The sequence below is a fragment of the Letharia lupina genome, assembly GCF_014066315.1.
Source record: "Letharia lupina isolate WasteWater1 chromosome Unknown contig_4, whole genome shotgun sequence".
Classification (NCBI taxonomy): domain Eukaryota; kingdom Fungi; phylum Ascomycota; class Lecanoromycetes; order Lecanorales; family Parmeliaceae; genus Letharia; species Letharia lupina.
Window position 1 is genome coordinate 534,381 of NW_023502973.1, and position 1,109,324 is coordinate 1,643,704.

Sequence of the window (1,109,324 nt, forward strand, 5' to 3'; positions counted from 1 at the left end):
GAAATGCCTCTTAATCGACGTAGTTAGAGGTTCCCCTCTTTACTATCGATAATATAAATATATAAATAATTAAATATCTAAAAGTAATAAAGAACTCTATATTTACTATATATCGTATTACTATATAATTAGAGGTTTCTAATACTTTAATTAGAGGCTTTAAGATAGACTTAAAGATATTTAAGTCTTAATAGCGATAGGCGAAGGTCTTAATAACTCTAAGGTAATAGCAGCAGTAGTAAAATCTCTCTAAATATCGCACTTATTAAGAGCCCTATTTAACTCTCTTATATTTATCTTAAAGATATAGCCTTTTATAGCACTATACTTAATCGTTATAAAAAGTATTTCGAAATAATAGAAATTGGCTAAGCGAGATATATAAAAGCTTTAAATATAATAAGGAAGATAATAGAATGCGATATGAGAGAAGATTCATCTATTCAGTACTACTTTTGGTGGTGTGTGTGATAATCTCAGTGCCAAGTATTCCAACGTTTTCTGCACACGCTAATAGTAGCCGATCGACACGATGATGATGATACCTACTGGCTTCGTACTGGTGTATCGCTATGGGAAACGCCTTCTGAAAATCCATCTACTGGGGAATACCCGAATTGGCATCGGGTTCAATGCTTTTTAGGGTAGTGCATTTTTTGAACTGACACATTTCTATAAAAAAAAGTCACTCCAACAGAGTTGCCACAAATTTTATCCGCATCGAGCTCCTGATAGGAGAATTTGACATCACAGTCATCTTTCGGTAGCCAGCAAAAGTATTTCAAATAACAATGATGTTTAGACACTCCAATGCGATCCTCTCGTGCCCATGAGGGCGTTATAGGGCACTACATAGTTTGAGACATCGTTCGTGCTGCGCCATAAGAGGGTTGTGTTAGGGACTCAATGGTATGTGTGATAACTCTGTATTGTAGTATAAAGAGAATACTATCTATATAAAATTATTATAAGTATAAGCTTTATAGTAAGATAGAAAGATTAAAAGATCTTAATACGCTAAGTTTAATTAGATTATAATATAAGTAAATAAAATCGTAAGGTTATTAAAATCGTAATATTATTTTCTTCTTTAATTTAAAGTTTCGATAATAACTACTATATAGTAGATATTAATTTTATAAAAAATATATTTAAATATATATAAAGTAATATTCTTAAATATATTAACTTAATATTTTATTATAATATTAAGATTTTTTTATAAATTAATATAGCTATTATAGATTAATAGCGCTAATAAAAAAGATTATTTTAAAGGTTTTTTAAATAATAAATAAGAATTAATGATCTCGAGATAATAATAATAAAAGTCTATTATTAGATTTAAATATTCTACTATATTTATAAATAATTATTAGAATAAATTTTTTTTAATTTTAGAGTTTTTATATCTAATTTTATATATTAAATATCTTCTCTTACTAATTAAGAAATTATTCTTTTATTTATCTAATTTAAATTAAACTATTTTTTTAATATTATAGATTTCGCTTTCTTTATTAATATTAATAAATAGCGATAAAAACTCGATTTATTTTAATAGTAGATTATTATTATCGAGATATAATAGTTATAAATAGAAGATAGAATAAATATTTTTTATAAAAATTAAAAGTTTTAACTCATAAATAAAATTATTTAAAGCTTTAATAATTTTAAATAATTTAAAATTTTTATAATTTATTAATTTATTAATTTATTAAGGCGTATAATTTTAATATTTCTTCTATTAAATATAATTATATTTTTAATTTTAAATTTTAATATCGAGAGTTAATAATAATTAGCTTATTTTTTCTATAAAACTTATAATTATTTAAATTAACTTTTTAGATAATTTTTTATAATATTTATCTTTTTAATAAATCTATTAATTAATTTAATATCTCTCTTTACTCTTTAATTAGTAAATTAATCTTAAAAAATAAAGAATTTTATTTTTAAATAAGAAATATATTCTTTAATAAGAAGAAATAATAATATATTTAATAAGATATTCTTATTAAAGTTAATTTCGAATTTTACTATTAATAATAGATCTATCTAATTATCTTAATTATAATTAATATAAATTTTAAAATATTACTTTAAAATAGCGTTAGTATTCTTTATTTATTTATTAATTTTAAGATAAAATATAGTAAAAAATTTAAATTTAATTTTAATTCTTTTATATAATCTTTTTTAGAAATATATTATAAATTAAATATCTCGATTTAAGATAATAATAAATAGATATTTTTTCTCTTATTATATAAATTCGATAAAGACTTAAATTATTATCTTTACTTCTAGAGAGTTTAAAAAAATAAATTTCTTCTTTTTACTAAGTCTATTTATAATTATTATAATATATTAATAAAAATATTTATATCTAAGATAAATAGATAATAATATAATAAAGTTAATAGAAATATCTTATTAATATTATTTAAAAATAGAAAAAAGTTTAAGTAAATCTTATTTATTCTCTTTATAAGTCTTAAATCTTTTATAAATATAATAGCTCTTAATATAGTAAATAACGAAATTCGTTATTTTTAATTAATAATAAAATTTACTTATTTTATTATAAATTAATAATTTATTAATATAATCTTTAAATAAAAAGTTATAAATATCTCTAATAATTTTAATTTATAATTCGAGAATATCTAATATATATAATTTATTATTAATATATAATAATTTATTATAAAGATAATAATTATTTAATTTTAATTTAAAATTATTTTTAATTATTTTAAGTAATAGCTTTCTCTATCTAAATATTTTTAATTAAATAATTTTTTAAGTAATATTATTATAATTATAAATATCTTTTATTTAATATAATAATCTAAAAGTATTAGTAGTAGAGATTTTTCTCGATTCTTCTAACTCCTCTTAAGAAATCTCTATTAAGACCCTTAATAATAATTCTTTATTAGACTTCTTACTATTAATATTATTTTATTCGCTAAATTTATTATAATTAGAGAGATAATATTTTCTCTTATATTATTTAGAAGTATAATAGTAAGATATATAATATTCTTAATATCTTTATTAAGATTATTATTTTTAAGAATTATATAATATTAATAATAAGTATAATCGTTATTTTTATTTTTAAATAAATCTCTTACTTATCGAATAAGGCTATTAAATTTAGTACTTTATTTTTCTAAGCGATAAATAATACGAAAGTTAAATTCGAAAAAAAACTTCGCTTATCTTATTTAATAAGAATTAAATTATTTAAAAAATATAAAATATTATAAATTTTTATAATCTAAAATAACTTTAATAAGATTCTCGATAAAGATATTAGCTAGCTTAGAATATTATTTCTTAAAAGCTTATATTATAATTATAAGTTTCTTATTATAAATATCGTAATTATACTCTATAAAAGATATCTTCTTAAAGAGAAATATTATAGATCTAAATATTTTATCTTTATCTTTTTATAATAGAATAATAATAATTATAAAATTAGATATATTCGTTTCTAGCTAAGTCTTTTTATTTAAATTAAAATAAATAAATATAGAGATAATAGTAAAAGCTTTTTTAAATATTTTAAAAATAAATTATTTAAAATATTCTTAAATTTATAAATAGATAAAGTCTTTCTTCTATTAAATATAAGTAAAATTTATTAAAAATATAATAATTTTAAAGTATCTTATAATAAACTTCTAATAGAAATTAGCGAATTTTAGAAATATTTATATATCTTTAATATATCTAAATTTTTTTTATTAAGTAATAATCTTAATTTTCTTTATATTTATTTTTACTTCTTTTATTATAATAATTAATTCTAAATATTTAATTCTAATAATATAAAAATTATATTTATTAATATTAAAATAAAGATTAACTTATTAAAGTTTCTTTAATATCTTTTCTATATATTAAATATACTTATTTTTAATATTATTATAAATAAAAATATTATTTAGATAAATAATATAGAATATATTTAAATATTTATATAAGATATTATTAATAAATATTTAAAAAGTAATAGAGATATTATATAATTCGAAAGATATTACTATATATTTAAATAAACTATATTAAATAAAAAATATAATTTTTTTTTTATAATCTTTTTTTACTTTAGTTTTATTAAAAGTAATTATAATATTAAATTTATTATATATTCTTATCGCGTATAATTTAATAAAGATCTTTTTAATTAATAAAGAAGTATTTTAATTAAAAATAATAAGTATATTAAGAGCTCTATAATTTATATATAATTTAAATCTTTTATTAAATTTCTTTATAATTAGAATAAATATTATATAAAAAGAAATATTTAATTTAATATAGTCTTTCTTTAATATCTTATTAATATATTTCTTTATAATTAATATCTAATCTTTAAAAAGTTTATAAACTCTTTTTAATAATAAAATAACTTTTTTTTTAAAAAATTTATTTTATAGTTAATAAAGCGTTAAAAAAAAAGTTTATTAATTTTAATAAGATTTTAAATATCTAATTATTCGTAATATACTATAAAAATTTATTTTTATAGCTATTTTATAATTAATAATTTCTTTCTTAATTTATAAAAGAATTTTTTATAATTTTTTATTATAATAGCGATAACGTTAATAATAAACTTTACTTTTTTATTAATAAAATTAAAAAATTATTTAAAATTTTAAAACTATATAATAATAATTTAATTTTCTAATTTTTTAATTATCTTAAAAAAAATATAAATAAAAGTCTCTATTATATTCTTTTTTTTAAATATAATTTTTACTATATAATTTAAATTCTTTTTTAAAAACTTATTATTACTTTAAATAATAATAAGTTTATTATATAATAAATAATTAAATATATAATAATCTAAATTAAATATAATAATTTTAAATTTAAAAAATATATAAAGATTATATTATTCTAATTATAATATATTTAAAATAATATTAAATCGTTTTAATAAGATAATTAAGTATTAAAGTTCTTTTATATAATCTTTTAAAATAAGTTTTATTAAGACTATATATATAATATTAGAAATAAAAATAAATTTATTATTAATTAATTATAATTTATAAAATTATATTAATATTACTTTAAATAGCTTATTTATTTTAATAAAAAATATATCTATAAAGCTTAATATTAAAGCTTTAATATTTAAAAGATAATTAATTTTAATCTATTTTATTAATATAATAATTTTTCTATAAAAATCTAATTAATATTTATTTTATAAAGAGATTTTAATAATAATAATATACGCGAATAGAGAGATAAAACTAAATATTTTTTCTATTTCTAACTTTTTAATTTTTATATATAAAACCTTTAAATTTTTAATAATAACTTAATTAGAGATATTTAATTTTTTAATTCTTATAATAATTCGATAAGAATATTTTTCTTAATATCGACGGCTTTTAAAATTATATTAATTTATTCTTTTATTAATAGATCTATATTTTTATATAAAGTATTATTATTACTAAAATAATATTTAATCTTTAAATATTTAAAATATCTATCTTCTTTTTAAATTCTATTTATTAATAATTTAAAATATTTATATTTTTATATATAGAAATTTTTAATAGTAATATTATTATTTCTTTTAATAAAAAAAGTATTACGCTAATTATTTAAGAAAATAAAATTCTTATTAATTTTATTAGTTTTTTTCTTACTCTTTAAACTTAATATATTATTAATAATTTAAAAATTTATATTTAATACTTATAGAAAAATAATTAATTCTTAAAAAGTATTAAAAGATTATTTTAAAATTCGATATTTTAAATATATAAAGATTAATTATTTTAAATTAAATATTTTATAAATTTTAATAAATTTTAAGAGAGTAATAGTTATAGAGAATTATATATAGAAATTCTTAAACGATTTCTTTTTATTTATTACTCTTATATTAAATTTAAAATTAAATATCTTAATATTTAATTTAATAATTTTATTATATATTTTAAATATATTATCTAATTTATTAATTATTTTTTAAATAATTTAATATAAATTTAAAATATTTTTATTTATTTTTATTTTAATAACGTTATATATAGTAAACTTATAATAATTTTATATATAATTAAATAATTTTTAAATTTAATAAAAAAGATTATAGCGCTTTATTTAAACTTCGCTTTAAGATATTAATATTAACTATTCTACTTATTTTAATTATTAATATTATAAAAATTCGAGATATCGAGATATTATTTATTTAATTCTATATCCTCTACGCGATTTATAATAAAAATATAATATAAATTTTAATAAATATTATTAATAAAAATATTTAATTAATAAGATATAGATATAATCTCTATATCTTTTTTATCGAAGTTTTTTAAATTAATTAATATATAAAATTATTACTTTTTTACTTATTTCTCTTTATACTTTAAATTTTATTTAAATTTCTTATTTTCTTTAATAAATTTTGTAATATTAATATAATATCTATTATATAAACCTTAAAATCTATTATTAATTTCTCGTTTATAAAATAATTAGTTATTATTATTATTTAGTTAAATAGTAATTATTAATATCTTTATTTTAATATAAGCGATATTCTAATTAAATTCTTTATTTTATTATTAAAATATCTTAATATTATAATTAGTAGTTTAAAAGCTCTCTATTAGAATTTTTAATTTATTATATTAAGTATTAAAAGTATTAATAATACTTTTTATAAAATTTTATAAATTAGTAATAAATATAAAAATTATAATTAACTCTTTTTCGATAATATTTATAAGTTATACTTTAATATAATCTAAATTAAATTTAATAGTATATCTTTTAGAGATAAAATACTTTTTTTTATATTAGTATATATAATAGAATAAGATAAAGCTAAATTAGAAAATCTTAAATTTATATATATAATTAATTATAAATTTAAAGTTACTACGCTCTTTAATTAGATTAATTAAATTAGCTTACTAGCCCTTCTAAGCTTTCTTATTAAAAATTTATATATAAAAGTTTTATACTCTAAAATAATTAGCTTTCTATAAATATTATTACTTTATAATTTTATAAATTATAAACCTTGGTTTATACTTTCTAATAATATAAAAATTTTAAAATTTAATCTACTATTAATAGATTAAATAAATATTTAAATATAATAATTATATTAAACGCGTTTAGAATTAAATAATAATTCTTTTATCTATTTATTTATATAATTATATAATTATTATTCTTTTATTACTCTATTAATTCTATTAATTTTATTAATATAAATATAATTATTTTTAATACCCCTCGCGAAAATATTATTAAACGCTTTAAGTATATATACTTCTTTTATCTATCTTTTAGAGCTCTTATTAACGCGAATTTATTATTATTAATAATCGAGGCTATAAGTAAGCTTAATAGCTATTTATTACTACTTATAAACGCGTTAAAAAACTCTTAAAAAGAGCTTAAATGAATTTATAGTTATCGTATTTCTCTATATACTTTTTTTAAATTAGCGATATTCGATTAGTTATTTAATTAATATTATTTACTTTATTAGCTTAATAATTTACTTAATTAAATCGTTAATTAATTATTTAATTATTTATTTAATTAGCTATTTAACTAATTACTTAATTTAATATTCTCTTTATAAAAGAAGAAGTAAAAGAAGAAACTATAATAAATAAATATAAAGAATATTATAAAGAAATTAAGCGGTAATAAGATTATTATTATTAAAAATATAGCTTAATTTTTTTATTATTTATTTATTTATTTTATTAGATATTTAATAAGATTTTAAAAGTAAGAGAAGAAATTATAATAGATAAATATAGAGAATATTACGAAGAATATTATAAAGAATATTACGAAGAAATTAAGCGATAATAAAATTATTATCATTAAGAATATAACTTAACTCTTTAAGATTCTATATTAAATTATTATTTAATAAGCGAAGAATATTACTATAACTTAGTCTATTATCTCTATTATAATTTAATCTATTATTTCTACTATAATTTAATCTATTATCTCTACTATATTAATATAATATATTATTATAATAACGTTATAAAAGAAAGATTTACTATAATAATTATAATTAATTAAATCTCTATAAAAGAAATATCGAATAATATATATTTAAATAAATTAAAATTATTCGATATTTATAGTTATTTTATTATTCGAAAAATTTTATTATAATAAAAGATATTATAAAATTTATATTACTAATTAATATATTATCTTTATTTCTTTTTAATATTTTAATACTTCTTATTATAAAAATATAATCTTTCTCTATTTTTTATAGATAATTATTATAAATTAATTTTTTATACTTAATATATCTTTCTAATTAGATCTTAACGCGCCTCTCTTTATATATATATATCTATATTATATAAATTAAATTAATTTTATAATAATAAAAATAGATTAAAAACGTATAGTAAGCGATTAAAGTTTAATTTAACTTAGAGCTAGAGCTAAAATTCGATTTAACTTAAAAAAATTCAACTCTATAAATTTAATTTATAGATCTTTACTTATTATATAAATAATATAATAATATTTAAAATCTTTTTATTAAAGTTTTTAAGTTTTTCTAGATAATAATATATTTATAATTTATCTATAATAATTTAATTTTAAATATTATTTAGATTTAAGATTAATAGATTTATAGCTAAATTTATAACTAATATTAAATTAATAAGAGTATAAAGAAGATTTAATCTAAAATCTTTTTTTTTTAATATATTAAAAAAAAAAAAATTTAATATATTAAATTTTTTTTTTTTTTTAAATTTTTTTTTAATTTAATTAGATATTAGAGACTTAATAATATATATAATAACTCTATATTATAGTATAAAGAGAATATTATCTATATAGAATTATTATAAATATAGACTTTATAGTAAGATAGAAAAGTCGAAAGATCTTAATACGCTAAGCTTGATTAGATTATAATATAAATAAATAAGATTATAAGATTATTAAAATCGTAATATTATCTTCTTCTTTAATTTTAAAGCTTTAATAACGATTACTATATAATAAATATCGATCTTATAAAAAGTATATCTAGATATATATAAAGTAATATTCTTAAATATATTAACTCAATATTTTATTATAATATCGAGATCTTTTTATAAATTAATATAATTATTATAAATTAATAATACTAATAAAGAAGATTATTCTAAAGATCTTTTAAATAATAAATAAAGATTAACGATCTCGAGATAATAATAGTAAAAGTTTATTATTAGATTTAAATATTTTACTATATCTATAAATAGTTATTAAAATAAATTTTCCTCTATTTTAAGATCTTTATATCTAATTTTATATATTAGATATTCTCTCTTACTAATTAAAAAATTATTTTTTTATTTATCTAATTTAGATTAGACTATTTCTTTAATATTATAAATTTTATCTTCTTTATTAATATTAATAAAAGATAATAAAAACTTAATCTATTTTAATAGTAAATCGCTATTATTAAGATATAATAATTATAAATAAAAGATAAAGTAAATATTATTTATAAAAATTAAGAGTTTTAACTTATAAGCGAAGTTATTTAAAGCTTTAATAATTTTAAATAATTCGAAATTCTTATAATCTAATAATTTATTAAGATATATAATTTTAATATTTTTTTTATTAAGTATAATTATATCTTTAACTTTAAATTTTAATATTAAAAGTTAATAATAATTAATTTACTTCTTCTATAAAGCTTATAATTATTTAAATTAACTTCTTAAATAATTTTTTATAATATTTATCTTTTTAATAAATTTATTAACTAATTTAATATCTCTCTTCGCTTTTTAATTAATAAATTAATCTTAAAAGATTAAAAATTCTATTTTTAAGCGAGAAATATATTTTTTAATAAGAAGAAATAATAATATATTTAATAAGGCGTTTTTATTGAAGTTAATTTTAAACTCTATTATTAATAATAGATTTATCTAATTATCTTAATTATAATTAATATAAATTCTAAAATATTACTTTAAAATAGCGTTAGTATTCTTTATTTATTTATTAATTTTAAAATAGAATATAGTAAAGAGTTTAAATTTAATTTTAATTCTCTTATATAGTCTTTTTTAGAAATATATTATAAATTAAATACTTTAATCGAAGATAATAATAAATAAATATTCTTTCTCTCGCTATATAAATTCGATAAAGATTTAAACTACTATCTTTACTTTTAGAGAATTTAAAAAAATAAAAAAAATTTCTTATTAAGTTTATTTATAATTATTATAATATATTAATAAAAGTAATTATATCTAAGATAAATAGATAATAATATAATAAAGTTAATAGAAATATCTTATTAATATTATTCGAGAATAGAAAGAGATTTAAGTAAACCTTATTTACTTTTTCTATAAGTCTTAAATCTTTTATAAATATAATAACTCTTAATATAGTAGATAATAGAATTTATTATTTTTAATTAATAGTAAAGTTTACTTACTTTATTATAGATTAACAATCTATTAATATAATCTTTAGATAGAGAGTTATAAACGCTTTTAATAATTTTAATTTATAATTTAAGAATATTTGATATATATAGTCTATTATTAATATATAATAACTTATTATAAAAATAATAATTACTTAATTTTAATTTAAGATTATTCTTAATTATTTTAAATAATAGCTTTCTCTATTTAAATATCTTTAATTAAATAATTTTTTAAATAATATTATTATAATTATAAATATCTTTTATCTAATATAATAATTTAGAAGTATTAATAATAGAGACTTCTTTTAATTCTTCTAAAAACTTCTCTTAAAAAGTCTCTATTAAAACTCTTAATAATAATTCTTTATTAAACTTCTTATTATTAATATTATTCTATTTATTAAATTTATATAATATTATAATTAGAGAGATAATATTTTCTTTTATATTATCTAAAAGTATAATAATAAAATATATAATATTCTTAATATCTTCGTTAAGATTATTATCTTTAAAAATTATATAATATTAATAATAGATATAATTATTATTCTTATTTTTAAATAAATCTTTTATTTATTAAATAAGACTATTAAATTTAATACTTTATTTTTTAAATTAATAAATAATATAAAAGTTAAATTTAAAGAGAAATTTCGCTTATCTTATTTATCGAAAATTAAGTTATTTAAAAAATATAAAGTATTATAAATTCTTATAATCTAAAATAATTTTAATAAGATTCTCGATAAGAATTTTAGTTAATTTAGAATATTATTTTTTAAAGATCTATATTATAGCTATAAGTTTCTTATTATAGATATTATAATTATACTCTATAAAGAATATCTTTTTAAAGAGAAATATTATAGATCTAAATACTCTATCTTTATCTTCTTATAATAAGATAATAATAACTATAAAATTAGATACGTTCGTTTCTAATTAAATCTTTTTATTTAAATTAAAATAAGTAAATATAGAGATAGTAGTAAAAGCTTTCTTAAGTATTTTAAAAGCGAGTTATTTAGAATATTCTTAGATTTATAAATAGATAAAGTCTTTCTTCTATTAAATACGAGTAAAATTTATTAGAGATATAATAATTTTAAAATATCTTATAATAAACTTTCGATAGAAATTAGCGAATTTTAGAAATATTTATATATCTTTAATATATCTAAATTTCTTTTATTAAGTAATAATCTTAATTTTCTTTATATTTATTTCTACTTCTTTTATAATAATAATTAATTTTAAATATTTAATTCTAATAATATAAAAGTTATATTTATTAATATTAAGATAGAGATTAACTTATTAAAATTTCTTTAATATCTTTTCTATATACTAAATATACTTATTTTTAATATTATTATAAATAAGAATATTATCTAAATAAATAATATAGAATATATCTAGATATTCGCGTAAGATATTATTAATAAATATTTGAAAAGTAATAGAGATATTATATAACTCGAAAGATATTATTATATATTCGAATAAACTATATCGAGTAAAAAATATAGTTTTTTTTATATAACTCTTTTTTACTTTAATTTCGTTAAAAGCGATTATAATATTAAATTTATTATATATTTTTATTATATATAATTTAGCGAGGATCTCTTTAATTAATAAAAAAGTATTTTAATTAGAAATAATAAATATATTTAAAGTTCTATAATCTATATATAATTTAAATCTTCTATTAAATTTTTTTATAATTAAAATAAATATTATATAAAGAGAAGTACTTAATCTAATATAATCTTTTTCTAATATTTTATTAATATATTTCTTTATAACTAATATCTAGTCTCTAAAGAGCCTATAAATTCTTTTTAATAATAAAATAACTTTTTTTTTAAGATTTATTTTATAATTAATAGAGCGATAAGAGAGAAGTTTATTAATTTTAATAGAATTTTAAATATCTAATTATTTATAATATACTATAAAAACTTATTTTTATAACTATTTTATAATTAATAATTTCTTTTTTAATTTATAAAAGAATTTTTTATAATCTTCTATTATAATAGCGACGACGTTAATAATAAACTTTACTTTCTTATTAATAAAATTAGAAAATTATTTAAAATCTTAGAGTTATATAGTAATAATTTAATTCTCTAATTTTTTAGCTATCTTAATAAAGATATAGATAAAAATCTCTATTATATTTTTTTTTTTAAATATAATCTTTATTATATAATTTAAATTCTTTTTTAAAAATTTATTATTATTTTAAATAATAATAAATTTACTATATAATAAATAGTTAAATATATAATAATCTAAATTAAATATAATAATTCTAGATCTAAAAAATATATAAGAGTTATACTATTCTAGTTATAGTATTTTTAAAATAATATTAAATTATTTTAATAAGATAATTAAGTATTAAAGTTCTTCTATATAATCTCTTAAGGCGAGTTTTATTAAGACTATATATATAATATTAAATATAAAAATAAATTTATTATCGATTAATTATAATCTATAGAATTATATTAATATTACTTTAAATAACTTATTTACTTTAATAAAAGATATATTTATAAAATTTAATATTAAGACTTTAATATTTAAAAAATAATTAATCTTAATCTATTTTATTAATATAATAATTTTTTTATAAAAATCTAATTAATATTTATTTTATAAAGAGGTTTTAATAGCGATAATATACGTGAATAGAGAGATAAAAGCGAGTATTCTTTTTATTTCTAACTCTTTAATCTTTATATATAAAATTTTTAGATCTCTAGCGATAATTTAATTAGAGATATTTAATTTTTTAATTTTTATAATAATTCGATAAGAATATTCTTTTTAATATTAACGACTTTTAGAATTATATTAACTTATTCTTTTATTAATAGATCTATATTTTTATATAAAATATTATTATTACTAGAATAATATTTAATCTTTAAATACTTAAAATATCTATCTTCTTTTTAAATTCTATTTATTAATAATTTAAAATATTTATATTTTTATATATAGGAATTTTTAATAATAATATTATTATTTCTTTTAATAAAGAAAGTATTATATTAATTATTCGAGAGAATAAAATTCTTATTAATTTTATTAATCTCTTTCTTACTTTTTAAATTTAATATATTATTAATAACCCGAAAATCTATATTTAATACTTATAGAAAAATAATTAATTCTTAAAAAGTATTAAAAGGCTATTTTAAAATTTAATATTTTAGATATATAAAGATTAGTCGTTTTAGATTAAATATCTTATAAATATTAATAAATCTTAAGAAAGTAATAGCTATAGAGAATCGTATATAGAAGTTCTTAAACGATTTCTTCTTATCTATTACTCTTATATTAAATTTAAAATTAAATATCTTAATATTTAATTTAATAATTTTATTATATATTTTAAATATATTATCTAATTTATTAATTATTTTTTAAATAATTTAATATAAATTTAAGATATCTTTATCTATTTTTATTTTAATAATATTATATATAATAAACTTATAATAGTCTTATATATAATTAATTTTTTTAAATTTAATAAGAAAGATTATAGCGCTTTATTTAAATTTCGCTTTAAGATATTAATATTAGCTATTCTACTTATTTCGATTATTAATATTATAAAAATCTAGAATATCGAGATATCGTTTATTTAATTCTATACTCTTTACGCGATTTATAATAGAAGTATAATATAAATTTCGATAGATATTATTAATAAGAATACTCGATTAATAAGATATAGATATAATCTTTATATCTTCTTTATCGAAGTTTTTTAAATTAGTTAATATATAAGATTATTACTTCTTTAGCTATTATTTTTTATACTTTAAATCTTATTTAAGTTTTTTATTTTTTTTAATAAATTTTATAATATTAATATAATATCTATTACGTAAACTTTAAAGTCTATTATTAATTTCTCGCTTATAGAATAATTAATTATTACTATTATTTAGCTAAGTAATAATTACTAATACTTCTATCTTAGTATAAGTAATATTCTAATTAAGTTATTTATTTTATTATTAAAATATTTTAATATTATAACTAATAGTTTAAAAGCTCTCTATTAGAGTTTTTAATTTATTATATTAAATATGTCATGAGATGCCTCAGGGACACTCATAGGGCCACTAGCGTAGGCTTGGCACCGCACATATCTGCCCTGCAGGCACATAGAATACTCAACAATCTTTACAACCACACACATATATGAGTCAAACCATAATGATTCCTTAACAATTGGTAGCAACACCTTAAGATCTAATTCCACTTGATCCTACGATGTAGTAGACGCCTCTTTACGAGCCACGTCTACACCACACGTTTACGCAAAGCCCACATCAACACCTAATAGTGTGACGCTCCAAGCCGGACCTCCAATACACTCGTTGGTCATCGAGTACCATTTGACCAAAACCCACGCCCACATCGATCCTTTTGATAGGCCTATCGATATCAGAATACCACAATGCAAGCATTCCTACAGACCCTACAAGCATACGACAACGGTATCCTAAGAGAATACTACCCATGGGAGTATGACGCAGAAGCCCAACAATGCTTAGAGAGAGGCAATAAACCGTCCTATTTCGTCACCGAAGAAGACTGCAAGTTCTTTCAACAACAGGCCAAAATCCTTCAAGACCGAGCGGCCTACATACGTCAAGAATGGGCTAGACAAGAGGCAGCCTTACAAGCCATTCAGCCAGTTACTCAGCCAGTCACTCAGCCAGTCACTCATCCAGTCACTCAGGTAGCCACTCAGCTAGCCACTCAGTCTGATACTCTACAAGAGGAGGAACTACAACAGGCGAATGCGGAGAACACTGCGGAGAACACTGCGGAGAAAGCAAGCGACAACAAGGCCACCACCATCAAGAACACGGCTCAGCTCTCCAAGATCCCACGCACAGGCCTACGCTCCACGATCCCACGTCAGATCGCCACTCAGCAAGCGGAGAACGACACTGCAATTTGGCCTCTCATCTCCGCTACACTATTGTGGCACACAATCACTGAGTTGAGCATACAAGAGAAGGATCTACTACGACGGTCACAGCCAAATCACTATGGCTATGGCAATTGGACCTCTGCAGGCAAGGGTCACATCGGACGATACATATTTGGACGAATTGAAACCGTCTGATGTCTTGCTTCAACATCCATTTCTTATTCAAAAGCTTTCACTGCGGCAGGAGAACTCGTGGGATACACACCACTAATTAGCCTGGTGTCTCCACTCCTTTCCGGTTTTTCGAAAAGCACACATGCATGCATGCTTTTTGCCATGAGGACATGGCATTTCTCTGTTTTTTGTGGGCAATTGTCATGAGATGCCTCAGGGACACTCATAGGGCCACTAGCGTAGGCTTGGCACCGCACATATCTGCCCTGCAGGCACATAGAATACTCAACAATCTTTACAACCACACACATATATGAGTCAAACCATAATGATTCCTTAACAAAATATTAGAAATATTAATAGCGCTTTCTATAAAATTTTATAAATTAATAATAAATATAAAGATTATAATAAACTCTTTTTCGATAATATCTATAAATTATACTTCGATATAATCTAAATTAAATTTAATAATATATCTTCTAAAGATAAAATGCTTTTTTTTATATTATACGAATAATATAGTAATATTTAAAATCTTTTTATTAAAATTCTCGAGTTTTTCTAGACGATAACGTATTTATAATTTATATATAATAATTTAACTTTATATATTATCTAAATTTAAGATTAATAAGTTTATTAATATTAAGCTAATAAGAGTATAAAGAAGATTTAATCTAAAGTCTATTTTTTTTAATATATTAAAATCTTTTTTTTTTTTAAATTCTTATTTAATCTAGTTAGATTAGCCTTTATATAAATAAAAGATTTTCTTTTAAATAATTTTTTAAGTAATAAGCTTCTTTAGCTATAACTACTAACTTTTTAATAATATACTTTCTTCTTAATTATATATTTAATATAATTAATAAATAAATCGCTATCGCTTTAGAAGAAAGATAGATAATATTATATTAAGAATTTAATAATATATATAATAACTCTATATTATAGTATAAAGAGAATATTATTTATATAGAATTATTATAAATATAAGCTTTATAGTAAGATAGAAAGATTAAAAGACCTTAATACGCTAAGCTTAATTAGATTATAATATAAGTAAATAAAATTATAAGATTATTAAAACCATGATATTAGATTAGCCTTTATATAAGTAAAAGATTTTTTTTTAAATAATCTTTTAAGTAATAAGCTTTTTTAGTTATAATTACTAACTTTTTAATAATATATTCTCTTTTTAATTATATATTTAATATAATTAATAAATAAATTACTATCGCTTTAAAAGAAAGATAAATAATATTATATTAAAAATTTAATAATATATATAATAACTCTATATTATAGTATAAAGAGAATATTAGTATATATAATAGAATAAGATAGAGCTAAATTAGAAAATCTTAAATTTATATATATAGCTAATTATAAATTTAAGATTATTATACTCTTTAATTAGACTAGCTAAATTAACTCGCTAATTTTTCTAAACTCTCTTATTAAAAATTTATATATAAAAATTTTATACTCTAAAATAATTAGCTCTCTACGAATATTATTATTTTATAATTTTATAAATTATAAAACTTAATTTACGCTTTCTAATAATATAAAAATTTTAAAGTTTAGCTTACTATTAATAGATTAAATAGATATTTAAATATAATAGTTATATTAAACGCGTCTAGAATTAAATAATAATTCTTTTATCTATTTATTTATATAATTATTATTCTTTTATTACTTTATTAATTCTATTAATTTTATTAATATAAATATAATTATTCTTAATACCCCTCGCGAAAACGTTATTAAACGCTTTAAATATATATATTTCTTTTACTCGCCTCTTAAAGCCTCTATTAACGCGAATTTATTATTACTAGTAATTAAGATCGTAAGCGAGCTTAATAGTTATTTACTATTACTTATAAACGCGTTAAAAAGTCTTTAAAAAGAGTTTAAACGAATTTATAGCTATTATTCTCTTTTATATACTTTTTTTAAATTAGCGATATTTAATTAATCGCTTAATTAATACTATTTACTCTATTAACTTAATAATCTACTTAGTTAAATCGTTAATTAATTATTTAATTATCTATTTAATTAATTACTTAATTAATTACTTAATTAATCACTTAATTTAATACTCTTCTTATAAAAGAAGAAGTAAGAAAAGAAATTATAATAAATAAATACGAAGAATACTATAAAGAAATTAAGCGATAATAAAATTATTATTATTAAAAATACGACTTAGCTCTTTAAGATCTTATATTATATTAATTATTTATTTAATTAATTACTTAGCTAGTTACTTAATCTAATACTCTATAAGAGAAAAAGTAAAAAAAGAAATTATAATAGATAAATATAAAGAATATTATAAAGAATATTATAAAGAATATTACGAAGAAATTAAGCGATAATAAAATTATTATTATTAAGAATACGACTTAGCTCTCTAAGATCTTATATTAAATTATTATTTAGTAAGCGAAGAATATTATTATAATTTAGTCTATTATTTCTATTATAATTTAATCTATTATCTTTACTATAATTTAATTTATTATCTCTACTATATTAATATAATATATTATTATAATAATATTATAAGAGAAGAATCTATTATAATAATTATAGTTAATTAAATCTCTATAAAAGAAATATCGAATAATATATATTTAAATAAATTAAAATTATTCGATATCTATAGCTATTTTATTATTTAAAAGATTTTACTATAATAAAAGATATTATAAAATTTATATTACTAATTAATATATTATCTCTATTTCTTTTTAATATTTTAATACTTCTTATTATAAGAATATAGTCTTTCTCTATTTTTTATAGATAATTATTATAAATTAATTCTTTATACTCGATATATCTTTCTAATTAAATCTTAACGCGCCTTAATTCGTATATATATATTTATATTATATAGATTAAATTAATTTTATAATAATAAAAGTAGATTAAAAATGTATAGTAAGTAATTAAAATTCGATTTAACTTAGGGCTAAGGCTAAAATTCGATTTAATTTAAAAAAATCCAACTCTATAAATTTAATTCATAGGTCTTTACTTATTATTTATATAAGATTATTATAAATATAAGCTTTATAGTAAAGTAGAAAGATTGAAAGGCCTTAATACGCTAAGTCTAATTAGACTATAATATAAGTAAGTAAGATTGTAAGATTATTGGAACCGTGACAGGTTGCTAGTATCCAGGTCTAAAGCTCAACTCAGGTTCGCTGAGGCTTAGACATGTCAGCGGACCTCGGTAAGGCCGAAATCGTGGTTCCATAAACAGCTGATATTTTTGACGGGGTTCGACATACCTTCTGACCTAAACCGGGCGCATGAGTTGATCCTCGTGCCGTGACTATACAACGGTGAACCAACCGTCTCCGTGGGAGGAAACTCTATCCTTTCGCTATTATCCAAAGTATCAACACTGCGCAACACCATCTCGTTGGAATGAGGTTCATGCGCACCCTGGAGAATCACGCAGCTATGGACGTAAGCGATCTTGCAGAGTGATACTGCGACGCGAACTTCCCCCTCAGGCACGAGCATGAGCCAGGTTTGGAGCTCTTCTGGGAAAGCTGCTGCACCACCATCTTCAGGCGCGATATCCATCACCGCCTTGATTGGAAGGCTACATGCTCTCTCGCTTGATCGCAAGATTCCAGTCTCGGATATCTTGACACTGGCATTAGGCCTAAACTCCCACTGCAACAAAGATGGGTGGTCGACCATATCTTGATACCAACCTTCGACCAAGCCCGAGCCTTGTGCAGTATCAACAGAGAAGTCTCCTGGGGACCCAAACGGTAACATTGAGCCTGAGACTTCGTCCAAAGGCACGGTCAAAACGAATGGTTTGAATGACATGTAGAACAATGACTCCATCTTTTCTGCAGCTTCGCGGACAAATTCCAGAGGATAAGCTCCAAGCACAATGTACGTGTCTGGCCCAACCCAAGAACGACAACGCGCGTAGCCCTGTTTCCCAGGCCGAATACTAATCGTTGCATACTGAAAAATCGTCCGGCACCCTGTGGCCAATCGGTGAAATGAATGCGCTCCCTGAAAAACGCCTCCCTGTTAACCCCAAAACAGCGATAAAGATTGACCGAGTGTAGTGACAGGATTGGGTACTATGGAGGACGCCTGCCAATGTTTGTCACAAAATATGACATCAGGGCATAGGCAAGCTTCTTAACACGTCCATAACGAGGACAACCAAGGGGCCAAATCCTGAGAGTCGACAATCAGGTCGATAGTGGCCTCAGCCTCGTCGCTAGCTTGCTGCAAAAGCTCTTCTGTTTCGTAGTAGTCTTTCTGATGACAACGGTGTAAATAGTTCACACAGAGCCAGCGAGCTGCGACCTGAGTATTTGGCCAGTAATGGATTGTCCTCATCCAAGCTATGCATGCGTAGGCGTTAGTACTGCGGGGTGACTATAGCAGAAGGTCGTACTGTAGTCTTGATTACCGAAGATTGGTAATCTCCTCTGCTAACGTACTAATCAAAGGTGACCAGGTGGTCCAATGGCACTAAAATTTGAACTCCTGCAAAGGCCATTTCTTTTTTTGGACCACCTGCCCCTAGCGTGGCTAATACATATATAATTAGGGGCTTCCTTAAGCTCTTCGACAATCACCGTTCATTCATTGCTCACCACCCACAAGAAATAAGGCCTCCCCCTTTCATCATCCCCTATCTCCAGCCAAGGACAGGCTTCAACGCAAGCTGGAATACTTGTATCAAGTGACTGAGCTAGAAATATTGAAGCTTGTGGCTGCTTGTGGTCTGAGGGTCCCGAAGATAAGATATGCATCTATTTTGTATGTGACAAGCATGCGCTACCCGCTGTAATGCGGCATACTGAGTACAACGTTCGCGTTGAGCCTGCGCCAGTCCGAGGAAGGTGTGAGAATTGGGCTGGAGAGTCCGCGACTCGTGTACGAACTTGAATTGGAACAGCAGAGACATGTGTGTGTGATATGTAGAAAATCCTTGAGCCCTGCAACTCACGCTCCACATTCATGTACCGATTAGCAGCTTCCGTGGCCTCTGCGGCTTTAGCCATCGACTTTCGAGCCGGGCTTCAACAAGAATCCAGCTTGCGCACTCCAATTCCACCATTCGAGGAGAATTCGAAGTGAGTTGATTTGAGAGACTGAAAGGTTTTAATCTGAACTGCTTCGGACCAAAATCTTGCGCGAGGAGATCTTTTATGCGAGACCAATTAGCCAATGCCCTGCGGTGTCCTTCTCCTGTGCCTGGATGACCCTCAAATTGCTGCACCTCGTCCCCAAGTGGCTCTCGCCTCCAAGCATACTCAATCCTTAAAGAAAAACAAGGGAGAGCCCTTCACAGTAGTGTCATTGAGTGGAAAGCGGATCGCTAGCAAAACATAAGACCACTAAACACCGATGGAAGGTGGGCTGATATCTGACTGCTCATTTCAGGGATCTCCCAAAACTCCAGTCATGCATTGATGGCTAGACTATGTGCAGCTCTGATCAGCTATAATCGCGACGTCTCTGTGGAAGCGCTGTCCGGAAGTGCTCGTCTTGAGCGAATACTACGAACATATTGAGTTGTCTTGGTCCGGGCATCCAGGCAGCAGCATGCCAAGACCAGCTTACTAAGCAAAGATCGACAACTTGATTGGTCGTTGATGCCCACGCTCGGATCCTGCTTCTCGTTTCCTCCTGTTTCTCTCATTGACCACGTCAGACCAGAATTCTCCTGCAGACTATGACTCGTCCGAAACATGCAGCCAGGGATGTTTGAAAACTCGTGCCCTTGGCCACGACGGTTGCTGCATATCCAGACCCTAACATCCTACGAATGGCGACCGGGGAACATCTATGGTGGATACCAAAATCCAAGATACAATGCTCTATCATATACATGGGGTAGATGGCAGCTTGTCGAAGACGAAATGCCAGAAGTTGACGCGATCCGAGTGAAGGGGACATCTTGGAGCATTCCCCGAATCGATCCTGTTCATTTCACTGCTGAGAGATTTGCAGCAGTAATTGCAGACACTGCCGGACCTCATCCTTCCGAAGCCGGTGTGCCTCGAGTTGACTTTCTTTGGCTGGATGTCGCCTGTATCGACCAAACCCCCAGATCCCGCGAGAAAGCTCAGGAAATCGGTCGCCAGGCCAAGATATTCCGGGGCGCTACTCAAGTCTTCGTGTGGTTGACTACTCATGACATATCCTGGTATACCACCTGGGCATCCGAAATGGAGCCTCAGTTTGAGCTTATGTGCGGCCCCAAATTTCATACTGAGGTCGACGTTCGTGATTGGGCAATGGAAGTAACAATGATTGTTGCCGACTTGCTAGCTGACCCTTGGTTCTCCTCGCTTTGGACTCTTCAAGAGACGTTCCTGTCTCCAGCAGCCGTGATAATCCCGGGCGACGCAATGAAGAGCAGTATTGACCTCTGTCGTCTCAGTTTTATCAGTGAGACCCTGCAATCAATCAAGGATGCTTTGGGCTATGATGACGAGATACGGGAAGCCGATGAAGAGTGTGGCTTAGGTGCTATGATTGACCTGACTGGGCTTCTTGTGTGCCTCGATCAGCATTCTATGGGCTTGTTGACGGCTGCAGGACATCGAACCACTCGCCACGAGGAAGACCGTGTGTACGGAATTATGCAAGTTTTTGAACTCCAACTTGGTAATTCGGCCCCTGGTATCGATGAAAATCGTGCTTTCAGCTTGGAAGAGCTTAACGATCAGTTGGGCGCAGCATTATTGGTAAAAGACCCTATATTGAGCCAGATGTATATCTATCAGGGTAAAATTGAGCCAAGAAAGGGCTGGCGATTAGCCAGATGTTCGATCGTTCCCTCTGAGTCAAAGGTTTTCTATCATCGCAAGCGGGCTCAACCCACAGTCGAGAATCGTGCAACGCTATCTTGTCAACGGTTAGAGGCTTCCCTCTGGGGCAAATTCTCAGGACCGATGGTATCATTTCGAGTTTTCGCACAGCGTCTTTTGCACGATTGGCCGAACGCATGGTCTTATGGGGGCGCGACCATATTGCTTGACAAGGAAATTCTCGACGAATGCCCTGAAGAATACCGTGCGACCAATCTCTCCCGGGCTGCATTTTTGGCGCCTTATACACCAGAGGTGACAATTTTGCTTTTGGGATTACAAAGTGAACTCAAGAGCGAAGGCGAAAAGGGTCGTAGATCAGCGGTTGGATTGCTCCTACACCGGTTTTCGGATCTGGCATTAAAGACTGCGACGGAACCCGAAATTTGGAAGCGTGTTGGTCTCTTTATATGGAGTGTCGACTCGGAACGGCTAGAAGAGGAAGCAATGCGCAGCAACGAACCTTTCAAACTACTCGCGAAATCTATTGAGAACTCTAAGACTATAACCAAATACCTTCCTTATCTGAAGGGCGAAGGCCCTGAGTGGAAGGATGCGTCAGGGTTGTATGGGTAGCTCCAGGTCATGTCACACGATGAGTTCTAGGTTACAAAAGTGCCACTCATCAAGCCCTAGACTCCTCTCGTGGCGTTCATCTGCATTCCTATTACCAGAACTTATATATTACTTTGATCACATCGTTTACCCATTGGATGCGGGTACAGCTTATGACAGCCTCGGCGAGCGCCCTCGTTGTTCGATGTGGAAATAAACAGCTCGTTCTGTGGTTCGCCCGGGGGCGCTGGTTTTGTGGAGAAGTTGAGTACCACGAGGATGCCTTTATTCCTGAATGTCTTATTCAATACATTGATCTTCGGGACTGATAGCAATCTTGCTTCTTCGCTAGTTACTCATACTTCATCCTTGAGTCTTTGGGATTTGAAAGTTGGAGGTTGACACTATAAGACGAATTTAGGAGACCACACTTCCATCACGATGGTCGACAATCCTAGTCCCCATGATATTCGCGCGCAGCAATTGCTCGTTCAGGTCCAAAAAAGCATCCCCTAGCGCGCTGCGCATGCTGCATTACCAACCGTATCCCAAGCAGTGCGAACAAACGTAGTCGAACACAGCGCTACGGAGTCCACATTCCCGTTCAACCCCCCAATGACGGCCATCAAATCTCCAACTCGTCCCATCGGCATGAGGGACCGTCCGCGACCTGATCGGCTCCAGAAGAGTGCAATACTAGTCACATTGGCAGTCCCGGCCATGTGTGGGTATCAAGGTGTGACGGTCCCTCTAGCGAGTGGACCGACCTGGCGGAAGTTGATCGCGCACTGTAGTCGCAGAGGCAATGGTCGCCGCATCGAAGATGTATGCCTACATCTCTAACGGTCGAGGCGATGCCACTAGATTTTCAACGTGGGAACCGACTTCTCATGGGTTGCAGTAGACCTGGACATTCGCCTTGCAGGTGTAGATACCGTTTTGGAGAGCGGTGTACCCGTAATGACATTCTGAGCAGTCGATGAAAGAGATACCGCTCTGGCTTGCGAGTGGGCCCCTGGCGACGGGGACTACGGCCGGCATTGGAGCAGCGAGAGCAGTTGGAAGAAGAGGGAGGAGACAGAGGGAGATAGAGGCCTTCATGGTGATGATGGGGATGTTGCGAAGGATTGAGGGTCGGGTGATGGAAGACTGCTGATCCAAGGAGATGACTTTCTAATCAGGAGTCTGGAACTGTAATAACGACTTCAAAGTTTTTGTATTTGTACTAGTACAGGCACTGAGACTGACACTGTATGATAGATTTTATGAGAATTGAGGCACCATATAATTTTCATAGAGGATGAGTTTCGGGTATTTTTGCATCAAAAGTGAGGCTGGGAGGCTTTGACCGAGGCTTGAGAGCCAGAAATACACCACACGAATACAAGTAGATTACGCGAACACGGTAATCTTTTGTAAGCAGCACAGCCCCCCAACCTCCTCGTAATGTACTTTAGATCCGTAAGGATATACCAAAATAGGTAGGAACCAAACTATTACAGTAAAGTAGGGTTACGGCTCGCTACAATGCCCTGGACAGAGCGAAGGCAATTCTGCTGGGGTGTTTACGGTAAGGCAAAACGATACCACATTGAAGAAGGGAAAGCAAATATCTCGATGAATTTTACCCAACGAGACTTTATATTGAATTGCTTTCTGAGAGAAAGAATGACAACATGAGTGGTCCATAACGACATATACTGAGTAAATACTATCGAAAGCAACAAACATTCGCCATCTCGAAAGGCCGATTGGATACTACCACTTCTTGTCAGAAATATCCCAGCTCGCCACCGGCCTGAATGCCAACGCTACCATGGAATTGTGACAGCACCGTGACGACTGCTCGATGATCAAAAGTTAGGCTTCTCGTAGCGATGCTGGTCTTTGCCCTTGCGTTGGCATCTCCATCGGCTGCCCGCCCTCGTGCTCTTCCACTAAGTCGACCATCTATTTCCTGGCATTCAGTGCCTGAAAACGTAAGCGATGCGACACACAAGAGAGTCTCCCACGTACTGCTGCGAGTAGACTATACCGTTGCCACAATATGAGAGCCGTATTCAGAGTTTGATGAGCCTCAATTTTCGCACTCCAGTGGCTGTAGCTATTTATAGAACAAGGCTGAGGCCAAAAACGGCCCATACCAGTTCGGTACTAGAGGCCGATTTACGCTCGTAGAGCAATTCTCAGCAATGAGATTTTGATCTCCATCATTGTCCATCACCACAGCGGTTTGGCCATGACGATATCAACTCATCGAAGATTCGAACGGAGTTCTTCTGATTTTTATCGAAACTGTCAACTCGCTGTCGTGTGTCGCTGTGAAGCCTCCACCATGAGAGCTTTCTCTTACATGGGTACGATACAATAAGCCCAAAGACCAGAAAAACAGAGAGTAAGCTGTTGCCTTCTGAGAATATCGAGACTCAATAGGACCATTCCCAGGCCTGTGATTCATGTCTCATCCAGCTCAGGCCCAATATAGGAAGCCTGACGAGGCTCTGGCTTGTGCGAAGGATGACACCGTCGCTGTCGGATCCTGCAGGATTCTAGAGCTGCGTGGCGTGTGGCGCGCGTGGACAAAAACCGCTTCGAGATCTTGGAATAACTTTCAACGAGCTTGTGCCACTATCTTATGCAGGGCAAAGCCGTCCATGCAGGTACAATCATAGCTAATCTGTCACGGATCCTTCCGATATCTAGATCAATATTAAGAACGTCCACACAAGGCCTCACACCTTGGGGCCTACATCTAGTTAGACAACACAGCCTCCAATGATCTCTGATCAAGTGACTCTCTCGTTTTCGAGCTGTGAATACCTTCAAACACAGCGGATGGATCTCCTTTCGCCTTCTCTGTGCGCAGTACTAGGTAGGTGACCACTCCCTAAAAATGGAACATCGAACTTAAGTGTAGGCCTATGGCTTGAGTATGTTCGACCCAACGGGAAAGAGCGTGACTGGCGCATACATCATTTGGCACTGGAAGAAGCTCGTTCAGCGCCGTCGTATCGTTACTGATCATGGATAACACAGGAATTCAGCGAAGCGTTCTACCTCTTTTCAGATTTCACACTTGACGCCGAAGAGAAAGTTGCTGTCAGTTGAGGCTCTTCGGGTAACGGATCCTTGGGGATTTGTTTCATTTCACCGGATCATCTTACTGTCCGGGCTACGCCCGAGGAGTCATAATCCAATAGGACTACACCAGCAAACTTCAGTATGGTAATTCCTAAACCACTGCTTCCTGCTTACCTCAACACAACTTGTGAAACACAATCCACAACAGCTAAGATCGAGAAGCCTCATGGCCACCTTGAAGCATCCAGCCCCTCATACTATTACCGTCAGCGCAAGGAAGACTCAGGAGCACGCGACCATCTTGCGCTACTTTCGCCTCTGAAGCCTAACAAAGATGAAACGCATCCACGATGGCTAAGGTCAGTAAGCCACAAGACTCAGTCAAGGCGTCCACCACTTGATACCACTGTAATGGCAGTCAGGAAGCTTCAGGAACATAGGGTCCTGTTGCACTGCTTCTCACCTATGGTGCCTAAGAATGTTGAAACGCATCTACGCTGCCTGTAGGAATCAGGTAGCATAACACCCTTTGAACCATCGAAGTAAGGTCGGTCCGTGTATATATACCCCGTCGCAATCCACTGTCACAGCTTATCCCAAACAGCATCTTCTTCACCTTCCAGCATCATTCTCTTTGTCTTCTCTCGTATATACTGCTAAATTTCCGACACTGGTTGTCTCGTTCACGCATTTTACTCTCATTTAACAGTCTACAATCACCACCACCAACACACCTTCTCACATTCCCTATCTTTCACTTTACACCAACTCCACCATTACCACCAACACGATGCAGGTCCATCAGCTCGTGGCACTATTGCCCCTCCTTGCAGCTCCCCTCAGCGTCCTCGCCATCCCCAACGGAGCATGCGACGGGAAAGCCGACGGCCTATCCATCACATGGTCCGGCAACGCCGAGGGCGCCTACTTCACCTTCAACAACGGCGCCAGCACCGGCCCCGCAACCGGCTGCACAGACCTCGGCTCTGGCTTCGCCGGCCAAGTCGGCGTATCCTACATGGGCGCCAACGGCCACCCCCACGCCGACGGCACGATTCTCGAAACCAACCCGTCCGGCTACTTCGACATCAGCTACATCCTCGGCTACACCCTCCCCGTCGTCTGTTCCGCCAACGGCGCCTCCACCGGCTGCGCCATCGACCTTTTCGGCACCGGCACCCCGTGCCCCAGCGCCGTGCAGGACGGCGTCTGCATAAACCCCACCGGCCCCGGCGGATCCAGAGACCCAGGCAGCTACCCAAACTCCGCGACCGCTTATCCGTGGTGCAACGCGTGTTCACCACCGGACCCATTCTTCGCACCCTGCTCGGGCTCCGCCTACACCTACCCTTACGATGACGGTGCGACGGTGGGACCGGCTACGGGCTCTATCCAGTGCTGTGTTGGCACCGCGTGCGGCTCTACGGGCAGGGAGGGTAGTGGGAAGGGGGGCAGCCACGAGCTGAACCGAGCCCAACCTTGCGCTCCTTGCGCTTCGGGCAGCAAGCGGAGCCTTCTCGGGCGGAGGTGGAGCAAGGAAGAGTAAGCTGGTTCTTACTCGGTGAGCGTCTATTCGATGGGGACTGGGTGTGCTATTTTCTCCATGGGTTCTGCCGCATAGCGCTGGAGTATGGGTCTTTTTGGATTCGCGATCTCTTTCTCCTTTTCGAGCATAGCGTCGGCGCACGTTGTCTTGGGTTTGCGATTCACTGTCTCTGTCTTTGAAGCATAGCGTTGGAGTCTATTGATCTTGCATTGCACATTCGGCGCTCTTCGCACGGTCTTGTTTGATATTTGCTGGACATATGGGACATGCTGGACATAAGGGGCGCTTCTTGTGCAGGATACCCATCAGCGCTTTGGGCATTGGTTGTTTCTTGTTTTTACTGTCTTTGTGTACATATCGTGCTCCTCAGAGTTTCACACTCTTGACTCACAGTCCTTACCCTTGAACAGAACGCATTTTCGATGTCATTCATTCATACTCTCCTCGCGTCTTTTGAGCAAAGTCGCTTCGGAAACTTCTTGACCCAAGGCCGCTTAGCGCGAAAGTACGGCACCATTTGCGACTTCCCCTCGATCGGCAAAGAGAACCTTATCGTCAACACTACTGTGGGGAACAGTGATTGGCCATCGATGGATCATGACCCGGAGATCCATCCGCGGACACTGCCCCCCACAATGCGGCTACTGCATAGCGTCCGATAAGCATCTGATCAACAGTGATAAGGAATTCCATACATCACTTTACATTCACCATTTATCTAACTCTCCCCATCCTCTCCAATCCCACCGTCCCCCACATCCACAACCGTAACCCCCCACTCCTCTTCACGCCAACGCAAAGTAAAAACGCTAACCCTCATCTCCGCCCCCCCCTCCCCCTACGCGCGCAAGAACCGCATCGCCCCGCTCGAGAAAAGCCATCCCTTCCGCCCTCCGCGCCGAGATCCCCCGGGCGAACGGCACCGAGACCCCCGCGGCCCAACCCGCTGGAGAAGCTTGCCGATCCTGCTCTTCGACGCACGTCCGGCCGCCGATCTACGAGTCGTGGTACATCCAGGAGCACATTGTGCGGAAGTGGGCGGGGACGGGGCCGCGGTTGATGCCGGAGGGGGTGGAGGGGGCGGGTGCAGGTGGTGGCGGATGGGGGGTGTGGTGCGCTGGTGTGTAGGGGGGGTTTGTTTATTCGTTTATTTGAAAAACTTTCTTCGTTCCCGATTATTTGTTTGTTAGATTTTTTGTTAGTTCAACTATCCGTTTGCATTGCTCAACGTACCTATACGCGCTCGACTGACGAACAAGCTACACCAAAAAAACAGGGGCCTCGCCTTCTTCGAACCCTCCCGCGGCGACCCGCCGAACCCCCGAATGGCTCGCCCGGCAGCTGCGCAAAGCCCACGGCGCCATCAAAGCCACCGACGCCTTCGTGAGAGCGGGCGACGGCGACTTCATCATCGGCGACGGGTTGACCGTCGCCGACATCGCGGCCGGGTGCGTGATGGACATGGGGGAGACGCGGTTCGGACTCATCAGGTGGAAGGAGGAGTACGCGGAGCTGGGCAAGTGGTGGGAGAGGCTGGAGGAGCGGGAGAGTTTCCGGCAGACGAGGCCGGTGAGGTTTGATTTGCGGGAGAAGGTCGCGTGATGGAGTTTTCGGGACCCGGTGGTTGGGTTGGCGCTGGCTTGCTGGCGGAAGGAGCGATGGAGATGTTTGAGGCGGGGTCGGGGAGTTGTGGGGGAGTTTGACCTGGTCACGGGATGAAGCTGAGTGTTTTGTTGCATAGACGCGTATCTGTTTCCTGGAGGGTTGCCTAAAAATCAATCCGATACGCGCAACTCGTGCAAACACCACCCGCTGCCTTTGGCCTGCTGTTAGCACTCTGACCGCCAGACCTTAGGACGGAAAGCTCGCCGACTAACGTTGAACAAGACCTGCTCTGTTACCTCTCACCACTTTCAAAAGAGCGCCCGAAACCGCTGCAAGACCGGATCCCTAGTTCCGACCCCTGACGCAAAAATAGTCTTTTCGACTCTCGCGGGCCGCTGGCCCCTCGTGTCCTCTTTTCAAGCATGTATGGCACCAAATAACAACATCTATAAAACAGGCCCCTTCATAACGGTGGATCTGTTCTTCCCAAGGCAACGCAGATTTTTCGTACAGTGAGCGGGCGAGTAAACGCTGCGGTATCTGCAACGCCTTCTCTTTCGATAGCCAGTCTGCGGTACCCGGCCTTGAGCGGATATTGAGTTACGGTAGCCAGCAACCACTGGTGTAGCGATCCCAAGAATTAGTCCTGCCATGTATGAGCAACAGTGATAGTCAAAGTCAGGGATTCAAAATAACACACCCAGTGATGATAGGACGTATACAGATTCATCCGGGTATCTTTCACGAAAGCTGCTAAAGATGTTGACGACGAAAGAGACGAATGGATAGGCAACAGCGACTGAAACTTGCCAGCGAAAAAATCCTGACCAACAACTCATAGCAAGCTTCACCTTGCCGAACGATCCAACGGGGAATCACTAAAGGTCCACCGCAGGCCGAGGAAGATACGATCTCCCGAGGTTGTCTCTGCCGGTATCTTACACAGCAGGCACCTGGCTGGCTATCATCATCAACGATTACTCTGTACCGCCTGATAAATGTCTTACGCCGTGCGTGGAGAAACGGGAATTTACGTATAAGGGAAGATATCAGAGGAGAGAGTCGGTCAAAAGGCGATACATACTTCCTCGGGTCGCCTCGACTGTGGGCAGATACAAAGGACCAGATGACTCTTGGGTGGCAATGTCATCACATGTCGTAGAGGATGTTGAAAAGTGGACCCGGCGCAGTGCCAGACCCCTTCAGCTCAGGCGTGCGTGCAACTTGTCATTTGGCGTCGTGATGGCCTGAGGCTTACTGTGGCATGACAATCATACGTTGTGCCGGATGACGGACCCAGCTGCAGGCTTGACGAGCGTGATCTGTTAGGGGGGCGAGGACATTTAAATCCGTCGAAGTTTTCGAAGTCTGCACGCAAAAGGGGGGTAAGGTCGGTGGCTGCTCTGGATTGTGTGAGTCTTAGAGATTAAGATTATCGCTAAAGGAAATGGATGGTTTAGTTCTTATCCACATTAAGGCACGTAATTACCACCTAGGCCTGAGCGCAGTAAAATGTTAGAGTGCTACCAGCGGAGTGGATAGCCTGCTTGACGGATTTGTTACAATCAGCGCCTTCCATGGATTTGACCTACATCCCATTCTCCACTCAGAACATGAATATCTTTCTTTCTTTTTTGATTGGCAGTGACTCGCTAGAAACCCGCGAGCTGGCGCAAAACGCCGACATTCTGTTTTCTGTGGAGACGCAGTTCACCAACTTCACTGTTCCGGTCTCCATTACACCCAAGGGTCATAAGCACATCGATTGAATACATTCGACGCTCACATCCACTCCCTATGGTACATACTTGGTCAACTCCAAACAATCTCTCTGTTCCGCATTCTCAATCTTATTCCACCAATGCTCCGTAGACTTGCCACCCCGTATCTTCCCCCTCGCCTGTTTCTCCAGAAACTCCTCTCTAGACTTCGTCCCATAGTGATGTAAGCCCCATCTGTCCCTTGTGATTGGCTTCCGATCGCAAGACTTGTCAATCACGTCTCCATGCTCTCCGACTTGGATAGCTCCATTCTTCAATACGGCGACGCAGTGGCAGTTCCACATGGTGTCAAACAGAGCTGTACGTACAAAAGTCTTGACCTTGAGGTTGTCGTTGTTGGGATCATCCACGATGCAGCGGTTGAAGGCTTTGCGAGGCCCTTCTGCAGGACGGGTGAGTAAGCCGGCGGAGCTGTGGACAAGCCAGTTGACGCCCACAGCACCAACGGTATTATTGCGTGCCCACTCGTGTAGGAATCCCGAAAGTGTTTCGCCGCCGGTCATTTCTAAGAATTCATCCGCATCAAGGAACCCCATCCACGTGTGCCTGTCGCCAAACATAGTTACGCATCCGCTGTAGTATTGTTCTTGAATCCCTTTTCGGTCGTCTAGCTGATCTGAGTGGAGATGAGGTTGAAAGTAGACCCAGGTGATAGCGGAGGAGGGAATGGGATAGGTTACGCTAGAGAGTGGGGGTTCGGTGCCATCGTCAAAAATATAGAAGCGGCGAATGCCATGGTGGAAATAGTAGTGGGTGAAGAATTCGGGGAGATCTCTGGATTGGTTCTTCACTGCGACATGGTTTAGTACTCTGCTGGACTGGATTGACGTATGCAATAGAACTATAGGCACTGACCTGCCATACAGATTGCCATGTACTCTTCATTATCCGGGGGTGAAAGCGTAGGGAATGGCGCTGGTAAGGAAACGTTCGTTGAAGGACTTGTGACATTGTGTAGTTGGGCATCAACAGTTTGCTGCTCGCTGCCGGCCGAGGCTGTTGTAGAAAATGAAGCAGATTTCTCTGCTTCGTTAGACAGAGAACTATAAGTCTTGCGCAACTGCCCTTCGCTGCCAGCGTTGAACCATATTAAAGACAAGAGAGCGCAGACAATGACGAAGCCTACGAGACCTTTTGACAGATGAGACCTCGCTGGCCTATCCGAGTGACCATTTCTGTGGGCCATGATCAGTAGAATGATGATGAATTGTAGGACGAACAGATTGTAAAACCAGAAATTGAGAAGAACATTCTGCGACTGCATGTATGTACAGGAGATGTTAAAAATCGGGGACGGGGCCTTGTCCTGGGCGAGCAATACCTCATGCCGAAGTGATCAAACATGTTGGGTAGGAATGCTCTCAAATATGCTCTAAGGCTTGACAAACTTTCATCCCACACAAGCTTCCGCGTCACTTGCTTGGCTGAACCAAGGGTTGAGCTGGGAAAGAGTTGGTGCGCCAAGACCACGGATGATTGTTGCCGTTGGTCGCATGTTTGCAGATAGCCGATCGCCTCATCGATCAGGAAGCTCAAGGGACCTTTCTCGGAATTGTGTCAAGTGACTAGAACTAGTAACGCTTCTGAGATAGATGACGCGGCATGTCATTTGTGCAACGTGTGAGTATCCTGTTGTAACCTGAGAGACAGAGGTCTTCGCATGAATGCACAAGTCATGTCAAAATGGCAACGAATCTGAAAAACCTTTCATGCTCCAGAGTCTGAAGTTCAAGATGTAATGAACCAGGGAGCGCACGCCTAGAAAAGGCTAAAAGCGCACTTGAACCCAGACTTGAACTCCACACCCCCGTTTGTCTCATGCAGTACCTATTTCAAAAGAGCAAAAGGACTGTCAGCCAGTGCGGAGGGTAGGAAAAGAGACCTGTTAGGAGCAGTTTATCGCCATTCTTCGCTATTCGTTATACGCAATCATAGCATAAGCCTGTGTCACAAAGATTGGGGGGGGGGACGAAGGTCAGACGGACACTCTCCGGTCGCCGGAAAGATTCATGGTCACTCCTTCACCACTGCGCTGTTAGTAATGTAACGCACAAAAGCAAGACCCTTACTCTGTGAAAACATTGTGGGGCATTTCAAGGAGAGCCAAGGATCGAGGGCGGGACAGTGAATACATTTGAGGCCAAAACCAGAAATACATGCTTAAATCAGTAAGGATCGAAACATCAAACACGACGCAAGTTACATAGTAAAATGACGGAATCTGAGAACTGGATATTCTGGGCATCGGCAGAATATAGGACAGATACAAGGCGAAGACTGGAGGATTGCTAGCAAACACTGGATCCACGGCCAACGTTTAGACTGTGGCAAAGGTCACTTAGACACTCGAGGTCATATTGATCCACAAGGTGGCGTAGGTGGATTCGTGCACCTTGCTCTCCTTGAAGCGAGTTGTGGAAGCAATTTGAAGGGATCTTCTCTGTCGCTGTCGCCCGAGACGGTCGATGCTACAAGTAGCGTCGGTAGCTTTGTAGAAGACGGAAGGCTCATTAACTAAAGTATTATACCACTTCTAGGCTGTTGAAGCGCGTTTAATGCTAACAGCTCGGATAGTGGAAGCTGGCGTAACGGCGTGAGAGCGGTCTAAAGTAGAACATATCATTGGTGTGCTGTCGCTTGATTGAATTTGTGTATAGAGTAGTGTAAAGTATGCTATGCGGCTAATTTAGCGTCAATAGTGACGTATGGGAAGGAGCATCTTAACTTCCTATCAAATGAATCTTACGCCCTCCTCTGTCAGTAATCTCGGCCAAAAGAAAATTCATTGAGAATTTCATTCGCTGCCAGCCTCGTGACGGAGACAGCTCAGCAATTCCCCCCCACTTCCACGCCCAATCATAACCCCACCATTCGCCCAACCCGCAGCCTTGCAGGAGGCTTGTCCGAACTTCTCAGCGGAGACCCACCACTCCCCTACAACATAAATCTCACCCTGGCAGCCATGATCTCTTCAACCTCCAAAGCATTCTTGTCCATCATGGCGCGCCCCTGCCGCCTACGAGCTCCTTCGCACATGCGAATTTCTACCATAAAGCAGCAAGTGCGTTCTCCAGAGCCACTACTCAGAGTTCCAATCCACCGCCAATTCTCTCAAACGCTCTCCTTCGCTTTGCCCAGGAAGGACTCTCAGGATAAGGACAGCATCAACACGGAGGCGACGGAGTACAGTAAGAGCGCAACGGACGATGAGGGGGCTAGGCAGGAGGATGCAGCTTTCGATCCCGATATCACAGACCCTCAGGAACAGAAGGACAAAGCTGGGGAGGGCACAGGAAAGGGCACGGTGAGCATATCTAGTCCACATATGCGGGGTGGTCGTCTTTAGGCTCTTCGACAGCTTTGGAATACTCTGCACACACTACAATTCTCCGAGTTCGAGTGCTAACGCATCATCCCCGCAGGATACGAACAATCCTCTTGATGTCAGTCCCGCGAACCCAGAAGTCAGCAAGCAACGAGGAGAAACAGAGGGTGGAGCAGAGAACTCGAGCAGCAGCTCTGATACCAAGAGCGATAGGAAGAGGTCAAGTGGAGGCTCTAGTCCGAGCAAGGGGAGCAAGGTCGCTTGAAAAGTGAAGCAAGACAAACACCTAATTCTAAGCATGGGCGATGTTGTCATGTTGGTAACGAGTCTCCTGTTCGATTCGGCCTCTCAGGATACGACTCTGTTTGCATGCCCAATCTCAACACTATACTCCTGCCATGACCGTGATACGGAATACGACAGTACCCTGGCCTCTCATTTTCGGCAATAATCTGCACGTGGATACAGTCGGACATTGTCGGCAAGATGCATGATGGAGAGGCGATGGCTTAAATGAAATTGCACGCTTGGGCTTTGGCTTGGGCTTGGGCTTGGGCTATGCACTGAACGGCTAGGGGCCCTCGGGCATAAGGATGCATAAGCGTTTCACATACTTGCGGGGAACAGATTCATAGTAGCGGTGTGAGAACGTCAAACGCTTCATTGACTGGACGAGGCTGCAAGGTTTCAGAAGCTCAGACGATAAAAATAGATGCTTCTGCATTCGCGATTTCACACAGCCCACCTCCTCCCAATCTTAGCAATACAATCAAACAATTCTACCTTACACATATTTGTAGCCAAGTCCACTTTTCTCTTTCGAAAATGAATTCATCAGGACTTAGTTCAGTCCTCCGACATTCAGGACGTGAGAGGTGGATGTCATCAAGATGCCCGGCGTCCGTAAGCAGAGCACCCATGCCGCCAACACCCCGGCCAACAACCCAGCCAATAATCCCAGCATCCATTCTACAAATCACATGCTAAGCATTACTCCTCACTCACAGCACTAGATGCCTTAGCCCAAGTCAAACGAGGCCTCCGCAGCCTCTTCGGCCGCCGCAAAAAGAAGAAGCAGCCGACGCAGCCGGAGCCTCCACCTAGCTCCAATGCCCATATCCAGACCGCAACAGCGGTCGCCGCTTCGCCCGTAGAAGCTCCAGCGACGAGCAACAGGAGCGTCACGGAAGCCGAGGATGCTCTCGAAAACGGTACGACTTGAGTCCAAAGGGCCCCGTTGGCAGACAGACAGCCGCAGCTGACCTTATCCTATCCAGAAGAGCGCCTCCATCCACCACCGCATCCCGCAGCAGAACTTACACCCGCAACAGCGGTCTCCTTGATGCCTGATCCTCCACCCGCAACAACTACCGCCCCTCTGTCTTCCGGCCTCCCGGCTTCCCAGCATCACATCGCCGCACCCTCTCAGATCGAAGAAGCGAAAGAGATCGATCTGAACCCAGCCCGCGATATCAAGACCGGAGAAGGTGGTGGTGGTGGTGATATCACGACTGAATCACACGAAGGCAAGAATGACTCCAGCGATGCCAGGCCCAAGCTCAAGCCCGACAACGAGACAGGCATGAGCGCTACAAGTGGGCCGATGGGGGACCACATGGCGGAAGTGTGGAGGGATAGCGACGTAGGTTTGAAAGAGGGGAGGCCTGAAGGTCTAGAAGGCGAAGCAGGGGGGTTGGCAGAAGGGGCCGAAAGGGAAGCGGGGGGTGGGAAATTCTGACGGTGGGAAGGGGGTGAGCTGGCTTGATATCCGGCTGCTAAGGGTTGGTCGGGTGATGAAGAAATTGAAACGCCGTACGAAGTGCCCGGAGCCCCGTGTTCTTTCTTTCGCTGCATTGGTCTGATACCCCCGTCGTTGGACAACAAGAGGAGCTTTCGCAGGAGATAAAATTGGTCAATCAGACTGGTAGGCATCCAGTCAGGTCCGTCGATGGAGTTTGGTAGAAGGGTTTCGTATCTATCATCATCGCTGTGGGCTAGCCCCCTGTGATCTGTTCCGCATTCACAATCTCATCTCTTCCAAAGGAAGATTCAAACGCCAGTCCTATCACACATTGTTCTGTACTTCATGACGGGTCGTTTTAACAATCCTCCGCTGGCATCACCGGCCTTCTTCCCTTCCTCTATTCCCGGCTCATCTCCTTCCCATTACCCTTCATGTCCGCCTCCGCTCGCAACATCTCCAATATTCCAACTTGCTGCCCCAGCACCGCTCTTCCCGAAGCTTCATTCGCTCCTGCCCGGACTACCGCCTTACCCCTCCCTGGACCTGTGCCCTTGGAGGATGTCTCTCTAGTGTTAGACGACGTGGCGACGCCTTGGTGCGCAGTTGGAATCGCAACCGGAATCGGAGCTGGAGCTGGAACTCAAAGACGTCTGATGCCCGCGACTTGGTAACCTTCCTATGGGGGGTTACAGGCAGGGCGGCCACTGAGTTACAGGCGGAATCAAAGCATGCTTCGTAGAAGGTGTCGGAGGTGTCAGCAACGCGGGTGTGATGGACGCTGGTATCTTGGCTGGCTACGTGTGATTTGACGCCTGTGCATGAGCAGGTTGAGGGCTGGAGGGTTGGTAGGTCCAGAGTGGTCCTTGATTTTCGTAAGGAAATTGTCGTTGTTTCGGCAGAAGTTGACATAGTAGACCAGGAAAGGTCTATCTTCGTCGGTAAAGTGAATATGGATGAGCATCTTGTTGTGATGCATGGGATGAGAGGATAGGCGCGCCGAGAGAGGTTCTGTGGTTTCACGTTGGTGTAAAAAAGTACTGACCATAGAGCAGAGTCTGGAAGAGACAAACCAAGCAGAAGCAGAAAGGACACGAAATGCTCATCCCGGGACCCCTTTCTGTGACCACGATATTAATGCTCAGCGAGTCTTGGTCTCCCTTGCCGCTGGAACCGAAAAGACGCTTCTCCATGATTGGAGCGCGGTGTTTCTGCGTTAATTCAATCAGTTCTTTCCTACAAACGAAAGAAACAGCTGCTGCTTAAAGTCAGTTCTGAGTTTTTGATTGGTCTGTGCCGTCTTGATGAACAATCTACAGACGAGCAATCTCGCACCTAGCTGTGCGAGATTGCTTACCTTGTCACCTTTTCGCTTCAAGCAGTCATTCCTCAGCAGTGCTAACAATTTTCGGTCTTCATTATTATTATTCCTTCTTTCTACATTCCTATGAACTTGCTTCGCACGATCCGCTCGATTTAAAAAGTCCCATGTACTCAAAATGGAAGTGCTAACGACAACATGACAAGATGGGCGCATATCTGAAGATGAATCCTAGTTCGTGATGCTTGAGGACTCACCTCTACCATCCTAGGATCCCAGAAGTTGGCCGAATCTTCAACGCTCCTCCCGGGGGATTAGCAGTGTTAACGATGAGACACCGGCCTTCCCCACTGGTCTCTTCTCTCATCGACGTTTGAGTACCTATATTTCGGTCAGTTTCCACAGGTCAGAGTTTGGGGGGGGGCTCGAAACTTACGATCGATACCTCTCATGATGCGTTTGCTGGTCCCTAGCATACTCGTACTCGCCATAAGCATTCTGTGCATAGTCGTGATGGTCTTGTTGTTCCCGCACGCTATGGTAGCCGTGAGGATGCGCTCGCTGAAAGTTTTCTCGGCCCGTTGCATTGCTGTGTCTAGGTCAGTACTTCTTCAAGATTAACATAGTAGCGGCTTACTTGTAGCTTTTGTCCCTATATTCCTGCGCCCTAGGATCTAATCGTTCATGCTGATGCGGAGGCAAACCACCCGTATGCTGGTCGTAGTAGTTTCGCTGTTCTTCGTCCATGTTTTTGTACTCCCGTTTAGCGGTAGCAAGGTCTTTCTGGTATGCGCCGCGTGCAACGTCTCTTCCCTTTGTGCTGGCACTGTATTGGCTATGCAGTTTCTGTCTGTCGCTACCGCGAGGGAATTGATATGATCCATGGTTGTGCTGACCGTCGGGTCCCAATCCCTCCTCTCGGCCGTAGCGTTGAGCATGAGCTCTGTCGAAGTTCTCAGATGTACCTGCATACTTTGGAACCTCTCTGAGGAAAGATTCTTGGTCTCGATCGCGCGCCGGTTCTCGGTTTGTACGTCCTCGCCTACGGCCTTGTACTGAGTAGCCATCAGCGTCCATCTTGAGGGCAAGAAAAAGGAAGAGTCAATAGGTTCTGACTGTGCCTGCGTTCTGGAAAGTTGAGTATACTGAAATCGTAGTGCCAGGGATCGAAGAAGACGTTATATAGGGGAAAGAGACTCGCGAAAAGACAAAGGGTTTTCTTAGGAAGTCAAGTCACGATGAAATGCGAGTGTTGTTGCTCACCAACACTATCTGCGCAATGGATTGGATTTGGTCACAATGAAACACGAGTGTTGTTGTTCACTGGCACTATGTGCACAATGGAGTGTACTCTTTCAATGCTGAACAATGCTGAGCAATGATGTCTCTGGTCCAAGCCTGCTGTTGTACCATCTCCCCACCGTGCCCCCAAACAAAGACAATCCCACTATCCGCAGTCGCCGTTTGTACGAATGTGCGCTTCTACTGACCAGTAACCCGTACTGTATGGCTATCAACATTCTTGAAAAATGGTACACCTTAAAGGCCATTATTTCAATATCACCCCGCGGTATTCCGAGGCACTTTTCTACAGAAGCATCATTGGTTGTATGCTGAGGACGACGAACCGTAGGATGAAACTCCACTGTTTAGCAGCCGCTTAACAACTGCTGCGTGGCTAGCTCTGTCGACACTCTCTATTTTTTTCCGGTCTAGATCAGGGGTCACGTGAGGTGCCTTAGCGTGCCAGATCATATAGTCGCTCTTTCCTCTGTAGCTCCTACTTCGCGTTTTGACACTCCTCATCGTTTGTCTTTGTATGTCTTGGAGGCAAATAGGACTAGCTGCGGAAAAGTGGTGTTATGCACAAAGTGGAAGACACAAAGAGATCTGGAGTGCCCCAGCTCTGATCGTTCAGCGGTCTTTGTTCTTAAAGCCTCTTGCGACTCGTCACTGCCAGGATTTCTTGCTCTCTGATTTAACAATACCTCAATACCTCGTCCTGGGGCCCAAACCTCTTACTCTTACCCCAGCGCAGACTTGTAATCTCTCCATCTTAATCGGGAGACCTGGTTACAACATCCTCGACAACAACGGCTATATTCTCGTTCCCCCATCACGCGCTTGACACCTATACTTGAAAGGATCAGTCTCCTGCCATGGCGAAAAATTGTGCGCTAGAATGGCTCGCGCCAGAACTTCAACTACAAATCTTGTTCAACGCCGGTACTCCTGACGATCTTCACGCTCTCATTCAAGCATCACCTCGTCTTTACCAAGTCTATCTACACAACAAGGACACGGTTCTATCATCTGTGGCACTTCGACAGTTTCATCCGGCCGTGGCCTCAGACGCCTTATTCTTCGCGAAGATATCGCAGCTCGAGCAGCCTTTATCAAGAGACAAGGTCATTGAATTGTGCAAAACCTATCCAAATGAGCTGCCAGAAGCAACGTCCATTCCCATATCTATTTCAGTGGCACTGTGCAAGCTTGCTAGCAATGTCAGGTTCTTCATTGAGGACTATGCCCGAAACACTCTGCCCATAATGGAGGGGCTGGGTCGATCTCTAGACCTCGAAGTCTTGCCGGAATACTGGCCAGAAAACCCTGTCTCATACTCCCAACTTTCAAGCTCCGAGACTGGGAGGCTTCAGAGAGCGTTTTGTCGCTTCGAAACTTATAGATACCTTTTCGCACGGTGTTCCTCAGAACTTGACCATGATCTTCGAGAATGTCCTTCCCGTCCTTCTCTGACTCCAGCAGAGCAGGCGAGCCTGTTTCTTCAGAGGTTCCCAGACTTTCAGGTTACTGAGATCAACTGCATTCGAGACTATCTGTATCGTCGACTGCGAGGTATTTGCAGTCGACTTGAGGACATAGCGGTTGATACTCTTCCACCTGAGACTTTCCACTTTGGCCAAGATGGTGATGTCGAGGCCGCTGAGTGGGCATCCGGAGTGTACCTTTACACTAATAACGGGAAAGCTTACCAGAATGATCACCTGGAACATCTGATGTCACTCGGACTAGCTTACATCCGCCGAATCTTTGAATCGACTGGTAAGGAGCAGAACGATTTGTTTCTTCGCGATATTCATCGCGATGTCATCCGACACTTGGAAACACAGTTTATCACGAGGGCTCTCGAATTTCTAGGGCCTAATCCTGCCCGGGGAGATATACCTTTGTTGGCGAAGACAGATCCACCTTTCGTGTACGAAATCAACCCGGATGTGGAGCTGGATACTCCTGACGCTTGGCAATGGGCTCATCCTCGTGCGCCACCGTTCAAGCTCCAAGAGAGCACTCTGAAGGGTCTAGGAGATTGGGGCTATGTTTTCTGGGATTATGATAGACTTCATGTGTCTGGTATCCTCACGAGAAGGTAAAGTATTTTTCTATACTGCTGGTTGAATCAAACTGCTAACTTCCATCTAGTCGAGATGATGTCCGGAAGATTGAATTCGACGAGTTCCAAGCGGCAGACGGCCCGAGTGTCCAGCAGCGCTTACTTGGAGCACCTGATCCTTATTCTTCTGCTGAAGAGGACAGCGAATTCTTGTAAAGGAGCTTAGACGTTAGGCATGTTGGTGAAGAAGTTCAGACCAGCGAGATGTGAGATGTTAGGAAATGAGTATGCGAACTTTCCAGCATAGTTCATTGCGCAATAGGTGAACAATAGTACGATATTACATAGTGGCATTGCGAAATACAAGCGTTCGTCCGCACTTAGGCCATTCTACAGCCGTTTAAGGAGATGAAAGCGTGGCGGCGTCGCAGCGGTAGTTCCCAAAAGTCCCGGCGTAGCAGTATCTCTACTAGAGACATTTAACAACTTATTTTTCATGAACTACATCGCGAACGATCCATCAATAGAAGGTTTCATCTACCTGCCGTTCAAGAACCGATGCAATATCTTCCGAGACCACATAGAAAAATCTCCCATCCAATCGCACCGGTGCCATCTGAAAAGTCTGATCTGAAAGCCCCTTCCCCATGAATGTCGAGCTGATGAGCAGTGATGATTGGTGGCCGTTATAGGTATGGAGTGTCGCGAGTGCAAGTAATTGTCTCTCGAGAGGTGGCACGGTAGAGATTCTCGGCTCGCATATGATCGCATTGCGAAGCAGCAGTACCTTGATTGTATCAGGGGGAAAGGCAAGAGCGGGCATGCAATTGGTGTAGTTGCCTGGCTGATCATGGCTGATGTAAGGGTAGATAGTAGGACACTTTGGGTGAAATGAAGTGAATTGAAGCGGCAAATGTCAATATGTTACGAGGGTATATATGCTTCTCAGGAACCTCAAGTGGCTCAAGCAGCACCCGCATAAAGTCTACCCGAGATCAACTTCCCCGAATCAAACGTCTCGGCACTTCCCAAGGCGATATGACCCACTCCACCTTCCGCGGAAACATCCTGCACCTTGACTTCCACATCCTTCAGGAGCCTCGCCCTCTCCAAGCCGTCCAAAGTACAGCCTCCGGGCGGGAGGTCAATGTACGGATTGTCTCTCGTCATCGTGCTCACATACCCTAGGATTTTAGGACCACGGGCCATGTGTTTGGCAACTGCACCGCCTATCCCGCATAGCAGGAGTACAGTCGAAGCGATGAGCAAGATGGCCGCCCATATCTTGTTGCAAACATATATGTCTGTAAAGGTCGTCACCGTAGTCGTAGTTGTGTTGAAGATTCCCATATAATTGATGTCAAAGGAATCATGATTGAGAGCAGAAGCGTTGCTCGGGAAATTTCCTGTCTGATACCATGGTACAAGGCTACATTGCCAATAAGTATTGAAGACGAGGGAAAACCGTTCGCTGAACAGGTCGGCAGACAATCCTTTGAGACTAACGCCGCCGCTTGCTATCGACGTGGACAGCGAATTCATTGTGGGGTCCGAGATGAAATATTCTGTAGGTGTTGAACTACCAGGGTGCTCACCACTGCCGCCCGACATGGGCCAGTATGTCTCCAAACCAGCAGCCCCAATTCCGTAAACCAGCGGCGTGTAGCCGGGCGGACGCTGATCAAATATTGATCGGCGAATCTGTGTGACGCTGCAAGAGCCATCATCGCATGTTATGTTTGATTCAACGCTCGAACGCGTCAAAGTGCAATTGGTGATGAATGAGTCATCAGACTCAATGTTAGAAACAGCGCTGAAATTCACACCCCATGGTTTGACCGAGGGATAAGATGTCTGATTGGGGTAGAGCAGCAGGTTTCCCGGATCATCAGTGACAAAATTGAGAGAGAAGCCTCCACGTGATGTCCCATTTACTAGCGTGGAGTCTGAAACGGTTGGGCAATCCAACGCCATGTAGAGACACTCCACATAGAAATGGTACGATCCGCTCTTCCTGATGCCGTCGATAGGCAGACCAACCAACGAGGAATATGATGCGTTCTCGGGGAAGACGCGATACCACCCGTCGGCGTCGCTCTTACTTGTGGATTCCAGTTTCTCGATTGTTGGGATTTTCACGTTCGACCAGGTATCCACAGCCGAAGCTTGGGTAGCTGGTGGGGTGAAAAGAGCTGATAAGTAGAGAGCATTGGTGGAAAAACCGAGTGACGAGATGACATCCGCGCCTTGAGCGAGGATAGACACCGATTCGGGGCTGAGATATGAAACATTTTGAGTGGACGAGGTTGGCTGTTTCCCCAGTCCAAGTAGTCGGAGGGAAGCCTGGCCTCCCAGCGGTGATAAGGCCCACAGCGCGATGAGACCGATTCCAAGTAAATCGAAGGTGCGAAGCAAGAATTGCAATTCAGTACCAAAGATAGTCAGACTACCCATCAACTGCTCCAGTGTCTGGGGCGGCGGCATATTAGCGAAGGATGTACGTTGAAAACTCATTGAAGTAACTTACACCCAACTTTGCTCCTCGCTCAGCTTGAAACAATGCGAGCGACCTCAACGATCTTCCAACAATGGCAGCGAAGAGAATTGGAAATAACGTAGGGCCCTATTAGAGGTCAGGCCAAGATATATGTTGTTGACAGGCTCCAACACACTAAAGTTGTAGCAGCCTTGACTCTGTCTCCATCAGTTGATATCGGCGAGCCCGACATGTGTATCGCCACTAGGCTCACGGCTGTTTTTGTAAGTCAGCGAAGACGGCTATTGTTGGACTCATGGTACGAGTGCTGTGCGCTGTTTGAGACTTGCCTATAAACAAAAGCGGGATCAGGGCAATGAGTGTATCAATTGCCAGCGATCCTACTTTTTTCCAGCCCGTCTTCCTCAGGGCCTTGGAGGTTTGAGGCCAGCCTTTGACCACTAGCGTCCTGTTTTGCGATTGCCCTTCAGCACTGTCTAGGCCATTCTTGACTGAAGATGATTTGAATGAGCCGACTTCTGACTCGATTGGCAGCAATTCAAGGCGAGAGGCATCATCTTTCAATGGGATGAAATGGGTATGACTTCGAAAACGCTCCATATCCGGCACGTTATAAAAGGGCTATGCGGTATGGTCGACGCTAAGAAGTTATACAGCTGACATCCGGCTTGGGCAGGGGACGTGAGAAGAACGAAGAATAAGAAGACCCATGTTTGGGACGCAAGGCAAAGAATTGATAAAAGCGATGATGGTGGACATCAATGCCGATTGCACTAATCAGCGATGCATGCCACTTGGAGCTTACTCAGAGTGGGTGTGGGTGTCTCACGCAGAGGGGGGGGGACCCTCTAATCTTTTAAGCTAGAGTGGGACAGTCCCTTTCGGCCATGTCCGGTTGAGAACAGTGGTAATCTAGAGTCTGACTCAAAGAGCGCTGCAGATTTGTTTCAAGATAGCGCGATCTCAGCTTGCGGATGCGACGAGCTGTTGAGTTCCCTTAAGCGCGCATCGGGTCCTATCCCCATGGATGGTGCGGTGTGGTGTACCCCTGGTGGTGTCTGAGCTGAACTTCGGGATTTGGGACGTTGCAGGGGAAAGGTACACTATTGCAAATGGCAAGATAATCCAAATCTCAAATCACACACCCGAAATAGCGTCAACATCATGACACTAAGATCAGCCCGTGGGTATGTAGGTCGTCCTAACGCCGTCTGCCCGAGGTTCCGTGTTTCCTGAATCAGACTCTAGCTGTGTGGTTTGTGGCGATATGCTGTGTGCTTCACCCGCTCATTGGTGTGAAGACTGTGACTTGCCCAGAGTAGATAAGCTGTATGCACCTCGCCGTCGGAACACGGCAAATCAGCCTGTAAAGAGACGCCAATCTCGCCAATCGGCCATACTTCTGCATCTACTTTGGTCTGGCTCATGTTGTCTCGTAGACTCGTGCGTCCCAATTCTTCAGGAGCGATTGATGGTGTAATGAACGCACGAAGCACAGGGAACTCGATGATAACAATAGCACAGAATGCTTCCGTCATCGGTCGGGTTGTGTCATCGATCGGGTTTATTGACTATCAGGGCAAACGGAAGATGCCAACCATTTGATTGCAGCGACCTGTCGTACTTGCCTGGACTGTCAATGTCCTCTCCCTATCGTGCTCCCGGCTATGGGGTCGGGCCGCACATCAGAGCATCCAAGGTGGGTGGAGTACATTTCATTATGGTTGGGCAATTCATGGCGAGTTGACTTATCGATAATATACAGACTGATAACCTGAATCAATATCATAGCCTATCGAGTTGGGTAAAGTTTTCATGTAAATGGTCTGGACCCGTCTAATTTAGTGTGCAATATCTTGTAGGGCTGACGAAGAACAAACTTCTGGTTCTATGGACCACCAGTCCGCACACCCATTGCCTATGCAACAACTACATTACAATGGAACCAAGCGACAACGATATCGAGCTGTCAGAGGTCTCTAATACCTTTGCGACTCCATTCAGCGTCGTCGCAAGGTCCGCAAAGCACACACGAAATGCAGCAACTCGAAGGCCAGCGGTCCCACCAAAACCCTCTCAGAACCGACCTGCTCCCCAGGTCCAAACCATAACAACTTCAGACATTCATTCGTCGCTCGTTACAATACCTACCAGTGTTACAAAGAGATCTGTTAGCGCTGGTGTGATGGATGAAGAGAGAAAATCGTCAGAAGACTCCTCTTCGGGTGTCTCCTTGCTGCAAACACCGAATGCGGGGATCGGCTTCTCCCAAACGTCAGGAAAATCCCTAAAGAGACCAAGGGCTAAGACCTCTCATATCCATGAGTACATTACCACACGAGAAGGCAACTTCGTTTGTAATCGTTGCTCAAGGGTCTACAAATCCACTGGCGGCACAGGGGCTATCGCCCGGCATTTGAAGAAAGCACACTCCATTGATCCTACGGCTAGCGCGTTAGCTGAAAAGAGAAAACGAGAGGGAACAGCGATAGATGCAGCTATAATTCGTGGAGCAGAATTCAATACCAGGGCCGAAGAAAGAAGAAAAGAGGAACCGAAGGAAATGAGGGAGCTGAGAGAAGAAAGAGAGGAACAGACGGGCACTACTCTCAATAAAACTACCCTGGAATATCTATATCTTCAATGGATCATGAGCCAGGGTATTTCTTTCAAGCAAGTCAGGAACAAGGCATTTCGGACCTTCTTGGAATACGTCAATCCAATTGCCAATCGAATGCTTCCGGACTCCGAGTCCACCTTGAAAATACCTACAGATGGTCTTCTCGCCGAGGAAATTAGTGGAAGCTGAAAAGGCTGCTGGCTGGCTGAAGCTCGAAGCCGAAGCAGACACGATTTGAACAACGTTGGGCACCAGAAGGGCCGCGTGCTTGGCGCCGGAACCAGCTGCTGCTGATCTACAAGGATTGAGATTCGAAGCAGTCATTGGCTCTCCAGATTGTCGTTTGTCATGGCTGGCAGCTTGGTAATGGTGTTGGTAACAGCATTGTTGTCTCTGTTATTGCTGTTAGTAGGCTGTGCCAAGACAACAAACGAGGTGCTGAGGATGAAATCTATCAATTGGTCATCAGCTCATCCTCTCAGCATGGCAGCAATGATAATCTGAGTGTTTCTTAGACATCAAGATACACTCCGTTCTTTCCAGTGTTGTTGCGCTTGATCTCCGCTTTCTCCGTTATATACCCGACATGCCCGGAATCCGGCTTTGCCACTCTGGAGTCGACTGCGCTTCTTTTGCCGTCCCGCTTTGGCGGACCTTCCCACCAGATTGATGGCATAGCCCGACAATCCAGCTTCTCTTGCAAAGCGGGGTGGGCGTTTCGGATACGGGTTACTCGGTTCTTGACGTCGTTGTCTTCCCGACGGGAAAGGTGCTTGTTGAAGCCTTTAATCCGCTCATCGTCCTTAGCCATGCGCAGGCAATAGGCCGCTAGCCACCCACGCGCCTCATCAGGCCTTTTTGGGTTACTGAGGACAGGTACTGAAGACTTGTGTGGGTGGAAGTTCGTTTGACTCGAGAGCTTGATACCAGCTGTAGCCATGACCGGCGCCGCTACGCTGATTAGTGGTGATAAGAAGTTGTTCGATTCTCTACGAACGAAACTGCCGGCGCCTACAACGGCGAGGGGGGGGGGGGCACCAGGGGGAAAATTCTCACAAGCGAAATGCTCACTGAGTCTTTTCAACAAGTCGTGGTGATCGCGACAGAAGCTGACATGGTAGATCAGGACGGACTTTTCTTCATCATTGAAAAGAACACGTATGTTTCCTGATTTGGTCTACAATTCCGTGCGCTTCGTGGAGATAAGAAGAATACTACAGCCCTACCGAAGCATATACAACATGAGCAACAAAGGATCGGCTAGCTACAACAGCAAAAATGGCTGCCCAGGGGTTCAAACCTTTGGATGTATTAGCACTTGTTATCACCTTGACTGAAAACGACGAGACAGGGAATAGGAATGATACACAATACAAATGTTCTTTGCGGTCGTGATTCAATCGATAGACAACTTCGCCAGCCCTCTGTCCAAACGCAGACAGTCGCTTCGGTGAATCAACTCCCATGACTTTGCTCCGCCTCATCCTTATTACCGTCGCTCGTTCGGCCATCTCCCTGGGCCTCTACCCTTTGAACTCTTAGCTCGCTTCGCTTGGTTTAAGAGTTGCTGAAGGGCTCTACTTTCCCCGGTTGCTGTTGCTCTCGTTCCCGCCGCTTCTGCTTCTGCTCCTTCCTGTCTCTTGCCTCCTGCTCCTTCTCCAAATTCTTCATGAGCGCATAGCCCGGTTCTCCCTCCTCTGGCGGCTTTTCATACCATGGGAACTGTTCCGCTAGATCCTGCAGCTGCGCCTGAACGTCGCCTTTAGCATCACGTACGCGGCTTGCGTGAATGAAGATGTTTTTGTGCTCGCGTTCTGGGAACTGTCTGTTGAAAGCTTTCGCGAGAGGGGTTCCCCAACCTAGGCGTTTCTGATAGATGAGGAGCCAGGCGTGTTGTTCTGCGGGGCACTGGGGAGTGCTGAGATCTTGTGGTGAAGCCATTGGTGAGGGAGGGCTTGGCAATTGGCAAGCGCATGGTGGAAGCGGGCTTGATATGTCAGGTTGGGGGTAGATGTTAGAACCAGCTGGAACATTGGAGAGGTAGGCATGAAAGTTGAGGTTGAAGCGGCACAGAATCAAGTCTCTTACATTCCATCGGCATCTTCTCGGTTCTTGAATCGATGTCATGTTCTTGTTACTCCCCTAGATGATGAAGGAACGCGGCATTTTGATGTTCTTGAACCTATAGCATCATTTTTATCCACTCGTCCGTGGTTGATCTCCTGAGCGTACGACTTTGAACATTGGTCGTCGGGTGTTGCAGCAGTGGGTATGTTTGAAGATGGATAGCACGTATGAATCGATACTTTTAGCCTTCATCGAGGCGGAAGCAGTAAGACTCTTGGATACAATCAAGCAGATGTGTGCGTCTGTAGCCATGAACATGATTTTGCGGCTGGTCCCACCAATATCCTCTTGACTTCCTCTATCTTGAAGCCAGAGGGCAACACAAGTCCATGTTGTGAGGTGAAAGAAGTATGATCACTGCAGGGTACCAAACCAGGAGGTTTTGAAATCTCGTAAGCTTGAACATTCCCGACGCACACTCACAAACATAGACAGACAAAGACGCCGCTCACACTTCTTCTCCACCAGCCCTCACTAGCGGCCCGCTAACCTTTAGCGTCCGCAAGAATCTTTCTACATATGAGCAAGGTACCTCACTTTCTTTTGACATCCCTCATTGCCTCCAGCTTGAACTACTACAATTACCTATGGCAACCGACGGTGCAACTATGACCTTCTTCGCATTCCCTCGCGAGATACGGGATCTCATCTACACATTCCTCACCCCAAAAGACAAGACCTACACCATCACCTCCGCAAACACCGTCGCACTTGCAAAAGCCTTTTCCACTCTCGCGCCCGACCTCGGCATCATCAACACCTCCAAGACCGTGCAATACGAGATGCTAGAGACTCTCTGCCCCAACAACACGTTCAGATTCTCGTTTCCGGGTTCGGACACTAAAACCCAATCTATGGACCTTGAGCTAGCAGAGCTCATGACACATATCGAAATCTATATCGACCTTGAACACTTCCACTGGGAAAGATTCCGAGTAGGACGGCACGATCACGAGATCCACGGCATTAGCGGACAGGTCTGCGAAGTTCTCCGCGTTTGGAACGGTCTTTCCGTTAGACGTGAAACCTGCAGAATCACCATCAAAGACGGCATTTCATTCATCTCTCCGCTCCTTCGACTGCCGTTTTTGGACGCGGTCAAAACTCTGGTCGGACTTGATACTCTACTGATCATAGTGCTGAAATTCAAATGGGATCTGAGGAAGCTGGGGGCTGTCTTGGGGCCAAGTCTTGGACCTAGCACTGTCCACTATAGGTGGCCTTTACTCGAATATGTCGACAGGGATTACGGTTGCATCAAATTTCACCCGAGAAGGTCCCTGGCTGAACGGCTTGAACAGGCTGCCGGTGAAAATATGGCGCACTGATCAGCGATGGTGGCTAGCAATTGCGGGGCCGCTCAACTGGCAGTTCTAGAGAAGGCAGACTTACGTTACAAGACTGGGTATTGGTAAAAGAATAGTTGTCCCATTCATGCCAAACACGCATCACATGGACAAACAGAGCACACATAAGCTGTAAATCCAGTGGTTAGGCCGTCTTACGCTGGGAATAGCAAGTCTGGATAGTCTAAAATAGAGGGCTGAATAGGCATATTCTTGAACCTCAGTGTAAGAAAATTCCCATGCTTATGGTATAGATCTGAAGTGAAATGACTGTGTGAGTGGGGGTGAGTGGGATAAGGAGTATGTAATGGCTCTGAAGGAGATTGAATCGAATGAAAAGCCACTTGCAGATACAGAATAGGTATCTACATAGCTGGTAGTAGACATATGTCTCCTACTCATTGACAGGGGTACTGACAAGGGCATGGAATAGGGGCATAACATGCGACCCACTAATGCCCAGTTACACTGTGGCCGATGGCTACAATCATGTGCGCACCGGCCAAACCCCCATACGCGCCACTAATACTGAAGAAAGCCCCCATCCAACCCCAATCAAAATTACACTTGTCTGGTTCCGTTCCATAACCGAACTCAATAGGGCGCGGCTTCCAGCGTCTGGAGACACCCAGGTAAACCTTGTCATCAACGGGGCAGTCGTAGACCAAGAATTGTACCACGGCCATCATGTCTTCGAGCTGAGTCACCTCCATCGAACCCAATCGGGCCCTCATGGCTTCTCCTAAGTATAAAGTTGCGAACATCCAGACGCGATAGAAAGCGGAGATGAACTCCTCGCGTGGCGGCATCCGAGCATCATCGGGCGACACGATGCGGTTTGAAGATGCGCCCCGCGTGGACAATGTGCCGGCATGGTCGGCTTTCTTCGCGTTGGAGATGAGCGCCTTGTTCCGGACCAGGATCGCACGGTAATCGCCGTTGCTGTAGGCGGCACCTCGATAGCCTCTCTTTTGGTCTCTCAAGACCGCGTCTCGGGCCTCTTGTTGGATTTCCAGAACGCGACCGGTGGCTGGACTTCTTATGCTAAGGTCGACGCCGCGGATCCTGTCTTGGATATCTAGCAGCTCCATGGCGGTGGAGATACCGGAGATTCTGTCATAGATGACTGCGCTGGAAATGGAGGCTGCGTTGAGTTGCCAGATCAGGTAGTGTTTGCGGCAGGTGCTGTTGAGTGCGGTGATCGAGGAGGGTTTGTCGAGGTGCTTGTAGATCGACGTGATGAGCTCGGGAGGCAGGTCTGCGATTGTTGTTGGATTCCTGGGCAGGGGAACCGCAGTCTGTGGGCTGGACATTGCGGCTCACTTTTGCGATTGAACTCTTGGTGGTGTGTATGAGATGTGTAGAGCTGTCTGGCAGTGCCTTTTGTGGGTGAATGGAAAATAACTGGGTCTCTTTGTAACTATTTGTGATTGAGGGAAGGAGATGACTTGTGCGGTTTGGAAGCATCGACAATATATACGTACTCTGGGGTTAACAAAGGTCTGCAAAGCAATGCCTTAGTTGAAGGGACAAGCAACTCTCATGCTTTGAAATGGTTCAATGGAAAGTGGCCGTATTGAGCAGTCCTTTGTTTCGAGATGGGCGAACTCTAGGGACTGTTGCCATGCGGGCTAGCTCCTTTCAGCAAAACAAAGATCTTGAAAGAAGGAACAGAATTCATGCTGAGGGTACGAGGAATAATTCCGGAAAACAATGCAGCAACCTCACTCTTGGCAACAGGGCTAGTAGCACTCATACCATCCTTCATGCTCGACGATGAGAAGCCTTCGCATAAGTGCGAGCAGGTGCGAAGATAGCGGTAACAGAGACACTGCCTCCAACCACCCCTCAGTACACGAACGATCGACAATCCCTTCGCATACTTCAGCGGTTCAAGCATGTGCAAAGACCAGCAAGCCCAGCTATGTGTAACAGACAACAGACTAGACCGACAAGTCCGACCAAGATTTCTAGCTTTACTCGAAGTCCAAGTTACAGTGGAACAAGGCTGGAATGAGAATTGCCACAAATAAGGGAGAGCTTCGCATAGCTACCTCCGCACGCCGACTCATCCTTGGAGGATCATTTCACAAGGCTGTAAGGCTACCAACGTTTGTTAAACAAAACAGTAAGCTTGCGCCCGATACCTGCATTGCATATGTTTTCTGGTGCGTCTCAGGGAATCTCGTTTTCCGTCGGTGAGCTAATTGACGATACGCTTTCGTGCGTTTCAGGATTCGAGCAGCTCTAGAGTATGGGATCAGCGCCAAGTCTTTTCATCCGTCTTACTGCATCTCGCCTGATTATACCCTACCCCTTACCGTATCGGATTTGGGCACGTCATTGTGCGCATTTTACCCCCAGTGTTGGCGTCTGGCATACCGTTGGGGCCTGAGGGGCATTGAATCACTCAAAACACCAGGTCACGGCCCGGGCTGCCTCTCTTTTAGTGCTCGCAAACAGTGAGGCCATACACAAAACAACGCATGCACAAGTAGATATATAGATAGATGATTGGGCATATCCAACACTGGGGCAGCTAAGACCTTTTTGGATATGCAAATAATCCAAAAAAGGCCCCCCAGCGCTAGAAAACTCTTATGTCTAAGCGATATACCCTGGAGTGAAATAAGGCTATATACAGGTATAGGTGGGTGAGAGAAAAATGATATAGCTCTAAAAGAGACGAAATCGAATAAAGAGCCGTTAATAGATATAAAATAGGTGGCTATATAGCTCGTACTAAATATCTATCCTTAACCTCTTATCGAGGTATTAATAGAGGTACTAATAAGGATATTAATAGAATAACTAATTAAATAGCTATTAACGCTATAGTCTTATAATAAACTTACTAATTTATAGTTTTACTATTATAATTAGTGCTTATAAATAGTAAGACTATATATAAAATAATATATATATAAATAGATATATAGATAGATAATTAGATATATTTAATATTGGGGTAGCTAAGACTTTTTTAAATATATAAATAGTTTAAAAAAAACTTTTTAGCGCTAAAAAAACTCTTAAATAATTTAAGACGTTATTTAAAAAGAGTAAAGATCTCGAGAAGAATTTTTAATAATATTTATTATAATAAGTAATAGAGATTAATAGTACTAGCGCGAATAAGCTAAAAGATATTAATATTATAGTAATACTCTAAGTATATAAGCTAGATAAGTAATTATATATAAATAATAGAAATCTAACTTTTAACGATCTAGTAATTAGATCTTATTATTACTAAGACCGACGTTATATACTAATATTATAGCCTCTCTACAAAAAAAATAATCTAAATAATAACTCTTAATATTAAGTAATATTAATATCTCGCGAAGATTATTAATAATAATCTCTCTAGTAAAAAAAAAGTTCTTTAATTAAAATAGCGATATATTAAATAAAGTCTTCTATTTAAAAAGATAATATAAGACTTTAACTACGTATATATTATTATTTAATATAATTATTATAAGTATAATTTTATAATAAAATAGGTTTATTTTAAACGCTAAAAGTATAAGTTTTAGATAATTATTAAATAATCTTATCGAGTGATATATAAGAAACTATTCGCCGAAGTCCTTCTATTAAAGATCTCGCTTATTATAAATAAATTTACTTACGCGTAGAAATATCGCGAAGATAAGATAAAAGAAGATATATAGCGTTATCTTAATATAGATTAATTTATCGAAATAAAAAAGAATTTAAAATAATAGATTCTTAATAATTAAACGTCTTTCTTTTATATTAGTTTCGTTATAAAAATATTAATTATCTATAATAATACGTTATAATTAAAAATAATAAAATACTAAGAGATTATTAAACTCTATATTTATATAAGCTAATCTAAAATCGATAAGATATATCTTTATAAACTTCGACTTAATGCGATAAGTATTTAAATTAATAATTTAATTTATAAAAGTATTTATAATTATTAAAAAGAGAGATTAAATCTCTATAAGTGCGTAATAGATTATATAAAATCTTATTAAAATTATATATATCTTTCTAATTTTAATAATAAGTTCTTATTAGAGAAGTTATATAATCTCTCGAGATAGTATAATCTAATTATATTAATATTCTAATAGATCTTATCTTATTTTAGCGAAGATATAAGACCTCTTAACTATAAATATATATTAGCAATTTTTCGATATTAAAAATATAATAGATTATCGACTAGCTAATTAGCCTTTATAGATATCTAAATAAATATTATTATAATATTATAAGTAGTTATTAATATAGCTATATCGCGTAATAAAACTATAGCTAATTTATATATAGAGAATTTATATAATTTATTAATATATATATTATTATCGTAGTAGAGAATTAAGTAAGATTCTCGTAATTAATATAATTATAGCTTTATCGCGTAATAAATAATCTTTATTTCTTTAAATTATATATCTTTAAAATAATAATATATAATTATTTTAATATTAAAAATATCTTTAAATTAAATTAATTAAATATAATTAAAATAATTAAGAATATAGTCTCTTATATCGAATTTTCTAGATATATTAATTTATATATATTATATAACTCGACTATCGACGTAACGTATTAAGACGACGCTATTTTAATACTTTAAAAAGATATCTTATTATAATAAATCTACTCTTATATTATCTATAATTTATATAATTATTATAAATCTTTAAAGAATATTAAAAAGTCGTCTTAAGAATACTCTTTCTAGAATTATAACTTTAATAGCGAAAGAGAGAAAGCTAACCGCTAACTCGAGCTTCTAATATAAAATAGTTATTTTTTTTAAAAGATTTTTAATTATAATTCTCGCTTTAACTAGCTTATTTAAAGAAAATCTCATCTATATATAAATACTATCGAATTTAATTTCTAGAAACTTAATTATAAAATCTATAATATTCTTTATATAATTAATTTAAAAATTTAATTCGCTATATAGCTAGTCGAATTATTAAATATATATAATTATATTATTATCTAATAAAAGAATTATAAAGAAATTATCTAAATAATAAAGTATTATTTTTTATAGAAGAATCGCGATTAAGATCTAAATAAAGGCCTTTATAAAGAGATTAAATAGAAATAATAATATATATAATCTAAATAATAGATATTATTCTTTTTAATAGCGTTTATTATAATTAAAACTAAGTAGTTATTAATTCGATATAGCAATAAGTATATATCTAAAGACGTCTTTAAGATCTCTTTTAACGAATTAGGCTCTTAAGTCTTTCTATAGTAATACTATTACTATATTATTATATATAATATATTTTAATATATTCTACTTCGCCTAGATATTATTATTAACTAAGTAATTATATAAAAATAAGAGGTTATAAATTTATCTTTAATCTTTATTATATTTTAATATTAAATCGAGTAGCGAATAGATATAGTGGGGCTTATTCTAAGAGTTAACCTCAATTAGGCGATACTATTAAAGCTATTTTTAAAGATTTATCGATAATATTTAAAGTGCTTAACGTATTAATAGATAATTTTAGCTATAATAAACTAAGATAGAGCCTCGAAAATCTATCTTAGCGCCTTTCCGAAAAATAGTCAAAATAATTTTAATAAATATTAGATTCGAGTAATCGTTTAATTATTTAAATTAATTATTAACTATTAACGATTTTTAATAGAATAAATTCGGGTCTAATAGGTTATATAGCGCGTATAAAAATCTTTTAGATATATATTATAGCGATTAAAATATTTATAAATACTCTAAAAGTTATTTTATTTTAGTAATATAATTATCTAATAATAAATAATTAAAATTACTTATAGTTAAATTTAGACTTTAAAATATTTATCTATTAAATAATTTTATTAATAGATTATATAGATATATAAATAGATATAACGCTCGCGAAAATAGCTATCTCTATTAAAATTCTTATAAATTCTAGTTTTTTTGATAATAATCTTACTAAGATTAGGCGTATCGAGATTTAGCTTATTATTATCTATATAAAATTTTTTAAATATAAAAAAATCTTTATAGCTCTAATTATTCGCTTTCTAGATCTTAAAATTATTTTAATTATTTTAAATATATATAATAATAAAGACGAGGTAATAAGTGAGGATAAAGTTAAATCTATAGATAATAAGTAGCTATAGTAGATAAATAGCATACGTATATAGAGTCTTATTTAAGTCTTTCTTTATACTAATATATATAAAGCGATTAGCGACTATCGAGTATATATAAAAGTAATATATTATATAATTATAGCTATTAATATTCTTATTCTTTTTAATTAAGATAGTATATATATAGACTAATTTAACGAAATTTTTAATCTTAAAAATCTTAAAGAAGATTTATTTAAAGTACTTAATATTTATACTTTAAAATCTTTTAGCAATATTAAGAAAGGGCTTTTTATCTTTTATATAACGAAAGAAGACCTCTCTTCTTTTCTCTTAATTCGATTTAGAGTTAAATAAATTTAAATTTAATATATTTAAATAACGATAATAATAATTACGGCTATAGCGATAATAGTAATAATATAATTTATAAACTCTACTCTTATAAGAATAGCGATTATTTCGCTTCTCTTAAATCTTAGATAGTTAGATTATTAATTCTTAAAGATCTACTTTAATAATAAATAAGAGTATTTTATTTATCTAATTCGAGCTTATAATACTCAATAATATATTATATATAAGAATATTCTCGCGAGGGGAAGATATTTTGGCCTTAATAACCTTAGAAGCCTTTTTAGTCTTAAGAATCTTATTAATCTTATTAACTACGTTAAAGATCTTTTTAATAATCTTAAAGACGGAGGTAATATATTTAACTGCTTTTTTAAATCTAATAGCAGCGGCGAAGGCTATTACGAAATATATAAGAGTATAAAATATATTTATAATAGTTAAATAGTACTTATAATAGTTAAAGATTAATTTATATAAATTTAACTATAAAAAGAAGAAGAAAAATAATATAGCTCTAAAAGAGATGAAATTAAATAAAGAGCCGTTGATAGATACAAAACAGGTGGCTATATAGCTCGTACTAGACACCTATCCCTAACCCCTTGCCGGGGTACTAATAGGGGTATTAATAAGGGCACCAACAGAACGGCTAATCAAACAGCCACCAACGCTATGGCCTCATAATGGACCCACTAACCCACAGTCCCACTGTTGCGAGTGGATTGGTACCCTATTGGATGAAGTCCATGCAAAGACCTTTTGCTATAGTCTCTTTCTTTCTGTCTGGTTCACTGGAGAGCATTCCGTCGTGCCCGAGCGGATCACTTTACCGTGTTGGATTTGACTCCTGGTAGTACTGGAACATACAATAGTGATTGGCTTCTGTCTCTTTCCGAGAGATGCGTTTCATCTAGGCTTCTGCGAAATGGGAAATACCTTCTTTACGACACTGACTCGCCGATAATCCGAAGCCGAGTTGCTCCGTACCCTGAGCCAACGCCTGTTACACACCACGAGATTTCCATAAATTTCATTCGGTCCGCTTCCAACTCACATACCAGACCTCCACAAACACTGAACCAGTGACAATAGACCTCGACTACGCACCATGTACTTCCCTACCATCATCACCACCGCCCTCTTGGGCGCTTCTATCACCGTTGCGGTCCCCGCCTCCACAAGCGAAACCAAGCGAGCAACACTCTGTTCCGGCCTCGAGAGCGAGCCTCAATGCTGCGCCCTCGATGTGCTCGGTATTGCTGATCTACAGTGCGACGCCCGTACGTTGCCCCTGTCTTTCTCCAGCTCTATACCTTTTCCCAAAAGGAGGTAGCTGATTGATTTGTAATTATAGCTCCCATGAACACTACTAGTGTCGCGGATTTTGTAAGCCTCTGCGCCTCTCTGGGACTCGAGGCTCAGTGCTGTGATATCGATGCCGTGAGTCATGTCTGTTGGAGCAAGCATGGTGTAACGTGGTGTGTACTGACTGCTTTCACAGCTCGGCGAGGCGTTGCTTTGCGCGTCACCTTGAAACTTAGCCATATAGAGTTGGGGTTCATAGAAAAATTCCACCTGTCTCCTCGTCTCATGAATACCCACTCATCATCATGTCCTGCATCCACCATCTGTCCAGAACACTTTCTCTAAAGCATAAACCCTAGCGAATCCGACGAGACTTTTACAGCCCCTTCAATATGAACCTTGACTGCACCATCTTCTTACCTGAAGCCATTGTACCAATCCTCAGCCACTTTTAAGCCGACTGCGATTGCGCAGCGTTTCATACGTGGATTTTAGATTATCCGCTAGATTGCGATCCCATTGATGTGGATGGCGAATATGCTCTAGCATTCGTAGGTAAGTATCCCTCGGTGGCCTCTTTCTCTGTGAGAGTGCTGTAGGAGCTACGGTAGGCGACACATTCATCGCCGCTGGCGCCGTGATCTCGCACAACGAAAACGTGTATCACAGCGATAAATCTGTGCTTCCCAAGGCGGGGGCGTTCATTCCTGAACGATAGCTTGGCGAAAGTGTTAGGGAGGTGGAGAAGGCTGGGTTGGTCATGTCGCGTATGCAGAGAAGCTTCATATCTTCCCACTGCGTAGAGAGTATGAAATCCTACAACGATACCTGACACTAGACTCTACAGCCTTTGATCCCACAGCCGATAAGGCAATTTAGTAACCCTTAAAGTCCCAGGGCAAGTTTTCCCTCCAGACCAGTAACATTAAGTCGAAGATTTTCGCACAGACCGTGGTGATGAAGCCTTCTCTGCACAGGGTACTGTCTATCCCAATAGCGACTCGGGAAAACCAGCCAGCGTGAGCTGCTTGAGACTGATCTGCAGTCCCTGTGCCGAGGACATCAGAAAGAGAGTCTTCTCCAATACATGTAGCGTGAATAGTAGGACACCCATCATTCGGGAACCAAAATCAGCAGCTAGCTCGTCACAATCAATCATTCGGTCGCTTAATATCGCTTGTACTACTAGTGAGACCTTAAATAGAAGGCTACGTCGCGGCCGCTTACGCGCGCTTATCCACGGCGACGTCGTCGCGCGCTCACGAACTTATCTTGTGCAGCCTTGTTCTGCCAAGTTGAGCTCATATGAGCAATCAATCAAGCATTCCCTCAATCAATACTGTGGGGAGAAGTTGCTGTGTCTAAGTATCCTCTCTGTCGTCGCCTTTCCTCGGATGAGCGAAGAACATGCAACTATGGTGCCGGTTCCATTTGAACAAAGGCACGAGCTCTTTTCTACCACAGCGACCTCATCGGCTACCACATCGTCACCCTCTGGATCCGGCCAGCTAGGCAGCGGTAGTCTTGGGAGATTGGTCCTGCCTGCGGTTCATCAAGGTCGGGATCACATGCTAAGTCTAATCAACCCTATGAAGGAAGAGGATCTGCGGAGATATCTGAGAGGCGATCTGGATGTCGACGGTCTGAACAAGGTCCACAAGCATCTCTGGTTTGCTGGGCTCCCTCAATGCGCACGACCACTGCACCATCAGCTTATGATCGATCGGAAGATAATCATCACGGAACGAGCAGACCTGCACTTGCTATGGCAAGATGAGCGTCTCTACCTCAAACCCTTGCCAGACTATCTGCTGAGCTACGATATTTGGGAAGGGACCCTACTGAAAGATTGGTGTCTCTCCGAAAATGCCAAAGGCTTTCTGTTGTCCTACCTCTGGCTGATTCGCCAAAAGAGTGATTTGGTGATTGCCCAACGCAACAACCTAGTCAGCAACGATCTTACCTGGGAGCATTGGATCTCTTTCAGCACGGCTGTCTTTCCAAACATCGTATCTGATACGTTCCAGGGTATTAGTCCTCGATATCTATACGGCGAACTTCGTCTCGGACGAGTCAACCTGATCTACCGTCTTTGCCGTAATACCAGAAACTTTGAGACGTTCGTTAGGGGTCACTTCTATGGCTATCATACCTATTCAAGCTTTATAGAACAAAATTTTGCTTGGGTCCTGACAGTTATCGTCTACATCACAATTGTTCTGACAGCCATGCAAGTCGGTCTCAGCACGACCGAGCTACAAACCAGTACCTTGTTCAATCGAGCATCTTATGGCTTCACGGTCTTCTCTATAATGGCGCCGTTGGGAATTCTGTTTGGTGTACTTGCTGTGCTTCTGATGCTCATCATCTTCAACCTCAACTATGCGGTCGAGAAACGGTATGCCACGCGACAAGGCTTTCCGACCGTTTTCAATAATGTGACACTTCGACCTTACAATCACTAGGTATCCTGCTACAGTTACGGGAGAATAGCGCATTGGATAGGGTGAGAAAACTCATTGCTGTGCCACAGCGAAGGAAAGGAAAAGGGGTCACGGCGTAGCTCTGGGATATATAGGATAATGCCCGTGGGAAGTGGCAAAGCACTAGGTGTAGGTGGCCAACTCATCAGAGTCTGCGCCTCTGCCCGGAATGATGCCCATTTTTCGTCGCTCGGCTAGACATGTCCGAGTCCGAGTCCAACCCTGAGCTGTCAATATGCTGACGAGGCTGGCATCCCACAATTTCGACCTAGTCCCAGAGTAGTTAGCATTACGCAGAGCTGGCTCAGCTGGAAAGCGGGGTAGATGACAGCTCATTGATGCAGTAATACATCCTCCATGTTGTCTCGCAAATCGATGGAGGGAGTTCACGCTTTCTAAAGGCTTCTTAAGGCTTGATCTATCGTAGATCCCAGTAAGTATGTCATAATGAGTAAGTGATCAGGTAAGCGAAGTTGACAAGGCTGGCTGAGCAGATCGCAATGGCGGACTCGCAATCGACTTCCCACGATAAGCCTATTGTCCAAATGGTGAGTGCAGTAGATGAGCGACATGGCACAGCAACAGTATACTGACTCTGCTTGCAGCCATGGGGCTTGCACCTTCTTAGTGATCACACTAGCGAAGCTAGACAGGGGGGAGTTGTTGTGGAGTTGGTGCCTCTTCACGTTAGGCGGTAGCGCTTGTCTTGCTGATGCGTGTAATCCAGCATTATCGCCGTTCATGGTCTTGGCGCGAATCCTGACCACGCTTGGGTGCGGCATAAAAATACGACTGCGGGACCCGATAAAGATGTGCGATGGCTCACGGATCTGCTACCGCAGACATTCCGTGATTTTGAACCCAGTATCAGTGCTCGCATCTTCTGTTTCAACTATCAGTCTGCGTGGCTTGGACCGCAGCTGAGCAGGAACCGACTGGAAGGTCTCGCAGGGAGGTTGCTGGATGATGTCCACAATGGCAGAGGCAAGGTAAGTCATATCCATGAAGGACTCTTCTATGCGATACTTACTAATCGTGACTGCAGAGTGGCACTGTGTCAGATCGACCACTCATCTTTATTGGCCATTCCTTCGGTGGACTGGTGATCGAGCAAGCGGTAGTCCAAGCAAACTCTGCGGGGGGTAGGTATGAGTATCTCATTAAGCTTATTGGCGGCGTCGTCCTTCTTGGAACCCCTCACCAGGGATCAAAGTCTCAAAAGTGGGGCTCGATCCTGGCAAATCTGGCCCGTTTAATCGACTATGGTGAGACCGGACTGATGGAAGAGGTGGATGAGAAGTCGATGAAAATATTCGACCTAATCTCTGAATTCAAGAAAATCATGATCAGCATTGACCTGGCGAAGACAGCTGTCATATGCTTCTACGAGAATCATCCGACGAACTATTTGTCGCGGGTGATCAAGACCGGACCGTGGCTTCAGAGACAAACGTCATCCGTGGTGAGAATAATAGATTGGCTTTCTAGGCATCAGAACAATCACTAACGACAGCAAGGTTGTTGAAGAGACGTCGGCGGTGTTGTCCGGATTCTATTCCATCGTCTTGGATTCGGACCATTTGAAGTTGAACAAGTTCGCAAGTCCACAGGACGGGAACTACATGTCTGTGTCCTCGAACCTGTGCAGAATAGCGGCAGCAGCGCCCGAAATCTTTCGAAGCCATCGAAAAGGTCAGTGGAAATAAAGCGAGTTGTCTGATTGCTTTTGGCTGACTGCAAATCTGCAAAAAGGGACGGCGTCTAATCAGGACAAGTACTTTTTAGTATCTCGAGAACGAGTCAAGGATTTTATTGGCCGTGATAGTCTGCTTGACCAAATTTGGTCGCATTTCTCCCGCGACCAAACAGGACCACCGCCATGTTTGATCCTCCACGCCCTTGGAGGGCAGGGTAAAAGCCAGATTGCGTTGGAGTACTGTCGAAGGTGGCGAGAAACGTACCGTGGTGTCTTCTGGATCAACGCCAATTCTGAGATGACGGTCACGCAATCATACGCTACGATTGCGGCCGAACTGCCGGGAGGATCATTACACGGGACAGATGATAGCGCCGCTTTGATCAAGGTGGTCAGAGAACGTCTAGAACAGTGGAGTGAAGCGTGGTTATTGGTGTTTGATAACTACGATGAGCCTGAGCGACTCCCTGCAATCAGGCAATTCATTCCAACCAGTAGGCGGTTTTCCGTTGTTGATGGTCGAGGCGTTGCTGACCTCAAGGCTAGAGGGGCACGGTCATGTCCTTTTTACCAGCCGTAATCGAGATCTCAGTCGACTCGGCACGCTTCTTGAAATCCCACCGATGGCGGCGGACGAGGGCGTAAGGCTTTTACTGCGTGGGTACGACGTTAATGACATACAACAAGCACACCACGACGCGGCGTTGAGAATCGTCAACCGCCTGGGTCAACTCGCTCTTGCTATCGATCAGGCAGCCGCGTACATCAAGTACAAAAGGATGCCGCTAGATCGATTAGGAGATTTCCTGACCACGTACGAGGCCGAGCGACGTCGAATTCTCTCCTATACCCCGAAAATTCTTTGGGAGTATCGGAAGATGCAGAGTCAAGGACAAACGGAACCTATCAGCGCCTTCACTACATGGGAAATGTCCTTTCAGCAACTAGGGTCAGGAGACGAGCCGTGGAAGAAAGTTGAGGCACATTTCCTGACATTGTCTGCTTTTTTCGCTCCTACTTCAATCACTGAGTCTCTTTTCCGCTACTATCACGAAAGATATGGCGGTAAAGTAGAATGGATACAGAAATTCAGCCTGGCCGATGGGGACGAGGGGGACGAGGAGGACGAGAAGTCGGGCATGCTGTCTTCCGGCGGTGGAACTCATGGTACGTGGGATTCTGATCGATACTGGGACATTGTCGACAAGTCGGCCGAACTGTCTCTGCTGCAAAGCGTCTCCCCAGGAACAGGCCAGCAGGGAGCAAGTTTTTCCTTGCATCCGCTTATCCGAGACTGGTTGCAGCTCCGATTGAAAGGAAAGGAGCGCCAAAAGTATACGCAGGAAGCGATCGAGGTCTTAGCATGCTGTGCGAAGGCATACGGGATTCGCTCGACTAGTTTGGAGGAAAGGACAGCGCTGATAACGCACATGGATGTGTCCTTGTCAAACGATGAAGAAATCTTGGAGCCGCAAGACAGACTTGGTTGTAATGTTGCAAATCGCAAAGCGGCAAGCTGGTTTGCAAGTTTCTATGCGCATCAAGGGCGATATCGTACAACTGAATCCCTATTTCGCCGTTTGGTAGAGACTCTTAAGAGTAAAGTAAGCGAAGAGCATCCTTTGACGCTAGTGCGCATGAGCAATCTAGCGATGACCTTGAAAATTAATGGCAAGTACGAAGAGGCTGACTCAATACACCGACAAACCTTGAGGCTGAGGAAGAAGGTACTGGGGGAGAATCATGTTGATACCTTGATAAGTATGCACGACCTGGCATCGTTATTGAGTGAACGGCGCAAACTTGAAGAAGCAGAATCACTATGTCGACAAACAATAAAGTTACGAGAAACGGAGTTGGGAAGTCAGCATCCTGATACCTTGTCAAGCATAAGCATGTTGGCCGACATACTGGGCAATCGAAAGAAATATGAGGAGGCCGAAGAACTTTTCCGCTCGACATTGCTGACGCAAGGAACGGTATTGGGCAAAGAACATCCTCTTACATTACGAACTATGACCAACCTTGCGGTTGTATTGCGGAACCAAGAGAAGTACGATGAAGCCGAACAAATTGATCGATCGGTATTGATGACGAGGGAAATCGTACTCGGCAAAGAACATCCTAATACATTGACTACTATGAGTAACCTAGTGAGATTATTGATTCTCCAAGAAAGTTACGACGAGGCCGAGCGGGTGGGTCGACAGACATTGATGATGCAAAACATTGTATTGGGTAATGAACATCCTGAAACATTGGAGAGCATGAACAATTTGGCCGTGCTTTTAATGTACCAAAACAAATACGAAGAGGCCGAGCGGATGGGCCGACAGGCATTGATGATGGGAGACACGGTAAACGGCAAAGAGCATCCTGACACGTTGTTGAGTATGGAGAATGTGGCATGCTCGTTGATGGGGCAACGCAAATACGACGAGGCCGAGCGGTTATATCGACAGGTATTGATGCTGAGAGAAAAGGTATCAGGCAAAGAGCATCCTGATGCGTTGTTGGGTATGAAGAATCTGGTGTACCTGTTGATGAGGCGAGGTAAATACGACGAGGCCGAGCGGATGGGCCGACAGGCATTGATGCTGAGAGAAAAGGTATCCGGCAAAGAGCATCCTGATACGTTGTTGAGTATGGTGAATCTGGCGAACACATTGAGGAGGCAAGGCAAATACAAAGAAGCCGAGCGAACATTTGAGTGGGGAGACGAAGGAGAGGGGAGCGGCGGTGGGGAGCGACGCGACGAGGGAGATGGGAACGAACGGTTGCGGCCAAGGATAACAGGAGTAATGGCGAGGAAGCTGCCATTATCTAGCAAATTGTCTCCTCACTATAAAGGCAGACGGAGAAATACGATGTAATGGGCACCCTCAGATGGTTGGCCCGTAGATCAATGTGGACCGCATCATACTACAAAGGCTTGTCTAACAGGATCTATACTATTTCTTGTTTCACAAAGCAGCATCTGAGGCAGTTCCGGTCGCGAGCCCAGTAGTCATCTATCCATAGTACCACGATTCGAAACGCAGATCTGGACTTCTAAGAAAAGTAGACCGATTCTAATCCTCCAATTTTGGGAAGGAGTAAGCGGCCACATTCTCCTCAATCGGGCATGCGGGGCAAGCTTCTGGGAAATTGCCGCAACCGCAGAATGCTTTCATCATACCCTTTTGCACGAGTGGAATGTCAACCTTGCCCCTACCGATGAGACCCTCATTTAGGGTACGCATATTGAAGTTCTGTGAAATCCCATTCATCTCCCTCCTCCAGACGTTCGTAGGTTAGTAAGTCTGTTCGTACAGCGGCCTGAAGGGATGCGAGAACTTTGTTCCCGCCAAAAAATTTCTCGTGGTCAGGACTGTCAGGACAGTAGGGCAGGTGGGGTTCACGACTTGCTTCTTCACCTGCGCTCATCTAGTCTTCGCCGTACTCAATGAAGGTACTGAACTCATGCTCATCCTCCCTTTCGTTTGAGTTGGACCGTCGCCTAGAAGGTCTGGCTTTCCATTCTGCTTGTGAGTGCCTGAGAACAATAGTGAGGACCTGCCAACCTGTACTCAGCTCCCTAGACCACATCGAACTCGAGCTAGCCGGCACCTTCATCGCGAGCTCAACAGGGTCCATTTCCTCGTGGCTGCATTCGTCAACATCTTCATTGCCCAGAAGAGCCTGCACAGAGACATTTGCCTTTAGCAGGGGATTTGCTCCATAACTCAAGAGGCAGAGCAGACAGGCGAGGATGCCAAAACGAATTTCGTTTTTGCAACCAGAGCGAGAAAGATGAAGTCCAACCAAAATCAAGGTATGTAGGGGTAAAAGCTGCAGCTTAAGTCCACAATGCGAGCAACGTCTCAGTAACAGCACACTTGGTACGTTGATGTCTGGCCTCCAGCGAGGCCCGTGCCCGAAGACGGTTCCTAAGCAATGACAACTGGTCTGAACCGAGGTGTGACAGACCATGTACTTCCATTGAAATGGTATGCCCGAAGGACCGTTTGCTAAAAGCGTGCGAACGCAGTCAGAGTCAGCGTTCCATCGACCGCAGATATCCACGTCTTCTCCCTCAAAACGTTTGTCTTTCTTGAAAATGACGTCAACTACACTGGGCAAGCAAGACGTGTGAGCTTTGAGTATGGTAATCATGAGTTGATCTAGAACTGGATGGCCCAGGTCATTGACATAGATTTTGCGGAGAGAGCGCGGATGATCGAGAGCGTCGAGAACATTGCAGCATGTCTTTGACCCGTCTAGGTATCTGCCGGCGAGGTGAAGCGGGTAGAGCCCGGTGATGTCAACGTTCTCCCCAATTTCTTCAAGGAGGTCAATTACTAAGTTCACATTTCGACTCATGATGCTGAAGCCAAGAGCCTCTTTGAGAAGCTCTTTAGGTGAGTCTCGTGGCGCTCTGGCCATAAGATCCACTGCTATCGGCGAACCATCGAGGCTGAGGTTGCTAAAATCGTTGCTTTCGATGTTATCACTGAGCTTATCAGTGAACTGTTTGGACTCACAAGAGCCAGGCCACGTTGGCCAACTTTTCTCGTCGTTGAGGTTGAGATTCTCTGTTGGGAAACGTGGTGGGGAACGTGGTGGGGAAGAGATTGGCAAGCCGTAGTAATCGTAGTGAATGCTCCACCGACAAAGAGACGACAGCATCCTTACGGAGCTTACCAGGGTGGCATCAATGGTCTCGTCCTCTCTCGGAGCCGGCTGGGATGCTGTAGTACCCATACTCACTCCCGGTGTGTCCGGCGAAGAAATTAAGATAGATTCTCGTTGACGGTAGTCATTGAAGCCAGGAATATCAGCAGTCCAATCTTGAGGACCCCGGGGCCAGTGCTTTGCTGTTTTAAAGGCGAAGAGCCAATACTAATACATCCAAGTCGACATGGTGCTATACATGCGGTCAGGAGCGCCGGCACCAGTACTGGATAGATTACTCACACCCTCTATAGTTCTTCCATTGATCTAAGCAGCTCCATGTGTCTTCCTTGTACGAAGAGCCGCGCTGTACCAATAGCAGTCATTTCTGTGACAGCCACAGCCATGGGAGACGGCGCTCCATGCGGGAACTGTGGAGCAGTGACTACAACGTCACTGAGTGATAAGACGTGATCCGCAGCTCTGGCTGCTGAAGATCTCATAGTACCGTAAGACATATTCCAATTCATAAAGCTGGCCAACAATGAGTGGGTCAGAAGCTGCTGCTGGGCTCAAGAGCCTTTACATATTATTACCACTCTGAGTGATATGTCCAGAGAAGGAGCTAACATCTCCGACCGCTCCGCCTGCGTCTGGTTGTAGTATGATCGCCCTTCTTCTCTCAGTCCTGACATATCTCCGGAGGTTCTTGGTGTCAAATTTTTGCCCTCCGCGTGTGATAGCGGACGATGCGCCCAGCTATACCCTTGTTTAGATGACATGAAACAACGCGGCCTTCTCCGAAATCGAGTCATTCTTCTTCAACTTCCACTTCTTGGTTACCTAATATTTATACTGGGACTCACTAGATACAGAAGAGAGGAATCAAACATTCGGCTCTAAAGGCGCGATCAGCAAAGGGTGTATGCAGGTGAGACTCACGCTGCGTCGAATGCGTACTGACCTTTGATAGCTTTGATGACGTCGGATAGGCTCCAGTTTTCATGAATGTACAGACGCTCGATGGTAGGTTTGAGAAGCTCCCATTTCCGATCGAATGGGACACCAAGAAGCGAAAGGGGAAGACATTGTGGATCCACCAGATCCATAGTGAACAACGACTAGGTCGAGGTTGATATGATTGAGCTCGTGAAATATAAGGCGAAGGCTGTTGAGTATGAGAAAGAAAATAGGAATATCCGCATATTTGCATATGGCCCTGAGGCTGGGAGAGCAGGGTCCTCGGACACGTGTCCATTGATCTGGCCACATTGAACAAGCCATGGTAAAAGGGGATGGAGGTGCAATATTGAAAGGGTAGGTAGAGTGATACGTATGAAGCGGTGGGTGAGACGCCAAGGCGAGCAAAAGAAGACTGACCATAGAGAGACGAGAGAGGATACTTTAGACTTCCGAGTCCAAGGCGAAAGCGCGGGAAGCGGCTTTAGCAGCAGTGGCGTCTGAAGCCTCGGAAGCTAAGGCTTAGTCGTTGATCATCCAACATCACATCCCGCGTCTTATATGGCTCCTAGTCTCATTCTACGCGCTGAACAGAAGTGTACTGTCCAATCGAGTGAAAGAACAGGGTAAGTATTGAACGCACCTCTACAGCAAGGGCCAATAGATGGGAAGTGGCGGCACACACCGTAACCGACCGGCTTACCCACAACCATGGACGCTGATGCAAACAAAAGTAGACTGGCCAACCATCGGACTTTAGCGTGTCGCAAAGAAACCCTGTCATCGATGCTCCTTCGAGGATCGGAGCGCAGGCCGATAGACAGGAGCTCTTCTTGGAAGGCGGGTTTGAAACGTGACCCAAGCCGAGGCAGCGTCACGCAGGAACACGGACGATATTTCGGTTGGAGCCTCTGCATGCATGATAGGATAGAAAGAAGGACCAGGCAGGCTGCATACATACATACATACACACAGTCTTCTAGACTTCAGTCCGGACGGGACACTGCACGATTGCCGCAGTGTCCGATGAGATAGATGATCGAGTCCCAACCGAAAAATCCCCCACCGGCCCGAAAGACTCAATGCTTGTTTCGTTCCTCCCGTACTGCTGTTCATGCCTATAATGGCAAGGCAAGTGCCATTGCAGGGTCAAGTGCTGCACCAGGTTCTCGTGCGTTAACAGATTGGGCGAGCGCCGCCCTCTTTTCGTGCGTCTGAGGCTAGGCCTCCTGAGTTGCAAATTGTTTACATTCTCAATGTGAACTCATTCAATTTCCTACATTTCTTCACGTTACTTCTCGGTCTTCGCCTATTGCGGCACCCGGGGCGCGACCTCTCTCCAAAACTGACATCGTGAACCTCTACCGCCCTCCCAGGTGTCAGCGTTGACCAGTCGAAAGTCGTTGCTAACGCCCGGGTCCAAACGAAGGTCATACGAATAGCTAGGCGTCACCAAGACGCTCTGCACCATCCCGCCCGTCGTGTTGAGGTTCATCTGGATATTCGACGTGTTCGAGTACGTTGGCCAGTGCAAGTCACTGCCATGGCCTCGAGGCACTGTTGCGTTTGTAGCGTTCCCGCTGGCTTCGATGATCGGAATCACCGGACTGTTGTTCATAATGAAATTGCCCCATAATTTCTGGAACGCATAAATAAAATCTAGGGTTGGTGTCGTTGCGTTAACTGAAAAATATGCGGTCAGGTCAGCGCCATGGTACGCTGGAGTGACGGAATACTGGTATTTCCAGCTCTCTCTTCCGGCACCTGAGAACGCTTCTGCGAACCAGTAACCAGGACAGGTAAATGTGACCTCGCTGTTGAGATTGAATGCGCGTTGTTTTTGACCTGTGGCGAACTCGGATTGGTTCAGAGCCGTAGGTCCGCTGTTGCCAAGGGTATCGAACAGTGGTGCTGAAAGGTCAGTGTTGGCACTGTCAAATTGATAAATCTGCAGAAGGCGTGATTTATCGGCTGCGGTAAGGGAGGGCAATGTGGTATTGACATAATTTAGGAAGTCGTCCGCGGTAAGAATTGTTGAAGGGGTCAGCGGAGCACCTTCATTCGCATTATTCTAAGAATCTTGTCAGAAGGTAGGTCGGCTGAGAATCTGGCAATTATAGCACACACCCCAATAAGGAGACGTTTTCCGCTCACTGCTTTCTCAAGTAACTGCTGTGATGGCGCCGCTTGGACGAAGTTACCGTCCGTGACGGGTAAGAAAGCGAAAGTCCCAAACTCTCCAGACTGCGACACAGTAGCACTAGCGTTTTGTAGCACGGCCGTGTTCGCGCTCACTAAACAGTTGAAGACAGAGGACTCGGTGGTATTTGAGCCAGCAGTGCAACCGGCAGCTTTGGCAAACGCCTCGTAATACTGGGTTGGAACCTGATCATTGTAGTGATACTGCTTTGCCAAATACACACTTGCGGCTATAAGCTTTGGAACGAGTTAACCGAGTACTGCTTATTGAGCAGATGCAATCTTACGTTGTCAAAAAGCGTAACATTCTGCTTGCCCCCGTACGCCATTGCTTGTAGCATGACAGAACCAGCACCAGCAGACTCACCAGCAAGAGTAACCTTCCTGGGATCTCCGCCGAACTTTTTAATATGATTTTGGACCCATCGAAGAGCAAAGTGTTGATCCAAAAGACCAGCATTGACTTGGCCATTTTGTTTGACATCTTCGGACGATAGGAAACCAAATGCGCCAAGCCTATATTGGATGATGACTGAAATGAAACCATTGTCGTTTGTGTTAATCAGCTGGCTAGGATCGTACACTGCCCCAAAGAGACCGTAACCGCCTCCATCTAAAGGAACATTAGCTTTTGGCTAGAGCTTGGGACGAGGATCGGGCGAGTCAGCATACGGATCCAAAAGATGACTGGCAGGTTCTTCGCATGCGGGGGTGCATAAACATTGAGGAACAAGCAGTCTTCATCACCTGGTCCCGAATTGAAGCCATATATTGCAGGGGTTTGCGCGGCGCCGGATTGTGGACAAAGTGGCGGTTGGACTACGGCTTGGGTGATGGTGTTATTCTCTGACGGAGCTGGGGTCTGAGGTGCCTGCCATCGTAGCTTGCCAATCGGAGGAGCAGCGTATCGGATGCTGCGAAACTTGCGTCAATTGACTTTCTCACATTGTCGAAGGCAAACTCTTAGCAGTCGCAGCGCACCCTTTGAATACATTGAGCCCAAATTCGGAGTCGTAGTATCCTTGGTAACGATCATAGCCAAGGTCGACAATTGGAGCAGCAACAGAAGCAGACCGCCTATCACTATTGTAAAGGGGCAGGATATACCGCGTGGCAGGCGTGGTAGGTGTGTTAGGCGTGGCAGATGTGGCGACGATGCTAGTAAGCAGCACGCAAACTCTGCACCAAAGGCGAGTAAGTTCCATGGTCAGATGCAGGTCAGCAATCGTGATTTGATGGGGTAGAATGGTGAGTAATGTAGGACTGCAGGACTGCAGGACTGCAGGGGAGACGGGAGGGAGAGGGGGACAAGGACTCTAATCTATGTTATCACGAGGTTACATGGGAAGGTTGTAGTATCGGTCAATTCGATGCGACCAAAAGCCACTCACATATCTGAGCAATAAGGTACCTGATTACTCTACTATGACTGGTGGCTACTTTTGCGGCTGTTGCGATGGCACTTGTGACGTCATAACCGATCTGCTGATCAATTCAACTCATGCAGTTCACTTCTCCATCCAGCTTCTGAAACATCAAAGAGCACATATAATCAGGACTCGGATGGTATTCTTGATGACAGCGCGAATAGCGTGAGTCAATTTACCTTTTCCACGGCCCCAAACTTCGACTCATTGACCAATTACCGTAATTAACAACGTCCTTTACTTTATTAGTGTACAACATATTATCCGCCCGAATCCAAACCCACTCCCACCCACCAGACCCACCCCACTCTCTTCAACCGTTCTTCCGCCATCCCGTCCCACGTCAAAGTCGCGACTGCGTAATTGGATAATGACTCTAGAAGGATGCCGATTACATATTACTGACAGTCCTATTGCCTGCACCTCTCCGACTAACCGTAACCCTTTTCGTCCTGGCATTGACTGAGATGATGTGATCGAAGCTATCCTCGTCATGCTTGTTTCCAGCTGGAAATCCCTGCGGGGTTCTGCGGTTCATAATAATAATTATCTGGATGTGCCTCGCAGGCTGCAGATAACTCAATTGCATTCTCATCCTGACAACCGAATTACAGCATTTCTGTGCTCTTGAGCCTCCTCACTATGACTTCTGATCAAACGGGCTCACGGGTTGCCGCCGTAATCGCTTGCTACATTGTTCCCATACCGCTGGAAATCATTGCTACCAGCTTGCGCATCTACGCGAAGCAGCGCCAGGCCCAGGGCGGGCTCGACAGATTTACAATAGACGACTTTTTTATTGTCTTTGCTACGGTTGGTGGCCGCCCGATGTTAGATGTCTTCTCGCCGACCTTGTGAATTTTGAATATCGAAGCCTGACCTCGCTCTTTAGATCTGCGCAGTAAGCGAATGTTGCGTGGGCCTGGCTTACGGTTGGATGATTTTCACAATTCACCCTATATTTCATGTCTAATCTTGCTGCGGCAGGACCTCCTCATGGCTTTGGAAAACATATTGATCAGGTTTCCGCGCACGATTTTGAAACCTTTGAAGTGGTACCAAGAAACAACCACGGCAGTCGAGCAATCTTGCTGTAGAAAGCTGACCGATATCGATACATTTCCAGGGCAACTACATATTCAGCCACTTCTACAACGTAACTCTAGGAATGATCAAACTTTCAATCCTGACTTTCTACTACCGCGTGTTTGTGACGCCCGTCTTCCGAAAAATCGTCCTAGCGACCATAACCTTCATCGCATTATGGGTTCTGACCATCACCATTGTTTTGGCTCTTGAATGCCGGCCCATCGCTAAATTCTGGAATCCTACTATACCCGGCAAATGCTTCAATTTGGTTGCTTTTAGCTACTTTACCAACATTTCGAACCTGGTTACCGATCTTTGGATCTTCTTGCTTCCGATTCCGGTCATCTGGCGTCTGCATATTACCAATCATCAAAGGCTTGGTCTCTGCGGCGTCTTCCTGATCGGTCTAGGGTGAGCTTCACCTCGTCTTTCCCTGTACCCCTGGCAATATCCTCTCGGTCCCCTACAGTTGTCCCACCTTTTTTCCCCACAAGTCTACCACACTGACATCATCAATACAGGACCTGCATCATCAGCTCCGTCCGAATTTCAGTGGTAGTAGCGCAAGGCTCCACCGACTTCACTTGTAAGCCTATCCCAACTCACCCCACACTCATCAGCCCAAAATGTTAACCGCACATTAGGGGTCGGCGTCCCCCTAGGAATCATGTCCGTGTTCGAACCACTAGGCGGTATACTAAGCGCCAACCTGCCAATCACCTACGTCCTGTTCGCCAACTCCTTCCGCAAGGTGAGAAACACGGTTTCCGGCACCCTCTCTGGCCATCTTAAACCTCGAGGACTGCTGTCGCAAAGCTCGAACAATAGATTTGGGAGAGGGCAGGATGTGGAGGATCGGTGGATTCAGCTTGATCCGCAGACGGACTGGTCTACCGAGAGCAAGCCACTAGCTTGTGCTACACGGGAAACGGAGGGTAGATGAAGGGCTATGTGAATGTCATGATCAATTATGAAGTCGATATTGCGAGGATACAACTATGTTGTAGTAATAGTATACTTGAGGTGTATGACATATAGTAAAGCCTTGCCAGAGACACTTGTATCAATTGTGACGCTGACCAGAGAAAAGAAAGGGCAAGACCGCAGAGAGAACCCGTAAAGCAATCTTCTCGGATCCCAAGCTCCGTACATGTGTCGGCGAACGTCACAGTTCCATCCCATATGATGCGATGGACGCAGGCTGACGGACTTTACATTCGCTCTCGTAATCCACATGCCAGCGCTGCCGATTTCGGAAACCCATTCCCCGTTATCCCGCCGCGACAGCAGCCGTCGAGAGGAACAAACAGGGAGTGACTGTGTTTGCGAGTAGCCATCAGAGCCTGCCACTCGTATCACAAAACTTTCTACTTGCCTGGGCGTAGAGTAGCTTCCACACGAAACGAATTGGTAGAGCTTTCCGCTTTGTGGCAGGATATGGAGATTGCATAGCTGCTAATCCCATTCGAGGTTTTGGGCACGCCGTAACCGTTGAATTACTCAAAACTTTAGAAAAGCTACTAAGCCACTTTGAGGTTTTGGGCACACCGTAACCGTTGAATTACTCAAAACTTTAGAAAAGCCACTAAGCCACTTTGAGGTTTTGGGCACACCGTAACCGTTGAATTACTCAAAACTTTAGAAAAGCCACTAAGCCACTTTGAGGTTTTAGGCACACCGCAACCGTTGAATTACTCAAAACTTTAGGAAATCCACTAGTCCCATTCGAGGTTTTGGGCACACCGCAACCGTTGAATTACTCAAAACTTTAGAAAAGCCACTAAGCCACTTTGAGGTTTTGGGCACACCGCAACCGTTGAATTACTCAAAACTTTAGAAAAGCCACTAAGCCACTTTGAGGTTTTGGGCACACCGTAACCGTTGAATTACTCAAAACTTTAGAAAAGCCACTAAGCCACTTTGAGGTTTTGGGCACACCGCAACCGTTGAATTACTCAAAACTTTAGGAAATCCACTAGTCGGGAGGTTTAGCAGTTTTTTTAGGCTGCTACTACGCGTACTAGTACAGCCCCTGTCTACTAGGCGTACAGCCCCTACCCAATAGGCGTACAGCCCCTATCTACTAGACGTATAGTCCCCCTAATCGGGTTAGCGGCCGCGCGGAAGTTAACGGACACTAACCGAAAACGGTAAAGAACCCGCATCTAGTCTCTTCGAGCCGAATGCCTTCACAGTAGGATATGGTAGTAGAACCAACACCCACCCTACTGAAGGCCATCATAGGCAAGGATCAGAGCGCATACCTACACCTACCTCTACACCTACGTCTACACTGCAAGCGTCACAGCGGGGGGGTTGCGACCGCTGCAGCAGCCACCCCGACGACTAGGCATTACACGAGGAGGGCGGCGTGGTGGGCAGGCTGGACAGGCTACAAGAGGAGGACAGCGAGGTGGTGCTACACGAGGACAGCGAGGTGGCGCTGCACGAGGACAGCGAGGTGGTGCTACACGAGGACAGCGAGGTGGTACTACACAGGCCTACATGCAGGGTAACGAGGCTATGTTCAATACGTTTCAGATGTAGGAAGATCAGCTGGCCGATAGATAGTGGACATTTGAGTATGATGGGCGTATTTTTAGTAGCAAGCAGAGAGGGTAGCCAGCCAATCAGCTATCGCCATAGAGGAATTATTCAAAGACCTCACTAATCGACGAATTGAAACCGTCCGATGTTATAAATCTACAGGGAGAGATATAGGGAGGCTTGCCCTGCTACCACCAAGCATCTCCGCAAGGATCTCGAAGAGACTAGATGCGGATTCTTTACCATTTACAATTAGTGTTCGTTAGTTTCCGCGCGGCCGCTAACCCGATTAAAGGGGCTGTACGCCTAGTAGATAGGGGCTGTACGTCTACTGAGTAGGGGCTGTACGCGTAGTAGCAGCCTTTTTTTAAAAGAAATGATTTAAAACGGGAACAGCCTTACCCTTCTACCGCTAACCCGATTAGGTAATATCACGGACTTCGGCGAAACCTTTACCGAAGAGTCATAAATCTCTTTGAATTTCACTTATTCTTCTTCTTTCACCACATATATACATTATAAACTCCTTCAATAATGAGGCCCTCGTTATAACGACCTTTATAGTTATATTGCTAGGCTATTAGGCTGTGATCGCTACTATACTACGTTATAGATATGTTCCCTTAGTGGAGTACGAGCAGATCGAGTTTGATTAGCTGGATATGACTGTGGTATTTCGAATAACTGGAATAATTAAGATATCCCTATAGCTGCGGTAGCTCAAATAGCTGAAGTAACTGAGATATCTTTATGACTGCGGTAGCCTCGATAGCTAGAGTAACCGAGATGTTCCTAGGGCTGCGATAGCCTAAATGGCTGGAATAGCTAAGACACTTTATGGCTGCGGTAGTCTAAATAGCTGGGATAGCTGAAATATCCCCATGGCTGCGGTAGCCTAAACAGCTGAAATACCTGAGACATCTCCATGGCTGCGGTAGCCTAAATAGCTGGAATAGCGTCTCCATGGCTGCGGTAGCCCGATTAGCTGAAGTAACTGAGACATCTCCATGGCTGCGGTAGCCCAAATAGCTGGGATAGCTGAGACTTCTCCATGGCTGCGATAGCTGAGATATCCTTGTGGCTGCGATAGCTCCAATAGCTGAAATCACTGAGATATCTCTATGGCTGCGATAGCCCAAATAGCTGGAGTAACTAAGACATCTCCATAGCTGCGGTAGCCCAAATAGCTAGGATAGCTGAGACTTCTCCATAGCTGCGATAGCTGAGATATCCTTGTGGCTGCGATAGCTCCAATAGCTGAAATCACTGAGACATCTCCATGGCTGCGATAGCCCAAATAGCTGGGATAGCTGAAATATTCCCACGGCTGCGGTAGCCCAAGTAGCTGAAATAACTGGGACATCCCTATGTCTGCGATAGTCCAAATAGCTGAAATGGTTATCGAGACAAGATATCGGACGGTTTTAATTCGTTCAAATATGCATCGTTCGATAGGTAACCCTTACCTGCAGAGGTCTAATTGGCTATGATCGACGTAGTAGATCCTTCTCTTATATGCTTATTGCAGTGATGTACCATAATGCGATATTGCCTAGGCACACGGAGATAGCAAGCTAAATTGTGATATCGTTCTCCGCCTGCTGAGTGGTAATTTAATATAAGATTGTGGAGAGCATATAACGTGGGATCTTGAAGAGCTGAGCCGTGTTCTTGATAATAATAGCCTTGTTGTCGCTTGGTTTCTCCGCAGTGTTCTCCGCATGTGCCTGCTGCAGTGGTTCCTTCGTAATGTTCTCCGCAGTGTTCTCCGTATGTGCCTGCTGTAGTGGTTCCTTCGCAATGTTCTCCGCAGTGTATTGTTCCTCCTCTTACTTAACTGAGTGCTCTGGCTAAGTAAATAACTAAGTGAATTAATAAGCTGGCTAAGTAACTTATAAGGCCTCCGAGAGGTATATATAATGACATCTAGATAGGTGGATAGATTATTTCTTTATTTTTGCTATGTTTAAATAAGTAGTTACACTAAGACCTAATCAGGTAATCGAGCTTTTAAATCAGTGATTTAAATTAGGCAGCTACTACGCGTACAGCCTCTATCTACTAGGCGTACAGCCCTTACTTAGTAAGCGTATAGCCCCTATCTACTAGGCGTATAGCCCTCCTAATCGAGTTAGCGGCCGCGCGGAAGCTAATAAATACTAATCTAAAATCGTAAAGAATTCGTATAAGTTAACGGATACTAACTAAAAATAATAAAGAACTCGTATCTAATCTCTTCGAGATTCTTATAAAGATACTTAATAGTAATAGAGTAAGCCTCTTTATCTCTCTCTATAGATTTATAATATCGAATAATTCTAATTTATTAATTAGTAAAGTCTTTATAATAGCTAATTAGCTAGCTACTCTCTCTACTTACTATTAAAAATATATCTATTATATTTAAATATTTACTATCTATTAGCTAGCTAATCTTTCTATATTTAAAATATATTAAATATAATCTTATTACTTTATATATAGATCTATATAATATTATCTCGCTATTCTTATATAATATTATCTTACTATCCTCCTCTTATAACCTATTTAATTTATTTATCTTATCGTCTTTCTTATATAATATCTAATTATCGAGATAATTACTATAGCGATTATAAACTTCTTCGCTATAATATTTATAGTATAGAGATAAATATAGAGATAGATATAGATATACGCTTTAATTCTTATTTATTAAATAAGAGATATAGATAGACGATAGAATAAAAGTTAATTTTCCTATTATATTCTATTATAAAGATATTAGATATAAGTTCTTTATTATTTTTAATTAGTATTTATTAGCTTATATAAATTCTTTATAATTTTTAATTAATATCTATTAGCTTCCGCGCGATCGCTAATTTAATTAAAGAAGCTATATATCTAGTAGATAGAGATTATATACTTATTAAATAGAGACTATACGCGTAATAATTATTTTAAATTATAAATTATTAATTTAAAAGCTTAGTTAAATTTTAGATTAAGTATTATTCTATATAATTAATTAATAGCATTATTATTCTTTTTAATTTTAAATTAGTCTTTTAAATTAGTTACTAAATCTTTCTAATTTTATTCGAATAAGCGTATAGCGCTACAGCAAGTATGCCTTTTTATAACTCTACTCTCAACTTCAATATTTGATGATAGACTACTGAAAATTCATAATGAATATATACAAATCTATGATAGTATGGCCGAGTGCACTATAAATAGAATTGCGTAATTTAATACTCGCGAGAGTCTAAAATCCTGAATGAAATTAATGGCTCGGCCTTAGATTAGAAACCCTTATATAAGATCGATATACGGCTTTTTATTTGTTCTCTTAGATCTATAAGATTTCGAGATACCTAGAGTCTTAGATGAAACTAGTAGCTTTTCTAAAGTTTTACGTAATTCGATAATTATAATATATCTAAAAGCTGGAATAAAACTAGAAAGATTTAATAACTAATTTAAAAGATTAATTTAAAATTAAAAAGAATAATAATATTACTAATTAACTATATAGAGTAATATTTAATCTAAAACTTAATCGAGCTTTTAAATTAATAATTTATAATTTAAGATAGCTACTACGCGTATAGCCTCTATTTAATAAACGTATAGTCTCTATCTACTAGATATATAATCTCTTTAATTAAATTAATAATTACGCGGAAGCTAATAAATACTAATCGAAAATCGTAAAAAACTTATATAAGTTAATAAATACTAATCGAAAATAGTAAAGAATCTATATCTAGTCTCTTCGAGATTCTTATAAAGATACTTAATAATAGTAGAATAAGCCTTTTTATCTCTTTCTATAGATTTATAATATCGAATAATTTTAATTTATTAATTAGTAAGATCTTTACGATAGCTAATTAACTAATTACTCTCTTTACTTACTATTAAAAATATATCTATTATATTTAAATATTTACTATCTATTAGCTAGCTAATCTTTCTATATTTAAAATATATTAAATATAATCTTATTACTCTATATATAGATCTATATAATATTATCTCGCTATTCTTATATAATAATTTTTTATTATTCTTCTCTTATAGTCTATCTAGTTTATTTATCTTATCGCTCTTCTTATATAATATCTAATTATAAAGATAATTACTATAGTAATTGTAAATCTTTTCGCTATAACGTTTATAGTATAAAGATAGATATAGAGGTAAATATAGATATACGCTCTAATTCTTATTTATTAAGCGAGAAATATAGGTGAGCGATAAGATAAAAATTAATTCTACTATTATATTCTACTATAAAGATATTCGATAGAGACTAGATATAAATTCTTTATTATTTTCAATTAATATTTATTAACTTATATAAGTTCTTTATAATTTTTAATTAATATTTATTAATTTCCGCGCGATCGCTAATTTAATTAGAAAGACTATATATCTAGTAAATAGAGATTATATATTTATTAAATAGAGGCTATACGCGTAATAGCTATTTTAAATTATAAATTACTAATTTAAAAGCTCGATTAAGTTTTAGATTAAGTATTATCTTATATAATTAATTAGTAATATTATTATTCTTTTTAATTTTAAATTAATCTTTTAAATTAGTTATTAAATCTTTCTAATTTTATTCGAGCTTTTAGATATATTATAATTATCGAATTATATAAAACTTTAGAAAAATTATTAGTTTTATCTAAAACTCTAGATATCTCGAAATCTTATAGATTTAAGAGAATAAATAAAAAGCCGTATATCGATCTTTGTTAGGGAATAAATCGTATATCGAATAATGATATTAATAGTGTTATATGAATAGAATATTAACTATAAAGGTTGCTAAGTAACATGTGTGCCGAAGTTATTAGAGTATCAAGCCGTCAAGGAGCTAGCCTGAATAGAGCCTAGCGTAAGTCTGGAGAAGGAATGCCGGTTGAAACCATGACATTACCCCCCCTCAAATGGCCATGTCCCTATGGTTTAAATTATGGCGACGGCGAGGTGGCAATAGCGAGACGATCGTTATAATTTATAGTGCACTGGCCTTTATAGTCTAAAGCATATTTGCTACCCCCTGAAACAACAACTTTAAACTTTTTCTCGCAAACACTCTTAGTATCCGACCGTGGCATTAAGCCAAATCTCATATAGCAGGCCTGCGGACGCAGGTAACAGGGGTATCAATGTGGGGCAATAGCCCGGGAAGGTGCTTAAAGTAATGGTGTGGGGTGCTGAGAGGTGATATAATAAAAAAATCGAAATCGAATGAGGCCAATTCGTTCAAAAACGCAAAGTCCGATGATTTGCCGAATCGAAACTAATTTGAATACGCTAGCCGCATGTGGCTAGGCGGAACGGTTATTGCTAGTCAGAGGAAGGAGAAGAAATTCATTGCTGCTACTATAGGCAAGGCCTATGCCGTCATTGCTTCTCCATAGCCTTCTCTACAGCCTTTTCCTTGGCTATAATAGCCTTTACCTCTTCAAACGACAATGCCTTTAAGGCCATGCATACCTTAGTCTAATTAGGCCGATGGCTATAGCTAAGGCATTTGAAATATCGATCTTCTTTCTTTAGCTGATTCTTTAGCTATTTCGAATAAAGTAATCGCTATAAGCCTAATTTGAACTCCTATTCATTAATCTCTTTTATATCCATATGCATAGCCTTCAATTGACGGAGGTCTTGGTTAGTCTTCCGCAAATGCTTAACAACTGAGCGGAAGGAAGACGATGAGATATCGGCGATTCGTGATCGGAGCTTGAGAGTAATGAGTCTTCGTAGTATAGCGATCTTATAACTTTCGCTATAGCCCAATGGCGTAATAGTAGCTGAAAATCGAGCATAGAACTCGTCAAATGCCTCCTTCTTTTTTATAGCAAACGCCGGGTTATAAAGTAAGGCGTTATTCTTTATCAGCTTATCGTAATCACTAAACATGCTATGAAGCTCTAAAATCATCTCTTTCGTGGTGTTGTAGGGATCCTCGCTCAGTAAATCTACTCGTGCCTTAAGCACGTCGAATACAATTAACTTGCAGTGATCCCGAATGTAGTCCATTTTATCTTTTTTACTAGAAAATAATACGATACTTTGCCGAAACTTGGAGTCCAGGTAAAATCGCCACTCGTCTTACTTCTCTTTTTCACTATAGAAGTAGGGCACATTAGGGTATTTCTTATTGTTCCCGATAACAAGGATAGTAGGGACAGGTGTTCCAGTCTTGGTAACTTTCAATTTGATTGGTTGTTCATCCACATCGGAATCCAGAGGCTCTGCTGGAGTGACCGTTTCTTCTTTGATAGTCAAGGCCTGAATTTTGGCCTACAATTCCGTGTTTGTAGCAGTGAGAGTCTTTGCATTAAAACGATGAAGGTCCCGTGACTCTCGAAGTCGTGTTACGGTTGTGTTGAGATTCTGAATAGTAGTGTTGAGGCCATGAATCTGGGCCTGGTAATGCTGAATCGTTAATGACGATTCAGGACGGGTTTCTTCTTGATCCGAGTCCATAACGGATTAGGTGGAGATCTCTCCACTGATGCAGGCAGGTAACAGGTAAGGCAAGCGAGAGATAGTCGAAATATCTCCCCGCAGAGGTAGGGTAGGCAGGCAGGCAGGGAATCGTCCGAATATCTCCTCTATAATAAGGCGATTGAGTAGTCGATATTCGAGAGATCCCCGCAGAGGCAGGGTAGGTAGGCAGGCAGGCAGGTAGGCAGGCAGGGAATCGTCCGGATATCTCCTCCACAACAAGGCGATTGAGTAGTCGATATTCGAGAGATCTCCGCAGGGCAGGGCAGGTAGGCAGGCAGGAGCAGGCAGGCAACAATAGCTTAGCTCACGGCTATGTTGGATAGTTAATATTATGTCAGGGAATGAACCGTGTATCGAATAATGATATTAGTGGTGTTATATGAATGGAATATTAACTATGAAGGTTGCTAAGTAACATGTGTGCCGAAGTTATTAGAGTGCCAAGCCGCCAAGGAGCTAGCCCGAATAGAGCCTAGCGCAAGTCTGGAGAAGGAATGCCGGTTGAAACCATGACAATCTTATATAAGGGTTTCTAATCTAAGGCCGAGCCATTAATTTCATTTAGAATTTTAGACTCTCGCGAGTATTAAATTACGCAATTCTATTTATAGTACACTCGGCTATACTATTATAGATTTATATATATTTATTATAAATTTTCAGTAGTCTATCATCAAATATTGAAGTTGAGAGTAGAGTCATAAAAAGGCATACTTGCTGTAGCGCTATACGCTTATTGACCGGAGCAAGATGTCGTTGGGAATGCCTCATCAAGCCTAGCAAAGCATTAGTGTTTCCTTCCTCCGACCTTCCCCACTGGCTCTAGCCAAGAGATCCGCACGTGCACGTGGGGTGGTTATCCTCACAACATTGGCCTACAGAGAATGAATGAGCCAGGTTTTATTTGCGTTGGAGCTCAGCAAGAGTGTCACCTTCGACCATATAACACGTGCCATCTGCCCATCTTAAATTGCGCTTGAGCATCCACAGCCAGAAAACATTGATACTACGACTTGTCAGAAGAAAGACATCTACCACCATACCTTGCGGAGAAGTCCAGTGCTGCCATAATGTCAAAAGTTGACCTGTACAGCGAATTGGGTGTAGATGGTGATTCCGAGACTCCAGGTGCTCCTGGAGCTGTGGTCGTGGCAAAAGACCCGGCCGCACCTTCGAAAGACGTTTCTTCGAAGCGGCAATCAGCATCTGACCTGTTCACCATTGTGAGTGCATTGCACTGGTAAAGCGAGAGCAGAGCTCGCTGCCTGATATCAGGGCATTTAGAACGCTGACTCAATGGGCTGTATAGTTTTGCTCCGGTTTCGCTCTCATCAGCGATGGATACCAGAATAACCTCATGTAGGAAAACCGCAAAAAAAGGGTACCATGACCACATTGCTAATCTCTATCAGGACCATGACAAATGTCGTGTTGAAAGCGGAGTACAAGAAGCAATATACCTCTGCTGTCAGCACCCGTGTATCCAATGCTCTGCTGGTAGGGGAGATTATAGGCCAACTCGTCATTGGCCTGACATGCGACTATCTAGGCCGCAAAGTCGCAATCGTAACGACGACTGCCATGATCGTCATTGGCGGAATATTAGCCACCGCTTCCCACGGCATCACTATCAATGGCATGTTTTGGATGATGACGGTATCTCGGGGAATTGTTGGATTTGGTACTGGAGGAGAGTATCCTGCTTCAAGCACCTCGGCCTCCGAGGCTGCGAATGAGTTCACGCCGAAGAAACGAGGGCCAATCTTCATCCTGGTGACGAATCTTCCGCTCTCCTTCGGTGGGCCCTTGGCCGTCAGTGTCTTCCTGATCGTTTTTTCGGCGTCAACATCCAGGCACCTTTCGACGATATGGCGAGTATGCTTCGGTATCGGCTGTCTCTTGCCCTTGACGGTATTTTACTTTAGAATCAAAATGCTGAACTCTAAGCTCTACCGCAGAGGTGCCATTAAGAGAAAGGTCCCATATCTCTTAGTATCGAGGTACTACTGGAAGTCTTTGATTGGGACGTGTGGAGCATGGTTTTTGTACGACTTTGTATGATCATCTCAGGGATAGCCTGCCGAGCAGTCACGTTGACTTGTTGCAGGTGACCTTTCCAAACGGAGTATTCTCTGGTACCATCATTTCAAGTGTGGTGAAGAATGGGAGCATTCTGAAGACAGCCGAATGGCAGCTTCTCCTTGGGAGCATAGCCTTACCCGGTGTTCTCGTGGGGGCATGGTTGTGTGACAGATTGGGCCGGAAGAACACTATGATGCTAGGCTTTAGCGGCTATCGTACGTATCTGTCAGAATCTCAGGCTTTTGCTGATGACTTGCAGTGGTCTTTGGACTGATAATCGGGTGCGCCTATGATCGAATCACCAAGATCGTACCCCTTTTCGTGATCTTTTATGGTCTCATGCTGTCTTCTGGAAACTTAGGACCTGGTGATATGTTAGGTTTGATGTCTTCCGAGAGCTATGCCACAGCAGTTCGTGGTACGTGCTATGGCATTTCAGCTGCGTTGGGAAAGACTGGCGCCGCTGTTGGCACGGAGGTTTTCACGCCCATCCAAACGAATCTTGGGAAGAAATGGACATTCATAATCGCGGCCATCTGTGGTGTTGTCGGTGTCTTAGTAACGTTCTTCTTCATCCCAAACCTCACTGGTGACGATCTTGCGGTTGAAGACGAGAAATTTAGGGCGTATCTGGTGGCTCATGGATGGGACGGTGAGATGGGCGAAGAAGACTTGAAGGCTCTGGCGGATAAGGGAATTCCACCGAGTATAATCGAAGAAGTCAAGTGAGACGTGGTCTCTGATTTCCGAGCTAGATTCCTGAGCCCAGCGCGCGGAGTGAAAGAAATTTTCATGACGTACCCCGCTTTGGCTGTGTTGATGTTTTGGCTCGCGGCCGCAACAAGTGAAGTCTACGCAACATGCCATCCTTACTTCCTACCACTCATCACCCTCGTCCTCACCAAGGTGTTTCAAGCACGTTAGATTTATTCCCGTCATCTCTGACCCTACCGTCTACAAACAATACGTACCGTCACACAATCATGGACTTCAAGACCTCGTCCACAGTGCCAGATGGAAAGAAAAGGTCCACAAGCGCAGAGGATAGCTCCAAGCTTGACCCTCTTCAACAAAGCCTACATAGAAAGCGTTTCTCTCCGGAAGAAAAGTGTTACTTGGCTCATCATGTGAACCAATGCCACGACCATCAAGACCTCCGCCAAATGTTCAACCAGCACTTTGGCACGGATCGGACCCTCGAATCCATCGAATTGTTCATTTTCAAGTGCGATGACCGTCAATTCTTCGACCTTACCGAGCAGGCGCAGGACTACAAGAGGTGGTGCACACCTCACCCGATGTCGCCTATCGTCCCTCCCTCTATGGTGCTTGGCACAGCAGAGTGGCGTACCGAATTACGTGCCTTCTTGGTCTTTCAGGCCAGCAACAATGTGACACTCACAGATTTGAAGGAAAGCTTCAGCGCCACCTTCCCCGAAGAGTCGCGAACCTCCGGGCAAATCAGTATCCAGCTAGCCCATATCAACCAGCAACAAAGGCTCGTCCGCCAGCTCGAATGGTTTGCCGCAACCTACCGCTGGCACCCCTCCTACGTGGCACCTGCTAGCGCCACCGCAGCGTTTGAGGCTGACGCCAAAGCTGCTGCTAGAGCAAGGCTCGGTCAGGACAAACAACAGGCTAAAGACTACGTTGACAATGAGGCAGCGTTGACTGCTCAGCTAGAGTCCTTGAAGTAAGTTCCCCACTTCTAAATCCCCTCTGTGTGTCATTGATCACTGCTCATTGTCCTATAGCCAGCATTCCCATTCATTGGCCATGAGCAACACGGGCAATGCCTCAGCATCTGAGGAACTTGCCATCGCTGAGTAAGTTATCACCCGTCCAACCCGGCTCGAGGATGTTTATCCATGCTCACCTTCTCAAAGTCAAAGCACCAATCAGTTCGGCGAGTCCGTCTCGGGCTTTGACTCTCCTTCGGCTACCATTATTGCAGACTTTGTCGAACCCTTTGCTGCCAATTTTTCAGGTTCAGCAATCTCAAAGATATTGCGCCAAGCGTTCACAGAGCCTGCACCAGGTCTCACATACGACGAGGCCTTGGCCATTCAGACTGGCCTTTTTGCGTAAGTCTTCCGCCTTGCTGGCTATTTCTTGCGGTTGAGAACCCCACTGACCTCACTACAGAGAGAGCGCTCGCGCAACTTCTACCGCCGCCCCAGGGTCTGGTGCCCCTGCCCAACTGCCATCAAGGAGCTCACATGCCCTCGAAATAGACCCGGGCACGCTGCAGGGCGTGCTAGGAGCTCAAGCGCGGGAAGATATGATACACGGGCAGAGGGAGGAGTGAAGAAAAAGCGGGGAAGAAACCTATGATGGGGGATGCTTCCCGGGGCTATGACAATGTTGTGGCATTGTTGAAAGGATGATGGTTCAATTGGATACACAACAGTGTATCAAGGGCTTTCACATTCACGGTTTTAGCGTCAATATCGAAGCTGCATGGTCAGCGCTTTGTTCACGATGAAGGGTATAGCACCGAATCAATGATCAGTTGCCGTGTCGCAAATTCAGCAGGCTTTCACGCTTTGAAGGGTAAAGCTTCAGTCTGATTCAACTCCTGTACTTCTTGTCCGACAGTTCATGCATTACCACGATGTCATGGACTGAGGTATAGTAGATAAAGCCTTGAAACACTAATCAGACTCGAAGTTCAGAACCCATGGTGGCTCTATACTAGAGCAATACACTATCGCGAGTCTGTACCTCAAAAGATGAAGTATTCCATGACTACAGAATCCACAGACTGACCAAGATGCCACTCACAAAGCATTTTACTTCATCAGAAAATTGGGACATCATGTCTTAGCAGGATTAGCTAAGGAATCTAGACCACTTCGAGCCTAGTCTATCCTTTAGTACCGTGATCTGTGAACAACACTCCGAGCTCAAGCTCTCGCATCATACAAATGTTCTGGGAGACCTCACTCTTTTTCTCCATGCTATGAATCTTTGCAGGCATTCAAAAACTCGTTCCGTTACCTCCTTCTGCTTCCTCACCCAGTCAACATGCCTGATCCATTCAGCACTCTTCCATCACCATTGCCTCTCATAATCCTCGAGTCGATTGAGGACCTTTCTACACTCCATCATCTACTACGAGCCTCGCCTCTCGCGAACGTCTTCTTCAGAGAATACTACTGTATGATCACCGAGACCATACTATGCAACTTTGTACCCAAATGACAAGAGCTGCTCCGTACCATAGTGGCCATTCGGTCTGGCGTGGGCACAAGAGAGATGTGTGACTCTCCTGAGGCGCTTCGCAGCTTCTTAGATTCTCGCGTATTGAATTCAAGCTCCGATTTCAAGCCATACTTCAGCGCAAGCGCCGAGCCACTTTGCAAGGCATCGCATCCTTGTCCGCAGTCCGAAGCCTTGCTAAGTCTGCCAACCATGTGCACAATCTGTCCAGATCCTTCTTTGAGGTGCATCTGGATAGGACAAACAAGTTTTATGCCATCTTACCTTCTTGATCAAGATTACTACCACGGTCGAAAGTCCAAACTTCACCCTCCCGAAGGTCGTCGTTATAAGCCGAGAAAATGTGGGGATCCGTCCTGGATCGAAGAGCAGCGGGATCATCGAGCCTTGTGGCGTCTGTTACTGTACTTCGATCTTGTATGGATCTCCAAGCCAAGCCATGGAGATGCCAACAAAGTGTGGAAACTACTCACGAGCGAAGGACCACATGGTGCCTGGTTTCGACTACCAAAATGGGAACTCGACGAGATGGACTGTGTTTATGAGTTTCTCCCCGAATCCTCGGGTGTGAAGATTCCATCATCAGGCCAATCGTCGCATCAGTCACAACTTCCTGCGACTGAACCCGATTCTATTACTGTGCCCCAACCCATTCCCATATATAATGATACTCTCCACAAGTGGCAACAAGATACACTAATTCTGAACCAAATGAATGCCGTCGCCAACTATTTTGAAATCCTTCAGATAATCTGGCACTCGCCCCTCTACCGTTCCAGCATCAAGCCGTTTCAGCATTTAAGGTTCGTTATCTGGGACTTTGAGAAGATGGTTAGACTTGGATTGGCTAATCTGTCACCCGTCCATCAGCCGCCTTGGAAGTCAGTGATATACTGGGTAAGGCCCTTCAAGCGAAAAACGTGTGGATATGACATGTGGTTCAGGTGGAGAAGTCTCGTAAGCGAAGATTTCAATGGTCATGACGCCCAGTAAGGGGTTCCAGTAATCAAGACATTCCTTGATGTTCTATAAATCTCACTTAGGAATGGCAAAGTAGCAATATGGCTAATGCTTTGGGTGTAAAGGATTTTGGATATCCAAGCTCGTGGTACATCAAGCGAATTGGCTTTGGCAGTAAGGGAACAGCATGCACAGTATCTCATCTATCATACATTTGCAGCAACGCAAGCTTCTCATTTTCAGGAAGCGCCGGAGTCCCGGTATTACCAACAGAACCCGGGGAGCAGTGCCAGCCATCGAGTAGTCAACCAGTCAGCTTGCAGTCGGAGTATTTCCGTCTCCTGTCAGAGTCCACAGCATGTGGTAGTTGTCACCTTCATCTGTAGTGAAGATATTGACGGCCTCGATCGACTTGGTACCCAACTCATTAGGATGTGAGACCAGGAGATCCACGATAGAAACTCCGTGGATAGTACCTAAGAGTGCCTGGAATTGTGTGTCGGTCGTGACGAATTTGAGTCCGGGCCAATTCTCGTTGAACTCGTCCTCTCCTTTGGCCGCTGCTTGATCGATAATGGATCTAGTATTCTCCATGATGATCTCATGCCGGAAGATGTATTTCAACTCGCTGACTGCCAACGGTGTTGCCTCCGCCTTTGCTACAGTCGCCCATTGTATCCAAACTACGTCAGACATCCGCGACACCTTCGGAAGCCTCTGTTTCCAGTCTGCTGGAACACTTTCTTGTTCGTTGATCATGGCGGCGGGACTGTGACTGACATTTGCAACAATCGTCTTGCCCTTGACGTTGACGTGAACACTGAACCTGGCACTAGTTGGGGGCTACTCCGTCGACGAGTCAGCTATTGTAAAAAAATCTTGAGAAACTAGAGCTAGGCCAGATCTTCGAATCCGGGGTCACAAAAAAGCAAAAGAAACTTACTAGACCAGTATGCCAGCAGTTTTTGAATTTCTGGTTTTGCAGAGATACTCTGTAGTGGTTCGCGCTACCTTGAGGAATATCCAGCTCATCGAATGCATCAACGAAGTCAGGTGGCGCTTGTCCGTTTGGCTCTTCATTGACACTCCAGCCATTGCCAGTACCCTCAGGGATGTCTGTGGGACTCTAGAAGATGTCAAAGTCAGCGTGTATTCTTCTAACACAGTTCTTGCGCTGTGACATCAAGAGAGAGAGAGGAAGAACAACCCATTGGAGCTGAGTGTTCCCAAGACTCAAGTTGCAAATCTAGATGACTAGAGAGCATCTCTGTGGAAGCATTTGAAAGAATGCACGTACCTCCAGATCACTCAACAATAGGTATTGAGATTCCGTTCGGGTTCCGCCGAGCCTGCCAAGCTGAATTCCGCCATTAGCTACGGCTTCGTCCCTAATGTGGAATATAGATCAGCTGCTCTGTCCCTTGCCAAAACGGATTTGAGGTCAGAAAGATAGATATGTGTAATGGAAAGACCAGAAAATTATGAAGAGCATGTAAAATTGGAAGGATGTTACCAGGTAAGAGTCACGTCTCTTTTGACACGATGAGGAGGAGGGAACATGATGCTAAGGCAACGAAGATTGAGAGTCTTAGGGGCAGCATCTTAGTTTGGACGATGTCTGCGGAGTGGAGAATCAGTGCAGCTCAGAGGATGTATATTTATATTAGTCGACGGGAAAGAAGCCAAGTACTAAAGGTGAAGAGTGGGTGGGCTTTCCCAGTCACTCCTTCAATTTCCCGCCGTAAGTTGTCAACACCTGCGGGGTAGTCGACTTTCAGATCACGCTCCACCCACAGACCATGCCCGAGGCTTCACTTTCTGAATCTTCAAATTGTTTGAGCTTGATCCGAGCACATCGCCCGTCATTGCCAGGGGCACGATGGGGGCAAGACTCGGTTGGTTGTGCCACTCAACGCCAATCAGAATCATCGAAGGACTCTCGTGATCATCAAGGCCCATCGAAGCCAGGTATCCTCAAGAAGCTCCACGAGAAGCTAATGCAGACTCCCGTTGAAGTGAAAACGGAGCCTCCAGGACCGTGGCAGCTTCATTCCCGCAACCTCATTTCTACCAAGTGTCAGATTCCGAGCGCATCCCTGGTTTTAAGGTCGTCAGGGGAGGGTCGGGTGGAAGTCTCATCTTTCCGTTGGACAACAGCAGTAAGACTCATCGGAGCTTTCTTGTCTACCCGGAACGTGACCAATCCAGTAGTCCCCAAATGGCGCCATGAGGAGCTAATGCAGGGTCCCGTGGAGAGTGAGATTGAAACACTCTGGAACTCGGAACTCTCAGCCCTCCTCCACGGACGGCTGCATCCACAACCCCACATCTTCTGGGTATCCTGCACACCACCGTCTACCGCTTCTGAGCGCTGTGTCTAGGAGATGTAATTTTTTGGCGCTGCTGCGCCACCTTCACGCCTATCAACATTCTCCGTGCCGTATCTGCCTTGTCCGGTGATACTTTCTTCTCCAACATCCATAGAGTCCACCACCTCTTCAAAAGCCCTCAAATCCCCTTCAAATTAGCTTCGGCTCTCTCCCCACTACTCCCAACTCTTTCAAAAAAGAATATGCGGTTGCCGCTGAAAGATCAGCACTATCTTCATGCTTTTGCCATCGCCTTACTTTTGCCGAGAATCAGTGTCTGAATATCGGCCTCCTCTGCAGTAGCGCGTTTGTGCTCCAAAAGGCTGATTCGGCTGTTGACGACCGCATTCACATTCAACCTCTGCACACCCCCCTTCACCTTTGCGGCACTTTGGGGGCTGTGTGATGAATGATGCCCGAATATGTAAAGATAAGCGCAACAAGAGGCATTTTCCTTGATTCAGGCATGCCTCAATTTCAACAGTGAAAGGCTGGACCTAGACGTACACCCCTTTCTGCAACATGTACGCAAGGGCGTAGATGTAGCAAAAAGGGATGCGCGTCTAGCTCTTACCCTATAGATATCGCGAGATACGCAATTTCTTGCAATTCATGATTTAGTACGCGCAGAATGATACATGCCGCTTCACGCTCGTCGAGATGAGAGTGATGAAAAGTGAGCTCGCTTCTTTTTTTTGGGATGAACTTGCTTGAATGTGAATGAGTTGAAGTGAAACGGCCTTTTCGTCCACAGACCTGGAGATTGAAGTTTTCTGCATTCGTTCTCCAAATCTCACCCAGCTGACACTTTACATCTACTTCATACACACACCTTACAGTGACATATAAGGTCCTTCACTTGGCCACTACTATCCTCGCCACAGTGATGCTCAGCGAATTCAGTTGATTCACAACATTGGCCTGCAGGTGAGACAAGTGTCACTACTCGACTGAGAATCTGCCTTGAACACAGACTCATGGTGTCACTTGTTGCAGCCTTCCTACAACACCAGCGATCCAATCGGGTCTAGCGTGGCTTGACGGTACCTATATAAACGGTCTTAACTGTTATTATTCTGTTCTGTAACATCAGCTATGAGCACCTACTCAGTGCATAACGTACCGTTCTTACCACGTATGTGTTTCACTGCTCAGAGATGTTTATCTCACCGTCTGTCGCACTAGGGTCTTGATGAGTATACTTCCAAAACCGATCTCGCTGACATAAACCACAATATCGGAAAAAAGCTCATTTAGTCTACATCTGTTTTACTACATGTGTTGAAACCGCAATATCAACACTCTTTGCACATAATAACTTTCTCAGAAGTCATGTTACACATACACATATACACTCGAACGAGCAAACCTTTCAATGCACTCAGCTGATACTCCTCCGTGACCCTGATATGAACGATGCTTGTCGGTTCAAAGAGTTTCGCAATGACGCACATGAGTGTGATTGGGCCACAATTCGCCATGCGTCACGATTTCACCTTACTTGCAGACTTAGAGTAGCCAAGGCATGTCGGCCTTCTACCCTACTGTGAAAACCTATACTTACAATTGTTCTTTATGTACAGTATTCTCTTTATACTACCAATAAAGAGTTATTACACACATCATTGAGTCCCTAACACATTGTCTGGGGAACGGAACTACACCAAGAGCACGAGCAGCGCCTAAGTGGCCCGCCAAACACCGTGCCTACCTAGTCGGGCCCACACATTCCAGTCATGCGGAAAGCGTCTTCATGACCCATTACATCAACTTCACGAGCACCGCCCGACCAAGACACAAGCTGCTGAGTATTACCGCACGTATGCCACGCTCGATTTGAGAAAACCACTTCGTGTACGCACTGGAAATGGTTCCTGGCAGCCTCTTTCACCACACGTGGGCTAATCTGCTGCGAATTAGAGTTCTCGCAACTACCCAATGGTCCGACCAAAAGCGTGAATATCTGGCAGTTGGCGATGCCAAGAAGCCCAGCAAAGCTCAGACGGCGAGTCCAGCAGCCGAGATCGACAAGCAATTAGAAGTCGACTATAGCGCAGGCAAGATCGAGAAGGTTTGCCAAGATATCAATGAGGATCCGGAACTGCGATCCCCGCTCCAACGACTTGCACTTGTCTTTGCCTCTTGGTACACCGATAATCTGGAGCTAGCGTATAAGCAAGAGGCGGAAGAAGCCAAGGACGCAAAAACTAAAATGGCTAAGGCCAGGAAGAAGGTGGACGCGACAAAGAAAGAGGTGATAGCTTGTGAAGTGATTCGTTGGTCGAGTCTGTTGTCATTCAGGAGAACCAGTCAGCGATGAGTTTGTAACGAGAGCTCAATGACTCGGACATTGGGATGGGATGGGATGAGATTATGCAGATAGAAACTGAATCACTTGGTACATAGCAACAAAGAAAGGGTCAACAAGCAATCCATATCTTACTCCAGACTTATAAGCTCCACTACATCCTCTAAATTTCACCTTCAGTATTCCAGCTGCTTCTAGCTTTTCCATGGTAGTGCTAGCAAGCCGGGGATCAAGACATGATAGAACAATGAAGAGCCGTGAACGACTGAGAAAGCGATGATTAGATTTTTTGACGTACAGGCATCAAGCCCTTTGAGACTAGGTACACTTCGCTGACCAACACTTCGCTAACCATCACTCTACCAATAAAACAGCTAACATCAATCCAAAGCAAGAGTACTCTCTACGCCCGCTTCTTCACCACAAATGGCAATTAGATTGTCAGCTAAACCTCACGTGTAGAAGCGTGCGTTTGACACTTGTTTTTGCCCTCAAGAAACTAGGCAGATGGGTGTTTCTGCAGTGTCTACGATCGTGACTCCAGTTTCCAAACAGGAAACCACGCGAGCAGGACGGAAAAACAAAGAAGCTCGAACCAATGCGAGCCTAATGATCGCTCGGTCTTTTGGAAGACGTTTGAATTTTTGATATCATCCAAAACCCCCACTCAACTTCAATTTCCAAGGGAGCACCACTACAACATCAGCACGTGCAACAAAGCAAAACGGCACCGCATAGAACAGTGCGAAGACACCGAAGAGCTCGAACTCGGGCGGCCAAACCCTCTGCATCGGACACACACCCGAGTCGCACCGATAGAATCAGGTGGCGAAAACGTGCAAAACCCCACGCGAAACAAAGTTCCACCACGTCATCAAAGGCGTCGACTCGACCCGAGACTGTTGCGGACCTGCAGACGGATACACACCGAGACGGCACTGCTGCCGTACCGGCTCAACGGGTTTGCTTTTCAGGACGATTCGGTGCGGAGGCCCATTCGAGAAGGGTGCGAGGGCGGGGAAGGAGCGGGCGGTGGGGGAGTGTGGGATTTCGGACCGGGGGGAGGGGGTTTGAAGCTGGGGAGCGGCGGAGGGTGAGGGGTTGAGTGGGGTCGAGTTTGTAAAGCATGCAGCTTGTGGGGGGGGAGAGGTATGTTTGTCAAGATTTTCGAGTGCAAGTTTCCACCTGGATATGAGACGGTATGAGTGTGTTCAAAGGTAGGAGAAGTCGTTAATGTAATTGAGTCGAACATGGCAGAGATACCAGCAACGTGAGCAGAGATGCATGTATCTGCTCTGCCGTCATGGAATGCGGTAGTTTGGAAATCGTCCCCGTAAGAGGCATCTGCGCTTCCCCTCTCTACCCATGCGTTTGACACGGTGAGCTCAAAGTCAAGGCGGTGTTCTCTGAAATGCACAACTTGAAGGGACGACATGATAGTTCCAGCTGAGGCGTTGTGTAGTTCGAACGTTCATACGTGCTGGTGGGTGCGATTCCGGTGAACGTAATAATCCGGTGCTTCAAGCCCGACTCTTCATCTGCTCTGGAGGGCGGATCTTTGGAAGAGAAGTCGATTCCCAATGCTCCGGGTACAGCAAGTCATGTACAATTCTCAACATGAATGTCTGGAATACACATTCGAATCGACCCTATTGTAAGGGTAGTAAAACGCTACAAAGCTGTGTTGAGCTCGGTATGGGCACCCAGGTATATAGCCCAAAGACATTCTGGTATGGTAAGATGCCATTCATATGACGCCTCGCAATGCCACCAACCTTCTCTCAATAATTCTCACTCAATCCCTGCCCCGCAAAATCCGGCACCGCACTCGTACAATTGAAATTTCTGTTCCACGTCTTAGATGGCAGAATGCCATTCGCCATGCCCGCCTTCCAATCCCACTGCGTTGCTGATTCTGTCGTCCACGTCCAATAAAACCACCCCCAGGCACTTTCAAAACTTGACATCTGCGCCTCCGCGTTCATCATGAGCCAGGATTTGTAAGTGTTGGAGTAGGAAGATGGGTTAGCGTTGGCGGAGGAGCAGGAGCAGGAGGAGGATTTGGAGGGGCAGTCGGGCGAGAGGACGGCGACGGTGCGGTCGGTAGATTGCAGGGTTCCTTCCCAGCGAGTGCCGGCGTTGACGTCATTAAGATAGGTGGTGCAGTCGGTGTCGGCTTGGGACCATTCGCCGCAAAGGGTGGGTCCGTAGCTGTAAGGACAATGAGCAAACACCTTTCGTATCCTGTGTGCCAAATGTACTATGGAGAACTTACCCAGTAGTGGTATCCTCGCTCAATTTCATCTGGCCCGTCCACCCAGTACAAGCATACTGCACCTTCGCCGTATGATTCAAAGCGATCAGACCAGCGTCAAAGATTGTGTACTCATGTGCGTCCAGAACCAATCCGCTGATCCCCTGCAGCTGTCCTTGCCATTTCTCGATTCCTAGAAACCCGTCGCCAAAAGCAACTGTCTGGTTCATGCCACTCTTGCGGACGATCTGCGCAGCGCTCGCTGTCCAGTCGACCACTGCCGACTGAGAGAGGGCAGTCATCTTCGGCTCATTGACGAGGCCATAGATAGTAATGACGTTCTGGTACCGCGGCTGGGCGAAGAAAGTCGATAGCTGCGTATGAAGATCAAGCGAGCGTTGCGCATTCAGCGCACCATCGGTGCCGTTCAACCATCCAATTGGACCCTGACGGCCGCTGTGATTCCAACCGTTCTGACTGCCCGGAAGAGCGTGCAAGTCCAGATTGACTCTCAACCCGTACTGCCTCGCGTACTCGATGCCTCTGAGTAGATACCGCCAGCTTATCTTGGGAACATATGGATCCCCTGGATATGTCGTGACTGCCCAGTAAGAGTATGGAATCCTCACATGATCGAACCCTGCCGCCTGGATGCTCGCGAAATCATCCTCAGTGATGAACTGCGAGTAATGCTTCTCAATCACCTGCGCGGCTTTGGTCGGTCCAAGTATGTTCGACAAAGTATACTCGTCAACGATATTCTGATTCGACTGGTACGTATTGAACAGACTTGGAGTGATAAATGGCTCAATAGATAGCCAGCCTCCAAGATTCACACCTCGAATGGGCATTGTTCCATAGGCCCACACTTGGTTCAGCGCTGGCACGAACTGATTGGCTTGCGTCGTATCATTCCACGTCGAGTTGAGCCCCATGATTGACAAGCCTCCAACCGTGTCATTCGTATATGTGACATTGAAGTTCGTCGTATCATACCACGTAAATGGGTCCAGAATTGTGTTCTTTGCCGCTGTTGGTATATCGTTCTCACTGACTCCATTCAAGTTGCTGTTGCTGGGATCACTCCCACTGGTCGAAGAACCACTCCCACCACTTGGTGCAGACTTCTTCTTGCTCACCACAATGGCGACGGGTATCAAAATGATAAGCAAAAGGACTACGACTCCAAAAGCAATCCAGCATCTCTTTCCAAATCTTCTTTTCCCTTTCCTCTCATCTGCGCTCACAAACCCTCCTCTTGCCCGCTTAGATCTTCCCTCTTCAAGCAGCGGTCCACTGACCACCCGTCTCCGTTCCACCTTCCCATATGTGCCATCAGATCTCCGCCTGTGCTTAACTTTCTCTTTGGCAACTCGTCCTGTTACTACCTTCTCTTTGACCGTCTTCTTCTCGCTCCATACTCTGTCTCTCTTTTCTCTTTCCTTGACCTGACCTCCAGTCTTCTCGTTAAGGGCATCCAACTTCGCAAGTGAATCAATCGAAAGAGGATTGGAGCTCCGTGCTGTGGTGTCAGATTCGTAACTCTTATGCTTCTCCTCCACCACAAACTTCTTGGACTTTCGCTCAGGACTTCTCCTCCTAGTCTGCGCGGTCCGTGCTGGGCTTTTCTCCCTCCTCTTCTGCGGCGTTCTAGGTTCCAGCTCGCTCTCGCTCTCCGACTCGTTTTCTTCTTCTACAACAATCCTCCTACTTCTACGGTCTGGGCTCCTCGTCCGTTTCTGTGGGGTGCGCTCTCGCCTTGGAGAGCGCTCCGGGCTCTGTGTTCTTCGCTTTGGCGTTCGCGAATTCTCAGGCGTTCCATGTTCTTTTCTTTCTTCTCTTTCAGCAGCGTGCCGTGTGCGACCATTAGAAGGCCTAGTGGGGCGGGTTTGGACGTTGCGGTGGGAGGGAGAGGGCATTTCGAGGTGTCACAATACGTAGATTAGTGGAAGTTGAGAAGATAATGAAAGATGAAGATCAGCACGAGCTTTACGCGACCCTTACTTAGGTTTCAATGGCATTGTCTCCATTGTGCGGTAAGAAAGGATCACGTTGCCAAGAATTTGACGTCGACGCTGCAGTACCGAGGTCTACAAATAGAGACTAATGGTCGCTCGGGTAACGGTATTCAGCCCTACAAAAAGCCAGGAAAAGGGGTGTCAAACCGATGAGATTAGCCTCTTGGAGAAACGTTTCCAACAAAGTAGGACATGGACGCGATAAATAGCCTCGTGTTATCCAGCCTCAACAGTGTTCTATCAATGCGATTGTCGGATATCATAGCAAAGCCTGAAACATCCTAGTATTGATTAAGAATCGCAGAAGACATTACATGTGCCATATCCATCGCAAGGCGCTCTATGTCGTGACTTTCGTATTTAAAGAAACCAGCATATCATTTACCATCTCCTTCCGAAGACAGAGTCCTCCTTCCGGCCGTTCCCTCTATGCTCCATGACTGGCGGTGTGACTCTCGTACCCTGTCCCCCTTTCTCATTGACTGGGCCAGAGCCACTACCTCCCGCGGCTGCAAGGATTCTCGTCTTCGCTCCCAAGCTCGCATCCACTTCGTGCCTTCCATCATGCTCCGCATCTCTCCTGAATAGATTTAAGATGTCCTTCATGCTTAGCTTGCCGACCGCTTTCCCGTCGCCTCCGATTGCTGCATTGGCTAGAACCCGCTTTTTCTCCTGCAATTCAAGGATACGCGCTTCGACTGTGTTGGCAATCGTGAGCTTATAGACCGTAACATCTAGTGTCTGATTGAGGCGATGAACCCGATCGATAGCTTGCTCTTCCACTGCGCCGGTTTCAACATTAGCGACACTGGTTCGAGAATCCTACTCATAAAACAAGTCTGGTGTATGGGTTCGAGGGAGGAGTGGGGGATGGAAGGGCGTTCGCTCTCAAAGATGCCTTCTAGCTCAAAAGCTGCTCCAAAAGTCGGGCAATGACCCTGAGATGTACGTACCAAATGGGTTCCAAAATGGTTCTAAGATGACAACTCTCGAGGCGGCAGTGAGATTCAAGCCCAGTGATCCGCACTTAAGACTACAAAGTAGAACACGGCACTTGCTATTGTTCCGCAGCCGCTCAAGGCTCGCTTCACGGTGATCATTACGCATGCTGCCATCGTAGCGGGTGAAGACCAGATTGTCTCGCTGAAGGAAGGGCTCAATGAGGTCGAGCATGGAGGTGAATTGGGAGAAAACAATAAATTTATGGGTGGCGGATTCGCGGTGGAGGATTTTGAGAAGGTGCTGGATTTTCGCGGATGTTGTAATGGAGGCAAGCGAGGGTTCGGATACTGAGGAGAGCTCCTCTTCGGAATCTTGTCCCTCGTTTGACGAATCCTCCGAAGAATCGTCGTCATCTTCGTCTGTAGTATCAAGGCTGATTACTTTGGGTTGCTTGGACCTCGACACTTTGACCTGAGAATCGTCTTCTGTTTCCGTGTCATATGAAGCCAACGATTCGCCGCCGCCTTCCGCATTTTCATCGTCACTACCACCAGCTTTGCCGAGACTTACCGCGAGGCGTTGGCCTTCAGGCACAAGCCAGTCGGCGTTTTCATCCTCATCAGAGTCGTCGAGTATAACATTCCGCTTCCTGGGGAGTCTGGGCTTTGGTTCCTCTGATTTGACCTTGGCCTTTGAACGGTGTTTCTTGTGTTTTGTGTTTTTGCGTTGACCTTGTTGCGCAGTCAGATCTTCCTCGCACTCGGCACATCGTATGGAGCCCGCAGATACTTCATCCTTGCTAAGTTCGATCTGACAGACATCGCACTGCTTTGTCTTCACGCTTAAGCCACCAAGAAGGTCCGCCATTTCATCGACGTCGTCTTCTGCTACCTTTGATTTCCGAGGCGTCTGGCTGCCTAAGCCCTGACCCGTAGTCAGAGCATCTTTATCCTTAGCCATACTGCCTCCTACAAGCTGAGGATGGTTGCAGGCCTGACGAAGTCGCAATAGAAGAACCAACGCGCTAGCGTAATTAATTTTTTCACCGCCCATCATTTGCTCCAAGCTCTTATCGGTGCGTTGCTCGAGGCGATCATAGAATCTCCGTTCTTCGGGGCTGAAGTCCGCAAGCACGCTCTCGACTCTTCGTGCTGTGATCTTAAAACCGTTGCTGGTGCCATCTTTGCTTGGCTTGCCACCAGGGTTTAGTGCGCCTTCCTGCTTCAGGACATCTTTCGTACGTCGTTTCATGAAAGCTTTGAGGTAGAACTGCAGTCGCTTCATAGCGACTCCGCCACGCCCTTGGCTCATTGGCCGGGTAATTTGGTCTTTCCATATCGAAAGGTCATTGTAGGGCTTGATCCTCAAGAACCTGATCAAACTTTGCAACTCATCAAGATTGTTCTGCATGGGCGTGCCGGTCAAACACCACCTGTATTCGGCTCTGAGAGCGTAACATGCCTGGGTTGCTTTAGCATTTCGGTTTTTGATGGTGTGTGCCTCGTCGAGTATGACACGGTACCAATGGATTCCAAAACAACCAGCCTGGGGTCCATCCTCGCGCTCTGAAGAGCTGCCATGTTCTGATACTAGAACCTGATAGGTCGTGATGACGACATCGTATTTCTTGAGGTCTTCGAATCGCTTAGTGCGCTGTGGGCCGTGATGAACGCACACACGCAGCTTGTGACTGTCCAGTACACGATTCTTGATCTCGGCTTCCCACTGCTTGATGAGTGCAAGAGGCGCCACTACAAGGGTGCTTTTCCCGACATTCACGGCTAGCGCTTTTTTGTCGGTCACAGAGGTGGTAGATGAATGAGATGGTCGAGGGTTGGTGAGTAGCAACGCGATAGACTGGATGGTCTTTCCAAGCCCCATGTCATCGGCGAGGATCCCGCCTTTGGGCAAGACGCCGTTCTTCTTCTTGATTCCTGTCTCCTTGTCCCTCATCCAAGCAACACCGTCTACCTGATGAGGCAAGAGCTTCACTTTTAGGCCATCCACAGTACCATCGTCTTCTTCCTCTTCCTCATCCTCATCTTCCTCGTGGTTCTCTTTGTCTTCCTCGGCTTTCACATCCAGTCCTTGCAGCTTGTCTGTCAATCCTGCCATTGCAGCATCAACCTTTTTCTTCCGGCCGCGCGTCCGTGGTTTGTCATCTTCATCCTCAAAAGCGCCTTCAAGAAGCGCTTTAATATTCTCCGTAGCCTTTCCGGCGTCAACGTACAAGAAGGGGTCTGCTGCGCCGAAACGATCGTTGAGAAGTGCAGGATCAGAGTGAGATGGTATTTGGGATTTTGTGAGGTCAACTATCGGCCGTTGGTAGCTGTTGACTGATGAGAACCCGCTTGTAGGAGGATTGTAAGATGAGTAGGTAGGTGCGGGCCGAGTGTAGTTGTTCCACGCTGGAGGAGCTGCCGGCCGTGGAATCTCCACAACGCCTGGACTCGACTGGATGAGTATTGGATGCGATACCTGTCCAGAGTGGAATGGATCCACAACCTTGCGCGCAATATTCTTCACTTGCTGCAGATGTGACGCATCAGCTGAAGGCGCGGGCCGATGATGTTCTGGTCGCGGTTGGTGAGGTTGCGGCATGTTGAAAACATTGGGGGCCTGCGCTCGGTTTCCAAGAGGGCTCGGCTTACCAAATTCGGGCTGGTTGATGGCTGGGAAGGCTGGCTGTGGAAACTTTTGAGGAGTCGCCTTGGGTGGTTCTCGTTCCACCACCATGTTGGAAGGAGGAGGTGAATCGAAGATGAATGGTTGTTGGTTTGAAGGTCCAAGTCCACCAAATCGGAGGTCGTGGTGCTCTTTCTTCACCTGGGTTGCTAGGGAAGCTGGACTGTTGTCGGAGAAGAGCGAGCTAGAATCTCCGAGGGCCGACAAGCAATCCCGGCCGCATCCAACGAAGTTAAAGTCTAGTGAATGTCGCGCCTTCTCAGCACTCAAGTGCGTAGGCAGACAAGGGCTCAAACGACCTCCCTCGTGGCGCAGTAGCTCTTCTTCCTCACTGTCTGTTGGACTTGGTACCCGGAATGTTCGACCAGTATTCTTTTGCGGCAGCACTTGAGGCTCGAAGGTAAAGTCTGGAATCTGTGTCGAGACCAATGTGTTTCTTCCTCGTAGTCCCACCTGCCCAGGCAGACGCCCTGCGTGTAACTGCCGCTTGCTGGAGCCCATAGTCAGTAAATGAGTGATATGAGGAGAATTCAGGGATTGTTACCGGGAAGCTATATTCAAAGACCGCTTCTGTGCGTATTTTAGCGACCGTTAGTTAATAAAGCGGTTCAACATTTGACACGAGGTCGAGATCCAAGGATCGGGTAAACATCGGCAACTACCAGGAGCAACGAAAGCCGGGTCGCATCAGTGAAACGAACTTGAGAATGGTTGTCAATGTGGAATGAACCTAGTTGTTATTACTCTAGTAGTCGTGTAGAGTGGATACAGGCTGCCATCCGAGTACCAGATAGCTTCACACAAGGAGAGAAGACTCATTTGCCTGTATGAAGAGTACGTAGTCCAGGATTCTATGCTGTCCTCGCATCAGTATCCAAATCACAACGGCAACCGCCGTCTTCATCGATCCCAACTGTATTTCCGCTTGCTAAATACATTCAACATCTGCGATAGCGCTTTTCCAACAGGCTCGTGTCGAACGCTTCAATTTCCATGCCCATTAGTCCATTTCAACCAGGTAGCTTTTCCTCCGTTAGATGCCAGACACTGAAAATCTATATCATTATTCTGTTCTCAGAGGAGCAGAAATCTCGAACTCACATTCTTGGAGCCTCCCGTGTCCTTGATTGATGAGCCTCTGGCAGTATGTGCCTGGACAAATCGACCGTTGGGCTGCTGTGTCTTGTCAGTCGAAAATCATTTGACAACGCGATCGCACCCAGCGCTTACCATTGGCTTCGAATCCGTGCACGCAATCAGCTGGCCAAGCTTCAATTCCCGAAGCCTATGCATGCGCGTCGACCTCACCTTCATCTGCACCTCCGCAAGTTGCTCCACCGCCACAAAGAGCTCTAGTTCGTCTTTTGTAGAGACAAGGCTTTCGAGATATCACATCATCATCGAGCGATATTTCCTCGTCTTTGATAGCAGTGGGCGAGCTAATGTACATCTCCGCTTACTCTGGAACCTTCTCTTTCACTTCTGCAAGACGCTCGAGATCTTCGATTGACCTAGTTCCAAAGACCTTCACGTTAGATTTGGCGAGAAGATCGAGCGTTTTGACGATGGCGGGCCCGATACTTGGAGTGACATGACCGGTCTGGAATAACATGCCTCGTGGCTCGACTAGAAGGCTCACTTCAATCAGAGTCCGTGCCGAAGACGGCATTCTGGTCTGCGTGGACGGGGGTCATGTTCACAGCTGATCCAGAGCCGCAGGGCCAGCATCATGTCTCTTAAGCAGAGGTAGCGTTTTGCCGACGATAGTGCCCATGTGCAGGGAGCTCACCGCATCAGAGTGTGGTTTGGAGTACCATGCTCAGTAGGTGCAAGAACGTCACCGTATCAAAATGGAGTCTCAGAAACCAGATTGCGTGCGTCCACGTAGTTACCGTGATTGGGCTGGTACACTTGAGAGTTTGTGGCGAGATGGTGGGATGTGCAAATGTCCCGCTCGTGGTCATCCGGCGATTTTGGCCACTCCTTTGCCACATCAGGAGGCGGCATTCTTCATACTGAGAGGTCTTGGTTAAAGATTATTGGCACAGTGGATTGGTAACCTGTCACTTTTTCCGTTACTAGGTTACTCTATGCTAGATATCCACTCCACGGCTCCTCTTTCCTCCAGCAATGTTGGTTTGAAATACAACGCTCGCTCTCTTATGTGCTGTGGAAGCTTATTCTGTAGAAGAGGCGCATTCAATATGTTCAAATAACGCTCCTCGGCTGCGAGAGTGATCAGTCAACAGCAATGACACAACAGGTGAATGCTGATGAACGTACTTGTTAACTTTCCCGAATATCCCTTCTCTAGCTGGAAGTACAGCTCTAGATCCTCCGCGTTGGACCAGAGTGCGCTCGACTCAACATGACCATTGACTTGCCGGGCCCTCCTTTTGGCATGTACCTCGTCCTCTCTGATTTGCTTGAGGGTTCGTTTCTCATTTCGACGTCTCTCATCCTCTTGTTCTCTGGATTCCCTGATCCTTCTGTGTAAAATCTCGTTCCTTCTCGCAGCTTCCTGCTTAACTTGCTGGGCTAGCTGGACGAGCTCATTTTGTTTCTTCCTAGAGTCTACGTCATTTTGCTTCAATTTTCTTTTCCTCTCCTGTTCAGATAGCTTTTGGGCGAAAGCTTCCCGTATGACCCTGAGGTATGGGTAAATCTTCTGAGTAATGGGCTTTATGATTGGTCGGCTGGTCGGTACGGGCTTACTCTTCCAACGTTTAGCCCTCTCACAGAGAAGAACTGTCATGTACTGTAGGCGAACGATCTCTTTAAGGCCTCTGACGTTGCCATTGAGGGTTTCGAGATCGCAAGGCTCATCCGAGTGGTATATTCGGGATGTCAGAGCCGACTGCAGGAGAAAGACCATGGCTGGGATAGCGCGAGCATATATGTCCCTGATCATCTCCGGGCCTTTGGTAGCAGCGTTCTTTTCTGACAGACTCCTGATGCGATTTTCGATGGCATCCAGACGCTCTCGCAACTGGAGATGTATACCATCCAGTGGACCATGATCAATTTCTCTGAAGGGCAGCAGTTGTTCGTATAAGCCTCTCGCTTCTCTCACGTCATTGACCAAGGCTTTGACAGTATCGGTTAGGAGTTTCGGCATACGATTGAGTAACAGCTTCGCTCCGCATACCGAGCCTGCGCCTTCAAGAACTGTCTTCCATGCGCGCTCCTGACCGAAGAGTTCATAATGATCTTCATCCGCTTGATCCGCTTCCTCGTTTTCCTGGACCTCGGAAGGATCCTCTGAATCGGAGTCAACTTCATCGGAGTCAACTTCATCGGAGTCATCTTCATCGGAGTCATCTTCATCGGAGTCATCTTCATCGGAGTCATCTTCATCGGGTTTCTCTTGTTCTCCACCCGTTTGACTGGACATTTGATCATTGCTTGCTACGGCGTCTTCAAGTTCTTTGCCTTCATCTTCTTCGGCTCCCGTTCCCTCCCCATCCTCTCCACCTGAGAATTCAGAGTCACTGACGAGGTCTTCCTGACCCCCATCGCTGGCTTTCTGTGCTTCGGCCCGAGCAGTTTTTCCCCCATGTCGCGCGCTTCGGGCGATCTCCCTTGTTTCCGCTCCGTCTAGTGAGTCGACCCTCGTCCTAGATAGAGTAGATACAGAGGCCTGCTCAAGGCTTCTTCGCTGTTTCGCAGCTCTTCGAGCATCACGCTCAGGCTTCTTTGTCAGGTCAATATTTGCATTCAGGATGGCATCCTTGTGACCGTTGGCTGCTGCAGTAGAGCGTGTAGATTTGAAAGTCGGTGCTCGATTCGTATGCTTGTCGCTTGGTTTACTCCTGGAAGCTTTCGAGCCTGCTTTGGGTCCTGCTTTCCGCCGCAAACTCTCGATTGGGATCTTGTGAACTCCCGGAGTTTCGACTTCGGGACTCACGTATCCTTCTGGTCGTCCTTTGCGCCAAAGCTTTACCTTTATACCCTGCGTTGGTCTATGATGACTCTTTTTCGTCGTTTTCGGCTCTTTTATCGAAGACAGTCGCGCCCCAGGAGGCCGTCCCCGGGGGCGCGGAGTCGCCTCTGGACTCTGGGGGTTTCTTGTTGTTGTGGTAAGAGGTTGGGTTGACTTCTCGACTTGCTTCTTAGGACTAGGTGCAGGGTCCCACATATCACCACTCTTCTGCACCGCCGGATAGATTTGTACCATGTGCCGTTTCCTCTGCTCCTTCTTGGGTCTGGGCAACTTCCCAGGAGCCACCTGCTCGACTTCCGAAGATGCACGGTTGGATCTGCCTCCATGCCCAGTAATTTCATTGGTAGATGCTGTAGGAGGCTCGTCTCTAGTCCTATTGGATCCATTCCCCCTCGCAACTCGCTTCTTTGGAGATCCGTCCACCACATCTGCCTCCTGGCGCTTCCTCTTGCCTGGTACCGCAGGTTTTGGAGACGATTTCGAGACGTCGTTGAGGGCGAGATCATTAACGATGCTGACAGCATCCTCCGCAGATTGATCTGGCAGGTCGAGCATGATTTCCTTTGCAGTGGTCGGCGACACAATGAAGGGTTCGAGAATGGTCGGTTCATCCATGGGCGGCTCTACATCGTCTACCTCTTCTTGAACCTGGGGAACATCATTGCTAGCAAATTGCTTCGACCGGCCGAACAATCTTCCAAGTATACTCTTCTGGAATTCCATCAGCTGCGGCACTGAACGCGATCTGATTACGTTCAGGGGCTTACTGTTGACAAGTTTGGCAGGCCATTGCGTCACACGGTCGACAGCGCTTCGCGGAGGATCTTGGTGCTCGGACTCTCGTTTTAGCGTGTGCATAACCCTTTTCCATTACTTTGCGCACCCTTCGATCCAGAATGTTGAACTTCACAACTATGAGTCAAATGATATTCAGTCCTACGATTCAAGAATCGCAAGGACATCTAGTAAAAATCCTACGTACAAAATTCCTCATTCCGAGTTACTATTACAGTATAATTCAAGAGTTAAGAAAGAAGAAAAGTTGCCCACGAGCGACATGGTCCGCCACGCCCAAAATCCCAATGCATCCGTAATTCTTCAAGGTATTCCCTTATAGATTTTCTATATCTGAGAAGCGTTGAAATCGCAGCGACAAGGAGTTCAATTCAGATACAGAATCTCTATTATCCGTCTTATAATTATGAAGTCAGTATTTGGATCGAGGGGTGCACAGAGAATATTACTGGCAAGCATGAAAATAATTATGAATACGCTAATTTAGAGTTGCCATGTCTGCGGCCTCCCCTTCCTCCACACTAAACACTTGATCAACACTCAAGTATCTGCTGCAATTTGCATGTTTCTTGGTGTGTGAAGAGTGACAAAAAGTGAATACACTACCCCTGACATGGAAGAATCTGCCGCCAGAGTGTCGGACACCGACAGTGCCTCAAATGTACCTTCTCTATCACTCTTGAGCAAGACTCAACCACAGACTTTCATAGCACCTCTCAAGAAAATCAATGAAGGCCATGACGTTTCTGCATTTCTTGTATCAAAAGCCTATGGCGATATCATGACATTCCTACTCGAGCTCAATCGGGCAATGTTTCCCTCACACATTAAGGATGGTTCTACATCAGGTCAAAAACGAGTCCAAACATGGGACCTGGGTTGCCAAGCCGTAGAATTCTCAGAGACCGTGCAAAAGCTCAGACGCCTGCTTGAAGCTCTCGATCGTATCATAGATGAGGTACCGCCAGACCCTGGTCCACGTCGATTTGGCAATGCAAGTTTCAAGAAATGGTATCAGACCGTCGAGGAGCAAACCTCAGATCTTTTGAAATCCCATCTACCCGAGTCCACTCTGCAGCATCCACATGAGTCAGAAGTCAAAGCTGAAGCGGAGCTCTCGTCCTATTTTCTAGGCAGCTTTGGCTCATCGCAGCGCCTCGACTATGGTTCCGGCCACGAGCTCTCCTTTCTCGCATTCTTAGGCTGTATATGGAAACTCGGTGGCTTCAGCTCCCCCAATGAACATTCTACCTCGGGCAACGAAGAAAGGGCCATAGTCCTCGGCCTCATTGTCCCTTACCTCTCATTAATACGTCGCCTCATCCTAACCTACACCCTGGAACCCGCCGGCTCCCACGGTGTATGGGGCCTGGACGACCACTCCTTTATCCCCTACATCTTCGGCAGCGCCCAATACGGCCCCGCCATCTCCCCCAGCGACCAAACACCCATCGAAGGATCCCGCCCCGACGCCCCAGATCCCGCAGACGTAGCCAAAACCGCCGCCGTCAAGAGGCAAAGGCACCAGAACATGTACTTCGACGCCATCGGCTTCATCCACGATGTCAAAAAGGGACCGTTCTGGGAGCATTCCCCAATGCTCTACGACATCTCCGGCATCCGCACGGGCTGGGGCAAAATCAACAAAGGCATGATCAAAATGTACAATGCAGAAGTCCTGTCAAAGTTCCCCGTCGTGCAGCATTTCCCCTTCGGCTCCCTCTTCAGCTTCGACCAAGACCCGGACGCCGCGCCTCCGCCCCCTTCTGTCCACGCGGCCAATCAGCCCGTACGAGACGGATTCGGCTCATCAGCAGCCGACAAAGTGGCCGCCCCTCGCGCACCACCTCAACCAGGCACGCAGGCGCCAGCGGCAAGCCAAGCAACGAGCGTGCCGGGAACAGCAGCGCCGCAGACGAGCAAAGGCCCCTCCAAGCCTAGCCCCGCCGTCGGCACCGCAGCGCCGTGGGCGAGGGGCCCTACGGCAATGATCGATCCGGCAGAGGGCGCGGCGACTCGACCGGCACCCAGAGGAACGCCCCCGTCCGGTGCCGAGTCGGGGACGGTGGCGCCGTGGGCCAGTAGGCAACCAGCAGCCACCGGTGCAGCTTCACCGCCGACGAGGTTCCCTCAGCCGGGCCCCAGACCGACGCCTGCAGATGGAGGGATACCTCCAGCGGCCGATTCCGCCGCGGCGCAGTCGATGCCTCCGCCAACGAGAGCACCGTGGGCGAAGCCGCCGTGAGCGCGGGCGCCGTGGTCAAAGCAGCACGAGAGTACCGGGAAGGGGAATTTGGGAAAGGAGCGGCATCCTTGCCATTCTTGTCGAAGTAGAATTGACCGGCTGGTCACGATGATACGACGATGGCATGATTGAGACGTGTGGGCGAGCCTACAACTAGTATAACTTACTCTTCAGTGACGGACTCCTAGATGATCACCTTTTGGTCTACTTTAGTCATAACGATTAGCAAAACCCGTCCCTTTTCTGATCGTAGATAGGTACCCCAAAGCAACATGGTGCATATAAGTACCACAACACGCATCCTCTTCTCCTTCTTCTTCTTCTTCTTCTCCTTCATTTTTTTCACAATATATGTATTCCCATAACTGTCTGTTCCTAGAGACGAGCACCATAAAGATACGCGCATATACATGCTCTCAATGGTATTTAGTCGCGCCACGCAAGCAAGTAACCAAGCAAGCAAGCAAGCGAAACACCATCGTGACAAACCAGACAACTCCGAATCGAAACGCCGTATCGCTTGCCAGGTTTATTGCATACTCAATACCAAAGACAGAGACGGACCCTTGTGGACACCACATAGTTGAGATTTCTGTCAGCATACACCCCCGGCTCCCGTCCGAGCCCTCAGTTCCAATGCCCATCTCCTCAGGTTTCCGTGGGCCCCATTGTGCCTACTCTCACATATGCAAGTGTCTTATCGTCCACCGACAACAACCCTCGCCCCTTCCTTCCCCAATACCCCTGCCTCCATCGGTTTCGGACTCCTCTCCCTGCCCTTCTTCCTTGACAGGAAACCCAACATCCCATTCGGTTTCCCCTTCGTACTCCTCCCTCCTTCCCTGACGTCGGTACTCCCATTACTAGTCCTCGTTTCTTTCTTACTCGACCCCTCCCACGCAGTTCCATTGTCATTAGTGACAACCTGTAGTCCACCACCCCGCGGCGCACCGGCACTCCTTGGCGGTTGCCTCCCTTGAGCTGGTGGAGTAGGATGGGAAGTCGGCCCCAGGACGCCCTGGCCTGCGGGGATTTCGTTTGAAAGATAGTATTCTGAGTGATTCGAAAGTACGGCCTGGCCATGCGTGGTCATAGGTGGGGAGCCGTTCGCAGAGCCGCTGAGGTGGGATTTTGTGGCCACGTGGTTGAGATCTGGGTCGTCGGTACTGTGTTTGGAGGATGTCGTGGTGGTGTTGGCGTGATCGAGCATGTCGAGGGAGGATTCCACGCCAGAAGGGGAGTCCACGAAGCCTTTATAGTCACTAGATAGGATTCAATGGAGATCAGAAAGGGTGATGGGGGACGAAAAGAGAATGGAGTGAAGTACGTTACGGTGGTATAATCGAAAGGCTCGAACAGCGTTTCTATCATTCGGTGCAGCTCGTCCGTCCGTATCTCCTTGTCTGTTGCGTCCTCTTTCAGTTTTACCCTTGGCTTTTGGCGCCTTGCTCTTGCTTCCAGGGGTGCCTCCTCCAGCAGTAGCTCTTCCAGATCGTATGTCGCGTCAAAGTTGGTCTTTTCGCTAGACGGTACAAAGACTGGCCGGATCTGCTTCTTCTCGAGAGCTTCAAAGTCGATTGGTCGGAAGAAGGGATGATCTGTGTAGGTGTCGAAGCCGGTTGCCCCTATTCTTTTCTGTGTGTCCTTCTCTAATAGTGATTGCATGGCGTGTGTACAGTGTATTGAGACTGGCGGCTGTGTGACAGGATAATTGGGCGAGGCTTTCAGGATTTCCTTTTCCAGCTTTTCGTGACCGTGCGAAGAAAAAGGTCGCTACGATCCGTCAGACATTGCATGTTGCCTGTCAGAGGTAGACTGACCTTGTTGTAAATGCATTCATAAAACGTGACTCCCAACGACCACCAATCTACCTCGGTCAGATACCCTGTACCAGCGTAGACCTCCGGCGCAAGGTATGCGAGTGTCCCAGATTTGCTGTGTAATTGCTTGTCCGGTTTGTATTCAGATGCAACATTCTGCTTTCTGTCAGCACCGTTTTAAGGCCAGCTTCAGAGCATCGTGCCAACGTACAAAATCAGCCAGGTGCACATGGCCGTCAGAGTCAAGTAAGACATTATCTGGTTTGAGATCCCTATGCACAATGCCCTGCCCATGGCAGTATCGTAACGCGCAGCCGAGCTCTGCCATCCAGAACCGTACCGCGTCTTCGGTAAAGGTCTTTCGTGAGATATGAAATCGTAAGTCGCCGCCATTCATTAGATCTACAACAAGGTATCTGCGACTATGTCAGACCATGCATAGCAGCAACCGCGGGATAGGGGGATGTAGGCCCACAAATATTCAATATCCTGAAAACTGTATCGCAAGTTGCAAAGGAAGGCGTGATTGAGGTGTTCCAGCATCCTTCGCTCTCTGATGATGTTCCGTACGCTCTCCGATCGTACCACTGTATCTCATGTCAGCTTAGACCGGGGGTCGCTGATTGGTCCCACGTGACATATGCTGACCTTCATCTTTGCGAATATATTTCAAGGCGAAGGTCAAGCCGGTGTCCTTTCGCTCGACGATACGAACTTTTCCGAATGCACCTTTCCCCACCACTCGCAGGAGTCGGAAATGGTTGAGGTTGACTGTTGAGAGAGGTGGTGTCAGCATACACGCAACGGTGGGGGGCTCGAGCGTCCGCCGGGGTGGGGAGATCAGGCTTGGTCCTGTGCAATGACGATAGAATCAGAGATTGGGGAAGGTTGGGAAGCTGACCTTCGTCGGTGAAGACGACGGGCTTGCCATTGGAGTTGCCCATTGAAGCTGTTCAAAGGGTTGGAAGGAGATGCGTAAGATGCATTGATTCCATTTAAGCTGTCGTAGCTAGTAGGGGGGGGATGGAGGGTTGCGGTTGGGCGTAGCGTAAGGCGGCATTCACAGGAAGTCAATCAAGCTTCTTAGGAGCAGACTATCTCAATGCTCTGCTCTATTCTCATCTTTGAATTATCATCTTAGAAGTGAGAAGAGTATGTCGTCTGGCCTTGCGATAGTATTCTATTCGAGGCCAGCTTTGGTTGGGGGGAAGCAGCTTGAGGAAAAGGCACCAATGAGATGTAACCTCAGAAAGGGCGGTACGGCTCATGGGTCATGGTGGATTTTTGATTTTTTTTCGAAGCCAGTCTCCCTGGAGGCTGGCTCGGAGTCAGAAGCAGGGATCAGCGTCTCGGCTCACGCGGTTGAAACAGGGAGACGGATGGGTAAAGGAAAAGCGTCAAAGTACCTAAGGACAAGGTCTCTAAGGTACCTCTAGGCTACAGGCTACAGGCTACGGGCTACAGGCTACAGGCTACAGGCTAAGGGTACTTTGTCTTTAGGGTACCTTAACCCTTGCAAGCCTCTTAACGCTCCCCTCTCAAGCCGTAGAATTAAGGTAGGTGGTCTGCAATCAACTGTTACCTATCAGGCTATTTAAGGCTATCATACCCAGCCCCGTGTCGAAGATCTTTCCCTAATCTTCCATGCGATTATCTATTATCTACCACGTGGTTTCTCCTGCTGGCAATCTAAAAGTATGCGGCATGCATACAAGCGCAATATCTACCTTAGTTTCAAGGGGCCCATCAGCTTGTTTCATGTCACTCTCATGCAGCTAGAAGACTGATTTCCCCCCTCTCGGCCTTTCTGATTGGTTTCCTTTCAACAACAGCAACAGCACTGCTTCAGTGCAAGTCTCACCGTCGCTGGATCAAGTATGTACAAACGAATCTTAAATATAGCAACGGAAAGATGCGCACACTCGGACACCCAGGACCCACTAGTGACATATTCGGCATAAGTACGCCCTGGGACTGGAAGCCTTGCATCAACGCCTCGCTATGACGAAGCCTCCAAAGTCGGCAAAAAAGATATAATTGAGAGGGGACAGGCAAGTGATGCGTAAGCGTATCCAAAATTGACAGCGCTGTGTTACGCTGGTGGAAGTGGGGGTCGATTTGTTTCTGCATAGGTCATGCCTAAGCTCAAGAAATGTGAATCGGGAGGATGAAGTATGTAAGACACCATGTGCGAAATCTGCTCTCAGGGTTGGCTTGTGCTACTAGACGCCACGGCATACTCGATATTACCGGAGCGGCCAGGATGCTGGGGTGCAGAGTCGGCGTGAACAGCATCATTGTCAAGCTGGTTGAGCCGATCTCGCTCTTTGTCACTTGAGTCTTCTTTCGACTGCGCAGGATAAGATTCGAGCGTTTTCGAGGAAAAGACAGATGCCTTGGACGAAGGTTTCGTAGATGAAGTAAAAACATCAGGTTGTCGTTTCGCAAACCACCCACCTCGCTCCCACTCGCCAGGCGCGTACAAGCAGCTCTCCCGCGTTTTATCTTCCACAATTCCCGACATTAGTACTGTTAGTCTTTTGAAGTCAATAGGCTTAAGGATCCAGCCGTCGAAGCCTGCATTCATGTAGACCTGACGATTCTTTTCAATCAATGAGGCTGATACGGCAAATATAGGTACCCTGCCGTTCAAAGCTGCACGTTTTGACAGAAACTCATCAGGGAATGATTTTTCAAATGATCGAATCATTTTGGTCGAGGTCAGACCGTCCACAATAGGCATCTGTAATCCAATGTTAGCATCGTAGAAGTACTAGTGAAATGTGGGCGCCAACAAACCTGCATGTCCATCAAGACAACATCAAAGAAAGCGGGCCTTTCTCCATATGTGCTGGAGCATTCTTCGCCATTGATGGTCAGGTAGACTTCATGCCCGACCTTCTCCAACCTTTTCTTGATGATCTTGCTGTTGATGGGGTCATCTTCCGCGACCAGTACCTGAAGCCTCTCTGCATTTGGCGGCTCCACTTTCGCATTTTTGTCGGGAACATCAAACAAGACTCGCGACGGTGTTCGTGCCGATAAGTCTGATTCTCGAGGTGGGTACTCCGGTTCTGGGGAGCCTGTGCTAGTTTCGCCTGGCAACCGAATGGGTCTAATGGGGGTTTTCGAATCCGTCACATTTGCTAGTCCAGGAACTTCCCGTTGTTGAAGCACTTGGTCTGACGACGTGGGGAGAGTCAGGCTCGTAGAGTGGGCCTGCGTGGTTCCGCTCACCGGTCGTCGTAAAGACGATGATGGACCTTCCTGTCGACCGCTACCACGACTTCCTGAACGTCCTTCGTACTCGCCGTCGCCTGAGGACCCTGTTGCTACCATAGTCGGCTCTTGAATCGCTTCAATCATTCTGTCAACGTCACTCCTTGCACTTTCCCCACTCTTAAAGCTCTTCATACTGCCTATGCTCCGTAAATTCTCGGCACTTCTCCGGTGCACTATGTCCTTCAGGGTCTCTGGAAGTGGCTTTTGTGCACTTTTGTTGACGAGCATGACCTCACCAGTCTCAATGGGCGGCGTTGAAGGCTGATTCAGAGGTGGCCCCACGCCCGCTTCGTTGATGTCATCAAGGAAAGCGGTTTTCTTATCCTCCTTCGGTAGTTCAAAATTTAATTGTATCACGAAACGTGATCCTTTGCCTTCTTCAGATTTAAGTCTTAGCTGGCCGTTCATATTTCGTACTATACGAGCGACAAGTGCGAGACCGAGACCGAGAGTTTTCTTGGAGTCTCCTTTGCCCTCTATGGCTTTAGTGTTCCCGGCTAGCTTTTCTTGTAGTCCTTCATCGCTTTCCGTTTGTATCTGCTCGAGGTCATTGAACAATGCATCGAGCTTCTCGGCGCTCATCCCTGCTCCAGTATCTTGTACGACGATATCAATGTCTACGCGGTGTTCGTGGCTGTTCGCCAACCACAACTCTACCTTGACAGCACCGTTCGATGTGTGTTGAATGGCATTGGCTGTGACATTAGTGATTGCTTGTCTCACGCGCCGTTGATCGCCCACGACGAATTGAGGGACTCCTGGATGTTCCACAACCGCATACTCGATTTGCTTGCGCTTGGCATCGCCCGTGAACGAATCCGTCGCTTCTTTGACGGTAGCAGGCAGATCGAAGACCTCATTTTTGATCAAGTTGTGGCCTTCCTCTGTCTTCGTCAAATCAAGGAGATCATTGATAACATAGATGAGTGATTTGGATGCGGAATGTGATCTGGTTAGATTGTCCCGAGTTTCTTGGTCAATGGCGCCTTCTAGCGCAATCTCAAGATAATTTATAATGGCGTTCAACGGCGTTCTCACTTCGTGCGCTGAGTTTGCAAGTAGGAGTTTTGTCAATTCGCTGTTCTGTAATGCAGCTTCCTTTTGCCTCCAAACTTCAATGAACTTCCCATACACTAAACATAGCACAGCGGCTGTCTCAATCTGCTCTTCGGTCCACTCGCGGCATTTGCCAACAACAGTCTCGGTCCAGGTTCTAAAACTCTTCCTGGGTTCGAGGTACCCTTCTGTCCCCTCCCTGACGAATTTTTCGTAAGGGTTGCCCGCCCACTTAACTTCTCGGGTTCGACTTCTCCTGAAAAACACGATAAAGTCACTGCCAGAAATTGATAGTGGGACGAGAAGTAGTCCAGCAATGACAGAGATTCCCGGTGAATAACGCAGATCCGGAAAATCTATGCTTATATCCGTCGAATTGATTACTGAAGTGATCTTCCTGAGCCTTAGATATTCGAGCATAGCAAGAGCTTCTTGTGTCTGTTCGAGCCTTCCCAGAATCTTGGTCTCATCCCGAATCGAGAGAAGGCCATTGTCCGCATCGAACAGTTTTAGAAGGTCATCCGAGGACGCAATGATGTATCCAGAAGGGTTGCGCTCTGTAGGTACGGTGTTGATGAGCTTGCGCGCTTGCAGTCGCGAGGCGTACGATAATCGTTCGATGTTCCTTGATGCCGAGTCTCCCACAAGCCTGCACATTTTACGGATGGGGAAGGACACGCGCATCCCCTTTGAACCATAGGAGTGACAAGCGATGAGACCCCACAGCTCGTCAAAGGCGTTGATCGATATGGACATTGAAGCACGAACAGCCATGTTCGCGAGATACTTGATGTGGATTGGCGACATCGCACGAAGGTAGGCAAAAGTGAGATCCAGCGGGGTCTCGAGGTCCTCAATCGTTCGACATACCAAACGGGCGGTCTCCTGATCACGATCATACAATAGTCTCACTTTGTTGACTTTGTAGAGATCTCGAGCCTGCTTGGGTATGTCAGACGCTGGAAAATTCAGACCTTTATATAGGTCTTTGGTCGCTCTTGGATCCACAAGCTCGGTCACCACTCTTCCGTTCCACGCTTGATCGAATTGATATACCATAACCCGGTGAAACCCGGTCAATTCTTTGACAACGCCAACCAGAGTCTTGAGGAAGGCGTCGAGAGTCGTAGCGCTGGCTAGCTGTTCCTGCACTTGTGACATAATATTGAAGACCTCCATCGCTGCGGCTTCGCCTTTGCGCTTCCTTGCGCTTCGTAGGACTCGAAATGGTTTACTTGCGTTGACAGTACTCTCCGCAAACTCTTCAGGGGTTGGTTCGCCATGTAACGTATCTTCCGGAGGCTCTGGAGTGCCTTCGCCCGGTGGTACCAAGGGATTGATGGGATCATCTTCCAGTTCAAATTCGCAAATGATCAGATCGCGGTTGATCTCGTTGGAATGCATAGCGCACCACATCTTGTGCATTTTTCTCGCAGGCGAACGAATTGCCAAAGTGAAGACTTCGGGTCCGTTCGTAGCTGGATCAGCGTCCTCGTCTCTGATGAAGTCAACGTGGTCCAAAAGATTGTCGGTCTGCTCATCGGAAAGTATGTCGGTAAAGCTCTCAAGAGCAAATAGTTGTTTGGGAGTATAGCCGATTATCCTTTTGGAATTTTCGCTGACAATTCGGACTTGAAATTTGCCCTCCTCGATTTCCTGGAGAGCAATGAGTAAGCCAAAACCTTGCACAGCACCCGGTATATGTATAGGCTCATCTTCGCAACGCTGAAGTGTGTCACCGTCCCGACCAATGATGACCGCGTGGCCTTCCTCGGTAACAACATGCTTAAATCGAGCCGTGAAGAGACCTCCAGCATCGTCACCCTGGCTTCTGACGGACTCCGCAATGCTTTGAGTATCGCCTGCAGTCTGGGATCTGACAGAATCGGAATCGCCAAATGTCTGCATCTGTCTTGCTCCTCCCATGCGCTCACCGGGTGAGTGATCGCCAGGATCTTGTACGGATGCTGATTTGGCTCCTGATTCCCGTCGGCGTCTGGAAGGGGAGTCCGTAGCTGGCGTCTCTGATTCCGACTCGAGTCCTGATGCACTGCCCGTAGAGAAGTGGCGAGATTCACGCTTGCGTTCACTAGTAGTACTGCTTGGCAAAGACATGCCTGGAAACCCGTCTCCACCAGTCGTATCTATCCTGGGCTTGGATGTAGGTGTCGGGTGGACAGATACCACAGATCTTATAGGGAAGACGCGGTCCGTAGCTGCCGGGCTCATAGCCCCGAAGGGGAACTCTGAGGAGGGTGATGCGATTGGCGAGCTCATGCTATGTATATCAGTACCTTGCAGGCTGGGCCTCCACGGCACGCCTTGTGTTTCTGAACCCCACAAATTTGGGTCTTGGGAGCGTGAGTCGGAGACGGAGCGTTGATGCGGAGACGATGGTGGAGGTTTGCCCGTCGGAGGCGACTTGGGTGCCTTTGGGGAGGACCCTGACTTGCCTGGCCACATCTTGCTTGTTGACAGACATATGATTGGCCCATTGACTCTTTCTCTGCAGTATTTCCGCCGCGCTCAATGGACGGTATTTGATTTTGGCAATGGCAGACGGTCAAGTAGATAGGGAAGGTGCGAGGATGATGGATTGAATCGGCATGCTAGGGTGATTAGGGAAGGAAGGAGAATGGCAGCAATGGAAATCTTGCGGAGAATATAAATCGCCTGATGAGAATGTTGTGTAGTTTACACGTTACAGATTGTATCAGGTCATGATTGCGCAAATGTTTTGATAACCAGGGTGTGGCGGCATTATTTGCATGAGGCGGCTATGTACATGGATTTGCATTAAATTTAAGGTACTTAGCTTCCTTCTGGTGCCTCTTAGGGCAGACCGGTAATGCTACTTTATCTGCCCTCAAGCCACAGCCTGGCCAATGGGTCATTATTTCCACCCTACCTAGTCTCCAAAGGGGTCATGATACCCATGATGAAAAATCCGCCTTTTGATGCCAAATGCCATCCATACCCTTTAACCCTTTCTTCAATTCTTTTACCCTCATACACTCTAAAAAATATACTCGGAGAACACGCGCATGCAGAGTGACTCAAGCCGTGGAAAGCATCAAGCCAACAAGAAGCTGGCCAGATCCCTGCCTCCCAAGATCAAGCTGTAGAACATAGCACGCAGGTCTACATCTAGAGGCAGGCATTCAGCTGGAATGTAATTGGTGGATTGTTTAGCCGAGGAGTTGAAGGGTGATCGACGACCAAAGTTCGAACATTTCCACCAGTGCCACCATTTCCCATTTCGCCAATTACCTACTGACCAAGGCGAGCCTACTGTTACTGTACGAGTAGGGAGCACTCTACACATCCAAATGCGTTGTGCTGCTGTATAACTCAAAGGCCCCATTTCTTCAGATGTCTTTCCGCCTTGAATCCCCTTCTAATACTTCTCCCTTCTTTTCGTGTCAAGTACATACATTTCCCGGTTCGTTGACAGTTTGGAATGCTGAGATCTACCGAAGTCCAGACAACACAAGCCGAAGAACGCAACATGAGAGTGAATATTCTGGTTGCGCAGGACAAAGATTTCATACACGATCCTGGCGTTGCCGTGAGTGTTGTCGAGCATTTGCACAATCGACACAACATCAGAACAAGGTACTATCATGGCCCAGGTGGAGGGCTGTACAACTGTCGTACGGACGAGAAGAACCTTATGCCATCTGATGAGTTGGTGGAATGGACTGATCTACTGGTCATAGCATGCTTGAGCGCCGGTTCATTAAGCAGAATGCTGCAGGGAGGTACAGACCATTTCCTGCTCGAGGTGCTCAGATCCTGGGATGTCTCCAAAAAGATTCTAATGATCCCGGGGATGACATTTGCCATGTGGGAAAACCCAATGACCAGAAAGCAGATAAACAAAATAAGAAGAAAATGGAATTGGATTCGTGTTCTCGAGCCTGTCTTATGGCATGGCATGGATGACCCACTGAGTGCGGGTCAGAAATGGGCAGGTATGGACGACCTTATCCAAGAGGTTCAAAATCAGGCGGATCTCATTTCAATCGGCCACGACTTGGAGCCCGTTTCTGGAAGCAGTCAGCATTCGCCCATTCATGCTCATCCGAATCAAGCACAATTGCCTTCCGAAATTTGGTCGTTGATCATGGATCACGTAGGCGATTGGGAAGTCGCAAAATCTCTAGGGATCTATACCAATCTACCCATGCCAACAGAATGGAGGGTGCATGTCCCCAAAGTGCTTGGCACTTCTGTGGATGCGCAGCAATTCGGCGACCTTGAATGGACTATGCTGGTCGGCAACTATGACCAGGTGCTCTCGTGGTTCAGGCTTTATCCAACACCTAAATGGCTCTCCCGGCTCTGTGTGAAGCTCATCATCAAGTTCTCGCGTACCAACCTTCTTTCCTTCCTCGAGTCGAAACATAAAGATCTGTTCTGGTCTACGTTCGGACAAACTTTGCTTCCAACAAAGGCATCTGCAGTCTTTGGCCAGGTCGCGATCCTGGACTGGTGGCACACCTCACCGTCTTTTCTGACCAAGGAATACAACGCCGAAGCTCTCGACTCTGCCTCTAAAGCTGGCTTTATCCACGTTCTCGACTGGTGGCGCAAATCACGTCTCCCACTCCGCTACACAGAGGCAGCGCTAGAGCAAGCGTCCTCGCGCGGCAATCTCGAAGTGCTCGAATGGTGGCACAAGGCTTCGTCGCCTCAAGCCAGCGAAGCCCGCACCGACTATAACGAAGCTAGCACCGACAACGCTCAGGGTGAAGATTCTGCGCGCAAAGCCAGCAACGTGCCATCGGATACCAGCCAAACGCCGCCTCTTCCCCTCTTGGTCGGCAAATCCATCATCTACGCGGCCCAAAATGGCCAAGCCGCCACACTCCAGTGGTGGGTCAACTCCGGCATCCCCTTCGGTTACGAAGCATCCGTCGCGCGCATCGCGTCCGCGAACGGCCACATTGACGTCCTGCAGCTCTGGAAGGAATGCAAGGGCGCGAAGATGCAATACGACAACCAAGTCTTGGTCGGCCCGACCAAGAACGGGCATGTGGATGTGCTGGAATGGTGGAAACAGAGCAAGTACACTGTGGAGTACAAGACTTGCGATATCGAGGAGGCGTTGGAGGACAGCCTTGGGGGTTCGGGTGAGGATAGCATTCGGGCTTGGTGGGCGAGAAATGGGTTGAATCTCGGAGTGGGGACGAGTGAGTGGATGAAGGTCAAGGTCCTATAGAAAGCAGCTACAGTCTGAGTAGTGTTCTACGCCTAGGGGCGTCTGCAACAAGGCAAAGGGTTTGGAAGCAGGGTGCGGTCTGAAGTCAAAGGAGAAGATCTCCAGGAAGAGTCTGAAAAGTCTGAAATTGGAGGGATGTCAGTTTGAGAAGAACATATCAGACCTTGAGAATTTTCAAAAGTCCAAAAGCATATACACGTCAACCTCCGTGTAACAGTACGCTACAAACAAAGGAAATCTGTCACAAGAGGCTATTGTCTCAGTCCAAACTGATAACATATCTCTTCTTACCATCCGCATACCCTTCAATGGCCTCCTGCAAGCTGATAAAAATCATCGCACTTTCCTTCATCGACACCAATGCTCCAGACCCAAAACCCTCACACATACTCTTCAGCTCCTGCGCCAATTCTTCTTGTGAATGTTCCACTGAATTATTTCCGACAAGAGTCACTTCTTGCCGATAGACACTTAGGAAGTCCACAGGCACCTTCGAGTTCCCGCCCCCGGGTGCCGGAATGAACGAGTACCGCCCACGGAAACCGAGCACCTCGATCGCTGCCTGTGCGAGTTCGGCATCTCCGACCGCATCAACAGCTACATCGGGACCTTTATCATTAGTCAACGCCTTGGCCTTGCTCAGCGTTGGATCTCCAGCTGAGTCTATCTCGGCAGCATTCCCTCTCGCAACACCGAGGACTTTGCATCCCCACAAGTTGGCCAGATGCACAACAGCCGAGCCAACCTGCCCCGTCGCCCCTAGCACCAGAACAGTCTCTCCTGCCTTCACTCCCGCGCGTCTCAACGCGATTGCTGCAGTTGTGAATGGAGTGGTTGCTGACGCTGCTTGCGCGAATGACAGTTTCTTTGGTTGTTCAACGACCGCTTTCTCGGAGATGAGACAGTACTCAGCGTGACAGCCATCTTCTGTGAAGCTGAAGTCGTGTCCGCTGGTGCCGCAGACTTCTTTGCCAATATCTCGCGATGAACTATCGACGACTACGCCGGCGAAGTCGCGGCCAGGAGTGCGGGGAAAGCTTGTATGAGGGAAGAGACCCTTGCTGTTTAGGATGTCGCTGGGTTGGATGGGAGAGGCTTTGATCTGAACGAGAACTTGGCCTGGGCCTGGGATTGGTTTTGGAGTGGTGATCAATTAAAGGGATGGGACGGAAGCGCCTTCTCTGATCATGAACAAGGCCTGCATTATGTAGTGATGATTTGGTGACTTGGTATCTTGAAGAGCAGGGTATGTCTGGTTTTTAGTGTCGGTGAAGGTAGGTGTAGAAGCGAAGAAGCCTCTGATTTGAGACACTTCGAACTTACTCAAGGAGCTAGACAATAACAATTTCTCGAAGGAAGAAAGACGAGTGTCTTATTTTATGTTTTTCGTCGACCTTGGAGCAACGGTTTGAGTGGGCAAAGTATCCTTTAGGTGGGGCTGTTTCCACGGGGTCTACATGCTGCGGTCCTGGCAGCCGGCTTGCTTACCTTGAGCTTACCAATGCAGGTACAATACCTAGAGGTCCACAATATTGCCAATGGTTTTGAAAATTGGATTACCTGTGGAATGGGTGGATGAAAATGGAGGCACCAGAGGGAAGGTACAGAAACGAGCCAGTCAGCTAGCCTTCGACCTACACCATGTTGCTTCCAACCAGCAGATCCAAGCATGCTTGAAATCAACGCACATGGAAGGTCAGTAATTGATAATCATGCTGGACCAGTATGAAATGTGAAGTTGTCTTATTGTTGGAGACGGACGCCAAGCCGCTAGGCTAGTACGGCAACCCATACTGACAGAGGGGTTAACCCCTCAATTTCGAATTTTTGAAAACCGCAAAATCGCAAAACCATTTTTTATAGCCACCGCTTAAATAATATATTAATTTATTAAAATATATGCGATAACTCTATAACGCTTATATATAATTAATTAAATAATATTCTATTATCGAAAGAAGCCTTAGAATTATTATACCCGCCTTTATTAATCTAGATTCTCTTAGATATAAGATTATATAGATGTAGAATATAAGACTCTCTAAATTTTAAATACTTATTTAAATTAACGAGTAAGACGATTTATATATTATCTACTTTATTTTTATTTTTAAATATAATTTTATAAAATAGAATATAAAGTAAAAGAGATCTAAGTTCTATAATAATATACTTAAAGCGGTTAATAGCGAGTTTTTTATAGCTCTCTTCTATAAAGAAATAATATTAGATATATAAATTCTACGTAATCTATATAAGAGAGAGTTTATTATTATAAAATGATAATTAAGAAGCTTTTAAATTATTTATAATATAAAATATAGATGTAAACTAAGTAATTTAGTAATTTAGAATTAAAAGCTATAAGAGAAGCTTAGAGCTATTATAAGAAACTCGATAGCTATAAACTTCGATATTAAATTAATATATATATATATATATTAGAATCGAAAAGATCTTATTAATAGAAATTATATCGCGATAGCTCTAAAGAAAATAAACTTTAAGAGAATTACTCGATAAGATAAGTAGGCGAATTATTATTAAAGAAAATAGAGGCTATTAAGATTTAATTTCGTCTAATTTATTAATAGCTATTTAAAGCTTAATAATTATAATATTTAGATTTACGCCTATATTAATATCTACTTATACTTTATTATTTAAATCTATATTAAGATCTTAGCTTATATCGCTATTAGTATTATTATATAATATCTTTATACTATTAATATCGCTAAAATAATATTAAAGTTTATATATTTAGATTAAGAAATCGAGATTATAATTATAATTAATATATATTAATATCTATATATAATATTAAATTTAAAAAACGAAACGTCTTTATTTTAAGATTATTAAATATATAGTAAGAGTATTATTAATTAACAAATTAAGTTATAATAGATATAGCTCTACGATAGAGTAGTTAATCGCTAAATTAAATTCTTTAATAAAATAAGTATTAATAACTCTTTTAATAAATATAATAAGACTTCTAAAATTACGCTATTAGTTATTTATATATCTATTATTTATAAAGAGATATTTAAATAATAAGATATTTAAAATAGTTATAAGATTTATAAATAGAAAGATAATTATATCGTAGTTAATTAGTTATAAAATCTATATACTAATTTAAAAGAGTTTAAGATTAAAGAGAAAGATAAATAATCTAATTAATATATATATATATATATATTAAAGTAACTACTCTATAATCTCGATAAATATTTAATATTAATTATAATAAAGTTTTATAATTAGAAGATTATTAATATAAATTATAATTTATATACTCTAAACGCGTTAAATATTAATAAGAATAAAAGTCTTTAATATAATACGATCTATAATACTCTACGCGAGTAGATTTATTAGTATATACTTATAATCGAAAACTTTAATTCTACTTTTACTATTTTATTAAAATCTCAAGATATTTATTATTAGACTATATATTAGAATATAATAAATATTTAAATATAAGAGATTATAAAGTAGAAAGAGAAGAAGATAGCTAAATTGATAAGATATTTTAATATTAAACTCTTATCTTATAATATCGATATAATAAATAATAATATATCTAACGATAAGTTCGAAGGTTATTAATTATTATATTTATCTTCTTATATTAATAGCGAAGATATAATAAAGAAATAAGATCGATAAGTATATATATTACTTAATATGAGTATTTACTAAATTATATATATTTAGCTAGAATAGTTAGATTAGTATATAATACGATAAACCTTAAACTTTATATTTTTAAATAAATTAAATTTATCTAAAGTCTTCTAGATATATAATAAAGTCTTATTTTTCTATATTTATAACTTAATTATTTAGCGATTTAATACTTAATAATAACGTCTTATAGAGTCTATCGAATATATAGCCCTTACTTATATACTCGATAACTACTTTCGAAACTATATTATATTATCTTAAGCCTCGCTATTATTATTTAAGATCTCGATATAATTTTATAAATTTAATATTCTATTAAGAAAGTTATTTAATATTAATTTAAGTCTTAGCGTATATAATTTAAGAGTAATTTAATAATATCTAATTAATTAAAAGCCTTTATTTTAACTTATCTTCTCTATCTAAAAATATAATATTTAATAATTATTTTATAGTAAAATACTTATTTAATTATTATTTAATTACTTCTTTATATATTTTCTTTAAAATTAAAGTCTTAAATACTATTATAATATACTATTAATAAGATATCTATTAAATATACTAGAAAGCGTATAATTATCGCTATTATCGCTAAAGATAAGACGCTTTTAAAACTATTAAAAGCCTTAAGATTTTATTAAATTTTCTATAGATATATATTTATAGCGATCTTAATATTATTAATAAGAAGAAAAACTTATATCGATTTATATTATTAAGAAAATTAATATTTTAGAGAGAGAAGTAGTATTACGAGCGTAGTCTTAATATATTAATATTAAATTTTTTAATAGCGAAAGCACTCGCTATTAGCTCATAGATTATTATTATTAATTATATTATCTTTATATTAGTTAAATATTATATTAAAGTAATTTAATTAATCTTTAGAGTACGTTTTAAATTATTTATAGATCTTTTTTTAATATAATATAATAAAGAGATTTAAGAGTTATAATAATCTTAATATTAAGATATTAAGTAATATTAATCTATAATTCTAATCTTAATTCTAGATATTAAATACTACGTATTATTCTAGATATTATATTTTTTAATAAGTAATTCTTAAAACTATATAAATTTATAGATAATATCTAATAATTCTATTTTAGAAAAAAAAATAAAGGGATTTAAGTAAGTATAGCTCTTATAATAATTATTTCTAATTTATATATTTATTTTATAGTCTTTCGAGATCGAGATATTATTAATTTCTTTTTATATTTATAATATTCTATTATAATAATAAAATATTTAGATATAAAGCGTATATATAATAGAATATATTCTAAAATCTAGTTATAAGTCTTCTTTTATAGAAAAAGAGTAATAATTAAATATAAATATCGAATTTTAATTAATCGTTAATATATTTAGATATTATTACTTCGAAGCTTAGATAATACTTAATATCTCTAAAGATACTTATTTAATTATAACTTCTTTTTATTATAATTAATTCTTATAATTTAAATAGCGTTAGAATTATTTTAAAGAGCTTTATTATAATATAAGAAAGATTATTATTAAAAAGATAGATTAAGATTTTAAATATATTTAGTTTTTATAAAGGCGAAAGCTAGTTCTTAGCAATCGATCTATTTCTTTAATAATTAAAATAAGTCTATAGTAATATATAATAAATATATTATAATTATAAAAGAAAGAATAGCTATAAGTAATTATCTAGTATTTAGAAGCTTAAAACTATAATAGCGATATTTATTATAAACTAAATAGTAAGAATAAATATCTTATATCTTTCGAAAATTCGATAGAACCTTTAGATATAAAATTATAAAAAAAAATTAGATATTAAATATAGCGCTCTATAATCGCATCGAACGACTAAACTATATTAGAAATATATTATTATATATCTTACTAATAGATCTTAACGCGTAAGACTTATTTATAAGAGTATAATATAATAATAAGATAAAGGGTAGTGTAAAGATGTAATATAGCTCTATATCTTATTAGCTTATACTATCTATAGCGAATTCTATTAAAATTAAAAAGAAAGAGAAGAAAGTCGATAATTAATTAAAAGAAGATATAATAAAAGAAAGATAATTTAATAAAATATAAATAGATAAATAATAAAAGAATAATCTCGATAATAGCTATATTCGAATATTAGTTAAATTATATTTTATAATAAATATTTAAGTATAGTAAGCGTATTTTTAATAGTAATAGAGCTAATAGAGAAAAGATTTTTTATTAATAATTACTATATTAATAGCTATATTAATTTAATAATTATATTATTAAGGCGTCTAGCGAGAATAAATCCGAGCTATTTAAAGCCTTTATTATTCTTTTAAATTTATTTAATATCGCTATAAGGCTTATAATCTTCTCTAAGATTACTTAACGTTTATAAAATAAATTAAAAATTATTCTATTCTTAAATAAGATCTAGCTTCGCTTATTTTTGCTAGCTTTATTATATTTATATTAATCTTTATATTAATTAGTGTATTAGCTTTTAAATATATCTTTTAAACTTTAATTTTATTATTAAATTCGTCTATTAAGAAGATATAGACTTTTTATTATAATATTAAATCTTATATTTATAAAAGTAAATTTATTATTTAAGACGAATTTATTTAGAAAGCTCTTAAAGACTTAAAGCTCTTTCTATAACTTCGAGATCTTTTTTTTTATTTATCTATTATTAGATATTTTATATAACTAATATAGATTATATAGATAAAGCGCCTTAATAATAATATAAGATTTCTAATATTAATTATAATTATTTATTTTTAAATATTATTTATAGTAAATATAATTATCTATTAAAATAAGTAGATAAATTCTCAAGTAGCTTAATATCTATTATTTATACTCTCTCTTAATTAATTATTAATATATTTTAAACTTTAAATACTTAATTTACTTTATGAGAAAGAGTTCTATTAACTTAGTTTAATATTAACTTAATAAATAAATCTTATACTTCGTAATTTTAGAGAATTATATCTATAATAATTATTTAAAGAATTACTTTTATTAGATATAAGCTAAATCTATATAATAAAAGTAAAACCAAAATCTTTATTAATAAATACTTTCGCTAGCGATCTATTCTTAAGACTTAAAAAATAGATAAATCTCTTTCTTATATTAGCGCTAGTATCTTCGCTATACGCCTTTATTTTCTAATAATAATAGCGCTATCTCGATTTAATATTAGATTTTATCTTATTAATTTAAAGTCTTAATAATATATATAAACTTATATATTATTTTACGATAGATATATATATATATTAATACGACGAATAAGCTTCTTCTATATTTAATATAAAAGAGTATTTAAAAGCGAGGTTCTTTTAGATCGATAAGTTAATTACCCCCTTTAATTAATATATATTAATATCTATAATAGAGGTAATTAATATCGCAGTAAAATAACGAGTATTTTAAAAGAATTATAAGCTATAAGACTTTATCGACGAACTTCTTATAAATAAAAAGAGGTAGTTAGATCTTATTAATAGAATTTAATATATCGATAAATAAATTATCTAGAGTTTAATAATTCTTTTTATAAATAAATCTAGAGTTAAAAAAATTCTATATTTACTCTTATATCTAGCGATATAGTTAATATCTAAAATAATCTAATTATTAAAAATTTCGAAAGAAATAACGTAGTGTAGGCTTTCTTAATTCTAAATGTTATTTATATACTATTATTCGAGAAAGAATTAGAAGATAATATAAAATCTAGAGAGTTAAAGCTTATATCTTTTTATAAAAGCTAATTAAAAATTAAGAAAGAGAGAAGATTTATTAGAATTAAGATAAAATCTAAGTAGAAAGAATAGAAGACTAAAGAAGAAAATAAGATTAATTCTAACTCTAAAATAAAGTCTCGATATTAATTATTTTATATATCGTTAAATCTATAATTTAAGTTAGATAAACTTAATAAATATAAAATTATTATAATCTTAAATAATAATAAGAATAACTTTAAGTATATCTTAAAGAAGATCTCTTATAGCGATAGCTTTATTAAAAAAGAAGAAGACTTTATTAAATAAGAAGAAGAAGAAGAAGAATAAGTAAGATTAAAAGATATTTTTAATAAGAGTATAGATAAGAGTAAGAATAAGGGTGTATAGAATATACTATAAGGCGATAATTTCGATTTTATAAGTAACTTATTCTATTTCTTAAGAATTCTTATATTAAATTTAATAAATTTAAAGTCTTACTATAAACGATAATCTTTTTTCTATTAAGATTATTATTATTTAAATTAATTAATAAGAAGTATATAAGAAAGAAGAGAGTATTTTAAAAGAGTAGAGAAATAAATAATAGAAGATTAGTATAAAGAATAGTCGTAAATGAATAACCTCTATTATTTATAAATAGTTATCTAAAAAGTAGACTAAGCTATTATCTAGAAAGACTTATAAATATAACTCTATACTATCGATTTAGCTCTAGATTAATCTATTAATATAAATTAACTATATAATCGATATATCGATATATAAAGACGATATTATAGTTTTTAAAGTATATATATATAGCCCTTAATAGTCTAATCTTCTATCTCGCTTAATTCTCTTTTAAAAAGATCTTCTACTTCTCTTTTATTTATAATTAAAAGCTTTATAATAAATTAGTAATTTCGATATTACTAATATATTATTAGATATATATTAAAAGAGATTTATTAAAGTATAAGTATAGGAGTATATTAAAAGAGACTTATTAAAGTATATTACTCTTATAGTAAGTAAGGCCTCTATTTCCTTAGTAAATTAATAGACGACTCTAAAAAACCTCGAATAACGTATTTTTAAACGAATTAAATTTATTCGAAGTTTAGAAATTACGTCTATATCTTACTTTTTAATATTTAAAAATTAATTACTTAGACTCTTATTATTTAATAATTACTTTATATAAGACTTATCGAGTACGCTTTTCTTATAATTTTATTTATAAAAATCTTTCGAGATAATATCGCGTTATCTATCGATCTCGCTATCGTCTATTAATAGTCTTAATCGATATTAACTATTTAATATTCTATAAAGAAAATTATTAATAACTATTTATTATTAATTTAAAGTTTAGTAATTACGATTTAGAAGCGATTTAAAAGATCTTAATTAATTAAATTAAATTATTTTAATACTTTCTATCTTATAGAAATTATAAAATATTAAAATTAGAATAATTATTTCTATTATTTTAGAGTAAAATATCTCTTTAGCCACCACTTTTTTATTTAATAATAATTCTTTTTTAAATGAAAGTCTCTTAACGCTTCGATAATATACTTAAAAGAAGAATTATAATAAATCTAGAAAGTATAATATTATTATTACCGCCGTCGATATAAGAACTTCTTCTTCTCTATATAATAAAAATATATATTATTAAATTACTCTATAATTATATAATTAATCTTATAACGAACTTTAAGACACTCGAAAGAGTAATATTTAAAGTATCTATTATCTTTATAATATTTTAAATAATTAAGAGATAAATATACTAGATAATTATAAAGAAATTATATTATTTATATATTTAGTTATTTATAGTACTTGCTTACTTATAGTACTTACTTACTTATAGTACTTATTTACTTATAATACTTACTTACTTATAATACTTACTTACTTATAATACTTATAGTACTTATTTATACTTACTTATAATACTTACTTATTTATACTTACTTACTTATAGTACTTATTTACTTATAATACTTATTTACTTATAATACTTACTTACTTATAATACTTACTTACTTATAATACTTACTTACTTATAATACTTTTCTTCTTATAATACTTACTTATATTATTTTTATACTTATATTATTATAGCGATACTTTAATATCTATAGCTCGATATTAAGTTATTACTCTTAGAGGCCTATAGTTTAAATCTAGCTATAATTAAAAAACCTCTATAAAAAAAAATATATAAACTCTATTCTAAAGGACTATATTAATTATATAATATATTCTAGATTATAAAATTATTTTTCTACGACTATTCTAATATATATATATTATAAAATATAAATATATATACGATTTAATAGCCGGGTTTTTTATAAATAATATTTTTAATTATTAGACTATATAGGCTAATTATTATTTCGAAGACTACTTTATTATATAAATTATAAATAGAAATTTAGCCTCTTAATATATCTATCTATATCGATATATACTCTATAGTCTATATATATATATAGCTTTATCTATAAGTTATATTTATTATAATAAGTAGGTTTAGCTATTATAAAGTGAATATAAGTATTAAATAAGATATTTATATATTAATAACTAAGTAAGCTTCTTTATTTCTAACTAATTTAATATCTCTAATTTAAGATCACTTAATTTTAAACTTAAGTAATAGATAGTAATATATATTAATATTAAAGTCTATAAGTATAAAGCTTCTATAATTATTATAGAGTTATTATTATTAGTTAAGAAGTAAATTGTAATTAAGATAGATAACTCTAAAAATTTTAATTAAATATTACTTCGCTAATATTAAGTTAATTTATATAATTTCGAATTCTAAACTATATTATAAAATACGCGTTATAATTTATACTCTTTAGAATCTAAATTAATTATCTTGATATATAGTAATAGTTTGGGATAAGCGAATATTGGAAAATCGAAAATCGAAAAATCGAAAAACGATTTTCGAGGGTTGACCCCCCTTAATTAGGGGGTGCCGGAGGGGGGGGGGGGGCCGGGGGGGGAAAAAAAAAAAAAAAAAAGGGGGGGGGGGGCCGCGAAAAAAATCCCCCCCAAAAAAAAAAAACCCCCCCCCCAAAAAAAAAAAAAAAAAAAAAAACCCCCTTTTTTTTGTGAAAAAAAAAAAAAAAATTTTGGGAAAAAAAAAAAAAAAAAAAAAAAAATTTTTTTATCACCCCCCCCCCCCCCCCGGGGGGGGGAAAGGAGGGGGGGGGGGGAAAAAAAAAAAAAAAACCCCCCCCCCCCCCCCACCGGAGAACAAAAAAAAAAAAAAAAAAAAAAAAAAAAAAAAAAAACAACCAACAAAAAAAAAAACCCCCCAACAAAAAAAAAAAAAAAAAACACAAAAAAAAAAAAAAAAAAAACCCCCCCCCCCCCCCCCCCCCCCCCCAAAAAAAAAAAAAAAAAAAAAAAAAAAAAAGTTGAAGCCCAAGAAGACCTTCCCTGCGACTTGCAACCGCGAGCAAAGAGACAAGCTTTAGAAGATGGACGGACAAATCTACGGACCTCTCCTAGAAAGCAGACATTACAGTCCGCAGAAGGTCGAATCTTTAACAGGCGGCCACTCAATGCTCAGCCAACACCATTCGAGAGAAAGCTTCTGGCCTCGGCAAAAGAGAACAAAGTCACACAAAGGGTAGAACAGAAGATCGAACAGAGGGTACAGCAAAAGGTGGAAAGACAAGGGAAGGCGTCACATGAAGCGTTGGAGGACATACGACAATGGCAAAGGCATTACAAGAGGTCCTTTCCGACCTTCGTGTTCTACTTCGAGAGCCTGCCTGAAGAAGTTCGAATGAAATGCTCAAAATGGATTCGGTCACTTGGAGCAGTACGTTTCACGCTCAACGCATAGAACTGTGCTGCTTGCTAACTATTCGTTCATTTAGAGAGAGGAGAAGTTTTTCTCAAAGGAGGTGACCCATATTGTTACTACACGACCCATCCCCAGCGATCACGATCTCAAGGATGGAACCGACCTCACTACCCTATCATCTACGTCTACAAGTTCACAGACCACAACTCAGCCACGCACGATAAACCCATCTTTGTTGGACCGTCAAAACGAGTTTCGAGGACAGCCGTTGCAACGAAACAAGTTCACGTTTGAAGCGGCTACAAGCAAGAAGACAAGCTTCAATGGCATCAACGATGCGGTCGAGCCACGAAAGGCCAACTCCAGTAACACGGATGTATTGCTAAAAGCAAAAGAGATGGGAATAAAGCTATGGCAGTTGGAGAAGTTGTCCCGAGTGGTCAACTCGATGTTCGATGTCCCCAATGAGACCCAGGTCCAAATTGGCAACGCGGTGCGCTCGAAAGGAGTCAACGCTGCAGCCAGAGGCGAAAGGGAACCTGATTTGTCTCGTATGCTCCGAAACGAGCGGCTCAATGGCCCATCGGATCGCGACCCCACTGTTGCGTTGAGCGAGGTCATACCATTTAAAGGCCCTTTCATCTACATTCGAGACATCGATGAGAGAACAAAGCCAATTATGGTAAGAGATTACCCCAGGCCGACAACCCAGGAAGAAGGAGAATGGCCTCAATTCCGATCGGCGCGTCATGGAAGATGCCCCTTTATCGAAGACCAAAATCGACAGGAATTGGAGGTCGAAAACAGGGCGAGAGCTGGAGAGCAGGCACTTGCGAGAGCGGAGACTCGGACGGCTCCGCGCACTCGTGCTGCAACCATTCGAGAGGACGCTGATGCCGATGCGGCAATGGCTGCTTCCCTAAAGCGACCTCTTGAAGAAAAAAGGAAGATACCAAACACTTTCATTCCGCCGCCAGCAAGAATGCCAAAAATGCCGACTCACGACTTTTGCCCACCTCCCATAGAGACCCGGAGCCCCACTAAGGCAGCAAGGGATACGATCTCCAATGCTGGCCCCAGACTCTTCGGGGGCGAGCCGGCAGCTTCAGGTTTACAGCAATCAAACATCACTTCTGCAATCCGTTCTCAAATGATCTCCTCCACTGCAGCTGCCCCCGGCGCGAAGGCTGGCACAAGCAAGGAGGTCCATGGGCTGAAAAGAAAGGTCTTAGAAAAGAACACTAGACCGCCTCTTAATAGTATTCAGACACGGCAAAGAAACATCGACCCGGCAGGTACAGCGCGAGCCGAGAAGAACATTCCCATGGCTAGACAGAATCGGAGACAGGTCCCAGAAACTCTAATACACATCGACGAAGAATCTACGCAATCAGAAGAGGACGAGGATGTTTGGTTGGCTGAGGATCAACGGAGGAAAGAAAAGCAAATGGGGAAGGCGATGAAGGAGAAGGAGCTGAAAGGGAAGGACTTGAAAGAGGGATATTGTGAGAATTGCCGCAAGAAGTATGATCACTTTGATGATGTGAGTTCCCCAGATACTCCACTCACAGACAATGCTAATGATACCACACAGCACATTATGTCAAATCAGCACCGGAAATTCGCTCTCACAGACGCCAATTGGACAGATCTCGACAAGCTTCTCGCCCAGTTGGGCCGACGTCTCAAGGAGCCAAATTCCGACGGCTTTTGAATCTTGCGCTGTATATCAGCTCACACCTACGACTAGTGCCACGCCATTGTAACATATCCAACGCCAGCGTGCATACCCAGTTCGTGGAATTGCTTGTTCCGGTCATTCCTTCTACCGTGGCTCGGCGTTACAAAAGGGTTGCTTTGCCTACTTACTATACCATTCTGCATTGCGGTGACCCTTGCATCTGCATCATGGCGAGCGTGCCTGTATATAGTTGACATGCATCTACAAGGAGCTTTCTTTTGATAATGTACTGCAACGGAGGACGACAGGACGGGAGTAAGTAGAAGCGCTTGCCTAATCAAAGTTTTGTAACTCAGCGTCCTATACTACTACTAGAGACGGCTCCATCACCCTAGATATTCTACTCATTTCTCAGGGCCTACTCACTTTGCAGGGACTGTGAGGGTCTCACAAACCTTGGCTTGCTGCTCAGGACGTTCCAGAGATGGCGCATTCGACATACACCACAGGTTTATGCCGTCTATCAACGCAACAAGCCCCTCAAGGAATGCGACCGTTGCCATAACGGTACCGCTCCCCAGCATGCCAAAAAGTCGATTGGCATTCCGACAAGCCTAATTGCAAAAGCCAGAGCCCATGTGAGGATCATTGATGGACGACCTTTGAAGGCTCTCCGATACCTCGATTCATACCCCGGACTATCAGCCAATGCACTAGTCTGGCACCGGCACATCAAATGATGGGACAATGAAGGTACGGACAAGAGCCATCAGACTGCCGCCGACGAGAATGATTTTGAAAATGTGGCTTCTTCAACGGGAAGAAGGCTGCGAGGCTTAGAGATTGGGATCCGCGGCTCAGCTTCACGGGTGAGGATCCAGACCCGTAGACGCTGCGAGATGGTGCGACGAGGGTATTGGAGAGTGGGTTTGCGAGTACGATTGTGTATGGTGGGAAAGGGATTGAGAAGGAGGGTGGGGAGAGAAAGTCGTGTTATGGGGCAGGTTTCTTAATGTTTGAAAAGACTCATGCTATGCGGGGAGAGAGCTATGAGGACCACAGCACATTCTCAATTATAGACAGTCTGCTTGGCCTATTTTGGTGACAAGAGATGAAAACGAAATCAAGCCATAGGAGGGGAGATAGTCAGACAATAGCGATTGTGTCGTAGAGTCCATCCCATCAAACGTGCTCTCGCATAAACACTCCGCTTTCTCCGACCATATATTTCCACCCTCCACAACTTATCTCCGAACCAACCCACCCGCACTCATCATGCCCTCCTCACCCATCCCACCCCAATCCCCACCCATCCCCGACGAAGACCCCGACGCCGCCGCCACCCTCCCCCTCCCCCTCTCCGCCTCCCTGATCCTCACCTCCCTCCCCCAAGACGCCACCGCCGCCCTCGCCAAAGCCAGCGACGACGTCGACGGCGTCCCCTCCAAAGGTCAGTCGTCCCACCCTCCCATAAGCGTCCTCGAACTCCTTTACGCTTTCCGAAGAGAGAGAGAGAGAGAGAGAGAGAGAGAGAGATAGGCACCTGGCTGATGCGAGCGCGTGTGCCCCGTTCATCCACAGTGACGATCCGCTTCCAGCCCGTGGGCTCCGCGCCGCACCTGCGGCAGAAGATTTTCAAAGTCAGCGCTGCGAACCGGTTCGAGACGGTGGTGAGCTTTTTGGGGAAGAAGTTGAAGGGTATGGAGGGGGTGGATGGCGGGGGCGGGGGGGTGTTTTGCTATGTGAACAGTGTGTTTGCGCCGGGGCTGGATGAGGGGGTGGGGGGGTTGTGGAGGGTGAGTCGCTGGTGTTTTTTGGAGTTGTGGAGGGAGGATGGTGGGAGGGGGAGGGAGTGGAGGATGGGGTATGAAGTTTTGGAATCTGGGCTGATACGATGGTTCGCAGTGCTTCAAGACGGATGATCAGCTCATCGTGGCGTATTCCATGACGCCCGCTTTTGGATGAGGTCGGCAACGGGCGTGATGGTATCTGATCCTTTGCGGAAGGCATTGCATGGACGCAGGAAGCAAAAGGGTGAGTTGGTTATTTGACTTGTTCACATGGATTCATGCTCATCTATCTAGGTGCAACACTGTCTATTTCCCACAAACGCCGCAGGCATTCTACCATGCACGCAGATATGGTCATTGGACCGTGTAGGGAGATACCAGAAACTTGCCGAAACGCTGTGAGGTAAGCAAACGACCGACATGGGGTATATGGTACTATGAAATCAGACGGGGGCATCAGATAATTCTGGATTTAACAAGGTTCTCAAATTCCGCGAACTCTTTTGCCGGCATGGGATAGGTGTGCTCCGGAGCAGGGTATGCCCGACTCTTCACGTCGGTCTTGTAGGCTTGGATAGCTTTCATGCTCTCGCCCCAGACATCGCCGTACTGCTTGACGAACTTGGGGAGAAAGCGGCCTGGTGGGAAGTTGCCAGACATATCGACTTGGACGAGTACCTGTCCGGAGCACCCATTGCCAGCACCAATGCCGATAGTAGGGATCTTCAGCTTCTTCGTGACCAGACTCGCTACCTCAGCGGGTACAGCCTCCAGGACAACGGCGAAGCATCCAGCTGCTTGTACAGCTTCGGCATCTTCCAGAACTTTGAGGGCGCCGAGAGTTGTCTTCCCTTGGACTCGGAAGCCTCCGAGAGCGTTTTGACGCTGAGGTGTAAGACCGATGTGGCCTAGGACTGGGATGCCAGCTCGCGTGATCCGTTCTATCGTAGGGGCCATCTCTAGGCCACCTTCGAGCTTGATGCCCTGAACTCGACCTTCTTTCACGACTCTGATTGCGGATTCGAGAGCTTGCTCGGGGGCTATTTCGTAGGAGCCCATGGGGAGGTCACCGATCTATGGAGAAGTGTGAGCACATGTGTGGAAGTCGAGGATATTCCAAGGCGACCTTACAGTGAAAGCAGCCTTGGTAGCACGTGCAACGCTCCGGCAGTGAAGTATCATCTCTTCAAGCACCACCTCGCTTGTATCCTCCATGCCCAATGCAACCATTGCTAGGCTGTCTCCCACTAGTATTATATCCATCCCAGCATGGTCGGCGACATGAGCACTCGGAAAATCATGGGCGGTCATCATGGTAATAGGTTCATCCTTCTTGTAGAGGGCTTGTAGTGTATTGATTGTAACCTTCTTCCTTGGTGCCGCTGGAGGAGCACCCAACGGCGAGTGTGAGCTGCGTCGAGTCTGACAGAGTGAGATTGCGCCCGGACGAGTGGGAGCGACCGTTACAGGCAAGAATGTGGATTTCAATGTCTTCTGAAGTGTGTGTGGACGCATGATACGCTGAGCCATTGCTTCAACCTGGTTCTTTCGCAGAAATTTTGTATGGTATGGATAGATGAGCTCGACGAGTCGCTCGTGATGAAGATGACAGATCCATTGTTGCGGTGTTGGGCGAGCGGTTTAATAATGCTCAGGCCATGATGGTGAGTGCGTCGAAGTTTTGATACCTGTCGGTGGAATTCCTTTCATGACCCTCGGTCCTCCGGCAGAGTTTGAATTAGGCTTAGTGCTGAATGATCAGGAACCGATGGCCGCTGCTGAGCATTGAACGTAACAATTGCGCGACTTGATACTGTTAGATACGATTCGACTTTGATTGTAGACAATTGTAGAAGTAAAGGCGTGTTTCGCGCCTGGATGGCAATTTGAACCTGCAAGCCGTCGGCGCATCTTCGGGCTTGGCATTAGCACTCCATGTGTTGGTGCCGTGAATGACCGCCTCTTGCGGGGAGCTGCTGCGTGACCGCCCATCTAACGTCCTTTGTGTTTCGTACTTCAACCCTCCCTCCTCTTCCAACTGGCCAATACAACATGATCTCTGAAGCTGCTACGTACTACTGTCACGCTAAAGCAAATTGAAGAAGCTACCAGAACACCAAACATACAAGAAGGATATATTCAACGCTTTGCGGACCGCTCCAAGGCGTCTGCTCTAAGATACTCTGCTCTCCTGAAATACATCACACGTCATACAAAGAAGCTGCGTTCTCTTTGGTTAAAAAATAAAGAGACTGCCTGGTGGAGAACCTACACAGGACCGTCGGCTGCCCACAAACTTTGGAAAAACAGGCGGCAGGATGAGCAGTCCAAAGAGAAGGATCGAGACGGATGTAAGTGGGATAATAAGAGGCGGTGTTCGATGAAGAAGACACGGGTGTGCTGATGGTGCTTTTTCTGGTGCATAGGTCATGAAGTAACCACGCTCCTCCCTTAGAAAGTGTAGCTTTGTACTGACACTCGTCTCAGGATGTATGCAACCCTCTCCACTGCCGGCGCTGCTCCCCTCTAGTCGGCTAGATCAATAGCACAACTACTTTTTACCTGAGGCTCATCCGGTATTGCAGGTTGATGAGTGACTACGAAGTGACTTTGGTCAACGATAACAGTGAGTGACTTGCAGTATGGTGGCGGGAGCACGAACACTAACATGAAGACAGTGTATGTCTACTACCTTTGATAGCGGGCACGGAAATCTCTGGTGACGATCGAATGCTTATGACAATATCTACCGCAGGCAAGAGTTCTACGTCCGGTTCAAGGGGCCGGAAGAAAGTATGTCGGACACATGAGGCATTGGTTGCCTCTGGCTTATAATGTATAGCACCGTTCAAAGGCGGCCTATGGAAGGTCCACGTAGAACTTCCAGACCAGTACCCATACAAAAGTCCAAGCATCGGCTTTGTCAACCGCATATTCCACCCAAACATTGACGAGATGTAAGACTAATCTTCCGTCTGGAAATGAATGTATTTCTGATATGATTAGTTCTGGGTCTGTATGTCTCGATGTCATCAACCAGACCTGGTCTCCAATGTTTGACATGATCAACATTTTCGAAGTTTTCCTACCGCAGCTCCTACGATACCCAAATCCTACAGATCCTTTGAACGGAGAAGCGGCCGCGCTTCTGATGCGAGATCCAAAGACATACGATATCAAAGTCAAAGGTAACTTGGCCCTGTTTGGGGCTGACTGCAGACGATGGAAGAATCCTAGCTAACATGTTGGTTCAGAGTATGTCTCAAAATATGCCACCAAGGATGCCGCGGACGAAGCTGGGGAGGATGAGGATTCCGAAAGCGAGATGAGCTCGGTAGGTGAATTCGACTCTGGTGATGAAGAACCGGCGGGGCAGATGGAGGTTTGAGCTCCCTCATGCACTATAAGTAAATGATTTATATTGTAAATGCCTTGGATTAGCATTGAATATTGAGAAGGGGTTATCTTCATGGCGAAACCTGGAGTTATGATTCCCTTGCTGAGGTTGAACACGGCATTAGCATTGGTGGAAGCATCTCAGTTCACATTACACACAAGATCTGTTCTCTCGCGGACTTGCGCCAACTTATGCCCTACGATCCGTTCCGGACATAAGCCACCTCTCCACTTTCGTCTTCGTCCTTATCTTCATCAGGTATGAAGTCCTCACTGCCAATCGTCTCACTTTGTGCACCGCCATTGGTCATGGCATTTCCCAATGGCAAGCTAGAAGGTCCATCCACAATCTCTTCGTCGCTGCTGTCTACTAGTATAGTGATCTTATGTTGTATGGAATGTCAGTAGCAGATCACGGTCAATGATATGTACTCAGGCTTACCGTGGTGGTTGTCTGAAGATTTAGCGTTCTCTTCATGTGATGGAGTGGGTGCCGCGTGCCGGCCCAATGTTCTCGGCTGCACTTACCGGCCTAGAGGCTCGGGGAAAGGTTCCGTTCCCTTACTTTAGACCAAGCTTATCGACGTTATCGATGGCCGCCTAGCTAAAAGTGTTGGTAAGCGCGAACCAATGAGCTTTTAGAACAGAAGATTAACATCACTGGCGTCGTGGCGCCGTCACCACCGGACTCAACCTACCTTAGATATCTTTCGGTCGCGTTGTTAGTGGAAACACTGAGATGAGATGGCATCTTTAGTTACAATTACCCCTCCTGTGCTCCTATTCGAGGACAGGAATTTGGTTCTGAGATACCATAGAGGTACAGTAGGTGGCAATTGGAACTATTCTAATAGGCTACTTTTTCAATGTGAATCTCCTAATCACCAACCTCTACTTGTACTTCCAGCACCTGACTTTCTCTTCGCCGCTTTTCCAACGGCCACTGACAGTGTTGTAACATGGGGAGCATAGCCGATAACCTGGGCTTAGGAGAGCCCAGAGTCTCTGCTCTTGAGCAGTCATGTCCGCCATATTGGAATCGCAGCCTCTACTGCTTTAAGCTCCCATCTGATTACAAGAAAGAGGAGATTACAGGCATTCTCCGTGAAGGTCTCAAAGCGACCTTTTCGGATTTGCCTGTCTTGACAGGGCAACTGGTACCGGTCGATGATGAGAAGCAGCCAGGGAAGAAAGATGTCGTTCCAGGAGGCAATGAGGAGCTCTTCGTCAAGGATCTTACATCATCGTCCTTGGACTACGACAATCTCAAAGCTAATCGGTTTCCACTCTCAACATTTGACGATGAAACTTTCTGGGCGACTCCTTGTATGCCAGCTCTGGGAGAGAAGTGCCCAGTCTTTGCGGCACAAGCCAACTTCATTAAAGGGGGCTGGCTGCTCGGGATATCCTTTTGGCATTTGATCATGGATGGTACTGCACTGGCGACAGCTCTACGAGTACTAGCGCAGAATTGCCTGCTCGTCCAGAATCCTAGTAGTCAGAGTCAAGCCGGTTCTAAGCTTTCTGGCGACATCTACAACAAATTGAGGCTGCACAAGAGCGGTCCAGAGTACAGAGGCCTACTCTCAGACCATCCCGAATATGTTTTCCTCCCCGAGCTACCAACGGGCCCACCGCCATTTGCGACAATTCCTCTCAAGGTGGAAGTCTTTCACATCTCTCCTGCTTCTCTTAAAGCTCTAAAAGCGGCCGCCACACCGGTCGTTGAGACGGAGACTCATGCAAAGGAGCCCATGTGGGTGTCCACCAACGACGCTGTAAGCGCTCTCATCTGGCGATCGCTCATGGTAGTCACCTACGAAGGGACTGAATACAAAGACGAACCATTGTCCTGCTGCCAAGTCGCTGTGAACGGCCGCCCGAAGATGGAGCCCCCTCTGCCTCCCGATTACTTCGGTTGTGCTTTGAGCTTTGCCACGAACTACCTCCCAATCAGCAGTATCTTAGTTCCTGGTAGCCTTTCAACAATGGCACTTATGATCCGCCAATCAATCATGAAAGTCACAGCACCCTACATTGACTCCGTCATAGCAACGATACATAATGTCCCCGATTATCGGCGATTTATTCCTCGTAGTTTTGTGGATCTACTGGGCCGTGATACTGTCCAGACCTCTTGGTCTGCGTTTCCGCTCTATGCTTGTGACTGGGGACAAGCACTGGGAGGGAAGTGCGAGAGAGTCAGGGCGCCAAAGCTGGGTATGTTCAATGGGCTGCAGACTATCCTACCCGCACTGCCTGAGAGTCAGGGAGGTGGCTTTGAAGTCATGATTGGGTTAGAGCCCCACGTGATGGAGAAGTTGAAGACGGATCCAGTCTGGAGCGAATATTGCAAGCCCATCGAAAATTGAGAAATGGCAGCCATCCGTTTGGATGCTCGGGTGGGTCTAGATCTGATCATTTTGAGGTTTGTGTATATGCTGTTTTTGATGGACATAAAAGACGCAAATATAGTAGAAGATGTCACGCACATTGTGAATAAAGCTCTCTGCTTCTGATCTTTGCCCTCCGACATTCTGCGCGGCGCCAACCACATCTCATAAACACTTTTTGGCTAACAACAATGTCAACATTTTTAAAGAGCTCGACCCTTCCCTCTCCTTCCATCGGCTTCAATACCCCAGATCAAACAAAAACAACTTCTTTACCCACACCATGGGTTACCACGTTGAATTCTGACAAGGTGAGCTTCTTCAATCTAGATTGGTCCCTTATTGGACCCTGTTGGAGACCTACTACAAGTTTTCGCGAAACTGAGCTGTTTCCCGACGTTACAAGGGACCTTGTCAAGCTAATTGGGTGTCTCTGAATCAGCAGCAAGCATGCCCACCACACAATTTAAGGTGGACTTCCTAAACTTCCGCGACACCCTGACCGAGTTGGAACGTTTGGTAGATGTTTAGGGTAACTTGTTCAACATGGGTAAAAGCATGACAATTATCGAAGAGGGTATCGTCTATGGGGTGAAACGCCTCATTGAATATGACGTGAATATCTCCGAATTGAGCTCGAGCGTCTCGTAATAATAGAATCAAAGACCGTATTCAAGAGTCAAACACAACGTCATACTAGACTCGTCCGCGGACGAATATTTGACGAGATGATCCACTCGAAGACAGATTTTGTCAAGAAGGATCCTTTCCGTCGATTCAGTAGCAGAGACGGCGTCGAACCAATGGCAGCCTTGGAGCATCTCGCATAGGTACAAAAGAAGTTTCTTTCAGGCGGCATGGACGATATTCTGGTCTGCAAGATGAAGGAGGTTGTGTAGAACCCTAATCCAAAGGCATGTCCTAGAAACTATTCTGTCATACGGTGACGATTTTACGAATACATTGCAGCCTTTTGCCGAATCCACCATGGTCTCTTCAACCAACGTCGTGGCAGCACCCGTCTACGTAAGTCCAAATTTTTCACGCTTTGCAGGAATCCTTGTTGACAGAGTACCTTATGCTTCTCCAAATCGAGAGAGCTCCAAACACGACCTACCTAAGGAGTGCGAAGCGTCAAAGACGACAGCAAAATTCGTGTCAAGCCCGTCGTCGTGGCTTCAGGACCAGGACCAGGACAAGGTCCACGCGGAAGATGACGATGGCTCTACTACTGTCCGGAAAGAGCTCACTCCAACTTCAACCATCATGTCTGAACACCCAGACTCCACGGATGGATGAGTGCTACAGAGGAGAGCTCGCTCCAACTTCCAGAGGATACAATTAAGGAAAGAAATGCTGATATCGAAGAGACTCGTTGAAGTCCATCTTTGCAGGACGGGTCTATTGAAATGGCGCTTGGACCGAGATCGAATGTACCTAGCATAGGAAGAAAAAGTTTTCTCGGCTAGATTCACCGTTTTTTTTTGGTGGTCAAACGGATGCAATTGTGACCGAATGTTGTAGTCAATAGTTGGCATTCAGTACGCCGGATTTAGCATCAGTTCCATCTTATGTCCGTGTAGTCAATAAAAACAATGATTCTTCGAGCTTCACTTTCGGCTTCCATGAGCGCACATCCAACCACGCGGTCGCTTTCTCTTGAGCCCACAGTTTGTTCTGCATGGATCACAGAATGACTCCGCAAAATCACTCAATACTGTCAGAGATCTTTTAAACCATGTGGTCGCATACCATCAAATCATCGGCCCCGAACTCTACAAAACCTGCCACCGAAAGACCTGCGAGGACAGGCATCAATCTTAAGAAGGAAGACGACACCGTAACAGCGTCAGAAGAAAGTATGACACAGGGATTCGATGCCGATGGGTTCAGTAAAACGTCCAAGGTCCATGCCTCCAAGAAGCCGTTGACCGTGGCTAAAGCCCCGTCGTTTGGCAGGACAACATCAAGAGCAGGGCAGACAGCGACAGGCGGAACGGATACTCCTCGTAAGGATAGTCCAAACAAGAGTACTCAACCGGTCAAGCCGACGCAGAGTGCGAAGGCTAGTACTCCAGCGCGTGTTCCACGGACTGCAACACCTACACAATCATCTTCGAGGGCATCGAAGGCGGGAACCACATTACAAATTAAACTGCCGGTTATAAATCATAAGAATACCCCCTCTGGCAGACGTCTTACCAGTACCAGTACGCAAAATGAGGTACCGTCCCCCAGCTCGGAGAGCGTTGCGCCAGGATTGGACACGCATAAGCCTGATGGGCTTGGAGAACCCCAAGCCAATGATGAGCTCAGTAAGGATGAGAATGGCGCCGATGATGTCTTAAGGGCAATAGATGTGCAGGATCATCAAAGAAGTGAGGGATTGAAGCACACGATAGCTGTCAAAGATGGAGAGATCCGGGACCTTCATGCCGAAATGCAGCAACTACATGCCCAGATCAGGGATATCCAGACCACCAATGAACGCAAAAACGAAGAGACGAAAGCTGCGTTTCTGGCGCAGATCGTGCCTCTCGAATCAGAAGTTGACGATAGTCGCAAAAAGATTTCTGATCTTGAAGCCACTCATCGCAAGACGCAAGAGAAACACAACAAAGTTCTCAGTTGGAAGGACGAGGAGATCCAAAGATTGTCGGAAGCTGCCCATGGTCAACGCGGAGAGCAGGAAGGGAAAGAATCGGTGTTGAGTCTCAAAGGCGAATTTCAGGGGCTACATACCAGGCGCAAGCGTGAATTGGATGAAGCAGCAGCGGTAGTGTTAGCAACGATTGAGTCAATTCAAGCGGAACGTGATGAATTGGTACAATCCAGGGATCAGGAGATTAAGGAAATGGGCGATCTATCCAGTCTAGTCCAGGAACTTCAAGAAAACGTTGAGAAAGCCCGCCAAGCTGACAAAGACGAACTCAAGGAAGCGAAGAAAAGGAACGAACAAGAATTAGTGGGCAAGGTCGAACAACATGAGCAAGAACTTCGGGATGCTACCACGGGATACGAAGAATTGCAGGAAAAGGTTCACCACCTTGAGCAAGAGCTTCGGAACGCAGCCGCGAAACACGTGCAGGAAATTGATGCTGTAAAAGAGGAGCGTCAAACAGTACTTCGCGATGCAAACCAGAAACATGAGCAGGAATTTAGAGACACGGCTTCGAAACATCAGCAAAAGATCAAGGCTCTCATAGCCAAAAACGAAGAAGAGCTCGAGACGGCCGCTACGAGACAGGAGCAAGCGTTTGGGGACGCAGCCGCAAAATACCAGCGAGAGTCCCAATTCTTAGAAGCAAAGCATCTGGAAGAACTCAGGACTGCCACCACGAGAGACGAACAAGCGTCAGGAACTTTCGCCACAAAACATCAACACGAAATCCAGGCTATGACAGCAAAACATCAAGAGGAGCTCGGGGAGATCGTCACAACAAATGAACAAGCATTAGGTAACGCAGCTATGAGAAGTCAGCAAGCAATTGAGGCTATCATAGCGAAGCACACAGAGGAACTCGCGAGTGCAACCTCTCAAATTGAAGAGCTCAGCGCTGTAATCAAAAGACATCAGCAAGAGCTTGGGGACGTAGCCACAGGTCATAAACAAAAACTAGAGCGTGTAGACCACGAATACCAGCAGGAGCTCCGCGGGGTGATCGCCAAATATGACCAGGAGCTTGAGGAAGCAGAGGCCAAATACAAGGCGCTTGAGGATGGATCGCTCAAAAAGGAAGGAGACTTACGAGAAGCAGCCCAGAAACATGAGGAGGAAACAGCGCGACTACACAATGAATTGGAGACTGCCGCTGGTAATGTGGCTTCACTGGGAATGACATTGAGAGATCTCAATCTTCAAAAAGAGGACTCTAGTAGGGAAGCCGCCTTGAAATACGAGCAAGAACTCCAGACTGCAACCATCGAATACGAAGAAGAGCTCCAAAGCCTAAGAGCAATCTACGCTACTGCAGTCGAAGAAATTGCCGCTCTTGAACGGGCACTCCAGGACGAAGAGCAGAAGCAGAGTGAAGCATTGGAGGAGGAGACCCAAAGTCTACGCATCATTTACGCGACTGCTTCAGAAGAGTTTAACGCTCTCAGACGAACTCTAGAGGACGTGGACCAGGAGCGGAGTGAAGCAGTTGATGAAGCAACCTCTTTAAAAGCCTCTTTGATTGATCTAAACCTCAAGCGGAGCGAAGCAGTTGGTCAGCTTACCTCTCTACAGGGTTTTATGAGAGACCAGGAACTTGAGCGAAGTGAAGCAGCAGTGGAAATCGCTTTGTTGAGAGACAAGTTGGAGCTCGCCGACAGACGTTTTGAGCAGGATCAACAAGCAGTCTCTGACCTCCAAAGACAAATACGGGATCTGCAGGCCCAAATTGACGAACTTTCAACGGATACTAATTTTGACCAAAGTGAAGCCGCTGTGGATGCTGCTCTTCTTAAAGACAAACTCGAGCTTGCAGACTTGGAAATTCATTTACATAAAGGGACAATTAGCGCTTTGCAGAATGAAATCGAGCGGCTAAACAACCAGCTTGTCGAATATTCAGCGGACACGAACCTTGACCGAAATGAGGCCGTGGTGGATGTTGCATTGCTTAAGGACAAGCTTGAGCTTGCTGATATCCAAATTCGACAAGCCAAGGGGACAGTCAGCAATCTACGAGAGGAGATCGAGGGGCTGAAAGCGCAAATCACTGACTCAGTCGGTATAGACCTTGATCAAAACGAAGCAGCTGTCGACATTGCCTCATTAAAGCATACACTCCAGCTCGCCAATTTGGAAAGCCATCAAGATAAGGCGACAATCACCACTTTGCAAAAGCAAATCGAGGGCCTACAAGCCCAGCTCGCTGTCACTCCGAAGACAGGATCGTACCCTCGTCACCAGCTCCGAGAGGAGCTGTCCATGCTGGGAAGGCATCAGGCCGCTCAGATGACTGACCTTGAATCTCTCAAAGCAGATATGGCTGCGGAAAGCAAATCGCGTGAGCAGGAATTAAATAAAGGAGCCAATTTTTTGGATCGATTTGCGGAAGAGCTGCAGGGAATTAATACGCAGCTTGTGGGTACTGTGGATGGGGTTTCCAGTGTAGGTTCAATTGACTAGGATTGTCATCATCCACAACAAATATTCTTTCAGCGTTCCGCGGATACCCAATTACTGTTTCGGCTTAGTACCTCTACATTTACAATGATACATGATACTCAAGCGTTAGTGGTTGCAGATTTCTAGCTGTTACTTATCGTGGTGTTGTTGATAGGGCGTGTCGTACTCCTCATGGGCCAGTCCTATATATATAACGGTGTGTTGTTTGCCACAGGCAAGCTGCACTAACGTACTGATAGCCGTGTCGCATTTAAAGGAATCGCTTCCAACGATATCTAGACCATATTCCCACATATCCATGATGAGGGTCTTCTTTGTGTAATGTTCGGCAGAGTGCGACGTGCAGCAAGCAAGTCGCAACTTTTTTCTCTTCAGTTCATCAACAACGCAGAGTGGAACAGGGTTTCAGCTTTGATTTGGCTATACATCTTTTCCACTGGAGCATGAAGAATATTTGAATAGATAGGTCATCTCCGTCATTCAAGATGAGCATTTATAATCCGATAACGTCTGAGAGGGAATTCCATCCTATATTTCCATCCGTTCAACTTCTTCCCCATATAACTTGACGAACCCCTATCCCCTACTCTCCTAGTAAAACACCAGTACAGCCTCAGATGTCCAATGTGTGCAGTCTACATGACAACACAGCAGTCCGGAATGCAGCAGACGCAGCAGTCAAACCCTCCACAATCACAATCGAGGCATTTGGTCTTGCCTGGTGCCGTCCCTCCAGGCTTGATGATCGAGCTCGTAGCTGAGCCGGGAAGGACGAAGTTGACAGGACTGGAGGTGGGTTCGGTACACATGGCGTTCGAGGGAAATGAGGGTCGTCAAGGGGGTCGGCAATGGGCCTTCCGAGGGACGGTCAGAGACGCTCAGACCCTCCTCAACAACTGCTCGAGACACGTACCTTTGTTCTTATATATATATACGGAAAGATGTGGTCCGCAGAGATTAAGCAGCTGCTCAACGGGCTTTGGGAATTGGGCAAAGCGACAAGGAACAACATGCGATGCCCCTCATCTTATGTACCTACTCGTACGCGGCTGCCGGTCCCAACTCCCCTAAAGAAACCGGTTTGAAGAAGACAGGGATGCCATGGCTGTGGCTGTGTATTCATCACGGGAAGCCGGAAGCGATGGAAAGCTTGTCGTGAGGAAGAGCGGCTCGAGTCCTCTAGTCTTCGACGACAACGACCCGCGTTGATGGCACTGTTAGCACATAATCCGGATGCCAACATTGGGACGAAAACAGCTCTCGGTGAGGGAACGTTGTGGGAGGAATCAATTGCTTAGCCGCGTGTCATGCACGCATCTGCAGGAGCGCCTGTGTGGCGCAGCAGCGCAAAGCAGGAGGAGAAGGAGGCTCCCGCTGCCTGTGTGACCGGTTGTGTAACCTGGGCAGATCAGGCAACTGTCAAAAGGAATCTCGTCCCACTGATGACGTCCGTCTCCTGAGCAGCTTGTCCGGTGATTCGACATCTTTTCAGCTCATTATTCTGAAACAGATGTCGGCGGCTACCTTGGACATCCCACCCACATATCTTTTAATAGACTCTACAATGATTTTTCAGTTTTCCGTTACTGTGCTTTCAGTCCTGCCTTGATGAATAGATAGCATCTATAATCCATGGTTTGTGGAGCACCGACGATGGATACAAGTCCTCTATGTTTTTTCCGGTCTCCTTTCGCCTAGACTCACGATTGTGCTTCTCGTCAACGAGGAGCGTGCTCATGGCCTGTGGATTCGCAGGCAATTCCGATATCTTCGGCATAGGCATTCGCATCGGCTACTACACGCAAGTCCTCGCAGTCTGGTTCTCGAATTATTTCTACTTCCAGGAAGCGAAGGTGCTACGCGCCGTCAACAATCTGTTCTTGCTCGCCTTGATCATCGTTGGCTTCGTCTACTTCGTCAACGCTCAAAGTACCTACGTTGTCCATGCTTTCTTGTTGCTACAGATTGGTATCGTGATTGGACTGGTCGGTATTACCGAGACGGCGCGATACGCTACGAAATACAGAGAGACCTCTCGGGAACGGCTGCTCCTGAGGATGACGATTATGATATTTGGAGCATCGTTCAATGTATTCTTTTGGTGGAAGGGGTTGGACGTCATGCTTCCTACACCATGTGGCACATATGCATTCTATTTCTGGAGAGTTGGATTTTATGGATGGTTGAGGACTGCGATGAAAGTCCAATCACTCTTCGCTGCGACCTGGACGGCTCCGAGCTACGCTTCGCGGGATGCTGCGACCCTCGTGCATGACTTTCGCATGAGATCTACTCGAGCTTCGTTCATCGAGGCTGTTACTGCGGTCAAGAACGTATCGGAGCCCCGCGGTGTCCCCGACGGAGAGCCCTACAGAGAACGGCACAGTGGTACCTCAGAGCTGCAGCTTTCTGCCTCGAGACAGTCCCAGAGCGCAGAGCTCACGACTGTGGCAAAAGCTTCTGACGTTGCCCAAAGCAGTACCAGTTGTCACTCAACATTCCTAGAGAACAAACGCGAAGACACTGTTGCATTGAAAAACGCTTCTGACAAGGACCGCTCTATTTTGGAAGGAGTGGACAAAGCACAGAAGTACCTCGATCTGCTCATGTCAATCTACCCAGAAAACACCGCCTTACCGGACCACAGGCGAATCACCCACCGTGCTTGCCTCCGATTCAATATTGGCCATCCAAAACCCCAATGTTCAGACCCAACCCCCTATCCGCAGTGCGCCTCCGGCGCTCTCCGATCCCTCTGGACCAACAAGCCACCGAGCAGCCTCCGGCAAGGAGTGAGCCTGCACCTGATGGCCTTGGGAGCCATCGCGCCGTGGAAATGGCCGCGCGTCCTGAACCGCATGTACGAGCTCGACCGGGACGCCGAGACGCCCGACTGGCGCCACGTGACCGTCGCTTCCGACCTGCATCTGTCGCGGATCCTCGTGCCCAACTCGACGGCCAAGTGGGCGTTCGCGGCCGCTCAGCAGTTCGTGTTCGTTGCTCTCTTGATCGCGCAGATAGAGTTGACGCTTGTGTGGAATAGCGTTGGTGGGTTGCAGTCGTTGTCGAGTTTGGGGCAGCTGATTCCTTTTATACTGGGGGTTGGGGGCTTGATCAAGGTGCTTTGGGGGAAAGCGTGTTTGGTGTGGAGGGAGAGCGTTGGGATTGCTGAGGGAAGAGAGGGCCGGGTGGGAGAGTATGAGATGGCGATGGCGAGGTATTTCGAGCTTAAGAGTGAGAGGCTGGATGGGGCTTTTCTTCGAGCTGCGACTGCTTGACCCATGTGCGAAAATGAAAAGGATTCTGGGCTGTGTGGATGTCGCCATGCATATAAAATTTTGGGACATTCTGAGGACGTTCAGATGTCATGAAAATTGGGAGACTTTTGGGCTTCAATGAATCACGGAAATCGTAGAATAATCAGAAGTCATTCTTCTTGTTCATTCATGACCAGTCATATCAAGCCGTCAAGCCACCACAATCCTATGACGTCCTTCTCCAGTACCTTTTACAAGCTTTTACTATCCCGTTCGCAGCCCCAGCACCTCTAAATCTCATCTCCGTTGCGGAAAGATAGTCCCTCGGATAGCGAAGTCATGCTGAGCGCTCTCCAAATCATCTCGTTTTGTAGCGTTGCCCTTGCCCATCTTTGGGTCCGATTCACTCGCCGTACCCATTCTCGGTAGCACAGCGTCGTACTCGTCCAGCGTGACATACTCGCCCTTGACCTCGACGGTCGACGGGTGATAAGCTTGGTTCCATATCTGTGAGACGTCCCTTTCTCCTCCATTGCCTTTTGCGAAGAGTCTCTTGGATGATTCCGCCGAGTTTCGAGGTGTTTCCACCACGACGGAAGATCGGGATTTGGGTGGAGGATTACTACTGCTGCTGCCACGCTTGGATTTGGAAGCGAACGTCGCGTAAAGTTTCGGACTGAAGTGTCGGAAGAATTTGGGGAGTACGGGCATGCAGCTGACTATGGTACCAATGGCAATCTCGGCGTAAGTCCAGAGACCCATCTTGACCACATTATAGCTGATGTCGCGCGACTGGAAAATCTGCCAAGCGTAGTATGTGCGCCAGACGGATGTCACACAAGCCCTAATGTTCCGAAGAGATCAGTAAGTCTTTTTCCAAGTAAGGGGTAAAGGGAGGGAAAGTTTCTCTCGGATGATGACACGGCGTCGATGATGGATACTTACAGGAAGCCCGTTGCAAATACTGCTGTCGTCAGGATCTTCTTCTTCCGGGGCATCTGTAGTTTCCAAAGAATTGGCATCGGTAGGATCAAGATTGCGAAGTCGGTGATGACGTTGAATATTGCAGTAGACAAGTATGCAGCGCTTGTGTCGATGCAGTGGCCCGTGTTCATCAATGGGTTCCAGATCTTCTTGCGCGGAGTACATTGCGCAATGGCGAAGATGGTAGCGACCAGGTACATTATGAAGCAACCCCAAATACAGATCTGTATCGCAACAAAAATGGACATGTTGCCCTTTCTGTTGGGCACGAAGATTCTCAGGTACTGGAGGAGAATAGATAACTTGACAAAGAACACAATGGGGCAATATAGTACTGAAGAGAGGTTAGTCCACTAGAATTATGGTAAGTCTCCTCCTATATGTAATGGATACTCGGAGGCAATTCATACGTAGAGCATATTGAAGAAAGTTTTGAGCTGTATGTTCCACATATGGCATCCAGCACCATGTTTAGTGGTAATTGCAGATGGAACCGTCTCCGCAATTTGGATTAACTTGGTGATGTTAGTAAGGTTCGAAAACTTCCCCCTACCTCAGGCCTTACCCATCCTAGCATGACAGCATCTAAGAAGTATCAGTATTGTGAGCGGAACAAGCTGTGGGACCGTACAATCTTCATACGCAACGGATCGAATTATGAACAACTTTGTATACATGCGCATAAGAACAGCTAAACTCCCGAAAGTCAAGACCAACGTCAGTGTCAAAATGAGGAAAGCATTGAGATTCGGTGGATTCTGGAAGTTCGGCACTACTCCAGCAGGAGGTGTCCCGGCTGGTCCACTCAACAGTGCTTGAAGCTGCTCTGGAGTCGGAGCTGTGATTGGGGTTGCCATGATTTCTTTTGCTTAATGTCAAGGTGACGAGAGGTGTCGGATTTGATTACACAAGGACGACGACGAGGACTAGAAGTGTGAAGAAATCAAGACGCCACCAGTATCGCCTTTGAAAGATCTGGCTTCACGGCGACAATGCCACACATATGTCACAAGTTGATTGGAGACAAGCTGCTACAACGCAGCAATTGGTGTCGATCGTATTGGGCGTCATGTAGGTGAAAGCAGCCAATATGGCAAAGCAGCGTAACTTGCATGAAGGAAGGATTCAAAATCTTGGCTTACCGCCGAAAGGGAAATAGCGCAATGCATTGCTGGAAACAGACAGAGGCGCAGGCAGCGGATAGGGTGATGGAGATGCAGGACGAAAGGGGGATCTGATCGACGTGGGACGGGATGAAACATTGAACAAGGCCACGAGGCTATTTTCTTATAAACCAAGGAACCAAGGGCAATTGGCTGCTGCAAGCTCAAGAAGACAACCCTCATGCAGGTATGTGTTGAGGCGTAGACTTAAGCTGGTAATGATCTGGTCTTTTCGTGATTGATGACTCGACTGATTGGCCGAGAAAGGCAGTATCCACCCCAACCTCATCACACACCCATGGAATCAAGTGCGAAATCTCGGTGACCTGCATGGTGACGATGCGTAAGGTAGTATCCAATTTTACGGTTCGTGAAACAGAGAGTTTATGTGCGCGAGCTCCTAAGTAAATAACGATTGCAGATACAATGAAATATTCTGCCACAGAATGTAGAGCTGATAGCTTGTAACAAAAACAATTGGGTAAGGGAAGAGAAGAAAAATAGGCTAAGGGAAGCGTGTGATGGATAGCGGAAGGAACAAGTATCTTCAAAAGGGTGTGCACCTGTGAGACTAAAATGGAAGGAGTGGGGATGCACATATGCCATCGACTGCCTAAGGTAGGTACGCCTTGTTTCGCTAGCCGTTCGTCCCGACCACCATGGTCTGGAAACCAGAAAGGCTGAAGCACCGTCTGAACTTGGATGTAATCAGATGCAGGAACCTGCATGCCCATGACGGCGTACCAAATCTGCATCGTTGATGCTCCAAATGAGGACTGCCATCGCTTTCGAGAAAATGCCAGGGTTCAAATCCATTGTCTACTCTAGTTCTGCAGTTTCCTTCATACATATGAATAGAGTGGGAGGACTGATAAAAGTGTTTTGGGGGAAATGGTGGATATTCAATCAAGGTCTAAACGAGGAACGAGAGCCTGAGGAGGAAAGTGATTATGGGTACAGCGTAGTACTTGCTGTAAATGGCTCGGAGCCCCATCGCTCGTGGCTGCAGCTGGGTACTGATAATCTTTTGCTAATCGTAAAATCGTAAAATCGTAAAAGGGCACCTCCCAACATGGCCCCTAACATCTCCCAACCTCCCTCTCCAACACTGTCCAAATCCGCTTTTCCACGTCTTCCTCCTCCCTATTTCCCTGGCTCACAGGTTCTCGAAGCTGGTCCGTTTCCACACCATGGCCCACACCTCCCCCTCGGTCTTCCCTCCCCAGCATTTCGACAACCTCCTTCGCCCTCCCCACAGTCTCTCCCAACCCCTTCGTCTCACCCCTCACCCTCTCCAGCTGCTCTTCCAGCATCAGAATCAGCGTTTCCCTCGCCTGATGCGGTCGATACCCATTAATGACCTTGTGGACCTCCTGGAACAATTCGTGCAGCTCGTCCCATATGGGGCCGTAACCGGCAGGGTTGGTCGCCAGGGCGTTGGTGAGGGAGAGAAAGGTCAATAGGATTTTATGCGTGAGGGAGAGAAGGCGGGTGGGGGTCGGTGTTTGCTGGTCTTCGGAGGCCGGTGTCGGAGAGACTTCGTGAAGGGTGCCGAAAGAGCGGTATTTGCCCTCTGCTGGTGGAGGAGGAGGTATGAGGTTGCGTAGTTCGGGTGGTAGAGAGAGGACGTCTGGAATAGGCGCTGTGGTTGGTTGTGTAGCTGGCGAGGTAGGTTGGCCTGAGGATTCGAGATGCTCTTGTAAGCGCTCGAGGTTCTGCGGCGTGAAAGACTTGTAGAAGGGCGGTGGAGCTGGGAAGGCGGCGCTGATTGTACCCGGCTGAGTTTGGTCTGCCATCATTGTCGAGAACTGTCAGTGGTCTTGGGGGGGTAATATTGCTATCGAATGGAAAAGACTTTTGAGTTGCAGCGTTGAAATGCAGGGATGCGGTTGGAATCCGGGGTAAACACGCTAGCGGTCAGCTTGCATAAATGCGAAATTCACTTAACAATTAGGCTGCAAGCTTCAGCTTCGTTGCCACCCCCTTGACGCCTATGGAAATACATATTCCTAGATGAGGGTCCAATGCGGCAGATATCATTGACGGCCATGCCCCGCGCCGCTGGGAAGAAGACAGCTGGCAAAGACGAAAACTTCATGTCTTCCGTCTCCAGATTTTGGAACGGTTCCTACGCTGCAGACTACGCTGGCTTCGCCCTGCTGCTGCTGGCATATAGCTTGGTGGGTCACCAATGGCTCGAATCAGGATCGAGAGACTGACTCGTGCCCAGATCCAAGTACTCGTCGAGCCTTTCCATCGCATGTTCTCCCTCGACAACATCTCTATACAGTACCCTCACGCCGCGGTCGAGCGTGTACCAGTCAGTATGCAGCCTTCGAGTCCTCTTCTGCCTACGTGGCCGCTGAATAGGCAACGCAGTATGGAACGTCGCCTACTCTGTCTTTCTGCCACTGTGCATATTCTTCCTGTGGGCAATTATACTTAGGCCTGGTCTACACAAGACCAATGTCACAATACTGGGTCTTGCTATCAGCATCATGCTGACTACGTTCCTTACGGACGTGGTTAAAAATTCGGTGGGACGACCAAGGCCGGACCTGATCGCTCGCTGCAAGCCTAGAAAGGGTACCCCTGAGCATACTCTGATCACCATTGGCTCTTGTACCGAGACAGATCACCACGTTTTACATGACGGATGGAGAAGCTTTCCTAGCGGTCACAGCAGCCTTGCTTTTAGTGGACTGGGGTATCTGGCGTTGTAAGAGCCTCATAAACGTTGTTCTACGGGTAGTTGGCTGACCGATCAGGTTCTTCGCTGGGCAAATGCACGTTTTCCGACCCCGAACTGATCTAGCCAGAGTCCTGCTTGCCCTAGCACCGCTGGTCGCTGCTGCGCTGATATCAATATCGCGCTTGGAAGACTACAGGCATGATGTCTACGATGTCACTACGGGATCGATTCTGGGCATGCTCGTCGCTTATTTCTCGTACAGAAGGTACTACCCAATGCTGACTTCACCTCGTTGCGATACACCATTCCCAAGCCGAGCAGAGTGGGCTTCGAGAAATGGATTCGGGAAGCTGAAGGATGAGGAGGCAAGGACTGGAAGCGCTGAAAGCTTCGACGTAGACGACATGGAGGATGACGCGGAGCATGTGCCTTTGCGAGACGCGAGTAGAGAGCGTGGCAGGTTTGTTGGTAGTAGAAGCGAGCCATAGCATTCGAGCATGGTACCCTGCTCGAAAAAGGCAATACTCCGAGATACGTAGGTTGGCATCCGTCAACCTTTCAGCGCGTACTTGGCTACCGTGAACGCTATTGCACAGCATCTCTCAAAAATACGTCCGGTTATGATGTACATGGATCCTGCAACTCGGACTGTCAATAGAAGTGGATGTACATGCATCAAATCGGGCTGTACATAAAACAGCTCCCGATCATATTCGGTCGATGAACAAAGCAGGAGGACGCCATTCCATGCAGGAGTGAAATCGATTGCCGCACTTTTCAGCCCAGAATCTGGCGTCATTCGCTGGCACTTCAGCGCTTCGTCGTGAAGCGACGAGGCCGACATCGTGGGGAAAACCCAAGTAAATGTGATAGGTGATATCGTTATTGAAGGTCGCAGGAAGCGGAAACACCCGGATTGCAATCGCTGGCGAGTGCCTCCATTGAACATGACAGAGGCAATTTGGGAACGCGAGCTGGTTCTGCCTTATGTGGTGAGAAAGTTTTTTTTTTCTCGAGAGAGGTATCGCTTGTTAGCCAGCGAAGCAAGCGATTTGGCGTTAATCGTCCGCCTTAAATCGTGTTACACATCTGGTAGCCCTCTTGAACACCGTCATCATCTTCGATTATTTTCTCTCTAGATTCCTATGCAAGACATGCTCCCTCATAGCCAGACTCACCAGCCCACCTACAATACCTATGCCTAATGTCGTAAGAAAGACGCCTCTCAGCGCCTCCATGTACACCTCTCTCACCTCACCCCTCCATTCTACCGGTAATGTCTTGATCTCATCGAGACTATCCCTCAACCTCCCAATAACATCAGCCGCGCCCTCACGGTCGCCCAATACCGCCCACAACCTAATCTTCAAGATGTTCTGGAATACAGCGGATGCAATTGTAATACCAATGGCGCTGCCGGTACTTCGGAATGCATAAGAAGCCGACGTGATGACGGCCTGATCTTTATGATCCACAGCGCTGATGAGCGCGAGGAGTGTGGTAGTAAGCATACCGCTGTACCCTATCCCGGACATCAACATGGCAAGCACAGGCTCCCATGCTGGCGTCATCAAAGTGAACGATGATAGCAAAGCGTAAGCCGCGGTGAACACAATCTGGATACAGATGTTAAGTATGTAGTACTTTCCCGTCCAGCGCATGATGAGTCCAGTAGATACACTACCTATTGCCGTGCCGATGGACTGTGGTATCAGTCGTACACCAGCTTGGGTAGGGGATAGGCCTTTAACTTGAAAGTATATGGGTCCGTAGAAAAGGAGCGAGAAAACGCACATGGTCAGGAACCAGTTTGTCAAGCAGGCGGCGAGCACGGTCCGGTTGAGGAGAAGCTTGACTGGTATGACAGGCTCAGACGCGAGCTTGCTCTCGATGTAGATGAAGAGAAGGAGGAAGATGAAAGATAAGGAAAGAGTCGTGTAGATTAGAGGGTGGTTCCAGGGAACGACATTGCCGCCCGAGTTCAGACCGACAAGAAGGAGAACCAAGGTCGTGATGAGCGCTGCGGCGCCGAGGAAGTCGATACGCTTGAGAGCTGATTTGGAGGAGTATTTGACCGGGATATTGACGGTGAAGGATACCATGATGCCGGAGATGACAATGAATGGCACTCTGTAAGGAATTTTGGAGTCAGCCTGTCTCCCTCGATATAGAGATTGGAGAATAGAAACAGGGTTAGGGATTGAAACAACAAATACGCTTCCAAAGCATTTATTGTGGTTCAAGCTCGGCAAAAAGGAAAGCCTCGTCTCCACGGCCACCTACTGGATCAGAAACGCTTTCCGCCATCCCCAAGTATCATTGATCCAACCGCCGAAGACACCACCAAGACCAGCGCCGACACCAAAGCAGATGTTCCCGAAACCTTGCCATACCCCCCGTCGGCGCAGAGGAACAAGATCAGACCCTACGAAGGTGGAGATAGCTGTCAGACCACCACCGCCCATACCAGCAACAATCCTGCCAAAGATCATAACCCATTCGCTCGTGGCGAGACCGCAGATGAGGTTGCCAGCGGCGAAGAAGATATTCGAAAATATCAGACCCGTCCGTCGAGACAGTATGTCCGTTAGTCGACCGCTAAGCGGCTGGAGAGCTGCATTGGCTATGAAATAGGCCGAAGCAAGCCAGGAGAGCAGGGACAATGAATTGAAGGAGGCGGATATCGGGGCTGACAATGTGGCTATGATTGTCGCATCTAACGCAGCCAAGAATGTGCCGAACCAGATACTGCTCATGACGATGAGCAGCTTGCCTGTGCTAGGTTCTTCCGCGAGTGGAGCATCGTTCTCGCCCCGGCTGTCACCAGTGTTATCGGTATCTCCTCCTTGGCCTGATTCACCATCAGGGGTGACTTTGCCATCGCCGTTGCCGAGTAACGGACTCGTTTCAGAGGCATGTTCTTCCACGTTATCATGCTCTGTCAATGCCATGGTCTAGAGAATAGACTGCAGATGAAAATTGCAGGGAAATCTTTCCAAAAGAAAGTAACACCTTAAACAGAGGGGACGCAGTCGGCAGAACTATCTAAGCTCGGGGATGATAGGAGTGTTGACGGATGAAAACACTGATTTCGTAACATGGTTAGAATATGGGAGAAATTGGATGACCGTTTATCGGACGCTAAATGGCAGGAGACGAGCGGGAGATCGACACGCCACACCCGTCTCCACATGCACTTTCCTATCGAAATCAAAATAGGCATGGGGGTAGCATTAGATGTACACCCACTTTCGATATCCTATATGTACAACCCCCAAGTCGATACGAGTCTACTGACACGGTGGGTGCGAAGGCGCAACCATGAAAGTTTTTCTGCAAACTGCACGTAGAATGCCTCGCACCATCCTGATCGATGTTTGGATTGAAAACACAGAAGCACTAGCTGCTGTATGAGAGATGAGACATGTATTTATCAAAACGTCTACTGCATTAAATTACATTACTTTAACAGATATCAAATTCAACAATGCAGATGCATTGAGTATTTGATTGCTTACTTTCTATCTGAACAATCTCGATAATAATATGCGAACTTTGGTCTGCAGACTGATATTGGATGCGGGATCGTAAGGGGGAATTCGTCGGTTTCTTCTTACATCGCGCCCGAGATCTATCACCCAGCAAGATGGTCAAATTCGAGCGTTGCAGTGTGAGATTAATCTAACTTCCAGTCGTTGTTCTGTGTGCTCGAAGAATAATCTCGAGTTTTGCATTCCACACAAAGAGAAAGCACTTGCAGAAGCCTCAGCTCCAAGAGTGAAAACCGGTTCCTGGCGTTGCAACGGTTACCGAGCCTTGAACTTGCCGTCATGTTCCAATCGTCTTCCGTTCCATTCCATGGCTCCAAGTCTTTGAGACCAACAATAGTTAGAACCTGAGACTGAAACACAAAAGATGATCGAAGCACGTCGAGTCTGAACCTCATGTCACTGATGACAGACCTTGAGGATTCGAAATGTCCGGCTATTCCACCCTCTCTCCGCCGTTCAAAGCTCCGCCCTCCTTCATCAACCTCACCCTGTCTCCGTCTCCAATCAATTCCTGCCCCATCATCTCCTTCTCTGCTCCGCCAATCTCGACCCCAGCACATTTCGACACAAATTCACAAAGCCTTGTTTCCGCCTCTCTTGCATTCCTCGTCAACGCATGATCGTCTCCATCAAAAAGCTTCAGCTCCCTCTCCCCCTTCGTTCCATACTCATCATACAAGCGTTGACTACGAGAGTATCTCAGTGTCCTATCACCAGTGCCATGCATCAACAGAACAGGCTTCGGAGCCAATCTCCCAATCCCTTCCGTCTCAGCTGTCTGGCTGGCCACCGTGGCACAGCCAATGACCCTCTCTTCGCTACCACCAAGTGTATATACCGGTGCGCCGCCGAACGACCAACCTACGAGCACGAATTTTGAAAGCCCATAGCCAGTCTCCAGATACTTCATAGCTGCCTGCACATCCGCTACGCAGTATTTGTTTCTTGCCGGATAACGGTAGTCTAGTCGCATGACCGGTATGCCCTTGTTCAGACTAGCCAACTTGTCCGCCATCGAAAGATATATTGAGGATGGACCCACCACACCTCCGCCTGCACCGGATAACAGTATAGCGGCCGTCTTCTCGCGTCCCTCGGTTTGTTCGCGGCGGTAATTTTGTGGAATGTGTAAGAAAGCAGGGACCGCGCCATAGAGATCGTCATTGACTTTAATGGTGACAGGCTTCACCCTGCATGTTTGTTTCTGCGCATTGGTAAGAGGATCAAGGTTTGGTGGGTGGGAGAGGCCTTTGTTCTCATAAGCGGAAAGGCTGGCGGGAGGGGTGGAGGGAGGTCGGCTGGTTGAGAGCGAGGTCTTTGGGGTGGCCATGGCTGAGGACTGTAGGCGTGAGATGTCTGCTGAGACGTTGGAGATGAAGCTGCTTAGTAGAAGACGAAATGGACGCATGAGATGGTAAAGATGGGGCAAACACTTTGCCATGATATAGGCAACAAGAGAAAGCGGAAACCAATGAGATTTTATGTCAGCATGATGTAATGGACGGAAGGGACATTGGAACGCTCTGGCTGCCAAAATTCGATAGCCAAATACTGAAAAAGGATCCCTCGGTGAGGCTAATTCAACCTCTTGACCATACACGATAGTGGTTCAAGGTTAAGTGATTAGCTGACAGAGGGCCGCACGCTTCTTTATTATGGTCAATGAAGCCATTATCAGATCCACACAAGGCATATCTTATGTCTCTAGGAAAGTCAGAGCTAGGGATGTAGATTTGTCATATGACACGTGACGTCAGGTCAGACCTTCTCAATCCTTTGACAGTTATATGTATTCAAATGACCGCACTGCAAAGAGCTTATAGTAAGGTGAAGCGTGGGATTCGAAGCGGTATGATAGAATTCAGAGATATTTAGGGCTGAAACTGAGTATTACTAGTGGTATCTTAATAAGCTAAGAATAGATAACGCCAAGCTTCTATCTACTACGCCTATCTTTGGTTAGCCTTATTATCTTTACGGTTAGACACCTACGGTATACGGTTAGCGCTGTCATCTGTCAGGTCAGACGGCCTGTCACCGTATGACCGTCACATGACTGTCATAGGGGTCAAATTAGTCTCAGCTTGACCCCACCGGCCTTGAGGTGGGTCTGAGTAGAAAACCCTGCTAAGACTTAATTTTTTGATATATCGCTCGATATATAATATTCACACCCTACGTATATATAATTCTTAACAAAAATGCTTATCTACGTAATACGACCTTTTTTGGAATTCTTGAAAAAAGTCGAATAAATAGTCAAATAGGCCTTCGTTAAATTAGAAGCTATAGTACAGTAATTAAAAAGTAGACTTTTAATTTCATTTCACTAAAAAACTTAGCTAACTTAGCTATAGTAGCGATATTAATATTTAAAAATACTATATATCTTAATAGACGCGTAGATATTATATAGAAATTCTCTTAAATATTCTCGAAATAATCGCTATAATACTCGCCGAATCGACGATATAGCGTATTAGAGAAAATATCGTAGCCTCGCTAGTTAGTTTATTACTTTAATTAAATATCGTAATCTCCTCTTATTTTTTAGATAATTAGACTTATAAGAGTCGTCGCGGCGATATATATAAATAAGTAAGTAAGTATATATATATATAAGTAATTATATAGCTATCGAACTTGCGAAGAGTAGAGCGAAGAGCGAAGCGGAGATAATTTATTCTTTTAATATAAAGTTAGATATTAATGGCGGTAATATCGATAAATGAGAATATCTCGTATAACGTTAGAGTCTCTTATGGATATATAGAACGTAGAAAAAGACGTCTTTAAATATAGAAAGATATTACGATTTCAACGATCTTACGATCTTACTTATATTATAGTCTAATTAGACTTAGCGTATTAAGATCTTTTAATCTTTCTATCTTACTATAAAGTCTATATTTATAATAATTCTATATAAATAGTATTCTCTTTATACTATAATATAAAGTTATTATATATACTATTAAATTCTTAATATAATATTATTTATCTTTCTTCTAAAGCGATAGTAATTTATTTATTAATTATATTAAATATATAATTAAGAAGAAAGTATACTATTAAGAAGTTAATAATTATAATTAAAGAAGCTTACTATTTAAAAGATTATTTAAAAAAAAATCTTTTATTTATATAAAGATTAATCTAATTAAATTAAATAAAAATCTAAAGAAAATAAATATCTTTAATATATTAAAAGAAATAGATCTTAGATTAAATCTTCTTTATACTCTTACTAATTTAATATTAATTATAAATTTATTAATTCTAAATTTAAATAATATATAAAGTTAAATTATTATAGATAAATTATAAATATATTATTATTTAAAAAAACTTAAGAACTTTAATAAAAAGATTTTAAATATTATTATATTATTCGTATAATATAAAAAAAAATATTCTATTTTTAAAAGATATATTATTAAATTTAATTTAGATTATATCGAAATATAATTTATAAATATTATCGAAAAAGAGTTAATTATAATTTTTATATTTATTATTAATTTATAGAATTTTATAAAAAGCGCTATTAATATTTTTAATATTTAATATAATAAATTAAAGATTTTAATAGAGAGCTTTTAAATTATTAGTTATAATATTAAAATACTTTAATAATAAAATAAAGAATTTAATTAGAATATTATTTATATTAAGATAAAAATATTAATAATTATTATTTAGCTAAATAATAATTATTAAAATAAAAATATTAATAATTATTATTTAGCTAACTAATAATAATAGCTAATTATTTTATAAGCGAGAAATTAATAATAGATTTTAAAATTTATATAATAAATATTATATTAATATTATAAAACTTATTAAAAAAAATAAGAAATTTAAATAAAATTTAAAGTATAAAGAGTAATAGTTAAAGAAGTAATAATTTTATATATTAGCTAATTTAAAAAACTTTAATAAAAAAAATATAAAGATTATATTTTATTAGTCGAGTATTTTTATTAATAATATCTATTAAAATTTATATTATATTTCTATTATAAATCGCGTAGAGAGTATAAAATTAAATAAATAATATTTTAATATCTTAAATTTTTATAATATTAATAATCGAAATAAGTAAGATAATTAGTATTAATATTTTAAAGCGAAATTTAAATAAAGCGCTATAATTTTCTTTATTAAATTTAAAAAAATTAATTATATATAAAATTATTATAAGTTTATTATATATAATATTATTAAAATAAAAATAGATAAAAATATTTTAGATCTATATTAAATTATCTAAAAAATAATTAATAAATTAAATAATATATTTAAAATATATAATAAGATTATTAAATTAAATATTAAGATATTTAATTTTAAATTTAATATAAAAGTAATAGATAAAAAAAAATCGTTTAAGAATTTTTATATATAATTCTTTATAGCTATTACTCTTTTAAGATTTATTAATATCTATAAAATATTTAATTTAAAATAATTAATCTTTATATATTTAAAATATCAAATTTTAAAATAATCTTTTAATATTTTTTAAGAATTAATTATTTTTTTATAAATATTAGATATAAATCTTTAAGCTATTAATAATATATTAAATTTAAAAAGTAAGAAAGAAATTAATAAAATTAATAAAAACTTTATTCTTTTAAATAATTAGCGTAATATTTTCTTTACTAAAAGAAATAATAATATTATTATTAAAAATTTCTATATATAAGAATATAAATATTCTAAATTATTAATAAATAGAATTTAAAAAGAAGATAGATATTTTAAATATTTAAAGATTAAATATTATTTTAATAATAATAATACTTTATATAAGAATATAGATTTATTAATAAAAGAATAAATTAATATAATTCTAAAAGTTATCGATATTAAGAAGAATATTCTTATCGAATTATTATAAAAATTAGAAAATTAAATATTTTTAGTTAAGTTATCGCTAAAGATTTAAAAATCTTATATATAAAGATTAAAGAGTTAGAAATAGAAAGAATACTCGCTTTCATCTCTCTATTTATATATATTATTATTATTAAAATCTCTTTATAAAATAAACGCTAATTAGACTTTTATAAAAAAATTATTATATTAATAAAATAAATTAAGATTAATTATCTCTCGAATATTAAAGCTTTAATATTAAATTTTATAAATATATCTTTTATTAAAATAAATAAGCTATTTAAAATAATATTAATATAATTCTATAAATTATAATTAATTAATAATAAATTTATTTTTATTTTTAATATTATATATATAATCTTAATAAAACTTATTTTAAAAGATTATATAAAAAAACTTTAATACTTAATTATCTTATTAAGATAATTTAATATTATTTTAAAAATATTATAATTAGAATAATATAACTCTTATATATTCTTTAAATTTAGAATTATTATATTTAATTTAAATTACTATATATTTAACTATTTATTATATAATAAATTTATTACTATTTAAAATAATAATAAATTTTTAAAAAAGAATTTAAATTATATAATAAAGATTATATTTAAAAAAAAGAATATAATAATTTTTTTTATTTATATCTTTATTAAGATAATTAAAAAATTAAAAAATTAAATTATTATTATATAGTCTAAAGATTTTAAATAACTTTTTAACTCTATTAATAAAAAAGTAAAATTTATTATTAATAATATTATTATTATAATAAAAGATTATAAAAAAAGATTTATAAATTAAAAAAGAAATCTCTAATTATAAAATAGTTATAAGAATAAATTTTTATAATATATTATAAATAATTAAATATTTAAAACTTAATTAAAACTAATAAATTTCTCTTTTATTACTTTATTAATTATAAAATATATTTTAAAAAAAAAAGCTATTCTACTATCGAAAAGAGTTTATAAACTCTCTAGAGATTAAATATTAATTATAAAAAAATATATTAATAAGATATTAGAGAAAGACTATATTAGACTAAATACTTCTTTTTATATAATATCTATTTTAATTATAAAGAAACTTAATAAAGAATTTAAGTTATATATAAATTATAAAGCCCTTAACGCACTTATTATTTTTAATTAAAATACTCTTTTATTAATTAAAAAGACTTTTATTAAATTATATACGATAAAAATATATAATAAATTCGATATTATAATCGCTTTTAATAAAATTAGAATAAAAAAGAATTATAAGAAAAAAATTATATTTCTTACTCGATATAGTTTATTTAAATATATAATAATATCTTTTAAATTATATAATATCTTTATTACTTTTTAAATATTTATTAATAATATTTTATATAAATATTTAAATATATTCTATATTATTTATTTAGATAATATTCTTATTTATAATAATATTAAAAATAAGTATATTTAATATATAGAAAAGATATTAAAAAAACTTTAATAAGTTAATCTCTATTTTAATATTAATAAATATAACTTCTATATTATTAGAGTTAAATATTTAAAATTAATTATTATAATAAAAGAAGTAAAAATAAATATAAAGAAAATTAAGATTATTACTTAATAAAAGAAATTTAGATATATTAAAGATATATAGATATTTTTAGAATTCGCTAATTTCTATTAAAAGTTTATTATAAAATACTCTAAAATCGTTATATTTCTAATAAATTTTATTTATACTTAATAGAAGAAAGACTTTATCTATTTATAGATTTAAAAATACTCTAAATAACTTACTTTTAAAATACTTAAAAAAGCTTTTATTATTATCTCTATATTTATTTATTTTAATCTAAATAAAAAGATTTAATTAGAAATAAATATATTTAATTTTATAATTATTATTATTCTATTATAAGAAGATAAAGATAAAATATTTAGATTTATAATATTTCTCTTTAAAAAGATATCTTCTATAAAGTATAATTATAATATTTATAATAAGAAACTTATAGCTATAATATAGATTTTTAAAAAATAATATTCTAAATTAGCTAATATCTCTATCGAGAATTTTATTAAAGTTATTTTAAATTATAAAAATTTATAATATTTTATATTTTTTAAATAATTTAATTCTCGCTAAGTAAGATAAATAAAATTTCTTTTTAAATTTAACTTTTATATTATTTATTATTTAAAAAAATAAAATATTAAATCTAATAGTCTTACTCGATAAATAAAAGATTTATTTAAAAATAAAAATAATAATTATATCTATTATTAATATCGTATAATTTTTAAAAATAATAATTTTAATAAAGATATTAAGAATATTATATATTTTATTATTATACTTTTAAATAATATAAGAGAAAATATTATATAAATTTAATAAATAAGATAATATTAATAATAAGAAGTTTAATAAAGAATTATTATTAAAGATCTTAATAAAGACTTCTTAAGAGAAGTCTATAGAAGAATTAAAAGAAGTCTCTATTACTAATACTTCTAAGTTATTATATTAAATAAAAAATATTTATAATTATAATAATATTAATTAAAAAATTATTTAATTAAAAATATCTAAATAGAGAAAGTTATTATTTAAAATAATTAAAAATAATCTTAAATTAAAATTAGATAATTATTATCTTTATAATAAGTTATTATATATTAATAATAGATTATATATATTAGATATTCTCGAATTACGAATTAAGATTATTAGAGATATTTATAACTTTTTACTCGAAGACTATACTAATAGATTATTAATCTATAATAAATTAAATAAGTACTATTATTAATTAAGAATAATAAATTTTATTATTTATTATATTAAGAGCTATTATATCTATAAAAGATCTAAAACTTATAAAAAGAATAAATAAGATCTTCTCAAACTCCTTCCTATTTTCGAATAATATTAATAAAATATTTTTATTAACTTTATTATATTATTATCTATCTATCTTAAATATAAATACTTTTATTAATATATTATAATAGTTATAAATAAACTTAATAAGAAAAAGAAATTTATTTTTTTAAACTTCTATTAGAGTTACTATATAAGAAGCATATATATACTTCTAGAAAGAAGTTTCACGAAGAAGCGAAAGATATTTCTTAATTCTAATTATAAATAATTAATTAATTAAGCTAAAGCTATAAACGAAATCGAAGAAAAAAAGCGATATATTAAGTTACGCTAGTAAGATTTCTTACGCTATATTAAAAATATAATAGTTATCCTCTCTTATAAAAAGCTATATTATTTTTAAGCTTTTTCTTATCTTATAAAGATGTAAGATAGAAAAGAAGGTATTTCTTTTAAGACGGAACTAAGATATCTTATAAAGGTTTAGACGTAAAGATATAGAAAAGAAGATATACGGGTTTTACTTCTTATAAAAATAGATATATTAAACCTAAGATAGATACTAAAAAGTAATAAAAGAGAAAGCGTAAAAGTATTTAATATAAAGATATCTTAATAAGATTCGCGTTTTTTATTTTATAAAGATTTAGATATAAAGATATATAATCTAAGCTAGACTGTTATATTTTCGATATAGCGTAAGAAATCTTACTAGCGTAACTTCTTACTAGCGTAACTTGGCATATCGCTTCTTTTTCTTTCTTCGAGAACGTTCATAGCTAAAACTTAATCAATCTTTCAATCACAATCAGAACTAAGAAACACCTTTCGCTTCTTCGTAAAACTCCTTTCCAGGAGTACATGCATACTTCTTACACAGTATCCCTAATACTAGATTGAGAAGATATAAAGCGTTTTCTTTAATTAAGCGCTTTTTTTAATTATAGAATTAAAAATAAAAAATTCTTTTTTTTATTCTTTAAACTCTATAAAAAACTTTTTATTATTATTATAAATAAATATTAAAATCGCTAGATCTAGATATTTCTTAGCGAAGATTTCTTATACTTTATTTAAGATATCGAGAATTCTATTTAGTAATAGCTTATTAATACTCTAATATTTTTTAATACTCTTAATATTAATCTTTCTATTTTTAATTTATTTATAATCTTAATTTAGAAAAGATAAAAGTTTTATAACGCTTTTAATAAGTTTTATTATATTTTTATATTAAGCTAAAAGTAAAGTAATTATCTTATAAATTCTCTTTATTATCGTTAATAGTATTATTAGCTTTTCTTATATTTTTAAAAGAGTATTCTTTAATAAGTTAATCTTCTTCTTTATATATATATAATTATTATAAATATCTACTTTCTTAACTTTTAACTTTAAATTTAAATTCTTAAAGACGAATAATTAATAAATTAATTTCTTCTTAATTATTATCTTATTATTTAAATTTTTAAATTTCGACTTATTAGAGTTTAACTTTTTAATAATCTTTTTTAAGAATTTAGCTTTAATTGTAGTATTCTTTATTCTAAATCTTATCTTATAAATTAAAACTTTATTCTTTTTAAATTATTTTATATTAATATTAGACGACGATATTATTTATTTCTTAATCTCTAATAAAGTATTTTTAATCTTTTTTAAAAGATCTATCTTCTTTATAGCGACTTTCTTTATCTTTTTAAAATTATATTTAAAATTCTAAATAAAGTAGAGATACTTTTAATAAAGATTATAATTATTATACTTTATAGCGTTAATATAAATATTAATATCTTAAGAATAATCGCGTTTTTTCTTTATCTTTATATAATTATTAAATCTCGAATATAATTTTATAATATTACTTAGTTTTATTATTATCTTTTATATTTATCTTTATTAATTAATCTTTTATAATATAATTCTAATATAAATATTTACTCGCGAAGATCTAAGATTAATATTAATATTATTAGAATTTAATAAAGCTTTATATTTTTACTATCTTAATAATTTAAATATTTAAAAGATTTATATAATAGAGAGAAGTATTAATATCTTTAGTTATTTTCTTAATAAAAATAATCTTATTTTAATAATAGTCTTTATTCTTAAATAGATCTTTTATTTAATATAAGATTAATTTAAATCTCGAGATAGAAGATATTCTTAAATAACGAGTTATAGAATTAAGAAAGTTATTTAAATTTTTATAATAAAGATTCGATAGATATATAAAAAAATCTCGCTATAAATAGAGATAATAAGAATTCTAATTATAAAGCGTATTTATTTAAGAATTCTTAAGTTTATAAAGTAATTTAGATAAATTTAAAAAGAATAATTAAGAATATATTATAATAGACTTTCGTAATTCTATTATTTTAAAAATAAATCTTCTTTTACTTTAAATTAAATATAATTAATTATTTTATCGAGATCTATAAAACTTAATTAAAAGAATTTAAATTATTTAAAAACGTATTTAATTTAATTTTAGAGAATTAATTTTAAATAGTTAAAATTCGCTATTTCTATTATTTTAAATCTTAAATAAAATTATTAATATTTTACTTTCTTAGCGATAATATCTAAATTATTAAAATTATAGAGTATCTTTTTTTAAAAAGTAAAATTATATTTAATTATAAAGTATTAGAAGAAAATATAATAAGATAAAAAAAAAAAATAAGAGACTAATTAAGTTACTTTACTTCGCGATTATAAATTATAAAGTTTTTCGAAATTTCTAAGATTTTCGAAACTTTTAATATTTTCGAAATTTTTAAACTTAAGCTTTTATATAATAATATATTAAAAAATATAATTTAATAAAGTAAATTATATCTATAATCTAATAGCTTTATAAGTTTAAAAATTATACTTTATTTAATATTTAGCTTAATAATATATTAATAGCGTAAGAAATTATTTTTACGCTACAAACTTATAAAGATATTCTAAGTTTTCCTCTTTCGATACTCTCTTTATAAATATTTTCTATACTTTAAATTATAATTATAAATTAAATCTTTTATATTCTCTAAATCTTTTATTTTATATTATATATTATAAATCTTTCTCTAATCTTTTTATTTTATTAAATACTTTATAATATTTTTTTTATCTTTACTTTCTTAATCTAAAGATTAATTTATATATTAATTTATTAATCTTTAAATCTTATAGCGATTCTTAATTACTAGCTTCTTCTAATTAAATATAAAAATTTATTTTTTCTTATAAAATTAATAATAAGGATCTTCTTTTTTAAATATAGATTTAAGTATTATAATTAAAATAATAGAGTAAATCTTTTAAATAATTAAGAGATTAAATTTATAAATTAAATTTTTAATTTATTTAAGAATAATAAAAGATCTAATTCTCTAATTCGAAAGTTTTATATTTTTAAATTTAAAAAGATAATATTCTTTATAAAGCTTAATAAAAGCTTTATCTTCTTTCTTTATAATTAAAGCTTTATACTTTAAATTATATTTAAATTTTATATTAATTATCGCGAAAGTTAAGATATTTAAAGCTTTCTATTAATATTAAATATAATTATTTATAATATTTATCTAATTTTTTACTAAAATATTTATTATATTAGATTTATCGTTAAATTTTATATTATAAATAATCTTATTAAGAGCTTTTTCTATTAATATATTTATAAAATTATTAAAATTATTAAAATTATCTCTTAAATATATAAAGAATTTATTTTAAGAATTATTAAAAATATAAAAAATATAAAATTTTAAAGTAATCTCTATTATCTAATTAGTTTATTTAAATTAATTATTAATTTATAAATAATAAGTAATAAAGATAAAAAATTCTATTTCTAAGATTCTAAAGATAGCTTTTTAGAGATTTAAAAGAAATTTTAAATCTCTATTTAAAATAATAGCTTTAGAAATTCTCTAATTAATAAAAATAAGAAATAAGATTTCTATTTATTTAATAGTATTTTATATATCTTTTCTCGATATAGATATATTTCTTTTAAAAAACTTATTAATAATAATTATTATTATATTAAATTTATTTTTTAAAAATAATAATATTAGAATAAAATTAATAGTAATTATATAAAAAATTAAAGAAGAAGTTATAATAGATTTAAGACTCTTATATAAGATATATCTTATAATTTAATTTAATTAATATTTCGAGTAATAAATAATATAACGCTTTAAATATTAAGTTAAATATCTTATATAATAAATCTCTATAATTCTTTTATATAATCTATAAAAATTAATATAATTATAATTATTATAAGTAAGCTCGAAAATCTTCTACTTTATCTTCTTTAAAATATAAAATTATTTTTATTTATTAAACTTATTTTAATAATAGATAATTTTATCTTAAAGTAGAAATTATATATTCGAGAGTTTAATATATTTTATAAATTCTTATTTTTTAAGAAGTTATATCTTTCGAGTAATAAGAGTATTAAGAATCTTTAATTATTTTTTATTCTCTTAATAAGTAAATATAAGTTTAATATAAAATTTCTTAGATATTTTTATAAATATTAAGTTATATATAAGAATCTCGTTAAAAATTCTTAAATCTTAAATATTAAATTTCTCTTTTTATTTATAAAGTAATTTAAATAAAATATTAAAAATTATATTTTACTTACTAAGTCTTTATCGAATATTTAGATTAAATTAAGAGATATATTATAAAATATATATAAGTCGTAAATTTATTTAATTAAAAAATAAAAAATAAAGTATAATTTAATAAGTAATATCGATAATAATAAAGTAGTTAATAAAAATAATAATCTTCTTTTCTATTCTTTAATTAAGTATATAAAAAATCTTTTTTAAAATTTAAATTAAGATAATTACTTTTAATTTTATTAACTAATAATATAATTCTATAATATTTAAAAGCTTAAATAAAAATATAATAAATTAAATATTTATTTTAAAAAAAGAACTTTCTTAAGAATTATCTATTATATAATATACTATAACTTTAAAATTATACTTTTTAAATTTATTAAAATTAATATAAAGTTAATAACTAGCGTTATAATAATATAAATAAATTTTTATAATTAATACTTATTATAAAATATAAAAAATCTCTACTTCTTTTTTAATAGAGATAATCTTTATAATTTTTAAGAAATTTTTATAAAGATAATTATCTAAGATTAGAGATCGCTTTAAAAGTTTTATCTTTAAGCGTTATAGTAATTTAGAAATCTAAATAAAGTATCTAACATTTCTTTATAATTAATTCGCTATTTCTATATAGATTTCAAATATCTTTAAAATAGCGAGAAATTATATTTTTTTAATCGCTATAACTCTTTTTTTAATAATAATAAAATTAAATCTATTTATCTTCTATTCTAAAAGCGTAATTAATAAATATTTAAAATAGAATTTTTTAGATTTAAAAATAATTTTAAATTTTATAAAGAGATAAAAAATTATTTTTAAGTATTTAAAATAATTTTCTATATTTTAAAAAAAGATAATAATATTATTTATATAATATCTAATAAAATAATAATATAGATAAAAAAAGTTATTTATTTTTCTTTAAATATAAAATATTAAGTTTTTAAAATCTATTATTATTATATTAAAATATTCTAATTCTTAATAAAATATTATAATAAATCGTTATTAATAATCTTTTTTTATTAAAAAAAGATAAAATTATTTATTATAATTAATTATATTAATAAAAATATATTTTTAAATTATTATTTTTTTTTTAATTATAATCTTATTAAGATCTCTAATATTAATAACAACTCTTCTCTTTTATTTAGATATTTTCTTAAACTTAATATAAACTATCTTATAAATTATAAAAATAAAAAAAATAAAAGAAATTAGTTTCTTAGATTAGCTTATTTTATCTTATATATATATTTTATTAAACTTTTAATTAATAAGCTTATAATCTTCTAAAGTTAGAGAATAAATTTTATTCTCTAATTTTATTAAGAAAGATTATTAATTTATAATAATTAATATCTATAATTACTCTATTTTAAAAAGATTAATAATATTATTAAAGTCTTTCTAGATATAGAGATTTTCTTCTAAGATATTTTATATTATATTAATATATTTCTATTTTTTATAAATAATAATTTTATTAAGTAATTATATTTTTAAAGTAGAATTTATAATTATTTTCTCGATAGCTAATTTTAATATAATAAGATTAATAAATTTTTTAAATATAAATCTCTTATTTTCGAATATCTTAGCTATTAAAAAATAATTCTCTATTTAAATTAAATAATCTTTTTTAGCTTTATACTTAATTACGAAGTTAATTCTATAATAATAAGATATTATAAATAAAGTAATACTATTATTTTAAATAGAAATAAAATTAAAATTTACGTCTATAAAATATATATAAATTTTATTTATTTTTAATTTAAAAAGAAAGTCTTAATTAGAAAGTAAATTCTTATCTTATAAAGATATAATAATAAATTTAATAGATTTTAAAGAAATAACTTAATATTATTTTAATTTTATAATTTATTAAATTTTTATATTATTTCTAGTAGTAGCTTATATTAATATAATAATATTTCTATATTTAATAAGAATTACTTTCTTCTATAGAAGATTAATTATTACTTCTTCTAAATTAAATATATTTATTTTTATTAGAAGATTTACTTTAAGATTATCTATAATATATATATCTTAAATAAACTTAATTATAATAGACTTTTTTTTTAAAATTTTATCTTTTATAAAAAAAGAAAGAATAATTTATTTATTAATAAAATATTAATTTAAGCTAATCTTATATAAGATAATTAAAGTTATATATTTCTTAATAGAGAAAGAAAATATTAATCTTTTTAAAAAAACTCGATTTTCTATATTTATTAGATATTTAATATTTAAATATTTTAATTTCGATAAAGCTTTTAAAGAAAGATTAAATAGTTTAATAAAATAATATTATAATTAAAAGATTATTTTATTATTTAAATTCGCGAGTATTACGAATTTAATTAACTCGAGTTTTTTAGAAATAAATATCTTTTCTAATAATATTTTTTTAAAAATCTATATTAACTTTTTTAGTAATAAATTAAATATAGAATTCTTCTCTCTAAAAATCTTTCTAATATTTTTTAAAGAAACTATTTAATAATAAGATTTCTTTTTAAAATAAGTATATAACTAATTATTAGATAAAAACTTTTTTTAATATTTTTAATAAACTAGCGACTCTCTTATTTTACTTATAATAATATAATAAATAATTAAGATAAATTTAATATTAATTTTCTCGTTTTTATAATCGAATTTCTTATCTTTTAAAGTCTTATTCTTATATATATTATAAAAATAATTATTATTACTTATATAATATATCGAAGAATTTTATAAATATATGAGATTATAGTCTCTATAATAGCCCTTAGAAATAAAGCTCTCGTTTTTAAGATTATAAAAATATATCTTCTATAAAGATTAAGATATAGATATTTCTATAAATTCTTAATTATTATATTTTTAATTATCGCTATATTATCTAATTAAATAAAATAAATATCTATTATAATTCTAATAATTTATTTAATTTAAATATTATAATTAATTTAATTAAGCGTTTTTAATTATAATTATAAATAATTACTTAGAAGTTAATAAAATATTTTTTAAAGTTTAATTTCTCGAAATTATAATTAAAGTCTAAGTCTAAATTTAAGTCTAAAATAAAGTCTATAAAAATTACTATTTAAGTAATTATATATAAAAAAATATTTAATTATCTTAATTTTATTAATAAGATATATAAGCTTAAAAAGTATAAGAGAAATTTAATTATTATTAATATTTATAATCTAAGTATAATAATCTTAACTAATAAAAATAAGTATTATATACTTATAAATTTATTATAAAAGAGCGAGAAGAAAGAAATAATCGCTTTTAAGCTTTTTAAAATTTATCTTATTATTCTCTAAATAAAGATCGATCTTTATTAAATCGTTATTTACGATTTTAATCTTAATCTCTCTCTTAATCTTAATCTTAAACTTTCTTTTATATATTTTTATATTATAATTTCTTTTATTAATTAAAATAATATTATAACTTCTTTTTATTATTAAACTTTTTTATAAATTTATAAAGCGTAATTTAAAAAATTAAAAAAGATATAATAATTTATAATTTAATTTTTAAATAATTTTATATCTAAATAGCTTAAGCGTATTTTTTAAAGATTTCTATTTATATAATATATTTAAAGACGCTTTATATATAGCTTATAAGATTATATCTACTATTAATATTATTAAAAATATAAATTTATCTTATAAATTAATTTAAGACTAAAAATATAGATATTTTAAAACGATCTTATAGTCGAATAAGTATTCTTTTTAATTTTATTTAAAATTATATTATTATATTTTTTTTATTTTAAAATAAAGTATTTAATTATTAAAATAAGATAGCTTCTTAAAAATAAGTTAAAAGATTTATATATATAATATTCTCTTTTTTAATTATAGTATAGTTTTCTATACGCTAATAAAAAGAATATACTTTTTAATATATAATTTCTTTATTATTAAAAATAATATTATTAATATTATATAATTCTTTAAGATTTAAATAAAAGAATCTTAGATTAAAGATATAAAAATTATTATTAGATTCTCTCGAAGTAGCTTATCTAAAAGATTCTAAAAGATTTTATAAATTTATTAAATCTATAATATTAGATATAGATTATAAATTTTTTATAATTATTTATATAGTTTATAATATAATTTATTATATTATTAAATTTATTTTTATAGATAAAGATAATATTTATTAAGAGCTTTCTTAATTTTATAAAAGCTAGTTTTTATTAAAATTAAATTTTAAAGTAATATTTTCTGAGTTAAAAGCTTTTAGTTAATTAAAAATCGATTTATTAAATTTATTATTAGAAAATCCTATACTTATAAAGTTTTAATATTCTTTATTATTATTTTTTAATATCTTATTAAATATAGTTTAATCTAATAAAAAGAGAATTCTATTTATTAAATTCGTAGCTATATAGAAATTCTAGAGATTTAATATATTTAATTTTCTTAGAGTCGAGTTTATTTTTAATATAAGATTTAAAAGTAATAAAAAGAAAGATAAAGATTAAGATTAATAAAGAGATCGAGTTTTTTATATAAATATTATAAGTAATAATAAGAAAAGACTAGTAAATCTTCTTTTTTTATCTTTATCGAGTTTAAAAAAAAATTCTATTATTAAGATAAGAAGATTAAGTTATTTTAAGAAAAGAAGAAGATAATAATTTTAAAAAGATATTTATATAATCTCTTAAATTAAGATTTAAATTTTCGAGAATAAAGATATTCTTAAGCTTAAGATAAGTTATTTTAGCTTATTAGATAAAAAAGTAATTATTATTTATATAGTAATAAACTTCTTATATAAAAATAATGATTGCTTCTATTAAAGTACTTATAAATCTAAAATTATAATTCTAGAAAAGAGAATAAATAAGAGGTTTCTTCGATCGAGTAATCTTCGAAGAAGAGATCGAGTTAATACTCTAAGATCGATCTTATTAAATATATAGATTTTAATTATATAGAACGTCGATAGATAAATTATAAATCTATATAATCGATTTAATAATCTAATAATAATTTTTATTAAGAATTTATTTATAAAGTTTAGGATTTTTTATTAAGAAAGCTTAAAATTAAAAGATAAGTAAAATCGTTAAGTCTAATAGAATAGATTTTCTAACTTTATTAATTATAAATAGTTATACTCTATTATAAAAAGATATAAAGAGAAAATAAAAAGAAAGATTTATCGAGAAGAAAGAAAAGTATTAAAGATAAGAAATAAGTTTTCTTTAAGAAAAGAAAAGTTATTTAAAAAGATAAGAGAAATTAAATAGCTTTTATAGCGGTTCTTTCTTTTAGAAAAAAATCCTTTCTTTAAAAAAGTAATAGAAGAAAAACTTCTTAATATAAGAATAGTGTCTTTAATATAAAAATAATAAAAATAATATTTAAAGAATATAGAAAAGCTAGTATTGCTATTAATTGTTAGGAATACTATATAAAAAGTATATATATATTTCTAAAAAGAAGTTTTATAAAGAAGCGAAAGATATTTCTTAGTTTTGATTATAATTAATTAATTAATTAAGTTAAAGCTATAAACGAAATTAAAGAAAGAAAGCGATATACTAAGTTACGCTAGTTAGATTTCTCACGCTATACTAGAAACGTAATAACTTCTTAGAAGTAAAGATAGTAGTTTAAATTTTTATCGAATTTATATAGCGAGAGAAAGAATATCTATTTATTATTATCTCGAATTAAGATATTTAATTTATAATATATTTCTAAAGAAGACTATATAAAAGAATTAAGATTAAATTTAAACTTTTTATTATATTTTATCTCGAAATTAATAAATAAATAGAGAACGCTAACGCTACTTTAAAGTAATATTTTAGAATTTATATTAATTATAATTAAAATAATTAGATAGATTTATTATTAATAATAAAGTTCGAAACTAATTTCTATAAGAATATCTTATTAAGTATATTATTATTTCTTCTTATTAAAGAATATATTCTCTATTTAAAAATAGAATTCTTTATTTTTTAAAATTAATTTACTAATTAAAGAGTAAAGAGAGATATTAAATTAGCTAATAGATTTATTAAGAAAATAAATATTATAAGAAATTATTTAAAAAGTTAGTTTAAATAATTATAAGCTTTATAGAAAAAATAAATTAATTATTATTAACTTTCGATATTAGAATTTAGAGTTAGAGATATAATTATATTTAATAAAAGAAATATTAAAATTATATATTTTAATAAATTATTAAATTATAAGAATTTTAAATTATTTAAAATTATTAAAATTTTAAATAATTTCGCTTATAAGTTAGAACTTTCTACTTTTATAAATAATATCTACTTTATCTTTTATTTATAGCTATTATATCTTAATAATAGCGATCTACTATTAGAATAGATTAAATCTTTATTACTTTCTATTAATATTAATAAAGAAAATAAAATTTACGATATTAAAGAAATAATTTAATTTAAATTAAATAAATAAAAAAATAATCTCTTAATTAATAAGAGAGAATATTTAATATATAAAATTAGATATAAAGACTTTAAGATCGAGAAAAATTTATTCTAATAATTATTTATAAATATAGTAGAATATTCGAATCTAATAATAGACTTTTATTATTATTATCTCGAGGTCGTTAATTCTTATTTATTATTTAAAAGATCTTTAAAATAATCTTCTCTATTAGCGCTACTAATTTATAATAATTATATTAATTTATAAAAAGATCTTAAACTCGTTATAAAATATTAAGTTAATATATTTAAGAATATTACTTTATATATATTTAGATATACTTTTTATAAAATTAATATCTACTATATAATAGTTATCGCTAAAGCTTTAAATTAAAGAGAGAGAATAATATTACGATTTTAATAATCTTATAATCTTATTTATATTATAGTCTAATTAGACTTAGCGTATTAAGATCTTTTAATCTTTCTATTTTACTATAAAGCTTATACTTATAATAATTCTATATAGATAGTATTCTCTTTATACTATAATATAGAGTTATTATATATATTATTAAGTTTCTAATAGAAGATTTACGTCGTCGTTATAAACGAGCTAATTAAATATCGCTTAGTATTCTCCTCTCTACTATCCGAGAATTAAATATATAACTTTTTTTCTTTACTTTAAAACTAATCCGCTAAATATCTTAAAACTTTATATTCGTTAGAAGAAAGAATATTTTTATAAATTATAAAGAGGTTAGTATATATAGTTTAAAAATATCTCGCTATCGTCGTTAAAGAGAAAATCGCGTATCTAAGCGCCTCTTATAGTCTTTTTATTCGCTTTAATTCGTTTTAAATACGTTAAGCATATTAAAATTATTTAAGATATATATTTTATACTCTCTTTAACTTCTAAGTAATATATTTTTAAGTTAATAAATCTATATATAGAAGTAATAGCTTTAATACTCGATTTTCATTAGATATAAATATAATTAAACTATTAGAGACTTAATAATATATGTAATAACTCTATATTATAGTATAAAGAGAATACTATCTATATAGAATTATTATAAATATAAGTTTCATAGTAAGATAGAAAGGCCGAAAGGCCTTAATACGCTAAGCCTAATTAGGTTATAATATAAATAAGATTATTAGAATTATAATATTATCTTCTTCTTTAATTTAAAGCTTTAGCGACGACTATTATATAGTAGATATCGATCTTATAAAAAGTATATCTAGATATATATAAAGTAATATTCTTAAATATATTAACTTAGTATTTTATAATAAGTTTAAGATCTTCTTATAAGTTAATATAGTTATTATAGATTAATAGCGCTAATAGAGAAAATTATTTCGAAGATCTTTTAAATAATAAATAAGAGTTAATAACCTCGAGGTAATAATAATAAAAGTCTACTATTAGATTTAAATATTTTATTATATTTATAAATAATTATTAAAATAGATTTTTCTTAATCTTAAGATCTCTATATCTAATTTTATATATTAGATATCTTCTCTTACTAGTTAATTTTTTTTTTTATTTATTTAATTTAGATTAAACTATTTCTTTAATATTATAAATTTTATCTTTTTTATTAATATTAATAAAAAATAATAAAAGCTTAATCTATTCTAATAATAAGTTATTATTATTAAGATATAATAGTTATAAATAAAAGATAGAGTAAATATTATTTATAAAAGTAGAGAGTTTTAATTTATAAGCGAAATTATTTAAAGCTTTAATAATTTTAAATAATTTAAAATTTTTATAATCTAATAATTTATTAAAACGTATAATTTTAATATTTCTTTTATTAAATATAATTATATTTTAAATTTTAAATTTTAATATTAAAAGCTAATAATAATTAGTTTACTTCTTCTATAAAGCTTATAATTATTTAAATTAACTTTTTAAATAATTTTTTATAATATTTATCTTTTTAATAAATTTATTAATTAATTTAATATCTTATTTTATCTTTTAATTAGCGAATTAATTTTAAAAAATAAAAAGTTCTATTTTTAAGTAAGAAATATATTCTTTAATAAGAAGAAATAATAATACGTCTAATAAGGCGTTCTTATCGAAATTAATTTCGAACTTTATTATTAATAATAAATTTATCTAATTATCTTAATTATAATTAATATATTTTTTAAAATATTACTTTAAAATAGCGTTAATATTCTCTATCTATTTATTAATTTTAAAATAAAATATAATAAAAAGTTTAGATTTAATCTTAATTCTTTTATATAATTTTTTTTAAAAATATATTATAAATTAAATATCTTAATTCGAGATAATAATAAATAGATATCTTTTTTTTCGCTATATAAATTTAATAAAGATCTAAACTACTATCTTTACTTTTAAGAAATTTAAAAAAATAAATTTCTTTTTCTTATTAAGTCTATTTATAATTATTATAATATATTAATAAAAGTATTTATATCTAAAATAGATAGATAATAATATAATAAAATTAATAAAAATATCTTATTAGTATTATTTAGAAATAAGAAGAGATTTAAAAAGATCTTATTTACTCTTTTTATAAGTTTTAAATCTCTTAGAAAATATAATAGCTCTTAATATAATAGATAATAAAATTCGTTATTCTTAGTTAATAGTAGTATCTATTTAATTTATTATAAATTAATAATCTATTAATATAGTCTTTAAATAGAGAATTTTATAAATATCTCTAATAATCTTAATTTATAATTTAGAAATATCTAATATATATAATCTATTATTAATATATAATAATCTATTATAAAAATAATAATTACTTAATTTTAATTTAAAATTATTTTTAATTATTTTAAGTAATAGCTTTCTCTATTTAGATATCTTTAATTAAATAATTTTTTAAATAATATTATTATAATTATAAATATTTTTTATTTAATATAATAATTTAAAAATATTAATAATAAAGATTTCTCTTAATTCTTCTATAGACTTCTCTTAAAAAGTCTCTATTAAGATTCTTAATAATAATTCTTTATTAGACTTCTTATTATTAATATTATCTTATTTACTAAATTTATATAATATTATAATTAAAGAGATAATACTTTTTTTTATATTATTTAAAAGTATAATAATAAAATATATAATATTCTTAATATCTTTATTAAGATTATTATTTTTAAAAATTATATAATATTAATAACGAGTATAATTATTATTTTTATTTTTAAATAAATCTCTTATTTATTAAATAAGATTATTAGATTTAATATTTTATTTTTTTAAATAATAGATAATATAAAAGTTAAATTCGAAAAGAAACTTTATTTATTTTACTTAATAGAAGTTAAATTATTTAAAAAATAAAAAATATTATAAATTCTTATAATTTAAAATAATTTTAATAGAATTCTCGATAAAAATACTAGCTAGCTTAGAATATTATTTTTTAAAAATCTATATTATAATTATAAATTTCTTATTATAAATATTATAATTATATTTTATAAAAAATATCTTTTTAAAAAGAAATATTATAAATCTAAATACTTTATCTTTATCTTCTTATAATAAAATAATAATAATTATAAAATTAAACGTATTTATTTCTAATTATATCTTTTTATTTAAATTAAAATAAATAAATATAAAGATAATAATAAAAGCTTTCTTAAATATTTTAAAAGCGAGTTATTTAAAATATTTTTAGATTTATAAATAAATAAAGTCTTTCTTCTATTAAGTATAAATAAAATTTATTAAAAATATAATAATTTTAAAGTATCTTATAATAAACTTTTAATAGAAATTAGTAAATCTTAGAAATATTTATATATCTTTAATATATCTAAATTTCTTTTATTAAGTAATAATCTATTAGAAACTTAATAATATATATAATAACTCTATATTATAGTATAAAGAGAATACTATCTATATAGAATTATTATAAATATATAAACTTTATAATAAGATAGAAAGACTAAAAGGCCTTAGTACGCTAAGTCTAATTAGGCTATAATATAAATAAGATTATAAGATTATTAAAATCGTAATATTACCTTCTTCTTTAATTCGAAATTTCGGCGATAACTACTATATAGTAGATATCGATCTTATAAAAAGTATACTTAAGCGTATACGAAGTAATATTCTTAAATATATTAATTTAATATTTCGTTATAAGATTAAGATCTTTTTATAAATTAATATTATTACTATAAATTAATAGCGCTAATAAAGAAGATTATTCTAAAGATCTTTTAAATAATAAATAAAAGTTAACTACCTCGAGGTGATAATAGTAAAAGTCTACTATTAGATTTAGATATTCTACTATATTTATAAATAATTATTAAGATAGATTTTTCTTAATCTTAGAGTCTTTATATCTAATTTTATATATTAGATATTTTCTCTTACTAATTAAGAAATTATTCTTTTATTTATCTAATTTAGATTAAACTATTTCTTTAATATTATAAATTTTATCTTTTTTGTTAATATCGATAGATAATAGCGAAGACTTAATCTATTCTAATAATAAATTATTATTATTAAGATATAATAGCTATAAATAAAAAATAAAATAAATATTATTTATAAAAATCGAGAGTTCTAATTTATAAGCGAAATTATTTAAAACTTTAATAATTTTAAATAATTCGAAATTCTTATAATTTAGTAATTTATTAAGATATATAATTTTAATATTTCTTTTATTAAATATAATTATATCTTTAACTCTAAATTTTAATATTAAGAGCTAATAATAATTAGCTTACTTTTTCTATAAAGCTTATAATTATTTAAACTAACTTTTTAAATAATTTTTTATAATATTTATTTTTTTAATAAATCTATTAGTTAATTTAATATCTCTCTTCGCTCTTTAATTAGCGAATTAATTTTAAAAGAAAAAAGATTCTATTTTTAAATAAAGAATATATTCTTTAATAAGAAGAAATAGTAATATACTCGATAAGGCGTTTTTATCGAAATTAGTTTTAAACTCTACTATTAATAATAAATTTATTTAATTATCTTAATTATAATTAATATAAACTTTAAGATATTACTTTAGAATAGCGTTAGTATTCTTTATTTATTTATTAATTTTAAAATAAAACGTAGTAAAGAGTTTAAATTTAATCTTAATTCTTTTATATAGTCTTTTTTAGAAATATATTATAAATTAAATATTTTAATCGAAGATAATAATAAATAGATATTCTTTTTTTTATTATATAAATTCGATAAAGATATAAATTACTATCTTTACTTCTAGAGAGTCTAAAAGAATAAATTTCTTCTTCTTATTAAGTCTATTTATAATTATTATAATATATTAATAAAAATATCTATATTTAAGATAAATAGATAATAATATAATAAAGTTAATAAAAATATCTTATTAATATTATTTAAGAATAAAAAGAGATTTAAGTAAATCTTACTTATTCTCTTTATAAATTTTAAATCTTTTATAAATATAATAGCTTTTAATATAATAAATAATAAAATTTATTATTTTTAATTAGTAATAAAGTCTATTTACTTTATTATAAATTAATAATTTATTAGCGTAACCTTCGAATAAAGAATTATAAATATCTCTAATAATTTTAATTTATAATTCGAGAACGTTTAATATATATAATCTATTATTAATATATAATAATTTATTATAAAGATAATAATCACCTAGTTTTAGCTTAAGATTATTTTTAATTATTTTAAATAGTAACTTTTTCTATCTAGATATCTTTAATTAAATAATTTTTTAAATAATATTATTATAATTATAAATATCTTTTATCTAATATAATAACTTAGAAATATTAATAATAAAGACTTCTCTTAATTCTTCTAAGAACTTCTCTTAAGAAGTCTCTATCGAGATTTTTAATAATAATTCTTTATTAAACTTTTTATTATTAATATTATTTTATTTACTAAATTTATATAATATTATAATTAAAGAGATAATTTTTTTTTTATATCGTTTAAAAGTATAATAGTAAGATATATAATATTCTTAATATCTTCGTTAAGATTATTATCTTTAAGAATTATATAATATTAATAATAAGTATAATTATTATTCTTATTTTTAAATAAATCTCTTACTTATTAAATAATATTTTATTTCTCTAAATAATAAATAATATAAAAGTTAAATTTAGAGAGAAATTTCGCTTATTTTATTTAATAAGAACTAAGTTATTTAAAGAATATAAAATATTATAAATTTTTATAATCTAAAATAACTTTAATAAGATTTTTAATAGAGATATTAGCTAGCTTAGAATATTATTTCTTAAAAACTTATATTATAATTATAAGTTTCTTATTATAAATATTATAATTATACTCTATAGAAGATATCTTCTTAAAGAGAAATATTATAAATCTAAATACTTTATCTTTATCTTTCTATAATAGAATAATTATAATTATAAAATTAGATATATTTATTTCTAATTAAGTCTTTTTATTTAAATTAAAATAAATAAGTATAAAGATAGTAATAAAAGCTTTCTTAAGTATTTTAAAAATAAATTATTTAGAGTATTCTTAAGTCTATAAATAAATAAAGTCTTTCTTTTATTAAATATAAATAAAATTTATTAGAAATATAACGATTTTAGAGTATTTCGTAATAAACTTTTAATAGAAATTAGCGAATTTTAGAAATACTTATATATTTTTAATATATTTAGATTTCTTTTATTAAGTAATAGCTTTAATTTTTTTTATATTTATTTTCACTTCTTTTATAATAATAATTAATTCTAGATATTTAACTTTAATAATATAAAAGTTATATTTATTAATATTAAAATAAAGATTAGCTTATCGAAGTTTCTTTAATATCTTTTCTATATATTAAATATATTTATTTTTAATATTATTATAAATAAGAATATTATCTAAATAAATAGTATAAAATATATTTAAATATTTATATAAAATATTATTAATAAATATTTAAAAAGTAATAGAGATATTATATAATCTAAAAGATATTATTATATATTCAAATAGATTATATCGAATAAAAAATACGATTTTTTTCTTATAATTCTTTTTTACTTTAGTTTTATTAAAAATAATTATAATATTAAATTTATTATATATTCTTACTATATATAATTTAATAAGAATCTCTTTAATTAATAAAAAAGTATTTTAATTAAAAATAATAAATATATTAAGAGCTTTATAGTTTATATATAATCTAAATTTTTTATCGAGTTTCTTTATAATTAGAATAAATATTATATAAAAAAAAGTATTTAATCTAATATAATCTTTCTCTAATATCTTATTAATATATTTCTTTATAACTAATATTTAATCTCTAAAAAGTTTATAAATCTTTTTTAATAGTAAAATAACTTTTTTTTAAAAATATATTTTATAATTAATAAAGCGATAAGAGAGAAGTTTATTAGTTTTAATAAGATTTTAAATATTTAATTATTTATAATATATTATAAAAATTTATTTCTATAATTATTCTATAATTAAAGATTTCTTTTTTAATTTATAAAAGAACTTCTTATAATCTTCTATTATAATAGCGATAATATTAATAATAAACTTCGCTTTCTTATCGATAGAGTTAGAAAATTATTCGAAATCTTAAAATTATATAATAATAATTTAATTCTCTAATTTCTTAATTATCTTAATAAAAATATAAATAAAAATCTTTATTATATTTTTTTTTTAAATATAATCTTTATTATATAATTTAAATTCTTTTTTAAAAATTTATTATTACTTTAAATAATAATAAGTTTATTATATAATAAATAATTAAATATATAATAATCTAAATTAAGTATAATAATTCTAAATCTAAAAAATATATAAAAGTTATATTATTCTAATTATAATATTTTTAAAATAATATTAAATTATTTTAATAAGATAATTAAATATTAAAGTTTTTCTATATAATTTTTTAAAATAAGTTTTATTAAAGTTATATATATAATATTAAATATAAAAATAAATTTATTATTAATTAATTATAATCTATAAAATTATATTAATATTATTTTAAATAATTTATTTATTTTAATAAAAAATATATTTATAAAGCTTAATACTAAAGCTTTAATATTTAAAAGATAATTAATCTTAATCTATTTTATTAATATAATAATTTTTCTATAAAAATCTAATTAATATTTATTTTATAAAGAGGCTTTAATAATAATAATATACGCGAATAGAGAGATAAAAGCGAGTATTCTTTCTATTTCTAACTCTTTAATTTTTATATATAAGATTTTTAAATCTTTAATAACGACTTAATTAAAGATATTTAATTTTTTAATTTTTATAATAATTTAATAAAAACGTTTTTTTTTAATATTAATAGCTTTTAAAATTATATTAATTTATTCTTTTATTAATAAATCTATATTCTTATATAAGATATTATTATTATTAAAATAATATTTAATCTTTAAATATTTAAAATATCTATTTTCTTTTTAAATTCTATTTATTAATAATTTAAAATATTTATATTTTTATATATAGAAATTTTTAATAATAATATTATTATTTCTTTTAATAGAGAAAGTATTATATTAATTATTTAAAAAAATAAAGTTTTTATTAATTTTATTAATTTCTTTCTTACTCTTTAAATCTAATATATTATTAATAATCTAAAGATTTATATTTAATATTTATAAAAAAAAATTAATTCTTAAAAAGTATTAAAAGATTATTTTAAAATTTAATATTTTAAATATATAAAGATTAATTATTTTAGATTAAATATCTTATAAATATTAGTAAATCTTAAGAGAGTAATAGCTATAGAGAATTATATATAGAAATTCTTAAACGATTTCTTCTTATCTATTACTTTTATATTAAATTTAAAATTAAATATCTTAATATTTAATTTAATAATTTTATTATATATTTCGAATATATTATTTAATTTATTAATTATTTTTTAAATAATTTAATATAGATTTAAGATATTTTTATTTATTCTTATTTTAATAATATTATATATAATAAACTTATAATAATTTTATATATAATTAATTTTTTTAAATTTAATAGAGAAGATTATAGCGCTTTATTTAAATTTCGCTTTAAGATATTAATATTAGCTATTTTACTTATTTTAATTATTAATATTATAAAAATTTAGAATATTAAAATATTATTTATTTAATTCTATATTATTTATATAATTTATAATAAAAATATAATATAAATTTTAATAAATATTATTAATAAGAATATTTAACTAATAAAATATAATCTTTATATATTTTTTATTAAAGTTTTTTAAATTAATTAATATATAAAATTATTACTTTTTTAATTATTACTCTTTACACTTTAAGTCTTATTTAAATTTCTTATTTTCTTTAATAAATTTTATAATATTAATATAATATCTATTATATAAACCTCGAAGTCTATTATTAATTTCTCGCTTATAAAATAATTAATTATTATTATTATTTAGCTAAATAATAATTATTAATATCTTTATTTTAATATAAATAATATTCTAATTAAATTCTTTATTTTATTATTAAAATATCTTAATATTATAATTAATAGTTTAAAAGCTCTTTATTAAAGTCTTTAAATTATTATATTAAATATTAAAAGTATTAATAGCGCTTTTTATAAAATTCTATAAATTAATAATAAATATAAAGATTATAATTAACTCTTCTTCGATAATATCTATAAATTATACTTTAATATAATCTAAATTAAATTTAATAATATATCTTCTAAAGATAGAACGCTTTTTTTTATATCGTATACGAATAATATAGTAATATTTAAGATCTTTTTATTAAAGTTTTTAAGTTCTTCTAGACGATAATATATTTATAATTTACTTATAATAATTTAACTTTATATATTATCTAGATTTAGAGTTAAGAAGTTTATAATTAATATTAAATTAATAAAAATATAAAGAAGATTTAATCTAAGATCTATTTCTTTTAATATATTAAAGATTTTTTTTTTTTAAATTCTTATTTAATCTAATTAAATTAATCTTTATATAAATAAAAGATTTTTTTTTAAATAATCTTTCGAATAGTAAGCTCCTTTAACTATAGTTACTAACTTTTTAATAATATATTTCTCTTTTAATTATATATTTAATATAACTAGTAAATAAATCGCTATCGCTCTAAAAGAAAGATAGATAGTATTATATTAAGAATTTAATAGTATATATAATAACTCTATATTATAGTATAAAGAGAATATTATCTATATAGAATTATTATAAATATATAAGCTTTATAATAAGATAGAAAGATCGAAAGATCTTAATACGTTAAGTTTAATTAAGTTATAATATAAGTAAGATTATAAAGTTATTAAAATTATAATATAATCTTAATTTTCTTTATATCTATTTCTACTTCTTTTATTATAATAATTAATTCTAAATATTTAACTCTAATAATATAAAAATTATATTTATTAATATTAAAATAAAGATTAGCTTATTAAAATTTCTTTAATATCTTTTTTATATATTAAATATATTTATTTTTAATATTATTATAAATAAGAATATTATCTAAATAAATAATATAGAATATATTTAGATATTTATATAAAATATTATTAATAAATATTTAAAAAGTAATAAAGATATTATATAATTTAAAAGATATTATTATATATTTAAATAAACTATATTAAATAAGAAATATAATTTTTTTTATAACTCTTTTTTACTCTAATTTTATTAAAAGTAATTATAATATTAAATTTATTATATATTCTTATTATATATAATTTAGCGAAAATCTTTTTAATTAATAAAAAAGTATTTTAATTAGAGATAATAAGTATATTAAAAATTCTATAGTTTATATATAGTCTAAATTCTCTATTAAGTTTCTTTATAATTAAAATAAATACTATATAAAAAAAAAATTTAATCTAATATAATTTTTTCTTTAATATTTTATTAATATATTTCTTTATAATTAATATCTAATCTTTAAAAAGCTTATAAATTCTTTTTAATAATAAATTTTTTTTTTTTTAAAATATATTTTATAATTAATAAAGCGATAAAAGAGAAATTTATTAATTTTAATAAGATTTTAAATATCTAACTATTTATAATATATTATAAAAATTTATTTCTATAACTATTTTATAATTAAAGATTTTTTTTTTAATTTATAAAAGAATTTTTTATAATTTTCTATTATAATAATAATAATATTAATAATAAACTTTACTTTCTTATTAATAAAGTTAAAAAATTATTTAAAATCTTAAAGCTATATAATAATAATTTAATTCTCTAATTTTTTAATTATTTTAATAAAAATATAAATAAAAATTTTTATTATATTTTTTTTTTTAAATATAATCTTTATTATATAATTTAAATTTTTTTTTAAAAATTTATTATTACTTTAAATAGTAATAAGTTTATTATATAATAAATAGTTAGATATATAATAATCTAAATTAAATATAATAATTTTAAATTTAAAAAATATATAAGAATTATACTATTTTAGCTATAGTATTTTTAAAATAATATTAAATTATTTTAATAAAATAATTAAATATTAAAATTCTTCTATATAATCTTTTAAAATAAATTTTATTAAGATTATATATATAATATTAAAAATAAATATAGATTTATTATTAATTAGTTATAATCTATAAAGTTATATTAATATTATTTTAAATAACTTATTTATTTTAATAAATAATATATTTATAAAGCTTAATATTAAAGCTTTAATATTTAAAAAATAATTAATCTTAATCTATTTTATTAATATAATAATTTTTCTATAAAAGTTTAATTAATATTTATTTTATAAAGAAATTTTAATAATAATAATATATATAAATAAAGAGATAGAAGCGAGTATTCTTTTTATTTCTAACTCTTTAATTTTTATATATAAAACTTCTAAATCTCTAATAATAACTTAATTAAAAATATTTAATTTTTTAATTTTTATAATAATTTAATAAGAATATTCTTTTTAATATTAATAACTTTTAAAATTATATTAACTTATTCTTTTATTAATAGATTTATATTTTTATATAAAATATTATTATTATTAAAATAATATCTAATCTTTAAATACTTAAAATATCTATTTTCTTTTTAAATTCTATTTACTAATAATTTAAAATACTTATATTTTTATATATAGAAATTTTTAATAATAATATTATTATTTCTTTTAATAAAGAAAGAATTACGCTAATTATTCGAGAAAATAAAATTCTTATTAATTTTATTAATTTCTTTTTTACTTTTTAAATTTAATTAGTATATATAAAAGAATAAGATAGAGCTAAACTAGAAAACCTTGAATTTGTATATGCAGCCAATTATAAATTCGAGGTTATTACGCCTTTTGACTAGACCGGCTAAGTCACCGCGGGTAAATAAATTAGCGTCCGTAATTATCAAAATCTCTAGCCCTCCCGGGCTCCCTTATCAAAAAAATAGGTGTACATTATTAACACATAGAATAACTTTTTTATTTTCTATTAAAACTTTAAGATTTTTTCTTTAAATTATAGAACGAAATGTGGGCTTTCAGAAAAAAAAAGAATTTCTAAATTTAGTCTTATAATTATTAAAGCGCAAGGAATTCAAATATCGCTCACCAAAGTTCGCTCGACAGCCGGACAGCCCTGATTAAAAAATAATAGATATACGTTATTGACACATAGAATAACTTTTTTGTTTTCTATTAAATCTTTAAGATTTTTTTTTAAATTGTAGAACGAGATATGGGCTTTCAGATAAAAAAAGAATTTCTAAATTTAGTCTTATAATTATTAAAGCGCAAGGAATTCAAATATCGCTTATCAAAGATCGCTCACCAAATTTACTCGACAGCCCTGATTAAAAAAAATGATTATGAATTTAATTCATAGGCCTTTACTCGTATATTATTAATAACTTAAAGATTTATATCTAATATTTATAGAAAAATAATTAATTCTTAAAAAGTATTAAAAGATTATTTTAAAATCTAATATTTTAAATATATAAAGATTAATTATTTTAGATTAAATATTTTATAAATATTAATAAATTCTAAGAAAGTAATAGTTATAGAGAATTATATATAAAAATTCTTAAATAATTTCTTCTTATTTATTACTCTTATATTAAATTTAAAATTAAATATCTTAATATTTAATTTAATAATTTTATTATATATTTTAAATATATTATTTAATTTATTAATTATTTTTTAGATAATTTAATATAAATTTAAGATATCTTTATTTACTTTTATTTTAATAATATTATATATAATAATTTTATAATAATTTTATATATAATAGATTTATAATAATTTTATATATAATTAATTTTTTTAAATTTAATAAAAAAGATTATAATACTTTATCTAAACTTCGCTTTAAAATATTAATATTAATTATTTTATTTATCTTAATTATTAATATTATAAAAATTTAAGATATTAAGATATTATTTATTTAATTCTATATTTTTTATATAATTTATAATAAAGATATAGCGTAAATTTTAATAAAGGCTATTAATAAGAATACTCGACTAATAAAATATAATCTCTATATCTTTTTTATTAAAGTTTTTTAAATTAATTAATATAAGAGATTATTACTTCTTTAGCTATTATTTTTTATATCTTAAATCTTACTTAAATTTCTTTTTTTTTAATAAGTTCTATAATATTAATACGATATCTATTATATAAATCTCGAAGTCTATTATTAATTTCTCGCTTATAAGATAATTAGTTATTATTATTATTTAGCTAAATAATAATTATTAATATCTTTATCTTAGTTTAAATAATATTATAATTAAATTCTTTATTTTATTATTAAAGTATTTTAATATTATAATTAGTAATTCGAAAGCTTTCTATTAATATCTTTAATCTATTATATTAAATATTAGAAATTTCGATAGCGCTTTTTATAAAATCTTATAAGTTAATAATAAAAATAAAGATTATAATTAACTCTTTTTTAATAATATTTATAAATTATACTTCGATATAATTTAAATTAAATTTAATAATATATCTTTTAATAATAAAACGCTTTCTCTTATATCGTGCGAACGATCTAGCTTTATTAATATTTAAGATCTTCTTATCGAAGTTCTTAAGTTCTTTTAAATAATAACGTATTTATAACTTACTTATAATAATTTAATTTTAAATATTATCTAAATTTGAGATTAAGAAATTTATAATTAATATTAAATTAATAAGAGTATAAAAAAGATTTAATCTAAAGTCTATTTCTTTTAATATATTAAAGATATCTATTTTTTTTAAATTCTTATTTAATCTAATTAAATTAGTCTTTATATAAATAAAAGATTTTCTTTTAAATAATTTTTTAAATAATAAGCTTCTTTAATTATAACTACTAACTTCTTAATAATATACTTTTATTATTATTATATATTTAATATAATTAATAAATAAATCGCTATTACTTTAGAAGAAAGATAGATAATATTATATTAGAGATTTAATAGTATATATAATAACTCTATATTATAGTATAAAGAGAATACTATCTATATAGAATTATTATAAATATAAGTTTTATAATAAGATAGAAAGATCGAAAGGCCTTAATACGCTAAGCTTAATTAGGCTATAATATAAATTTATAATTTAATTATTATATTCGACTCGTTATATAATCTTTTAATAATATTAAATATAATACGCTATCATCTAAAATTTAATTATTAAAGAGTAATTAGCTAAAGATAGATACTATAATCGTTAATAAAGAACGCGTATTTAAATAAGCTTATACGATAATAACGAGCTATTCAATTATAATAAAAAGTTTATATACTTATTTAGCGACCTCGAAAGATTTATTAGCTTCTTAATTAATATTAAAAGACTATATAGTAATAATTAGAAAAATAAAGAAAGTCGCGATTTTTCGATAATGGGGTGATTATTGCGGTGGGTCTATACAAATTAACGATTTATATAGCGATTCGGGGGTTTCCTACTTAGACTCTAAGAAAGGGGTATACCGTAATGAGCCTGCGATATGATTGGCCCCCGAAGCGAGGCACGAGTGTAGGGCTGGCCATAGGTACCCCGGCTAGCCGTGAGTCTGAATTACTGAGACTAGAGGTCAAATATCAGTCATTACGCATCCCTACTTGGCTCCCACAAAAAGCCGCTAGTAAGGTGACATGTGATACTATATTAGACCCAGTCGGTCACAATTTCATGACATCATACTGTAGGTCCCTATATACGACGCTGGAGACGCTAACCTGCACTAGATCAGCATAATAACCCATCTTGTCAGACAGCGTTGCAATTGTCTACCTACTGGTATGGACGCATCTTAAGATATTCTCCAAAAATTTTGCTGTTCTTGTTGCGACCTTCTTCCACGGCTTACGGCTTACAATGTCTTCGACCCCAAGGACATCTTACGACGTCGATGGATACTGTCTTGGACGGAGCTTTTCATCGTCTTCAAGGTACAGTGGGATGTTCTCGAATGTGGCCTTCGGGACTAACATCAATCGAGATTAAACCTCCAACACTATCTTTGGAAAGACGCCGTGGGATACAACATCCATCCAGATATACCGGTCCAAGATAGCAAAGACTTTAAAATAGCTGATGTTGGCACGGGCACAGGGTATGCACGCTTCACCCGTTCATGATATATTTCTGACCTGACCACGCTAGAATCTGGCTTATAGATCTCAACCGCCAGTTGCCCTTATCCTGCCTTGATGGTTTCGACGTCTCTTCCGACCAGTACCCCCCCAAAGAATGGCTACCAGCGAATATATCGCTCAAGACTCTGGATATACACAAGCCAATTCCTGAAGAGCTTAAAGGCAAATACGATGTCGTCCATGTTCGCTTGTTCATCACTGTCGTGAAAAGCGACGATCCGTTGCCTATCTTGAAAAATCTCATGGACATGTTGAGTTGGTAGCCTTTGAATTTTGCACGTAGACTCTCTCGCACCTGATAAAGCTGACTTCTTCAATTTTTCTCACGTATAGAACCGGGTGGCTACCTCCAATGGTCTGAACATAGTCTTGCAACTATAACGGTAGAGTCCATCAAGCCAGGCATGAAGACAGGAGAGATACAGTTTTTGGTCGAACACGCCAGGAACGCCGTGCCATACGGGTAAGGCCGGCCAGGATAGTTGATGCAGTGTATTTCATGAATCTCCAGTCGCTGATGCCCATTCTACAGTTGGCCTCCCAGGCTTCCAGACAGTTTCGCGAAGCAAGGGTTCCAAGATGTTTCCTACAGTCGCTACCCGATAAGTCCCGAAGTTCGAGTGTTCTTCACTCAGATGCAATTCATGATTGGGGAGGAATACAGCATTGTCGCAATGGATAATAGCGATCCTCAAAAGGGTGGGCCAGCCCATCGAAGACGGATCCAGGAGGCGGCCAAGGAAGCGAAGGAAGGCGCAGCCATGCATTTCATCCCCGAGGTCACCATAGGAAAGAAGCCAACATAGCTCAAAAGAGCATTATTGGCTTGAAAGTCCTATCGGTCGCGCACACTCACCTGACGCGGCTGGATGACTCGTACGGTGGGAGGCTTTTCGAATTCAGGACTTCGGGCGTTGATCACCTTCATAAGCGTAAGAGCTCGTCGAATGTATCAATGACCGGGCAAATTACCGAATCATACCCCTACACCAAATTTCACTCAAATATGAGGTATGATTCGATAATTTACCATTGCTTGGGGTATAATCTAATAAGTTACTATAAAGGCTTACTTAAGTAGCCTATTTATAGATATAGCTAGATATCTATATCTATATAGATCATTAAAGATATTATTAAAAGTATACGTGAGAGATATAGGGCTGAAAATCAGTAGGCTACGAATTAGTCTACTATACGTCTCTAACATTCGACTCTCTCTAGATTTATATTTTTCTTAAAATTTAATAAGTAAGTAAGTAAGTAAGTAGATAAGTAAGTAGGGTATCGATAACGATAGTCTGATGGGCTATAGTAGTGGTCGGGTTTGACCCTCGCGGAGTCGAAATTGCACCCACTTAGCTTTCGTCTGATGTTTTTAGACTGATAGAATTCTTATCAAACGCGATCGGAGAAACTCCCTTGCTTCTATGATTAGATAGGCCAGATCGCGGATTGTCTCCTTCGTAGTTTGAATCATTTTGACAACTTACTAAATCATACCCCAAGCAATAGTAAATTACCGAACCATACCCCATATCTGGGTCTGGGTGAAATTTGGTGTAGGGGTATGATTCGGTAATTAGGGGTATGATTCAGTAAGGATCCATACTTTCGGGGTATGAATTAGTAATTCGCCCATGGCATCTTTCCAGGGTATTTCCTGCTGTCTGGTCTCCTGCTCGATCCCCAGCATGAAGAGCTGCTTGGGGCTCGTAAGGGCAGGAGCCGCAGAAGCCTGCGGGCAGAGGAGGAGGCAAGGCTCGGACGGAACATTGGGAATTCCAAACGTGTTCGTATGAGGGATCAGCACACCTACTGCCCGCACGAGGGCCATCACTTACGCGTCCTTCTCCGCGAGATACCCTTTCGTGTACTGGAACGTGATCTCCATGAGCACTCGAGGCTGCTCCCCGCCTGTTGGACCGGGGAGCAGGAAGAGTTTGACGTATCTGGACCTCAGAGCTAACAGGGCACCGGGCCTGTTTCCGGTATTGCCCGCGAGCTGCAGGATGAGGCCAAGAGCGATGCGGTGTCGTTCGTGATCGAATGCGATCCCATAGGAGAGCCACGGCGTCTTGAGCAATTCCAACTCGTCCTCAGCCCGCATTATAGGTTTCTGCTTTTTCTCCTGCCTCAGTTCGAACTCGATGCCCAGTCGCTGTCTGACGTATGCAGAAGTAAGCCAGGATGAATGTTGATTCCGTATGAACACCAGCCCCGTTTCCTTTTTTTTGATGAGGCCAAAGACGTTCCAGTACGTCTGCAGGCTAGACGCTTCACGGATTGACTTACGTCGAGCCGTAAGGAGCCAATGGAAGAAGTTGTGCAGGCTTCTGAGAGGTATCTCCCTGAGGAACTGGAGGCGGTCTTTGCCTACGAAGTCGCAGTAGCCGTCCACTGCATTCAGCATGGCTGCAAAGTTAATAGGGACTCGTTTCCTCACTGTTCCCTCATTTCATTTATCCCCCTGTGCACGCTCTCGTTCTTGTATGTTTTCTGCGTGAGCGCTATTTCATCGAAGCCAGCCTCCATCCTTCTGTACTTTTCTGCCGAGCATTCGTGTCCTTGTAAGCGACTCGTGGATTCAAGGAGCATCTCGTCAAGATCATATCAACAACCGTGCAGCAAGAGTGTTCATGTCCAACTGGCAGCGCCGGCTCTGGACTCTTCAAGAGTCGATATTCGCGAAAAGTCGGGATTGCCAATTGCGCGATGGGCCGCAGCATCGTGATGATCTGCTAGTGGACGTGAAGATCGACGTCCATTTCAATGGCAGGTTCTATCACAGAATCGCATTGATGGGACTCGTCGGTGCGATTTCTCTGCCGGAGTTATGTTTTCGGGTGCCGCCAGCTTCCAGATTCGATATGGCTGCAATCAATCTGAGTCAGCGAACTTCCAACCGGCTCTCAATTGAAACCGTCTGTTTCGCCGCGATTCTAGCCTTAGATACTGTTCCATTACAAGTCATTTCTTCTGAGACTGTGGGTGGGCACAAGCGTCCTACCTGAATCGGAAAAACACCGCGATGGCAGACTATGGGAACGATGCAGTCCCCTATGCAGGCTTGAATCCGACCGGGTGCTTGGTCGTCTCTTATCCTGAAATCTGGCTTGGGACTGTGGGTCGTTCTTTGAATCTTCAATGTGCTGTGTTCTTCCCCATCATCACACGAACGGACTTATCATTAGTAGGTTCCGAGAGTCTGAAACTGGAAAGGGGGTCGCTGCGTGGGATCGATCTAAAGAGTTCGCACTCATTTCGTACACTCCAGTCAAGAAGCTTCTACATACACCAGGCAGTCAATCAATCGCGATTATTGGAACGCGTGAGGATCATGCAGAACTTGATAGCTTGCAGATCAAGTATATTTGCCGGGTGACGTTGATACCGACCGATGAAGAGACTATGAACGCCTATGAGCACAGCAGAGGCGAAGAGGTATCCGCTGTGGAAGCCAAAGACGGTCTGATGACCGAGGAACGGCTGCTCGACGAAGAACACCAGTGGTGCGTGCTCTGAAAGGGTATGTGTAAGAATCAGAATCTTGCCAGGGACTCGTCGTACACAGTGTTTACACCAGAGGATCCTAGGATGCAGGTCACGAGGGTGAAGCATGGCCACATTTATCTTTGGCGTCCAGATCGGCCTGGCACGTTGTAATCCTTCGTTTGAGAATCCATACTCGATTCGACTACCATTGTTCCGGGCATCTTAGCCTTCGAAACGTCCGTTCACTTTCACGCAAGGTATCCGCAACGAAACGTTGGACGTGTCTACTGCTTTCCATTCATCCTTCTATTCACACAACCGTCCTGTAGCCAGGTACCTCGTTTACCAGGGGCTCTTATAGCTCACGAACTCCTCCATAGCTTATTATGATCTCTAAGGCTCGCCGTTGCACTGTCAATAGCAACGCGCTAGAAGGTAGCATGGACTCTTACAGTTGTATGAATGATAATATGGCGTGGAGAAGATTTGTGCTGGATGCCTCGGACTCACCGAGTGGTCTCGACATGCCTTGCGTACACACCTGCTCCAAATTTCTGCATCCTCCTCCAATACGGCCTCGTCGCTACGGATCAGGAGAGCGTCCGACTAGCTTGACGAAGACTTCCGGCTTATCTTCCAGCCGAGACTGCTTCACGCAGAAGCTCGTTTGCTCACGGCGCTCCCACGGCTGTTACACTACGAGCGCAGAAGGCAGTCTGAACAATACATGCAATGGACAGGCTTGTAATTGAGGGTTTCTATTGATGTTTTATGATCTAATCGTAAAAGGCATGCATCTCTAGAGAAGACAAAACATAAGCTATGCTGATTAACTTTCCTCCCATTTTCCAACCGTGACCGAGAAACTTGCCGCTTTCCTATAACGCCACTCATTCGGTCGCGGAGATCGCGAGACGATATGCCAGCTACGCCACCGGCGCTCACTTCTGCAAATGCGGGGCACTTGTTGCCGGTGATCTTGTTACTATACCTTCGAAAAGGTGAGTAACTACAGTTTCAGACGTAGAAGTTTCTACGATGGTGGTTGTCCAGATGGACGTATAAATAGAAGTGACAATTGCCTAAGGAAGTAAGTCAATCAGCAGAGACCTCAAGCTCGTGGAGTGGCAGTTTCCACTTACGGTATCGCAGCCAGTACAATTCTGGGGGGCAGGTATGAAGCTAGCGTTCCGGCCGAGCGAGTTGGTGGGCTGACTGAATAGTGGTGTAGTGGCGTTCGAAGAAATCGTCGGGAAACCCGATGGGGTGGAAGAACTAAGCTTGGTCGAAGTAGGCAAACCGGTGGTCTTATTGTCTGACGCAATGGGTATGGATAATGAGTGAGACGAAGAGATATTGATAGATATAGACGGAAATCCCGATGGTATATGGAGTGCAGATGTGACGTTGGCACTGATGGTGGGGAATCCAGATGGGCTTGATGTGATATTTGCACTGGCGCTCGAGATCCCAGATGGGGTGGAACCTTGGAACCCGGATCGATCCGAAACGCTGGGGAGAGGGAAGGAGGGGACGGTAGGTGTGGAACTGTTAGATGAGATTGTAGGTAGCCCCGAGGGAATAGATGCGGCTAATCCGGAAGATGTACCCATAGCTGTGCTGTTCGAAGAAATCTTAGGGAGTCCAGACGAGGGTGATCCGCTAGACGAGGTACTGTTGGACGAGATTGTGCGCAGTCCAGATGAAGCCGAGATGGTGGGGACTCCCGTCAACGAACTGTTAGAAGACATCGTGGGCAATCCGGAAGCTGCAGTGGTAGATACAGCGGGTATTACAGATGGGGCTGAACTGCTGGCAAGTCCGGTCGACGAAATGTTCAAAGAGAGGGTATGGGACCCGGAGGGGGCAATAGAACTCTGGAGTCCAGATCGATTCGCACTCGGCTGGGTGAAAGGAGGCACCGTAGGAGAAGAGCTATTGACAGAAGTCGTAGGGATTCCAGACGGAGCGGAAGAGGCACCACTATGACTATAGTCAGCACAGACACGTATAATGGAGCAGCACTGACTCACATTACCGACGAACTAAAGGAGGGAAGCGAAGTGACGTTGACGCTCGGGAGTAGAGTATGGGTAACAGAGCTGTTTATGGAGGCCAAAATGCTCCCAGAAGGGCTGACAGTAGGACTAACGCTTGTTGTGGCATTTGTCGTTACATTTGGTAATCCGCTGATCAGGACGGCACTTATAGTATAGTAGTCAGTATAAGGATGTTGGCTATTTTGCTTGTTTTTGAAGTAGCAATTCTGGTCGTTCAGGGTATTTGGGAAGTAAGATGCGGCGAAGCAATTGTTTTCGGAGAAGCCGAGATTGACTTGGGCGCATTCGTTGATACAAGCGTACAAGTCAGGTTCGTCTAGACCTTCATTGGACGGGCCGGGGAAGTCGATGTAGCAAGTAATCAGGAATGTCTGGCCATGGGTAGTGTAGTCTGTACCGTTCTCGACAGGACATACACCTCCAAGAGGAGGTAGCGTGGTAGGGCTTGAGCCTGATGAGGTCGAAGTAGGTGTGGTGATGTTCGAAGATCCAGTGGCAATGCCCGATGAAAAGACTGAGAACCCTGTAGAAGCACCCGAAGAAACTCCAGGCGTAGGCACAGTGGAGTTGGCAGGTCCGATAGGAATCACTGATGGGGAGCCAAAAACGATTGGTGCCGATCTTGGAGGTCCACTCATAGGAATGACTGGGGGAGCGGTAGCGGTGAATGATGTCAAGCTTGTTGATCCACCAGGAGCATTTGAAGCAGAGCTTGAAACGACTGCTGTAGCACTTGAAGGAGAAGAAATACCAGGGGAAACGCTAGAGGCAGGAGCTGTGGAGTTGATCGAAACCACAGGAGCACCCGAGGAACCGACAGTTCCCGAGGTGGTAGCAGAACCGGGGGACGCACTAGAGATTGGGAGGGGCGACCTAAGGATCGCGCTGATTGAAGGGAAGGGAATTGTGGCCGTGTTGCTAGGGGACAATGGAACCACCGTGCTTGACGGGGCGATGCCACTTGAGGCTGGCACAGTAGTGGCATTTACTGGCGAAGGGAGCATAATTAATGTCGTCGTAAGGATATCGAAAGCTGTGCCAGAAATGGTGCCTTCTAAATAGTCGATCGCGGTTATTGTCCTAATCTTATGTACGAGTATCAGTGTATGACAGGCAGAAAACACTCAATGGGTCTCATACAGATGTCACAGTGGCCGTTTGGTCGAAAACACTTGGGGTGATCGTAAGGCATGAGCAAGCATCAGAGAGGGTTGAGAGTAGTGACTGTTGTTGTGGGCTTAGTGTACACGCTGCGATGAATACGGAGGCGGGAGTAACGAATTGTCGCTTGTCCACTGCGCCAGCTGTGGTTGTGACTGTCGCTGTCGGAACTGTTATAGCGTCGACGTCTATCCCAGTGGTAACGGTCGTAGTCGTTGTTACTGTGCTGCGTTTCTAGTCAACACTTTGGCACAGAGATCAGGTAGGGGCATGCAAACGTTCTGCCAGTTGTTGTTGCCGTACTAGTCGAGATCCCAATGCTTAGGTAAGTACTACAAAAGGGGACAGAGTCCTCAGTATACTGCTGAAACGAGAGTAGAGCATCACCTTCCTCACAGACAAGTCTCTTTCGGAGCTCATTCCTAAAGACCTCGTCCACAGGAAGTCGATAACTCAGGGCCGCGCCGCAAAGGAAATACACCAAAAGGACAATAAAGCCCAAAGACGAAGGCGAACGCATCTTTTGAAGCTTCGTACCGCTATGCTTAAAGAATGAATAGCAGGCAAAGGGAGCCAAAAGCGAGTGAGGTGAGTAGAAAAGACGGTGCAGTACAGAGCAGAAGTCATACTTTATAGGAAAAAAAGGAGAAGGCAGGGAGAATAGCCTCGATTCCTTACAGGATAAGACGAGAAAGAAATTTCGTCATCAGGTAGTGGGTCACCAAGCGAGTGGAATGGTACATGCTTAAGGGGCTTTGCCCGAAGAATGTACATGTATGGTAAAGCCACATAAGAGTAAGGGCATCGAACTGTGCCACAAGTGTATCGAGGACTTTTCCCAAGACAGGTCTTGCTCTTCTAATTGGTTACAAGAGGGACGGAACTCGAAAGCATCAGAAATTTGCAGGGACAACGCATTAATTATCTCCATTTTGAGTCCACGGTAGCGCTTCCTTTGATCATTGGAGATGGCATACTATGCCCTGATGTGGCTGTTAACAAGAGGAGCGAAGAAAGTTGTACGTAGCATCTGACAGATGACGCTAGTGGTTTTCAGCCCTACCGTCCAACCTCCTTCAACTTGACCTTTGAAACCTCCTGGCTACGACATCACTACATTCCATCATTCCATGGGAGCTTGTTCCTCTTGTCTTGGCTTCGGCCGGCGGGATCGAGGAGTCGAGGTACCTCTTTCTACTCCTTGATACCACTAGTACTGACTCGTCTCCCTTGCGCGCTTAGAATCCCGAAACATCACGTCTACTGTACGACGATCCTTACCGCTCACAATACGGAGCAACTGGCCAGAGCCAGCATCGAGTGCACTATCACCAACCAGATCCAGAATCACTTCGACGAGAGACGGAAGCGCTGGAAGGGATCTGTCATGATATGTCTGAGTAAGCTATGCTCCATCAGATTCCCCTTCCTCCCGGTCAACGATAGCTGATGTCCAATGTAGTGACGTGGTAGATGTTTTCACGCTCACGCCCCAGTCAGGCCAACCCAACAGCAACCTTAACTCCCAACCAACTACATCCACTGACGAGGGTACGCCAACCGCCAAAATGCACGAGGAGCATACTAGAGAGAAGCATGAGCCAGCACCCCAAAGGATGATGTACAGGAGTGTGCGGGCTGCTCCATCAGCAGGCCACATCTGGAGGGATTTGAACGAAGACCCTAAAAGTTGGGAAGTGGCCAAGGCAGTCATGGAGGGCTCGGGAGAAAGAGGATGAAATCAGTGGCTGAATGCATCAACACTTGACTGCTTGTTACCTCTGTCTCTCGAACCCAAGGCGCAGGAATGCCATTACAATCTGCAGCTGAACGTACTATCCATCTCAGCTTTCGATCGTTGCAACCGGGCGATCATACCTCTCAGTCAAAACCTCAAGCTCTACATCACCAACATGGGTATGCTGTCCACAGCGTTCCGGGCAGCGGGAGTTCAACTGGTTGGCCAAGTCCTCCACCATAGCCACAAAATATTCTGGACCCAACACGTACCGATCCGTCCGACGATCTACAAACCCTCTGCTCTCAAACGCGGATAAACCCATGCAGAAAGTCATAGACCCCTGCCTCGGAAAACGCGAGAAGATGGTCTACACTCGCCGGCAGTTTCCACGGACGCAGAGTTGCGCACTCAGCTAGCAACCACGAGATACTCGCCGAGTGAATCAAGTTGTCGAGCACGCATTTAATTGTCTGGGTGTGCTGCATCTTTTTGCCGTCATTGGCCTGCAGCCATGCGAATGCAGTTTCCGGCTTCTTGAAGCGGAAGCTGTTTAATGAGTAATAGACCTGGACTGCTCCTCGACACACCAATTGGCAGAAACTCAGGAGCCCTTCCTTCAGTCTTGGACGCTGGTCGATGCAGAGATGTTCATCTTTCTCGTGAAGGGCGTGCTTCCAGGCCATCATACGCACCTTGGGGGGCAGATGCAAAAAGCCTTTGCTTGGCTGCGCCGTCATTCTAGTTTTCTTGCTTAAAGCTTTTTTCTAGAGACCAAAGAATGAGACAAGAGACGTCATGACATCTTCTGAATCATTAATACTGAATTGACTACCACAACCTGGCTTGTTCATGCACAGACACATGTGCCAGGATTATGCATAATTCTAGAAACCCGTAACAAGAATCTGGTTTGCTCAAAGAGTGACTAGATGGGGAAATGATATTCGATCATTTAGTACTGAAGCTCTTCAGCACTCGTACTTCTGGATTGAGAAACTTGCTACTGTAGTGACTGTATTGTATCCCATCTTTAACTTCTGCCGATAACAAATCTCATGCACAGCATCTAGGGAAATTCTCTTCTGAATTGGCCCACTATGCCAGAGACACCCCGACAAAAAGCCGTGATCTCAATCTCCCATGACAATTTTCTCCAATTCTCCAGATGCAACAGCAACAGCAATCCTCTAACTCCTCCAGCCTTCCACATCCCCGCATCCCCAACGTCGTCTCCCCCATCGCCCAGTCAAGCCTCATCCTCCCCTCCAAGCGCCCCCAACTCAACCTCACCACAACCGTAATTTTCGTCCTCTTTCATTCCGGATGACCCCGCCGGACAAAGCGTCCTCAATTGCGCCAGCATTGGCTTCACCGCAGGCATAACCTCACCTTCGTTCCATCTTTCAAAGTCATTAGCAAGGCCGTCAAGCCACGACCAGTCGGTACAATATTTTCTTGCTTTTGCCGTCTCAAAGCCATGTAGAGTTCCAAGAGAACCGTGTCTCATCAGATACACTGTATGAGCGCTCATGCCCCACTCCAGTATCTCCAGATCCGCACATGCAGCAAGTGCGCCGAGGGCACGACTCGAAGACCTGTCGGTCAGAAGCTAGCAACCGATACGGCGAAGTTGACGTCGACAATCTACACCTGTGTGGACGAGCCATACTGAACAGGATTTGGCGTAGGGGAAGCGAAGATTACTCCGTCTGCAACAGATGAGATCTGCTTCTTTGTTGACTAGGCGGCGGACTTTGAGAAGTCCTGTGTTTTGTTCTGAGTTGAATTTTGTTCACCGCCGATGACAACTTGCTCACCTTCGCTAAAAGCTTATTCGTAGATACTCACACGATCTCCGCTGGCAGCTGTAGAAAGAGTTCGAAGAGGCTTAGCTCGCTAGGCTTGGCTGTCACTTTCTTTCCCATTCTCGCCATTTGTTGAAATCAGAAACTCGAGATCAGAGACCAACAGATGGTTAACATACGTGCTAAGTGACGGTGATGTTGTTCTTTTTATCATGCTTCTATCCAGTGTTTGCTCTAAGGTCAAATGTTGCGCAACAGTAGAGTACTGACTCCGATCTGTGACGGTGTGGGAGCCTTGATAGATGTATGGATATTATATGGAGGATTGATGAGATGTGTCAATCTATCGAAAGCCTGTATCAACCTATTCCATCTCAACTTAATGAGAACCGGTGCCAAGACCACTTATGCCACTGTTATTTTCTTCCATCAAATTCTGCCCATCAAGTCTCCGGCACTGCAAGAGCTGTCTTGAACAATCAGCACAGTATAGTGCATGCTTGTTGTCAGCGTGACGTGAGACTTTTCGGACCTTCCTTTCTAGGCCCTTTAAAGTCTAGCTTCGCCAGCCCAATTCTCACAGGTGCTGACCACCATCTCTTGCAAAATGCGCTACCAGCAATCTTGGCAGGATCGTCCTCGGGGCAGGATACCGTCAGGCGATAACAGCATGTTGAACATCGGTAGAGTCGGTTTTGACCGCTGGCGCTTAGTGTGCAATAAATCCTGTGGGAGGCGGCGATTTCCCGTGCTACCAGCAAGGACACTGGTTCAGTTGAAACTTTTTCATGCACCTGTATGCGGGAAATATCACACCCATGCAGGTTGCTTCCAACGGAGAGAATTTTGACCGGCTTGTCGAATGATTGATGTGCAGCTAATGCAAGGCGAGAAATCCTGCGTCATCATTGGTCCCACCTTCCCGAAGGTTGCATCCATCGCAATGACCTATCAGCTGGCTGAAGCTAGCAAGTACATCGTAAAGCTTGCATGCTCTAAATCCTGAGACCCCAATGCCGGCCTGTCATTTGCTGTACTTCGCGCAGCCATTGTCACTCACATGAGGTGGGAGAGCCCAGCAATTAGGTACGAACTCGTAGTGGGGCGGACCGTTAATGTAGTAAATTTCGACGTCGTGCGATTGCTGTAAATGTTTCAATATCCCAAAAGGTCGACTGTCATTGATCTCCGAGTCCTCACAAGCAACGCAAGACGTGTGAACATCTTCTTGAATCTTGCAGTGTCATTGGCTAGGCTTTTCGCTGTTCCAGATGGGCAGAAGCGCGAATGTTCGTGGTTGACATGGGTACGACGAGAATCCTAAATGCTTCCTGGAGCTGCCCTCAAGCTCGCCAAAGCACACCTGGAGAGGCCACACCACTTCTCTCGGCAATTGGCGTTGGTGCATAATGCGAACTTCACGTCCTCATTACTGATCGACACTCAGGCAAACGGAGCCTTCGGGATGCCTCGAAGCCTCGATCCTGGAGGGCTTCGGAGCGCCCAGAACAATTGGCTGGCATCAGAGCATTGAGCCGTGTTACTGCTTTTTCTCCGCGCGTTGTTGATAGTTGCTCCCTTTGCCGAAGGTTTGCGTTTGGAAATGGCTGGCCATCTCGAATCTGACTGGATAAGCAGGTCCGCGAACACATGAGTGATATCGGAGTGGCGTGGTGAAGCCGATCAAGATCAACAAGCTATGGGTGGACTGGTCATTAGCTCACCCAATGCACTGCCTTCTGTCCAATCGATTCTTAGTGCAGGACCACCGGAAGAGAAAGGATTGATGTAATGTCTGCACAAAGAAGACAAGATCAACATAATGAGTGGGGTTTCCCAAATGCAAAAGCCTCTAAAGATATGCTTCGACGAGTCAGATGCAAGGCCGGACACACGATCAATTTTCTATGCGAAAGATCTCGGAGAAAGCCACCTGGGCTGTGCAAAACCGAAAGGCTGACAGGGAACGGAATGATTAGCCTGGAGACAATACTAAACACCGAAGCATGCAACCCAAAAACCTCGTCGTTGATTGGCAGAAAAAGCCTCAAAGGTTGGATATCGGACAAAGGTGATCCTTCTGAAAGTGGAGACTCGGGTGAAAGCGTTCCCGGCAATTCAGAAGAGTAGTAGACTCGGTCACTTGATCATCTCCAAACCGTAGACACGGCTGATCATGCACAAGGCACGTATAGGGTCCTCCAGTGAGAGCACAGGGGCACGAAAACTCCACACAGGCCCCACACTTACTGGCAGCCATTTCACCTCATGTGACGCATTAGCAACAAGGAGCGTGCATGCAGCACAGTAATGTGACGACAGAGTGATGAAGTTGCATCTCCAACGTGCCGGGTGAGCGGCAAGAGGCCAAAGAGCTGATAAGTTTACGCCATCTCAGTGGACCTGGAGATGCATTCTGGAGTCTTGCCCCGCTTAAAGCTCGAAGAGCACGTTTCCTTTACCAAGCGGTTGGCTGTGAATGGCCGGTATCATTCTCCATGAGCTGAGCAACGAGCCTCAGAAAGCCCCTCAGCACGCGTGTAAACAACGTGCATGGACGTGAGATTGTTGATCGGCAAACTCCGACCGTAACGGGCCAGAAGTGGCCAGAACGACTGGTACATGACTCATACGAGTGGTTGGGGTTGAACTGTGGTGACGCGCTGATCCATCCGTGTTGTTTTCGTCTTCGAGGAGAATCCTGAACGTCCAGCCAGATCACTTGTAGTATTCCTGAAACATAAATACCGCGAGAATCTCCTCAGACGTCCTTTTCTGTAGCTACCGCTCAGCTTCCAAATTCTTCAGCTATTTACCACCATCCCATCCATCTACCCCTTCCAAACGTCAAACTTCACACGTCTCATGAGCTTGACATCTATTCTTGGTCAGCTAGCAACTTCGAATTGAAGCCAACGATCCGTCTGACAATATCTTGGGTAGCACCTCGAAACAGAAAACCTTCGACGCCGCGCAACATCAGCCACTCAGAAGCTTAGATTCAGGAAGACAATAAAACAGGTGAATTCAAAGCTCCGTCTCCTCTTTTGGCAGCAGTTCTAACATAGGAAAAGAAGCGCCAGGATGTGCTTTTACGACCAGCATCGATTCGCCTGCGGCGATTACAAATGGGGCCATTTCAGGCAACACTGCAACCGAGAATACCGCACAGGTGAAACATGCGGCTCCAAGCTTGTCATGACCACTTCGCAGCTCCAACAGAAGTGTAGGATCTGCGACAAGCTCGAAACAAAAGAACGGCGCCGCAAGCAGGAGATTGAACGCATTAACCGCTGGAAGAAGGAGGGGCGCAGGTTTTCGGCATCCATTGAGAGGTCTGAGGGGATAGTCGAGCAGCTAGAATGCGAATTGAGGAGCTTGTTGAGCGAGAGAGCAATGAGACAAAGGACCACTCGCTGATAGTCCCCATGAAGGGGCTCTTCTGATACCAGCTTGAGACGCCAATGGTCGAGCAATCGCTAAGATGTATTCGTGCTTTTGGTAAAAGAGACGCAACAAACAAACACATACATAGTCTTGAATGAAACGGATACTATTTCTGGAGATCTTGGAGCCTCTCTATTTGTCGGAATTGTTGATCTCACCATGGCTGAGACGGGGTGTAGCCGCCCGAGTTTGCCTTTCCCGTTGCCTTTCCCGTTGCCTCTTGTTGGATGCTCGACTGAGGCGTACCCTTGCCTAATCTTTCGACCTTGTAAGGCTTCTTTTTAGTAGTCTGCAAGATGCGAACGATGAACAGAGCTTTAGCAAGCTATATGCTAATGCAACAGATGGAAGCAATGTGTTGGCATTGATGAGTTGTTGTAGAGAAAGAGGGGAAAGCGCGCGGAGGTCCATCAGCCCTATCAAGACTAGCGTTCATTTTGCAACTAGCCCCTTTTCCTAGACGCTCTCTCGTGTTCCTACCCATATTCACACAGCTTGCATCGCAGGACAATTTGAAGGTCCTGTTTAGTATTGAGATCGGAAACCTCAAAGGCATGGAATTCTAATGCTGATAGTCGTTCCAGAGTGTACTGAATGGCCCTTTTCCCTCTCGCCTTCTACGTCTCAGCGGCAACAATCACTTATGTCCAGCATACTACCCAGTGTCTTCTTCTTCCGCCTTTGCCAGACCATGCTCTTGCAATAGCGTCGTTATCTCATCTGCACCCCAGAGATGGTGGTACACCTTCCCATCCTTCGTCTTCCCAACAGTTGCAAATTCAACTGGCAGTGACGTTAGCCCACGCCTATGGCTTGTAACAGCGGTCCTGACTACTCACTCTTCTCACTAGTCAACTTGGTCGAGTCCATCGTCTTGCTCAGAACCTTGACAGCCAAACCGCACGCCTCCTTCAGATCACACTCCTCCTTGTAGTCCTGCTTCAACAAACTCTGGGCACTGGCATTGTTTGCTCCAACACTTGTTGCTTTCCATCCTCCGTAGTTACCGCTAGGATTACTTTGGTACAGCTGGAATTGACGTTGAGGGTCGTAGCCAGCATAGATGAATGAAACACCGAAGGGCCGAAGACCACCATGTTGCGTATATCCTTGCTTGAGATCGCATAGACGCCGTACCAGCTGTTCACAGGGTATGTCTTCGTTGTAGGTGAGGAGATATCTCTGGGCGGCTTGGCGGGCGTAGTTGATGAGAATGTTGGCGTCGGCGGTCATGCCTGCTACAGCACATATCATGTTGCTGCAACACGGCTTTTAGTCTTTGTACCTGTTCAGCCGCAGATATTATGATTCTGTACTCATTTAAGATATAGAGCTTCTCTGCGGAAGTATCTTGCTCCAGCAGCTTGCTTGTAACTTTCCTTTCTGCAGCCAGTACGATTCCATCTGTCGACAGTATACCAATAGCTGTACCAGCATGCGAGATAGCTTCAAGTGCGTATTCGACCTGATATAATCGTCCCTCGGGCGAGAAGATGGTCGTCTAGAAGCTTGAAGATTAGCTTTGAATCTTGCACCACGGCGCGACGTGAACGTACCCTTGAATCGTATCTTCTTGACATCTTGACAGCTTAGCGAAAGATTACTGAAGTTCTACTGCAAACGCTGATGCAAGTCTAGGTTGTATCGTTGTTGCTCGACTGTTTCTAAAAGTACATTATAACTACCAGGCTCTCAAGCTTCACGCGTTACGCCAAGACCCAGCTTCTAGCGGTACTCGGGTATTTTAGTATGCCAACAGTGAAATATTGATATGTGCACTCAAATTCTGGAGCAACCTACAATTCTACAAAAAGGCCTATATCTGCTTTACGATGGACGAATTTGCCCAGACCCGTGGAGCAGATGATCTTTTTGATGATGACTTCACACCAGTTGACGCACCAATCTCTCAGACCGTTGGATTCGCTCCTCCACAGCGACACCCACAGCCTCAACGCGGCGGCCGCAATGAACGAGCAATTCGTGGATATGAGAATCAAGTCCCACGTCAACCACGTCAGCCACGTGCACAACCGCAATCCTCACCTTCAGAACTAGTGGCTTTGGAGCCTTCCAATGACAACATAGAAGCCTCTTCAACCAACCAAAATACTCCTCCCCAAAATGAGACAGACCCTGATTCCACCCCACAACCACAGCAGCCGAGACCCCCCAGCGCCGTCCGCGGCGACCGCACTCTCACCGGTGGTACGCTTAAGCCTAAGCTCACCGAAGATGAACTCTCAGCCCGTATGGCCGCCGCCAAACTCAACAACGCCAAGCGTGCAGAAGCACATCGCCTAGCCGAAGCCGACGAAGCGAACTTCCAGCAACGAGAGGCACAAGCATCTCAGAAACGGAAGGAGGAAGGGGTTGCACGCCGGGTGATGAACCAGGAGAGAGAAAAGAACAGGATGAGGAAGCTAGGAGCTCAGGGAGGGAGGGAATGGGATGAAGGGAAGGCCGAGCAGGAGCCGGAGAGGGGGAGTCAGTATCGGAGGGGTGCTCATGGTGGCGTCGCGTACGACACCACGTCTCCGAAAGGTGGACATCAGGACCGGAAATCTGGCGAGTTCCACGAGAGAAGAGAAGGGTTCGTGCCAAGGGGAGGAGGCAGAGGACGAGGAGATCGAGGGCGAGGTGGTAGGGGACGTGGGGGCTTTGCTCTCAACAGAGTTGCTCAGCAGGCAGCGCCAGACCCTGTGAATGATTTTCCAGCTCTACCCACAGCATCCAAAACCCAAGAACCCACTCGGGAACTGCCGCCAGCTCGACCGGCAGCACGTAAAAACGAAAAACCCATTCAGCAGCTGTCTTCGGGCAAGGTCACACAGAATTTGCAGCCCGCAGCTGGAGGCGAGAGCTGGGCAGATCAGGTCGATCTGGTCCAGGACGCGAAGGCACCGGAAGGAGAATGGTAATGCAGCAGTTTGCATTGAATCAAATTCATGGTCAATAGACCTGGCATTTGCATTAGTGAGCGGGCCGTCTCAAGATTCTTGGTGTCTGGGCGTTATGGGTTGCTTGGTGGACAGCTTGGTGCAACTAATAGATACCCAAAGCACCCATTGAGAAGGGGCTAAGCTGATTGCACACATACGTGCACTTCTTGTGATGCTTCAAATGCTCTCCTATTCGAGACTGCGAGATCCACATGCAAGAGGGTATCCTCCCTCCGAACGCCTCGCTCAAGAGATAAGCAAGATACAAAAGTGCTTTACACCAACGCTTTCCTTCACCAGCGGCCTCTCCCTCTAAACCCTCCCCCCCTGAAGCCCCCACCGCCTCTGAACCCTCCTCGGCCACCACCAAAGCCACCCCTATCACCACCCCACCCCTCGTCCCTGGGTGGTCCCCTATCCGCCTCCTCCCTCTGCGGCGGCGCCCTCCCCTTCAATTCTTTCTGCAGCCCCTCCCATGTCTTCCTCATCTGCGCATAGCCTAAATGCATCTTCCCATAGAAATGATCCGCCAATCTCCTATCATTATCTAGTCGACTCAGATACGCGCCACACACATCACAGACCTGCAGTTTCTGGTGACCTGAAGGCCCGGAGGTGTCGGAGAGCGATTTCAGTTCTCGTTCTTTTTCTTCTTTGGCGGCTTTGGCGGTGCGGATTTTATGGTGTTCGAGAACGGCGAGAGCGATGGAGGAGGATTCGCCAAGGATTGCGATTTCGAGAAGGCCAGTGTTGATGGAGTGAGTTAGGTCGGATATTTGTTTAAGCTGGGAGGAAGTATCAGCATCAAACCTTAGCAAATGTCACCTTGGGGAGGACATACGAGATCGTTGGTCTGCCTAATCTCATCCGGCGTCTTCTCCAACCGCCTTTGCGCGGCATCGATCCTTCTATTGCACTCATCGATGTACTTCTGCATATCTCGCATATAGTCGTACTCGAAGCCGTACTTGCTCTTGTCGGGCGAGGTTTCATATTCGGACTTGAGAGGTTCACTATGGACCTTGGGGCAGGGACCGAGATCTTGCTTTGTGTTCGTGAAGAGGTCATGCGGACATGTGCCAACGATATAAGAACGGCAGACCTTTGGATCGGTGATAGAGAGCTGTGCGTGTCGTGAGGAGGCGCCGGCGCCCATGAGCTGCTCTGTGAAGTAATGGATCAGTAGATGTTGCAGAGAGCGGTCTTTGAAGTGCGTTTCTGGGTGAAGAGTGCCCATGCAACTTACCAAGCAGCTTCCGCTGTTCTGCGGCCATAATTGAATGTGTCAAATTTCAATCTGATGTTCAATCTTTTTTTAGTAGAGATGAGACTGGTTGAAATGAGGCAAAGAAACCTTGTAAACGTCAGCCCTATCAAAGTGCTAGCTCTGCTACGCGGAGGTAGCTTTCCTCTTCTCCCTTACCACGACAATGCAGCAATTGAGATGACGGCATGAAACGCTTCTCTTGTATCCTACTGTCTCTACTGCTTGGCCTGCTTGTTTCCGCTGATCCAGACTACAAGGAATTGCTTAATCTCCAGCCGCTAAATCCAGCATCACTGCTTGCTTCGTTCAACTTCTGGAGCAACGCTTCTTTGCAGTCGTACGAGCAGCAGCATTTCAAGTACATACCTCGATCGCTTGGGCAAATACTACAGCATGCAAAGACGAGAGAGCTTCATTTGAGATTCACCACTGGGAGATGGGACGATGAGAGTTGGGGCGCAAGGCCATGGGGAGGAACGAAAGAGGGAGGGACAGGGGTAGAGCTCTGGGCTTGGGTAGAAGCAGACTCGGATGCTGGGTACGGAGAACAAGTTGAGGTAGATGAAAATTAACTGACTCAGAGGCAGTTCATTTGCTAGATGGGTCACCCTCAATAACGCTCTTTCGGGCCTGTTCTGCGCTTCGCTCAATTTCATCGATTCCACGCGGACTACAAGACCTCGCATGACATTCGATCCGGCCAGCAGTGTTACTGATGCTTCATCGGAAAGCCTCTTTCTTTTGCATGGCACTTTGCCTAGAGAAGTCGTCTGTACAGAGAACTTGACCCCTTTCCTGAAGCTGCTCCCATGCAAGGGCAAAGCTGGGATAGCAAGCCTACTGGATGGGCACAAGCTCTTTGACGCTTCATGGCAGAGTATGGCTATCGATGTACGCTTGGTATGTCCAGAGGACCGATCTGAATGCAGCATTGAAATGGAGCAGACCGTGGACATGGTGCTGGACGTTGACCGGTCAAAGCGGCCTCGAGGTATGATGGGTAGTTTCATCTTACGACTAATTCACTGTTGACGGTCGAAGATAATCCAATCCCACGTCCAATACCTAGCGAGAACCTTCAATGCGACCAGTCCAAGCCATACGCTGGCAACGAAGCTTGCTACCCTTCAGATGCCAACCTCGGGCAGTCGTGGACTGTAGCCGAGATATTCGGCCGCCCAATTCAAGGCTCCTGTCTCGCCGGAGACCCTCATAGCCAGCTTCGCGACTCAGTCTGCATCAACATACCGCACGAGCGTGAAGTCAATGCTTACGGAGACGTGGTTGAAACCAAAAACGCAGCAGGAACAAGCAGATGCTTCGCCATACCGGCATCCAAACCATTCGAAATTGTGCTCTCACACATAGGGCCGCAAACCTTCAACGATGTCTCCCAACCATCTCTTCACGCCTCGCGGTCCTTCACAGGCCACGGCCAAGAGCGCGGCGGTGTCCAGACTCTTCTCACCAACCCTTCCACAACCTCATCCATCGAATTCGTCTACTTCGAAACCCTCCCTTGGTTCATGAAACCCTACCTCCATACGCTTAGCGCCCGCCTCGCCACCTCCTCAACCACAAGCCCGGACATAATACAAGAGACGTTCTACCGCCCAGCCCTGGACCGCCGGCGCGGCACCCAGCTCGAACTTCTTGTCTCTGTCCCTGCGGATTCAACCGTCATCCTCACCTATGACTTTGACAAAGCCATTCTTCGCTATACCGAGTACCCTCCTGACGCCAATCGTGGGTTCGATGTCGCGCCTGCTGTCATTCGACTGTTGCCACCCTTCGGAAACGAGTCGTCGAACTCTCAAGCACCCGTGTATATCCGAACAAGCAGTCTCCTTCTTCCGCTACCGACCCCGGATTTCAGTATGCCTTATAACGTAATCATCTTGACAAGTACGGTAATGGCTCTGGCATTTGGCATGATCTTCAACCTGCTGGTGAGAAGGTTCGTGGGGGCTGACGAAGTCGAGGGTTGGAATCTGGCAGCATTGAAGGCGAAAGCTAGGGGAAGGGTGACGGTCTTGCTGGACAAATTACTAGGGAAGGGGAAGGAGAAGAAGATACAATAGTGAGTAGCTAGGACATACAAATCGCGGTCGTTCAAAAACTATTTGGTACGACTCCAGATGGTGATCTCCTTATAAAAGTGAGCACTTGTCTCTGAAGCAATTATTGAAAAGAAAATCCGTTTTGAATCTCAACTAAGTGCCGAACGAAGAACCGCAGTTTATGGAACTATTTACATTGAGAGCAGCTACTCCCTTCGCACTGTAGAGTACCGAAACAGCCTCGATCTCGACTTCTGCTAGACTGAATCCATTTTTTCATACCGCGCGAGATGAACCTCAATGCCGAAATTGCTCGGTCTATGCAATTTTCCCTTCCTTCGCACCGTACGGAAGGAGTTTGCATGAATAAGTCTACGCAATGACCATCCACGCTAGCCTGTGGAGTACTCTGTCCAACATCATCCCCTATACTCATCACCGACGATAATAAGCTTCAAACACCAGTGGACTCCGTAGCACCGGAAGCCAGTCCAGCGAGCTCGACCTCATATCCCAAACGGATGATTTGCGTCCCGAAACGTAGAAAGTCCTCGCGCTTTTCCGCACACGCCTTCGACGTCGACGTCGTAACATGCGTACAAATCCAGCTCGAAACACGCACCATATACCTCGATCCATAGTGTCTCGCATTTATAATGTCTCGCGAATGTTCTACTGCGTACCACTCTCACCCTTCTGCAAACGCTTCACAGTCAGCAAGCCCTTCAACATAGTTAAATCTTCCCTCGCAGCCGGTACATTCTGCAACAGTTCCCTGATAACAAGGAACTCCGGCACACCCATCGCGACACCCGAGCTTGGGGCTTCCTTCAGGAGCTCACTCACCACGGGTGCACTTGCCAACTCGCCGAGCGCCTGGCGCGCGGCATCGATACCTGTTACCCCTACGCCTCCGTACTGTTGTTGCTGTGGTGGGTAGGGTGATGGATGGTGGGGCGGCATGTAGGCGTGTTGAGCTTGAGTTGGACTGCTCGCATATGGGGGGAGGTGTTGGGGAGCAGCGAAGGCGGTGGGAGAATGTTGGAAGCTTGGGTGTTGGCCCATGTTGGAGGCTTGAGCGCCGCTGCCACCGATGGGGCTGGCAATGGAAGCGGCGTCGGTGGGGCGAGGCGTCTGTTGAGCGGAGGGTGAGTTATTGAGCTTGACTGCGAAGGTGAGGAGGAGTGTGCGTTCAGGCCTGGGGTCTTCGATGATGCAATATTCAAGCATTTCGACAAAATCTGGCTTTTTTCCTGCGCCAGCATCGAGTGTGACGACATATGTATCCTTGACAGAAGAGACCGGACTTTTACCGATAACGCCATAGCGTTTGCGCTCAGTGAAGTAGGTGAAGAGCTTATCGAACTGGACTTGGGACTCAGCGTCTGAGTTCGGAGTCACAGCTATGACAATAACGTCTGTTGTCGTACTCCATTTGAGACTGCAGAGGTATTCTTCAGCGCGATCGGTAGAGATTCGGCCTTCGATGGTCAAGGAGCTTGGTATCAATGTATGCCAAGGCAGGGTAGCGCTGAGATCAGCCCCTGCAACGTGTCTTCCAGTGCCATGAAAGCTCGCAATGCCGGCCATAGCCAGCTTTCCATGCCAGATAGTAGAACCTGGTTCCGCGGTGTAGTCAATTGGCGAATATGGTTCTTCGTCTTCAGGCTCTTCATCCTTGAGAAGCTGGTCGATCTCCGGATCAGCTTTCACTCCCGATCCTTGCGGTTGCTGGATTATTGACTCTGAAGGTCTCGAGGCCTGGCGCGTACGCTGAGTCTCAGGATCCGGGCCTTTAACGCCTTGCCACACTTCCTGGATGTTGAAGTTGTTGGCTGATTTCCGCTCTGGAGCAGCAGACGCCCGTGGTTCGGCGCTTGTATCGACCACTAACGGCTGAGCGGTGGTGGCGGACCCAGCACCAAAGTTCTCTGGAAGCTCAACGGCAGCAGGACTTTGCGGGTTTTCGATCTCTGGACTCGCCTGCTTGGCGATGCTGGAGTCGATCTCCGAAGGCCTCTTCCTCAATGGCGCTACGAAGGCCGAGTCCATGCTGTCAGCAATATGAGATTCATCTTCAATAAGCTCCTCTCCTTTGTGAGTTCTCCTCATCCTTGGCCCCTCCTCTTGGATGAGCACATGTTGCTTCTCTGCCTCTTTCAACATTTCCTCCTTCATTTCTTGTAGCTCCTCGCTTGCCATGTCTTTTGGTTCCATTCTGGAGAAGTCGCTGGGTGAGAGTGATCCACTGAGCACACGATCTCTAAGGGAGGGGTTTTTTTTGGCGTTATGTGAGATCGTGCGGAATTTGTTGGCATATGCCTCAGGGGCTTTCCCAGTGCCAGACCAAAAATTCATAAAGATCGCTTGCTCTACTAGTAGTCCTAATTTATTACCAAACTCATCGACCTTCTGGCCCTTAGGCAAACTGAAAGCGCCTTGTTTCTCAGCTTGCTTAGTTAGATCCTTGAAGAGTTTGACCAAAGCCGTTGCAACCCTTTGCCGCTCATCACTTTGTAAATCAGAGGGCTGCTCAACAAGCTCCAGCTGTGGCTGGCCAGCTGTAGAATCTCTTTTTTTAGATGCCGGGGCACCAGATTTGCGCCGAGACGGGGGAGGCAACGATGGCGTTTCGGTAATCGGACTAGTGATCTTGCGCGTTTTGCTCGGAGGTTCCTATGAACATATTAGTATGAAAAAAAAGGAACATATGCGTTTCGAACTCACTGCTTGACTGGGGCTTTGTGCTTCGGGAATGGGCTCTTCGGGCAGCTTTCTCTTGGTGCTTTCTTTTTTCTCTTCAGCCTTCTTCTCTTCAGGCTTCTTCTCTTCAGTCTTCTTCTCTTCAGTCTTCTTCTCTTCAGCCTTCTTCTCTTCAGTCTTCTTCTCTTCAGGCTTCTTCTCTTCAGCCTTCTCCTCGTCAACCTTCTCCTCTTGGGGCGGCTGTTCGACTTCGGCAGGCTGCTCGACCTGGGCTGGAGTGGGGTCGATGTCCATAGCATCATCGTGTATAGCACCATTCTCTTGTGTAATCTCCTTCTGGACTGCGCTCGGTCTGCCCGGCTTGCGTCCTTTCTTGCCCTTGCCCTTCCGTCCCTTCTTATTTTGCTCCTCGAGTTCACGCTGCCTCTGCCGCTCCTCCCATGGCTTCTCACCGCGCGCTATTTGTGCCAGAAGTTCCTTGTGGTCTTTTGGGCGGCATTGCTCACAGTAATACTTTTCCGGCAGCTCATCATCATCATCTGACATTCCCATACACTCATTGTGCTGCCAGGCGTCGCAATTTTCGCAACATATCATCTTTCGTTCATCATCCTCGTCTTCCACCACGTAGCCGCAAATGCAGCGAATGATGGCCTGTTCTTCTTCTTCCTCGGGTGGCGGTGTTGGCTCGTTCTTTTTGGACTTGTTGCCTTTTCCACCCCGTTTTGGAGGCGTTGGGACATCTTCAGGCTCGAGAGCTCTGCTATGCTGGCCTTTCGTAGCTCTTCCTGATCGTCGCGTGCTATCTGTAGGACGCGAGTATTAGCCAAGACTTTGTTTTGGGAATGGGTGGGTCGTAAATATCATCAATAATTCAGAATTATGCTTACCTGCCATCTTGCTAACACACTAGACAATCTACTGCAGCTTTGAGGGCGAAATGGCTTATGTGGTCCACACGTGGGTGTGGATCTCACAGCTAATTCTAGGTGATTGAGGAATCGCAATACACAAATGTGACAGAACACGAATTGCGCCCCACAGCCGGATCAAATCACTTCAACCCAAATCTGCGGACGTCCTTCCTACCAGCACCTGCGAAAGAAGCTCACTTCAAGCGACTCCAACCTCAGAAGCTGGCACCGAAATTTCTGGAATCAAGATTTCAGAAGTGACCGTGCGCCGTGTCTTTGTAGCCCTCGCACTTTGTCGTATGATTAGTGCTCTATCAGAATAGGATAGCAATGTCTTGTATGATAAGATAGCGACGTGATCGAGGGGCGGTATTTGCGAATGAGCAGAACGGTGGATGGTGGAGTTGAGCTTGTTTGTATGGGACTGGTGCCGGGACTTCAATTTACCCGGCAAAAAGGTCACATGATCAGCCCTGCCATGTGCCTCCGGACCAATCAAAATAGACCTCGGCTTCCGCAGGATTTATCAATATCCGCTGGACGGAGCACAGGTCATCACAGCCAGATATGCTCTTTAGCTGACCGCTACTTGCGTAGCAAGCTTCTAGCTTCTTCGCCATGGCAGACGTCCGCTCCCTCCTCCGCAATGAACGCGCTCAACGCCGAATAAAACACCCCCAAGCCTCATACTCAGCTACAGGTACCTTAGAATGCGCCGTTTGCCATATACCACTAAAATCAGACGTCGAAGTATGGGACAAACACCTCAAATCTACGCAGCATGCGATGCGGCAAGAACGACTACGATTGAGCACATCCCAACGCCCAAACAGCTCCAATCGACCAGAAAGAGCTGGAGAAGCAAGCAGTCGAGAAGTTAGTGCAGGAAGCAAGAAGCGGAAAGCAGACGATGGGGACGATGACTCGCGGAAGCGGACGAGGCCTGTCGTAGACGTACCTGGAGGCTTCTTTGACGAAGCCATCGAGGCCAATAACGCGAATACCAAGCCTGTTATTGAAGAAACGAACCTGCCATTGGAACGAGACGCAGTCACGAAACCACTTCAAGGCTTTGTCCGTGCGAACGGTGCTCCTCCAAACCTGGCCCTCATAAATCCTCTCACCAACCCCACAACCCAGCCGTCAGCAGCCCCCATTGACGAGGACGAATGGGCCGCCTTCGAACGCGACGTCGCTACTCCACCTCCAGATCCCTCTGCTCCCACTGCTCTCACAGCTGCTGCAACCATCACTGCTGCGCCTATGACCGCAGCCGAACTAGCAGCACAGTCCCGCGAGCAAGCCAGTTTGCAAGGCAGGGAAAGAAGAGAAGCGGAAGTGGAAGGGGAGAAAGAAGATGCCGCTAGGGCGCTGGAGGACGAGTTTGATGAGATGGAGGGGCTTGAGGAAAGGGTCAGACGGTTGAGGGAGAAGAGGGAGGAGTTGAGATTACGGAGGGCCAAGGAAGCTAATGAAAGGCTCGAAGACGGAGCGAAGGACGAAGAGGGCAAGCGTGCTGGCGAGGTGGAAGAGGATGAAGAAAGTGAAGATGAAGAGGACGATGACGGATGGGGTGCTTGGGGGAGGTGACACGTAACGTTGAGGATCTGATGTTCAATATGATAGTGTTTTAGCGGGTCTTTGACCACACGTCACAGTGACGATCTTATGGAATGGTATAATTTACAGCTGTATCAACTGAGGTTTTGCTCATGAGCGGAAAGGAACATCGGATCTGATCTCTCATCTGGAGTCACTGCCGCGGCTCATGGCTTTGCTGGGACAGATAATCACTCCTCTTCCGCCATGTGTCCCAGTAGCCCTTCTTTTCCAACTCTCATAGCTCTCTGAACTTCCTCTTCGCCCTCGCGTAGCATACCCTTGCTGTATCTCAAAGCGCCGTTCTGCCTTCTCTTTTCTCCTTGTACCTGTCTTTGGCGCTCCGCCAGCGCCTCTTGCCTTCGCTGACGCTCCTGCCTCTCTTTGGCCTGAGCTTCTTGCTCTTCGAGTGAGACCTCAAGTTTGGTCGGAGCGGGTGGCAAGGTAGATATATGTGCTTCTATCAATGGGTCTCGGATGGCTGGTCGTAGTGAGATGTAGCGGAGATCTGTCAGAAGGGTCGCTGGCAGCGCGTGGATCGTGATAGATTCGTTGAGTGCGTAGAGTGGAGTCGACTTCAGTAGCTTAATTAGATCGGATTTCAGAGTGACTTCTGGAAGTTTGAGACGGCTGATATAATCGCGATACCATTTCTCCCGATCCTTGTCAGAAAGCTTGTTGTTGTGCATCTCAGGCTCTTTTTTGTACTTCCTCCGAAATTCAGGCCAGTAGAGCTTAGGCGTAGCATTCTTCTGCAAGAAGGCAAAGTATGGTATCTTCGGGTCCTTCTTCTCTTCTTTCTCTCGCTGTTCCTTCAAGCGTTGAATAGTATCCCGAGTCCATTCACCCCACACCTCCTTCCTCGATCGCATGTTTGGCAGTACTGTATAACGCTCTTCCTCCACGATATAGCCGGCCTCGATGACCTTCTCCCAAGTCGTATATGGACTGATCCCCTGGTCACTCAACATATCCTTGAACAACGCTTTTGCATCTTCTTCAGTCAGAGCCAAGCCTTCGGCGCCTTCTATCAACTCCTCGCCACCGCCGTCACCATACTCGCCCGGATCCAACCCGTAGTCTTGGCCCATGGCAGCAAGTTGAAATGCTATGTCGTCTTCATTAAATTCAACCGCTTGCTCAATGTTCTCGTCTTCTGTCTTTTGACGCTTGGATGGATTTTTAACGTCCTCGTCATCCGTGACTTCGACCTCCTCGTACTCTTCGTCGTCGCTATCTAATGCCTGTCGGTCCGTCTGTTGATTGGTAGCAAGGCTGGTTCCCGGCGCTGGAGCCGCCGTTGGAGCTCCATTTGCAGCTGTTGCTAGCACGGTCTCTGCTTCAGCTTGCTCTTCATCTTCCATGTCGCCGCTCTCGCCGCATTCTTGTCTGGTCCTCTTTTCCCGTTCCTGCCTGTCAAATTCGGTCAGGCTTGGCAACACATCCGAAGGAATCCTCCAAAAGCTCTCATTCTTCTCAGGATTGTACACAAAACGTCTTCCAAGCTTCGTCTTCACCAATACCCATGGTTTGCATCCAGGAATATCGTATTTCAACTTGGATCTGTCTTTCGGTTGAAGCTTCTGTTGGTTGGCGTGTCCTCCTCTGCTACCCCCGCTCCCGCGATAATCGATTCTATTGCCATGTGGATGATTGCCAATGCCTTCAAACGTGGGAAGACCTCCGCTGATGCCAAATGAATTGTTTAAACGGTGTCCGTTAAATGAAAGCCCTGTGATACCGTTCGGAGCTTGTTGCGAATACCGCACAGCGGGCTGCTGAGCCTGCGAAGGACGTACATATGTAGATTGTTTGGTCGAGTCATGGTGATAGTAAGCCTGGCCTAGGTCCGGCGGTAAGTTTTAGCAAATTGCTACACTTCATATTTGGGGGAGCAAGTTCAAAAAGCAGCTCTTGGATGTGACTTACCCGTAGGAGCTTTGTGTTCCGTCCACCCTTCCGGGAGGGGCGAAGATTCCAGCCTAGCGGCGGGCTTGTGGGTTGACTTGAGCATGTGCGCTGCGGGCTAGTAGTTTGAATTGAGCCTGAATGTGACGAATCTCTTCTAATTGTGCGTAAAAGGGCTCCACTGAAGGGTGGTCCGGTTGTAGCAAGTACTGTTCTGAGCTGGTGAGAGCTGCCCACGGATTCGCGGCAACAGTGGTCAGGATATCGTCAGTAGGGGTAAGCTTTGGGTGCTTTGCCCTTTCTCGAGCAGTCAACCGCGGAGGTTTTGTTGCAGAGGGATCTACTACTGCTGTGGTAGCCTCGGCGTGTTCAAGCTTGAGTTTTGCTCGAGCTTCGCCAAGCGATTTCTGAGCAGCGAGTTGTGAAGATGTTTTGCTGAGAGGTTGTTGCTGTGACGAAGCAACTGCAAGCCTGGGAACTCCTGTGCTGTTCATCTTTAGCCGAGCAAGGAAGGATCAAGCGAATACGCGCGGTGGTGGCGGTGCACAAGTGTGAGGAAAGATGGGGCCAAATAAGCTTGGCAGTTCTCAGCCCTATGTGTAAAGCTTCACCAGCAAGCATAGAAAATCACATAAGTTCACATTAGATCACATCAATTCTCGGTTTCACAGAGTCTATTGTCACTCAGTTTGGGCTCTCTATTTGTCTCTGTAGACGGGCTCTATGCAGCGGAGCTATCAAGCATTTGGGGTCTAGCAAAGCCCAGTACATTACAAGAACACCCAAACCTTGTTCTTGCCTGATACTTAGGCACTCATGACAGTACTTGAGCCAAACTCCAAGCAGACTCTGTGCTGGATTTGTTTTTTTTTCTAGGGCCGCGGACCAGGATCACGTTTCCCAGTCTCCCATTTGATGCACACATCAAAGCCAGCGAGCGGGTGACATTCGCAGCTCTCTCGGTCTAGCGCCTCATGATTTGGAGGTTTCAGAGGAGGCATTGCCTTTAGCGTCGCTTTGGCTCTGGTGGCTATCATCTTCAAACAGATGATGTTCGTTGATGTAATCAATGACCTGTTCTTGCTTTCAGTATCAACCCTACTAGGCAGAGGATTTCCGCACTTCAGCCGGGATTAGATATCTTATGGACATGTTCCTTCTTTTGAAAAGCCGCACCTATTACGGAAGTCAGCAACCCTACTTGCTTATATGATGTGAATGTCTCGCTTACCTTTGTACTGGATACATCGTTGGTGACTAATTGATTGACGACCCAGATGTTCTCTCGCCATTGCTTTTTTCTAGTCAATGATCATGCTAGGATGTGGCTCAACAGATATAGCCATGCTTACTGAAAGAGTCGCCAAGGAGTCTTCGATATCTGTCCCTGCCCTTTCGACTACTAGAGCACCGTACCGTGTCAAGATGTGATCCAAGTCTTGGTGTGACCACACTCCTGGCGTGGACTTGAAACATTGTTAGTACCATCCAAGAAATAATTGAAGATGCTTGCCATGGTCTGAATGAGATCTGGAGCAATGGTCAGCAATAGTCGATAGCTTCTTTGGGGAAGAACGCTCACCCGCGCCCGCCAAAAGAATTATGCGTGCATGCTTTTTTTCACCATCCACAGTTGTGACCCCTCCTCTTAGGACATTGATCTCATTTTCGGCATGGTCCAGTACTATAGGTATTTGAGCTAGACCCAGCCGAAGTAATCATGGAAGTCTTACCATTGGCTGTAGGCTGATACCTAATGCAAGTGTCAGCGTGGCAGACTTTCATTGACCATCGAATGTTACTCTTTCTGCATGACTTCCCAAGGGTCCACCATGACAAACCCCGAATTCTGCGACCATTAAGCTGATGGCATGAGAAGTAGATCAAACATTGTCGTGACGCACCTGACATGCTATCTCACACATGTTCAGTCGATGCTCTGCGCTTGCAAGTCCGGCCTGAACCCATGGATTAGTAATGCCGCTTCAACCCTTATCCGGAAGGGACCTTCTCTTAGAAGAGACCTACCTTTTTGTACGCATCGCTCACTGGTGAAAGATAGCCTGCATAAAATCCATTAACCCATTCGGGGTCGAATATTGCATATTGAACTTACCTCCTACGACTTCAAATTCCGTCCGGCTAAACTTAATGTAGTCGTTGGCCATTTCGAATAGACCTACATGAACTCTGAGTCAGCTTATCTTCTCTAGATGTCCTATCACTCGATGGTCCACTTACGAAGATGGAGAAAAGTGACCGGAGAGCTGTAAAGACGTCAATGAAATAGATCATGGCGGTTTGAGTAGTGCTCCTAGACTGACAAGGAGCCGCATGCCATCAACACAACGGGTGTCTTGGCGGAATCACTCAATGTCTTGAGTCGGCCCTCAGGGAACGAGTAATTTGCGAGACTGGTGGTTGTCGCGGCAACGGCATGGCCATTGGGGTAGGCCACTCCATCCGTCTTCGGGGAGTCGCCCATACTTTGTATCTCAGAGCGGAAGCCCGGACTAGACTGGACTTGGGCGAATCGCGGAACCCTGTGTTACCGGTCAGGTTTTGCAGTGACTTCGAGCACAACGTTTTCCGCCAAAAGTTCCGGAAGTTGTCGTTGGGGGAGTTATCTGCAGGAAAGTAGGATGTTCCAAGAGATATCATAGGCCGTGTATGAGTATGTAGGAGTTTATGCCAATTTCGAGAACGGACTGAGAGACCCGAGTCATATGTTCGGCTTTGATAGGCAGAAATTGAGATTTTTCGATATTGGGCCAAATGATTTTGCGAATTCTATCCAAACCATGCGATTCTTTTCGCTGCCTGCGTATGATTGATTTGAGCAATGATTGCGAAGGTGATGGAAAAAGAAAACTTGAAGAATACTCTACGTACTTGTAGTAATAGTAAGGCATCTTGTTGCATATCAATTCCGTGCAGGGTTCAAAGACTAGCGTTTTTCAGTTTTAGCCGAGGCTATCCAGGCGTACTTCATCCTTGTCTGCGAGCTGCGAGTTTTGCTGTCACTCTCACAGCATATTGGGCATTGACCATACCATACAACATACCATACCTTAGCATCTACTTCACATTATCACTTATTGGATCTACATTCAACACACAAGTACCGCCACTCGCTAATGGCCCGCTAGAGCCGGACATGTATTTAAGGCTTGTGTAAAAGTCCTTGCAAGATTCATCTCTCCGCTTATGGAGGGTTGAACCGCAAATGGTGCCAGCTCCTTCCTCCAAGTTCGAAGCCTCTTTCGACAACACCCCATCACATACTTCTTCCATATCTAGGTAGCTACACCTTCTTACCACTTTGATCATCCTTCCTTCACCGTCATTTCAAACCTCTACGAGTAGCAGCAACCGTCCCCTCTCCCCGCACTATCAGACCTCCACATCATACATAGTTTCCGTCCTCTTGCAAGGGCTGCTTCAGCCGTCCACTGTACGCTCAAATTCTCATGTCTTCCAGGGTGACTCGCTCTGCAACGAAGCTTGCTGCAGAGTCCTCGCCGGCAGCAGCCACCCCCACGAACACCTCGGCCGCTGCTGAACCACGGCCTAAGTCCCGCAAACGCAAGGCTCTCCCAGATCGCGACTCTAGTCCTGATAAAGCAGCTGATACCAACAATCCTACACCTCCTAGACGAGCAAAGAAGCAAAAGCTAGTGGCCGAGACGTTGTCAACGCCAACGCTTCCAAGGTCTCGTCGACGAGGCACTCAGCAGCCGATCACCATGGCAAAACCAGGGTACGTTAGCCCTTAGTATTCGTTGAGAACATTCTGCTTATTTCAAGCAGTCCCTCATCAGGTAATACCGGTGAAAAGGAGAAATCTCCACCCACAATACCCGATACGTCTAGGCGAAAATCGAGTCGAAGCAAGAAGTCTACTCAAGGTCTGCCCCACCAGTCTTCTGCTTGACCAAGAGCTAACCTTTAAAACATCTAGATCCAGAATCATCGTCATTACCTACTGCTTCCACGAAACGCTCAAAGAAGGCAACCACGAAGAAAACAGAGGACGTCGTGGCGAAGGGCCCAGACGAGACTGCAAATAATGACCCCAAACCTATCGTGGAACCTCCGAGGAACGAAGACTCCAGTGATGATGATGATGTTGACGGGGAAGCAACGGCCCGGAGAAGATTTGATGAGGAAGATGATGACGAGGGCGATCCGTTCCGGGGAGGCTACCTTGGTGGTAACGTACCACACGCCAGCATGTCGAGCACTTTACGTGCCTTGAGCGGCTACGTTTCTGGTGTGTCACAGCGGCTACGAGACATCCTGAATAATCTGAGGCAGAAGGATGACCCTTCCGTGCAACTTATTGCACTGCAAGAGCTCTCGGAAATCCTCCTTGTCTCGAACGAGGACAACCTATCAGGCCACTTCTCTCCCGACCAATTCATTAAGGAGCTGGTGACCTTGATGCGGCCAAGCGAATATGGAGAAGAAAACCCTGAGATGATGCTGCTGGCCTGCCGCTGCATAGCAAATCTAATGGAAGCTTTGCCTCCTTCGACAGCTAATGTCGTCTATGGTGGTGCTGTACCTATACTTTGTGAGAAGCTCTTGGAGATTCATTTCATAGATCTCGCTGAGCAAGCCCTGAGTACGCTGGAGAAGATCTCTGTGGAATTCCCGTCAGCCATTGTCCGTGAAGGAGGTCTTACTGCGTGTTTGGCTTATCTCGATTTCTTCGCCACGAGCACCCAGAGAACCGCTGTGACGACAGCTGCAAATTGCTGCAAAAACATTCCGCAAGACTCCTTCCCCGTGATTAAAGAGGTCATGCCCGTATTGCTGAACGTTTTGTCAAGCAGTGATCAGAAGGTGGTAGAACAAGGATCCATATGTGTCTCGAGGGTTGTTGAGAGCTTCAAGTATCAGCAAGATAAGCTGGAGGAGCTTGTGAGCATTGATCTACTTAAAGCTATCCGTCGACTCCTGCAGCCTGGAACCACCAACTTGATCGGGCCCAACATACACACTCAGTTCTTGCGGGTACTCTCCATCAGCGCCCGCGCTAGTCCTCGCTTGTCTGCAGAACTTCTTAAGATGGGTATTGTCGATACTCTGTACCAGATACTGACTGGGATATCACCACCTAGTGGTCTCAAGGATGTGGCCTCCCAAATCGACAGTGTTTTCATCATGCAAGCTTTGATCCATCGTCCACGAGAACAAATCTCTGAGACCCTCAATGTCATCTGTGAACTACTACCTGAAGTTCAGACCGAGAGGCTGTCTTTCCAAGAGGTTTCACATGACGCAGGTTTAATAGCTGACGGAACAATGTCGCACGTCGACCGCGCCTCTAGGAGCTCTCACAACTCCAAGCGAGTCGAACTGCTCAAAGGCTGCAAGGAAGAATTGAAGCGTTTCGCGATTGTTCTATTCCCTACACTCACTGATGCCTACTCAAGCACTGTCAACCTTGTTGTCCGTCAGAAGGTGCTATTGGCTCAGCTTAAAATGGTCTCAAATCTAGACGCCTCCATATTGGAAGACGCTCTTCGCACCGTACCTTACGCTTCTTATCTTGCATCGATACTTTCACAAGAAGATCACCCCTCGTTGGTGACGTCGGCCTTGAAAGCCTCGGATCTCCTTCTCAATCGGTTGTCCTCAATTTATGGCTACCAGTTCTATCGTGAGGGTGTTATGGCTGAAGTCTCCAAGCTCGCCAGCAAAACTATGACGACGATCGAGCATAAGCCCAAAGTTATCAGAGCAGATCCAAACACAGAGCCTACAGGTCTACAGCCTCCTGCTTCCAAAGCTCCCGCGGAGCAACCCAACGACAAAGCTGCAGTTGATGCGCCCTCTGAAGATGATAGTGACCATGGTGAAGATGACGAGGACGACGATGGTAACGATGATGACGATGATGAGGAACCCCGTGATATCCGTGAAGACATCTCACCCTCCCCGTCTGACTCTTCTTCGTCGAGCCAGAGCTACCCAATGCACGCTGTTGCCAGTGATCACGATCTCAACGTTCTTCGAGCCAAGAAGTTTCTAGAGGTTCACGAGACCGCAGAGGGCAAGACCATGCGTGACAGAGCATCCACGATTTTGGGGGAGCTTACGAATCTTGCTGCCGATATCGAGAATTGCTATTCGGTTGACGAGACATGTGACGGAGCAGAACTCTTCACGAAGCTATCCAAACACTTCCAGGGAGACGCGTTGGAGACAATCACGAGCTCCGAGTTGCTACATTCGGAGATTGTTCATGTTCTTTTGGATGTTTTCAGCAGCTCTGCAGATAATATAAGCGCGAAAGCGAGAACAACATTCCTAGAAGTTTTCATGACCGCACCGACTCAGACCTCAACAGTTCAGAGCGTTCCACCAACGCCGTTCAGCGTCCTCGTCCACAAGCTTCAAGATCTACTCAGCCGTGCGGAACACTTTGAAGTAGTAACAGTGCACCACAACGCACTTGACAATAACCGTAGCAGTCCAGCTGCGATGCTATCAAAGCAGCTGCGCTTGAAGCTCATGGCTGCTGACGACGATGCCGAGATGCCTAGGCCATACAAGAACCTCATGATCTCCATACACGCTATTGCTACTTTCAAGGCCCTAGATGATTATTTACGGCCGCGAATCAGTCTCTCGGATCGACCGAGGAGCGCTAGACATCGTGAAGGAGTTTCAAATGCTTTGGCCGCTTTCGCTGCTGCTGCTGGAATTCCTAATCCTCATCATAGGCTGGCAGAGCGGGGTGGCACAGCCACTGGGGATTCACCAGCTCATCCGACACCGTCTGATCCTGCTACACCAGCTCGAGCAACACGTAAAGGACCCAAATCCAAGAACGCACCGGCGGCTTCTGACTCAACTCCGGCGAAAGACAAACCGACATCTGCACGTCGGTCAAGCCGAAAGCATCAACCTGCGGATCATAGTCCGCCAGACGCGCCTGCTCCAGCTCCTGAACGAATTCAGAGCCCTTTGGAATGCGCAGACGAGAGACAGATCTCTGATGAAGATGATGTCGACGACAGCAGCGCCTTAGATGCTATCGTTGACGATTTGGAAGATGGTATAGAAGGCGAACAGGCACCGGAACCTACTGCAGTCAATATGGAAATAGCTTCAACAGGGAAGGTTACCGCTCGAAAAGAAGATGGGACACGGGTCGCAACTCCATCCCAAGGTTCTGTAGCATCGCTGCACGGTCCTCCCTCCGCCCGTAGTCGAGAGTTGCTAGCTGCCGGCATCAATTCTTCTTCGTCAGGTCGTGCCATGTCCTACGCAGCAGCAATTCAAGCAGTGCCACAGGATTGGCATATTGAATTCAGCATCAACGGCCAACCGCTATCCAACGAAACGACTATCTATGGAGCGGTCCTCAACGATAAGTCAGAGCCCGCAGATCCTGCTCCGCGCAACATCTGGTCTGCCATTCACACCGTGAATTTCAAGCGAGTACCAGGGCCTCCACCAGCCGAGTCAACCTCCCTGAAATCGGTCACTGGGGCAAGTGCTACGGCGGATTCCAGAATGCCCCCGTCTCTACATGAGCATCCAGCTACATCGACAATCCTCCGACTACTCAACATTCTCCACGAGATGAACGCTAATTTAGACGATGTCTTAGATGATAGCAAAGCATGTGTAGATGTTAAAGCGGAACCAGTCGCTCAATTTGTCAACACTAAGTTGACAGCGAAGCTCAATCGTCAGCTTGAAGAGCCCTTGATCGTTGCAAGCAATTGTCTGCCTAGCTGGAGTGAGGACCTTGCACGTCTTTATCCATTCCTCTTCCCGTTCGAGACGCGGCACTTGTTCCTACAATCGACGTCTTTTGGTTATGCACGCTCGATGACTAGATGGCAAAATCAGTCAGCAGAAGAGAATCGACGAGAGCGACATCGTGATGATCGTCCATTCATGGGACGTCTGCAGCGACAGAAAGTCCGCATATCCAGAAGCAGAATGCTCGACTCGGCAATGAAAGTCATGGAGCTCTACGGTGGATCATCCAGTGTGCTCGAGGTAGAGTACTTTGAAGAGGTCGGGACTGGTCTTGGTCCTACGCTCGAGTTCTACTCCACAGTATCGAAGGAATTCTCAAAAAAGAGTACTAAACTTTGGAGAGAGAACGACGCGAACGAGAACGACGAATATGCGTTTGGAAAGCTAGGCATGTTCCCCGCTCCTATGAATGCCGAGAAAGCAGATAGCGAAGCTGGCAAGAAGATCCTCAACGTGTTTAAGATGCTTGGCAAATTCATTGCAAGATCCATGCTCGACTCTAGGATCATTGATGTCTCCCTTAATCCCACCTTCTTCCGCACTGGTGATCAGCCTAGCACTGTTCCTTTGTCATTGGGAGCTGTAAAGACCGTGGACAGCCATCTTGCGAGGAGCTTGAAGCTTCTAAAGCAATACGCTATTGCTAAGAAAGAAATTGATGGAACATCTTACAAATCGGCGTCCCAGAAGGCCCAGGCCGAACGCAAGGTCGTCATCAATGGAGCTCACATCGAAGACCTCAGCTTGGATTTTACTCTCCCTGGGTATCCAGCTATTGAGTTGCTACCAGACGGTGCTAATAGGCCCGTGACTCTTGAAAATGTTGCGTCTTACGTGGAGAAGGTCATTGATATGACTCTCGGCAGCGGCGTGCAACGACAGGTGGATCATTTTCGACTGGGATTCTCGGAGGTATTCCCCTACACAGCTTTGAAGGCATTCACGCCGAGTGAACTGGTCATGCTGTTTGGCCGAGTTGAAGAAGATTGGAGTATCGAAACACTGCTTGATTCGATCAAGGCAGATCACGGCTTCAACATGGATAGCAAGAGCGTCCGCAACTTACTACAGACCATGAGTGAGCTCTCAATGCCCCAACGACGGGACTTTCTCCAGTTCGTCACTGGCAGTCCCAAACTACCTATAGGTGGTTAGTACACCCTCTTATCTGGCTGTGCGAGTTCTTCTGACTTTGATGCATAGGTTTCAAGAGCCTTAACCCCATGTTTACTGTGGTTTGCAAACCGAGCGAACCTCCATACACGTCTGACGATTTCTTAATCTCGGTGATGACTTGTGCGAACTACGTTAAGCTTCCGGACTACACGAACATCGATGTTTTGAGGAAGCGACTTCTGACTGCTATACAAGAAGGGCAAGGGGCGTTCCATCTTTCGTGATACCTGGCTGAAACCCTGAGCGTCTTTTACCTGGGATTGCAATTTGTTTCGGTCGCATGCATTTGAGGAGTGAAGAGACTGGGAAGAAAGCAATGGGTGCCGTATACCTCAACCACATCTTCTACCACTACATGGTGTCAAGATTGTCAGGCATGTTGCATGGGGTCCATAGACGATATGGGACTACCCATGTTAACTGATGCAAGCGAAAAGGACCCGACTATGTTGACTAATGCATGCACAAAAGACCCGACTGGGGTGCTGGAAACAATTTAAATTTCAAGGACCTTGTTAGCTTAAGTAGGTAGATAGCTTACTACGCGACTCATGAAAGCTTCCTGCATCTTGTTCTTGTAAAACTTGCGATGAATACTTACCCTCTTGACGACAAGGAAGAATTGAGTGCAGCGTAGGAAATCTGTAAAGTCGAGTATTGATAGAGATTGACACAAATTGCCTAGCTCGCGGGTAGCCAAGAAACCGGATTGGCACTCGTACCAAGATATCTCCTTTGTGCAAGACTGCTTTAAAGAAGTCGCTATATGAGAAAGACTCTCTTGCTTATTCTCTATAATCTTGAAAACAAAGTCTTGTCACGATAGTTAACCACAGGGCAAGTGAAGTGGATTCAAAAGTGCGACTCGGGTTTTGTCACGTTTAGATTTGAGGGCTACGAGTACCTGAAGGCTCGCTAAATTTGCAGGCCAGAGGGTCGGTGACAAAAGTCTCTGCCGACTTTCTCCCGCAGCCCCCACTAAAAGTCGGCAGAGACTTTTGTCACCGACCCTCGGCCAATCCGGGGGTTTTTTGCTACCCGCGAGCCTACTTAGTTAGGCACACCGATGCCAAGCCTTGATGACTCCGCGACATCCAGTATCCTTCCCTCGTTCCACCGAAATCTACCGGAATCCGAGAAATCTCACCGACTCCTTTCTGGCCTGTACCCTTGCTACTCCAAGCCCGCCTCGTTCATTGAGCCCTCCCCTTCTGCCAACCGCAGGCGCCCACCATGTCAGATGCCAAAGAGCTCACGTACGCGGACGTACAGTCTCACAGCGGGAAGAAGGTTCGTGGCCCACCCTTACTGAGATCAAGGATCGGGGTTGATGGGATCTGATCGGTGGATAGGATCTCTACGTTGTCGTGCACGATAAAGTCTACGATGCCACGAAATTCGTGGATGAGCACCCGTACGTGTTACTCCTCTCATTCACCGCGATATGGCTCCCTCTCCTCCCTATCAGCGGCCCTTGAAGCCATGACCCCACTACGCCGCTACTTTGTCCAACTGAGGATGAAGGGGGCCTCGGGCCTGCAACTCCTTTTGCTGTGTTTGTTGATGAGGAGGTTGGCTGACAGACTGTGACAGCGGAGGAGAGGAAGTGCTGCTTGACGTGGGTGGCCAGGACGCAACGGAAGCCTTTGAGGATGTGGGACACAGTGATGAGGCGAGGGAGATATTGGATGGGCTGCTTGTGGGAGATTTGAAGAGAATGGTACGTTACTCCCAAGCTCAGGGGTCGGACTCCCGCGCTGTCCTTGGGCTCTCCACTTTCAACACCCTTTCAGGGTTTGGCCCGGCCATTGCTTCATCAACCTACCATGTTCAACAATGCATTCGCTGATGCAGTTCGCTTTTGCAGCCGGGCGACCCAGCCCCCTCCGGCGCTGCTGCCCCAGCAGCATCAACAACCACAGCAAGCAAGTCAGAAAGTGCAGGCATGGGCGTCGGTCTCTACGCGCTTGTGCTGGTGGGAGGTATCGCTGCATTTGGAGCATACAAGTACCTTCAGATGAACTCGGAATCGAGTAAGTAATTCAGGCTGGGGATTGCTTTGAAGGAAAGGAACCGTGTCTATAGATTCTCTTGAGAAGGGAAGGCGCAGAGCGAGGAGGGAGAAGGTTAGACAGATGTTCATTCTATTTTGTAACGATGCTGCTATGGTTAGAAGCATTGGTGGAGCCTTTCAACAAAAGACTTCTGCGGAGTGTTATATAGTTCCATTCTTCATGCACCATTGAATGCCATTTTACATTGTGGTGCTCCTTAATCAGCCACCGCTGCCTCGTTATCGCAGGCTGAACCAGCAGAGAAGTGCGCTTGGGATCCCCCGTCGAGGCCGCGTCCCAAGTTCGAGATGATCTTTGCGAGACGCCTAGCTTAGGTTGTTCAGGATGTCTCTTCGCAACCTTTACATACTTGTTTGGGGTACTGCAAATGGAATGTGAGAGAATGTTTTCGCAATACCAGGGCAACGGCCGGCACTGAGCTGTGGCATGTGAGGAAAGGTGATCAGATGAAGCGGTGCAAGTCTCTTCTCTGGTGAATAAAGTACCTTACCTTACCGGGAACTCTAGCGCCATCCAAGTCCCGGATCCCGGAAGATCGCCCGAGAGTGTGGGGTTCATTTTCCCCGCAAATACAGTAGAGATGGCATTCTGACTTCATGCTGTTTTCCTCGTACATTTGTTATGGTTGGAATCATTCTGGGATACATGAGAAGATCCTGAGAGGAGTCAATCTAGTGTTTTTTCTGCTCTGTCCTTAGTTTTATTTGCGCAATGGGTCTAAACATACGCCAGGCGCCCACTGCCGCTAACCGCGCTCTCAATCTCCTTCGAACAGTTCAATATACCCATCCTCCCAACTGTCCGTGTCATGCAAGCCCAGGCCATTATCAACCTACACCTTCAATACTCAACCATGCAAAGCGATCTCTTGCTACACCTGTCGACGCGTCAAGAAAGAGAGAATATGCATTCGAAATGGCAGCCTCGAGCATCCGGTTTGGACCCGGATGCACGAAGGAAGTGGGCATGGACTTCAAGAATATGGGGTCTAAGAGAGTATGCGTGGTGACAGACAAGACCGTTGGGAAGCTGGATGCTATGCGTCAGGTTGTGGAGGGGTTGACAAGGGAGGGGGTGGAGTTCACAATATATGATGGAACGAGGGTAGAGCCCAAAGACAGCTCGTGAGTGGGGATTCATTGATCACTTCGATTGAATTCCTGTTGCTCAGTGGAACACAGTATCAAGGATGCGATCAACTTCTCCAAGAACTATGGGCCGGACGCTTTCCTCGCAGTCGGAGGAGGCAGTGTCATAGATACAGCGAAACTCATGAATCTTTATACGAACTTCCCCAATGCTGATTTTCTCGACTTCGTCAATGCTCCGCTGGGTAAGGGTCTGCCAATCACAAAGGCGCTTTACCCACTGATTGCTGTTCCCACCACCGCCGGCACTGGATCAGAGACTACAGGGACGGCCATATTCGACCTTGTCGCCAAGAAAGCAAAAACAGGAATCGCGCACCGCGCTCTAAAGCCCACATTGGGCATATGTGATCCCCTAAACACACGTACCATGCCCTCTGCAGTCCATGCATCAACAGGCCTCGACGTGCTTTGCCACAGCCTCGAGTCATGGACCGCCATCCCATATCAAACTCGAACGCCGCGGCCAGAGAATCCAATAAACCGGCCTGCATACCAAGGGGCCAACCCCATCTCTGACATATTCTCCCTTCAAGCTCTCAGAGCAACCGTCAAGTATCTTCCTCGCGCGGCCAAAGACCCTGAAGATCATGAAGCCCAATCAGAGATGCTTCTCGCCGCTACCTTGGCCGGCGTAGGTTTCGGGAATGCAGGTGTTCATCTGTGCCATGGCATGAGCTATCCTATCAGCGGGCAGAATCCGGGTTACAAGCATGCGGGCTACGTGACCGATAAGCCCATCATTCCCCATGGCGTCAGCGTGGCCGTTACAGCACCTGCAGTCTTCAAATTCACAGCCGCCTCAAATCCGGAAAGGCATCTTGCAGCTGCCGAAATCTTTGGAGTGGACACTAGTTCCGTGAAGAGGGAAAGCGCGGGAGAAGTACTTGCGGAGGCGCTATCGAATTTTCTGGTGGAGTTGGGTGATCAGCCCAGAGGGTTGAAGGCATTGGGGTTTGGAGGTGGTGATATAGATGGATTGGTTGAAGGAACGCTACCGCAGAAGAGGGTGCTGATGTTGGCACCGGGCTTGAGTGAAGAGGTGAATGAAGAGAAAGAGCAGTTGAGAGGTCTTTTCGAGGATGCTTTAACATATTAAGATGGATTGAGGGGATCCTTGTACAAACGATGCTGTATATATGTTCTGAAATCTATAACCATGATTGCACGAAATTTAAAACACTCACCACGCCGTTTTACCACAAATAGATTTGTAATGATGTTGACCATTGAACTGCAACCTCCCAAACCTGTCTCGCTTGACAAATGCTAGCAGAGATCCGCCTCGTTTGGCCGCCATTCGACATCCTTACTTTACCTCAACGCGGTGGTCTCAAAGACTCAACACTAACACCCTCATTGGATCCGATACCACCGTATCAAAGACGGAGACGTCGAGGTGGGGAACTTGCAGAGAATGTAGTATAAAGTAGGCTTTAAAGGCGCGGTGCCAGAAAGAGGTGACCAAAAAGTTTCGAACTTTTCTCATCTGACCTGCAAGGCAAAGATACTGTTGTAGTAGAAGGCTACAGTTGGGACGCGGTGCCAGAGAAGAACAATAAATTTTATCGTTTTTTTTTTGGAAAATTCTCTAGTTTTGTCTACGGCACACAAGCCTTGAGGTTGGTAAACGTTTGTTTCAGCATTTGTCTCAACGGTCTTCCTTTCCGTAACCTTTACAGCGTGGTCCAGCATTTGTCTCAACGGTCTTCCTTTCCATAACCTCTACAACATGGTCCAGCATTTGTCTCAACGGTCTTCCTTTCCATAACCTCTACAACATGGTCCAGCATTCATTTCAAGACTACGTCGCCTTCATTCGCCGTTGCCAAGCCTCGAAATGACCCATGATTTCCAATGAGCTGGCTCATGCGAGGAGAGCAGTAGCTAGGAAATGGCTCAATTAATCATAAGTCTATTAACCAAGCCACGTTGTTGATGTTAAGCTATTCGTGAAAGGTATGAGCAGCAACGCCGCGACATTTTTTCGGATTAGAACCCTGAACACTTCTCCAAGATTCCAAGTAATTCCTTCTTCCTCCCCACAAAGGGTGAATGCCCTCCACCTATCTTCTCGACCTTCCAACCTTGCCTCTTCACCTTTGCCACCATTCCCTCTAGCATAACGAGCATAGGGTCGTCGGTGCAAAGCAGATACGTAATAGGTACATCAAGATCATAACACACGTCAGCCACATCAACAGACGTCTTGCTGGCTGACTTTGGGACCAGCAGAGAATTCCAGTGCTCCGCTTCCATGGGAGGAAGATCGTTGTAGAAGACGGACAACGTGTTGACAGGGTAAAGAAGACCATCCTGTTCGAAATGTTATGTTACAACCCGTCGTAGACACGAAGAATGTTGGATTGGATTGAACCAGTATGGAATTCCTCACCTTGAAAACGGCCCAGGATGGTGCCTTGCCACCCTCCAGAGCAGCTGCCATTCCATGGCCCTGTTCGACCAGTAGAGCAGCGATGAACAATACGTGAACTATACCGCCAGGTTTCCCTTCCAATTTGCGCTTGCTTCTCTCTAGTCCGCTGACAGTCTGGCATCCTGGCACTCCGCCGTATGAATGGAGCGCCAACGTTACCTCTTTGCCATCTCCTTCGACTAGTTTCTCAAGCACGGATCGAATTGCATACACATCATCCCGATATGAAGCTGTTCTTGCTCGAGCAGTCGTAGGAAGTTCGACTGTTGTGGTAGGGAAAGACTCTTGATTTAGAAGGGTGCTGATTGGTTCGAAATGGGCTGAGGTATGGAAGGCGCCGGGGACGAAGACGATCGTTGGTCTGGGATGGGATGCTTTCGATGCGTCCATTGTATCAGCTTACAAGTAGACTGTCAAGCTGAAGTCAAGCAGTTCGTCCCGCCCCCTACTCTTAGATCTCATTGACATATTTTCGAATCCTGCTGCGCTTTGTCTCATTTTCAGGGTTGACTAAGGTTTGCATAGATGTACAATGATGATGTTAGACCTCTGTCAGCTCGGGGAATGGCCGAAGGATCTCCGATTCTAGAATCGTCGCCCCAAGTGAGCGATGCTATTGCTCTAATCGTCAAGCTAGGGAAACTACCGATGATCATCAATCACTCACCGTCTGCTTGGGCAGGACTGGCGAGCTGACGTGCCCACTAGCGTGGCGAGCCCTTGTATGGTTGGATCGAAAACTCCCGTGTTCACCTTCCTGAATGCGTGTGAAGGTACCCTCCGCGGGAAAGGAAACAATTCTCCGAACATGCGGAGGCGGTGCCTCATGTTCTGCCACTGACATTATGCTTGCAATCACATCGGACTCCTACATCTCGCGGATGGCAACTTGGTTGTGCATATTCTCAGGCCTCGTTCCGGAGGAAGTTTGACAATCTTTCTCATGACATACATCAGTTGCTTGCTCTCCGGATATTGGCCTCCTATTCCCGAGCCACGGTTTAGAGTAGTAGTAGTAGTAGTAGTAGTAGTAGTAGTAGTAGTAGTAGTAGTTATTCATGGATGAGGCCCGAAGGTAGGGATGCGAATTAGTCTCAGTATTCAGACTCGCATTAGTGGGGTATCCTATGGCCAGCCCTACACTTCCACTTTATTGATTTCGAAGTAATCGTTTACGGCGACGACGTAATGCTTGAGGTTCGTTATAAATAACTCAGAGGTAGTATAATAATAGTAGACGAAGGGCCTATATCGCAAATATTCATTGCTAAGCCTATCGAAATGTGACTAGAAATGTGATTTTATATATAAGGCTATGTGTCTTATAGTAATTATAGTAATATAAGATAAAAACTATATAATAGCGTATAAATTATATAAAATACTTAGTAATCTTTATATAAGCCTTCTAATTAATTAAATTCATAATCTTAATAATTCTCTACGAAGAAATTTTACCTTCTCTATTTAAATCTAATTTTTTTATAATTATTTTATTATTATTAAGTCTTCTATTAAGTATATTTTATTATAAACTAAATAATATAAAAGATTAGACGATTTAAAATATCTTTATTAAATCTTATCTTTCTTTAAAAACTTCGATTATACTTACTAGCTATAAATTTTATATTAAATATTTAAATTTTATATTATATTATTCGAAAATAATATCTCTTAATAGAAGGCTTTTAAATTAAATATTAAATATTTACTAGCGTCTTACTAGCGTAATTATTAGACTTATATATCTTATAGTAATTATATATATAATTACTATAAAGTATAATTACTATAAAGTTAAAATTATATTACTAAATATAATCTCTATATATTTCAGTTATTATATTTTTAACCTCCGCGTATCTCAGCTATTATATTTTTTAGTCATCTAATTTTATACTATATTTAAAACCTAACCCCGAAGAGGTTTTAGAGAATTAATTCGTTCGTTCTATATAATATATATTATTATATATCTAAAATTCTAATAAAGTCGTATTATTAGCTATATATATTAAAACTCGCTAATATATATAAGAGTGTTTCACTTACTTACCTCCTTCCTAGAATATCGTCATAAGTAGACCGCCGGGCTCGACGAGAAGATCGATATCGGATGGCCTTATAGATAGCTGAACATGAGGGTTTTCGTGGATTTAAACTCACAGCCTTCCTGGAATTATGATAAAAGTTATCGCTAAAGACCTATACCATGAGGCCTCCCTTACTCGTTATAACGTTTTATTTAGATATTTATATCGTGAAATAAAAGAAATATCGATAATATATCTATTAGTTAGATTATTAAATCTAATACTATTATAGACCTTGACGCTACTTACGCTAAGGCGCTAATATCGTATATATTACGTTAGAGTTTCTTTTAGAGTTTAATTTTAATAATATATCTTATATATTTAGAGACTTAGCGAATATAGATCTATTTTATATATCTCGAAGTTTTAATATTCTTTAGAGATTAGTTCTATTATTAAATATATTATTAAATCTTATAACGACTCTATATTTTTTATAGTTTATATTCACTAGCTAATTATCAATAAACTACGTCTTTATAATTCTAATCTCTTTATCTTTTAAAAAAAAAAGCCTATTATTATTATAATATTAGATTTATCTCTAAATTATATAGTAAATAATAAAAATAATATCGATAGTCGCTATAGCGCCGATGATTAATTCGAAAGTTTCTTATTAATAAAAAATCTTATTATAAAATAACGTCTTGCGATTATTAAGGTCGAAAACTATTATTTAAAATAAGAATAAGAGTTAATTATATTAGAGGCCTATAATCGCGAGCTTTATAACGCTAGCTTATTATTTATAATTAATAAGAGTTTATTTATACTAATTACTATCGCGTCTTTAATAAATATATTAATTAAAATAAAAATACTTCGCTTTAAAAAAATATATTTTTATAAGAGTATTAATAAGAAAGAGTATTTACGCTAATTTCGCGAAGTCGAAATTAAGTTTCTTATAAGTTCTAAATATTTTACTATCGATTAAATTAGAATTATTTATTATATATAATTTTTAGAAGATAATTTTAATATTTAATAATATAGATATTATTAAATCTATAATCTAAGAAATATAACCTTTAAATTCTTTAAGTAGTTTCTACTTAATTTAATTACGAATTTAATAAACCGCTATCTTCTTATTTATAAAAAATAAAAGAAGATTAAATATCGCTTTAATTAGAAGATATCTATTTTTAAAACTTATCTAAAAAAGCTAGAGGTCTATTTACTTCTATTTTCTAAAAAGTATTAAATTGATTTTTTCTTAGCTAAGCTTAAATTAAAGTTTAAAAATAAGATTCTATATATTAATAATATATAAAAATAATAAAAATAAATTCTTATTTAAATTATTATATAAAAAAAGATTTTAAAACGCGTACGCTTTAATAACGATTTTTATTTAAAATTTTTAAAAGAGTTTATTAAGAATAAGCTTTTAAAGAAGTAAATTTCGAAGTCTAAATTAACTTTAAATAATAACGCTAAAATAGCGTATATTTAAGAGAATAATATAAAATATAAAGTCGAATTCTTTAACTCTAATTATAAAAAGAATAATTATTTTTATTATAATAAATAAGATTATTAGATATCTAAATATTTAGATTTTAATAAATTATCTATTATTAATATTAATATTATATTAATAAAAAAAGATTAGATTTTATAATCGCTTTAAAAGTGAGATAAGAATAACGATTAATAGAGATAATTTCTTCTATTCTTATAAAGGAATAAATAAAGCTTTAAAATAAATAGAGGTAATTTATTACTCTACTTAATATTAGAGTATATATTAATTTAATTTTATAAAAATTTATAGTTTAATAAGACTTAAAATCTTATAACGTTATTTTATTATAATTAAAAGCGCTAAGTAGTTAAAGTATATATTACTATAGCGCGTATTAGTTAAATTATTAATTAATAAATAGCTAGAGTTAAAGTAGAGAATATAATATACTCTTCTATATTATTAATTAAAAAGATTTTAATATTATATTAAATATATATAAATTAAATTAATTATAAGTATTATTAAATTTAATAATAAAGTAATAATAATTTAAAATTAACGCTAATAAATTATAAGTTAAAGAATTAATTAAATTTACTTAAATTATTAAATAGAAATTAAATATATTCGCGATTATATATATTATAATAGCGTAAAGCGAATCGAAAAATAAATATAATTTAAAGCTTTTTTAGAAGTTATTAGAGTTTAATAATATTTTTTTTAATAAAAAAGTAAAAATCTTATTTATATTTAAATAGAGAAATTATATTATTAAGATTAAAAGCGATAAGAAGTTACTATATAGTCTCTTATATAATCTATCTTAAACGGAGTTAATAAAGCTATAACGTTATCTAGAGAATTTTCTTTAGAAAAATTAAATTTATTATTTAACTTTCTTAATTAAAGTATTAATTCTTTTTATTCTTAAAAAGAATAAAAGACTTTATTTTTATATTAATTATCGAGATCTAAATATAATAATTATTAAAAATTAATACTCGCTACTCTTAATTATTAAGATTTTAAATTACTTATATAAATTTAAAATCTTTATAAAATTAGATCTTAAAGATATTTATTATTAAATTTAGATTAAAGAAGATAATAAGTAAAAAATAGCGTTTCGTAATTACTATAATTACTTTAAATATTTAATTATATTTTTTAAGCTTATTAATATATTAATAACTTTTTAAATATATATTAATAGAGTTTTTATAGATTTAATAGATATAATATATATAATATATTTAGATAATATTCTAATTTATAGTATTAATTTAATAAAGTATTAGCGATATATTAAGTAAATATTTAAGTATTTATATTAGTTTTAACTATATATTAATTTTAAAAAATATTAATTTTATATTAAATAAGTTAAATTTCTAAAGTTTATTATATTTATCGAAAATATCGTAATAAATTAAAAATATATCGCTATTATTAAAAAGTAATTAAAATTAAAAAGTTATTAGAATATATAAGTCTTTTTAGACTTTATTAATTTCTATTAATAATTTATCTATAATTATTTTAATATAATAATATTATTTATTAATTTATTTAAAGAAAGTAAGAATAGTAAAAAATCTAGATTATTAGAGTAAATAGATAGCGCTAAGTAGGCGTTTTAATAGCTTTAAAATACTTTTATAATTACGCTATTTCTATATTTTTATAATCTAAATTTAAAATTATATTTTAAAATTAACGCTTTTAATTTTAATATAAAAATTATATTTTTATAATTAAATAAAAATAATTATTAATAATTAGTAATATTTTAATTTAGAAAAATAATTTCTATAAAATAAAATTATAAGATTTATAATTAAGAGTTACTTATTATTATAATATCTATAAAATAATAGCGTTATTATTTAAAAAATAATATATTAAGATTCTAACGAATTATAATAATTTTAAAAGCTTTATAAAATAAAAGAAATTAAACTTTAGATTAAAGTTAAAAATTATTATTTAGAATAAAAATAAGAGTTAATTATATTAGAGGCCTATAATCGCGAGCTTTATAATACTAACTTACTATCTATAACTAGCGAAAATCTACTTATATTAATTACTATTATATCTTTAATAAATATATTAATTAAAATAAAAATATTTCGCTTTAAAAAAATATATTTTTATAAAAGTATTAATAAAAAAAAAATTTATATTAATTTCGCGAAGTCGAAATTAAGTTTCTTATAAATTCTAAATATTTTATTATTAATTAAATTAGAATTATTTATTATATATAATTCTTAAAAGATAATTTTAATATTTAATAATATAGATATTATTAAATTTATAGTCTAAAAAATATAATCTTTAAATTCTTTAAGTAGTTTCTATTTAATTTAATTATAAATTTAATAAATCGCTATCTTCTTATTTATAAAAAATAAAAGAAGATTAAATATCGCTTTAATTAGAAGATATCTATTTTTAAAACTTATCTAAAAAAGCTAAAAATTTATTTACTTTTATTTTCTAAGAAATATTAAATTAATTTCTTCTTAGCTAAATTTAGATTAAAGCTTAAAAATAAGATTTTAAATATTAATAATATATTAAGATAATGAGAAGAAATTTTTATTTAGACTATTATATAAAAAAAGATTTTAAAACGCGTACGCTTTAATAACGATTTTTATTTAAAATTTTTTAAAAGAGTTTATTAAGAATAAGCTCTTAAAGAAGTAAATTTTAAAATTTAAATTAACTTTAAATAATAACGTTAAAATAGTATATATTTAAGAGAATAGCGTAAAATATAAAATCGAATTCTTTAATTTTAATTATAAAAAGAATAATTATTTTTATTATAATAAATAAGGTTATTAAATATCTAAATATTTAGATCTTAATAAATTATCTATTATTAATATTAATACTATATTAATAAAAAAAGATTAAATCTTATAATCGTCTTAAAAGCGAGATAAGAATAATAATTAATAAAAATAATCTCTTTTATTTTTATAAAGAAATAAATAAAGCTTTAAAACGAATAGAGATAACTTATTACTCTACTTAATATTAAAATATATATTAATTTAATTTTATAAAAATTCGTAATTTAATAAGATTTAAAATCTTATAATATTATTTTATTATAATTAAAAGCGCTAAGTAATTAAAGTATATATTACTATAGCGTATATTAGTTTAATTATTAATTAATAAATAGCTAGAATTAAAATAGAGAGTATAATATACTCTTCTATATTATTAATTAAAAAGATTTTAATATTATATTAAATATATTTAAGCTAAATTAATTATAAATATTATTAAATTTAATAATAAAGTAATAATAATTTAAAATTAATATTAATAAATTATAAATTAAAGAATTAATTAAATATTTAAACTATTAAATAGAAGCTAAATATATTTATAATTATATATATTATAATAACGCGAAGCGAATCGAAAAATAAATATAATTTAAAACTTTCTTAAAAGTTATTAGAGTTTAATAATATTTTTTTTAATAAAAAAGTAAGAATCTTATTTATATTTAAGTAGAGAAATTATATTATTAAAATTAAAAGCGATAAGAAGTTACTATATAGCTTCTTATATAATTTATTTTAAACGAAGTTAATAAAGTTATAATATTATTTAAAAAAATTTCTTTAGAAAAATTAAAATTATTATTTAACTTTTTTAATCGAAGTATTAATTCTTTTTATTCTTAAAAAGAATAAAAGACTTTATTTTTATATTAATTATCGAGATCTAAATATAATAACTATTAAAAATTAATATTCGTTATTCTTAATTATTAAGACTTTAAATCGTTTATATAAATTTAAAATCTTTATAAAATTAAATCTTAAAAATATCTATTATTAAATTAAAATAAAAAATAATAATAAGTAAAAAATAGCGTTTCGTAATTACTATAATTACTTCGAATATTTAATTATATTTTTTAAACTCGTTAATATATTAATAACTTTTTAAATATATATTAATAAAGTTTTTACGAGTTTAATAGATATAATATATATAATATATTTAGATAATATTCTAATTTATAATATTAATTTAATAAAGTATTAGCGATATATTAAATAAGTATTTAAGCGTTTATATTAATTTTAATTATATATTAATTTTAAAAAATATTAATTCTATATTAAATAAGTTAAGTTTCTAAAATTTATTATATTTATCGAAGATATCGCGATAGATTAAAAATATATCGCTATTATTAAAAAGTAATTAAAATTAAAAAGTTATTAAAATATATAAATCTTTTTAGACTTTATTAATTTCTATTAACGATTTATCTATAATTATTTTAATATAATAATATTATTTATTAATTTATTTAAAGAAAATAAGAATAGTAAAAAATCTAGATTATTAGAGTAAATAGATAGCGCTAAGCTAACGTTTTAATAGCTTTAAAATACTTTTATAACCGCGCTATTTCTACGCTATTATAATTTAAATTTAAAACTATATTTTAAAATTAACGCTTTTAACTTTAATATAAAAATTATACTTTTATAATTAAATAAAAATAACTATTAATAATTAATAATATTTTAATTTAAAAAAATAATTTCTATAAAGTAAAATTATAAAATTTATAATTAAGAGTTATTCGTTATTATAGTATTTATAAAATAATAACGTTACTATTTAAAAGATAATATATTTTATATTAAAATTCTAACGAATTATAATAATCTTAAAAGCTTTATAAAATAAAAGAAATTAAACTTTAAATAAACTCGTTAAGCGCTAAAGTTAGCTATTTATAACTTTAAGATTTTTTATTAAATAAATAAATTAAATCTTATTAACCCGCCGTCACGGCGCTCTAATTATAAAAGAATTTTATTATTAAATATTAAATTATTACTAATATTATAGAATAAATTTATATTTTAAATTAATAATAAATAATTATAAATAAATAAAAAGATTATAATAATAATAGCACTCGCGTTTTATATTATTAATATTTAAATAATTATTTCTAAAAAAGAGCTTAAGATTATATAAGAGATTACTTATAACGTACTTTAAAGATTAATAAAAATATTAATTTAAGATTTATAAGTCTATAATAATTAAGTAAACTCTTTTTAAATTAATATTAATAAGCTAGTAATTAAGCGTTATATATATAATTAAATATAAATCTTAAATTTCGAGAAATTATTAAGATATAATAATTATCTTTATATCTTTAAAGATAAGACTTTAAGAGAAAAGCTTATTAATAAATATTATAATAATTCGTTATTTAAATACTTTAGCGCTACGAAGATATATAAATTATTTATTTATAAATATTATTAAGATAAAAGCTTAAAGTAAGTTATCGACTATATTAAGATATATAATATTTATTAGCAAATTAAGACTCCGCGGTATCGCCTCTATAACGAATTAAGTTCGCTTTTTATCGCTATTAAGTTATAAAAAGAAATTTCTATAGACTTTATTATCGACTTATTAGCGAGTAAGTATAAGAATATTATTTATAATACTATTCTAGTTATAGTAAATTAATTTATAAAAATAATAAGATATATTTCTATATCTATTATAATCGATATCGCTTAGCTAATAAAAGTATTTTATTTTAAAATAGTATATCGCTATAATATATTAAATAATATTATTAGTAATAAAGACTCTATATTTATTAATAGCTTCTAATTTATTATTTACTTTTATTTTAAAATTAAGCGATATCTAAGCATTATCTTTTATTTATAAATTAATAAATAGACTAAGCGTTAAAATTAAATATTAGAATACTTCTTACGCGTATTCGCTAACGATAAGTAAAACGTTTAAATAAAATAATTATTAATAATAGAGTTCGCTTATATAAATAGTTAATATTTCTTTATTAAAATAATATTATTCTTTCTAATATATAAATATTATTCTAAAATTCGTTAAGAGATTAAGAACGATTTTATTAAGAGGAAGATATTCGCTATAAATAATAGAGTAAAGAAGTTATAAATATTAAGAAATAAGATAATAAAGCGCCTTCGCAGCGCTATTACGACTTAGTTTAAATATTATAATAAAATATATTAATTTTAAAGTTATAAGATAAGCGATTTAGTAATATTAGCGATTAAGAATCTAAAGTAAAAACGTCTAAATAAGAAGTTATCTTATAAATTTATAAAATTATTTTAGATTATAGATAAGATAAAAGCGTAAACGTATTATCTACTTTTACTCTTAATATATAAAATCTATAATATCTTTTATATATTATTATTTAAGTCTTATTATAATCGCGATTATAATAATATAATAAATATCTTTATATAGACCTCTAAGCTTATTAATAATAATAAACTTTAAAAAATTAAAGAAATTATTAATAAAATTAAATATAAGAAAGATATCTAATATAAAGTTAAATAGATTAATTAGAGTAAAGAGTATAATTAATAATTATTAGATAATAAATTTATTAATATTAGCGAGCTAATTTAAGTCTATAAATAGATAAATAGTAAGCGTAAGTATTAAGTAATAGATAATAATAAGTCTCTTATTATTAAAGAGCTTATTTAATTATATAAATTAATAATAAATAAGCGAATATAATAAAATAAGATATAAATATCGATTAGATTAGATATATTTCTAGATAATACTTATACTATACGCGTATTTCTTTATACTTACTATTATTAAAATATAAATTAATTAAATAATTATATTATTTAGCTATCTACTAAACTCTACTATAAAGAAAGTATATTATATTAAAATATATACTATTAATATAGACGTATTTTTATTTAAAATAGCTATTAAAGAACTATCTAGAGGCCTTACGCTAGCGCTACTATTAAAAAAAGGTTATTACTTAAATATTCTTCGCTATCTTATTATTAAATTCTAAATTAAATTTATTAATCTATTATTTTAATAAGAAGATAGTTAAAGTATAATTGCCGAGTTAATATCTATTAATATTCGCTATATATTAATAAAGGCTCTTAAGCTTCTTTTTTAGTAACTTATTTATTTTCTTTAACTTCGCTATACGCTTATTTACTATTATAAACTAATCTTAAAAATTTATAATTATAGTAGAGGCGATTAAAGCTATCGCTATTATATATCTCTATAACTTATATTATTAAATAATCTTTTTATTAAGCTTAACTTATCGATAAGATAGCTTTTAAAATTATTTAGCGCGGCGATAATATTATATTAATTTTTTTATCTACGCTTAAAGGTATAAAGAAATTTTAATATAGTAACTAATATCGTATCTTTCGATCTTATAATTATTATAGAGAAAAGACTTATCTCGAATATATAAATTATTATCTCAATAAAAGTAAATTCTATATAATAAATTAGATATTAGAATTTATTAATAGATATATATATAAAGCGATAGTAATAAAAATAGTTAAAAATTAATAATCGCGTCTATAAAGCGACTATATACTTATTATTAAAGTTATTATTATTATTAAAAAAGAGTACTATAAAATTATTAGTTTACGTATTAACGCGATTAGTAATAATAAGATATTTATAATAAAGAGAAGTAGATTACTAATATAATAAGATATATTATACTTATATTAATATTAATATCGATATTATAATACTAGAATAAGCACTTATAAGAGAGACGTTAGAAGTTATAAAGAATAAAAATAAATAATTTAAAAGGGGTTTTTATATTCTTTATTATAGCGCTATTATTAATAAGTAGTATCTAGTAATATAGATAATAGCGATATAATAATATTTCGCTATTATCTATAGAGCCGTATCGTCTAATTATTATTATTATTTCTATTATTATTATTAATTAATAATCGAGAGCGTTATCGTAAACGCGTCGCTCTATTAATTACTACTTTTAAATTCTTATAATAAAGGTTATTATTATATTATTTCGCTATAAACGTAATATGCTATAAAGATAACGTTATCTATTAAAAAACTCTTCTCCCTTCTTTTATCTATTAGATTTTCGAGATTTTATTATAAATTTCTAAATCTAATATTATTCGCTATAGAGATTATTAACTAGCGCTATAAAAATAATAATATTAAGCGCGTTAACTTACTATAGATTATTATTAATTAATATTATAAAAGCGATATTATTCTCGAAGATAGTATTAATATTATTATATAATATATTAATAACGCGCTTATAACGCGTAATAGTTAATTTTATTATTTTATTAAAACGATATCATAATAGATTAACTCTTTTCTCTTATTTCTCTATTAAGATTTAAAGATTTTTTAATAAGCGTTTTATTTTTACTTAGACACCTAAAAATTAAAATTTAAAAGAGAAGATAATTATTAAATCTAATACTATTATAAATCTTAACGCTACTTATATTAAAGCGCCGATATTATATATATTATATTAGAGTTTCTTTTAGAGTTTAGTTTTAATAATATATCTTATATACTTAGAGACTTAGCGAATATAGATCTACTTTATATATTTCGAAGTTTTAATATTTCTTAGAGATTAGTTCTACTATTAAATATACTATTAAATTCTATAACGACTCTATATCTTTTATAGTCTATATTCGCTAGCTAACTATTAGTAAACTACGCTCTTATATAGATATTTACTTACTTATTATATTAAGTAATAATATAATTTTAACTTTATAGTAATTATACTTTATAGTAATTATATATATAATTACTATAAGATATATAAGTCTAATAGTTACGCTAGTAGAGCGCTAGTAGATATTTAATATTTAATTTAAAAGCCTTCTATTAAGAGATATTATTTTCGAATAATATAATATAAGATTTAAATATTTAATATAAAATTTATAATTAATAAATATAATCGAAGTCTCTAAAGGAGGATAAGACTTAATAAAGATATTTTAGATTATTTAATCTCTTATATTATTTAATTTATAACGAGATATACTTAGTAGAAGATCTAATAATAAAAGAATAATTATAAAAAGATTAGATTTAAATAGAGAAGATAAAATTTCTTTATAGAGAATTATTAAGATTATAGATTTAATTAATTAGAAGGCTTATATAAAGATTACTAAGTGTTTTATATAATTTACACGCTATCACGTAGTTTTTGCTTTATATTACTATAATTACTGTAAGGCACATGGCCTTACATGTAAAATCACATCCCTAATACCAAGGCCTATGCCAAGCCGCGTGGCTGCGGGTATAGCCGGTAGGCTGCATTAGGATGGACGGGGGACTGTCGGAGGGGGACTGTCCGGAGTTAAGTTGACTGATGAGTCTGAGAGCTTTAATCAATTTGCGATGTGATTGATTTCGCGTCCTCCTTACCTGCTGCCTGTTACCAATGGACGATGGGCTAATGGCATTCAGTGCGGGTCATGATATGTCTCAGTTGCCTGCGAAAGCCCGGAGATGAAGAGAGCCATAAAAGGCTCCCCTTCTCTTTTTCCCTTTCTCTCTTCTTCCTTTCCTTCTTTTCCAGAGTCAAGCAAAAATCAAAGAGTCTACTCCAAAATATTGGTGGTACTACGAAAATACCTTCCTCCAGCCGGCCATCCGCAAATCAAGCCAAGCAATGAACCCCTCAAACCCGCAGCAGGAGGGAGCAATTTCTATCGCCCAGCTCCGGGCAAACCCCAAGCTACACAGCGAAGCAGACGAGCAGACCCAGATCCGCATGGAAAAATGCATCGTCGAAGAGCGGCTTCAGACCTACTTCTCCGGCCCTCGCTACCGTACCGTCCTCGACGACGAACCCCCAACTATCGGCTACCAAGGCATCAGCCCCGTCGGGCACATCACCACTGTCGACACCCTACCTGCCGCAAACGTTGCTCTGTACCGAGTCGAGATAACTGATGTGCCGGCTGCTGTCGGCTCTGGTAGAGCGCCGGGAACCATACGTTCCCTATTTCTCTACGTGCACGCTGGGGATCCGTATACCGCAAATACACTGGTACAGTACTTGAAGCTTCTCATGAAGAAGATGGACGAGGACGGTCATTTCTTGAAGCCGGGTGCGGCCTGGGCGATGTTATCATGGGGTCTCAAGCTCATGTTCTTTGAGTATGGGGGAGGAACTCTCAAGAGTGTTAGGCTTGGAGACATTCCGAGGAAGGCTACTGGGTCGACCTCGCCAGTGAATGCGGATGTGGACTGAGGGAGCAGGGAAGTCGTAGTCTTCAAGTATTGGTATCTTGGTCACAAAGACTTGCCGGCCTTCACGACTTCTACTCGCACTCTTCCGTACCATGTCGACTTCAGCAAGACGACGGTCATCACTAGCAGAACAATCCATCTCTCCCCGCCGCATCCCATTAGCTCGTCATGCCTTGACCAAAGGGACGCCTCGATCAAGTCGACGAGTGGACATGTTCCGCCCCCAAGCCCGCCTAAACCCCACCCAATCCTGCATTCCCCAAATTCCCCCCCCAATACTCAAAGAACGACATCGTCATCCCCGCCTGCGCAATCCCAAACACCTTCCCACCCCTCACCCTCCCCCCCATTTCCGCCTCCTTGATCTCCTCCCCAATCACCTGCCTCAGCCTCAGCATATACATACTCAGCCCGTCCTCCGTCTCCCCGCCCGCATGCGCGTAGGCATACACGACCCACAGCCGATCATCCTCGTTCAGGACATGCCAGAGGGCGGTGTGCTCCCTGGGCGCCGTGTCCGCCGGCGTCGCGGGAAGAGGGCCCTTGCGGACGACCCTGCCCAGGGGGCCCGGGAAGTACCTCTGCAACATCTCCTCCGCGACGGCTTTTTCGATGGCGACTTTCGCTTCCGTGTCGGCGTCTTTGTGGAACGTGGGGTCCGACATCACCCTCGCGAGTATGGGTCCGGATCCAAGGTGCGCGGGTCCGGACGCCATGCCGCGAAAGGAGGAGAGCTTGGGGCGGAGGAGCGAGGTCACGGGCTTCGGAATGGGAAGTCGCGGATGGAGGGGCGCCGCGTCGCTGTTGGAGCGGGCGGGGGTGGTTTTCGTGGAAGTGGACATGTGGTGGGCGGGGCGAGCGATGGGGTTGACGGCTTTGCTCGTTGTGGTGAGGGAGAGCTTCGAGAAGGAGCGGAGCTGGTTTGTGGACATTGTTTGGAGATTGAACGATCGAAAAGTGAAATTGAAATGGGAAGCAGAGACTGTTATGGGCGAGAGGAGTAAGATGAGGTCGCGCTCTGGCGCGTGTGCATCTTTGAGACAAGTGGGATATGCGAGTCACCTGAAAAGGCAATGGCAGGAAGAGCCGAATTTACAATGTTGATGCGCAAGAATAACTTACAAGCACTTGTAGAGTAATATCACAGAGTTCAGAAAGGGCGTGTAGCAATTTGCATTGTCAAATAGTGTGTATTGCGTACATACCTCACATTGTTGTACTAGCAAACTTTTGACGACCGCCAGCATGTACCGAATGACCTACTTGTCTTACATACGTACACTGGGACTGCAAGTCCATCAATTTCTTCTACTTCCACTCTGAACGACATCAAGTATGATGTCTCTTGCTTGTTCAACCCCCTCCTTGCTGCCCACAATCTCAATGGCAGAGCCTTCAGATTGGTCTCGAGGCACGGTAATCCGGCAACCTGTCTCCTTCCTGATGGCGTTGATCTGGGATCCGCCTTGGCCGATGATGAAGCGGTATGTCTTGGGGTCGGGCAGGACCAGATATCCAATCGATTGGGACTGCTGTGATTTTGCCTGCTCTATCGCCCTCTCCAGCATAACACGTGCTTTGGCGACGCTCTCTGGTGATCCGCGTAGAATCCAGGGAATGTCGCCTTCTTCGGCGCTCTCTCCACCATCGACGACTTCCCATGAGTGATTGTCCATGGAGTCCTGGTTATCAGTGATCAAAGGCAGAGAGGCGCCGCCATTGACATGGGGTCGTGGTACAGCAGCAGACCTTTTTGGTGGTTGGTGACCTGCATGATCGACTGTGACCTTATGATCACTGCGGAGACGCCTGAAGAATTGTCCATTATCCGAAACTGCTTGGTGGTATTTACGAGGCACTTGGAAAGCCTCGCCTTCTTGGTCCTTTATCAAGTCTAGAATATGCGCCTTTGCCTTCTCAATGTCTGCGGGCTGCCCAGAGACTTTGACTTGAGAGCGCGCTGGCCCCTGCTGTGATAGTTTCGGAATGTCTAAGCCGATGTTGAATTGCGACTCCAAAGCTCTTCGAACCTCTCCACCACGGCCTATGAGCATACGATGCTTTTCAGGTGCAACCTCCATCGATTCGGTCGTGGAGTTTTCCCTTTGACCAGCGAAAGTCTCAATAGCAGCAACGATCTTATCCACAAGCGCTTGGCTACCCTCGACACGGATGATGCTATCATCCGAGTCTTGGCCGGGAAAGCGAACAGTTCTGGCGAGATCACGCCGGTCGTCAGAACCACCGGCTTCAACGACTAGGTTACGGATGTTTGCTCCTGGTCAAGTGTCAGCTCACTTATCACTCGAAGTGCTTGAACCATCAAGGACTTACCGCCACTGCCAATGAGGGCTTTATGGTACTTCTTGTCAACATCGAGGTGCCTCGTGATACTGCTGTCAAAGATCTTTGCTCTCTGCTCCAAAAGCTTCTTGGCATCTTCTACCTGCTTCTTAGACCCTTTGAGGTGAATTTGTACACGTCCATTGGGGTCTGCGCCTTCTCTACTCCCAGGTACATCGATCTGCGCACCTGTCAAGAGTCTCACACTTTCCATTTCCCGACCGCCTTGGCCTATGAGAGAAGGCAGTTGGGCCTGCGCAACGGAAACAGTAGATTTATGAGAATTGTCCAGAGTCCACTGCAGAAGGTTTAGGAGCTCATCTCTTGCTTCATCTGCTCCTTTCCGTGGTCCTCGCACAATCACCTCATCGGGAGCTTGATTGGGCCTACGGTTTCTCGTACTTCCAGCCTCACTCGCGTCATCAGCGACAGACCGATCGTCGTCCAAAGCCGGAGTCGACCGAGGGAATTGCACTCGTACGTTGTATTTCCTTTGAAGCTGATTTACTTGACTCCCTTTGGCGCCAATCATGTCTCGATGGTACTCTGGTTTGATTTTGAGGACGTGGGTGGCCTCGTCTTCAAGTTTCTTACCTAATGCAATGATCCTCGACTTGGCGGCATCGGCTTTAGCCTTCGGCCCGGTGATCTCGACTTTGCCCTCTTTTACCTGAATGTCGACATCAAACTCTTCGCGATACTTGTTGATATTATCACCTTTCTTACCAATGAGGTAGTTTGCATACTTTTGGGGGAAGTCGAAGCTCGTGACATGACCTCGCTCCGATTCCTCTTGCCTTTCCGTTTCGAGAAAAGCTGCAATCTTCTCTGAGAGTACCTCAACTGTGTTACTCGGTCCTCGTAGATGACACTCATGATCAAGTGCAGCAGCAGCTATGGGGCTTTGCGATGTTGGCATACCACCGTTGGCGGCGTTAGTGGCTCCAAATTTCACTTGCACTGGGATCTCTGTATGCGGAAGATTCTGCTGTTCCCGATGCACAAACTTTCGGACTTTATCACGATACCTATATCTTGTTAGAAGGGTTCGCTCGAGTATGACCAATGCGCTTACTTTGGCGGGACCTCAACGCTGGCGGCGCCAATGTCCTGCTGTCCTTCTATGAGGCCTAGAACGAAATCTTGAGCTTGTCGAAGATTTGCCTCGAATTCGGTAATCTCGTCATTTGATGGTCTTTGCCTGGGCAATTGATACTCTCCACCATCGCTTGATGAAGGCCCTTCGTATACAAGTATCACGTGAGGCTCTTGATTAATCTCTTCAGGGGGGAGGATATGAACGCCAAAGTCATCGCGGATACGCTTAGCGCCCTGCCGGTGAATATGTTCATGGAAAAAAGGATCGATCTCCACATGTCGCAGCCGAGTCGGCGGGTGTGCACTGATGAGATTTGTGATATCCTGGCGCGCACGAATTCCATTCCTACCATCCTTGTGGTATACTTCCCAGCTGGTCGGACCATTTTCAATGGTAGGCACAATGATGCGAGCATCAAACTGTCTCTCCAGTTGTTCGATTGCCTGACGCTGTTGTAGATACCTCGTTAGTGCTCGAGCGTGAGCCTGAGGGCCCATAGGAGCGTTTGCATGTTGGCGCGCAATGTCGACAAGAGACATTTGCATACTACTAGCCAGGTCTATGACTTTGTTGGTCCCTATTTCCAGTCTATCTTGCGGGCCAATGACGGTCAGTAACTCCGTGTCTTCTGACGCAGGCGGCAGAATGACTGCGCAGCCAGTCTCTGCCAGAATATCGTTCAACGAAGCACCTTTGCTGTCGGAAATGAACTGATGTCGACCGCGCTCGATGGGAATTTGAGAAAGGGTGATCTGACGCCGTAGTTCCTGAACCTGGCGTTCAATTGCAGCTCGCGCTTCCTGTGCAGCCAGTCGATCGCCAGAGATGCGAATGTGGTTATCAGAGCTAGGGAGAAAGACGGGCATGCCAGATGATGGAGCCTGAGGAGGCGGCTGATCTGACCAGGTATGATAATGAGGCACCTGGACTCGGACTTGATGACTATCTTCGAGAGCGTTGACGCCACTGTTGTGAGGACCAGCGATGAACGGATAATATTCGGCAGGAATGTCTCGTAAACGCAGATTGACAGTTGAAGTCCGTTCATTAACGATTGCTTCGATCTCACGCCTAGCCATCTCCGCTGCAACTGCGTCACCCTCGATAGCAACATCAATGGTGAGACTATCATCGTCCTCTAATTCAAAGTTGGGGGTGTCTTCGGCTTTCGGTATCTGAACGCGGGCACCTGTTCGCTTTGAGATGCCCTGGACCACAGCACCTTGACGCCCAATGACATGGGGCCGCACGCTTAACGGAATCGGGATTTTGACGTGTTGCTTAGAGCCAACTTCTTTGGCTAGATCTTTCAAGGCCTGCCTAGCAGCATCGACCGGACCAGTGCCTTCGAAGATAATGTTCCCGTTTGGGCCGGACTTCATCTCTACTTTTGCTTTGGATCCTTTGTTTATACTTCTCAGCACGTCATGCAGAGGCTTCTTTAGCTGATCTCTTGGCAGCAACTGCGATGGTGCGAACTGGATCCTCTCGCTGTGTCTACCCGGCATTGGCATCTGCTGGGGCATTGATAGCCCTCGTGTCTGTGGCGCGCGAGAAGCGTTGGTTGAAGCAGGGTTCATTAAGCCAGATGTAGGGGTTGAGGCGCGAGACGAGCTCAAACTTGAGAGAGGAGCATTTCCGTTAATGCCATTGGCACCAGCATGGACGGAAGAAGGTTTCTTTGCTCCCCATGCCATAGCAGCTGGGACGGGCGCTGGAGCTTTCGGCCCGCTCGAAAGAGCTGGAAAAGCTTCTTGGTCCTGGGCGTCGAAAGACGCAATACCGTTGGGTTTTGGATTTGCAGGTATTGGAGTTGGTTCATCCCTTGCTTTTTGTTTCCCAGCCGCTTTTTCTGACATGGGCTGTATCTGTTCGACTGGGTCGTGCGTGGGTTCCGATTCGGAAGCAAGGTGCATCGACGGCGGTGGATGTGCGATATCTTCCTCATCAACAACATCTTCGATCATGGGCCGGTGAGCAGCATCAGCCTCGTGTTTCTGCTGGAGTCTCTCGGCTGCCGTCAAGCTTTGAGACTCCGTGGAGCTTCCTCCATTCGTTGTGGGGTCCGTAGCCATGTTTGCCAGGTAACTCGCAAGAGCAGATATCTTCGGTTGACAATGATCCAGGTTCAAGCTTCGGTCGAGGTTGGGGAAAATATGGCAGCGAAGAGGCAGACTCGATTCCTGAAGCGGTTCAGCACTTACTATTTCTGGACGTAAGGGAGCATCTCGCTCCGAAGTTACCTTAGAGAAGCATATCCAGAGACGAACGATTCAGTGGTAAGGAATCTTGGTTTGTCAATACCGAAACTATTGGCGAGACATTGCAACGGGGCCAAGGACTCGAAGTAATCGCACAGAGAAGCTCCCGAAAAAAGCTCTCGAAGACAATAGAGAATGATAATGAGGTTTTAAGGGAAGAAAAGACTCTGAGAGACAAGACTTGTCTTGGAGATGCTCTGTGCGAAGCAGGAAGAGAGGATGGCTTCTTGAGAATATATTGTCTGGTGCAAGGTTGGAATTTTGGAATTGGACCAGACTTGAATACTTTTCTCCGAGGCTAGAACAGTAGCGTCTATAGCGTCTTGGCACTCACCGGGCCTTCCCTCGTCCGACCCCGCCTTGCGGACTATTGTCCAGGACAGGCTCATCCTAACCCGTCCTCGGACCTCTGTCAGCTGGCAGCATCCCTCAACAATATCTGGAGACTTTGCAGGATGACAGACTACGGCCACGCGATATGTTTCGAAACATCCTACCTCACAATGCAACCCTGATGTGGCGACTTATCTGTCTGACTGACATGCACCGATTATTGCTCACACAGAAGGTCAAACATGTCCTAGGCGTTCTCAGCGTAGATCGGACACGACCCAAAGGAATAAGCTGCATCTTGGGTCAACCAGTTTCCGTTCAATATGCGAACAAAGGGTTCCTGACGGGTGATGATCACTCCAAGGATAGGGGGGATGAGGCTGTGAGTTGAGAGCGCGTTGCTGGTACTCGTATGGAGGCAAGATCAACAACGGTATGATTCTTAATGAAATAGCTCGCAAGCACCATCTAGAACACATCAAGTGCTATACGTGCAAGCTGAATGGTGTCAGGCTGTCTTCCTTATAATCGCTCATAACCAGATATATATATGTTCAATCTAAATAGATACAGGGGGAGGCTGTAGAGATGAGCTAGATGAGAAGGAATCTGACTGTTTGTAAATGCAACATTGTCGTCATAAAAGTCCTTCCTTTAACCTACATCCTGATCTATGTCGGCATATTGAATAGCCTCAATGTCTCATAGCCACATCTGTCAGAAAGGGTGCTAGATATAAGAGGCAATGATGCTCGTCGCACTAAAGACCACACACGCGGTGGGAAGGGAGATCTACAAGATCACTTCTAGCCTTTAGCAATATCGCATCACTAACATCGTCTGAGGCAAGACATTATGTGATATGATTTTGTCCTTTATGATTCCATTCCGTGGAACACATCAAAGTCTGCCATACAAGTACCTTAGTTCTTTGCCCGCACATTTCTAGACTCTAACCTAGCATTTCCGCGCTAAGATTGCCGCCAGCTGCTAGAGCAGAGAGACAGAGAGACAGACAGACAGACAGAGGAGCATGGACTACAAGCCAAGGCGACTCACAAAGCAACCACCGCCAAGCAGCTCTTTCAGCGATCCCCCAGCCAGTATGAATCAAAGCTCTACCACAAACCTGCAGAGACAGCCATCGTCCTCCCAGTCTCCCGCAAGCAGCCACGACAGCCATCGTCGCACTCCTTCCTACCACACCTCTTCCAGCTCATCCCTCGATCGATCACCAAACACACCTAGCGGCTCTCAATTCGGCAACCCAACGTCCCTTGATGCATACAGCGAAGCGTATAGCAATCGTCACCGATTTTCGGCACGTCAGTCATTTGATGAGAAGACCTCCGATGAGTTCAATGCGCATCCCGGTACATTGACCCAACTCGACTCCACAAAAGCCTCTGGATTTCAGAACTCTCTAAGGAGACCCGGTCCGCCTCCGCTGTCCTACACAACTCCGAATGCGAAGATGATGAGCCCATCTTTGCGCCAGTCCGCAAGCTTCTCTATTGGCGATCGATCAATCAACAACGTTGCCCCGCCCGACTCCGACGCAGGAACATCTACGTCAAAAAGATACTCAGACGAGGCAAGGAATTCTACGCCATGGAAGAAAAAGAGTGGCATTTCCTCTTTCATAGGCAGTGTTTTGGGTTCCCCACGATCCAACAGCGTCAAGATCTCTGCGCCAGAAAACCCAGTGCATGTTACTCACGTAGGCTTCGACAATGAGACTGGCCAATTCACGGTATGCCTAGTTTTCCTATCGTCATCTCTACTTCACTCTTTTGATTCCCCTGTATTATCGTTTCCAAGTTTGCAAGACGATGCGCAGAGCGAGCGCGACTAGGAGTGCTTTTCTTGCCACTTCTGCACAGCAGATGTTACTCTGGTGTTGCGACACTATACTGACGAAATGCAGGGTTTACCCAAGGAGTGGCAGCGGATGCTACAGGAGAGTGGAATCTCGAAGATGGAGCAAGAGAAGAATCCGCAAGCCATTGTGGACATCATGACTTTCTACAAGGACACTGCCGGAGGTCAAGACGAGGAACAAGTGTGGCACAAGTTCGATCACGCCAGGGCTGATGATCCATCGGGGTCCGGGTTAAGTCTTCTTACACCTACAAATTCAGCTCCTCAACAAACTCATTCGCATCTTTCCACCATCACGAGTCCTCCGACAAGCCCTCGTTTCCCTTCAAACCATGAAACTAGCTTCGAAAATCCACGAGCGCCTCCGCCCATTCCTAGAAGCATGCCAACAGCCAACAATTTTACGACCGGTCCTCCACCTATGACTCAGTCGACTCTAGTTGCTCAACGTCCTGCGCCTCGAGCACCCGGCGCACCTACAGCAGCGAATCTCACGCCTGCTCGAGTCGCACCACATGCACCGCACGTTGCTAAGGAACCATTGCCAATGCAGGGTAGACCAAGCGATGAGCTGCCAATACGAAACCGTTCGGTATCCAATGCAGCCGAGGAGACAGACCGCGACCTTGGTCTCCAGCGCCAACCTTCAAAAACCCAAACCAATGGACTTACGCGGCAGACGTCTCGCGCTACTCCCGGCCAAATCAGTAGCCCAGTTCAGTATCAGCAGCAACAGGAACACCCTCTTACTCCGGTCCAAAAACCGCTTCAAAGCAAACAAATCGACAGAAGCCCAAGCCAACGGCAACCACCTCAGCAGCAGCAGAACGCGCCTATATCTCCACCACAGCCATTCTCTCCTACTTCTCCAGACCCGCAGAATGTTCCACATCCAACGCATCAAGCTCGTTCAGGGCCTAACCCAAGGCGACGACCGAACCGGAACACTGGGGGCATCGATATCGTAGCGAGACTCAATGCCATATGTACAACGGGAGACCCTATGAGGCGGTACAAGAACCTGAATAAGATCGGCCAGGGTGCCTCTGGGGGTGTCTACACAGCCACTGAAGTAGGCACTAACAAGTGCGTGGCCATCAAACAGATGAATCTTGAGCAGCAGCCGAAGAAGGATCTCATTATCAACGAGATCCTTGTAATGAAAGACAGCAAGCACAAGAACATTGTAAACTTCATGGACAGCTACTTGCGTCAAGGAGATCTATGGGTGATTATGGAGTATATGGAGGGAGGCAGTTTGACCGATGTCGTAACATTCAATCTGATGAGCGAAGGGCAGATTGCTGCTGTTTGCCGGGAGGTTCGTCACGTGTGCATATCGCATGTTTGATTCAGCTGATTTGTTCCCAGACATTAAACGGCCTACAACACTTGCACTCCAAAGGCGTCATTCACCGAGACATCAAGTCAGACAATATCCTGCTTGCTATGGACGGCAATATCAAGCTCAGTGTGTTCGCCTTTCTGACCTATGGGGACATGTGCTAATAGCTCCTAGCCGACTTCGGTTTCTGTGCTCAAATCAATGAATCTCATAACAAGCGCACCACGATGGTTGGCACTCCTTACTGGATGGCGCCAGAGGTTGTAACTCGGAAGGAGTACGGCCGCAAGGTAGATATATGGAGTCTGGGAATTATGGCCATCGAAATGATTGAAGGGGAGCCACCATACCTCACAGAATCTCCGCTTCGAGCCCTGTACCTGATCGCCACCAATGGAACGCCAAAGATTAAGGAAGAGCACGAATTGTCACAGGTGTTCAAGGACTTCTTGAACTTTGCACTCAAGGTGGATCCCGAGAAACGTGCATCTGCCCATGACCTCTTGAAGGTACGGACATCGAGTGAACATCTCTGTTGCACCTGCTGACTCCCTGTAGCACCCATACTTATTGACCGCGGAGCCCCTGATCAATCTGGCTCCATTGGTACGATCAGCTCGTACCAGCCGGGCCGCGGAGAGAGCCCAGAAAGGTTCTTGAGCGCATGATAGACACCGCGTGCTTCCGCAACTTGCACCAAATATTGCTATCTTCGATTATGACCGCTCGGCGCTGAGCTTCCACAGCTGGAGGCCTTCATCGACCATATCGGGCCCTCTCGTCCGTCATGAATGACCTAATGTTCCCAATGTCGTGGCTCGCAGACCAAAGTCAGATATTATGATCTATTCTTCATACATTATAGGTACTATATTTTTGTCAAAAGGACTGCGCATACTCCCCCACGTCTGCTTCAATCTGCGCCAATGCTAGTAGCAGGCGAGCGAAGATGCGATAACCAAAAAAAACTCCCCCATTTTAAGAGGCGCTGGAGCTTGTTTACATAAAACCCCAAGTCCTACTCATGGCGCTTCAAGAGTGCTCTTCGGCACAGCTGCCGATGGGTTGGGCTGCTGATTTGTTCTGATACCACGAGTCGTGGAAACATTTATGACATGCCATCACTTTTCGGCGAGTCAGTCTAGAAATACCAAAATTATACAACGCAATGCAATGCAATATCTCAGAAGACCAAAATCTGTGTGATCAAATGAAGCTTTCTACAGAACTCATAGAAGAGAGCCAACGCCTCATCATTTTCGTCATAGCGGCAGTTGAGCCACAGTTAAGGTAATTAGATCTGCCGCTAGTGAAGGCCGCAAGTCAGGATGTCCAGGGACTCCAGGCAGTGTTACAGTGTTACCAGGCTCTGATGAATTCTCTCACATACTTCGATTCTCCTCATTCAACTTAAATTTCGGATTCTGTATATTTACTTGTGATTCGGAAATTATTGCAGCTATGTTTCGAGCGCAGCAGAATGCATTCGATGACGCCGTCGGTAAGCTTCTCCGTCAGGAAGCTCCAGGCAGTCACTGATCGTAGGACAGCAAAAGCAACCGATGAAAACCTCACGTCAGAGAACTGGGAGTATATATTGGTATGAGACGAAGCTACCTCTCCTAACGTTGGCATGATCAAATGCTGAGAACTACTAGGACGTTTGTGATAGAGTCGGCGCAGAAGACTCAGGGTTTGTTACAGCCATCTTGACACAGCATTGACGCTCAGGCTGATTTGGCTATCCTTTAGAGCAAAAGATGCGGTTGCCTCCATGATCAAACGACTTGCCCACCGAAATGCGAATGTGCAGCTCTACACACTGGAGGTACGACCATCATACCTGTGGACGGAGAAACCGGTGCTAACAGCTGTGATAAAGCTAGCGAATGCGTGCTCCCAAAATTGCGGTCCAAAGATGCACAGGGAATTAGCTTCGAGGAGCTTCACAGATGCACTACTACGACTGGCGGGCGATAGGGTACGCTGTTAAGGCAGAAGTCGGCGAGGCTACGTGCTGATCTACATTCAGAATACACATCAACAAGTGAAGGCTAAGATCCTAGAGCGCATGGCAGAATGGTCAGAGGAGTTCTCGAAGGATCCTGACCTGGGCATTATGGACCAGGCGTATATGAAGCTGAAGACTCAAAGTATGCCTGATCACCGTGTCGAAGAATCGAAGGCTTATCCCTTACAGATCCGAATCTTTACCCACCGTCCAAGCCAAACAAGCGTCAAATCACAGATGTTGATAGACAAAAGGAGGAGGAGGAATTACAAATGGCGCTGGCACTATCAATCAAGGACAAGCCTGCGGCCGGACAAGCATCAGGAAAGAAGGCCAGCCCAGCATCATCTTCGACAGCTGCCGGTCCTTCGCAACAGATGGCACCCGCACAACCTGTGTCATCAGGCACGACCGCAGCTACAGTTTCAAGGGTGCGAGCATTATTCGACTTTCAGCCTTCAGAAGCCGGAGAATTACAATTTCGCAAAGGTGATATCATCGCTGTGATGGAATCAGTTTACAAAGACTGGTGGAAGGGCTCGTTGAGAGGACAGACCGGTATCTTCCCGTTGAACTATGTCGAGAAATTGGCGGACCCCACTCAGGATGATCTGCAGCGAGAGGCGCAAATGGAAGCTGAAGTCTTTGGAGAGATCAAGAACGTGGAAAAACTTCTGACATTGCTAAGCACCAGCAGTTCAGAGCTGAATGTCAGGGATAATGAAGAGATCACGGAGCTTTATCACTCAACGCTGGCGATACGACCGAAGCTCATTGAGCTGATTGGGAAATACTCGCAGAAAAAGGGTAATGATTCATCAGGCTTCTTTAGAGAGCCAGTGCTAATGGTTCAATGAAGACGACTTTACGCAGCTCAATGAGAAATTCATCAAAGCACGGAGGGATTACGAATCGCTGCTGGAAGCTTCGATGTCCCAACCTTCACAGCCTCAGTATGGTCGCCAAAGCCAGCCACAGTATGGGTTTGATGGTGGTTATCCACAGCAGGGACCACCTCCCCAACAAGGTCCTGGTCGCTATTATACCCCTGGTCCGAACGGTGTTCCTCCTGGTAAGCTAAAATTCTCGGAGGACTCTACTATTACTCACAATGACAGACTCTCGCACCCCAAAGCCGCAGTATCCAGCTCAGAATGGGCCCCAACCGTTTTCATATGCCGGTCAAGCACCACCATCCCAGCAACCGCAATCACAATATCCAACTCACGATCCTCGCAACCGAATACCATCCGGTAACCAGGGTCCACCCTCATCAGATCCCTATTCCCACCGCCCACAATCAACCTACGACAATCCGCAAGAGCTCTCCTCATCTTCCTACGCAAGCCCCACAGACACCCGGCCCCAATCATACCCCCCTCATGTCCAACAATCGAAGGCCGAGAGCGAGTACTCACCCTCCCTCCACTCTCCTACAGACGGCGAGCCCTTTGGACAAGCGCAGCAATCTCAAGCACCGTACGCCAGCCAACAAGCTCCTTACCCTCACACTCCCGTGGGCCCTCCCTCTACCCAAGACCACTACGCACCGTACAACCAAGCACCACCTTCACAACCGCCGCCTCAAGCGCCGTCTCCTAGCATGGGCCAGAACCCATATCCGGTCCTCAACTCGGGACCACCTTCAGGCGGGTACCAGGCATATCATGCTCCGCCGCCGCAACAGCAGTCGGGCTATGTTGCTGAGGCGCAAGGGAATCCAAATGATTTCTACAGGTAACCGATGACGCATCGAGTGGAAGCATGGCGTTCAGGCGATCAAGATATAGCCGTGTAACCTTACCGTCGAGCTTACTTGTGAAGAGAATCATCATTCACGCCATGCAGTGCGCAATATATTCATTTCAGTCAAGTGGATGAATACAACGGGAATCTTGGCACTACAAGACGACAGATATATGCCCCCACTCATTCGACGCTCGCCCGTGGCTAACGTTCTGATGCTAGAGTCGCGTCATACTGTGTTTCTCTCACTTCCATTGCTGTGGCACCCTCACTTATTGGAACATCAAATTGGCACACTCACAACCACCGTGACTTCGACTCAGAATTTTGCGGACTCGCACAACTTGTGGGAGGCACCACCAGCTATACAGCAACGGGAGGATGAAAACTGTCCAGATCTGCTGAGCGTGAACGTGGAGATTCGAGACTACCTCGGGACTCACCCTCGGAGTTGATATGGAAATTTTAACGCGGACTCAGGAGTTGGCTCCAGGCAGTCAGTCATCTCAATCGCCCTCGGACGGTTACTACACGGCAGTTTTGTTGTATGAGAGTCCAGTCGAGAGGCACAGAGCACTTCTCCAGCTGATGTCCTGGCCTACCGCGGACTATGGTGAATTTTGTGACGTCAACGATTAGGATTTGTGGTATACTGCCGCAGTCGATGAACACGTTTTAAACCTCATTGCTATATAACATGCCCCGTGACCTGGTAGCAAGAATGTTCTATCCTACAAGAGGTCGTATGCTTGCTGCTAAGTTCCACGCAAGGCGCAAAATAGAAACCGTGGTATACGGCAAAGGAGCATCGGCTGCTTCACTTATCTACGCTTGAACGGGGGACACATGGGTGACTATCACTTTCCTTCACACCATTCATTGCTACATAGAAGAGTATGGGCGTTTTGGGACGCGAAGGGGATCTCAGAGTACATACCCTGGAAGTTCGGAAAGTTTGTTCTGGCGAGACTCCTGCGATTCGGGGAGCAACTTCTGGGTGAGGGTATCACTCGGAAGCGCAAAGATATTTGAAGGAGAGGAGAGCGAGCACATGAACGATAGATACATAAAAAGCTTCAATTCAATATATCTTGCAAGATCTCACCCTTTGTAAGGCTAGGATTCTGCTTGTTTGACATGTAAGGTCAGAATAAAAGAAGAAGCTGTTAAGCACCACTCGCAAAGGGGGATTCTCTGCAAGTGCCGTTTGTTGATAACAAAGCCCAACAGAAAAGTCTTGGCAGATTCCAAATCTCCTAACGCCACCCTTTCCGTCCCGAGCTAGCGCCCGCATTGATGCCATCATCCCGCCCAAGTGGCGTCGAGTGCATATCAATCACGATGCGTCAACAACATCACCACCCATCCCTCGCTCTCTCCACCCTCTCTCTACAAAACCCCCCAAACCCCATGCGCGTCCCAACCCTCCCGACCCTCATCCGAACCCTCACCCTCGCCAACATCACCGCGACCCTCCCCCGCCTGCCGCAGTCCCCCTTCGCCAACGGTCGCCACCCGACCCGCCTCCTCCTCCGGTCCATGCCCAGCGTCCCCTTCCTCGGCTCCCTGTTCGGCGGTCGGCAGTCCAGAGACATGACGGACTACCCGGTCAAGAAGGGCGAGGACGAGTGGCAGGCCGTGCTGTCGCCGGAGCAGTTCCGGGTCATCAGGCAGAAAGGGACCGAGGCGCCCTTCACGGGGGAGTACGATCGGCACATGCCGTCCGAAGGCACCTATGTGAGTCCTCCCGTCCCATCCCGCTGCATCGATCTATGTACATAGCCAAATCACCGGCCCTCGATGCGAATGGAACCAACAAGAAGAATCCCCCAACCCCCCCCTTCTCTCCCTCTCTGACCCCCCACCCTCACAGGAATGCGCCGCCTGCCACACCCCGCTCTACCGCGCGACGCACAAGTTCAAGTCCGGCTGCGGCTGGCCCGCCTACTTCGACTCCATCCCCGGCGCCGTGACCCGGCACACGGACTCCACGTTCGGCATGGCGCGGACGGAGATCCTGTGCAGCAAGTGCGGCGGCCACCTGGGCCACGTGTTCAAGGGGGAGGGCTATCCCACGCCGACGGACGAGAGGCATTGTGTCAATAGTATCAGTTTGAAGTTTGCGAAGGAGGACCGGGAGGGGAAGTCCGGGGTGTGAGATGGAGATGGTGAAACGAAGGGGGGTGGGGAGGAAGGGGTGGGGTGGAGGCAGCAAAAACTGGTAGTGGTAGAGATTCGTGAACAAAACATTGTTTTCAACCCTAGAATGTTGTGTCTGCGTCGGTTGATTTGAATTTCAATTGAATTGAATTGAGCGTAAAACGTCCGCTCAATGATTCTCGCTCATGACTTGTCATAATATACACAGATCCTCAGTTCGCTGAGGGTAATCATCTTCTTCTTCTCTCTCTCGCTATCCAGAAACTTCCATCGTTCACGCGCGGTTCGGAAGCCACTCCAGTTTCGACGTTCTCGATCCTTTAAAACGCGCTGCGTTGACATCATGAGAGCACTGAAACTGGTCCCATGTATTCCGGAAGCTTCGGCTCGCTCATGTACGACTGCGTCGATGGGCGTTGTGTATGCCCTGCCCTGCTCGGATCTTCAATCTTTGCTTTCGCGCTCTGAAAGTTGGACCGAAAAGAGCCCAGACACGTCCACTACGGACGAGCGACGAGCAATGCTGGCTAGTCATTCAAGGCCTCAATCTCCGAGGTCCATCTCTCGCAATCTGTAAAACACTTTATGCACAAACTCAACCCCGAACTCATATCACCACATGTCATCATCGGCCGCCCTTCCCGGCTCATCGAATTGGCTCTGCTGGTATTGGTAAGGATTTGAGAGCTGCGGGTTGTTATATCCTTGGCGACGTTGTTGACTCCCAATTGCTTGATTTGGATGCCCATTGCCACTGTCCTGACTATGCTGACTGGCTCGCGACTGCGGGCGGTGTCTGTTATCATGAGGTAGATTTTCATGTTCGTAGTCATCCATGAAGCTATCATGTTGTTGTACTGGGGCTAATGCTGGTAGCGTCGGTACTTGGGACTGCAGAGCAATCACTTGCGATTGGACCGACGCGGCTTGTTGCGCTTCTTCTTCTTCTTGTTGTCTTTGCTGTTGCTGCTGGGTTTGTCAGAGGTGCATGGGGGTTCGACAAAGGAAGCAACGCTCACCTGCTGGTACTTCTGATACTGTGCGAACTCCTCTGGCTGATCCTTCTTCTGCTGAGCCGCCTGTTGCCGCTGGGCTGCCGATTGGGGAAGTTGTGCCTGGGGATGCATCTGTTGCACCTTTGCGAGATAGGAATACCTGAAATCGTTAGTACCATTGACGAACGGGCTCTCTTCAGTGCACCTACATGAAGTTGCTAAGCAAGACCTGGGAATGCAATGCGCGGCGGGGATTCGCGAGTTTGATATGCGCCATGCGGTAGATCGCCCGCTCCTCTAGAATGGAGAATCGTGTCCAGTTGTAGTCGATGTCTGGTTTCAATATTCGCATTGGTGGTTCGGGAGAGAGGTTGCGTGAGAAGTGCTTCTTCCCCCTAGACTCCTGCTCTCCCTTCTTCTTACCACCTCCGAATATTGATGAGATGAACCCACCTTCCTTCTCTTTCTTACCTTCATTTCCACTAGATTTCCGGGAGCTCTCTTTCTTTCGTTCTTCTTCGAGCTTTAGGTCTCCGCGGTCAAGTACAATGCTTTCTCGGCCTCGGCTGCCTTCCATAGTAGTCTGCAAGAGGTCGAGTCTTGTATTTTCGTGCGACTTGTCTAATGGTTTACCGAGCCGCGCCCTTACTTTCTTTTCTTGCTTGGCTTCCTCCGCTTTTCTCTTCTCTTTCTCCCTTTCTTCATTCCCTAAGAGCGAGCCCCAACTCCAACTTGATTTCCGGCCACTATCCGCCTTTTCTTGATCGGCCTTTTCTTTAGCCTTTCTAGCCTCTGCAGACTTTTTGTCTTCGGTCAACGTAGGGATGAAAGACAAGCTGTCTGTACGCGTGTTGTTTCCAGGTAGAGGAGAAGGATGGGAAGTCATATCGCTCAAGCTCTGATTGCTCTTTATGCTTTGATTTTGCCTTGACTGCGGAGTCCATTTCTGAGCTCTGGACGGACCTGCGGATGAAGAAGCTGAGGGTTGGTGGATAGGCGGCGGCTCATGTGATGTTGTTCGTTCAGGAACGAAGCCTTTTCTAGAAGCCGGTCTTGCCTCTTCGGGAGGTGTTTCAATAATGTGCGGTATCCCCTTTCCGAGCGCTTCTGGGGTAACACCTAATCTCCCGTTCGAAGCAATCTGCGAGACAAAATGCCTTGTGTGCGGGGCTATACCTGGTTGGTCCCGTAACTCTGAAGACTTGTGGTCCGTAGGCGCTTCATCAAATGACGAGGACAGCGATGTTCTTTGTGACACTCCTGGTGGAATCCCTGCACGCCTATTCATTCGTCCAGGTCGGGAGAAGTTCTCCGTAACTCGCTCGGGAGGCGGTGTAGGTTCTGTTTGGGCCCTCGAAAGCTTCTCGAAAGCTTCGTTCTGTGGAACGCTTGGTGCCGAAATTGGTAACTCCTCGCCATCTGTAGTATCTGACCTGAAGGCTGCACGTTTTGACATTGGGCCTCGTTCACCCTTACGTAGACTGCCACCTCGTCGGTACGTAGTGCGGGTCGATCGCCTCAACGAGTTACCCCCAGATGGAGCGCCTGGTAGGATTGGTACATCGTCTCCTGGAAGTACTTCCCCACCCTCAGCTCCAGTCTCCAAGCTCAGCCTCTGCATGATCTTCTCGGGTTCGTTGACGAGAGCCTCTAGGTCTTGTAGATTTGTGATGCCTGTACTCAATACTTTGTCCCCTGACTGCGATCTCTTCCGATCTAACACCTCAGCACCATCTTGATATCCATCCGCGCCTCGCCCCCCTGAATTGTCAATCTGCCTCGACAGCATAGATTTGCGCCTCCTAAGACTGGCGCTTGAGCCTCCCGGTTTTAAGCCATCTGGCGAAAGCGAGCTCTCCTCCGACCTCCTCTTCAGAGATTTGACCTTCTTATCCAGGAATGTTTTGAATTCCATTGGCGCCAGTTCTGGATGCACACTTGCAGGAACCCAGTACAGTCTAGATGCATCATCTGGATCAGTATCCATTGGCGGGGCGGTAGGCATACCGAAGTTTGAGGGAAAGGATGGCAGATCCGGATCGCCAGAAGCGTTTACGTCCATAGACATCCGCCGTATAGCAGCTAGGTTGCTGAGCTCCTGAGCCACAGCATTGGGGTTGGATTCGTAGTCGATGTCGTTAAGAGGGAAATGAGTGCTTGCCGTGTCGGAGTGGGTGCGGTGCAACGAGTTGCTTGGTGACAGCTGCCCTGCCATGGTGGGTGATATTGGCCCACCCTCGCCATCGCCAGAGTTGCTCCTGCTTGCCATCATTCTACCTTGTCCGTTGACTTGTGTAGGTGTTCGCTCATTGGATATGTTCCGGACCAAAGAATTCCGTGCGTTTCTAAGGGACTGTGGAGGAGAGGGTCCAGCTCTGGGTGGGGGTCGCCGTTGCGACTCTGATGTATTTGGTAGGTTTGCTGGGTTTGGCGGAACAAAGCCTAGAGGTCTTGAGTCTCGTCTCCCATTCTGGTATTCCCCGTACAAGTCCCCAATCGCTTCAGTTACGTGATGATTGTCGTCACTTATAGATAACTGTGGCACGTGCCCCCGCCTATTCGCTGCATGGTTCCCGTCAAATTGATAATTCCTGAAGGATGTCTGTTGAGAAGAATGCCCAGTAAGCTTGACACTTTCAATAATGGTTTAAACTGCTCAACGGTAGTGCTTTGTTAACGGTGATCCCGCCGAGATACAGCGGAACGGTCTTTACAGTCTTTGAAAGAACCGCATATGGTGCGGATAGGTATTCAGGGAAGCAATGCAAGGATTCTCAACTACCAATGACTGAGACCATACCTGCATGACGAAGTCCAAGAATGTGAATCGCTTGTAGCGTCAAGGGCGCGGCAAAGTGAGGAGAGGTGCGGATAGTATAGCATTCAGATTCATAAAAAGAGTCATTAGAGTATCACGATAAGAATACAGTTGTATATTGAAGGCACTCTGACCGATAACACACAGCCATGTCCAATTTGTCCCATGTGAATTATGAAGTCCAAAGTGACCAATCCTGGCCAAGCTCTTTGACCCGCTGGGTCGGATCAACTATATACCGAGGGCTGTCTATACTATTAGAGGCTAAAGAAAGGGGTGTACTCCGTAACTCCGCCCTCTTTGATTTGGTATCATGTTAGTGGTTCAGCTATTCCATTTGCTACATGCTTCTCGACGTATATATCTACGCCCAAAGACATTCAACAGAACGTATACTGATTGCTTATAAGATCTGCAAAGATCCATATTCTGCTGGCATAATTCTACCTCGGCCGAGGTCAGTGGTCAGTATTGGCCCATCAGTATTGTCCAGGCGCTCTCTCCACCCCGGACGTTGGAGCTCCAGTAGTGGGACTGTATCCCGTGCCTGCAGACTTTACCTCGCGATTCATCTGATCATAACCTGACACAGTTCCTGCACCCGGTGTAATCGATGCGCCTTGGTATCCAGTTCCTTGTTGGGGTAGGCCTTGGGTTTGCACCTGAGCTGGTTGTTGAGTCTGCACCGGAGCTTGTTGTCTAGTATCCTGATACTGAGGCGGCGCTTGTTGCCCTGACACGTTCCTACTTTCAACAGGACTCGAAGGCACAGAGCCACCAATAGCACCCTGCCCTGATGCCTCACGGATGGTGGCCCACCATTTCTCTGCATCAGCAGGCGACTTGGCTCGGAAAGCCAACTCATGGCTCATGGCAAGTTTAGAGCCCACTTTGCCCTTGGAGGCGTCCTTGCCTTTGACATTGAACTTTTCGCCGTCGATGTTGCCAACTGTGCAGTCTGGAAGATAAAGAGAGAGTTCGGGAACAGGATCCTTTTTATAATCATCGTCGTCTTTGAATTCGTGTAAGTACTTGGCCGGTGTAACAACATAGTAGCCAGCACTGTAGCCCTTGAGTGCCGCACGAGACTTGCGCTCAAGCGAACCAGCAATGAGCGGCCGTGTCGATGAGTGGTTTTGATTCGGGTAGGATATATTAGATACGGACCGCTTGGGCACAGACGGGTCTATCAAAGTGTTGCTGTTGCGGTGAACGAAGCCCTTGAACTCGAAATCAGGGGGCATCCGTTGGGCGGTAGAGATGATGTCCGAGTACATAGCTTTTTGTCTCTCGGATTGTCCAGAGACGCATTGGAGGAATGCAGACATAGCTTGTTGAATTGTCTGGATGACATGAGCTTCGAACTGCATGAACGAGTCTTGCACTGCAAGCAAGTCGTTGCGATTATTGTTTTCTTCCAACACTTGGCTATTAAGACGATGGTTTACACCACGTTGAAGGATGTAGGGGTCATTTGAAGCTTCGACCTTCCCCCCGGACGAGGCGAAAGCGGCACTGTGCTGGCCCAGGAGCTCAATGTGCTTCTGAGTTGTGTTCCTTGCCTTGTCGACTTCCTTTGAGCCCTTGGCGGCACCCTTGGTCAATTCCTTGTTCTTGTTCTTGATTTCGGAGTGTAGACGCTCGAGTATTGGCAAGACTGAGCCTTTGAGGTTCTTCTCTGTCTCCAGATGAGAATTGGCAATGCCCTGTAGGAACGATTAGCAATGACATTGCAGGACCTTTGAATATTCTGACCTGAGTATTAGATCGTATGCTCTCGAAAAGACCGGCAACCCCGCCCAGGCTTTGATCGAAATGATGGCCTTCTTTCAATGGGCTAGACACTGTCTGCGATAGAATCAGCACGGCCTGGTCCACCGACGAAGGGAGCTGTGCGTACCTTTAGGATCTTCTCGTACTCCTTGGCATGTGCCTTTTCCACCTTTTCTGTCTCGGTAATGTAACTCTCCAGATATCCAACAGCGTGCTTGTAGGCTTGAAGTCTTTCGAGGAGCAAACTGGATGTCTGGCCATGATGTTAGCATGGCCGCGTTAGGCACGAAATCTGAGATATAACAAACGTCGCTAGGATCGGTGTCAGGTACGGCTTCATCATCAGAAACAGAACCTCCGGTTTTTCTATACGGTAGGCCTTGACTAGCCATGTCTGCGGTTTTGGTATGATACTCTTTATGTGGCGACTAGAACAATTGAACGAGTGCTGGTCTGCGTGCTCTACTGTCCTTCTATAGGCAGATGCCTAAATATCTTTGGTTGAGCGACCTCTAAAATTAGTAAGAGCAAATGGGTAAGGGGGGAGGAGGAAAAGCGCAAGATGAAGAGCATTGCATGTTGAGAAGTTGAGATGTGGGCAAGAACGTTTCGGCTAGACGTCACCTTGCATGGGAGGGAAAGCAACATGAAGACGGTCACCTGCGAAGCTACTTCCAACGGCCAGGACTGTCCAGATGCAATTCAAGATTACGGAAGGCTAACACTATGTCGAATGACAGTCAATTTTGAATGTGGTTATATAGATATAATGCTTATCTACCGAATCCAACGCAGAGGGGAATCTTCGCTGGTACATGCCCAAAACACCCTCAGCTATGCAACAATTGGACCTTCACCATGAAAGTGAAGCATGTGTAACTTTTGGAACGATACAAAGACCTTACATGCAAGTATTGTAACTCTTTGCGTACTTCTCCAGCAGCAATCGCTTTGTCCCAAACAACGTTTTATGCAAATCCTCTTAAGGCTCTCTCGTAGCTTGATGAATGTGAATGCGACTTGGCGCCTGTGGCATTGCTGGTGAGATTCGGGGTGTACAGATAGCACTTTGATACGTCGGTAGACCATCGTTGACCAGGGTTCTGGGATTGGATTGTAACGCTGTCGTGTAGCTTGGAACCTTTGCCAGGCTTTCCGCGCTGTATTCGATGTGCTGAGGTGTCACTGGACCAGAAGTCACTTCATCCTCTTCCGAAACTCGTCGGGAGACCGGGGCGCTAGTGCTGGGACTATGTCCACCCAAAAAGTAGCCGCCGCGAGGGAGAGAGCTTTGTAGTGTACCGGCGTCATCCGTCCTCGCAGTCTCGAAGGAACCAGGTTCTGTACCGTCGCCGGAAGTCGACAATTGCGAGCGGTCTCTCGCACCTCGATTGGAGCCCGCTACATCTAGATTGCTCAGACGAGACTGTAGTACGCTTGCGCCGAAATCACTGGATGCAACTCCATCCATCGATGCCAGGTTCTCGGTTGAGACGCTTCGACTTCGTGACTGGAAAGGAGTGGCCCTTCCACTGGCAGCTCCAGCAGGTGTCATGTAGCCGCTCGGATCGATGTCGCTGTAGAGTTGATCGAATTGATGTTCCCCGTACTGTGGTGGGGTAAGATCATCCAAAGCTGCGGAAGCACTCATAGTTTGTGGCCCTTGGTGTACCAGATTGTTGTTATCGTCAATGGGCATGTTTGGAGAGATGAAGATGAACAAGGGAAGTGTTGCATGTAGCTATTACTTGTCAGCAAAATGGCTTGCTAAAAGGATTTTTCTCATCGACACTCACTTCTGATACGTGACCATCCGGATTATGCATCTGAACATTGAAATTCAAATTATGTCGAATCTTGATCCCGAGGGCATCGACCGATTGAAGACATTTCCTTAAGCTTTGTGGTATAGCAAGGGTCCTGGAAAATACGTATCCCTCCTGTCCTCCGATGTTCTCGGCCTCAACATCATCCGGGAGACGATGCTCGTCTTTCGCAATAAGTCGAACGATTTCACGACATTTCTTGGGTGTTCGGGGCCCCTTTATGGTCATCTCCTGCCTCTCGTTCAATTCTGTGGTTATCTTCCCAATCTTCAGTCCCTTCAGCAGAGGTATCAATCTGAAGTCGATTTGAACGGTCGTGCCAAAGATTACAGCTTTTGTAGGTGTACTGAGAGAGTAGTTGACCTTAGCCGGCCACACGTTTTCAACGGACTAATAGACATTAGTGACTGACTGAAAACCCATCGTCTTCTCGATGGGAATTACCATTGCATGGGCGAGCTCGAGAGCCCCTGTGTCGAGTGTTCGAATGATGCGAACTTGCTTCCGAGCCACCGAGTTCTGCTGCAACATGCCTCGTTCTATTGTAGCTTTCATGCGATATACGAGCCAGGTTTCTGTCAATCCCTCGACGCTCTCTGGCGTCGAACCCGGTAGGATCATGTCAAACGGGTATTCGTAATTTCCAGCCGGGAGCGTTTCGGAAGATCGTTTGCCATTATTTTGGAAGTCCCATGTACGTCGTAGAAATTCCTCTTCGTACTTGATGGAGCTCGCTCCGGAGCCGCTCGGCTGGAACCAGCTACCAAGCGAGTCAGTATCCTATGTCTCCGGCGTGTGTGTGGTCTAGGCTGACCCAAGACGCCTCTCGCCCGTGAAGCGCAATCTTATCCCTTGTATGCGTATAGGTTCGGAAAGGCAGAGGACTAGTGATCCTTTGAGGACAACACTGGAGGCTTCGTATTCGGTTCCTCGGAGGATCAGGTTGCTCTCAATAAGCCTGGATTGAGGAATCCCAGTCAGCAACGGCCTCGGAACTTAGCAAGCATGTGAAGTTACCTAATCTCGAAGTACTTGATGCTACTGCTCGTCTCCCTGCTGCTACTTCCAAAAAAGCTGGGTGCCATGGATGCTTCGACGCTTGCTCTTGATCAGTATGTCGACACTTTAGAATGACGGTGAATGCAACAAGTCGACAACCATGACATTGCCATACAAGGCAACGCCCAGGGAATACTTGAGGCCAAGGTAAACGTACCAATGAAACAGGAGAATGGGGAGTCTGGGCGGACGAATTCCGCTCGGACTGGAATGGCGAACGATGTCAACAGTCTCGACAGCAAGAAGAATACTAATGGAAGAGACAGATGAAATGAGAGAGGACTCAAGCCCAGAGAATTGTGAGATGACAGTGATCACGAAGAAGGATTATGTCGCTCAGGACAGGTAGATAGAGGCAATAACAAGAACAGTCATCACATAAGTTGGAACAAAGAGATGGCAACTCGCAAGCGGCAAGAAGAGTAATCTGCCGCTGCCGCTCTCAAGACACCCAGTGATTCACTTATCTTGTGACGTACTGGCTCATCAAAAAAGCATCACATAATTAATTGATTGATATGGAAAGGCAAATAATGGATGATTGGGAATAAGTTAAGGAAAAACGAAATAAAAATGGTCCAGTCCATGGTTTTCTTATCGGTAAATGCCGGGATGTGAGGTTGGCCGCCACCACCCCCGAGATTTGACCGCACAGACCGCACAGACCGCACAGCTGGAGCACCAGGGAGTGAACTGGAGGTACATGAAACGAAATAGCAAGTGCTCCGTAACCGCCACCTGATAGATTTTGTACCACGATGAGTACGAGTAGATGACGAAGAAACCAAGGGAACTCCCTGTATGCCGCGAATTGGCAGCGTCGCACGTACCACCTACCTGGTATTCAATTTCACAAGTGTCCACCTCGCTCCTCTATCAATCGCCAATCGTCCTGTACTGCGGACCGAAATGAGCGCTCGGGTCGGAGTCAATTGTGGAGCAGGGACAACGCCTACGAACTAGCGCTCACTGGAATCTCCTTGACGGAGACATCCATCGTGGGCTTCCGGTAACAAACAGCCTTGTGGGAGCAGCGCACCGCAACTACGCAGGCTCCTCGATCTAAAGACGCTTCCTGAGTGTTGCTCTCGGCCCTTGGTCTTCGAGACACCTCCAGCGACCTTTCCTCCGGCTCCTTGCCGCACAATTCATATCAGGCCAAATGAAATGTTCAGCTCTTCTTGGCTTCAAATGCATCGAAAGTGGCACATACTTCTGCATACGAGCTAGCTCTGTCTACGATGTTAAAGCTGAGCATTCAAAGGTGCAAGAGAAGTGGCTCGTTCACTTTTTGCATGAAGGACGAATCTGGATTATCCTAGTCATTTGTTGACAATTACGAGACACATCATTTGGCGTGTTAGATGACATTTTCCCTTCAGCAAGCTGCTAGCGCCTTCATCTTCTTGCTCAGTCTTTTCAAGATGTGCATATTTGAGATTCGGTGACCGCATGAATTATGGCTGTTATACAATGCACAGCATTGACTCAACGAGGCTACCTTCGAGCAGTCGCTGGCTTCTTGGTGCTTCCATTTGGTATCGCTGTTGCCCGCTCAATCAAGGTTGATCACTCAAGATGGGTGAGTGAACCCCATATCAGTCCAGGACTACTTCGAAAAGCCCTCCTCTGTTCAAAAATATCTCATTCACTCTATCCTCTCCGCCGTGCACTTTCGGAACGTACGAATCCCCATAGAACGGAGAAATCTCTCAGCCTCTAATCAGGCGCGAGTAATCAAGGACTCAGGCAATCCTGAGGTCGTTTCCAGACCCTCACATGTCCCTCCACACACGCAGTAATAATACACTCCTCCTCAAACCCAACCCAACTCAAAGGATGTTCATCAATGGCCTTTGACATCACAGGCGGCAGCTCCGCGGTCACCGTCCTGCTCTCCACCTCATGCTCAACAAACTCATTTGCATCCACACCATCGTCATCTAAACTCGAATTTGATCTAAATCGATTCGTAGCTTGGCTCTCCGTACGGTTACGTCCAACAGGAATATTCGACGAGATACTCGCCCTATTGCGTATGGATGCTGCTTTCGGCCGTCTCAGCATGCCAACGTTGAAATCCCACAATAGTAGTCTGCGATCTTCGCCTACGCTGCCGAAACGGTAGTTACGATTATCGCAGCGCCGCGGGTCGAAAGCGACAGCGGTAACCCAGCTATGGTGACCGGGGCAGCGGGCAACGATGCGACGTTCGGCGAGGGACCAGATCGAGACCAGATCGTCCTGGCCGCCCGTTAGGATGTATTTGCCGTTGGGAGACCAACAGACGCAGTTGAAGGCGCCGTAGTAGGAGGGGTAGAGATCTGTAAGCTGTTCTTTGAGGTAATTGATGATGCGCAAAGAGCCGTCTTCCGAGACGACAGCAAGGTGGCGGCTGTCAGGTGAAAAGCCAAAGTCCGTGATGCGGTGGTTAGAGATCTTCCATGAGGCAACAGGGTTTGCCTTTTGGTTTTTCGAATTGACGGACTTATTGATGTGGAGGGGTTTTAGGTCAGGATCAAATGGGTTTTGAGAGAGAGTTGGAGCGCCGTTGGATTCTGGAATGAAAGCGGCATCGTCGCGCTCTTTGTCATAGACTATCAGGCTGCCGTCCATATGAGCAGCGAGGAAGAGGTTTTCGGAGCCGGGAAGCCATCGAATTTGTGATACTGCTGATGTGCTGATGATGTTCTGCGGTGGGTCAGGGTGGGGTGGGCACTTTGGCTAATACTATCTTACATTTTTATTCACGCGGACGTACTTCTGAGAGTACGCTTCGAACCATACAATATCTCCAGTCGAGGCACCCATAATAACATCGATGTGGTTAGGACCTTTGGTGAGCGAATTGATGTCATGGCATAGCATATGAGCTTTGGCAAAAAGGATCTTCATAAGGGGTTGTGCCTACAACTCGAGTCAACAATATGCCTACTAAAAATTTCATGGATCATACCCTAGCAGGGGTAGGGGATGAGAGATCAAGCCATTGATATGCCCTATCTATGTTCGCAAACACAAACATGCCCTCTGGATTATGTTCTTGCAAACGTTTATTCAGCGAATCATGTGGTATGACCCTCGATATAAACTGCGAGTTACTTTTCACTAGATTTGTCTTCGGTTTCTTTCTCTTCACACCTTCTTTCCCAGCAACCGGAGTCAAGAGAATATTATCTTCACCAAACACCGGAGTCCGGCCTGAAGCATTGCTAGACGGCAGCTGTGTCATCGCACCATTGTTATTTGTTTCATTCGAGCTCCTCGACTCATTTTCGCTCTCCTTGATACTGTATGTTCCCAAATTCGACCCAGTGCTCGTAGATGTATTGACTCTATAGAGCTGCAGTGACGATTTCCGAGGGCTTGTGATACAGATTGTGAGTTTGATGCCTGCTTTTGGCGGTATAGGTGCTGTAGCAAGAGGATTGGGGTTGACCGTGGGGGCGTCTTGGGGATGGGGTGGGGGTGTTGCGAGGTGCAGGTTGTCCTGGAGGATGTATGTGCCTAGTGCATCATGTAAGAGAGGGTGTTAGGGACAGGGTGAAGGGGACCTTGTGGGTTCTAACCTTCTCCGACGGACAGCTGAAACTCGGGACCACTGGGATGGGTAAGGACATTGCTCATTTCCAGCACAGTCTGTCCATTGGTCTGTCCACTGGGGCTTGCAGTGGTTTGGGTGATAGGGTACCGAGGCGGTGGTGGTAGGACACTTTGGATTTCCATGGTCAGAAATGATTTGCGTGCTTTGGAAAGTTAGCACTTACAACATGGTGAATTTGAACCTGTAGCTGAAACCGAGTGGGAGGACCCTGCGTCAGCTGCAAGTATGGTGGCACGGGATGGCGTTCGGGGGGATGATGCACACTTGAGATTAAATATACATATGAAAATGGTGCTCAAGTTCTATCAAGACATATCATGTACATGGAGACAAAGAAAGCATACAAGAGGATAAGAAGGTGAGTTTCGACGGAGGGTATCGCAGGTCTGGGTGTTGTCGACACCATTGGTGGTATTATGTTTGGTCCCCCATGTGGGGTTAACGCTCGAGGTTTCGGGCTGCCTCGTGCCTAAACGCCCTACCCGTAGTGCCCGAGTCCCCGGGTTTGGTACCGAGCGATCTGTCGATCTTTCGGGCTCCAAGAGGTTTGGCTATGGGCATAGACAATCTGTGAATGTATGATCTTGTCTACCAGCGCCAAGCTTCGAAACTTGCGCGCTCTGATAGAAGCTTGGTCAAATCAAGCACTTGCGTTCAGAGGAGTTCGTGTCGTACCTCTTAAGATTGATTAGCTATGGGGTGAAGCTATGGCCACAGGTAACGCAGCACTAGCCATTCATGAAAAGACATCCGCAAAAGACGAAGCTAACATCTGTTGAAGTGCGTATATGCCTCTGTGGTGACGAGGGCACTGGAAAATCAAGTCTGATAACGAGTCTTGTGAAAGATGTCTTTGTGACCAACAAGATTCAGCCCGTCCTCCCTCAAATCACCATCCCTCCTAGCATCGGTACGCCTGAGAACGTGACAACCACCATCGTGGATACGTCAGCGCTGCCGCAGGAGAGAACAAATTTGGATAAAGAGATACGAAAATCCAATGTCATATTGCTGGTCTATTCGGACCACTACAGCTATGAAAGGGTGGCGCTCTGGTGGCTGCCGCATTTCAGATCACTGGGTGTCAATGTGCCGGTGGTTCTATGCGCCAACAAGTCAGATCTCTCCACAAATATTAATACGGAGCAAGTCGTCGAAGATGAGATGCTTCCTGTCATGGCCGAGTTCAAAGAGATTGACTCCTGCATCCGTACCAGCGCGAGGGAGCATCACAATATTAACGAGGTCTTCTTCCTATGCCAAAAAGCGGTCACGGACCCTATAGCACCGCTATTCGACTCCAAGGAATCCTGTCTCAAGCCAGCTTGTGTCTCTGCACTTGAACGGGTATTTTACCTTTGCGACAAAGACCAAGACGGCTACTTGAGTGATAAAGAGGTATATGATTTCCAGACAAAATGCTTCGGCAAGTCTCTCCAAGAAGAAGACCTGGACAATATCAAACAAGCCATCTCAAAATACTCTGCCTCTGCCGTAACTCCAAAGGGTGTAACTCAAGAAGGCTTTATCCTCCTTAACAAGATCTTTGCCGAAAAGGGCCGCCATGAAACCATCTGGATCATCCTCCGCACATTCCACTACTCCAACAGCCTATCGCTCCACTCCTCGTTCCTCCACCCCAAATTCGACGTACCCGCCAACATCTCCGCAGAGCTCTCCCCAGCCGGCTATCGCTTCTTCGTCGACCTCTTCCTGCTCTTCGACAAGGACAATGACGGCGGTCTATCCCCTTCTGAATTCACTTCTCTCTTCGCGGCGACTCCAGGCCTACCCTCGACTTGGTCTGACTCCGCCACTGACTTCCCATCCTCCACCATCCGCAACGAAGCTGGTTTCATCACCCTTCAAGGCTGGCTCGCTCAGTGGAGCATGACCACCTTTTTCTCGCCCAAAACCACGCTCGCCTATCTTGCCTATTTAGGCTACGATCCACCCGACCGACAAACCACATCCGCTCTGCATCTCACTAAACCTCGCAAACGCAACCATCGCGGTAAGAAGCTTGCGAAAACCGAACGCAACGTCCTTCTCGCCTACATTCTTGGCGCCCCTGGCTCAGGCAAATCTTCCCTCCTTGACGCTTTTCTATCACGCCCATTCAGCCCAACATATCACCCAACGATCAAGCCCCGAACGGCCGTCAACAGCGTAGAACTACCAGGTGGGAAGCAATGCACCCTCATCCTCGAAGAACTGGGTGAACTCGAACCCGCCATTCTCGAAAACAGTGCCAAGCTCGCCGCCGCAGACATTCTAGTGTACACCTATGACTCCTCCGATCCGGAGTCCTTCGCCTATATCCTGCAACTTCGCTCCCAACACACTTACCTCGACCAGATGCCCTCTTTATACATCGCTATGAAAGCAGACATGGACAAATCTACCCAGAGAGGCGACGTGCAGCCAGAGGAGTATACCTCCAGCTCGGGTATGGCGAAGCCGTTACATGTTAGTGTGACGTGGGGTAGTATCAGTGAGGTGTTTGTCCATGTTGCGGAGGCGGCTTTGTGGCCTGGAGGTGCACTGCCGAAGGGGATGGAAGGGGAGGAAGAGGTTGATTGGGTGAGGTGGTGGGTTGTGGGTGGGGCTGTTGTCGCCGTTGGAGCAGCAGTCGCTGGCATCTGGAAGAGAGCGACGAGAGATTAAAGTTTGCCATGTATTCCGTGTAGTACATGTATTATGTGACGGGGTAGGATCGGGCACTTAAATGGTGTTTCTCCACTAAATCTCAGGGTATCATCGCTGAACGCCGATGCAAGCTATAATAAAGATGGCGAATATCTCCCAAATTTCCCCACATATCTAAAATGACGATCAAGACAGAATTTGCCTGAAATATGATCAGCCGTATGACTTGATTGAGGCCAGGATATTCACCCTCAGTGAAAACCCTTCGGGATCCTGAACTTCGGTCCTAGCTCGTTAGCCATATACTCCCCCATACCCTCAGATCTCCACACCAGAATCTGAATCTTCGACGGCTTTGCCTCTTCCACTTCCTCTACCTCCTTTCCCTTCCCCTTCCCCTTCCCACTATCTTCTGAACCGCTATCCTCCCCTTCAGAAACACCATCCCCCTGGGAAACATCCCTCCCTTGAGCACCCCCTTTGGAAAGATCAACCCCCTTGATCCCAGCGGCGACCTCATCCGTCTCCCCCACAAACTCCTCCTTCCCCTTCAACGCCGCCAACAACGTCCCCTCCCTCACATGCGTCACCGCCCCCACCAAATCATTAACCTGCACGATCAAGCAATGCAACCCGCTACCGTCTTCGTTGATCACGGCCTGGAGTATCGTAGTGCCGGGCGTCAAAGGGTTGACCGTACGACCTGTCTCTTTGATAGAAATGTCGTTGTGCGCCCAGGTGTTGGCGGCGAAGGCGGCGAAGCGTTTGACGGCTTTGACGTCGGCGGCGTGGTCGTGGCCCATGATGGTGCCGGCGCGGGAGAAGAAGCTGTGGGTGTAGGGAGTCAGCTTTTGCCTAAGGGGTTATTGGGTCAGGTAGGGTAGGTAGATATACGCAAAGTGGGAGGCGTTCTCGTCTACATTCTCCGACAGGAGGTCCTTCATGGCTGCCGCATTGAGCATGATTGTGGCGGATTCGTCGACGTAAGGACGTCGATGGAGAGGGTGATTGATGTTGTCGAGGACGCGAGATTGTGCTGTTTTCGGGAGATGGAGGTTGAAGTTTTCGATGGCTGGTACAAGGGACTGTTCTTGCTCGGTTCAAGGCCTTTGGTCCGGATCTGAAGGCATGGTGGTTAGTTCAATATGATCTTGAGACTGATAGTATGGGACGGTGATCTTACAGAACAATCTGAAGGAACTAGTCGCTAAAGGCTTTCACAAACCGAGAAATGAGGCAAGATAGCAGAGTGGAGTTATAGATAGGGTAGAGGGCGTGTATGAGTGAGAGCAAGGCTTTCTCGATAATTCTTGCAGTGAACAACAAGGTAGGATATTCGCCTTCAAACAGCGTTGCACAGTGTTCTTTAGTTATTTCTTGCTGCATGGATCTCAAAATTGTGCTTTCAGAATTTCGATGTCTTTGAAAGTAGACTACTTGTACGGTTAAATTAGCGCAACGAGAAAATTTCATGAGAGCAGGCCTTGCTGTCACCTTGGATGGGGAGAAGTGTACTCTACATGGGGAGGAAGATGCTAAGATCTTACAACGTATATGCCTAATGCACCTCTGCACAAATTTTATGCAACAGCATACTCTATTCCTTGCACAAGTGACTTTGATACGGTACATACTTTAGGTTTGTCGCTGCCGGGAGGATAATAAGGAAGGTACGGTACATGTACTTTAGGCACAACCTTGCAATCTTTCTCCTCCAATGAGGGTCTTTCATTTCAATATTCTTGCCGCTTCAATTGGTCCGCTCGAGCGGCTTCCATGAGACTAGATGTCTTCCCGGCGCGGGACATCTTAGCATGCACGTCATGGCCATCGTCACCGATGGACTGACTGAACAGCATCACATACTTCAACTGCTTTTCGTGTATATAGAAGATTAATGTTTACTTTCAGCAATCTACTCAAGGCACACAAGACTTTAGGCTTTCCACAATTACGAGCACCAGTCTCGGTGTATCGAGCCTACGCAGCCATGGCTACTGATCCGAAGAAGTACAGTCTGAATCGTAAGTATCCAACAACTGAGATCGCATGGTAGACCTGACCAGTTCAACAGACACGATGCTTCGTGTGAAGGATCCTCAAAGATCGAGTAAGTGTTTCCCGGTCTCTCTTTTTCTTTCCCGATGTCTGATACTTTGCCTAGTCAAGTACTACGAGCTCCTTGGCATGAAACAGGTCAACAAAATAGAAAACCCCGATGCAAAATTCGACTTGTACTTCCTTGCCTATGACACCCCGAAGAGTCTCTCCGCCGGCCAGCACTGGACTGCCCGTCAAGGCATCCTAGAGCTAACTCACAACTACGGCACCGAAAAAGACGACAGCTTCAAGGTCGCCAACGGCAACTCCGATCCAGGCAAAGGCTTCGGCCACATCTGCATCAGCGTAGACGCCATCCAAGCTGCCTGCCAGAGGATCGAAGACGCTGGCTACAAGTTTCAGAAGAAACTAACAGATGGCCGCATGAGACATATCGCATTCGCCCTCGATCCAGATGGGTACTGGGTGGAAATAATCGCGTTCAATCCCGTTGACAAGACTGAGGATGTCAAGGAGACAGATCCCGCCACTTACAAATTCAACCACAGCATGATCCGGGTCAAGGACCATGAGAAATCTCTCAAGTTCTATCAGGATATCATGGGTATGTCATTAATACGGACTTCGGAGAATGAGTCCAACGGCTTCAATCTCTACTTCTTGGCGTACCTGGGAGATGAAGCCGTACCCAAAGAGTCCGCGAATGGTGTCAATCCGACCGCCGAGCGGGAGGGTCTGCTCGAGCTGACTTGGAATTACGGGACTGAGAAAGATGCCAACTTCAAGTACCATAATGGCAACGATGAGCCGCAAGGATTTGGTCATATCTGTATCGCTGTTGACGACATCGATGCGGCATGCAAGCGCTTTGAGGAGAAAGGTGTAAACTGGAAAAAGAAGTTGACGGACGGCAGGATGAAGAACATCGCATTTGTGTTGGATCCTGATGGGTAAGCAAGGCTGAACATAGTTGATGACTGTATGCTGATCTCGTAAAGATATTGGATCGAGGTAATTCAGAATGAAAAGATGAAGAGGACAAGCAATTGGTAGGAACAAGGTTGAAAGGGGGAATGCAACCAATGTTTTCTTTACTTACAAAATGAGCCACAAAAGAATCAACGCACAGCCTATTCCAATACTGCTTTTGATGTTGTGTCAAGTGAGATAAAGTGATATTGCCTTCAACATTAGAATGGTAAGAGAATGTAGTAGAAGTCAAGCATAGAGGGAGTTTCAAACTCTCCAAACATCAAGAGAAGGGTCCAGTTCTATTCATTTACGCATGAACCTGTGGATATCGACCAGAATAAATCGGCTCTTCCTACCAAACGATATCAAATCAAGAGGATTCAACGCGCATGGAAAAATTCCCCTTGCAGAAGAGACAAGGGAAAAGTCCGTGAAAATTGTCACTTGATTCTGGCAACGTGCCTGAACTGTAGAACATCAAGAGTTCTAATCAGAGCTTTCGCCCATCATGCATGACTTTTGCTTCATTCTCTTTCCAAGGTAAGGGCGTTCTTAAAGCTGTAGGTTTAATGAAGACTATCCAGGAACATGAGCGGTCGGAGTAACCTTGCCATGATAGATGACGCACAATCAACACGCCGACATCAAATTCATGACGTTCCTACTACCCTTATCTACATGTGTCAATGGCGCTGGTGTCGTGATTGGATTTCTCAAATGCTGCAGTTCGAATCTCGATATTTAGACCCTCGGACAACAGTGTCGAATTGGTCAATGGAGCGGTGGAATAGAAGACATGCCTATCTTACGGGCCATGACTCTCGAGGAGGTCTTGAAGGTCGTTTCAGAGGTATTGGAGAGTCTTGTGAGCGAGGTCGGATGACCTGGTCGTACAACAGAGATTGGAGAGATTGGAGAAGAGGATTGCAATGCAACAGTACATGAAAATTCTATAGAAAGAAGACAGAGGACCTGGTCCGTACCGTACTCAGCGCGAGGAACTGTCAAGCCTGAACTAGTGTCTTAATATCGCGGTAGGATCAAGTGTTCCGTGGCTGTAAATGTCTATGCTGGGTATTCACTTGAGGTAAGAGAATGTACCAAAGGTTATATATACGGGGCAAAGCGTCTGAATGAAGTCTTCTAGTCTAGGCGCGGTGCTAGGAAAAGGTGACCCTATTCACGAACTCTTCATAAAAGATTCGTCGCTTCACCTGCAAAGGAATTATGTTCATTCAATATTCTTTGAGAGAAAGACTCGATTTGTTCTAGTCGATACTCGCAAAAACATGCGTGAATAGAAAAAGAGAAGGCTCTCATCTATTGGGAATTGGAATTACTTTCAATCCTTGGTGAACAATAGCATCTTCTCGAACTTAGGGGTTGCGAAGTTTGAGGGATCCATGGCAGACTCGAGCCGGGAGTCTACCTAGCTGAACATGTTCGAGTGCGGCTTTCAGTGCCAGCAGTTCGCTGCACAGCAGGTTCATTGATCTCTTCGCTTCGGAGAGACCTTGTCCAAACATGTAGATACAACCCAGAAGTTGTTGGGTGGCTGCGAAGAGCCTAATAGATTACGCTGGACCTATGCCGCCTGTTAGTCTAGGCACTCATGGAGAAGTCATTGAGCTTTCCTTTTCGTTCTTGCTGCAGTTTATCTGGTAGGCGCGCTAAGAGGCGTAATCTTGGCATTGAATTTCAGCCCTACCGACTCGGTGCGATGAACGAATTCATTCAAGGCAACCTCCAAAGTCAGCATTGAAGTGAATGGAGCACGACTCGCTTCTAGTTCTTACCCATACTTGAGTCTTCATTTGACTGAGCATCGAAAGCCATGTCGAGAAGAGCGCCGCCGAACCCGGCCGCGGAGCGAGCTGCCCAGAACCAGCAGACTATCAAGACCCTACTCAAGCTTGAAGGCAACAAGAGCTGCGCAGATTGCAAAAGGAACAAGCGTAAGCCAAGTACCTCTGCGAGCCATTGTCACATAGTCCACGGTCTGAACGGAGCTGACATGATCGTTCCACACAGATCCAAGATGGGCGAGCTGGAATCTGGGAGTCTTCGTGTGCATACGGTATGTCTCAGGTTTCGGGAACATGCAGCATCGGTATTAATCGATTTGAAGATGCTCTGGGATACATCGGGGAATGGGCACGCATATTAGCCGGGTGAAGTCTGTGGACCTGGATGCCTGGACGGACGAGCAGCTACAGAGCGTACTGCGTTGGGGAAACTCAAGGGCGAACAAGTCAGTCGCACATAATTAGGAAGAGCCATAGTCCAAACCTGACATGAACAGGTACTGGGAGGCAAAATTGGCCGCTGGACACGTGCCCTCTGATGGGTAAGTCTGCAATTGCAATGAACTATACGCACTGCTGAAAGGCTATCAGAAAGATAGAGAACTTCATACGGACGAAATACGAGTCTAAGCGATGGGTGATGGATGGACCAATGCCAGACCCAGCGACACTGGACGCAGAAGGAGACGATGATGTGGTGGGTAGACTCGGACCCTGCGGATAGAAGTCGACGTTGACAACCCAATTCTAGCCACTCAATCTTGTAAAAGAGAAAGCTCAATTGGAACGAGGAGCGTCACAGCGGGCTGCGTCTACGTCCAGTCAACCGGTTGTTCCTGCGCCAAAAGCAGCCCCTCCTGTTGATCTGTTCGGCGATGTACCAGAGCCGCCTGTCAGGCCGAATACGACAGACATCCCTGGTCGATCCGCACCTCCAAAGGCCTCCGCTCCAAGCAAGCAAGCGAAAGCTGCAGACTCATTGCTTGGTCTTGACTTCTTTGGTGGTCCACCATCCGCCACATCTGGCAGACCATCAAGCTCAGCTTCGACACCATCTGGCACAGCAGTTCCTTCAAGGCCGGATCTCAAGCAATCAATTCTCTCGTTGTATGCTTCAGTTCCCAAAACTCAGCCTCCGCCACAGCCCCAAAGGCAGCCGTCGTTCGGAGGCATGCAATCACCAGCAGCTCAACAACAGTCTAGCTTTGGTGGCCTAGATGATGCCTTTAGCGGGTTGAATTTCAACCCTCCAACATCAACACCAGCACCGAAGCCCCAGCAGCAACCCAAATCCGACCCTTTCGCAAGCTTCAACAACGCAGCCACTCAGCGATCATCTGTCGCAGCGCCGCAAGTCACATCTCCACCTCTGAGCGGTGGAGGCTTCTTTGACACAGGTCCGAAGCTAGCTTCAAAACCAGCAAACGCATCGAAACCTCCGCAGTTACCCCAAGCTAATCTGACCCCAAGTGCTTCGAATGATTTCGGCGACTTCAGCTTTGCATCTCCTCCAGCCCCTGCATCAACCAAGCCAGCCACGACGAGTACTTCAAATGATCTTTTCGACTTTTCCGAACCAACCCCACCCAGGGTTGCTCCTAAGAAAGCCCAGGCTCCAGTTCCAGCATCCCCACCGTCCGCAAATATCAATTCAGCCTTCAACCTCTCTGTGCCTGCTGCTCCTTCACAACCCACCCCAAACCCAGCAGCATCCGCACCACCAGCTAATACTAACGCATTTTCCAGCTTCTCGAACAGTACCGACGCCTGGGGCTCTAGTGACGCATGGGCCACTCCTGAACCTTCCGCCGCCACAACGGCTCCAAAGCCTCAACCTGCTGCCCCTGCCCGAAACCCATCGATCCCAATGTCCACTGACTTCTCTGCATGGGGAGGTACGCCTGCTTCTTCGCTTGCCCAATCATCGGCGCTTGGCAGCGGTTTTGGCAGCACCTCGCGACCTACTCCAAAAGTTGCGCCTGATGAAGACTTCGGCGGCTGGAGCAGCGCTGCACCTGCAACTCCCGCTGCAAGCAATCCTCCACCTGTACAAAACAAGCCTGCTGGTGGAGGGGGTTTTGGTGGTGCTAGTGAGGATTTGTTCTCGAATGTCTGGGAGTGAAGGTTTGGAATTTAAGTAAGGAAACCGAGCATTCGGGGTCATTAGAGGACGTACACGAGTGGGTACGGTAGAGGGAGTTCATTATGATTAGACAGCGACATGCTTGCGTAGTATCGGGAGCGATTCGAGGTGCTTTTGAGCTGTTCTCCAATTGTGCTATGCCAAAAAACATATTGAACTATAGTATGCGGGATCTTGTACACCAACGTACACCAACGATACTTCTCGAATCCCAAATTATACCTTGGCGGCGTATGATTCTAGCTCGACCACACTATTGTCGTGGGACAGCTTCTAGAGCTTCAAGGCATTAGCGCTCTCTCAGAGATATAGACATGGCCATACACTTCGAACTCACGTCTGAATCCCCAGAATTGAAATCATGCCACACTCAGCGTATCATGTTTGCCGTCTCTGTTCCGGCCCCTTCAAAGCCCTTTCTCGGCATTTTCTCCCTCCCCTCGTCCACATAGCCTTCCCTCTCCCAGAAATCCACGACAACGAGACCACCACCTCAAGCCTTCCTCGACCGGAACAGAAAGCTCAACCCCCACCACAGCGCAACCACCACACCGACGATGATCCCCGCCAATTTCAATATCGCAACTTTATTCCCCTGCTGCGCCATTCGGCCCAGACGGCCGGCGGAGCCCTTGATCGAGTTCGTCATGGAGGAGAAGACTTCGGACTGTTGCGTGGGGCGGGGCCGAAATCGTTAGCAAAGCGAGACGATCGGTGCACCAGGCAGGTGGAGTGGAGCGGGAACGTACGCTGTTGTCGATGACGTGTTGGTCTCGCGCATTGTCGTAGATGTCGACCGTGACGCCGCGGAGGGCGGAGACTTTGGAGGAGAGTTCGGAGAGGCGGGTGTTGTTTTGTCTGTGGGTTGGGGTTAGAGAGTGTGGGGTGGCGGCGGGGGGGGGAGGAGGGGACGGGGAGGGCAGGGTGTGGGTGGACGTACTGCTCGCGGTCGTATGCTGCAGACATGGTGGGCGAGTGGATGTACCTAGACGGGTATAGGAGGGTGGAAGGGTTGAGTGGTGTTTGTCGAAATATGCCGCGATGCTTGCGGAAGCTGAGGCACCTTGGGTATCGAATTTACACGCTTGTTTAGTACGACTCGTATTTTATCTGTTTCACGACGATGAGCATTCAGATTTCCGCAGAGATAGACATAGCGGGCAAATTGGGAACAAGCCTGCTCGTGAATATCAAGCCCAATGTTTTTTACTTGTCATTGAAATGAATCCCAGCTCAGACAGAGCTTTCGACAATGGAAAAATCTGCTCCTCGCAGTCATGAGTCTCGATCTTTTGGGGACCCATACAGCTTCAACTGTAATTTCTTTTTGGCGGCATGCCTGCACAAAGCTTTTGATTACTTAACTTATATACTCATACCGCAAACAGCGACACTACATCCAAAACGAATACCTTCGCTCCAAAGGTTGGGCATCGGGCTGTCCCAACCACCGTACTGCTGGACAGGGATCCTCCAGACGAGCGCAGATTCTTCGGTACCGTTCGATGTCCTGACGGTAGTCTTCGCGGTCTATCACGCTGATACTGTCATTCACGTCGACCTCTTCTGCGTCCCATTCGTCTATCTCCACCGATTCAGTGTCTGATTGACTGGTGGCGTTGGGGATGTTGTCCATCCAGTCATGGATGAAGCCCCAGTCGTGGGAGGAGTTATAGTCGGCGATCTTGTTCTCCGGCCAGCTCTCCTCATATTCGGCTCCATAGTAAAACTCTTGCCCGTGATCGGAACCTATTGCGCCTAATGCTTGAGCATGCTCTCTTGCTTCCTCGAATTCCTCCTCTGCATCGATCAAGGCTCGTGTGAGTTGCTGTCCGTACTGAACGCTCCGACGATCGAAGTCACTTCGAGACATTTTGCTAACCCCCGCTTCTGCTTTTTGCTGAAACATAGCCAAATTCTCCCGGTAATTGTTTTGCTGGTCGTCGAAATCGGCCTGAACTGTGTCTAAGAGCTGCGAACGGTCTATGAAGTCATCATAGGCTGCGTGGCGCTGATTTTCTTCTTCGCTTAACTCGACTTCTTCGTGATCTGATGCAACTGACACTGCCGGACTCTGTGCAGGCATCGCATAATTGGGAACCTCGACCTCTTCTTCGGTGTATTCGGTTTCTCTATCGCGAAGCAAGATAGCCGGCAATGGCTTCTCTGGTCCCAGAAGATCAGCTTCTTTCATAGCCGTTTCCAAGACCCATTGAGTATGGCTTCGGGATAACTCAAGGTTGCCTTTGATTAGGCTCTGCTCCTTCTCGAGCTTATCTTTCCAATGACGGATGTTAAGTAGCTCAGAAGCCTGTTGCTCTATAGATTTCTTATACTTCTCTGCTTGTTCTTCACTCTCTGCTATCTTCAGGGATTCTTGCGCGTTTTGTATCGAGTTCTCGATGCTGGTCGTATCCATCTTCGCATGATAAAGTGGTCCGTCTAGAGCACTTATATCCCGGTTCTCTTGAAAAAGGTCACGTAGTTTGGCGAGAAACCTTTCGTTCACAAGCAGCGCTACGCAGTCGTTTGAGCCGTCTTTGGCTAAGACAAACCGAGAAGGGCCTTCTGTGAATTGCGGTTGTGGATGGTTTTCGTGATCATCGCCTGAATTTGTGTTTGAGGCTGAGGAGTCGAGAGAGTCTTCCTGCTTAGCTCTCAGGCTTCCTGTATCTTGGAGCTGCGACGCATTCTTAGTCGCGTCGGCCGTGTCGTCTTGTGATTGAGATTGTATGAGATCTGGCCGGCCACTCTCGATGTCCCCTGGGGTCTTTGCTGGTAGCTTGCCCCTAAAATTCCGCAACAGACCAAATGCAGGCCTAAATTTGGTTAAAAAGCTATGTACGTGGTTTTCCATGATGCCAAAGGTGATGCTAGTGTGATGACAGATGCGGCAATACAGATTGCGCATGAGTTTTTGATTTCGTGATCGGAGGGTGGGTCTGTTGAATGAGATTGCAAGTCTTGTTTCTTGGAGAAAAAGTTTATCTCCTACTGTACTTTTTTTTGAAAGGAACAAAGCAGATAGATCTTGAAGGTACTTTGACAGCTTTGTCATACACACCCTTGGTACTCTCTATAGCCTGGCTTTGTCAAGCACGGCCCTTTATCAAAGGAGTGTTTTCTTATCACCCGGGCAGACCAATAAGCTCTACAGGCTGCGTACAAAGGTCGCTAGGTCTTTGTTCTCTGAATGGCACTAGAATTGTATTGCTCTACTTCGTTCTCTCTTTGTTGGTTCAATATGTGTGAAGAAGCTCTTCTTTGAAGCCAGCTCGTATGGCATTGTTCTGTGCTCAGCAAGCGCAGCCTCTGGCTAATACCTAGCTCTGCTCTGGTCAACGTCCTCTTTCATTTACTATTCGCCTTCCCACTTAGCAGCAAGATCGTTTTCACACCACCCACTTCAGCTCGATAGCAGAACAGTCGATCCTTTACCTACAAGCAAGATGTCACCGGGTTTCCAAAAGCCTGGAACACCTAGCTTTGCTTCAAGCCTTCGAGGTGAGCCGCCTCCTTACAAACCAAGCAGAGCTGGGAGACCTGCAGGCAATCCCCCACCCAGTGCGTTCCAAAACAAGAATTACAACAAAGCATCCTTGGCTAGTAACGCCGGAAATCACCTCCCAAGCACACCCAGCAACCTTGGCCCATATTCACATGCCCATACTAGGACGCAAAAGTCCGTGGTTGCAGATACTCGTATTCCCAAGAAATCCTTCTTTGACGATGACTCCGCGACCACATCGCAAGCCACATGTCATGCCGAGCAGACGGTCACCGAAGGCGCGACGGTAAATTCGAAGCCAAAATCTGTAGACCCGCAAGGTGTTGTGGAATCCATGACAAAGCTCTCGGTTGATTCTACTCAGAAGTCCGGATCCGTGATTATTGGAAGATGTTTGAATTGGGAACGACCGAACTCCACGTCAAGCACCAACTCAAAGGTGAGCAAGTGCCTTCCAAGATCCGATCGGTCCTATCTTAAGCCTGCCTCCAGCGAGTACTCGATTTCATACAAGCGAACACCGAACCAGCCTCCTATGGAGCAAGCAGGATTCCGTGAGTATGCCCCATTCCTCAAATCGGAGTTCAAAATAGGAACTATTGTTCGAAGAAACGTCCACGAGCCCGACTACATGGGACCAGCCGTGCAAGCCTTTGCGCCAGGTTCGCAAGCTTCGCAAACCTCGACATTAGTCGGCAAAGGCGCCAGAGGCTCCAGAGAACACCGGTCCACCGGAGACTTCGGACCAATCTATTCCGAGGATAGATATTTCATTGTCGTGAGCTTGTGCAAGATGACCTACTATGCTATCCCCTTGTACACGCACGAAAAGAAGGGTCTGGCAAACATAGCTGAAAAGGAGGACTGGGTATCCGTCCAGGATCATCGAAACCCCGACAGTTGCCGGCAACAATCGGAGCATCTGCCACTACGCACAACCATCATGGCCCCGGAGGCCAAGATCTTGAACCCGGTAAGCGCTGCTTGGCTTCCTTATGCGATTCCAATCCGATACTCCGTTCCCGTGGCCTATCAAGGTAGGTTAGACCAAGCAAGCGCAAAGCGAGTGAGAACTCTTTTTCTCGAGCACCTTGGTGGAGAAAAGTAGCAAGCAAAAGACTTCTTGGACGGGAAAAACTGTAGACTTGGAGCGAGCGCTGACGATGACACAGACGTAAATCTCATACTGATTCTAGTAAAGGGATTTGCTATGGACCTCTGTGGCAATGGGAGATGAGTCCTGATGCTTTGTAATACTCTGTGAGTCAACGTCAATACTCTTGGGAATTTTCTGCTGCGTCTCTTCATATATAAATAAGCCATATATCTGTCATCTTTTCCATAGCAATGAATCAAAATGTACTAGTCGCTCGACCGAAACGTTCACTGTCTCCAAAATCGTTGCAATCCTTCCTTGAAGATCCACACCATGGTACGGGACACTGATTCTAGTAAAGGGATTTGCTATGGACCTCTGTGGCAATGGGAGATGAGTCCTGATGCTTTGTAATACTCTGTGAGTCAACGTCAATACTCTTGGGAATTTTCTGCTGCGTCTCTTCATATATAAATAAGCCATATATCTGTCATCTTTTCTATAGCAATGAATCAAAATGTACTAGTCGCTCGAGCGAAACGTTCACTGTCTCCAAAATCGTTGCAATCCTTCCTTGAAGATCCACACCACGGTACGGGACAAAGTAGAGAAGGTAAGCAGTGCGCTGTTTTTGATCGCAGCCTATATGTTCTACGTATTGGAGATAATCTGCGTATCCTCCTGGACTTCTAGCCCATCTCAAGACCTAGTGCGAGGACTTCCACTGGGAGACTGCCTACCACGACAACTTCTCCTAGGATTCCGGCGCACATTCCCTGGCGACCGTCCCTCCCCCTCGCCTTCTCTAAAACGGCCAGAAAGCTCCTGCCACTTATCGATCTTCTTGCGATACATGTCGCAAGCAACGACGCTGACACTCTCGAACATTTCGACCGACTTTGCTTCCCAGTCATCGCCCCCGGCTAGCTCAGCGTCCTCCTGCCTTTGAGGATCCACCACAGCAGAATCTGGAATTGATGCCATCCAAGCCTCGATCCGCGACCGATCAACAGGGAACACCGACGGGCTTCTCGTAATACGCAGCGGAAACTCGTTGTGATTTTCGCCCCAATAGAAAGCATGTGGATCAGCCAAGATGTCCCCTAGACCGAGGGCCTCCGCGTGTTGCTCTGTGCGATCGTACGCTTCTTCGGCCACAATCACCATCCTGGTAGCTTTTTGTTTCTCCTGGAGGACCTGTAAGTCGATGTCGGTTTGGGTGGTACTCGCAGGCCTGTCAGGGTATTGTTCGTGGTGATGCCTTCTGTTTGCAGCTTCTGCTTGCGCATACTCTTCCTGCATGAAAGTGAGTTTTCCTTTGCGGTAGTCCAATTCGTCCGCCGCGAATCTGAAGTGTCGAAGAGCTAGTTGGCGAGGTGTCATTTGTTCCTCGATGTTGGCGAGTGATTGCAGTCTTGTGGTGTACGAGGCCAGACTGCTGTCAGATACGTTGGACCTTTGAGTATCATGCACTGTCTCCTGAGGAACCGGCGCAGGTTCTGCTGGGTCGTCTTTATTAACTTCAGCCGGCTCTTGTGGTTTGGACGTTGTTGGAATATTCAATAGGTTCTCACTGTTGAGAATTTGCTCAATCACGAACTGAGCAACCTCTCTGCTGTTCTCGAGTATTAGCTTTGACCATTTGTTCTCCTGCGCAAGACTATCACATCGTCGCCGAGCTTCGACCAGCTCCGGTATTCCCGCTTCGATGTGTTCCTGCGTTTTAATGGCCTCTTCCACTGTTCTCTTTGCTTTCTCTATCCCAGCCGATTGATTTGAAGACCTGATCTGCTCGAGCTCGAGTTGTGCCTTCTGTATTGCTCCATCTCTTTCTTGTACCTCACGGCTAACGACGGCAATGCGCGTGAAGGTGTTGAGCAATGCTTTATTGAAACAGATTGCCGGGCAGCGTTTGCCTCGCTCATCAGTGAAGACGATATGACCTGGTCCATCAACGAACTCTTGCTCCTGGGTTGGGTTCAAAATCTTCGTCATAGGGTTTGATGGCTGCTGGGACTCTACTCGCTCACTGTGATGGTCACCGTCTAGGCGAGCACGTTTCCGTGGAGCCTCCACTTGGTCCTCCCGAAGGTCGCCTTGTGAGCGTTTGCCATTCATATTCCGCGAAGTATCGAATTTGTCGTCTCTGTAGGGAGCAGATTTACTTGCGCCCGAACGCTGGAGACTCTGACTCGAAGGGTTGGAATCTTGATGAGACATCTCAAAGCCTCCTATGCAAAAATCGTAGTAATGGAAAGACCAGGTTTGAGTGCTGGCTTGTGCGACACTCCGTGACGGTGCTCAAAGAGGGCCAGTTTAGCTTGCGTCGACAGGCTGCAGTTGTCGTAAATCTGGAGATGTATATAACGTTTGTGGTTGGGGGGAAACCTTGATGAAGGGGTTCAACTGGTCGTGCTGTTTTTCGATTCCTTTATGGTCGCATCCGGTTAGGATAGCTCTGGAGAAATAGGGGACCGCTGGTCGCTTTGTTGCTCTGCTGTTCCTTCTTTTTTAGTCAATCTTCGCTTGCATTAGGTAAAGATGCTCCTGGTCATAGGAGCCACCGCACCTTCTTTTATAAGATGCTAACCTCGGACTTGTTCTCAATAGTTGCTTGTTGCGTACTTGTGATCAGAGTTGAACAACATTGCTTTGAGGTTTGTTCTGTAAACAAAGAATTGAGGGCTAGACTGATCCCACTGCTTGTCCGCTATTAGCACGTGATTGTCATGAAAGACTATCCCTTGTCCTACGGACAGCTAGTATTGTACAATTATGAAAGAACGAAAACCATATTCTGTCACATAGGTGGTCCACGCTTCGTTGCAACTATCAAGAATCATCTCCATTTTCTCCACGTTCAACTTGACAGTATTAGTGAACTAAAACCACGCCTTACCACTCACAAACGGCATTGACTGCTGTGAAATCCACTTTTTCTCGAACATGACTTCGACGGCTACGTTCACGCAAATGTCCACTCGCACGGATGGCAGGTCCACCGTGCATAGCCACTCGATCGACCATTGGTCACCAACACGCGACCGTTTTTCACTGCGCCATCATTACTCATCACGTGATGAATACTCGCCAAACAAAAGGCAGCATTGCGACAGCGACCGGGACTACCCTCGAGAAGATGCTGCTCTTCATGTAATCCAAAATCGCGCCATAGCGAGGCTGAGGTCGTCTACTGCGAGTGCCATCTCAAGGGATTCTATCGGTAGTTACCAGTCACGTACGTACAATCCCAATAACCCTATTGACAAAAAAAGCCGGTCCAGAGCCGATTTCGAGATACTGGAAATTCGAAACTATCCGCTTCCGCGTATGAAGGATATCAGTGCGACTATATGTTGCCGGTTTCCTAAGGAAGAGTTCAATCTTGGAACGATCATAAAGGCTCCCATTCATGAAGAAGACTTCAAGTGGACACCTCGGCCCCTGTCAGTGGAAGCGTCGGAAACCGCCGATGAACAAGGAAGATACTCTCACTCCGGAATGTCAACACCACGGACTACACCCAACAAAAGGCGGCACATCACCTTTTCAAATTGGAACGATCCAATCTATACAGAAATGCGTTTCATGATTGTCGTAGCCTTGTTTTACGACCACTATCTCGCCATTCCTCTTTACACTCACGGAGGCAACGGTCTCGCTCACAAAGATAATAAATGGGAGTACGCATCCATCGAGGATTACCGCGAACCAAGGTCTCTTCAGGAGGCTGGGTTTCTGCTGCATACCGAGTACCTGAAGCCCGATTGTAAGCATTTACTCCCAAAGAGTGTGGCTCACATTGCCTATCCAGTCTCGCGCAAGTACACTTTGCCAGTCGCGCCTCAAGGGCGTCTGCGAGAAGACTCAAAGAACGTTCTTGTGAAACTCTTTGGCCAATACATGCTGGGAATGAAGCCTGAGTAGGGCAGTCTACAGGACGGTAGGTTTCAAGACCTCCTACCAATACTGACGGTGACAGCTGCTCTAGATATCGACGTATCGTCGCGCTGGTAAGTGCCCAGTCAGCGGGGGTTTTCAATTTAGGGATGGGAGTGCGCAAAGTTTATTGTAATTCGTATGATTTTCAGTTGCTTCAAACCTTTTGTCTTATTTCATGTCGTACTGTTATGCTATTGAACGCAAATTCACGACATCTACCGAGAAGCAAGCGCATGGAGGTCTCTCCTTACAGCTCCAGACGACGAAGAATGCTCTAGAGGCCTGGGTGGCTTCCCAATCCAACCCAAGGCTACTTGTCTGCCCGTGACATGATTGATGACATCGATAAAAGCTTCCCGGTCGTGCCCTTCATTGACAATGTAAAGCCAGAGCCCCTCAGCAATGATTGCCAGCTCAGCCCAAGCCAGATTGACCGTAGCCCATGGCATTCTCTGTATCCACAACTGCAAGTCTCCTAAGCTCTTCGAGTACTCTGTTGAGGGTAAACGAGCATTCCTGCCATGGGCGGTGATCTCTTCTTTGATGGCAGCGCTGACGGCGACGAGAAGGGTTTCCAAATCCCAGAGATGCAAATAGGAGCCCAAATTCCCGAGGCGCAGTGTGTAGTCAGTGTGGGGGATAGGAAATTCGTCTGCCGTCGGCAAGCTCAGGGTACTCCCGTTTGTGACACCAGTGGCTGATGACATAGAAGAGTATTGCACCAAAGGTGGCCGCGTAATTTCTCGCTTAGATTCGATAGTCGACGAGGCAATGTCTTGTCTGATAGACCCCTTATTCATGATGATGGCTTTGGTAGCACCCAGATTTTGAATTACCTGGAATCGAACCGCTCGGGATCGTCTTTGGATCATGTACAGCGATAGCCCATTGATAACATTACGCAGCTCTCCCAAGCTCACACACCCTTCCAGGGAGACGGACCTACTCCATAGTTCCAGCACTAATCCATCATCTGATGTGTAATTGTACCATCGCTCGGAAAACGCCGCATTCACGCTACTTTGGTCAATCTGATGTTGGATGTCGTTGCTCGCTTCCACGAAGAAGGATTTCAAGTCCGTAGGGTCCAAGAGGGGCCCGAATTCATGGAACTTTAGAGTCAGGACTGTCTTGGGGATGGTGAATATATCAGAGCTATGATCCTCAACGTTAGCGACTATGCCTGGTTGGGAACGTGGCTGATTACGTTGGCAGTGATAATTTCGTAGCTTGTGATAGCTTAAGAGCGAGCGAATCTTGGATGAGCGAAAGAGAGGGCGAATTCACCGGCACGACAGGCAGTGAGAACGTAAATCTCGCAAGGACTGTGAGAAAAAGATATGCTGAAAAAGTACGACTTTTTGACATTGAGGACATTTAGGTGCGCGGATGATAGACGCTCAGCTAGGATGAGAAAGCAAATGCTATGGGGGGCGGGTACTTGTACCTATGATTCTGATGCAAGAGCGGACAGATATTTCTCAGTCTTCGCATGCTGGAATGCTTGCGACACGCGATAACCGCCCATCGAGGGTAGGAACGCCCCTCAATATGGCGCCCGTACGAGCACCTATCGCAAGAGGATAAGAAGGAAAAAGGGTTGCTGCTGACAACGAAGGTACTCTTTGGTGGAATTAGATATCAGCATCAAGTTGATGCCCATAACTTTCCCTCACTCCAATTGAAGTCACACTGACACGAGATGGACAAGTGTTCACACATCCTTTTATATCGTAATACGCATGTCCGGTCAGATAGAGGGTGTCAATGGCTTTGAGTGTTTCTGGAGACAATTGAGATGGGTGGGCAAAAAGAGGAGTACAGAAGCTTTACGGAGCTAACTTTACGTTTTTATTACTAGCGGTAACAAGATTACCTACTAGCTTCAATGTCATGTAGTCGACATTTTCAAGCCGGCGCTCGGTAAGCCTAAGGCTTACCTTCCCCTACCTGGCTCCTAAGAGGGTCCAACCCTGCCAGTCCTCTTGTTCATATGAACACGGCCCAACTGTACGCATACCAGTGATTTCAGATCCCTGAATATACTGTCGAGTGGCCTCTACAGCTTGCATTCACCGATGTTGCTGTGCGCTCAGCTGTGAGATTTTAGACTGATGAAGGATTGGAGAAAATGGTCTATTGAAAGAGGACTCCGAGTATACAGGTACTTACCCTAGGGTTAAGTATACTCGGTGTCTCTAAGCGTCTCTTCTGGGGCTCGCTGGGGCCCATATGTGGTGAGTGTAGATCTGATTAAACATTTTGGTTTAAGGAATACACAGTACAGGGGACACTGTCTATTTAAATACTTTCTCAGCTCCTGGAAGGAAAACGCCACTGATTGCCCACTGGCTATATCTACCTTGTCTAAGGATCTTGCTCTGGGTTCCGCTAAACAATATTACAACGAGATCCTAGGGAAACACTACTGTCAGATCAAGTACGGTACCCAGTCTCATTTTCGTCAGCAATCCTCCACACTATCAACCCTACCGTTTTGCAACTTGCAAGGAGGCCCAGCCTCAATGCTCCATGATCCATGTTTTGAACAACGACACCAAGCTCTCGGTATCTTCGTCGGTCAACCTGCCTTGGTGCGCAATAGGTAACCTGTACTTTCGGGAGACTGGATTTCCTAGATGAGCTGTAGTGAACTCGTGCAAGGTTTTGACATGCTCTTTCAGCACAAGGGTACGTACCACATCGACTCTACCCTGTCGAATGCATTTTTCGGGCTCCCGGTGGTCTTGGACGGATACGTATTCGTCTTTTGCTTGCTTGTATGCGGTACCGGTTCCAGCGTGTGTGTAGAAAGGCAGCGCTATGTAAGTATCAGTCCCCAAGACAACAACGACCATGAATCTGTTCTCGGAATAGACCGCTCCGAAGTCCGTCATCTGCTGGTGATTCTTCGCAAAACCGCTTGCGGTGGACATATCTGAAGCAGCAATGGAAAGTTGGGAAGGAGCCGAACACGCAGCTGCAGTAGCCCCCATGTAATCCTCCTCATGGATAGGGGCGCGAAAGATCATCCCTATCTTGAATTCATATTTAGGAAATGTGTGATAGTCACGGTTGTCCGCGATTTTCATGGCAGGCGGAACTTTAGCGCGTTGAGTTCTTTCCGTCCAATAACTTCCAACGCTTGAGGGCCGAGGACCCTTCCATCTACTCTCAGATGGCTCTGCTTTTGGAGCCGAGTTAATGGCGAGCCTTTTCATCGAGTTGGCCAAGTCTTGTTGATCGTGTAGTCCAGATTGGGGTGCACTTGAGGAGCTGGTGCATTTGTCACCCCAATATTCCTCGTCTGGGCCCTCATCCAAACCGCCTGATTTGGGAGGCGTAGAACGGAAGTCTGTACTCGTTTCGTTGATTGTCCCCAAGTTACTGGGCACACAGACCTTCCTACCCACGTTACTGGGCTGAGGGCGTCCATGCCGCGTCATTCCCACATTGATAGGAGGTTTTCCGACATTACTGGTAGTCCCTACCACAATGCTAGACTTAATTGCAACTGGGTTGTTTCTCCGTATCTTGCTGTTTGGATAGCGGCCTGTGTTGTTTTGGGACATCTTGCTGGTGGGTATTGGCTTGGTTTTCAATGAGAAGGCTTTGACTTGTTGTCAGATTAAGTCAAGACGCTGAAGATTGTAATGGTGAACGAATTCAAATAGGAGGTGGGTGAAAGAATTTAAAGCAAAGTAAGCAAAGACATATCGAAGCTTGGGTTTGGTCTTCATCTGTTTGAAATCGCACAACGCCATTCATTCGAGAGACAAAGATGCGGCATCACCAACCAGAAAAAAGACGCGGCTGTGGGAAGACAATGGAATTGTCGTACCCCTATACGACCGTATGTTACACACAGAGATAACAGTCGTGCTAGGCTTTCGCGATCTCGTAATCAAGGTACTGCCAAAACAATGGCCGCAGAACACAAAGCGCGCCCAACAAAGCTAGAAAAATATAGTCTGGGAGCTTTTGCACAATGAGGAGCATTCAATCTAACTAGAACAAAGCAGAGCATGGGGTTCATCTAGAAGCCAGTAGAATCTCTTTTCCCTACCATAATAACACTTCTGCTGCAATCCACACAAATTGCGCTTTTTCAGTTGGTAAGAATCCCACGTGGAGACAGCATTAACGCACCCTCCAATACACCACCTTTGAATCTGCATACTACCCTCAACTTTGCAGACATGGAACGTGTGCGAGATTTTGTTCATGCAAGAATCAACAAGGCATATGGCTTACTGCAAGTCTTCAAGCAAAGACTACGGCCAGAGACCACGGCTGACATTGAAAGTGGCCCGTTGGACTTGTCGCGGCAGTCCTTAGTTGATGGCCCAGTCAAGGACACTCCAGAGCTCGACAATTTCCGTGTTGTGGGCGCTTTCGGAGGATCCAACGGCCATCATTTCGAGCAGGAGCAAGCACCACAGCCGAAGATGACTAAAGGACCTGCACGATTCATAACAGCTAATGATGGTTCGGAGAATTGCATGGCGTTGCTTGTCACCAAAAGTCTGATGGCGAAGCTCGGTGATTTCTTCGAGGATAAGCTGCAGCTTGAGATCAAGTCTGGACCTCTTGAACATGCGAAAATCGACGCCCGAGAAATTCACCTATCTCTTGAAAGTGCAAAAGAATCCTTGGAGAAAGCAAAAAGTCAAGAGAGAATTGACGAGCTCGAAAACTTTATTGAGCAACAACATCCCAAGCTACTTAAGGCCTGTCAGCGAAGAGACAAATTAGAGGAGGAGTATCGTCGCATTCAAAGAAGTGTTAACCTTTCGAGAGATCATACACAATGGGTCTTGGAGACGGCTATGAGAGAAGCGAATCTTCTCAAGCCGCATAGGACGCCCTCCCCAGAATTGCTCGGCGAGGACGAAAGCGATATCGGAAACACAAAATCTCCACCACAAGGCCCGATTGCTCCAGACTCTGAGAACGATGTTAAATCTCCACTCGGTGAAGCAGAGCTGGTCCGCCGAGCAGCTCTCGAAGAACTAGGCAAGAGATCGCGGACATTGGATGTCGTCCAGGCTAAATTCGATAACCGACGATGCGCATACGAGGACAATTTGGCCAAATTCCAACAGGGACTGAAAGACGGTGTTTGCAACTATTCTAGAAGTGATTTTGATCGTCGCGGTGTGGAATACGGATCAAAGATCACGCGAGCCTTGATCAATGCCGAGGAAGCCTTTGATCAGGCAGAAGCTTACGCCAAAGCCGTTGGCGCCATCGACTCCCAGTACGGACAGCCGTCCGGCCACTATGAGGAAAGTCTGCCAGATGACCACATGGCATCCTACATAGCCACAAGAGATTGGGGATTTGTCCATGACTGGCTGGCAAACGTCCTCGATGCTGATATGCTCCAAGATCCAAACAGCCATGATAATCCAGGGTACACTGATGACGGCGAGTGGGACGAAGGACAAGATGGACCAGACACTGCGAGAGGCAGCGAAGATGGTGACTGGGAGGTCCCGGAAGCTGAGATACAAGACAGTGCGAGTGCGATCGATTATGGCTTTAACCGAAAAAACCTCGACCGGTGGCAGCAACTCTGCGCTCAGCCCCAGCCTGACGCTTCTCCGGAGGCCTGGGATGCATGGCCGGAGGCTATGCGTATGTGGCCGGTGAATGAAGTAGAGCGGCGACATTCATTCGGGGGTTATAGCTGTCAGAGTTGGGATGATGGTGATGAACTTATATAAATACTTGAAAGCCGTCAATACTTAGGTCGTACAACTGGCCTTCAAATGCACCCATCGAGCAAGGAACCAATCGGTACCAAGAACACAGCACAGCCCAGTATGTGACTGATGGCGCAGACATTCTCAAATAGCGAAATAGCATTCTGTCGTCTTGTCTGATCGGGCCACTGACTAAGCTCAGAGCCTTGTTGATGATTCAGGCAAAAGATCAGAAAGTGTGACGGTTAAAGCGGTACGAATCCTGGAATTTTCGACCAACGTGGCGTCAAAGAGCGAAGTTTCTGAGCCTCGTAGCACTCTGTCTGGGGCAGTCTTTTATTGATAGGAGAACAGTACCTGTCGAGTAGACCGCGGATCAATTGTAATTACATGCTACGAAAATGACAGCAATACGAGAAGCTTCTATGAACAGAGATACCAATAAACAGACTTTCATGCGTCAAGCGATGGAAAGAAAGAGTACTTGCCTTCCACTACTACGAGGTCCCACAAAAAATCACCATCAAGCCCTGTATTTGATCGATTTCTGGGTCCCTGTCAGCATCCGTTTCACAGGTGCGGCTCACCTTTATCCACTCCGTTGGGCGAACGTTAATCTTCATTTTCATAAGGTTCCCCCACTTGAGATACATCGCAACCAGGCGCTTCGTACTTTCGTCATCCAGTCTACCCTGATGGGCCACGGGCAAACCGTATTTGCGCGAAACAGGGTACGAAGCGTACGCCGCGCTCACGGGCAGCAGTTCTTCCACACCGTCCTTCAGAAACTCCGTCACGAGAGGAGCGTGGGCAGACTGCTGCTGGCAGTTCGCGAGGTAGCGGTGATCCGCGACCGAGACGTATTCGTCGCTGTGGAGCTTCTTGGCAAGACCGTTGCCTTTGTGCGAGTACACGGGGACGGCGAGGTAATGGTCCCCGGGCCGGTTGTTTACGACGATCAGGATGCGGTTTTCAGAGTAGACTGGGCCAAAGTCTCCGTGCGTGACGTGTTCTTTGCCGGCGTTGGTGATGGCGGTCGGAGCGTTGGACGGCGCGGGCCTGGGTGTGTTCATGATGTCCTGTTCATGAATGACTCCTCGGATGATGGTTCCCAGTGCGAACTCATGTTTATGGAATGGATAGTAGTTGAGAAACCCTGCTTCGGCCATTCGAGGCTGATCCCAGGTTCGTGTGAATGTGCAAGATACTCTGCTGGCCGTAGGGACCAAGGTGCGGCCGAAAAGGTCTGGTTTTCGCATCAATCCGCTTTGTGCCTTGCTGCCAGCAGGGTTAGAAATGTACTTTTCTGGTCTTGAACCTTCTCGCCTCCACTCTGGAACCGTTGAGTCTGCCTTCGAAGCAGTGCTCATGGCAAGGCTTGCCATGGATTTGGTGAGACCGTCCTCACTTTCTCTTTCGACTTGCGGTGCGTCCCCTTTGCTGTCATTCTTAGTCTTCCAGGCGGCTTTGTCTTCAAGAAGTCCGTCCAGAACCTCGAACTTGCCGCTCGAGATACGAGAGGTAGAAGTGTTTTGAGGGTTTGTTTCTAAAATGCTTGGCATGTGAGAAGCGAATCCTCTATTTTCTGTAGTGCTTGGTGCATAGCGAGGCCCCCCTTCCCGTATTGCTTGTTCCAACACGGCTTGGACCGCTTCGACCCATTCTGCTTGGAGTCAAAGGATGATGAGGGCAACAATTTGTGCCGCTTAATGTTGTTGAGGTAGAGTTTTGAATGGTTGTGGGGTCAAAACTTCGGACGTTTAAGATTGCTTTTGAGAGCGTGGATGATTATGGCAATACTGTGTTGGAGTAGAGTTACACAGCCGGTGTGCTTTGTGTAAGAGATCGGACAAGGTCAAGTGCTCGAGTGACAAAGATAAGACGTGGTGAGCATCTTACTCTCGCAAAGATAGAGCATGAAGACAAAGAAATCTACCTCCACCATGGTTACGTGTCTCCAGAAGAGAATGGAATGACAGCCGTGCTATTTCTGCTCCTTGTTGCAACGATCGAAACAAAGGCTGGCTTTGAGCAATAGCCAAGCTCAATAAAGAAGGCCCAAGGTGATCAGACAATGCTCTCAGGCTGCAATCGTTAGCGGATGCTCAAAACTTTTGGGCTTTGTTTACCCTGCACAATGAAATGCAAGCAGTCAATGACAAGCATCAAGCATCAAGCTTTAGGGCGTAATCTCCTCCAGAAAGTCTCTCTTACCAAAACAGACCTTCTGCTGCAAGCCAGAACCCGATCTTTCCCCGTTACCACCAAAGGTTCATGCCTAGCAAGTATCATCGCAACTGTCATCAAAACATATTCAAATTCGCAGGTATGGAAACTCGCGTAAGAAATTTTGTCCTTGATAAGGCTGTCGGTCTACTGCAGTCTTTCAAAACAAAGCTACCACCAAAGACCTCCGGCGATATTGAGGCCGGCTTGTCAGATGCTACAAAACATCCACCAACTAATGATATATTGCAACACTGCCCAGCCAGCCAAAGAAGCGAAAGCACTCCAGGAGACCTGGGAGGCGATGATACCCAGGGCAACATCTCACCATCAAGGGAATCCATCGCACAAGGACTTAAGCAGCAACCACAATTCACTGAAGGCCCAGCTCGCTTCGTCATAGCCAATGACGGTTCAAAAGACTGTGTGGCGTTGCTGGTCACCGATACACTAATCGCAGAACTTCGCAATCTTTATGAGGATAGTCATCATTTGTCAGCAAAGCAAGGACCCCTGGATTATGCGCGCAGAGAAGCTCGGAGTTTTGAGACCTCGATAGAGCAAATCAAAGAATCGATTGAAGGGGCCGAAAATCAAGAAACAATCAACGAGCTCCGAGAAATGGTGCAACAACAAGAATCTCGACTGCTTAAAATTTCGCAGCGAAGAAAGGAGCTCGAACTCGGCACAAAACAGCTTGAAAGAAACGTCACATCTTGTAAAGCACAGATCCAGTGGATTTTGGACACTGCTATGAAAGAAGCAGAATTCCTTGAACCGCACAGGCCCCTCACACCCGTCACGACGAGCGACATCGAGAGCGGACCCAGGACCCAAGAGGAGATTCAACAGAATAGCCACAACCAGAAAGGCAGCAAGAACGGAAGACACAACGCAGTCGAGAATGTGACTACTGGCGCGGACTTTCAGAACGAGCACTCTGTTGTTTCAGCGAACACAGTTGATGTCCCGGAAGATGTGCAGCTGCGCCGCCGAGTGGCTTGGGAGTCATACAACGAAAATTTGGTGACAATGCACAAGGTTCAAGCGCTATTCGACAACCGACAACAATCATATGAGACAGATCTGGCAGACTATCAGCAAGGTTTCGCAAATGGTGTTTATGATATATCCCGCAGTGAGTTCGATCGGTCAAAGATCCGGTATGGACAGAAAGTCACTCGAGCTTTGATCAATGCCGAGGAAGCATTCGAAGCTGCGAAAGAACAGGCACAAGCTGTCGGTGCGATTGGATCCGACTACGACGACGCAATGAGTTGTTATGGCTGCTACGAGGAGAGCTGGCCAGAGAGCCAGTTGGCGTCTTATTTAGTCACAAAAGACTGGAGCCATGTCCACAGTTGGTTGGCAGAACTTCCAGAACCGAGTCACACGGAGGAACTGGAACTGGAACTGAATCCACCAGAGGTCGACGATTGGTACGCAGACGAAGTCGACCCGGCGGACAGTATCAGCCAGGTCGATTTTGATGACTGTCGCAAAGACATTGATCGTTGGGAGAATATCCGCTTGGACATATGGGAGGATATGCGCACTCAGGTTGGTGGCCCAGAGGTGCAGGTAGGTTTCTTGGTACGGAGCATAGAGTCCTTGAAGCGTCGACACTCCGTCTCACTGTGTCGCTCGCACGTTGGAGAGTGGGGGACGAGTATATAGGTCGTGTAGTATTAGCACGTATCTTGGACAGATTCTCAAGCACGTAATATCTTCCAACTGCCAACTGAGCCCAGGAATTTCAATCTGGATGACTGTGCTGAACCAAACCAACTCACATAATGTCCTTGGGACTGCCTTTCCGGCCATAATGCCAGTGATAGCTGTACATGAGCTTTTCATAGAATGAATAGTTGGCAGGCAAAGTATCAAGAAAAGTGGCAGTCTGAGTTGAGCTCTACATTAATACTGAACCATCCTTTACTTCAAACATTTGATCAACGCGTGATTCCCGGGGTTCGGGAAACCCTCACCTAGTGGAAAGTTCTTGAGAAGGTTTCAACGTTGACGGGGTTCAAAACCCTCTAATGGGCTTAGCGCGCCTGAGCCGCCAAGGCCCGCTCCTTCTCGCGGCGTCATTCTTGGGGATCATTGCGGGATCATTGATTATTCGTGATTGACATCGCTCGGAACTGGTGTATACTCTACACTTCAGAAACGTCTTCATTGATGGATGCTCTTTTGCTCTTTTGGTCGAAGTGATGAGGATTCTGGCCCTTCCAACTGTCGCCTTGACTCTACTATGTCTGTAGTGTCTTGGTGGGGAGGATTGCACGCGACGCGAGCTTGGCGTAAGCAGGCATGCTTACCTTCGTCACTCTGTGCGTGATTGTCCAAGTACTGAGGCAAAAATGACTTGTTCGTACGTTGATGGTTAATAAGATCACCTGCAGCAGTCGCGCTTTAGAGTACCAACTTTGATGCCAATCAAAAACGTACTCTTCCACAATCCCTAGTCCGATACTTCTTACGCGGCTGAGACCATCGTGTGTGTTTATAAGGTCAGGGATGTTCACAGCCTTGTGAGCCCGAGCTGAAAACCCGAAACCAACCAAAGTCAGCGTCCGGTGGAAGGTCTGACCAGTCTCATTTTTTCCTTTCCGCTGAGCTGTCCGTGACCTACAGCTGCCATAGACGGCCCATGTCGCCTGGTCGACGTTCGGCTCTCCCCAGACGGCATCGTGACCAGTGGTCGGCTCTGGAAATTATACAAAGCGATTGATACTGGGACCTTTGCCTCTGAAATGCCATCGGAAAAGAGATCCCTCAATGGCTTGAACGCGTATCAGAGGAAACGGCTGCGGCAACTCTCTGTTGAGTTGCAAGTACAAGGCCACGAGAGGCTTGCAGTCGATCTTGAAGGTTATCTGGACGAGGACGCTAAGGGCAAGCAATACCCGTCGAAGCAGTACAAAGACTTGATGGCCGAGGAAGTTGTGGAAGCCATCAGGAATCGTTTTACCTGAGCTGTCTAGAAGGCACTAATCCATACCGTGGAGTTTTTGTAACTGATGCTGCTCTGGAACCGCCATCTCATGTCTTCACAGCCTGGAGCCGGGCTGGATCTGGCGGTAAGGCGCTAGATGATGTATATGCAGAGAGGCTTTTGGATAAGATTGTTTCATTGGAAGTCGATATTACAGGACACACCTTCAAAGGCCTACCTCGACTGGAAGCGAAAAGATGGATCAACGGATTGTGTTTTTTTGATGGAGATCCAGCGCGAGATGTAACTTTCGACTACCCGAGCTCACTTACGTGTTGAAGGACGGTGAGTAGCTTACGTACGAAAAGGCCACTGAAAAAAGTGCAAGCGTGTCGGGCATGGGCATTAGTATCTGCTCCATGGACACAGTCTTTCCTTCAACAGCACTGACTCACAGCAAAGAGACTCTGCCGCCGCTGTGCTTATGCCTCACGTGAGGGAAACGCCGAAAAATTGGTGGAGAAGAGTTGTATACAACATCCTCCTAGCATAACCAATGCCTTACCCCATTGTCCCTTAAATGATCTCAAACAAAACTGCAGCACACTCAAGACGTCAAATGTACCGTTCAAGTCACCTAGTCCCGCTATGGTCCAAGATCACGAATTGGCAATGTCATCAACTCGCCTGACATCGACATCGCCTCATCCCTTTCCGGAATGTCCTCTTTGCACTGTGAAGGGCTGAGTCCTCTCGTCTTCCTTTCAGCAAAATCCCTTCCATCAACCTCAGACACCTCCATTCCCGCACGCAAGGAGCATCCTTTCGGCTGCTTCACGGTACGATGCAGTCGCCGCCGCTTGGAACCACTAGGATTGCCGACAACCGAGGAGTCGCTCTGATCCTCATACCTCCGCCGTTTCCGCGACGCTCGCTCATTTCGCGTGTTCGGTGAGCGTGGTCTCCGCGCTGAGCTCTTCGGGAGTTTCCTAGATTGAGGACGTGGATGACTGCGTTCGGCCCTCCACATGCGTCTATACCACTTGATGCATTGGTGCGAAAGGCCGGTTCTGGACTCGATTTCTGCCTTTTTGTCTCCCTGGTCCATGCAGGTGAAGATCTGATTCTTCACCGAGCGCTGCGCTAATGCCAGCCGGAGAGGTAGGGCGAACTGTTCTCCCGGTCTATAGCTTGACCGAGCGGGAAGCGCGGCGTCGGCGATGGACATGGCCCTGGCATCTCTCGTACGCTTTCGCACCAATTCCGAGAATCCTGTCTTTTGGATACCAAGCCCTGAGCGAGACATATCAAGCTTTGGCGTCTGGGTTTTGCCCGACACTCTGGGGTCGAGCCCAGGATCTGACACCACTTCAGCTCCAAACAGCATCGGATTCGGCAAATACTTTGGGCCGGGTGAGGGATCCATTGGTGCCTGGAGATGGAACAGCAGAGCAGAACGAAGAGCGGGCGAAGAAGCAAGAAAGGACCCATACTTGAGGAAAAGAACTCGAGATCGACAGCAGGGTAAACTGCTGAAACCCGCGAAGGCAGCGCTATGACTTCTTGCAAGAATGTGATATCGCAAACAAGGCATTGCGGGCTAAAAGTGAAGATCCATGCATGTAGCCGTACGGATTGGTGGACTGACGGCTTGGGTGCACTAGCGTATGCGGCTATGCATGCAAGCTGAAAGGGGTGCAGAAGCAAAATCCCGCAGCGAGCGATCAGACTATTCTTTTGCGTATTTACCTATCCGTATCAACCGGCCCCTCTTCATATCTCTTCACCTACTTTTACATCGTCAAATGAGAGCTGTCTTTCAAACAAGCCTAGGGGCAAGCTAAAGCAGTCGGTGCATTAGCTCTGAAGGCGACCAGTGTCATCGATAAGGCTTTCAGAGCTTATCGGGTGGAAGATCGGGTTTCGATAGATTCCGTGGACCGAAACTTTGTGTAAAGCTGGCTGAACAAGACTGACGACTCCGGAGTACGATGAGCTAGTCGACATCGACAAGTGGTACGCGAAACTTGTGGAGCTGCGAGATAGCTTCAGTATGGTCGATGATCCTCATTACGTCGCGAGATTGGAAGCTGGAAGAAAGAGTGCAATTCGCTCCAGAAGGAGGAGGTTCCTGTAGGAGATACAGTCGGCGAAACTGAAGAGGAGTAGCCAACGGTAACAGCATTGAGGAAACGACATAGGAGCCCAAAGAGATTCAGTGGAAGAAGGCAAAGTTCGAGTCGTAGTTGCTATGACAGGATTGGGGGCAAAGCCAGTCCGAGAGGAAACAGCCTCGAAGCTAGAGCACTTTTCAAATGCTTTGGTGTTCAAATTGTTCAACATCATCACTAACAGGCAGATGAACGCAAGAGAAGCCTCTGAGGTAGGATCAAAAATGACAATCACACGATGGCAAATGCATTACGACTGTTACCCAAAATCAAGAAGCCAGAACAAAACTCGCTCCAACCCACCAAGACCAGCCGGCTGGATGTCAAGATCCGGTACCACTGCAGGGAAATGACCTAGACCACAACTGCAGTCTAGGCTGTACATCGTTTGAACGTGAGCTTGTTTGTCAAATGTGGGTTTGGGATATCCAGCGCCTTCTTGACGGAGTCTTCTGTAAGATGGCCCTGGTATTCAAGCTTCAGGGAGTAATTCCTCGCCACAATATGATTCATTGAGATGCGCCGCACTCTTTGGACGGTAAAGCGGGATCCTGGTTTGGAGATCGATAGTGGCAGCAAGATGCCGATCCTTCCTCTGTTTCAAAGGCCGTCTGCTCACGCGATACCTGTCATGCACATACACACATCCGTCTTGGTTCGGCTTCCGATCGAGACATGTGTCGTCGTGAGTGTATAGGGGGGTAGCTAGGTAGTGGTCGTGGTATTCGGCCAAGACGATGAAAAGCGCTTTTTGGTGTGCACGAAGTTGTAGTTGGATTCCGGAATGTACTTGCTTCGATAGTTCGCACCGCCTTCGTAGTCTTCTTCGTGTAGGGGCGCGCGGATGATCCATCCTGTTCCATATGGGTCTTTGTGAAAGACACCGCGTACTACTTCGCGGAGAGGCGGACCGCCTGGTCTGACCTTTGGGTACCTCGATGGTCGGTCGGTCCGTCTCCTTGGAGATGCGTGGTTGGAGGATACTGCTCGCGGCCATACGCGGTGTTACCGACGGCATTGTTGTTGGCCGAACGTGCTCTCTGAGATCCGTACATGTTTGGGAGAATGTATTCGTATTGAAAACCTTGGGTACTATACTGGATGGGACGATGATAGAAAGCTGGAACGGTCAACGATTTTGGTCTACTGAGGGTAGACGTCGCATAGGAGACGTGCGTATTTAGGGAATGAGGCACCATGACCCTTTAATATGTGTTGGGGGCGCGGGCTACCCAGTAGTGAAAAGCTAGCCAAGCATTATAGGAATACTGAGAAAACCGCTATAATTAAACAATATCTATAATACTAAGTTAAATTACTTCTTAATCTTCTTATTCTCTAAGCGTCGACTAATCTTAAAATATATAAGATTCTCTATAGTCTTATAATTATTATATTAAATTATAGTAGATATTATCGAGTAGATATATATTAATATATATAATAGAATAAGATAGAGCTAAGCTATAAAATCTTAAATTTATATATATAATTAATTATAAATTCGAATTCGCTACGCTTTTTAATTAGACACCGTAGATAAATAAATTAGCGTTTATAATTATTAAAATCTCTTTCTCTACTTTTAATTATTTAATAACTTTACTATCTTCTATTAAAACTTAATAAATTTTTTTAAATTATAGATCGTAATTTACGCTTTTCGAATACGAAAAAATCTTAAAATTTAATCTTATAATTCTTTAAAGGTAATAAATTCAAATATCGCTTATTAAAGATCGCTCGCTAAAGATTACTTATTAAATTTACTCGATAGCTCTAATTAAAAAAATAGATTATATATTTAATTTATAAATTTACTCGTATTATATTTAAATATTAATTATTTTAGAAAGATTAAATAAGATTAGCTTTATATTTAAAAGAATTAATATATATAAAAGATTAAGATATAATTATCTTAAAGAATCTTAAATTTATATTTATTAGTTAATTATAAATTTAAAATTATTACGCTCTTTAATTAGATTAACTAAGTTAGTCGACTAGCTCTCTTAATATAAGATAGTAAGATCTCTTTTAATAAAATTACGTAGTAGTTATATAATTACGAGATCTAGATATATAGTTAATAGAATAAATAGATTAATTACTAGATAAACTAATAATTAAAAAAAAAAGAGAAAAAGAAAACTTATAAGTATTTAAGACTTTATTAAATATATTAAATATTTATTTTAATTATATAGTTTATAATCTAATAAATAATATAAGCGAGTCTATTAATTCGCTTCGAGTACTTTTATTCTTATAATTATATTCTCTCTTAAAAGATATAATCTCTAAATCTTATTATTATTATATCTTATAATTAAATACTATAAATTTATTAATTTTATATATATTATTTATTATTAGTTTAAATATAGTCTAAATTAATATATACTATAATAGCGTATTTAAATTACTTATCTCGAGGTCTTCTTAAATATATTAATATATTTATATACTAAATCGCGATAATATCGCTTTATTTATTATTATCTTAATTAATAAAATATAAATATATTATTATCTTATTATGATATACTATTATTACTATTATTATACGCTATTATAATTATTATTATTTTAATAATTATAATAATTCTATTATTATAATTATAAATATTATACTAATAAATATAAAAGTCTTACTTTTAATTTAACTTTTATTCTTCTTAATAATAATATTAATATTAACGCTATTATAAATAAATATCTAATTCTTCTTTATATCTACTATTTTATTTTTATTTATTTTTATTATAATATCGTAATAGCGAGCTATATATTATCGTAATAATATAATATATATATTAATTAAAATAATAGTTAAGTAAGATTAAAGTTATTTAGATTAACTTTATATATAATTAATATTTTAAAAAATACTTTATAATACTTTATAAATAGTATAAAAAGTATATTAATATATTAATAGTAATACTAACCCTTCGCTCTTATAGTCTTATAAGTTACTAAGTACTTATAATTATTATTATTTCTACGCCCTTTATTATAGCTAATAAATATTTATATTTATTTTAAAAATATATTTAATTAAAAGAGCTTAATAGCTTCTTTTATTATTATTTCTATCTTTATTTATAAATAGAAGAAATATTAGATAATTAAGAGATTACGCTAATATATATTAATTCCCTTTTATTACTATTATATATATATTCTTATATATAACTCTTATATAATTTATATCGTATTTTCTATTAATTCGCGTTAGCGTAAATATAGATAATATTTTTATAAGAGTTATATATATATTATAAACTTAATTCTTATTTATTAAATTAATATTCTCGCTATAACTTATTTTAATAAAGATATTTATATTATTCTTTAGATATAAAGTAATATAAATTTTAATTAATATATATTAGATTATATAGCTAATATATATAATAATTTATTATATTAAGAAACTTTAATATAATAATATTATCTTCGCTATTTCTTCTATTACTTCTTTTATTATTTTTTATATTAAATCTTTCTATTATTTAATAAATCTTTTAAATAAAAAATTATTTTTTAATATAAGAGAATAGATAGATTAATATTAGATAGTAATAGTTATATATATAATCTTAATAACTATTTTTCTTATTATATATAGCGTCTTAACGCTTTAAAATCGACTTATAAACTTTTTAATTATATTTATTAAATCTTTTAATTATAATTTTATTTATCTATTTAAACTCTCTATTATTACTATTTTCTTAATCTTTTTTATTTTTTAATTTCTTTTAATAATTATATTTTTAACTTTATTTTAAATATTAATTTATATAATTTCTTTACTCGCTTAAAGTCTTTAATTATATTTTTAATATTTTCGAGATATTTAAATTAATTTCTATAAAGCTTTATAAAATAAAAAGTTTTTTTAATTAATAAGATATTTAGTTTTATCTTTATAAACTCTTTTATCTAATATCTTATTAATCTCTTATTCTTCTTTTTTATTAATTGAAATTATTTATAACTTTAAATTATTATTACGCGAGTATTATAGCTCTAATAATAATATATAAAATATAAATTTTTTTTTTTTATATCTAGCTAAGAGATCTAATTTATAAATTTATATATCTATTTTCTCTAATACTTTAAAAGACTTAAGCTATCTATAATTTAGTTTCTTTTTTAATTATAAAATATATATATTTAAGCTTTATAATAATACTTTATTCTTTTTTTTAAAAATTATAATTTTATAATTACTATTATAATACTTTACTTATTACTTTAATATTTACTTTTATAATTCTTTTATATATAATCTTATCTCTTATAATTAATCTACTCGCTCTATAATAAATAATATTTTTAAGATTTTATTTTTAAAAGTATTTTTTAGATTTACTATATATCTTATTAATAGCTCTTATAAAATCTTATTAATATTTATATATATATTATTATTATATATAAATATTATTATATATAAATATTATTATTAATAAGATTTTAAATTAATTATTTTATTTATAATTATAATATACTCGTAGATAATATTCTAATATCTAATTTTATCTCTTAATTTAATTAATCTAAGAGTAAAATATAATATTAAGTTTATATTTTATATTTAGATATTAATATAATATTATTTAGAATTTACTTATAAATAGAGAGTTTTAATTTAAAATTAAATTATATATTATATCGCGTAGTAATATAAATTCTTATTATAAGATATTAGTAAAATTATTAGTTTTTAAATTCTTTATAATTATTATATATATTATATACTTAATTAGCTTATTTATTAAGATTAAAATAATATTATAAATTTTATTAATATATAAATTTCTTATAGATAATAGATTTATAATAAAATTTAATATTATAATATAAAATAAATTTATATTATCTAGAGAAATCGATATTAACTCGCTATATAACTTATAATAATAAATTTATACTCTTTAATAATCGAGGTAAATGCGAATATACTCTATTATATCGCTTATTATATTTATTTAATAATATTTAAATCTAATATTCTCTTTAATACGCTTATAGATAAAGTATCTAATATTAAGATTATTATAATTTATATAAAGAATCTCTTTCTTTATAGTAGAATTATTAGAAATATAGATTATAAGATCACGACGTAGTAGTCTATTCTTATTAATTTTTTATTTTAAAAAATTATTTTATTTAATAATATATTTCTAGCGTTATTTCTTATTTATAATAAAAGTATTCTTATATTATAATTTAAGTAGTTATATTATTTATTTCTATAACTTTAAATAGAATCTCTTTAACTTTAAAATTTAGTAAATTAGAAATTAAGATAATATTATAATATCTAAAATACGTATTTATCTATTAAGTACTCTCTTATTTAAATTAATAATTTAGATATCTATAACGATAATATCGTTTAATTACTTTATTAATATTATAAGTTTAATTATAATAAATACGCTATTATGTTTTTATAAATTAGATTAATATTTTTAATTATAAAGCTTATTTTATAAGATAAAGAGAAAATTATTATTATTATTCTCGCTATTATCTAATTTAATAATATTAAATCTTTTTAATAATATATTTATAGAATTAAGTTTTTTTTTATAATATTTAATTATAAAGTTAAACGTAGCTAATTTTTTAATCTAATAAATTTACTTTATATTAAACTCTTTTATTATTATAAAATAATATAAATTATTATAATCTAAAATTATATAAATAGAATACTTATTATTTTATAAATAATATCTTTAATTCTTAAAGTCTAATATAATTATATAGAGCTTTTTATTATATATATCTTAGCGAGATTTAATATTTTTAAATTTATAACTAAAAAAAGTAATAGAATATTATTATCTATCTTTGCTTATTTAGCTAAGTATATTATTTATATCTATATTAAAAATATCGATTTTTATAATAAATAATATTTTTTAATTATAATATTCTAATATAGATATAATAATAAATACTCGCTTAAGTATCTTAAAAGTCTTATATACTTTTTTATTAAATATAAAGAATAATCTAATTTCGCTTTTCTTTACTTCTCGAGTTAGATTTATTAAAAGCGTAGTTATCTATAAAAAGCCTTATATAAATTATTAATAGAAGTTTATAAATTTTAGAAAGATTAAGATATCTTTAATAGACTCTAATTCTAGCTATTTAGTAATAATCTTAATATAACTCTATTTAGATATTACGTTAATTTATTAAGAATTTTAGAAAGATAATCTTATTACGATTAAAAGTATATTTCGATAATTTTATATAAAGTTAATACTTTAATAATATATATAGTACTTTATATATATACTTCTAATATAACTCTTTTATTTCGAAATAGATTAATATATTATTTAAATATATTATATAGAAGATATTAATATATAATTTAAATATTTTATTTATATAAGTTTAAAAGATTATAAGAATATTTATAAGATTAAAAGATATTATTTAATATTTAAATTAGTTATAGCGAGTTCGAAAGATAATTTTTTATTTATCTCTCTTTTATATTTATATTTTATAATATATATTATAAATATTAATCTTAATAAAGTACTTTATATATATAAATCTTTTTAAAATTTCTAAAAGTAATAATAATAGATAATTATTTTTAATAATTATTTTATTAAGCTTTTAATAGTTAATATATAATTATAATAAATCGTTTAATTTTTTAATAAATAGTATTAACGAGTTAATTTAACTAATTAAAAGTTAAATTTATTTTCTTTTAAATATAATATCTAGATAATCTTTAATCGCTGCGAATTTATTATATAATATATTATAAATTAAATTATTTCTAAATAGCTTTCTAGATAATAAATCGATTAAATACTTAATTTAATTATATATATTAAGACTATTAAATAATTCTTTTAAAAAAGCTTTTAATAAATTTTTAAGTTATTTAAATATATTAAAATTGTCTAATTACGTAATATTATATTATATAGCTTTATTATAATTATTTTTATTACTTTTAAATAGAATCTAATATAAGAATATAATAAATATTTATTTTAGATTATATATAATTACTATATTAGCTAATAATATAAATTACTTTATATTTATTATTATAATATCTATTTACTTTTTATTACTTATAAAAAAATTGCGATAAATCTAGAATTATTTATATTAATAAATATTTAAATTAATATTATAGATTTAAGAGAAATTAGAAATAAAATTATATTCTTATATATTTATAGTATATACCTTTAAAGTCTACTCTTATTTTCTTTCTTAATTATTTGCGAAATTAAAGATTAGATTATACTTTCTATATAAGTATCACGATTTTAATAATCTTATTAACCTTACTTATATTATAACCCAATTGAGCTTAGCGTATTAAGGCCTTTCGGCCTTTCTATTTTACTATAAAATCTATACTTATAATAATTCTATATAAATAGTATTCTCTTTATACTATAATATAGAGTTATTATATATATTATTAAGTTCTTAATATAATACTATCTATCTTTCTTCTAAAGCGATAGCGATTTATTTACTAGTTATATTAAATATATAGCTAAGAAAGAAGTATATTATTAAGAAGTTAATAGTTATAGCTAAAGAAGCTTATTATTTAAAAGATTATTTAAAAGAAAGTCTTTTATTTATATAAAGACTAATCTAGCTAGATTAAATAAAAATCTAAAGAAAATAGATATCTTTAATATACTAAAAGGAATAGATCTTAGATTAAATCTTCTTTATTACTCTTATTAACTTAATATTAATTATGAATTTATTAATCTTAAATCTAGATAATATATAAAGTTAAATCATTATAAGTAAATTATAGATATATTATTATTTAGAAGAATTTAAGAACTTCGATAAGAAGATCTTAAATATTACTATATTATTTATACGATATAAGAAAAAGCGTTTTATCTTTAGAAGATATACTATCGAATCTAGTTTAAATTATATTAAAATATAATTTATAAATATTATCGAAGAAGAGTTAATTATAATCTTTATATCTATTATTAATTTATAGAACTTTATAAAAAGTACTATTAATACTTTTAATACTTAATATAATAAATTAAAAACTCTAATAGAGAGCTTTCGAACTGCTAGTTATAATATTAAGATACTTTAATAATAAAATAAAGAATTTAATTAGAATATTACTTATACTAAGATAAAGATATTAGTAATTATTATTTAGCTAAATAATAGTAATAGCTAATTATTTTATAAGCGAGAAATTAATAATAGACTTCGAGATTTATATAATAGATATTATATTAATATTATAAAACTTATTAAAGAAAATAAAAAATTTAAGTAAGACTTAAAGTGTAAAGAATAATAGTTAAAGAAGTAATAATCTTATATATTAGCTAATTTAAAAAACTTCGATAAAAAAGATATAAAGATTATATCTCGTTAGTCGAGTATTCTTATTAATAATATCTATCGAAATTTACGCTATATCTTTATTACGAATTACGTAAAGAATATAAGATTAAATAAATAATATTCTAATATTTTAGATTTTTATAATATTAATAATTAAAATAAGTAAGATAGCTAGCGTTAATATTTTAAAGCGAAATTTAGATAAAGCGCTATAATCTTCCCTACTAAACTTAAAAAAATCGATTATATATAAAATTATTATAAGTTTACTATATACGATATTATTAAAATAAGAGTAAATAAAGATATCTTAGATCTATATTAAATTATTTAAGAAATAATTAATAAATTAGATAATATATTTAAAATATATAATAAAATTATTAAATCGAATATTAAGATATTTAATTCTAAATTTAATATAAAAGTAATAGATAAAAAGAAATTATTTAAGAACTTCTACGCATAATTCTCTATAACTATCACTCTCTTAAGATTTACTAATATTTATAAAATATTTAATCTAAAACGATTAATCTTTATATATCTAAGATATCGAATTTTAAAATAGCCTTTTAATACTTTTTAAGAATTAATTATTTTTCTATAAGTACTAGATATAGATCTTCGAGCTATTAATAATATATTAGATCTAAAGAGTAAGAAAGAAATTAATAAAACTAGTAAGAACTCTATCCTCTTAAATAATTAACGTAATACTTTCTTTACTAGAAAAAATAATAATATTATTATTAAAAATTCTTATATATAAGAATATAAGTATCTTAAATTATTAATAAATAGAATTTAAAAAGAAGATAGATATTTTAAATATTTAAAGATTAAATATTATTTTAGCGATAATAATATCTTATATAAGAATATAGATCTATTAATAAAAGAATAAGTTAATATAATTCTAAAAGCTATCGATATTAAGAAGAATATTCTTATCGAATTATTATAAGAATTAAAAAATTAAATATCTTTAGCTAAGTCGCCGCTAGAGATCTAAAAGCTTTATATATAAGAATTAAAGAGTTAAAAATAGAAAGAATACTTATTTTCATCTCTCTATCTACGTATATTATTATTATTAAAATCTCTTTATAGAATAGATATTAATTAAACTTTTATAGAAAAATTATTATATTAATAAAATAAATTAAGATTAATTATCTCTTAAATATTGAAGCTTTAATATTAAGCTTTATAAATATATCTTTTATTAAAATAAATAAGCTATTTAAAATAATATTAATATAACTTTATAAATTATAACTAATTAATAATAAATCTATCTTTATTTTTAATATTATATATATAGCCTTAATAAAACTTATCTTAGAAGACTATATAGAAGAACTTTAATACTTAATTATCTTACTAAAACGATTTAATATTATTTTAAAAATACTATAACTAGAATAGTATAATCTTTATATATTCTTTAAATTTAGAATTATTATATTTAATTTAGACTACTATATATCTAACTATTTATTATATAGTAAATTTATTATTATCTAAAGTAATAATAAGTTTTTAAAAAAGAATTTAAATTATATAGTAAAGACTATATTTAAGAAAAAAATATAATAAAGATTTTTATCTATATCTTTATTAAGATAACTAAGAAATTAGAGAATTAAATTATTATTATATAATTTAAAGACTTTAAATAACTTTTTAACTCTATTAATAAGAAAGCGAAATTTATTACTAATATCGTCGCTATTATAATAGAAGATTATAAGAAATTCTTTTATAAATTAAAAAAGAAATCTTTAATTATAGAATAGCTATAAGAATAAGTTTCTATAATATATTATAAATAATTAGATATTTAAAATCTTATTAAAGCTAATAAACTTCCCTCTTATCGCTTTATTAACTATAAAATATATTTTAAAAAAAAAGTTATTTTACTATTGAAAAGAGCTTATAGACTCTCTAGAGACTAGATATTAATTATAAAGAAATATATTAATAAAATATTAGAGAAAGACTATATTAGATTAAGTACTTCTTTTTATATAATATTTATTCTAATTATAAAAAAACTCGATAAAAGACTTAGATTATATATAAACTATAGAGCTCTTAATATACTTATTATTTCTAATTAAAATACTCCTCTATTAATTAAAGAGACTCTCGTTAAACTATACGCGGTGAGAATATATAATAAATTCGATATTATAGCTACTTTTAACGAAATTAGAGTAAAAAAATATTATAAAAAAAAAATCGTATTTCTTACTCGATATAGTTTATTTAAATATATAATAATATCTTTTAAGTTATATAATATCTTTATTACTTTTTAAATATTTATTAACGATATCTTACGCGAATATTTAAATATATTTTATATTATCTATCTAGATAATATTCTTATCTATAATAATATTAAAGATAAGTATATTTAATATATAGAAAAGATATTAAAGAAACTTTAATAAGTTAGCCTCTATCTTAATATTAATAAATACGACTTTTATATTATTAAAGTTAAATATCTAAAATTAATTATTATAATAAAAGAAGTAAAAATAAATATAAAGAAAATTAAGATTATTACTTAATAAAAGAAATTTAGATATATTAAAGATATATAAATATTTCTAAAATTCGCTAATTTCTATTAAAAGTTTATTACGAGATACTCTAAAATCGCTATATCTCTAATAAATCTTATTTATACTTAATAGAAGAAAGACTTTATTTATCTATAGGCCTAAGAGTATCTTAAATAACTCGCTTTTAAAATACTTAAGAAAGCTTTTACTACTACTTTTATATTTATTTATTTTAATCTAGATAAAAAAACTTAGCTAGAAATAAACGCGTCTAATTTTATAATTACTACTATTTTATTATAAGAAAATAAAGATAAAATACTTAGATTTATAATATTTCTCTTTAAAAAGATATCTTCTATAGAGTATAATTATAATATTTATAATAAGAAACTTATAATTATAATATAGATCTTTAAGAAATAATATTCTAAGCTAGCTAATACTCTTATTAAGAACTTTATTAAAATTATTTTAGACTATAAAAATTTATAATATTTTATATTTTTTAAATAATTTAACTCTTATTAAGTAAGATAAGCGAAGTTTCTTTTTAAATTTAACTTTTATATTATTTATCGTCTAGAGAAATAAAGTATTAAATCTAATAATCTTATTTAATAAGTAAGAGATCTATTTAAAAACGAGGATAATAATTATACTTATTATTAATATTATATAATTCTTAATAATAATAATCTTAACGAAGATATTAAGAACGCTATATATCTTATTATTATACTTCTAGATAATATAAGAAAAAATATTATCTCTTTAATTATAATATTATATAAATTTAGCGAATAAGATAATATTAATAATAAGAAGTCTAATAAAGAATTATTATTAAAGACTTCGATAGAGACTTCTTAAGAGGAGTTCTTAGAAGAATTAAGAGAAGTCTCTATTATTAATACTTCTAAGTTATTATATTAAATAAAAAACGCTTATAATTATAATAATATTACTTAAAAAATTATTTAATTAAAGATATCTAAATAAAGAAAGCTATTATTTAAAATAATTAAGAATAATCTTAAATTAAAATTAAATAATTATTATCTTTATAATAAGTTATTATATATTAATAATAAATTATATATACTAGATATTCTCGAATTACGAACTAAAATTATTAAAGATATTTATAACTCTTTACTTAAAGGCTACGCTAATAAATTATTAATTTATAATAAATTAAGTAAATACTACTATTAATTAAGAATAATAAATTTTATTACTCGCTATATTAAGAGCTATTATATATATAAGAGATCTAAAATTTATAAAGAAGATAAATAAGATCTTTTTAAATCCCTTTTTATTCTTAAATAATATTAATAAGATATTTTTATTAACTTTATTATATTATTATCTATTTATCTTAGATATAAACGCTTCTATTAATATATTATAATAATTATAAATAAACTTAATAAGAAGAAGAAATTTATTTTTTTAAACTTCTTAAAAGTAAAAATAATAGTTTAAATTTTTATTAAATTTATATAGCGAGAGAAAGAATACTTATTTATTATTATCTTCGATCGAGATATTTAGTTTATAATATATTTCTAAAAAAGACTATACGAAAGAATTAAGACTAAATTTAAACTCTTTATTATATTTTATTTTAAAATTAATAAATAGATAGAAAACGCTAACGCTATTTTAAAGTAATATTTTAAAATTTATATTAATTATAATTAAGATAATTAGATAAATTTATTACTAATAATAGAGTTTAAAGCTAATTTTAATAAGAATACCTTATTAAATATATTATTATTTCTTCTTATTAAAGAATATATTCCTTACTTAGAAATAGAACTCTCTATCTCTTGAGATTAATTCGCTAATTAAAAAATAAAGAGAGATATTAAATTAGCTAATAGATTTATTAAGAAAATAAATATTATAAGAAATTATCTAAGAAGTTAACTCGAATAATTATAAGCTTTATAGAAAAAACAAGCTAATTATTATTAACTTTCTATATTAAAATTTAAAATCGAAGATATAATTATACTTAATAAAAGAAATATTAAAATTATATATCTTAATAAATTACTAAATTATAAGAATTTCGAATTATTTAGAATTACTAAAGCTTTAAATAATTTCGCTTATAAATTAGAATTTTCGATTTTTATAAATAATATTTACTCTATCTTTTATCTATAGCTATTATATCTTAATAATAATAACTTACTATTAGAATAAATTAAGTCTTTATTATTTTCTATCGATATTAATAAAGAAAGCGAAATTTATAATATTAAAGAAATAGTTTAATTTAAATTAGATAAATAAAAAAATAATTTCTTAACTAGTAAAAGAGAATATCTAATATATAAAATTAGATATAGAGATTCTAAAATCGAGGAAAATCTATTTTAATAATTATTTATAAATATAGTAGAATATTCGAATCTAATAGTAGATTTCTATTATTATCACCCCGAGGCCGTTAGCCCTTATTTATTATTTAAAAAATCTTCGAAATAGTCTTCTCTATTAGCGCTACTAATCTATAATAGCTATATCGACTTATAAAAAGATTTTAAATCTGTTATAAAATACTAAGTTAATATATCTAAGAATATTACTTCGTATATATCTAGATATACTTTTTATAAGATCGATATCTACTATATAGTAGTCGTCGCCGAAGCTTTAAATTAAAGAGAAGGATAATATCACGATTTTAATAATCTTATAATCTTATTTATATTATAGCCTAATTAGGCTTAGCGTGCTAAGGCCTTTCGGCTTTTCTATCTTACTATAAAACTTATACTTATAATAATCCTATATAGATAGTATTCTCTTTATACTATAATATAGAGTTACTATATATATCATTAAGTTTCTAATAATAAGAATATTTAATAATTATTAATAATATATATTATTATTAATATATATTTAGATTTAGAAATCTATATTTCTTTAATAAAAGATTATAATATAAAGATTTTCTCGCTATCGATATTTATTAGAATAGTTATCTTACGCTTTTTATTTAATATAATAATTTTATCTCTTAATAATAGAGAGCGAGATTATTATTTAATTAATAATATATTTAATATTATAGCGATAAGTATTAGACTTTATCTCTTTTTTCTTACTTAATCTATAATTATATATTTTATTATTTATAATATAATTTAAATATTTAGATAAATTCTTATAATATCTTAATTATTTATAATTATAGTATTATATTTTAATAAAAGACGTCTTAAACTTAATATAAGAGTTATTATCTTTAAATTTAATTCGCTTAGACTTTTAATTTTATAACGTTAATAAAAATAAACTTTTCTTTTAATCTTATTAATTTTTTATATATTATCTCTTAAACTTAATATATTATTAATTATTACTTTTTTAATTACTTATTTTATTATTAAAGCGAGTTTTATCTAAAATAGAAAGCTTTTTTTATTTTTTATAGTCTTTATTTTATATTTTAATATTATTATAATAATATAGTATAGATAATAGATTAAGTAATTTTCTTTATAACTTTTAAAGAAATTTTCTTTATTACTCTATTTTATAAATCTTTTATATATTCTAAATTAATTATATAATAATCTTATTATAATTAGAGTATAATAAGATAGTTATTAAAATTAGCTATTAATTATATATTTTTTATAATTATTTTAGCTAATTAGTATTCTATATTATAAGATTTAATAATTAAATTATAAACTTAGTTTAAATATTATTTTTAATATTTCTTCTAGATAGATTTCTCGATATCGTATAATATTATATCTCTAATATTTCTTTAAATTTACTTCTTAATATTTATTAAGAGAATAGAAGTCTAATAAGTCTTTTCTTCGTCTATATAAAAATTAATATAAAGCGTTAAAGCAATAAAATTATTATAGTTTTAAAGAAATATAATTATTAAGCTATAGTTATTAAGATATTAAATATTAAATATCTTAATAATACTTATTTTTTTATAATTTAAATTATAATAGTAATCGTCGCTATATTTATAACGATATTCTTATATATTCTATATTTTAATTAATTTAAATTTTTCGATAATTAGTTACTTCTTAATATTAAGCTCTAAAAGTCGATAGCGTTAAATTTAAATTAAGTTTATAAAATAAGAGTTTTTATTTATAAATAAAGGGTTATTAGATATAACGCTTTAGCGATTATTATTTTTATTAATAATATTATTAGAATTTCTATCGATATTAGAATTAATATTATAATTACTTAATTATATAATAGACGTATTTTAATAAAAGTCGTTTATTAGATTAAAAACGTTATTAATTAATTATAATAAGATGTTTCTACTTTATAAATTAATAGAATTAATTTATAAATTATTTATTATAATTAAATTAAATAATTTTATATAAATAAAGTTATTAAAATTATAAGATAGTAAAGTTTCTTTTAATAAAACTATATAGTAATTATATAATTATAAAATTTAGATATATAATTAATAAAATAGATAGATTAATTATTAAATAAATTAATAATTAAAAAAAAAAGAAGAAGAAAGAGAATTTATAAGTATTTAAGACTTCGCTAAATATATTAAATATTCGCTTTAGCTGCGTAGCTTATAATCTAATAAATAACATAAGCGAGTCTATTAATTCGCTTCGAGTACTTCTACTCTTACTCTTAAGCTCTCTTATTATAAAAAAAATATATACGTTATTTATAAATAAAATAATATTTTTTTACTCTATTAAAATTATTTAATTTTTTTATAATTTATACTTTTTAACGCTTTAAGAATTTTTAATCTTATAATTATTAAAAGATAAGAAATTTAAATATCGCTTATTAAAGTTCGCTCGATAGCTTTAATTAAAAAATCGATGAATATTATATAAATCTAAAATAACTTTTTTATTTTCTATTAAAATCTTTTCTTTTTTTAAATTATAAAGCGTAACTTAGATATTTTAATAATTTAAGAAATTTAAAATTTAGTCTTATAATTATTTAAAGATAAAGAATTTAAATATACTTATTAAATTTCGCTTATTAAATTTACTCGATAGCTCTAATTAAAAAAATAGATTATGAATTTAATTTATAGATTTAAACTCGTATATTCTTAAAAGCGTTAATTAGCTATCTATTATATATTCTATTTTTATCTTTATTTAAGATAATAATAATATCGATAATTTTATTATATAACTTTAAAGTAATATTTTATTTTTCGAGAATTTAAGCTTCTTTTAATTATTCTATTATACTTTAAAGCTTTTTATCTTATTCTTCTTATTAAATATAATTCTTTAAATAATAAATATTATAATATTTTTAGATAAGAAAATTATAATCTCGATATAAATTCTATATGTTAAATATTAAATATTATATAGAATCTTAATAGCGAAATAAATATAATTAAAAACGTAATAATAAGTTTATAAAAATACTTTATACTTAGTAAAAATAGTTTATACTTATTAGATTATCGACTACGTTAACCTCTATCGTATATTGTTAGATAGCCTTATTATTGCCCAATTGAGAAGTGTGAAATCTTGGATAAAAACTGCTAAACCTCCCTATGACCCGGAAAATTTCCGCACTTCCTTTGCTTATGCCACCATGATTTGCTGGCTGACCAGTCTCTACGCCATGTGTCATGCATGGCATGCACCTTGTAAGCTGCCAAATTGCCAAGCTGCCAAGCTGCAAGGCTGCAAGGCTGCAATGCTTCGTTGCTTCGTTGCTTCGTTGCTTCGACTTCTTTTTTGCTATCTCTCAATTCCCACTCCCTCAAAACTGATTCGACCGCACATTCTAGATCAAATTTCAACAGGCAGAGATTCAAAGATTTCTGATCTCAAAAATAACCCATAGATGCCTCAGGTCACCGTGACTCGCGATGGACCCCCTCTCGTTTACCGCCTGCATTATCACCATGGTTGGACTCGTTGCCGCGAGCTCCAAGAAGATCTACGACCTCCGAGATAAGTTGAATAATGCTCCAAAGGATGTGGAAGACCTCTTGGAGCAACTTCGGACCTTCGAAAGCCTTCTTACGGAACTGAATACGCAGTTGCAAGATCACCAGAATTCTGCTCCACCGCAAGAGACGCTTCAGCAATTGTGGGGAAGTTCAGTCGCACAGATGGAGCGAGACGTGCAGAGCTTACAAACCGTCCTCTCTAAAGTTGAACCTCTGCTCAAGAAGAAGTTGAAGAGCTCGAAAATGCTGCTGCTAGCTCGTCAGATACTTAGTGAGAAGGAGGTTGAACAATATCAGAGGAAGATCGATACACATTGTGGCACTTTGACGAGCATACAAGCGATGGTCTGTGGGTGAGTGACATATCATTCTTGCGAAGAATACTCGGAGTCTGATATTCTACGCTTGGAAAGCCGAAAGCTCGATAAACTCTCCCAAAGTATCATCCAACTTGGCGACGAAGATAGGACTGGCTTCCGGACTGCTTCCTCTCAACTTTCACAATCCACGAGTCAACTGGGTGCTGAGTTCAAGGATGGCTTATCAAGGGTATCGTCTCAACTTACCGGTACCGAGTCGGCGAATGAAGTAAGACATCAGACTGTTCTCGCTCACTTGGACGGTCATGCCAAATACGATGAGCTCAATACTGAGAAGATGGATGAAGTCTTCCAGCAACAGGGTAGGTCCATCGATATGAATGAAGCAGGCTTTCAAGCCATTCAGTCCAGCCTGATCGCCGCATCATCATCCAATTCCAAAGATCACAACACCACTCATGCTATGCTCAGTCAATGTCAGGGCCACTTACAGCAAATACTCAGAAATCACATCACCTTCGGAACAGTTGAACACAGCGTACATTTGCCGTCAACCCGCCCTAAAGCCTTGGATTCTGCCACTTCAGAGACTACAGTATTCTGGAACCATCGATTCCACCGCTTGCCGATCGGATCGCTGCAGATCCGTCTGATTCAGACTCGACAAACTAGGGATTCGAGACGCTCGACCCCACAAGTGCGCACAAAGTCAAAAATCGCAGTGGAATTTGCGCCACCACGGTGGCTGTCAAGAGTCGCGATCAGATACAGTATGAAGCTGAATTGCGATTTGATCGGGAGCCAGTGGCGCTGGGGGGCGACTTTGGAGCCTCTGACGGTCAACTATAACTCATGTTTTATAAATGCAGTCAAAAATCTTGATGTTGAGGGTGTGCGAACGTCGTTCGCAGAAGGTCTAGCCAAACCAACGCATTACATGTTAGATGGCTTTGGTCAGCCCATGCCTTGGTATTGGGTTCGTCTCGAGTCTGCCTTCAATAATGACATGCTAAATTCGTCTAGCATGCCAGCGTGCGAACCTACACTGATCATGCTTATCATCAATTATCTTTGATGTTCGAATTTCTGGGGGAAAACGGTCTTCCGCGCCAGTAAGTGATTTCAGGCGCATATTAAGTCAAAATGGAGTGCCTAACATTGTTCAGGGAATTTTTCTTCTCGAGGCTCCTGCAGAAGACGGCACTCGACGAGCGAAACCTTCTACGGAACCATGTAAACAGCTACCTAAAACATGGTGGCAGATTCTTGACGGCGCAATCAGGAGTCTTTGAGCATGTCTTTATCCGAAGTTCACTGGGCCGTATTGACTGGTTTCCGGACTTTTTATTCAACTCATCGGAACCATGGCTGATAGATGACTTCTCGTCATTACAGATACGTCTCATAGGCATCTTAGCCCATGTAGACGCAGTCTTTCATAATCGGCTGAAGAGAGAACTGGCTAGCTACCGTACGACGGCTTCATTAGGTCGAACACCTTTTGTGGACAATCTGTTTGAAATTACCTTCGGTACAGCTTCCATCGAAAGTCACTTTCGTACATTATCACAAGATCAGCCGTATCATTTCTTGTCACTGTTATGCAGAGCAGGCGCAATTGTGATGATGAAAATCTTTATCGCAGTTGGGTTTGATGTCAATGGAGGCAGCTGGAGGACCAACTTACTAGGAAATGCAGCAGCGACCGAGAACATAGAAGTTGTTTGCATGCTCCTTGAAGCCGGTGCAAATGGCTCTTTAGCCTTGAAGATCTTCCTGGATGAAAGCGAGCATCTCTCCGATGCACTTTTCAGGCGACTTCTTGGAATGCTAGTGGGAACTGCCGGGCCTGCATCATTTGAGTCGATCCAAGACCTTTTGTGTAGTATCTTAAAATCGCGTAGGGCGCTCCATCTCCACCCTAAGGCGCCAGAAATCCTTCTCAACCGAAAAGGTTTCGGAGGAGGAACTATCAACCAAGCCCCTTGGAGAGAGTACTGGTACAATTACATGTTTCTTGCTATCTCAGGAAAAAGATCTTTCATGGTCGACCTTCTCCTGCAAAATGGAGCACATGCCAACGCTCAAATATCACATTTTATTGATTGCAAAGGGTGTTGGTTCGAATCATGTACATGGATAACATTTTCCGTAATGTACGGTGCGGCATCTTGTACTGATGTTCTCATTCAACATGGGGCAGATGTCACTGCTTTGGATGGAGCTGACAGGTCTGCAATTCAGCTGGCCAGAATTAACGCGTCGGCTTCACATCCTCGCCGTCCGTCTTTCGGCTCATGGTGGACCGTCACAGCTGAAGAAGACGCAGAGACTTTAGTTGCGGCGGAGCGGGCCTTCGGCCTCAAACTTCAGGGCACAACGAACCTAGAACACTACATTCAACTCAGCAACGAACCCACTCTTCAACTTCCCCCACGGCAAGACGAACCTGTGTCGATACTTCGAAAGACGTTGGAAAGGGCTCTTGCAACCGTTCTCACTCCATTTCAAACAGCGATCCTCCATGACCGTCTCAGGGTTCTCTATCTTGATATCAGAAAAACTTGGTCGTTGCCGTTCTATGAAGCCTTACTCATGAGATTCATCTACGTCTTGTCATACATACTAGTTCTTGCTTGGTTGATATACGCCTTCATCAAAGGCCACAAGCGCATCCCAATGCCATCTAGGTCTCTTCTGTCCGCGGCCGCGGTGTTGATGCTAGCTCTTGTCTGGGGCTCTTCGCAAATGTTTGTCTCCTGGGGGGCAATCACTGCTGGTTCAAACTGTGAGACGGATTTTTGAAAACTTGGCTATACGTGAGAGCGTTTGATAGCGCCTGAAAGGGGTCCGCGGACTCGGTGTGCAAACTCAGAAGGAGTTGCAGATCGAGCAGGCGGGGATGCTGGGTCGGGGGCATCGGGAAATTCAACACCGGCTTCGCAAGAGAAGAGGGGGAAGCGCAGGCACTGCTCGATTAGAAATTAGAGACCAAGAAGCTCAGGCGAACGTTCACATGGCGCATGTCGGAGGTCTTAGTATGAAAAGCTGGGAGCTGATATCGAAGCTTCCATCTACCGTCGACGAAATCTATGAATTCTTTACCCCATCAGGCTGTGGTGCAGCTGCTTCCAAGTCTGCGAGCGAGACCGCTGTGGGGGTGGCAGCTGCCTTTCCAGCCGTGCCTTGTGGCCAAGCCTATGCACCTAGCTAGCTAGCTTTAACATGTGTCCTCGTAGTTAGGAACCAATCGTCTTTGAAGAACGTACCCTTCACCGTTCTGACCAATGGCGGCCGCGGCAAATACCGCAACGACCAACAATCCTCTGAACGATTGTAAATCACCGTTTCGGCTACCCTAGCTGTATGTGTGCTAAATTCCGCACAGCCATCGGAGCAGCAGGTGCATCAGCGGCCGTGGTAGCCTCAATGAACGCCGCAGACGCTGCGGTAAGCTCACTAACATTGTCATCATCATTGGCCTCACTCTCATCCTTCTCCTCGTCTCTTTCATCAGCGACGGCGTCTTCCACCCTGTTCAGCGCGGTGTCAAAATCAACCACTACCTTGCCTTTCACATCTAATAATAAGCCGCAAGATCATGTCATACGGCAAACAATTGCTGGTGGCATCGCAGTCCCAATTGTCGTGATTGCAGCTACCTTTTTCAGAGTGTGGGCTGGGCGGAAATCTCACAAGAGGAACCGGGGTACGGTCGTGGAGGCGACGCCTCCCGATGAAAAACAGGTTTGAGGCTGAGAGAATTCGAGCAGTGGGGCTGAGTTGGCATAGATGTGGTTGCCTCAAACAGCCTTACACTTGCATCATTGAGTCGTAAGCGAGCCAATCCATCTCGTTACCATTGAAGCCTGCAGAACCTCTTGACTACCTACTCTCAGCCAATGATCGACAGCAACGACTTTGCTGCACGAGCTGAAGGATTGAGTGGCACATGAAACAATGCTTCGCCCTGTCGTAAAAATCCGTCGCAGAATCTTGAGTTTGTTGGTATATTGAATAGCGCTTGGCAGTTCAAGTCGTCTTTTGACTTTTGGAGCTGTGCGCAGGCCAGACGTCATCAAGTATGTCGACCGATCCACTAGAAGATCTAGCCGGTAAGTCCCAATATGGCTCTTTGATACTCTCATGGGCTGACTTGTCTAGCCGGTCCATGTTCGATCGGTTGCGCAGTCGCCGCGGCCGAATCTACGACGACAATTCTATACGTGCGAACAGTCGACGATGGAGGGTTTGGTTCAGTCCGGAGACTACCTTACCATCATCGTTATGTTTTATTTGACGTTCTCTCGCAGTGTTTCCAACTCTGACGTATTGCTGGTATTCTCAGCGTACCAGATTGCTACCAACGTCCGCCAGTGGCAATGGTGACTGCGTTACGGTGCAGGGCCTACCGATAACCCTGCCATCCCAATATCCTCTCACTAGTCCACCGGCTGTCGATGATGGTGAGGTGTGCTTCAGTACAATGCCACGACGTCCCTTGTCGATTTTCTAGGGTTCACGAGCTGTAGCCCCGTACTCCACTTGCCGTGCCAACAGCACTCATCCAAGTCACGGCCGCGACACCCACAGAAACGGGCCCCAGCGTGAATCTGACATCATCTCCGTCTTTTTCGCTTTCGCCGTCATCGACGAGCCGAGGTACCACGGCCTCATCCCCGCCCGTGGGGCTCGAAAGAGTCTTACCCCCAAGGAGAAGATTGAAGTTGTGTGTTCAAGACTGCTTGTTCAGTTGATCATACTCGGGACCTTGGCTTGGCATACCATTCGGAAGCGAAGAATCGCCGCCGCCGCCGCCATCGACACAGACCGCTCAACTTCTTCCGATGACGTACAACCTTACCTCCAGCAGGAAAACGAGCTTGAAGCCGAGGAGACGAGAAAACACGAACTGCATGCGGACGAGCAGAGGTACGCATTTGCAGAGGAGACCATCCATGAGATGCAGGACGGAGATCATGATCACGGGATACTCACACAAGGCAGACCTCGCTCAGAGCAACGCACGAATCGAAACGTGCAGAGCATTCGAAAAAAGCCCGAAGCGCGCGAGCACTTCTACTGATTCCAGACATTCCCCACCTATCGCAGCACGACCCTTTCCAATGCCGAGATCAACGGATAAAACGCAGTCATGGACCCAAACGTGCCAACGAATCATTACCGATCGCGAAGTCGGCGCCATATTTCTGGAAAACGCGGATGATTGTCACATATGGGAGCGGAGTCCACACAGGATATTCTGAGACGGAGATGGCGCCGGCTAGGAAACACTTCGAACTGTTGTTTAAGTTGGGCCGAATATAAGGATGCGCGACCGATGCAGCACCCCTATGGCTTGAACAAGAGTCATCAACGATTGGCACTCTCGGGTCGACCTTTTGAGATCACTCTCGTTCAAGGAAGCCGTGGCATACTGTAAAGGGATTCTTCGAACTGGTTCGACGCGTTGAGCACGGCGGAGAAGCGACGTGTATGCTCACGGTCATGAGAAAGTGGTTGTGGAGGTGCAGTCAGGAGCTCTGATGGCGGGTCCGTTTCACAAGTGCTAGGGTTCCGGCTGCAGTTGATATCTTTCTGTTAAAAACGGAGGAGTTCAATTCAAACATATCTGACGGTCAGTACAGACTCTATCTATGAATCACTCAACGTTTGAATTTGGAGCCCACATGATATCAGAAAGTCGAACTTATCTTCCTGTGAGACCTAGTAAACTTTTGGGTAAACATGAAGATGCGGTGAAGTCTTTGAGCTACCCAAGCTGACATTGGCATCCTGTCTTTCAATCGACCATCTCCGTATTTACACTTTGACATACTTATGCCACGGATGTTCCTCCTGGAACCCCAGCACCTCTCTCGCCTTCCGATTGCTCAGCGGGCCCTCGTACTCGCCCATCTCCCTCGTAATAGGCGTATTAGGCTCCGCCTCCTTCAGATACTGCATCGTCGGCACCTTCAACGACGAAGTCGTGTTCGTGGCGTTGAAGACCTGGAAGCCCAACCCGTTCTTCTGTACGCATAAATCACATATCTGACCCAAATCTCTTGCATCGACGTAGCTCCACGCGTTCCTCTTCCGCGTCTCTGGCTTGTTGACGTATCCCGGGAAGTCCTTCTCGTATTCGTGCGGTTCGATGACGTTCCCTATCCTCAGCGCGTAGATGTCGGTGCCCGGGAATCTCCTCGCGAAACTTCGGGCGCAGCGCTCGCCGCAGAGCTTGCTCGTTGCGTAGGTGTCCATTGGATCTGCAGCATCCGTCATCAGCGATCCAATTGCGTCTGGCTTGAAGCAGGTGACACTCACCGCAGTCATAATCCTCCTCCAGAGGAAAGGAATGATAATCACTGTCTCCTTGCGTAAAGCAAACCCCATAAGTCGTCTCACTACTCGCAATAATAACCTTCTTGACTCCCAATTTGCACGCAGCCTCAATCACATTATATGTACTCAGCACGTTACCCTTAAAGCACTCATTATCCGGCACCAGCATATTCCTCGCATACGCCGCAAAATGAATGACCGCATCGATGGGGCCCACGGGCACGGTCTCTGAATGGCGAGGATTGGCGTAGTGGTTGATGTGGAAGTTGGAAGTGAAGGCATTGAAGACTTGGCCGGCGTCTGTGAGGTCTGTCTTGAGGGTGTACACTGTGGGGTGAGGGAGCGGGGTCAGGTCGAGGTTGAGAACGGAGTGACCTTTGGAGAGGAGGTAAGGGATAACGTGGCGACCTGCTTTTCCCGAGCCACCGGTGAACACGATGCGTTTGCCTGTGGACGCGGCCATGATTTCTGATATCGATGAGGTTAGGAATTTGGGAGACGCAGGACCGTTGAAATGTGGGGGTTTTGCATGACATCACGGCACAGGTGCCGGGGATCTGAGCCGGGCTTTTGGGGACGATTGCGCTAATTCCGCGTGCTCGGGGCCCCGGGAAGGGCGGATAATAAAATACTTAGTGGGCGAAGACCCAGCCACAGCTGAGCCATGGACGCTGTAAACAACATGACCTTAGATGCGAAGGCAGTAACGGTTTCCAAGGTCTTTCTTTCACTTTTCCAGTTTCTTTCTGTAACCTGCGTCAACTGTGATGTTGTAACCACCGTACTCATTCTTTCGCAGCTTTTAGGATCTGGCTGATGCCATTGGCCTTACAGCAAGCCTGGTCAGCCTGGTGGCTACTGCGTAGAAATACTCATGCCAGACGCCACATAACGGACGCTGTACAACCTATGTCCAGGGATTCCTGGTGCTCCAGGATAGATCCGAATTGTCTCCCAAGATCTCGAGGACTACTACCCTTAGTTAGGAACTCTTCAAGGTCTCCTTGTGAATTAAAGATTTTCAGCTCGAGGCTTCTGATGTCTCTACACCTAGGGATCTAACAAAGGTCCTGCGAAACTCATTCGCGGTCTGGGAAGACTTGGATACAGTTGTGAGTATTCATAAGGTGTATGGGTCTTCGTCGAGTGTTGGCAAACGAGCGCGTTGGAGATCGAATATTAAGGAGAAGGAGAAAGAAGACCAAGGGAGGTCTCTATATGCTCAAAAGCTGACACTGAACACCGCCAACTCTATCCTCAACTGTAAGAACCCTGAAAAGCTGGGTTGCCACATCAGCTCATTTATTTCGAAGCTACGATCTCAAATTTTCCGATACCGAGTCCGATTGGATCGTATCAGACGTTGCGGAAGATGTACACGACTTCCAGGGAAGTTTGGCGATCATGCCGCTGAGAATGGAAGACGTACGAGCCGCAATATTGCCAGCAGCTCCAAAGCTTGTCGATATGAAAAGCGCAGCTCTGAAAACGGATTATATTCTGCGGGATATCCTAGGCGACCCGAACACGGTCGGAACTACTATGGTTTCAACAGATCGAGGGGTCACTTGCGAGCTGTCTTCGTACTGCATCTGCTCATGTGTCAGTGGATCATACCTACTTGTGAGATGACAATTGCGACTGGATTCATACTAACCTCCATCACTGGACGCTCCATTACTGGACTGCTGTCGTCGTATTGGAACTGCTGAAATATTAGTTATCAAACGTCGGGTCGACAGCATAATCTTTTCAAGACCGACCTCTTGGGGATGGTTGTATTCTGACCGAAACGACTGATTCGAGCTAAGGTCGCCGGACATTACACTATCGTTGTCGCCCCCATCTGGCACGTGGGAGCCAGAAGGTCCTAAAGACGTACGGTGCCCTTACATCGCTTGGTAAGCGCGCAAGTTCCAGAGGGGCAACTTGATGACTTAAAAATCGTGAACACTGACCTGCAATACTCCGATGTCGCTGGCAGATCTCCAAGCCTCTTTCCAATGTCTGAAGCTTTCGATTTAGCTGCTGACGCAGTGCCTGCGACTCTGTCGACTCAGCCGCGATCTTGGAGACAAGGCTCGACGACATCTGCCCCACGTCGGTTGGTGAGAAAACGGACCAGATGTCACTGGTAAGGAGACCCTCGACCACGTGGATCGAGACGTTATCGACAAAGGTCTTCAACGCTACCTTGACTTCTGTCTTAGCATTGGTGTCTTAAATGACCGAGAAGGAAGTCGATGGTGGTTTGGATGAAGGGCACTCACTTTGTAGAAGGCCCGCAGGCTGTCTAGCAACTCTGAACAGGCAAATACGTCCATGTCACTTTCGGATTGAGTCGCTAGTGACCTAGCTAGTCTGCTAACATCGGAAGATTCCCTGTATGCAGGCGTAGAGGTCGATGAAGAGCCCATGAAATGCTGGATCCTGCCCACGAGCTCGTTTACCTGACGTTCCTTTCTGAGGCTCTGCAAGACCTCTGTGTAATAGTGATTATACGTGATGGCATGTCTTTCTCGATCGATCAACAGGCGGTCGAGCATTTCGTTAGCCTTTTTGAATCTTGCAGTGAGGATAGGATCAATCCAGTGTGTGAACAACGTCCCAAAAGTTTCTTCATCGGTAAGGGTGTTGAGAAGCCTCTCGAGGAACGCTTTCGACGCTATCCATATGTTCTGAACGTGCTCGCGCGCTATCCGTTCCCAGTGCCTGGATTGATCACGGAATAACTCGCTGACCAACAATGGATTGAATGAGCCCGGTAGTTCACGGCCTCTGCTTCTCATAAGCAGCTTTCGGACCCATTCGATCGCGTCCGCTCGGCTCATCGAAATAGGTTGAAGATGAGCATGGGAAGTTGAAGTCGGACGATGCGTTGGGGCTACAATTTCCTCGGTTACTTCTCTGTCAATTGTCCTATGGTGACCTTTCTTGCGCATGAGGTCCGAAAAGCCGAGGTTGAGGTTTTGCACTACCGCTCGTAGACGCTTGCAATATTCCTCATCAGAAGATGGATCACCGAAGAACTTATCGTCATAATTCCCGTCGATTGCTGCCCTGCAGAGTGCTTGAAACGATTGACTCAACTTGAGCAAAAATTGACGCTGCTCCTCGGCCGTACTGCGACCGTCTCCAAGCTTGACCAACTTCATTTTGCAATCTTCGATGCTCGATTGAATATCCTTCATCAAACTGGGAAGATATCTCTTGATCTGATCCAGAAGTATCTTACTCAAGCGAACATTGAGAGGACCTATGCCGACCATATCGCGAGGCAATTCTTTCCAGACGCCCTCCGAGAAGAATTGCACCTCAGACCGGTCTCGCTCCTCGGCCGAGGAATGGCGTGAATGGTAGTCTCGATTTTTGACGATATGCCAGCCAAGCCGAAATTGAATATTGTCATTACTGGCGAGATTGATGAAGTCAGCCTCGCTATTCGAACCAGGAGGGAGAGTGTCAGGCTTTGTGATGAGCCCGAGCGTTCGCAACCCTTCACGATCCACTTCTTTAGCCCGTTTTAGGACGATCTGGTTGGCGTAGTCGTTCTTGGCGGAGACTACTGCAAGAATGACGCTCCTTGGATTTTTCATGTAGGAATGAACCAGATTGGAGATGAGTTCAACGTCTGCAGGGGATTGATTCCTGCTTTCGGAGTGGATCAGACCGGGCAGGTCAACAACGGTGAGCTTTGGCTTCTCTTGACCGGAGATCTCTACCCTGAGGATATTCTTCGAGAAGGCGTTTCCGGTCGCCGTGATACCCATTGCTGACTTTGCTCGTTCGATATGGTGGGGGAAGTCTTCTAGTTGCTGTAGTGTTTCCTTGAAAGCTAGCAACCTTTCGCGATCCGCCTCGGAAGCGTCCTGACTGGGTACGATGGAGACGACTGCTTCAGTGGTAGGCGCTTGTCGAAGGATAACTTCAGTGGCGAAACGTGTGCAGAGTGTGTCACTACGTGGGAACGGAACACCGGAAATGGCTTCGAGGACGGAGCTCTTCCCGCTGGATTGGTCCCCACAGACGACGATCTGAGGTAGAAAAACGAACTCGCTTATGCCCTGAAGTCGAAGGCTGTCAATCTCATCTAGAAGATTCTGTTGTTCCGACGAGCGCAACACCTTGAGAGCAGACATATCTATGTCGGGGACTGCCATTGTTCTTCTGAACAGCTTCTGCAGCTTACACGACGGGTGATTGTAGAAAAGAAACTACTTCGAGACTGAATATCGAGTTGTGCCCTTCGATTTGAATTTGACAGGGTATGAGAAAGTTGGTGACGATGAACTGATCAGCTTTGTGGCCGCAAACAAGTGCGGGGAGATGGCTGTGACGAGCTTGGCCTGACACGTAAGCGAGTCTTTCTGGTCTGGTGGGGAAGAATCATAATAGGCTTAGCGTCGACATATTTGCAGAGTGCCTAGGATTGGACAAATCAGAGACGGGCATGGCTTGTACGTTAGTAATGCTACCATAAGACTGCTAACCAATTACATTGGAACAGGAAACCGGACTTCTTTGTCTTCAACTTGAACCAGCGAGATAGACAATAAATAGAAGACCAATCCCTCCCTCACTCGCACTTGCTCTTCTTAGCACCCATGCCAGACCTCTTGTTGACTTTCTTCACACATCGATTCGACAATCCTTGGAATGAGGGATTTGTTCGAAATCGGACCGGAGCTTTGTGACTAGGGTTGGCCTGAAGTGGAGGCGTGCATTCAGCCTCCTGACTCGACTCGGTAAGGTCATAATCAACAAACTACGGTGTGCAGAAGGCCCAAGGACGCCCTTGTACGGGTTACAGCTCGGCAGGGGTGAAGCTTCAGCATATGCTCGCTTCACCCCGGATGAACTCATAGCATATGCTGAACGTATCCGTTTCACCCCGGATGAGAGCTGTAAGCCCGCAATTGTAGTAGTTGTAGTTGACAAGGTTTTCCATTCAAGGTTGCGCAGGATCGGCCCGGCATTCAGCCAATCATTTCCCGCGCTCCTAGGCTCCTAGCTTTCTTACCTCTTTACCTCATCCATTGATGATATCGCCTGCATTCTTTTTTGTGTGTGTGTGTATGTATTTGCCAAAAAAAAGTGTCGTCCAGACTCCAAGCTGCCTTTTACTGGACACAAGGAATGAGATTTATCAATGATCGAGGTACAAGTTGGTGCTGTCTGTCGAAGCCTAAGCTGCCGTCCTGCCATTTGTGCAGGGCGAATTACTAATTCATACCCTCAAAGTATAAATCCTTACCGAATCATACCCTAATTACTGAATCATACCCCTACACCAAATTTCATTCAAATATGGGGTATATGATTCGGTAATTTGCCATTGCTTGGGGTATGATTTAGTAAGTTATCAAAGTGGCCTAAACTACGAAGGAGATAATCCGCGATCTGGCCTACTCGACCATAGAAATAAGGGAGTTTCTCCGACCGCATTTGATGAGAATTCTATCAGCCTAAAAACATCAGACGAAAGCCGAGTGGGCGAAATTTCGACTTAACCTAGAAAGCCATGCCCGGGGGTATCCGCACTTCACGCTGCAGACACCCCTATTCGGGCCCCGTAAGGGCCCCCGAAGGAATGATTCCTAACAATACCACCGTTATTAATAATTAAGTCGACGACTACTACCAGACGCTCAGTAAGCCTACCGCTACCATTATCAGACCGTCTCATATCAAGAAGCTATCATTCAAGACCCTCGTCAAATCATACCCCAAGCAATGACAAATTACCGAATCAAACCCCCATTTTTCGTGTGATTTGGTGTAGGGGTATGATTCGGTAAGGATTCGTACTTTCGGGGTATGATTCGGTAATTTGCCCCTTTTGTGGATCTGGCCACATATTTGGCCCCTTTGTCTCGCCCTCTTTCTAAGGCCAACCGGTAATTAAGCTTAGCAATGAACAACCCTACAGCCGAGATCTCTGGGGTCCTCTCACTTTCTCAATATCGCTCTTCGGACCCTTTACGAAAATTGTCGCCGTCTTATTATCTTTACGTTCGGCGGACATCCAATTTCAGCTGATCAATTCTTCATGAAGAAACTTCATAGCGCCGTCTTTGGTGAAACCGCCTCATCGCCATCGATTGTAACACACGAGACTGTGCTTGAGTTGGGCCGTCCGATAATACTCTCCGTGGTGTCATGTTGTCTGCTTGGTACTTCACCGTCGCTCTCGTCACGCACCCATTCGTCCTTGTATATCGGCTCGTTGGGGGGCACGCCTTCGCCATTACTAGTCACCCATTGAAAGACTTCCCATGATGCCGTCCGGGACGCTTCTTGATCTAGCGAGACTTCTGCAGCGGGAAATTTTACGTTCTGTGTCATCTCGAACCGTGGACTGACTTTTTGGGACAATGTTTGGGCGGGCGACATCTCCAAACCTTGATCGACCAAGGTCGACCCGTTTTCTAGTCGCCATGTCCAGTGTTGGTACTCCAGATGGTGTCTAGAACAGAACCGATGAATCCTGATCCGAGCGGCTGAATTTTCCATACTGGCCTTCCCGAAGGGCTCCCACGGGGCAAAAGGGTGATTCTCATAATGCAGATCGTCATCGACGACAGTTGGGAGGTAGAGAAGACGCCAGACATCTGCTCTTCGAATTCTCTCGCCGCAAGCATCAGTCTGGGAATAAGCCCCAGAGCCTGCAAGGTCCATGAAAGATTGAGGACAACCCGTCCAAGCGAAAGCGTTGCGATCGAGGGGCGGTGCACCAGTTTTGACGAGATCAAGAATTTTCGGGGCTAGGCCACTGATGACAGCTCCCAGCCAAAGAGTAGAGAGTTTGGGGCGGCGGATGGCGCACACCACGGCAAGAATTTCGTGATAGTGGCCCTCGAACTCTATAACTTCCTCCATGATGGGGAGTTCGTTGATAATAGGGTGTAACCAAGGGCTGACGAGGTTACATGGAATTTCGGGCTGCCAGAACGCCCCGCAAAGACTTGACATTATGACACTATAATTACAGCTCAAAGCCATATAACGAGGAAGCTCTTCGCTCAATTTGGCCAAATCATGAGTGGTGAGATTCGCTGGGACATTTTCGGCTTGGCGTCTCACGCTGGTAGGAAACGGTAGTGTGGCTATGGTCCCATAGTGATTATGCGTTGGAAAAGTCAGAGTCGTTGCGAGAGCCGCGAAGCACTGACTGCCCAGGTCATGTAACATACAGAATCCGGTCAAGATTCCGAGGGCCTTGTTGGAAGATACGGGTGTCGAAACGATGGAACCCTGCGAGGACGACCCAGCTGCCGACCACTCAATCCCAAAGCGCTGATCATCTTGCACACATACAGACCATGGCGACAGGTACACCATGTGATCACTCCGAGAAACAATCGCCTGCCAACCTTGACCGGGAGCCAAGATGGCAGCCCACCAACGGGCGGCATCCTCCTCAATACGACCGATGTCAACAGTCATAGTGGCAGCAATTCTATCCCCAGTCTTACGCTTGTATCCAATAGCCGTTGACTGCGTGTACGTTATTTCTGCACCTTCTTGACCTTGCATTTCAAGCAAGCGAACAGAGAGGATGTAAGACCAGCCCAGAGCCAAAATTGAAATATAATTCCTCGTCCTACTTTCGCCTTCGATTCCGACCCAGTGGCGGAAGCTTGTTCCATTCCAATTGACTGGTGTCGGAGATTGAACTCCTAGCTGTAGTAAAGCTGGAATTGACTTGATCCTGTCACTGGCAGTGCAGCCTTCGTCCTCTGCAACACGATAGGTGGAGTGTGCTTCGATAAAAAGCGCGCTTTTGCCAGGAGAATCGCCGACAAAAAGCATCCGGCTACTTCCAGGCTGATTGGGTATGGCAGGGACTTTACCCAGTATATTGGAAGGGTCGACTTGTTGAGGTAAGAGCCCATTTCTGTGGTGTGACAAGGCCTTCTCAACAACACGGCACCAGTACGCACGGGCGTTTATCGTCGCGGCCTCCAATTGCTGTTTACTAGGCTGAAGGCGTTCGCCATCGTATTGAGCCTAATACGAAGCACTCAGTCACTGTGATGACAATGAAAAGGTGACTACCTCTGATGCCTGTGGCAAGCTGGATTCCCCAAGATTAAGGCCGTCGTCATCAGGTGCGAAAGGAAGCGAGAGATGATCTGGCACGCGTCCTGGGTCTGAAGGTATTTCATCGTCGGCAGACATTGGTTGATTAAGATTCACATTCAATGCTTCGACGAAAGATAACGAGGACGGGCGGCAGAGAGAAGGATCAAATCAGGTGGAAGCGTTGTCAACTCGCTTCAGGGTGTAACGGTGTCTACTACTGAGGTCTACACGCAAGGTCTGGACAGCGCTAACAGCAGCCCTGCTTCTGCTTTTGGCTGGCAACCCTGTCGCGGCGCACCCTGGAAATGTTTCCGGAAAGCGCATAGATCTACACGTATTGTCCAGGCAACCCTTCATGCAGGGCGCTATTCGAGATCTTGGCACAGGAGTCTTGGCGTCCGTATAAACAGGATAGTCACATCTCGCCACCTGCATCTATTCTGAGCGGAGGCTCACCTGCACGTCTGCTCGCCCTAATGGAAGGCAGCCTGACAATAATGTTGTTGGATGTTCAAATCATTGGAATCAATGACCAAGTAAAAAGTGTACCAACAATTACTTTCGATTCAGTTTGCAAGCGCTCAGGCTTTTGTCTGAGAAATGGATGCCGTGATATAGGGACATTCTGCTACTGGACCTGCCTCAATGTTCCCAACTGCTGTAGTGCCAGGTCTGTTGCCCGATGAGTCACCTCGTTACCGCGAAGTCTGCCCTGTCGACTTTATCGGCGCCAATCGGGGCTCTGCATCCGCCCCTTATTTAAGGCAACAGATGTTGATGGCTCGTAATTTAATTCTAGAAACGTTTGGCTCGGCGATGCAGGTAGTATACAACGCTAATTGAAGTTTGTAACTCAACAGACAAACCACTTGGCCTTAGTAAAGTAAATGTGTAGGGAGGGTACGAGCTTATATCAATTCACAAGAGCATCTGACGGCGGACATTGAAACTCTGCCAGTTGCTGAACCATGTTCCCGCCAGAAATGCACCAAAAAGGCAATCCATCATTGACCGGCAGTCTTGGATGGATCGCTCACGATACCTCTCAATGTTTACTTCAATATTAGCGGACAGCAATCTGCGCTTTGGAACAAATGGCAGATCTGTCATAACCACTACGTTTCCTTCTGTCCTTTGTCTTGCATCTTCAGCACAGCGCGAAATCGAGCCTTGCCGGCCATGGTATCGGCCAAGGCCTTGTTGGCTTCCAAGAGCGGATAGGCAGTCACCATGCAATTGATATCATGGTGTTTGGCAAATGAAACAGCTTCCTTGGAATCGATGCTGGATCCGCTAGGCCAACCGTATATAGAAAGTTCGTTGAACAACATACTGATGGTGTCAAAGGGTACTGTTCCAGCAGCTGAAGTATCACGTTCAATATACACCATAGCCGAGGAATGTGTTGGCTCTTACCTCCCAGAATGAGAAGTTCTCAGGCCCTTGGTCAAGGGCGTTATGGCCTCAGGAGTGGGCGCTGTTGTGACGATCAATGCCGCACCACCCATAGCCTGTAGCTCTGTAGTTCCATCACTGTCTGTTGTGTCGATGTAACTTGAAGCTCCCAATTGAAGGGCGAACGACTCTTTCTCCTTTCCTCGTGAGGGAATCTCGACACGGTAACCTAGCTGAGCAGCGTACTGAACAGCCAGATGACCGAGACCACCGATGCCTTGGATTGCAACCAGCTCTCCTGCCCTGACACTCATTTGCCGGATGCCGTTGAAGACGGTAGCTCCAGCGCAAAGCAGTGGTGCGTACTTCACCGGATCAACGTCTTCAGGGACGTGAACGGCAGATTCTCGACGAAGAGTCATAAATTCAGCAACTTCTTTTGATCAATTCTTGTTCAACACGAGTAGCTGCAACACTCACATCCACCGTCACGAAAAACACCGTTGGCCGTTTTCGAGACGCATAATTGAAACACCCCACGCTTGCGTTCTCGACAAAAACCTTGCGTCATTAGGACTTTACAGATACAGTGTTAGACATGGCATACCACAGTGACCTCCGTGCCATGGCGCGCCAACTCGGTCGCCGACTTTCCTGTGATCTTCACCAGTCGGAATAGCAGCTACTTCTCCAATAGTTTCATGACCAAGAACGATGGGTCTTCGATCAACTCGTACTATCCGCCAGCATGACATGGTCACTTACAGTGGAACCGGGAAGGAACCCTCTTTAATAGCAAAATCGCCGTGACAGACACCAGTTGCGATGACTCGGATCACCTTCGTATGTTTCAAAGGGAGATCCCGGAACACTAGATCTGCGCCCGCAGTCTCAAAGACAGCAGCTTTGCATGTTGTTGGTAAGGACGTTGTGAGTGCTTAGCTTCGGGCTTCAGCAAAATCCAGAAGAAACCTAGAAGCGTATGCGAACCCATGAGTCGACATGAGTGTCAATCGTTCTTATATGAGTGCTTGCAAATAGATGTATAAGCAATCGGAGACGCGGGCGCAACATCCGATTCTTATCTCCTAAAACCCGTCGCCGTTTTTCAATGTTTTCTGTCATGCCGTAGTTTCTAAGCCGAAAATCTTACCTATGCGATACGCTTACGACCGCGATGCGATACGCTTACAGAACGTCACCGGATGTACAGGGAACGTTTCCTGCTCGCTGGGTGAGCACTAGTAAGCGTGACCCAAAGTCCAGGCTTCCAGCTCGCACTAAACCGATTTGATTTTGGTCAGGGATCGTACATGCTACAGGCAAGCAGGATCGTAGAACAGGAGGTACATATTTGTGCACTTACCTAGCCATGTACTTAGCCAGATTGCAACCCGGGCTTCCAATTACCCTCCATAGGCAATTCATTTCGTGGAGAAGAGAGACACAAGACAGCAGCGGCTACGGTTTTCACAATCGGAGATGGTGAACATCTCCGGTATTTATATACACGCCCGGTCCAACATCTCTGGTGAGACTGTCATCTGTTGGCAGTTTACAGTCCATCGGAAGTTCTTTTGAAGCGTCTTCCGCTGATGGAGTTCTCCATTCCATATCAATCATCTGAAGGATTTCCATTGCGAGACCTTCTTTCCAACCTTCCACTTCACAATGCTTACCCCCACTACCACCACCTGCCCAATCCTCATAACCGCTAACCTCGAAGAAGACGATCTTTTAACGCTCCTCAGCCTAGGATCATGACCGATACTAAAAGCCTACGCTGTCACCGCCCGAGAAGAATTCCCAAGCGATCCGATCGACGGCACCGACGCCAGCGTAAAGAAAATATCGCCGCGATCTCCTACCACACGGAGTCAGTTCTCGCCAATCCGCAAGAGCTCTCGGCGAGCACGGAACCTACCCAGTCCCCTGAAGCTGCCGGGTTTCCGGTCCCTGGCACACCGCGCAAACGTCGCTTCCGTGGCCTCCCACTAGATTACAGTTTCGCCGTCAGTTATTGCCTGTTTGAGGAGGTATATCGAGCCTTGGACCACGTTTCGAGAGTGGAGACTCCCGAGCGAGAGATGTCTCAAGACTCAACATTTGGTCCAGAGGAGGCAAGATGGACTGCGGAAGTACGTACGATGCTGTACCAAGAGGCGGAATCTGCTCTGCCCGTGGAGAAGAGCCTGAGGAGACATTTGTCGTCACCTGTTGAATCTCAGTCGGACGGAGTACAGACACGGGGGTATGTACATCCCGACTCAGCTTACCCGAGGCGATCAACTGAGGAAGCGGTTCCCGGACGCCGGGTACATCATCAGGACCGAAAAGCACCTTCGCCGTCGACGCCGGCATATCCGCCAAGAGACCCTCGCAGGAAGATGCATCGCTGAAGGTCTGGGCGCTGCCGCATTGGATTTTCGGCTTGTACGTACTCAGAATCACGGCGAGGTTGTTGTCGCCGCCTAGGGCCGCATTTAGCTTTTGACCACGACGGGGGCATACGGCCAACACGAGGTTTCTCCACAGACACGATCGCGGCCGGACTCACCGATATTGGTCGCGATACCACCTTGTGACTGACCACCCGCCGCGCACTGCAAGCTCAGAGCGGCCGCGGCGCGTTTGACCTGAACGAGACTCGCGCGAGCGGTGGGACCAGCTCCGCGGACGATCGTCCGGACGACGCATTCGGCCTTGTCTGGCACGTTGAAGGAGTAAGTCAGCAACCCAGGATGCCCAAAGTATCATTGTCAAGACTTCTTCCATCACGATTCAAGACTTACCGCCGAACACCGCGAACGGAAGAGGGAAGATACCGACCGGCAAACCCGTATGCCGCTCTCCCCAGACCAACTGTTCCGAGTCCGGGACGATGAACTGCGCCGCGCCCTCGCAGTCGGCAATGTTCGGATTGAACCCGTAGAGCGCGCCGTCGCAACGCACACTCAAGGCACCCAGCGCGGAAGAATTCACGGCGGCCGCATCGACGAGATCAGGCATCTCCGCGGCCGTGGTCCGCAGCGACGTCGCGAGGATCGCGGCCGCCCAGCATGGAAGAAAGCTGAAGATGTGGCAAACGAACATGATTCACAGGGGGGGCCGTGGCATGAACGGTTGGAAACGATCAGATTTCCCAGACTCTGAACTGCCTCGATCGGACAGAACGGTAAGAAACGGGAAACCGACGGCGGACTCGAGGTCAAACTCGCTAGTCGCCCATCATCGGCTCGATATGCGGCAAGCGACTGGTGGAGCTCGTACGCGCCTACTCCACGGGTCGATGGAGAGTCAAAGCCGACACCCGATGCGGCTTTCCCAGCTAGGTACTCGTACCTAACAACACAAATGTTCGAATAAGACGGCGAACCGAAAGCGTACGAGCGGGAGTCCAACGAGCCGGCGGACGTTGTAAACATTCCAAAACCTGCTTCGACGACGCCACGGTCATGTCACGGCCATGGCTCTGAGACATGGGCAGCGGAGAAGCGGAGAACGACGGGAGACGAGCGGGTCGGTGGTGATCGGGGGATGGACGTGTGGCGTGGGGATGCAGGAGGAGAGGGGGCGTGTTACCGTGCTGTGTCTCAGCATCAGAGGGAGAAGCGGATACCGCATGGACGAGGATGTTCTCAGTGCGCTGTGGTGAGATACTAGGCTTTGTTTTTTCTGACCGGATGAAATACGCCCAAATCACCGCCAAAGCGAAGGTTTTCCCTAGCAAATGGCCCTCGTTTGGGGTTTTTTTCTAAGTGAGCATCGACGCAGTAGGATCGAGGGAACAATCCATTGTGTCACAAAACTACCTCCCACGAGCAACACTCGTGCATCCACCCTTCACGACCGGAAAATCCTCGATCCTCACCCCTTCCTTTGCCCCCACCATCTCGAACCCCTCGCCCGCCCTCTTCTCCTCCCCCTCCTCCGCCGTCCTCTCCTTCCTCACAAACACCACCTGGAAGTACGGCGTCGGATCCCTCGACTCGGCCGGGTACATCAGGTTGCCGACCGCATACAGGGTCCAGCCGTCCCAGGGACCGCCTTCGCCCGCGATTTCGGTGAGGAAGTGACTGACATCGGGGCTGATGTTGGCGTTGAAGAACGCCTTGTACTCGTCCGGGATTTGCGATTCGTCGACTCGAATGCCGAATCGGAGAGGGTTGATGATGCGCCATTCTCGCCTTTCGCGGTCGATGGTTTGGACTTTGTAGGCGTGGATGAGGCGGGCTTCCATGACGTGGGTTTGTTATGTCCCGGTATGCTGAGTTTGGTAAGAGGCTAACAATGATTTTGGTATCAAGAACGCACGACCGAGGGGAATGGATGCCTCGACTGTTGTTGAAGGCTTTGATGGGCTTGAAAGAATGGAGAGGATGGGGGTTCGAATTCTCTCAAAAACGTATGAATGAGAAAAGCCATTTTCTCTGGCTTTTCTCATGCACTAACGTGGATAATGGGATATTTCTCTCAGAAGCTGCGGTACTAGTTGCCAAGCGTTTGAATTGGTACATTTCATGATGCATCTCGGACCGCATCAGCTGCGGTCCTTTAACGATTGAGGCATCGCTGGCATCTGCTGCGCGGATACGCTTTGGGTGAGTTGAGCGAAAACGGATCGAAATAGTAGCTGCCTCCACCAGACGCAACTCGATAGCGGACCGATGTGAGAGAATATTAGAAAGTCAGGAGCGCGCTGTCAGAGAGGTAAAAGTTGTCGCAGTCGCAAGTGAAAATTTGTCACCTGGAGTGATGAGGAGATATCCCCCCTGCGTCCAATAAACTTCGTCCATTCTGGTTGGCACCCACAAAAGGGTAAAATCATGGAAGGCTGGGAGCTCTCGGCATTGCCGCTTCTTTCGGTGGCATTTTTGAATGTAGGACTATGAGATTGAGAAACTTCCACCTCGTTAGGGCTTGGACTTTTCAAGGATTTCGCCCGCCTGGTCGCCCTTATGCAAAGATTTATGCTTGATCCTCTTGCGTGTACAACAACCTCCAGCCGGTCCACCTGCGGCATTGAACATCCTCCTCGGTGTTCGTCTCGCCCTGCGCTTTGTGTGCTTCACCAATGCCACTGGCCATGTTGGCGGAGATTGGCGCAATGGGTGGCTCCAGCATGACCGGTGTTGGGCGTAAGGCGGGCTTCAAGCTGGTGGAAATGACCATGAAAGCAAGGTTCCAACAGAGCGGCTTAACGTCTTCCTCCTCTATATGAACATACTTCGTGCATACCGGGCTCCACGTTGGTGAGCCTTGCGGCAACTAACCTGCAGCTTGTGTGCATTTCCTCGCGGCCGTTCTGTTGGGAAGGGTCACACTTCCATCTCATAAGTGCCCTTTGCTCGCTGCTTGTCGCGCCGCTCTGGGAAGATCGGGCCCCTGCTTTGTGTGCAGATGAGAACCCACACCACTATCGCAGCCAGTGCCAGTATTCCCACCGCGGCACCGACGCCTATCCCTGCTTTCGTTCCATCTGTCATGTTTGACATGGTGATTGTAGAACCGATATCGAAGCCCGGTCCAAGCCAAGGCAGATGGAAGAAACGATGGTCGTGGTGGTGCAGTAAGGGTTGATGGGTGACACTTTGCCCAACCCAGAGTCAGGAGTAGGTCCCTAAATGCGAAAGACTGCGTCGTCCGTCAATCTCGACTCTTGAAAACCGGCTTCATGAAAGGTAAGCCGAAGGTGACACGATTCTTCGGCACCGTAGAGGGAGTATGGGAGACTGTCCTGAGGTAGCAAAAAAGGGTAAGTGTGGTTTGAGCTTGGGGATTTGGCGAGTTAACGTCGCCGTCACAGACACCCAATATATTGGGAGCTGTAGTACGAGGCTGGCGTGTCAAGCGGCTGTGTAGCCTTGTGTTTTTGGAAATACGGGGAAAGTTTGACCAAATCGAAAGTTACGGACCACTTTAAAGGACTGATGGAAGGGAAATCAGATGATTCTTGATACTCGCAAGAACTACATGCTGTAGCAAAAAAGAAGCGCCGGGGGGGATGGGAAGAAGAGGGGAGAGAAAGTGAGCGTGTTTCTTCAGGCAATGCGTGACCCGCTGAGGAACCGTAGGCTCGGGTTTTCGCCAAGGAATCCTTCGGGCAGCAGGGAGCCTCACGGCGGCAATGCTCCATCAGTGATTCGTTTCTTCCTTCCTTCGTCTTTTGGTCTTGACTTGAAACTTTTGAAGCTCTTGCAACAATGTCCACTCGTTTCATGTGTGAAGAAAAAATAGGACACCACCTTTTCAGAGTCTGTACGCACGCAAGCTTCATTCGCCCTTTCCGCCTTTTTACTGGCAGCATCCCTGGGCATTTACCTCAACCTGTAATGCTTTATCGTGGCTTGGGAAAGGCAAAAGGTGGAAGACGCGTGTTCTTTGAGTACACACACACATTTCAGATATCATCGTCATTGTAGCCTTCCGTGAGGCAGTGGCGCCTTTCTATTTGCTCGACTTCGCCCAGCGGTTGCATACACATATGAATGACATTCCATAGCGGAGATTCATTCCAATCGACTAACGAGCTTTGTTTCTCGTTACTCGTCAGCGGTGCAGGACATTCTGTCCTTGAAGGAGACTTGGGTTCTCCATGAAAAGGATAATACTGTGGGTAGAAAGAGATTGACGTAATAGAAGCCTTCAGATGAAGGTCACGTGCTTGATGATCTGCGACCGTTCTAAAAATGGCATGAGAAAGCGGGAGCTTATGCAGCACATCCCGCTCCGCCATTAATGTGCGGAAGCTAAATTGAAAAGACGCGAGCTAAGGTACCTAATGTCTCAGGAGTCATGACCAAGGTAAGGTAAGGCTTCATTGCCTGCTGATTCGTCACCACCAAGGCTGACACCCTCACATACCTATAGGCCCTACTTCATCCGTCCTTCTTACTCTACGCGCCGCATTTCATCTCTTGCATCCTTCGACGAAAAGTCGTATGCAGGCCGTGGCAAGAAGATGCTGGACGAGAACCTTCCCAGTGAGTCTACATCCAAAGTGAAGTCTGCCCTCATGCGTATTTGCTAATACTCTGTCTGATCTAGCGTTCTACTTGCGATCATCGAATGACGGTATTAAGCACAATGCCTCAGTGCTCCTTTCACATTACGGCTCAGATGCCTTGCCGGAATACTCTCTCCGTCATCCAGACCCTTCTTTGCCAGGCTCAAAGAACCGATATGCCGTAGCCATATACGACAGCTATAACCCAGATATCCTCTTTGGCGAAGTGCTCCTCATACCAGAATGGACCCAGCCAAATCCCTCCCAGGAGCAGATACGCCTGAACGGCGGTCTTCCCCCACCGCCTCAGCCAGTGCTGCCTACAGAATTCACGGTCCAGCTATACAACCCGGATCAGCAGATAGTCACCAAATGGCATGCTGGAGGTTGGGGCTCCACAGGCTACTGGGAGTTCGAGATGCCCCAGCAAAGCTTCCGAAAGCCCTCAACATCCGCCCTGGACCGCACACAAAATGATCCCACCGCCTCTGAAACAACGCCGAAGCTTGGCTTCAAATGGAAGAAAGATGGCAAGTTGTCAAAAGATTACGTCTGCACTCTATCCGGCAAATCCACAAACCCAGACGGCAGCAAGCGTCGGAATAGAGAACCAGACATCACCATCGCCCTCTTCCGCCACTTCAAAGAAATCACCATCTACGAACCCAACCTCTCGCGCGTCGAGATGGAAGATCTAAAAGGTCTAGAAGTAGTCCTATTACTCGGCGCGATCGTCATCCGTGAAGTCTTCAGCAGCACTATCCGCGAAGCCTTCAATATCACCGAAACCCCATCCAGACGCTCCAGCGCCGAACACAACTCCACCGCTGCCTCTCTTAGCCACCCATCTAACCCGAATCTCCCACCCCGACGACACCGCCACTCCTCCCTACCCTCTGACTCCGCTCCTCCAAACCCCGGTTCCGCCCGCCCACCACCCACCGACCCCCGCTCCCAATGGGAGCTCGACCTCGAAACCGCCCGGCTGCGCAAAGCAGTCGAAGCCGAACAGCGGGAACGCCGACGTACCGAGCAGGCTGAAACGAAACGCGTGAAGCGGATGTTGGAAGAGGAAGAGCGAAAAGCACGGGAGAAGCAGAAGGAAATCGATCGAGAGACCGAACGCCTCAAGAGAGTCTACGGGAGGGAACAGAAGCAAAGTCTGCAACAGCTAGGCCAGAGACCAACGCCTCAGCCCCCACCGCGACCGCAACCTCAACAACATCTCGCGGTGACGTCCTACCCTCCCGCACCGCTGCAACGACCGCACAGTGCATCAACCCCTTACGCCTCAAGTCCTTACGTAGCTTCGAATCTCCGCCCACCTCCATCTTCTCCGGGACCGTATCCGCATCCACCGGATATAGCATCCGCGAGCGGGTACATAGGCCCCTCGGCCAGCTCGAGCACTTTCTTTGCTAATCCGGGAGGAGGGGCGAGCGGTAGACCGGCCGTGGTGCCGAAGAGGAGTTTTTGGGGTCTGAGAGGGGGCGGAGCGGGTGGGGACGGGGGGAGGGTGACGAAGCAGAGGAGTACTGTGTTCTGAGAAGGGGTTTCGATGGGGGTTACGTGCGCGTCGCCATGTGGTTGGATATGCCTGAGGGGATAACGATTATGAATTGCATAGCGAGGTGTCATTTCCGGACATGAGATCATGAAATCTCCTAGTAGGCAGTGATCAGGATATCAAACACTCTTGCATCTGGAATGATAACATACTTCAGCCTAGAATACCCTCGTTAATGATTCCCTCATCACCGTCCCAAATCCATGCTACCGTCGCCGCAGCCCGCAACAACCGCAGCAGGCATCGCTCCCTAGGGTATCATTCAACATGAACAGACCACTCAATGCTTGATCCTATAAACACCGCCCGCGAAATCCAACTTCCCGCCCCTCACCTCCTCCTCGAGGTAATCCTTCAACTCCTCACTCCCAAACGGAAACCCCCCCGGCACCGTCAGCTTCAGCATCATGACGATCTGCTGCAGCGGCATCGGCCCGCCGTTCGTCAACATGCCGACCACATACTGCCAATACACCTCCATTTTCTCCTGCGCCACCTCGTGCTCGCTCAACACCGCGGGCGCGGCGGCGGCGGTTGCGGTTTCGGCTGCTGCGGCGATGGCGGCGGACGTGGTGCCCGGGTGGGCGGCGTCTTCGTCGGAGAGGGTCTCGAGGACTGCGTAGATGGGTGGGGAGGTGGAGGTCTGTTTGAGCACTAGCTTGCCGATCCAGAATGTTAGGGCGTTGCGGAGGAGGGAGCCGGTCATGTGGAGGGTTTCGACGAGGTCGTTGAAGGTTCGGGTGATGGGGGTGGAGGAGTCTTCGGAGGGTGAGGGTTGGAAGGCATAGATGACGGAGGCTTGCCACGTTTGCACTTCTTCGATTACGGTGCGATCTTCGAGGTCGAGGGCCACAGTTACTTGGCCGAGGGCGTGGAGCCAGGTTAGTTTGCGGGACTGTTTGAGGCTTTCGAAGCCAGTGGAGTAGCGAGACTGGAGAGATTCGACTTCTGGGGGGATGAAGAAGGTTTCGGAGTGGAGTGATGGCCAGAAAAGGTGGGAAAGGATTCTTGTATGCAGCTCTGGTGCGGATTCGTCATTCAGATCGAGTTCCTTGTCCTTGTGGATAAAGGTATCGACCCTTCGAGAGTCAAGGATGTCTCGAAGCATGACTTCGCATGCTTGAAGAGCAGGCTCGCCGAAGCGCAACTTGAGCAGTTCGAGGACACGGATCTCTCTGTCAAACTCATACTCCTTTTTGAGCAAGCGCTCGCCGAGTATGTTTTGAAATTCTTTGACGAAAATGTCTTTCGATTCGAACAGGCTGATGAAGGAGCCAATGACATCTGAATTCTTCGACTTCTTGTACTCCGGTCCAGCGTCCACCGGATCAGGCATCCAATTCATATCATCGTAGTCAAGATCTGCGTCATCTGCGTCATCTTCGCCTTTCGCAGTAGCGCTCTTGTTCATCTCTATCGCCAACTCCAGCAGGACATCATCAGCGCTCGATTCGTCTTCGGGGTCAGCCAATAGGCCACCGACGACGATAGTCACTGTGTCGTCTCTTTCACGTAGATAGCGACGGATGGGCCGAGCTACGCGATCCAGAAGAACACCTTTCGGGTCCAGGAGGGTAAAAGCACGAATGATGGATATATAGACTTGGAGGATTTCTGTAGTGGAAGCCCCGGGCTGAAGAAGACGGTAAGAGACTACACTGGAGAACTTAGTAGTAAGGTATGTTCTGGATGACGGAGTGGTCACATAACGTTTGAGATCCTCAATGGCGCCCTGACTACCATTTTCCCATTCCACTATAACATCGAAGAGCTCATCTGTTCGTAGAGCACCAAGCTTGTTCACACCCAATTCCTGCCACCTTTCAACATCAGCATGGGTGACGTCCATAAGCTCGTCGATGCCTGAGGCATTGTCAGTTTTCATTGACGAAAGAATCTCAACGACGAAGCGCGAAAAGCTGTTTTCAACCCAGTCTCGCAAGTGATCGACGACATTGGAAGGCGAAGTCCAAACGCCTGCATATGTAGACTTGATATGTGAAGTCAGGATGTCAGACATCACTTCGGCGAAGATACGTTGAGCCTGATAGCCTCCAAGGCCCACACCTTGGAGCATCTGCATAAGCTTGAGCGTTCTTTGGCGAACAACCGGCACCGACGACACTACATCTTGCATTCCATTCTTTCCAACACCATTCAAGATGAGAGAACATTGCTGTCCAAAGAAGGCGGACAGATTCTCGACTACTTTATCTTGAGGTAATGTATGCGTGAAGAGGCCGTGTAGGTCTGTCTCGAAGCGAGCGAGCTCTGTTCTTCCGCCATTAGATAGTGTTTGGGCAACGTGGTTCTGCAATGGGTGCAGGTAGATCGATTTTACAATGTGCAGTTGTTGGCCAGCCTCAAACAAATCATTGGGAACCTGGCTCTTTCTAAGGATCTAAGAAGCATTAGGTACTATGCGACTTTCGCTCCATTCTGGAATTACCCGAATTAAGCCGGGTAACACATGCTTGACATAGTGCTCAAGCACCACCTTTTCGAAGTACCATCGTAGCAGGTCATCAGTATTTGACTCTCTCCTTAGTTGGCGTCCGCTGGAGCTTTCTGACAACAAGTATGCAAGAGCCTTCTGGGTCTCTGGCCCCGCATATCTGATCCATCTCCCCTTCAATGTCTCCTCATCCTGTTCCGCGTGGATAGGCTCGTCTCGGAGGGAAAGGAAGGTGGTTGCTGTGTGCCATGCCCTGTCCCATTTGATTTGCTCCGCAGCTCCGGTCTCTGTGGCAGATTGTGAAGCAGTTGTATGCTGCGAACCGAAAGGTTCTCCGAAGCCAGAGGAGCCTAGGATGGGAGTAGCGGTAGGAGTGGGGACGTCAACCTCGCTTGGCGGAGGGAAGACCGAGGCGAAGATACGGTCATGGAGAGTTGTCATTGTAGCAGAGGGTGAGGACCAACATGGCTATCCAACTGTACTTACTAGGACTCCTGAATGAGGAATGTTCAGAGCGCGTTTACAGCGCGTTTAGATATCACCAGGTCACGTGCCATTTATTCTACTGCGAGTATCATTGATAAGTCGCAGAATGGAAAATACGGAATTTGTACTACTGTAGTGAGTCTAGCTGTCACAACTGGTCTATTCTGATGTAGTAGAAGTTGTCTAGGCGCCATGCACAGCAAGCAACAGTAGTCCCTCACTGCAACAATGGGTCACGGAAGTGCTTTTGACTGTTCCCCCTTTTGTCGATTCCCCACTGATATTGCTTTTGTGATCTCTGCGCACGCTTTGTGTCTCTCTTCTCGACGGCCTGCACCTCCTTCTTCTTTGCGTCGGTCACGCCAAGCATGCCTTCTCCGCCATTGGCCCTGGTGATGACCTGCCTGCCTCTGGCTCTTCCTTCGATCATCTGTTGATCATGATCCGAGCCTGAAGCCGCATCCTCGAGCATACGCTGCTCAACTCGCTCGCTTGGTGTAGGGTGGGTATGTAGGTTTTGGCGATAGTACCGGGATAGAGAGCGATGACCGGCAGTACGGCCAGAAGGTAGGTGAAGCTCATAGTCGGAATGGAAGGCTGCATGATGAGAGTGCGCGTGCGAATGAAAGCCATCGATCGCACGATGGGGCCTTGGATCGTTGTGAGTATGATGTCGGTGCATGGGTAACCGCTCATAAGCATGCTGGTGATCTTCTATTGGTACAGCAGTGAGATCCGCTGAGTCCAATGATGATGCCGAGCTATCTGTCTCCCAACCTTCAGCATTCTCCGCGCCCTCTTCCATCTCCTGGTCTCCGTCGGCATCACTGATAACTGTCTTGAGGACCTTCCGAGGGTCGACCTTGACACCACCTTGAGTTTTTTCGCTGATGTCCTCCATATCATCGTCGCTGTCTTCTTGATCCGAGTATGTACTTCTGAAGTCATAGTATTGCCCTACGTCGATCATATCTTCCTCGGACTCGAACGCTATCATGCAATGTCCCTTGTCCCTCATGTGAGTCTGGATCCCTTCCGCAGATGCTTTGAATTTATGGCAGTACAAACATTCATGGAGCTCGAAAATCTTGCCACGCAACCAAGTAATGAGACCATCAAGATCGATCAGGTAATTTCGTTCCGGAATGAACATACCATGATATTTGCTCATATGCATCACACTGAGCTTGAGATTAGGCGAGTCATAGTTGCAGAATAAGCAACGATTCAGAGGAACGGCAGCCGCAGGTGATGCTGCTTTGGTGATGGATGCTGTAGGGCTATCCACGTCTTTCTGTGGTGATAATGGATGCTCTGTTCGCTGTTCGTTTGACGAATGGTGTGGTCTTGAGGGGCGACGTGAGACAGGCTCGCTCTCGGTGATGCTAGTCTCTTTGATCCCATTGACAACTTTCGAAAATTCTGCCTCAGCCTCTAGATCAATTGGTCCCGCGGGTGGTTCAGCGATGTCATCTGCTGGAGCTGTGTTTATCGGTTCACCCAAGGAGATCGTGGAGCTCATCACTGACGCAGTTTCGTCGTCAACTGCTGGTTTTCCATCTTTGGCCAGTACTGCTGAGCGAAGTCGGTGCTTCTGACTACCAAGGTGGTTTTGGTATGCGTTTTCGCTGTAATATGTCCTCTGGCAGGCTGTACATATTTTCTCGAAGGATGCTTTGGCAGCCACAGCAGAAGAAGATGCTTGTGCGTTGAGGACCTTTTCCGCGAATACTTCTGAAGAGAGGGGTGGTAAGGAGGCGACTCGGCGCTTGAGATTATATCGGCTTATTCTATGTCAGAAATTTTTCGTGGCAGGCTTCAGTGGTGTGACTTACTGCCAATCATTCCGCATATGCCCGCGCTGCAGATCGCTGTTTCTGAACGCCACCTGACAAGTATTGCAGGTGTAAGGGTGAGATTGAGCGGCGTTTGAGACTGCGGTGGGTTGAACACCGCTGTGCGTTGGATGGCTTGCCATGATGGTCGCCATAGTAGTGGGATAGCGGGGTTTTCGAACAATTGGCTGTGTGTGTGAAGAACAGAAATGAGTCAGACACGGTCTTGGTGCTCTGGCTGAGCTCCTTATGGCGAGCAAGTAGATTTCGTCAAGCAGGATAGTAACAGATGTGTTTTTCTATAAGATGTGTTTTCCTGAGAAGTGACGAATGGAGATTGTGCTGACTCAATGAACATAGAGAGGTAAGGATTTGTACATGTGAGAAGGTACAAACATGACGATGCCCAGGGCCAAGCCGCTCGCCTGGTAAGCTTCTGCCGAAACCTTAAAATTACCCCGGAGTTCAGCCTTACTAATATCACAAGCTCGAAAGTTCTTGGAGAATGCGAACTGGTCAACAGTTCAGAGGAAGAGATGACTGGTCCTACCGGGCATTTACTGTCACCTGATGGACCTGTACCGCACCTACACAGCCTTTCTCTAGAATTTGATAATGACACGAGTGAGAGCTTGGGCAGGGATATCATCAGTCTGCATGATCCGGCCACAATATGGCCAAGCAGATCACTCGAGAGGCGCCGCGCCTTTCAGCACTTGTTGAACAGGTGCTTGACAATAACGGGAATCCGATGTGTGACTGGCACTGACACACAATTAGATACAACCGTCAGATCCTCTACGGATGCAAAAATCCTCGTTGTGAGACGCCCACATGTCTCAGCCGCCAGCAACGGGTAGCCAAAGGCCCATTTCGCCCATACACAGTACTCAGCGCGCGGGCTTTAGCTACCTTCCTTGCTTCACAGGATCAACCGGAAAGGGGCATTTGTCCTCACCAGCCGGTCGATATTGACTCGGGACCGAGGTCACCCGCCAAAGTCAAACGGGCAGGCAATAAGCCAGACAATAGAGGAAGTTCGCTTGCAAATCCGAGATCCAGCCATACTACTTCAACACCTCAATCAGCTAGTGGCGTCGAATTTACACCGGTCCAGAGACGGAAGATCAAGGTCCACATTGCGAATGGGCATACAAAGACACTTGGGCTGGAACCTGAAACTTCAAGGGCTGGGAGCTACGAGGAGCCCAAATCCAATGATCATGTTCGCAAAGATAAAGACCCAAAGTCCTTCACCCAGAACCTATTCGATACCGTTGCCATGAAATTACTGCACCGAACAAATGCTTCAGGCAGTCATCCGCCTTGGGCTCCTTCGAATGAAAGAGCGCAGCTGGTAGGTTCTTCGACTCTAGACAGCAACAGTCTAGAGCATCAAATAGACTTGGAACTCTCGAAGAACGCCGAGAAAGGTATCGAAAGGCCTCTGATACCAGATACAGAGTCTGCTAGAGCAGCGCATGGCTATGATCCACCTCAGATCGAATCTATCCACGATATTGCGTCTGCTGGGAGCAACACTACGTCCTCAGAGATCGTTTCTACTCGTACCATGGTTCAAGAATCTAACAGCCTGGAGAAAGATTTGAAGAATTCCGAGACTTCTGGCGATGATGGAAAAGCGCTCGTTGCAGTAAAAATTGAGCCGAAGGAGTCACCCCTAGGAGTCGCTACGCCGCCGTCAAAATGTCCACAAAAAAACTCTCAATCTAAAGGGCTGGATGTAACAGAGACGACATCACTACATAAGACATCCATAGCAGTCCAAAGTCCGTCTGAGCCTGCGCCTGAAATTTCAGCTCCAACGCTGTCACATTTTACGAGCGCAAACATCATTGCGTTGAAGGGAGCAAGGGCTGTTTGTCGTAGTGACCTGTATGAACAACACTGGTTGTTAAGATTTCTAGGCCGGACAGATCTTCCTCAGCATTCTTCTAGATGCGGTTCATATGGAGATTTCCTTGCATATAGCGGTCAGTCAATGACATACGTCCTGAGTAATGTCGACGCTCTTCTGCAGTCTTTCCTCCACTTCGACGATAGCGACGCAGCTTCTAAAGTCGTATGGTCTTATGATTTCGCATCAATAGTCGACTTGTTCCGGAAGCTACGCCGTATGGACATGCATCCACATAAGATTTTTCCAAGCCTCTGGATCAGCGCTGGCAGACTCTACCCTGTCTCTACGGCTACCAATAAGCGTCGGTTGTCGACAGCTTCAGGCCTAGTCTCATTCTCACTCGACCCTTCGCCGGCTTCTCAAGGTTGTTCCCTTAACGATCTGGAAGCATGCCATGTGGTCAAGATTATACTCGCTGCTTTGGTAGCCTCTGTACCCAAATGCAGTCCAATGGGTTGGCTTGCTGTTCGCAAGCTACACGCCTCCGGTCAGGTAGCGCCCTTCATAGACGCCGAGAATTCGCCAGTAGAACAGAAGATGATTGGAAAGTTGGTGAGGACACTACACGCTTTTGAGAACGAGATGGCTCTCAGCCTGGTGATAAGACTTGCTAGATCGATTGACATGGCAGAGGATGTCGAAAAGTACCGCCGGGTATTCCCCCTTATATTTTCACGGGTGATAAATTATGTCAACGCCGATGACCTCAAGATTTGCGTTGCCGAGAATGAAGGTCAACCATCCGTCAAAAGCGGGGAGTGGACCGACCCAGAGCCTGAGCCGATTACCTGGCATCAGAAAGAATGGCCGATCATCATTGAATGGTTACGAGCTGTAATTTTGAAAGAGTGGGATGGTAAAGCCAGAGTAGCAAATGGTAGTGCTGTCGGCGGTGCTCTGGGGCTGATGTGGCATATACGTAAGTAAAGTATTCCTTATTTTTCGTCTCGTGTGCTAGCTTAATACATGAAATAGATGAGCATGCCAACGCATACCGCTTTGACTGGGACTTGTTCCACACGCCGTTTTTATCGGAACGGCTCGATGTGATGGATGTGCCGGCGGCATGGTACAATTCTGCATGGGCCGACGGCAGATCCGTACATCTGTTAGATTTCCCTTTCTTATTTCCGCCTTCCGCGTTGGTGGCCTACTTTCGATCCATCAACCACACTGCAATGTACACAGCATATCGGGACTCCGTCGCCGCTTCTCGTTTGTGTGATGGGGTGAGCTGGCCAGATCGTTCCACAGGAAGAGGGGCGCTTCGGCTTCCTGATCGACTACATTGTGCAACGGCCGAGTACCTTGTGCTCGAAGCACGTCGCGATCACGTTCTCACGGATGCTATGAACGAAATATACAGGCGTCAAAAGCGTGAGCTGATGAGACCATTGAAGGTACGCATGGTGGGAGAAGAAGGCATCGATCACGGTGGCGTTCAGCAGGAATTCTTTCGTGTGGCTATCGCAGAAGCTTTGAACCCTGACTATGGTACGATTCGTGACTCACGATCTTGCTGCCCCAAGTAAACGCAAGCTAAATCTTTTCTTTCTAGGCGTATTCACAACAGATCCTACGACCCGAATGTCTTGGTTCCACCCTTCTTCACCGGAGCCATCGTACAAATTCGAGTTGCTGGGCATTTTAGTCTCACTGGCAGTATACAATGGCCTTACCCTTCCATTCACGTTTCCCCTCGTAATGTACAGAAAGCTCTCTGGCCTACACCATCATAAGCTTTCGGACCTTGAGGATGGCTGGCCCGAGCTGGTGAAAGGTCTAAAGGCTCTCCGCGATTGGAAGGACGGTGACGTTGAAGATGTCTTCATGAGATCATATGTCTTCAGCATAGATAAGTTTGGTGCTACTGAAGATCGCCTTATTGGTCAATATGAGAAAGTCGAGCAGAGCGATGAAGAAAAATCGCAAGGGATTATTGAGGAAAAACCCAAGAAGGTGGTGAAAGTGTTACGGATTAAGAGGAAGCCAAGGAAATTTCGTAAAACTGCAGCTGAGGAAGGCGAGGAGGACGCGTTACGGTTTTTGAGAGGCAGCCAGTTCCAGGGAGCCACCGCAGAACCAACCGACGAGGTGTTAATGTCGGACTTCCAATCGCGTGTTCCCTTTCCCACAGATTTTACCAACCACACTATGCCGACGATAACCAGTGAGGAGGAAGCATTAGAATACCTGAAAAGCAGGGATCACAAGGAAGCCCGTGTTGATTTAGACGACGAGCTGTGTATGTCGGACTCCTCATCGCCTGATCGACTTCCAGCTAGTCCTGGCACCCAAAATACTCCGATGGTGACTAACGAGAACCGCGACCAATATATCCACGACTACATACACCAACTTACTTATAAAACCGTTTACGACCAATTCAATGCTTTCAGGTACGGCTTCTTCACATGTTTCCATCCAAAAGCCATTTCCCTATTCACGCCATCTCATCTGAAAGCCCTTGTCGAAGGGCTGCCCGATATCTCCGTCGCTGGCCTCGAAAGAGTGACCCGTTACGACGGTGGTTATGAATTCTTCCATCCCACAATTCGCCATTTCTGGAATGTAGTGCACAGCTGGTCGCAAGAAAAGGTCCGAAAGCTGTTGGAGTTCGTGACGGCGAGTGATCGGCTACCTGTGGGTGGGGTGGAAAAACTGGTATTTACCGTGCAGAAGAACGGGATTGGAGATGGGAGGTTACCTACCAGTCTGACTTGCTTTGGAAGGCTTCTCTTGCCCGAGTTTACGAGCGAAGAGAAGTTACGAGAGGCACTGGAGAAGGCAATTGAGAATTCGAAAGGCTTCGGACAGCCTTGAGTCGCTTTGTGTGCTCCGGAATGGTCAAAAGAGGATGCAGCTGTTGTAAGAAGACTCAAGATTTTTTCCCCACTGTATAACTAGATATCCACACGCGCGTGAAAGCAAGATTCATATCAGTGGATAGACTCAACCGTCGACACAATTTGCTCTTATCTTGTCTGCACTCCCTTCCAGATGAAGAAAATGGGATGGCACGTGACCTCGAGCTTATCTATGGACTCAACGCAATACTTTCACTGCTGTTCACCATTTGCTAGTAAATGAATGTCGTGTGGTCAATTTGCGACTGAGAAGACTTTCACCCATCGACACTTCCCATATTTTATTCGTCATGAAGAATGTAAGTTCCTTTCATTGAACATGGGACGTACGTCACTTCGCCAAGGTTTCTGCGTCCTCGGCCAAGTATAGTACTCTCATGACCGCGTCTCACGTATCTCTTTATTTCTTCTCTACTCTTACCAGCACTTCCTTCACAATCGTCTATCATGCTCAGATTACGAGCAGCCAACAGAGTGTCACGTACCATTTGCGTACGCTCTTCTCTCCGACAACTCCGCCATGAATCTACCAACACCTCGAACTCCAGCTCCAGTAGTGGCAGCAGCCTCTCACAGAGCCTCATTGGCGGCCTTGCTGGGGGCGGGCTAGTCTTCCTTGGGGGTTACACCTACTATCACTTCTCAGGTAATAAATCTTTCGAGGCGTTCAGTGGCTACCACTTATTCCCACCCCGCAATGCTAAAATCCTACAGGCGCAAAGAACCTCGTAAATACCGCTAGAAAGACCGAGGATCTGTTTAAGAGCTATGGAAAGCAACTCAAAGAATCATCCCCAGAACCCAACGAAGCACTGAAATGGCTCCGCTCCTCTGCAAAATCCTACGCCACTTTCATCCCTGGTGCGACAGGCTACGTTGACAGTGCTTTTGACGACCTCGACGCCATTCGTAACAAGCATGGCAACGAAGTCGACAACATTATCAAAGAGGCCTACGGGGAGCTGAAGGATGTCTCTCAAGAGGGCATGAGCGTCACAGCAGCGACAAAAGCCTGGGATATACTACAAAGGCACCTGAAGCGCATAGGCGGTCTGGCTGGGGATGCGGCAAGCGATATCATCAACAATCATCCGGCACTCAAGGAGAAAGTTGGAGGAAACTTGGATCAGCTGAAGCAGATGGGCGACAAGTACGGGCCCGAGGCCAAGAAGCAGGTTGATGAGACTTGGGATCAGATACGTGACATTATCAAGAGTGGGGTGAGCGCAAGTACTATCCCCAAGGTTCAGAGCCTGGTTCAGGAGAAGGTGCAGAAGATACAGGAGCTTGGTGGAAAGGCGTGGGATCAGGGGATGGAAAAGGCCAAGCCGTATCTTGACAAGTCACCAGAAGTGAAAGAGCTGTTGGAAAAGAACAAGGAGAAGTTGAAGAAACAGGGCAATGTGCAGGAGCTTTATGAGAAGGTCAAAGATGCGGTGCAGTCCGGCAGCACAGATTCACTCAAGCAGTATGTGCAGAACACGGTTGACAAGGTAGGCCAGGGCAATGGAGGCGACGGGGGAGGGCTTGAGAAGTACTTGGGAATGTTGCCGGGCGGTGGTGAGATCATCCCAAAGTTGACGCAGCTGCAACAAATCGCCCAAGAGCACGGGGAGGAAGCCGAGAAGATCGCGAAAGACACCTTCAAGGAGATCCAAGAGGTTCTGCAGAAGAAAGTTGGCGAAGCTGAGGGGTTGGCGCAGAAGGCGAAGAAAAATGCGAAGAACAACTAATAGGGGTTACCCTTACAAAAGTTTTGATGGTCAGTTCCAAATGTACAATATCTGTGTTGCTCTGGACCCGGTGCAGCACGGACGAGCTTATGAACGATGGCTGCCATAGATGCGTTACAGGTCGGTCCATGGTATTTGGCAGCATTGAGGGCAGGCCTCAGGAGGCAGACCGTTCTATATTCACAGAAGTTAAGCGACTTTCTGTCACTGTTGAAATAACCTGATTCATTTATGCATGCTTCCGTGGATAGTGAAAGGAAGTATTGACTAGCAGGTTTTATCTCACCTTACTACCCTCCAGGTTTCGTTCTTGACGTGTCTCACTCCGCTTACACTAATGTTCATGTTTGACCATAAAGAATTACATACTACCGACTTCACAACCAAATCTGGTCATGGAGGAAGCTTTTTCGGATTTATCTGTCAGCCAGCAACACATGGACAGGGCGCCTTGCGCAAATACCAAGCTGGTGGACGGCTCTACGGTCAATTGCGACAACAGGGGTAGCCTCATCCGCTCGAGATGTCATCTTGTTCAGGTATCGCGAATCCCAGCTTTGTCAACCATTCCACAGAGAACATGAAGAACATGAGGCTGACTTTGACCTCAGTGCTGCGGCCGCGAATGCCAAGCTGCACGTTGGCCTTTACGCAAATCGGACTGCGATTCTGGTTCGAGGAAAGCGAGCTGGCAGCCAACGTGGTGGAGACGGAGTCGTCGACCAGCCTTCGTCTCACCCATACCCTTCCAGAGCTTCGGTGGTTTGAAGTATCTGTGGGGCGACACTCCGTCATATGACGTGCTCAACTTGGCGATGAATGAGGGCGAGGGCCTATGACCAAGATCTTGCGCTCTGCTTGGCCGGTAAGTCTACTACTCCCCATGCATTGATCCCTGCAGCTACCGACCCAAAGCGTCTGGTGACATTCGCGATGTCGTGGTTTCAGTCATCGCCCTGCCGGAGGCCTTTGACCGGACCTGTATCTGCGTTCTCAACGATCGAGACACGGTGGTCGTCTGCCGCACCATTGTTATGCGTCTCATAGTGATGCTTCTACGGCCCCCTGTTGCCGCGGAACCAGTGCTACACGTATGGTACCCAGCTCGCCTTACGTCAGGCATGATCCAGTCACTCCACAGGTCTGTCAAACGTCTCATAGCGGACGTCGTGCCCGAGATCGTCGTCAGATCGCGCAGCGTGCTATTGTCGAAGACTTGGACCTTTGGAACCGGCATCGTGTCAGCTCGTCTCTACACGGAGCGGTGGAACTTTCTGGCTGGCTATGTTGTAGAAAGGTCACTTGACAGATGACACAGAGGATTCACGCAAAAATGTCATGCTCGATGATACTCGGCTGGACTATAGAGAGCGTAATCTGTTCATGCTACCTCCATCCGGACGTGTGTGCACGGACAGAATGAGGAAGAATGGCGTCTTGCTGCCTTTCGGATCTCACTCGGGGGGGTTCAGCTCTCCCGATCCGTAAATGGTACGTCCCTGATAACGTCATCATCAAGGCTTACTCGTCTTGTGCCATATGCCACGCACCCGACCACGAGACGAGCGGCTGGATGCAGAAAGGTTCTGCAGATCCGATGGCGGGTTGGCCCCTCGACACTGTTCTCGGCTCGAGTGCAAAGTATGGGACCCCCAGTCGAAAACCGTCATGGCCTCCCGTACTTCTGCGTTCGAGCGAAGCCTCGTAGCTCTCTGCGACCGGGGCGCAAAAATACAAAAGATGTCATTCCATCTCCACCGCACCGACGCTCCCATCTCTCCTCGACAAAGGATCTCAAGTGCGATCGAGTCGAAGTCGCTAACACCGTGGGACCGAGGCCGTCTCGGCCCCGACCAGACATTGGAAACGTGCCGCTCTCTGCTCAAACCACCCGACACGCATCCACACGCGGTGTCGGCCGCCCTCTTCATGAACGCCACGGACGAAGCCGAGAGCGAGCACAGCCCCCAAAACATCCAACCCCACATCCTCTCTCCGCCCGACCCAAGGCTCTCCAGTCCACACCGCGGAGTCGAAAAATCACTCTAGCACGTACCATCCGACACACCGCCGCCCCCCCCAAAAACACACATCTTCCGCCGGACGACGGTTTCCTCGTTCGAGCACCACACGAAGCGGGTGGGTTTCGACCGTCGGCGGGAAAGGGAAAGACACCGGGAGGCAAAAGGGGAACGGAGACCGTGATGGAAGAAGCGTGGCCGGACAGCTTTCGGGGTGCGCGGGGAGCTTGCGAGCTGTGGGAGAGGTCGTGGTCCGGAGGGAGGGGGCGGGCGGTGCGGTGCGGTGCGGTGCGGTGCGGGCGGAGTGAGGGGCGAGGGATGTAGATATGGACGGGGGGCTTTTGGGTAGGTAGGTAGGTAGACGCTCGAAGACGGTTATCTGCTTGGTCTTTGGGTGCATGGCAACCGGAGCCCCCGAAAAGATAATGGCAGCCGTGGGTCATCGTCGCCTTTGTTCTTTTCGTACGATTATGGGCTATATTCGGCTTCGAGGCAAACCGGACGGGATACCGCTTAGGATAGAGGCATTTCCTTTCACCGGTCGTATCCTCACTTTTCGAGGATTTATCCAATAACTCTAATACCTACACCGATCACGCCTTGCCACCCAATATGCCCATCGCCTCCGCCAAATCTTCCTCCAACTTCTTCTCCCATACCCACTTATACCTCGTACCCAGATTCTCTCTCAACTTATCCGCATCGTCCCACACCCCCTCTTTCTCCAGCTCGTACAGCTCCCCGGCATCCCGACTCGTCGTCACGAGCTTCTGCGTCCGGGGCCGCCTCACAGCGTCGTATGCACGGAACGCGGTTTCGATGTCGGAGGATCGCTGCACGGCTCCGAGCAGATTCGACAGCACGTACGCGTCCTCCATGGCCATGCCGGCGCCGGCGCCCTGATGGGGCGTGGACGCGTGCGCGGCGTCTCCGATTAGGCACGTCCGGCCTTTGAAATAGGTCTTTGCGGGAGGGTAGTCGAATAGAGCCCACAGGTCCGGCTTCTCCATCAGACTTAGGATTTTCTTCACGCTCTCGCCCCAGTCCTGGAAATCGGCTTCCATGGTTTGCCGATCCATGGGCAGGACCCACTTCTCATCCTCCCATTTCCCGTCCTTTTTCGCGTGGAAGGCGACCACGTTCATGATCTCCCCTTTTTCGATCGGGAACGTCAAGACGTGTCCGTGGTTCCCGAGCCACATGACGCTGTTTCGAGCCAACTCGTCGCCCAGCAAGCTCACGGCTTTCTCCATCGGTATCAATCCCCTGTACGCATACTTCCCCGTGAAATCCGGATGTGCGGCTCCATCCTCCTTGCCCAAAACTGCATGTCGCAAGTTGCTTTTGACGCCGTCGCAACCCACCGCTGCGCTCGCCTCGGCTGTTTCGCCGTCCGCAAAGTGCAAGCGCACTCCATCCTCCAGCTCTTCAACCTCCACGACTCTCTTCCCAAACGTGGCATTCTCACGCGGCACCAGCGCCACCAGCTCATCCAAGAAATGCGCTCGGTGTATACAGCCGTTCCCAGGGTCCGCCGCGATCACCGTGCCCACCTTCTCCCCCGCCTTCCCGATGCCACAGTCCATTCCCGCGTGAAAATCAAACCACACCGCCTTCTTCTCCTCGTACCCATTGCTCGTCGCCCTCTTGCCGTAGCCTTCTTTGATCTTCGGGTCAATCAGGCTCATGGCGCGCTGGGAGTTCGGCCCGAAGGCGACGCCGGCGCCGATTTCGGAAAAGGCATGCGCGGATTCGTAGACGTGGAAGGGGACCTTGCGGCGGAGGAGACCAATGGCGAGAGCGAGCCCGGCTATACCGCCGCCGCAGATGGCTATGGTGAAGGGTTTCTGCCCTGGGGCGCTTTCCGGGGCAGGGTGGGTCATGGTGTGTGATGGGCGAAAGGGTTGGCGGCGACCAGAGTGGTTGAGAATGAAAATGAAGAGAGTATTGAAGCAGACATTGGGGACTTGGAGGACTTGTGAGAGGGGGAGCTGGTGGGGTCGGAAGGAAGCGGAAAGTGTTTCTGGATGCGATTGCGGGGCTGCTCACGAACGGTATGAGTGATGCACTTTCTTGATGCATGTACTTATTGAAGTTGCTGTATTTTGTGTTAACGTCCCGAAGATTGTGATGCTCACTCCGGCAGTCCGGCAGTTGGACAAAGACCCGAGCCACTCGGAGTTACGTCAGGACTCCCGAGTACAGATAGCGTATAAAAACCAATAACCACCAAGGTACCTTAAGTCCTCAAGGTGTAAGGTAAGTAATCTAAGGTATGGTTTCCAGAGGGGTCGAGGCGAAGCAGCCCTTAGCTCGAGAATTACTCACGGTGTCCCGGCCCACTCTCTCAACGGCACGACGTCCTCGATATAGATTCAGCCTTGGATTCATCAATACGATACATCTGGACAGGGGACAGACGACATGAGAAAAAGGCTTATTATTAGCTGGGCGTTAAAATTACTATACTCAATCTCTGTACTCTCGGGAGTAAGCATCCCAGTCATTTGCCCATGAATTATTTCATACAGGAAACCGATCCGACGACTTGAATAGTCAAAGTTGCGCAGGAGCTTCCTCCGATGCAGGTCCAAGTTGCTGTGTTTCAAGGCAACTCTGCAGCTAACCTGGGTCCGACTGCTTCCGACTGCTTCAATAGCTCAAATGGAGCTGTCAGCCTCTCGCACTGCAGAATTGCTGATCGATCAAATGTTCTTGCGACATAGCACACCCTGCTCCTCAAAGCTGTTCTCGACGGTCGAGATGTATTGCAGAGAATTGGTTGAGGAATGCAGATCAACATGTGTCCACTCCGAGAGCTCACGGGTACGAGCTGGGTTATTGTTGCGAGATGCCCGTTTCTCAAAGCTGTGTAACTGCATGGCCGAGATGTTTTGCAGAGAAAAGGTTCATTTTGATCACCATGCATGCATGCTAATCACTTCACTACTCTTTCAAGACAGTTTAACGGGGTGCGGTGGAACGGCGACAGCTGACAGCAGAAGGACTTCATGCAAGGCAGGGAAGATCAACGCCCGGCGACGTGGGATCCTTCAAAGGTCTAGACTCCAAAGTGTAACCATCACACAAGGAACTTCGTCTGCGGGAAAAATCCAGTCGGGTCGTTCTTGGAAGTCTTAGGGTTGAGGTACTGCTCATACTACTTTCAATGATCCAGCGTCAGACCCTCAGGCTTTGGGGAGACGCTGTATAGAACTTCGATGTTTTGTCTCTTTTCCACTTGAGGGGAATGAGGAATGCAGATCAACCGGAGCTCTCGGTACCAGCTAGCAGCCTCTCAAAGCAGTTCAACTGCACGGCCGCGAATGCTTCGAGGAAGAGCCGCGCCGGAACTTTCGCTTCTCGCACTTCGTATGGATCGTACATACGTGACAATCTGACATCATTGTACTCCGGCGAGATTATCACAAGGGGCGAAGAGAATATAACGTCGTTAGAGTATGCGTGCCTCTCAGGCACTCGTTCGTGAGGGGACGACTGGTCGCCGCCAGACCCCGGCGAAGTTGCTGAGCCAAAACCGCGGACACTCCCTAACCCGATCTGAAGGGGTGTACATGTATCGAGAAAGGGTAAACAAAAGAACGACAAAAGAAAAGGCTAATGCGGCGAAGTGGGGAACACGATCTTGCATCGTGACATCAACTAATCCCCTCCTCGGCATGATGGTGCAAAAAACAAGACGTATCGCATAGCTGCCGTGCTGTCGGAGAGCTGAGGATCTCTTCAGACTGACTGGTCCTGGTTTCCGTTTCGTACTGGCTTAACAACAGCAGAATCTCTGGCTTGAAGCCTTCCGTTTCCGCGATAGTCTTTGTTGAGCTGCATCTCCGAAGGCTTGTGCGCATGGAGTTCTACAAGCGGTCCTGGCTGCTCCATCTCCTGCAAGCTCTGCTCGTTCAGCTCCTGTAAGGCCAAATAAGTGAGCTCGATTGGACGAGCGTCCTCATGCATCTCCAGCACGTTGAGGTCTGCTCCATGAGGCTCCTTTGCTATTTCGGACGCAGTTGTGGGTTTCGCCCATTGAAACGAGTTTCGACTATTACGGCGGCCACAGAAATGAGAAAGGCTATTCTGGCGTCGCCAACCACGCCTCCCGTAATGACGCCAACGCTATGCTTAGATGCATGGGTTGTTGGGAATAAGGGCGGTGAAGCGGATGAGGACGGTGAAGCCGATGTGATGTTGGGCGAAGCTAAGTACTGAAGTCAGTAGGAACTTTTGTATCAACATTACGGCCAGGGGATGAGACGAACTACTGTAGATAGAATTTGTGAAATGCGTGATTTGCAAAAGTGCTGTAACGCCTGGAGTGAGACGTTATAAGTAACTCCTGCGACGCTTTAGCGACTTTCATCCCAGAGGAGTTATACCACTTCGGCTTACCGTTGTGATTGTGCGTAAAATTGCTTCAACACTTCCAGCTGCTCGTACTGTGGCGCCGGCGGTGTACTGATTGGCAAAACTCAATGTTGTCACGTCAAATATTGCCAGCCCCTGAGCGAAAGGGTCGGGTATGCTGTCAAAAGGACTTCTGATCATTTCTGGTGGGGCTGCACCCGTGATGTTGGAATTGGAGTCCACACCTCCAATGGAGATTATCTGACTTCCTCCCACAGAATTCCAGGAATACCCGTGCCGAGCGTTTTGAGGATTGTAAGTGAAATGCTGGTAAAGTAAGGATGTTGATCGTGTCATACTGGATAGCCGTTGATCCAAGATCCCCATTTCATCCTGCGTGAACAATACTAACAAATTGATGGACTCCGATAAGGGAAGGGTGGTGATAATGTATCCTACATCTCGTAATTGATGTCTTGAAACATTAGTACTTCAAGACGCACAGCGATCCTCCTGTCATGCCTAGACGCAGCTCTAGAGATGAAGCAATGAAGCCTCTGATGTAACGGGAGAAGGCATCCGATTGCGGCTCGATCGTTCCGATGATTGGTAACCACACCACGGGACTATTGTACAACGTATGTTACCGACTGGGGCAGCGCTTTGCAGGAGGAATCTCGCCAATTCTATTGTATAGTCTACCGGGCGTCAGTCACTTGACGATCCCAGAGATGGAGGTGTGGTTCACGGTTTTCGTGCAAAGGCAAGAGCGATCTAGATCTCGATATCCTAGTCGCGTGCGGCCGCGCTCCTTTTCCCTGTGGAATCTTACGAATTGGAGAAGTGCCACCTAATTCCACTTGCTCCTCTTCGCGGAGTCGATCCACCAGTCATTACTCCAAAATCTAAACTCATAGCCTACATGCACAAAAGGACCTGAATGTGCACAGGTCTTAAAAAAGGATCAGCCAGTGTTGTTAGAGCTTGTCTTTGAGATTCTGAGAAGTTACGGGCTCCATTTAACCCAGGATCGAACTATGAGATCCGCCAGAGGACGCACAGGTTCCATTGGTTGGCCTAGCCGGTAAGGCATTACTGGTCTTCTAGCATCATTGACGCTGCCTGTCAATCGAGCTGGAGGGGGTTCTTTAAAGGCGTGTAAATCTTTTCATCGCCTCGATAGTGATTGGACCACTTGGTCCGAACACGGAAGTCCATAGAATGTTCTATTGCATAGTACCGAGCGCGTCGATTGGCTAGTGAAGCTGCTCGAATTTTCTTTGCATTAGCCGCACGCCACCTATACACTATTTCGTCGACTTGATCTGCCACATCAGCACTCTCCGTAGACCGAATAACGGATAAGATCCATCGAACTAGGGTCGTGTTAACCCATCGGCCTGCCTGAAGGGGTCGGATAAGCCCGGCTCGAGTAAGCGCTCGTGCCATCATTACTGATGGTGGCCCTAGACGTTCCTTCATATGCTGAGTATAGCATTTGTGTACTTTCCTCAACGCCATTCGTGGAGTTATATGTAGCACCGTAGAGTAGGCGAGCGCCATCCTGTCTAGAAGTTGTATACGGAAGTTTGAAACCCCTTCACGGTCCACGGGGAAGCGCGAGCGGCGACTCTGCATATAGTACAGCGCGGTGCTTGGATGGCTCCTCGGGTTTAGAATCATTCGCTCGGCAAGCTCGGGACACCTTTCGAGTCGCAGTCTTGGGTAGAAGTGGAACATTCGCTCCGCTAGGTGCGGCTGTTCCCGTGAATGCTCCCTGATCGTGTACACCACGTCGCTTTCATCAATGATAGCATGGAGCTTTCGGGCCTGCTTAATAACCTCGATGATGGCCTCGGATTGACGCAGCATCTGCAGTACCTTGAATACTCGTTTGATACAGACGTCCAACGGTTCCGAGGACTCTTGAGCACACTTGCGTGCAGCTTGAAACATGCTAACCCAAGGCGAGTCTGTCCCCTTCGTAGAACAGAATCCATCGAAAAGATACCGAGCTCGAGATCGACCAGATCGCGTTTTGGGTCCGACCCAGTAGCGAAGTATAAAACGGGCCTTTTCTGGGTCATCCAATTGCTGCAAGTATGGAACAGCTACTTTCGGCTCCTGAGTGCTCAGAAAAAGCTCAATCTGCGTCTTGAGAGGAATCTTTCGGCCAAAACTAAGAATGTTTGTCATAAAAATTGCAGACCACCATGTGTAAAGCAGCTGCATCGTACCAGCCTTAATAGCAGGCATACGGATATGATCATTAGTCAAAGCCTCGGTCGTGATCAAAATAACCGAGCATGCTAGTTCTTGTGGGAGTCCCCCTATCATCTCCAGAGCCCTCGGCATTACCTCCAAAAACCGTGTTTCCCGCTTTTGGTGTTCCCGTAGTGAAGCGCACGCATGGACAACTCCTCCAATAAACGCAGAGATCTTCTGATCTGTGCCCTCCAGCTGCGATTGCTGCATAGCTTCAATCAAGCTGGATCCCAGATCCAGCGATTGGCGTGTCAATGGTCCTCGTGTGATAGACTCTAAGAGTCTAGACTGTGTCTCCGGTCCCAAATCCTTGAACCCAAATACCGAACTCGCTTGGAGGCCCTCAACGATGGATGCTATGAAATTGCACTTCAAAGATTCATCACTGGCGGCATCACTGACACGGGATACGAATCTCAAGAATACGAGGATGTCCTTCTCGGTCTTCAGGCCAAGGTACAATTGCCGTCTCATCCACTGTTGCAGGAGAATCATGTCATCAGATTTTAATCTAATCCGTAGTCGTCCCTCGCGCTCCCCTTTTCGTAGTTGCCAATCCAGTAGGAAATTCAAATTGCCAGGGGTGCCCAGAGCCGCATCTTCCAGTGCATGTAATAGAACCGGAAGTGGCTGTCCAGCATGGCACAGGCTTGAAAACACGAGCTTGGGAAACATCCGGAAGTCGATGCCGTAATCAGCAGCCCAATTGTATAGGCCATCGACATCCCTACATTTCTTCAAGTCTTCCCAGAACCCGGGGTTTACCAGCAAGCCTTTGCGCCGAAGATGTGCATGTCGCTGCTCGAGGTCCTCTTCGTTCTTAACACCTTCGATGTCCTCGTCTTTTTTGGTTTTTTCGACGCGCTCATCAGCCACAATAGGGGGAGGGTCCGTCAGCCAAGATGGTAGGGGCGCGGCTTCTGCTCGTAATTAGCATATTAGCAAGCCATTGGACTTGACAGCTTCCATATACCATCCGGTCTCTGTGGTAGAAGGAGCGTAGGGCTCTGCCATTTCCACTCCGCACGCTCTGGCGCTCCTAATCCAGGAAGCACGCTCGGATCGAAACCTCCACCATCTCCAACTTGCGCAAGATTCATCATGCGCCGCTTCGATGCTCTTTTCCGTGCCTCCAGAGGACCAGGCGCAAGACCCACATGCCGTCTTGGTATCCTGCCATGCGCAAAGCGGTGCATTGCACTGTTGAGGACATCTTCGCTGATCCAGACGTGGTCCTTTGGGGCCTTGAGACGGAGCGGTAGGCGGCAGACATGTCTTCTCAAAGACATATGGAGCATCGATTGATCTCATCATGTATCAAGATCTTGTACCTAGATCTAGGATGTCACATTGCGTAGTAGTATGTACATGATGGTGGTTTTTGTTTCCTGATTTCTTGGTCTCCCAGATTTTAGCTTCTCTACGGACATGACTTTATCTTACGGAAATGACACATTTATGATTACTTCAAATGTTACTGTAGGGTGGGTGGTCGGGGTGTTAGGTTAGGTAGCCGAAGACCGATTTTGATGTGTTTTGAGACTGGTTCGCGGCGTGAAAACCAGCGCCTTCCGTTTCTCACGCAATTTCGATCACAATATCGCTACTCGAGAGGCACCCCGTTCCCATAGCCCTGCACCGGGCGCTGAAGCTCAGCGTAACGGAAACCATTTCGTGATGATATGGAGGAGTCTTGTTATCAGACCTTTTTACTCAGTGTTTGATGGATCGAGGATTGGCGACCTTGGCGACAGTCTGCAACGTGAAGGCTGTTGCGATAGGTGAACAAGCAAATATGCTAATGCAAGACAATGTAAACAAGAGACATATGAGTATAGCGAGATATGTCCACAACACAACTTGCCCTCGTTTGGAGGTCATGCCTGTTATCCTCCGATTTTGAATATTGAATGTAGACCCGCCGAGGGGGACATGACTACTAAAGGAGCAGGGTTCTCTCCTAGGTATGTTGAGGAAAAGAATGTTTGATCTGTCAAGGATTTTGGTCAAGGGACACAATTGCGCAGAATTCGAAACAAAAGATGATTATTGATATCCATGATGGTAGGAAGGTGAGGTGTGCAATTCCACGTCAATAGTACTCGTCAGACGCACGATGACCTCAACCTGCCAAAGACCTCAAACGAGGGACACAGTAGCAGAAAAATCGAAACAAGCCAACGATATTGAGAAGCATGGTGGCAGGAAAGTGAGGTGCGCGACGAATCTTCAGCGTTAACGGCACATATCAGATGCACGGCGACCTCAAAACACGATCATCACGCTTAGCTTCAGAGAGCCAAGGGGCTATCAGACCACAGAAGTGCTGGGAGGCTCTGGCGAGATAGGCGTGAGAGGTAGGATTTGGGCGATTCAGCCCGCTTCCTGGCCTGATGGCCGGTCCGCTCACTTCAAATCGTGCTCATAAGGTTGCATTAATGGGAAAGGAGCGCAGACAGAAGCGTGACAATGGTCCTTCTCCAAATGTCTGCATGGGCTTACCGCGTCTCCCTCAACCTTGGCGAGGACTGCTTAGGACTGGAGACTGATGGAAAGCAGGACCTGGAAAAGTTGAAGATGTGAAAGTGATTCAGTTCTGTTAGTCTCTACAGCCTTGTCCGTGCAAGCTTTATCTTGGTTTAAGGTACGAGTACCTCAGTACTACCCTGCCTGACGGGAGGACAGCTCGGTCGGTAGATGCCTCGTAAGTGTTTCGTGTAGCGCCGAGGCTGATCCTTTCGCTTTTCACTCTTCCTTGAGCCCAAAGAAGACTATCAACATCCTTTACGATTGGCTGGCTCTTATCGATGGCTAGACGAGCGAGTGGTTTTCGGACTTCGACGTGCAATGTGTAATCATCACAGCTCTATAATCTGACCACGTTGTTAGCTTGAGATGGCTCTAGGCCTTACTGGCTGCCAATCCTCCAGAGATCTTGGTAGAGTACGCTACGGTACTAAATCATTTGTGGTGGCCTGGTGGCCGTGGTTAGGGTGTAAGGTGATTTGGGACACTAGATGGTGTCTGCGGCAATAAACGCCAGCCAGGGAGGAAGTCAACAATCAAAACATGGGAATTTTCTGTACCTCAGGCCTGACGACGATAAGGTACAAGGGAGCGAGGAGTAGGGATAGCTGACGACGCATGCTCCTATGACAGTGGTGAACCGACCTTCTTTTCAATCTATTCCTGGAACAGCTACTCTTGAGTTATGACAGAGTGGTACAATTACATTGGACACATATGTATCAGTCTGTGCTAGCACTTCATGTGGATGCCATGCCGTAGCTCCTCTTCCCTAAGCTCGAACATAACTTGCGCCCCTGTGAAAAGAGCCGCGCAAGCGAATCCTAGAAATACCAAGCCTGGATCTAAAGTCAGCGTTGCGGACCTGAAACGGTTCTCAATAGACGAGGTGTTACCTGAGTAAGACCCGACAATGCCCTGCACCAATCCTTTAAGTCCATCAAGACCTACAGCAAAACCCACAAGGTTGGCCGACATCATCATCAACACGTTCCCAACAGCTCCCACTCCGCATATCAATCGGTACACTTCCTTGTGATCCTTCCACTTTTGCTTTGGGAACAGGAAGCCGGCCAAGGTTTCCGGGAGAACGAAGAGCGAGATCAGCCATCCCCACAGCAATAATTTTAGCTGAATATCATGCCACATTGCCACGAAGGTGAAAACGGCCAAAAGGTTGACTATTCCTCTTATTTGACCCCATTTTCCGCGGGTTCCTGGTCCTCCACTCCCGCCCATTGGGATATAAATGTAGCGAATGATCCATCTATTGAAACTACGATGCCATCCTCTCCAGAACGCGAAAGTGGAGTAGTTGTCGGACATGCAGCGCACGACATTCTCGGGAGGATCGATGCCGTCAAGCAATGCCCAGAGTCGGAAGAAGCGCCAGGGTAGTAAAAGCTTCAACCATATGTGATGAAGATTAAAGTAGCCCAACATGCTCAGCTGGAATGGCGTGTATACCTGCCATTCTGGCTGCGCTTTAGAAATTGCTACAACATATATGAAGTGAATCATGACCTCCATGGACAGAAGCGCAATAAAAAAACGGATACCATAAAGCAGATTCCTACTTCGAGTAATGCTTCGAGGGGTATATCGCTGTTGTGAAATATAATCGTTAAAAGTCAAAATTGGTCCTGCGAGATAGAGAGGCGAGTACAAAGCATAAGCAAGGTAGTTGCGAAAAGAGTAGTCTTGAGATTTTGCCGGGAGGTCGACCCTGTCCCTCTCTGACAGGTTTGCAGGATCGAGCTGTTTCTTCTTGTGGCGGTCAGTACGAATTTAAAGCTATCATTTGGTCCTAGATTCACGAACCTCGACTGGGCTACTAGCTCCTCGATTGAAACTCCAGACGTAATCGAAGTTAAAGCTGATCAATCGTAGAACTGTTACGTTGAAGAGAATCTCCCATCTTGGAACCAATCCCCCGTAGCTGTCAAGGACGGTGCCCCAATTACCTTTTGGATCTTGCTCATCCTGTTTCTCCAAAGAAGCGGACCGGGGGAGAATGATGCTTGCAATTTCGCTGTACGGATAGCCCTTGCCAAGTTCGTTGGCGAACAAGATACCAATATTGAAGAACCACGTGGCTACGGGCACGTATTCTTTCTTCAGCCGCGTTGCGAGAGTGTAGTTGATGTATAGTATCAGTAAGACCTTTATTGCCGAGAAGCCATGCAGAGCGAGCAGGAATAAGACACTGAAGCCCACGTCAAAGGAGATCCGTTGATTCATTCGCCCGTCGGCCGTGAGGGATTCTGAGGCTGAGCCAGCTGGCGTTTCATTGCCATTCGGTAGGGATCTTGAGGAGGGATTGAACGCTGTATTGTAGACGGAATCGAAGAGTCTCCGTAGAATGGGGTGTAGTGCCATAACGATGAAGAGGTATGGTACATTGTCTCTAAAAGTTGCATACTGCTGATCTGAATTATCAATTCTGCGGCCTGGGATCCAGCCAGGAGATAGCAGAGGAGAGAATTTGTTATAATTCTGATGAGAAGCTGTACCGACCACATCAGTCTGCGGAGCTCCAAGGGAAGCGAATGCATCCTTACGCTTAGAGGCATCGTAGGCCGTCTTGAACATAAGCGGAACAGCTAGGAGGACGACCAAGCCATGGTATATGAATTCAGGAGACCTCCATCGCGGTGGAGATGCCCCCTTAGCTAGCTCATCGGCTCCGCTTCTGCCTTTCTTGTAGGATGCCTCATCTGGTGAGGGTCTTGCGGGATCAATGCGTGAAGTAGGAGTCTTGGATAAGGATGTGAACCTGGTATCCAGGGTATCGAGAGAATAGAGCCTCCCGGCATACTGTAGTAGATTCATGACATATTGCTGGACGTAAATCGCGTGGCCTGGACCAGAGTTGGAAGTCACGAGAGCTCTTGGTGTCTCAGGCTCTCAGCCTGTGAAGGAACCCTGCCGTCGATCGCCCGCTGCAGGAACAAGCCAAGCGGCCGCAACCTTGTAAAGGCACCTGCAACTCTTTCAATTTAATCACCCTCTCCTCAAGACCTTACCAACTTCGCGCAACTGCAGAACTGGTGAGTCAAGAACCCCTTCTCTATGTACTCATTCCTGGTACCTTCCCCCTTCGAATCAACCTGCACATTGGACTGTATCCCTCAAGCGGGCACAACAATTGCTCCACCAGCTCCTCATTTGCTTGATCCAAACAATGTTCAGGTCACTGATCAACACAGAACTTCACTCGGCCATGGCTACAGGCCAGGCGTCGACCAAGCCTCCCGATGCCAATGAGTATGGAGGAGGTATGTCACAGAGCATATATGCCCATATTACTTCTTCGCTACTGACTTAATCTACCCAGATGAAATATCCGCCCTTGTCCTTGACCCCGGATACTCGACGACACGAGCTGGCTTTGCTGGGGAAGACGTCCCAAAATCTATTGTACCTTCCTACTACGGCCTAATCCCATCGGAATCCACACCCAAGCATGCTAAGAAACTCTTCGGCGACAACTCGATAAACATACCGTTACCCAGGATATCGATCAGCAATGTGATGTCAAAGGAGGGCACTGTGGAGGATTGGGACACGGCCGCAAATCTATGGGAATACACAATCACATCACGACTCACGAACACAAAGCCTACACCACTCGCATCTAATGGTCTTAATGACCCGAACGAGGACATCGCAATGGAAGGGGTCGAAGAGCAAGAAAAACCACTGGGCGAGAACCCGCTACTCATGACCGAAACCGGCTGGAACGCAGGCAAAGATCGAGAAAAAGGCATAGAAGTAGCCATGGAGAATTGGGGCTGTCCCGCCTTCTGGCTTGCCAGGAACGGTGTCTTAGCTGCGTTTGTCTCCCACCTCTCGTGTCCAAACACCCCTGCTAACAAGTAGTAGCTTCGCCTCTGGCAAACCCACAGCCCTCGTCGTCGATATGGGTGCTTCCACCATCTCCGTCACACCCGTTCACGACGGTCTCATCCTCAAAAAAGCTGTCACTCGCTCCCCCTTGGCCGGTAACTTCGTCTCCAACCAGCTGCGGCTTCTCTTCGCATCCTCCCAACCACCCATTCCCATAACGCCACACTACCTGATAACCTCCAAGACGGCTGTCGACGCTGGTGCCGCGGCACAAGCTACATATCGTACCTTCGCTACGGGAACAGAACCCCATCCCTCGTTCCGGCATTTTCAAGAAGAGCGCGTGCTTACAGAGTTCAAAGAAAGCGTCGTCAATGTCTGGACGGGACCAGGAAGACTTGGTGGGCATTCACCGCAAGGGGGTACGAATATGGACGTAGCGAAACAACACCCAGGCAAGCCGTTCGAGATGCCTGATGGTTGGAACCAGATGTTCCCTGCCATCGACCGGTATCGCGCAATCGAAGGCATTTTCGACCACAAAATGGCTCTCTCGGACGCCAACAACCCTCCACCCTCTCCAGGTCAGACTATCACCGCACTCATCTCATCTTCTCTATCACAAGTCGACGTAGACCTTCGCCCACACCTTTTAGGAAACATTGTCATCACCGGAGCCTCCAGTTGGTACGCAGGATTCACCGATCGCTTGCAGCAGGAACTGCAGGCCGCGCACCCCGGGGTCAGGGTGCGTATGGTTGCATCCGGGCAAATGGTGGAAAGGAAATTCGGGAGTTGGATCGGAGGGAGCATCCTGGCGAGTCTGGGGACGTTCCATCAGTTGTGGATTTCGAAGAAGGAGTATGAGGAACACGGGCCGGGGATAGTGGAGAAGAGGTGTAAGTGAGGACCGTGATGTTTGCGGAAAAGCGAGTCAGAATAACGAAAACCCGGTTACAATATGTATTCTTAGTCGTCTTCTCCATAACGTCCAGATGAAAGAAAGGAACTCTGATGATTGATTTGCTCCAAGACAGTCTTATAGTTTTGCAGGTAAGGTACAGGTACTTATGTCCAAACCGCCGTCCTTAATATCGCGCTAGAAGATGATACGCCAATTGATGAGAATCTACAAATCCCTTTAGGGCTTGGCTTTCCAACAACGTTAGTATATTGCCAATACAAGTATCTCGGTCTAGACGATACTGCCAAGCAAACACGGTAGGTATGACTATACTACTGTACAAGTTGCACGTCAAGCGAGCGCGGCAACAGACAAATCATCAGTGCAAATACGCCTTCCCCGTCCCCATCCGATACACCACCCTAATTCCCACCAATCTGCCCTTTCGGGATCGGCCGGATCCAGCTCAAGGACAGGTTGATGCAGATAGTGATGATGCCGATGACCCAAATGGTCTTCTCGTAATCGGTGCCTTGGTAGCGGAAGATGATGGCGAAGATGATGCCGCCCAGGTTGCCGATGCCGCCGGTGCAGCCGGAGACGATGCCGTTGGCGAAGGGGTGCACGTGCGGCACGAGGCCGAAGATGGCACCGTTGGCGCCCTCGAGGAAGAAGGCCATGCCGGCGATGAGGCCGAACATGGTGCTCTTGTGCTGGCTGTTGGTGAGACCGATGGCGATTTGGAACACGCCGGTGATGATGGAGTAGGTGTGGATGAGGTATTTCTTGCCCCAAACGCCGGTACGGGCGTATATGGCGTCGGAGAGGAGACCGCCAAGGGGGCGACATGCGACGTTCAGGAGACCGAACATGGCGGCCCAGCGGCCGGAGCCGGTCTGACCGAGAGCTTTGAAGTTCTTGAGGTAGTAGGCGCCGAGGATGGAGTTGATGGACAATTCGGCGCCGAAGGTACAGAAGTAGCATCCGCAGGTGACGAGGGTTTGTAGGGAGAAAACGACGGGCATTGCTTCCTTCCAGGTGGGTTTGCGGACGATTTCACCGCGGGCGACATCGAGCATCTGCTGTTCGCCAATTTGAGCTTCATGGTCAGAGCTACCCTTGCGCTCGCCGGTGGCGTCGTATTCGATTTTTGCGTCGGGATCCCGGGTCGGAGAGCCTGACTCACGGGAAGACGACTTGTCGGCAGTGATTTCTCCTGGAAGTTGGACAACATCACCGGTGATGCCATGTTCAGCCAGATTCTGCTGGGCGGCGAGGTGGCGCTCGCTCCATTTTCCTGTTGGGGTGTCGGGGCATACCAACAATAACGTGACGGTGACGGCGACGATAACAATGAACGGGACGATGAAAGCCACTCGCCATGCCTTGTGGGGAGTCAGGCCTGACTGGTGGACCAGCGAGTCGAAGATGGCGGGCATCAAAAAGTATGTGACACCGCCTCCAGCATTGCCGAAGCCTGCAGTGAAAGAGTTGCCCGTGCCAACGACGTTCTTGTCGAAGAACCCAGTCGACCATACTTGACAAGGCACAAAGCTACCGCCAAGGATACCGACGAAGAAACGGAGAGCCAAGAGACCTTTGGCGTTGGTGACCGCACCTGCAAGCACAGTGGGTATGGAGCCAGCCAGCAGACAAGCTGCAAATGTGTATCGAGGGCCATAGAGATCGCACATCGGACCAGCAACTAGTCGGACAAGGAGACTAAGAGGTATCAGCCACGTACCGCCAACGTAATCTTGCAGCTTATCTTACGTAGCAACGAGCGCGATAATATTAGAGTTGGCAATGTCGACTTGAGTGAGCTTCAAGTCTTTCCCGATGGTAAGCGTCAACTGAGAGAATGTTAGATTGCTTGCGGCTCTTCAGGAGATTGAGTGTGCGTGGCAAACGTACGAGTGGTGGAAAGGCATACTAGGGAACTATTAGCAGGCATTTCCCAAGAGGGACTGAAGTTTGGAGGTCATACCCAACTCCAGAATGCTACAAAGAATCCAAACCAAGCAAATGTGAACACACGACCATACATATTAATGGGGTTGAGCCCGGGAATCGAGCGAGCTTTCCGGTTGACCGGATTGACCACTGGGGCCCTCCATAACGTTGTGATATCATACATTATCGTGGGTTCTCAAGTTTGTCGAGACTCTTGGCTATGGAAGGGTAGAAGTAGAACAGAATCCGAAGAATGTTTGGGGAGGAAGGTGCCTTTGTGGAAAGGCAAAGTATTTGTACAAGAGAAAAGACCGAGATAATGGAGGGTTAGATGGTTAAAGATGGGAAGAAAGATCTGCTTTCTCCGGGTTTATCACCTGTCACTCCCCAGAAAGTGACGATATGTCCGCGGATTAGGAAAAGAAATGGAAGATCTGTAGACAAGACAGACTAGGGATTGGCTCGTAGGGATTCAACTTTGAGGTTAGAATTTGGCATTCGGCGGTCCTGATAAGGGAAATTTGAAGCCACAGGGCGATCTGACAGTCGGCCAGATCTATCCCCACGGCGTCTTTGGGAGTACCAGATGGCAATGTTTAAGGTAGGTATTTGACAGCGCGGAGATGCATGTGGGAGGCGCACAAGTAACCAAATTCGTGTGATGCAGAGCCTGTGTAGTGCAAGCCGTGAGCAGCACGGGGGGCGGGATAGATGTCAGCATACATATCATCGTGGATATACCACCAATTGACGACGATGGACTCCTTATCAAAGTCTCTGGGGCCTAGATCAACGGTGGCTGAGCTGAAGCGATAGGAGGATTGGGATTTGGGAGTCAAAAAAGACTGATTACTTTGATAAGACGTTTGGCATGTCCAAAACCCGTGGACCCGCTAAACCCTTGGCTTCCCTTATCTCGAACGTCTTTTCCAATAATAAAAGTGGATCCGAAGCAAAGTCCTTATCAGCACCCCTGACTTTCCATTTTGTTAAAAGTAGATTGGTCCGAGCCTTGATTACTTATACTGTATTACATTTACCCGTAGTGCCTGCGCAAAGCACTGATCCAGTAGGTACTTTAGGTATATCCAGATCTACCATCTCCGAGGATGGCAAAAAACATCGAAATGTATCATGGAGGGTGGCATGCCAAGCCTGCATTTTGCTGCAGCCCGGGAGGATGTGATCGGGCAGAAACGACTTGGAAATGGCGGGGTGCATTCTCTCCTGTCGGCACTTGGTTGACACTGTGGCAAATGTGCGTCACTCGTCTCGTGGCATCTGCAGGGCATTCTGCACTCTGCTCCATCTTCTTCTTCTTCTTCTTCTTCTTGAATGGAAAGTGTCCTGCGTCGGGTGAGGTGCAATCGACGAGCTTGAATTGGGCTGACGGAAGACTGCCGTTCCTGCACCCACTGGTTTGGTCCTTCCCGCTGGGAGGGGGACCTCGGACCATCACTTCCCCACGCCAAGTCGTCTCGCTTGTCAACCAATCAAAAGCCTGCCTAAACACAACCATTCTTCATTCTTTCTTTTGCCATCTTGACTCCTGGAGGTTGGAAAGTTTACTGATTGCTAGCAACGATCGGCCCAGCTTGATCGGCAAAGACACGATAACAAAAGGCACAAGAGGTAGGTTATAGGGTTACCTGGTTTCTGGCCGACACCTCCGTAGAGTCGTCGGTAGATTATTATCACACACCCAGCAGGCCTACATCACATGAATCGACAAATTCAGCAGAGACATAGACCGGACCGGAGAAGTGAAAATCAAGTTGAAGAGGATTGAAGTGGGACTCCGTGACTTTAGCGTATTCGTATGGCCGAGCGTACGAGTCTGAGGTGGACACGGGGGGTTTTTTGATGAGCAGAGGTGGGGAGGTATCAGCAGTAGATTGAGAGATCCAAGCACGGTAAGACGTCGGTGGGGGCGAAGGAACATAGGGTTCGCAAGGTTATAAGACCGGAGGCTCAGATCAAACGAGTGGAGTGGTCAATCGAAGCGGTCGAAAGAAGAGAAGCCGGGCCAAAAGAAGTAGAAAAAGACGATTTAGATAATGGTTGGAACAAGCACAGCAGAGGCTCGAGGAAATAATAGCATCTGACGAAAGTATTCAATGTCAATTTCTCGAAGCGTCATATTTCACCCCAACCATGCTCATGCTTGCCGTCGCGCGATCACCACCCTCGACATCTGACCCAGACATCCACAACTTGGTCTCGCCTTTCTTCAGGCAGGCTTGAATCAACAACCAGATACCACCCAAAGCCCGCGCCAGCGACACAAGCGTGGTTGGGCCACACCCTTACCTTTTGGCCGATCTTCAACTCTGCCAGCTCATGGCTTTCACGCTGTGAATCCTTTATCAATATACCATGTTCCTGACTGATGCGTCCGACCTGCCAGCCTTGATGATTTCGGATTTAGCATTACTCTTTCGGGAGGCATTTTGAGTTGCGAGACATGTCTTAGGAGCAGAATACTCTTTAAACATGTCTGACGACTCATAAGATAGCATGAATGGGGAAGAATTTCCTCGGAAGCATGACGTACCAGACCTCCCTTCAGAATTGTTCGTAGACATACCCCAGTCACTGACGATGCCCCATCCGTTGTACGATTTGCAAGGGTCACGTCCCAGCGCCAACGATCCAGCTGCCATCAGCGCTTCCGGACTGTCACGACTTTCGTACACGCTTGCAACTTCAGCCATGATGGTCAATGCAATGTCCGCGGTCGACAGGCCTGAATTGTCGTATTTCGGATTGGCAGGTAGAGCCGAGGGACTGGCTTGCGTGGCCAGTTGTTGCATGTCTAGGAACGGATAGACTCCAGCATGTATTTCAATGGCATGAGTGGCTTTGACACGTTCAATTACCTTCTTCAACTTGGCTATCTCTCCTCCCATTGGAGATTCTGCTTGAGCGGATCTTTCAAGCATGTTCTCTATAGACGTCGCTGTTGGGGTGGCTCCCACTGAAAGGACGTATTTCTGGCTCATTGGCGCGTGATCGCGAGCTTTTGAAGCATCGTTTGCCGCTTTCTCTAGTCCTTCAAGCTCGACGATGAGGAGTTCCATTGCGCCAAGCGCAGAGTCACCTCCATATGAGTGGCCAGCATGACTGTAGAAGCCCAGGAGTTCCACAGTCCCGCGAGACTCGTCGTCGAGAATGTCGATGATGAGGCAATTGAATTTTTCGGTTCCGACCACCACTCCTGCTCGATGATAACCCGTATCAATTTTGACAAACACTTTAAGTGGAAAACCTGCCACATCCCTGAATGCTCTAGCGGCCTGAAGCTGGGATCTGTTGTCCACAAGGACGCTTATGCTTTCGCTTCCAATCTTCTTGCCCAAGTGCGCTAACCGTTCGATTTGAGAAGGAGGTAAGGGGATACCGTAGAGTATCTGGCATAACCCTTCAGAATCCGAAGATGCGCTTGGAGAACCTGTTACAGTACTTACGTTGACACTTCGCCGCGATTCTCGACTTGTCAAGAGGAAGTCAGACAGATGCTCGGCCTCTGCCACCGTTGAAACAATTACTTTGACATCATTGATTCCGTCGCCAAGCTGCAGTTGGGCGACTTCCACGGTCTTAGTATTGATCGATTAGCTTTAGAACTAGATGAATGGCAAAAAAGACGTCGATGGATACACAGCGGCGAATGACCCAAGGAGATGCAGATTCATTCATTCTTCTTCATGTCTTCTACCGCCGTTTTCTCGGAAAGTCTATCACATTGAATGGCTTCGTAATTGACTTCTACATAAGTTTTCCATACCCGCGTGACCACAGCGGACTTGTCGGAAGACTGTGATCGCGGCTATTATGTTCGAGCAGACAGATCGACGAAGCTGTATTTGAGGCACACAACGGACAGATTTCGATAGGCACATTGTATACGTAGACATGCTCAAGCCCATTAACATTAGCCACTTGCGCGACAGATCCCACATGAAACAGCGCATGGATTGAAGAATCTGTTCCTCAGTGGATGGAAACTGTACACAAAGACAAGAAAGTGCGGACGTATACCTTGTGGGTCTTGACATGAGGCCGGAATCCGACCTGGAGAGCTTCACACGCCTTCAACATTTGGAGGCAATTCCTTTTCACGACGGCCTTATCCAGGACCGCGGCCGGCGTGGGCACATGTTCCAATTCCTTGCCGACAAAAGCTTCGCGAAGCTGCGCCTGGGATGGAAGGGGAAGAAGAGGTTTCGCATCAAATGCCATTTTGGTAGAATGTTTTGATGATCTGATCGCAATCGCAATCGACGGCCAATAAACTTAATCTTCGCCGTACTGTGATACGCTCCCTCTAGTTATGCATGATGCAACTTCATCCGTAATAGCTTTTCCATTTGTGCTGGTCGTGTATAAATGCTCACCGCCAAACCCCGTATTCCCAAGCACCTTCGTATTCTTGAAGAAATGCTAAATAAAGCCGATAGTATTTTGATACGTGGTTTCGCTAGCTGTTAACGTGGTAAAAGACGTTGGCACGCGCTTTTTCGCCAATATAGATGGGTTATCTACCACCCAAGATGAGATTGACCGTCACGGGTATTGTATGAGAGAGATATTTCGTGTCAGGCTGACAGGGGCAGATTTCGAAACACAAATCATTCCCACTAGTAGGTTTAGTTGAGCTTGGAAGCTTTGAATGACAAGTGCTAAGTCAATGCTCCCGAAGGCGTAGCAAGGACCCTTGCCAGGCCCTTCCCTAAGCCTATTCATTTGGTCACCTTGGATAGACGGCTCGTCCAAATTTTATGAAATTGCATTGACGATTAATTACAGACACCGCTTCAATCTTCTATCTTCTCATCATCATGTAATGAACCTTGCGAGCGAACAGCTGTCTTCCCTCGCCCTCCTTCCAAAGCTCATTCTAGAGTACCTGCACGTCGCTTTACATCGCTTCTTGCTCTTACGCGTTGCCTTTTGCATTGGACCGCTTCTCCACATGGGCTATTTTCAGCGATGCGGTTCCAGCGACTGACACCACACCCACAGAAGGAGGACCCGACGCCCTACCCTTCCACCCCCACAATCCGACAAAAACGAGTGGTCCGCGCTTTGCTTCCCTGCATTTGAAACATCATAGATCCGCCCGTGTGACACCGAGGCAAGCAAGACATACATAATGGTAATATCTACAATAGAAGAGGGGAGGGAGAGCAGTGCGTGGGACATACCTGTCACCATGGCAGAAGAAGATATGGAGAGTGGTTCCGAAAGCGAGTTTGATACCGCCCCCCCCGTGCATCCGGTGCCTACAATGCAAGGCGCCTTTGAGGAATCTATGAACGAGACCATGAACGATGACGAGCCAGAGGTGCCAGATCGATACTCCAAGGCAGATTCGGTGACGAGGCGGAAGATGCTGCTGGAACAGCAAGAATACGAGCGCACAGTGGCGGGACGTTGGAAGCAAAAACCGGGAGAAAAGTTCCATCCGCTGTGGAAGCTTGTAGCTCAGATCTCATTTGGGATGCATCTTCTGCAGCAGGGCTTGGCCAAATCGGATGAGGAGGTTCTCAAGATACTACAGACACACGTCGATGAAGTCGACGGCTTCCTCGAGCGGACCACCGAAGACTTTGATCTAGCCCAGAACGACATCAATGAGCGCATACGATACCTCAAACTCCCACTGGAGCATGGCCAAGTCTTCGATCAGATGCTCGCAGATCGGCCTTTCCGTGTAGCGATTGTCGAAGGTAACGAGAAGATCGAACATATAATAGACCGAACAGCAGCAGCTATGAACGATGCTTTGAAAGATGTACAAAAGGGCCTAGATGCGACAAGGGAGCTTGCAAAATACATGACGAGAGTCGACAAGCAGTGGGAGGATCGAACAGAAGAACACGACTCTGTATACCTAGCCATGATCGGGAATACCGAGGGATGGACGAGGGCTTTTTTGACTCTACAATCAAAAGGGGGACATCTGCGAAAGGCTCTCGTTCAACTGGGAACCATTGTTGCAGAGATGCAAAGAAGAGCAGGTGCTGCAAGTCGAAAGAATCTGGCAAGCTAATTTCCGACAAGAATGCGTCTACTTTAGCTAACAGAGCCAGGTGCCTCCTTCGAGGCCGGTCAACGGCAGGTACAATGTCGAGCCACGCGCTGAGAGTCCACAGCATACAGCAACTCCCCCTAGATCGCCATTGAAGACATTGCCGACAGGTCCTGATCCTGCTGCTCGCACAGCTTCATCCCAAAGATTTATTAAGACCTCAGTGAATGAGTCCGCCACATCCTCTCCTCGGATGGAACAGACACAAGCAGGGCTAGCCAGTCCAGCCATGAGGCGTGATCTTGCGCCGAGAGCTAGAAGTCCAAATCCTGTCGTGCCGTCACGAAGTCCTGAACCATCAATGACTGCGCGAGGTCAGCAACCGGGCTTGTCTACGAAGACTTCACAAACGTTGAGACCCGTCCGAAGCCCAGAGCCAACAAGGACGGCGAGAAGTCCAGAACCGATAAGGTCAACGAAAAGCCCAGACCCGGTGAGATCGGCCAGAAGTCCTGTTCCAGATTTATCAACCAAAAGTTCACAAACGCTGAGACCTGTCAGAAGTCCAGAGCCTACTAGGACGGTTAGAAGCCCGGAACCGGTGAGGTCAGCTCAGACTCCGTCACCAGCGCCGAACGACCATCTTCAAAGCGAAAACGAGGAGACGGAGCCACGCGCCAAAAGTCCCAATACTGTGGTGCACTTTAAGACTCCAGCTCAAGTAATGGCAGGGATGGCAGCGGCATCCAGACCTCCAGTCCCAGAACGATCGGCTTCGAGAAGGAGATCAATCACTGAGCAAGCCCGTTCGCTTCTCCGCATGAAGCCTTCGTTTCAACGAAACGATGAAAACGCGCTTTCCAGCACCAATCTGCCAATACAAAGTCCTTCTGGCGAACCTACGCCAAAAAATCGCCCCTCCAGTCCTATCGTCGCACGTTCTTCCTCGACTCGAAAAGCTCAAGCCATGAGTATGTCGACTTATTCTGCAAGTCCAACATCGCCAATGAAAACCAGCGATTTTCCCCCTGACCGTGGGGATAGTCCAGTCTACACCAGAGCGGGAAAAAATGTCCCCACTCAGAGTTCTTATGGGGTACCGGCTTTCCCCGCGCATTCTCGGACAACCTCCCTTGACCGTGCAATGCCAGCTGGCTCCGCGTGGCTACCAGGGCATTCTCGAACACCATCTCTGGACAGTGCTGTACCAGCTGGCCCCTCTCAACAAATAGAGTCACCCGCTAGGACAGAATTGCCACCAATGGCTCGTTATGCTAAACCTGTTGCGGCGCTCGACGACTCGGAAGGAAATGTAAATACTGCACATCCGTTGCTCCAGAAAGCTCGACACACCAGGTTTGCTACAAAAAATGCGAACGATCTTCCTCTTCGCCATTACAAAAGCCAAGACGCCTTCACGCACTCAAATCCTGATCTATCGCAACGGCAGACAGAAGGCATGGTACCACCAAAACGATCAAGTTCTCTACTCTACAACCCTAATACACGATCCATTACACCTACATTTTCTAGCGCCCAGACCGCTATAAGCTCTCCATACCCCAACCGATTATCGTCGCCTGAGACCAAAAGATCTCCGACTCCAAACCAATTACACCAGAATGACTCAGCGATTAGTCTAGTGGCTCGAGCACATACCGCTTCCGCTGAATCTGAACTGGGAATCCACCCAGCCCATCGGACTCCCGAACCTCCCTCCGCATCTACGGCAGCCTCATCTCCCTCGCCCTCTACAACATCCTCGAGAGCTGAGCAAGGTGCGACGCCACCTCCAATAGCTACAGTGCGCTCGCCGAAAACCAGTGATGCAACCATAACGTCTCCAAAGGTTCCTCCACCCTCTCGCTTTGCCCCAGCTGCTCCATCTCAATTCCAAAACACAACAGCACCCACAACCAGCAACCATTCCCGAGAAGCCTCCAAAGACTATCCTCCTGAGTCCAATCCCAAGTACAAGACCACCGCCACAAATAACACACCGTTTTACTTGAACCCTGCCTCATCACAAGCTCTCCTCGATTTCTTAGCTTCAACTCCTCCACCCTCTCCGCCGCATCCGGGCACCAAGACGGAACCAGGCACTCCAGCAACAGCCTCGGCAGGCGCTTTCTTCAACCGCGCTTATATAGCCACGGAGAACCGTGGAGGTGAGTCTAGCCCACCTCCACCTTTTGCCGTTGGAAGGGGAAAAGGAAGCATGGACGCACTCCCAAGAGCCAAGACCGGCGATGGTATAACGCGGGAGAAGAAAGGATGGAAGAAAATATTTGGGGGCGGAGGCGGCAAAACGGAGAAGCAGATAAATGGGGTAAATGGCAGCATGGAAATGAAGCAGAAGAAGAAAAGAGATTATCGAAAAAACGTCGAGTTGAGTCAGGTCTATGGTGTTGGGACCGGTGCACAAAGCGTAGATGGGAGGATTGGAGATGTGGGCAAGGATGGTAGTGGATATATGGGTTTAGGAAAGGACGGGGTGTGGATATCGAGGAAGAACTTTTCGAAGACATAGCATTCGATTCTTGGGGATGGATGAATAGATAATGATACCACTTTGTAATATATTTTGTGTCGATGGCGTTGAGGAGCGTTACGAGCGACATATTCCCAATGACACACGTCATATGTACGTTATGGGAGTCTGTGGTATATAATAGCTTCAGCTTTCTGATCTGCTTGGTGCTCGGTGTTCACCGGTCCTGGAGGAATGACTTTAAACTACTCAATGCAAGTCCTTCGTACAGCATGGTTTTCATCTGAAAAACACGTTACGCAAGAGTTATGCATCATTGACAACTGTATACATCCTAATAAGAACGTCGTCCATGTGGCATTCTCACGCCTGCAGTCCACCTATCTTCCGCCTGCGGGTGCCGTTGAATTGTCTGTCCTTCCCTCAAGTCTCTGCAGTGCTCTTGCCAACTGCCAATTTTACACCCGTACCCTTTGTGGTCTACAACACTGACACTGTCGGTCACATCAATTGGCCTGGCGTCCCAATCGTCGACGTCCACGGCCCTACTGCCGTTCCCCAACATCGTCGAGTCTTCGGCATCAGACACGCAAGATAGCCACTTTGCGATGCGCTCTAGGTCCGATCGAACTTCTTCAGGGACCTCTTGACTTATTCAACAGCCATCATCATCACCCTCATAGTACGGGTTTGGATCGTATTGTATCTGAGGCACTCCCAAGGCTTGGGCCTGAGCTTTTGCCGCCTTGTGCGACTTCTCGGCTTCGATCGGGTTCCTTGTCAGCTGCTTTTGACATGCTTGATGTCATGCCGGTCGAAATCAGTCATTGTATGGTTGATTCTTCCCGTGGCGATGAGCTGATGATAGTTCGATAGCTCCCGTTTGTAGTCTGGACCTCCGATTATCGAAATTTGCCTCAGCTTCACTTAAAGTCAGGTAGCTGTCGCATGTTGCCCTCGGCTCCAAGTCGGAGAAGCTCCTCGGACCCTGGGTCAATGCTCTTGCTGCTGTTCGAGATGATTGAGTTGTGACCCGAATCAGTTGACTTGCTACCCTTTTCTATTGAAGAAGGTATATCAGGTTCTTCCGGCCCCAGCAGGGATACATCTTCAACGCACGCTTGAGTGTGACTTGCAGATCTTTTCTTGGACACTCAAGGGTCAACTTGAGACTCTCCAGCTCGTTCTTAAAATCGTCTCTTTGCTCCTCGGCTTCGTTCAGCTCTGACCGCAACTGTTCTACCTCAAGCCGAATTTGGTCCGCCTCTCCTCGGTCTTCGGCGCCGTCGAGAATGATTTCTTTTCCATCAAGCCGTTTTGCCAGAACTAGAGTTCTTGTTTGAGCAGCATCCACCACCCTCCCCGTCCTTTCAGCAGCTCGGTTTTGTCGGTTGATCTTCTTGATGTTTTGAACGACTTCCTCGGTGAGGAGCAATGCTAAACAATCTTTCGTCCCATCGAATTGGGACACAATGCGGCTTGGACCCTCCGTGTATTGCGGTTCCCAGTCGATCGGTTCTGGTTTTATACTCGCAGTGGTTCTTCTGTCCTCAGTCGAGAGTAATCTGTCCTCCTCTTGTTCGAAAAGTTTGTTGCTCATGTTACGCTAGTCTTTTGCGCCGGTTCTTGCCCTACGAGATCTGCGAGGTCTGCTCCTGAACTACTACCATCGCTTTGACTTGGACGATCCATAGCGCTTGTCTTTTGCAGGCTTGTTTCGATGCTGCCCAGTTGGATCCTCCCTGTAGAGGCGTCGATCATGGGACTACGCCAGAATGGTATTGGCTGTGGTTGCGGGATTCACATGTTTTTCGTTGTGTAAGTGTACAACAGCTTGTGGTAAGCTAGAAATCGCAACGGATTTCCTCTACGGAATGGCAGGCCGACGTGTGCAGCAGTAGAGAAAGGCAAATGGTTTGATGTTCTGATGAAAGCATACTAGTTTCACGCGGTTTGCTCTCTGCTTTGTTCCTCTTTGTTTCTTCACGTAGACTCTTTGTTTATGCTTTGCGATGGTCAATGGAGACCAGGTAGTTGGGCTGCATGCTCATCTTGAAAGGTACCGGTTGTCATTATGTTGTTGTGGACTTTTCTACATGCACTGAAAGCAGCTACAATACGCCTCCTGCTCCCTTCGCATCTAGGGGATCACCACGCGTGCCTTCCTGCTTCTCTCAGATAGGACGCCTCAGAAGCCAGATTTCAGCTTTTCAGCTCACAAATCGGAATACTTACTGTTGACTCTGGGAGTCTACCTAGTACATCTAAAGCCGAGCGTGCAGAGTGTAAGCTCCAGCACTATGCCGGGACCACCGAGAGTGTCCTACAGCAACGCTCTTAGCTCCAAGAGACGATGCCCCATTGCACCACCAAGAGGTCAGCCATACTCAAGCATCCCTCGCGCTCCCCAGAACCTGGGTGCCAGTAGGGCACAAGGAATGCAACCTGCGAAAATGCAAAATGCTACCATGTCGAAAGTAACCGAAAAGTTCGCCCGCATGGACCTGAATTGGACGAAGATGAAGAAACAAATCCTCGACAAAGACCGCTGCAGAGTCGGCATGATCATCAGGGCACCTTTGCATGAGCAAGACTGGCAAGCCGGCGCCACGACCAACAGCACGGGCCCCAAGGGCGATGATTTTGAGTCCGGCAAATCCGACATCACGAACGACAGGTCTGTCTCAGAATGGAAGCACGGCTACATCCACACCAAAGTGCGTATCTTCGTTGTGGCAGCGAAGTTCCACCGCCACTTTTTGGCCGCTCCGGTCTACACTCACCGCCACAGAGGGTTGCGGAATAAGAACAGGGACTACCAGGAAGAGCACGTATCGATCTTTGACAAGTCCCACGGTCCTAAGAACCCGGAGAGATTGCAGGAGGGACCGCATCCGTATCTCTATGCCGACCTTGGAGATCACGCACCGCATTATAAGACTATGAGTACCATTCACTTCACTCGTCTTGTTCCGCGGGGCTATGGTCTCGAGTGTTCCATTGAGGGAGACTTGAACGCGAAATCTCTGCCTCTCTTTTTGAACCACTGCAATGACGCGACTCAGAAGTTCAGGGCGACTCGGTAGAGACCTTGTCCAGGGCTAGACAGGTATGCTTTGACCGCCGAACGCTGACAAAGAGTGAACACATTCCACGCGGCTTTTCCAGCAGGCAACTTTCATGGAACAGGGTCCATGTTCTTGATTGGGTTTTGAGTGTCGGTGTCTTGACATGTCTGTTATTCCCCGGTTTCAGTTTCGTTTTCGACATTTTGGGCGTGTCTTGTGTTGGATGATAGTCTTTTGTACTACAGAATGACTCAATTGAGAAGCCTTTTCCACAATGTTATCAAATAAAGGAGCGTTAGCGCGCCAATGTACACGAGGATGTCGAAAGCACCCAAGGATCTCTAAGTGCAGCCCCAAGGAATATCGCTCAATAAGCCTCTGGTACTCGCTTTCCCTGCCAATCTGCAATCGACGTTGATTTGCGGCCAGCTGCCAATCCTTGCCGGACTGTTGCCAGATCCCTGATGTAATATTGCTTTCGACAGTCCAGCTCTGCCTGACATTCTTCCATGTTACGCTGCATTTGCTCCACAGCTTTGAGGATTCTGCAACGAGCAATTCCATCTTCGGCAGTCACTGGCTGGATGTCTTTTAGGAAAGAGTATACTGGTTCGTGTTGAGGACGCGGGGGGATCCGCGTGTCTGCTCCATATTTGAAGGCCGTTAACTCCTGCGCATTACGAAAGCTGGCTAGGGGTTCGAAAGTCTGTGAATCAAAATGCAAGAGACCCACCTCTTCTAGTGCTTGCTCGAATAATGATTGCGATCTATATCTCAAATTCAAAATGGCTTTCCAAAGTATCGAAATTTCTCGCATACATTGACAGCCACTTATCAAGAGCGCTGATATCTACAGCCTACAAGCCTCCCGTCTGGATTCATTGAATCGATAGATACTCCCTGAGAACCCTGCAGTGCTCTTTCCAGTCATTGAGCTCGTCGACATACTCATCACAATCGATCGCACTGATACTGTCCATGATCTCAACCGGCCTTGCATTCCAATCGTCAAGATCCAAGCGCTCTTGATTCTCCGGAATCTCCGCATCCTGGTCGGACAAAACACCACGCGACCAAGTCTCAATGCGTTCACGACCAATGTCCGGCTCAGTCGACACGTCGTCGCTCCTTCGATCGCCGTCATAGGCAAGGTAGCCGAAATCAGCGTTGAGGTCGTGGGGGTCTGCAGCCACCTCCACCACCCGAGCCTTCGCCTTTGCTGTTCTGTATCCCTGTTCGGCAGAAATCAGATCCCTCGTCAAATTTCGGACGTGCTGGATGTGTTGGTGATCGAAATGGGTCCGGGTGCACTCGGATTCGGCCTCGGCCTGTTGGAAATCCGCCAGCTTTTGTTCGTAATCGGCTTGCCGGTCATCGAATCTGGCTTGGTAGGTCCTCAGCGTGTCATAGCTTTCGATGACATCCATATGGGCCTCTCGGAGCAATTGCTGTTCCGGAGTAGGCTCGGTGCCCTCGTACATGCTCGGGGCGGATGAACAGGCTCCAGACGAGACATCGTCATCCACGTCGTGGAGTACAGGTGGACTCGCCGGCTCTGGTGGGTCTAGTAAGCATGCTTCGAGCAAAGCTTCTTCGAAGATTCCTTGGGATTGACCTCTTGAAAACTTCAGACTGTTTTCCAGAGGCACCAATTCGATATTTAGATGGATCTTACGCTCTTCGGCTTCTTGCTGTTTTAATCGCAATATTTCCAAGGCCAGCTGCATCTCTTCCGCCCGTTCTTGATACCTCGAATTTCTTATTGTCTCTTTCGCCTTGCCCGCTTTACATGACAAGTCGGTGATTTCCGATTCAATCTTTTCAAGCGCTCCATCCTTTCGTTCCAATGCTAGGATGTCGTGTGTGATTTGATTGAGAGCTGCAACCAAGTTTGGCGTAAGAAGAAGAGCCAGACAGTCCTTGGTGCCATCATTCGCCGAGATGATGCGACTCGGTCCAGCTGTATAAGGTGGAGGATCCTCCAATCCTTCCGCTTTGGCTGATGACCAGAATGGATGAACATCCAGTCCTTCCGCGACCAACGATGTTTGGTAGTCTGTAGAGTCAGAGGCTCCAACAACAGGCTCTTGGGAGTCAGTGCTAACTCCACTGTCCATGGTAGGCGTCGCTATGTTCCGCTCAATATATCTGTTGACGCTGTCACTGAAGACTAAGAGGATCTGCCCGAGATTTGATAAAGATGTACTGAGAATTCTCGCTGACTCGAGTATTCATCGAATATTAACAGAGCGTGAGCCGGGGAGGCGCAAGGTAATAATTTGATCTTTTTCCAGGGGACTCCCTTGTCCCTTTGACAATTTAGCATCCTTTGTCTAGTCTTTGTGCCACGAGAAAGAAGTCTTGAAAGCAAAACTCCTCATCAGAAGAATGCCAGATTTCAGAGCATGGGTCTGGTTCGACTTGACCCTACCAGCTCTAGAGTGTGGCTTGTTTTCTGAAATTGTATTGAACGCTCAGTCTTAGGCTAGATCGAACATCGCCTGCATGATGGTCCACTTCTACATACTGTGCTGCTTGGTGTAGGTCAAGAGAAGAGGAGAGGTTTGGACAGGTGTACAGTGAGGAAGAAAGCGCTGTAGTATCCGAAGCGAGAAGAAATGGTCAGAATAAGTGGGAATAAAGGAGGAGGCTTCGTCTGATTTCTCGAGGTGCTTGTTGTTCTTTGTCTTTCAGCTGCACCTTGTGACGTCTGACTGAGCTCGAGGGACTGTATCATCTCCTTTCTTTTAAGCTTTTGAGCTGATCGTTATTTGTAGCCGTTCTTGAATTTCAAAGTAGCAAAAACAGTCGCATCAATTCCCTCTCATATTCAGATGCGATCATGGCGGTTCAGCGTCCTGCCACCCTAACTCACTGGACGTTTGTCAACAATTCTTCATTTGTGTTGTACTCTGAAACGCACGTGCTGAAAGGACCGCCTTCTTGCAAAATTGCCGATATCTACAGTCCACAGATCATCCGTCAAGGGAGCATTCATGTTGTTCTCCCTGAGTAGAGTACCCTGCGGTACTCCTTCCATTTCTGCAAGTCATCGACATAGTCATCAAGTCTACTACACTGACACTAACGTTGGCAAGATTGTCTTTGCGTACCAGTCGTCAAAGTTCACGGCTTTATTGCTTCCTAGCATCTCTGAAGCCTCTTGAGAAACTTTAGTTGCCCGGGCTTTGTTACGCTCTTTGCGTTGCTGAGGATTCACGTCCGGTTGAATTGGCCGCTTCCCTTTCATCCAGTAGCCATCGTCGTTACAACAGCCATCCTCGAGCTTGTCGCGGTCAATGTAGTTGCCAAGTTAGGTTTTCGCAGGCCTCCAGCTCTGCTTTCTTGTATCAACTCCTCGGTAAGAAAGATCGCCAAACAATCTTCAGAGCCATCGTTTACTGTCCAAATTTGGCCTTCCCCATCGGTGTAGGATGGTTTCTGTGATGACCCTTCGATGTCTGTTGAAGGTGGATCCTGCACGTGTTCCTCTTGGTTTGGAAACGAAAAGCGCTGCCGACAGACCTCGTGTCCTGTCAAGAACGGTCATCCCTGATTCTCCTCATCCACTCTTCCACCTTCGCTGAATGTTGGAAATAAATTAGTGACCGAACGTACATCATTCTGGGATGCTTTTGACTCTTCGCGGGCTTGATGGTCAAGATCAAGAGCAGAGATTTGGGTTGACGATTTGCTGCACCGGCTGGAGCGAGATTGCGAAGACCTGCGGCATGACTGCTGTGATATTTTCGGTGATGATGTTGCTGATTGCCGAGTGCTGAGAACATTGACAGTCGATTCTTCTGACATACCGCTGGTGCGAGGTCCAATTTTGGCTTTGCTTACCCACTAATGGCTCACCAGGGATGGAATTCTGCAACGTAGATCTGTAGGCGGCTTTTCCTGAGCGAATTACAGACTAGATTCGTTTCTTCGGGTGTGTACTTAGTTGGCAGTGTCTGGACGCGAAAGATGGATGTAAGTGTCCAGGAACTTGGATAATGGGGCTCTCTTGTTCCAAAATCCTTCTACTCGCACAGACAGTACAAAGCCAAGTTGCGTTCCCTTCGCTGATTCAGTCCCTCGCGGATGTGGCCTCAATGTTAGATTGGAAGGGAGTCTGGAAAACGCATCGACGATTCGATTGATGACACTCTGCTCGAGTAAAGTTAAGTGAAGTTCAGAGGAAAATGAGAGGAGATTTGCTGTTCAGGGAAGGGTACGTAGCTTTGACGCAGAACGCAACAATGAAGCCTCAGTTTGGGTGTAGCGGAAAGGAGACCAGGCAACTGTTGTTTGCTTTTGGATGGACGTATTTTACGTCTGTTTTGTTAGGACCTTTGAAATGGAATCTCGTCTCCATCACTTGTGTTATATCATTTGATCACTCCTTTGACGTTTTGAAAATTAGTCGAGGGGAATGGATGAATGGCTCTATATTTTCTTTCGCCCGTTGCTGCCCTTCCAATGCAAAGTCTTCTGACTGCTCTCATGATCCTCGCAAACAAGGAATAACCACTCCCATATGAAGTAAATTGTATAGAGAAGACCCTGGACGTTTCATGGTACGTCCTTTGGTTTGCCGATCAGCTATCGTAGCGTCGGCTTCTCGCTCAGTCCTATCACGAGTTGACTTTCAGTAGCATGGGAACAGTCCGATGCTTTCATCTGCATGTCAATCGTCTCCTGTATACTACATTCAGCATCCTCCCTTCTCGGGTTCGCCTCGCGTATTTTTAGTCCCCTGGCGGCGCGGTGCTTTTGCTTGCCTTTTTGTCTCCGACGCTCTTGCCGACTTGGAACAATTCGGGCTTTTCATCACAGGCTGACTTTAATCGTAGGAGAAGCTGAAATGGCTCATACGATGGTACTCGGCTCCGTGCCTTCCTTCTCAACCTCTTCTTGGACCGAAGACAAGGATCATGCCTCTCGTCCTTCCACATACGTCTATAATGCTTGACTCTCGGGTGCGAGAGGCCGCTTTCAAGTTCGATATCTGCGCTTCTGTCGCCCTTGTCCATGTATGCGAAGATTTTCTTCTTCATTGAATCTCGAACCAAGGACGTACGAAGAGGTAATTCTTTAGCGTGTGATGAAACGCTGGTGCTAGACTCAACGTCCTTATCGAGTCTCTCCTGTGCAAAGTGCTCGAAAGTCTGCACCTTATGAGGGCCGTTGTAGGACGACGCCATGGTAAAAAGCGGCGAGAACAGAGGAAGCGTACGCGTACATATGAACAGGAGTCAAGGAGGAAGACGGTAGGATCGAAGAGGGGAAACGCTGGAGACAAGATCGCGGAAACCAAGATCGATCTGGCAGGACAATTATATTCCAGCACAGGAGAAGACTGGGAAACGCGCTTTGACATCGGCTGGTCGCATCCGCTATTTGCAGAATGTGGTGTCTCAAGAAGTGCAGGCGAGCATGTAGGAGTAACGGTATCTGCAATTCCAGGGATATCTCGCATTAGTGTATGTATCTTGTATGCAGCTAGCGAAGAGTTGCCCATCCCACCAAGACTTCTGTTGTGGATACAGTGCTAGTTCTCTACTGGCAGGTGTGTGGCGACAGCAGGCCGATATGGCTGGTCGGTATCTCCTACAGCCACAGGTCCAATCAACCAAATATCCCCCCCAGCCAAGCTCGTCAACGAAATCTCTCCCTCCCTCAACAGCCGAAACTTCGCTTCCCTAGATCTCTTCCCCTTGATCATGTACAACCCTAGTCCTTCTATCAAACTGCGAAACTGGCCCAGCGTCAAACGCCCGTCTGTAGTGACCTTGTAAACCTCTAACGCTATGTCTCCGGTTTGCCACGGTTCAAATTCATCATCGGGTGTAAGGAGGTCGGCGCCGTGCCGATTGATTAGCGTCTGGATGTCATCTTGAGCTCGGGTCAGAAGTTCGTTCAGTTCGGAGATTTCCAGAATGGGGCCAAAGACGCTGAAACTGAGGACAAGGTCGATGTTGGGGATTGGGAAGATGTCGGAGCTGGTGGAGGAATGTCAGTACGGGCTGGAAGTGGGATGTGGAGTTGGGGATACGTTGGTTTTGAGAAGTTTGAAGCTGTTGGGTTTTGCATGAGGGAGAGAGAAGGGTTGGTCAAGGGTATAATAGATAAGGCGAAAGCCGTGTGTAGTTGAAGCCATAATTGAAAACAAATGAGCGAAAATTGGATACCGGGAAGCATGCTCGTATTGGTGCCTTTGCATATACGAGAAGGTCCGAATTAAAAGGAAAGGGAAAGGGTGGACACAACAGCATGAGCGGGCGCATGTAAAGATATCTCGACCCTTAGTACCCTTGTTCTCCAAATCCGCGATATGCGAATAGCGCCTAAACATCGTTTACTCCAAGTCTAATCATTAGCCTTCGTCATCGCATAGAGCATACCAGTCCTCCGAGGCCCTCGCAATGGCCCCCAAGCCGGCAAAACACCGCCACCTTTGGTTGCATGGTATCTGTGAAGCGAACTTGCAAATCCCCATCCCTTACGATTACGTTGCGCTGGAGCCGGTATGCAGGCGGCAGGCTCTGTAGCACGCTTTGCAGGAATTATCGATGGCTCGTGATGTGGCTTCTATGCGGCCTTTGCGCATGCAAAGAAATCACCCCCTTGCATCTCCGCCACGGGCGTGACAGCTACTTCACTGATGGTCACAGTGGGCGCTTTCTTGTCGTCGTCCGCATGTTTCTCAAGAGGTGATTGTTGCTGTTCTGGTGTGCTGACAGCGTCATTGGTTTCCGCTGCAATTAGCGAATCGTCATCATGCTCGGTGCCGAGAGAGGTCCTGAAGGGAGCGGGTTTGAGGGCGGCGGCGGCCACGGCAGCGGCCCCAGCGATAACGAAGATGTCGGTTGCGGCTGTGAGAAGAGTGGAGGGCATCATGGTGGGTGGCAGAGGATTTGAGGAGGATTCGCTTTGGTGTGCTGAATTTTAGAGTAGTGGTGGGCTTGATACAGCCGACAATTAACGACTGATAATCGACGAGACCGTGGCTACGGTTCGAAAGGCAGCAAGATTTTGTGGGGTCCTTTCTTGTTATAAACTCCAAAAGCGGAGGCCAGGCCGGCAGGATCAGCGCATCATGGCCTGTTTTATGCGCTGTCATGCGGGTGCCAAACAAGGGCCATAAGTGCCATATAAGTGTCAAAAAACCGCCGCAGCCCACCAAGATCCAGACCATCGATTCTTGCTGTTTTCGGGGCTGTTCGCAGACTCGCCAAAGCACTGAAGCATAAGACAGACTTTTCGGATGGGCACTTCCGATGCTTGCAGCTGCAGAAGTGTTGGCGTAATCGGCTGGCTTTAGTCAGATTATCTACCTTCTTCTGGATGTGTGCTAACTCCGTGCTTTTCCTGGCTTGCTAGTCTCCTCGTTGTGGAATAGGTCCAGAGCTTTGTGTCGAATACGCATACACTTCGCCTCACATTCACTACGCGGTGCCAACAACAGCGCCCGAGGCGTAGGGTTGCTAACATCGTCTTCCAGATTAGCGGTAAAAATGCGTTACACAATGCCTGAACAATCCCAGATTTGTTGGTGCTTTCTCTTTTCAATTCTATGGATGAGGCGATATCACAGCATTGCAACGTCTGATGCAATGGTGAACATGCTGATGGAGGGCAAAGCGTGGCGGATCTCATTCGTAGAAGCTGTTCACGTGGCATACCGGTTATTGTTTCGAAATTAGCGTCATCGTCTCTGCAGTAGGGATTTGAGGGCTTTTGTGTTCAAGGATACAAGGATCGAGGCCCAGGGACGGTGTGAGAACGTTAGACCATCCTCGGTCTAGCGACATCGTTTTCTGCAGGCATCTGTCCTGTGTCAATGCTCATGTGACTAGTTGGTCATACTGTTAGCAACTGAAGAGAAGTATGCTAAGTCAAGAACGGTGAGGGTTTCTAAATTTCTCGAAACAAGTCAAAAAGTTTGTGCTCTCTTTCTCGCTGGTGTGTAGATGTTTGGAACCGGACTCTATCATGTGAACCGAGCTGTTCTGTTAATACAAGCATTATAGTACAGGCCCCACTTGCCCGCTTCCTTGAAGTCAAGAATAGCTGACCTGGCCCTCATGCATCGATATCCATCTTCTCCACAACGACTACATCATCATCTGATGATAGCTCATGTACCGTAACGTACTTGCTGATCTCCTCCCTCGTAATGATCTTCTCGTTTAGCACAGCCGTGGTACCACGCTTGAACTTGTAATCCCGCTGCTTCAATTCTCGTTGGTTTGGAGTAATATAGTTCCTCATCAGTGTCGTCTTCTCCGCCGTAATCACACAAACATCAACATTTGACCCGGACCCCAGATCGTTGAAGATACCAGCTTGAATGGCGTCCGATGTCAGCTTTATAGCCTCTTCCCTAGTCATCTTCTGCTTCCATTGTGTCTCAAACACCGCCATCGCTGCCAAAGATCCAGATCCCATGGTGACATAAGGGAGCTTGTCGGTGCTGCCGTGAGCATGTACGGTGAAGAGGCCAACCCCTGTCGGATCAACACCAGCAACCACGAGATATGCACCGATGTGGCCTTGGTGTCGGAAAAGGTGTTGCTTCAGCATAGTCATGCACGTGACGACGCGGGGTTTGCGGCCTGTTGATAGAGCGTGGAGTTCGAGGTTGGATGAGATGATGGCAGTGGTAAATTCTGTGTCTGCAGCTGTTCCAGCGCCTGCACACCATATTTGGGGAGCGATGTAGTGCAATTTCTCGCAGTTCTAGAACGACATGGCTGTCAGCGCAGGATACAGCTCGATCAAGAACGTGGATGCACCTTGTCTGCTACTATTGGTCCAGATGTAGCTCTTGTATCTGCTGCTATGACGACTCCTCCATCGAATATAGCTCCAACGATCGTTGTACCGGTGCTGGTGGCTTTTGGTAACTGCACTCCTTGTGCGTGCAGAGCTGCATTGCGGTTGTGGTTGGAGAAGTCGAAGCCAGGCATGGCGGCGGAGGGAAGAAGTATTGACTGAGGATTGTACACACCAGCTTTTGAGTAGCAAACGGATGCTTTGAGCGTGAAGGCTGTTCTCAGACGAGTTCAAACAGAGAAACCATATGATTCGCCTCTCGTAATTCTCTTGATTGAATTGGGGTAGTATTGAAGCTGATAGTGAAGTTGACGAGGATGGAGCTGCCTGAGACAAAGACGCGCTAGTTTTACGCCGCCAAGACCTTCCAAGAGCTTCAAAGCGCGACTCACACAAGCTCTCTGTTCACTTCACCCTGTTGACTCGATAAAGCGTCGCAGCCGAGTTGTTTGTTACATGACAACGATACTTTATGCTACCTAAAACACAGCTTCTATCCTGGACCGTACCTTCAAAATCTTCACCGGGACTCCTGTGTTAGCCCGACGACACTCTTTTACAGCGCCTCCTCGAACAACGCCTAATGCCAAAATCAACAAACAGACCTCAAGCCGAGAAGTGCGAACAGTCTCTCCGAATTTTGAAAGGGCAAGAATGGCGTTTCGAGCAAGCCCCTCCCCATTCGGAGTTACTGCTGGAACCTCAAGTAGCTCCCCGATACAACAGGGTCCCGAATTGGAGGAGATATCGACTGAGGTCAGTTGGCTGTGGCTCCTACAGTATCTGATTGATTCTGACTGCTTGAAAAGGCACTTGGCTTTCAAGCGATCGCAGGTGAAACAAAACTACAATTACTACCATCCCCGTGGCCCATCGACTCCCTCCCTCCTCCTACCGCTTCGTTACTATCTGTAGCGCCAAAGAAAGGCCTCCTTGCAGCCGCTGGACCCGAGTCAGTTATCGTAGCCGGCACGGAGTCGGTACGTCAAGGATTTTCTGCAGAAAGCGTAGCGGATGGCACCACCAAACCCTTTACTCCTCAGTTGACCCTCAATGTCGGCATGAGGGTGTCACAGGTCGCGTTCTCCGCTGATGAAAGCTTTCTTGTGCTATCAGCAGAAAACGGTGGAGGCCTGGCGGTCTACGATGTTCGATCTCTCATGCAGGGTTCTACCGAGCCAGCGTTCCAGCTCACCACTAACGGTACTGCTCTTCGCGCTCTATTGCCGAATCCAACACCAGAAAGGGCGGAGCTATTCGCTGCAGTGTCTACAAACGGGCAATTGTTAATGGCAAACCTCAAATCCCGTGAATTTTTTAGTGGACCTCAAGGTCAGGTCCTGAAAGACGGTGTTAGCTGTGTTTCATGGAGTGCTCGTGGAAAGCAGCTGATTGGAGGTCTTGGGAATGGGACGTGTTATCAGATGACACCAGAAGGGGAAGGCAAAGCAGAACTCTCTCGACCACCTGGCTTGGATGGTGATCAGCATGGTGAAAATCCAAGTGTAGTCGTGCATGAAATAGATGCTGACCTTCTTAGTCTCCTCAATATCTTGGCTTGAAAACGATGTTTTCCTCGTCGCTCATACCCCTTCATCTTCAGATGGTGGGATGATACCTGAAACCACCTATCACCTGGTTACTCGACAGACCAAACCCCAGACATCCATGGTATTTCAAAAGCTTCCTGACCCTTGTCCTCCATTTGGGCTCCACCGGTCTCCAGCTTTTCAATTCATGCAGCGCCTAAGGGATTACCCGCCAAATCTACAGGATATTATAGTCGTAGCGTCTACGACGTCTATAGACATCGGCCTAGTCACCAGATCGAAGACCCCTCTAACGAACGATGCTCCCGCCGAGAAGGTTACTAGTGTCTTCACAACAACTGCTATGGCCGACGATTCGAGACGTGCCCAAATGCCAATGTCAAAAGATCAGACAGACACTTCTCCCATAGGTGTCTGCTTTGATCTCTCTAGCAAAGACAAAGTACTGCGCCCGCTGCCCAAGGAGGAATTTGATGCTTCGCAGGGCCCATTACCGGCGCTAATGATATTGAACAACGAGGGCGTACTATCTTCTTGGTGGATAGTATATGCGGAATCCATTAGACAAGGGACTGTCTACCCAGGTTTGGTCGCCGCTGGCGGGCCTCAAACAAAGCAACAGCCACAGACCCAAAGGCAGGCCTCGCCATTCGCTAGCGCTGGTACCCAAGCAGCGCCTGCTTTTGGCCAGAGTACTTCTGGAAAGCCATCGACCCCAGCGGTCGGCTTTGGCAGCGCATTCAGCAAGCCAGCAACCTCTGCGTTTGGGATGACGAGTTCTCCAATATCCGGTTTCGGTGCTAGCAAGTCTCAGTCACCGTTCGGAGCGCCAACAGTGACCCCTACCACCTCCCAGAGCGGAGGCTCGACATTTGGACAGCCTTCTTTTGGGTCTTCCACACCAATGGGTAGCGTGATGGGCGGTACTGGTAGAGGTCCAAACCCCACGGGCGCTGCGGCTTTTGGAACTGCTGGTGGCTTTGGTAACCGTGGTTCCGTATGGGGTACACCGTCCTCTGGAACAGCAGCGGCTTCGGGTAGCGTTTTCGGGCAGTCTGGCTTTAGTGGCGCCCATCAATCTGCGTTTGGTGCCCCATCCACTGGTAATGCGTTTGGATCCAACACGCCAGCGACCGCTGCTGCCCCGAATTCTGGAGGCTTTGCATCTTTTGCTGCAAAAACGGGTGGCTTCATGACCGCAGCACCACCTAGTGCCGCACAGAGTCCATTCGGCAAAAGTGCGCAAGGCGCGTCCTTTGGCTCCGGCATGGGCACAGATACGAGCTTTGGAGCAACGTCTAAGAAGGACGCTGAAGCACCTAAGAGCATTTTCGGGGGCGGTGGCGCTGCTTTCACCCTCGGCACGACTTTTAAAGGAGATGGTCCTCCAGCAAATGAGGCTCCGAAGCCCGAAGGCAACGAATCCAAGTCGATGTTTGGTGACGGCTTTCGCAGTGCGCTAGGCGATGCACAGAAAGAGGCTGCTACTCCTCACACGAAGGATGCAGATATGGATGAAGACGACAGTGCTCCGGCCCAGAGCGCTCAACCTGATCCTGTGCACAGTTCAACGACAACCCCAGTTGCTAAGCCAACCCCGCCCAAATTCCAATTTCCGAGTGTACCACCTTCTACAGGCGGGCTCTTTGGAACGCAAGCTCAAGGCAAGACCACTCCCGCTGCTGTACATAGCAGTCAGCCTTCTAGCTTCACCTTTGGAAAACCAACTCCTATTACCACAACGCCAAATGACACGCCCAAAAAGCCTGAACAGCCGATTCGACCTTCTGTGGAGATATCCCCAAAGATCAAGGAAGAGCCGCATTCGGACGACGATAACATTTCTCCGCTAAATGAAGAAGAGGCTGCTCCTCCCTTAGGCTTTGGTACTCCAAAAACTCCTTCTCCTATAGGAACCAAGAGTCTCGAGGATCCCGTACCGCCAGAGTCAACGAGTAAGACAAGCTTTGCGCCTGGCGACTCCTCCACTTCCTCTAAATCGTCCGAGGAAGCTCCTCTGCCACCTGACTTCCTACCATCGAAGACTAAACTCAAGGAAGTTGAGCCCCCTCCCGAGGCACAAGCTGCATTACCAGAGAATGAGGATGAAGGCGAGGAGGAGGATGCAGACGCAGAAGGAGATGAAGATGAAGAAGAGGGCTTGGATGACGAAGGCAGCGGCGTTGACGTTGCCCAAGAGATCAGTCCCAGCACAGATCCTACTCAGAGCCCGAAGATCACTCCTGGAAGCTCTTTCGGTGGACCTTTAGACAAGAGTCCCGTGGGAGGATTGTTTTCAAGAGTCTCGCAACCGCAAGGTGGTCAAGCTGGCAGATCTCTTTTCGGAGAGATTGGTAAAACCTCAGCACCTTATTTTTCTCCGCCCTCGAAGACCCAAGAGAGTCCAAGATCACCGAGTCCAGTGCGTTCAATGCTTGCTGGAGACTCACTACGACCGGACAACTCGAGATCGGTCAGCGCCCCTGGTCCTTTCAAAGCACTCGCGAACCGAAAAAATACATTGAGTCAACTCGCAGTTCCGTCAAAACCTCAGCCCTCAGCAGAAGAAGTACGAAAGCAAGAACGAGAGCGGATAGCTGCTCAAAAAGCTAAGCAAGCTGCTGAAGAGGATCAAGATCTTAGCGACAGGGAAGATGAGAGAGTGCGTGAAGAGCTTGGGACGGAAGTAGAGGGTACGAAGACACTAGATCCATTCCTCGCTCATCAGGATTACATTGGCGCTGTCGACAAGCCTGGCATGCCTGGACAAATCGAAAAGGTCTATCGGGACATCAATTCAATGATCGACACTCTGGGACTGAACGCCCGATCACTCACAGCATTCGTGAAAGGACACACGGAACTGCACAAGCAAAGCGGTCGCTCCAGAGAAGATCTTGAAGATGATGACTGGTGTCTCATCGAGATAGGCGACCTGAATACCGTCGAGGATAAGCTAGAGCAGAAGCTCGAAGCTGGCCAGATACGAGATGTGCAAAAGAAGCTCAATGAGTGTCGCGATCTGCGCAAAGGTGTTGCCGCACTCCGAATCAAAGGTGGCGACTTCGCCAAAGCTGTCGAAACAAGATCTGACTCCGAAGTCGCCGAGTCTGCAAGGACTGCACCACTACGCCTCGAACAAGCCACCCAGCAGCATGAACTGCGAAAGCAATTCATGAGGTTCCAGAAGCTGCTCGCTGAGACTGAGGAGAACATCACGATGCTGAGAGCCAAGCTAGCATCATGTGAAACTAGCAACGCCAACGGCCGACCTCTAAAGAAGCCCACAGTGGAGGCGGTCACCAATACAATAAAGAAGATGACAAGCATGGTCGAGAGAAAGAGCGGGGACATTGACGTTTTGGAAACCCAAATGCGCCATCTACGCTTCTCGTCTGCAGCTCTAAGCCAGAGCAGTAGGGAAGGGTCTCCTTTTACGCCGCTTCCTTCAACATCGCCAAAGTCCAAACAGTTTCCCAGTTCAGGAGGTAGGTCCGTTCAGAATGGACAATCATACACTCCAGGCAGATCAACGAACAGACCCGGAACACCCAGGAAGGCAATCCAGGAAGTCACGCCGGAAGAGGTGCAGAGATATAGGGAGAAAGCGCAGAGACGGCAGGAAGTGAATCTGATAATGAAAGAGGCGTTTTCGAAGACGGGGCCCAGAATTAGGGCTCTAGATTAGAGCGGCATATGCGGACTATGAGCTTGGATACTCCTTTGGTGGAAAATTATTGCATCAAATCAGTAGCATCACCAGCGTTAGCGCAGGCGTTTGCAAACAGGTGGCGAATACCATGTCGATATAGAGCTGTTCAATGCCTCTCGTCGTCTTTGTTCTATCCTACTGTGCTCTTCCTTACAAGTTCACATCACGAGCATGGAACTGAACTCTACATGGCTTGAGCAGATCTTCGATGTTCGACAGCCTTGCGATATTAGATTGGAGCATGGTGCTCGAACGTGTCATTGATGCCCATAAATCAGAGGATGAAATGGAACAGGAAATGGATATGTGCGTCATCAGTTGGACCTGAGCCTAGAGAGTATATTCAACGTCATGCCACACTCAGACCTCCGCTGTAGATATCCAGCGTCACTTAGACCCAGACCTCCGCCCACTTACCCTTCCACATATACAGTGACTGCAACTCTGGTGCCCCATGTTAGCCCTGGACTTCCCGTACCGCAATCGTGTCCATCGTTTTTTTCTACGACTCCTTCGGCTCCTTGTAGCCGCTTGGTCCGATATGCCTGAACTCCTTTAGCTGCGGCGGACGGTTCGGATGAGCGACCAATCAAACCTCTGTGGCGTAGGGTGATCTGTAATACCGTTGAGCAGGACCTGGCATGTATTTGTCTTGGTTGATTGGCGTGAAGCCTGACGAACCCCCTAGGATGGAGAAGGAAGGATGGTCTGAGAAGTGCACATACGAGCCTTCGTCGAGTATCTGTGTGTTGTTGTGCGAGCTGCTACGTGAGTGGCCGTGTGAGCTGTTATGGTCATACCAGCTGTCATTGCCAGTGGGGATGTGGGGAGGGTTCTGCAGGGACACGGTATCTCTGTTCCAGCTGGAATGAGGATAGTACATCCTGTGATCCGGCGCAAAGTTGGATGACCCCGCACGTGAGATGTCACCCACACCTCCTCCACCATCCCCAGCAGTTTGGCTACGTAAACAACTCAAAGACCTCGCGATCTTCTCCTGAGCGGAATATCCAGATTGATCGACCGCCGAGTCGGAGTCAACAAGGGTCTGCCAAGATGGACTAGTATCCATGAGGTCGTCCGGTGAAATGTCAGCAGAGGTAGGTATGTAGGAATACTCTTCACTGGAAACCCGTTCCAATTTTGCAGGATGAGTACGTAGTTGTTCTGTATTCTCGTAAGTTACCCCATCCATGAACATTGCTTGAGCACTGGAAGTCGTTGCCATGTCTTGAAGGCTTGATCTCATGTTGCTCGTCAACAGTATTTGATTCAATGCACGATCTAGTAGATCGGTGTTAGCAAGCGTCCCATAATGGCTAAGGGAGATGATACCTTTGGAATAGACTTGGGGTTGACCAGAACGAGAGGTGCCTTTGTCCCTGGACTGGGCCGTAGTGGCCGTCTTCGTCGGTCTCGCAACGATTTCCCTCAACTTTGGCAATGTGGGCATTCGACGACTGCTCGGTGCTGTTTCCAATCGCTCATCCATAAGACTTGGACAGCGCAACTTTCTTGCCTTGAGGTACTCTTTCATGACGCCAACCGCTCCCTCCATTACCCAACGAGCCTTGTGAGTGTGCGGAACGCAAGAAGGGACTTGAAAAATCCAATCCAACGATTCCCACGCGCGCATTGCATAGTCCGCACCAGGAAACGCAAAAACCTCTATCAACATAAGCGTAGCATAACTGTGCTGCTGCAGTGCCCCTGCGTACCACCTCCAGCGGCGTAGAAAACATGAGGTCTCGATTTCTTTGGCAATCTCCATTGTCTCGAGCCCCGACATGATCACGGTTCGGCTCCATTGCTCTAATAACGTACCAGTCAACAGCGGACTTGGTGGAATAGAAGTGTAGGGCATTACCTGGCATCCTTCCCCGGGCTGTGCTCATGTGATACTCATGTAGGACCATCGCATGCATCCGCCTGCAATGTAAATCTATAACGAGCCGGGTGTAATGCTGTATTGGAATCCTGTCGTCAATCATGGGGTAGTATTTCTTTTCCATGTATTGTCGAAATTCGTAGATCATCTCCAACATCTTCTTAATGTAAGCCGAGTCCGAGTCATTTCCCTGTCGAGCTCGTTGTCGAGCGGCATAGATTTCCCTGATCCTCTCGTTGCACTCCATGCGAGCGTTAGTCGGGGTCATGCCAGTCCATCTTTCACTACTTTCTTTGGGGATATCAGGTTTTTCGAGCTCAGAATCATCAACATTGAGGGGAAACTGTGTGTTAAAATCGTCTTTTCGGATTCTCGCCCTTGGACTTTGCGCCTCACACACTCGGATGTCCAGAAAGCACAGCTGGTGCCAGATCATACGATGGACCTGAGTCACTACCACATCATACCCGTAATAAGTACCGTCTTTGTTGAGTCCCATGCCTCGTGCAAGATCGATAGCCGATGCCACAAGTGTTGCGAGCGTGCGGGAAATGATATCTCGGCACATAGGGATCTGTATCGATGATTAGCCCTATCGTATAGCGGCGCTTTTCAACGCTTTCGCTGGGATTCGCTGCAGCTTTCTATTCAAGGCTTGCAAACGGATGCATGTCTCACCAAATACATAACGAAAGCTTGAATTGTCTCAGGCTTCTCCGTGCGAATGACATGGGCACGACTTAAGGAGAAAGCCGTGGCCTTTTCGAGGGTGTCCACCCATTCTTCCCTCTCGCCTCCCAACTCCTCTCTGACTGTTTCGGCATCCATGCTCACGACGCCGGCAAAGAGAGCAGCGTATACGAGGGCTTGGGTGGACTCGGGTGTGTCCTTTACTCCTTTAGATATATTGTGCCAGAAGACGTCGTACCTTTCCTGAAACGATGGCCGATGAACTATACAGGCGACAGGATGAACACATTCCCCTGCACATTTCGGAGTCAGAATGGTATTCTTTGAGGCAGAAAACTCAAGTCATAAATGAATTTGGGAAACATCGTGAGCATTTGCTCCCGGGACATGTCTTGGGACTCAACTATGGCATCGACGGGGTGAAAAGGCTCCTAAAAGTACACTCACAGTAGTTTTCCATAATCCTATCCGCGAGGTCTAGGGAGCAAAGGAACTCATGAATGTCCTGGTTGACTTGCAAGGTATGCGAGAAGAGTGAAGGTGCGATAAAATCGGGGTCAGGGTCGAGGACTTTGGGCCCAGCGGCAGCATCAAGCCAACGTGGCCTTGGTAGGCTGTTGAATACTTTTCTATCGTTATCCGTTCTGTGAAGATCATTTTTGTCGAGCATTTGCGTCAGCTATGATGAATCAGTAATGCTATAGCCCTTGCTGAAAGCGGCGAGAGTCACAGATTACTTGCCTCCTCCAACATTTTCGGGCGATAATCTGAACCTATCCTCTTGGTAAGATTGTACCTGCCAACTCGGATTCCGTTGTCCTCAAAATCATCATCATCTCCGTAGGTAGCATCGGTAGCAATAAGGGGACTTGGCTCAATGTCGCTCCCTTCTTCGGATCCATCCTCCGCATCCTCCTTCCTCGCTCTTTTCGCAATTTTGTTGTCGATCTTGTGATGCTCTTCTTTCCCTTTCTCTATCACCTCCCATCCCTCATCATCCTGAGGGAGGTAAACACATTCCAATCTATTCTCAAGGCATCTTTTGCAAGGATCAGGATACTTGCTGCACTTGCTCTTGCTTGATCGACAATTTTCGCAACATCTGATTATTCGCCTTCGGGTCCGCCTCTCCTTGACAGCGCAATTAGATTCGGATCCGGATTCAGACTCCTTAATATGTGGCATGACTGCGGACGAAGAAATGAAGATGGTGAGAACGAAAATAAGAACATTGAATAAGGAGGCTATAATTCAAATGGGAAGTCCTTATTGAGGGTGGGTGATTACTTGAGGGGTTGTTTGTATTTGCGGGGGATGGCATATCGGGAGCCTACCTAGTCAACCGAGTCTTAGCTATTGACATAGGGAATTTCCCAGACCGCTTGGACCGCGATTGGGTACGCATACCTTCGCTTCGGCCAGTACCCGTCCTGCATGTATACGATCTTTCCAAGTTGCCGAATGGATGATTGGTCAAGAATGCATACATGCATACGCTACCACAGGCTGTATTGCCAGGCTGCATCACGCAATTCCAGATCTTTGAGTGCTTGAAAGAGATGCGAGTGTATCTTATCTTCTAGACAGAGAAGACTCACCGGTCTCGAAAGCCTCGAAACTTCTCCACCTATGAGAAAAGCGCAGCCTTCTTGACAACTAGTAGATACCAACCTACTAAATCACTTGAAAGATTCGAACATACGCGTGTTGCATCATCTCCTCAACCAGGAACTCGTCGGCACCGTAGACCAGGATTCACTGATCCAAGATCGACTTGAAAGTGCTTCCCCGCTCCTGGCGATAATCGGCTGGTTTATTTCCACCAGTCTAAGAGCTTTGACAATGGTCAACTCCAGCCCCCTCTGGCCTTTGGCGGTTGTGACAGTAGAGTGAGCTTCTCCGTTTCACGCGCCAGTGTCTCGTCCGAGCTGAAAAACGAGTATCTATCGACAACCTCGTCATCTTACCTTCGTACATTGCATTCGGTCGATCACCGACTAATTAAATACCCAGATAGCCACAGTACGACCAAGTTGCTGAACGTGACCAAGCCATTGTCGGATAGAATCATCTCCGGAAGCACGGGCGTCCCCAAGAAGCTTCATTGCAGGTCCTGCAAGCTATCTCTCGCTACTGTGAGACCAAGACCTTCTCTTTGGGCCTGCTCTATTAGTTGGGAAGTACTACTTTCCGATTGTCTTCAGAAGCCCGAGTGTAAAGCATGCATGAGCCTTGACAGTGTGTTGAAATGGCGTCTTTGATTCATGTAGCGATCCTTCGGCTGATAACCAATCAGTAGCTAGTCCGGCAAGGACCAGTCTGGAGCAGTCTTCACTAAGACACCTGCTGAAAAAGCTTTCCCGCCGATCTTTTCTTTCAGTCGTTTTGAAGGTGCCGTATGAAAGTACTCTACTTTTGACAATTTGAAATATCACTCGCTACAGTTGACTCGGGTTCGCTTGGCAAGCAGGTACCCATCAATCGATGCTGCTTTTTATGGTAGCCTCAGTGAACAAGTCAATTGATGAGTATATCCGCGCTGGAAGGCCAAGAGGATGGATTTTTGGCCGCGCGAGTAGACCCGTCATCTTTTAGTTTCACCTTTTTCTCCAGCCAATGGGGTTCTTTTCTCACGCCCGTTGCAAGGGACAATGATGAGCACGGAGCGGCTTGAGGTCGGAACTTACCATTGCCAATTGAATTTTGCCGCGGACAGGGTTCTAGCTGAGTAGCTTCCCAGTTCCCCATCATCTGTACTCTGTACTGAGTCTGTCGCATCCCTTAGCGGCTCCAAGGCGCTTTGGCCCCTGAGATCCAACGGCTCGTCTTGCCCTGGCAAAGCTAGAGCGAATCCTTTGCTCATAGACTCGATGTCTTGAAGAGCCATGAAGCAACAAGCGTCAAGGCACTTGCTTTCCTGAAGATCGACAGCCAATTTCTTTAAGAAAAGAAAGTCTATTATGTAGGACACCTTGCGAGGCCATAAAACTTCCTGGCGTACTTGCTATGCGTCATGCATGTTTTCTATGAGAGCGTCTCTGGCCAATGGAACGGCGCCTTATTGGGAAAAAGCATGTCGTCTCTCACAAGGCCAGTTCCTCATCCCAGACCACTTGTCTGTCACTTGAAGTCATGTCTGGGACGTCGAGACTGATATCCATTGATCCCACACAAGCTTTGCCTGTGTCGTTGTGCAGGCAGCGTTTGAGGAATCGAGCGGTAGGATCCGTCGCCGGTAAGACAATGGTCTTTCGCTGGTACAACAGTGGCTCCGCTCCCAGTCTCACTCTGCTACATACGGAGAGAAGTGCAACACGTAGGTCCTCGTAATCCGATAGGTCTTCGTTCGTTGGCTCATCATCGAAGTCGTGGTCGTATTCGTCATTCATCACTGACGGTGTACGGAAATACTTCGCCAACTACTAGGCAGCAACGATAGATCATTCATCGAATCCTCCAGCGGCAGATCATGGAAATGGACACAATGGTTAAGGACTCAGCGTCACCCACACAGAACAATCTCTGCAAGCCTTGGCTTGGAAATGCTTGATGCTACCGTCGTTATCTAATCCGACTAGGATGTACGGAGCTAAGGTACTCGTATGTCCGGCCTTGCCGGCGTCATGATGACGAACCAAAGACATTGACATCTTTAACTGACCACCATCTAGGCATTTTGACTATTATAGTTGCTCAACCATTGACTGGTTTAAACGATTCATAATGGCTCCCGCAACAGAACTCGCCACGATTCCCATTGCAAGCGGTGCAGCAGTAGAAGATCTCAACTCTTCAGCCGGAAAGGTATGGCAGTCAACGTTAGACACCGTTTCGCAACAGGACGGCTTTCAAAGATTGTACTGGGGCCGAGAGGTCGAGAACCAGAGCGTGATTCAACTCTTCATTGGTAGATCAACCCTCAGCTCTTCCACAACGACCAAGGCAACTGACATCCTCGGTTCCCCACAGATTGGGACTCCTTCGACGCCCACAAAAACTTCATGGCTTCCCCCGCCTACGGCCCCTTCGCCAAGCATCTCATGACCATCGTCGATGGGCCCTTCTCCATGTATCACGCAAACTTCACCCCTCACCCTCCCACCGCCGCCGTCGGCACCGCCTCCCCTGTCACCGAGGTCCTGACCTGCTACTTTGAAAAAGAGGACGACGGTTTCGAATCAAAGGTGCACCAGCTCATCAAAGTGATTTCGGAGAACGCCGAGGGTTTCAAGGCCGCGTCAGGAGGGTGGGTGATTGAGGACGTGGAATACGAGGGGAAGAAGGGGAAGGCGTATGTGGGGGTGCTGGGATGGGAGAGCGTGGAGGCGCACATGTCTTTTAGGGAGACGCAGGCGTTTAAGGATAATATACATTTGCTTAGGGGAGACCCGTTGGGATTGGAGGTGCATCATACGAAATTTGCGGAAAATTAGCAATAGAAAGAAACTAATGCGGAGGCATGAAAGAGATAACAGGATATCAGAAGCAGCAGCAGCCTAAGCCTACGATGTTATGAATAGAAACTGTGTCAGCCAACACGTTGTCTTTCCAAGCGATGACAGGCAACGGTTCTCATCACGCAGAATGCCAATTGAGCTCCTTACTCCTCCTTCAGTACCTCGACCCCCTCACACATAGGCGCCAAGCGATCATGCTCATGATACCTCCTACACCTCTCCTCATTATCCCTCCACGGCGCCGCGTCCTTGCCCTTTCTCTTCAACCTCCCCACCAATTCCCTCAAGAACCTCTCATCCCAGCTATCAGGATGTCCTTGAACCAGCGCGTCCGTCTTCTTCCTTCACCACATCATGAGCACTCGCACTACCAACGGCGCAGGGGTGTCATCTTACCACGCAAACAAATCAACCACCAACTCCTTCAACCCACCCATTTCTTCCTCGCCTCCCCACAAAGATCTCGTATCGTCCGGCGTCGGGACGCTATTGGTCTCGTCCGCCCTCCACCCGATCTCATCCACGATGCTATTCTTCAGTGCCGTGATACCGAGAAAGCTCGCCAGCTTCCAAAGCTTAATCAGCTTGAAATAAGCCGGATGGGGCCCATCTAGGCTCTCGTGGGTTAGGGTGCGTGTGTAGAGCCATTGAGCGAAGTATTCAAAATCTGTCGGATTGCACTCGGGTAGGGAGAGGGTGGAGGTAACAGATTCGCGGAAGGAGTAGGCGGGGTTGAAGGCAGCAGAGAAGAAGGGAGAGATCGAGCAGAGGGCTTCGAGATGGAGGTGGAAGGGGTGATTGGTAGGGCCAATCGCGAGGGTAACGGGTGTCTTGAAGAGGTGTCTTTCTTTGTTTAGTGCGCCGTCGAGGCGAGTGCTAGGGAGCCATACCTCGTTGGGGTGGACGGAGTGGGTAGCACGATGGTTTTGGGTACGGTAGTGACGATTTCCTTCGTCTTAGTAATGTGTTTCTTCTTCGCAGGAACCTCATCGAGCGTAGTGATACCATGCATAGTAGGCGCTATCTTGGTAGATAGTCGTTCGAAACGAATATTGCTTGATAAGGAAATCATGTTGGCAGGAGCGATGAAACAGGTACCTTGAAGGTAGAACGCAAGACGTAGTATGAAATTTGTATTCTGGGGTCATGGTGCTGATGACAAGATCTCTTCGAAACATGCTGGAAGCAGGAAGACGGATCAGTATTCGCATTACAGGACAGCAAAGAAATGACCGCAAACGTGGATGAAGGTTCAAGTCTTCGAAAATTTGAACTGAGAAGATGATGGCAGCTGCCGAGACAAAGCTTCCTCGGTTCCGCGTTAGCGAGAGCAGCACCGCTTCCGGAATGACAGAGTTGCAAACATTGTAAATCCCACAAGCGGCGGCATTAGCTGTGCGCAGTGCTACGGGGCGTTGCTGCAAAGAAGACTCATGCGGACCCTAGTACTGCAACGAACGAATAAACATTGGTTAATGGGATTGACCCTGAGCACAAGCCATTTTAGAAAACGCCAGGTAGCTGTCGGCTACAACATTCCAGGGGTCGCCCATCACAACAACCGGCCTCAATCAAATTCGTAAACGCAGCACCCCCTGACCCTCTAGATCCGATGCTTTTCACTCTCTATTACGATGGTCAATTTGGAGTCAGTGCGCGTTTGTGGGAAAGACTTACCGAGTCTCGAGTAGAGCATATAAAGCGCCATCTGATTGCACTCGGAGGTTCCCGTGATAGTGACTAGTCGCTCATTGCTGTTATCCTGCGGTTCATTTATCTTGATCACGCTGCCGCTGAGCTGTCTGATCTCGTTGATCTTCGCGCCACCTTTCCCAATGATAGCGCCGACCATGTCGTTAGGAATGAAGATTTGCTGAGTCAATGGCTGACCTGGCACCATGCCTTGAACGGGTTGCGCTGGTGGTCCCGCATGGCTATGGGTTGGTTGATGGGCTCCGTGCTGTGGAGGTTGATGTGGCCCAGCTCCCGCATAACCTTGCTGAGGAGAACCGCCATAGTGGACGGGTGCTTGAGGCTGTTGCTGGGGTGGCTGACCATGAAGATATGGCACGCCATAAGGGTTTGCAGGCGTACGTTGTGGCTGATTGTTGTGTCGTCGATAGTTGTCAGGATGACCATATTGGCCTCCAGCAGGCTGAGGCACGTAAGGGACGACTTGCATACCGCCGGGAACGACACCAGCAGGTCCTCCGCTTCGAGTAGCATACGCCGAAGCTGCTGGGCCACCGAAGCGCTCGGTCAGCTGCTCCACAAGCGTCTGTCCAACATAGTAAGTAGCAATGTGCACAGCATCTGCGACACCGAGAACGACGAGAGATCGTTCTGTGGAGAGAGGCAAGCACGAGTCGGATGCGTTGAGACGGGCGCCAGATGCTTCCTGAATCTCACGAATGCGTACGCCAGATTTCCCGATGATAGAGCCGATCAGGATGTGAGGAACGAGCAGACGTAGCGGATACGTCTTGGACTGGGAGGTAGAAGGAGCCTCAAGGGGCTCGTTGTTCAAAGTCCGTATGATAAGCCCGAAAGCCTATGTTTGTCAGCATTAGAAAACATGTGAACGGCGAAAAAGATGCCGTCGTACCTTTGCTGTTGCGTCCACCAAACCACTAACAGTCAGGACCCTCTCTACCGCACCTCGAGAATAATCACTCACGGTACACTTGGCACCAGAAAAGCGACGGATCTGGGAAACGTTCTCTCCTCCTTTGCCAATAACCGTGGCAGCTTCAGCGCTTGAGATCACCGCACGAATGTGAAGCCAGCCAGTCTCATCCTGATGCCCCTGATGTTGCATAGGTCCTTGTGATGTAGCTCGATCGTATTGGCCACCTGTGGATTGTATTGGCTGGGTTTCCAGCACGGACGCTGCCGAAGGACCTGCTCCATTAGGTGCATCCGGCACTACCGTATCGCCCTGGGTATCTGTGTGTCCATTCGCGACAGGGGCAGCGCCAGATTCAGCTTTGACTCCCTCAGTAGAAGCAAGTGGAGCATCTTCATTTGCTAAGGTCGTGCTGGTCTTTGCGTCTTCGTCGGTGCCCTCGTCCTCCTTGACTGCCTTGTCGAGAGCAGGACGTTTTGCGTCAGGCTGATCTGTGGGACCGGATGGAGAAGATTCATCATCGAGAGGGCGCTTCTGGTTGGCCTGTGGAGTCGCTGCGAGTGTTGATGGTGATGCCGACATGATTGCTAGATGTTAATGGTATACAAGAGTCGATCGGATCAGGGAAATCAGTGAGCTTTTGGTTGGTTTGATATCTTGAATTGATCGTCTATGTACACCAGTGATTTCCAATGAAAACTTGCTGGTGCTGATACAGACGGTCGCTGGACAGGGCGAGGTGTATTGTGGAATTTGTGAAGCGAGGGAGAAGATCGTGATGGAGAGAGTCGGGGTAGGTGGTGTGTTGGATTGAGGTAGAGGATGAGCGGTGACGGAAGATTTTAGCTGCAAACGCAGGATGAGGAACAGACTGTGGTATGGTGATTATGGAAGGCGAAGAGGTGTGTGTAAGGTGTTCGTGACGAGGAATAGCTTGATGAAACGCTGGACGACTGCCAAGGGAGACCTGCGTGGATGTCCAGTGGACCAAACCTTCTGCTGGACCTCGATGATCAGTAAGGTTTCGAACGTGAATGTGAAGCTGAAGCCGATGTGGAGTGATCAGTCTGAAAGCAAACAACGGACCCCCGTGGTGAGTAAAGTTGTTGTCGAAGAGCTGATGGGTAGATCAGAAACGTGAGAAACGAGGGAAGGAGCGATCAATTTGTTGAAGCTGAGGCTAACTCAGACTAGCAGTGCGCACTAGTCCTTACCTGGTTAAGCTCAGCCCTTAAAGCTCTTGGCATCAAAGCGCGCGTGAGAAAAAGCGTGTCGTTGAACAGCTCACTTGGTGCACATATATGGCTTCAGTCTCCCGTGTTTAATTCATTAGATACAAATGGCTATTGAATCGCAATATTTAGGAAAGCTTCAAGAGTATGTCACAAAGACAAAGGACATAGATTATGGCCAAAACAATGCAGATGGAGATGAAGACTACGCAGCCCGTCTTAGCAAGAGCCTACAGTCCCTTCAAAATCAAGTCAAGCAGCATGAAGCCGCCCTGGAGAGGGTGAGTTTATTTAAAACGCAACTGATGGCTAGCTTACTCTGCTGAACAACGTGGTTAGCTACGTGCAACAGCCCGTGCCGTTTCCGTTGATGAACCGTCTAAAGATTCCCGCCAGCGTCTGCAGCAGCTTCGAACTGTTACAGCCGCATATAGATCCCTCACTCCCTCTGAGCCTCTCCTCCCCTCTCCCGACTCGCCATTGCCCGCCCTCCTCGCTCTCCGCAAGACTCTGAATATGGTGGACCAGAGCAAAAGTGCAATCACAGAGACCAAGGATAATGTTTCCAAATCTCGAAAGCATCTTCGGCAAGAAGAAGCTGATTTGAGGGATGCCCGGTCCATCACACAAGCACTTGAGGGAAGGATCGAGAAGCTTCGATTGGAGAACGAAGAACGATCGGAAAAGAGCACCGAGGAATCGGCCAATACTATAATTCAAGAGCAGCAACAGCGAAAACGCCACTACATGATGGCACTCAGGGATCTAGTGAAAGCTTTCAACAAGTTTGTCGATGAGCAATTGGCCGCGATGCTAGCAGCTGAAGATCTTGGTGGTCCTACAGTAGGCGATTCAGTAGAAGTAGATGAGGAGATGTTGAAGGCAGGCTTCAATCAGCAAGGGAGAGCGAGAAAGATGGACGCAGATATTGCGAGGACCGAGGCAAAGCGGAAAATGCGTAATGACGAGATCTGGGGTTCCGAGAATGGTAATGAAGATGAAGAAATTGGTGTACGAAGTGAGAAGGAGGCCGCCCTGGCAAGTTTCCGAACCCTGACCGAAGACCTTTTGAACGCCGCTGCTGGAGATGAGGACTCAGATTCCTACATCAACATATCGCGAGAGTCGGCAGCTGTTCGATTTCTGGTTCGAGCGAAGGTCGCGCAATTTCATACCGATGATGCAAGAAAGCTGCGACTGGTAGACTTCGGCCGAGGATGGGACAACTGACTTTTGATACGATCGAAATGTGCGACGTTGAACCTTCAGACTCAGTAACACTGTTCATCCTATACTAACACTCCTCGCTAATCAACTGTATCGTCCCTCAGAGCAAACAGTTGCTTCATGACCTCATTGCTCTTAGAAAACAGGGCCTCATGATATAAAGTATTGGTTATAAAGGTCTTGCAATTCTTGATCTTCGAAGCTGCGTCCTATACAGATTCCGATGTCAGTATCCTACTTGAAGGCAATTGTCGAAGCAATGTGACGGCTCGAGGGTTATCAAGAGCCTTTTGTTCCCGAAAAAAGTCTTGCAACTTGAAAAGCGATCCGAAACAAGAAGAATTTGCTCCTAATATGTACATACCCTAGAGAGATCGAAGTGCACCAACATGTCGTCAACATAGACGGCCGAGTATATGGGGACTTCGTTTTTGGCCAGTTGTGCTTCGTCATATAGCTCTGGCCAGTCCTCGGCATGCGCAAGTAGGTCAGCTGTCTCTTGCAGGTTGCGAAGCTCATCGTAGTCTTTGAACATGTCTCGAAAGACCTATGTGAAGGCTTCAGCTGGCCATGCGGAGGAGCGCAGCTAATGTCTGGTTGTCAAGCCAGCGAACTTTTGCTTACCATCTCACCGGTGAAGAGTACTGGCTCTGGACCGTCCACAGAGACCCTCTGGAATTCAGGGATGTGCGACATCACACGATCTGCCGACCACCGGGTTGGATGCCTCAATCTCGTTCAGCATAATTTTGGACTGGGGGAACAAATTTTCATACCCTCTCGCATATATGGGCTCGTGAATCAATGCAGACAGTGGCATTGTATCGAATGGCATCATTTCATCAAATGCTGCGAGTGTGGGTCTAGTGAAGAAGCCGAATTCTTCGTGTTCTCAGAGTCAGCGTGCATCTTTGGAGGTAGGTGTTGGGATATAAAACCAATTTTGCAAGTGAACTACTGTTGAGACATGTCTTACAGCTCATGGTATTACAGATATAAAAAAGATGACTCTGAAAAGTAGACTTACGATTTAAGTCGCTCGTCAAGCGACATATCATATCTTCACATTTGGTTAGCTGAAAACTGGCTGCCCAGATTGTGCTTACCATGCACAATGTCCATGGTGCCTAGTCTAGGTCAGCTATATGTCCAAAACGCTAGGATATGGCCGCGGTGACCGTGGAATGCAAAATAACTCCCAAGCTGGCGTAATCGCAACACGGAAAAGTTCCCACCGCTCGGTAGTATGACACTTTCTTTCTGGATGTACCGGATGATATCCTTGACTCGGTGAATGTCTTCGATGTACTTCTCATAGTACGCTTTGTTCCTTTCGGCAAGCCTGCCTGCTTCGTGTTGGCTTGTGCCCAATCTCTAGAAGAAGGAAAACTAACGGAATTGGTATTTGTATATTATGTCCGGGTCTTTCACCAAGGGGGGAAGACCAGCACTGATGAAGACTAATGTATCGGTCAGAGTTGGTCGGCTCTTTGTGAGAGGTAAGATCACCTTCTTGGAGTCCTTCAGGACTGTGGATATCGTAATTAGTATTCGTCACAGCTGTTGCATGGATATTGGAATACCAACAAATTCGAAAGGTAGGTTCCGCAGCAGAAGCCACCAAAGCTCACGCCCATGATCGTCCATTTCTTCTTTTCTGCCGGATAATCCGCTGTCAAAATCTTGCGAATTGCTTCGCAGTCCATGACTGAAGCACTCTTCGTTAGTCATGCCTTGTACTATGTATGCTAGGACTCGATTGATGGACCTACCAATGCTGTCTGCTCTAAAATTCTTGAGCGATGCCGCTTGCTTTGCAAGTCCACCTTCAGTTGCGAGTGTTCTCGCTGTGACTGTGCTGCTCAAACCAGTGCCTTTGAGCAAAGCGAGTCAGCTCCGCGTACGAAAACCTTGAGATCTGAAGGCATCTGGATACCGCGCTGATCTAAGAATAGAATCTGACTTGTTTTAGAAAAGTCTGCAGTAATATTAGAGCAACGCAAACCTGATACCCCTTATCGAGAAGAATGTCGGTCCATGGGTAATATTGCGGGCTTTTACAAGGCATGCCAGGTCCACCTTGTCACTGATCAGCGTTTCGCTCAGAGAGGGAGGGCATGGCATACTACATACCCTGCAGAAAGAGGACTGTAAAGCAACCATAAGTCAATCGTACACCAAACCATATAAGTCGAAAGATGCGTACGCCAGGGAGGCTGCTTGATCTCCTTTTTACTTATGTCTACTGGCTTCTCAAATCGTTTCACACTTCTAGCAAACAGACGTAGACTGCCATCTTGCGCTTTGGAGTAGTTCTTTGGTACTTCGAAGAAGAGCTCAGAGACATTGAGCTTTCCTAGAGATTGCATGAGTCTGTGATAATGATGATAGGCTTTCCCTTATCCGGACCTGGCATCTGGTGGGTTCTCTTCCCCAAGAGCTTTGCAGCAGGCATGTTGCCTTGAGAAGATTCGCCCGTAGGAGGCACCAACAGCATTTGCTCTAGCTTCGCCATTGCAGAATTTGCAAATCTTCTCAATGGTATCCTACCTGGACATTCATCATACGACCCGCCAAAAATTATCGTCATATAATAGTTTACGATATCAATACTAGCGCATGGATATATTACGATACTAGTACCAGCATGGTGACGTTCAGTGACTCTGAATGATAATTCCCACCTAGCAAAACATCCGACCACCATGATAATCAGGCAATCCACGACTCTTCAACACACACCTCTACGGTTCGAATATGGATGACATAGCAATATCTTTAGAGGTGAGCAGCAATTTGTCTTTATTCCGACGTTGTTTGCTAACGGGTGTATGCAGAAAGAGTATTGTCCGCCTCTAGATCCCCCACTATTCTACTCTTTCTTCTTGGAATATGCCGATAAGGAGGTGTCGCTCAATGGACTACGCGATAAACTGGATATCGTGAAAGAAATCACCCTGACCACGGACGATGCGGCATTTGACCCCTCGGGAACCAGTGGCTTTCATGATGATACGACTTCACATGAGTCGTCTGAGCGAGCGCAATCATGGCACGGAGACGTACTATCCGATTCTACAGAGGACACGGACCTTACAAGCGTATCCCAGGCTTTGGATTCGGTCAACTTCGGAGGTGATACAGCAGAGAACAGGCAAGCAGATGGAATGGACTTAGACAAGGGACAATATGACGACTGGCTCGAAAGCTTGTCGCCTTCGGACAAAGCTATGAAGTTAAAGGATATAGTTTGTGGGGCCAAGGATTTCGATATAGGCTACATCCTCCGAAAAAATGGCAACAGCTATCACAAGGCACTGGATGAACTACTAACCCAGGCTCACCTTGAAGAAGAAGGCCTTAAAGAGAAGGGTATCGAGGCTTTCACGGGACCTATGATGAGCAATCGAGAGCGTAGAGCCTTGAAGGAGCGGGAAAAGAGGCAGAAGAGGGGAAAGAGGCAGCCAATGCGCCGGACGAGCTCAACATCTGCACTAGAGTCGACTCGCGACAATTCCTTGTCCTCTAATCAATGGCTACGAGTAGATGATAGTGTCAAGTATATTCATGATCGGACACACGTCTCTGCTGAGTTCATACGGTCTACCTATCACAGCAGCGGTGCCACGCTCCCTTCCACGATCGCCGCTCTCTGTGCCTCGAAAGATCGAGAAGCCTTCTCAAACCCCTGTCTTCCAGACGCACCGCTTTCCGAAATCGAAGCACACGCTAAAGAGCTCTCTATGGAGTTTTCCCCGGGGCTCCAATACCCCCAAGCCCTGGCTCTCATCAAGCTGACGTACCCGTCTACTACCTCCGCTCGAGAGCTGGCACTTGCGCTCACATCTTCGTCAAACGTCCCATCGACCTCAGTAATAATACCCCAGTATATCCTACGCCCTCCCTCTCCTCCCTCCACATCTCCATCTACGCCCTCGCTCCCGAATTCCTACGTTCCCCTCTCCGACCCCAGAGCCGCGGCTCTCGCTTCAATCCGCTCAAATGCCCAAACACAATCCCGATCCGCCTTCCGAAAATCGAAATCCGACCGCCTCATGGGCGCCGCAGCATCCCACTACAGCTCCGTCGGTCGTGACGCCAACGCTGCTCTCCGCCAGAATGTTGCAGCCCTCGCAGACGCACGAGTATCCTCCCAATCTAAGCCTGGAGAGGTAGACCTGCATGGTTTGAACGTTAAAGACGCGGTGAGGGTTTCGAGGGACAGGGTTCAAACCTGGTGGGAGAGCGAAGGGAGAGAGTGGGCGAGGGCGGGGAAGGTGATGAATGGCGGTGGCTTGAGAATCATCACTGGAGTAGGCCGTCACAGTGCTGGAGGTAGGGCGGTGTTGGGACCGGCCGTGGGTAGGATGTTGAATGATGAGGGGTGGAAGGTTCAAGTTGGGGAGGGGTTGGTGAAGGTTGTGGGCAGAGCGAGGAGGTGATGTTCCTGGAAATACTGACATTTTCGAGGAGTTACTTGGTCTTTTTTGCATTTAACATGGTGTTTGAAGTCATTCGGATACCGCTGTACGAGGCTGATGTCAGGTTGGATATGAGGCCTAATTAGTGAGGATGTCTCTGTCATTGGCACCGCCATTTGGATACCATAGGATACTTACCTGGACCTGGCATGTTATCATAATCAATGAGTCAGAACAATAACAATATATACCCTCAGAATTTCATATCCTGAGTGGTTGTGACTTAAATTTCGCTGGCCTTCTCCAAAGTGTTCTTTGACAGGGAAGTCTTTCTAGAAATTGGCCACCTGCCGGGCAGCGGCCGCTTATGTAGGCATTCAAACCGCAGGGACCTCAAGCTTTCGGACATGTCAATCGAGTGGGGCACAAGGTCTCTATAGAGGTACATTGGTTGACGGATCATTTCAAAGGCTTTCCAAAGAATCATAATCTTGCCAGACTGAATCGCGAAAATATATCCAACCAGAAAAGTAGTACTCATTCACACCCATACACTCACTATCCTCCCTATTACGTTCAGGGTCACCCAAATTCCCGCTTTCTGTTTCTGTTTCTCTTCCTCTTCCTCAATCTAATCCTTTGACCTTATTTTCCATCACTCTCCACCTCTCCACTAGCTCCCTTACTCGCATCGTCCAGATCCAAACTCTCTTCCTCCTGCCTCGGCCTAACGGTCTCGATAGAGCACGCTCCATCTTTGAAAAAAACCCGCAAACCCACCACGCACACTGCGTTCCAAGGATCGTTCTCAAATTCTGTATTGTCATCCGCACCGTCCATTGGAGAAGGGTAATCTTCTTCTGCAGGGTCATCCACTTGGGTGGGGAAGTCAAGGACACTGTCGATGGAACTTTCAAAGGAGGCGTCAGAGTCGTATTGGTAGTCATCGTTCGGCGCAAGACTGGAAGGGGCAGCGACGGATGGGGCAGGAGCTTCACTAATAGGAGTGGGGGCCCCATTGACCGTGACGGAGGGGATTGATTTCAGTGCCGCTTCGAATTGTCGGGACTTTTGGGCAGTAGAATCTTCGGTCGACGTGGCTGCATCCTTCTCTTCGTTCTTAGGAGTGACAGAGTTATCCTCTGCCAAAGTCCCGTTGGTGGGCTTAGATTCCTCGGCTATGGTTCCAAGTGGAGCTCCATTAGTAGGCTTGGACTCATCAGCTTTGGCTTCGGACGGAGGTTTCGGCAAGGGAGCTGGGTCCAGAGTCGGCTCGCCAGTCTTGTCTTCTATTGCACCGGCTGCGGATTGCTTCTCGAGCTCGGTTTCGACTCCTGGGGCTGCCGTTGTAACGTTGACAGCCTCAGGGGCAATAGCTTGATCAGTTTGAACAGCAGTGGCATCACCAGCAACAGTCCCTTCAGCCCGCCGAGATCCTCTACGTTTTTCGGCCTTCTTGCGCTCATACTCTTCTCTTTTCTTAGCGTGGCGCTTCTCTCTGGCCTTCTCCCGCTTTCCATGTTGCCAGTTCTTGAGCATGTCTTCGCGTTTCATCGCACATTGCTTTTTCTTCTCCGCAGCTTTTCTCTTCGACTCTCCCTTCTGGCGCTCTTGCTTTTCAGCCTCGGTCTCTCGGATCTCTCCTTTGGCATGAGCAAGATCATAGGCAAGTCCTGTTTGAATCAGTTTATTCTGCCTCAATTTGACATTCTTTCTGATGATGTCCTCGGGGGTATCATCATCCTGATAGCGGCGAGCAGTAATCTTCATGAGCACAGAATAGGTACCGGGGTCCAATTCTAAATCTGTGCTGACCGAGCGACTCATGGAGTAATTACCATGGCTGCGAACGATGTAGTCCTGCTCGCCATCTTTGTCCAATCTGAAATGTAACTCGAACGTGTACTGCCCTTGCAATCCTTTGTAGTAGCGATCATCCAACTGAGATAGGACAATTACAACAGGACTTCGCTTTGTGAGCGTAACGCTGAATTTGGTCTTGTTGTAGTCTGCACTCCAAGGAACGTCGACCGAGGTCCACTGCTGCGTGATCTGCCAATCCGGCCCAAAGAGTCGAGTTCTATCAAAGCTCGAATATTCGCGTAGAAGGTCCTCGTAGGAAATCCAGAATTGTCCATCATCGCCAAACCTGTGATTCAACAACTCCATCCATTCCGGAGTCCACTGTTCCGAACCGTCGCTCCAGGCACCTCTCCATTCACCCTCGCCCCAGGGGTTTCGCACTTTCAACAGTCTATTGCCTTTGATCTCTCTAGCTTCCATGATCGAATACGCGTGCATGCGTACGATGTTCTCTCTTGCGCCATACGAAGATGCTAAATCTGATCCTTGCCATTTGTCGAAGGTGCCCGCAGCACAGCTGAAGAGGAACTCCTCGTTTACTTTCATGATTTCCTCCCAAAATTTATGCTTATTGAGAACGTCCGTTGTGAAGAGTTCGGTAGTTACGCCCCCAGTCAGGTCCTCGATAGCTTCGCTGGATGATGTCAGCAATTTAATTCAGTCAGGTCGAGGAACTATACTTACCCTGTAAAGCCGCCGTCGATAGCACTGTAGTCTCCATGAGCTTTGGCAAATGCCTTTTCCAGCAATGGTAGCCATGTCTCATTCTCGCTACTACACTGTGCGAAGTAGAGAGCTTTGGAACCGGTTTGGTTCACTTTTCGATACCTTTTCTCTGCATCACCTCTGTCTTGATGATCTCAGAGTCAGCATTACTCTTTCGGGAGGAATTTTGAGACGCGAGACATGTCTGATGACTCATAAGACAGCATGAATGGGGAACAACTGCCTCGGAAAGTATGACATACTGACGATCCAGAAAACTCGCTTTTCCTCGTCTGAACTTTCCCACCAATCGGAGGCGATCAGGTAGAGCTTGTCGTCAATTATGGTTTGAATCCACTCCCCATCTGAGATAACTTAGCCTCCTCACTGCGAGACGAGAGTGATTTGCACTTACCTCGGTGGAACACAAAACCGTATACGCCCACCTCTTCGTCTCTAGCAACGCATACATTGTTGACCAAGTCTTTCTTGTTGCAAAGAGCACACAATGCAGATAGGAACCAGCAGTCGCCGTTGAATCCTTGACGAACATCGCTAGCGGTAGCGCCCTCTTCAAAGAACACAGGATTTTCGAAGATATCCTGAGACATGTTAGGAATTGGATGGCTGTAGAAGTAGAACAAGGATGTAGAATGCTAACGGGAATTCGTTTCACTGATTTGGGATAAGTCTTGTCTGGAACCTCACCCAGAGCATCCAAGCAGTCTCTTCGATTCCGCTTCAGGTCAAACTCGATATCGAAATGAGGATCTCGGTATTTGTGGTTCACACGTCGACACTCCTTCGCTATCTTCTCTACAGCATGTTTGCATTCCGCAGCTGCTTGATCGTAAGACTTCACAGCGATCTGACCGTTCACAACGCCCTTGGTATTCTTGGAGGCTTTGGTTTTGGCGTAGATATCAGCTGGCAGGATGCTGTGTACCTTGCCGGGGAACTTTGTGGTAAACTAGTTGCGAGCGATGAGCTTGATGTATGTACAAGATGAGAGGTGCGTACCTTCTGCCAGAACTCGTCCACGCCCCTCTGGGGCAGCTGCTTCCTTACTTTGACAGGAGACTCCTGTACGGACTGTGGTGCTGGCTGGGGATTCTCAAAGTCAGCGGCCTCGCCGGGTGCACTCATAGTGTCAGCGTGCGAGGGAAGCAAAAGACCTTGCTGGTTCAGGAACGTATTAGGTATCTAAAGACTCCGCGGCTGCTTCGTGAAATAGATGCGGTGGAAGTGGAAGTCAAGGCTGCTGAAGGGGAGTCGGAGCTTCGACGAGCGCCCCCATTTATGCATTCATCAAGGCTCCCACCAATGCTGGGAGACATCGGAATCAACAAGCACCAGAAGCTTCTACATGTCAGCGGGCTAAAGCCCAAGGGCTGAAGATTCATGCGGCTCAAAGCGCCCCTAGCAGAGGGTTCTAGGTAAGGTAGTTGGTAGCAGCGCCGGATCCAGTAGGTACATAATCTTTGCCTCAAGCCTGCATGAGCCGATCTGCAGGCCAACGTCTAGCGGAACCCCGTTTCATCCAGCGACTGACACAAGGCCAGGGCTGGCAACGGTGGAAATAGTTGGTTTTGGAGGGCAAACTGCACCAACTACTAGATTTGGAAATCGAAACTGCACCAACTACCATATATTGAAAACCAACTACCCCACTATCAGTGCAACTGATAGTGGAGCAGTTGTAATGAAAGATAAAATATCGCTCAGTGGGGGAATAGACCAATATATGAAGTGTTAAGCCCTAAGGTCTCAGCCCTATTTCAGCCCTACTTCAGCCCTATAAATGTTGGCCTATTAGCTCTTTTTAATTCAAAAAACCGATTTTTAAAAAAATTATAATAAACTACTCCACTATCAGTTGAACCAGTTGGTTTTAAGGTCAGAACTACACCAACTACCAACCGGTAGACCTCAAACTACACCATCAACTACGAGACACTAACGGTTCCACTGGTAGTGGACCAGTTAGTTGGTCCACCATTGCCAGCCCTGCACAAGGCTGAGGTTGCATATTGATGGTTATTGCCTTTGGAAAAGGCTGTGTTCGTTGGCTCTGTACATAATACCCTCATCGGCAGAGGGAAAGGAGCCCGTGAATCTTGGCTTGGCAGTTTGCTACTCGTCCCCACTGTGCAACTCACAGGGTTGCTAGTGGGAGGCCTTAGGTAGAGTCAGGGCAAGCATGATGCATGCAAATGCGCACGAGGAAATTGAGCCACTATAAAGCACATTCGTACGGTATGTAGCCGAGCTGGTGACAAAAGCTTAGTGGATCAGCATCTGGAGTCTTAATCAATAATCTATCCTAAGCCTACTCTAGCCCGACGTGCAAAGCCAACACTGCTAGTTTCCAACGAGCTGCACCAATATCATACATAGCAAAGCAATGTAAAGACATTCAACACGCTTGCCTTTCATAAAGATGCCGTCATGTTCTCGATAAGCCTGCAAATGCATAGCGCCATATTCTCATAAACGCCAACCGATCACGGTCGGTAAGCATGCTTAGGGGGACCAAACATGAAAATATCCATAGGCCTCACCGATACGCCGGCTTTTATCAGTGAAATCCATTGGTGCCCCTCCCTCTGCCGGAGTATGCAGAGCTTCCAGCCTCAAAATAGGGATGAGTGCAAGCCTGCTTTGCAGAGATACGGCCGGCTGGATCGTAGACGAGCATAGCATCGAGAAGGTCAAGTCCGTTGTCGTCCAATCCATTAACGAGGGCTCTTGATGGGTCTCGGGACCACTTTGGAAATGATGGCTTGAAGTCAGGGAAGGAAGTCACACCAGGCCAATCCTGGTCAGTAGGAGTCCCTAGAAGTCTAGTAGATGTAAGTATTGAGTGTTTAGAATGCAGATCAATGCAAAGAACACCCACCGGAATATTTTGAATATCTCATCGATCTCAGAGTCGCCAGGGAACAACGGCCTTCGCGTGCACATCTCCGCAAATATACAGCCAACAGACCACATATCGACACCAGTTGAGTACTGACGACCACCGAGAAGTATCTCGGGTGATCGGTACCACAGAGTAACCACCTGCACAAGCGTAGATCAGTATTGGACACTTCGTGCAGGCATTCTCGCTGGCCTACCTCGTGTGTATATGTGCGCAATGGCACGCCGAATGCGCGTGCCAGTCCAAAATCGGCGAGCTTCAAATTTCCGTCTCGGTCAATAAGCAAGTTCTGAGGCTTCAGGTCCCGATGTAGCACTCGATGACTATGACAGTATCTCACGCCCTCGATGAGCTGGCTCATAAACTTTTTGACCATCGCTTCACCGAGACCCAACCTCCCAAGGTCCGGCCCTGAGCCTTCTGGGAATGCCTTTGCCTTGCCCCCATCACTAATTGGAAGTGCTTCCATGTATTTTTTCAGATCAAGATCTAGGTATTCGAAGACCAGGTACAGCTTCTGGCCATCGGCGTGCACGATGTTAAGCAAGCGGACGATGTTTGGATCATTCATCTCCTTCAACAACGATATTTCGCGAATGGCAGTACTTGGCACACCTTCATCCTCTGCCTCAAGGCGAATCTTCTTCAGCGCCACGATGCGGGTAGGATGTGTAAGGTCGCGAGCTTTGTAGACGACACCGTAGGTTCCTGTCAAAGGATCAATTAGCACCTGTACTTGGCAGGTTCATGATACATGTGGTCCCAAGCGATTTTAGGCTGTGCGAGCCAGAAGAAGGGGAAAGCTCTTTGCTCACCCTCCCCAATCTTCTCGATTTTCTGGTAGTTCTCCATCTTGCCTGGGGATGGCAGCGCCGTTGTGTATCCTGATGGTCTCTCGCCGTCAATGGTGAGTAATCGGGTGCGAAGGTCTTCAGAGAGCGACCGAATCCATGTGCATGAAAGAGCTGTTGGTTAGTAGACGCTGAATGAAGTGTACTTGTTGGTGCTGTGTCAGTGTGCAGCTTTAGTACTCCCCTCGGCATTTCGTAAAGTAAACACAGACAGGGATTACGCGCTAGCGACGGACCAAAATTTTTCGTGAAGTTGGGAAATCCTGTGTCTAAAAAGCCTTCATCTATCACAATTTCCTAGGTACCACTAGATGGAAAATCGACTATGTTGATCAATAGCCTTGATGCTCGTGAAAGCCCACCACAGTCTATCAAGAGCATTTACAAAAGATACCAGAAGCTCACGCTTGAGGCCATTCAATCAGATCCTTCGATCCTTGACTTTCGCCGGGGCTTGAGTGGTGAACAGCAATGCAGAGCCCAAAAAGTTGGCATTGTGCCGTTATTCTCAATAGATGCTGCGTGTTCCCACCTTAGACTCGCTGAAGATCAAAAGGGCGTGGCGCCTAGTGTGGACGTGCCGATTTATGAAACCAAAGCTGTACCGGGTGAGCCATGACAACTATACCCTTGGAGGACGTCTCGTTCGTTGTTGACAAATCAGGACTGCTCATATTACCAGCCCTAGTACCCGAACATGCCCAGCAAGATCTTCTGTCCAAATTACTACATAGGGATCTAGCAGATCCAAGACACCAGACGAATGTACATTTACATCATCTACTTCCATATCAAGCTACCAACCCGAGGAAGACCGGCCTTGCAAATGTTGGCAATGCTTCATTCTTCACTATGTCTCCTGTGTCTCCTGAACTTTTCCCCCCGATTGATCACACAAGCCATAAGGCTCTAACTGTGTCGCAATTTCTCAATCGAAAGCTACGTTGGATGACCCTAGGCGGTCAATACAATTGGACAGAAAAGAAGTACCCGGCTGAGAATGCTCCATCTTTTCCGGAAGATATAGCAGCTTTTGTTCACCATCTGTTTCCTGATATGAAGCCAGAAGCGGCAATCTTGAATGTATACGCTCCGGGAGATACCCTCAGCGTGCATCGTGATGTGAGTGAGGAGTCTGATAATGAGCTGGTGAGCATCAGCTTTGGCTGTGATGGCATTTTTATTGTTGGGCTCGAAACTGAAAAGGGCGAGGAGCCGAAATGTGTTGGTGTACGCTTGCACTCAGGAGACGCCGTCGTTATGAGCGGACTAGCTCGGTTTGCTTGGCACGGCGTGCCTCAAGTCATTGGTAACAGTTGCCCAGTATCATTGCGTGACTGGCCCGCCATCGCGGATGATGAGAGCACAACCAGCGTCGGCGAAGACCCCTACGAAGCGTGGCGAGGTTGGATGTCGAATAAGAGAATCAACCTGAACATGCGCCAAATGAAAGATTGAAAAGCCTGAGATGCTACCAGCCTTCAACTTGCGGTAATAGGACTTGCGCCTTCAAGTAAAGTACCTCTAAAGTACCAAAATGGAAGGCGACAAACTTTAGCCTGGAAGATAAGCTTGACCCCACACCTGACTTTAAGAAATGCGCGTCATTGTTTTGCTCGAAGCATTTAAGAATTAAAGTGGTCAACAACAAATCTTTTCTCAGCCGATATTCAATACTCCGACTTGCTCGATTACTAACTACGTGCTTATCGATGGCGACCGAGACGTCAACATGGCAACATCTGGCCAAGGCCAAACTCGCTGCAATCAATGGGTCAATACCAGAAAAGTGGCAGCTTTCTTCGATCCCTTCAATTGCAGAGCAGCAAGATGTAACAGGCCCTTTCATCTGCAAGTTTCTGTCCACCGAGGAGATTGAAATTACCGAGACAGATGCCGTCGACATTGTTGAAAAGACGTCTCTGGGGATCTGGACGGCAGAGGAAGTAACAACAGCCTTTTGTCACCGGGCCAGCCTTGCACACCAATTGACGAATTGCCTGCATGAGACCTTTTTCGAGGCAGCCATTGAGGATGCTAAACACCTCGATGCATATTACGCGCAGCACAAGGCACCGATCGGCCCATTGCACGGACTGCCTATTAGCTTGAAGGATCAGTTTCACGTCAAGGGCGTAGAGACCACGATGGGCTATACAGGCTGGATCAACACCTTCGAAGGCAAGAAGGGCACAGGCAAAGAGAAGGTGTTCGAAAGCGAAATGGTGAAGGAGTTGCGCTCGTTAGGAGCGGTGCTCTACTGCAAAACGGCAGTGCCTCACTCCCTCATGGCAGGTGAAACGGTCAATAACATCATTGGGTATACAACGAATCCAACAAATCGCAATCTGACTTGCGGTGGAAGCTCTGGAGGGGAAGGTGCTCTCATTGCACTTAAAGGTTCGCCTGTAGGCTTCGGAACTGATATTGGGGGAAGCATACGCATACCCGCAGCGTTCAATGGGCTCTTTGGCCTTCGTCCATCCGCAGGCCGCATGCCATATGAGTGAGTTGTTTTTTCCGAGCCATTCCTTGTCGATTAATACTGCATTCCGAGATGTAAAATCTATCGCACGAGTACAGCACTGCCGGGACTTGTTCCACCACTCGAATTTGATCCTAGAAGAGATGCTGACTCTGAAATCCTACAGAGGTATGGCGAACAGTATGGACGGGCAGAACTCTGTACTTTCAGTCGTGGGACCTCTATCGCATTCTGTGGCGTCCTTGAGACTAATGGTCAAATCCCTTTTGAGTCAACAACCTTGGTTGCACGATCCATTATGCAACGAGCTCCCATGGCGGCAAGATCAGGAAACCCAGATTTTAGACCTCATAAGCTCTTCTAAGTTGGCATTTGGCATCCTTAAGCACGATGGCGCTGTTACGCCTCACCCTCCGGTACAAAGAGCCCTCGACATGGTTGTGGACACTCTCCGAAAGCTTGGACATGAGGTAATCCCAACAGGAAAGAGGCATCAATCACCATAATCTAATGTAGAGCAGGTCATTGAATGGCAACCTCCGTCCCACAAACGCGGCTATGACATTATCACTAGCTCGTGGACTTACGATGGTGGCACAGACATCCACAATGCATTGGGACTTTCAGGAGAGCCGATGGTGTCTCAGATTTCTGGCATGTACCGCAAAAGGCGTGAGGAGGCAAGTGCGAGCAAGATTTCGGCGAACAACATCGCCAAGCGTGAATACCAGAAAGAATATATGGAGTATTGGAACAGTACTGCACGCTCGACCAGCACAGGTCGACCAGTCGATGCTATAATAGCACCTCTAGCACCTTTTGCGGCTGCGAGGCCTGATCGATACAAATACTATGGCTGTACGTATTTTCTGAGTCCACATTTTCTCCTTTGGAGTCTTGAGACACGTCTTGGAAGTCCTTGCTCTTGGAACATGTTCCATCGCTTGATATTCTCTCACGCACGTAATACTGACTCCGAATCAATAAACCAGACTCGAACATTTACAATACTCTTGATTACACGTCCTGCGCCATACCTGTGACGAATGTCGATAAGAAGGTCGATATGGTGAATAAGAGCTTCAAGCCAGTCAGTGAGCAAGATAGAGATATACAGGAAGACTACGATGCTGAATTATATCATGGCGCCCATGTTGCAGTGCAGCTCGTCGGGCGCAGGTTACAAGAGGAGAAAGTGCTTGCTCTGTCAGAGTACGTTGGAGGAGCTATTGCTGAGTCCAAAGATACTCGATCCAGCCATCTGTAATAGATATTACATCTCATCATCCTCTGAATGGATCCTCATGCCCGTACATTAGAAAATGACTCTTGTTTGATCTATTTTCAAGGCAAATTCTTAGTAGCAAGGATAAGTCGTCAATAGCGATTGGTCAGTGTCAGCGTCTGTATTGAAGTGTCTCTCAAGTACGCTTCGATGCATTTATTCAAGTAGTCAAGTCCATCCAACCCTTCTTAGAACAGAGGCTCAGAAGGAAAGAGGGAACTTAGGGCTGTTCTCAGCTCATGACTAGCTTGGTCGACATACCAATATCAGGTCATCGAGCGGCGCTTGGGAGTGCCTTCGGAGCTTCCCAAAAGATACTTGTAATCGCCTGAACGATCTGTGAACGTGACAATTTTTATGTTTGTAGTGCGATTCCATCCGAAGGTGCCTAGCGAGAGTACAGCAGTTTACGTGCCGCCGATGGGAGATGGCAGACGGTTCTATAGCAACCCCTGGCTCCTCCGCCAGCAAGACCCCAGCGGCCAAAGACAAAGAATGCCCCTATTGCCATCAAGCCTTTACATCATCTTCTCTCGGACGCCATCTAGATCTGTACATTAAAGACAAGAATGCAAAACCTCCGGATGATCTACACAACATTGAGGAGATCCGAAGGATGAGAGGCAATGTCACTCGACGGCAGGCGCGTGCATCGGCTGGGAAGAGAGAGGGCTCTACACCTTCGAGCTCGAAACCTACACCCTTCCGCGACCAGCGCTCGCCCTCCACTCAAAGTGGGTTTGCCAACGTCCAAAGTTCTGACGGCGCGCCGATGAGGACGGTCTTGAATAGACCGAATTGGCAATCAACAGGCGTGATCAACGATCTACCGCCTGTGTCTCGAGATATTGAACCGACTTTTGGCAGAAAACCTTCGAGGAGAAGAATATCCGTAAAAGAAGAGATGATCCACAAGCAGGATGCGCTGGAAGAGCGAGACCGAGCGCGAGCGGCTGAGTTGGCTTTGCAGGAGGTATTGGGTAGTGTGAAAGCTGCTAAGTATGCTGAATTTCAACTTGTTGCAAGAAGTATACGCTGATCTAGTCTATGTGTAGCATGCGCGCACATCCTCCTCCGCCTTTCGATTTCAACTTCTTTAGCCTTTCGTTTCCTGAGCTATGCCTGCAATGCCTCTCCGCACCTCACACACTGCTTGCCGCATCAGCAGTACCGGACCGATTTTCGTGGTCCGTTGAGGCGCCCAAACCAATCTATCATGACCTCTTACGTGAATGGCTTGGGTCCAAATTGAAGGATTGGCAGCGACAGGGCAAGTCACATCACTTTCCAAATCAGATCTTCCAGCCCAATGGAACCAATGGGCACTCACAAAATTCCGAAAGCATAGGAGAATTGGAGGAGAAATACTACCAGCATCTTACAAGCGTCTACGAGACATGGAAAGCCCTCCCAGAGAAACAAAGGCAAGAATCATGGCGTACAGAATGCGCAAAAGCATTGGCTCGTGAGCAAGAGAAAAACAAAGAAACCAAGCGCTTCCTCGAGCTGGCCGACCAAGAAATCCAGCACCTCCGCTTTCAACAGGCCCAGAGAAATCCCTACAACCACTCCATCGAATACACCCGTTTTGGCGTATCTTCCCTTCCCATTTCCCGTGAAACGACAAAACATCTCCCCGATCTTCCAAATTACGAAGCACTGCTCTCGCGTTGGCGGACACGAATCGCCCATCAACGCTCTGTACAAAACCCCTTACCTCCGCCTTCACCATGGGCAGCCGCCACACCCCCAAACCCCAACACCAACCACATAAATGGCACCCATCCATATCCTCCTCCATTTCAACGCGACGATCACCAGCAGCCGCATAATGAGCAGGATCAGGCCTCTGACGAAGATGAAGATCTGGTCGATGCGCCGGGCGATGACGACATTTCTGAGCAGCAACAGCAGCTGGGCATGGATAAAGGCATGCTGGATCCGAATTTGAGGGATGGAGGTGGGGCTGGGGATATGGATGGGGAAGGTGGGAGGGTGTTGATGGGGCTGAGGGAGGCGATGGATATGGGGCGTCGATAATGTTGTGAGGGTGATGAATAATGAGCTGCAGGATTCGGTGCAAGTTTCCGCATGAACTGCAAGGGCGACAGGCATTTTGGAATTGGTTGTGTATTTGCTTGCATTAGGTATATACCCATTTCCAGTTTGAGCATTATTGTAATGTATCTAACATGTGCCAATTCTGCCCACTTTGGTGGACATTCCATTCCGCTATATCCGAACCCTGCGTCCAAGCAGACGCGTACAGTATCGTCCTTCCTATATGCTTAAAAATAGTTCTGCTATCGCTATGCACAATTCGAAAATCATCCTCAAGTCTATACAGCTCCATGACGTCTGCCATACCCCTTCCCAATCCTCAATCCCCTATAGGCCTTGATGGAGGCAGCGACCCAGCCCCCATCAAGCCTTCATCACTCCTCTTCGTCCAGTTCCCTCCTCCCCCTGCCCCCCATGGAGAGCTGGTTCTGAATGGCGTAGATGCCGTAGCCGACGGCGGCGAGAACGACAAAGAGGACGATGATGATGATGGCGACGACGATGTTACGTTGGACCATGATGGCGGGTGTCTCGATCAGGCGGTTCGACGGAATTTGGATGCGGAGAAGTGGTAGGTTTGGGGGTTCGGCGAGGAAGCCGGAGGCTGGGAGGTGGGACTGAGGCGGAGGGTTTCTCTAGGCCGTGGCGTCCGAGAGAGAGGCTGCCTTGAGACACGGAAGTGCGGTGAGGATTGGTGAAAGCGGGAATTCGTTGCTTGGAAGGTGGGCGGGAGGCTAGCAAGCGGTGGAAGGATGGTCCGCAGGGCGAGTGGATGCTTGTTCGACTGGGTTGGTTTGCAATGAGGTTCGAAGGAGTGGTTCCCAGTGTGATGCTTAGGGAATTGATATATGAGTTCGCTGCGGCGAAGAATTTGGACAGTAGGACAAAGGACTGGCGAGGAACTTTGGAGAAAGTAAACAGATGGCGCAGTTGGGGGTATCAATGCTCAATGCTCAAATTGTGAAGTAGATGTCGTAAAGTCTTCGTGAATGGAGATGCTTGTATATAGATGAATGTGGGTACGATATAGAGAGTAGGGAAGTAAGGTAGGTGGGACGGCCAACAACGCTTGTACATGGAGAAGAGATTGGCCTCCCTAGCCATGTGTTTACTCGGCCATGGCGGGGCAACGATTAGCTAAGCTTTGCCAAGGCATCATCCCTTGGCACGCGGGTAGATGCTCTAGCGCCGTGGCGCTTCCCGGAAGACTGAAGCAGGACACGCGGATAGCTTCAACAGTTTCATGAGTACGAAACATTCTCAAAAACATTACTATAAATATACTCACATTCTGATGCATTAATGATAGGCAATTGATGTATTTGTGGACCAGTTAGATTTCTTACATCCGTTCCTTTTTCGAATTCACTTCACAGGGTTTGATACAATTTCATCAATAGGAAGCGATTTGAACTAGCAATACAACAATAGCATGCTCGAATTTGACAATGGGAGCCATTGGCTCTTTCGTGCCTTATTGTTCACCTCTACAAGTATACCTTCCTGTCTCATTGCACCGTGTGCTTCCTCTGTTACCTCGTTTTGTCTTTCTACACCACACACACTCCCCTAATCACATCAAACTTCTATCTTCAGCTCCCCTGCTTTCCACTTCTTGTATCGTCTTCTCTCGGCTGTAGCTGGTCTACATTGTAATACTCTCTCAATCTTGATTATCGATCTCTGTCTTTGCAATGGCACCTACCCAATCCACCTGTCCTCCTGTCACCACCCGCTCCGTCACCCGCAAGAACGGTGTTGCCCTCCGTTCCCTGGACGCTGGCGTCCATAAGCATTTCCAATGTATCGTTTGCGACAAGAAACATGGCTCAAGAGCTGCGCTCTCACGCCACTTCAAATCACACACCACTCGCCCCGAAGAGCTTTCGCCGTTCACTCACCCTAGCTGCTGGGACGAAGATAGCGCCACACACCCACCAAACAAACAACACATCTTTGACATGATCGTAGACGACAACGTATTCGATGCGCTTCCATCAAAGAAGCAACGGGCCATAAACACCAATATCGAGTATGCACTGGCTGGCGTCAAGAACAAGAAGCAATTGAGGCACAAAGCGGATCAGCAACGCTTGCGCCTGCTCCATTGGTGGTTCAGAGCAAACGAGAAGGCTTTGAGGGCGAGGATGGATTTTGGGCCTGAGGGACTATTCCCTCGCCAAGGTAACCTCATCCCTCTCGAACGACAAGGTCTTGCGGCTAACTCGATGGCGTGGCTCAGGAGAACGCAAGCTCCAAGATCAAGGCCAGGCACTCTACGTCGAGGGTATCACAGCGGAGGACGACAGCCTGCTCGCGCTCGCAGGCGCACCTCCGATCTCACAAGTCGAATCGCTTTCAGCGACGGAAGGCCCGATAACACAAGCAGACCAGCTGGCCTCAAATCCCGACCAACCCGCTCCCTCAGTTTCTGCACAGACTGGATTATTCGACCACGACTTCGACCGCTCGCTCGAGGGATCAGTCGTTGCGGACTTCGAGCTAGCATCGACTCGCCCGCTCACAAGCTTGCCGCTACTGTGGTGCATGAGCAACACCTTCACTCATTTTGTCAAGACCCACGGAGAAGATCTGGTCTGCGTTATAGCCCTCAAACGGGCCGCAGAGATCTATCTCCGCGGCATAGAAGCTTCTCAAGACGTCGTGAACAAGCTCAACTCGCGTTTCGACCACAAAATCATGCGCAAGTACGATGGCCTGGACGACTCCGATGACGAAGACAAGTGGGTCGCACTACTGAACAATGAGAAGCGTTTTAGAAAAGATCGAGCGTTCGTCTGGGATCGATTGGAGGAGGCCACCCATGAATACTTCAACGACTATAGCAATGGTGAGCTGCCTGTGGCGCTCGGAGCGCGTCACAGTTCTGATGCAGTCAAGGTGGTTGTGAAGGCAACGAGAGCGTTTGCATCGGTGCTGGGGGATGTACATACTTCGGCGTATGTGAAGAACTATTGGAATGGAAAGATCTAAACTTGTAAATATGGCATGAGATAGGTTGGCACAGGCAGCTGTTCACCGAGCACCAATGATCCATGTTACCAATATCTCTGTGACCCGGTATCTGTATCAACAATCGAAAATCATTCACAAGTTCTTTATTCCATAAAGAAGTGAAAGCAAACTCCGAAAGGCGAACGCTGGCTCGAAGCTCCTCGGTGACATGACTCGGTTCGCTTTACCCTCAGCCCTACGACCCTATTTATCAACTCCACCAATCGAGTCTGTGAAAACGATATCAACACTGCTCGTCAGGAAGCATGCAGCACACCATCCTTGACAGCGCAACCCCTGAAACCTGAACCGAAGCCTGCTTTGCGCACCCACCACCTCTTCGGCCAATTCACCTCTCGAAAAGTCGAAAGCCTGGTTCCGTTTTCGCTTGTCGGGGAACCGCAATCGCTACCTATGCCGTGCTCGAAGCTGCGGGACTGAGGCACACGGAGTGCGTAAGGGTTCCGGGGAAGTCTGATCGGTGCGTGTGGATCGGAAGAGAGTGTTGCTCATCAAGTTTGTGATCGCGGGACTAACAGGATGCTGAGCGACAACTTCCCCATCCGCAATTTTCTCGTTCTTGACGTCGAGTTAGGGTATCATATCCAGAAAGTCTGTCTGGTCTTTAACTGTTAGGATTCCTTCGGATTGGAGGATCAAGCAGCGAGACAACTCCTTGTTGACATTGTGATTCCGTCGATTTATTAAGGATTTGTACCCTTTCGAATGCAAACTTTTTCTTGGCACCTCGCCTGTTTGACACATCAGATGCAGACGACATGGCTTACCTCAAGGAGTGAATTCAATCTCTTGCTGACCTGGGCTCAACGAAATGGTACCTGATTGATGAGGCCCCTCGCCAGTGAAATAGAGATGCAAGAATCGAATGAAAAGAGTTATTAATTACGAATCCGAAGACAAAGGGTCACAAATCATCCGTCCCTTTCAGATTCCTCATTGGCAGGACCCACGGGAAACCCTACCTGGATAGCAGGGATGTTATACACTGTGTGCAATACGTCGACACAAGAACCAACCCGTCAATTGCAAGGACAGAGCTAAAGATGTAATTCTTCATAGCGCCGAAGACGAGATGGATATGAGCCTCGGGAAAGGGCACGACAGCCGCGTCTTCGAGTCTGACGAAATGAACTTAGCTCGGTGGTTTTGCGAAGTTGGTTATCACTTGAAACGGCCGGCATCGCAAGCATCTGGCCTACCGTTGCGTCGGACATGCGGTCTCACGCCATTGCAGGTCCAAATGATGTCGTTTCTTCTAATCTGTCAGACTTTATGTGTGGTTGGTACGACGAATTCGGCTCCCGCGTGCAGGGCGTGGGAAGGTAGGTGCTCTGCGTCACTCCGGATTAGCTGACTGATTTGCTCCATCCTCTCCTGGATCACCCAAGCAGTCCTTTCAGGACGGAATATCGAGTTCTGAACGTGACTGGAATAGTGCGAACAGAAAACAGGCAGAAGGGCACTCGATGCGGGTCTAGCATGGCTAAAAGCCTGACGGCAGAGACACTGCCGCTGGAGTGCTGGCCCAGCGATGAAGGTAGGGATGTGTATGTATCGTCTTGTATAGGAGGCAGTATCAAGTCCGGGAGAAATCACTTAAGTATATTGCAAGTCATCGGTCCTTGGTGCCAGCGCTTCTCTTTAATATAGGCCTCACAAGTGCATTTGGAATGCAACGATGGGAGTGGGCACACACATTCAAAGCAAAGTGTCACTAACCGCATCTGGGATTGTGTATCTGCGAGGTCGGGTGTCAACATGCAGGTGAACCGTGTCTGCGGCGAGTCCGGGCTGTACATGCATTCGAAGCTCAAAACCCACCCGGCGGCGATTTTTGCCAGCGGTTTGCAGCACTTACATCTCGCGTAAGCCTTCCTGCGAACCCAAACTACCCAGAGTATTTAGGTTCCGAACATTTCCCAAGGGCCTTCATCATGGACGGCCGACTCCTCCGCCTCGAACGACCGGGCTCGAACAATGGCTACTCGACCGCATCGTGGAGGATCGCGAACCACCCCGGCCTGCGCATATCCGATGCCCAGATCCCAGCCAGCCCTCCCTGCATCCTCCTCCAGCCAAGTCGCGACGTCGATCACCTGATCGACTACCTCACGAGGGTACTGAACGAGAGCTTCGGGCCAGACAATGGCTGGACGTTATGGTAATTTACGGTTTCCGGCTCCATCTGCGTGACTGACTGATGGATGGCTGCATGTGGCTGGAAGAAGTAGGTTGACTGGTAGTGTAGGCGCTTACATGCGATTGGGAGCATCGAAAGAGGTCTGGCGGAAGTGAAACGCGGTCCAGCGGGGATTCCGGACAGGGTTAATATTATCATTGTGCGGAAGAAGCTTTCGCAGGGCACGGCAATGGGAGGAGTCCATCGGCAGGTGGATGGAAGCAGATGAGCTTTGGATCTTCATCCATAAAGGGATGATGACCTTTGACACAGGCGTTTCAGAGACGGTGAAAGAGATCTCTGAGATGGAGTAAAGTAAAAGCAAAGCTCAGAGAGAGTATGCCATGATTGTAGATCAGACTTCTGTGCAGTAGAGTCATGTAGCTAAGACTTCTGGAAATGCAGCAAAAGTCATGCATAGAGGGCGACAAATCTGACTGCAGTTGTTGAAGATCTACATATCGGGCGCCCTGTGAGAAAAAGCGACAATGGTCATAAAGTCTCTCAAGTGATTGTCATCCTACGTGCAAATATAGATGCCCATGGGTGTAGTCTTCTATATTCAAGACTTTTTGACCAGAAGAGCCGATGTGCTTTGGTTGACAACGCGAAAATGAACAGAGAGGGAGCTTTCTCCTGTTGGGTTTCGAGGATCTGAAATCCCCTCTATGCATGGATTTTGCTGCATTCTCTTACTTTTACCAGGTCAGTGAGCCACAGGTAGTGATAGGATTTCGTTAACAATTAGACCGCAAGGTTGGCCGAGTGGTCTAAGGCGGTGGATTCAAGATCCACTATCGAAAAATGCGTGAGTTCAAATTTTACACCTTGCAGATGTTATTGTTTGTTTTTGCTCGTTGTTTCTAGCGGAACGACCATGGGTATGTATAGCGATAGTGTAGCAACATTTTCATTCCTTCTACACGGTGAGTCATAGCTGTCAACAGGAACCCCACAACAATGAAAGGTTGGCCGAGTGGTCTAAGGCGCCAGATCAAGGCTCTGGTATCGATAGATGCATGGGTTCGAATTCCATACCTTGCGAAAGATTTCTTTGCGTTCACTGCTTCTTTTCGATATATCAAATGGCGGATATCCTCTGCACATAACGTCCAATTTGGGCCTCTCCACTTTTTCTTGAACAAAGACCGGTCCTTCGTGAGAACGTTGTGTCCAAGGATTCTCCTTTTGCATCTATGCATGCCGCCGGCTCATTGCTGCTGCTGCTTTCGCTTTGTTGAGATCCAACATAAGTAGCCAGGCATGCTTCTCCATTGATCTGCAACTCCCGTCATCCCCTTCCAACGCGTACAACCACCATGGACCAAACCACCGAAGCAGAATGCGTTCGCTTTGAACGGATCCATTCAGGTGACAGATCCTCCGACCAATGGCGACTCATGACCAGGTCACTAGGGCTGGACATGGACGTGCGCAGCCTTCCAAGCACTCCTCTCCTCTCACACATCGACGGGGAACCTGCGATCAACCGCTGTCGCGACGAAGTAATCGATCGGCTGAGTGATATCATGACCAAGAGCTTTACCACGTTCGACGCCCCGAGGGATTGGACTGCTTGGTATGACACTACGAGAGATTGGACGATTCCTCATACACAACGCTAACTGAGTTGCTAGGCGTTTGTACTCAGTGGAAGGGTGGGGATTGGTCGCGCTGCCCAGATCCATACAGCGAAGCTCATCATGACCCGGAGGAGGATCGTTCCGGTGGAGAGCAAGGCGCGACAACGACCCGGAAGGAGGTCGTTCTTGGGGGGATCATGGGGTAGGAGGTGACAATGAAATGGGATGCCAGAGAGCGCAAGGCGAGCATTGCGCGTTTCGAATGTACCTCGAGTTGCAGGTGGTGTGTCAAACGGCCGTATCGTTCGTCAAAATTGCAGGTCAAGCCCATAGATTCATGTCAAGCATCAACTTGGAGAAGCACCTTTGCCCTATCTGAATACTGCCCGAGACCGATTTTTCAACAAATGTCCCACTCCGTTGGAGCAGAGAATATCTTGTTGCCATGCTTTGAATCCATAGCCCTTTAAGACAAGCACGTATCTACTAAAGCCATAAGCTTCTGCTGACCGAGACTTGAGTCTGTGGAAATCGTGATGCAAAGGTGTGGCAAATAGCTTCAGATATCACCATCATGGTCCAAGTCTGAATCTATTGTCGAAGCAATGACAACTTTTAGCAGCCTTGGTTGCCAAGTGGAAGGAGTTGAGCTACTCCACCCATGCTTGCAAAGCTTGTGGGCGCCCTCTGCAAGCAGACAAGTTTATATAATCCCAAATCTGCCAGGTCTTGTCTGATCACGGCGGGTCAATGTATAGTAGTTTGGTCCTTTTCGCTCAACCGTCGATCACGGCTTTCTTAGTTTTTCACCGAACCACTGCCCTATCTCAAGCATATGCTTCTCGTCCCACAACCCAATGCCCTCCCTTTCCTCAACCTCAAAATTCCTTCTAACAATGGGCTTCGCATCGGCTGTCCTTTCGACTTCCGAGCGTCTGAAGCTCTTTCGCATCAGTTCAACGAGGTCTACCCCTTGATCCTTGAACTCGCAATCCTTCCCTAACACCACTCTTGTCCAAGGTAACATCAGATTCGAGCCCGCTGGTGGATATTTGCGAGCCGAAAGACGCTTCTTGGCAGGCGGTAAGAAAAAATTCTCATCCTCCGGACCACCGTTGAGAAGGCTTTCTTCAGTAGATGTAGCAGCCTGGTTCGGGATCTCAGAACTCGGTGTGCGGAAAAACAGCAGCGGACTAGCAAATGGGTCGAAATATCTTTCTGCTTTCGAGAAGAAAGCTTCTCGGATATCGCAGAGGCCATTGACAGAAAGAGACTCATTGTTAGCGCCTCCGGGAAAACCACGAACTTTGCGGAAGAGTCCTGCTTGGGGAGCGTTTCGTCTCGCAAAGCTTGGGGTCAACGCAGTCCAATCAAGGATTGGGTTTCCGACTGCCAGAGCGCTGATGCCTTGGGGCTCTAGCTCTGCAGGCGTATAGAAGCACTCTGTCAGAGCCAGCATCGTAGCTAGGCTTCCCCCAGCCAGCTCGCCGCATACACCGATCTTCGAGGGTTTGGTGGTCATCCTCAGTCCTTTATAACCTGTATGAATACCGCGGGCAAGGTTCGCTCGAGTCCAATCATAACCTGCGAGTACCTAGACATTGCATTTAACTCCACGTCTTTCCGTAAAGCATCCAAAGTACCGACCATATGTATAGGAAGTGGATAGCCATTCTGTGTCGAGAGCCTATAATTTATCTCAACAGCAGTGGCATTTGCGCCAACGGCGAGATCTTTGAGATGAGATTCACACTGCGTCGGCGTAGGAATGCCGCGCCTCAGGAAGATGATGATGGGGCTATTACTTTCTGGCCTGGGAGGATAGCGAATGCTGCAAAGGTATCAGCAAGGCTATAAAGCGTTCATGTTTAGATGTGACGAGTTCGCCTACCGTAATTCGACTTGCTTACCAATACCAAGTTTGATCTTGACATGGGTTTCGTCGTCTATGGTCTTGATAATGGGGATATTGTAGGAGTGGTATTGATTTCGGCCTACGCTGGCCAATATTCCTCCGGCAGGTTGTAACCTGAAAATGGCAACAGCATTGCTGATCAAGCTTCTCATTTCAGCCAAAGCTAAAGGAGCGAAGTGAGTTGGTGAAGGAGCAGGTGGAGGATCGGGCAAAAGACCCCTGGGCAGGCGCTGCCGAATATTTGCCAGTGCTATCTCCGGCCGACTTCGGGGATTATTCTACTACCAAGCGTGCAGCTTACTTACCCTGCGCCAGGGGTGACAGAAGTCTGAATACCGAGGTTTACCCGGCTACCTGTAGGCTTCCCATCAAAAGAACATCCCCCTGGTCCTGCGTTGTTTCTTTCGACATTCTTTGCCTGTTTTTGGAAACCTACTGCTGGCATTCGTTTTCGTTGATCTTCCCGTACAAATATCGTTACTCTGCGGCAAAACTATAAAGTGTATCGCTCGAAAACAATTTTGGCAGCTGCAAAAGGACAGTGAAGATTTCTTCGACACACTCTGCTGACGACTCCATCGGTATGGCACCCGTAATCCACTGCGTCAGGCACGCTCAGGGTAAGACTCCAAGACCACATAGGGCGTAAGTCTCCTTGGCTGACTCAACAGGCTATCACAACCTCTCCGTGGCTAATCACAGTTTACCGGACCCATCCCTGACTCCATTCGGGGAAGAACAATGCCACAAATTCGCCCAAGACTTCCCCTACTATCAATCAATCGGTGCCATAGTCGCCTCGCCCCTCCGTCGAGCTATCTACACCGCCTTGTACGGCTTCAAACCCCTGATAGAGAAGGGCATGTCCGTCATCGCTCTCCCAGAAGTGTGCGACTGGGAACGGGCCACCCTCCGCGAGTGCTGTTGAGAAGAGAGCGAGGGAGGCGAGACAATGGTTGAAGGCTAGACCGGAAGCCGAGATTGTGGTTGTTACCCATGGTGGCTTCCTTCACTACTTTACCGAAGACTGGATTCGTACATTCCGGAGTAATTCCTCCCTTTTCAATGCCGAGTTCTGAGTTGCAAGACATATTTCGGGAGCAAACGGCTCTTCCTACTCCCGAGACTTGTCTTGCGAGTCTGAGTTTTGCCTTGAACTGCAACGCTGACTCCGAAATGTGCGCAGTCGGACTTCGACAAGGCCATGGGTACGTATGGACGCTGGAAAATTGATGGAAGGACGAGGCTAACAATTACTAAGGTACGGATTGGAAAAACGTCGAACTCAGGTCCTACGAATTTGCCAACGAAGACGGCGAAAACGCCTCATTGGTCGAAACGAAGGATTCCAGAGAATCGAGACGCGGCAGCGAGATACCCTTGACGAAAGAGGAACGTTTGAATCTACGAGCGACAGCAAAGAAGACCAAGGATGGCGATTTCCATCCTGTACAGGCGGTACAAGCGAAGGTGTGATGACATGTGAGTGTTACTATGACTGCTTTCTTACCGTGCCATAGAAAAGGCTTTGCAGAGTGATGACGAGAGAGGATGGATTGGAGCATATTGAGAGATCTGAATTGATGTAGATGAGAAACGTGATAGAGCATGGAGCATGGAACATGGAGCATAGGGAATAGAGCGTAGACGCTGCAAAGCCTTTCATACAACATGATTAGACGCAAAAAAAGACTAATTTCCAAACAACAGATTTCATGATGCCAGTAATTGTGCGATGATCATGTACAGTACTCGCGTGTGCTTTTCATACCACGATATTCCCCTTTCGGCCGTCGAACTCTACCTACCATGCAAACCCCGAAGCCGAAGACTTTTGATCTTTCCAGCCATTCGTGTCAAAGAGAGATCACTCATTTCCAAAAACCAAAGACGTCAAAGCTTCCCAATGACCAGGGATTACCCTTGGACAAAGGTTTCCGTGGTCCATCCGTACTTCCTAAACAGCCTACCGCTATAACGTCGCAGAAGGTCAAACCGTATTTCGTTCCCGGGATGAGGCTCATGGAAAATGATGGAAGATTCCGGCTTCCATGCCGGTTCGAAAAGCGACGCCGAGCCGTCAAGAGACTTGATGCTGAAATCAAGCTTCTGCATCGCAGACACAAAGTCCTTCCACGAGACTTTGGCTCCGATTCGATCCTGGACGTCGGCTGGAAAGAACTTGCGCATGGTTTTGTAGGGTTCCTTCGCCAGCTCGAACACCTGTGCCTGAGGCTCAGCCGTAACTTCTGCCGCTGGCTCTCCAGCCGCGCCGAGGTCCGGTGGAGGGTTGGCCACACCGCGCGTCTTGACTTTCTCCTTCGGTCGTGCGGCAAGTGGTGTGCTGCTTTCTGCTTCCGTTTGGAACGTCCGTAAAGCCTCAATTTCCTCCGGTGTTGGTTGTGGGGTCGCCTTCTTTTTTTGTTTTGGGCGGACTACTGCCGGCTGCCAGGTACCAGTACGCTCAATTTCACGCTCAGAAATCCTGTCTCCCATGAAGCCATTGAGTGTCTTCCCGCAAGTCTTTGTGAAGTGCTGATCTACCTGCTGCCAGAATGTGTCAAGCATCGTCTCTTCCGCGCGAAGTCTGTCAACGGTCTTTTGTGTTCTTCTCGCATTTGCAGGGTAGTCGAAATCCTGGGCTGGTGTCACAAATTGATCGAGGCTGACGCCCTCCATCTGCTTCTGAATCACGGCGATGATTTTGATGCGCGACTCCACATCGGCAAGAGACAAGTCAAGATCCATCGGGAGCTGAATTCGAGGTTGATGGCAACTCAACCGCGCATGGATCTCCCCAAGTGCGGCTGTCTCTGACAATGTCTTCGCAACCTCGGTGGTGATGAGGCCTTTCTGTCTCTTGTCCTTGCGCATGATCCGTTCTACATCGTCCAGGATGTTTGGGACGCCCATCAGCGCTGTACGCTCAGGATTCATGAGGTCATAAACCATCCCTATGATGGGCGGAATCTCCATGTCCTTCCGAGGAAGATAAGCAACACTACCGTCGTTCTTGCGGGTGCGGTCAAAGTACTCTCGTATTGGCTCACTCATTGGTAAGACCTTTCGCAGGTCCTCCAAAGGGTATTTTGTTAGCTTGTCTATTACGAGCACAAAACTCGCAAGCGCCTCTTGGTATTTGTCCGGTAGTGGCTCGACGGGCGATGTCGCGATTCCCATGTGCAATCTTTCGAGCTTCTGCAGGTCCTCTAAGATAATATCCCATATTATCAGATACTTGTATGCGGCATGAATGATATTGCCACAAGCTGTTTGCAGAATTTTACCCTTCAGCGTTGTGACATCCACGCTGTACACCCTTTCGAAGACGTATAGGGTCATTTGGTAACGGTGTTGCAAGACATTCTGAAAATAAGACGGGTCTTCTCTTAGAGCCCCTACGCAGATTTCGGAGTCAGCATGAGTCTTTTGAGACAAAGACCTCGAGGTATAGGACAGATCCAAGAAGTACATAGAGCGCTTTGCTCCTGAAAATAGTCTTGGAACCCAGTCCCTGGTACCAGAGGAGAGGAGTTACTTGAAAGTACACGTACAGATCTCATCTTCAGCTTCGTCCTTTTTGGCAGTAGCCAGCTTTCGAAGGTATTCAAGAGAGAAATGCTGAGGTTGGCGATAGGGCGCTTTGGTGTTGACTTCCACCGTTGATTCTGATGGAGATGTCTCATCGTCAATGATGAGCCCAGCATGAATAGGTTTGACTGATGCTTCAGCCTCCTGAGCCTGAGCATCGGTTCCAGCGGTGGGCGCAGCTTGCGCACGGTCAATCGTTGCTCCCGCTTTCACACCTCGCATGAGATCCGTGCATGTAATCAAAAACTGCAGCGTCCTATCCTGTATCTCAAGCACAATCAACCCTTCGCTGGGATTGAAGCCTGTGCCCATAAGAAGACTCTGGATAGAACTCGAGTCCGCCTTCCAAGAGACGATATCTCCATAGGCTTCTTGTGTCATTTGACCGCTCAGCTGATGGCAATATTCGAGTCAGCAATGCCTATTCGAGAATGGACTTGAGCCTTGAAATATGTCTACAGAGTACACTTTGGCAGCACATGTCTCTAGATTCATCGGTTGGTGTTGAAAGCAAGAACAGCAAAGACTGGGCTCCGGGAGTACGTACCATCATGGTGTACCCCGTACACGTCATTATTTTGACGGCATCGGCTGAAGCAGCCATCCGTATTTGCTGCGAATCCGACCAGGCAAAGGCTTCTGGGTCGTTACGCGTTCGGGACTCGATGAACAGCAGTAGGTTTTTCGACTTGCCAAGATCTTCAAGGTTGATGTGGGGCATGAGATAGGCACTTTTGTGTTTGGTCCCATCCCTTTTACGCTCCAGGCCCCACAAAGATCGTTGTTGCCTAAGTGCGACGAAATCTGGCCTATGTACTAGGGGTATATCTATCGAGATTTCGAAGTTAGCATTTCCATCTGAAGGCGGTCTTTGAGTCCCACAATAGTCCTTGGTGGTCTGATACTCTGAAATTATCTCTTTGCAACTCCCTCTTCTGCCTAGGCAAGGGAACAACGGCTGAGAAAATTGGCTCACCTGGCCATGCGGTTAGGAGTAACTTTCTCCGCCTATCAGGGTTCCGGTTCCGCCATCGATGCTTTAGATCACGACCATGTTCCGCAAAGATGGAGCCCAATCTTTGATGGTTGGCGAAGATGGTTCGAGTCCGCTTTGAAGCTTCTAGCTGAATGTCACGGAGGGCTGTGCCATGTTCCTTGTCCGATTCCTCTTGGGTGGTCACTAGGAGACGTTCTAACGCTGGGGCCAGTACTTGAAGCGTTGCTGCGTACTGAACCTCTTCTGTGCTGCGCTTTGGATCCAAAGCCAAAATGGAATTTATCAGTTGAGAGATCTCTTCTTGGGTCTGCTTGGCATTTGGGATTAGAAGCAGTTTTGCTCTGGAACGAGAGTCCATCTTTGTAGCTTGTGTGGAAATCAAGGATCATAGACTGAGGGAATTTTTAAACCCAAGCAGTATGTGTGAGAAAACTTACCCATACTTATATGGCCCAACATCTTCAACGGAGATTGTGTTCACGCAAAGTGGGGAACATTGGGAGATGATGTGTTAACCTGATCACTGAGAGAGCCAATGACGGCATGTTTCCTACAGTATCCAGCAACATGTTCGCTGCAATGTTGTGTGTTGACTACCACAGACTGGATGCATGCCGGGATTGCATTCACACAAAGCGGGGAAAACCAATAGATAATCCAGTTACCCGGTCACCAAAAGAGTTAAAGCCAGAAGTTTGCCTGCAGCTCCTGGGTTGAATACCACGGAATGAACATATGCCGAGATTGCTTGTAATCTGCTTCCTGTCAAGGCTGGCAGCACAATAGTGGTAAGGCTGTGAGCGAGATTAAGTCACTAGACTGGACAGTGGCAACATGTCTTGGATTGAGCCGAAAAAATGATATGAAAAGCCGACTGGATACTAATGACATGGTTCATAGACCAAATAGAAGCAATAGCCCAGGCATCCTTCTTCCTTTCTCTATTTTTATATATTGGTCACTGTTCTCCCCGTCACTAGTGACGTTCTTGTTTTCAAGTATTAGCAGATATCCTCATGCCTTATAGATGTACTGCATTTACGTTGTGAAGATTGGACGAGAGCCCTTCATATCTGCAATTGCTTGTCAAACTCATTATTGCTTGTCAAACCCAAACTCATTTGTGATAAGAGGGGAAGAGTTTGTAACGTCAAGCCAGGACAATGTGTCAGGCCCAGATATCTGTGAGCCAAACGGCAGACTAGTGAGCGATGATACCAGCGACTCGTAATCAAATTAGGGTGCTGAATAGCTCTGGGCCAAAGTTTCTCAAAGATTGGAAAAACGTCCTTCTTGTCGTTAACACTCAGGGAAAGCAATCCTCCGCTTTCGTTGAAGGGGGTTTTATGAGCGTATTCTCATAGCTCTGCTCCCGGCAGCATGAAAATGGCCCGTTCAGATATCACCTGCCCTCATAAATCGAATGGTCAGCTGGCAGATGGGCTGTTAATTTGGATGGGACTGTAGCCGCTCTCATTGCAGCAGCAATATGGAGATCTCATGCTCAGAGCAAAAGCAAAAATGTAGATAAAAGTGCCGAATGGTTGTATTGAAGGAGACGCTGAGTAACAAGAGACATGGCGTGTCAATATGTGGCGAAACCTGGGGGTCAGGGTGGGCTGTCTGCGAGGCCACCATCTACTGAAACCTCATCTGTGCTTTCATGTATTTAAGATAACATACAATGCTGCGATCACATAAGCTTTAACCAAACAAGTTGACGGAGCTGTAGGAGCAGTGACCCAAGCAGAATGGATTCTTTGAGAGGTTGTAGCTAGCTGGCGTCAGATATGGACCGGATTCTCAAGTCACTTTTCCAGCGCAGATCCAACATCACTTATGAGGCTAGAATGGCAATTCTTACAAAGCACGAAGAGAGCAATGGAATAAAGGTTTGACGAGGTGATGAGTAGTCGTCCATTGAATTTTGGGTGGTCGTATTATGTATTACCATAACTTTCACTCTACCGAACCCTAAAAGTGCGTCATTTCTCTTGGCACCGCCGACTTACGCGCGGAGTTGTTGGCGGAGCATACTGGTCATAAACTCACGAGCACACCCTCCTCCACTCTCGTTAAGAAACAACCAGCTTGATATCTCAGAGGCATTGATTCGGCGGAGAAAATGCCATTTGGAATCAACAATCCATTTCCTACTTCTGTAGCCAGCGAGTGCAAGAAAGCGGGAAAGGTGATCTCGTGGCACCTCGGTACTCATCAGGCCATCGCTCACTGACTTTGCATTGACAGGTCCTCGCATCTTTCATAGACCCACGGCAATCTTTTGGCCCAGACAAGGTTATACCACCTCAAATCTTAGCCAATGCAAAGGTATGAGACCTCGTCCCCAGCTGATGTGAAGCCGCACTCTGATAGATCACACTAGGGTCTTGCTATCATCACAGTCCTCAAAGCCGGCTTCCTAGGCTCAGGTCGTTTCGGTTCCGGAATTGTCATCGCCCGTCTCTCGGATGGTACCTGGTCAGCGCCGTCAGCCATTGCGACAGGCGGCGGTGGCTTCGGTGGACAAATAGGATTCGAGCTCACAGACTTCGTCTTCATTCTAAACGATGCAGCTGCCGTTCGCACATTCTCTCAGAAAGGTTCACTCACGCTCGGCGGCAATGTGTCCATCGCCGCAGGACCCATTGGACGCAATGCAGAAGCTGCAGGAGCAGCCAGCTTGAAGGGTGTGGCAGGGGTGTTCTCGTACTCGAAAACAAAGGGTCTCTTCGCTGGTGTCAGTCTGGAAGGAAGTGTCCTGATCGAACGTCGCGACGCAAACGAGAAACTCTACAACAGCCGCATCACGGCAAGCCAGTTGCTTGAGGGCGGTGTCCGCCCTCCTCCAGCCGCAGAACCTCTCATGCGGGTTTTGAACTCCAGAGTCTTCGCCGGAGTATCGCCATCATCTTCAGACGCTATGTACAACGACATCCCCATCTATGATGACAGTCACGACAACGTCGTCTGGCAAGGCGGTTCAGGCCGTGGCTACAATGAAGGCGTGCGCACAAATCGCACCGGATCTATGGCAAACGACTACGAATACAACGAGGCTCCGAAACGGGCCAGTACCTGGAACGATGATGTCTATGATCGGCCACCCAATAGCGGAGGTCGAAGCCGGACCAACACTGTGGGAGAGGACTATTCGTACAGCGACTCACCGAAGCCTGGCAGACCTACGGCGCCGAAGCCGAAGTTCACACCAAAGCCGATGGCGGGAGCGATGGGGAAGGATCAGGCCATTGCGCTGTTCACCTTTGATGCGGATCAGGCTGGTGACCTAGCCTTCAAGAAAGGAGAGATTATTACGATCACAAAAAGAACGGAGAATGCATCGGACTGGTGGACGGGGACAATTGGGAACAGGACGGGGATCTTTCCTAGGTGGGTGACCTGCTCGATTCTTTCCCATGAATATACCAAACTAACGTTTGATAGCAATTACGTGGAAGCTGTCTAGCATGAGCCATCCGGCCTAATGATACCCGTAAATCTGCAATCTGGTTCATTGTCACCGCACGCGATTAGCAAGCGATGGAGTTTGGTTTGGAGATCTTCCACTTCCGCGAGGATCGTTGTGCATCTGTCTCAATTCCTAGTATCTCAACATTAGGTGTCGTTGTAAATAACCCAGCGATACTCGGACTTTTTCAAAGTAATTGATACCAAAAGACTGCACCACAGAAAGATTCTCGTAAAAAACCACAGGACATGTAGACACACTCACCCCTACCCCCTTTCTTTTTAGACTGTACCATCAGCGATCCTGCCCTCTACATCTGGCAAATGCGTCACTAAGAGCTATCTATGCACCCTCAGGCTATCCCAAGATGTTGGACTTTCTCATTCCAGGCAAGCCGCTCCAATCCCATCGGCCTTGCTCGGCCTCATTTGGAACCCAAACTCTCTTCCCATCCGCGATCACTCCGACCGTCCACCCATACCCTCCCATCCCTTCCCCAACCCGCTTTCCTAAAAAGAAAAAAAAAGAAGAAGAAGAAGAAGAAGAAGAAGAAGAGGAAGAAGAAGAAGAAGAAGAAGAAGAAAAAGAAGAAGAAGAAGCAAAAAAAAAAAACATGATCAACCTCACACGCCGTCTCCGACACCGACTCCCCCCCTCCCTCCTCCCAACCCCAAATCTCAACCGAGCCCTCTCCGCCCCCATCACCCCAACCCCGAAACCCAAACCAGAGGTCCCGGCCGCCAGCCACACGGAGCCTCAGAGGAGGTCCGGCGCCGGGGAAGTCGGGCGCGAGGCCGTGGCGTTCGACGGGGGCGTCGTGCCGGGGCTGACGCCGACGATGGCGAGGTTCACGCTCGGGGGGAAGGTGGCCGTTGTGACGGGGTGAGTTGGGGTCGGTCGGGCTTGTGGATTATCGGGTTGAGGTGCGGCTGCTTGCTACGTGTGCTTTTGGCTCTGGTGCTCGGTTTCTCCTTGATGCTTTCTTAGATCTACATTCTGTTGTTATCTTTTCATACGGTTGGAAAAAGAACACTGTGATGATGTGACTTTGAAGTCTTATTGTTTGAGAAACGAGTCTGAGGCGAGACTGGTTATCTGTACGTCCACATCTCTGACCCAACCACATCCACATACAGAGGTGCCAGAGGCCTAGGCTGGAACATGTCCCAAGCCCTCGCCGAAGCCGGCGCGCAAGCCATCGCCCTGATCGACGTGAAGCAGGATCTGGGGGACGCGGCGGCCGCGGAACTACGCTCGACGGCGGGCATACCGGTCCGGTTCTACAGAGTCGACGTCCGGGACGCCAACGCGGTCGCGGACGCCGTGGCCCGGATAACCTCGGACCTGGGTTCCGTGGACATCGTGATCAACTCCGCCGGGGTCGTAGAGTAAGGCCCATTCAAAAAGTCCCGGAGAGTGAGAAATCGATGCCCGCTCTCCAAGCTTTCCACGCTCACCGGTGCACAAAGCTCCAACATCAAAGCCGAAACGTACGACGCCGCCATGTTCCGCAACCTCCTCGACGTCAACCTCACCGGCTCCTTCCTCGTCTCCCAAGCCTGCGCCCGCCACATGATCACCGCCCGCGCCGGCGGCTCCATCATTTTCCTCTCGTCCATCGCCGGCTCCCGTGTCCTGCACCCTCAGCAACAATGCGCTTACAAGTAAGTACTCCATCGATCTTTACCCTTTAATTCCGTATCTTTTCTTGACTTAAGAAATTCCCTCCAAACCGATTTCCACCGGCCTTCCCACGCAAACAAGCGATACTGATCCCGGACCCCCCCGGCCCAGCGCCTCCAAAGCAGCCGTAGCCCAACTGGCCAAATCCCTCGCCGCGGAATGGGCACCCCACTCCATCCGCGTCAACACCATCGCACCCGGCTACATGGACACGGCGCTGAATCGCGAAGCACTGCTCGAAGGGCAGAAGAAGCATTGGAGCGCCATGACGCCGATGGGGCGATTAGGCAGACCGGACGAGTTGAACGGGCTGGCGGTATTTTTGGCGAGCGATGCAAGCGGATTTGTGACAGGGGCCGAGATACTGGCTGATGTGAGTTGTAATCTTCAACAATTATTTGCGGAATGGTGGGAGGGGGAGTTGCTAATGGCTTGAACGTAGGGCGGTTATGCGGTATATTAAGATTTATGTCAGGGTATGGGAGGATAGGCGCGCGACGGATTTAGGAGAACCTTTCTCGTCGAGACACTTTAGAAATGTATTGACTTAAGGGACTATGCGATTCGGGGTTTGAAGGAAACGGGGGGTATTCTTCGAAAAGGGGAGAAATTTGGGCTCATAAGCCAGAGTTCGGGTAAGATGCTTGTATTCGGAAGCGAAATCCTCGAGGGAGCATGGGGAATGATTCCTTCTTTCATAGGAGACTCCGAGGATGGCGGCCGCAAACACAGATTGACCCTAATCCAAGTCACTTTCCTCATGACCGTTCTGAGGGGTTCCAGCCATTGTATTTGGTGAACCTAGAAGATTGACATACAACATGAGTCAAGGCAAGCGGTATCAACGACAAGACCCGATGCAAACCTCGATCAAACCATTGCCTGCGTGATCAACCCCACATACCCATCTAAGCCAGCACTTCCTGGCTCTCTTTGCTCAGGCTGATTCGTCAAGCTGGGTCCACCTCCAGGCGTGACCAACACCTGAGTCCCCATCTCAATCCACTCTTGCGAAGTCACAAATTCGAATGTTATTTCGGTTTGCTGATTACCCGAGCTCTGGGACAATGCAGTGCTGCTGTGGTTGTTGCTGTTGTCGTCAAAATCAAAAATATCCTCAGTGGTAGGAGTTGCTCCTAGTGCCTTAACTTCTATTATTTTCGCAGATGCCCGAATGCTCGCGATGTAGACAATGACCAGTACTGCAGGCCAGGCGGGAAGACTGGGTTGTGGGAAGACTGCAGTGAAGCGACTGTACGCCGGAGATAGTGCATTCTTAGGATTCATTGGGGCGGAGACCATAACCATACCTCTTCTCAACGGCGGATTTGCGATTGGAGAGGAGCTATTGCTCTTGGAATGTAGTCCTTCTTGGAAAGTGATGGCAACAGTACCCACTTGGCCAGCTGATAATCTCTGCACAGGTAGCCGCAGATTGCGGAGACCGGTAACGCGTATCTCTTGCCAAATCTGAAGATCCGTGATGGATATGTCAGCATCACCCGTTATGCCGGTAAAGTCACCAGAAGAGGGTCTTTGCCGGTCATGAGACATTGCGACCACTCGTGGTGATCCTTTGACCAGGCCAGGATAAGATCTAGCTCTGTGAATGTCAGGACTCTCGGCCAATTCTGCAGCGATGCCTGGGTTGCACGGCCCAATAAGCATTGTATCACCCACTTCTAGCACCCCGTAGCGTAGATAGCCACTCAGCACGAAGCCTGGTGCAGACCTTTCCGCGTTCGCAGAGTGAGGATGTGCGGGCATGGTAAAAACCTCATCCACATGGAACAAGCTCTGCGGTTTTGCACTATCTTGACCAGCGAAATTTGCGTGCTTGGCCATCGCACCCGGATTTGCTGGGAGCTGGTGTAGAAGGGCATGGAGTCGGCCAATGCCGCTCCCAGTCACAGCACTAGTAAGTACAATTGGCACTAACAGATGACATTCGGCAGGAGGTGTCGAAGCAATTGTTCGTTTTGCCGCATCCTCCTCGTCTTTGGCGACTGATTGAAGCTGAAGCTCGCCACTCTGATCCGAAGACGAAGACAATATGGCAGGCTTACGACCAGCAGCCTTCAAGGTGGTCAAGATCTTGGTAAGAGTATTTCGCAAGCCAGCTTTGGACGCGATGTCCAGCTTTGTAATGACAATGACCAACGGCAAGTTGAGCTTGAGGCATAACTCGAGATGGGCTTTGGACAGATCAACACCGACACCCGCAGAGCCGAGAATCTCACTCGAAGATGCGGTTGCGCCTACCCTGCCAGTGCTGTCCTCTCCGTCGTCTGCAGCCACGCAGCACAGAGTCCAGTGGGGCGCCCAGGATACGAGGCCACGGACCGTGGTACGCCTGTACCGTGGATGTCCAGCTGAGTCAGTCACGAAGACTAGACGGCCCTCTTCAGAAGCAGCGTGTATATCGTTCCAAGAAGAGACATTGCCAGAAGCATAATTGATGACATTGGTATTGGAAGCAATTGCCTTTTTTACCGTTGCCACTTCCTGGTATCCAATTAGCTCCTGCGCCAGAGAGCTGGTTACACCAGAGACTATCTCGTGTCGATGCTTTAATAGACTGAGCCTGCTTTTTCCGCGGCCATTGTCCAGCGTAGAAGTCGATAGAGTACCAAGTAAAGATGACTTTCCCGAGGTAGTACTTCCCGTCAGAGATACGCGAAGCTGCTCACTCTGCGATTCAATCTCGCCTGTTTTGTGATCAGTAGCATCAATTTCAGCAGCTGTGGAAGCCAACTTATCCCGCTGTTGGGCTGCCAGATCGATTGATGGCTTCGAAGGGCCTAAGTGGGGAGCTACTAGCACTTCTGCAACCAAGAGCTTTTCCTTCCTCTGCCTGATCTCTGATACATTTTTTGGCTGGGCTTCTTCGGTCCATTGGCAGTCACCTACAACAATCACACGAAGTATTTGAACATCGCAACCCAAACTGAAAGCCATTGCACGAAGAACAGTCAAGCTCTCCTCTAGCTCGTCTCTGGTGAGGCCCACGAATGTTCCATCATCGCTAACACCAATCTCATACAGAGCGCCACTGCTCTCTTCGAGTCCTGGGATCAGCCTCCCAGGCCCTTTCGAGGAAGAGAGTTCGACGTCGGCTTCTGGCAGAATCGGCAGCACAAGACTTGACTTCGAAGAAGAATGATAAGGAGAAGACTGTTGAAGACGCCATAGCAATTGCGTAGTTAGGTGTTGCAGCCTATGTTGTCTTGACTGGCTGCTAGGCGCCAAGGCCGGTGTAGGCATTGGCTTCATTTCCGCCTCCACAATTGGCTGCGATGCGCGAGACTTGGACAAGTATGAACCAGATACATGCTGGACAGTCGACGTAGAAGAAAAGCTTCTTCGCGGTCGAAGCAACAGGTGCAGCTTGTATTCTGTAGGACCCTCTTGTGGCTCCGCCTCCAACTTTTTGATCCCAAAATCGGCCAAAGGTATTTCTGACGGCATTTTCATGCCTGCCAGCAATAAGTGCCCATCTCCAGAGTTGGCATTTGGCCCTTCGGCTCTTGCTCCTGGCCACGGCGAAGATACCCTGGGTGGCTCAGGTTCGAAGGTGAAGATTGAAGCCATATCTTTCCACCTAGCCTCTATTTCTTGTGCCGAGGAGACACCTTTGCGTGAAATATTGTTCTTTCCAATTGGACTCTATATGCCCACCCTATGCCGCTGTATTGCTCTATGGTGTAGCGTTCGTAAAGACCTAGTGTTCGTGTGAGAATGGTGGATGCGGAACAGCTGCGACAACGGAGGAAGCATCTTGACGGCCTCAAGTGTTTCTTATAGATAGGTTTGCAGGCTTTGCTGTGGTTGAAGCTGCCAGAGTAGACTGGAAGCCTCAAGAAGAGGGGTCCTTCAGGGACATCTTGGCAAGATCCTGCGATGTGATCTGGAGGCTAGTCTGTGATTGCCGTTTGGGGCGAGTGTGCGGATCCTAGGATAAGCGGTAGATGTGAGTAGGACGTATGTACGATGATCCAACAAGTGTTTTGTTGGAGTCAGGGCCTGAGGCAGGAGTTACAGTGTGACTAGTAATCGCGTTTGCCGCGCTTGCTCGATGGATCCGAAATCCCACGTCGCCAACTCGACCACACCTTAGATATTTTACAAGTACTTGAGTTTACACTGCCTTCGAGGAGGCGAAGGCTCCAGCCTACAACATCTCGCAACATTTTGCCTCTGTGTTTCAGCAACTGGTGTCTCAAATGGCATGCAGTTGCATCTTCGACGTTGTAGAGCATCACCGGCTTTGGGGGCGGAGGCAGGGCTTGGCGCAAATATATGTCAAGGCGCAGGCCAAAGCCTCGATGTTGGCAATGGCGAAGACTCGAAACAACATATGCTTTCCAGCGCAAAGTTTCATACTGAATATCTGATAGCTGGAAACAACAAAACAAAAAACTCCGGTCCCATTTCTATGTTCCCAACGCCAAATGTATGCTGAACCCCGCTGTAAATGCCCGTCCCAATGTTTCATCTTAATGCCGTAAGGGACCTATCCAAGGTACCCCAGTATGAAATGTCGTAACCAGTGATCAACGCTGTAAAGTCCCAGACCCATTGCTATGCCGTAATTTCGCTCAAAGTACCTGCAAAAAATAATGGAAAGAGGCAAATCGAAGTCGCGTGAGAGTCGACTCAACGATCCGACGAGGATCTTGCCTTGCACTTGTCGTGCGCCAAATGCCCGTCTCTGGCTGTCTTCCTCGTGAATTCTGCACCGCAGCGAGGACAGACGGACTTTGATGACGTGCCGGACTTCTCCCGTTGGTGCCTAAGGAGATTGCTAAACGTAGAGAATTGACGGCCATTGCAGCCGTGATCCCAGCATTGAGGTTTCTTTGGAGTCTCAATCACGACTGGCTCCATATTCGATGGTACACCAGAGCCTCGCCTATCGCCGCGGTAGCCATATATGGCACTGGACGTGGTAGAAAGACTTGGGTTTTGAGAGCTTCTGTGGAGGTTAGCGTAGGTTCGAAATAGTTCTGTGTCATAACTCGACTTACGAAGAGTACATCGTGTGCGAGCCAACGCCGCTTGTACCGTATGCTGTTGTGTAAGGATTATCGTAAGGGGAACTGCACGGCGAGAGTCAGCAGTGGGAGGTTTGTCAGCAAAGAATGTTTGCACCCACGATGAGACGCCTGTCAAGTAAGACCCTTGAGCTGAGGAAGTCGAAGGGGTTCGACCGTAAGCGCTGTGGCTATCGTATGATGATCCGGAATGAGCTAAAAGATAGTCAATCGAACCGCTCTCAGTATCTGCCTCGCCCGGCCTAGCGTATGGGGTGCTCGGCAGCATAGTCCTCCGTAAAAGGAGCTTCGACTGACGGCGAGACTCATGGAGCTTTCGCTGCCGCTGCCGAGCAACCTCACGCTCTAAACCTCTAAATCCACCATAGGCCGAGCTTGGCAGTATGCTAGGACCGGAGGGACCAGACATACTGCGTGATAAAGAAGCTTCCGTGCTCGGGTTGGTATAGCCTGAATGTTTTAACCCATGAAATGGAATGCTTTCGATCAAATGATCAGTGACTTACCTCGCTGAGAAGGTGACCTTGATGGGCCATAAGAGCTCGTGTCGCGGTAGCTTGTCATTGTGTCTGATGGATACGGGTAACTACTGGAAGCTGTTAGAGTTGATCTCATGAGATGATAGACTCTCAATTTACCCCATGTCCGTCCGGCCAAGTACGCTTGTTGAGAATGGGCTTGCACGAGTGCTAAAGGTTCCAGTGTCGGAGAAAAGCTGGTAATCTGAAGGATCTAGCAAAGTTGTTCCGAACGAGGTGGAGTTCTCTAGAGCCGAGAAGGAAGCCGGTGATGCAGCTCGGGTATAGCTGCTGGATACGTAATCGGGCTGGAGGTAACCTGAACTGAGTTCGCTTCGGGGATACGACGGTCGTCGACTTCGCTGGTCGGGCAAAAGATACGAAGAAGGGCCGGACTGATATTGAGCTCCAGCGGTCTCGTTCAGCCCAAGGTTTTGGAAGCTGGCTTCGGTAACGGCAAGGTTTCGGTCAATACGGGGACTGCTTCCACGTGAGTAGTCTGAAGGACGGCGATGAGAACGAGACATTTTGAACGTTATGGATGTAATGAAATGGAGAAACAAACAGGATCTTTCAATGTGGATGTGGTTTTACATCCAGCTCGCTAGAACAAGAACAATTGTGAAGTATATATCTGATTTCAAAAATAAACGTACGTGGTGTGAAGTCTTTAGATGGATCGTGCAACGATCTTGGAGAGTAGTTGTTGCTAGATCCCAACGAGGCAATGGCTCTGAATATAAATCGCAGGATCGCTAAGCCTGGTGTATGGTGAGTGGCCAGTGCCAGATGTTTGATGGATTCTGGAGGATGGAGACCCCTGTGAACTTTGACGGGGTTGCCCACGCCGCTGAATCCTGATTCGGGTACGGTGCAACCAACAGGTTAGGGCCAGTATTTGACGACTTATCTTGAATGCAGTCACCGAAAGAAAAAAAAGATTGAAAATCCAGTGTTTCAAACGAAAGGCTGAGCAGGGGAAAAGATTTTAGGAAAGAAGGTGCCTGGAAGGAGGAAGGAGGAAGAGAAGGACCCTAAGTATGAAAGAGACTTCTGACATTCACCGCACCGCACTTACTTGATTAATTATCTCCATGAACCCCGTGATGACAGCTTATTGCGTCGTTTGGGAACTCCTGGCTTTGGGTGGGTCAAGCCGTTGCCTTAGCGAATCGCAAGCCATTAAACGCTTGGGGTTGTCACGGATCTAGATGGAAGATGCGCAATCAACATTGGAGATGAGCTACTCGAAACCGAGAGCATGTGGCGCAGGGGTGGGTTGGATTCTCCCGCAGCCGTGCAGTTGGGATCCTTCGTTTCAAAAAGTCACAGCCCTACGGAGGTTTAGTACTGATGACAGTCGGTCGAATATAAGCACATGATGCTAGGCAGTAACGGTTGCCCCGAGCTGACATTTTGGAGTAGCATTCTTCTGGCTAGACCACGTCGGAATAGAGGCGCACTTGTTTCATGGGCGGTCAAGAAAGCGTGTCCTTGGGGGCACTTGGAACGCAGAGGAACGGCATGGAAACTGGAATGAACGGTTCAGGGGAAGGGCATGACCAGCCTCGAATCCTTTCAAAGGCGTGAATGGCTTGCTTGGTATGCCTCTCTTGATGCCTCTTGATGCTTCTTGGAGGCACGGGGGCGCTTATTCCTCGTCTGCCAATGGGTCGCCGGATGGGAGATTGCGACGTAGTTTTCCAGGTCAGAGACAGAGCTGAAAAGCTAGAAGATAGTCTGTTCGGCATCTCCAGGAAGCCTACCTCGATCGATTAATTAATTCAGAAGCTGGACATGGGAAGAAGGAAAGTGGGACGAAGCTGTTTTGTGATTAGCATGATTCTTTGCTTGGCATGATTGGGGGCATGCTGGGCATTCTAGGCATTTTGGGCCCATTGCTATTATTGGGCGACAACAGGCAGCCGAGGCATAAAGGAGGCAGCTTGCATGTGTTGCTTATCCTGCCCTGGGATAGTGGTATGATCTGCAGAGTCTAGTCACATTGTCAGAGTTGAAGGGCCGATCATTATTCATTATTTGATGACAACGAGAAGTGTCGCAAAGAGAATGATGAAATCGTTCCGTCCGCTGCCAGGCGGTGAAGAGGCGAAAGGTGGTAGTGGGGAGGCTCAGACTAGGCTTAGTCGACAGGTAAAACGGTAACACTTGCGCGCAGCTAAAAAGAACGCGAAAGCCCCCCCCCTCCTTCCATGGTGCCCCTCTCGCTGAATTCCTTCTACCTTTTATTCTTCCTCTTTTCTTTTTTCTTTTTTACCTGGGTAGGTACCATCTTATGCTTCAATCCATTCCTGGGTGTCATACAGCGAGGGGAATCACATCAACAAGGGGATCATTACTTCATTGGAAGTAGTCTCGATTCTTGGTAGATAATTGGGCGGTTAATCGTTTGTTGTAGAGACCAGGTAGCTCTGTCTACAGAGCTCTGGCAAAGTAAATTCACACCAACGGGCCAAACAACTTCCCGGACAAGCCCCCCGCATCGAAGGTTGCGGTTCCCTTAAACCCTACCCTTCCTGACTCTTGACTCCTCAACATATGCACAACAATGAAATCTCGTCATTCAACTAAAGCAAAGTAAAAGTACTGAGGTTCGCTTCATTCTTCTACTCCCAACTACTTCTGCTTCTTCTGCTGCTTCTGCTGCTGCTTCTTCTTCTCCTCCCATATTCTATCATCTTGGAGGTCTAGTCGGGGTCGCCGAGATATTGCTCATGCTCTACTCGATGATTAGACTTTGTCCTCTTAATGGTGACATTGAAGCTGAAATGCAGTTACCGTGCCGTGTCCACTGACGGCTTGTCCCCATTCCCCAACGATAGATAGCATGGAAACGTGGAGAATGGAGGTTGATCAATGCTCGCCAATGCGAAACATTCGTGTCCTATCTCATAGCCCCCAATCTTGACTCGTGTATGCCAGGGATCATGAATGCCACATGTCCAGCCCTATTTCTTCCTTCCTTCGTTCGCCAGGGCTGAAGCACACTGCATCTCGGCTATGCAGATCATCCTAGTAGCAGAGGCTGATGGCCTGAATGTGCTGCCCCTTTGAGTTAACGTAGGATTGCTGACCGCTTCAATTTGTCATTCTCATCCGCCGTCTTCTATCCGATTGGCTGGCATACCGCATCATCCGATTCTAGAGCATACAAGCTTATGAACATGAGTTCGAGATTAATGAACAATCCTTCAAGAACCGCAAAAGCTTTTTTCCACTCCAGATTCTAGTATGCAACCCGTCGACCGCCTGGAATCGTGGGGAGCGTATGAGTCCCCTTCGGCGTGTAGTTGCAGCGCCTCGGTCGCCGGGCAGGTAGATGCCAAATTCCGAGCTTCGCATCGAAACCTTAACACTCCGGCAATGTGATACTCTTTCAACAGCCCACAGTTACATCAGCATTGATAGCGCTGTGGTTTATTTCAGTCCAGGAACTTACGATGGCAATTCGATCCCTGCTTCGACGTCATGAAACTTGTTTCATGACGCTTCGCCCTCTTACCGGGTCATCGAATCCGCACTGCCGATAATTTCGCTCTCTATAGCGTTTCTTCGTGCTTCCTCCTGCTCGCTGATTATGTCCTTGAAGACGCTGAATTGAGTCTCGCAGTCAGTATTGCCTTTAGAAGGGGTCATGTCGAGTCTTGGGACTTGTTTTGAAGAGTAAACAACCTCAAGACTTGTCTCAAGATTCAGGGTTTGCTTCAGCAAAGAAGGTATGGACTCAGAAAACACGTACTGGTCCATGGCTTCTAGTGTTCTGCCGCTCGTCTCAGGGACAAAATAGAACGTCCAAATCAGTGATAGCAAGCAGAAAACGGCGAAGAAAGTATAAGCCCCAAATCCAGCGTTGATCACGAGAGGTGGGGTGATGAGACCGATGATGAAGTTGTTTAGCCAGTTCGAGCACGTCGCTAATGCCACTCCCTTTGCTCTAAGAGAGGAGGGAAATATCTCGGATGGCATTGCCCAGGGCACCTGCGCAGATTTCGGAGTCAGCATTGCTTATTCAGGAACCAAAGTCAAGAAGCTGAGCAGTAAGACAGGTCTGGGGCGTGAAAGGTACATTCTGTTCCCCAGATCTGTCTCGAGACTAGACCTAGGTTCAAATAAGCAGAAATTACCACGGAAAATACGTACTGGTCCCCATGAAGCTCCGAAGCTCAGCATGTAAAACAACAGAAATGCAACACTAACCCAGCCGGCTGCACGGTGGCCTGGCCAGTCACTGGAGAACTTACCCACGAGAACGGCGATGATCAAATGCGACAGCGTCATGAAAAAGCTGCCCCAGAGCAATAGGGGCCGTCGTCCAAACCTGTCCATTGTCCAAAGACTAGTGATTACCCCCACGAGCTGAGTGACATTTAGGACGCCGGACATGATGAGTTGGAGGCTATAGTCCAAACCCATGGTCTTGAACAAGGTAGGTGAGTAGTAGATCAGTGCGTTGATGCCAACGAATTGCTGAAAAAACATCAGGCCTACTCCAATATGCGTCCTCCGCCAGCAACCTCGCTTGAAGCAATCGGTCCAAGAGACGATCTCGAGCTTTATGCGGCTCATCACGCTACGGTCCTGGAGCGCCGGGTGCCTCAAAGCGCTATTTTCCTTGTGGAAGGCTACCTCAGCCCGGATGTCAAACCATTCTTGCTGGATTCGGGTATCGGTCGTCGGCAATTGCCTCAATTTGGCCAGAGCCTGCAATGCTTCTACATCCCTGCCCTTTGACGCAAGCCAACGGGGCCTGTGAGTACGCACGGTCAGCGACTTCTCTTACGGACAGCGCTTATAGATTCATTTAGAAGACTCACGAGAATGGAAGGAACAAGATTCCTAATCCAAGCACAAGACCGGGAACGAGTTGCAGCAAGAATGGTAGTCGCCAGGCCCATTCTCCGGCGATGTATCTTGTGCCATATGTGATCCAGAACGCCACAACAATTCCCGTGACGATACTCAACTCCTCGAGGACTAGTAAGGAGCCTCGAATCTCCGGCGGCGAGATTTCGGAGATGTACAAGGGTGCAACCATGCTCAACATACCAATGCCGATGCCACCAATAAGTCTGGCAGTAACCAGCATCGCATAGCTGATCGACGCTGTTTGTAGGACCGAACCTATAGTAAAAATCGTTACGGCGACGACAATTGAATACTTCCTAGAGATCTTGTCGGCAACCCACTTGAAGCCCGCGGTGTCAGCATGCTCCTCTGGAATGAGACTTGAGGCATAAAATATGTTCAGGAATAAATCAAACCCGAACCTTGGCTTACGACTCAGATTGTGCTACGGAATAGGAAGAAAAAACTACAAAAGCAAACTCACGCCTTGATTTATGGCTCCAATCAGCGCACCCAACTCTATCAGGATGTCAGTTTATTGTTACCTCTATCCAAATCGATATTCACAGGATTACCTATCATCGCTGTCAACAGACCCTTCCAGAACCCTGCGCCACTCGCAGTATCCGATACCCTGGTGAAGTGCGCCAGGAATTGGGGCATAACAAGTACGATAGAAACAACACCTTGATCATATCCGAAGATCATGCCCCCAATTGCAGCGAACGCTGCGCAGAGCGCCGCATAATAATTAGTGAAGACACCTTTGAATCCTGGAGGTCCATAAGTATCTCGATGTTCCCACACCGCCTCAGAATGATGTATGAAGATGTCGCCAGTGTTCTGTGTGGGTATGTCCCCTTCCTGTGTGTTATTTTTCATGGCCATAGCTGAAGACATTTTTGCAAATGAAGCAGAACGATGAAGAACAAGTTCAAGATGACCGTGCTGGAATATCAAGGACGATATGGAAGCGTTGTACAAATTTGAAAACACGAGTTAGTCACGCGCCTTCGCTAAAGTATGCTGTTTCCCCACTTCTTAGAGTCTGTAGCAGCATAGTGATCTAGTAATATGATCCCGAGAAACGGAGTGACCTTTGGTCCAGCTACTCCACAGCATCATGTACTCTGACAACTGATATCAACATGTCTTGGGAGCATTCAAAGCTGGACGTAAGCGGAAGATTTTGGCACGGATTGGATCAGTTTCGTTATATACTGCGTAGGGCTGAGTGGGTAGAGTAAGGTAAAAGTACCTTACCTTAGCTCTTGCCTTATCGATTGGCGCTTGGCAACGTGACCGTTAGGTCACGAATCAACACGTCTCCAGGCCACAACTTCTCGCATATACACGTGTCAAAGTACATCTCTTTCCACCTATTGTCAATATAGATCAGTCCATTGCTCACCATTCGGTCCTTCAATCAAGCAGCTTCCCGATATCTCACGGAAATACTCATAGATTAGAAGTCGAGACGCACTCACTCTCTACCATCCAAAGCAGATCGCGAAGGATCTCGTCGAGAATTTGAATGTACTACGAATCAGCGTGCTGATCCTCCGTGACGATCCTCCGTGACGCTGTCCTTAAAAATCTAAGACCTCCTCGACAGGATCGGAACTGCTCCTTCCCGTCTCCATCATGGCAACCTTCTTCACCGACCTCATCTCCTCCATCTTCACACCTGGCCCAACCCCATCCATAATAATTGCAACCAACGCCTCCTTCGCGGCCCTCCAAGTCGTGCTCCTCGTCCTCCTCATCCTCACATACAGCGTCCACTTCGTTGTCCTCTCGTTTCTATGCGCCGGACTGTGGTGGGCAATCAACTGGTTCGTTACAGAGCTAGAAGCTGCAAACAAACAAGAGAGAGACATGAAGCAATCGAGGGAGATGAAAAGAGGGCAGGGGCAGGAGGGGATGGGAGTGGAGGATAGTGGGACCGAGACGGAAGGTGGGGGTACTCAGAGCGAGGGGGGAGTCTCGGGCAGCATGTCAGAGAGGAAGACAGAAAGACTCTTGAGACCGGAGGATGCACAAGGTGTTCTGCGCAAGCGAATGAGTTCAGGGGAGGCCTCGTCTGGAGATCTGAGTACGGATTCTGACTGGGACAAGGTTTCGGAGGCAGAGGAAGTGGATAGGTAGGGGGGCACGAAGAACCCTCGTGGTTTCTTACAGCATGGTTTGAATGCGTTCTAGAATTTTGAAAGACGCGTCACATGGCATATGGTGGTGGACATCACTGTGCGCCAAGCAGCTTTTCCGGGAACTACTTTGGCATTGACAGTTACACAGTGTAGCTTGAAACACTTCTATGTAAGACTGAAGGCTCTCAACATCCCTCAAGTCATCCTTATATCCAAGAGTCATGGCAATTCCGAGATCAAGTGCCAAAATCCAGGAGGTCTTGATATGCGTCCCAACTAAGTTTAGCGCCGCCAAGCCAAAATCAACCGCCCAAAATTGAATGCCAGTGCTTAGACACTCATCGCTAGCGACAATACAACATTTCCGACACCGACACTGGCAGTTTTCCACCCACGCAAAGCCTTGAAGGCCCTACCAGAAGACTAGCAAGGCACGATGAAGCTCGTCAGGTAAGCCTCATACCCTGCTCTTCTGCAGACATAGATTTCCAAGCTGAGCTCCAACTTCAAGGCTCGTCTTTTCGCAGCAGCGCTGACCACCTGCTAGATTCCTGATGAAATGTGCTAATGAAACTGTCACGATTGAGCTCAAGAATGGTACCATCCTCTCGAGCCGATCGCATTCTGACTTCAGCTACTGCTAACGCTTCTTTACAGGCACCATCCTCCACGGCACCATCACCTCCGTCTCCCCCCAGATGAACACCGCTCTCCGCGCCGTCAAAATGACACCCAAAGGCCGCGACCCGATTTCTCTCGACACCATCAATATCCGTGGTTCAACAATCAGATATTACATCCTGCCTGACTCGCTGCCGTTGGATACGCTGTTGATCGATGATGCGCCGAAGCCAAAGAATAAGGCTAGGAAGGAGGTCGCTGATAGGGGTGGGCGTGGAGGGAGGGGGGGACCGAGGGGCAGAGGCAGAGGTGGTGGTGGTGGTGGTGGGTTCAGGGGTGGGAGGGGAAGGGGTGGTGGGAGAGGTTTCTAGGAATAGGATGCAGACGAAGAGAGAAGGCAGGGATGTGGGTCCGAGCAGTCGCACGGGGCTGTCAGAGGGCATGGAATTTGACTCTCCCAAAAGTAATTTGAATATCTCCTGATAGAGACGGCAGGCATGAAAAATGCCTGAGGCTACGGAGCCTAGTATTTACTTGGTAACAGACTCATTATGATTGACTCGGACAATCTCGACTGGACATTCTTCACAAGGAGTTGATCAATGCGCGTTCCATTGTTGGACCAGTACCTCATTAATCAGCTTACGTCTATGAATTTGTTGGATACCCCCTAGCCACGCCAGATTCTGATGATCTGGAGCTTCTCCCACCCAGCTCTCTTCCCTGAATGACCCACAGCAGCAACCGACCATGCGTCGCCCCACCCCCTTACACGTTGCATAATCTCTCCGGGTTTATTTTGTGCGCAGAGTAATATGTAAGCTGTGCCTCTCGCAAGGTTCAACAAATCGGGAAGCCGCTCCAGAAGCCTATTAGTGACCTCAATGCCATCCACACCTCCATCATACGACAATTGTAGCAGGTGCGAGTCCTCCTCAAATGTCCGTGAAGTGCATTCGGTATCAGTGATCCCTGTGCCCGGTTTGAGATATTTAAGCTCGGGCACGGCGGGGGAGGGCACGTATGGCGGGTTGAAGATTAGCAAATCGGTTATTCCGTCTCGTATCGGACTGGCCAAGTCTGCGCTCAATGTTGCGAGCAAAAAGCCCGCGCCATCGACATCTTCTTCCTTGGTCGCCTGACACGCTTGCGTCACTGTCTGCTTGGTAGCCTCGCAGGCAAAGGTGTTCACGTCAGTGCCTAGGGCAATGACATCAGCACGGCCGAATATTGCGTGGGCGTGAGCAGTAACGAAGGCGAGGACTACGCCAGAGCCTGAACCGACTTCGAGGACTAGCGGTGAGGGATGTGAATCATCATAATGTCCTGTCGGTTGATGACCGGCAAATCGCTGCGTGAGAAATCGCGTCTCTGCTTCTGAGGAGAGCGTATCCAACAGAAGGAAAGAGTCTTCTGCTGGCTCATATATGCGGTCTGTGTTTACGTGAGATGTTGACGGCGTAGGCAGCATTACCTGAACAAGGATTGGATTGAGAGGTTGAGACTTAAGAAGGTGGGAGGAATGATCTGCGGGGTGATGTCAACTCCGAAATCGACACCCTGGATTTCCAGCAATTCTGCGAACTTCCGAAATAACACAAATACCAGCCATGAGAGTATCGATACGACTACTTGCGAAGCCTACAGCTGTTGGCTCAACCAATGGACTAAAGCCAGCTCCATTGGCTTTGCTGCCGCCGATCCCACTGTACAGACGGCTGCTGCGAGCACACCGGAAATACTTGGACCCGCAGATGCGTCTGCTCGGAGACGAGTACATCAAGAGCGAATATCGATCTCACCGCAATGTCGAAAATCCCATGCATATTGTAAGCTCCGCTTCGTGTTATTATTGGCAACTCCGAGAACCCCTCCTGGGGGCTAATAACACCGACAGATTGGATTCTTGACCGAATGGCAGATGTACGCCCAAAATATCGAAGGCGGCTCTTGGAAGGGGGAGAAGATAGACAAAGGCAAGATCGACAAGATGAGTGGTATAACACTTCTATTCTAAGCATTGAGGGTTTAGCTAACGCGGGTACGTGCAGACCAGCAGCTTGGGCAGCTCTATGAACTCATGCAGGCCATACAGAAGCAAGCACATGAGGATGGCGGTAATGGATCATGAGGCCTATGCGCCAAGCTACGTTTCATGAAGCCTGGTGACTCGTTGGGTGTTGTTCCACTACAGCCACTCATGTCGAGAGGCGATGGTTTCGGATGCGTCTCTGGAACATTGACAGACACCCCCCTGCGTCATGGAGAAGCTGAATCTCTACTTTACCGACTCAACCTTCCAACCTTTGCGAGCACACACAATCTCGCCAGCAACGTGTGAATTGGCTTTTAGACAAGAATATCCGAATTATCAAAAGCCTCCCAGCATCATCAAAGTGTGAGGCCAGCCCCAAAAACATTCAAAACAACTCTCTACGCACGCACTCCAGTGCCCTCCGGTACCAACCCTGCGCTCTACGACAGACGGATCTCCCTTCGATATCAACAATGTGCATCACCAAGTTATCAAAACACTCGGATTGCGGACACTGGTCGTGCGAGATCAAAGAGCCTTGCAAAGAAGGTCGCGATTTCTCCAACTGCTCATCCTTCACGACTGGCATAGCTCGGAATGCAGCAAAGTATGCACAAGAGTTAGCCAAGGAGAAGACTTGTCCCAAGTGCGACAAGAACGACGACTATGATGGGAAGAAGATTAGGATGGTCAAAGCGACGGTACATGCCACAAAGTTCGGCTTTGGACCGAACGTGAGTCATCATCTCCGAGCCAACTCTTCCCGTTTTGTACTGCATTTTGAGCTGCGAGGCTTGTCGTAGCAATAATGCCTTTTGGGACCTGTTTAGCGATTCACATATTGTTCCAAAAGTGATATTCTAACTCAGAAAGCAATTAGAAGTCGGACTGTGGGATTAATCTCGGGAAGAAGACGCGGAAGTATGGGCCGAAGAAGGAACCAAGTACGATGTTGCTGGCAGAGGGAGGCTGCGTTGTGATGTGAGACTTGGGAGGGGTTTGAGTATGGGTGGAAATGGGCTTTTGGACGTATGTCTGTGACTTGCGTACAATATTTGAAATGTATCATCCAATCTGTCATGATTATTTGTCGAAGCCTTTATGACTTTGAAAATACGGCATTGTTAGAAAAAGTATTGGTAGCGGTAGGAGTGAAGCCACTCATTGATGATGCATCATGAGGAAGCCGAAAAGACGCCTCAACACTGTCATTGGTCCCCACAATCTGCCCTAAAAGCAGCCTAGAGAGCGGAAGCACGGTCTCGGCTTCCAGTGGGGACTACATTAGCTCCGGGCGCTGCAGCTATAATCGTTGCTGGGTCAAGCTTGAGTTGGACCGAATATAGCCTGTTGTCGATTCGACCTGTCTCTTTTTCCAATTGCGACATAACTTCCTCCCCGGAAACATCTACACACCTCCAGTTCAAAAGCCATTGCATTTCTACACACAAGTTGGTCCTTGCCATGGCATTTGTGGGTGAGAAAGAACTGAACTTTTACTACTAAGGAAGGCTGCGAAAGAATCCCACCAAGCGATTTCCAAGTTAACGGGCAACCTCGTCCCCTCAACAAGTCGACCTTCTCGAGACCTCTGCTTGCGGCTACTGGTCGGGACTCGAAGGCACCATAGATGATGGCACGAGCTCTTCCCTGAAAAAGTCTTCAAGATATCCTCATCTAGCAAAATCTTCGTTCAAGACAATACACAGTGCAGTCTTGTGAGAGGTCTCGCTTGAAATCAACACACCTTGAAGAAAATCAACAATACATCAATTATTTCGGGTGTTGAGAGCCAAGTATGGAGTCTGAGGAATCGCTTTTGAGACCTTGCAAGTCGTTACCGCCTCTCTTCAAGGACCATGATGCTCTGCAAAACCGAATAAGCCCATATCTAGGTAGCGTCTCCTCTACACAGGGCGAGATGGGTCAAGGGGTCAGTAGTCCCCCAATGGAGAACGAGGGAAGCTATGTGACGCAAGAAGATGATGTGATAACGCAAGAAGACAAGGTTTTCAGGTCTCATAAGGGCAAAGAAACAGAGTCGGCGGCGAATGTCAGGAGGGAAGGTCCTCTAAACCTTCTCGACTTGCCCTTAGACATACTGAAGGATATCTTGAAGGAGGTTAGTATATGCATAGGGGATACCTAAGAGACTATGTGCTAACAGCACCTCAAGGTGACACACACGAGCGATTTGTGTAGTCTTGCCGCCTCGAACTCTGCCCTACATTCTGTCGCTATCCCTCTCATCTATAGCAGATTCGATATAGTATGGCCAGAGACCCACAATTCTATCGAGCCCCGTATAGGCGTCGATGCATTGACGTACGGCCTCGCCACGCTTGTGATGAGAGAAGACTTGTTCGAACATGACATGCTTTCCAATAGTCCTACTTGTGGAGCATCCTGCCAGAGATACACATGCACACAGTGCGGCGCTGTGAACCTCTTGAACCAAACGTCAAACATTCCCGTCAAGCACCGAAGATTACGACGAGGCAACTACTTTTCCCAATTCACTAAGAAATTCTCTCTTGGGAATGGCCCCGCCGATTGGGTCGCGGACTATCTTGTGACAAAAGAAAGTGGGAAATTGCTAGGAACGCTGGTCGCATTGAGCGTTGCTCGAATGCCAAACTTGGTAGGAAGTTCCCAAACTTCGACATTCAGCGGTGTCTCCGCTAACACAATATGACAACCAGGAGTCCTTCGTACGTATTCTCGGAGCCCGCAGCTTCTCTTTTGGAGCAAATCTTGAGTCTTGAGACATGTCTCGGGAGTCTTTACTCTCGAAAAATGTTCCAAGGCTCGATATACCTCCTCAATTAGGCAATACTGACGGCGAAATCGTGATCTAGGTGTGGGATACGCCTACCGGAATTTTGAGAGATATATGGATAGCTCTGTCATCTCTAGGCGACTATCAGTCACCTAAATTAGAGAAGCTTTGGGTGCGCATGCACGACAACAGAGCGGCTCTGTCAGAAGCTGAAGTCACTCAAACGAATACTGCTTCACAACCTGCTCAAGACGCACCTAGCCAGGCACCTGCGTTAGCACCCGCACAGGGAACGCCATATCAAAATTTCGATTTGGGAGGTGTCCCAAGGTTGGTGTTAGCAAAAAATCATAGGGAGGAGCCTAATTTCTCCATCATGCCTCCCCTACGTTCGCTAACGGTCCTTGATATTGACGAGATAGCGTATATAGAGGAATTGAGCGTACTTCTGCGGCGTTCATTGGGCAAATTGCGGGAATTGCGCATCGGCTTTGGTCCAATTCTCTACAGTTCATACAACGATCGCGAACAACCACCCTTGAGATATGTAGCTACAGGTGGTCCACTACCATTACTGATGAGCAAGATATACGACTACTTAGGAGATCTCGACAGGATGACACTGCGGCCCGAATATGATACTGAAAGCGGACAGTTGATAAAATGTCCAGATGATGCAACGAACGAAGACACAAAATCTCCACCTCCGACGTCCATTGCCTTCATTTTAGGTCCACCCATGAATGGAGCAGAAGTTACGTCTAATGACATGAATCATGAACCAATTTCTGGTCGGCCAGAGTCCAAAGTACCTAGGATGAACTTGGATGCTATTGACCCGGCGTTATTAGAGGGAGCTGCATCCCATGAAGGCCGAGAGATGCCAGGACCACAATCAGTACCAGAGAGGAGCCCGGTCGGGATGTCACAAGATCCGGTGGAGCGGCTTGAGGTGACAGAAAAGTCAACAAGCGATCAAAGGTCGCTCATTCAAGGAGGACTGCAGGAAACCGCTACAGCGGGCTCCACGACTTCCCACAATGGTCTGAAGCCTATACAGAGACTGCAACTCGAGACCCTTGAAATCGAAAAAGTTACTCTGCATGTGATCACATTGTATGAAACGCTAGACTGGACAATACTTACGAGTTTGACTTTACTGAATTGTGGAGGCACCGAGAATTTGTGGTCTTGCCTCCAGGAAAAATTCCCGCCTCGAAAGACATTGGTCGTTTCAATACCCATGCAATCCACCAAAAAGCGTGGAAGCCAACCTCGTCTCCGCCGCATGCCTTCTTCGGAAGCCTTATCAAAGACATCGGAGTACCCTCTCAGTCTAAAAAGAATCCATACCGACCACGTCACATCCACCCTCATTTCGTTCCTCAAGCACGCACTCGCTCCGGATAGCCTCGAATGGCTGTTCCTCCAGGACACTAGCATGCATGGATCGTTAGTACCCCTCGACGCCATTTATCGCGGCGCTCTACGCCGCCACCGCTCTAGCCTCACGAAGGTCATGATTGACAGCGCCATTGTTTCTCAAGGAAGCCGTATGCGCGGCGTAACCGCTAAAAAGTGGATGCTCACCCGTGAAGTACTCACATTCATAACTAGTGGAAGGATGAGTCGACTCAGGGAGCTTGCGATGACTATCCAGTACAAAGACTGGCACTTCTTCCTGCAGAGACTACCTCAGATACCTCACCTCCGCTCGCTGTACGTACCCTATATCGCCGACCATCCCTACGGAGGTTCGTTGAACGTGAAGGATTTCGCCTTGAGCGCCATAGATGTTGTTGCTTTGAGGCCAGAGGTGGAGCTTTGCTATTTGGGCATAAAAGACAAGTGCTTCGAGATTCTGGAGACGAAAGATAGTAAGTATGGCATTTCTCGGAGTCATCCCTTCCTATTCGAGACTGCTTTAATGGTCGCGAGACATATTGGAGGAACAAGTTTACCATTTTACAACCTTTCTACCGCCCAAACATGTCTTATTATCAATCAAATATTCATCAATGAGTGGGAATGCTGACTCCGCTAGGGAAGTCAAAGGACGGAGCTGGCTCCGCCTCATCGACTGCAGGAGGCGGTGAATCTGACAATGATGAGGATGCCGAGGTTCACCATGACCATGACGATGACGACGATGATGACAGCGAGGACGAAGACCCAGCGCCCGTGACTCCGGCAACACAGACGCAGGCACAGGGTACGGACTCGGACATCGATCCCGTCACCGATGACGACGAGCGGGACCCTGCCGGCAGTGGGGCTAATGTCAAGCTGAAGCTGAGGGAGATCTTGTTCTATGACGACCGGATATCGATCTTCAAGGCAAGACACAGACGGCTTTAGACGATTCTTGGGTTTGGCTTTCGGATAGAAGGCGGTATGAACATAAATGATTACCTTAGCTCGATCCCATCAGTAATACAAGAGAATATAGCAAAAGTCGTGCATAGAGAGAAGCTCAATGTTCCACATCTGCAGAGACAAATTGTCAGAAACAGTGGCGGTCCTAAGAGCTCGAACCTTTTCGGTTTTGCGTACTCTTGTGGGTATCAAACTTAATGAATCGACTGTCTATATCAACTCGGAAGATTCTGGGATCTTCGCTGCTGGCGTGATCCTCCCCCTTTATACATGATTTCCCGCTTCATCCTCTTACACCACGCCGTGTCATCTCCCGATACCTGACCTCTTCCAACCACGGCGCCAAGCGTCGTATACCGACAAGATCCGACCCACACTGCCCCGGTCCTCGGGACTTCCGAAGACGTCTCGCCCCAGAGGTGCCTCCGATGGGCTCACATCCCGACTCCGCGGCAACTGCGCCAGAACATCGACCTCATGGATACTCCAATCCTGCAAATCCCTCTTGCCGATCAGACTCTCCGTCGCCCAAGTATTCTCGTACCACGGGCTTTGGCTGATATCGCTCCCGTTCTGTTGGTTGAAGACGTAGAGGTACGTCCCGTTCGTGCTGACATCCGTATCCGTCCCGATCGGCAACGCGGCGGCAGCGAGCGTGCCGCCGGTCATGGCGGTGTCGATGCTGTTTGTACCGCTGTCGACGACTGCGCCCCAGGAGCCTACGCCGGAGGGGCCGGCTGTGAGGGGGGGTATGGCTTCGACATCGGAGTTCGGTTGCTGGTAGACGAGGAGACCGAGGGCGTAGGTTAGGGATGAGTTCGTGAGGACGTTTACGGGGGCGGTGGAGATGCCTGGGTGTTGTCATGTTAGATCGTTTGGGAATGGAGGGGAGGGGATGCGAACCTTCAGCCCACTGGCCGTACGCTATGTTGGCGGGAGTTTGGTCGTTTTGGTTCGTCGTATTGTAGATGTAGTACCAGAGTTTGAGCTCATTGCTCGTATCCAATGACCACAGTTGAGCCGTTGCGTTTGATTCCAGCCAATCCGAGGTCATCCCAGCATTGCCGTTGGTATTACTGTCCAAAGTGGATGCTGCATTCCACGATGAAGAGCTGCCTAGGCTGAAACTGAGCTCGTGGATGCAGTTGTCAGGTGCTCCGTAGTACAGCCGTATGCCTGCACTTTTGCCCGCGGTCTTCCCAAGCCATGATCCGCTGTAGAATGCTGTCATGGCTGTGGAGGCCTCTGATGCCTCGAATTTGGAGTCGCCAAGGGGACCATCTGTCCAGGTAGTCATGTTGTCTGTACTGATCTTCTCTTGCAATAAGTTTGCCGAGTCGATATAGAACACATGCGCCTAGAATTACCACTGTCAATGGTGGTAACAGGGACGAGAGGAGATGGCGCCTTACGGTAAGGTTCCCATTGCTCGTGTAGTTTACAGCCGCCAAAGGGGTTGCAGCTCTTGCGTCGGTAGTGATGTTGCTGTCACCTCCAGTCCAGCTCCCTCCAGGCGCCCTCACCGCATGTTGAACGTTCCCAGTGTAATTCTGATAGAAAAGATGGAGTAACGGTTCCGTACTGATATTCTCCGTCAAAGTTGCAAGGCCAGTGCCATTGAATGCGCCTTCTGTAGACGCGATTCTAGTCGCCTTAGGCGTGGAGCCCGAGTTCGAGTTGCCGGATGAAGTACTGCCCGAGGAAGTATTGCCGGAGGGTTTATTGGTTGAGGAAGAGTTGGTACTTCAAGAGGAGGCATTGGTCAGCCATATCTGCAAAGTCGGTTTCATTGCGGAATTGTAAGTTTACCTGCTGTGATGCCGTACACTCAACGGTACCGCGATAGCAACCACAAGAATTATAACCAGAAGCGCAGCCAGCAAGGCCCAAAGCTTCCATCTCCTCTTCAACGTTGACTGCTTTTCAGGCTCCTTTGACTCGTCCGGCGAGATTATTTCCTTATCAGCGTCGTTCCATGCTTCCTTCTCTGGGGCTGCAAAACTTGTCTGCGGTATAGCTCCTTTCTGATATTCTGCTGGAACAGCCTCGAGACCTGCGGTATCCTGCACCGTTCGCAGTCCATCTTGGGTATGATCGACTTCGAGTCCAGTCTGATGGTTGACTTCCTTTTCTGCATAGGGAAGCCTAGACACTGGGCTAGAGGGATCGTCACTCGGGTCTACCATTTCTGCCACCTTCTCAAGCGTTCACATTATGTAGAACGAGGTCCAGCAAGAGACATCAACATTCAAGTATGAAAGCCCAAAAACGGCGGGTGCCCACTAATGTCTTGCGCTCGCATTGACATGGTTTGGATCCAGCGCTAAATGATCGTAGGGGGCTGAAAGATTTGCATCGCTGCTGCCACCAAGTGCCGCAGGCTGGCGAGGCAGTGCTGAATAGCAAACACTCCCCCAACCCCACACTCCTCAACCCCATCTATTATTGCGATCCGGAATTAGTGTAGGAATTGTCGTGGAATGATGGTTTCCTCGCTAAGCCTTGTAGCTGAATGTTTCCAATTAAAGACAATTTACCTGCGTGTAAATCAGTAGGGTGAAAGTATAGAGTAATGAATGGCAATTTGATCTTGTTGATGTGAATTATCTTCTAATAACCAGACCCAGAACCTCCCTCGTCTTGCTTGTAGACTTCCCATCTACCTTCCGAATCATGCGCAGCTTCTCACGACTGCCCAAATTCCCATGGCGGTGAGAATTGCAGTCTCGATCAAAAGTGCCTGTTCCCTCGAGCTCCCGCAATTCCTCTCCATCCAGATCCAAGCACTACGGAAGTGCTGCGATCTGAGCCCCTTCAGAGCGAAGCTTATTGTGAGATACAACCGCAAATGTTACATTGGTAGCATCCGATATGGCCTCGCAAGTGCAGTGACTCTATCCGCATAAGACATAAGGCCTCTGCCGTCCAGAGCAGAAGGCTCCTTTACTCCACCAGAATTGTCTTATTACTCAGATGAAATGCTATCTTTCGACAGCGAAAGGATCCGTCTACTTTTCAAACGTTTCTCGTCCCTTGAATTATTACCTAAAAGGAACATACATTTTGAGGTACTTCCTTCCTGTATGGTAGCGATTCGGCGTCACAAGCCACCTCTCGAGCAGAAAGCTCCTTCGCTCTCTAGAAATGTCTTTTTCTCTGGGCGAAATGCCATCTTTCGGCAGCAGAAAACTTCCTCACTCTCCAGGACTGTCTTTCCATTTGGATAAAACGCCGTATTGCAGCAGCGAAAATATTCTTCTGCTCTTTGAATTTGTCTGGTCTCGGCTTTTCATTGAAAAGGAGCGACGCTAACTCCAAATCTGCGTACCTTAGGCTTGGTCATCACGGATACCAGATGAGTAGTCGAATGCTACTTTATAAGCTGGGCGCCTCTAGCACGAAGCCGTACATACCAGACAATCGAAGAAGGCTTCTCTCATCATCGCAATGGCAATTCCTGGAAAACTTTTTTGAATATTTTTCGGCTGTTGTAGAGATTCAGTAGCCGCAGTCTCTCGTTGTCAAGATGAGCACTATCGCTGGCTTGACCACAGGGTAAATGCGCCGCCGGAGCATTGAACTCCTGCTCGAGAAAACGGATGGCAGGAATGGACCCACCTTCGCGAATGTAGAGGGGTTTTTGCGAAGGGCGCTGTTTCTGCGATTTAGTGTCGTCCTTGCTTCTTGCCATGTCGGTGTGGGAGAGTCCGCCACCACCGCTTGAAAGCGTTGAAGATGTCGCTGGTGGAAGCTTGGGGCTTTTTAGCCCGTTCGAGAGATCCTTCGACGCCCGCTTTTTTGCTGGGATGGATATTCTTCTTTCATGGCCCTTGGAACCCCATACCTCCATCACTGCCTTCTCGAGTGTTTGGAAGATCTCGTTCTTGGGATCCCCCAGCCAGGGTTCAGCCTGGTGTTCTATCTTGATCGTGAGCTCGTTTGAGGAGTTCAAATGGTCAAAGGCAACTTCTAATGCTTTCAGCAGCTTTCTTTTGACCTCCGCAGTGGTCTGGTTTGGCACCAAGCGGAGAGAAAGGTCCGCTTTCGCAACGCGAGATATGATGGTGGAATTTGCAGGGCCAGAATTATCAACACGATGAATGGTAAGCGAAGGCTCTCTCCATCTTGCTTTAAATGATGCGGTGAGACTCTCAGCGTCGCCAAGGTCGGGATTGTTGCGAAGTAACGTCCTGCTGATGGCTTCGTACATGGCGTCCTCTTCTCGTGTCATAGCTGGTATATTTTCATAGAAACCAGGGATGTTGACTTCGCCGTTGGGGCCCGTCAGCCTTGCGAGCAATGCGATGACGTCTTTCAAAGCCTCGTTGATGAGTTGGCTACCGTCGACACCACTATGCAGGTCAGGGCGCTCGCTTGCCACTTCGATCGTGGCTCGAATGACCCCTCTGAGGCCGTACGTCAGACAAGGAATATCATCATTGAGCCAGTAGCTGTTCGCTAGCAGAATCCAGTCGACATCCCCAATGATCTGTTTGTTCTCTTTAATGGCTTCTTGGAAACCTCTCGATCCGGATTCTTCCTCACCCTCTACCAGGAAAATTATGTCAGAATTGAGCTGTTGTTCGGCGGCTATGTCTGCAGCTGCGTAAAGAGCCGCCAATATTGGACCTTTGTTGTCTGATACACCTCGCCCATAAAGATAGCCATTGACACCTTGCATCTCGAAAGGATTGGCATACCATGTCTCTTCCTTATTCTCTGCTGCGACTACATCGTAGTGCCCGTAAAACATAATGGTCTTGCCGATCGCCAGCCCCTTATTCTTGCCTCTGAATCGGGCGAAGACCACAGGATTCCTGGACTCCTTGGTGCTAAATAGCTCCGTCCGGGCTCCCAATTGCTTGAAGAGATTCCTCAAGTAAGATGCTCCACGCCGGCAGTCCTGGGCATAATCAGGTTTCGAGGATACCGTACGATACGAAACAAGCTTTTCAAGAGATAAAACGAGTTGTTCTATGCATATGGGTAAGCTGTAATTATAGAGAGAGTCACTGTCACACTTACCATCGCTAATTCTAGACCCTCTCCCGGGCCTATTGACGCACTCACTGATGTCCCAAATCGCAATGCACCCGTCATTGCCACCTGTCACATATATCTCATTGCTCTTAAATGATGCAACAGCGGAAGCGAGGATAAGATGATCATGGGCCCTCCATCTGTTGATGTTCTCGTGGCGCGAATTGAATATCTCGTTGAGGTCAGTCTTATTGTTCAAACACAGAATTTAGTGGGAACATTACCTTTGTGATGCCATTAGATCCTCCACTGAAAAGGAGACCGTAGCCAACAGCCAGAGCAAGGACGTCGGCGTTGTGGGCTTTCACAGTCCGAATCAATTGTCGAGTATCGAGGTCCCAAACATTGACGTCTCCTTCTAAGCGCCCAGTATAGAGCACCGTACCATCGAGTGCCATAGAAAGTACAGAGCCATCTCCATTCTCTAGTGAGATCTCCTCACTCAAGGCGCCACTTTCATCGCTGTCCAGGGACCACAGCTTGACTATGCCATCACCACCTCCAGATATCAATGTCTCCTCATCGGCGTTATCGGCGTCTAGACCCCTCGACAGCAACATACAGTAGACATAGCCGTAATGCGCATATTGGATTATGTGTTCTCTGTCTATTTCAAGATCTTGGCCGCCAAAAGATCGTGTCTCGGATGCGGAGAGAGGGCGTGGTGTGGAGACGCCAGTTGGACCTTTGGAGTCAAAGAAGCGATGATTTCGATAGGACGGGTGCAGTTTCGGGTCTGGTGGAGGTCTGATGTCCTTCTGCGATAGGTCATACCACTAGGGAGGGTTAGCATGGTGAAGATAAGGATCGACAGATATATGAGTGGGGATGTCACTTGTATGCTTGTATTTTGAGCTCCTAGATAGACAGTCTGCAGATCTTGCGAGTAGACGACTGAGAAGACGTCCCCAACGTCATACGCGGAGTATATCGAGTAAAGCCGATCGAGAGTCTTTGTGCACCAGACCTGAACACGTCAGTAGGCTTCAAGACGGTTGGTATGTGACTCCCATACATTGACAATGGCATCTCCAGCGCTTGAAAAGAGGAGGGTCTTGTCGATGGACAAGCAGAGACATAGCACACTGCCTCTATGCGCATTGACTGTCGAAAGCAGCTCGTATGTCTCGAGAGACCACACCTTCATCTTGTCAGCGACCTTCCCATTGCGTCGTGATTTCACTGAATAGCATACCAGCAAGTCTCCGTTCTGCGTACCTGCATACAATTTGAAGTCGGATACCAAGATGGCAAGGATCGACGGCTGGTTCTGGATCTTGTGATATATCGTCGGAGTGGTGGCATTCAAGGAAGTTGGAGGAGCACCTCCATGGCCTTCAAAATCAGTTGCGGCGTCAGACTCGTCATTGTCACTACCACTCTTACCATCAAGCGTCAATGTTGGGAGTAGATGGGCCATGAGAAAGGTTAGAGACCGGAGCTAGTAGACGTTGCCTTAGCTTAGCCCCGAACGTTTAACGGAAGAGACCCCTAAACGTACCTAGAGATCTGGCCCAGTGGGGTAAGCAAAGACGCCGAGGGACCTCCTTGAAAGAAGTCACATGCAAGAAGCAATCAACAGCAGTCTCGATTCAACAAGCCTTTTATTAAACTATTTTCAAAGGTCTTCTAACTGAGAAGCAAACTTCGTCTTTAAAGGAATATTGTCAGAGCACGCAATACGGGACCCTGCCGCTGTTATTGACCCGAGGGACCGCTATTGATACCATCAATCTGTTCGATCAATACCACCTGAACGACTGAGCGGTGTTGCTTGCGCATTGGCCCTCTTAGTATAATTGCCAATTTGATAGGGCATGTCTTCTTCGACGCTCAAGCCGCGCCTCATCATCCATGGCGGTGCCGGCAATTACACGAGAGAAAACCTGTATCCACACGCCTGGGAAGTATACTCTTCCACCTTACTGACCATCCATCGATCTACTTCTGCACTCCTTTCTCATGGTGCAACTGCGTTGGATGCTGCCACACATGCTGTGGCCTTGTTTGAGGATTCTCCGCTGTTCAATTGCGGGAAAGGTGCCGTAAGTGAAATGGCATTCTGTCCAAAAAATTGTATTGAGATTCATATTCAGGTCTTCACGAGAGATGGCACTATCGAATTGGAGGCTTCAGTGAGCAAGTCTCCTTCTTTTAATTCTCTTCGTCTACTGTCCTACTGTCGTGAAGGATTATGAACAAGTCTGCACAACAATGTTTCCACTTCTTTGGTTCCCGGACGTTCAAAGCCTGCTCTATGCATCAAAATCCAAATCATCTCAAGGGAGGTGGACAGTAATGACCGTGGCCAGGTCATGGTGACTCGAGACTTTCGCAAACGAGGTTGTGCTGTCGTTCTTGTCAATAAAGTCAAAAACCCCATCAAAGTAGCACGCGAGATGCTTGTCCGTGGCGAGAAAGACGATTCAGGAAGCGGCGGCCTACGCGGAGGGGCTGGAGGGGCGCAGGGTCATTGCTGTCTTGGTGGAGAGACAGTCGAAAAGTTGGCTAAAAGTTGGGGCTTGGAGATGGTAGACGAAAGTTATTTCTGGACAAGAAGAAGATGGGATGAGCATAAGAGAGGCTTGCATGAGTCTAGAGACGAGAGAACTTTGAGACAAATGGATGTCTGGCCCTACAGTGTTGACTCACATACATTGCTGATAGGACTTGCTATCCTCCAAGCTCCCAGCTCTCGGGCCACTGTCTCAGAAATCGGTGACTGGCTATCTAAGAAAGCAGCGTGGCGGGTTGGCCCTCAACATATATGGCAAACCCGTGTTCCTAGCGAGCTCAAGCGAGAAAGCGAGTCGCACCACGTACTGCATCAATACCTAGGAAAGGGCAGATATTTCACGGAGCAGCAACCCCAAGAGAACGAGATCCGTGGCTCGGAGCCATACTGGACTATTGCTCCTGAGAAGGTGGCACATTTTGTCAAAGCGAGAGACGAAGGATATGCTTTACACAACAAATACGAAGAGCACCAAGAGGACAAGTGTCGTTGGCCATTATTTCCGGAGCAGGACAGCGGATGGGATGGTCAAGCCTATCTCCCACAAGGCACCGTCGGCTGTGTCGCATTGGATCAGTATGGTACAATGTGCGTGGCAACTAGTACAGGCGGCGTTACAAATAAGCTTTCAGGTCGAATTGGAGACACGCCTACGATAGGGGCTGGTTTCTGGGCTGAGGAATGGAGCCAGTCGTCTCTCGAGAGGAAAACGAGACCACCACAAGATCTGTCGTCACGAATTCCCGCAGTTTTGAACGGTCTTTCGGACGGACTGCGCAATGTTATGGGAGACTGCATCCCCAACTTCTCAGGCTATCAAGAAGTCCCAACCTTCCAGGATATGGGACTGGAAAAAGCAGAGAGTATGAGCAGTATCAGAGCCGTGGCTATGTCTGGAACCGGTAATGGCGACTCTTTTCTCCGTCTCGCAGCCGCCCGTACTGCAGGTGCTATAGTCCGTTTCTCGCCTAACCGCTCTCTTGCGTCGGCAATCAACCAGATGGCGGGTTCGGGAGGAGAGCTAGAACGGTCGGCTGGAGACCGCTGGGGTGAGACTGGCGAAGGGGAGGGAGGCATCATCGGGATAGAGCTGGTCGGTGGGAAGGGAAAGATAGCGTTCGACTTCAATTGCGGCGGCATGTTCAGGTGCTGGGTGGATGATCATGGCAAAGAAAAGGTCATGGTTTTCAAGGACGAGTACTGAGTCCAAAGATTAGACCAATCAAGACGTCAGAAGATAGAACACCCAAAGCGCGTTTTGTTTGACTCTGGCGATTCTTGAGGACTCTAGACCGTACACTGGCATCTCCCGGCCAGTCTCTCCGTTCATCTCGCCTGCCAAACAAGACATGATCCTCGCGAACCCCATCTCGGACTAGGTTATCGTTCATTCGATAGAATGTACGAAGAAGGTGTATCACCTGTTGCAATGTCCGTCATGATAGGCTGACATCTGCTTGACATGTTCCCGTTAGGAAGTTTGCCCGCTCTCCTGACACATGGTCTACAAGAGGTAAATAATATATCGGCTTCCCTCACTTTCCACGAGGCTATTGCCCGTTCCTGTAGCATATTACTACTCCCTCTAGTACTGTGGATAACATCTTCCCCTTCGCTTCCAGGGCTGCCTACTGAGCTCGTCGTCCGGAGTCTCGAGTTGATCCCAAATTGTTGTGCTGTTGCTGCCCTCCCTGAATCGCCCTCCGCGCAAACTCTACCAAAATCTGGCTATCTAACGCGGCCGCAACATCGGACGCTGTTCTCCCTCGAGCCATCGAACGTTACACTGACGCTGAAGAATTGGTTCGATTTCAAACAGCACAGGAACAGGGAATGCGAGGCGGCGGAAGAATCGGAAACAGACGAACCGCAAACAGGTGAAGCGGATGATGCTCACCACAACGTTCTAAAACGCAACGAATATTTCGCCGTCGATGCCTCCATCGTCTCAAAGGAGTGTGCAGATCTGCAAGCCGAAGCTATAAGCGACTTCGACCAAGATCTCCACAGGTCTGAAGCTAAGGGACTCCGCCGCACTGGATTCCGAGGCTTGAAGCGCATACGATACCGCATCCATTGCATAGCTGCTCTGTCCTCGCACCGAGCCGCCCAAGACGGGTATCTGGAAGCGACGAGCTTGGATGACCTGAAAGGTATGCGGGATGATAGTGCTGGAACCAAGCGGAGGCATTACTATATTGACTTTGATTATTTTCGCATTCACATCAAGACTTCATGGGCCCGCAATGCTTTTGATTCGATTGAGGAGGTGTACCGTGATAAATGTTGTCGCAAGTACTTGAACTAGATGAGTTCATGATAACACAAGAGAGGAAAGATAGTAGGATAGACAACTATCTCTCTCGCGGTCAAAGGACAGGCAAGGCAGTTATTTGCCCTGATGAGAACACGATGCGCACTGGGCGCGAGAATCGAAACTATGCAGTCATCACATGCAGTATATACCGCAACTGGTCTGAATCGATATCAGCCTAGGCTTAGATTTGGATTGAAAGTCTCCTCACCGTGTCAGAGCTTTCCGTGAGACTCCATGATGCGCGCAACCTCTCCGTGTGTCTAGCGGGCCCAACACCCTCAGCCTGATGCGTGCGTGTAGACCTCAGATTCGCCGTAACGTAGCACGCCACCGCAGCAAATCCGCTCCCAATGTCTTCGACCTGCTATCCACAGCTCACTCCACCCCATCCACCTCCATATCCGCATCGCCTCTCCTTTCCCCCACTGCCGTATCCGATCTCCCAACCTTCCCATCAAACTCCGCTACATCCTTCATCTCCACCTCCCCCGCCTCCTCCATTGCCCTCTTCTTCGCATATCCAACTTTCTTCTCCACCTTTTTGGCCTTCTTTCTCGACAGCGGCGCTGCTTTCCTGATTGCTTGGCTCGTGCGCGGTGTGGGCTTTGTGATTTTGTTTTTGGCGAGGCGCTGGGTCTGCTGCCGCTTACTTTTGAGGGTGCGCGCTGTTTTGGGCTTGAGGGAGGTGGGTGTGTTGGGATTGGAGCGGGAGGGCATTGTGGGGGGTGGTTTCGAGGCGGACAGGACGGGTGTCTGGTTGATTGTGGGGGAGGTTGCTGCTCGATGATTGTGATTCAGATGCAAAGACTTGAATATCGTTTTTGGTGAGGAAGAGGTTGTGTCAGTGTGCAAAGTGTTCGCAGGTTGTTTACGTGTATGGTGGTAAGAGAAAATGGGTTCGACAATGTCGGCACACCAAGTTTTGCCGAATTGTAAAATTACGTCCCCCATTTTGGATACAGCAATTTTACGCTAGTCATGCAGATCTTGTATAGAACTTTAGAGGGCTGTCGTACAAGCTTCAACATTGCAGAAAGTATTATTTCTGGTTACAAAGGTCTGCTTACATCTTCTGCAACCTTCGACCTCCTCACGAACCCGTCTTTCCTCAAGATTTGATGAAGCTCACCACCAATAATGATGTTTACAGATGAAGTCTCAGAACACTTAAAGGAATGTACTGATTTAATGTAATTGCACTGAGGCTGGAGTGAAGTCCGACTTCTTTCGAATGTTGTAATCCTGGGTACCTCGCTGGAACTCACATGAAGGCCGAACACGGGACTTGGCAGTCGATCTGATTTTTCTATTGGGGTAAGTCATTAGCCCCTGCAAAGCTGAGCGACTACCAGATGTAGCACAGGAACATACCGCGTTCTGCTCCCTGTGCCGTTGAGTGCGTGGAGCACAGATTGGACCATCCTTAGGGTCCCACCCTCCGTTCCTACAAGTGGCACAGATTGGACCATCCTTAGGGTCCCACCCTCCGTTCCTACAAGTGGCAACTCCTGTCGTGGTCCTACTCGTCCAAGACAACGTCCCTAGAGTAAATTGAATATAGTCACCAGCATGCTCTCCCGTGATCATTAACGCGGTAGATGCCAGCTCGTTGAATGAGAAAGCATATGTATCTCCGACGTTGATCGGCATTCCCAAAGGATATGTATCATTGACCGTCGTTTCGCCGAGGACATTGCCGTCGCTGTCCTTCACGGTTACTGAAGCAAACAAGTTGGAATACACGTCTGCACAGTCTTGAAACTCATCGACATGAATAGCGCACATTTCCGTAGGAACCGGTATTGGTGCTTTTCCTTCAAAAGCAGTCCAAAGCTTCGGATCGGGTGCAGCGTTTGGATCATTAGGATCACTTGGATCGACGAAACTGGCCGGAAAGGATTCCTCAGTTGCATTGGAATCGTCGTAGGTAAAAGTGATTCCAGAGTACGAAGATGTGAAACCGTTTCGTTGCTCGTACACCTTCCTAGGAAGGGGAGCCGTGGCCAATTTGAAGAGATCCCATAAGTATATAGCTGACAGGGCACAGCTGTCAGTATCTGAATTCGCGTCTGGACTTGACAATTGGAATCGTTCTTCCAGTAAGGCAGGAAATAGGTGTATTAGAGGGAGGATGATTCCGCTCCATGTAGACAGGGGTGCAGACCGCATAACTCACCCAAGTTGGAACAGACGTAAGAGTCGGCTAGAAGAATGTGGTCAATGAATGGCTCACTTTTCTAGAGTACTCAGACTGCCGAGGTACTAACCATTGAGCGATGTCCAATAGGCGCCTTTCGTTGCAGCCAAATCCCAGGAACCCTGGGGCCAATAGCCTGGATTATAATCCTCGATCATTGGATTGGAAATCGTGTACCGCATGTGCCAGGTCTCGTGATACTGGAGATGTGGGATTAGCAGTCTTCCCGTTGAAATTACTTATAGTCTCAACCGGCTACTTTGTACGAGGACAATTTTAGAGAGAGTCAGGCACAGAAGGAGGAACCGGACATCAGTAAGCATCATTCAAATCACAGTGCAGGGGATAAACTTATTTGATACTCTTGAAGATTGCTCACCATTGCCATACCCCTGGTATAGTAAAAGGGTTCCAGGATGTTCTTCTCCTTCGCTGAGTCTGGCAATTTGGTAACCTCGTTGATAACCTGTCCGATCGTGGGTAGCTTGAAAAACAGCGGGCACCAGGTTATATAATGATTGTACCACCACAATCCTACCTTAGTATCTGAATAGCCTCCTCTACCCCGGGGGCAGTTGTTTCTCCAATCGTAGCAGTAATAGTAGATGTAGGCGTTTGAGGGAGCATTGTCAGTCTCGAGAGCATGCCGCCTATTCAGGTTGTCTCCAATGATTTTCCGATAATTTTGATCCCAGGGCAACTAGCTACCAGTGTCTGCAACGTTTGCTCCAAAATGGTTGATATACGCGGTGGAAAATGCGCCATTCGGTACATATTTCGTTGAGGCATCGTCAAGCAAACTTGCTTCGTACCATGCATTCTCGATAATGGCCTGCTGTTGGGGCGTGCAACGACTGTCTACGAACTTTCTTGAGAGCGCAGTATTTGCAACCGGTTCGTCATCAGTACCTGATAAATCCTCAGGCGGTGCGATGGTATTTGTTGGCGACGGCTGAAGTGTGGTTTCTGAGGCGGGTGTCCAAGTGGGATTAGGTGGAGGCGCATAGAGAGACTCTAGGTCGCCTTGAGGAACAGGTGTAGCACAAGCTCGTCGTCCAATGATCAAGAATACATAGACGGATAGAAATTTGGTGTAAGCCATGATACCAATCACGCAAAATAATTTACAATTATCTTCTGGGACAAAGTCGCAGAATCACTCTATGAAAAAAGGACATATGCTGGTATAATGGTAAAGAAGTACATAGGAGATTCCAAGGGAAGCATGCTCTGTTCACACCTCTGTACTTAAGCATCTAATGCTTAAACGTTACTATGGAAAGAGTTTCAATCTACTTGTCCAAGAATCAGCCTCATTTTGGAGCGTCGGCTCGAGTACGATTGGTTTGTTTGGTCCCTACTGGAGCTTCACTGTTGGTCTCATTCATGAAACTTGTTGGAGAAGAATGGCAAGGAAGGAAGAGGAGTACAAGGGATCCCGAGGCGAGAAAGAGACTTTTTAACGTTTCGCATAACATCACCCCAATAAAGGGCGCAAGACTTGGCAAGCAAAAAAAGACAGAAATCTGCCCTAAGCTCCGAGTCCAACACCAGAGCGGCCCATCCGTATGGATTCTCGAGTGTGGTTTTACAGCTAAAAGCTGTGGCTGCAATCGTAGCAAGCGACTTTCATGTTTTTCGGCGCACGTAGTTCAATGCGTGTAGCTACATCACGATCGAGCCTTTGTTGATCCCAGCGCAATACTCGAATGAAGAGATCGCGATCCTCTTCGCCATATGATATGATCGATGTCACCTTTCAGGAACCATTCGATCAGGGATATTCTGGCCGCTCGTACTCAAGAGATTAGGAATTTATGAGTGCGTAAATGAGTGGCAGCGGAGCTAATTGACAGGCGGTGCTTTCCGAGGCCACAAGACTCGGTATAGCTTTTCTGCGCTGACTGAAGAGCTTCTCGACTTCCTGCCCTTCCCACTCGTACGTCACTGTTAGCGTTGTTCGTTCGTAGCCATTAGCGGAGCGCGTCGGCAAGGCATACTCAGGGCCTAAACCCTCAACAGAGCTTGTCTTGCGATCTGTGGTGAGTTTGTCAGAGGGGACTGGGCGTCTTCTGGGTGGCCTGAAGCCATATCTCTGTCTGAGGTTGAGACAAAGTGACTGATTGACGTTAGCGTGCGATGTGCTCGGGAGGAGGAAGTAGAAGTGCGAGTTTTGCTAGTCATTTGAAAAGCGGGACTACGGGGGTGGATCAAGTCAGACTGGCATAAAGAGAGTGCTCAAAAGGAGGATTCTGAGAGCATCCATGCCGTTGCGTCGAAGCCAGAATTGCTCTCTCTGACAAATGTATAAACATGAGTATCGAATTCCGATTTCATGACTCCTGAGCCTCCTATTTAACGAGTCGAAGCAGCGAAGTTAGATCGCAAAGCCAATACATGGAAACCCTATGGCATGCTCCGGAAACGGTACGTGCCTAGATTGATCCTCACCAAAAGTCTGGTACGCATATAGCTACATGGATGATACGGGTGGAAATATGTTGTATTGATAAAAACCAAAACATGACACCCAAACATACTTTAACTAATGTCGTTACTCGTTACGAGCTTACTTTACAGTGTACGAGGGTCGAGGGAAGGGGACGGGGGATTAAATTGTTGGCCGATAATCTTAGCGTCGGGGCAAAAATTTGCCGACCTTCCGTCCCGTTCGCGTGACGTTGAAGGCAACCACAAAGTTAAGGTACGAGAGTACTTACTTTATAATTGATGGGTGTCTTCTTCCTTTCTTACAACATTTGCCTTTGCTTTTTTGCAATCCGAATATATTATCTTATAATCTTATAGCGTAGCCATCCTTACTCTGCATCAGACACTTGTGATTGGTGACTTTCTTTCGGCATGTCTGAGTTGCGATTGCTTGCTTGATCTCTGATATTAAAGATCGTTATTGATGCACTTTTCCATCACCAACACCTTACGTAACGTCTCATATACGGTAGTTGGTCTTGATCCTGATCACGAACCCTCGTTGACTCCCAATACTCTCGATCTTTCGAAACTTATACAATGGATTTGCCTTGGTTGCCAATCGGTCTGAGCTCTGTCGCAGGCTCATTCGTCCTTGTACACAATGCGCCTCAATACTCCATCTCCGCATCTTATGTTAAGACTTTTCTGGTTCTAGAGACGATACAAATCCTACTTGGCTTATTATGGGAAGCTATCCTATACCCGAAGCTGTTCAGTCCAATCAGGCATTTGCCTCAGCCCAAAGTGGGTGCCCATCCACACCCTCATGATGTCCCCAGCTGAGATTGGATTGCAGGGTGGCTCGTTTTTCAATGGACAACTCAAGAGAATATCAGCAGAGCCAACTGGCGAGCCACATAGGGATTGGATCAAAAATGTTCCCAACGACGGATTGATATATTACACAACTATTCTCAATCAAGGAAGGCTGCTCCCAACAAGCCCCCAAGCATTGAGCGAAGTTCTCACGACCAAGAGTTACGACTTCATCAAACCGCAACAACTGAGGAATGGTTTGGGCAGAGTATTGGGCATTGGAATTCTCCTAGCTGAAGGCGACGAGCACAAGGTAGGGCACTTTCGCGTAGCTTAGCCGACAGGGCTGATATCTTGACACAGAGACAACGCAAAAATCTCATGCCAGCTTTTGCCTATCGTCATGTCAAGGATTTGTACCCAGTCTTTTGGGAGAAGTCCATTAAGCTAGTCAACGGCTTGATGTCAGTGGCACGAAAAGAGGGCAAAGAGTCAGTCGAAAGCATCGACAACGCCGCCATGGTTGATATTTCAGGCTGGTTCAGCCGTGCGACCCTCGACATTATTGGCGTTGCTGGAATGGGCCATGATTTCGATGCAATTGACAACCCGGACACCAAAATTAATGTTACATACAGGAGCGTCTTCTCACCGAGCCGCCAGCAGCGGACAATGGCTCTCTTGGGTCTGTTCCTACCTCAATGGTTTCTGCGTGCTTTGCCAGTGGCCCACAACAACAAAATAGTAGAGTCATCCAACACGATCAAGGAAGTCTGCCGTGAGCTTATTCGCGAAAAGAAAGAAAAGCTTGACCAGAAGCAGAAACGAGTTGATGCCGACATCCTTTCCGTAGCTCTCGAATCTGGTGTTTTCACCGAGGAAGACCTCGTCAACCAAATGATGACTTTCCTTGCTGCCGGCCACGAAACAACAGCCTCGGCGATGACCTGGGCCTTCTACTTGCTGTGTCTACACCCCGAAGTCCAAACACGTCTCCGTGAGGAGATACGAGCAAACTTGCCACCCATTGACGACACAGAGACCGTCACTGCTGCTTCTCTAGATCAATGCCACTACCTCCACGCCGTCTGCAACGAGGTCTTGAGAGTCTACTCTCCTGTGCCAGGCACCATTCGAGAAGCCGGTCGCGACACCAGTATCCTTGGCCAATACGTTCCCAAAGGAACTAAGATCATGTTAATACCATGGGCCGTCAATACGGCTACTTCGCTTTGGGGTCCCGACGCCGACAAATTCAACCCGGACCGATGGATGGGCCCCGGCAAAGCCAACACAGGCGGCGCGGAGAGCAACTACGCTTTTTTGACGTTTTTGCATGGACCCAGGAGCTGCATCGGACAAGCTTTTGCCAAAGCGGAGTTTGCATGTCTTATGGCTGCCGTGGTGGGAAGGTTTGAGGTTAAGATAGCAGATGCAGATTTTAAGCTCAAAATAAAGGGATCGATCACGGCAAAACCCAAGAACGGCCTGACCGTGAGGATCAAGCCGATTGAAGGGTGGTGAGAAATCTGCTTTTCGCTTCGCTGAGGTCTTCCTGATTGCTGGGATGGAATTGCTGAGGGGCTCCTTTGATCACTCGTATACGCTATGTGGTATGATGCTTGATAGAGGTTCATGGTTTGGCATTTTCCTGTCTGGTCTTGTCGGTACTCGTATATACGCTAGTTTCCATATCATGTACATGGATTAACGGCACAAACATATGCAGCATATCATCGTCCTAACCAGATTGAAAGGAGTCAGTTCTGTTTCAAGCTGCCTGGTTCATTATACTACTATCCAATAACTATGATATTCATATGCATCGTGACATTCGTCGCTCATATACAGCTCCGCACCACCACATTGTCTACATCTTTCCCTTCTTCGGCGCACCCGGCCTTCCACCAAAACCCCAGCGAATCTGGTTGGCCACGTTGACCTGCACGCCCAGTTCTTCCGCAAAGGTCCACACCAACCCCGGGTTCTTCTGGAACATGCGGCCCACAATCGCCAGATCGAGGCCCCCCTCAAGCAGTTCCTGTGCCTGTTTGCCACTAGTAATGGTCCCGACAGTGCCAACAGCCACTCTGTCGCCCAGTTTCTCCTTGACCGCTTTGGCAAACGGCGCCTGATATCCGGGACCCGTCTTGACTTTCTGTTTGGGGTGGTTCCCGCCACTGCTCACGTCCAGGAGGTCGACTCCCATGTCTGCTACGATTCCGGCAAGTTTGACGGTGTCTTCGACCGTCCAGCCCTCCATGTCTTTTTCTTCCTCGAGCCAGTCGGTAGCGGAAATCCGTAAGAATAGTGGCATCTCCTTGGGAATGTTGGCGCGAGTAAGTTCGACTATTTCGCGTGTGAGACGGGTGCGGTTTTCGAAGCTGCCGCCGTACGAATCTGTGCGCTTGTTGCTGGCTGGGGAGACGAAGGAGTGGAGGAGGTAGCCGCTAGCGTATAGTGAGTCCAAAGCTCTTGATAAATTTCGTCTCCGATTGGGAAGACTTACTGTGCATTGTGGATCTCAATCACGTCAAAGCCGCAAGCAACAGCCCGCTTGACAGAGGCCACAAAAGCCTTCTTCACGTTCTCAATGTCATCTATTGTCATCTCTTTTGGGAACGGTAGCTTCTCGCTATAAGGAATGGCACTGGGCGCATAACAGTCGTCAGGCCAGCCGTTGACCTCTTTCGTAGCAACGGCCCCCGAGCTCAGCCAAGGTGCTACGGTCGATGCTTTTCTTCCAGCATGACCAAGCTGAATTCCAATGTTTTGGCCTTGACTGTGAGCAAACTCAACGATCTTTTTCAAGGGTTCCATCTGCGAGTCTAGCCAGAGGCCTGAGTCTTCGGGTGTGATTCTGCCTTCTGCTGTTACTGATGTAGACTCGACCATCGCCAGCCCCGGCCCTCGTTGAATTATACCGCCCAGGTGGGTAAAGTGCCAGGCGGTGTGATGGCCGTTCTCTGCGGAGTACTGACACAATGGGGAGAGCTAAGGAACTCGTCAGTCGTCTCTTGCCATATTCTGGGCCGGACACTGACCATGATGCGATTCTGCAAAGTCACGCCTCGCAACTTCAAGGGTTGAAAGAGCTTTGGAGGATGGGAGCCATCAGGTTGGGGATCCGAGGCTGTGCCAGCTGGTGGCTGTTGCGCTGGAGTATAGTAGCTTATGCCCTTCGCTGCTCCATTCTCGATGCTCTGGTGGGAAAAGTCCTGGTCTTTAGACTCGTGAATGTTGTGGTGGTCTGGCATGGTGAGGTGTGTTGTGTATCTGGTGAAGCGGAAGTAATAGACAGGTTTCAACGTGAATCCTAATATAGGATAATGCGCTTGGAGAGAAATCGTGGGAGTAAAGAAGATATTTTTATTATTGACATTTTGAGCAATATCGTCATCGGCCCGCGGCCAGATCGACCCGGGTATGACGAAAGATGGGGCAGATAAGATAGGTTGGCGACGCCTGGAATGCGGGTAAGAACCCCGGGAGCGGTACCCAACACTCTAGGGCATGGGCAATACCTTGTGAGACCTCACCTTTTGGAAGGTATTTCCTCTTCTGCTTTCCGCCACCCCCAACCTTTCGTGGCAAAACCAGTCCTATAAAGTCCACGCAGCGCCACACTTGTAGTCCCGATAAACCAAAGAACATTCCTCTCTCGTCGGCTCGCGTTCATAGTATAACAACCAAGGGCCAGTCTCGCCAGCTGGTGTGCTCGCATTGAACTGGTCCAGGAAAGTATAGTATCCATCAGCCTAGTGTGCGTCAGCAATTGTGGCGCCCTCCTCTCACCGCCTCACAAGCAAGGTGATTTACCCACCTCACTCCCATTCCCATTCAACGCGAAGGCACAATCATATGGCCCATTCGCACTGAAGCCAAAACCCTTCCAAACTACCGAGCCATTGGGCGCCAGATAAGTCCCGCCTGTCAGCATCGCGCCTTTCTCATTGTATTGTGATTGTCCGGAGTCAGCGCTTTGGGCGAGCACTGGGATGATCCTCCAGTCATTGAGCTCGAAGCTCTTGATTTCCAAGTCACAGAACGTAATCGTCTCATTGAAGTTCGAGCCGTAGACACCTTGGAATGAGCGAATTGTCTGGGTCGTAAAGTTGTGGTAATCGAATGTATTCGGAATCGGACATCCTGAGAAATTTGAGTATTCGAAAGGACTGTCTGGACCTTTACTCCAGTAATAGAGATGCGCTAACCTTGGCCAAGAACGTGGACGACGAACCCGAGGGTCAATGGCTAAGGATGTCAAAAGGGTGAATCTGCGTGAGGAGTGAAAGGAGTCATACCGTGAGAGAGAACAGCATTGCTCTATGAAATGTTGAATTGATTGATCATATTATTGCTTGCCTTTATGTCGGCAATCACAAACAGATGATGCAAACGAGTCCGCCGCTGCCATTGCTTAGTAAAGATTTGAAAGCTGGAAGTCCTCGGCCGCGAGTTCGAGAATGGTTAGCAGAGAGCTGCATCTTGAGATACAAAATGAAACCTCACGACGCTGCGTCCAGCTAGACCTGACATTGGATCTAGCAGCTTTTGGTGCTCGAGGACCTTCTAAACGCTGTGGAGTCAAGGCGATGGCAGTAAGCAAAGATAAGAAATCACACTCTAAGAGAGAGGACAGTCAAGAGACCAACAGTAATAGAATTAAAGAATTCACTGTAATGTGGTACGACAGTCACGCGAATCCATGTTTTTGACTTTGTGAGGGAGGTAAAATCATTCGATTTCTGTATTTGTGCATTCTTGTAAAAGATAATTTTTTCCCTCGGACTTTCTTCCATGAGTTTTGATGCGATGGATTACCTACGAGTACCTGTAGCAGAGGAAGGTCAAGCTTGAGACCCGCAAGGATGACGGAGTGGTTAGGGCACATTAGGGCACATTGAGGCAAGCTGCCGCTTCTCTAACGGGCCCCCGAAACGACGATCCGGTGATGGTGATTTCGTTCACCTTTCACCCCCACCCCCAGGCCACCTCTCTTCCATCTGCCGTCAGCAATAGAATTCAAACTTTATCCTTTGACTCAAAGCTTCCGACTCTTTACTCGTATTTAAAGAGACCATCATCAAAAGGCAGTCAGTACAACGGCTTGCCTTGAGGAGCTCGTTGATGAGAGATCCAAGTATGCAGCCTGGAGAGTCAGCAGATGAGGGAGATATCCCGTCACATGCCCTCCATGGCCTCCTCGCTGATCTAAACATTTCCTCCCCTTCCAACCGCCTCTCTCATGCTCAACTCCCTACCTGGACATTCCCAGCGTCTCCACCTACCAGGAACACACCTTCACCTCGCCCAGCTGACGGATCCATCTTCTCTCCACGCCCTCCACCAAAATATCACCCCAATTCCGCTCCGGAACTGGATCTTGCCTCTCCAACACATGTCACCAATCCCACCCACGTCGTTACCCCCACGCCTTCTATTAATCAGCCCTCGTTGTTCAATACGCCCAATCGATCAATCTTCTCCTCAGGGCCTCCGACCTCGTCTGTATCTGCCAATACAGCACAAGCGTCCATGAGCTCCCCATCGCCGGTCCACCCTACCCATCCATTGTCAACCCTCACTGTTCCTACTTCTGGCTCAAGCAGGAGGTCGGTTCATTATCAGAATGAGAACCTCCCGACAGCTATAAAGAGCAGAATCCCAAGAGCAGAGAAGGATGTGGATGACCCTTCTGTCCAAGTCGAGGGTACTACATCGGCTGAGAGGAGGGGGACAAGTACGCCTACAGCATTGACACGTCTCTTCGCTGCGCCCGAGGTCACTCCGATAGTATCAAGACATTCCTCGTACATAAGAACAGCTAGTGGAACCGCATACACTAGAGCATCTTCTGCTGAGACAGCCCCTTTGCCGAACCACCTCTACAATCGGGGTTTGCTAGGTGGGAAACACTCAGATATTGCAATTCATGCTTTTGGTACTCGATATGCTCTACACCGGCTACTGCTCGATCGGGCACCCTTTTTTTCATCCGCTCTCTCAGAGCCATGGTTTGAAAGCTCGTCAAAAGAGATAGCCCTCCACCCTGATGATATCGATTCTAACATTACGCAAGCTGCCTTCGAGCTGGCGCTGAAAAGACTCTATGGCTGCAATGTTGCTATGGAAGAGGACAAGGAGGCCGTTGGCCTGTTTGCTACTGGTTGTTGGTTAGAAATGGCTGACTTGGTCGACGCCAGCGTCACGTCGATCTTGCGTCAGATGTCACCGGCTAAGATAGGTTCTTTAATCAAATTGGTCACCAACAACTATTATGGCAAAAATGGAGATCGAATCTTGGCCACAGCCAAAGCCATGCTTTGCCGCGAAGGCTGGGAGATGCCAGTGAGGTATTGGGATGGAGTCTCTGGTGAGATCGCAAGAGAGATTATTGGTGGCGACGGCTTCTTCGTACCTGGAGAATGGGAACGATGGGTGCTTGCAAAGAGAGTCCTGGATCGAAAATTGAAGTTACGAGCTATTGAAGCAGGCCTTATTGAGCCCAATGGAACCCACAAACGTGCACCACCCGATACTATGAGCTTCTCAGCTATCCGGTTCGACACTGTGTATCGCAAAAACTCAGCCGTCGCTAGCAGGCATATCCCTGAGGCCTATGATTCATGGCTTGCGCTTTACACCAATCCGGATATCGCCGCTTTGCTGGTCCTCCTTGACGAAGGTATCCATTACGTGCATTTGAGCTTCGAACAATTGCAGAAAATTCGTAGTCAGCGAGATGTCCTTGGATTGCCGCTTATGCCTGAAAAGGTGATCAACGATGCTTTATGGATGCAGATGGAACTTCGACAGAGGATCGTCAACGCGCCTGAGCTCGATGAGGTACTGGGATTGAGCAAAGAATCCGAGGAAGTTCAGGAGGCCGCCCATCTGCAAGGAGACGCTAGTGAGGCCACTAATGGGAAAGGCAAGGAGCGCGATACTGATTTTTACGATGACCAAGAGGATGATGATGAAATGGAGTCAGGTAGCTGGGACGGCAATGGAAGACCTCGAAAGTTCTGGATTCCTAACGTCGACTCGACTTCCGTAACGGGCGCAAATCCAGATACTTCGCTCTATGCAACGCCAAGCACTAATCGGCCTTATATCTCACGACTCTCCGCCTCCATTGACCCAGTGGATGTGCAGTGGGCATCAGACTTCACAGCATCAGCAAACGAGCGCCCAACAACAGCTGACCGAAATGAACCAATCCCTCCAATCTCTTACACCAACTACCCACCCTTCCGCTTCGCAGCCGAGTTTCCCAATCCCCGCAATCTCAAGGAAAAGAAACGTGTTTACTCTCGCACAGTCTGGTATGCTGGCAGTCTCTGGAATGTGTACATCCAAAAAGTCGAAACCACAAAGAACACCCAGCTTGGCGTCTACCTGCATCGCGCTAAGGAAAAGGAAGGCTCCGAAGATATCCATCACCGTCATACGAACAGCGTGGACGAACGCATCGGACAAGTCGAGATGCTAATGCGCCGCAACCGCAATCGCCGTCGTTCACGAGGCGAATCACTGGATGAGGACGCCAGTAATTCAGGTACCGATCCGGACAGCACTTTGGTCGCGCCCGGACAACCTTCGCGAGCGGCGACCATTAGCAATCTGCTCCGTGGTGGCAGCCGCGATGACTCTTCTGTTATCAAATCCTCACAGACGCCTAGTCCTCTCAGTTTGTCTTTACCATACAACAGCGCTCCAAACCTGAACGATTCCGACGACAATGACGAAGCTGCTGGCAACAGGGAAGCTTGCAACACTAACCACAGTGTCCCAACTCTGCCTACATACGTCGATGGTCGCTCAACGATTAAGACGTATTTCAAGATCTACAGCCCAAGTAAGGGTGGAAGGATGTTGAGTGTATACGAGAGCGCCCCAGATTCATTCAATTTCAGTCAGAGCTGGGGTTGGAAGAGTTCCACTATGGTGTTAGACGATGCGTTATGTGGGTATGATGGCGGTGGAGATAGCGGTGGGAACGGCAAGGGGGGAAGGGATGGACGGCTCCGGTTCATGGTTGTGATTGGTATGTTGTGAAAGAAGCATTCATCATGCGCTTTGCTGATTTTGATTAGGTAATGTTTGAACGTTTAAGTGAGTGGTGTGCGTATGTGGCACGTGTGGTACGGTTAGGGATGCTCGCTGGTGTACATGTTTCCTCCCTGGTGTTTCATTGGCTTTGCGTGTATCTATCGCTGTCCGCTAGCGTAGAATTAGAGCACTTACCACTGTTCCTGTTCCACAATTGACATATGCGCAACTTTCTTCCTACCTTCCAATATCCACCCTGGAAGCCCCGTTTTTGAGCCATCTGAAATCCGAAATGCAGTCGATAATGGCTCAGACCGTCACTCGGCGATGAAGCGAATTGTGGCACCCTTGAAGGCGTCCGACCAGATCCTCCAAACGCGTATCTTTTCGCGGTATTAAACCCAGATCTCAAGTCCCCAGTTTGGCGACAAGGCCACCGAAGTTGCAAACGGTGAGGATGATGCTTTTGAGGATGGATAGATCTCTAGCTTCCGACGTCAAAGTCTGCACAGTCACGGCTCGATACCGGAATGCGGCGGCTGACAGTCAGAGCAACTGTCCCCGAAACAGGGGGGACACTGCAGAGTAGTCGAGGTTCTATTTACGAGACCGTCTCAAATTGTGGATATATACGTTGGCGTTATCGTGCCGGATCCGCTTCCAACTCTCCAGCGGTCTGCCTCCTTGCGATGGGGAAACCGTCCTTTTCTTCCTGCAAATTTCTTCCATCCATTTCCGCAGGTATATGGTTGCCGTTCACTTCGCTGGCATAAGTTCCAGCATATTCTTGCTTTTGCGATTCTGGAGGCGGAATCTGTCGCTGCTTCCTGCGTGCTCGCGTCCAGAGTAGCAGGCCGGCTGATATGAGCGCGAGAACGCCCAGAGAAACTCCGACACCTATGCCTGCTTTTGCCCCGCTGCTGAGACCGTTGTTTGGCTGCGGGCTGGCTGACTTGCCCGTTGCTGTTGCAGCTGCCGCACTTGGTGTTCCTGACGACGAAGAGGATGCGGAAGCTGATGTTGTAGTGGGTGTCGATGTCGATGTCGATATGGAGGAGGATGTGGTAGCTGCCGCGATTGACGTCGACCATGTAGTCGCCGAACGATCAGATCTGCGGTAGTTCCAAGTCAGCATATACCCTTTGAAGCAGTCACTTGTCTTGCAAAAGCATGCTCTGTTAGGCGTTGAAAAAAGGGGGAAGGGGGGTCTGAAAAAGACGCACTGCACGTTGACGAGAAAATTTCCACTATTGGAGCTATTGGCGGTGCCCATGAGGGGCCCGTTTGTCTCATTCAGATTTAGGTGACATCCTGAGTCGGTGTCCTGCACCGAATTGAGGGGGATTGCATAGGATCCGTTCGGCAGTACAGGTATGGGGGATTCGAAGTCTTGCTTCGTCAGCCATGGTAATAAGAATGGGAGTGTTAGGCTTTAGGACAAGTGAGCTTGAAAAGACGACTTACTGATAGAAAAATCGCCGTCATTACCGGTCTGGCAGAACATAACGAGCACGGGCGCCACGAACTCGCTCGTCCAAGATGCATCGATTGTGTCCTGGCTTTCCAACGTGATCGGAGGTGCATTTTGCACATAAGCTGGGAACAGCCAGTTTGCCGTATCAGCAGAAGCTGTGGATGGTAGGAGAGAGGTGGTTGCGAGGAAGAAGAGAAGGTGGCCGGCTAGTTGTGGCAGCATCGGTAGGGTGTAGAGAACAGAAACAGCCAACGGCAGATGAAAGGGAAATCAAGATATGTCCGATTTCCTCACGCGATTGCACGAGAGTGTGTAGAATTGGGAGACAATCAAGAGATCATTGTAAGCAGGCGCACTTGGACGAAGGTTAGAATGTGAAACAAGGGCTGAGATGCCTGAGAAGCACTCTTTGGGTGCAAAGAGGCGAAGCATGGCGATTTGATGCTGCGGACTGCCCGAAGGATTTTAGCACATGGGACCAATATCAGAGCGGCAGCGCGGATGAAGGGGCTTGAAATTGGGTGAAAATAGGATGTTCAAGAAGCAACGCGGTCATACTGAGGTCTGCACCGAAAGTCCTGCACCCGCACTAGTGCAGCCCTAACCCTACTTTCGGAAAGCAGCCCTGTAGAGGGGAAGCCTAGAAATATCTTCTCACAGCGCATGGATGGGACTTTGGGTACTTCTCTTGGCTTGATAGGGGTATTAAGCCTCGAAACCTGGCTAGGGCTAGGTGCGATTCCGAAGAACTCCAGACGTATTGTCCAGGTAACCCTTTAGGTGGGGCGTTATCCGAAGTCTGAGCGCAAGAGTCTTGGCGGGTGCAGGACTTTCGGTGCAGACCTCTGTACTGCAACCGAGAATGCCTTCTGCAATATCGTCTTTCTCTGAAGATGGAGAGATATTCCAGCAAAAAGGACGAAGGCAATTGAGTACAAGACGGATAATCTGTAGACTGTAGATACCTAGCGAACCCGAACCCGCAATATTAATAATTTAATGGGCGGCTCCGTACAGGCTAATCTCCAGAGCTTCTACAGAGGTCTGCACCGAAAGTCCTGCACCCGCCAAGACTCTTACGCTCAGACTTCGGATAACGCCCCACCTAAAGGGTTACCTGGATAATACGTCTGGAGTTCTTCGGAATCGCACCTAGCCCTAGCCAGGTTTCGGAGCTTACTGCCCCTATCAAGGCTAAAAATAATACCTTAAATCCCATCATGCGCTGTGAGAAGATATTTTTAGGCTTCCCCTCTATAGGGCCGCTTTTTAGGAGCGAGGGAACATCCCTGAAAAGTCTCAAACCTTCCTTTGGGAAGTAGGTACTCCGTATCGGTCAAAACAGTAAAGCAGAGCAAAGTAATGACAGTCGCTCAGCGCTCTGCTACTCCACGCAGGAAGAGGAGCACTCGCGAGTGTTATCCCTGTGATGAAAGGGACAATTTGTGCCTTGTCTAGGAATAGAAGCTCGCCGTGACAGGGGAACAGAGAGCTGTCTAACATACACAGCGTTCCTTCCATGCAACGTGATCATCCAGGAAATTGCTACAGATAGGTGTAGCTAAGACGTGAGAAAGACAGGCAGGAGTTATTGCTATAAACAGCATCTAAATGCTTGGAGATCATCAACTTCGACAGCCTCAGGCTTCTTCTCATCATCTCTCTGAGTCGATTCTTACCTCCAGCTCAGAGTGTCTCCCTTTCGCCTTGAGTTATCCTGCCCTCCTTCTTTATCTTCATAGAGACGTTGACCCAGTCGTGGCGTCTCTACGCCACGGTTGGCCAACCTCATGGCGTAAGCATGCATGAAGCTTGCATCCCCCCACCACTACTACATTTCGGTAGCCTTGTCAGAACGACATGCCTCATAGTCAATCTTTCCTACAACGTCTCGACAATGGTCAAGAAACAATCTGTGAACAATGCCTATCACATTTGGCTCCGTTGGTGACATAATCTCGGTCAGCTGCCTCATCAAAGACCTCGTCAAGTGTCTCGACGAGAGCCGTGGGTCACCGGCGGAATACCAGGCTGTCATACGCGAGCTATGGAGCCTGGACCATGCGTTGCTGGAAGTCGAATTGCTGCTTCAGTCTTGCGCGCAGTCGGTGGAATTGAGTGGCCTACGCAAGGACGCGAAAAGCTGCGCGGAGCAGTGCCGCAAATGCATCGAAGACTTTCAGAATAGGATGAAGAGATATCAGAGATCCTTGCGTAGAGGAGGCACGGGAAACCTGTTCAGGGACACCACTGCGAAGTTCCGGTGGCATGTCTCGGAAAAGGATGACTTGGCGAAGTTCAGGGCAGAGGTCACTGCGCATTGCCTGTCGCTAAACATGCTCTTGGCTACAGCTGGCACGTGAGTGGATTTAGGCACTCCCTAAGTCTTGCGTTCCCCGAGCTGATGAGAACAGTAAGCTTACGATGTTGAACGATGAGGGCATGCATAAGCGACTGAAGCAATCTGATCTAGCTCATGCGAGCTCTTCAGCAACGCAAACCTCGCTCCTTGTGGATATAAACACCCGCTTGCAGGAAACCAATACTCTAATACAAGCAGCAGCGTTGGAGTCTAAGGCGCTGGGTTCAAGAATCGACTTGTATGCGAAATCTTGAATCAGGTAGCTTGCAGTTCATTAATCCGTGGCTACAGGGACTACTTCAGGAATCTGGGGACTGAACTCCTGTGAGTCTAGATACTAAGTTGCTTCACTCATACCAAAATGGACGGGCTTGACCCTAGAAACTATTCATAGGAGAATCAATTCGATGACCTGCAATGCAATTGTATCTCTACAAGCCTGTATTCCAGCTCAATTGAACCGAACTTGGACACAAGACCCCGTCATGCTTGAAGATGCTCTTGGTCGAGTCACGCCGTTCCATTTGGAGTTCATTGACTCTTGGGAGGTTGGTCACGTGAAGTTGCGGTATATGGCATATCGAGCTGACCTTCAAGGTTTTGGAGTCCGTTCTCGAAGCACGCTTTAGACAACTTCCGGGGCATCGTAAGATCAAGCGGAAGGAATACGTTCTGCGGGCAAATTTCAGCAACAAGGATGTCGACAGCAGCTCCATTGCTTTCAATCGCTGCTTTCTCCCGGGCCAGCATTATGACATGAGCATGGACTTCAATGCCGCACGCGCACAGAATTCCTGCCCAGCCTGTTTGCTTGATACTGGGGAGGCGTCTGACGCACGAGTGAAGTGGTGAGGCGTCTACCTAGGACTGTGACTCCGGATGCTTACTGCCAGTAGCAATGGGTGTGGTCTCTGGTATCAGCGGATAGTAGAGACCATCGCAGATGTGGCTCCTGTTGTACCAAAGACCGATTTACCAATCAAACGGCCATGTCTGAAGAGACGGCGAGAAGAAGAGCCCGGGAGTGATGATGAGCCGAGACAGTTTCGCCGGGTTCGTATCAGATGTCGCCAACGAGCAAAAAACCAGGATAGCCAAGACGAAGCAGAATTTGAGGCCCTAAGATCTGGAGAGGAAATGATAAGATGTATTTGCGGGACGCACGATGACTTGGGGCTGCTTGGAAACAACTTGCATTATGCACCTTCCGCAAGGAAAATCAGAGCGTGGCTTATACAGTGTGGTGATTGCAAAGCCTGGCAACACCGAAGCTGTGTTGGGACTGCGAACGGCAACAACCCGCCGGGAGGCTTCTACTGCGAACAGTGTTCGAGGGTGGAGCCAGTTGACGGCCTCTTGAATGAACATGTCGAGGAGTACACCATCAAGTGTCTATGTGACTCTGATGAGGATGACGGCAATACAGTATACTGCGACCGCTGCAGCACCTGGCAGCACATTGCATGTTACTATTCCAACATCAGCATGGCCGAGCTAGAATCTCTCGATCACTTGTGCGTCAATTGCGATCCACGACCACTTGAAGGGGATCTTGGCGAAGATCTCACCTGGCGCGGTACGCCACACGCCCATACGTGCAATGATCCCCAACGTGCTGACGCTTCCTAGATGCAATACTGAGAATCGATGAGGGTCTGAAAGATCTCGCAGGTTGAGAACGCTAACAAGCGAGTCGTGATGACCCCTATCGCAACCAGTGCCGCCACCATCGACGTACGGTCACAGTCCGATGGGAACACCAGCCGCGAGACACGACCTTCCCCCGCCTCCACTGCCTCCCCCAGCTCACACTGAGAACATGACCGCCGGTAGTGATTCGGGTTGGGCTCGGGGGAATGATCCTATTGGGGTCATTGTTTGGGGGGGGGAGGCAGGAGGGTGGCAGGCCAAGGTCGCATTTTTCGAAGACCCGGGGCTGCTCGGCCAGTGGAGACGCCAGATGGCCACCACGGGAAGGGTCGGCCCTCCAAAGTTACCGGCGCCTGTTGCGTGCTAGACATGAAGACTCTGCTGTGCCCTTGATCTCGCAAAAGTGCACTTGGTCGCCCGAGCTATGGGTCTCTGTGTTTCCGGCCACGTCCCATGGTTGAATGTTGGTGTGATTATGTTTGGACCTTCCGCTTCGTCCTCAAAGCCCTTGGGGAGCTTACTTACGGAACTACGGTGAAAGCCTTCCGGGTTGTAATGTACAAGCGCAATGCTTCGCTTTTCCGTATGCCTAGCAACCATGCAGTCCAGTAGAAACACCAGCCATCTACAAGATTGTTCTTTTTAGCAAATCCTGGAGCTCAGTGCCCATTGCCCAACAACGGCGTATCCTCATTATCCACGCTTCCACCCTTCCTCGTCCTCCTCCGCCGTTTCTTTTTCTTTGACTCGGCAGCCGGGGTATTCTCTTTCCTGCCATCAGGTACATCCGACGGCTCGTCTCCTTGGACCTGAGCGCCCCCCTCTCCGCTATCAGAACTACTCGTCATCTCCAGCACCGTCTTTTTAATCCCCCCCGCGTCAACAATTTGTTCGGTGATACTACCCGAGCGTGCAGCGCCTCTCTTTGTTTTCGGCGGTGACTTCGTCCCCGAATGCATTGACCCGAGTGTGCTTTCGGAATTGACTCGGGATCTGTGCTTCGATCCTGTTCTGTTTTCGCCCGGGCTATCTTCTTCACGCTCACGATCGCCGTTTTCAGCAAGGGCAGCTAAGCCTCTGCGGGACTTGTTGGGACTTGGTGGGGATGCTCCAGGGGGGATGCTGCCGTAGCCGGCAGCTACAGCGAGAACGCCGTCCTTCGCATCTTTACCAGCAGAGCTGAGTAGGCCGGCGCCAACCGCTCCCTGAGCGGCTATGGAATTACGAGGGGTGGTATCGGAATTGTCTGAGGCTTTCGACATGGCGTCGCCGAGCGTGCCAGATCCCGGCTTGATCTTTACCGTGTTGTATCGAGTCTGTCTAGGCCGGCTGGCAAGATTTGAGGGGCCCAAATGCTTCAAGTGGTCGCGTATTTGAGGCTTTGGTTTCTTCTGGCCACCTTCTCGATCAGATGTATAGGCTGTACTTGAGTGACGTCGTAGATCCTCGGGACGCCCATTGGCTTCGTGAGCGTGAGTATCGAAGCTTGTTGCATGGCGACGCATGGCTTGGTGCGGGTCTTTCTTGTCCTCACCGAGGTCGATCAGGGCCTCCTCACGGTCGGCCAAGTTGTCCTCCACATCAGTGATGACTTGGCCCTTAGGAACTCTCGATTTCGGTGCTGGGTTCATACGACGGAGGCCTTTTTGCACGTCAATATAAACGTCAGACTCATCGATAATTTCTCTGTATGTCGGTCAGTAGTGGACTCAGGTAATCGAAGGATAATGCACATACTCGCCAATAAGCTCCTCAATGACATCTTCTAGTGTCACAACACCTAAGGCGCCATGGTCCTCTCCGGGAAATTCCGAGACAAGAACCATGTGCGATTTTCCCTCTTGAAAGAAATTGACAATGTCCAAGCAGCTCGTCTCGGCCCTTGTTTCCGGCAGCGTAGCCAAAGCAAAGTCCCTCACGAGTTTCGCATCTTCAGGATCATAAGTGATGAGTATCTTAACGAGGAGCATTCCGACGAAGTTCTTTTGATTGTCCGGTGCGTGGATGGGTATTCTAGAGAAACCAGCACCAAGGATGAATTCCATGGTCTTCTCGTTGAGAACGGTATCTGCAGACAGCGTGAACGTGTCCTCCATCGGGGTCATGATACTGCCGACGGACTTCGCCTTGAGATCCAGAACCGCGCTGATGATGGTGACCTCGTCCGAGTTGAGTTGCTCGCCGTCCGCGCCAAGACTCTTATGCAGAGTCACGAGTGTCTTTAGTCCAGCCTTTTTATACGTCGTACCGTGATCCTCTCCTAAGAGTCTGTCAAGGAGCTTCGCTGTAGGCCATGCAACTGGCGATAGAATGTACATCAGTATGAGCACTAGAGGTGACATCCATGCTCCTATCGGGAGACCGTAGCGGACGCAGATCGATTGGGGGATGACCTCGCCGAAGATGACTATGAGCCTGTCAGGTATAATCCAGAGAAGCTATCTTTAGCACTCCTCACCAATAAGGACCGTACTGCCCAACACAGCAGGCCATCCACCACCAAGGGAGCGATCCAGCACAATAGGCAGAGTCTCGTTTGTGATGACATTGCCCAGCAGAAGTGTCACCAGAACCCAATGTTTCCCTCTCTTCAGCAACCGTAGTACCCTGGCAGCATGGTTCCTTTCAGACCCTTCGCCAGACGTCTTGATGACCTGTAGGTATATTTCATCCTGCACTTGATCAGCTGTTGCCCCCTTCTGCCTAGTCCGCTATAGCATTGTAACTTACCTGACCCATCAATGCAATGGTGAGGCCTGCAAAGGCTCCGCCGAGAAGCACTAAAGCAATAGCAACAGCGAGATAGATCCATAGAGTAGGCTTGTCGGGTGACATAGGAGGTTCCTCATCTTCTGCAAACACGGTAAAAGGGCCCCTTCGCTGAGGAGCAGCGCGTAGGAGTGGCAAGAAGCCCAGCATGAAGAGCTTTGCCAGAGAGAGAAACAGAGGTCTCGCGGCCGTGTAGCCATGTGTAACGCGTGGGCCAGATGCCTGAGGGGGCTGGTTGTTCGACATGTTCGGAGGGTATTTGGGGGGGGGAGAAAGGGCCGGTGTCAAGAGAAGACAGCGGTGAGTGGGTTATGCTTATGCATATTTGGTGTTTGGTGGGTGTAGAGTCCGAGGATGAGCGTTGAAAGTGAAGTTACCGTCGCTGTCTTAATTTTAGCGCCTTCGCGCCTTCCCCAGAATTGCCAAGAAAAGGGTGGGCGTGAAAGATGCAGCTGCCAAGTGATTGTGTAAGGTACTAGGTGTACTCGATAGCATCTTTGATTTGATTCACAGATGGCCCTGCATTAATTCTATCTATACGAATGCTAGATTGTGTGCGAGTTACGTTGGAAGCCTTGAAGTCAAATGCTGACTAGGTAAGTATGCTACCAGGACCTTCAAAATAGATGCTGCAATTGATGATGATAATCACTCCATTCTTCATTAGTGACATCACATATACCCCCAATCCTAATTCCCATCGACTCCCAAATTTCCTGCTCGGACCGTTCTGCATCACTCAAGGCTGCCCCAATCAATGAATCAAGCATATTTGACCGCACTCCGATGTTCATCATCGAAAGGGTTGCTCTCCGCAGTGGCTTCCGCATCCTTGAAAGGATTGTCCTCCTCGCTGACAGCTGAGACTGGCGTCCTCGCGCTTCCTTTTGCGGATGGCGTATAAGCTGGTGGCTGTGATTCCCGATGCTCTTCAGGACTCCGGTTGTACTGCAACTCGATATTGCGTCTTTCGGCAGCAGTAAGCTTCTTTGCTTTGCGCAATTTGTGAGTCGCAATGCAGGCGTAGACGAAGAGGGTGAAATGGATGATTCTAATACCATGTTTGTTAACGAGTGATGGCCAAGCGTAGCAGCTCACAACCAATCAGCTATAGACCGAACAACTTACAGAATGAGTGCCAGAAACACATTTGCTGCGATCTCAGTCCGTCCCAATGTGTAGATCAGCGGGTTACAGATCTGACTCCAGTAATTATACTCGTCGCATGGCACCATGCCATCGAATTCAACCAGGACGGGCTGCCAGTACCAGAACCAGCCGTCACCAACAGAGAAGACAAGAGAAGGTATAGCAAGGCCCCAGACGAGGAAATCAACTCCGACATTCCAGCCAGGGTGGATTGGCCGGCCGTGGCGCTGGAAAAGAGTGAGGAAGAGGACGAGAGGGTCATAGAAGAGGGCGAGGAGGACCTGCAGATACCAAGGTCAGTTGAACGGCCAAGTCAAGGGTCAAGGCGCTAGCGTTGGATGTCGAATATGGCTCTGCTATCGACGTTTCGAAAGGCGCATGTTTGAGGAGGATAGTGGCGGATGTGCAGAATAGCCGCAAGGATTTCCAACTTACAGGAGCAAGAGGTAGACCATCAGTCCAGTCATTACCACCGTAGTTCATTTTCGATACCGAGGTGGTCACGGCGAAAAGGATCATAGCGATGAAGGCGAGAGGAACGGCGAGGGCGCGCAAGCCGAGCTTGATTGGCCAGCGACGATCATGGTCGTTGAGCTGTCGCCGTGTCTCGGCGGAGATTGACATACGCGCCATAACGGAGCTGAGAAGGTAGACGATGAAGGTAGAGTCGAGATGGACTGATGGCAGCAGAGTCGTAGAGGAAGTTGAGTGGGTTTACTGGGAGAAGATGTCATGTGTTCTCCGGGGCAACTTAGTGTTGGTGTTGTCGTAAGCTTTGCCTCCTACCCTCCTTGGAATTGAGAATAGTGACGCATACCCCGGGTTGCCCCACGGCCAGATTCGGCAGTCGGCCAGGCTCATCCATTCATTCTAATCATACATTCATTTACATGCGGGGCTGGTGGGGGCTTATGAATTAAGTACCTTACGATCAAGGATGTTCGGATGGCATTCAAACAATTGCATGCTCGGGCATGCATGTCAGTCCATAAGTCGATCTAAGCATAAAGCAACTCTAACATACGAAGTCCCACACATCAACCGGTCTGTCTGTCAGCACCTTATGGTTAATGCTGCCAAGCTTCAGAACTTCAGTCTCAAGTCATGGTTACGATGGTGATGGGAAGCCGCCACCGCAATCAAGCATTTCTTAGCCCCGGAGTGAACGAAGATCCCTTGGATCGAAAGCTCTCTCGGCTTTTCAAAAGTAAAGATACAACCGTAAAGTAAATACAATCCGAAAATACCTGCAAGAAATGTCCACCCCCACCCTGGAGCCGCGTTACAAGCTCATCTTCACCGTCCCTCACTCATCCCTCGAAGCCTGTAAATCCGCCGTATTCGCAAAAGGTGAGCATCCCGCATATTCTCGTGCCGGTAAAACAAAAAAAAAAGAGTACCCCGTCATTCACCCATTCCTCCCATCTTTCTTTTGCCACATCCCATACCGTATTCCTTTTGCTCATGGGATCGACCCAGGAGCTGGCAGCTACCCCGGCGGCAAGTATTCCATGGTCTGCTTCGAGGTACCGGGCACGGGCCAATTCCTACCCGGCGAGGGTGCGGTCCCGAATATTGGCGCGGTGGGCAAGTTGGAGAGGGTACCCGAGACGAGGGTGGAGGTGCTGTGCGTGGGAAAGGACGTGATGACCGGAGCGGTGGATTCGTTGAAGAGGTGAGCACTGGACCCGTTTCCGTAACGGTGATCAACGCCGTGGGCAGACCGTGTTGATCCTGTCCCTCCTCTTCACCGTCGCAACCGTGTACTCGCAGGCGATAACCTGTATGTAACCGCAGAGCCCATCCGTACGAGGAAGTTTCCTATGAGGTGTATCAGATGGAAAATGTTTGATAATCCAAACTGTGGGCCGATGCGCTTGTGGCTTGCAGCAACGCAATCGGGTTGGCAGGCGAACAGCCAGAGGGAACCGGCAATCATAGCGGCTGAGAGTCCAAGAATACAGGACATATTCAACGCTGACCAGGAGATCTCCAAGACGTTCATCCGGTCTATTGTCAATGTATTGGTACACAGCGAAATCTGCTAGCGTTAACAAAAAGCAGTCACATGGAAAGGTAGCCCCTAAACATTGACACTAGTTTCATTACCCATGGATTGTCGGAAATAATGCTTCGCGCACTGCACTGTGCATACGTTTTGTAGACTAGAGTAACTTTCTGTTACGCACTGCTAGTCCACGAGGATACCACTGTAATTACACTGAAAGTATGATACAAGAACCCCTTGCAGCCTGCGGGAGGAATGTTCTTAAAGCCTTGATCATACCTCAAATGCCTCCGCAATCCAGTCCATCTGTACCGCACTCACGCCTTTTGCGTAGCTGCGATTTGTGAAGACGAACTCATTGAACATGATCGCTTCCACTTTCTTGCCAAACAAGCTGCTGGAAGGGTGTATGGCCACAACTTGATTTCCAACCATGGTCTTGTAGCTGCCGTCTGGACACAGTCGGGCCGTTTTGGCTGCAAAACCTTTCAGGAAGCATTTCAATATGGAATTTGCAAGCTCGGGCGTGATTGCTGAGGTTGCTTGATTTTGTATTAGCTTTAGCAATTTCAATTGCTGGCACTGAGCCCGCAGCTGCTTTCGAACATCCATAGCCGCTTTCATGGCTCTATGCGATGCAAAATGTCTCTCCGCCCAGGCTTTCCTATCCGTGTTCTCTGCTGCGTATGCTTGGACTGCTGTTAATAAGGTCAAGTGATCTCCTTCCCTTTTGTAGAGTTCGCGTCGAGCCACTTCGGCTTCCTTTTTCTTTTCCTCGGACGCCAGGTTGAGGAACAAATCCTCCACACTCAAGCACGAGATAATGTCAATAACCTCGGGTACGCAATTTAGCGCTGGTTCAGCCGCTGCAATGAGAGCCCTTCCGAGAGACACAGTGACCGGAAGCTTAGCAATCTGCAGACCAATGTCGCTTATTCCTCCAGAGTCAGTCAGCGCTCCGAGCAGATAAAGCTGCAGCAAAGCCTTTTCCAACGCAGTCCGCGGCGGAGGATCAAGGAACGAGAAATTAACAACATCGTTGATGCCTCTTGCTTTCATAGTCAAAATTGCATGGCTTAGATCGCATCTTAAAACCTCCGGCGTGTTGGATTGTTGCATGGTAGAATAGTCCGGTTCTGTATACAGCCTGTAGCACTGTCCTAACGCTTCACGACCAGCACGCCCCTGGCGCTGTATGGCCGAACTTTGCGAGATCGGTTTCACGAGCAACGATTCCATCCCAATGCTCGTCCGAAATTGCTTGATCTTTGCTTTTCCACTGTCTATGACAAATCGGACCCCTGGGACTGTCACTGAGGTTTCGGCGATGTTCGTTGCGATGATTATTTTCCGCGTATTTGGAGGAGCAGGCTGAAATACTCGCTCCTGTGCAGCTTGCGATAGGGCGGCGAAGAGTGGTAGGACTAGAAGCTTCGGTAGCTCGGGCCCCATGTCGCGGGCATACTCTTTGACGAGGCTCTCGAGGGATTCGATAACGTTCCGTCCATGGAAGAACACAAGCACATCCCCTGGCATGGGTTGTTGACGGTGGATCTGGAAGATCATTCGAAGAGACGCCTCGACGATGTCCTGGACTGGCTCTGCCGTATACTTAAGATCGACAGGGTACTGGCGACCTTTGATATAGCAAGTTGCTACACGGTCTGTAGTCTTCAATTGCGGCTTCTTGACCTCGTGATGGGAACCTTTCACGGTTCCATTGCTGTGGATTGCAGTGTCACCTTCTTCATCAGAGGAGGAGATGCCGGACCATTCAGACCCTGACTCGTCTTGATGCTCAAGCCCATCGGTACCATTCCCATGTTTCTTCCTATCTGCATGGACTCCATTCCCTGCCTCTCGCCCATATCCCTCCTCAAAGAATGCCCTCAAAGTCTCCGTCTCGGCGGTTGCGCTCATGATGATAACCTGATTAAAGAATCAGCGTCCCTTTTCCAAAACGTAGGGCCAACTCTTAAAACAATCTTGGTGAGCACAACTGGGGGTAGTGATCTGTTTCACGACAGAAAGTCGAACGCGGTAAATAAGTATTTAGTAGCACAGCGTGTAAAGAAGACCAGCCCGGCCCCAGGACAAGTCTCGAAACCCAGACTGGAGTCTCGGACAGAAAGGAGTAACTCCGAAATACAATGTACCTTCAACGGTATCCCCCCTCTTCCCTTATTTTTCCCTGCGACCATGTCCCTCAGAAAACCCAACAGTAAATCGACATTGACCCCCCTCTCATGGACCTCATCCACGAACACAGCACTGTAAGCTTTCAACCATGGATCTCTCAACATCTCTTGCAATAGTGTCCCCTCCGTAACGAACTTGATCCTCGTATTCGGACTCGTAGACTGATCAAACCTCACACTGTAACCAACTGTGCTTTTCAGACTAGATGAACCAAGCGGTGTGCCCATTTCCTCTGCTACTCGTCTAGCTAAGGTAGTAGCCGCCACCCTTCTCGGCTCTGTGATGGCAATACAGCCGCCGATTGTAACAGTCTGGGGGGAGCGGTCCATTGGAATGGTGACCGACTGGGATTTACACCATGGCTCATTCACAAGCATCTGCGGCACTTGCGTACTTTTCCCACTACCAGTCTCACCAACCAAGATGATGACGTCCTGACCGAGAAGAGCCTCGCGAATTTCCCTAACATGGGACCAGACCGGAAGGCTTTTGCGGGAAGATTCCAGCCTTTTGGCTCTGTCTCTTAGATTGTGGCTGCCATTTGATGGTCGAACGAAGTCCTCTGATAGGCCTTTTGATTTGGGTTTTGCCAAAGTGGCAAGCTGCAAGCGATCAGAACCGTTCGATTGCGAGCGCTGGTCGTGGTTGCCCTCGAAATGACTTATTAATTTAGCGTTTCTATGTGTAGGCAGGCTCCTGCGAGCAGGTTCTAGCGATATGGCACGTTCTCCGAGGTGAGTCCGATCCACATGCTCTCGTTTCCGTTTCTTACTCTTCGACGAGTTATCCTCGGTCAATAATGGGGCAGTTTTCCTGACCACGGTCTCCAAGGGCACAGATCCTCCATCGTGGTTTTTATGCACCCGCTCGGGCATCTTTGCGTCAAGTTCAGAAATTAGATATATCTTAACCCTATTGCAAGATTAATTCTAGTGTCTGAGAAAAAGTGACTTTAAGGGCCCTCGGCACTTTCCACGCCCCCAAACAAAAGAACGCTGTGTCCTTCGGCCCGTCCCTACTCTAAGCCTGCAGCGTGGGGGTCGGCACTTCTTCCTTCCTTCTAATCCTGCCACCCAGATGAATATCATAACCCGGTTTTGCACACCCAGACGCATTTACTTTACCTCTACTCCCTACTAACAGCCTCTACCCTCTCCAAAACCCAACCCCCCTTTTACCCGCCCTTCAACAAATCCAATGCGCCCCTCTGCCCCGCGCCCCCTCGTCGCCGGTCCTTCAACCGGCCCCGAACGACCCTTCCCGATCCGCCTCTCAGGACCCATAGTAAAGGGCTTCGGACGTGGTAGCGCAGATCTAGGGATACCGACGGCGAATATACCGTTGGCGGGGCTGAGCGTTGGAGGAAATGAGGATGTCGAGAGCGGAGTTTATTACGGGTGGGCGGGGGTGGACATTGATGATACAGGGTTGAGGAAGGAGAGGGGGGGGGAAGGAGAGGGAAGAGGACCAGGAGGAGGAGTGTGGGAAATGGTGATGAGTATTGGGTGGAATCCTTATTATAAGAATGAAGTTAGGAGCGTGGTATGTACCTCCTGGCTACGTATTTTTCCACGCATGCTCTGCTGTAGAAAGAAAGAAAGAAAGAAAACGGTTGAAGCTGATGGAGGGCATCAAACTGATCTGTTATGGTAATCCAAGGAAGTCCACATCATGCACGCTTTCCACCACGACTTCTACGGCGCGCGGATGAATCTGCTGATTTGTGGGTTTATACGGCCAGAGTATGATTATGTGAGTAAGGAGAGTTTAATAGAGGATATTAATGTGGATATTGAAGTTGCAAAGAGAAGTCTGGAGAGGGAGCCTTATCTGAATTTAAAAGGGGAGAAGTATCTGTTGGAGTTTGGGGTTGAAGGGCATGAGAATGAGGTGGCGAGCTGAGTGATGTATGGATGTGGGGATTTCTGAGTGTGGGTACAGACACATTGGAAGATTCATGAAGCGTGGTGTCAAGCTGGGTAGTCGCACGAAGACATGGGATAGAGATAGGGGATAAAGCAACGGACGCGTGTACTATGAAGGATATTCTGCTGTTCACAAAGACATTGTCAGGTGCGTTTCAGTATAAGTGAATGCGTTATTGACGTCTAATCTGTGGGATATGTACAGCTGTGCTGTCATAATTCATGCCAAAGTGCTAGCCAGCACCAAGCGATTGGGCGTCCATGCCATTCGATTTTCCCAATGGACAAAAGAAAGCAAACGTCGTAGTCTCATCATATGCAAGGAAGGACATTCATAACGAACAACATAGGAATATCGAAGACATCCCGCTTCACTGACCAGCAGAGCATGCATTCGACTTTGCCATCATCATCTCCAATCTGGGTCATACCGGCATTCCCATCTTTTCCAGACCGTGTAGCATCCCTCTGCCGCTTCAGCCGTGATCCAGCTTCGCTGTCCAATGTCTTGTCAAACTCAGCATCCCTCGCTGTCTTGTACTTCAAAAGTTTGCACGGTGTGGTCACGCTCCCCCTAGAATCTCCAAAAGCTAAATGAGAGTAGTCATCAAAGAAATCGCACGCGCTCTCGTCATCCAACAATTCCACTATAGACACCGGGTTCTGCCGAGATTCGTCGAGGGGATCAGGTCTCGAACTATCTGACACTCGAGGAGTGATGTTATCGCGAGAAGTTGCAGTTCCCATACCGGAAGGACCAGAAGTGTCACCCCCCTTGTTCACGTTGAGGTTGGGCTCCCTGCCCAAGAGGACAGCTTTCCTCCAACCAGTAAGAACACTAAAACCTTCACCCACCGCTACCACTTCTCCAGTGCGTCGACAAATTATTGTGGGAGTGCCGGTTGCACTCAAAAAATCGTCATATTCTAGTAGTGTTCGCTGAAGGCACTTTTCCATGAAAACTCGGTCATCGTCATCCAACTTCGTAAGAGATGAGATGAAAGAAGGACGAATGGAAGCGAGTGCCTTGGCAATCCGAGCCGTCTTAGACGGGGAAAACCGCTTGCGGATCAATGCCATCAAATCGTGGAAAGCCTTGGTGTAAGAATAAGGCTCCGTCACGGCATTGTAGATCATTGAGGGTTTCCGGTGGCGGCGATTGGAAGTCGAAGGCTGAATTTGGATAGAAGAAGGTATCGTTGCCGTTTGGACAGTCGGCGTTGAGGGTGAGGCCTGAGAACTGTTCTGCTGTTGCTGCGAAGAGGTCATTGGCCGGAGTGTTTCTCGGAGCTGTGCCTGACGAGATGGGTTAATATTAGTGTACATACTCTTGACGGACGGACTCTCGTCGATACCCGCCGTCATACCTTGCGGACTGGACCCGGAAAATGATGGACTGGGATAGTTGTTATAGGCGCCAATCGGGTAGCCAGTAGGCTCTTCCTGCTTTACCAACCCATCCAGTGAGTCCTCGTCTTGTCCCCTCAAGTTGAAAGGATCGGCTTCTTCTCGTGAGCTAGGTCGAGAATTGTGTATGACCTGGTCTTGAGGGTAGCCGTAGGGTTGGGCGGCCGATCCGTAGCCTGGGGTATTTACACCTGGCACAAAGTTGGCGTCATCACTAGGATTGAGAGTCCCCGTGCTTTCGCTTGGAGGAGTGTCTGCCATACCAGAAGTGAGGTGAGTTATGTATGCTAACTCCCCATACCCGTATTGATTCGCGAAAGAGTTTTCCTCTGTGTTCGGATTGGGATAGAATTCACCGACAGAGAGGTCTTGATTCGGATTGGAGAAACCGAGGGTGTTTGGCTGCTGCACAGTACGACTGTAATCTGGCAAGATCGGTTGTTGATGAGGGCCGAGAGGATATGATTGTCCCATTGACATCTGCTGGCTAGAGTAGGGTTGAAAAGGCATCTGGTTCTGCTGCCCGTGCGTTACGAACAATGGGTAGGTTGGGTTTTGGCTGGCATAGAGGCTACCTACTCCCGGACTGGGGAAACTTGACCTGGGAAATGGCGGGCCACCATGCCAGTCATTAGAAAAGTTGGCAAAGTGACTGTCTTTGACTTGATCCTGGCCTGGAGTTAGATCCTCGTCTGGAGCATCTGCCAAGTACTTTGCCTTCTTCCTCTTTCCGTCCTTGCAAATCTTCTTGTCGCCACACCTCTCGCAAGGCCGCTTGTCACCTGTCAAGCATAAGCGTCATAGTCGAGGACCATGGTGGCAAGTGGTAGAAGGGACTTACTGCAGGTCAGATGAGCACGTTGACAATTCTCGCAGGCCCGACGAGCTTTTTTCCTCTTGACCCTGTTGGGATCTTTGTTGGCAGCCTTTTTCACCTTGTCATCGTTCGGCTTACGGGCTGACAAATCGCCTTTAGAATCGGTGGTAGGTGTGCGCATGTCGTCTGAGTCTTGACTGTCACTGTCGTCTGATGACTCCGACTGCGATCTTGAGGAAGCATTCTCATCTCGGTCCAAGGCCATGATATATAGCTAGCTCACGCGGCTACCAAAAGGCGCCAATGCGGTACGATGCCAGAGGTCCAGATAGCCTGGTTCATGCAAGTCTAATGCTATTTCCCGTGCAAGTGGAGCCTGGCTGTGCGATAACCCAACGCCCTCCTCTACCTTCACCAATAGCACGACGAGAACAAGTCTTCCTGCGCCCTAGTCACCCTTTCCAAGCTGCAGAGTCCCAAGAAGCCAATCAGTTCCTGACGACTTGCGTAATACTGTGCAGCGTTGACGGCGCACGTGAGAGAGAAAACAGTGTCCACGTAGCCTACTACCGCAGGAGGCAGTGCAGATTGGAAGAAGGAAGCTCTGCCGATATTTTCAACGAGATCTACTTGGGGTGCCTGGGGACAGCCTCAAATTCGAAATTGAGGGGATATCCCTTGTCCAGTTGCGAGAGAGTGAGCGACCGGATAGCTGCAGATACGTTGGGACGCCTTGTTTTGCTGGACCTTGGAGATTGGATGGACGGACGCAGGATTCCCTCTGATGCAAGGCTTGTCGTGTAAAGTTGTAGGACGACTTGATGTGCTGGATCGGATATTTGGAGCCGTATTTGATTTCTACGTCCGTGATGGTATGGTAGTAATTCGGATGAGAATCCTACGACTGAGATGGTGGACTGGGAGGGTAGTATTCTTATCGTCTCCGAATTGGAGTGGAATGATGATGATGATGATTAGACTTAATGTATTATTGTGATGGAGCAGGTCATCATGATCATAATTACCATCTCATGCAGCAAGGTGCTACTCTCATGTCATGTCATGTCATGTAGCAGCAGTAAGCGGTCAGTCTCTGATGAACTTGGGTTCACGGTTCATTGGGGCAGGTGGCACTAAAACTGCTAAAGCGGCACCTAGGATTTGGTGGCCGCTTGCCCGCACGGAAAAACTGCTTTGTCCTCCCATTCATTGGCTCCCTTGTCGTCATGCTTTCATTCTCAATTTTGGAAATTTTAACTTGCGCACTATTGCAGGACGCTACTGCTAGTTACCTAAGCTCCTAAGGTACCCTCTTACCTCACCCACACCAAATCCCTGCTTTTTATTCTCTGGAAAACCCACAGCTCTGGTTCGCCAGCGTGCTTGCATGGCTTGGGTCAAGGGCGATCATGCGCTGCAAAGAAATCAAAGCAACAACATGGCACAAGATGCGTCGTTGGCTCAAGCTAATGCACAGAAGCCTTCTTGAACAAATATTGGCAAGCTGATCTCATGACCTCAATGTGTCGGTACCCTCGTACTTTGAGGTTGAATGACGATCATGTACAGCTGGAACAAGGCTACCAACCATCGGGTGTGGGTGATACGGCTCCTTGTTGGTCTGAGATTTGACAATTTCAGCTCGATACTCATACATCATGCAGGTATGCCTGGAAATACGGAGTAGGGCACTGGCTTTATCATTCCTTCCCACACGCCATCGTGATCATCGTTTTTAGCTATAATTAAAGACTAGAATCATGTACGGCTATCTCCCAGAAGCGAATCGCGAATTACCCCCTAAGATGGGGGAATCAGTTTGACTCCTTTGAGGTAGAAAATTCAGGTAACAAAACAAGATTGGAAGCACTGTGAGTATGCTCCCGAGACATGTCTCGGGACTCAACCATGATATTGATTGGAAGGGAATTCTGAAAAGTGTACTCACGTATCCTTCGGCCGAACCTAAAAAACAGATATCTGGTTTGACCAATCAACATATGCCCAAGCCGCCAAGTAGAGAAAATGTGACAGCTGTTGCATCGACGTACGGGAAAGGTGTCATGATAACCGTAAGGCCCGCCAACAAGGTAGTTGCCCACTAACGTGAAGTTCGTCAGTGGAAAAGCTTTGGTCAGAATTGCTCCCTGCATTACCTGATACCCTAATTTGTTGTACACTATCAAACATTTGTTAGCCTGTCACTGTCACACCTGGCGGATACCGCGTCAGACGTGGAACTCTAGATAATCTTACTTTGATCACCAAACAGTGGAAACGCTGCAGCGAAGCTCGAGCGAGCAAAGCTGTTTGCCGCCAAGGCAGACGCGGCATATAGAGGATATGCATCCACCAGAAATGTGAAGATTCCTGAAAATGTAAGTAGCATGCTGATACTCGTTCAGTAGCTATTCATTGAAGTCAAGGACAATCCGCAGCGACTCACCCAGCTGCAAAGATAGCACTTCCTATGATCGGCACTGGGTAGAAGTTTAGCTTAGCTCAGGCAACTCCTCTTGTTCCTCCTCACCTATCCAATGTACGGAGGCATACGTGGTCCAGGCAAACCTGCACCGAGATCAGCTCGCGATTTGCGATTTGAAATACGACAATAGATGATGCGCACCAGAATAAGCCAATTGGCACGAGTATCCCTCCTGCAATCGCTGGGGGCAGACGGTACTCGGGTTCTGAACCCCCAGACTCCCCATCTTCCTCTTCTTTTTTCCGGATTAGCCTAAGATAATTGTTGTGCCACAGCGGGTCCGTTCCTATTGCAACCAATTGGCCTACCAAAAGGCCCGTGAAACTCAGGCCGACTTGCCACAGCTCAAATCCATGATTGTTCGTGAATACGATTTCGAAAGCGCCAAAGAAGAGATAGAGGACCCCCAACAATATCGCGGAGAACAGGCAAAGATTCAGGACCATAGGCTCTAGGGTAAGCAGCAAAAATGGCCGATAACAGGACCGCAAAATAGTCTGCAAGATCGAGCGTTGCATAATCTCGATTGGCGCTTTCCATCTCTCATCGCCAGTCTCTTTCCGTAGCTTCGCAGCCTTATGACGAAGAAGGACCGGATGATAGGTCTCGGGCACACCCAATACGATCAAGCCAAGCATCAGCGCGGACCAGATGATGAGCACATAGAAAGTCCACCGCCTGATCTGTTAGCCTTTATTCTACAAGTTTGCCTGTTCGACTCACCAGGTAGTGTACTGATTGATGAAGCCTGCGATAATGGGACCCACTGGCGGCCCGATGAACGGAGAGGCCGTGAAGATCATCATTGGAGCTTGCAGTTCATTCCGTACAAACATATCGCCAACCGTGCCCCCAGCCACACTCAAAAAAGCACTGCCCGCAATACCGTCAATGAACCGGGAAACAAGCTCTGTTCCAATGTTCTTTGCCACCGCACAAGGAATAAGCCAAACCAGGAAACATCCAAATGAAAAAACGTAGACGGGACGGCGGCCATAGAACTCAGATAAAGGCCCAAGAATCATAGGCCCAAGTCCCAACCCCATAACGAACAAGCTCAGTCCCAACGTAGCGACGACTCGGGAAACGTGGAACTCCGTTGTAATTTGACCGTATGTTAACGTATACATCGACGACGCACATGTGACACACGTTGAGCCGGCGGATACAATGGCCACGATCACCCACTTGCGTGTCTTGCTCAAGGATCTTGGATTCATAGGATCAGAGTCACCATCGAACCGAACTTCGAACTGCTTATTGGGATCTTGTCCCTTCTCTGCGTCCTTGGTAGTCCCTTCATCATCGTTAAAAGCCGTACAGCCGTAGCCGTTGCCATAGGAGCGCGACCTTTGTAAATTGGCAGAACCTCCTTCGGTGCTTCGTTTAGGCGACAAGTCCGGCGCAGCGGCAGCTCCTTCAATCGGTACATCTTCTCCCTCTGATCTTGTCCATCGACTCATCGTCTGCGTGGTAGGCTTCTCGACGCTTGGGGCGCTGTGCGAGGACTGCTCTGAGGTAGCAAGGGTGGAGTCGGAGTGGCCAGAGCCCATCCTAGAACGAGAGTGAGCACAAGTCGTTCTGTATGGGGCTTGAATCATTCCAATCGCAAGACATAGATGACTAGCAGCTCTTTACCTTGAGAGGTAAACACCGGAATATCCCCAGTATCGGAGTGATTTAGCAACAGTGTTGGAGGCGCCGCCGAAGACCTGAGCTACGTTCAGAGAGCTCTGTCCATTGACTTGCTATATATGCATTCCTATCAAGCTGCAAAACGCACAAAGGAGCGAGAACGACGGCAAAGCTCAGAAAGCAATCCATATTGGTAATGAACAGTTGCCAATTTTGACTAAGTTACCTATGACGGGCTTTTCATATGTAGTTTGCAGGGATGATTGAACTTTGAACAAAATCCTTATTGCCGAAACCGCTAAGGAATGGCGGACACAACCCTAGCATATGAAATTATGAATGTGATGTGCATCGCGGTAGATAGCAGAATACGAGGAAGATCACCGTCCATGTTAGACGACCGAGTAGTATCATCTGACATGAATTGGGAGGCACTGCAGATTCCAATATGTACATCCTTACTGTTCAGGAAGCATATCTGTCAACCTTTCAAGCGCAGCCTCATGGCGCTCCATGGCCCGTGTACTTTGAAAACATTGTCACTATCAATGGGTTTCTTGGAAGACGACATAAAGGAAAAAGCCTGTCGAGTGTCCATGGAACGAATGGTAAGTAGTTAAGCAGTATACAACATAGTTGAGTAGACTTAAAAAGCGCGTGGCTAAATGTGGCGATAGGGCAGTGCTGTCCGCGTCATTGTGCGTCCTTTTCACAGCTGGCGACGGCGCCTGAATCATTGGCGCCATCACACTTCCTACAACATCTATACTCAAAGACCAATGATATCTGTTTTATACGCGCCCCGTGAGATTTGGAGCAATAATGATCAATTGATTATTCTCAGATGGTCGAGTCTAAAGCAGGCTTGCTTGATCCATGGTCCGAACCCAATCAAGGCAGCGGAGGCGAGCGAGCAATCGCAGCGTGACAACAAAGATGCACTTCCCGAACTATCAATGGCCTCTCATTATATTACAATAAACATCCATATCCATATCCATCATCCTCTGATCCTTGATTCTGACTATGCTCTCCGTGCCAGTTCCACCTCCTATATCTTGCTGTCAGCAAAGCTCTTATCGTGCTATGAAAGCCGACTTGTGATTCAAGCAATCTCATTGTTCCCTTTGTGTATTTACTACTTCCTCCGTACACACGTCTACACGGCCTCTATGTCCATCTCTTGCGCGTGTAACGTGTGCTGCTAGAAGTCCTTGGCTGATTTAAGTGGCTGTCAAGCAACTATAGATTGACAAACAAGCTCTGTCTGCACGGAGTGGCCATCCATAAGTGGAAGGCATCTTGATACTCAACATGGCAGCACTCATACAAACAATAGCAGTCCTGGACAATTCTGGCAAGGCGATTAGCACAGTAAGTCACCGTTTCATTCACACCTCCCAGCCCAACTAGCTGATCCCTGCGTCACAGAGCAAGCATCTTGTCAATGTCTTCAGAGAAGCTAAAGCTGCGTATCGCGAAAGAAAAGCTGAAGTCGTCGCTGGCCGACACTACGAAATCGAGGACAAGAAAGCCCGCAAGGGTCTAGAAGCAGCTACAGTCTACGATAATCGCCCTGCAGCAGGCCCCCGAAAACATTCCCGGCCACATCACGGCAATCGCAGATCATCCACTGACCATCGACGCCCAGAAGAGGCCTCTAGAAGCGAGTCAAACACGATCTACCCATCATCACACAACCGTTTTTCGCAAGAACTTCGCACTCCACGTTCTCCAACGTTCCCGCACCAGGAGCTTACAAGAAGACACTCCGGTCTGGACGACGTTGTTGTGCCACGAGCCCCACGCCTTCCACCCCGATCCATGACTTCTCCCTCGTCGCCTTCATCAATCATAGATATGGACCTGGCATATGGCCCTATACCTCCACCTCTCCCTGTGGCGAATCCGGCCGACGACTCTGAATTCAAAGGCCTCGTCAACAAAGTGAAGGCTCTCCTAGAAGAAGCGGATTGCCTACAGTATTCCGTATCCGCAACAATAGCCTCCTTACAGAAGAACCCTGACGCTATGGCCGCTGTCGCTCTCACGCTGGCCGAGATCAGTAATATCGCTACGAAAATGGCGCCAGGCGTCCTCGTCACCATGAAAGGCAGCGCTCCAGCAGTCTTCGCCTTGCTCGCGAGCCCACAATTCCTGATCGCTGGCGGTGTTGCTGTGGGAGTTACAATCGTTGCACTAGGCGGATACAAGATCATCAAAAAGATAAGGGCGAACAACGCCGTGGAGGATCCGGGGATGGATGAAATGCTGGAAATCGGAGGAGATGTCAGCGCGATTGATAATTGGAGAAGAGGCATTGCAGAAGCAGAAGAGCAGAGTTTGGGGACCAGTGTGGATGGGGAATTTATCACTCCAGAGGCATTCACGCTGTCGAAGTCCAACCTAAACGACAAGAGCGCCTCAGAGACCAGAAGAAAGGAAGTTGGGAGTGGAAGCAAGAAGTCGAGCAGTGCCAAGGGCGCAAGTGAGACATCATCAAAGACAGGCTCCAAAGGAAGCTCAAGGGGAAGCTCAAGGGGAAGCTCAAGGGGAAGCTCGAAGGGGAGTGAGCAGGGAGGGTCTAAGGGAAAGAGAGAGAAGAAAGCCAAGAAACCCTCCCCTCTACGATTAATGTTTACATAACAGCAACACTACACCACTTTGACGCGATTGACCCATGATGGGGGTCTTAGTCGTCTTCTGAATCACGGATTTCTGGGCGTCAGACTGGAAGATCTGATCGTCTGGGCCTTTCAACTAATATGGAGAGCATTCCTTAGCCAGATTTTGAAAACAGCTTTTACCTCACGACTTCAACCTCCTCGACACATACAAGCCAGTCCCCACTCTAGAGTACCCTGCCATCTTCAAGTCAAGCCTCATTTCCAGTCGCGCCCACACAATGCACGCGAAGGCCTTCCCACTATTCCACCAGAATTCATCTTGCACATCGCCGGGTACTTCAGGAATGTCAACGTCTTCTGTAGGTATTATCGTCGCCAACTACTCATAACCTCTGTCAGTGAGTGCTATCACAGCCCAGGTCACGTCAGTTTGATACTCTGTCACATGTTCCCCTACGCTACCTTGGCGATGACCAGCAGCTACCTGTGAAATGATTTCAGCGCGGAGGCTGGAAGGTGAAGAACCTGTGCTCTATAGGTTACTGACGCTGAGAAGGACTCGAGTCTGAGAGCGGACTAGCGGTCTGAGGCTGGACCCGGATCTATTGTTCATGCAGAAAACGATCAAAGGCTGGCTGGGATTTTTTGATATGAGGCGGCATGGGGGGTGAAGAGAAGAAATGAGTCGCATGAAGCTGAGAGAACATGTGCCCGGGATCGACTGGGGAAACAATGATTGGATGATATCGTTGGGAAGAGTGAAGCTGCGGGAATGGTCCACCTTTTGACCGCCTTGAAATCACACAAGACTCAATACTTGATCGATGACAAAACGGTCCTTCTCTATATGTGATCTCTCCCACCCTTCTCGTCCCATGCACCCAGAGCCCTTTGCTCCAAACAATTGCTACACTCCCGAAAATGGCAAGAATCAACATCCTCTCACTTCCCACCACCGAGATCCTTTGCGAAATCCCTTCCTACCTCCACCCTCACAGCCAAGACTCTATCTTCTCCAAGCCCCCCAACTGACACGTGGCCAATGTTCATCGAAAGCGCTCCCCCATCTCCATGAAATCCAACCCAATCACTCCATGCCAACCGGTCTTGCTCACCACGTCCGTCGCCGCTATGACGACCCGAACGCACCCACGCTCTCCGGCCCTCCTCCAGCCAAGGGTACGTGATCCCGAGCCCTTGCAGATTCCGGACCCGGTGCGCAAGCTCCCGGCGAAGAAGCGGCGGGGGTAGGTACCGGATCGGTGAGGTTGGCGAGCATGGGTGGGTGATGGTTTGGCTGGACGATGAGATGAGGGAAGCAAGGGAGGGCGATGGAGAACTGGGTAGGCTGGTACTAGTACAAGCGACGTTGGAGATCTCGAGGCCGGGAATATGATGAGACCATGACGTCCACTGAGGTACCTTACGTAGTGGATCTCGGATAATATGGTTTCTTCGCTAACAGCTTTCTATCAGGTTCTTCTGTCTTTTGACACCCAGCGGTGGGAAACGGTGGTAGGTATGGTGCACTGGGCTCGGCGGGCTAGGGGTTCGAGGAATGGAAGAGGATGTAGCGAAAGTCATGCATATCTTTAGAGCGAGTCTCAGAGTCTTCAAGTTTGGGGAGGAGAAAGCTTCCTTCCTCTCTTTCTTTCCATCTTTCCTTCCTTCCATTTTCGCAGCTCTTTCTGAACATCGACCAGAACGAATCGACCCTTTCCACCAATCGATATCGAACCACGAGGACTAAACGCACGAAAACAATCTCCGTTGCAGGCAAGGTTCACGAATTTCTAGGCAGAGTTTGCCAAAACCGCCACCTCTTCCCTAGTGCATATCGTCTCCAACCCCGGCAACCATGGGCACACACAAGTCAACATCGAAGCCGACGACACCTTCGCACATCAGGGATTCCTCGTTGGCCGTTCCATTGGTCATGATATTGACGTGTCTGTCGTGGTTGCGAAACATTATTCGGTGCGGGTGGTTAGTGATGATGGGTTCTTGTCGTTGTGGGATAAAGAGAAGAAAGGGGAGGGGAGGGGAGGGGAGGGACGATGTTAGATGTTCGGATGGGGACGTGAGGGATAGGGTGGTGGGGTTGGTGAATAAGAGGGGGGTGGATGCTGTGGTGGTTGTGATGACGGCGATGGGAGCGAAGATGGTGGTGAAGACGAGGGAGGTTAGCCGTGCTTGATGGTGCTGAGTGTAGGACGGCACTGTGGCTGCGTGGGGAAAGACAAGAGAGCAGAGGAGCGGTAGTGACATGCTGGAAGCACGCGGAGACGCACATTCAACAGACTTTCTCGATGAAATCAAGAATCGTTGTTACAAAAGAGACGCTCAGGACGCCACCCTAATGCTTCGCTAAATGCACATATAGATGTAGGCCCCAGGAAGGATCACCAAATCCTCTTAGCAGCCATACTATACCGAGTCACGCTCCCAAAAGATTCTTCCCCCCCTTTCCTCTCTCGTGCATCCCTCTCTCTCTCCCGCAATTTCTTCGCACCATCAGGATCATCCTTGTATATCCACCGTCTTTTATCTTCATCAACTTCCACAACACCCCAGCCTCCGAATCGTCTACCATCCGCGTGCGTGGAAGTGTTCTCCCTTTCTTTCATGCCTTTATAGCGTCGACGTGCGAAGGAGAGCAAGCACATGCCGAGTACGAGCTTGAAAGCCAAAAGGGCAAGAAACAGGACGAGGAAGAAGACAAGCATAGTTATGAACGCGATTATGTCATCTGTGCTCCAAGTCTTGCTATGTTCGGGCGCGAGCGTAGGATCACCAACGCCGAACGTAGAGCGACCCAAGGCGCGTCTGAAAAGCTGGTCAATGTGCTGTAGCGCTGCTGTCGTCGCTGGAGAAGCGGTTGCATTGTCAACCGAAAGGGAGGTGGCAGTCGAAGGTAGCGGAAGTGGCATGTGAGTTGCGAGGAACATATGGTAGGTTTGGACTGAGGCGCGGATGAAGAGGCAGGCAAGAGGAATTACCGGGAGGCCAAGACGGCGGGTGAGGTTCTGGTCTGCAAAGGCATTGGAATAGTAATCTTTGGCTAAGACGTCCAGGAATCGGCCATAGATGGCTGGCTTGGTGTTGTTGAACTTGGTAATATAGGCATGCTTGACCCAGTCGACGAGCATTTCGCTGCCGAGTACGAGGAAGAAGGGACCCATAACCTGGCCAGTCCATTCAGGGAACATGGTAAAGCTCTTGGGCAGGATGCCAGATCCTCCGATAGCAGAAGCAGAGGACGTGGCGGATCCTCCGGTCCCAACGCTCAGGCCTCCTGTCTCAATGATGTTTCGAGATGCAATAATTATGAGCATTAACCACAACTGGAAGCGTTCGACTACATCCGCGCATGTCAGCTGAAACAGATTCTCCTTTTCAAATCTCTTGAACACTGTAGACTTAATCTCGACGAATTGATTTGACATCAAAAGAGTCAGTAGAGCGTTCGAGTAAGAATTGACTGCCACATTCAGCGTGATGACCTGATAGAACAAAGCTGTCGCGTGGACCAGGTTGTAGCAGAGGGCCAAGATAAACAGCCAGAACGGTCTCAGGACCTTACTACGACCGTCAGGTTTGCGCTCAAGCGACTCCTTTGAGAAAAGACACTCGAGAATGTCCTGACCAAGTGCAGAGAACAATCGGTCGCAGACTTCGAGCACATTGTAGATGACGTAGAGCTTGATCGCAGCTTGTCCTCGGATACCGTGATACATCCGACTGGCATCAAAAAACATGAGAATGGTGCAGCTAATCATGATCAAGAGACCCTTCAAGATGTCCGCTTTATGATCGGGTTGTAAAGCAGAAGGAACAAATTTTGCTTTCCGGTGTCTTTGGCCAGAAGCACGTCGAAATTTTCGATACAGGTCCGGGGTCGACGGTGTAGCATTCGAGGCCTCTTCTATTTCAGCCTTGAGCGTGGGTGTGCAGTCTGCAGGACTTTTGGCAGTAGACGTAGATTTCGGGGCTGCAGACCCATCGATGCTTTCTCGTCGCCGTCGCCTACGCCACATTCTGCCTGTGCCAGCGTAAATGAAAGCACCAACGAATCTGACCTCCATAACAAGGTTCTCTCCCCAAGAACGACCAAGGATCGACAAAGCCTTCAGAAACCGTAAAGGCAGGATTGTAAAGGAGAATAGCCACGCATCGAGACAAGCAAGTGCACCGAACCATAACACTTGCTCTAGTTGAGGAGGTAGGAGTAAAAAATTCAGCAGGCGTTCAATTTTTATCTGGTATGACTCGTAAGGGAAGTCGCTAGTGATAGAGCGATGGATGTACGAAGGTGAAGGTCGCTGAGAAGAGAGCTCGAGCTGGAGGTATGTAGGCAGTGAAAGAGGTGGAACAGGTATAGATTGGGGCATCGGCGAAGGCTGTGGCTCTTCAATAACAGCGACCTTACCACCTGACTTCGTGTCTTCGAAACGCAAGGGCGTAATGATAGCCTTGGGCTGCTTTGTAGATGACGAAAGAGGGGCTTTTGCGGACCCATTGGCCTTTGAGGAAGATGATCTCCTCTTCGACAATGGCGTGGAAACAGTGCGAGCAGTCTGACCCGGCCTTGAAGTATAGTGCGAGTCTCTCTCCGAGAAGAATAAGGAAGTGTCCCGGCTCTCTTCTGCTGTTGCCGAAGGAGTACCAACAATGCTGATAGACTGGCTTCTGTCTCTCGTTCTGCTTTTCTCGCCCTTCGGTATTTCTCCCCCCTCCGATATAGTCCACCGTCCTCTACCCTTCGGTGTGCGCTCGAGGGTTGGACTGCAAGCATCGCTGAGATCCTCAGAAGAGTCGAGCGGTGGGAGCACCAACGGTGATGATCTCAAGTCGTATATCTTCGCGGGCGACAGTTTCGATACTTTTTCTTTCCCCTTGGATTCTCGTGCGTGATTCTCGAACGATGAATCCGTCTGGCTTCCGGACTCATCTCTTCTGGATCCCAACCTGGCCTTTTCAGGTTGATTAGAAGAGCCTGACCCGTCGGTGATCTCACGACTACGCGTCCTAGCGCTTCCAAGTCCATCCGAATGTGCAATCGCTGGGTCGTGTTCTTTTGCCCATTCCATATGCCTGTTTTCATTATCCTCGTCAAAGCCAGCACGCTCTCCCATGCTTTGAACCTGCTCTAGCAGATGCGGTCTCCGGCGGCCTAGTGCCGGTGGTTGAGCATTGTCATAGTCCTTGTCAACGCTGGATATGTCCTGAACCCCTCTTCCACTATAGTAGCTTCTGTACTCTGTTGGTTCTGGCTCTTCGTTCGTGCCGGAGGGTCGAGGCAGGTGCGGAAGGACAGCAGCCATCGACTGGCTTGTGTATCATGTTTCTATTGGCAGAAGTCTACGAGCTTTCGTCAGATCCACACACAGTGTAGCCATGAGCTTCGGTAAAACATGTAAGATAAGCTCGCTTCGACAATCGGCCTGGACGTGTCGTGGTATCTGAACAGCATTGGGGAACGGTAACGTAAATATTTGGATGTCTAAGTGGAACTAACCAAAGAGGGGCGGGGGGACTTCTAACTCCCATAGGTATGGAAGTACCCTCGGGCTAAGCCTATATTTCGCTAAGGAGGGGGGTTTTGTAAAGGTTTTTGTTTTTTATGTGAAAATTCTTTCCTTTGAATTGCTGGGGACGTTCCAAGGGGACCTTTTCTATGTTGACGATTCACAGTGCATAGGTATAATCAAGCATTTGGAACTACTTTAATTGGTATGCAGACGTTCATTTCTTGCGCTCTATGTGTGATCCTAAGTATATGCGTTCTCCAATGCATCACTAGGGAGTTATATAACCCAGACCCTCTGAGTACAAAGCTGACGGCGATGCCATATCCCAGAAAGAGTATGGTTCCATACCGCACGCATATCATCGTCATTAAAATCGTAAGATGGGTTATTGTGATAGGAAGATCGAACGAGGCTCAGATCAGTAGCGAGGAGGCATTGGTCTTCTTTGCCCGTATCCAGCACTGGGGATAGCCGTTGCAGGTCTCGAAGGACCCACAGGACTTGCAAAAGGCTGTTGCCAATTCCCCTCGTATGGATCATCTGGAGAAGTATTCAAGGTAGTGGGTTGGGGTAGAGGCGCTGTTCCAGATCGTTGAGCTGGCCGGTCAATTGATCCGAAATAATCGTTCGGTGGTCCATGCGGTAGCGTAAATTCGCGAGGTGGCGCCGCAGACGATGGCGTTGAGTATACTGAGGCCGGTAATCCAGATGAGGCGCTCTGGGTGTGAGGATTGAATGTATGGGGGTTGAAGGCTAAGTAGCCACCGTTTCTGGGCGGTTCAGTTGCTTTATTAACCGGAGGATGCATCTCAAACTCCTGTGTAGGTGGATCGAAGCCTGGGGGCCCTGAAGGACGCCTTCCCACAGCACCCAAAGACATATCTTGCGGCATCGGTTTAAGAACTTGCGGTTGAGAGGGTACGGAAGCTGGTGTCATCCTCCCACTCATGTCACTATTCTGCCGATTTGGTGGCCCGAATGTTGACGAGGACGAGCGGAAGGATCTTTGTGTGCTCTGTGAGTTTCCCGTAAAAGTTCGATTCGGTGGCCCGGATCTTGACGAGGACGAGTTATAAGATCGTTGTGTGCTCTGAGAGTTGCCCGTAAGACTCCGATTGGGAGGAGGCCGCGCGCTGTGCAATGTGCGAACTTCAGAGTCCATCCTAGACGGCGCGCCTTTAGGGCCAGGGTGACCGTTGCCGCCGTAGCCCATTTCACCAGCTGAACTCAGCAGAGGCGCATTCGATTCATAGCTTCCATGGGAGCGGAAAGAAGACTGAGTGACGGACCGAGAGGGCGGCTCTGGTCGCCGAGGGTTTAAGAATACGTTGGGGACGGTAGGTTCTGGGCCGACGACAGCTGTGAGATTATGCGGATTGAACGAAGTATCTGTCTGTGCCGTCTGTCCCGAACCTGGTGCGAAGTTTTGTGCGCCTGTAGTGTTTAAGACGGGCAATGTTGGCTGAAGTTTGGCATCGGCTTGGAAATTTCCAGCTTTCGGGCCTTTTGCTCCTTGCTTTGCTCGCGGATTGCTGTCCTTCGCTAAGGCCTTATTCACTTTCTTCATCACGATCTTGTGCAGTCGGGTATCAATCTTTCTTCTGCAATACCGTGAAAGGCTACCATCACGGATGTGGTGCCATAGATAAAGAACATAAAACAAAACCGCCAAGGCCAGACTGAGAGCGGAAATGACCCAGATTATGAGTGTAAAGAGCATGCCGAACAATATTGCAGCTTGCTCTTTGTCCTTGTTGGCGAGTATCTGTACGTTGACGAAGAATTGGACAACAGAAGTATGGCCGTCGCTGGCTGAGTGCTGCCCTGTCGGCACAAGATCCGCCTGCATAACCGAGTACAAAGTAAGGGCGTTGATGGCGACTCGAGGACCTTCTGCAAAGCAGATGCGCAGCCATGCTAAGACAAATCAATACATGTCTTTGAAGAATATAGGATGTAAGCTTACCTTCAAAAGAAAAGTACGTGAACAAAGCTACATACTCGTTACCCTTCCTCCCCTTCGTAAGAGCAGCAAAGACAAGAAATCGCCTCCAGCCGCGGCCGTTGGCGCCCATGCGTATACTCTGTACTCGGACAGCAAGTGGGTCGAGGTAGCTAGCAGCAATAACGCCGCTCTTAATGGCTCGCACTGCCTTCATCCATCTGTATACCAACAGGATCCAAGAAAGGATGATGCAAGCGGTGAAGATCCACCTGGAGATTTTGAAGGGTATGGCAGGTTTTACCTGACCAGACCAGCGGTCGAAGATTAACAGATTCGCGCATGTGAACAGGTCGACTGCATATACAGCGATGCTGATGATGAGGAAGAGGTAGAGAACTCCGTAGGATAACGGCGTAAGGCAGGACGTCGAGCGAAAGTCGGACAGGTTCTATACAGTGCAACGATCAGTCATAGGTGCTAAAGAGGACATCTAAAGATGGATTACTATATAGTCCCACTTCTGTTCGTTCGATGCCTCTCCTTCCTTCTCGCGCAGGGCGCAACAGCTCATATTGAAGCGAGTGGATGGCTCCCGGGCCAGCCCAAAGAAGCCGAATTAGCTGCGGCCTCCTTCAGAAACACTCGTGACTCGTGAGAGAGGCCCCCAAATTGTTTAAAGTGGTATGCAAGATATTCAATGGCAAGGTAGTATTGCTGGCGGTGGTGCAAGCAGAAGGTAAAATGCGGCCGCATCACCTGGGTAGAGCCATTTTCCTTTGTCGAATCTATGGAGCATGCACAATGAGGACTATGGCGAGGCGCAACAATAAAAGATACGTGGTTCCGTTCGTCGCAAGATGGCAAAAGAGAGATATAGGCTAGGAACAGGCCTTCAAGGGACTGCGACCGGCGCTGGATGAGGATGAGACTGGGTGTCAGCGTATATGCAAGGAATGTCGGTGGTCCGAATCAAGAACGTGTCAATAAGGGCAAAAAGAAGAGCAGCAAGTCGAACAATAGATAATCAATGAAAGTGAAGGTGAAGTGTCAACATATCATGATACATGATACTTAATGAGAGTGATGGTGGTCTACTTCGCATGCTGTTTCAGGTTTGAGGGGCGCGAAGCAGAGCTTGACGGCGCATGGCTTTCGTTGGTCCACGCTGCTTCCTGCATCCCTCGATCGATGACAGCGGGAAGGGGAACCAAGGTGGTGCCAAGTCTGATTAGCGCCCTTGGCGAGACTTGGCGCCGGGTCCAAAGTGAGGGGCCAGGGTCGACTTTCAGCTCAGGGCCAACTTTACGCTGCTTCTTATCAAATTGCCGCCACCCCAAACGTGAGGCAATCATTCCATGGACATAGGTAGATTCTTTGATGACAATGACATTGAAATACCGGAAGCACTGAAACCCTCGAATACCCGAAGCTTTGTTCCCTCAGAAAACATTCTCCCTACTCAAATGTCGCTATTCAAGACATCCTCCCCTCTCAATCTTGGCCTTCTTTCGGTCATCGTCCCCCTCGTCATCCGCCTCTCCATCCGAGCATTCATCATGTTCTCTCTTCACTCCTGCTCCTTCTCCGAGGACGGGCTTCCTCGTGGGTTGGTGCTCACAGATTCGGTCAGGTCGACGACCGAATCTGTGAGCAGGCTTGCATGCAGGCTCTGTGCTCTTATCGCTGGCGGAGGCAGCCGTCCGCTGCTCCTTTTGGACCGCGATAGGCTCTTCGGTGCGTCCGTCGTTCATTGTGCGGTCGCTATTCATGGAGCTCTTCTCTCTGAACGCTATAAGCTCATTCTCCAATGCCTCGTATCCTTTCCTCAGGATTGAAAGTTGTTTCGAATATGTGCTGCAGTTGTCTCTAGCTTTGTTCCGATCCACCTTCATGTTTTCCAACTCACGCTGACACGTGAGGAGTTGGCTCTGCAGAGGATTAACGTTCTGAGCGCGTCGCTGATCTGCCTTGATTTGTTCAAGCTCGCTCCTCAGATTCTCGATAGCCGGCTGCGCTTGCTCAAACTGCTGGCGGTAACGTTTTGCTTCACCAGTCAATCGAGAGTTGTTCGCTTTGGCTATTTTCGCGTTTTGTTCCAACTTAATTATGGTTGACTGTAGGTTGGCTTCCTTCTCAAACGCTGCGTGATCAATGGTGGGAGCGTTCTTGGCCTCCTCCAGTTTTGCATCCTTCTCCAAAAGCAGGGCATTTTGCTCTCGGATTCTCTTCGTATTGAGTGCGAGCACGTCGCGGTAATGATTTTGGAACTCGTCGCGCACTTCACGCTCGACTTCGCCTCTAATCTGCCGCCGAAGGTCATCTCCCACTTGAGATGTCAGCTGCGCGCGGACACTCTCCTCAACCTCTCTCCTCATTTCGACCCTAGCAGCGTCGTCAGACACTTTAGCGTCTTTTAAGAGCTCATCAAGAGCTTCTCTCAGTTTCTGGCAGTTTGGACAGTTGGTTTCCAAACTTTGAATGCGTTGTTGCTGATGATCGACCGTCTGATTCAAGGCCTCGATTTGCCCTTGCAGCGACCGGATTTCCCTCTGGCTGCTTGACTGCAAGTCTATCAACGCTTTATTCTGGTTCTGCACTTGTTGACCCTCTCCAATCAGGTTTGCATGTTGAGCTCTTGCTGTTCCAAGCTGTTGCAGTAAGCTGTTGTTGGAATCCTGGAGTGGTCCGCTTGCGTTGCGAAGTTGCATGATTTCCAGGTCCTGTGTTTTCGTATGGTCGCCACATTTCGCGTGTATCTCTTGTAGCTCTTTCAGCACGCTGTCAAAGTGAGTGACTTGCCCCTGAAGACTGCCAATCTCGCGGTCCCTGACTTCAAGCACTTCCTCCAGCTGCTCTTTTGCGGTCGCCAGCTGGTCAATTCTGGAATTCTGGCGAGTCGATTCCTCATCACACTGGCCACGAGCAAGTCGAGACTCCTCAAGCTCATTACTCAATGTGTTCAGACGCTGGACAGTATCCGCAGAAGGAGCTGCCTCGGCGACCAATGTCTCGTTCGCCTCCTCAAGATCTGCAACTTCTTTCTCTTTCTCCCCCAGCTCTGTCCGGAGAGTAGCAATAGTCCCGGCTGAATCCTTGTCTGCCGTGGTCTTTTCAGCTTGAAGTTTCCTAATCTCTCCGTCCTTCTCGGCTAACTGCGTGTGGAATGGCTCACTGCGCTCGTTATGCTCGTCGCTTAGTTTCTCAAGATCAATACGCAGCCCACCAATCTGTGCAGTCAACGTTTCTTTCTCTTGTTCGAGATCATTGATCTTCTGATCTTTAGCCGTTATAGATGCCTCCAGTGTAAGTGCTTCTGGGGTCTTCTCTCCGACTGTCTGCTCTGCTTCTGCATCAGCCTGCACAGTTGATGTCTGACTCGGTTCCTTGAGGGCCTTGACTTTTTGGCCCCTCTCTGCCAACATCGCCTGAGACATATCTTTGGGAAGGTTCTCGCTCACGAGCTTCCGGGCCGATGTAGGTCCCGCAGACGAAGATGTACTTGATTCAGCGGCTTTAGACCCCTTCAGTAAGAGCTCTCTGTGGGGTTTCGGCAATGAAGACGGTCGTTGGGTTCGTCGATGCTTGGGCTTGGGTCGAGCTTTGAGCGTTGCGACGACGGGTGTGGCCTGTCCATGCTGGGGCTCCACCTGCATGCTGAGCGTTTGTATCTCACCCTGAGCCAGGTCACGTTGGCGTCTCACTTCGGACAGGTTCTCCTGGAGCGTTTGTACTTCAGCCTGAGCCAGGCTAAGATGATTGTTCCCTTTGGACAAGTCCCGCTTGAGCGTCTCATTCTCCTTTGAGACCTGGACCACCTGCCTACTGTACCCATCACGGTCGCTCTCGGTGTTCCACACATCTTGTTCCAGAGAGCGGATCTCTTCTTGATAAACCAGGTGTTGGTCATTCAGCCCCTGGATGGTGTCGCGAAGTCCTTTTCGTTCTTCGTTCATATCGCTGCCAGCGTCTTGCAGCTTCTCGTTCGCGTGGTAGAGCTCGTTCTCCGTGTCTCTGAGCTTCAAGTGGAGATCACACCACTCGTACGCCCCCTTTCTCGAGTCTTCTCTCGCCTCATCTCGCTGATTCTTTATATTTTTGTAGGTATTGCATAAACTCAAAACCCAGAGGAACAAGGCGAAAACAACGGTGCAGAGGAACTTCACGAGGAGATAGGAGAGGTTCTTCAGCGGCCAATTAGCTTTCGATCCCGACTTTGAGGATCTCAACACTCACTTCCTCTCGGAAAGGATCTAAGAAACCCAATTCTGTGAGGACGATCCCCCACCAACTATCCACGTCTGGGTCGTACTGTGCAGGCATGCTGCCAACGGTGGACGAGAAAAGCTTATAAAAGAAAGAGGCACCCATATCAGTAAGGGTTCAAGTGCTTCTTGTGATTGTTGTATGGCAAGAGTAGATAGCCGATGGTGTATGTTCTTGCTGGGCACGATGTGTGAGACAGAGACCGGGATAAACGCGGTATCATCAAGGTATCAGAGTTTGTCGTGACAGTCAAGAGTGTGAAGACTCGAGGATGCGTCAGAATCAGTATTCGTGAGCTTGATAGCTCCTGGATGATGGCAGTAGAAGAAAGTGGATGTGGTCAAGAGTGGGTGATGTGGTGCAAGGTGCAAGGTGGATGATGTGGATGATGCACGGAAGGAAGTGGAGGATGGTCAAACCGAGGGTGCTTAAATAGGTGATCTGATCTGTGTTGAGGGGAGGAGGCTGGTCACGAGTCATCGTTCCGAGATTCACTCTCGCTGTGTTCGGCACGGTGCTCTCAACACCTCACCTTGTTGTTCCCCGCTCCTGACAGCCTCGAGCAACTATTGGTGGACACCGTCCTTAGCATCTACCTGTGTTCTCTTTCGACGAATGTGCTAAGCCTGATCGGAGTGTTTTTGGAGACCTAGGATGCCACTTTATCAAGAGTATTTTACTCAAAGTCGCACCTGTATAGTTTCTCATCATGGGGCAAAATATCAGCTTCATAGAGCAGATGATTCCATTGAGGTCGCTTCCATGAAAGCCGATTTTCTTTGTTGACCATATACAATCTCAGGCTTTTCGAGCATCTTCTCTTTCATACGAGACAACCTTCTTTGTTGTGTTGGCAGACAGAGGCTCATCCTCGGAATCACCCGAATGAACGAGGTTCAGCAAATGTGCAAGTGGTGATTTCCTGAATACCAGAACAGCATTTGGCCAAGCAAAGGATCGTTGCTGGCTTGTTGGTTGACAAGCTTGATAAGATATGAAGGAACAGAATAGTACTTAAGTAGCGATCTGCCACGATTCAAACCTCTATGACATCCTGGGTACAAAACGTCTTTGTCTCCCCGTCACAAGGCTCTCACACCTCAACATGATAGAAATTGATACTCAAAAAGCCTGTTTCGATGTATATAAATGCTAGCTTTAAAATTTAGCTATATCCTCCAGGACGCATAGGATCTGGAGCCGCAGCCTCATGCTCATCCATCGTTTCCACGTGATTGCTGCTCCCCGAGCTCTTTCGAGAGTCTTGCAACCTCGTCTTGAAGGTTGCTGACCGTGCCCTTGAGAGGGTTTTCTCTCTCAAGACGAAGCTTCAAGAAATCGCTCCTCCTCTCAGAGTCCTCCCGCTCCTTCTCCAACACTTTTTCGTGCCTCGCCTTCTCATCTGCCCGCTCTTTTCTCTCCTTGTTTAGCTGGCTCTGGATGCCACGGTTTCGAACACGAGCGTCGCCTGCGTCTTTGTTCGCTGCCGCCAATTTGTTCTCCAATGTTTTGATCTCGTGATCCGCCTTGGACCCATCCTGATCAAGAACCATGGCATCCTTATCGAGCTTGAGCGCGTCTTCCTTGAGTTGGACGGCATCCTCTCGCGCTTTGATCTGCATTTCCCGGAGGGGACTTGCCTGGTTTTTCGCTTGCTGGAGTTGGTTCTCCAGCTTGAAAACCTGTCCCTCACTTGCCTCGAGCTTCAATGCCTGAGTAGACATTTCACGATCAAAGTTCGCTTGCCAGCTTGGACGCGCGCGGTTCTCACCTTCGATACGATACTTTTCGAAATTGCTTTCAGAAGAGGAATTCATCTGCTCGAGGTTGGCGTTGGTTTGTTGTAAATTGGCGACTTCGCTTCGCAGCCCGCGGGCATTTTGATTTACCACGTCCAGCTCCGTTGCTTGGGTGTTATATTTAGTTTGTAGGTCAGTGTAGGTATTGGCACCTTGACGAAGTTGGTTCGTGAGATCAGTGGTTCGTCCTTCACAGTTTGTATGGTGGGAGCGGAGGTTGTTGTATTCGTCCCACAAACGTTGTAGCTCTAGCTGCTTCGCGGTGACGCTCTGCTGCATTGTGTTCAGTGACTGCATGTCCTCATTATGCTTGGCTTCCGCAAGCGCCTCTTGACCCAACATCTTATTGTAGAGATCGTACAGCGCTTGGTAATCCCGATCCTTATTGCTAATAGCGTCATTCTGGGATTGAATATGACGCTCGATGAGATCATGGCTTGGGGCATTATTGATCTGACCCTCGAGTTCTGTGATTCTGTCGTCTTTGACCTTGATTGTCGCCCTTAATTCGCGTCCAGCGGCCTCTAACTCGCTGATTCTGGCTTTCTGACTCTCTGAATGCCCTTTACACTCGCAATGTTCACGGCGTAAGTCGTCCAAATCGGAGTTTGCTGTCGTTAGGCGCTGGAGATTCTCTGCGTATCCTGGGGCTGGTTGTTCGGCGATTTCCTGATTCTTTTTCTGAAGGTCATTGATTTCGCGATCCTTTCGCTTGACAGCGTCTTCCAGTCCGCGGTGAGCAGCCTCCAGTTCGCTGATTTTGGTCTTCTGTTCTCCCAATTCATGTTCACACTCGGCACTCACTTTACGTGCTTCCACCAAACTGATGCGACTATCAGATATTTCCTGGCGCAAATCTGAGATTGCTGTGGTTGCATTCTTATCTGCTGTCGTCTTCTCTTCTCGAAGATCGTTGATCTCCTTATCCTTCGCGGCTAGCTCTTCGCCCATGGTCACCTTCTCCTCTCGAAGGTCTTTGATAGCTTGATTGTTCTTGGCTAGCTCTTCGCTCCCTGTCACCTTCTCTTTTCGAAGGCCGTTGATCGTTTCATTCTTCGCTCCTACCTCATCGCTCATCACCACCTTCTCGGCTCGAAGGTCTTTGATCTCCGTGTCCTTTGCAGCCAATTGCCCCTTTAGCTCGGCCGTAGCATCGAATTCTACAGTATCTGCGGTAGCCTTATTCGAGGCTGGTTCCCCCAAATCCTGGCACTCTTTGCGGAGCTGTCTTATGGTCTCCGCATCATCAGCGACCTGTTTACCAAGGGTTTTGCATTGCTCCTCATACTCGCATGTATGCACGAGGGTCGTCGTGAGGGTTTGAGACCCGGTAATAGAGTCGGATTTTGAAACCTCTGTTGAAGGAAGGGATGTGTGATCGGCGTTGGACGTGGACGCGGCGTCATTGTTGCCCGAATTCCATACGGGGCGCCTCTCTCGAAGACGCTTGATCGTTAGATCGCGTGCAGCCACTGTAGCCTCCAGCTCAACAATTCTAGGGTTTTGGTCTTTTAGGCCATATGCGATTTCCGGCTCTGTGCATGCACAACGCACTCCCCAAGCGGGCTTGGTATCTAGGGCATTTGGGCGGTACCTTGCCCAGTACGCGGTGCTTCTTGCATTCTTCTTGAGCTGAGATCGTAGCCACTCTTTCTCCTTGTTGCCCTTTTCGCGCTGAGTCCCGAGCTTCTCCTCGAGAGCCTTGACGCATTTCTCAGACTTCTCCAGGAGATTGTTTGAAATCTCGAGCTGTCTCTGGGTTTGCTCGGATCTCTGCTGGTAGTATTCTGGTCGCTTCGCGGACATTCCGTACACAGAGACGTGTTGCAGAAGCTCATCATAGTCCTGCTTGAAACCTTCCAGGCGCTCGATCTCGTTGTGCTGGACGCTGTTCTCCTCTGCAAGTTCGGTGTTTCTATGCTTCAACCATGGTAGATCCTTGAAAGCCGTGCTGAGCTCGGCCCGGAGCTCCAGGTTTGTTCCCATTGCTCGCTCATGCTTTGTCCCCATCTCTACCCAGGCACGTTGCGCGTCATCACGCTCCTTAATGGCGGCATTTCGCTCTTCGTTAGCAGCTCCGACAGGATCCAGGCGATTTTTCAAGCTGGACTGGCCGTAATACCAACTGAGTAGGAGAAGCAACCCTATGAAAGAGCCAGAATAGACGCATTGTTTGAGAAAGTACTTTGAATACTAGTCAGCTTGCAAGTTCAAGCTATTCGACACTGTGATACTTACATCCTGAATATCTGGCTCGCGGAAATCCGGGATAAAGTGGAACTGGGAGCATATTACACCATACCAGGAGTCTACGCCGGGTTGGAAGCCCGAAGGAAGCCTCGAGAATTGTTGACCCATGGTATGGTACTGTATATGTATAGGGTTTAAGCGTAGGGAAAATTTTGTATGTGCGGGTTTACACCCTGTCGGCGAAATATTGGAACAGTGCTAAGCTTCAGGCTTATGTCGAGCAAGTGGTGTATGAATAGTATGATATTGGTTGATGATTTGATGTGGTCCGTAAGATGTGGAGTTGGCCTCGCGGTGTGTAAGATGTAAGAAAGATGGTTGAGTAAGAAAGTACCTTAATGTGCGGAAAGTTCACAATTTAAGTCCTACATCTGTGTGTTGGGAGGGGCTGGTTAAGAGTCACCTTGTTAAAATTCACTCTTGCAGCAGTTTTGTCAACACTTCGGCTGCTTGCGTCCCCTCCCTCGCACGTTGTTTTAACCCCGACGATCCTCAACACCTATGAGTTGCATTTAAGGCAGTGAACATCCTGCGGTCGCCACACCGGTTTGCCTCGGATTATGGATCTAAGGGGCTTTGCGTCGAGTCTCGGTCCTCTGTTTTGAGTAAGCTAGCAGAATACTAAGTGAGGTGTATGCTTTGCTCTTAGATAGAATCCTAGCTTCGTCGTTTCACTCTTGCATTATACTCCAAGCCTAGCATTCTTTTAACCTTTATAGAGAGCCTTGAATATGTAGCCATAAAAGCCAACTTTCTTTGTTCTCCAGAAACTGACCCGAAAGCCTCTCTGCCCCCCCCAGTCAATACGGCCTCCTTTGTTCTTCATACTAAGGATCACATTCAACTCTGGCTTGACGACAGAGCCACTCGTCGAATCCCAAAACACGACACTACCTGGCTGCTAGTTTCGGCAAAAGCTTCTACTGGCAGCGACAAGTTGAGAAGTACGTGTAGTACAGTGAACATACTGTTTGCAGGTGTTCTTGGAATTGAGATTCATTTGGCTTGGAAAAGCGAAATAGAACAACTCAGAATTTCATCGTTCTTTTGATTGTATCATATATTCCTGGTAGTTGTCAACGATGAAATCTTGACCTATCGCAAGAGCTTACTTGTGACATCTGGAATATTGAAGCTCTCAAAAGCCAGCCCCATGTGGGTGGCCCAACCTCCAAGCCGCTGCACGGGAGCTTCCAAATGCAAGAAGGCCCCTTCTTGTATCGAAGCTGCGACTTCGGCTCCTACCCCTGCATTGATCATACTCTCATGCACGACGATCGCACGTCCTGTCTTTTGCACACTCTGTAATACGGTCTGCTTGTCCCAAGGATACAAAGTCTGGAGGTCCAGTAGTTCAACGCTTATACCAAAATCTTTCTCTGCAGCAGCAATGGCTGACGAACACAGATAGAGTGGCTGTCCGTAAGACACAATAGTCATGTCTTTGCCTTCTTTCACAACTTCAGCTTGCGATAAAGGGATCTCATATGCTTCCGTAGGCACTTGCTCCACCGCAGCACGATACAAGATCTTAGGCTCAAGAAAGATGACAGGGTCATTGCAGGCAATGGAAGCAAGCAGTAGCCCCTTAGCTCGGGCAGGGGAACGAGGCAGCACGACTCGTAGACCAGGAATATGCGTGAAGAGTGCCTCCGGCGACTGGGAGTGATATCTCGTGTTTGATCAGCAAAGCTACGTAACCTAAGGAAGAGACCATCTACGTACAAAGCCCCGTGTCCCACACTCCCACAAGGCATCCTGACCACCAAACCTCCGATATGGCCCCCAGTGTCTCCCTCCCTGTATCTCCATTTGGCCGCTTCATTGACAAGCTGATCAAACGCTGGATACACATAGTCTGCGAATTGAATCTCTGCAATCGGCTTCATCCCCTGCGCAGCGCATCCAATTGCAAAGCCCACGATTCCTTGTTCGCTCAGGGGCGTATTGAACACTCTTTCGGAGCCGAATTCAGTAGCGAGATCCATACTACAGCGAAAGACGCCCCCGAAGGCGACGTCTTCGCCAAACACCAGCGTGCGTTCATCGGTACGGAGGGAATGTTTGAGGGCGCTATTGATGGCCTGAAAGAGGTTCTGGCGAGTGAAAGAGGAACTTTGAGGGTAAGACGCATTGGCACGGAGAGAAGATGGACTGTGGTTGAGGAGAGGATGGGAGGAGTAGTCTATTGGGATGTTCAGACGGGCGTTTGGAGGGAGAGTCGAGTAGCACCGGGAAGGGGGAGTATGTCCTTTGTGCCACCGTAATTGATTGTAAAATCTCAATGGCTTCAATGAGACACGCATGGTCATCGCTGCAAAAATAGCCCCATGTCATTTGGAAGCGATCCCCAGATAAGGGGAGTAGAGAGTGAAATGCTGACCGGGAGAGTGGTCGTTGCTGAAGTGGGGATAGACGCGGCTTTAGCCATTGCGCTTTCCGTCGGCATAGAAAGAACGACGAGGATACCCATCCTGGCGGACTTGACTCCAAAATGAGTATCAGTTCGACACCACTGGAAAGCGAAAAGCTTCAATGAATGGCTTCTTTATTGCCTGCTTTGCGGCAGGCTGCTCCGAAGCTCACCAGGCAATTTTTCCAATGCTCGCACTGTCGATGTCTCCCTCGAGTGGCGACCCGACCTGACATCTTCAAGAAGGCGTCTCCCAAATATAGAAGAGCTTCCGAGTCTAGCACAAGACGAGTGTCATCAACAGCTTCGGGCAATTCTGCAGCAGAAACAAGCTCTTTATCGACGTTGTCATCCTTGAACAGGACGAGTGGACAGAAGGCAAAGACGAAAACCCGCTTCTTCCCCAATAAAAGCGACAAGTCCGTGGCGTATTGGCTACTAGGGAGTGCCGCAAGCGTGTTTGGGATTGTTGTGTTTGGAGGCCTGACACGGCTGACAGAGTCTGGGTATGTTGCACTGTTCCGAAATGGCTGGCAAGGTGTTAATTGTTCAAAGCCTAAGTATTACAGAATGGAAGCCAGTAACGGGCAGCTTGCCCCCAGCAACCGAAGAGGATTGGGAGTCTGAATTTAACAAGTACCGGTCATCTCCGGAGTTCAAGATGCTCAACCCGAACATGACTTTATCGGAATTCAAGTCGATTTACTATATGGAATGGACACACAGACTCTGGGGCCGCTTTGTTGGATTGTCATTCGCCATCCCAGCGCTATACTTCATTGCACGGAGGAAAGTCTCGGGGCCCATGGCGTTGAGGATCACAGGTATTGCAGGCCTCATAGGCTTTCAGGGGGTGCTCGGCTGGTGGATGGTAAAGTCTGGGCTCAAGGATGATTTATTTGCCACGGGAAGTCACCCTCGTGTCAGCCAGTATCGACTTGTTGCGCACCTGGGCACCGCATTCCTTTGCTACTGTGCTATGTTTTGGAACGGCTTGTCTATCCTTCGCACGCATAAGCTGTTGGGCAATCTTCAAGTGGCAGAGGCCAGTCTCCGAAGGCTGAGAAACCCAAGACTTCGCATCTTCAGATTGTCCGTAGGGGCGCTTGCTGTGCTGGTCTTCATTACTGCCATGTCCGGAGGGCTTGTTGCTGGTCTTGATGCGGGCCTGATATACAATGAATTTCCCTACATGGGACTTGGGTTGACGCCTCCAAAGTCTGAGCTCTTCTCAGACTTCTACTCGCACACACCCGACAACAGTGATATCTGGTGGCGTAACCCACTCGAGAATCCATCTCTGGTGCAACTAGACCATCGGATACTGGCAACTACGACTTTTACATCGGTGATGGCACTATGGGCCTACTCTAGATTTTCTAGCAATGTCCGGACCATTCTACCTGGCCCCGCCAGGAAAGGAGTTTACGGGGTCGTGGGATTCGTATTCCTACAAGTAGTCCTAGGCATCAGCACTCTGATCTATCTGGTTCCGCTGCCGTTAGCATCAGCACACCAAGCGGGAAGCCTAGCGCTACTGTCTTACGTCCTCATACTGGGAAGTAGGTCTTGGCTCCCCAATCGACGGGTCTCAACGCTCCTCGCCAAAAGATTCGCGACCGCTAAAATGACCCCGAAGAGGTCGGTTCAATCAAAACTACGCATGCGTAAACAGAACAACGCTTCTGAAGGAGCATGGAAGACCGCAATGGTCTGATGTGAGGTGCAATATGCGCTTCTTTTCACTCTAGGCTGCCAAGACCTTGGGCATATTTAGTCATTGAAGAGCAAGGCGCTATCGAGATCATTTCCAGCCGCATTCTTTTGGTGATCTATGTCTAGTCCAGTATTACACTTCTTGAGAGGACCAAGCTCGAAGCCAGTCCAGTCACGCGGCAAGAGTGAACAGTCAATGATACTGAAGCATGGATACACGTCGGATAGAAGGAGTTTACGGACAACGCGTCCATACCTCCAGTGCATGAAATGAGCAAGCGCAAGAGATAGGCCGAGGAGAGGTTCACACAATGATGTACAATATTGACATGGTGCTCGCGCAGGGGAGGGAAGAGAAATTAGTATCTTGAAGGCAATGATTGTGAGCTTTTCTCACAGAAGCCATCTGTGAGCTTTGAGCGCTCCAGAATAGCGGCTTCGGTCAGGGTCATTGCATTAGCCAATCTATTAGCAAGCCGTTTTGGGCCATCGAAAATGCATCAAAGCGCTGTGATACGACATTTTACAATCCGATGCTCCGAAAGTACGTTGCCCCACACCCAAATCCTCCCACGAGCTGTAGCGGTTCGTAAATTGATCTCTCGACCCTGACCCTACTTATGTCTCATCTCCTGCAAGTTTTAATGCCGATAACGTTGTTGATAGATACAGCTTCTCACAACTCAACTTAGGGGTTTGGGGCAAATCGAAGAGCGGACGGGCTTCTCAAGGTGGAGGCTTGGCGCCTCGCTTACGTTTATCTTTTGGCAGCTGGCAGAAGTTGTAAGTTCTTGCAACTCCAGGAGCTGGAACATTTTGAGGCCCTCCCATTGGTGCGAGACCAAGATTAAAGGGCATTGGGATGCGCTGATGCGTCAGATGGGTGAAAGGACGCGGTTTCCGGGTGTGAGTGGTGGGATGGGGCCCTCTGATTGGGAGACATGGAAGGGAGGAATGGAGAGGAGGATATGGGTATAAAGGGAAGCATGTCTGCCTGCTTCTTGAGATCATTTGAAGCAGCAGATTCCTGTTCTGTATTTTCTGCTCGTCACCGCGACTTCGTGACGATCTGCTGAGCGGTTGAACTTTTGTAGCTCGATTCCGCAGTGAGTGATTCCTTTTCTACAAACCTCACTTCCACCCACCGTCTTTCACCATACAACGCACCTCGTCCTTCTAGGCCATCATGGTTTGATCCAAACTGTATTATACCGCACTCGTGTATGCCATCGCTCATGCTTTCTATCTAGCCACGCAAAATCCTCTACTAAAGAGAGAGCTCGTACGTTACATTTCTTTCCTAGCTATGCCAGACACCACCCCAAGATTTGCGTCCACTCTGCCAGTGTCATCAAAGTTTTACACCACATTCATGGCTTTCATATATCCTGCCTTGTCGGTTCCCTTTCCTCGCTGAAGTCATCCTCCAGCTTCTACTCATTTCACGAATGTTTGTGAGCTGTCTTCTTTTACAAATCTCTTTAGAAAACTCGTGGTTTTTAAGCTGAAGCAGTGTTTTAGATTGATCCTCGTTATCTTCTTCCATTTTGCAAAGACAGCGGTCTTACATTATGGCACGCAAGTCGATCAAGAGAGAACAACAAGCAGCCCAGAGAATGCCGGTCACATATGTGGCCGCAGAGCAAAACCCTAACGAGCAGCCTATTAGCTCAGGTGATACCATTGCTATCGACTCTGATGTCACCATGACCGATGGTCAGGCGGACAAAGGCTACCAGAAGAACCGTGAGCACAAGAGGACTGGTAAGTCACAATTTGTTGGGGGGGGGATGGTCTGCGCCAACTGACACCCTCCATAGATCATACCATCGTCGGCAAAGGTCAGAATGTACAGACTGCCAGCATTTCAAGTGATGCGAACGAAGTCGCTGAAGGAGGTCTTCAAGCCCTAGGGCGAGGCGTCAAAGAACTGGTTCAAGCAATTCAGGAGCTTCGCTACCTTGGGGTCGAAGACTTGATCTTGCCGTTACCTAAGATCGCCTGTGTTGGAGATCAGAGCGCGGGCAAAAGCTCGTTGATTGAAGGTATCAGCGGAATCAAGGTTCCTCGCGGTGCTGGTACCTGCACAAGATGCCCTCTAGAGATCAATCTTTGCGAAAGCTCTAGTTTGGAGGAGCCGTGGACATGCAAGGTATCACTTCACAAGAAATACATTTACGAAGGCAATCTCGTCCCCGGTCGAGTCCTCGCAAAGAACGCCAGCAAACTCGAGGGTGCTACACGTGCTCGGCCCTTCGGACCTTGGACCCTTCAGGAGAGCGAGGAGTTCCACTTTGCCACTTTGACATCCAAGGATGAGGTCGAACATGTTATCTATTTGGCTCAGCTAGCCACCTTGAACCCAGGTAGCCCATGGGAGAGATACCTTCCAAGCAACCCGAACCCGAACGAGCAGCATCAGGTCAAATTTTCCCCGAACGTCATCCGTCTTGACATTTCTGGCCCCGAATTGCCCAATCTATCCTTCACAGATTTGCCCGGGGTGATCAGTGACTCCGATGATGAGGAGGTTTACTTGTTGGCCCTTGTCCAAAACTTGGTCAAAGACTATGTGAAGGGGGAGGACTGCATTAATGTTCTCGCCATCCCAATGACACATGACCCAGCAAATTCAAGGGCCTCTAGACTCATAAGGGAGCTCAAAGCCCAGGGCCGAACAATCGGGTGTCTCACCAAACCAGATAGGATGCAGGTTGGTGAGTCGTTGGACCAGTGGCTTGGAATACTGAATGGTGAGACTTTTCGTCTGGGATTTGGCTATCATGTCATCAAGAACAACCCGGATACTCGCGTTGATCATGCCACCGCAAGACTTGAGGAGCAAGCCTTCTTCGACGGAGAAGAGCCATGGACGACCACTCTCAGCGCGTACAGTCATCGCTTTGGTACGTTGCAGTTGGTATCAGCTCTTTCAGAACGCCTGACAGCTCAAATTCGAGCAAGGTAAACATCGCCTCAATGTTTCTTAGCTTCTACTAATCACATGGGCAGCCTTCCACGGATCGCCGACCAGGTGCAGCGAAAGGCCGAGCTGATCGACGCCAAACTCCAAGAATTACCAGAGCCCATAGATGGCAACCTACCTGCGATCGTGATGGGGGAGCTGAATAGGTTTGAGAGGGAGATAGAAAAGCACATTGACGGAGGCTCACACGTCAACTCGTTTCAGAAAGAATGGAATCGCTTGGCAAGAAAGTTCCGCAAGGACTTGGCTGACACTCGTCCTGTACTCGTTTTGATGCCAAGCCCACAAACTCCTAGCCATGGCCATTCTTCTCGCGGTACTGGCCCCAGCAGCATGTCTGGGACACCAACGCCTACAGCTAGGGGAAATACAACTCCTATCCCCATCGACTCTGACGATGACGACGTACCCTGCAAGCCAAGTCCAGTCGTCCAACGATCCGGTCAGAAGCGTCCGCTTGCCTCAGTGCAGCACACTCCACAGAAGATTCCACGAACACTCAATAGCGCACCTCGATTGACAGCATTGTCGTCCTCCAGACGCTTCGACCTTTCCGAGGTCCGTGATATCATCCAGGATGCTTATATTGGGTTGCCGAATCAGATCGATCCAAAGGCCACTGAGAGAATGATCGTGATGAGCATGGAGCACTGGGAAGAGCCCGTCAATCGCTTCTTGACCGGAACCAAGCAGCTATGCGAAGCAATGGTCTTCGAACAGGTTGAAAAGGTGTTCGGCAAATATGCCAAGACGCTTTTCTACGAGAAGGTCATGAAAATTTGCGAGTCGTTCTTCGAGGAAGTACTGTCTCAACAACGCCAACTCGTGATGCAGGTTCTGAGGTGGGAGACCTCCAAGCCTAAGACCTTCAATGACGAATCTTTGGAGTTGGCCGAAGGAAGAGCACTTACTATGCTTCAAACCAAGCGCCGCGAGGCTCGTGCAGGCGCTTACTTGGACGAACAAGAGGCCCAGACAGGAAAGTCAACAAGTGGACAGACTCGCATCGAGAAGATCTCTAAGCTTTCAGATGCTCAGCTTGGACCAGAGACGTATAACAGAGAGATTGTCGCTATGAGCGTAGGTGCTATCTCAGGTGTTAATGACCTTGCTGACTAGGGAGCAGACTGTCAAAGGCTACTACGAGTGTGCTTACTCTCGCTTTGTGGATGTCGTCTGTGCTAGCATTCATTGCGAACTATTTAACAAATGCCGCGACAATATTGGACGAGAGATGAAGCAGCAATTTGGTGTGATCGAGGATGGAGGTAGGGATTGGATGTCAATCTACTGAAGTTGCACTAACATTCTCTTAGCGTATGAGCGCTTTGCTATTCTTATGGCTGCCAATCCCAAAGATGAGGAGCGTCGTGCCCAATTGAAGAAGGAGAGAGACACAATTCAGAAAGCCCGGGAGCGTCTCGACGGTCTGTCGCAAGATGAGCTGTGTGAGTAAGTGGTCGGCACCGCAATAAGTCTACCGCAGTAACACCCCACGTTAATGCTTATTGTTACGAGACCCGGTCAGAATTGTCGACTTAATAAGGAGGTACGTTAGAAGTTGAAGAGGACTGTGCGCGAAAGGGTCTTGAACGGAGACGTTGACATCAAACTGAGGGATCTCCATGTCAGCGTCGTTAGATAGATCAATAGTCTCGCTATGCATACCTCAACTGAAGCCTTGACCCTCTATAGATATCAATGGTGAAGCTGTAGTCCGTGGCATGCTATTGCTTGAAGCAATTTGTGACTCGCACCACGTTCGCTGAGAATGAATCATTGCACGTGACTTCATAATCTCGCGTAGCCATCTATTTTTCGGGACTCAATTCAAATGCCCGTCCTTGCCTTCTTCCCTCCGCAACAACCGTGAATGCGACCTTGATGAAATTCCTCCGTGTGAATTACCATTCATGTCACAGTCAACGCCAGATGGCAACCCTTCTCAGGAGGAGAACGACCGGCCGGTGAAGCTTCCAATACGTACAAAGGACGGGCAAGAAGCCATGGACCCCACAGAAGATCCCTCAGGGGAGAAGATCAGGTTCGCTTTCATCCCACTCCAATCACTGCTCCTTCTGACCCTGTCACAGCAAGAGTGAGCAGAAGAGACGTCAGAAAGAGAAGGAGCGTGAGGAGAAGAAGGCGGCCAAAGCGGCAACCGCCCCACCCCAGGCCGAGAAAAAGGTGTCTGCTGTCGCTCAGGAAGCTGAATTGACGCCAAATGTAGGTTTCTTGCGGTCCATCCAAGAGCGACGAAGGACGCTGAATCTTGGTCCTTGCCCCGTAGCAATATACAGAGATCCGATCGCGCACCGCCCGCGAACTCCACCGCGCCCCTCATTTCGACATTCATGGGGCCAACCCCCCGCATAATGAAACCGTGGGTGGATTCATACCGAAATACCAGCATATCAAGACAGGCGAGCACCTCAAAGACGTGGAAGTCAGTCTCGCAGGCAGGGTTTTCACCAAGCGAGAGGCAGGACCCAAGCTCATATTTTATGATCTGAGGCACAAGGGCGGCAAGCTCCAGATAATGTGTCAAGCTCAAGAGGCAGCGGGCCCGTTGACTTTCGAACAACAACATGAACATATACGGCGTAATGACATTATATGGGTTACAGGCTACCCGGGACGGACAGCTCCAAGGAATCGACCCGAGGGCGAACTCTCCCTATTCGCAAGAGAAGTCAAAATGCTTACACCAAGTCTACACCAACTCCCATCAGATCACTATGGTTTCAAGGATCAAGAGCAAAGATACCGACAGAGACACCTGGACTGGATCATGAACGAGGCTTCGGTGGATGTCTTCCGCAAGCGTCATGAGATTATCCGCTACATCCAAAAATTCTTCGACGGGATGGATTTCATTGAGGTGGAGACCCCTGTATTGACCGCTATAGCAGGGGGAGCGACCGCCAAACCTTTTATGACGCACCACAACGAGCTGAACATGACCCTCTACTTGCGGATCGCACCAGAACTAGATCTCAAGAAAATGATTGTTGGTGGGTTCGATCGAGTCTACGAAATAGGCAAGCAATTCAGAAATGAAGGCATTGATTTGACCCACAACCCGGAGTTCACGACCTGCGAGTTCTATATGGCATACGCAGATGTGTTTGATGTCATGGAAATTACCGAAGATCTGGTATCTGGTTTGGTGAAGCACGTCACCGGCAGCTACGAGACTAAGTTTGACCCCCAGACAGGGGAGCAGTACCACATCAATTGGGCAAAGCCTTGGAAGCGTGTCGAGATGATACCAGCTCTCGAGGAAGCGTGCGGAGAGAAATTTCCGCCTAGCACGGAGCTACATACGGAGGCTTCTACCGATTTCCTCAAGCGTGTTCTCAAGAAAATGAATATCGAATGCTCGCCACCGCAAACAAACGCCCGGATGCTGGACAAACTTGTTGGCGAATTCATCGAAGAGAAGATCGTTAATCCCACATTTATCACCAATCACCCTCAGATCATGTCTCCTCTTGCCAAAGTACACCGCAAGCATCCGGGTCTCTGTGAGCGGTTCGAAGCCTTTGTCTGCAAGAAAGAGATCGTAAACGCTTACAGCGAACAAAATAATCCCTTCGCGCAACGAGAAGCTTTTGAGGAACAAGCCAAAATGAAAGCCCAGGGCGATGATGAAGTGCCGGCCATTGACGAGAGCTTCATAACGGCTTTGGAATATGGGTTGCCACCGACTGGAGGCTGGGGTATGGGAATTGACCGCCTGGTCATGTTCTTGACTAACCATTACAACATCAAAGAGGTACTTGCCTTCCCTTTTATGAAGGATGACCGGAGCCAGGGCAAGGACAAAGGGGCTGTAGCCGAGGGAGAAGCCGTAGTGACCGGTCTCGATGGGGGGATTTGTAAGTCAAAATCTGCAGATTCGGGGGATTTTGTGATCTCGTCTCACCCATTGTACAGTGCACAAATAGACACGGACGATTGAAATGGGAATCTAACCCGAAGAGTGAGACCATATGAGCCGGTGTGAGGGGTCGTCAGCCAATCAGGGTTACGTGGGTTGTACGACCTCAAAAGTTTCATACCTGAGATACCACACTCGAGTGAATAGCCAACACAAAGAGGATAGGAATCATACAGAGCACATTCACAGCTTCGTTTTCAGTTTGTGTGAAATGTTCATCTTAGCAGATTGCCCGCAGAAGTTTTCATTCACACTGGTGAGAGTTGCAGTGAAGTGTTGAATTTCTTACTCTCGAGATTTCACTTCCCCTCCGCCCATCTCCGTTACTTAAGACCTCTTCTCCACCCCCTTTGACTACAAATACTTCTTTAACACATCACAAATCAACACTTGCAACCACACTTCCACCCATCAGCATAAAATCCAAAGTTTCTATCTCTTGAGCTTTGATTCGGCCATCAATCCCCTCAATTCTTCAAAGGTGGTACAACCTCACCGCCACATCATGGCAAGAACAATCCACACAGCCAGACCCAACCCTCCAACACCGGTCTCCGATCCAACAAGGAGCGCACCAAGCGTGTCTCGGCTCCACACCACCTTTGTAGAAGTCCGGGTCCACACCGCCAAATGCGACTCGTGTGACAGGCACAACAAGCTGACCCTGTACCGCTGCACGGAATGCGGCCAGCACGTGTGTTCGTTGTGTTGGCGCAAGTCCGGGGACGGGACCCATGTCTTCGGTGGTGGATTGCACGATGTGCCTGGATTGGACGCTAACCATCTCGTCGAGGACGATGATGCTGAAAGCGAGCGGGGATATAAGAAGGGGGGTAGGACGTATGCTAGAAGGAGAGTTCAGGTCATCAGCGACGACGAAGATGATGATGTCACGATGTTGGAGCCTGCTCGCACAACGGAGAACGCAGAGGTGAATGATGCAAGCAGGCAAGATGGGAAGGAAATAACCGTCATCATGAATGATGACCATCACGAAGACCATGAAGATGACTTGCCCAGATTGTGGCCTGTCGTAGCATCCGGAGAATTGCCAGTGTTGACGCCTGTTGTACCAGCTGCCAACACAACTGCATCCGAGAGCGTAACCCGGGCGACGCAGAGAGATCCTCACATCTATAGAGGGGAAGGTGACTCAGAGCACCAGAGGATCGTGCGAGTTTATGACAGCCTAGGCAGACAAACAATGTCTAGTCGATATGCCTTTGTTGGCGACCAGGAGACAAGCCTTCAAGCTCCTCGTCCCGCTCCACCCTTAATGGCACACCAGCAGGCCGCTGAGTTGGCTCCTGATCAGATCAGACCCGCCATCTACCGCCCCCGGCCTGGGGCAGATGTGGATAAGCAGGCGGCTCGCAACCAACTTGCTTTCGCCAACAGCCGACTAACGAATCGTCAAGCTCCTCGGCCAGACAAAGCCCCCATCTCACACGAGCAGGCGGTCCATCCGGCTCCTCGTACGGCGCAAGCCTCCATCTCTCCGCAGCATGCTCACACTGCAGCAAACGTGGACCGGGTGGCGGTGCGCAGTCAACAGATCCTCCGCTTGACCCAGCAGGCTCAGGCTTACGCGAATGCAAAGCAGATGGAGGCTCGCAATGGACAGGCCTTGAGCTCACACCAGAATACGCGGCCGGCAGCAGATAGGGACCAAGTAGCGGCTCACAACCAGCAAGCGTTCATCTCAAACCAGCTGTCGTCATCTGGTGCAACCTATGTGGAACAGATGATAGCGGCTCGCGATCGACAGCAGGCCTATCTCTCACGCCAGCAGGCAAATCATCCAACGCCTGGCCCAGCCCAAACCTGGGTCTCATACCGAGGTGCTACTAATACACCTCGCTTTCCAGCTCAGGCCTTCCTCTCACAGCAGCATGCGGCCCTCTTGACTTCTCGTCAGGCCCAGCATCGGATAGCCACTCAAGATCATGCCAATGGACCTTCGGGGGGTGTCCAGGTTCGAGAGGTATGTCCGCCAGTCCCCATCAATTCGAATAAGAAACACTAACATCAGCCTCAGCACTCTCCAGAAATCCTCGAAGCAGCCGACACCCTTCTGTTCTACGCCGGAGTAGATCAGACTCCGGGAGTTCGTCTCCGTTCGGAACAAGATGAGGATGGTGTCTCACGGTTGGTCAGTGCAGCTGGTCAGCTTGAAAAAGCAAGCTCTGCCCGTTCTAAGCCCCACTCGTCTTCGAAGACTTTTGCCGGTGGGTCTGGAGCAGCTGGAACACACTCTAATAGCTCACGTGGTCCTGCATGGAAACCGAGTCGGAGAATTACGGACGCTGATTCAGCAAAAGCTCGACTCGACAAGCATCGGGCTCGTCTTGCTGGTTTGCACTCACCAGCAGGTACTCAAAACACTTTTTCTGACCGACCAGTCAGCATACGAGGTCATCCAAGCTACCCTCATCCTGCGTTGCAGTCTGATCCAGGACGCATGCTCGCTGACTCCTCCGCTGCCCAGTTTCACAAGTCTAGCTTTCGCGGTGCCCAGTCGCACCCAGGCCCTAGGCTCCCTATGTCAGAGCATGCCGCTACGTATCTCAATCAATGGAACTCTGGTCGTGCTGCCATGTCCTCAAGCTCGAGTAGTACTGCCGTTGATGTGCCGGCTACCCGACTTAATCACACCCACTCTCCTGTCTCAGCACTACATCCGCGTTCAACTATTAGTGTTCAGGGCATCACAGCTACTGGGCGTAGCTCAGAAGAGGCCGCGGAGGCTAGCACTCAGGCGCTGAGCGCTCCGACGTCCGTGTCCGGAGGACTGAATGATGTCGATGTTGTGATGGGTAGCCCTGATGTCGAGATTTTCGAGTACGAAGAGTCTCGTCGTAGTGAGACACGGGCTCCGGAGAATAACGCTTGGACAGTTGGAATGGTTAGGGATGCCGAAAAGGCTCGTGCTAGGGCAGCTGGGCCAACCTCCGAGCTGCACGCCGAAGGCAAAAGCGAAAAGCATCCGAGAGACGAGAAAAAAGGTCACCGTAAAACTAACAAGGAGCACAAGGCGTCAGGCGATGTCGATTTTATTGACGCGAGGAAGAGAAACAGCAAGGACAAGCACTCTGAACAGACCGATGACGATGATAGTGACATCGAAATTACCTATTGGAATAAGTTGGACAGCAACAAGACGGCTGAAAACCACCGGGATACAAATGCTGAGGCAAAGGGACCCAAGCCCGCCAACATCATCAAGAAAGGCGTGTCGCACATTCAGAAGCCAGCACCGAAGGGTCAGAAGGGGAAGACGACGGTGCACAGAAATTCTTTGGAGCTGAGAAGGATGTGACGACAGCAAGCGAGCAGTGACTTTTCTCTTGAGGCGAGATGCTTACAGCCTAAGGTAAATGCATATTGTAATAAGCTTCGGTCTTGTACGATGGGGGGCATGCATGCTGTTAACCATAGCAGGTTTTACGATAAGGGGGGCATGCATTCTGTTAACGATAGCAAAAATCGAGATAGCGAGTGGAATAGATTATGCAGATATATAGCAGAAATGCGGTGAACAACATGAGTCTCCCAAACCTTTAGTAATAGTACTGGCTGAGTATCCCCTCATCTCAGAAGTCCTGAGTCTGGGCATCCGACAATCACTCCCAATTTCGATGTCAGTACCTCTTTAGTGGGTATCAATCTCGCGTCTTCTCAAGTCAGAATACATATTTCACTCACTACATCTACGCAGATTCCGGAGTCAGCAAAGTCCATTCGAGGCAGAAAAAGGAGCTGCAAGACAGGTCTCGGGAGTAGAAAGGTCCTTTTGCTCCCGAGACATGTCTCGTGACTCGATCTTATTACCGACGAGGAAGAATCAGCTCCGCAATGTACGAACCATGAAGGCTTTTTGGATGCCCTTTTTGACCTTTTTCCAAACGCTGTCTCTCACTGCATATCACCGCCTATCAGCTTCCTAGATACTCTGACATGGACTCAAACAAGATACTTACAAGGCGGCAGACCCTCACTCGCACGTTTAGCGTTTTCCGCCTCCCTCTTCTCCTGCTCGTCTTTTTCTACCTGGGCCTTGATAGCTTCGTAATTGGCGTTATCCTCCTGGTTCTGAGGCGCGGTGCGAGCGCCAGGACCTATCCAGCCGGAAGACATGCTACTTGATGTTGATTTGCGGCCGGAAATGGGTTGTTGGAGCGGTCGTCTGGTATTAGGGCGTGGGGAAGGGTGGCGCTTGGCTTGGTTCTTTCGAATAGAGGAGATCAGGGAGGCTTGTAAGGCTCAAAGACTATGCATACTATGGAACAAGTTTGACATCGAGATAGGAAAGGGGGATGAATATATAGCCTTTGGAAGAGGTTCAAAGGTACCAAAAACGGTGGCTTTGCAAAAACAGGCTGTCAGGAATATCGGATGGATCTACTTACACCGAAGAGAAGAGTTGCTGTTAACGTCGGCATCTTTTCCTGATGCTAGAGTTCACTGCCTCAATCGAGGTCTTGTGGCATTGATGCGGGATTTTCAACCTATGCACCATGCCATGCCGATCAAAATGATCGACAAGTCGATAAATCAACAAAAGCTGTGGTGGATTCCCTCTCGATTGTTGTACTGATTGGGAAAGAGCAGCTCTTCAAGCTCGAAATTCGGGGCTGCTGATGCTGCTATATTTACTCGTAATGTATACGATCAGCAAAGTGAGGCTTTTTGTTAGACTCTCTCTCACTGCCTTTAACCACAGTTGTCGGAATCGTCGGCGTTGTTGGCGGGGTCACGCGGCGCATTTTAAAAACAAACGGCGCTCAGGTAGCGGGAGAGTAGCGTTGATCTTTATCTTATCAGATCGATCTAATGTGTGAACGCGCAGTTCCATGATGCCTGCACAGGGCACTTGCGACAAATCAACAAGCTAGACACACACGCTCCTACACTCTCTTCAATCGCCTGACACTGCCACCACTATTTGTACCGCCTCAAAATCCAAGTGAAGATCTCTTATCATCGAAATGGCGTCTTACGAAGGTACTCCACTCCTTTCGCCCTCCTCGTCACAAACCCCCACTAACCTCGCTCGCACCAGTCGAGCACAACGTCCCCAAACCCTCCACTACGGAGCCTGCTCATCCTCCTCGCCGTCCTGACCTTTCCACCTTCTTCTCCACTCTCCAACACGTCGATACCACTGACGTATCAAACGGCAACGCATTGCCAGTACCCGGTGATGTCTCTGCCGCCTTCAGAACGCTGGCCGAGGCATTCGAGAGAATGAGACCGGATCGGAGTGGGGAAGGGCCTTTGGATGGCATGATAGAGCTTTTGGTTGCGAACTCGCAGGCGCCGCCGAAGGAAGTGAAGGGGGTTAGTCAAGGGTTTTTGGATGGTGAGTGAGAAGTCTACCCCGGGGAAGACTGGGCTATTGCGCCGCTACTGCTTGGATTTGAAGGAAAAGCATTCCGGGACTTTCTCATGTTTCAAGGTACCGTTCTACGGTCCCATGGCTGACCCTGGCTACGCCTGCAGAGCTCGAGCGAGTGCCGAACAAGCTTCTGAAGCCGTCAATGGACTGCCCAATTTGCGGCAATCCTTTCTTAGATGGTATATCTACAGCCACACCATTTACTGCTTTCTTCGCTAACACCGGGTTGCAGATGAGTATCCTCTCGTCGTGCGTCTCCCATGCAACAGAAACCACATGTTCGATCTGGAATGCATAGCACCCTGGTTGAAGTTGCACGCTACATGTCCCCTGGACAGGAAAGATCTGGTAAAGGAGAAAGAGCCTCCTCCACCACCCAAGGACGAGGAAGAAGATGGGGAGTGGGACGACATGTATGCATGATTGGCGAAAATTTGATGTAGTCTTTGAGCGAGCATTGTCCAGCGACGAGGCACAGTTTAGATATCCGAACGAACATTTCAGAATCGTCCACACAACCATCTACCCATCTCACCCAATCAACAAAAGAAAACGTACAAACATCGGTCCACTCCCCAAGCCAGCACGCCTATTCGCCCGTCTACCCCGCTCCACCTCCCCCCACCATGCCCCCCTCCCCACCCGCATCCCCATTCCCCACAATCGACATATCCCCCTTCCTCCACCCCTCCACCCCATCCCGCCTCCACTCCACCTCCGCCTCCCTCTCCGCCGCCTGCACCAACCCAGGCTTCTTCTACCTCACGAACCACAACCTCAGCCGCGCCCTCACCTCCCGCGTCCTCGCCCTCGCCCGCGCCTTCTTCCTCCACGCCCCCGCCGCGGAGAAGGAGCGGATCAGACGGCTCGGCGTCGGGGTCGGGAAGGGGGACGGGGCGAGGGGATACCAGGTCGTGGGGGACAACGTGACGGAGGGGAAGCGGGATTGGCACGAGGCTATCGATTGGTACAGGCCTGTGAGGGAAGGGGAACCGTTCGAGTGCGCCGGCGGCGGGAGGGAGGATGGCCGCGACGGTGGTGATAGGGAAGGGCCGTACGAGCTCCTCAAGGGGGTGAACGCTTGGCCGGCTTACCCGGAAGGGTTCAGGGAGGTGTACGAGGAGTATGTGGAGAAGATGTCGGAACTGGGTACGGCGGTGGTGGAAGCGATGGGTCTAGCGCTCGGCGACGGCATGGAAGAGGTGTTTGTGGGGAATACGAGGAGGAGTGCCTGGGTCATGAGGGCGATTGGTTATCCGCCTTTGCCTGAAGATGGCACGGCGGGCAAAGACGAGGGTGGTGTGTCCTGTGGCGCCCATTCGGACTACGGCTGCGTGACGCTTCTACTCGCCGACGAGACAGCCGGCGCGTTACAAGCTTGGGTCGAGAGTGAAGGGGAAGAGGGTAGATGGGTGGACGTTGATCCAATGGATGGAGCCCTTGTTGTGAACATTGGAGATATGATGTCTCGGTGGAGCGGAGGAAAGTGGAAGGCGACGAGACACAGAGTTTTGCATAGAGGAGGGGGATATCGGGTCAGTGTGCCATTCTTCTTTGAGCCTGATTGGGATGCTGAGGTGCCTGGGAAAGAAGGGGAGGAAGAGGTGATCTATGGGAAGTATTTAGAGGGGAAGGTGAAGGGGAACTTTTGATGATAGTGCAAGAGGGCGAGATTGGGATGGGGCGATGTGATGCATCTGAACGTAAAGCGTGAGGTTTAGAACATGCTAGAGCAGTGATCATCTATGCAGTAATCTCGTCTAACTTTGGAATTCGGGACTCTTTTCTGAGCGTTTTCCGTCTTGGAAAGGTGCTTAGTAGCAACCAGCAGCTACTAAATCGTGATATGTCTATTAAACAGTCGTTGTCCTGCGTCGTGACGGGCAGTACTGAAGATTTTCCTACATAATGACTTCGTTCGTAACGTCCTGCATGGTTATAAGCTTCAGATTTGCAACGAATAAGAGGAGTCACATACTCGCTTTAACTCTTTATTAGGCAAGCAGACGCAATTTTGCACCCTCACTTCATCACCAACCCCACAATCTTTTCCCAGAATAGTGATGCTCTGCACTTTGACACCGTTCTTGACAATGCTTGTTGTATGACTACCAACCGGTGTCGGCGTGCCCTCAACTCTAGCCCAGGCTCCTACACGGCTATTCCACCCGATGATCGAGTATAGCACGCAAGCGTCGTGCTTGATCTCCGCGTCTTCTAGAACAATAGACTCTTTGACTCGAACACCAGCGCCGATGACTGCACGGGGACCGATGGAGACATTTGGGCCAAGCTTGGCGGTGGGGTCGACATCTGCTGTAGGGTGGACGAACACTGGTGGTAGGATATTAGCTGACGGAGCAGCGAGCTCTTCCGACTGAGACTGGAAAGCTTTCTGGAGGTATAGAGCATTAGCTGGTACTGCTGAGCCGGCAGTCTTGATCTGACGCCAGAAGTCCTTGGTTTCAAGGACGAAGAATTGGTTGCTGTCCGCTAGGTCGGACAGGATATCTTGTTCTAGGCGGAGCACCTCGTTCTTCTCTCCGTCCTCCAGCTTCTCGGCGAAGAACGAAGAATCCAGGTTCTCAGATGATGGATAGGAAACGAGGCGGGGTCGGTCTGCACGACGCTTGATTGCAGATCTGATGGAGGGGAATATGGTTTCCGTCGAGAAGAGGTAGACACCGCAATTGATCAAATTCGAGATGTGTGACTCTGGCTTCTCGACGTAATGGAGGACTTGTTTCGTTTGTGCATCCGAAACAATGCACCCAAAGTTTGTCGCAGCATCATTGCTAACCCTTGTTCCAAGGATTACGGCCTCTGCCTTTTTCTCTTCGAAGAGCTTGAGCATCTGCTCGAGTGGAAAAGAGCAGCAGACGTCGGCATTGAGGACGAAGAAGCGATCTGGACCACCTTTGAGAATGGCATCACGAAAATGGTATAAGCCGCCAGCTGTGCCTAGAGCTTGGTATTCTCGTAAATATTGTATGCGTATTTGGGGCAGCTCTCTTGCAGAGTCTTTGATGAACTCTCGAAACACACTCTCGTCATAGTAGCCGACTAGAATGACCTCTCGAATGCCCGGTACTTTGGCTACAGCTCGTAGGCAGTGCCAGATGATGGGGTGTCCTGCTACGTCAAAGAGAGGCTACAGCACAGTGTCAACGCTATACTTTTCGAGACTCTCGTAGGAACACTAACCTTGGGTACATCGAGAGAGAGTGGTCTGAAACGGGTTCCCCTAGAGGGTCCGCCGACCTGTGGCAAGCATGAGCTCAAGGTCCTCTCCGGTGGTGCACCGAGCTTACAAGGATGACAGCCTTCGTCGAAGCTGTTGTAGCCGAAGTGCCATTGGCCTGGCGAGTCGGGACTTTGAGACTCATGTTGATTTCTCAAGACTTTAAACGTCGGCTGTAGCTATTTTTGAAGCTCTGTGTGGATATAAAGCAATTCGTGGTTGAAAGAGAGCAAGACCAGCTTCGTGGTCTGTTCCACCGTTGAACAAAGGACGACCAATCAAAATTCCACGCCTAACGAGACCCTGCAGATTTGCCAAGCTCTCGCTTAGATCTAGTAGCCATAATTAAAGTGATGCACGTCATGCTAGCGCCTGCTTACACGTCAAGCCTCAGAGCAAGAGCCTCAAGCCCGTGCGCCTATCTGCAAGGTACCAACCAGCGAAGGATCCCTGATTAATACATTACACGCGCCTGTTCAAGAGAGGATTTAGGTATGATGATGGAATTCTGTGTACTAGATATTATGTATTTTCATGCAAGTCTGTTGTCTATAAATTCGAGCTCTATCAACCCGTCATTCAGCGACTCTGCGGCTTGTTGAGTCCTCCCTGGTTTTGCACAAGCGTCTCCAGAGGAAGCATTGAAGTGCTTAGTTGGGCCTGACAGCATGATTGCCATCCTTCGTTTCAGGGTGCACGTAACACGTCGCGCTCGAAGCCTCAAGTTGGAAATCTCAAGCCGATGAAAGCCAGCCATGTCGATGACACCAATCTCAGGACTAGAAAGCTCGTTGAAAAGAAAGCGCGAGGTTTCCCGGTCCTGATCATCGAGACCCCAGCCACCATGGCTGATCCGACCTTCATAGACAGCTGCAATAACCTGTACTAAAGCATATTGTGTCCTTGATCTTGAAGGTTTCCATGAATTTGTGAAGATAGCTGGTAAAAGTGATGTGCGGCGATGAATTGGATGCGTCACCGAAGGCTGAATTGCTCAGGCCGCAATGCCTGAACAATGTTGATCACTTCTGCATCAGAGAGCGATGGTACGGCTTGTCTATCGAGCGAGTTTGTCAGTATTGTTCGTCGCTGTCGGAAGTCACCCGAGTTGCACTTACTTTGCTACCTTAGCCACGTGGCCTGCAGTGATGTTGCTTGGAAGTGTAAAGTCACCGATCTCACTGAGCAGGGTAGCATAATCTAGCGTGCTTCGAATTTTGCGAGTCTCCGCGGTGGTTATGTTTTTTGCCTCTTCCTGAGGAATCACAAGATCGCCTATTTGACCCTCAAGGTCTGAAGCAGATTGCACCGATGATGAACCGCCGAGCGTTTGGGCTGGAGCTTCTATAGTGACAGTTGTATACTGCACCAAGAATAGCGCAATCAATGGTAAAGTCGACAACATGCTATGTCAGACGTGAGTATGAATGTTGATGGAGATTGTGGTGTGTGGCTTCGGTAAGCTTGTCAATATTTAGAAGTTGGTGTGGTTGAAAAACAGCGATCCGTTTTTATACATATCTTCATGCCCCAAAGGATGTGACGTCGGAACTGCCACCGTACCTTAGAATTAACCTCCACGAAAGTGCCGCACTGTACTCCACCATCATGCATTTTCTAGCTTCTCATCGGCTCTGCGATATCCTACTTACTTTTCATGTGTTGTGGCGCGAGAGATCGCTAGCGCTATCAGAGCAGTAAATGGTACCTGGGCGAGCACAGCTGACTGGCTCAACAATTTCTAGCTCGCCAACCATCGCATCGTTGAAGATTGTCGCTTATGCAAAGACCTGACCGTCTGATGGGATTAGAAAATCTATGTCTCTGTCTCATCGCGTGTCGCGTACAGCATAAAGTCATTGGCAGGAGGGCCAACCCGAGATGACATCTCTAACCCCCAAAATGCAGAGATAAGACCAGTACGCTCTCTGTAATGATAATGTTTCATAGGGTGTCCCACTTTGTATGCTCCTCCTGGATTGGGTCGAAATATTTGGAAGCTTTATGTTGACAACAAATGAAACCCAGAGACCGCCCACTCATTTCTCTACTTAACAGCACGTTTTCATTAATAATCAAAGTCCTCATAGACAGTCGTCTTCCCCGGTAGCCAAGCCAATAGAGATTCACGTAGTGTACCTCCTGTGCACAGATACCATATCGATGACCCGTCTTGATGTCCTTCGACATCGGAAGCTACCATACGTCTAGTGGCGATGTGAACGCCGTAAACCTCAAGCATTTGAATTTGGAGGTTACTTTCTGGGGGTGACTGTTCGCTGAGTCTAGATATGAATATTCTTGTGGACGGACCCAACTCGGGACAACGCTCGATAGTATCGATTACTAACCCAATGTCATGGACGTTGATTGTCCAAAATAGCTGTACGCGTGCCAAGTCCAAAGTATGTAGTTGGGCAAGAAGAGGCGTAATACCGATACCACCAGCGACGAATGGAACCATGCCCTTAGGGCCTTGTTGGATGGTGAAGCTGCCTCCAAACCCTTTCAGTGGGACTTCGAGTCCACTGCGTACGTTCTGTCGGAACAAGAAATTTGTGACAGTCCCAACGTTCCGAATTGTGATTTCGAACTCATCTTCCGGGAGCTCACCAGGTGATGACGAGACCGTGAAGGTCCGTACGAGGTCATCGTTCAAGCTCTTTGGATCATCGTCCCGCATGTGGCTGTAGCCCACTGATAATTCGTTTTCAAAAGCTAGAGCCACGTACTGGCCTGGCGTCCAACGCCCTGACGCTTCAGGATCACTTATGCTAAACCGGAAGCGTGCAATTGTGGGAGCAAGCCGATCTCTCGCCAAGAATTTCGCATAGACCACCTTGCTGTTGTTGGTCTGTGCATCGGCAATGGCTTTTTCCGCGGGAAGATAACGGACGGGAGGATTGTATGGCGATCGCTCGAGATTGTCGCCTCGGAAAGACAAGCTATTTTTAACGAAGCGGGCTGCCAATACGTGCAATTTTACAACGAGGTTGGACCGGGGAAGAACGGTCGGTGCCTCTTTGCCAAGCACAATCTCAGTGGTAGTTGTAAGATACAGAGCGTCTCCGCTGTCAAAGTCTGGAAAGATCAAACCAGCCTGAGGAGTTGTGTACAGATTCCCCAGTGTCTGATACAACCTGTTACCACTCAATTCTGGGTACACCAGAACGGACTCAAACGCATTGTTCTTCGCCACACGAACAAAGCCTGGTTGCCCACCACGATGGTTTGTTCCCATGTTCGATTCATGATTCGATGAAGAAAGGAAGAACATGTCAGCCTTAGCGAGCAGCCTTAGAGCCGGCTCAGGCAAAGGAAGGGTATCGGACAGCAGCAAAGGTTCCGGCAGAGATTGCACTATTTGTTTTTGGTTCAAGTACTTGGGACAATTGCCTGTATTCTCACTTAGCCTGAAGGTAAACCACGCCTATCATTACGTACCTAAGCTTTGCTGGATAGCGAAGACTAACTGGACCTCCGCCGCACCACTTTCATCTGCGTCTGCTTCCCGTGTATGATATCTAAGAGCACCAGTAACCATCTTTCCTGACAACTTTACCCTGCCTCTCGTCGCTAGATGTATTCCCAGAGCCGAGACCAACCGTCCATCCCCTTTCTCTTCGTGGACTTCCCCATCTTTTTTGTCGCCCAACAAAATCCCAATCACGGGATCGAACTTCCGATCAACTAAAGTCTTCACCACGATGATGGATTGGCCCAAAGACCGTGCAAAACCTGGTTCGCCACCCAGCAACGTAGTCCAAGGACGTCCTTCAGCATCCAACGTACCAATGGCTAGTAACGAGGAAATATGTAGTACGCGCCTAGCATACGGACTGAGGCCAGGAGATGTAGGATTGTCTCCATCAGGGACACGGAGGAGTGACCGCATTTGCTTCTCCCCTTCATGAAAGCGAATTGGAGCTGTGTGTATGGGCACCATGGTGGCTTTTCTTGAAAGAAAAAGCGACGGCAAGGACGACCTCAAACATTATCTTGAACAGATAGTACACTGTTCAACAACGACCCGATTGTTGGGGAGTTAGGCCACTTAATGTAGATAATTTCGCTGTTGCGAGTCCAGACCCTAAAAACCGTAGAGCCATGGTTCAGTAATCCAGGAACTTCAAACTGCAATTGTCAGCATCTACAAACTCTATGATGTAGTTGTGGAATGATCAGCGGTTCATGCTAAGATTCACTGGCCGTACCGTACGAGTATGCAGTGATAGTGATGGCGATAGTGGTATTCATCCAACCTTCACGCCTATGAGGTTTATGCCACACAATATATAATAGGTTTCCACTCAGAAGTTTCCGGATCCCACCCGCTTGTTGATTCGGATCTGCATATACTCACCAGCTTGTTTGCGGGGTTCGTGGGCGGGGCGGATCGCCGCTTGGTTGTTGGTAAAAATCGCAACCGGGGTGCCGCCGCTGTCGATAGTGGCCATGTCCAAGGCCATGAGGATGCCGTAGAGCTCTCCAAAGTAGACTGTGTAGCCGGTGTCGGGGCCTGGATATGCACTTTTGGTATCGGCGACGATGAGACCAATTTTTGAAATAGGGTAGAACCATCATGAGCACTGCGGCGCGAAACTGATTAGTATGCAGGGGAAACCCTTTTCCGTCTCCGGAGGTGCCGGTCTTGGCATTGTTTTGAGACCGCACTCAATCACGGCGACTCTAGTTCATTCGATACCGCAACATGGCTGGAGACACGGCCGAGGAGCTTGAGATATTTCGCCAACAATGGCAACAAGAGGTAACGCAGCGTGCAAAGGGAGCAACAAACGCATCAGTCAATATACCTGCACGACCGCCACGCCCATCACAGAGTAGCAGTGGAGCAATCCCACCTGAACGAGCAGCCCCTCCATTGATTCGCAGGCAGACCAGAGAAGCAGAAGAGTACCCCGAAGACCTTGGAGAAGAGAGTCATCATGATCTAGAAGACAAGGATGAGGAACGAAGATTAGAGGAAGCTGGAGAAAGAAAACACCCAAGCAACAAACGAGAACCACGGTCGGCTTTAGATCACTATGAGCTGGCAGTTGAGAGGGAGTCGGAAGGTAGTCTGGGGGACAGCTTGAACCATTACCGGAAAGCCTACAGGGTACGCATCGACCGATTCCAATTAGATAAATGTCCGTTATTGACCCAAATCCAGCTCGATGCAGGCGTCGACCGCATCTACAAGAACAAGCACTTCCCGCCCTCGTCCTTTAAGTCGAAACCGACCAACCCCAACCCATCAAATGCCGCTGTAACTGTCCCAAACCCTGCTCACCACTCCCTAGACGGGCCCCCCGCCTCGACCATATCCGAGCTCATAGCCTCCTTCTCCTCCCTACCAATACCAGTGCTGGAAGTACCCACAGACAAGTCCCCCCAACCGTCATGTCCTCTCTCAACGATTCCTTCAGAGATTCTCATCAACGTCCTCCTTCAAACAGCGATCATCGACGTCGCCTCCTTTGCCCGCCTCTCCCTGGTCTGCAAACGCTTCGCCTATCTAGTCGCAACCGAAGATCGAATATGGAAACGTGTTTGCCTAGGCCCTGAATTTGGTTTCAGTGCTATGCACTACAATTGGACCTGCACTATCACCGGCGGCCCCCTCCCGATCTCCGTGGTCGACCTCGACGCAGACCTCGACTCACTTGAGCTCTCAGATACCACTCCTCTCCCGGATCCATTTGCCTTGTCGCCCACCTACCCATCCTGCCGTTACATGTTCCAAAAGCGGCCCCGCCTCCGCTTTAACGGCTGCTACATCAGCACCGTAAACTACATCCGTCCCGGCGGCAACACCGCCAGCCAGGTCACATGGAATACCCCCGTCCACATCGTAACCTACTACCGCTACCTACGGTTCTTCCGTGATGGGGGGTGCGCATCCTTACTTACGACCAGCGAACCCACAGACGTAGTGCACTATCTCACCAAGGAAAACATGCACACTCGCCACGCGGGCGGTCTGCCAAGTGCCGTGATGAACAACTGCCTTCGTGGCAGGTGGAAGCTCAGCGGTGATCCATACCACACTACAACCGGCGAAGAGGGCTACAAAGAAGAAGTCGGTGAAGAAGGCACTATTCACATTGAAACCGAAGGCGCAGACGCTGGCCACGCTAATCCAAAGTACATCTACAAAATGGCTCTTCAGCTCAGGAGCGCTGGCAGGAACGCAGGTGCTACAAGAAATAACAAGCTGGTATGGATGGGCTATTGGAGCTACAACAAGCTAACAGACGATTGGGCGGAATTTGGGCTGAAGAACGACAAGGCCTTTTTCTGGAGTAGAGTGAAAAGCTATGGGATTGGTGAGTAAGTGGAGCGTGGCTGTGAGTTGAAAGACGGGGTGCGTGGGGGTAGGATGAAGCGCAAAAGCGCTACTTACGATGGGATGACAGATGACTTGATGCATATTTCACATTTCCGATCTAGAGCCTACAAATGCACATACGGCTCGGATCGGAGATGACTTGACAGCCCTGTTTCAGATCGCGCGCACTTGAAGCGTATTTGCTCAAATCGAATAAGCAATGTTTTGCCCCCCCCTCTTGCTCTGCAAGATAAGGACATTATGTACTTTTCGCTGACGCTCTCTGTACATGCTCATGCCACCCAATCAGCCGCCGAAATCTTCAATTGAAGAACCCCCACGTCCTTCAACCTAACCCGAACGCTCCCGCGTTGAAACGAGTCTATCCGCCGATGCTCAACGCCGAAGTTGCTCCTTGATCTTATTCCAGATCATGCTGCTAACCTCAGAGGGTAACCCCTGTTTCAAAATTCCAATCAATCATAAACGTTCATTAAAACTCGTCAGCGCAGCTCCAATTGAAATGCCTTATACCGTGGCCCCAGCACCTGGCACTTCGGACAAGGCCTTGGTCTGCCCATATGCTGCTCACTACTCAGCCTATAGATGCAATCGCTACAGAATCCGCTGATACACTCGGTGCACGCATAGCTGTCTTTCAGCACGCTCAGTCTTCTACAACCCGCACAGTATATCTGCACCGGCTGGCTATAAAACGTTGGTGAAGTGGTATCCGAGGAGTTTGACAAACCTGCAGAAGGTATGTGAAAATTGCGGCCGGATGATTGAGTTGAGGTGGAGGAGTCGAGCGATGTCTCGACTGAGGGAAACAGCCTGGGACCGGTGAAGGAGTGTGAGGATGGTGGCGTGAGGGCCCTATGGAGCGGCGATGCTTTGTAAGATTGGTTGTTGTGAGACACGCTGGAGAAGGGCGGCATGGAGGCGCGTTTAACTGAGGAGGGCGACTGCGGTATCTGTTGTAGGGTGAGTGGGCGGAAAGGAGGGACAATGTTGATCTGCCGGAAGGTCTTACAGGCGTCAGGTCTCGATCAGAGTCTGCTTCTGTAGCGGAAGTTGCTGCATCAATCAAATCTTCCCACCTCTTGCCCATTGCGGCCGCTGCTGCCGCACCTGGCGGTTCTGCAGAAAATGCTTTCCTTCCCTCTATGCTTAATCTCCTCGAATAATCCTTTGATTTCGTCTTTTCGTGCTTGGGCTTCCGGCTGTTCTGGGTTATCGAAGACTTTCGAGGCCTATTGGCTTTTTCTTTTCTTTGTATGGAGTCTTTCCTTTGCAAAGGAGGTAGGGTGGAGGAGCGTCCAGGCGGTGAATGTGCCATCATTGAAGGAAGCAACTCTCTGGGTCTTGGCGAGTGGAATGGATGTATCAATTGCTGGTTGAGATGGGTTTGAATGGGAGGAAGTTCAATCGAAGGACGCATTGGTGGTTGACTCGCTTCATTCTCGGAGGCGTAGTCCTGCAGGGCGACTGTCAGTTGCCATTCGAGGTCTCAATGGAGGTTCAACTGCTCCGAAGAGACTACTCACAGCCTCCGAACCCCACTCTGAGTGCGGTTGATGGCTGTGAAGCTGCGCTAGGGCAACGGCGGCTGTAGCTGCAGCTGGGTATTGGTCTTCCAACGTTCGAGGAGGTGCGGGAGAGCTTCGCATGATGTATGCATCTCTATCGTGACCATAGACTGAACCATCAGCATCGGACCTTACTTGCCGGGGTTATTAGCATACCTGAATTGCCGAATGGCTGGGGAGGTGGAGGTGGAGGTGGAGGTGGAGGTGGAGGCGGTTGTGGGCGCTCCGACGGCGGGGTGTTGATCATGAGCTGGAAGCTCTCTTCGGTCGCAGGTAGCTTCGCAATATAGTGTTCCGGGTGTGCCCTTCGTATGTGCTCTTGCATCGACCGATACCGCTTCTCCTATAGATCAATTGGTGGTCAGCTTTCGTCGAGTCCAAGCTGAGTGAAATTCGCCCATTGTTTACGAGTCGCAAAGCTTACTCCCAGGCATCTTTTCCGACAATTCGACCCATCATGGTTTCTCAATGGACAGACAACCTCGTTATTGACATCAGATGCCGAGAAAGAGCTTGTAAAGGAGTTCTTCGGTGGCATGCCTGGCGGCTGTGGATCTAGCGATCGTTTGTCTGCAGGCAAGCGTGTTCAGCGAGTATCAGCTTCCAGGTATTTATTATATGGTAAGAATGCTTCTTCTTAAAGACCAATTGGCGTTAAGGACAGACGAAAGGATGTAGAGTAAGGTAAGCTTGAAGCTGCGATTGAGGGAAGGAGTGAGTGGAGTGGCATGTTAGCATCTGTTGTGGGAAGCTTGGAACGGCATGTGGTGGTTGGTGGGGACTAGTAGCTTTATCGATAGCCTCTGTGAGGGGCATTTTTGCCCTTAGACTTTTAGGTACTTAGAGCTAAGCACCCTTGTAGATCGACACCCTGGTAATATTGAATACCTAGGTATTAATGGCTGGAAAGGAAAGCTTGCATAAATATTGCGTCACGTGTACCGGGTAGTGCGGAGTAGCTCTTTGACATTCAATGCTTGGAATCAATGTCTTTCTTCCTTTCTTTTTTCTTCGATCCATGTACTGACTGCACTTTTGAGTTGCATTGCATAGTGCATGAATTCTAACATTCAATAGAGTAGAGATGGTATACCTGAACGCCAAGCGCTAAATAGTCGCAAAACATCTACCTTTCGACTCTCAGATCACCTCTTCTCTGTTCCAACCTGTTGGTTTGATATTCTCGATTCCCTTAGATGGATGTGGTCGGACCGGGTCCTCGTACTCGCTGACGAAAGGATTCGGGTCATTCTTTTGCTCGAGGTTGCCCAGGGTATGGTTGACCTCCCTATGCTTGGCCTCGTCGGCCCGAATGTACAACAGCAGATCTCGCATCGTTCGATGACCCTCCGGCATGTTCCAGTATTTGACAGCGATCTCTGGTGCCTCAAGCTTCTGCCATTTGGGAAGCCTTCCGGCCTCAATATCATGAATTGCACGGGTGTATGTCAGGACCGCTTCCTCCTCCAGGTACCCGACGAACCGGTGGCATGCCCGAGGGAAGAACAAGTAGCTCATGAAGAACATGTTATAGAAGACGCCTTGCGCACCGATGATCATTGTCTTCATGAATCGGCCTGGCTCGGCCATCTTCATGAACGTTAAAAGGTGCATGCGTTCGTTGTAGGCTTCTTCTAGGAGGGTTTCAATCCTATTACCATCGTCAGTCAGCCACAGTCTAGAAGAATGACCAGCTGATGCTTACCATCCGTTGTCTCTTTTCAACCGCCGTAGGCTGTGCAGATGCCGTACCGAGCCAGCAACCATGCCGGGGACTCCAGCGACGCTTTCGAGGAAGAGGAACCTGATGAGCCATTTCCGCTCGGTCATTGGTGATGGACCAAACCAGCTCTTGACTTTGCTGAGCCCGAGCCAACTGCCCATCTTCTTGGCCTCTTCGGTAGGATGACTATAGCCTGTGGCGGTGTCCATACCAAATCGCAACAGGCTCACCATAGACAACGCCCAAACGTCGGACCAGGTCTTCTTCTCGCGGTGGGCTACTTGAATAGCATTCATCTGTTGTTCCGTGTAACTGGCTCGGTGTTAGTTGTATGGGTACGTTGCATTGACGACACAAGGGTTCCTTGGTATTGCCAACAACATATGGTGGATACTTACATCGGGTGGTGCCATGCTGGACGGGTGATTTTAATATTCTTGGTGTCGGCTGGAGGAAAATACTTCTCCTTGAACTGTGTCCGAGGAGTGGTGGTAAAGTGTCGTCTCGATGGCCGCCTAGGGCGCTGGACCAGGCAATAGTTCGCACAGGGTCTGAAGCACGTAAAGCCTGATCCATCGACGAGGGTATGGACGGCGTGTGAGAGTTGTGCTGCAGCTCCTTTGTTGACAAGGACTGTTGTCGTGGGTCTTGCATTTGCATACATATATGATGCAGGTACCGGTATCAATATAGGTGATGAGGATCTCTCAAGAGGTTCAATTTAAGAGTATATGTTGAGGGTTGTTTAATGAAGGATAGGTAGTATGTATGAGTGAGCTAGATAGTAGGAGAACAAAGCAAACAAGGGTTTGCCGCTTATGTATGATTCACCTCCCCGAGCAATATTCGGAACAGCTCCACAAAACAAAGGCATCTGTCACGCGCTAGGGCAGTACACTCTTACTTCATTAAAGTAGGACGCTGATGTGTAAGCGGGAAAAACCGTTTCGCCGATGTGTGCTACACGAGATTGCCCAATGAAATAGAAAGGAAATAGACATAAGTAACAATATTAGAGTACGAACTCCGCCACTCTTGATATCGACATATTCCGAACCTCGCGAGGACCGAACGGATTTTCCGTGGCTCCGACTTTGGCTTGGCATTGTCAGGACCGGGAGAAATCGGATTCGACCCCTTTCACTTCCAGTACGAGTATGTGAAGTCACCACCACTGAAGTTGCAATCAGCCTCGTGACCCTCACCAAGTTGACGGAATATTGAATACAGGCAATCTGGAGTGGAAGTCGTCTTGATGCAAAGGAATAGAGGATCGAAGAGCCCGTCGACCAGTCTGATGCATGTCGTTGCCGAGGTTTAACCACTTTTTTGGTCTACATCACTCCCGCTGAACAAACTCAGCGAAACCTTATCAAAGCTGGCTTCAGGCCGCCGGGATGCCTCACATCGAAGTGCTTGCAAATTCGACTTCGATTAGGGCGCCTGGCTACACTCTGGTCCCTGACCATGGACAAGGCACCGTTCAAGCAGCCGTACAGCCAACAGTCGGTCGGAATAAACGCGGTACAAGATTCGCAGGAACCGCTGGCGCAGATACCACGGTCGCTCAACAGAATGCTGTCTTGAAACACTTGACCGACCTGGACAAAGACAGTCAAAGGGATGTCCAGATCGCTGTGCCATCAAAGCAGAGGGAGAGCGCGGGGAAAGGTTGAAGAACATTGGATACTTTTATTGGTGGCACTGGGAGGTTTCTGACTTGGCAAGCAGTACAGAAGAAGACCACGACGAATGTCCGCCGCATACTCATGTCCCAAAAGACGTTTGCCAACCATCTTGCCGATGAGGAGGCATTTCTTGCCCTACAACAGCAGCATCGATCCTCTGCCGCCCCTCGGGTACCAGCTCTGAAACCTTCCAGATCTACGCCGAACATGAAACGCTCTTCGACAACAGAAGTGCAGTCCACAAGTGGGGGACCCTCGCAAACAGGCACTGTACGTGCTGGTGGGATTGTCAACTCACGAGCCAAAGATCCTCTGGACGATGAGCCGTTGCTCAAATCCCAGGTGCCCTCCGCGCCGTCAGACGAAGTAATGGAGGCCCTTCTTTCGGGTCCTGCGCTATCCTACAATGCCGCCCGCGCAGCGCCTCCGCCTCCGGGGAAACCTCAAAGACACTTCTGCGAAATCTGTGGATATTGGGGCACCATCAAATGCATGAAGTGTGGAGCTAGGGTGTGTGGATTAGAATGCAAAGGCGCGCATGACGATGGACGATGCCTCAAATTCTACGCCTAAGGGCTTGACGGTAAGCTCTCGAGAGGGCCGAAGATTGCTCTACGAGTATACAAGAGCCGAGGGAATTGGTAGTAAAAGAATGGGTCAAAAATCATGATTAGAGGGAGACCTCTCAAATATGAAGTCCCACTGCGTCAAGATTGCAGGCAGGCAAGATCTCAAGAACAGTGACAGTATCTACCCTTAAAACACTATGAGTTCAATCAAGGAAGAGGCTTTTTTTGCGGTTTCGGGCTCAATATGTATTGTTTCCCATCTGTGAACAGCTTCTATAGGAAAGAGTAGCAAAAGACATGCATAGAGAGAATTTCAATTCACAGCAAGAGCAAGCTCCCCTTCTTTTCATTTACGCATATCTTGATGGATATTAATTGGAATAAACTGGCTGTTTCAATTCGAGGATGTTGAATAGAGAGGACTAACTGCATCAAAGCATTCCATTCGCAGATAAAATAACGGTCTTCTGCAGAGAACTCCGTCAAGTCCGGTTTCAGCGACGAGAGAGGGTGCCATCACTGGTGCCTGGGCGGCCTGTGAACCCCGTTGCGGCGTCTCCTCACCATCCCAAAACCTTTGTTTCACGACAAGTATACAAAACCCCAGAGTTGATGCGTCCCTCGGGCACCAAACAGCTCAAGTCGTGTCCACGCCGAGTCCTATGGCAACTCCGAGCATCGAGCCAGCCGCTAACGCTTGTGTGATCAGCATGTCTCAGGAATCTGATGAGGTCCGAGTCTTGTGAGAGTGTAGACGATGCGTAGTCACTCGCTATGACACGGGAACCTGACGAGTGTAGGTTCTACAAGTCGGAGCCTATACCAAAGAGACGTGAGGGTATCACGGCAGGATTTGTGGCAGAAGGCACAGGAAAAGCCCGTTCTCTACCGTAAGTTCCTCTTGGTCTGGGCTCGATAGGTTTTCTGATCTGGGTCAGACCAATTGGTGGAAAGCGTAAAGTCGTTCGAGTTCCTTAAACTCCCTCGTCACCGGATCTTCAGAGGATTTGCGGGTCATATACTGGACAAAGTGCCGGTACGCCCAAAAGAATTGGGGTTCCTCGAGCAAAGCGCCGATCTCTTCGCCCTTGTCGAACGGGAGGAGCGTGGATTGTTGAGAGAACTATGTCCTGGCGTTTTCCAACCAACGTACTTGGCCTCGACTTTACCCAAGTTTGTCACTGTGCGAGCTCCAGCTTACTTGACATTCGACTGTTTCTGACTAATTCAAAAACCTAGAGCCGACGAGCGGTTCGTTTCTTTATTCAGAAGATACCGAGTCGACACCACTGTATAAGTTTCCCCTCGCCCGACTGTCAGTATTTTGATGCTTCCAACGACAAATGATGTTCGTTCTCCAGGGCCATGACACCATCAAAATTGGCCTCATCATCTGCTCGACGCTGGTTTCAGCTCCGCTTTCAGTATCTTCACACAAGCGTACGCTTTCCCGACATATGCTCCAAGAATTCATCGAGTTGAGAGCAGACAACATTGGATGGAATCGGTAAAGGATATGAGATGTTTGCCGCTACTGCTGCCTACGTCTCGTGTGTAAGTTTTGAAGTTACCCTCAGCGTAGCAAGAGTATGGTCCCAAGAGCCATGTTGAAAACGTCTCGCAACCTACCTCGAGCATCAGCATGCACAAGCCAGTAGGCAGCAAACTTAGGCGTTCTCCCAGACAAGGTGACAGTTGTAAGCAAACGAACCCTGAATCATCGTCCTTTTCGGCGGAGGGAAACTCATGTATCCCTTTGTTCTACACTCCTTGGGGTGAACAGTCAACTTATCCTGGTTGATTCCCACGAGAGCGTGCCAAAATGGAAAGGAAGAAGCCTTCTAGGATTTCCTTTCAATTTTCGCCCGTCTCATCCCCCTGACTCTTGCTTGATCCTGCTTCCAAATTGCGGCCGAAATTTCCACTTGAACCTTCGGTCTTGGCGTCACGTGCTACCGCGTCCATTTGCCACACGTGAAGACATCCCCGCTCCTTCGACAATGCCGCTCAACCAAAATCCACTCTTCACATGTTTCCTTGCACTCACCCACCCTATCTAAAAACCTCCACCGTCTCCACAATGCCAATCGGTATCCAACGCCTCAACGCCCCCCGTCCCCAACCTTCCTCCCGCATAATCTTCATCAAGCCCCTCCCCGGCCCCACCTCCGCCTACGCCCTCGACTTCCTGGAACGCATCGCCGCAATCTGCCGTACGTACATTCCGGAGCTGATCCTTCCCACGTGGTATTGAAATCGAGTCGCGAGACATGTTCCGGGAGCAAAAAGACCTTTCTACTCCGGGGACCAGTCTTGCAATTCCATTCCCCACCTCGAAATAAACAATGCTGACTCCCGAAACCTGCGTAGACCCCGTTATGACGCACGCCCACCTCTCCGTCATGACGCTCGAAGAACACGAACCCAACCCCGAGTTCATCGGCCGGAACTTCAACGCCGGGGAGATCATCCAGCTGGTGCTCAAGGCGCCGTACACGGGTCGCTGGTTGAGCTTCCGGAGCGTGCAGATGGTGATGATGCACGAGCTGGCGCATTGCCTGCAGATGAACCACGGGAGGGACTTTTGGAAGGTGCGGAATCAGTTTGCGGGGGACTTGAGGGGGTTGTGGGCGAAGGGGTATACGGGGGACGGGCTTTGGGGGAGAGGGCAGACCTTGTTGAGTGGAGAGTATCATACCGGGGGGAGGACGGAAGATGACGTGTCGCCGGCCCATGTGTGTGGTGGGACGTTTAGGAGTTCGAGGGGGGGGAAGAGGAAGAGGGGTGGAGCTGGCTCCGAGAAGAAAAAAGAGACGTATGCGGAGAGGCAGCAAAGGAGGATTAAGAAGAAGTTTGGGGTCAATGGACAAGCTTTGGGCGGGGACGAGGAGACGAAGGTGAAGTTGGAAAGGGGGAATAAGGCGAAGGGGAAGCCCAGGGTTGCGGGAAGTCTGCGAGGAAGGGAGTTGAGAGCTGCGGCGGCGTTGGCGAGATTTGAGGAGAAGAAAGAGGAGGAAAAGGAGGTTAAAGATGAAGAGTGGATGCTGAGCGGCAGTGAGACGGAGAGTGATTGCGATGACATTGAGGTTGAGGGGCAGGCCTTTGAGCTTGATGGCTCGCGGATGCGAGACGACAAGGGTCGTGGCATGGTCAAGGTCTGCGAGGACGAGGATCAAGATGATGTTCATGTGAAGCAAGAGATCGAAGAGCTGCAGGGGTTGGACGATCTTGGTTTAATTTCACGGACGACGGCAGTAAGAGACCGGACTACCATTGAGCGGAAAGAATCTCGTGGTGCGGATAGAGCGGGAACAAGCTCGAGCCGAGCATCAGCAACGAGCGACATAGACCCTCCAGATCGAATACGCATGGAAGATATACCGCAGTACGTCGAAAGAAAGGACCGGCCAAGCGCAAGCAATACAAAAGCCGTCCGAATTAACATCCGTCCCTTGCTTCATGCTGACAAAGACACGCCCAATACCACAGCATCGTCAGCGTCCAATCCTCCAGCAACGGCACCAACGGAAACATCAGAACCTTCAGAAATGATGTGTCCAATCTGTTCCATGTCAAACGGACTCGGCTCGCTCCTGTGCATAGCATGTAGTCATGTCTTGGACACGAGTAAGATCACAAGATACTGGCGATGCCGAAGAGATGCATGCGAAGGAAGCCAGTACATCAACGCTGCGGACTGTGGACGTTGTGGAATCTGTGGAAGTCGGAAAGATGATGGCGAGTTTTGATGATTGTGTTGGCGTCGGCGTCTGCGGAAGATACCCATCGAATCGTACTGAGACAGGATTGAGTGTTAGGCATAGCTTGCTAAGACAGAGCTGGTTGATTTGCTTGTATGGAGATCGCTAGTTCGAGCACGGCAGTAAAGATAAGGCGAAGTAAATCCGGTGCACCTGTGGCCTTCTGTGACCAGAATCGAGCTATCCATCTCCTTGCTCACAACGTTGCCCGTAATGGTCCCCAACGATAGTCATCGACATCAAGAGCACTCCCAAACCAACCCCTCGCTCCTCGCCTTCGCTTTCGCCTTCGCCTCCTTCAACACAGCATCCGCGATCTTGCGGCCCTTGAGCAGATCCCAAAAGACCCGATGCGTGCGCGCTAGACTGATATACTGCACTTCGTGAGCGGTGCATGATCGGAAGAGGTCGAGTTGCCGGATGTTGCCGCGGTAGGTGCTGGGATAACCGTTTCTCCAGGAGAGGTAGTCGTCCAGGAAGTGGTCGGCGATTTTGAGGATGAGCTCGGCCGGGAGGGACAGTAGTGTTGCCTTCTCCTTCTTCTTTGGTTCGGACTGGAGTCTGGCTTTGATTTTGGCTCTGGTTTTGGCTCTGAGTTTGGTTTTGGTTTTGGGTTTTGGGAGATGCGTGGCCGGCGTGGTGTCTGGCTCCATGTTGGAGTAGGGAGTGCGGGCCTGTCGATGCTGAGGGGTTTCTGAACGGTGCCATGTTTTCGTAGCTTGTTGACAGTGTGGTCGCGGCTCAGGCGCTTATTCCGGGATATTGGAAAACAATTCGCCGACAAAGAGAGTGAATGGACGGATGGATAAGTGTCAAAAGCTCCGGGTTACAAGGGGGGCAATGCCATCCTGGAGATGAGCTGTAACATCTGTTTGCCGGCCTTGTGGAGAGCATGAGCGGTCCATGATTCATAAGACACAGTCTCATTCCAATAGCCCGCAAAGATCAAAAGTAACCCGCTTGTCTTCAGGCTGCTTGACTAATCTCTGTGTGATCAACAATGAATAGAGGTACGGATGGGCTTTACACAGAGCTAAGTATGGCCATAGATACAGCTGGTTCTTCCTAAGATATTTGCTCAGATATCGGCATTGGTTCGATTGCCAGAATAGAAAGTCGTCGAGGTGATAGCTCGCAATCTGCAGGAGAAGCTCCGGTGGTAAAGATAGCAGGCCTAGCTTTGGTTCCTTCGAGACCGGCATACTCATCGTGATTGATTTACCGAAACGATTGTGGTGGGAACGACAGCAAGTGGGTTTTCGATTTGGGCTTTAACAGACTGGAGGATCTGGTATGGGAGAGAATGAACGATATGCAGGCGATCTGCTAAAGAAAAGTTGCAGTTGTAGCTGTACTAGCCCCAAAAAGATAGGCTTATGACTACGAGGGGCAGGTTTTCTCTTTGCCGAAAGCTCTGGCTGAGCTAAGTTCATATGATGATAACAGGATATTTGGGCTTGATGCTTATGAGTCCTGTTAAAGTTGAAAGATCAGGCGCTCAACATTGCTATTTTCTTGACAGCTTGCCCGAGATCGAGGGGAAGAGGTGAGGTTACTAGCGGCTTGGCGTCTATCATGTGTGCCCTGGTAAGAGGTCGAGCAAAAGTCATGCATAGAGGGAAAGAATACCAATCAAACCAGATTGACTATTTATCTCAATAGTCCGTAAACCAAGAGAACTTGATATAAAAATGTAACTTCCCTTCACTCAGGTAGATAATACTTAAAGTTCGGTCTGACAGCGCACCTCTTGAGACTTAGACGTTTTGGGAATGCCTCTAAGCATGACATTTGCTACGTTCTCTTCTTACTCGTAGGCGAATCGACACCAAAGACTGGGTCAATCAGAAGAAGCAGAACTTGTGAAAAAGGGGGCGACCGCGCTCCAGTAACGGATTCGAGACTCATATACAAGACTCATGCATTCCCGTATCGTGGACCGTGCCAGATACCTAACGTGCGAGAGGAGCAGCGGTCCGATCTGGCAGGATAGGTGTGGGAGAAGAAACAGCGCATGATGTGGTAGGGAGACGCGAACGCTTTGTAAATTTGCAACGCCTCCGAAGAAGAAAATGAAAGTGCAAGGCCAGATGATGTCGGAACCATTCACAGGCCCGCTTGCTGCCCCTTTGAGAGTACAGAATGAAGACGTGATCTCTGCGAAGACATCTCATGGGCTGCTAACCGTGGCGACGTGGAACGTTCAATCCCGAAGAGTAGCTTTTCCTGTAGTCTCTAGCAAGCCGGAGTGAGTCGTAAAAAGGTAGATGACGAATGACGGCCCTTATTTCGGAGTTAGCATTCCCATTCGTTAATGGATCTCTGAGTAGAGAGACGTGTTTGAGGAGTAGAAAGGGTGCTAGATTGGATAAGTTGTTCCCCCAACATGTCTCGCGGCTCAAGAACCAGTTTCGAACAAGAAGGGACCACTCCGAAAAGTGCCTTACCCTACGCAGATTTCGGAGTCAGCATCGTTCTTCTTAGTTGACGAACCGAGGAAAGAGACACGTTTGAGGTAGAAAGAATCTTTCGGTGCGGAAACATGGCGTTTCGCCTGATTGAGAAGACTACTCTGGAGGATAATGTAGCTTTCTGCTCTCGAAACATGGAGTGTGACCCCAATTTGCTACCGAATAGAAAAGATCTACTCCGAAAGCTACCTATTCAATCTCCAGCAGCATCCCTCTTTTTCTCGTTCATCCTCTTCGCCATCTTTTTCCCAACCTCGTAACTACTGATCATGATAGCACACGCCGGCGCTACTTTGAGCATCCTCGGCACCCAGCCTCTGAACAGGCCCGCCATTCCCTCCTCTTTCCAGATATGGTAGATGAAACGCGGCATCGCCTGCTCTTCTGGTCTTAGCGCTGTTGAAGCTTCTCTTCCAATTTCCTTTGCGGGCTCATGGTGGAGCACTTGCTGTCGAGTTTTCCCGACATCGAAAGGTGTTGTGATAACAGAGGCTATAGCTCCCGAGAGGGCTCCGGCGATGAAGCTGTCCACGAACGTCGAGGTGTGATTACCACTATCTCTTGGTTTCGATCTCGATCTCGTCCGCGAGTGCGGAGGATCTCGCATGTCTGTCAATCTATTCCGTACAGCTTCGTAACCCCACCAGTATATTCCACTAAACGGCACATCCCGCCACATCGTCAACGTTAATCCTCGCCAAAGTGATGTGTATCCGCGGGAATGCACCATGGTCCGCAGTCCCGTGAGCGTTTCGGCGAACACACCTGTTCCGCTGCCAGATGTAGCGGCCTGCATTCGCGTTCGGAACATCTCGATAGGGCTTATGACACTTGCGGCTGCAACTCGCGCTATCGATCCGGCGATAAGAGGGGCGTAAGCATCTGGGATGTAATTGTGTACCGGGCTGTGAGGATTTGAACGGAGAGAATCGTAGCCGGTGAAATAAATGACATTTGCGGGTATGGACATGACGAGGGTAGGGGAAAGACCTCTCCAGAGAGAAGTAGACCCTTCATGGCGGGCAATCTTGCGGAGCCCATCGAGAGTGGAGGTGAAGTTCTTGCGGCGAGTCTCGTCGACCGCGCAGTCGGCGGCTGGAGATGCTGTTGAGGATAAGGATGGGTTGAGAGTTGCGAGGGTGGCGGTTGGAGAGGGGTTGGCGGCTATGCAGAATGGCGAGGTATTGTTCACCCAGAAGACTTCGCGGCAGCAGGCTGTGACGCCAATATTTGGAGGCAGATTTGAGAAATTCGAGGACGGTTTAGAGATAGGAAGGTTCGAGGTCTGGGATTGAGATTGCAAGCGTACTCGGACGACATCTAGAGGTGTGACTATCGAAGAGATTTGTTAGTAGAGAAGACATACTTCGGCGTTGAAGGACGGAGGTACCAAGGAGAGATGTCAGGAGACTGCCGGATACCGCAGAGAGCATCTTCTGTCCGGCAGATATATCCATCTCCACCTCGGGCTCGCCGGAATCATTCATTGTCACCGAGTTGCTCGATGCCGCGCCTTTTGACGATATGTTGTGCCTCTGCCCCGGAGGTTGTTCCGAATTTCCATGACTTGGGGTGGCAATCTGGTGTTCGTCTGTGCGTGCTGGCTCTGATATGAAGCCTGACATTCAAGATGTCGGATATCAATGGACAAGCTGGACTTGAGATGTCAGTGAAAAGTCATTAATGAGTTGTGTCTGATGTGTGAGTAGCAGCTGTCAGAACGCGAATGATGTAAATGGACCGCATCATCCATGACTTTTTTGCCCAAGGCCTGTAAGGCTGTAACGGAGACGGAGACGCTAGTATTTAAACTCCGACCTGCCACCTGCAAACCGTCCTCTAGGGCGCGCCTAATGAGTGTCGGGCCCGTCGTTACACTACCTTAATGTACCTTAGGCATGTGTTCAGCCGCACAGGGCAGCAACTTATAGACCACCTAAAGGTAGGTAGTTCTCCTAATCCTAGTCCTAGACTCTGCCAGCCGTCCTCCTCTCCATGTTTTCACGTCGTTGCCGCTCTCTTCTATTATTGCCTTGAAAGGAGTCCATCAGCGCAAACCGTGCAGTCACTCGCTCACACCGCCATCCATCATGTTTCCTCGGATCGAGCTACCCAGGGACCGAGTCTCCAAAAAGCCCTCACCATACCCGACCCTCGCATTCCACCTCCTACGACTGGGCCAGTTGCTCTCCTCCATCATCGTCTCCAGCGTTCTGCTCTTCTTCATCCATCATCTCCACAAGGAAGAATACTACATTCCCTGGACCTTCATCCTCGTACGCGATATCCATTCCTTCCCTCCACTTTGCGATGTCTAGCCTTGTACTGACTGGGAACTACAGCTTCTTACTGTCTCCCTCTTGACTATAATCGCCCTCATGGCAACTACCATCTTACATTTCACCCTCACCCTAAATCCGAAATACAACCTCCTCTCCAATCTCTCTCTTCTCATCCTCTGGGTCCTCGGGCTCTCCCTCCTCTCCTGGAACCTTGGCTGGACCCTCGGCCACCGCTGCACCTCAGTCACCTGGCACAACGACTCCGGCATCATGGTCTGCCGTCTCTACAAAGCCCTCACCGCCTTCACCGTTACGGGCCTTGTGTCCACGCTTTTGGCATTGGCGCTCGATCTCCGTGTTCAGAAAAAGTCAACGCAGTTGGGAAGTTACAATCAGATGCTTGACATCAAGGGGCCGACGGATCTGAGGTCGAGTAGTCCGTTTCACGGAGGCGCGGAGGGATTTGAGCCGGCGCATAGGAGGGAGAGCAGTCCTTATCACACCGGTGCTTTGGAGGCGACTTATGATGATCAGAGAAGGCACCCGAGTCCGTGCGAGTCAGAGGGGATTGAGACGGCGTACTCACATCGGAGGGACCCGAGTCATGACGCGGCTCGGCCGTACAAGGTACAGAAGCCTATCGAGGCCGAGCAATTTGGGTATAGTGCTCCAAGTGAGCAGACAAGCTATGGGGGAGGGGGAGGGACGGGGTGGTTGTAGGACAATGTGAATGGATTCGAAGAGCCCTTGTTGTTCCATCTGTACTTTACACTTCTCCAACCCCGCAGTAATTAGGAAATATGAGGGTGGAATATAAGAGGATCGAGAAAAAGTCACGCATAGAGGGCGAAACCCCTTGACGAAATTGTAGAAGTCCTACAGTTGCTCGAAAATATCGACAGTCTTCACGAATTCTTCCTAGCAAGGGAAAAATCGTAGAAGTCGTACGATTCAGGCGTATGGCCAGAGAAAGGGAATTATTTTCACAAGCTCTCCCTAAAAACTGTTGTAAATTGAAGATCCTTGACTGAAAAAAGTCGATGTGTTTCAATCGGTATCTACAAAAACCTGTGTAAATGGAAAGAAAGAGAAATCTCTCCTGTGGTGAATTGAAGTCCTCTCTATGCATGACTTTTGCTACATTCTTTTACAATGATTGGGCCAGTCAGATTGCATCTGAACTTCAATTAGTGGGAATCTGATGGGGCATCTATACTGATAGCATGAGCGAAGCCGATGCTACTTAAGTCTGACGTACGCAAGCTCGTTTGTCCTTCCATATCTTCTGCTGATCGCCTGTTACTTTGTTTTTGCGCCGTACCGTACGATTCCATGCAATGCAACATCAAGAGCCATCAGCACTTGATAGGCTCTTGACCCATTGCCCACAGAAAGACGTTACGACCCCACCGTCCGCTGAGCCGCTTGAAGCGGCGCATTGACGACTCGTTCTCCAATGTCCTCCGCCCTCACAATTCCACCTCCGCGAATACCAGGAAAGACTGGATTCCCACCCATCTCAAGGCGCCTCACTAGCTCTTTGTTTTCCTCATTCCCCTCCAACAAGAATCTCAAACACATGACCGCGTGCTCTCTAATATACGGATTGTTGCCATCGTATGTGCAGCAAGCTACCACCATCTCGACCCCGCCATACTGCCTGATCTGGTCCTGCACCGTGCGACTCTTCCATACCAGAGACGATAGAACAAGTATGACGAGCTTCTTGAGGTTGCGCCACTCAAAGTCAGATGGGTCGGCAGCGTCGAGAGCGTCTTGGTCTTGACTGTCGGTTTGGGACAAGGGAGACGGAGCTGGCATCGGCCCATCCGTTGGCATCGGTATGCCGGCAACATCGTTAACGTCGAAAGGGCGCTCGACTGCCACTGGATTGGCTGAATCGACAGATGGTTGGGCCGGCTGCGGTGGCTGCTGCTGCGTTTGCTGCGCTTGCTGCTTTGCTGCTTGTTGTGCGTCTGCTGTCGTTTGAGGCAGAGGGGTCGTAGTTACGTCAGCGTGGGGAATGCTGCCTTCGAGTTCGCGGAGCAAGGTTACGAGTTCTGATACAATCTCCCAATTCACAAGTAGGTCTTTCCATTCTTCGCTCTCGGTAAGAACAGCAAAGAATTCGAGGAACTGGTAAACGCCTTCGTAGACACGTTCCATGTCCCAGAGGTTCAAAGGAAAGTCCTCTGGCATTGCGTGCTTTTGTTTGATTTCGCCCTGGAGATAGATCAAAGCACAGGTTTCCGGAATTATGCATTGGCGAAAGATGGTGAAGATGTACTTCACGACGTAGACGTCAACTCGGCGAGAAGTATCTGCATGTGCATTGCCGGCTGTCCAGGTTGCTTTTCCAGTCGTAGGAGGCAGACCCTGCTTGCCACGAAAAATCTGCGTGAGGATCTTGATGACCATACTCTGAGCCGGCGACACGATATCCTTGACTTCGGCGAAAGTCTGATAGGCGTACGGCATGAGTCCGTTTTCCAGTATGGCCTCCATGATTTGCATCATAAGCTTGAAATACATCTCGTCATCCTGGAGATCCCAAGCAGCAATGAAGATGAGCAATTCTCTAAGGAGATTCCGACCAGATTCACCAGCGAGAAGGATGTTGCATCTCATGCCTTGCATATCCCTACCGTGCATGACCACGTCCCGTGCAGCGCAGATCCCTATTTGGATAATCATAGGTAAGGCCTCAATTTCTTGGGGGCCCAGAACCAAGGGAATATCTGTCAGTAGTCCACGTTCTTGGTCTCCAGGCTCACCGGGGCTTTTATAGCCTTCATCGTCATCGCTCAAGGGCGCGCCATGGCTCTTGGGATCTCCACCGTCAGGGAATGTCATTAGGTCTTGCTCCTCGTCATTTATGACACCAGTAGCTGTGTCAGCTAGTCGAGCCATCAATTGGTCCTTTGCGGTTTGCAGAGTAATCGCGGCTGACTGAGGTGTTTTCAGTGCCCCAAATTCATCTTCGCGGTCAGTCTGGGCTGCTCCAAACTGGGTGTCGGTACTCTTGTCTGCGATCGGAGTATCATTGGCAAATTCCTCATTTGGCTGGGTTTCCCTTGAATGCTCGGTTTGGGCCTTTTCCGTTTTATGCGCGATCGACAGGTCATTAATGGAACCCTCACTTGATAAAGCCGCGCCTGAAGCCAGGTCTCCACTCTTTTCGCTCTCCTCTTGAATATGAACGCCTCTGCTCAAGTCCGCTTCAGGGTCACTAATGGACAGATGATCTATAGAGTTCAGAGGGTTCGTATTGTCACCATGACGCCCAGCTCTGTCTGTAAGGCCGTTTGCTGTTGCTGTGGTGTCGGATGTCCCATTGGTGTTGCCCACTGGTTCATCAGTTGCCGACAAGTCAGAGCCTTGCTCAGGCATTTCCTTCGCCTCCTCCGCACCGTGATTCTTAGTACCACCAAGCCTGGCAGCAAAATGATCTCGACCCATACCAGCAGGTAAGGCACCAGCAGCGTACTGATTTGCAACCTTGGAACTTGCAAAGAGATCTAGCCATAACAAAAGCTTACGCTGTTCGTTCTCCTGGATAAAGTTGTAGAGGAATTGCAGGCATGTGATGAGAAGCTTTTTATCTGAAAGCGTAGATACCAAGTCAGTCACAGGCCATGATGATATGGAATCAGAAGCTGTCCGTCGACTTACATGCACCAATGACGTTTCCCCACTGTATCTCTGTACGACTGCCGGTATCCCCATCGTAGCCCCTGGCCGTAACACGGACGCAAAGATCGATAAGTTTCTGGACTTGCTGATCGAGTAGGCTTTCCCCTGCAAGATTCTGAGCCTTTGTGACAGTCGCCAGACAGTTCCGAGCAACCAGCAGAATATCATTCAAGCGGTCAAGATCTTTCATCAAGGTATCGTGATTCAGCGCCATCAATGCTGAGAACGAGCCACTCGCCCCAGTTTGAGGGTCAATGGGAGCGAGAGATTGCGCTTCTAAGACAGGAATGGCAAGCGTAAACACATGATGAATGTCCTTCCAATTGTCCTGATTGATCCCGAGAAGTGTCCTGACCTTCTCATCATTGTTTGTTCGACGGACAAGGATCTTGCAGGACTTCAATGTATCTTCCCAGACGACATCGTTCAAGGTCTTGCGGTTCCTGAAAAGAGCCTGGGTACAGCTGCAAACCATGTACAAACACACCTCTTCGGCTTCTTTCCCAAACTTGGACCTGAAAGAGCTTGGTACAGGCATGATGAGTTCCTTGTCAACTTCAACAATCCTGTCAACACTCTGGATATATTCGGAGGAGAGCCCCGAGATGAATGCAATGTGATCTTCAAGGATTGAGTTATGGCAAGGTTCTTCGTATGGCGCAAGAGGTTTGCAAGGGGTTTCGAAGGGTTGATATCGACGAAGCTTGCTGCAGCGGTGTCCTAGTAGAATGAGAACAGGAAGCGGAAGATTTTTGACCCAGCCTTCGGGGTCGACGTCGTTAAGTCTTGGGAACTTAGTGGGCTTGTAGTCTTTCTCTTCCCTTGGAAGCGCTTTCTTTGCCTTTGCTGAGCGGAGCAAATCCTCACGGTCCTCCCTTATTTCGCTGAGAGAAAAGACGAGAGCATCTTCAAGAAGCTTGTGTTGATCTGGATAATTGGTCTGCAGTCCATTGATGAAGCGTCCCACTATGAATCTCCTTGTGCATGGGTCTATTCCATTTGTGCGAAGCTCTTGAAGGTCGCTGGGATAAATGATTGGTTCCAAAGTCAGGATTGGTGGGATGGCAACCTCTGTGGAGGCCTCGGCCGGTAAATCATCGGCAGCCGACTGTCCGGGTCTAGCTGCTTTCGATTGACACATATTTCGATGAACTATGAAAGGTGTCAAAATCATCTTGTTGTATGCTGATGGTTGTTGTTGACCAAGAGTTGGCACAACAAAGGTCGCTTAAGTACATGAATTTGGATGCCGAGAAACATGTCGTTTGTCGGATTGTGTGAGCGTTTCCGGGCATCAAGCCGGCTACGATATACAATCTACGGCCTCAAAGTCTTGACCTTCTCACAGGTGTAGAACAGCATTAGTATATCCAAACTATACACTATATAAGAGTGTGCAGAGCTGTCCTGCCTTTGACACAGAATGTTCGAAGTTGATGTTCCTTTGTGTGACTTAGATCTGCACATCTTAATTTAGAAGCCTGCAGTTGTCTTACATATTCTCACTTCGTCTTGCTTCGTCTTGTATCTCTCTTAATGAATCTACAACTTTTGTTCTCATATATTCTCTATCTCATCTTTTTCCTCCCTCTAAGCTCGCTAGAGAAGCACTCATCATGGCCTTTGTCTACATCAATGGTTATCCAGGTGTTGGGAAGTTAACAGTAGCAAAGGAACTCAGGCACGTTCGCCTTCAGCGCTATTCACGATCTTCCTTTGACTAATCTTGCTTCAGAAAACTTATACCATCATCGAAAGTCGTCGACAATCATAGCCTCATTGATCCGGTAGCCAAGAAGTACGAAAGATGGATGCCTGAATATTACCCTATGAGGAAGGAGGTGGTGAGTCACCCTTGGGATTCCCTTTCCTATAGTCTTTCCGTCTGACGTTAACCCATGTTCTAGCGCAGCTCAGCTCTGAACGAAGCGATTGCGTCCACACCAGATGTCACATACATCTTCACGGACTCGCAGTCATCCGATGAAATCGGCTCAGGTACAGCACGAGAGTACGAAGCCTCGGCAAAGAAGAGAGATTGTCCGTTCGTATCAATTATCCTCTCTTGCCATCTCGAAGAAAACATGAGGCGCCTCCAGGCGGTAGGCCGGGGTGGATCAAGCAATACGAAGCTGACTGATCTCGGCATCTTTCGCATGGTTCGGGAGACAGAGGATATCCATCACTTTGGTGGCCCCATGGAATTGGACCTGGATGTCACCGGGCACTCTGCGACAGCTACTGCTAAGAAGATCCATGCTTTCATTCGAGAATGTTCGTCCTCATAGAAGAACCCTGAGGTCACATAGGCGATGTTTTGTACTCTCAGGAGCAATCCACGATGCTGGGGGCATACCGAGGACACTACGACGGAGGAGCCAGGAAGAAATATAGTACCCAGCAGTCAAAGAGCAGCCAAAATCAGCTATCGTTATCAGCTGACAAATCTGAAAAATCTGCATACATTCTCATGATAGGTATGACTGAGTAGTCGTTCGCCTTGCCCCTTGTCTAGCCCGTTTTAGGCCTTTTCCACCACAATCAGACCCAACCAACCCTTCTGGCGGCCCAACTCATCCCACCCAGCATAGCACTGACTCCTGTAAAGACAATCAATCCGCCGTAACCAGTCCCGTATCCTAACATTGCATCCCCAGCCCAGGGCCGCTCGCTCAGCAAGGCCTCGCTCAACGGCCCGCTCACTACGCTCCCTATCCCTCTCCCTGCGGAGAGCAGTCCGAGGACCAATCCTGCTTCAGCACGATCATCGGCCCTCTTCACCTCTTGAATGCTACCAGTGTATGTGGAAGTGAAGCCACCTGCAAACAGACCGTAGAAAAGGCTGAAGATGCAGAGGAGAGGGAATGAGGTGGAAAAACCCCAGAGGAGGAAGACGGATAGGGTGGCACCGATGGTAGAGATGAGGATGACGGCTGGATTACAATTTCAAGGTCAATGATGCCTATTTGAGGGGGTATGTTGTGCCTGCATCACGTCTATAGAGTAGACACTCCGAAGACACTTTCCAGGACTTATGATTTTGTCCAGAAGAGAACGTATGGATGCCAAGAATACATACTTGTGATGTGTAGTCTGTCGCTAAGAAATCCCAAAATAACCTGACTAAAAACTGAAGTCGTATTGAATAGAGATACCGTTACGGTGCCAGAAACCGAGGATAGACCCAAAGTCCGTGCGTAAGTAGGCAGGTAGATGTTCGGGATGAAGAAGCCAAGGCTCTCGAGGATGTTGCCGGTTTGAAGGATCCAGAATGTGGATGCGCTAAGAAACCCCCAATGGAGCCGCCGACTATGAGATGTTGGGGAGACTGGTAGACGGGGCTTGACGTAGTAGAGGAGGCTTGATGATTTCGGAGTCAGCATTACTCTTTCAGAGGACTTCTGGGTCGCGAGACAAGTCTTAGGAGCAGAGAACTCTTCAAACATGTCTGACGACCCATAAGACAGCATGAATGGGGAAGAATCGCCTCGGAAAGTATAACGTACAGGCCTACGAGAAGAAAGAGGATGATGGACCATGCGCGCAGCATGGTACTGAAAGAGTACTTGCTGAGACCCCAGTTCATCAAGAAGGGTATGCAAACCCCACTGAAGCCTAAGATAATCAGACGAAGTCTTGACTTGGATGCGGATAGGAGGATGATTACCTGTGCCTGCCCACATGACGCCAAAGGCAAGACCTTTGCGTGCGATGAACCACTCGTCTAGGAAGATGATTGTCGGTGTGTACAGCATGGAGCCCCCAATTGCATACAAAACGCCTTGGGTTAGAATAAGGTGCGAGACACGGGTTGCGAAGGAAGAGGCCACGAGACCAATAATCATGGTGAATAGGCCAACGACGGCACAGTGGCGGCGGCGAAGTGGAAACCGTTGAAGGAGGGCAAAGGAGAAAGGTGCACCAAGGTACATGATACCCTGAATGGAAGGATTTGATATTAGCAAGGCAGTGATATTAGGGTAACAGACTTGAGTCTATTGTGAAAAAACCATACCATTGCCGAAGTACCAATAATAGCGATGCCAGATGGTTCCGTCGAAAAGGGCGTATGCGTGCTGTAGTATTCTTGGAATACTCCGAAAGAGAAAGGGAATCCTGAGAGAAGTTTTAGCATCATAGTCACGGCTTTTCTGACATAGCTGGAGACGATGCTGGTGAGGTACGAGGCTAGCTGCCGCAATTGCATGTCACTTTAACAATCTGGCCCCAGGACCTGCCAGTGTGTAATAGGATTTGCCCTTCCAAATGGTCAATATGCGAACAGCTGAAGCTTGGCTGGGGCAACCTAATTATCATAGAAGCCAAAGACCGTTCGAAGCGACGAAGGTCAGGATGGCCAGCATTTTGGACACGGACAGAATAGTGCTAAGTATGAGCAGATGAAACGACCGCCTTCGCCGCCAGTCCGCTTGGGTATGGGCCATGATCATGACTGTTCTCTTGGAGCGTTGCAGCGAAATACAGCTGTAGCAGACAGATACACTCACCCCATGTCAAAGCTTCTATGCAGAAGCAGCCCGCTAAGAACAGCCATGCGTCTTTCCCACCATCAGCCTTTGGTAGGGAGACATGTTCGTTTTCCGCTCCATGTAGGTGTGAATGTCTGCTTTGAGCACGCTGTAAACCATCCTCTTCGTATCCAGAGGCCAGTGCCCTGCCAAGATTTGACAAAGCCAAATTCTGGGTTGAGGCCATAACGATAGCTCGAACTGCACCGCGATTGAGCTTCTTGATCTTTGTCCAACAAGCTGAGGAAAGATTGAAATCAAGAGTGCTCAGGTCCGAGTCAGCCGGTGGTAGCCGCCCGCCGGTTGCGGCTGAAGGCTAACGTCTTCATAGTGCCCAAATAGCATTTTGCCATCTTAGGGAACGCTGTGTACTAACTTCGATCCGGGAATATGCTAAGAAAGGTGTCATACGGGGTAATGAAACACTTCTTTGAAGAGTACAGTGGCAAAGTAGGTATGGTTCCACTAGGTGTACAAGACATCCATAAAGTTGTCCCAGAAACCCAGATCATACAGGTTGTGGACTTCATGCAACCCTGAGACTCTTCTCCAGCGAACGTTCCCCGTAGCGGTATTGTTTCGAGGCCAAATTGCACGAGCTTCTGGAGGTTCCCCATCGCTAGATCTTACAAGCTGTTGCATGCTTGAGATCGGCCAGTCCACAATCGGCTCTACGTCGTCATTCCTGGGGCTATCATCGGGATTTTCAGGTGCCTTATCGGCCCTGAAGACCAGACCGTCTGCGATGTCGTCCCTCCAATCCGCCCACTTGCCGCTCTCGTTGGTCGTCATACCGGCCCAAATCAGATACATGTGGTACCAGAACAAGCCCCAAGCCAGCGGTGCAGTCATCAAGGCAAGCATCCCCACGCTGCCGATGCGCACATCATCAGCGAAAGCCAAACCCCATGATTGAGCATATTGTGACCAGCTCTTGCCTGTGCTCCAGTGCGCTCTTGCGTCAGGCCCATCTGAGCGGCGAAGTGTACTGGCTTGCAGGCTCCCATCGAGGATCATGTAAGCGAGGTAAGTACCATAAGATAGCATGGCTCCAAGGCTCGACATCAGGCCCACGAAGTAGACGTAATTTCCTTTGCCTAGGCAATTCATGACCCATATGCAATGATGGTCAGACTTCGCTACGCAGGCGTTGCAAACACTGCAATGCTTGCTCCTTGCAGGTTTGAGAAAGTGACAAGTGCGGCAGCTTTGGCCCGGCTGAAAGAGTACATGGTCGTATGGATACCTTTGCATTTCGGTTCTGAGGTTTTCTAGTGTGATCACTGATGACCTGGACCTTACTGCTTTATAAGTGAAGACGTATGGTAGAGCGCACGTCAGGATAGCCAAACCACGATGGACTTGGCTCAAGCGTGGAAACGCTGTGGGAACGAAAAGCAATTGAGACGTTGACAAGACCAAAAGGTAGAAGATCTGGCTTCTGTCAGATAATAGACGAGGATCCATTCATGGGTTCTCGCACCAAAACCAGTGGATGATTCTCATTCATCAGGTAAGTTCCCAGCCGGTGAAAAGCAGGAGCCAATCTCCCGCCGGTAAGAACAGCATCAAGCTTCCAAAGGCCGGCTGGCAGTGAAAGGCATATGAGGCGGTTGAGTAAACCAATTGGAGTCTTTCTGGAAATTACTTAAGTATGCGTCCGATATACTGATATCTAAAGACATACCTTAAAGCAGGGAGGCGGCCAAAAAAGGCAACGAAAACAACAAATGAGAGAAGCAACACAGCTGCAGCGATCTTCTTGAGAAGATTCATGATATATAAAGTTAGATGTAGGAGGTAATTAGCTAGACGGAAGCCTTTCTTGATGACCTATCTGCTCCAATAGAACCTATCACCGACGCTAATTATCAGAGCTGCACAATGGATCACATATTAGTGATGATGGAAAGTGATAGATTTGGCTAATTTGTCTGCATACCAAAATATATCGAGTTTGAGTGGAGACGAAGCGGTCGAGGTCGTGTGACTTCGTGACAACCAAACTGTGGCGCAAACGCGGTTGTCGCGTACCTTAAGGAGCCTCATTTCGACACACCAAACACTCGTTCACCAAGCTCCCACCACTGCTACCATTCTCAAACACACTCACCATGGCGGAGATAGTTTTCAGCGGTGTCACCAACGACGCCGATGTGCAGGGAACACTCTTTCAAGGCATCAAGTTCTGGATCTCGCACAAAGTCCCGCAGAGATCAAGGTTCCTGAGTGATGTCAAAGTAAAGAGCAGCTGAGCGAGATCATTGTCATGATCACTTTGCTTATTTCTTCGCAGGCCAATGGCGGTGACATTCTTCCTCTGGAAAAGCATGCGGACGTCAAGATTGTGGATCATGCAAGGAAGGAAGCTCCGCCAGGATCGTATGTTGCTCCGCTGGCTACTCAAGGTCCCTCTACTCTGGGCGCAGCCTGATCTTAGCCCACACAGACACTCATATACCTTCATCGAGAAATCAATACGCAATGGCGTTCTAGAGGATCTTGATGATCACAAGGTTGGGCCACCTGAAGGAAATATCAGGAGCATTGGGTCCATTGTGCAACCTCCGAAGGGGACGCGCAACAAATACACGGAAGCAGATGACCGTATACTTTGGAATTGGGTCAATGATCATCCTCAACAGGGGGGTGGTACAGATGGCAATGAAATCTACAAGCAGCTCGAGAAAAAGGTACGAAGAGGGCGTTGAAATTCTAGTAGGTAGTATCGCTGAGTCACAAGACAGCATCCACAGCATCCATGGCAATCTTGGAGAGATCGGTGGATAAGGCATCTTAAAGGGAGAACGGCTCCGTTTGCACTTCCTCACAATGCTCCACCAACACCACCTTTTGACATTCGCCAAACAACCGAGTCCTCAAAGAATTGGGCAATTAGATCGGATACCGCCACTGACAATTACCGGTCGTTCTCGGATGATGATGCCGAAGATTTGATGGTCGACGGCGATGACATTCTGAAAATACACCCAGACAACATCAATGAGGCCTGGGAGAGCTGGACTCGAGACCACGATGTGAGCAGGAGCAAAGTCGTCGTCACATTTAATGGGAACCGCTGACACTTTGACGTTTAGAAGGGTAGTATTCACACTGCGCAGCAATGGTACTTATTTTGGGAGGATAGGGTGCGGCCTAGATATCTCAGAAGAAAGGCCAAACAGACCAGAAGAGCGTCCCCCGAGAAAACTATTCCTGCCAGATCCCAGATCCCTATTTCACCCCAGAGAACGGTGGCCACTCCTCCATCGGCTTTCTCGTCTTTCAAGAGAGACTACTCGCTCATGCCAGAGCTCCCCCAGAAGACGATTTCCAAATTTCAGAACCCAACCTCACCTAAGAGGTCCAGGGCTGCTCTGCCATCCACTCTCTCGCCCGTTTCCAAGTCATACCAATCGCTCATTGCCGAGCCCCTCAACAAAACAGTTCCCTTTGAAGTTCGGAACCCTGTCTCACCCAAGAGATCCATGGTCGTCGCCCCCTCATACGGATTCTCGCCTTCTGTTGAGAGAGACTATTCGCTCAACCCGGCGGCCAGAAGCCCATCTTACCACCCTGAGTCACCTACGGTGACAGCCACGGCTCCATCAATGATTCAACAAGCAAAAGACATCCTCAGCATGCATTTGCCAAGCTTGCCGTCCAACAACGAGTGGCATGCCCAAAGGACCTCTGAGAAAACCCCCTCGCCATATCATGAGACGCTCAAGAGGAAGCATATTGCTGTCGAGGAGGACCTCCCGTCAAGTTCGCCCATAGGACCAATTTCTCCGAAGCGTAGGCGGCCAAGTGCGTCAGAGCTGCCCCTGGAAATTGCGTCAACCCCCGAAAAAAGTCGAGAGCTAGACATTGAAGGTCCATTCTCTCCTCTGTTGATCAAGTTGGAGCTTGAAGAAGATGAGCCTAGTCTCCCCGAAGGTTTCACCAAAAACGATAGTCTTCTTGGCCAACAGCTGTCTGACACTCTTTCCGAGCGTGGCCGTGTTGTCAACGATACACAAGCCGTATTTGGAGACGCTACCCAGCTGATCAACTTTGACATCCCTGCGCCCGAAGGAGGCTGGGACAATGATGAGCTCCCAGTCCAAAGTTCTAGCCAGCCCTTGGATTTTGACGTCTCATCACCGGAAGACGGCAGGGAAGACAACAAGCACATTAGCAAAGAATCTACCCAGCTGGTAGACTTCGATCTTCTGCCTCCTGAAGGCGGCTGGGCTGAGGAAGAATCCCAGGTGAAAGAAGAATTCAAAGCCTCAAACACAGAAATGTACGACGCTCAGCCTACTCTACCAGACACTCAGGCAATCCTGCGGAGCAAATCTCCAGCGCCAGATTTCTCCATCCCAGATCCCGACGGCGGCTGGAACAGCTTGATAGCCCCATCATCGCCGCTCATGCCCATCTTCCCACGCGCTGAAAGCGTGTTCTCGCAAACAGACCTCAAAGATCAAATGGATGCCTGGATCGATTCTCACGCCATCAAAGGTATATCTGTTGAGCAGGTGGAGTCAGTGCTCAAGAGTACGAGTATGGACACTACCCTCGCAGACAAGGCTTTACGACATCTGGCAAAGAAGGGAATGTTGCCGAAGGATCGGAGAGGTGTGTGGACGGAATCAGATGACGAGGACTTGAAATCAACGGATGCGAGGAAAATCCAGCGATTACAGGAGAAGCACGGCGCGGACTGCTTGACGGCGAGATGGGAGTTTCTAGACTTTTACGCAGAGGAGGCATGATGATTGCGGCAGCGAATTCTCAAAGTGAGCGTCGGCGTTTGTTGTGATCTGGACCTGGAGGGAGTGTTGCGACTAGCAACGTTCATATGACGGTACACGTAGCAACAGCGTCCTCGACACCAAGATGCAAGTCATTGAAAGCGAGCATGAGGCAGTCTAGAATCGCCGTTTGCCTCGAACAGGTAGGAAACTTCCGGGACCAGATCAGATCGCCCGCTGTCTTTACTCCACACATAGCACTCTTCGAACCAATTGGTTTCCGAATACTTTCAAGGTCTCTCAAATTTTCCAGATCTCAGCAGACACTCTCCCAAAAACAAGGGACAACTATAAGCAAACAACCCCCAACCAACCCATCCTTGTCCGCGAAAGGGATATCATCTCTCCAGCTCCAAACAGCCCTGATCCCGAATCTCTCAAGATGAACAACCAACCAACAAACCTATTCCGATCGAATTCCCCCAAACCTGTGCCCAAAAAAAATTGAAAATCCCCCCCCGTCCCCATCGGCAACACAACACGCTCCACCGTAGCCTCGACCTCCGACCTCACTATCTTCAAACCCCTCGTCCCCCCTCTACGAACGGACGCAAGAATGACCGCCGCTTGATTATCTGATCGAACGACAAGGCCACATCCCGGCCAACGGAGCATCCTTCCTTCCATCCTTCCATTCTTCCTTTCTTCCTCTTTCCATCATCCCCGCCCCGCCGCTTCGGAGAGTGCCTCGAATCGATCTGAACACGACCGCCGAGTGGAAAGTCGTCTCCGTGTCCCACAGCAGGGCAGCATACCATACCGTATCACAACCGCAGACCCGAACGGTAAGTCGTATCCACGTGCGTAAAAGGGAGATCGCACGCACGCACGCACGCAGCTCTCGTAGGCAAAAACGGAAACGGAAGAGAAAACGGTAGAAGTGAGATAGATACACGAGATACCATAAAGCACAAGACTTACCCCACCCCACCCCACCCACCCTCCCTATCCTCCGCCCCGTGCCCTCTATTTCAAACCACGAACCTTTTCAACAAGAGCAACGGAACCCGCAACGTCACCGGGGGATAGACGATCGATGGGACGCTGAGCGCGACCCCCCTTTGCGCAGCCGAAGCGTCGGACCCTGGGGCCCGTGTCGAGGCTCAGGGCTCGGGATTCATGGTTGGCGGTTCGGCTGGGCGGGTTTCGGGGTGGTGGGGATCCTCGCCGGGGGGCTTTGTCGGGTTGGGTTGATGGGGCGTGTGTTGATGCGGTTTGGATGGTGGTTCAGGATTGGCACTGTTTTTGGTTTCATGGGAGGTTCGATGGGTGGGAGGGCGCTGTGCTTGTTTATGGGGGGGGTATAAGGCTTGCAAGTATGACTTTCTTATCTGGATTTATTTTGACCGCATGGCGAGCCTACTAGGTTGCAAGACGGATGATCGGGGTTGGTAAGGCGCTCGTTCAAGCGGCAGAGTGTGGGATCCTCTTTCTCCCTTCACTCCTATATAGAGAGGTCCGCCATACCGCTTACGACGCGGTAACGACACCGGTCCCCCCAGCCTTGATCTTCCTCGCCACGCCACCGGGTCTTCGTTTGTACTTCCTGGGATCTGTTTCCACAGTTAGCGCAAGTATCTCTTCCCCAGACGACCACGAGGACCACGTACCTTTCCTCGACTACGCAGATTTCCGAGTTAGCATTGCCCGTTCGAGATAGGTAGTGGAGTTGCAAGACTAACCATGCGACTCTTGTCGCGCGTCCCCTTGCCCCCCTCCCAAAACCCGCTCCCGGCTTTCTTAATTAGACTGGAATGACAAATACCACAATCCTCGGGTCTATAATTCTGCTCTCTCGAACAGTACCCACATATCATACGATTGGCATGCTCATTCGGGTGATCGCTTTCGGTATCATGACATTTGTCGCAGGCAAATACTCTAGAGCAGCAACTGAAACGGAACCAGCGGTAGGATTTGCTATAGTGGGTACAGCGGCCATTTCGGGGTAGGGGTTGGCCTGCGGTAATGCCCAGGGAGTCTTTGGGCCTTTTACGGACGGGGGCTCGGTTTGCGCGGGCTGCGGCCGATATGAGGAGAAATTTAACTTCGGGGATTTTGAAGGCTGGATGCGTTTCGTCAGAAAGTCGCTATGATCAAGGCATAAAATAGGGAATCTTACTCATTTTGCGATGACACTCTCGGCAAACTGCCATGGAAGACTCGCCGCGAACCGATACTAAACCTGGCGCAGGCTGTGTGGTTGAGCATTCAGAGCAAGTTGGGAGAAAGTTACTGTAACAATGTAAGTGAGGTACTAGGAAGTAAAGAGGGTAGCTATGTCACCTTGGCAACATATCAAGGACAGTACACCCCTCGAGATCCAGGTACCCAGCTCTCACAGAATTCGCATGCATGAGCTCCCTTCGATAACCGACGCCAAGAGGCATGGCGCACTTTTTACAAGACTCAGAGCGACTTGCATTATTCCGCAGGTTGCTAATGTCCATAGTATCCTTGCAACGCTCGCACTTGATCGTGATACACAAAGAGATGAGCTCTAGCAGCTCAATGCCGTAGAGCTCTAAGAATGGGAAGGAAAGAGAGATGCCACGCTCTGGAGCCGTTGTTGATGTCGATGATTCAGGAACACGATCCAGAGCAGCGCCTCCGTCATCTTCGTCTTCGTCGCCTGAATCGTAGGAGTCAGAGTACTCGCTGTCAGTGGAATCTTCCACTTCGTTTTGAGCAGACCACTCGGGAGGGCGTGGGATGGACTTGATATGGCTGCGATCGTCTTCGTCACCTTTCGCTGGGCCAATGTCTTTTTCAGGGGCTGCTTCCTCCACTGACAGAGGGGCGACGTCTGGAAAATCAGCCTTTTCTGCTTCTGGCTCTTCCAAAGGCTGTGTAGCCAGCAAATGCATATTCTGTGCCAAATAATTCACATGCCCCATCAACGTTGTTGCCGGACTCTCCTTGATTTTCTTCTCAAACCCTCTTTCGGTATTCTTGGCCGCTTCTCTACTCACACCTTGAATTTCAACCCTACAATGCTGCAAGGGGTAAAGCGAAGGAACAAAGAGCTTAATAGTGTTGACAGCTTGTAACGGCACAGGCAGATCTTCATGTTTCCGTGGCGCTATGGGGATCGTATAAGCTACGCCGTCCGAAGACTTGGAAAAGAGTGGGAGACGGCCTATGCGGGCTTCAAGCTGGCGTGTTTCTGCCTCTCGACGTTCTGAAGCGAGACGGCGTACTTCTGGGGTGAAGAACTCTTGAGGTCTGCTGGGATTCGTGGGCTGTGGTCGAGGTTCTCTAATGTCTTGAGCAGGCTTGACTGGCTCTTGCTGTACACTTCTTCCCTGTACCGGTGTTTTGTTTGGGATGATAGTGATAGTCTCAGCCTTCTGCTCCGTAAGCAAGCTCTCCAGCTGTTTGTCCAGACTGTTCATCAGCCCCAACAGCGTGCTCTGCGGCCTACTCTCCGCCAAACGGGCAAAGCCACGCTCGATGTTGATCTGAAAACCTCTACCCATCTCCTTGTTCTTGACATGGATGGACGGTCTTCCCTCTTTGGGGTAGGTGACCGGCACATGGAGCACGCACTCCAACCCGACCATCTCAAAGGGAAAGTCTGGGTCTGAGGGTGCCATAGAGAAAGCATAGCTTGTCCCGCCATTTTCGCTCTGCTCTGTGGGAGAGAACCTCCGCTTCAACTGTTTGATCTGAAACTCCCTTGGGTCTTCGGTCTGAGCTATGGGGACGGGCTTGCTGACTACGCGGCTTCCATCTACGGGCGGTGGTATGAAGCGGCGGCCTTCCGTCAAGCTTGTAGATGGGACACCGGCTGGTGTATCATTCTGGGCCTCAGTCTGCTTGGAGCTGCCAGCAGGGTTCCCTGGTAGCGCAGATTGTGCAAGGTGCCGGGGACGTGTCCTCGGCTTAGGTCCATTACTGGCGTCTTTCAGCCTGGAAGGATCGTGAATGAAGGGGCAAGCGTCACCGGTTCGACAACCTGCAATGTCATTTTATGAGACGCAAGCACAGACTAGATCTAGGTGCAGAATGTGACCACGTAACAGAGGTCGAGATCGACGCTTGTAAGATGAAGCACGTGCACACACACCAGACATTCATCGTCACCAAAGGCACTATGAAAAAGGAAGGAAACGGATGGAATTACCATTTTTGGTGGCATAAAACTTGCAGTAGTTCGTTTTCCCCTGTGGCAATGCCGGTTGACGTGATGGCTGAGGCGCAGAGCCTCCCCCTTGAACAGCGCCGAGGAAAAGGAATCAGCATGCGTGTCCTTGTGACCAAGTTTTTTGCCAGCGCATCATCTCGCTTTCACATACCAACAACGAGCTGACTTGTTTGGTTGTCCATGATTCGTTACCCAGGAACGTGGATGTGGGATGTCTTTGAGTCTTGACTTTTGGTTGATATTGGGCCGAGTCTTTGATAGAACGTCGTTGGATTATGCAGGTTGTGAATTAGTGGGGACCTCAGATGCGCGTGCTTACCGACTTGCAGATATTCCCCGAGAATGGGCGATGATCGGTCAGGTGAATGGTGTTTTGAACGCCAAACCGGACGCCACAAGTTGCTCCAAGGGTTCCGAGGGCTGCGGATGAACGAGAGTATTTTGTTCACGCGTTACATTTGACGGCCGAGATATAGTGTGAATTATGAGAGACGGTTCCCTCGGTTGCGCGAAAGAAAGAGAGGATTGGAAAGGCTAGGTAGTACTACCTATCACCATACACTATCTATCACCACTATCTACCGTAACGGCCTTGCTCGGTGAAAGCGATGAGTCAACGGCAACAACGGCATGACAGGACATGACAGCAGTCCGGATAGAAGGTACACTACAGTAAGTATGATTGTTGATCTTCCAACTCGGCTATGATCTGCTATCTGCTCTCGTCTTTTTGCCTTGTTGCCGTCTTGCAGTATCTACTATCTACCGTACCGCTGTCGACCAGAACTCTAAAAGGTCGATACAAGTAATTGTCCCTTGATTTGCACGCTAGAGTTCAGCTTGGTAACCCATCATTCGCATGCACGCCTAACAGCGCAATGCACGCAATGCAAAACAACCTCCCCCCCCCCTTATCGTAACTGCAAACCCTAATCAAAGGAGCCCTACGCCAAGGCACCTCCCCCATCCCCCCACCCACAATGAATGAAACAAATAACAATGCCCCTCCAACCTGGGCCTACCCAGCAGGAAAGTGGGTTCTCCACCGCATATGGAGTGCATGAGTCGGCATGATTAGTCCCCAATGACCGCGATGCAAACTTCCCAACCCTGTGGTAAAGTTGAATGTGGGTGTAGGGCCCCGACGAACCCCTGGGGGCGCTTAAATTATCGGCGCTTGGGGAAGCACAAGGCGACATGTTGAAGTGGTCCTGCATGCAACGGTCAAGCTTTCTGACCTTTTCATGTGTGATAAGCGAGAAATGGCTACATTTGACTGCGACTTCGCATACCACTTTCCTGGTACTTTAGAATGCTCCTTGGGCCATCCATCGGACATGTCCGGAAGATATGGTCATAGGCTAAAGTACTTCTGGCACACGAGTAAGCGAGAGAAAGCAAGAGACTGAGAGTGATGCCCAACGGTGGCTTGGCCTGTTGCATGTGTGCAAAGCAAGACCTTGCAGAAAGCATCACAACTCACGCAACACGACTTCGGGCGATTTGTTCAGAATGGCAGGAGTAATTTCTTGATTGTGCCTATGTACTGTTATCAACTGCCTCTGCCGAAGCCGTTGCCTCCACCAAGCCAACGGTCTCGGGGCCTTCCCGCCTCCTTCGCACTGTTGAAGCTTGTTCTTCAAAAGGGGCTTTGCCGATGAGAACCGCTATGGCACCTCGGAGGTAGGATCGAAACCCCTCAGCCCTTTCCGTCCCGAAAAAAACATACAGCAATTTTGCAATGTGCGAGGCACAGAGCAGTAGTGGTATCATATGTAGTATTGCATGATCGAACCTTTTTGGAAAACGCCGCCACTGATGGCTCCGTGTATGAAACATCGCTAAAAGTGGTCATTATGCCGCTGCGCCATGCTGTGAAGATGCCTCTGAAGTATGTTCGCTAAAGCGCAGCGTGAAGAAAATGAGAATCGTTAGTAGTAGCTCTGCTGTATTCGTAATATGTGCGGAAGCAGTACGCATGGCTACCAGCCAGCCCTGTGGTATTCACCAAGCCCTGCTTCGAAGTAGTGATCGAAGGAGGTGTTCCTAGATCCCTGCGTAGAGGCTTGCACTGCTTCGCCGGGAAAGTGTTGTAGACTCGTCAGGTTTTGGGCAGTGTGCCGACGTTTTATCATGGCGTTGGTTGTTGCCTTTTTCTGCTGTCGCTCCCACAGGACGTTCGTTCTTAGTGACTCAGTCATCTCCGTAGCAAGCATGTGTCGGCGTGTAGTTTTGGGTGAAAAGGCCATTTGTTGTGCATTGCCGGCAGTCATAACTATGGGTTTCGATCTGGTCATCTGTCCTGGAAGCAAGGTAAGTGAAGCGTCCTCCACCGGAGAAAGTCCATCGGAAGGACCGGTCAAGGTCGACGTTTTGGTTCGTCTTATCACTGGAGTGGATTTTGAGGCCAGATTTGCGAAAGTAGCAGCCCGGTCGAGCTGATGCAATTCAGTTGTTAAGACAGATCGCCGTGATACTAGATTTGGTTGCGAGTCGACACGTTGGAATAACGGATTGTCGTTGGCAGTATTCTCAGCACTTTCTGATGCGTCATCTTCCCAGTCGTCATCGTCCTCCTCCTCAGAGTCATCATCAATGGCGCTCTCGTCATCTTCGTCGGACTCAAACACCTCCTCATCCTCGTGAGATCTCTTTTCCAAGGCGCGTGACTCGACCTCGTCCCTGAAGGAAAGTGTCTTTTTGTTTCCACTCGGCCGCTTGAGGCCTAGGGTGAGTGAGCTTTGCTGAGGTTGAGAGGTCATTTTTTCGTCCAAGGAACTGTCGTCTTCTCCTGAGGAGCATCCAAGCAGGAACACGGGACCCTTCTTAGAGGCGGTCTCTGTCTTGTTGGTGGAATTGTGTTTCATCGGCATCGCTTCAGGAGCGAGGTGTGTGTGAGAGCGATAGAAGGACTCCTGGCCCATCGAGAATCCTCGAACCACGCTGTGCGAATTGAGAATCTCGGCACTGGTATCAGAACCAACCGTCTGCTGTGGGCTGTTGTCGCTATCAGGACTACTTGGAGGAGCAGTGAATGAGGAAGATTCCGAGGAACGGAAAGGTGCATCAATGGTGGGAGACGCCGCACGAGGAGTGACATCGGTAGACAGTGGCATTGGTGGCATTGCATCGGCAATCCTTGGTGAAAGAGGCGCGATCTCCTGCTTGTCTTGGATCGAATGGACCATCTTCTCCAGGCCCAAGGAGGTAATGTGTTTCTCTTTCCCTCTGCTCCTTGATAATGTGGGTTCGGATTTTGGTGATGTGTTGGGTTGAATATTGAGGGGTGCTGTGGGTGGCGATTGAGTATCTTCGCTTGAGTCTGAGCCAATGGACACCAAAGATTCGACGCTGGCGGAGAGGCCAGGCACATCCCTGCGATTTGGTCTCGACCTCGCGAAATCAATTGTAGGTGTGGTGGTGTGGTTATGTTGTGGCTGAGGCTCGCAGCAGAGGGTTTCTCGGTTCCATAATCGCCATGTGAGATTCTCTAGCCGGCGACCGTCCTCCATTGACTCGGCGCATTTCGAAAACACTGGGACAGATATTAGTATGAATTTTGGGAAGGCAGTGCCAGAGACAACGTACTACTGTACAAGCCGAAGAGGTGTTCCGCATTCCTGGTGTCCAATTCTCGCAACTTCTCCACGTCCACCGAGAGCATGGGGGTTTCCAATCGAATCGGCATGTTGTAAAACACTCGCGACGAGTGTAAGCAAGAATTGAAGCCAGGTGAGTAGTGGTTGAGAATTTTCAAGTGTTGTGGGTGGTGTTGAGAATTCTCGTCAGGCACCGTTATTGCCCGAGGCACGGAATCGATCTAGAAGGGTGTGGTGGAAGGTCTTTGCCACTTGCAAATTTTGCAGGTGGGCGGCGTCAAGCTGAGTAAGAAGAATCAGTATACGAGCAGAATTGAGGCCGTAAAATGGGATTGGTAAGGAAGGTGAAGGAAGTGGTGATATAGACTTGGTGAAGAATAAAGTTGGAGGAGGATTACGGGCGTGAATGTGGAGTTGAGATGTGGAGGAAAGTGGAGGTGGTTTTGTTACCAGGATGAGTGAGGATCTGTTGCAGCGCAGCGGTGTAAAGCGATTACGGATGCCCCGATGATCGATTACTGTACCTTCGGTGCGATCGATCCAACAAGTTCCATAATCAGTAGTAGTAATGATGGAAGGAGTAGTAGTAGTAGTAGTAGTAGTAGTAGTAGTAGTAGGGTAGTATGTATGGGTAAAGTAAGGTGAAATGGATAGGCTGAATGTTAAGCTTGCTTATTTTCTGGTTATGCTGGTTATATTCTGGACCCAAGTCAGAGTATGCATGCATGTATGCATGTATGCATGCAAGCTGCATAAGTGACAAATTCTAGAAAATAAGAAAGAAAAAGTTGGGGACCTAGGCCATTATGATCAAATATGTACCCCTCGCTTTATGAAGACTTATTATTATTATTACCCGTAATTGTTTTTCTTTTTTCTCTTCTCTCCTCAACTTTTATCACAACACCAAACATCCAAACACCAGTCACAACAAGACGCGGACCTCAACCGCCAACGAAAAGACTAAACTAACTTCACTCTTCCTCCCTTCCCCGACAACGGTGGCAAGGCTTGACAGAACCCGGATGCATTTTACAGGGAGATAGACAATTGACCCAAAATTCTTTACTCTTAGTCTTACTCTTAGCTAGACTTTCATTCGGCTTCGATCCGGAATCTTTGCCTATCACAGTGGCTCCCTCAAACAGCAGCAGGGGTAACCTCGGTATAGTTCCAGAACCTAAGTAGAATTCACGCATTTCCTCACTGCTAGACCACTAACTCCCTACTTCTTCCGGTCCACCGCCTTTCTGTTTCCATACCCATTATGTCTTCACCCCATCCTATTTGGCTCATTTTCATCTATTCTCAAAACATAATACGAGGCGCAAATCTCTACCAGAATGACGGACTCGTAAATAAATCGTACCTATCAAAAGGAAGAAGCCAGGGTTCGCTTCCCCAGAATTGCCTGACCCGGGCTGACCCCCACGGCACTAATTGCCCACCGAAATTCCTGGGGTTGACAGCGTGCCATGCAGCTGTGAAGCCACAAACGCCACCAACTGCCCTCGAAAATAAACCAGCCCTTACATACGCCAGTCAGCCTTTCCCATACGTCCACTAGGTATACGAAACCAGCATCGTATCAACTCGCCAAATCTTCGACAGCTGAACGCAGTAACCGGGCTCCAGGAATTGAACACTGCAAAAGGAAATTCGATACCGGCCTGCATCAAAGGATACTGGAATGAGAATGTGTGGTGGCCGAATGCAGAGAGGCGGCTTCCTTGTTTCATTCGCTTCACCGCCCGACCTTTCTCTCTTGGACCATCCATCTTGTGATGGCTGGCGTCGGGGAATTCTTTGCCAGCTCCAATCTCACGAATCTACATTATGGCTGACATCGATGATCGCGCTCATACGCGACCCATTCATGGCCAATACTTACCCTTTTGGTCGCTTCAGGGTCTGATGGACTGAACGCTTCGAACGGCCGTAAGAGTCAGATGGGTTCACTGTCTTCTCCTCCAATCCTTGAAAGACCGAAGTCATCCTTTGAGGGAAGTGCTACTCGTCACTTAATAGGCTGACAACCTGATGACCAGTGTCGCTTATGTATGCGCTTCAAAGCTGGCTGAACAGCGCATCACTATGGCGCGCATGGACCCAGAGCTCCATGTGACTCTCCTGAATGGCGGGTTGACCGCATTTTGCTACCAAGCACCGACTTTTGCCTCTTACGTGCATCAAAGGAACAATGCAAGGTAACATTTGGCTCTGGTCACCCTTACTTCCAAGGCAACAGTACCTACTCTTTATCCTCTACTGTCCTTATCAGCCGTGTGGTTGCCAAGGATTGATCCTGTGGGCTTCCCTATGTTGCGCCCTGAAGAAAGGTGGCGGCTATGTTTGCATCTTGATGCCCTTGATGCTACAATAGAAAGCTCGTATACGCCGAACGGTGGGGCACATATATGATTGAGGGTTTGAGGACCTCGTGCTGTGAATCTAACTTTGCCGTGCCCTTGCGCATAAATTCAATGAGGATAAGATTGCCGACTAATTTAACAAGTGAGGCGACCAGGGGAAAGAATAAAGACCGAGGGGAAGACGTACCGACAACCGAGTCCGGACGGGAAAAAGCTGGGGGAAATCTCTCAGGTGAAATCCTTCGGTCTGACTGATGGTGACGAGTGCAAATTATCGAAGGATTATCTTCTTTTGGTGCCTAAAGAATAATCAACATCCCTTGAAGATTACTTTAGGGACTGTTCCTAGGTACTCGTACGGTAGACATTTCAACTGCAGAGAGGGCGGGTCATGTGCCCCCGCGGGGTCCGAGCCTCAGGGTTTTTAAGTTCATCTTACCTCCCAATTTCTGGTCAGCAGACACCACTGCTGATGGTAAAAGTCTACAAACGCTTCCCCTTTTTTTGATGACGCCGCAGTCGGGGTTTCAAGTCGGCGAAGTGACACTTCATCATCGTCATCCTTCCCATTTCCTTTCCGCTGAAGCCGCCGCCATTCAGCTTGTTTCATTTAACCCGTGCAGAGGAGCTCAGCACTCAGGGGGGTTTAAGCTGACCACCCGCGACGATCGTGTATTCAACGGCCCGCAACCTCGTAACATTTAGACATTCAACGTCGTATCCGTCCTGAAGGCCGACAAAAAAGAACTCCCCCCTGGCTAGTGGTGATAATCATAATGCTAAGATGAAAATTTACCAACAACCTTTGCGTTGGTAATCCCCAACCCTTGGACTACCACGTGCTGTGTGTCGCCGCGTGGGGGTGATCTATCCCGTGAAGATCCCACTAAAAGTCGGGGAAGGCATCCAACATTTCCCCGCCCGATGAGCCGACGAGACCCTCCCAAGTCCAAACAGGACAATAGTCCGGCGCGGATCGACCAACGGAGCGGTCCTGCTGCTCACCGTTGAAGGATTCTTCATGAGAAGGATTCTTTACGAGAAGGATTCACTTAGGCCTTGATAAGAAGAACGTGGGATTCTCACGTGCAATCCTCAATCTCCTCTTCCAAATTTTCAGAGTGACCTGAGCCGTGTGGGATGGAGGCGAAGCTTCCCTGGAACGCCACGACACCTTCGCAATGTCCAGCAGCTATGCTAGCAGTCTGTCACCTGTCAAAATTTGATTACACATTCATTTTGACTTCAGGAACAATAATTAGTTTGCTGTGTAAGTGTCTGATGGATCACATTTCAACGTTGCCCTTACTTACCTGCCTCGAGTGTCAAGATGATCTAGCTCTACCTTTCCCTGCGTACGTAACGTGGGGATAGTCGGCGATTCATGATCTGTCTCTATAAGCCCATGGGAGTCTCTCCAGCCCAAAACGCTCGGATTCCGGGCCAAGAGCACGGGGTACATCAGGGTATGCCAAGCCTACATGAAGGCGCCGCCACGCGATAAAAGCAGGGAACGCCGCTATCGTCATCCCTGGTTATCTGATCGAGATGCCGAGGGGCCTAGACTTTCCGTATCAGATTTGGGGCCTCGGATATGCCATATTCTGGGGCTCTGGGGAAGGAAGAGTCAACGTGCAGATTTCTTTGGATCCTGGTCCATCGACCTCGTCGCCTCCCTCGCTTGCGCGGAGGATCTAATTTCCTAGGTGTGTCCGTGCTCGAGAGACTAGGTAGTTGCCCCTGGGAACTGTAGTCCATGACGGTGGTGGGCGGCACGCAAGATGATCAGAACGAGTGGCAGTCGAAGTGGCACAAACATCTAGAATATCGACACCACAAGCATCAACGAGAAGCCATCTCATGATTGTTGTACGCTCTCACGGAAGTATTTTCCACCATGAATGATAGCTGTTCTGGCGATGACACCAAAATCTAACAACAAGATTATTCAGCGCACAGACTGCCACTCTCCCCGATGCTCTGCTTGGTGGCTGCGATGTCGTGGGATCAGTAGGTCTAGCACGCGACGCACTTCTCAGACCTGAAGCCGCTCCAGGGGATTTCCGTGTCCCTGTGCTTTGAGGGTACCATCTCGTCTCTAGCGCAGCTGTTCGAAGATGGACCGGAGCTCATGCTTTCGCACCCTCTTTCCTTGATCGCAGAAAGGCACCCGCGGAGCATGGGCTACTCATGATCCTTCCCGAGTCAGTCATTCATTCACTCATTCGTTCGATGAATCCACCAACCAACCAACCACACTGTCCATCATCACAAAGCCCGCAAGAGCTCCACCGTAACACCTCCCTTCAGAGCCCGCTTCCGGTGGAAGGAGCCGCCGATACGACAACGGGCGGTCGAGACCACGGGCACGGGAAGTGCAGCCAAAAGGAAGTGGATGCGGCGGCGGTAGAAAAGTCTTCTCCAGACTCCTCCTCCTCGGTCTCAACGACATCAGCACTAGTCAGAGAAGAGGGATCGCTGTCCGTTAAAGAGACACACACACACACTCTCCCTCAGCGCAACCGATTGCTTGGCTTGGAATTCGTGACCGTGTGGGTTTGACACGGCGCCGGTATTCAATAGCGATTGCTTTTTTTTCTCTCTCTCTCTCTCATACTGGCAGCGTGCGGGCTTCGGCGGAGCGATTGGATGTACACGGGACTGGACATGAGGTAGATGGTCTGGAGCACGGTGCGCGGCATCTTTTCGTTCTTGCTCCCGGCGCTGGAGGGGATGGATGTGTGCTCTGGTCGGGCGCGTGGACGATCCGATGACGTCCATCTGTCTCGTCAATCTATGCCAAAGGCCCTTACGGCTCACGCGATGACGGTGTGACAATATAAATAAATCCTATCTTCGGTCTACATGGGCGGAGATCTAGAATTCATTGTCGTCGCTTCCGGCGATGATGACATTGTTCACCTTGAGCACCATGCGACACAGCTGCGTGGCCAAGAGCAGCTGCTGCCTCTTCCCGATCAGTGGATCGATGACAAAGTGCTCACGCATGTCGTTGCTTCCACTCTGCATGCAATCCACCCCCAGCCTCGAATTCTGCTCCTTAACCTGCCTCGACTTGATGGAAGCCAACGTCTCAATCGGGCTCAACCCAGAATTCTCTGCCAGCGCCATGGGCACCGAGTCAAGTGCATCGGCGAATGCTCGCATGGCGTACTGTTCCAGGCCAGGGCTCTTGACTGCAGCTTCCTCGACTGCTAACGAGCAAGCTATCTCCGCGGCGCCTCCTCCATAGACGACACGGTTGTCTTTAACGAGGTTTCGCACGACGCAGAGGGCGTCGTGTAGCGAGCGTTTGGCCTCGTCGATGATCATCTTGTTGCTTCCTCTGACAAAGACCGTTACTGCTCGTGTGTTTGCGCATTCCTCGATGACCAACATCTTCTCCCTCGTAGTACCGAAGCTCATCTCCCGCACAACCCCTGCCTTTCCAAGCTTCGCTGCGCTGAGATCCTCGAATCTGGGAACGATCCGGCCGTTTGTTGCTATTGCGATGAGTTCAATTTCGGGACCTCCGACCCATCTGACTGCGGGAAGCTTGTTTTGTAACAGCAGGTGGTTTGCCTCGTCATCAAATCCCCATTGACATATCACAAGGTTGGCCCCTGTATCTTTTATCTGCTGAATCATCTCTGTGAACTTGTTCTTCTCGTAGTTCTGCAGCTTCTTGAACTCTTCAACAGTCGTTATGTCAAGCTTGTGCTTCGTCTTCGGCTTCGGTGGCTCGAAGGCGCAAGTCAAGATCGCCAGCTTGGCATCTCGTACCTCGTCTGGCATTTGAGGATGTGAGAAGTCTTTGTCGACTATGACGCCCTTTATCAGAAGCGTATCTTCTAATGAACCACCAACTTTGCCGTCAACCTTGATCAGCTCGAAGTCGACATCTTTTCTCTCGAGATCAGCGACGGAGAGGACAGCGTCAACGGCTATCTGGGCGAATTGATCATGGGCTTTTGATACACTAGACCACCATCAGCTTTGCGTTTCCATGATTAGTGTGTTAGATCATACATTTTGCTTCCCAGGCTGGTCTTCGCAACCTTAAAAAGGTTCTGCCGCTGTTCCTTCGTGAACTCGATCTTGTCGCTTATCCGATCCAGCTCTTCCACTGCGACCTCACAGGCCTGATCGTATCCGTCTGCTATCCGAATAGGATGTATTCCCTTGTCGATCAGGTCCGCAGCTTGTTCTAGAAGAGCCCCTGCGAGTACAACAACACCTGTGGTCCCATCTCCTATCTCATCGTCTTGCGACTTTGAAAGCTCAACTAGTAACTTTGCAACGTGATTCGATATTTCCATCTGAAAAGCCAGCCATCAGTACGGTGTCTTGTATCGTAGGCTTGACCGTACCTGTGAAAGTATAGTAGCCCCATCATTGGTGACTGTGATATCTCCGTCTGGCGAAATAAGAATCTTGTCTAGACCTCGCGGTCCCTTTTGAACCAAATCTTAGTCACATCTCAGGTTTCTCCAGTGGATTCCCTGGCCTGGTCTCACCAGTGATGTTCGGACAATGTTGGCCACTGTCCTCGCGGCAGTGATATGGGATTTGACAGCGTCGTTTCCGTGCTGTCGCTTCTTTTTTCCTTGACTAAATCCAGTCAGACCAGTCTTCCCCTACACAACTCCAATAGCGCCCATATTGTCGTGACAGCAAAATAATGGGCTCCAACGTACTCTCTGACAACGATGAAAGGCCGACCCTGTTCGTCCTTCATCACCGAGGCTACAGTTCGAGAACGTCAGCTGTGGTACTGATATAGAAGCATCATAGGGACCAAGTGTACCATTTGACATATCCAACTCTGAGCATAAGATGCTGTCAACTTCATATCCTACTTGCAAAGCTTGGGGAGAGCTCTGTTCTTTTGAGTAACTCACGCATGGCCATCTTGAGCACTGCAGTGCTGTTTTTGTCTTGGAAAAACCAGTCCAGAGATCAGTATCGAGTCAAAAGATAATCTACAGAGTACAAAGCCAGGTAAATCTGCAGTTCAGTACAGATCTTGATTCGTTGTATGATCTAATATCATGTAGGCCGTTGAAAATATTTGGGCGACGTGCCGGCGCGCTAGCGCTATCCACGCGACTTGACCGTCGTTGATCAAGAACATCCGAGCATCACAATCACTTTGCGCCTCGCACCAGCATTCATTGTCCACTTCATCTTAACGATCACTAGTCTCTTCATCTTCAGAGGCTATCTACAATTGACCTTTGAGCTTCTTCATTACCGCCCATCGTCGTACTGCACTCCGTGTAGCACTGACTAACAGCCCTCACACGTCACGATGCCTCGTAAGTTCGTCACTGTCTTACTCGAGCTTCGCGTCACTTACACGATCATGCATGCTAAACATTTTGTTCTAGCCCCTCTTCCGGTCGAAGAAAGCGACGTGGAGTCGGCCCCTGAAGATGTCCAACCTACGAAAGCCGAGTCGGCTGAGACCAATGATGAACCCGCGGATTCTACAATGAAGGACAAGGAAGACGAAGAGGATGATGATGATGGAGAAGAAGAAGATCCAGAAACGTCAGTCTGGGCTCTTATGGATTGTTGCATCTTACTGACTATGGCTCAGCTTCATTGTCGAAGCCATCAAGGACCACCGCTCAGACTTCGAAGATGTGAGCGATCGCTGAATGTCCGAACAATTGCCAATCGCCTGCTAATTTGATGGTCTTCCAGGGCCACATGCGCTATCATGTCAAATGGAAGGGTTACGAGAAGAAGGCAGACCGCACTTGGGAGACCGAGGACAATCTCGAGTAAGCTTGAGTGTTGCCCCAACCCAGCCACCATACAGCTTGCTGAATCCATTACAGGGGCGCAAAAGAGATACTGGAAGAGTACTGGAAAAACATTGGCGGTAAGCCGGCTGTAGACCAGCCAAAGTCCAGCACCAAGAAACGAGGCCGTCAAAGCACAGGCGGAAAGAAACCCGATACGGGGAAGCGACCAAAGATGACCAAGACAAGCCGAACAAGCAGCGGCAAAGGCAAAGGCAGAAAGAGCAATGGAGCGGATGATATGGAACAAGACGGCTCACCCATCCCCCTCATTGGCTACACGGATGAAGGCGACGATGACTGGAAGGCACCTCCAGCAAAAGACGGAGCGTGGGATCCACTAGTCCAGTCCGTCGACACTGTGACACGTGAAAATACTGACGGTGAGCTGTGGGGTTATTTGATATGGAATGCGAAGAATGAAGACGGCAGATTCTACCGCTCGAAAGCGAAATTGCCTGTCATCTACCGAGCTTGCCCGCAGCGGATGCTGCACTTCTACGAGAAGCACCTGTGAGAGCTCTATCAAGGCCGCTTTCATGACCAACGTTGCTGACTGTCACTCTAGTGTCTTCTCAACGAGCGCGCCAGATGCAGCAACAGATGCGCCGGCGAAGGAGGAGGCCTCTGAATAGATCCCCATTTCGATGCAAAGATTGTTCATTTTCACCGGTGTGGGCTAATTCAGGCACGTTGCGGTCTTGGTCATTCTCCCGCAGCCGGCGCTGCCACGCAGGCTCTGTGCTCAGAATTCATTTCCACCCATGGCGTCTGTCTCGTGGGCGTCCTTTTTCACGTCCGCTTCCCCATTCTCATCTCCTGTTGGAAACCCCCAGTCATCATTATGTACTTTAGCTCACAGGATCAACCAAATCACTCGGCAGGCGTCTCAAAAAGTCAGGGATCTATTTCGGACTCGACCTTGGCTTTCGAGATCGACCTGACGCCTCGTTCGAAGATCATAGATAGGAATGCAGATCGTTCACTCATGGTAGTCTGGCAAATTTTATTCGTATGCGTCTGAAGCTATATGATATCTACACTATTGAGAAGATGAGCTTCCATTTCGCAAGGAATCTCAAGCCAGCCCAGAAAAGTATATAAAGGTGCCCTAGGTTTGTTTTTCAAAGCCAATAAGTCAAAGCCAAAAGATCAAAGCCATACGCTCATGGGGTATCTCTGACAGATCGATCAAAGCAGACACAAGTTCCAGCAAACTGCCTAGCATATCCCTTCCCACCTTTATCCACCTCCCAGCCGCACAGTCTCAGCACTTGATTCCGGCAGCAAAGTCCCCTTCAAGTCCCCAGCTTTTTTCGGGGCAAACAATGCCCTTCGCTACCCCAACGTCCTCCCAATCCACCTCCCAAATACTCAGGACAGCCATCTCAACTCCAGGCCCCTGCGGCTGTCCTGGCTCCCTCTTTTTAATCTTTCCCAACACCCTGGCCATCTTCCCCCTTCCCTTCTCACCAACAAGCTCCTTGGAATCATTGTCCCATATCCCGACACCTTTCCAGAGAGTGTACGTGCCATTAAGGTACGGCGGCTTGTCTGTGAATAAGTCTCCGAATTGGAAAAACTGCTTATACCCCCCACTAGCATCGCGCGAGGAGGACACGACACGAGCGTAGAGCTCTATGATGGCGTCGACGTTGGTACGTGAGGCTAGTGCGGCAGCGTTAAGAGCTTCTCCTATTCGAAAGCAGGTGCGCAGGACGGTGCGATTAGTGAAACCGAGGATTGGAGAGCGGTCGCGGATGGCCTTCGGGAAAGGGGGACGCATGAATGGTAGGGCATCCCTGTTGGAATTCATGGGCACAAGCTGTGGATCATCAATGGGGGATAACAGTATTCGAGACGATTTTGCTGGTGTGTAAGTCTTAGGTGAGAGCCACTGCAATTTTGGTGACAAAGGTGCCTTTGCAGGTGTTACAGGGGAAGTAACCTGGAGACTCTTGGATTCGTCGACCAGAAGATCGATGAGGCCATCATCTAGGTCATTGTCATCGAAGCAGTTCTCGGACCCTTCTGACGCTTTCGCGCGATGTGGGTTGGCATTGCCTGTGACGTGAGTTAAGATGCATGAGGCTTGGGAACTCCATTGGGGCGAAGAAGGGACGTCAATAATGTCGCTGGCCACTAAGGGCGGACCCTCGTCATACATGACTAGTCCATCCGAGTCTTGGATAGCTCCAGGCCAGTGCGCTTGCTCGTTGTCGAGCTGCTCATCAATATATAAGGTATCATCCAAGAACTCCTGCGGCCGCCACTCTGAGCCCAAGGGTTCTTCTTCCGCTGGGACCGCAATTGACTGCATCATCTCTTCGAGACACTCATCGTCCATGGGAAATTTGTTTTCTTCGCCACGATCGCCGCATTTGATATCGTCAACCTCACAGAGGTCGCCTGATATCGAGTCCAGGGGTTCGAAATCGTTTACCATCATTGTTCCCTGAGACCTTCGGTCTTGGAGAGTCGGAGAGCTTGTTTGAGTAAAGGGTGGTGCACCAAAGTCTTTGACTATAATGCTGCCATCGGACTCCAGGGTTTTCTGGATGGAAGGCTCAACATGATTGTATGGACTTGCCCGTCGTTCGATAGTGAAGTCTTGGCCATGAGACTGATCATTGTGGCTGAAACCTGCTTCGACTTCATCGCTTTTGGGAGGAGTGGGGGGAGTAGCTTGATTGACGACGTTGGCCCGAGTATCGGCATACGCAGCCTGATAGTTGTTGGCGAGTCCAGAAGGCTTGCTCTGTCTCTTCCTACCGTTGAACGCTGGCTTAACCTCACATTCGACTGATGTATCACGGACCCTCTGCAATTGCGGAATCTGTTTCAACAGAACATCTCCAAAGGGCAACCCAGCCTTCACAGGTAGCGCTCCATCTGGGGAAGACGTTGGCTTGGTCCTTGACAAGCCTTGCGAAATATCCTGGCAGTCCAGTTGTGCCGCTGTCCTGGCTCTCTTTGTCTTCTTGGAACTCGCAGCTTTTTTGGGCTTGGATGCTGTTGTAGCAGCAAATGTTTGAGTCTTCCGCCTCTTTGGAGCCCTGGTTTTGTCGGCTGACTTGGACATAATGGCAGCATCCTCGTGCTCCAAGTACATGGGAGCTGTGTCAGAATAGCCAAGGTGATTAATAGGTGTGAAGCCGGAGACTTTTGGCGCAGGATAATGATCATCTGAGGTCTCGTCCAGCATTGGCTCGTCCATGATCGCGGCTTCTCTCATCTCATGTAAATTCCATTTCCAAACTCTTTGCGCTATCATTCCTTTTTTCAATGCACCTCCAACCCCTCTAATCCCCACCTTAGCTCCTCGGCTACCAGTGTTCTCCACAGTAAATGTTTGAAGAGAGAATGTATCGCATAGGTTGAGAACTGGAGTGTGCCAGAGGCAGAGAGAGAGAAAGAGAGAGAGAGAGAGAGCTCGGAGAAATGCGGGTCACATATGCACCCCGCAATCCAAAAAGGGCTAAGTGCGAGGGTTTTGGTCTTGCCGAGCTCTGAGGTTCCCCAAGTCGAGTCGAAGCTCCATATCAAAAAGACATCCTTCTATTTTGACTGCTGGATACACTGTTATGTAATTTGCTTTGATAAACATGCATTTCTAGTTACTTCTAAGACCTTGTTGACAAGGTCTCAATAGACTCGGGAATAGCTCATTGAAATTGGACCTTGTCCCGATTTCGTCATCTTACCATCTCCCGTCCTTGTCCCACAGCAGCTGCTTACATTCAGAGAAGCCAGTCTCTCATGGTGATTGCACATAACAACTGTTGTTCTTGTGTCAAACTTCTGCTCATGTCAAACTTCTGCTCATATAAGTGTAACTGAGCTCCACGACTCGAGTCTGACAAGGAGAACAAAATGTTCTCGACTTCGGTAGGTGGCAGATAATGTACCTGTTTTCAATTTTTGGGCCCAAAACTATATCATGTTCTGTCTGCCTTCCGTCCTCGTAGAACATCATGCATAAGTAGCTTTCGTTTTGTCGTGGCCATATCATGTCTGCTAGGCATCTCAATCTCATCTACTTGCAGCTCTTCTGAATTTTCCATGAAGCTAATGCCACATGTCCTGGGCTATTAGAGCAAGCCATACTCGGCTATCACAGTCCAAATCAATCGTTTGACGAGCGAACACTATGAAGCGGATGATATGAGCGGGATCGTAGACCTGATCGAGGTCATAAGATTGCAAACCGGTGGTCCAACCGAAGCGGCACGAGCGATACGAAAGAAGCTGTAGGCCAAATCGTACATTGGCAACCAGTTTGAGCTTTGCTGAAATGATGTCGCAGTAAATATGGCAGCGTTGATCAACAACTACGAGCTCTCACGGTCCTGGATGGTCTCATCGAAAATGCTGGTCCCCGCTTTCAGCGAGCTTTTGCAGACGAACCATTATTAGAGCGCCTTCGTGTTTGTGCCACAGACTCCTTGTCGGACTCAGAGGTCAAGATGAAATGCCAAGTATTGTTCAGACAGTGGGCCGTGGCCTACCAATCCACCCAAGGCATGGAGCGCATCGTGGCTCTCCAGAAGCAGCTTCCGAAGAGGAAAAAGCCAGTCACCCAGGCACAGTCGAAAGTACTGCAAGAGACCGAACGAGAAGCAAACGAAGACCCTTTCGGCAGCACTGAAGACGAATCCATGTCTGGCGAGTCAAGCTCAATAGCTTCACCAAGCCTGACTCCCAGAAGTAACGCTGCCGCAAGCATCACGCCAACACCTAAATACCACCCCAAGAAATTGAAGCTTGACAAGCATAGCAAAAGATCGAGATCAAGAACCTTCAATCTTGAGAAGGAAAAGCCGCAACTCCTTCAAGCCATTGCCTCCGCCTCTGTTTCAAGCACCAACCTCATGAATGCCCTCAAGCTCCTGAACAGGGAAAAGCTTCGTGTTAGCGAACACGCCGAGACTGTGAACCGCTTCGAAACATGTAAAGGGCTGCGGCGACAGATATTGCGGTACATACAGCATGTTGAAAGCGAACAGTGGCTTGGTAGCCTGATCAATGCTAACGATAGCCTCGTCGAGGCTTTGATGGCATATGAAATTCTCGACAAGAGCGTCGACGACGATAGCGACAGCGAAGGGCAAGAGTGGAGCGACGACGAGCCAACAGCGAAACCTACGGGGTCGAAACCAGACAAACAGAAAGATACACAAGAAGCGTTTTCAAAGCTCAACATCGGTAAAAAGCCCAACCAGCCCCATCCGACGATGCTTTTAAACGGGCAAGGTGGGATACGGCATGCTGAGGATGACGATTCTGAGGAAGAGGAAGAAGATGATCCTTTTGCAGACAGTAATGCCGTGCACACGCCAAAGGCTGAACGGCCTGGCATGACTTGGTGAGAAAACCTTTTGCAATCAGGGCAGTCTTTAAAGCTCATAAATTGCAGGCGAGAGGTATAGGTTTGATTGACGAAGCGATAGCCGCTCGGGTTCAATGTACTATACTTACACCATGCCCTTGTGATGGCTTAAAGCCAATGGCTGCATGCAGAATTATGGATTTCCATGCTTGCTTTTCTAGGTCCCAGCACCTTTGGCTTGGAGATTCTGGCCCAATCCTTTCCCTGCAGAAGCCACCCATTTTTCCTACTCGGTTCTCCGTACCCCCACGCTCCCAATTCCACTTCTCAACTTCATTTCCTCCTCCTCGGCTCCCTTTTCCTTTCCTTCCTCCATCTCACTGCCCTCATCCACATCCCTTTTATGCGGTCCAACGCGGAAAGCCACCCAGATGGCGAAAAACAGAACGGCAATAGCGAGGATGAAGACCAGCCAGAGCATCGTCCTACATTTCTCTATTGGTAGGTGCATGAGCCAGTGAGACGCCGATGGTGGACTCGGGGAGGACGAGCCAGGGAGACATCGCCTCAAGTCTTCGCAGTCAAGTGGTTTCTTTTAGTATCGAATACAAGCTGTGCTGTAAGGTCTTCCAGTATTTAACTCCTGCGACAAGCGTTGCAGCCTGATGTACACAACGAATCAGGCAGCTAGGGTACGGCTTGAAAATGATGTCACATTACGGGTTCTGGAGGCTACAGCCGGTGTCCGCGGTGGGGATGGTCGGTGATGGAGGGAGAGCGAGGGGAGGTTGGGATTGCACATCATGTCATGTCATGAGAGAGAGTACCAATCATTGGGGCAAATTCCCGGTATGTTTGCGGTCGACGCATCCGGCAAGGAGCTGCAACGAAGAGCTTCGCGGCTGAAAAGAGTGGGATGGACAAAGCCGATGCATCCCATCCGATTGCGACTCCGGACACAAAAAGATTTGTAATCGAATATCTTCTTCTCGAGTCGGGCCGTGTTGGAAATGTTGTATCGTGCTTTCTGGGCCAGTGTGCGTCTCGGATAGGGCCACCGGATACCTACCCAGCGCCAGGAGGCAAGAACGGACGAAGTGGATCATACGACTGGATGCAGCATGTGGGGAATTAGTAAAGGATGCAGGTAGATGGTAGACATCTGTATAGATCGTATGGTGTATAAGCCAAAGAGAGGCCGGGTACGTGTGCGCATACGTATGTGGGATGCGTGAGAGAGGGAGGGCACAGAGCGTGGGTGAAGAGGCGGAGAGAAAGGGTGCTGGTCAAGACGGATGAAGCAGATGGGGTGGTATGCAGGAAGGAGGAGAGTTGCGGGGTGGAGGCCTGCGTCTGTCGTAGGCGTATTCGGAGAAAGTTTGAGGAGGCTGTGAAAGCATGTGAACATTGGAAGTCAGACTCAAGAGGACTTGGGAGGTAGTAGGGCATTAAGGGAGGGTGGAATGTGGAAAAGGATAGACGACGGGATTGGGTGCGCACTACCTGGCTGGTTATTATCAGGCCATAAGTCACGCCGATTCAAGCCTTGAACGATTGTACCATATGCATTGTTCTGTTGTATCTGCAGTATGTCTCTGACACGCTAGCTGATGGCCGCGTTGACATGTTCTCAGTGGTCAGGTAACAGAAATTAGTGTACACATTTTCCGCCGGAACACCTTCGCTATAACATTTCCGCTACAACGCTTCGTCAGTTGCTCGTAAAAATGTTGAAGGCTCGCATAAGAACGTTTTCTTCTCGTCTTCTACTAGACGCCCGATAACGCACTTATTATCCTCCTAGCTGTTTCCACGCCTTCACCTTCCCCTGATGGTAGCTCCATTCTCCTTCCCCTTTGACGGGGGCCTTGAACCCAATGAGCTGTCTCTACCGTTGCAAACAGGCCTTGACCCGAAAGAGGTCTCTCTGCCGTTTCCGTTTGACACCGTCCTCAATCCCAAAGCGGTCTCGCGTCCATTTGGAGTGGCCAGGGGCGAATTCTTCGGCAGCGGTAGCATACTAACGCGACGGCTGCTCGCCAAAGCCGTGCTTGGGCGCTGCGGTCTTGGTCTTACAGATGGACTATCTCCAGTAGGAACATCTGGAGGTGAGCTCGGTGTTAAGCCAAGGCGGATGCTCTCCTTCTTTGACGCGGTAGATGGGGGTGTCTTGTCCTTGAATTTCACCCAATCGGTCGAGTTCGCAGGTGAGGACCATGAAGTTTGACGCGTCCCAATGGAGCTTTGGGCACCAGATGCGATTCGTGGGCGATGCGACATGGTTGCAGTGACAAGAGCGGGTACTGGGGATGAACGACCCAACGGGCTGGGAAGAGCAAGACCAGGGGAATTTAGATGAGATCCAGCGCTGCTCGGAGAGCGGAAAGCCATTGAGCTCCTACGACTAAGCGATAAAGTAGAGTATGGTACTGGCCTTGGTTTCTGACCAAATTCAAAGTGGTCGACGTTTGGAGAAGAATTCCAGCGAGGCTTATTGTCAACTTGTGGCACGCTAGGTCGTTGGGACCAGCATCCTGGCGTAGTTGTAGGCGTAGGTGTGGCCGATGCTTGTTTGGCGTAGGGTGATGGTGATGCACCTCGAGATGAGGACCGACCGTCCGATGTGAAAGACCTAGACATTGGTGTTTTGCGAGGCAGCTGAATCGAGCCAGGCGATCCGGGTGGCATAGTAAAATTACGACGTGCACTGTTCAGGCGGGTGTTGCCATTAAACACAATGCTGCTTCTGCGGCTCAATCCATTCATGCCAGGAGACTCATCACGCTTGTTGCCACTTGTTGGGCCCATAACAACAGAGGATGCAGGCGAGCTGCCGGGGGTGTCAACAGCACTACCATTTGCAGATCGGTCCAAGGAACGGTCCATGGACATGATACTAGAAATAGAGTCACGCAGCTGTTGATTCTTGTTTATGGTCAGATCATCCAAAGCCAGGTTCATGTTTTTCATCTCGGAGTTAGTGCTCTGCCATCTAGCTTTTGTGTCCGACTGCAGCCTTAGAACCTCGCCATTAACAGTGAAACGGTCAGTAACACCTTTGTCAATGATTTCCAGAACCTTCTCAATTGCTGGTCCGTAATGAATCTTCTTTGCCTCATAGGCCTCCACCTTCTTAGCTAGCAATGGAGGATTGCTGTGCTGAGCCCCTACATCGATAGCTTCTTGAAGCTTGGTGATAGCGCGCTCGATTGACTCGCAGAGCTTTTGAGCTTGCCTTCCAGCGTTGCGGAACAGAAGCACCCAACGATCCTCGCCGAGCTCTTGCCTCAGACGTTGAGCATCGCGTTCTAAAATCTTCCACTTCTTCTCTAGGCTTATCCTCCTTGACTCTAACTCCTGGCAAGCTGTAGGCAGCACTGGCTGTGCTTTAGCGTGAAAATTCGACAGAGTCATTGGAAGAAAGTCCAATGAGGCCCGAAGTGGCTGCATGCGAGCGAAGAGAGCCAGAAGTCGGTCATCTTCCGGTGCCATGCCGGTTCCTGGCGACTCCATTGGTGAGCTTGGTGGTAGAGCATTTGATAAGCTAATGCGATGGCTTGTTGTCTCCCTCTCGCCCTCTTCCACTATGGTGTCAAGCTCCTGCATGTCAAGAGCTCCGATGCTCTCAGATGGATCTGCGAGCAACGCTTTGTGCCTCGCCTCCTCCATCTCGAAGACCAGTCTGGACAGGTTTTCCACCTCCAAACCGATATCTCCGAGTACAATATTCCATAACTCTTCCCATTCCATTGCCAGTTCAACCTGTCGTTTGATGCCCTTTAGTGACCTCCGCACGCTCTCCCAGCCCTCAAGGATTCTCTCCATCTGATCAACGACAGCGGGCAGCTGCTCTTTAGGAATATCCGAGATGTCGTCTCGATCCTGCAGGTCTTCAATCGCTGTGACGTACACCCCAATAAGGCTTTCGAATTTCTCAATCGCCGTTTGAACCTCCCCAAGCCCTTCTCGCCCTCCGGCAGCCGCCCATTCCACGTCATCTTCGGCATCAAGTCCACTCAAGACCTCCGTTGCCTTCTGGAGCCATCGTCTGATCTGGTCTGCTGCGCCGCTGAGAGTGGTCGCGGCGATAGGAGCTGTAGGTATGCAGGAGATGCTGCTAGACAGCGAGGTCGCATTGGGTAAAGCCAGGGAAGTCAACTGTGAAAGCTGACTTGTGAGCGATATGCGTGAGAGTGAGTATACCGAATTCGCTCGGGATGACCTTATTGAGTTCAAAGAGTTGAAGTACGACTCTGCATCTACTGGCGACACAAGCATCTGCTGCGAGGATATTCCCCCAGAAGATGCCACGGGCTCGTCATCCTCTGAACTGCTGACAGGTAGGATGTCTTCTGGCTTCTGCGCACCGGACTTGAATGTTGTGGTGGATCCATTGCGGGCTTTCTTCGATAACCCTGTCAGTATGTTATAGCCCGTCATCATAGACCAGCAGATGTGTCTCTTGTGAACTAATTGTAAAAGTCGTGGTCTAGTTAAATTTGCATGAAAGGGTTTCCGAAGTGTCCTTCTCTATTTCCCTGAGAGAAAGAAAAGTTTTCTCTTCAAGGTTGTTCCTTTCCACCCAAACTGTACGTTTGCTTCTCTTTTCTCCGCCTGCCGGTAGGATCAGGGAGTCGATTTCGTGGTCAAGCCGCAGCTTCGTTTTTCGAATGAGCGGCTATAGCACTTTCAAGCAAGATAACTGGAGCTCATACTGCACCATGCTTCATGAGCGTCAATGCCGGAACGTTGTAGGCCGGAGCCTCTCTGGCTGGCGGTGTTGGAGGGCTGAGAGTAGGAAGGTCGAGGTTTGTGTTCAGCCGACCGGGTACAGCTTTGATCTCTGAAGATGTGGCAGGAGTTTGTCCCTGTGTGTAGTGCATGGATTTCTCAAAAGCAAGGGGGAAATCTGCTGTTGGGGAAAAGAGTGAACGAGGTTCCCGGCTGGTGTAGGTAGCTGCAGGGGCCGTGTTGAAACCCGAATTCACGCGTTTGAGAGGCCGCAAGAGCTTTTCATCTGATTGCGAGCAAAGCAAGGCAAACGCGAGATAAGTGGCTTGCTATGCAAGCAAAGTTGCAGCGCGATTCAGCTAGGGAGTAGAAGTATGGGCAAAGGTCTGTATTTTATGAGGGTTGGCGTAGGTGGGCAATTTCATATTGACAGCCGCAGCTCTACGGTTGACCATTGTATCACAGCCCCTCTTGAGTTAAGCACTACGGACGACTTCTGTGTCTAGGCAGGTCTCATCTGCTGCATTTGGATTGCCGTGCATTTGAATTGCTATTCTATGGAAGTCAAGATGGTGAACCGGGGGTATCAAAACAAATCTGTCGTCAGGAAATGGGAACATTGCCCGCCTTGTGCACAGCACCTCTCAACTGATCAAATCTCCAACAACATCTGTTCATAGCCATCATAATCTTCATGATTCATTGCACTCATTCATGCCAGTTCTTTGATCTACGGGAAACATCGTCTGCTGGTTTGGCCGTATTGTTTCTTCCTTGAATTCTTTTGTGAGCTCTTCCCTGACTGTTTTGCTCCATTGAAGGATGGCTGTATCAAAGTCCATCCAAGCCCCACTCTTTGCATTTACCACTCCCGAGACATTGACTTTCAGCTTGGTTTCCCACCGGATCTCGGCCGCTTTGATCCAATAGCGGAGATTCTCAGAGCAGCGGTAGGGTTTGGCGGTGTCGGTATGGAAGGATTTGATGTCGCCAAATTGCCTCCTGGATTTCTTCAAAAGAGCATTGTGCAGATGAACTAGGGTCAGCCCGCTCCGTAATGTTTCCAGGAATGGAGTAGGTGTCTGGGCAGAGTCTTCAAAAGCTGTCCATTCGGGTAGGCTGCCCTCAGGTAGGAACGAGCATAAGAAAAGCCACTCTCTTTCACGTTCTCGACCCTGCCAGGACCCTTCAAGCCAAGCCCAGCTGTCTTGGGTTTTTTTCTCCTGCTCGTCCATTGCTGCTTCTTTGCTTAGAAAGGCTTCTATGCCTTCCACCCAATCCTTCATAATCCTCAGTTCTTCCTCCCTCATCCCACCAGCAAAATTTCGGCCAGCCATCCTTTTCAGCACATCGAGAACACTAAGAAGTTCTTCACGTATCTGACGTTCCGACTTGATGCTGTACAGTCGGTGCGGGTCTTCGTGGGAAGTGTAGTAGATTTTCGCAGCGCGAATCGCCAGGGTGACAACATCCAATATGTGCACACCTTGTATCTCATACCAGCCTGACGACTGTGAAAACGACGATGATACGTAATTTTTGTTGTCTACGTCAGGAGAGTCGCTTTCTGGTTCCAGCTTTCGTTGTTCGTGGTCCTGCTGATTTTGATCTTGAATTTCTTGTAACGCCTTTTTGGCATCAGCCAGAGTGGTCTTGAGATCATGCCTGAGCGTTTCTAAATCTGGTGGCGGAGGGATATACTGGACTCTGTGACTGTAGGTGCTGACTGTTGGTGGCAGCATGAGTGGTTCTCCTGGGTCCTTATCTGCTGCCTCAGAAGAGCCATTGCTGCCGTCTGTGTCTCCTCCTAAGTCTGGGCTGGCACGAATCCTAGGAAGGATATTTGTGAATGGCTTCTCAAAGCCGTTTTTGTTTTTCGATCCTTTTGCCAATTGGCCTCCCTTGCCGTCTAATAAGCCAGTGCGGGCGAAGTAATATTGGAGATGAGCAATGCTGCCCAAGCTAAGAACACTATCTCTGTTCCCAGCCGAAGGGGCGAATGAAACACCTTGTGGCCGGACATAGCCTCTTTGGCGGACAGCGCCAGATGCAGAGACAGAACGAGAGGTTATGGATGGTTGAGAGCCCGTAGAAACCGAGGAAGTGGTTGATGAATTAGCGGAGAAAGATCGACTCAACGGTGGACAGGCAGATAGTGCAGGCGTAGGAGATGTTGACGGAGATGGTGAGGAGTCTCTGGTAAAAGGTGGGGAACAAGAGGCATTGCTTTCGGTTAATGGACTGATTGCCATGACTGGCAAAGGCGAATTATTGCTTACATGATCATACATGATCGTGTATAGGTAATTGGGGTTATGGACGACCACAAGAAGTGTACAGAGGCATGAACAGGAAGACACTTCACTTAACCATTGATCTTACTGACGAAGCCAATTTCTTGCCTGTTGTTGAACGAAGTGTGGAGTCGGGCCAACAGGGGCACTAGGGTCCAGGGGTGAAACTCAGCGCGACGCGCTTGTAAAGGGACATGCCGGTGTTTAACCTCGGAGTCGGAACGCGTTTTACCGCTATGGCTTGTCCACAATTCTACAGGTTGTGAGTCTGCGAAAGAACATGCACCTTTTCGGTGGAGCGACAGAGCAGGGTGGAATTGTGCCACTATGGATATAGGCAATTTCTTCTAGCTGTGGTGGTGGCTTCTCTTTGGGTTCTAAGCTATGCCCTATCGCTAATTTCCTGATCCATTCGACAGAAAGGATTAGATTCACTGGGTCCCAAAGGATTTCTCTCCTTCCTGCGCAAATACCCCAGTCAGCATCACTTCTTCGATCCAGGAACCCGAGTTCTAGAGAAAATCTGGGAATAGAAAGAACGGGACCCTCCCGAAAGATTCCAGTGACTCTGCTTTGGGACCAAGTAGGAAGAAAACGCTCTGAAATGACAGACCTCTGTCTTGATCTCTTCCTTCTCTACCTTCACTACGTGTGCCGCACCGGGCCCATTGTTGAGCTCCTTGAGGAATGACTTGATGCTGTCTTCCGAGCCTTGCGCTTCCCCAGCTACCTACACCGCCGACTGTTAGTCACTAAATTCGATAGATCATCATGTTGACGTTTGGGAAATGGTTCCTTGCGGTATCTTGTTACGTGATAGCCCATCTAAGAGGAATTGTGGATGGAAGAGGTGCAAAAGAGCAAGCAAAAATAGTGAAAGGAGCAGGAGACAAATGAATAACGCTTTAAAGAATTACCAGGAGCCCGTACCTTATCGTCCGAAGTATTCGCAACAAAGCCCGTTAGGTTCAGGGACTTTGCTTTTGATTGAGTGAACGATCTGTCAAGTAAGAAATAGTCAAACATGGCCTATCCTACATTTTGTGAAACCGGCGTTGCAGTATGCCTACCGAAAGTTGACACCTGCTAACAGTCAACAGCCTGAGCTAATCGGGGCCTCAGAATGAGATAATGACAAACCCTGCACTGTGCCATGTACTGTGTAGGAAATCTGTTCGAAGCGAAGATCAGCTGGCTAACCCTCTTCATCAATGCCTCCACCCATGCATACACGTTGTTGAGACATTGTGCCGGCAGTAGTTGAGAAGAGTCTTTGCATCAATGTACTTTGGGCGTCAAGTCGTGGAGAAATCAGTAGAGCGGTTGCAATGTGCCCTCAATTTTCTTTCACGTAGTCTCAGAATTCAGACTCTACTTACTTTGGGGGGGGGAATGGGGGGGGGGGCGGAACATTATTCTGCCGAGCCGGTTCGGTCATACCCCCCTGTAGAAAGGTCATTGCTGAAACTTGCACGTGACGTCAACTGTACGCGCTGAAACTTCAGTACTTCATTGTCTTCACGAATGCCTTATATTTGGAAAGCTCTTATGAATGGCAGGCCTGTTATCATCTACTAAACTCTCTCAATATCTATTAATGCTCTCTAACGTCGCCTGTTGGGCCCTCCAGTGTTGGCTCGATCGGCCATGCTAACAACATCCCCAATACCAGCCTCTTCTTGCCTCTCTTCTTCCGCTGTGATCTCTTCCCTGCTGTCCCACCATCTAGTCTCCGCTAGATCAAATGCCACCTTCCTCAACTCTTTGATAGAATTATTCGCGCCATCACTCTTGCTATGCAATTTCTCAAGAACAAGCTCTTGCCATGAATTCGAAGTCCTAGAGAAGAATTCGCGAAGACTTTCAAATGCTCGCGGGTGAGGCCTCGTGTCGATCAATGTAGTTTCTGGCTGTTCATCTTCAGTCTCATCCATGTGCTCCTCTGCCAATGGTATTTCCGTAGACTTTGTTGGGATCTCTGTTGGTAGCAGAGCCACACCTGACGGCGTGTCTCCCTCCATGTCTTCATCTGTTGAACCGAATTCTTCCTCTCCATCGGAACCCGATTCGCTCTCCGAATCGTCGACTTGCCAATTTTCGAGTTCCCTTCTGTAAATTTCTTGAATGCCATCAAGTTTACCGAGATCGACGGCGTGCATCTCATCAAAAGTATATTCGCGATCACCGCGCTCATAGGTGCCTCCAAAGATATACAATACATCACCTTGAACGGCCAGCTGGGCGTTGAACCTGGGATGAGGCATGGTGCTTTGGACTGGTTTGGCTGCCTTAGGCGGCGACTCTTCTGCCTCCAACATGGGCTCTGTATCTATAGTATGTGAATCCGCAATGGTTCCCTTTGTTTCCAGTGCCGCAAGGTTGCGGAGCAACTCAGCTTCATCTGCTTTGCTTCTGCCTCTTCTTGCACCACGATCTTCCATCTGCTTCTTGGGAGCAATTTTGGCTCGCCGCAATGTTAGGGGGAAAAATCTATTACGCTCGATGTTGAATGCAAAAAGTTGGTCGAAGAATTCGCTGTCGATGCCTTCATCACTCTCTTCGACATCGTGAACTCTTGATGATTTCGGAGTCAGCATTACTCTTTCGGGAGGAGTTCTGGGTCGCGAGACATGTCTTAGGAGCAGAGGACTCTTGAGAGACGTCGGATGACTCATAAGACAGCGTGAATGGGGAAGAATTGCCTTGGAGATTATAACGTACCCACCAAACATAATGCCACGACCTTTGTGATAAGCCTGGGTCACGCCTGCTCTGGGTGGATTCGGCGAATTTACCGGTTTCTTGCGACGTTCCCATCGCATTGTTGGGGCAGCGCTGCTTGTTGCATCTGTAGCTGCTGGCTCGATTCGAAGAACCCAAGTGTCTTGATGTATTGTCGGTTTCAAGACCGATTTCGATGATTGAAGGCCTCCTTTAGTCTGTTTGCCGGCGGTAGTGTTGGCTTTGACCCTTGAATAGCCGCCAAATAAGACAGCTCCTGCGTCATGTGGAAGAAAGGAGAACGAAGACCTCGCATCAGGCTTCTGAGGCAGCAAAGGATTGTGCCACACGTAATTTTGACAGTCATAAACCCAAAGATCTTGTAAATACTTGGTTACCTGGGAAGTATCCTGGAACCCTCCAAACAGGATTATGTAGTTCTAGGTCGATTGAGCAGCTGCTAGCTACCGTAGTCTAGATCTGTGAACTTACTTTATAATATACTAGCCTATGTCCGCTTCTCGCAGGCGGGCTCTTACCTTTACTTTCTAGTCTGGTCCACTCTCTAGTGGATGGTTCTAGCCTCCAGAAGTCGTTGTAATGGTAAAAAGTACCCTGTTTCGGTGACGAGAATTCGCCTGATCCCAAATTAGCGAGCCTGATATAGCAAGGGACTCTTTCCGTCGGGTTGATTCCCAGGCATACCCCCAAATAGATACACGCCGCCTGCATTGCCACCTCGACACCATGCATGCCCACTTCTAGGCAAGGGACTATTGGGGCTCGTCACTTTTCGCCATTCGTCTCTTTCAACGTGGTAGATAAAAAGGTCGTTGAAGAACGAAGCAAGAGCGCCGTTGTAATACTCGCCCCCAAAAAGAAAAAGCTCCTTCACATTGGAAGGTGAGCCGATGAGAGTTGCTGATGAACGAGGAGATGGAGCTTCGCAAAGAGTCTCCGTGACTTTGAGAAATTGGGCTTGCTAATTTCGTGAGTGGCTTGAGACCATTCCAGGATGCCTTAGAAGAGAAGTTACCCACTTGTTTGGCGTACTCTTCTAGCAATGATTCCAGGTCGACATCTTCAGCGTCACTATCGTCCGCTCCTTTGGGCTTGACTTTCTTTTCTTTTTGGGCTGTCTTTTTGCTTTGTTTGGCAGCAACGCGAGCTTTCTTCTCAGCGTCTTTGGATTTCTTATCCTTCTTAGCCATGACCGTTTGATGGACGCACAGTATCACTCAAGGCTTATCAAGCCGGGTATTGAACGTTTGTGATTCTTTAAAACTTTGGGGAATTAAAGATCTGTGCGTATCAAACGCTCAAGTCATCACCAGAGCTGGTCCAAGAAGCGCATATTATTGATGCGTGGAGTCAGTTCAGAATGCCTTCTTCAACTCCAGATTCAGATCCTACGACGAATTGCACGTGACTTCGTACTAGCGGCAGAATCCGGAGGGCGCGTCTCGTATTACACGCGAAGTGGAATTTCGCTCGCAATTCCACCTCTTCCATATGAACTCGCTCAGAGGAATTTCGGTCTCAAGATCTTGATGGCTGCTTTCCCCAAAGCAGCTATGACTAGATTCTATGACTAGACATAATCTAAATCAGCACCTCCATTGGCTTCTCGGATCTTCACTTACTGAACCCCCACAGCCAGCGTACGCCCCACCACTCACTTCATCCGTTGAAGACGCCTCGTCGTTGCCTCAAGAAGTCGAGCGTCTTGGACTAGATACGATTGTTGAGGAGGCCAACAGTAATGTTCATAGCTCAGCAAGACAGCCAGAATTTGTTCGACCAACTTTACCAGCAAGTGTTCTTAACACTCAAAGCCGGCATGAGATGGCACGGCTGCAGTCTGGACCCAAATCGAGCAACAAGCCTCGATTATTGAGCGAGCACATACCCGTCGCACTCCAAATTCCAGCACCTACCTCTATCCGAAGGCCTGGGACGTCTCTCAAGGACCAGTACAGTGCTCAATGGGAGCGTAGACCTTCAGGTACGGAAGGCGGATTCTAGTGCGAGTTTGTGAGCGTGGCTGACAAACACCCAGACTCTACGCTGGATACGACAAAGTCTGCTGCTAAGAGGCACACAGCAGATACGCTTAAGGCACCTGTCCCAAGAGGTCCCCAATCTCGTTATGAAGCTACCTCCCTTGACCTCACCCGAGATGAACTACATACATCCTCATCCAGTACGGTCGAGACTTTTGGAGAGTCAAGGGCCATATGGAGGGAAGACAGTGCTACACGCAAGGAGCCTCCTGTCAAAAAGGGAAAGAAGAGGAAGAGTGACGAGCTTGAGGAGGACGAGCTCCAAGCAGACGTACCCCTCAGGATGTCACAGACTGGCTTTACTGCTATCGAGATGTTTCCGGATGAGTTCATATTACCGAAGCCTGTAGAGTCTCCTAGAAAACCTGACAGCCAAGGAGCGACGAAAAACATCACCAGCAGCCGGAAAGCTATACCACGTCTATCGCCTAATGACCACTTTTTCGACGATGATCTTGATTCGCCAAGTACTTTAGGGAAACATAGCGGCCAGCAAAAGACACGTTCCTCTAAGGATGCTATTGCTCGGACTGCAATCAAGGCCGAACCCGACCCAAAGCTTGACGAGAAGAGGAAGACAATTGCGGACTCGGAAGACGAAGATGACGAGGCAGAATACAGGGAACGACTCAATGAGCTCAAGGCTGAGAGAGATGAAAGCGTCAATCTGGTGTTGGCTGCTCCCTCTTCTACCGCCACAACACGTCCCCATTCATCGAATGACGAAAAGAACGTTGACCTGCCAAGCGCAGTGAAGAAGAAGACTGAAAGTCGATCTTTATCAGACGAGGTTATCCCGACAAGCAGCGGAGCCTCTCCATTCCAACGTGACTCACCAACCAAATTACCACTTGAGCTCCAACAACCACATCCACAGCATATCATAACCTCGTCCACTGGTTCAATTGTTTCTTCAAAAGATTCTGACAAGGCTGCTGTCCAAGCTTTCTTGAGCTTCCAGCCAGATCGCACTCAGGCTTTCCTTGATGGATTATATCGCGGTCGAAGGTCCGCTGCGGAAATGTTGTTCAATCTCAATGTTGAGGGGAAGACACCAACTGCTGAGATGTTAAAGCAGCCTGCTTCATGGACAGCTAAGATAGACGCGACGAACAGCTTATTGTCCCTAAGAGAGGAACATTTCAGGCTTTCCAAATGGAAGCTAGAGACTAAAGCCCGTGTCATAGCTGCCATCGAAGAAGATCTGCACCAATCGATCTACGCTCAGGATCTGTCGGACACCAAAAGCTTCGCCAGTCGCCTGACGCAGATCGAATCCGAGATTAGTTTACTATTGGTTCAAGCGGGCCTTCCTACCGCGAACTCTCAGTCGATTCAGGACAACTCCCCGTACGTTGAAGCCAAGAAACATAAGCACGGCGAGCGCTCCACTACTCTGGTGCAATCCACTCAGGCCGACTTGCACGCGCAGCGAGTAATGACGCCTGATGTACCACCATCAATTTCAAGCGGACCGGCAACCACACAGTATGTTCAGCAGACTCAAGCTCCAAACATCGCTCCCCGTACACCAAACAAACACCCTTTGGTCAATCTTCCAAGGACGCAAAGAAGCCCTTTGAGAACATACACCTCTTCGCCGGCTGCGAAAGATGTAAATTCTTACTTCTCCCCTTCAAAGCAGACATCTCGGCGGGCAGGAGCAAGCGCACAGCAGCGAGATTCCATGACGCAAGATTTTAGCCGTACCAAGACGCCTTCTCGTCCTAGGGATGCTAAGCTAGACTATATTGAAGAAGATGAAGATCTTTTCACGACGCACATGGGCAGTCCGTTCCAGGCAGATGTCGATGAAGATGAGTACGGCGAAGACAACGATGATGTAGACATGCTCGAGGTCGCAGAAGAAGTCGAAAACCGGAACACTAGACCTTACTCTAACCATGATATCCGACGACGTGATGTCTTCGCAGAGACTTCCGGTAATGCTTTACAGCCAGAAGCGTCAAAGCCTGGTCCCGCCTTTGTTCATACGGCTCCCCAGCCTACGCAGATGCAACACGTGTGGTCTAAAGATGTAAAGGCTGCTTTGAAAGACCGCTTTCATCTGCGAGGCTTCCGGCCCAACCAACTTGAAGCTATCAACGCTACATTGGCCGGAAAGGATGCTTTTGTTTTGATGCCAACTGGAGGAGGCAAATCACTCTGCTATCAACTGCCGGCTATCGTGAATTCAGGAAAGACCCAAGGTGTCACAATTGTCATATCTCCATTGCTCAGTCTTATGCAAGATCAGGTTGAGCATCTGCAGAAACTCAAGATTCAGGCTCTTCTGGTAAACAGTGAAGTTACAGCGGAGTATCGTCGATTGGTCATGAATTGCCTCAAGGAGCAACAACCTCATAAATTCTGCCAATTACTTTATATCACGCCAGAAATGATAAACAAAAGCCAAGCCATGGTCAGCGCTTTCCGAGATCTTCATAAACGACGAAAGCTGGCGCGCATCGTCATTGACGAAGCGCATTGTGTCAGTCAGTGGGGCCACGACTTTCGACCTGACTATAAGCTGTTAGGGGAGGTAAGGCAACAATTTCCAGGTGTACCTGTCATAGCTCTGACTGCTACGGCCACTGAGAACGTGAAAATCGACGTAATCCACAATCTTGGTATCAAGAACTGCGAAACTTTTTCTCAAAGCTTCAATCGGCCTAATTTGGATTATGAAGTAAGGAGCAAGACCAAGGCAAAGGACGTACTCGATAGCATAGCGAACACAATCAATACGTCTTACAGAGGTCAGTCTGGCATTATCTACTGTCTATCGAGAAAGAACTGCGAAGACATTGCGACCAAGCTTCGTGAGCAGTACAACATTATGGCCCATCACTATCATGCTGGTATGGAACCGGAGGAGAAGAAAAAGGTCCAAAGACAGTGGCAGGCCGGGGCCTACAACGTCATCATTGCCACAATTGCCTTCGGCATGGGTATCGACAAACCCGATGTACGCTTCGTGATCCATCACACTATCCCCAAAAGTCTTGAGGGCTACTATCAAGAGACTGGCCGCGCTGGACGAGATGGCAAACGCTCTGGGTGTTACCTTTACTACGGCTACCAGGACACCAGTGCTCTAAAGCGCATGATTGACGAGGGAGACGGCACCTGGGAACAAAAGGAACGCCAACGTCAGATGCTTCGGAATGTGATCCAATTTTGTGAGAACAAAAGCGATTGCCGAAGAGTACAAGTCCTCAATTATTTTAACGAATCCTTCAACCGAGAGGATTGCAAAGGCTCATGCGACAATTGCAATAGCAATAGCACTTTTGAGACTCAGGATTTCAGCGAACTCGCTACTGCTGCCATATCCATGGTCAAGAGGATAGAAAAGGACCAAGTTACGCTGCTTCATTGCGTCGATGTGTTCCGTGGGAGTAAGACCAAGAAGATCACCGACCTGCATCATAGCGAAGTCCCAGAGTACGGGGTCGGTTCCAACATAGACCGAGGAGACGTAGAACGTATCTTCTATAGGCTTTTGAGTGAAGACGCGTTGTCGGAGCACAATGTCATGAATAAATCCGGATTCGCCAACCAGTATGTTCATGTAAGTATCGATCACTCAATCGACCTCTTTGCGAATACTGACCATGCAAAGACGGGGAAAAATAGCTATGACTTTGCGAAAGGCCGGAGAAAGCTCAAATTGCAAGTTCGTTTGTCTCCAACCGGAAAGACCAAAGACCCGAATAAAGCTCCAAAAAAAGTGTCCAAGAACAGGGAGACTGGAGTGGCCGCGTCGCGTCCAGACTGTCCGACATCCACGAATGTCTCGTCTCCTATCCAAGCCGCTTCTAGACGACGTGTCAAGCATAAGAAATATGCTCAACCCGAGCTTGAATTGCACAGGAACGTTTACTGCGGTGAAGATTTTGTGGTAGACGATGATGAGGATGGCTCGTTTAACGCAACAGAGGATGAATCGGAAGACGGCTTTGGTCCTATACGAGAGAAGGGACAGTCTCGGAGCGTAGCCAAAAAGCCACTTGGGCCACCAATTACCATCGACGAAAAGCTGGAGCGGCTGAATATCATTCATCGAATGGTGGTGGACGACTTCTTACAGAATGCGAAGGAACTAAGTCAGAAGGTGAGCTCTCCTCAACATCGACATTGACCACGGCACAGTACTGAAGACCATCAGATTCTTATCAAGAAGGCCTTGAAGGGTCATCCTTTCACGGATACTATTCTTCGAGAAATGGCAATCAACTTCCCGCAAAGCAAGTAAACTCCCTACCTTGAATTTATGGCGCTTCTGCTAATAAACACCAGATGAGGACGAGATGCTTGAGATATCTGGTATTGACCCCAACAAGGTTGAGATTCATGGCAAAGAGTTTCTCAAACTCGTCCGCGAAGCTCATTGCAACTATGAAGCCATGATGCAGCGAGAGGAAGACCGGCCTCAGGATCCAAATCACCAGAACATTATCGAGCTCAGTAGTGATGACGAGTTTGACGACGGGAATGGACTTGATGATCTCGAAGGAGACGATGAATCAGTGGAGGAACGAAGCCACTTCTTTCAGCCCTCTCCTGACGTGATTGCATTGAACGCAAGGAGTACGTCAAATCGATTGGCAAAGGAAAGCGCTTTCTAATCAGTTATAGTCTCTCAACTTGCGCCAGCTCCTCCTGCACGAGCACAGTCCTACGACGATTCGAAGAGTCGTGGTGGTAGAAGTGGACGCGGTAACTCCCGAGGCCAATGGAAGAAGAACAGAAAAGCGTCTGGTAGCACCAGTAAGGGCAAAGCTTCCGCGGGTGTTATAAAGAGCAAATCTACAAGCAGCAGAAGTAGTGGAAGCAGCTTCGGCGGCGGACCAGCCAAACGTGGTGGATTCCGAGGAGGCCTAAATGGTGGTGGGATTGGTATGATGCCCATATGATGAAGTATATGTCTTTGCTCGCTGTTCTGTACAGGACCTGCGCTGTGAGGATTCTTGACGGCCTTGTCGCATTAAGCTCAGTATTTGTTGTGGCATTGCACGCATGGCTCTGGTGCTTAAAGAAGTGTGCGGAATTTGGGACGGCCAAGGGACCTGCACAGAGATGGTATGTTGATCTTCGCAGCTACAAATCTTGAATTCTATCAATAAGACTCCCAGTAGAAGCTTCTGCCTTGTTTCCATGTTGTCTCCACGTTGTCTCCACCCTTTACCTCTGTCTGCTGTGCCCATCTTTCCTCTCCTACTTCTTATAGCAGCGTGTTCTGTGTACTACTCGAGCCAGTGTCCTTGCCTACGCCCTGATCCATCCTTTCCTTTACATCCTTTTCAGCACTCTGTTCGGTGCCCTTGTCGGCGGTCTGCACTTTCATTAGCAGACGGACATACATTGAGGTTGAGAGAGCCATTTACGGGCACGTTGCCCTTAAGGGCAGACTTGGCTTTGTCTGTGAAGCTTTGGCCTGCGTGCCCGCCGGCTGAGTCGCCGGTGCTAGTATCAGGGACGGTGGAGTCGGTGGAGGCCATGGTGGTTATGGTGTTGGTCTAGTCTTCGGTTATGTTGATATTGTGGGGTTGGATGGTCGAGGATGGCTGAGGATGGTGATGTCAGGGAGGGTAGAAGGGGACAGGAGGATGTCTTGTAATGCCTTCGGGTCTCGCCATGACGTCAACTATGTAGAAAGATAAGCTTTTCGATGACCAAGATCAGTGTCTTGATGGGTTGGCGATGGATCCGGAGCGTGTTCTGCGTTATCTTCCACAGGTGACCAGACCACCAACGCCAAGCACAATTGCCTCACGAGTCACGAGGTCAGTTCTGCAGCAGGGCGCGCCAGTCTACAAGGGGCTTAGCGAGCTTGGCGCTTGTATCACCACCTCCAGCCTCCAGGACTGCTTCACGCCAGGAATTCCAGTACTACCCAAGCGAATGAGGTGTGCCCATTAACCACTATAATCCTGAAGACAATGCTGAACCCTAGATTACAATACACGCATACTGGCGCTTCGAGACGAGACGAGACGAGACGCTTATTGGTCTTGCCTTCTCCAACTTCCCGTACCAAGAGCCATCTGGTTCTGCCATAATGAAGGAACGTCGTTGACCAATCAAAACGCAAAGGAACTGACAAGCAACATGTTGATGGTCTCGTAATGCATGCCATTGACACTCAAGATGTAAGGTCAGGGGCAAATGATTGCGCTTTCGTCGGAGCTGATGGCTCGCTTCGTACATCCCATACAGCAGCAGCACCTGACTAAATGTTGCAGTGAGCATAAAGTAAGGCAGGCTTCACCCTCCTGTACAGGAAAATGTAAGAATGGTTGCCTCGTGAGCGGCGGCGCTTTTCTTTGTTGTAAATGAATTATCTGAACCCTGCGTATTCAAGTATCTCACTAACAGTACTACTGAAGTCACGATTGATTCGAATTGTGGTTTGTTTAATATTTATAGTACAATTTGAAGAAGACATTGTAGGTGCTGTTCCTTCCGTTGTAGTCAAGATGCACCATCATGGACTAGCGCTATTTCTCAGTCCGTCCCCGCCAAACCTCATCTTCTCAGCTTGAGTTTCCATTGACTCTCCCGTACTGCGAGGTGGCCTTTCTTGTTAGTGCTCGGAGGTGGTGAAGGCACAATGACAGTGATGCCACTCTCCGAGCTGCCTAGCTATCACCCTGCAAGGAATGCAATCGGGCAGTCTCAAGACGACGTCCACGATGGTAATCCTCGCACGGGCCCACTAAATGGAGACGAGAATTCGAATATACTCAAGAACCCATCTTCCATCCAAAGCATGCTCAGAAACACGACGGAGACAGGCAATGTGGGCCAATTCTCCATCAAACCGTCTCGAGTACCGCCTTCACTCCCACGGCCGTCGAAGGCCCGCGCGACACCCAGCAAGCAACGTCAGCCAGGAGCATACTACAACAGAGACGAAGACACCAATATACGCCACACTCCATTGCACTCCCGTCAAGAGACAACAGCCTCTAATGGCCCAGGGTTTCAGAATCAGATCCCAAGGTCGCATCGGGGGCCCGCGAGATCTCCTTCAATCGAAGACTATCGGTCGTACTCCACAACGAAAAGCTCATACGCGAGTCACAGTCTCACCACCCACCATCCACATACCAATGGGGGTCATGGTGGCCCTGGAGGTCCACACAACTTGAGACCGAGGTCACCTTTTGCTTATCCTACTAGGCTCAAGCGCCCTGGCTATCGGCCTTCATCACCAGCTCTCAGTGAATTCAACAAGCAGAATCGAAGCCAAACGAGCCTCCACCGCCGTCCAAGCTTTCGCACCAACTCTCCTTCCTCGCTCCACACGAATGGTGCTCCTTCACCTTGGCGAAAGGGCGTCAACCGGTCAGATCCGTTGCTTCGTTATTACCCTCAGTCCGCCGTCCCGATATCTGGAAGAGCCCCGAGTCCGTCGCCAACTTCCACTCGCCCACATACACCAAAAGCCTCACCCAGCGTGAAAAGTATCGCAAGCTCAACAAATGGTCTTCAAGCAACACCAAACGGTAGCTGGATCAATTCTCAAATCCAAACTCCTTCACCTATATTTTATGATTACACAGAAGCTTTCGAAGAGCAAGGAGTTGAGCAGCAAGACTATTCACACTACGTCAGCATGTCAGCGGGAACTCTGGCGGAGCATCCAATGCTTGATACTGCGACCACAACATATTACGAGCTTGATGCGAGCCCCGATAGCACCGGTCGCACTGAACTGCCGTCCGAAGACAGTATCCCAAAGCTGAAAACGCAATCCACGGATAATAGATTTGATCAGACTACCTCACAATTCGAGGTGGATGACCAAAGCTCAATACAAGCGCTTCATAAGGATCTCAGCGAAGTGCCTGAGCTTCCAGAGGGAGATTTGTCAAATGCGGAGGCTGATGTTGCACCAACAAAGCACGATGACGTCCCTATTGACCAAGAAATACAGTACCCATTCCCTAAGCAAGCGTCTCCTTTGATGGCAACGACAGGACGTTCAAAGCAGTTTTCAGACCAGGAACTATGCCGCGAGTCTCCTTTACAAGTCGAGAATCTAGCAACTACATCGCGGACCTCAGAAAGCCCTAAACGACGCGTGTCTTCGCCTATTGAATCGATTCATTCAACACATCCTGCTCCCCAACCTGTGCCTGAATGGGAAAACTCTTCCCCTAAAGATCCAGAGGCCGTGCCTAGCTCTGTTGCTTCTCCGCCTCCCGTAGGACAACCGGCAGCAGGCTCTGATCATGGCAAGGGCCATGAAGGCGATAATCGGCGTTCACTGCAATTAGTACGAGCGACTTCTTTCGAGGATCACTCTGGGAATGAGCATACAGTAACAGAGATTGTCTCACCAACGCCGGAAAGATCTATTATATCGCCTAACAGTGTCAGTAGGTTTAGCAAGATCTTATCTATCAATGACGATCTGTTGAATTTGGACGAGCTTGCTAGTCGAATCAAGGGGAAAGACAGAGCAGATGGCCCAATGCAGGGCACCATGGACAGCAGGCCCCGCGTTGCCCGCATCGAGCCTCCGTGGCGAAAGCGATCTGTACAACTGCGAGATATTGCAACAAGACAGAATGCAGCCGACTATGCCCTAGTTGAGGCGTCGGATTCAGAGGATGAGCCTGAGCTGACGCAGGGTTTGCGGCAGACATTCTGTAAACCAGACGAGCGTCCCTTGGATAATCGATCAAGGTCCCCGCCAATCACACTACCGTCTCAATTAGTGCACCGTGGTTATCCGGGACCTCTGAGTATCCGAAGGTCTCCAGCCGTGAGGAGATCCACATCTGATTTACGCAAAGTGCGAGATCCACCAGTTGCCGATCCTGATCAAGACCTCGGGTCTCCTGAAGAGAGCCTTACTCACGTTGCTCTGACCCTGGAAGCCAAGAAGTCAATTCCATTACCGTTGGACTCAGATCAGAAATTCGAATCACCCAGAGAATACACCGTTCAGGAAGATTTGACTCCGGACATCAAGCCACCACCATCCCCCAACAAGGAGCTTCCCCCACTACCTAGTGAACGGCCAGCCGTTGTGTCATTGTCACCTCCGGTCGCACCACGCCTGCCGAGTCTACCCTTCTCGTTCACGCCTTTGATACAGAGAAGAAGTGAGGACGAGACTGCTTCGGCAGCAGAGCCTGAGCCCGTGGCTTCGTCTTGCTTGGACCAAGGCGAGGAGAAATATGAAGATGAAGAGACTGAAGCCCCAATACCAGCAACCCAGTTTGGGCCTGATAGAACTTCTATAGCCTCATCACCTGACTCAAGACCATGGAATTTAGATACCAGCTATCCTTGGAGCGATCAACAGCCAAAGCTCGAAGTCACAATGCCTGAGCCAACAGAGGATCCAAACCAGAGCACCAGGAGCTTGCCACGTTTCAGATTCAAAATCCAACGAGCATCATCAACTACAGAAGGTACAGCGAAGATAACTAAGTATCCTTCATCCTCGGACGCCTCACCAAGTCAATTCGCGTCATCTTATGATGCGTTCCAAGGTACGGCTTTCAGATGGAAGAGGTACCCCACTCTATCCGTAATGCCAGGGCAAATCAACAGCAGCCATGATGTTATTCGATCAAGTCCGAATCAAACCCGCTTCGTTGAAAGTTTTGAAACGCAATCGCCACGGATTACGCTCGTACCCCCGTCCCCCGGCTTCGAAGCCCGCAGCTTTTTCTCTGACGATAGTTCGCAAGTGCGTCCCAGGGGAGCCTTTAGGAAGCGGTTTTCTGCACTCAGAAATAGAGCGCCCAGAGGAGCTTCCACAGATGAACCTCGAGGCTACGATCGAGGCTTACTAAGTTCCGCTTTAGGCAGATCGAGAGCTAGTGGCCGCAGTAGCAGGCAGAGTGAGAATACCGCAATCACGGCCGGGGCTTCTTCCCGTGCATCACAGACCAAGCGCGCCAGACGAAAGCTCGTGAAGAAGCTTAGATCCTGGTGGCAACGAGGCGAGGATCGCGTCCGAGAATGGAGATGGAGGAGGCGTTACAACGGAGCAATTGATCGCTCAGTGAGCGCTGATCTTTACGCAGGAGTTTGACTATGATCGATATTCCTGGTCTGAAAAGTCATATCACCAGAGGATGGTGTTCTTTTTTTCTCGCTATAATCTGCTTTTCCTAGGCTTCGCTCTTCGGATATGCCTTCCTAATGACCGGAAAACAACATCAACCAAACATTTAAGCAACATCGCTCAATCTTGCTCTCGCCAGACGTTGATAGAGGTTTTCATGACACGAGAATGGCTCGGATCAATATAAGCAATAGCATTTTGTTAAGCTTTTACATAGTAGATTATCCAGGCTTTTCTTGTAGCTTTACCCTAGATAGAAGGAAATATACCAATTTGAGCACATTTTTTAAATCTTCTCGCTCGAGAAATTCGAACTCTTTTAGTCGGTGACTCAACGCTTTTAGATATATATCTATCATATGAACAGTCCTTTGATTCCTGCAACAAACACATCTTCTGTCTGACTGCCACTACCACTACCACCTGCTTCAAACTGCTACACACCACATACCACAAACATCAAGCAACCGTGAACATCAGATACTCACCCACACCACCGGAAAAAAAACACATACACATCCCCACTGTTATCAGCCACCATGTGGGTCCGCCGCTCCTTCCCCACAAAGCACTCCCACGACGGCATCAACACGCTCCGGCGCAAACGACGCACCGCCAGCCACGGCACCCGCATCGCCCGCGCCCTCTCCCGCTTCCGCTCCTTCGCCGCCTCCACCGTCATCAAGGCGACCGGGAGCAGCGGCAGGGACGAGGACGAGGACGGGATCGATTGGGGCAGTGAGGAGGTGAGGGCGTTTATCCGCCCGAGGGACGAGGAGTGGACTTGGAATCAGTGATTTTGTTGGAGAATCTGGGCGAAGGGAGACGGACGGAGACGACGGACGGCGCCGTTTGTGCGACACCTACGGGCATTTCGACTGTCAATGGGGTAGCGGCTCGGAAGGCAATGCGACGGACATCAAGTGAATGAGTGAAAGAAGGGTAGGGGGGTTGGAACGAAGATCGGTCCTGAGTGAAAGTTACGTGGATATGCTGCGCTACAACAGAATGCATGCGCAGTGCGGTTGCGATGACAGTGAGGATGCAACTGTGGAAAGACGGGGAATCGACTGGCGATGGTCTCACGTGGGAAGAGTCGTTGCGGATTGACAGGCAGGCTTGCTGGTATCACGCAGGTGTCGGAAGCGGGAGGTCTGAGGAACGTGCGGAAGAGGTGTACGGAAATTTTGGAGTTTTGAAAGAGGAATGAGATTGAAGATAAGGCGGTGGATGCGCTACACTCCATGGAACCACACATAAACGATAGATTGAATAAAAAGCTTCCTTCTACGGATTGGTTTTGCTCGTCGTGGTATCGTTGTGCTCGTGGACTGAATTTGCTCAAAATACCTGGCGGCAGGAGGAGTCAGTTATTTACAGATATTATGTTCGTCCAAGGAATGGATACTCACTGCGCCACCGATGATGAACACCCTTTCTTCCTCCCTTCGTACCCACTGTATGACCTTGTTGGCACTCTGAGCGAGGGCGTTGCGGCTGGCGTGAGGACCAGCGACACAGTATAACTCGAAGAGCGGCGTTACCCATGCTAGGGATATCGACTCACGACTGATGCAATGATGCACTTTGAGATGAGCGTTCTTTGCGTGTACGCTGGCGTGGAGTGCGTGGTACAACGAGAGTAGTCTCCGTTTAGCCAGTAGCGTGGTAAAGCTCGGCTCGTAGGATGGCATGGTGAATTGAACATTGGCTCGAGACTTGTACAGAAAATGGCGAAGCACAGTGCCGGGGACAATGTCTGTTGCTGTAGGTCGGCCACGCCGTACTGCAGATTTTATGATTGCCATGCTACCATTGGCCTCGAGTTCCTCAACGAGTGAATCCCTCATCTTGCGAAGGTCATAGAAACTTTCCTTGTTAGCGCTGATGAGCAGTATGGCTATGTCGTCCGGTTTTCCGGTCTCGTTTTGGCCCTCACGCCCTTCTTCCCCCCCACTTTCGTATGCGCTGACGAAGCTGACGTACATGTATAGATAGCCATTCTTGTTGAATCCAGGAAGACATAATGGTATCCAATTTTCTCCACCTCCTGCCTTGACTCCTCGTGCTTCGAAAAGCATGTTAAATATCAGCTGCAGGTCGCTCGGATGTAATGAATGCTTCCTTGGTCGAACGACGCTGACCAACCTCCCACTAGCTACAATCAAGCCATATAACAAAGTCTCGCATCGTGTGCGTAGTAGCGTATCATTGATGACTTGCCGATGGGTCTTCCGGACTTTCAGACATTCTAGCGCAGAGAGTAATGTAGGCGGTGAGCCCCGAGTGAAAGTGTCCGCAAGCGCGGAGAGCAATGGCTCCGTACCTTGCAGAGGACGTCGCAAATCGGTGGATGGCCGATTCGAGAACATATGGGTCAAGTTAGGCAACGTCAGCGTAGACAAAATTTGCATGTACAGAGCCTCTAGCTGGACACGAAGCTGTAGGTCGTTCTCTCCGAGCTTGCTGATGGCTACGAGGTATAGAGGACCCTGGGACATGACTACAAATCTTGCGCCTGCTGCTGTGAATCCTTTCAGCTGATCGTGTGCACCCTCGTAGAAAGAGATGATGGTCTGTATGATTCCGATGTACCCGGATATGAGATTGTCATCGCCGTGCCGGTTGTAGATGGGCTTTCCAGCCGACGAGAGTATCAAAAAGTGTTTTCTTTTGGACTTCCACTGGTTCAGTAGCTGCTCTGCAAGTTCGATTCAGTCACCTATATTGGAATCTGAAACCAGTCTAAACTTACCTTCGTTCTCACCGTCCGCAGCAACTGCACCGATCTCGTCAAATTCTCGATAAAAATCTACAGTCGCCTCATCGTCTTCGTATGCAACCGAGTCGAATGGATTCAGAGCTCCGTTTTGCGTACTATGTAGCCTCCATGCAGGACTCTCTTGAGATGCTCCGAGGACTTCACCCAGTAGGCTTTCGACATCCCCGCCTGTCTCGAGACTTGGCGCATAGCTCTTGACGCTGGCAGAATCACCACCCTCGCTGCCACTTAGGTCTTTGATCCTCTTTATACTGCCAAACGCAGCTGTTGCTTTTGAAGGGGGCGTCGTCTGCGCTGAGGCATCGAAGGTCTCTCGGGATCCATCTTGGTATGACTGAGTGTGGATATCGGTGCGGGACAGAGCAGTGGTAGCAGTAGACAGTAGTTGCGGTCGCGAAGTCTTCCTGGATCTCTGGAGAGAACTTTTCGGACTGTATGACCCTTCTCGCAGTAGATTCACATTGGTTGGTCTCGGCGGTAATGGTGGACGATACTCTTGTTCTGTTTCTAGACTTTGAAAGCGTGCCTGCGATATCGTAGATGACTCCACCTTTGAACTCGTCTCAGCACCCTCCTCTTTCAATACTCGAATCGTAGACTCGTCCTCGCCATCTCTGGGCGGCGATGTTGCTTTGCTCCGGTCGTTCGCAAGCTCTTCTCCACCTTCGCTGGTAGCCAAGGAGTCCTCGCCATCATGGCCCATAGACGTCAGGGTCTAAAGGTGTTGGGCAATTTGTGGGGAGCCTGAACGCCGATTGGGCATTGGCCGTCGGGGATAGAAAGTTTGGTGGCATGGGAAGGGGGGGGGGGGTTATCGCGTCGCCGCCGACGAGTAAAGGGCGCTAGCGAAGCTACGCTACTTGTTCACTTCAGGCACTCACATTCTAAGATAATGAAAATGTTGTACGGATTCTGTCTTCTCTACGGCAAACCCGTATGGAACGTAAACCGTCGATACATTGAGTCTAGAGGTTGTCACCCATGAATCAGCGACAGAATGCCGGTCAATGCGAGTCAGACTGTGCGCCCAAACTCGCCTGCTATCCCTGATGAAGGTACATTCGTCCGAATATCCAAATAGATCTTTTTTGAGCCACGCAGTAACATGGTTGAAAGCTGGAGCGAACAGGAAAGACAAGGGTTACCGACGCTATGCTTCCAACGTCGAACGGGCCTTGTCTCTCTTTGACACCGCACTTCAGGAATGGGCAGACTATATTGCCTTCCTAGGACGTCTGTTGAAGGTAATGTGCCCACTCACAGATAAATTCTCTCGGCCTAAACCCATGCGTTAGGCACTTCAATCGAAACCGTCTGGTACCACCGATGTGCCACATAAAGCGCTTGTAGCCAAGCGTTTATCACAATGTTTGGATCCACCGCTTCCTTCGGGAGTCCACCAAAAGGCGTTGGAAGTATATGCCTATGTATTTTCTACTTTGGACGTAAGTTAAAACCTCTATTTCTTGCCGCATTATCTGAAAATCAACTGAGTAGAGAGATGGTCTCTCACGAGATCTACCACTCTATCTCCCTGGACTGGCGCCTACGTTGTCATTCGCATCACTATCGGTGAAGCCGACACTTCTATCGCTATTTGAGACGTTCATTTCACCTCTAGACCCAGTCATGCTACGCTCGGCTCTCAAGGCGATTACCCTGGCCTTACTTCCCGGCCTAGAGGAAGAAACGAGCGAGGAATTTGAACGCACCCTCAGTCTTTTGAACAAGATCAAAAGTGCAGTTGGCCAGGGGCTCGAGCGTAATATTGGTCACTCAAATGTCTCCGGTGATCAGTATTATTGGCAAAGCTTATTTTTAGCCTCTATCACCAGCCCAAGTCGACGTCAGGGTGCTCTGGCGTATATGGTCAGAGAGCTTCCTCCTCTAGGGACATCTATTAGGCCACATCCGGGATCCAATCATGCTGAAGAGTCTGAAATGAGGGGCGTTGGCAGGAAGCTTCCCACCCAGATCGAAGCAGTTACTACACCGGAACCAGGACTCTTAGTTCGCTGTTTTGCTGCAGGCCTCCAAGATGAACAGCTTCTGATCCAAAGAGGCTTCTTGGATCTTTTGGTCACCCATCTACCACTCCATTCTGCTGTACTACGTCAGAAGGTTGTATCTAGAGACCTTGAACTACTTGTTGCAGCAGCGGCGGCCGTCGTGGTACGCAGAGAGATGAGTCTGAACCGTCGATTGTGGACTTGGTTTTTAGGACCAGAAGCATCCTCAGGGCCAGATGATAGCACTTCGAGTTCTCCAGACTCCACTCCAACGATTACTCCTGCAAGAAGTTCCAATCTACAGCTTTCTCAGACGGAATATTTCGAGCGTTACGGACTTGCACCTTTGGTCAGTGGTGTACTAAAAATGGTTGTGGATGATTCTTTAAAGCCCCTGGAGAAAGCTCGTCCATTCCGAATATGTCTCTCTCTAATGGATCGCTGGGAAATTGGCGGGCTTGTGGTTCCACAGATCTTTTTACCAGCAATGGAAAGTGTTTGGCAATACCAGAGATTAGCTCCATCTAAGGAAGCTTTAGAGGAGGTCTTGCGCAGCGCCAACGTTTTCTTTGATGCAATTGAGAGTAGCTTGATCTGGGCCGAGCTGACAAAGATTGTAATCGGAGCACTGAAGACCAAAGATCCTAAGCCTCCAGAAGTCGACTTGTTGAGCCCCAAGGATCGTCTAGATCTTGTGCTGTTCGTCATTACAAATTTCAATATTCGGGAAGAAGAAATGCTGGCCATTCATATACCAATGGTCACCCTAGCTCTGATAATCAGCTTGCGACTTCATTTTGAAGCACCTTCGAACACCTTCAAAGAAAGCGTATTCCCCGTAATCGAAATCGCGTTCGATATTGCGATCCACCTGTTCGATCTTATTCCAGCCAAAATCCTTAAGAGCGGAGAAGAAAAAGAGCCTAAAGCCCGCAGTAATGGACGACAGAAAGATAGCAGCCCTCAAACTCTACAAGAGATTCAGGACTTTTATCACAATTTGCAAAGAGGCTCAGAGGATGCAACCCCACCCCTTGACAACACGAACGTAAGAGATCTGCTACTGCACAATGCCACTCAGGTTGTTGCCCATGGACTTGAAGTGCCCATCCAGGTAGCTTACCTGGAGAAGGAGGTAGCTTTTCTTGATAAGCTCCTACGCAAAGCACGAGTTTCCAGTCTGGAAGACGACGAGGAGCCCGATAACGGGGCGCTGGTACCGGTAATGTCAAGTCTTTCAACGGCCTTAGATGCAGGTGTCGCCAAGAATGGAATTGAAATGTTGCCTTTTCCTACTCTTGCAGTACTGGTCTCCACTCTCGAAATGATGAGCAATGCATCGCCTTCGAAGGCGTGGAATTCCAACCATCGCGTACGACAAATACTCCCAAACCTTTTGACCGGCCTTTGGACGTACATATCTCCTGCTAGACCTAGACATAGCGTTGAGGCAGTCCGTTGTCTTTGGCGAGTTCACTCAGTATCGCCAGATGTACGACTTGTAGAGGGGTCAATTGCTACCCTCATGTTACAGGATGAGGATGGCCATAGAGCTCAGAACGTAAAGATTGAGGGTGCCCGTCGATTCGCTACCGTGTGGGCTCATAGCGGCTCGACTGCAAAAATACCAACTGATCGTCGTCTGAACTCGGGACGTTCTCTGCACCAATCAGGCAAAAGAATCAAGGAGCCAATTGTACTAGCGCAGCCGTTGCTACTTCTTCTTGACTCGCTCTTTGATCCAAAAACTGAACTGTTCATGTTCACTGTGAGCTGGTTGCAGTCGCTTTCAAGCATACAACTGTCAGTCTCCAGTACGTCTTCCGTGATAGAAGAAGAGCTTACAATTTCCTTATAGGATTATCGACTTTTTGATTGATCGCCTTGATGCTTCGCCATACTTAGCACATGAGAGATACTCAGCTGCACGGACCGATGAACAGGAAATATTGGACAAAACCGGTGCTTCGCTCGAAGTTGATGACTGCTTGTATTATCTCCAGACTATCCTCAACATAACCAAGCATTCCACAGCGAACATTAGTGCGTCGCTCGCTGGGAAGTTGAACGCCACGAATACAAACAGGGACAAGCACACCGAAGAAGCAGGAGTCTCCGGACCAGTCAAAGTCATCGTAGATATTGAGGAACCGGCTATGACTGTTCAGTCTTATTTGACCCAAGTTTGTATGAGAATTCTGGAGGACCACCACCAGGAGCAACACGGTGGTGTCCGCCAGAGGATTTCAGTTCTACAGCAAACCTCGGCGTCTCTTCTGAAGCAATTGCTACTTGCTCCCTCTTCTACTATGCTAGTGGCGATGAACCTAGAGGAATCTCTGATTGGAATGCTATCGCGGGCCGTTGAGCAATCGGACAACATGCTTCAATTGCCATTGATGGATGTTATCTTAATCATCCTAAAAACGCGAATGACCAAAAATGATGCTCTGTTCACCCCTCATCGAAGACCCACCTCCCGGGACACCATTCGCAGTGCTTCTCAACTATCTGTCTCTACAGAGAAGAGTGATAAAGACAATATATCTGTTGAACCATTTATACAGACCTCAGCTCTGCTAGACTGTTTGACATTCGGCATCAGCTCCCCGAGTAATCATCCGATTCTTGAGCTATGGATACGGTTCTTAGACAATTGCTTACCCTTCTACAGCAGTAATGCATTTCAGGTTCTCATGCCCCTCGTCGACACTTTCAGTAGAAGCATTGAATCGGTCTTTCAAGATTTGCAAGCTGTGTTTGCCGGCACTTCACGCGGACCGCATGGTGCTGGTGAGCCGATCACTGTTCTCAATGCGCTCCTTGGCGGTCTCGAACAGGTTCTTGCAAGAGGCCATGATCAGCTACTGCAGGATGAGGGGCACTCGGTAGCTATCAAGAGTCCGGAGCAGGTACAAGGCTTCTTCGGCAATATGGTCTCAGGAGTATTTGCTTCCGAGGCGCAGAAGTCGAGGCCAACCACCGCTAACAATCGTCTGACTGTCTTGCTCTGCTTCAAAGATGCAGTGAGGGTTTCCTTCAATATGTGGTCCTGGGGAGACAGTGGATTAGGAAGCTCGCCACGGAATGCCTCTGCATCGTTCAGCTACATGTCAATACGATTGAGAAATCGCACTCGCCGGATATTGGAGCACCTATTCGCAGCAGAGGCTTTAGAATGTTTGGAGACTCTTGTTGAGTTTTGGCACAAAACAGAAGCAGAAGGCGGCATGGTCGAATCGAGCACTGTCTTCAATCTGCTGCATGCTCTGGAGGCATCAAGACCAAAGAACACAATCCCAGCTCTATTCAACGCAATGTATAGCCGGACCAACCCGAACGTGCTAGATCCCATACGGAAATCAACTTTGACATCTGAGCTATCTGATATTAACCTTGCTATATTCCTTGTAGCATACACAAGGTCAATGGAAGACGACGCACTGGATGAAATATGGACTGACTGTATGACCTTCTTGAGAGATGTTCTTGGCAATCCGCTGCCTCACAGGCAGACTTTGCCAATCTTACTAGAGTTCACCGCAATACTCGGCGAAAAGATTGACAATACCAACTTTGGAGAGCAACGCAAAATGCGACGAGACATTGGAGTAAGTCGTTGAGCGACGGTGTTTCTGGAAAAGGATTGCTGATGTGCACACAGGATCTCTTCGTTCGCCTGCTTGCTGCTACATTCACAATCAAACCGCTGGCATTCTCCCAAGATTTACCCCTATCGACGAATGAAGAGAAAGGTCTCCATCACCCTTCAGACTTCCCTGAACCCCCAAGACCTAATGAACCAGAAGACGTTGTCGCCATCATCGCTTCGATCTTGCCCAAGATTTCAAAGATTCTGGTTGATACAGACCGAATAACTGCAGCTACAACGACGATATCTACGCAGGTACTTACGCCGACCTTCCGTTGGAAGACGTTCCCGCGAAACGTCACGGGAAGCCTACTTGATATAATGAGAACAATGTCGCGAATTCCCGAAGCCTCAAAATCTTGGAGAAAAGACGTTGCGGAAGCATTCAATGACCCAAGGTTTTTCCACACCAACTCTTTGGACCTCGTCTGGAACGGTTGGGCGCCAATACTGCGACAGTGGACGCTCCTAGACAAAGAACGGATGCCAGAACTGCTGTCCCGTCTCTCATCTCCGACGTCGGCGGGTATAATGTTCGGTGTTGGAGCTTCTTCGGCCAGGCTAGAAGCGGACCGAAAGACACAGCTCAACCTTCGCAGGATAGCCACTCTGATGCTATCTGCCGACAACGATATGTTCGTCGTGAATCTGGGCGGCCTTCAGGAGAAGGTTGTCGATTTGATGACGGCCACGGCCGCTTCTTCGCCCTCATCAATAACGCGATCTGAGGTCTACATGGTTCTTCGGGCGCTCATTCTGAAGACCTCGCCAGTGCACTTGGCATCATTCTGGCCTATCGTCAACGCCGAATTATACGACGCGCTGTCGTCCTTATACCCTACGGAGACCCATGACACATACAATACATCATGCGTGCTACAAGCGGCAAAGCTCCTGGACACTCTGTTGACAATAGCACCAGACGACTTTCAACTACGCGAATGGCTTTTCGTCACTGACACCATAGACGCCGTATACAGGCCGTCAGACTGGCGGCCCGTTGCCCTTGTCGATGGATTGGCAGAGACTCTGGACTCCCGTGCAGGCGCGCCACACAGTGGCATCAACCCGCTCGCCGGCGCGCAACAGGGGTTGCGCAAGCCGTTACTTACAAGCGCAGTTGTGGGCGACGTCCCCATGGAAAGCATGGTCGATCGGGTTCTTCGCCCATTTCTTCGCCAGCTGTCTATCAACGCTTTTGAGAGCACTTACAGGATGGAGGCGCCGGACCGCCAGGCGTGTTGCGATGATCTTCTACATGACCTATTTGACGAAAGTACGCTGGTCTAGGGTTCTCCAAAGGTGATGATGGCAAGGGGCGAATATCTTTTTCAGTGTGAAAGATGCACCTTCTGGGTTTAGGTGGCGTATAATATCTTAGTGATGATACCCAAGAAATAGAAATTTGCGATTCATCTCAGAGTAGCATCGTGTGAAGGACACGGACACATTCCATTCATGTGCGGAGTTCTATCACTTCACCACTCATCCATTATGATCCTAAAAGCTATCCTGCCTACCCGCTTGTTGCAGCGCTATCGCACATACATTTCGCATCAGCCAAACATATTCAAATACACCAAATCATCCAGAGTACGGTACGGTCAAAGTTCTATCAGCTGTTCCTCCACTTGCTTTGGTTGCGGTTGATGGGTCGGAGCTGCAGGGAAAGAATCTGGCGTATATGCATTCATCGATGGGTAAGGTGCGTTGTATCTTTGCGATGGCTGCACGGCGGGAGTTTGCTGTTGTTGCCAGTACGGTTGTTGTTGTTGTGGCTGAAGTGGTGGAAGGGCATGCTGTTGAGGTGGATAGGTTTGCTGTTGTTGGGCCAAACTTGGGTGACTCTGTTCTGGAGATGGTGCCGAGGCGTAATTGCTGCGGTTCGCTTGCTGTTGTGGATACGACTGAGAAGGTGAGATCTGCGGTTGGCTTTGGTTGTAATATGCTGCGGCTGGATCTTCCGTGGTAGGCGTTTGAGGAGGCGGTTCCATTGGTGATGGTTGGTACTGTTGGTGGTTTTGAGGCTGACTAGGAGGGTAGTAGGAGGGCTCCTGCATCTGATTTGGCGAGCGTGGGTAGCCTTGTAGGCTGGACGCTCGTTGAGGTGCTTGGGCGTTGTGCTGCAAGCGTTGATCGTAACTAGATGATGTATTCGAAGGTGCCCTGTCACGTTGTGTATATTGCGACTGAGGCGGAGGGTAGTTGCTGTACTGCGGTTGCGGAGGAGCATATGTATCGATCTGTGGTGGCGCGCCGTTCATGTTGTAGTAGCTCTCTGCTCCACCCTGGCCACTTGGCGCTTCTGTAGGTATCGTAGGATACATTGATTGTGCTGCATGTGATCTGACCCCATAGCCTCCTAGACTATGCTGGCTGTAAGTGTTCGAGAGACGGTCTTCCAACATTCGGTCATAGTACCGAACAACAGTGGCTAGCTTAGAGTGCAGATCGAGGAGAGTATCTGAGTATGTCAGTGGGGGTTGCTTTGTCCAGATTCCGGCACTCACCGTGTTTACTCATGGTCTCCCCGTATGATCTCGCAAGCTTTGGCCTCAAAGCTCCGATGCCTTCGTATAACTCCTGGATTTGAGGCTCTCTTAACACCGTACCGGGTGGTTGATGCTGCAAACGATCGACAAGGGTGGAAAAGAGATTAATGTTTTCGGCTTCAACCGGAGTCAGCTCATATTTATTGTTTGGCATTACCACGTCCATATTTGCAGTTGATGTGTTACTTGAGGCCTGCTTCTTCAAATTGGCAGCGTGCCTTTTCTTTTGCTCCTCCATCTCTTTGATTGACGCTGCAATCGCGGCTTTCAAATCAGGATCTTCCTCCTCTTCTGGGGGCTTCGCAGTCTTTGAGGGTCCGTCGGTTATTGGAGACTTTCGTTGCACTTGCAATTGAGATTGGGGGACGTATCCAGCGCCAGAGTGTCCTTTGACTTCCTCAAGGCTCATCTGTAGCGCTCTCTTCAGATCATCATCAAATCCTTCATCGACGCGGGCATCACGGGGCTGCATCGGACTACGGTGTCTTATTATGCTTGCGTTCCCTTTGGCAAGTGATCGTTCTGGAAGAGGCCCGGTGCGAGACTTGTCAGTCAACTTGGCGTAGCATCCGTCGTCGACCCTCACAGCTTGCATGATTCCCAGATGGGGCAATGGTATCGTTTTGGTAGAGCATTGAGCATCGAAAACGTTCCCACAGTTCCGGCAATGATGCTTTCGATTCGTGAAGCTGAATGCTGTTCGACATCGCATGCAGACGTCCGAGTCTATCCACTCAGGTGGCTGTTTCGCGAATCAGCTTTTCACTATGACTCTTAACACAGCATCACTTACAGCGCTGCTGTCGAGCATACTGCTGGACATTTCGACCTTTGGAGGAAACCGAAAGCCTTCTCTTTGAAGTGTCCTATAAGTTTCTCCTATGTAGGATGCATCGCTCCGGCCTTCTGTACCACTCGCCCAGACCTGTAAAAGTTCTAGGATCTTGGTCTTTACGTCGTCGTTAGGTGCAGCACTACCATATGCTTTTAATAAGGACGTCAGATTGTCCATAAATTCTCTAGAGGCAATCTCTGCCAAGAAGTGCGATCCTCCATTCTTGACACATGTGTCCGTAAGCTGCAAATTCTGTCAGTTCCACACGAGGACAGCTCAAGAATCTCGATTTGTTGGGAAGCCTACCTTCAAGGTGGCCAACTGAACATTCGGATTCTTGTGCCCTATTCGTCGCTTCAGCGATCTCATAGCCTCCTTTGGCTGAACACTCTTTGAGCGAATAATGTCGGAGACCTCTAAATTCAAAGCAATGTCCTCCAAACTGGAAGAAGTCGCCTTTTCGATCTGCTCATCGAGGGCGGAGTTGGATGCAAACCAGCTCGCCATGGTGCTGTGAATGTCCCAAGCTAAATATAAAAGGCCGGTGGCTCTGGACGAATGTTTACAGTCCTCTGTTGTAGCGACCTTCTGTTGTGCTTCGGGAAAGATGATGCTTGAGGTTGGACGAGTGGGCAAGCTGTCTAGGATGTCAGGTAAATGGTCCAGGCTGTCGTTGAATCGACCGAGACTCTCAAGTCTCAAAAAGGCTTGGCATGACGAAGCTTTCGGGGCAAATTTTAGCGCCCGCTGCGGGTAAATTCGAGGTGAAAGTGATGCCTCGTGAAAGATGGTCCAATTCGCTGACAATGGATGCAACAACTCTCATATTGATGCCTATTCTACAAGCACCGACACCGACGAACCACTCCAAGCAACACATTACAGAGGAACCACAGTGCTTTGAAATTCCAATGTTCTAGCGGGCGGTGACGTCCATGAAGCAGGCAGACTTACCACCCTCATCATATTGCCATTCGCTTTCAACCACTCTCCGCCTTCATCTGCGGGGACCGCTATGGATACAGGCCTTAAGTGTCTGGACCTCCGGTGATCCTGAATACGGGCGAGGTATTGACTATCTACCATGACCATCAAAGACCCTCCCATCGGTCGTGTCTTTCCACAATTCAATGCGCATGTGCCGTTGAATCGACAGAGCGCTGTCTATCCAAGTTCACCAAGCTGGACTGATAGTCAACGCACCAACTCCACTATGAACGTCATTGGTCCATCCAACGCCCGGTTTTCACATATCAAGGATCTACAGGGGAAGGCGAACGCTTCCGTCAGGAATATTGACCCTCGCATGCCAGTACGTCAACCCTACAATGACCTATCCATCTTTCTGAGTATTCATCCCTTTGCTTGAGCCTTTACTTACACGAACTAGCTTCGCTCCCTGTTGAGCCTTGCGCAGCAATCTACAGGCCAGGTCGGGACGGATGTTAGCTTCAAGCGGCCTGATAGGGCATATGTGGAATACCTCGTTAGCTCAGAACTGCTACTCAACATCATACCAAAGCACAAAGACTTTCCCACTGCGAATAGTGGCAGAGGAGATTGGCAACAGATATACAAATCCTTGCGGAAGGTCAGTGAGGAGACCCTTTAATCATGCCTTTATTCATGCGCGAACTAACCTCCGAGAGACTGCGAGTCACGGATAGAAATGCTGACTATGCTTGCAGCAAAATGCGACGCAGCATGAAATGTTGAAGCAGATATATAACGTAATTGTCCACGACAATACTAAGAGCGGTGTGAGACCGTCAGATCAATATTCGTCGTCGCGTCGTTCGTCAACGTATTCCGAGACAGGCCAACTCTCCAATGTCTATCAACGACCTCTTTCAATGCCGGACACCCCAAATACGAGTAATAGAGCGACGGATGAGCTGTTCCTGCCGTCATCGCAAACAACGCCTCAAATCTCTGGGCCGTATCAACCCCAGCCACAGGCGGCATCAACACAGCAAAGGGACCGGCCAATCGTGCGTCCCAAGCCTTTGGGACTTCAAGCCGGATCAAACTCTCGTGGTGTATCTCCTCGCCCTACCTCTGACGATGCTCTTGCCGAGCGCTTTTCCCAACTCAGAGTACAGAGAAAGAATGTGCCAGCAGGGCCTGCGGAAGGACGGCGCAGCGTATCACAAAATGGCTTTGTCGAGATACCTTCTCCTACTGAATATACGCCGTCATCTTCTGAGGACTCGTCTTCCCTTGCCTACATTCCTCCACAGTCCGGAGGGCCACCTGCACCTGGAAAGCCTTCCGGGCCGCGTGACATGCAACTACCCACATTTCCTCCACCTCCAAAATTTCCTCCACCACCTCCAAAGATACCTCTGAGCCTCGAAACTGAGACTCAATTACCAAGAGCACCGAGCCCTGCCTATAATCCTTCCAAAAGCGTCGTTAAGAATAACATGCCCACATTCAATTCACACTCTCCGCAGTCTGGCAAACGCCTTTCTGGGCAGTTTTCGTCAGCGACTGTTTATTCTCAATCTACGAGATCGAGCGCGAGCTTTGAAGGGGTCCCACTTGCGCAGACCCTGTCTGCAGAGGTGCGTTACAAATCGACAGTCTCGGCACCTGAGCTTTATGAGCGTCTTCAGACTTCCAGTATTCTTCTGATTGATATTCGGGGTCGTGAAGATTTTGACCAAGGCCACATTTTTGCTAAATCAATCATGTGCGTCGAGCCTTTGGGTCTAAAAGCAGGGCTTTCGGCCGAAGAGTTAGAAGAACGACTGGTAGTATCGCCTGAAGTTGAGTTGTCTCTTTTTGAGCGGAGAGACGAATTCGATCTAGTTGTCTACTATGATCGAAAGACCTCTTCGACTGGGTTCCTTGCTGGCCCTCCCACCGGGACTGAGGCTGATGCATTGAGAGCTCTTCATGATACACTGTACGAATTCAATGCATACAAGCCGCTGCGCAGACCACCCGTAATGCTGAAAGGGGGCCTTGTTGCCTGGGCTGAGCTTGTGGGCCCTCAAGCTCTTGTTAGTTCGAACACTGCTGCTTTGGTTGGGTCTCGAACGGTGTCAAGAAAACCAGGAAGGCCAATAGGGCGCGTGCCCATGGCGAGTGCGAACTCGAGCTTAGAGGTGCGAAAGCGTAGACTTAGAGATCAGAAGCCACTCAACCCCGATGAAGAGAAGTCGTGGCTCGAGACAGCATCGAGAGAGGAGGTCGACCCAGCAGACTATCGACACGCCCAAAGCGATGGAGATACAGATTCGAATAGCGACGAGCCCATGTCACCGTTCATTCATACTTATGAGGATTTCCTAAGAAGGTTCCCCGAAGTCTCAGCAGAGCGGCAGTCAATGATGGTCTCATTGCCTCCACCGCCACCACGATCACGACAGCCAATGCCGCCGCCTCCACCACGATCATTACCTACTGTACCGTCACGGCCAGCTCCTGCAGTTCCACGGCCCAGCTACAGTGGTGTATCAGAACGAGAATCAACACAATTCTCTCCCGCTTCCCGACACTCGTCATCTAGACAACATCCGCTATACACGTCGAGATCGATCTCTCATTACCTAAAACTCCCAAGGACTGGCCTCATCAACTTTAGTGTGACCTGCTACATGAATGCCACCATTCAGTGCCTTCTAGCCACCATACCCCTCTCGCATTATTTCCTAGACAACAAATGGAAGGATCAAACTCAGAAGAACTGGAAAGGCTCTAACGGTATCATGCCAGGCATCTACGCAAATCTCATTCGTAGCCTCTGGAAAGATGACGTCCAAGCTATTCGTCCAAGCTCCTTGCGTAGCTTCTGTGCTCGACTCAACAAGGAATGGGGTGTGGACCGCCAGCAGGACGCCAAGGAATTTTTTGATTTCCTAGTTGACTGCTTGCACGAAGATCTCAATGAGAATTGGAATCGTACTCCCTTGCGACCCCTTACTTTGAGAGAAGAGATGGACCGCGAGCGTATGCCTATCCAGACAGTCTCGAAGATAGAGTGGAACCGCTACACGCACCGCGAGAAATCCTGGATCTCCGACCTCTTCGCGGGCCAACACGCTTCGCGGCTCCGTTGTACGACTTGTCAGAGTACCTCCACCACCTACGAGGCCTTCTATAGCATTAGTGTTGAGATCCCACGCTCCTCCGGTAGACGACCCTGGGATATTCACGATTGTTTGCGCAGCTACTGCCAAGAAGAGAGGCTCAGTGGGGACGAAGTGTGGAAGTGCCCACATTGCAAATGTGAGAGGGAGGCGACGAAGCAGATTACCATCACGAGAGCGCCGCAATTCCTGGTGGTGCACTTCAAGCGCTTCGAGATGCAAAAGGGTCAGAGTGCGAAAAAGGTGCACACGCCCATTGGCTTTCCACTGTTTGGCCTGAACATGGAACCCTACATGATTCCTCAAGCCTCCAAAGAAGCTCATGAGTATTCAAGGATGGATGAGCCCATTAGAGATGCAGCAACAACGCCACCTTACCTTTACGATGCTTACGCTGTCATGAGACACATCGGCACTTCGGGAAACGGTGGTCACTATATATCGCTCGTCAGAGACGCCGCGAGAGGGAATATTTGGCGCAAGTTCGACGATGAAAGGGTTACCGATTTTGATCCCAACAAGCTAAAGCCAGATCACAGGCTTCAGAATGAGCAGGCGTATTTGGTTTTCTATGGGAGAGCTGTCGCACGATGATGTTCGATATGGGTTGGGCTGAGTTACGATAGGAGTTGCGAGAGTTTTGGAAGAAACCTCGGGAAGGCTCTCGAAAACGGATTCTGCATTGGGATGGCATTTGGGCCGCAGAGCCCTTTTTTTGTAGCATTTTAGCGTCTCATGACTGACGAGAACCAATCTTGAGCTCATTCAATGGCAGATGCACTTGTCTTTCGTTCTCTACCGCCTCCCACCACCAATCTCCTTGCCCGCCCGGTAACTCGTCACCTTCTCCCACTCCACCTTCTGCCTCGTAACGGGCAACTGCCTCCTGAGACTCTTAAACTCCCCCTCACTCAACCTGCTAAACCCCCGGTTCAGCTCCTCCTGCCACCCCTTCTCGACCTTCGCGATCGTCTTCATGATCTCGCCCGCCGACGCAGCCACCGTGCTAGGCGGAAGCGTCTTGGTCGTGAGCAAGCGCACGTTCCCGTCTTCGTAGTAGTGGACGTCGCACCTGAGGGTGCCGGTCAGCGCGGCGGTGGCCGGGTGGTAGAGGTAGCTCGTCCGGAGGCGGCCGTTCCAGAAGTTGGAGGGGGAGTACTTGTTCGAGACGAGGAGGACGGCGAGGGAGGAGGTGGGGGCGGGGAAGACGGCGTGGGTGGAGGACGGGTAGTGTTCGTGGGCGTGGGTGGCGAGGGTTTTGGAGAGGGAGGTCCTGCGCAAGGCAAAGGGGGGGGTGTTAGTGTCTAGGGTAGCTGCGATACATGTAGCGTGGGCGTGGACGTACACGTACATGAGGTCTGTATGCTCCGACTCGAGAGGGTGCGATTGCACGTCCGACGCTTTCTACCCTCTCGGTCAACTTCCCCCTCTGCCAGGGCTATTATTATACGGCGCGCTCGTACCTGCGTGATAGGATCGAACGCGAACGAGCTCCGGCTCTCGACATCGTAGTATCGCCCGTCTCCGAGCGAGTTGTACGGGCTGATCAGGACCTGAGATTTCCCACGAATCAGACTCCGCTTGTTCTTTCCAACGCGGTTGTAGGACTGTCTGACATTCTTCCCACTACCGGGCAGCTTGACGGTGGTCAGTTGCTCCTCGTTGTACTTCTGGAACGCTGGGCGAGCCTTCTCGAGCAGGGTCGAGTCGTCTTCCGTCAGGGTTTTGATGTCTGGACGGTGTGAGCGGGGGAAACGCAACGTTCGGACGCAGGGTCATGGTGTACCGTTTACAACGTCTGCTAGCTGAGGAAGGAGGTCAGATAGCGTCGACGGAGGACTCAGGCCAAGGGCATACCTCTCCAGGCGGGGCGCCTTCGATGAACGCGGAGATCGCAGAGACGTTGTTTGAGGCCATCGTCAGCCTGGAGATTTATTTGGATTGTTGTTGTTTATGCCGCATGGGCGAATCAGAGGCGGGTTGAAAAGGGAATGTGGTTGTTGAGCGCATGTGCTGTTTGGGGCAGGATCAAAACATTTACGGACTACCAAACGACGAGATGATTGATTGCTACAAAGTTTGGTGATAACCACATCGCAGCAGTGCCATAATCCTAGAACGGTTTTTGTATTATTGATGCAAATAGAATTGTATTGCATGCTCCAAAAAAAAGGGAGTCGCCGATGGGGTATCTAGTAATGATATAAAAGCAAATGGCCGCCATGCACCGTCTACCGGTCACTCAATGCTCATGTTCATCAAGCCGTCGTGAGTGTCAGTCATACCCTGTAATCCGACCCGCTTCGAGGGACCTCCAAGCCCGTTCATGCTGCCGTTGCTCCCTGTACTGCTCACCCTGTCCCCAGAAACGTGGACGCTAGGCATCTCCCGATTGCTCTTCGGGGTGCCCCACCAGCCGCCATCGCGCTGTAAAGGCGACTGGGGAAGAATTGGACTGTTCTGCAGGCTCAACCCTGGCGAGACCGCGCGACGTTTGAAGTAGTTCGGATCGAAATCGTCGTCCCGCATGCGCTTGTTGTTGCCTTTTTTCGGCATCTCGAAAACGGTAGTCTGGGTTGTAGATGCCAGCGACTCCTGTGAGACGGATGGCCTTGCAGTTGTTTGGTGTGGGATTGAAGACTGCAGAGACCCAACGGGAGTGTCCATGTTCATGTCGTCACTCATTCCTGAAGAGCTCTCTCTCGGTATGATCTGCGGTGGAGGTGTTCGCATTCGCTCGTCAAAGTTATTCCAGAAGGTTGAACCTCCGGAATGCCTGATAGCTTGATGTGAGAATGCACTTGAGGAGCGTCGACTGCAATTATCGTCGCCGTTCATTGACGGATCCTCAGAGATGTTCTCCAGACTATCCAATGGACCGGCTGTGGCAGTCAGATTTGGCGACGACGCTGTCGTAGTTGGTTGCGAAGGGTGGAGATTAATATCGCTATCGGCATCACTCTCCCGAACCTGTCGAATCACTTCAGCTTCTCTGCGGACCTCACTGTCGATGGGCGCTCCTTCTTCAAGAAGCGCAGCTCGGATGCGTGCAAAGCCTTTGGGTTTCGGCTAGACATTGTGTGAGCATATGACTACAAAGCATTACAGAACGGATAATTGTGTTTATCACAGGATGCGGACATACCAGCATATTCCCCCTTCGTGTCACTGCCCTTCGAATGACATTCCTCCGATCATCCATAGTTGGTGTCACTGGTGCTGGGATCGGCACCTCCTCATGTGAATGCATCCGAAAAAGCCCCTCGCCATCACTTTGCTCCGCATCAGACAGTTGCATGTCATTGGTGCCCAGACTGAGGCTTTCTCGTCTTGAAATAATCTCTTTCTTTGATGGATCCTCGAGAAAGTATCCTCCATTCATGCTCAGACTGCTCTCAATGCTTCTCAGCAGAGGAGGTGAGGACGGCCCTGGGCTATGCAAGGAGCTTTGTCCACTGGCACTACTTGAGCTCATCCTTTTTCTCCGCGACTTTACCCGATGTCTTTGGTAGCTCATCAATTTTGAAGCTGCGGGAGAGAATGCACCGATCCCGTCTCCACCAGGGCTTGATGCGACTGAGCCGAAGGGATTGCCAAATGCATTTCCGAGCTGATTGATGTGTGGTGTCATGTGAATAGTATCATCGTCTTCTCCGTTGTCCATCACTTCATCTCCATCTGAGGATGTGCTGCCTGAATCGTACTCCATCATACTAGAACTTCCCACAGAACTTGACAGCCCGGTTTTTTCCGCGGTTGCCATCGTAGGCCAAAGCGAGTTTGGTACGCTATTTGGTGATTCTGGAACACTAGGGTTGCTTGGTGGGCTAAAAAGGCCTTTCCGCGGAATCATGCTGCCTCGAGACCCAACAATGGGAGAAGATTCTGGAGACGACTCGGCCAATGTGGAATGATGTAGGTTTGTCGCAGCTCTTGAAAAGTCCATTCCCCGCGATCTCCTGGGTAGCACAGAGGAAGGTGAAGGGTATGACGCTGCTGCTGTTTCTGGTTTGGGCGAGACGGGGACGCGCTTGGTCAAATTTGCTGTACTTGTGCTGCTGATATCTCTGGGTGGCATCTGCAGACTCAGACCACGAGGAACGACACTGGGTCGTTTGGGGGTGACGGGACCGGATGCAACGCTGAGGTCATCCTTGGAGGCCCGCCGAGAGTCGATAAATAATGGAGATGGAGATAGGATTGACTTAAAACCTTGAGAGGACCAAGGTCTGCGTTTCTTGAGTTGTTCCGGGGGGATTTCCAGTAGTTCCAACGCGATGTTCTCGTTGCCCGGTTCGCCGCTGCCATTTTGGGCGTCTGGAAGGGTCATTTGACTTGGCAGCGGCGCCTCGTGCTGGATTTCTACTTCAAAGTCGGACATTATTGAGGTCGAGTCAGTCTCTTTGCTGCAAGTGCCTGTGAAGGTCGCAGACCCAGGCTAGATACTTGCGACATACCTAATGGTGAGGCTTACTTCGAGTTCAAAGCTCACTTTTTCAGGTTCGTCATACGCGCCGTTACCGCGCCGCCAAGTACTCTAACTCTTACTCGTATATACCCGGTAATACCCGCTACCTAGTAATGCACGGTCTGAAATCCGATGAAGTTGTAACTTTAGTAATTCGTCCTTCCATAACAGTGTAATAAAAATACAAAAAAATAAAATTATAATCGTAGAATAAGATTTCTAAAATTTCTAGCATTTTTGAAATCGAAGTTATATTGATAAAGTTATATAATAGTGTAATAAAGTCTGCCTGAATTCTTTAAGCCCTATGTCGCGTAACGAAGCGGGGGTAGACTAGGGTGAGTCTTTGAGAGGGTACCTTATCCCAAGATCCCCCCCGGATTTATCGGATTTTAGACCGTGCATTACCAGTTAGCGGCCAGTACCGGGTATATACGAGTAGTCTCTTACTTTACACATCTTGAAATCTAAAGCACTTTAGGTACGGTGTCGCGGCTCGCGACTCGCGACTCACAAAATCGCGTACAGTTGTACACATAGACCGAACTGACAGATATCAGACGCAAAATGATCCCATCAAATTGATCTCACAGGTAGATACATCCATGGGTTTTCTTCAATCTTCGCAAATCACTGAGTCGGTATATAGTAGTTATTACGTTAAGTGATATATTGCATATTATCAAGGCAGATAGAAGTATTTTGGTTCGTAGTGAAATGACAAGCTAAAGTCTGCCACAGTATTCAAACCGCAAATTGTTTCTGATGCACGGTTCAAGCCTTCCGCCGGCGGATTGGAGACAATGATCTTCTGCAAACATTCCCACCACTCTGGTCAAGCTAGGTGCAAGAAAATGTATCAGTCGAAATGGTAAACGTCTTCAACAATCAGACCGAATCAATATTGACGAAGAACTTCTTGCGCTGATCAACATTATTCCCAAGAAAGATCTTCCAAATGGATACCCAAATAACGTGAAATGAAGAAGTTGCAAATTGCCACCTTTTTTGGACAGTTGTGTGTTAAACACGTGAGGTGGATTCTATGACTGCAGTCTTGAGGCAAGTCGTAATCTGAATCTACTCTCATACAGCATACTCTTGGCTTGTTATTCAAGACACGCCAACAAAATTTCAATTTTCATGCGGCTACGTACGGACCGCCTAGTCACAACAAGGATGTTCAAGAAAGCCTGATCACTAATGTGAAATAGGATGACTCAATATGTGCTCAGTGTGCGGACTTTTTTTTACGTTCTGTTGTTTGTCGGGCAATTGTTGATTCTTAATCTTCTGTGAGAGATTGTTACTGGAATTTGCATAAAAGCAAGGGTTTAATTTCCGAACAATCTGAGGTGTATGACTGGGGTATGCCTCCCTTTCCTCATGATCTTCGCAAGGACATCTCAGGCCTTGTACCAGAGGTTACTGTCGATACCATGATGGAAGATGACAAGGACATTGCCTGTTTGGAAAATGCCTACGCCCACTCGTTGGAGCTTTTACAAAAGCGGTCCAATCCAGTACTGCCAGAATCGGCGATACTTGAAAACACAAGGTCCGCCCTCCTTCAAACTGTCCCAGAGCATGGCCGGGGGATAGAACAGGCCACGAATCATCTCTTGCAAGACCTTGCTCCCGCCCTCAATGCGTCCAGCCTCTCTCCAAACTACTATGGCTTCGTTGTGGGAGGCGTCACGCCAGCAGCTAGAGTTGCAGACAATCTAGTCTCAACCTACGATCAGAATCCTTCAGTCCACCTGCCAGATCAAACGGTGGCCAGTAATGTTGAAGACAAGGCCCTGCGGCTCCTGATGGATCTCCTACGTTTTGACGAAAATGAGTGGTCTGGAGTTTTCAGTACAGGAGCTACGGCGAGTAATGTCCTTGGACTGGCTTGCGGCCGCGAGCATATTATCAATGAACGCATCAAGAGACGCTTGGGGCCTGACTCGGAAGAGAGCGTTGGGTCGCTCGGCTTGCTCAAAGCCTGTCGTATGGCCGGCGTGGAGGAAATCGAAATTCTTACCACCATGGCACATTCCTCTCTGTTCAAGGCTTCGAGTATTTTGGGACTAGGCCGCGCTTGCGTTCATGGTGTTGGAACATCCAATGGCTATCTTACCTTCGATTTGCAGAAATTAGAACAGCAACTGAAGTCGGGCCATCATAACAGTGCTTCGATTGTCGTGGTCTCGTGTGGGGAGGTCAACACGGGTCTGTTCGCAACCCACAGTATTGCAGAAGTCCAAGCCTTAAGGAACCTTTGTGATGAGTATGGTGCCTGGCTGCACGTCGACGGAGCATTTGGGCTTTTCGCAAGACTTCTGGATGGATCGCCCGAATTTGAGACCGTAGCGCAAGGTGCCCAAGGTTTGACTTTAGCAGACTCGATCGGTGGCGATGGGCATAAGCTTCTGAACGTACCTTATGATTGTGGCTTCTTCTTCTGCCGTCACCCAGGCATTGCTCAGCAAGTCTTTCAAAATCCAAACGCCGCCTATCTGAACACCAAAAACTCGGCCACAGACTCGATACAGTCGCCAATGAACGTTGGCATAGAGAACTCGCGACGCTTCAGAGGCCTACCAGTTTATGCGACTCTCATGGCTTACGGCCGTGAGGGGTATGCAGACATGCTCAAGAGACAGATCCGCTTCGCACGAGCGGTGGCTGCGCATCTCTTTGATCATACAGACTTCGAACTTCTTCCCACGGACGTCTTCAGTAACAGAGCCAGCATCGAGAAGAGTATCTTCATCATCGTGCTCTTCAAGGCCAAGAACAAAGCTCTGAATGACACGCTTGTCAAAAGGATCAACGCGAGCTCCAAGATGTATGTGTCGGGGACCGTGTGGGATCATTGTCCAGCGAGCCGCATTGCAGTCTCCAACTGGCAAGTCGATCCAGATCGTGACCTAAACGTTGTGAAGACGGTTCTCGAGAATGTTTTAAGCGAGTGGTCCAAAGAAAGCTCAAAAACTGAGGCATTGCTGCGTAAATTGATATGGATGTAGAAGCTCAATCATAACAGGCTAGAATGCACATCTGACTTAGCGTATTGGACTTTAAATAGTCTGTCTTGACTGGCTTGGTACATATGTGTACGATGCCTGAGGCTGATGAGACGAAATGTTCCAAGGCCCCGAACTCCAGCTGTACCTTTACATTATGAATCGCAGAGTCGAGAGACGCATAGCTTTAGACATTCCGACATTGAAGCTGGTGGGAGCCACCGTTCCCGATTTTTCGTTCCCCGGTATACGACCCTCACTTCTTTTTCTTCTCCATTGCCTCCATCTTGTCCTCCAGCGTCGCGACATACGCATGGATCTTCTGTACCGCCGCTTGAAGAGCCTGCGTCAATGCAAGACAAATCAGCCTGTGGTCTCCGGAAAGAGTGAAGAAAAGGTGATCTCATTGAAAGTCTATCGACGAGCATGCCCCAATCTATAGTCCCACAAATGCATGCTTCAGGAGTCCCGGCGCCCTCGAACTCTCCCGTTATTACCGCCCCGGAGTTTCGTAAACGCCCACCGCATGCATGCACGCCGTTATAATCGTACAGCCGTCTACCATCGTCTATTGAACCCCCGTATGTAAGATGCAGCGCAAATATAATGCCACGCGAAGCCTTTCAAAAGGCCGCAGGAACGCATGCACGCGTGCGTCTAAACGGCCACGCGCTCGTACAGCTCATCAATAGAATCCCTACTGACATAGATATCCTCCGTGAGCAGCTCGTTCGACACCTTGTACTCCTCCAGGATGTAGTAATAGGTCCCCGCGCCCGCGAGCGTGGACCCGAGCAGGAAGCCGAACATCCTGCACCCGCGCAACCGGTCTGTCAGCCACATGGTCCTTTTGTGCAGACGGCCAGCCAACCAAATGAGAGGATTTAGGATTCATGGGGGAGGGATGATGGGGGCGGGGGGGGTTTCACACACCCTCCTCTGAAAGCACCGACGGGCTTCCGCACGGGCAGAGCGGTGGCGGTCGCGTCTTGCAGGCGAGCTGAGGATCGGAACGGTCGGGAGGGGCGGAGGGGTGGGAGGGGTGAGGTTTGGCGGAAAGCGCGCAGGGAAGGGGCGAGGAGTTTGGAGGCCATGGTGGAGGGATGGAGTCTTGTTGGGTTTGTTGCTTGCTCGGTGGTGTGTGGAGATGGTGTGAAAAGAGGGTGGGTTTGGTTGGTATGGACCTTTAAGTATTTGTGGTCAGTGGGGAAAGACGTTGGGGATGGGGAAATGAATGTTTAATAAATGGCTCGTGCTCTTCCGCCATGACAGTGGCGATCAGGACATTTTGGCGCTAGTTTATTTTCGGATTGTTTGTGTCTGATGGGGAACCAAAATGATTTTCTATCAACTTCTATGACTCGACAACGAAGGCTTTGATCACAGCATTTCGAATTTGCGAATTACTCTGCTCGGCTGTTTATAGGATTCTCTAACCATCCTTTGAGCGCACGTTGGACTGTTGGAGATTTATCCGGCTCCAGAAATTCCGCCTCGGTGCAATTTAATTCATGTTACGGGCGAGCTCTCTGGGTCTCTTCTTCTTTCCCTCTACTTCTTGATCGAATTACCCTTCGGTATCTACTCGACCACTGTCTATACATAGAAACAAGATTAACGAGCCCAAATAATGTCGGTGACAAAGCCCCAGATTCTCCTGCTTCAACTCGGCGAGGCGTATGAAAAAGAGATCTTCGACGACCTTTACTCTGGCCTTTGCACCAAGATTGAGGAGCACTACACAGTCATCAAGACCAGTTCCTTGACTACGGAGCATCTGGCCCACTCAGAAGCTATTGTTGTCACCGACGGTGGCCTTTCCAGAAAGAAGCACAGGACAACCATCCAAGTAAGGCTTTCCGAGTATGCCAAAGCTGGCGGCACAGTCATTCTCGCCTGTTTGTTCAGCAGCTTCGTTTCCGGACCCGAATTTGCCGGCATGTGCCGGAGTATGAATCTGCCTTGGGACTGGGGAGACTATCACCGCACAGTCTTTGCGTTGAATCCTGCTTTCGCAAATGTCTTTGACAACGAGGCTTTCAAGACGCTCGAGCAGTCATATAGCATGAAAGCTGTGCACTTGGGCAATGTTCACGCTGCCGACAAGGTCTACGTCCCAACCGATCATTCGCGGGTTCAGTCTGCTGTCTTCCCGCCTGACAGGGTCGACACGGCGCAGACTCCAGCGGTTTGGCAGAAGCATGGACAGGGCCACATCGCCTACATTGGTGATGTGAACAACGAGAGTGGCTCTCAAGCTCTGATTATGGCTATGCTGGGTAAATGGCTGGTGTTCAATCCGTTGACTGTGATTCCATGCTAATATGGGCCAGGTATCGCCGCAAAAGGGGGCCCACGCCAAGCCGTGGCAGAGGAAAACGCCGATCTCCCAGCTCTGGTCTCCGGCTGCGAGATGTGCGGTAAGGATATTCCAGTCAAGAAGTGCGCAACCTGCAGGAGTGTGCAGTACTGTTCTGTTGATTGCCAGAAGGCGGACTGGAAATATCACAAGGCGCATTGCCAGAGAGCAGCATCATAAACCGCGCACTGATCGTCGAGTACATGTGTACTATGGGCATGTGAGCCGTTCAATGAGTGAAACATGAAAGATGATAGCTCATACTTGATCGCCGCTTCTGCGCGATTCGGGTTTTTTGAAGGCTCGGGGGAATGGTAGTCCAGGCTCACTTCCTCACAGGAGTGTCGTTCCAGTGTCACTTTGTGCTGCAGTATGCATGAAAGAATAGTTGGGTGGCGAGCAGTCTCTGGTACTGTTCATCAAGCCTTGACAATTTTGCCTCGAGGTAAATTCTCTGTGAATGAGATTCCACAATCTTCGCTTGATTGCCCAGGGAAATTTCTCTTCTAGGCCCTGTCGAGGAGTACCTCGATAGACGATAGACTTGAATGATTCGGTGTCTAGACTGCTCTCCCGGGTGCTAGTCGATTTCGGCTCCAAAGCCAACTCGCAGCGATTTTGTCCACCCACACTAGAGGAACGCTTTGACTTGTAGAGCCTTCGAAGCACCCTGGTGCCGGAAGTTATCTATTCCTTCTCATGTCTTCACGATTCGCTCAATCGTTGGATACCCCGTTCTTCATCGAACCTCATGCCAAAGCCTCGAGCCCTTTGTACCATCAAACATGAATCAGCGATCGAATCCTCATCTCCGACGGAAAAATTGCCCGCTGATTCCTTTGCCATGACCTCGCTGCATGCTCCTCATAAGCAGGCGAAAGATCCAGTTCCGCCCCAATATTACCCGATAGAATAAACTTAAAGATATAGTTCGGGGATTAGCTGACATAGGTATTATTCGAGTATATATTCGAGAAGATATCTTCGAGGTTATATACATATGTCAGAAGTAGTATACTATAAGAAGAATATTATAATTTATTATAGACGGTGGATATAATAGTAGTAGTAGTTATTTATTACTATAAGAAAGGCGTTTATAAATACTCTAATTCTCGAGTTACTGTTCCCGCCCCGCCCTACTTTCCTCAACCTAGCGTTATGGAAGTGGCTATTTGCTAGACCACATATGGCTAGCTCGGTTACATACATAGCGATTTCATAGTAAGAAATATAAGCATCCTTTGTCGTAAGAGGTATTTAGTTCGTATTAAGTTCGATTCCTAATGGCGCTGATACAATGGTGTTGCGGTGCTCTTTATTTTCTTCCTTTACACACCACGAGAATCACCTTCTCAGCGTGTTCGGACTTATCCGAGGCAAGAGAGATTATTACTTATGCTTACAAATAACGTTTCAGCTCTTTCTTAGATAAAATTCCATCAGCTGCTGTGCAAGATTGGAGCTTCCGCTTATTATTATTGTCAAAAAAAAACGTATCATCCATTTCGCCGTCTTTCACACCAATAACCACTATAATATGGCAACTGTACTGAAGAAGACGATCTTGATCACGGGCTGCAGCACCGGCGGCATCGGCTGGGCCATGGCCAAGAACTTTCACCAGCGAGGGTTTTATGTCTTCGCTGTAGCGCGGAATCCCTCCAAGACCGCCGACCTCGCCGAGCTGAGCGACATCGAGATCCTCGAGCTAGACGTGACCGTCCCAAAGACCATCGCGCACTGCAAGGAGATAGTCGCGAAACGCACGGGCGGGCGCCTCGACGTCCTGGTGAACAACGCCGGCGTCGAATTCAACAGTCCACTGCTGGACACCGACGTCGCCGAGGCGAAGAGGCTGTACGACGTCAACGTCTGGGGCCCTCTCGCCATGGTCCAGGCGTTTGCGCCCCTGCTTATCGAGGCCAAGGGAGTTGTCTTCAACCAGAGCTCCATCGACGGGGCTCTGAACATGGTGTGGGCGGGTAAGTCTCCGTCGGCCAGCGCTTCCAACTCTCTCTCTCTCTCTCTCTCTCCCCCCTGGGCAGTCAGGCTAACCCGGCGACGCGCGCGCGCTCTCGATCAGGCATTTTCGCCAGTTCCAAGTCCGCCGTAGCGCGCATGTCGGAAACCCTACGGGTCGAGCTCGAGCCGCTGGGCGTGCGCGTCGTGACGTCCATGTGCGGGTCCGCCGACACGCCCATGTTTGGTAAGCCCGGTGGTCCCATGGACCTGCCCGAGACGTCGTACTACCACGGCGTCCAGGACGCGGCGTGGAAGGAGCGGATGGACCACCAGCGCCAGGCTACGAACGTCGATGTGCTCGCCGAAAAGCTGGTTAAGGATATTCTCGGCGGGGCTAGGGGCGTCATCTGGCACGGGGCGTTTGCTCCGTCGGTGCGGTGGGCGAGCTGGCTGAACGTTACGTGGTTGCTGGATAGATTAATCAACTCGGCACGGGGCTTAAGTCAGGTTAAACGATTCTAGGGAAGGGGGTGAATAGGGTGGTGAACGACCTCAAAGGTAGCTTGAATCGTTTGCCTCGGTTGTGTCTCTGTACATTAATTTCAAACCCAAAAGTTCGAGCCACGGTCTTACATGAAATTAGACGTTTGTAATTTTATGGATGTCGACGACATTAATGCCTATCGAGAGTTAAAAATTAAACTTAGAAACTCTAAATGAAAGAGTTTGTTGACAACTTATTTAGTCCCCTTTATACCTCTTTACTTTCGCTAAAAGAAGGAAGTTCACAGCGAGGGATTACATTAAAATCATTAAACCAGGTTACGTGCGTGCTATTAAACCATCAAGGATAATTAGTATCAGATAACATTTTTCAGTTCGAGCCAATAAAGGACTGTGTTGAACCTGGGTGTCCGCACACAAAAAGAAAGATCATCTACCAATCTAGGTACTAAACCGAATTCCCCTCATCGTCTTGGCACGCGGCAAGCGGAACCGCGAGGTACCTCTCTTATCATACACGCACACAGTGGCTTATTTTCTCAGCATAACTTCCAACAGCGCCGACTGCCCCTGCGCGTGCACCCTCTTCAGCTCGAGCCTCTCGTCGGCCGCCCGGAACAGGGTCTCCCACTCGGCGCGGGTGCGCTCCTTGGCGCCCAGTCCCACCAGCATCATGATGTCCTGCCGACGCATCGCGCGCTCCTCGTGCAGCGGCGTCCCGTCACCCAGGCACGGCAGCACCCTGTCGTTGATGAGGATGGGCGTTCCCGCGGGCGCGGCCTCGAGGCCGGGCACGAGCGCGCGGAGGATGGCCGTCGAGTCGGCGTCGGCCCAGTTGTGGAAGACATGGCGGAGGAAGAAGGCCGCGACGGCGTTGCCGCCGGGCTGCTGCGGCTGGAAGAAGTCGTGCTGCAGCAGTTCGATGCGGCTGGCCACGGCCGGGTCCTCCTTGACGAGGACACGCCGGCCCTGGGCGAGCATTTTCTCGCTGTCCTGAATGCGGAAGGAGAGGTGCGGGAACCGGCGCGCCAGCGCGATCGAGACGTGTCCGCTGCCGCCGCCCACGTCGACCACTGTGCCCCTTAGGGTGTCCCATAGAAACACATCACCGAGTGTGCTAGATTTACGGTCGACTGAGGGGTCAGGTTTTAGCCATCGTATTGCGGTCAAAAGAAGAAGGTTCCAGACTTACTGGTTGTAACACCCGCCATGGCCGTGGCAAACCGAGTAGCGTGCTCTGGGTTTTTCTCGTAGTACTCAAACATGGTCGTACCCAGACGCGTCGTAAAGGGTGAATGGACGAGGTCCGAGACTTGAGAGGACGCCTTGATGCAGTCGGCCGTCGAAGGAGGCGGACTTGAACATATCATCCATTCTGCGCGTCAACCACGTAAGTTCTTGTAAATGAAAAGCTCTTGGAGACGTGATGGGGAAGGAGGAAAGGAAGCTCACGAATATTGTCCGAGCCCTATCAGGTTCTCGTCCCGCCCAAAGGCCGCGCTACTTGCCGTGTGTGCGAACCAGCCGTCCTTGACCTCCCGGAAGATGCGATGCGTGCATAGGAACCTCAGCACCTGCCGCGCTCGACCTGCGTCCATGCCCGCTTGCCGGGCGACGTCTTCTACGGCGATGCTCTCTGCTTCCGCCACGGGCACAATGGTGAAGAAGCCAAACTCAAAGGCGACCTGGAGGGCGGCCAGGTCGTTGCTCGAGCCTATCAGGCTGCGCATCGTGGTCCGCGGGCCGACGACGAGCAGGCGTAGATCGTCGAGCGAGGCCACGAGTCTGCTGCGCAGGGCGGCATATTCGGGTGTGTCGGGCAGCTCGGGCGAGTCAGGCGAAAAGTTGGGAGTGGGAAGGTTCTGGGAGGCGAGCAGCGTCTTCATATTGGCCGCATGGTTCACAATGTCCAGCGCAAGAGCGAGAATGTCGGTAGAAAAGAGGGTCCCATTCTTGTTGCCATTGGTGACGACGCCCATGGTTACGCCGGTGTGCTGAGTTAAGCGTGTAAGGTGCGTCGTTGTTACTTAGGGTATAAACTTTTCACTTAAGGCGAGTCTTCTACCCCTTGAATAGTATCGTCTTTAAATATTACCCTCCTTATTCTTACGATGCCATTATTCTCAAATACCAGGTCCGCCTCTAGATTGTTCCCCGGGCTATAAAACCTCGGTTAAGCATCAAAGGGGTTCCTGAATGGAGGAATACGTGGGCAGCCCCACGTGAAGCTGATGCCCGAGCATCGCAGGCGCATTTACCGATGAAGACCGAGGCAGCACATAGCCGTAAGCTGACCGCATTAGTAAAGAGTCTGTCTACATCAGAGGTGTCCTAGAAGGTAATACCGATGTCCGCAGCGCGCGTAAACACCTCGAAGCACTAGGCCTCGTCGTCTTTTTCGCTATTAGAGGTGTAGTCAAAGGATATACCTATGCAGCTAAGATCGATGGCTAAGACCAGGTCGTTAGCGGCCACCATTCTAACATGTGTAAGGGAACTTATGTTTCAAGATTTAAAAGGATTTACGTATCTAAGTCTTGTAAGTCTAGTACAGTCGGGCGATGATCGTGATAACTTACTTTAAATACCTGAGCGATCGTCATTAGCTTTCCTAGTTAACGCACTCAATAGAATTATTATTAACTACAATTTTAATAGAATAAATTAATTTTCTATTATTAGATAGATTTAGATTTATAAATTAAATTTATAAAAAGTAATAGATAAGTTATTAATAAGCGATATTTTAAATTTCTTATCTTTAAATAACTATAAAATTAAATTTTATTATTTTTAAATTATTAAAATACGTAAATTACGTATTATAAGTTTTAAAAAAATTAAAAGAGTTTAATAGAAAATAGTTAAATAATTAAATAATTAAAAGTAGAAAAAGAGATTTTAATAATTATAATTATTAATTTATTTATTCGCGATATTTAATTAAAAAGTATAATAACTTTAAATTTATAATTAATTATATATATAACTTTAATTTTTTATAACTTAGCTTTATTTTATTTTATTTTATTATATATATTAATATTAATTTAATTATATATTACTATAGCTATTATATATATATAACTAGCTCGCTAAGATTTTTAACGAGCTACTCGAGTAAGCAACTCGTTACGAGTAGCCCCTGAGATTACGTAGTAATTACCCGGATCATCCAGACTAGCGCAATTCTGATAGCTTGGCAACCTTTCCCATTGCGGTCTGTGGACGATACAACATATATCAAATCCAAAGCGACACCTTTGTTTCTCTCAACCACGTCAGTAAGTAGTGACTTGGTACTCGCCACAATCGTTACACTTTACTCCAATTTACAGTGAGCTGCTGTGTCATCGATCATGTCTCGACACAAGTTAGTGAAAGCTCTAGACTTGGACGAGGAGCTTGATGACTTCGATGGAGGCGCCGATTCTGATTATGGGGAGGAGGTCGGTGCCGAGGATAAAGGTATATATCTTTTGTTGCTCGTTCCGAAGATGCGTACTCGGGTGCCCGCTTGTGAACCAAAGACTGACTCTGACGTCCTAGAGCACTTACGTCTAGGCACTGCTAAAGTACGGGATGTACTCGGACCGGAAGTATCCATCACCGACAGGGAGATTGAGGATTCATTATGGCATTACTACTACGATGTTGATAAGACTGTAAACTACTTAATAAGTACGACATGGTAGACGGTCGATTCGGTGGGATAATTTATTGAAAATGCATAGGCCAAAAAACAAATTCACAGACGCCTAAGAAGGCGAGGAAACAGAAGGTGAATTCGGACGTCAATAAATCAGATGGTAAGTCTCGATAGTCTCTTTCGTTACTTTATTTCCAAGCACTGTGGGACACCGTTCGGAGGTGAGATTTCTGCAGCCTTCCTGTCACGAGCCTTTGGCTGAAAACGCGCCTCGGACCAGTATCGGGTATTTCGCGGCAAGACTCAAAGACTGGAGGACATGTAAAAACTTCCGAGATCTCATCGTCTTGCTCCGCTCAGCTCTCGCTTGCAGACTTTTTCCGCGATTCTCCGTGGCTCAACATCCCAGAGGACCGCCGTGGAGAAATTCTTATTGAGCCTTTATATCCTCGAGGTAGATTAATGGGGGGCTCATCAAAGTCGGATGGTGCCCCAAAGTCCAAACTTGCTGCTCTAGCTGCGGCTCGCAAGAAGAAAGAGAATCAAAGGGCCGAAGATGGACAGAATGCCACAAACTCCGTTGCTCTTCTGGACAAGCTTAGTGGCAAGCCACGACAAGGAAAGCCCGATTGTGCTTCAGACATATCGAGCCCCAAACCTTTGATTGCGATCACCGAGCAGACTATGAACGAGCAACCGAGGAAATATCCAAGGCGAAAGTCAAAAGGGCTGAAGTCGCCACAGGATGATCAGCCAGCAAAGGAGGCTTTTAAGAAGTCGGATTCTCTGGCTAGTCCAGACGTCGACAAACAGCCTGAGATCACACCGGCAGCAGACCCATCAGTATTTGCACAGACCATCTTTGCCGCCCCTGCAGTGTCACAACAGCATGATCTTCAGACTTCAGATCGTTATGTGTTAGGTCCTGATACATATGCTGAATTTGATTTTGCAGGACCAAGCCCTGATGACGTTGTCACAAAAGCGCAAAACACTAAAAGACCAACCCAAAAGCCGGTCAAACAGCCACCACAGCCTTCATCCGGCGATGAAAGCGTCAATGCTATTTTCCAAGGCGTAGGGGTTGTTGCTATTGAAGAGCCCAAGGTGAAGGGGAAGAACCTCGATGTCATGGCGGAATTCGAAAGGTCGAAGCCCAAGAACGCCGCGAACTTTGTGGTAATTGGCCATGTTGACGCGGGAAAGAGTACATTGATGGGTCGTCTCCTTTATGATCTGAAAGTGGTCGACCAAAGGACTCTGGACAAGTACCGCAAAGAAGCCGAAAGGATCGGTAAAGCATCGTTCGCTCTAGCCTGGGTGCTAGATCAGGGCACCGAAGAGCGAAGTCGTGGCGTCACCATCGACATTGCCATGAACAAGTTCGAAACAGAAAGTACCAGCTTCACAATCCTCGATGCCCCAGGTCACCGAGACTTCATACCCAATATGATCGCTGGGGCCAGCCAAGCCGACTTCGCCGTCCTTGTCATTGACGCCAGCACAGGAAACTTCGAATCGGGTCTCAAAGGCCAGACCAAAGAACATGCCTTGCTCGTCCGCAGCATGGGTGTCCAACGCATCGTTATCGCAGTCAATAAATTAGACACCATTCAATGGTCCCAAGACCGCTTTGATGAAATATCCCAGCAAGTCTCCGCCTTCCTCACAACCGCAGGCTTCCTAGCAAAAAATCTCGCTTTGGTCCCATGCGCAGGCCTCACAGGCGACAATATTGTCCGCAAAGCAGAAGACCCTCAAGCTTCGTGGTATACCGGCGCTCCGCTCATTTCACTACTTGAATCCTCTGAGCCCGTCACCCGTGCCCTGGAAAAACCTCTACGCATGACCGTTGATGACATCTTCCGTGGTGGCGTGCAGAATCCCCTTTCTATCTCCGGCAGACTGGATGCTGGCAATGTCCAGATTGGCGACACTGTTGTCATAATGCCCGCCAGCCAGACTGCCTCCATCAAAGGCCTTGAAGTCGACTCAGAACCCTCAGACTGGGCCGTAGCTGGCCAGAATGTCATACTGCATCTCGCAGACATCGAAGCCAAATACCTGAAATCTGGCGACGTCGTCTGCCCACCTGCCGTCCCCATTCAATGCGTCACGTCGTTCACAGTTAAGATACTAGCATTCGAGCATATCACACCAATGCATTGCGAAGTTCACAAAGGAAGGTTGCATGCGCCAGGGAGGGTCACAAAACTGGTGGCCCAGCTGGATAAGGCGTCTGGTGCTGCTGTCAAGGGGAAGAAACCTAGATTGATTAAGCCAGGAAGTGTAGCGAGGGTGCATGTTGAGGTAGATGATCCCATTCCGTTGGAGCAGGGAGGGAGAGTCATTTTGAGAGCCGGCGGCGAGACTATAGGAGCAGGGCTTGTGGAGTGAGATGGTGGGAGGCTTGCGTCATTTTCATGTTCATGGTCAGGTGGGTGTAGAGAGTACAGCAATCCAACTACTCAGGAATCGATCAGGTTACGAAAATAGCATCGAATCTGTTCTCATGAAGGTCAAGTGGCTGCAGCTCTCTTGTTTCCATTAACCCCTCCGTCTTCGTGCGCTGTCCATCGTTCGCATTCCCATCCTTAACCAACATTCTAGGGGCATAATCGTCATCATTATCCGCCACCTGAACTGCAAACCTAATCGTCATCCAGCGGTTTTAATTCAATTTCAAACCCTCCTCAGATGCTGTAGCTCTGCTACATCTTTATCGTGCCTATGAACTCACAACATTCTCCGAGGCTGCAATACTCATCCCAAATCTCCGACAAGGATACACGTTTCACACAACCTCCCTCGCGAAGAGCGCTGGCGTCAGTGAACAACGATTACCTTGCGGACTGGTGGATTAGAGGAATGGATCAGTGCTGGTGACTCAGTAAGTGCTCTCGGGAAGGTGACTACAATTGACGCTTTCTGTCGCTGTTTTCGGACCCCTTTCCACGCAGTCTGATTATCGATTCGTCGCTGAGTCGCGTCTCGTCCTTTTCTTCGAAGCTAGTACGCGTGGCTCACGGAAGCCGAAACCAGCCTATTGCTTTCATTGTCACACATTCAAGCCTGCTTCTCATCGAAAAGTCTCTTTCTACGTTGATACTCGCAATGGCTATGCTTACAATCTCAAGCAGTGTTGATATCATTGTAGGGAGGGTAATGTGCAACTTGAGGCGCCTGTATCATATTCTCATCTCCTGAGATGCCGTAGTACTATACGCACCTTTCTTGCCCCAGGGCCGATTACGGTGTATTCACGTCGCTCGGTAGTCATATAAGATAGGGCGCGCTCCAGAGGGTGCATGGCATTATGGTATAAGGACTTCCGTTTCTAACTGCCTGAGATAATTATGAATTTACCCTTGCCCCCGTCAATGACCGCTGCTCTGCCACTTCCGCAACCGGTCCAGGAATTCGCCAACGACTTGCACCTTCGAATGTGACGGCTCCATCTGCGATCGCAAATCCTCTTCATAAGCCTCCGCCGCCGCAATAAGAGTCCTCAGCCTAGCCCTCTCCTCAGAACCTTCGGTAGGCAGCCGGCCGCCAAGATCCTGTTTAGTCTGCAGCAAACCGAATATCGGCATCCAAGTCATGAGTAAAAGAACGCCCAAGTTAAGAAGCAAAACGGTCACCAAAATCAGAAGACTGTGGGGCTGGCTCTTCGCATACGCGGCCCACGCGGCCTGACAAAGCCGATACCATCCGTCAATCAGATCGGTGGAGACGCCCAGGCCCACTGCAAACGCAACAACCTGGACGTAAAAAAGATGACGATCTTCTCGATCAGGGTTGCCAGATGTCCGGATCCTTTCCCCCCCGGGGCCGCTGTGCGGAGAGGTTTCGGTGAGGCTGAAGAATCGCGTGGGTTGATCCGAAGCTATATCGTCGGCTGTCACGAAGAAGAGACCGAGTAGGATCAGCCCGCTCAGTATCGTGGGCATCACGGAGGCCAGCCAGCCGGCGAGGGAGTCGCAGTCGCCGGGGCTGTCGTATGTCCACGAGACGTGCACGGCCAAGGCAGCGGTGGCGAGTAAGGATAGATTGCGGTAGAAGGATTCGCGATCCGGGTGCTGGTCCATGATGCTGCGAGTTGAGGATAACATTTTGGGCGTGTGAGGTGAGAGACGGTGGCAGTGTGTAGCCTGGCCTAAGAGGAAGGGAGGGTAAATGCAAGATATGAGGACAAAACTTTCAAAGATTGAGCGCCTTTTGTAGGGGATTTCGCATGCGGCTAAGGCTTCTGGCTTGCTCAAATTCTCTCATCGAAATGCTTCGTCGATGGAATTCCTCAGCTGCACTTGGCATTCGTTGTACTATCCCTAATAAGCATCCCTCTGTTCTCGTGATGAGTACTGCAAGAAAGCCAACGACTGGCTCTGTAGTGCCACGTAAGGCGGGAAACATGCATGAGGCTTCTCAGCCGTGTCTGCGGTCAGCCGGTGGAGTCCACGGCCGAGTGCATTTCATTCCTGCCAGTGGAAGGCTCAATCTCGTTGGAAAGCAGTGGCAGCCAGCGGCTCGAATGATTTCTTCAAAGAGGACACAGCGTTGAGTGGACTCCTGCTCATGCCATACTCTCATGCTGCAACATTTTGACTCTGACTTGTCGAAAAACGACCTCCTCCCTCCAATCTGCCGCCACGGTCACTAAGCGTTTAAGAAAAGTCTCGGGGGCTTTCGGTCTGCTTTGTCTTTGGGCCATGATGCATTATTGGGTATTTGTGTTTTCTAAAATGGAAGATCCAGAGCGTAGTGTGGTGTTACCGCCACAATTAGATCGCGTAATCGAGTTTGTGAGGAGACATCGTGGATTTATGTTTATGAGGAACTGAGCTTATGATGAGATTGGAGGAAGTAGAAGATGGCACTCAGTACCACGCTGAGTGATGAAACGCTGGAAGTCTCACCGACCTCTGTCAATTGGGGAAGGAAAGCTAATCATAAGTCTTTGTAGGGTGAGGATCGTATGAAGTCTTAGCTTCGTGCTTGAACTCACTCTGTGTTGGAACGACTCAACACTCGCTACCACTAGTACTCATTCGGTCTAGTCATAGGTATATGAAGGCATTCTCTGTACATAGATATCCTTCTTCCTTAGATATTATTAAGAATATTATATCTAGTGATAAGTCTTATTATAGTAGTAACTGTATATCTAGATATTATTAATACTAATTAGTATACTTTAATACTAGTATATAGATTAGTAAGGCTATACTCTTAAAGAAAGTTCGTTTCGATATCGCTGCGGTATTTCACACGGTTCTATGTTACTTAATCGATTTCGCTTATTATAACGATTCGATTAAATAGAACTATAATTTCTATAATTTCTACGACTCTTACTTAGTAGAGAAAATACTTAGAAAATACTAAATATTATTAAGCTTTATATTATATTAATATATAACATATATTCAAAATGAACTTTAAGAATAAGAAATCTAAATTTTTATCTTTAATTAAATCGTCTAATATTATAACTCTATAATAATTAAAGAATATACTATCTAAAGGAGTTAATCTAATAAATACTAATGAGAGAATCGAATAATTCGTTTATTAGAGAATATAAGACTACAATAAAAATAAATAAAAGTCTCTCTCAGATATCTTTATTAAGGAATTTCGATAATTTGCTAAAAAGAACTTTAAGACCCTTTTCAAAGACTAGTAATATAGCTTATAAAATTATCTACGAATTAATAAAGTCTATATTAAAAAAGAATAAGGAGTTTTAATAGTCGAATTATTGGCGAATATAATCTAAGAAGAAATCTTATAATTATTGAATGACGAGAACCGTTCTCTATTAAAGCATTACTCTTCTCAGTAATAGTCTTATTAGCCTTATCGATCGAAGAATACTATTTCTCTCTCCTTGTAATTATCTTATTATTAATCTTATTAATCAAAGAATACTATTTCTCTTTTCTTATAACCGCCTTATCGATTGAAGAATTCTACTTTAATTCTCTTTTTAATATTAGCTTATAATCTAAATTATCGAGTTCTATATCTATTATTCTCGCTTTATAAAGTTATTTAAAACTTTAATATCGAATAAAATCACGGCTATAGTAAGAAACTTACTACTCTAGTCAAATTATATACTATTAAGAAGAAGTATAATAAGAGTTTTATCGAGAGTCTTAGCTATAAATTTATAATTTTTATAGATCTTTATAAGAGAGTTGAGATCTCTTAATAGATTCTTTAAATAGTATTTTTAATTATACTAAAATCTATAGTATTACAATATTATTACTCTAGTTATTAAGGAATTAATCTTACTATTTAATAACTCTTCGATTAATTTTAAGATTATTTCGAGGGAGAAGAATATCGTCGTTTTATACTTCGTAAGTGAAATAGTATTAGTCTAAGAGGCTTACTCTAAGCTAGTTCTAAAAAGAATAAGAAGATTATCTTTAATAAGATGATTTAATAACTTCGTTAAATCTAAAGAGGGCTAAATTACGAATTTCAGTTAGATATAGTACTTCGAAATAAGATAATTATCTCTTATAGTAATATCCCTACATATAGTATTATAATTCTATAATAGACGATTATAATTACGAGACTAATTAATAATATCTATATTATAATTAAGAATTACGAAGAAGTTATAAAGACTAAGAGATTCAAGTTATTTAGACCTACAATATACTTTACTAATCGAAAGTATTATATTAATTAATCTCTAAATTAATCTTAAAATCAGGGTAATTATAGTAAATCGTCTTCGAAAATAAATAACTTTTAGAAGTACTTTATCTATAGAAGAACACGCTGTTAATTAATTAAGTATATCGATAAGAAACGCTAGAAGTCTCGAAATAAGTTCGCTAAGCGGTTTATTAACTCGATTAATAAGCGATATAACTTCTATATTTAAGAGTTTAAAGGCTAGAAGAATAAGATCGAGGATTTCGAGGCCTTAACTCTCGACGTTTAAGAAATCGACTTAAAAGAGATCGAAAACTTTATTATAATTACTTTTATAGTTATATCGAACTAAGTCTAAATATATTACTTAGAGCTTTCCAGCTATTTTATATATTATAATATTATTAAGTCTAGCAGCTTTCTTATCACTAGCCGATATATCTTAAAATAGTTTTATAATATTATACTAGATATCGAAGTCGTACATATATCTACTACTAGATACAATTAAGTAAAAGCCTATATAAGGGAATTTAATATATAATTAAATGTTACTATTAGTAGTATTATTACTTAATTTGAAATTAAGATAGTAGCATTAATTGAAAAACTTATAGTAAATTCGCTTATTGGCCGAGTCGATTTCCACGTAATATAAACTAATATTCTATTTCTACTATATATTTAAGATATAAATAGACTAGAGATCTATCTAAATAATCTTAAGAATTAAGTTATTTTAAGAAATAGATCTATAATCTTAATTATTCGCTTTCACGAATATTTATTCTTAATATAAGATCTTATATTAATTAATTATCTAACTAATATCGAGTTATATTAACTATATCGTTAATTTAATTATCTCTTAATTAATAGATTTATTCGAACTCTAAAGAAAGCTGGCTATAACGACTTCGAACATCGTTATATACTTAAACGAATTATCGAGTTCTATACACTCTATTAAAAGCACTCTCAATTCTTAGATCGTTTTAAATTCTCACTTAAAGACGAGGATAATATCTATTTTAATTATATAATTATTATCGATATTCTCTATATTAATAATAGTCTAGTTCTATAAGTTATTAATAAGAGAACTTTATTTTAAGCCGCCCGATAATTAATAAATATAACTATCTCTTATATATAGGATATACTTAGATTATACTAGATAGATATATATATTAAATCTTTAGATATTATTATTTATAACGCTAGAATTAACTTTAATAATATCGAGTTTAGATAAAATGCTAGAACTCTAAGTATTTAAACGAAATGCGTATTAATTAAGGTTGCTAATTCTATCGACCTAATAAAATAATATTATACTCTATTAAGACGAGCCTATTCGATAATTACTGCGGAATTAAAGAATTAAAATATTAAGAAGAAGATTTATCTATAAATAACTATTAAGGCTATTAACGATATAGTCGAATATAATAGTTTTATTCTTATATTACTAGTTTTTAAAACCTTTCTCTATATTATAAACGACGATATATTAATTTTATCTATTATTAAGAGAGTAAAAGCTATTAATATAGTAATAATTAAAGTTATAAAACTCTACGCTAAGAGATAGATTAATAATACTTTATATTAGCGAAATAGCCTTTAGACTATAAGAATATATAATACTCTAATTAGTTCCTCGATACTAATATAAAGAATATATTAAAAGAAATAAACTAAATTATATAAATTGCTAGCTACTTCTTAAAAGATATATATCATCGAATTATCTAATAATTCTATAGACTTTCAAGTTACTATTATTAAGCTATATTTAAAAGAAATAGATACCTTCATCGAGTCTCTTAAGCTTCTCGAATAAGAATCTTCATAATTAGACGATACTTAATACGAAAATAACGATAATTAAGATTATTAAGACTCTTCTTAAGACGCTCTACTACGTTATAACTCTCCTTAATGTTAATATATTCTTATTTATTTTTAAAACTCTATTAATATCACGATCTATATATCTAAGTTTATACTATAGCTATCTTTATTAAACTTTTAGATATTCTAATAAAAAGAACTAAATAGACTATTTAAAAAGAATATATTTAAGATTATAAAAATCGAAGATATTCCCATAGAAGCACGAATATTTAATAATCGTTTTATGAACTAAATTAAGAATAAGGATATCGAGAAAGTCTTCGAGAAGTCGCGACTAGTAGTATAAGTATTTAATAACTCGAAGAAGTATAGGATCCTTATCTAGGCCCCTATTATTTAACGAGTTAATTAATGATTTATTATCGCTCTAGCGTTAATTATTCTATAGCTATCTCTATATCTACGCGATATTATTTAAATATATATATAATCTCGATTCGAGTTAATTAGAGATATCTTTATTTTAATCCTAGCTGAAATAAAACTATTCTTAAAAATAATACTTTATATTATTCTCTCCCTCTATAGAATTACTAAGTTCGATATTTATTAATTTTAGATATATTATAAGTATTATATAAAGAAGCTGGGAATAACCCTATCTATATTCGATACTTATCTACTATTTAACGATAATACGATAATAATTATTGACTTATAAACTAATAACTCTCTTATCGCCAGTATTATCGAGTTTATAAACCTAAAATTACGAGAACTATATATCGCCGAACTACTAGTTAAGCTATATAAGAGACTTACTTTAAAATAATCTCTAAAATTTAACGAGTTTATTATTACTTTTAAGAATAATATAAGAATTAGCTAACTTAGATAAGCGAAGAAGATTTAATTATTTACGAAATTGTTTACGAAAGAATAATACGTCGCTTAGCGAGTATAAGAAGTATATATTATTACTATGTTATAGCTATAAGCTATATTTATCTTATTATACGCCGCTTAGATTATAAATCCTATTTACGATAATACTTAATATCTAAATCGCTATCTTTTATAATAAATAAAAAAAAGAGATCTCACATTTATTAAATTAGATATAATATCTCTAAGAATTATAGTTTTTATAAATTCGTTATTCATTAATAATAAAGACCTTTTTTTTTAAATCGGCTATGTAATAGCTCTAGCTGACGCTTAGAATAAGATTAATATTATTTATTAGTAATCGATTAAATATCGTCGAGTTACTAGAAGCGTATTAGCCTTTAAACTTTACGTATTATCTCTAAGATTCGACATTATAGCTATTATAAAATCTACTCTAAATTAAATCTTCTCTAATACTCTCTAGGGAAAAATATCTCTTTCTATATATATAGACTCGAAATCTCTATATAAATATCTTATTAAGCTAGAGACAATATAAGAGAAGAGACTAATAATAGACATTCTATATCTAAGATAATCATACAAATAACGGGAGATTATCGAGATTCTATAAATTAGAGGAGATAAGAATTTAGTTGATTTAATAATAAAGAATAAGGGATATAACGCACTATAACGTCTAGTAAATACGAATTATCTAGAATTAGATCTAAAAGACTAAATAAAAAGATAAGATATTAATACTAACTAATAGAAAGTCGTCTTAGCGCAGTACTACTAGAAATACGCCTATTATAATTAAATCTACGCCCACTATAGTAGAGGGAGTAATTGCGATTATAGGGATTATAAAGAAGGAATATAGTATATGAATAGCCTCATTTTCTATTTTTTGCCAGTGTTGAAACGACTTAATACTCGCTATTACTAGTACTTATTCGGTCTAGTTATGGGTATATGAAGGCATTCTCTGTATATAGATATCCTTCTTCCTTAGACATTATTAAGAATACCATATCTAGTGATAAGTCTCATTATAGTAGTAACTGTATATCCAGGTATTTACCAACACTCTGGCTTTCGAGACAGCCTGATAGTCAACGCCAAAGTAACCAAACAACTCTTCCTTTCCGCCAATGACGGCGAATTGGTAATCTCAGTCCCCTCATGGTACATAATTCACTCACTCAAGGAGATTTCAACATGCTGCCAGATTCAGACTAGCGCCGGTTACTGGACTTCGTTAGTATCACTCTTTCCTCCTTTGCAAAACCTCTTCTCTTCATTAGCAGTAACCTGTCTAGACCTCGCACTACCCCTCCCGGCAAACTTGATAGACATCAACAGCTTCGTTCCTAAGGTAGATCTTGGGAGTGCCTTTGTGACGCAGTGAATAAAATATGCATAGGCCTGCTCTACTTCCTTACTAACGAATTGAGTCCTGGTATCGTCTGTGTCCAAATTCCCCTCTTTCGGTCTACTCAAGCAAACCCAAATCCAATCCACAATGAGTGACAGTCAGTCCGACCGGAGCGTAGTGTCTTTCCCTGCCGAACTTCGACTGAAAATCTACCGCAACCTCGTCAGCCAGCCGTTTCTCGCTCTCGAAACAACTCCAGAACACTACTTCTCCGGGCCTCCCAGTCCCAGTCCCAGCGTGAGAGCAAGTTTTCCGAACTGAAGGATTTCTTCTAAACCGTATACGGGCCTGCGGTGCAGGACGTTGTGCACGGTGCTTATTACTACACATGCTACCTCGACTTCTACCCGCGCCAGCATTTGGCGAAGGATCTGAAGTTCAAGGCCGGGAAGATGCTTGAGGAGGCGGCCAGGTTGGATGCTAGAGACTGTTGAGACGCTGAAAGTTTCGTGGTGGCTGCGTGAGAGGGTCCGGATAGAAAGAAGCTGCGAGCTGCCTTGAGAAGCTGGCGGTGATGCATAATCTTCGTCGGAGCAGATGTCTTTTAGAAGAGGATGGCAAGCATTTGGAATGGTCTCACAATCTGAAACTAGGCATGGCTTGCCGTTGGGTCATCGTGATACTGTTCCATCGCGCGAAGTGAGTGACCACGAATAGCGAAAAGGTAACCACACCCCCCTCCTTCATCGTAGATATGAACGGCGTAGGTGAGGGTGAGGACCCAGGCCGCAAGGTAACGTAGAGGGAGAGGTTAGGGGCGGGAACAAGAAGGAAGACGCAATGGGTGCTGTGCCAGTGTATTCTTGGGAAGGAGATCTGTCATTGGTTCTTACGAGACTGATGACTTGGGTAGCGGAGACCATCCTGGAAAATTGAATACGTAGGCTGACAAGCCCGTCTATCAGAGCATCGCTGGCATCTTCCAAACTAGGATCGATCCTACTTCTTCTTCTTCGCAGCCTCCTCTCTCTCCCTCATTGCCGCCCTAGCACTCCTGCTTCCTCCCAACTTCGGCCCTCTGGGTTGATCGTCCACTTCCTTTCCCTTTACAGGTTTCTTTGCCTGTGCCGCCTTCTGCTGGCGGCTTGAGATAGCATCCATGAATTCCCGCCTGAATTGCTCGGCGATACGATCATCGGCCGCTTGATCGTCATTGTTCACTTCTTCATCCGGCTCATCGTAGATGTCAAGCCTAGATTCGCGCATAACTTCTTCAACGAGCTTATCTCGTTTGACATCCTCACTGTTTCGCCGCTTGCGAGGCCGCCACGGCTTACCATCTCTTCGTAAGCGAACTTTGCCCGTAGACTCCTCTATTTCCGGCTCTATGCCTTCGAGCCTGCGCTGAGCAGCTTCGGTTAAGGCGATATTGCGGAGTTTGGCGTCTGGGCCAAGGTCGATTTCGTGGAGCTTTCCCAGAGCTGCGGGCTGGCGGTGTAGCCCTGCGTCAAGCAGAGCTCCGTTGGGTGACAGCTCTTGCCCGTTTAGAGATTGCGTAGAGGTAGATTGATTTTGACGTTGACGTTTAGCCAATTCGGAATCTATGTATGCCATCCTTATCACGTTAGTCGCTGCATCTAGGTTTCAATCAAGGGTAGGTGGGGGAAAGGCGTACATATGCTTATCGGCTACGTCTGAGACCTGGCCTGTTTGAGGGGCAAAGCGCTCGATAACTGATTTGATGTCTGCCGGGGTGTTGCCCTCCTTCACTATGAGAGCATCACTGGTCTGCGAGATGCTTGAAGTAGACGTATGGCTGTTGGTGAATTCGATGCCGCCTTTTCGCGGCAAAGCAAGCTTTCTTTGGCGGAGGATTGCTGCGATTGACAAGGGCTCCTCGTCTGTCTTGTGGTGCTGAGTCTCGGTAAGGCGGCCTTGGTGAGAGATGAGTTCGTCGACGGTCATCGACTCTGGAGGAGGTGCGGATGAGTGAGTGGGTGATCCTTCGTCTTCTCCATCAGTGCGCTTGCGGTAGAACTTCCTCCGCTTAGAGGGTCTGAAGAGATCTGATGAGTTCTCGCCTTCACTTGGTAGGCTGGTCTGCATGATGACTTTTGCGTGTGTTGCGAAAGAAAGGTACCTACTTGATAATCAGTATATCAGTATATATAAAAGAATAAGGTAGGGCTGAACTAGAAAACCTTGAATTTGTATATGCAGCCAATCATCAATTCGTCAGGTCTACGCTTTTTGGTTAGACACCGCGGGTAAACAAATTAGCGTCCGCAACTATCAAAAAAATAGGTGTACGTTATTAACACATAGAATAACTTTTTTATTTTCTATTAAGTTTTTGAGATTTTTTTTTTAAATTGTAAATCGAAATATGGGCTTTCAGATAAAAAAAGAATTCCTAAATTTAGTCTTATAATTATTAAAGCGCAAGGAATTCAAATATCGCTCACCAAAGTTCGCTCACCAAAGTCCGCTCGACAGCCCTGATCAAAAAACAGGTGTACATTATTTGATTTTAAAATAACTCTTTTGTTTTCTATTAAAATTTTGAGATTTTTCTTTTAAATTATAGAACGTAATGTGGGCTTTCAGATAAAAAAAGAATTACTAAATTTAGTCTTATAGATATTTAAAGGCAAGGAATTCAAATATCGCTCACCAAAGATCGCTCACCAAAGACCGCTCACCAAATTTACTCGACAGCCCTGATTAAAAAAAACGGTTATGAATTTAATTCATAGGCCTTTACTCGTAGTTGTATAATATAATTTATGCGCTGAGGGCCTGACTCCGGTGGCTTGGGTGAGATGCTTCGATGAGGCTTCCGGTCTACCCGCAAAAGCTCGGCTCGACTGTCATGGAATCTTGCCTTGGCGATGGAGACACCGGCACCAGGGCAAGTCTGAGCGGACTTTGATCTTGGCGCTGCGGCGTTTCTCGAAGATGATTGGTTACTAGTAGCAATATTCCCCATGGGCTGGAAAGCTTGATGCAAGCCGTTCGACTTCACTTTCCTTCCGCATCGTCTCCTCAAGTCCACCATTCCATCTCCTATTATCGAGCGACGAGCCAATTAACCCCTTCATCATTTCAATCATCATGCCTTCTTCCTCGCCAATATTGAGTATTTTCAATTCTTGACAACTATGCGACCAGGCTACTCTTGACATACTGATGGTGATGTGACATCAACTTGCAAAAGACGAAGCCACGCCCTGGAGCGCATTCCGATCACCCATCCTACATCATGTCTTTGACTGTCAAGCATCTCAACGGAGACACCACATTTCTCCTCACTTTCTCTCCGAATGATAATTATCCACAGACTCCTCTAGGATCTCAATTTCAGCAGCCTCCAGGCACTTTCTCCATACTCGTTGATCCATGGCTCTCAGGTCCCACAACAATGTGGCATCCCAAATTCCTCCTTTCAAAACACACCACGCCATCGTGCATTCCGCACCTCTCACATATACCAGAGCCAAACGTGGTCCTCATCTCACAAGATAAGCCTGATCATTGTCATGAAGCTACACTGCGACAACTGGATCCCACATCACCCATCACTACCATCTTGGCCGAGCCAACAGCAGCCAAGAAAATTAGAGGGATGAAGTTCTTCCACCCTGACATGGTCCATTCGTTGCGCCCTTTCTCCGAACGAAAGCCCGATTCAGTCATTAGGTTTTACATTCCGCCAATTATTCCGGGAGGGACACCAGGTGAAGCGACCATTTCGTTCATACCGGCCAAATTGGATATGGCCAAAGTACATAACGCCATTGGAGTCACCTATCGACCACCATCATCCAGCTGCATACCATCGCGTCCTTTCTCTCCAATCTCGCCAAATTCTCAGCCACCTTTCCACCAATCTCAATATCCTCCAGCGCCGCAGAACCTGCCAATGACCCCTCCTGAATCACCTACATGGCAAAGCAGCACTCTGCGTACCGACAGTAACACCCTCTCCTCTGCCTCCACCCCATCATCCCATCAAAGCAACTCCAACCACAACCTCTCCATATCCTCCAGAAGCTCTGTCACATCCACCTCCCGCATCCATGCCGAAAAAGCATTATCTTTTATTTACTCTCCCCATGGCGTCAATTACTCCCTCATTCGTGCCTACGCCTCTACGCATCTGGTGTCCATCGCTGCTCTTCCTCTGACACTTCTGCTGCACTCTTTCGACCGCGTCGAAAATCCTTGGTATCTCGGCGGTAATGTCGCAGCGGGCTCACCCGGTGGGATCGAGATAGCGCAAAACCTGATGGCCAGATGTTGGATCAGCGCACACGATGAGGACAAGGATAACACTGGGCTTTCTGTGATGTCAGTGAAGACAAGAAAATACACGAAGGAGGAGGTTAGAAAAATGCTAAGGCAGGAGTTGGGAAGCAACGTGAATGTTGCAAATTTGGCGCCAGGAGCAGAGATGGTTCTAAAAGCGTGATGATCTCTTCTGCGAACTCCTGTGCATTACGGTATAACCACTCGGTGGCTTCTTCAATCTGGCGTTATGGGTAGGCAGGGTCTGGCCCTAGAGCGATTCAAAACCCATCGGCGAAGCGTTTGCGGGAGTTGGAAATTGCGGCATGTGTGGAGACTTTCAAGGGAAACGATATACATGAGAACGACATTTGCAGCAGTCTTTTAGCGACAGAGGCTGGGAAAGATCCTCTTTATTGATACATTGATCGTACAACAGTTTCCGCCAGATCTCTCAATCTAAAGAGCTCTGTAAAACAAGCTTGCCCCTATGCTATGGATCTTGGCTCTAAAAATGGCTGATATGAGGGTTGGAGCAGCCTGACATGTGCCTAACGTGGTCACGTCTAGTTTCCAATCCGTACAGAGTACGTCTCGGTCAAGGTATGCAGAGGCGGAGACACCCCTTAAAACAACTACGGGACCTACCCTTCATAAGACGCGTCCACTGAAAAAAATTCCTCGACCATGTTGCCCACATCGTCCAATCTCATCCCTATCCCTATCTCCAAGCCTCATCAACGCAGAAGATGGAGATGGTGCGACTTTGTTTCCTTGTTTCAGGGTGATCTCGCGGATGAGTAGAGTCGAGATAAGAGTTGGCTTCTGAAATGTTGGTCATGGCATGGAAGGACGTCGTCGTTGGTCGTCGGACTTGTTTTGTAAGATACGTAGAATTTGACGAATCATGGGACAATCATATCATATCGTTATTGACTAGCAACGGCTCGATGCTGGCCTCGGACTCTCGGAAATCTTAGCGAAGACATCCACTACTGGTCGGATAGTTGAAGCTACTTTTCCTGATATATTTGCAGTTGGCGTGCATTTGTTAACTACCTTAGCGGAGAGTCTGTATCCTGAAATAAATTGTAAGCACTCTAGGGTGATGAGTGGTGTTGTGAATTCAGAGTCTCGAATTCCGCTAGACTAGACTAAGTTTGGCATTAGTGGAAACAGCCTAGTGCCTCTCGTCTTTTGCATCTGGATCACGCTCTTCCTCCAGAATTTGGTGTTTTTCTAAGACAACAATATGACATTCAGACCTCTACTACGACAGGTAAGCCCTCCTACATCAATTGGCAACCCTTGATATGAGCTGATATGTCTAGCGTCCTATTCCCCCCTCGGCAATCGCTGCTCTCACCGCCGGCCTGCTTCTTTATCCATATTCTACACTTCACGCTGAGGCGCCTCCTCAAGAACTTGCAAGGCATTGAATCGTATCGTTGCTTCATTGTGCTAACCGTTCAATGTAGCTTCCTCGGAAACCCATCTACGATGATCTCGCTCTGCTTGACCCTCCCAAATCATCCCCAGCACCCAAGGAAGATTCCCTCCCTTCATCTCCGACGCCAACAGACCGTCTAGCAGGCCAGATAAAACATGCCCGCCTCTTTATACACGCCCATACCGTCAGAACGGAAGATCGCCTCAACAACTTCATGTCCACTGTCCTCCACCAAGAACATTCTTTCACCCAGACAATTGCTTCCTTGGCTCCTCCTCCCGAAACCCATGAACGTGTCATGCCAGGCGCGCTCTATGTTCTTGTAGCGGCAATGACAGGCTCAATAATATCTCGAAACCGAAATATACTGCTGCGGGCGACAGTGCCGTTCGCGGTGGGCTTAGGAGCTGCGTGGATTGTGCTGCCTGTTACGACGAGAAATGTAGGGGAACTGGTGTGGACTTATGAGGAGAAGGCGCCGGTGATCTCTATAAACCATATGAGGGTTAGGGGGGCGATAGAAGAGGGCTGGAGGCAAGCGAAGATTAGAGAGGAAGCGACCAAGAAATGGTTCGATGAGAGGGTGGGAGAGAGCAGGGAAGCGGTGGAGGGGTGGGTCAGGAAGGGTAGATAAGGTACCTCATGTCTATTCCAGGAATTTTAAATCTCCAAAGTACGAGGACTCTGCTGACCATGTCGACATTACTAGGCGATTGCTTCCGGAACTGCAACTGCCAACTTGTGTACAATAGAAAGAAGCCAATGCTCGGAATGGAACACGAAGTGTTCTTCTTCAGCATAACAGTCATGCTCTCGCCGAAGGGCTTTTCCGCGGTTGTAGCGCCCAGAGTCCGTATTTAGAAAAATTGACGAGACCCTTTTTGGTGAGTTCACGATGTCTCTTTCTTGTTTCATGATTTGTACTAGGCCTCCAATAGCATTGGAAAGTCCCTACCGTGACTATTGGGAATGGTTCTATTGAATTATATTGCAATATCACGTGCAGAAAAAATAAATATAATGCAATTTGAGTCACAGCTTCGAGGTACCGTCCTTGGCTCGCGACCATTTAATATTGAGGCCTTGATCTCCCAATTGAAGCGTGCAATTGCAGTTGACTCTATAGCACTCTCAACATTCACTCTACGCTTATAACACGATCAGAAATCTTTCACATCGGCGATTCTAGGGCCTGGATTCAATAAGATGCTTGGAATTGAGGAAGCCCCTGAAGATCAAAAATCGACAGCATGCCCCAGAGGCGTCACTGGTTGCGGTCTGCACGAACTCCCTGCCGAGCTGCTTATTGCAGTAATGAAGTACTTACCTGATATGGCTGCACTTTCGAGGCTCTTTACCGCCTACCCAAGGACGTTCATTATTTTCAACCTGATCAGCAAAGAAATATTTGCCGGCATTGTGGACAACATGTCAGCTGAGCTTCGAAACTCGGCCCTGGACGTGCTAGCCGTTCGAAGTCACCCGCCAATTCACCCAAGCCAAATCACCGATTTCATCAAACATCATCTCGACGCCAAAGTGTGTTATACTCAACCCCGCTTACGCCGGTATCCGCTCTCTGCGATTTTGGACCTCATCACAATATCAGAGAGCATCGAGAGTCTCACGGAATCCTTCGCCAGTGATCGTGTCCTAGGTCCCTGTATTAGGCATAGTATGCCACTCTCACCGATAGAGCTCCACCGGATCCGACGCTCTTTTTGGCGTTTTCAGCTTTGCTACGACATGTGTCATCCAGAAGAAGTAAGTTCCTCTCGGGAGATTTGTGAAGTCAAATCCAGAGGCACTAGACAATATGTCCAATCTCAGAGCAAACAACCTATCAGCGGCAGCGTGCCAAATTGGCTTCAAGGTCGCAGCGAAGCATACCGTCCAGAAGCCTTAAGCCGTTTCCTTCCCAATCTCAGTCGCTGGGAACACGATGAGCTTGAGGCCGTTCGTTTCCATCTCGCACTCAAAGTCAACCGCCTCCAATACCTTCGGTCGTGTGGTTCAAAAGATGAACTGATCCGGGAACCCGCGCTCCTCCAACGCCTAATCCGCGACATCGATCACTGGGATACAGGAAGCCCGGAGGACCATGTCTTGGTCGCAGCTTTCAGGCAAAGCCAGCACGCTAGATCCCATCCTATTGTCTGGCATAGGATTCGCCATTGTTATGATGCCAGTATTCCCAATACACCTCGCAGATTTGTCATACAGTCTTTGCAGGTAGGCTGTCCGCAATGGGGCTGGTGCCTGTGGGATGAGAAACGGCTTGTGAAGCGGGGCATGATCGATATTGAATATGAGGGTTGGCTCGACGGTTGGAAGATGGACGATGAAAGCAAGATCGCGAAGATTTGTGAACGGAGAGCCGCTATCGGTGAGGCTCACAGTGAGTGTATTGCCGCTCAATATACCCTTCTCGACCAAAAGATCGCGGCACAGTACGCTATTGATGCGCAAATACATTTGGACAGGCTGAGGTGGGATAGGGTTTGGGAATTGGGATCCAAGGAACGAAAGTGGATGCCCACGGAATTGGATTGCATATACAGCGGCTGAGCCGTTCGATGTTCATAGAGTGACGGTAGAATGCAGAAGGGATTGTTACACGACTGCTGATTAGACTCGCCCTGAATCATTTGATAACATGCAACGCTCTCGCTCGTCGTTCATAACAGTTGAGATCTACCGAGCAGTTTGGATTGCCGTGAGTCTTGCTTTTATCTACATCTCTACTTTCGGCCACATTTCCCTTACTGGGGAAGACGAGTCACTCGACGGGGAGGCAAGGGCTCGGGCGTCTTGGTCAATAGTACCGGTGCAGCTCACTGGACCTTCTGCTTGGACTCCATTTACTGATGTTGAATGGAGTTTGGTAAATACGAGTAGACTATTAGGGCTAGGGCTATGTGACTGGACTGCATACAGAATACATACGTGCAGGTCGGCATGAACCTCGAATACATACGTAGGCCTGTCACAGATTTCCCCTTTGGCCTATGGAACTTTTGGTGGCCAAGAAAGAAGGAAAATTTCACTTTTGCTGACGCCTCAAATCCAGCAAGTAAGCAAATCACTACTCGACCTGCAGTAAAAGATGAATCATTTCATCGCGTGCAGGGCATCGTCAAAAATGAGTCACCGAAATTGCAATTCTTGGCTATGACTTTATAATTTCATCCACGAACTCATCATTCAGCCTTTCTTTACATATTTCTATGAGTCTGTTATTGGGTGGCCCTGGCTCGCAAATGGCTCCCCCAACCAAAACTCCGGGATGCCGCAGTCTGCAGACTCTTCCCACAGAACTCCTCCTCGAAATCACAAAATACATTCCTGACTTCGCTTCACTCAACGGCCTATTAACGCTTCTCGCAGCTCACAATAGAGGAGTCAGCTTTATCGAGGACTTTCAGAAAGAAATTTTTGCGAATGTTATCAGAGCAGGCAGGGAGCATGAGCTTTCCAGGATTGTCACTGCTGTTATGACGCTTCGGAACGACAGCACAACAAAACAGATTTTATTAGGGAAAGGAGCAGGAGAGCGGAAGAATTTTGTTTATAAGTATCTTCGTTCTGATGATAGAGAACGTGACGGAAAGCCCCATTATCTGCAGTGGTTCTCTGACCCGATTGCCACCATTCGCGACATTTGGAGCATATCACACGACATCGATGTTTTAGTTCAAGACTTCGCTCAGACTCGTATCGTCACACCAAGCGAGCAACCAGAAAGACCACCTTCTTCGACAGAGCTTTACCGCATTCGTCGAGCATTCTGGTATTTTCAACTATGCTACGAACTCGTCCATGGAGAAGAATATATGACGTCCAGAGCCGAGGATGATGCACAATCGCAGCGTACGAGGCGATTTGTACATTATCGAGCGCATCAGGCTGGACAGCCATGCTTTCCAAACACTGGCTGGCTCTACGGGCATACAGGGAAAAAACTTTCGCGCACCGTGCATTATTGCATGCACAGTATACCCTCTTGGCCAGTCGAAGACATTGAGGCAGTGCGTTTCCATTTGTCGTCTCTTATCAACGCTTTTCAATACCGACGTCAAGGAAAATCGTCTCTTTCGAGTTGGCAACCAGCATTGGTGCAGCGGCTTACTAAGGACCTCGATCACTGGCGAGAAGATACAGAGAACTCGGTCGATCATCTTCTTGTGGCCGAGTTGAGGTCTGATCTCGATCGATCAGCGATAGAGCAGTGGGGATGGGGTATGTGGGATGCAGAGAGACTCAGCAAGCGCGGCCTAAAACCAAAATCTGAGCACACACACTCCCGGTACTTATCAGAAAAGGCATTCCGAGAGTGTGAAGATGCGCAGTCCACGTACATAGACCGCTGGGTGGTGGAAAAATTTAGGGTTGATATGAGGCCCGCAGAAGAGGAAAACAGGCAATGGGAAGAGAAAGCCAAACGAGAGGAACAAATGAGACAGAAAAAGCGAAATCTCAAGTTGTGGCATGCCGTTTTGGACAAGAAGAAGGCAACTCTCAGGAAGCCACTGAGCGCCAAAAGGGCTCGGAGAGAGGCAAAGGTGCTGGCACGAGACTCTGAAAAAGATAATGGAACAGTGACCTGATCTACGAAAGAGCTGAGAGGGAGTAGCCATCTTCTTTCACAGAGAGTTCGAACTCAAAAAGTATTCATACTTCCAGTCACTTGAAGTTCGATGTCTCCGCGATCCTGACAGTAAGAGATAGGCTCCAAGGTCAATGACAACCCCAATGTTGGTGTTGACGTGTGTACGATGCTCATGTGCAAATGGAGAGACTACAGCAATATCTGATTGCTGTCACGGGTCATGAGAAACCAAAACAGGTTAGGAAAGGGCATTGTAGTAAAAGGTACAGAAACACCAGGAAGAAGTGCGGGGCGTTGATTCCTTTTAGAATATATAAGACTAACATATATCATCGAAAGACCCTGTTCAATTTGCTTCTTACATCCCAGACATCCTGATCAATTCCACCAACACTATTGTGAGAGAGCGCGAGACCTTGGAAGGGTCTGCTGGCCAAAGTTTAGGCCAACCTCTGGGATCTACTGACATCATCTCCCGGAGCATCTACTAGGCAGCAAAGTTCAGCACGATGATAAGGTCCTCTCCTCTTTCCGCCAACACACCTCAATGCTTCGTTGGCTCATACTGAACAGTTCGGATCTCCTTCCCGGGTCGGAAGAATTATTCATGAGTAGTAGCTGGCAATGACTGCTTTGGAAGATGGACGCAGCCGACAAAGGCTTGTTAGACGTTCGGTGATTTGCCCGAGCTCTGTGCGTTTTCACCATTCCGATATCCGCAAACCCTTGCGCCTCTCAGCCAATCAACATTCGAGTATGTCGCAATACCTTGGCCCTGAAGTGCCTGCTATTGCCCGCTTTCCATAGCACCTTTGAGGTGTTTCTCTTCGACCAAGACGTGGTCGAACACAGCTGTCCCCTCTGTTCTGCAGTCAGTGCTTCGCTTTTAAGGCATCTACTAATTCTATATCCTTTACTGTTGAAAGTACACACAATCTTGCTTGTCACCGTAGTTTCTTGCTTCTTGAGCTTCACACTTGTGACAAAGTTTTGTTCTAATTCCCTGTGAATCGCGCCCTTCGAATTTTCTGCACCAAGATCCTACAGCAGACGACGGATCGCTTAAAGTTAGTTCTCTTCGCAACGTTCTAATACTTCGTGGAACAATTCTCTTTGGCGGAAGAGTTGACGGACGCGATTCGAACAAAGATCCGGCCTGTCCTGGAAAGTTCGGCAGAGATAAAACCACTTATTGGTCGGTTGGTCCAAATGAATACCAGAGATCGCTTTAGAGCGATCAAGTTCCCTAGACCTACTGACAATCTTTTGACACCGCAAAGGCAAAATTTCACCCAGCCTGAGTGGGTAAAAACAGTCAACAACATTTATAACCTTGAAGACAGTGACAGCAGCGACAATGTCGACAACGGGGACCCCGCCGCCAGTGTCTACGAGTTCTCACCTGTCAAATTATCGGGTGGGAATGACTTCGAATCTCTCGCCACTGTCCTGCAAGGATGCTCTTTAGTCAGCCTAGATGAGCTCTTCGCCTCCGCCGTGATCCGATACCTCGACCACGAAAAAATCAATGAACATGCGCTCGAAGAGCTCAAGTTTTGGCCTGTCAAAAGTCCATAGCGAGGCGTACGTCTTTACGTCCAGTATCGAGACGCAGCCGAGATTTGCAAGGCTCACAGTCATTGGCCACGTGCTCCAGGCATATTTGATTGCCTTGAGCAAAAAGCGCCCGTCCTTCTGGTCAACCAAGCTGATCGTCACAGACTTCGGTTGCTCGAAGCAGTTGATTCAACCAAATATATCATCATCTGCCGAGGCGAGATCCCGGAAAAAGGGCGCTTGGTGCTTCTGCGTGTCTCGGACGGTCATGTGCACGTCGCATCGTTCATGAGATCTTCTGTCGGATTGCCATTACGGCAACAAGACGTTCGAGATGACCACCATTGAGCTAGTTTGAATGATCTGCTGGATGGTCCAGTGACTCTTGATCTGGATGATACGCAGAGGCATGCGCTTACTCTTCCCCAACCGCAGCCTCGAGTGACATTTTATCAGGGGATCTTATCTCCTTGATGGCATATATTCAGGTTTCGATTTCGAATTTACCCCTAGCTGGTCTTTCAAAAGATTTGGCAGCTTGAAGGGGCAATACCTATTGTAGACCAAGCGTCTTGAAAATCGTAGAACGCAAAGGATCAGACGAACATGCTTCTATGCCGAATGGAATCACTCTTGATCGTGTCTGGATTTAGGATAAAGGGAATTCATCAACTGCCGCAAGGATGAGAGGGTTGCTAGCAGATGGTTTAGCATTTTCATACACAGCTCACTTGCGACAATGACCGGCAGTAAGAGAATGGACGAAGGAAAGCATGCTCCCATATAGAGCCTTTCCGCGGAAGTGTCTGGGGAGCATCTTGATAGCACAACGATATTTCAAACGCACAGCAGCTGGCTAGAAGCTCGTCTCGGCATTCCTCGCAGAGCAATGATGGTTACATCAAATGCATGTTTTTCTCCGGACCTCTGCCGTCCACCTTGTTATAGTCCTCCACCACTGAGCCATCCAATTTCTCAAACCCCCCTCGTATCTTTCGAGCTATCAGGCACAGGATCCATCTTAGGCCCAAGAATCCCCTTCTCTCCAGGCTGGTTCGTTCCCTTTTCAATTCCCACATCCGAGATGCCAGAGTCAGAAGCTACCTGCACGAGTTCGGAGTCAGCAGACGGGACTGACTGGGAAGGAAACCAGTCCGGAGTGTAGACGTACGGGTGCTTCTCCCGGTGCCTTGCCCTCGGTATGGCCGCCCGCATTGGATGCACCTTCGCCGTGTTCTGTAGGCGGGTTAGCAAGAAGGATGCGGATGGATGAAGAGAAGAGAAGAGAAGAGAAGAGAGGGAGCAGTCACTCTCAGCTTGTTGCTTCAGGAACTTCTCGCTGGCGCCTGAGCCGCCGGGTGTCTTGGAGTGAGGCATTGTTGTGGTTTGTTTCGTTGGTTGGTTCGGGTTGGGTTTGTGGTATTGCAGAAGAAATCGGTGTCTAGAAATTTGAGGAATTGGAAGAGTCGGGTTGAGCAAATGGCGTGTCGAGAGACGACGTCATCACCAATTCAACCAAAGCCAATCCAATCCCGTTCTGAACCTCCATCTGCCATTCTCGTTGCTTCCTGTCAGCATACGCACAGCGTATGTGGATTTTATGGATCATTAACATCATGACAACGGGGAGGAGACATCAAGTTGACAGCAAGTGGTAGGAAGAGATTGAAATCTCGAGTCACTAATCCTCTCTGGACAGCACTGTTACGCAATTTGACAAGGATCCTCTTGCTATGCTCGTCCAGTGCTGTCAAACGCATGGCAATGCAATTCTTTTAGTAGCCACTCGATCATGGTGGTAATGAGTACCACCGTCGCCAACCACGTCCATTCTTAGCGCAGCCCTACGAGTATGGCAGGGTTGGGGGCCGTCGAGGCCGTCTCTCTCTCGCAATCGCTGCTCCCAGCTGGATCTCAAGCTTGACACCATGCAGGAGCAGTGCTGGAACTGGAACTGCCGGACTCAAATGGAATAGGGCTATCAAGGAGGATGCGGGAAGTTTATACTTATCTGAAAGGGCAACAACAGAATCCACGCTTCTACCAATACCTGTTCAAAAAGAGTTGCGATCATTACTCAGCTTTGTCTGGAAGCCTTGACAAGCTGACGGACTGTATTGACATTGCCGCCGCATGTCAGGAATCGTCAATGCTAAATGCTTGCTTCCGATGCAGTTAAGACTCATCAAACATTCCTGCAACCCCAACTGCGGACATGACTCAGATCCTTCCAAAGAAGATGTCCACCTGCACTGCTTCCCATCGATTTGATCCTGGTGCAATATTCACTACCACGTTCTTCAAGCTATTAAACTTCTTCAATGCACGAAGAAGAGATTGCAGCAGAGGCAGGCCTCTCCGTTCGAATCCTATTTTGACTTGTCTCTTGGTAGAAGTGGTCCACACTAGGTCCACCAAAGAACCAGATTGGCTAGTCTGTCTCGAAATTAGCGACTTCATGTAAGGATGAGCTATGGATCAGCTGCTCAGTTCTCCTGCCCCTTGACGTCTCACAGTGCTTTGGATATAATGCAAGGGTTCGCAGATGCCTAGCTTTACACCACCTCATTGGCTGTTTTGTTTCAACTTATCTCGGCATAACTCCACATCTGTACTTATATCATCGTAAGAAGAGCGCCGCAGTGTAAGAGAATACCATCGCTCTTCCCAAAGTCAATATGCTTAGTGTTCTACCTCCAGAGCTACGCCTCCGAATCTACTCTTACGTTTTCTCGACGAGAGATGAAGGACTCATCGTGCTGCGAGCTACAGAGAGAGGGGATTGGGCAGGCGATATGGGGCTCCCTTCATATGCAATGCTGCTCCAAGATCCTCATTACGAGCGCTATCGCCGCAGAAGCAGTATCCGAGGCAAATGGCCTGATCCTGTAGAAGAGGCCTTCCACAAAGGTGACACAGATCCCTATTTTTTACATTCAGGCGCTAATCAATTGCCGGCTAGCTTTGCGATGGACTGCCAGCTATCAACATAGACTCAACGGGACCCATAGAGCGCATACCGACCAAATGATTGAAATGGCCATCTACGAATATACCGGCCAGTTGCGACATCGAAAACACGTCTCAAGCCACATACAGCAGCTGCGGAGGATCAGCAGTCGAATGCCTGAAGCCTCCGACCGTCTCACGCAGCAGATAGTTCGTGCTGCTGCTGAACTTCAGGAAGCAGACACAGAAGATACAGCCGAGATTAACCAAATACTGGGGCGAATCCAGAATGCGACGTTCGTCTTTGCCAGACGGAATGACGAGATACAAAATGCTGCTTTTGCCCTTTCTCAACGGAGGCGGACGCAGAACAATCAAAAGATCCAAGCCCGACGAAAGCCACGGATCAGGCCAGAAATCATCATGCTAGATAATTCAGTCCATTCATTATTCCACGAGATCTCGCGCTTGGCTTCTCAAAATGACCACGAGTTGTCACTTCAATCCCTACGACCGCTAGGCAGCAACTTTCTCGCTCTCAGCTACGTCAATCATCTTTTTCGGTCCGAAGTCTTGCGATACATCGAATCCCAACTATCCTTCGATTTCTCCGTCGACGTCACAGCCTTGAAGACTTTCTGCGCACACGTGGAGCCGATCCACAGACAACATGTCAGGCACATTGCAATTGAGTTTGTGGACAGCCACGCTTCGTTTGACCCTAGCCCATCGACGACTTTCGGCACATATCTATCCACCAACCTACCAAATTTGAAAACCGTGTTTTTCACCCTGATCCCACGCAACCCTACCCGCAATGACGTGTTCGAGTACCAGTGGGGTCAGCAAACCAATGATTTACTCTCAAACTTGGGCGATCTGAAAGCGACCATCATCCTGAACCTGCGATGGAAGCCAGACTGCGACTATTTTGAAGAGAAATACGTGGACACTCAAGGCTGGAGATGTATCCGGCGCTGCGAAGACTCAGGCGAGCGTGAGCCACAGTCAGTCTAAAACATTCCTGCTAGAGGTGTGAAAACAAAAGATCGAAACTAATTTGTTGAGTCCGCAGTGCGTGGTGCCGCCCCACATCATGGTCTCCAGGATTCTATGAGCTGGCTCCCCGTTTGGAGCGTGGATGTGGGCCACAAGAGTGAACTCGCGGTCTCACTCGCCAAGCTGTCAGAAAAATTGGCAGTTTCACACGTTGAAACGGCATTGTTCGCACATCAATTTTTGGTGTGAGCCCGGAAACACCTGCCACTCATTGCCGGAAGTCAAGCAGCGCGCAGTATCGTTACTGATGTCTCATGAAGGAAATTACGGCTTCAGCTTCTAGGGCGTACTCTACAGCAAAATTAGAAAAGAACACCGTTCGGTTCCTCGATTTCATTTGGCACAGAGTCGATCAATCGGCCTTGTGGCGTCGAAATTCCATGTCGCATAACTCTCCACGTTCTCTCTAAGCTTGTCACGCATGTTTCCTACACCACAATTCCCCCTCCCCGTTCAGGTATGTCATGACAGCCGCCAGCATTACGACCGCACCTACAGACACCGACCCGCACCCCGTGCCCACTTGAACCATCCCCAAGTACAACGATCCGTAGCCCCCTTCCACCGGAAACGGCCACAATCAATCTCCATTCGAGGTACCCCCACGAAACCATACCTTATCCACAAACACATCTCCCCAGCCGCCACGCACCCCCAACATCGAACCACGTCACACACCCTCATCCCATTCGTGCAAACGAGGAAGCGACAGCTGTCGGACACAAACACCCATGTCAGCCCCATTCGTCCATCCTGTAGAGTCCAGTCCCATCCTCAACTCCATGTGCTCCCCAAAAAAAATCTCAGCTCGGCATGTAAGTCAGTCAGTTGATTGGACTGATTGATTGATTGATTGATGGATTGATGATAAAGAAGCGGTGCAGCCATGGATCAGCGGCAAATATTCACTCCAGGCTCAAGCGCGACGCACATATCCACGCCGGCTCCCCGAGCAACGCGAGACGGACATCGAGAGCGAGGCTTTACAAGGGCAGATCTCTGATGGATATCCTTCGCCCGATGCTGTAGCCTCATCTCATGGGACAGGAAAGAAAGACTTATCAATCAAGATCCACCCCTGTCACTCTGCCCGTTGGGGAAGATTTCTATCCACTCGATCTGTGATGCCTTGGGCTGTTTCAAAGGGCGGGCTTTATTTGTTGTCCTGGATTCGGAGACGCGGCAGCTCGATCCGCCTGGGAGAGACGGGTATGATTCGGATAATTCGATCCCGTAGCGAAAGTTTGATAATCAGCGTGATACGTACACATCAGGCATTGAGAAAGGGTTCGAGCATATTCGCACGCATTCATGGCTGCATTGCTCCAGATGAAGAATCACGGTGCATGAAGCGAGATACCCATGTTAAGTGACACCATCACGACCAGGTCCACATGTAAAGTCTTCAACTATGAAACTACTTCGTTCTACGTCTGGACTTCTACTATGCCTCTTTGCTTTGAGGTACCACAAGATGGCGCGAGTCCCCACGACGCTTGGGCTTCAAGGCTTTGGTTGCCCCGTCTTTTGCGTCTAATCCACATTTACAAGTAGTTCCGCGCCTGTAGACAACATCACGACGGCCTCTAGGGTATTTCGTATGGAAAATTCTCATGATGCCAAAGCCGAGGATCTCGAAGCCTGGGACGCAGAGGCCTGAGCTGCACCGGTAAGGAGACACAAGAAGTCGACGTTTCCGCGTCCGACGATCCGGATTTTGCTCTCTTACAATCTGCTGTGCTCGGGTGCTAAACATCACGTTAGCACTACGATAAGCGTAGTTGCAAACCCGTTACTAACACTTTGAACACACGTTACGAATACGTTATAAGTTATTGTCAGGCCCATAACCGAGCAAGTGATTGTCGACCTTATATTCCACGACCATCTGATAACCGGGTTCGAGGTTCTAGCGTGTTGTGCGAAGCTGATGTCACATCCACCTGGTCCCGAAAGAGAGGCTCGACTTCGACAGTTGTAGGGGTATACCCTGTCGTCACAGTTTCTCGTAATTCCGTGTCAGCTGCCGGGGTCTTTCATTGAGACTCGTGTCAATTTCAAGAAGGGCCCAGTCCTTGCTGAAGAGCGCGATTCGGAGCAGACCCTCGAGTTCAGGCTTCAGCAAAGCTCCAGGCTCCATCGCAAGCTGATTCATGCAACTGAGGCGTAGAGTGAATCGCGCATATCACTGAATCGATGTCCATCTATCCCGATGTCTGGTGAATGACTATCGAAAGGTCGTCTTTCACAGGATCTTCTCGACCATCTTGATCCCTTCAAGTTCTAATAATTCTCTGATGGGATCACAGATCTCCTTCTCATATGGCGCGAGAACGCCTGGAGTGTTGAGAGCAGGATGACCGTCCAGCAGCAATTGAGTTGCAATGCCACAAGTCACGCCAACTGATTTTGACATGCCCGAGTATCCCTTCGGATCTCCCAATAGCTCAAGAGTAGAGGTGGAAGTGTCCTGCGAGATATCGTTAGTCATTGTGTATTTGCGGAGAACTATACCAAGTGGTCTGCCCAGGAAAAAATGGGGAATGGTGAAGGGCCTCATATCGAGGACTCATCGAGTTCAAAGTTCAGAGAGAAGGGCCAGAGTGTGCCAGGAGTTCTGCTTGGTCGTGCCTAAACAATTCAAGCCAAGAAATGGGTTGAGAACCTAATGAGATGGCGCCACTTCTTACGATTCATCCAGCACGGAGCATCACTAACCTTTTTGCCATCTTTCCATTCCACAACGAACTTATGCTGAAGCATCACAAGATCTCGTTCGCCAGGCTGAAAGCTCAAAAGCTTCTCCAATTGGCCACATAAAGTATCCAAAAGATTACCTCCGCGTATGGTTGCTTTTTCGGATGAGAAGAGACCGAAGGTACGCATGCCCGAGGTGATGCGATTGCGCTCAGCCTCGCTGGGAAAGTTGCATTTCTTGCTGATGCTTGCGAGAAGAGAGCTAGAGTAGAAAGTCATTAGATATCTCCAATGATAGACTAGAACGGGGTAATATACCGCTCGGTAGAATCGTCAGCACCAGTAACATGTTGACTGATCTGTGCCCATGTCATTCCCGCTTTCAGCCATCCCTTCTCATTAGCATCGAGCCAGCCAGCATCCGCGAACGCCTTGATGAACGCTGGGTTACCCTCGTATCTCAGCGATCCTCTCACGACTGTATCCGCTTCAGGGATCTTATAGAACTCGCGAAAGGGGACAGAGTCGCGATTGGGATAGGCGACAAAGTCGTAACCATCTGCAACGAAATACGGCTTAGCAGTAGCCATAAGATCCTTAGCAGCAATGTCGACTTGTTTGCCATGGAGAATGAATGAGGCCGAGTTCATCTGCGACATGAGAGCGCCCCGTGGAGACCAAGAGAATTTGAACCCGAGAGGATTATTCGCACATTCAAGCGCTGGCAGACCGCCGCAATAGCTGTAGAATTCCTTCACCTATTTCACTCTCAATAGTCAGCCCGATTGACATCATCGTTCAGACAGCAATCGACGGACCTTTCCACCCTTTGTATGGACTTCTTCGATCTTCTTGATTGCCCATAGATGATCGACCCCGGGATCTACGCCCACCTCATTAAGAACCACAATTCCCGCCTCTTTTGCAGCATTTTCTAGCTCTTTGATCGTAGGGGATACGTAACTTGTTGTCACAACATTGACCTTGTTTTTGATGGCTAATTTGATCACTGTGCCATGGTAGATATATGGAACGAGTGATATCACGAGACTGTGAGCCCTAATGGCCTTGTCAAGGTCGACAGAATTGGAAACATCAAGAGAGATGGCGGTGGTCTGAGGTAGGCTTGATGCAAGGCTCTGAGCCGTAGACAAGGTTCGACACGCTATTGGAAGACCATTGAGTAAGCTTCGACCTCTGAGATTGAAGAGTAGGATCATTACCGATTGTCACATTGTTCTTAGGATCTCTCAGGAGATACTCCACGCAAGGACGAGCTACCATTCCGCTCCCGAGCACCAAGATCTTGGTGACAGCCATGTTGTATAGAGCAAGAAATTGACGAGAAGAGAGTGTGTGAGTATTAAGTAGGAGATGAAGCTATTCAAGAGCCAGTAATTCGGAGCGGAACGGCCCAGTAGAAGGTAAGAGAGAGAAGGGGATCAGACAGTGAAAGAGATGGCAAACACATTTTGTGTGGGCAATGATTAAAGGCTAGACTACCCGATGCCCTACCACCACGTGAGAACGATGGGAGAATGATGGCCCAATCACTCGAATGCAGGGCTCAAAGGTCAAAAGGAAAAACCCTAGTACCGTTATCACAGTCATAACATATGTATACTATCTTAAAAGGGAGTAGATTGGCAGTCATGGCTGGACATCACTCGTAACCCTATATTCTTAATCATTGGGAAACAAAAAGTTCCCGCAAGCACCCCCTCCAAAACCAAAAATTGAAATTTCTTGAATATCTTTACAACCACCATCTTTATAATCTATAATTTTTTAAAATCTTTTCTCATAATACTAAATAACTAATTCTAAGAATTTTAGAAGATTTCAACTTGAATATCGTAAGATATGATATAAATTAAGAATATACGCTTTATATTAAAAAAGTTACCTCGGCTATTCTATAATCGCCAAGACTTATCTAAAAAATCTTAAGAATTTAATAAATTTTTATTTTTACTATATAGCAGATAATTAGAATATTCTAAAAATTAAAGATCTTAATCTTTATAATATCTTCTAATGATTATAAAGTTTTTAGAAAATTATAATTTATTGTTGTGAAGTTATTCTAGAAGTTTCATTTTTCAATTTTCGAGAGGGGGGTGCTTGCGGGAACTTTTTGTTTCCCAATGATTAAGAATATAGGCGTAAGGTAAAGTAAACCGTAAAGCTTACCTTAGAATCTGGGAAAGATACCCGGCTAGCGGAGATGGACCCAATCTTGCGGCTCGTCCCAGCTACCTTATCCCGGGCTATTGTCTTCCTCACTCAACATTCATGTTCCAGATGAGACAAAATCTCATTTTTACTGACCATAAAGTAGCCAAAGTACGTAAATCACAAACAGTCATGATAATTCAAGGTCTCCGTACAGTGCTGGAAGAGTTGTTGCCTTTCTATTTACTCTAGTACAAAAGACGTCAAAGAGAATCTACCGTACCCCTGCGAATGCCAGGAGGCCTTGAAGAAGCATTGTTGTGCACTCCTGCGAGGAACTCTGAGGTTGGGTTATTCCCCCCCCCCAACTTCCCTTTCTTTGGCACTCACCACTGCTCAGAACGACTAAAGTTTCTCGGTGCTTTCTGATTGTAATTCATTGTCCCTTTGTCTACAGAGGCCTCGCATATTTCTCCCGGACTGTACACCTTCAAAGAAGGCTGGACATTGTGACAGCAAGACATAGGTCGATAATGTCATGAAGCTGCGTTGCATAAGACGTGGCAGATCCCTCTTCTACTCGCCCTTCCGACTCCTTGCTCTTTCCTCTTAAACGCTGGTTTCCTCAGGAGGAACGTCCAAATTCCAATCAATAGCCCCATCCTCCTCATACCTCTGCTTCAACCACGCGTTGGTCTTCTGGAAATGTCCACAATCAAACTACGAAAATCCATTAGCAACCCTTCCGCTCAAAAACGGATTGAAAGCAAGCACTTACAAACCCTCTGGCCGCACTCAAAGGACTCGGATGCACGCTCTGCAGCACGCAATGCCTCACTCTATCCAACTTGGCCACCCTCTTCGCTGCCGGGGTTCCCCACGCCAAAAACACCACCCCGTTCGTCCTCTTCTTCGCCACAATATCAATCACCTTTTGCGTGAACTTCTCCCAACCTTGATTTGCATGGCTGTTGGCCTCGTGCGCTCTCACCGTGAGACACGTATTCAGGAGCAATACACCACGGTCTGCCCAGGGGGTGAGCAAGCCCCCCTTTTTGGGAGGAGGTTCGAAGCTGTCAGGGTATTCTATCTTGAGAAGCTTGTAGATGTTCGCGAGAGATGGGGGCGCCGGGGTGGGAGGGCGGACTGAGAAGCAGAGACCGTGGGCTTGGTTGGGGCCGTGGTAGGGGTCTTGGCCTAGGATCACGCATTTGACGGTGTTCAGGGGTGTGTGACGGGACCTATGCGCTTTGTTAACCACATAATATGGTAGAATAGCAGGATTTGGTTTAGCTTAAACGTACCATGAATACACATCAGCTGCAGGAGGAAAAATCTTCTTCCCATTCTCATGCTCTTTCTTCAGGAAACGCTTCAAATCGAGGAAGTCTTTGGTGACGACTTCATCTTTCAGCTGGGACAGCCAGCTTTCATCCAGAGACGCAATCTCCAGTGCTAGCAGATCTTTTTGCTCAGGCGTGAGCTTCTCGACCCACTTCCCTTTGTCAAACTTTGGTGGCGGTGCCGCTGCTTCTGCTGGTGGAGGGGCCGTGGCGGCAGACGTGAAGATGGATGCAGTAGTGGCAGTTGTTGATGCGGTGGACTTTTGAGAGGCGTCATCGTGGACGGTAGCAGGGGAAGAAGAGACGGTCGAAGAGGCTGTAGATGCAGCAGCAGCGGCAGCTGGCTTTGCTGTGCTGGAGGGCGAGGAGAAGAAGGAAGTTATGGTGGCATTGGCTTTTGGTTTCTTGGCGGTAGAGGTAGCAATGTCGCCGGCTTTACGCTTGAGGGGAGTAGCCATGGCGAGAGCAATTCCAAGATCCAATTGATCCAATTGACTGAAGTAAAGGAGGTTGACCAATTGACAAGCACTCAGTTTACGTCGAGGACCAAGCACTCTACGTGACGCGCCCAACGCGCTAGTCAGCCCTGTCAAAAACCTAATGTTGGGTAACAGCTGTCAGATCGGGACTTCTCCACTCTGGTGACTTTGCTTGGACCCTTCTGATAACAGGTAGATTCTGTTGCGTGAGGACTCAGAGCGGGGAGGTCAAGGGTAGTATAAATTTCCATAACTCAGGCTCTAAACATCACTGCTAAATTACAACCAACGAGTCTTCCTCGGTGACCGCTTCAAAAGCAAGACCTTTGCATTGACACATCCAACACCGACTTGTTGGGATCAAACGACGCCAGTAACCCGCCTGATGTTCTTTCGTGGCCCTTCGCCTCCCACTACCACCTGACCTTCCTGCTCTAGACTTCTCAATGCCTCTGCAAATTCAGTCCCTTCGACCTGCGCGCTACCTTGCTCACTGACTCGTCTGTACACTTCACTGTATCGGGCTGATCCGCCTGACCTTGTCATCTCATCAAGTAAATCCGTGATGGCCTTCTTCAGATCCGACTTGCGTCGTCTCTCACTTGCGCTGGTACCTTCGGTAAGAAGGCCCATATCGATCAAGCCTGTTCTTGCATCTGTGGCAGCCTGCTTAAGCGCCGATTTGATCAATCGCACAGCTTCATGCACATCATTAGCAGTGACTTCCTCGGCCAGGCGCATTTTGGCATGAGCTTCTGCTAAACGAATCATGGATTCCAATTGACGAGTCGTGGCCGTGATGCGGCGCTCAGCGGCGCGTACATCTTCTCCAAGTTTACGCATCTGAACGTATGCAGAGACAAGAGCTTCGGAAGCAGCTTGTGTGATTTTGGGTTGGCATTTTGTACGTGCATAGGAGATGTAGGAGGTCAAGAATTCAACGGGCTGGCGCAGAGTTAGAGATCATCCATTAAGCTGGCGAAAGTTCGAACTTACGAGAACTTCCTGAGCGTTTCCATTCTCGGGTGTGTCCTCGAGATACATACCCACAAGATGTCGTGCCAATCGTCGGTCATTTTGCTCGTCAATCTGATCGAGGACGAGGTAGACCAAATCAAATCGAGACAACAGTGTTGGTGGAAGATCGATGTTTTGCGGTACCGGAAGATTGACATTGTATTTACTTCCGATCGGATTTGCGGAAGCGAGAATGCTGGTCCGAGCATTCAACGTAGTGATTATGCCAGCTTTGGCGATAGAGACCGTCTGCTGCTCCATCACCTCGTGCAGAACAGATCGAGTCGAATCTGACATTTTGTCGAATTCGTCAATACAGCAAACGCCGCCGTCTGACAGGACCAGCGCACCAGACTCGAGGACTACTTGTCGTGTCTCGGGATCTCGGCTGATATAGGCCGTGAGGCCGACCGCTGAAGATCCTTTGCCGCTGGTGTACACTCCTCGAGGTGCGATTCTGTGAACGTACTTCAAGATTTGCGATTTCGATGTCGAGGGGTCACCGCAGAGCAGCACGTTGATATCCCCACGGTACTTTGGGTTTCCTCCTTTTTCGAAAGACTTGTTTGTACCTCCGAACAATTGGAGCAGGATACCTTTCTTTACATCGTCCATCTCATAAACGCTTGGAGCTAACGATCGCGCCAATAGCTCATAGACATCACCTCGGGCAGCAGTAGCTTTAATCTTTTGCTCTTCTTTTTCACTGATCTTTCTGGATTGTTCGACATCGCCCGCGACTTGTTCAGAGAGCTCCTGTTCGATCGTCGAAACATCAATGCCCAGTCTCCTCTTGTCGACCTTCTGGATATGCAGAACATCAATGTACGTTTTGAACAAGGCCTTGATCGTCCGCTGTCTTGGATTGATGCGGACCGGGTTGCTTCTGAAGATACCAGTGACTTCGATGCGATCACCTGCCTTGCACACGTCGACGAGCTCCTCGTATGCGCATAGAGATACTGAGTGGGGCGTCTGGCCATCTGGTACACTGTCCGGGGTCTCTTGAAGCTTGATCACTTGCTTATCCGCAAACTCGCAACGATTATGCACAATCTGCATCGAATTCTGAGACTGGCAAGCTTGTCGAGGGCATCTTGTCGGTTCGGCAATCTTTCCTCTGTCAAGGGAAACGTTGACCGCGTGATTGCAGACCTGGCATCGGAAGAATGCTAGGGAATTCATCAGTTCTATTTCTCGCGAGACTGTGTTTTTATTCTCTTACCTGTCTTCATGTCTGGTATGACTGGAGTAGTTCGTATGACCAGACCTTTGATACTGACCATCTTGTCCATATCTGGAATCTTATCAACACTGCATGACATCTCATCTTCGCGCACGCACTCACCATTTGGGTTCAACTCTCTCATATTCACAGAGCTATCGAGTCCAAAAGGTTTGACTTTATACACCTTTGTCTCCGCTTCTTGTACCAGGTCCGGAATCATTGACTGCTGCTCAACGTGTCCATTGGTCTCTGAGCTCGGTACTGCTGGCATGGAGCTATCAGGTCTCGCTTGCGCGCGCTGTAGCTGTTGCTCTGACCGCAGCCTGTTCATCTCTTCCTGGGCTTGGTCCACAATGATGTCCTTGATTGCCTGATCCATGAGCGGGACAATTTCATGCGGATATGCTTGCAATTGATGCCATAGCTTGACGGTAGACGGAAACACCTTGAGATTTTGGACGTCAAGGTTGAGCCCAGTAACTCCCAATTGGCGCATGTTGTTCAGCATCTCAACATATTCCCTCTCATTGCCTCCGCTCCCAGGCTCGGAAGTCTCTTCCTCTGTAGCACCATCGGCCCACATGCGGTACTTTTTCTGGTAGCCCAAAAGAAATTCTTTGAATGTAGACATCGTGTCCTGGATGGAGATATTCGTCCCCCAAATGATTCTCGTAGATGAACCTCCAATGGCATCGGCTTCTGATGTGTTAGGGTCAAGATTGGAAAAGGTCGCCGGATCGGAGGGAGCCCCATCTCGAACGGGCACGCCATTCTCGTCAACGAACAATCGGCGGCGGCGGCTAGGGGTTGAACCAAAGACGTCGGAATGGATGTCCCCTCGTCTCGAATTGTTGAGACCAGAGGTACCGGGTGCAGATGATCTCGAAGATCGAACGAAGAGACCGCTGCTGCTTGTGGGTATATCGGGTTGTCGGTCACCATTCGCAGCAGCTCGGGTGGGACTAGACGATGATGCGTAGCGTATTGGGGATGAATCTACGAAATTAGCGTTTGTGATCCCTTGCAGGTTCTTAACTCACCACCTGGGGGCGCTCGAGGAGTACTGCCTGCAACCGAGACCTGCTTCAGAGGCGAGCTGATGTCCATGTTGGCATTTCCATTTGCGTTTCCGATTGGCGCCGCTGGAGATGACTGGTAAAAGAGTGGGGATGAAGAGGGTATATTCTGGCGTGTAGCTTGGGGCGTTCCTTGTACTGACGCTGGCCGCGACCGACGGGGAGCTGGTGAAGACATATCTCGCAAATGGTTGTTGACGAAGGATTGCGGAGGTCCATATCATTACTTTAGAGAGGGAAGTGCTTTGGCGCGTGGACGCGACTTGACGCGAAAAGTGAGAACGCGTCTCAAACCACTCAAGATTATGGCCTAGTGCTGTCTCGCTAAACGTCCCACGAAAACTACACGCACAAATGAGTTCTAAATGATGATTGGCTGGGTCCTAAGGCCCAGCAGCACGTAGACAGCGGTCCACTATGCAGCTCAGCCCTAGGAAAACTCCCTCTACGTAAGGTAGAAGACCTGGAGTCTAAGTACAAGGAAACGCTGAAAAAACAAGGCGTGGGTGGGTGGGAAAAGTGCAAAAACCTCTTCTTGCGACGAGAGGAATAAGAATAAGGAGCAAAAAATAGGTGGGAACACCGCCTATTCAAGGCTCTTCCAATATGGCAATCTCGGCTATCCTGCCATAAGTGTGTGCTGTGCCCTCACTAGCCCCCAGTCAAGCTGTGGCGACTAGTGCCTTGGCGGAGGCATCTCCTACTTCCTTTTCAACAGGCGAATCTGTCATCAGGATAGCGCCGAAATCTGAGAAGGAAGTATACTTGAGGGCGGCTCGTACTGATGCACACAGGCCTAATGTCTCCCTGAGAGTTGGAAGAGCAAAGCAAGCTTTTGAGAGCAGAATTACGGAATCCCTATGCCCAAGTCAAGCTCTGTCGCGTTCACACCTGTTGAGCACTTTGGATGCCAACTTCTAGTGACCATGTCTTCGGCCTTTTCGGGAGACGCTGGAGGCTCAAATCCCTCACGCTTAAGTTTTATGACATTATCCAATTGAGCGATTGTCGTCCATTCCCCACTGTCATCGAAATAGCCACAGCTGCCTGACCTCAAATAGGCACTGCTCACGGGCTCGTATATGGCGTAGCCGCTGGGATGGTGTCGCATCTGCTCTGCATAGTGTGCAGCAAGTGTCTTCTGCGATGCCATGGCCGCTGATGCATTTCTTCGCTTCCGATGAAAGCCTTCGGTGAAGCCTACCACGAGGGCTGTCGGTCAAGTAGTTCGACACAGCCACAGCTATAATGCCTTTCTCCCTTAGGGCGGTGCACTAATTGCTTATGCCAGGCCGTGGACATTTTATAGATAATGCTTCTTGATGTTTCAACTTCCTGGTAGGTATGGATTATCTGCTTTCAAAAGAAGATCTCGACTTTTGGTCATAAGTGCCCGCAAGGACGTTCTGGCTACAGGCGGGGCTTCCCAACATGTAGCGGTCCTGGGAATAGCACTTCAGAAGCGCTTTCTGGCGACCTACTCGCGAAGGGATCTCGATGACGGGCTCGAAATCCTATAAGAGGCTCTCGAAAAGTCACAAAATGGCAGTACTCAAATTCCAGCGGTACTGAACAGCTGCAGCATCCTGCTACAAATGCGAGCGACCAATGAAGATCATCTGGGGGATGCATTGGTCGCAGTCACTCTCGCACAGACTGCAGTGGAATTTTGTATCGATGATGACTTCGACACATGGTACTACAAACTTCAATATTGTAAAGCTCGGAACCTTGCCCACGAGCTAAGCCCGAACCAGGATCGGACGAATGATGTACTCGCTATGCTTGATCAGTTGCTTGTCAAGCCCATGCTTTGAAAGTACTCTACAAATGGACAGGAGACAAAAGCCTCGTCGAGGAATTTACCAACAGCTTTTTCGGCATCAACACTTGTGAAACCGAAATGGCCAAAACCTATGTTGCTCAAAGCTGCGGGGAGAGCTACTCTGCACTCTTTGATCGAGGTGGTAGTGATGTCAAGCTTGCTATTGCACAGGGATCCTTCAGGGCTGCCTTGCAACATTTTCACAATGTTCACGCACCCGGTACACATCCGTATGAATCTCTGCTACATGGTCTTTATAGATCGGCAGCTATACGTATGTTCTTGATAACCCATGGGCTTCCGCACATCGAAGCCGCAAAAAACTCCTTTCGCTCGGCATTGCAACTCATGGGGCCAGCAAGTATTCTTCGCACGAAGACGATCATTGGATTTGTGTCGTCTGTTCAGCTGAGTGCTATGAGTCAACCACAGACTAATTTGAGGAATGCACGAGATCTTGTTGTAGCACGGGGGGCTTTGAAAGCGGAAATGAAAAGATCAGACACAAGTACCTTACACCGCCGCAAATTCTCTTATCTTTTTAAAAGATTTATAAAGCTTCGGTGGTGTTTGGATTGCAAAGCCAGGAAGCAGAGTCCGCCACCACCGCCGAGAATGGGTACAGCCAAGAACTCGCACTCGAATTTTTGGCGGACCCTGACAAGCTAGCAGTGAATATAAATGGTATCATGGACAGTGTCTGGGAATGGAAAACCTTCAGCAACGAGAACTATGCTTCGTACAAGTTACTCGCGTTACGAATTGAACAGGTGGTAATGGATCCACCCCCGAAGAGTAAGAGCTGGAAACCAAGCAACAAGCTATATCTGAATCGCTGCCGTTCTACTACTCAAGATCTTCTTTTCTCGTTACGAAAAAGATCTAGGACTCGAGGCAACCCGTGTGTGCATGAAAATACTGGTTAACCCTTGTTTCGATGCTGCCCGTCGGCTTTGGGCGGGTACCATGGCTGCGATTTCCTTTTTCAAGTGTCTTGACCAGGTTGATGACACAACAAAATCTTGTATAAGTATAGCATGTATGCTGATGCCTCATGCAATACCAATTGGACTTAGACGACTGGATCCGCTCTTCCTCATCAGAAAATTACATTACACGCCAAAATTAGCTGCTTCAGTATACATTGCGGCAGATTAGCCGCTTGCTACCACAAGATCCGTTCTCGAGAAATGACGAAGTGTGATACGGGAACAGCTCTTAACATGGCGTTTACCGCTCGATCAAGCCAAAAGGAAGATCTGGATCTTGCAACGAGATGAGAGAACCTGCAGCAAGACGCTGCAGCTGCTGAGACATCGAAAAACTCTAATAATATTTTATAGGATCCCGTAATATTGTAGGATCGACAGAAGACTCTACATAACGATATGAAGAAACGCGGTGGTGCTCGTACATTATCTCAAGACTTCGACGAATTCGAGGTCAGAGCGCTTGCTGAGTACGGCCCCGTTGTAATCCTCAATGTTACCGGGTTCCGCAGTGACACCATCGTGATCTGCGCGGATAAACTTCATAATGTTCACCTTCCCATGGCTGTGCAAGATGGGTGCGAGGAACAGTATAGAAAATTGAAGCAGCTCCTTAAGATATTCGAGGATGAAGATATTCCACGGGATCGATGGGATGTGTCGGACAAGTCACCTCGTGAAGTCTTTCTTTGGCTCTGGACTGCAATTGTACGGCCAATACTAATATCTCCTCCCATCTCCATTGATAGACGTCTTCAGGGCCAAAGGCCACGAATTTGGTGGGTCACATCATCGTGGGCGAATCTGCTACCTCTCCATGCTGCCGGCGACCATAAGAGGGCTGCGGCTACAGGCGAGCCTTGTAGTATCCTTGATCTCACTGAATCTTCTTATACTCCAACGCTACGGGCTCTCAGAGAAGCGCGAAAGAGAATGGAAGACTGTTCTTCCCAGTATGCAGAAGAACCTCGCGAAGCACTTTTGGTTGCGATGCGGACGACAGCAGATAGACGAAGCCTTCTCAAAACCATGACAGAAACAGATACTGTGAGATTTTTTATCAACGCTCACTTCGTTATATGTATTCTGCGCGAACCATATACGTCTGAAGTCATCAACCACCTCGAAAGCTGCACAATAGCGCATACTGCTTCCCACGGCGCAATTGATAATCTTGATCCAATGAAAAGCCAGCTCCTCCTCAGAGACTATGGCAAAGAGACACTGAGCGTCCAGACTTTAAGTGAAGCACAATTTCAACGCTGTCAGCTTGTATACCTCTCAGCATGCGAGACGACCGTGAACCAGGATGCTCAATTACTTGATGAGCGCATTCACAATTCTGGTGGGTTCCAGATCGCTGGTTTTCCAAATACGATATCGACATGGTGGGCAGTATTGGACGACGAATGCGTTGATGTAGCTAAGGCGTTCTACCAGGGTCTTCTTAGCGCTGATATGGACATTGATGTGAGAAGGTGTGCCAAAAGTTTGCGTGCAGCGATGCTGCAGCTGAGAAATACTCGCAAAAGCCCACTGATCTGGGCTGCGTATTCGCATTCAGGCGTATAGTACGTTGCGATCCTACTTACGGAACGATACCTTCACATTCGAACCTTAAATGGGGAGAGTATTACAAATTCGTTCAGGCTGTGCGCTGAGGAAGGATCCAAGCACTTTCAAGAAGTGGTCGACGAGGAATTTCGCTTTGCATGTCATCAATAGTCTCCATCGCCAATCGGGCTCAGGGAAGAGTGGGAGGCGGAAGTAGGAGCTCCAGACGTAAACCGTCTTTGTTATTACTCATGAGCGGCCGCTAGTTGAATTCGGCCGCCGTTTACGATGCACTGCAACGGGCGTCATGGTCGACCTTGTATTTAGTCAGAATGGACGTTCCTTAGTGTGAGAGCGACAGCCTAGCCTTTAGCCTCCTAAAGCCTTCAAAAATCAAGGTAGTATCGAGCGGCCAGCAAGTGTGGCAAGCTTTTTATAGAGAGGACACCATTCAATGCCACTCAATGCAGCTTAAATAATAGGCCTGTTGACTACCTTACCAAGTACAAGGTTCGGTTTGGTGGGTGTTCCCCACAATTACAACATACTAAGCGAATCGCTAGACTTTGGGGCGAAAATCAGTCGGTAACACACCACCACGCCCCTTCCAAATCCATGGCTAAGGTAGTACTGAAAATCGGCCGCCTCGGGCAGACCTGCTCTAGTCGGCACTGCCAAATGCTGCATGCTCAGCAAGCAGCAGTTGCTCGTCGCTGCTGCCTAGTTCTCCTTTATCCCAAGCTCATTGCATCTTTCTTTCAGATCCGGGTGAACGGTGTGGAAGAGATCTACAAGTGGTCTGACCATAGTTCAGGTATAGAGCATGTTCAAAACTAGGCTTGCGAGCTCGTATTTACTGGAAAATACGCGACGAAAGATTTAAGATGAATCAATCTCATCTCCTTACTATCCGGGAAGAAGACAATCCCTTTCTCACCTCATTCCAGTCCCGCCTAGCAACTCCGCAAATGGTCCTTCCCTACAGCGATACTGTATCACTATGGAGTCAAAGCGGGCACAGCTCCTCCCCATGCTTGAGCTGCTTCTCCCCACGGTAACAGTTTTCGCCTTGTCATGGCGGAAATAGGGAATCTACGGAGTCGTTCTATAGGTATTTAAAACACGACCAGGCCACAACACAGATTGTTGTCCAAGTTGTTCCGCATATTCTAGCGATGTCGCAGGTATCCTCTATATGCGCGACTTCCAATCTGCCTACCAGATTCCGCTTCCTACGTCGATCGGCTTCTCCCGACATTGCAAGCCCTGTGACTTCTTTCTGCCAGCTCAGCAACGACTATAGACGGTTGGCCTCAGAAACACTCAAAACTTGACAATCCGAATTGGGAATACATTGGCCGTTCCTTCGGCGCGGGCTCCTCCGTTGGTCAAATGGATGACGGCATAATTAACGGTAAAGTATTCGAGTATAATTCCACTGAATTCGGTCACGTCGCAAATGTAGGCTGTATCCAAACTAAGACGTCTGACTTCTACTTCCGACTCATGGATTATGTAGACATAAACAATTCCGCCTCTGACTATCAGAACACGCACCACCCAGACTTGGAGTCTGATCACTCTTTGCGTCCGACCCGGCCAAAGATTTTAACCTACTCTGCGAAGGGACACCTTCCGAACTCTGTTATGGGCGTTCCCCAGTTGTATCCTGTGATCTCCTGGCACAAGGAATATGAAAACACAGCCGCCTGGCTACCTTGGTGAATGATGATCGAAAGATGGTAGCTGTTGCAGCTGGCACCAGTCCCTAACCAGAATTCAACCAAACCCAGTGCGAAGTCTTCTTTACACCTATGGCTTTCAACGTGACCGTGGACCGTTTACATCAATCCATTGCCGTTGAGGCACAAACATCCCCTGAAGCCCAGGATATCGAACCAACAGGCCATCTCCAATCAAATGTCACGTACTCGATCAATCTCCCGGCTCGGATGAGCCCTCCCCTTTACGTCTCTGTGCTTGGTGAAACGCTAAGCCGCAATGTGGAGCGAATGCAAAAACAGAAGCCACATCCGAATCTGACAGAAGCCGTAACGTCAGCCGCCGCAGGAATTGTTCACCGCTATCATAGACGATGTCCTAGTAGCCAACGGGCTTCTGAAATGTTAAACGCGCAAGACAACAAATTCAACGCCGAAAAAGGGGGCGTGGGTGAAGCCGTGCAAACCGGTCAGTCGCTTTACCGCCACCGCGTCTTCGCGCTCCATGGCCTGTTGATCCTCCTCTTCACTTTGCAGGCGGTTCACACTAGATGCTGGCACCGTCTCATGAGTTCGGGTTCTGGGACATTAAGAGCGTGATGATCGCGTCTTTAGCTGGAGGTGGCGATTTTGTAGAGGCTGGCTTGGATAAACACCATGAGGAGGGCACGGACTGGGATGCAGATCCAAGTGATCCCGTCGTTTGTGCCATGAGGGTCCTGTGGAAGTTGAATAGTATGCTGAGTGATACGGAGACCATGGGGATCGTAGAATATAGAGATCGCGGGGTTCTGCGGCGGAGAAGAGTCCAAAGAGAAACGTCCAGGGGGTCGGTTAAGCTAGTCGGCCTCGATTCAAAGTCGAGGCCCCTACTCGCCTCAAGTTTTGATTGATTGGTTGCAGGAGCCGCAACGCAAACCTTTTCTCTGGCATGTGGTATTAAAACGTGATCCGATGCAAGAGAGTATGAGAATTTGGAGGAACTTTGGCCGGATCGATTACCTCGAAGTGCGAGTCTTCATTTATTGTACCATAAAGCTCACTTGTAACAACGGTAATCCGATACCGTCGATGCGCCAGTGGGGAGCACGCAGCATCGAATGCCAAGGTTGTGGGAGATAATTCATCGTCGCAAGGTCTGTCGGTCTCAAGTTCGGATAAAGCTGCCACGGCGTCTTTGCTGAGGCTCCACCAGAATAAGTTGACTATTCATCTTCAATAGTTTCAAACAAGGAGTATTCAACGTAGGAGATGTAGCTTTCCTTCACCCAAAAAGAAGATCCCCAAGGCTTTTTCGATACAGTTGTCGCATTTTCCTGGTAGCGAGGCTTAGAAGCTCTACACACATTGATGCTTCGCAGCACCGAACAGTCATTTTCTTTTAAACTCCTTTGACTACGAAAGAAGGCACGCGTTGTCGACTGATGTAAGAGTAGTCGTCTTCCGAGATGATGGAGTGCCAATGTGTGACGGAGCTCGTCTGGATGCTCTGATCGCGATTTTATAGCACACTAGATCTCGTTATTATCGCTTAACGATCCACAGATATCTATAGAGCGCGTCCCGTTGCGTCCCGTTTGATCCGAAATAACGCCCTCGGAGCCAGCCCAGGTCGCAGGCACCACGAAATCGCGTTCGCGATAGCTTCCATGGCCTGTTCGCAACCACTGCGTGCAGCAGATCCGTTCAATGTCTCACGCCGGTCTGATCGATCGTCGCGCGGAAGAGCCGGAGGTCTTCTCAAAGTCGTCGATCGCACGTCTTTCGAGGTCATCGGCTCGAACCACGAAACCCATACAGACGTCCCAAGCTAGAGAGATTGCACCGGCGGCTGTTGGATGGATATCTACGTACCGTCGGGCTGAACACAAACGGCGGGGGAAGGTACGGTGGCTACGCCATGCACCAAAGAACTGACCGTTTTCCCACTCCTGACCATCCAAAGCTGGAGTTCAGCGAATTTCAGCTCATGACGAGTAGAAGATGGTCAAAGTGCGATATAATCGCTAACACGTTGTGTAGCCGCGATATGCTCCCCCAGAACGTTGGATCTAGACCTCGCAGGCGGTGGGGTATGTATTGCCCCACCCCCCCCAACCATTTGACCTCGATGCTGATAATCGCCGCCCGGGTCTTCTCGTCATTCCCATTTCAACCTAGCATTGCCATCGTAGCTTTTATCAGCCTACTCGGCGGCGGAATATGGATGGCTGGTGGGAGAATGGCCAGGAATGCATTCAGCGGCTCCCTCGTCGCAGCACTGGTTGATTTCCACAAGAGCTAATGCTCTTTCCTGAGCACAGTCCGGGTTGCAGCCCTCATGTTAGCTCTTCGCGGCTCAACAATCCAACCCCTTTCTATGCTCACTGGGTCCAAGCCTCTTTCCCTCAACAGTCTTTGCGATTTTGGTTCCGATGCGTCGATCTGAGTTACAAGCTCAGGAAAATGGTTGATTGTTCTTTCAGTCGCTATCCTAGCTATTTGATCCCTCATCAGCGCCGGAACAACTTGATACTTCGAACCATTGAAGCCTCGGCAGGTACGAAATCAGCCCCTACTGAGCACGTCCTCTGCCGCCGTAACCAGAATCGTGAACGCCCTCTCGATATACTTCCCTTGGGAATCTGGGTTGGAGCTCACAACTCGAATTATGTAAAGACCTGCGACGACCGTACTCGTGACCATGATTTCGCCTTGTTGGCAAATCAAGGTGTAAACAGCCTTGGTCAATCCGTTTGTATCCCGACCACCATTTGATGCACAAGGGATGATATTGATTGCGGTAAGGGCAAAAGCAGGAGGGACCGCTACAGTGAAGAGGTCCTGTCTGGATTTGACGAGTGAGTGAAGGATGTTACCAAGCCCGATGTGGTTTCTGATATAAGCCCCGTAAAACCCTCAACTCCGTAGGTCCGTATGACAAACCAGACCTTAAGTGCTCGAAAAGGACGGAAGAGAGGGATCTGCAAATCACGGAGATCGATGCCATTCTCGCTCGAGGTATTGCCGCGGAGATAGAAAGCATCCATTGTTAGCGCATCAGCACGCTGACTGCGGTCTTGGACGAAGAGACAGCTGAGTATTACCGTGGGTTCTTTGACACATCAACTTTCAACTTGGGACTTACCATGCGTCGATCTGGGTCAGCGGCCATTTGGACATGCTCATGCTAAAGCTGCAGAACGCATCGAAATCTCGGGTTAGATGTTGATACTCCTCGCATACCGGGGCATCCCCAGCATACGCAGCATCTATACGTACCCAAATCAAACTGTCATGAACGACCGATCGAACCTCGTCGAACCTGTCAATGGCACGGGTAGCAGTGGTACCTAGGGTAGCAGTAAGAAAGAACGGCTCCAGTCCTTCATCTCTACATTCTCGTAACGCTTGTTGAAGAGCTTGCCCTGTCATACTGAATGCTTGACTAATGCTTACAGGCACAGACTTGTACCTGACACCAAGAATCGTAGCTGCCTTCGCAGTGCAGGTGTGTGCTACTTCGCTTCCCGGCGCGACCATTCTCATTTTCGCTTCCGTAATATTCGCTCCCCTTAAGCTCGCCTTTTGCTGAAGATATCTTTCGCGGGCTGCAACCATTACGGTGAGAATCGCCTCGACGTACTCCCTTGACTCATTCTTATGCCTCTATCAGATAGATAGCCGGGTGGTAAGCTGAGCATTGTCCCCAGGCAGCCCACAACAATGGTTTCAAGCTCCGTAGCAGCGGCGGCACAGTCCCAATTGAAGACCGACACGGGAGAAAGCTGCAGAGTGAAATTCTTCCAATATGCTGGGAAACGATGTTGGCGCTGGATAGCAGGCCATGAAGCCCGGAGAGTTCCTAATGAACCTTTAGCATCTTTCTGTTATGACGATGGTGCCCTAACCAATGCGTTATCCCAGGCATGATCTTTGCCCCCGATGTCTTTTTGTATGTCTTCCCATCTCTCCCCGTTCTTTGGAGGATCTGTTGGAAGGAGGCTTCTAAGGTAACCCGGGCTGACGGTAGCCTTGACAGGGCGGTTCTGAATGTGGTCAACGTACTTGATTATTCGTAATGTCAGCAAAGGCAAAGAAAAAGGAACCAGCTTCTTCACAACTTTCGTTTGCTGCAGCGCCAACGGCCTCTGAAAATTGACGAGAGTTCCTGGCAGCTTTACCTGAGAGTAGATAGAGGTGTGGAATCAGGTTCGGTAGCAGAATACGGTATATCATCAAGGCGGTTGTGGATATGATGATGTCTAAGGTCTCCGGGTGCACCAGGCAGCGGGCTAGGCGACGATACCTTGTCAACCATTGAAGCAGTCGGATCCGTTTTCCGCAAGACCCTTTGAGATCACAACTCTGCGGCAGTTCTGCAGAAAACGGTTCCGACTGCCTCAACGGTCAAGAGTGTGTGAGAGAGGATCTCTTGCTGTATTTTTAGGGCAATTCTGCAAGAAAGGGATCCGACTGCTTTGATATGTGAGGATGTGAGACACTTCCTTCGCCGCAGGCCAAAATCGCCAACAATAATAGCCCGATCTGAGAGCGTGTTCCTATATTGATTCGAGGCAGGTACATGTATGGAACAGGGGCGTAACACGTCCGAGCTCCCCTAGACTGTTGGTCTGGACCAATCCAATCCGGACTAATCCAGACGACGCCCGGACTGTATTCGTTCGGACAAACATCTCCGTTGTGGACTAGCCTAGGCCTTCGGACCACCAAGGTTCTTCCGGACCGTTTGGATGCCTGGGTTAGCATCCATCATCAGTACGTCAAATCGCAACCGCCGGCACCCCTTTTTCAGCGAAACGGCCTATCTTTTTTTTCTCCCGCGGGGCCTTCCCGGATCGAGCTCCGCACAATCTTTGCCAGGGCGCTCAGCTCAATTTATCCCGCAGTTACGCAAGAAGCGGATTTTTTCCTCCCACTCGGGGCCAGATGGATCCCCAACCTGCCTGGAACGGTCCCCAGCTTCTGGGGAGAACGGAAACACCGGCTGCGTTCGCACCCTCTTGATCTCCCCTTCCTCAACTACCCCGAGGGCTACTCTGCGCAAAACACGGCACTGCCCGGCTTAGGACTGTAGCCGGTAATGCAGTCGTCGGCCAACCGTTGGTTTCAAAATTTCTAACATTGTCTCCAGGCATACTTTCACAACGGACCACTCTGACGAAACTTTTCTCTGGGCAATATCGATCGGGTTGAGAGGTTGGACAACATTCCGTGCGAAACCGCATCCTCAAATTTGGGAGCTGAGGGATTCGCCGGGAGAGGGGGGTGGTCGGGAAGTGAGCCAAATGCACTGCGGGATTACTGCACATGAACTAGTGCACCATACCTGCTTTCCTGTACCGCTTCCTACTGCCGTCTCTGACCAAATTTAGCAGTTCAATCATTGGGACATAATGATCATGGAGCATCTTTGTGGTATCTTGAACATTTATGCAGGATCGTCTATGCTTTCCTGAGGAGAGCGTCTCACAATCCCAAGGATGGCCTGGACGTCTTTTCCTTCTTCATGTCGTAAACTCAGGCCTTGGCTTCTCACCGAATCATATCTCACGCCTCCTGTCAATGTCTCATTGGCCGAGCCGCCCCGATGTGCGCTACAGGCAAGCTAGCGCGTTCGGGGACTGAAACTCCACTCTGCTCTACATTCACGGTCTTCAGGATGCCACCACCATTCCAACAAGTTCCCTTTTCCTCAACCGGATCGGACCCACCCTGAACAGAAAAAGAAAGCCCCCCCGTAACATGGCTCCCCCCTGGAAGCTCTTTATGAGCCGCTGCTTCATTCGGCGCCTCTTCCTCGTGGCTCAAATTGGTTCGTTCAGCACCAGAGGCAACTGTCTTCAGCGCTTTCAATCGATGGTAGCTGGAAATGTTGGAGCTTGACTCGCTCGTCGGTCTGAGCATATGTTGGTAGAAAGCGGGAAGTATGGGTAAACAGCTGCAGATGAGCCCGATATTTACCTCTGCAATGCTGTGCGGATGTAATCAGCTGGTCAGGACTTTGACGCCAAGGGTAAAATCACTTACGCCCAAAGCATGATCACCTCGATCGAATAAGTAGCATCTTCAGAGTCCAACGTATAGTTCTGTATGGTGCGAGCTACGTTTGCCGCACAAGCTCTATAGATGATATCAGCGCTATACGATCTGCGAGCTAGGACCACAGGCGGCAGGCCCAGAAAGGGCGGACCTACAATGTGCCGCCAGCAAAAACCACCATGATACGTAGCTTGCGTCTCAACGAAGTCCTCAGCTGCCACACTAATGGCATCGGTAGTAGTAAGATAGCTAGATCGGAAACAAGGCTGGTGGTGCAATCCGCGACAAAGATGGTCGGCTCGCTGGCGATGCATTTCCCTAGGACCATGGTATCCCAGACTTTGTGGATCGGATCACACCTGAAGACCTTGATGAAGAAAGCTGGCATGTAATAAAGAGCCATGAGGACTATGATCACCCGTGTGAAGAAGACGGCTCTGTGATGCGGGGTAAAGATTCGTGCAATCAAGCAGAGGATTGAAGTCTTGGTGAAGAAAGCGGCGCCATAGTATACGAGCTGTGAAAAGTACTGAAGCTGTTAAGAATATTAGGTGCGCGTTCTGGCCGGCGGCAGGGCAAAGAGAGACCACTGACGCGAAGAAAAGGTGCAACATAGCTCATAGGAACGTCCCGTTGATGAGAACCGCCACGATAGAGGTTACCTGTTGCTCTTTAGTACGGTGGAGCGAAGGCATACCCCCGTGCTTTCAGATGTGACCCTTCAAAAACCCACTCACATCTCAGGGCTATGGCGATTTGTGTAATCGCGAGTAGCTAAACACTGTAAGATGAAACTCTCGGCACTTGAAGAGAGATGGAGACCGACCCATGCCAGTATGCAACAGTCTCACACTCATCAGCTTGTCCGGAGGTAGCAAAGTGGAAGTGGGCAAGAACTTACAATCTTCGGACCCGACTTTTCGTTTTATAAAGATTTTGGTGTAGATCCTTGCCAGCACGCTTGGCCCCACAATGCAATAACAGAGAACTTGGCAAGCAATGTTGTATTTGTACAAATTCGTGTCTGGATGGTCCGAATCCACTGCGGTACCAGGAGGAGGTGGCAGCCCGCCAACTTCGGCTTGAGGAGATGGTATCCGCGACAATAGCATAATGATTGCTTCGTGAAACGAGACTGAAAGGGTGACGGAGATCTCGAAGACTGACATGCTGGACGACGCGGAGAATATAAACGACCTAGAGAGGGCTGGACGAGGCTACTGCGTGATTGACAAATTTGCATGATGAAGAGCGATGCAGCAGCAGGAAAGGTTGCTGATCGTGCCTCACCGCCCAAAATGCAAGTTCCCGGGTCGGGCGAGGGTCGATCTGCGCAAAAGAGATGGGATTCAAGCAGAAGGAATGCATTGCTACAACGTCCTGCTTTCTGGTGGCTAGGAGTTCATCACTGCCTCGACCGTCTCCTGCACTGGGTATATAGGCATCCCATTGCAACTGATTGAATGTGGGTGCATTGCGTATAATACTTTGGGAGGGGGTGGTGCGAATCATGATTTGCTAGAGTAGAATATCTGACAAGTCCCGAGATCGAAGCATTTTTGCAGGCATACTGATGACTGCATCTTACGTCATTGTCGTATTCGGCTCCGGTCAAATCATGCCCCTTTCAGTCCCTGAAACAATAAAGTACTCATATGTCAAGCTAAGTGAGTGCAGCACATATTTACGTACTTTGAATTAACACAACACCAAGTTTTGCCGAGATCCGACCCTCGTAATCCGAAAGAAATGTGGAGCTTACGGGCGGGTTACTTACGGGAATACCGTCATTATCCGATAAACGCCGAGAGGATTTGTTGCCTCTCGGCGTTTATCGGATACGGGTCAGTGCCGACAACTTACTCTTCTAACCTCAAAGTGCTTGCTGGGCGCACGGGTCGCTTATCGGTAGCCCTATCAAGACCCACGACCTCACATCCTTCCCGCCTGAATACATGCTGCCCCCAATCGTCTGCCCACACCTTTTGCCAATTTTTGGCACGCTCGTAAGAGGTGTAGCGAATTCAGGCGAGGCAGCTAATTATGCCACCCCCTTCGGACTCCGAGGAAAGATGGCCGAGCTACGCATTACATTGAGAACACACTAGAATCAGAATGCACAGCTACGCGCGCGTGCGCCTGGTCTGTGTTTTTTGCATGGTTCCAAATTTCGGTACGATATTGCGAAGAGTAGACCACTAGCAGAGTCCCCATTCCTAGTATCCATACGCCTACAGCCTCTTCTGGGATGATTGTTCAAGTGAAGTGCATATTCAAATATAGCGCCTCAACCACAGCGAGGGCTGACCTCCCTCGGGCGTCGAACATCTCAACAGCCTAAACCGCGGATTGACTTCCTCGAAGATCTGCTGGCACATGCTGAAGAATAGCACACAGTCCGAACACTTATGTGTCATGAATGTTTGAGTCCTTTGTCCGATGCCTCAGCGCCTTCCCTTTATACCAAAATAACACCCCGCAAATACACCACAACGCCGTCAAACACATATTGGTCATGAAAGGATCAACGAACCCGTCTGCGATACTCCATTCCGTGATGAAGCGTGAGAGGCCGTAGCCCCAAAGGTTCTTGACGACGGTCACGTTGACGAAGATGGAGCCTGTGACGGGCTTGTAGGAGTCAATGGCGTAGGTGGAAGCAATGGCTGGGATTGATGCTACTTGGATGCCGGCGCAGGTGTAACCGACAATGACGATTGCCTGACGTAGGAAACATGCTAATTAGCACGAGGAACTGTCTCTTTCTCCAACAAAGTTGTAGAAAACGCCATGTCAGAGGAAGAAGTGAAGGAAGACGACGTACCTTCCAATCCCAATGATACTGATACCCGAATCCCACCACAAAATTTCCCAAGATCATGATCAGGGTGTAAGGAATCATAGCAGGCAGGCGCATTTCAGGTTCCCGAATCCCTTTGTTGCGCTTCGTTGCACGCATGCTGATCCAATCGTTGAGGGGTCCTGCCGTCCCTAATCCCAACAAGAGACCAACGACGACTGCGAAGTTAAAGAATCCAACGGTCTGTGCTGTATACTGGTAGGGTGATTCGGAAAAGGCTTGCGATTGAGTCAGATTTACTATCAAAAATGATGCGGTGCTCCAAGCAACGACCAAGGAGGCGAAGTCGACAATGGGGAAAGCGAACAACTTGAAGGGCGTCCAAAGCTCTATGAGAAGAGTCTTTAGAGGTTGTTGGTTGGGTTGGAAGAGGTTGAATTGCTTTCTCCCCGGTTTACCATGCTGGATTGGGGTTTGCACGGGTGTGTAAGGTTGATCAGCCACCCCGTTCTTCAGGTTAGGAGGACTCGTCTTGCCGTTCATTTCTGGGTTTGTTGCTAAAGAGGTACTCGATGGATGACGCGTTTTAGTCTGAATGTCGTTGGCTCGGTGACGATGCCATCGGGTTTCCGGGAAGGCAAAGAAAGACACGACGAACGCTGCGCCCAGTAGAGCGACATTCAGCCACCAAAAGTTACGCCAGCCAGTGTGTTCGGCCAGGAGTCCAGCGACGACGGGAGACAGCTAGATATCTATTAGTTTCCTCAATCGGAACGAGGTAGCTGCTACGTACGGCCAACGATCCAAAATATAAGGCAAAATACAAGGTGTTGTATTTTCCCCTATCATGTAAAAAGACGTAATCCGTTATAATCTGAGGTTGTAATGTCTAGTGTGATGTTCAGCGGTCTAAATGCGGTAGACCGTGTCAAGCATCATCAGACCTCACCTGGGCCAGCTCCTAGACCATTGAGCACGCAAGCACCCATGAAACTTCCGTATGTTGTTGCTTTTGCTTTCCAGATCGAGCTGCCTAGAGAAACAAGGGTTGATGCCAGGAGCACTGGACGACGACCAAAAGTAGAACTCAATGGGATCCTTGTGTAGCAAATTGATCAGTACCTAGAAAAGTGGTTACTCGTCCATAGGATGAGGAAGTGATACCAGATAAAGTTACTGAAACCCAAGACGAGAATCGTAACGCCTGTAAACTGCACCACACTCGATAAATCCGATTTGAACTCCTGTGCCAGCATGGGAAACATGGGCGCGATCGCCAGGGGACCGAAACCCTGAGCAAAGGAGACAAAGGTCGCAGAGGCTGTGGTTGAAGCTTTCCAAAACGGGTCCCAATTCTTCAAGCATTATCACGTCAGCGGATTGTACCTTGAGGAGTGTAGGTGCAATTGCAGATTCGGGGCTCTGACCAACGGGTCGTGAGGGTCGCTCGAAGGTTGCGGCACCAGTACGCGATCGGCTGCAGACCTGATAAAGTGATGATTCCCAGCGTCGATCATAATCTCGGTACCAGGAATGATTTGTATGTTTTGGTCCTCCTCTATATCGCGTAGCACCTGGATCGGAGAAACTTCACATCAGTTCCCCCAAATGCAGCTAAAGCTATTGAATGCAGGAGGAAGATACCTCTGGGTCATTATCGGTCGCCTCCATCGTCTTCAGAGCAGAATTTTTGGAGAGTGACTCAATTGAGATGGCAAGCTCACTGAAACGACATCAATGGGTCAGATCGTGAGACTTGGAGGGCAGAGAAAGAGAGAGTACCTGCAGAAGTCGTTTGAGGGCAGACTTGCTCGGCTAATCAGCACACCTTATGTAAGATTATTGATGTATAGTGGCGTCATTATGTAGCATTATCACGTAGCATTATGATAGAGCGGGGGCGAAACACAAGAATTTTGGGGTTACATGAGGCAGGGTGGGTGTCAATACACCCAATTGAAGAAGGTGGGCTTTCGGCGTCGGCTTGCACATCAGGTCTCTCAGAAAGTCCCCCGCACTTTGCCGCGTCGCATCGCACCATTCTGGTTTAGAAAATATAGTTAATTTGTTGCGAAGTCAAGGTACTTGGGTGGGGACGACGCATGATCGGGGAGACGGAGCGATAGGGAATGATGCAGACCAATAATGTAAGCCCAGATTGAAGGTCGATTCTAACCCAGGCAAGGCAAGCCTAGCCTACGGACCTAGGATCCAGCCGGAATAGACATGATGCCTATACGATACCGCTCATTCGCTTGCTTAACGATCAGGATTATTGGTTTCATGCAGAGACGGGGAGCCTTTTCGGGATGCATAATGCATATCAAAGTTACTGTGTTTCAAAGCGGTTCTGCAGAAAACGGATCAAGTGCGGGGGATTTCCATCGCTTGCTTGCAGGAGGTGAAAACTCCTTTCGACCAATGAGTCCTCTCGTTTTTTTCGTCAATGACGCACGATGACATCTTGTCTGACTCTGTGGAGCTTTTCGTCGACAGTCCAGATGACCGGTAACTCGGCTACTATCTCCTTGCTATAGCCTCGCGTAACCCCGAGAAGTGCAAATTCTTCGTTGGTGCGGCATTTAAGAGCTTCCAAATGACCAGTCTATTCCCTGGAGTGAGTAGTAAAGCTAATGTAGTTGGCCGTACAAGAAGATCGAGAACTGCATTCCCTTACCCAACAACAATCTCACGCTTTGAGAATGACGGCATTACAAGTTCCACAACCTGACAAGGAGCGACCGAGCAAAGATGTCGCTTGGTACAACCCCGATGTCGAGAGTAACATCAGGCCTGAGATGCGAGACCTGCTATTGAATTATAGTAAAATCCCTGCAGAAGATTTAGTCGGCCATATAACCAAGGTGGTATGTAAACCCAAAACATCATGGGTCATGGTGACCTCTATTTTGCTAATGTTCACAATAATAGCGCGATGCTGCGTGGGATATCTGCCCGTATCCTACCGTTGGCTTGCTCCTCTTCCTCGACTTCGGCATCAAATGCACAGACCTGCCTGAACCACGCGCTCAGCTTCACACCTCCATCCTACACACTCTGATGCAAGGCGGGAAGCTTCTTGATGTCGGATGCATGTTTGGGCAGGACTTGCGTAAAATGGTCTACGAAGGGGCGCCTGTGTCAAGCGTCTACGGGACCGATTTGCGGGGCGATTATTTCCCGCTGGGTTATGCGCTCTTTAAAGACGAGACCATCATCCCCCAGGACCACTTCATCGCAGCAGATATCATGGACCAAGCCAGCCCGTTATGCCGTTTTGATGGCGACCTGGACGTTATCTCGACCAAAGATGTTTTTCATTGCTTCGACTACGCGACCCAGATCGAGCTCGCGATGCGCTTCGTTGCGCTTCTGAAACCGCGGCCAGGCTCCCGGGCCGTAGGTCAGCATGTTGGACACGTAAGCGCTGGCGTTTACCCCACAGCTTTCAAAGACGCAGGTTTGGCGAATATGTTCCTTCATAATGATGAGAGCTTTGCGAGAATGTGGGAAGAAGTGGGGAAGAAGACGGGAAGTCGGTGGCGAGTGGAGAGCCGGATGTGGAAGATCAAACCGCATTGGGAGCCAGTGCAAGTCCCGGGACAGCCGCGAGGACCAGATAATCGAACATTGTTGTTTGCGGTAGAGAGGCTGTAAGGTGGGTACACCACGTAACGTCAAACTAAGTCCTGGGTACTTCTCTGCAGGCGGAAGTTGCTGAGGATAGTATGCGTGAAGTTTGCAAAGGATATCGTGCACTGTGCATCGCGCATCATGTGCTTAGTGCTCGCAAACAGTGAGGCCATACAGAAATAACGCATGCACAAGTAGATATGTAGATATATGATTGGGCATATCCAACACTGGGGTAGCTAAGACCTTTCTGGACATGCAAATAGCCCAGAAAGGCCCCCCAGCGCTAGAAAAACTCCCATGTCTGAGCGACATGCCCTGGAGTGAAAATGAAGCTATATATAGGTGTGGGTGGGAGGGAGAACAATAATATGGCTCTGAAAGAGAATAATTTGAATAAAGAGCCCACTATTAATGCAGTGGCCATACAAATAGTACTCGCCATATCTACCTATCTCCCTACTATCGCATATCGCATAATGATGGAACGGCTGATCAAACAGCCACCAACGCTATGGCCTCATAATGGACCCACTAACCCACAGTCCCACTGTTGCGAAGAGTATGTGAGATCGAGTCCACGTATAAATTGGGTAAATTACAAATTCATACCTCAAAACCTTGGATCCTTACGAATTCATACCCCTAATTACATTTTCATACCCCAATGGGGTATGAATCGGTAATTTGCCATTCCTTGGGGTATGAAAATGTAATTTACCATAGTGCGTTGAGGTTAGGTCTTCGGGGGTTGCGAAAGTAGCCCGGACCGGCCTCGGAAGCCCCGAACTGAAGTACACTCGTCGACTTAAATCCCCAACTCACCCCAATCCGCGATAAATTTAGGGTTCAATTTTCTAGAGGCTTTTTAAGACTTTCGAGGCTTCTTTAAGAGCGTTAAACGTCGGATACTTAAAGACGTAGTTTAATAAATTACAAATTCATACTTTAAAGAATAATTAATTATATTTTTATATCTTAAGATTTAATAAAGAAATATAGAAGTATAATTAAAGATATGAATTTATAAGAATTTAAGATTTTAAGATACGAATTTATAATTTATCTCGTATAAATTTATCTATATCTTATATTATTAGTAATAGTATTAAGAAATAAGTTTAAATCTATAAATTAAATTTATAGAAAGTAATTTATTTTTAAATTTAATTTCGATATTAAATTCGATTCTCGTATAATAGAAAAGTAAAATTATTTTAATTTAAGATTTACTTAGAATTATAAGATCGAATTTTAAAAATTTTAAATTATTAGAAAGCGTAGATTACGTTCTATAATTTAAAAAAATAATAGTAAAATTTTAATAGAAAAAAGAGAAGTTATATTAATAATAGATTTCTAGAAAGTTAATTAACTTTAAAATAATTTAAATTTAATTAATAAGAAGTTAATTTTAATATCTATTATAGTCTTTTCATTTTAATTACTATTATTATTATTTTTATAATTTATAAAAGTTTTATTAGTTTTACGATTTTTACGAATTCTACGATTTTACAATTTTACGATTTTTACGATTTTACGATTTTTTAGCGAAGGAGATTAATGAATTCGAATCGAGAATAAAGATAAATAGTTTCGAAATTTATTAAAATTATTACTACTCGACTATTTAAGCTTATATAAAAGAGTATTCTTAATAAAGTAAATAAGTTTTTAATAAGCGATATTTAAATCCTCTATCTTTAAATATTTATAAGACTAAATTTAGAAATTCTTTTCTATTTAAAAGCCTATATTACGTTCTATAATTTAAAATAAAAATCTCAAAAATTTAATAGAAAATAAAAAAGTTATTCTAAAATTAAATAATATATATCTGATTAGGGCTATCCGGCTGTCGAGCGAACTTTAATAAGCGAACTTTAATAAACGATATTTGAGATTCTTACCCTTTAATAACTATAAGATTAAATTATAAAATATTTACGTTATTAAAAAGCGTAATCTTCGCTCTATAATTTAAAAAAATACTTTTAAAATTTTAATAGAAAATAGTAAAGTTATTAGAGGATTAAAAGTAGAATAAGAGATTTTAATAGTTGCGAACGCTAATTTATTTATTCGCGATAACTTAATCGATCTAGCTAAAAAGTATAGCGGATTTAAATTTATAATTAGCTATATATATAAATTTAAGATTTTCTAACTTAGCTCTATCTTATTCTATTATATATTCTAATAATTCTTAATATTATAATATTAATATAGTACGACTAAAGATCTATAAATCAAATTCATAATTTTTCTTTTAATTAGGACTGTCGAGTAAATTTTAGTAAGCGATCTTTAATAAGCGATATCTGAATTCCTTGCTTTTAAATATCTATAAGACTAAATTTAGTAATTCTATTTTTATCTGAAAGCCCATATTTCGTTCTATAATTTAAAAAAAAAATCTCAAAATTTTAATAGAAAATAACAAAGTTATTTTAAAATTAAATAATATATACTTGTTTTTTAATCAGGGCTGTCGAGCGAACTTTGATAAGCGAACTTTAATAAGCGATATTTGAATTCCTTACGCTTTAATAATTATAAGATTAAATTTAGAATTTATTTTTTTATTTAAAAGCCTATATTTCGTTCTATAATTTAAAAAAAGAATCTTAAAATTTTAATAGAAAATAAAAAGGTTATTCTATATATTAATAACGTATATCTATTTTTTTAATAATTACGAACTATTAGTCGAAAAGATATAATATAATATAGTATATTAATCTATTATACTATACTCTAATAAGATATAAGATATTAATATTTATATAATTTTAAAAGGAATAACCTTTTTATTTTCTATTGAAATTTTGAGATTTTTTTTTAAATTATGGAGCGTTATTTGCGCTTTCCAAATTTTTAAGAATTTTAAAATTTGGTCTTATGATTATTAAAGCGCAAGGAATTCAAATATCGCTCACCAAAGATCGCTCACCAAAAACCGCTTATCAAATTTACTCGACAGCCCTGATTAAAAAAAACGGTTATGAATTTAATTCATAGGCCTTTACTCGTTTATTATAATATTTTATATAATCTAAAGAGATAATAATTTAATAGTCTAACTATATATAATAATAGATAGCGTTATCGCTCGTTTATCTTATAAAAGTACTTTATATATTATATAAAGTATTTTTATAAGCTTTATTATCTCTTTAAGTTATAATATAATAATCGAGTTTTATAAAATATTAATAAGAGTTTTAAAGCCCTATATACTATTAAAGCTTTAGAGCTTTAAGTCTTTAAAACTTTAGAGCTTTAGGGCTTTAGGGCTCTAGAGCTTTAGAGCTTTCGAGGTTCGAGGCTTTCGAGCTTTAGAGCCTTAGAGGATTTTATACTATACGAGTACTATAACTATTATATTCTAATATCTTATTATATTATTATTTAACTATATATTATAACTCTAATTAAGCGTATTTCGATAAAATAAAATTATAATAATTCGATATATACTCGCGATAATATTAATTATTTAAGAGTAGAGATCTAGATAAGAGCTTCGAATATTATTAGAGATTCGAGTATTATTAAGTCTAACTTAGCGAGTAATAATATTCTTCTTTTACTATATATATATACGATAAATATACGATTATTTTATTAAGACGTATTAGTAAACTATCTTCGCCTTTAGACGATAAGAAATAAAAAACGAATTATATAATTAACGATTATATATCTTAATACGTATTAATAAAAAATCGTATCGAGTTAAAAGAACTATAATATCTTTAATACGTTTTATATATTAAAATCGTTATAATATTATTACGATATCGTTTTAAAATCGAGAAATTATTATAAAATTAAAAACCATTTCGAAAAGAATAAAAAAATTAAGAATTCTATAATAATAATTATAATATATTAAAAAATTTTATAAAATTAATTAATTTCAAATAATAGATATATTCTATTTTATTCTATAAATCTTTATTACTTAATTATATTTACTTAAGTTAAAGTCTAGGGCTACGGGTACTATTAATACTTCTCCGTCGATGGCGAGTATTTTACTTCGTTCGATATATTATCCTATTAAGTTAGTAGCTAAGAAATAGAGCTATACGCGAGTTTTAGAATTCGTCGCATACTCTAACTAAATAAAGAATAGAATCTTCTTCTATTAAAATTATATATATTATTCTCTATTACTATTAATAATCTATTATTTAATTATTTTTATCTATTATAGTATATAATCTATTAGATATATTAGCTATTTTTTCATTAATATCTATCTAAATTATATATTTCTCTTAGTCGTTTATAATATAGTATATTATATCTCTATTATTTTAATAGAAAATATACTTTAAAATCTATTTAGAAGATTATTATAAGAATAAAAGTACTTAGCGTCTATTAATCGATCTCGCTTACGTCGCTTACTAGATTATAAGCTATATAGCTAGAGCGAGTATTTAATATACTTAATAAAAGTCTTAAATACTCGCGAGTCTTCTTTTTCTTCTTTTTTTTTTTAGTTATTAGTTTATCTAATAACTAATCTATTTATTCTATTAACTATATATTTAGATCTTATAATTATATAATTATTATATAGTTTTATTAAAAGAGATTTTACTATCTTATAATTCTAATAACTTTATTTATATAAAGTTATTTAATTTAATTATAATAAGTAACTCGCGAATTAATTCTATTAATTTATAAAGTAGAAATATCTTATTATAATTTATTAGCGACGTTTTTAACTTAATAAATAACTTTTATTAAAATACGTCTATTATATAATTAAGCGATTATAATATTAATTTTAATATTAATAGAAATTTTAATAATATTATCGACGAAAATAATAATTATTAAAGTATTATATTTAATAATTCTTTATTTATAAGCGAAGATCTTCGTTTTATAAACTTAATTTAAGTTTAATACTATTAATTTTTAAAGTTTAATATTAAAAAGTAACTAGTTATTAAAAAATTTAAGCTAATTAAAATATAGAATATATAAAGATATCGTCGTAAATATAGTAATAATTATTATTATAATTTAAATTGTAAAAAAATAAGTATTATTAAAATATCTAATACGTAATATCTTAATAACTATAACTCGATAATTATATTTTTTTAAGATTACGATAATTTTATCGTCTTAATATCTTATATTAATTTTTATATAAATAAAGAAAAAACTCGTTAGTCTTTTATTCTCTTAATAAATATTAAGAAATAGATTTAGAGAAATATTAAAGATATAATATTATACGATATTAAGAAATCTATCTAAGCGAAATATTAAAAATAATATTTAAATTAAATTTATAATTTAATTATTAAGTCTTATAATATAAATTATTAATTAGTTAAAGTAGTTATAAAAGATATATAATCGATAATTAACTTTAATAATTATTTTATTATATTTTAATTATAGCGATATCGCTATATAATTTATCTAGAATATATAAAAGCTTTATAAAATAGAGTAATAGAGAAAATTTCTTTAAAAGTTATAAAGAAGATTATTTAATCTATTATCTATATTATATTATTATAATAATATTAAAATATTAAATAAAGATTATAAAAATAAGAGAGCTTTCTATTTTAGATAAGATTTATTTTAATAATAAGATAAGTAATTAGAGAAGTAGTAATTAATAATATATAAAGTCTAAGAGATAATATATAAAGAATTAATAAGATTAAAAGAAGAGTTTATTTTTATTAATATTATAAGATTAAAAGTCTAAACGAATTAAATTTAAAGGTGATAACTCTTATATTAAATTTAAGACGTTTTTTATTAAAATATAATATTATAATTATAAATAGTTAAGATATTATAAGAATTCTTTTAAATATTTAAATTATATTATAAATAATAAAGTATATAATTATAAATTAGATAAGAGAAAAGATAAAGTCTAATACTTATTATTATAATATTAAATATATTATTAATTAAATAATAATCTCGCTCTCTATTATTAAGAGATAAAATTATTATATTAAATAGAAAGTATAAAATAACTATTCTAGTAGATATTAATAGCGAGAAAATCTTTATATTATAATCTTTTATTAAAAAGATATATTTTTCTAAATCTAAATATATATTAATAATAATATATACTATTAATAATTATTAAATATTCTTATATAAGAAATATAATATAATTTTTAATCTTATAAATAATTAAGAAAGAAAATAAGAGTAAATTTTAAAGGCGTATATTATAAATATATAAGAATATAATCTTATTCTTAATTTCTCTTAAATCTATAATATTAATTTAAATATTTATTAATATAAGTAATTCTAGATTTATCGCGATTTTTCTATAAGTAATAAAAAATAAATAGATATTATAATAGTAAATATAGAGTAGTTTACGTTATTAATTAATATAATAATTATATATAATTTAAAATTAACGTTTATTATACTTTTATATTAGATTTTATTTAGAAATAATAAAAGTAATTATAATGAAATTATATAATATAATATTATATAATTAAATAATCTTAATATATCTAAATAATTTAAAAATTTATTAGAAGTCTTTTTAGAAGAGTTATTTAATAGTCTTAATATATATAATTAAATCGAGTATTCTATTAATTTACTATTTAGAAAACTATTTAAAAGTAATTTAATTTATAATATATTATATAATAAATTTATAGCGATTAGAAATTATTTAAATATTATATTTAAGAGAAAGTAAATTTAATCTTTAATTAGTTAGATTAATTTATTAGTACTATTTATTAAGAAATTAAATAGTTCGCTATAACTTTATATTAATTATTAAAAATTTAATAAGATAATTATTAAAAATAATTATCTATTATTACTACTCTTAGAAATATTAAAGAGATTTATATATACGAAGTACTTTATTAAGATTAATATTTATAATATATATTATTAAATATAAGTATAAAAGAAAAATAAATAAAAAATTATCTTTTAAATTTATTATAATTAGTTTAAATATTTAATAATATCTTTTAATTATATAAATATTCTTATAATCTTTTAAATTTATATAAATAAAGTATTTAAGTAATATATTAATATCTTCTATATAATATTAATATATATAATAGAATAAAATAGAGCTAAATTAGAAAACCTTGAATTTATATATATAGCCAATTATAAATTCGAGGTTATTACGCCTTTTAGCTAGACTAACTAAGTTAGCTCGCTAGCCCTCTTAAGCTCCCTTATTAAAAATTTATATATAGAAGTTTTATACTCTAAAATAATCAGCTTTCTACGAATACTATTTCTTTATAATTTCGTAAATTATAGAGCTTAGTTTACGCTTTCTAACGCTATAAAAATAATAAAGTTTAATCTACTATTGATAAATAAAATAAATATTTAAATATAGTAGTTATAATAGCTATATTAGACGCGTTCGAGATCGAATAATAATCCTTCTACCTATTTGTGTAACTATTCTTCTTCTATAATTCTATTAATCTATCAATTATAAATAAATTCGCCCTCGATACTTCTTATCTAAATATTATTAAATATCTAAAGTATATATCTCTTTTACTCGTCTTTTAAATCCTCTACTAACGCCCTTAGATCGTCTCTTAACGAATTCGCTATTATTAATAATTAAGGCCGCAAGTAAGCTTAACAGCTATCTACTACTACTTATAAACGCGTTAAAAAATCTTTAAAAAAAAGCTTAAACGAATATATTTTCCTCTATAGATTTCTCTTAAACTAGCGGTAATATCTTTTAATCTAGCGATACTACCTCTTAAAATATATCTTTCTTTTTTATTTATTCTTTATTACTCTATTTTAAAGTCTCTTAACACGTATTAGATTTTAAATAAGAAGAAGCTTCTAAACGAGAGGAAGACGCTATTAAAAACTCTCTATTATAAGATCTATTAGTAAACTTCTTTAATTACAACTCTTTCGATAGTCTATATCCTTTTAATTCACCTTTTAGTCTTTATTTAAATTCTACTTAGCCTTTAATAAAACTCACTAGCTATATTATATATTACTTATATACTATAGAGTCTATATAGTATAATTTAGATCTTATAGATTAGATTTACAATAGCTATAATACGATATTATAGAAAGATAAGATAATTAAGTAATACTACGATAGCGAAAAGATTAAAGTTAATATATTTAAAATAAACGATATAAAATAAGATTATAAGAGTATTAAAACGAGTATAAATAATTTAATTAATCTTAGCGAGTATATTATTAATTAAATCCTTTACTTCTTAACGCTAGAGACCTCGAATCTTATTAATAATTATAAAGAATTCCGTCGCTATAGCGTTTAATATAATAATATAATCTCTAAAATCTTATAGTAGATTACTATTAATTATTTAATCGCTTTATATATATATAAAATCTAGAGAGTAATTACTATTTATATACTTATTCTAGCGCCTTTAAAGAATAAAAAATCGATTTTTAATTAAATCTATATTATAAATAGTATTTAAGATTAATTCATAATATAATATAATTTTCTCTTAATCGTATTTTTTATATTAACTTTACTAGATATAGCTATTATAGTTATATTAATTAGATACTTTACTATAAAATAGTTATAATTTTTAGAAGTATTAATTTATATATTAATACTCTCAAATTAATATTTAAAAGATTAAAGATCGATTTAAATATAAAGAATTATAAATTATTTTATAAGAATCTATAATATTATAATCTATATATTTATAATTATTCTATTTTAAATAAAATCGCTATCGCTTAAAAGGGTAATATAGATAATCTACTAGATATATCTAAAACTAAAAATATTTTAATAAAAACTCGAAGTAATAAGAGATTTAATATTCCATATTAATATTTAGCCTATATACCCTTACACTATTCTCTTATATTTTTATTTAGCAAATAATTATAATATAATAATATATCTAATATAGATATTATATTAAATAAGAGTTTTCTTATCTATCGACGTAGTAATAATAAAATTGCTTTATAAGTTTATAAAACTATTAGCTAAGATAGCTCTATACGAGTAATATTTATCTTATATTATAAGTTTATATTATCTATTCCTTCTATTCTATTAATCGCTAACTTTCTATAAATATATAATATAAATTCGTTTTAATAAGTTTAATTATCTTCTCTACTACGATAAATTATTATAATATTTTATCTATAATATCTATATAGCTATTAAAAGTAATAAACTCTATTAATTAAAGATAAATTAAAAGATTATTTAAGTTAATATCTATTAAGTAATTATCGATACTTATATTAATAGAGCTATTATAGATAATTAGACTAATAAATAATATATTATTCTCTCTTTCTCTTATTAAGAAGACTTATAATTTATAAAATAACTCTATTAAGATATTATTATTCTATTTATTAAATTCGACTAATTAAATCTCTTTATAATTTTTATCTATAATTTAAAATAAATTAAAATTATCGAAAATTTTTTATTTAGCGAACAGGCCACTAATTAACTTAATTTAATTACTAGAGTATTTAGATTAAAGCTAAAAGCCCTTATAAATAATATTCTAAAGAAGAAGATACTAAATATACTTTTATTCTTCTTACCTTCTATTATAATATAATAATCTTTCTTCTTCTTATTTAGTAGAATAGCCTTTTAAACGATATATTAATTAGATAATTAATATAAGTAATAGTCTCTAAAAGTACTTCTAATATAATTTAATCTTCTATATACTATAATTTCTATTAATTAGCTCTATAATATCATTTAAAAAATTTCTTTACTTCTATAAAAGCGAAGTATAATTAATTAAAATATTAATTAGCTTTAATTCTAACTAACTTTATAAATAATAGATTAAATTTCGATCTATATCTATATTATAGAATTTTAAAAACGAGATTTATTATATATCTATATTCTTATTATATTATACTCTAAAGACTAATTTTTTAACGCGATTAAGATAAACGTTATTATTAATATTAAGATCTCTAATTAAAATCTATTTCTTAATCTCTATATAATTATTATTAGATATATATTTTATAAAAATTATAATTAGTATACTACTAGTAGAATAGATATTATTTTATTTTATTAGAATTTAGATAAAAATATATATAATAAATAATTTCTAAAGAACTTTAGCGATTATATCGTCTTTAAATTAGACTTTAAATATCTTATATATTATTAATATAGATCTATTAAAATATTAGATAATAAATCTAAGTAGAATTATTAAATAATATTTTATAGTTTCTATTTATTAATTAAATATAACGCTTATATTAATATAAAGATTTACGCTAATATTAAAGTTTATAAATATATTTTTAAATATATTTATAAGAGTAGCGATTAAATTAGTTTTTAAATAAAGTATAAAAGTAATATAGATTAGAACGATATATATTTAAATTAGATAAATAAGATTTAAAAATATTAAGATATATAATAGATAAGCTCTATAAAAGTCTATTAAAGAATTTTTAACTTTAAATTATATAATTATAATTCTTCTATTAAACGATTATTTATTTATCTCTTAAATTAATATAATATAATATTTAATAATAATAATAATTTATTCTAAATAATCGATATAATATATAAATATTAGATTAAGCTAATAGTCTTCTTTTAGCTAAATTAATAATATTAATAGCGAAGATAAATAAAAGATCTTTTCTATATTAATCTATCGAAGTAATATATCTAGAAAAGAAAAAATAAGATATATTTAAATAAAGTTGATATTAGAGATATAGAGATATTATTATAAGAATATACTATATTAATTTAAACGTTAAAAAACTCTTTTATCTACGATATCTCCTTCTAAATATATTAAACTCTATATTCTTTAAAGACTTATATATAATAAATAATAATATTTTTTCTTTTTATTATAATATTTATATAATAAGAGACTTACTTTATAATAATATTAAATAAAATAAAATATTAAATAAAATAGTAGTCTAGAAGAGAGAATATTATTTATAAAGTCATTTTATAATAATTCTACTATAATGTAAGCTTAATAATTCTCTAAATCTATAAAATAATTATAAATTAAGATATATAGATAATTTCTTCTTTATCGAATAAAAATACTTTAAGTATAATATAAATAGCTTATCGCGCTAACGATAATATTAAAATATTATAACTTTTTTTAATATAATATTTCTTTTTTTATATATTAAAACTTTTCGCGTTAGATATATTTTTTTTTAATAATTTCTTTAATAAATTAAAGTATTTTAAATTATAAAATAAAAAGATTATTACGCTAATAATAGTTTTAAAATATTATAACTTTTTTTAATATAATATTCTTTTTTTAGTTATTAAAACTTTTCGCGTTAAGCGTATTTTTTCTTTTTTTACTTATAAATAATTTAATTCTTCTCTTATACTTTATATATATTTCTTAACTAATACTTATTATTCTTTATTTAAATTATCTAATAATTTTATTTATATTCTTTAAACTTAATATTATATTCTCTTTTTATTAAATAATATATAATATAAATAAGTTATCGTCGAAGACTTCTATCTTTATTTAATTTAAATTCGCTTAAAAAAAATTAGCTCTATAAAGAATATTAGTCTTATTATTAGCTTTAATCTACTTATAATCTAGCGAGACTATAAATAATATTATATTAATAATTAAAATTAACTTCTATATAAAGTATATAGCTATCGAACTAATATCTAAAATTAGATATAAATAAGTTTTAATAATAATTAAATTATTATAACTAACGCTATTTAAAACGCGATCTCTTATTTTAATAATTAACTCTTCTTTTTTAATAGCTATAGAGATATTAATAAAACTATACTTTAGAATATTATATTATAAAGAGTATAAAATAACTTTAAAATAGCTATTACTATAACTTTATCTAATATTACCTTTATTCTTCTTTAAAATAATATTATTACTTATTCTCGCTTTAAGATTTCTCTTAATATTATTATTTAATCTAATTATAATATATTAATAAAATCTAATTTAGCTTAATTATTAAAGGTAACTAAGCTTATTTTCTAGAATAAGATCTTTATATAAAATCGCTATAATATCGAGACCGTCGATTATATACTCTAAGATATTCGAAAGAATCTTACTTCTTTTAATAGTATAATTATATACTTCTATAATAACTTCTATTAAATTCTTTTAGTTATTAAGGATATTGAGTTAGATTATATCGCTCGAGCTATATTAAGAGCGTTCTACCTTTAAAACGATATTTAAATCCTTAGATTTATAGAAAATATAAAGCTTTAAAATCTTAATCTAACTAATTAAAATCGAATTAATATAAAGAAATTCGCTTAAAGACTATTAGATATAAGTAATAATATCTTAATAAGCTTTAGAGAATAAGAAGTTATTAATTAGTTTATTAGATAGCTATTAGATAACTTTATTACTTAACTAATTAATATTATTTATAATAATCTTAATTTATATTAAATAGCTAATTTCTATATATTTAAAGCGATTCTTTATATTCTTAATAAGAATATCGTTTAATTTAATAATTAAGTTCTTAATAAGTTTTTTAAAGTTAAGATTATTTATAATAATAGAGATTAAGTTATTAATAAGAAAAATAACTTTCTTCTACTCACTAAAATAATAAATACCTTTAAATTAATCTCACTTTTACTCTATTACTTAAAGTTAAAATAAAATTATATAATAATATTATTAAGAAATTTAAAGTAGCGTATAAATTTATATAATAGAATATATCTATAAGTTAAGTATATTAGATTTAAAATACTTAATTATTATATTCTTAAAGACGAATATAATAATAAATAATATTATATATTATATATCCCTCTAGCTCCGTCTAATTTAAATGATCTATATACTCTTTTTCGATATATTTAATTTTTAATTTAATTAGTTTTTAATATAACGATTAATAAAGTTTAAAGCTAGTTATTATAGTAGGTCGATCTATATTTATATTCCGAGGTCTTTATTTATAATTAATTATATATAGTTTTAAATTAAATTATTAATAAAGTTAATCTATTAATTATAACTTTAGACGATCTATTAAAAAGATAATCTACTTAATTAGCGAGATATATTAAGAATAAGATTATTAAGTAGATACTTTTTTTTTAGATAAGAATATAATTAGTTAGCAATTTATAGTAATAGAAGTAGATTAAATAAGTTAAATATCGTATAGAAAGTAAGTAGAGTTCGATTTGACTTAGGGTTAGAGCTTTTATCTTCTTTATTAATTTCGTAATAGTGAAAGTAGGTTAAAAACGTATAGTAAGCGATTAGAGTCTAATTTATACTTAGAGCTAGGGCTAAAATTCGATTTAACTTAGAAAAATCCAACTTTATAAATTTAATTCATAGGCCTTTACTTGTATTTAAATAATATATTAATCTATTTCGAAATAAAAGAAATATATTAAAAGTATATATATAAAGTGTTATATATAAAGTATTATATATAAAGTATTATATATATTATTAAAGTATTAACTTTATATAAAATTATTAAAATATACTTTTAATTATAATAAGATTATATTTTTAGAATCTTTTAATAAATTAGCGTAATATCTAAATAAAGTTATTATATATTAAAATTATTATTAAATAATTAGAATTAAAGTTTATTAAGAATATCTTAATCTTTCTAGAATTTATAAACTTCTATTAATAATTTATATAAGACTTTTTATAAATAGCTATATCTTTAATAAATTTAATTTAAAAAGCGAAGAAAAACGAGATTAGATTATTCTTTATATTTAATAAGAAAGTATATAAGATTTTTAAAATACTTAAATAAATATTTATTATCGTACTTATATTAAAATATTATAATTAGAAAATACTATTTATTATAAAGATTAATACTTTTAATATAGATATAGTGTCAAGGAAATGGATGACTGGGTCATGACTTCATGGTGGTGTAAAAGATGTTGATTATTCTATGTGCCTGCAGGGCACATATGTGCGGTGCCAAGCCACGCTAGGCCCAATTGGGTGGTGGCTCTGGAGGAGGCCTTGGCGTACCGTGACAACATGCCCGCAAAGAAAGAAAAAAAGACACGTCCTCGTGGCCTATGCTATTGACCAATCAGAATACACCGTTGCTACTGGCCATGATGCTTCTGATTCGCCTTCTCATCGTAGTAATTTGGCTGTGATCGTCGCAGTAGATCCTTCTCTTGTTTGCTTATTGCAGTGATGTACCACACTAATGTAATATTGCCTAGGCATGCAGAGATAGCAGGCCAAATTGTAGTGTCGTTCTCCGCTTGCTGAGTGGCGATCTGACGTGGGATCGTGGAGAGTATATGACCTGGGATCTTGGAGAGCTGAGCCGTGTTCTTGATGGTGGTGGCCTTGTTGCCGCTTGGTTTCTCCGCAGTATTCTCCGCTTTTGCCTGCTGTAGTGATTTCTCTTGCACTGGCTGAGTGGATTGGTGTGAGACCGTGGAGAGTAGGCCTGTTGTGTCACTGCTGCTGCCCGTGCTCTTGTTCTTCTCCACATTTGCCTGTTGCAGATCGAAGTATCCTATCTCCTCCGCTCGTAAGTGGCCTGGATTTGTATGGTAGGACGAGTCGTTCGTGTGAGAGAGGTTCTGCTGTGGTATTTTAATGCTGGGAAGAGTGGGATTGAGAGGCGAAGTAGGATTGGGAGATGAAGTAGGATTTTGGTATAGTGCGGGGCCCAAAAACTGTTCGATTCTCTCTAATCTCTGCTCAAATCTCTGCTCAAATCTCTGCATTTCTTGACGCATCATACCACCAAATGCAGTCATTAGGTCATTGATCGTAGCTTGTGAGAGGCCGGGGACCATTTGGCTGTTGGAAGACATGATGTGATGTCAAATGGCCTATTGAAAGGATTGACGTGATTGGCTGGTTTTTGCGTAGCGGAAGCGCAAGGGGGGCTGACTGTCGGTATATCGTGACTGCGGGTTGAGTGACGGTATAGACGACTTGGAAGAGGACCTAGGTTAGGTGTGGCTACCAATTGTCAAGGAAATGGATGACTGGGTCATGAATTCATGGTGGTGTAAAAGATGTTGATTATTCTATGTGCCTGCAGGGCACATATGTGCGGTGCCAAGCCACGCTAGGCCCAAATGGGTGGTGGCTCTGGAGGAGGCCTTGGCGTACCGTGACATATAGATAATATATTTTATTAACTAAGCGAAGATAAATAATAATACTCTATTATATTTTTTAACTATAAATTTAAAAGCGTTAAGTCTTATTAAGATATATATAATAAAAAGCTTTATATAATTATATTAGACTTTAAGAATTAAAGATATTATTTATAAGATAATAAGTAGTCTATTTATATAATTTTAAATTATAATAATTTAAATTATTTTATAATAATAAAAGAGTTTAATATAAAATAGATTCGCTAGATTAAAAAATTAGTTATATTTAACTTTATAATTAAATATTATAAAAAAAAAACTTAACTCTATAAATATATTATTTAAAAGATTTAATATTATTAAATGAAATAATAGCGAGAATAATAGTAATAATTTTCTTTTTATCTTATAAAATAAGTTTTATAATTAGAAATATTAATCTAATTAATATATATAATAGAATAAGATAGAGCTAAGCTTAAAAATCTTAAATTTATATATGTAGCTAATTATTATTTCAAATCCTCTATACTTTTTAATTAGATCGGCTAAGTTATTATAAGTAAATAAATTAGCGTCTATAACTATCAAAATCTCGCCTTCCTACGTCTTTCTTATTAAAAAAATAGATATATATTATTAACACATAGAATTACTTTTTTGTTTTCTATTAAAATTTTGAGATTTTTTTTTAAATTTTAAAGCGCTATTTATACTTTCCAAATATTTAAGAATTTTGAAATTTAGTCTTATAATTATTAAAGCGCAAGGAATTCAAATATCGCTCATCAAAGTTCGCTTATTAAAGATCGCTCACCTACTTACTCGATAGCCCTAATTAAAAAAATAATTATGAATTTAATTTATAGGCCTTTACTCGTCTATAAGAATATAATAATATATTTACTATAATTAAATTTATAGCGTTAATAAAGTAATTAAATAATATTATTATTATAGATATCTAAGTTAATAATTTAAATAAAAGAATATTTAATAAATAAATACGTATTCTAGATATTATAATATTATTTTAACTTTTAATTTACTAGATTTTAGAGTTAAAGAGATTTTATTTAAAATTATAAAAATTAATAATAATATAATTATTTAAATTATAATATAAAAATATTTTTATTATAAATAAGAAGTAGCGTTAAAGATACGCTATTAAATAAAATAAGCTTTTGAAATAAAAAGTTAATAAGAATAAACTATTATATTATAGTCTTATAATCTATATATCTAATAACCCTACTATAAAGAAAGAGATTTTTTATATAAATTATAATAAACTATTATATCTTAGTCTCGTAATCTATATATCTAATAATTCTATTATAAAAAAAGAGATTTTTTATATAAATTATAATAACTTTAATATTAGATACTTTATTTATAAATATATTAAAGAGAATATTAAATTTAAATATTATTAAATAAATATAATAAGCGATATAGTAGAGTATATTTATATTTATCTCGATTATTAAAAAATATAAATTTATTATTATAAATTATATAACGAGTTGACGTTAATTTTATTAAATAATATAAATTTATTTTATATTATAATAATAGATTTTATTATAAATTTATTATTTATAAGAGATTTATATATTAATAAAATTTATAATATTATCTTAATCTTAATAAATAAGTTAATTAAATATATAATATACGTTATAATTATAAAGAATTTAAAAATTAATAATCTTATTAATATCTTATAATAGAAATTTATATTATTATATAATATAATATATAACTTAATTTTAAATTAAGATTTTCTATTTATAAATAAATTTTGAATAATATTATATTAATATCTAGATATAAAGCGTAGACTTAATATTATATTTTATTTTTAGATTAATAATTAAATTAAAAAATTAAATTAAATTCTTAAATATTATTTATAAATATATTATAATTATAAGTAAAATAATTAATTTAAAATTTTATTAATAATTATATTTATATATAATAACGAGTAAAGATCTATGAATTAAATTCATAATCGTTTTTTTTAATTAGAGCTGTCGAGTAAGTTTTAGTAAGCGATCTTTAATAAGCGATAGCTGAATTTCTTATCTATAAATATCTATAAGACTAAATTTAATAATTGTTTTTTTATCTAAAAGCCTACATTACGTTCTATAATTTAAACAAAAAATCTTAAGATTTTAATAGAAAATAAAAAAGTTATTCTAAAATTAAATAATGTGTATCTATTTTTTAATTAGAGCTGTCGAGCGAACTTTGATAAGCGATATTTAAATTCCTTACGCTTTAATAATTATAAGATTAATTTTTTTTATTTTTTTATTATTGAAAAGCGTAAGTTTCGGACTATAATTAAAAAAAAAATCTTAAAATTTTAATAGAAAATAGAAAAGTTATTAAAGGGTTAAAAGTAGGGAGAGAGATTTTTAATAATTACGGACGTTAATTTATTTATTCGCGATAATTTAGTCGATTTAATCAAAGAGCGTAGATCTAACGAATTAATAATTAGCTATATATATAAATTTAAGATTTTCTAATTTAATTCTATCTTATTCTTTTATATATATTAATAATATATATATAAATACTAATAAGATTTTATAAGAGTTATTAATAAAATATATAGTAGATTTAGAAAATACTTTTAAGAGTAAAACTTTAAAAAGAGAAATATTATTTATTATAGAGTAAGTAGAATAATTATAAGAAATAGAATTATATTTAAAAGAATTATAAAAGTAAGTATTAAAATAATAAATAAAATATTATAATAGTAATTATAAAATTATAATTTTTAAAAAAAAATTATTATAAAGCTTAAATATATATATTTTATAGTTATAGAAGAAATTTAATTATAAATAATTTAATTTTTTTAAAGTATTAGAGAAAATAGATATATAGATTTATAAGCTAAATCTTTTTATTAGATATAAAAGAATTTATTTTATATTTTATATATCGTTATTAAAGTTATAATATTTATATAATAATAATTTAGAGTTATAAATAATTTTAATTAATAAAAAAAAAGAGTAGAAGATTAATAAGATATTAGATTAAAAAGTTTATAAAAATAAGATTAAATATCTTATTAATTAAAAAGATTTTTTATCTTATAAAGCTTTATAAAAACTAATAAAGTATTTTAAAAATATTAAAGATGTAATTAGAAACTTTAAGTAAATAAAGAAATTATATAAATTAATATTTAAGATAAAGTTAAAGGTATAGTCGTTAAGAGAAATTAAAAAATAAGATAAATTAAAAAAGTAATAGTAATAGAGAGTTTAAATAGATAAATAAAATTATAATTAAAAGATTTAATAAATATAATTAAAAAGTTTATAGACTTATTTTAAAGCGTTAAAGTATTATATATTATAAGTAAAGTAGTTATTAAGATTATATATATAATTAATACTATTTAATATTAGTCTATTTATTCTCTTATATTAAAAAATAATTTTTATTTAGAAGATTTATTAGACGATAGAAAGATTTAGTAATAGAGATAATAAGAGAAATAATAGAAGAAAGAGTAAGAATAATTACTTAGTAATAAAGGGCGATAATACGATAAGTAATTACTTATATTAACTATATATTCTAATATATATTAATTATAATATCTTATATCGATTTATATTTATAAGATAAAATAAATATTTTTATTAAAGTAAGTTATAGCGAAAATAATTATTTAGAGATAAAAAGAGTATAAATTAATTATATAAAGATAATTCTTATAGAAATATTATTTATATTTATATTAGCGTAAATTAATAGATAAAATAATATAAATTATATAAGAGTTATATATAAATATATATATATAATATAAATAAAAGAAGTCTTAATATATATTAGCGTAATCTCTTAATTATCTAATATCTCTTTTATTTATAAATAAAGATAAAAATAGCGATAAAAGAAGCTATTAAGTCTTTTTAATTAAATATATCTTTAAAATAAAAATAAAAATCTATTAATAATAGCGAGAGTAATAAAAATTATAATAGTTATAAGTATTTAATAATTTATAGAATTATAAGAATAAAGATTAGATATTATTATTAATATATTAATATACTTCTTATACTATTTAGAAAGTATCGTAAAGTATTTTTTAAGATATTTATTATATATAAAGTTAACTTAAGTAATTTTAATCTTACTTAATTATTATCTTAATTAATATATATATTATATTATTATAATAATATATAACTCGCTATCGCGATATTATAATAAGAATAAATAAAGATAAGATAATAGATATAAAGAAGAATTAAGTATTTACTTATATTAATATTAGTATTATTATTAAAAAAAAAAAAAGTTAGATTAAAAGTAAGATTTTTATATTTATTAACGCGACTTTTAATAATTATAATAATAGAATTATTATAATTATTAAAGTAATAATAATAATAATAGCGTATAATAATAGCGATAATAGTATATCGTAATAAGATAATAATATATCTATATTCTATTAATTAAGATAATAATACGTATAGTAATACTATCGCGATTTAGTATATAAATATATTAATATACTTAAGAAGATCTTAGAGTAAATAATTTAAATATACTATTATAGTATATATTAATTTAGATTATATTTAAGCTAGTAATAAATAATATATAAGAAATTAATAAATTTATAAGTATTTAATTATAAGACGTAATAATAATAAGATTTAGAGATTAAATCTTTTAAGAGAAAAAGTAGTTATAAGAATAAAAGTATTTAGAGCTTATTAATAAATCTCGCTTATATCGCTTATTAGATTATAAGTTATATAGCTAGAATAAATATTTAATTAATATATATAAAAGAATAAGATAGAGCTAAGCTATAAAATGTTAAATTTATATATATAATTATTTATAAATTTAGATTCGCTACGCTCTTTTATTATATCGACTAAGTTATCGTGGGTAAATAAATTAGCGTTCGTAACTATTAAAATCTCTTATTCTACTTTTAATTAACTCTTTAATAACTTTACTATTTTCTATTAAAATTTTTAGATTATTTTTTTGAATTATAGCCCGCAATTTGCGCTTTTCAATAATGGAAAAATTATGAAATTCGGTCTTATAATTATTAAAGCGCAAGGAATTCAAATATCGCTCATCAAAGTTCGCTCGATAGCCCTGATTAAAAAACAAGTGCACATTATTTAGTTTTAGAATAACTTTTTTATTTCTATTAAATATTTAAATTTTTTCTTTTAAATTATATAACGTAATATGGGCTTTTAAATAAAAAAAGAATTATTAAATTTAGTCTTATAGATATTTAAAGATAAGAAATTCAAATATCGCTTATTAAAGATCGCTTATCAAATTTACTCGATAGCTCTAATTAAAAAATAATTATAAATTTAATTTATAGATCTTTACTCGTATACTTAATAAAAGTCTTAAATACTTATAAGTTCTCTTTTTCTTCTTCTTTTTTTAATTATTAGTTTATCTAGTAATTAATCTATCTATTCTATTAACTATATATCTAAACCTCGTAATTATATAGCTACTACGTAGTTTTATTAAAAGAGATCTTATTACTTTATAATTATTAATAATTCTTAATTAGAATTAAATTAAATAAAGATATATAATTTCTATATATATTAATACTCTCTTTATTCTTAAACTTTTTTATATTATAATTCTTAATATTAATATTATAATCTAAATCTTTATTCTCTTCGAGAATTTAGAGATTAATCTTTTTTTAACGAATTTATTATATCTATAATACTATAATAAATTTTAAAATATTATCTCTATAAATCTTTTTTAATATTCTCTTATTAATATTACTTAATATATCGTAGAATATAAGATTTAATTTAAAATTATAACTTATTATAGTTTAAATATAATATTGATTTTTTTTACTATTCTTCTCGAAGAATTTTTTTATATTTTATATATATAATTAATAATATCTCTAATTTAGCTTTCGAATAATTTATAATTTATCTTATAAATCTTAATTAAAATAATATTTATTTAAGAATTAAATAAAGTACTAGTTTTCAAACTTAGAATATCTCTATCTTATAAGTTTAATATATTCTACTTTTTATTTAACGAGATTTCTATTATATTAATCTTTTTAATACGTAATATATTTATTATTATTTATTATTCTTATATATCGTTAAATTATTTATCTAGATATATATTTTAAATTAACTTTAAAGTTTAATTACTTTTAAATTAATACTTATATATATATAATATAACTCTTATCTTATATCTTTAGAATAAATTTTATTTTCTATATCTTATTATTAGATATTAAGAGATTTCTATTAAGATATAATATATTCTTTATAAAGTCGTATATTAAATAACGATAATTACGATTTAGATTATCGATATATTTATTTATTTAATCTCGAGTAATATTAAATAAAATTTCGATATTATTTTCTATACGCCTTTATAGTTTATTATTAACGATTTATTTTTAAATAATTATATAATATATAGAAGTATATTATAGTTAATTAGAAATATAGAAGCTAAGAAATAATATAGTAACTATGAAAATAGAGAGTCAGCTTGATTCTTTATAGAATTTTAATAGAGAGCTAAGCCGCTTCCCCAAATCTGGTTAGGGTGAACGACGAATTCTGGAACCCGCGTAGGCTACAGAGGTCTGCACCGAAAGTCCTGCACCCGCACTAATACAGCCTTAACCTTACTTTCGAAAAGCGGCCCTATAGAGGGGAAGCCTAAAAATATCTTCTTACAGCGCATAATAAGACTTAAGATACTTCTTTTAGTCTTAATAGAGGCAGTAAACCCCGAAACCTAGCTAGGGCTAGGTGCGATTTTAAAGAACTTCAGATATATTATCCAGGTAACCCTTTAGGTGAGGCGTTATCCGAAGTCTGAGCGCAAGAGTCTTGGCGGGTGTAGGACTTTCGGTGCAGACCTCTGTACTCCCGCATTGAAAACATTATGAAAAATGTTATGAGAAATGTTGGTGATGTTGGAGACTGTGTGGTAAAACTCTATGCCGAATAAAGAAGGCGCACGAGCGAATCTTAGGTCTAAGAGCTGGAGGTTGTTCAAAATTACAGAGGTCATGATGCGTACAGGCCTTTATGACTGTCTCAATACTACCAGTAATCAACAGCAAGCAATCAATACCTGGCCGCTCTGCGGAACGAGTGATGCCTGCAATCTAGCTGAAGCCTAAAGGCAGCAGTTGAGCCTTAGACCAATGTAGTGGAATCGCGGCATTGTTTCGTACTCCGTATAAGGACACCGCCACTACACGCCTCGCCTGCTTATTCTTGTAAAAACGGTACCCATTTACTCTCGCAGACATCAGATTTTTAGAGTATAAACAACGTTCGACGCCTTCGCTTTCCCCTCTGTCTTCCATGATCATCCTCTAACAAAATCGCGATCAATTAGTCCTTGAACGGATCTTCACTCTGATTCCTCGGCTCTCTCGGCTTGGCTGCCCTAAGAAACAGTCTCGCTTGACATCAACATCGCGTTCACGGTCAACGCCGCAAAGCTCAAAGTCAAATCTTCGAAACAACATTGCAGTACAAATCAGTAGTTCAGCCCAGGCGAAACTAAAAGAGCGGAGTCAGGGCCTAGGCAGATATGGAACAGATAATGGAAATTGAACACTCTTGCTTACTTCATTCCGACGCACATCCTCGCACCACGCCCAAACGGTACAAAATATTTTGCCAGGCGCGCTTGGTTTTCTGGCGAGCCCAGCCATCTCTCCGGCTGGAATTCGTATGGATCGTGGTAAATATTGGGATCCATAAGAATGCGGCTGATGGACATGCTGACAGGAGTCTGGGAAAGAAATCATGAATTGTCAGTCAAGCACGCCATATGAACATCATCAGAACTAGGCTCTCGATCATGGTCGCTGTTTTCGAACAGCCCAGGGTGTAAAATAGAGCGTGGCTATCTCAAGATGACAAAAAGGAAAGAGGACATACTCCAGCGGGAAATACCCATTCATCCTTGTTATATGACAATGGCTTTGCCGGCGAGACCAAAGGAAGCCGTGCAGTAAGAGCAGTCGTGATACGAAGCGACTCCTTAACAATCGCTACCTTTTTCCCCCCAGAATCCAAGATCTATTAGCCTGGGCTGCAGGATGTGGCATCGCCGTTCTCAGGCGCAAACTTATGCGAACAGAGACAAGTACTCGAGAGCACAGATTCAAAACAAGAGTATGTCGATACTTACAAGATAGCCTTGCTGCTCCAGGACTTCTAGCTCTGGGTATACGTTCGGCGCCGGCATTATAGCGTCCAACTCACTTCTCAAATGGCTGAGGACATGCGGGGTGGAGTTTACGTGGAACACAACGCGTGACATAACCCTCATTGTTGTTGCCGAGCCACCAACGAGAAGAGTCAGGACTTCTTGAGCCACACGGTCTGGCTTCTTCTCAAGTTCCGGTAAATTGCTGCCCAAGATGGCTCGGTAAGCGTCGACGTTTTCGCGAGAAAGCTCGTCGGTCTTCGTTTCGTGATCATTCTTTTCAGCCGTCAAATGAAGAGATAAGTATCGCCTTGCTGTAAATCGCATTCGCTATATTGCAAGCAAACCGAAAAGGTTCATCGTCAGCCAATCATGCGATACAACCACGTTTCGCCCTTATAACAATATCGGCGGCGCTATTGACTTTTGGGGGAAAAAAGAGAATCTTTCAAACCTTATGCATGAGGAGTATCAAATTCATGTCTGATGAGATGATTCGCATAACCCATCCAGGCACTTTGAGCACAAACGGCATTAAGAAAGGGAATTGTTTGACCATGGGGGTCAACTCGACAATTTTCCCGACTGTTTTTTGCCATTTCTTTCTCCGTTGGTCGTCATCGAGGAGTCCGTAAGTCTCATTTTCAAGATATTTGGCAACGCTATCGGTTGCCCACGAAAGCAAGTAAATACTGCATTCGAACGCTTCCCCACTTTTTGCGTGACGGCTCAATTCCCTGCAAAGAGCTTCTACTGTAGTGCAAATCGATGCCTGAAATGTTTGGACGGTCTTTTTGGAGACAAAGGTCTTCACTGCTGAGCGACGCTGACGATGAATGTAGTGGTCGACTGTACCGAAAGCTGTAAAGTTTCTCAGACAACACTGTGCATTCCTTTCTTTTTCGAAGGCTTCGTGCGAAGAATGAAGGATGACGGTCTCACTTACTTCCTTGGGGAACGCCTGACATATGAGCACTCGGTGCATACTTGTCTCGAATCTTTAACTATTTAGCACATACTTTCTGCCTCATGGGCCACATCAAAGTGTGCATACCGGCCCGGGACCGGGATACAGCGTGTCAAGCCATGTTGGATCACTGACATGGATCTCGTGAGGATTGATGCGGACGACTGGGCCTGCGCAGATAAGAACGAATTAGTCACGATTACAGTCACGTTGTACTATTAACATCGCGGTCAATGCCAAGGTTAGACTGTACCATAGCGTTCATGCATTCGATCAATTTCATACGAGAAGAGGCCGCCTCCACCCTTTATGCAGTCATGATAAAATTCGTACCATTTCGTTGCGGCAGCAATTTTAGGGCCAGGGAATTTTGCAAGCGGATGTAATGTCAGGCGGTAGATCACGAGAAGGATTGTGTAGCCTAAGCAGATTATTAATAAGTGCAGTATGTCGAAGATCATGTTTGCTCTGATGGTTTGGTGGCGAGCACAGAGGTAACACCTGCAACCACAACTTATGGGACTGAAAGAGGTGGGGTTCTGTTCCCTATTATTGACAGTTACCGAGGAGTGGCCATCTAGTAGACTCCGTAGCCGATTTGTTAAGGTCAGCAGATCGGACAATCAACTAAGTTAGACTCGCCGTTTATTCCTGCGTGATAGGTGCATGATACGTTCATGACGTATTCGTGGCTTACAGTACCTGAAGTAGGCCTTTGTAAGCATGATGGATGAAATCTTTTTGTAACTTTGATAGTACATTCTCAATTCCCGCTGTCCCCAATCCTTTTGGGTCATGGTAACGGTAAGTACACTGCCTTTCGATATACGTACACCACTGTGCTCGCGATTCCGCGCTCGATTATTAGTGTTGACTTGTTAAAGTAACTGAGTGGATAAGGATTGCGGGTTCTGAAAGCCGTTGAGAACTGCCATGTAGGTCAAGGCCGAGAAGCTGTTCCAAGAATTTCCTTCGTTGATAGCATCGGCTCTTACGGCACAGTGGCACTAAGTACAACGTGATATGTATGCATGAAGCTAACGCATGTGACCTTTCCTCCGTGCGGCCGTGGAGCTGGCATTTTCGGTAGATATTGCAGCACGCCTTGCCGAATTTCAACCAGTAAACTTTTGGTGGAACAGGCGAAATTTTACGTGTGAAACGTACTTGTCGTAATGAATACGCCCAATCCCCTGAGATGGCCGAAATGTGATGTTGGCTTTCGCCAGCAATTCGTATCGGTTCACCTGCCCCTGAAAACGAAACTTCACGGTGCTAGAGACCGTTTCTAATGTCATCTGCAATTTTTTCCGCTAGCATGTATAACGTTGCCTGCGGATGCCCAGGAGGAATAAAAGGCACAGCTGACATATCCACCACCCTCAAATTCTGCACACCAATCACCCGTGCGTGTGCATCAACAACAGCCCGAGTGTCGCTGGTTTTACCCATGGCGCACGTAGCACCGGCGTGATACAATGGAATGCTAGTGTTCCTGATATAGGTCAGGATTTCTTGATCCGTCTGAACAGTCGGTCCGGGCGCCAATTCTGGGCCTGCGGTGATGTTAGGCACAGTAGCGAAGGCTTGACGAATCCTCTTCAGCGCAGCAACGGCAACTTGCGCGTCGGCGTTGGTGTCGTCTGTGTACCAGCCCATGTTGATGACGGGCGGAACGGAGATGTCTGAGCTGGTAATAGTAACATTACCACGGGAGAGTGGAGCAGACAGCGCTGCTTCGATCAAGCCCAGACCTGATGCAGCCGGGCCTGTAGCTGTCGATGCTAGATACTCCACCTCTGGCCAGTCGGCTGGGAATTTCTTCAAGGCATTGAGCGCCGCTCTGGAAAAATTGCTCCGCAATAGCTGCGGAACTTTCTCGAATGCAATTAATCCGTTGAGCGAGGAGAAAGGGCCCGCTGCCTCTTGCAGGAATTGTGTAAGAGCTTCTGGTTCTTGAAGAAGGTTCTGCTGAATTGGTAGATTGATGGGCTTTGAGACACCGAAGATGGGCTGGTCCTGCAGATTTTGGCCCACTCCTGCGAGATCGACGAGCACGGGAATAGAGCAACTTTCAAGCGTTGCTCGAGGTCCGATGCCTAAGAACAATTGGTAAGAAATTTCAGGAGGCAGCGGAGAAAGGCTTGCCTGATAACATTAATAGTTGAGGCGAATGAAAGACCCCGGCAGAGAGTATGATCTCCTTTCTGGCTGAGACCACATAACTCAAGCTCCGCGTAGTAACATTAACTCCAGATGCGATTGTCGAGTTGAACAATAAACCAGTGGCCTGAGCTTGGGTGTACACGAAAAGGTTAGCCATGTCGATGGTCTGCCGCAAGAAAGACGTTTGCGACGAGGAGCGCTCCCCTGTCAGGGAGTCGATCGTGGACGGTATCCATGACGATTTCCCGGTCAGTGATCCGCTGTTGAAACCCTCTGCGATGATTGGGAGACCAACTGCTGCGAAAGCTTGCTGAAACCATGTCAAAGCTGGATCGACCCAATTGCTGTACGATACGTGAAGGGGGCCGCCGTCGACGCTGAATGCTTGCGGATCAAACTTCACGGTTGCATTGCCGGTCTTGCGCTTACCATCGTCTGGAGGACTGAAGTTGCAAGATTTCTGGAAATAAGGTAGTAAGTTGTGAAAGGTATACGAATCGTCTCCGACTGTATCAGCCCACCGTTGGTAGCTCCCAAGGGTTCCGCGGTGGTACGCCATGGCATTCAAAGCCGACGAGCCTGAGAGGGTTTTGCCCTGCACATAATGTATCTTACGATCCAGAGCGCCCGCCTGAGAGGTAGATAGCAGGCCCCAGTCCACCAATGGCTGTTCTGGAAAAGTCTCCGTGGCCGCATAGAATGGTGAGGCGAAGTATAAGCCGGGAAGTACGCTGTAATTACCATTATCTACCTCATAGAAGCCCCCCGCCTCGATGATGGCTACAGAAAGCGATGAATTCTCGGCCAGCCTGGAGGCTATAGTAATGCCTGCTGTACCTCCGCCAACGACTTTCAGTCTATATGTCAGCTTAATGATCTTAAAGCAAGGTCGATATATCTTTTTACCAACGTAATCGTAGACCGCATCCTGGCCGGGTATGCCAAATGCGGTTGAACGCAGACGAGTCCGGCTCTGGTCGTATTCTAAAGTGCGAGCGGCTTGTGTATAGAGAAAGAGAACCAAGGATAAGGACACGGGACTCGCAGACAGAACCATTTTCAATCAAAATCGAATCCAAAATGAGCTATGGAAGGCTGACCTCAGGTATAGGGAGGTTTTTCCGACACACTGACTTCTTATGATGCCTGAGACATTACCAGCGCTGTCTTCTATACACTGTTGCTGAGGTGGGGTGGCGCAGCCATAGACCATCGACTTGAAAGTGATGGATGGCACAAAGCATAACAAAGTTACTGTTCATGCGTTTTCGGACTTACTATAGGACTAGATGATAATTAGATTACATGGTCAAGGCAATCGGCACTGCCTCATGTGCACGGATGCCATCAGTCCCATAGGATTGGATATTGACACGACGCCCATGTATCTACGCTCGAGTTCGGGTTTTGACAATTGGCAGCCTACCTTGGAATCTGGGAGCTGAATGGGCTGATAACTTGGTAGATCGCGTGTGAGATCGGAGATTAAGGAGGTTTTTCGTGGGGCTGAACAGATGCTCCTCATACCTGGCGCACTGATTGGATTGTCTCGACGGAGTGCAGGAATAGTTCTAATGCTGAATACGGGGCGGTTTCGGGCACGTATTTTGCATGCGGGCCTAGATGCTTTTTCAGCCTATCGACCACACCGCAACACCAGGATTACGGCAAAGATTCCAGTCACTTAATACAGAATGTGTAAACGCCTTGTAAACTCTATTTATCTGTCTGATAAATGTGGTGGAGTAGTTGGTAGGGTTGCAACAACCAGCGGGAGGCAAAGTGCGGCTGACGAAGGTGGACTGGAAAGATGATGCTTTCGATAGGCTTCCTGCCGTAGAGAATTGGGCCAGAATACCATGATCTATCTAGCCTGATATCATGAGATGCCTTGCGCTGATCGTTGGCAGTGCAAGATGCTAGAAAGCCAGCATTCTTATATGTTCGATGATGACCGTATTTGAGTCACATGTGCACCTCCTAGCATGATTCTTTTACCGATTTATCTATGCTATGGTTAGTGCTCGCAAACAGTGAGGCCATACAGAAATAGCGTATGCACAAGGGGATATATAGATAGATGATTAGATATATCCAACACTGGGATAGCTAAGACCTTTCTAGATATGTAAATAATCTAAAAAGACTCTCTAGCGCTAGAAAAACTCTTATCTCTAAGCGATATATTCTAAAGTAAAAAATAAAGCTATATATAAATATAAGTAAGAGAAAGAAGAATAATAAAGCTTTAAAAGAGAATAATTTAAATAAAGAATTAATTACTATTATAGTAAATATATAAATAATACTCGCTATAGATATTTATCTTTCTATTATCGTATATTATATAATAATAAAACGATTAATTAAATAACTATTAAAGTTATTAACGCTATTAATATATATAAAAGAATAAGATAAAGCTAATTTAAAAAATCTTAAATTTATATATATAGTTAATTATAAATTTAGGTTCGCTACGCTCTTTAATTAGATCGGCTAAATTAGCTCGCTAGCCCTTTCGCGCCTTCTTATTAAAAAAATAGATATACGTTATTTATATATAGAATAACTTTTTTATTTTCTATTAAATTTTAAGATTTTTATTTAAAATTATAGAATAAAATTTACGCTTTTAGATAAAAAAAGAATTTTTAAATTTAGTCTTATAATTATTAAAGTATAAGAAATTTAAATATCGCTTATTAAAGTTCGTTTATTAAATTTGCCGACAGCTCTGATAAAAAAATAGATGTATATTATTTAATTTTAGAATAACCTTTTTATTTTCTATTAAAATTTTGAGATTTTTTTTTCGAAGTATAGCCTATAGTCTACGCTTTTCAAAAATGAAATAATTTCGAAATTTAATTCTATAATTCTTTAAAAGTATAGAGTTCAAATATCGCTTATTAAAGATCGCTTATTAAATTTACTCGACAGTCCTGATCAAATAAAATAGTTATGAATTTAATTTATAGGCCTTTACTCGTAATCTTATAATAAGCTTATTAATATATATAATAGAATAAGATAAAGCTAAGCTAAGAAATCTTAAACTTATATATATAATTAATTATAAATTTAGATTTATTACACTTTTTAGCTAGACTATCTAATTTAACTTATTAATTCTTTTAAGCTTTCTTATAAATAAACTAAATATATCTTACTTAATTTTAAAATAACCTTTTTATCTTCTATTAGAATCTTTAATTTCTTTTTTTAAATTATAAAGCGCTATTTACGCCTTTTAATAGTTTAAGAATTCTAAAAATTAATCTTATAATTATTTAAAAGTAAGAAACTTAATAATATCTATTAAAGATCGCTTATTAAAGATCGCTCTATCGAATAGCTCTAATTAAAAAAATTAGATATATATTATTTACATTTAAAATAACTTTCTTATTTTCTATTAAAACTTTATAATTTATTCTTTAAACTTTAGAGCGTAATTTATACTTTTTAATAGTTTAAAAATTAAGAAAGTTAGTCTTATATTTATCTTAAAGTAAGAAACTTAAAGATCGCTTATTAAAGTATTTTTATCCTTCGAGAATCGAATTTAATTTTAAAGTTACTTTTTATAAATTTAATCTATAAACATTTAAACTTATTAATTTATAATCTTATTATTACGATTAGTACTTATAAATAGTAAGATTATATAGAAATAATATATATAAGTAAATATATAGATAAATAATTAAATATAAAAGTATATAAATAAGAGTAGAATTTTTAATTTTAGTTAGATTTTAATAAAGAAATCTTTAACTCGATCTTAATTCCCTCTACTATACTAATATTTTTATTTATTCTAAATAATTTAATTCGTAATAATTCTAGTACAATATCTATCTTCTACTTCTTTAGTCTCTTATTAGCTCTCGCGTTTTTCGAATATATTAAGTTTAATTTAGATTTATTATCATATCTTAATTAGCGAGCTTTAGAATTTTTAGAATTTAGAATTTCTTCTTTTTCGCTAAAGTCTCTTTTATCTTATATCTTTATCTTTTCTTTTCTTTTCTTTTATCTTTCTTCTAATATAAGAATTATACTTCTTAATTATTAAATATATTTCTCTTATAATTTAATTTTTAAGAATTATTTTATCTAAGATAATTTATTTAAAGAGATCTTTATATTTATCTTTAATACGCGTATATTAATTACTCTATATATTTTTATAACTCTTCTAAAATAGCTATTCTATATCATTTCTAAGTATTTAATATATATTTCTTAAACTTTATTACGTTCCTAGCAGTTCCCAGCCTAGCGTGACTTGGCGTATCGCTACTTTCTTTAATTTCGTTTCTTTATAGCTTGCTAGAATCAATTAACTATTATATTAAGAAACGTCTTTCTTTTATATATGAATGTACTTTTTCGAAGAATATACTTACTTCTTATATTCGTAATCTTAATAAACTTCTTTTAATCTCTTCGATATATATTATATTATTACTACGTAGATTATTATTAATCTTATTATAATATTATATATTTATCTTATTTTATTAAATTTAGCTTTTTAAATAGATATAATAATTATAAATAATATCTTATATTATAAAATTATCTTCGCTTTAACTTTCTTAGTATAAAGTCTTTATCTAAATTTTTTATTAATATAAAAATTTAAAACTTGAATATTCTTTTTCATTCTATAGTTATAATTTCTAAATCGATAATAGCTTTTATATTAAATTTTCTTAAATTATAAATAAGATATATTAATTTATACTTTTTAAGAGTGAAAGTTATTCTATATATTTTTACTTATCTAAAATAGATATAGATCTATTTAAAAACTTTATAGTTTCTTTTAATCGATTTTCTATACGTTAATAAATAGATATTATTTTTTATAATTTTTAATCTATAATTAAAGTTTAATCTTAAAGTATTTTTTAATAAATAATACGTTAAAGAATAGAATTAAAATTAATAATATCATGAATCTTTATAGAATATTACTTTTCGCGAACTCTATCGCGTTAGTCTTTCTTTTTAATAGAATAAATATAACTTTATTCTTTAAAAAGCTCTCGATTTATCTTATTAAATAAATTATTTCTTTTTTTTTAAAATTATAGAGTAATCTTTAATAAGAGATATTATTAAATAAATTTATTATATTAAGAAATAAAGGATTAATAATATTATCTCTATCGTAGTTCTAGATTATATATACTACTTCGACTATTACTTTTAACGCTCTTTTTATAAATCTTTTTCTTCTTATCTTTATTTATTCTAGAGAGAGAAGATTATTATTTTCTACGTAGTCGCTTAAACGTTTAACTATTATTATCTTAAGTATCTTTTCTAATATACTTAATAGAATAATAATTAAATATATCTAATATTAAAATAGCTAAAAAATTTCTAAATATATAAATAATTTAGAAAAAAATTCTAGTATTAAAAAAACTTTAAAATAATCTAAGACGTTATTTAAAGAGAATAAAAGTCTTAAAGAGAATTTTAAACGATATTTATTATAGTAAATAAGAGATATTAATAATATTAGCGCGAATAAATTAAAAGATATTAATATTATAATAGTAATTTAAGTATATAATCTAAGTAAATAATAAAATAAAGACGATAGAAATTTAATTTTTAACAATTTAATAACTAAATCTTATTATTACTAAAGTCGATATTACGTACTAATATTATAACTTCTTTATAAAAGAAATAATCTAAGTAATAATTCTTTATATTAAATAATATTAATATCTCGCGATAATTTCTAATAACGATCTTTATAATAAAGAAAAAGTCTCTTAATTAAAATAGCGATATATTAGATAAAGCTTCTTATTTAAAGAGATATTATAAGACTTTAATTATATATATATTATCGTTTAATATAACTATCGTAGATATAATCTTATAATAAAATAGATTTATTTTAAAAGCTAAAAGCGTAAGTTTTAGATAATTATCGAAAAATCTTATCGAGCGACGTATAAGAAACTATTTATCGAAATTCTTCTATTAAGAATCTCGCTTATTATAAATAAATTTATCTATATATAGAGATATCGCGAAGATAAAATAGAAGAAGATATATAGAGTCGTCTTAACGTAGATTAAATTTTTAAAATAAGAAAGAATTTAATGTAAATGTAATAAATTTTTATTAACTAGATATCTTTCTTTAATATTAACTTCGCTATAAAGATAGCGACTATTTATAATAATATATTATAACTAAGAGTAATAATATATTAAGATATTATTAAATTCTATATCTATATAGATCTATCTAAGGCCGATAAGATATATCTTTATAGATTTCGACTTAACACGATAAGTATTTAGGTTAATAATTTAGTCTATAAGAGCATTTATAATTACTAAAAAAAGAATTAATTATCTTTAAGTACGTAATAACTAATATAGATTAATCGCTAACTCGAGCTTCTAATATAAGATATTTTTTTAAAAAAAAATTAATCGTAATTCTCGCTTTAGTTAGCTTATTCGAGAAGAGTCTTAATTATATATAAATACTATCGAATCTAATTTCTAGAAATTTAACTATAAAATCTAAAATAATCTTTATATAAATAATTTAAAGATTTAATTCGCTATATAGTTAATCGAATTATTAGATATATATAATTACGTTATTATTTAAGAAAAGAATTATAAAGATATTATCTAAATAGTAAAGTATTACTTTCTATAGAAGAATCGCGATTAAGATTTAAATAAGAGTCTTTATAAAGAGATATAATAGAAATAATAGAAATTGTTCTTTTTAATAGCGTTTATCGTAATTAAGATTAATTAGTTATTAATTAAATATAGCGATTAATATATATCTAAAAGTATCTTTAAGATCTCTTTTAACGAATTATATCTCTAAGTCTTTATATAATAATATTTCTATTATATTATTATATATAGTATATTTTAGTATATCTTACTTTGTCTAGATATCGTTATTAACTAAATAGTCGTATAAGAATAAGAGATTATAGATTCGTCTTTAATTTTTTATCGAGTTTCGATATTAAATCGAGCGACGAATAAATAATAAGGATTAAAACTAAAGACTAATCTCGATTAAATTATATTAATATAGCTATTCTTAAAGATTTATTAATAATATTTAAGATATTAAACGTATTAATAGATAATTTTAATTATAGTAAATTAAAATAAGTTTAAATATCTATAAATTAAATTAATAAAAAGTAATTCTAAAATTAGATTCGATTCTCGAAGGGTGAAAATACTTTAATAAGCGATCTTTAATAAGTAATATTTAAATTTCTTACTCTTAAGTAAATATAAGATTAAAGTTTAAAATTCTTTTATTATTAAAAGGCGTAGACTACGCTCTATAATTTAAAAAAGAAATAAAGAAATTTTAATAGAGAAGTAAAAGATTATTTTAAATTTAAATAACATATTTTACTTTATTTTAATTAGAGCTGTAGATTATCGAGTAAATTTAATAAGTAATCTTAAAAGAAATTTCAAATTACTTACGTTAAAATAATTATAAGATTAAATTTTAAATTTCTTAAATCGTTAAAACGCGTAAACTACGCTTTATAATTTAAATATAGATTTAAAAAGATTAAATAGAAAATAAATAAGTTATTTTAAAATTAAATAATATAAATTTATTTTTTTAATAAGAAGATTAAAAAGAGCTAATAAATTAAGTTAAATAGTTTAATTAAAGAGTATAATAACTCGAAATTTATAATTAATTATATATTTAAACTTAATCTTTTTTAGCTTAACTCTATCTTATTCTTATATATATATTTATATAATCTCGAAAGTCTATCTTAGCGCTCTTTCGAATAATAATTAAAATAATATTAATAAAATTTAGATTTAATTAAGTATTTAACTATTTAAATTAGTTATTAATTATTAACAATTTTTAATAAAGTAAATTTAAGTTTAATAAATTATATAGCGCGTATAAAAACTTTTTAGATATATACTATAGTAACTATAGTATCTACGAATATCTTAAGAGTTATTTTATTTTAGAAATATAATTATCTAATAATAATTAATTTAAAGCTATTTATAACTAAATTTTAAACTTTAAAATATTTATTTAATAAGTAACTTTATTAATAAACTCTATAAATATATAAATAAATATAGCGCTCGAGAAAATAGTTACCTCTATTAAAATTCTTATAACTTTAAAATTATTCGATTATAGCGAGCTTATAAACGCTAAATATATTAATATTTAACTTATTATTATTTATATAAATTTCTTTAAATATAAAAAAGTCTTTATAACTTTAATTATTCGCTTTTTAGATTTTAAAATTATTTTAATTACTTTAAATACTCGTAGTAATAAGATAAGATAATAAGTAAGAATAAAGTTAAATTTATAGATAATAAGTAATTATAATAAACGTATAGTATATAAATAAAGAACTTAATTAAAGTTCTTCTTCGCGCTTAAATACGCGAAGTAATTAGCGATTATTAAGTATATATAAAAATAATATATTATATAATTATAACTATTAATATTTTTATTCTTTTTAATTAAAATAATATATATATAAATTAATTTAATAAAGTTTTTAATCTTAAAGATCTTAAAGAAGATTTACTTAAAGTATTTAATATTTATATTTCGAAATCTTTTAATAATATTAAGAAAGGGCTTCTTATCTTTTAAATAACGAAATAAAATCTCTCTTCTTTTCTTTTAATTCGATTTAGAGTTAAACGAGTTCGAGTTTAATATATCTAAGTAATAATAATAATAGTTATAGCGATAATAATAGCGATAATAGCGTAATTTATAAACTTAACTATTATAATAACAGCGATAATTTCGCTTTTCTTAAATCTTAAATAATTAAATTCTTAATTCTTAAAAATCTACTCTAATAATAAGTAAAAGTATTTCTTTAATCTCGTTTAGATTAATAATATTCGATAATATCTTATATATAATAATCTTCTCGTAAAGAAAAGATCTTTTTATCTTAATAACTTTCTTAGCTTTAAAGGCCTTATTAATTATTTTAAATTTTTTTTAATAATCTTAAAGACGAGAGTAACTCGTTTAATCGTATTTTTAAATTAATAGTAATAGCGAGAGCTATTATAAAGTATATAAAGAGTATAAATATATTTATAATAATAAAATAGTATATTTATAATAATTAATTAAGAGCTAATATATATAAACTTAACTACGAAGAAAAAGAGAAGAATAAAATATTAAAGGAGAATAATATTCGAATAAAGAGCTAACTATTAATATAGTAACTATATAAATAATACTCGCCATAGATATCTATCTACTTACTATCGCATATCGCATATTAATGAAACGGTTGATTAAACAATCATCAAAGCCAGCAACGCCAGGGTCTTATAATGGACCCACTAACCCACAGTCCCACTGTTGCGAGATATCAAAGTATGTCTCTTTCTTCACAGGATCATAGGAACTCTTTGGTGAATGCCCCTTGAGGGTCGAATTCCTTCTTGAGGGCTCGTAGCTTAGTGAGTCTCCCCTGACCTTTGAAACGTTGCTCTATAGGACCAGTGCGGGTGCCATGTGGTAAGTCGACATGAGTTTCAGGTTTCGTACCAAAGCGCATGGTGTCGATCGCGCGCTGTTCGAATCCGAAGACTTTATCCCAATTTTCTTGTCTTTGACACCAAGAAAGGCAATGACTATCGCACACATCAGTAGTGCCTTTGTCACCTCCCCAAGGAGTCAATATCAGATTCCTTGAAGTTTGACTCAACTCAAATGAACACCAGCGTGTTGTTGTTCTCCTCTATCTTCTTCATGGCGCTTTCGATATTCAGTCTTCGTCTCGCAGGAACTTCAAAAATGGATCCTCAATGAAATTGTAGAGGGTAGTTGACTTACATCCAGATGCGAACATCATGATGGCTGAACGCGGAATTCGTTGGGATGTCAGGTGGTGGTAAGCAGTGCCACTCGATGAAGTACCCTGAAGACGCAGCATCCGGACAGGAATCAAGCAGCTGTTGGAACAGATCCGCCAGTTTCAGAATATTTGCAGCTTTCAACTCCTGTAAGCCGGCAAGAGTGAATCGTCTGAAGCCTCCTTTGCCGCATGCAAAGTCAAGGTGGTCGCTGAGGTTCGGGACAAGCGGTGTCGTCTCGCTGAAAAAGGACGGTCCGAGGTCTGTCAAACACTGAAATATTTTTGGGCCCTCTGTAAGATCGCCGAAGTAGTGAGGTACAACGGCGATCGTAGGCTGGAAGTACGGCGGAGGTGCTATGATCATTAGAAGACATGCTGTACGGCTTTTCGGAGTGTTCACAAGTGTTTCTATCACTTCGAACACTTCCGCGGCACGTTCGAGCGGATACATGAAGTTCCCGATCCAGTGCCGCCCATCGTGGGTACCGAAGATGGTCAGAGGGTATGTTCTTAACGTGATCTCGATGACAGCCCCGAAGTAGAAACCGGCGCCTTTGATGGCCCAAAACAAATCGGGTTCGTGCACATTGTCGACGTAGACGAGCCGACCATCGGCGAGAATTACCTTTGCGGACAACATATTGTCGCAAGCTAGACCCATGAGGCCTGTAGCGACACCAAGGCCTCCTCCTAAACAGTACGGAATCACACCTATAGTATTTGCGTTTCCGACAGCTGTATTGAATTATTCACAACTCCTAAAGCCATCGAGCTAAGAGCATTTCATACCTGCACACTCCCCTGCATCCGCAAGAACTGTGGATAGCTCTTTCATCAACACGCCACCAGCCACAGCGACTTGATGTTCAGTGGAGTTGACTTGAATGGATTTGAAGATGGTGAAATCGAGAACGAATCCATCGGTACCAATTGTGGACCACAAGCTGTGGCCGCCACATACTGAGACGAAAGGTATTTGATGGACCGATGCAGTTTTCACCTAGCCGTATCATGTCACTACAGGACTTTCTCAGCGAAGGGCGTTGAACTTGCCGTCGTGACTGCATCAAGCTCGTTCGCAACTTGTATGATAGCTCCAGGAACCTTGACGTCAACATCAGACCAGCGCAGCAACGCAAGCTGAAAATCTTTGCTTGAAGCATCAGTATACACGCGAGCTTCGGGAGAAAGGTTAATTCTCAGCTCAATGATAAATCGGCTCAGCGCCATCTCGAACTCTTGAAAACGGGTGGAGGTTGACTGAGGTGTGAAAACTGAAACTTTGAGAGATTAAATGGGTTCCTTGACATCGAAGGTGTCCGCGCTTGCTCCGAGGTCACACGGGGGACTGAAATCCTGAGGGTCCGCCAAGTGAAAGTCCCGTCTTCTGAGAATGGTGTATTTTGGATGGTTACGTGTATCATACACCCTCAGGATACGAACACCAAGAATGAGTAGGTTAGTCTAATTTTCAAAAAAGTCGAGTCGTGCGACGTGCATATGACATATATGCGACGTGCACGCAATGTGCATGTATGACTCAGTCTAGTTTAGTGCATTGGTGAAAGCTGATCAAGACCACAAAAATGGCTATCTTGTCACAATTCTACTGATCGGCTCGTGTTGATCATGTGTGCATCTTCTGTGCCTTCTCAGTTGATTTGTGATGCCCGACTAAAGCCAGGCTACACCTAGAAAAGAAGAAGCCCCGCAGCACCATTGTACCAGCGCCAATAGGAATCGAAGCTATTACGAACTAAATCCCTCTGAACGCACCTAAGATGTGATGTGGGTGCACAGGTTGCTGCCACGTCACCAGGGGGTGCGATAAGTGAGTAAGGTAACTAGGCCGGATTTGGACTGCAACCGAGGCCTCGAGGAGTGGGAGGGTATTTTTCTGAAGGAAATCTAGGCTAGAGTAGATGAGATGCCTGAGCGATGTGCTTGGCTAGTAAAGAATGGTGGTAAGGGCATTAAGCCGGCGACATGGTAATCAAGTAGCATGGGATAGACGGAAATGTAGCCATTCAATGCTGGAGAAGCTATGTCCAAATCCGGCCTAGTTACCTTACTCACTTATCGCACCCCCTGGTGACGTTGACCGGACCACGGGAATTAGATCCGAAAGGAACAGGGATTATTTTGCTGGTTTGTCATGAGCAGGGTCAAGAAAGCTATCATTTGTTGCGAGGCAATGCAATACACATCAATACACACCAGTAAAATTTGATCAATGATGATAAAAGGGGTAATTTCTAAGAACAGATCCCCATCAAGCCGGCGTTCCCGGGTTACAGCATCTGTAGCCTTGGAACACGACGACTTTGACCTGCACCAAGGAAAATCCCTCACACCCTTCTCCTAAAGCAGTCGGATCCGCTTTCTGCAAAATTGCCTTAAAAACAAAGCAAATCTGACACGCATTGAAAAATTGCTTCACACCCTTATATATTTTTCGCAGTAGGGTTTCTTTCCTGCAAGGTCGCATCGAAACACGTTAATTTATATTACCTTACCTCCAATCATGCCCGCCAGTTTCCGGATCCAGTAGCAGATTTTCTTTAATTCCGCGACTTAGGCACTTATGCACCTCACCTCTTAGAGTAGATTCGTATGGCACGCTCCGTGTCCAAGCCAGGCATAAGCCGCCTTCAGCCCGTCGACGATCCTTTGATGCAACGTCCCAAGGGGGGGGGGGCTTCTCTGAGCTGAAAATGCTTCAAATTTAAAGGATGCAATATGATTCCCGTGGCACGGATGACATCCATGTATCTGCGCGGAACTAATTACCAGTATTGCCCTCACCGCCGTGCACCCTGCAAATCTCAGCTGCGTTAATGAGTACGAGGCATCTATGCGTGGGTTCAGGGTTCAGCTACATCTTAGGGTATGTGAAGTATGCGTTTGGCCAGTGAAATTGTGACCGTGTATCTATAGCGTGACTACTTGCTAAGAGACCCCTGCATTCCCTACGCTGGAGATGTCCTGCAAGGCATACGCTGGAAAATGTACTAGGGTATCGAGCAGTGCAAAAGGTCTAGAGTAGAATTGACAATACAGCAGCTGGAGCACTCAATATTGAGAACAGGTGGGAGCTTGCTGGATTTTTTTCGTGATTTATAACGTGACGCATATTCCCGCAGCCAAATCCTGTTCGTAAATGCCGTATCGAGGAGTAGCGAGACTATGGGCCAATGCTGGTCAGTACCTGCAGCTTGAGCTACAACGCTGGATGTCCAAAGGGGAGATTACCTCCAGGTAAGGTTCCCAGAGCAATAGAACTGGCATCCCTTTATAAAAGCACGCAGTTCGCGGGCCTCCTCAACATTGTGTCGCTTCTCTTGTTTCAGCAGTCGCTGTGCCGTCTCCTCAAATGCCTTTACATTCACGACTAGAAACTCTGCCGTCTGATCGACCGCCACTTGTGCATCCCTCGATCGGGCGTACAGGAGTGGGATCATACTGCTTATGCTCCCACGAGCCTGTAGGGTTTGTCAATCTGTTCGTCGGAGTCTGGGTATGGCAATGAAATCGCAAGGGTAACGAATAGTGGGCTTACTATCTCTTTCTTGAGGGAGACTATGTCATTGACGCTGCTCACTGCGGTCAAATTGGAACAGAAAGCAAATAGAACAGTGTTGTTGCATCCTCTGACTCATCGACTTACGTTGAAATAATAACGTTCGTGTAGTCCCACAGGAGCTTCATATCACCGTCTTCCATCACCGATGTCGGTAGACTCTTATTGTCCCAAGCGAACCTGAAATAGTCTGTCAGCGAGATAGTTGCGGCATAGTCTATACACCTGCGCTTTCCTCCATGACTCACTCATTCAACGCGATGGTGACGTGCACAGCACTGCTTCCAGGGCGATACAACCAGAACTCCTCGAGTGATGGCAATGTTCCTCGTAGCCGTAGCATCTGTTCTTGCTGAGACATTTCCAAAAAGTCTTCCATATAATTCATGAATCTCTTTCGTTGTTCTGCGACTAGTCAGCCAAAGTCCGCCACATCAAGAGGCAGCTTTAGTGAACAGGAATTCAACAGACCGAAATTGTACACCTTGCGTATTGCCGTGCCTATCGTCTCAAAAGCTTGAATGGTCGCATTTACTGTCTTGACAGGTCCGATATCCGGTTCGCTCGTAAGGCTCAGGCAATACTGTACGTATTCGCGAGTTTCGTTCCGGTATGGATTGGAGAGCTCAAAATTGTCCCACAGGGAGCCATTGTCCATGTCGATCTCTGGAAACACAACCACTCAAGCAATCAGCGCAAAAGTCCTTGAATCTTTTGCAATGTTTCATGCGTACCGTCGTCCCAAACGAACAACTAGGAAATACACTCTTTTCAGCTAAATTTTCCAACGTGGTGGAGCAAAACACCCACCCAAGCGGCTAGGAAGGTGACAATTCTCAACCGCTCATACGTAGCACGCGGCCACCAGGTAGCGCCAAAATACCCAAAGTCGGCTGCTTTGAGGGTTTCTAGCTTCGGGCTGTGACTCATAGCACTGAAAAAACCGAACATCAACGTCATACAAGTGACACTTTAGAGGGCTTCCAGCAGGAGAATTTTGATGTCATACCTGCCTAGCCATTCGTCCACATCGTGACGGAGCCGGTCAAGGTTCTGATTGACTTCTCTTGGCCAGCCGTCAAGTATTGCATTCAGGTCAGGTAATATGATCGACTGGCCATGTAGCGCTGTGAGAATCGAGATGGGTTGTTCTTGGGTCATTGTTGAGCTCAAATAGCATGGCAATCGATTTGGTATTAGCCATGAAATTTCTCTGTGAAAAGACACAGATGAGCTAGGTAGGTATCGATCTTGGACCCTTGATCATTGTCCCATTATTTTTGATTGGAAAGATAGCCATTTCATCACACGATTGGCCTGAAAAGTACATCAAGATGCGTGTGACGAAAGATCATGCGGGGAGCCGGAAATGTCGGCCGTCTGACACACGCGAGGCTGAAAGATGCAAGAAACCAAGAATGTCGAAAACGCTGACGTCCGATAAAGATCGATTCCTAGCAGAGTAATGTACCGTACTTTACTGAATAAGCTGCCGAGCCTGCTCCGCATTTGACCCGGATCCACTCCTGCTGGGAGAGCCGAGACTCTGGAGAGTGGAGACTTTACTAGTTGCATAAAGCCTGGAAAGGAAAGGCCGCAGGGGTGGTTTCTGCCACTCCACTACGGGAGCTGTTTGGCACCGATGATCATGTAGCGTCTCTCGGAGTTCCCACTGTCCATTGTTGGGTAATGGGTAGATGTATCGCCAATGACTGGTTGCAAGTCAATTCAGCCTCGTGGATTTTGACTTTCGTATTTCCATTCACCATGTTGACGATCCACACCTGTGAGATATGTCTCCGTGTGCAAGGCTCTGTGCCGCAACTGAGAGCGCCCATGTATGCAAGTCGAACCCCAATTCATGGTTGAGGAGATCTTTCCTTGATGTCTAGTGGGTTATATCAGCGCAACACTCGGCGTTACTCAACAGATGGGTAGGCTCGACCGCTGATCTTGTACCGCGTAAGCTGCCACCAGGATTTCTTCATGTTTCATGACACTCAGCCAATGCTGCACCTTAGAGAGCTGTGGCAGTGTGTGCCTCGACGCTCACTCTGATCTGCTTGGTGTCTCTCGTTAGCTTTTAGGGTCCCTGCTTTTCTAATTCTGAAAGGCAGCGCCAAAATCTCCAACTTGTATTTTGGCCATCCCAATCTTGAATTATTGCCTCAAAGCCTTAGTTTCCTCGAAAATAGGTGTATATTATGGCTTCATCGACGACGCCGACGTCCTTGCCAACTGACGACAATAATCGGGCTCCCGGATTCATCGCTTGCGTTACAATCACCTCGGTAGCAGCTCTCATCTTGGTATCCTTGCGAATCTATGTCAGACTGAGAATCGTGCGCAACTTTGGGGTGGATGACTTCACAATTCTACTGGCTATGGTACATATTCTTGCCCTACATTGCGCTTGTCCGTTCGTTCACTCATACGAATAACGCTCGAACAGATCTGCTGTATCGTCGCCCTCTGTATCAACGGCGTGCAAGTATCCCAAGGCTTTGGCCAGCATGTCATTCACTTGACGCCGCAACAACAAATTGGGGTACAGAAATGGAACTTTGCCTTGGAAATGCCCATCCTCGTCGGCAGCGCCGTCTCCAAGATTTCGATCAGCCTCCTGCTTCTTCGTTTGCTGGGAAACGCGGCGGGTCGTATGCGAAGACATTTCCTCCATGGCATCAATGTTTTCGTGGTTGTCTACACTATTATTGATATCGTAAGTGATATCACCGCTTGTGCCCCGCCTGAAAAGCAATGGAACCCGGAATTCCCCGGTACGTGCAGAAGTCAAGCGAGTATCATAGGGATTGTATACTTTCAAGGAGGTTTGTACTATCGAATATCTGCAAGAAGGAGGGTTTCGCTCATTGGGATTAGCTTGCTCAGCAGCAGTTGCTCTGGCCCTCTCCTCTTTGCCTGTGGTCTTCTTTGCAAATCTACACATGAATCCAAGCACCAGGGTTGTAGTTTGTTTACTTATGAGTCTTGGAGTCTTGTAAGGAATATGGGCAACATTATAAAAACTTTTTGGCTGACATATATCCAGTGATATGGTGTGTTCTATAGTCAGGACAACACTGCTTCCAGGTTACGACAAGAGCTTGGATTTTTCTTGTAGGTCCCATGCGCCGAGAAAAGCCATGGATACCAGAAACTAACATAAGTCCAAGACACCGCGGTTCCAATCACGATATGGGGCACGTGAGTGTCTCTCCCATCCGCTTTCGATCTCTGCTGGTTAACAAAGTTTCAGTCTCGAACTCAATTTCGCAATCATGGCAGCCTGCATCCCTACCCTCCGTCCACTTTCCCGCTTCTTCGACAGCAGCAAGGCCGGCACCTCTTATCCATCTAATCGGGGCTTTGTCAAGCAGAGCGAGACAACTCAGGATCGTGCTTTTCGTTCGAATCAAACACCGGGAGCCAGCGCACCATACAGCCTTACTACCTTTGAGCCTTCTCACAGTGACAGCCGAAGTGAGAGAAGCATTCAGCCACTCACAGACTCCGATGCCATCAGGAAGACAACAGAAATTAACATTGTAGTCTAGAGTCATCGCCGACTGGTAATAAGTGCAACGAGAGCGTGGACGTGAGATTCTGGATGTTTCTAGCTTGCTCATGCATGACGCTTCGATTGCCGCCCGCTTTTGAATTTTGGGTGGTGAGTGTCGCTCTGGCTTGTGCAAAGTAGTCGCTCTTTGTGGAGGAGGATCAAACCACTAGCCGTTAGCGGGTAAATTACAAATTCATACCCCCAAAACCTTGGATTCTTACAAATTCATACCCCTAATTACATTTGCATACCCCTCCACTAAATTTTGGGGTATGAATATGTAATTCACTAAACTACGTCTTTAAGCACCCGGTATCTTAGCGCCCCTAAAGAAGCCCCGAGAGCCTGGTGAGCTGGGGACGTCTTAGCCCCGGAGTGAGGGAAGAGTTCGACGAGATAGCGAACCCTAGAGATCTTCAGTTCGGGGTTCCCGAGTACGGCGGACGAGGGCTGACACTACGACAAAACCAAAACCACAATTGAAAAAAAGTTTTAAGACTTCGTTTCGCGATTCCTACTAAGCATATTTCTTAACTTTTATACGAAGTATATATATTATTCCTTTAACTACTATAGAATTATTATAAAGAATTATTATTAAAACTTTAGAAATATATTATATAGTCTTTAAGCTTAATTAGACTAGTTTAGATATTAATTTATAAAGATTATATAAAGTTCTCTTTTAAATAAATTCTTCTTCTTTAATAATAATATTAATATTATATAGATATATTACTATAATATCTTCTCTCTATATTATTTTATATAAAATTACTTCTAGCTAATTTTATATATTAATATTATTATTATTAATATTATTATTATTAATATTATTATTATTAATATTATTATTATTATTATTATTATTATTATTATTATTATTATTATTATTATTATTATTATTATTATTATTATTATTATTATTATTATTATTATTATTATTATTATTATTATTATTATTATTATTATTATTATTATTATTATTATTATTATTATTATTATTATTATTATTATTATTATTATTATTATTATTATTATTATTATTATTATTATTATTATTATTATTATTATTATTATTATTATTATTATTATTATTATTATTATTATTATTATTATTATTATTATTATTATTATTACTATTATTATTACTATTATTATTAATAATATAAGTAATATTTTAATACTTTTACTTTCTATAATCTTTCTTAATCTTTTTATTTTATATAAAGTTATTTATATATAATAGCTAGCTAATATTATATAATAAGACTTTTATCTTATAAAATATCGCCGCTATTATTATTATTTTTACCGCTATCTCAACTAGCTAGTACTCTTATCTTCTTATAAAGTAATAATAGCTTATATTCTTTATTCATAACTCGATTAATTATGCTATTCTAGTCTTATTAGAATAAAATATTAATTTTATTTAAAAGGCGATTTAGTCTTATTAAATTAAATAGTATTAATTAAGATATATTAATATTATTCTAATCTAGTCGCGCGAACTTACTATCTTTATAACTTATCTATAATACTTATAAACTTCGCGTTCTAATCTTTATCTTTTTCTCATATATTATCGCTTAGCGAGATATTTTAAGGAAATATATATTAATTATAAATAGCGAAATTATGAAGTTTAATACTTCTTTATATTAAAAAGATTATTTAAAGATAATAAAAGTAAGAGCGAAGAAAAGTATAAGCGTTATTTTTATTTATTCGAGAGAGGTAATAGCTCTTCGAATTAAAAGTAAGTTACTAGTTTTTAATTAAGAGAGAGAGAGTTATTAAAAGAGGTTAATAATTCTATTACTATTTAAATATATATTAAATTTCTTTTATATAATATTTATAAGTCTTTTTTTTATATAGTTTACTTTAAAGTATAGTTATATACTTAAATAATTAGCTTATATCTCTATATAATATTTAAAATTAATATTTTATTAAAGAAAAGCTAAGATAAGCTACTCTTCTATATTATATAAAGTATCTCTCTTTATATAATATAGATAGAATAAAATTTAAATATATTATCTTTAGAAGAATATTTATATAAAGTTATTTAGACTCTTATAATTATTAGTTATTAAGTTTAATATAATTATTAAGACTATTATAGTCACTTAGCTATTATTATTATAATTATCTATAATTATTTTATATAAAAAAAGTTATTATAATTATTTAGCTATAATAATAATTAACTATTTTAGATAAACTATTTATAAAAGATATTAAGATCTAAATATACTAAAGTCTCTTATTAAAAGATACTCTAAATTAATCTATCTCTTTTATATAAAGATTTATTTACTAATAATTAATATCGTATAATATATAAATAGATTATATTTAACTTACTTCTATCGTTATTACTATTACTTCTACTATTTTTACTTTTCTTTTATCTTCTTTATTTCTTTATTCTTATTATCTAGAAGTCTTTCTAGCTCTTTAATTTAATTTCTTATATAATTAAATAAAGATTCTTTATTAAAATAATTTAATAAGTTATAAGTCGTAGATATAAATATAATTAATATTATTATTATTATTAAAGCTACTATTATAATAATAAAAGAAAGTAACTTTATATAAGCTATTATAAATACTATAGTAGCGAAAGATTTAGATTTTATATAAGTATAATTAGTTAAAAATTAATTAAGAGTTATTATTATATTCTTTCTTTAATAATTAATTATATTTTTTAATAATTCGTTAGATAATATATTTATAAAAAGATTTTAATAAGATCTTTTATAAGTCGATATTTAAGACTTTAATTTAATTATATAAGACTCTTATATAAATTTAAAGATAGAAAGATCTTCTTACTTATATCGATTTCGAGAAGAAGAAAATTATAAAATACGTTAAAATTATATAAGTTATTTCTTTTTTTAATCTAAGACTCTTATTTAATAAGAGTATTTTCTTTAAATAACTTCTCTTCTTTAATAAGAGATTTATATAATTTTATATAAGATTATTACTTTTAAGCGATTATAAAGATAATTTATTTCTTATTTCTATAGTATTTAATAAAGAATTTCTCTTCTAGAAGCTCTTTTATAGTTTATATAAATAATATATTTTTAAAGAGCTTTATAAGACTATTAGCTTTAAATTATAATTATATTAAATATTACGAGTAAAGGTTTATAAAATAAATTTATAACTATTTTTTAAAGCTATCGAGTAAATAGATAAGCGATCTTTAATAAGCGATCTTTAATAAGCGATATTTGAACTCCTTACGCTTTAATAATTATAAGACTATATTTAGAAATTCTTTTTTTATTCAAAAGTCTATATTTCGTTCTATAATTTAAAAAAAAATCTAAAATTTTAATAGAAAATAAAAAAGTTTTCTAAAATTAAATAATGTATATCTATTTTTTTATTATGGCTGTTCGGCTATCGAGCGAACTTTAATAAGCGATATTTAAATTCCTTACGCTTTAATAATTATAAGATCGAATTTCAAGATTTTTTTATTATTAAAAAGCGTAAGTTACGAGCTATAGTTTAAAAAAACATCTAAAAAATTTAATAGAAAATAGTAAAGTTACTAAAAGAATTTAAAATAGATTAAGAGATTTTAATAGTTATAAATATTAATTTATTTATTTATAATAACTTAATTAGTTTAATTAAAGAGCGTAGTAACTTTAAATTTATAATTAATTATATATATAAATTTAAGATTTTATAGCTTAACTCTATCTTATTCTATTATATATATTAATTTAAGATTTAAATAATTTTTATATAATTATAAAAGATTAATACGCTTTTAAATAATATTATTATAGATAAAATTCTAATAACTCTAAATTAGATAATAAGAAATTTAAATTATAGTAGAGTTTACTTAGTAGTTAGTAAATCGTATAATATTAATTAAGAGTAAATATCTATTTTCTTACTATTAATAACTTTTATAAGATTTAAAATCTTTATATTTCTAATAATTATAGATTATATAATATATAGAATAGTTATAATATTTATATAAGAGCGGTTATTTATTAGTAAGATTATTAATTTTTTATTAATTAAAGAATATTATATAATATTACTTTATTATATATTCTTAATTATTATACTTTAATTATATAAAGTAAATTAAGACTCTAATTACTAGTCGAAAAGATATAGTATAATATAATATATTAATCTATTATATTATACTCTAATAAGATATAGAATATTAATATTTATATAATTTCATATCTAATATAATATAAAATCTTAACGATATATATTATAAAATAATATATCTATAATATTATATTATGAAATAGTATATATATAGAATATTTCGATTAAAATTTCTATATTTAGAAGTATAAGTAGCTATTCTAGTTATTATTCTAGTTAATTATAGCTATTACTATTATGGCTATCACTACTATAACTATTACTATTATAGCTACTATCGAAATATAACCCTCGCGTATCTCAGCCACCGTATTTTTCAGCCACCTAGTTTTATACTATATTTAGAATCTAGCCTCGAAGAGGTTTTAAAGAATTAATTCGTTCGTTCTATATATTATATATCTGATATTTTAATAGCTATTACTATTATAGCTATTACTATTTATTATTTAAATAGTCTACTATCGTATAATAGTTATAATAGTAATAGTTATAATAGTAATATTTATAATAGTAATAGTTATAGTTAACTAGAATAATAACTAGAATAGCTACTTATACTTCTAAATATAGAAATTTTAATCGAGATATCTCATATATATATTATTTTATAATATAATATTATAAATATATTATTTTATAATATATATTATTAAGATCTTAAATTTATATTAAAAAAAGATATAATATTTAACTCTATTTATACTATACTCGAATACGGTATAATATTACTTAATATAAAATATCTTATAGAATATATTATATCTTTTCGATTAGTAACTCTAATATCGAAGATCTTTTATATAATTATTAAATTAATAGAGATAATTTATTATATATTAATTAAGCTAGCTAAATAAATTTATTATATATTAATTAAATTAGTTATATAAATTTATTATATACTAATTAAACTAGCTAAATAGATTTAATATTTTATTAAATAATTTATTATTATAAAGATTATTTTATTAATTATATATAAATAGATTTAATAGAATAATTTAAAAGGTTTTTAAGTTTAATTAAATAATATTTAAATATATTAAAAATAAATTATATAAAGTAAGAGTTTATAATCTTATAATCTTTATACTATAAGTATTTACTTAAATATTATATATTAATTAATTTATATCTATTATAAGATATCTTAGAAATACTTATAGAGTTACTAGCGTAGACTTAATATCGTATATATTTATCTATAAATTATATAGATTAATTAAGAACTTTTATATTATATATATATAAGTTAAATTATAATAATTTCTTAATAATTAATAATAATATCTAACTCTACTTTATAGAATATTTAGGCGTTAAATTAGACGTTTATATAAAGCTTATATTAATATCTAATAGTATAACGCTTTAAGCCGACCCTTATATATACTCGCGTTATCGAGTATCTTTTAATATTTATCTTAATCGATCCTTTTAATAAGTCTATCGATATTATTATATCTTATTCTATCTTAAGAAAATAATTAGTTAGTTAATTAGATAATATCTTACTCGCCTCGCTTTAGAAATAAATGATATAAATAATGAAAATGATGAGATTTATATGTGTAAGACTAGAAGTATTAAAAGCTCGATCTAGGCTTACTTAGTTAGTCGCTTAATTAGCTACTTAGTTAGCTACTTAGCAAGTTACTTAGTTATCTTATTAATCTACTTAGCTAGCCACTTAGACAATTACTTAATTAGCTTTTTAGCTAGTTACTTAGTTATTTTTTTAACTAAAGTACTTATTTAAGTAAGAGAAGAAATTATTACTAGTTAAAAAGATATAATATAATATAATATATTAATTCATTATATTATACTCTAATATAATATATAATATTAAGATTTATATAATTCTATATCTAGTATAATATAGAATCTTAATTATATATACTATAATATAATATATTTATAATATTATATTATAATATAAAATATATATAAAATAACTTAATTAAGATTTCTATATTTAGAAATAATTATTCTAATTATTATTCTAATTAATAATTATATTAAATTAATAAGATATAAAATTAAATATAATTATATTTTATTATTTTATATATATAAAAGAAAGCGAGCTATATCTACTAATAATAAGAAAAACTTATCTTTCTCTAATATTAGTTACGCGAAATTTATTAATACTTTATAATTAAAATTATTAACGATAATTTTATATATCTATTATATATTTTCGATATTATTATCTAATATAAAATTATATATATTATAATTATAGTTTTTTTATTAAATCGTTAATTTAGAAAAGTTAATATATCTTTTAATATTCTCTTAAAAGTATTATAGCTTAATATAATAAATTATATTTCTTTAAGCTATTTTCTCGCGATATATAAAAAAAAGATTAAATATAAAGAGTATATAAAAATATATTTAATAATTCTAGAATTAACTAACGATATTTATAATAATAATTAGAATTAAAAACTAGATATATTTAAATAAAAGATAGTTTTATATTATTTATATAATAGCGATAATAGTAATTAAAATTAGAATATTAATTTAAATAGTATAATTTTTATAATAAACATTTTATTATTATATACTAGATTAATTATATATAAATAAAATATTTATAATTTTATCTTTTAGATATAATTATATTTAATATATTAATATTTTTATAATAGTTTAATACTTATTAATTAGCGCGTTAATATTATTATATTTAAACTATAATCGCGCTTATTATTAAGTTTCATATCGCGCTCTTAAATAGTTTAAAAGATAAAATCTATTTAATTATTAACGCGTATAATAGAATTATTCTTAATACTTATAGTTTATTTAACTTTAATATTTTTTATATTCTTCTAATTTAAGCTTCTATCTTTATTTATATATATAATAATTTATATAATAAATAAAACTTTAAACTTTCTCGTAATTACGCTCGCGTACTTTTCTTAAAGAATATTATTAAAATATAAGTTTATTAGAATAATAATTAGAATTAGAAATTACTTATTATTTATCTATTATATTTTATCTAATTTATTTAAAAGCTTACTTTTATTTTAATAATAATATATTAATATATTTAATTTTATATTTTTTAATAAATATAATATAATTAATAGCTAAAATATTAGCTTTTTTTTACTTTTTTAATTAATTACTTCTTAGATATAAATATATTTATTCGCTATTACGATTTCTTAATATTTTTATTTTAATTAAAAGTCTAATTATCGCTTGATTAACTTATAAAACTTTTTAATATTATTATTATTATTAATATTTATTATTTATTATAATAAATTATTAGACTTAATCTTTTTTATTTTAATTAATATAAAAAAATAAATTAATAAATATATAAAAAGAAATTAAAGGGCTTATACGAATATTTATAAATATTAAACTATTTTTAATTTTAATTAAAGCTTATTTTATTAAAAAGTACGTTAATTTCTATTAAATATTAATATTAGAAATAAAAAGAATATATATTATATATTATTTTAAATATATTATTATAAAGTTTAATTTAAAAAATAATTATTTTTATAAAGATAATAAGACTTAAAGAAAAGAAAGTAAGAATAAAATATATAAAAATTTTAATGAATTATAGTAATTTAGTATTAATTAAATTAGATAAAGATAATTACTTATTAGCTTATTCTTTTAAATCTTTTATTTTTTAATTTATATGAATTATAATAGTAATTATAATTATTATAAAAGTAATTAAGATTATATTAGATAATAGTATTTAATTAGCGTAATTTACTTAAATTTAAATCTTTAAAATTAAAAAGAAAGCGCTTTATTAATATTTAATTTAAGTTAAATAATATAAAATAAAATAAAAATTTAATATATACGATAAATATCTAAGCTTTTCTTTTTCTCTAAAACTTTCTTTTTATATTAACTCTTCTTATTATAAGATTATCTTCTTTATATATTAAACTTCTATTTAAATAACTTAATATTATTATATTAATATTTAAAATATAACGTAATTATTAAATTATATATTTATTTTTTATTTTTTAATAATTTTAAATTAATATATAGATAAATCGCGTAAAAAGCTTAATTTATATACAATTAATCTATTATTAATAGCTCTTTAAAAAAGCTAATATTATTCTAGAGTAAACGTAGTATTAGAGTAAAGTCTTTATTAGATATTATCGCTATTTTAATAGCTATCGTTATCGCTTTAATAGATATTATCTCTACTTTAATAATATTAAAATATTAATAAAAATTAGATAATATATTCTTATAATTACTATTATATTTATTCTTTATAATTAATATAAGCTATAATTTAAACTTTACGCGAGATTCATCGCTATTAAAAGTTAATTAATTTTATAATCTTAAAGCTTCTCTTTTAGTATCTAATTCGTTAAATTATACTTAATAAAAATCTATTAAAATATTATTATATTTAAAGATTGACTTTTAAAGTATTATATAAGATAATAGAAGTCTTTCTAATTCGTTAATTTAAGAATAAATTTATTATTATTATATTTTATAATTAATTCTAATAATCTCTATTTAAATAGATATTTATCTTTATATAATATATAAAAAGTAAATTATATTATAAAAAAAGAATTGCAATTTTATAATAACTTTAATTAAGTTATTTAAATTAAAGAAAAGAGAATATTTATTTTTATATAATTTAGATACTAAATTAAATAGATATTATAAATATAATTATAAGATATAATTATATATTATTAATTATTTTAATAATTATAAAAAGTATAAGAGAAATAAAAGTATATAATTAAATATTTATTATTACGTTCCCAGCATAGCATAAGAAACCTAACTAGCGTAACTTGACATATCGCTTTCTTTCTTCGATTTCGTTCATAGCTTCAACTTAATCATTCAATCACAATCAGAACCAAGAAACACCTTTCCCTTCTTCGTGAAACTCCTTTCCAGGAGTACATGCATGCTTCTTACATAGTATCCCTAATATTTATAAATTTTTCTCTTTTAAGTATTTATTTTAATTTAGAGTTTAATCGCTATCTAATTAAAAAAAGATAAAATATAAAAAATATATAAAAGTATATTTAATAATTTTAAAACGAATTAATAATATTTATAATAATAATTAAAATTAAAAATTAGATATATTTAAATAAAAGATAACTTCGCGTTATTTATATAATAGTAAAAATAATAATTAAAATTAAAATATTAATTTAGATAGTATAGCTTTCGTAGTAAACTTTTTATTATTATATATTAAATTAATTATATATAAATAAAGATTTATAATTTTATCTTCTAAATATAATTATATTTAATATTTTAAGATTTTTATAATAGCTTAATATTTATTAGCTAGCGCGTTAATAATATTATATTTAAACTATAATAACGCTTATTATTAAATTCTATATTATACTTTTAAATCGCTTAAAAAATAAAGTCTATTTAATTATTAAAATATATAATAAAATTATTTTTAATATTTATATTTTATTAAATTTCGATATTATTTATATTCTTATAATCTAAATTTTTATCTTTATTTATATATATAATAATTTACGCGAAGAGCGAAACTCTAAACTTTCTCTAAACTATACTCGCGTATTTTTTATATATAATATTATTAAAATATAAGTCTATTAAAATAATAATTAGAATTAAAAATTATTTATTATTTATCTATTATATTTTATTTAATATATTTAAAAGTTTACTACTATTTTAATTATAATATATTAATATATTTAATTTTATATTTTTTATAAATTATAACGTAGTTAATAATTAAGATATCGACTTTTTTTATTTTTTTAATTAATTTCTTTTTAAATATAAATATATTTATTCGCTATCGCGATTTTTTAATATTTTTATTTTTATTAAATTTATTCTTTACTTTTTATTTTAATTAAAAATTTAATTATTATTTAATTAATCTATATTAAAACTTTTTAATATTATTATTATTATTAATATTTAATTTTTATTATAATAAATTATTAAACTTAATCTTTTTTACTTTAATTATTATAAAAAGATAAATTAATAAATATATATAAAGAAATTAAAGAGTTTATATAAATATTTATAAATATTAAATTATACTTAATTTTAATTAATACTTATTTTATTAAAAAGTATATTAATTCTAATAAATATCGAAGTTAGAAATAAAGAGAATATATATTATATACTATTTTAATTATAGAGTTTAAATTAAAAAATAATTATTTTTATAAAGAAAAGAAAATAAAAATAAAATATATAAAAATTTTAATAAAATATAATAGTTTTATTTTAATTAAATTAGATAAAGATAATTATTTATTAACTCGCTTTTTTAAATATTTTATCTTTTAATTTATATAAATTATAATAATAATTATAAATATTATAAAAGTAAATAAGATTATATTAAATAATAATATTTAATAAATATAATTTATTTAAATTTAAATTTTTAAAATTAAAGAAAAAGCGCGTTATTTATTAATATTTAAATTAAATTAGATAATATAAAATAATTTAAATATTTAATATACGCGATATATATCTAAACTTTCTGTTTTTTTAGAACTTTCTTTATTATATTAACGCTTTTTATTATAAAACTATCTTCTTTATATATAAGACTTCTATTAATAATATAATATTATAATAATAATATTTAAAATATAATATAATTATTAAATTATATATTTATTTTTTATTTATTAATAATTTTAAATTAATATATAAATTAATTACGCGAAGAGCTTAATTTATATATATTTAATTTATTATTAATAACTCTTCGAAAAAGTTAATATTATTTTAGATTATATATAATAATAATCTATTTAAAAGTATTATAATAAAGTATTTATTAGATATTATCGCTATTTTAATAGATAATATCGCTACTTTAATAGATATTATTATTATTTTAATAGATATTATTATTATTTTAATAAAATTAAAGTATTAATAAAAATTAAATAATATATTCTTTTAATTATTTTTATTTTTATTATATATAATTAACGCGAGCTATAACTTAAGCTTTACGCGAGATTTATTATTATTAAATTTTAATTAATTTTATAATTTTAAAGCTTTTCTTTTAACGCGTAGTTTATAAGATTTTATATTATATATATATTATATTATTTAATTATTATCTTTAAAGATTTACTTTTAAAAGATAACTTTATATTCTTATAATAAATAAGATATTAAATAGAATAATTAATAGAATTTAATCTTTTATTAATTAGTATTAAGTATTATAATTTAAATATCTAATTATATATAAAGTTATAATTATAATTATCTTTATAATTATAATTAATATAAATTTAAACTTTCTATTAATATATAGCTTTTTTTAAAAGATTTATATAAATATAATTAAAGATTAATATTCTTTTTTAAGCGTTATACGCTTAGCGAGAAATATTAAAAGATTTATATCTATCTTATAATTATATATTAAAATTTATTTATTTTAAATTCTAGATATAAATATCTTTATTTTTAAATAAGATAAAGAAGTTATAGATTAAATATTAAATATTATTAAAGATTATCTACTCTTTTTTATTATATTTTATATATTTATAATTATTAATATACTCGCTAATAAGAAAGATATATTATTACTATATAAATTTAATCGCGATATTAATAATAACTTTAGAAATTAAAGTTATTAGATATAGAGATACTCGCTAATAAGAAAAGCGTATTATTATTATATAAATTTAATCGCGATATTAATAATAACTTTAGAAACTAAAATTATTAAATATAGAGATATCTATTAATAAGAAAGATATATTATTATTATATAAATTTAATCGCGATATTAATAATAACTTTAGAAATTAAAACTATTAGATATAGAGATATAATCTTTAATTTAATATAGATTCTAAAATAAAAAATCTCTTTTATTAGAGTAATAATATTTTTATAAATATATATTTATATTTAAATTTATTTAAAAAGTTTTATTTTATAAATATAAAATATATAAAATTATTAGATTAAATATATTAATTAAATATTATTAATTAAATATAATAATTAAATATTATTAATTAAATATAATAAATAGAATAATAATTAGAATATCTTACTCTTAATTTAAAATAATTTTTCTTCTATTTATTATATATTTCTTTTAGATAAAAATTATATCTAGACTTTAATAATACTATATTATTATTTATAAATTTATATTTTATTATAATTATCTAAAAGGCTATATATCTTTTAATTATAAATTTTTTTTTTTATATAAAATATATATAATTAAGTCGCTAGATATTAGTTAATAATTTTCTTTATTTATAATTATTAAAATATAAATTATATTATTAAAATTATTTATTAAAATTATTTTTATAATTTTTTAAAGTATAATTAATATAGAGATTTAAATTCGAAGTAAATTAATCGAATTTAAAATTATATAAATTAAGAATTTTTTTATTATTTAAATAAATATAATTTAAAAAATAATTAAATTTATTAAATTTTATAATTCGCGAATTTTTTTTAATATATAAGTTTTAAAATCGAATTAATAATAATATAATTAATATATATAATTAATTTATTATTTAATTTAGATATATATAATTAATATAATTATATACTTTTTTTATTTATAATTATACTTTTTAAACTTTATATATAATCTTTAATTTTTTATCTTTATAAAGTCTTATCTTTATGTCGCTTTAATAATTTAAATAAATCTAAATTAATAATTAATAAATTATTAAAAAAACTTTAAATTTTTATAATTATTAAATTAATAACTTTAATAGATAATAATATTATATATTAATAAATTATAATTAATATTATAATTAATTATTATATTAAGAGATATATCGCTATTAGATATATATTTATTTTATAAAAATAATACTATTAATTTAATTTAATTATAGAATAAAAAAAAAAAAAAAAATTCTCTAAATATAAATAATATTATAATAAATAAATATATTATAATATAAATATTATAATAATAAAAAGAATTTTTAAAAAAGAAAAAAGTAAATTAAAAAAGAATAATATTAAATATTTATTATTAAATTAATTAATATTATATAATTAAAACTTTATTAAAGTAAAATATTATTTAAAAATAAATTAAATTTAAATATTAATTAGAAAGCTAATTAGAAAAAGAGATTAATTTTTTTTTATTAATACGTATTATAGAGTTATCTATAAGCGCTTCTTTTTATATTTTAAATATACTTTAAATATTTATAGCTATATATATATACTCTCTCTTATATTTTATATATTTTAATATTCTTTATATACGCGATAGATTTATTAAAGATAATTATATTAATTATAAAAAAAGCTCTTTATTCTAATATTATAACTTTATTAATTTATTATTTTTAGATATTAAATTATTTATAGTTTATAATTAATTTATTTACTCTTTTCTCTTCTTCTATTATAAAGATAAAAGAAGATATTATTTCTTTTTTATCTTCGTTTATAATAAATTTATTATTATTTTTATAAAATTAAAGATATTAATTTAAAGATAAGATTTTTTAATTAAAAGTAAAGAATATAATAATTTAATAATTTAACGCTTAAATAAAAGATATTATAATATTATTTAAATAGAAAAGAAATATATTAAAAAAAAGGATTTTAAGATTTAAAACTAATCTTAATATAGCGAAAGATTTAATCTTTATATATAAGAGATTTAAATAATAATTAATTTAATTAATTAAATTATTAAAGCGCTTAAATTAGATTTTAATTCTATATTAATATCTAATAGAATTAATTTAATAATTTTAAAATATTAATATACGCTTTTATTAATATAACTAATAATTAAAATATTAATTAAAAAGAAATAATTTTTAATTTTAATATTTAAAATAATATAGTAATAAATAAATAATATTAAAATAAAATAAATATATATTATATTAAATAGAAAAGCGTTAATAGTTAAATAAATTAGAGTTTTAAATTAATTAAATTAAATATTAATTCTATATTAGCGTTATTATATATTTTTAAATATATAATTATTAATTATAATATTAATTAAAAAGAATTAATCTTTAATTTAAACTATTAGAAATAATATAATAATAAATTATTAAAGCGATATAAGTTTCTATTATAATAAGAAGATAACATTTATATATTAAATATTTATTTTATTTTATTTCTAATATTTTATTTATTTATATATTTCTTCTAAATTCTTTTTAAAGATTTTAATTTTAAAATATTTTTTAGATTTTTATTTAATATAAATTTAATTATTTTAATTAATAATATTTAATATAAAGTATTAATAAGTATATTTTAATATAAAAATAATAATAAATCTTACTTTCTTTTTAATATTAATAATAAAAAATAAAAAATATAGTAGTAGATAAAGATAATATAAGTTATATAGAATTAATTTAAATCTAATAATAATCGTTAATTTATTTATTAAAATTTAGAAATTAGAAAATTCTAGAATTAAATATAATTTAACGAATATATACTTATTAATTTTAAGAAGTTATATATTATTTATTATTACTATAATAAGATTCTAATTTATTTATTTATAAATTATAAAATAAATAATATAATAATATATATTAAGTCTAAGAAATATATTAAAAAATCTAATTTAAATAATTTATAATAAATGAATTTAATTAATAATTATAGAAATTAGATATATTTTTAAATTAGATAATATAAATTATTAATAAATAAAATAATAAATCTAAATCTAATTTACTATTTACTTTAGAAAAAATAATATTAAAATTCTCTTATAATATTAGAAAATCGAAAGCTTATACGCGAAGACTTCTTAAAATAATTTTATTATTAAATTATAAATATTAATATTTTATTTATAATTATTAATAATTCTAAAATATTATAATTTTTATATTATCTCGATTTTAATATATAATTAAAATTAATATTTATTATAAAGAATTAATTAATAAAAAAAGCTATAGAGTTAGAGTTAAAATTATTAAAGAATTTATTAATTAATAATATTAAACTCTCTCTAATTTTAAATTATTAATTATTTATAATAATTCTAATCTTTTTTATTAATATTAATTAATAATAATATAAGATTTTTATAAACTTTAAATATATCGAAAATAAATATATTAATTAAAAACTTATAAATATTATTAATTTAATTCTTATAAAATATAAAATTAAAATTTATATATTTAAATTTATAATTAATAACGTTAATAATAATAATATACTCTTCGAAGATTTAATTATTTATCTTTTTATTTTCGTAATAAATAACTCGCTTAATATTAAAAAATTTAAGTTCTTAAATTATTTATAATATATTTTTTATATAGTATATATTATTTAATTAGCTTTAAAAGAATTTTTAAATAATATTAAAATTATTTTAATAAATAAAGAAGTTTAAAAAAGTTAGAGTATTAAAGAAGATAAAAATTAAGTTTAAATAAGTATAATTAATCTATTAATAACTCTAATAAAAATAAAATACTTCTTATTATTTTTCTAATTATTATATTATTATTTATATTAAGATTTAAAAATTATTATATATATTAATATTAGCGATTAATATAAAGAGATCTTTTTTATATTATAAATTAAATAATTTTAAAATAAAAATATTTTAATATTAGATAAATATTAATCTTTAAAAAAAAAAGAATTAAAAATACTTTTTTAAGCTCTTTTAGAATATTAAGATTCGTTAAAATTTAATTTATTAGATATTAATTTACGCTCTACTTCTTTATATTAATATTATATACTTCTTAAAAAATAAATTAACTATTTATTTAAAATTAAATAATAAAAAATAATTATAAATAAAAATTATAATTTAAACGTTTAAATAATTTTTAATTAATTTCTAATAGATTTAATATTTAATTTAACTTATTAAATTTTTTTATAAATTTATAAAATTATAATTTATTATATTATTAATATTTATAATTATTTATTTAATTATATAAATAAAAAGCTCGAAAAATTAAAAAGAAAGAGAGTTTTTTAGAAAAAAAAGTTTTTTAAAACTTTTAAAACGACTTATAAGAAATTAACTATCTATTATAATTAAATTTAATTAAATTTAAATTATTTATATAAATAAGTTATACTTTTATATTTAAATTATAATAATATAAAATTAAAAAAATTAAATTAAAAGATTAATATTAGAAAATAATTATAAATAAAGATTTATTAAAAAGCGCTTAAAAGAATATTTTAAAATTATTAAGATATTAATATAAATAATTAATTATATAAAGTTAAATAAATAAATTAATTAAATAAAAATATATTTAATTAAATAATAAAATTTAAAATTAAGAATTTAAATAATAAGAATAAATATAATTAACTTTAGTAATATAAAAGAAATAATAAATTTTCTAATTATTATTCTAATTATAATTATACTTTTAATCTTTATAAAGCTTCTTTTAATAATTTAGCGAATCTTTTAATTCTAAAATAATAAAAGAAATTAAAGTTTAAATATTTTATAATTATTTAAATAATTTATAATATTCTTTATTTTTTCATGAGAGCTATTATATATAAGTGATATTTTTTAATAATTAAAATATATTATAATACTTAGAAGTATTATTTATTAATAATATTTTATATTTTAATAATAGTTTTTTATATAAAATATTAAAAATATAAATTTAAATAGATTAGATTTAATTTTAAAGAAGATTTTAATATATTAAATTAGATTAAAAGAATTAATAGTATTTTATATAAAAATTTAATTAATAATTATAATAATTATATTAATAAAAATAATAAACTTATAAAAAATATTTTAATAAATTTAATATTTATTAATTTATTAAGATATATCGCTAATACTCTATAATATATAAAGAAATAATTAATAAATTTATAATTAAAGAGAATTAATAATAATAAATTTAATTTTAATAAAGAGATTTAGAACAATTTAAAACGTAAATTTATTTATAAATAGCTAATAAGTTTAATTAAATAGAGATAAATTTAAAATATTTAAAAGAATTATAATAAAATAAAATAAAAAAGAAATAAAGAATTTAAAAGAAGAATAAATATAAAGTTTATTAAGTTTATTTATCGCGTTAAAATAAATATATAAATAAAGATAATTATAAAATTTTATCTCTTTAATATTTAAAGATTTAAAATTTAAAATATTATTTTATATTATAATTTTAAAAGAAAGAATAAAATATTTATAATTTTAATTTTAATTTTAATTATTACTATTAATAAAAAGATAAATAACTATATTAAATTACTCTTTATATTCTCTCTCTCTTAATAAAAAATAATAAATATATTCTATATATCTTAATCGAATTAACTTATAAATATAGAAATCTTAATTAAAATATTCTATATATATATTATATTATATTATATCTCGCTAAGATCTTAAATCTATATTAGAAAAATAATATAATATTTAACTATATTTATATTATATTCGAGTATAATATAATATTACTTAATATGAAATATCTTATAGAATATATTATATCTTTTCGGCTAGTAGAAATTATTATAGAAGACTATAGTAGAGAAGATTATAAAGAATACTATAGAGAAACTTAGCGATAGTAAGATCTCTATCACTAAGAATATAACTTAGCTCTCTATAATTTCGTATTAAATTATTACTTAGTAAGCGGAGAATACTACTATAATTTAATCTATTATTTCTACTATATTAATATAATATATTACTATAATAATAATATAGAAGAAGAATTTATTATAATAATTATAATTAAATTATTATAGTTAATTAAATCTCTATAAATTAAATAATATATATTTAAACGAATTAAAATCGTCTAATATCTTACTTTAATAGTTATTTCGAAAGATTTTACTATAATAGAAGAACTCGTAGAATATATACTCTTCATTAGCTCGATATCTTCATTTCTTTTCGATTTTACGTAAAGTATATATGCGTATATACTTCTTATTATGAGAATATAACATTTCTCTATTTTTTATAGGTAATTATTATAAGATATCTTAGAGATACTTATAGAGTTACTAGCGTAGGCTTAATATCGTATATATCTATCTATAGATTATATAGATTAATTAATAACTTTTATATTATATATATATTATTAAGTTAAATTATAATAATTTCTTAATAATATCTCGATATTTAGATATATATAATCTTTTTTAAATTAGAGAATATCGTATATAGAAGTTAAAAAGAAGAGAAATAAGATTATATAATAAGTAATTAATAGATTATAAAAATATTTATAAAATATTATTAACTTTTTATAGCTAATTCGTAAAATCTTCATCTATATTATCTTTTTATAAGTTTAATTTTTATATATCTTCTAATAATTATAAATCTAATTTAATTTATTATAATATACTCTTTAATTTTAAAATTAATCTAAGTCGAGATTTATATTCTTTAATCTTATAATTATTTATTATTATATAAAGAGCTAAATAATAATCTAGCTATAGCGATTAATACTTATATAAAAAATAGCGAGTAATAAGTATAAATTAAATCTTTAATAATAAAGAAAAGTATTATATTATTTAAGTATAAAGAGTAAAAGATATTTTTCTAAATCTAATAGGCTTAATTAATATTAAACTAATATATAGTATTCTTTATATAAAGAATAAATTTAAATTAAAGTTATATATAGTATTCTTGATATAATAAATCTTATCTTTATATAAAGTAGAGATTTATTATATTAAGAACGCTATATTTATAGAAAAAAAAGATATACTAACTTATCTTAATCTTCTATATTATAATATAATTATATAAAAGTTAATTTATATAAATTAAATTTATAATTTCTAATATTATTTTTAGAATACTAGAAGAGAGTATATAGCTTTCTCTATATAAACTTCGAATAATAAGACTACTTATATATTAGATATATATTTTAATTATTTATATAGTATATAACTTTTATATAAATAGTAGAAAAGTAGATTATAAGAATTATAACTCGATCGGCTAGAACGTCTTTAAAATACTTTCTAGTTTCTTAAAGCGTATTAAAGAACTTTATTTACTTTCTAAAAAGAGATTTAATTAGTTAAGTTTATTAAGACTTAATTCGTTAATTAAAAGTATTTATTTCGTATATATAATACTCTTTAAAAGCTATTTTTAAATTATATATCTATTATAGAGTAAGATATATCTACGCTATTAGAATAGTCTCGCTCTTATAATTAAATTATATAAATTAAGATTATTATTTAAATATAAAAATATAATCTAGAAATTCTTATAGAATATTAATAGTTATATAATTAATAATATCTATAATAAGTTATAAAATATATTAAGTATAATTATTTATTTCGCTATACATTTTAATATTATAATCTAAAAGCTTATTATAATTATTTATAGACTATATTAAATTTAGATTAAAAATAATATATTTATCTCGCTTTCGCTATATATCTCGAAGTTATTAATTAATAATATTAGAGAGAATTATATAATATTAAATAAAGAGATAATCTCTAAAATACTTTAATATATATAAAAATAATTAAATTTATATAAAAAATATCTTATAATTAAATATCTTAGTTTTCGAAAATATTTTATTAATTATTCTTATTTATAACTTTAAATTATATTCTTATTAAGCTTCTATTTAATTAATCTTTATAAGACTTTATTTATATACTCTCTCTTTTTTTAATTTAATTCTAATCGCTTAAAGTCGAGCTCTTTTCTAATTTATATAAAATTTTAAAATATAATTTAAAAGTCTTTAATCTTTAATTAGTATATATAATAGAATAAGATAGAGCTAAGCTTAAAAATCTTAAATTTATATATATAGCCAATTATAAATTCGAGGTTATTACGTCTTTTAACTAGATCGGCTAAGTTACCGCGGGTAAATAAATTAGCGTTCACAATTATTAAAATCTCTTATTCTACTTTTAACCCTTTAATAACTTTATTATTTTCTATTGAATTTTTTAATTTTTTTTTAAATTATAGAACGAAATATGGGCTTTTAGATAAAAAAAGAATTTCTAAATTTAGTCTTATAACTATTAAAGCGCAAGGAATTCAAATATCGCTTATTAAAGTTCGCTCGACAGCCGAACAGCCTTAATTAGATACACATTATTTGATTTTAGAATAACTTTTTTATTTTCTATTAAAATTTTAAGATTTTTTTTAAATTATAGAACGAAATATAAGTCTTTGGATAAAAAAAGAATTATTAAATTTAGCCTTATAAATATTTAGGGGTAAAGAATTTAAATATCGCTTATTAAAGTTCGCTCGACAGCTCTAATTAAAAGAAATAATTATAAATTTAATTTATAGACCTTTACTCGTTATATAAGTATTTTTTTATTTAAAACTTTAATTCTATAAAATAAATATTAAATCTAATTTTATAATTACTCGAAGTCTTTTATATAATCTTATTAATAAGAGTTTTATTCTTTTAATTAATATTAAAGTATATAAATATTAATTTTTAAATCTTTATTATCTACTAGCTAGATAATAATCTTCTATTATTTTTATTACTTTATATAAAATTAATTAAGAATCTTATCTTTATACTCTTCTAATTCTTTAAATAAATAATTATTAATACTATAAAGAGATATTATATATAAGATTCTCTTAATAGGAAGTAGAATATCGTATAAAAGAGATAGATAGGTGAGATTATCGCAAAAAGAAAAAAAAAGGAGGAAAAAAAATAAAAAATAAAAAACCTTTTGGTTTTGTCGTAGTGTCAGACCGAGGCCGGTTTAGGCTAATTCGCAACCCCCGAGCTGATTCGCAACCCCCGAGCTGATTTCGTAACCCCTCAAGCGAATTCCGCAACTTCAAATACCGGGTGCCATTCGGGTGCATGCTTGATACCCTTAGGTACTGAACCTCAGCGCACTATGGCAAATTACATTTTCATACCCCATGGAATGGCAAATTACCGATTCATATCCCATTGGGGTATAAGAATGTATTTAGGAGTATGAGTTTATAAGGATTCAAGGTTTTGGGGTATGAATTTGTAATTTACCCAGCCATTAGCACACTGACTTCGCCTCATTACTAGTCTCTAGGAGAATTTTGTATGACGTGTCAAATATTCTCCCATGAGGCATAAATCTTTAATTCTTCTACTAAAATCATATTTATTGAAGCACTCTTTCGCACGTCAGTCAGTCCTCCTACAAGCCGACCTCTCGGAAACCTCAGCCAACTCGAAAAGCAACCACTAAACTTCGAATCCCTTTTCCCTCAACATTTTCTCACTGGCCTTCCACAGCTTTTCCTCTATGTTCTTTGGCTGCCATTTTCGAATCAGTGCATCGCCCCTCTTGTCCCTTTGTCCGAAGGGACCAAAGAAAGCTCCACTTCCTTCTACGATACCCCTGACTTGGTCAGCTAAGATTCTTTTTTCGACAAGGGGTGAGCAAACGAGTTACTTGTCTTCACCAGTAGCACAAGCGAGAGTTGTCCTTGCTCCATCTTCCCTTCCCAACTTGCCTGGTACCAAGCCCCACTTGACTGAGAATTTGACGATCTTGCCGAGTATTGTAGGGTCGGCAGCTTGCAGATTTGTCTCAATCACACCTGGGTGAACGGCGTAGGCTTTTATAGCAAGATTCTGACTTGTGAAAAACGTATGTAAGCGGTGGGTCAGAAGGACAATTGCAGCTTTGGAGTGGCAGTAACGCTTCCTGTATTGTAGGATGTCAGCGTTTCACGAATCGAGACTGAGGCCAATACAATGAAGCACTGTCCGGCAGCAAGAACGAAGTTTCTCAGTAGGGGAAAGGGTTGAGAGATGTACCAGGCAGCCATTACACCCTTTAGGTGATCGAGATTTGGGTTCTCAAGGTCGCAGTCGGGCGTTATAGCGACGAACGCTGCATCACTTGATACGTTCACAATTCGAACGCGACCTTGAGAGGTAGTTCCAGCGGCAGTGGAACATAGAACTGGGAGAAGAGACTTGATCAAGAAAAACGGGGAGAGATAGTTGGTTTGCCATTGCGTCTCGTAACCATCGGGGGTCAAAGCGTATGGCACAGCCATGATCTAGCACCGGAAATCGAGCTGTATGTCAGCAATTTTTTCAAGGCAAATTCAAAAAATGATTGTAGACTTTGGAAAGGATGAAGAATTACACCAGCGTTATTGACGAGGATGTCGAGTCTCGACTCCGTTTCTTTGAATCTCTGGGCTGCTTCATTGACACTGCCCAGACTCTGAAGGTCTACTTGCAAGAAGTGCAAGTCAAGCTCTTTACCAGGTGTAGATTTTTGCATGTTTGAAATGGCTTTCACCGCTTTTTGCAAGGATCGAGACATGATGTAGACTCGTGCTCCATGTATAGCTAGCTGGTAACTAGCCACATAGCCAATACCATCACTACCTGGACACGAGGGAAAACGTTAGATAGCACTTGATCGAGCTTCGTAAGAGGGAAAGTACCTCCAGTGACGATGGCGATAAAGCCAGCAAGAGATGGCATGTCATTGACGGAGAACGCTTCCTTTCTGGTCGAAGCCATACTCGTTCAGAGGGATTTAGTTCGTAATTGGTTCGATTCCTATTGGCGCGGGTACAATGGTGTTGCGGTGCTTCTTCTTTTCTGGCAGCGCCAATAGCCCGGTTGCCGATGTTTCCCGTGGGGATCGTGGGTTCGAATCCCAGTTGTAACCTGGTCTGGCTTGAGTGCAGCAGCAGGAAGTGGTTATTCTTCGTGCGGGGGCACGAACCGTGGTTGTGGGTCGCGTTCAGAGGGATTTAGTTCGTAATAGGGTCGATTCCTATTGGCGCTGGTACAATGGTGTTGCGGTGCTTCTTCTTTTCTATACTGTTAGACAGGCTTATATGATTAAGTATAAGTAGGTCTAGAGTTATGTAGCAATGTGGAATTAGTAGTAAATATATATATATTCGTATATAGATCTCATAGTAGGACTAATTCTTAAGGAAGCAAGAAGAAAAACGGGGGGCATCGCTCCCTTAAGCTTCTATGCCGGGCTAATTACTGATTCATACCCCAAAACTATGAATGCTTACCGAATCATACCCCTCCTTGCCGAATCATACCCCTAGGGGTATGATTCAGTAATTCGCTATTACTTGGGGTATGATTCGTTAATTTGCAAAGGAGAGGATCCGCGACCTGCGCCATTCGACCATAGAAATAAGGGGATTTCTCTGACCGCACTTTTGAATGGGTGATCTACCAGTGTGTGTGTGTGTGTGTGTAGTTCCTACATCGGAGGGCCGTGCCCCTGTTCATACCCCTTCCCATTGAAAGGCGTAGCCTAGAGTGCAACCGTTTTTACCCACTCGGCCTTACGGCCATGTCCGGCATCCGTCCCATTTGAGGTACGACAGATAATCGTGATCCCGTAGGATCACGGCTATATACATTATACTAAGGAATTTCAAAGCCTCATCTACAATTCGGGAAGCTAGCCCGAGATTTTGAATTTGCCGGGTACGCTACTTGTACCCGAGGCTGTCCGGGACTATCTCAGGCCGATTTTACAACTTTTTAATTTCGAGTACTATCCTATACTGCCCGAATACTATATTCGATATCGAGTATATTCTATTATTAAAAATTTTTAAAGTTTAGAATCTTAGTTATAACGAGAGAACTCTGAGAATATATTTCTTAATATTACCTCGAATTCGATCTCGAAACTAAGCGATTTAGATAATTTTCTCGCGAGAATATTCTTAATAACGATCTCGAGATATTACGTATACTATTATTAATAACTAAGAGTATTAATATAATATATTAATAATTCTTAATATTTCGAAGTCTTAGAGAATATTATTTCGTATCTCGATAACTCTAAGAGTTATCGATTAAAACTTAAGTAATTAAAGTTACTCGAATATATTAAAATAGTATAAGTACTATAAGTAATATATATCGCCTCTATACGCTCTAGACGATTCTATACTATTAAAATTAAGTTTCTCGACTTATTAATACTTTATTATAATTAGATATTATTATACTCTATAATATATTTCGAAGCTTTTTTCTCGATATTTCTTAGAGTTAAGCTTTAATCTCTCTATTTTATATATATTTAAATACTTAATATTCTATTATATATGATTATATAAGAGAGAGAATAATAATATTTATTAAATCGAAGTCGAAAATATTCGAATTAAGCTCTTTCTTTAATTCTTAAAAAGATATAAGATTTAATTAAGATTTATTTATACGTCGATAGCTAATTAAAAGATATATAATTATTACTTATTACTTATTAACTTCGCTATTAAGAGAATATTTTCTAAATATATTAGATTTAACTCTCTTATCTAGTCTCTTTTCTATAAAAAATCTTTATATAATTCTTATAAACGAGTTAACTCGTTTATAGTCGAAGTCGAATATTTATAATATTTAGAGAAGAGTTATTAATTAATAAAAGAGAGAGATATAAGTTAATTAAGAGATTATAGCTCGTCGTTATATTAATAATATTAAATTCTTTAAAAAGAATATATTAACTCTTAATCTAACGCGTTTTATTATTTAATTTTCGTTTATATATAATTAATCGTTATCGTAATTAAAGAATTTGATCGTATACTTATATATAAATATACGCTCTCTTAAAATCTCTTAACTTCTTTAATATATTAAATTATAAGTTTATATTTATTATAACTAATAAATTAAGATTTAATTAACGCGTAGTAGCTATTAAATAGATATAGAGTAGACTTTCGAAGGTATAAAAATCTTTATTAGAGGGTTCGTAGTCGATATTACGTATAGATAAATTTTATTACTAGTCGAGAATCTATTAATAGTTTTAGTACTTAAACTCTATTCGAAAGAGTTAATAATAGTGGTGAATTAGAAAAATCTTTTTTCCGAGTCGAAATTTTATTATATCTACGTGAGGTCTTTCTGAGATTAATCTATTAGCTTATTAGATATATTAGACGAAAGTCGAGTAGACTAAATTTAATCTTTTAGCCTATCTGCACCTAGTCTATAGCTCTCACACACGCTCCGAACTTCAATCTTAATAGTCTACACAGGTATCCGATAAACGCCGAGAGATAATAAATTTCGTCCTATATTGCCGAGGTCTCGGCGTTTATCGAATACGAGTAAGTATCTGAGATTATACTCTTAATAAATAGTATAGATATAGTATTAATTTTAATAACTTATAGTTAATAGTTATAATATAACTAGAGACTATAATTATATAGTAATAGCTTAGACGAGCTAGAATAATTAATTTACTTAGCGTATATATAAAATTAATACGTCTAAAAGACTTAGATATAACTTTTAAAACTACTCGATTTACTATAGACTATAAGTTTAAATAAAATAACTCGAAGAGATAAATCTTTAATAATTTAATAAACGATTTTTATATTTATATTAAATCTATATCTATATATATATAACTCTTTTCTTATACTTTATTTATTATATATAAGTAAAGGCTATTAATCGAAAAGGTATGATATGGTATGGGATTTTAACCTGCCATATCATACTCTGATATAATATGAGTTATTAAGATTTGCATGATTTCATATCTAGTATAGTATGGGATCTTGGCGGGATATCCCACGGTATGGTATATCTGTGGTATTATATTATGAAATGGTATATGTATAGAATATCCCGTTAGGATTTCTATATTTAGAAGTATAAAGTAGCTATTCTAATTATTATTCTAATTAACGGTTAATCGTATCTACCTCTATTCGATATACTATCATGACTATCACTACTATAACTATTACTATTTATTATTTAAATAGTCTACTATTATATAATAGCTATAATAGTATAGTGATAGTTATAATAGTAATAGTTATAATAGTAGTAGCTATAATAGTAGCAGCCATGATAGATTAGAATAATAACTAGAATAGCTACTTATACTTCTAAATATAGAAATCCCAACGGGATATTTCATACATATACTATACCATGATATGATATCACAGATATATTATACCGTGGGATATCCCGTTAAGATCCCGAACCCATATTAGAAAAATGAAATAATATCCGACCCTATTCATATCATACCCGGGTACGGTATAATATCACTTAATATGAAATATTCTATGGAATATATTATACCTTTTCGGCCAGTAGTAAAGGCCTATAAATTAAATTTATAAAAAGTAATTAATTTTTAAATCTAATTTCGAGATTAAATTTAACTCTCGAAGAGTAAAAATATTTTAATTTAAGATTTACTTAGAACTATAAAATTAAATTTAATAATTCTTAAATTATTTAAAAGCGTAAATTATATTCTATAATTTTAAAAAAAGAATTAAAAGATTTTAATAGAAAAAAGAGAAGTTATATTAATAATAAGTTTATAGAGAGTTAATTAACTTTAAATTAATTTAAATTTAATTAATAAAAAGTTAATTTTAATATCTATTATAGTTTATATCTATAATTTTCTTTTATTTTTATAATTTATCGAATTTTTATTAATTTTACGAATTTTACGAATTTTACGATTTTTACGATTTTTTAAATTTTTTAGCGAGGGAGATTTACGGATTCGAATCGAGTACGAAGCGAAATAGTTTCGAAGTTTATTAAAATTATTACTACTCGACTATCTAAGCTTATATTAAAGAGTATTCTTAATAAAGTAGATAAGTTTTTAATAAGCGATATTTGAATTCTTTATCTTAAAACATTTATAAGACTAAATCTTATAATTCTTTTTTTATTTAAAAGTCCATATTACGTTCTAAAAGTTAAAAAAAAAATTAAAAAATTTCAATAGAAAATAAAAATGTTATTCTAAAATTAGATAATATATATCTTTTTTTGAATTAGAGCTGTCGAGCGAACTTTGATAAGCGAACTTTAGTAAGCGATTTTTAAGGTCCTTACCCTTTAATAATTATAAGATTAAATTTTAAAAAAAGTTTATTATTAAAAAGCGCAAGTTATAGATTATAATTTAAAAAAAAATCTAAAAGTTTTAATAGAAAATAGTAAAGTTATTAAGGGGTTAAAAGTAGAATATAAGATTTTTTAATAATTACGAACGCTAATTTATTTACTTACGATAACTTAGTCGATCTAATTAAAGAGCGTAGATCTAATAAATTAATAATTTATATATATAGTTAATTATAAATTTGAGATTATTACGCCTTTTAACTAGACTATCTAAGTTAGCCCGCTAGCTCTTTCGAGACCTCTTATTAAAAAATAGATATAAGTTATTTATAAATAAAATAAATTTTTTATCTTTTATTAAAATTTTAAGATTTTTTTTTTAAATTATAAAGCGTAGTTTACGCTTCTTAACGTCGTAAGAATTATAAAATTCGATCTTATAATTATTAATAAGTAAGAAACTCAAATATCGCTTATTAAAGATCGCTTATTAAATTTATCTACAGCCCTAATTAAAAGTTAAAATATAGATATATATTATTTAATATTAGAATAACTTTTTTATTTTCTATTAAAATTTAATACTTTTTTTTAAATTATAAAGTATATTTTACGCTTTTAAATAAAGTAAAGATTTTAAAATTTAGTCTTATAATCATCTAAAGGCAAGAAATTTAAATATCGTCTATTTAAAGTTCGCTTATCAAATCTACTCGATAGCTCTAATTAAAAAAAAATAGATTATAAATTTAATTCATAGACCTAAGCTCGTTAATATTATTAAAATAAGAGTAGATAAAGATATCTTAAGTTTATATTAAATTATTTTAAAAAATTATTAATAAATTAAATAATATATTTAAAATATATAATAAGATTACTAAATCGAATATTAAGATATTTAATTCTAAATTTAATATAAGAGTAATAGATAAGAAGAAATCGTTTAAGAATTTCTACGTATAATTCTCTGCAGCTATTACTTCTTTAGAATTTACTAATGTTTATAAGATATCTAATTTAAAACGATTAATCTCTATATATCTAAAATATTAAAATTTAGAATAATCTTTTAATACTTTTCGAGAATTAATTTTATTATAATAAGTATTAAATATAAATCTTCGGGCTATTAATAATATATTAGATTTAAAAAGTAAGAAAGAGATTAATAAAATTAATAATAGTTATAAAAACTTTACTCTCTTAAATAATTAATATAATACATCTTCTATTAAAAGAAATAATAATATTATTATCGAAAATTCTCGTATATAAAAATATAAGTATTTTAAGTTATTAATAAATAGAATTTAAAAAGAAGATAGATATTTTAAATATTTAAAGATTAAATATTATTTTAGCGATAATAATACTTTATATAAAAATATAGATCTATTAATAAAAAAATAAAAAAATAAAAATTTAAAAATCGTCGATATAGAGAAGAACGTTCTTATTAATTTATTATAAAAATTAAAAAATTAAATATTCTTAATTAAGTCGTTATTAGAAATTTAGAAATTTTATATATAAGAATTAAAGAGTTAGAAAGAGAAAGAATACTCGCTTTTATCTTTTTATTCGCGTATATTAATATTATTAAAGTCTCTTTATAGAATGAACGCTAATTAGATTTTTATAGAAAAATTATTATATTAATAAAATAGATTAAGATTAATTATCTTTTGAATATCGAAGCTTCGATATTAAACTTTATAAATATATCTTTTATTAAAATAAATAAGCTACTTAAAATAGTATTATTATAATTTTATAAATTATAATTAATTAATAATAAATATATTTCTATTTTTAATATTATATATATAATCTTAATAGAATTTATCTTAGAAGATTATATAGAAGAACTTTAATACTTAACTATCTTATTAAAATAATTTAATATTATTCTAGAAATATTATAACTAGAATAATATAATTTTTATATATTCTTTAAATTTAAAAATATTATATTTAATTTAGATTATTATATATTTAACTATTTATTATATAATAAATCTATTATTATTTAAAGTAATAATAAGTTTTTAAAAAAGAATTTAAATTATATAGTAAAAATTATATTTAAAAAAAAGAATATAATAGAGATCTTCGCTTATATTTTTATTAAGATAATTAAGAAATTAGAGAATTAAGTTATTATTTTGTAAGTCTAAAACTTTAAATAAATTTTTAATTTTATTAATAAGAAAGCGAAGTTTATTATTAATATCGTCGCTATTATAATAAAATATTATAAAATATTCTTTTATAAATCAAAAAAGAAATCTTTAATTATAAAATAATTATAAGAATAAATTTTTATAATATATTACGAATAGCTAGATATTTAAAATCTTATTAAAATTAATAAACTTCTTTTTTATCGCTCTATTAACTTTAAAATATATTTTAAAAAAGAAGTTATTTTACTATTAGAAAGGGCTTATAAGCTTTTTAAAGATTAGATATTAATTATAAAGAAATTTATTAATAAGATATTAGAAAAAAACTATATTAAACTAGATACTTTATTTTATATAACTAGTATATATAAAAAAATAAGATAGAGTTAAGCTATAAAATCTTAAATTTATATATATAGCTAATTATAAATTTATTATATCTACGCTTTTTAATTAGATCGACTAAATTATTACGAATAAATAAATTAGCGTTCGTAATTATTAAAAAATCTCTTATTCTACTTTTAACCCCTTAATAACTTTACTATTTTCTATTAAAAAATTTATTTTTTATTTTTTTTAAATTATAGCCCGTAACTTACGCTTTTTAATAACGTAAAAATTTTAAGATTTTAATCTTGAAACTATTAAAGAATAAGGATCTTAAATATCGTTTATTAAAGTTCGCTTAATAGCCTTAAATAAAAAATAGATATATATTATTTAATTTTAGAATAACCTTTTTATCTTCTATTAAAATTTTAAGATTCTTTTTTTAAATTATAGAATATAATATAGGCTTTTAGAAAAAAAAAAGAATTACTAAATTTAATCTTATAAATATTTAAAAATAAAGAATTTAAATATCGCTTATTAAAGTTCGCTCGACAGCTCTAATTAAAAGAAATAATTATGAATTTAATTTATAGATCTTTACTCGTATTTATTCTAATAATAAAGAAGTTCGATAAAAACTTTAAATTATATATAAATTAGAGAGTCTTTAATATATTAACTAATCGTAGTTCGACTATTCGCTTCGCTTATAGTAGTTCTTAACTCAAAGATATACTAGTCTCAAAGACGCGAAAATCCATTATTCCTTTCTAATTCTATATAGATCTTATTCTATAACTTAAATCCTAATAAATACGTCTTAATATATATGCACTAGCTTTTATAGATTATAATTCAGCTTTTGGATATAAGCCTTAATAGCCTTATCGACCTTTTCTTACTAAATTTCCTTAGCTCGAGTAGCTCGCTTTAGAGCCTTCTCCGCCTTTTCTATAGCTATTTCTTCTATTATAATTAGAGATTTACATATTTAATCTATTAATATCTATTCTCTCTTCTAAATAATCGTCTTAGAAAGTATCTTATATGCCTACTTAACTATAACCTCTTTATAAATAGCCTTAATATTTTACTCGATAATTTGTCTCGAGTAGCTATTAATAATAGATCCTTTTATAAACCGAGCTAATAGCTGTTATATGCCCTTTGAAATAATAAAAGTCTAAGTAGTAAGTAGTTCTTTAAATCATTAATCGTATTTAATAACGTCTTCGGTTTTATAAGAGATTCTGGCAAGTATAAGAGATATAAACTCGTCTAAAGTTATAGCGCGGAGTGCTAGATTTCTAATTTTCTTAAGTACTACTTTAGAGTTATAGAGTATAAAACTAGTCTTTCGAAAGATCGAATATATAATATTAGACGTAAAGATTTAAATTTTTATTTAATTAAATACTACGAGAAAGTCGAGTTTATTAAAGTTATTACTTCTAAGATATATAGTCGAATCTATAGTCTTTATATAATAATATTTAAATAATTAAAAGTATTTTACATCTAATAACTATATAATATATATAGAATATAGAGGAAGTATAAATAAGTTAATCTTTAATTGTTAAATAAATGTATAAAATTTATAAGTATAATAAGATTCGAAGCTATCTAGAATTAAGACTCTTTATTCTTTTACTTAACGATTATAAGAAAATTTATTAAAATATAATAGTTAGTCGTATATTAGTTGATTATTTAAATATTTAATAGATAAAATAACTAATATAGTATTTAAAGATAAATCATTTTTATCTTATTTATATAGAATATAAGTATCTTTTAGAATTATAAATAGAGATATACTTTAGTCTTCGATATTAATATATTTTATAAATATAATATAATTATAATTATCTGAATCTACGAATTATAGAGGCTTACTTTTATTTAAAATAATAATATAATAAACGATTTCACAGCTAATTCGAAAGCTAGTCTTATCTATATTTTAAATATCTTAATATTATATATCTTTCTCTTTATAGCTCCGTCGAAATTTCTTATATGTTATACGTATACTCTTAATATTATATATATTCTTACGCTTAATATTAAGAGATTTTTACTTTCATCTATAATATTTAAAGTACCGTTTTATAAATCGTATAATCTAATTTTTATCGAGTAATTTAGAGAAATAATATAAATTTAAAGCGATTTTTAGAATATATTTAATAGTACTCTAAATATAATTTAATTAAAGTAAATACTCGATATTATTTAGACGATTAATATAGTTATATAGCGACTATTTTTAAGTTATAGTAAGACGTATATAGATAGATATTCAAGTACTTCTAGAAGCTTATCCTCGAAGCCGTCTTTACATTTATCGCGATTTAAAATCATAATACTTTACGGCCGCTATAGCGCTACGAAAATAACTATCTTTATACTTATCAATAATCTTTTAAACGAGATTCTCTTACTTAGAATAAGATATAAATATAATATAATAAAATAATAATAGATTATAATATAGGGTATTAAATCGCGAAAAAACGCGTCTTTGAGACTAGTACGTCTTTAAGTTACGAACTACTATAAGCGAAGCGAATAGTCGAATTATAATTATTCTTAATTAGAATACTCTTTTATTAATTAAAGAGATTCTCGCTAAATTATTAATATATATAAAAGAATAAGATAGAGCTAAGCTTAAAAATCTTAAATCTATATATGTAATTAATTATTAGTTTAGATTCGCTACGCTCTTTAATTAGATCGATTAAGTTATTACGAATAAATAAATTAGCGTCCGCAATTATCAAAATCTCGCCCTCCCACGCCTCCCTTATTAAAAAAATAGATATACATTATTAACATATAGGATTACTTTTTTATTTTCTATTAAAAATTTAAGATTTCTTTTTTAAATTTTAAAGCGCTATTTATGCTTTTCGAATTTTTAAGAATTTTGAAATTTAGTCTTATAATTATTAAAGCGCAAGGAATTCAAATATCGCTTATCAAAGTTCGCTTACTAAAGATCGCTCACCTACTTACTCGATAGCCCTAATTAAAAAAATAATTATAAATTTAATTCATAGGCCTTTACTCGTATATAATAATAATATATAATAAATTCGATATTATAATTACCTTTAACGAAATTAAAGTAAAAAAAGATTATAAAAAAAATCGTATTTTTTACTTAATATAGTCTATTCAAATATATAATAATATCTTTTAAGTTATATAATACTCTTATTACTTTTTAAATATTTATTAATAATACTTTACGCGAATATTTAAATATATTCTATATTATCTATTTAAATAATATTCTTATTTATAATAATATTAAAAATAAGTATATTTAATATATGAAAAAAATATTAAAAAACTTTAATAAGCTAGTCTCTATATTAATATTAATAAATATAATTATTATATTATTAAAATTAAATATTTAGAATTAACTTTTATAATAAAAGAAGTAAAGATAAATATAAAGAAAATTAAAGTTATTATTTAATAGAAGAAATCTAGATATATTAAAGATATATAAATATTATTAAAATTCGCTAATTTCTATCGAAGGTTTATTACGAAATATTTTAAAATTATTATATTTTTAATAAATCTTACTTATATCTAATAAAAAAAAAATTATTTATTTATAAATTTAAGAATACTCTAAATAACTCGCTTTTAAAACTCTTAAGAAAGCTTTTACTATTATTTTTATACTTACTTACTTTAATTTAAATAAAAAAAATTAATTAAAAATAGATATATCTAATTTTATAATTATAATTATTTTATTATAAGAGAGTAAAAATAAAGTATTTAAATCTATAAGATTTCTTTTTAAAAAGATATTTTCTATAAAATATAATTATAATATTTATAATAAGAAATTTATAATTATAATTTAAGCTTTTAAAAGTTAATATTTTAAACTAACTAATATAATTATTAAAAATCTTATTAAAATTATTTTAAATTATAAGAATTTATAAAAAAGTTTATTTTTTAAATAATTTAATTCTTATTAAATAAGATAAATAGAGTTTTCTTTAAAATTCAATTTTTATATTATCTATCGCTTAAAAAAATTAAATATTAAATTTAATAATCTTATTTAACGAGTAAGAGATTTATCTAAAAATAGAAATAACGATTATACTTATTATTAATATTATATAATTTTTAAAGATAATAATCTTAACGAAGATATTGGAAATACTATATATTTTATTATTATATTTATAATAATATAAGAGAAAATATTATCTCTCTAGTTATAATATTCTATAAATAAAATAAATAAAATAATATTAATAATAATAAGTTTAAAGAAGAATTATTATTAAGAGTCTCGATAGAAATTTCTTAAAAGAAGTTTTTAAAAGAATTAAGAGAAATCTCTATTATTAATATTTTTAAATTATTATATTAAATAAAAGAAGCTTATAATTATAATAATATTATTTAAAATATTATTTAATTAAAGATATTTAAATAGAGAAAGCTATTATTTAAAATAATTAAGAATAATCTTAAATTAAAATTAGACGACTATTATCTTTATAATAAATTATTATATATTAATAATAAACTATATATATTAGATATTTCTAAATTATAAATTAAAATTATTTAAAATATTTATAACTCTTTATTTAAAGGTTACGCTAATAGATTATTAATCTATAATAGATTAAGTAGATATTACTATTAACTAAGAATAACGAATTTCGTTATTCGCTATATTAAGAGCTATTATATTTATAAGAGATTTAAGACTTATAAAAAGAATAAGTAAGATCTATTTAAACTTCTTTTTATTCTCGAGTAATATTAATAAAATATTTTTATTAATCTTATTATATTATTACTTATTTATCTTAGATATAGATATTTTTATTAATATATTATAATAATTATAGATAGACTTAATAAGAAGAAATTCGTTCTCTTAAACTCCTTAGAAGTAAAAGTAGTAATTTAAATTTTTATCGAATTTATATAGCGAGAGAAAGAATATCTATTTACTATTATCTCGAATTAAGATATTTAATTTATAATATATTTTTAAAGAAGATTATATAAAAGAATTAAGATTAAATCTAAATTCTTTATTACGTTTTATCTTAAAATTAATAAATAAATAGAGAATACTAACGCTATTTTAAAATAATATTTTAAAATTTATATTAATTATAATTAAGATAATTAAGTAAATCTATTATTAATAATAAAGTTCGAAATTAATTTTAATAAGAACGTCTTATTAAATATATTATTATTTCTTCTTATTAAAAAATATATTTTCTACTCGAGAATAGATCTCTTTTTTTTAAAAAACCAATTCGCTAATTAAAGAGCGAAAAGAGATATTAAATTAATTAATAGATTTATTAAAAAGATTAATAATATAAGAAATTATTTAAGAAGTTAATTAAAATAGTTAGAAGCTTTATAAAAGAAGTAAACTAATCGCTATTAATTTTTAACGCTAGAGTTTAAAATTAAAATTACAGATATAATTATACTTAATAGAAGAAATATTAAAATTATATATCTTAATAAATTAATAAATTTTAAATTATTTAAAATTATTTAAAATTATTAAAGCTTTAAATAATTTCGCGTATAAGTTAGAATTCTCGATTTTTATAAATAATATTTACTCTATCTTTTATTTATAGCTATTTTATCTTAATAATAGTAACTTACTACTAGAATAATTCGAGTTTTTGATACTATTTATCGATATCGATAAAGAAGATAAAATCTAAAATATCGAAGAAATAGTATTATTTAAAATAAATAAATAAAAGAATAATTTCTTAACTAATAAGAGGAGATATTTAATATATAAAATTAAATATAAATACTCTAAAAGCGAGGAAAATCTATTTTAATAATTATTTACGGATATAGTAGAATATTTAAATATAATAGCGAACTTTTATTATTATTACCTCGAGATCGTTAACCCTTATTTTTTATATAAAAGATCTTTAGAATAATTTCTTTTATTTACGCTATTAATTTATAATAACTATATTAATTTATAAAAAGTTTTTAAATTCGTAATAAAATATTAAGTTAATATACTTAAGAATATTACTTCGTATATATCTAGATATATCTCTTATAAGATCGAGTTTACTTTATAATAATTATCGTCGAAGCTTTAAATTAAAGAAGAAAGTAATATTATAATTTTAATTATCTTATTTATATTATAATCTAATTAGACTTAGCGTATTAAGATCTTTTAATCTTTCTATTCTATTATAAAACTTATATTTATAATTATTCTATATAGATAATATTCTCTTTATATTATAATAAAGAGTTATTATATATATTATTAAGTTTCTAATATTAATAGTCACGAACGTCAATTTATTTACTTATAATATCTAATTAAAAAGCGTAGCGAACTCGAATTTATAATTGACTATATATATAAATTTAAGATTTTTTAACTTAACTCTATCTTATTCTATTATATATACTAATAATTATAGTTTTAAAAATAAAAATATAGATCTATTTCTTTAATATAATAGACTTAGAATTTAATTAATTAATAATCTTATTAATAAGAAATATAAATTATTTATTATCTTTTATAATATTAGCTATAGAATATAATCTCTAGAAATTAATATATATTTAAGCTTTTAATATTATTTTCTTTAATATAAAATTCTTATTAATCTATTAAATTATTTTTATAAAGTTATATATATTATATTAGAATTTTTTTAATAATTTTATTTTCTCTATATCTCTTATATAGAGATATAGATTCTTTAAATAATACGCTTTAATTTAATTATTAATATATTAATTAAAAATACTCGACTTATTCTATTTATTTTATAAATATAAATATATTTTTAATAAGAGATTTCGACTCTCTAAAAGTAAATACTCTATTAAATATCGATTTAGTTAATTAATATAAGTTATTTCTTATATAGCTTCTTACTATTATTTCATTTATAAATATATTAATAGTCTTAAAATATTAGAATTAATATAGATATAATATTAGTATAAGTAAGATAGAATAAGAATAATAAGACTATCGAATTATATATATAGAAAGAAGATATAATATAGTAGAAGATATCTTCTATTAAGGTATTAAGCTATAGAGCTAAGTAATATATTAAGAATACGCTTATAATACTATTCTTCTCTCTTAGTAGCCATAGCCTTCATAGTTAATAAACCGAAGATATAGGTCTATTACTTATCTTATATCTTTAAATATTTATAGTCTTTATAGATCTTAATTAAAGAAGATTTATCGAGATATAGCGATAGCAGTCGAATATCGAATAGTTTTAATTCGTTCAAAAATATTATATTCGAGATTTTGCCGAATCGCATACTGGTCTTAACTATGTCATTTATCTCTATTATAGAGATTCTAAAGATATTAGTTATATCTTATCTACGTACTAGTAAGATTCTTCGAGTTCTTCTTCTTACTTAATCTTCTTATTATAATTCTTCGATAGAATTAAAGAAAATTCAACGCATATATATATTATTCTTTAACGCCTATTAATAGCCTAGTCTAAGAGCTTTATTATTCGATAAACGCCGAAAGATAATAAATTATTTTCTTCGTACTATTATTTCGTTTACTATCTTACTATATTAATATAATTTAATAAATATAATCTAGATCTATTATATAGAATTTAATATATTATTTCTTTTATAAAATCGTCTTACGTAATTTTCTTTACGATATGAGAAGATCTAATATACTTTATATTCTTTATTATCTTAAAAGTATTATTTTTATTTTCACTAATCTTTTATCTAAAATCTCGATTTTAAATATTCTTACGACATATAAAGCACGCTTAAATAGTCTTTAAGTCTTATCAATTATAATAACTCTAGAGATAAAGAAAGAATCTAGTCTTATTTAATAGAGATCTCCTTCTTTTAATAACTCTATTATTACGCTTTCGAGAAATTTCTAATACTCTTAAGTAACTTCTATTAGTTTATAGAGCTTAAAAGTATTTATAAGATTTCTATCTAAATATCTATAGAGTATTAATAAAGATCGCGAGAACTTTAAGTAGAGATATATAAATTAATATTATCTCGAAGTATTTTCTAGATAATAATAGTTTATATAAGATTAAATATAATACGTAAAGTAAGAAATAGATTACTTAAAAGATGACTAATAGCTGCTCGATGCTTAATTATTATTAGTTAGTACTCTAAAAGTAATAAAATATACTAAAGAAGATTATTACGTTTTTTAAGAAATATCTATCTCTTACTAATTTTCGTAGCTTTTTTTTGCTACTTTAAGACTTAATCTAATTTATTTTTATTAGAAATAGATAGAGTAGTAATTTATAATATATTTAATTATTAATAATTAAAATAAGAAAGTAATTGAATATAAGAGAAGAATCTCGATTAAATTTATTATCTCGGCGTCGACGTTTATCGAATAGATTTATTCTATATCTCTTATACTCTTATTATTAAAAATTCATCCCCCGTTTTATAAATAGATAATAAGAATTATATATATTAAATATTATTTAATAGTAGACTTACTATTACTAGTCGAAAAGATATAATATAATATAAAATATTAATCTATTATATTATACTCTAATATAATATAAAATATTAATATTTATATAATTCTATATTTAATATAATATAAGATCTTAATAATATATATTATAATATAATATATTTATAATATTATATTATAATATAATATATATATAAGATATTTTAATTAAGATTTCTATATTTAAAAGTAATTATTTTAATTATTATTCTAATTAATAATTACGTTAAATTAATAAAATATAGAACTAATATAATTATATTTTATTATTTTATACAAGTAAAGGCCTATGAATTAAATTCATGAAGTTGGATTTTTCTAAGTTAAATCGAATTTTAGCCCTAGCCCTAAGTCAAATCGAACTCTTATCGCTTGCTGTGCGTTTTTGACCTACTTCCACTACTACAAAATTAATTTAATCTATATAATATATAGGTATATATGTGCGGAGAGAGGCGCGCTAAGGCCTAATTAGGAAGGTATATCGAGTGTGGAGGATTGATCCGTAATAATTGCCTATAAAAAACAGAGAAAGGCCATGTTCTTATGGCAAGAAGTATCGAAATATCGGAAAGAAATGGAGATAACATGCCAATTAGTGGTGTGAATCCCACATTATCTCCTGCCGCAGTGAAATCTTTCGAATAATGAAATAGCTGTTAGAGTAAGATATCGGACGGTTTCAATTCGTCCAAATATGTATCGTCCGATATTCCTCCTATAGAGGCCCAATTGGCTGTGATCGCAGGCCAAGTTGCAGTGGTGTTCTCCGCTTGCTGAGTGATGATTTGATGTGGAACCGTGGAGAGCATGTGACGTGGGATCTTGGAGAGCTGAGCCGTGTTTTTGACGATGGTGGCCTTGTTGCCGCTTGGTTTCTCCGCAGTGTTCTCCGCATTTGCCTGTTGTAGTTCCTCCTCTTACTCCTCCTCTTATAGAGTATTAGACTGAGTGGCTAGCTAAGTGGCTGACTGAGTGGATGACTGATATAACGTGGAATCTTGGAGAGCTGAGCCGTGTTCTTGACGATGGTGGCCTTATTACCGCTTGGTTTCTCCGCAGTATTCTCCGCATTTGCCTGTTGTAGTTTCTTCTCTTACTCCTCCTCTTGTAGGGAGAGTATCAGACTGAGTGGCTAGCTAAGTGGCTGACTGAGTGGATGACTGATATAACGTGGGATCTTGGAGAGCTGAGCCGTGTTCTTGACGATGGTGGCCTTGTTGCCGCTTAGTTTCTCCGCAGTGTTCTCCGCATTTGCCTATTGTAGTTCCTCCTCTTACTCCTTCTCTTATAGAGTATCAGACTGAGTGGCTAGCTGAGTGGCTGACTGAGTGGATGACTAATATAACGTGGGATCTTGGAGAGCTGAGCCGTATTCTTAACGATGGTGGCCTTGTTGCCGCTTAGTTTCTCCGCAGTATTCTCCGCATTTACCTATTATAGTTCCTCCTCTTACTCCTCCTCTTATAGGGAGAGTATTAAACTGAGTGGCTAGCTAAGTAACTAATTAAGTAAATAACTAAGTAACTAGCTAACGATCTAATTAAGTAGATTATTAAGCTAATAGAGTAAGTAGTATTAATTAAGCGGTTACTCGAGTATCACTAGCTTAAAAGGAGTATATAGGGGAGGATAATGGCTGTGAATCCGTTTAGGCTCTTTTTAAAAGCTTTCTAACGCGTTTATAAATAGTAGTAAATAGTTATTAAGCTCGCTTACGGCCTCGATTATTAGTAATAGCGAATTTATATTAGTAGAGGCTTTAAGAGATAAGTAAAAGAGGTATATGTATTTAAAGCGTTTAGTAACGTTTCCGCGAGGAATATCGAGAACGATTATATTTATATTAGTAGAATTGATAGAATTAGTAGAGTAATAAAAGAATAATAATTATATAAATAAATAGGTGAAAGGATTATTATCCGATCTCGAATGCGTTTAATATAATTATTATATTTAAATATTCATTTTATTTACTAATAGTAGATTAAATTTCATTATTTTTATAGCGTTAGAAAGCGTATATTGAGCTTAATTGTTTACGAAATTATAAAAAAATAGTATTCGTAGAAAGCTAGTTATTTTAGAGTATAAAACTTCTATATATAAATTTTTAATAAGAAAGCTTAAGAGGGCTAGCGGGTTAATTTAGTTAGTCTAGCTAAAAGGCGTAATAACCTCGAATTTATAATTAACTACATATATAAATTTAAGGTTTTCTAGTTTAGCTCTATTTTATTCTATTATATATACTAATATATAAAAGAAAGCGAGCTATATCTATTAATAATAAGAAAAATTTATCTTCTTTTAATATTAATTATATAAAATTCGTTAATACTTTATAATTAAAGTCGTTAATAATAATTTTATATATTTATTATATATTTTTAATATCGCTATTTAATATAAAATTATATATATTATAATTATAATCTTTTTATTAAATCGTTAATTTAGAAAAGTTAATATATTTCTTAATATTCTTATAAAAGTATTATAGCTTAATATAATAAGCTATATTTCTTTAAACTATCTTCTCGCGATATATAAAAAAAAGATTAAATATAAAAAGTATATAAAAGTATATTTAATAATTCTAAAATAAATTAATAATATCTATAATAATAATTAAAATTAAAAATTAAATATATTTAAATAAAAAATAACTTTATATTACTTATATAATAGTAATAATAATAATTAAAATTAAAATATCGATTTAAATAGCGTAGCTTTTATCATAAATTTTTTATTATTATATATTAGATTAATTATATATAAATAAAAATTTATAATTTTATTTTCTAAATATAATTATATTTAATATATTAAGATTTTTATAATAACTTAATATTTATTAGTTAATACGTTAATATTATTAAATTTTATATCGCACTCTCGAGTAATTTAAAAAATAGAATTTATTTAAATATTAGCGCGTATAATAAAATTATTTTTAATATTTATAATTTATTTAATTTTAATATTATTTATTTTCTTTTAATTTAAGCTTTTATATTTATTTATATATATAATAATTTATATAATAAACGAGTAAAGGCCTATGAATTAAATTCATAACCATTTTTTTTGATCGGGGCTGTCGAGTAAATTTTGGTGAGCGATCTTTGATAAGCGATCTTTGGTGAGCGATATCTGAATTCCTCGCTTTTAAATATCTATAAGACTAAATTTAGAAATTCTTTTTTTATCTAAAAGCCTATATTACGTTCTATAATTAAAAGAAAAAAAATTTAATTTTAATAGAAAATAAAAAAGTTATTCTAAAATCAAATAATGTGCACCTGTTTTTTGATTAGGGCTGTCGAGCGAACTTTGATAAGCGATATTTGAATTCCTTACGCTTTAATAATTATAAGACCGAATTTCGAAATCTTTTCATTATTGAAAAGTGTAAGTTTTAGACTATAATTTAAAAAAAAATCTCAGAATTTTAATAGAAAATAGTAAAGTTATTAAAAGGTTAAAAGTAGGGGAGAGATTTTTAATAGTTGCGGACGCTAATTTATTTACCCGCGGTGTCTAACCAAAAAGCGTAGACCTAACGAATTGATGATTGGCTGTATATACAAATTCAAGGTTTTCTAGTTCAGCTCTACCTTATTCTTTTATATATACTAATAAACTCTAGACTTCTTCGTAATTACGCTTATATATTTTCTTTATATAATATTATTAAAATTTAAGACTATAGTCTATCTAGACTATAACGATTCGTTATATAACGATATTCTAATTATAACGATTATATAGTTATATAATAATTATTTTTAATATAGAATAACGATAACTTATCTACTACGATATCGTTAGTATTTATCTAGTAAATTTAATAATATCGTTATATCTAATAGCCCTAAATAGTGTATCCTCGCCATCGTCGCCGCTATTAAAATAGGATTCTAGTAATCTTAAGGTATCTATCTCCCTCTCACCGTCTAATCTTACTCGAAAACGACGTCGAGTAGTTATTAACGCTGAATAACAAGATCTATATCTATATAATACGACTAGATTAAATAATAAATATAAGATATAGACGCTTTAGACCTGATTTTTAAAGAAGAATTTAGAGGCTTTAAAGCTACTGGAATGTCTATAATTATATAAAAAATAATAAAATAACAGCGATAATATATTAATCACATGTCTAAATTGATATAAGAGAGAGATTAAGGCTTATAAGGCTTCTACGTAAAAGTAGATATCGATTTAGACGTATTTTAATAGTAATTAGTATAAATCTAGACTTAACGATAATTTGATTATAACGATACTATCTCCATGAAACGATATATCGTTATAGCCTAGATAGACTATACTACGATATCGTTAGCATTTACTTAGTAAATTTAGTAATATTATTATATTCAATGGCCCTAAACAATATATTCTCGCCATCGTCGTCGCTATTAAAATAGAATTTCAGTGATCTTAAGATATCTATCTCCCCCTTATTATCTAATTCTATTCGAAAACGATATCGAGTAGTTATTAACGCTGAATAACAAGATCTATATCTATATAATACGACTAGATTAGATAATAAGCGTAAGATATAGACGCTTTAGACCTGATTTTTAAAAAAGAATTTAGAGGCCTTAAAGCTACTGGAATGTCTATAATTATATAAGAAATAATAAAACGACGGCGATGATATACTAATTACACGTCTAAATCGATATAAGAGAGAGATTAAGGCTTATAAGGCTTCTACGCAAAAGTAGATATCGATTTAGACGTATTTCAGTAGTAATTAGTATAAATCTAGGCTTAACGATAATTTGATTATAACGATACTATCTCTATAAAACGATATATCGTTATAGCCCAGATAGACTATATTAGAATAATAATTAAAATTATTTATTATTTATTATTTATCTATTTTATTTTATCTAATTTATTTAAAAATTTATTTTTATTTTAATAATAATATAATAATAATTTTAATTTTATATTTTTTAATAAATATAATATAATTAATAATTAAGATATCGACTTTTTTTACTTTTTTAATTAATTTCTTTTTAAATATAAACATATTTATTCGCTATTATAATCTCTTAATATTTTTATTTTAATTAAAAATCTAATTATTATTTAATTAATTTATATTAAAACTCTTTAATATTATTATTATTATTAATATTTAATATTTATTATAATAAATTATTAGATTTAATCTCTTCTATTTTAATTATTATAAAAAAATAAATTAGTAATATATATAAAGAAATTAAAGAATTTATATAAATATCTATAAATATTAAATTATTTTTAATTTTAATTTTAATTTTAATTTATTTTATTAAAAAGTACTTTTTTCTAATAAGTATCGATATTAGAAATAAAGAGAATATATATTATATATTATTTTAAATATATTATTATAAAGTTTAATTTAAAGAATAATTATTTTTATAAAGATAATAAGATTTAAAAAAAAGAAAGTAAGAATAAAATATATAAAAGTTTTAATAAATTATAATAATTTAGTTTTAATTAAATTAAATAAAAATAGCTACTTATTAGCCTAGTCTTTTAAATCTTTTATTTTTTAATCTATATAAATTATAATAATAATAATAATTATTATAAAAATAATTAAGATTATATTAAATAATAATATTTAATAAATATAATTCGCTTAAATTTAAATTTTTAAAATTAAAAAGAAAGTATTTTATTAATATTTAATTTAAATTAGATAATATAAAGTAATTTAAAAATTTAATACGCGTAATAGATATCTAAACTTTTCTTTCTCTCTAAAACTTTCTTTTTTATATTAATTCTTCTTATTATAAGACTATCTTTTTTATATATTAAACTTCTATTTAAAGAACTTAATATTATTATAATAATATTAAAAATATAATATAACTATTAAATTATATATTTATTCTTTATTTTTTAATAATTTTAAATTAATATATAGATAAATCGCGCGAAGAGCTTAATTTATATATACTTAATCTATTATTAATAGCTTTTTAAAAAAGTTAATATTATTTTAGAATACTAGATATAGCGTTAAAGTAAAGACTTTATTAAATATTATTACTACTTTAATTATTATCATTATTACTTTAATAGATATTATCTCTATTTTAATAGATATCGTCTTTACTTTAATAGATATTATCTTTATTTTAATAAATATTATCTTTACTTTAATAATATTAAAATATTAATAAAAATTAGATAATATATTCTTTTAATTATTATTATATTTATTATATATAATTAACGCGAGCTATAACTTAAGCTTTACGCGAGATTTATTATTATTAAAAATTAATTAATCTTATAATCTTAAAGCTTTTTTTTTTAACATCTAATTTCTTAAATTATATTTAATTAAGATCTATTAAAGCGCTATTTTATTTAAAAATTATTTTTAAAATATTAGTATATATAAAAGAATAAGATAGAGTTAAATTTAAAAATCTTAAATTTATATATATAGCTAATTATAAATTTAGGGTTACTACGCTTTTTAACTAGATCGGCTGAGTCATCGCGGGTAAATAAATTAGCATCCACAACTATTAAAATCTTCCCCTCCCGCGTCTCCCTTATCAAAAAAATAGGTGTACGTTATACACGCATAGAATAACTTTTTTATTTTCTATTAAATTTTTAAGATTTTTTTTCTAAATTGTAAAACGAAATATAGGCTTTTAGATAAAAAAAAAATTCTAAATTTAGTCTTATAATTATTAAAGCGTAAAGAATTCAAAGTTCGCTCGATAGTCGGACAGCGCTAATCAGATACACATTATTTAATTTTGAAATAACTTTTTTGTTTTCTATTTAAATTTTGAGATTTTATTTTTACATTGTAGAACGAGATATGAGCTTTCGAATAAAAGAAGAATTCCTAAATTTAGTCTTATAATTATTAAAAGGCAAGGTACTTAAATATCGCTTACCAAAGATCGCTTACTAAATTTACTCGATAGCCCTAATCAAAAAAAAAAATTATGAATTTAATTTATAGGCCTTTACTCGTATTATATAAAATAATAAAAGTTTTTCTAATTTATTAATTTAAGAGTAAATCTTTTATTATTATACTTTATAATTAATTCTAATAATCTCTATTTAAATAGATATTTATCTTTATATAATATATAAAAAGTAAATTATATTATAAAAAAAGAATTTAAATTTTATAATAATCTTAATTAAATTATTTAAATTAAAAAGAAAAATATATTTATCTTTATATAATTTAAATATTAAATTAAATAAATATTATAAATATAATTATAAAATATAATTATATATTATTAATTATTCTAATAATTATAAAAAGTATAAAAGAAATAAAATTAAATAATTTAAAATTTAATCGCAATCTAATTAAAAAAAAATATATATATAAAAAGTATATAAAAGTATATTTTGTCAGAACCAGCATAGGTGCGATATTAGTATGGGTGAGGTAGATCAAGGATAATAAGGCTATCGAACTATGTAGGTGGGAAGGAGGTATAATATAGTAGGAGATACCTTCGCCAAGCCACTAGGCCATAGGGCTGAGTGGTATATCAAGGGTACGCTCGTAACACTACCCCCCTCTCTCAAATAGCTATAGCCCCCATGGCTGGTAGACCGGAGATGCACGCCCATTGCTTGCCCTGTGTCTCCAAACATCTATAGTCCCTGCAGGCCTTGACTGGAGAAGATTTGCCGAGGTGGGGTATTGCTGCAGCAGTCGAAATCCGAGTCTTGGCGATCGATTTCCTGAAGAACATCGGATGGTTTCAATTCGTTCAAAAATACCATGTCCGAGGTTTTGCCGGGCCGCATGCTGTGTCCTTCAGAGATCGTGGAGATGTAGCCACATCTTGCCTGCGTACCAGCAAGATGGGCTAATTACCGAATCATACCCCGAAACTATGAATCCTTACCGAATCATACCCCTAATTACCGAATCATACCCCTACACCAAAATTTGGGGTATGATTCGGTAAGGATTAATTGCATGGGGTATGATTCGGTAATTTACCAAACTTGCCATAGTGGCCTATGTCGAAATTTGATGCAGGGGCATGTCGAATATGGCCCCCACGCTTCCCAGCCACCGTGTTGATCAGCCACCTGATTTTGTACTGTATTTAGGACCTGGCCCCGGAGAGGTCTGGAGAATCAATCCGTCCGTTCTACACATCACATACCTAATAGTTTAACAGCCTACTTGAAGATGCAGCTAGGTGCCTACTTTATGTCTATACTACTAGGTGTCTATGCCTGTGTAGACTATTGGGAGTAGAGAATGTGTGTGAGAGTCACAGTGTTAGTAACTCAGCTAAAAAGCCTGGTCCCGGGGGTGTCTGCGCTTGACAGCCAGACACCCCTATTTGGACCTAAATAAGGCCCCCGTAGGGGCCGTCGCAGGGCCCCCGTGGGGGCTGCTGCTAACACACAGACTGGGTGTAGACAGGCTGGGGGGCCAAATTTAGCCCACTCGGCTTTCGTCTGATGTATTTAAGCTGGTAGATCACCCATTGAATGCGGTCGGAGATGTTCCCTTTTTTCTATGGTCGGAATGGCCCAGGTCGCGGATCCTCTCCTTTGCGATTTTTACCATGAATGGTAAATTACCGAATCATACCCCAAGTAATGGCAAATTACTGAATCATACCCCTAGGGGTATGATTCAGTAATTAGGGGTATGATTCGGTAAGGATTTATAGTTTTAGGGTATGAATTAGTAATTAGCCCCCAGCAAGATTCTTCGAATTCTTCTTCTTACCTAGTCTGCTTACTATAGTTCTTCATTTTTTCGCCTTTAATATCTACTGGCAATCTAGTCTAAAAGCTTTACTGTAGATTTGCCTTGTGTCTCTTATACTCTTGCCATTAAAAATCCATCCTTTATTTTATCTCGTTGATTCGTGAGGTTTAGTAAAGAGATAGGGAAAAAATTAAATATATTAAATACTATTTAATAGTAGGCTTTATTATATATATTATCGATATACTTAATAAAGAGATTAAATTATAATTATTTTAAGACTATTCTTATCGTTATTATAGTAGACTTATTATAAGTATTATCGATATACTTAGTAAAGAGATTATACGTTTACTATTATTATAGTAGACTTATTATAAATATAGAAGTATTTATTTATTATATAGATCGTCGTATATAAGATAAAATTAATTGAAGAAAAGTATCTTAATATTAATATAGATGAATTTAAGTTGAAATTTATAATATATTAAAAATAGATAATAACGAAGTAAAGTAAAGAAGGATTTTTTATATTTAATATAGGGGACTAATTTTTTAATAGATTAGATTATCGTTAATAATATAGGTTATTTAATATAAATTCTTTCGAATAAGATAGATATATAATAATTTAAATATATAATAAGGCTCCTATATAATAGAAATATCTAGCGTTTTCTTTATTAAGCTTAATCGCTTACTTTAAGTAGAAAGTAAAAAATATTTATTAGTTCTCTTCGCCGAAAAGTGTATAAAGAAGTCTTATTATAATGTTAGAATTAGTATACATACGATATTAGTATAAATAAAATAGATTAAAAATAATAAGGCTATCGAATTATATAGATGAAAAGAAGATATAATATAGTAGAAGATGTTTTTATTAAGTTACTAGACTATAGAGCTAATTAATATATTAAGAATACGCTTATAATATATTTAGTAATTCTAAAATAAATTAATAATATCTATAATTAAAATTAAAATTAAATATTAAATATATTTAAATAAGAGATAATTTTATATTATTTATATAATAATAAAAATAATAATTAAAATTAAAATATTAATTAAAATTAAAATATTAATTTAAATAGCGTAGCTTTTATAATAAACTTTTTATTATTATACGAGTAAAGATCTATAAATTAAATTTATAATTATTTTTTTAATTAAAGCTATCGAGTAAATAGGTAAGCGATCTTTAATAAGCGATCTTTAGTAAGCGATATTTGAATTCCTTACGCTTTAATAATTATAAGATTAAATTTAAGAATTTTTTTTTTCTAAAAGCTCACATTTCGTTTTATAATTTAAAAAAAAATCTTATAATTTTAATAGAAAATAAAAAAGTTATTCTAAAATTAAATAATATATATCTATTTTTTAATTAGAGCTATTCGGCTATCGAGCGAACTTTAATAAGCGATATTTTTTTAATAATTACGAACGCTAATTTATTTATCTATAATAACTTAGTTAATCTAATTAAAAAGCGTAGTAATTCGAATTTATAATTAATTATATATATAAATTCAAGATTTTTAAGCTTAGCTTTATCTTATTCTTTTATATATACTAATTTAGCTCTATCTTATTCTTTTATATATATTAATTATATATATAAAAGAATAAAATAGAATTAAGCTTAAAAATCTTGAATTTGTATATATAGCTAATTATAAATTCAAGTTCGCTACGCTTTTTAATTAGATCGGCTAAGTTATCGCGGATAAATAAATTAATATCCGCAATTATCAAAATCTCGCCCTCCCGCGCCTCTCTTATTAAAAAAATAGATATATATTATTAACACATAGAATAACTTTTTTGTTTTCTATTAAAATTTTGAGATTTTTTTTTAAAATTTTAAAGCACTATTTGTGCTTTTCAAGTTTTTAAGAATTTTGAAATTCAGTCTAATAATTATTAAAGCGCAAGGAATTCAAATATCACTCATTAAAGTTCGCTCGACAGTCGGACAGCCCTAATCAAATACACATTATTTGATTTAAGAATAACTGTTTTTATTTTCTATTAAAATTTTAAGTTTTTTTTTTTTAAATTATAGAACGAAATTCGGGCTTTTAGAGAAGAAAAGAATTAATAAATTTAGTTCTATAATTATTAAAGTGTAAGAAATTCAAATATCGTTTACTAAAGTTCGCTTATTAAAGATCGCTTACCTACTTACTCGATAGCCCTAATTAAAAAAATAATTATATATTTAATTCATAGACCTTTACTCGTTAATTATATATAAATAAAAATTTAGAATTTTATCTTCTAAATATAATTATATTTAATATTTTAAAATTTTTATAATAGTTTAATATTTATTAGCTAGCGTATTAATATTATTATATTTAAATTATAATAAAGCTTATTATTAAATTCTATATTATACTTTTAAATAATTTAAAAAATAAAATCTATTTAATTATTAATATATATAATAAAATTATTTTTAATATTTATATCTTATTTAGTTTTAATATTATCTATATTCTTATAATCTAAGCTCTTATCTTTATTTATATAAAAAATAAAACTCTAAACTTTCTCTAAATTACGCTTATATATTTTTTTTATATAATATTATTAAAATATAAGTTTATTAAAATAATAATTAGAATTAAAAATTACTTATTATTTATTTATTATATTTTATCTAATTTATTTAAAATTTAATTTAATTTTAATTATAATATATTAATATATCTAGCTTTATACTTATTATAAACTATAATATAATTTATAATTAAGATATTAATTTTCTTTATTTTTTTAATTAATTTCTTTTTGAATTTAAATATAAATATATTTATTTACTATCGCGATTTCTTAATATTCTTATTTTAATTAAATTTATTCTTTATTCTTTATTTTAATTAAAACTTTAATTATTATTTAATTAATTTATATTATAACTCTTTAATATTATTATTATTATTATTATTTAATTTTTATTATAATAAATTATTAGATTTAGTTTATTCTACTTTAATCGCTATAAAAAAATAAATTGATAAATATATATAAAAAAATTAAAAAGTTTATATAAATATTTATAAATATTAAACTATATTTAATTTTAATTAATATTTATTTTATTAAAAAGTATATTAATTCTAATAAATATTAAAGTTAGAAATAAAGAGAATATATATTATATATTATTTTAATTATAGAGTTTAAATTAAAGAATAATTATTTATATAAAAAAAAAAAAAAAAAAAAAAATACGCGAAAATTTTAATAAGTTATAATATTTTTATTTTAATTAAATTAGATAAAGATAATTATTTACTAACTCGCTCTTTTAAATATCTTATTTTTTAATCTATATAAATTATAATAATAATTATAAATATTATAAAAATAAATAAAATTATATTAGATAATAGCGCTTAATAAATATAATTCGCTTAAATTTAAATATTTAAAATTAAAAAAAAAGTATATTATTTATTAATATTTAAATTAAATTAAATAATTTAAAATAATCTAAATATTTAATATACGCGATATATATCTAAGCTTTCTCTTTTCTTTAAAACTTTTTTTATATTAACTCTTCTTATTATAAAATTATCTTCTTTATATATAAGATTTCTATTAATAATATAATATTATTATTATAATATTTAAAATATAACGTAATTATTAAGCTATATATTTATTTTTTATTTATTAATAATTTTAAGTTAATATATAAATAGATTACGTAAAGAGCTTAATTTATATATATTTAATCTATTATTAATAGCTCTTTAAAAAACTTATTATTTTTTTAAATTATATATAATAATAATCTATATAAAAGTATTATAATAAAATATTTATTAGATATTATCGCTATTTTAATAAATATCGCTATTACTTTAATAAATATTATTACTATTTTAATAAATATCGCTATTATTTTAATAAGATTAAAAAATAATAAAAATTAGATAATATATTCTTTTAATTATTATTATTATTATTATATATAATTAATATAAGCTATAACTTAAGCTTTAAATAAAATTTATTACTATTAAATTTTAATTAATTTTATAATTTTAAAGCTTCTCTTTTAACGCGTAATTTATAAGATTTTATATTATATATATATTATATTATTTAATTATTATTTTTAAAGATTCGCTTTTAAAAGATAATTTCATATTCTTATAATAAATAAGATATTAAATAGAATAATTAATAGAATCTAATCTTTTACTAGCTAATATTAAATATTATAATTTAAATATTTAGTTATATTTAAAATTATAATTATTTTTATTTTTATAATTATAATTAATATAAATTTAAACTTTCTATTAATATATAATTTTTTTTTAAAAATTATATAAATATAATTAAAGATTAATTTTTTTTTAAGCGTTATATACTTAATAAGAAATATTAAAAGATTTATATTTATATTAAGAAAATAAATAACTAAGTTATAAATTTATAGTAATATAAAAGATACTTAATTATTTTATATATCTGCAGAGTAGCTATGTGCGGTGCTAAGTTACGCTAGACTTAATTAGATAATAGCTTTAGAGAAGATCTTAGCGTATCGTAATAATATACTCGCAAAAAATGGAAAAAAAGATACGTTCTCGTAGTCTATGTTATTAATTAACTAAAATATATCGTTACTATTAACTATAATACTTCTAATTTACCTTCTTATCTTTCTTATAAATCGTATAGCTATTCGATATAACGTTAGCGAGATATACGTAGTCTTTACTTACTAATTATAATAATTTAACTATAATCGTCGTAGTAGATTCTTTTCTTATTTACTTATCGTAGTAATATATTATATTAATATAATATTATCTAGATATATAGAGATAGTAGACTAAATTATAATATTATTCTTCGCTTACTAAGTAGCGATCTAACGTGGGATCGTAGAGAGCTAAGCCGTATTCTTAATAACGATAATCTTATTATCGCTTAATTTCTCTATAATATTCTTCGCTTTTGTCTGCTATAGTAACTTCTCTTATATTAACTAAGTAAATTAATGTAAGATCGTGAAGAGTAGGCCTATTATATTACTACTGCTGATAACTATCTTCGCAATATTCTCTACAATATTCTATTACTATTTTAAAAGAGTTTAAGAACGATTAAAGCTATAGTAGTAAATTTAATATATTAACGACTTAATAAAAGATTCTTAGTACGAGTTCTCCGCTTATTTCTTCGCTTATTTCTTTCATTTTCTAACTTCGTAGCTATAGACGATACGATTAAGTATATAAGTTATAAGATTAAATAACGTAGAAACGATAGAGCTACTATAGTAGATTATAGCGATATATTAATTAGTCTATTAAAAGGATTAACTCAATTAGCTAGTTTTTACGTAGACTATAACGATTTAGCTACGTAGCGAAGCGTAAGGGCTAACTATCGATATATCGTAACTACGGATTAAGTAATAGTATAGATAACTTAAGAGAATCTAAGTTAGATATTAATATTAATTATTAAGAAAATGAATAACTAAGTTATAAATTTATAATGGTGTAAAAGATATTCATTATTCTATGTGCCTATAGAGTAGATATATACGATATTAAGCTACGCTAGATCTAATTAAATAATAACTTTAAAGAAGACCTTAGCGTATCGTAATAATTTATCTTATAATTATATATTAAAATTTATTTATTTTAAATTCTAAATATAAATATTTTTACTTTTAAATAAAATAAAGAAATTATAGATTAAATATTAAATATTATTAAAGATTATCTACTCTTTTCTATTATATTTTAAATATTTATAATTATTAATATACTTATTAATAAGAAAAATATATTATTATTATATAAATTTAGTCGCGATATTAATAATAACTTTAGAAATTAAAATTATTAAATATAGAGATACTCGCTAATAAGAAAGATATATTATTATTATATAAATTTAATCGTAATATTAATAATAACTTTAAAAACTAAAATTATTAAATATAAGAATATTCGCTAATAAGAAAAATATATTATTATTATAAAAATTCAATCGCGATATTAATAATAATTTTAATGATTAAAGTTATTAGATATAAAGATATCTATTAATAAGAAAGATATACTATTACTATATAAATTTAATCGCGATATTAATAATAACTTTAGAAATTAAAGTTATTAAATATAAAGATATAATCTTTAATTTAATATAGATTTTAAAATAAAAAGTCTTTTTTATTAAAGTAATAATATTTTATAGATATATATCTATATTTAAATCGACTTAAAAAAATTATAAATATAAAATATATAAAGTTATTAAATTAAATATAATAGCTAAATATTATTAATTAAGTATAATAAATAGAATAATAATTAAAATATCTTACTCTTAACTTAAAATAATTTTTCTTTTATTTACTATATATTTCTTTTTTATAAAAATTATATCTAGACTTTAATAATATTATATTATTATTTATAAATTTATATCTTATTATAATTATCTAAAAAGCTATATATCTTTTAATTATAAAATAATTCTTTTTATATAAAATATATATAATTAAGTCGCTAGATATTAATTAATAATTTTCTTTATTTATAATTATTAACGAGTAAATTATATTATTAAAATTACTTATTAATTTTATTTTTATAATTTCTTAAAATATAATTAATATAGAGATTTAAATTTAAAATAAATTAATTAAATTTAAAATTATATAAATTAAGATTTTTATTATTATTTAACTAAATTTAATTTAAGAAATAATTAAATTTATTAATTTTTATAATTCGCGAATTTTCTTTAATATATAAATTTTAAAATTTAATTAATAATAATATAATTAATATATATAATTAATTTATATAATTAATTTATTATTTAATTTAAATATATATAATTAATATAATTACGCACTTTTCTTATTTATAATTATACTTTTTAAACTTTATATATAATCTTCTAATTTTTATCTTTACGAAGCCTTATTTTTATTTTATTTTAATAATTTAAATAAATCTAAATTATTAATTATTAAACTATTAAAAGTTTTTTAAGCTTTTATAATTATCGAATTAATAATTTTAATAAATAATAATATTATATATTAATAAATTATAATTAATATTATAATTAATTATTATATTAAAAAATCTACTATTATTAAATATATATTTACTTTATAAAAATAATATTATTAATTTAATTTAATTATAGAATATAAAGAAAATAATTTTTTTTTTTAAATATAGATAATATTATAATAATAAAAATAATTTTTAAAAAAGAAGAGAGTAAATTAGAAAAGAATAATATTAAATATTTATTATCGAGTTAATTAATATTATATAATTAAAATTTTATTAAAATAAAATTTTATTTAAAAATAAATTAAATTTAAATATTAATTAGAAAGCTAATTAGAAAAAAAGATTAATTTCTTTCTATTAATATATATCGTAAAGCTATATATAAGCGCTTCTTTTTATATTTTAAATATATTTTAAATATTTATAATTATATATATACGCTCTCTCTTATATTTTATATATTTTAATATTCTTTATATATATAATATATCTATTAAAGATAATTTTATTAATTTAATTAATTTCTATTTAATTTTATATTTATTAATTATACGAAAAGCTCTTTATTTTAATATTATAATTTTATTAATTTATTATTCTTAAATATTAAGCTATTTATTAATATATATAAAAGAATAAAATAGAGTTAAACTAGAAAATCTTAAATTTATATATATAATTTATTATAAATTTATTAAATCTACGCTCTTTAATTAGATCGACTAAATTAGCCCGCTAGATCTTTTATATCTCTTTATTAAAAATCTATATATAGAAGTCTTATACTCTAAAATAATTAGCTCTCTAAGTATATTATTACTTTATAATTTTATAAATTATAAAGCTTAATTTACGCTTTCTAATAATATAAAAATTATAAAGTTTAACTTACTATTAATAAATTAAATTAATATTTAAATATTATAATTATATTAAACGCGTTTAAAATCAAATAATAATTCTTTCATCTATTTATATAATTATTATTTCTCTATTACTCTATTAATTCTACTAATTCTATTAATATAAATATATTTACTCTCTCTATCTCTCGCTCTTATATTACTAGATCTATAAAATATATATACTTCTTCTATTCCCCTTTTAAAGCCTCTATTAATATTTTTAAATTATTTTTTTAGCGAATTTATTATTATTAATAATCGAGATTATAAGCGAGCTTAATAGCTATCTATTACTATTTATAAATATATTAAAAAACTCTTAAAAAGAGCTTAAATAAATATATTCTTCTTTATAGATTTCTTTTAAATTAGCGATAATATCTTTTAATCTAGCGATACTATCTCTTAAAATATATCTTTCTTCTCTATTTATTCTTTATTACTCTATTTTAAAATCTCTTAATATATATTAAATTCTAAATATTATTAAAAAGAAGCTTCTAAATAAGAGAAAAACGCTATTAAAAATTCTCTATTATAAAATTTATTAATAGATTTTTTTAATAATAACTTTTTCGATAGCTTATATTCTTTTAACTTATCTTTTAATTTTTATTTAAATTTTATTAAATCTCTAATAAAACTTATTAATTATATTACGCGTTATTTATATACTATAAAATCTATATAATATAATTTAAATTCTATAAACTAGATTTAAAATAATTATAATATAATATTATAAAAAGATAAGATAATCGAATAATACTATAATAGCGAAAAGATTAAAGTTAATATATTTAAAATAGATATTAATTAAGAAGTAAATAATATAGAATAGAATTATAAAGATATTAAAATAAATATAAATAATCTAATTAATTTTAGCGAGTATACTATTAATTAAATCCTCTATTCTTTAATATTAAAGATCTTAAATTTTATTAATAATTATAAAGAATTTCATCGCTATAGTATTTAGTATAATAATATAATCTTTATAATCTTATAATAAATTATTATTAATTATTTAATTATTTTATATATATATAAAATCTAGAAAATAATTACTATTTATATATCTATTCTAATATCTTTAAAAAGTAAAAAATTAATCTTTAATTAAATCTATATTATAAATAATATTTAAAATTAATTTATAATATGATATAACTTTCTTCTAATCGCGTTTTTTATATTAACTTTATTAGATATAATTATTATAATTATATTAATTAGATACTTTATTATAAAATAATTATAATTCTTAAAAATATTAATTTATATATTAATATTTTTAAATTAATATTTAAAAAACTAAAGATTAATTTAAATATAAGAGGCTATAAGCTATTTTATAAGAATTTATAATATTATAATTTATATATTTATAATTATTCTATTTTAGATAAAATTACTATTATCTAAAAAGGCGATATTAATAATTTATTAAATATATCTAAAGCTAAGAATATATTAATAGAGATTTAAAGTAGTAAAAGATTTAATATTTTATATTAATATTTAATCTATATACTCTTATACTATTCTCTTATCTTTTTATTTAATAAATAATTATAATATAATAATATATTTAATAAAGATAATATATTAGATAAGAGTTTTTTTATCTAGCGAAGTAAAAATAATAAAGTTATTTTATAAATTAGAGGAATTATTAATTAAGATAACTTTATATAAATAATACTTATTTTATATTATAGATCTATATTATCTATTTCTTCTATTCTATTAATTATTAACTTTTTATAGATATATAATATAGAATTATTTTAGTAAATTTAATCTTTTTTTTTTTATTATAATAGATTACTATAAGTAAAGGCCTATAAATTAAATTTATAAAGTTAGATTTTTCTAACTTAAATGGAATTTTAGTCTTAGCTCTAAGTTAAATCGAACTCTAATTACTTACTATACGTTTTTAATCTACTTTTATTATTATAAAATTAATTTAATCTATATAATATATAGATATATATATACGGAGAGAGGCGCGCTAAGGCTTAATTAGAAAGGTATATCGAGTATAAAGAATTAATTTATAATAATTATCTATAAAAAATAGAGAAAGGCTATCTTCTTATAATAAGAAGTATTAAAATATTAAAAAGAAATAAAGATAATATGCTAATTAGTGGTGTAAATCTCACATTATCTTCTACCGTAGTAAAATCTTTCGAATAATGAAATAGCTATTAGAGTAAGATATCGAACGATTTTAATTCGTTTAAATATATATTATTCGATATTTCTTCTATAGAGACTTAATTAACTATAATCGTCGTAATAGATTCTTCTCTTATAACGTTATTATAGTAATATATTATATTAATATAATAAGAATAATAAACTAAATTATAGTAGTATTCTTCGCTTACTAAGTAATAATTTAATATGAAATTATAAAGAATATATAACGTGGGATCTTGGAGAGCTAAGCCGTATTTATAATAATAATAGTTTTATTACCACTTAATTTCTTCGTAGTATTCTTTATAGTATTCTTCGTATTTATCTATTATAGTTTCTAACGTTATTATAATAATATATTATATTAATATAATAGAGATAATAGACTAAGTTATAATAGTATTCTCCGCTTACTAAGTAATAATTTAATATAAAATCGTAGAGAGTATATAATATAGGATCTTAAAGAGCTAAGTTATATTTTTAACGATAGTAGTCTTATTACCGCTTAGTTTCTCCGCAATATTCTTCGTATTTATCTATTATAGTTTCTTCTCTTACTTCTTCTTTTATAGAGTATTAGATTAAGTAGCTAGCTAAGTAGCTAACTAAATAAATAACTAAGTAATTAATTAAGTAATTAACTAATAATCTAACTAAGTAGATTACTAAGCTAATAAAATAGATAATATTAACTAAGCGACTAATTAAGTATCGCTAGCTTAGAAAAAATATATAGAGGAGAATAATAGCTATAAATCCGTTTAAGCTCTTTTTAAGAGCTTTTTAATATATTTATAAGTAGTAGTAGATAGCTATTAAGCTCGCTTATAATCTCGATTATTAGTAGTAAAAGCGTTAATAAGAGGTTTAAAAGATAGATAAAAGAAATATATATCTTAGATACTTAGCAATATTTAGGCGAGAGATATCGAGGGTGAATATATTTATAATTAATGGCTTAATAGAATTATAGAAGAAATATAATAAATAGATAAAAAGATTATTATTCGATTTTAGACGCGTCTAGAATAACTACTATAACTATTATATTTAAATATTCATTTAATTTATTAATAGTAAATTAAACTTTATAATTTTTATAGCGTTAAAAAGCGTAAAGCGAGCTTTATAATTTGAGGAATTATAAAGTAATAATATATATCGTAAGCTGAGTACTTTAAAGTGTAAAACTTCTATATATAAATTTTTGATAAGAAAACGCGAGAGAGCTATCGGGCTGACTTAGCCGGTCTAATTAAAAAGCGTATAGAATTCGAATTAATAATTAACTGTATATATAAATTCAAGGTTTTCTAGCTTAGCTCTATCTTAGTCTATATTATATACTAATAGTATTTTATCTACGATATCTATATAGCTATTAAAAGTAATTAACTTTATTAATTAAAAATAAATTAGAAGATTATTTAAACTAATATTTATTAAGTAATTATTAATATTTGTATTAATAGAGCTATTATAGATAATTAGATTAATAAATAATATATTCTTCTCTCTTTCTTCTATTAAGAAAGTCTATAATTTATAAAATAACTCTATTAAAATATTATTACTCTATTTATTAAATTTAATTAATTAGATCTTTTTATAATTTTTACTTATAATTTAAAATAAATTAAGATTATTAAAAATCTTCTATTTAGTAAATAAATTATTAATTAATTTAATCTAATTATTAAAGTATTTAAATTAAAAATAAAAACTCTTATAAATAATATTTTAAAGAGAAAGATATTAAATATATTCTTATTCTTTTTATCTCTTATTATAATATAGTAATTTTTCTTCTTCTTATTTAATAAAATAATCTTTTAAATAATATATTAATTAGATAATTAATATAGATAATAATCTCTAAAAGTATTTCTAATATAATTTAGTTTATTATATATTATAATTTCTACTAGTTAACTTTATAATATTATTTAAAAAAATTCTTTATTTTTATAAGAGCGAAGTATAATTAATTAAAATATCGATTAATTTTAATTCTAACTAACTTTGCGAGTAATAAATTAAATTCTTATTTATATTTATACTATAAAATTTTAAAAATGAGATTTATTATATATCTATATTTTTATTATATTATACTCTAAAAATTAATTCTTTAGCGTTATTAAGATAAATATTATTATTAATATTAAAATCTCTAATTAAAATCTATTTTCTAATCTCTATATAATTATTATTAAATATATACTTTATAAAAATTATAGCTAGTATATTATTAATAGAATAAATACTATTTTATCTTATTAGAATTTAAATAAAAATATATATAATAAGCGATTTTCGAAGGACTTTAATAATTATATTATTTTTAAATTAGATTTTAAATACTCTATATATTATTAATATAAATCTATTAAAATATTAGATAATAAATTTAAATAGAATTATTAGATAATATCTTATAATCTCTATTTATTAATTAAGTATAATACTTATATTAATATAAAGATTTATATTAATATTAAAATTTATAAATATATTTTTAAATATATTTATAAAGATAGCGATTAAGCTAATCTTTAAATAGAGTATAAAAATAATATAAATTAAGATGATATAGATCTAGATTAGATAAATAAAATTTAAAAGTATTAAGATATATAATAAATAGGCTCTATAAAAATCTATTAGAAGATTTTTAGCTTTAAATTATATAATTATAATTCTTCTATCAAATAATTATTTATTTATTTTTTAAATTAATATAATATAATATTTAATAATAATAATAATAATCTAAATTAGATAGTTAATATAGTATATAAATATTAAATTAAACTAATAATCTTCTTTTAATTAAATTAATAATATTAATAGCGAAAATAAATAAAAGATCTCTTTTATATTAATCTATTAAAATAATATATCTAAAAAAAAATATATATATATATATATATTTAAATAAAGTTTATATTAAAGATATAGAGATATTATTATAAGAATATATTATATTAATCTAAACGCTAGAGAGCTTTTCTATCTATAATATTATCTTCTAAATATATTAAACTTTATATTTTTTAAAGACTTATATATAATAAATAATAATTTTTTTTTTTTATAATATCTATATAGCGAGAAATTTATTTTATAATAATATTAAATAAAATTAAATATTAAATAAAATAGCGATTTAATAGAGAGAATATTATTTATAAGATCTTTTTATAATAATTCTATTATAATATAAACTCGATAATTCTTTAAATCTATAAAATAATTATAAATTAAAATATATAGATAATTTTTTTTTTTAAATAGAATTTTTTTAAATATAATATAAATAGCTTATCGCGCTAATAATAATATTAAAATATTATAACTTTTTTTAATATAATATTTCTTTTTTTATATATTAAAACTTTTCGTATTAGATATTTTTTTTTCTAATAATTTCTTTTATAAATTAAAATACTTTAAATTATAGAATAAGAAGATTTCTACGTTAATAATAATTTTAAAATATTATAACTTTTTTTAATATAGTATTCTTTTTTTAATTATTAAAACTTTTCGCGCTAGATATATTTTTTCTTTTTTTACTTATAAATAATTTAATTCTTCTCTTATATTTTACGTATATTTCTTAATTAATATATATTTTTCTTTATTTAAATTATTTAATAATTTTATTTATATTTTTTAAACTTAATATTATATTCTTTCTTTATTAAATAATATATAATATAAATAAATCGTTATCGAAGACTTCTATTTTTATTTAATTTAAATTCGCTTAAAAAAGAATAATATTAGCTCTATAAAGAATATTAGTCTTATTATCGACTTTAATCTATTCGCGATTTAATTTAATTATAAACGATATTATATTAATAATTAAAATCGACTTCTACGCGAAGAATATAGTTATTAAATTAATATCTAAAAATAGATATAAATAAGTTTTAATAGTAATTAAATCGCTATAATCGACGTTATTTAAAACGCGATCTCTTATTCTAATAGCTAACTCTTCTTTCTTAATAATTATAAAGATATTAATAAAATTATATTTTAGAATATTATATTATAAAGAGTATAATATAACTCTAAAATAGCTATTACTATAGCTTTATCTAATATTATCTTAATTTTTCTTTAAAATAATATTATTTATTTTTATTTTAAAATTTCTCTTAATATTATTATTTAGTTTAATTATAATATATTAATAAAGTTTAATTTAACTTAATTATTAAAAGCGATTAAACTTATTTTCTAGAATAAGATCTTTATATAAAATTACTATAATATCGAGATCGTTAATTATATACTCTTAAATATTTAAAAAAATCTTACTTCTTTTAATAATATAATTATATACTTCTATAATAACTTTTATTAAATTCTTTTAATTATTAAGAGTATTAAATTAGATTATATTACTCGAGTTATATTAAAAGCGTTCTATCTTTAAAATTATATTTAAATTCTTAAACTAATAGAAAATACGAGTAAAGGCCTATGAATTAAATTTATAATCATTTTTTTGATCGGGACTATCGAGTAAATTTTGGTGAGCGATCTTTGATGAGCGATATCTGAATTCCTTGCCTTTAAATATCTATAATACTGAATTTAATAATTCTTTTTAATCTGAAAGCCCACATTACGTTCTATAATTTAAATAAAAAATCTTAAAATTTTAATAGAAAATAAAAAAGTTATTCTAAAATTAAATAATATACACCTGTTTTTTAATTAGGGCTGTCGAGCGAACTTTAATAAGCGATATTTAAATTCCTTGCGATTTAATAATTATAAGATTAAATTTTAAAATTTTCTCATTATTAAAAAACGCAAGTTTCGAGCTATAACTAAAAAAAAATCTTAAAATTTTAATAGAAAATAGTAAAGTTATTAAAGGGTTAAAAGTAGAAGAAGAGATTTTTAATAATTGCGAACGCTAATTTATTTACCTATAATATCTAATTAAAAAGCGTAGATCTAATAAATTTATAATTGACTACATATATAAATTTAAGATTTTCTAGTTCAGCTCTATCTTATTCTATTATATATACTAATAAGACTTTAAAATCTTAATCTAACTAATTAAAATTAAATTAATATAAAGAAATTCGCTTAAAAACTATTAGATATAAATAATAATACTTTAATAAACTTCGAAGAATAAAAAGCTATTAATTAATCTATCGAGTAATTATTAAATAACTCTATTACTTAGCTAATTAATATTATTTATAATAATCTTAATCTATATCGAATAGCTAATTTCTATATATTTAAAGCGATTCTTTATATTCTTAATAAGAATATTACTTAATTTAATAATTAAGTTTTTAATAAGTTCTTTAAAACTAAGATTATTTATAATAATAGAAATTAAGTTATTAATAAGAAAGATAGCTTTCTTCTACTTACTAAAATAATAAATATCTTTAAACTAACTTTACTTTTACTCTATTATTTAAAGTTAAAATAAAATTATATAATAATATTATTAAGAAATTTAAAGTAGCGTATAAGTCTATATAATAAAATACGTCTATAAGTTAAGTATATTAGATCTAAGATACTCGATTATTATATTCTTAAAAACGAATATAATAATAAATAATACTATATATTATATATTTCTCTAGCTTCACCTAATTTAAATAATTTATATACTCTCTTTCGATATATTTAATTTCTCATTTAATTAATCTTTAATATAATAATTAATAAGTTATAGAATTAATTATTATAATAGATTAATCTATATTTATATTCTAAAGTTTTTATTTATAATTAATTATATATAGCTCTAAGTCGAGTTATTAATAAAATCGATCTATTAATTATAATTTTAGACGATCTATTAAGAAAATAATCTACTCGATTAATAAGATATATTAAAAATAAGATTATTAAGTAAATACTTCTTTTTTAAATAAAAATATAATTAATTAGCGATTTATAGTAATAGAAGTAGATTATTTATTATATAGAAAGTAAGTAGAGTTCGATTTAACTTAGAGTTAGAGCTTTTATCTTCTTTATTAATTTTATAATAATAGAAATAGATTAAAAATGTATAGTAAGCGATTAGAGGTTAATTTAACTTAGGCCTAGAGCTAAAATTCTATTTAACTTAAAAAAATTCAACTCCATAAATTTAATTTATAGGCCTTTACTTATAACTTATAATTAATTAATTTATTTTCTTCTCTTCTTCTATTATAAAAATAAAAGAAGATATTATTTCTTTTTTATCTTCGTCTATAATAAATTTATTATTATTTTTATAAAATTAAAAATATTAATTTAAAAATAAGATCTTCTAATTAAAAGCGAAGAATATAATATTTTAATAATTTAATATTTAAATAAAAGATATTATAATATTATTTAAATAAGAGAGAGATATATTAATAAGAAAGATTTTAAAGTTTAAAAATAGTTTTAACGCGATAAAAGATTTAAATAATAATTAATTTAGCTAATTAAATTATTAAAACGCTTAAATTAAATTTTAATTTTATATTAATATCTAATAAAATTAATTTAATAGTTTTAAAATATTAATATATATTCTTATTAATATAATTAATAATTAGAATATTAATTAAAAAAATTTAATTTTTAATTCTAATATTTAAAATAATATAGTAATAAATAACTAGTATTAAAGTAAATTAAATATATATTATATTAAATAAAAAAGCGTTAATAGCTAGACTAATTAGAGTTTTAAATTAATTAAATTAAATATTAATTTTATATTAATATTATTATATACTTTTAAATATATAATTATTAATTATAATATTAATTAGAAAAAGTTAATTTTTAATTTAAAATATTAGAAATAATATAATAATATATTATTAAAGCGATATAAATTTTTATTATAATAAGAAAATAGAATTTATATATTAAATATTAATCTTATTTTATTTTGAATATTTTATTTATTTATATATCTCTTTTAATATCTTTTTAAATATTTTAATTTTAAAATATTATTTAAATTTTTATTTAATATAAATTTTTTTTTTAATTAATAATATTTAATATAAGATATTAATAAATATATTTTAATATAAAAATAATAATAAATCTTATTTTTTTTTAATATTAATAATAAAGAATAATAAATATAATAGTAAATAAAGATAGTATAAATTATATAAAATTAGTTTAAATCTAATAATAATTATTAATCTATTTATTAAGATTTAGAAATTAGAAAATTCTAGAAATAAATATAATTTAATAAATATATACTTATTAATTCTAAGAAATTATATATTATTTATTATTATTATAATAAAACTCTAATTTATTTATTTATAGATTATAAAATAAGCGATATAATAATATATATTAAGTTTAAGAAATATATTAAAAAGGTTAATTTAAATAATTTATAATAAATAAATTTAATTAATAATTATAAAAATTAGATATATTTTTAAATTAGATAATATAAATTATTAATAAATAAAATAATAAATAGAAAATTTAATTTATTATTTACTTTAGAAAATATAATATTAAGATTTTCTTATAATATTAGAAAATTAAAAATTTATATACGAAAGCTTTTTAAAATAATTTTATCGCTAAATTATAATTATAAATATTTTATTTATAATTATTAATAATTCTAAAATATTATAATTTTTATATTATTTTAATCTTAATATATAATTAATATTAATATTAATTATAAAGAATTAATTAATAAAAAAAGCTATAAAATTAGAATTAAATTTTTAAAAAATTTATTAATTAATAATATTAAAGTCTCTTTAATTTTAAATTAATAATTATTTAAAATAATTCTAATCTTTTTTATTAATATTAATTAATATTAATATAAAAATTTTATAGACTTTAAATAAATTAAAGATAAATATATTAACTAAAAATTTATAAGTATTATTAATTTAATTCTTATAGAATATAAAATTAAAATTTATATATTTAGACTTATAATTAATAACGTTAATAATAATAATATACTCTTTAAAGATTTATTTATTTATCTTTTTATTTATATTATATATAATTTATTTAATATTAAAGAATTTAAATCTCTAAATTATTTATAATATATTTCTTATATAACGTATATTATTTAATTAATTTTAAAAATATTTCTAAATAATATTAAAATTATTTTAATAAATAAGAAATTTTAGAGAAGCTAAGATAATAAAGAAGATAAGAATTAAAATTAAATAAATATAATTAATCTATTAATAATCTTAATAAAAATATAATATTTCTTATTATTATTCTAATTATTATATTATTAATTATATTAAAATTTAAAAAGTTATTATATATATTAATATTAATAATTAATATAAAAAGATTTTTTTTATATTATAAATTAAATAATTTTAAGATAAAATATTTTAATATTAAATAAATATTAATCTTTTAAAAAGAAGTAATACTATTAAAAATACTCTTTTAAGCTTTTTTAGATTATTAAAATTTATTTAAATTTAACTTATTAGACATTAATTCGTGTTTTACTTCTTTATATTAATATTATATACTTTTTAAAAAATAAATTAACTATTTATTTAAAATTAAATAATAAAAAATAATTATAAATAAAAATTATAATTTAAATATCTAAATAATTTTTAAATAATTTTTAATAAATTTAATATTTAATTTAGCTTATTAGATCTTTTTATAAAATTATAAAATTAATAAATAAAGAAAAAAAGATTATAATTTATTATACTTTTAATATTTATAATTATTTATTTAATTATATAAATAAAAAGCTTAAAAAATTAAAAAAAAAGAAGGTTTTTTAAAAAAAAGAACTTCTTAAAGCTTTTAAGACGACTCGCGAGAAATTAATTATTTATTATAATTAAATTTAATTAGATTTAGATTATCTATATAAATAAATTATACTTTTTTATTTAAATTATAATAATATAAGATTAAGAAGATTAAATTTAAAAATTAATATTAAAAAGTAATTCTATACAAAAATCTATTAAAAAGCGCTGAAAAGAATATTTTAAAATTATTAATATATTAATATAAATAATTAATTATAAAGAATTAAGTAAATAAATTAATTAAATAAAAATATATTTAATTAAATAATAAAATCTAAAATCTAAAATTTAAATAATAAATATAAATATAATTAGTTTTAATAATATAGAAAAAATAATAAATCTTCTAATTATTATTCTAATTATAATCTTACTTCTAATCTTTATAAAACTTCTTTTAATAATTTAATAAATCTTTTAATTCTAGAATAATAAAAAAAATCTAAATTTAAATATATTATAATTATTTAAATAGTTTATAATATTCTTTATTCTCTCGCGAGAGTTATTATATATAAATAATATTTTTTAATAATTCAAAGATATTATAATATTTAGAAATATTATTTATTAGCGATATTTTATATTTTAATAATAATTCTTTATATAAAATATTAAAAAAATAAACTTAAATAAATTAAACTTAATTTTAAAGAAAATTTTAATATATTAAATTAAATTAGAAAAATTAATAATATTTTATATAAAAACTAAATTAATAATTATAATAATTATATTAATAAAGATAATAAACTTATAAAAAGTACTCTAATAAGTTTAATATTTATAAATTTATTAAGATATATTATTAATACTCTATAATATATAAAAAAATAATTAATAAATTTATAATTAGAGAGAGTTAATAATAATAAATTTAATTTTAATAAAAAGATTTAAAGTAATTTAAAAAGCGAATTTATTTATAAATAATTAATAAATTTAATTAAATAGAGATAGATTTAAGATATTTAAAAGAATTATAATAGAGTAAAATAGAAGAGAAATAAAGAATTTAAGAGAAGAATAAATATAAAGTTTATTAAGCTTATCTAACGCGTTAAAATAAATATATAAATAAAGATAATTATAGAATTTTATTTCTTCAATATTTAAAGATTTAAAATTTAAAATATTTTTTTATATTATAATTTTTAAAAAAAGAATATAGACGTTTATAATTTTAATTATTATTATTAATAAGAGGATAAATAGCTATATTAAATTACTCTTTATATTTTCTCTCTCTTAATAAAGAAAAATAAATATATTCTATATATCTTAATCGAATTATTCTATAAATATAGAAATTTTAATTAAAATATTTTATATATATATTATATTATATTATAATATTATAGATATATTATATCGTAACGAGTAAAGATCTATAAATTAAATTTATAATTATTATTTTTTAATTAGAGCTATCGAGTAAATTTAATAAGCGATCTTTAATAAGTAATCTTTAAATGCCTTGCCTTTTAATAATTATAAGACTAAATTTAAAAATCCTTTTTTTATCTAAAAGCCTATATTTTATTCTATAATTTAAAAAAAAAATTTAAAATTATAATAGAAAATAAAAAAGTTATTTTAAAATTAAATAATATATATCTATTTTTTAATTAAGGCTATCTCGCTATCGAGCGAACTCTAATAAGTAATATTTAAATTCCTTACGCTTTAATAATTATAAGACTACATTTAGAAAAAAAAAAAATTCTAAAAGCCTATATTTCGTTCTATAATAAAAAAAAAAATCTTAAAATTTTAATAGAAAATAAAAAAGTTATTTTGTATGTTAATAATATATATTTAATCTTTAATAAGAAGATATAGAAGGGCGAGATTTTAATAATTACGAATATTAATTTATTTACTTATAATAACTTAGTTAATCTAATTAAAAAGCGTAGAGAACTCGAATTTATAATTAGCTATATATATAAATTTAAGATTTTCTAATTTAGCTCTATCTTATTCTTTTATATATATTAAAATATCTCGTTAAGATATTAAACTTATATTAGAAAAATAATATAATATTCGATTCTACTTATATTATACTTAGATATAATATAATATTACTTAATATAAAATATTTTATAAAATATACTATATCTTTTCGACTAGTACTTACTATTTATACTATTAATATATTTAATAAAGAGATTAAATCGTAATTATATTATCGAGTTTATTTTCGTTATTATTATAGTAAACTTATTATAAGATTATCGATATATTTAATAAAGAGATTATACGTTTAATATTCTTATAGTAAACTTACTATATATAAGATTTATAATAATTTCTTTCTACTATTAATTCGCTAATTATATAAATAGTTCTAATATCTTATTTATCCCTCGTCTACTATCTTAGCGAAATCGTTTCGCTATTTTATTAAACTCTTTAAAATCGAGTTACTCGTATAGTAGACTTATTTAAAAATACGATATCTTATCTATTTAAGACGTCTTAATAAAGCTCTTATTAGCGTATTTCTTTAAATTTATTCGCTAATTCGAATAGAGTATATTTAATTATATTTCTCTTCGTCGAGAAGTATAAAGAAGCTTTATTATAATATTAATATAAATAAGATAGAATAAGAATAATAAGACTATCGAATTATATATATAAAGAAGATATAATATAATAGAATATATCTTCTATTAAAGTACTAGATTATAGAGTTAAATAATATATTAAGAATACGCTCGTAATATAATATATAAACTTTTAAATTATATTTTAAAACTCTTTCGATTTAATACTATAATAGATAGTAGATTATTACTTATTTCTAAAATATATAAAGTATCTATTATATTAGTATATATAAAAGAATAAGATAAAGCTAATCTAAAAAATCTTAAATTTATATATATAGTTAATTATAAATTTAAAATTATTACGCTCTTTAGTTATATCGACTAAGTTAGCTCGCTAGCTCTTTTAAGCTTACTTATTAAAAAAATAGATATACGTTATTTATAAATAGAATAACTTTTTTATTTTCTATTAAAATTTTAAGATTTCTTTTTAAAATTATAAAACGTAGTTTATACTTTTTAATACTAAAAGAAATTTTAAATTTAATCTTATAATTATTAAAAGATAAGAAGCTTAAATATTATTTATTAAAGTTCGCTTATTAAATTTATCGACAGCTCTAATTAAAAAATAGATATATATTATTTAATTTTAGAATAACTTTTTTATTTTCTATTAAAATTTTGAGATTTTTTTTTCATATTATAGAGCGCGATTTATACTTTTCAGTGCTAAAAAAATTATAAGATTTAATCTTATAATTATTTAAAGGTAAAGAATTTAATTATCGCTTATTAAAGTTCGCTTATTAAAGATCGCTTACTAAATTTACTCGATAGCTCTAATTAAAAAAAATAGTTATAAATTTAATTTATAGATCTTTACTCGTCTATATATAATTATTTATATAAATTCGAATAATTCTTTTATTCATTACTATTAACTCGCTTTAATTATTAAATTTCATCTTTTTTAAATAAGATTATAAATTAATAAATAGTTTTTTATTTAATATTATAAAGCGAGTCGCTTCGAAATCTATTAACTAGCTAATCTTTTCTAAAAAATTTATTATTATAAAGAAATTCTTTATTAATAATTTATTATTTATAAACTCTAACTTTTCTTTAATTATTTATAAGCTTTTTTTTAAATTATATATATTACTTATATCGCTAATATTATTATCGCTATTTAATTTATCTATTAATATTATAATATAATCTAAGCGTTTTTATCTACTATTTTTAAATATCTTTAAATCTTTTAATAAATTCTTTAATTTACGATTTCGTCTATTTAAATTCTTTATTCTATAACTCTTATTCTTTTTATACTTTTTATTAAAATACTTTTTTTATAATATTTAAATTTTTTATAGTTATAATATTTTATTTTATTTATATTTCTATAAGATAATAAGATCTCTTTTAATAGAACTACGTAATAGCTATATAATTACGAGATCTAGATAATAGTTAATAGAATAGATAGATTAATTACTAGATAAACTAATAACTAAAAAAAAAAAAAGAGAAAGAAAATTTATAAGTATTTAAGACTTCTATTAACTATATTAGATACTCGCTTTAACTATATAGCTTATAATCTAATAAATAATATAAATAAATTCTATTAATAAGTTCTAAGTATTTTTAATTTTATAATTACTTTCTCTCTTAAAAAGTTTAACTTCTAAATCTTATTATTATTATACTTTATAATTAAATACTTATAAACTTATTTATATTATATATGCTACTTATTACTAGCTTAGATCTAATCTAAATTAATATATATTATAATAATATATTTAGATTACTTACTTAAAGATCTTCTTAAATATATTATTATATTAATATATTAAATCGCGATAATATAGCTATATATATTATTATCTTAAATAATAAAATATAGATATATAATTATCTTATTACGATACGCTATTATTACTTTATAATTATAATAATTCTATTATTATAATCTTAAAAGTCGCGCTAATAGATATAAAATCTTAATCTTATCTTAATTTTTATTCTTATTAATAATAATAATATTAATAATATTATTAATAAATATTAATAATAATATTAATCATAATATTAATAATAATATTAATAATAATATTAATAATAATATTAATAACTATTAAGTCTTTCTTTATATCTATTATAATATCGCGATAATAAGTTATATATTATTATAATAATATAGTATATATATTAATTAAGATAATAGTTAAATAAGATTAAAGTCGCTTAGCTAGATTAATAATATATATAATAAATATTTTAAAGAATACTTTATAATATTTTCTAAAAAGTATAAAAAGTATATTAATATATTAATAGTAGTATCTAATCTTTATTCTCATAGCTCTATAAGCTATTAAGTACTTATAACTATTTTTATTTTTATTATCCTCGCTATTATTAATAGATATATTTTTTTTTAAAGATATACTTAACTAAAAAAACTTAATAACTTCTTTTATTACTATTTCTATCTTCTCTTATAAATAAAAGAGATATTTAATAACTAAGAGATTATACTAATATATATTAAAGCTTCTTTTACTTATATTATATATATATACTTATATATAATCTATATTATTTTATCTATTAGCTCGCGCTAACGTAAATATAAATAATACTTCTATAAAAGTTATCTCTACGTACTTAATCTATTTCTTTCTTATTATTAAGTAATTATTCTTACTATAATTACCTCTAACGAGAATATTTATCGCGTCTTACGCGCTTAAAAGAGTATAAAATACTTTAATTAATATATATTAGAGTCTATAGCTAATATAAGTAGTTATCTATTACGTCGTTATCTCTACTATTATCGCGATTTCTTTTATTACTTCTCTTACTACTCTTATTACTAGATCTTTTTATTATTTAATAAATCTTTTAAATAAAAAGTTATTTTTTAATATAAGAGAATAGATAGATTAATATTAGATAGTATTAATTATATATATAACTCTTATAATTACTTTTTTTATAATATATAATACTTTAATACTTTAAAATATATCTATAAACTTTTTAATTATTTTTATTAAATCTTTTAATTATAACTTTATTTATTTACTTAAATTTTTTATTATTACTATTTTCTTAATTTATCTTACTTCTTAACTTCTTTTAATAATTATATTTTTAACTTTATTTTAAAGATTAATATATATAATTTCTTTACTTATTCGAAATTCTTAGTTATACTTTTAATATTTTTAAGATATTTTACTAATTCTTATAAAGCTTTATAAAATAAGAAGTCTTTTTAATTAATAAAATACTTAGTTTTATCTTTATAAACTCTTTTATCTAATATCTTATTAATCTTCTACTTTTCTTCTTTATTAATTAAAATTATTTATAACTTTAAATTATTATTATATAAATATTATAATTTAAATAACGATATATAAAATATAAAATAAATTTTTTTATATCTAGTAAGAAGATTTAGTTTAAAAATTTATATACTTATTTTTTTTAATATTTTAAAAGACCTTAATTATTTATAATTACGTTTCTTTTTTAATTATAAAATATATATATTTAAGCTTCGTAATCATACTTTATTTCTTTTCTTAAAAATTATAATTTTATAATTATTATTATAATACTTTATTTATTACTTTAATACTCGCTCTTATAATTTTTTTAAATATAATTTTATATCTTATAATTATTCTACTCGCTTTATAGTAAGCGATACTTTTTCTTTTAAAATTCTACTTTTAAAAGTATTTTTTAAATCTATTATATATCTTATTAATAACTCTTATAGAATTTTATTAGTATTTATATATATATTATTATTATATATAAATATAATTATTAATAAGATTTTAAATTAATTATTTTATTTATAATTATAATATATTTATAAATAATATTTAAAAACTTAATTTTATCTCTTAATTTAATTATTAATTTAAAAATATAATATATTATTAAGTTTACGCTTCGCACTTGAATATTAATATAATATTATTTAAATCTTACTTATAAATAAAAAATCTCGATTTAAGAATAAATTATATATTATATTATATAATAATATAAATTTTTATTATAAGATATTAATAAAATAATTAGTTTTTAATTTTTTTATAATTATAATATATATTATATATTTAATTAACTTATCTATTAAAATTAAGATAATATTATAGATTTTATTAATCTATAAATCTCTTATAAATTATAAATCTATAATAAACTTTATTATTATAATATAAAATAAATTTATATTATTTAATAGAATTAACGCTAGCTCGCTATATAACTTATAATAATAAATTTATATTCTTTAATAATCGAAGTAAGTATAAATATACTTTATTATATTATTTATTATATTTATTTAATAATACTTAAATCTAATATTCTCTTTAATATATTTATAAATAAAATATCTAATATTAAAATTATTATAATTTATATAAAGAATTTCTTTTTTTATAATAAAATTATTAGATATATAAATTACGAGGTTATAACGTAATAATCTATTCTCTTTAACTTTTTATTTTAAAAGCTTATTTTATTTAATAGCGTATTTTTAATATTACTTCTTATTTATAATAAAAATATTTTTATATTATAATTTAAATAATTATATTATTATTAATTTTTATAACTTTAAATAAAATCTTTTTAATTTTAAAATTTAATAAATTAGAAATTAGAATAATATTATAATACTTAAAATATATATTTATTTATTAAATACTCTCTTATTTAAATTAATAATTTAAATATTTATAATAATAATAATATTTAATTATTTTATTAATATTATAAATTTAATTTTAATAAATATATTATTATATTTTTATAAATTAAATTAATATTTTTAATTATAAAGTTTATTTTATAAGATAAAAAAATATTCTTATTCTTATTCTTATTACTATTTAATTTAATAATGTTAAATCTTCTTAATAATATATTTATAGAATTAAGTTTTCTCTTATAATATTTAATTATAAAGTTAAATATAATTAATTTCTTAATCTAGCGAATTTAATTTATTTTAAATCTTTTTATTATTATAAAATAAAATAAATTATTATAATCTAAGATTATATAAATAAGATATTTATTATCTTATAAGTAATATTTTTAGTTCTTAAAATTTAAATAATCGTATAAAGCTTCTTATTATATATATTTTAATAAAACTTAATATCTTTAAATTTATAACTAAAAAATATAATAGAGTATTATTATTTATTCTCGCTTAATTAATTAAATATACTATTTATATCTATATTAAAAATATTAATCTTTATAATAAATAATATTTTTTAATTATAATATTCTAATATAAATATAATAATAAATACTCGCTTAAATATTTTAAAAATCTTATATACTTTTTTATTAAATATAAAGAATAATCTAATCTTATCTTTCTTTACTTTTTAAATTAAATTTATTAAAAATATAATTATTTATAAAAAGTCTTATACGAATTACTAATAAAAGTTTATAAATTTTAAAAAAATTAGAATATTCTTAATAGACTCTAATTTTAATTATTTAATAATAACTTTAATACGCAATAACTTTATTTAAATATTATATTAATTTATTAATAATTCTAAAAAAAAATTTATTATAATTAAAAGTATATTTTAATAATTTTATATAGAGTTAATATTTTAATAATACGCGTAATACTTTATATATATACTTTTAATATAACTCTTTTATTTTAAAATAAATTAATATATTATCTAAATATATTATATAAAAAATATTAATATATAATTTAAATATTTTATTTATATAAATTTAAAAGATTATAAGAGTATTTATAAGATTAAAAGATATTATTTAATATTTAAACTAATTATAGCGAATTCGAAAGATAATTTTTTACTTATCTTTCTTTTATACTTATATTTAATAATATATATTATAAATATTAATCTTAATAAAATACTTCGCATATATAAATCTTTTTAATATTTCTAAGAATAATAATAACGAATAATTATTTTTAATAATTATCTTATTAAACTCTTAATAATTAATATATAATTATAGCGACCTATCTAGTTTTTTAATAAATAGTATTAATAAATTAATTTAACTAATTAAAAATTAAATCTACTTTCTCTTAAATATAATATCTAAATAATCTCTAATTACTATAAACTTATTATATAATATATTATAAATTAAATTATTTTTAAATAGCTTATTAGATAGTAAATTAATAGAATATTTAATTTAATTATATATACTATAACTATTAAATAGCTCTTCTAAAAAAACTTCTAATAAATTCTTAAATTATTTAAATATATTAAAGTTATTTAATTATATAATATTATATTATATAGCTTTATTATAATTATTTTTATTACTTTTAAATAAAATAAAATATAAAAATATAATAAATACTTATTTTAGATTATATATAATTACTATATTAATTAATAATATAAATTACTTTATATTTATTATTATAATATCTATTTATATTTTATAGTTTATAAAAAAATCGCGATAGATCTAAAACTACTCGCGTTAATAAATATTTAAATTAATATTATAAATTTAAAAGAAATTAAGAATAAGATTATATTCTTATATATTTATAATATATATTTTTAAGATTTACTCTTACTTTCTTTTTTAACTATTTATAAAATTAAAAACTAGATTATACTTTTTATATAAGAATATTTAATAATTATTAATAGTATATACTATTATTAATACGTCTTTAAATTTAAAAATATATATTTCTTTAATAAAAGATTATAATATAAAGATTTTCATATTATTAATATCTATTAAAGTAGTTATCTTACGCTTTTTATTTAATATAATAATTTCGCCTCTTAATAATAGAGAGTAAGATTGTTATTTAATTAATAGCGTATTTAATATTATAGTAATAAGTATTAAACTTTATCTTTTTTCTTATTAAAACTATAATTATATACTTTATTATTTATAATATAATTTAAATATTTAAAAAAAATCTTATAATATCTTAATTATTTATAATTATAATATTATATTTTAATAAAAAATATCTTAAATTTAATTCGCTTAGACTTTAATCTTATAATATTAATAAAAATAAACTCTTTTTTAATCTTATTAGTTCTTTATATATTATCTCTTAAACTTTATATATTATTAATTACTACTTTTTAATTATTTACCTTATTATTAAAGCGAGTTTTATTTAAAATAGAGAGCTCTTTTATTTTTTATAGTCTTTACTTTATATTTTAATATTATTATAATAATATAATATAAATAATAAATTAAATAATCTTCTTTATCGCTTTTAGAGAAATTTTCTCTATTACTTTATTTCATAAAGCTTTTTTATTTTAAATTAATTATATAATAATATTATTATAATTAGAATATAATAAGATAATTATTAAAACTAGCTATTAATTATATATCTAATATCTCTTATAATTATTTTAATTAATTAACGTTCTACGTTATAAAACTTAATAATTAAATTATAAACTTAATTTAAATATTATTCTTAATATTTCGTCTAGATAAATTCCCTAATATCGCGTAATATTATATCTCTAATATTTCTTTAAATCTATTTCTTAATATTTATTAAAAAAATAAAAGCCTAATAAATCTTTTCTTTATTTATATAGAAATTAATATAAGACGTTAAAACGATAAAATCGTTATAATCTTAAAAAAATATAATTATCGAGTTATAGTTATTAAAATACTACGTATTAAATATTTTAATAATATTTATCTTTTTATAACTCGAATTATAATAATAATTATCGCTATACTTATAGCGATATTTTTATATATTCTATATTTTAATTAAATTAAATTTTTTAATAATGAATTATTTCTTAATATTAAACTCTAAAAGTTAATAGTATTAAATTTAAATTAAGTCTATAAAATAAGAATCTTTATTTAGAAATAAAGAGTTATTAAATATAATACTTCGACGATTATTATTTTCACTAATAGTATTATTAAAATTCTTATTAATATTAGAATTAATATTATAATTACTTAATTATATAATAAATATATTTTAATAAGAATTATTTATTAAATTAAAAACGTTATTAATAGATTATAAAAAATTATTTCTACTTTATAAATTAATAGAATTAACTCGCGAATTACTTATTATAATTAAATTAGATAATTTTATATAATTAAAGCTATTAGAACTATAAGATAGTAAAAAAAAAAATTAATAAAACTATATAATAACTATATGATTCTAGATTCTAGATATATAATTATAAGAATAAATAGATTAATTATTAAATAAATTAATAACTAAAGAAAGAAGAAGAAAAAGAAAACTTATAAGTATTTAAGACTTTTATTAAGTATATTAAATACTCGTTTTAACTATATAGCTTATAATCTAATAAGCGATATAAGCGAGACCTATTAATAGACTCTAAGTACTTTTACTCTTATAATTTCTAAGAGACTTTTAGCTTAATTAGCTCTTTCGTTAATTATATATAAATAAATCTTTATTTTTAATCTATTTATCTTATTTTATAATTTATAAATATTTTATAAATATTCTAATAGTAAAATTCTTATTAATTTTTAAACTATATTTAACTATATTTAATTATATTTAATTTATTTCTTTAATAAGCGTTTATAATTATTATTAATATAATAAAACTATATAATATATAAATAAAATTTAATTTTATAACTTTATTTTATAAATTTTATAAATCTATTTCTATCTAGTTAATCGTTTAATTTATTAATTTAATATATTTAAGAAACTTCTATAGTATAATAAAAAGATATTCTTTATTACTTATTTAATAACTTTTATAAAGCTTATCTTATATAGATTTAAAAGTAATAAAATTAATAATATAACTCTTCTAATTTTGTTTAATATTACTTTTAATTAATATAGCGATTTATTTATTTAAAAATAATTTATTATTTAATTAATTCTTTATCGAATTATATAGATATTAATAAATTCTCTAATACTATTTTAAAAATATTACGTTTCTCGAGAAATTATTAATAATTTTAAATTTATAACTAGTAATTTAAATTCTTTAAAAATTTTATTTTAACGTTTAATTTACTAATAAGTCTTTTATTTAATTTCTTTAATAAATCGATTATTAATAAATTATTTAAGTTAAATAGAAGATTCTTCTCTCTCTCTTCTTTCTCTCTTTTTTTTTTTTTTAAATAAAAGAATTCTTTAATTAAAAACGATATTTATTTAACGAATAAATAATCTTAACTCTTAATCTATTATAATCTTACTCTTAAATATTATTTTATAAGATTCTCGAGATAATTATATTTTTTAATATTTAAATAGATTATAGCGATAATAAATAAATATAATAAAAAAGTAAAATCTTAGTTAATAGTTAATCGAGTTTATAATCTATTAATAATTAATAGATTATATCTAATATAATTAAGATTAAAGCTATATATAATTATTATATAAATAAATTATATATATATACTAGATAGAATATTAAAAAAGAACTTTATATTAGTATATATAAAAGAATAAGATAGAGTTAAGCTATAAAATCTTAAATTTATATATATAGTTAATTATAAATTCGAGTTCTCTACGCTTTTTAACTAGACTATCTAAGTTAGCCCGCTAATCCTTTCGCGTTTTCTTATTAAAAATTTATATATAAAAGTCTTATACTTTAAAATAACTAGCTTTCTAAGAATATTATTATTTTATAATTTCGTTAATTATAGAGCTTAGTTTATATTTTCTAATAATATAAAAATAATAAAATTTAATCTACTATTAATAGATTAAATTAATATTTAAATATTATAATTATATTAAACGCGTTTAAGATTAAATAATAATCCTTTCACCTATTTATATAATTATTATTCTTTTATTACTCTATTAATTCTATTAATTTTACTAATATAAATATAATCGTTTTTAATATTTCTTATTTAAAGATTACTTAACGTCTAAGATATATATATCTCTTTTTACTCGTCTCTTAGAGTCTCTATTAATATTATTAAACTGTTTCTTTATAAATTTATTATTATTAATAATTGAGGCCGTAAGCGAATTTAATAGCTATCTATTACTACTTATAAATATATTAAAAAACTCTTAAAAAGAGTTTAAACGAATTTATAGTTATTATCTTTTTTTATATATCTCTTTTAAATTAATAGTAATATCTTTTAATCTAGCGATATTATCTTCTAAAATATATCTTTCTTTTTAATCTATTCTTTATTACTTTATTTTAAAATCTTTTAATATATATTAGATTCTAAATATCGTTAAAAAGAAGTTTCTAAATAAGAGAAAGACGATATAAAAAATTCTCTATTATAAGACTTATTAGTAGACTTCTTTAATAATAACTCTTTCGATAACTTATATTTTTTTAATCTATAATTTAATTCTAAATTCTATTTAATCTTTAATAAGACTTATTAGCTATATCGCGTATTATTTATATATTATAAAGCTTATATAGTATAATTTAGATTTTATAAATTAAATTTATAATTATTATAATATAGTATTATAAAAAGATAAAATAGTTAAGTAATATTATAATAGTAAAAAGATTAAAATTAATATATTTAAAATAGATAAAATAGATAATATAGAATAAGATTATAAAGTATTAAAATAAGTATAAACGATTTAATTAACTCTAGCGAGTATATTATTAATTAAATTCTTTACTCTTTAACGCTAAAAATCTTAAATCTTATTAATAATTATAAAGAATTCTACTATTATAGTATTTAGTATAATAATATAATCTCTATAATCTTATAATAAATTATTATTAATTATTTAATTATCTTATATATATATAAAATTTAAATAATAATAATTATTTATATATTTATTTTAGCGTCTTTAAAAGATAAAAAATTAATCTTTAATTAAATTTATATTATAAATAATATTTAAGATTAATCTATAATATAATATAACTTTTATTTAATTGCGTTTTCTATATTAACTTTATTAGATATAATTATTATAAATATATTAATTAAATACTTTATTATAAAATAGCTATAATTTTTAAAAATATTAATCTCTATATTAATATTTTTAAATTAATATTTAAAGAATTAAAAATTAATTTAAATATATAAGATTATAAGCTATTTTATAAAAATTTATAATATTATAATTTATATATTTATAATCGTTTTATTTTAAATAAAATTACTATTATCTAGAAGAGTAATATTAATAATTTATTAGAAATATATTTAAAATTAGAAATATATTAATAGAGATTTAAAGTAATAAAAGATTTAGTATTTTATATTAGTATTAAGCTTATATATCTTTATACTATTCTCCTATCTTTTTATTAAATAAATAATTATAATAGAATAGAATATTTAATATAGATATTATATTAAGTAGAGATTTTCATATTTAGTAAAATAGAAATAACGAAGTCGTTTTACGAGTTAGAGGAATTATTAATTAAGATAATTTTATATAAATAATACTTATTTTATATTATGAATCTATTTTATTTATTTATTTTATTTTATTAATTATTAATTTTTTATAAATATATAATATAGAGTTATTCTAATAAATTTAATCGTCTTCTTTATTATAATAGATTACTATAATATTTTATCTATAATATCTATATAATTATTAAAAATAATAAACTTTATTAATTAAAGATAAATTAGAAAATTATTTAAATTAATATCTATTAAGTAGTTATTAATATTTATATTAATAAAGTTATTATAAATAATTAGACTGATAAATAACATATTATTCTCTCTTTCTTTTATTAAAAAAATTTATAATTTATAAAATAACTCTATTAGAATATTATTATCTTATTTATTAAATTTAATTAATTAAATCTCTTTATAACTTTTATCTATAATTTAAAATAAATTAAGATTATTAAAAATCTTTTATTTAATAAATATATTATTAATTAGCTTAATTTAATTATTAGAGTATTTAAATTAAAATTAAAAACTCTTATAAATAATATTCTAAAGAGAAAGATATTAGATATACTTTTATTCTTTTTACTTCTTATTATAATATAATAATTCTTTTTCTTCTTATTTAATAAAATAATTTTTTAAATAATATATTAATTAAATAATTAATATAAATTATAATCTCTAAAGATTCTTTTAATATAATTTAATTTATAATATATTATAATTTCTATTAATTAGCTTTATATATTATTTAAAAAAATTCTTTATCTTTATAAAAGCGAAATATAATTAATTAAAATTTTAATTAATTTTAATTCTAATTAATTTTATAAATAATAAATTAAGTTTTAATTTATATCTATATTATTAAATTTTAAAAACGAGATTTATTATATATCTATATTCTTATTATTTTATATTTTAAAAATTAATTCTTTAATATTATTAAGATAAATATTATTATTAATATTAAAATTTCTAATTAAAATCTATTTTCTAATCTCTATATAATTATTATTAAATATATACTTTATAAAAATTATAATTAATATATTATTAGTAGAATAGATATTATTTTATTTTATTAGAATTTAGATAAAAATATATATAATAAATAATTTTTAAAAAACTTTAGCAATTATATTATTATTAATTTAAATTTTAAATACTCTATATATTATTAGCGTAGATCTATTAAAATATTAGATAATAAATTTAAATAGAATTATTAGATAATACTTTATAATCTTTATTTATTAATTAAATATAATATTTATATTAATATAAAGATCTATATTAATATTAAAATCTATAAATTATTTTTAAATATATTTATAAGAATAGTAATTAAATTAATTTTTAAATAGAGTATAAGAGTAATATAGATTAGAACGATATAGAGCTAGATTAGATAAATAAGATTTAAGAGTATTAAGATATATAGTAAATAGACTCTATAAAAGTTTATTAAAGAATTTTTAGCTTTAAATTATATAATTATAATTCTTTTATTAAATAATTATTTATTTATCTTTTAAATTAATATAATATAATATTTAATAATAATAATAATTTATTTTATATAATTAATATAGAATATAAACGCTAAATTAAGTTAATAGCTTTTTTTTAATTAAATTAAAGACGTCGATAGTAAAGATAAATAGAAGATCTCTTTTATATTAATCTATTAATATAATATATCTAAAAAAAAAAGTAAGATATATTTAAATAAAGTTTATATTAGAGGCGTAAAGATATTATTAAAAGAATATATTATATTAATTTAAATATTAGAAAGCTCTTTTATCTATAATATCTTCTTTTAAATATATTAAATTCTATATTTTTCGAAGACTTATATATAATAAATAATAATATTCTTTTTTTTATTATAATATCTATATAATAAAAGATTTACTTTATAATAATATTAAATAAAATTAAATATTAAATAAAGTAATAGTTTAAAAAGAAGAATATTATTTATAAGATCTTTTTATAATAATTCTACTATAATATAAATTTAATAACTTTTTAAATTTATAAAATAATTATAAATTGAGATATATAAGTAATTTTTTTTATTAAGTAAAAATACTTTAAGTATAATATAAATAATTTATCGTATTAATAATAATATTAAAATATTATAACTTTTTTTAATATAATATTTCTTTTTTTATATATTAAAACTTTTTATATTAGATATATTTTTTTTTAGTAATTTCTTTAATAAATTAAAGTATTTTAAATTATAGAATAAAAAGACTATCGCGTTAATAATAATTTTAAAATATTATAATTTTTTTTAATATAATATTCTTTTTTTAATTATTAAAACTTTTTACGCTAAATATATTTTTTATTTTTTTATTTATAAATAATTTAATTCTTCTCTTATATTTTATATATATTTCTTAACTAATACTTATTATTCTTTATTTAAATTATTTAATAATCTTATTTATATTCTTTAAACTTAATATTATATTCTTTTTCTATTAAATAATATATAATATAAATAAATTATTATTAAAGACTTCTATTTTTATTTAATTTAAATTTATTTAAAAAAAAATATTAGCTTTATAAAGAATATTAATTTTATTATTAATTTTAATCTATTTATAATTTAATAAGATTATAAATAATATTATATTAATAATTAAAATTAACTTCTACGCGAAATATATAGCTATTAAATTAATATTTAAAATTAAATATAAATAAGTTTTAATAATAATTAAATTATTATAGCTAACGCTATTTAAAATATAATCTCTTATTTTAATAATTAACTCTTCTTTCTTAATAGCTATAAAGATATTAATAAAATTATATTTTAGAATATTATATTATAAAGAGTATAAAATAATTTTAAAATAGTTATTACTATAACTTTATCTAATATTATCTTTATTCTTCTTTAAAATAATATTATTACTTATTCTTACTTTAAGATTTCTTTTAATATTATTATTTAATTTAATTATAATATATTAATAAAGTTTAATTTAGCTTAATTATTAAAGATAATTAAATTTATTTTTTAAAATAAGATTTTTATATAAAATCGTTATAATATCGAGATTATTAATTATATATTTTAAGATATTTAAAAGAATTTTACTTCTTTTAATAATATAGTTATATACTTCTATAATAACTTTTATTAAATCTTTTTAATTATTAAGAGTATTAAATTAGATTATATTACTTAAATTATATTAAAAATATTTTATTTTTAAAATTATATTTAAATCTTTAGATTTATAAAGAATATAAAATTTTAAAATTTTAATTTTATTAATTAAGATTAAATTAATATAAAGAAATTTATTTAAAAATTATTAGATATAGATAATAATATTTTAATAAGCTTTAAAAAATAAAAAGTAATTAATTAATTTACTAGCTAGTTACTAGATAACTTTATTATTTAATTAATTAATATTATTTATAATAATTTTAACTTATATTAAATAACTAATTTCTATATATTTAAAATAATTCTTTATACTTTTAATAAGAATATTATTTAATTTAATAATTAAATTTTTAATAAGTTTTTTAAAATTAAAATTATTTATAATAATAAAAATTAAATTATTAATAAAAAAGATAATTTTCTTTTATTTATTAAAATAATAAATATTTTTAAATTAATCTCGCTTTTACTTTATTATTTAAAGTTAAAATAAAATTATATAATAATATTATTAAGAAATTTAAAGTAGTATATAAATTTATATAATAGAATATATTTATAAATTAAATATATTAGATTTAAAATACTTAATTATTATATTTTTAGAGATAAATATAATAATAAATAATATTATATATTATATATTTCTCTAATTTCGTCTAATTTAAATAATCTATATACTCTCTTTTAATATATTTAATTCTTAATTTAATTAATCTTTAATATAATAATTAATAAATTTTAAAGCTAGTTATTATAGTAGATTAATTTATATCTATATTTCGAAATCTTTATTTATAATTAACTATATATAATTTTAAGTCGAGTTATTAATAAAATTAATTTATTAATTATAGTTTTAGATAATTTATTAAGAAGATAATTTATTTAATTAATAAGATATATTAAGAATAAGATTATTAAATAAATACTTTTTTTTTAAATAAGAATATAATTAGTTAATAATTTATAGTAATAGAAATAAATTAAATAAGCTAAATATTATATAAAAAATAAATAAAATTCGATTTAACTTAGAATTAAGATTTTTATTTTCTTTATTAATTTCGTAATAGTAGAAGTAGATTAAAAACGTATAATAAGCGATCAGAGTCTGATTTAACTTAGGGCTAGGGCTAAAATTCGATTTGACTTAGAAAAATTCAAATTCATAAATTTAATTTATAGGCCTTTACTTATAATCTATAGTAAATCGAATTACTTTAAAGGTTATATCTTAGTCTTCTAGATATATTAGTTTTATATATACGCTAAGTAAATTAATTACCCTGGCACACCTAGGCCATAGCTATGTGGCTATAGCCCTCAGCCACATTGTGGCTAATGGCTATAAGCCGTCAAATACAACACCAAGCATTCCAGACGTCTTTGAATACGCTAAATTTGGAAAGGATCTATACTTTCGGGGTGATCTCCCAAAGCTTTAACCAAAATGAGGTTCTTCATCGCGATACACGCCTATTTGGCAGCAGTGATCTCAGCTGCGACCCCAAGCTATAACAGCAAAGCGTTCGATGGTCTCTTAAGCAAACGGCAGAGTACTGTGACTCAGTCGTCCTCCAGCCTTGTCGTGGATCTGGGCTATGCGCAGTACATGGGCGTGTCCAATCTGTCGACTGGGCTAAACACATGGAAAGGGTAAGGAACCATACATACTGTCTGCCATGGGGTCGATTGGTTCACACGAAGAAATCCAGAATTCGCTACGCAGCCCCTCCCACCGGGCCTCTACGTTGGCAGCCTCCCGAAGCACCATCCGTAGACCGCGGCCGAATACTACGAGGAGATACTCTACCACAGAATTGCCCACAAAGCCCAGACGCGCCTATTGCAAGTGGCTTTAATTTCACCGGGAACGAAGACTGCTTGTTCTTAAGCGTGTATGCTCCGCAAAATGTGACTGATCTGCCGGTTTTGGTGTGGATCCATGGTGGTGGCTACGGCCAGGGACAGGGAAACCTGGATATGAGTCCTATCATAAATGCTAATAATAATAAATTTGTCGCTGTGGCTATTCAGTATCGTGTAAGTGCTTCACCCAGTGAGTTTGCTTAAGAAAGCGGGCTGATCATTAATTGACAGCTGGGAGCTTTTGGATTCTTGTCGTCGGATGAGGTCATGCGGTACGGAGCCGTCAATGCCGGCTTACTTGATCAGGCGTTTGCGTTACAGTGGGTCCAGAGTTATATTAGGTTATTCGGCGGAAATGCGAGCCAGGTCACGATCAGTGGGGAAAGTGCTGGAGGCGGGTCTGTTATGTTGCAGTCCATGGCTTATGGTGGCTATCTCGGTGATTCGCTCTTCAGCAATGTCAGTGAGCCCCCGTATGATACTCGGACTCAATTTTAGGAATCACGTCATCGGAGCCAGCATATGGTGTCCTATCTAACCACAAATCAGGTCATTGCTGCATCTCCGTATTTGCCGATGCAGTATGGATACGCCGATTTCGTACCTTCGCAGTCATACTATGCCTTTGCTTCAGCGGTAGGCTGTTTTGGACCACCTGCGTTACCGCAGAGCAACACTAGCGGTTCGATCTTCCAGTGCCTTGTTGGTAAAGACACCGAGACTCTGCAGAATGCCAGCGCCACCATCTCCGGTTCCTCAAGACATGGCACTTGGGCCTTTTTACCTGTGACAGATCATGTTTTCATTCAGCAGCTTCCAAGCCAGCAGTTGCTGAAGAAGCAAGTCAACGGAAACCGTATACTTGTTGGGGTGAGTAGTCATTGTGAAAAGAATGGTTCTCGGCTAACAATCTGCAGAACAACGCGGATGAAGGTCCACTCTTCACTCCACAGGACATAATAACGGAAGAGGATTTCGTAAACCTCCTTCGTAACACCTTCCCCCTCTTCACGGACGATGACATTTCTCGGCTATTGCTTTACTATCCTTCATCCAGTGCCTCGGTTATTATGAGTACATCCAAATTCGCCACGAACGGGAACAGTACACCCACCGCACTGAACGAGAGCACTTATGGTACAGGCCAGCAGCAACGCGCGGACGTGAGCACGATCTTTTTCTTTCTTCGACTTCCCTCTAGTGATGAGTTGCCTCAGTCAATTGTGAGGGTACTAAAGTTCTTGCAGAACGTCTACGCTGAAACAACCTTCGTCTGCCCTTCCTACTGGCTCGCCGAAGCCTTTACAAACAACAACCGTGTAGCTTATAAGTACCAATACTCTGTCATCGGCGCCTCGCACGGCACCGACTTAACGTCCTCCTTCGGTCCTCCAACGCCCAACCAAGGGCCCGACTTCGACAAAGCGTTCATGACCATCTGGGGCAATTTCATCACACAAAACAACCCCTCGATCTCTTCTGCGATAGCAAACGGTGTCAACGGAACGGGCAATGGACTGGCTGCAACGGATTTTCCGGCGTGGAATTTGCGCAATCCGCTGCAACTGAATCTGAATGAGACGGGAGGACAAGCCTATTCGAGCATGAGCTTTGACGTGCAGGCGCCGAATATTACCGAGTTCGAGGAACCCGGGTTAATGAATGATTTCAGTGTCGTGGATGCTTATTCGTGGGAAGGGGGAAGGGGCGTGAGGTGCGATTTCTGGAGAAGTGTTGGATTGATTGTGCCGGAGTGAGTATGTAAACAGCACTGGCTAACAATTGAGTATCCATCCCAGAGGTTGTGTACCAGCTAGTTCTTGGTGGATTTCTGCTCGAGTAAGGGGGAATTAATAGGTCATCTGCCACCTTTAGCATCGGAGATACCACCCATTGACGGCGGAGTGAGTGCATTCGCAATGCATGCCTAACATCTTGCTAGCCGTGAGATACATTTACAGCGTGCTTGCCCATTAATTTGACTCTTCACACACCATGGCAGACTGGCCGACGGAATCCTGGAGGATTGCCCCATGGAAGGACCGACGTCAGCTTTGCAAGGCTGAGGGACTTGATGGCCGAGAGTAGGAGTGAGTATCCTTTGTGAAATTAGGGAACGAATGAAAAGCGAGCGGGTAGCATTGACACTCGAGACTCAAGCCAAACTGGAAAGATAACACACATTTCCGGCAATGTCAGGGTTCGACCTCGAATGGAGGCAAGGCGATCAAAGACCCTTTATTCGTTTCATGGCCAGTTGGATTCAATACTGAGCGTGTCTGTTGTCGAAAGTGCTGTGGGAAGGACCGCCGATCTGTTTCCATCCTCTCAGATTGAGTACGCTTCATTGCCTAATGTCACACACGTGTCTGCCCTGGCAATGTCTCAACGATTGTGAATGTGTTGGAATGGAGACAGGTTCGCGGGACGAGCGGTTGAGCCTGCTTGCCATTCTCATGAGCTTGCTTGCGCGAGGCCCGAGGGTTCTCAGCAAAGTGATCAGGACTGGTATCTTGAGTCTGCAACTCAGCCCTATCATGCGCCCGGTCCATGGATCTGAAAATAATCTCTGTTACAGTAAAGCAGCTATCCTGCGTATAGCGATAGTCTAGCGTTAACGACGTCAGCCGGTGAATTTCATTTTGTACCACCCAGATTAACTGTTAATTCTCTAGCACGATATCGTTAGACTTTGCGGCAGGATTATGCGGCGATTTGTATAATCAAGCTGTATTTTCGCAACGACTACCACTATATTGTGGCGTTGTTCAGGGGAGTACTGGAAGATGAAGAAGATCGCTTCCGCATCATGCCGAGTCTAGGAATTGAGACTCTCAGTCGGATTTTGTGACTTCGCATCAAATCCATGCTCGGCCGATAGAGCTGAGAGAACGGAGCGGTCGACGGTGGCTCAGACCTCATGCGGCGGCTTGTGCTCGTTCATGCGAAAGAAGAGACAACATGAAGAGAATCCAACAGTGTATACGACTTACTCTTTCATTCAGCTGCAGGAAGAGCAGGCTAGACGCCGTGTTAGCGAACGCTCTGGGGCGCAGAGAAAAGGCAGACATTGTGAAGCGGGAAGCGGAAGATTGCTACAGAGTCTGAGTTCAGGATTCGTTGCAGCATTAGGTATCAATGAAGCAGAGAGCGATCTCTATGAGGCAACGTGTGTCTTTTCGATCCTGGCTTCTCCGTTCGAAGCATCAGTTGCTCGAAATCACAGTCACTCCCTCTCTCCATCGCCACCATGCGAAGTTCATCGTCGTTCACGGCCCTAACGTGGCCCTGCTCATATGCCCAATCGTCTACCCATTCCCGCCCAAAGTATCCTCAACCAACACCGACTGACCAAACCCTGAGTGGCCTACGTATCGGTACCTGCTCTCGGCGTAATTGCCAGCTGCCGAAAGCCAAGAGGGTCTAGAAAATCCGGATCAACAGCGCACAAACAAATCCATCCTCCTTTGCCTCCTCCTTTGAGAATATTTTTTTGTGCTTTATGGAATAATTCCGGAGCGCAGCTTTGGAAGGGAAAAGTTTCACCTTTTCCCCGGTCCGATGAGAATCGATGAGGTCGACGAGGTTGACGGAAATTCTCGAGAGTGCCTAGAGGTTGCGGCGAGCTGTTAGCAACGTCACGCCTAGATGGTGAGATAGACGACCCGCCTTTTTACATTGTTTGATAGATGAAGGGGCGGGGGAGACGTAGAGATCTGCACAGAGGGCCTGCCAGCCAGCGAGCTTGTCGCTGGCGTGCCCATAGTGGTGCTCAAATTCCTGTGCAAAGCATTTCTGACGGCTTTGACGATACTTCTTCCCACCCGCCTTCCAACCTCGTTGGAAGCTGAGCCTCTGGAACTCGGCGACTAAGGGAGCGGTCGGATCGTGGTCAAATTCGGGATATTGAGAGAAGAAACTGTCTGAAGACATATTGCGTTAGACGGACAGTCAAGATTGCCGGGAGCGTTCGAAGAAGGAAACGATTCATTGAACGCGTTCATCTCGTACATCAAGAATCATACACGGCGAAACAATCGGTGAAGGAGACTAGACATAGCCTCCCTTGTGCGAATACCAATCGGGGACTTTATAGCGCATGTGTACCACCATCTACAAGCAAGGTAAGTCTGTTCACAATTCTGTCATTGTACCAAGTATCAGCGCGACCCTGCTCAAGGTCCTGATTTAGGGGAGAAGGCACAAATCTGATTCGTGGATGATGGGCCGAAACCGTAGCCATGCGTTTTCGGGAGTCGAATGACAGGGCGTCGATTGCTGCGTGCATTGCGACGGAAACGTGTCCGTGCGCACACACTGTATGACTGCATGGGAGCGTACAGTATCTTGATGCGGTAGGTGGCTATACGGCAATTGGCGTCACCAGGCGTCGCAGAGCAGTTAGTGCAAAGCTGGGTGCAATCAAAATATTCAAACCGGTAGACTTGCATGCTGATCATCGGTTGCTATCTATTTGCTCTAGGTCGTGGCCACGGCTCGAGAGTAGGGGGATTATTCGCAGACGTCTGTGGATTTGACCACTGCATATTCGAGCCATTGCTACATGTGCAGAGTTAGCCCACGCTGTTCATTGGAAGTGAAGAGTGGTGTACACTTGAGACGTGGCTGCCATGTACACCGCAAGCGGCAAGAAAGAGACTCGATCCATTCCCAGCACATCCTTCGTAGCATCTCAATGGTTTCATTAAATTGCGTTGAGACCAGCAGAATGTACTCCCTTTGGTTGAACACTATAATGGGCAACGAAATCGTTACCGGAGTACCACCATCAATGTCACCTTCAAGAAATCACGGACTGCTACTGGACGTGATAAAACTTCAGCGGTCTCAGGGCATCGACTGTCAGTGTCATGTCCCATTCCCTCAGCCTGGTCATCTGTGGCGACCAGCCTTCCGATAAAGGCTCTGTGCCGGAGACAGTTTCGGGAGTCTGTGCCATTGAATTGGCAGAAGGTCTACCCCGCATACTTACATCAGGCCTACGAATGAGATCAAAGTCCTGGTGTTTCACCAACGCAGACTTCATCTCCCTGGAGCTGGTGAAGGATTCTTGAGATGTGGGATCATACTGTTCAAGAGCGGAACTCGGCAGGGCGAGCAGACGGTAAGAACGTTTGTACGTTCCAGGATAATTTTGGTTGTGTGTTCTTTCGATGTGAGCTGTGTGTTTTCCAGACACTCGGCTATGGCTGGGGATAAGATTGATCCATGTTGAATGCCAAAAACCTCAGCTGGCACCACTGCAGGTGGAAGTCGTGATTCGACTTGGATGGTATTGGCGAGAGCTGTTGGTGCAGTGGAGGATGTTAGGATACTTACATATTTCATGAGTGGCCGGTGAGCTGGTTCTGGCATTTCGCTAGTGCTACACAAAGTTCGGACGAGTCACCCCTCAGGAGGCTACAGGTGAATATGATAGCCGCCTATTTGATGAGCCCTTCTAGCTACCTGACACAAGCTATCCTGATATCTGTCTCTCGAATCAGAAGCACAAGACTTTTCCGAGCAGAAGACAATCCTCATCCCTGCTATCCTGTAACAAATGCAAGTCGGATATCATCGCTGTAATGCACACTGATCCATACGCGGATGGAAGACGCTAGAAACGAGGCCACTGGGACCAAAGAAAAGTATCGACGGTTGAAGAAGCGAGTGTACATCCATCTGGGTTTATAGATGAGGTTTTTCAGTCCCTCAATTTACCTCCAGCAGCCTCAGATCAAAGGTGAGCTCCGCATTACCCGGTATCCCTGCCACTCCCTTCTTCCCGTATGCGAGGTCCGCTGGGATGGTGATGCGACGCTCACCGCCTGCTTGCATACCGGCAACACCAATGTCCCAGCCTTTGATGACTGAGCCATCTCCGATGGTGAAGCTGAATACCTTGCCCTTTTTATTCGCTGGTAGTCCGTTAGCATCCGATTCTTTCCGTGGTAAGTAGAGTGCACTTACAGTCAAAGACCTTTCCATCATTGAGCTTTCCGATGTACCTCATGCCCACCTTGCTACCTTTCTTCGCAGCTGGCCCTGTGCCCAACTTCTTGTCATCAATCTTGACCCCTTGCACTGTCTTCATACCAAGGCTAGCTTTGGGCTTTCCTTCTTCTTTCTTCGAGTCGCTCTTGGTCTGGTCTTTGCCGTCCATTTTAGGCGTGTCAGCTGAGCTTGCAGGCCCCTGCTCTAGGTTCTTCGCAAATTGAACCTTCTTGTCCCCCTTTAGCGGGCTGTCTTTGGCTGCGGCCTCCTCCTTTTTTACCTCTTTACTCTCAACAGCTGCCTCGACTGCCTTACCTGCATTGTTCTTCAACTTCTTGAGCTGCTTCTTGCTAAGCTTAGTCTCTCCATTAGCGGTTACCTCTGCTGGCTTGAGAGATTTGGCCATGATATCGTCAAGGCTGACAGGCGCTTCCTTCTCATCACCAGACTCCTCACGAGCGCGCTTGTTCTTGCCTTTCTTTGCCGGCTCCTCCTTCTTGGCAACTTCATCTTTCTTCACCAGTTTTGGCGGCTCTTCCTCGTCTCCAGATGCCACTTCCGTGATTCGAGGGTCCTCAAGAGTATCAAGCTCGTCGCTCTCCTCGTCATCCTCAAGCTCATCTTCATCTGGAGACATGTCGTAGTCATCTTCTTCATCTTCGCCATCGTACAGCTCGTGCTCGTGGTTATGACCGCTGTCGGCTGGGACGACGTAGTTACCGGTTAGGTAGATAGTGTGGGTACCAGAAACTTTAAAGTATGCCGTCTGATCTTCCCCAATTGTCAAGTCAAGAGTCTGCTGGCAGTTCTAAACATGCAGGGTAAGTATAGAACTCAATAAACAGAATTCGAATAACATGAAGAAAACTTCATAATAGTTGCCCACCTTTTCCGGATCTAAAGTACACACAACCACCTCCTCCATTCCATCCACCGAGTCCTCGGTGTCGTCCTCCCCAAGGCTCTCGTCTTCCGAATCGTCAGCCACGGCCTTGCCCTTTCCCTTGTTTGCTTTCGAGTTCTTAGTCAGCCCATTCAACAGGGGAGACTCGTCCAACTCCATCTCGTTTTCGCTATCATTTTGACCTTCCGCTAGAGCGCCCATCATTTGCAGCAGAGCAGCTTCTTTTCGCGCCTTCTTAGTCTTCGATGGATCGCTTGGACCGCCGTTCTTCTCCTCGTCGTCGCTTGAAGACTCATCGTCTTCATCCTCATCGTCAGACTCATGACCTGCCAATAACGCTTTTAGGTATTCTTCTTCCTCATCTGACCCTTCATCAGAGTCTGAATCCTGTCCAGGATTGGCATCATAAACGAGCTTCAAGGTTGCTCTTGGTTTCGTGTCACCATTGACAGTACCGGTGTGTGCAGGCGCAGCGCTTGGATCAATGGCAGCCATCGTAATACGAAACTACATTTGCCATCTTAGCTATCCACTCTCAAATATCAACACTAAGGTAGCTTAAGCTGTAACTCTTACAGTGGCAGGGAAGTCAGCGATCGCTGGGACCATCACATCGCCAGCTGGGACCTTGAGTCCGTAGACTTGGACGGGAAGCAAGCTCGACATTGTGGGCAGTTGAAAAGAGCGGTGTCTGTAAGGGCTTTTTTTAAATGATAAGCTCGATCTTTTGGTTAGATCGGTTATGACACGGTATTATCCTGGCTTGTACTGTACTGGGTGGAAATTCTTGCTATGATATCGTGAAAAATTAATGTAAGAATTCGTGAGAAATTTCGAGCTCCAGGAACTCGAACTTTTCTACCCACTTATTTTCATTATCGGCGTGTGTATCTTAGCGCATAGCCAATTTACGCGACCACGTCACTCTTTGTCACGTTTCTACGGCCCTCGGACATTTTTCACGCCTTTTGCAAATCTGATAATTATTCCATGAGCTCACTATGTGTTTGCTTGGAGACGATGACACTACACTACCCTCGCTCACCCAGGCGAGTACCTCAGAAGCGATAAAGGACGCATCAACCACACAGCATGGGCTCGCGACTGGAGGCAAATTCATCTGCCGTACGCAAGAGAATAGAGAAGCACAAGTTCGAGGATGAAGGGGGAGAAGAGTATGAATCATCCAAATTTGGCGGCTTCAACGATTACTTTCGGAGGAAGAAGATCAAGCTCCAAAATCTCGATGTAAATTTGAGGTCGTCCTCGGCCAACAACCCTCCCGTATTCCGCGGTGTCGTTGCCCACGTCAGTGGCTATACGCAGCCATCGCTCAACGACATACACAAATTGATTGTTACATACGGTGGAGGGTTCATGCAATACCTCGATGGCAAGACCACGGTTACCCATATCATTGCCAGCACCCTTACGCCAAAGAAGAAGATCGAATTTCAGAAATACCGCATCGTCAAGCCAGCGTGGGTCACGGATAGTATCGAAGCTGGCAAACTACTTCCGTGGGATGCCTACAGGGTTGTAGATGAAGGGGTTGGGCAGCGTGTGCTGGGCTTTGACAACGGGAATGTCATAAGTCAAGTCAACAATCTGGAAAGGGGATACAAAGATCAAACAGAGACGAGCTGGTACACTGGACAAGTGCGGGATGTGGCAAATGAGCTCGACTCACGTGGACCAGAACGTCATTACCCCAGCAGCCAATCACCTTTGGATGCCAGGAATACATATGGGGAGAGGCGGAACGCTGGATACGTTAGGGCAGATCCGGCCGACGATATTCTAGACGATGGTGTTCCTTCCTCCGACTCTCCCGAAGGCGTCGAGGGCGAAGAACTAGACCCCAGCAATTTCCCAGCCGCGGATCAAACTTTCACTGAATCGCAAGACAACAACGCTCGCGAGCTGGCTTCTGAAGGGTCGGCCAAAAATAGCCGTGGCGCGCCTCCTGAGTCCTCGCTCGATGGGCCAACGACTCCAGAAAGATTGTCATTGAAAGCTGACAACGATATGTCCACTGGAGTTGTATCACCACGTACAGAAGCTAAGATGTTTGCTGTGGAGAACTTCAGCTCCAAAGATTTCGCGCCGGACGAAGACAACGTACCCGAAACCAACTCATACCGGCGGTCTGCTTCCCAGGAATTCACCTTCGAGGAAACTCTGCACACCCTCGAGCCTGCTACTGAGGAATACGCTGCTCCTAATGAGCCAGATTTCGAAGCCTCTCCTCCTCAGAAGCCCAGCGCTGACAATGGTACCACACCTACGAAGCCTACCGCCGAGGAACACAACGCCCAGCTATTGGCTGACCCAAGAGTATGGAAGTCCACCGTTGTAAATCCGGGATTCCTGAAACAGTACTATGAAGAGTCTAGGTTGCATCACCTGTCGGCTTGGAAGGCTGAACTGAAGTCACAGATGCAAAAGATGGCTGCCGAGAAAACATCGTCTCAGAGATCGCGCGAAAAGCGTGTGCCAGGTGCAAGGCGATACATCCTTCATGTGGATTTTGACAGCTTTTTCGCCGCAGTGTCATTGAAGCAATTTCCCCAATATGTTGACAGACCTGTTGTGATAGCCCACGGCGGTGGTTCAGGCTCTGAGATCGCCAGCTGCAATTACCCGGCACGAAAATTTGGTGTCAAGAACGGTATGTGGATGAAACATGCCCAGAAGATGTGCCCAGATCTCAAGGTTCTACCGTACGACTTCCCGGCTTATGAAGACGCCAGCCGGAACTTTTATGCCGCTGTCATGGATACTGGTGGAGTTGTGCAAAGCGTGAGTGTAGATGAAGCTCTGGTAGATGTCAGTGCCCGGTGTATAGCAGCCGGCGGTCATGAGGGTAAGGGTATTCACGAAGGGAGCATCTGGCGTGAGCAGGCCGAAGCCGACGAGATCGCAACCAAACTGCGGGAGGAGATCAAAGAAAGGACAGGTTGCGCAGTCTCTGTCGGTATCGGAGGTAACATCTTGCTGGCGAAAGTCGCTCTGCGGAAAGCCAAACCCGCAGGTCAATATCAGATAAAGCCCGAAGAGGTCTTGGACTTCTTAGGCGGCCTCACAGTACAAGAATTACCCGGAGTTGCTTATAGCATCGGTGGTAAATTAGAAGAGATCGGTGTCAGGTTTGTGAAGGATGTACGAGAGCTCTCAAAAGAGAAGATGGTTACCACCCTGGGACCTAAAACGGGCGAGAAGATTTGGGACTACGCTCGCGGCATTGATCGAACCGAGGTTGGAGATCAAGTAATCCGCAAGTCGGTCTCAGCAGAGGTCAATTGGGGCATACGCTTTGTCACTCAAGAGCAGGCGGATGAATTCGTCCACAGCCTATGCGAAGAGCTACACAAACGCTTGCTGAACGAAGGACTCAAAGGACGGCAGCTAACGATGAAGATCATGAGGCGTGCAGCCGATGCTCCTTTGGATCCACCTAAGCATCTCGGACACGGCAAATGTGATACATTCAACAAGAGTCTGATACTTGGCGTCGCTACGAATGACAAGGATATAATTGGCCGAGAAGCCATCTCTATCATGCGTGGCTTTGGTTTCTCACCAGGAGAACTGCGAGGCATTGGCATCCAGATGCAAAGACTGGAACAGCTCAAAGGCGACAATCCACAAGATAGTAGCCAGAGACGGCTTCAATTCAAGGCATCAAACACTCCGAAGCGTCCGCTACCTAAAGACAATTTCATTGTGGATGATATAGATAGCCCCCAAAAGCCCAAGGTACAACCTCCAGCACACCCCGCTGCTACATTTGCAAAGGAGACGTCCCCGACCCCAAACGGCAAGCCCCGCATGCCTCTGAACACCTTAGGGACTCAATTCGTACTTCCCACGCAGGTGGACCCAGTGGTACTCGCCGAACTCCCTTCAGACATTCGATCGAAGCTACTAGGCAAGCAGACTGCTCCGAAACCAAACCAGTCTCGGGACGCGACACCTGCACTCAGATCTCGCTCAGGCACTCCCACTCTCCCCCCGGACGCTCTTCCCTCCCAGTCCCAACTCGACCCTGAAACCTTAGACGCACTCCCTGACGATGTCCGCGCCGAGATCCTAGCTTTCCACCATAAATCCCCACACAAGGCCTTGGCCAAAGCAGCTCAAGCTGTACTACCACAGTCACCACGTAAGAATCGTACAACGAAACTTCCCAAAAAGCTCACCACACCCACCAAAAAGCGTGCGGGCTTGTTCTCGCGCGGCGCCAACAAAGCATCTTCTGCCTTCTCAACGCTCACCCAATCCAACTTTGTCGCCAATGCTCGCCCTGGGGCTTCGTCCGCCAAAGTAGGTGGCGCAGAGCTATCAGCAGATATCCCAGACGACTTCCTCTCCGCCCTTCCCGACGACATCCGCCGCGAAGTCCTCGCGCAAGCCCGCCGTGACAGCTTGCAGAAGAAACGTGGCATCGAGTTTACTTCTAACAAAAAGAAGCGACCCCTTAACGCTAAAGGCCACCAACCTACCGGCCAACGCACCCTCACTCTCCCGCCCTGTCCGCCAAAACCGACCTTCACAGCTCAGAAGTTTACTCGGCTGCCCGAGCTACGCGAAGCGATTAGTTCCTGGTTCGAAGAGTTCAGAGATGAGGGGCCGTACGCTGAGGATGTTGATGCATTGATTAAGTATCTAGAGAAAGTGATCGGGGAGGAAGGGGATATGGAAAAAGCGGTCAGTGTGGGGAGGTGGTTGGGGTGGATCGTTGATGAGGGTGTGGGCGATGGTAGTGGGAAGGTGGAAGGGGACAAGGTTTGGAAAGAAGCTGTGAGGAGGGTGCAGGAGGGGGTTCAGTCGGCTGTGGAGGAGAGGGGCCTCGGAAGGGTGGAATTTTGAATGTTGTTGGGGCATGATTATGGTCGAGGCTTGAGATACCCATAACGACGGATATATGCATTACGCCATTCTCTACTGATATAGACAGAGCAACACTCCTACGCACTTTTGCCCTTGTCCGATCCTTCCGATATCCAAGACCCAAAACGACGTCTCGGCCCTCATCCCCACATCCGTCATTACTGACTCAGCCGGATCCCAAAACTTATGGCCACCGCTGCGGCCAGGCCCAGACACAAGAAGCTGGGGCCCCACTTATCATGATATCTGACAGCTCTCCGTCCTCTAATCATCTGTACACGCCAGAGGTAAAGCCCCATGCTGTATAACAAAGCGATACAAGCCACAATCGTAAAGGCCCATGCACTGGCTAGGGATACTGAGTCGCCGAAGTTGAGAAGAGTTGCGGCAATGGAGCCGAGTATGATACTGAATTCTAGCCAAGAGAGGAAGGTACGCTCAGCCGCAAAGTAGACTTTGGGCTCAACCCTCACGGGAACATGGATGCGTTTGCCGCGCGGTGCTTTGAATCTGCGCGCTTCGACGTGGCTAGGCGGCACGTCTCCGAGAGCAGTCAAAGCGGAGCCCGGGATGGGAGTCGGCTTGGGTGCGGGTATGATCTTGGAAAAAGCTGCAGCAATGTAGGAGCCGACCATTGCGATGTGTTGCGTTATGACTTTTCCGCGATAGTGCCAGCCACCTAACTGTTTTGCTTCTTCCATGTCATCCATATCTTCGTCTTCGGAGTCGTAGATGGGGTAGTCGTCAGGGTTATGGGCTAGCGGGGCGGCGGAGATACGTTCTTCGATGTCGAGGGCATTTGGATCCGCGGAGTGCTGTTCCATGGCATAGTGCTCCATAGCGTCGCGCGCCAGGCGGAGGCGGCGGATGCCTTGTTCACTGTCGGCCGATTCAGAGTCTCGGAGAGTGGGGCTGTTTTGGGAGTCTGTCCGCTGTTCTTCTGAAGCTCCTTCCGTCTCGTCGTCGTCTTCTGTATCGTCGTCGATATCTTCGCTGGTAGAGCAATTCGCTGATTGAGCTGGTCGTTCGATGCCGAAGCCGTGGGTAACGGGTTTCCGGATGTCAACATCCATTTGTGGCATCCAGAATGGTAGGAGGTTTATTCGCGTGGGGAACATGGTTGCGGTGCCGTGAATGAATTTGCTGAACTTGGGGACGGCTTCGACGATATGACTGCCTATCAGCTCTCGCACCCATTCTGGTGGATCTTGACCCGCTTGTGTCTGGAGCTTGACCTCAAGTACAGCATATGGAAAGCGTTCGACGTCCTCAGGCGGCAGCTGCGAAAACGGGAAGTCGACACCAATGTCCATCCTCCGCCAATTCTTGCCGGCTCGTTGTTTTCCATCAAGATTATCTTCACGGGTCATGGTCAGCTCCGTGTCCAGGGATATGCGGACTCTGGCATCGCCTGGGAGTTGGAAAGCAGTGCGGTTGTAGAAAGATCTTGTGACTGGCACAAGTCGCCTAGTGATGACTCGATACTGTATCTCTCGGGCCAGCTGTCCCAAGTCCGAGATTTCCTTCTCGCTCTTCTTGCCTTCTTTTCTTGCTTTTTCAAAGATACTTTCCACCTTCATCTTGCCACTTAGGAAGGCGTTTACGTTCTTCTCCTTGAGCGAAAATCGTGCTTTGACTGACTTCTCTCCAGTCCAGTCTTCTCTGTGAGTTTTTCGCTCCACGAAGATTGTCTCTATTTCCATGCCGCCATACCATCGTAGCCGGATCGCTTCTGCACCTTCTGTCTTCTTCAGACGCCCGGTGTACAGCTCCCATGTCTCTGGATTGTCGTAGTAGATTGATGAGATCGCCGAGTCTTTGGCCTCGAACTCTTTATTCGGATTGAAGACTAGCACTGGAAGATGCTTCAATATGATGAGCTTCAACTCTGTAATGTTATCTGGGTGCACCCAGTATTTTGTCGTTTGCCGGACGAAATTTTGTTGGCCTCCTCCCGCTGCACTGTCCCCTTTGATAGGGTCTCCCCTCGTTCGTACAAGATCGTAGAGCTTCGAGAGCTTGACGATGAACGCATCGTAATTGTCTTTAAAAAAGGGTTTGGCTTTCAGCCGTGCAGCGAAGACTGGCTTGAGATGCCACTTTGTTTGTTTCTGGTCTCTGTTATCATGGCCCATTCCATGCCCTGGAACTCAAGTCCCCTGATGCTGGGGACTCACATCATGCTTTTTAATGATTTTTTGAAACCCAGTATAGTTCAGTTGCGTGAACTTAGCCAGATCATGCACATCGGCAATGATATCACTCAAATCCTCTTCGAGTAGCATGAAGTCGTCCTCGGTAGGTACATCCTCCTCTTCCGCATGGCCAGCATTTCCATTCTGTGTAGCCCTCGGCCCCCTCTTGTCCAAGCGCCCAATCACATCATTGACTTCTTTCTCGCTGGCCTTGATCCGTCTCACTATCTCTCCGGACTTGACCCGCTGAAAGGTGAAGACTTTCTCGAGCTCCCCTTCCAACTCTGCAACGAAGGATTTCTCGTCATCTTCAGTCCAGGGTCTCCGCTTTGGGTTGGGATTTTGCGGGCTAGGGTCGTCTTGATAAGGGGTCTTGAGAGCGTCTTTGAGGTCATCATAGGCTATGTAGTAGTAGAAGTAGTCTTTCAATAGCGACGTCCGGAGTTGCTGGCCAAAGCTACGTGGTGGTCGTTAGTATGGTTTTGCTTAAAGGCGGGGCAGTACATACTGCATAGTTTCCGCCCGAGGGTCCGAAGGCTTTTCCGCTAAAAAGGAGGCGTGGATGGAGACGCTTGTAATGAGATAATGTAGAGAAGAAGTGAGAATAGGAGGATGGTCTGAGGGGTAAGGATGGGAGCTAGCTCTGCGAACGATTGACAGGAAGGAAAAAGCAAGCAAGCAAACAAGCAATCAATTCACTCGAGCATTGTGCGGAGACAATTGCCATTGACCAATCAGAGATGACCCACATGTAGCACGTGGGTTTGGCTTGACTTCATTTGATTCAATATAAGGGGACAAATTTGCATAGAATTGTATTGCTGATATGTTTGATCTACCATTCTTACACAGTCTACTTGTACTAGTACTATACAATGAAACCCTCACTAAGGCCGTGCTATGCTAACATCCAACCTCCCTATCCCCCAAGCTGTGGCGAACACTGTCATGATACCAGCGAATATGGTAAACGGCTTTCGATATGCCGCGATGAAAGGGTAGTCGTATGTGACAATCACATGCTTCTCTCGAGCCTCGTCAACCACATTCATAGCCGTCAGCTTTAGCGTTGTCCGGCCTAGTGTGTCCATGAAAGTCTTGTGAGACGAAATCTCGCTGGCCACAACGGGAATTGGGCTCTCGTATAGTACGTTTCTGGGACAGATATCAATACCATAATGACGCGGGGAAAGCCATGAATACTTACGTAGCCCCCTCAGGTAAAATGACTCGCAGATCAACCTTTTCGTATGATACTCCCTCGCCCATTTTTGGACCTTCCAAGAAGGGAACTCTGAGCACATAACCGTCGCCTTTCTTTAATTTCCTCAAGAAGCTTCCCAGACTGGCATCCCAGCCGACCTTGAAGCTGTATTTCCACCCTCCAAACACCGGGTATCGCGGTTTAAGCTCGAGGTTCGCCTCACGAATATTGCTCCTGAAGCGGCTTGTCGAGACATTTCCAATGTCATCGGTAAAGTAAGGGTTCAAGCTTCCCACTTGCAGTGGGAGTGTGAGCATTCTCAATGCGCTTGTGGGTGGGTTATAATGCTGCGTGCGTGCCCATTCCACTCTAGAGAAGTGCCCGGCAAGATGAGCGCCCTTGTTCGTGAGCCAATACCGCTCCTCCGTCGCTAGATTTCCACCCCATTGACTGATTTCAACGTCTCGCTCGAGAAGCGTAGCGTGAGTGATGGGTCTTGTAAACTCATACCGCACGCTGGCTTCTTGCTCCACGCCAGCTGGAGTCTGTTCAAACGGCCCATAGGTGAAGGTCTTCCCCTCGCGCAAAGGCTCAGCGGTGTAGTCTGGAATATCAGCTGTGGAAAACTTGATCTTCGTCTTTTGCTTCTCGGTCAGATAGGCAGAGGGCCAGTAGGTTGAAAAGGTATAATAGAGGTATTGTTTGTCTTGCTGGTTGATGGTGGCTGGAAGAGGGGCGAGGGCGGAGAGAACGTGGTAGCTTATGGAAAGAGTCTGTTGGGTAGATGGCGCCAGAGGACTAGACAAAGTGACGCGATAGAATTGGGTTGGACTAGACAGCCAGCATGAGCCTCAATTGGGGAGAACTAGCTGCATAACAAGCTTCTCACCTATATGGATCATATTCTACGACCTCACTGTGGAAAGCAGCCTTCTCGGGATCCTTCTTGTCCCTGACCTCGAGCCCTCCAACATTGCCAATTGCTTCTGCTTTGAAAGGTATGTAGTATGTGTCCTGCTCTTTTGCGTCTATATTCTCAATGACAACATTGATCGTCTCCCTCACGTAGCCCTTTTCGAGATTGATGTTTCGCAGTAAATTAGCATTTTTAAAGACCTGTGGAGGCTTGAAGTTATCCGGGAGGATCTGATGCGAGGAGAGAGGTGTGGAAAGATTCGCATCTGCTGCAGTAGTGGTAGATATGGAGCACAGGCAAGCTGCAAAGAGGGTCAAAGATCTCATGATCGAATACTCTCCAGACCCATTCGCTCGGGGACGGCGCTCGGGACTTGAGATGGACGTTGATGGAGCTCAGTCGTGTCCTTTTTGCGGTCCTTGGTGGTAGCATTCAGCCCTACAGATCGGAGTTTGGGAAACGCCGACCAACTCGATAAAAGTTTCCCAGACCTGCAAAGAGAAAGCTTTGACAACCTTGCCTAATAAGCAGACGAGCTCATGGCTCGAAACTTTCCATTTCGAACGGCGACCGTCCTTTCTTCTGTCCCTCGCTGTCATCCGGGGATCTCTTCTGTGAGCACAAACGTAGTATTTCAAAATCGAGGTCATGCTCGTTGTAGTGTCCCTCAAGAGAATCCTTTCATCAAGGTTTCCGAGGAAGTCAGAGAAGCCATCGAAACCCAGAAACCGGTGGTGGCTCTCGAGACCACTATCTACACGCACGGTGGATAATCTAGACATAAAGCTGTTCCACGCAAGACCTAACTCAACGAGCAGGCTTTCCATATCCGGAGAACGTCGCCTTAGCTTCGCACCTGGAGTCGATCGTTCGCGTCAATGGAGGAATCCCAGCTACAGTTGGCGTTCTAAATGGCGTTGCTCGTGTTGGACTTCAGGCAGAAGAACTTATTGAACTTACGGCGTCAGCTGGCAAACCTGACACGAAGAAGATTTCAAGAAGAGATCTTGCATTCACATGTGGATTGGTAACACTCCCAATTCAGTGGAGTTATCTGTGAGATCCCATACTTATCGTAGAATTGCAAGGGATTCGCAGGCCGAAGGCTTAATGGAGGTACTACAGTATCTGGTACTATGGTCCTTGCCCACTTAGCTGCAATCAAGGTCTTCGCCACGGGGGGCCTTGGTGGTGTGCATAGTGGCGGTGAAAGCTCCATGGACATCAGTGCAGATCTTACCGAGCTAGGTCGTACCAGGATGGCTGTGGTAAGCAGTGGATGTAAAAGCTTTCTTGACATACCGCGAACGCTGGAGTACCTTGAAACCCAAGGAGTCTGTGTAGCCACTTTCGCAGATGGTCGTGACGGAAACGTTGATTTTCCGGCATTCTGGACAAGGGACAGCGGCAGTCGAAGTCCGTTAACCATCGAGAACGAAAAAGAAGCCGCGGCTATGATATGTGAGTGGATACACCTCCGCCCCCAGTTCCTCGCACTTGCGTGTTGTTGAAGGTGCAGCTCTGAGTCAACCTCTTGCTAGATGCGCAGCAAGGGTTGTCTCTCACATCCGGCCTTCTCTTTGCGAATCCAATCCCTGCTGAGTATTCGATCGCGAAGAAGGAGATGGGTAGCATCATTGCGCAAGCACTCCGGGATGCAAGAAAATCCGGGTCGGTGGGTAGCGAGAACACCCCCTTCGTGCTAGAGCGAATTCGCGAAATCACAAAGGGAGAATCGATCACAGCGAACAAGGCTTTGGTCGAGGCCAACGTTGCTCGTGGCACAAAAGTAGCTGTTCACCTATCGAACCTGGAACAGAGAAGACAGGATTGGTGAGAGCATAGCCATGAATCGGCGAAGATCTCCAGCTAAAAGCCGGACTTTTCAGGACTACTAGACCTCCTGTCGTTGACAGGAGGGCTAGCCAATTGGTGGATGCTCCTGCTGCAGAAGCTGCACGGTCACTGAAAGCCTCCTCTAATTTCATGGGCACAGCCTTCTCGCACACCAGTACAGTAGACGTCGTTGTTGCTGGCAGCTTGGCAATAGACCTATCTTGTGACTACATTCCGCCGCCTTCTGCGGATTTGTCAAGCCAGCCGCAGCTCCATACGTCCAATCCAGCTTCTATCACTCAAACCTTAGGTGGCGTCGGCCAGAATGTCGCAACTGCTCTACACTATCTTAGGTCTTCGGTACGCCTCTGTAGTAGCGTTGCAGACGACGTAGCCGGTTCTACCGCCATCAATCTCCTGGCTGAACGAGGTTTACAGACCGTTGGGGTCCAGACAAGGGGTTCAAGATCCCACACGGCGCAGTATGTTGCAGTCAACGATGCGCAGAAGCACATGTTGTTAGCAATGGCAGATATGAACATATTAGAAGATACAAGTGGGGACTTCGATTCCCTCTGGAAACCTCACTTTGACGCTTGCAAGCCGAAATGGCTTGTAGTTGATGCAAATTGGCACTCCAACACACTTCGAAAATGGCTCGACACAGCTAAAGCTGCTGGAGCAAAGGTTGCATTTGAGCCAGTCTCTGCAGCAAAGTCAAGGAGGGCGTTCCCAGCGAGCCTTCAAACCGATGCTAGCTTGGCGGCGGTGCCGAATCATTCGATCAGTCTGGCTACGCCCAATGCCCTAGAGTTGTCTTCAATGCACGATGCTGCGTGCGACGCTGGTCTTTTCGATCGAGAAGACTGGTGGCGCATGATTGATTCTATAGGACTATCGAGTTCAGGATCCCGAGAAAAGCTTGTGTCCTTAACAAACAATTTACTGGTCGATCAAGGAGCTCCACAGCAAAGCATTCGTCTATTGCCGTTCATTCCTTGCATTTTAACTACACTGGGTGAGCATGGAGTCCTCATGACCCAGATGCTTCGGCCGGGAGATGATCGCTTGACATCGCCTGATGCTGCACCTTATGTTCTTTCTCGTTCGACTGATGGCAATAATGTTATTGGTGGGGTCTACATGCGGCTATTCCCACCTGTGGAGACTGTGTCGAGCGATCAGGTTGTTAGCGTCAATGGTGTTGGTGACACCTTTCTAGGTGTGCTAATAGCCGGTCTTACAATAGAGAAGCCTAGAGACGTAGTGGATTTAGTTAACATCGCGCAAAGAGGGAGTGTGATGACATTGAAAAGCAAGGAAGCTGTCAGCCCGCAACTCTCGATGCTGCAAAGCTCTCTCTAGATGTCACGGTTCCAATGACCTTACTTACTGACCTTACTTGTGTTATGGCCCAATTGGGCTTAGCGTATTAAGGCCTTTCGGCCTTTCTACCTTGCTGTGAAACCCACACTTATAATAATCCTACATAGATAGTATTCTCTTCATACTACAATACAGAGTTACCACACACATCATTGAGTCCCTGATATAATACTATCTATCTTTCTTCTGGAGCGATAGCGACCTACTTACTAGTTATACTAAACGTGTAATTAAGAAGAGAGTATATTATTAAGAAGTTAGTAGTCATAGCTGAAGAAGCTTACTACTCGAAAGATTATTTAAAAGAAAGTTTTTTATTTATATAAAGGCTAATCTAGCTAGATTAAATAAGAATTTAAAGAAAATAAATATCTTTAATATATTAAAAGGAATAGACTCTAGATTAAACCTCCTCCGTACTTCTATTAGCTTAATATTAGCTATAAACTCCTTAATTCTAAATCTAGATAATATTTAAAGTTAAATTATTATAAGTAAATTATAAATATAATATCGTTTAGAAGAACTTAAGAATTTTAATAAGAAGGTTCTAAATATTAGTAAAGCTAGATTATTCGTATAATGTAAGAGAAAGTATTCTATTATTAGAAGATATACTATTAAACTTAATTTAAGTTATATTAAAGTGTAATTTACGAATATTATCGAAGAAGAGTTAATTATAATCTTTGCCTTTATTATTAACTCGCAGGATTTTATAAAAAGTGCTATTAAAACTTCTAATATTTAATATAATAAATTAAAGATATTAATAGAAAGCTTTCGAACTACTAATTATAATATTAAGATACTTTAATAATAAAATAAAGAACTTAACTATAATATCGCTTAAGCTAAGATAAAGATATTAATAATTATTATCTAGCTAAGTAATAGTAATAATTAATTATTCTATAAGCGAGAAATTAATAATAAACTTCGAGGTTTATATAATAGATATCGTATTAATACTATAGAATTTATTAAAGAAAATAAGAAATTTAAGTAAGACTTAAGATGTAAAGAGTAATAGTTAAAGAAGTAATAATCTTTTATATTAGCTAATTTAGAAAACTTCGATAAGAAAGATATAGAGATTATATCTTATTAGCCGAGTATCTCTATTAATAGCCTCTATCGAAACTTACGCTATACCTCTATTATAAATTACGTAGAGGGTATAGAATTAAATAAACGATACCTTGACGTCTCGAATTTTTATAATATTAATGATTAAGATAAGTGAGATAGCTAATATTAATATCTTAAAGCGAAGTTTAAATAAAGTGCTATAATCTTCTCTATTAAATTTAAAAAAATCGATTATATACGAAATTATTATAAATCTACTATATATAATATTATTAAAATAAGAGTAGATAAAGATATCTTAGACTTATACTAAATTATCTAAGAAATAATTAATAAATTAGATAATATATTCGAAATATATAATAAGATTATTAAATTAAATATTAAGATATTTAATTTTAAATTTAATATAAAAGTAATAGATAAGAAGAAATCGTTTAAGAATTTCTATATATAATTCTCTATAGCTATTACTCTTTTAGAATTTACTAATATCTATAAGATATTTAATTTAAAATAATTAATCTTTATATATCTAAGATATCGAATTTTAGAATAGCCTTTTAGTACTTTTCGAAAATTAATTATTTTCTTATAAGTATTAAATATAAATCTTCGGGCTATTAATAACGCGTTAGATTTAAAAAGTAAGAAAGAGATTAATAAAATTAATAATAGTTATAAAAATTCTATACTCTTAAATAATTAATATAATTCTTTCTCTACTAAAAGAAATAATAATATTACTATCGAAAATTTCTATATATGAGAATATAAATATTCTAAGTTATTAATAAATAAAATTTAAAAAGAAGATAGATATTTTAAATATTTAAAAACTAAATATCGTTTTAGTAATAATAGTACTCTATATAAAAATATAGATTTATTAATAAAAGAATAGATCAATATAATTCTAAAAGCCGTCGGCGTAGAGAAGAACGTTCTTATTAAATTATTATAAGAATTAGAAAATTAAATATCTTTAATTAAGTCGTTATTAGAAACCTAAAAGCCTTATATATAAGAATTAAAGAGTTAGAAATAGAAAAGATACTCGCTTCCGTCTCTCTATCCGCGTATATTATTACTATTAAAATCTCTTTATAGAATAAATATTAATTAGATTTTTATAGAAAAATTATTATATTAATAAAATAAATTAAGATTAATTATCTCTCGAATATTAAAGCTTTAGTATTAAGCTTTATAGATATATCTTTTATTAAAGTAAATAAGCTATTTAAAGTAATATTAATATAATTTTATAGATTACAATTAGTTAATAATAAATCTATTTTTATTTCTAATATTATATATATAGTCTTAATAAAACTTATTTTAGAAGATTATATAAAAGAACTTTAATACTTAATTATCTTATTAAAACGATTTAATATTATTCTAGAGATATTATAGCTAGAATAATATAACTCTTATATATTCTTTAGATTTAAAATTATTATATTTAATTTAGATTACTATATATCTAACTATTTATTATATAATAAATCTATTACTATTTAGAGTAATAATAAATTTTTAAAAAAGGACTTAAATTATATAATAAAGATTATATTTAAAAAAAAGAATATAGTAAAGATCTTCGCTTATATCTTTATTAAGATAACTAAAAAATTAGAGAATTAAGTTATTATTATATAATTCTAAGACTTTAAATAACTTTTTAACTCTATTAATAAGAAAGCGAAGTTTATTACTAATATTACCGCTATTATAATAAAAGATTATAAAAAATTCTTTTATAAACTAAGAAAGAAACCTTTAACTATAAAATAGCTATAAGAATAAATTTTTATAGTATATTATAAATAGCTAGACGTTTAAAACTTAATTAAAATTAATAAACTTCCCTTTTATCGCTCTATTAATTATAAAATATATCTTAAAAAAAAAGTTATTCTACTATCGAAAAAGACTTATAGACTCTTTAAAAACTAGATATTAATTATAAAGAAATATATTAATAAAATATTAAGAAAAGATTATATTAAATTAAGTACTTCTTTCTATATAGTATCTATTCTAATTATAAAGAAATTTAATAAAGGACTTAGACTATACGTAAACTATAGAGCTCTTAATATACTTACTATCTTTAATTAAAATATCTCTCTATTAATTAAAGAGACTCTCGCTAAACTATACGCGGTAAGGATATATAGTAAATTCGATATTATAGTCGCTTTTAACGAAATTAGAGTAAAAAAGGATTACGAAGAAAAAATTATATTTCTTACTCGATATAGTCTATTCGAATATATAGTAATATCTTTCGAGTTATATAATACTCTTACCACTTTTTAGATATTTATTAATAACATCTTACGCGAATATCTAAATATATTCTATACTATCTATCTAGACGATATTCTTATCTATAGTAATATTAAAGATAAGTATATTTAGCACGTAGAAAAGGTGTTAAAAAAACTTCGATAAGCTAATCTCTATCTTAATATTAATAAATATAATTTTTATATTATTAGAGTTAAATATCTAGAATTAATTATTATAATAAAAGAAGTAAAAATAGATATAAAGAAAATTAAGGCTATTACTTAATGAAAGAAATCTAGATATATTAAAGATATATAAATATTTCTAGAATTTACTAATTTCTATTAAAAGTTTATTACGAGATACTCTAAAATCGCTATATCTCTAACGAATTTTATTTATACTTAATAGAAGAAAGACTTTATCTATTTATAAGCTTAAGAATATTCTAAATAACTCGCTTTTAAAACGCTTAAAAAAGCTTTTATTACTACTTTTATACTTATTTACTTTAACTTAAATAAAAAGATATAACTAGAAACGAACGCGTCTAATTTTATAGTTACTATTATTTTATTATAAGAAGATAAAGACGAAGTACTTAAATCTATAATATTTCTCTTTAAAAAGATATCTTCTATAGAGTATAACTACGATATTTATAATAAGAAACTTATAATTATAATATAAATCTTCGAGGAATAGTATTCTAAATTAGCTGATATCTCTATTAAGGATTTTATTAAAGTTATTTTAAATTATAAAAACTTATAATACTTTATATCTTTTAAATAATTTAACTTTCGCTAAGTAAGATAAGCGAAGTTTCTTTTTAAATTTAACTTTTATATTATCTATCGTTTAAGAAAATAAAATATTAAATCTAATAATCTTATTTAATAAGTAAGAGATCTATCTAAAAATGAGAATAACGATTATACTTATTATTAATACTATATAATTCTTAAAAATAATAATCTTAACGAAGATATTAAGAACGCTATATATCTTATTATTATACTTCTAGATAATATAAAAGAAAGTATTATCTCTCTAATTATAATACTATATAAACTTAGCGAATAAAATAATATTAATAATAAGAAGTCTAATAAAGAATTATTATTAAGAGCCTCGATAGAGATTTCTTAAGAGAAATTTATAGAAGAATCGAGAGAAGTCTCTATTACTAATACTTCTAAATTATTATATTAGATAAAAAATACTTATAATCATAATAATATCGCTTAAGAAATTATTTAATTAAAGATATCTAAATAGAGAAAGCTATTACTTAAAATAATTAAGAATAATTTTAAGCTAAAATTAGATAATTATTATTTTTATAATAAACTATTATACGTTAATAATAGATTATATATATTAGATGTTCTCAAATTATAAATTAAGATTATTAGAGATATTTATAACTCTTTACTTAAAGGCCACGCTAATAGATTATTAATTTACGATAGATTAAGTAGATACTACTATTAACTAAGAATAATGAATTTTATTACTCGCTATATTAAGAGCTATTATATTTATAAGAGATTTAAAACTTATAGAAAGAGTAAATAAGATCTATTTAAATTTTTTTTTATTCTTAAATAATATTAATAAGATATTTCTATTAACTTTATTATATTATTATCTATCTATCTCAGATATAGATACTTCTATTAATATATTATAATAGTTATAAATAGACTTAATAAAAAGAAGAAATTCGTTCTTTTAGACTTCTTAAAAGTGAAGATAATAATTTAAACCTTTATCGAATTCATATAGCGAGAGAAAGAATATTTATTTATTATTATCTCCGATCGAGGTACTTAGTTTATAATATATTTCTAAAGAAGACTATATAAAAGAATTAAAACTAAATCTAAACTTTCTACTACGTTTTACCTCGAAATTAATAAATAAATAAAGAACGCTAATATTACTCTAAAATAATATTTTAGAGTTTATATTAATTATAATTAAGATAATTAGGTGAATTTATTATTAATAGTAGAGTTTAAAACTAACTTCGATAAGAATACCTTATCGAGCGTATTACTATTTCTTTTTATTAAAAAATATATTCCTCGCTCGAAAATAGAATCTCTTACTTTTTAGAATTAATTCGCTAATTAAAGAGTAAAGAGAGATATTAAATTAGCTAATAGATTTATCGAGAAGATAAATATTATAAGAAATTATCTAAGAAGTTAGCTTAAATAATTATAAGCTTTATAAAAAAAATAAGCTAATCGTTATTAACTCTTTATATTAGAATTTAGAGTTAGAGATATAATTATATTTAATAAAAGAAATATTAAAATTATACGCCTTAATAAATTACTAAATTATAAGAATTTCAAATTATTTAAAATTATTAAAGCTTTAAATAATTTCGCTTATAAGTTAGAACTCTCGACTTTTATAAATAATATCTACTTTATCTTTTATTTATAGCTATTATATCTTAATAATAGCGATCTACTATTAGAATAGATTAAGCCTTCATCGCCTTCTATTAATATTAATGAAAAAAGCGAAATTTACGATATTAAAGAAATAGTTTAATTTAAACTAAATAAATAAAAAAATAACCTCTTAATTAATAAGAGGAGATATCTAATATATAAAATTAGATATAGAGACTCTAAGATTAAGAAAAATTTATTCTAATAACTATTTACGAATATAGTAGAATATTCAAATCTAATAGCAGATTTTTATTATTATTACTCCGAGGCCGTTAGCCCTTATTTATTATTTAAAAAACCTTCAAAATAATCTCCTCTATTAGCGCTACTAATTTATAGTAACTATATCGACTTATAAGAAGATCTTAAACTCATTATAGAATATTGAGTTAATATACTTAAGAATATTACTTCGTATACGTTTAGATATACTTTTTATAAGATCGATATCTACTATATAATAGTCATCGCCGAAGTTTCAAATTAAAGGGAAAGGTAATATCACGATTCTAATAACCTTACTTGTGTTATAACCCAATTAGGCTTAGCGTGCCAAGGCCTTTCGGCCTTTCTACCTTGCTGTGAAACCCACACTTGTAATAATCCTACATAGATAGTATTCTCTTCATACTACAATACAGAGTTACCACACACACCATTGAGTCCCTAACACTAGAGGTCAAGCAAGACAGCAGCCCCACGGCTAACAGCGATGAATATATTGTTTAATTAATCACCAGCTGCTTATGAGCTCATTACTTCTGATGCTGCTCTCATCAACAACTTTCCTCGCGCCGGCGCCATCGACTACAGGCAAGCGGCCCTGGCCCTTTCCACCTGGTACGAGCTTTGGGTCCAACAGTCCAATCTGTACGAGAACACTAGCTTGATCCCAGTATATGTGCTCATGGTATAATTTGCCTCCTCGAATACATACGATTACCACGAGCGCAACCTCGACATGTTTATTCGTGGGTTCTACATCTGGCAAAAGCCACTAGCACATTTCGGAGTCAGCATTTCCACCTGTAGATAAGGAATCAATCAACTAGACATAACTGGGGAGTAAGAAGGGTGGCAAGATTAATTTGCTCCTGCAGCTTGTCTCGCGACTCGAAAAGCAGTCTCGACAAGAAGGAAGAAATCGGAAAATCGGAAAAATGACTTACTGGCATTACTTGGGTGTGTTCGAACGACATATACATCTCATCAACTACACGGTCTGTGCCAACTGTCCGCGACAGAAGTTTCATCTTTAGTGAGGGTGGATTTCCAGGAATGAAGTAATCGCGATAGAAGCGGTGGAGATCCTTATACCCGATGCCGCCTGTCATAGTAGGAATATGATTGACGTATGGTTCTACGCACATTTCGGGGTCAGTATTCCTTCTTCAAGGTAGATACGTTGAGTTGCAAGACAGGTCTCGGGAGCAGAACAGGTCAATTCGCTCCCGGAAAGAGTTTCGCGACTCAATTTCAGTACCATATCGGAAGGATCTTCGCCGAAATGTACGTACGAGCGACCATCGTCGACATTGTTGCGTCGGCGTCTTTGGTCACGAATTCCACTTCCCCGAGACCACCTGTTAGCTGCTTCAAGGCCAACTTTCTCTAAATAAGAAGAACTCACACGCCACATGGTCGTCCCAAATCTTCTCAAGATCAACTTCAACCTCAAATCCTTTTCTCAAGACTGCTAACGATCTCGACCATGCTAGGCTCGCGGATACCTTGTCATACTGCTCAAGGTTCTCTTCTGCAAATCCCGCCTCAACACCTGGATATGAGTAACAGCGACAATTGGGCGTCTTGCTTTGTGGACCAGCGAAATGAATTGCAACGTTGTGGCTCGGAGGAAACCCAGCACCAGGTGCAGGGACCTTCTCGGGATAGTATGCTATCAAAGCGCACAGTTTCGGCATCGGCTTCACAGCCACATCGAGTGCTTCCGAGGCTGCTTCTCCATAAGCTGCGGAGAATCGAAGCATTAGCTACTAGCTCCAATTGCTATTGATACGAGTAGAGCAAGCAGACCTACTATCGCAAAGTTCTCGCCAAGCTCTAGCGGATCAGCCAGATGTTGAAGGGTATGGACATAATCATTTCGCAAACCAGTGAAGGGCAAGTAGGATACTTCAAAGCCTTCTGCTCTCCAATTTTGAATGGTGACTTGGTCAAAGTCATCGTCCTGAGCGGTGATGACAATCTTGGGGTGAGCCGCACTGCCATCGCTCCAGGAAAACCTCATGACGCTTTGTGATTGGATTGATGCTCAAGTCTAGATGCACGGCGGTTGTATGGTGGGGTTGCGTGGGGGAGCGGGGAGAGCAACGTTCCAACGTCATCCGCGGCTCAAACTGAGTATCCATTCAAATTCTTACACCGACGAAGAATGGTCTGCGCTGGATCACAAGGTACCAGATGTGCTTAATAAGTTGCAGTTGCTACTATAGAGTCAAAGACTTTCCACGCAAAATCAAGAGGGAAACAACCACTCGAGCTTGTAATTAGAATTGCGCTATAGCATTGGTCTGCTTCAATACACAAGTAGCAGTCTGCTGACACGACCCGCCCTTCCCTTCTTCAACAGCCAAATATCAAGCATCAACTTGCTCTCATCATGCCAGCGCTCCCCCTCAGGCCTCATACCCCTTTATCTTCCGCAGCAGGACTTTCAAAAGGCCACCTTCCTTCTCTTTCGCTTCGTACTTGGGGAAATAATGCTTTCTCTTCTTAATGTGCTGTTGGAGCTCACGATGGCAGGGAAAAATATGGACTCGAGTGCCGCCGAGGCGTCGATTGTCGATGAGGTCGACGATACAGACATGGACCGTCCTCAATTTCTGGCAAGCCGGGTTAGTGATAACCCAACACGCCCGGTCCGAGCATTCGTGACAGACCTTCTTGCACTGAGTGATCGATGTCGGGATAGGACAGACTCGCAGCTCCTTACACAGCCCTTGCAAGCCCGCCAGCGTTCCCGCCGCGCCACCTCTCTCGATGCTTTCGATGTGGGTATCGGCCAGAGCGATCATGTAGCTCTTTCTCTCGTCCTTGTACTCCTGGCTCTTCTTCCCCCAGCCATTCGAGATGGCGAGCTGCGCGAAGTTTTCGAGGACGGTGGCTTGCGGGTCTGGGGCGAAGGTCTGGAAACGACCGAAGTATGCTTGCTCCGCCATGGTACCGACTGGCAAGTGCGGTATGATCAGAAGAGCAGGGAGTTGGGGAAAGCTGTTCTCGTAAGGCGACGCGAAGTTTGGAACCAGAATTTGAGGCGAGGCAGCTGCTTTATCTGTCCTTGTCCAAAAGACATGTCTCATTTTATTTCTGCTCGATACTAAGGAACCCTGCATGATGCCTGCCCAAAAGGGAAAGGGATTGCAGATGGTGTTGAGCATAGCAAACACATGAACCACCGGGATTGGTAAGCGTTTCTCCCAAAAATAGAGAAATGTGATTCATTCTGCTCTGCTATGGTTTCTGTCATAAGGACTATAATTACGAGAGTATACAGTACCTAGATCTGTATCCCACCGCTGTCCATCTTTCAACCTCGCCCCATCGCGTCTTGTTCTTGACCAGCAATCAGTCAAACCGTTCGTATCTCGGGATCGCCTAAAATCCAAACAACATCCCTCGCCCGCCCGCGCCGAACAGCAAACTATCTCGAGCCAGGATGCTTCCCATGTTTCAGACACTGAAGCTGACTTGACTCGAACTCCTGCATCAACAGCGCACATCTCGCGCGAGGCCATGCACTCACATCTGCACCCACGGCTTCCTGTAAAACGGAGCAACGAAACCAGTCAAGAACACTGGATCCGATCGTGGTCTCGTCCGAATCTCTGGTCCGTGCGAGCGTTGAGAATGGTGCCCTCGTACTTCCTGGCGACAGACGCGCGTGTTTGCGAAGCCTCGGGTGGGATTTTTTCTGGAATCGGGAAAGCGGCCAAGTCTTCGAGTAGTCCACTGAGATTTGATCTCGCCCTGGACATTTTTCCCGCAGCAAGGAAGACGGCCCGTCCAGATGGCGGAACGCTTTTCTCACGATATCTGGCCTCCATTCATGGTCCTTCCAACCCTTGCAGACAGCTCCCGACCTGGCTGGTTGTGTCCCGACCTGCAGATTTCGGAGTCAGCATCTTTCCTTTAAGGCGAAGAAACTGCACGTGAGACCTGTCTCGCGACGAAAATCGCCGGTTTGGACGGGGGAGAATAAAGCGCCGAGAAGGGCACGGATGGCTTCTGTCGTTGCTTGGATTTGACTCCAGGGTTCACCAAGGTTGGGCCGATGGGATGTGAGGGCGTTGAAATCTTCCTGGGTGGCGTCCCTAGGTCGGCTTTCGCGTTGGGAACAGCGTCACGGTAGAGCTGTTTTGGGGACTTGGTTGGTGGGATTGACATTGACACTGACATTGAAGAAGGATCCGTGGTAGTTGTTTCTCATGCCTTCTAACGGGACACATGGACGACTGTAGTGCTATCAATTCCGTTTGAGGACAACGGATCTGAGCTTTCACCTTTGGGGAGTACTCGTAGCATGCATGCATCTTGACGTGAGACACGGGTCGTTCATGAACCTCTGCACCCAATGAGAAACGCACAACTTCAAGTAAGATGTTTTGCTATGCTATGCTATGCTACCCCCTTGTGTAAAAACCCCCCAGCATCAGCTTCGCGTACATCCCGCTCCCCCATCCCCATCCCCATCCCGACGATTTCCCGTCACGAAAGCCTTCACGCGTTACTGATAGCCCCCTGGATGGCATCCGACCCTGGCCACGCAATGAGAACGCGCTACACTTGGTTGATCGCGCCCTGGATGGCATCCCTACCGGCCGTGGCCCCGGCGCCGAAGATGGCGGCGTTGCCGAACTTCTTGCCGGCGTTCTTGAGCCATTCACCGTGCTGGGGCTCGTGTCAGCGTGCTGTCAATGGAGGGGCGTGTGGGGGTGGATGGGGGGGGGATGGAATTGGGGAGTTACCTTTGGGTGTTGGGGATGGGCAGGGTGGCTGGGGTCTAGGGTGGGTCTGTCAGTGAGCTGTATCACGGAGAGAGTGGGGGGGAAGGGTTACGCTACCTTTTGCGTTTTGGGCCTCTTGCTCAGCGGCTTGGGCTTGTTCTTTGGAGTCGGGCATCTTGACGAGGTGGATGTGGTATATTTTTGTCTGGTGGTTTATGGATGTATAGGGACGTTCGAGGTTATCGTTGTGTAAGGTAGGTTGGAGCGATGATGGAGAGATCGAGGTGGGGGTCCGGATTGATGTCATACGATGCTGAGTCCGAACTAGTCTTAAGTCCGAGAAAACATGTCTTGGCAATCACAATCTGCTGTGGAGGTCGCACTCGATCCTTGCAAGGCTGCCGCTTTTAGGGCACTCACCCACCTTAGGGTTTTAAGCGCTGCCCTTCTCCCTGCGCGATCCCACTCCATAGTCTTCTCTCCTCTACTAATAGCTGGACGTTTGGTTCTACATTGCTATTTATTACACCAGCGCGCACAGCCTAAAGATGGATGGGTGGAGAGAGCTGGCCGGGCGAGAGGAGGGCGGTTGAAGACCCTGTTCAGCTGTGAACTAGGTACTTCAGGCGCGGGGGTACTGCATTGTGGCCTGGTGTGATGGGTGGCAGCCGTAACCCTTTGTCAGGGGAAATATCGGAAACCCCAAAGAGGAGCAATCGTCTTCTACGCCGTAACGCATGCACTTCGCCGACGATCAAGGCGCTGGATGTGTTCAGTTCTGGTTTTCCCGGATATTTTTATTGAAACTCAGCCTTCTTCTGCAGTCTTTTCTTAGCAGTCGCAGAGAGGCTACTTTACTTGTACTCTACGCGGCATTTAAGCCGCCGAGAAAATTCTCTTAGAATTGTGTCGCTCTTCAGCAATTAATCCCTTCATCATCCTACTTCTTCTGTACTCGTCATTCAAGACTTACTAAGCAGTTCAAATACATATATGACGCCAATTACTGGTCTGACTGAGCTGTATAGAGGCGATGATCCGGTTGTAGAGCATGTCAACAATACCCCACGCGTAGGCAAAGGCCTGCTAATGCGCATAGCATCGTTGCCGTCCACGGGCTCAATGGCGACCCCTTCAGGACATGGACTACGGGGGGGTCCGAGAAGATGTGGCTCAAGGACCTCGATCTTCTGCCGTCCAATCTGAAGAATTCTCGAATCCTAACTTATGGCTACGACGCAAACGTGACGGCAATGTTCGGCAAGACCTCGTCAGACCGCATTCTACAGCACGCGCATACGTTGATTGCCCAATTGGTGGCAGATCGCGAGGTGAGTCGGGTGGGCAAAGGTGGAGCTCAGCTATGGCGACTAAGATGAAGCAAATAGCTGGAAGATGCGACCCAACGGCCCATTATCTTCGTCTGCCACTCACTTGGTGGCATTGTCGTGAAACGTGTAAGACAGAGATGGCCATCCATGAGCCACAGATTGACTGTCCGCAGGCGATTGCGTATTCCGCAAGCCGCACCAGCAAGTCCATTCAGCATGTGCATTCGATTTACGTCTCGACGTTTGGAATTTTGTTCTTGGGGACGCCTCACGACGGCGGCAATAAAGCTAAGCTCGCTTCGACCAGTCGTCGCATGATCGGAGCCTTGGTGCCCTCTAAAATTCTAGACACCGAAGGGCAGCTTCTCGATGCCGTGCAGGAAGGTTCAGAAGTGCTGCAGAACATCACCGACATGTTTGTACCACTCATGAAGGATTTTCACATCTTCTTCTTCTGGGAACAGGAGAAGACGAACATGGGAGTTACACAGGACTACGTCCGTCAATGCTCCTCCTCTTTGGAATGGGACGGGTAATGCTGATGTCTGGCAGGTCGTCGAAGAATCCTCCGCAGCTCCGATTCTGGATAGTACGGAGCGAGCCGGTCTTCCAGGTGATCATAGGAACATGTGCAAATTCGAGAGCCGCACTTCCCCTGGATATAGACTCGTTGTGGCTGCTTTGCTGCGGTACTCAAAGGAAGCGCCTGAGGTGGTCTCACGGCGTTGGAAGTATGCTGTTGACATGCTCAATTCGAAACGCTCCCAGGAAGCGGATGAGCTGCTGCGATAGTTCCCGTGGCATTTGTCAAAACCTAGTCTAGATAGAAGAAGTCACATGTTGTGAGAATAAGTTCATGCATCTTGTTCCTGCTCTTCTCTAGAGGCAAAGTCCACCATGCAGCCTTCCGTAGATGAAAGCACAAGAGTCATGGTCTGCTTCTCCACACCCATGATCTCGACCTTTTGGCCCGCTGGTAATCGTATGACGGGGAAATGGTGAAGGAGCCGGACCACTGTATACGCGGCTTCGGTAAGCGCGAAATCCACTGAAGAAGAGGTCAGTATATTCGCCAGGATTCTTTCGGTTGACCTGCAACTTACGGCCAAGGCAGATCCTGGGGCCTCCATTGAAGGGAAGGTAGCCCCACGTTGCGTTGGTCTTATCACGACGCATTGGCATGTCTTCGTCCCATCTCTCCGGACGGAAGAGCTCAGCGTCCATGCCATACAGGTCCGGTCTTCTGTGCATGGCGTAAATGGAGTACGCAACCGTTGAACCCTTCGGAATGAGCACTGGGGCTGTTCGGTCTGGTCCCCCACCTGTTGGCAGTACGGTCGTCCTTTTGGCTGTACGAGTGTTTACAGGAACAGATGGGTAGAGTCGCAAAGTCTCGTTGAGGACGTTCTGAAGGTAGCTCATCTTTCGAAGGTCTGCCCTCGTAAGACTAGCTGGATCAGAGCAATTACAGTTGATCTCTGTTCGCAGCTTCTCCAGAACCTTTGGATGACGAACGAGTAGGAAGAAAGTCCATGTCATTAAGCAGGCTGTACTGTCTCGACCCGCCACCAGAAGGCTGATGATTTGACCTCTCAAGGCGTCACGATCTGCTGTGCTCTCAGCTACCGCGTCCAGAAAGACGCGGCCTTCCCCAGAGCTGCGCGATAAGTTGCGATTGATGATCTCATCCGCAAAGCAGTGCACATTGTTGCAAGCCTTTCGGAACTTGGACCCGCCTATCATCCAATAGAAACCCGGAAGTCGGAAGCGCTGAGTTACAGTCGCTTGAGCTGAATTAAAAACTTCGCCAAAAGTTTGCTCGTTAGCCGACTTGGGTGCTTTGAGGCTGTTCACTGACTCGCCAAAGAGAAATTCTGTAGCGGTATCAAGTGTTAAGCGGAAGAAAAGAGGCTGCAGATCAATCACAGCAGACTGGCTGGATAAGATATCGATCAAGTCATCCACACCTTGTTTAAAAGCAGTTAAATTTTCGTAGTGTTTATGCTGAAGCGGTGGTCGTAGCAAGTCTCGAGAATGCTTCCATGCCGCACCTTCTTGATTGAAAATGCCGTCACCAAACATTGGAAATGTGATTTCTCGACGTCTACCCATGGAAAAGTCTGTTTGAGATTAGGTGACTCAAGGAGCAGTAGTGTCATTGAGAGTCTGTGGAAGAGGTACCTTTGAAGTTGGTCGATAGCAAGGCTTCGAGGTTGGCGGGTTCAATTGTGTCGAACGCTGTTGTACCAATAAAGACTTCTTCAACGGTATTTCCTGTCTGCCTGAAATGGAACATAAAGAGCTCCATCAAGCGCGACTCTCTATCGCCGCGGAAAATCTGCTCGAGTCGATCTACGCCCCAGGGTCTCTGGTTCTGAATTCGAGGCGCTGGTAGACATCCATACTGCTCGGCAAATAGCTTATGAGCCTGCTTTTCGTATGAGCCTGGATTCCGTTCGAGAACTGGACGAGACGTACCTGACGAGTCTGGTAATTGTGGATAAGTCTCCAACAACAGAGGGTGATGAGGATTAGAAAGGCGAGGAGAGAGTAATAAGACTGAGCCATACTTGAAGGAAAGGTTATAAAGTGTAAACCAAGCGCACAGTGAGGGGCGAGATATGTAAAGTATCTAAAGTATAAACCTGGAATGGCAGACGCTACTTTATCCGCTTGCTTTTAAGTCGCTTGAGCTAGGATCCAGTAAGCTAAAGTAAGGAACTGAGCAGGGGCCGAATAGCGTGGCACGGTCTCGTTGCTATTCTGGAACAGACTAGGCGCATCTTGGCTAGGCGGTGTTCCGACCTTGCATACTTCTCTGTGTCACCGACTTCCCCGGGCGGGTACATATGGTATGGAACGTGATTTGCTAGTCGTACCTTATCTACCTTAACGCCGGGGGGGGGCTGGGATTCCTCCGGAACGATGCTACGCGCCGAGCTGAGAGGCTAGTCTACCTTAGTACTTTAGCCAACATCGAGATCGTTCATGGGGAAAAAGATTTCCTGGCCGGCTTCCTGGTGTGCGACCCTTTATTTCATGAAGTGAAGTTGCTCATCATAAGTTTTAAAACAGTACTCGTACCAAGCTTCTTGCAATAGCTGTTTAGCATATATAGAGTACGAGTGATGAATTTTACGTGAATGGTATGTATTGGAAAATGCTGGAGATATATGAACAATCAATCGTTGAGGTTCATGAGATAAGCGATTGGAGGCCGGCACTTTCGTCCCCCACCCCCACTTGCGTGGGCTGAAACCTCCGAATTTCAAATAGGACGAAGGCTGCAACGATGGTAAACCCAGGACACAACTTGCATTCGCGTTTGATCCATCGGACTCTCCACTTGCTCAAAGACACTATACTGTCGTCCTGCCAGCCACGCTTCAGCGCATCAGCTGCCGCTCTGGGCACCATGGTTCTCCCGTGTAGGGTCTTAGCAGAGTAAGGAATGGCCATCTCAGAGCTCACTGCGCCCACCACTTTCAAGCCTTCGTCGTACGGTGCGACAAGAGTTCCCGTTGCAGAGTCAGTTGTTGCCATGCTTCGTCTTGTGTCCGTTTCTCCGACTAATTGAACATTGTAGCATCGTTGCTGTCCATGGTATTCTCGAAAGCGGACTCGAGGCATGGACGGACATAAACTCAGGCGTCCTATGGCTCCGAGACCTGTTCCCACACGAGCGATACAACGTCCGAGTTCTTGTTTACCACTACAATACCGATGTCTTCTCGTCTCCTGGCGAGGCATCCGCTGATCGAATATTGCCGTTCGCGAACAGCCTTGTGGCTGAGCTTTGCGCGGATCGCCAGCTGGTAGATGCATTCAAGCGGCCTATCATCTTCGTGTGCCATGGCTTCGGAGGTTTACTTGTGAAGCGAGCACTCGCATTTTCCTCAACAAGACGTGCGCAAGCGGTGGAGCACCTTCGCTCGGTGTTCATGTCCACACACTCAATTATTTTCCTTGGGACCCCACACAATGGCGTACGGAAGGAGAGTTTGCTTTTGTGGCATCACGACACGCTGGGCCCGAGCCAATTCTTGTTAAACCTTCTGAGAGGATCAGAGATGCTACAAGAGATCACCGATCAATTTGCGCCGCTCATGAAACGATTTGCTGTCTATAATCTGTGGGAGCAAAGGAAGACCAAAGCGGGCGACGTGAGCTTTGCTGTTGTGGAAGAGGACTCCGCAGCGCCTACGTGGGACAACACTGAACGGTGCGGTATATTCGCAACTCACGACGTCATGAACAAATTTTCAGACGTCCACGATGACGGTTACCGAGTTATTCTCGAAGCACTAGCACGATATATCACGACTGCGCCTGCTTTAATCCATTACAGATGGGACAAGGATATGGAAGCGCTGGGACATGAACGGCAACTTGAAGCAGAAGATTTGTTGAAGCCACCGCTCCGATATCTTATGTCCGGCGATGGTAACAAGCCTAACCGTAACGAATGGTTCATCATCCCACGCTGCTCCAGTACCTACTTTACCGGTAGGATTTTTCACGCAGAATTCGTACGGGAGAAGCTAGGTCCAGTCAACCACCTGGACGAAGCCAATCGACACAAAATTTTTGTTATATATGGACTCGGCGGTGCCGGCAAGACCCAGTTCTGCTTGAGATATGCAGAAGACAATAAATCAAGATACTGGGGTGTGTTCTGGATTGATGCGAGCAGCGAGGAAAATGCCGAGAATAGCTTTGCCTCGCTCGGCCAACAAATGGGAAAAGGAGCGACCTTCACGGGTGGGTTGTATTGGCTCTCCCGATGTACGAAGCCATGGTTACTCGTGATCGATAATGCTGACGATCCTGAAATGGATGTTTCGAAGTACTTTCCTGTTGGCGGCAGCGGCCACATCCTGATCACGACTCGCAATCCAGGAGCTGAAATCTACGCCACAGCCGGCCATCTTCGCTTTAGCGGCTTGGAGCCAGAAGATGCCGTTAACCTCTTGCTCAAAACCGCGTTTCCCAAGGATGCATCGCCTTCTCCAAAGTCAGACAGTCGACGGACTGCACAAAAGATTACATCTGAGCTCGGCTACTTGGCACTTGCAATAGCCAACGCAGGCACGAGTATTCGTCGCAACATTTACACACTAGAGATGTATCTGAGGCACTACCTAGGGCACAGGAAAGAGATGATTGTATCCAAGAGCATTAGCACCGCTGATGAAGCCAATATAATCACGACTTGGGAGATCCCGTTTCAGAGAATTGCGAGTCGCAGATCTCTAGAGTATAGGGACGCTGTGGACTTGATCCATCTATCCGCCTTCATGCACTTCGACTCTATACCTGAGGCTATGTTTCAGAGATCCTGGGAAGGCATTAAGACAGGGAAACAACTCCATGTCACTCCCGGTCTAGCCGAAACCACATCAGAATGGGATGAAGGGTCTCAATTTCGGCTACGAACGGCGCTGAGTATTCTTTACAACTACTCCATCATCGATCATGACCCAAAGAGGGGCCTTCTGTCGCTGCATCCGGTAATTCAGCGATGGGCAAAGGACAGACTCTCCGAGACAGACCAGAAACGCTGGCTCAATGCTGCCGTCGCTGTACTGGCGCAATGCATATCTCCACACATGGAGGCATCAGGCCAGGGATTTCGGAGGTCATTGTTGCCGCACATCGAGGCTTGCTTGCGAGCGCTAAAGTCACTATATAACACGGTCGGACCGGATACCGTGGAAAGGGCAACAGAGATCGAGCGGTTTGCCTGGGTGTTTGCTGAAAATGGTCTTTGGAAGCGGGCAAGCTCATATCAAGTCGACGTCCTCAAGTTCAGGGCCAAGAAGCTCGGCAGATTCCACATGCACACAATTGAGGCACAGCGCAGTCTCGCGCAGTCCAACTTCAATCTCTTCGATCTCATACCATGCATTGCGGCCCAGCGCCACATCCTTGAAACCAACTGGTATGCGCGCCCTTCCTTTGCAGACTGGATGACATGGCCACCTTGGAAACCGGAACACGTCCCCTATTGCATTACTCTCTCGGACTTGACACTCTCGCTCTGGTTCGCTGGGAAATTGGATTGGTCCAAACGGGCTGGGGAACGTGCCGTCAAAGGCCTGGTGAAGCGTTTAGGCCCTGACGACCCTCTGACCCTGACGGCCATGTTCAACCTGGCCCGCACATACCACCACCTCTGCGACAAGCACGCCAGCCGCGCCTTACTGGTCGAAGTCCTTCATAAACGCAAGCGGCTCTTCGGCCCCAACCACCCGGACACCCTCATGGTGCGTAACGAGCTCGGCATGAGCTTCTGCGTCGCCAGAGAGCGCCTTCCAGCCGCCGAGCGGCTCGTGTCGAACGTGCTGGCGGCTCGAAAGAGGATACTAGGCGAGGAGCATGCGTATACCCTCTGGTCGATGAACGATCTGGCCAGAGTGCTCACCACACGGCAGCGTCCCGACGAGGCCATCGCGATCCTCGATAAGGTTGCTCCCATCCTTCGCCGCACTTTGGGTGAGGCGCATCCCGGCATGTCAATGACGAAGGCGAACCTAACGCAGGCGTACGTGCGTGCGAGCCGATGGGGAGAAGCGGAGACAGTGCTCAAGGAGGTGCTACAAGTTGTCCCAAAGGACCATCCAGACTGGATTGTTGCCAAATTAGGGTATATACGCGTGCTGATTGCAACGGAACGATTGGAGAAGGCGGAGACGGATTGCCTGGAGGTCTTGAACATCATTGCAAAGGAGAAGGTTTTGTCGGCAGATAGCCCACGAATACTAGTGATTGCGGAACAGCTCTCGCTAATATACGAGAAGCAGGAGCGGTGGAACGAGCTTGAGGCGCTGAAGGCTAGATACCCGTTGATGGAGCAGCCGGGCAAGCAGCAGTTCAACATACGGTTGTAACAAAGGCCTCGGGCGAGGTGCACTAAGTAGGCCGATCCATCTTGCGGCATGGACACGGACCGGCATAGTCTTGTCCATGTACCTCTTTTCGTCTTGAGTGCTGCGTCTCTCTTGTATCTGTCTGGTTCCGCCTAAGAAGCAGCATTGTTGGCCGTTACTGTTATATTAGCCATGACAGCAGGAAAGGCAGTCGTGGAAAGACCGAGAAGCGCGACAAATGGGCTAGAATGCATGGTGGTCGACCTGAGAGGGTAGGAGAGCGGGGGAGCCCCGGCTGTCGTCATTGTGCTCATGGGAGAGGACCCTCACACGCTCTTCAGAGGCCACGAGACCGGCAAAGATCTTGAACACGCCAAGCACGTGAACTAATCCCTGACCACGTTCATGGACAAACTCAGCATCCCGGTGGACAAGAAGGCGCTGGCGTCCAGCTTCGGGAAGACTTTAATGTCTGGTTTCTACGGAGAAAGATTGATGACCTCATGCGCATACTCGCCGCCCAAGGAGCTAAGTCGCAGGATTGCAGACAAGCCTGGAAGAGTACGGAGGGGGCATTTCACGGATTGGATGACGGAAATGTGATGATTGACAGTCTCGACCAGGAAGGACCGAGATCCTGAGTCTCAAAGCGGAGCTTTATTGCTTCTAAGGCGGCGATGACGAGAGCGTCGGCAGCGTGTATAACAAGGATATCGACGAGGAGATTGAAAATTTAATGACCGACTTATTTGCATCAAGAGAGCATTCTACGTTTCGCATTGATTGAGCGTCGAGGGCGTACGTACAACTTGCCCTGGGCATATTGGATATTATATATATATACTTCTTGTTGAGGTAGATCTCCAGGGTGAAAAGTTCTTCCCGTCAGAATGAGCAGAGATATACTTCATGAGCAATCAACGTTATCTAACGCATTCCAAACCCATACTTTACTGCGGTCCTCATCAGATAACATCTGTAAAACACAGAAATCTACAAATGAAGCAGGTGCCCATGAGATCGTCCACCGAGATAGCAGTCTCAACGGTTGAGGTCCGAAACCCCATCCTCTTCGAGTAATCCAAACTCAGCGGTCCTTGTCGACTGTTGTCCGTGCCCAGATCAACCCTCCGTCTCTATCGTTAGACTCCATCGAGGTACTTCGTCCGTTCGTTCTTGCGGGTGACAAATTTGATCGGGACACTTCCTTACAGTGCACCGCTGATATCTGTTGTGAATACGGCATAAACGATATTCTATCATATCAGTGGAGACAAACTTGCACCGAAATCAACAATTGAGTCGTCACAAACTCGTCGACTGTCCCTCCCTCCCTGCCTCTTTATTCGATCATTTCCTTACCTGTATTATCCTCTCCCTTCTCTCCATCACCGGCTGACGAGTGATGACTCTCGATATCTTCGAGGCCGTAGTGGCGTGGCTTGTACGTTGTTATTCTGCATTCTACGAACCAGGGGTCTACAAGGGTCGCACCGTGTTCCTAGATGTGGTTCGGGGATTGTTGAGGTGCAGATGGAGCAGTGCGTATCGAGTAGAATAGGGTGGGTTTTGCTGTTGAGGAATGTTAGATAGAGAGGATTTGACGTGTAGGAGAATGCTTTGTTTATAGATGGAATAACGGTCTTTTAGTGAAAATTCTAGGAAGACTATCACTTTTTTCTGACATCGCGTCTGAATTGCAGGACTTATACAATTGCATCAAGGGCGTTTACTCTCTATGAATAATGTTTTCTGGAAAAGTTATTAAAGCACAGCATTTTTTTCTGGCGCTGCGTAGGGATTTTATGGATTCATTGAGGGTTTCGCCCTCTATGCATGACTTTTGCTACATTCCTCTCATCTACATTTGATCTTGCGAACAATCCGTCCATGATCCTTGGCTGTTCAAGGCGCGGGGTTGGAGAACTCCGATCTTAAGTGAGTGGGTCGGTGCACGAGGTGACTTATCGAGCGCTCCTCTATCTATCAGTTGACGTCTAGCTACGCTGGACGTGCTCTAGAGCTGAGGTATTGACATGCTACGAATGGAGAGTTGAGTGAGGCATAACTCCGATTCGGGTTAGGAGCAGCGATCTGTAATCTTATACCAACGCCTCTTCCGCCTCTCCCGTCTCATAGCTCTAACCCCTATAGCTGAACCGGGAGCCCTAGATCTCCCTTACCTCCATCCTTCACGCACCGCAACCGCCTTCTGCGACGCCTCGTGGATCTTCTCAACGAGCATCTCAGGCTGGCTCAGGTGCGGCGAGTGTCCCGAGCTGCACCTTTGCACCTGCGCTTTCGCGCTCGCGGCGAACATCTCCTGGTACTGAGGGGGAGCGGCCTGATCGTTCTCGCAGATGAGATAGGTGGAGGGAATGTAGCGCCAGGCGGCGCGAGTGAGCTTGGTGGTCTGCACCCGATACGGTTGCGGAATCAGCCGCGAGGCCCATAGCGATGCCTCGGATGGTGGGAGGTCGCTGTAGAGCGTTCGGTCGCCATGTAGGATGTAGAAGCGGCCGTCGGGCTAGATGTCTATGAGTTTTTTGGGATTTTGGAAAGAAAATGAAAGTACACGACGTACTTACTTTGACGTCATTGTTGGGCGATTCGCCAAACCTGCTTAATACGGACTGGCCCTCATTGAGCAGGAACGCAGAATAAAGGAAGAGATGGAGGACGCCTCCTGGTAGACCTTGAGCTTTGCGTTTGGCGTAGCTGAGCTCTTCAGTTGCGGCTTCACTGCCTACTAGACCGCCGTAGGAGTGCATGACCAGCACCACAGTCTCGCCCTCATGTTCAATCTGGGGATTCAGCTCGGTGCGGATGGCTAATGCGTCGTCGACGAGTGAGAGCTGTGGAAAAAGTGTGCTGTCTGTGTTGCTGCAAGTTGGGAGCTGGAAATGAATCGTAGGATATCTTTGAGCCAAAAGCGTTCGTACTAGTTTTTCATAAACCTGGGGGACCGGAAATGAGCCTTTAACAATTACGATAGTGGAAAAATCCTGTATTTGAGCGGCCGTAGCAGACTTAATTGAGGCTGCATGGTAGTGGTTGACAGGTGGATTCAGGCCGGTTTCTAGAGTCGTGACATTTTGCGAACCACAAAAAGGTTTGGCTCAAGAGAAAAAACATCTCCGCGAAAACGCAAACATTGATTTTATCTATACTTTACTGATTTAAGTTTCGATCTATACTAGACTTTCGCAACGGGGCGGGCTGGGGCGGATTCTTGCCGGGCTCCTCGCCCCATAAAGCCGCTCCGCTAAGCCGCCCCGCTGCGCAGCGTAGCGCCGAGACTCGGGCGGTGCTAGGTACCTAATTGCAACACCGCTCTAGAAATGCGTAATAACTGACATTTAACCCCTATAATAGTAATCTAACTATTATAGACTAATATCTCTTTAATATAATATATAATACGCTAGTCTAAATAGATTACTTTCTTAGCTATTATTACACTTCTTAGATAATAAGAATTATTAAAATATTTAAATATCTATTTATTAAAGCTTTATTAAGATAACTTAATAGAAAATACTTTAGAATTTATATAAAAATCTTTTAACGCGTAGATATATCGTTAATTATAGAGCGAATTACTAATTTATATTTTAAAAGTATAAATTCTTATCGAATTATACTCTTTATTATTAAACGAGTAAATTTATAAATTAAATTTATAATCTATTTTTTTAATTAGAGCTGTCGAGTAAATTTAATAAGCGATCTTTAATAAGTAATATTTAAATTTCTTATCTTTAAAGAATTATAAGATTAAACTTTATAATTTTACTATATTCGAAAATTATAAATTGCGATCTATAAGTTAAGAAAAAAATTTAATTTTAATAGAAGATAGTAAAGTTATTATATTATTAAAAGTAGAAAAAGAGATTTTAATAATTACGAATATTAATTTATTTATTCGCGATATCTAATTAAGAAGCGTAGATCTATCGAATTTATAATTAATTATATATATAAATTTAAAATTATCTAGCTTAGCTTTATCTTATTCTTTTATATATATTAATTATATTTTTATATTAAATTTTACTTAAATATAAAGTATAAGTTAATAATTTTTTATTACTTAAGATATAATTTAATAAGTTATTAAAGTAATCTTAAATAAGTTTAAGCTTATAAACTAAATTTATAAAAAGTAGTTAATTTTTAAATCTAATTTCGAGATTAAATTCGACTCTCGAAGAGAAAAAATACTTTAATTTAAGATTTACTTAGAACTATAAGATCGAATTTTATAAATAGAAAAAAATTTTAAATTTTAATAGAAAAAGAAGAAGATATATTAATAATAAGTTTCTTAAAGAGTTAATTAACTTTAAATTAGTTTATATTTAATTAATAAAAAGTTAATTTTAATATCTATTATAGTTTATTTCTATTAATTATTATTATTATTATTATTATTATTATTATTATTATTATTATTATTATTATTATTATTATTATTATTATTATTATTATTATTATTATTATTATTATTATTATTATTATTATTATTATTATAACTTTTAGAATTTTAGAATTATTAAAATTTTAGAATTTTAGAATTTTAGAAATTTTTAGCGAGGAAGATTAATAGATTTAATTCGAGAATAATATAGAATAATTTCAAATCTTATTAAAATTATTACTACTCGACTATTTAAGTTTATATTAAAGAGTATTATAAATAGAGTAAATAAGTTTTTAATAAGCGATTTTAAAATTCCTTATCTTTAAATACTTATAAGACTAAATTTAATAATTCTTTTTTTCTTTTAAAGCCTAAACTACGCTTTATAATTAAAAAAGAAAATTAAAAAAAAATTAGTAGAAAAAAGAGAAGTTATATTAATATTTAATAATAAGTTTATAAAGAGTTAATTAACTTTAGATTAATTGAGATTTAATTAATAAGAAGTTATTTTTAATATCTATTATAGTTTTTTTATAGTAATATTCATCATAATTTTTTTATAGTAATTGTTATTATTATTATTTATAGAATTTTTAGAATTTTTACGATTTTTACGATTTTACGATTTTACGATTTTTTAGAGAGAGAGATTTATAAATTCGAACCGAGAACGAAGCGAAATAGTTTCGAATTTTATTAAAATTATTACTACTCGACTATCTAAGCTTATATTAAAGAGTATTCTTAATAAAGTATTAAGTATCTATTACGAATTCCTCCACTAGGCGTCCCGATTGGGCTTAGTGCCTTGGCGCTACGGCACTGCAGAGACTTCTTCTACTATAGGCCTACATAGTCCATTATCATTATTACACCACACATACATTATTCATGCATATGATTCCACTTAGGACTATTCCTTAACAGTATCTAAGTCTTCAATAAGCGATATTTTAGATTCTTTATTTTAAAATATTTATAAGATTAAATTTAATAATTTTTTATTTATTTAAAAGTATAAATTATATTCTATAATTTAAAAAAGAATCTTAAAATTTAAATAGAAAATAAAAGGTTATTTTTTAATTAGAGCTATCGAGCGAACTTTAATAAGCGATATTTAAATTTCTTACGCTCTAATAATTATAAGATTAATTTTAAAAGTTCTTTTAATAGTTAAAAACGTAAATTACACTTTATAATTTAAAAAAAATCTTAAAAATTTAATAGAAAATAAAAAAGTTATTCTATCTATAAATAAAGTATATCTATTTTTTTAATAAGAGATTTTAAAAGAATTATTAGATTAACTTAGTCGATTTAATTAAAGAGTATAATAAACTTAAATTTATAATTAACTATATATATAAATTTAAGATTTTTTAACTTAGCTCTATCTTATTCTATTATATATATTAATTATAAAGAAGATAATTCGCGATCTAGCTTATACGATTATAGAAATAAGAAAATTTCTTTAATCGTATTTAATAAGTAATCTATTAGCTTATATTATTAAATAAAAATTAAGTCGATTAGATTTAATCTCTTAGTCTAGCTATATTTAGTTTATAACTCTTATATATACTTTTAACTTTACTTTTAATAATTTATTATAGTATTCTCTTTATACTATATTAAAGAATTATTATATATATTATTAAGTTTCTAATAATATCTATATTAAATTAATAAAAGTTATTATCTTTTAACGATTACTTAGTAATATAATCGTAATACTAGAGTTTTTTTAATACGTTATATATTTTTAATAGTACTTTTCGTTATATAATAGTAAATTAATTTCTTTAAAAAAGCGTATTAATTTTTAATACGAAAAATCTAGAAATCTAAGATAATATAGTAGTAATTATAAATTAATAATTTTAATAAAAATTCTAATGTAAATACGTTAGTAGTAATAGATTTACGTAGATTATTAATATATATAAAAGAATAAGATAAAGCTAATTTTATTAGGATCGGTATAGATGTAATATTAATATAGATATATTAAATAAGATAACTAAGATATCGAATTATATAGGTGAAAAGGAGGTATAATATAATAGAGGATATCTCCGCTAAGGCCCGCTAGTTATAGAGCTAAGAGGTATATTAAGAATACGCTTATAATACTACCCCCCCCCTTCGTTAAATTATATCTCATAATTAATAAGTAAAAAGATAGAAAAATAAGTATATATACACGCTTAACGCCTAAAAAATAATAAAAGTAATAAAGAAATAATCATATCCGGGAACCTCAGCATCATACCTTTCTCCGTGAGAGGTATTAAGAACAATAGTAGCTTTTTATATTTACGCTATAGCGACATCGCTAGCCGAGGTATATACGTATATAGAGAGCCTAGCCGAGAGCAAATCGATGTAATATAGCGAAAACCATATTTATAGGCGTAGAGGTAAATAATAGTAATTTTCGAATTCGTATTTAAGCGAATAGAATATCTGTGAAATAATGCGATATAATTAATTAAGGGCTCTCGAATTAAATCGAGTCGTAGACGCTAAAAACTCTAATTTAATATTAAGTAACTTTAATATAGTCTTCTCTATAATATATTATTTAGCTAATATTAATTATATTTTATAATAGCGATAATATAGTTTATATATATATTAATATAGCTTCAAAAGGTCTTTAGAGTTATATTAGCAATAAGAATTTACGCGAAAGACTATATATAAGATAATTCCTAATTAAAATAGATCTGAGGAATCGATTCTCGGTTTTAAAAAAAATAAGGCTATTATAAAGATATCGGACGGTTTTAATTTAATTGAAAATAAGGTATTTAAGATAGTTTCGGCCCGGGAACGCTATCGCTATTAAAGGCCCCTCGCCCTAATTTCTTTATAAATAAGACTCTTCGGAATATCGCTTATAAAAGTCGTCTATTAGATTCTAGTAATTTTCGAATTTATCGCCATCCGCATTATATTAGATAGAGTTATTATCGAAGTCTTTTTACTTAACTTTATACTTGAGATGATTATAGATTAATTTAAAAGTAAGTATTTCTTTAATAACTTATTCGATTTAATTATTAATAGTAATATACTTCGGTGGAGAGTTTATCTACTCTAATAAGAGATTATTTATTGCGAGACTTAAGAGATTAAGATAGAAGACGTTATAGATTCTTATACTTAATAAAAGTTTTAGATAATATAAGATTTTTATAAAGCCTATAATCTTGAATAGATTGAGTCTCTTATAGTTTAATTTGCGAGAAAGGCGATTAAAGGTAATATTCTTACTATTTAAAAAGACCTTATCGCCTATTTAAAAAGTAACCTTTTATTAATACTTATTAACTTATATAATTATAGCCTTCTAAGCGCGGTTTATATTACTTTAAATATACTTAAGAACTTATTTTATATAATTTATAATATCCTTCGCTTAAGTAATATCGAGATACTTATATATAATCTTATAGTCGGTAGTATTCGAGCTAAAAGTCATTCGAGGATAAAATCCCTTATTTGCGAGGAAAGATAGAATATTAATAGTCGATAAGATAGTATTATTATTAACGAACTCGATAATAGATAGCTATCTTACTTAATCGTTCTATATATAGTTATAGTATATTCGAAAATAACGCTTTATATTCTAATTCGCTTATTCGATCTATCTATCGATTTTAGAATAAAAAGCTATTAATAGCTTAGCTATAATATCTAGTCTCTTATAAAAAGACTTTTATATAATAGCTATAAATTAAAAGTTTTAATTTGATATTATTAAGGTTAATAGATTATATAGGCGGAATACTTTCTTGAGTAGTAAGTTAATTATCTTTTTAGCGATAATATCTTTATTGATATCGAAATAGATTACGTAGTAATATTCCTTAATAAATCAATCAATCGCTATTTAAATAGTGTTATAGTTATCGAATATAGATAAGCCTATAACAAAGTCGATCGATATATCTTACTATCGTTTCTATAAAATTAATAGAGACTATAGTAAGCTATACTTTCGATTATAAGGCGCTTTAGCCCTCTAATAGATATAGTAATTCTTAATATAAGTGACTACGATAGCTCTTATACCTCGTTAATAGTATTCTCTTTTAAGTAGTTTATAGATACATACTACTCCGAGATAGTCGTAGAATAATTAATCGTATATCTCTCGAATAATATCGATATATATATTATCGGATATTCATAAACGGTTCTTATAATAAAGCACCTCGTTTTATACGAAGCATTTACTAAGAGTAATTCCTTGAAACTTATTCTTATTTTCGACGATAGTCTTACGAATTTCCATATAATATTCATCTTTTTTATTAACCTCTACTACTTTATAATAGATAGAGTTATCGATTATATATATATCGATATATTCGTCATCTAATTTTAATCGATTAGAAATAAGAATTATCTAATACTATTGACGTAATTATTCGTTTCTAAGATCGATTAATTTATATCTAGCTATTCGTATAAGTATATCAGCCTTAACGTTCTAAGATCTAAATCGATAAATAATCTTTATATTAAATTCTAATAATATATTCAAATATCGGGTCTAGCGTCGGTTGAGGTCTCTTCCCTTAATAAAATATATTAATTCTTTATAATCGATAAAGATTCTAATAAGAATATCTATACATTTTAGTTTAGGGCGCTAATATTCTAGATAGCGAATAATTATTAGTAGTTCCTTATTGTAGATCTAGTAATTACACTCGATCGGGGTTAGGTTTTTACTATAGAAAACTATTAAGTGAAATACTCCCTTATTATTATATTAGAAAAGAATATCTTCGTTAATATAGTCGAAAGAATTAGTCTCTAAAACGATCTTTTTTATTCTATCGAAATAACGTAGAATTAAAGCTTTAATAACGGCGACTTTAAGAAAGTAGAAGACCTCTTAATATACTAAGAATTAATTAAATATAATCTTCTTTATCATAAATTTTATTATAAATTTAACTATTTTAGAGAAGTCTCTAATAAATTGCTAATAAAAATTATAAAATTCGATAAAGGTCTATATCTCTTTAAAGTTAATAGATATAATTTACTCGATAATAGTTTAAATCTTAATAGAGTTTATTCGTAACTCGTTTATAGATATTAATAAACTTAAAAACTTAATTTTCTAAACGTGGAATTCGCACTTAAGAATATTTATCTAAAGATTAATATCTCTTAATTTCTAAAGGATTTATCTAACGTATTAAATATATTCCTTTTTTATCTTACTATAAATAAATATATTATCGAGATAAATCTAGTAGAAATCATTTAGATATTTAAATAGAATATTATTTATATATTATTAATATATAGCTAAGCCGTTAGTTAGATTAAAGAGAAGAACTCGATATTTATATACTTTAAGAAAGATAATAAAAGTAATAAAATTCTCGCTATTAAGATATATACGTAGTTTATTAAATATAATTATAATATCTAATTAAGTAAGGTATTTATATCCCTGAATTCTTGTTAAAACCTTATTTATTAGTGAAATTAAGTATCGATTTCTTTTTATAATAGCGTTTAGCTTTCGATAATCCACACAAAAACGTAATTCTTCATTCGACTTTTTCGTAAATAGAACGAGTAAGGCGAATAGTGTATAGCTTAATATTATAAATTCCTTCTTCAGATATTCATCTAGATACTTCTTTATCTATTTTAGTTTATATTCTAATATTAAATAGATCCTACTTTTCGAAAGTTTCATTTTATCGAAGCTATTATTAAATTCGAGCTTATAGTTATAAGAATAATATAGAGGAAGTATATTCGCCTTAGTTTTATTAAAAATATCGAGATAATTATAATACTTCGTAGATAGCTTACATTTCACCTTTTTAGAACTAATCTTATTAGCGCTATTAATCTAAATAGGATAGTTAGAACTATAATATCTCTTATATTTCTTTTCTAAATCGCAGGGATACGATTTATTAACCGATATACGAGTTTCGCGAGGTATTTGGATAGAGAAAGGCGTATATAGTATAGACGACGTATTATAGATCTTATTTATTATTAATATAAATAGCTTATTATCTTTTTTACGGGCTAGTTAATAATAAGCCGCTATATTAATCTCAGCGATATTAATAAACTTAGACTTCTTACTATTCTCATCCTCATTTAATAAGAAGATATTCGAATCAATCTTATTATCGTAGATAGATAAGAAAGGGCTTTATCGTTTTAGTATAATAGATAGAGAGATAAGTAATATAGATGATCGTAGCTTCGAAGTTGATAGAAAGGGGAGGTCGTCTATTATTAATATTTAATTATTATTATAATTATATCGATCGAGTAGAAAGAGTATCTTATTTCATAACATATTAAGGATTACCCCGTATTTATTTATTTATAATTTTTCAACTATTATATCGTGTTTTAATGGTATAATTAGCATTAGATATATTCCTTCTTAATAGTCTTTTACTATTATTATAGAGAGTAAATAATATATAATTAATTATTTTGCGATCTGATCGTCGTAATTCCTTAGTGATTTAGATTGTGATAGTGGGAGTAATTTCAGATATAAGGCCTTATATATCGCTAAGATTAAGAACTTATTTATAACTATATAAGTATCGGTATATTTACTATCTATAAGAGAGTTTTAAAGTAAATACTTTCTTTCTTATAAAGATAGCGTAACTTATATACGAAAAGAACGACGTGCTAAGGCGTTATTAAGGGTATCTATTAGATATATTTTATAAGTACCTCTTATCGTAACTTTAAAAGAGGCTATTTATTTTCCGAATCTAAAGAAGAACTGTCGCTATCCGTGGTATCGACGTTATCGATTTCAAATTCTTCGTTTATTTCTATCGCGTAAAGTTGTGCCTTCTCGAAGGTCTTTTTACCGGCCTCGATTTAAATAGTTATTATATAATTCTTTCGATAGTAATCTTTCTTATCGTAGTTATAGTATATTAGTTTCCTCGATTTTAAATTAGTCGTAATATTTAGAGGCGTAGTAATTATACTTAAACTAAACTTAGTAATAAATATAAGATATATATTAACCGCGGATATTATCGTCGATATTTGTATTATAGTTAACTTAATAGTAGTCTTTATAAACTTAAAATTCTTATAATCAGCACGTTGTGAGTTATTTAGCTTTCGAAGATATTCTTTTATAGTCTTTAAGGTAGTAAAACCTTCTATAACCTATTATATCTTCTTTAATTTCTTTCTTAGTTTCTTAAAAAGATAGTTTTCTAGTATAAGAGTTTTATTATAATTAAGAATAGTATCTAGTCGAATAAAGTCTAAATAGAAGTCGATAAAGGGTTAGGTCTCTTATTATAGAGTATATATATTACATAATACATTACTACGTCGATCTAAGTTCTCGTAGATATTGACTAACTTATTTATAATCTCAGTAAAAGACTAATACGAGTTAGTGAAGTTTCGAAGTCTTCTATATATCGTATATTATATAGTCTTATCGCCGAGTTATAAGACTACGTAGATTATCTTAAAGTCCTCAATAAGATAATAATCGCTATTGATCTTAAATTTCTATTCTATTCTAGAGAACTAGTCGTTTTAGATAAGGTCGCTATCGTCGATAAATAGAGATAGATCTAGAATCTTAACTAATTTCTCTTTTAAACGTCTAGATGTATATTTCTTCTCGATCAATAATAGTCGTAAGTCTTTTATTAACTATATCTTAAGGCCATTAACTTTCCGCTATAGGGAAGTTATATTCTTCTAAAAGTCTCGGGCTAGTTAATTTATCTTCTCGGTTATTCTATAGATCTAATATAAATCATTTATAGCTAGATCCTTTTTTATTATAGCGGCGTAATATCGAGTAATAATCTTCCGAAAATCGTCTCGCTTTTAACGAATTTTATTTAATATAGTTATAAATTCGTCGGATTAATACTTAGTTTAATATTATAGTTATATACTATTAGCGATATTTTAAGACGTATTTATCGAGTCTACCTCGTTAGAGATATTATCTAATAGAACTAATATTCGTCGAAACTTAATTTACTCTAGTAGGGTCTTAATTTAATCTATTCTTTCGATATTAAACTTCGCTATAAAAAAGAAGAAAGAAAGGTTTAAAATAAAGTGAAGAGGAGTTTAAATACTTCGAAAGAATAAGTGCTAAGAATATTAGATGTACTAGAGAATAATAAAGCCTCTTCAAAACGTATCGAAATTATTCGATATTAAGAATAAAAAATTTCACTGTGAAGCTTAAGGTAAGGTTGTTTCTTTACGAGAGTTTAATACACTTATTTTCTAATCGTTTAAGGCGTTAAAAAGACTATAAGTACTTTAAATAGTAATCTTTCGAGTACACTTACTTCGCTTAGAGGGTCCCTTATCTCATAGAGAAGTTATATGCGGGGAAGTTTCGAAGAATAATATCTTTAATTAGCTGTAACTCGATCGTTTCTTATCTAATTAGAGCTTCGTTAAAACTTCAGATGTTATAGTATATGAAGTTGCAAGTAATGCTACTAATATATATTTTGAATATAGAAATGTGAGATAATATTAACTATTTCTTTCGATTCGCTAGCCGTACGAATAGTTTAATACCTTCTTTATCCCTCGACCACTATTTATCGAGGCCGTTTCGCTATCCCTTTTAGACTCTTTAAAATCGATTTATCTATCTAATAGACTTATCTAAAAATACGATAACTTAACTTAATTTCTTATTAAAGCCTCTATCAGCGCGTTTCTTTAAATTCGTTCGCTAATATAAATAAAATAAGTAAGTTAATCTTAGTTATAGTATTAAGATCGATATAGATATAATATTAATATAGATATATTGAATAAGATAACTAAGATATCGAATTATATAGGTGAAAAGGAGGTATAATATAATAGAGAATATCTTCGTTAAGGCCCGCTAGCCATAGAGCTAAATAGTATATTAAGAATACGCTCGTAATAAATTTAAAAAATCTTAAATTTATATATATAGTTAATTATAAATTTAAATTCGTTATACTCTTTAATTAAATCGATTAAATTAACTCGCTAGCTCTCTTATATCTTTTTATTAAAAAAATAAATATAGATTACTTATATATAGAATAACTTTTTTATTTTCTATTTAAAATTATATAATTCTTTTTTTAAATTATAGAATATAATTTACGCTTTTAGATAAAAAAAGAATTTTTAAATTTAGTCTTATAATTATTAAAGTATAAGAAATTTAAATATCGCTTATTAAAGTTTACTATTTACTCGATAGCTCTAATTAAAAAATAGATATACGTTATTTATATATAGAATAACTTCTTTATTTTCTATTAAAATTTTTAATTTTTTTAAAATTATAGAACGTAATTTAGACTTTTAAATAAAAAAAGAATTTTTAAATTTAGTCTTCTAAATGTTTAAAGGTAAGAAATTTAAATATCTCTATCAAAAGTTCGCTTATTAAATTTACTCGATAGTCGATAGCCTTAAAAAAAAAATAGATATATATTATTTAATTTTTAAAATAACTTTTTTATTTTCTATTAAAATTTTAGATAATTTTTTTTTAAATTATAGAACTTAATTTATACTTTTAAATAAAAAAAGAAGATTTAAATATAGTCTTATAAATATTTTAAGATAAGAAATTTAAATATCGCTTATTAAAAACTTATTTACTCTATTAAGAATATTCTTTAATATAATTTTTCTAATAATAATTAAAATATTTATTCTACTCTTACTATTTTATTAAATAATAATTTTATTAATTTAAAATTTAAAATTGATATAAATAGTTAAGTAATAAAAAATTTAATAAAATTCGAAACTATTTCGCTTCGTTCTCGATTCGAATCTATAAATCTTTCTCGCTAAAAAATCGTAAAATTATAAAATTAATAAAAAATTTATAGATTATAAAAATAAAAATAAACTATAATAGATTTTAAAATTAACTTCTTATTAGCTAAATTTAGATTAATCTAAAATTAATTAATTTTTTAAAAACTTATTATTAATATAACTTCTCTTTTTTTATTAATTTTTTTTTAAATTATAGAGTATAACTTACGCTTTTATATAAAGAAAGAATTAATAATTTTAAATTTATAAGTATTTAAAGATAGAGAATTTAAATATTACTTATAAAAAACTTATTTACTTTATTAAGAATATTTTTTAATATAAACTTAGATAATTAAGTAATAATAATTTTAATAAAATCTAAAATTATTTCGCTTCGACCTCGATTCGAATCTATTAATCTCTCTCTCTAAAAATTTATAAAATTCTAAAATTCTAATAATCGTAAAATGGTAAAATTCTATAAATTCTATAAATTCTATAAATTCTATAAATTATAAAAATAATAATAATAATAATAATAATTATATAAAAATACTATAATAGATATTAAAATTAACTTTTAATTAATTAAATCTAAATTAATTTTAAGTTAGTTAACTCTTTAAAAACTTATTATTTATATAACTTCTCTTTTTTCGAATAAAAATTTACTATTATTTTAATTAATTATAGAACTTATTTTATACTTTTTAATAATTTTATAATTATAAAAATTTAATCTTATAATTCTAAGTAAATATTAAATTAAAGTATTTTTACTCTTCGAGAGTTAAATTTAATCTCGAAATTAGATTTAAAAATTAATTACTTTTTATAAATTTAATTTATAAACTTAAACTTATATTATATAATTAAATTAACTAATTTTTAACTTAAGTAAATTTAATCGAGTAATAAAACTTATAGATTATATATAAATAAGATAATTCGAGTTAGCTAATATAAATTCTTAAATTCTAGAAATTAATTAATTTTACTTTAATTAAAAATATCTTATTCTTTTTAATACCTATAACTTAACTATTAATAAAGAATTCTTTATTTCTTTATTCTTCTTAAACTAATTCTAGAATTTTATAATATATTCTTAATTCTAGAGTAATATCGTAACGATTTTAATATACGAAACGTATCGATAATATTATAGTTATTTTAATAATTCGATACGATTATTTATTAATACGTATTAAAATATATAATTATTAATAATTTAATTCGTTTTTTATTCTTTATTGTTTAAAAGCGAAGATAACTACTTAGTACGTCTTAGAAAAATTATCGTATATATCGTATATATACCGTAGAATTCTACCGCGGCAACTCGCTAAGGTAGGTAGGAGGGAGGCATCAAGTAGTAGATGGATGCCTCTGCCAAGACACGCTAGGCCCGAATAGGTAAGAGGGCTAAGTGGTGTGTCAAGGATGTAGGGTACGCTCGTAACACGTATCTTATATGCCAAGGAAGCGAGGCAAGTGCGTGGCACGATCACTCCAGTACCTACCTGCAGATTAGGGATGCCAGTCAACATCTTGGCATATTTGGTTGGGCCTACTGCCGATCTCTTTAGTGTATGTGGCCAACAATATCAAGGCACAGAGGCGTACTACGAGTGCGTCATTTCTGGGAATGGAGTCAAAATACACCCAACACACTGGCCATTTGCATTTCGGGGCCAAGGTCAAGCAGCTGCTGTATTCATGAATAATGAACGTATAGTTGAACATTGCTCCTGAGTGCCTGATTGTGAGCATCTCGCCACCCCCCCTCGTTAGTCATCTGAAAATTTGGTTCCTTTGACGTCCTTCACTCATGCTTTGGAGAGGTGTCTAGACTCTCTAAGATGGGCTTTTTGGACCTTTGCAACGCCGGCATTACTCGAGCGAAAGTGAAAAACAATACAAGTCCAAAAAGTAACAGGCTAACCACTTTCAATCGATTAGAGACTTAGGCAAAACGTTATTCTTGGTCTGCGATGCTAGTGACCACTTACACGGCGAGAGGCTTTTGAGAGGAGGCACGAAGATGGGTTTCTCCTCCCGTGCTCCGGTGGAATTTCTCCGGAGGTCCGTCAGCATCATGAGCCCAAAGTAGTGAATCGATCTCGCCACCCTCGTTCGCAAGAAAGTCGAGCTTGTAAAGTTTCTCTGGAGAGTACGGGAAACGTGCTCGACTGACAGCTTCATCTCGCGACATGAGCCATAGAAAACTGTCATGTTGGTAGTGCTCCATCTTCCATATCTGAGAGTCGAGACCCTGAAAAGCCAGTTGCAGGCCATTGGATTGCTGATTTGGGGTGATCTCAATGTAGAAGTCGCCAAGCTCGTTGTAGTATTTTCCAAGAAATGCGTCCAGCGATTTTGGTTTTGTGTCTGGGGACCGGCTTGCTTCAAAGCTTTCACGCATAGCTGGATATCTAGCCAGATGTGCATCGGCGCTTTCCTTTGCATGTTCCACATAGTCATTGCGTTCTTCGACATCTAGAAGAGCCTCCAAAATGAGTTGGCCAACCCAATCAGCACAGTCGTTCAAACTGATAGAATTTGAGAGTACCACAATGGCGCTTTGGGTGTGTGGAATGAGAAACAGAGAGGAAGTATATCCAGCGAGACTGCCCTGATGGTATATGATCGTCTCTTCACTGCCGCGGCCAGCGGTAGGCATGGATTTCACGAATCCTGGATTGCAGCCCACAGCGCCAAGAATTGCAGGAAGTTGCGCACGAACCCATCCCATCCCATAAGCAGAATCTGTATCGAATGGCTTCGCAAAAGGTGTAAGACCGGACATCTGTTTTGATAGCTGCTTCAGAGGAGAGCCAGCAGAATGGCCTTGGCCGGTTTTCTGCTGATCGCTATAAGCCTTCACCAAGGCTTGACACCATTTTAGCATGTCATTGACAGTGCTCCGTATACTTTGAGACGAGTCCATGATACTACCCGCTTGTACATTGAGAGACGGCAGTAACTGGAACGAGTGGTCGTCCAGAACTGTATAAGGTTTGGCAAAATTGTCGTGGTCAGCGGATTTGATGGAGTCCGAGTCATTCATGTGAAGGGGAGCCAACAGACCCTTCTCCACATATGTACCCCAGCTATCCCCGGACAGCTTCTCTATGATTGCGCCTGCTAACGCGTATCCCCAGTTGCTGTAGTGCACTGTGCTCTTGAACGGCTGAACGGTCTTTATGTACTGCATGTGAGGAATGACTTTGCTTTTCTCGAGTAATAATGTGTTGTCATTACCATGCCACAGCTGATTGGATCGTTGCAGGCCCATCCTGTGGCTTAGGACATCGAGCACAGACATTTGCTGGGTAAGGGTAGGGTTCGAGAAGTGAAAGCCATCGCCCAAAACATCGCGAACCGAGGCGTCCCAAGTGGTCTTTCCATCTTCTACCAGAATTCCTACTGCTGCAGCGGTGAAGGCCTTTGTCAGCGATCCTATTGCGTACCTTGTATCGGATGTAGGAGGTAGCTGAGCTTCGACGTTGCGGTGACCAAAATTGCCAGTGTGCAAGACTCGACCCTCATGAAGCACTCCATAGGAGAGTCCAGGGGTTCCAGAAACAGCGCAGATTTCGGCAATCGTCGCCCCGACGTCCTGCAGCCTCGTCAGAGCGAGCGCTGTCGTCGTTCTCGTCTTGCGATGAGACGACATGGTCAAGGAAAGAAATTAACACGCTTTTCTACACTCTGGCAGATCTCTTGAGGCGTGAGAGGCTCAGCATCAAGGACGACAGTCATGAATGAGGAAAACAATGCATGGGCACAGTGTACAACAGGGTTGCCATTGCCGACTTGGCCCCCACGGATACGCTAAGCTATTTGGGCCCAATTTTGGTCCCAATGGTGTGACCTAAGCCGAGTACCTATAAGATAGGTATGTACAATAGATACAGTAATACTTTTCCCACCAATTATGGGTATGCTGTGGGCCTGAACCATAGAGAGTCAAGCCCAGGATAAGCATCTCGAAGGCCATTGCCTTTGAGGCTCTACTCTTCCCAGGTACTTCTGTAAGTGTGCCATGTTTGCGCCCCTCTCCTTTATACAGTAATCGCATGTCTTATGATCCGCCTCAAACCAAAGATTGATCACTGAGCAGAAGGCTTTCTCGAACTTAGGGTTCTTGGGCTTGAAGCATCCATAGTAAGTCATAACGACAGTGACAGCGAGATCTGAATAGTCGTATTAGGTATCAGACAATGGTACGCAAGGTGGGCGATGAGGAACAGGAGTGGTACCACGCTGGGATATCCTGCCCAGTGATGGACTGAACCGATCCCATGATAGAAAGAGTGAGCATGGAATCGACGCCCAAATCTACAAGCCTCGCGTGCGGCTTTAGCTGATTCCGAGCTCCTCCGCAATAATATTCCTGGGCTGCCTGGTCTGCTGGTTTGGATCGACATGAAAATTCAATTGCTTTGACGAGGTATTGACCATCATCTCCCTCTGAGAATCACGGTCCTCGTCCCTATTGTGTTTGCAGAGGTCAATGTCAGTCAGGTTTGCAGCGTGGGTCTGTTCGACGTCTCGCTTCGGAGCGCCCATCGTGGAGGTTTTATGAAGTAGGGACTAGGGACACCAATGGCTAGATCACCTCGAGGCTTGGTTTGAATATCGATATTCAGAAGAGAATCAACACCTAGATGGGCGAGGATCGCATCGTTCTCTTATATGGCAGGGTTCACACCCAGCTGGGCAGTAATCAAGGCAGAGGCCGCAGAAGCGTTGTTGGATTGGTAAAGGAGCGGTGTTGTGGAAATCTGTCCGATGTGAATGAAGTCTTGACGCTTCAGATGAGTGCGACGGTGCATTACCCTCCAGGCACGCGTGTCCGCCGGTCTCTGGGGGTAGAATAGGGACCACGACTTGGGTATCATTAACTTTGCTCCATTTTGTGGACACTCATATCTGGTGGCTATTGCTATGGAGGGTCACCCTCACACCTCGACTGTCCAGACTCGGATTCGTAACGAAAAAGTCGTGTTTGACATCGACATCCCTTTCCCTGACGGTGTCATACAACTGCATCTTTGTCCCAAACTTTCTGAAAATTGTTGCAAGCGTCATGTGAAACTCCGCTTGAGCCAGGTTCATACCTACGCATTGTCTGGTACCTCTCCCAAAATTGAACAAGTGTCTCTGCCTCAATTCTTTCTCCGGCCCCATCCAACGTGAAGGGTCAAACCTCCTAGGCTCCGGAAATATCGCAGGGTCGTTGTGCATATGAAGAGAGCTCATTCCGACGGGTGTGCCGGGCGGAATGGTCCAGTTCCGGAAAGTCAAGGCGTTATCTGGGTGAACACGCTGTAGTCGATGAATTGACCCATATGAGATACGTAGACCTTCGTTAATGACCGCACTGAGGTAGGGAATTTGCTCGAGTTTCTGTAATGAGCATGGCGTAGATGCATCCGGCAACGCTTGTTCAAGTTGCGCCATTAGTCTGCTAAGGATCGGTGGGTTCATGAGGACATGATAAGTGGTCATGCTCAGCATATGCGTAGATGTCAAAGTCCCTGCACCAACGAGACTTTGTGCTTCCATGACAAGGCGTGGAAGTGACTTCTCTGAGAGCGGGAGACCATCGTCATCTCGCAACGAATGGAACACTGTGGGATGGGATTTGGATCCGGTCTCGTCATGATAAGATAGGATTGATTGAACCTGGGAAACGTACTCCAGTCGCTGTGCGCGGAGTTGGGCGAATAGAGGGTTCGTGGCACGCACCCACCAGTCGGGAAGAAGGTTCAGTATTGGAAGCATGTGAGGAAATTGCTTGATCCTAGTATTCAATTAGCACGAGAAAAGCATGGGAGGGAGATCTGATTAGGAGAGAAACGCACATATGGGAGAGCTCCGATGGTTTCTGCACGAGCTCGTAATACCACGGGGAAAAGTCTTTCATCTCGAGTACATTCCTGCAGTTCGAGAAACAGTACTCTGTGATCACATCTTGTGTCAATGCCGAGTATGCATGAACCAAGTTCACCGGCTCCCCATTATCCATCTTCTCTGACAGTTTCTCGCACAAAACATCGATGCGTGACTGGATCAACGGCTGAAGCCGCCGGACAGACGTTGTGGAGAAGAAATTGCTGAAAGCAGCACGTCGTCGGCGGTGGAGCGTATGGCCTACGGTCCCAAAGGTCATAGCAGTGCTGCCAAACATGCCCGCGGACCAAGACCATTTCTCTACATTCTTAGCGACGGTAGGATAGAGCCGATCGATGAAGTCCGAGTCTGCAACGTGAAGCTCGTAGGGATTGATGCGGACGATTGGACCTAGTCAGGATGTCAGCTACATAGAAGCTCATATGCCTCCGTTTTTGAAGAAATACCGTAGGTCTCGTGCATTTCCTGAATTTCCCAGACGTAGGAGCCCCGTTTAATGACGTCGAAATAGAACTCGTACCAGAAGGTCAGAGCTGCCAGTTTCCGACCCGGGAAATGAGCAATAGGAGAAAGATAAAGACGATAGATGACGCCGTACGCGGCGTACAACATCATGGCTACTAAGGAGCATTCCACGAGGAGAGTACTGATGTCCATGTTGACTGGACGAGACGACGATCTTTTCAGGTACCACTTTTTGGATATGCGCAGAAATAGGAATGGATGAGTGAAGCGAAGCTAAGGTGCGTTGAAAGTCGCGCTATAAGAAATTCAGCGGTAGCAATTTGTGAGGATGTGCAAGCTGGAAGTGCCTAACGGTACATTCTTCAGGATCCCGAATGGTGCAATTTATTGCATATGCAAGTCAGCAAGCCAAAGATGAAGTATAGCTAGGGAAGCTGCAGGAGTCTCCACTAAGGTATCTATTGCCATGGTAATGGCTGCATGATGATGTCACAAGCAGCCCCTTCGCAATGTGAATTGAGCTGGATAAGGCGGGCTGCATGATGCATGATGCATCGTTATTTAATTTACGAATGAAAAGCAGCGACAACCGTTGGCGCTAGTCACGACTCCACATCACACGGCACGCGCTCAGGTTCTAACTCCGACCAGCCAAACCAAAGCACGGTACAATATAAAGCTCTAACACTCTATCTGAGCACACAGCTAAGGATACCACCACCACCTCTACCTTGGCAAAACGTTATGGTCCCCCAAGTTTCTCTTCAACTTGGTGCGAGCACGTATTCAACCAACGCGTCGCCGTTTGCTTGTAGAGCGATGCGAGAAGAAACGAGAAATGAGCCACAACCTGGAGCGGTCTCCTCCATCCGGTTTAGCTGGCCCGGACGTTAAAACCGTTCGGAGTACCTTGAGGATTCGTCTTATTGACCATGTGATCGGCAATCTCTTTCTGGCACAGGCATATGAATCGCCATCGCCCCAATACCGAGACACTGGGTCGTGGGTAGATAGTGTTATGGGACGGAGGAGCACGGCAATTCTTACTTCGACCTCGGCTTATGTCACATGTGCAGCCCTGCTTGGAGTCCTTCCAAATCGCCCATTTATGTAGCTGCCAGGTGACTTTTATGTTTTCTATCGTTCCTTCCTTAAAAGATGGCAGAACAGCAGGAGAACCGCACCCCGACCATTGTCGCTACTGTGACAGCACTATGGGTATTGTCGTACATTGCAGTCGGAGCACGCTTTTGGGGCCGGTTTGTTGGACACAGCAAGTTGTGGTGGGACGACTGGCTTATCCTTCTCGCCGCGGTATGCACTTACATCGACCACTCACGTCTTCTTAAGAAGCGATTGTATCTAATGGCGGCCCAAGGTAATGCTCGTTCCGGCTCTGACAGCAGACTTGATTGAATGTCATCTCGGCGCTGGAAAACACGTGCAAGCCGTGGTCCAGGACCATCCAGGGAATATCGTCAACTTTCTTAAGGTCCTTGGCCCCCAATTGGACGTCATTGTTTGCACGCTCGGCTGACATTCTCTTCCTAGTCCATCTACGCCGGAGAAATTTTCTATCCACCCATTATCGTCTGCATCAAGTGTAGCATCCTTACCCTCTATTATCGACTCTTCGGCATTAGAAAGGGGATCGCTCGCGTTTGCCACGTCCTCCTGGGCATGACGGTGGCATGGGGCATCGCAACTTTACTCCCTGCGGTTTTTCAGTGCAAGCCTATCCACGTGGCGTGGGATCCAACGAGCACTAGAAATGAATGTTTCAAGCTGAGGCCGTACCTAGTAGGCACGAACGTCCCCAACGTTCTTCTCGATTGTGCGATCTTAGTGACGCCCTTATATCCAGTTTGGCAGTTGCAGCTGCCGAGAGCAAAGAAGGTTTTGATCAGCGGCATTTTTGTGCTAGGTGCTTGGTATGCCGTCGTTCTCGTATCTCCAAAAGATGGGACCATTTGCTTACGCTCTGCAGCGAAACCGCGTTTAGTATCGTCCGCCTTGTAGAGCTTACCAGTCTTGACATCTCCGATGTGACCTGGGACTACCTGCCCCCAATCATCTGGTCAACGGTCGAAATTTGCGTCGGAATGTTCTGTGCTTGTCTCCCGGTGATGGCGCCTTTGGTCCCGAAATTCATGCGAGGGCGATCTGGCCCCAAGGAACCTTATGATTACTCAAGCTTCGGACCAACGAACACAGCAAGGGTGACGAATGGTTTTGCGAAGCAAGAATTTGATAGGCTCGAAGATGATACCGCAGGTTTAGTTCTGGGTAGAGATCATCAGTTGAGTATCAGGCAGACTACCAACATAGACGTACATGAGGAAGGTAGCATAGCCTTACATACAATGGCTTGATAAACCGATTCTGCGTTGTAGAAATCGGGGGTCCATCACTAAGTATCCCATGTAAAGTAGCCATAGCCCAAAAACCCCATTCTTCATGCACACTTCCAGAAATGAGTCCCAAGGTACATCCATCACTGCCAAGTGTGAAGAAACTGATTTGATGTCGTCGAGTCTATGCCCGTAGCATCTCTTTGCACAACGACTTCTTTCATTAGAGCAACAGCATCTTCGTGCGACCCCTGTCCATGGAGGCAAACTGCCAGGTCGTGGGAAATCCTTAGTGTTTGCGGATGCTTTGCTCCATGGACTTCGATACTCACACTGACGGCGTCCCAGTACAAGTCCGTTGCATCACCGAGCCGACCTTCGAGCCAGTACGTGACCGCTAGGCTGATCATGCTTGTTATTGTATCCGGATGGTTGAAACCAAAGAGGTGTGATCGTCGCTCCAGAACTTCGTGAGCCAATATCTCGGCTTCTGCTAATTTGTCCTGTTTCCGATATACTTCTGCAAGATTTCCCATGATTGTAAGACGTTGCTGATGATCTACACCATGAACTTTTAACGAAAGCTCTTGAGCTTGGACGAGCAGGTTTTCGGCATCCGTCCACCGTTTCTGGTGATTCAGGTTCGCTGCCAAGTGTCCGAGGCTCGATATGTTGTCGGGGTGGTTGTGTCCCAGGCGCCGTTCCGAAATGACCAAGACCTCTCGCATAAGCTGCTCAGCTTCCACCCACCGTTGCTGTTCCTGATACGTGGCTGCCAGGTTGGACATGCTGTTTAGCGTATCTGGATGCTCTGGTCCGATACACTTTTTACTTATAGCCATAACTTGAGCCTGCAACTGCTCCACTTCTCTCAGTCTCTGTGGATCCTTGAGTGCCAAAGCTCTCATCGCTGAAGCCAAATTACTTCTCGCCTTGATTGTGTTTGGATGTTCCTCTCCAAACATGCTTATATAGAATTCCAAAACTTGTCGGTCGAGTTCTTCGACTTCCCGCCAGCGTTGTAGTTTTTCGAAGACTGAGGATAGACCGGCCAGGCCCAGGATCACTTGTGGATGATTTGGACCTAGTAATTCCTTGCTCTTGGCCATAGCCGATGATGCTAGCCTTTCGGCCTCTGCGAAATTCCCTTGTCTTTCCAGGACAGACGCCAGACGCGTCTCCACTGCCAGTGTGACGGGATGCACTTTGGAAATTCTCTGCCTGCATGCCAAAACTCGGTTGAGCAACTCAACCGCCTCGTCATCCCTTCCCTCGTCTTGTAAAATATCGGCAAGTATTTCCTTCAGGTTTTGGACCAGGAAATGTTGATCCCCAAACGCGATCTCAAAGTCAGCAATCGTCCTCGCGTATTCTTTCTTCGCTAGAACTTGCTGTCCGTGATCTCGATAATGCTGTGGATATTGGACAGGACTGATAAATCCGCTTGTCCACAGCTCCAGAAACTTCCCAGGCTGGAAAACCCTTTGATCTTCAACCTGGGCGACGGCAGCGCGGAGATCCTCCGTACGCTTTGAGCACAGCTTGAGGTAATACTCTACTTGCGACATATCTCTGGCTGTCCCAAATCCTATGTGATAACAAATCGCCAACTGGAAAGCTGCACGTTTCTGGGTTGTTGTAGAACCGCGATGGACTTTGGCTTTGAGACCGTTGTAGATCATTGTGCGAAGGCGGAAGTCTCCCCAAACAAGCTGCAAGAGCGACGAAGGAATCTGTGAATCTGTCAGGGATATACAAAACTTGTAATCTTGCAAGAGATCGTTCAGACCCTGAAATCTGTGGTATCCTCTTCTTCATTCTCAAAGAGATTTTTGTTTGTGCTTTGACAGAAGGATGAAAGACCACTATTAGATGATTAGGAGTTCTTTCCTTCTCTACATTGTGTCAACCACTACTCACCAGAGTGGATCAAGATATGAAATGAGACTTCCAATATCTCGCACTCTTTGATCCTGATCATCACAGATCGTCTTGGCAAAGAAATGGACTAGTCTTTGGCTACGTTCTGGATCATTTGGGAGATCTTGTTTCATGATCTCACACAGAGTCTCAAATAGCACCTGGCGCTCTTTCAAGTCACTCAGTAAAGCCTCAATACTTCCAGCTTGGCAGTCCTCTATTTGTGCACGTTCAGTCTTCAGTTCCAACATGGTCCTCCCAAACAACACCCACGCACAAAGCATGCCGAACGAATATATGTCCATTTTCTTGGCATGAGCGATGGGAAAGCCTCGATGGTGCCACTCAGGCGCTTGCCAAGGTGGCGATCTAGGTAACCGTACAATGTCAGTCTCACTTCGGCCAAGACAAGAGTATGCAAAGTCTGTGACGGCTACCACTGGCGGCCCGTCTGAGGACTTGTACAGTAGGATATTTTGAGGCTTGATGTCTCCATGAACAACATCTTTTAATTGTGTCAGGTTTTGTAACATTTCTAGTATTCATGTGGGTTTTATACTTTCCGTATGCAAAGTGTTAATAGCTCGGGCGATCTGAATGCACCATTTGAGTCTTGTGTCGAAAGAAACGGCTTTACCGTCTTGGCGACGCAAGTATGTATATAGATCTCCATATTCGGCCTTAGGAAAAACTAGCACTGGGTATATGGTGCCACTTGGGTCGTCGAATTCCCAGCAAATGCCTTGCAAATTGACTACGTGAGGGCTGGATCGTGTGTGCGGATTCTGAAGGACCCGAATTTCAGAAGCCAAAGCCTTGAAGACCAGTTCAGCCCCATCACTTCTAGGTTCCGAAAAACGTTTAAACGCAAAGCTTGTCTGAATGTTGATCTGTGACTGGCTGATTTGAGCGGACCCGCCCCTGCCAGCGAGTTCCTCAAAGGGTGCCCATGTGATCGGCAAGAAGTCGGTCTTGGTATGCTGAGCGATGGAGAGGAATTGGATCAAGTCAAGGGATCTGTTGTTCTCAAGGATGTCCCGTGGTGCAGCGCTATCAAAACTCAGGTTGCTAGTAGCGAAGGTGAGGAGGGAGCCCATGACAACTCCAGCTTTCAGAGGGACGACGATCTGTCGGTCTCCTTCCGTGCTTTCATTATAAGTTTTTCTTGGATGATATCCCCAAGCAAGAAATAATCGAAAGTGATGTTTATCGGCATACCTAGTACTGTGGATTGGATTCCTCGAGCAATCTTATGTAGAGTATGGCGCGTTCTAGCGTATACAGAAAGCTTTATTAGCGTATGCACAAAGGTCCCGAAGCCTTGGCGCTGAGAAAATCGCATACACCGCACTAAGAATAATATTTGATAGCTTCATCTTTTTCTCTTCGACCTTTTCATCGCTTATATAAAATGAGACTCCTATACATCTCGCTTAGCGATATCTTGATATTTCTTTCTTCGCCTACAATATCTATAAATCTTCCCTTCTTCATTCGCTCGAGGATCGTGCGCTATCTACTTCTTTTTAAACAACTGAAAATTCTAGAGTTAGATATTAATAATTAAGTAAGCGAGGTATATAGAAGCTTTATATACTTTAAAGATACCTTAGCGGAGGGCTATGAGTCGCGGTAACCGTATCTATACTAAATTAGTAAAAATTATCGCCTTTTAACGATTACTTAGTAATGTACCGTGATACTGAAAATTTTTAAATACGTTATATATTCTTAATAATGCTTTTTATAGAACGATAGTAGATTAATTTCTCTAAAAAAGCGTATTAATTTTTAATACGATAAATCTAGAAATCTAATATATTACGATAATAATTATAAATTAATAGAATAACGATATTTATATAGATATCTTAGTAATAATAGATTTACGTAAATTATCTTATAAAGTTAAATAGACTTATCTCGAGCTTAAGTAAATTTAATCGAGTGATAAAAATTTATAGAGTAAGACTATAAGATAGTTTCGTAGTTCGAATTAACGAATATATCTATTATTTGAAATTAATTAATTTTATAAATATCTTCTTCTTAATAGATCTTAACTATTATTATAGAGTTTTTAATTTTTTTTTTTCGAAATAGTTTTTGATTTTGTAACGGTTTCTCGGTTTTATAACGATGTCGTAACGGTGTCGTAACGATTTTAATCTATAAAACGTATTAAAAATATTATAGTTATTTTAACTCGATACGATTTTTTATTAACACGTACTAAGATATATAATTATTAATTATTTAGTTCGTTTTTTATTCTTTATCGTTTAAAGGCGGAGGTGGTCTACTAACACGTCTTAATAAAACAGCCGTATATATATAGTAAAAGAAGGCCGCTGCTACTCGCTAAGGTAGTAATGGAGTTACGATACGGAAGAAGATGAAGCTATCTACTACTACTACTACTACTCTTAATGCGGTGTATGCGATTTTCTCAGCGTCAAGGCTTCGGGACCTTTGTGCATACGCTAATAACCGCCAAGGCCGCTACTCGGTTTCACCCCCACAGGCGACGGAGGTGGACATGCGCTAGCGACAGCCCTAACCCTAGTATCGGAAAGCGGCCCCAATATGATAGGTAGGCAGGTAGGGCGTTATCAGGCACCAGCAGGCACAATAACCACTAAGTCTCTTTGCGCTCTTCTTTTCTTTTCTTTTCCTTTCTGTCAAGATTCTGCATCCTAACCTCAACATGGCGTATTCCTACGATCAGCTAAGCATTGAAGAATTTGAATTCCGACTACTGCTCATTGAAGCTGCAAATAATGCTCATGATCCAGTCTGCGTGAGCCTTAATCGTGTCTTCCTGCACTCGAAACCCGAATTTACGCTTGGGGACGGCCACGGAAAATTCACGCCTGATGAAAGGGGACATCCCCGATCCACGAAAACGATCAAAGTTAATGAAAAGCTTTTGTAACTACGCTGGAACCTCTCTAGCGCTCTACAAAGCATTCGAGAGTCTTGGGAATCCGATGGTCTCTGATGGATCGATGCTATATGTATTGATCAGACGAGTACATCAGAGCGCGGCCACTAAGTGGCGGAAATGAAGGATATCTACGCCAATTCGACTGGCACAAATGTATGGTTAGGACCATCGGATGGTGCGACTCCTCTGGCGTTTGCCGGGAAATTTTGGCGTGAATGAGTCATGGATGCAGCGGACAGAGAGTTTGAGGGAGATACGAGTCACCGACGCGAATCTCGAAGAATATACCACTTTTTGGAGGAGAGACTTTGCTAGAGACAACCCGGTTCGGGACTGAATTTTGTCAGATTTTGCCCTCCCGGCTGTGGTTCAATAGGGGTTGGGTTTTGCAGGAACTCTGTGCTGCGCCTACGGTAGTCTTGAAATGTGGCATCTTTCCAATTGACCGAGATTCCTTGCTCAATGCACATACAGTCTTACTACGGCATCGGGGAGGCTTAATGTTTCGATGAAGCTATGGCTAGCGAAGTCATGGAACTAATCCGTATCTGAAGTCTGTCCTGTCTGAACCTCAATAAAAGTATCGGGAGGTACAATGCCGCTATGGTGGGGAAGTATCCTCTTAGTCTCGTCACCGTCATGAATCTTCTGAGACGTACAGAAGCAACGGATCCACGCAATTAAGTCTATGCAGCACTAGGTCTAGCAAATCGTGATGATCAAACGTCCATCGACTACGTCCGTCCATTTGAAGAGATATATGCCCGTGTCGCTCAAGAGCCGATACAAAGAAAAAAAACATTTCGTATCCTAGGATACTGTAGCTACACCCCCCAAATCGCAGATCTTACCGTCCTGGACCGCGGATTGGAGTGACACAACTAAGCATTCATCGAGAAATGTTGCCGCAGACGGGAAACGATGCTCGCCAGCCCGGATTCAGGACCAAGTTTACCATTCGCAGCAGAATCCGAGTTCTATGTTCGCTTTGAGGACGGCGGCAAAACGATGATCGTCAGAGCACTACTATCCGGTGAAATTACTTTCACCTCATCTCTGTACATGAGGCTCAACCCCGGATGATGAAGAACACCCGCAGCGAAAAGGGCTCGATAAGGACACCAATGATCTCGAAGGTATTACTCTCAATTCCAAATGGCTGCGAGAGTGGGCAGAATCTCAATCGCACTGAGCTACCGGCAGCTTCGGGCTCATTGATCGGCAAGGCTGGTCGTTTCCTCCCGATACGAACCACGGAGCTTTTCAGCAGCCGACGTCCATACCGACCAACGAGTCCTTGCCCGCAGCGTATGTGGGGACCATAGCCGCTGACGTCGTGGTGGACCATGCCCCTCGGCTATTCCGTCCGCACTCGAGATTGAGGGGCAGGTATAACACAAAGCTTGCATGACCCAAACGATCTGGCGGACGTTGTTGCCCTGAGGCTTCAGGGAAGAGCGTTGGCGGTCTCGGAACAAGGGTTCCTCGCTCTCGTACCCGCCGAGACTCGTGTCCGCGACGTGATTGCAGCTGTGCAGGGGAGCGAGCTTCCGTTCATCTTCAGGCCGTCGGACCGAGGCTGGCTCTCCGTTAGACAAGCGTGTGTCCACCGGTTTATGGACGGTTATATTCGAGAGGTGATATGCGAAAGTGGAAAATTTGAGAGATGTGCACATTATTTGAGTCTTTGACTGACTTTCGCCATTGACCAGGGACGGAAGTACATGTCAAAAGTCAGGTATGTGCAGTGTACTATTCTATCTCAGGACTCCCCTGGGCAAGTCCCTGTACCCCGTACCAAATTAGGTGGTTGTTCGAACAGGTGGCTGGGAGGAGGCTGGGAACCTGATTTCGACAATATGTTCATTGCAAATGTCGGTAGTCCAAGCTACGAAGGGCGGCCGAGCACAACCCAGTGGACTTCTAGTATCCAGGGCTCATGTTCGAGGTAGCCACTTTTAGGGTGAGCAGGGGTGGTGAGCACTCGTCTTTTCACTAATCCACCACCCAGGTTTGAACACCCTAAGGCCGGGCCTTTCGCAGTACGTTCATTCCCGACCCTTCCTCGACTCTGCCCTTCATTCCACACAATCATAGGCCGCACAGCAGTGTTAGGCGAGCAGTTTCTGGAGAAAGCCATTGCCAAGGGCTACGAGGCGGGTGGACATCAGGACGGAGACAGCGTCAGAGACAGTACGAAGGATGTGAAGAAGACCCTTAGGGACCAGGATTGGGCGTTGGGACGCCAGGAAAGGCGATTGAAAAGACCCGCTCAACCTCACCCCTCCCCTCACCCCCTCTAGAGCCCCATGCTCAAGTCAAAAACCTTGTATCTACGCCTCACGCTTTAGCAACTCAAAAGGGAGATCAAGTAGCCATGTCTCGTCTCGACTCGAGGTCGCACTCGCCACCGGTGAGGACTCCGGATGTCGTTCCAAAGGAACGGGTCAAATTGGCAACATCCCCTTCACACACTTGCTTTGCAAATGGCCGCAAAGAAAATTAATTGATCTCAACAACAGGTCCCGTGTAGATGCGTCTAGCCCAGAAATAATAGTAGCCTGTGCTAAACGCGATTACCGCCGCGGTGACAAGGGCAGTGTAGTTCATGCTCTCAGCCGTGACCGGCAGCTCTGACGGCCACATGCAGAAAAAGATGAGGATGATCAAGTACACGCAGGCAAACGCGTTGACCACTATACCGTACATGCCTGGAATGTACCACGGTCCATATACTAATTTGGCATCATCAGAGTCGTCACTAGCGAGGCTCATATGGCGCGGCACTATGCCGCCAGTACAGCGTCGGTAGAGGAGAAGGCCGGATGCGATGAGATACGAGGAGTTGAGCCCGGCGACAGTGACGCCGACTAGGTCGTTGAAGGCGGTAGATGAGCCAAGGACGACGAGGGAGAGGATGATGGAGATGAGCATGGTGAAAAGGATGGACCTGATTGGAAGGGCGGTGCGCGGGTCAACCTGATTCAAGTGAAGTCACATCAGCTTCACACATCAGTATGTCATCTCCAAATTGTGACAACGGAACTTGAGTGGGCATCTTGAATGGGTCGCTCAATGGGTCTCTCACATGTTGCAAAAATTGCCATCCCGGCAAACCACGATCTCGGCAGAAGGACCAGCACATCCGGGAAGCTGTGGCGAGAATGCTGATATTTGCAGAGAACGTCATGACCGTTACGATGCCGGCCATAGCGGTGGCGCCAGCGACGGAACCTGTGGAGTCGACAAAGACTTGCATGTAGGGGTAATTCGTTGTTGTCTTCAGTGCTTTTTCGACATCGTTCAGACTGAACAGCGTGACGAGTAGTACGGCGAATCCCAAGGCTCCGTTTATAAAGATACTGACCATGATGGAGCGTGGCACCACGAGAGCAGCGTTATGAATCTCTTCAGACATCTGCCCGTCATTAGCTTGACTAATTTAGAAAGAGATCGTGGAGTCTGTGAATATACATGAATGGCACCATCCGCCCCTAAAGATCAGGTTAGAGCGGGGCCTTGTTCTCTATTCAGCCGAAGCATCGCACTCACCTAAAAATGGAAAGGCAGTACCTACAAGCCCGACCATGAACGACAAGCCTTTAGCGGGCACTTTCCGGTGTTCAGAAAGGTACCAAACACCTTGGAAGCGTCCTGATGTCGGCCGAAGAAGATCAGGGGAAGGATGACAGCAAAGAAGCCTAGAATGTGCACCACCAGGATGAGACCCTCGACCCTCGGAAGCAGCCTGCCGATAACGGTATTTACAAAAACCGCGAAGCTAACCGCGGCCCAGAAGAGCAGTACTGCGTGCCATGGTTTAGGGTCGTATGAGGGATGTGTCATGGTTATCAGTCCTTGGACGAGCGTGCCGGAGATGTACGAGACTGACGCGACATTAGCCTGCCACCCCCAGGCTGTGAGCCAGCCTGTAAATCATCAGAGCCCGCAGAACTTGATCGAAGTGATTTCAACCTGCCTGTGACGTAGCTGAAGAACTTTCGTGAATGATGTGGCGCGAGCATGGAGACCCAGTGATACTGGCCTCCAGCGGTAGGCGCCCTGCCAAAATTAGAAGGAGCTGGATAGTGTTTACCTTAGGCATACATTGAAGCAAGCTCACTGAGAGAAGCGAACACCGCAGCAGTGCCCGCCCATACTATGATGAATCCGTAGAGGAGCCCAGCTGGGCCACCACTGCATGCGTCGTCAATGATCAAGCCATCACGTACAGCGGCGGCAGGAGGCATACTTGTCGAAGCCAAGTTGAAAGAGACTTGGATTGAGTTAGTCACCATCTCTCTTCTCGCATGTCTGCCATGCCTACTTCAAGCTTGCTTCCCAGGTGGTAAGAACGGTGCAGCTGAAGCCCAGCATCGACATGAACCCGAAGTTACGCTACAGGTAGAATACATTAGTCTTCGTAACAACTTGACGGCTAACTCCAGACCTACTCTCAACACTGGCTTCTTGCCCAACCGGATCAGATCAGCTCGGTCAAGATCTACTGAACCATTTTGCGTGGCATCATTGCCCTTGATGACGACCCAGTTCTTGGACACCGGTTGTAATTCTTGGCCGTGCATGTTGGACCTTATGATAGAAGAATTTCGAGTGTACGCTATGAAGAGATGATGGACTGTGGAGATTAGATAGAAATTGCTGGGGGGATTGATACGAATATTTGCCCTCTTCAGACCGATTGTCGAGGGCTGAGATATTGAGGGCTGCATGTCCACAGCAACCACCACCAGACTCTCTGAGTGGAGAGGCTTGACGGAAGATAGATGGAGTACGTTCCAAACCGCTGCACGTCGCGGATCACCGCCCAGTTCATGGTATAGCGTCGTTCGTCTAGCCCCATCAGGAGCACTATGTGAAGCCTTGGCGATGATCACCTTCTTGTTTCAAGATGCGAGAGATTTTTAGAATACCACATACACGTACACTCTGTTTCGACACCCCCTCCATCGAACATAATCTCTCACAGCCTTATCCTTTAGACGAGTCGGACCGACTTTCTAACAGAACAGATCATAACACAGCAACTTTAACCCACATTGATTGTATCACACCCTTGAGTATTGCAGGAGTCGGATCCGTTCAGTGTATAGTTGCCTTCAAAAACATAGCAAGATTGATATGCATTGCAGAAAGTCCTGATGAAAGGTACTTGCAGGCCTATATTACCGATCGACAAGCGATAAGGTACTAGTACCTCGGAACCTAAAGTAAGCAATCATTGGGCCCGTGCCGCTCTTAGTTCCGGAATATAGCGTGATATCAATGGCGTGAGAGTACCTTACCTAACACTCACAACCCCTAAGGTAAGGTTAACTTCAGACGAGCGATACAAAACGCCACCGAGAGTCTTCTCAAGAGTCAAGACATGGGATCTCATACGTGTACCACCCCTTTTCCATATCCTCACGACCTCTCAGATTGAGCTAGTATCCGCGACCATCCGAGAAACACATGCGCGCTGGGGTCCGCGAATCCACGTAAAGGTGTGAGACACTTCCTTTAAAAACGGATCCGACTTGCTTTGAGAATTGCGTGTGTGAGCGCAACGCATGTCAGAGTCGCCGCGTTTTCGAGGCAACTCTGCATCAAATCCGTGAGTGTACGCCGCATGTTTGCTTCTGCGCGCATCACGGGGCTAATCACCGAATCGTAGCCCAAACTTATGAATCCTGACTGAATCATACACCGACACCAAAACTGGGGGTATGGTTCGGTAATTTATCAAACCTGCCATGGTGGCCTACTTGAATGGCCGTTCTTGTAGATGCAGCTAGGTGCCTGTGCCTATGCTGCCCATCAAGAGTGTAATCTACCTTAGGTGCGTATGCCTGTGTAGGCTCTTGGGAGTGGAGTGAGGAGTGTGGGTGAGAGCCATAGGCTGGGAGGCCAAAGTTAGCCCACTCGGCTTTCGTCTGATGTACGTATCTAAGCTGGTAGATCACACATTGAATGCGGTCAGAGAAATCCCCCTTATTTCTATGGTCGGATGGCCCGGGTCGACTTTTATTATGAAGCGCAAAGTACCGAATTATACCCCAAGTAATGGCAAATTACCGAATCATACCCCTAGGGGTATGTTTCAGTAACTAGGGGTATGGTCGGGTAAGGAATCCATAGTTTTTGGGGTATGAATTAGTAATCAGGCCGGGCATCACATGTACTAGTACCATGTTCCTTCCATCATATCTGATTCTAGGCCCAGACGTCGCCTGGCCGCGCTCAGTGATCTACGGCCATGGAAGACCCGAAAGCCCGAATGTTTTGACGAAAAAGAATGCTACGCCAATCGCACAGCACCCTGTCTGCGAGTCGAGCAGCACCCGCATGATTGGCACCCTACAGGGGCCCGTGGTGGCCAGTGGACTGTGGTGTCGCACCAGGCTGTACCATGCCTGCCAGAAGATATGCAACCCCGCGACCGATGTGCATCCGATCGGCATAGATCCAAGCCTGAGTCATGTTGCAGAAGTGCAGGACAAACATGCATATGTAGGGGCTTTCTACCTTTTATCCACTAACATCAAATCACCGAGCCTCAGCTCGTGGTGTCTCGTTCTGAAAGCACCCAGATGTGCCGCGTCTTCTTTTCCCCGGTCTCCTTCACATCCCGTGACATGACCCTCCCACATTTATAGCCGACATCTTTTAGGTATCTGTATAAGGGCTCATCGGGATCCCAAGAATCGCACAATTCGCTAGACTCGTACTCATCAGTACACGAATTATGGATACTAGTATCACGCTTGCTGTCAAGGCCATGACCGTGTTCCTCCTAATAACCTCCATTTTGGTTGTCATTGCAAGGGTAATCACCAAAGCTGTCATCGTTCGCTCAACAAACCTTGATGATTATCTGATCGCCTTGTCTTTCGTAAGCACGATAAGTCATCTACACTGCGAACCGCGACATGAACGTCTAGCTTACACGCGGCCTAAATCCAGCTTTTCAACATTGGACAATCAGTGGCCGTGTTTTTCCAGGCTGAGCATGGCTATGGGATGCCATCCAAATTATTGAGCCCGTCATCGCTGTCCTCCGAACTCAAGGTTTGTGCCACACCATCTCTCGAGCAAGTCTTTCCAATCTGACCGAGTCCAGTCTGAGTATACGGCTGCGCTGCTATACATTCCAAGCCTGTTGTTTGCAAAACTTGCGGTCCTAGCCCTGGTTAAGACCATCACACCTAATCGATGGGACCGTAGGGCTGCATATTCAGTAGCAGCCTTAGTTGTTCTTTGGGCAACAACGGGAGAATTTGCAGCTGCTTTTATGTGCCACGTTCCAAACACTTGGGAGTGGCCACACGGGCAGTGCAATGATCGCGTACAATTTCCCTTGTACTCCTCGCTATTTTCCTACTGATCAGGAATTAGCATGCTTTCTGGAACTACCTCGAGGTCACAAACATACTTACCGATACCGCACTTATTGCCTTACCGCTGATCATGATCTCGAGGATACGAACGTCCTTGGCCACAAAGGCGTCTGTCTTTTCATTTTTTGGCCTTCGTATCATGTAAGTCACCATATTTCGCCAGGTAAATTCGTGCTCATTTGACGGCAGAGTCATCGCAGCTTGTGTGTGCAAGCTCGTCTTTTGGAACAGGACCTCAGACCCGACAGATCCTACCCTCGATACTTGGCCGGCCACCATTTGCACCCAGATCATACAGAGCCTGAGTATATCTTCCGCCTGTTTCCTCTATCTCAAACCATTCCTAGATAGTGTTCAATCCGGCTTTATTCGAAGTGATGATCTGCGTCGCCGCGGCAGCGACTATAAGTCTGGAAGCACTTCCACGGCAAGGAATGTCTTTTCGGTGGACAGTGTGAGTCGAAGCAAAGTCATTGGTACGAGACTGCAGTCTTTAAGCAAAACCCATTATGCTGCAGATATCAAAGGAGGACATGCAGCGAACAGAGACGACTCGGAGAGTCAGCACAGCCGCACTCAGATCATTAAAGAGACGAGGACGTTTGCCGTAGAGACATTCCCAGATGTTCACGATACTTCACCATACCGCTCCAATGATGTGTAGTAATATAGGATATATGATAGCATGTTTATAGAGATAGGCATACCAAGGCTGCAGCCACGGTCGTCGATGCGCATTATCCAAGTGACTGATGATGGGTATGGGAGACGATGTCCACTTTTGGTGCTGAATCCGTTTTCAATCATATCCCGCGTTTCACACTGTGTTGCCGAAAGCTGTCTATCCTTGGCCACAAGATAAGCGTGGGTCGTGAGTTTCATCTCACTAGCCTGTTCCAAGATCATACACAACAGCACGGGTTAATTGTTATATAAAAGACCACATCGTTATAAGGCCCCTTTGCATATAAGATACCGTTCAAAATAACGGTTTTCAGACGTAGGCCATAATTAGACTGTAAGATAGGGGTCTCAGCAGTCTGCTGAGTAGAGTAATGATACTTAATTATACTAAGCCCCCAGGGTAAAATCAGAAATATCTTCTCCGTAATCCTCTTCGTAGTATTTAAATCTATCGATAATTAATCGAGTAAATCTTTAATAGTAAGGAAAGTAGAATAATAAGTAGTCGAAGTAGATATAGGCTATTTGTAATACTCTACGCCCTCAAATCAGATACCATCTTTCTTTTAGAGATATTATCCCATCTAATAAGAGCGTCTCTTCTGATAAACGATAACGAGCTTAGTAAGGCCACGGACTAGCGCCTTAGGTCATACGATACCACAGTGTTATAAGGCCCCTTTACACATAAAATACGGTTCCAAACGATGATCAGATGGACGCTTCGGCTATATGGTAGTATCTTATATGCCAATTAATTCGGTATCTGGAAACCATGCCGCATTTCGCCCCCACGCCACTGCAGCTTGGGCGGCTACGGTAGCGAGGGTAAAAGGCACCGATCATCATCCTCAGCCCGTCTTCTCAATTGTATGTATACCCAAGTATCGAGCGCCCTCAACTCTTCCTTCCCAAATCCTCTCGAAAGATGAACTGAATATCCTACGCGGAGCGCTGACCTTGGTTGCTTTGTAAACCACCCTTGCACGCACCTTCCGCAACCGCATCACGGTCTCTTTCAATCACCATCGCAAACATGGATGCCGCCAGCTGGGGTCTCCCCCCCTCTTTCCAGCGCCACATACATAGTCCAAGACTGAAGGCAGAGCGGGAGCGAGCACGGAATGCCGCTCTACTGCCCACCTCCCCTCCTCCCATCCACCAACACGCGGGTCCATATAATCGACAATACCAGCAGCCGCAGCCTTACTACCAGCAACACGGGGGGCATCCACCACCCGGGTATCCACCACCAGGGTATCCACAGCAATCCTTTCCACCACAGCAAGGCATGAACTACCAACAGCAGCAAAATGGCCCACCACAGAATTATTATACGAATAATGGTGGGAGGAACGGGGCCGCCGAGGGGGGTTTGTTCGCGGCTCTGGCGGCAAGTTTGGCCTGTTGTTGTTGCTTGGATGTCTGTGTTTTCTAGCGGGGGGACTGGAGTGGCAGAGGAGGTTTGCTCACGCCTTTTTTCTTCTTCGGAGCTTTTGTGTAAAGATCCGCGCTTCTGCTTCTTGAACAAGCTCCTGCGAATCCTTCGTTAAAAATGCATCCCGTCGCTGATGGTTCAAGAGGCTAGGCCTCTGGGGATCATTGATACAATTAATTATATGAAGGAGGGTGTCAATATATCGAAATAGGGAACGGTTCCGGACCAGTTCCTAGAGAATATACACTGTTGAAGGTAACTATCGTACCCAAGATTCCGCGGGACCGACTGGAAGACCCTCTTCTGGCCAGGGCTGGCAATGGTGGACCAAGTAACTAGTCCACTACCAGTGGAACCGTTAGTTTCTCGTAGTTGATGGTGTAGTTTAGGGTCTACCGGTTGATAGTTGGTGTAGTTCTAACCGCAAAACCAGCTGGTTCAACTGATAGTGAAGTAGTTTATAATAATCTTTTTAAAAAGTCGGTTTTTTGAGTTAAAACAGGCCAACATTTATAGAGTTAAAGTAGGGCTGAAATAGGGCTGATAGGGCTTTTATGAATTGCAAATTAAATAAGAATGCTTGGCAAAGCTGATTCAACTCCGCCTCCGACTTTTTGTTAGCGCCATTCATAGAAATTTGTAAAAAAACGTACTTCAGCGTGCCCAATTCTTGCTCGAATTCCATTGGCGACCTGAAGCCGTAGCTACGAATGTCTATTTTAGTATATCAACGACGTATCGATAGGAGCGGAGCCTTACTATCTATAATAACACCGTAATCTCTTATAATAGGTATATTTATATATAAGAGCGATGCCGTAGCCTCTTATCTACTACTTTAAACGCTCTTCTTAACTATTAGCGAGATTTCTAAAGTATATAATCGATATTAGTGACTGTAATAGATTTACGATAGAGTATTTCAAGTAGAGCACTGTAGGCTACATATTTAACGGCGAAATTAAAATATTTAAATGAGATTTAAAGCATTTAACTATAGAGATAATAGAGTAGTTACGGGCTCGAGTAGTTATAATAAAATACTACGTAATATTAATTAAAATCCTTTATCTTCTCTATAACCTTCTCTCTAATCTAATTATTTTAGAGTATAAATATGTTAATAAGAGTGGGCTGGTATAAGAGTAACGTATAGAGGGATTCTTTCTGAATGATAATATCGCGTCCGGAGTAAGGGCTAGCGATGTGGTTATTATATACCTAAATTAGAGATAAAATACTAGAAAAAGCGTATATATTTACTAGCTTCGATATTACGAATATTTAACTAAGATAATAGATAATAATAGATAGATTTAGTAACGAATTTTAAAAGAATAATTTAAAGTGAAATTAGCTCTATTTGACGGTCGCTAATTTAACTAGATAATATCTTAAACTTAGCGTAATCTAATTAAATCTATTATAATTTTCTATTAACTTTATCTAATCTTTTTATTTTATTATATTTATATATTATAAATGCTTTTAACGAGAGAGATATTATTACTACGATCTTTCTAGTATTATTATTAAGTTTTTAGATTATTATCGCTACTACGCTACGTTATAGATATATATTCTTAATAAAATACGATTAATTTAAATTTGATCTTAATAAATGAATATCGAAACGATTACGAAGAATTATATATTTTATAAAAGAGGAAATATATATTTTAATTAATTACTTTAATTTAGAAAGTATAGAGTATCGAGAGCGAGTACGATTTAGTCTAGAATTCGCTTTATATTTACTATTAAGTAAGCTTTCGTAATTATAATTACTCTTTAAATTTATATAATCCTTTAAACGCTTAGAAAGCTACTTATCTATTATATTAAATAATATATTTAAATATTTATAAAAGCGTTATAATTCTATTCTTTATTAATATTTCTTACTTATTTATAATCGAATTTATTAATATACTCAAATTATTAAGTAACTTAATAGTTATCATAGACGAAGTACTATTTAAACTTTTATTAATAAAACTTTTTAAAGAATTATATAATTAAAGTAGAGAGAGGAGTTCTTCTACTTCGCTTATAAGAAGTTTTATAATATAATTTAAATAGTAATTACTTATCTAGACGATCTTATTAACGCTAGCTTTAATTCTCTTAATTATAAGATAGTAGATATTATAATACTTTAGAAGTTCGATATATTTAATAGATTTAATAGAGTCTTTAAAGAGAAGCTTAGACGCTACTATATCTTTAGAACTAAGATTTATATCTATTAATATTACGTTATATTTCTTTATATAAACTTAATCTCTAAAAGAAAGCGACGCTTTAATATATAAATAATAATTATTAGAGTTATAGTAAAATATAGCTTTAGATAAATATAAAAGCTATAAATATTAAATACTTTAAAATAATAAATAAAGATAGATCTTTAGTCTATAGGAGATCTCTATCGAGTAACGATATTATTAATAAATTATTATATTTACTTTCGAGAAAACGAAGACGTAACTCGATTTAGAATACGATCTTTTATTATTTATTAATATCTCGATATAATAGATTAATAATTTAATATCTAAATTATTTTAACGACTTTAGTAAGCTCTCGCTAGTAATCTATTATATATATAAATCGTTTAAATTAATACTAGACGTTTTTATAAATCTCGCTATCGCTATAAAGTACGCGATAAAAAAGTAAGATATAATAATATTTAAAGAGGTAAATATTCTTCTCTTAGAGATATAAGTAGTTAGTCCGATTACGCTTATAGATTTTACTCTCTTTTAAATTAAATTTATATTATAATTAAATATTAAAAAGAATATTTATAAGACTAAGCGCTTTCTATTTCTACGCTATCTATTTTCTAATATTTCTTTATAAAAATTTAAATTAGCTATTTTCTACTCGTTTAAGATATCTTTAAGAATATAAATATATTAAATTATATTCTTTCGAATATTTTAAAGTTCGCTAGAAATTTAAGAAAGTATAATAAACTTTTTATAAGTAAATTTACGTAAATATTTAAGTCTAATAAACGTATTTTTAATAGTAATAAAGAATTACTTAAGAATCTTATTACTTATTAATTAAAGTATCGTTATATTATAAAAAATAGATATTCTTATAACATTTTTAGATAATAAGATATATATATTAAATAATATTATAATACTACTTTTAATCGCATTATTCGTTTTTTTAAAATAAACTATTTTAACGATTTCGATTCTTTTAATTTATATACTTTTAATAAGACTTTCTATATACGATTTATATATTATAAATATATATAATCTATAATCTTAAAAGAGTATTTATATATCTCTTCGTTATCGCTATTAATATTAGAAGTATCGATTTATATATTTCTTTCTAATATCTCGCTATCGCTTTATACTTTATATTTATCTTTAAATATATAATTTAAGACTATTTCGAGACGTCTTATATCTATATCTCTTATATTATAATCTTAAAAGTTTATTTTAAAATCTCTATTAATATATAATTAACTTTATATAATATCGCTAATATTTCTTAGCTTCGTTTAAATAATAATATTCTTATATTCTTTAACTAAAAAATATAAGATCTAATTTTTTTAAATAATAAAATTTTAATTAATTATACTCTAAATCTTCTTATTTATATCTTAAATCTTATTGTTAAAATAAATCTAATTATTATTAAATTAGATTACGCGCCTAGTAATAGTAAGTAATACTTATTATACGAGATTTATCTTATTATAAATTTTCTTGAATTTTCTTATAGAAAGCTAGTTCTTTATATCTATCTATTCTTTCGAATTATTTACTATAAATCGATCTATTAGCTATTTTAGAAAACGAGTTATAATTAATTCTAATTCGGCTATTTCCTCGATAAATACGATTTCTCGAGATATTCTTTTTCTATACTATTTACTAGCGATATTTCTCTTCTTCTTTCTTTATAAAAGTAGTTTTTTAAAAAACTTACTTACGCTATTTAGATCGTTAATTAATATATATATATAGTTAAAAGGGTCGAAAGTAGAGCTTAATCGCGTGTGATTAGAAGGGTCGAGGGTAAAGCTTAATCGCGTGTGATTGAAAGGGCCGAGGGTAGGGCTTAATTATATATAATTGGAAGGGTCGAGAATAGAACTTAATCGCCTCGATTCTATTAATCGTATTAATATTATAAATAAAGATATAGAATAATAAGATATAGAAGAAATATCGTTAGTATTACTCTCGTCGTTAATATTATTATTAATATTATTATCTTAAATAATAATCTTATTATTTTTATCGTCGAATATATTAATAATAATATTCTTCTTCTTATTATTTATTCTCTTATTAAAACGTTTACGATCTTAATTATAATATTTTAAATCTTAAAGCTTCTTTTCTTTAGCTACTTTATTAATATTCTTCTTTTTCTTAAAGATCTAAATTACTATATCTTAATTATTTATTATTTAAATTTATATATTCTTTTATATCTTATAATTATAATTTACTTTTATATTCTATCTTAGCTAATTATATTTATAATTAAAATACTTCTTTATATAATATTTAATACTCGTATAATCTCGCTTAATAACCTTTATAAATTTCTCTTATACTCTTTTTTAGAATCGTTTTATCGAGTTTACTCTATATCTCGCTTAATATTTAAAAGTAATATCTATAATAAAAATCTTATTATTCTCTATTAATCGCTTTTCTATTATAAAATACTAATTTAGCTATTATTTATAATAACGTTTTTTTAGTATATATAATATAAGAGTCGAAGTTAAGGTTTAAGAGTTTTTTATTAATCAATTACTATTAGTTTAATTTTATAGATTCTTTATTATTTATCTTTATTTATTTATATATAATCTTATAGTATTAAAATTATTCTATAAAGATAAGTTATTACTATCTTTTTTCTTAGCTAACAATATCTTCTTAACTAATAATATATATTTCTTCTCTTTATTCTTTCTCTTATATATAATTTAAAAACTCTTTCTTTTCTTCTAAAAGGCTTTCGAATAAAATTATTTCTTCTCTTTTTATTTATAAAGAGAAGTAGTTAAACGTTATAAAATCATAAGATCTTTATTCTACTAATAGTATATTAGAGATTTTTTAGAATTAATTAAAAGTATAATAGATCGTATTTTAAATAAATAAAAAAGAAAAGTAGCGCGATAATAATTTAATATAGCTTTAAAAGATCTATATATTATAAAGAATTATTAACTTACTAATAGAATAGAATTTCCTAATAAAATAAAGGCGACTTTAAATAATATAGAGTCGTTTCTTTTAGATTAAAACTTCTTTATAAATCTTATATTTAATATATAAATATTAGAAATCTCTTTTCGCTTAGTTATTACTTATTAGAAGATAGAAGATATATATAATAAAAGCTTAATAGATTTACTAGCTAATTATTTAATTTTATATATCTAAATAAATAATTACGCTAACGTCGTATAGAATAACTTTATAATTAAATTACTATTTTATAATATAAAATAGTAATTTAATTTATAGATAATCGATAAGGCTAATAACTACTCTATATAGTTAGCCTATTAAGTTATTACCCTTTTCGTTTTAAATTATTCTTTTAAATCACGTTACTAAATCTATCTGTGGCTATTATAAGAGTAACAAGTACGTTCTCTACAATTTTCTATGAACGACGCTAACAAAAAGTCGGAGGCGGAGCTGAATCAGCTTTGCCAAGCATTCTTATTTAATTTGCAATTCATAATTGACACTTGATATAGGTATTGCCCCCCCTCCCCCACTGAGCGATATTTTAGCTTTTATTACAACTGCTCCACTATCAGTTGCACTGATAGTGGGGTAGTTGGTTTTCAATATATGGTAGTTGGTGTAGTTTCGATTTCTAAATCTAGTAGTTAGTGCAGTTTGCCCTCCAAAACCAACTATTTCCACCGTTGCCAGCCCTGCTTCTGGCCTGCGGTTGTGTGGTGTAGAGGGACTAAGTGTCGCAGCTTCCTCTCGTCCTCGTTGAACTCGATCAGCTAATCTCGCCTGTTCCTCAGGAAGCATCCGATTGCTGTCATTAATAATCTTGAATGTCAAGTTCTCTTAGTTGACTTCCTCATCCTGCAACGCCTCCGCAGTCAACCCCTCTACCTGTTGTTGTTGTTAATGACTTAGCTGCTGCTGAACACATCATTCCATGGCCTCCTGATATACGGACGCATGGACAATCCCATCGTCAATCTCATTTTCAACTTCCTGGTCCTCGATCTCGTTCTCGTTAACCTCACGCATTCCAACAGGCGCACGCTTGTGTTTGGGCTTCCAATTGAAGACAACTTCGTATGGAATGGCCTTAGTGGCCCTACGATAGGTGCTATTGAGTTGCAAGGGGCAAATTACCGAATCATACCCCGAAAGTACGAATCCTTACCGAATCATACCCCTAATTACCGAATCATACCCCTACACCAAATCACACCCAAATATGGGGTATGATTCGGTAATTTGCTATTGCTTGGGGTATGATTTGATAAGTTGTCAAAAATGATAGCTTTCTGATATGAGAGGGTTTAATGAAGTTAATGGTAGCGGTAGGCTTACTGAGCGTCTGGTAGTAGTCGTCGACTTGATTATTAATGACGGTGGTATTTACGCTGCGCAACGGGGCGGGGTTCGAGGCGGGGTTCGGGGCGGGGTTTGACCCCCGAAGCTTACCCCGCCCCGTTGCGTAGCGTAGTAGGAATTATTCCTTCGGGGGCCCTACGGGGCCTACGGGACCCGAATAGGCGTGTCTTCAGCGTGAAGTGCGGACACCCCCGGGCTCGAAATTTTGCCCACTCGGCTTTCGTCTGATGTTTTTAGATTGATAGAATTCTCATCAAATGCGATCGGAGAAACTCCCTTATTTCTATGATCGAATAAGCCAGATCGCGGATTATCTCCTTCGTAGTTTGAGGCTACTTTGACAACTTATCAAATCATACCCCAAGCAATGGCAAATTACCGAATCATACCCCATATTTGGGTGTGATTTGGTGTAGGGGTATGATTCAGTAATTAGGGGTATGATTCGGTAAGGATCCATACTTTTAGGGTATGAATTAGTAATTCGCCCGAGTTGCAAGGCAAATTCCTAAAGTTCAAAAAGTCAGCCTTGAATTTCTCCTGCCGCAAATGGCATTTTGCAATCATATATCCTCAAATGACCCCTTTCAGGCCTAACAAAGTGCAAATTGGAGATACATTAATGTAGCTTTTCAGAGAAGACAAAGGCCAAAGAACAACTCAAAAAGAAGTTTACTACTTACCTCCAAAGCAATAGCCCAGTGTGTGCTCCCATGCTCCCTCTTCGAACTGGCGATCTTATTCTTCACGGTGCCGTTGGCCTGGTCGATGAGATCCTGGATCCGAGGCGTTCTAGGGCGGCTATTGATCACCCTCAACGTCTTATGAGTACTAATATAACTTTAATTATAATTAAATTTAAATTATATATCTTTAAGAGTAATAGCTTAATATCGAGCAGCGAGCTATTAATATATACGAGGGTTTTAAAAAAACCTATATACTAGTCACATGAAGAGTAGGGCCTTCCCCTATCAAAATCACATATAAATCTACCTTTTTTCTCCACGATCGTTATGTCGTCGCCGTACAGCTATACGTTATAGAAAGAGTAGTATATCCGAATACGTAGTATCGTTTTTCACGAGCATTTTAATAATAAGAAATCATATTGAAAAATCGAAAATAATATCGATATTTTCTTTTTTATAATTTAATTCTAATATATTAAGTACTCGAATAATTCTAATATAAATAAAAATCCTTATATATATAATTTTAAATATAAGAAGCTTCGAGATTATTCGCTTTTAATCTCGAATGCTTAAATATAAGAAATAAAGTTAATTTTAGAGATTTAAAATAGCGAGTATTCTATAAAAATAAAAGTAATAAATCTAATAACTTAAAAATAATTAAACTTTAAAATAAATCTCGAAAAAGAATATAAATAGATAATTAAATAATATATGAGATTAATGAAATATTATAAGTATACTACTTATTAAAGAGATTAATATAATAAAGATCTTATTAAATAAAGAGTAAAATATACTAGACTTATAAAAGAGAGATATCTTATACTCGAGAACTAGTTTTATATTTAATACTCTAATAAATATTATTTTAACTAGAGTCTATAAGATAAATTATAAAAAATTCGAAAGCTAGATTAGAGATACTATTAATTATATATTTAAAATATAAGTTTAAATCTATAAATTAAATTTGTAAAAGGTAATTAATTATTTTTTCTAATATCGATATTAAATTCGACTCTCGAAGAGTAAAAATACTTTAATTTAAGATTTACTTAGAACTATAAGTAATAAGATTAAATTTTATAAATTTTAAATTATTATAAAGTATAAGTAAAGGTCTATGAATTAAATTTATAAAGTTGAATTTTTCTAAGTTAAATCGAATTTTAGCCCTAGCCCTAAGTTAAATCGAACTCTAATCGCTTACTCTACGTTTTTAACCTACTTTCATTACTATAAAATTAATTTAATCTATATAATATATAGATATATATATGTGAAAAGAGGCGCGCTAAGATTTAATTAGAAAAGTATATCGAGTATAGAGAATTAATTCGTAATAATTATCTATAAAAAATAAAGAAAGACTATATTCTTATAGTAAGAAGTATTAAAATATCGGAAAGAAATAAAGATAATGTGTTAATTAGTAATATGAATCTTATAATATCTTCTATCGTAGTAAAATCTTTCGAATAATAAGATAGCTATAGACATCGAATAGTTTTAATTCATTTAAATATATATCGTTCGATATTTCTTCTATAGAGACTTAATTAACTATAATTATTATAATAGATTCTTCTCTTATAACGTTATTATAGTAATATATTATATTAATATAATAGAAATAATAGACTAAGTTATAGTAATATTCTTTACTTATTAAGTAATAATTTAACGTAAGATCTTAGAGAGTAGAGCCGTATTCTTAACGATAATAATCTTATTATCGCTTGATTTCTCCGTAGTATTCTTTATAGTATTCTTCGTAATATTCTCCGCATTAGCCTATTATAGTTTCTTCTTTTACTTCTTCTCTTATAAAGTATTAGATTAAGTAGCTAGTTAAATAATTAACTAAGTAAATAACTAAGTAATTAACTAATAACGCTTACTAAGTAATAATTTAATATAAAATTATAAAGAGTATATAATATAAGATTTTAGAGAGCTAAGCCGTATTCTTAACGATAATAGCTTTATTATCGCTTAGTTTCTCCATAGTATTCTTCGTAGTATTCTTTACATTTATCTATTATAATTTCTTCTTTTACTTCTTCTCTTATAGAGTATTAGATTAAATAATTATTTAAATAGCTAACTAAGTAAATAATTAAGTAATTAATTAACGATCTAATTAAGTAGATTACTAAGCTAATAAGATAGATAATATTAATTAAGCGATTAATTAAGTATCGCTAGCTTAAGAGAAGTATATAGAGAAGAATAATAGCTGTAAATTCATTCGGACTCTTTTTAAAGGTATTTTAACGCGTTTATAAGTAGTAATAAATAACTATTAAACTCGCTTACAATCTCGATTATCGTTAATAAGAGATTTAAAAGATAGATAAAAGAAATACATATCTTAGATACTTAGTAATATTTAAACGAGAGATATCGAGAGCGAATTTATTTATAATTAATAAATTAATAGAATTATAGAAGAAATATAGTTATATAAATAGATAAAAGAATTATTAATCGATCTTAGACGCGTTTAATATAATTACGATATTTAAATATTAATTTAATTTATTAATAGTAGATTAAACTTTATTATTTTTATAGCGTTAGAAAGCATATACTAAGCTCTATAATTTATAAAATTATAAAGAAATAATATTTATAGAAAGCTGGTTATTTTAGAGTATAAAACTTCTATATATAAATATTTTTAATAAGAAAGCTCGAGAGGGCTAGCGGGCTAACTTAGTTAGTCTAGCTAAAAGACGTAATAACCTCGAATTAATAATTAACTATATATATAAATTTAAGATTTTCTAATTCAGCTCTATCTTATTCTTTTATATATACTAATTAAGTAAATTTTATAATTAACTAAAATAGTAGTAAAATTTTAATAGAAAAAAGAGAACTTATATTAATAATAAGTTTTTAAAGAATTAATTAACTTTAAATTAATTTAAATTCTAATTAATAAGAAGATAATTTTAATATCTATTATAATATTATAATATTAAATATTATTATTATATTAAATATTACGAGTAAAGATCTATAAATTAAATTTATAATTTTTTTTTTAATTAGAGCTATCGAGTAAATAGATGAGCGATCTTTGATAAGCGAACTTTAATAAGCGATATTTGAATTCCTTACGCTTTAATAATTATAAGACTAAAATTAAGAATTTTTTTTTCATCTAAAAGCCTATATTTCGTTCTATAGTTTAAAAAAAAATCTTAAAAATCTAATAGAAAATAAAAAAGTTATTCTATGTGTTAATAACGTATATCTATTTTTTTAATAATTGCGAATAAACTTTAGTAAAGCGATATTTGAATTTCTTACGCTTTAATAATTATAAGACTAAATTTAGAAATTCTTTTTTTATCTAAAAGCTCATATTTCGTTTTATAATTTAAAAAAAAATCTTAAAAATTTAATAGAAAATAAAAAAGTTATTCTATATATTAATAACGTATATTTATTTTTTAATAATTACGAACGCTAATTTATTTACCCGCGATAAGTTACTCGATTTAATTAAAGAGTAGAGCGAATTTAAATTTATAATTAACTATATATATAAATTTAAGATTTTTAAACTTAGCTCTATCTTATTCTATTATATATACTTATTATTATATTTATTATTATTATTATAATTATAATTATTATTATATTAATTATTATTATTATATTAATTACTATTATTATTATTTTTATAATTTATAGAATTTTTATTATTTTTATAACTTTTACGATTTTACGATTATTAGAATTTTAGAATTTTTTAAAGAGAGAGATTAATAGATTTAAATCGAGAATAGTATAGAATAATTTTAAATTTTATTAAAATTACTACTACTCGACTATTTAAGCTTATATTAAAGAGTATTCTAAATAAAGTAAATAAGTTTTTTATAAGCGATATTAAAACTTCTTATCTTTAAATATTATAAGACTAAATTTAATAAATCTTTTTTTATTTAAAAGCTTAAACTACGCTTTATAATTAAAAAAGAAAATTAAAAAAAATTAATAGAAAAAAGAGAAGTTATATTAATAATAAGTTTATAAAAATTTATTTAACTTTAATTTAATTTAGATTTAATTAATAAGAAGTTAATTTTAATATCTATTATAATTTTTTTATATTAATTATTATAATTTTTATTTTTATAATTTCTAGAATTTTTATTAGTTTTACGATTTTTACGATTTTTCGATTTTTCGATTTTTTATCGAGGAAGATTCATAGATTTAAATCGAGGACGAAGCGAAATAGTTTCGAATTTTATTAAAATTATTATTATTCGACTATCTAAGCTTATATTAAAGAATATTTTTAATAGAGTATATAAGTTTTTAATAAGCGATATTTAAATTCTTTATCTTAAAATAATTATAAGATTAAATTTAATAATTCTTCTTTTATCTAAAAGCCTATATTATATTCTATAATTTAGAGAGAAAAAATCTAAAGTTTTAATAGAAAACTATAAAGTTATTTTAAAATTAAATAATATATATCTATTTTTTAATTAAGACTACGAGTTATCGACTATCGAGTAAATTTAATAAACGAACTTTTAATAGACGATATTTGAATTTCTTATCTTTAAATATTTATAAGATTAAATTTTATAATTTTTTCGATAATAAGAAACGTAAATTACGCTTTATAATTAAAAAGAATTCTAAAATTTTAATAGAAAATAAAAAAAAAATTCTAAAATTAAATAAAATATATCTATTTTTTAATTAAGACTATCGAGCGAACTTTAATAAGCGATATTTAAATTCCTTACGCTTTAATAAGTATAAGATTAAATTATTAAATTCTTTTTATATTTAAAAGCGTAAACTTCGTTCTATAATTTAAAAAAAAATTCTAAAATTTTAATTAATATATATAAAAGAATAAGATAGAATTAAGTTATAAAATCTTAAATTTATATATATAGCTAATTATAAATTTAAAATTACTACGCTCTTCGATTAGATCGACTAAGTTATTATAAGTAAATAAATTAGTATTCGCAATTATTAAAATCTCGCCCTCCCGCGTCTCCCTTATTATAAAAATAAGTGTACGTTATTTATAAATAGAAGAACTTTTTTATTTTCTATTAAAATTTTGAGATTATTCTTTTAAATTATAGAGCGTTATTTACGCTTTTCAAGTTTTTAAGACATCTAAAATTTGGTCTTATAGTTATTAATAAGTAGGGAATCTAAATATTACTTACTAAAGTTCGCTCGACAGCCCTAATTAAAAAATAAATGCATATTATTTAATTTTAGAATAACTTTTTTATTTTCTATTAAAAAAATTAATTTTCTTTTCAAATTATAAAGCGTAATTTAGATACTTTAATTATTTAAGAATTTAAAAATTTAGTCTTATAATTATTTAAAGATAAAAATTTAAATATTTCTTATTAAAGTTCGCTTATTAAATTTACTCGATAGCTCTAATTAAAAAAATAGATTATGAATTTAATTCATAGGTCTAAACTCGTAGAAAATAAAAAAGTCATTCTAAAATTAAATAATGTATATCTATTTTTTAACTAGAGCTATCGACTGTCGAGTAAATTTAACGAGCGAACTTTAATAAGCGATATTTAAAATCCATGCCTTTAAAAAATATAAGAATAGATTTTATAATTTTTTTACTATTAAAAAGCGTAAGCTACGGGCTATAACTTAAAAAAGAATTAATAAATTTTAATAGAAAATTAAAAAGTTATTAAATGATTAAAAGTAGAAAAAGAATATTTTAATAGTTACGAACGTTAATTTATTTACTCGTAATATCTAATTAAAAAGCGTAGATCTAACGAGTTTATAATTAGCTATATATATATATTTAAGTTTTTATAACTTAATTCTATCTTATTCTTATATATATACTAGTAAAGTTTTAAACTAATTACTCTTTTAAATTAAAGTTAAACTTTTAAAACTTAATTTTTTTTTCGATATATAAATTTATTATATAAAATATTTAATTAATATATATAAAAGAATAAGATAGAATTAATTTAAAAAATCTTAATTTATATATATAGAGTTAATTATAAATTTAGATTCGTTATACTCTTTAATTAAACCGACTAAATTAGCCCGTTAACTCTCTCGCGCCTTCTTATTAAGAAAAAAATAGATATATATTATTTACATATAAAATAACTTTTTTATTTTCTATTAAAATTTTAAGATTTATTTTTTAAATTATAGAATATAACTTACGCTTTTAGATAAAAAAAGATTTTTTAAATTTAGTCTTATAATTATTAAAGCGTAAGAAATTCAAATATCGCTTATTAAAGTTCGCTCGACAGTCGAAGCTCTAATTAAAAAATAGATATACGTTATTTATATATAAAATATCTTTTTTATTTTCTATTAAAACTTAAAGATTTCTTTTTTAAATTATAGAACGTAACTTATACTTTTAAATAAAAAAAGAATTATTAAATTTAGTCTTATAAATATTTAAAAGTAAGAAATTTAAATATCGTCTATTAAAAGTTCGCTTATTAAATTTACTCGATAGCCGATAGTTTATAGCTCTAATTAAAAAATAGATATATATTATTCGATTTTAGAATAACTTTTTTATCTTCTATTAAAATTTTAGATTTTTTTTTAAATTATAGAACGTAATATACGCTTTTAAATAAAGTAAAAATTATTAAATTTAATCTTATAGATATTTTAAGATAAAGAATTCAAATCTCGCTTATTAAAAACTTATTTACTCTATTAAGAATATTCTTTTATATAAGCTTAAATAGTCGAGTAGTAATAATTTTAATAAAATTCGAAACTATTCTACTCCGTCCTCGGTTCGAATTAATAAATCTCCCTCGCTAAAAAATCGTAAAATCGTAAAATTATAAAAATCGTAAAATTTATAAAATTAATAAAAATTTTATAAATTATAAATTTAAAAATAATAATAATTTATATAAAAGAACTATTATTAATATTAAAATTAACTTCTTATTAATTAAATTTAAATTAATTTAAAGTTAATTAATTCTTTAATAACTTATTAATTATATAACTTCTCTTTTTTCTATTATAATTTTTCAATTTTTTTTTAAGTTATAGAACGTAATTTATACTTTTAAATCATTTAAGAGTTATTAAATTCAATCTTATAGTTCTAAGTAAATCTTAAATTTAAAAAAATTCACTCTTCGAGAGTCGAATTTAATCTCGAAATTAGATTTAAAAATTAATTACTTTTTATAAATTTAACTTATAGGCCTAAACTAGTACTTAATAAGATCGTAAAGATATTATAATAAAGATGATTTTTTTTAAAAAATATTATTAATAAGATCGATAATATTATAAATAGAAAATCTATTAATAATAGATTACTCTAATTTTTTAATATAATTAATTCGAAGCTACGATATAATATTCTTAAACTTCTCTCTATTATTTAAAATATTAAAATCTAGTAATTTATTAATCTATCGAGGTCTTAATAAGTAATAAAGATATTCTTATTCTTTACGTCGATTGCTAGAATTCTAAATCTTTTAAAAATAACGAAGATTATATTAAATAAGTAATTTAGAATTTAAGATATTAATATTAACGAATTAGAGATTAATAGATAATTTAAAACTTATAACGCTAATATTAACGAATTAGAAGTTAATAAATAATATAAAACTTATAATTTAAATTTTAAATTATAAATTTAATTTAAATATTACTCTTAATATTTCGTCTAGATAGATTTCTCGATTTCGTATAATATTATATTTCTAATATTTCTTTAAATTTATTTTTTAATATTAATTAAGAGAGTAGAAGATTAATAAGTCTTTTTTTTATTTATATAAAAATTAATATAAGACGCTAAGGCGATAAAATCGTTATAATCTTAAAGAAATATAATTATTAAGTTATAGTTAATCTATTATTTATTTTACTATTATCGCTTAATATATTTATAATAATTATCTTCTTCTTCTTATTATTTAATCTCTTATTAAAACTATTATATATTTAATTATAACGCTTCGAGTCTTATAGCTTCTATTTCTTTACTTTCTTATTAATAGTTTTCTTTATTCTATACGTCTAAATAATTAGATTCTAAGCGTTTATCGTCTTAGTCTATTTATTAATTTATATCTTATAGCTATAATCTATATTATTTTCTCTTATAAGCTATTTATATTTAATCTTAAGAATAATTCTTATATAACGTTTATAGCTAGCGTATAAACGTTTAATTATTTTTTTAAATTATATATATACTTTAAATTAGAATAAATATATTAATATTACTTTATATCTAATTTAATACTTTAAAGTAACGCTTATTATAATAATACTCTTTTATTCTATTATTTATATCTCTCTTAATATTAATATATCGAGATTTTATCTTTTTTAACGTCGTCTTTTTAATATAGATAGCGAATTCTTTATTAGCTAACTAATATCGAGTTAATCTTATAAACCTTTCTATTATTTAATTATATATCGCTTTAAAGTAATAATATTATCTAATAATAATAACTTCTTATTTACTAATAATATATATTTCTTCTCTTTACTCTTTCTACTATACTTAGTCTTAAAACTTTTCTAAAAAAACTTCGATTAATATAACTTCTTCTCTTTTCGCTTATATAAGAAAATTCGAAGAGTAAAACTCGTAAGAGATTTATAATTATTCTCTTATAATCGATAAGACTTTAAAGTTATATTAGAATTAATTAGAAGTATAAAGATTTAAATCTCTATCGAGTAAATAAAAAGTGTACTATAATTAGTCTCTAATAGAGTATTAAGTAATAAATATAATATAAAAGACGATTAAGATAAGATAGTAAGAGCGACTAGTTTAGATAATATTAGAATTTTTTTTTTTTAAATCTAGATTAAAGCTTCTTTATACGCTTTAAATCGAATATAATAATATTAGAAATATTCTTTTACTTTTAAGCTATTATTTATATTAAGAATAAGAGATAAATTAAATATAAAGGTAGATAGATAAGACGATAGATAGATCGAATTTCTACTCGCGAAATTTATTTAAATAAACGTTTAATTAAGTTAATACGCTAAGGCTTAATATAATAATTAAGCTTATAAAAAGTATTTATATAATATATAAAGTATTTATATAATATATAAAGTATTTATATAATATATAAAGTATTTATATAAGATAAACGATTAACTACGCTAAGTATTATCATATATAATTAAACGATTAAAATTTTACCTATTTAGATTATGAAGAATATTATGAAAAACGTTGCTAAACCTCCCTAGTACGCTAAAGGTCCGCACCACGAATATTTGAATCACAGGATACAACCACCCTGGTTTCTGAGCCCCCATTCCATCTGCACCATCCCAGCTCTGACTCCTCTTGCAACTAGTCTTTCTCTCATCTCTGCGAGCCTTCTCGTAGCTGGCTCCCCTACGCCCACCTTGCCCCTCCATAGAACTTCGGCTGCGGCCGCTGCTCGAGGCCAGAGCATGTTGTCCTACATCGAATGTCATCACCCCTGATCAAAAGGGAGGGTCTTAACTGGAATTTAGATCTGGGGGAAATCGTACCAGATTAACACTATCCGTCAACTCCCCCCACAGATGAACCTCTCCGCCTACAACCAAATGCCTATGCTCTTCCGGGATGCCTCTAAATGGATCGAAAGAGAGTATCTGGCGCCAGTTTTTGTACGGACCGCACCAGTCGTGAAAAGGGCGTTTGATAGGACTATCAACATTTGTCGGATCCGGATCGATGAATGTACCATAGCCGGAGTCAAGATACCATTCCTCACAAGGGCCGAACAAGGCACGATGGCCTTTCGCGACGACTTTGGCAAGGGAGGCTGAGGACCGCCACGTCTGGATAATCGTGTTCGCGGGCAGCTCGAGCTCCCATTCAAGCAGCATATCTTCCCATATTGAAGGGATCAGACCGTGAGAGTGCACGAGCGAGATGATGTGGTTCATAAGGTGTTGGAGGAGTGGTCGAATGACCTTTTTTGAGGAAGATTGCACGGTTGGGTCGAGGTTGTAGGCTTCGAGATTCAATTCGTCGCCACCGACGTGGAAGTGCGAAGTGAAAGGCGCGCTTCGACGTAGGAGGTCGTTTAGGAGCGTAGTCAGGAACGGAGGAACGTCCAGAGAATTCAGCTTCAGTTGGCCTGCTGGAGGCTCCATAGCGTATGTTGCCCAGGGTTTGTTGTACGCAGTGATGAGATCTGGGCGCGAGTGGTATATCGATGCCGTATGGCCCGGCAAGTCTATCTCGAGATACACTTCTATACCGTGGTAGAGGCCGTACTTCTGTACTTGTTCAAGATCTTTGACGGACCAAATTTGATCTTCGCGGTAGGCGCCCTCTTTCGCTAAGCTAGGGAGAGCGGGGATCTCGATGGGCCATGATTGAGCGTCTGAAGCGTGCAGATGCAGCTTGTTCAATTTGTTGAAGGCCATGGCTTCGAGTGTGCGTAGAACATCGCTTGGAGGGATCCAATTCCGGCAGATGTCAAGATTGAGGCCTCTGTGTTCGAATACCGGGACGTCTTTGATGAATGCTGGTGCGTAGGGTGTATAAACCTCTTCTTTGGACTCCGAATGTGCATAAAAGAGCTGCACAAGCGTCTCTAGTGCTCTTAGCGCTCCTTCGGGATGTAGAGTACTGATGAGTACATGGCCATCGAGTGAAATGTGCATTGAGTACGCCTCCCTGGAAATCGTAGGGTGACGCTTCTCTGTATCAGAGTCCACAGTTTCCTCGATGGTGATCTCCGTGATGAATGTCCTCCGATCGTCCAGGCTAGGCTCGAATTGAGCTCTTCTGGGGTGGAATTTGTAGGGGACAAAGTGCCCAGAGAAAGCTCTCGCAGTGAATCGTTCGAAGGCGATCTGGAGCAGGTCTGGAGGGTACTCGAGGGATTTGGACTGGGGTGACTGCGATGAACCCGATCTTCAGACGAGTCAGCACATGCGTCGAAATCTCTCGTATGTTATACATGGGTGCGACGCAGGCTAGCTATCAGGGCACCGCCTTGGGTTAAATCCCCGAAAATAGACTGAACGTTTCTGCAGTGTTGTATTTGCGTTTTGCCACAAGATCCATCATCGCATAGGGAGTATTTAAGGCAACTGCAGCAGAGGTTCCGTTCCTCAAATTCCAGCTCTTATGAGCTACGATTGGCTAGACACAATGGGGTAGAGCGTTTCCGAAGAAACTGCAGCAGGATACGTTGATCAAGCAAAGTTTTACGCTTGGGAGCTTTGATGTTCAATATCCTAGGGAGTCGCCCCCCTCTACCTGGTCAATTCTTTTGCATGATAGGAGAGCAACGTACGATTGAAGCCTCTCCAAGCCGCCGTACCAGGCGCCTTGCTGGCTAACAGCTTTGCTGTAATGAACGTATTGCAGGCGAGGAGAAAGCCACAACGTTGATTCCCCTTGTTCGTATTGTGTTGGTAGTGGCCAGGGGGCCATGGCAAGGAGTGGACAAGAGAGAGAGAATCAACGTCAGAATGAATGATGGACTTTAAGGATGAGCAACTCAACGTGAAGCTCAATACTAATGTGAAGCGCAGGAGCCCAATGATCCTCGCAGTGTGCAGCGCTGTAATTGGATGGCAGGCGCATACTCCTAGGGACTAGGAGTATGCGTTGGGGGCGGGGGGGGAGGTGGGGCGCCAAATCCAAAAGCATGGCTGGATCAGGCCGGCCTGCAGCTGATTGATTTGAGAAATTGTTTGTTGTGCCCCCCACCAGGCCTGCAGCTGGCTCCACCTATCAAAAAAAGCCTGCACACCCAAAAATCTGCAAATCTGCAAATCTACGACAAATCGCCAACGAGAGGTCCTATCAAGAATATTTCGCTCCGTGATAAGAAGAAAATAGCAGAAGTAGTAACTTTTACCGCAACTATGAGTTTGTGAAGGAAGTTTTGATAGGATCATTCCAGATAATAACGTGTGCAGGCTTTTCAGTCACCCGCGAGCCCCCCATCTATTACATAGCTGTGAATCTAGATAAGACCCCTTCGAATCGAGTCTTGAGATCCTTCTCATCACAATACCTTATGTATCTGGACCATTTGTATAATCCATCTCTCCTTTCGCCGAGCCTTAATGGAGGTGATTGGAGCGGCCGCAACCATCCTTCAAGTTGCGGACGTAGCCTTGCGCACCACCCACGCTTTGATTGAGTATACGAGAAATACACAGAATGCCTCTTCTGATCGGAAGGCACTGGCTGAGGAGGTTCAATCGCTTTCTGGACTCCTCGAAAGGCTACGCGCCCGTGCAGAAACTTCCCTCCCAGACGACAAATGGCTTGGGCAGCGAATAGATCTTGTGCAACAATTCGCTCGAGCGTATGACGATCTTGCTACAACACTCAAGATCAACGTCAACACAAAGCAGCCAGAGAAAGAGTCGCGAGTGAAGACAATGCAGACCATTGCCAGATGGTCGTTCACCAAGAGTGAGATATACTCCATGCTCGAGCGTATTACTCGCCTTCAGCTCTACGCGAACACACTGCTATTAGACGAGCAATACTCGCATGTGGAACGAATAGACACTAGACAGGAAATTGCCCAGGAGAGAAAGCAGAGGTCCATAATTATGGGCTGGCTCACTCCCTTGCAAGTGACTACTGCCCACGAGAATATATCAAAACGACCGGAACAAGGCTCTGGTAGATGGTTTTTGACATCTTCTAAATTTAGATCATGGCAATTGGGCGCTTACAAGTTATTATGGTGTCCGGGTATCCGTAAGTCCTTGCTTGATATTCCCGCTTTCCATCAGCAATCTAACTCCAATGTATAGCCGGAGCAGGGAAGACTGTCATGGCGTATTTTCATCGTCTCCTATAGTGACTATACCTTTTGCTCACAATTGCAGGTCTATCGTCGTAGAACATATCCGCCGTCAGCGAACGAAGAAGGAAATACTCAGCAAAGAAGTGGGAGTCGCGATGATGTACCTCAAATATACCGACCATCATCAAACTGTGGAGAATATCCTTGGAAGCTTCCTAGCGCAGCTCGCTCAAGATCACGAGCCTCTGCTACCATTTTTGCGCGATCTGTACGAAAGACATCGAGCCTATAGGACTTCACCAACGCTAAGCGATCTTTCGATAGCGCTTTCCGATGTCAGCAATCTGTATAAACGGATTTATGTTGTTCTTGATGCCCTTGATGAATGTACCGACGACGTTCGGTGGGAGTTGATAGAAAAACTTCGTGAAATCGAGCCACGAGTCCATCTATTAGTGACCTCTCGCGATCTTGACAGCATAGAGGAGGAGCTCCAGGATTTCGAGCGACTGGAAATTAAGGCCAATAAGGCGGATCTTGAACTGTTCATCGACCACCACATTCAGAAAAACAAAAATCTGCGAAAGATCGTCCAGAAGAGTCCAACGTTAAGTGAAGATATTAAGGTTGCTGTAGTGACAACAGCTGAAGACATGTACTCAACCCTTCAACTAATCAAAATGCCTGGATTCTTTCTAATCTATTAAGGTTCCTTCTTGCGCGCCTTCACGTGGAGTCATTGGGCAGTGCCGCGGCACTTTCAATCAAACACGTCCGGATGAAGCTTCAAAGCTTGCCTACAACGTTGACTGCCACTTACGATGAAGCGATGCAACGTATCGAAGCCCAAGACCCAGATCACACCAGCATTGCCCTTAGGACACTAGCATGGATTAGCTATGCTTTTCGATCCTTATCCCTTGGAGAACTTCAGCACGCTTTGGCCATTGAGCCTGAGAGTACCCGACTCGATGAGGAAGACATCATGGACGGAAATAGCATAACGGCCCTGTGCGCGGGCCTGGTGGTTATTGACCAGGGGACAAACACTGTAACCTTGGTTCATTATACTGCTAGTAAATACTTCGAAGATGTGCGTGCTTATCGATTTCCTGGGTTTCACGCCACTATCACCTTGAGCTGTGCAACTTATCTTGCCTTAAGTGCACTTGGAAATTCCAGTATCTGGGCAATTGTTCGACAACATCCACTGGCTTGTTATGCCGCGCAGTATATGGGCGACCATGCACGCCACAATCCCGAAGACGCATTGGAGCCATCTATCCTGGAAGTCATCGGGAGATTACTTTCGCATCCAGATAAACGAAAACCCCTCATATCACTTCTGGATGGTCTTGATTTGATAAGATCGGGTTTTTATTCTGGCGAGATGCCACAGAACGTTTCAGAAACCACTGAAATCGCTGGTGAATCTACAGCGGCCAATGCAATGAGCCCATCCGGGGAAAAGCAAGAGTCTGCTAAACACATAGCAATGGGAGTCGCCGAAGTGGACGTGTCTTCAACTAGCAGACGATCCGTATTCTCTACAGCCGCTACCCTATCTAACGTCTCGGAACTGGTCCACGTTACTTCCGAGGAATTTTCCAGAGTCGATCTTGAGGCTGAGTCGCTGCTGTGGCAGTCTCGTGCAAGCGTCAACCGAATGCCCGAGGTAACGGCTCTGCACCTTGCCGCGTCAATGGGGCTTGCAAGAGTGGCGTCATTGCTGATTAGAGAGAGCGGTGATATTGATGCCGTGGATGACACAGGCAAGACAGCGCTCGCCCTTGCCATGGAAAGAGGCTTTGAGAGAGCAGTCGAATTCCTAATCAACAGTGGGGCTAGTGTAGACCTGGGCTCAGGACATGGGCAAGGAATTTTCCTCCTTGTCACGGAGAGGAATTGGGATACTGTTGCAGGCATCATAGCGCACAAGACAAGATCCAAGTACGACCCCGACGTTGGATGTGATCTACGGCAGAACGCAGCGCGATTTCTGCTCGCTGCTTATGATGGCAACCATCAGGAGATTAGCAGCCTAATCAAGGAGGCAGGCCTTGGGTTGGACGTCCGAGATTCTGACGTTGGAGCTACAGCATTGTTCATAGCCGTTGAACGCAAGCATATACCAGTTGCCGAAATTCTTTTGAGCTCTGGGATCGATGTCAACTCTAAAGATAGCGTGGGCCAAACCTCTTTGCATAGGGCTACCCACTGTGGACACGACGAGATGATTCGCTTCTTAACAAAATATGACGCCGACATCGATTGTCAAAATGACGATGGACGTACGCCATGGAGTGCAAACATTCGAGGCAATAATGAAACTGTCTTGAAGCTGCTATTAGATGCAGGGGCCGACCCTAGCACCAAGGGTCATCAGGGAGTGAGCGAGCTCTACATAGCAGCGCAAAACGGCGAGACACAGCTCGTGAAGCTCATGCTCGACAGCGGCACCGATTCTTCAATTCGAACGCAATTCGACTGGGCTCCTTTGCACTGGGCTGCTTATTATGGTCATGTTGATTGTGTCAGGTTACTCATCCAAGCTGGCGCTGAACTTTCTCCAGTGTCCGATCAAGACGCATCTCCGTTGGACTTGGCTATCCGCGCCAACCAGATCGAGATAGTCGACATTTTGACTCGTGCTGGAGCGAAGGAGAGTCGGGACATACAGACCTTATCAAAAATCAGCGAAGAGGTCGACAACACGGAGTCCACGCCTAGGAATGCAAAGAGTGCAAGCGATTCTTCGACCAAGACATCTCTAACCTTTGACAAACCGGTACAACAAGGACTGCTTGTTGGCCAATTCATCTATCCTTCAACATCCTTGAAGCAAAAAGGCTTTATTTACCAGCTTTCGCAACCTCTAGATACCTTATCGACCTTTCTGAGCATCAGGACGGCTCAAAGACGAGCCGACATGGTCGAGTACCCCATTGGTCCAGAGGGGTATGATTCCACTCACATACTGTACGATATCTGGCGCAGAACGGTAGACTATCAGCGGCTGCAATTGCGCGGAGGAACACAGAGTAGCTTTTCCGGTGTTATTGACATGCAAAGAGACTGGACAGGTGGCTGGAAAGTGCGCCACAATCACGATGGGGAAAGTGAATATTTGTTCCGTACCACGCCCGACTGGTCCAGGATGAAAGAGGAGGGATGTCGATGGATGACTGAGGAGGGGAAGCTACTCGCAAGGACGGGAGTGGAAGATGTCACTCCCACATTGTGTTTCGAGCATGGATTGCAGAGGGGAATGCAAGACGTGCTTGTTTCGTGCTGGGTCGGGAAGCTCTGGTCTGAGATGGTCGCTATACCAAGGAAGGGGGAAGAAAAGGCTTCGCAAGCTTAAGAAGCATAAGAAGCATAAGCTTGTTAGTTCATTCCCAGTATTACGAACGCTTTGTCCTTTTACTTTATTCTCCCATTGACCATTGATCATTGATCATTGGCGGTCTTTGATTCGTTGCTCAAGCCGTCAACACCGACTGTCATAATGGAAGGTCATCCCGAAACCCCATTTTGAGTAAATTTAGCAGACGCAGAAATAGGTGTAATAGTCGCTGAGGGGTCACGCTCATCTACTTGTACTCTGACCAAAACCTCATCGTATAAAGGCAATCTCCGTGCGGCTTGCTCAGTTCATCAACGATTGCTCATGACGCTGCAAGCAATTTCTTTTAACATTTATGGTCGCTAAATTTGAGCCTCGCCTTCAAATGCTAATTCATATAATATATCCTCTTCAGTTATGGAGCTTGGACGGCTGTGTGATCCGGTACTGACATCTCAACCGTCACCATCACTCCCCTTTCTCCTGACTTCGATTCGCCCAAAATGGAGACCAGCCCCAGCAGAAATGCTTCCACCCCACTTGTCAAGATCCATTTCACAGTCCGCCAGTCCGCCGAATCAACCTCCAGTGCAGCCGATCTCCCCTTCCCCAAATGACGACCTGTATTGAAAATCTATTAGCATAACAATCCGCGAGTGCAAATCCCGAGTCCTGCTCAGGCTCCAAGTCGGCCGCAGAGAACGCAATCCCGTCTTATCTTCGGTCTCATCGTTAAGCTTCTCAAAAGCCAAGCCGTTTCTAACCTCAATGGAAACAATAGGGCGCCTGCCCTATCAGCTCGAGGTAATTCCATTGCCAGAACCTGTAGGGGACTGAAGTCAAGAGCAAGAACTGATGTTACACTACAGAACGCACAGGAGGAGGAAGACCAAGGATCGACTGCATTTCCGACTCACGTTGAGATGGAAGAAAAGCGAGGGAAATAAAGCCTGTTTAACTACTACAAAGATGAAGTTGATAAGGCGGCGAGGCCTGGCCTTGTCAAGCTCGGCGTGGCTATTGGGGTAGGATTCGGAAAGGGTCAGAAGTGGTAGAAGCGCATTTGGTGGGGTGGGAAAGGCGTTAAAAACAACGACCTAAAGCGCCGATTATGGCTACCTTTTCACCATAATTCCATGGGGTGGAAAAGGGGTCAAAACATATACCTAGCATCTACTCACCTCTGCCGAACTTTTTTTCACCCCTACCGAGCTGTAAGCCCCTTTGACTGTAGGCTGTTTCTCTATGTACTTAGTGCTTATACTCGTAATATCTAGAAGTAAGCTACTTACACTAAAATACTAAATGTCAACGTCTTAGTAGAATCTCTCGATAAATAGCTACATTTATTTTATTATTTATAATAATATATTTTACTATAATTAATTATATATTATTATTCTATAGCTTTATATAATATTAAGATTAATTATATTTTTAGAGTAGTAATTATAATTTATAGATTACTATATCTTAAAGAATTTAATATAATTAAGCGAAAAATAGATATAAAAGCTTATACTATAGTTAATATTATATAAAGAGTATTTAATAGAGTTAGAAACGAGGATTTTAACGATATTTTAATATATTTAAACGACTTTAATAGAATTAAATCTCTATTCGAATAGAAGATTAAATAAATCTTTTAAAAATAATCTATTAAACTATTTTAAAGTATCTTAAATTACTTTATAAAGAGATTATTTAATAAAAAAATATCGAGATCTCTAAGGCTAATAAAAAATATTAATAAGATAAAAATAAACTATAGCTATTAATCTCTTAATTTCTTCTTATAAAAGTTACTTTTAAATATATATATAAAGTCGACGATAATAATTATATTATTAAAAGAATTAAGTAAAAAATCGAGTTAAAAAAGTTACGCTTAAATTATTACGAGAAATATAAATAAGATAATCTTTATATATAAATTCTTAGCGAGTTAGATTACGAGCGTACTCTTAATATACTATTTAGCTCTATAACTAGCGAGTCTTAGCGAAGATACTTTCTATTATATTATATCTTCTTTCTATATATATAATTCGTTAATCTTATTATTCTATCTATTTTATCTATATTAATATTATATCTATACTAGTTCTAATATTATAATAAAGCTTCTTTATATATCTTCTTAACGAAGAAAATTAATAGATTTTTTAATTTTTACTTAAAGTAAGTAATTAAGTCTAATAAAGAAAACGCTAAGTATTTCTATTATATATTTAAATTATTAAATATCTATATTATTTAAAGAATCTATATTAAATAATCTATATTATTAATAATAGTCTAATTTATTAAAAAACGAGTTTACTATATTTAATATAAGAAATCCTTCTTCGCTTTATATTATAAATATTAAATTCGCTATAATTTATTTAAATCTTAATCTACTCTCTAAGCGAAGTAATATTATTAAAAAGAGTTATATTTAAAGTATTTATAGTCTTTACGACGATCTAATTAATTAAGAAACGAGTATTATAAATCTCTACGAAGAAATAATACTATTTCGAGCGTTATAGCTAAATTTCGACTTTTAACATAGAGATCTACTATCTTTCTCGAGTTATATACGCCTTTATAGTATTAGAATTCTAGAGATCTCTTTATTTCATTCGATAAAGACGCTTTTACGTCTATCTTCTTCGTCTTATTTTTATTTATATTTAATATATTATAAATTTTAACTTAAACTTATCTATATTAATATTAAGATATCTTTCTTTATATCGTTAATTATCTATATATTATAGCTAGCTCTATCTTATATACGACGATTTATATAGAAGATACTTATCTCTTAACTCGCTATTACTTTATATGCTATAAATATAGCGCTCTCTCTCTACTAAGAATCTTTATTAACGATATCGTAAGATATTAAGTTATCTAAAGAAGACGCGATGTTAAGAAATCATTATGATTTAACTCATATATGTGTGTGGTATAAAAGATGATGATTGTTCTATGTGCCTGCTGAGCAGATATGTGCGGTGCCAAGCCTACGCTAGTAGCCCTATGAGTATCCCTAAGGCATCTCATAACACGCGAGGTTAAAATCGATTTGATATTCTAGCTTCTTCTTCTTTATAGAAGATATTAGAATAGTAAGAAGAAATATAAATCTAAAACTCGACTAGCATCTCTATCTTTTCACTCTCGTTCTTATCTCTAAGACTTTACTTATATTACGAGATTTCGAAGTATTAAAAGTATATTTAAATCGATTAATCTCGCTATAGTTAGTTAGATAATTACTTAGCTCGAGATTATTAAATTTATCTATATTTAATAGCCTTAATAGATTTAAATTTAAGAATTAAAAAATAAGAATTATAGATAAACTTAGTCTTAATAAGAATTACTATTCTATTAACGCTTTTTAAATAAACTATATAATATCGCGCTTTAGAGAAAACGCTATCGAGTATACGATATCTAGACGTTAAAAGATTATAAAAAATCTTTATCTTTTAATTAACGATCTTCTAAATTAACTAAGTAATCTTTATAAGACTTTATTAAATATTATTCGATAAAGAAATATTTATAACTATTTAATCTTTAGAAGATATAATAATTAGTTATTTTTCGAGTATTATATAGAGTTTATAAAATATATCGCGTATATATAAAAGTATAACGATAAAGAATATTAGATTAATATTATTTAATTAGATCTTATAATCGACTTAAGAAATAAAGTAAATCTTCGTCTTTAAGATAAATACGCTATATACGAAAGAAAGTAAATATTATTAAATTTAAAGAAATATTAGTATATATAAAAGAATAAGATAGGGCTAAATTAGAAAATCTTGAATTTATATATATAGCTAATTATAAATTCGTTAGATCTATACTTTTTAATTAGATATCGCGAATAAATAAATTAGCATTCGCAATTATTAAAAATCTATAAAAATCTATATATAGAAGTCTTCTCCTCTAAAATAATCAGCTTTCTATAAATATTATTACTTTATAATTTCGTAAATTATAGAGCTTAATATACGCTTTCTAACGCTATAAAAATAATAAAGTTTAGTCTACTATTAGTAAGTTAAACTAATATTTAAATATTATAATTATATTAAACGCGTTTAAAAATCGAGATTAAATAATAATTCTTTTATTTATTTATATAACTATTATTTCTCTATTACTCTATTAATTCTATTAATTCTATTAATATAAACATATTTATTCTCTCTACCCCTCGCTTTTATATTACTAGATTTATAAGATATATATACCCCTTCTACCCCCCTTTTAGAGCCTCTATTAATATCTTTAAATCGCTTCTTAGCGAATTCGCTATTATTAATAATCGAGGTTATAAGCGAGCTTAATAGCTATCTATTACTACTTATAAACGTATTAAAAAGCCTTTAAAAAGAGTTTAAACGAATATATTCTTCTCTATATACTTCTTTTAAGTTAATAATAATATCTTTTAATCTAGCAATACTATCTTCTAAGACGCATTTTTCTTCTTTATTTATTTATACTTAAAAACGCGTTAAAAGGCCCTTAAAAAGAGCCCGAATAGATTTATAGTTATTATCTTTCTTTATATACTTCTCTTAAACTAGCGATACTTAATTAGTTATTTAATTAATACTATCTATTCTATTAGTTTAATAATTTACTTAGTTAAATTATTAGCTAATTACTTAATTATTTACTTAATTAACTATTTAATTAATTACTTAATTAGAGTACTTAATTAAATAAAAGAAAAAACTATAATAAGCGAATATAAAGAATACTATAAAGAATATTATAGATATAATTAGTAATAGTAATAATATAATTCATCTACTCTTTACGATCTTATATTAATTTATTTAATTAGAGTAAGAGAAGTTATTATAGTAAGTAAATGCGAAAAATACTACGGAGAATACTACGAAGAAACTAAGCGATAATAAGATTATTATCGTTAAGAATACGACTTAGCTCTCTAAAATCCCACGTTATATACTCTCTATAATTTTATATTAAATTATTATTTAGTAAGTAAAGAATATTACTATAACTTAATCTATTATCTCTATTATATTAATATAATATATTACTATAATAACGTTATAAGAGAAGAATTTACTATAATAATTATAATTAATTAGATCTCTATAAAAGAAATATTAAACGATTTATATTTAGATAAAATAAAATTATTCAATATCTTACTCTAATAGCTATTTTATTATTCGAAAGATTTTACTACGATAGAAGATAATATAGAATTTATATTATTAATTAATATATTATCTTCATTTCTTTCTAATATTTTAATACTTCTTATTATAAGAATATAGTCTTTCTCTATTTTTTATAAATAATTATTATAGATTAATTCTTTATACTCGATATATCTTTCTAATTAGACTTTAACGCGTCTCTCTTTATATATATATATTTATATATAAATTAAAAACGTATAGTAAGCGATTAAAGTTCGATTTAACTTAGGGCTAGGGCTAAAATTTAATTTAACTTAGAAAAATCCAACTTTATAAATTTAATTCATAGGCCTTTACTTATTTTATTATATTAGAATATCGTAATCTAATATATATCGAATAACTAATAGATAAGAAAGTAAAGAAATTTATTAAATAGTATATTAAGGCGAGACTCGAAAATGTAAATAAATTACGTAATAAATATACTATTATTTCTTACTCTAATCTAGAGTAATATAAACGATAGATATAGACTATATAAATATATTAGATTTATAAACGATATAATTATAAGAACGTAGTAGACGAACGTAGTTAAGACTAGTATACGACTCGATAATACTTTAAATATTATATTTTTCAATAAATTAAAATTATTCGATATTAGAATAGTCTTATTTTTTTATATTCGTAAATCGATTTTTTAGATTTATATTACTTAATAATAATCTCATATTAAGCTTATTACGTAGACTTCTCTTATTATTATATCTCTAAAGATCTTTTAAAGCTATATCGCGTTATTTATAAATCTTACTATCGCTATTAATAGTCTTAATTAATATAAGCTATATAATATTCTATAAAGAAACTTATATTAAAATAACTAAGAAACTTATATTAGAATAATTTAATAGTCGATTTAAAGTTTTAGCGTTTATAACTTAATTCGACTTAAAAGTAATTAATTAATTAGATTATATTATTCTATAGATTTTTTTATAATTATAAAAATAAGTATTAAATAGCTATTTAGTATTAGACTTCGTTTTTAACTACTATTTATTTAATTCTTTATAAATCTTCGTTAAATTAAGAGTTTCTTAACGCTATAATATAGTATTATTAATATTATAAAACCTTCGTTAATATTATTATCGCTATTATCGTTAAAGAAAAATATTAAATTTATCTAATATATACTAGCACTTAAAGTTCTTTTTTATAAATTTTTAGCGAGTATAATATCTATATATGCGATAAAGTTATTTAATTCTTTTAAAAATCTATAGAAAGTAGACTAGATGAAAGAAGAATTTAAAGAATTTTATTAATACGTAGATAAGATATAGCTATATCTTTAAAATCTTAATTATCTTTAATTAGAGTTTATAGAGATTATAAATATTTAGAGATATAAGATAAGTAATAGATTTATATCTTCGATCTATTAGTTATAGAGACTATAATTATTTAAGAGAGAGAAGTAATATTATAAGCGTATTCTTAATATATTACTTAGTTCTATAGCTAGCTAGCCTTAACGAAGATATTCTCTATTATATTATATCTTCTTTCTATATATATAGTTTAATAGTCTTATTATTCTATTTATCTTACTTATATTAATATCGTATTTATATTAATTTTAATAAGTTAAATAAAGAATTTATCTTTATTATTATTAATAAATATTATTATAAAATTTAAGATAATAATCGTAAACGACGTCGTATTTTAATAGAGAAAGAAAAATTAGTTAAAACGATAGCTATAATTAATATATTAATATAATTTATATAAATATATTAAGATTTATATTTCACGAAGTCTAATATCGATTTATATTATTATTAATTTATATATACTATAATTAAATATCGTAAGTTAAAGATTAAAATTATATTAAAGAATTAAAAACTTAAGAAAAATATAGTAGAAAAATAAGATCTCGTAGAAATTCTCGAAACTCTAAAGTATATTTTTATATTAACTTTTATATAAGAAATATTAATAAAATATAAAACGAGAATCGATAAATTAATATTTATAATCGACTAATTTAGAAGAGTAATAAAGATAAATATAATAAAGATCTAAAAAAATGACGTTTTTTAAAGTAGACTTTTAAGTATATATCTCTTTTAATCTTTAAAGACTACGATATTAATATTAAATTATATAGAAATTATATTTAATTAACTCGTTTATATAAATATATCGAGAAAGTTATAGCTTAAAATTCTAATAAAGATATATAGATAATTAAGAATAATATCTTAGTATATATTAAAGTAACTAAGCTTTATAAAGATAAATAGAAATAACGTAAAATAAAGAAGATAGAATAAATATTATACTTATCTAATCTATACTAAAGAAAAGTTATTATAAAATTCTATAAAAGACGAATTATAGTCTTATTAGCGAAAAATTAAAAGAGCTAATAAGACTTTTAAAGATAAGACTAAAAAGAAGCTAAAATGAGAGTAAAACTCTATTAAAAATCGAAAATAAAATAAGCTAGTTATAGATCGTTAACGAATTAAATTATAACTTTATTATAATTTAAAAAATAATAATAAATTTAGAGAATAGATATATCTTCTCTAGAATATCTATTACTAGTCTTATTTTACTAAAAATTCTTTACTCTTATAGTATTATTACGTTTCTAATAGTTTTTAATTTAATATAACTTATCTTATTAGCGTAACTTAGCGTATCGCTAACTACTTTCTTTAATTTCATTTTCTTATAGCTTTAGAGAACTAATTAGTATATATAATAGAATAAGATAGAGCTAAACTTGAAAACCTTGAATTTGTATATGTAGTCAATTATAAATTCGAGTTCTATACGCTTTTTGATTAGATCGGCTAAGTCAGCTCAATAGCCCTCTTACGTCTCTCTTATCAAAAATTTATATATAGAAGTTTTACACTTTAAAGTACTCAGCTTGCGATATATATAGTTATTTTATAATTCCTCAAATTATAGAGCTCGCTTTACGCTTTCTAACGCTGTAAAAATTATAAAGTTTAATCTACTATTAATAGATTAAATAAATATTCAAATATAATAGTTATGGTAGTTACATTAGACGCGTTCGGGATCGAATAATAATCCTTTCATCTGTTTATTATATTTCTTCTATAAATCTATTAATCCATTAATCATTAATTATAAATACATTCGCCCTCGATACCCCTCATTCAAATATTGCTAAGTATCTAAGGTATATATCCCTTCCGCCCGTCTTTTAAACCCCTTACTAACACCTCTACTACTGATAATCGAGACCGTAAGCGAGCCCAATAGCTACCTACTACTACTCATAAACGCGTTAAAATCGTCCTCCCCTATATACTCCTCCTAAGCCAGCGATACTCGACCAGCCGCTCAATCAACACTACCTACTCTATTAACTCAGTAATCCACTCAGTTAGATCATCAGTCAATCACTCAGCCAGTCACTCAATTATTCACTCAATCAGCCACTCAGCTAGCCACTCAGTCTGATACTCTACAAGAGGAGGAGCAAGAGAAGGAACTACAATAGACAAATACGGAGAACACTGCGAAGAAACCAAGCGGCAACAAGGCCACCATCGTCAAGAACACGGCTCAGCTCTCCAAGATCCCACGTCATATACTCTCCACGGTTCCACATTAAATCATCACTCAGCAAGCGAAGAACACCACTATATATATTGATATGATACATCACTACAATAACGTTATAAGAGGAGGATCTACTGCGACGATTATAGTTAATTAGGCCTCTATAGGAGGAATATCGTAAGAGGAGAAACTATAACAGGTAAATACGGAGAACACTGCGGAGAAACCAAGCGGTAACAAGGCCATCATCGTCAAGAACACGGCTCAGCTCTCCAAGATCCCACGTCATATACTCTCCACGGTTCCACATCAAATCATCACTCAGTAAGCGGAGAACACCACTGCAACTTGGCCTGTTATTCCTACTGCATTGATATAGTACATCACTATAATAATGTTAGGAACTATAATAGGTAAATGCGGAGAACACTACGGAGAATACTGCGGAGAAATCAAGCGGCAATAAGGCTACTATTATTAAGAACACGGCTCAGCTCTTCAAGATCCCACGTTATATACTCTCCACGGTTTTATATCAAATTATTACTTAGTAAGCGGAGAATATTATTATAACTTAGCCTATTATTCTTACTATATTAATATAATATATTACTATAATAACGTTATAAGAGAAGGATCTACTGCGATAATTATAATTAATTAGGCCTCTATAGAAGAAATATCGAACGATATATATTTAGACGAATTAAAATCGTTCGATATCTTGCTCTAATAGCTATTTTATTATTTGAAAGATTTTACTGCGATAGAAGATAATGTGGAATTTACACCACTAATTAATATATTATCTTTATTTCTTTTCAATATTTCGATACTTCTTATTATAAGAATATAACCTTTCTCTATTTTTTATAGATAATTATTACGAATTAATTCTTTATACTCGATATACCTTCCTAATTAAGCCTTAGCGCGCCTCTCTTCGCAGATATATATCTATATATTATATAGATTAAATTAATTTTATAATAATGAAAGTAGATTAAAAACGTATAGTAAGCGATTAGAGTTCGATTTAACTTAGAGCTAAGACTAAAATTCGATTTAACTTAGAAAAATTCAACTTTATTAATTTGATTCATGGGCCTTTACTTGTAAGCTACTATTATAATAAGAAATATCTTTCTTTTATACGTGAAACTACTTTCTCGAAGAATATACTTACTTCTCGTATTCGAGATCTTAAATTCTTAATAAATATATCTACGCTACATAACGGGGCGGGGGACCTCGACGAAGTTCCGGAGGCGTCGGGGTCGGGGTAGGATTTCGGGTCGAGGTTTCGAGGAAGCTCGAAACCTCGATCCCGTCTCGATCTAGAGTTAAAGTTTTAAGATATATCTTATTAATTTAATAAACTCTAAATATCTCTAAGCGATTTCTTTAAATTTTAATATTATATAATAAAAATAGAGTAAAATAAAGTATAGAATATAATATTATAATTTAAATTAGAGTATAAAATATAAATATTTAAAAAGATATTTAGAATATATATAAGATTATATTTATAAGATATTAGAAGAATATTATAAGAATATTATAAAGATAATAATCTTAATTTAATTTAATTAATAAACTTAATAAGATAGTAAGATATCTTTATTATCTTAATAGAAAAACTCTATTTTAATTTTATCTTATCTTATTAAAATTCTAATTTAAAGCGAAGTAATATTATATTAGAGACTTAATAATATATATAATAACTCTATATTATAGTATAAAGAGAATATTATCTATATAAGATTATTATAAGTATAGATTTTATAGTAAAATAGAGAGGCTAAAAGATCTTAATACGCTAAGCTTAATTAGATTATAATATAAATAAGATTATTAAAATTATAATATTACTTCCCCCTTTAATTTAAAGCTTTAATAATAACTATTATATAATAAATATCGATTTTATAGAAAATATATCTAAGTGTATATAAAGTAATATTCTTAGATATATTAACTTAGTATTTTATAATAAATTTAAGATCTTTTTATAAGTTAATATAGTTATTATAGATTAATAGCGCTAATAGAGAAAACTATTTTAAAGATCTTTTAAATAATAAATAAGAATTAATAATCTCGAGGTAATAATAGTAAAAGTCTACTATTAGATTTAAATATTCTATTATATTTATAAATAATTACTAGAATAATTTTTCTTAATCTTAAAATCTTTATATTTAATTTTATATATTAGATATCCCCTCTTACTAATTAAGAAATTATTTTTTTATTTATCTAATTTAAATTAAACTATTTCTTTAATATTATAAATTTTATCTTCTTTATTAATATTAATAAAAAGTAATAGAGACTCGATTTATTCTAATAGTAAGTTATTATTATTAAAATATAGTAGCTATAAATAAAAGATAGAGTAAATATTATTTATAAAAGTAGAAAGTTCTAACTTATAAATAAAATTATTTAAAATTTTAATAATTTTAAATAATTTGAAATTTTTATAATTTACTAATTTACTAAGATATATAGTTTTAATATTTCTTTTATTAAATATAATTATATCTTTAACTTTAAATTCTAATACTAAGAGTTAATAATAATTAGCTTATTTTTTTTATAAAGCTTATAATTATTTAAATTAACTCTTTAAATAATTTTTTATAATATCTATTTTCTCGATAAACTTATTAATTAATTTAATATCTCTTTTTACTTTTTAATTAGCGAATTAATTCTAAAAGATAGAGAATTCTATTTTTAAGTAAAGAATATATTTTTTAATAAAAAGAAATAGTAATATATTTAATAAAGTGTTTTTATCGAAGTTAGTTTTAAACTTTACTATTAATAATAAATTTATTTAATTATTTTAATTATAATTAATATAAACTCTAAGATATTACTTTAAAATAGCGTTAGTATTCTCTATTTATTTATTAATTTTAAAATAAAATATAGTAAAGAGTTTAGATTTAATCTTAATTCTTTTATATAATCTTTTTTAGAAATATATTATAAATTAAATATCTCGATCTAAAATAATAATAAATAAATATTCTTTCTCTTATTATATAAATTCGATAAAGACTTAAACTACTACTTTTATTTTTAAAAAGTTTAAAAAAATAAATTTCTTTTTTTTATTAAGTTTATTTATAATTATTATAATATATTAATAAAAGTATTTATATTTAAGATAGATAGATAATAATATAATAAAGTTAATAAAAATATTTTATTAATATTATTTAAGAATAAAAAGAAATTTAAAAAGATCTTATTTATTCTTTTTATAAATTTTAAATTTCTTATAAATATAATAGCTCTTAATATAATAGATAATAAAATTTATTATTTTTAGCTAATAATAATATTTATTTAATTTATTATAGATTAATAATTTATTAATATAGTTTTTAAATAGAGAGTCGTAAATTTCTCTAATAATTTTAATTCGTAATTTAAGAATATCTAATATATATAATCTATTATTAATATATAATAATTTATTATAAAGATAATAATTACTTAATTCTAATTTAAGATTATTCTTAATTATTTTAAATAATAGCTTTCTCTATTTAGATATTTTTAATTAAATAATTTTTTAAATAATATTATTATAATTATAAATATTTTTTATCTAATATAATAACTTAGAAGTATTAATAGTAGAGACTTCTTTTAATTCTTTTAAAGACTTCTCTTAAAAAATCTCTATTAAAACTCTTAATAATAATTCTTTATTAGATTTCTTATTATTAATATTATTTTATTTATTAAATTTATATAATATTATAGCTAGAGAGATAATACTTTTTCTTATTATTTAGAAGTATAATAATAAAATATATAACGTTCTTAATACTTTTATTAAGATTATTATTTTTAAAAATTATATAATATTAATAGCGAATATAATTATTATTCTTATTTTTAGATAAATCTCTTACTTATTAAATAAGACTATTAAATTTAATACTTTATTTCTTTAAATAATAGATAATATAAAAGTTAAATTTAAAGAGAAATTTCGTTTATCTTACTTAACGAAAGTTAAATTATTTAAAAAAATATAAAATACTATAAATTTTTATAGTTTAAAATAATTTTAATAAAGTTTTTAATAGAAATATTAGCTAGTTTAGAATATTATTTTTTAAAAATTTATATTATAATTATAAATTTCTTATTATAAATATTATAGTTATATTCTATAAAAGATATCTTTTTAAAAAAAAAATTATAGATTTAAATACTCTATCTTTATTTTCTTATAATAAAATAATAATAATTATAAAATTAGATATATTTATTTCTAATTAAATCTTTTTATTTAAATTAAAATAAATAAATATAGAAATAATAATAAAAGCTTTTTTAAGTATTTTAAAAGTAAGTTATTTAGAGTATTTTTAAGTTTATAAATAGATAAAGTCTTTCTTCTATTAAGTATAAGTAAAATTTATTAGAAATATAGCGATTTTAGAGTACTCTATAATAAACTTTTAATAGAAATTAGCGAATTTTAGAAATACTTATATATCTTTAATATATTTAGATTTTTTTTATTAAGTAATAGTCTTAATTTTCTTTATATCTATTTTTACTTCTTTTATTATAATAATTAATTTTAAATATTTAACTCTAATAATATAAAAGTTATATTTATTAATATTAAAATAGAGATTAATTTATTAAAGTTTCTTTAATATCTTTTTTATATATTAAATATATTTATTTTTAATATTATTATAAATAAAAATATTATCTAGATAGATAATATAGAATATATTTAAATATTCGCGTAAGATATTATTAATAAATATCTAAAAAGTAATAGAGATATTATATAATTTAAAAAATATTATTATATATTTAAATAGATTATATTAAATAAGAAATATAATTTTTTTTTATAACTCTTTTTTACTTTAATTTCATTAAAAGCGATTATAATATCGAATTTATTATATATTCTCGCCGCGTATAGTTTAGCGAGAATCTCTTTAATTAATAGAGAAGCGTTTTAATTAGAAATAGTAAGTATATTAAAAACTTTATAATTTATATATAATCTAAATCTTTTATCGAATTTTTTTATAATTAGAATAAATATTATATAGAGAGAAGTGCTTAATCTAATATAATCTTTCTCTAATATCTTATTAATATATTTCTTTATAATTAATATCTAATCTTTAAAGAGTTTATAAATTCTTTTTAATAGTAAAATAGCTTCTTTTTTAAGATATATTTTATAATTAATAAAGCGATAAAAAAAAAGTTTATTAGTTTTAATAAGATTTTAAATATTTAGCTATTTATAATATATTATAAAAAAATATTTTTATAATTATTTTATAATTAGAGATTTCTTTTTTAGTTTATAAAAGAATTTTTTATAATCTTTTATTATAATAGTAACGATATTAGTAATAAACTTCGTTTTTTTATTAATAAAGTTAAAAAGCTATTTAAAATCTTAAGATTATATAATAATAACTTAATTTTTTAATTTTTTAATTATCTTAATAAAGATATAGACGAAAATTTCTACTATATTCTTTTTTTTAAATATAATCTTTATTATATAATTTAAATTCTTTTTTAAAGATTTATTATTATTTTAAATAATAATAGATTTATTATATAATAAATAGTTAGATATATAATAATTTAAATTAAATATAATAATTCTAGCTTTAAAGAATATATAAGAATTATACTATTCTAATAATAATATTTTTAAAATAATATTAAATTATTTTAATAAGATAATTAAGTATTAAAGTTCTTTTATATAATCTTTTAAAATAAATTTTATTAAGATTATATATATAATATTAAAAATAAAGATAGATTTATTATTAATTAATTATAATTTATAAAATTATATTAATATTACTTTAAATAACTTATTTATTTTAATAAAAGATATATTTATAAAGCTTAATATTAAAGCTTTAATATTTAAAAGATAATTAATTTTAATTTATTTTATTAATATAATAGTTTTTCTATAAAAATCTAATTAGCGTTTATTCTATAAAGAGATTTTAATAATAATAATATACGCGAATAGAGAGATAAAAGCGAGTATTCTTTCTATTTCTAACTCTTTAATTTTTATATATAAAACTTTTAGATTTTTAATAACGACTTAATTAGAGATATTTAATTTTTTAATTCTTATAATAATTTGATAGAGATATTCTTCTCTATATCGACGGCTTTTAGAATTATATTAATTTATTCTTTTATTAATAAATCTATATTTTTATATAAAATATTATTATTATTAAAATAATATTTAATTTTTAGATATTTAAAATATTTATCTTTTTTTTAAATTCTATCTATTAATAGTTTAAAATACTTATATTCTTATATATAAGAATTCTTAATAATAATAATATTATTTTTTTTAGTAAAAAAAGAATTACGCTAATTATTTAAAAGAATAAAATTTTTATAATTATTATTAATTTTATTAATCTCTTTCTTACTTTTTAAGTTTAACGTATTATTAATAGCTTAAAAATTTATATTTAATACTTATAGAAAAATAATTAATTCTTAAAAAATATTAAAAGATTATTTTAAAATCTAATATTTTAGATATATAAAGATTAATTATTTTAGATTAAATATTTTATAAATATTAATAAATTCTAAAAGAGTAATAGTTATAGAGAATCGTATATAGAAATTCTTAAATAATTTCTTCTTATCTATTACTTTTATATTAAATTTAAAATTAAATATCTTAATATTTAATTTAATAATTTTATTATATATTCTAAATATATTATCTAATTTATTAATTATTTCTTAAATAATTTAATATAAATCTAAAATATTTTTATCTACTTTTATTTTAATAATATTATATATAATAATCTTATAATAATCTTATATATAATTAATTTTTTTAAATTTAATAAAGAAGATTATAATACTTTATTTAAATTTCGCTTTAAAATATTAATATTAACTATTTTACTTATCTTAATTATTAATATTATAAAAATCTAAAATATTAAGATATTATTTATTTAATTTTATATTCTCTACGCGATTCGTAATAGAGATATAATATAAGTTTTAATAAATACTATTAATAGAAATATTTAGTTAATAAGATATAATCTCTATATCTTTCTTATCGAAGTTTTTTAAATTAATTAATATATAAAATTATTACTTCTTTAGCTATTACTCTTTATATTTTAAATCTTATTTAAATTTCTTATTTTTTTAATAAGTTTTATAATATTAATACGATATCTATTATATAAACCTCGAAGTTTATTATTAATTTCTCGCTTATAAGATAATTAACTATTATTATTACTTAGTTAAATATTAATTATTAATATCTTTATCTTAATTTAAATAATATTATAATTAAATTCTTTATTTTATTATTAAAATATTTTAATATTACGACTAGTAATTTAAAAGCTTTCTATTAATATCTTTAATTTATTATATTAAATATTAGAAGTTTTAATAGCGCTTTTTATAAAATTTTATAAATTAAAAATAAAGATAAAGATTATAATTAACTCTTTTTCGATAATATTTATAAGTTATACTTCGATATAATTTAAATTAAATTTAATAATATATCTTCTAAAGATAGAACGCTTTTTTTTATATTATATAAATAATCTAACTTTATTAATATTTAGAATCTTCTTATTAAAGTTCTTAAATTCTTCTAAATAATAATATATTTATAATTTATTTATAATAATTTAATTTTAAATATTATTTAGATTTAAAATTAAGAGATATATAGCTAGTATTAAATTAATAAATATATAAAGAAAATTTAATCTAAAGTCTATTTCTTTTAATATATTAAAGATATCTATTTTTTTTAATTTTTTATTTAATCTAGCTAGATTAATCTTTATATAAATAAAAGATTTTTTTTTAAATAATTTTTTAAATAATAAGCTTCTTTAGCTATAGCTACTAACTTCTTAATAATATATTTTTTTCTTAATTATATATTTAATATAATTAATAAATAAATCGCTATTACTTTAAAAGAAAGATAAATAATATTATATTAAGAATTTAATAATATATATAATAACTCTATATTATAGTATAAAGAGAATACTATTTATATAGAATTATTATAAATATAAATTTTATAGTAAGATAAAAAGATTAAAAGATCTTAGTACGCTAAGCTTAATTAGGCTATAATATAAGTAAGATTATTAGAATCGTAATATATTAGATATTTAAAATCTTATTTTATCTCGCTTTATTATATAGCGTAAATATATCTAATTATAATCTTATACTCTAAATAATATTTTAATATATTCTTCTCTTATTTACGATTTATTTAATTTAGAAATATTATATTATTATTATTAAGTATAGTAATATTAGTAAGAGAGATTTAAAAGATATTTATTTATTAAAGAGTAAATATAATAATATTATCTATTTAACGACGATAATAATTAATAAAAATATTTTTTAAAGTTTTTATATAAGTAATAAATATAGAAAGACTAGTAGAAAGACTTACTTATATACGAATATAATATTTAAAGCTATTATTAAAGAATAATAGCTTATCTCTTTTATTAATATATATAAAAGAATAAGATAAAGCTAAGTTATAAAATCTTAAATTTATATATATAATTAATTATAAATTCGAGTTCGCTACGCTTTTTAATTAGATTAACTAAGTTAGTTTAATAATTCTTTTACGTCTTTTTATTAAAAATTAAATATCTATTATTTATAAATAAAATAACTTTTTTATTTTCTATTAAAATTTTAAGATTTTTTTTTAATTATAAAGTCTAGTTTACGCTATTTAATATTAAAAGAAATATAAAATTTAATCTTATAATTATTAAAAAGTAAGAAGCTTAAATATTATTTATTAAAGTTCGCTTATTAAAGTTCGCTCGATAGCTCTAATTAAAAACTAGATATATATTATTTAACTTTAAAATAACTTTTTTATTTTCTATTAAATTATTAAGATTTTTTATTTAAATTATAGAACGTAATTTAGACTTTTAGATAAATAAAGAATTATTAAATTTAGTCTTATAGATATTTAAGAATAAAGAATTTAAATATCGCTTATTAAAGTTCGCTCGATAGTCTTAATAAAAAAATAAGAGTATAATATTTAATTTTAGAATAACATTTTTATTTTCTATTAGAATTTTTTTAATTCTTTTTTTATATTATAGAAGATAATATAAGCTATAATATAAGCTTTTAGATAAAAAAAGAATTTTTAAATTTAGTCTTATAAATATTTAAAGATAAAGAATTTAAATATCGCTTATTAAAGTTCGCTCGATAGCTTTAATTAAAAGAAATAATTATGAATTTAATTTATAGGCCTTTACGGAGATCGGCATTAAAAGTCCTAAATATGCCAAGATAAGGGTTTAGGTAGGGCTGAGTGCTTGGCATACTTCCAAATTTCATGGATAGCATTATTATTCTTTATTTTAATGAGTATTAATACTCTATATAATAGCGACATAGTATATATATACGAAGTATAAATATACGAAGTATAAATATGCGAAGTATATATATAATAGCGATATTAATAGAATATATAATAGCGATAATATTAAAATACTAATTATAGCGTAAAGAAATAGAGAAAGAGTATAAAAAGTTAAAGACTTCTAATATATAAGTCTTTTTTATATAGTATAATAAATAGAAATCTTCTTATTATTCTCTATCTTAATTATCTTTTATTAATATATCTAATACTTAAAGTATTATTAATAATAATAAAACTTAATTTTTATTAAAATCGATATAGATGTAATATTAATATAAATATTTTAAATAAAATAATTAAGATATTAAATTATATAAATAAAAGAAAGATATTAAGTAGTAAATAAATATCTCTATTAAGATACGCTAAACTCGAATAGATTAGAGAGTTAAGTAATATATTAAGAATATAAAATACGCTTATAATAAATTTAAGTACTTACTAAGTCTTATTAACTATAAATAAAATATTATACTATTTAAAAAGATATATTAAGAATTTATAAGAAAGTCGAAAGATAATAGCTATATTATTAAAATTATAAGCTTATTTAAAAGAGAATTTAGAAGTAAATAGAGCGAATATCGAGATATATTACGAAGGTAATATATCTTAAAGATAATAACGAGTATAGAAAAGATTATAAGAAAGGTGATATACGATTATACGACTTCGTCGAGCGAGTTAATGAGTATATACGTAATTATATAAAGTATTATCGTTAAATAAATGTAACTATACAGAAAGTGCCAAGAATATCAAGAGTGCCAAGTATTTTAGCGCTGTCCAGGACTTTTGGTGCCGACCTCCGTACTCGTATCTAAGATAAGAATTAATATGATATTGCGGAGAAATCTAGTAGTCTAATTGGTGGATATAGCCGGCGCTACTAAGCGAGGTAACTTACTTCTGGATACTACGAGTATAAGGCGGCGCTAGATCTGGTGGGGGGGCAGTGGGGTGGATTTCTTATGGCTTGCCAGGAGTCCATCATCGGTCCATAATTGTAAAAGATAATTATGGAGGCTGAGACTGCACAGGAAGCAGATCCGGATATACAAGTCCAATTAATCCTCCTGGCGGCGTCGTCGCATAACATCGAGCCCCTGCGAACTCTCCTCCGCACAGGATCTGCCAGTGTTCAGGACCCAGAAACCGGCTTTACGCCCCTCCATGCTGCCATTGCAGCTTGCGAACCTTCGCCAAACGGCGCAGTCGATCGGGAAGATCGTAACGGGCATGTCAATGGAACCGCGAATGGGGACCACAGCAGCACTGCAGGGTCAGACGTGGAGGCCGCAGCAAAGACTATGAGGCTCTTGCTTCAAAACGGGGCCATTTGGAATGATGTTGATAAAAACAACGAAACGCCGGGATGTTTAGCATTGCGGCTGGGTCTGAAAGAGTTTTACGAAATAATGGTTGATGCTGGAGTCAGGGCAGAGATGCTACTCAACCGTCTGGACGAGTATGAACAGTTAGCGGGAAACGATGATGAGGAAGATGAAGAGCAGGGGTCTGATGAAGAAACCAAGAAGGATGGCGAAGAAGATACTCCAAGTAATGATCGGCAACAGGACCTCAACGACAATGGAGAGGACACTCCAGAGATCAGCAACGAAGACTACCTACAGTCCTCTCTCCGCTTTCAAGACGGACGTATACTCGATAGCGCCGGCAACGGCGTGATGATGGCTTGGGAGACGGACCTAATGAAGCGAAGCGCAGACCTCCTCGTACCCAGACCGGGCTTGCGTATACTCAACATAGGTCACGGTATGGGCATCATCGACACATTCTTCCATCACAAGAGCCCAAGCGCTCACCACATTCTCGAGGCCCACACTGGGGTCCTAGAACGGATGAGAAAGGACGGCTGGTACGACAAGCCAAATGTTACCGTTCATGAAGGCAGATGGCAGGACGTCGTTCCCAAGATCATTGATCAAGGCATCCTCTTCGACGCCATCTACTTCGATACTTTTGCCGAAGATTACAAGGCTTTACGTGACTTTTTTAGTGATTGCATCATCGGTCTACTCGATGATGGTGGCAGATTTGGCTTCTTTAATGGACTTGGAGCCGGTAAGATCGCTCTCGAGTGACTCTTCCCTTTTTAGTCCTTCATTCTTGGTCTCAAGACACGTGTACTGTGAATTTCAAATTCATCTTTGAGTCGACAGGCTGACTCGAGATGGTGCAGACCGACAGATCTGTTACGATGTCTACGGGAAAGTCTTGGAGATGGATCTGTTTGAGGCAGGATTTGACACAGAATGGGATACTATAAAGGTGCCAGAGATGGAGAAGGAGGAGTGGGAAGGGGTGAGGAGACGGTACTGGTCGTTGAGGGAATATAAGCTGCCAACATGCGAGTTCATCGGGTGAAGGACCTAGATCGCAATGCTTCGCCCCTGTATTCGGCAGCGCGGTTTGCCATCACGAATCTTGGAACTAGGCTTATTCCCTTCGGTTCGGAGCTGGTAATGGGGAACTCGAACAGGCGTGAACCCAAGCCATTCGGAAAGACTAAACGAGCAACCGCCTCGGCCCTCCCCACCATCAAGCCAGGCTTTAGAAACACGAATGGATGACGCTTGAACGCGCATTTTGGGGACGGCCGCTTCTGACTACATTGATATGGAAGTCAAGCACGACACATCCTCATCACGATAACGTGGCCGTAATGCGTCCCGCCATCCAAGGTTCGTTTCTCGGCGCTGCTCCCACCGATAGACGTACCGTGTTGTTGCGCGCCAACACTCGCGGCTATCGGGTGTCAAGAGACGACTTGGTCAGTGGCAACAAATGAATGACTTTCAAGACTGCCTTCCGGCACCCCCCGCATCACTCATTTCAACACGTATTATCAAGCTTCGTTGAGCCAGATAGGGCCCTGAGCAAGTGTTGAGCGAGTGTTGAGAACAAAGTGTGACCTTAACTTGAGCCCGAACATCTTTCCATCGACTCGCAAGCACACACACTCATCCCATGCCGCTCAAAGACTCTCAAACCTTTCTCCAGACGAGCAGCGGTCAAACAGAAACTCAACTCAACGACTAACAAGCGCCAATCAATCATGTAAAACATATACTAAACCCCCCACATCAATCCCTTCGCCAGCCCCATCCACACCGACTCTTCTCCTCCTCCTCATCCTCTCAGCACCCGCACGACCAACATCTTGGAAACCCCACCCCACCCCATCACTCCCAGCTACGGATGGAACCTTGAGAACACCCGACTCGTGATCGGAAGCAGCCACCAATGGATGAAACGCTCACTGACTTACTCCGCATGGCCTCATCACCACCGCCATTCCGACCAACCTCTTCGGAGGCAGATGTTAATATGTTCCGGATCGCCACTTGCCTGACATCGTCACGATTGGCTGCTGCACCCTTAAATGGACAAGGGACGTCGTGTTCGAGGGTCACGATTGGCTACTGCACCCTTAAATGGACAAGGGACGTCGTGTTCGAGGGAGCAGCCAAGGACAGTGACGTATTGGGTGGCGATTTCCACATCGACTTGCGTCTAAGCGGCACGCGCTTTTTGATTCCTCTAGCGGGCTGGAGCCTGGTTGGTAGCAGCGCACTAAAAGAATGTAGTTTGAATGTCATCACTGTCATATCTCTCGGGTGCTTTCAACGACAAAAGGCAATGGGTGGGGGGGGTCTAGTGTTTGGTTCAAGAGCTTTGTGCTATTATTGATTATCCGATTACAGTACTCCGTACAGAGGTATCATGCTTGTCTCGTAAGGGCCATACATCATGTGAACTCCCCCACCTTTCAACATCGGCAGCTATGCACATCCATCCATCCATCAATCCAACCAACCATCTCATTTTTCACCAACCAGCGGACCTTCTCAATGCTCGGAGAGATCGAACGTGGGAGCGGGCGGCGTCACCTCGATGACAGCGGGCCCGTACAAGATCATGGCGTCCGTGATCGTCCCATTGGTCATCGACTTCGAGATGAACACATAAGTCTGGCCCATGGCAGTGGGCGGGATCACGGCGGCGATCATGCCCCCCTGCATCGTCGGCATAACCGACGTGGTACTCAGACCGCTGACGAAGACGACGTAGAAAGTGGTCGGAAGCGTGCCCTTCACGCTGAAGGTGAAGGTCATGTTCTCGGCGGCGGGAATGCCCTGGGTCGCGGTCAGAGTGGGGAAGGCCATGACGGGAAGGGCGGCATTGGTGCTCGGGCAGGACGTGATGAACGCTGCGGCGAGGGTGTAGACGGGGTTGAGACCGAGTGCGGTGCCGTATGGGTTCGCGGGTGCGACTTCTCCCAGGTTAAATCGTTGGACGGAGGTGTGGAGTGATTCGGTGACGAGGATTGAGCCTGCAACGCCAAGGTAGGCCTTGCTGGTGATGAGACCAGCACCGCCGAGGTAGGCGGATGTGCCGACACCCTCGAGCACGGAGGCGAGAGTGACGAAGGATTTGGGGTCCGTGTACGGGAAGTCGTATGTGCAGGCTGCGACTGGCTTTTGGCCGGCTGCCATGAGGGCGGAGGAGAGTAGCTCGACATGTTGTTCTTCGTCGTGAGTGATGTACTTGAGGTTATTGTAGTACGCCGAGCTGAAGCCGGCTGCCATGAAGTCTGCTTCTGACATGCTTGAAATGGCGCCTTTATAAAAGGTGTTCTCGAGATGCTCGAGGGTGAGGGCATATTGGAGGATGTCAACGTCGGTGACGGCAGCTTGACGTTTGAGAGGGTGGGCAATGGCTGTGATTGCCAACAGCGTTGCCACTGCGGAGGTAGTGAAGAGCTTCATGCTTTGAGTTGGTAAGTTCCAGAGGAGCTACTTGATCAGTTCAAAAAGTCCTCGTGTGTCAATGAGACAATGGGAAGGATAGTGATTTGACCTATTGATCTTGAGGGGGACCCTTGGATTAAATACTTTCCCTCCATCTCCGTGCTCCATGCTCTGACTTCCACTCTTTGGCTCGCCTCTGTGAACTCTTGTTTTTTTGTTTTTGTTTTTTTCAAGCCGTGCGCCGACGCAGAAGTAAATAGCGCGACTTGATGAGTTTAGGTAGGGATGTGTGCTGCGGTTCCGTGGGGCAAACGGAGCAAGATGTCATGATGTGGGGTGTTTGGGTCGAATGTGAAGGGTTCATTTGGGAGCTTGTTGAGAGGTATGGAGAGCTATTGAGTAGCTACCCCAGTCAATCAGTTCAATGTCAGAGTTTTGGTAGGGAAAGAAAGCCTGTAGATTTCATGCATGATGCATCACACTACTTCCAGATCTACGTGTCGATTGTCGGACACTCGGCATTCCTTCTTTCCTTCCATCACGCCATACCCTTTATACTCATTCACAAGGGAGAAAAGGGAAAAGATCTACCCCGCTCGAGCAAGTATCTGAGTTTTAAAGCGGGGTCACTTCTACGCTAGAACCAATTTGAGCGCTTTCTTTCCAAGGCTGATTGTCGCAGAAGGGAAAGGTGGACAGCCAAGAAGATATAAAGTTATCGTAGCGTTAATGCTAATGCAAAGTGGGAAGTGGGACAAGGGCCAAGGCATCAACTGGTGGCTGCATGATTGGAATTTTTTTGTCGATCATGTCGGTGAAAGAAATCATCATCGTCCCGGCTTCAAGCGCTACTACTTTATCATCTTAAGTCTTTTTCTATTCGCAGCGAGGTGCAGCTTCACACCACCAACGTCACCTCACATCTTTTCATCAGTCAGATGCGAAGGACTCTGTCATTTCCAAGCTCCATCTTTTCCCTTGTCCGACGGCCTCATTAGGGAATAGATGAACAGTTATGATGTGGTAGACACGTGCAGTCTCCAACGCTTCCCCCGTCCATTCCCTTCCCACTCTCCAGAACATCAGATGTATCCTAAAGCCCTACAAGTAAGCGTAGCGTTGGAAAACGGCAAAGCAACCCGAGGACCATCCATTGGTGGTCAGTGTCTACGGTATGTCACCCCCACTCGATCTGAGCGAGAATAATCCAAAGGTGATGATCGATGTCAACGACAGCCCCTCTCCGCCTGCAAAACACATACGCCGAGGGAGTTGGGTGATGGTAGCCATGTCTTTTTGGAAAATAGAAAATGCTGGTCATGGTAACATGCAAGAGAATAACAGGAGGTGATCGGGAGACGTGGGGTAGAGATCGACTGGTAAAAGATGCCAGCATCGTGGATCAGATCCGAACGTGCAGCAAAACGGCGATGATTGGACAAATATTCCTAAACTGTAAATCTGCTTGAGCAGCGGTGGTCTCCGTGACCGAGCTGGATGCCCTCCTACCATCCGAGCATGCACTCCACAACATGTAACCCCGTAAAGCGAACCCCAGTAGTCCACATCAAAAAGACAATACTGGGGATTAGAAAGGGCATCTGGAAGTCCCTCTGCGTCTCTCGGGAATATGCACCATGAGATGGAAGTAGGCTCATGGGCAAGGGTATGTTGAGGACGGGGTAGGGTGCTTTTCGTAGTCCTCCCTACTGTGAGGACTCGTAGTCTACGAAGTCCTTTCTGCGACCGCTGGCACTTGACTGGTTCTTCAATCGAATCCAATCGGTATTCATACGAGACAGAAAGCCAGAAAGCGTAAGTGTCAAACTCACTAGCGCCAAAACCCCGCCTTACAAGGCGTCCATGGAAGTGACTGCACAACCTCAACGAGCTCAACTCAACATCGACTCTATTCAACACTCTGCAACCAGCTACAAACACCCGCTCTCAAACCCATCACCCTCAAACCCCTCACAACCCCAATCGTTCCCAAAAGCTCTCCATCTTCAATCACCACCCACCTGACCACCACCACCACCACCCAAGCACAAGAAACCATGAACATCAAGTACGACCCCCCCTTTCCCCATCACCAACCCGCCTTACCCCCAGCACCACCGGCTAACACCCGGCGCAACTCCAGAGTCCGCACCCTGACCGGCAAAGAGATCGAGCTCGACATCGAGCCGGAGTACAAGGTACGTACAGCACACCACCGGTCCACATGCCCAGCGCGCGGCACACCATGCCATGGGCCTCTGGCTACACCTCAGCACCCAAAGCGACCGGCATCATCAGCAGCAACAACAACAACAGCGCTGACACAAAATCCGTTCTCGCATCAGGTCTCCCGCATCAAGGAGCGCGTGGAGGAAAAGGAAGGGATCCCGCCCGTGCAGCAGCGGTTGATCTACGGCGGGAAGCAGATGTGAGTCCCACACACACGCCCACACCGGACGCCCGCGAGGGACCGCGAACCACGGGCGCTGACGGGGGCCCGTTTTGCGCGCGCTCAGGGCGGACGACAAGATGGCGTCGGAGTACAGCCTCGAGGGCGGGGCGACGTTGCATCTGGTGTTGGCGCTGCGGGGCGGGTTTTAGGGAAAAAAGGGCGGCGGGGAGGGAGGATGCCTTTGATGGGGGGGGGGGGCGGGCGACGGGCGAGACGGGGAGGTGACGAGGGATTCCGTTACGACGACATGAGTGCTGTGGTAGAGATGAGGCGGGAGCAATTCGAAGACTCAGAATGCGTGCATGCACTGCTCTACCGGATCTATTTATCAAAGCCTTTTCAGGCATATGCTCGCCGAGTGCCCTAAGCGGTCCGAAGCTGAAAATCACAAAGTCTCTGTAATAGAATGATGCATGGGTATATCTGATTTCATTATCGAGCAATACTCAAACACAGCGCTCCACTCCCTCGCCAGCTCCTCCCAGAGACCCACTGCTCAATAACGGCGTCGAGCCGAGTCCCTACCGCCGTCGTAGCGCCCATATGAGACAGGGGCGCGCTGACCTCCGTAGTGACGAAGACTAGGATTGCGTTCACCTAGCTCGGCCTCGGATTCCAAAGAATCGACTGATCCTGCACGTCCGCCGGGGGACATCCCTCCCCGACGGGGGGAAGGTGAAAGTTCTCGACGACGAGATGAGGGTGTACTATAACGAGCTGAGGCTGCAACTCCACCTCGGGTGCCGCGGCGATGACAGTCGGGTTCATCGTCGGCGGACTCTTCGGTCAAAGTATCCGCGTATCTATCCGCGTATCGAGGACCGGTTCCACGGGAGTGGGGAGGCCCTTGTCCACGCTGGCCTCGAGTTCCCGCGTAACGAGTACCAGCGGAGTCTCCCGCCAATGAATCATAGTCAGAATCGTCGTCAACCCTACGGTGACCGAGAGTTCCGCCAAGGCGGCGACTAGCAGATTCTGCAGCCAAAGAATCCTCGTCAAAAGAATCGTAGTCCTCTCTGACCATGCCACGATGGCCACGAGTTCCCCCAGAACGAGGACCCACGGAATCTCCCGCCAAAAAATCAACGTCGGAGGAGTCAGAGGAGCCTGAGGGATCCTCTTCTCTCGTGGCAGGATGGCTTCCATAACCGCGAGAAGCAACGCCGGCATAACGCCAGTAGTCACGCGAACCAGCAATACGAGGCCCGCCACGGTCAGAATCGCAATATCCACGGGTATCATAGCCACGAAGACGACCAGCAGCAGACTCCTCGAGATAAGATTGGTTGAAATTTTCGCGCTCAGTCATGCCGCGAGTCTGGTCAGTGCGTCCACGAGGCATGTTGTTGAAGAAGGAAGGGCTGTTGACGAAGTGATGGTTTGCCGGTGAAGGGAGACTGTGAGGATGTTTGAAACTTGGGTGACGACTTGGTTGGTGTTGTTTTGATGATGGAAGTTTTGGGAAGCGAGGTTTGACTTTGAAGTTTGGGGTTGAGTGTGAGTGAAGGGTGTAGAAAGAAGAAGCAAGGTGGAGCACACGGAGGGTTTATAAAGGCATCAAGCAAAGTGTCATGGTGTTCAGCCGATCAACGCACGAAAACGGGGATGTGTCAACGATTCAAGCAAAAGGCGGATAGTATTCGGTGGTGTCAAACGACCAATGTATAAAGCTCCAGTCGTATCGATGCAAATTGTAGCGCCGCAAGCACGACGCTCAAAAGCAAAAATTTCCCAGAATTCGAATGGGAGTCGCTCAAGTAATTTTCCGTCGTTTCGCTGGCATGAACACGTCGACAGGAGCCTTCTTCATGTGCATTGCTGGGCGAATACCTCCATTGCTGGGGCTGGAGGTATTTGCCCTTGGTATCCCGTGACCAGGGGTCGGTGAGGCGCGATCCTTGCGCTTCAGTGTGGAGGAGAAACTAGGGGTGGCTTGGACTTTCGGTACAGGCAATATGGCAATATCGGGCGCGGTGGATGAGCGGATCTTTGCTTTGGGTTGAGGTGATATTGGGGTCGATGCTTCTTGGTTGAGAGTGGATTTACTGACGCTTGAGGGGTTGGTAAACGCTTTGAGTCTCTTCTCTCTTTCTTCGTAAGTCAGGGTACCTGGTTGGGAAGTCTCGTTGTGCTCTACTCGCTTCCTCTTGGGAGCGAAGATTGTTGCTGGCTTGGCAGAGGGATCGAATGCGCTTGGGGCTGCAGCTTTCTGATGCTCCTCTATGAGTATGCGCGGTGCAGCGGTTATCGTCCTGCTCATTGGCGCAGGTTTCAACTTCATATCTTTAGGGGCGAAGATTCCAGGGCGTCCTGCTGGTTTCTGGAAATGGCCCATAGCTTTGGCTTCCTTTCGGAACTGGTCCAGCTTACCTTTGTTACTGACGAAGATTTTGGCGTCTCCGTCTTTCTTACGCTGCCTCTCGCCCGGTGGAGGATTGGTTCCTTTGTCATAGAATCGTGGCATCGTGGAGAGGCTGATGACCGGCCCATTGCTCTTCATTCCTTCGGGGACTTTGACACCCCTAAGCTCAACCTGTTGGGCCTTGTGCAGTGATTGATCTTGTTTGATTCGGTCCAGGGTAGCTTTCAATTCTGCAGCGTCGTTCTCTACCTCCTCCTGGCTGTCCATGACGAGCTTTTTGTATGCTTTGTACCACTTCTTAGGGTTCTCTGGTTCGTATGGTTTCTTGTCCCAGTTCGGTACATCGCGTTTGATAAATTCCAGCCAGATCTCGCCATCTTGGCCGCAGATTTGGGGTGATGCTAACTCTATCTTTCTCTAAAAGTGATAATCAGCTTGATAGGACAGAGGAGCCCGGGAAGAGTATTATGCTTACGAGTTGTTGGGGGTTCTCAAGCCGGAGAAGAACAGATCGAACGATCTGATAGGGCGCATCTCCAACGTCGGTAATTGCTATCACCTTTTAGCAGAAGACTGTATGCATCACGATAATTGACTTACATCGTATATTCTTTATGCACGCCCTGCTGGCCATCCTGAAGAGCGATGACGGAGGCATTGCGACGATAAATTCGAGAAGTAACTGGAGAAAAGAACAACTGGAGATTTGGTTTAAAATATAGGAAGGCTATTCAAATTCAGTGTTGTGTATGTATTATACATGACTGCGTGAATGAAAGAAGAATGAATAGGCCGAGTGGATCTTAATTTAGACTTAACCTCGGGAGATCCCGAGTATCTCCCGAGCTCCTGACAGCTGAATCTCTGATTCGTCCACCTGCCCAAAGTTCACAAAGTAAAGAAACATTCTTCTCAGAGGCTCAGTGTCGCAGATTCAGCGCCCAGGATAGCCTTTTACAGGTCGAAAAAAATCGGCACCATGTCTTCCTACGAATTGCTAGATCAAGCTGAAGAAGGTGAGTTTCCCAGTTGACATGCTCAACCCCCAATCTCATAACGTTCAGATACACTACACAAGTCCCGCCTCCTCAACGTCGAAGAGAAACCCTTCAAGCGCATTACAAAACGTCTCCTCTCCTCCGCTTCCCTCATATCCACCCCACCAACTCTACCCCCAACACCACCACCCGATGCCTCAGCCGCAGACGAAGCAGCAGCGGCGCATGAGATCGAGAATCAACAGCAACTCGACGAGCGCCGCCAATGGCGCGAGGATACGCTCTTAGACTTCGCCGCTTTCGAAAGCAGCATCATACGCATACAGTTCCTCCTGACGAGCAACGTCAGAGAACGCGAGCGATATGCTGCTGAGAAGCTGAAGATACAAGCCACGGCGCAAGCGGTCCGAGATAACACCGCCGATTTACGGGTGCAGCTAGAAGATGCACAACGAACGCTCGCGTTACGAAAGGAATACGATGACTTGGCTGAAAAAATCACAAGCAACCGCCTGCTACGGCCGAGAGAAGATCAGCACGCCAATCTCGCCAAGCTGAACGCAGAAATCGCGGACCTGGAGACGGAGAGTCAGGAGTATGCGCAAACATGGTCGGAGAGGCGGCAGCAGTTTGGGAGGATCATCGAGGAGGGCATGCAGCTTAGGCGATTGATCAGAGATGAGAAGGAAGAGGTAGAGAGGAGGGAGGGCATGGAGGAGAGAGAGGATGGAGATGACGATCAGAGGGGGAGGAGCAGTGGTGTTGGTACGCCTCATCATGAGACTGGTGGGACAACACCGATGCATGGGACGAGTCAGGACCAAGAGGTCGGCACTCCCGGGGGACTGTCAGTCGAAAGGGATCCTTCGGGACGGGGCAAGTCGCCTTTACGGAGCTCGCAGAATGCGGATGAGATGGCGGAGGAAAGGGTTGACGGCCCAGCGGTAGAGGATGAAGAAATGGCAGAGGATGGCGAGCTGGCTGCTGAGCCGGAACATGTCGTTGCAGCACCGGTTGAAGGCCTAATCGCTGAGGATGGGAAAGAGGAAGGTGAACAGGATGATGAGCAAACGGAGACGCAGCGGACAGAGCAAATGGATACTTCGTAGTTTTGATACCCTTGCTAAAGCATTCCATCCCACCAGACACCGCTCTATTGCATGCATCATGTGTGTCATTCCCCTAAAACCATCCTCACGAAGTCGCTTTCGCCCGCACCAGGGCATCATTTGCAGCATCGACCTCCATTCCTCCAGCAGCCTTACCGGACGCCTATACATAACCCAAATCATCAGCCTCTGTCCGCGAACAGTGTAACACACAAATTGCTCCTCCCCACGGAACAGATCAAGACGGAAACGGTGCAAAAAACGACAACGGAAGGAACCAACCAACACCCCCTCCAACTTCTCCACCGCCCCCGCGATCCGCTCCCTCAACGGTCCAAAAACCGCCTTCGTCTCCTCGACCGCTCGTTTCTGTTCCCCGCAAACGCGTCAGCACGACAGCACACACTTGAAACCCTTTGGATTTGGCCCTTCTTCCACTTTTGAAACCCCCCCCCCCGGCATCAATGGACAGACAGAAGAGTACTGACCTCCTGCCTCAATCGAAACTCCGTGTTCCCGGCATCGTCTTCGTCCGCACCGCCCGCTTGCAGCTCCTCGACGCGTCGCTGCTGGGTCGCGAGTTCGGTGCGGTAGGACGACTCTTCCTTGAGGAGGCGGTTGATTGAATTTGTGGCTACGGAGAGGGGGGTTGGGGGCGCCATGATTGGGGGGTGGGGTGGGTAGAAGAACAGAGGTGTGTGAGGGAAGGGGTTAGGGTGGGAGGTGGGGTGGGTGAGTGTTTACGGATTGCCTCATCAGGAATGGTGCATGGTTTCCGTTTTGATGGTTGAGGTGCGCACTTTAAGGTGGAAAGTAATTTGCAGTTCTTGAATCCAATGACTTTCTATGTACATTCTTTTTTTTTTATGGACATGGCAAAATTTCATCACTTTTGTGTCTAAGGAGAGTCATCTTAACTCTACTACGACTATACCCATCCTTCGCTATGCAGCAGTGGGTAGGCCAATATGGAATAGATCTCCATGCACATTGCAATTTCCCTTGAGTACTCTGTTCAGACTATACCGTACACTCTCTTCGCGATGAAGAAGCATGAGGTTCCAAAGACCAACAAACCAGCAGTGACTGTGGTCGTGATTAGCAATCTGATTACGAATGTATGCATTGCCAGAGGTTGACATACTTGACCAAAACCATACTAAATTGTCGGCATCCTGCCCAGGTACCATCACGTTCATTCCCCACATACCAGTCACAATATTCATAGGCAAGACGATTGTACCGAGGACGGTCAGCTTTCCCAAGACGTCAGCAGTCTGCTCCTGGCGCTCGTTCATACGAATGTTGATCTGAGCGAGGTAATTCGAGTGGGCTCGAGAAAGTAGCGTCTCGTAATGGCTGAGGTTACTGGTCATCGTTAGGATGTGATCCTGGATGTCACCCAGGTACAGCCCGATGTCACTTCTTGGTGCAATTTCCCAACGCTCATTGCATCTCTTGGCGAAGCCCTTGATGACATCTGCTTTGTTGCCTAAGAGACGATACAGCAGCATAACTTTCTTCCTGCCTTCACCAACGCGTCTAAGCATGTCACCGCCAGAAGATTGCTCTCCAGATTCTGATTTTCCATCTTCGCTCTTCGATGCTTTAACCTTTTCGTTCTGTTCTTCTTTGCTTCCAGAGTGCAGCTTCAGGATAGAATCGTCGATATCATCAACTTCTTCCTCAATTGCTTGGATGAGTGGCGCGAAAACGTCTGTAATGTCGTCGATAAGGGCGTATGAGATCCAATCAGAGCTCATGATTACGTATTCCTTCAATTGGCGAATGCGTCGACGCACGTTTGCAGGATGTGGAGTCATGGAGAAGTGGAAGCTGATGACGCCCTCACGGAAGACAACCACATACATGTTGACTGGCTCGAGGTAGTCTTCGCTACTCGTGTCTTGCTCGAAAGTACGGTAATTGACGAAGTAGTAATTCCTGAATAGCTCAACCTTCTCGCGGGCTTCTTGCACCAAAATATCCTCGGCCGTGAGGGGGTGAATTCCAAACGTCTTTGCAATGACCCTCATCTCCGTCTCTGTGGGGCAAAGCACGTCAAGCCAGAAAGTTGGTCTTTCGCCATGCCGCTTTGGTTTTTCACCTCGCAAAGGTACGTTGGATTGTGAAGGAGTAGCATCACCTGAATGCTCTGGAGATTGCATTTTAGTTTCTCCGATAATCGACGAATGCCTTGTTCCTAGCCGTGATTGGGTGTTAGGACTCATTTCGTCTCGGCCATTCGAAGTGCCTTGATGGCTCGTCACGTCTTCTTCATCGGAAGACTCATCACTCAACTCTGGTGGATCTGGAATGAACAGCTCCCTGAAGTCTTGACCAGGTTGTAAAAGCTCGGAAATAGTCTGACTGTGTATCGTGCTCGGGAACTCTTCATTGAAGTATGTGAATCTGTAAGGAGCGTCTTCTTCTGCGCGATGCCACCCGTGTTTTTGCGGCCTTAACCTGCCACCAACAAGAACCGGCTCGCTGATCTTCTTTGCGCGGATACCCTCACTTCGCTCCTCCTTCTCTTCGCGACTCCATTCGTCGAGTACAGACAAATCTGGCCACCGGAAAGCTCTTCTTCTCCGTTGTCCCTGCTGCTCGTTCGAGCCCTGGTCTTGGTTCATGTAGTCATCCTCTCCTATCGTTGACATGCCTTCTATAGGGAAGCACACATCTTCTTCAGCCGGTACGGCAATAGTATGGCGTCGCTGCTCGTAGGAGCCATTCCTCGATTTTGGTGGAGAGGAGTTGACAAACGCCTTGTTGCCGTCCCCATCTATGTCAATTAGTTGATCATTGGTGTGATTGTGGCCACGGCTGTCTTCTGGAGATCTAGGCGCGAATGAACCGGTGACCATAACATCATCATAGCCCATGTCTGGTCCGAGCTTAGGGCTGCTGGGGACGGAGGGCGGGTTGTTGATATCATGAGAAGCCTGGCGACTGGGTACTCTTCTTCGGTGGTTGCTCGAGCTGGAAGTTGCTGCAGAACTACGTCTCTGCTGGGAGTCACGACGGCCACCATGCCCTTGTGCCGAAGACAATCCATAGCCGGACCTGTGCGACGGTGAAGCTCCACCGTTGGCTGATGTCAATAGAGGAGTGCGATCTGTTGTCACTGGGGGATTGGCCTCGCTCTCATCGCCTGATGAGTCATGTGCGCGGATCTGTCTTGGCCGCCCATGTTGAGCTTCGTATGAAGAACGTCGATGGGGATGATTGGGCCTGTATTGCATTGATTCCGTTCTCCCAAAGGCGCTTGGGTTGACTCGGCTTTCTCTACGTTGGCGCATTGGTGGGTGATCTCTGCAGTAGTCTGTCAGCTCGATCTCCGATCAAGCATCAACAGTGTAGTAGGTGTAGATACCTATGATCTAAGAGCACGTTGCTGTCAAGACTGGTCTCGCTCAAGTTACGCCCACCGGACTGACCTAACCTGTAAAAAGGTGGCCTTGGAGTTGTAGAGCTCGCAGGCTCATGTAGATTTTGACTTGACCTCGCGGGGTCCACCTCTTCTTCTGCAGCTGCAGGCAAGAATGACTGTCGGCGATTCTTCTTCTTCTTCTTTCCACCTCGATGATTGCGCCTCTTGCTTGTCGCATTTGGGTCTCCCTGTGCTGCCGCGAGCACATCCGTAGTAGATCGAGTATTTACCAATGCTTCTGTTGGTCGATGAGGAGCCGAAAGATTCGTCCCTGTAGAGCTTTCACGACCAGACGGTCCTGCACCACCCTCTGGAGTGGGCGCTGCCATTGCTTGCCTGGTCGAATAGCGCAGAAGCTCAACGTTTGATATGTGTTGTGTGTCGACAAAGAGCTGTCAGAGGAAAAGTTCAATTATACATTAGGAGAAGAAACGAATGGCTCAAAGGAATAGTGGGAGAAGAGTGGGGTTAGAAATTGCGTGAGAGAAAAAGGTGAAGCTTTTTAGTTATGGGTAAAGTGAACCTGTTCGCGTTCCTTGCTATGGGAGCTGCCGCTAAGGGCTTGGCACGGAATTACCCCTGGATTTCAACGCATCAAATGATCCTTTTTGACAGGCAAGTTGGACAAAGTATTAGAGAATAGAGAATCACCTTCGCCCTCATTTTAATCTTTCATTCGTCGACTTTCTTCGTTTTCAAAAGAAAAGAATAGCTGGTCGCGTGCTCATTTTCTTCTTTGAGCATAGGGCATCTCCTAAATTTCGACCAATAGAACAGATAGCTACGCATGCATTTGCATGTTTGTGACGCTCTAAGCTGCAAGGTGACAGCACCCATTGCTGCTCACCCTATGCCGATCTACTGACCCCAGCAAACCACATTCAAAGGCGAAACCTTATCAATGCTACTTATCATTCCTGTCACTTGTCACCCTCAAGTACAGCGAAAGCTATGACCTCGCCGTCTCTTGGCATCGGTAGCCGCGACTACTGTAAACAAAGCCATTATCCACAAAATACACACATATGACACATACGAAATTCAAAGGGATCGGTGCCCAAAGAGTAGTGCGTCACCACGATGTCATGAAGAGGCTTTAATTGTGCGATCTTGTGGCGTCGGCAGACGTCAGTGTTGCAGAGTTCACTGGGTACGGTACGATATTCAAAGAAAACGGTCTCCGAATCCTCTTCTGCGTTTAGCGCTACAGCGTTGCATGTTGCTGAAACCTTGCGATCTTGGTTTTGACAGAAACAATTTCTTTCTTTTCTCCGTCAAGATCTCTTCCTTCAGAAAGTGTGCCTTCAACCGAAAACTACGACTTAGCATATTAAGAGGTTTGCAGTCGTGCTTAGCTTTGATGTCGAAGGAGGCAACAAAAGCTATTCGAGGTCAACACATCGTGAGTGCAGTCCTACTGTCACTGTCCTTCCATGTATTACTTTGCTACACCTCTACCTCCAACGCCACAGGAGCAACGCCAAAGTGAGGAGCACTTCCAATTCCCAATCCCGAAGAGAACGTAACGAGGCCGTTTGAGGAATCACCGGCACTAGCTATAGAATGCAGCGCTCTACCTTGTGCCGACTCATCTGTGGACTGTCTTGTGCGAAAAGAGTCCGTTCTAGATCAGTCGAAAAACCGCCTACGGTAGGTGGCTCTTGGGCCGGGTAAGAAGGCATCATCCTATTTACATCCTCCGATCAGGACATCTGGGGCAGGCGTCAGGTGAGGGGCAATAGGGCCTTTGGTCTTTGATAGGAACGTGAAGACGAAACAATGTCCACTTCTTCTTTTCTGCAATCAAGCTCCAGTATCATTAGCTCAACATTCAGCAAACCAACCCCTCGATCCGAGAATCCTAACATACTGCGCACATTTGTTGTATGGAGTTGAGTATCCCGCTTCGTTCGCCATTGACAGCGTCTTTTGTCGTCGATAGTCGCAAGTACCGCACACGCAACACTATAAGCAATATAACACAACATAGGGTTCAGAGTAAACATTTCTAGGAATTTTCAATAAAATCAGTGCCTCACCACGACGAAGCTTTGGTCGCCATACCCTGGTATCGATAGATGCGAGTGTTGCAGTAGGACACACGAAATTTGAAGGAAATGGGCCGCAAAACCTCAAGGAGCTTAGTGCGCCACCGCAAGGTCCTCTGTCGGGCGCTGAGACATTGTGTACCTATCTGAAACTCCGTGACCTTTTTTGTCCTTCCGTTACCAGGCGAGGACACCAACACTCCACCTTCTTTGGAAGAAATCGACGCTGTTCTCCTTGAAACAAACACAACCTACCGCTAAGAGTCAAAAGACTGGGATAGCGATGGAGCATGAAAATCGCGAAGAGGGAGGTGGCTTAACAATGGATGAGGGTTTGTGCAATGACATCTCTTTGATTAGCAAATCCGCATCAGCAGACTGACTTCTATCTCCATTTCAGCTACCGGCATGTACATGACAGCCTTCAAGGACCTTGAATCCGTACGAAAGAACCTGGAAGAAATTGAGGGAATGTGCAAGGAGGCAGAGGAAGTTCAGGCTTTGCTTACCAGGCTGGGCGAAATTAAGTGTGCGTGCATCATGGCTCTCTCTTTGCCAGATCCACGTCACCAGACTAAGTTTCTATCTCACTTCAGTCCCCGACTTGGGCATCAACGGCGATTCCGTCTTGTGCTCTAGGTGTCACGAACACATCAATCTACCATTCGGATCAGCCGACCCACTGAAACCTCAACGATCCTTTGAATACTACGGCATATCCTTCATTCTGATCATCACTACCCTCCTCGACATCAGCTACTTTCGACAGACCGGTCTGATATGGATAGCCGTCGGCATGGTTACTGGGTTTCTGACTCCTATTGCCTTCCTTCGTTGGTCCGGGGGTGAACATTACTGCCGGCGTCTGACCCATCATTATTTCCAGAGTTGGATCTTCAGTCTTCTTATCTGGGCTTACGGGGGGGCTGCGATTGGCGGACCTGACGAGGTGACCGGGCTGGAGGCCTTCATAAACTGGCATTTGGTCAGTCGCAGTCTCATCTGCGTTGTACTCTTATTGGTGATGTGGATTCGTTGACGCTTCGAGGCGTCAGATGGCGGATTGATGCCGAAAAGGTTCATGTTTTGTTTCATCAGGAGCAAAATGTGCACAAGAATAGGGCCACGTACATTGTAGCATGCAGTATCCCAAAACTATAGACCATTGTCTTCTCATCCGCTCTTGAAGTCCCGAACTTCGCCCTACCCAAACCATGTCAATAAAGAGCGTAGTGGATTGGCATCATCAGCCACGAATATTATGGCACAACACCACCCTCATCACATCCAGGATCCAAGGAAACAGTCCTCGAGACCTCCCAAACCAATTACTGCCCCTCTGCGACATCCCCTACAGGGCTTGTCGAGCACGGACTGAGTGCAAAGCCGGCTCAGCTTTTGCACTCAAGATACAGCTTCAGATATCCTACAGGGAATTGGCATTCCATGATCTTCATCCAGGCGAGGAACGCCGTACCCACGCAGCCAGCGGGATATCGACGCCGCAGGGCGAGTCTTCTCGCCGCAACGAACGAACGTCTTTCTGTGAGTGCCAGCCGCGCAGACGGTGAGCTCATCCCGCACAACGACCCAAGGAGATCGCCTTCACCCGACGAACGAGATGCCATCAGACGTCTCACGTCGGCTTTGGACGAATGCGAGAGAATACCCGTGGGGTGCGGATCTGATCATCCAATGCTTCTTTGATCTCGATATCGTGTTCTCCGGTTTCGTGCTTCGAGAAAACGTTCGCGGTTGTCGGATAGACAGCCACGACTGGGCCACGCTGGAGAGTGGCATCGGAAAAGATCTCCTTGGCCTGACAACCTCTCCAGAGCCTGAACGCGCATGCATCTGGCCGAGCGGCGAAGGCCGTTTTCTCGAAACCTGTCTCTACGACTCCCTTAACAGCCATGTTTGGTATAATGCTGCACGAGATGTGCGATAGTGTTCCCAAATCTGCATTTTGAAGCACTGTGTCTGGCCTCGAGTGTGCTGAGTAAGAACGAACAGCACGCCTCCGAGAGGGTACAAGTTAGACCCAATGGGCTCATCACATCTCCCGGCGGGGGGGGCATGGACCGATCTTCAGAAGCAGGGTTCGTGCTTTAGACAGAAGAACGAAGGATTCACTTGGACTCATGGCAATTGACGCAATCTGAAATCTATCACCTGGGATCGTGCTTTGGGTTGGGAAAGGCTATCGATATGGTGGGCAGCGGTACTAGGATAGGTGAACCTTTTGTGGCAAGATCAGTTCAATATCATGACCTGTTGTCTTAGCCCAAGGCGTCGCATTTAGACATGCAATTTATCTGAAATGCACTCACATTCTCAATACTTCCACAGATATGCCCGTTAAATGTGACTGCCATGAGCGATGCCTTTCAGCTTCGCTCCTGCTGGGAAGCAACTGATCGGTTTCTCCGGAGATTCTAGCCACTGTCATATTCCTCCACAGAGCCGTTGTAGAGTTAAAAGTTTGTTACCGCCCACGGATTTTGTCTCAAATCAGGACTCTTTTGGGCAATGTCCCTTCTGGATGAAGAAAGACTTCTGGAACCTGGTTTCCCCATCGCGTTTGCTATTGGGCATTTCAAAGCCGTGTTTTCGGCAAGCAGCAGCTTCTGAAACTCAACAACTTCCAATAGTCCTTGACATGAAAGGTATATAGCAAGGACACATTCCCAGGCACGGCCTATTCTATCGGCACCGCACCAGAACACAGAACCGCAGCAGCATCGACATCAGGAGCACCTCCCTTCCCTTGCTCCGATTGCAACGCAAGCATGGCCATACCAGCTAGCCCATCATCAGGAACATCAGACATATCGCCCCTCCGCTCAATAGTTTTCGTGGAGCTCGTCACCACCACCCTTTCAATCACGACCAACTTTACCCTCGGCGTTGGCGAGTCCGTACCCGAATTTCTGGTGATCGCCCTTGCGCTCGCCTTGACAGTGGCGTATCTCAGCTCTATCATCAGCTTGATCCTCTTGATCTTGACAGATCGGACGGAGGACCGCAAAGCCATGACCGCCCATTTCCTTATCAGTGCGACACTTAGCTTTCTACTGTGCTTCAGCAAGTCAATCGAGAGGGGCGGGTTCAAGGAATTTACGCGGGAGGACTTCGGTCTTTGCGTGATTATGGTCATTTGGATAATTACCTGCGGCATGGTGTCCGCGATCTGGATGCGTGGAGGTCTGAAAGCTTTAAAGCGCGAGGCTATGGCGGTACCGGGAAATCTCTGGCTTGCACTGTACGAAGGCAGGAAGAGATAGAGCGATGGCTTGGAGTTGGAGACCATGATTTGGTCTCTGCGGACCACGAAGTGGAGGCTTGGAAGTGCAAGGACTTCGTGGTGCGATAGATCTCTGGGTTTGTTGGGACGGAGGGTGATGCCTAGAGGCTCCAATCAGCTTAGCAACTAACGGTCATATTCTCCATCAATGAGAACTCTCGTACTGATTCTGTCCATTGAAACTTCCAACCACCCCCACTTCGTCACATCTCCGCCAGCACTGTCCTGGAACATAAACAGCACTATTTCATATATTCAAATCATATCAACTCCGCATCCCCCGCCATCACAACCTCCCTAACAGCACTCCACCTCACAACGACCACATCCCCCCTCCGCATGTCAAATGCCGTATCCGTCCCCTCCACATACACCGGCTCTTCCACATCCTTCAACGCCCTCACAAACACAGCTTTATCCACATCCGGTCCCTCTACCATACTGATCCCCCCTGCCGTATCATCCATTCTCTGCAGAGATGTAGGGAACTGCGAGAGGAAAGACGAATGATAGTGAGCGTGGAGTAGGGAGGTATGAGCTGTAGCATATTGGAGCTCGCTGGGGGAGAGGCGGGCTTTGGTAGAGGGGTCCGTGAGGTGATGGAGGGCATGAGCGTCGATTTTCGCAATGCGAGCGCGCAGGAATGAGCGGACGAGGAACTTGAAGCGCTCGAGTTCGGTCTGGATGATTATGAGGCGAAAGTTGGCTTTGGGGTCTGTGTTTCCCGTTTGCTCTTCCACGAGCTCAATCTTATAGACAAACTTTTTATCAGCCAATGCGCTTGCAGTCAAGGAGAGGGCGACATGCCTGCCTACGTAACCTCTCCAGAATACGCTCCATCAAAATATCCGGCCATGGCAATATTTCTGGGGCACTGCGTTCCGTAACCCATGCTCGGGTGAGTTCTTGTAGATCTCGAGTCTCGCGGGGAACTGCATGGCTGTCTACCTCCGCCAAAATGTCGTCAATATCCATTGTATCTGCTGTTCTCCCATTATTGATTAAGCTGTTGGATCGAAACCTTCAAGACCGCACGCTGTCAAGCTCGTTGAAGGGGAGGCAGTGGTGCCCTGGTAGAAAAGGAGATTCATAGTAGACCATGCCTCCAATGCCCTAACGCACACTCTATTGAGTAGCCACTTTAAGAATCGAAGCTACAGAAACAGCGAAGGTAATAATTCTACCTTTCTACGCAGAAATAGCGCATACAATTACAGTTTTCAGTCACTCACGAGGCTCACATCAAGGCGCGTCAAGGTAATGATATAATGTTTCATTGATGGTCAGGGGTATTTAGACAAGGTAGAAAGACAAGCGCATTCATTCTGCATGCTGGAATCCAACGAGGGCTCAGCAACATATGCTCTCGCTATGCTCTCGCTATGCTCGCCGAGCTGTGCACTCTTACTTCTTCGAGGATGAAGAGAGCCCTCAAAGCTTCTGGTTTTCTCAAGGGAAAAGGAAGCCGTGATGTTCAGTGTTGACTTTCTCGGTTGAGGTGGATTGTGACTAAGGTGCCGCCACGACGGAGTTGGAGCACAGGAGTAAGAAGTAGAACAGCTTCTTTCGACAGGTCAAAGTCAAGACCTATTCCCGGTGTGTTCGTGAAAGAGGCTGAGTTCGGAAATGTCTAGAGCACTGGGCTCAAGAAGTCAAGGCAGAGATGAAAAGGTTCGATGAAAGGCATAGGATTTTTGTGCGTTCGCAGTCGCGGACAATGAGGACGGTAAGAGCGGATTCGACATGACAGAGATTGTAGACGGGCTGTCGCATGCAGGGTAACAATACCCGCGATCGAACTTCGCAATGAAGTAACAGGATGTGTATCGGGCCCAGGCGGGTGCTGATAAGGCGGTAGAAAAGATCTGGGTAGGCGGAGCCACCGTGGCAAGATGACATGCAAATACCCCCTTGACACAAAAGTCGACGACCATTGGAATATAAGTCGCTCCATTTACCTGAGATGGGTTCACCGGCCCACATTTCAAAGCATGCCAGACGCCAATGGATGCAGCAGTGACAGAGATCGGATAGCGAGGGGAGGGTACCAGGAATGATGAAGAGGCAACGGTGATGCTGAAACAGATGTGGCGATACGGAAATCAAAAAGACACCATACGTCTTGATTGCATTCGCCGCGAAATCATCTCAGCATCGGCTGCCATGTCCATTCCTGTCATGAGAGAGCTAGATTGCCGATTGGAAGCGGTAGGACTGTCGTCTACCTGCTGTCCATGCTGACCAAATGCAAAGGTTTGTGCTCTGCTCAGTTTCGCACGTTGTTGCTTGATACGTCCGAGGCCACGTTCGCAGGCGTTAGCGTGTTCCTGCGCACCCATCTCGACATAGTTTTGGGGATAGCATCGGGGTTTGTGATCCGTGTAGAAGGAACTGTAACCCCCGTCTAGAATGTACACTTCTGGAAAGGTAAGCTTTGGATATTGGTGGGCATTGCAAGCCCGGTCCTTGTGACGTAGAAATTTTGCCCTGAATTAGGTCAGCATTATTTACGTTCAATAACTTGGCATACGCACATGATAGGAGCGCGATGGGCTGAGTACTCGCAATGGAATATCAGTAGCGTGTTGTTCGGGGGTGGTGATTCAAAAAGCTGCGTCGCTAATCGCTCTTTATCATTGAAATTCATGGCGCCCTCGATGTGGCCTCCTTCATACTCGTACTCGAATCGACAATCAATGATGATAGACCGGTCATAACATTGGCCGTATTTGCCATCGAGGACGTCGACCATGGTATCCTTGGTGATGCGAGGTAGGCTCTCTTCGTCCGAGTTGAAGTGTGGCAGTCGTAACCTTGGGGGATCATCAATGTCCATTATAGAATCGAGGCATGTCGCTGAGAAAGCAGCCTTCTCTTGCTTCATCACATCTCCTGGGTGTTCGAACATACTGAGAGAGCGACGAAACTGCTTCCGGGGACGTTGCAGAGGGTTCGACGATTTGCGGACGTGACCAACGATAGGTGATCCAATACTTCGTAGGTGCCCACCGAGACCGGACGAAGGTTGTTTGAATCTTGGAGGCCCCATCGGCAAGGGTGCTGGTGAATGTGCGGAATGTGGTCGGGCATCTCCTTGAGTGGAAGATGCAAAGCACTCCTCGGTGGACATCAAAGACAAGGAAGGCACGGAGGGACCGTTGCTAAATCTGAATGGCGGGCATTCTGTTCGAGCAGACTTCAAGGAAACAGATGTCGTCGTAAGGCCTTTAGTGCGGGACAACGAAGGTCTCATCAAGGAGGATCTTCTACGCCTAACGTAAATGTCAGATCGGTACAGCTCGTTTCCCCAAAACTCAAGAATTACTCACTCTGAAGGTGCTGGCTGTTTCGGTGCTTCCGTTGGGGAGTCTTGCATAACATCATCAAGCAAAGACGATGTCACCTCCTCCGTTGGGGATGTCAGTGGTGTAGGCTCAACATGGGTTGAGACAACGAAGGGGGCCTTATGGGGCAGCGGTGATATCTCCATCGAGTCAGTCCCTGGGCCGGGCGAAGAGGAGGGGAGCGGCGGCGTGCTCGCGCGTTCTGTACCATGTTAGCTGAAGCCTTACTAGTCGAGCATGCACATCTTACCTCGACCATTGAGTGTCCCAAATAGGTTCGAGGAGAACAGTGATCGACGTGGAGTTGGCAATTGCGGACTACAGTTGTCAGCAGTGTAGGAGAACAGCAGCAAGAGGCTGTAGCACCTTTGGTCGATGTGAAAGTTTTGAGACAGGTCAGCAGCAAGACTTGCTGTTGGAGACGATCCTCGTACAGGCTTGAGATTGAAGTAGTCCGTAGGTGCCTTTGCCATGCTGAGATCTTTGAAGTTGAAGCTTGACGGCCCAAAATTCATTTGCCCTCCATATTGCCCTCGATGCTGGTTGTAGGAAGTCTCTGTTCCTCCTCGACAACCCCAGTGTCCGAATGGGAGGGAAGGTGGCTGCATAGCAGCCAGTGGAGAAGAGTGTTCCATGTTCTCGGTCGTGTGTGCCCGCTGTGACTTCAGCTGAATTTGTTCGAGCAATTGGCGTTGGGGTCAAGGTACTGAGGGTCTTCCTCCAAGGTGAATGGCTGAGGTCGTGGTGCGTCGAAGACGGCGAGTGCTGGGCGTTCCTGGGGATAGAGATTCCCAATGAAGAATCAATCTGTGGATTAAGCTGCTCTACCTAAGGCATGATGGTAAGATGGATAGAAAATGCAATGGTGTTGCTCGATGTAAACTGCGGGCAGCTGCTCCTCCAAGTCCCTCCGTCGTTGGGTATGACCTCCCAAGGAACGAAGTGACTTCCACAGGACGAGACTCGGGGGAGGAACGGCCCCGTTCAGAGTAGGAGATGTCGTGGAGAGAAGTGAGAAGGTAGTGAAAGAGGTGTCACTCCTTGGTAAAGAGGAAGCGGGCTGAGAAGCTGGTGGCCCAGTGGATGGTTTACCTGACAACGCTGGGATACTTCGGGCGGTTGCAGAGCTGACTAGCGCTGGCTTCAAAGGAGGGGTTCTCAGCTTCGACCAAATCCTGGTTCGAACTTCTACACGAAGGATCACCAGTTCATTTAGGATATTTTTCAATCAGCTGATGGCCAATTGAAAGCTCTGGATATTCTACATCTATTTGGCGAAGCGCTGGACTTGGAAAGGAATTGCAAAGCGCTGTACATCTGGCATTGTGGACGCGCTGCAAGTGGAAAAAAGCACCCACTCCCTGGTGGGCTAAAGACTCAAAAGCAAGGATCTCGATCTGATTTTGCAGCTTATCCTTTTCAGGATGACGATGCTGCATACTCATAGGCCAATGGGCCGGGTTGGCTCAGGTTGCAGCAAAAGCCAGGATGCTACCGGTCACCAACCCTAGCAACCCGTATGGAAACATGCCCAATTCGCTTTTCCATAGCTGATAGGGCCAACCATCGCTTATTGAGTTATTTAGGCCTCCCGCCAAGCATATCTAGCTGAGAGGCGCAGAGAGATAGAAGGTGCCAAAGGAGCCTTGAGGCTTGGAGTAGATAGGATTTATCAAGCTCGAGCTCAAGCTCAAGGACAAGCAAACAATCCGTTGGATGATGGGAAGTCTGAGAGATACCGTGCATGTAAGTAGTAAGTAGTGTAACAGGAAGAAATCTTTTGGTCAATACTCGAGACACTCAGACAAGGCTGAACCACGCCAGCCAAGCCACGGCCCGACCTTATCTCTCGTCATTATTGTGACGCAATCGTCCCGTCAATCCCGTCAATCTAGAATTGGAAAAGTCGAGCCCATCTCGGGCCAATTGCTTGAAAGCCTCCCGGGCTTCACATACTTGTTGCTGGGAGACCATACGCGCCGCTCTGATTGACCCACATTTTGATTCGTTGATCAGCCAGCGCTTGCTTTGGAACTCCGGTCACACGGATCTCCAGAACGGAGCCAAAGAACGCCTGGAAACATGACAATTACTTGTCTGAGCAAGCTTTTTTGCATCAAAGACCGCGAAGTCAAAGCATGGAACTTGAAAGCATCATGTAGAGCAGGTTTCGGCAACATTCGCGGCCTTGACAGAGGCGCTGTGACGTCGATTGACCTTCTGATTTGCTGTCGCGACCGGTTGGTAAACACACAAAACACGCTAAAGAGAACCCGAGTCCCGATATCACGTGCACGGCAAGCTAAGTTAAAGTAGTTGGCTAAGGTAAAGTAAGGTAAGCGAGATATCTTAGCGCTTTACCGTTACAACTTGCACCCATGAAGTTAGGAAAATCCTGTGGCACAGCGTCGTTGAAGGCTCGCTTAACCTGTTGCTTAAATGACTACTGGTACAAGAAGTGAATGAGGGCGCAATACAGTGCGCTGGCTGAGTTAAACATAGACGGCCCATGAGCCGTAAAATTCAGTCATTAAGAACTCGATATCATCAGGTACTGCATTGTATCTCTCCGGCGAACCAGATTTGCTTCATGTTCTAGTCAGAGCATCTATCATTATGGAAGTAGCATTACACACTAAACGACCTGGACTCTTTGGCCCGATGATCCTAAAGAGGATCGCAAAAGTCTGCGTGCTTCAAGACTTCCAAGTACTTCTGGCCCTGCGTATACGGATTCTGGATACCCCGCTCACCGGATCTCATCAATGCACGTGCCGTTTCCTTCTCGAGATCTGGCATCTCTTCAAGCACAGGGACCCATACCTCGCTCCGACCTGACATAGTTCCCCTGACAGAGTTGAACTTGTACTGATCCAGCGCTCACAGATGCAGCTTCGATTCCGGTTGTGTCTGGCCGAAGGCGAGTCGCACGCTTTCTGGGCTTATTGGCTGTTCGGGAAAGTCGCCTCGCTTGTGGCAATGGAGTATCTGAAGCATTGCGTGGTCCCGGAAGGTGAGGCATTTCAGTTTGTCCCCCAGGATCCAGGCTTTGACATACGGCTCGGATCTTGTGGCGACGGTGTTGAGTCCACCCGCATACAGCCACTGAACGAGAAGCTCAAAGGTATCTGGATCGTCCTCGGGAAGGGCGACTTTGTTGTCCTGGACGATGGTGTTGAAGAAGGCCGAATGGTGCGTGAGCAGATTCTTTGGGATGCTCCAGGTGGTCGCGGCCTTGGTATTGCCCACAGTGACGAGGACGGAGGTAGGATTTCTCAGCCTGATCCTCATCAGTATATTACAGAGGCGGGGATACTTTTGATGCTGGGGGGTTTCAAAGAATGACCAACAATTGGAGACCATCTTGACTGCGAACATCATCAACGTTGGTTGATCTGGGAGTTGGGACAACAACGGCAGCTTGGGGCTGTGGAAGGGGGTGAGACTGCTGAGCTAGGTTGACGAAAGGGCGCGGGAAGGAAGATGGATTACCGAAATGATACATCGGGACCGGGGGTGCCATGGTAAGTTTCCGAGCTGAGCACCTGGAGTAAGGTAGAGCAGACTGTATTTGACAGGCTTTGCGAGCCCTGAGGAAAGCAAAAACGAAAGAGGGGAAGCAGTGTTCTTATGTTGGCAACACCGTTGGTACTGTGTCTTGCATTTCTTTGTTCAAGAATCTGTCCGAGACTTGCGGATTCTAGTCGCTTCCGGACCCCACCGGTGGGGACGCTGAAGCAGAGGCTCTCTCGAAGGGGCCAGTGCCTTCGCGGCGCCGCAAAAAGGTGCTGGTCTTGGAGCTTGACCTTGATCGGAGGCTCATCTCTGAACGGAATTGTCTCTTTCGAAATGAAAGCCCATCATCACTAGCTGGTCGTGGGAGGGTGTGATGGGAGTTCGGCAAAGTTGTGTCGGAGGATACCTTCATGCCGGAAGACAATAAACGGCTTGCATACGAAGATTTTAACATGACTATATGTTGACAACATCGAGTACAACAAAGAACTTGGAAAGTGGCCTCATAATTTGAACGAGGAGGAGCATCATGATCACGAAGGACTCTTGATGCAGGGAGGTTTTAGGGCCAAGAACCCCATGATTGAGATATTAAACTCGATTAGACAGATCTAATGCTAAAGTTGAAGTACCCTACATCGCTGTATCCCGCAAGGTCCTTGTCTTTGCCTTTGTAGCTCGCCGTACAATGATGAAGAGGCCTTACTGGTTGAACTCGGTTTAGGGCTGGGAGACGCAGTATTCCAGCCCGGCAATGATATTGGTACAAGCACCATTAATGGATGGGTTGATTTGTTGGAAATACTGGGGGGTAAAGTGGTACACCCGTGCAATACTGTCGCAAGTGTCGCCAGTTTCCGCGGTATACAGTGGAAGGCAGGTATTATTCGTGCCGGAGGCGACGGACGGTGCAGATGTGCCTGCACTTGTGCTGGAGGCACTGTTCTGGGCTGAACAAGACGGCAGACTGAGTGGAGTACCATTTGGTTGAGAGAGGCAGACATTGGAACCGAAGAGGAGGTTCGAGCAGTTGCTGTTGAGCGCCGGGTTGAATGTGTAAAAGTTCGTTAGGCTCAGGTTGCGAGCTGGGGAGGCAATCGAAGTGCAGGTATCATTCTGCTGGACAGTATAGGTAGTGCAACATCCTGGGAGAGATCTCGGAAATAGTCAGCTTCCATATCCAACCATTTCTGTTCTTGGCTCACATTGTACTGTTGGCTCTGAGGTTTGTGCACTGCGGGTTCAGGCAGTTGAGAGCTATGATGCCGTTTGTTGACACGGATAGGTTTTGGGCTATCGTCTGACATGTTTCGCCAGCGGCGACAGTGTAGTTGCGGGATAGAAAACAGGTTCTGCATTCAACGGATTAGCAGCCATTGCATGTGATGGGCGAGGACACCTACGGGCTAGGAAGGATTGCAATGCTGCCAGCAGCAGTTACGCGGATACAGACCGATGTAAAGAGTGCCAAGATAGTCATGAACATGACTGCTGCTCGGCTCGAACTCGATGAAGTGATGATGCAATGCATGGTGTTCGTAGGGATGTGATGAATGAGTCTGGGTAACGTGAGGGAGGAACGAAAAAATTGGAGTTTAGACAGCGATCAACGCAGTAGAAACTTAATCTTGGATACAGAATGTTGAGAGATGTTAGGGCAATACTTCCATCTCATATAGCCAGAAAACGACTGCCCAGAAGCTGAGCAACAACAACAAGATGAGACGTAAGACTCATAGACTCCTGGCCGCCGGCCTAGATTTCTACTCTGATCATTCCAGACCCGTCTCTCATCTTCAGAAGATGCAGAAATGACTGGGCACGAATGGAGGGTTTCTGAGGATGTTTTTTGATTCGTCTATCCTCCGTGTTTCCAAATCATGGAGAAAGGGCAAAACACGGCTTGCAAACGGCTGAAACAGAGCGGCTGACGGCATCTTCCAAGTATGCATCTAAGACATGGCTTTTGAGCTGCCTCGATGTTTCAATGGACCGACATGGGAACTGCAATAGATGAAACGGACGATGCCACCTGCTAAGGGGTCTTATCTTCAGCAGCTTTAATTGTGGTCGCAGGGCACATTGTCTCGTACTTCTAACAAACCCGCAGGTGCGTTTTGAATTTGTTCGAACAAGGCGTCAGTGTACGACTGACCACTCCGAAACTTATCCATGTCCGTTGAAAGCATATGCTTCATTGTGATGTTGAAAGCAAGTCACATCGGCAATGGCAGGCGAAATGCAGGCGAGGGAGGTGAGAAATGGCAGTTGATCCAGTACTGTCTCTCGAAACTGCGACCAGAGCAGCACCAATGAGTAAATTTTTGAGCTGTTTAAACGCTCTTACTGGGCCAGTCTCAGTCATGGTTGACAATTGATTCCATGTTACTACCAAAAACTGACGCATAAATGAGAGGCTTTACTCATCTACCGGCTTTTTTTTGGCTGTCTTCGCTTAGTCAGCAATGTCAGGAAAATTTCAGCCAATCATCAAAATTGAGACTTTTTGCACCGTGAATATTCGACATTTACAGCACCAGCTCACACCATTATGTCGAAGAAGAGGGGCAGAGAGCAGCCTGCTATCAATACACAATTGGTGGAGATTTACGAGGATCTAGCTAATGTGGATGAAAACATTCGACTGAAAGCAGCCCAAGCTTTGCTCACGAATTTTGTAGCGGATGGCAAATCTACGGGCGAGCAGCTCAACGAGATTGTGAGGAGGCTGCTCAGAGGCCTGTGCAGTGGGCGAAAAGCTGCTCGATTGGGCTTCTCGGTTGTCCTTACTGAGCTCTTAATTGAACTTTTAGGCCCAAGTGGAAGGAGCGTTGCTGGGTTTCAAAATGTCCTAGAGTTGATTGAGACTCTGAAGAATCAGAGTCAAGTATCCAGCAATGTATCTGGCCAGGTACGTGATTCCCAGATAAGCCCATTACTGTCGGCTTGTTGAACGTCATGTGTACAGGAAGAGCGAGATCACCAGTTTGGACGACTCTTTGGCGCAGAATCTATTATCAAATCGGGAATTCTGTTTCAGCCGAGCATGGGAGTTGAGGCTTGGTCTAACATCTTAGACATCGTCTATGAATTGGCAAAGAGGAAGCCCTGGCTAAGGGAAGAATGTGGCTTCATCTTGTTCAATTCCATTCAAATATTGAAGGGCAAAGACTTGGAGTACGCTCAATTGATAATTGACAAGTTGCTAGCCAAAGGGCTTTCCAAGACACCCCAGGGAGTAGCAATATGGATTGGGATCCAGGCAGAGTTCCCTTCGATTGCTTTACCGCGCGGCGTGTGGCATCACGAGGACCCCTTGAATCGGAAAGACATTTCCAGATTAGCCAAGATACTGATGGAAGCCTCCGCAACTACTTCGCCACAGAGTGTCCTTGAGTCAGAGACTACTACAAATGGTGCTTGGGCTACCAAGCTTCAATTTGCGTGGGACGTAGTACTGGCTGAGTTGCTGGATTTTCACCCACAAGGCCTGCAGAAGAGTGCAAAACCCGCTAAACGGATGAGATTTGCGGAGTTTTGGGAGGAGTGTATTGATAGTAAGTAATCTTGGGAGCAAGACGATCCTATGCTAAGGAGACCAGAAGCACTATTTGCTACCTCGTCCTCAGAGGAACGAAAATATTGGGGTTTCTTGCTCTTTCAGCGAATTGTTCCTAACGTACCCGTAAAAGTACTTTCTGACATTTTCACACAAAACCTGATGCGATGTCTCACCAACCAGCTTGCCTCCCCAGAGCGTTACCTCCACCGCGCTGCCGAGAGATCCATCAAGACAATTCTTGCCAGAGCTCGATCGAATCCAAATACCAGGGCACCAATGCTAAAAGCTCTTCTGGATCCTGTAAACGGAGACATCAATTTCGATAAAATTACAAAGACCAAGACAGTGGAAACTCTAATCTCTCTGGTGGATGACCCGTCTTTTGAGCAAGTGGTCGGGATATACGAAGACTTGATCTTGCGACCCGGAGTAGACGATGAGAAGACCGCAGCCTCAAGACGACAGTCTGCAGCAGACCAGCTTGTCTCGGCTGTCCGGACTATACAACACCATTCTACCGAACAAGTTCTCGCGAAAAGCGAATTTCTCGTTAATATCCGCAGAATCTTGGCTCTTTTAGCAAAGTGCGCTTACTTCGAGGTTGACAATGCTCCGAACGACCAAGGCGACAGTACAGGTCCGAAAATCTCCCAGGCGTCACGAGAGATGTTCAGAACGCGTATCTCGTCATGTTTATCGAGCCTGGTCGCTAAGCCAATAAGGGAGCCGTCCTATTTTGCCTATGAGCTTGTATGCAATATTCATGGCCGAGAAGAGAATGCGAACCATCCCCACGTTGTCTTGAACGCCGATGAAAATGTGCGTAACGTACTCAGGAAGGCGTGGCAGACACTGAGAAAGGTTCATGCTCAGTCTAGTTGTGATCCAGATGAAGAAGCGCGATTCTTTCGTGCTCTTGAGCTCTTGTACTCCTTAACTATCCTACAGGTGCATAATGAGGAAGCTGACGCCGTTGGTATTTTGGTCGAGCTCAACCACAGCTTCAAGCCTTTACTTCAAAAGAAGAGGCGTCCTCAGGACTCTGCGACCTTGATAGAGATACTTTTGAGCTTCATAGCAAAACCGTCGCAGCTATTTCGACGCCTGGCTCAGCAGGTCTTCACAGCTTGCGCATCCGAGCTTGACGATACTGCTTTGCAATCCATGATCGAGGTAAGAAAAGGCGTTCCCTTTGAGAACCAGCACTAAGTACCGCAGATTTTGGAAACAAAGGAGAGCCTGTCAGGCCAGTCACAAATGTTCGACCAAGAAGATGAGGAAGGACAGGCGGGCTCGGCGTCTGACGTGGAGGAAGTCGATTTGGCCAAGACCGGGTTAGGAAGCTCTTCCGCAGAGGAAGAGTCCGATGAAGGATCGAGCGACACAGATGCGGCGGACTCGGATGAAGATGATGGATTGGCAGAACTGAACGCAAAACTTGCACAGATTGTGGGTACTCGGCCTGGCAACGAAGACGTAGACGCAGAAGACAGTTCCTCCTCGGATGAAGGGATGACGGACGAGCAAATGTTCGAGCTGAACGGGTCTCTGGAGAATATCTTTCGAGAGCGAAAGAAGGTCACGAGCAAGAAGACTGAGAAGAAAGACGCCAAAGAGAACATAGTCAATTTCAAATGCCGAGTGTTGGATCTCCTGGAGATTTACGTGAAGCAAGAGCACGGCAATGGCCTAGCTTTAAGTCTTTCTCTACCGATCCTCGCGCTGGTCCGAACGACAACAAGTCCGTTGGTATCTCGAAAGGCGTGCGATGTCATGAGGGAATATGCTCGGCTTTGCAAAGGGGACGGGATGCCACACATCGAGGACAGAGAGTCTGTATTTGATCTGCTTGAAGCGGTTCACGTTGAAGCTATGAAAGAGGGCTCGAACGCTCATGCTAGTGCGTGCAGTCAGGCAAGCCTGCTTCTTGTGAGAGTTCTAGTCGCTCATGATAGGGAATGCCTGCGGAAGGTGGTGAAGGTCTATGGCGCCACGCAAGAGCGTGCTCTGTTCGACTCGAGCTGCAAGGTGAAGACGTCATTCTTCACGGACTGGCTTAATTGGTGCACTTCAGCTAGGAAATGAAGCTCGGTGTTCCTGAATTAGCCTTCCTCCGTGAATGTCAAGACTTCCATGTATCGTCCTCTGTGCCCTATGGGATTAAGGGGGTTGCGGCAGTTCCCTTCTATGCACGCCTTCAAGAAATCCAGTGCAAAGTCCTCGGCGATCTTGGCAGCAGAGACATAAGCAGCTGCATCCTCGGAAACCGTCTCGCATTCAATGTTCCAGCGGAGTTGATCGATCGAGAATCGACGAAGCTTAGACCCCGGGGCCGACATTTCAAAAGCAAATTGCATGGTCTTGGATCTGATCCCTCTACTTTCGTGACTCTCGATGAGCTCGAGCATGGCAAGATCATGGAACATTGGACAGCCCAGCTTGTCCCCAAGGATACATGCTTGCAGACAGACCTGCATGCTGGGAAAGAAAGCACTGCTGTTGCTTGTATCGCCCCAAGTTCCCAACACCTCGTCCCCAGAGGCTTTGTATCCAGAGGCTTTGTATCCAGAGTGGTCCTTCCCAGAGGCTTTGTATCCAGAGGCTTTGTATCCAGAGTGGAACGACTTGCCGCTGATATCGCCAACAAACAACCATCGGATGAACAATGCGAAGGCCTCAGTGTTATCTTCTGGAAGATTGACTAATTTGGACGTTGCTTCTGCAAAGGGTCCGTTCAAAGCAGCGGCAAAGAAAGGTGAAGCCTTGACAAGGAGCTGTTTGGGCAAGTGCCATGTTTTGGTAACGCCCTCGGTGCCAACGACCACTGCGATGGGCTCAGATGCAAGGCTGTTTGAAGGTCAGATGGGGGGCTAACGTTCGTCGTGATGGCTGAGTGAGAACATCACTTACCGTTCGAGACCTTCTGCGGTCTTGATGCCTTCGTAGACGGCGGCGGTTGGTGTTGATTCTGGCATGCTGGATAGGTTAGGCGGGTTGAATGAGGTGCTAGTTGACAGTGGATTTGGATTGCAACCTGCAATGATTTCAAATCTTTTGACCACAACAGTGTAAGGTTATCAAATGTTGTAATGAACCCGAGGCGTATATTCGAGGAATATGTTGTCTAGAACGGTGAGAATTCTGTCTGATGTTGAATGTGAGTGAGGTGTTGATGATCAGGTCAAGAAAGTTTGCGTTCAACACTTCACATGATGGCTTGGGAGCTCATGAAACTTGGCATCATATCCTCACATGGTACCATACGGAATTAACAACACATCTGAGCGAACTGTTTCTAGCAAGCCGTTGATCAACAACTCTTAGGGAGACATAGGGGATTTTGAATGAATCGAGAACTGTAATGAGAGGTGGACGAGGAAGCTCGGAGGGTTTATGGGAGAGAGAACTACGCAGCATGTGCAAATACGGATAGTACGATTCGAAATGTACCACTCCATAGCGTAGAAGAATATACATCCGAAATACCATGATGACTTTACCCTCATGTTTCGTCAGACATTCAAAATTCTTGTTATGCATTTTGTTACCGTGTAATTGTAACACCCGTCTCATAACTACTGTAATAATTATAGAGGGTTTGGCAGAGGATTTGGCACCCTCACATTAGCAAGAATTATTCACCATTGGCAGGACTTACTTATGAGGGAGCTTCGGTATGACGCTAAGTGGGTTACTGGGCCAACACTTGGAAGGTCAACACAAGCGGCTAAGACATGCAACCCCAGCTTTCGCATTTGATACTTTGTGTATCCAAGGCTACCAAACATCGACAATGGAGGACCTAATTAACTTCGACATCATCGAAACGCACAAGGAAAACATTCAATCGCTTCCCGGAGGTCGATCTGCAAAGGCGCTCGCTGCCACATTCGCACCTACATCCTTGCGCCCATTAGGACCTACTCTAGGAGACACGAGGAATCTTAACGATGCCATTCGGGAGGAGTACGAGTTGGAGCTGATCGCAATTGCGGATTCCGACGACCCTCTAGATGTCTATGACCGATATGTGAAATGGACCCTAAGCGCCTACCCCTCCGCTCAAGCAACACCAGAATCCCAACTACGACCGTTGCTCGAGCGAGCTACCAAAGCTTTTCACTCCGCGACACACTATAAAAACGATCCACGATACCTAAAACTATGGCTGAACTATATTCGATTCTTCTCAGACGCTCCCCGAGAGACTTTCGCATACCTTGCAAGACATAATATTGGTGAAGGCCTTGCACTTTTCTACGAAGAGTTTGCAGCATGGCTGGAAGGAGCTGCAAGGTGGACACAAGCGGATGAGGTCTATAAGCTTGGTATTGAGCGAGAAGCTCGCCCCGCAGAGCGTTTGATACGCAAATTTGGAGAGTTTCAGCATCGCTTCGAGTCTCGAGTGCAGAATGCAGACGAGCCTTCGTCTCCAGCACTGCCGACGGTACGACCAGCATTAGTGGCCAAGTTGGACCCTTTCGCGGTTTCGACACCTCGATCGTCAGACCCGCAAGCTCCACGACTGCCCTCGGGAATTGGAGGGTCATCAACAGCGCGAGGAGGAAGACAGAAGCTTGCAATATTCAGCGATGCTGACGGACCGGCACCTGATGTCAACGGTCCTGTCGAAGCAGCCAAAGGGTGGGATAACATTGGAACGATAGCAGATCGTAAGAAAGAGAACGTCATGGAAGCTAGGCCTTGGACAGGAGAGACTCTGAGAGCAGGCAAAAAGACAGGTGGACTACCGAAGATGGCCATCTTCAAAGACGAGGTATGTTCTGCTCGTGAGATGTCTCCGCACATATATTTACGATCATAGGACTAATGGCTGGCAATCTGGCGTCATTTGTTATTTAGTCAAGCTCACAAGTAACGAATACCAATGAATCAAAACCGTCGAGATATGCAGACCAGCAACAGGTCACGAATGCCCGTACAGGCAAGATCGAGCGTGTCTTCGTGAATTTAGAAGCAGTATACCCTAATGATAGTGATCACAGCGAAGAGATGAGCTTCGAAGAATTGAGAGCCAAGTCGAGAGGCTGGTTGAATCGTGATTGGGCAGCTGAAAGCAAGCAAAGGATAGCAGAAGCATCTCCGGCTCGTGAAGCAGAAGATCAAGCCTCTACAGTTGCTTCCGCCGAAGAAGCGGTCGGTGTTCTGCAACCTGCTCGGACCAATCCAGACACACGCAGCAGTTCCAATACGCAGCTCGAGACTACAATCGCTGTGGACATCGGACAAGAGGGCAGGGCTGGACGTCCGAAGAAGATAAAGATTAGGGAGGTAAAGGGGGAGACACAGACGAGTATGATTGAAGACTACCACAATTCGGAATAAGGAGCTTACTTTTTGCAGTCTTGACAAATCTCGAATCGCCTACGGGACCAAAGCTGAGGCGCAAGAAATCTGCAGAACCTACCATGACTCTCCATACCAAAGCAGCCACCGAAGACATCTTGGATATCTTCAATCAGCCTCTGAGGAATGTAGATCCAATGGCGGGTCCAGAGGATAGTGCTGGTGAAAGCGACTATGACGACGACGACGACGATTACACCAGCGCAGGAGAAAGCACAGGAACTGGAAGGATCTCTGGTACTAGCGAGTTTGGGGATACTGAGACAGATGTGAAGAGTGTGGCCGCTCTCGAGGATACTAATGGTGCTGCCGCAAGTGTGAGTCCGTGGTCCGACTTCACTGCAAGCAAGCATGTTCCGAAATTGGATACGTACGAATCTGAAGAAAACGCCACGAACGGAGCAACCACGGACGGTTTCGTAGTGCTCGAAGACGCTAATCCAATTGGTGACGGAAGAGACGAAGATATAGATTTGATAACGCCAATTTCACCTGAGCCTGAGAATGGATCAATCCGACCAAGATATGTCCCTATACCACCAGAGGATTATGAGCCGCCTACCCGACCATATAGAGATCCGTCCCAGGTATCTCAGAATCGACTGCCATTCATGACACCGATCGTTGAAAAGACCGAGTCATCAATGGGTGCTCTGACGATACGAGAAGAGAAAGACTACTTCAGTTCAAAGACACCTTCGAGGCACCAGAACAAAGGGCACGCAACACCTCAAATTGACGAAGAGCTTCTCAGCAGCCCTTTTCAAGAAATCGTCAACGAAGCTCCGCCACCACGCGTTCCCAAGTTGAAGGTTGCTAGTTCGAAGACTGCCTTGGACTCGGCACAAGACGCCAAAGGACCAATAATCAGAGATGCACAATGCAATCCAGTCGACGACTCTGTCCGTAAATGTATACTGGAGAGCGTCAAACCACCACTGTCATCTTTCTCAGGATACTATGACTACAGACCCCTGAGCTGCAACAGAGCCCCAGAAGTCCGCAAATTCATCAAAGCTCTCGCAAAGGCCAAGAGCGGATCCGACAAGACTACCACCTCCATCTCCATGCCACCAACGCTTCGGTTTCCCCAAGCGTCAACGAAGACGTACACCGTAAAACGCGAGCTCGGCAAAGGCGCTTTTGCACCTGTCTACCTCGCTGAAGAAGACAGCTCCGATCCAGAAAACAGCACCCTTGTTGCAATGAAATGCGAGCACCCTCCCACATCCTGGGAATTCTACATAATGTCCCTTCTCCAGAGCCGTCTTCCTTCTTCCCACCGCGCCTCACCCTCCCTTCTCAAGCCACATTCGATGCATCTCTTCGCTGACGAAGGCTACCTCCTCGAAACCTACCTCGACCAAGGGACACTTCTCGACCTCGTCAACCTCGCCAAAACAGACCCTTCAAACTCTACAAATGGCACGCTCGAGGAAAGCGTAGCCATGTTCTTCACGGTTGAACTCCTACGCACAGTGGAAGCTATGCACAGCGTGGGCATCCTGCACGGCGACCTCAAAGCCGACAATTGCCTTGTCCGTTTGTCGAAACCCGAAGAGAAAGAAGGTTGGGACCCCACCTACCAGCCGGACGGTAGCGCAGGTTGGGCTTCAAAGGGCCTCTGCTTGATAGACTTCGGTAGGGGTATCGACATGCGCGCTTTCAAAGAAGACGTGCAGTTTGTAGCGGATTGGAAAACGGGCAAGCAAGATTGCGTCGAGATGCGTGAAATGCGGCCCTGGACGTACCAAGTTGACTACTGGGGTATTGCTGGTGTCATACACAGTCTACTATTTGGCAAGTATATCGAAGATGTGGCGGTGGATGATAAAGACGCGAATGGCGAACGAGGAGGGGGTATTGGGCAGAAGAAGAAGTACAAGCTTAGGGAAGGGCTGAAGAGGTATTGGCAGTCCGAACTTTGGGCACCTTTGTTTGAGATCTTGCTGAACCCGGCTGCGAATGTGGAGGGTGAAGTCGGAGGCAAGGTGCCTTGTACGAAGGGTCTGAGGAGGTGTAGGGAGGGGATGGAGGAGTGGTTGGCGGGTGAAGGCGGGAGGAGGAACGGAGGCCTGAAGGCTGGCTTGAGACGGATTGAGGAGAGGATTAGGGAGAAGAAGACGAAATGAAGCAGAGCATGTTAGTCCCTTGACTATGCATTGCGAATTTTTGGCATTTCCTGGAGCTCATCGGGTCGAGAGAAACTGCAGGGCGCTTTGGTTCACTTTAGATACCTATCTTACATATCCGCATGGCCTCTCTTGCGCTGCCACAATATATCCAGCAAACTCGAGTGAATACAATACGGTCTCCTTGATCATCAATTTGCTACGCTTCATCGTGAGATACCCATCATCATCCCGTCATCTAACCAATCTTCCACCCGTGAACGCCGTCGTGGTAGAATCATCAACATCTGTAGTGTTCGCGAATATGTATGTCCATGACAGGGGACCTGCCAAATCTTTGGTTTCGAATAGAAGAGCACTGCATCATAACCATAGAAATCGTATGTGAATGCGTGAAAAGTAAGTGTAGGAAGTCCAAGCGTCAGTGAGGTGCCCATCGTGTGGCCATTGTATGCACGCGGCGAAGTCATATGAAGAGGGCTCTTTCTTATCTATTCACGTCGGGTTGTGGAGTCTGCTTTTGTTTGCTTGACCCAGCGTCTCGCCAATAGAAGTAAAATGTTCGTGTCCTCCCAGACTCATTGTCGCCAAATGTCGTGATGACCCACGAGACGGGGTCGCAGGAACAAGATGGAATGGCGATCCCAAGCGCCGTATTGTTCGAATCGGAGTTCGTGGCTCAGCGGGACCAGAGCTTGGGCCTGGTGGCGTAGCATCTGGAATGCCAGCCATACCCTCTCGAGAGTGTGGAGGTGTGAAGAGGCTTTCGAGGGGATTGGGCGTGTTGACGTCGCCGAGACTGAAACCGCGACTTCGAACACGGCGATGGCGGCCTTCAGCAGGGCTTCCGAATAGATTGTCGAGCAGACTTTGCTGCATGTTGCTACCTCCTGGGCTCAACTCGTCCTCCAGTGGATAAAGAGCACGTCTTTTTTGAACTCCTGGATACGGGAACGTGTCAGAGAACCGGACCGGCGATCTGAGTGATGGCCCGAGGGTGGAGGCATCACTCGAGTGGATCCTTGAGGTACTGGGACGAATACGTTGACGAGATCGACTTGGGCCCCAGGTATGATAGCCAAACGGAGAGCCGAGCGGCGGTGGAGCGAGCATCGGTTCTTCGTTTCCGCCAACATCAATATCTATCACATCTGACGGGATTGCAGTTGGTGATGCCCAAGGTACTGGAGGCTCGTTGAACCACTCTTGCTGGGGCTGTGAACATGTCGCATCTTCGGAACCTAATTTTGCAAGTGGGCCGTGTGGCTGCATAGAAGCCGCCGTGCTGGTGGTCAAGGATAGCTGAATATCACGTGTGTTGAAGGACGATGTCTGCTTTTCGAAAGGACTGCACACTTCGGACAAACGAGACTGAGAACGAGATTGAGTGCGCGAGCTAGAGGAGAAAGGTGACGGGCTTCGACTTTGAAGTAGACGTTGGTAGTGAGGTGCGATGGTAGGTTTGGATTTGCATAGATGACGCAGTCGTCGTCTTGTCGAAGAACTCGACTTAGGCCACAATGGCGCTTTGACAGTGGCCGACCCCGTTGGAGTGTTGCTACCGCTCCGATCTGCTCTGATGGTGTCCGGAGAACCAGGCCTGCGAGCAAAGGTCGCTGCGGCCTTAAAGCGGTCATCCACATTAGGTGGACTAATCATTGAAGAAGGATTCCGTAGGCTCGTCTTCGCACCACGCCAACTTCTTTTTGCTTCTCTAGCTACGCGATGACATACTCCGAGAGGCGGAGCGGTACCGGGCAGCATCTTGAATGGCGTTACTGTGGGATCCTGGAGGTACACGTGGTAAATTGACCACAAATGCTTGTCCATTTCGGGCGTCCAGTTCACTCGAACTTGTTTAGTCGACAGACCGCTCTGGATAGAGTCGTCGTTTCTCGCAAGTGTTGCCCATTGTTTGGCTTTGCTTTTTCTGATGGAAGCAAATTTAAATGGATCCGGTGCATCGCTCTCTGGGCTCGTGCAACTGCCGTCTCCAGCAGGATATGATGTCAGACTGCCATTTGAATCATCCGAAGAGTCTGAGAGCAAGGAGCAAGTAGACATGGGACGAGTAATGCTATCGCCTAGATCCTGATGAATCGAGGCATTCCAGCCATCTGCCAAAGCCAAACGACGTTGCTGTTGTATAGGAGTGCGTGGTAGAGTCATGAATGGTCGAGTTGCGAATGGCGCAAGGTAACCCTCTGCTGGTTCGGTGGCTCGTTGCTGGACTACCGGCCTTGTTGGCTCCACCACAATGGGCGTCTCGATAGTTGGGACTGGGATATCGCTGGAGCTAATAGAATCCTTGTTGTCCTGGAAAATCGAATTCACACCGGGGCGAGACCGCCGCTTGAAGCGATAGGCATTGCTTGGTCGAGGAGACTGGGGCACGGGTATTGGTACTTCTCGCTCCGGAGTCTTGGGTTCTTCGCCCTCTGTGTAATGAAAGGTAAAATTGCGAGGGAGGGTGATGGACAATTGTGGACGTGTTCGTGGCATGATGAGTAGCTAACGGAGCAAGGAGGCAGAAGCGTATTGCCGAAAGAGTGTGAGAGCCTACGCAAGCAAATGAAACAACCCCGATGTGGGTGTCTCGCTAGCAAAAGCAGGTATGGTTTGTCGTAGACTTGGGCCCAGGAGCAGTGGAAAAGCAGACGAGCCTTGAGCTAAGTCTTGTCCGACGGGAAGCTAACCCAAGCAATGGGTTTTCATCATCGTCAACGATTGTGGTCTTAGGATGGTGTCGGGCAGGTCTCGGGCGGAGTGCTGCTGGTGTAGCTGAAAGATTGAATTATGTGACCGATCGACGTGAGTATCGGTGCTCTGTGTCGGTTTGATAGCGTTCGACCCTGACGAGAAGGAAATGCTGAGGAGTCTCAGAGCAACTATATAGTGGCTGGTCTCAGCTCTTCAACCCGTTGACCGTCTCGTAGGGAAGACTGAGCGTAGTCTCCTCGCAGATGGACTGTCTCGAGCTTGGGCACTCGATCTTTGGGGTTGGAAGCACTGTTGCGTAGCAAGATGTTCAGTTGGGAGTGCGAGATTTCCAGAGCTGAGACTGTGGTTGATAGAGGTCCCTTGGTCGGTGGGGTAAGCAGCGAGGGTGAGCGAAATGGTGTAGGGTCTTTGAGTATTGGACCTACTGCACGGACGGGACGATGAGCGATTGCAGAAGGCGTTGATGGTGGCCGGGTTGGGCCAATGGATGGTGAGACAGGATGAGATAGGTGAGAATGGGCAGTCTCAAGCGTCAAGTCACAAGTGCGTTGAAATTAGCGCGTCAAGGAAAGTACAGTTTTAGCTGACTGCTAAGAGAGGTACGCGTCAAATGCTTACTCTACCTTAAGTAGGGTAAAAATTCGGTTGCATCCCGCCCCTGCAAATCTACTTTACGGCCTTCACCATTATCATTGAAAAGAAGGATACCAGTACTGTCCGGACTACCTACCTAGGTACCTAGTACATAATGTACTTTAGGTACTGTACCTACATTCTGCCTCTACGACGCAGCTGATTCGCGAACAATTGGACCACCCTTTTAGCGTGAAATGTCTTACTTCACGGTCTGTCAGAAAGCTGGAAACCGGACTTGCCTATGCAGAAGCATTTGATCCCGTGTAGTATTCCATGATCTTAACGACCAACAGCGACCTCCGTACTGCAGGCGGGATAGTGCAAGCGAAACGCTCCTTTGCTGCAGGAAGAATCACTATTCGTGAATCATTTGCGGTTCTTGACACGAAACCGACGCGGACGCGCCTTATAAACGCGCTTTTCCGACTACCGATCTTCTGGTTCAGGCCAGTATCTTACAACCATGTGCGTGGATACCTGTCTTTGAGAGGTTGCCCTGGATTTCAGGCCGCTGTGAGGAATTGGCATCGACCTGCATTATTACTTCTCTGCTCGGGATTTCAAAAGGCTCCCAATGCGAGGGATACTTTGCAAGCGCTATCTTTCGTTTATGTCACCGCTGTCCAACCTGAGCTACGATACCATTGGCTGCCCTTCCATGCTGGATTTACTCTTGTGAAGCACTTCCAATTGATAAGCCTTGGGCACTGTTCGACGACGCCATGTGGCCGCTTCGTACAATTATCTGGATGAACCAAGCTGTTTGGATAGATCACACGGGCATCGTCCGTCGACCTTCTTCCATTTACGCAAACCTTGTGCTCTGTTTCTGCAGAAGGGGGAGAACGAAAGGAAATGGTGTTGGTCAATGTCTGGAAAATACCCCTCTTATAATTCAGTTTTTAACTACATTCATAGTCAGCAGCACGGTCCCACTCATTTTCTTCCATACCATCTTCGACTCTCTTGCTCTTGTCTCCTGCCATCTCGCTGCTCACAAGTGCAGCAATCAGTCCCAAAGCCACCTCTCTGCCCCTTCCGATATCCTCCTCTTCCAGCCCACTTGGAACGTGTAGAAACATACACGGTCGCTGTCCCCCGTGCTCCCTCCGCCAATACTCAAACATACAGGCATAATACGTGAAGTCACAAAGGTAATGCCCAGCATTATTGGAGGGCCGAAGATCCTCATTCACGAGGCTTGATTTCCACCGCCTCCACACATCTTCAGTGTCAAAACTGGTGTGTAGTCTCTCTGGTGCTTTGTACTCTATCCGCCAAAACGTGTCTCCCTCCAAGGTCTTGCCATCAACGTCTTTCTTGTTGTAACCATCTCTATGGGCGAGGGTCTCCAGCGTATAAAAGTTCCGGCCTGGCGCCAGACCGATGTTGAGAACGATGTCATGTTTAGGCTTCAAGCCATTCTTAGGGAAGAGGAGCTCTGGAATGATCTCTCGGACATGAGCGTAACTAACGATGATCGGCTCCGGATGAATGTGAAGGATGATCAGAGGGAGGCCGGGTATCTTTTGTTCGGTGGGCAAGCTCCTTGCGATTTGGTAGGCTGGATTGGTGGTGTTCTCTCCAAAGGGCTGAGGTAGGCAGGTTAGCCAAGCTCCATGACTTGAGAACTTCTTTGATGGACAGCGCACACCGAAGCCTGTTACCAGAACATTGATCTCCTCCTTGCTGTTTTCAATTCCAGCCGCAGGCGCCAGAGAGCCCATGACATTCCAGGCGCGCTGCCACAAAAACGGAGGGTTTCAAAGGTACGAATCCCAACCTTTTGGCACCTGGATTCTCTATTTTCCTTCACCAAGATGCTGTTTGAGATGATTCTATATATACAGACAGCTAATATACTCGGCTTGATACCCTGTAGCTCGTGAAAAGGTGAAAAGAATTCAGTCGTCAAGACTGTCACGTTTTCTGACAGCTTGAGGTATATTTGTGGTTGCTAGATGGTCATGCTAAAAGCGGGGACTTTGATGACCCCGCAGTAGCTCTGGTTGCTTATGCCGTTACAACCATCAACCAAAAGCTTGGTTTGGCCATGAACCAAGAACCGAAGTTAAATTTGTTGCCATTCGACGTGAAACAACATTGATTGGGTGAAGTCCGAGGCTGTCTCGTGCAAGAAGAGCTCTAGACGGCCATAAATCCAAACCAGACCCTCAGACGATGATCTGTTCGAAATAACTACTACCAGCCTCACCAGACCTACTCGTGCTCACTCTGAAGCTCGCAGAGCCCTGACAAACGAACGGACTCACGATTGCCCCTTGCATGCCATCTTGCAGTGCCACGATCCCAAGCTGGTTGTCAGTTTCTGGGCCTCAATCCAGGAGCTATTCGGGTTGAAAGGCTCACTACGTTCCAGAAATGAAGCTGGAGCAAGATGATGACGAGAATTCGTAGGGCCGTCTGCGATCCGGTTCCAATCATGTTGTAAGGGGTCATGCGACGGAAAAGATCAGCTTTGTTGACCGTGGCCGCCGTCTTGGGGCTTCTTACATCTTGAGAAGTACTCTCATCTTAGCAGTCAATTTGCATGTCCGGTCAATTTGCATGTCCGAGAATCGAGGTAATACGCATTGTTTTCTGGCCTGAGGGAAAAGAGACGCCAAGATATGCAGTTACTGAGGATGGAAGGAGGCCCAAACCAGTGTGTCATTGATAACACAAGAGATAATCCGGCTTGAACAATATAAAATCTACATCTGCACAATTGACATGTCCCAAAGGGACACCATCCAAAGTCAGCTGACGCACACCTTACGCGAAACGATAACCAAGGTCAACCAGCGTCTCCTCTTTCCGATCCAATCACCCTTGTTAGAATGAATTTCTGGGTAAAGTCTCTGGGAAACGCAGAGGAAGTGAGCGAAAATTTTGAACGACTGAAAAGAAAAAGTCGACTTTTTCCTGGTGTTCAGAAACAAACGAAAGTTGAAAGTTGAAACCGATGCCTGGCACGGACGAAAATAAAATGGTGGCAAACTCCGTCCATTCTCAGCCTTACCCGTAAGCCCCTGAAGATCTTCATTCCAACTGCTCTTTGTTCGCTTCAATTTCTTTGTTCATTGTATCATCAACTGTCCTCCCCTTTTGCTTCTGCTTTTTCGATTTCTCAGATCAACAGAGTACAGGTACTCTTGACCATTGTAAACACGTTTACACACCGCCTCTGACTCCTCCTTTGTGTACGTCTTTCGCCAGGATGCCACTCCTTCTGCCTCGCGATGGCGACCCCAACTTTCACTCTTTCTCTACCGTCTACGAACACGGCCAGGTAAAATCAGGCTGGGCCTTTTGCATGTCAAAAGCCTACTGCAAGTATGCAAGACCTTCCTTCCCCCTTCTTCTGTCCTCCACCGTAACGAATCTCTACTGACATTCGAAAGATGGCCTGCCATCGCCGGCATAGTCATCGGTATCATTGTCTTTGCCCTCGCTGCCTACTGCTGCTTCCGCTGCTGCTGTCGCGGCGGCCGCCGCTCACGTCGCAACCGTGCTGGCACAGCTTCCATGTTCAACCCAGCTCCTTACATGGGCTATCAGCCCGCCAACAATCCCAACAACGCCCCGCCACCTTATGGTGAACCTCCGCGCTTTGCGCAGTTCGATGTCGGAGGTCGTGGCAAAGCAGTGAACGAAGACAGTCTACCTGCAATGCCGAGTTGGGAAAATGCACAGAAGAAGCATGTCGAAGAAGATGATGTAGAGATGTCACGTCTGGAAATACCACAAGAAAAGAACCCCATGCTAGCGCCTGGAGCCAATGCTTCAGCCGCGGACTTGTCAAATCCAAGATTTGGCTACTCCGAGGCAGATTCACCTCTTGTTGGCCCTTACGGAGCGCATCACGCACAAGGACAACCACCCGCAGGCTACACAGGCCCAGACTTTGGACATGATGCCGGTCATTATACTGGTCCTGATTTTACTTCGGGGATCGGTCAGGGGCAGCAGACTTCTTATTCCGCCTATACCCCAAGCGAGAGCACAAGATATGAACCGAATGGGATGAATGAGCCTCTGGAGCTGGATACAACCTACAGTAACACGCTGCCACCGCCGAGCTCGACTGCGCAGCACACGGGATTTCCACCACAACATGCACCTAGTGTCCTGCAGGCAGGACGGAGGCCAGGAGCGAGTTCGAATGATCCATGGAGGGACGTTTGAGGACTTATTCTCAGGTTTCCCCTATATCTTCCATCTGATTGCTGCGGAGGAGAGGTTTCCCTGACATGTACACTACTAAATTTCACGAGCTCATGGAGTTTCAATGCAGAACATGGGTTGCCACAGTGCACAGTCCATTTTATCCGCTTATCAATCTATTAAGAATACAAGTCCCAGCAATGACAACCTCTCAATAGGTAAGTCTGTAGAAGCAAAATTGCCTGAGGGCCCAGTCAAGCAGCCCTTTCGCCCACCCACAGGAAAGTTTTCCTGCGATTCACCTGGCATTAATAAGAATTTGGTGGGAACGGCTCGATCCTTTCGCGATTTCTACATTCTATCTTCATTGTTGTACTGTGTTTGTCGTTGAAAGAAGCGGTGGTGGATGAAGATGATTTAGGTGCTGGCTGGCTCCTCTGGTCGAGTGGTGGCGACAGAGAGCGAAGGTTGAAGGAGCGGCATAAATGGGTGGGAGACTGGGTCGTCGTGATATGTTGATGACGGAAGTCGAGGGATTCGAGGGTGTTTGCTTTTGCTGAGAGTCGGTTTCTCCCTTTCCCATGCAACTTTGCTGCCAGTACGCAGACTGTGATCACAGGTTTTCGGTATCAAGATCGAGTTTCCTGCTCTATATACGCAAACTGTGTCTTCACATCAAGCACGGTCGAAGATGGACCGCAAGAATCTTAAGGCAACGCTGGGGGGTACCTAGCTTTCCTCTAATGAGAAATCAAACTTCTTGAATGCATCCTTGAACCTCTCCGCGTCCTTCTTCTCCTCAGCATCACTTTGCGTGCAGTCCTTCCAATGCATGCGCGCTTCCAAGCCCAATAGCTTCGCCATCACCCTCCTGCCAAACTGCAAATCAAAGCGAAATTCCGCTGATAGTGGCAGCACAAGTTCCTTCTCTTCTCCCTTCTTCTCCTCTCCATCCCCATCGTTGGCACCCCCACCGTTAAGAGTGGACTCTGCACCCTCCTCAAGACGCCAGATCCATACACGGAAATAGTCACCCCTCTCCGCTGTGCCGTCTCCTATCGCTTTTGTCTTCAGAGTGGGATACTTTTCGTTCTCGGCCTCAACTTTGAAAGCTGCTTCCACAAGACCCTTCTTTATCAGATCGGCGGGTACGGGCAGGAACTGCCAGTGGATGTGAATGCCTTCTGCGCGGCTAACTTCCCAAGTCACTGCACCCAAAACGCCTTTGCTGGTGGAAAGGAGAAGGGAATGCAAAGCGTTGCGGTAGCGTTGCATTTCTTTGTATGTTGAGATCTTTGTTTCAGGTGGCGTGATACTTGACAATGTGGGAGAATGTGACAGAGGGATTATAAGCATGTGGGCAGGAAAATTGAGGGTGGGATAGGTAGTAGGGGTGCTGAGAGGTCCTTTTGCAGTGGTGATGTAGGCATCTTCTGCGATAGAGGCGATGAGGTGAGTTGCAAGATTGGGGTTTGAGAGACAGAAGAAGCATTCCTGAGGTCCCGGTGGTGGAGCTTTGTGACGAGCTCGCTTGTTTGGGTGGTGGTGATTCTGGTGGCCGTTGTCATGATTGAAGCGTGAGTAAGCCTGGATTTGATCTGGGAGACGTTGACGCTTCCTTGAGGTGTCGGTGAAGGGAGTTGCTGTTGTACCCGAAGGCATTGTGAGGGGTGGTGCGGCGTTCGGATCTATGGTGAAAGCATATAGCCACTTTTGCTTCGCAGGGTTGTCGTAGGCGGCGAGACTGATGAAGCGAGTTATAGATGAAGTGTCAGGCTGATCCTCTTTTGTTATGTGGAAGAACGGTTCACGCTCGTAGAACATGGAGTCGGAGGTGCTGAAGTGGTAGCGAGGTTTCAGGGCTGAACAGAGCTCGGCGATACACTGCTCCGCCTTCGCTAATGATAATGACTCCTCTGCACCTTCTGGGAGTTCGATGTTGGATCTTGAATGGACTGATGTTGGCCAGTTACTCGTGACAAGTATATCTGCGGTGTTTGCGCCATGAAGCGCTTTGGCGTCGCCCTCAGCGTAGAAGGGCAAGTGCTTGTCTTTTGACAAACCAGTGGTTATTTCTGGGTCCAAGGACCCTCCGAGATTCACTATTCGTATTCCTTCAGAAGTCTTCGTGGTCGCACGTTTGCCTAAAAAGTAAAGATTCGGACAAATTTCGTCATCTGATCTTTCGAGTTTGTCCACTATTTGCTGAGGTAGCGGATGTTTTCCAAGCGTAAAATATGTCGGCAAGGGGATGGTGATTCTACCATTTAGAAGAGACGTGAGATTATCTCCACCTTCCGAGGATCCTTCAGTATGCTCGGGGAAAAGATCTCCTACGACTATAGCAAGTGAGAAGGCGTTCTTTGCATGTAGCTTCGATATCTTCCCGAAAACTTCTGTGAACCGTCCGTGCACAGAGCCCGTAACGATGCTAAACAGCTATCAGTTTGCATCACCATAGTATGCATACTAGTAATACAAAGACTTCATTTCGTAAATCACTACGCATGTGCAAATGGAAGAATACATGGACATCTCGATTGAAAAACTTGTGGAATTAATCTTTTTCCTCAGGGAAAAAGTAACAGAGAGTTTACAATGTACTTACATTTTGGAGGTCATAATTGGTCTACTAGGTTTCAATTTGAAAGCAGGAGTGTTCGGGCTCTCATGGATCTTCTGTGACTTCGAAGGTGAACCCATGAGATGAACCCAATCAGGAAGAACACAGATATTGGAAATACGCGCTAGGGAAAAAGTTAATCCAGACCCCGGATGGTCTCGAGAAATCACGAACTTTTTCCCGAGATACAAATCTGGGCTCTCTCGCTCTGGGCAAAGCACGAAGTCCTATTTTCTCGAGGTTAGACGGGAAATATGGCAGCCATGTCTTCAGGAATTCAGGCGCGCTCCAAAAAGCTGGTGAAAAGAGGGACTACATCAATGCGGAAGCACCGTTTCGAGTCGTTCAACCAGCGCATCTCAAAGCTCAGCATCGATCCCATAAGGAGGAGCCGCCGCAACGAAGTGGAAGCCGACGATCTCACAGATTTGGCCTCCTTCTTCAAGGCTTCACTGGACCGATGGAAAGACCTCAACCTCTCCGAAAGTTTCACATCGTTTGTTCGAGAAGTTGAACCGATCTGTAACAGCTTGGCTCAGATCCTCCACTACCACCAACGTGTGTTCGATATCCTAGTAGATTACATTGGGAAGAGAGATCCACTCTCGCTGGAGCCGCTGCTGGATCTTTTGAGCAACTTCGCACATGATCTAGGCGTACGGTTCGAAGGGCACTTCTTGAAAGCCGTGACACTGGTGGCTTCTCTGGCCGCAAAGCATGCAGATGTTGAGGCTATTGAATGGAGCTTCACATGCCTGGCATGGCTGTTCAAGTACCTCTCACGGTTACTGGTACCCAATTTGAGACCTCTGTTCGATATAATGGCGCCATTGCTGGGAAGAGAACCACAAAAAATTCATACGACAAGATTTGCTGCTGAGGCTATGTCCTTCTTGATCAGGAAAGCTGCGATCGTGTATGCCAAGGATGCCAAACCTTTGACCATCGTTGTGAACGCCATTCGTGACGATGTTTTACAAGCGTCTAAGTCGGGATTCAAAAAAAGCAATGTCCAGTTGTATCAGCATGGTCTGATGACGCTACTGGTCACCTCGATCAAAGGCATTGAGCGAAAGCTACATTCTGGCGGAGCGCACATCTACCGTTGCATGCTTGACCGCCAATTCGCAGATGACAATGACCCGAGCACGGGCTTTAAAGAGATTGTGTATGGGGTCACGGTAGCTTTGATACACCAAACCGACTCGGTCAACTTTCAACCGATATTGGACATCGTGCTTGAAAATCTTCAGAGACTTAAACCCGATTCCAGCAAGAGCAGCGTTACTGTTTGTGGACGCCTACTCTTCGTAGTCTCTACGGTGCGGAAAGGGTCCAGAATCCAAGATTGGATGCCAGTGTTGAATGCTATGTTAGCCTTGCTCGAACTCTGTGAGCCGTCAGACGAGGAACCTCTTGCGGAGACCTACAAAGCGTCTGCTGTGATCCTTCAATATTCCCCACTAGAATTGGTCCTGCCCAAGGTTCGTCAGGCAATGAAGATCGTTGCAGATGATCGTTTTGCACGAAACTTCTTGCCTTTCTGCAACTACTTCTTTGATCTGGGTCACGATCGCTTCCAAGACTTCCTTAGACCCCACTTCTCTAGATTCATTGCTTCCAACTGGAAAGACCACGAACTCGAGCTATGTTTAACAGTGCCCAAGATCGGACAGGCTAACAACTGCAACAAATTTCCCTGCCCTGCACCATGGCAGGAACATATTGTCAAGACGTTCGAAGACGCAGTCGATAAGGAAGATCCGGCCGTCCGATGTTCCAGCTATCTTCAATTACTCGACTTCATGATGGTTAGCCCTGGTACTAGGGACAAGGTTATGGAAAGCGTAAGCGACATGGTCCATCAGAATTTGCAGTTGTCCTCAAGTGGTAGCCTTCGGAAGGTGTTCAGCCTTGGCCAAGGGCTGAAAGCATACGTACAATACACTTCCGACCTTGGGTCTCGTCTTGCCAAGAGCTGGCCCTTGATGTGCAGCCAGGCCGTTAACCACGGAACTCTTGCGCCATTCCTTGAAGCCATCTTGCTTCTTGTCAAGGCCAACGGTTTGCAGAACTGCAATAATGACTCGTTGACTCAGGTGCTGATAGAGAATCTTCACTCGTCCTCTCACACATTACGCAATATCTCACTACAGATATTGGACGCGCTGTACGCGGAAAAACATGGTGAAAAGGCAGATATCCTTACCACAGCATTGACGATCGAAAACAGTCCGCTAGATCTACAATCAGCTCGTTCTATATCGATGCATGCTCGCAGGCTATCAGCACAGTATGAAGCCGCGTCGTCAGATGAATGGCTGCAGAAAGCCATCCCCCATTTCTGTTTCGGCATGCTCACATTCAAACTCTCCCAAGCCTGGGATGATGCGATCGTTGCACTAAAACAGATATGTGAAACGAAGACAGGGGAAGATGCCGTTTCTGCACTAGCTTTCGAGTGGCTGCAAGAGCGTGCCCTGGAACATGGGAGTACTAATGTGTCAACTCTCCCACCAATGGAACAAGGCTCCTTGACTGACTTTCAGTGCTCAAATCTCATGCAAGTGGAGCAACTCATAGATCGTGCAACGATTGAGATTGCGACGGCTGCTGAGAAGTCAAGACGCCAATTTCTTGCTACTCATATTTTGTCACCGCAACATGCTCCCAACGCACCCAGTCTAGCTCTTCGTGTGTTATTAGCAATCCCCCATGTCGCAGAGAAGCGATCAAGGCAGCTCGTACCCCTTTTTCTGTCATGGGCCGCCGAGGAGCTGGATCAAGATCCTGAGAGCCCTGTGGAAGACACAGAAGCTTCAACGATTGCGAGGGGAAATCCAACTTCTTCAAGACTTAAGCGGAAAGACCAGAAAGCGATGCTGGATCTCTTTGGCTGTTTCCATAACCCCAAAGTTCTCTATCGATCTTCCAATGTGTTTCTGGCACTGCAAAGCCTGCTGACCAATGGGGACGCTGAGGTCCAGAAATCTGCCCTCAAGGCTCTGCTCACATGGAAGACTCAGGGCATACAACTCTATCAAGAGAACCTGCTAAATCTGCTAGATGATGCCAGATTCCGGGACGAGATATCTACATTTGTGCACGTGGATGCTCAGAACAGCGTCATACAAGAGGACCATCTTCCCGAGCTGATGCCAGTGATGTTGAGGCTGCTTTATGGTAGAATGATTGCAGGATCTGGCGCGAGCAGTGGTAGTAGAGGACAATCTGGGAGAAGGAAGACTGTCCTCGAGGCTCTCTCCCGGCTAGATGAGATATATCTCCAGGACTTCATTAGCATTGCTCTTGACCGTTTACGCGACGTTAGATCTGTGGAAGGCACCCAATTGAACGAAGAGCTGTTTGGCACAGAAATCATAAGCATTCGAAAACAATTAGGGTTGGTCAATATGATAAAGGACATGCTCGAGATTATCGGCGATCGTCTCGCGCCCTTCGCCAAAAGCCTAACTCAAGCCTTGTTGTATTGCTTAGTCTGGGCCTCCCGACGGCTCGGACTTGAGAAGGGCGCAACGGACCAAGTTTCCGAGGGTGTTTCGCAGATCTCATTGTCAAAGGCTGTCCGACAAATTGGCGTGCAATGCCTAACTCTACTATTCCGATGCTGTCCGGCTGAGACGCTCCGGCCCTATCTATCCACAATTTTCTCGGAGCTACTGAGCCCAAGACTAGATGCATTGCCCATTGAAACAGCTCAATCGGTTTCTGGTACACTACAGCTCTTCTCGACTTGGGCTTCGTCCAAAAATACCGTATTATTTTTAGTAGACTATGATGCAAGAGCAATGAAGTCGGTCATTGACTGTCTGGATGTTCCTTCAGCAAAAGACCAGGTCAAGCTGTTTGTCATTGAAGAAATTCTTGGGAAGATCGTCGCGCTCGCTAGGCCATCGATCACTGAAGACCTGGAGATGGACAATTCCTCTGGCTCCAGTAGTGAGCTCATAGCACAAGACGTCTTACGTCCGAACGCGCACAATATGCTTGATCGAATGGGAAGCCTACTACGCAAAAGCCCCAGTAAAGATCTTTTGGTTGCCGCAATCCAGCTTGTTTCTGCGCTTGCGCCTCTGGTCGAGGGTTCCTCTCAAGTGGACAACCTACTGGAGATCTGCACATTCCTGCTCGATCAACCCTCACATCGAGTCAACCCTAGGTCCAAAGGCGAGCTTCTCCAGATAGTTCAGCATTTTATCCCCTTGATTGGCTCCGCCCTCTCCTCAGATCTGCAATATTGGATCTTCTGCACGATTTCTTCTCTATTCGGATATTTCAAGGATAGGGCAAATCGTTTGATCCTCTCGAAAGTTTTGTCCGTCCTGGCAGAGCAAGGTGGCGAGCTGCAAGATATTGCACGACTGTGCACTAGTCTAAACTCCTTCTCCCCAAGGAAGATCGACGAGCCTGACTTTGATGAACGCCTGAAGGCTTTCAATGCCATCAATGAGATAAGGTACCGCGACTTCACTCCAAAGCAGTGGCGTCCGATCCTGTTCAATATGCTTTTCTACGTCAAGGACAATGAAGAACTGGCAATACGATCCAATGCGTCCTTTGCACTCCGTCGGTTCGTGGAGATGAACGTCGTTTCTTCAGACGCTGCAGAGACTGAGTCCTCAGATTTGACCAGAACGGTACTCTTGCCGGCTCTCCGCAATGGCGTCTCAGAACCATCTGAATTAGTTCGCACTGAGTACCTCAGCATTACAGCTCATCTCATTCGTCACAATCCGGAATGGCAGGAGGTCAGTGACATGTCCGCTCTACTTGTGAACCATGACGAGGACGCTTCGTTCTTTGGCAACATCCTCCACATCCAGCAACATAGGCGTCTCCGGGCCTTGCGCCGCTTAGCCACAGAAGCACGCCAAGGAGGTCTTCGGAGTGTCAACGTAGCTCACTTCTTCATACCCCTGATTGAGCATTTCGTCTTCGACAAGGGCGAGGACGAAGGCGCCAACAATCTCAGCGCGGAGACGGTCGTGACGATTGGTGCACTAGCTTCGTCGCTTGAGTGGCCCCAATTTAGGGCTATGTTTCGAAGATTTAGTGGCTACATCAAAAGCAAGCCAGATATAGAGAAAACGGTAATCAAGCTACTGGGCGTAGTCATTGATGCCCTTAGCCTGGCAGCGGCGGACAAGGAGAGAGCGTTGACCACTTTCGGTGAACCGGATACTGACAATCCGGAACCACCAGCATCTGTCCACAACGGCAGCACGCTTGCTGTTACGATGCCGAGGCAGGAGAACCTCGCTGGTGAGCTGACAGACAATCTACTGCCGTCACTCGAGAAGTATCTTCATGACAAGGACGAGTCTACGGTCAGCCTTCGTGTCCCTGTCGCAGTCTCAGTCGTCAAATTACTGAAGCTCTTACCTCATGGTGGGCTGAAATACCGATTGCCGCCTGTTCTTACGGATGTTTGTCACATCCTCCGCAGCCGAGCACAAGAGTCGAGAGACTTAACTCGTAAAACCTTGGTGGAGATATCGATTCTGATAGGTCCTCAATACCTTGGCTTCGTCATGAAAGAGTTGCGGAGTGCTCTCGCAAGAGGGTACCAATTGCATGTTTTGTCTTTTACGGTGCATTCAATATTGGTGGCCACATCTTCGATATTCAAGATAGGCGATTTGGACTATTGTCTCCCACAGATTATCTCAGTAGTCATGGACGACATTTTCGGGGCTACGGGGCTGGAAAAGGATGCAGAAGAATACATAAGCAAGATGAAAGAGGTAAAAAGCAGCAAAAGCTACGATTCACTGGAGCTTGTGGCAAAGAATACGACGGTGGAGAACTTTGTGCATCTCATCCGCCCATTGCAGACCCTGCTAGGGGAAAAGCTGGATCTGCGGATGGTGAAGAAAATCGATGAGCTGCTGAGACGCATCGGAGTTGGCCTTCTTCGCAATGAAGCCATCCAAGATCGCCGGGTACTCGTCTTCTGTCACGAAATCATAGCAGAAGTATACAAGACAGGACAAACCCCGAGCGGCAGGCAATCGAAAGAGGATCACAGTACCAAACGCTTCTTGATCAATTATAAAGGAGCAAACAAGGCTGGCTCCCGCGGTAGTACTTCGTCGTACAACTACAAGCTTGCTAAGTTCTCCCTTGATGTGCTTCGAATGGTGCTACATAAGCATGATGCTCTTCAGACGCCGTCAAATCTAGCAGGCTTCATTCCTATCATCGGCGATGGCATTGTCCAATCCAACGAAGAGGTCCAAATCTCCACCCTTCGTTTGCTCACTACGATCATCAAGGTGCCTCTGAAGGCTATAGACGACAGTGCAGCCATATATGTTGCCGAGTGCGTGAGACTAGTCAAAATCTCGACATCGACAAACGTAGAGCTAGCACAAGCAGCATTGAAGCTCGTATCCGCTATCCTGCGGGAGCGAAGAACGATCGAAATCAGAGAGACAGATCTAGCCTACCTTCTCAAACGCCTCATTCCGGACCTGGAAGAGCCTGATAAGCAGGGAGTAGCTTTCAACTTCCTGAAGGCCACTATGACTCGCAAAATCGTGATCACGGAGGTCTATGAAGTACTCGACGCTGTCGCTGTCATCATGGTCACCAATCAAACCCGAGGCGCGCGTGATATGGCCCGAGGCGCATACTTCCAATTCGTCATGGAATATCCCCAAAGCAAGGATCGCTTTTCCAAGCAGCTCAGCTTCCTCGTCCGAAACCTTGACTACAAACACCAGGAAGGTCGTCAGTCAGTCATGGAAGCCGTTCACCTCCTGTTCACCAAATTAGGAGAAGACTTGGTGCAAGAAGTCGTTGGAACTTTCTTCGTCCCCTTAGTCATGGTAACAGTCAACGACGAGTCCAGCGAGTGCCGAGAAATGGCTGGAGTCCTACTGAAGAAGACTTTCGAGCGAGCGGACAGCGAGCGCACCCAATCGTTCCTCAGCTTACTTCGTTCCTGGCTGGGTCAGTTCGACGAGACTCTTCTGAACAGGGTCGCGCTCCAGGTGTATTGCTTGTATCTTGATACGAATGGTGCAAAAGGCGAGAAGGAGATCCCGCCCCTCCAGGCTCGACTGACGCAGATCCTCAAAAGCAATCTCAAAGCTCCTTCCGAGGCCGACTGGGAGCTGTTATACTTCGCTTTGCAGGCATTTGCCAAGATATGCCAATTGTTCTCAGCCTCAACCCTCGCTGCAAGCACGGCTCCTCTATGGGCGAGTGTGCGTCAATGTCTTTTCTTCCCCCACGCTTGGGTCAAGCTGTCGGCTGCCAAACTGTTGGGTGCATATTTTGCGGACTTCGCCAGGAATAACGTCGGCAATGAAGCTCTTTCATTACCACTTGAGGGCTCAGGTGGTCTGTGGCTCAGCGAACAGGAGATCATAGGAGTCACGCGAGCTTCCCTAGGCTTGCTAAGAGTGCCCGGCGTGAGCGGAGAGCTCGCTAACCAAAGTGTACGAAATCTAGTCTTCCTCGGCAAGATCATGGCACAGACATCTATGCTCTGGCCACAGAAAGATCAACAGCTTGAAGCAGAAACCATCGAAGATGAAGGATCCGAAGACGAAAATGGCCTAGAAGAAGAAGACTTATCTACATCTACGACCATACTAGCACTTGGCTACCTCATCCAACGCGCCTCCTCCCTCCTCCGCCGTGGTCCCCTCACAACCCGCTCCCCTTCTTTAATCCCTCTCCACGCCTGCCTCACCCTCCTCGGCGCACTCACCAACAACGTACCCCTCCCAACCCTAAAGCCCCATATCCCAGCCATCCTCCTCCCTCTCCACAACCTCACGGATCCCGCTATTCCTACCCCTTTTTCCTCCGACACGGCCTTCACGGGCGGCTACAAAACGCTCGTCAGCAACAGCCAAGAACTGATGGCGTTGCTGCAGAAGAAGCTGGGAACGACCGGGTATGTGACAATATTGCAAAGAGTGAGAGAGGGGGTCAAGGAGAGGAGAGAGGGGAGAAGGGTGAAGAGGAGGATTGGGGCGGTGGCGGAGCCGGAGAGGGAGGGCGAGAGGAAGAGGAGGAAAGGGGTAAGGAAGAAGGAGAGGAGGAAGGAGAGGGGTGGGGAGGAGAGGGGGAGGAGGAGGGGTTGGTGATGATGGAGTAAAATATGACTGGCTGATTTTGCATAGCGAGAGGAGTATGGGAAAAGAGAAGCTGCATGTATGATCTTATGCTGCAATGTGTGATGAAATTGTAGATACCACAAGGCTGGCTAGTGCAGTCAGATTTTTGGCATCAGAGATTGCCCCATTCAGTATTATCCATTGATTTTACTATTTACTTGATATCATGGTCGGCTACCCAGCAGCGATATTGACTATCAGGCCCTGAATACCTTCAATGCCTTTCAAGATATCCACAATCTTTGAACCCCGACGGCACTACTAGCTCAATCCACCTTCGTTGGAGATATAAGACAGACCGATACATACGTTGGTCGTCCATGGCAGGGGCCAAACCTAACTCGTTCGGTTCCCTTCCATATACTTGTTCACAATTCCATTGCAATACTGATTCACAATCCTTCGTTCGTATCGAGTTGATGTTGAATCTGGTATAAATCATCCTCCCTTCCTGGGTCCTCCGGAGAAAGTTGGAATGGCAGGAACGGCCGGTATGACAGGCTTGGGTACCTTGGGCTCGCGCTGCGCAAGTTTCTTGCGTTCGTTCTCGAGCTATAGGTATCACTTGATTAGCAACACTGGACCACAATAGCAGGCAACTCGCAAACATTGCTTTCCTATTCTGCGAGCAGAAAAAAATTACTCACCACCTTTTTCACCCTAGCCAACGCCGACCCAGCCTCTTTCCCTGCCCTACAGTCCTCACTTCTATACCCTGGGCCCTTGACGACAACCTGATCCATGACCACAATATCCTTCCCATCCCACCTTGTCGGCAACATCCTGCTGATCGCATCGAATATCTCCTGCGCTTCTTTACTGACATTCCTATTGACCCTGCTAGCTTTTTCGTGGGCGCGCTGCAGAGCGGCTGCTGCGCGGGCGTGGAGGGCCGTTGTAGAGAGGTACGGTGGGAGCGCTGGAACTGACGGGGGTGGGGAGAGGATGGTGAGCGTTGTTATCGATGGGAGGGCGAGGAGGTGATGGATTGTGTTTGGGGGAGTGGTGGAGAGGGCGACGATGTGGGTGAGGGGGCAAATAGTGTAGAGGGTGCCTTCGAGGGTGGGATGCGCGGGGACGGTGGTTTGGAGGCGAACTCTGTGGGGAGGGTGGTTAGCTTGAGCAATGGTGGCTGAAAAGGCGGAGCATGGAAGAGTATAGACGGCGGCATAATGGGCATTGCATAAGAATTGTATGCTCGAAGAAGAGGCGGCATCAAGTAGTACTTACTTTCCACCAATAGCTCCACTCATCGCAGTCTCGAGCGCTACGAGCTGGCCAACATTAGGCGTCGCAACCGGAGCTTTTCCTGCTGCATTATTCTGGCGCTTCGTACTCTCGGCCATGCTCACACGGGTGTGCTCTGGGTATTGATGTCTTCCAAAATGCTATCAAAGACGCATTGCCGAAGGCGGGTACTTCTCTCGGATATAAAATGGATGATGAGGCTTCTAACTTCTGAAAGCCGGGCGCCCTGCCAAATGCGACGCCAGAGACAGCACCAAAGGCAAAGGAGTGACGATGAAGTAAAGGAAAGGAAGGGGTGGAGAAGGCGTGGAGAAGGTGAATTATTAGGATATCGTGCACTCCCCACACCTCTCCTTCACTTGCTGCAGAGCGTCTCGAAGATGTAAGGGAGGAAGATGAGAAGATTGGCGCCTCACTCTCCAGATTTGCTTCGGAGCAATGGCGGGCGCTTCCGGCGCTTGCGCAAGTCATGAATAAGTATGTACTTTATGAGACCAAAATACTTTACGGTACCACGGAGACTTGGAAGTAAGGTATGGTAAGATACTTTACAGTATGGCACGGAAACAGTATCTCACTTCAAGACCTTCTGCACCTGTATTGCTCTAGCTTCGGCTTGTGGAGCGCGCTACTCTAGCCCCTGCAGGCTCAAAGGGTCTGCGAGGCCGAACACTTCATCACAGCCAATATATCACCATTGCCCCAACGCCCCAATGCCATCTCACTCCACGCTAAATGCTTGATAGAAACGATTTCATCGCATTATATCATAGCTGTAAGAAGCATTGGGATATCTCATGCCAAATACCGATACGCTGCTGGCTCTCGGTCCTCAATTCGCTCCAGATACTCCCTCTCTATAAGACTTTCAACTCGCTTCTTTACCATGTTGACATCTGGCATAAATCTTGCTGTCAGTTGCTGGATCACTTCGGCGATTAGCTTCTGATGGGACAATTCTTTGCGTTGCCTGTAGAGACTTGCGTCAGCGTTGTGCTCTGCCAAGACTTCTCCGTCGAGAAAGGAAAAGACTTACTTCATGATCCGCACAATAGCAGCTTCAATCACACCCCCCCGAGTGTCATTATTCTTCTTCTCTGTCTCTGAGCGCTCTTGAGAGTCCTCTACCTTATTGCCACTCGTGACCACGCCGATCTTGAACTTCTGAAATTGCGAGTAGAACGTCTCGTTAAAGTAGAACTTGTCATCAATCTTGACGTCTTTGCTCATAGGCTCCTTGCGGAGGACTCTCGTCTTCTGCGCCACACCCAACGATTGAAGATTTCGAGTCAGTTCGTTGAGGGGTATGTTCGTTCGTGCCTGAATCTCTTCCGTCGTCATGAACCCGCCTGGAGGTTGATCGTTGAACAGAAGAAGAATGACCATCGCGTACGTCGATACATTGATCTCTCTTGTCTTCTTGGCCCCTTTCATTTCTGGAAAGTAGGCTCGGAGATCTGCAGTACCCATATTTGCCTGCCAGGTAAGTTGGCGTCCGCTATGTTTGTCGAGGTAGAACTTCTCAAAGCCTTGTTTGATTCTCTCAATCTGGGGTGGGAAGATGCATCGTGGTCGATCCTCTCCGTCGTTGTAAGAGGGCGCCATAGCTTCGAGCGGCCACATCGTGCTGGTCAGAACGTTGACCTCGATTTCCGCCCTCTTTGGATCAGGATCTCCCAGTTCAGCCACGTGCCTCTTGTAGTTGGACGTGAGATCTGCGGAGACAGCCATATCTTTGAACATTGCTTCGATCCTCTGCGTAAACGTGTTCCCAACCTCCATCTTCATCTTGGATATCATCTGGCGCTCGGCATCCATGCTGATGGAGCGCTTCATCAGCAACCGTCTCGACAGATGCTTCTTGTAGTATCGTTCGAACATGTCCTTGTCCTGGATGTACCGTAGTAAAGTAATACCTTTGTCCAGGAGCAGATCAACTTCGTTCTCTGTCTTACCCTTGATGCCCTTCTTCATGTTTTCGTCGAAGAAGAGTGAGAGATACTCAGAGCTTCTCTCAAAGGCGTTTATGAAGTCCGTAAAGCTGCGCGAGAAAGCAGTTTGTAAACCTTGATCTGACTTGAAAGCTTCGGTGAGCACGTTGTCGTATCTCTCTTTCAGCTGCAAAACATCATCGACCCACTTGATGGCTGCTGTGGTTTGCTGGCTTACTGGCTTTTCTGATGCCTTTTCCTCCCCCTCAGCTTTGTCGCCGTCTTGGTCCGAGGGTTTTGGTAGAGTATGTGTTGCAGCAACGGTAGCTTTGTTCACATCGTTTCCCATCTCTAGAATGCGAGCCTGAACGGCCTTCCTCAGCTCCTCTTTCTTCGGATCGACCCTTGCGCTCAATTCGTATATTAACTCAAGCTCCAAGAGCCGCTCATTGTCCAGCATGTACTTGACGCCACTGGCCTCAAGCGCTATTACTTCCGGGAGATTTTTCTTGATGAGCTCAGTTTCGACCACGCTTTTGACCTTCGTCAAGGTCAATGGAGACAGAGTCGATCTGCATCGGTCCTCTTCTTCGTTGACTCGTTTCCTAGCATCTTTACAGAACGTCCCGGCATCTGCTTCTAATAATAGTTTGGCGCCTTCTAGGCGGTAGAATTCTTCGCTCGCTCTTAGGAATTCAGGCTCGAAGCTTGTGAGGTACAGCTTAGTAGACTCATCCTCATCTTCTGTTTCGTAAAGACCCTCTAGCATGTAGGCACAGGATTTCAGGAGTGATTTGTCGACTATATCGCCTTCTCGATCCATTTGCACTTGATCCAACATAACGGCGTTAAGGATATGGGCAATGCTAATTTGGTCATCAGGGTTGTCAGAGAGAGGAGTTCTCAGTACGTGATCGCGAAACTGCCCCATGGAGGCAGAGAATATCGACGGTTTCCGAAAATCTTTACAGTAAACACGATCCTGCCTACTAATCAGTAACACAATCCTCGTTTCACGGCCTCCTTTAAGGCTCCAGAGGCGGCGCACCATATACATCAGGACATCAGTAGTCATATTCATGCAAAGATTGTGATCCTCCCATGCTTGCTTCAGAGCTCTCAGTAACTTCTCTCCTGCAACTCTTTTCTCATTGGCTGTGGCAATCATTTGTGTTCCAGATGTTGCGAGGAGGAGGGTCTGGGAGAGCTCTTCTATGATCCTTGGTTGCACCTCCTTTGCGAGCCATTCTGCTTCGAACTCCTTCACCCTGATGTAGAGGGTCTCACCCCGCTTCTTGAGCACAAGCTTGTAGGCGTTGCGGTAGAGCTCCTCGAACGACAGCTTTGAGGCGTTCTTGGTGTGTATTTCTCGAAGTGAGGAGGCTAAGACATCCCACATCGAGTCAAAGTCAACTGCATCGCTGGTACCTAGGCCCTGCGGGTGCATAATCTTAGCCTTCATTGCCACCACGGTGATAGGAAGATGGAGTAAGATGTAAGTGGAACAAGGAAAACATGTCAATAAATGTTGGATCGAGGTAGTGTGTCAAGTAGTCAACATTGAAGTGGGTGTTGATGTGTTGACATGTGCAGAAGTGATTCCGTTAAACCTTCACTCTTCATTTGACTTACCCGTCTTGGGGGGCGTATCCTTCTCCCCCTTCCAGCAATCATGGTAAAGGTATAAAATGCTTAGGAGTACCACTCAACCCGCGTTTCCTATTGTGTGTGCTTCTTGAGGAGAAGTGGAGCCGACATGAATCCAGAAAGCTTTCACGGCGGCTGAGGAGAAAGACTTGCAAAGAAATATTAGATCTTTGGTAAAGGGAGCGTCGATTCATGAGACACCAGATGGTGGTAGAGGGTCAACTTGAGTGCACAAGGCAATCGTCAGATCATTGGAGGCAATGAATGGTACGCTGGTTCCTGGATGCATCCCCACTGTAGATCCCGAAGTTCAACCGGACGGTTAGAGAATCTGACGTTTTCAGCGGCTTTGTATGAAAGTAGTGATAATTTCTCCCTCATTTCCCATCTCAGCTGTTTAAAGACACTTACATATCCACGTCTGGACAAAAAAGCATGATGAAAGCAGACCAAATCCTCAGCATTATATTTCGGCAGCTTAGACCATCCCTGCACCAGCCACACTCCGCAAACTCACATCTCCGCCCCCTCTCCCAATTTGCGCCACTCCGCCATCCCAGCTTTCCGCGTCCATCGTGTACGCCCAAACACCGCATCGCACAACCTTCCTTTGCACTTCGCAATTGTCAGACCCGTCGAGTCTCTGACTCCACGTCCGCTCCTTCGTCAGCGGTCGCGCACTCCCCGAACTACCCTAGCAACACCCAAAGCCCCCTGGAGAAACCCCCCGCTTATGAGCTCACCTTTACATGTAAACCATGCAAGCACCGCTCTACGCATACCATTTCGAAGCAAGGGTATCATAAGGGGACGGTTTTGATCACATGCCCCGAGTGTTCGAATCGGCATGTCATTAGTGATCATCTGAAGGTAACTTTTCAAAGCCTTTGCCTGGTGGATGCGAATATGCAAAGGCGGAAGGCGATGAAGACTGACAAAACATTATAACAGATCTTTGGGGACCAACCATTTACCATCGAGGATTTGATGAGGCAGAAGGGCCAACTAGTGAAGAGAGGAACGTTAGGCGGGAAGGGAGACCTTGAGTTTTGGGACGATGGGAGTCAGACAGGCAAGGACACGCTAGAGGGGCATCAATAATGCTTGTGCATGGAATTTGAGGTGTGCATACTTGACCTGAGGTTCTCCACAATGAACCAAGGGTGTTGTGTATTAAGAAGATATCCACTAAGTTTCTCCTCGACAAAGCATTTCCAGCCCAATGTCCACCCTTTGAAAATACTCCAATAGAACATGCTGCGCTTATGGTATCGAAAGGGACTGCCACAGTACCCTACATGCCCAGACCTTCCCAAAATGTCCTGCGAAGCAGCATCCAGATAGTCGTGAAGAACAGCCAACGCCTTTCCTATCAGATCCATTCCTCGTGCCGTCACTCATTCTCACGTAAGCTCTTGATCGATCCAGCGTTCGATCCAGCTCGGACCCTGCCGCTAGGTGCATCTGCAGACAGTCTGTCTCGCCTGATTGCTTGAGGCGGCGCAAGCATGGGCTCCGTCGCACTTCCGTCTCCATCCTCATCGTCGATGGATTTTGGCTCCCTTGCGACGTCCTTCTTAGCATCTTTTCTCATCTTCGCGATCTTAATATAGTTATAGGCACCTATACTAAGAATGGTAACCACCAGTCCGCTGATATTGATTGGAGTCAATGGATCCTTGAAGACGATGCCTGCAGCGGCGATGGTGACAACTTCCTTGAAGATACCGCAGATGCTGAGCGTGACGACCGAGGTTCGCTGAAGAAGCGCAAATTCGGACGCGGTCATCATGAACGCAAGGCAGCCCGGGAAGATCAAAATGCAGACTCCCAAAAAGACACCCTTGGCATCGACAAGAGCCTTCAGGCCATGGGCAAGGTCCACGAAGCCCTCGACAGGAATGGCTATGACGGCCAAGCTAACGAACATGACAGGTGCGAGGAAGAAGATACTGCTGAAAGGATTGCTCGTCGCGGGATTTTTGAGCAACAGAATTTGAGTGAGCGCCCAGCGAAAGCCCGAGAAGAAAGCAGCTAAGATAACAAGGATGAAGCCGAGAACGTTAAAAGCCGTTTCACCGGCCACCATCATAATGACGCCTATTGTCATTGTAGTGATGATAAAGACCAGTTTGATGGAAGGGTCTTCGAGGCGGAAGAGGAAGGCGAAGGCGAGAACGAAGGCTAGAGAAGAGGACTTGCACATTGCTAAGAGGTGAGTTGTCAGCGTAGATGTAGCAGTGGCCCTTGACAAACATACTGTAGAAAGTGAGAGTAATGAACTTCAGGCTCATGTTGCCCAGCCCAATATCAAGGCCTGTAGCGGCTCCGCAAGGACCCACCCGGGTGAAATAGAATATCTTGGTCATAAGAGGCTTCTCCGTCTGTGACGGATCCTGACGTCGGACATGATAGTGGTTTTGAGGATTCGATATGCTATCGGTTCGAGGTCGGAGTCGTGGAACGAACCACAGGACGAGGCTGGCTAGGCAGAATTGGACGAGCATATGCAGACAGGTAGTGAAGAGAGGAAAATGGAAATCCAGGTACTTTTCCGAAAACATCCATTTGTTATACTAGGAAGCAGTCAGCAAAGATGGGGTTGGAGGAGCTCTATGTCTTCACTTACGATAGAGATTGAAAGCGAGAAGGCGTACCACGAAGCTACGAGCAGAGCGTTGATAAGCCACGCCTTATATAACTCGCTGTTTGTGAGTATCTTATTCGGCTTCGACGTCTTGACGTTACTAGCAAATCTCTCGTCCATCCTTACGGCCTTCCTTCGCGTTCTCTTCCTATGCTTTTTATCTTTCTTCGTCATACCCGTCTCGGCGTCATCACTGAAAGGATCTTCCCCAGTCAGATGGTCGAGTTCAAAGTCTTCGCTTGTGGTTCGAGAAGAGAAATCCGAGCCATGGCCCTCATCTGAGGAGTACACCGATTGCTTGTTTCCTTCGTCAGGGGCTCCTGAAGCCTTTCGATGGCGATGAACATGCTTCTTGCTGGAACTTTTCCTCCTCGCACTCCCATTCTCCAGTCCGTCCATTAATTGAGCCCTGCGTCGCCGATATCCATCTCCAGCACCGTCCATGTCAGAGGAAAGCAGGTTAGCATCAACGTCCGTATCAGCGGCGGAATCTTGGTTGTCTATACTTGATCTGGGTGACGACGTTGCCTTGTCGGATAATCTGGAGATCTGTTCTGTCGGATGGTGGTATCCTGCTTGCTCTTCTTCCTCGCCTTGGGTTTCCTTATCGGGGTCCATAGAGGTCCATCCGTCGAGCGCTCTTAGGAGCACGAGCTACAGTAGCATAGCCTTCCTCGCTCTCAATTAAGGGACTCTCACCGGTGTCCTGGTTGACACAGCGAATGATGTTGAGGAACCCGATAGTTCTGTACGGCTCTGTTGTCTTTGCATCTATAGGCAGTATCGTCCAATGACAGGTCAGAGTGGCACGAGTGGCCAGTGGCTATGTAGGGCAAGGCAATTAGCGTGTGCACAAAGATCTGCAACTCTTGGCACGCGGAGAAAATCGCACGCAGAGCTATCAATTACCTATAAACCCCGTGTAGAGCTACCACCACGTACCGTAGTTCACGTATACAGGTCCTATCCTGAAGATACCCAGTCTCATCTATCCTACGACTTGCCCCCACATCCAGAAACCTCGGTCTTAGACTATTTTTAAGACTATTCTGAGGCTTGGTGGAACATCTAGAAATAATTACATTTTCAACGCTTTCCAATAACTTCATCTTAGGAATAAATTACAGTGTAGATTGAATTGAGTATGTTTAGTATGAAGACAAAGACATTGTTATTACAATATGTGACGATATCTCTATAAGGGTTTAGAGGTGGTTGGCAGGATCCAAGGATCCAACATTCACAGTGCTCAATTTTCAGGTATCGGTTTATTGGTAAGATCATTGTGTTGAATGTTAGGAAGTGGATAGACGAGTTCATGTCTTTCGTCATTCACGGCTTTCACAGATGCATTTGTGTTCTGGTCTAAGTAAGAGCATCCATGTGCATACTGTGAGGAAGCAGGCCTCTCTTCCATTTTCTTTCGTCAATAATGACTTGTACCATGATGATGGTGAATTGAAGGTACCCTATGCTTGGTAGGTGGACGCCGACACGTCGCCGCCTCTGCCGGTCCAATTGACGTGGTTATCCTTACCTTCAGGATACTTCTCGCTGGCATGGTCGGGCTTGATCCTGAATGTGTGGGCACCAAAGTAATCTCTCTGCGCCTGCAAAAGATTTGCTGGGAGGTCCTTCGTGCGGTACCCATCATACCAGCTAAGAGCAGTGCTGAAAGCGGGTGTAGGTATACCCCACAACGCGCCCTTGCTGACAATGTCCCTCCAGCCGTCTTGAGCCTTGTGGATGGCTTTGTTGAAGAAGTCGTCGAATAACAAGTTCTCAAGGTCTGGGTTCTTACGGTATGCAGAAGTAATGTCCTTCAAGAACACTGATCGGATAATGCAGCCACCACGCCACATAAGTGCAATTGAAGGTTTGTTGAGCTTCCACTTGTATTCTTGGGCAGCCTACACTTGAGGTGAGTATCGCAGCTAACGGGGTGCTGTACAAGAGACGGAAAAGACGTACGTTCTGTATCAACATGAAACCTTGAGCATAGGAGATGATCTTCGAGGCGTACAAAGCTTGCTCGAGGTCGGCGAGGAACTTTTTCTTGTCTCCATCGAATTTAGGTGTCGGGCCGGCAAGTACTCCTGCCGCACGGCCACGCTCTTGCTTGAGAGAGCTCAGGCACCTTGCGAAGACAGCCTCGCCAATCAAGGTCACGGGCATACCAAGGTCCAAAGCGTTGATTGCTGTCCATTTGCCTGTACCCTTCTGGCCCGCGGAATCCAGAATCTTTTCCACCAATGGTGTACCGTCGTCATCGTCATATCGGAGAACGTCACGGGTTATCTCAATGAGGAAAGAATCGAGGACACCTTTGTTCCATTCCGCAAACACATCCGCCATCTCTTTCGCAGAGAGGCCCAAGCCGCGCTTCATGATGTCGTATGCCTATACTTCGCGTAAGCTTACCAGAGGCGAACAATCGATGTCGGGTCATCATACCTCGCAAATCAGTTGCATGTCTCCGTATTCGATGCCGTTGTGGACCATCTTGACATAATGACCAGCACCCTGGTCGCCTACCCAGTCACAACAAGGCTCACCGTCACTCTTGGCAGAAATGGATTGAAATATATCCTTGATATAGGGCCATGCTTCCTCATTGCCACCAGGCATAAGACTGGGTCCGTAACGAGCACCTTCTTCGCCACCAGACACACCGGTGCCAACGAATCGAATACCCTTCTCGGCTAATGATCGTGTTCGGCGATTGGTGTCAGGAAAGTGAGAGTTCCCGCCGTCGATAATGATATCACCCTTTTCGACAAAAGGTAGTAGAGCGGTTATGAAGTCATCAACTGGCTTGCCGGCCATGACAAGAAGCATGATGCGACGGGGTTTCTTGAGCTTCAGCACGAACTCTTCCATGGAATGAGCTCCCTCGATGTTTTTATAATCTTTGCAGGGGCATTAGCAATGCCTTCCTTTCTCCACTTGTTGGGAGGGGGGCGCATGGACATTGACAAACCTTTTGCCTCATTGTCCATAAATCGATCGACCTTGGCCACGGTACGATTGAAAGCCACGACGTTGAATTCCTTATGATCGGCAACATTCAGGAGGAGGTTTTGACCCATAACGGCCAGACCGATGAGGCCGAAATCACCACTGGGAGTGATGGGCGCAGGTCCGCCGACATTGATGCCGGCCAGACGGGCGCTACAGTCAGCCCAGAATTCTCATCAACATGGTTCAGCGTTGCGAGAGACTGTCATGACTGGTGTATCTCCAAGGATCGAGTGTTAAAGAGCAACTACTCTAGTGGTACGTATGTTGGTTTGAAGCGGGGCAGGCCGGATGAAGAAGGATTGAGAGTACAAGGTCAACTTACATTGCTTTGTCCGTCATCTTGGATGTTCGAAGGATTGTCGAGTTTGTAGGTGCTGTATATTATTTGAGGGTTGAAAATTGAGGTGGTTTTTCAAGTTGTTCTCTTCAACGCATCGAGAAGTAGAGAACGAACTGTGACATAAGGTGAGAAAGAAAGAAAACCCTCATTTGGTGGGGAGGGGAGAATCAACCGCACTACTTTATCCTTGCACGTGTCACTAAGACCAATCGGTGAATAGTGAATAAAATACCATACCGTCCCCTGACCCGTCGGCTAAACCTGCACCAGTATCACCAATACCTTACTTTAAGTACACATCTGATCACCAAGCATCATACAATTCACCCAACCCTTCCTCCCTTCCCATAATCACTACTTGTACAACTCGGCTGGCAACGAGATCCACCTGTACGTGGTGCCGGCTACGAACCCTCTGACAAAGATTCCTATACCTTCGGGAGTCTACTCTACACCTATTTAGCAGCTGCTACGCGTTAATTAGGTCCCAACTCGTCAACTGCAGTGGGCGTAAACTTACGATCCGACACGTCAGAGGAGCCAAGAGATCTCAAGGGAGCGTACATTTACACATGGGTGTACGATCGGATTCTTCGATTACGATAACGGTTAACTACGTATAAGCGAAAATCGAATAATAAGACGCGTCAGATCGAGGGTTAACGCGTCTTTCTCGAAGAATTCGATATTATCGATATAACGGCGAGCCCCACCCCTCTCGGTCGGATGATACCTCCCTCCCTCGCTGATCGATAACTCTTCCCTAAATACTATAAGTACTCGACTCCGGCCACAAACGAGTCGGCTCGTTTACAAGAATTATATAAAGGTTTTCTATAGGAAAGAGACCAGACAAGAGAGCTAAATCTAATATATTTAAAAAATATCCTCTTGATAGCGGAGTTAGTGAGTAATAAGTGATAGCCGTATACCTCTTAATCAGCTATCGACGTGCGAATAGATTTAATTAAGTCTTATATTTCTACGAGAATCAAAGAAGAGCTTAATTCGAGTATTTCCGGCTTTGATTTGATAAATATTACTATTCTCTCTCTTACGTGACGATATACAATGGAGTACTGAATATCTGAGGATACATAAAACAGAGAGGCTAAAGCTCGACCCGAAGAAACGAGGAAAAAGCTTTAAGGTACATTGCAGAGTGTAATAATATCTAGTTGCAATGAAGGCTTTGGAATTCCTAATATAATATATATAGCCGTAATTCTACGGGATCACGATTATCTACCGTATCTTAAATGGGGTACGGATACCGGACATGGCCGTAAGGTCGAGTGGGTAAAAACGGTTACACTCTGGGCTACGCCTTTCAATGGGAAGGGGTACGAACAGAGGCACGGCCCTCCGATGTAGGAATTACACACACACACACACACTTGTACAACTCTCTACCGTGGCAGACTGCATCCAACTCTACTTTTCCTATTTTCCTATTTTCCTTGCTTCCTTGCTTACCTTAGACTACTCTACTGTTCGCGCGCCATTCAACGACCCTAATAAACCCCGTATCTGACCTACCTCGGCCGCTGCAGCGTCTCTAGGCGCGAGAGGTACGTACCCAATTCATCACACCCAACTCCAAGGTTTTACAGCACAGCCGTTCATCATGTCATATCCGCCACCTCCAGGTTTGAACTTACCACAAACCTCTTCTTCATCCACGACCTCTCCAGCTCACGCCTCGCTGCCCCCGCGACCGCCACCGTCAGCTGGTCCACTCCCGTCCTTCAACTCTACTACCTCCTCCACCCCAACATTCTCCTCCGCCCCAGGAACCCGCGGCTACAATGGCACTTCAAACAACACCGGAGGGAATCAGCCCGCGAGTGGCTTCGGAGGCTTCACAGGATTCCAACCACGTTCCCTAGCTGCGAATAGTCAACCGTTCCGCACGCATAGCCCTGTGGTCTCAGCACCTCCTGCACCGCCAACAGGCTTCTCTGCCCCTCAAACGACCTACTCCAACGGTGCATACCAAGCAAAACCGTCCTACCAACAACCGCCGACATCATCATTTTATCAAAAGCACACCTTCGAAGAGCCATATGTCGAGCCCACACCACCTCAAATACGAAATCCTTTTCCCCTTCCTGGTCAAGGTGGTGTCGGGCGAGGCGGAGCCGCCGGGCAGGGCCAGGAGATAGACCCAGAAATGGAAGCGCAAATAGCGCAGTGGCAAAGTGCGTACGCGGGCAAGGATGCAGACGGCAGCCGCACTGCTGGTCGGTCATTCAACAGATTCGCTACCGGAGGTGAAGGTGGTGCTTCTTCGACCGGTGCCAACACAGCTCCGCTGGGCGTACGACAGGATGTTGCAGGTGCCTCGATGAGTAATTCGGCCATGAGTTCCGCGGCCAATGCTGATACTGGCGTGGCAGCCGTTGTCACAGGCGCAGACGGCAAGCAGAAAACGGTCGTGCGTAGCGGTGGTGGACAGACGTGGCAGGATCCATCGCTACTCGAGTGGGACCCGGCACATTTTCGTTTGTTCGTTGGAAATCTTGCTGGTGAAGTTACGGACGAGTCTCTCCTCAAAGCGTTCTCAAAGTATCCTTCGGTGCAGAAAGCGAGGGTAGTGAGGGACAAGCGGACGACGAAGAGCAAGGGATACGGTTTTGTGAGTTTCGTGGACGGGGAGGAATATTTTCAGTCAGCGAGAGATATGCAAGGAAAATATATTGGAAGTCATCCTGTGCTTTTGAGGAAGAGCACCACGGAGATTAGGCCGACGGTACCGCAGGACAAGAGGAAGAGTGGGAAGGGAGGGAAAGGAGGTGGAGGAGGTGGGAAGGGTGGGACTGGGGCTGGTGTCCAGAAGAAGCAGAGCAAGACGAAAGGTGGTCTAAAGGTGCTGGGGTAGGAGTATCATCGAGTGAGGCCAGACGGGATGTTTTGGCCTGAGCTTTTCCTGGGCGGCTTCGTCGCAGTGGTAGTCTACAGCCTAATCACCAAAGACGAGAGGTCGCTTGTTCAGCGATGGAGGCCAGCACGGGCTGGATACCGAGGAGTGAGTTACGTGAGATACCCTTCAACCCTAAGACCGATGTATGTAGAAGCGACCGAAGACTTTACGGTTTCATTGAAAGATACTTCTTCGCCGGTTCTAATTTCTATCACTTACGTTGCAGCGCGATTGAAGTTTAACGTCTCGGCCTTTTCCTTTTCGAAAGCTTGGTAAGGAAGCCAACCTAGAGTTGTTGGAGCACCAGAAGGCCATCGACTGATCCAGCCATGAGCACACAGATAGCGGAAGCAACCCCTTCTATTGCTTGAGTTTGGACGTCCTTACGAGTAAGCTCTCAGGTATCGAGTAGCGATCGTTCCACAACGTTAATCCTCAAGCTTCGCTATCACTCCCATTTTTGATCGCTTTCTCCGTCTTCGTCTTCCCGAACTGCAACTTTTTCTGTCCCTTTTCCAACGCTTTCTTGTCTTTCTCCCCCTTCCTCTCGAACTGCTCCTGATACTTCGCCCTCTCCTCCGCCCCTTTATCCGCCAATTCTTTCTCCATAGCCTTGAATTCATCCCCGTCCGCATCCACACCAATCAATCCTTCCAGCATCTTGATCTCTCTAGCCCAGACTGCCTTGTCCTCCACATCCTTTCCTGTCTCTTCGTCTTTATGATCGATGGGTGTCTCCAGAACCATGGGCAATCCTTCGAATCGCGGCTCGTTCATTACATTCCAGAATGCGCGCAGGCCAAGGAAGCCGAGGCCGATGTTCTGGTGCAGATCTCGGTGGCTGCTGAAGGGTGCTTTGCTGTCATTCAAGTGAAGTGCGCAAAGGTATTTCACCCCCACTATTTTGTCGAAGTCGTCCAGTGTCTTTTGAAAAGCCACAGGTTTCCGCAGATCATATCCCGCAGCGTGAACGTGACATGTGTCAAGACATACTCCGATTCGGTTCTTGTCGTCTACGAGGGCGATGATGTCGCGCAGGTCTTCGAATGTAGAGCCAATTACATTGCCACCACCTGCCATGGTTTCGAGGACAGGCGTTACGGTCTTGGTGGCTGCATGGGCTCGATTGAGAGCCTTGGCTATACGGGCGATAGCGGAAGGTCGAGGGTGGCTGCCAGTCCAACCGGGGTGGAAATTGTAGAGTCTGATACCAAGAGATTCGCAGCGGTTCAGATCGTCGAGGAAGGCATTGTAGGCTTGAGTGGCCTTTTCGGGGTCTTCTTGGGCGAGATTGACGAGATAAGAGCCGTGAGGTAGGATGTGACTATAGGGAAAGATGAGTAAAGTTGGTTGATTGGTTCAGTCTGCTTTCGAGACGGGGAGTGGCTCCATACCTTGCTGCGTCGTACTCATGCTCACCACAGAATGCTTTGAATTGGTCTCGGTGATCGTCTTGCAAAGGGGGGTTCTCCCATTTTTTCTGCGATTTGAGGAACATGGCAAAGGCATTCCCGCTTACAAAATGTCAGTCATGTCATGCTTGTGAGCTTTGGAGGATATTCACCCAATATGCACGCAATTTGTGACTGAATTGTGAACTCCTAGATTCGTAAAAGAGTCTCAGCTCTACTGCTGCTAAATACATCAAGAGAGACTGACCTTTGGCACCGCTAACGTGGGCCCCAATGAACATGCGTAATCCATCGGTGCGCGTCGCTAAGGGCATTGCTTCTATCTCTTTCTCCTCCTTAGTCTTTCTTTTGCGTTTCGTCTTCTTCTGGCCTTCACCACCCTCTTGAACCTCTTCGTCCTCTTCTTTGACCTTGGTCTTGCGTCTGGCCTTTCTAGGTGAAGCTTCGTTCTCAACAGTCTCGTCAATTTCGACGTCTGTGGCCTTCTTCCGCTTTGTCTTCTTAGGCGATGGCTCGCTGCCTTCGGTTTCTACTTCCTCACCCTTGACGATCCTCTTACGTTTAGCCGTCTTGTGGATACTCCCGTCGATCTGGGGATCTGCTGACTCTAGATCTTCTTTCAGCTTGGGGTTCCTCTTGGCCTTTGTGGAAATATCTTCCGCTTGTGGCTCCTGCTCTTGAGTATCTTCTGTCTTTGGCTTAACCTCTTTTCGTTGTTTGGTCTTCTTAGGAGTTGCTCCCTCAGGCAGCGCCGATGGCGCCGCCTCCGTAATGACAGCTGCGATCTTCTTCCCTTTCCCGGAATTCCTGGGCGTGTCCTTGTCTTCTACACCATTGGCTTCGAGACGGGTTGTTTTGTTTAGGGAGCGAATGGCGCGTGGCGTCCTTTTGGAGGTAGTCGGGTCTACAGCTGCATTGGCCGCTGTTGTTCGGGTCTGTGATTTAGGTGATGCCTGTGCAGGATCGGCTAATCGTTCTGAAGCCGTCATAGCTGCTCAAGTTGGAGATATATCTGTGTATGCATGGTTGAGGAGGAGGACGCAAAGTCGCGAACGAGAGGCTTTTAGCGCATTCAAAAAGAAGGCAATCTCTTGGCATCGCGAGTGATTCCCTGACGAGCCTGAGTCCCTCAGATTTGAATAGGGTAGTTAATTGTAAGTGGAACTTGATAAAAAATCTCGTTGAGTTATTGAAATTTCAACATCATAATGTAAGTTACATAAATTTGACAGATTGCTGGACTGGAGTCTGGAAGTTGAACTCGCATATCCTGACACAGCAATCATAATCATTATGCATTTATTTTGTATACACAATATACGGAACTTTTCGCTGCGATTCACACGCCGGTCGAATTGATGAAAGATAACGATGTGGTGCACGTTGAGTAACTTGAGTTATCAAGTATCTTAATATTTGACTCAAACGGAGGCACCAGAGGGGTGAGGAGCTTTTCTTTTGACTACTCGTACGCTAATTGGCGGCTAAGGCAGAAATTCCCAGGCATGCGCTTTCCACAGCCCTAAAGTATATCTTGGCAGGATCAATGTGCTCGGCAGTCCGGTTACTTTGACGAAGACTTAGAGTCTAGACATAAACAATCCATCAGAGCACTTTCTGTCCGAAAATTGCATTCACTGACTACAGACAACGAGGAGTAGTCATCACTCCCTGGGATCTGAAGCGATGCGGTCTTCTCTGTCACCGGCGTTTCACGCTCGCTCTTCAAATCCATCTATCCAACCGTGCTACAAAATTTCCATGCCTCTAGGGTAGCAGGACTGCGACCCACTCCTCACTATCACGATACTCCAGCTTTTACTTAAAATCTGTGGAATCAAATTGACGCTGTCGGTAATGATGGCATCAAGGCCAGCCTTCGCTTGCGTCTATATTGACTCAAGTATCAGCCGAAGATCATCTTCAGAATCATGTAGCGAGAAAACTTCTTGTCCCGTGTAAGTTCAAACTCGCAAAGAGGGCGAATTACCTTGGCATGTTCGGGAACATCATTGAGACCTCCCCACGAGATACATAGGAGCCCCGAGTCCTTCACATGTCTAATCAGATCTGGACTCATTACTAGCGGCTCCGATCGGCTAATGACACGCGGCAGGCGCCAGCCTCTGGCAAAATGAATCGCCTGTTCAAGGCTGTCTGCGCGTGCGTCGGCAGAGGGGATGTGACCAGATTCAGTCAGGAAGACAACGGGGTAGACGTGTTGTTTGTTTGAGAGCAGAATGCAAATGTCGGGGCTGAACGACAAAAAGAACATGGTGCGGTTTCCGGCAAACCGGTAGATACTGTCGAGGATGGTGTCGACAAGGTGGTCCTAATCCACAGCATAGGTGTCCATTCCCCAGTCACGAGCTTCAAAGAGCACGGGATATTCTGGGAGGAAACAAGCTTAGCTTCTGAGGCCTTTTTTTGGGGGATGTCGTAGGCAGAGGACTTAGTAATTTCGACGGCAAATCTGACGGACTCGGGAAGCTTCACAAACAGATTCTCTCAAGTCATGAACGATGCTTGGATGTATTCACTCCTGGTGTTCCCTTTGTATGAGTCACACCCTTTGGGTTCGTTGAGCTTGAACTCGACTGTATGCTTCATACGCTCCACAAGGCTTTTAGCACAGGACTGTTCGTACACGTTCGAAGAATGTGAGCGCGGTCTATAGCCGGCACCGAGTTGGTCTCCGCATCTTTCTGTGTATGTTTTCTCCGCCAATGATGGCAAATCTCCCGAAATCGACTGCGACTCGCTGATGTACAAGAATTGTGGGAGTAATTTTGCGGGGATACCGGGGCAGACCAAAACATTTCGGAATTACCTGCTCTAGAGTGAGAATATGTAATGGATGGTGCATCTATTCCTGTTTCACTCATGAGGAAGTCAAGGTATATGATCGGCACATCGTCTTTCGTAAGTTGAACATCTTCGCTCATTAGCATGGAAACAGTGAGCAACTCATGACATGCATCACGAACCAGACTCGGTTTAGCATGTTGTCTAAGATGGGGTATGAAATTGTAAGAATCCCATAGTTTGGGGTATGAAAATGTAATTTGCCCTATGTCGGATGCTCAAATGACGGAATCACTTTCTCGATGCGCTGCTCCCTTTCTTGGAGGCTGTTGTACGTTGAGCTCGCCTTGAAGCTTCCCACATCCAACACCATCAGCACCTGTGCGATAGGCAAGTAGCCTCTGAAGGCAGCATGGGTCTTTCGCTGACCAGCCGAAGAGGTCACGTACTTTTGGATCTGGTCCTGCTCGAAGTAGAAGCTCCATGACGGGCATGTTCCCCTTCACGCAAGTATCGGTGTCGTCGTGGGAGTGATGGATACCACGATGTACGACATCGACACCAAGTGGGGGATATGAGCGAATTTTGGAGGCAAAGGACCCAGGCTTGGTAGTAGTAGCACAGTTTTGGGAAGATCAGTTAAAGCAAAATATACACAAAAAAAAGTAAGGGGAAGCAGAGAAAACAGGCACGGGTGGGCGAAGAAGTAATCGAGCATTGTGGCGAATCACTGGATAACAGAAGTAAATAGGCAATGGAATACCATTGCGGAAAAACAAGAGAAGCTGCACAACGCGGCGTTTGTATCAGCTACCTATTTACCCCGCGATATAGATAGGATAGAGGAGGAGCTGGGCCGATATAGTTCTTGGTGAGACCCTCAAGCGTCAGATCTCACGGAGGTTAGCGTTGCATATAATCAAAAAATACCATCTCAGCAACTTGGCAATTCATGTGAAGTCAAGGATCTGGGCAAAGTACTCCGCAGACTAAGAACTTCCTAAGTAGGTATTTCCTGCTGGTTGTCAAGTTTGTTGGGGTCTGGGATCCAACGCAACCGCTACTTCTGTTGGCAGCTTGCTTGAAAGACTGTCAGCAGATGATAACGAAAGCAAAAAGGAGGAGAGCCATGAACTCTCCAGTGAAGTGTTAACATTATGATGCCTTTCGGTTTCTTTTATTCCTGCAAGAGGAAGAATTCTATGTAATTGTCTGTCATTAAGCATGAATCATTGACCCCATTCTTGTTCACAATAGCCTGCCCTTTGTCCCTCCAACGCTATGCTGAAAAACAGATGTCTCACTGCAAATTTTTAGTACTCGATCCTTCGCTATGCAGTTACCCGCTCAAAGCATGAGCGAAGTGGCCAGGAGCCAGCCCGCCAATAGAATTACAAGGTCTGCAGCCTTCCAGGCCCCTGCCTTCGCAGAAGCTGAAACGATTTTTGTGACCTTTTGAGAAGCGGAAGCCGCCGCAGAAACAACAGGCGAGCTTACAGCACTGTCAGCAAGAGCTGTAGGCGATGCTCGAGTTGTGAAAGAAGGGCTGTTGGTGATCAAGAAACCTTGTTCGTTGTATGACTTCACTGCAGTCGCAGCTCCAGCTGGTTGGGTGATGATCATAGGAAATCCTTGTTGATTATACGATGTGACGACTTCATATCCACCATCCCCAGGAGAACCCTAATTTCAGAGTCAGCATGCCCTTCTATGACACAAAGTCGACGTGTGAGAGATATTCACGAAGGACGGGCAACAAGGAGAATAAGCCGCTTCCAAAACATAATATTAACATGTGTGACAAATGCAAGGGGGACAACACAGGGAAGAACGCCTTTTCAGGACGTGAAGCCGAGTACAAGGATCACAAGATGCCACACTCCCAAAAAAAGTCACCCTGCCCTGATCGAAGTCTGAATAGGAAGGGACTGATCCGGAAAGCACATACCTGCTGCGAGTCCGCTGGCAATGAAGTAGACGATACTTGTGGGGACGTTACCTGCCCAAAGTCAGCGTAATGCGGGTTAATTGCCTTGAGTACAGGGCAGCTCACTCACAGATGCCGCACTTGGCGGAAGGACTTTGCCAGAACTTGTCACTGTCCACCCAGCTGGCAGACCCGGATATGTTGTGACTGTTGCCGTGCTGCTTGGCGAAAGCGTAGTTGGGGTCCATCCGCCCGCGTTTGGCTGAATGACGGACGATGACGACTCAGCATGAGTTCCTTGAAATGGCATTGGGCCGTTGGTAGTCCCGGTGGTTGACGGCGCTACGTCGGCGTTGATTGCAGTATCACCATTGCCAGTTGAAACGACTTTACCATTTACAGCGGTGATGGACTGCCATGTACCGTCTGTGCCCGAGTATTCATACTGACTCCCAGTCGAATAGTCAGTGGCGGCAATAGACTTAAGCACCATGGAGTAGGGTCCGGAGGTGTAGTCGGTGTAAACGGTGCCCGAAGCTTGACCTGTCGCCCATTCTGAAGCAAGTCGTCAGTCTCATCATATCGAGACGTAGATCCTGGATCCTGACTTACGTCTAGTACCGAGGGCTGCTGAAGCGTCACCACCACTCCAGGAGCCAACCTTGATCATCATTGGAGTCTGAGGATATGGGTATCCTCCAGTTGAGTCTGGAGTCAAAGTCCGGACAGTGGCTCCATTGACTTGCCAGGTGATTTGATCAGCTGTCCAGTCGATGGCATACGTAATGAAATCATCGTGATTACTGGCGGCGGCATTTGTCTGCCCTCGATTATAGGTGGTCGTCTCACCCTTGCCGAAGTAGTTGGTTTGAACATTGGCATCGTCATATCCAAGCCATTCAAAGTCGATTTCATCCAGGTCGTCTGACTGTAGGATCGCGCTGCTCACAATTCCAACCCCGGGAGCCGCTTTGATCACGAACTCGACGTGGCCGAACATGATGTACCATTTTGATGCAATGAGTGGAGAATCACCAGCTTTTGCTACTGTGAATGAGGCTCCATTTGAATCGTATGTTGGGCTGCCCTGAGGGGTGAAGGAGCTGGATTCCCCAGAGGTAAAATCGATGTTTACTGATTTGCCAAGTGCTGTGTCGGCTGGGCAATTGGCTATGCAATGTTAGCACGAGGCCCCAATTGGTCCGAAGTCAAGGACTTACTGCTTGTGAGAGGATTGCAATTTGTGTAGGTCTGAGCAGAAGCCGGGGCAGCTGCCCAGATGGCCATGACGGCGGCGAGGAATGTTTGCGATCTCATGTTGGGCAAGGCAGGTCTTGTCGGCAATGAGCCGTTGATTGTGGAACCTATGAGCTAGCGACAGCGACTGATGATGGTAATTATATGGGATGAAGGCAATAACGCAGTCGGTGATGACGATGATGATGATGATGATGATGATGGTGATAGTGATGATGGGTAGTGGATGCAGCGAGTAGAGAAGAAAGAATGGGAAGAGGACGCAGGAGAAAAGCAGAGTGGTGGGGGTGACTTCCCGAATTATTTGGTCGTTCTTCAAGAACTCCAAATTTATCCTCACCACCGCACTTTCCTCCAGCCACTCCTTTAATTCTTCTGGATTTTGTTAGCGGTGACGCGTGCAGTAGAAGTACGTGAGATTTGATATTTTTGCGAGATGTGATTAGAGCAATTATGTTCGGTGGCTGGAGTGCTAGAGATAATCATGTAAAAAGTAGAATGCAAGCTCGGAAGGAGGAGCGACAGAGAAAAGAGAGGGCTGGCAATTGTTTACTACCTTAGAAATCCGTCGGCACGGAAACTTGAAGCTAGGGTTGCATTAGCGCCCGTTCCCGCCAGCCAGAAGCTTGGCAATGGCGCAAGTACTCCGCTCGCGGGTGACAAAGAGAATGGAACGCCAAGCCAGACTACTGCGCGGAGACACACATATAAATTTCTATGTATCTCTCTGTTCTAGTATCCTGTATCTTTTTGTCACCCGCGAGGCTCGGTAAGTAGGTCATCAATCAACGCCTCCCGCCAACTACAAATAGTCGCAGTCATATTAAGGCAAAGAAGAAGGAAGTATAAGAATTCTAGCTATAGTACTTAACGCGTAATTCCTTTTAAGTTGTTCCTTTAAAAATCATTGCTAAGCCTGTCTACCCAATGCTCTGGCGGAACTACAACTCGACGGAGACACGCCGACCCTCTTAGCTACTTCTGATACCGCAACCAGCTGGAAAACACTTCTCTATGTACAACATTGGAAGAAAAGAAGTATAGACTACAGTTTGATCGAGCTCCTTGCCAATTTCGAGATTGTCAATGCTCAGTCAGACCCACGTGATAAAGAGTACTCACTACGTGCCATAGCCAACAATATGCAGCACTATTCTCCACCCGATTACATCAAGTCAGTTCAGAACGTCTACTGTGAATGTTCTCTATCTACAATTAATTGCGGAAATGGAATGAAGCTGTTGGTTCGAGCTGGCATTGGTTGTCGAAATGACACGGTGCTAATGAATTTACCATCCTGGGTGCGAAATTGGGCAGACAAAGACAGCGGCTCGATTGCAGATATGGAGGTTATACCACTCGTCCCGACCTCGCGATAAGAAATACAAGTAAACCACGACTCGCTCGAACTTCAGGTACGCGGCACATCTGTCGATGTACTAGACAGATTCGGATCTATATGAAGAAAATCTACTTGCATCTCTTCGCTCATGGGAGCTCGAGCTTAGGGATTTCGCCCAAGAAAAACATTTCTACTCAGATGAATACTGGGAGGTCTTTGAGGGTTTCCTAGGGAAGGTTTGACATCCTAGAGTCGTTCCTGGCCCCTCCAGATCCATCACTCAGTATGTTGAGTCCCCAATCTTTGAGTATGTTGAGCGTCTCAGGACGGAACCTGTGGACGACGCTAGCTACCAAGAAGCTGTCAAATCAGTCTTTCCCTCCATTTCCGTCCATGAGTATATCAAGCTTGTCAGGACTGAGCAAGTATGACGTAGACGTAATTGTCTTGCGAGCTAGAGTTGTGATAGTAGCAGCCCTCAAAATCGTTGTTCGAGTTGATGAGGCAGTCGTTGTTGACGTTAATGTGTTATTGAGGTCGCGAATCAGCTGTCGGTCTCAGAAGTTGGAAATTGCGAGGCGGTGGTTGAGATTAACGAGTCAGAGAATGCATACGAGTATGAGATAACGGTCACTCCATACGAGACAGTGGCTGGGTACTTTGTGGGTGTGTTTGCTAGAACACCACCTTGGACAACGAGTCTTGGCTTCGAGGAGCTAGAAGTCCGAGCGTCCAGCCAACGCAGCAGCAGCCTATTCGAGGTGCCGTCAAGGCGCTCTTGTCTTTGACCAAGACTGACGTTGTAGGGGCAGAAGGAACAGCAGCCGCTGGAATTGTTGAAGACGCTGCAGGGAATTAGCTACCCGCTGGCACGAACCCTGGTGACGTTGGCACAGTGGTGGTACCTCAGAGCCCTTCCTTATATCAGATTCTTCAGGCCCGAACATTCTTTGCGTCCGGAACGTAAACGCATAAAGTCCCACGAGGTCTGTGGGGTAGATGCCTTTGGTGATGGGACGGTCATGTGGGGTCTTTTGTGGGATATTGGGAGGCGGCGTTCCCATCATTACAGGGACGGTGTGACTATGAGGTCACTGTCGCACGCGCGTGTAGTCCCTAGGAATGTTCTTTCGGGAACCTGTAGCGGCATAACAATGTGTTGGTGCAGCGGAAGAGCCATAAATTTCGTGCGTAGAATCGTCGTTGGTGCGAAATCTTCCGAATGCCCGACACGCAATGTACTATGGTCATACAGAATTTAGATGATCAGTATCTCAAAGGATTTGATGTTGTCGTTATCGCACGAGGGAACGACTGAGCAATCACAGCGACGTTCGAAGCAGAGTGCAGAGTAGAAGCACCGTAAAAGTTATGACAATGCTGCGACTGTTGCGCATGCGATTTCGAAGAGTAGTCAAGCTGAGGACAGGAGTGCTAGCATTCCTTATTGTGAAGCCATCTCTGGAGCAGATTGCCTGATTGACTTGAAAGCATGATTGAGATTGGCTTTTCTTTACACACCTTTGCAGCTGCGTCGACCATTTTTCGCTTTGCGCCATGTTATCCTAGACTTTAGTAAGCGCCTTTCCATCTGCACTTCAATTTGGGGGGGAAGGGAAGGCTCAATGTCAGATAGCCTGGGCCAGTGTCATGGTAGTCATGGGTCACTGAGTACTACCAACAACCGCATGGCGTCAGAACAAAGGGCAATGGAATAGTACATCTACTCCAAAGCTTGATAAAGAGCTATCGACGAGGAAATTTCTGAGCTGTTTGAGGCTCTCTTGGGAAGAATTTCGGTCCTGAATCAAAATAATCCTGGCTTTGATGCCCAAAAGCGAAGTGAAACTAGGGGGCAGCATGGGGGTTTGGCGACGCAAACTTTCAGTTTGTTTGACAGCTTGCCGGGCCCACAATAGGGGACTTCCTACCTTCAAAATACAAGATTGGGTTGGTGAAGCATCAGGCAAGCTGCCAGAAGAAGTGGCAGTCTTAATGTACTCATAGGTATCGAGCCAAGAAAACTTAGCAATCAATGTGTAGAAACAGTCCAGACAGAGTGCTTCATGGGCCATGAACCTCGTATCTGTATTTTGTACTCATAATGTCAACATCACAAGGGATCATAACACCGCAAATGCCAATTTGTTCTGGCAGCGCGCCTGGCACCGGTGGCACATTGAGTGAGTTCTCTAAATACAGTACTGTAAGTACTTTAGGATCGAGGCGATTTGCTTTTCCATGTGAGGTTGGCGCTCATGCCGTGGCTAGAGCCGAACAGGGTCAAGCTTGTTCTCCACATTTGGTGTCTGCGGCCAACTCCTCCAAATGCCAGCAGGCTCTGCATTCAGTGTACGGCCACTCTCCAGCTCATTCTCCTATCTTATCGCATCAGCTGTAGCAATCCGGTCAGGCTGCACTGAGTCACCTTTCTTTGGCCTTCTGCAGCCGGATGCTCACCAACAAGAGAATCTTTCTTTGCCCGCTTTCCCGCAGCAACGACTGGCACGCTTGTCCGGCATAAAGGCCATCCCGCTCAATGTGCTTGTACTTTCTCCGCAGACTTGGGCCTGGCTTCTGCGCGTAATTGCCACCCTAGTTCGTTGCTGCGTTACCGCCATACTGCTCGCAACGATGACCAAGAGAGACAACTCAACGACCAAGAATGCGTCAGAGAGCTTTAAGAAAGGCGGTCTGCGACTGCATGACAAGATAATGGGGGGACCCGAGGCGAGCTCGAGAAAAGTACATCCGCAACTTCGTACTAGCCAGAAGGACTTGTAAGTCAGCCTCAGTCAATGCCACCGCCTTCGTTTCTATCAGGCCACCATCCGCTTGCACGCTGGATTAGCCATACACTCTGTTAGAATTGTGCCGACTGCTGGTCATGCTTCAACACGAATATTCGAAACCCACGACTGCGAGCTCTTTCAAAGAGTATGATCGCGAGTAGCCCACAAAAGACATGAGGCAGGCTAGGAATTTCATCACCAGGGGACCCTGCTCGCCATACTTCTCTTCATGTTCTACCATACTCCAGGTGTATGCTGGGTCAGGTAATGAATGCTGACAATACGGTTATTTTCATTCAGGGCCGCTAAGAATTCGTCGATCGTTAAAGGCAATGGGACGTTCTTCTCCGACTCACCAGACGACGCGCCACCTGCCGATGCGATCAGAGGCACATACCTGGACTACCATCAAGAGAAGGAAAAGTCGGAGGCGGCAAAGGGACCCGTACCCTCCGTGTCAAAGCGCCCGCCCTTAACAGAGGCTCCAAATGCCGACATAGCACCGTGGATGGACGATGGGATTCCGGCCTTGTCCACTCATGGTCTCACATCCTCCAACTTCTTCAATGATGGTCTGTCAAAAGCTCAGCGATCGCCATCATTTCGTCCGGACTCGGGGCGTACCGCCGATAGCGAGTCGCCAGATCCAATGTTTCTGACCAACGACCGAACACCGTCATTAGCAAGTGCAACCACTGTTGACAGCCAAAGCTCGCTATCTAAGGCTAGCACAAGCAGGGGTACACCGTACAAGAAGGCAGCGGGGTTCTTTGGTGACGAAGGCCAGCAATCACCACGAAGCTCGGACACAAGCATACCTAGCACTCTGCAACGTGAGCAAACCGCGTCCTCTCGGCATGGCTCTAGACATGCCAGTCGGGATGAGGGACGGCCAGTTTCTCCGAGTAGCTCTAGGCCAAGGACTCCGCTGCCCTCAAGTGACGTGGTCCCATGGCTGTTCCAAGATTTCAAGGTAAGCTCAGATGCTTCTGTGCGCATGAAGCACTCCGCATATGCCCGTGTTCTCAACGGAGACTGCGCTGGTCTGCCGCTATCGATCATCCAGTAACTCCATACGTTCAATTTATACAGTTCTAGCAAGTGTATATATTACAGTATTAGCACTCAAATCTGCTTTTCATTGTATATTTAGATGCGTTGTTCCTGAAGGGCGGGTCTGTTAGTGGCAACGATGTCAGACATTCAAAGCCACAACGGCAGATATCCGTCCTGTTTCGGAAGTCGCGATTGGCCGCTAACAAGATTATATCACAGGAAATCTCACAGTACGGCGACGCCCCTGTTAGGCAAGCGCCAGCTGGCCTCGATAAACAGCGATATGCGGATGGCGAGCCTCCCTCCCATGCTCATCACCACATCCGACTCCATCTCCCTCACCACCGACACACTCGAAGCAAGGAGGAACCTCCGAAGCCTCCACCTAAGGATGCAGGAAGCGGCCACTTGATTCGTCCTCTTACCAACAGACAAGACTCCGTGTCTAATGTTCGGATGCTGAAAGACTCGATATCTTCTCCCATGTCCTCACGCAACACTCTACCTCTTCGTGGCACCAGTCCTACACCAAGTTCGAACAGTGCTGTCAGCCGTAGCGAAACCATGCCAAGTCAGCGCTCACCAGCCCATAGCGCGGCTGGAGGAAAGCGCTCCCTTCTAGACAAATTTCGGAGGCACAAAGGAGAGCATGGTCACCATGAATCACTCAATCCGCTCCATCATCTGTCTGGGTCTACAAACTCTCTGCACCACACTTCAACCGAAAGCAAGAACTACAAATCAGAGTTGGCCAACCAGAGGGAAGCTAGGCAAGGAAGTGTTGCGACTTTCGATAGCGGCTCGACGGCTAAGGCCTCGGACTACATGAGTGGAGACTCGGGATCTCCAGTATCGAAGAAGGAGACCGGATCGAAACTTCTACACAGCCACGGGAAATTTCCTAAACCCAAGCGAGGGATCAGTTACGAAGGTCATAGCGGTAAAAATGCCGACAAGGCACGCAATGCATCCGTGGCCAGTGACTCAATGTTCAGTTTGGATACAAATCTAGATGACATGACAGGCATTGTTGACTTAACAGCTTCTACTTCTACTGCCCCCCACGGCGGCATTTTTACTGGAGACCCTATCCCAGAGGAGCCTCGGACAGAGCTCAAAGATCCCGACACAATGGGTGGTGCAGGAGCTTGGGACGCTCCTGATTCGTGGGCGGTCAAGAAAGTCGGTGACGAGAATTTAGGACGGTTACGAGAAATTGACGACGCTGGGATACCCCAAAAAGTCGAAGACGATGGTACCGCGCATTGCCTACGAGTCTTTCGAATTGACTCGACCTTCGCCACCCTGTCTATGGGTGTCAACACGACGGCTTCGGAAATCTTACAAGTTCTGGGCAAGAAGTCTTTCCTGCAAGATGATCTAGACAATTACCAGATCATCATGAGGAAACACGACCTCCATAGACAACTTGCGCCAGGAGAACGACCAATCGCAATCCAAAAGAAGCTCCTCGAGCAAGCGGGATACCAAAGCAAGGATAGGATTGAAGAAATTGGCCGGGAGGACAACAGCTATCTTTGCCGTTTTACCTTTGTACCAACCAAGCTCAGCGGATACTACAGCCTAGAGTCGGAACCTGGTCACGGTAAAATGCAAAAGTTCAGTCACGTTGACCTTTCAGGGAGGAGCCTTGTCACTATCCCCATCACCCTTTATCAAAAAGCCGCCGAAATCGTGTATCTCAATTTGTCTCGTAACCTCGCCCTTGACGTTCCGAAAGACTTCATCCAGAGCTGCGTCAACCTTCGAGAAATTCGATATATTAGCAATGAGGCTTGGCAGCTGCCAACAAGCTTGAGTCTCGCGACTAGACTCACCGTTCTCGACATATCTAACAACCGCCTCGAGCAGCTTGAGCATGCAGAGCTAGACAAACTGCCAGGACTGGTGAGCATCAAAATGTCCAACAACAAGCTAAAGCATCTCCCTTCATACTTTGGTCAATTCCAATCACTACGGAGTTTGAACCTCTCTTCCAATTACATAGAAGCGTTTCCGGATTTCCTCTGCGACTTGAAAGGCCTCGTCGACCTCGACATAAGCTTCAATACTGTCGGATGTTTGCCGAAGATAGGGCAACTCACCGCATTGGAGAGACTGTGGGCGACTAACAACATGCTCCACGGCTCTTTCCCTGAAAATTTCAGGGAACTCAAGAACCTCAAGGAGATTGATCTACGGTTCAATGGATTAACTAGCATTGATATTATTGCCGAACTACCTAAGCTGGAACAACTCATGGTAGGGCACAATGTCATCTCCAAATTTGAAGGGAGCTTTGCACAGATCCGTCTACTTCACCTAGATCACAATCCCATAACCCGGTTTGATTTCAAGGCACCTGTGCCAAGTTTGACGTCGCTGAATCTCGCCTCAGCCAAGATCTCACAATTGGACGACAGCATATTCGAAAGAATGAAAAATGTCACGAAACTGAATCTGGACAAAAATCATTTTTCGACCCTCTCCAACCAGGTCCATAGGCTTCAAAGGCTGGAGTACCTGAGCATCGCAAGGAATCCGCTAAGTAGTTTACCTGCGACGATCGGCCACCTCCAGGAGCTGCGCTTTTTGGATATTCGGGAATGTAATCTTAAGAAACTCCCTGGAGAGCTATGGTTCTGCTACCGCCTGGATACATTAAACGTCTCTTCGAACGTTCTGGAGTCCTTTCCAAAGCCCGCGACGACACTTGCCCTTACTCAAGCAGACACGCAGCCGAGCAGTTCCGAGACTACACCCGTCCCTGCTTCAACTCCAATTTCTGCGTCAACTCCTGATGAGCACGAGGAGCTGGGCAAGCTAGAAGACTTTCAGGATCGTAGACCAAGCCAGGCTTCCGGAGGACTCCTGAGCGTTGGTAGTTCACCAGCGTCGAGCACCAGGCAGGGATCGATTGTCTCCATCTACGGGCCAGGAGGCAGAAAAGCATCAGTGGTGTCGAGAACACAGACGAACGGTACTACGACCCCAATCCACCGAAAAGACTCCAATCTACAACAGCGATCCAACAACACGTTTGCTGGATCCCTTCGGCATCTGTTCTTGGCAGACAATAGACTGACAGAGGATGTATTCGACGAAATCACCATGCTTCCTGAACTTCGGACCCTGAACCTTTCGTACAATGAGTTATATGATATTCCTCCGCGATCCTTACGACGATGGCCGAATCTCAACGAGCTTTACCTATCTGGTAATGAGCTGTCATCTCTTCCATCGGATGATCTTGAGGAGGTGTCCTCCCTGAAAATCCTGCACATCAACGGAAACAAATTTCAAGTTCTTCCCGCCGAACTTGGCAAGGTTCGGAAGCTCGCAGTTCTGGATGTCGGGAGTAATGCTCTCAAGTACAACGTCTCTAATTGGCCCTATGATTGGAATTGGAACTGGAACAAGAATCTCAAATACCTCAATTTCTCTGGCAACAAACGTCTTGAAATCAAGCCCAGTCGATCTTTCACGGCAAATGGGGGCAGAGAAGCTGCTGATCTTACAAATTTCACAACCCTTCACCACCTGCGAGTTCTTGGCCTGATGGATGTGACGCTTACAATTCCCTCGGTTCCCGACCAGACAGAAGATCGCAGAGTACGGACGTCCGGGTCGTTGGCTGGATCAATGGCATATGGCATGGCAGACAGCCTGGGAAAACACGAACATTTATCCACGATCGATATGGTAGTTCCGAAGTTTCGGGGTCACGAGACTGAAACACTTCTAGGAATGTTTGATGGGCAAGCGCTGTCAAGCGGGGGCTCAAGACTTGCAAAGTACTTGCAAGAAAATTTTCAATATCATTTCATAGAAGAACTAAGCAGACTTCCAAAGGAGGAGACTCCAGCCGACGGCCTCCGGAGAACCTTCCTCGCCTTGAACAAAGATCTGGCAACAACGGCTAGCCAGAGTCTCGACGAAAAGGAACATCGATTACCTCAAAAGTCGCACCGAGGATCTACTGCAGCGCATACGTTGAGCGCAGATGACCTCACCTCAGGTGGCGTTGCCACAGTCATATTTCTTGACAATATGGAACTCTATGTTGCGAACGTTGGAGACGCGCAAGCGATGCTCGTGCAGAATGATGGGGGTCATAAGATCTTGACACGAAAGCACGAGCCAGCTGATCGACGAGAGCGGGAGCGTGTTCGAGACGCAGGAGGATATGTGTCAAGACATGGCAAGCTCAATGATGTACTAGACGTCTCGCGTGCGTTTGGCTATATCCAGATGATGCCCGCTGTTATGGCTGCTCCGAACGTCAACCACCTTTCGCTGAAGGAGTCCGATGAAATGATATTGATTGCGTCTAAAGAGCTATGGGACGTTATGAGTCTTGAAATGGTTGTCGACGTTGCGCGCTCTGAACGAGTGGACCTTATGCGGGCGGCCCAGAAGCTTCGTGATCTAGCCATGGCCTTTGGGGCCAATGGCAAGATCATGATTCAAATCATTAGCGTCAGCGATCTGAAGAAGCGAGAGCGCAATCGCTACCGGGGCCAAAGCCTCTCGATGGGCCCGTCCCAATCACAAGATGACCAGTTCTTCGCAACGAAACGTGGCAAAAAGGGTCGAGATAGACCTGATGATTCGACACTCCAACGACTCGATCCTGAAGTCGACGCCCCAACGGGTAATCTTAGCATGGTTTTCACGGATATCAAGAATTCGACTACTTTGTGGGAGAACTACCCGGTCGCTATGAGATCGGCCATCAAGTCTCACAACGAAGTCATGAGACGACAGTTGAGGGTCATCGGAGGATATGAAGTCAAGACTGAAGGTGATGCATTCATGGTCTCGTTCCCCACCGCAACAGGGGCTTTGCTGTGGTCTTTCGTCGTTCAACAACACCTCCTGGAAGTAGATTGGCCCCCTGAAGTCCTGAACACCGTACATTGCGCAGAGGTTCTGGATGGGGATGAAAACGTCATCTATCGTGGTCTATCAGTCCGCATGGGCATCCACTGGGGCGAACCGGTATGCGAACCTGATCCCGTCACTCGGCGCATGGATTACTTTGGGCCTATGGTCAATCGAGCAGCTCGGATCTCGGGCGCAGCAGACGGCGGCCAGATCTACGTTTCGCAGGACTACATAGCCGAGATCCAACGTTCCCTCGAAGCGTTTGCTGACCCCGAGCGGACTGGGTCCACTGGCTCGGATGACTCGCTGAACGAAGATCCACTGGGCCAATCAATACGCAGAGAGCTGAGGGCCCTTAGTTCCCAGGGTTTCGAAGTCAAAGACCTTGGCACTCAAAAACTCAAAGGGCTCGAGAATCCCGAATTGATCTACCTGATGTACCCGCATTCGCTTGCCGGTCGTCTCATCGCGCAACAACAGCGCAGTGATGCTGAAGCTGCCGCAGCTTCTAACGAGCCTGCTAGCTTGCAGCCTGGAAGCGTGCTAGATTTTGACACCGAATATATATGGGGGCTGTGGAACATCAGTCTGAGACTGGAAATGCTGTGTAGTGCGCTCGAGAGCCCGGGAGCAACGAGCCTGAAGCAACCGGAAAAGAGTGTGCTTGAGAGAATGAAGAATCGAGGAGGTGAGGTGACAGATCGGTTCTTGGTTAGCTATCTTGAACACCAGGTTACAAGGATTGAGGTAAGTGATCCTGAGCCTGTGACAAATGGATCCTTCATGCTGACTTCTCCATAGACATGTGTATCTACGCTTGCGTTAAGGAATATGGTGACGCCATTCAGCACACATAATTTGCTTGAGCATGCCTGTCCGATGGACGATGTGCTGGGGCACATTTCGGCGCAGTTGGCGGAGTTCAAGGCGTTGAAGGAGAAGAAGCCTCGTGTACAGCCGCATTGATGAGGCTGTTGGGAATAGCAATGGAAACGTATGGGTGGCTTTGGGGAACTTCTGTGTAACGTTCATACCGAGGTGGGAAATACGGAAGGTCAATTGGGAAAGGCTTACAGTCTGGCGTGGCGTTTGTGGAATCGGGGGCATGACTCGATATGAGTGAGGAATGCAGTATGATCGATCTTTGTGGATGTTTATCTTTTGTATTTATCTTGGAGCTTGCGGCCATGGCACAGCGAAGGCAGCAAAGCATGCAAATAAAGAAACGGGTTTGGAATATGCTTTCTCAAAAGCAATGTGACCCAGCGGCTCTCCTATTACCTGCAGTTACCAGGACTCATCAGACACCACGTCACCTGTGCCAGCCGCAATACCCGACGCAACAAGCCAGTCTCTCATCTCAGCAATTCTCCTCGTCACATTCTTGTTGACTACCCCTTACCCCTCGATAAGACCTCCCCAGCACGCAGCCAGAGATTGTTATCCAGATTGACTCCGTCAATTTGCTCAGCCCACATATGCTCCTTGCCACCAAGCACTAGATGCTGCTGACTTCTCGGTATGTCCGCCAGCGGGTCGTCATGGGTGTGATACGAAATGCAGGGAACGAGTGATCCGGGCTGCTGAGACTGAGTTTGTAGTAGTTGTGAGTGTGTGGTCAGACATTGATAGAGCGGTTGTTGTGGTAACGGGTGTGTGGTCGGAATTGTCGTGATGATTGCCCATGTCGGCATTATGCAGCTGTAGGAAGATGAAACCAAGAGACTTGCCAAACGGCAAGGAGGGCTATCCGACGGACATGCCATGACTCCTCAATTCGTGTAAAGATACCTGACTCCGGTCTGTGTAGCATGCCTGGTGTCGTTTATTTAGCGAGCCAGATATACAGCAAAAACAGTAGCAATCTCCAATCTAAGCACTCCGCAGGCAGATTCGTACACTGCAAACCATCGATTGAACCTCCGGTGGTACAACCAGTCTGTGTCTGCTTCGTCAAATACTGTAGCAGTTCCGATAAACAAAAGCAAGACGTAAAGCCGATGCCAAAAGCAGTCACTGCAGATCACATATTGTAAGGTTTGGAGTGCCGTCCTTGAAGTCATATGCAAGGGAGAATTGTCAAGAAGGTAGGATTGTAGGATACACGACCCTTCGGTATATGAACTATCATCATGTTGGTCGTCAGTCTGGCATCGTTCCTTCCGATCCATGTCTTCGATCTTTGAAGAAAGAAAGTGTGCGAGAGCAAGAATCGCGAAATGAAGTCCAATGGGAGCAAAGGTGCTAAGCCTGCATGGATGACAAGGGTTCGTAGACAATTTGGAAGGTGAAGTCAGGAGATAGCCAGAGCACATTTGAGCCGTGCCTGTACTCCAATGGAAGAGACCCTATCGCAGACACTATTTCCAAAATACAAAGCCATGCAGGAAGTCCTTTCAGCAGCAACATGATTCTCTTCGAAGCCAGCGGCTAGCAGTAAACAAGCTCAAGCTCACGTATTGGGCGAGGCAGGCATTGGCATGTAGTCAGCTCGCGGCTATTAAGGTACTTGTCATACGCAAAGATAAGAAATGTGGGGGGGGGGTGGCTCATCTTGCTTTTCGTCTTGTCAATTTCTGGAGAGTTGAGAAGATTCTGGTGAGAGAAGAAGCTCGTATATGAGGTAGAGAATGGAGGTGCTTGGTGGAGAAGATGCGCTAAGCCTTACGAGATCCTTGGAAGTTAATTGGCTGCCTTCTTTGTCTGCAAGGTAAGGTACATATCATATACATTTTACACATATACATAACTACCATTCTGCATATCATCAGAGTATTTGTATAAATGATTCATGTCGGAATAAATCACCTACTATTATTTTTTTTTTCCCTACAATACCTACTTTATATTTTGTCCAGCCGTTGTACCCTCGTTCATCCTTTATTGCAACCTGCACTGCCCGACTCTTGTCCCAGCGACCTACGCCTGCCTGATCCAACAATCGCTATTCCATCTCTGTACATAGTCCAAATCCAAAGATGGGAGCGTCTCCATCTCCATACTGCTGTGATTAATGGGGATGAATCCTCTCTCTTCCGACAATGAGCGCCAGCCTCTGTTGCCACCAATCCATGGCCATGCTCAGTCCCCCGCTCTCTATCCAGTGTGGCAATGGCCCGTCCGTGCGATTCTTGCCGTAAAGACCTTTTTGGTGGAAAATCCTATTCTTATTTGTACATTTGCCTTGCAATTCTGCACCTATTTCGCCAAACATATGGTTGAAGTCCCAACCATCAAACTATTCGAACAGGCCATTTGCAACCGATACTACGCTGACCAATCCGTGCACCTACGACTCACTGCGCTAGATATCGACGAGGGACTGTGCAAAATCCCTCCCATCCAGGATGAACTGGCCAACCTCACAGGCCTCAAGTTTACCTTCGATGCATTGCCGGGGCTTTTGACAGCGCTGTACTATGGATCAATCGCAGACAGGTATGACGCTCATGCTCCAGGAATACAGAGGTCCTGCTGATCAGGGCTCGGCAGGCTTGGTAGACGGCTTGTACTTGCGCTCTGTTGTGCAGGGACTTTGTGCAGCTTTTTATGGATTCTATTCATCTGCTATGCTGATACGAACTTGCCGGTAAAGCTCGTATGGCTATCTTCAATCTTCCTCTGCGTGGGTGGCTCTCAACGGGTGGCTAAGGGAATGAATTTCACTATCATTGCCGACACTGTTGATAAATCGCACAGGTAATATTGCACCAGTACGGGTATCAGTGATGACATTGGCTGACAAACGCCAGGACGAGATACATGTATCTTCTTGCAGGCATTCCCCACTTGACAACATTGGTAGCCCCACCGCTGTCTGGTCTATTGATGCTCATAAGGATATGGCTGCCCTTTGCTGTCGCTATTGGAGCATTGGCTCTAGGTCTGCTGATCATCGTCTTTATGCCCGAGTCGCTGAGGCATCTCTCGTCTTCTCCCAAGAGCCCTCTTCTTGGCGCCGCTGATACGCTCACTGGCACCGACTCGGGGGAAGGGACAATTACCCCTCCAGAGCAGCTTCCCCGTGGAATCCGTACGTACATTTTGGAGAGGCTCCTTCCTGTTGTTACCGAGAGTGAGTCGCAAGACATATTTCGCGAGCAAATTGACCTGTTCTGCTCTCGAGACATGTCTTGCGACTGAGCTATTTACCGCGAAGAGGCAACGCTGACTCCGAAATGTGCGTAGATAATCGGCTGCCCGGTCCAGGTCCTGAGAATAAAGAATGGTGGAGGGACATCATCGTCCTGATACAAATGCCGGGACTTCCCTTTTGTTACCTACTTTTCTTTCTCAAGCCGCTTGCCATGATCAGCAAAGCTTTCGTGTATCAATATGCTTCTTACAATTTCCAATGGGGACTGAGCCAGACCACTTGGTTGAGGTTTTCCCAGGCTGGGGGTTCGTCTTTGGCAACAATAGTAGTCCTACCGCTGTTGTCTTCTGTGTTAAATCGGAGAGGACTTCATGCGCAAATGCTCGATCTCAACGTCATCCGTGTGTCTCTGCTGGTGGCAGCGACGGGCTTCGTCCTGTTGCAACTATCATATCACAGCTGGATGCTGCTCCTGGGTAGGTGAAGGCTTTGAGAGATACTGCTATGAATGGCTAATTGGGTCATCAGCGCTCTTCATATGCGGCATGAGTGAAGGTGAAGAGCCTGCGCTGCAGGGCCTCGCTACTTCCCTCATAGATCACGCGTACCATGCGAGACTGTTCACTTCGGTCGCCGTGGTAGAGATCCTCGCAAAGCTCATCGGCGGCCCCATGATGGGCAAGTTGTTTTCAATTGGCCATGCCAAATCGAGTGGGATATGCTTTTCAGTGTCCGCAGTACGTCGAGCGACACATCCCTCGGTGCCGAACAGAGACTGACACGCTGCTACAGATCATTCTCTTCGTTCTCATGGTCATTGCATGTGTACAAAGGATCAAACGTTAAAGGTGGGTGAGGTAGGGTAACTAGATGATCTACTATGAAAGATAGGCTGCATGACCTAGGAAGCATCGAGGCTTTGGGGTTGGCTCTGGTTCATATGGTTCTCGAGATTTACATTGGGTTGGGACCGTGGAGCTATGCATATATCGATATATGAGACATTTCCTGTAATGTGTGTGAAGACATCGGACCATGGCGCTCCGCATATCCTAAGATAATTCATGGTATAAGTCTTGCTCGGTATAGTGATTGTGTTGTCAAAAATGACATTATTGAGGTTGAATCTAGTGACGGATGCGCAACGGAGTTGGTATGGGAGGCAGAAAGGAGGGGAGGATTTCATCGGGGGTAAATCAATTCAATGGTGGATGGGTGACGTGAAATCATCGACTTCTGCTTCATTAAGCTTTCCCAGGAGAAAGTGTTTCTGGACTGCATGTAAAAATTGACATGGCTGGTCATGCTTTCCTTGACAATCAGGCGCCGGCTTCTCACTGATGCGAATGGTAGGGTTGAGAAATAAGCAAGCGTTACGACGCATGAAAGAAATCCCTATGGAGAAGGTTCTCGGTCAAAGGAAGAACAATCGTCGACGAATGGTCGGCAACGGATTGTGCAGTATTAGGAAAGGACCGCAAGTTCAGACATCGTTACAACAATAGACAGCTACCGTGCCCATTGAGTCATCTCGCTCGAACTCCATAGTATCCCCTAATCACACCTCTAATGATCGCCGTTGCACCCAGAAGCGGAGCGGAGCAGAGTGCTGTCACAGCTAGTAGCTAGATGCCGCTTCAGGCTGCGCGACGGTTGAGCTTTCACCGTAACCCCTGTGTTCTGGTGGTGCCGGGGCTTCCAACTGACCTGTACTACTCTCCCCTGCCCTAATCATCGACTCCTCTTCTTGTCCGCTGACACTTGTGTCTGCGGTTCCGGCCTGTGGCGGCATAAGGTTGGAACCCATCTCAGTAGCTGAGCTGTGAATCGGTTCTAGATTTGGTGCCCAGTCACGAAGATCCTCTTCAGCATCATTCAGGACTTGGCGAGCTTGGTGGGCGTGCTCAAAGGCCGGACGGGTATCCCCGGGGACTACTGGAGTATCGTCAAGGAGGTTCAATAGGCGGCGTCCGTGGCGGGCGAGCATTATCTGCTTCTCGGCACGTTCGATTGTGGCGGCGAAATGGAGGTCGTAAGCTTCCTTGAGCTTCTGGCGGGTCTTATAACGGCTGTTAGCCTACGTCAACCTCGTGGCGTAGCCGCAAGAGACGTACGATATTGGTCAGCTGAGCTTCTGCAACCAGATTCTGTGCCTCGGCCCTGACAAGTTCCTGCTCAAGCTGGACAATCTTAGTACTTTCAGGCTCCTTGTATTTGAGCTTTGCTATCTCATCCGAGATCTTCGCCTTGTGAATCCTGCTGGGCTGCACAGAACTCTCGGTATTCCTGATCTGCTTCAAAATGCCGCGGTAATCTTCCAGGTTCTGCGCAAATACATCCTCCTGCTCGCCCAACTCCGACAAAAGAACGCCTAGCTTGTCCGAGACGTCGGAAACGGAGTCATCTCCCGTAGCCTCGCCCCAGTCTGACAGCTGAGAGGCGATGGAGATGCGCTCGCGGCTGGCTGATTCGTAGGCACCGATGGCGTGGTTCTCGCTCTTTATGATCTTGAAGAGCTTCTTGCTCAACTCTGGCTGCTGCATACCGCGTAGTGAGGCCATAGTGAATCGGTGCTTGGGTGCGCTTCCTGAGCTTCCAGTGGTGGAGGCATTGTCCTTCTTGGACCTTACGGAGAGTGATCGATTCCTGGCAGGAACATAGACCGCGTCAGTAAAGAGGGACCGGAGCTACATGCGACAGCGCAGCTCGAGCTTAGGCAACAGATACTGACATGGTAAAGTGTCCTTGAGAGTCGATAGGTAGTGGAGTGGTGTAATTGGTATTGCACCCTGCAGTGGTGGCTCGTTCGGAGGAGATAAGTTTTACAAGGACGAATGTTTGAGGCAAAGTGTACTGACCCACAATGGAGCGTCAGCAGACTCGTTGATAACAAGGGCGGCCGCAATCAAACCGCATGTCTTGGCAGAGAAATGTACTCGTACAGTCATTACCCCGGCTCCGCTTATAGTACAGCGAGTCTAAATGTTTAGCGTCACGCGTACATCCCTAAAGTACCTGAGGTTACCGTACCTACTTTACACCACCAAGGTTTTCAACAAGTAGATGACGAATTACATACCAATCTCGCTACTCTTATAATTACCGTCATTCTATCTCGCCGTTGCTTCCTCTCGTTGAGCAGATCTATACTTTAGTTGCTGAGGGGAAATACATAGGGAGATAAAATCATGCAGAGGAGTACTGTGACAGGGAGTTGAGGGGCAGCAAGGTATCACCAGTAGATACCTCGGACACTTTGTCTTTGATCCTAGTGACGCAGACTAAAGATATTCCCAGGGATGAACACTTTACCCTCACCCGGCCTACTCGTATATCTATACAACTCCAGCGCTGAAAGACTTGAAGTGGTACTGTATGGAAGTGACATCTTCTGCCATGGCCCCTCGCATTTATACGTGGTATACCATTTTAGACACGTGTTGTCAGACCAATTCGGAGTCCATCAATTATACATGCACTTCGTCCCTAATCGTACCTTGCGGTGCTTCTTCCCCTGCAGTAGCCAATTCGCCTCATGGTTCTTGCTGAATGCACCTGCAGTTCCTTAGTCTCTGTATCCTACGGTAATTATCCACCTTAATGTGAAGAGGTATATGGTCACCTGCAAGTAACGTAATCTTACCATCCTCTTCAACTCGAAACATAACATACTTGATAATGATTCAGCGTTCCTTCATAGAAAATACATTAGACTAGCGAATCAAATCAAGGAGCTAATCCCTCATAGAAGAAAGCCGGTGAGAAACGAGAAAGCCGGCCTTGTCGACACCCGAGCCTCCATTTCGGAATTTACAAATGCTAGCAAATGCTGGACCTTTTCTCTTCGCTGGGAGTGCTTTGTAGATTGTTGGATCAGGTGACATTGACGGGTGTATTGCACAGTATAGGGTACATGGCATTGCTTCACGTCCATTGATAATAATCCTTCTCCAATCCATCAAACTACATCTGCACTTCTGTCGAGACAAGTACCTTATTTCTTATTTACCAGGACAAGTCAAGTCAGCTCACCATTGGCATTCATCTTCGCTTCCAAAACATAAAGAAGAGAGACTGTCATCACAATTCAAACCGATCAACGTCTGGGGTCAAGGCGGTCCAATCCACCCAAAATTGCCATCGTCCTCGGGGAACTCGGCCTTCCTTCACAAGCTATCCCCGTCCCATTCTCCGACGTCAAGAAGCCTGAGTACCTCGCCATTAACCCCGACGGTCGATTACCAGCCATCCACGTCCCCAATACCGGTATTACTCTGTTCGAGTCCGGTGCCATTGTCGAGTGTCTGATCGAGCTCTACGACACGGAACACCGATTGAGTTTTGCTCCAGGACCACCAGAGTCGTGTCATGCGAAACACTGGCTCTACTTCCAGACAACCGGACAAGGCCCATACTATGGACAGTCGGTCTGGTTCAAGAAATTTCATTCGAAATGAGTGCCCAGTGCCATTGAGCGCTACGTCAAAGAAGTCAATCGGGTGTCAGGCGTCTTAGACGGGTATTTGGCTCACCGAAAACGGGAACATGGCGGCCGCGCTGGCAGTGACGGACCATGGCTCGTGGGCAGTAAGCTCTTCTATGCGGATATCGCTTTTGTGGCTCAGCAAGATGACTTCGCGCGAGACGGTTAAAGCTGTGCTCGAATTTGCTCAACGTCTGAATTAGCGAATCTTGAGGACAAGTTTCTCAATCGTGGTCGTGCAATCGGAACGAGCTTTCTGGCATGCATGTTATGTACGACGCTTTTCTTTGTTGTGGTCACTGCTACGTCAATCTTTCAGTGTGGTTGAATGAGTCCTCGAGACTGTTCGTTTCTCAACAGAGACCCTCAAATAGCAGTATGGAGAACCACATCTTCGAATTATATGAAAAGGCGTGATTCTCAGCCGCGCTACGCGAGCGTAAAATGGCGCTCACTCTAGACTTGATGGGGGATCAGATAGAGGTATACTTCTTGTGTCTTGGTACAATTCATGTCTCGGCGTTGTCGGCTAACATGCCACACCGACTTCCTCAACGTTCACTTGTCACGATTTTGGCATGACAGATTCCAATAGCAAAGCAATTGGATTCGAGGATACTCCCCTATCTATACATCATTGGATGTTAACCCGTTCTTCAATGTGGCATGTGCTGACATGGGATCTCATTGGGAATAGATGGAGAAAAGAAAGCTGATAAGGGCAGAAGGGCGTATAATGGCTGTCAAATGCTGACACTTCCGGTAGATATACACCATCCCATGGAGTCTGTGCTTTCGCTATCTTTCGGATTTTAAATTTTAATGCACAACCACTGATCAGGGTGAAGTATGGACATGCGCAGACGCCGCTTGCCAGGCCTAGATCATAGCGAGACATCTGGCCTCCAAGTGCGTCAATGAAAATAGCTTCCGAACTCCGAGTATCATTCCTTCCTTTTAAAGCATTGATCAGTCTGGAGTATTCTATTGCGAGATCTTCTTCAGTGACTGTGAAAGAAAGAAGAGAAGAAGAGAAGAGAGAGAGGAAAAGCGGTTCAATGTTGAACGCGCAAGCACAGCCCAGCGAGTAGTCTGGACATGTGACAGGTGTGAAAGCCTTTTGCCTCCCTTCCAAGAAAGGTAGCCAGGTAATTCGTCATCCTCGTATCTTCTTATTTTTACCCTCGTGCCTCTTGACCATAAATGCTTGAGTCTCTCGCTTGATTTCTGCTTTCTGCTCTCAATTGTTAATCGTAAGGCCTCTTGCTATCGTCGCGTTATTAGTTGTCGTCACTGCGCAAATTCTGATCAGAATTTTGCAGGAAAGAGTATTGCTCCCTTCCGAGAAGGAACCACACTTCTCAAACCTTCTCCACTCCTATCATGTGTATGCCCGTCCTGTCGCCTCGCCGTAGGCACACCACCACATCTTATCCAGCCATCCGTGTTGTCGAGACTCATCATCGGCATCCAGCCCCGCGGCAGAGGACCACGGTCACTAGGACGTATGCGCGCGCGCCGTATAGGCCGGCGACAACGACCGGGATCCGAGAAAGGACTACGATGCGGTGGAGGAGATAGGATAGGCATTAGGACCGGCATAGGTCTACGAGGTGGATAATGATCTTTTTACCAGTTTAGGAGTCGGGAACGGTGCTGGGGTCTATGGATGTGTTCTTCGCGTGACGAGCATTCCGTCGGCTTGGGGGGTCTACGAGACAGATGCGAATCGTTGAACAGGGAGTGGATTGAGGATGTATATGAGGGAACGCATCGAACAGGGGTTTGGTGACGAACACAGTCTCCTTTTCGTTGGTGTCTCAGCCTCCGTTGCTGATGTTCGTATGCGTAGTGCAATCTCCCCGATTGGGGAAGTCGCATTGGCTCTTCGCTTCTGTGATCGCGCAGCTCATGACCGAGACTTTCAAACTCGGCATTTATTCGCTGGACACATCCTTGCGATGTGAATTGTCTCTCACATACCTTTCAACTCCCGTATTGTTCGCAATATCATGATCCCAAGCAGCAGCGTTGTGATTCAAATCTTTACTGCAATTATGCTGCCGGCATTCCGCTGAGTGTCGGACGAGAAACGCATGGATACAGTGTGCGAGCCTATGGATGATTTGACTGGGTCCGCTTTGTCGACAATGCGTTCCTAGTCCGAAACCAGACGGAGACACTCCAGGAAATCGAAACTGTTTCGATGCGTTGAGAGTTTATTGGACGCCTCCGTGCTTCGACTTTCGGATGCACGTGCATGTAGACAATGACGGAGAAGCATGATGGATCTTTGAATTTGCTGTGGAGACGAAGTTCGGGGTTGCCGGCTGACATGGTTGAGAGTCATCTACATTTTCAATCGAAACGGCCCGTTGTGCATTACCTTGATGACTACAAAGCAGAAGAATATCTTGGATGATGCACAGCCGAGGCGATGGCTGCGTGCGGGGTGACTAAATTCCTGGAGATGAAAGTTTTTCTTTCACTTTAAGACTGCTACCAATCTCAGACGGGGAAGAAAGCCGGCCGAACTCCTGCCACTGAATGTCAATTCTTACTGAAATTCTGACTGCCTTTCAATGGGTTAGAGTCAGTGAAGGACCTGGACGAGAGAAAAGCGCACGCATTCCAAATCATAATGACGCTCTCCTCATCTATACGCATCCATCATACATAGCCGCATGTTCTCTATGAATCTTTTGGGTCTCATGATCAGGGCTGTCCCTACCGCGCGCAAATAGTATAGGAGGACGTTGTGGAGGAACATAGTAAAAGATACTGTCGTAAGGAAGTTTTCCGAGACACGACACGATGTGAACAAATCAAACCCCAGGAGTCTTATCTTCTTGCCCGGCACCTTCGTCCATAACTTGGAATGAATCTCCAAAAGCGCCCTCACTTGTCAAATCGCCTCGGTCGTCAAGCCCTGGGTTCTCCATTCCTGGACTGTAACCGGACAACTCTTGTCCTGCAGTATCCAAATCACCAAAGTCAATACCCTCGCCGAAATCATTGGCATCAAAGTTCTCTCCAGCGTCCTCCCCTGCACCTTGCTCAAAACCCGAGACACTATCGCCGGTAGCATTGTCGTTCGGGGTTGGTCCGCCTGTGCTTGGCGGCATGGTTAAATTGTCTCGAAAGCTTTCAATCTCGGGCACGTCTTCTCCGACTGTAGAGTTGTTCTCTTTGTTCACCATGACCCAATCTTCCGCCGTTGTGTCTTTAGATTCAGATGTGTTTTGTACTTCGTCCATCTTGACGTCTCCTTCATTCAAAGTCTCCGCTATTGGTGCATTGTTATGGACAACATTAGATGTGCTGTCTGCAGACTCCATGGGAATAGCCAAACCCGGGCTTCTCGACTCTGGATACGGAGTCGCTGAAGCTGTTGCGCCGTCACGACTTCCAAACGCATCAATCATATCGTAGTCCTGGTCTTTGGCGTCCTCGGCCTGCGACTTCTCTTCGAGACCGCCTTTGTCTATGCATTCGACATCTTTGACTAACCTAATACTCTTTCCTACCTGAGCTTCTAATCCTCCGGCAAGTTCGTCTACTCGGTGTTGCTGCACGGCATCGCCTTTGGTGGCCTCACCGTTGATCATCTCGAGGGTAGAGACTCTGAGATTCTGCTCAGCCTCTTTGAAGGCACGGCCCTTGTTGAGCTTCGCCATCCGTCTTGCATGTTGACGCTTCAGCTTTTCCATCTCTGCATTGATTTCAGCTATCTTCTCAGTAGCCCGCTTCGTAAAATCTTCTGCTTTCCCGGACTCAAGCCTGCCAACACGTGGAGTGGCCGAATCCTCCACGGGAGACTCTCCTTTTGATTTGGGAAAGGTTTCTCTTGGGGTCGCCTCGATAGGAGCATCGAAGAAGTCTCTAGTGAGGGACTCGAGTTCGCCTTTCCTACCGAGGCCAAGCTGGCCTGGTATAATCTGCGATGTATCGTATGGAGAGTTCAAGATTTCTTCAAGCCATTCATGATGCTGTCTATAACGATGAAGGCTGATATCTCTGGGAGTGAGAAAATCCATATAATCCCCCCCGGAAGTCCCCTCTTCCTCATCATATGTGGTATCTTGTGCTACAACGGGGGTTGGAATAGCTGTAGTTGATCCGTGTACATGGCCGGGGCCCCCGTGGCGCGGACGCTTTGCTGGTGAAGGTCCAACCCCGTGTTGGGTTGCATTCGCTTGCTGCTGCTGCTGCTGTATGTAGGCTTGTTGTTGTTGTTGCTGTTGCTGCTGCTGTTGTTGTTGTTGTTGTTGTTGTTGTTGTTGTTGTTGCTGTTGCTGTTGCTGTTGCTGTTGCTGTTGCTGTTGCTGTTGCTGTTGCTGTTGCTGTTGCTGTTGTTGTTGTTGTTGCTGTTGTTGTTGCTGTTGCTGTTGCTGTTGCTGTTGTTGTTGTTGCTGTTGTTGTTGCTGTTGCTGTTGCTGTTGTTGTTGTTGTTGTTGTTGTTGTTGTTGTTGTTGTTGTTGTTGTTGTTGTTGTTGTTGTTGTTGTTGTTGTTGTTGGCTTCGGCTTATGTGCGAGATCACATCGCCTGGATAACCCGAGGCTTGCTGCGGATACAAGGAATTGTGAGTGCCAGGAAGATTGACGGTAGGCCAGTTCGCGCTATCACGCAGCATGAATTCTTTGCGCACTAGCTGACCGAATTTTTGGAGATTCGCGCGCTCAGCCAACGACTGGCGCACCTGTTCACTCACTCGGATTTGGTGCGCCGGGAAGCGATGCTGGGGTTCCGTTTGAGAGTAATGCCAGATCCATAATGACTGGTCGGGTGGTGGCACGCTGGGATCTGGGTTTTGGGACGGCGTTAATCGAAATCGGCGCCGACAGTGGGTTGCGAGCGATTCGAGGTTCGGGCGGTATCCGCTTCTGTGAATGTACATCTCCACTGTCTAATTACAGATGGTCAACACAGGAGTCGCATCATTACATTGCCAAAACATACGTATCCCCTCATTTCAGAACTGAACGCCGACTCCGCGTCTGCCCATACAAATCCATCGCTCGCCGCTTGAGTCCTCAATTGACTTGGCTGCCAGACGAGCATAACCTCTCCATCTGGTGGGCAATCTAAGTACATCCAACTCATTGGAGCAACCTCTCTAACGATCCTTGGAGCTTGGATCAGGTACTCAACAGCAATGTCGAGGTGCACCTGGGGTAATTTGGGGTAAGGGTTGCTCGAAACCAGATGAACATGACGCAGCTGCATGCTATCAGACGCGTGAGATTGTTATCTAAGGATGGTGGACATACCAGCTGTGCAGGCACTGAGTTGCTTGGTTCGACCATGGCTGCCAATCCACGAACCACAGCCGATGCAGGCCAATCCTTTGCTTTAACAGGAGCTACCCCAATGATATCAGCACAGCTTAAGACAGTAGAGAGACCGCCAGTGTAGAACCGGATTACAATTCATTGAGAAGATCACTGTTGCCGTTGGTGAAGCGCAGCGAGCGCCTCGGGTATAGCTCGGGAGTTCCCGCACTAGCTCCCCCTCGTGCCCTCGTACCGTCAGAATGTCAAAGGCTTCACATTGTTTCTAACATCGTTGCATTCATGAGACTAGCGATGCCTCTCTGAGAGCAAGACTCGTATTTCCTCATTATAATCGAGATTAGAACATAACGACAGCCCTTCAGTCACACAATAACTTTGAGTCTGCAATCGCTCGACTACAAAATCATGAATAACACCCAATTCCGCCGACTGGTGCTGGACACACCCACAGCTCCCAAGACCAAGGAACATTCCATGGGTTCCAGCTTGAAGGGCGGAGGTGCGACTCCAGCCCTCGGTTCTCGCATGCGATCTAACATACCCATGACACCGTACTGTAATCCCAGCCCACCATCTCATCTCACTGGGTTGTTTATCTACGAGCGGTACTGACCTAGATCAGGCGCTCAGTAATAGGCTTATCGGGAAATGATTTTGCGCGCCAGCTGGCCGAACGCAATGCCGAAATGAACCCTTCCAGCACGAAGAAATTCCGTTCCTCTGCGGCACCCAAAGGTACCAAGCTGCACTCAGGCTACCAAGATCGTACACAGCTTCGGACTTCGGGTGAGGAGGATGACAAGGCTACGCGTGTTAAAGCTCTGGAAGCCATGGTCAAGCTGGGCCAGATGGATCTGGCGACCTTTGAAGCTCTCAGGGACGAGATTGTGGGCGGTGATGTGAAGGATGTGCATTTGGTCAAGGGACTAGATTATAAGCTTTTGGAAAGGGTCAGAAGAGGAGAAGATGTCATTGCGGACATAGGAAATTCCACGAAGGCAGACGAAGATCACGACGAAAACCGGCAAACCCCGCCCGAGGCTGATGTTGATGACGAATTTGAGAAACTTGAAGAAAAGGCAATCCAACCAATAGCGAGAGAGCAGAGTTTGAAAAAGGGAGAGATGGCCCGGCACGCTCCTGTTGCAGGCCAAAAGCGAACACGAGATGACATACTGAAAGAGCTCAAGGAGTCCAGACTTGCAGCAGCTGAGAGCGCGAAGCAAGCACAGAAGCCGGCTTTGGGACCTAGATTTCTCAAGGTTGGTGAGAAGAAAGAGAGGTCCAGGATTGAGAAAGATGAACGGGGCCGAGAAATCTTGATCACCATTGGTGAGGATGGTCGAGTGAAGAGGAAGGTGAAAAAAGCGAAGGTTGATGAGAATGATGGCTTGTTGATGCCAGACAAAGACGCAAAACCGCTTGGTATGCAGGTTACGGCCAGAGCACCCCCCGTAGTCGCCGGAGACGAAGACGAAGGGGACATCTTCGAGGGCGTAGGCGTCGATTACAATCCTCTGGGAGGCGTTGAGGGCGATGACGATTATTCCAACGATAGTGACGGGGAAGGCGAAGCAGCTTCTGTAGCTGGCCCTTCGAAACAGCCCCCCAAAGCGTCAGAATCCGAGACATCGTCCGCCATGCCCCCACCCCCCATGCCTCAGCAACAATCTCCACTGCGGCGAAAACGGAATTACTTTGGTGATACTGAGGAAGATAAAGATGGAACGGATGACCGAGGGCAGGATCCGCTCGCTGACGCCACAATCCTCGCTGCGCTGAAAAAAGCTTCTGCCATACATCCATTTTCGACCTCGGAATCGGGCAACGAAGACAAAATCGCGCGACGCAAAAAAATGCTGGAGTCCCACGATCGTGATGCTGATGATATGGACATGGAGTTTGGTAGTAGCCGTTTTGGGGATGCCGAGGATGGGGAAGATAGGAGGGTGAAGCTGAGTGTATGGGATGGAGATGGAGGCGAGGTTGAAGGAGGAGGCGAGGGCAAGGAAAGGAGAAAAAGGGGAGGCAAGAAAAGGAAGGGCGATGTCAACAGCGCGGCGGACGTGCTGAAGGTGATGGAGAGGAGGAAAGGAGAGAGCAAGTAGCAAGTAGCAAGTCAAAGGGAACGAATAGGTACCAAATGAAGGCTGAATTTTAATTGCGTTGCAACTACGAAGCCGGGAAGCCGGGGTCTTCCAACCAAGATAAAGAGGGAAAAAAGGGAAGAAAGGGAAAAAGGGTATGAAGGCATTGAAGGCATTCCTTGAAATACCCCGGTGGACGAGGGTCTCCGTGACTGCTTTCGCCTACAGACTTGTTCTATCGAGGTGACAGACATAAACAGGTCTGGTCCCGGAAGTAATTTTGTCGATTGGACTTGATAGGGGGAAGCAAACCCTTTGAGTTCGAGCATTGAAATGGCTATATTTTGGCACCGACTCCTGGGATCATTGTGGCCGTTCTGAAACCGAGAAGGCTTCGCCGTGAAAGGGTCAATGGACCATTAATGACTTGATCTCCTCGCCGCAAATTGGAAAACAGGCGAAGTAGGTTACAGTGACTAGGCATTCTATATAAAAGATGAGATGATGACCCGATACCTGGAAGGATGACATTAATTTGGCCCCAGACAGGATCTAGCCGAATGAGAGGCCGGACGTTCTGACGCTCTGCGCCTGCTTTTTGGGGGGGGGGTTTCCAAGCTACATGTATGAAAAGATGATAGGTATATTTGTTTTTGCGATAGCTCGATAAATGATTGCTACTGTTGCCGCCGCGAGATGTGTGATTTCTTTTAGGAGGTGTGATGGCTCTTGAGATACGGTACTTTACCTCTAGAGCTTTACTCTAAAGTAGCTTGTATTTAAGGTAGGTTAGGTTGTCGTGAAACCTTAGCTTCTGTGTAGCTCCGGATAGATCGGGGAATCCTGCCTTCAAGTAGTTTAATTCGTACTTTACATGTACCTCACTTGTAAAGTATGATGTACCTTCCCCTGAGACCGAGGGACCATCCCGGCAAGCTCGGGGCTCTCTTTCCTTCGGCATCATCGTCAGTAAGTATACACTTCTCTCATTCTATCATCCTCTCATTCTTCCAGAGGAGGAGACCTTGATTCGTCTGCCTGGTCTAAGGTCTTGATGCAATCAATACCTTACCTTACGCCTCAGCGAATGAAATAATGTCGCTTCCAGCTTCTGTCTGATTTGCCCTCCCCGTTTCACCATAATAAATACTTAATCAATAATGAAGACGTCTAGCAAGGGTTTCCGACGGAGAGAGATTAGGGTACGGTACCTGCATTATTATTGCATATGGCCCCACAATTCTTATGTACAGTAGGTATATGCCATGTTCTGCATGGATCTGCTAGTACTGTAAATACAGGACGGACCAGCAAGTGCTAGTTAAAGCCCGGAGATTGGCTGATCCCCCCTCCCAGCATACTCGTACAGTTAGCTTGTAAACTTCCCTCCCCTGAAAAAAGAAAAAAAAAGGCTGCTTTTCCTTCTTTCCGTTCTTCTTTCTTTCTTCTTCCTTCACCACGCTGTCGCTGTCCTTGACATTCTTATCACATAGTCACTCGTTGATAGAGCACTCGCTCGTTACATTCATTCGGTCCATCGTTGACCATCACACGCTCTTTACAGCCCTGGTCGGCTTCAATAGTGTTCCAAATCAACAACACAAATACTTCGTCAGCAAATATCCATTCCCAAATCTCTTCAAACTTGCCTCTCAATCAAATCACAAATACGCGCAATCCGATCATCTGTCGCCATGGCAGTCCTAAATATCGCCCTTCTGGCCGCTCTTCTTCCTGCCGTTCTGGCTATTCCACAGCATGGCTCCATGTATCACGGACCTCATAAAGGAAGCAAGCCTTCAGGCGGCTGGCCACATCCGACTGGTGGACCATTCCAGTCTGGTCAAGCTCCTTTCCCTCCCAAGGGCTCCGGAGGTGCTCCTTTCCCAGCTGAAAACTCGACAGCTGGTGGTGCCACGGCTACTGGCACCGGTATGGTGACCATCAAATCAACCATCAACCTCATCCCTGTACCATTGACTAGCTCCGCCCCTGTAGCAGGCCAGTCCCCAGCTACGACTGGAGCTGCCGGAGGCTCTGGGCAATCTGGCTCTCCAGGATCTCCATCTGGTGCACCAGGTGGACCTGGCCAGGCTGGAAATCCATGTGGACCTGCCACAGTCACCGTCACGACGGCCAACACGGTCACTGTCACAGTTCAAGCCAGCCCCAGCCCGAGTCCGATTGAATCCCCCCAATCTTCCGCCCCAGTCCAATCGTCGGTCGTACCTTACCCCATGTACAACAGCAGCATCCCAATTGGACCCACTGGCTCGGGCAGCCTTTTGACAAGTTATGTCGCGCCCACCCCTCCATCATCGTCTTCGGCCAGTTCTTCCGCTAGCCCTAAAATAGTACAAGAAGCATCGGACGGCCAGGTCTTTGTTCCCGCAACCCCTGTCGAGGCCGGGATCGCAGCGACCACTTCGTCCCCAGTGGCTGTAAAAGCAGACTATCACCCACCTGCCGCAACCCCTCATTTTCCTCCTGTACCGGCTCCTGCTTCACCTCCTTCATCCTCTTCCGTCTCCACCGCCCCCTCCGTTCCTGCTGCACCGGCTCCTGCTTCATCCTCTTCAGTCTCTACCGTCCCGTCCGCCCCTGCCAGCTCACCTTCTACTGGCACTGGCAGCACCGGTGTCAAAGCTCGCGGTCTCCTTTACAGCTACAATAACAAGCAATTGTCCCCGGACGAATCCCTTGCCCAAGCTAACGCCGCTGTCAATGACGCCTGTGGTTGGATGACCAACTGGGACTCCTCGCCAGCCACAGGCTCTGGACCGGCGAGTGGAAGCGGCAAAGTCGAATACGTTGCCCAACTGTGGGGCACGGACGCAACCCATCTAGCCGCCTGGCAAACCAACGCCAAAACACCATGGGTCATAGCTTTCAATGAGCCAGAAAGATGTGACGGTGGAGGCTCATGTCTAACCTACCAAGAAGCAGCTGCTGCTCACACTGCACACATTGCACCATTGAGAACGGGGGGCACCAAAGTGACAACACCATGCACTCAGAACAATATTGGCTCGTCCGGTATCGGTAGTGACTATATGGCAAGTTTCTTAGCACAGTTCCCTTCGAACAGCTTCGATGCCATCTGTTGTCACTGGTATGGACCGGGCACCCAGGAAGGATTGAATGGCTCGGACAATCCTCAAAGTCTCGCAGCTACGGTGGCTGAGTACCAGAGGCTCCGGAAGCAATACGGCATTGCTGAGCTCTGGATCACGGAGGGAGGTCCTGAAGACGCGGCTTTCGACACGCTCACTACCTTTCTTGAGTGGCTAGATGATCCATCCAACGGCGTGGATCGTTACGCCTGGAACGGATTGAACAGCCCCAGTAGCGTTGTTGAGGTGGGGACGGGTTCGACTTACATGTCGAGCTGATCAATTATAAAGCATCCAGGACGTGCCTGTCGGCGGTTTGGTTAGAGGCGGTTTGGAGTGTTCGCAGACGAAGGGAAGCAATTTCTTGTATGAATGGGTTTTTGTTGTGTATACTCTAAAGGAGAGACGCGTGCATGATGCCTGTCAAACAAATGTGAATCCGAAGCAATAAAAAGAGAATTGCACACTCAGCCGTGCAAGCCGTACAACTACAGAATCACCACCTGTTGTGTAGAGATCAGGCCTCCCCACTATTCAACACACCCCCTTATTTCCTCTGCTGCTACACGAAACCGCCATCCTGTTTGCCCCCAGAAGCAGAAGCAAGCTTCAAACGTGGTGGTCCGAATGTAACATCACCCGATAAGCAGATTGTTCCCACCGTGTTTCTTGTACGACGAGCACACTTTGCATCTTTTACAACACAGAATACCGTTCAAATGACGGAGAGTATCCTCCGATTGTCTGGCCTTTTCACCAAAGGCACAGCGAAAATGTCATGCGAGATTCTCTAGAGCAATACTTGATCCAACCTCGTCCAATAATATTCCACTCATACTTTCCATCTTCATGCCATCCCAGCTGCCTCTTGTTCACATACCTTGAGAGCGCCAATCGCAGCACCCACTGGATCTGCAGAGTCCCCAGCGCCTTCTCTAACCCTCTCCCAAACTCTCACGGTCTTATCAATACCTCCACTCACTATCAGTCCTTCTTTGTTCAGGGTGTCCACCCCAAGCACCACCCCCTGGTGCCCTTTGATTATCTGCAGAGTGTCTTTACTCTGTACATCCCAACAAAGTATATTTCCGTCTTCGCTTCCGCTCACAACACAAGCTCTTTGCTCCACGCCGTCCTCGCCGCCATAAACGCCAAATGCGCCGCCAATGCTGTACTTCGAATTTGTGTGACCTTGGTAGGTTTTAACACAACGACCTTCAACGTAGTTCCAGAGTCGGACACAACCATCTAAGGTCCAGGCTAGAACGAACTTGCCATTCGGGCTGAACCTGACGCCCGTAACTGCGGCGTTGTCTTCGTGCACGAGCGTCCTGAGACACTGTCCTGTAGCTGTATCCCACACTCTGATTAATCCATCTCCGGCGCAGGAAACTATGAGCGTACCGTCGCGGACAAAGTCAACGCCGCCGATGGGGTCAGAATGCGCAGGTAAAGAGCGCATGAGACGCGTGGTTCGTACGTCCCAGAGGAATAAAGCTTCGTCGTAGCTGCCCGAGGCAAGCATGTTGCCGCGTGGGGAGAAAGAGAGAGCGTAGATGTAGGAGGAATGGGAAAGCAGGAGATGAGGGTGTGCTTTGCCCTGTGCAGCGAGTCAATATTTCTGATAGAGAGCAATGGTACTAAATTCACGGTCTTACAGTAGAAACATCCCATAATCGTATGGACTTGTCGTCGGAGCCCGACGCAAGCGTCTTGCTATCTGGAGACCAGGCTATGGTCGAGATGCCGGCGAGATGGCCCTCTAAAGTGTGCAGATGTTTGCCCGTGGCGGTTTCCCAGATCCTGATGGTTGCGTCAGCCGCTGGTAGGGTCAGCTGGAGCTGATGAAATAGACTGGTAGACTTTTGAGCTTACAGCAGCTTGCTATCAAACGTCCATCAGGAGAGAATCGAACCGCAGCTACGCCTTTTCGGTGCCCCTTCAATACCAGCTTCTCCTTGTATGGTTCATATTGTGGCGGGCGAATGAGAGGAGTGCGAGGTGTGGCGATTGGTGAGCTGAGTCTGGAGTACGGTGGAGGGCTAGGGCTTTGGCTGGTAAACTTCTCATGCGGCCGTCTTGACTCTTTGCTGAAGCTGGCACGGAAAGGACGGCGAAAGAAGGTAGGTGTCGTGTGATCTAGCTCGTCAGGGCTGTCCTCACCAGACGCAGCAGCAGTAATTAAAACGTTTGGAATTTCCTCAGACGCACGAGGAGGGCCGGCCAGCTCGCTGTGGCTGTCTTCAGAGGCAACCGCAGTAGAATTAGCCGAATAGATGTCCGCGTAGCTTCGTTTTCTCCCTCTGCCCTCTCGCAGAGGTTTGGATGGCGCCCGATGAGAGTGATATTTCTCATGATCCGAACTGGCGGCCAATTCGTCTGGGGAACTGTTATACGCCGGTGGTTCTTCCTTGGCCGGGCTGCTAACGCGACGTCTTTTGGAATAGCGAGTGGACGGCATGATTGGCTTTTTTGGAAGCCAATGAGTCTATTGAGTATGTGACTTCACCTCTGGATCAGCTCCCCAACATCCAAAGTTCCAAGTCTCAAAAGCGTGAAAAGTAGCGCGCCTCCCGCGTCGGTAAACGCGTATCAAAGAAGGAACAGATGAAGATTACAGAATTTTCCCCCTCTTCATCTTACATACCTCTGGTGTAATATATTTACAGTAGTAATAATAGTAATAATGATATAAATTCACTGTGTTCGCTGTATTCTCTCGTTACTTTGAGCAGGCTACTGTTTTCAGACCAGAGACCATTTCCAACCTGATCTACTACAAACTGAGGCTGGTCCACGAGAAGTATCAAGAGTATTTGGAGAATCGCACGTTATTGCCAATCTTCTCCCTTCGTTTTGATGATGTTAGTCATCGAGATTTGGTTCGTGAGTCTGTGACATTCATCCATTATATCCCGGACAACCCCTAAGAGCAGAAGAGAAAGCCAAGCGGCCTTCAGCAATTATGGCTGCTTTCTCTGAGGCTCCAAATACATTGAATGTCATCTCCTACAACTGTTTGGGCCTCAAGTACATCTCCCACTATCGCAGGGAACGACTGGCCGAAATTGGACGAAGGCTTGCTCTTGCCAGCCCAATCCCCGAGATTGTTGGTTTGCAAGAATGCTGGACCCAAGAAGACTATCAAAGTATTCGAACGCAGACCAAGCATATTCTCCCGTATGGCAAATATTATTACAGTGGCATATTCGGTGGCGGCCTTGCCATTCTGTCGAAATGGCCAATCGAGGAATCGAGTATGGTTCGATATCCTCTGAATGGACGTCCTACCGCATTTTTCCGCGGGGATTGGTTCGTTGGCAAAGGAGTTGCGTGTGCCAGAATCAGATTAGGTCCTCGTCTGGAAGACGTAGCAGAAGTTTTTTGCACACATCTGCATGCACCTTACGAGAGTGAACCAAATGATTCTTATCTATGTCACCGCACAGCCCAGGCCTGGGAGGTCGCGAAGCTTATGCGCGGTGCTGCGGAAAGAGGTCATTTAGTATTGGGACTAGGAGATTTCAACATGGTGCCTCTCTCGTTTGCCCATCAGCTGATCAGTGGTTATGGTTCCGTTCGAGATGCTTGGAGAGTATTGCACCCAGAATCTTCAATCGGGTCCGCAAATGACAATCTCGAACGGAGGAGAGGACGCGGGATTCCAACCGCCAATTACAACCTGTCCGAGAATGGGGCCACTTGCGATAGTGTTCTCAATACATGGCGGTGGAGCAAAGAGCTGCAGAAAAGGCAATACAGAGGTGATAACATTATCGTCGATGATACTACTCAAGATCCACGAGCGAAACGACTTGATTATATATTCATTGGCGATAGTGACTATCTACGTTCGCCCAGTAATAACAAATGGCACGTTCAAGACATCAAGGTTGGCATGACCGACCGTCATCCTCTGATCGGCTGCTCACTGAGTGACCACTTCTCTGTTGAGGCTACTCTTTCACGACGGGAACAACCAGCAGACCTTTCTCTCAGTACTAGCCACGCGGGTTCTGGGTTTTATACATCTCAACAGATAGACATTGATTCTCTGTCCATTCCAACGTACGACATAATCCTTTCTATGATCGAAACTTACGCCCGCCGTGAGCGCCATCAGCGCCACTTCCGCCTCTCGAATTTCGGGGTCTCTATCGTTGTTGCCGTTGGCTGCTTCACTGCCGTCTGGTGGTCGCCACGCCCTTTTGTAGCATTTCTTCTGATCCTCCTTAGCACCCTTGGCTTCGGAGCAGGTGTATTAGACGGCCTGATTGGAGGCCTGTTCATCGGCTCTGAACTCAGAGCTCTGAAAGAGTTTGAGTGGGAGATTCAGAATGCGAAGGAAATGGCTGAGGGGACAAGGGGAGGGGACCAAGAAAATGTTAAGGAGACTTGACAGCCTCGGAATTACATTAAGTTTTATCTATATAATCCGTGGACTTCGTTCACGAGCTAGCTGTACGGCGACCTTGACCTAGAGCATCACTTGGTCATCACATCAAATACAAGCAGAGACAGGCTGTGGAAGGCATTGAATGAGGTGCCCGAGCTATCTAGCTGGGCTTGCATCCAATGTTGCAACTTCCGCTTCCTCACAGCCAAACGACTCGAAGAAGCGTTTGTCTCCCGCATCCACGTCAGGAACGAAGGTCCCATCCCTTTCGGACAGCGGCCACTCATCTCCGTTTAGTCGAATCTTCGCTCTTCCACTTTTCATTCGTGGCAGATAAACATAAAATTTGCTATCAGTCTTTGCTTTAACAGCGTCATCGCCCCCAACGCTCCAGACCAAGATGATGCCCGGTGCAATGACACTAGTAGCGAACAGGAAATCTGCATGGATTCGAATTGTGTTTTCCACAGCTGGCTCCGCTCTCGTCTGCTGTTCATTCGACGCTTCTTTCCGGTCTTTTAGGGGACTGGTGATCATCACGAACCCCTTCCTCTTCTCTTCCTCGGAAAATCTTTATGATGATATCCAGAGTGCAAGCCTTTCTCTCATGGCAACACCCAGAGTCAAAAAGTGGCACAAATGATGTTTGTACTCATTCGTCTCCAAGTGCGTGATGCCACTTCCGGCGCTTGTGAACTGAACGTCTCCTCTCTTCATACGGAAGAACGTTTCCGTACCCGCTCTCTCGCTCCCAGCTTTCTACATAGTCAAGTCTCGATGCGTCAGCTCTCTAGAGAGAATACATGAGAAGATCTCTGCATCCCGATGCTGATGGGTGGGTAAACTGGAAAGGAGAGTGATGGGGTCTTCGTTGAGGGTGCGGATGGAGCCAAAGTGCCCAAAATCCGAGGAACAGTAATGGGAGAAGTTGAAGCTTCGGTGGGTGTTTAGTCAGTTGCTTTGAGAGTGAGCGCGTTGGGAGGCTAGATAGGGTTTGATCTTCGCGGTGGCTCACCGTAAGGAAGCTATAATTGCAATTACCATGACCTGGACTTCATGGAATTCTAATGCCCATATCAGCACTGTTAATAGCTAGCTAGTGTATCAAATATTAGGCTCATTACATACAAAAGGGGGGGTTATATCTTGAGAGTGAGTGTCCTCGGTAAGCTGTAGTAATGGACCTCGGTCAGGCAGTATTCAAGGTTTACATGAGAAAAAAGAAAAAGAAATAGAAATAGAAAATCGAAGTAATGGTTGATGAGGCACAATTGCATGGAGATTTATCATAGCTGATACTACTCGTGGATTACACGTGAGATGATTAACCAAAAAAAGACATGACGCTTTTGTGGCATCGTCAAGCCTCGAACCCCCCCCCGGGCAGACCCACTTACCAAAATTTCAGACCCTCTTGGCCGCGTCGTATGGTCCCCTAACCTCCATTGTCGGTATCCGGGTGGACTAAGAGCCCAGAAGTTTAGACCATCTTGGTCGCATCACATGGTCTCCCAACCCCCATTGTTGATATCCGCCTCCAGTTTCCTCGCAATCATGGTCGGAATACCTTGCTGCAACCAGACGTTTCTATACAATGCATCGTATCTCTTCTGATTGAGGAAGAGCTGGCGGCCACGCCTAAGCCCGGCATCTGGCTCACCGTATCTGTCAAGATAAGGCGCAGGATTAAAGCTACCGTTCCTGTTGTGAAGGTAAAGCACACAGCATTTGCGGATATTAAGAAAGAGCCCCGTATCGACGCCGCACCTATCTAGCGTATTAAATCTCTCTCGCACGCTACGGAATTGGGAAACAGGAGAGACCTGACGTACTTCTGCATATGCTGATTGCAGCCACCCTTGCCATATTTGTGACAGCATGAAGCTTGGCTGCAGAAGATATCGCCACAAAAGAGACACAGAGCTGCATCTTCCAATCTTTTGCCGGTGGTCGGACAACGACGTCGAGACACCTCATAAATAAGTGTGTCGAATTGCTTCGGTAAGCCAATTAGCTCGAAGATGGCTGGATGCCCTAATCTTAGACTCTGGTACGCTGATTGGTTCAATAGCTTTTGATCGTTCGAAAGCGAGGGGTGACCTCGCATGGCCGCATGATGTCCCTCATGCCATTGCCAATGCTGGACCCACCCAGCCATAATCGACTCTTGGATTGAGAGCCCGTTGCTGGCACTATCCTTCAGGCAAGCAAGCATATTCACCAAAGACGGCAGATTCAAGGCTTTCGTGAGCCGGTCAAGCTCTGGCTCATCGACATCTGCGAGGCCTGTATCGGGATAATCTACACCATATCGCACATTTAGTAGGATAGCCACTTTGCGAAGGAAAGTAAGGGCGTAAGCGGCAGTGGCTTTGTATAACACCACCCAGTCTTTTTGTGTCCGGTTGCCGTTCATCACAGAAGTCTCACCTGCATGATTGTGCATCGGTACCGGCCATGGAGGGGTGAAAAGGAGGCATATCCGCATCAAAAAATCCTGAAATGTGTGAAGGGCTTCGGGGGAGATATTGACCTCAGTAGGCGTGTGGGTCCTGAATCGCAATTCGCCCAAGGTACCTGGATATGCTGTCAAGTGCAGTACCACCTTGACGATCTCAAGTGAATAGCATAAGCGGACAATGTGATGGATATCCAAACCAAATGCGGGGACCAAAAAGACGGAGCATTCGGCGAGAAACACGAAAGAATCTTGCGAGAGCGCAGCTGGCAGCTGAGTTTTGACCACGTTCTGTGGCTCATCGCCACTGATTTGAGGGTGGCCGACGAAAAGCTGTAACAGTTGACGTCGAGTAGTCTCCGAAAATTCGCGCGCTGGTGTGCTTGTGCCGGCGTTGCGCATGCCTCCGATCGCAATATAAGACGATGTAGTCTCTGACAAAATTCGAAGGTGGGTCATTATAGAAGGGGGGATTCTCTCTAATAGCGTAGATCCGTGTTGGGACTGAACGCCTCTCTGAGCAATTTCGGTAGCTGAAATGGTATTTCCAAACGACGTGGCCAAAGTATCGATATTCCCCAGATCTTCTATAGATCTACCCGACAGGTCAGAGCTATAAGGAAATCGGGAAGGTAGCTCATTAGCCTTGATAGTCTCTCGTAGGCGGTTGTAGATGGAAATCAGTTCGTCAATTTGTACAATGTCTGTAGAGACTGGATGACTTGGCGACACCATTGACAAGTTTAAATTCTCGTCAAGAGGAAACCGTCCGGGCATCGAATTTCTACTAGATTCCTGTGGGGTCGTAGGAGAAGTCAGAGGTGTTCGGAAAAGGGCCGTCAGTTTGCTTCCCAGTGGAGGTATCACGGCCTCCGAAGTATAGTTGACGAAAAGCTCCTGGTGGCAATTGTTGCCTGATCGACTCTCTTCACGTTTGTAAAATCGTGAGACGGTCAAGCCAACCCCTGAAGACAGCCAACCGTAGAAAGCAGTGTCCGTATGCAGTGCGCCAGGATAAGTTTCTTCTTTCCCCCTCCATATTATAGGTAGAAAAGTATTTCCTAGGGCTTTGCAAAGAGGGCAGACGAACTCTTTTCGAACGACCCGTTCTGGATGGTTCCTGGCAATCTGATGATGCTGTCGACGGAGGGTTGCAGAGCAGTACAGATCAAAACATGAGTAATGCATGATATGACCGCAGCCAACGGAAACTGGGCCTCTTGACGCGAACGATGGTGGGAAACCTTTGCCAAGGCCTTGATGCTCCGACACGACCTCACTACCGCTGGGTGTAAGCTTTGCAACCTTCCTACGATTCTGGCTAGCGACGCCAAATGGTCGTATACTGTCCGCTGCACGATCTAGGCCAGTGGGAGTTGACAAGGCTTCACCAAAGAAATCAGGGTCTTGGATATCTGTTTGACGAAAGATGTTACTGTTTGCCAGTAGTGCGAACGTCCCAAAAAGCCGAGTATCATTCGTCTCCTCTTGACACAGAATACAATTGCCCGTTGGATACTTCCAGATCTTCTTATGCTCTTCCGTACCACTAGTGACAATCGAGTCAAGTTCGTCTGAGTCAACGTCGCCCCATTCTGTAATATCCTGGTTATTCAAGAAATTTTGCTGCTGTTGCTGGAACTGTGCCATGACTCTCGCTTGTCTATCAAGGGCTTGCTGTTTTCTGAGTTCCCGACTCTGCCGCTCCCTTGCTTCCTGGTCCCCGTCTAGAGGGGTCCGTGGGGACTCGAAACCTAGTCTGTCAAGAGGAAGTGCTGGAGGGTTTCTTCCTTTTGAATAAAGCGACGATACGACAGTATCGTAGAGACGAGTTCTACGCTGTTGAATTCTGTGCAAGACTAGGCGGATTTTTGGATGGCAACCCTTGATGTCGTCGCTCTCCAACATTTTGACTAGAATGTCGAAGATCGTACTACCTAGCTCTGAGGTTTTGTGGAGAACGTTGAAGATGAACGATGGAATTTGGCCCATTACGTCTGGTTCGTTATCATCGCTCGTATCATCTTCGAGCACAGCGGCAAGTACCAAATGTAGGACGACTTGAAGATACGCTTCAATCCTGGTATTTGGTGTTTGCGATGAAAAATGAGGATGCGAATGGTGCGCCAGTGAATAGTAGATTATCTGAGAAAACAAAGGCGTCCTGGTGAAAGCGGAGAGATCTGAGAAGATTCCGGAGTGGATCGGCCGAAGCTTGGGCTCCAAAACAATTTCTGCCTCAGGCTTGCCAGATCTTTTCGCCATCCAGAGGCGGTACGCATGTTCAGCCTCATCGCGCTGGTTTTTGGTGTAATGCGCAGTGTACGGGTCAATATCTGAAAGGTGTTCTTGCTTAAGCTCAAAAGATCCCGAGTCTGATAGACCCTCGGGTGCTCTATAATTGGTCATCTCTTCAAGAATCTCCCTAAAATCCTCAAGGTCTGTGGACCTGTCTGTGAGCCCTAACCGACTATTGAGATCAGAAAAGGATAGAGGCTTGAAACAAAGTATGTGTGCAATGTCTCGACGAATGGCAAGTGCCTGCGCATTCTTATCTCCTTCCACTGGTTGCAATGAGGTCCGATCACTCAACAAGACAATGAGCAGATGAATGAAATCCTCTGACACGTCGAGTTGCTGAGACGGTTCATACCCGGGACGAGTGACATAGTGCCCTCTCATCCAGTCATCCATGCCAAACCGATCTATAATTGAAGCTAGGACTCTGCTAGGGTCGCAGATGACCATGGCCGTTTGAAGCAAGAAAATGTCTCGATGATGCCCAAAGTCTCGAAGTGACACACCCCGGTAAGTGCCCATTTGGTGTCGGAGACTCAACCCATTTCTTACCCACATGCTAGTTTTCATTTGCGCCAGCCACGCACAAACTCGGAGCGGGAAGTCAAAAAGAGCCATCAGGTAGCTTTCCGGATCGTGGTCGGGTATCAGAGCTTTGTACGGAGGTGGTTCCTTCAGCTCTTTGACGGTGAAATGCAGCAAGCTCCTCATATCTTTCTCGGGCTTCTTCTTACCGACATCAATCAGCCAAGAAAGAGTGTAATGTAGTGCATGATGGAAGCTGATTGGCTCCGCTTCAACTACAAAATCGACAACCGTGTGGCGTATCTCGAAATCATTGACATTGTTATCAAAGGAAAATGGACCGTTTTCGAAGTAGAAGGGTTCAAGTGTCTTGAAGCGAGTTTCCGCCTTGATCTCAGCCTGGTCAAATCGAACACGCTCTCCTCCAACCGAGTTAATTATCGTGGCTTTCGCAACAGTCCTTATCACTCGAGACAATTTCGAATTGTCTTCGTCGTCCCGCCAACGAAATGACTCTGCGAATTGACGGCAAAGTCTGTTAATCTCCTTTGTCATCAGAGATGCACCAATCCATACATCATTCTCGTATTCGACATGATCCCCCACGGCTCTGACGTTTGGGCAAATGCCCTGGGGTAGTCTAATGAGATCAAGGAACTGGAACGCGTATCTTTCTTGAGTACGGAATTTTTCCTTGACGGATTCGACGTCAAACAAATGCTTCAAATCTCCGAAAAAGTGGTACATTCTACGGTTCGCGACTGAACCAGCATCAAATGCCAAAGTCTCGTGTATGGCGACATCCCATGGGTGACCCACCTGGCGGTGTGTGAGAAATGTGTAGAGAGTAGCGAAGAGATTCGTAAGAACATTTGCTCGCTCGACAAGTTCTTCGGCGATCGATGGTGTGGTAAGCATCTGAAGAGAGAGATTGACAATAGAGTGGTCCGGTTCGCGATCCGCAATAAGATAAAGTTGCGCAAGTAGAGTATACAATCCGGCAAACCGCAATCCCAAAATGCGTTTGAATTGGGGTATCGAAACCACGGTACTGATGTACAAATCTCGAAGACCAATTCGTGCTTTCTTCCAGAGCCTCAAATCAAAGAGTAATAACCAATCTAAACGGACACGTTGGCGCAAGTCCTCATGTAAAGGTACAAGTTCTTTTGATGCATATGCTTTGGGCTGTTCCAGCCAGTAAGTCGGTGGACGACTTGGTGATTTCCTCCGCAATGACCAAGGTGTTGGTGGAATCTCGAACGTCGGCATCGATACAAGCGGACCCGTTGATATTGGCTCGTTTCCTATGTTTGAGTCCGTGGAGAAAGTTCGCACAGGATCTCGGAGCAGCACTTGCTGCGGTGGCGCGGGCGGTGGAGGCGGAGGTGGTGGATAGCCTGCGTAAGTAGCCTCAGATACTTCGGTCTCATCCTCCATTTCTCCAGGAGTGCGCATGTCATGATCCGTATCGTTGTGTTCAGTATCCAATTCAGCTTGTATAACATCCAAGTCCATCTGCTCCGTCTCCACCTCCAAGTCCTCGTCATTAATTTGGCTATCGCCGTCCTCATCTCCATCATCATTCTCCATGTCATTCGTAAGCGCGTCGGAATCGCTGTCTAGGTGGGGTACTCCGAATCGTCCGGGGATCAGTACACCACCACGACGGGCTGCTGAGGACGCTACAGCTTCACTAAGATAGGCTGACTCAACAATCTCATGGTCGTCTAAACCGCTCATACCAACCCACTTATTGAAGGCTACGCTTCCCGTGCGCCATGTCTTGAGCAGCTCCTCGCAAACAGTATATCGTAGAATGTCGTGGTCCTCGCCAACACTACAACCAGCGATGTCTCCCAGCCACTCAATGATGGTGCCGCACATTTGTTCGCGAAAGGTATCCCGGGAGGATCGTATGGTCACTGTAATCTTGATTTGTTCGATGATCTTAGCCACCTTCAGCAAGCTATTGAGATCCCGTGAGTATTTAACGACACTGCGTCCCATGTCATTAGTTTCGATAGCTTTCTCTAGCCCAAAACTTTTCGTAGCCTTGCACGCTCTCGCCACTTGTTGTTGAACCTCGTCTATTGTATGCTTCTCGTCGTTCCATAGCAGCAAAGCAAATTCTGGATCTGGATCTTCTGACTCCTCGTACCATTTCGAGTTCAAGTAGGACTGCCGCTCGTCCTGCCTAATGATGTCTTCTTTCTTCTCAAGCCGCAAATTCTCCGGTGAGCATGAAATGACATCGCAAAGGTAGTCCATAGCTCGGCCGACGGTCATCTTGATACTCTCAACCAGTTCTTCCGGAAGATTTGGTGCTTGCCGTTGTTTTCCCGCCGTTGCGGAAGTGTGTGAAGTGTGTATGGCACATTTGACTGGTATTTTCCAAGCTTCGTCATCCCCGCAATCACAGCAGCCGCTATTGCCCAAAGATATGTGCTGACTGACAAGGTGGCCTGTATGCTCCGAAGCTTCGAAGCAGCGGGTACAGAGAACACATGTCTCATCCGTGGTACACGTTTTGCATCGGTAAGTAGCATCGCCGGCCTTGAATATATGACCGCAAGGCTTGCCCCTAGCTGCTTCACTGTACTCCGATCCTTCTACCATGCCCTGAGCACTCCGAAGATCCCAGTCCTCTCCGGCCTTTGGGACTTTTCCTCCAAAAAGAGCCCGTAGATAGTCGTCATTTTCGGCGACAAGCGAGTTGAAGAGTGCTCGCTGTAGTGACTGGCTGGCGTACTCCGTGTAGCGGTATCTATGCTCATGGGGAAGATCTCGAAGGGCATAGCACAAGCGTCGCTCTTGGCTTGTCAGTAACATCATGGAAGGTACTTTTCCATTGCTGTAAGGACGGTGCCTCGAAGAAGTTGGCGCAGGCGAAGACGAATGGACAGAGGATGGCACAAGTACGGCGTTGGCTCGAAAGCCTGGCGGTCGAGACGAGATGGTGTTCTTCTTTGATCTCGTCGTGGAAGTGCTCGAAATGTGGAAGAGGGGAAGTGCGGAGGTCACGAAGTCATCTAACTCACCAACACAGACCTATGAATTGGTCAAACTTGTCTCTTATAGAAAATATATCTCTCGCTTGTTTACGTCTTTACGAACGAGCCCGAATCAAAGAGCTTGGGATTTATCACGGTGCTGGTGGTGGAATACGGAGGGGTATAAAGGATATTCCCTAGCACTTAGAGTAAGGTACGCCTCTACGGCAACATGTTGATGACAGCCAGTAAAAATTGACATGCATGAAAAATCTTGTACTAGGAATGACTGAGACGCAGTTCTTCGTTGCATTGCCAGCCCTTGATTTATTTACAGTCCCTTCACATGTAGCATGCCGCTTGAAGATTGGTCCTAGTCATGCGCCCAAAAGCAGCGTATAAGACGACACAGCACGTTCCTCAAGAAGCAGACATGAAAGTTCACGTCATATACTTTCGTGCTCTCGGCCGGATACATGACTGCAACAGCCCACCTCACTCCTCTTCATTCTCCACGTACTTATGTCGTATGTCTTTCCATTGCCGCTGATCCAACTTATCAGCCGAAGCCGCAGTCACGAATTGATGGCTTTTTACTCACTCCCTTATTGTTCCAATCCCAGTATTTGCTTAGAGCTTGATCGAATCCACTTGTACCCCACGCCCGTCAGCTCCCGCTTCTCTTTTCAAGCAGTCGTCGAGTGGTCTTACATCTCGAATGCGAAAGCTCCGCTGAATACCGCGGACAAGAAGACCACATTTCTTCGGAAGATGGAGCTTTGTGGGTATTAGCTAAGGCTTCCGCTGTAGAGGCTACAGATACTTGCTTGTAGAGGCCGCCCGCGATCTAGGGGCATTAACAGTTAGCTTTGCAGTCTGTCAATTGGTCTCCCGTTACTTACACCAGCCATTATGATGATTGTGATCAATGTGCAGATCTGTGTAGAGATTATGGTGTGAAGATAGTCAGTCAACGAGGGAAGTTGGTCTATATTGGCGGCGGAACAACAGCGTCGCTTGGTCAACCGTAGCTTGAGTGATTATGCAGAACGCACGAGTGGTCGAGCATCACGTTCACTTTCCCCTCAAGAACAACTGGTTGTCTAGCATGACGATTGGTCTCATGGATATAAGAATCTGCTCTACGTCTTGAATATCTTACAATAACATAAGCTCTGAACCATCCGTCGCCTGCATTCTCTACAGCGCAACGATGCCGACATCCACCAGCCCTTTCCCATCTCAATTCCCAATCCCTCGCTCCGGTATCCTTACCACTCCGACTGGTGATCGGCATATTCCTCCATCAACTCGCGCCGACGGCTCCCTCCGCAAAGAAATCAAGATACGACCTGGCTACAGGCCCCCTGAAGATGTCGAAGTCTACAAGAACAGGACGGCCGAGGCATGGAAGACAAGAGGAAGTGGCGGTGTTCCTGGCGCCGAGGGTCTGAAAGATTTAGAGGATGGAAAGTCAAGCACGGGAAAGAATGCTAAGAGAAGAGAAGCGAGGAAGAAGGCAAAGGTTGCGGAGGGCGAGGAGGAGAATGAGAGTCTTGTGAACGCAAAAGCAAAGGTGGAATGCTATCGACAATCCAGCAAAGATTCAAATCCGGACAAAGATTCAAACCCGGAGTGGAAGGATAATGGGAGGGCAGAAGGTCCGCCACCATCTCAGGAGCCGGAGCCTGAGCCTGAGCCTGAGCCTGAGGTGGAACCCGAAGCAGAGAAGGAGAAACAGGCGCGGAACTTGAAGAAGAAGCTACGGCAAGCACGACAATTGCGAGAGAAGAAGGATAAAGGAGAAAGTTTGCTCCCTGAGCAGTTCGAGAAAGTTATCAAAATCCAGGAGCTAATACGACAATTGGACAGTCTAGGCTTTGATAGCGATGGAGCTAAGAAGGCACATGATGTGTGATAAAAGCGCTCGACGAGGGGCGGCATTCAGATGGTTAACAGCAGAAATGGTTCCAGAGTCGAAGAAGGCGTTACTTGCACAGGTCTTTCCCGCGAATATACCCTTGCGAAGGTTAGCAACATTCACATCCAGCTTCACTCGTATCAAGAAACAAGCGCCATACGGGAGCTCTGCTATCACTTGCGCCGTGACCTGTGGTATACCCAAAGCAGTGACGGAATAGTTTTCAGCATCAATCTCGCCGGCGCTGCTACTACTGTTTACCTTTTGCGTTTAGCTGCTGCGATATGCTCTCCTCATCCACTCACTTTTCACACCTCGATCCCTCGCCAGGCAAAAAGGCTGCCACTGAAAGCACGTCGAGTCCACTGACCAAGCGACATTCCAGTGCCGTGTGTGACTGAATCACAAGCCTGTCGACTTCTGAGCTATATTATTTTCAACTCGTCTCGCTTATCCACGACCACTTCTTCCCGCCAACAAAAGATTCGAGTCCAGTCGTTCCAGTACCATCAACGAGACCTTTGACCACATCCCTAGCAGCCCTTATGCAGTCATTGAGTCCCACGCCTGTATAGCTATTTCCAGCAACTCTGAGTCTACCTTTGAAGGAGTCCAAGCGAAGACTGGCATCCTCCATCCGCGCCTCATGGCCAACGCCGTATTGAGGTATGCAACTACGCTGCAGACTTACTCTGATGGCTCGAGGCTCCTCGTTAACGCCCAGATGGCGCTTTAGCAGTGCCTTCGCCATGCTAGCCCCTTCATCCTCGTCGGGATAAGCGTCGAAGTCGTCCCACCAATGCCCACCTAACATCACGGTCACTTTGGTGCCCGGTACATCGTCCTGACCGATACTGGCATCAGAGTCGAAGACGACACCAAGCGCCCTTTCAGGATTCTGTTCGAATGGCACAGACCGAGGCAACAGGTAACCGAAACCGTGGACTGGGAGGATTTTAGGATTCGAAAAGAAGAGATTTACGACCATGACTGTGACAGCAGAGGTACGAGATAAAGGTGAGAGACTAGTAATAGGTGATCGAGATGCGATGCTGGCAAGCTTATTTCCGGGTATTGTAGATACAACATGATCAAAATCGTAGTCCGTCGTTTCTCGATTTGAAGCTTCCTTTGCGTTTATTTGGATCTATTTCCTTCTAGTCAGCGTCCAGGATTTCACAGATCGCACAGAAGACTATACTGCTCGGACGTCGATATCATTCATAAAAGGCATCCATACCTTCTCGCCAGCCGCAGTTGACACTATCCTGATTTGTCCGACATCGGTGTTTTCCAGTATGAGGACATTATCACTCTCATCGAGCTTTGCCTCCAGCTTGTCAGCCAATTCGCCAATCCCGCCCTTGAACGTGTATACGCTAGATTTCTTAGCGACTTCTAGCTTGTCAGACGTGATAGGCTGGCTCTGGAGTGTCTTTATCAAGTCCAAATCGCTTGTAGCAATTGGCCGCATCCCTCCAATTGCTTCTTCTAGTAATCCTTTCATGATTGAGTTGTTTCGCCATTCAATTGCCCATAGTGATGGCAGTATTGCCCGAGCACTGAGCTTGTAGATATCACCAGCGTAGATACCATGGAAAACACCAGACACTACATTGTCTGCCAAAGCAGAGCCAAATCTCCGAGTGAAAAAGGAACCGATAGACTCGTCCTGGAGATCCTCTGGACGTCGGGGCTTAGCGACCTCTGACAAGGCCCCGGAAATAGTACCTTTGAAGATAGGCTCGGACAAAACACTCAAAATGGTTTGGAGCAACGAGGAACCGGGCCCAGGCATTCGCACAAGATGATCTGGGTAGTAAATAAACCTATTCTGGGCAGCAACTGAGTTTTTGGAGGTCATCAGGACTCGATCCTCCAAGCCAAGGTTACGGACCTGGATGGCGTCGGTCAGCCTGGGCAGGCAATGAAATGTGCTGCTCTCATACCAAATCCAAGGTTATAAGACCATTTGGCATCGTCGGGCGTAGATTGCGTGGCCCTTGCTCGAAAACTACAGTTCCACTGCCGATATCCACTGATCTTGAATGAAGCCATCCACCCAACCGTGAGCTGGCCTCGAAAAGCGTGATTTTGGCGTTTGGAAGATCTCTAGACAGGAAGTAGGCACAAGCTAGCCCGGTGATCCCCCCTCCCAGAACGGCTATCCTTGGAGGTTCAGGTTTCGTGTTCGATGTCGATGACGCTGTGACATAATGCCGATATAAGAAAGACCTCTGACAAGCAGGCCGAGCATAGCATTGCTTGAGCAAGGTTTCTAAGGTGTTAAATGGACATTGAGGGATCGAAGTCAATTTATTCATGAGAAAATCCCTGGATGCGCCGTATGTGGTTCGGTGGGGGGGATTCTAAGTACGGATTACAGCAGCTGGGTGTAATGGAGAACAGCTATCCACCACCAGATTTTGAGGTGCGGGAAATACCATCAGAGCAGCAATTTTGATGTGGTATGAAAACCGAACTAACGGTATTTAATTGCTTAACGACAACTCGATCCCTACGAGATGACATGTCTGCTATCTAGGTAGGCATGCCAACGCGAAAGCCACTCTCCTTCCTGAAAACCGCTTAGGACTCTTTAAGAATTTGGACACCGTCACGATCTTCATATGTGTGACACGCCCTATGCATACGTAATTTTGCAACCTTGCCAACCCTTGCGCCTGAACACGTTGAGCCGATCGCCTGCCTCTACTCTTAGTGCCCCGGATCATGTGACAACATCGGCCCCTAGGCTTGAACTCTGGGATCCATGCGTTTGGTCCTCGGCCTTGATATCCTCGAGTTTGACGTCCGGCACCACCAGCTCCTCCTCCCCCATCTCGTCGACGAACTTCCTCTCGCTGACATGGCCCTTGTCTTCACTATCATCCGCCACCCGCCAAACCTTGTCTCCAAAGACTCCTCTCTTCTGACCCTCAGCATGCTTGAAGGGACATTGTGGATTTAAGCAGGGATTAAATCGACACATGGTTTTGACGTGCATAAATTTACACTCTTCCTTCTTGCAATCGGCGCCGAACCTGCAAGGAGGCATCGCTGTAGGATGTCGGAATGGACATGAAGGATTTGCGCAATGCGGGAAAAACCTGCAATCCTGCTCGGATTGATGACTGACCCTCTGAGCGGGCGATGGATGACGGCCCACGCACTTTCGGCTTTTGCAGGCGGCACCAAACGGACACTCGTCATTCACATCGATGGTGGTTCCTGGAGGCGCCTCAGGAGATTGATGAGCGTACGGGCAGTCTGTCTTCGTGCAAGTCAAATTAAATCTGCAAATCGTCTCTGAGGCCGATTCTGGTGGATTGTTCTGTGAGCTTTCAACCTCCATAGACGACGAGATGTCGCCATTGGTGTAACTGCTGGGAATATCCGTATCTGTAGAAGGCTCTTGGGACTGGAACCTTGCACCGTTCAACTGCGAACCTTTATTGAAGTGTCCGTTCTGCCGTTGCGGATTGCCCTCCACCCTCTCGAAGAGAGACCGGCCTGGTTGTTGCCTTGATGGTGCAGCGCCATTCTGGAAAGCTGGGTTTATTGATGGCATGAACATCTGTTGTTGTTGAGGGGAGAAAATTTGTTGCATCATTCGTGCCTGATCCTCGTACATAGACATCAATAGCATTTGCTCCTGTGGTGTCAGCTGCATCAACGGACCGGCCGCTCCAGTATTGGGCATGCCCATTCGTCTTCCGTTTGGTTGCGTTCTCGGTATTCGATTTTGATCAGTTCGGGGGCCTTTCGGTGGTGGCCGGCTATGCGTATTGATACGCTCAGTGCCTTGTTGCGGTCGGACGCGATGAAGAGCAACGTCGCCTGATCGATCCATGGCTTTTGATATTTGACCTATTATTCTTTTGTTGCCGTTTCGTGAAGGATTCCGCATCGACTTGGGACCAGTCGGTCTATTTACGTCTGTCAGTGGATTGTGAATGACGAGATCGCGAATGACGGATGCATACATAGCCCCATTATGGACCCCGTCCATAGCTTCACCCATATCAGCATCAGTACCTCCTCCGTCGTTTGGATGTCTGTTTCCACCACTGAATGAACTCCCTTCGTCTACATATGATGGTATTGCCTGGCCTTGCTGCGCTTGTGATATCTGAAACGCAGGAGGCCCGTTCAGTTGCCCGTTCAGGATATCGACCTGCTCAAAAAGCCACTTTGCAAAGTCCGTTGCTCCAGTATCATCAGGTCCGAGATTGAGCAGGTCATTGGAAAGCTCGGCCGCAATCTGTTCCTGCGTTTTCCCGTTCACAAGCATCAGGATGATGTATTCTCCCAGCGCAGAGTCGTCAAGCCCCCCAGTGCTCCACCCCACCTCCGACAGTTTTGGCTGGACCACATTGCTGAGCGCGTCAGCGAGGGGTGTATTGAGGACCACTTCCACGGCCATGGCGGCCTTGATTGATGAGGAAGTGGAAGCTGAGTTTGATGGTGGCGAAGTTTCTTGTCTCTTCTGGATGTTCTAAGTAAATACGGGATATCACAGATCGCGTAAATAGTTGCACCGCTGATAAGTCTTATGTGAAGATTGAGCAATGAGTGATGGGTTGTGGAAAGTATTGAGGTTCTAAGTATAAAGTAATCTTGCTTGAGCTAGTCTGATTCAGCCTTATGATGAAATAGTTGCTTGGCGTGTTGCGTGGACCTAGCAAGTGCTGTAGAAGCACGACTGATTCACATCAACCTTCTACTTTGACATAATCTAACTTCTTCTCTGCCTCCCATTCCCCCTCTGAACACTCATTATAGCCCTTGACGCAGTCGTCCTGTCGAGATGGATGCTTTAGTGGCAACATATAGCCGTCCAGCTTTTGAGGATGAAGGCTACTCGTCAGACGAGCACCAAGAGCTGATACAAGCAAAGCCATCACTGTCCTTGAACTTTGCATTACCCCCCATGCGGAACGTGAGTTGTCCTTGAGCTCTACTACGTCTGGTACAGCTGCTGAAAATGACCCTCAGCCTTCAGCCTTCCTTCGCGCGTTGACAGACGATCATGCCAACCCAAGTTGCCCCATCAAGCTTGCACACGGCACAACAACGCTCGCATTCCGATTTCAAGGGGGCATCATTGTGGCTACAGATTCAAGAGCTTCGGCAGGAGATTGGATTGCCAGCCAAACAGTCAAGAAAGTCATCGAGATCAACAACTGCCTGTTGGGTACGATGGCCGGTGGTGCTGCGGTAAGGCTCTAGGGGAATGTCAGTGATGGAACAGACTGGTACTGAAGCCCGATAGGATTGTCAGTATTGGTTGGGCTACCTCGGTATGCAATGTCGACTCCACGAGCTCCGCCACAAGCGCCGTATATCTGTGGCCGCAGCATCTAAGATCCTTTCGAATCTCGTCTACTCGTACAAGGGCATGGGCTTGAGCATGGGTACAATGTGTGCCGGTGTCACACCACAAGAAGGCCCTGCGCTGTACTATATCGATTCGGAAGGTACTCGGCTAGCTGGCAATTTATTTTGCGTGGGGTCAGGCCAGACTTTTGCGTACGGAGTCCTGGATGCGGAGTATCACTACAACCTAAGCGAAGAAGAAGCACTGGAGCTTGGTTCAAGAAGCATCCTCGCGGCTACGCATAGAGATGCTTTCTCCGGTGGCTTCATCAACCTGTATCACGTCAAGGAGGACGGTTGGGTCAAGCACGGCTTCAGAGTACTTTTGTCCAAACAATTTTCAGCCAGTCCCAAATTACTGACGGGTCTCGCAGGACACGAATCCTATCTTCTGGAAGACGAAGTTGGAGAAGGGCGAGTTCAGCAATGTCACGGCAAATCTGTGAGTTCATCAGTCAAGAAGGCGGTAGACATTCGATGTCCATCAGCAGCAACTTCTCGTTAGGGTTGGTGGGGACCGAATTTTTCAACATGCATTTAAGGCGCTAGGAGGAGATACACCTGTAATTTTACCATCATTGTGATACTAGCTTACTAGAAGGTACCAGAGTGCATGGCTGAAAGCGTGCAGCGGGCGTCTGTTGAGTCAAGCCAATCGATTACTATTCCTCTTCAGGCTCTTCTAGGGTTTCAGGATATGTATGGTGAAACTTGATCGCAATACACAGTGCATTTCAATCAACTCATCAGGTAGATACATTAGATACTTTCTGTCAGTCGCATTGAAGCTTTGACCATTATATTATCCGGCGGTAATGTCAGACTTGAGGCCGACTTTGACGGCTAGAATTGAAAGGCGTTGAGCTAGAGTACCTTAATACGGCGGACGAGGGCTAACAGTACGACAAAACTAAAACCAATTTTTACTTCTTAAATTTCTTTTTCTTCCCGCGATTTTAAAGAGATATTTAAAGAGGTTTTTTAAAGAAATATCTTAGAGAGATACTTTAGGGGATTCTTTAGGGGGTACTCGAGGGGGTTTTAAGAGAGTATTCGAGGGTATACTTTTGGGGATACTCGAGGAGAGTATTTTAGAGAGCACTTAGAGGGTTACTCGAAGGGTTTCTTAGAGACTTACTCGAAAAATCACTCGAAAAATCACTCGAAATACGAAAAAAGAATTCACGGGAAGTTCCGCGGAAAGTCCCGTAAAATTTTTTTTTTTTTTTTTTTTTTTTTTTTTGGCGAAGAACTTTATAAAATATTTGATCGGAGTGTTAGTTATTATTCATCGTAAATATTCGGAAGAGTACTTGAAAGAATACCCGGAAGAGTATCTCGGAGAATACCCCGAAGAGTATTCAGGAGAGTACCTCGAAGAGTATCCGAGAGAGTATCTCGGAGAGTAGCCCCTAAAGAATATCTCAAAAAGTACCTCTCGAAGAGTTAAGAATATTCTAAAAAGAAAACTTTGAAGAGAGTTACTAGATATCGCGAAGAAAAAAAAAATTAAGAAAAAAAAAGTAGTTTTGTCGTAGTGTCAGCCGTCGTCCGCCGTTCTTAGGGCATTGTGGGGAACGTACGGAGAAACTGCTGTTATCCACCAACCACAGTCTCCGCTTTTTCCTTCTCCATGCCAGTTAGCGTCATGTGCTGTACCTCGCTATCCTCGGGGTACTGCTTACCTACTGCTTACCGTCCGCAAGCATTTTGACTTAATTGGCAGCACTATTCCTTCCATCTCTCCGAACTGATCCTCACCTACCTCACTCCGCTTCGACTGAGCTCTGGGCCACTGAACCGCTTTTCACTTTTCATACTATAGCTGTCAATTGCAAGCATGGGATTGCTGGGCAAATTTCAGCGTACTCCGCCTCCTACGAGCACTGATCCTGTGAATGATCAAACGACTTATCCATCTTTTGACCCAGAAAAAAGTTATGTCCGAGGCAATGACGTAGAATCCCTCCATCAATCACACGACCGCCATTTTCTTCCCGACACTGAAAGGAAAGTGGTTCGTAAAATGGACTTCAGGATAGTTCCGCTGGTCACGGCATCATACGTTCTATCCTTCCTCGATCGATCCAACATAGGGAAGTACGTTATTCTCGGAACCTAGAGTTCCTCTTTTGAACCAAGTCTTGAGGCTTGAAGCATGTCTCGGGAGTCTGTACTCTCAAAACATGTTCCAAGGCTTGATACCGCCTCAAATAGGCAATACTGACAGCGAGATCGAAATGTAGTGCTCGAATTGCAGGCATGACGAAGGACCTACACCTTGTTGGCAATGATTATCAGTGGCTGTTGACGATCTTCTACATCACGTATATCGTTTTCGAGTTTCAAGCGCTCATGTGGAAGATCGTACCGCCTCAGTACGTATTTTCAGAGACTGGACCCTCTTCCGAGACTAGACTCTGGGTCTCAAGGGCTGTCTCGGGATTGGTGGCTTTTGCAGACATTTTTCGTGGCTCGAAAACCCCACTTGATATGCCAATGCTGACTCCAAAATCTTTGACAGCATTTGGCTAGCTTTTACCGTGTACGTGACGTCCCCTCATTCCTTCCTGATTGGAACCGCCGCTCGAATAGCAATTCATTATTTAGGAGCCACGAGCTCTTTCATCCCTTTGATCATGCATGCCTCGAGACTGAATGGTCTTTTGAAGGCGAGAAGCTGACTGCGTATCCCCACTAGCTTTGGATGGGGGTTGATTGCTTCGGCACAGTCCGGGACTAACACCTGGAGCGGAATGATGGCATGCCGTTTCTTCCTCGGAATCAGCGAAGCTGGTTTTGGTCCAGGGATACCGTATCTTCTGTCATTCTTTTATCTGAGACACGAAGTCGGCCTACGTATCGCCATCTTTCTCTCTGCCGCTCCTTTAGCAACAAGTTTTTCTGGAGCGTTAGCCTATGGAATCACCTCGGGGTATCCTCATCTGGCAAAATGGCGTCTACTTTTCCTTGTGGAAGGTCTTCCAACGATATGCATGGCGCCAGTTGCATTTTTCTTTCTCCCAGACACCCCAGACAAGGCGCGCTTTTTGACAGAAGAAGAAAAGGTGAGTGAAGGATCCTTGCGTAAGACTACTGACGCTGACACCCTAAAGCTCATTGCGAAAGCTCGAGGCGTTCGGCAGGTCGGCAGTGTGGAAAGATTGGGCGGTATAGTCTGGAAAGAGGTCGGGCTTGCTCTCATGGACGTGAAATGCTGGTTCACAGCCGTAAGTAACATTCCCGACTTTGTCGGGTTCTTAAAAGCGATGGCTCGGCGGGTGTTGTTTCCTCTCTATTCCAAAAGCTGATTTGGTGCAGTTCATGTACTTCAGCTGCAACGTTGGCTTCTCCTCGCTTCCCGGTAGATATCTCGATCTTTATAGCTTCTTACTGAAGACGACTGACCGGAGTAGTGTTTTTGCCAACGATTTTGAATGATAGTACGTATTTTCAGAGCCCATAGTTCCCCTTTTGGAGCAAATCTTGAGGCTTGCTTAAGACATGTCTCGGAAGTCTTTACTCGATATACCTCCTGGAACAGGCAATACTGACTGCGAAATTGTAATCCAGTGGGGTTCAATGCAATTGACTCCCAGGGTCTGACCGCCCCTCCATTTTTCGTTTCATTCCTTGTGACTATTCTCTCAACTTGGGTTGCGGACAAGACCCAACAGAGAGGCTACACGATTATGGTCCTCACTACAGTTGGCGGGATCGGTTACATCATGTTGGCCACTGTAAAATCTGTCGGTGTGAGATACTTTGGGGTATTCCTAGCAGCGTCCGGCATATTTCCAAGTGAGTAATTCAATCTGCTCTTGGGCAACCGCCAGTTCGCTAACGCCTTCGCCTTCAGGCATAGCAAATATACTACCCTGGGTAACAAGTATGTCTTGAGCCATTTGGATTCATGAGATCATTGGCTAATAAATATAGACAACCAAGGTAGTGACACGAGACGGTAAGTCCGCTGTTGAGGTGTTCTCTCCAATTGAGTAGCGCAACTTGAGTCGTAAAGCACGCTCCTTGGGGACTCTTCTTGCAGGATCTGCCCTTTACTTCTATGTTCGCGATGAAGAGAAATGCTGAGCCCAAGACCACTAGAGGTATGGGAATCGTGCTTCTGAACCTGATTGGCCAATGTGGTGTAAGTCTTTGGGCCCTTCCATGTCAACCTTTGCTAATCCTCAAAAGCCTCTTCTGGGAACAAATTCTTTTCCCATGAACGAAAGTCCAAGATACATCAAGGGCATGGCTATCAGTGCAGCCTTTACCTTCTTCACCGGTTTTCTAGCGTTCGGGTTGAGATGCCTATTAGTCTGGGAAAACCGAAAGCTCGACAAGCTGCATGGCTCAAATAAGAATAGGGTGGTCAACCAACCAGGTGGAGAAGGACAAGAGAGTGAGGTGGGTGAAGAGAACTATGGTCCGACATTCAGGGTACGTACGTTTTCGAGATGATCCTTCATATTTGGTACGAAATTGAGTCGTAAGACATATCTTGGGAGCAAACTGACCTTTTCTGTTCCCGAGACCTCTGTTGCAACTCAATTGTTTACTTTAAAGAAAAAGCAGTACTGACCTTGAAACTCGTGTAGTATATCTTGTGATAGCTTTTTCCAATGTGTCATATATCGTTCAATATCTGAACTTATCTATGGCATATTTTCCCGGCCATTTTTGTGGTGGCAGTTCGTGAGTCATTTCTTGACGCAAGCATGTTTTCTTGCCGCGCGTATTTGGATGAATGCCGTCACATCTGTGGAAAGAAATCGCTGTGGATCTGATTCAGACAGCGCCAGAAATTTTCCATGGCGTTGAGGCCGACCGATGGTACGTACATTTCGCAATATATTGATGCAGGCCGCCTGGAATTCCACGGGAGTGATGGGTTTGTACAACTAATTGGGTCTGATGATCTTATTCGCACTGGTGCTTTGGCTGACATTGTTGACGAAAGGCCACCACGTCTTTATGCAACGCTAAGGACTAGGACGAGGACATGTACAATATGTCAGAAAGTATGAAACTGGCACAGCATAGGTCGGAGCGATTCAACATGATGTGGAAGGCCTGGTTCTCGTTTAGGGTTGTGGACTGGTTGGATCTCAATGGTCCCTGGACGAGTGACGAGAAGTTGGATAGGTTTACTAAAACCGGTGTAGGGAACTCATTGGGAATGGTCGAACAACATGCGATGTAGTTGATAGGTGCCTACCATAGAAGTTAATGTAGTCTGTATACTGTATGCTGCTCAGCATGGTAGATTCACCTCGAGGGCCAGAATAAATGAGACTATGCGACCCATTTGCACTGATGTACTCTAGGAGGCCTGGATAAGCCTCTTCTGCATGTTTGCTGTTGTTTTTGCTTCTTGGTCACGCCAAGCTGGGTTGGCTCCTACTGATTGACGATGTCGTTGCCGGGTGCAGTAGCCATGGGGATTCGTCGGGGGCTGTCGACTTTCTCTGTATTTTCTCCCTGTGCGTGCGCGAACATCCGATAAGTTACCTGAGATATCCAAGTATGGTCTCCACCGCCTCGAGCCAGCACTATCAGGCATTAGTGGATATCGGCAGCAATGGCATTCGTTTCTCCATATCCGATCTGTCTCCTCCAACTGCCAGAATAACGCCCACCATCTATCAAGACCGTTGCGGCATATCCCTCTACGACGCTCAGAATGCAACTGGTACAAAGGCACCTATACCTTCGGGTGTTATTGAAGAGGTCCTGGCAGTCCTGCTACAATTCAAGAGAACGTGTCAAGATTTTGAGGTGCCAGACAGTAATATCAGGCTAGTTGCTACAGAGGCTACGAGAAATGCCATCAACAGAGAGGATCTGCTTGGCCAGATTGAGGAAAGAACAGGCTGGAAAGTAGAGTTGCTAACAAAAGAAGAAGAAGGAAGACTCGGAGCTATGGGGATAGCCAGTAGCATCGGTCACGTTAAAGGAATCTGCATGGACATGGGTGGGGGCTCTGTACAGATGACTTGGGTGGTCAAGAAGCTGAACGGGGATGTGGATATGAGTCCCGTCGGATCTGTGAGCTTCCCTTATGGTGCAGCAGCATTGATGTCTATGTTGTCAGAGGTGAGCGTACAGAAAGAAGCTTTTTTACAGGATGAGATTGCATCGAAGTTTCAAAGAGGTCTGGAGACCATCCAGATTCCCTCAAGTCTAAGGGATGAAGCCTCTCAAAACCATGGTTACACACTTTACTTAAGCGGTGGAGGCTTTCGTGGCAGAGGGTATATCCTCATGTCGACCGAAGACATCCAACCGTATCCTATTCCCATCATCAATTGTTATAGCGTCCGCGCTTCCCGCTTCTTCTCAAACCTCGAGGAGTCTCCAGCGAGCGCCTTAGCTTTCCGAGTCTCGTCCCGTCGCGCTTCGCAAGTTCCTGCGGTGCAGCTCGTCATCAAGGCGCTCGCTCAGGCTGGTATTCCCATTTCAAAGGTAACCTTCACTCAGGGCGGGGTACGTGAAGGCCTACTTTATTCCGGGTTGGCCCCTTCCATACGTGCCCAGAGCCCCCTGGTGGCATCGACGCTTCCCTACGCCCCGAGGTCAGCGGCTTCTCTCACTACTCTCCTTCGGGATGCTGTACCCGACTTAGTTGAAAGTGAGCTGCTCACCTCAACGATCAACTTGCTCTATTTTCATGGCTCTCTGCCCAAGGACATCCGTGCAGCTGCAGCTCTCCGCAGCACAACTACAGGTGTGCTGGCGGGTGCACACGGCCTCAGTCATCGGGATCGAAGCATGTTGGCCCTCATCCTATGCGAGAGATGGGGTGCAGATCTTAGCGAGGCAGATGCTGGGCTATACGACAGCCTCCCGAAACTGGCTGGACACCTTACCTGGTGGACCAAATACGTCGGTCGAGTGGCAGAGGGTATTGCAAACCTTTTCCCGGCGGGTGTGGTACGAGACGATGAGCCGACTGTTGTGGTCGAGTCGGGAGTGTCATCTATCAAAGATATCCAGCATTGCTGGCTGAAGATTACTGTCCTCCGACAGGATCTCCTTGGAAAAGTAGAGGTGTGGGCCAAGGATTTGAGGAAGCTTGGAAAGAAAAAGCATTGGGGCAAGCAGGAGTCAGGCATGAAGGTGGATGTAGACGTGCGGATTTGAAATCGAGAAATAATGACTTACGAAAGTATTCCCACTCGGAGCACCCGAGATCGATATACACAAAGTGAATCAAATGTGCAGGAGGATGCCCCTGTTACCGAGAAGGCTTCATAGCTCATCTCATCATTCAATGCTATTTCACTCAATGATCAAGGTCCAACATTGAATCTCATCTTCACACCCATGGCGCTCAATTCCACATCCAGATACCTCAAGACGCCAGGTATTGCAACGATCGTCGTATCCTCGCCGCCGACCCATTTGCCTCCCGCGCCGTCCTCCCACTCTTCCCCTACCCCTACTTCATTTCCCTCTTCAAGCACATCTTCCACCCTCTTTGCGCACCTCCTACATCTCACGACCCCGGTCCCCCTTCCCCTCTTTCCCATACCACTTCCCCAAACCGTCGGCTGTGTGCTTAAGAAGCTCCCACAACCTCTGCAGACCCACTCCCTTCTGTAATCACTACATCCCATCAGCCGATCCTGCAATAGGAATGCACACCCATGCGCCAACAATGCATCTCTTTCCATCTCTCCGACCCTTATTCCTCCTCCCTTTGCTCTTCCCTTGATAGGTTGGCCCGTCAGCGACGTCACGGGGCCGGTAGTCCTGACTTGGAACTTATCGTTCACCATGTGCCGTAAGCGCTGATAAAAGACAACTCCCAAGTAAATGTCCGCAGCGAATTCACGGCCGGTAATGCCAGAGTACATGGGCTCATTGCCGTGGTAATTGTACCCTGCTAGACGGAGTTGCTCGCCAAAATAATCGCCAGCTGTATCTTGCTCTGAGAAGCGCCATGGTGAAGAATCTTGCGCAAACCCGTGGAGAGCACCGGCTTTCCCAGCCAGAGACTCGATGAACATGCCTATGGTCATGCGGGAGGGGAAAGCGTGCGGATTGATGATGATGTCTGGTATAACGCCTGATTCGCTGAAGGGCATATCAATTGCGGGCCATTTTTGTGAGCATACACCTTTTTGGCCATGACGAGAGGAGAACTTGTCACCGATAATGGGCGAGCGCGGTATACGGAGTTTGATGCTCAAAGCTTGGCAGGGTTCGGACCCCGTCTCGCTGCCGAGTACGCGGACTTCTTCGATGTAGGCGGTTTCGGAGTCTTTGTATTTGTGGAGGGTGTTGATGCCGTCACGATTAATGTAAGGCGTTGACGTTGTTTTGGTAGGGTCAAAGGTTACTGTATGTGAAGCACATAGGGGGTCGCCTTCATTGATTTTGGCGCCTATGTAGGGAAGACCGTCTGAGTCAAGCTTGCTCCGTGTGGAGGCTGAGATTTGGCTGTTCGGGGCAAAACCGAAAAGCTTTGTGATGGTTCTCGCGGATTTGACCCGGCTTCTATTTCCTCTTTCGTTTTCTTCCAGTCGGATGATCTTGGTTTTGTAGATTGTGCCATGGCCGAAGCCGCGTTCGTGGGCAGATTTGGACAGAATCATAGCGTCGTCCATGTCGTAGCCTGTGTATGAAATGACAGCCACTACAGCATTCATGCCATTCGGATAATTGTCCAGACCATATTCATTGTACAGAGGCGGACGAACAACAGGTGTTTGGCCAGTCTGGAGACGGTAAGTCTTGTTGTCAGTGCGGTAGCGAATGGAGGTTCCGGGAGTCCCCATGGCTTGCTTGCCCATTTGGCACTGGTACATGTTGCGGGGAGATTGGTTGAAATCCGAGAAAGGTGTCTGATTAGCGACGATAGAAAGGATGTTGGTAGGATCGTACTCGACGTGACTGGATTCCCCAGATTCGATCTCCTTTTCCGTACAAGCTACTGACATGAAGGGCTGCTCGAAAGGGCCAATATAATCATATTTGTCCAGTGGAAGATATTTGACAGGCCGAATCATCCGCGCCGCTTGAGAAAAGATGTATACACCAGGATACTGACCACCGATCGCGTTTGGTACATACCCTACTTCGATTTCTTTGGGAACGCCATGACTACCCTCAACCTTCCAGTACCGGAGACTATCGCCGATAATATGGGCTTGCTTTGGCGTGCAGAAGCCAAGGATGCGGCCATCAAGCTGAACAACGACTCTGTCTTCCACGGAAGCGGAAGAATCATCAGAAACTCCCAATTGAGCCAGAAGCCGAGGTATTGCAGAGACATCAAGATCGTATGTGGTAATTTTGCACTTGTGTGCTAAGTGGTTCAGTAACCCACAAGGGCTTCCATCTGGTGTATGCACTGGACATAAAAACCCCCAGCTTTCAGGCAGTAGCTTGCGTACTGTCGTGGTTTTCAACTGAGCAAAGAAACTTCCTCTGTGTACCATCCGAAAATGACTGATGAACCTGTAAAAATTTATCTTTTCGGCAACGACCGTGAAACCTGACGTCTGTTGTAGATCGAGACCAGTAGGACTAATTAGATTGCCTGTTGAGAGGAAATACTCAAGGAGACCTCCAAGATTCTCGTTGGTCCTTTTCAGAATCTTGATGGGAAAGTCTTTGAGAAAATTGGGATCTGTGAATTTAGCCTTGTTGTTCTTTAATGACCACTCCAGACAAGCGCTTTGTATGGATCTTAGCCAATCATCAAGTTTCTCTTTGATAACCATGCCATAGAGAAAGCCAGGCAGCAGAATTTCTTGACTAGATACTGCGTCCGGATTATCGACTGCACATTCGCCAGCAACGAGGCTATACAACTTTCGAATCATGAAAAGCAGCATCTTAAACTTGTCGCTGTGCTGAGATTCGGTAACATCAACATTACCTAGGTGCACAAGAACAATTTTGCGCAAGAACTCAGATCCGGCATCCTGATCTGATATGTCATCAGGCACACCGATTACTGGCTTAAATTTTTCTCCCAAATATGAGCGTGTCTTCGCCTTTCCATTGAGGTTGTAGGCTTTGTAAGTCCGAAGCAGTAGCTCGACTCGTTCAGTCATAAATGTTTTATCGGTGCCTGGTGACCCAGCGACACCGATGAGTCCTTCGAAAATTTCACGATCATTCGTCTCGACCAAAGCCTTCAAGATCATCATCACCGGAACCAGATATTCATTCTTCCGCCATGAGAAACGAAATGTGACATTACCGTCGTTGAGATAATGGAGCACGTTGGTCTGAGATGTCTGATCCGGACGTACAGATCTAATCTGCATGCCGTACTTGGTGTACGTTGATCCCCTGTTGACGAAAGAACCACGAACGATAGCCATTGGATAGTTGCGCCGTGACACGATTAGCATCCGTATGAGCTTTTCGATGCCATTCACGATAAAGTAGCCTCCAAGTTCTTCGGACTCTTCTTTATGCTGGACCAATTGCGCCGGGGTATTGTTTTCGAGGTGGCATCGGTTCGTCTTGAGCATTACAGGGATTTGACCCATGTCTCTAATCGTATCCTGCCATTCGCCTCCGTTCAGTCTATACTCCACCCGTGCTCTTAGCTTGCCTCGGTAAGTCGCGTGTCTTTCCCTGCACTCGGCAGGGTATATATCTCGATTCTTGGTGCTGAATTTGTTGGTCGGAGGAAGTACAGCTTTGTCCAGAAAGAGTTCTCGTATTCTGACACTGAAGCTATTCCTCGTCTCGCGTGATCTTCCATCCTCGAGCCTCTGCGCCCTCTGCTGTGGTGTCTCCTGTTCGCCATCCAGGAAGCTCTTGGCTCCGATGTCCTTCAAGCCAGCCTCGAGAAGCTTGCTATCATCGAAGAGCGCGTTGAAGGAATTGATGTGAGGATGAATTGCCTCTGCAAGTGCAGGATAGGGTGTATGGTCCTTTGGGGGATGTTTAAAGAGCGTCTCTCTCCGTACAGTGTCAAAATGGGCGGTCCACTGGGTGTCTGTGGGGAAGGCAGCAGAAGAAGATGGCATTCTTCTGTAGACAGGCCAAATCACAGACTCTTCAAAGAGAGCATCTCTCGGTACTGTCGCCTTGGGCGCGAAGAGGGTGATAAAGGGCAAACGGGATTGATTGTTTGTCCAGCTTCTTCACTGTAATCCGGAGTTAGGTGCAAAAAAAAATGAGGTATACCTTGAATACTTTGTATTACATTATTTTACGATCAGAGTACTCACGGAGATCACGGTACAGGGATTGCGACAAGCGAGCTGCATTACGGCGGACGAAGGCTGACACTACGATAAAACCAAATCATTAAATTTTTCTTCTTCTATTTTCTTCCTTTACGATTTCTCGTATCTACAGCTTCTCATATCTTGAGTTCTCTTTATAATATTCATAGAATACTCTTCTTAAGATAATCTCACCAAGATATTCTCCTCGAAGCACTTCTCGAGGCACTCTTTCGGGGATACTCTCCGGGGTACTCTCCGAGGTACGCTTCGAGGTACTCTTCGGGTATTCTCCAAGGTCTACTCCGGGGTACTCTACGGGGTACGCTTTCGAGTACCCTTCGAGTACTCTCCCACGTTCGCTTCGGGGTACTCTTCGAGATACTATCCGAGGTACTCTTTAAGAGATGTTCTTCGAGGAATATTTTTTCAGAGATGCTCTTTAGGATGTTCTATAGAGTATCTTAGATTCAGAGTCTAATTGAGAGTGTCGTAGAGAATATGGCGGAGAGTGTGATAAAGAGTATGGCGGAGAGTATGGAAAAGATTTAGTTTTGTCGTAGTGTCAGCCTTCGTCCGCCGTACTGCAGGGAAGAAGCCGGATCATTATTTTCACTTTTTGCCTTCTGCAACCATCCCCCACCGCCCGCATCGGCGCCTAAACAAGGCCTGTGCAGTTTGCATCACCTGCACACACAAAAAATAAAAATAAAAGGCAAGGCACTGGTGCAGCAGAGCAGAGCGCAATATCACTCTTTATCTTCTATCTTTTACGAATACCAATACCCCCATTTAGCTCGATAATCGAGTTTCTTGCTTAGCCTGCTCTATCGTTAACCTTAGGTAAGGTATTATCTTGCACCAGCTGCAAATTTACTGCTACGACGATAAGGGCAAAGTCCCCGCCTCCCGCTTGCTTTTTCTGCTCCAGCCTCCGCGACGACAAAGTCAACCAAGGTTCTGGCATTCTGCGAAAAGGCAACGACTGGTGCTTGACCACCGCTGCCTCACAAGCCATCCACCATCCCAGCGAGAAGCCATGGCCGGCTTTTTCAAGGTTATCTATGACTGGTTGTTGCGAACTTTCTGGTAAGTCCCTCCGTAGCATCCTGCGTGTCGACCGTCACGATCCACCTCACCGCAATCCGTCGTAGAATATGCGCCATCCTGCCAGTGTCACGATGCACCGCCCTGCTGGCCGTCTGCGTGTCCAGGGTACCGTTGACATTTTCAATCCATTAGGGCGACAGAGATGGATGTGACTATGATTGGTCTGCAGAATGCTGGCAAGACCTCTCTCCTGCGAGTCCTTGCGGTAAGATCCAGAGACGATGTATGTGGAGAATTGCTGATGCGATACTCGCCAGGGTGGAGAATTTACCATAGAGTAGGTCAACAGTAATTGCTTCAGATGTCCCGTCTGACTTCGGAATTCCAAAAGTTCTATTCCCACAGTGGGCTTCAACATGAAACGAGTCCAGAAAGGCCACGTCACCCTCAAATGGTAGGTCGTTCACTTATCATTACTCGATCGCTGGTTGGCATAACATTCCTCTAGCTGGGACCTCGGTGGTCAGCCCAGATTTCGGTCCATGTGGGAGCGGTATTGTCGGGGTGTCAACGCCATCGTGTGGGTACGCCATCTCGTGCATTGGTGAAACGATCCTGATATAATTCACAGGTATATCGTGGACGCGGCAGATAAGGCTGCCATGCCAGTAGCGATGGAAGAACTCCACGCCTTACTTGAAAAGCCGGTCTTGGACGGAATTCCTCTGCTCGTCTTGGGAAACAAGTCTGATTTGCCCGATAAGCTTTCGGTCGATGAGTTGATCGAAGCACTGAACATGAAAGCCATCTCTCACCGCGAAGTCAGCTGCTATGGAATCAGCGCGAAGGAAGAAACGAATCTTGATGCTGTCTTGGAATGGCTGATCAACAAGACAGCCCACTGAGAAGACCATATAAGAGAATTGCATGACCTTCGACGACGCCTTGCACGACTGACAACGACATTTAGTTACGAGTTGAGCGTTCACGACGTTGATGAAGCAACGAGAAGATGCATGCTAGCAATGGCAAGATAAACTTTCAATGCTCGGAGCGATCCTGTTTCACACTTTGCCGGGAAATTTCTGTTTGTCTTATTCTTTCGATTCTCTTCATCATTGTATGATTGACCCTGGTGGGAGGATGTTTGGGGGTTTGCATGTAAAGCAGCTAAACGAGCTTGGGGTTGATCTTCGTGGATCCGGTGCTTCTGTACCGGGAAAATTGAGAAGCACGATATGTGCCTTCAACCGCCACGGATATAACATGGATGTTTACCATGTTGATTTTTGTATAATTATAAAGAGGTTGAAGAAAGGAGAAATGGTACACGTCGCAAAAGATTTCATCAACACGAACGGGGAATGCGCTGGCTAGCCGCAAAATCCCTGCTGTGAAATGCGCTAGCGCTCTCGGCAGGGATATACGCTAGTAGAGGCTTAGCCCACAGAGCTAGACTCCTTCCAGCTGCATGATGATGACAACAATCGAGCATTGCCCTGCTCTTGCGTGGCCCACGCCACTTCAATATTGACTGCCACAAAAGGCCCACAGACTCTTGCTATACTTCAAATATTCCTATCCCCTTCCAACCAAATCGTTAAGCCAGGATAGATATAGAGTCGCTCAACTGACCTCTGATTCTACCCGACTTCACCATTCCACCACTTCACTGCACCCACCAGCGGTCTGTCTTCGACGAACATACTATTCATTGCGTCGACCAGTACTCATTCCACGGCCACGATGGCAATCATCCCTAGATACAACAAGTAAGTCGTGTTTGACAGACATCGTCCTGGATTGTGGGTTCATTCGCGGAATCGATAAGCTAACCTAGCTTTTACCAGCTGCAATGATTACGACAACAACTGCAACTACTACGGCACCAGCCCTTGGTCCAATTACGGAAGATGGTAGACTACCATTTGAAAAAACCGCGCATTGGAAAGCAGCTGATCAGCTTTAGGATTCTGCTCGCCGTCATTGTTATTGGTGCCTTTCTTATTTTCGTGATTTTCTCGTAAGACACGCGACACTTTATATGAAGTCATATAGAGACATCCGTACTGATAGCTGCTCAGATGTATTACAGCACGCCGACGTCGCCGTCTTGGTAACTCACCCTACCGCGGCACTGGCTGGGCCGCAGGCGCAACACCGCCAGGCCACGCACCAGCTCAATACACCGGCGCTTCCCCTCAGCCATATTTTGCCAATAATAACCAAGTACCACCCGTATACTCTCCTCCCGTCTCGAACCAAGGGCATTACAACCAAGGTCACGAACAAAATCAAGGTTATTTTGGAGGTCAACAGCAAGGTGTGGAGTTGCAGCAGCCAGAAAGTGCCTTTGCGCCGCAGCGTGGTGGAGAGCCTGTCTACGACTACGCACCTCCTATGGGCCCACCGCCAGGGAAAAGGGGCGGCGATGGGATCATTAGATGATCATAGGCGCATACAAGGACAGATTAATACATAACGGATGCAGCAAAGGCTTTGGGACTATTGATATGAAATGAGGCGTTGGTATGGTCTCGGGCAGGTTGACGTGAGAGTACGAAGCTTTGCACGTTTCAGAACGACCTTCAAGGAATCTCTGCGTTAATCTCATAGTATTTTTGTTTCGGTTGCCGCTCACACGATGATTGTGCCTGAAGGACACTGTATCACATAGCCCTACGTTACAGCAGGGTAGCCCCAAGACACATCACCATCAATATCGATTCCTTACTTCTGACCGGCAAAGGACCGAGGTCTGCAACAAGCAAAATCAACGACTGCAATCTTCTTAAACACTTATGGTAATGCTGCACCAGGCTTACGTTTAACTGTCCCTGAGATTAGCAAAGAAAATTGATACCGCCCATGCCGGCAATCAACGGCTGAGCCCTGTGGATATGTCGAGGATTTCAAGCATTTGATGGACAAGATTTCCCGGGAAGAAGGAGATACCCTTCGAGCCCGCTTAAATGCGAGGGGGTTGGCAGTACAATTGGATTACTTATTTGGATGTTTACCTTTAAAATACTCGTTTTCAGCTTGCGTGATCAGTCAATCGAAGGAAATGTCGTGGAAACATACCTAGTACGGAACGTGACAAGTTACCTCAAACGAAACGTCACCAAGGCAGGCTGTAGGCGCTGTAAAGATTCATTCATCAGTTTTCTCCACGATACTAAGATGGGGCATTTGCTTCAAAACACGAATAATACGAAAAGTGCTAGTCTTGTAAAGTACCCCACGGTGGCAACATTGTGGCAACACTGTGGCAACACCGTGGCTGAAAGCCTCAGACCTTAATCTCCTCCGCGGCTGCCTCCAACGCAGACAAACAAAGAAAGTCGCGCTTGCAAACCAGTGTCAGCTCTATCATAGCTAGATAGTGTTGCAATTCATGGTTATGATCACAATAGAACTTCTCACCGTCATATCACACACTCCTCACCAACCTCTCACGGCAAGCATAAAGAGAGTGAAAGGCAAGGCTTTGCCCTAGGTCGAAACCATGGCTTCAGCAGAGGATGACCTCGCATATCTATCACCCTCCTTCGACCCTGTGTCTGTTACCATGCCACGATTACGAAATATTTTAATGTCACACGACATTCCCTACCCAGCTTCAGCCAAGAAGCCGCAGCTCGTCGACATCTTCAATCAAGAGCTTAAGCCCAAGGCGCGTAAGATATTAGCGGATCGAGACAGAGTCAGGCGCACAAGTAGGGGCATTACAGACATGCCGAGGAGTCAAGAAGGGACAGTAAATGGTGACGCTGACGATGACGACGACGCCGGCTCGATGCTGCCTCCGCCAGTGCCTGATATTCCACGACAAAGGAAACCACGCAAGAGCACACGCCAATCGGTGGAGCCCACCATATCAGAATCATCCGTCACTACAAAAGCATCAAACGGTCGAAGAAGCTCCAATAAGCACGCCCGGCAATCGGACACTGAACCTGACTTAGAACCAATCCATACATCTGTACGGAAAAGCCGTAAGAGCGAGGCTACACCCGTGGTGAAGGTCCAAGATCCAGAAGATACACCAATGCGACCGCCGATGAGGGGTGGTGTTTTCAGCGATGAGAACCCTTTCCAGAGCGGTAGCTCCCCTTTAACTCAAGGGGAAAACAGACGGAAGAGCGGTGGTAGAAGCAGTGATAAGAGAAAGAGTTTTTCAAGCAGGCGGAGGATCGAAGGGGTTCTATCTACTTCAAAGCAGCAGGATGGAATAATTGCCCCAACTTCCAAGACTTTCGTAGTTCCCGTTTCTAGGCTGAAGCAGTCCGCTAGCGAAGACGAGCCAACGGATGGGATCGAGGCTGGTGAGGAGTTCACAGCCGAAGAACAGCTGGAGTTGGTCAGAGGACGTGCGGCAAACGGAGAATTGGACATCCTCCCACCTCGGAAGAAGAAACGCCCACGGAAACCTCGCACAATCCCTAAGTCCGCGCCATGGGTAGTCCTCGTGGCTTTACTCGGAGGGTATGCTACATGGTGGCGTCAGGAAAAGCTAGCTGTTGGCTACTGCGGTATTGGCAGGCAATCCAATGCTCTATCGACTGTCCAACTACCTGAATGGGCAGAGGTGCTGCAGCCGACATGTGAGCCTTGCCCTCAGCACGCAATCTGCTCTCAAGGGATGGAGACCAGATGTGAGCACGACTTCGTTCTACAGCCACACCCACTGTCTTTAAAAGGCCTAGTGCCACTGCCGCCATCTTGTGAGCCAGACGGCGAGAAAGTCCGACGAGTAAAAGCTGTGGCGGACAGAGCCGTGGAAGAATTGAGGGAGCGAAAAGCGCAGGCTGAATGTGGGAATTTGAAGAATAGCAGAGGCAAAGATGTACCTGTGGAGATCGATGAAGAAGATTTGAAAAGAGAAGTGGGCAAGAAGAGAAGACGAAATATGGACGCTGCAGAGTTCGAATCTCTGTGGAAGGGTGCCATAGGGGAGATCATTGGCCGAGAAGAGGTCGTTTTCTCCTCTGATGGGTAAGTTCACTTTCCTCTGCATTTGCCGATTCTTCTTGCGTCACATTCGTGCTTATGAAAACGAATCCACCAACATCTGACCAAAAAACTAACCAGATACCTCATCCCACCCGCAGAACACATCTCCACCTCAGCAGCACCTCCCTCACCCGCCTTCCCCTCTCCTGCGCCATCAAAAGATCCGCGCGACTCACGCTGGCAAGATATCGACTCTCTCTTTCCATCATAATCCTGTTCGGCATCGCTCTTCTCTACATCCGCTCGCTTATTCTCACGTCCCGTAACGATACAGCTCGTGTTCCCTCATTAGTTGCCACTACTCTCGACCGTCTCGCCACGCAAGCGGCTTTGCATGCCAGGGGAGATGCAGCCGAAAGCTGGATCAGTGTAGGACAGCTGCGTGATGATGTTCTCCGAGATGAATTCAGCGATCAAAGGCGCGAAGGTATGTGGAAACGAGTGCGAGCAGTAGTCGAGAGAAATGCGAACGTAAGAGCCAGCGTCCGAGAAGGCCGGGGCGGGGACGTGTCAAGAGTGTGGGAATGGATTGGCAGTGTTGGCCTACTTGAAGATGGTGCATGGAGTGGTGGAGCAAAAAAAAGGGTGATTTTGGGGCCTGTAGTCAAGGGGACGCCTGATGATAGGTCGAGTCCCATGGAGGTGGAAGGACGGGAGATGGTTGAGAAGAGGAAGTGGGACGAGGGTCGGCCTGTCTACTAATACCAGCAGTTCTATTCAAGGTTGGCAAAGCACAAGGGGGCGTCGTGAGTACAGAGCGATGGAATCTGGGAGTCGTTAAATCCTATGATACGGCAGCGCTTTCTTTGCCGTTTGGAGCAGGACATGGTCGGTGTTGCCATTGACGCATATCTGATCACATAATTATGTTAATGTATTATGCATTTTCCATGAACGAGAAGTGCACTTTCGCGAATCCTCCGCGTTTATACAGACCGAAGGAAGCAATGAAGATGACAACAGGAGGGTCAAGAGAAAGGGTCCCAACCCTCTCATCAATTCAAAGTCATTTCTTCCAAGCAACCACAATTATGGTATTCTTGAACAAGCCATCTCGCATAAACATCGATATTCTTCTAACACAGGAGAGAGTCATAGTATTAGTAAGTAGTAGAAATTCGTCCGTGGGCCATACCTATTCCCTTAATGTCAATCGGTCCCCTGCGTTCTCGGACTGAGCTGACCACTAGCAGCTCCAGTATTTCTCTGGGCACTGTGAGTACGAGTATTTTCGAGTCTTTCCTCCGATTGGTATACGTTGCCCATATCTGTGACACGGGGAGACCAATTCTCAAACTGCCCGCCTTGAAGGGTCAAGCACCAACTTTTTCCAACACAACCTTCCGCTGTCTTGCCTTTGAAATTTCCAAACCTCTTGAGAAGATAAGACTGTAAAAAGCATCTGTCATCAACAATTGGGATAGGTTCGATTTTCGTCGTGCTTGGAATACCTAATTTATCCAAACACAGCCGATAGCTTCTCTACTTCTTTCTGACATCCAGCCTGATCACAAGTGACTTTGATTGACTTGAGTTGTCTGTGCTCGAAACCATAGCATAAGCTTTTCTTCATTCTGTACCACAGTATCTGCCCCTTTACACACTTGCTGGCTGGTTCTTGTCAGATTGGAAGACGCAACAATTTGCAGCTATTACGATGTCATCGGCAGATCTGAATGCAGAGAACGCTGGCAGGACTCTGGATATACACCTAACGGCTGAGTTGGAGAGGAACCCTGGAAGCACAACGCAGAAGGATTCGAGCAATGTATGGCGGTATTTCGTGTCAAATTTTCTACTCTATGCAGCTATTTGATCCATTCCATTCTTTTGTTGGTATGCGTACCGGCCTGCTCCTGAAACCAACCTTCTGGGGGCCCATCGAGTCTTCAAGTCAAATTAATTCTAGGCGTGTTTTCTCTGCTTGTTCTCGGGCTACTTTCTCGCTTTATACCACATTCTTTCGGCTTCCTTCATAAAAACACGAGCAGTCACCCATTGACTGACCGTATGGTGGTGTCAACTCTAGTCAAAAAGTGCTGTGCACCTTGAAAGGGATTTACCATCTACGCAGCAACAAAGCAAACATGGTATCAACGGTATCGCCCTACTTTCATTGATACCAATCCGGGCGGGTCGACTGATACTATGAGGTACTTACAGATGAAGTCACTAGCACGAAAGGAAAGCTAGTAGTAGCCGTGAATACTACAAGAGAAAAATTGTTATGGAGAGAGGATACAGATGGGGATGGGCTGATAACGGTCGATGACTGCGGACCAAAGGTGTGTCATGTTCTCTAGGTGTAGATCGAAAGGATGCTAATTTTGGTCATCAAACGAAGTCTTTCTTCTTGAAACCTCTGAAGCATGATGCAACTCAAGAGATTGAGATCAAAGGTACGTATCATCTAGCAAACCTCCTGCAAGAGCTATTCCTGGCGCAGAAGAAGGGGGAGGAGTTTCTGGAAGTCGACTTGGAAAAAATCACTGAGGATCCAGTCGATCGTCTCCAGCGATTGATCAGAACCAGCTGGTGGGACAACCTGAAGAGGAACATCGATAGCTCTGGCATCGCCGTTGCAGCGAGAGATCCCAAAACCCTCGAGGCTGCGGACTCTCACCCAAGAATCTATGTACCGCATGGCGTACCACTACAGCACGCATACTACTCGAAGCTTGCGCGGGAAATGCCAGACATAAATTTGGACGTACAATGGCTTCCAGAAAGCGACATCACGGCTGAGTTCATCAGGAGCTTGAACGATAAGCCTGGCATTCTGGCGCTTGAGATGGAGGGAAATGACTCGAATGGACGCAAAGAACTCATAGGACTCCCATTCGTTGTACCTGGAGGACGATTCAACGAACTCTACAACTGGGATAGCTGTTTCTGTGCTACGTCAATGATAGATACGCATCCACATGTTG

At 42.3% G+C, this 1,109,324-nt stretch overlaps 306 protein-coding genes and 2 non-coding genes across 308 annotated transcripts in view; 137 read left to right on the forward strand and 171 right to left on the reverse strand.

The window, feature by feature from the left end:
- Positions 1–15,026: 15,026 nt before the first annotated feature.
- Positions 15,027–15,704, forward strand: HO133_007744 (uncharacterized protein; the record flags this gene model as incomplete). The annotated part of the gene is made up of 1 exon (XM_037298614.1): positions 15,027–15,704. The coding sequence occupies one exon, from the start codon at positions 15,027–15,029 to the stop codon at positions 15,702–15,704; it is 678 nt and encodes a 225-aa protein (XP_037155950.1).
- Positions 15,705–21,625: 5,921 nt separating this feature from the next.
- On the forward strand, positions 21,626–23,155 carry HO133_007745 (uncharacterized protein; the record flags this gene model as incomplete). The annotated part of the gene is made up of 1 exon (XM_037298615.1): positions 21,626–23,155. The coding sequence occupies one exon, from the start codon at positions 21,626–21,628 to the stop codon at positions 23,153–23,155; it is 1,530 nt and encodes a 509-aa protein (XP_037155951.1).
- A 3,850-nt stretch (positions 23,156–27,005) lies between these two features.
- On the forward strand, positions 27,006–29,363 carry HO133_007746 (uncharacterized protein; the record flags this gene model as incomplete). Its single annotated transcript, XM_037298616.1, has 3 exons — positions 27,006–27,757; positions 28,613–28,881; positions 29,038–29,363. 3 exons carry the CDS (start codon positions 27,006–27,008, stop codon positions 29,361–29,363), a joined length of 1,347 nt encoding a protein of 448 aa, XP_037155952.1.
- A 1,798-nt stretch (positions 29,364–31,161) lies between these two features.
- On the reverse strand, positions 31,162–32,333 carry HO133_007747 (uncharacterized protein; the record flags this gene model as incomplete). The annotated part of the gene is made up of 2 exons (XM_037298617.1): positions 31,162–31,937; positions 32,003–32,333. 2 exons carry the CDS (start codon positions 32,331–32,333, stop codon positions 31,162–31,164), a joined length of 1,107 nt encoding a protein of 368 aa, XP_037155953.1.
- Positions 32,334–34,145: 1,812 nt separating this feature from the next.
- Positions 34,146–34,737, forward strand: HO133_007748 (uncharacterized protein; the record flags this gene model as incomplete). The annotated part of the gene is made up of 2 exons (XM_037298618.1): positions 34,146–34,451; positions 34,570–34,737. 2 exons carry the CDS (start codon positions 34,146–34,148, stop codon positions 34,735–34,737), a joined length of 474 nt encoding a protein of 157 aa, XP_037155954.1.
- A 625-nt stretch (positions 34,738–35,362) lies between these two features.
- Positions 35,363–36,210, forward strand: HO133_007749 (uncharacterized protein; the record flags this gene model as incomplete). The annotated part of the gene is made up of 3 exons (XM_037298619.1): positions 35,363–35,375; positions 35,480–35,683; positions 35,750–36,210. The coding sequence occupies 3 exons, from the start codon at positions 35,363–35,365 to the stop codon at positions 36,208–36,210; spliced, it is 678 nt and encodes a 225-aa protein (XP_037155955.1).
- A 403-nt stretch (positions 36,211–36,613) lies between these two features.
- HO133_007750 (uncharacterized protein) lies at positions 36,614–38,611 on the reverse strand (the record flags this gene model as incomplete). The annotated part of the gene is made up of 5 exons (XM_037298620.1): positions 36,614–36,849; positions 37,259–37,449; positions 37,571–37,585; positions 37,971–38,123; positions 38,172–38,611. The coding sequence occupies 5 exons, from the start codon at positions 38,609–38,611 to the stop codon at positions 36,614–36,616; spliced, it is 1,035 nt and encodes a 344-aa protein (XP_037155956.1).
- A 1,082-nt stretch (positions 38,612–39,693) lies between these two features.
- HO133_007751 (uncharacterized protein) lies at positions 39,694–41,102 on the forward strand (the record flags this gene model as incomplete). The annotated part of the gene is made up of 2 exons (XM_037298621.1): positions 39,694–40,922; positions 40,976–41,102. The coding sequence occupies 2 exons, from the start codon at positions 39,694–39,696 to the stop codon at positions 41,100–41,102; spliced, it is 1,356 nt and encodes a 451-aa protein (XP_037155957.1).
- Positions 41,103–41,849: 747 nt separating this feature from the next.
- On the reverse strand, positions 41,850–43,983 carry HO133_007752 (uncharacterized protein; the record flags this gene model as incomplete). The annotated part of the gene is made up of 4 exons (XM_037298622.1): positions 41,850–43,355; positions 43,414–43,509; positions 43,559–43,638; positions 43,713–43,983. The coding sequence occupies 4 exons, from the start codon at positions 43,981–43,983 to the stop codon at positions 41,850–41,852; spliced, it is 1,953 nt and encodes a 650-aa protein (XP_037155958.1).
- Positions 43,984–45,322: 1,339 nt separating this feature from the next.
- On the forward strand, positions 45,323–46,192 carry HO133_007753 (uncharacterized protein; the record flags this gene model as incomplete). The annotated part of the gene is made up of 1 exon (XM_037298623.1): positions 45,323–46,192. One exon carries the CDS (start codon positions 45,323–45,325, stop codon positions 46,190–46,192), a length of 870 nt encoding a protein of 289 aa, XP_037155959.1.
- A 322-nt stretch (positions 46,193–46,514) lies between these two features.
- On the reverse strand, positions 46,515–47,944 carry HO133_007754 (uncharacterized protein; the record flags this gene model as incomplete). Its single annotated transcript, XM_037298624.1, has 2 exons — positions 46,515–47,180; positions 47,585–47,944. The coding sequence occupies 2 exons, from the start codon at positions 47,942–47,944 to the stop codon at positions 46,515–46,517; spliced, it is 1,026 nt and encodes a 341-aa protein (XP_037155960.1).
- Positions 47,945–48,717: 773 nt separating this feature from the next.
- HO133_007755 (uncharacterized protein) lies at positions 48,718–49,458 on the forward strand (the record flags this gene model as incomplete). Its single annotated transcript, XM_037298625.1, has 1 exon — positions 48,718–49,458. One exon carries the CDS (start codon positions 48,718–48,720, stop codon positions 49,456–49,458), a length of 741 nt encoding a protein of 246 aa, XP_037155961.1.
- A 470-nt stretch (positions 49,459–49,928) lies between these two features.
- Positions 49,929–50,789, reverse strand: HO133_007756 (uncharacterized protein; the record flags this gene model as incomplete). The annotated part of the gene is made up of 1 exon (XM_037298626.1): positions 49,929–50,789. The coding sequence occupies one exon, from the start codon at positions 50,787–50,789 to the stop codon at positions 49,929–49,931; it is 861 nt and encodes a 286-aa protein (XP_037155962.1).
- A 6,290-nt stretch (positions 50,790–57,079) lies between these two features.
- Positions 57,080–64,328, forward strand: HO133_007757 (uncharacterized protein; the record flags this gene model as incomplete). Its single annotated transcript, XM_037298627.1, has 9 exons — positions 57,080–57,251; positions 57,326–57,411; positions 57,473–57,483; positions 58,718–59,674; positions 60,487–60,748; positions 60,805–61,221; positions 61,277–61,451; positions 61,512–61,949; positions 62,002–64,328. The coding sequence occupies 9 exons, from the start codon at positions 57,080–57,082 to the stop codon at positions 64,326–64,328; spliced, it is 4,845 nt and encodes a 1,614-aa protein (XP_037155963.1).
- A 553-nt stretch (positions 64,329–64,881) lies between these two features.
- HO133_007758 (uncharacterized protein) lies at positions 64,882–66,198 on the reverse strand (the record flags this gene model as incomplete). The annotated part of the gene is made up of 3 exons (XM_037298628.1): positions 64,882–65,136; positions 65,425–65,964; positions 66,139–66,198. 3 exons carry the CDS (start codon positions 66,196–66,198, stop codon positions 64,882–64,884), a joined length of 855 nt encoding a protein of 284 aa, XP_037155964.1.
- Positions 66,199–68,377: 2,179 nt separating this feature from the next.
- HO133_007759 (uncharacterized protein) lies at positions 68,378–70,472 on the reverse strand (the record flags this gene model as incomplete). The annotated part of the gene is made up of 5 exons (XM_037298629.1): positions 68,378–69,139; positions 69,196–69,504; positions 69,555–69,880; positions 69,940–70,181; positions 70,213–70,472. The coding sequence occupies 5 exons, from the start codon at positions 70,470–70,472 to the stop codon at positions 68,378–68,380; spliced, it is 1,899 nt and encodes a 632-aa protein (XP_037155965.1).
- An 864-nt stretch (positions 70,473–71,336) lies between these two features.
- Positions 71,337–72,726, forward strand: HO133_007760 (uncharacterized protein; the record flags this gene model as incomplete). The annotated part of the gene is made up of 6 exons (XM_037298630.1): positions 71,337–71,507; positions 71,587–71,626; positions 71,682–71,749; positions 71,821–72,194; positions 72,305–72,369; positions 72,428–72,726. 6 exons carry the CDS (start codon positions 71,337–71,339, stop codon positions 72,724–72,726), a joined length of 1,017 nt encoding a protein of 338 aa, XP_037155966.1.
- A 7,226-nt stretch (positions 72,727–79,952) lies between these two features.
- Positions 79,953–80,381, reverse strand: HO133_007761 (uncharacterized protein; the record flags this gene model as incomplete). The annotated part of the gene is made up of 1 exon (XM_037298631.1): positions 79,953–80,381. The coding sequence occupies one exon, from the start codon at positions 80,379–80,381 to the stop codon at positions 79,953–79,955; it is 429 nt and encodes a 142-aa protein (XP_037155967.1).
- Positions 80,382–80,453: 72 nt separating this feature from the next.
- On the reverse strand, positions 80,454–80,831 carry HO133_007762 (uncharacterized protein; the record flags this gene model as incomplete). Its single annotated transcript, XM_037298632.1, has 2 exons — positions 80,454–80,645; positions 80,724–80,831. The coding sequence occupies 2 exons, from the start codon at positions 80,829–80,831 to the stop codon at positions 80,454–80,456; spliced, it is 300 nt and encodes a 99-aa protein (XP_037155968.1).
- Positions 80,832–81,925: 1,094 nt separating this feature from the next.
- Positions 81,926–83,666, forward strand: HO133_007763 (uncharacterized protein; the record flags this gene model as incomplete). Its single annotated transcript, XM_037298633.1, has 6 exons — positions 81,926–82,078; positions 82,165–82,214; positions 82,268–82,696; positions 82,814–82,910; positions 82,963–83,152; positions 83,197–83,666. The coding sequence occupies 6 exons, from the start codon at positions 81,926–81,928 to the stop codon at positions 83,664–83,666; spliced, it is 1,389 nt and encodes a 462-aa protein (XP_037155969.1).
- Positions 83,667–84,100: 434 nt separating this feature from the next.
- On the forward strand, positions 84,101–85,245 carry HO133_007764 (uncharacterized protein; the record flags this gene model as incomplete). The annotated part of the gene is made up of 4 exons (XM_037298634.1): positions 84,101–84,630; positions 84,692–84,763; positions 84,824–85,021; positions 85,083–85,245. The coding sequence occupies 4 exons, from the start codon at positions 84,101–84,103 to the stop codon at positions 85,243–85,245; spliced, it is 963 nt and encodes a 320-aa protein (XP_037155970.1).
- A 2,186-nt stretch (positions 85,246–87,431) lies between these two features.
- HO133_007765 (uncharacterized protein) lies at positions 87,432–88,679 on the reverse strand (the record flags this gene model as incomplete). The annotated part of the gene is made up of 4 exons (XM_037298635.1): positions 87,432–87,962; positions 88,063–88,245; positions 88,417–88,507; positions 88,633–88,679. The coding sequence occupies 4 exons, from the start codon at positions 88,677–88,679 to the stop codon at positions 87,432–87,434; spliced, it is 852 nt and encodes a 283-aa protein (XP_037155971.1).
- Positions 88,680–91,355: 2,676 nt separating this feature from the next.
- HO133_007766 (uncharacterized protein) lies at positions 91,356–92,233 on the forward strand (the record flags this gene model as incomplete). Its single annotated transcript, XM_037298636.1, has 3 exons — positions 91,356–91,764; positions 92,097–92,118; positions 92,188–92,233. The coding sequence occupies 3 exons, from the start codon at positions 91,356–91,358 to the stop codon at positions 92,231–92,233; spliced, it is 477 nt and encodes a 158-aa protein (XP_037155972.1).
- Positions 92,234–93,577: 1,344 nt separating this feature from the next.
- HO133_007767 (uncharacterized protein) lies at positions 93,578–95,969 on the reverse strand (the record flags this gene model as incomplete). The annotated part of the gene is made up of 2 exons (XM_037298637.1): positions 93,578–94,007; positions 94,072–95,969. 2 exons carry the CDS (start codon positions 95,967–95,969, stop codon positions 93,578–93,580), a joined length of 2,328 nt encoding a protein of 775 aa, XP_037155973.1.
- Positions 95,970–96,449: 480 nt separating this feature from the next.
- HO133_007768 (uncharacterized protein) lies at positions 96,450–100,196 on the reverse strand (the record flags this gene model as incomplete). The annotated part of the gene is made up of 2 exons (XM_037298638.1): positions 96,450–96,850; positions 97,022–100,196. The coding sequence occupies 2 exons, from the start codon at positions 100,194–100,196 to the stop codon at positions 96,450–96,452; spliced, it is 3,576 nt and encodes a 1,191-aa protein (XP_037155974.1).
- A 483-nt stretch (positions 100,197–100,679) lies between these two features.
- Positions 100,680–101,364, reverse strand: HO133_007769 (uncharacterized protein; the record flags this gene model as incomplete). Its single annotated transcript, XM_037298639.1, has 4 exons — positions 100,680–100,742; positions 100,797–100,877; positions 100,926–101,073; positions 101,156–101,364. The coding sequence occupies 4 exons, from the start codon at positions 101,362–101,364 to the stop codon at positions 100,680–100,682; spliced, it is 501 nt and encodes a 166-aa protein (XP_037155975.1).
- A 414-nt stretch (positions 101,365–101,778) lies between these two features.
- On the reverse strand, positions 101,779–104,361 carry HO133_007770 (uncharacterized protein; the record flags this gene model as incomplete). Its single annotated transcript, XM_037298640.1, has 2 exons — positions 101,779–101,921; positions 101,979–104,361. The coding sequence occupies 2 exons, from the start codon at positions 104,359–104,361 to the stop codon at positions 101,779–101,781; spliced, it is 2,526 nt and encodes an 841-aa protein (XP_037155976.1).
- A 685-nt stretch (positions 104,362–105,046) lies between these two features.
- Positions 105,047–106,678, forward strand: HO133_007771 (uncharacterized protein; the record flags this gene model as incomplete). The annotated part of the gene is made up of 1 exon (XM_037298641.1): positions 105,047–106,678. One exon carries the CDS (start codon positions 105,047–105,049, stop codon positions 106,676–106,678), a length of 1,632 nt encoding a protein of 543 aa, XP_037155977.1.
- Positions 106,679–107,375: 697 nt separating this feature from the next.
- On the reverse strand, positions 107,376–109,442 carry HO133_007772 (uncharacterized protein; the record flags this gene model as incomplete). Its single annotated transcript, XM_037298642.1, has 7 exons — positions 107,376–107,940; positions 108,006–108,451; positions 108,499–108,654; positions 108,710–108,914; positions 108,974–109,085; positions 109,147–109,350; positions 109,400–109,442. The coding sequence occupies 7 exons, from the start codon at positions 109,440–109,442 to the stop codon at positions 107,376–107,378; spliced, it is 1,731 nt and encodes a 576-aa protein (XP_037155978.1).
- A 1,259-nt stretch (positions 109,443–110,701) lies between these two features.
- HO133_007773 (uncharacterized protein) lies at positions 110,702–115,299 on the reverse strand (the record flags this gene model as incomplete). The annotated part of the gene is made up of 2 exons (XM_037298643.1): positions 110,702–111,241; positions 111,298–115,299. The coding sequence occupies 2 exons, from the start codon at positions 115,297–115,299 to the stop codon at positions 110,702–110,704; spliced, it is 4,542 nt and encodes a 1,513-aa protein (XP_037155979.1).
- Positions 115,300–116,296: 997 nt separating this feature from the next.
- On the forward strand, positions 116,297–118,060 carry HO133_007774 (uncharacterized protein; the record flags this gene model as incomplete). Its single annotated transcript, XM_037298644.1, has 1 exon — positions 116,297–118,060. One exon carries the CDS (start codon positions 116,297–116,299, stop codon positions 118,058–118,060), a length of 1,764 nt encoding a protein of 587 aa, XP_037155980.1.
- A 259-nt stretch (positions 118,061–118,319) lies between these two features.
- On the reverse strand, positions 118,320–119,731 carry HO133_007775 (uncharacterized protein; the record flags this gene model as incomplete). Its single annotated transcript, XM_037298645.1, has 2 exons — positions 118,320–119,162; positions 119,699–119,731. 2 exons carry the CDS (start codon positions 119,729–119,731, stop codon positions 118,320–118,322), a joined length of 876 nt encoding a protein of 291 aa, XP_037155981.1.
- Positions 119,732–129,337: 9,606 nt separating this feature from the next.
- On the forward strand, positions 129,338–131,072 carry HO133_007776 (uncharacterized protein; the record flags this gene model as incomplete). The annotated part of the gene is made up of 3 exons (XM_037298646.1): positions 129,338–129,373; positions 129,432–130,901; positions 130,953–131,072. The coding sequence occupies 3 exons, from the start codon at positions 129,338–129,340 to the stop codon at positions 131,070–131,072; spliced, it is 1,626 nt and encodes a 541-aa protein (XP_037155982.1).
- A 2,213-nt stretch (positions 131,073–133,285) lies between these two features.
- HO133_007777 (uncharacterized protein) lies at positions 133,286–134,359 on the reverse strand (the record flags this gene model as incomplete). Its single annotated transcript, XM_037298647.1, has 2 exons — positions 133,286–133,903; positions 133,961–134,359. The coding sequence occupies 2 exons, from the start codon at positions 134,357–134,359 to the stop codon at positions 133,286–133,288; spliced, it is 1,017 nt and encodes a 338-aa protein (XP_037155983.1).
- A 1,138-nt stretch (positions 134,360–135,497) lies between these two features.
- On the forward strand, positions 135,498–136,217 carry HO133_007778 (uncharacterized protein; the record flags this gene model as incomplete). Its single annotated transcript, XM_037298648.1, has 5 exons — positions 135,498–135,508; positions 135,585–135,622; positions 135,672–135,786; positions 135,836–136,017; positions 136,084–136,217. The coding sequence occupies 5 exons, from the start codon at positions 135,498–135,500 to the stop codon at positions 136,215–136,217; spliced, it is 480 nt and encodes a 159-aa protein (XP_037155984.1).
- Positions 136,218–136,422: 205 nt separating this feature from the next.
- Positions 136,423–136,703, reverse strand: HO133_007779 (uncharacterized protein; the record flags this gene model as incomplete). The annotated part of the gene is made up of 2 exons (XM_037298649.1): positions 136,423–136,608; positions 136,668–136,703. The coding sequence occupies 2 exons, from the start codon at positions 136,701–136,703 to the stop codon at positions 136,423–136,425; spliced, it is 222 nt and encodes a 73-aa protein (XP_037155985.1).
- A 481-nt stretch (positions 136,704–137,184) lies between these two features.
- On the forward strand, positions 137,185–138,597 carry HO133_007780 (uncharacterized protein; the record flags this gene model as incomplete). Its single annotated transcript, XM_037298650.1, has 1 exon — positions 137,185–138,597. One exon carries the CDS (start codon positions 137,185–137,187, stop codon positions 138,595–138,597), a length of 1,413 nt encoding a protein of 470 aa, XP_037155986.1.
- A 1,008-nt stretch (positions 138,598–139,605) lies between these two features.
- Positions 139,606–139,917, forward strand: HO133_007781 (uncharacterized protein; the record flags this gene model as incomplete). The annotated part of the gene is made up of 2 exons (XM_037298651.1): positions 139,606–139,644; positions 139,717–139,917. The coding sequence occupies 2 exons, from the start codon at positions 139,606–139,608 to the stop codon at positions 139,915–139,917; spliced, it is 240 nt and encodes a 79-aa protein (XP_037155987.1).
- Positions 139,918–140,356: 439 nt separating this feature from the next.
- Positions 140,357–143,737, forward strand: HO133_007782 (uncharacterized protein; the record flags this gene model as incomplete). The annotated part of the gene is made up of 1 exon (XM_037298652.1): positions 140,357–143,737. The coding sequence occupies one exon, from the start codon at positions 140,357–140,359 to the stop codon at positions 143,735–143,737; it is 3,381 nt and encodes a 1,126-aa protein (XP_037155988.1).
- A 1,736-nt stretch (positions 143,738–145,473) lies between these two features.
- On the forward strand, positions 145,474–147,015 carry HO133_007783 (uncharacterized protein; the record flags this gene model as incomplete). The annotated part of the gene is made up of 1 exon (XM_037298653.1): positions 145,474–147,015. One exon carries the CDS (start codon positions 145,474–145,476, stop codon positions 147,013–147,015), a length of 1,542 nt encoding a protein of 513 aa, XP_037155989.1.
- A 276-nt stretch (positions 147,016–147,291) lies between these two features.
- Positions 147,292–148,835, reverse strand: HO133_007784 (uncharacterized protein; the record flags this gene model as incomplete). The annotated part of the gene is made up of 5 exons (XM_037298654.1): positions 147,292–147,838; positions 147,940–148,331; positions 148,389–148,493; positions 148,544–148,563; positions 148,610–148,835. The coding sequence occupies 5 exons, from the start codon at positions 148,833–148,835 to the stop codon at positions 147,292–147,294; spliced, it is 1,290 nt and encodes a 429-aa protein (XP_037155990.1).
- A 1,385-nt stretch (positions 148,836–150,220) lies between these two features.
- HO133_007785 (uncharacterized protein) lies at positions 150,221–150,937 on the reverse strand (the record flags this gene model as incomplete). The annotated part of the gene is made up of 1 exon (XM_037298655.1): positions 150,221–150,937. One exon carries the CDS (start codon positions 150,935–150,937, stop codon positions 150,221–150,223), a length of 717 nt encoding a protein of 238 aa, XP_037155991.1.
- Positions 150,938–151,165: 228 nt separating this feature from the next.
- Positions 151,166–152,321, forward strand: HO133_007786 (uncharacterized protein; the record flags this gene model as incomplete). The annotated part of the gene is made up of 4 exons (XM_037298656.1): positions 151,166–151,321; positions 151,372–151,465; positions 151,521–151,860; positions 151,910–152,321. 4 exons carry the CDS (start codon positions 151,166–151,168, stop codon positions 152,319–152,321), a joined length of 1,002 nt encoding a protein of 333 aa, XP_037155992.1.
- Positions 152,322–152,957: 636 nt separating this feature from the next.
- Positions 152,958–154,784, reverse strand: HO133_007787 (uncharacterized protein; the record flags this gene model as incomplete). Its single annotated transcript, XM_037298657.1, has 2 exons — positions 152,958–153,963; positions 154,117–154,784. 2 exons carry the CDS (start codon positions 154,782–154,784, stop codon positions 152,958–152,960), a joined length of 1,674 nt encoding a protein of 557 aa, XP_037155993.1.
- A 1,033-nt stretch (positions 154,785–155,817) lies between these two features.
- Positions 155,818–156,714, reverse strand: HO133_007788 (uncharacterized protein; the record flags this gene model as incomplete). Its single annotated transcript, XM_037298658.1, has 1 exon — positions 155,818–156,714. The coding sequence occupies one exon, from the start codon at positions 156,712–156,714 to the stop codon at positions 155,818–155,820; it is 897 nt and encodes a 298-aa protein (XP_037155994.1).
- A 33,095-nt stretch (positions 156,715–189,809) lies between these two features.
- HO133_007789 (uncharacterized protein) lies at positions 189,810–190,896 on the forward strand (the record flags this gene model as incomplete). Its single annotated transcript, XM_037298659.1, has 5 exons — positions 189,810–189,883; positions 189,934–190,047; positions 190,098–190,345; positions 190,424–190,553; positions 190,623–190,896. The coding sequence occupies 5 exons, from the start codon at positions 189,810–189,812 to the stop codon at positions 190,894–190,896; spliced, it is 840 nt and encodes a 279-aa protein (XP_037155995.1).
- A 1,034-nt stretch (positions 190,897–191,930) lies between these two features.
- HO133_007790 (uncharacterized protein) lies at positions 191,931–192,503 on the reverse strand (the record flags this gene model as incomplete). Its single annotated transcript, XM_037298660.1, has 1 exon — positions 191,931–192,503. The coding sequence occupies one exon, from the start codon at positions 192,501–192,503 to the stop codon at positions 191,931–191,933; it is 573 nt and encodes a 190-aa protein (XP_037155996.1).
- Positions 192,504–193,121: 618 nt separating this feature from the next.
- Positions 193,122–193,615, forward strand: HO133_007791 (uncharacterized protein; the record flags this gene model as incomplete). Its single annotated transcript, XM_037298661.1, has 2 exons — positions 193,122–193,174; positions 193,288–193,615. The coding sequence occupies 2 exons, from the start codon at positions 193,122–193,124 to the stop codon at positions 193,613–193,615; spliced, it is 381 nt and encodes a 126-aa protein (XP_037155997.1).
- Positions 193,616–194,504: 889 nt separating this feature from the next.
- Positions 194,505–196,707, forward strand: HO133_007792 (uncharacterized protein; the record flags this gene model as incomplete). Its single annotated transcript, XM_037298662.1, has 3 exons — positions 194,505–194,586; positions 194,955–195,535; positions 196,036–196,707. 3 exons carry the CDS (start codon positions 194,505–194,507, stop codon positions 196,705–196,707), a joined length of 1,335 nt encoding a protein of 444 aa, XP_037155998.1.
- A 7,747-nt stretch (positions 196,708–204,454) lies between these two features.
- HO133_007793 (uncharacterized protein) lies at positions 204,455–205,379 on the reverse strand (the record flags this gene model as incomplete). The annotated part of the gene is made up of 4 exons (XM_037298663.1): positions 204,455–204,582; positions 204,639–205,057; positions 205,116–205,300; positions 205,356–205,379. 4 exons carry the CDS (start codon positions 205,377–205,379, stop codon positions 204,455–204,457), a joined length of 756 nt encoding a protein of 251 aa, XP_037155999.1.
- Positions 205,380–205,631: 252 nt separating this feature from the next.
- Positions 205,632–206,720, forward strand: HO133_007794 (uncharacterized protein; the record flags this gene model as incomplete). Its single annotated transcript, XM_037298664.1, has 1 exon — positions 205,632–206,720. One exon carries the CDS (start codon positions 205,632–205,634, stop codon positions 206,718–206,720), a length of 1,089 nt encoding a protein of 362 aa, XP_037156000.1.
- Positions 206,721–207,034: 314 nt separating this feature from the next.
- Positions 207,035–208,015, reverse strand: HO133_007795 (uncharacterized protein; the record flags this gene model as incomplete). Its single annotated transcript, XM_037298665.1, has 3 exons — positions 207,035–207,526; positions 207,583–207,905; positions 207,988–208,015. 3 exons carry the CDS (start codon positions 208,013–208,015, stop codon positions 207,035–207,037), a joined length of 843 nt encoding a protein of 280 aa, XP_037156001.1.
- A 178-nt stretch (positions 208,016–208,193) lies between these two features.
- On the forward strand, positions 208,194–210,089 carry HO133_007796 (uncharacterized protein; the record flags this gene model as incomplete). The annotated part of the gene is made up of 3 exons (XM_037298666.1): positions 208,194–208,546; positions 208,596–208,999; positions 209,050–210,089. The coding sequence occupies 3 exons, from the start codon at positions 208,194–208,196 to the stop codon at positions 210,087–210,089; spliced, it is 1,797 nt and encodes a 598-aa protein (XP_037156002.1).
- A 651-nt stretch (positions 210,090–210,740) lies between these two features.
- HO133_007797 (uncharacterized protein) lies at positions 210,741–213,668 on the reverse strand (the record flags this gene model as incomplete). The annotated part of the gene is made up of 4 exons (XM_037298667.1): positions 210,741–210,764; positions 210,915–212,744; positions 212,796–213,577; positions 213,662–213,668. The coding sequence occupies 4 exons, from the start codon at positions 213,666–213,668 to the stop codon at positions 210,741–210,743; spliced, it is 2,643 nt and encodes an 880-aa protein (XP_037156003.1).
- Positions 213,669–214,303: 635 nt separating this feature from the next.
- On the forward strand, positions 214,304–215,275 carry HO133_007798 (uncharacterized protein; the record flags this gene model as incomplete). Its single annotated transcript, XM_037298668.1, has 1 exon — positions 214,304–215,275. One exon carries the CDS (start codon positions 214,304–214,306, stop codon positions 215,273–215,275), a length of 972 nt encoding a protein of 323 aa, XP_037156004.1.
- A 200-nt stretch (positions 215,276–215,475) lies between these two features.
- HO133_007799 (uncharacterized protein) lies at positions 215,476–217,686 on the reverse strand (the record flags this gene model as incomplete). Its single annotated transcript, XM_037298669.1, has 3 exons — positions 215,476–217,127; positions 217,214–217,266; positions 217,403–217,686. The coding sequence occupies 3 exons, from the start codon at positions 217,684–217,686 to the stop codon at positions 215,476–215,478; spliced, it is 1,989 nt and encodes a 662-aa protein (XP_037156005.1).
- A 478-nt stretch (positions 217,687–218,164) lies between these two features.
- HO133_007800 (uncharacterized protein) lies at positions 218,165–219,677 on the reverse strand (the record flags this gene model as incomplete). Its single annotated transcript, XM_037298670.1, has 13 exons — positions 218,165–218,266; positions 218,315–218,368; positions 218,424–218,486; positions 218,545–218,658; positions 218,706–218,722; positions 218,775–218,876; positions 218,926–218,945; positions 218,995–219,041; positions 219,097–219,150; positions 219,221–219,255; positions 219,309–219,371; positions 219,434–219,459; positions 219,517–219,677. The coding sequence occupies 13 exons, from the start codon at positions 219,675–219,677 to the stop codon at positions 218,165–218,167; spliced, it is 858 nt and encodes a 285-aa protein (XP_037156006.1).
- A 741-nt stretch (positions 219,678–220,418) lies between these two features.
- Positions 220,419–226,377, forward strand: HO133_007801 (uncharacterized protein; the record flags this gene model as incomplete). The annotated part of the gene is made up of 5 exons (XM_037298671.1): positions 220,419–220,492; positions 220,674–220,952; positions 221,003–221,100; positions 221,154–226,127; positions 226,181–226,377. The coding sequence occupies 5 exons, from the start codon at positions 220,419–220,421 to the stop codon at positions 226,375–226,377; spliced, it is 5,622 nt and encodes a 1,873-aa protein (XP_037156007.1).
- Positions 226,378–227,386: 1,009 nt separating this feature from the next.
- HO133_007802 (uncharacterized protein) lies at positions 227,387–228,194 on the forward strand (the record flags this gene model as incomplete). The annotated part of the gene is made up of 4 exons (XM_037298672.1): positions 227,387–227,443; positions 227,506–227,567; positions 227,747–227,873; positions 228,021–228,194. The coding sequence occupies 4 exons, from the start codon at positions 227,387–227,389 to the stop codon at positions 228,192–228,194; spliced, it is 420 nt and encodes a 139-aa protein (XP_037156008.1).
- A 745-nt stretch (positions 228,195–228,939) lies between these two features.
- HO133_007803 (uncharacterized protein) lies at positions 228,940–230,475 on the forward strand (the record flags this gene model as incomplete). Its single annotated transcript, XM_037298673.1, has 2 exons — positions 228,940–229,352; positions 229,410–230,475. The coding sequence occupies 2 exons, from the start codon at positions 228,940–228,942 to the stop codon at positions 230,473–230,475; spliced, it is 1,479 nt and encodes a 492-aa protein (XP_037156009.1).
- Positions 230,476–231,368: 893 nt separating this feature from the next.
- Positions 231,369–232,203, reverse strand: HO133_007804 (uncharacterized protein; the record flags this gene model as incomplete). The annotated part of the gene is made up of 2 exons (XM_037298674.1): positions 231,369–231,692; positions 231,772–232,203. 2 exons carry the CDS (start codon positions 232,201–232,203, stop codon positions 231,369–231,371), a joined length of 756 nt encoding a protein of 251 aa, XP_037156010.1.
- A 12,790-nt stretch (positions 232,204–244,993) lies between these two features.
- Positions 244,994–245,578, forward strand: HO133_007805 (uncharacterized protein; the record flags this gene model as incomplete). Its single annotated transcript, XM_037298675.1, has 1 exon — positions 244,994–245,578. One exon carries the CDS (start codon positions 244,994–244,996, stop codon positions 245,576–245,578), a length of 585 nt encoding a protein of 194 aa, XP_037156011.1.
- A 232-nt stretch (positions 245,579–245,810) lies between these two features.
- On the reverse strand, positions 245,811–251,094 carry HO133_007806 (uncharacterized protein; the record flags this gene model as incomplete). The annotated part of the gene is made up of 4 exons (XM_037298676.1): positions 245,811–246,610; positions 246,890–247,855; positions 247,912–248,948; positions 248,996–251,094. 4 exons carry the CDS (start codon positions 251,092–251,094, stop codon positions 245,811–245,813), a joined length of 4,902 nt encoding a protein of 1,633 aa, XP_037156012.1.
- Positions 251,095–252,718: 1,624 nt separating this feature from the next.
- Positions 252,719–255,499, forward strand: HO133_007807 (uncharacterized protein; the record flags this gene model as incomplete). Its single annotated transcript, XM_037298677.1, has 5 exons — positions 252,719–253,366; positions 253,541–254,815; positions 254,866–254,965; positions 255,014–255,348; positions 255,398–255,499. 5 exons carry the CDS (start codon positions 252,719–252,721, stop codon positions 255,497–255,499), a joined length of 2,460 nt encoding a protein of 819 aa, XP_037156013.1.
- An 801-nt stretch (positions 255,500–256,300) lies between these two features.
- Positions 256,301–258,591, forward strand: HO133_007808 (uncharacterized protein; the record flags this gene model as incomplete). The annotated part of the gene is made up of 9 exons (XM_037298678.1): positions 256,301–256,340; positions 256,390–256,439; positions 256,498–256,532; positions 256,592–256,667; positions 256,722–256,820; positions 256,872–256,992; positions 257,040–257,657; positions 257,710–257,922; positions 257,969–258,591. 9 exons carry the CDS (start codon positions 256,301–256,303, stop codon positions 258,589–258,591), a joined length of 1,875 nt encoding a protein of 624 aa, XP_037156014.1.
- Positions 258,592–260,135: 1,544 nt separating this feature from the next.
- HO133_007809 (uncharacterized protein) lies at positions 260,136–260,754 on the forward strand (the record flags this gene model as incomplete). The annotated part of the gene is made up of 2 exons (XM_037298679.1): positions 260,136–260,333; positions 260,470–260,754. 2 exons carry the CDS (start codon positions 260,136–260,138, stop codon positions 260,752–260,754), a joined length of 483 nt encoding a protein of 160 aa, XP_037156015.1.
- A 614-nt stretch (positions 260,755–261,368) lies between these two features.
- HO133_007810 (uncharacterized protein) lies at positions 261,369–263,966 on the reverse strand (the record flags this gene model as incomplete). The annotated part of the gene is made up of 3 exons (XM_037298680.1): positions 261,369–261,722; positions 261,776–261,911; positions 261,961–263,966. 3 exons carry the CDS (start codon positions 263,964–263,966, stop codon positions 261,369–261,371), a joined length of 2,496 nt encoding a protein of 831 aa, XP_037156016.1.
- Positions 263,967–265,048: 1,082 nt separating this feature from the next.
- HO133_007811 (uncharacterized protein) lies at positions 265,049–266,734 on the reverse strand (the record flags this gene model as incomplete). The annotated part of the gene is made up of 4 exons (XM_037298681.1): positions 265,049–266,275; positions 266,325–266,417; positions 266,470–266,595; positions 266,651–266,734. The coding sequence occupies 4 exons, from the start codon at positions 266,732–266,734 to the stop codon at positions 265,049–265,051; spliced, it is 1,530 nt and encodes a 509-aa protein (XP_037156017.1).
- A 590-nt stretch (positions 266,735–267,324) lies between these two features.
- HO133_007812 (uncharacterized protein) lies at positions 267,325–269,253 on the reverse strand (the record flags this gene model as incomplete). The annotated part of the gene is made up of 5 exons (XM_037298682.1): positions 267,325–268,083; positions 268,139–268,558; positions 268,613–268,928; positions 268,983–269,126; positions 269,186–269,253. The coding sequence occupies 5 exons, from the start codon at positions 269,251–269,253 to the stop codon at positions 267,325–267,327; spliced, it is 1,707 nt and encodes a 568-aa protein (XP_037156018.1).
- Positions 269,254–270,964: 1,711 nt separating this feature from the next.
- Positions 270,965–272,999, reverse strand: HO133_007813 (uncharacterized protein; the record flags this gene model as incomplete). Its single annotated transcript, XM_037298683.1, has 5 exons — positions 270,965–271,918; positions 271,967–272,134; positions 272,184–272,734; positions 272,797–272,939; positions 272,995–272,999. The coding sequence occupies 5 exons, from the start codon at positions 272,997–272,999 to the stop codon at positions 270,965–270,967; spliced, it is 1,821 nt and encodes a 606-aa protein (XP_037156019.1).
- Positions 273,000–273,538: 539 nt separating this feature from the next.
- Positions 273,539–275,498, forward strand: HO133_007814 (uncharacterized protein; the record flags this gene model as incomplete). The annotated part of the gene is made up of 2 exons (XM_037298684.1): positions 273,539–273,548; positions 273,613–275,498. The coding sequence occupies 2 exons, from the start codon at positions 273,539–273,541 to the stop codon at positions 275,496–275,498; spliced, it is 1,896 nt and encodes a 631-aa protein (XP_037156020.1).
- A 233-nt stretch (positions 275,499–275,731) lies between these two features.
- On the reverse strand, positions 275,732–276,442 carry HO133_007815 (uncharacterized protein; the record flags this gene model as incomplete). Its single annotated transcript, XM_037298685.1, has 2 exons — positions 275,732–276,308; positions 276,375–276,442. The coding sequence occupies 2 exons, from the start codon at positions 276,440–276,442 to the stop codon at positions 275,732–275,734; spliced, it is 645 nt and encodes a 214-aa protein (XP_037156021.1).
- A 1,028-nt stretch (positions 276,443–277,470) lies between these two features.
- Positions 277,471–278,594, forward strand: HO133_007816 (uncharacterized protein; the record flags this gene model as incomplete). Its single annotated transcript, XM_037298686.1, has 4 exons — positions 277,471–277,504; positions 277,555–277,590; positions 277,645–278,491; positions 278,540–278,594. 4 exons carry the CDS (start codon positions 277,471–277,473, stop codon positions 278,592–278,594), a joined length of 972 nt encoding a protein of 323 aa, XP_037156022.1.
- A 1,753-nt stretch (positions 278,595–280,347) lies between these two features.
- On the forward strand, positions 280,348–282,440 carry HO133_007817 (uncharacterized protein; the record flags this gene model as incomplete). The annotated part of the gene is made up of 6 exons (XM_037298687.1): positions 280,348–280,468; positions 280,545–280,590; positions 280,642–280,764; positions 280,816–280,860; positions 280,910–281,015; positions 281,070–282,440. 6 exons carry the CDS (start codon positions 280,348–280,350, stop codon positions 282,438–282,440), a joined length of 1,812 nt encoding a protein of 603 aa, XP_037156023.1.
- A 514-nt stretch (positions 282,441–282,954) lies between these two features.
- HO133_007818 (uncharacterized protein) lies at positions 282,955–283,427 on the reverse strand (the record flags this gene model as incomplete). The annotated part of the gene is made up of 3 exons (XM_037298688.1): positions 282,955–283,128; positions 283,211–283,319; positions 283,402–283,427. 3 exons carry the CDS (start codon positions 283,425–283,427, stop codon positions 282,955–282,957), a joined length of 309 nt encoding a protein of 102 aa, XP_037156024.1.
- Positions 283,428–283,854: 427 nt separating this feature from the next.
- Positions 283,855–285,318, reverse strand: HO133_007819 (uncharacterized protein; the record flags this gene model as incomplete). The annotated part of the gene is made up of 1 exon (XM_037298689.1): positions 283,855–285,318. The coding sequence occupies one exon, from the start codon at positions 285,316–285,318 to the stop codon at positions 283,855–283,857; it is 1,464 nt and encodes a 487-aa protein (XP_037156025.1).
- Positions 285,319–285,910: 592 nt separating this feature from the next.
- On the forward strand, positions 285,911–287,077 carry HO133_007820 (uncharacterized protein; the record flags this gene model as incomplete). Its single annotated transcript, XM_037298690.1, has 1 exon — positions 285,911–287,077. The coding sequence occupies one exon, from the start codon at positions 285,911–285,913 to the stop codon at positions 287,075–287,077; it is 1,167 nt and encodes a 388-aa protein (XP_037156026.1).
- A 687-nt stretch (positions 287,078–287,764) lies between these two features.
- On the reverse strand, positions 287,765–289,285 carry HO133_007821 (uncharacterized protein; the record flags this gene model as incomplete). Its single annotated transcript, XM_037298691.1, has 1 exon — positions 287,765–289,285. One exon carries the CDS (start codon positions 289,283–289,285, stop codon positions 287,765–287,767), a length of 1,521 nt encoding a protein of 506 aa, XP_037156027.1.
- Positions 289,286–290,011: 726 nt separating this feature from the next.
- HO133_007822 (uncharacterized protein) lies at positions 290,012–290,992 on the forward strand (the record flags this gene model as incomplete). Its single annotated transcript, XM_037298692.1, has 1 exon — positions 290,012–290,992. The coding sequence occupies one exon, from the start codon at positions 290,012–290,014 to the stop codon at positions 290,990–290,992; it is 981 nt and encodes a 326-aa protein (XP_037156028.1).
- Positions 290,993–291,222: 230 nt separating this feature from the next.
- Positions 291,223–293,239, reverse strand: HO133_007823 (uncharacterized protein; the record flags this gene model as incomplete). Its single annotated transcript, XM_037298693.1, has 3 exons — positions 291,223–292,162; positions 292,215–292,246; positions 293,180–293,239. 3 exons carry the CDS (start codon positions 293,237–293,239, stop codon positions 291,223–291,225), a joined length of 1,032 nt encoding a protein of 343 aa, XP_037156029.1.
- A 290-nt stretch (positions 293,240–293,529) lies between these two features.
- Positions 293,530–294,579, reverse strand: HO133_007824 (uncharacterized protein; the record flags this gene model as incomplete). The annotated part of the gene is made up of 1 exon (XM_037298694.1): positions 293,530–294,579. One exon carries the CDS (start codon positions 294,577–294,579, stop codon positions 293,530–293,532), a length of 1,050 nt encoding a protein of 349 aa, XP_037156030.1.
- A 627-nt stretch (positions 294,580–295,206) lies between these two features.
- HO133_007825 (uncharacterized protein) lies at positions 295,207–296,736 on the forward strand (the record flags this gene model as incomplete). The annotated part of the gene is made up of 1 exon (XM_037298695.1): positions 295,207–296,736. One exon carries the CDS (start codon positions 295,207–295,209, stop codon positions 296,734–296,736), a length of 1,530 nt encoding a protein of 509 aa, XP_037156031.1.
- Positions 296,737–297,238: 502 nt separating this feature from the next.
- HO133_007826 (uncharacterized protein) lies at positions 297,239–298,277 on the reverse strand (the record flags this gene model as incomplete). The annotated part of the gene is made up of 2 exons (XM_037298696.1): positions 297,239–297,262; positions 297,303–298,277. 2 exons carry the CDS (start codon positions 298,275–298,277, stop codon positions 297,239–297,241), a joined length of 999 nt encoding a protein of 332 aa, XP_037156032.1.
- Positions 298,278–299,043: 766 nt separating this feature from the next.
- On the forward strand, positions 299,044–301,922 carry HO133_007827 (uncharacterized protein; the record flags this gene model as incomplete). Its single annotated transcript, XM_037298697.1, has 2 exons — positions 299,044–300,559; positions 301,582–301,922. The coding sequence occupies 2 exons, from the start codon at positions 299,044–299,046 to the stop codon at positions 301,920–301,922; spliced, it is 1,857 nt and encodes a 618-aa protein (XP_037156033.1).
- Positions 301,923–302,528: 606 nt separating this feature from the next.
- Positions 302,529–303,308, reverse strand: HO133_007828 (uncharacterized protein; the record flags this gene model as incomplete). The annotated part of the gene is made up of 1 exon (XM_037298698.1): positions 302,529–303,308. The coding sequence occupies one exon, from the start codon at positions 303,306–303,308 to the stop codon at positions 302,529–302,531; it is 780 nt and encodes a 259-aa protein (XP_037156034.1).
- Positions 303,309–321,006: 17,698 nt separating this feature from the next.
- HO133_007829 (uncharacterized protein) lies at positions 321,007–325,127 on the forward strand (the record flags this gene model as incomplete). Its single annotated transcript, XM_037298699.1, has 6 exons — positions 321,007–321,407; positions 321,468–322,350; positions 322,398–322,486; positions 322,541–324,086; positions 324,211–324,562; positions 324,763–325,127. The coding sequence occupies 6 exons, from the start codon at positions 321,007–321,009 to the stop codon at positions 325,125–325,127; spliced, it is 3,636 nt and encodes a 1,211-aa protein (XP_037156035.1).
- A 331-nt stretch (positions 325,128–325,458) lies between these two features.
- HO133_007830 (uncharacterized protein) lies at positions 325,459–326,460 on the forward strand (the record flags this gene model as incomplete). Its single annotated transcript, XM_037298700.1, has 2 exons — positions 325,459–325,489; positions 325,907–326,460. The coding sequence occupies 2 exons, from the start codon at positions 325,459–325,461 to the stop codon at positions 326,458–326,460; spliced, it is 585 nt and encodes a 194-aa protein (XP_037156036.1).
- Positions 326,461–327,197: 737 nt separating this feature from the next.
- Positions 327,198–328,182, reverse strand: HO133_007831 (uncharacterized protein; the record flags this gene model as incomplete). Its single annotated transcript, XM_037298701.1, has 2 exons — positions 327,198–327,643; positions 327,702–328,182. 2 exons carry the CDS (start codon positions 328,180–328,182, stop codon positions 327,198–327,200), a joined length of 927 nt encoding a protein of 308 aa, XP_037156037.1.
- A 1,189-nt stretch (positions 328,183–329,371) lies between these two features.
- HO133_007832 (uncharacterized protein) lies at positions 329,372–331,879 on the reverse strand (the record flags this gene model as incomplete). The annotated part of the gene is made up of 3 exons (XM_037298702.1): positions 329,372–329,589; positions 329,678–329,924; positions 329,990–331,879. 3 exons carry the CDS (start codon positions 331,877–331,879, stop codon positions 329,372–329,374), a joined length of 2,355 nt encoding a protein of 784 aa, XP_037156038.1.
- Positions 331,880–333,779: 1,900 nt separating this feature from the next.
- Positions 333,780–335,900, reverse strand: HO133_007833 (uncharacterized protein; the record flags this gene model as incomplete). Its single annotated transcript, XM_037298703.1, has 2 exons — positions 333,780–335,729; positions 335,778–335,900. 2 exons carry the CDS (start codon positions 335,898–335,900, stop codon positions 333,780–333,782), a joined length of 2,073 nt encoding a protein of 690 aa, XP_037156039.1.
- Positions 335,901–336,919: 1,019 nt separating this feature from the next.
- Positions 336,920–337,621, reverse strand: HO133_007834 (uncharacterized protein; the record flags this gene model as incomplete). Its single annotated transcript, XM_037298704.1, has 2 exons — positions 336,920–337,136; positions 337,221–337,621. The coding sequence occupies 2 exons, from the start codon at positions 337,619–337,621 to the stop codon at positions 336,920–336,922; spliced, it is 618 nt and encodes a 205-aa protein (XP_037156040.1).
- Positions 337,622–339,063: 1,442 nt separating this feature from the next.
- On the reverse strand, positions 339,064–340,208 carry HO133_007835 (uncharacterized protein; the record flags this gene model as incomplete). Its single annotated transcript, XM_037298705.1, has 4 exons — positions 339,064–339,193; positions 339,346–339,670; positions 339,757–339,906; positions 339,992–340,208. 4 exons carry the CDS (start codon positions 340,206–340,208, stop codon positions 339,064–339,066), a joined length of 822 nt encoding a protein of 273 aa, XP_037156041.1.
- A 799-nt stretch (positions 340,209–341,007) lies between these two features.
- Positions 341,008–341,439, reverse strand: HO133_007836 (uncharacterized protein; the record flags this gene model as incomplete). The annotated part of the gene is made up of 1 exon (XM_037298706.1): positions 341,008–341,439. The coding sequence occupies one exon, from the start codon at positions 341,437–341,439 to the stop codon at positions 341,008–341,010; it is 432 nt and encodes a 143-aa protein (XP_037156042.1).
- A 728-nt stretch (positions 341,440–342,167) lies between these two features.
- On the reverse strand, positions 342,168–342,694 carry HO133_007837 (uncharacterized protein; the record flags this gene model as incomplete). The annotated part of the gene is made up of 2 exons (XM_037298707.1): positions 342,168–342,467; positions 342,524–342,694. 2 exons carry the CDS (start codon positions 342,692–342,694, stop codon positions 342,168–342,170), a joined length of 471 nt encoding a protein of 156 aa, XP_037156043.1.
- A 1,300-nt stretch (positions 342,695–343,994) lies between these two features.
- On the forward strand, positions 343,995–345,751 carry HO133_007838 (uncharacterized protein; the record flags this gene model as incomplete). The annotated part of the gene is made up of 3 exons (XM_037298708.1): positions 343,995–344,008; positions 344,070–344,182; positions 344,247–345,751. 3 exons carry the CDS (start codon positions 343,995–343,997, stop codon positions 345,749–345,751), a joined length of 1,632 nt encoding a protein of 543 aa, XP_037156044.1.
- Positions 345,752–346,052: 301 nt separating this feature from the next.
- HO133_007839 (uncharacterized protein) lies at positions 346,053–348,668 on the reverse strand (the record flags this gene model as incomplete). Its single annotated transcript, XM_037298709.1, has 2 exons — positions 346,053–348,173; positions 348,222–348,668. The coding sequence occupies 2 exons, from the start codon at positions 348,666–348,668 to the stop codon at positions 346,053–346,055; spliced, it is 2,568 nt and encodes an 855-aa protein (XP_037156045.1).
- Positions 348,669–348,930: 262 nt separating this feature from the next.
- HO133_007840 (uncharacterized protein) lies at positions 348,931–350,703 on the reverse strand (the record flags this gene model as incomplete). Its single annotated transcript, XM_037298710.1, has 2 exons — positions 348,931–350,497; positions 350,549–350,703. 2 exons carry the CDS (start codon positions 350,701–350,703, stop codon positions 348,931–348,933), a joined length of 1,722 nt encoding a protein of 573 aa, XP_037156046.1.
- A 381-nt stretch (positions 350,704–351,084) lies between these two features.
- Positions 351,085–355,292, forward strand: HO133_007841 (uncharacterized protein; the record flags this gene model as incomplete). The annotated part of the gene is made up of 4 exons (XM_037298711.1): positions 351,085–351,275; positions 351,329–353,388; positions 353,445–353,963; positions 354,028–355,292. The coding sequence occupies 4 exons, from the start codon at positions 351,085–351,087 to the stop codon at positions 355,290–355,292; spliced, it is 4,035 nt and encodes a 1,344-aa protein (XP_037156047.1).
- A 491-nt stretch (positions 355,293–355,783) lies between these two features.
- On the forward strand, positions 355,784–357,069 carry HO133_007842 (uncharacterized protein; the record flags this gene model as incomplete). Its single annotated transcript, XM_037298712.1, has 2 exons — positions 355,784–355,982; positions 356,051–357,069. 2 exons carry the CDS (start codon positions 355,784–355,786, stop codon positions 357,067–357,069), a joined length of 1,218 nt encoding a protein of 405 aa, XP_037156048.1.
- Positions 357,070–359,683: 2,614 nt separating this feature from the next.
- On the reverse strand, positions 359,684–360,973 carry HO133_007843 (uncharacterized protein; the record flags this gene model as incomplete). The annotated part of the gene is made up of 1 exon (XM_037298713.1): positions 359,684–360,973. One exon carries the CDS (start codon positions 360,971–360,973, stop codon positions 359,684–359,686), a length of 1,290 nt encoding a protein of 429 aa, XP_037156049.1.
- Positions 360,974–362,354: 1,381 nt separating this feature from the next.
- HO133_007844 (uncharacterized protein) lies at positions 362,355–363,806 on the reverse strand (the record flags this gene model as incomplete). The annotated part of the gene is made up of 3 exons (XM_037298714.1): positions 362,355–362,651; positions 362,841–363,182; positions 363,495–363,806. The coding sequence occupies 3 exons, from the start codon at positions 363,804–363,806 to the stop codon at positions 362,355–362,357; spliced, it is 951 nt and encodes a 316-aa protein (XP_037156050.1).
- Positions 363,807–364,574: 768 nt separating this feature from the next.
- Positions 364,575–367,003, reverse strand: HO133_007845 (uncharacterized protein; the record flags this gene model as incomplete). Its single annotated transcript, XM_037298715.1, has 2 exons — positions 364,575–366,634; positions 366,688–367,003. 2 exons carry the CDS (start codon positions 367,001–367,003, stop codon positions 364,575–364,577), a joined length of 2,376 nt encoding a protein of 791 aa, XP_037156051.1.
- A 1,969-nt stretch (positions 367,004–368,972) lies between these two features.
- Positions 368,973–371,072, reverse strand: HO133_007846 (uncharacterized protein; the record flags this gene model as incomplete). Its single annotated transcript, XM_037298716.1, has 3 exons — positions 368,973–369,079; positions 369,137–370,007; positions 370,062–371,072. 3 exons carry the CDS (start codon positions 371,070–371,072, stop codon positions 368,973–368,975), a joined length of 1,989 nt encoding a protein of 662 aa, XP_037156052.1.
- Positions 371,073–371,424: 352 nt separating this feature from the next.
- On the forward strand, positions 371,425–372,996 carry HO133_007847 (uncharacterized protein; the record flags this gene model as incomplete). The annotated part of the gene is made up of 3 exons (XM_037298717.1): positions 371,425–371,518; positions 371,578–372,076; positions 372,126–372,996. 3 exons carry the CDS (start codon positions 371,425–371,427, stop codon positions 372,994–372,996), a joined length of 1,464 nt encoding a protein of 487 aa, XP_037156053.1.
- A 419-nt stretch (positions 372,997–373,415) lies between these two features.
- Positions 373,416–375,130, reverse strand: HO133_007848 (uncharacterized protein; the record flags this gene model as incomplete). The annotated part of the gene is made up of 4 exons (XM_037298718.1): positions 373,416–374,715; positions 374,767–374,846; positions 374,908–374,925; positions 374,981–375,130. The coding sequence occupies 4 exons, from the start codon at positions 375,128–375,130 to the stop codon at positions 373,416–373,418; spliced, it is 1,548 nt and encodes a 515-aa protein (XP_037156054.1).
- Positions 375,131–377,124: 1,994 nt separating this feature from the next.
- On the reverse strand, positions 377,125–379,188 carry HO133_007849 (uncharacterized protein; the record flags this gene model as incomplete). The annotated part of the gene is made up of 4 exons (XM_037298719.1): positions 377,125–377,354; positions 377,501–378,356; positions 378,414–378,545; positions 378,988–379,188. The coding sequence occupies 4 exons, from the start codon at positions 379,186–379,188 to the stop codon at positions 377,125–377,127; spliced, it is 1,419 nt and encodes a 472-aa protein (XP_037156055.1).
- A 913-nt stretch (positions 379,189–380,101) lies between these two features.
- On the forward strand, positions 380,102–383,510 carry HO133_007850 (uncharacterized protein; the record flags this gene model as incomplete). The annotated part of the gene is made up of 2 exons (XM_037298720.1): positions 380,102–380,836; positions 381,036–383,510. 2 exons carry the CDS (start codon positions 380,102–380,104, stop codon positions 383,508–383,510), a joined length of 3,210 nt encoding a protein of 1,069 aa, XP_037156056.1.
- Positions 383,511–384,394: 884 nt separating this feature from the next.
- On the reverse strand, positions 384,395–385,071 carry HO133_007851 (uncharacterized protein; the record flags this gene model as incomplete). Its single annotated transcript, XM_037298721.1, has 2 exons — positions 384,395–384,531; positions 384,591–385,071. 2 exons carry the CDS (start codon positions 385,069–385,071, stop codon positions 384,395–384,397), a joined length of 618 nt encoding a protein of 205 aa, XP_037156057.1.
- Positions 385,072–385,771: 700 nt separating this feature from the next.
- On the forward strand, positions 385,772–386,557 carry HO133_007852 (uncharacterized protein; the record flags this gene model as incomplete). Its single annotated transcript, XM_037298722.1, has 1 exon — positions 385,772–386,557. One exon carries the CDS (start codon positions 385,772–385,774, stop codon positions 386,555–386,557), a length of 786 nt encoding a protein of 261 aa, XP_037156058.1.
- An 860-nt stretch (positions 386,558–387,417) lies between these two features.
- Positions 387,418–388,656, reverse strand: HO133_007853 (uncharacterized protein; the record flags this gene model as incomplete). The annotated part of the gene is made up of 1 exon (XM_037298723.1): positions 387,418–388,656. One exon carries the CDS (start codon positions 388,654–388,656, stop codon positions 387,418–387,420), a length of 1,239 nt encoding a protein of 412 aa, XP_037156059.1.
- Positions 388,657–391,275: 2,619 nt separating this feature from the next.
- HO133_007854 (uncharacterized protein) lies at positions 391,276–391,731 on the reverse strand (the record flags this gene model as incomplete). Its single annotated transcript, XM_037298724.1, has 2 exons — positions 391,276–391,364; positions 391,485–391,731. The coding sequence occupies 2 exons, from the start codon at positions 391,729–391,731 to the stop codon at positions 391,276–391,278; spliced, it is 336 nt and encodes a 111-aa protein (XP_037156060.1).
- A 347-nt stretch (positions 391,732–392,078) lies between these two features.
- On the reverse strand, positions 392,079–393,424 carry HO133_007855 (uncharacterized protein; the record flags this gene model as incomplete). Its single annotated transcript, XM_037298725.1, has 3 exons — positions 392,079–392,529; positions 392,583–392,604; positions 393,151–393,424. The coding sequence occupies 3 exons, from the start codon at positions 393,422–393,424 to the stop codon at positions 392,079–392,081; spliced, it is 747 nt and encodes a 248-aa protein (XP_037156061.1).
- Positions 393,425–394,612: 1,188 nt separating this feature from the next.
- HO133_007856 (uncharacterized protein) lies at positions 394,613–395,499 on the reverse strand (the record flags this gene model as incomplete). The annotated part of the gene is made up of 2 exons (XM_037298726.1): positions 394,613–395,269; positions 395,326–395,499. The coding sequence occupies 2 exons, from the start codon at positions 395,497–395,499 to the stop codon at positions 394,613–394,615; spliced, it is 831 nt and encodes a 276-aa protein (XP_037156062.1).
- A 520-nt stretch (positions 395,500–396,019) lies between these two features.
- HO133_007857 (uncharacterized protein) lies at positions 396,020–400,603 on the forward strand (the record flags this gene model as incomplete). Its single annotated transcript, XM_037298727.1, has 3 exons — positions 396,020–396,121; positions 396,175–396,856; positions 396,906–400,603. 3 exons carry the CDS (start codon positions 396,020–396,022, stop codon positions 400,601–400,603), a joined length of 4,482 nt encoding a protein of 1,493 aa, XP_037156063.1.
- Positions 400,604–401,216: 613 nt separating this feature from the next.
- On the reverse strand, positions 401,217–406,594 carry HO133_007858 (uncharacterized protein; the record flags this gene model as incomplete). Its single annotated transcript, XM_037298728.1, has 11 exons — positions 401,217–402,439; positions 402,495–403,089; positions 403,194–403,498; positions 403,653–403,849; positions 403,936–404,229; positions 404,493–404,539; positions 404,613–404,635; positions 404,804–404,832; positions 405,893–406,063; positions 406,293–406,459; positions 406,505–406,594. The coding sequence occupies 11 exons, from the start codon at positions 406,592–406,594 to the stop codon at positions 401,217–401,219; spliced, it is 3,141 nt and encodes a 1,046-aa protein (XP_037156064.1).
- A 334-nt stretch (positions 406,595–406,928) lies between these two features.
- Positions 406,929–407,638, forward strand: HO133_007859 (uncharacterized protein; the record flags this gene model as incomplete). The annotated part of the gene is made up of 2 exons (XM_037298729.1): positions 406,929–407,112; positions 407,175–407,638. The coding sequence occupies 2 exons, from the start codon at positions 406,929–406,931 to the stop codon at positions 407,636–407,638; spliced, it is 648 nt and encodes a 215-aa protein (XP_037156065.1).
- Positions 407,639–407,805: 167 nt separating this feature from the next.
- HO133_007860 (uncharacterized protein) lies at positions 407,806–408,734 on the reverse strand (the record flags this gene model as incomplete). Its single annotated transcript, XM_037298730.1, has 3 exons — positions 407,806–408,004; positions 408,059–408,505; positions 408,553–408,734. 3 exons carry the CDS (start codon positions 408,732–408,734, stop codon positions 407,806–407,808), a joined length of 828 nt encoding a protein of 275 aa, XP_037156066.1.
- Positions 408,735–409,265: 531 nt separating this feature from the next.
- HO133_007861 (uncharacterized protein) lies at positions 409,266–410,870 on the reverse strand (the record flags this gene model as incomplete). Its single annotated transcript, XM_037298731.1, has 3 exons — positions 409,266–409,288; positions 409,340–410,213; positions 410,268–410,870. The coding sequence occupies 3 exons, from the start codon at positions 410,868–410,870 to the stop codon at positions 409,266–409,268; spliced, it is 1,500 nt and encodes a 499-aa protein (XP_037156067.1).
- Positions 410,871–411,627: 757 nt separating this feature from the next.
- Positions 411,628–412,750, forward strand: HO133_007862 (uncharacterized protein; the record flags this gene model as incomplete). Its single annotated transcript, XM_037298732.1, has 2 exons — positions 411,628–411,801; positions 411,860–412,750. The coding sequence occupies 2 exons, from the start codon at positions 411,628–411,630 to the stop codon at positions 412,748–412,750; spliced, it is 1,065 nt and encodes a 354-aa protein (XP_037156068.1).
- A 77-nt stretch (positions 412,751–412,827) lies between these two features.
- HO133_007863 (uncharacterized protein) lies at positions 412,828–415,262 on the reverse strand (the record flags this gene model as incomplete). The annotated part of the gene is made up of 16 exons (XM_037298733.1): positions 412,828–412,956; positions 413,112–413,294; positions 413,372–413,474; positions 413,524–413,629; positions 413,775–413,807; positions 413,854–413,874; positions 413,926–414,093; positions 414,142–414,207; positions 414,257–414,276; positions 414,335–414,455; positions 414,520–414,621; positions 414,684–414,705; positions 414,753–414,826; positions 414,881–414,895; positions 414,954–415,103; positions 415,157–415,262. 16 exons carry the CDS (start codon positions 415,260–415,262, stop codon positions 412,828–412,830), a joined length of 1,419 nt encoding a protein of 472 aa, XP_037156069.1.
- A 242-nt stretch (positions 415,263–415,504) lies between these two features.
- HO133_007864 (uncharacterized protein) lies at positions 415,505–417,189 on the forward strand (the record flags this gene model as incomplete). The annotated part of the gene is made up of 2 exons (XM_037298734.1): positions 415,505–415,531; positions 415,585–417,189. 2 exons carry the CDS (start codon positions 415,505–415,507, stop codon positions 417,187–417,189), a joined length of 1,632 nt encoding a protein of 543 aa, XP_037156070.1.
- A 624-nt stretch (positions 417,190–417,813) lies between these two features.
- Positions 417,814–420,882, reverse strand: HO133_007865 (uncharacterized protein; the record flags this gene model as incomplete). The annotated part of the gene is made up of 6 exons (XM_037298735.1): positions 417,814–419,665; positions 419,716–419,881; positions 420,000–420,101; positions 420,152–420,338; positions 420,398–420,706; positions 420,757–420,882. The coding sequence occupies 6 exons, from the start codon at positions 420,880–420,882 to the stop codon at positions 417,814–417,816; spliced, it is 2,742 nt and encodes a 913-aa protein (XP_037156071.1).
- A 1,432-nt stretch (positions 420,883–422,314) lies between these two features.
- On the reverse strand, positions 422,315–423,511 carry HO133_007866 (uncharacterized protein; the record flags this gene model as incomplete). Its single annotated transcript, XM_037298736.1, has 4 exons — positions 422,315–422,579; positions 422,636–422,799; positions 422,856–423,367; positions 423,475–423,511. The coding sequence occupies 4 exons, from the start codon at positions 423,509–423,511 to the stop codon at positions 422,315–422,317; spliced, it is 978 nt and encodes a 325-aa protein (XP_037156072.1).
- Positions 423,512–423,835: 324 nt separating this feature from the next.
- HO133_007867 (uncharacterized protein) lies at positions 423,836–424,968 on the forward strand (the record flags this gene model as incomplete). The annotated part of the gene is made up of 2 exons (XM_037298737.1): positions 423,836–424,118; positions 424,175–424,968. The coding sequence occupies 2 exons, from the start codon at positions 423,836–423,838 to the stop codon at positions 424,966–424,968; spliced, it is 1,077 nt and encodes a 358-aa protein (XP_037156073.1).
- A 254-nt stretch (positions 424,969–425,222) lies between these two features.
- Positions 425,223–427,262, forward strand: HO133_007868 (uncharacterized protein; the record flags this gene model as incomplete). The annotated part of the gene is made up of 4 exons (XM_037298738.1): positions 425,223–426,016; positions 426,162–426,465; positions 426,517–426,853; positions 426,988–427,262. The coding sequence occupies 4 exons, from the start codon at positions 425,223–425,225 to the stop codon at positions 427,260–427,262; spliced, it is 1,710 nt and encodes a 569-aa protein (XP_037156074.1).
- Positions 427,263–427,707: 445 nt separating this feature from the next.
- Positions 427,708–429,916, forward strand: HO133_007869 (uncharacterized protein; the record flags this gene model as incomplete). Its single annotated transcript, XM_037298739.1, has 3 exons — positions 427,708–428,279; positions 428,336–429,267; positions 429,675–429,916. 3 exons carry the CDS (start codon positions 427,708–427,710, stop codon positions 429,914–429,916), a joined length of 1,746 nt encoding a protein of 581 aa, XP_037156075.1.
- Positions 429,917–431,035: 1,119 nt separating this feature from the next.
- On the forward strand, positions 431,036–432,335 carry HO133_007870 (uncharacterized protein; the record flags this gene model as incomplete). The annotated part of the gene is made up of 2 exons (XM_037298740.1): positions 431,036–431,525; positions 431,584–432,335. The coding sequence occupies 2 exons, from the start codon at positions 431,036–431,038 to the stop codon at positions 432,333–432,335; spliced, it is 1,242 nt and encodes a 413-aa protein (XP_037156076.1).
- Positions 432,336–434,311: 1,976 nt separating this feature from the next.
- Positions 434,312–434,870, forward strand: HO133_007871 (uncharacterized protein; the record flags this gene model as incomplete). Its single annotated transcript, XM_037298741.1, has 2 exons — positions 434,312–434,538; positions 434,738–434,870. The coding sequence occupies 2 exons, from the start codon at positions 434,312–434,314 to the stop codon at positions 434,868–434,870; spliced, it is 360 nt and encodes a 119-aa protein (XP_037156077.1).
- Positions 434,871–435,307: 437 nt separating this feature from the next.
- Positions 435,308–435,389, forward strand: HO133_007872. Its single transcript has one exon. It is a non-coding gene; the product is annotated as a tRNA-Leu (tRNA).
- A 129-nt stretch (positions 435,390–435,518) lies between these two features.
- On the forward strand, positions 435,519–435,600 carry HO133_007873. Its single transcript has one exon. It is a non-coding gene; the product is annotated as a tRNA-Leu (tRNA).
- A 1,326-nt stretch (positions 435,601–436,926) lies between these two features.
- On the reverse strand, positions 436,927–438,206 carry HO133_007874 (uncharacterized protein; the record flags this gene model as incomplete). The annotated part of the gene is made up of 3 exons (XM_037298742.1): positions 436,927–437,733; positions 437,787–437,970; positions 438,031–438,206. The coding sequence occupies 3 exons, from the start codon at positions 438,204–438,206 to the stop codon at positions 436,927–436,929; spliced, it is 1,167 nt and encodes a 388-aa protein (XP_037156078.1).
- Positions 438,207–438,637: 431 nt separating this feature from the next.
- HO133_007875 (uncharacterized protein) lies at positions 438,638–439,530 on the forward strand (the record flags this gene model as incomplete). Its single annotated transcript, XM_037298743.1, has 4 exons — positions 438,638–438,674; positions 438,726–438,940; positions 439,241–439,262; positions 439,316–439,530. The coding sequence occupies 4 exons, from the start codon at positions 438,638–438,640 to the stop codon at positions 439,528–439,530; spliced, it is 489 nt and encodes a 162-aa protein (XP_037156079.1).
- A 441-nt stretch (positions 439,531–439,971) lies between these two features.
- Positions 439,972–443,000, reverse strand: HO133_007876 (uncharacterized protein; the record flags this gene model as incomplete). Its single annotated transcript, XM_037298744.1, has 4 exons — positions 439,972–441,452; positions 441,609–442,038; positions 442,193–442,551; positions 442,622–443,000. 4 exons carry the CDS (start codon positions 442,998–443,000, stop codon positions 439,972–439,974), a joined length of 2,649 nt encoding a protein of 882 aa, XP_037156080.1.
- A 1,767-nt stretch (positions 443,001–444,767) lies between these two features.
- Positions 444,768–446,111, forward strand: HO133_007877 (uncharacterized protein; the record flags this gene model as incomplete). Its single annotated transcript, XM_037298745.1, has 3 exons — positions 444,768–444,833; positions 444,893–444,973; positions 445,029–446,111. 3 exons carry the CDS (start codon positions 444,768–444,770, stop codon positions 446,109–446,111), a joined length of 1,230 nt encoding a protein of 409 aa, XP_037156081.1.
- Positions 446,112–446,481: 370 nt separating this feature from the next.
- HO133_007878 (uncharacterized protein) lies at positions 446,482–448,233 on the forward strand (the record flags this gene model as incomplete). Its single annotated transcript, XM_037298746.1, has 4 exons — positions 446,482–446,996; positions 447,251–447,502; positions 447,584–447,778; positions 447,909–448,233. 4 exons carry the CDS (start codon positions 446,482–446,484, stop codon positions 448,231–448,233), a joined length of 1,287 nt encoding a protein of 428 aa, XP_037156082.1.
- A 434-nt stretch (positions 448,234–448,667) lies between these two features.
- On the reverse strand, positions 448,668–451,265 carry HO133_007879 (uncharacterized protein; the record flags this gene model as incomplete). Its single annotated transcript, XM_037298747.1, has 1 exon — positions 448,668–451,265. The coding sequence occupies one exon, from the start codon at positions 451,263–451,265 to the stop codon at positions 448,668–448,670; it is 2,598 nt and encodes an 865-aa protein (XP_037156083.1).
- Positions 451,266–452,453: 1,188 nt separating this feature from the next.
- HO133_007880 (uncharacterized protein) lies at positions 452,454–453,896 on the reverse strand (the record flags this gene model as incomplete). The annotated part of the gene is made up of 5 exons (XM_037298748.1): positions 452,454–452,772; positions 452,825–452,896; positions 452,953–453,301; positions 453,358–453,440; positions 453,490–453,896. The coding sequence occupies 5 exons, from the start codon at positions 453,894–453,896 to the stop codon at positions 452,454–452,456; spliced, it is 1,230 nt and encodes a 409-aa protein (XP_037156084.1).
- A 2,992-nt stretch (positions 453,897–456,888) lies between these two features.
- HO133_007881 (uncharacterized protein) lies at positions 456,889–459,135 on the reverse strand (the record flags this gene model as incomplete). The annotated part of the gene is made up of 5 exons (XM_037298749.1): positions 456,889–457,368; positions 457,531–458,137; positions 458,205–458,575; positions 458,720–458,754; positions 458,811–459,135. 5 exons carry the CDS (start codon positions 459,133–459,135, stop codon positions 456,889–456,891), a joined length of 1,818 nt encoding a protein of 605 aa, XP_037156085.1.
- A 744-nt stretch (positions 459,136–459,879) lies between these two features.
- HO133_007882 (uncharacterized protein) lies at positions 459,880–460,383 on the forward strand (the record flags this gene model as incomplete). Its single annotated transcript, XM_037298750.1, has 1 exon — positions 459,880–460,383. The coding sequence occupies one exon, from the start codon at positions 459,880–459,882 to the stop codon at positions 460,381–460,383; it is 504 nt and encodes a 167-aa protein (XP_037156086.1).
- Positions 460,384–460,821: 438 nt separating this feature from the next.
- On the forward strand, positions 460,822–461,377 carry HO133_007883 (uncharacterized protein; the record flags this gene model as incomplete). The annotated part of the gene is made up of 3 exons (XM_037298751.1): positions 460,822–460,835; positions 460,933–460,982; positions 461,043–461,377. The coding sequence occupies 3 exons, from the start codon at positions 460,822–460,824 to the stop codon at positions 461,375–461,377; spliced, it is 399 nt and encodes a 132-aa protein (XP_037156087.1).
- A 299-nt stretch (positions 461,378–461,676) lies between these two features.
- HO133_007884 (uncharacterized protein) lies at positions 461,677–462,477 on the reverse strand (the record flags this gene model as incomplete). Its single annotated transcript, XM_037298752.1, has 1 exon — positions 461,677–462,477. The coding sequence occupies one exon, from the start codon at positions 462,475–462,477 to the stop codon at positions 461,677–461,679; it is 801 nt and encodes a 266-aa protein (XP_037156088.1).
- Positions 462,478–462,616: 139 nt separating this feature from the next.
- Positions 462,617–464,026, forward strand: HO133_007885 (uncharacterized protein; the record flags this gene model as incomplete). Its single annotated transcript, XM_037298753.1, has 5 exons — positions 462,617–462,835; positions 462,904–463,003; positions 463,058–463,123; positions 463,633–463,775; positions 463,922–464,026. 5 exons carry the CDS (start codon positions 462,617–462,619, stop codon positions 464,024–464,026), a joined length of 633 nt encoding a protein of 210 aa, XP_037156089.1.
- An 813-nt stretch (positions 464,027–464,839) lies between these two features.
- HO133_007886 (uncharacterized protein) lies at positions 464,840–468,178 on the forward strand (the record flags this gene model as incomplete). The annotated part of the gene is made up of 4 exons (XM_037298754.1): positions 464,840–465,163; positions 465,209–465,682; positions 465,900–467,697; positions 467,865–468,178. 4 exons carry the CDS (start codon positions 464,840–464,842, stop codon positions 468,176–468,178), a joined length of 2,910 nt encoding a protein of 969 aa, XP_037156090.1.
- Positions 468,179–468,502: 324 nt separating this feature from the next.
- HO133_007887 (uncharacterized protein) lies at positions 468,503–470,382 on the reverse strand (the record flags this gene model as incomplete). Its single annotated transcript, XM_037298755.1, has 4 exons — positions 468,503–469,047; positions 469,100–469,553; positions 469,609–469,939; positions 470,006–470,382. 4 exons carry the CDS (start codon positions 470,380–470,382, stop codon positions 468,503–468,505), a joined length of 1,707 nt encoding a protein of 568 aa, XP_037156091.1.
- A 1,253-nt stretch (positions 470,383–471,635) lies between these two features.
- Positions 471,636–474,656, reverse strand: HO133_007888 (uncharacterized protein; the record flags this gene model as incomplete). The annotated part of the gene is made up of 6 exons (XM_037298756.1): positions 471,636–473,170; positions 473,222–473,408; positions 473,461–474,012; positions 474,072–474,203; positions 474,252–474,377; positions 474,432–474,656. The coding sequence occupies 6 exons, from the start codon at positions 474,654–474,656 to the stop codon at positions 471,636–471,638; spliced, it is 2,757 nt and encodes a 918-aa protein (XP_037156092.1).
- A 397-nt stretch (positions 474,657–475,053) lies between these two features.
- On the forward strand, positions 475,054–476,955 carry HO133_007889 (uncharacterized protein; the record flags this gene model as incomplete). Its single annotated transcript, XM_037298757.1, has 2 exons — positions 475,054–475,281; positions 475,486–476,955. 2 exons carry the CDS (start codon positions 475,054–475,056, stop codon positions 476,953–476,955), a joined length of 1,698 nt encoding a protein of 565 aa, XP_037156093.1.
- A 195-nt stretch (positions 476,956–477,150) lies between these two features.
- HO133_007890 (uncharacterized protein) lies at positions 477,151–478,059 on the forward strand (the record flags this gene model as incomplete). The annotated part of the gene is made up of 2 exons (XM_037298758.1): positions 477,151–477,163; positions 477,341–478,059. The coding sequence occupies 2 exons, from the start codon at positions 477,151–477,153 to the stop codon at positions 478,057–478,059; spliced, it is 732 nt and encodes a 243-aa protein (XP_037156094.1).
- A 384-nt stretch (positions 478,060–478,443) lies between these two features.
- HO133_007891 (uncharacterized protein) lies at positions 478,444–481,367 on the reverse strand (the record flags this gene model as incomplete). Its single annotated transcript, XM_037298759.1, has 7 exons — positions 478,444–479,040; positions 479,440–480,101; positions 480,245–480,271; positions 480,336–480,465; positions 480,645–480,731; positions 480,804–480,928; positions 480,974–481,367. The coding sequence occupies 7 exons, from the start codon at positions 481,365–481,367 to the stop codon at positions 478,444–478,446; spliced, it is 2,022 nt and encodes a 673-aa protein (XP_037156095.1).
- Positions 481,368–483,295: 1,928 nt separating this feature from the next.
- HO133_007892 (uncharacterized protein) lies at positions 483,296–485,038 on the forward strand (the record flags this gene model as incomplete). The annotated part of the gene is made up of 3 exons (XM_037298760.1): positions 483,296–483,502; positions 483,555–483,827; positions 483,878–485,038. The coding sequence occupies 3 exons, from the start codon at positions 483,296–483,298 to the stop codon at positions 485,036–485,038; spliced, it is 1,641 nt and encodes a 546-aa protein (XP_037156096.1).
- A 346-nt stretch (positions 485,039–485,384) lies between these two features.
- On the reverse strand, positions 485,385–486,771 carry HO133_007893 (uncharacterized protein; the record flags this gene model as incomplete). Its single annotated transcript, XM_037298761.1, has 3 exons — positions 485,385–485,964; positions 486,024–486,508; positions 486,559–486,771. The coding sequence occupies 3 exons, from the start codon at positions 486,769–486,771 to the stop codon at positions 485,385–485,387; spliced, it is 1,278 nt and encodes a 425-aa protein (XP_037156097.1).
- A 345-nt stretch (positions 486,772–487,116) lies between these two features.
- HO133_007894 (uncharacterized protein) lies at positions 487,117–487,836 on the reverse strand (the record flags this gene model as incomplete). Its single annotated transcript, XM_037298762.1, has 4 exons — positions 487,117–487,272; positions 487,338–487,663; positions 487,729–487,768; positions 487,819–487,836. The coding sequence occupies 4 exons, from the start codon at positions 487,834–487,836 to the stop codon at positions 487,117–487,119; spliced, it is 540 nt and encodes a 179-aa protein (XP_037156098.1).
- Positions 487,837–488,659: 823 nt separating this feature from the next.
- HO133_007895 (uncharacterized protein) lies at positions 488,660–491,624 on the forward strand (the record flags this gene model as incomplete). The annotated part of the gene is made up of 2 exons (XM_037298763.1): positions 488,660–491,564; positions 491,614–491,624. The coding sequence occupies 2 exons, from the start codon at positions 488,660–488,662 to the stop codon at positions 491,622–491,624; spliced, it is 2,916 nt and encodes a 971-aa protein (XP_037156099.1).
- A 585-nt stretch (positions 491,625–492,209) lies between these two features.
- Positions 492,210–493,265, reverse strand: HO133_007896 (uncharacterized protein; the record flags this gene model as incomplete). Its single annotated transcript, XM_037298764.1, has 3 exons — positions 492,210–492,681; positions 492,793–492,958; positions 493,034–493,265. 3 exons carry the CDS (start codon positions 493,263–493,265, stop codon positions 492,210–492,212), a joined length of 870 nt encoding a protein of 289 aa, XP_037156100.1.
- Positions 493,266–494,965: 1,700 nt separating this feature from the next.
- HO133_007897 (uncharacterized protein) lies at positions 494,966–497,081 on the forward strand (the record flags this gene model as incomplete). The annotated part of the gene is made up of 7 exons (XM_037298765.1): positions 494,966–495,402; positions 495,458–495,643; positions 495,697–495,729; positions 495,800–495,953; positions 496,003–496,253; positions 496,302–496,981; positions 497,035–497,081. The coding sequence occupies 7 exons, from the start codon at positions 494,966–494,968 to the stop codon at positions 497,079–497,081; spliced, it is 1,788 nt and encodes a 595-aa protein (XP_037156101.1).
- Positions 497,082–497,714: 633 nt separating this feature from the next.
- HO133_007898 (uncharacterized protein) lies at positions 497,715–500,070 on the reverse strand (the record flags this gene model as incomplete). Its single annotated transcript, XM_037298766.1, has 4 exons — positions 497,715–498,741; positions 498,793–499,462; positions 499,514–499,727; positions 499,786–500,070. 4 exons carry the CDS (start codon positions 500,068–500,070, stop codon positions 497,715–497,717), a joined length of 2,196 nt encoding a protein of 731 aa, XP_037156102.1.
- Positions 500,071–500,586: 516 nt separating this feature from the next.
- On the reverse strand, positions 500,587–501,606 carry HO133_007899 (uncharacterized protein; the record flags this gene model as incomplete). Its single annotated transcript, XM_037298767.1, has 3 exons — positions 500,587–500,875; positions 500,953–501,254; positions 501,409–501,606. The coding sequence occupies 3 exons, from the start codon at positions 501,604–501,606 to the stop codon at positions 500,587–500,589; spliced, it is 789 nt and encodes a 262-aa protein (XP_037156103.1).
- A 623-nt stretch (positions 501,607–502,229) lies between these two features.
- Positions 502,230–502,652, forward strand: HO133_007900 (uncharacterized protein; the record flags this gene model as incomplete). Its single annotated transcript, XM_037298768.1, has 2 exons — positions 502,230–502,323; positions 502,453–502,652. 2 exons carry the CDS (start codon positions 502,230–502,232, stop codon positions 502,650–502,652), a joined length of 294 nt encoding a protein of 97 aa, XP_037156104.1.
- A 602-nt stretch (positions 502,653–503,254) lies between these two features.
- HO133_007901 (uncharacterized protein) lies at positions 503,255–506,055 on the reverse strand (the record flags this gene model as incomplete). The annotated part of the gene is made up of 2 exons (XM_037298769.1): positions 503,255–504,910; positions 505,138–506,055. 2 exons carry the CDS (start codon positions 506,053–506,055, stop codon positions 503,255–503,257), a joined length of 2,574 nt encoding a protein of 857 aa, XP_037156105.1.
- A 322-nt stretch (positions 506,056–506,377) lies between these two features.
- HO133_007902 (uncharacterized protein) lies at positions 506,378–507,082 on the forward strand (the record flags this gene model as incomplete). Its single annotated transcript, XM_037298770.1, has 2 exons — positions 506,378–506,722; positions 506,840–507,082. 2 exons carry the CDS (start codon positions 506,378–506,380, stop codon positions 507,080–507,082), a joined length of 588 nt encoding a protein of 195 aa, XP_037156106.1.
- A 335-nt stretch (positions 507,083–507,417) lies between these two features.
- HO133_007903 (uncharacterized protein) lies at positions 507,418–509,594 on the reverse strand (the record flags this gene model as incomplete). Its single annotated transcript, XM_037298771.1, has 2 exons — positions 507,418–509,294; positions 509,354–509,594. The coding sequence occupies 2 exons, from the start codon at positions 509,592–509,594 to the stop codon at positions 507,418–507,420; spliced, it is 2,118 nt and encodes a 705-aa protein (XP_037156107.1).
- Positions 509,595–511,273: 1,679 nt separating this feature from the next.
- Positions 511,274–513,367, reverse strand: HO133_007904 (uncharacterized protein; the record flags this gene model as incomplete). Its single annotated transcript, XM_037298772.1, has 3 exons — positions 511,274–511,294; positions 511,883–512,497; positions 512,582–513,367. 3 exons carry the CDS (start codon positions 513,365–513,367, stop codon positions 511,274–511,276), a joined length of 1,422 nt encoding a protein of 473 aa, XP_037156108.1.
- A 1,396-nt stretch (positions 513,368–514,763) lies between these two features.
- Positions 514,764–516,571, forward strand: HO133_007905 (uncharacterized protein; the record flags this gene model as incomplete). The annotated part of the gene is made up of 3 exons (XM_037298773.1): positions 514,764–514,823; positions 514,881–516,085; positions 516,496–516,571. The coding sequence occupies 3 exons, from the start codon at positions 514,764–514,766 to the stop codon at positions 516,569–516,571; spliced, it is 1,341 nt and encodes a 446-aa protein (XP_037156109.1).
- Positions 516,572–518,478: 1,907 nt separating this feature from the next.
- HO133_007906 (uncharacterized protein) lies at positions 518,479–521,400 on the reverse strand (the record flags this gene model as incomplete). The annotated part of the gene is made up of 1 exon (XM_037298774.1): positions 518,479–521,400. One exon carries the CDS (start codon positions 521,398–521,400, stop codon positions 518,479–518,481), a length of 2,922 nt encoding a protein of 973 aa, XP_037156110.1.
- Positions 521,401–522,025: 625 nt separating this feature from the next.
- HO133_007907 (uncharacterized protein) lies at positions 522,026–524,123 on the reverse strand (the record flags this gene model as incomplete). Its single annotated transcript, XM_037298775.1, has 3 exons — positions 522,026–523,524; positions 523,574–524,000; positions 524,058–524,123. The coding sequence occupies 3 exons, from the start codon at positions 524,121–524,123 to the stop codon at positions 522,026–522,028; spliced, it is 1,992 nt and encodes a 663-aa protein (XP_037156111.1).
- Positions 524,124–525,021: 898 nt separating this feature from the next.
- HO133_007908 (uncharacterized protein) lies at positions 525,022–527,872 on the reverse strand (the record flags this gene model as incomplete). The annotated part of the gene is made up of 2 exons (XM_037298776.1): positions 525,022–527,733; positions 527,765–527,872. 2 exons carry the CDS (start codon positions 527,870–527,872, stop codon positions 525,022–525,024), a joined length of 2,820 nt encoding a protein of 939 aa, XP_037156112.1.
- Positions 527,873–529,029: 1,157 nt separating this feature from the next.
- Positions 529,030–531,972, reverse strand: HO133_007909 (uncharacterized protein; the record flags this gene model as incomplete). The annotated part of the gene is made up of 2 exons (XM_037298777.1): positions 529,030–531,798; positions 531,853–531,972. The coding sequence occupies 2 exons, from the start codon at positions 531,970–531,972 to the stop codon at positions 529,030–529,032; spliced, it is 2,889 nt and encodes a 962-aa protein (XP_037156113.1).
- Positions 531,973–532,959: 987 nt separating this feature from the next.
- Positions 532,960–534,337, reverse strand: HO133_007910 (uncharacterized protein; the record flags this gene model as incomplete). Its single annotated transcript, XM_037298778.1, has 3 exons — positions 532,960–533,536; positions 533,590–534,049; positions 534,334–534,337. 3 exons carry the CDS (start codon positions 534,335–534,337, stop codon positions 532,960–532,962), a joined length of 1,041 nt encoding a protein of 346 aa, XP_037156114.1.
- Positions 534,338–534,803: 466 nt separating this feature from the next.
- HO133_007911 (uncharacterized protein) lies at positions 534,804–535,994 on the forward strand (the record flags this gene model as incomplete). Its single annotated transcript, XM_037298779.1, has 1 exon — positions 534,804–535,994. One exon carries the CDS (start codon positions 534,804–534,806, stop codon positions 535,992–535,994), a length of 1,191 nt encoding a protein of 396 aa, XP_037156115.1.
- A 1,570-nt stretch (positions 535,995–537,564) lies between these two features.
- Positions 537,565–540,624, forward strand: HO133_007912 (uncharacterized protein; the record flags this gene model as incomplete). Its single annotated transcript, XM_037298780.1, has 6 exons — positions 537,565–537,757; positions 537,814–538,957; positions 539,006–540,059; positions 540,106–540,247; positions 540,296–540,431; positions 540,549–540,624. 6 exons carry the CDS (start codon positions 537,565–537,567, stop codon positions 540,622–540,624), a joined length of 2,745 nt encoding a protein of 914 aa, XP_037156116.1.
- Positions 540,625–540,892: 268 nt separating this feature from the next.
- Positions 540,893–542,943, forward strand: HO133_007913 (uncharacterized protein; the record flags this gene model as incomplete). Its single annotated transcript, XM_037298781.1, has 3 exons — positions 540,893–541,023; positions 541,073–541,205; positions 541,270–542,943. 3 exons carry the CDS (start codon positions 540,893–540,895, stop codon positions 542,941–542,943), a joined length of 1,938 nt encoding a protein of 645 aa, XP_037156117.1.
- A 484-nt stretch (positions 542,944–543,427) lies between these two features.
- On the forward strand, positions 543,428–546,241 carry HO133_007914 (uncharacterized protein; the record flags this gene model as incomplete). Its single annotated transcript, XM_037298782.1, has 2 exons — positions 543,428–544,906; positions 544,961–546,241. The coding sequence occupies 2 exons, from the start codon at positions 543,428–543,430 to the stop codon at positions 546,239–546,241; spliced, it is 2,760 nt and encodes a 919-aa protein (XP_037156118.1).
- A 1,669-nt stretch (positions 546,242–547,910) lies between these two features.
- On the forward strand, positions 547,911–548,743 carry HO133_007915 (uncharacterized protein; the record flags this gene model as incomplete). Its single annotated transcript, XM_037298783.1, has 4 exons — positions 547,911–547,926; positions 547,985–548,284; positions 548,425–548,499; positions 548,553–548,743. 4 exons carry the CDS (start codon positions 547,911–547,913, stop codon positions 548,741–548,743), a joined length of 582 nt encoding a protein of 193 aa, XP_037156119.1.
- A 203-nt stretch (positions 548,744–548,946) lies between these two features.
- Positions 548,947–549,972, forward strand: HO133_007916 (uncharacterized protein; the record flags this gene model as incomplete). Its single annotated transcript, XM_037298784.1, has 1 exon — positions 548,947–549,972. The coding sequence occupies one exon, from the start codon at positions 548,947–548,949 to the stop codon at positions 549,970–549,972; it is 1,026 nt and encodes a 341-aa protein (XP_037156120.1).
- Positions 549,973–550,221: 249 nt separating this feature from the next.
- On the reverse strand, positions 550,222–551,706 carry HO133_007917 (uncharacterized protein; the record flags this gene model as incomplete). Its single annotated transcript, XM_037298785.1, has 4 exons — positions 550,222–550,248; positions 550,299–551,471; positions 551,525–551,581; positions 551,632–551,706. The coding sequence occupies 4 exons, from the start codon at positions 551,704–551,706 to the stop codon at positions 550,222–550,224; spliced, it is 1,332 nt and encodes a 443-aa protein (XP_037156121.1).
- Positions 551,707–552,093: 387 nt separating this feature from the next.
- HO133_007918 (uncharacterized protein) lies at positions 552,094–552,966 on the reverse strand (the record flags this gene model as incomplete). Its single annotated transcript, XM_037298786.1, has 3 exons — positions 552,094–552,469; positions 552,541–552,618; positions 552,680–552,966. 3 exons carry the CDS (start codon positions 552,964–552,966, stop codon positions 552,094–552,096), a joined length of 741 nt encoding a protein of 246 aa, XP_037156122.1.
- Positions 552,967–553,629: 663 nt separating this feature from the next.
- On the reverse strand, positions 553,630–555,507 carry HO133_007919 (uncharacterized protein; the record flags this gene model as incomplete). The annotated part of the gene is made up of 2 exons (XM_037298787.1): positions 553,630–554,957; positions 555,006–555,507. The coding sequence occupies 2 exons, from the start codon at positions 555,505–555,507 to the stop codon at positions 553,630–553,632; spliced, it is 1,830 nt and encodes a 609-aa protein (XP_037156123.1).
- A 364-nt stretch (positions 555,508–555,871) lies between these two features.
- On the reverse strand, positions 555,872–556,219 carry HO133_007920 (uncharacterized protein; the record flags this gene model as incomplete). Its single annotated transcript, XM_037298788.1, has 2 exons — positions 555,872–556,080; positions 556,186–556,219. 2 exons carry the CDS (start codon positions 556,217–556,219, stop codon positions 555,872–555,874), a joined length of 243 nt encoding a protein of 80 aa, XP_037156124.1.
- Positions 556,220–556,272: 53 nt separating this feature from the next.
- On the forward strand, positions 556,273–557,898 carry HO133_007921 (uncharacterized protein; the record flags this gene model as incomplete). The annotated part of the gene is made up of 2 exons (XM_037298789.1): positions 556,273–556,680; positions 556,735–557,898. 2 exons carry the CDS (start codon positions 556,273–556,275, stop codon positions 557,896–557,898), a joined length of 1,572 nt encoding a protein of 523 aa, XP_037156125.1.
- Positions 557,899–558,420: 522 nt separating this feature from the next.
- On the reverse strand, positions 558,421–560,019 carry HO133_007922 (uncharacterized protein; the record flags this gene model as incomplete). Its single annotated transcript, XM_037298790.1, has 6 exons — positions 558,421–558,476; positions 558,581–558,866; positions 558,926–559,369; positions 559,440–559,591; positions 559,638–559,824; positions 559,960–560,019. The coding sequence occupies 6 exons, from the start codon at positions 560,017–560,019 to the stop codon at positions 558,421–558,423; spliced, it is 1,185 nt and encodes a 394-aa protein (XP_037156126.1).
- Positions 560,020–560,621: 602 nt separating this feature from the next.
- HO133_007923 (uncharacterized protein) lies at positions 560,622–561,617 on the reverse strand (the record flags this gene model as incomplete). The annotated part of the gene is made up of 3 exons (XM_037298791.1): positions 560,622–561,132; positions 561,187–561,500; positions 561,603–561,617. 3 exons carry the CDS (start codon positions 561,615–561,617, stop codon positions 560,622–560,624), a joined length of 840 nt encoding a protein of 279 aa, XP_037156127.1.
- Positions 561,618–562,601: 984 nt separating this feature from the next.
- HO133_007924 (uncharacterized protein) lies at positions 562,602–564,207 on the forward strand (the record flags this gene model as incomplete). The annotated part of the gene is made up of 3 exons (XM_037298792.1): positions 562,602–562,875; positions 562,936–563,402; positions 563,935–564,207. 3 exons carry the CDS (start codon positions 562,602–562,604, stop codon positions 564,205–564,207), a joined length of 1,014 nt encoding a protein of 337 aa, XP_037156128.1.
- Positions 564,208–565,541: 1,334 nt separating this feature from the next.
- Positions 565,542–567,210, forward strand: HO133_007925 (uncharacterized protein; the record flags this gene model as incomplete). Its single annotated transcript, XM_037298793.1, has 2 exons — positions 565,542–565,674; positions 565,832–567,210. 2 exons carry the CDS (start codon positions 565,542–565,544, stop codon positions 567,208–567,210), a joined length of 1,512 nt encoding a protein of 503 aa, XP_037156129.1.
- A 2,676-nt stretch (positions 567,211–569,886) lies between these two features.
- Positions 569,887–571,318, reverse strand: HO133_007926 (uncharacterized protein; the record flags this gene model as incomplete). The annotated part of the gene is made up of 2 exons (XM_037298794.1): positions 569,887–571,025; positions 571,084–571,318. The coding sequence occupies 2 exons, from the start codon at positions 571,316–571,318 to the stop codon at positions 569,887–569,889; spliced, it is 1,374 nt and encodes a 457-aa protein (XP_037156130.1).
- Positions 571,319–571,783: 465 nt separating this feature from the next.
- HO133_007927 (uncharacterized protein) lies at positions 571,784–572,695 on the forward strand (the record flags this gene model as incomplete). The annotated part of the gene is made up of 2 exons (XM_037298795.1): positions 571,784–571,969; positions 572,036–572,695. 2 exons carry the CDS (start codon positions 571,784–571,786, stop codon positions 572,693–572,695), a joined length of 846 nt encoding a protein of 281 aa, XP_037156131.1.
- A 678-nt stretch (positions 572,696–573,373) lies between these two features.
- Positions 573,374–576,809, reverse strand: HO133_007928 (uncharacterized protein; the record flags this gene model as incomplete). The annotated part of the gene is made up of 2 exons (XM_037298796.1): positions 573,374–575,577; positions 575,648–576,809. 2 exons carry the CDS (start codon positions 576,807–576,809, stop codon positions 573,374–573,376), a joined length of 3,366 nt encoding a protein of 1,121 aa, XP_037156132.1.
- A 475-nt stretch (positions 576,810–577,284) lies between these two features.
- On the forward strand, positions 577,285–577,956 carry HO133_007929 (uncharacterized protein; the record flags this gene model as incomplete). Its single annotated transcript, XM_037298797.1, has 3 exons — positions 577,285–577,349; positions 577,404–577,512; positions 577,576–577,956. 3 exons carry the CDS (start codon positions 577,285–577,287, stop codon positions 577,954–577,956), a joined length of 555 nt encoding a protein of 184 aa, XP_037156133.1.
- Positions 577,957–578,209: 253 nt separating this feature from the next.
- Positions 578,210–581,973, reverse strand: HO133_007930 (uncharacterized protein; the record flags this gene model as incomplete). Its single annotated transcript, XM_037298798.1, has 9 exons — positions 578,210–578,601; positions 578,748–579,028; positions 579,175–579,283; positions 579,336–579,606; positions 579,684–579,784; positions 580,177–580,463; positions 580,712–581,631; positions 581,681–581,834; positions 581,885–581,973. 9 exons carry the CDS (start codon positions 581,971–581,973, stop codon positions 578,210–578,212), a joined length of 2,604 nt encoding a protein of 867 aa, XP_037156134.1.
- A 338-nt stretch (positions 581,974–582,311) lies between these two features.
- On the forward strand, positions 582,312–584,957 carry HO133_007931 (uncharacterized protein; the record flags this gene model as incomplete). The annotated part of the gene is made up of 5 exons (XM_037298799.1): positions 582,312–582,437; positions 582,494–582,579; positions 582,647–582,890; positions 582,945–583,235; positions 583,428–584,957. The coding sequence occupies 5 exons, from the start codon at positions 582,312–582,314 to the stop codon at positions 584,955–584,957; spliced, it is 2,277 nt and encodes a 758-aa protein (XP_037156135.1).
- A 1,509-nt stretch (positions 584,958–586,466) lies between these two features.
- On the reverse strand, positions 586,467–589,325 carry HO133_007932 (uncharacterized protein; the record flags this gene model as incomplete). The annotated part of the gene is made up of 6 exons (XM_037298800.1): positions 586,467–586,549; positions 586,607–586,616; positions 586,877–587,061; positions 587,119–587,231; positions 587,283–588,954; positions 589,295–589,325. 6 exons carry the CDS (start codon positions 589,323–589,325, stop codon positions 586,467–586,469), a joined length of 2,094 nt encoding a protein of 697 aa, XP_037156136.1.
- A 1,800-nt stretch (positions 589,326–591,125) lies between these two features.
- HO133_007933 (uncharacterized protein) lies at positions 591,126–592,831 on the reverse strand (the record flags this gene model as incomplete). The annotated part of the gene is made up of 2 exons (XM_037298801.1): positions 591,126–592,678; positions 592,732–592,831. 2 exons carry the CDS (start codon positions 592,829–592,831, stop codon positions 591,126–591,128), a joined length of 1,653 nt encoding a protein of 550 aa, XP_037156137.1.
- A 5,160-nt stretch (positions 592,832–597,991) lies between these two features.
- HO133_007934 (uncharacterized protein) lies at positions 597,992–600,025 on the reverse strand (the record flags this gene model as incomplete). The annotated part of the gene is made up of 7 exons (XM_037298802.1): positions 597,992–599,093; positions 599,144–599,433; positions 599,485–599,568; positions 599,632–599,725; positions 599,812–599,860; positions 599,922–599,939; positions 600,016–600,025. The coding sequence occupies 7 exons, from the start codon at positions 600,023–600,025 to the stop codon at positions 597,992–597,994; spliced, it is 1,647 nt and encodes a 548-aa protein (XP_037156138.1).
- Positions 600,026–600,425: 400 nt separating this feature from the next.
- HO133_007935 (uncharacterized protein) lies at positions 600,426–601,559 on the forward strand (the record flags this gene model as incomplete). Its single annotated transcript, XM_037298803.1, has 6 exons — positions 600,426–600,432; positions 600,505–600,667; positions 600,717–600,762; positions 600,824–600,903; positions 600,961–601,437; positions 601,493–601,559. 6 exons carry the CDS (start codon positions 600,426–600,428, stop codon positions 601,557–601,559), a joined length of 840 nt encoding a protein of 279 aa, XP_037156139.1.
- A 632-nt stretch (positions 601,560–602,191) lies between these two features.
- On the reverse strand, positions 602,192–604,141 carry HO133_007936 (uncharacterized protein; the record flags this gene model as incomplete). Its single annotated transcript, XM_037298804.1, has 1 exon — positions 602,192–604,141. The coding sequence occupies one exon, from the start codon at positions 604,139–604,141 to the stop codon at positions 602,192–602,194; it is 1,950 nt and encodes a 649-aa protein (XP_037156140.1).
- Positions 604,142–604,797: 656 nt separating this feature from the next.
- On the forward strand, positions 604,798–606,353 carry HO133_007937 (uncharacterized protein; the record flags this gene model as incomplete). Its single annotated transcript, XM_037298805.1, has 4 exons — positions 604,798–604,812; positions 605,020–605,174; positions 605,231–606,289; positions 606,341–606,353. 4 exons carry the CDS (start codon positions 604,798–604,800, stop codon positions 606,351–606,353), a joined length of 1,242 nt encoding a protein of 413 aa, XP_037156141.1.
- A 117-nt stretch (positions 606,354–606,470) lies between these two features.
- On the reverse strand, positions 606,471–606,734 carry HO133_007938 (uncharacterized protein; the record flags this gene model as incomplete). Its single annotated transcript, XM_037298806.1, is given in 2 exon segments — positions 606,471–606,539; positions 606,558–606,734. The coding sequence occupies 2 exon segments, from the start codon at positions 606,732–606,734 to the stop codon at positions 606,471–606,473; spliced, it is 246 nt and encodes an 81-aa protein (XP_037156142.1).
- A 1,337-nt stretch (positions 606,735–608,071) lies between these two features.
- On the reverse strand, positions 608,072–611,136 carry HO133_007939 (uncharacterized protein; the record flags this gene model as incomplete). Its single annotated transcript, XM_037298807.1, has 2 exons — positions 608,072–610,668; positions 610,974–611,136. The coding sequence occupies 2 exons, from the start codon at positions 611,134–611,136 to the stop codon at positions 608,072–608,074; spliced, it is 2,760 nt and encodes a 919-aa protein (XP_037156143.1).
- Positions 611,137–611,676: 540 nt separating this feature from the next.
- HO133_007940 (uncharacterized protein) lies at positions 611,677–613,236 on the reverse strand (the record flags this gene model as incomplete). Its single annotated transcript, XM_037298808.1, has 1 exon — positions 611,677–613,236. The coding sequence occupies one exon, from the start codon at positions 613,234–613,236 to the stop codon at positions 611,677–611,679; it is 1,560 nt and encodes a 519-aa protein (XP_037156144.1).
- Positions 613,237–613,709: 473 nt separating this feature from the next.
- HO133_007941 (uncharacterized protein) lies at positions 613,710–614,524 on the reverse strand (the record flags this gene model as incomplete). Its single annotated transcript, XM_037298809.1, has 6 exons — positions 613,710–613,739; positions 613,892–614,008; positions 614,209–614,278; positions 614,349–614,361; positions 614,419–614,449; positions 614,510–614,524. 6 exons carry the CDS (start codon positions 614,522–614,524, stop codon positions 613,710–613,712), a joined length of 276 nt encoding a protein of 91 aa, XP_037156145.1.
- A 358-nt stretch (positions 614,525–614,882) lies between these two features.
- HO133_007942 (uncharacterized protein) lies at positions 614,883–617,210 on the reverse strand (the record flags this gene model as incomplete). The annotated part of the gene is made up of 5 exons (XM_037298810.1): positions 614,883–615,852; positions 616,000–616,439; positions 616,492–616,637; positions 616,705–616,981; positions 617,040–617,210. 5 exons carry the CDS (start codon positions 617,208–617,210, stop codon positions 614,883–614,885), a joined length of 2,004 nt encoding a protein of 667 aa, XP_037156146.1.
- Positions 617,211–623,289: 6,079 nt separating this feature from the next.
- HO133_007943 (uncharacterized protein) lies at positions 623,290–623,566 on the reverse strand (the record flags this gene model as incomplete). The annotated part of the gene is made up of 2 exons (XM_037298811.1): positions 623,290–623,400; positions 623,453–623,566. 2 exons carry the CDS (start codon positions 623,564–623,566, stop codon positions 623,290–623,292), a joined length of 225 nt encoding a protein of 74 aa, XP_037156147.1.
- Positions 623,567–624,687: 1,121 nt separating this feature from the next.
- On the forward strand, positions 624,688–628,125 carry HO133_007944 (uncharacterized protein; the record flags this gene model as incomplete). The annotated part of the gene is made up of 1 exon (XM_037298812.1): positions 624,688–628,125. The coding sequence occupies one exon, from the start codon at positions 624,688–624,690 to the stop codon at positions 628,123–628,125; it is 3,438 nt and encodes a 1,145-aa protein (XP_037156148.1).
- Positions 628,126–628,697: 572 nt separating this feature from the next.
- Positions 628,698–629,089, forward strand: HO133_007945 (uncharacterized protein; the record flags this gene model as incomplete). Its single annotated transcript, XM_037298813.1, has 2 exons — positions 628,698–628,904; positions 628,967–629,089. 2 exons carry the CDS (start codon positions 628,698–628,700, stop codon positions 629,087–629,089), a joined length of 330 nt encoding a protein of 109 aa, XP_037156149.1.
- Positions 629,090–629,499: 410 nt separating this feature from the next.
- HO133_007946 (uncharacterized protein) lies at positions 629,500–631,643 on the reverse strand (the record flags this gene model as incomplete). Its single annotated transcript, XM_037298814.1, has 3 exons — positions 629,500–629,508; positions 629,571–630,859; positions 630,914–631,643. The coding sequence occupies 3 exons, from the start codon at positions 631,641–631,643 to the stop codon at positions 629,500–629,502; spliced, it is 2,028 nt and encodes a 675-aa protein (XP_037156150.1).
- Positions 631,644–631,937: 294 nt separating this feature from the next.
- On the forward strand, positions 631,938–637,891 carry HO133_007947 (uncharacterized protein; the record flags this gene model as incomplete). Its single annotated transcript, XM_037298815.1, has 6 exons — positions 631,938–631,995; positions 632,057–632,184; positions 632,236–632,385; positions 632,438–634,752; positions 634,808–636,560; positions 636,614–637,891. 6 exons carry the CDS (start codon positions 631,938–631,940, stop codon positions 637,889–637,891), a joined length of 5,682 nt encoding a protein of 1,893 aa, XP_037156151.1.
- A 314-nt stretch (positions 637,892–638,205) lies between these two features.
- On the reverse strand, positions 638,206–640,495 carry HO133_007948 (uncharacterized protein; the record flags this gene model as incomplete). Its single annotated transcript, XM_037298816.1, has 4 exons — positions 638,206–639,065; positions 639,112–639,895; positions 639,947–640,231; positions 640,295–640,495. 4 exons carry the CDS (start codon positions 640,493–640,495, stop codon positions 638,206–638,208), a joined length of 2,130 nt encoding a protein of 709 aa, XP_037156152.1.
- Positions 640,496–641,072: 577 nt separating this feature from the next.
- HO133_007949 (uncharacterized protein) lies at positions 641,073–644,679 on the forward strand (the record flags this gene model as incomplete). The annotated part of the gene is made up of 3 exons (XM_037298817.1): positions 641,073–641,300; positions 641,379–641,579; positions 641,677–644,679. The coding sequence occupies 3 exons, from the start codon at positions 641,073–641,075 to the stop codon at positions 644,677–644,679; spliced, it is 3,432 nt and encodes a 1,143-aa protein (XP_037156153.1).
- Positions 644,680–644,880: 201 nt separating this feature from the next.
- Positions 644,881–646,002, reverse strand: HO133_007950 (uncharacterized protein; the record flags this gene model as incomplete). The annotated part of the gene is made up of 6 exons (XM_037298818.1): positions 644,881–645,358; positions 645,437–645,489; positions 645,549–645,638; positions 645,702–645,817; positions 645,872–645,890; positions 645,943–646,002. 6 exons carry the CDS (start codon positions 646,000–646,002, stop codon positions 644,881–644,883), a joined length of 816 nt encoding a protein of 271 aa, XP_037156154.1.
- Positions 646,003–646,323: 321 nt separating this feature from the next.
- On the reverse strand, positions 646,324–648,466 carry HO133_007951 (uncharacterized protein; the record flags this gene model as incomplete). The annotated part of the gene is made up of 2 exons (XM_037298819.1): positions 646,324–647,154; positions 647,231–648,466. The coding sequence occupies 2 exons, from the start codon at positions 648,464–648,466 to the stop codon at positions 646,324–646,326; spliced, it is 2,067 nt and encodes a 688-aa protein (XP_037156155.1).
- A 1,457-nt stretch (positions 648,467–649,923) lies between these two features.
- Positions 649,924–651,570, forward strand: HO133_007952 (uncharacterized protein; the record flags this gene model as incomplete). Its single annotated transcript, XM_037298820.1, has 1 exon — positions 649,924–651,570. One exon carries the CDS (start codon positions 649,924–649,926, stop codon positions 651,568–651,570), a length of 1,647 nt encoding a protein of 548 aa, XP_037156156.1.
- Positions 651,571–651,823: 253 nt separating this feature from the next.
- HO133_007953 (uncharacterized protein) lies at positions 651,824–652,410 on the reverse strand (the record flags this gene model as incomplete). Its single annotated transcript, XM_037298821.1, has 2 exons — positions 651,824–651,910; positions 652,273–652,410. The coding sequence occupies 2 exons, from the start codon at positions 652,408–652,410 to the stop codon at positions 651,824–651,826; spliced, it is 225 nt and encodes a 74-aa protein (XP_037156157.1).
- Positions 652,411–653,197: 787 nt separating this feature from the next.
- On the forward strand, positions 653,198–654,150 carry HO133_007954 (uncharacterized protein; the record flags this gene model as incomplete). Its single annotated transcript, XM_037298822.1, has 3 exons — positions 653,198–653,846; positions 653,901–653,987; positions 654,056–654,150. The coding sequence occupies 3 exons, from the start codon at positions 653,198–653,200 to the stop codon at positions 654,148–654,150; spliced, it is 831 nt and encodes a 276-aa protein (XP_037156158.1).
- A 1,316-nt stretch (positions 654,151–655,466) lies between these two features.
- On the forward strand, positions 655,467–656,413 carry HO133_007955 (uncharacterized protein; the record flags this gene model as incomplete). The annotated part of the gene is made up of 2 exons (XM_037298823.1): positions 655,467–655,911; positions 656,043–656,413. The coding sequence occupies 2 exons, from the start codon at positions 655,467–655,469 to the stop codon at positions 656,411–656,413; spliced, it is 816 nt and encodes a 271-aa protein (XP_037156159.1).
- A 513-nt stretch (positions 656,414–656,926) lies between these two features.
- Positions 656,927–658,374, reverse strand: HO133_007956 (uncharacterized protein; the record flags this gene model as incomplete). Its single annotated transcript, XM_037298824.1, has 3 exons — positions 656,927–657,528; positions 657,588–657,751; positions 657,848–658,374. The coding sequence occupies 3 exons, from the start codon at positions 658,372–658,374 to the stop codon at positions 656,927–656,929; spliced, it is 1,293 nt and encodes a 430-aa protein (XP_037156160.1).
- A 1,380-nt stretch (positions 658,375–659,754) lies between these two features.
- Positions 659,755–662,441, forward strand: HO133_007957 (uncharacterized protein; the record flags this gene model as incomplete). The annotated part of the gene is made up of 4 exons (XM_037298825.1): positions 659,755–659,863; positions 659,945–660,060; positions 660,150–660,204; positions 660,418–662,441. The coding sequence occupies 4 exons, from the start codon at positions 659,755–659,757 to the stop codon at positions 662,439–662,441; spliced, it is 2,304 nt and encodes a 767-aa protein (XP_037156161.1).
- Positions 662,442–663,421: 980 nt separating this feature from the next.
- Positions 663,422–664,156, reverse strand: HO133_007958 (uncharacterized protein; the record flags this gene model as incomplete). Its single annotated transcript, XM_037298826.1, has 1 exon — positions 663,422–664,156. One exon carries the CDS (start codon positions 664,154–664,156, stop codon positions 663,422–663,424), a length of 735 nt encoding a protein of 244 aa, XP_037156162.1.
- A 7,700-nt stretch (positions 664,157–671,856) lies between these two features.
- Positions 671,857–672,963, reverse strand: HO133_007959 (uncharacterized protein; the record flags this gene model as incomplete). The annotated part of the gene is made up of 2 exons (XM_037298827.1): positions 671,857–672,472; positions 672,533–672,963. The coding sequence occupies 2 exons, from the start codon at positions 672,961–672,963 to the stop codon at positions 671,857–671,859; spliced, it is 1,047 nt and encodes a 348-aa protein (XP_037156163.1).
- A 1,156-nt stretch (positions 672,964–674,119) lies between these two features.
- Positions 674,120–675,328, forward strand: HO133_007960 (uncharacterized protein; the record flags this gene model as incomplete). Its single annotated transcript, XM_037298828.1, has 1 exon — positions 674,120–675,328. One exon carries the CDS (start codon positions 674,120–674,122, stop codon positions 675,326–675,328), a length of 1,209 nt encoding a protein of 402 aa, XP_037156164.1.
- A 1,068-nt stretch (positions 675,329–676,396) lies between these two features.
- HO133_007961 (uncharacterized protein) lies at positions 676,397–677,228 on the forward strand (the record flags this gene model as incomplete). The annotated part of the gene is made up of 2 exons (XM_037298829.1): positions 676,397–676,423; positions 676,623–677,228. The coding sequence occupies 2 exons, from the start codon at positions 676,397–676,399 to the stop codon at positions 677,226–677,228; spliced, it is 633 nt and encodes a 210-aa protein (XP_037156165.1).
- Positions 677,229–677,908: 680 nt separating this feature from the next.
- Positions 677,909–679,162, forward strand: HO133_007962 (uncharacterized protein; the record flags this gene model as incomplete). Its single annotated transcript, XM_037298830.1, has 1 exon — positions 677,909–679,162. The coding sequence occupies one exon, from the start codon at positions 677,909–677,911 to the stop codon at positions 679,160–679,162; it is 1,254 nt and encodes a 417-aa protein (XP_037156166.1).
- A 692-nt stretch (positions 679,163–679,854) lies between these two features.
- HO133_007963 (uncharacterized protein) lies at positions 679,855–681,201 on the forward strand (the record flags this gene model as incomplete). Its single annotated transcript, XM_037298831.1, has 1 exon — positions 679,855–681,201. One exon carries the CDS (start codon positions 679,855–679,857, stop codon positions 681,199–681,201), a length of 1,347 nt encoding a protein of 448 aa, XP_037156167.1.
- Positions 681,202–682,412: 1,211 nt separating this feature from the next.
- Positions 682,413–683,108, forward strand: HO133_007964 (uncharacterized protein; the record flags this gene model as incomplete). The annotated part of the gene is made up of 2 exons (XM_037298832.1): positions 682,413–682,773; positions 682,861–683,108. The coding sequence occupies 2 exons, from the start codon at positions 682,413–682,415 to the stop codon at positions 683,106–683,108; spliced, it is 609 nt and encodes a 202-aa protein (XP_037156168.1).
- A 627-nt stretch (positions 683,109–683,735) lies between these two features.
- On the reverse strand, positions 683,736–684,137 carry HO133_007965 (uncharacterized protein; the record flags this gene model as incomplete). The annotated part of the gene is made up of 3 exons (XM_037298833.1): positions 683,736–683,864; positions 683,932–683,996; positions 684,071–684,137. The coding sequence occupies 3 exons, from the start codon at positions 684,135–684,137 to the stop codon at positions 683,736–683,738; spliced, it is 261 nt and encodes an 86-aa protein (XP_037156169.1).
- Positions 684,138–685,438: 1,301 nt separating this feature from the next.
- Positions 685,439–686,869, forward strand: HO133_007966 (uncharacterized protein; the record flags this gene model as incomplete). Its single annotated transcript, XM_037298834.1, has 3 exons — positions 685,439–685,670; positions 685,723–686,716; positions 686,785–686,869. 3 exons carry the CDS (start codon positions 685,439–685,441, stop codon positions 686,867–686,869), a joined length of 1,311 nt encoding a protein of 436 aa, XP_037156170.1.
- Positions 686,870–689,013: 2,144 nt separating this feature from the next.
- Positions 689,014–690,785, reverse strand: HO133_007967 (uncharacterized protein; the record flags this gene model as incomplete). Its single annotated transcript, XM_037298835.1, has 5 exons — positions 689,014–689,238; positions 689,487–689,727; positions 689,784–690,223; positions 690,284–690,630; positions 690,689–690,785. The coding sequence occupies 5 exons, from the start codon at positions 690,783–690,785 to the stop codon at positions 689,014–689,016; spliced, it is 1,350 nt and encodes a 449-aa protein (XP_037156171.1).
- Positions 690,786–692,249: 1,464 nt separating this feature from the next.
- HO133_007968 (uncharacterized protein) lies at positions 692,250–693,441 on the reverse strand (the record flags this gene model as incomplete). The annotated part of the gene is made up of 3 exons (XM_037298836.1): positions 692,250–692,360; positions 692,419–692,881; positions 692,945–693,441. The coding sequence occupies 3 exons, from the start codon at positions 693,439–693,441 to the stop codon at positions 692,250–692,252; spliced, it is 1,071 nt and encodes a 356-aa protein (XP_037156172.1).
- A 381-nt stretch (positions 693,442–693,822) lies between these two features.
- Positions 693,823–696,961, reverse strand: HO133_007969 (uncharacterized protein; the record flags this gene model as incomplete). The annotated part of the gene is made up of 5 exons (XM_037298837.1): positions 693,823–694,407; positions 694,459–695,651; positions 695,705–695,776; positions 695,828–696,703; positions 696,748–696,961. 5 exons carry the CDS (start codon positions 696,959–696,961, stop codon positions 693,823–693,825), a joined length of 2,940 nt encoding a protein of 979 aa, XP_037156173.1.
- Positions 696,962–697,445: 484 nt separating this feature from the next.
- HO133_007970 (uncharacterized protein) lies at positions 697,446–697,936 on the reverse strand (the record flags this gene model as incomplete). The annotated part of the gene is made up of 2 exons (XM_037298838.1): positions 697,446–697,531; positions 697,699–697,936. The coding sequence occupies 2 exons, from the start codon at positions 697,934–697,936 to the stop codon at positions 697,446–697,448; spliced, it is 324 nt and encodes a 107-aa protein (XP_037156174.1).
- A 750-nt stretch (positions 697,937–698,686) lies between these two features.
- HO133_007971 (uncharacterized protein) lies at positions 698,687–701,169 on the forward strand (the record flags this gene model as incomplete). Its single annotated transcript, XM_037298839.1, has 3 exons — positions 698,687–699,116; positions 699,167–699,381; positions 699,970–701,169. 3 exons carry the CDS (start codon positions 698,687–698,689, stop codon positions 701,167–701,169), a joined length of 1,845 nt encoding a protein of 614 aa, XP_037156175.1.
- Positions 701,170–705,419: 4,250 nt separating this feature from the next.
- On the reverse strand, positions 705,420–705,901 carry HO133_007972 (uncharacterized protein; the record flags this gene model as incomplete). The annotated part of the gene is made up of 2 exons (XM_037298840.1): positions 705,420–705,695; positions 705,731–705,901. 2 exons carry the CDS (start codon positions 705,899–705,901, stop codon positions 705,420–705,422), a joined length of 447 nt encoding a protein of 148 aa, XP_037156176.1.
- A 5,419-nt stretch (positions 705,902–711,320) lies between these two features.
- HO133_007973 (uncharacterized protein) lies at positions 711,321–712,703 on the reverse strand (the record flags this gene model as incomplete). Its single annotated transcript, XM_037298841.1, has 4 exons — positions 711,321–711,344; positions 711,390–711,635; positions 711,739–712,458; positions 712,659–712,703. 4 exons carry the CDS (start codon positions 712,701–712,703, stop codon positions 711,321–711,323), a joined length of 1,035 nt encoding a protein of 344 aa, XP_037156177.1.
- A 1,713-nt stretch (positions 712,704–714,416) lies between these two features.
- On the forward strand, positions 714,417–715,371 carry HO133_007974 (uncharacterized protein; the record flags this gene model as incomplete). Its single annotated transcript, XM_037298842.1, has 2 exons — positions 714,417–714,581; positions 714,646–715,371. The coding sequence occupies 2 exons, from the start codon at positions 714,417–714,419 to the stop codon at positions 715,369–715,371; spliced, it is 891 nt and encodes a 296-aa protein (XP_037156178.1).
- A 14,179-nt stretch (positions 715,372–729,550) lies between these two features.
- HO133_007975 (uncharacterized protein) lies at positions 729,551–730,279 on the reverse strand (the record flags this gene model as incomplete). The annotated part of the gene is made up of 1 exon (XM_037298843.1): positions 729,551–730,279. The coding sequence occupies one exon, from the start codon at positions 730,277–730,279 to the stop codon at positions 729,551–729,553; it is 729 nt and encodes a 242-aa protein (XP_037156179.1).
- A 7,989-nt stretch (positions 730,280–738,268) lies between these two features.
- On the reverse strand, positions 738,269–739,186 carry HO133_007976 (uncharacterized protein; the record flags this gene model as incomplete). The annotated part of the gene is made up of 2 exons (XM_037298844.1): positions 738,269–738,439; positions 738,842–739,186. The coding sequence occupies 2 exons, from the start codon at positions 739,184–739,186 to the stop codon at positions 738,269–738,271; spliced, it is 516 nt and encodes a 171-aa protein (XP_037156180.1).
- Positions 739,187–741,101: 1,915 nt separating this feature from the next.
- HO133_007977 (uncharacterized protein) lies at positions 741,102–743,049 on the reverse strand (the record flags this gene model as incomplete). Its single annotated transcript, XM_037298845.1, has 2 exons — positions 741,102–741,974; positions 742,009–743,049. The coding sequence occupies 2 exons, from the start codon at positions 743,047–743,049 to the stop codon at positions 741,102–741,104; spliced, it is 1,914 nt and encodes a 637-aa protein (XP_037156181.1).
- Positions 743,050–751,468: 8,419 nt separating this feature from the next.
- Positions 751,469–753,160, reverse strand: HO133_007978 (uncharacterized protein; the record flags this gene model as incomplete). Its single annotated transcript, XM_037298846.1, has 4 exons — positions 751,469–751,706; positions 751,909–752,665; positions 752,720–752,874; positions 752,952–753,160. The coding sequence occupies 4 exons, from the start codon at positions 753,158–753,160 to the stop codon at positions 751,469–751,471; spliced, it is 1,359 nt and encodes a 452-aa protein (XP_037156182.1).
- A 2,018-nt stretch (positions 753,161–755,178) lies between these two features.
- On the reverse strand, positions 755,179–756,671 carry HO133_007979 (uncharacterized protein; the record flags this gene model as incomplete). Its single annotated transcript, XM_037298847.1, has 8 exons — positions 755,179–755,412; positions 755,490–755,523; positions 755,598–755,690; positions 755,759–755,915; positions 755,982–756,191; positions 756,245–756,263; positions 756,321–756,444; positions 756,520–756,671. The coding sequence occupies 8 exons, from the start codon at positions 756,669–756,671 to the stop codon at positions 755,179–755,181; spliced, it is 1,023 nt and encodes a 340-aa protein (XP_037156183.1).
- A 1,264-nt stretch (positions 756,672–757,935) lies between these two features.
- Positions 757,936–758,658, reverse strand: HO133_007980 (uncharacterized protein; the record flags this gene model as incomplete). Its single annotated transcript, XM_037298848.1, has 2 exons — positions 757,936–758,452; positions 758,609–758,658. The coding sequence occupies 2 exons, from the start codon at positions 758,656–758,658 to the stop codon at positions 757,936–757,938; spliced, it is 567 nt and encodes a 188-aa protein (XP_037156184.1).
- A 21,956-nt stretch (positions 758,659–780,614) lies between these two features.
- Positions 780,615–781,916, reverse strand: HO133_007981 (uncharacterized protein; the record flags this gene model as incomplete). Its single annotated transcript, XM_037298849.1, has 5 exons — positions 780,615–780,771; positions 780,826–781,007; positions 781,208–781,441; positions 781,531–781,778; positions 781,838–781,916. 5 exons carry the CDS (start codon positions 781,914–781,916, stop codon positions 780,615–780,617), a joined length of 900 nt encoding a protein of 299 aa, XP_037156185.1.
- A 62,123-nt stretch (positions 781,917–844,039) lies between these two features.
- HO133_007982 (uncharacterized protein) lies at positions 844,040–846,215 on the forward strand (the record flags this gene model as incomplete). The annotated part of the gene is made up of 6 exons (XM_037298850.1): positions 844,040–844,245; positions 844,305–844,632; positions 844,690–844,917; positions 845,008–845,328; positions 845,376–845,621; positions 845,706–846,215. 6 exons carry the CDS (start codon positions 844,040–844,042, stop codon positions 846,213–846,215), a joined length of 1,839 nt encoding a protein of 612 aa, XP_037156186.1.
- Positions 846,216–847,881: 1,666 nt separating this feature from the next.
- HO133_007983 (uncharacterized protein) lies at positions 847,882–848,391 on the reverse strand (the record flags this gene model as incomplete). Its single annotated transcript, XM_037298851.1, has 2 exons — positions 847,882–848,067; positions 848,128–848,391. The coding sequence occupies 2 exons, from the start codon at positions 848,389–848,391 to the stop codon at positions 847,882–847,884; spliced, it is 450 nt and encodes a 149-aa protein (XP_037156187.1).
- Positions 848,392–850,173: 1,782 nt separating this feature from the next.
- HO133_007984 (uncharacterized protein) lies at positions 850,174–852,025 on the reverse strand (the record flags this gene model as incomplete). Its single annotated transcript, XM_037298852.1, has 4 exons — positions 850,174–850,379; positions 850,432–851,263; positions 851,342–851,866; positions 851,936–852,025. The coding sequence occupies 4 exons, from the start codon at positions 852,023–852,025 to the stop codon at positions 850,174–850,176; spliced, it is 1,653 nt and encodes a 550-aa protein (XP_037156188.1).
- Positions 852,026–852,451: 426 nt separating this feature from the next.
- HO133_007985 (uncharacterized protein) lies at positions 852,452–856,231 on the forward strand (the record flags this gene model as incomplete). Its single annotated transcript, XM_037298853.1, has 1 exon — positions 852,452–856,231. The coding sequence occupies one exon, from the start codon at positions 852,452–852,454 to the stop codon at positions 856,229–856,231; it is 3,780 nt and encodes a 1,259-aa protein (XP_037156189.1).
- A 179-nt stretch (positions 856,232–856,410) lies between these two features.
- Positions 856,411–860,893, reverse strand: HO133_007986 (uncharacterized protein; the record flags this gene model as incomplete). Its single annotated transcript, XM_037298854.1, has 5 exons — positions 856,411–858,363; positions 858,430–858,904; positions 859,363–859,602; positions 859,655–860,482; positions 860,541–860,893. The coding sequence occupies 5 exons, from the start codon at positions 860,891–860,893 to the stop codon at positions 856,411–856,413; spliced, it is 3,849 nt and encodes a 1,282-aa protein (XP_037156190.1).
- Positions 860,894–861,106: 213 nt separating this feature from the next.
- On the forward strand, positions 861,107–863,768 carry HO133_007987 (uncharacterized protein; the record flags this gene model as incomplete). Its single annotated transcript, XM_037298855.1, has 5 exons — positions 861,107–861,332; positions 861,386–861,594; positions 861,656–862,028; positions 862,109–862,400; positions 862,457–863,768. 5 exons carry the CDS (start codon positions 861,107–861,109, stop codon positions 863,766–863,768), a joined length of 2,412 nt encoding a protein of 803 aa, XP_037156191.1.
- Positions 863,769–870,392: 6,624 nt separating this feature from the next.
- On the reverse strand, positions 870,393–871,907 carry HO133_007988 (uncharacterized protein; the record flags this gene model as incomplete). Its single annotated transcript, XM_037298856.1, has 5 exons — positions 870,393–870,656; positions 870,829–871,019; positions 871,177–871,227; positions 871,290–871,628; positions 871,694–871,907. The coding sequence occupies 5 exons, from the start codon at positions 871,905–871,907 to the stop codon at positions 870,393–870,395; spliced, it is 1,059 nt and encodes a 352-aa protein (XP_037156192.1).
- Positions 871,908–872,295: 388 nt separating this feature from the next.
- HO133_007989 (uncharacterized protein) lies at positions 872,296–874,063 on the reverse strand (the record flags this gene model as incomplete). Its single annotated transcript, XM_037298857.1, has 6 exons — positions 872,296–872,502; positions 872,560–872,951; positions 873,368–873,380; positions 873,423–873,440; positions 873,708–873,779; positions 873,836–874,063. The coding sequence occupies 6 exons, from the start codon at positions 874,061–874,063 to the stop codon at positions 872,296–872,298; spliced, it is 930 nt and encodes a 309-aa protein (XP_037156193.1).
- A 333-nt stretch (positions 874,064–874,396) lies between these two features.
- Positions 874,397–874,798, reverse strand: HO133_007990 (uncharacterized protein; the record flags this gene model as incomplete). The annotated part of the gene is made up of 4 exons (XM_037298858.1): positions 874,397–874,434; positions 874,495–874,567; positions 874,645–874,679; positions 874,741–874,798. 4 exons carry the CDS (start codon positions 874,796–874,798, stop codon positions 874,397–874,399), a joined length of 204 nt encoding a protein of 67 aa, XP_037156194.1.
- An 818-nt stretch (positions 874,799–875,616) lies between these two features.
- HO133_007991 (uncharacterized protein) lies at positions 875,617–876,746 on the forward strand (the record flags this gene model as incomplete). The annotated part of the gene is made up of 5 exons (XM_037298859.1): positions 875,617–875,672; positions 875,723–875,954; positions 876,012–876,080; positions 876,128–876,451; positions 876,507–876,746. 5 exons carry the CDS (start codon positions 875,617–875,619, stop codon positions 876,744–876,746), a joined length of 921 nt encoding a protein of 306 aa, XP_037156195.1.
- A 62-nt stretch (positions 876,747–876,808) lies between these two features.
- HO133_007992 (uncharacterized protein) lies at positions 876,809–878,522 on the reverse strand (the record flags this gene model as incomplete). Its single annotated transcript, XM_037298860.1, has 4 exons — positions 876,809–877,002; positions 877,058–878,074; positions 878,136–878,382; positions 878,433–878,522. The coding sequence occupies 4 exons, from the start codon at positions 878,520–878,522 to the stop codon at positions 876,809–876,811; spliced, it is 1,548 nt and encodes a 515-aa protein (XP_037156196.1).
- Positions 878,523–879,405: 883 nt separating this feature from the next.
- On the forward strand, positions 879,406–882,844 carry HO133_007993 (uncharacterized protein; the record flags this gene model as incomplete). Its single annotated transcript, XM_037298861.1, has 2 exons — positions 879,406–879,482; positions 879,541–882,844. The coding sequence occupies 2 exons, from the start codon at positions 879,406–879,408 to the stop codon at positions 882,842–882,844; spliced, it is 3,381 nt and encodes a 1,126-aa protein (XP_037156197.1).
- Positions 882,845–885,002: 2,158 nt separating this feature from the next.
- Positions 885,003–885,869, reverse strand: HO133_007994 (uncharacterized protein; the record flags this gene model as incomplete). The annotated part of the gene is made up of 3 exons (XM_037298862.1): positions 885,003–885,350; positions 885,412–885,706; positions 885,814–885,869. The coding sequence occupies 3 exons, from the start codon at positions 885,867–885,869 to the stop codon at positions 885,003–885,005; spliced, it is 699 nt and encodes a 232-aa protein (XP_037156198.1).
- Positions 885,870–899,121: 13,252 nt separating this feature from the next.
- On the reverse strand, positions 899,122–900,792 carry HO133_007995 (uncharacterized protein; the record flags this gene model as incomplete). Its single annotated transcript, XM_037298863.1, has 1 exon — positions 899,122–900,792. One exon carries the CDS (start codon positions 900,790–900,792, stop codon positions 899,122–899,124), a length of 1,671 nt encoding a protein of 556 aa, XP_037156199.1.
- A 1,253-nt stretch (positions 900,793–902,045) lies between these two features.
- HO133_007996 (uncharacterized protein) lies at positions 902,046–903,692 on the reverse strand (the record flags this gene model as incomplete). The annotated part of the gene is made up of 3 exons (XM_037298864.1): positions 902,046–902,925; positions 902,987–903,425; positions 903,482–903,692. 3 exons carry the CDS (start codon positions 903,690–903,692, stop codon positions 902,046–902,048), a joined length of 1,530 nt encoding a protein of 509 aa, XP_037156200.1.
- A 966-nt stretch (positions 903,693–904,658) lies between these two features.
- HO133_007997 (uncharacterized protein) lies at positions 904,659–905,872 on the forward strand (the record flags this gene model as incomplete). The annotated part of the gene is made up of 4 exons (XM_037298865.1): positions 904,659–904,814; positions 904,879–904,992; positions 905,052–905,431; positions 905,488–905,872. 4 exons carry the CDS (start codon positions 904,659–904,661, stop codon positions 905,870–905,872), a joined length of 1,035 nt encoding a protein of 344 aa, XP_037156201.1.
- Positions 905,873–905,994: 122 nt separating this feature from the next.
- Positions 905,995–908,868, reverse strand: HO133_007998 (uncharacterized protein; the record flags this gene model as incomplete). Its single annotated transcript, XM_037298866.1, has 3 exons — positions 905,995–907,641; positions 907,816–908,306; positions 908,331–908,868. The coding sequence occupies 3 exons, from the start codon at positions 908,866–908,868 to the stop codon at positions 905,995–905,997; spliced, it is 2,676 nt and encodes an 891-aa protein (XP_037156202.1).
- Positions 908,869–913,220: 4,352 nt separating this feature from the next.
- On the reverse strand, positions 913,221–915,304 carry HO133_007999 (uncharacterized protein; the record flags this gene model as incomplete). Its single annotated transcript, XM_037298867.1, has 10 exons — positions 913,221–913,697; positions 913,918–914,136; positions 914,193–914,212; positions 914,271–914,291; positions 914,354–914,647; positions 914,698–914,780; positions 914,826–914,915; positions 914,971–914,994; positions 915,046–915,116; positions 915,173–915,304. The coding sequence occupies 10 exons, from the start codon at positions 915,302–915,304 to the stop codon at positions 913,221–913,223; spliced, it is 1,431 nt and encodes a 476-aa protein (XP_037156203.1).
- A 2,162-nt stretch (positions 915,305–917,466) lies between these two features.
- HO133_008000 (uncharacterized protein) lies at positions 917,467–918,782 on the forward strand (the record flags this gene model as incomplete). The annotated part of the gene is made up of 5 exons (XM_037298868.1): positions 917,467–917,613; positions 917,685–917,789; positions 917,842–918,066; positions 918,117–918,259; positions 918,308–918,782. 5 exons carry the CDS (start codon positions 917,467–917,469, stop codon positions 918,780–918,782), a joined length of 1,095 nt encoding a protein of 364 aa, XP_037156204.1.
- A 7,650-nt stretch (positions 918,783–926,432) lies between these two features.
- HO133_008001 (uncharacterized protein) lies at positions 926,433–926,681 on the reverse strand (the record flags this gene model as incomplete). Its single annotated transcript, XM_037298869.1, has 2 exons — positions 926,433–926,604; positions 926,674–926,681. The coding sequence occupies 2 exons, from the start codon at positions 926,679–926,681 to the stop codon at positions 926,433–926,435; spliced, it is 180 nt and encodes a 59-aa protein (XP_037156205.1).
- Positions 926,682–936,894: 10,213 nt separating this feature from the next.
- HO133_008002 (uncharacterized protein) lies at positions 936,895–939,059 on the reverse strand (the record flags this gene model as incomplete). Its single annotated transcript, XM_037298870.1, has 3 exons — positions 936,895–937,080; positions 937,154–938,534; positions 938,920–939,059. 3 exons carry the CDS (start codon positions 939,057–939,059, stop codon positions 936,895–936,897), a joined length of 1,707 nt encoding a protein of 568 aa, XP_037156206.1.
- Positions 939,060–939,700: 641 nt separating this feature from the next.
- Positions 939,701–943,762, forward strand: HO133_008003 (uncharacterized protein; the record flags this gene model as incomplete). Its single annotated transcript, XM_037298871.1, has 4 exons — positions 939,701–940,349; positions 940,406–940,430; positions 940,481–941,053; positions 941,107–943,762. 4 exons carry the CDS (start codon positions 939,701–939,703, stop codon positions 943,760–943,762), a joined length of 3,903 nt encoding a protein of 1,300 aa, XP_037156207.1.
- A 19,403-nt stretch (positions 943,763–963,165) lies between these two features.
- HO133_008004 (uncharacterized protein) lies at positions 963,166–964,534 on the forward strand (the record flags this gene model as incomplete). The annotated part of the gene is made up of 2 exons (XM_037298872.1): positions 963,166–964,247; positions 964,330–964,534. 2 exons carry the CDS (start codon positions 963,166–963,168, stop codon positions 964,532–964,534), a joined length of 1,287 nt encoding a protein of 428 aa, XP_037156208.1.
- A 1,484-nt stretch (positions 964,535–966,018) lies between these two features.
- HO133_008005 (uncharacterized protein) lies at positions 966,019–966,939 on the reverse strand (the record flags this gene model as incomplete). Its single annotated transcript, XM_037298873.1, has 1 exon — positions 966,019–966,939. One exon carries the CDS (start codon positions 966,937–966,939, stop codon positions 966,019–966,021), a length of 921 nt encoding a protein of 306 aa, XP_037156209.1.
- A 2,039-nt stretch (positions 966,940–968,978) lies between these two features.
- Positions 968,979–969,353, forward strand: HO133_008006 (uncharacterized protein; the record flags this gene model as incomplete). Its single annotated transcript, XM_037298874.1, has 2 exons — positions 968,979–969,119; positions 969,267–969,353. The coding sequence occupies 2 exons, from the start codon at positions 968,979–968,981 to the stop codon at positions 969,351–969,353; spliced, it is 228 nt and encodes a 75-aa protein (XP_037156210.1).
- Positions 969,354–969,869: 516 nt separating this feature from the next.
- HO133_008007 (uncharacterized protein) lies at positions 969,870–970,715 on the reverse strand (the record flags this gene model as incomplete). Its single annotated transcript, XM_037298875.1, has 1 exon — positions 969,870–970,715. One exon carries the CDS (start codon positions 970,713–970,715, stop codon positions 969,870–969,872), a length of 846 nt encoding a protein of 281 aa, XP_037156211.1.
- A 411-nt stretch (positions 970,716–971,126) lies between these two features.
- On the reverse strand, positions 971,127–972,393 carry HO133_008008 (uncharacterized protein; the record flags this gene model as incomplete). The annotated part of the gene is made up of 3 exons (XM_037298876.1): positions 971,127–972,152; positions 972,211–972,287; positions 972,336–972,393. The coding sequence occupies 3 exons, from the start codon at positions 972,391–972,393 to the stop codon at positions 971,127–971,129; spliced, it is 1,161 nt and encodes a 386-aa protein (XP_037156212.1).
- A 321-nt stretch (positions 972,394–972,714) lies between these two features.
- Positions 972,715–973,842, forward strand: HO133_008009 (uncharacterized protein; the record flags this gene model as incomplete). The annotated part of the gene is made up of 2 exons (XM_037298877.1): positions 972,715–972,751; positions 972,800–973,842. 2 exons carry the CDS (start codon positions 972,715–972,717, stop codon positions 973,840–973,842), a joined length of 1,080 nt encoding a protein of 359 aa, XP_037156213.1.
- Positions 973,843–973,927: 85 nt separating this feature from the next.
- HO133_008010 (uncharacterized protein) lies at positions 973,928–974,504 on the reverse strand (the record flags this gene model as incomplete). The annotated part of the gene is made up of 3 exons (XM_037298878.1): positions 973,928–974,005; positions 974,125–974,211; positions 974,331–974,504. The coding sequence occupies 3 exons, from the start codon at positions 974,502–974,504 to the stop codon at positions 973,928–973,930; spliced, it is 339 nt and encodes a 112-aa protein (XP_037156214.1).
- A 353-nt stretch (positions 974,505–974,857) lies between these two features.
- On the reverse strand, positions 974,858–977,604 carry HO133_008011 (uncharacterized protein; the record flags this gene model as incomplete). The annotated part of the gene is made up of 3 exons (XM_037298879.1): positions 974,858–974,928; positions 974,987–977,157; positions 977,219–977,604. 3 exons carry the CDS (start codon positions 977,602–977,604, stop codon positions 974,858–974,860), a joined length of 2,628 nt encoding a protein of 875 aa, XP_037156215.1.
- Positions 977,605–979,731: 2,127 nt separating this feature from the next.
- On the forward strand, positions 979,732–981,030 carry HO133_008012 (uncharacterized protein; the record flags this gene model as incomplete). The annotated part of the gene is made up of 3 exons (XM_037298880.1): positions 979,732–979,852; positions 979,920–980,308; positions 980,557–981,030. 3 exons carry the CDS (start codon positions 979,732–979,734, stop codon positions 981,028–981,030), a joined length of 984 nt encoding a protein of 327 aa, XP_037156216.1.
- Positions 981,031–982,021: 991 nt separating this feature from the next.
- On the reverse strand, positions 982,022–982,861 carry HO133_008013 (uncharacterized protein; the record flags this gene model as incomplete). The annotated part of the gene is made up of 2 exons (XM_037298881.1): positions 982,022–982,728; positions 982,759–982,861. 2 exons carry the CDS (start codon positions 982,859–982,861, stop codon positions 982,022–982,024), a joined length of 810 nt encoding a protein of 269 aa, XP_037156217.1.
- Positions 982,862–982,887: 26 nt separating this feature from the next.
- HO133_008014 (uncharacterized protein) lies at positions 982,888–986,606 on the reverse strand (the record flags this gene model as incomplete). Its single annotated transcript, XM_037298882.1, has 6 exons — positions 982,888–983,438; positions 984,747–985,114; positions 985,162–985,899; positions 985,957–986,173; positions 986,222–986,289; positions 986,338–986,606. The coding sequence occupies 6 exons, from the start codon at positions 986,604–986,606 to the stop codon at positions 982,888–982,890; spliced, it is 2,211 nt and encodes a 736-aa protein (XP_037156218.1).
- Positions 986,607–988,638: 2,032 nt separating this feature from the next.
- HO133_008015 (uncharacterized protein) lies at positions 988,639–989,494 on the reverse strand (the record flags this gene model as incomplete). Its single annotated transcript, XM_037298883.1, has 3 exons — positions 988,639–988,819; positions 988,856–989,251; positions 989,322–989,494. 3 exons carry the CDS (start codon positions 989,492–989,494, stop codon positions 988,639–988,641), a joined length of 750 nt encoding a protein of 249 aa, XP_037156219.1.
- A 2,544-nt stretch (positions 989,495–992,038) lies between these two features.
- Positions 992,039–995,134, forward strand: HO133_008016 (uncharacterized protein; the record flags this gene model as incomplete). The annotated part of the gene is made up of 4 exons (XM_037298884.1): positions 992,039–992,398; positions 992,456–993,044; positions 993,180–994,222; positions 994,268–995,134. 4 exons carry the CDS (start codon positions 992,039–992,041, stop codon positions 995,132–995,134), a joined length of 2,859 nt encoding a protein of 952 aa, XP_037156220.1.
- Positions 995,135–995,151: 17 nt separating this feature from the next.
- HO133_008017 (uncharacterized protein) lies at positions 995,152–996,024 on the reverse strand (the record flags this gene model as incomplete). Its single annotated transcript, XM_037298885.1, has 2 exons — positions 995,152–995,896; positions 995,960–996,024. The coding sequence occupies 2 exons, from the start codon at positions 996,022–996,024 to the stop codon at positions 995,152–995,154; spliced, it is 810 nt and encodes a 269-aa protein (XP_037156221.1).
- An 818-nt stretch (positions 996,025–996,842) lies between these two features.
- On the forward strand, positions 996,843–1,000,548 carry HO133_008018 (uncharacterized protein; the record flags this gene model as incomplete). Its single annotated transcript, XM_037298886.1, has 3 exons — positions 996,843–997,826; positions 997,913–998,363; positions 998,414–1,000,548. The coding sequence occupies 3 exons, from the start codon at positions 996,843–996,845 to the stop codon at positions 1,000,546–1,000,548; spliced, it is 3,570 nt and encodes a 1,189-aa protein (XP_037156222.1).
- A 495-nt stretch (positions 1,000,549–1,001,043) lies between these two features.
- Positions 1,001,044–1,003,050, reverse strand: HO133_008019 (uncharacterized protein; the record flags this gene model as incomplete). The annotated part of the gene is made up of 1 exon (XM_037298887.1): positions 1,001,044–1,003,050. One exon carries the CDS (start codon positions 1,003,048–1,003,050, stop codon positions 1,001,044–1,001,046), a length of 2,007 nt encoding a protein of 668 aa, XP_037156223.1.
- Positions 1,003,051–1,004,807: 1,757 nt separating this feature from the next.
- HO133_008020 (uncharacterized protein) lies at positions 1,004,808–1,005,632 on the reverse strand (the record flags this gene model as incomplete). The annotated part of the gene is made up of 1 exon (XM_037298888.1): positions 1,004,808–1,005,632. One exon carries the CDS (start codon positions 1,005,630–1,005,632, stop codon positions 1,004,808–1,004,810), a length of 825 nt encoding a protein of 274 aa, XP_037156224.1.
- A 1,262-nt stretch (positions 1,005,633–1,006,894) lies between these two features.
- HO133_008021 (uncharacterized protein) lies at positions 1,006,895–1,008,093 on the forward strand (the record flags this gene model as incomplete). Its single annotated transcript, XM_037298889.1, has 3 exons — positions 1,006,895–1,006,929; positions 1,007,125–1,007,241; positions 1,007,310–1,008,093. The coding sequence occupies 3 exons, from the start codon at positions 1,006,895–1,006,897 to the stop codon at positions 1,008,091–1,008,093; spliced, it is 936 nt and encodes a 311-aa protein (XP_037156225.1).
- A 708-nt stretch (positions 1,008,094–1,008,801) lies between these two features.
- On the reverse strand, positions 1,008,802–1,010,694 carry HO133_008022 (uncharacterized protein; the record flags this gene model as incomplete). Its single annotated transcript, XM_037298890.1, has 2 exons — positions 1,008,802–1,010,503; positions 1,010,681–1,010,694. 2 exons carry the CDS (start codon positions 1,010,692–1,010,694, stop codon positions 1,008,802–1,008,804), a joined length of 1,716 nt encoding a protein of 571 aa, XP_037156226.1.
- A 264-nt stretch (positions 1,010,695–1,010,958) lies between these two features.
- Positions 1,010,959–1,018,818, forward strand: HO133_008023 (uncharacterized protein; the record flags this gene model as incomplete). Its single annotated transcript, XM_037298891.1, has 1 exon — positions 1,010,959–1,018,818. One exon carries the CDS (start codon positions 1,010,959–1,010,961, stop codon positions 1,018,816–1,018,818), a length of 7,860 nt encoding a protein of 2,619 aa, XP_037156227.1.
- Positions 1,018,819–1,019,286: 468 nt separating this feature from the next.
- HO133_008024 (uncharacterized protein) lies at positions 1,019,287–1,020,194 on the reverse strand (the record flags this gene model as incomplete). Its single annotated transcript, XM_037298892.1, has 3 exons — positions 1,019,287–1,019,400; positions 1,019,496–1,019,946; positions 1,020,079–1,020,194. 3 exons carry the CDS (start codon positions 1,020,192–1,020,194, stop codon positions 1,019,287–1,019,289), a joined length of 681 nt encoding a protein of 226 aa, XP_037156228.1.
- Positions 1,020,195–1,020,891: 697 nt separating this feature from the next.
- Positions 1,020,892–1,023,701, reverse strand: HO133_008025 (uncharacterized protein; the record flags this gene model as incomplete). Its single annotated transcript, XM_037298893.1, has 4 exons — positions 1,020,892–1,021,066; positions 1,021,133–1,023,009; positions 1,023,076–1,023,462; positions 1,023,660–1,023,701. The coding sequence occupies 4 exons, from the start codon at positions 1,023,699–1,023,701 to the stop codon at positions 1,020,892–1,020,894; spliced, it is 2,481 nt and encodes an 826-aa protein (XP_037156229.1).
- A 408-nt stretch (positions 1,023,702–1,024,109) lies between these two features.
- On the forward strand, positions 1,024,110–1,024,775 carry HO133_008026 (uncharacterized protein; the record flags this gene model as incomplete). The annotated part of the gene is made up of 2 exons (XM_037298894.1): positions 1,024,110–1,024,544; positions 1,024,626–1,024,775. 2 exons carry the CDS (start codon positions 1,024,110–1,024,112, stop codon positions 1,024,773–1,024,775), a joined length of 585 nt encoding a protein of 194 aa, XP_037156230.1.
- A 292-nt stretch (positions 1,024,776–1,025,067) lies between these two features.
- On the reverse strand, positions 1,025,068–1,026,939 carry HO133_008027 (uncharacterized protein; the record flags this gene model as incomplete). The annotated part of the gene is made up of 3 exons (XM_037298895.1): positions 1,025,068–1,025,882; positions 1,025,935–1,026,250; positions 1,026,304–1,026,939. The coding sequence occupies 3 exons, from the start codon at positions 1,026,937–1,026,939 to the stop codon at positions 1,025,068–1,025,070; spliced, it is 1,767 nt and encodes a 588-aa protein (XP_037156231.1).
- An 851-nt stretch (positions 1,026,940–1,027,790) lies between these two features.
- Positions 1,027,791–1,029,681, reverse strand: HO133_008028 (uncharacterized protein; the record flags this gene model as incomplete). Its single annotated transcript, XM_037298896.1, has 5 exons — positions 1,027,791–1,028,231; positions 1,028,293–1,028,721; positions 1,028,776–1,029,230; positions 1,029,302–1,029,492; positions 1,029,665–1,029,681. The coding sequence occupies 5 exons, from the start codon at positions 1,029,679–1,029,681 to the stop codon at positions 1,027,791–1,027,793; spliced, it is 1,533 nt and encodes a 510-aa protein (XP_037156232.1).
- A 1,628-nt stretch (positions 1,029,682–1,031,309) lies between these two features.
- HO133_008029 (uncharacterized protein) lies at positions 1,031,310–1,032,563 on the forward strand (the record flags this gene model as incomplete). Its single annotated transcript, XM_037298897.1, has 1 exon — positions 1,031,310–1,032,563. The coding sequence occupies one exon, from the start codon at positions 1,031,310–1,031,312 to the stop codon at positions 1,032,561–1,032,563; it is 1,254 nt and encodes a 417-aa protein (XP_037156233.1).
- A 477-nt stretch (positions 1,032,564–1,033,040) lies between these two features.
- Positions 1,033,041–1,035,006, reverse strand: HO133_008030 (uncharacterized protein; the record flags this gene model as incomplete). The annotated part of the gene is made up of 4 exons (XM_037298898.1): positions 1,033,041–1,033,929; positions 1,034,000–1,034,119; positions 1,034,170–1,034,206; positions 1,034,265–1,035,006. 4 exons carry the CDS (start codon positions 1,035,004–1,035,006, stop codon positions 1,033,041–1,033,043), a joined length of 1,788 nt encoding a protein of 595 aa, XP_037156234.1.
- A 3,163-nt stretch (positions 1,035,007–1,038,169) lies between these two features.
- HO133_008031 (uncharacterized protein) lies at positions 1,038,170–1,040,066 on the reverse strand (the record flags this gene model as incomplete). The annotated part of the gene is made up of 5 exons (XM_037298899.1): positions 1,038,170–1,038,505; positions 1,038,771–1,038,821; positions 1,038,880–1,039,304; positions 1,039,362–1,039,919; positions 1,039,970–1,040,066. The coding sequence occupies 5 exons, from the start codon at positions 1,040,064–1,040,066 to the stop codon at positions 1,038,170–1,038,172; spliced, it is 1,467 nt and encodes a 488-aa protein (XP_037156235.1).
- Positions 1,040,067–1,043,982: 3,916 nt separating this feature from the next.
- Positions 1,043,983–1,051,049, forward strand: HO133_008032 (uncharacterized protein; the record flags this gene model as incomplete). Its single annotated transcript, XM_037298900.1, has 4 exons — positions 1,043,983–1,044,128; positions 1,044,441–1,045,113; positions 1,045,416–1,050,830; positions 1,050,885–1,051,049. The coding sequence occupies 4 exons, from the start codon at positions 1,043,983–1,043,985 to the stop codon at positions 1,051,047–1,051,049; spliced, it is 6,399 nt and encodes a 2,132-aa protein (XP_037156236.1).
- A 2,248-nt stretch (positions 1,051,050–1,053,297) lies between these two features.
- HO133_008033 (uncharacterized protein) lies at positions 1,053,298–1,055,025 on the forward strand (the record flags this gene model as incomplete). Its single annotated transcript, XM_037298901.1, has 6 exons — positions 1,053,298–1,053,521; positions 1,053,576–1,053,782; positions 1,053,836–1,054,116; positions 1,054,272–1,054,655; positions 1,054,708–1,054,916; positions 1,054,972–1,055,025. The coding sequence occupies 6 exons, from the start codon at positions 1,053,298–1,053,300 to the stop codon at positions 1,055,023–1,055,025; spliced, it is 1,359 nt and encodes a 452-aa protein (XP_037156237.1).
- A 772-nt stretch (positions 1,055,026–1,055,797) lies between these two features.
- On the reverse strand, positions 1,055,798–1,056,740 carry HO133_008034 (uncharacterized protein; the record flags this gene model as incomplete). The annotated part of the gene is made up of 2 exons (XM_037298902.1): positions 1,055,798–1,056,238; positions 1,056,294–1,056,740. 2 exons carry the CDS (start codon positions 1,056,738–1,056,740, stop codon positions 1,055,798–1,055,800), a joined length of 888 nt encoding a protein of 295 aa, XP_037156238.1.
- Positions 1,056,741–1,061,487: 4,747 nt separating this feature from the next.
- On the reverse strand, positions 1,061,488–1,063,969 carry HO133_008035 (uncharacterized protein; the record flags this gene model as incomplete). Its single annotated transcript, XM_037298903.1, has 4 exons — positions 1,061,488–1,063,098; positions 1,063,204–1,063,569; positions 1,063,623–1,063,883; positions 1,063,934–1,063,969. The coding sequence occupies 4 exons, from the start codon at positions 1,063,967–1,063,969 to the stop codon at positions 1,061,488–1,061,490; spliced, it is 2,274 nt and encodes a 757-aa protein (XP_037156239.1).
- Positions 1,063,970–1,064,362: 393 nt separating this feature from the next.
- On the forward strand, positions 1,064,363–1,066,065 carry HO133_008036 (uncharacterized protein; the record flags this gene model as incomplete). The annotated part of the gene is made up of 2 exons (XM_037298904.1): positions 1,064,363–1,064,508; positions 1,064,580–1,066,065. 2 exons carry the CDS (start codon positions 1,064,363–1,064,365, stop codon positions 1,066,063–1,066,065), a joined length of 1,632 nt encoding a protein of 543 aa, XP_037156240.1.
- A 1,673-nt stretch (positions 1,066,066–1,067,738) lies between these two features.
- On the forward strand, positions 1,067,739–1,069,436 carry HO133_008037 (uncharacterized protein; the record flags this gene model as incomplete). Its single annotated transcript, XM_037298905.1, has 1 exon — positions 1,067,739–1,069,436. The coding sequence occupies one exon, from the start codon at positions 1,067,739–1,067,741 to the stop codon at positions 1,069,434–1,069,436; it is 1,698 nt and encodes a 565-aa protein (XP_037156241.1).
- A 568-nt stretch (positions 1,069,437–1,070,004) lies between these two features.
- On the reverse strand, positions 1,070,005–1,071,618 carry HO133_008038 (uncharacterized protein; the record flags this gene model as incomplete). The annotated part of the gene is made up of 3 exons (XM_037298906.1): positions 1,070,005–1,070,757; positions 1,070,816–1,070,979; positions 1,071,033–1,071,618. 3 exons carry the CDS (start codon positions 1,071,616–1,071,618, stop codon positions 1,070,005–1,070,007), a joined length of 1,503 nt encoding a protein of 500 aa, XP_037156242.1.
- Positions 1,071,619–1,072,122: 504 nt separating this feature from the next.
- Positions 1,072,123–1,073,556, forward strand: HO133_008039 (uncharacterized protein; the record flags this gene model as incomplete). The annotated part of the gene is made up of 1 exon (XM_037298907.1): positions 1,072,123–1,073,556. One exon carries the CDS (start codon positions 1,072,123–1,072,125, stop codon positions 1,073,554–1,073,556), a length of 1,434 nt encoding a protein of 477 aa, XP_037156243.1.
- A 153-nt stretch (positions 1,073,557–1,073,709) lies between these two features.
- On the reverse strand, positions 1,073,710–1,082,738 carry HO133_008040 (uncharacterized protein; the record flags this gene model as incomplete). Its single annotated transcript, XM_037298908.1, has 7 exons — positions 1,073,710–1,074,124; positions 1,074,206–1,074,312; positions 1,074,595–1,074,617; positions 1,074,994–1,075,017; positions 1,075,070–1,075,320; positions 1,075,386–1,081,885; positions 1,082,730–1,082,738. The coding sequence occupies 7 exons, from the start codon at positions 1,082,736–1,082,738 to the stop codon at positions 1,073,710–1,073,712; spliced, it is 7,329 nt and encodes a 2,442-aa protein (XP_037156244.1).
- Positions 1,082,739–1,083,040: 302 nt separating this feature from the next.
- On the forward strand, positions 1,083,041–1,083,745 carry HO133_008041 (uncharacterized protein; the record flags this gene model as incomplete). Its single annotated transcript, XM_037298909.1, has 1 exon — positions 1,083,041–1,083,745. One exon carries the CDS (start codon positions 1,083,041–1,083,043, stop codon positions 1,083,743–1,083,745), a length of 705 nt encoding a protein of 234 aa, XP_037156245.1.
- A 439-nt stretch (positions 1,083,746–1,084,184) lies between these two features.
- Positions 1,084,185–1,085,727, reverse strand: HO133_008042 (uncharacterized protein; the record flags this gene model as incomplete). The annotated part of the gene is made up of 3 exons (XM_037298910.1): positions 1,084,185–1,084,895; positions 1,084,989–1,085,645; positions 1,085,698–1,085,727. The coding sequence occupies 3 exons, from the start codon at positions 1,085,725–1,085,727 to the stop codon at positions 1,084,185–1,084,187; spliced, it is 1,398 nt and encodes a 465-aa protein (XP_037156246.1).
- Positions 1,085,728–1,086,479: 752 nt separating this feature from the next.
- Positions 1,086,480–1,088,174, reverse strand: HO133_008043 (uncharacterized protein; the record flags this gene model as incomplete). Its single annotated transcript, XM_037298911.1, has 1 exon — positions 1,086,480–1,088,174. The coding sequence occupies one exon, from the start codon at positions 1,088,172–1,088,174 to the stop codon at positions 1,086,480–1,086,482; it is 1,695 nt and encodes a 564-aa protein (XP_037156247.1).
- Positions 1,088,175–1,088,558: 384 nt separating this feature from the next.
- Positions 1,088,559–1,089,573, forward strand: HO133_008044 (uncharacterized protein; the record flags this gene model as incomplete). The annotated part of the gene is made up of 4 exons (XM_037298912.1): positions 1,088,559–1,088,690; positions 1,088,747–1,088,968; positions 1,089,024–1,089,446; positions 1,089,502–1,089,573. The coding sequence occupies 4 exons, from the start codon at positions 1,088,559–1,088,561 to the stop codon at positions 1,089,571–1,089,573; spliced, it is 849 nt and encodes a 282-aa protein (XP_037156248.1).
- Positions 1,089,574–1,091,389: 1,816 nt separating this feature from the next.
- On the forward strand, positions 1,091,390–1,094,333 carry HO133_008045 (uncharacterized protein; the record flags this gene model as incomplete). The annotated part of the gene is made up of 12 exons (XM_037298913.1): positions 1,091,390–1,091,505; positions 1,091,652–1,091,672; positions 1,091,829–1,092,195; positions 1,092,244–1,092,357; positions 1,092,449–1,092,491; positions 1,092,544–1,092,570; positions 1,092,701–1,092,928; positions 1,092,987–1,093,016; positions 1,093,067–1,093,091; positions 1,093,235–1,093,277; positions 1,093,325–1,093,570; positions 1,094,124–1,094,333. 12 exons carry the CDS (start codon positions 1,091,390–1,091,392, stop codon positions 1,094,331–1,094,333), a joined length of 1,470 nt encoding a protein of 489 aa, XP_037156249.1.
- Positions 1,094,334–1,094,656: 323 nt separating this feature from the next.
- On the forward strand, positions 1,094,657–1,096,273 carry HO133_008046 (uncharacterized protein; the record flags this gene model as incomplete). Its single annotated transcript, XM_037298914.1, has 1 exon — positions 1,094,657–1,096,273. The coding sequence occupies one exon, from the start codon at positions 1,094,657–1,094,659 to the stop codon at positions 1,096,271–1,096,273; it is 1,617 nt and encodes a 538-aa protein (XP_037156250.1).
- A 149-nt stretch (positions 1,096,274–1,096,422) lies between these two features.
- Positions 1,096,423–1,100,127, reverse strand: HO133_008047 (uncharacterized protein; the record flags this gene model as incomplete). The annotated part of the gene is made up of 1 exon (XM_037298915.1): positions 1,096,423–1,100,127. The coding sequence occupies one exon, from the start codon at positions 1,100,125–1,100,127 to the stop codon at positions 1,096,423–1,096,425; it is 3,705 nt and encodes a 1,234-aa protein (XP_037156251.1).
- Positions 1,100,128–1,101,367: 1,240 nt separating this feature from the next.
- On the forward strand, positions 1,101,368–1,102,283 carry HO133_008048 (uncharacterized protein; the record flags this gene model as incomplete). The annotated part of the gene is made up of 6 exons (XM_037298916.1): positions 1,101,368–1,101,417; positions 1,101,571–1,101,643; positions 1,101,696–1,101,715; positions 1,101,770–1,101,832; positions 1,101,887–1,101,958; positions 1,102,010–1,102,283. The coding sequence occupies 6 exons, from the start codon at positions 1,101,368–1,101,370 to the stop codon at positions 1,102,281–1,102,283; spliced, it is 552 nt and encodes a 183-aa protein (XP_037156252.1).
- An 841-nt stretch (positions 1,102,284–1,103,124) lies between these two features.
- On the forward strand, positions 1,103,125–1,103,826 carry HO133_008049 (uncharacterized protein; the record flags this gene model as incomplete). Its single annotated transcript, XM_037298917.1, has 4 exons — positions 1,103,125–1,103,150; positions 1,103,229–1,103,294; positions 1,103,348–1,103,401; positions 1,103,463–1,103,826. 4 exons carry the CDS (start codon positions 1,103,125–1,103,127, stop codon positions 1,103,824–1,103,826), a joined length of 510 nt encoding a protein of 169 aa, XP_037156253.1.
- A 1,060-nt stretch (positions 1,103,827–1,104,886) lies between these two features.
- Positions 1,104,887–1,107,096, forward strand: HO133_008050 (uncharacterized protein; the record flags this gene model as incomplete). Its single annotated transcript, XM_037298918.1, has 2 exons — positions 1,104,887–1,106,376; positions 1,106,514–1,107,096. The coding sequence occupies 2 exons, from the start codon at positions 1,104,887–1,104,889 to the stop codon at positions 1,107,094–1,107,096; spliced, it is 2,073 nt and encodes a 690-aa protein (XP_037156254.1).
- A 955-nt stretch (positions 1,107,097–1,108,051) lies between these two features.
- The window catches only part of HO133_008051 (uncharacterized protein), a gene marked incomplete at both ends in the record, with an annotated part of 2,601 nt that continues 1,328 nt past the window's right edge, over positions 1,108,052–1,109,324 (forward strand). Inside the window, 2 exons of the mRNA XM_037298919.1 lie at positions 1,108,052–1,108,162; positions 1,108,763–1,109,324. The exon at positions 1,108,763–1,109,324 is cut by the window's right edge and continues 1,153 nt beyond it. Coding sequence (XP_037156255.1) covers positions 1,108,052–1,108,162; positions 1,108,763–1,109,324 — 673 coding nt within the window. The remainder of the gene's footprint in view (positions 1,108,163–1,108,762) is intronic.